At 37.8% G+C, this 1,153,433-nt stretch overlaps 9 protein-coding genes and 1 long non-coding RNA gene across 12 annotated transcripts; 6 read left to right on the top strand and 4 right to left on the bottom strand.

Moving 5' to 3' along the window:
* The first annotated feature begins 224,286 nt into the window (after positions 1-224,286).
* On the top strand, positions 224,287-225,578 carry LOC140247878 (uncharacterized). The gene has a single exon (XM_072328081.1). It carries the CDS (start codon positions 224,421-224,423, stop codon positions 225,576-225,578), a length of 1,158 nt encoding a protein of 385 aa, XP_072184182.1. The 5' UTR covers positions 224,287-224,420.
* Positions 225,578-227,668, top strand: LOC140247876 (uncharacterized). The gene has a single exon (XM_072328080.1). It carries the CDS (start codon positions 225,578-225,580, stop codon positions 227,294-227,296), a length of 1,719 nt encoding a protein of 572 aa, XP_072184181.1. The 3' UTR covers positions 227,297-227,668.
* A 156,327-nt stretch (positions 227,669-383,995) lies between these two features.
* On the bottom strand, positions 383,996-418,499 carry ANKS6 (ankyrin repeat and sterile alpha motif domain containing 6). Its single transcript, XM_072328874.1, has 17 exons — positions 418,098-418,499; positions 414,491-414,990; positions 410,720-410,764; positions 410,053-410,257; positions 408,154-408,260; positions 406,324-406,472; positions 401,002-401,206; positions 400,291-400,340; positions 399,046-399,249; positions 398,353-398,518; positions 397,534-397,703; positions 394,437-394,626; positions 392,994-393,110; positions 390,991-391,058; positions 389,691-389,807; positions 388,688-388,784; positions 383,996-384,662 (listed from the first exon to the last, which is right to left on the bottom strand). The coding sequence occupies exons 1-17, from the start codon at positions 418,442-418,444 to the stop codon at positions 384,613-384,615; spliced, it is 2,787 nt and encodes a 928-aa protein (XP_072184975.1). The 5' UTR covers positions 418,445-418,499; the 3' UTR covers positions 383,996-384,612.
* Positions 418,500-425,880: 7,381 nt separating this feature from the next.
* GALNT12 (polypeptide N-acetylgalactosaminyltransferase 12) lies at positions 425,881-469,038 on the top strand. The gene is made up of 10 exons (XM_072328710.1): positions 425,881-426,436; positions 438,836-439,005; positions 439,640-439,829; positions 443,046-443,231; positions 445,908-446,025; positions 451,218-451,394; positions 453,686-453,817; positions 460,028-460,141; positions 465,119-465,274; positions 467,790-469,038. The coding sequence occupies exons 1-10, from the start codon at positions 426,054-426,056 to the stop codon at positions 467,925-467,927; spliced, it is 1,764 nt and encodes a 587-aa protein (XP_072184811.1). The 5' UTR covers positions 425,881-426,053; the 3' UTR covers positions 467,928-469,038.
* Positions 469,039-475,502: 6,464 nt separating this feature from the next.
* Positions 475,503-923,512, top strand: GABBR2 (gamma-aminobutyric acid type B receptor subunit 2). The gene is made up of 19 exons (XM_072329174.1): positions 475,503-476,106; positions 583,005-583,142; positions 660,569-660,739; positions 688,328-688,429; positions 695,533-695,598; positions 701,775-701,966; positions 703,316-703,552; positions 735,364-735,424; positions 763,165-763,245; positions 766,754-766,904; positions 767,367-767,499; positions 777,518-777,625; positions 792,699-792,821; positions 886,686-886,796; positions 897,356-897,580; positions 902,115-902,297; positions 903,868-903,997; positions 913,657-913,774; positions 921,047-923,512. The coding sequence occupies exons 1-19, from the start codon at positions 475,792-475,794 to the stop codon at positions 921,210-921,212; spliced, it is 2,811 nt and encodes a 936-aa protein (XP_072185275.1). The 5' UTR covers positions 475,503-475,791; the 3' UTR covers positions 921,213-923,512.
* Positions 796,306-809,077, top strand: LOC140249004 (uncharacterized). The gene is made up of 3 exons (XR_011902927.1): positions 796,306-796,367; positions 806,006-806,049; positions 808,870-809,077. It is a non-coding gene; the product is annotated as an uncharacterized lncRNA (long non-coding RNA).
* A 34,128-nt stretch (positions 923,513-957,640) lies between the features above and the next one.
* ELP2 (elongator acetyltransferase complex subunit 2) lies at positions 957,641-990,298 on the bottom strand. Of its 3 annotated transcripts, none has more exons than XM_072329931.1 (22): positions 990,126-990,298; positions 989,967-990,045; positions 988,730-988,815; positions 986,875-987,025; positions 985,506-985,583; positions 984,332-984,396; positions 981,716-981,782; positions 980,670-980,804; positions 979,686-979,781; positions 977,845-977,948; positions 976,619-976,750; positions 975,996-976,145; positions 972,487-972,675; positions 970,721-970,787; positions 969,487-969,582; positions 969,313-969,370; positions 965,002-965,074; positions 964,356-964,542; positions 962,085-962,206; positions 961,507-961,649; positions 961,035-961,148; positions 957,641-960,203 (listed from the first exon to the last, which is right to left on the bottom strand). In XM_072329931.1, the coding sequence occupies exons 1-22, from the start codon at positions 990,255-990,257 to the stop codon at positions 960,047-960,049; spliced, it is 2,481 nt and encodes an 826-aa protein (XP_072186032.1). In that variant the 5' UTR covers positions 990,258-990,298; the 3' UTR covers positions 957,641-960,046. The 3 variants fall into 3 exon arrangements, with proteins under 3 accessions (XP_072186032.1, XP_072186030.1, XP_072186031.1); XM_072329929.1 differs by having other exon boundaries at positions 970,721-970,790; positions 990,126-990,297; XM_072329930.1 differs by having other exon boundaries at positions 970,721-970,790; positions 977,845-977,945; positions 990,126-990,297.
* A 45,907-nt stretch (positions 990,299-1,036,205) lies between these two features.
* On the top strand, positions 1,036,206-1,091,532 carry CTNNAL1 (catenin alpha like 1). Its single transcript, XM_072327513.1, has 19 exons — positions 1,036,206-1,036,438; positions 1,053,150-1,053,339; positions 1,060,343-1,060,530; positions 1,065,521-1,065,640; positions 1,067,159-1,067,248; positions 1,067,545-1,067,715; positions 1,068,564-1,068,764; positions 1,071,359-1,071,445; positions 1,074,482-1,074,640; positions 1,076,248-1,076,340; positions 1,076,651-1,076,801; positions 1,082,609-1,082,646; positions 1,085,638-1,085,688; positions 1,085,794-1,085,948; positions 1,087,511-1,087,559; positions 1,088,170-1,088,226; positions 1,088,363-1,088,482; positions 1,090,132-1,090,215; positions 1,090,306-1,091,532. The coding sequence occupies exons 1-19, from the start codon at positions 1,036,313-1,036,315 to the stop codon at positions 1,090,465-1,090,467; spliced, it is 2,292 nt and encodes a 763-aa protein (XP_072183614.1). The 5' UTR covers positions 1,036,206-1,036,312; the 3' UTR covers positions 1,090,468-1,091,532.
* A 138-nt stretch (positions 1,091,533-1,091,670) lies between these two features.
* Positions 1,091,671-1,093,225, bottom strand: ABITRAM (actin binding transcription modulator). Its single transcript, XM_072327514.1, has 6 exons — positions 1,093,120-1,093,225; positions 1,092,994-1,093,045; positions 1,092,648-1,092,777; positions 1,092,013-1,092,089; positions 1,091,876-1,091,945; positions 1,091,671-1,091,805 (listed from the first exon to the last, which is right to left on the bottom strand). Exons 1-6 carry the CDS (start codon positions 1,093,175-1,093,177, stop codon positions 1,091,671-1,091,673), a joined length of 522 nt encoding a protein of 173 aa, XP_072183615.1. The 5' UTR covers positions 1,093,178-1,093,225.
* A 595-nt stretch (positions 1,093,226-1,093,820) lies between these two features.
* SLC39A6 (solute carrier family 39 member 6) lies at positions 1,093,821-1,112,420 on the bottom strand. Its single transcript, XM_072329734.1, has 10 exons — positions 1,112,289-1,112,420; positions 1,110,932-1,111,662; positions 1,109,122-1,109,302; positions 1,108,688-1,108,857; positions 1,107,504-1,107,716; positions 1,106,257-1,106,326; positions 1,104,647-1,105,024; positions 1,101,671-1,101,751; positions 1,099,286-1,099,476; positions 1,093,821-1,098,581 (listed from the first exon to the last, which is right to left on the bottom strand). Exons 2-10 carry the CDS (start codon positions 1,111,655-1,111,657, stop codon positions 1,098,429-1,098,431), a joined length of 2,163 nt encoding a protein of 720 aa, XP_072185835.1. The 5' UTR covers positions 1,111,658-1,111,662; positions 1,112,289-1,112,420; the 3' UTR covers positions 1,093,821-1,098,428.
* Between the last annotated feature and the right edge of the window lie 41,013 nt (positions 1,112,421-1,153,433).

The following is a 1,153,433-nucleotide window of genomic DNA, read 5'->3' as shown; positions in this document are numbered from 1 at the left end:
TCTGGTCCTGTCACTGTTACAGAAAGCAGAGCTCACTGCTGCCCCTCCATGCCCCTCATGAGGAACTATAGGTTGCCACGAGGCCTCCCCTCAGCTCCCTCTGCTCCAGAGGACCTTATGTGCTCCTCATGCATCTTGCTCTATGAACCCTTCACCATCTTTGCACTCCTACTTCAGATGCTTGCCATCTTGCCTTATTTTGTGGTGCCCAAATCTGTACACAACGCTAGAAGTAAGGCTATATCCTACTTTGGTTGTATACTAGATAGTGGACAATATATGTATATGTATACTAGATAGTGAAAAAATGCCCACAAGTATCCTTTCCTCTACATATAACAAGTATTAATAAGATCTGGGAATAAGATGATTTAAAAACCACTGAGCAATGACCAGTACACCAGCAGCAGTATCTTATGACATTTTTATGGAAGGATAATGCACCTTGCATGAACTGCCTGCCAGTATAACTACCATTAAAATTGCAATAAAATATTTCCAAGATAAAATTATGCTATGCACATAAGAATTTCACCACTTATATCTTTTAGATAAAACATAAGATTTTTTTTCCTTCATAGAATCATATAATTACAAGGTTGGAAAGGACCTACAAGATCATCTAGTCCAACTGTCCATTACAGTTGCTACCACAAGCTACTAAACTATATCTTGTAGCTCCTCCTCCATTAGCCTATTGGACACTGCCAGTGACAGCAACTTTCACCACTTCCCTGGGCAGGCTATTCCAGTGTCTGACAAATCTCTGAGAGAAAAAGCTTTTCCTTATGCCTAATCTAAATCTCCTCTGGTACAACTTGTGGCCATTTACTCAGGTCCTGTTTGTTGCCTGGCAGAAGAGGCCAAGCTCATCACAACCTCCCTTCAGGAAGTTGTAGAGTGCAAAGAGGTCTCCCTGAGCCTTCTCTTCTCCAGACTAAACAATCCCAGCTCCCTGAGCCACTCCTCATAAGACTTGTGCTCCAGACTCCTCACCAGTTTCATTGCCCTTCTCTGGACATGTTCCAGGGCCTCAATTTCTTTCTTGTAGTGAGGAGCCCAAACTGGACACAATACTCTAGGCACAGCCTCACCAGTGCTGAGTACAGGGGGATGACTACCTCTCTGGTCCTGCTGGCCACACTGTTTCTGATGCAGGCCAGGATGGCATTGACCCTTTTGTCCACCTGGACATACTGTCGGCTCATGTTAGACCAAGAATCAACCAACACCCCTAGGTTCCTTTCCTCTTCACAGAAGAGATGTGAATCATCATCATATGGTTATGATTTTATTAATATGATGATCATTCTAGAATCGATGATTCTATCTCAATATACAGGGCATAATAAGAAATTTTATAAGTAGAATTTTTACAAGATATTCTGTGTATAAAATTTTCTAATCTGAATGTTGTTATAGTAGAGAAAAAATAAACAGTAGTAGCCTATCATTTTGTCATAAGTTTGTGAGTACAAAAATGCATACTCTTATACTCTGCAAAACAGTGAAAATAATTCAAAGCAGATGTATTTCATGCTGATTAGACCATTACACATAGGCATGCTTATGTATCTATATATATTTATGTACTTAAGTGTGTATGTATATATTTGCACAGGATTATTTTAAAATATAATAAGCTTACTTAATTGTCATTAGGAACAGAAGTGAAGGCATATGTCAGAATTTTTTAACTGTACTGGATTAATCTGGAAGTCAAATTCTTAGCACTGTCTATGTACAGGAAAGCCTGTTTCACGCTGTGAGTGAAATAATAAAAAAAATAGACAACTGCTACCTCTGATCAGTTCTGCCATATTTTCCAAAAGCCCATGAACCAGAACAGTGGGTTAAAAGGAAGTTGACCTGACACATCCAGGTAGACTGATAAACTGAGCTGAAAGCATTTCATCTTGCTGCTGATGCTAGGTGAAGCATATATGACAAATTGTAATGGCTGCAGGGTAATAGATCATCTGTAAGGGCTCAGCTCACTCATGAATGTGCTCACACTCTCTCTCCTGCTTTCCCCCACATACAGCAAGTAACTTTCCCTTTGTAAGACTTAGGGCTGCAGGGGAAAATCATGACTTTACCATGTCACTCAACATACTTTATAAAGCCAATGTGCTATGCCTGTACTCTTAAGCCTGTAAAGCAGAATACACTGTGCACACAAAGTTGCAGGTGGTCTCCCCTAAATTCCCTTTTTGGAACAAGATACATCTGGCTGGCACTGCCAGACAAGCTCCTGAAAAAGGAATTTCTCCAGAAAAGTTAGTTCTGAGAATCCATTTCTACGTGTTATTAGCTTTCCCTAGTCACTATAAAAGATGTATTCCCTAACAGTTAGGGAGTCATAAAGAAGCCTATGTACTCTTAAAGTACTCAATTGTTGGATTAGCCTATGCTATCAGAGAGACTGTCAGCTCAAGGCTGAACAGATAAGCCAGGTAGGAGTATAAACACCACTCTCGTTCCAGACCCACAGTCTCACAATGTTTGCTTTGCATCTCAGCTTCCTCTAGCCAGAAGAATATCTAACATGGAGCATCAGACATAAAAAAGAAGAACATTATATACATGCAACTCAGAAATACTGGAGAACATTTTTAGGAATCCTCCATGAACTCCCTGTTGCTTTGGTTTTAGTGCTAGCCTCCATCACTTTCATACCTAAGAACATAACTTAAATGCTACAGTTCATTCCATTTATCTATCATGGAAAGAACAGGTATTCTGCATCAAAACTTAGAGCAGTTTAGCTAGCTATTCATGCCAAGTTAGGTAAACTGGGGTAGGTTGGTATGTAGGTGTACCAAGTAAAATTAGTGGTTTGACCTACAAAACTGCTTTTTCATTATATTTTAGAAAATAAGTGTCCATGAAATTAAGGGAGGCACAGGAACAGTAAATGTAAAGTTTTTCTGCATTTAGGACTAAGCTCATGTTAAATTACTAGGGGTTAAACTAAAAAAATTATTTTACTTTACTGTGGTCCTTTGTAGCATGCAAATATCAGAATCTTCAGGATATGAAATGCCAGCAAAGATGTGAAATGCTTATCCTACCTGTCTGTTTACCATACAGTGCATTCACTAGCACCTGTGTGCACCAATCTGACACTGTGTTACATAATGTTCCAGAATTTTCCATCCTTTGATTTTGAGAAAAACCTTTCCCCTTATATATTATGCTGTACTTTTTTGTACATTGGGTAATGATACTTCTGTTTGACAACAGATAGGAACTGAGAAAGAGAAGGAGTCAACAGTAGTCATACATTTCTCTATAGAGCAGAGCACCAGATTCCCAGAGAACTGGCAGCACAGCTTCACTTTACATTAAGAAAGCATTCTATTTCACTATAATAATTTTTTCTTCCCAGTAACAGATCAATAATTTATTTTAGATGGTGATGAGACTGGGAGAGAGAGAGAGAAAAAAAGAGCTGTGAGGCTGAAGAAGAATCATGGAATCCTCAGAGCTGGTAGGGACCCCAATAGGCTATCTTCTCCAACTCCCCTGCAGGGAACAAGGACATCCACAGCTAGGTCAGGTTACTCAGAGCCTGGTCCAGCCTGGCCTTGAATGCCTCCAGGGATGGGGCATCCACTGGAGCCTTCTCTGGGTAGCCCGTTTCACTGCTCTCGCTGTAAAAGACTTTTTCCTTATATGCAACCCAAATCTACACTCAAAAAATTTGAAACCATTCCCCCTTGTCCAATTGCAGTAGATCCTGCTAAAGAGTCCGTCCCCTTCTTTCTTGTAGCTCCCCCTTAGATACTGAAAGGCTGTTATTAGGTCACCTTGGAGCCTTCTCTTCTCCAGGCTGAACAGCCTCAGCTTTTTCAACTAGTTAACTAGCTCAGAATGAACTGGGAATTCTAATTGGCGCAAGGATGATGATGTAGGGAGAGCCCCCATAGCAGAGCATGTGGGATAGGAAGCAAGGGGAGGGATTCAGAACCTACTATGATTTGTGCAAGTCTGAACAAGTCTATCAGTGTTTTAGGCAAATTTGAAGAGAACTTCCCCTGCAAGGCTGCAATAGAAAGTACACAGATCCTTCAAAACTTTCACAGAATCACAGAATCACCGAATTGTAGGGATCAGAAGGGACCTCCAGTCCAACCCCCCTACCAAAGCAGGTTTCCTACACCAGGTCACACAGATAGGTGTCCTGGCAGGTCTTGAATATCTCTATAGAAGGAGACTCCACAACTCCCCTGGGCAGCCTGTTCCAGTGCTCCATCACCCTCACCGTAAAGAAGTTCTTGCGCATATTTGTGCAAAACTACCTATGCTCCAGTTTCTGGCTGTTTCCCCTTGTCCTGTCTACACACACTGCTGAAAAGTGTCTGACCTCACCGCTTTGCCCCCCACACCTTAGATATTTATAGACCTGGATCAGATCCCCTCAGTCTTCTCAAGGCTAAACAGACCCAGTTTACTTAGCCTTTCTTGATAGGGGAGATGCTCCAGGACTTTCACCATATCTGTGGCCCTCCGCTGGACTCTTTTCAAGAGATCCCTGTCTTTTTTGTACTGGGGAGCCCAGAACTGGACACAGTATTCCAGATGAGGCCTTACCAGGGCAGAGTAGAGGGGGAGGATCACCCCCCTTGACCTGCTGGACACACTCTTTTTAATGCACCCCAGAATGCCATTGGCCTTTTTGGTCACGAGGGCACACTACTGGCTCATGGCCAACCTGTTGTTCACCTGGACACCCAGGTCCCTCTCTGCAGAGCTCCTCTCCAGCAGGTCATCCCCCAACCTGTACTGGTGCATGCAATTATTCCTCTCTAGGTGCAAGACTCCACACTTGCTTTTGTTAAACCTCATCCGCTCAGCTCTCCAGCTTTTCAGTGTCTCGCTGAATAGCAGCACAGCTTTCAAGCATGTCAGCCAATCCTCCCAACTTCATATCATCAGCAAACTTGCTGAGGGTGGCTACTAACCCCTTGTCAAGGTCATTGATGAAGATGCTGAACAACACTGGACCCAGTACCAACCCCTGGGGACCACCACTAGTTACAGATCTCCAACCGGACTCTGCGCTGCCAATGACGACCCTCTGTGTTCTGCCAGTCAGCCAGTTCTCAACCCACCTCACTGTCCACTCATCTATCCCACACTTCCTCAGCTTTGTTATAAGGATGTCGTGGGAGACAGTATCAAATGCCTTGCTGAAATCAAGGTAGACTACATCTACCTCCCTCCCCCCATCCACCCAGACAGTGACAACTCCATAGAAGGCTACCAGGTTGGTTGAGCAAGAACTCCCCTTGGTGAAGCCATGCTGACTACTCCTGATAACCTTCTTTTCTTCCAATTGTCTGGAGATGTCATCCAGCACAAGCTGTTCCATCACCTTTCCAGGGATAGAGGTGAGACTGACTGGCCTGTAATTGTCTGATCTTATTCAAGATGCTTGTATGTAGCATTGCCATATTCCGCACAACAGTTCTATACCTTCATAATCCTGGTTTAAAGTACTGGGAGTCTTTGGATGTTTTGATTACTCAGTAAGCTGTGGGTAACGTTGGAGGACAAAGGTAGACCAAGCTTACATATGCTGCACTGCTGCAAAAATAATCTTTATTGGTTGCCTATTGCTGAATCTCTTGTGTATTTTACAGCAGGATAAAAACAGATTTGTTAAACTAAGAAGCACAAGAGTAGATTGTACACCAAATTTCCTAATTTTCTGTTTCTAAACTAGAAGTTATCCCAAACCAAATGAGCACTCAGCATTAATAGTTAAATTCATCAATTATATTATATATACTACAAGTGTTGCCAGCAGATTTTAAACATTTCTTCATTTAAAGAGAACATTACATCTGATGTAATGATAAAAGCAAACAAAACAAATTTCAAAAAAGTAAAGTTTATGATAATTCTTTCATGTGGAAAAAAACTATTTCACATATTTTGTGAACTTTTTCCTCAAGCATACAGAAGTGAAGGGAAATGATAATTAACACTTTTAATTATTAATCACAACTAATTTTCTGTTTGGCAGCCTGCAGGTAGCAGTGCTTCCCCAATGGAAAATTTGAGTTCAATATACACAGGATTTTCCAGAAAAAAAAAAAAAAAAAAAAAAGGAACATTTTAAATGGAAGACCGTGCAGTGAAACAAAACATTTCCCCCTTGTCTTCACATATTCACATATAATTCTGTGATGCTATTTGCCACAGAAATACAATTGTATCAATGTTGACCACTTTAAGAAGTAAATAGCAGATTTTTTGTAATAGCAGATATTTTTGGCACATTTGTCAGCTTCTAAGAGTAGTTCACACTGGTAGTGTGAGTAGAAAGAAGAATAAAAATATCCTTAGACTGATAAGAGGCAAATTAGACCAGAGCTCAGACCTCAGATCCATTTTCATACTACACTTTCCTTTGTCTTTAAGAGTAGCCCTGTGAGGTTTACATTTCCTGGACTTGTACTTCCAAGAAAGTGCTAAAAAAGTAACAAAGTCATTTTTGAATGATTTCCTTGGAAAGAATGAATTTTCAAGGACAGAGTCTGTAATGAATGGACTTTACTGAAAAAGTTCTCCCAGTTGACTAGAGCCCTTATTAATGCAGTAATTTGGAGAGAATCTGAAGATAAAGTGTGACTTGTTACATAGAAAAAAAAATAAAAATACTAAGGAGCAAGAAATTTGCAGGCAAGTTGTAGCGGGTATGGTGAAAGCAGCAGCAATCAGTACATAGATATCAGAGGCTCACTTGAAATCAGGATTAACACGCTACATATCTCAGTCACACCACATACACATGACATTTAATATGTGCAGTTGGCAGTTAGATAACCTCACAAGTGGTGGTTGAAGAGTCCATCTATGTTTAGGCCTTCTCTCATGGTAGTTATTTAAACTGAGATACCTACAAGGTGTTGTAACACATTTTTTTAAAGAAAATCTGGATAGTCAGTATTTCAGTTTTAGTCTTCATTGACAATCTGTTTCATAACACAACTGTTCTGCTAGATACTTCTGATAAACTTCCATTTCAAGAAAGAAAGAAAATGGGAGACAGAAAATCAGCAATATCGTCTTCATCCCAGTGGACAGCTGATTCAATAGTTTTGAAGTTTGACAAAGCACATGTTCTTCATTAATAGAACAGGTCTATGTTGTTGAAGATGTAGCTCTTCTCACATATAAAATGTATATTTCCTTTACAAAGATCAAGAGGCTAAAGACCTGAGTTCTTGTTCATGCCATAGTATTTGTGCTCATCCTAGAATCTCAGTATCTTATTTAGGTTGGTTTTATTTTTAAACACAGGAAAACATTCTACATTCTATAGATTCCAAATGAAAACTCAATGCAGTCTTAACAATGTTTTGAAAACCCTGAAGTTTTTTCAAAAGTGTGATCGCCAGTCATGAGTAACTCAGTAATAGTCTTCCTAATTTATTTTCTGAATTATTTTCTATGGTTAACAAAAAGTTTTATCCAGGAATGTTGAATATAAGCATCTTTGACTGTGGAAGAAAAATAACATTTTCTGTTTTATAAAAACCTTAATCAAAGGTGAGAATTTTCTTCTTCCTATGTATTTTTTCTTATTCTGCTTCCCTAACTCATCATTGGATTTAATAGTAGGTTTAGGCACAGAAATGTCTATTAGTAGATCACATTACGGAAAAATATCTGTACTTTATGATTCAAAGTATCTAAAGAATTTATTTGATTTTTCTCTCCACTGGGATCTCATTTAAATATGTGAACAGCCTTGTTGCCATAGAGTGCTGATAAAGATTTATAATATGATTTATCCAAAACATCACTTTAGATTATAAACAGGAATATGTTTTGCTGTTTGACTGATAATGTGATTTGTCCTTGGGAAAAAACACTATTGTTCAAGATTCACAGAGCTGTAGCTGCAGTTTCAGTTAAATAGCCAAGAAAATTCCCTGATTCCCTCAATGAGGTTTTTCCATTACAGTGAAGATAAAATTATCAACCTAACATGGGAAAGCATATAGTCAAGTAATTCTGTACATATAAAATACATAATATTAAAGAAATTAGGTGTACCATAGGTCAAGTTCTTTCACTTCAATTAAATAAATTCTTCCCCCTCCCCCCTAAACAGTGAATTCTAAATGATAATTAAGGTTGTGGAAGAAGCAAAATATGACCTTCTGCTTACTTCCTTTTTGGTGACTTCTCAAGAAAGAAAGAAAGAAAGAAAGAAAGAAAGAGAGAGAGAGAGAGAGAGAGAGAGAAAGAAAGAAAGAAAGAGAGAGAGAGAGAGAGAGAGAAAGAAAGAAAGAAAGAAAGAAAGAAAGAAAGAAAGAAAGAAAGAAAGAAAGAAAGAAAGAAAGAAAGAAAGAAAGAAAGAAAGAAAGAAAGAAAGAAAGAAAGAAAGAAAGAAAGAAAGAAAGAAAGAAAGAAAGAAGGAAAGAAAGAAAGAGAGAGAGAGAGAAAGAAAGAAAGAAAGAAAGAAAGAAAGAAAGAAAGAAAGAAAGAAAGAAAGAAAGAAAGAAAGAAAGAAAGAAAGAAAGAAAGAAAGAAAGAAAGAAAGAAAGAAAGAAAGAAAGAAAGAAAGAAAGAAAGAAAGAAAGAAAGAAAGGAAGGAAGAAAGAAAGAAAGAAAGAAAGAAAAAAAAAAGAAGAAGATGCCCTTTTCGATGCATACATACAGCGCCATTTCTGGGGAAATATGAAGAAGATACACATGTAACAACAACATGAATTTAGGATGAAATACATAGGTGTGCACAAGAATGCAAGAGTCAATATAAATGTTTTTTTCAAATGTTAAAAGTCAGAAAGTTGAACAATACCATATTTATGTTGGACAGAACTTCATCTGCCTTTTTAGCTAAGCACGAACCTCTTCCCAGATACTAGGCTTTACTTTGAATGATAATATTACATTCCCATCATGGAAACATTCATATGTGTGCCCTTCATGTGCTTTCTCATCCGAAATGAGCAACATTTAGGCAAACATAGAGAAAGGGATAAGTATAGAGTAATAATGCAACAGCAAAGGAAAAAAACAAAACAAAACAAAAAACAAAAAACAAAACAAAAAAAAAAAAAGACAAAACAACAAGCTAAACAAAACAAGAAATAAACAGCAGCCCCAGTGGGAAATACAAGCAAAATCTCTTGGACAGTCTTTCTTAACTTCCCAAAAATATGATGTGAAGTACATTGCGTCATTTTTTCAAAATTCTGTTAGAATTGCAGTCACCTTTCTTATTTTCTACTCACTTAAACAGGGCTGTATGTGCTGGGTTATTGTTATTTCATTTTGAGCTTGTTATTAAACATACAGAATTTTCAGTTATATAGGATGTACATTTGTGTGTTTTCTGCATAGTATGTTAGAAATATTTACATGCAGCGGAGATAATAGAAGTTGGGTGAAATTTTATTTTGTTTTAGTTGACAGTGGCACTCGTTCTTCTGTATAACGTTAGGTTAAAAAAAAAAAAAAAGACAAATTTAGTTACTTCAAGGTTATTGGGCCATTCAGTAACACAGAGAAAGTTGCACTGAATTACTTTTATACGTTCTGCATAAACACGCACAGAAGAGTCATTAACAAAGTGAGTGATAGGCTGAATATTACCACAGTCGTAGTGCAGCCAGCATCTTCATTTACAAAAAGAATTCACCTCCCATGAGTTATTTCATTGTGGCTGAGTGCATCTGGATGTAAACTGTCTACATTTTAATTCACGCATCTATGTGATAGCAAGCAAATCTCAAATATGTGAATAATAGATCCAATTTGAATAGGTGTCTGGCTGAAATAATCACCATGCAGGAGATCAGCAGAAGCAAAGAGGAAGTTAGAAGAATTAACAAGGAAGTTACATTCCTGACCTTCAGTTAAATAGATGAACTATATATGCTCATCTAAATGTCCCGGCCAGGTTACCAGCTGATGTAAATCAGAGTGACTCCATTGATTTCAATGGCAACACATTTGTTTACATTATCTAGCAGCCTATTCCTTGTAATTCACAATTGAAGAGTTCTAAGAATAAGAGTTATAAGAATATCTAATTTATGTTTACATTATAAGAAATTAGAGGCTTACCATGATGTTATGGATCCTTTAAAATCAATGATCAAACTCCCACTGAAATCAGTAAGTGTAGGATTTGAACCAAAATTGTTAATTGAGTTGGATGTCATGGGAGCTGCCAAGGCCAAACTTGCAGACTATTTAAATAGCATAACATTTTAGACTTTGAAACATATAATTATATCTGCTCACATAGAGGCACAGACATGTGAAATTTGCAGATGTTCAAATAGAGAAAAAAAACAAATTTTGAAAATAAATGTTTTGGTGACCAAACAAAAACCAGTGTTTACTCCTATTCTTTGTAATGTTGGTTTAACAGTTGAGACTTATCTTCCCAACACTTTTATTTCTTTCAGTCTCTGACTCAGAGTGGTTGATATTCACTTCAAAATAACTTGAAAACTTTCATATATCCACATAAAATTAGGCAAGTTAAAACCTCATTTTTAAGAAATTAAATTAGTGAATTAAATCACTATGAACTGAAGTCACATTAATTCATTTTAATCCAATTAACAGCAAAGTTAGTCTAAATTGACATGAAATGGGTCTGCCATGTGGACAAATAGGCATTGCACCATTTTAACTGCAATCTGATGTAAAACTGACTAGAACAGATGCAAATCTGAAAAGTCTGAACTGACCATTCCTAAAGATTTGCATAGAAGCACATATATGTCAGCTATGTAGTATAAAATCACCTTGAATGAGCTATATCTGTTAACTTCAGACAATTATAGCATAGACTTTCACATCTCAGCTAGTTATCTAGGCTCTCTTTGTAGTTAGTAAAGAGACAGGCACTTTGAGGGCATGACTCATTTGGCTTATTTTAGATGTCTGCCATGGGAGGAGAGAAACTCCTCCCAATAAGCCTTTTTTGCCAGCTGTCGGTTAGAAAGTCAATTCATGTAAGTAGCTCAAATATCTTGGTAGATATCTAAATTTGAGCAGATGAGTGAAAACCTCTGAGTATAAATGAAGATATGATTTTGGTAACACAAATTGACAAAAACAGGCTACATGAGGCCAAAAGGATCTATCCAATATCACTATAAACCAAACTCTAGATGTATCCAAATAATTTAGAGAAGAGAGAACATTTCTGTGAATGCAACTGAATATATATGCTGTTTACTTTGCTTTCTGAGACACTTTTGCCTTTGTATGTGTCTATAAATACCTGTACAAGTATTTTAAAGTGTGTTACAGGGAATAAACAGAACTGTGTTGTATTTTAAAATTATTAAATTATATTCTGGCCATATACCTTACCCTTAGAAAGTGAAATAGGCAAAATGTCTCCAAAACACAATCAAAGGAAAAATTAAATAAATGTGTTACCTTTGTTTTCCTTAACCTTTTGTGATTCATATCACTAAAATGCTTCTATCAGGCTTCTGAATGCAAAAAGTCTTCTGAGTTATTCCTATAATTTTTAACCACTACTCTAAAGACAATGACGGCAATTCAGAACCTGGAAATGCTGTGCATTCTCCTACAATCCCCTAGCAGCTCAATTAAGACTATATCAGATCAACTGCTTGCCTGCTGCTTTACTCAGGCTTTACTCAGGTTATGATCATCTAAGTGGTTAGATCTAATCAAACAATAGTGATATTTTAGAGTTGAAATGAAACATTCCTACATACCTCTTTTTTTTTTTTTTTTTTTCTTCTTCTGCTTTTCTTTATGTGTCGTGGCTTTTGTTACCTGATTCAAATACAATTTGGGAAACATTCCTTTGTTGCTGAAAAGTTCATAACTGAGATCAAGATAGAAAGAATTCAGCCACTTATCAGCATGAATGTGAAACTGAAAAGACAATTCACCAGTACTAGTTTCACAGTATTAAACCTAGTGGACAGAAATATTAATCTATATCCTTTTGAAGATGCAGTCTTCTCCTAGTTTTTAGGCTAAATTTACTTTCCGCTTCTAAAATCAGAGATTAATTGTCAAATAGATCTTACAGGAAAACTTTTTTTGCCTTCTGAAGAGGAAGGAAAGAAGAATTTCTCTTGAGATTCAAGGCCTTCTTGATTAGGACCTTCCTCACAGATTTAACTGAGACAGAACTGTGTTGTCTGAACTTGATCCACTCTGCATAATTACTCCTACAGGCTTGAATTAATTTGGATTCTTTTTGCTATAGACTCTTCCAATTGGCAAAATAAAATAGTTTGGTTTTACTTTCAACTTTCCATGAAGATTTTATGAATTTTTAAGGCCAAAATTCATCCCATGCATACTTCTATAAATGAGATTACTTATATGTTTGCATGTGCCAAACATTAAATGAAAGACATTTTATCTGTTCTCTACTTTTGAGATGCTTTGCTTTCAATTTTCAGTGTCAACAATGGTTAAGTGATGGTATAGTTTCTGTGGAACTGCCAGATAATAAGGTTCAAGATATATTTATTTATTATTTGTTATTAATTTCTTCAGATCATGTGCAACACATAAAAGTGTACCTAACAATCACTTCTTGATGAAGAATGACACAAATTATGGAATATATTCTATAGCAACAAAATCAGCATATGATAGATCTAGCCAGACAACTTCATCTGCTCACTCCAGAAATATGTTTGTACAATACTATTCACACTGGAAGAAAAGACAAGATGATTTTTCTTTGTAAATATTACATTGAGAAGGTAGATTTAGTTTTATTTTTGAATGACAAGTCAAAAATGTTGTTTAATGCAAATTCTTTCCAAAAGAGAACATACAATGAGACAACATTTATTATTCATCATTTGCTTTCTGTACTTCATTATATATATATGTGCTATAGGGATTTTATGCCTTTGTTTGGTTTAAAAAGATAGGAAATATAAATGTACATTCAGATATGAATGCAATCTACATTAAATTAATACTGTTTATATGCTTATTTAGGTTTATCTTTCTGAAGTCCTTCCTCAGTCTATAATCATAGAACCTATCATTTTACTACACTCAAATTCATGGAATATTTTGCGCAGAATCTACTAAAGCACAGATTGAAACCTGTACTTTAACACCAATAAAATACTAAAAATAAAAATAATTGGGTTTTTTCATTTTGACTTTCAGTATTCTTACAGTTCTTAGAAAATTAGGTGTTGATTTAAGACTAACACTATAGAATTTTGAAGTAATTTTGACGCTGAAGGAGTTATTAACAGAGGCAGAAGAATCTCATTCTCAGTACTCCTTTGTGCCCTCAGAATTTCTGTGCCTCAAGTATCAAATACTGTCACATATATAAGAGTATAGTAAGGGCTCACCCAGGAAAAAATCTGCTTTAATAAGAAATTAACAAATAAATTTTAAAAAGCCATTTTGAGGAAATTATGGTATTTTATACTGGAAATATCAATTTATATTGCAATTTCCAGAATTCTTGAGGGGTTAGAATGTGTCTGTGTTTGTCTAACAAGCAGTAGAATAGTTGACTTTATACGGACAAATGCTACAGCTGCTGTTTTTTTGTACAAATAGATTTGTGAGATTTGAGACATTCCTTATCAAGGAGTAATTATTAGGTTACATATTTTATATGTTACATGGGTAGCCTGGAAAACTGAATTAGCATTTCAGAGCATCTTTTGAAACATTTCTGAATCAATAAAATAGTAAAAAAAATATTGTTTTAAAACAGGGTGCATTTAAATGTATCTTTGTTTTTGTCTTGTTTTATTCTTGTTAGATACACATATGAATATTAATTATTAAACATTTCAATATATGTATGTGTAATCTAAGTGATTCCAGTTTTTTGACAGTGTTTGATAAAGATTTTTCTACTTTCCTCTGTAAGTCTTTTTATGTTTTGATTCACTTTTTCTTAGATCAAAATTTAGAAGGAATGATGTAATAAAAATTATGTAAGATAATCTTGATTCCAAAAATGACTGAAGATGTCAACAGAAAACTTGAAGATGTGAAGCAGAAATGTGAACTGCCAAAGAACTTTTTCCATCAAAGTCCACTTGTTAACAAAAAGGGGAGTTAAAAAATGATTTTTAACACTACATTATTTATTGTAGTTTCTGTTAATAGAAGGTGGCATATCTGTTTCTGGGGAATTTTTTCAGTGACATCTGAAATACTAATTTATCTAAAAATCCCTCATAACTTTCTTGGAAACTATACAAATGTTTATTTCAGAATATTTTTTTGCTTAAAAAGAAAAAAAGAAAAAGAAAAAAAAGTAATTGATTATTTACATATATAATATTATTTATTTATTTATTTATTTATTTATTTATTTATTTATTTATTTATTTATGTGTTTGGACAACTTATTATACAAATTCTACCAAAAGACTTACACTCCTTATAAAAAAAAAAAAAAAAAAAAAAAAAAAAAAAGACTCACCTGAGGAACATGCATATTTTCAGTCTCAAGTTTAGTATACCTCTTTATAATAAGAAACTGTTAATTCTAACTGCATATAGTTGCAACTGAACTTTCTAATTAATTATTTAACTAAGCCAGAAAAAATACTAAAATCAACATTTGCCTGCCATATTAAAGAAGTACAGTGTAAGAATAGATTAGGATCCAGTACCAAATCGTTATGCAACAAAATAATTTGAGCTGTATAGGAAGGACAGTGTAACTCTGACTGATGATTGACTTTCTACCCTGAACTACTTTGTATGTTTTTGACAAGCATTTTGAAGGCCAGTTGAATCTCTGGCTTTTCAAATGTCACAGGGGGAGCATAGGATTAGGATAGCATAACATTTTGCCTTACTAACCAGATATATTTAGCAGTCTGAAGCAACAACAAAGTTTACATCCAATATTTGTGTAAAATCACAAGTCAATATTTAAACTACATGTTTTATTAACTAGTTTCTACTTCCCTCTATTGTTTTATCGGTTAAAATGCATTTCAACTTATCACGATACAGTCCTGGCTCCAGGGAGTTTAAGAGTACTTTCTGAGACCATAGTGAAGAACCCTATCCTTGTTTTCTTTTTCTTTCTCTCTTTCTTGTCCTTCTTTTGTATTCCTGTAAAATGTTAATGTGATAATTTCACCAGCACCACTTCCTAATCAGTAAAGAGTATCCAGAGACAGAGCTGCAGAGTTTGTCTGGTCTAAGCAGTTTGCATAGCCTGAACTACACAGTCACACTGGGACTTTGCAGTATTGGGTTTGTTGGTTTATTTTGGCTCTGAGTTGATCATCACTGAATTCTGCCTTCTTATGTTATACAGTGGTGGATTTTTGAATAAGACTCACTGTGGCCCCACTGGAATTTTATTTCCTTACAGTCAAAGAAAAACTTCTGGCTTAAGTAAGTGAGCTGTTACTGGCAGAGTGATGCAGAAGGAGTTTTAGATCCCTCAGGTCCTACAAATAAGTGCTGTTTTTCTTTAATCCTCTTTCCTGTGTAGGAGACCGTGTCATTCTGCCTGTTTTGTTTCAGGTGTAGATGTGATGCTCTAGCCCTTTCTATGAATGGGGAATATGAGAAGAGGGAAAGGTGGCTGGATTAGATTTGGGTTGAGTAAATGTTGATCTTTCCTCCCTTGCTCTTGACAAGTCTTCACCTCACAGAAACATTTTTATTAAATATTAATCAAAATCACAAAAAGGGTTGTTGATTGTAGGAAGTGTCTAACCCTGCTCTAAGTTTCTTTACTAGGCCGCTTTTACAGGCTTTAATGCTTTAATAACACTGCCACAATGACATTGAGTTTAATGTTTTATAGCCTAGATGCCTTAGGAATTGTTGTAAAATCTGAAAGGATCGAAAAACTCTGTGGCTACAGAAATGTGGTAGAGTGACGAGTCCTGAATTTTGAAAGAAGCTGAACAGTAGTTTGTGTTCAGAAGGTTCTCTTTGCATTCCTGGTGTTAGTCTTCTGTGAGATTACAGTTTTGGTGCTGGAAGAGGAAGGATCTGCTGAGAACCCAGTTTGAGAGTCTGTTGAGTATGTGTTTAGGTGAGTGTAAGTTTATATCTCATCCATGAGATCTTTGATCACAAGTAGATGGCCAGTCTCTTTTTGGAAGACATACATGATCAAAGAGATCGTTTATTTAGAGATGCAAATGCTGCTGTCAAGAATATGTACAATTGACATTTTTTTAAAGATTTCTATTGTACTTCAAAAGAGTGCTTTTTATTTAAAAGGTCATGACCATTTTGATATCAGATACAGTTATTTGTGAGCGGAAGGTTCAGCAAACTTATTCTTCTGACTTAAACATCATATGAATATGGATATTAAAGAAAAGCTGATTTTCTCAGAATGAGGAAATGAATTTTTTAACAGATGTTAAAAACCTAATAAGTTCACCTCTCTTAGCACCCATTCAGAATACCAGATTTTTATATTACTATAAAAAATTTACCAGATTTCTGAAAGTATGTGATGTCCTGAAAAAAAAAAATAAAAAAATAAGAAACTTGGATCAGATGTCTATTATTTGAAAACCTTTACAATTCACTAAGGAGTGCTTTTGGCAGGGAAGTAGGAAATGAGTTGGAAAGCATTAATAAACTTTCAAGATAGTTGAAAACACCAGCACTTGATCCGCAAGTGAACTCTAGATTACTTCCATTTTTTGAAACCATAAGTAGTGCTTAGAAAGATAGTTTATCTAAGTAAAAAACAAATAATAATAAAAATTTTAAAAAAAGAAAAAAAAGAGAGAGAGAGAGCTAGAAAAGAAAGTTTAGCTTGGACAGGAACTAAAAGAGACAGAAAAAGCAGTGCTTGGAAATTATTATTATTCTTTTTTTTTTTTTTTTTTTTTTTTTTTTTTTTTTCATTGACTTTGATTAATACTTTCATTCTTCCATAGGGGGAAAATACATTCATTAATTTCATTTAATTTCTCTTATATGTTACTGAAGTTCATTTTATAATGAATTTATAACAAAATGTCATTAGTCTGGCACAACAGCACAAGAAAGGTATGCAAAACAGTTGATAACAAGAGAAGGAGGGTACATAAACTTTGGGGATCAAAGACCTGATTCTGGAACAGCGTTTTCTTCCTCAGCCTTGATAGGCACTGATTTGTTCAGGTTTTAAACCAGAGCTACTTTGCTCCTTCTTAAAAATGTGTGGTGGTTCAAATTCAGTACAATGCTATGTAGAGCCAGGAAATCCCAGTGAAAATGCTAGCCTCTACAAAGTACTGCTTCTTAAAAAGGCAGCAAACCCTGGAGGTTTGCCAGAGACTTTTAAAATTTAGGCATTTCCAAAGCATTCTTACTTCTTTTTGCAAGAGGCCTGAAGACTGTTTTTTAAACACACACACTCACACAAAGAAACAAATAAATAAAGAACTAAACTCCTTACTTAACATAAAATTGTCAAGACTTCTGGTTTTCCTTAAAGCTTTTTCGGGGGATTGCAGAGCGTATTTAATGTGAACTCAAGCACCTTAATTGAAAGGTGTCTATGAGTGTAGTGAATGATGTCATGTTTCATCCAGAATGCTAATTAAGTGCTTTCCTAGATGGGTATTAACAAGATATAAAAGCAAAATAAAGAGTTTTAAAGAGTGGGTCTATAAATCCCTTACCTTTAAACTTTTCTTCCTATGATCTCTATCAGTTCTTCAGTCACATTAGAATTTTATAGGATTAAAAAGACTTATGCTTTTAGTTAAAACAAAAAATCATTTCTAGAGAAACATTTTTTTCTGGCTGACTATACATATCAATAATAAACAAAAATTATATCTGAGCAGTAGCTTTCTTCATTTTTACTATGTCTCCTTGTTAATGCAAATAAAACCACTCTGTGAATGTATCAAAGAAGCAGCCAAAGCATATTTAAATAGAAAAACCCTAAAAAGGTTTAAATTAACCACTTTCCTGTGCATGCTAGGCTACAGATATCAGCCTGCCTTGATAATTAGATGCATATGACTACTTTCTGCCTAGTCTGCTTTTAGGCAAACTCAGAAAGATTGTTAATGGATTTGAAAAGCTTTTGCAAAATACTCTATCAGAAAGACTGTATAAATGGGAGAAGCTCTTTTGTTTCAAATAAGTTGAGAATCCTTTGTATAGCAAGTAATAATATGCTTTTCTAGTAATTACCAATATTTGCAATAAGAAAAGAGAAACAAAAGCTGAATGTAAAAAACTTTGGAAATGAAGAAAAATGGAGGTGATAGCCATTAAGTCATAATCTTGAATATATTTGTCATTGCAGTGGCAAAGGGGAGTCAGAGCAAATAACGAATTTGGCCCTTCAGATTCAGTTTATAGAAGCTGAAAAGCTTACAATGACTAGGGAGATCTTTTAGTTAGTATGCTTGATATTAGTAACAACTTCATTGCTAAAGTTCTGAAATTTTTGTTGTTAAACAGATACAGACATAAGAAGGAGAGTTTTAACCCCAAACCAAGATTATTAAACAAAACATCCTATACCGGAAAACATGGAGTGCAAAGCAAAGAGCTTTGTGTTTGTTTTCTATGTTTATTTATAATGCCAATGTGAACTATAGAATTCTCAAGCACTAGTGAGATGTGGGATTATAACCCTAATCATTGACTTATTTTGCATATTTAGCACCAGTGACATAAAAAGAGGAGTGGACTCCTAACAAACAAATTGGCAGACAGTGCCTGGTATCATTAGATAAAATGATGCAATATTCTCAGGAGTAGACAGGCAGGCAGACAGGCTGTAGGGACGAAGAGACAGATTGCTTTCACAGACACTTTTACAGGAAAGTTATCAGTGGGTACATTTTGATAATAATAATCACATAAGCAAAACCTAGCAAAAGCTCATCTTAATACTATTAACGCCATTTTTTCTGTGCCACTTTATGAAAACCTGACTTTCTGATGCCAAGCATTCCTCAGACATCACTTAGCAAAAGAGCAAAAATTAAAAAAGAACCTCTTTTTTTTTTTTTTTTTTTTTTTTTTTTTTTTTTTTAAGAATGATAACTGAGCCCAGAGGTGACCCTTATACACAATTGCAGTTATTCAGGTCTTTAAAAGCCAGCAAAATCACGTGTAACTGTATCTTCCAGTTTCAACAGTAGGGCAGACTGTCAGCTCCCTCATCTGTCAGCACTTGTTCAGGCCGGTAAATGAAGACGGCAGTGCACAGTAGCAATATCTATTTGCTACAGGATATGTGCTCAAGTAAGTCACGAAAAGGGGTTTCAAGGAAAGGCCAAAACCGATCACTCATTTTCTTGTGTCAATGATAAGAAAATCAACATTAAAGACAGAGCTGCCTGTCCCAAAGGCAGTATCAGTAGCAAGCTGTCACCAAATAAAAATAGTTAAAATCCTAATGACTGTACTAATTCAATACAAATAAGCCAGGTTATGATTTGAGTTGGCATAGAATTTCCTCTTACTGTGGAAAGAACAGGTGTCTTGCTATTCAGAGGACAAATTATGTGGAACTTTGTTTAGGTGAAATGAGAAATGATGGGATACTTGGTGCTGTCTTACCTTTGCAGAGCTGGAGTCCTTGTAAAGCACGCTGCACCTTATAGAATTAGATGTCGTCTTCCTGACCTTTTCTTTTCCACTTTTTGTGGACTTAGTCACAGCTACTATTTCACACTCTTTGTATATTGCATTTAATTGTTCCCTGGCTCACCTTGTGGTAATTGAGATACATGTCATCTCCCAGAGAGGGTGCAATACAGAGGAGTTCTTCTCAACACTCAGTCCTTTGTCACACTGTTCCCTTCTTACTGCCCAGCACCATGACTGGAACCTCTCTGTTGGAAATGAGAAAGTAACAATAAAAACCTGTGATTTTACAACAATTTTGTAATTCAAAATGGCCAAGGACAGCAGAAAATGAATCCAGACACCTTCAAAGACAGGGAATGACTGATTGGGGCTCTGCTCATCCTTCCCTGTCTGACACGTGTGCTCCCAACCATGATAGGCACAGCTGAACATCTCTTCACATCTAGACTGAAGTTGCATCTGGGTCTGTAAATTGACTGCTTTTCCGGAACCATGTGTCACGATCGACTCAGCTTATCATCGGGTATGTGAAAAAGAAAGATGTTCTGATAGTTCTTCCTGGACCTTTATGAATACAATGTTATTTTCCAACATTTTAGAAATATCATATATACCTAAAATACAAAGAAGTCTGATGATACCCAGAAATTTATTTATGTATTTGCATTTTAAATACTAAATCAACACACACTGTCCATGATATTTTAACTCTTTCTAGGATAGTTATCTGTAAGATGGCAAAAGCAGCGATACATGAGCTAAGGTGATAAGAGAAGCATGGAGCTACATGAGTGTTGCCATCTGCTCATGTTAACATACCTTGCATCTTTTCTGAGCAAGATGTTCAATGAGCAGTACTCCAGTGACTCCAGAGCTCTTGCCATGGGGTGAATCATGTTTTCTTTCATTTGAAAGCACTCAGAGTTCTTCCCACACAACTTAATCACCAGTAGAAAAATTAAAAGTAAAGTACTGTTTTTCTACATATGACTATCCATGACTATTAAAAAAAAAAAAAAAAAAAAAAAAAAAAAAAAAAAAAAGTAGAAAATATGCTATCTATAAACAATTTAAAATATGTCAATATTACCTCAATTTCCAGATTAATTATAAGATTTTACAATAATTTTAAATAATAATAAATGAGTATTCTTATGTTAAAGTGTCTTCCATGGAGATAATATCTACATTGATAATCAGTATCTGGAAACATGCTTTGATAAAATGTACGTAGAGGAAGCATTCTGTGGTTAAGATTAAATCAGAACAGTAAAAAAAAACAACACATTTCTATATATTCAAACTCCCCTTTTTTAACTTTATTTTTAAGCTGTCTCTAGAACATTAAAAAAAAAAACAAAACAAAAGCAAAAGAAAAAATCCTTCGTGTTTTGCTTCAGAAGTGAATGATCTATTGTATTTCTATTTCTCTTTTGCTTTTCCCTGTCAGTTTCTTTCACTGATGTCAGTAATTTACCTTAGATTTGCCTTGCTTCTCCTTTGCCTTGCTTCACCTTTCTGAACCCTTACACAAAGATGTTCAGAAAGAGACTGGTATAGTGATTTAATTCAGGCTAGATGTTTGATTTCCACAGTTCTTTCAAACCCAGCTTCCAAAACTTCTACTCTTCAGACAGCTCAGAGAAAGGATGATTTTACTTTACAGCCAGCTGTCACTGCTGTCCTGAATATAGATGCTTCCTCTTGCATTTCCCTTTCAACTTACAGCACTCACATTGCTCATAAAATAGAGCCTTTTTTACTTTCTCTGGGCTTTCCCTTCTTAGGAAACTTTGTGCACTGCTTGTCCCCACTCTGAATTGCTACCCACCTGGTTCCTGTCAGTAACCCTGAAAAGGGGACAAAAGCTACCACATAATTTTGTATTTTACAGAACCTAGATTCTAGTCAGAAGGAATCATCACCATGAACAAGATACAGCATAGATATTATTATATGCCTTTGCATATCACTCTTCATTCAAGATAAACTGTAAGGCATCAACTGTAAGACTACAGGAACATCATCAGTATACAAGACCTGAAACAGAGTTATTAAGGACCTTTCTTCTCCTCACTTTCTTGCTACCAAACAGAAAAAGAAGCAGGTGATCGTCTATCACACCTTCAAACCAACAGATGTCTTTGAGATCTACACTGGTCTCTGGTGCATTCATGGAAGATGAAAGCATCATTTCAAATTTCTTTACTCATCAAGGTATTAGAGATTTACCAATCACTTCACAGAGAAGGCAATTCCAGTCTTAGAGTTTTATGAGCATGTGAAATGTAAAACAATATACTTTGACTGACCAGACATCATTTCAACAGCATGCAGATTTATTTTTTTTTTTATAAGCTTTAGGAAAACATCCTCCAGAATATACCACAGAACTGATAAGTTACTCCAGAGGTAGTTATTCCCATCTAATTTCAAGTTGGATTTGATCTTGTTTTATGACTAAAAAACAGATCACTTTACTGCTGTGTTTTCCATTTCATTTGGGCGAGGCTTAGCTCAGGTCACCTCTAAACTTTCATTTTTCATAAAGAAAATAGACAATTGGAGGATATTTCTGTCTTCAAAATATTCTCATGAGATGTGTCAATCCTTTCCAAAGGGTTTCCAGTTTATCAGTATCCTTATTCTGCTGAATGCAGGTAGTAGATAAAGGCTTGCAGTAGTCAAACTACCAGAATGAAACAATGAATTAAATTATCCTACTCATAATTCTTTCAAGTTCAGTGTGTATGTAGCAAAGAATAGCATTAATGTGTTTTAGCCATACAGCCATGTATAAAATCAGTATTTCATTGTCCACCAAAGCCTGATTTCTTTTCTGAGATGTTACTCCATGGATAGGCCTTACTATCCAGTGTGACTTGCATTGTTTCTTCCTAGGTATTTGAGTTCATGTTTCATCATACTGGAAAATATACTACAAAATGTGGTGAATTTATAACGATTCCAAGTACACTGCGTGAGTAAGCTGTATCTTCTTTGTAAGCAAATTCTCAGCTTTTAAATTGGCAGTCAGCACCAGTGGTAACACTTCCTTTTCTATGTAGCTAATGTTATTCATTGGGACAGGGTAGAACTAATCACAATATTACTCTTCTGAAGACACAATTAGTTAGTGGTGAATGCTGATCAACAGTTTCTTAACAAAAATGCATTGTATTAGCAGATCAGTGCAAAGAAAACATATAAAATAGATTGTATTATCTTTGAAATTAATATGTATATCTATATGCATATATGCCCAGAGCTGTACTGGGAGCTATGAAGACCAAGGGAGAATACTAAGAAAAGAAAATCTATTTGGGACACAATTCCTACTAAAAGCTGAGTTGTGTTCAAGCATCTGTGAATGCACTGAGAGTTTACTGAGCTCACCCACCTTCACTCATCATGTCTAGATTAGCACTCATTATGCTGATTTTTACAAATTCAGTGTATAAGTCTCATAGGAATAAAAAATATATATATAAATAATTAAAAAAAATCACCTACTGGTTGTATAATTTTTAATGCTTTTAAATTTAATTTTCTAATAATAAGACTGATCTAATTTATATTCATTGCTCTCCTATTATTTTCTTTCTTTTCATAACTTATTCATTGTGTGGGTGGAGGTCAACACATTTCTGTACTTGCCTTAGTTTATCCTTTAAGCTAGCTTGCGGCTTTGAGTTTTGACCAGGCTGTATTTTTTGCCCATGGCATTTTAGATATGTAGTTAAAAAATATTAAATATTTTGCAATAATTTTTTAGATTTATCCAATCAAGTTCTGCCTCCCAGTTGATTTGACTTATAATTGTTTTCAGCTTTGTTAAACTGACCCTTTAAAGCACCAAGTGTATTTCTCACAGGTATGTCTTTTGTTCTGTTTGCATACAGCCACGAAATCATTTGTAATCATTTGCAGCAAGGAAACTACTAATTTTTAGGTCTGTGATCAGATTCTCTTTATCTGTCAAGAGGAGGTATAAGACAGAATTCCTCTCTGCAAGATGAAACACTCACTAAGTTAAGAAATTGTCATCTATAATTTTTAGAAATCCCAGGGACATTTCAGTACTGACAGCCTGAGTAAGCTCAACATATGTCAGGCAGATTGAATTCCTTCCAACTTTCCTTTCTTTTCCCTTATAAGACTGTATTTCTTCCTACACATTATAAGTAGGTTCTCTAGATCGATCCATAAATTGGGGGAAAGAGAAAGTTTGAAGAAAAAATTTAGATATTTATCCTGATAAATGCTGAACTGTGAAAAGGGAAGTTAGAGATGGAGATCTACTCTAGTTTGAGATATTTTGCATTGATCTTCCTGTCCTTCCTCTTAAATATCCATGGAAGTAGAACTCCTCAGTCCCCACAGACGCAGAACATGCAATTGTCATTCTATGCCTATAAAAGTGGACAGACAAGAGACAGTGCACCAGCATAGAAACCTTCTGAAACTGTCAAAGCATGATTATCTAAAAAGCACATTGGTAACCCGTTTGTTTTGAAAGTGTGTGATACTTTATTATATTGTCACAATGATTCATAATTCAAAATTATTTGCCTTAAGAAGATATCACTTAAATTGGAACAGGACGTTTTTTCATCCAACACTAGATGAAACAATAATGGGAAGAAGCTGGAATTTGACTGAATTTAGAAAGTGGGTGCTGAGACCTCATTCTGAACGTGGTTTTTTTGTGTTGCCTTTGTTGTCTGTATCATTTTTTTTTTTTACTTTCTCTCTGATTTCCCTCTTATTTTAAAGTAAGAATACAGAGTATACTAGGAACTCAGAAGTTTTATTTTATTTTATTTTATTTTATTTCATTTCATTTCATTTCATTTTATTGTAGCTAATATGAATTATAAAACTAAATGGAGTAGATTAGTCAAAACTAAAGGAAATAAACATGTTAATTACCTAGGGAATTCAACTGACCAATCCTCATAAACTACAGCTGTAGCTGTTTTAAAGTGAGTAGGCAAAACAGTGGCAATCACATTAGTGAGATCTTGTAAATGTGTCAAGCACTAAAGTGATGAAATATTGGAAAACTCAAAATAATACATGACACTGACTAGATACAATAACTAGACAAACACTTTACTCTGATTTTTGTTCATGGAAATGGGATTCATGGTATATCTGCAAACTTGAGAGTGCCTTAGAAAAAGAATCAGCTAACTTAACTCTCAGGAGCCAATTCAGTGAGGCCAATTTAGTCTCTCTCTTTCTGCAAATGCAGAGCAGGTCATTCAGCTAAAAGAGACAATAGATTCCTTCTATCTATGCTTCTGAGAGGTACATTCTTTGTGTCACAAGTTCTCAAAAATGGCCTTGAAAAATGCAGATAACAGTCCAACTTCAACCTTACAAGGATAAATAGGTTGATTACTGGAAAATCAAGGCTGTGTTTTTATCAATAGTTCATTATTAAAGTAACTGGTAGTACACCTATATGGAGTCTTACACTCAGCCTCGTAATACAGAACAATGTCTTTAGCAATGCTGATAATGTAATAGACAAAATCTGTTGTTAACATCAAAGTAGCTCTAAGAATATGTCAGAGAAAAAGTCTGAAAGTAAAAAATAGCATGTATTTCAGTGATACTGTATAACACTGAAACCAGTCACCAGCTCCTGGTTTCTAAGAGGCTGCACACATCTCCACTGCTTCCAGTGACTTCCTTTAACATTACTTCTTTCCTTAATGTGGCTTTCAAGGATGCTGCCTGGTGTCATGGAGTAACAAGGATCTCATTTCCTCATACTTCCTCATAGTTTGTTTCTAGTGTTTCTGGAACTGGGATTCGTTTTGCATGAGTAATTTCTATCACAATTTTGGGTCCATTCCCTACGGATCACCAAAATAAGATAAAAAAGACAATTACAAAGACAAAACTATTTTGGTAAAGTTTGCAGAGAAGTAGAAACAAAGAAATTTGGGAATAAGGTTCTTGCTATGCTCATTCTAATGAGAATAAGCATTTGGGATTAATGAATGATTTCTAAGAGTGAAATGATGAAAATGATAGCTGCATTTGATAAAGTAAACAATTCTACAATAATATCTACATAATTTTTAAAATAACAGGAAACTTGTGCCCTGTTGACATATTCCAAGAAAAAACAATATTAATTTCCCTTTCTTCTTATTAAATTCTTAGTTCTTGAACTGTGGATACAGATCACTTTACTGTTTACCAAAGGTCACGTGAAATTTTTATCTTAAACTAAATGCATTGTGCTGGCTTTAAATTTGCAATTAGAATGGCATGTTTGAATTGAAAAATAATATCTGAACCAGAAGATTCAATGGAGAAATTATAAACAAGCAAAAAAATTGCTAATTTGTATCATATATTATAAGCTATTATATGTCATATATTCTTTCACTATTGGAAAAAAATGTTGTACGTATTGACTACATCCTCTTTCGTATGCATTAATTTGACATTTAGGAAGCAAAATTCCTAACTTTAGCTGTTTTAAGAAATTGGAAAAATGCCTAAGAAGCAGTAAGAAAACCTACAGAAATGACGTTGGATGTTTTCTTCCAGTGAAGGCATGAAAAAATTATTTAAAAAAGTAGAAAGAAAAGAAAAAAATACATACTGCTACCATTGAACTATTCCATTACTAGGTACAGCAAAGGCTCTTGAGGATAGGTAGTTCTAGAAACAGCACGTAGAACAGATAAATTTCTGGAAGACTTCAATTGCAAATCAGTCATACCAGTAGCTTTTTAACAATTTTATGAAAAATAAATAAATAAATAAATTGTGATAGACAATTAGTGTATTCTTACAAAAAAAGAAAAATAAAGGGGGGGGGGGGGGGGGGGGGGGAATAAGGATTTCAGTGTTACCATTCCTCATTTCTTATCCATATATTGAGAGATCAATATAACATCAGTGAGCATTTTGTAAAGAAGCATTTCAAGAAATTTTCAGAGTATTTATGTCTTCTCTTAGACTTTTCTTTTTCATGTTCAGTTTCAAATATTTCTTTTGACCTCTTCACCTTCAAATTCCTGCCACAAACTTTGCAGAGGGAACCTAGAGCTCTGGTTCCTGTTAATCATAGACATGATGTACTTGCCTACACTACTTCACTATTTTTTTTCAGTATATGCATGCATATACATATTCTGTTTATTAATCATCTGGGGTAGGATGTAAAAGTATTTTGTGAAGCTTTACCAGAAAGGAATTTCAGGATAATTTTAAGAAGCAAATGGGTGTCTATAGGTAATTCTGCATGAGGAAACAGTTCTCAGACTTTTATTTAAACTTCAAATTCACATGATGCAGTTTTAAATATCTAGATACACACATATTTGCAATACTTGAAAGCATGAAACAACAAAAGAAAATGAAAGACTGAATGGCAAAGATGTTCCCAGTGATAATTAATTCCAATTACATCCATTAAGTCCAAGGGCACTACAAAATGACAAGGGTTGGAATGTTTGGCTGCTATTAACAAAAACATTATTTCCAGGAACTAGTCTTGACTGTTTTAAAATCAAGAAAAAAAAATTAAGTTTCAGAAGTTATTTAAGTTTTTGGATTTCAAAGAGAAATTCCAATGTTCTAAATAACATTAATGTTCCAAAAAGGTGATAAGCTATAATAGCAGTTATTTAAGCAGTTTTTATAATCACAGCCTTTATTGCAATTCTGTTAATCTAATAGTTGTAGTACATGAAGAAGTGAACTACTTTCTCAACTGGCAGAAACCATGGTAGAGTGACTTGCATAAAATATAGTTAATATGATACTTTGCTTTAAATAACAATGTTTCTTGTGCTGAAAGCCTTCATTTACCTAAGCAGTAGAAAATGTTTAGACAAGTAACACCCTAAGAGTCCGAATTCTATACATGTTTTATAGTTATATAGCTCGTATATGTTCACTTGTGGCCATGATACTGCTCTTCTATCTCTAATTTCTGTAAGTAATCACTCAGACAATAATACCATGATTATATTAAATATACTTATTTTCCCTTTTCTGTGTATCCAGTTGTACTTTCACTAGTGACAGAAATACAGTAGTTCCTTTTTCTTTCTTCAGCACCTCCACTGAAGTCCAGAAGGAAGTAAGGAAAACAATGTTCACCTCACAAATTTTTGCCCTAATTAAACCTTTCTGACATTCATAGTGTAGCTATGTGATGCTTCAAACAAGGAGCTTTAATAGACTTACTACAAAATAATTTTTACTTAAACAAAAATTACTTATGAGAAAATAAAATCTTACTTAACATTTTTATATATTACATTATGTTGAAACTTCCGGTTGTTGGTAGTAAACAACTCTACTGTTAAGTATGGAAATAACTTTTTTTCAAACATTTATATTAATTACAAACTCCTTATGAGAACTCCTAGGAGCACTCATTCTATCTTTTTTATTTTTTTGCATTTCTTCACTGACGTATTTTCTTTATGATAATTCTCAAGAATGTCTTAGTGAGGATATCACATTGCACAAAAGCTATTTTAACATAAACAAGAGCAGAAATGATACACTTTATTCAAGCAAATTAAAATGAGAAAGCAGAAATTTGTGAGTAGTCTTAATTTCACTGCACTTTTAAGTAGGAACCTCAGGAGTAAACAAGTTCTTTCAGTAGAGCTGGCCTAAATTGAACATACTCCATATGATAATTTTAGAGGTGCTCAAAGTAAACAGATGTACTTTCACCAACTCTAGCATTAGCACTGATTTGTTTCTCTTGGTTTCAGCTGCTGCTATTAATTTCTCAGCCTGTCAAGTTTTATAAAATACAAGTTTTGTCATAAGAAAATATATTTTTACACTTCTTTTTCTCTATATACATAGCATTGTGGCTATATGAATACTTTTTTCCTTAAATCATCTGAATTCTGTTCTAATATTAATTCAGAGAAGTGCCAGTTTCTCTTCTGTAAGCACATGGTAGTTACAAAGTCAAAGCATATTATTTTTAGTGTAAACATCTTGGTTCTACACTTCTTAACAAGCAATGTTTTAAAACAAAACACATTTTTAACAGAGAAAGTTATATGGCAATCCTGACGCAATGTACCTTCTCATAAGATTGAAACAAACCTTCTACAATTTTTTTCAGATTCACTCCACTTTCATTTTTCCCCTCAGCTTTCTCTCTTTTGTATCTATTCTTCATACACATATGCATCAATTATTAGAATTAATTTTCTCTCTCAAAAAGAGGCAAGTAGCTGAAATTCTTTTAAGAAACCAACAAATTACATTCCTCTATACTATGGTCTCTCAGTTTTAAGTGGAATTTCTCTATGTTTTGAGTAGAAAATAAGTAGCACCATGCCTGAGGTTCCTGACAGTAACTTATGAAAATTAATGTTCAGCAATAACAGATCTCTGAGAACTTTCATCAAATGGACTTTGTTTTCAAGGCACAATTCAGGCTCAGTGAGCTGCTCTCAGGATCACCTAAGATTCTTGCACTATTGCATGAGATTATCAGTGGAGATATTGCTGTAATGTTTTCCTGTCTGATTATCTGCAGACTCTTTTTTTTTTTTTTTTTCCTTACCTTTACTTTAAATTCTACAGAAGTCACCTTAACCAGCAAAAGATAAAAAGCTGTAATGGTGAGACAGTCAGAATCCATGTGGTTAATAAAATAAAGTCAAAAATCAAAAACTCTACTTAAGGTAGAGCATATTTCAGTGATAGTATAACACATTCACTTTACAACCATTTTCACCTGTACTATTGTCATGGTTTTGCAATTCTGTAATTTTGCTATCAGTATTCCACATCATAACATCATGATAAAGCATGGATAATTTTGATGAATGTGCTGCTCACAGAAGAAGACTGAATGTCCCAGAGAACATCATGGTCAGTCATATGACAAGGACTCTATATAATCTCACTTCAGTGCTGGACTCGCTCTCTTGCATCCTGCCAGCTGCCTGCCAGGAAGGGAGCCATGTGGGGAGTGTTCCAGCCATTTTCGCCTAGAGATACAGTAGGCCTTTCGGTTTTCGGGACTCACTCTCTCTTATTTTACTTGATTTGTTAGCCTTAATTCCAATTATATTGTATTATATTGTGTTATTCTGTATTCCGATATAGTATTTAGTAAATAAGTGTGCCTCCTTAGATCGTTGCCACTGTATTTATTTTCCTTTTCCTTTTTTCCCTTTTCCTTTTGGGATAGTGGCCCTGCAGGCCGTCTATTCCCCTGTCATGGGTGCAGGTAGATTTTAGATTAACCCATGACAACTATTAATAGATAAACTCAATTAAAATCCATTGTAAAACGGTTGTTCACTAAAACGTATTACTTTCAATAGCCATACGTGTATTTGAAAGTACTTGCACAAAACACAAAATTATTTTTTAGCAGATTCAATTACAACCATCATTAAATTCAAAAATTTATGAATAAAGAATTGATGTAAAATTTTGCAATATTTGGCAAAATGTTTCAACTCTTAAAAAAGGGAATTTTGAAAAATGTGATATAAGAATGAACAAATGAAATTAAATAATTTCATCTTTTAAATGTGTCAGTTATTGACATCAATGTCCTATATGTTCATCGTACATTTCAATTCATACAGTAGCCTTTAGAAAAGAATGAGTCAAATTAAAGAAATAAATTCTAAAGATTCAATCTCCAAATAGAATTAACGGTTACCTCTCATAATGCATTTACAGTTTTATTTGAATTCTTTTTTAATTGAGGAATTCTTTGGCTTCCAGAAGGAGAAAGCAAGGGATTAAAATTTGGTGTATCCCACATGTGTGATTTGTAAAGCTAAAACCAATAAATAAAACATTGAAAAAAAGTTTGGTGGATAGCTTGACCTTCACTATATTGATTTCTATCATAACATTCAAAACCTTATAAAGAATGACCTTTTCTTATTCAAAGATAATAATGTTTTGAAAACTGTCAACATTACACATTGTAAAATACTGTACTCCTCATTACGTAACAGTGGTACTGCAGAAGTGTAAGAGAATAACAATAACAACTTAATGTCATATGAAGAGAATGCTGGGAATGTAGAAGAAAATAACATTGTTCCTTATTAGCTTCCAAAACATGGAAATAGTATAGCTACATGTAAGCTAATGTACTGATTTTTGGCTTTCTACAAGATTCAGGAAAATGGTTAGAGCCTTTTTTGAATCTTACACAACAACTGATCAGTCCAAGTCATTTTCTTTCAAACTCTGAATTTTATGTGACTTTCCACAGAAATTTTAGACACTTATATGAGTATACAAGTGACACAATCACAAATAAATGTATTTCTTTGTCTGTGACTATTTGAAGTGATTGAAGTATTACATGTTATTATATAGTTTCACTGCTTAACCCTGCATCTTCCAAATATCCACATGCCGCCTCACATTGTCATTACTTCCACTTTGTAACCTCTACTTGTATGTGATTTTTGAGAATTCAGAGCAATAATGCAATATTAATAACTGTAATTTCTAGTGTATTTGTGTGCTATGACTATAGGTTCAGCCCTTAGGGTTGCTAAAAGAAACTACTTTTTTTGAGGCTATATCTAATGTATTGTGTTTTCTATTCAGAGGAGACTACTATTACTCTTTACCTCTAAAGTAATACTTCTCTAAAGCTATATTATCTAGTCCTCACTTTGGAGAAGTTGTGAGATAATAGAAAAAGCAGTTTGCAGAAGTTCTGTTTTTCTGTGACAGGGAGTTTTGCAACGAAGTGGTGCGGTCAAATGTTTCTGACTATTTAAATGACTGAAAGCATCTTAGTTCCTCCAAGAGCAAAGAATATATATACTTACATTTAAATTTGTGATTAACAACTAGAACTACTTTATCACTGATTATGACAAAGATTCAAAACTTTTGATTTCTATCTCAGATAGGTGCTTCCATCTTAAAGAGGTGTGAAAGAGGAGAATCATTCAAGACTGTAAGAGAAATAGCTTTATTGCCTTCTGCACTACCTTGAAGTGGGCATTATGCCCACTCCAGGGGAAACAATGTCATGTATAGAGAGGGAACGTGCCTGCATCTGGGTAGATAAATTGTAGGGATAAAATTGAGACATTTTTCTCTGATATGAAAACAATAATAAAAATTATAAATTCTGAGGCTCAGGCTGACAAGAAGACGTGTGACTGCCTATGGAGTCACATACGTCTTCAGTTGCTTGAAGAGCTTGGAAAAAAAAAATAAATCTGATGCACATTTTTGGAGCAAGTCTGTCTTGTTCCACTAATGGTAAGGGAAATCTTATATATTCTTAGGATCTGCACAAATTAAAGTCACTTAGTATGGCTCTGAAAACAAAAACAATGAAAAGAAAGGTCAACACTTGTAACATTGATAAAAACTGAGGACATACCACCTCAGTAGATAGCCAAGTCAAAATTATTTTCCATGGTGCCAAATGAAATTTTGTAGAGTAAGATAAATGCCTTACTTATCTATGTAGTATCTTTTCCATGTCATGTGGTGCATGCTGATGGATCTGAATGAATGAAATTCTCCCTGGTCACAAAGATGGTCTAATATAAAATGAACCTGGTCATCAAATTATGTGTGGTTTTCTTACTGTGGAATAAAATCTCAGGGAAGAGGGAATCCAGACTATTACACCAAGTAAGTCTGAATAGGTGCAAGGAGTGAAACTGATGTAACTGTGAATAGCACTCAACTCTAAAGAATGATGTTATGAAAGCTCTACAAGAGTTGTAGTGTAGGTGCAAAGAAAAAGATTACTGTCACTGCCAAACAGATTCTGAGACAGTTTCTCAGGAAAGGAATTACTGGGTGAGTACTTTGCTATCAGTGTTCCCTAATATTTTGCATTGTGGTGAAATGCTATTGGAAGTCCAAAATTTATCAAATTAAATGGAATTCTGGAGATAGGAAATTGGTTCATGCTTGTTAATTGCCCAGGCTGGAAGAAATAATTTCTACAGAAAAAACAAACAAACAAACAAAAAACAAAAAAAAAACAAGAAAAACAAAACAAAACAAAAAAAAACAAGAAAAACAAAACAAAACAAAAAAAAACCCACACAAATAAAACAAACAACAACAACAACAAAAAGGCAAAGAAAAATTGCAAAGCAATGTTAATGAAGATAACTGCTATCAACAGACAAGAGAGACATTCAGAAAACATAATAAAACAACAAAAAAAACCACATATATATTCTTGAATACTAGAGAAATTTAAAGTCATTTATCAACCAGTATTAACTTAGTATCGTGAGTATAGAGAATTTGGAACAAGGGAAATGGGCAATGAATCAGGCTTACATGCTCCCCAGAGTTTCTTGTCTTAGCACTACTGGTGGTGAAATAGTTGGATAAGTGAACAATAATAGGTTGAACCCCATAGAATTTACATAATTACGATCTTCAGAAATAGATGAGAGGTAGCAGAGAAGAGTCATATTGCATTCCTGACTGTAGTTCCTGAGGAACTTGATAAGAACCAACCTTGAAGACCAAAAGTCAGATTTTTTCTCCTGTCATGATCATCTTGGCTGTTATCTGGCATTGTATATGATACTAAAAAAGGACATAAGGGGCAGAAGATATCTGTAGCAGAACTGAACTGGGAAGATGAAAATGAAATGGGAAGCTAACTGGACAAACAGGCTTCTTGAGAAATCATGTGTCTTCGAAGGCCATAATGGACACATTTTGTTTAAAGGCTTTGTGGTAAAAACCAAGCCATACACTATAAAACCCCAGCTGAAAACCACCAGTATCAAGTAAGACTAAGTGGCATTAAAGGGTATGAAATGATAGCAACCTGTACTGAATATTTAAGAAGTAGCAGGTTACAGTAAACGAGTTTATTAAAGGAATCAGTCTCCATATGCATGGCTAGAAGACAAAATACAGTTGCTTTACTTCTGTAAGCAATTAATTTAACAAGGAGATGGGTTAGTTTATGAATCATAGAATCCTCTCACCATTAATTAATTTAACTATTGTGTATTAAAAACTGGCTTCCAGAAAACAGAACTTTGCCTATATTTTTAAAGTCAAAATGACATTTCATTTCTAAGATTGGAATAATTTGATTTGTAGTGACAACGATTTTATGTCTCTTTAGATTTATAAGTGAAGCCAGCTGAATTAAATGAAATAAATTTGCAGGCAGAGCAACTCAAAGTAATCATTTCAGTGTGGCTCAACATGGCCATAGCAGTTCTTCTGTATGTTGCATCTTATCAGATCCATGGGGATGGACCTCTACACAAAACCCTCTCAAATTCAAACGGGTTCTGTACTCCAGAGTCCACTCAAGTTGCACATCTCCAGCCTAAAAGACAAAACTTATACACACAAAAAATGAACTCAATGTGAAAAACATTATTTCCATGTGTCTTAAAAGACAAAAGAGAGGATATTTATATTAGGAAACCAGTAGCAAGGGCATGGAAACACATATCAGTGGAGCAGATAAACAGTGCTTGCAAATCTCATTAAGTTATGAAATAGCCAAAAAAGTTTTTTGACAACCCAGTTAATCAGTCAAACTCTAGCTGGTTACAAAAAAGAACACACTATATTTATGATCAATATGAATTCCCAAAGAAGTTACAAATAGCAGTCTGACAATCTGTTTTACAACAAAAGGGAATGACTATCATCAATTTTTCAGAAACAACATGCATCCTGCTTTTTGCTATTTAATAATGTAAGTATAGAAATTTAGTTTTAGTTTGGATATTTAATGAAAAATCATTTGTTGAGATTTAACTCTTAAAAAATATTTAACAAATGGTATGACATATACATATGTAAAAATTAGCTGTTTCATGCAGCCCTCTGAAAAATGTATGTTCTATGATTGGAAAAACAAAACAAAACAAACAAACAAACAAACAAAAAAAAAAAACCACAAAACTTGAGAAAATAAGTTTTCCTAAAGTATATTTAATTGCATCAGTAGTAAACATCAAAAATTAGTTTTTAAAAGACATGCTAAAAAATCACTGCTCTAAAGATCTCTGTCTGCCTAACTGGTAGGTCTAGACTCATTAAATGCCAAAGTAGTAACTCCCTCTTATTTTCAGAACACAGAAATGTATATTTTTCATGTCACAGAAGCCAGAGGTGAAAAGCAATTCAATTCCAGGCTGGCATGATATTAAAAAGAACTGCTGAAGAAATTTCAGAAACAACAAACCCACTTCAAGCCTAAGGGAAAGCCTGCAGAGAAGTGTCCTTACTAAAATTTAAAAAAAGAGGCTTTGAACTACAACATGGAAACAAATACAGACATTTTCTGTGAACTTAAAAAAAAAAAATAAATTAAAATAAAAAAAAAAAAAGAAAGAAAGAAAGAAAAGAAAAAGAAAAAGAAAAAGAAAAGAGAATATATTATTCCAAAATGGAATAAGAAAATATTATCCTTTCAGATCAATAAATCTTGGTAATGATCTCCACAGAAGTAAAATTTCCACTTTATTCTATACAGTAGGGAACACAGTATGAGAGACTCAGAGTTTCATAAAGCATATTGTGGAACAGGGAAGAACCACAGGTTAAATGCATATCTTTCCTCTTGAATCTTCAAAAGGTCATAAAAAAGAAAAAAGAATGAAAGAAAATGAAGGCTGAAAGAAGGCACTGGTTGAAAATAATAATTTAGGGTTTTCCTTCTTAAACTTGGTCAGAAGAATCATTAGGTGATTAGGAAAAGATTCCTGAAGTGGGTTTGATGCTGTAATAATCATATTTTATTTTTCTTCTTTATTTACTTATTTTTTAATTTGGAGTCTTTAAATACTGGGAAGTATACCCAAGGCTTGGCACAGCTGAAGACCAAAAAACATTTGATGATTTAGTAAATGATTAACAGTCTCACAAGCTACCTTCAAGTTAAGGTAATTAATTGACACATTTACCTAAATTTGGTATCTAGGTTATCTAATGGTAATTTTGTAGAAGTTTACCAAAAACACAGTAAAGCAGAACCACAGAACTGAAGTCAAAGGCTTAGAGTTGTAGCTGGGTAGTCGAAGGGTAAGATCATAAATGAATGAATAATTTTAGACTAAATAAATTTCTTAGTAGGCCTACCTGAATGGGTGCTCCTGCACTAAGTCTGAGGCTTAGTGAGTTAGTACCAGGAGAGCTGGGCCCTGTCTATTTTTTTGGCCATATTTTTCCATATTCAGAAGCACAGCCTGTGATAGGACTGCATAGCTATCTTCACAGCTGGCTGATGTCCTGCATCTCCTTCCTCTCAGTCAAAAACCACATTAATCAGCTCAAAGCTGACAGCACACAGAGTCTACAGGGAAGCAAAAGGCCATAAGAAAAGATGGGAAGATTTTCTTGGTTTCTCACATAGTATCTGTCCCTGATTGTCCTGATAGGATGAAGAAAAATAATTAACTTATCTCATTAAATGTGCTCTATGACTTTGGGACTCACTGTGCAGGTCATGTTCATGTGAAGGAATAGTTGTGCAAATGCATAATCCTGTTAAATTTCCAGTAAGTTCACATTTGTGCAAGCTTTATTCACATTATCAGGCTCTTTTAAGCTGTGTTTGCATACGGTATTATGACAAATGTATTTTCAGTTCCCTGATGGGAAAAGGCACACTTTTATTTCTGGCTTGTAGACTCATATAGGAGAGTGAAAGAAATGTTTTGCTGTGAGAGAAATTAATTTTAAAAAACTAACAACCACAACAACTAAGAGCAGTTCTCTTATTACTTCTTACTAATCCTAAATGTTTATTGCCAAGAGAAAAAAAATAATTGAGATTAGAAGTCATTACTGTAATATGATAACATGGTAATATTACAATAAAAGCAATATGAACCATTTTTCCACAGAGCTGTTGATAAGGTTTCTTGATGGCTTACCATGGTAGTTTTGTGGACCATGCTTTGTGCACGCACAGTTTTTAGGAAAATTCCAAGCATCATGAGGGGCTATTCAAGGCACAGGACAGCAAAGAACTTAGGAGAGGGAAAATGTAATCTTCCATTAGGAACTGATGTTCCTTGTAAATTACTTCCAGCTTGGGATAGTCTATGGTTCTGATTCTGCACTGATAAGATACTGCCTAGACACTTTAGATCTGGTTTCATTTCTTTCTGTCATAAGTACCTCAATAACCATGATCAACTGACTGAATAGTGCTAGCAATGTATAGTAATTATTTCCATATTCACTGAGTATTTGTGATGGTATTGTGCAAAAAAAGGTTAACTAGTTGTGGAAAGGAGATGTTTTAGAAACAACAACTTGAGGATTTCTCAACCAATTTTACTCAAACTTCCAAAAAGCAAAAGTTCTTTTTTTTATTCCACTGGAAGTCTACTAGTACCTTTCAGAAAGTTATGTGCATTTGGAAACCAGGTAAAATAAAATAAAATAAAATAATAATTTAAAAATTAAAAAGAAAAAAAAAAAAAAAGAAAGAAAAGTCTAGAATGCAGTATGAATTTTACCCTTGCTTTAAATAATAATAATAATAACAATATTTTTTAAAAAAATTCTACTTATATGAATAGTTTTCAACAATCAAGGGACATAATTACTTGTTTAACTCAGAGTAGTGATGCAAGATAGACTAAGAAAAACACAAAGTCAGCTTCAGAAGTGGTCTAACTGTATCTTGCAAGCCACTATTCCATATAGTATTCAAAGTCAGAAATGCAATGTATGAAGACAAGAAAAGGAATAAAGGTAAACTATAAAAACTCAACGAAGTAGTCAAGACTTTGATTCTATAAAATGTCTATTGTAGATGTCTATAAAAGATATCTATTCTACAAAATGATAAAACAATATTATATTAGCTTATAAGTATAGAAAACTAATAAAATGTTTTAAAGACATAGATAATGTATACTCACTCCCACATTCACAGAAAAAGTGAGATTGCACATCTCCAGTTAACTGACACTGCTATGAAAAGACTTACATTCATGATTTTGTTTAGAACTGTACAGAGCATATATTTTGTGTTTACAGTTATTACTATTACTAACTCATGCTATCACTAGATCATACTAATCACACTAGTACTAAATCATTTCTATACTGCTTATACGCCAGCAAAAATTAAAACTGCACCTGTAGTATTAACTGTACAGAACTGAAAGCAGTCTTAATTAAGAAGTTCACAAGCTATACAAAGAAAGATAGAATCACAGAACCATAGAATCATTTAGGTTGAAGTTGATCCTTAAGATCATCCAGTCAAACCATCATCTAATATAACAAGTCTACCACTGAACTATGTTGCTTAGTGCCACATCCACACATCTCTTAAATTCTTCCAAGGATGGTAACTCCACCAATTCCTTGGGCAGCCTCTTCCAACACTTAACAACCCTGTCTGTCAAGGCTGTTCTAGAAGGAAAAAGGTTAAAGCTTTTGTTCTTCTCTTCCATTGAATCATTTCTAGAAAGAATGTAGGGACGATCACGTGGGTTCTCAGTAGAGTATTAGAAAAAAACACGAAAAGGGTGTTGTTGGTAGAACAAAACTGTATAGGAGATATAGGAGGTATAGATACAGGAGGTATGGGAGAAAGAATAAAATTGAAATAAGGAGGTAAGGTGAAAAAGTAATTTACTGGCTTGCTTTTATCTACATAACACCCAAAATAGTAAACAGGAGAATAGCAAGTAACAAATCTCACTCCACCAGAAAGGTTATTGAAGGAAGGACTAGATTTTGTTGTTCTCTCAGAGGAGGAATACAGGACTCAACTTGCCTTCTCCATTGTGAGGTCAGTCACAGCAGCACAGGCTTATTTTATACTTTTTCTATTCCAATACATTGTTTCATTCTGTGAACTGTCCAACCTCATCTGCACTCCATCCTAATTCTGTGCTACAAAAGAGCGCTAAAAATATAAATGAATTGCTCTGTAAATTGTATTTCTAAAAAGTCTCTGTACTTAAATCAGTACTGAGAAATTTAAACCACGGTACTTTATCTACCATTTTCACTCACTTCCACTTTTCCAGCAAATGTGGGAAGCATTAGTTTCATTTTGATTTTACAGTTTCTAGTCAGTAAAAACAATGTGGAAACAAAGTCTACCAGTCCACCAGAAAAGTTTACATATGTTCCAAGAAGTACCCATTGCTGAATATATGATTTCCACATATTGCACAGAAGTCTGAACTATCCCTTTCCCCCAGTTTTAATTCATGAATTGTGCCATTTTTTATTTTATTTATTTTCAGGTTTGGAAATTACCTTTTTTCATTCCCACTTGTATAATGATGCCATGTCATAAACTACATGAGACAGAACATTGGAAAAATTAATAGTTTACCTAATTCTGTCATCTCAACTACAGTGTGTTACAAGAATATTGGCACTAATCCTGTTTCTACTTAATATGCAATAGAGATTGTATGACATTTTGTAAATATTGTCATCTTGAATTCCAGACTTCTGTCAGTGGTGATAAATCTGTCCCCAAACAATCAACAATACAGCTTTTTTACACTTGCACATGTATTTTTTATCTGGATTAAGCAAAGCTTTCTAATCATTTTGCCAAAAATTTTTATTTTATTTTATTTTGATTTTGCCAGAGAAGAAAGAAGCAAGTAACAATTTTTTTACAGTGGTTGTGAAAAATAGCAGGTTCATAAACAAATGCATGTTTTTCAGCATTAAACCAGTGTTAACTTGCAGTGACGATAGAAGCTCTGAAAGTTAGGTTCACCCAGTCACCTGCAATGTTTCCCCTTATCACTGTGTTTTTATCCCATGGTTTTGTACAAAGAGTAACTCTATATGTTCTTGAAAGCACAGAAAAGAAAGGTCTTCTGCAAGCAGATATGTGGACCTGATGTTTGCCTTATTTAAATAAATTATGCTAAATATGTGTAACATTTTCAAAACCAGAGAATGAATCATGGAATCACAAAATTGTTTATGTTGGATAAGAACTTCAAGATCATCAGGTCCAACCACCCACCTCACATTGCTAGTCTACCACTAAACATGTCCTTAAGCACTGTGTCTACAAATGCCTTAAATATCTCCAGGGATTGTGATTTCATGACAGGAACAGCCTGTTCCAATGCCTGACCACACTTTCTATGAAGAAATTCTTCCTGATGTCAAATCTAAACCTCCTCAGTCCATTTTCTCACTTCCTGTCACCTGAGAAAAGAGATAGACACCCACCTCACTGCAACTTTCTTTAGAGCAATGAGGTCTTCTCTGAATCTCCTTTTCTCCAAGCCGAACAGACTCCATTCCTTCACTCACTTCTCATATATCTTAGTTTCTAGTTCTTTAGATATGACCCTGGTATAATCAGACTTCATATATATGAAGTATCCGCTAGTTGATAATAAAGCATGTATGGAAAAACCTATTTACCCAACAAATGACATAGAGAATTACTCCAAAAATGTATGTATGTATGTATGTATGTATGTATGTATCTATCTATCTATCTATCTATCTATCTATCTATAAATAACATTTCTATTTTTACCACACTTAAACTAGAATAAAGTCTTGCACATATTTTATTTTTTCTTTGGAAAAAAATATTCAAGTTTCAAGATTAGGATTTGGAACATTTATTTTCTCTGGTAAAACATGTTTAGGGAAGTATTGTTTTTCCTGTCTTCTAAATCCATAGGTGCTTGCCAGTACCTGTAATAAACAGTGGACAAAGTTATCTGCTCAACTTGATGAAATGGAATCAATAGAAAATCCAAATGTAGGTGCCATAGGATCTCAAGTAGGACTGTCCTGCTACCCTCACATGGCTCCCCACTCTGACTGCTGCTGTGGGAATGCAAGGCAAGCGAGCTCACAGGTCGATGCTGAAAGGTATGACCCTGCTGGCCCCCTATTTTGAAACATGCCAGAAGCCTGTGTACAAATAGTGCTCTTTTCCTCACTTCACAAATTTCAGCAGTTTAACAAGTCCCTGAAGTGAGGCAGAATGCAAAGCCTCATCCAAAGCATCACAACAAGAAGCTGGAGGCCCTCTGGAGATCTGTAGCCCGCCAGTGCCTCCATTCAGTTGATCTTGTCTAAGCTGTGCTGAATGAAGGTCAACCTTTCAGTTAATGCCCATTTCACCAGAGAAAATTGCTTTCTTTGTTGAAATGATATTATATTAGAGACTTTTTTGGTATTAATAATTTAAAAGTTCCATCTTTATTCTCTTATACAATGGCCTGCTTTAAAACACTATACTAATAGGGCTACTTTAGCATGGGAGAGGCCAGTTTAAGACAGAGTACCAATAATAAGGTTCAGCATGAGGCACTGGCAATCCCTAGGTATGTAGTGATATTTGATTTGATTTGTGGTCCTTTGCAAAAGAGGCAAAACATGCTTGAACCTGATAAATGTCCTGTAAGAGAAACAAAAATATATATTGACCAGAGAAAAAAATTACTCTCAAAGGGATGTGTTTCCTTAAGAAGGAATATTTTCCATATCCAATCTATTTCTAATAATAAGGCAAGGTAGAGAAAAAGACAAAGGAAGGTCAGATTTAGATGTCTCTTCAAGCTTCATCTATGTAACATAAATAACAAAATCTTCCTAGTAAGCACTGCGGCACTACCAGCAGGTTTGGAGTAATTTACTTAAAACTTTTTAGCAGAATAAGTAACATAATTTAGGAAACAAATTTTACATTTTTTGCATTATATATTTCCAAGAGAGGGATCATATTTTTATGTACAGGTAGATAGTACCTAAAATATTGAGACTCTGTACTTGTTTGTCTGCAGGTGGGGGGGGAGGCGGGGAGGGGAAGGTGACATCTTGGCATTGCTCCATTGGATTTTTTGTTGTTTTTGTTCTTCTTCTTCTTGTTCCTTTCTTTCTTGCATCAGATAACTTGTAGTTTGTGGATATTAAATCTCCACATTCCTGATGAGTAAATACCAATACATCTAATTGTGTACATTTCATTATTGTTATTATTTTAATTTCTAGGGCTTTTCTTCATGTCCACAAGCAGAAGCAATTTTTTTCACAATTTAAAATCTTTGGCTGATGTGGTCTTCATTGTACTAATCAAATAATCAAATAAGAATCCATTCTAGCTTCTGTCTAAGTCAGTTTCTCAATTATTTCCATTTAGGAAGCCATCAGCCACATCTTTAATACAAAAAGGCCCGCCTCAGTATTTGCATACTGTACATTTTTGAGTGAAGATGTAACTAGCTGAACATTAGTGACACTAATTGAAAATTGGTCTGCAGTGACATCTCACAGAGGATGTGAAGACGATCCCAAAAGTAGAAAAACCTTCTGGAGGTGACAAAAGGAGGGAAATTCTTGAAAGATTATTTTAAGATTTTCATTACCTGGAATTGGCTGGGACACTTCTCCATTTTGACTGTCCTTACTCAAATATTTATTTATTTATTTATTTATTAAAACAAGTAAAATACTTCAAAGTGGGAAGAGTTTCATCTTTTAAGGGCATCAGTGTCATAACGCAGCTGGTGATGAGACAGTGAGTCCTAGAAGCTCATAGGACTGGAGATAGTAGGTACCTAGGAAATGAAATGTTGTGTTTAGTAGAATGCCATTTTTGTCATTCCTAGGGTCAACCAATACTTTTTTCACTTTCTGTGAGTTAAATCAGTGACAGCACTGACTGTGACTTATTTTATTTAATGAATGAGTATCTACTGAAAAGCAATGTAAAATATATATTATTTCATATTTTGGTGTTGCAGCTCGAAACCTTAAATAACAAAAGGAAATGAAACGATAGCACTGGTCTGATCTTCCTGGTGAAAGTGGCTGACAGAATGTGGCAGACTTCATCACACACCCACACAGCCCCTACACACTTAAATAGATGTGCAAAGAAGACTTGCACTAATCTTTCTTGTTAGCACCAGCACTGAAAATGTTACTCTTCCTTTCATTCCCTTCAATATACTGCAAGCAGCTCTGAGCTTTTCTCATTAACCTCTCTTTTCTCTACTTATCAGCATCTTTTCCACATTGTTGGGGCCATTTTCCAAACAATTGTTGGAGGGGAGGGGAAAAGCCAAAGCAATAATGGGCTCAGGGTCACAATTGAAACTGCTCCCTATAATAAGCAAACCTGAAACAGTAAACTGAGAAAGAGAGAGGGAAGGAGAGGGAGAGAAAAGAAAACGCTGACTGGGTCAGGGGTCAGCTCTCTGATCTCATTGTCAGCGCCTCTGCCTTTTGCGTTATGGAATTTGTCTTTCATTACCCTGTCTGCCACTCCTGTCAGTGTGCTCTGAAAAGGATCCTCAATAGGAAATTGTGAAGTTCTGGTTGAGGTAACAGGGGCAACTGCCCTCTGAAGCCAGCTTGTGACTCGCTGCAGTTTCCTGGGTGTCTGCCTGGGTGTTGATCTTGGCATCTCTGAACTAGGCATCAACAACCCCTCAGCAAAATAATGCAGGAAGGAATTCCCACTAGAAGAGGTAATGTGTAACTACAGTATGCAAGCCCTCCAGGTGATGCAAAGGTAAACAACACAGGGAAGCTTACTATTAAATACATAAAAACTGTTTAACTGAGTGGAAGAACAAAATGTTCCTTTGAAACAGAGAATGGGGAAAATGAACACAATGAGTGTGTTAAGAACTTCACACTTCATATGCCATCAGGATATCTGGTTTATTTCCTCTAACTGCCTTTCTCTATAAGACTGAGGATTTCCATCACGTTTGAGAGAGTTATAATCTCCCTGACATTTGCAGTACACCAGCTAGAAGTCTTTCCAATTGAGCAGTCAATTACTATTAGCACTACTAAAGAGAAATTTCACTGGATACAAATGCATAAATGCTTTCATTGTCCAAACAAAAATATTTAGCCATTAATATTTCATTTGAAATGTCACTTTTTTTTTTTTTTCTTTTGCTTTTGGTTCATCCTTCAGCTTTAGACAGTGTATATTTAAATAATTTTATTTTTTTAAATTAACATATTTTCTTCTAAAGAAGAGGCATAATCTACTTAAATTCACCATGTAAAACTTTTGATAAGTTATATAACTAAGGATCTTGTAATGTCCTCTCCAGGAAATATTCTCTGGAAATAAGGATTACATATCCATTCAATGCTTCTGAAGTTCTAGAAAAAAATAATCAAAGCAGTTTTGCTTTCATATTCTTCTTTCAGGGATAATGTTCAGACAGTAATGATTTTCAAGACTTCAGTATTTATAAAGGCAGATCCCTTAAACTAAACTTGATTGTCTGAACATTTCTAATCATAAATGTATTACACTGTATCTGTTCTAGATTCAAAGTGTAGAGGGAACACAAGTTTCCCAAAAGGAGCTGCGGCATAGCTCAGTGAATCCTATTCTTACACTTTCTGTACAAGTAGAAACACACAAAGCAGGATACTATCACTTGTTTAATTTATAGGTGAAAATGTTGTCAAAGGTACCTTCTTAAGTGGTTTAGCCTTTTCAGTTTTAAAAAATATTCTCTCATACTAGATACAATCACATATGAAATGATTGTTTTTCCTGAAGTTTCTGAGTTTAGACTGAGGAAAGACAGCAATAATAGACTGGTTTACATAAATTGTAAAATTACTTTGTGCATGGGTTGGAATGGGATGGGATGGGATGGGACAGGAAGGGAGGGGATGGGAAGGCTAGGGAAAGGAGGGGAAAAGTTTCTCTTCTTGATAATTCAGGGACAATAGCATCCCATAGGAAAGAGTGTAAATAAAGAAAAAATTTACTCTTACTGACCAATTTAATAATCTGGCATGTTGCCAGTTTGCTAGATTCTAAAACAAAGGAAAGGAACAACAGATGTTGTGGTGCTCAGGCTCATAATATTAGCATTAATTATGCTGCTTGTCAAAGCTCACAAAATAACACATGGAAACTTCACTGTTAGAAGGTCTGAGGCATTCAATGAATTTTAGATTCATAGAATCATAGAATCCTTGGAGCTGGAAGGAACCTCTGAAGGCTAGTCCAATTCCCCTGCAATGAACAAAGACACCACAGCTAGATCAGATGGTCCAAGGTTTTATCCAGCTTCACCTTGAAAGTCTCCAGGGATGGAGCATCAACCATATCAGTAGGCAACTTGTTCCAGTGCCTCGCCACCCTCACTGTAAAATATTTTTTCCTGATATCTAACTTAAATTTACACTCTGAACTTGAAACCATTTCCTCTTGTTTTTTCACCACGGAATCTGCTGAAGAGTCTGTTCCCTTCTTTTCTGTAGCTCCCCTTTAGATATTGAAAGACTGTTTTCAGGTCACCTCACAGCATTCTCTTCTCCAGTCTGCAAAGTCTCAGCTCTCTTAGCCTGTCCTCATAGGAGAGGTGTTCTATTATGTGGATCATTTTTGTTGTCCTTTTCTGGATGTACTCCAACAGGTCTATGTCTCTGCTGTACTGAGGATTCCACATCTGGGTGCAGTATTTCAGGTGAGGCCTCACCAAACGAGAGTAGAGGATCACCTCCTGTCTGGCCACACCTGCTTGCCACATTTCTTTTAATTCAGCCCAGAATACAGTTGTCTTTCTGGGCTGCAAGGATACATTGCCGGCTCATATACAGATTCCCATCCGCTAGTATGCCCAGATCTTTTTTTGCAGGGCTGCACTCAATCCTTTCATTCCCCAGCTTGTACTGGCAATGGAGGTTGCCTTGACCCATGTGAGAGATCTTGCATTTGGCTTTGCTGAACCTCACGAGCTTCACCTGGGCCCACTGCTCAGGCCTTTTTAGGTTCCTCTGAATGGCATGCCATCCCTCTGGGGTGCTGATCTCAACTCACAGCTTGGTGTCATCAGCCAACTTGCTGAAGATGCATCGTGCATCACTGTTGATGTCATTGATAAAGATATTAAAAAGTATCAGGCCCAGCACTGACCCCTGGGGGACTCTTCACAAATTTCCATCTAGACACTGAGCCATTGACCACCACTCTCTGTACTTGATCCTACAGCTAGCTCTTTGTCCATCAAACAGTCCATCTATCAAATCCATATCTTTCCAACTGCGAGAGAAGGTTATTATGGGGTACCATTTCAAAGGCCTTAACGAAGTCAAGATAGATGATAACAGGGGCTCTTCCCACTTGGATGACACCAAGTTGGTTGCAGACAACACCAAGCTGGGTAAACTGTATGAGTTTCAAAATCAAGTGTTGGGTCCTTCATTTTGGTCACAACATCCCCAGGCAACCCTACAGGCTTGGGAAGAAGTGGCTGGAAAGCTGCCTGACAGCAAAGGACCTTGGTGTACTGACAGACAGTTGGCTGAATATGAGCCAGCAATGTGGCCAGGTGGCCAAAAAGGCCAATGGCATCCTGGTTTTTATCAGGAATGGTGTGGTGAGCAGGACTAAGAAGTAAGCCTGCCTCTGTATTCAGCACTGGTGAGACCCTGCCTTGAGTACTGTGTTCAGTTTTGGGCACCTCAATACAGAAACGGCACTGAGGTGCTGGAGCAGGTCCAGAGAAGGGCAACAGGGCTGGTGAAAGGCTTGGAGAATACGCACTATGAGGAGCAACTGAAGGAACTGGGGCAGTTTAGTCTGGGGAAAAGGAGGCTGAGGGAGACCTTATTGCTCTCTTCCCATACATGAAAGGTGCTTACAGTGAGAGCAGGGTTGGTCTCTTCTCACTGGTGACAGGTGAAAGGATGAGGGGAAATGGCCTTAAGTTGTTCCAGGGTAAATTAGGTTGGATATCAGGAAAAACTTCTTAACAGAAAGGGTTATTAAGCACTGGAATAGGCTCCCTGGTGGGTAGTTGAATCATCATTTCCGAATTTGTTTAAAATCTATTTGGATGTGGTACTCAGGGACATGATTTAGCAGAGGGTTGTTAGGGTGGTATGGTTAGGCTATGGTTGCACTTGATGACTGCTAAGGTATTTTCCCACCTGAGCAATTCTATGTAGTCTGGTCAAATGAGATTTGATATTGGCAAAGCCATGCTAGTTCTCCTGCATTACACGTGCCTATGCATAGTTTCTGGGAGGATCTGTTACGTGATCTTCCCTGGCACAGAGGTGAGACTGACAGGTTGGTGTCATCGTTTTTACCCTTTTCTAAAAGGGGGACCTTTTTTCCAGTCACCAGGAACTTCACCCGATTGCCATGACTTTTGAAATATCATTGAGAGTGGGTTGGTAACCACATCAGCTGATTCTCTTAGGACTCTGGGATGCATCTCATTGGGATGCATCTGTGGATCTGCGGATGTACAGGTTCCTCAGGTGGTCATAAACCTGATCTTCACTTACAGTGGAATAGATGTTGCTTCCCCAATCCTCTCCCACCAAACAAAATGTTTACAGTCAGTTATCAGGGAAGACTGAAGCAAAAAAGTTAAGTATCTCAGCCTTCTCCTTGTCTGTTGTTAATTATTCTCCCCAGAATTAGCACAGTTAATGAGTTATTGAGTTACCCTAAAACCTATTTAGGAAGATAAATTAACAGCTCACAAGGGGATGTGTGATATTGTCCTTGATGGAAAAGCTGAGGTTGGATTTCTGTTCCAGAAAAGTTCTCTAGTTCAAAGAGAAATGAACTTTGGTTAGTCCTATAAAGTTTGTTTGGCATGAATTCAAATTAGATAACCAAAATGATTCTTTGTAGCCTTATAAATCCATAAAATCAATGGAGAACCTAATACTAACTGTGATTATTTAAATTTATTTGAAAAAGAAGGCTTTCAGTTTTTATTCATGGAAAATTGCTGGAGAATTTGCTGTGGCTCCTCAACATAGATGTATCTAACACAGATGATCTACTGTGCTTCAGAAATGAAACACGGAATTGCGTTGGGTACTACTATCTACTGTACAAAAGGAAATGTATTACTGGAGACTGCTCATCAGTGGGACAGACTATCCTGCTTCCTATAATCAGATGTAGTTGGCAAAGCTCAGTCTTTGCTGAGGAGGCCTACATAATAATGTCCTCTGGGGAAAGTGTAGTACTGCGTCTTAGGAAAAAGCACTTGAGCCATTTATTTATATCCTACAGGTAAGTGAAAAGGCTAACTTTTCTCAGTAAATCAACAACTGTGTCAATTCAGTTCACAAAAGTGAATTTCACCCACAGCACTCCCACTAGTCAATTTACCAACAGATGTTGTTTTACAGGGAGATCTATTAAATTAATTTGTCCTTCATTAAGAGACACTACATTATAAAGTTTCCCCGATAGCTTTCCAAAGCACACTTGCTCCCAATTTGGTTGAAGTCCAGTCTTTGCTATAAAGTACAAAATACTTGGCTGCTAACTAAAAAAAAACATAGCAAGAAACACGTTTTAATTAATATAAAAGAAGTAATTGTATTATTAATAGTGGTACTGGGAAAAAGTGAGTTTTATTTTTCCTCCTAAATTATTATTATACGTCTCCCACTGCTGGCATTTTCTTTGAAATAATCGTCCTTTTTCCAAAAGGTAATGGATACATTTACCTTCCATACTTTCCCTTTATGAGAATTTATAAGCCTCACTGCACATACTTTATACAACAGGTAAGGTTCTACCTTATAAAAAAACAATTTAGCTTTATAGATTTGGCAATAGTGAACATTCAGTTAAATGAAGGGTGCCTCACTTAAGGAATGGCATATCTGAAAGGGCTTGTTATCACAGTTTCAAGTCAGTTTAAAACCACCATCCAGAACAATAATTTGATATGGATGCACTCTGTTTCTGACATAGTATCGTATCGGTGGGTGCCTAGAAATCTTTACATATATACTTCACTTTTGCTGGAGAAAAGACTATATCTTCAGGATTAATTTTTGTTTGAAATGACATACTTCTGTATAGGAAAACATTTGTACAGAAATTTGATATGTTATTTGCTTATGTTTATAAGTAACATCAATTTCCAAAATAACAAACTGCTAAAGAAGAATTTGTAAAACAAGACAGAATCAAAATGAAATTTTACTATATGAAATGTTACACTGACTGTGTTCCAATATTAATCAATTTCAAACTCAGGTATCCAAAAAATATTTCTTGGAAAGAAAATTCAGTCAGAAATGGCTGAGAATGGCAATTAAATATTAGGTTTTATAATGTTAATGAGATTAACATTTTAGAATAACCCTAGGTTACTTTATATAATTTTTAAGACAGTATATAAAAAATGCAAATATTAGGACATTCAAGGGTCAGTTTATCACTTTTGCCTATGGTCATTTTTTCATAAAGACATTAACTGATTGCCTTTAAAAGTTAACCTCTTAAATAGAATAAAAATTATCTTGCGTAATTTTAACTTGAAATAAATCTTCTTTATTTCCATTCAATTCAAAGTAGCTTGAGGTGTAAAACTTTGGTATTTGTTGTCTTTTTTTTTTGTTTGTTTGTTTGTTTGTTTTGTTTAGCTTAAAAGTAATGCAGCAATTTCACTTTCAGAGATTTCCAGTATGTGTGTTTTTATTTATTTATTCATTTGTTATTTTTTATTAGACTCAGGGGGAGGTAGTTTTCTGGATTATTTGTGGTCTGGGGTTAGAATTTCTTTAATTCTTACTGATAATTTTATTTGAAAAACAACATATGATCTCATATCTTAATTTTTAAGCAAGCAAACCCTCCCTAATTCTGAAATATTCCCTAAGATGCACAGATGTCTTTCGGCTTATTTGACCTGGTTGCCATTTAACAATAACAATGTTAGTGGGGAAGTTTCTTACTACTTTATGTTATTTTATTTTGTAAACAGTTTATCTACAATTTCTTTAGTGCTGTTGTCACCCATAATTCTCTCTCATGTACCAGTGACAGAGTGACCTTCATACTCACTGGCTCATCCATCATACAATGAACTTTTCACTCTACACCCCGCTCATCCTTCCCTAGAAAGGAAAACCTTTGTCAACATCCCACTTTGCCATTCACTAGGGATTCTGTACTTGTGTATCAGAAATGAAAACGAGGAAGAGGAAAAGGATTGCTAATTCAGCACCTTTGAAAGTTAGTGCAGATGGTTACCTTTAAAGCACATCTATCATTCTCATTTGCAGTGTTTTTGCTGGTAAGCCACCACCATTTGTGCTCCCAGCATTTGACAGAAGCAACCTAGTGAATCAGTAACAGCAGAAAACAAATTGTCACTTAAGAAATGCTTTACCCTGAACTGCAGGGTAGGTTTTATGTGTTTACCTCATGCTTAAATTTAAGTATTCTGATGTGCTCTTAAGTTGGTACAATGACAAAAAGTAGGAAATATGTTATTGGATTCCTTTGAAATTTTATTTTTTTATCACTTGTTTTTCAGATTTCATTTTTCCAGTGATTTAAAAAAAAAAAAAAAAAAAAAAAAAAAGTTTAAAATAATATATCCATATTCATTCTTTCAAATGATATGTAAGATAATGCATCAGGATAAAACCTCAAGCATAGAAAAGGGGAAGAATATTACTACTGATCTATTTAACTATAGCAAATAAATATAGAGTTGTATAGCTGTTGTAGGAAGAAAGAATTGGTACCGGTGTCAGTCGCACTGGCAATTAATGGAATTAGGTAGATTTTTTTATATTTAAAGTTTTGTTTCACTTGCTTCTGAAGGTAGAATAGGATTCCAAATAATCTCTATTTATTTGCTATTCATTAACACAGTCATGTCAGCAAGTCTGCATGCAAAAAAAGTTATAAAATTAGTTGCTTAGAATGTATTTCTCATTCTTTAAAAATTATACATACATAAATAAATAAACTAAAACCTAAAAGGAAACATTTGAGTCTAAATTCCATGGCTGGAATTAAAACTGGGCTAACATTTTTTGTTTTATTATTTTTATTTTTTATTTTTATATTGATGACTTATTTTGTTTTGCGGATCTCAGAATCGTGGACTTTAACCTCCTCTCAGAGATGTCAACATAATTCCAGAATACAGACCAATGTAACTTGAGTAATTTGCACAAGTGAGTCACTATACACAACAGGAAGCAGCATCTAACTTGAAAATCATTCACTTTGCAAAGCTTTGTCAGCTCTTAAATTCTTAAATTTTTAAGAATTCATTTATTCTCAAAAAGTTCTACTTTCCCTAATTTTTTCTTATTTTTGTTACTTTGTGAAACTTTCAGTATCATTTTTCAGAATGTTTTTTTCTCATTTACATAAATTTCATTATCAGAAAGATTTCAGTAGACTTTAGTCTAAAATTTGTCCTTTTTATTTTACTCTAATTAGAGGAAAAATCTAGACCATAAGTAGCAAGGATAGTATTGACAAAAACATGTTGAATTTCAATATACATGTTTGTTAGAGGCTGATTTTTTTTTTTTTTTTTTTTTTTTTTTTTCTTTTTAATGACACTCCTTCCTTTTTTGGTCTGCTTTAGACAGAATTTAGAAGTTTTTACTATATAACCTTTTGGAGAAACCCCTTTATGTGTAAAATGTACACATCTAAAACCTACAAACACCTTTGAAACACCTCTTTAGACTATGCTTTTTAGGGATAAATCCCATTGATTGCTTCAGTGGGATTAAGTCACTCTTGTCCAAAGAAGAGATGTGCCTCTTATTTGCAGTCAATCCAATAGCAGAAGATATTCCTCATTTCCATTGACTGGTAAAACAAGATGACATCAAACTGGACATATCTGCTGGACATTAGGCAACCAGGAGTAGGTGCATGATGCCTGTAGAATGAGTAGGCCTGATGCTTTTCTTCAAGAAGACATATGCTTTTACCCAACTAAATCTTTTCCAGTCAGACTTTCAGGAAACTCCTTGTAGTCTCTATGCACACAAAGAATCACATTTTTCCTCATCAGTGTGTCTGTGGTTAAAGGTCAGGATTTCCTTCTCAATAAATAAATACAACAGTAAGAAATTATAGATATACTTTATATCATCTAAAGACGGAATCTACTTAACAGCATCAACAAAACTATCAGCTTCTGAGAAACTTAGCTTAATTGTTGAAAATCTTCCCTACATAACTAACAGAAATTGAAGAGAACTTTATCACCGAATATCCATTCAGTTGCACAGCCTGCAGGATGGTGAATACTGCACGAAAATGAAGGATTAGTATTTTCAAAGGAAAAGAATTCTACAGAAGATCAGCATTAAGCATGAAGGAGTAATTACTGCACCAAATAGGTTGAGTTAATATTGTTTTTTTCTGTTTTTCTACCTTGTCTCTCAATCTTATGCCAGCTAGACAGCATTTTTCTTAGTGGGAAAAAACGGGGAGGTCAGGCGGAATGACCTCCCTATTTTGTATCCCAGTGGCCTGCCTCCCATTTACTGCACCTTTTGACATACTTAAGTAGATATCTCTTTAAGTGTTCAGACAGTAAAACAAACTGAAGGGCAGGCAAAGGAAGGGGGAGTGGGGAAAAAGAATATATTGAGGGTTCATATTGAATACGAGGCATGTGCATCTCCAAATGCTGTGTCTTCCTTCTTCAGCTATGGACAAACATGGCCTATTATTCCATGCATTGAAAAAATACTTATTTACACTTACTCTACTGCTAAGCTACTACTAAGTACTACATTTTCAAATATCTGTCACAGAGAGCGTCCTGTTGGGATAAATGGGCCATATTTTAATATTTGTTTTCTCAGTTATTACATTCAGACTTTCTAATTCAGAAGCAGAATTTCAGAAGTTTAATAACTTGGTGTCATTTGGTAGACACCACCATTTTATTAAAATTTTATTAAAATGGTGGTGTCTACCTAATGAGTCCAAGAAATGTATACAAGAAAAATCAATTCATTGAGCACCTGGGGTGGAACATAAGCAAGATTTGTGATAGTGAGATCTATGGCTTGGAGAACAGTATTTCCACATTGTTGTGGAGAAGTTCTGCAAAACATTACACATGCCCCATCTATTGCCATTATCTACTAATTAAACAAATATTATGTTAGAAAAATAAAATTTCAAATAAATACCAGATTCAACCTCTGCACTTTAAATAACAACTATAAACTTAATTATTTATTAGACGGATGTTCTTACTTTTCTCTACAGTCCCTAAAAAGGAAAGCTGAAAGTTATGGCAAAGATTTAATGCTGCAATTATTACCAAAACAGTTTACAAGAAAATGAGTTTGACAGATTCAGATGGGACTGTGAGATATGTTGAACATATCAAAAAGCTGATGATTTTGTAGTTTTTCAGAATTGTTACTCATTTCTTCTCTGACTGCTGCAGTGTTATACTGATCTAATGTTTTAATGTTAATCTGTTCATTTGAATATCTGTAAAAAAATTGCAATTTTCAAGTACATCAAAATTTTCATGAAAGAGTAAGGATTTTAGGAAGATAGACTCATAAAACTATAATTAGGTATATATCCTTTCAAGTTTAATTCATTTGAATGACTTTTTTAAAATTTGAAAAACAAAATTGTCTTTAATTATCTTTCATTTTAATCTCACTGTACAGCTCCCCACCCTGCATATTTTAAAACAATTTACAAAGTAGAAAAAATACTTTTTTCAGTATGTAGTTATTCATTTAGGACAAATAAATTCATACCCAGAAGAAATCTTTTGGCGAGTATAATATTAAATTATTATTTATATCAGTTCAGTGTGCGATTTTATAATGGTGCATATATAGACTTGTTTGTGAAAGTCAGAGTATGTGATCATACTTGGTCAGGGGAAAAACAAAATGACTTATTAAGTAATGATTTTTTGTCAGTTAGGTGAGCAAATATGAACGAATTACTAAGATATCTGGCTTTAGATATGCTAATACCAAAAGAATTCAGAAAAAGTCAACAATATCATTGATATGTTTTAAAAAACAACTAATTCACATCTCAACTAAAACATGTTTTCACATCAGAATATAAATTATATATCACTGTGACTTTCTCTTACCTGTATCCAGGGGATAAGAAGACAATTGTGATCTGAGGAAGGGTAGACTGAGAATAAATTGAGATAGAAGAATTCATGCTCTCCCTTCAGCAGCTTTTTGCCTAGCCTGAGATATAAAATAATAAAAAGTTAGACATTGGTTTACGTTGTGGAATTTAGCCACTAGAATCCACTGGAAGGTATTGTAGACCTGAGTACCTTCTTATCTTGCATTAAATTTCTGGTTAAGAAGGACTAGAACAGAATGTTCTACCTGGATCTGGTCAAAACATTTTAACAAACTTCAGTTTTTCAGAAATATGCTTCTCATTAAAGCCAGTGCTGCAATGACTCTTTTTTGTTTGTTTGTTTGTTTGTTTTATTATTATTATTGTTAAGGTTTTTAACAGGAGGATTTTGAAACAAGCTTCTTTAGGGAAAATGCTTACATAATTTCTGTGTGTTCCATGAAACTAGGCAGATGGAGCAGCATAAAATTACTACTGATCTACTAAGCCCTTCCAAGAGAAAAGTTATTTCTGCTCAGAATCAGCACTGTAATGATATGGTTACAAAGTTATTCAGGATCCCACAAGCAGGCCCAGTACAAGGCATGCAAACTTTCTAAGAGCACCTGCTTTTTATGCTCATGGTCCAGGCAGCTTGATGGCAGTCTCTGTCTATACTTTATTCTCCAGAAGATTATTTATCTTAGATATATGTATTTCTGGAGAAAGGTATAAGAATGGAGTAATCAATCCCTAAGCCCTAAAAACTGTATAAAGAAATTATAGAAGAGGTGATTACAAGATAAGTAATCTAAATACTGCTGTTAAAACTGACCTGAAGTATTTTAAATCCTTTTTACTACGAATTGTTTTTCATTGTATTTGTATTAAAAGGCTCAACTTATCTTTTGTTCACTTTTTATACATTTGGTTATGATCCAATCATAAAAGTTTTGATTTATTTTTCTGCAGATTTAACAAGAGATATTTCTTTTCCCTTCACATGTCATTTCAAATTTAGGCATTTCCATTCTATGCACTTTTAACAAAATGTTCTATTTATTTATTCTTTTTTTTTAACAAGAAAATATTTTAACACCATTAAATATAAAGGAGACATGAGTAATGGTTGTTGCTGTTGTTGTTTACTCCTAGTGCTTAATACCTTTCTTAAAATAGCTTTTTGATCTTGGGCTTTATCTTTAAAATATCTCATTAATTCCTATTAGGGAGCTACTAGTAAAGAAAACTACGTTAGCTTTTATCAATCTGTATGAATAAATGTTAACCGTTCTTAGTTTAAAGCTCTCCTTTTGCTCCACTCAAGTGAAAACATCTAAAGCATTGCACACATTGGCAAATCATTCAGAAGATTAATGCACTTAGGCCTGTACAAAGAGCCAGAGATGTGTATTAGCATTATAGATTTTAATTTGAAATGATGTCAGTCTTTTCTCAGCTGCATTGTAGTGCAAGGACTGCCATCTGCTTATAATAATGAATCTGACAATCCACGTAAATGTGATTTGCTGCTCCTTTTGCTGACATAATGGCCTGGATATTGATCCTAATGGTGGAGCAGTTGCTGCCATTTCATTCAATAGAAGTGGGAGGACAGAGTGCAGGAGTGAAATTTCCAAGACTTCTGATGGAATGACAGCCAGGAAGAGAGCTGTGGGTTTTTTTCACTATGGAAGGAGGTTTGGACATCCCTCATCCTCTGTTTTGTTCTAGAATAAGCCACAGAATTCATGACTTTAAACATGAAAGAAGTCAAAAGGCATGTGAATATTTGTAAAGGAAAGGAGCACATAATAAGGAGATATGCAGAGTAAACTCCAAAATATCCAAAACGCTCACCTTTTCATTTTTCTTCTCTTGTTGATCAAAGTTAAGCTTGTAGAAGGGGAAAAAATATGCAGTATTCACCAAAGGCAAATTTGGACTCTTGCAATGACTTTGCACTGTGAGAATCAAAATGTCTCTTGTGCAGTGTTTTGCATCTTTCTCAAATTTCTTCACAAATTAGAGAATCATGGGTCCTTCAGGACGTCCTTTCCCTGGAAGATGGAACCTAGTTTCTCTGGAAGCACTCACACTAATAAGTGTCTGGAACAGAGGTGAAGTGCTATCGTTACAACAATTATTATGTCTAAGTTGACTCTAGCTCCACTGTTAATTTGATTTGCGCAAAGCCCTGCAGTATGATAGTACTTTTATAACAAGGTAGATGTCTTTTTCCATGACAGCTAGAAAAGGTAGGGATAGAAAATGCCATTTGAGATAGCTCAGAAGAGTTTGATATAAAACATAAGGTCAGCAGCTTTAAGCAACTTCTGTGACATTCAAAGTGAATTTCTTTAAAAATTATTCACAAGTATCAATATGTAAACTATTAATAGGTTTAATCAAAGTAGTTAAAAGTAAAATATGCTGTTAATTTTACCTCAAGTAGTTCCAGAACCAGAAATTTCAGAAGTAACTGAAATACTTCTCTTCATGGGTAGGTGTTTGGATTGGTTGCTCACACCTGTGCTCAAGTTTTTTAGCATACCAAAGAGTGATACATGAGTGATACATACACTCATGTATAAGTACATTCCACAAAGTGTTCCTTTACTTCAAACACCTTTAACTTCTGATTAATTTCTTACCTTATAGATTGGTGCATTCACTCACTTCAAGATATGCTCAGCAATCCATCATCATCAAGTCACTTGATCTCATAGGACTAGAATTTTGAAAAAGTGTCCTCAAAGTGTAAAACAATCTACAGATAAGAGCTTCAGTGTGCATGGAAAAAAATATATTATTCTATAAACATAAGCCACACAACCTCTTGATTTAATGTGGTATACTGTAGAATACCTTGCATCTTCTGACATACTTGAAGAAAGAGACATTTATTGTTTATCTGTCCCCTATATCACTGTGCAAGAGTGAGCAGTGGCTCAGGTGGAGTACCTATACAAAACGAGAAGATATGAAAGAAATGATCAGAATATAAGAACAATCACAAACCATATCGAACAAGCTTACATGAACAGCAGGAAAAACTGCCAAATCAGTAAAAACTTATTTTCCTATCTTTAATTTGACTATTTGAAAAAACAGCAGAAGACAAAAGATCCACCTTCTCTAAGGCCAGCAGAGAATTGCAGTTTGGCATAACCGGAGAATGGCATTACTCTCAAATATGTATAAAAAACTGAGGTGACATAGTCCTAATAGTAGACTCCCATGTGATTGATACACAATATCTGAAACTGAAACATATCTCAGAATGGGGGAAAAACTAATTTCTCATTTATGTTCATAACACCTTCCCCTCCAGTGTTTCTGCTAAAATAGTAGCGGATAAAGCCCTTAGGTCTGTCACCTGGTCCCCTCACACAGTGAATCTTCATTTTTTTTTCTACCCTGAAAACATGCTTTCCTACAAATCTTCCCCATTGTGTTCTTCAGGCATTTCTTAGGGCTGTGTTGCTACAAGGTTTCTTTTGTACAAAGAAAATAAAGGTGAAATTAAGTGTATATACATATATATGTATAGTTAGAACTGATACCAATCCAGAGTTTTCCTGTACAAAAATCACTAGATAAGGTCTATTGTAAGCAGAATAGATGTTTTTAGATGTTTTAGAGTCTAATGACTCTTAGCCTCTCTGGTAACTGCTATCCCTATTTCACAAATGTTAGAGTAATTGTCAGCTATCCAGTATATATGGACATGCAGATATTTTATTTTCAAAAATCCCTCATCATAGGAATAAAGGCAACAATTTTAGTTAGTTAAAAATCCAGTAAACATTTAATTTGTGCTTCAGTCCCAGTTGAAAGATTATAGGTTCATAAGATGCATAATCCATGGCTAAAAATCGTACTTTAGCAGACACAATTTTCTAGGAAAGTGAAAAAATTTACAAGTGAAATAAGTATCTTTAAATCTGCTGAAAGGCATGTATTAGTTTGGGCATGTATATCATTTCTTTCAGAAATGATACATCTATATGTACATTCATGTATAACTAAATACATATTCAATATATTATAACCTACCTACATAGAAAATATGTCTGTTCATAGCTTAAGCATAGACATCAGACTTCACAACATGACTTCACGAAGGAGCATTGAAAACAAATGTAAACATGATCACAAAGAGAATGTGTCTTCACCTCATACCAAATCTTTGCTTCTTCATGTCCAAAAGGAAATATTATAGAAAGAATAAATGTTCACCTGGGATTGGAACAAGTTCAGTTGTGCAAAGCAATGAGAACAAGATGCATAAAAAGGTACCTTAGCAAATCTCTCCCAGATGACAAGTGATTATTTAATTCAGCAGACTGTCCGGACTGAGGCAATAGACATAAGCACCCACATTCCACAAACTTAGCATTTTTGGCAGCATCAGCATCATGTCCTTTTGAAACTCTTTCTGAGGAGTGGAAGAACACCAAGACACATTAAGATGCTGCCATGCAAGTTAAGACAGAAATGCAGATTTTCTGCTTCATGTGAAGGAGAACAGAGTCTGGATCTGTGTCAGTTCTGAACTCTGCCAGTAGTTCCCCAGGGGCCACAACTGAAAACACTTCATTTGTTTGACAGGAAAGGACTTCATTTTGGAGACACCCTTGAAGACTTCCATTCAGGAGTACTGTTGAAAAAATTAGTACATTTTTACAAATGCAACTGGCATTTTCTTGGTGATATGTCAGGAAATGCATAGTATGTATATGATTATGTTTCTCAGAGAGACTTGTTCAAGCTTTGCCTTTCCAGTTTACCAGTATTTTCTTTTATGTAAACACAGTTAAAACCAAGTGGGAAGAGTCCATTTTTGAGTTTACAGGTATGAATGGAAAAGAAAGACTTTCTGCAGGCAAAAAGAAGAAACAGAAAAATGTTTGTTGGTATTTCTTAATCAGCAGAAAGGGAGCAGATGTCAGCCTGACGGAATTTAGAATTTAGATGAGCTGTGAGGCCACAATCCTGCTACCCTGCATCTGGTTTGGAAACAAAGAACAACCTGTCTTTGGTTGCTCTGATCTTGTAAATACAACTAATGCATAGGTAATTAACACACTGTGATGAGGGCTTAATTTTACATATCTTCATTTCTACTCATTCTTCAGAAGTGTAACTCTTCTTCCCACTTGTAATTAAAACAAAGGCTGTGCAAAGGTGAAAACACCTGAACCTATTCTGATGCCAAGGTGAAGCGAGGTAAAATTTCCTTTTCAGTTCATTTTCTGGAAAACACAACATGAGTTTTCCTACATATACATATGTTTCTTTGTGAAGGATGTGATTACTAATAACAGTATTTATAAGACACCTCTGAAACAAGAGGTCTTGGTGCTATTTAAGGAGAACAGTATTATTAGATCTATTTTACGTAAGTTCAGTTGTGCTGTCTGTAAGCAAAGAGTAACATATACTTCCATGGGGGAGTGAGACTTCTGCTCACAGCTCTCTTCACATCTACCATAAAGTCCATGCAGAGAAATCTGTGAGGACATATGCTCTGCAGTAAATAATTTTCTTCATGGGTGGCGTACAAATGGAAAGAGTGTTGTCCTACACCCTAGCTTGAACATCACACAGGGTAAGAACAATCCTATATTTTCAAAACATGAACTCATCCTCTGAACCATGGATTTTTGAAAGCTTGTGAAATTCAATACTGTAGAAGAAAATGATATGTTGATGTGACACCACACATTAGATTCCCTCCCCAAAAATAAAAAAATAATTAAAAAAAAAATCATAAAACAGGGATTGTTCTTTAACACTCCTGATTGATTTTCTTCTTCTGTGGTTTAAGCAAGGGAGCCCAAGTACACAGACATCTTGCTACCATGTAAAATACTTCTGTTAGGGAGTCTTTGTTTATAAATTTTTTCACACAGAAATGCTTAGAGAAAAGAATAACTCTTATGTGACTCAGCTAGCCAAATGTTCCCAGTTTTAATACTTTTATGCTTAACTGTCAAGCGAAGGATAAGTCTGTCATACTGCTTAAACAACAAAAGATATACAATTTTCCTATAAAAAATATATATAGTAAAACTAGCTTTGTGCTACTCTTGCAATTAAATTTGTCCAATATTAGTTAGCTAATTAGCTACAACATTTTTTCTAGGTAATAATGGGCAAGAAGAGAGAGCTTTCTGGTTGTTTTTTGGTTGCTTCATTGCTTGGTCGGTTGGTTTTGCTGATACTTTTTGTTTGTTTGTTTGTTTGGCTTCATTTCTCTGGAACAATGGCAAGAACTGACATTGTTTATTCAGTGTAGAAGATAGGCTGTCAAATAAAGCAAGACAAATGTGATGTCCTGACTGATTATTTCCTTAGATACTAAATCAATGAGCTTATTATCACAGCAATTACATTACTAATGTAAACAGATGCTGTATGTAGAGAACTGGTTAACAATTAGGTAGACAGAGGGTACTATTTTTATCTTACAAGAGAAATTATCAGGAACATGTTATATTACAAATAACATTTGCTCTTTAGTTCATGTGTATCAATTAACTGAATACATGCTGTATCATATGACTTCACATGTAGGAGAGATGCACTGTAAAGTAGTAGTTTTTCACACAGTTAATCTTGTGTAATATTTATTGACACCACCATTAACAATCTTATTTATACCAGTCTGTAATAAATTATAGGAATTCCAAAATTAAAAAAAAAAAAAAAATCAACACTGCAAGTCTGCCAACAAATTAACTCTTCCAATTTAGCCAGAACACAAACTGTTATGCTGTTGATAATGAAATCAAAGAAAAAAAGCAATATCTTGGTCAATGGTTAAAATTATTTTCACGTAACTTAACTGGAGCATCCAGTCTATTCTAGCTCATAATAGTTTCTTCTATGTTTCTAAACACTTCTTGGTTATCATCTTTATATATGTGCATGAGAAAAATTTGGTTTGTATGAAATAATTTGTAGTCATTATAAATATAAAAGCATTTATATGTCTTTATAGTAGAAGGTAACTCCTTCCTATAAAATTATTCAGACAGTTCTTAAACTGCTATGAACAATTGTGTACTCAGGTTATATATGTTCAGCCAAAAGAGTAATGGGGAATCAGAGTAAATCCATATGTGAGTTACACAAAATAGGACTGTTAACTGGTATTGGACCTGCTGACAAGATATTTCTGCCTAAATTTGGTGGTCTGGCAAGTGCTAGTTGTGAAGATACAGAGCCAGTCCAGGTACAATGGAGATCATGTTAGGAAAAAAAATATTTGTCAGATTTTGTTTTACTAAGTGCAGACCTGTTTGTGGATTCAAAAGAACTGACATGGAAAGATTCATGCTCATCATCATGCTGAATGTGAGCATCCATTATTTCATAAAGTATTTCTGAAGCAGGAAAACTCAGCTATTTAGAAAATCTACACTCTTTTTACATTCTCTCTATAAATAGCTGAGTACTAATTGAAAATTACTAAGGAAGAAATATTTTCCCAAAAGTCTAGGTTAAGTAAACTATAAGTTTTAACTGCAGAGAATGACCCAAAAGTTTATACTCCAAGTTTTAGCCACAGGGCATTTTCCTATGTGAGCACTACAAGATTTTAATTTCATGTGATATTACATACAATGTGCTAACATATTTGGAAGCTGATCATTTATGATATTTACTTTCTGCAAAACCATTATGTAAGTACACATGTGCCAATAACCTCAAAGAGCATTTTGCTAGTCTGGGGCCTGGCCTGTACCACTGGTGAAAGCAGTAGCTGTAAGTACTGCATCACTGAAAAAAATGCTTGCAGGATTAACCTCATAGAAGCAGCACACTTGGAAAACCACTCATAAGCAGTATATGAGACTTAACAGTCAAAACATATTTCCCGTGGAAACCATTCAAAAACATTTTTGACTTGCGAAGCCTTAGATCCATGATAGATTTGAATGTTTGTAGTCTTATGTATGTTTTCTGAATGTACGTGTATAATTTGGCATTTTTTACTCATAAATAGTCAAACCATTTTTGTCAAAACTAATTAAAAACATTTTAGTAAAAATATATGGAGATCAAGTAGAAAACATTGGTGTATGAAAGAAAGCAAGGTTAAATTGTAAGCTTATTATGGGATATATGATATATTCACCTCTTCCCCAAAAACAAAAAGCCTCAAATTCATGAATAAGGAAAATAAAAACTCTGCTTTTTTTAATTGTTAAAAACAAACAAACAAACAAAAAAAAAAATTCAACACATTGTCATACCTTTAAAAACACTTGTATCAGGGAATTCTCAGGTAGAATTCCATACCAAAGGTTACTCAGAGGTCACTCAGAATCAAAAAAATCAAAACAAAACAAAAATTTGCATGAGTTCAAAATTTATGGAGATTTCTCTATGCAATAAATAAATCTAAAATAAAATCTACATTTATTACATATGGTAAGTACTTCATAGTTATATCTATTTTAAAATCCATTAGCTTTGGTACACAGCATTAGTCTCTGTCTTAAGAGGCTCCCTCCTTCCCACAAAATTTAATACTGTCACTTCTGAAATACTAGAACAAAACTGCTCCTTTTTAAGATCATTTCTGATGAAAAACAATATATCTTTGTTTAAAGCCACAAACTAAGCATAACATTAAGCGTGGTTTCTGTTCTTTGTGATTGAATAACTTACTGGCTTTCTATATACTGGTTTCTCGTGCAGGGATGCACTGCTGATCCAAAACATACATGAAAAAGATGAGAGAGCCTTCAGTTCCACAGTTTACATAGAAAATAATGATAAGCTTGGCTCAGAATGCTAGGCAAATATTATTGCAATATTTAACTGTCACCTTTTTCTAAAATTAAGTGTAATTTGAAGAGGGATATCAAACTCATGCTCTCTCTTTTCCAGAATTATTGAAGTACAGAGAAGAAAAATTTATAGACATGAATTTTCTATTTAAGAAAAAGAACTAGTATGTTGAAGAAAAAATGTTTACAATCACTGGTTGTCATTATTCTGGTTTTTCTCATACATATTTCTGACTACATTAAGTTATGATATAATTCTGTGGTATGCTATAATACTGTAGCTCCATAACTCAGTCAATAAGATCAAACTGAGACCAAAGAGATTTGCAAAATTGTGTTCCACGTGGTGTCTCTATTCCTGTGCTTTTTAAATACGAGTTTGTTTGTTTTTTTTTTAACTGTATATAATAGTATATTCATAGAAAACCATTGAAAAAAAATATTTTATAAAAACATCATTTTTACATCTTGCAAGAAAATATACTATATTTCACAGACACAGATAACTTGTCTTTATTTTTAAAAGTCTGGCATTGTTTATTTATTTCTTCTGGAATGAGTAATAAATAGTTATTAGTTATTTATTAGTTTTGTGATTTTAATTTCTTTTAAAATCATGTATTATTACATTGGGCGTAATAAATCAAATGGTGTGCTATCTCATCCACTATCCAAGCCATTCTATTGATCTGTGATGAATGAGTTCCCAAATTGCCTACTGTGTGTTCTATTCATGCACACTGGAATGCTTGTTTTAGCTACGCCTTCTGTTAAACTGAAGGAAAAAAAAAAAAAAAAAAAAAAAAAAAAAAAAAAAAAAAAGAAAAAAAAAAGAAAAAGAAAAAAGAAAAAATGAAAAAAGACAGAAAACCTGCAGGTGTGGGAAAATTAAGAAGTTTTGCCAAAGAAGGCCAGATTCTTGGATGTGCTGAACAGCTTTAAAATCCTCCAAAATGCAGACTAAGGTGCAAGACATCTGCCTTTCATTTTCTCACTGTATCTTAACTCATACAACTCTCAATCAAAAACTAGAGGTCTTTTAATGTTAGATCACATACAGAGGAACAAAAGGAAATCTTAACGCTGGCTTAGGCAATAACTGGTAAACATTTAAAAAGGAAATATTTTTCATTTCTTTCCTTTCATTGTACATATGCTACACAATAATGTATTTATAAAAATAAGTAGAACTCAATTTCCTCAAGGCTGGTTTTTTTTTTCACTTAGTTTTTTCACACCCTTCCAAAGGTTTTTAGCTTATCACCACTCATGGTATTCTAACCTTTGTGCAACAGTGAACTCTCTTTGTGCTCAGGAATGGCATTACAGGTCTTGTAAATGACATAGAGCTGAGAAGTGTTTAAGACATGTTTGCTTCAGTATATGAAAGAGCAGGCAGAGAAGCTGATTTTGATGAAGCAAGGCTGAAAGGGAGCTGAAGTACATCTCACTTTGACATACAGGTAAATTAAATTCAAAGAAGGGAATTAAAAACAAACAAACAAAAGAAAAGGAAAAAAAAAAAGACAACAAAAAACAAAGTTCACTAAGCCACAAAAAGAACTGGTGTCTCATCACTTTGAAAGCTTGGCTATTATCAAATTCTTAAAAAGGATTTTAGAATCTAGATGACAAATATTATTCTCTCATCAAATTCTGTTTTCCACTATTATTTACCACATCAGAATCATAAGAATAGATTTAAACTTTTGTTTGATTTAAAGCAGAATTGCATACAAGTTCTCTCATTCCAGCTAGCCTTGGGCCCTGACAGTCCAGAAAACCAACTGTACCCTGGGCTGCATCAAAAGAAGCATGGCCAGCAGGCCAATGGAGGTGATTCTGCCCATCTACTCTGTGCTGATGAGACTTCACCTGAAGTACTGCATCCAAATGTTGAATCCTCAGTACAGGAGAGACATGGATCTCTCAGAGAGCATCCAGAGGAGGGCCACAAAAACAATCCAATGGGTTAAACGCTTCCTCTGTGAGGACAGGCTGAGTACTGGGGCTGTTCAGCCTGAAGAAAAGATGGCTTCAGGGATGCCTGAGAGCAGCCTTTCAATATCTAAAAGGGGGCTTCTGTTTTCTGTTTTCTGTTTTGTTTTTTTTTTTCTGGCTTTCTGTAATTCTGTAATTCTGTTTTTTATATGGAAAAGATTCACATGCATTTGCATGGTACGTGGTTGTGAAGAGACAGAGGAAAATGTAGGGAAAGCTGGAAGCACTCAATTGCTTAAAGGCAAAAGTGGAACTATGAAGAAATATTTTAAAGATAACTCATCAAAAACACTTAGAAGCTTAGGAAAAACAATGGGACTTGCTTCGTGTATGGAGAAATTAGTATTTGTTCATTGTGGTTAGTTTTTTATTAATTACTTCCTTTTTTTTTTTTTTTTTTTTTTTTTTTTTTTTTTTTTTTTTTGTTAGATTATGCAGACTGTTGTTTGTTTGCTTGTTTTCTCATGGGGGTAACTATCCCAATCTGTCTTCCAATAGAACATTCCTACACTCACTCTGCATCTGTTTCAGTGGAATAGTTAGTCAATAGTACAGCCACAGCAAAAAATAATGAAAGTCCATTTAAAAGAGTCACAATACAGTATTCACCATCCACCATTATATTTAATAATCTAGGTTACAATTTAGGTTCTAACTCAGGGAACAGTGATTCCCAACTTTCAAAGTTTGGGCCTAAGTTACCACCAAAGCCTTCATGCATGTCCTGCAGAAACCAGAACAGAGCCATAGTTAACCTAATAATTCTCTAATAACCAATCAGACCTAAAAGTAACAGATTTACTATTCTTACGATTATCGCTTGACACAATTTGCTTTGAGTCACTGGTTTGGGTGCAATAGTTCTCATAAATACATAAGATTCTTAAATACACAGTTCCAACAGATCAGGTATTTTGGTTAACTGATTTCTAAAGGAGACACTGAATTAGAATAAGCTAAATTCCTTATATTTTTATGTCATTGAGAAAACAATACCACTGCGTAACCTTCAAGAGTTAAATTTAACTATGCACAGATGCAACTGCTACTAAAACAAGGTGCAGAATTCATTCCAGATAGTCATTATGCTAGATCTTTGAAGACTACAGAGGAAATGAGTGTAGAGTCTCCAATAAAGCATTTACAAGCCAATTATGACTTTTGTGAATTTCTAGACTGGAAAGATCAGCTACTATACTAAGATATTCAAACCAGCTAAACAATATTTTATGCACATAAAAATGACATGAAATTTCAGTTTTCACCACAATACAGTAAATTAGTATTTGATACTTAATAGTAAAGTTGTAATTGCTCTGCCACACTTACCAGGAAGAAAAGGTTTTGCCACTCAAATGATGATGCACTATTTATTTATTCATCAGGAGAAAATATACCTGAAACTGAAACTTTCTCACATTATCCACCTTTCCTATCACTGAGAGAGCTCCAGACAAATGATGCTACACTTTCTGATATCAGCAGATAGGACACTTTACTGATAATTCTAAGAGACCTGCTGAAATGATCTTAAATTAAAATTTTTGCTCAGTGTTCCAAGCATTCTTGAGGGGATTAATCTGAAGCAGTGAGTGCCAGTCCAAATGTAATGAGCAGTTTACATACTCATTTCCTTCAGAAAATGCAGGTACAAGAACAGCAGGACCAGTAAGCAGCCTTGCCACCATTATCAATGCATTTGCTTTACAATTGGACACAATTCTGATCTGCCTGTAATGATCAATGTTCATATTTTCACACATTTTTACAAAGGTGATGCAGCAAAAAATGCTAACTTGAGACAAAATGTTTGCCACTTTGCAAACTGAGAACAGAAATTTAGCTGTATTAATTAATATTGTATCTAAAATCTGGAGGAACAAATGGGTAAAAGGAGTTATTTTTCCCATATAATGCTTTTGAAGTATGTTTAAACAAAACATAATAGATCACAAGTTTCAATTATTAACAAATGCATAAGGCTGAAGTCATATGTTTTATAACCCTCAAAACCCCAGAAGAACCAGATAAATATTAAACATTTTCCTTGGCCTTAATACCCCTTATTACCTTGATTTTTTTTTTTCTTCTACTCTTTTTAAAAGCCAAAATCAAAATATTTTGTTGTACTGATCTTCTTTTCATTGCAATTTATTTTCAAGCTGATTTTGAAAGCTATTTTAAAGTTCTAACTTTATTGTAAAAACAGCTTTTGCACAATAAAATCCTTGGTAAGAAATGTGATTTATGCAGATGAGTTTGTTAACAAAATTTACACATAAATGAGAACTTTTTTTTTTTTTTTTTTTTTTTTTTTCATTCCAGTTGCTATTACAAGGAAACACTGGGAAGTAAATTATCTGTAGAAGAGTACAAGATAAAAAATGTATTAAAAGCTGTAAGAATGAAATTGAAATGTCAAACATAGTTACTTATAAAAAACAGGTGATAGGCTTCTAGTAAGCTACCTATTAAAAAGAGCAATCAAAGTGAACTAAAATGGTTTCATTTCTCCTACCAAACTTTGGGTTCAAATTCTCCACTGTTTATTGCCTGTTTGCAGGGTTTTATTCACTTTTAGGCATTTTAGTCTTTTGGAATGCTAGGGCTCTATACGATAAGACTTTTATTACTCGCATCCATAACACTGAAATTCTGCTAGATGTTTTAGTAAAACCCACATAAATGCTTCTCAGCCGTACGATTTTATGCATGCCGTAGCTGGTAAGCCATAACTGAAGGAAGAGATGCTTGTGACCAAGGCTGATCTTGGCCACAGGATGCTATTTCCTGAAAACCCCACAATGCATGTCCAGGCTGTTTCCCCCTCACCCAGTCTCTCAACCCTTGTTAGCCTTCTGATGGTGTGACAATGCCTCCAATCCGGTCCCTGCAGCCCCAGAACAATGGGAATGGGGGCGTAAAGCATAGCACTGTGACTGAAGCCTCCTGGCTGGCAGGCCTTTTCAAGCTGATGGGAAGCAAGGCCAGTTGAGTTGGATATGGCTGGCTTGTCAGTTCCTGACAACAAACTGTATTTGGTACGCAGTGCATTCAGGGGCAGTGTCATGCTTTTGTCTGGAGCCATGCTGCCATTCTCTAGGCCAGCTTCTGACTGTTGTGGCCAGGCAACTGTGTAGAGAAACCCACCCAAGCAGAAAGGGCCTCCCTGTCCAGTGATTTCTCACATTTAATTACTTGATTTTCCTTTCCTGCAGTCAGGAAGAAAATGGAATTACATCATGCACCATGTAGCCTTGGAAAAGGACCAATTGTTTCTAATAGAGCTGCTGGTGACAGGAACAATGCACACTCTCCTTGTTTCACATTGGATATTAGATTCTCCAAACAAGTCTGAGTGCTCCTGGTCAGATCTTCAATAGGAGACAAAGGGGACCAGGTTTCTCCTATGTCACGCCCAGGACCCCACAAAAAAGAAATCTTCATTTAGGCACACTTCACCCTTTCTTTCTCTTTTCAAGCATCTTCCAAGATTCAGCAAATGCTTTTGAAACTACTGTTCTATTACATGGGATTTGTGAGCTGTTACTTTAATCTGTCCATTTAAACAACAACAACCAAACATACAAAAAAACAAAACAAAACAAAACAAAACAAACCAGTTAAACACATGCCCTTGTAATTTAAGTCAGCTATGGACATATCCAGTTGTAAATTTATAGTCACAAAGAAGCATTTGATGTGTCGGTGGTGTTTAGCTCTGCAACAGTATGGTAACGACAGTTTATTACACTAAATATGTTTCCCACAGGCAGACAAATTATGTTACAAATTATGTTACATATCTTTTGAGATGTTCTAGCACTGCTGATACTTGTGTAGAAAAAAAGTTAGAATAACCAAATGACCATGTTTAGACAGACCACTGGTACATCACACTTAGTACTGAGTCTCTAATGGCAGGGAATGGAGAGTCAAGGAGAAACATGGGTACTTAGAATACATTTTACACGTAACAGAAATCATAGAAGTACTTCCCCAGAATTCTTTGTGCAGAGTTGTGGCCTAATGACTATGTGAATCAGAGTACTTCATAGTCTTGGATGGACTTCTTTCTTAACCACCTTGGCATTACTGATGTGTTCAGTCTCTGTTGCACAACTTGTTAGACAAAATGCCTAAAAATGTTTTCCTAGCACATCTCCCTATCTCAGGGAAGATTCATGTCTGAGGATCACTGGGACACATCTTTCTTCCCAGAAGATAATGACTCATTACCATCAAATGTGAAGATCAGTGCTTGTGCTTAGAAGGTGTTATTTACTGAAATATATATATATAGTACTATAACAAGGTTTTCCTCAGATGAGGAAAGAGGTGAGTTCTGGAATGGAAGATGTAGGAGGAGCAGCTGAAGTCCCTGGGTTGGCTCATCCCAGAGCAGAGGAGCTGAGGGGAGGCCTGATGGCAGCTGCAGCTCCTCATAGGGAGTGGAGGGACAGTGCTGAGCTCTGCTCTCTGTGACAGCAACAGAGCCTGAGGGAATGGCATGGAGCTGCGTCAGGGGAGGGCCTGAGTTAGCGTCAGGAAAAGGTTCTTCACATGAGGATGGTAGGCATGGAACAGGCTGCTGGGGTGGTGGACACAGCCCCAAATGCCAGAGCTCAAGGAGAATTTGGACACTGCACCCAGACATAGAATTTGAGTTTTGAGTGATTCTGCATAGAGCCAGAGATTGTACTTCACCATTCTTGTTGATCCCTTCCAAGTCAGACAAGTCAGACAATTCCATGATTCAGCAATCAGTTTTAAACTAATCTGCCTATGAAAACTGCAGGAAAAACATTCTTACTGTTAACTGATGGAGAAGGAAGTCATGATTTTGAATACCCAAATTAAAAAAATAAATTTTCTCCTGTCAATATCAATATCTGGTTTTGAACTGAATGAGAGGGGAGTTGTTCTTTCATGGACAAGAAACCACAGAGTCTCCCTACATCAAAAAGCAGGACCAGTATATAATTGCAGTCAACTGCAGGGTATGGAGCAATACTTGTAGCAAGCAGACTTCAGACAGAGACCACATCAGGATAGGATATCTGGAAGAGCAGATGGTATCTACTGGTGATATAGTTGAAATAAAAGTTACTGGACCATTGCTTCCCAGATGATCATGCAGATGACCATATTACTGATAATAATATTAATGCATAAATGGTCTATTATCACAGTTATTTATTCCAAATGAAAATAGGCTTCTTGGTCTGACAGTTTTTAAAGTATACATGCTATCTTCCTGAACTGACAGACAGAGATGTCTCTAAGGTTTCACTGATAACTTTTGGATTCAGTATTAATGAGCAGTACAGTACGAGTCCATATGGTTGTTGAGGACTAAGCTGGAATTCACAGGACATCAGTCAGTGTATTAAAGAAGTCAGATCTTATTTTTTTAAGGTGAAGTTTGTTTTAGTGGTATATTAAGCCACTGATGTCAGTAATGAAAGAGGAGGGACAGATGTGCCTGAGTAGTTCAGCTAAGCTTTTTAAATGTTTTTAAATTATTTGTTCAGTTGTAGACTTACATTACTCACCAAAATAAAAATAGATTAGACTCATCTACATTCTAATCTCTACTCTCATCTCATCCATCTCAGCTAAACAGTACAAGATAAAATTAGTCAAATGTAGAATCTTCTCTTTCATAATTGTATTTTTTAAAATATTTTAAAGGTTTTAATTTTGCATTAGAATGAAGCAAGTAATTTTGCCATTTCCTAAGAAGTGTCTGTTTTCATCACAGCAATAAAAATATACATTTTATTAAAAATATTTAAAATGTTCAGAAGAATAACTCACTAGAAGAACAGAAAGCAGTATAAAAGATACACTAAGAATGTTTTCAGAGGCATTTCTGGCAAAACAGGTTTAACACAGAAAGAGTCTAAACTAACTGCTTTGTATGGAAAAGAAGAAAAGGAGAGAGAGAGGGAAAGAAAAGGAAGGGAAAGGAAGTCATATCATGTGCTTAACAGTATTACTGTACAACTGTCTCTTCTGTTGCAGGTTAATTTTCAATTGGAGTATGTAGTGACTTTTTAACCCACAGTTTTTAGCCTGTTTAGGAGTTGACACTTCACCATATCTTAAAGCAATTTGTTGAATGCAGTGAGCAAACCCTGTAACAAAGAATAATGAGTGATAAGCAAAAGGGTGAAATTGTGGGGGCTGCTCCAAAAACTGTTGTGTCCTGTTTTATTTTGTTGACCCATGACGTTGGAGGCAGATACTGGTGACATGACAGTACAGGATGAACGAGCTGGAGAGTTTCTGGATGTGAGAACTCACTAAAACTTGTTTTATCTACTCTCCTTACAAGTCTGCACAACTCTAAGATGCAAGGTACAATTCTATCCTGTGAATAGGATCTCTCAATATATTCAGAATCAGTTACTGGTGTCTCCTGAAAATTTTGACTACTCCTCTCACTCATTATTTACAGTCAGCATATTAAATATCAGACAAAAAGTTAACTTTATTCCTTAACTACATTTACTCATTTTAATTTGAATTTACTTTTGCAACACTGGTCCACAGAGTAATGTGTTGAAATACCATTACAGTTGAAAAGCTTTACTAAGGGATCTAGTGTTAAGATAGTCACAAGTCTCATCTGAGCCTCTGGGATATAAAAATATTTTACATGTGAACAACTTCTATTATGACATCAAAAATCCATGAATTATTTTAGCATACATATTTCTATGTGATGGTTTAGAAAGTTTTTTCAGGTCTCCTCAAGTAAGTGCTATTTTCACAGTAATGTATGGCACAGCATTTTTTTTTTTTTTGGCACTTACAGTAAAACTGAAATTGATATGTTTGAAATGCCAGAAGTCAACACAGACAGTGAGCTCAACAAGAAATGAAGCCCACTCTTCCCTAACATCAGTAGCACTGACTAGGTGCTTGAGTAAAACACAAAATCAAACTCATGTTTCCTGGCTACTTACTTTAACCTTTAGAAAACACTGTTTTCCCATGATCACAAAAGAACTCATACTATATTTTGATTCAGTATTTACATGTAAAGACCATTTGTTAAGTGCACATTCAACATACAGTGAAATGTGTGAGTTCAACAGGAATGAAGTCTTAAAGCAGGTTTGACATGTATCACGTAGGAGCATTGAAAAGGCAACTTGAAAATTGAGGGACTGTTTTAAGCAGTTTAAACTTAACCTTTAGGTGAACTTTGTTGTTATAAAGCTGAAGAAGTTTAAAATAAAACTAACAGTTTCTTAGCCACTTTGTTTTTCCTATTCAAAGACCTTGTTCATCTTTAATCTTAACTCTCTATCTCCAAAATCTTGAATGGGAGAAAAGGACAGAGACTATACCAGAATCCTTTACTCTATCAACAGATACATGGGAATTAGAAAACGACCCTCTGCTCATTTGCCAATAGCCTTTGCAAGTCACCTAATTAGATGATTAAGTCATTAAAGGGATATGCGCATCTGAAAAGCGTCTAGTCAGCCTCTGAAATCAGAGGAGATAAAGACAAGACTCTCATTCCTTTTTTCTTTTACACTGAAAAGGTAATTAATCCATTTAACTGCCTAGCTTTTCTATAGTAAAAAGGAGAGACTGAAGCAGGATAGCTTTTCAGAAACACTCTTTGAAACACCAGAATGACAAATGCTTCTTTCTTTGGCATGCCACATGAAGAGGTTAGGCTTAGACCCCAGTGGTCAAAATTATTTATATAAGAGATCATCAGCAGTGTGAGTATTATTGACTTCAGTATTTTGGATGTTACTACCTGCTAATTTGAATTGTTGTAGTTCAGTGCAAAGCCTCTTTCCAGAGCATCATTTAAATCTGGTAAATCAGTTCTGGAGAGAAACTTATTTATCAGCATTTAATTCCTCCCATCGACAGGCTTCATAGTATTAGTCTTGGGTATCATTGGCAGCAAAGAGAATGGCTGCCAAACAGCAACAGCAGTGTACAGTGATTTTCTGGACCATATTGTAAAACTGGAGGTGAGATGTTAGAAGTGACAGATAAACATATCTGTTGCCCTAGCAACCAAAAAAAAAGCTACACATTTCAATCTACAATTACACTGAAGATAAGCTAATGCTCCCATGCTCAGAGCCTCTAAGATCTCCCCTTATGTGAGATTAAAGATATAATTCTTACTTTTTTTTTCAATGTTTGCAACATTACAAAGACTACTAAATAAATAATAAATAAATAAATAAATAAAAGAGCTAAATGGATCTATTAAGTGAGCTACAGGAGATAGATCTCAAAAATTAACATAACCCACAATACTGTTATAGGGTGGCTTCAGAAGGGAGCTTGCAGCGTGTGTTGCAATAACTTGGCCTATACAACACTCCATCATCATAAGAGCATTTGAACATAGGTGACAATGGACAGAGGTCTTGTATACTACTTTGCAATTCACTCTTCCAGAATTAAAACTGCTGAATGAGATAACTTAAAAAAAAATATTGCTATGAACTTCAAAACTTTTCTCTGGTCTCACTACTCTCAAATTTTCCCTGGGTCCAACTACAGAAATCCCAGCAATTCTAAACATCAAAGGTCAGTATCAAACATGGAAACCAAATTTATTTTTAACTGTCCTTATAGTTCTAAAATCTGACATCTACATTAAAACAAGTTCTGGTTTTATCTATATTTGAAGTAAAATCCTAAGTTATCTCACCCAGTTTTGAGCTTACAATACTGTAACTTAAATTAGAACATTATATGATTATCATAATAATTTATTTGAGGAGTTCAGCACTGACTTAGTATGCTACTTTGTGTAACCTTGATAGTAATAGTACTATATCATGCACAACAAAAAATGGAGGAATCATTTTGAAACCTTTAGTACACATTTAATGTCAATTTTTATAGTATAATTTGAGTGAAATTTTTAGTGAAGTTTGACACAAGAGTCTTGATGTATGGACAGACAACTCTTTTCAAGTTTTATGACTGGACTATCACAATGTGCCTGCTGCATCTGTGCCCACCCTTTTGAGAGAGAGCACAAAAAAATGAATCAATAGATCCTTAAAAATCCATAAATTGTCAAAGAAGTCAATTGTCACCCTGATATCAAATAGATATGTCAGAATGAGTCCCTTTAGGAAAAATGATTATCAGCCATCCTCAGTTGACAGCAATTTAACAACATTGCCAGCATGAAATATTAATTTCTAACTATTACAAATACGCTGAAAATTTCTTGTCATCCAGTGCCTAGAAGGCAAAAAAAAAAAAAAAAACAAACAGAACAACTTTCCCCAAATTAGCAGAATTTCTCTGAAAAAAAAAAAAAATAGCATTAACTTTGTAATTATTCTTTACTTTCTTCATTCTTCATTAATTGTGTGCTTACTTGAACCCCTATGAAAGCCTAAAATAGCTTTGTTTTTTCCTTCTGTTTTATAGGCTTTATATTTGAAATTAAATAATAATAATTATAATAACCTAATGATTAAAAACAATTAAACAACAGTTTGTTTCCATCCCACACTATCTAATGGGACTCACTATATTTTAAAATCATTTTTAGTTAAAATATGAAATGTGAATGGTCAAATGGCAACAAAATATCTGTCTTGAAAATCTCCTGGATCAAAACAACAACAACAACAACAGCAAAAACTAACGAACTTGTACAGGAATGTCCAGATCATAAATAGATAAAAAGCCAATGAATCTTATTTAAATGGTAAAGACTTTAATCGACAAACACTAATCTATATGCATGTCCATTTTAATATAAGAAACCAGGAAAAAATAGCATCAGAATAATTTTTTGAACTACTTTAAAAAAAATCCTTTGAATTCTAATCTGATATACCAGAAATTATTTTCCATCAGCACAGAAAGGGGAAACATATTGTTTCACATCTCTGTATACCATAGTTTTGCAAGGAAGAGGAACAAAGTCGAAAAAATCTAAGACTACAAACTCAGCCTTAATCAAAAGAAAAACAATCAAACAAAACAACAACAACAAAACAAACAAAACAAACAAAACAAACAAACAAACAAAACCTCCCAGAGTCCTGCTTGAGTGGCCCTTGAAAAATCTGTGAATAAACATTGTTTGCCCTTACACATAATATTTTATTCTTTCCCTACTGCAATTTGAGTTACATACTTCTGACTGAAGGCAATAACAACAGGAAAAGAAACATATTTCAGAAGACACGTAGATATTAACTCCTCAGTTAAATCCTTCAAAAAAGTGTAATTTACAAATGTAATCATTACAATACTATAAAGTAAACAGGCTCGAGCTATCAGCTGAAGTAAAGATATTTGATATCTTGATGAAAAATTCTGGTGATTTTCATTCCATTGAAGAATCATTTTTGTAAGAATACTATAGCATATTTAGCTATTCTAACCTCCTGTTGAAACATTTTTTTAATTGCAAACAATGCATGGAATAGTAATAAATGCTAAACATATGTTTTCTCAGCTATTCATCACCTAAAATAAATAAATAGATAAATAAATAAATAAGCATATGTTATAGAATGAAAGGAAGGTAATGTAAACATGGGGAAAGTTTTTGTAACTATTGTTGCAAACAGCATAGAAAAGTCAGCATAGAAAAAACACTATAGGCTGGTAGTGATTAATGGGTAGGAAGGAATTTAGTCAAAATTAGAAAAACAAGAAGGCTAGCATGGCAGATACATTATGGATGACAGCACACAAGTGAGAACTTCACTAAAACTAATATATCTGTATACAAAAGACAAAATCCCCATTCAGGACATCCCCATTGCATGTATAGATTCAGTACAAGGAGTAAGCCTTATTACAGATGTAGCATCAAAACTGTTTTGTTTTGTTTTGTTTTCTTGTTTGCTTTTTTGCTGTTTTTGTTTGTTTGTTTGTTTGTTTTGTTTTTGCCAGCTGTGCCATTGCTTCATTCATACATCCAATACAGTAATGGCTCCCCCTATGCACAAATTGCCCATAATGCAGTCCACAGTAAATACTATATACAGAAGCTAAAAGGGACATTTCTCAGTCTTACATTAGGTCTTTAATGTTTGCTGTCTAAAGGTGTCCCTTGCCACTGCAAAACTACCCTAAGCACCGACAAAACTGTAATCTTGCTAGCTGGCACATGTTTTGAGAGTAAGTTTGATGTAAGTGAGCTTTAAGAATCACATACAGAATTAAACAGCATGGCTTAACAACCTTTTCCAACGCAAATATTATTTACTGCATTTTGCTCCTACACGACCTTTTCCAGACTCAATACCAGACAAACTCCAGGTCATGCTGTGCAGAAGCTTAAGATATTAATACCCCACCAGTCTGTTTCTTCCCCAGAAATACGGTCAACAAAAGAGGAAAGCTGACCAAAGCTTGGCTGCTTAGCATCAGCCCACTGCCACTGGTGATGTAAGCCCTTAGATTTCCTGCTGAAGCAGCTAAGGTGCAGACACATGTTTCAGTTTTGCTGTGGGAGCAATAACATCCCAGATGGAGAAGTCAGCTAAGGACTCAAAATTGCTGCACGTAAATTCATTATGGTTCCTCTTCTTTCAGCGTTACAACAGAAACCCTCAGGTTACTGAATGGACCTGAGAAGAATAAATGGTTGGACTGTAGAGCAACCTACAAAAAAGTATATTCATTGACTTCCATTATTATATCACCACTTTGAAGTCAGCTGTCTGATTCTCACAAAAGGTCAAAGGCAAAAATGCAGGATTTTCCATACAAAAGTTGCTTATATTACGATTTTATTCAATAAGGTATAAAGTCATCAGCGTCTTCATTTTAAGACACCCTTTTGTTCTTTGGACAGCACACTATACAATAGTGATAATTAAAGAAAAAAAAAAAAACAACAAAAAAAACTGGTTATTTCTAAGTCAGTATTTATCCCTGACAAATTAACCTACTTTTGCTTTTCCTGCAAAATGACAACTTTAAGAGAGATGACCAGAGCTTTTTGGAGCACAGTAACACAATCTCAAACAATCCTCTATCAGACTTTGGCATGCCCCCTCTCCTGTATTCTCTCCTGAATTCAGCAGGAGACTTCCAATATGACAACTGATCTACTAGACTTCCTACTGAACAAGCCAGAGTTTTATATTGGATAAACCACTTTAAAGGTAGCTGTGAGGAGCCTGCCAGCCATGAGCTGCATGCAGATGAAAGTGAATAATGCAACATGCAGCATGCAGCAATATTCTGCCAGTACTGATTCCACCTACACAACAAATACTCATCATGTGCACGTAGACGGCAACCGAATCAATTATAATCTTTCAAGAAGCATAAAACAAAGACCTATGTTTTCAAAGAGAATGTCACCAAAACAGCTAAAAAAGACAAAAGCCAGATAAAAAATATGAATAGAAAAGATCTTTTGATTATTCTTCTCATTGTAAAATTCATGGTGAGGTGTTTTTTTTTTTCTCCTGTTTGAAGGGTCACAATAAAAAGTCTGAAGTAAAAACCACGTTTAAGTTTTCATCTTTGAAAGGATCTATTCTTGGTAAGAATAGAAAAGAACTGATAATATTTTAACACATGGGGATCAAACCAGCAGTGCCACTCAATATCAAAAAGTAAAACACATTTGAAGCATGCTATTTTCAAACTTTTTTGCCCTAAAGAATAACAGGCTTTCTAGTGAATCTTCAGAATGTAACTACCAACAAAAACAAAGAAATACCAGATGATTTGTGCCTTCCTAGTAGGGAAAAATGATATACTAACACACATCTACTGTTTTTTCCTTATTTCTATTAGACAAGTACCTTGAATGCGTAATGGCAACATGGCAATATAGCTTCTATCACATAAACACATTTGATAATTGAGGCATAGTATAAAGTATCTACATTCTTGGAGGAAGAAATCATGGGTACAGAATCAAATAATTTAGATCTGCCAAATAAATACAGTGAGATATATGATGAGTCTCACAATCTTTTTATTACATTGTATATTAACCAGTGTTGCAAATTGATTATATTAAAAAAGTGTTCATTTTACCTGCTATCTTCTGCTCTCACCTAGACAGATTAAACAAGCAAACAGACATTCATGCCAAAACATACAATTAATGAACACAGGTCAAGCCCTCTACTCCCACCCTCCTCCAAAAGCTAACACTTTCCCAGGCACTAGCACCACCTTTGGCAGGTGGAAAGAATTAAGTCATGCTCCTACCAAGACCACATTAAGGTTAGTGATTATTAGAAAGCTTTGTACCTCACAGTGATCATGAACAACTTACTTAGACCAAAAGTTTGTCTGAGCTTTTGTGAAAATGTATAGTAGTTATTTTTCAGCACCATTAGCTGCCAATTTTGTTTTGTGTGGTGAAAAGATGTAGTCAACTTGATACTGCAATGTCCAATTTAGAAGCTGTTGATCGGCTTGAAAATTGTTCTGCAATTTAAGATACCACAGAAGTATCGTTTAGTTAATGGCTCAGTTATTATCACAATCATTATGCATTAAGCTTATTAGTGAGTCAGGAAGATATGAGTATCCTTTTTACAGTTTAAGACAAAGCTGAAGATAGTTGATTATTGATGTAAATATTGCACTGCTGGAAGAAAGAACAAACAAACAAATGTGCTTCTCCCCTCAAAATGAATGAAAAGCAAATCACTGAAGTTTGAACTCTTTTCAAGCTCCCTTTTGAGAAGACAGCTTCAAGACCTCCAGATCTTTCTAAAAACTTATATCAACTTATCACAAATTGTATTTTTTTTTTTTTTTTTTTCAGTTTTTGTGAAATTTCTGTAGTCCATCAAGTAGGATATGGTTATGAATCATAATGTTGCAACCTGAAAAATAAAAAGTCATTCACAAAGAGGAGTAGAATAGACATCTTTTTGAAAAAATGCCTTTCACTTTGCAGTTTTTCCCCACAACTGAACTTTATTGTATTTGTCTGCACCTCAGTAAAAGCCACGGAAAGCTGTAAAGTAATATGAATTCATGATGAAGGAAATGCAGGGGGGTGAGTGAATTTAGCTGCTCCTGTTCACAACTGCAAAGAACAGCAGTCTTTCCCCACTGTTCAGTTCCTCCCTGGAATGGAAAAGTCTGTCTCTAATTTTCCATTTACCCCAAGTGGTAGATTAGAAAACATTCCCAAGTGGAATTGTAAATCTTTGACCGCACTTTTGGTTTCTTTTAGAAATGTGTTACCTATGTTTGTAGTGTGGAGGACTGATTTTGTCATATTCAAGTATGTTTCAATTAAGGACTGATCTGAAGTATTTACAGATTGTGCAATCGGAATTAACAAATTTCAAGACATCAATGAGCATGAGTTCCTATATGAATCAAAAGCTCAACTTTATGAAATTATTTTGTAGGCTATAGCTTGTCAGCACTGCCAAAGGCTGTTTCTTTTCTCAAAGGTATCACACACTCTCACATATTCCCTTTCCAGCAGAAAATTATAAGATTTGCTTGCACAAAAGGAAGGGTCACTGTGCAATTTCCTTTTACTGTAATTTGAAATCCCACAAATGTAATTCTTCATCATATTCTGGGAAATATAACAATTTGGACAATTTAAAGAAAAGGTACAGCTGAAAAAAAAACCAATTAATTAAAAAAACAAACAAAACTAACATCTTATTTCTGCCAAGCACTTTCCTGTGTTCTTGTTGCCTGAAAAGGTAATATCTGTGACCAGGCTTATTTGAGATTTATTTATTTATTTATTTATTATGAAATAGAAAATGCAGAGTTGTAGAAATAGGCACTCTGAGTACATTTTGGGTCAAGATAGTTACTTGCCATTCTTCCCAAAGCCACACATTTAATTTTGGAATCGTACCCCTTACACATTAAAGTGTTTTTTATGTGTACTGGAAGATAAGAACTCTGTAGTCATTCTACAGCTCAGAATATCACTTTGAAAGAATTTGTTAATAGTAATTTGTAAAAAGTTTTAGGTTATATCCACAAACTTTCAAGAAAACCTGTTATGTACCTTGATAAAACAAAATATAATGTCTCTACAACACTCTGCAAGCATTCAGAAGTTATTCATGCTAAATTAATTCCATATAATTACTACATTGCCAGATATTTACTCTAGGATTTGATGCTATGCCTCCTCTTTATAATGCGTATATCACACTAGCCACTACAACAATCAGAACTCTCCTGGACAAGATAGCTACTCTGATTCAGTTATCTGTCAGAAACTGTATTTTCATCAGATTAAAACAGAGGAAAAGTACAACCCTGAAGTATGAGAAAGGATCAAACTGTAGGACGCAGTGTTCTTTTTAGATTTCATTTTCTTTTTTTCTTTCTTTTTTTTTTTTTAAGAATTGTAACAAAGTCAAAAGTTATTTGCAGATGCTTGCACATTGGGTATCACGTCTTTTGAACTCACAGAAATCACACACTTTAGAAAATGTTGGTACAACTCATCTGTTAATGCTTGAATGTGTTGTCATTTTGGCATCCAAGCTTCTGAATGTCTTTTCTCAAAAGTCATGCCTATTAGAATAATAAGCATGTCTGAAAGTCAACAAGGATATTTCTATGTGTTAGTACTTCAGTGCTGTTTCTGGAAATAAAAATAAAAATAATTCTGTACTTTTTTTTTCCTCAGTGTGTGCTAAATACAATAAGAATAATGTGATGTGTGTCCAGTCACTTGTGTAAGTAGACTCTAGTAGACTCTAGAGTCGCTTCTCCTGTCTTGGTTTCCTGAACAGCTAAAGTGGAAATGTACTATTCCTACTATTGCTACCTGGGAATAGATTGCCCAAGAGGACTACTGTATATTTAGATCACAAGACAAAGAAATGAAAAAGAAAAAGGAAAACAAACAAACAAACAAACAAACAAAAAAAAAAAAAAAGTAAATATCTTCCTAGTTTGATCACTTTAGGATACTCTGAATCCATGTCTATTTTTTATGTGTTTCTGAGGTGAGAAGGAGATCTGTTATATGTGCCTTTTTCTTTTACAGGTGGCAAATATCAAATTAAATTCTAGGGTATATCTCTCTGCTGACCAGCATTTAAAAAGGAGATGAAATTCACTTTTGTAAAGTAGCCTGGGTAATAATTTTGCCTGTACATTTGTGAGACATTTTGGGAACTATGCATTTTTCTGTACTTGCTTTTCATCATTTCTTATATATATTATGCAAGAAAAGCACTAGTTATCAAACAATTATGCCCAGAAACCTCCAACTTTGAAGAAAGATTGAAACTTTACAAAAATTTGCTTCAACACTGCTGTATATGAGTCAATCTGCAGGAACTGAGAATAAAGCCAACAACAGTGACAAAGATCCAAACAGTAATACGGTGCCATTATTTTTCTTGATGCAAGCGCATACATCCTCCAGATCCTAGAATTATGTTCAATTTCCGTTATTCCTGCTTTTCATCTTTGTATGGGACAGTTAGTCAATGGCAGATAAACTATTAAAATGAAGAATAGCCAAACATTCAGGAAATAGATGGCATCTCATTATGCTCGCTAAAGAATGACATCTTAGTTCGGGAGTTTCCGAGTTGTTTTGTACCTAACATGGACACTTGCACTGTTAAAGATAGACTATTCAAAATTTAAACTTTGCTTTCATTCTACACTCCATTTCAGATGAATGTGGTACAAGATGAGCACTACTGAAGACAAATTTGTCATCACTGTATTTCAGTAAACAGAGCAATATCCTCTGCTTTGTTCCATTTCTTTCCTGAGCATCTTGAGATCCTGTGTTTTGGTGCTGTTTGTTTGCATGTGTTTTTGTTTTGTTTTTGTTTTGTTTTATTTTGTTTTTTATTTTTTTATTTTTTTATTTTTTTTTTTTTTGCCACTATCTGAGCTCAGAACTGATCTTTTAGGGAAAAAAACAAACAAAAAACAAAAAACAAAAAAACAAAAAAAAAAAAAAGAAAGAAATCATTTCCTTTTATCTCAGGGTGTCAAAGCTTGTTTCATCTTGCCCTTATGTGCATTGTATAGAGTGTGACAAAGCAGGAGGATAAAATAGGGCAATATATGTCTCAGGATAGATGACTGCTTCATTTCCATGAAGAAGAAGCAGTGCTACAAAGACTTCCCTGAAGGGAGAAAATCTGTCCTTGTTCTCTTGGCTATAGTAAAAGCCACACCTTGCTTGGAGGCCATTCTTTCTTCAAAAGATTTCCTCTGAAATATGATGGTTTTTGACCATGGTCCAAATCTCTCCTCACCCACTCTAGTGAAAATGTGGACCAATTCTACTGTTTACTTTTAGAATGCTGCGCTTTTATGTGACACAGTCAGTTTTAGAAATGCAGGATAAAATACTTGGAGCTCTCTTTTCTTGTCTTCATTCCTGCTTCGCAACATGTTCCCTTTAGCAGGCAGAGTACAGAAGGATAGTAGATCAGATACAAGAGCAAGGTGATCCCCTGGCTGATTAGGGGTTTGTTCTGTTATTGTAGCCACCAGTGACTGGCTGAACACGTGGCATTTCAGAAAGAAGCCTGACTCTTATTTTCTCTGCTTACTTTTGAAGAAACCTCACAGGATCTGACAGGTCTTAAAACTGCACATATCTGCTGCCATGTAAGAAGCTTGCCTTTAATTTGGATAGATACAGTAGATAAATATTGCTTCAGTAGGGTTTACTAAAGTCTTTCTTAAATCAACAGCTACACTGTGTAGTTAGAACTATATGCATGCAGAGCAATTTTAAGCTTTTTGACATCTTTACAAAGACAGTGGTGGATACCCATTTTCAGTCTTTGAGAATGATTACATGATATCTTGGCAGACTGAGATGACAGTATGCAGCTGGTAAGCTGTTTCTAGCTGTCATAATAGGTAGTGTTTGAAAAGAAAAAAACAAAGGCTTGCTTTAATGAGGCCTACAGCAGCAGCAAACTGAAGTTATAAACACATTTGCTGCTATTTTGAAATTTTCAGTGAACTTTTTTCTTACTTTACTTTCCTTCTTTAAACACATTTTGCTGTCTACCTTTATAACTGCGGCCACTGCTGTGTACCGTCTTGTGTAAATCTTATTGGGGGAGATTTAAGGGTTATTTTTTGCTTGTTTGTTTTTGGGGTGTTCTTTTTTATCTTTATCCCATGTCTCCTTTGAATTTTTCCTTGAAGAAAGAAACTGTTTCCTCTAAATACAACCATTTGGTTGAGTGTAAAAGTGTTAATTGGGGCATTTATTTACACTGCAGAATTAAATTCCACAGCAATTCTACACAGAGCTTCAGCAAACCCAGTATTTTTTTCTTCTGAAAGCCTATGCAGGTGGCGTCAGTACTGGATATTCTGTTTACAAATCATTAATGAAGTGATTGTGGCTTTTTTCATTTGCTCACGCTTTTGAACTGCTCAGAGCGACACATTCCTAAATAGGGAACACAAGAGTAGAGAGAAGCACACAATAGCCTTATTATGGGGGCCACACAAACACTGGTAGTGCTGAGGGTTTATATTAACCCAATCAATTAAAGATGTACGGAAAGAGTTCAGCTAGTAGGGGACTGGGAAAAAACGGTACACAGCAGTGAGTTGCTAGGCATGCTAATCTGGACTCTGAAATTTTCACTTAGCGCTATATCTGAGCTTTCTTCCTGCACAATAAAGGGTCCCTTTCAAAGCTGAGAGTCCTCAGCAGTACAACCATTGGAAGTCACTGCATTCTCTGAATGAAATAAATGCCTTGCTTTAATTTCTATAAGGCTTGTGTAAATTTCCTTCAGTACTAAACCATTAGAATTCTGAAGGAAAAATGCATATATTAGGCTATACTGTATCCCTATTGTGCACTAAACATCAACTCATGCTAGTGATATGGAGTTTAAAAGCTTAAATAAAGTGTGGAACTCCTGCTGGGCAAACAAGCTGAACTGGCCCAATGAAGTAACCTTTTTGTTAAGAATTCTCATTTGAATAAACAGCATGGTAGAACTGCTGAATGCAGATGGCTTAAGTGTTCAAGTTCTTCTGGAAGTAAAAATAGGTCTTAGTAGTTTTACACTTTCATGAACAGAATCATATTTTATGCAGGACAAGTTCCCTAATTTCTTACAGATTTTATAGTAGAAGCAGTAAGGGCTAGCAGTTAACTGACTTGTACAGAAGGCTGCATAATGGTAAGACAAATAAACAGTCTGTATTTTGCAGTTCTCCCGTTGTATGCTTGTCTATGCAAACACTCATGCACACATACAGGCATATAAAAAGATACGTCTCCAAAAGCTAAGGTCTCCAAGGAGTAAATGAAAGCTTTGTGCTTAGAGCTTGCGTTATTTTTTGTGGTTTGTGCTCATCCGTGATACTTCTTGAACAGAATGCAATGAGTCTATCAAGAGCTACAGAAGACTCCAAGCAGAACATAGTCTGTCTTTAAATTGAGATATGCTTCAAATGTTAATGCATTTTCTATCATTTTCCAAGGAGATATTTTTCTTCCTGTCAGCAGCAAACTGGTCCTCTTTCACTCCTTCATCCCTGAAAGTTAGTGGGAAACTCCACTGATCATGTAAAAACCTTACAGTACCACGTCAGAAGGAATGTAACAACTGAAATACTAATTAACGTTAATTTGGGATACTGTTTAAGGGCACGCCATTGAGTAAATTAATACGAGAATTGTCTGTATTCAGCAGTCAAATAGAAAATCCATTCTCTGTATTTTTTTTTTTGTAAGAAGTGAATAAACTATTATCTGTTGTGTGAAGCATCAGCCAGCTAGTTAGTTCTTCAGATATTTTCGCCTTACTATGTTCTAAGAACTGCAAAGCTTTTAATTGTTACATTGTTTCTGGGAAATACCTATTTTTCTTGAAGAGGTATGTCTCTGACCTGAGATATTCCAAACAGAAGCTCCTGAAAGAAATTTGCTTGGTCCCATATGGTTGAAGTTGAGATTAATTTCCACTGTTCAGTAAATAGAAATCAACATTTTATTATTTTTATGCTGATCTTAAGGCACTTTAGACAGCTTTGTAGATGTGCAAAATATATCTAAACAAATTAATATATCAAATTTCTCTGAAAAAACAAGAATAATGGTATGAGCATTGGTTGTAGTTGCTGGATTGCACAGAGAAGTAAAGTTATGACTTTGGCTATATGGGATACTCTGTAAATAAGGAAAGATTTCTGAGGCAAGAATAAAAACTTCTGACAAAAAATCTGTCTTGATTTTTCTCGTGACAGTGAAAAGTGTGTTCCTGTCTATATGTTGGATGCTTGGTGATCTTCTTCAGTTAAAGGCCTACTGAATGCCACTACAAACAGGGTCAGAACAGTGAGTCCCAAACAGTGATAACTAAAAATATATTTTCTAGTAAGAACAAAAATGACATGATATAAATATTGACATATTAATTTTTATAAAAAGTTTTTTAGTACCATTGCAAACTTAGAAAAATAAAAGAACTCCATATAGGATTTTGTTGGATCCAGCTATATGTCAGCTTAGAAAATGAAAACTTCAGTAGGTTATTTAGGGAGTTCTATTTGTACTGAGATGCTAATGTACCTTACTATGCAGCTTGCCTCAACTTTGTAATGCAGAATTCATCTAAAATGGAAAAAATGGGGAAAATAGAAAAGATGGCTAAATAGTTTAAGGTAGTTATAATTAATTTGTCATAAATCTTTTGTGTAACTTCTGTGTAAGCGGAAACTTGATTAGCACCATTAGACAGTTATAGTTCAAATAAATGAAGAAGCAGAAGAGTGTTTATTCAAGACATTAAAATGGATCATAATTCTGCAAGCCATTGATGACTACATTGTCATTTAATATTTTTAAAATGAGTTTTAGGAAAAACTCTTAGCTTTTACTTGTATTTCTCCATTTTTCAACTCAGTGTCACAGTTTTCTTAATTTTTAAAATTATTATTCTAAAACGAGAAGAGCAAAAGTCTTCAAATTAATGGTACAAACTCCTGTCTAAGCTAGGAAGTATTTCAAATCCTTGATAGGTCAGATATGGTACTTTAAAATCCACTATAGTGGACATCCGAATTTGGCCTACATCCAAAATACAGGAATAGTGATTCTATCCAGTTTACTGAAAAACCCTTTCTAGGTGATCTCCTCCTGGTTCTTCCTCTCCTGATCTGAGGACAGCCCCAAGCTTCTTCAAGTCTCAGCATACCTCTATACTCAGAAAGTGTGCCATACTTCTTATGGCATACTTCAAGTGAAATTATGTGTCCTACTCCTTGGTATGATTATACCTTTCAGTTAAACAGAACGTATCTTAATATTCCTGTCTATTCACCTATGTTTATTAGGTAAGTGGAAGTGACATTGCCTTCCGTCTTCAAGTTCAGATCAAACATATATAGTTTAACTTATGTCACATTTCTGATACTAAGAATAACTGGTGGACAAAGATTAGCTATTCAGACCTTCACTCAGTTTTATATTCTTTAGTTCAATAGGCTGTAAGAAAGAAGGAGAGATATCAGAAATTAAAGGAGCTGCCATATTTCTTGCCCTTAGAGATGCTTTGACTAGACTGAGCCAGCCAGAATGTCTTATGCCACTTATCCGGAACTTTAGAAACATCTTATTTCAAGTGAGAATTCTGTTTCTGTTGTCATCCTTTCTTCCACATATTTCATTTTCCTATTCCTCCTTGTTTGTTGCATGCATGTAGAACAATACTGATGTTCACACTTCTCTATTTCTAACCATATAAGAACCCTTCACACTTCCAATTTTTTCCCATTATTCCTTCTCTCAAATATAGTTGCTATGCCTTTCCTCCAGACTCTTCATTGATATACAGAACAAGAACAATATGCAAAGCAGAATGAATTTGGACAAGTGCTTCAATGATAATAAATTTTACCGAGACCACTGGTATAAAAATGAGCTTTTATTCCAGTCTTTAAGTCAAACAGAACTTGGGAAAAGTCAAATACTATTAAAATGCTATTATTACTAAAGAGAAAGGAAAGTGATTTAATCTTATACTAGAGTGCAGAAAATGGAAAACTTTCCAAAATTACCCTCTCAGTTACTAATTAATATAAATCAAACAATTCTGCAATAAAGATGTTTAGGCTTGTATGTCAACTTAGCCTGAAGTAAATTAAGAAAATGACACAAAAATAATTAAATAATAAAAAATAATTAATATTTAAAGTTATCTGACAAGTGGGTGCTTGGAACTTTATTAACAGAAGCAAACATTAAAGGAAAAAATGAAACAGTTCACAAATATGACATTTCTACAATTATATCTAAAAGACACCAGAATAGTGGCCATTTCTTTCTATACAGAAAGAGTTTTAGCAGGAAAACGTTAAAACTTCCTTACTTGGATTTCAAGTTCACTAATTAATATCCAAATCAATGCAGTATTGAAAAATAATTCATTTTGCATTGTGTTGAAGTCATTATTAGAATGTGTTGCAGCATAAAAACATAGATGTATTTCCAGTGCAGTAAAGACATTATGTCTGGGAGACTTCAACAGTAACTCTTATTTCTTTGCTATTATGATGTGAATCAGGAAGCTCCTTGAACTTCCTCTGAAGTGGAAGAGTTAAAATAAACAGGTACAGTGGCAAGAAAAAAGTTTAAGAATGTGATAGAGACATGGTAAGTGACTATTTGTCTGGAAACATTAATTTCTCTGGAATCATGACAAAAATTTGGGTTAATAATAAAATAATGTCAGGGTTTTATAAGACAGAATTAAGCCAATTAATTAGGTAAATATTCATCAACTCCAAATTTAACATTAATAGGAAACTATTTATTCTTCTAAGTATCATGTTAATTCATGTGTTGTGATACAAATTCAAGAGGCCCCTAGAATTATTTATCCAATGAGAAAACAGAAGAAAAAAAAGACATGAAGTTGACAGAAGAATTGCTCATTTAAAATCTTAGCTAGTCTCCCAACCAACCTGGTAGAAGCCCAGTTACTTGACATGGTTGCAGCTCAGTCTTGCCTAAACACTATCCCTGATCTCTGAGAATTAATGCTATTAGACTTTCTGACATATCTCTCTGCCAGGATAGGGATTTACCTTTAAAAATTACTACATAGATTTGGCCTCTCAAGTAAAAGTGAGGTGGTCTCTAATATATAACTTGTCTTTACTGATATGTGCTGCCTGGTATGAAATTAAGGAGTTCACTTTACACCATATCTTTTCTATTTCTGAAAAGTCTATTGCTTGTTACCAAGCATCCCATAACTGTTTCTAACAAAGATTACACTGATATTTCTGTCCAGCTACATGTCCTGCAGGGCTGTTCTGTGGTCTTCCGATCAGTAAAAATGTAATAACATTTTCACATAGTCAATATTTAATTCTGTAAATGCAACTGGTAGTTGTAATCTAGGTTATTAACCACACAGTGATTTATGATAGAGGGCAGACAGTGGAGGGGTGCAGAGCTCTTGGAAGGTCCTCTGGTGACAATAAAAAAGTTATAAATTTCATAGCTCTGCCTGAGAAATGTATTTATATCCTTTATTAAGAATGGCTTTTTCTAAATTTTAATGATCCATGTTATTAATGGTGCTGTCATCATTACTGCCTGTGCAAGACTACAGTCTTTTTTTTCACTTATACTTTTCCATCAGCTAAAAGTCTTATATTTTCAAAAAAACATTTTTGCAGTTTGCCAAAAATTCTTTAAGTTATAAGTCTATCTTTGTTTCACAGAACTGCAAAAACTGTAAGGAATAGTTTGCATAAAGTTTTATGGCCAAGGAAAAGGTTGGGCTAATTGGACAGAAAACAATTCCTTCTCTATCATGTTTACAACGCCTAAGTCAATACACAGAAATAAAACTAACACCATATCAAAAAGGAATTTATACATGAAAGTCTTTCTTAAATAGCATAGTATGCAGTTTAGAGGAACCAGATGATAGACAGTAGAAGACTTGATATAAATATGCATTGTATCATGGATGCAAATTGCACTAAGAGAGAGAGGAGTCATATTAACCAAAAACAAAAATAAAGGAAAAAAACACCAACTTTTTATTTGTTTTACATTATTTTAAAATGCTCTGCCATGTTTGTTAAGAGAAGACAGTCTTTGCCACTTCCTCACATTGAAACAACTTTTCCATTCAACTTATGTTCACAGAAGAATACTAGAAATACAAAAAGCAGTTTGGGAACAGATCAAAAGACAAAAAGAAAAGAAAAAAGAGCATAAAAAACACCATTTCAGCTCTGAGCGTTCCTCACTCATCAGCTTTAAAAGCAGAAGCAAAATCCTACAGCAGCCACCTGCAACCATGTCTCTCAGGGATGGAAAAAGGATTTTTAAGGCTATGAGAAGTCAGGTGGTAGCAAACATCCCTCCCACTGGAGGAAGAAAACAACATAAAAATGGTACACAAATGTCTGATCCATGAACAAGGAAGGAAGGGATGGAATTCTGATATCTGTGTTCAGTAGGGAAGAAACACAGCCTTACAGGATTGGGTACACAAGTCACATAGGTCCTCTCCTTTGACTTACAGGTATGGGCATTTTTATCATAAAATCATAATAATAAAACACAGGCTTATACACTGTTACGGGCTCTAATGCTTTTTTTGGTATTTGCATAGTTCAGGTAGATTATTAAAGAAGTGAGTCGGAGCAAGATTGTGTAGAAACATATGCCTGATGTTTAGTTTTTAAATATTCACCAAAGGAGAATCAGTGCTCAACCTGAACTCTGTTTTCCCATCTCAGTGTATATGAGCTATAGCCTCAGTACTATTGTTTTCCTACTGTATTTCTGTGTTACACCAGCTTCGAATCTGACGTGTTCTGTGTTTAATCTGAGATGAATGCTGAACAGAAAATATAAGTCAATCCAAATTCAGTGGATGAATATAAGCCAAAATGATTTTAATGAAGAAAGAAAATAAATTATTGTATTTAAAGGACCAGAATGGTAAAACATCACTGGACTGACCTAAACATGAACAAAGTCCTATTATCCAGCATCCTAGGGGAGTATTAGAGACTTACATTAAATCTGCTTTCATAAGAGAGGAATTTTCCACACCATTCCTAACCTGAGAAAAAACATCCTCTCCAGAGCTAAAAGAAAATTCTTTCTCCCTGCAGCAAACATTGCTAACTACACTGTACTACATTCCTCTTAGCTCATATGGAAATTATTTGAAATACAAATGCATTTTCATTCACAGGAAACTCCTCTTAATGAAATCATTTATTAAGTCAAAAGAAAGGGGGAAAAAGGAGGGGGGGGGGGGGGGGAGGAGGAAGAAAAAGAAAAAAAAACAAACAACAAAACAAAAATAGCAACAACAACAAAAAAGACTTTTCTAGGATTATTTTTGTGACAAATAGAATCTGTACAATACTTAATGTATGTTAGTGCTTATCTCAGTTTCTGGTAATATTTTTATAGTAATGTTGGAGGGAAGTTGAATGCTGTTTTGTGGAGACTGAACAACACTGATAGTTAATGACAGCTGTGTCACATACAGGATGCCTCAGCTTATAGTTTCCATCTCAAAAAAGATTAATTATAAGACTTAGTCCTATAAACTTATAAATTGATAAGGTATAAGATTGTTAGAATAATCTTTGAACTAAACATATGACTAAAAGTTTGCTTAAAGTTCTAATACTGAGAAATGCAGTGATTCATAATCCAAACACAAATAATTTTGGATCATTCTGGCTCACGAGAAAAAAAAAAACAAACACAACAGTTTTGCTCTTCATGTTATGTTGCATTTATAACATAAAACTACACAATATAACAATGCTAAGTAGTGGGGGGTTTTGATTCATGAATGAAGAAAGCTTTTTTTCAAGGTGATTACAGAGTACTGTATTGATTTAAGTACTGGATAATCACTTTGACATTTCTTTAAATGACTATAAAACATAAGAGTTTCCCTCCAGCTAACAACATGATCTAAAAATGTAAATATGCACTTCCACGTCATCTGCACTTGTTCACACAAGCTATTTTGTTATGAGAGGGAAGTGACCAAAAGAACCAATATCTTAGAAGAATGCTAGTGATGATGTGCCAGTGGCACTTATCCTGAGGTCAGAAAGAAAAGAAGGGCAAGAACAATGATTCAGCAAAGGAAACAGGAATGCATCTTGATGGGAACATTTTGTCCTTCCTGATTTCTTGCATTTTAGCTGAATTAAAATATAATAGAATATGTGATACTAATTGATATACATTTGAATGCTGAGGAGGATGGGAGAAAATAGAAAAGTGCTTTCTCAGTTGTAACAAAATGTGACATGTTCTAGAGAGAAAGTTCAGAGTGTGAAAAAACACCATTGTAATTCTAGAAGCTCTCACTGAAAGCTTCCAGCAGCACTTTAAATAGTAAGCCTAGACACATTTATTACCTCAAGGAGATGCAAGAAGCTTCCTATTCAGTAGTCAATGAAAGATACGAGGCAAAAAGAAAGAAAAAAAAAAGGGATAAGCAAAAAGTTGGCTCAATTACTGGGAAGCTTCTGAAAGTGCACAGTGGGAAGCATCAAGGAAAGTGCGACAGGAGAAATAGTAAGAACTTGTTTTCTGGAGAACAGGTGACTTTCTGCTACTCAATGCTACAGCTCTTCTTCCAGTCAGACCATCTTTGCTTACTTACTCATGTTTGCCCTCTACTCTCTACTACAGAGTTCAAAACAATGAGGATTGTGGCTTCTTCTCTACTCTTGCAGCAGAATGCTGGGACTATCATGACTGGGAGCTATCATGAGGAAACTGCATCAAAATGATGCATTCAAGCAGGAAGTCTCAGTGAATTACTGCCATAGCTCTCACCCTTGCAGCCCTCCATGTCCTGTCTTGACATGACCTCCCATATTTCTTATCTGGCTTTCCTTCAGCCTTCTTTTATTTCTTTTTTTCCCTTTGTATTCCATACTCTTTTCTCTACATGCTAACTGTCCTAACAGAGCTGGAAACAACAAGGCTGTTTGTATTTGTCAAATGATTGTCTTTTGTGGTTTCCTGTATAACTTTCTTCTGCTTTATCTGCTTCATTATTCCAGATAACAACCATTTTTCTGTCTATATATTTCAAAAGAGCAATTACCATGTTTTTAGGTACTACCACAATCAAAATCATTATCACCATATTTTTGAAAGAATTTACAGGTACATAATTATATATGTGCATGTACATACACATATTTTTCAAGCTCCAAAGGTCTTTTATTTATAAAAATGAAAATCTGGAGTGGTTTCCAGAAAACACACAAGAAATAGATAACGAATGCCAGATCCCACATTGGTCAGTGAAGAAGGTCATCCAAAAAGCCTCATTCCCCCATTAAAATAATGGAGGAGTTTTAAGAAAAAGTACAATTAGACGGAACTACTTACACACACTAAGGGATAGGATGAACAAGTGCTTTTTATTGTTAATTTAATGCTTTTGACTAATGAATGAAGAAAAATCTGAAAAAGAAAAAGGCTGACTGACCACAAAAACATTGTGGTTGTACAGAAGAGCCAGTAGAATCCTGAAAATCTCCCTTTCACTTTGGTGGGACACCGGGAATATTTCAAGCCAAGAGAAGGGAAAAGTTTTTAAAACAAGCAGCGGAAAAATAAGCACATCTGCTGTTTGCTCCACCTATTATTATTTATCTTCTTCTCTTCATTTCTTACTGAAATCCATTTAAGTACCGATTCTGTAAATACATGCTTAATGTTATACACGTACTGAGATCCTCTGGAGTCCAAAATGCAACATTTTCAGATAAACTAAATTACTCATAGTAAAAGCAAAATCAGTACTGGCAGCTATAAGCTTTTCAAGGCAGAAATCTTTAATAGCATCCCAGACCTTAAAAATCTGTGTTGGCTTACAGAGCAGAAGTAGGATAACTCCCTTGAATTTCATTCCTACTTCTCTAAGACTCATTTCATCTTAAGACACATTTTACAAGTAAAATAGCAATGACAAATACAGCCTTTTGGGGAGTGCTTATCATGTCTTCTACATACCACTTTACCTAGCTTCCAAATGCATCATTTAAGACATACTGAGAATTTAAGTAGTGCTTCCACACTCCTGATAATACCCATGAGACAACTCTCTTACAGTCCAAGCAGTAAAGTTTAGACAGAATGACCACTGTAGAGATATGACAGGCAACCCTTACTTCTACAGTGACAGACACAAAACAAGTAAGAAATTCATAGAGCTGAATGGTGTCACTTCATTCATCTTGAATGTTCTGTCAGAATTAACCAGTCACTGCACAGATTTGTGTAGGAATTGATTAACACATTGGCAATCCTGCATTCTATCATCCAGTTGAGTATGTTATTATTCAAGTGAGCTGTACCATATTAATTCCCATGAATTTAATGGAGGAGCAAGGAAATGTAAAATACCCCCATTCAAAATTTATGTTAAATCAAGCTTCTTGGCTATTTCAATATTACTTTACTTATAGAATTTAGAAATTTATAATATAGCTAACTGTGTATTAAATTATATGCAAAAATGTAAACTGGTCAATATATCAGTCTCAAGTCAGGCAGCGACCTCATCCAAATCATTTCAAATACCGAAAATACCAGAATGGATATGTATGAACTGTTTACTCCTTCTTCACATTGTTTTCTACTGAGGAGACCTCACTGTAACTTATTTCAAATAAGGATGAGTAATTATACTTACTATCATAAAAGAAGAACCTTTCATCTTTAAATAATCTGAATTTTTCAGGAAACGTAACAGATCTGCAAAATCAGATCTTAAGAACTGAGTCTTTTCTTGACTAATTTTCCTCCTCATGATATAAATATACTGTCTTATCACTGAAGAGGTTATATGCTGACTTCTTAAAGTTTAACATTTAATATTTACGTATATGGAGTACTTAAAGACTTGTATAACATGATCGTTAAAGAATTATGGCTTGATTTCTCCAAATACATAGGTAATGCTACTACGGAAAAGCACTCCACATAGTTCATACAACAGTTCTGCAACCTTAATCATCCAAAGTGAGGAAGACACATTGCTTCCTCACACTAAAAATATAGGGCATACCTGCATATACCTGCATACTAACATTAGAGTACATCTGTTCCTCAGCAATAGCAAGCCATTGACAATGCTAGTGAGAAAACATCAAGATAAAAATCAATTCTAAACTATCTATTAAAAGCAATTAATGTAAAATCAACTAAAAATTGCATTGATCTTAAGGAAACTTTGCAATTAAGTAAATAGCTGAGTAAGGTGGCATATATTCTTTAAAGCTGAGGAATTTGTGTGAGTGAAATCTGTGATAAAGAAGGAAAGAAACAGTAATGGAGTATATAAAATAAAGAAATGCTTAATGTATTTTTGAGAATGACCTCAAAACTCATTCTTTTGACTACAGTGAATACACAGAAGAATGATCACATACACATTTTGCAGTATCGTTCATCCAAAAGTCAGTATCCTTACAGGTTTTATCAAAGAATGGAATTTGGTGGGACTGATGCAGGTTTACTTTCTGCTCTTCCTAGAAAGGCTCACCCAAACATGACCTCTAAAAATATCTATGTGCACAGACATTACAAAGCTCATGCACTCATCAGTCTAAAGCCACTGTGTTTCCTCTCTTTTTAGATTGGTAAAGTACGCATACCCTGTCTATACTACAAACCTGAGCATGTGCAGATCGTGGCTTCACCCCATTACTTTTCCTCCCACAAGATCAGTCACACTCAACCTTTCAGGACAAGACTCACAGCACTCTCAGTAGTGCAAGAAGAGCAGTTTTGCAGTGCTGCCTGTGAGTTGTGTTTACACGTATGGAATCACACTCTATACAACTAGTAGAAGTGTAAAAGATAATCAGCTCTGCCATATTAAGTGATTATGAACTTTTCTTGAAGGATGAATTTATTTTTCTAGCTTGGTATCTCAGGGTGTTTTCTTGCTATGGAGTTTCTCTGCTAAAGTAACTACTTCTATTGCCATGGGAACACAACAGCTTTTGAAAGCCTTGCACTGGATTGGCTACAACAGGGAAGTGACTGACTGCAAATGCAGCTCTGCTTTGAAGGAGAAGAATATGAATAAAATGTAGCTGTGATTTAGCACCTACTTTTTTAGACTTTTCTTGTTTCTGAAACTGTTCTGTTGCATGAGTTGCAGAAGTGCCTGAATGACAATGAGTATAGAGCAGAAGGAGGACAAGTCATTACTTCTGCATCCAGGGAAAAACTAACATTAGTAGAATTCCTGGGTGACTATCTGAATGGTTTACCGTATCCACAAAATGAGATATCTTTTTTAGTATTATTTCAACCTGTAATCAAATAAATGGATATGAAAAGCTCAGATTTAAATAATAGGTTCTTTTAGAACATACTGTCCAGATAATAATGGTACTAAACAGTTCAACAACAACAACAAAGATTAGGAAACTGCTGATTTCTGTATTCTCTGTGTGTACAAAACTTAAGGAGTGATTTAAGAACAAGTGTAAATCTTCACCTTGCCTATCCAGTATCATAACAGTGATATAGTTCACCAAAATATATGAGTAAACAAAGGAGCTTTTACAATAGCATTGGTAGTCTGTATGTCAGAAATAATTTTTACTGATTTGAAAGATCTGGAAGAAGGAACAAAGGGAAGAAGAAGGAAAAAAGGGGAGACACTTCCAGCTTATTTCATGACAATGCCATGGAAGTCCAGAGCCTTCCAAAAGACAACCTGCAACATTTAACTCTTCCCCAAAAATAGGCTGGAAAAGTGCTCCATGAGCATTTTATCTATTTATTTATTTATTTTCCAGTTATGCCCATGCAGGATCAGAAATGTACTAAGCAACCTGAGACACAAAGTGCTGAGGTTGTCCTTGAGAAAGTCAGCAAAATGAGCCCAGCTGGCCAGATCTCCAACATGCAGTGATGTTTATTGCATGGACAGAGATAGGCCATGTCTCTGTCAGCCAAGTACCAGGTTTGCTTCTGTGTTGTGGCCAGCTTCTTGAAATACAATTTCTCAAACAAAACTTCTGACCTTGAGAAGTTAAGCCCGTAACAAAAGCACCAGATGGAACACTTAATCCTTTCAGGACAATGGAATTTTCAATGCTGATGAGACACATAGGCTCTACATTGCAGGATTTTGAATCTTATGTGTCACAGGATAGTTGGGGAGCCTAAAAATGCCTGATGTTCTTTAGCTTTTATCTGTTCCTGTTTGCTTGCTTGTTTGTTTTTGACTTCAGACTGGCAGCTGATGGCCTCTTTGCCTGCAGTGATACACATACTGAATCAACACAGCTTCTGCTTATAATGGAACAGGAAAACTGTATACCTGAGCAGGAACCTGAAAACACCTTGTGGGGTAAATCAGTAGCAGCATGACATACATGAGAAATGCTGTTTAAGCCCCAATCAGTGGATTATCTGCCTTCATTGATAAAGCAAATTTGAGCTGCTTGGTGCCATTAGTCATGGTGATCAGCTGGCAGCGCTGGTGAAGGAACCTCAGTGGTGTAAGTACTTCAAATATGATGATAGGTCCAGAGGAATAGAGCAGTGATGTAGAAGGACTGTTTCTTCCAGCACCTTTTTTGCTTCTCATGATGTGTGGATGCAGTCTAGTCCATATCTTCTTCATCCAGGTACACAAACCTTTCCAAGTAAGAGTGCATTTTTTTGTGATGCTTTTGTTGTTGCTGTTTTTGTGGTTCTTTTTGCTTTTTGCTGCTGTTGAAGAAGCCATGTGACACCCAAGAAGACATGTATTCTCCACTGGATCTGGAGAAGTGCTATGAAAAGCGTACCCTGAGATGAATCCATCTCTGTTTCCATGTCACTCAGGAGATCTCATCTTTAGAATGGGTAATAGAAGACATAAAATTATTCTGATAACTTCTCTGCTCCATAAAAAACAAAACATATGTTTTGAATGCATTTAAACAAGACAATCTTTTCAGCTACTGAGTAAAACCACAGGCTCCCAGAATTCAACAGTTGTCTTAACAAGCATTCTGAGATTTTGTCTTACAACTCTGCAGTGTTCTGAGAGTTAGAAAACAAACTCCACTGAAATCGAGACATTAAAAAAGAACTGAAAAAGTAGCCTACTGAAAGGATAGTAGAGATTTCTCTGTTGTCAAGGGGATCATTTTTGACTTTTTTTTTTTTTTTTTTTTTTTTGTTAGTCCAACCAGAGCCTGGGTCTTAATGAAAAGAAATGAAAAATATAAGCATACACCATTATATTTTCTATTAGATTCTATAAAGTTGTACACCATGCAGCAGAAGTACTCAGAAGGAAGTAGCTCTTAGTATACAGAGAGGAGTTACATCAGCTTCTACTGCCTCTGTCTCATAACTGGTAAGGTGGATTGAAGTATTAATGGGAATGTATTCTTAAAGAACTGTGACAGAAATCTCTGAAAATTCCACAGATGAGAAGAATAGAGGACTAATTCTTGAGCAGCTAAACTGTTCTATAAAAAGATCTGAGAATGCTTGTAGGAGAAAAGATTTTCAATTTTCAAAAGCTCTAAATGGTTTATTTCATTGTGATAATGTCAAAGAGTCTTTTATGGGGTTTGGTTACCACACTGTCAAGCTTTAAGAAAAATAAAACCTTAAACTGTGCTACAACATAAAGATGCATTTTAAATATATATATCTTTCTACTTAATTCTGAAATTAAAATAAACATATTAGCCATCTTTTTGCCTCTTTCAGTGAACAAACAGTTCTTGCTTAATTTCTCAAGACAGAAAGCATCAGTCTAAATTGTAAAAATTATTTGTGTGCAATAATAACCAGCACTTGAAAACACATTATTCTGCTAAATCATTTAGGATTGAGGATTCTCTTCTCTAAAATATTTAATCTTAAATTGTACTTACTTTAGAACCACATATTCAACAAACATTTATTGTTTTTGTGAAAACTGCAATTCTTGGCATATTTTCTTCAACTACGTCAATCATAAACACGTTATGTGGGTGTGCAGTATATTTTGTTCATTTGTAAACATGGGTAACAAAATATCTGTATTACCATACCTCTTTATACGTAAAGTATTCATGTTATTTCTTCCACTGGATTTCACTCATTAATCATGGTGACAGCTGATACTTTTCTCACTGACATGAGATATTCAGCTGTTAAAACATTTGTTATAGAGCTTAATACTGTCATTTATGATATGTGCAAAATGGAGAGAACCTTCATTGAAAAACAAATATGACAAATACTGATACCAATGGAAGATGTTTTTTCTCTCAGAACAAGTTGAAGACCTCTTTCAAAGGCAATGAGATGTTAAAAACAAAGACTATGGACTTCTAAAAATGAATAACACACATGTACTGAGTTTAAATGATTATTCACATATATAGTCTCAAAATCATTTAAATGACAATAGATATGTTTAATTGTATGAAAATTTTCTATTCTGAGTAATATATTCACACAGAAATTCATTTAACTAAATATGTTATGTCTTACGAAAGCATTATTACAACCAAAGGACCATCTGACATCTGATGAAAGTGTTGAGACTGTAAATGCAATCTAGTGAAGATGAGCCATACATGTAGAATGGAAATAAAAGGCATGTCTTAAGGAAAAGAAACTTCAGAGCTCCTATGCTGGACAGCAGAAAACAATCATACTAGATGAACTCTCAGATTAACCCAGTTTAAGTTTCACTTTGAATGGATCCTTCATATTAAGTATATTATCTAATAGCATTACATAAGAAGAATGATAAAACGTGCAGGTAGTGGCCTCCTCCGTGGATCTGGCATGCAGGAAACTCAAGAAAAAATATGATAAAGCAGCTCAGTGAGTTTATAACAGTGAAATCTTTCATAGGAAGACTCACAGTCAAACAAAAAGATATCCTGCCTTCTGTATAGAATGGTGAGATAGCAAAATTAGTGTATTTTCTATTTATATCTCTAATATGTCACACATATCTAGCCACTTCAGAAGGAACTCAGCCCTCCCAGGCTCCTCTTGTGCTTCAGTGACTCTGAACTTTGTGTGAGAATAGTTTTCCTTTAACACTCGAATAAACTCAAAACATCATCCGCTTTTCAGCTTTTATTTTCTTTATATCACAGACCTCTGGATGGGTTTTTCTACAATGACTATTAGGGATGCCTGGAGATCACAGAATGGCTTGGGTTCAAAGGGACCTTAAAGATCATCTAGTTCCAATCCCTCTACCATGGACAGAGTTGCCACACACAAGATCAGGCTGCCCAGACTCCCACTCCCTGCTGGCCACACCTCTGCTGATGCAGCCCAGGATAGTGATGGTCTTTCAGGCCAAATGCACACACAACTAGCTACCGCCTATATGCTTGTACTACAAGGTTCAGCCTCGTTAGCATCTACAACAGCATCAAGCTGTTCATCCACCAGAAACCCCAAGTCCTTCTCTGCGGGGCTGCTGTCAAGGAGTTCTTCTCAGAGTCTGTATATATTTCTGGGCCGCGCAAACCAAGTGCACCACTTTGCACTCAGCCATGTTGTACCTCACTGGGTTCACATGTATCAACTTCTCAAGCTTGTCCTGGTCCCTCTGGATGATACCCCTTCTGTGTACTGTGTCAGCTGCACATCTCAGCTTGATGTCATCTGCCTACTTGTTGAGGGTGCACACTCAGTCCCATCATCTATATCACTGATAAAGATGTTTCCTGCTCTGGCAGGGGTACTGGCCTAGATGATCTGCAGGGTCCTTTCCAATCTCTGACATTCTGTGATCCTGTGATTCTGTGATGTTGAAGAGCACTTGTCCCAGGATGGATGGATGGATGCTTGGGGGACACCACTTGTGACCAGCCTCTACCTGAACACAAAGAAACTGACCAAAATCATCTGGCTGTGAGCTTCCAACCAACCCCTTACACACCAAACAGTACATCCTTCAAACCCATATCTCTCCAATCAAAGGCCTTGCAGAAGTCCAAAAAATTTTCAACAAAAAGCTCAGGAGAAACACAGGTTTCTTTTAAGTAAAATGTATGTTATTGACATTACCAAAAGACTTCGAGCAGAATTTTGTCCTTGAATATATAGGCCACTGCTGTTTACTTTAATAGGAAGTACATGCCATATTTCCATTATCAGTCTTGGCATTTGCAGAGAACTCCTGCTAGGAAACCAAATGCTTTTTTTTGTAGATATAATACAGTTATTATTGCTGCAGAGATGTAGAGAACAGCAAACCACTGAGTCAGAAGCTCCCTCTTGCTTATTTTAGAAGCATAACTAACTGTTCTCTTCATTCTTCCTAATGTCAGTCCCATATTAAACTCCAAAGGAAGTTGGTATTTCTGGCTTAATACTCTTCTGCAGTTGTTTCCCATTTGTTTGGTTAGTTTTTATTTTTTAATGGAACTCCAAAGTATTTTCCATAGAAGCTCTGATTGCATTGATCTCTCTTTTTATTTCCCACTGCTTTAAAATGTCTAAGATTTTTACTTGTTGTTTTTTTGTTTTGTTTTGTTTTTTGTGTGTGTGTGCTTTTTGTTTTTTGTTTTTATCAAATTTCACAGTCCATCAAGTCAATATATTAATGTTTCATAGGACATAGAATACGAAGAGTCACATGGGAAAGTAGGTACAAGCAATTCATTTTTGCAGGAGAAAGCTCTAACTCCCTGGAGATGGTATAGCAGGTATTTTGCAAGTGAAGGCATACTATCACTTAAATCCTCAAATACTTTTGTCTATTGTTTTCAAAAGTAGAACATGCATTAGCCCATATTAATTCAACCTCGCAGTGACCCACAGTGATATGTCATTGTCCTTAATCTCTATAAATGGCTTTTGCACTCTGCACCACCAAAAAACTTTCTTTTTGCTGATCAATACAAAGTGTATTTGAAAAGAGCATTATCTGCCTTTGAAAAGGCCTTCTGGACAATCGATGGTCTTCAGAAGCAGATGCTGATCAAGCAAGCATAGACAACATTGTAGAAGGCTAGTAAATATTGATCAGAATTCAGAAAAGGAAATTGCCTTGTAGTTGCAACATCTGACTTCATCTAGCCTAGAAGCTTACTAAGATCTGATTGGCTGATGTGGTAAACACTGTGGTGCATCATCACTGTATGAATAACACACATTAGCATCTTTATTTGTAACAGTGTGGGATTTAAACCAGAGTTAACCCAAATTTTGAGTCTTTTCCATTAGGTTGTAAAAAAAATATTGTCTACATGATTTCACAGCGAAACAAGACAAGTAAATGCAAAAGGTCTGGCACTAGCAATTTTGATGATTTTTGGCTCCCTAATTAAAAACAACTGCATATTTAAATGTATATGTTTCATCATTTTTATAAACCAGGCATCATCCTCCACTCAGCTGGTTTGATAAAGTTAAAGGTTCTATTCATTTATTTGTTTCCCATGAATTTGCTGGTAGAATTCATGATTGCAGAAACAGCATTTTACAGTAGGCCTAGATCCAGCCAGTACACTTCACCAGCATGCATGGAAGGAAAAATGCAAAGGAATCTCAGCTGAAAATCCAAACTTCCATGGATTGCATTACAATAAAACTAGAATTATTCTAGATTTATGATGTTGTTTATGACAGAAATCTTGTTTAGTACTTCCAAATGATGAGAGTCACATAATTAGCTGTCAGAGAACTGCACTGACCATCACTCTGTAAAAGATATTTTAGCTTACAGTACCATATAAATCACAGAAGGTCTATGGTCATATCCCGTGTCACTTAAGTCAATAGGATCAAATTCATATTCAGCAGCCTGTCTGATCATTCCTTCAGATTGTTGTAGGAAAGGCTGTTCCTTGCAAACGTAGGGCAAAAATACTCTAATTTCAGGTCAAAGATTTGGAAGTACCTGTACTGATAGAACTGCCACAGACACTTGATCAGTGCCCTCTCCCCCTCCTACTTATTCCATCAGTCAATTCAGCCTTAGAATAAAGACAAAACCCAAAATCTAAGCAGTCAGAAGAGGGAACATTTATCTTTGAGCCAGCCACAATGCTAGGCAAAATGTAACAGGACACTGCTAGAACACTGTAAGAATTTTATTCCAAAAACCTATTTTTTATCAGATCCATATAAGAAGAATGGGATAGACTGATGAAGTCTGAACAAGGAAAACACGCTCTGAATTTTACTCAGCAGGATAAGGTTGAGAAAGGCTGCAGGCATTCTGTTAGCCTACTTTGAGGCTAGAGGAATGTACTGGCTTTAAGCTCTAGACAAATCATCTTTATCAAAAAAGATCAAATGGACTTTTCACAGAACACGTGTTCTCTGCTTAAAAGGAAAAAATCTTTTACTCTTTTTTGTTGTTTCAGATTTACAGACTACAGTTTTGTAAATGATTGTAAAAAATACAACACAACAACAACAAACAAAACAAACAAACAAACAAACAACATTATTTTGGATTTCCCAACTAAGATATATGTCAATATATGGCTAAAATCAACTTTAAGATTTTTAGAACATGAAAAAGGTTCAAGTAAAATTCACTACATTAAGAATGATTCTGATTCCCAAATCTAGACTTGAGTTGAAAAATGTTATTAATCAAAAAAAGAAACTACGTATGCATTAAATCAAGTTTTGAAAAAAACATGAAGCTAAATTTTCTAGGCTGAGCCTCTAATTTTGCTGACACAAATACAGTAATTAGCATGAAACTCCTCATGTTCTTACAGTGTGGTATTTGGGCTATATTAGGAGGTGAATCAGGGAGCTGTTTTGTGGTTTTACAGCCACCATATATTTTGGAGGGTGGGAGGAGTAGTTTGGGCTGTCCAGATTGTAGCTGAACAATAGATCTGAAATAGGGTTGTTTCTAGAATGTATGTGGAGAATAAAATATGACAGAACAATATTTCTCACTGTCAGTTTGTGGGCAGTTGAAGAAGAGTGCTTGCTTTGGTTTGACAAGCCATATGTTATAAATGGTGCACAGTTCTGTAGAACTGTATTTTCTCAGCAAGAGGTGAAGGCTTTGTCTTATTTTGGAAATGGAGTGGGATGACTGTTTTTGCAGATTGGTGGTCTGATGCCAAGTACTATGGGAAGAGTTGTTTGTGAAACTTCACATACATGTCACCATCATAATCATGGCAATCACTTTTTAGCATTATCAGCATTATTCTGCAATAGTACTCTGAATCCCCAGTGGAATGTAGACCACACTGGACTTTTCTTGTACTGAACAAATACATAATGAAACAGGGCTCCTTACCTAACAGGGGTGACTCTTCTTGAATCTTTGCTGCTGACTGAGTTAAAAATACATTACCAGAGAGAGATCCATATAACTGCACTTGCTAATTATATGCTAACTTACACGACTTAATTTTTGTCTGCTTTGGCACTGTTATTCATGATTTACACAATACATGTGAAGGAGGCCCATCAGAGGACTCTTAAACTATTTTAGAATACTAATCAGTCCCTACACACTACAGCTTTTATGCTGTTTAAAGTAGGCTACAAAGGCAGAAGCAAGCTGCAAATACAAACCTCTGTCAGGGCAACAGCCCTCCATTCTATACTGTTATCAGTACCCAGCAAAGGCAATTTTAAGGAAATTACATAGTTGCTAATCATCAACTCTATGACTATGTGAATTCTTAAAGTAATAACCAGTAATCAAAAGGAAAAATTCCTCTTGCATATCAACTGCTTTTCCCTGGGAGATCCCATCTTTCTAATTAAGAAGTACACTTCAGAAAACCTTGCGCTGTGCAGGTCAGGTGGGATCTCCTCCATGTCCCAGGTCCCAGCTGTGCTGGGGTTGGAAGTGCAGCATCAGGATGGTGATTCCTCAGTCCTCTGAAACTGAAAGGAATGAGTAACAGCACTACACACTACTCTGTAGGACCAAGCAAGAAGAATACCAAATAAAATTAATGTGTTGGGGTGGCATTTAAACAAACAAAACTCAAAAAATGAGTAGCATGAGAGTGTAAAGGAAACCTCTCAGACAAAATAAATAAATAAATAAATAAATAAATAAATATTATTATAAAAAAGTTATAATGGAAGTGTATTGATTTGTGCAATGCAGTATGCTGATCTTAAGAATAATGTCATATTTGTGAGCTTTTAATTGGTAGTACTTTCTTTGGTCCCAAACAAGGTAAAAATTGAAGTTCAGCACAGTAACTTTTTGCTTTAACCCAAGCAATGAGACTCTGATCCTCTGACATATCCAACAAAATCCTCTTGGCTTTTGCAGCTTGGTGGAAATATCCAAATCTGCATTCAACATGTTTTCCACATTTCCATCATTGTGCAGAATGAAGCCATGCAGAGCCCTGGGGACATGTGTTTAGCTGCCATTCTGCAGTGCTTGTAGCATTTTAACTTGAAGCCTCTGGGAAAAAGCCACATATCTATTACTAAGGCTTTGGAGTTTAAATTCTTAGTTTATGTGTCCTGTTTATCAAATCCAAAAAGCAGTTTGTGCCTGAAAAATAGACCTGGTCCTGAAAGCAGAGAGGGATTTGGGCTGTTTCTTTACTTTTTAAATAAAAGTCTAACAAAATGATAGTCACAAACATGTAATCAAGTATTTGTCCCTCATCTACCAGCAAGTTATTTTATACTTGAATTAACTCCTTGTTGATATTGTAAGTTCTGCAAGATGCTGTGCTCACACATCTGACCTCCTTTATAAAATATGCTTATGAGTGAAAAAAGGAGATGGGCTGGTCCCATTCTTTATTCACTGGGATTTTTGTTTGCATGCTTGGTCAATGTTAAAACAAAAAAACAAGCACAAAAACAATGTAAATCTCAGTACTGATAATCAAACGGGAGCAGCATTTGCAAGCAGTAAGTTATTTCACTTTCTCTTTCAGTTGCTAACAAGGAAACATATTTATATATATATAATTTATATATATATATGTTCTTTTATACATTTTTGCAGGTAAGAGTATTCCTATAGATCAGTGTAGGAGTGCTGTTGATTTCCATTAGTGTATATAACCTGCCAACCATTACTGCATGAAATTTAAAAGAAGCAGTTTCTGTCACAATGCAGAGACAGTCAATGTTACTTTTTAATTCTAAAGAAATGCCTTCATAACTGAAAGGATTAACTTTTTCAGTTTGTTCAGAACACCTCTTCTTAAAAAGACATCTATTGTTTTGAATGAGTGTATGTTTGCCAGCTAGCCCGTTATTCAGGGAACAAATGCTTCCTTGTGAGCATGAGGCAACTTGCAACTCTTATTATGGTATTTCAAATAATGGGAAATAATAGTGAAATGGCTGCAATAAACTCAAACAAAATCTTACTAGGCAAGTCTGTTATGCAATGTGTATTCCCCACACCATTCTTTCACTGGTGCCAAAAGCATGTCACTCAGGTAATTTGTTTTAGACCTTTAACAAGACTTAGAAGCAATTATTATGAAACACTGACACAACAGATCTCACCAACAATTGAAGTTTGACAGCTTGTGAGAAAAGTCTCATGTTTATGTCATTGGAGACGTGATCCCTGTATGACCTCCTTTTTCACTGCTGTGAATGATAAACTATCATTCTCCAGTGGTAGTTCACTATAGCTGAAGGCCCAAATGTACTATATTTGTAAAGGAAATTTTCATCTGGTTTTCTGAATGAAATAAAGCAGGAAACTGCTGTTGTTCCTTTGACAGATCTGGTTTTAGCTTTATGGTATGTTTTAAGTGTACAGAGAGCAAAAGGCATCCACATTGTCTATTTTGTAAAGGTCTGTAGAAAAAAATACAGAGATACAGATGCAGAGTCATGTGCATATAATTTATGATTGAAATGGCTTCATGTTTGTTTTTCTAAGGAAACTGAAATAACCCGCATGTGATTGAAGGAAAGGAAAAATATGTTAGTGTTTATTGCCATATATTCATTATCTTTGTTTCACAGTGGAACTTGGAGGGATAAATGATTGTTTTACACTCAGAAAACACCAAAATCATCTACTTTTAACCCACATTTTAGACACAAAGGTTCCTCAAAACCAGCTTGAGTGATCAGTAATGCCGTGGAGCAGAGGAGAAGAAATAATTTTCAGGTGATGAGTTTAAATCTCCCTGCTCTGGAAGCCGTATTGAACTGTACTTACTCCCTGTTATACAACCTGGTTCCATGCCATTTCTCTTGCTGTGCCCACTGGGAACCTCATGAGAAATATTCTTCCACCTACTACTAAGTCACACACCGGCCAAACTACAAGTCTTCCTGAAAGAAGATCACTTGGTACTTTATGAAAAAATAGAATAGTATGCCTTTTTGTTTGATAACTCTCAAAATAAAATAAAATAAAATAAAATAAATCAGTAAGACATGCTATAATTTTCCTCCAGGATATGAAGTGGTATAAAAGACTTCAGATTAAAATATGTTTCCTTTCATTTGTGTTTTCTGACACTTAATTTGCTTTTCTTGCATGATATCAGAAAAACCACAGCCTTGAAAGCTATTTTGATTTCAGTTAGCTAATAATCTATTGTGGATGTTAATTAATTTGCACTTTCATGACAATATTGACATAACTCACTAACAGAAGTCCCTCTTCAGCCTCTTAATAATGTTGCAAAGTTTCATGCATAGCTGTTGGAATATCCCAAACAGTAATTCCACGGTTTCGTAACTGTGCCACTGAATATAACTGAAAATATAATATACTAAACATAACAATTCTTCCAGTAACTGGGAGGCTCAGGCTCAAAATTAAACAGAGGTACAATACCTCTACATTACTACTGCATTCCACAATGCAACATTTACCTGTACCCTTTAATGTACCTGCTTCCTCCCCTCCCACTATTCTTTATTTACTGCCATTAAAAAAGATTGGATGTCTCAAGAATCTGAGTTGTTTAACCTCTTGCTCATTACTGTAAAAGGAGCACAGGTTTATGTGAATCACCATCATTAACAGAAATTGGAGTGCTCCTAATTGCAAACAATGACTCAACAAGTGTTGTTCTTCCATAATAAACCTATTAAGTGTTCACAGTGAAGTACCAAGCAGCCCTGGAGACTTCACTGTTTCCCATGTTAATGGGGACTTTGCCAAAGAATTTGGCAAGTTTAATCCAGTTTTTTTTCAGATAGATTTCTACATACTCATTCATGTCTCTAGAAAGTCTACTCACAAATGTCAGATGTATTTGCATACCCTGCAGACTGCAGTGTCTAAGTGTGTTTAGAAAAAAGCTGCCCTTGGCTTCAGATACCTCCCTCCAGAAGTGATACATATTTGATAACGTCTTAGCCATGCTGCCCTATGGACAGATAACGCACCTTTATCCTCCAGGGATATTAGCAGGGATATTACTCAACAAGCATAGAGAAGGGTAAAAGAAAAATCCTAACTTTGAAGTAATGGCCTGGCAAAAAGAACACAGTGGAAATTATACTGACAGTTTGGGCTTCTGTGCCCTTTTCAGTTTCCTTCTAAATACTGCATCACATCTGGAAAATTGTATCATAAAGTAGTACACATCTGAAATGCAAAAATATTGTGTTTTCTACATGTCTCCAGACTTTCCATGTCAAGGTTAGGGCAAGAGTTGTATTCGTGTACAATGCCTAAACCAGGTGTTGGACACAGCAAAACTTCTGACATTTAGGAGTTAATATAGCTAGTGTGTATGTATGTATGTGCGTGCACTAATTATGGATCACAGCATGTACTTGGATGCTAAGGAAGTTCAAAGAGAATATTAGATCCCTGACTCCAGCAGATGCACAGCTCTGGGGTATAAGAAAAATGTGTGAGCAAATCACACAAGCTTCCTGAGCAGCTAGAAACAAACCTGGAACCCTGCAGGCTATTGTTGGATCTGTAAAATTGACAATAGCCTCAGCAACTTGTAATTTAGTCCTGTTTTTCCTTACTCATAAGATTATTGTTTCAGCTTACTAAGCTCATGAAAATGTAAGAAGTTGAGGAGAAAGAAGGGATTCTCTGACAGTATTTATGTTATAAAATGTTAACCTGTTGATACCTTGCATTAAGATGGATTCATGTCTAGTCTAACTAAGGTGCCTTGAAAATGATCCTTCATTTCCATGCAAGTTCAGTTTATACATTATTTAGTATACTGTTAACATTTTACACATGAAGTGTTTGTTATTTGCAGACAGTTATATCAGCCCATAGAGCTGATGGCCTTACAGCCGCTTGGGCAGGACAGGGCAAGATAGCTAAGGTTAGAAATGCATAGTAAAGAGCTCCTTAATTCAAAGCATAGATTTTAAGGCCAAAATCAATTGTTGTGATCTGCCATTCAGTTCATCTTAAAAGAAATTCAAATAGTCAGTAACAGAGCACAGCATTTCGTTCCACAATTGTGGTGGCATAGATCTCAATTGTAGGGCATCCATTATCAGTCAAGTGAAACTGACCTACTGACTGATAGGAAGCCTGTTTTTCATCTTGTTTTCACTGTATGCACCACAATACCTTGGAGTACCACCTATTTCAAAGAAACAGCCAGTCCTGAGCTGAAGACACCATGAGAAGGAAAAGATATCACTTTCCCTCAGTCTGTAATAAGGGCTTCTCGGACCTACTGTAAAATAGTATACTTGATTTCTCAGATGACTCTGACTTGCCTCAGCATCCAGACATTGGTTCTAATTACTCTTCTCTCTACTAGATTAAAGAGACTTTAGTTCCCCATACTCTCTCTAGACGCTACTTTTAATGTGAGATCAAATCACCTCTGACATTTTTAATATGATAAACAGAATGATCTTTATGTTTTTGTGCAGTAAAATGCCTCCTCCCGGGCCTCAAATAATTGGTGTGGTTCTTTTCTTCAATCTTGGGCATCCTTTAAAATATGGATATTAAAAATAAGCACATGTACCTATCTACAGATTTGTTTATCACTTCCCTGTTCTTATTTCAAAGGAGCATAGATTTTGTATTAACATCACCATTCAAATACTCCACTGTCAGGATTAATTGCTTTTCAGAATGCAATTCTCCATACTCTAGCTACACACAGTACTCCTTAGTCTATGTGTGCTTTTTCTTTTTCCTGCTATAAATGCATATTTTTCACTAATTTATCAGGATTTGTCCACCTAGCTGCCAACACTATTAATATCTCTCTCAATCCTCCCAGATTTTGTCAACTGCAGTTCTGTATTTACTTTTAAATTAAAGTTTTGAATATTATCAGGCTTGAAATCTTTACTAGATGCAGTCAACTCAACAACAATCCTTCAATGACATTTTTTTGAAGTTTAAAATCTGTTAAGTTACATCTCCGTAACACAGATCTGGAAAGAGCATAGATGTACATCCATACAGTACAGTGCAGCATCAAGCAGAATTCTGTTTATTGTACAGATATCCTGTCATGGTTTCTGATCTTCCCTTCCATGTATAAGACTCTATTGCTCAGCGCAAATATGCTCTTAGTTTTCATATGCAATGTTTTGCTGATACTTCTTCTCAAGTAGACACTGCTATATGTTCTTGCAGCATCACAAAATGGGTAAGATGAGAAAGGACCTCTGGAGATCATCTAGTTCAATTCCTTACTCAAGGCAGGTTCAAGTGCAACAGGTTGTTCAGGATACTGACCAGTTGTATTTTGAATAACTTCACAGACATGGCTTCCACAGCCATTCACAGCAACCTATTCCAGTGAACAAATAGTCTTAAAGCATTTTTTTTTTTTTCCTTCTTATGTTTAAGCACAATTTCCCAAATTTCATTATGAGCCCATTTCCTTTCATATTTTTATTGGATATCATTGAGATGAGTATGGCTATGGCTCCATTTTCTATTCTCACTTCTATCACACTATGGTAAGATTTGCCCTTGAGCCTTCCTTTTCATAATCTAAATGATTTCAGCTCTCTCAGCCTCTTTTCATATGTTAAGTACAGCAATACCTTCAGTATCTCTGTGGCCTTTCACTGGCTTTTCCCTGGCATGTCCATTTCTCCCATATACTGGGCAGCCCAGATCATGGTACACCACTCAAGATATGCTCTCATCATGTCTGAGTAGAAAAGAAGAAGAATCACTATTCTTGACCTGATGATGAAACTCTTTTTAATGCAGTCTGGGTGTTGCTAGACACCTTTGCTGCAAGAGCTTATTGCTGGCCCATGTTTCAGTTGGTGTTCACCAGTAGCCCCACAGCCTTTTCTGCAAAGCTGCTTTCCAGTCAGTCAGCTCCCAGACTGAATGGGATGTGTGCCTGGGGCTTCTTCCTTTCTAGAGCAAGACTTGTTATTTATCTTAACTCAACTTTAGGAGATTCCTGTTGGCCCAGTTCTATAACTTCTCTAGATGTCACTTAATGGGAATGTAGTCATCTGGCTTATCAATCACTCCTTGTATGCAAATCTGAGAGTGCATTCTGTCCAATCACTGAAATCTTTAATGAAGCTGTTAAACCATACTTACTCAATTACCAATCCATAAACTACAACGGTTATGACTGACCTCCAGCTGGACTTCACTGTTCCAATCACAGTCCTTCAAATGCAGCAGTTCAAAATGTTCTCCATCCACATCTGTCATGGTTTTATGATTTTTGCTTACTGGTATTCCACGTCATAAAGATATAACTGGCAAGGTCACCTGATTGGGTTTTTCATCTTGGTGTTCTTCTCCTTTGCTTCTCCTCGCTGCTGCCCGTCCCGACTGCATGCATCACTTCAGTATCAGTGTAAGGCCTCCAGCTTTTTGGACAGTCTCACTCTCATTATATTCGATTTATTAGCTTCAATTCTAATTATATTCAATTGTAGTATGTTATCTTGCATTCCGATACCATATTCAGTAAATTAGTTTGTTTCTCCTCAGATCATTGTTGCTGTTTTTAATTATTTTGGGGTCCCTTGTTTCCCTTTTCTGGAGGCATGGATTTTGCAAAATCCCTCCACCTTACTCATCACAGAACTGGGCCGGACCAGCCTGTAAACCATTGACAACCTCACTGTCCTTTTATTTAGCTGTGACTCATCAGGTTGCCAATGAGAAATTCATAGCAATCAGTCCTGGAAGTCTTAATGAAGTCAAAAAAATACTTATCATTCTCCCCTCACCCAAATCAGTCATCTTATAGAAGGCTACCAGACTGGCCAAGTATGATTTCCCCTTTCTAAACCAATACTGACTACACCCAGTAGTCCTTCATGTGTCCAAAAATACAGTCCTAAATAGATTCTTCCCTGCATCATACTGCATGCAATCAGTGAGGCTAACTTCAGTAGTTCTCTGGACCCTCTTTCTTGCTCTTCTTGAAGACAGGGATGACATTTTCTTTCTTCTAGTCATCAGAAAATTCCCAGTCACCATGACCTTTCAAAGATAATCAAAAGTGGTCTCAAAATGACATCAGACAGCTCCCTTGGCATTTGCAGCTGGCACAGACTTGGTTACAGTTCAGATTATTTAAACATTCCCTAACTTGGTCCTCCTCCATGAAGAACAGAGTTTTCTTTAAATTTTCACAGAGGTCTCAGGGACCAAGGATTCCTATTAGCCTTAATAGTACTTTAGTCTTTTCCGTTACCTTTATTATCAAATTCACTAGAAGCTACTGTATTCAGTAGTCACAACGGCAACAAGCCTGATGTTTTTATTTTGACTTGATTCAGAAGGTGACCAAATATAGTAAGTCCTCACTTTAGTAAATCATACCAAGATACTAACGTGCTAGATATTATGGCACAATAAAGAAAGGAAATAATAACTTAAAATGCTAAGTATCGTTTTAATTATGTTAATAGTTTTAAATGTTCTATAAATTAAGTAAAATATAGATAAGGAATAACAGAAAAAAAATATACTGGCATTAGGTAAATGAATTGCAGTATTGGGACTGACCTTAACATGGGTAGATAGTGATAGGACAAAGGGGAATGGCTTTAAACTAGAAGAGGAGATATTTATATTAGATAATAGAAGGAAATTCTTTGCTCAGAGAGCAGTGAGGCAATGGCACAGCTGCCAGAGAAGCTGTGAGTGCCCCATTGCTGGAGGTGCTCAAGTCCAGGTTGGATGGGGCAGGTGGGGGCAGCCCTGCCAATGGTAGGGGTGGGGCTGGGTGAGCTTTGAGGTCAAGCCATTCTGTGATTCTATGATGCAGTGTTCTGCACTGAAAATAACAATGTCATGACATGGACAAAGGTACAAAAGGATGCATGTAGAAAGAAACATTTTTTAAATTAAGTTAAATATATGTATACATATATAAAATGAATATATAAGATAATGTTTATTGCTAGCTTTTGTATTCCTTGTCTTGAACAATTAACACAAGTAAACCTTCACAAGAAAGCATGATGGATTAAAGTGTTAGAAATGGAAACATTAGAGCAGGCTCAACCTGCAGCCTGTGGACCCCACACGTTCCAGCATAATTTGCAGTGTGACCCACCCACTCCCTGAATCACTGAATCATAGAATCCTTAGAGTAAGAAGGGATCTTTAAAGGCCATCTAGTCCTACTCCCCTGCAATGAACAGGGACATCCACAGCTACATCAGATTGCTCAGGGCCCAGTCTAGCCTGGCCTTGAATATCTCCAGGGATGGGGCATCCACCACCACTTAAGGAAACCTGTTTCAGTGTTTCACCACCCTCACTGTAGAAGACATTTTCCTTATATCCATTCCAAATCTACCCTCAGTAAGTTAGAAACCATTTCCCCACTTGTCACTATAGACCGTGGTAAAGAGTCTGTTCCCTTCCTTCTTACAGCACCCTTTCAGATACTGAGAAGCTGTGATCAGAACGCCCTAGAAACTTCTCCAGACTGAAAAGCCCCCGCTCTTTCAGCCTGTCCTCATAGAAGAGGTGTTCTATCCCTTAGATCACCTTTAAAGAAGAATATTTAAAATTAAATTGTTTTGTTACTTGTATATTAATGGTATTGTATATTTTATGAGTGCTACATTGAAAGCGATGCCTCTTGTTTTATTATATTGGCCTATCAGAAGTAAACTGTGGTGGTACGACAGGAGAGGTTGAATCTTTCCACCAGGATTCCATTTTATTTTGTTGTGGTGTGGCAGATGGCAGTAGAGGGGCAGACTGACACAGTGGCATCTGACATAGAAGTGAGTATAAAGCAAAGGTGCGCCACTGAATACCTCCATTTAGAAAAAAATAAAAATAAAAAAAATAAAAATAAAAATAAAAATAAAAATAAAAATAAAAATGCCACCCATTAATATTCAGTGATGCTAGCTGAATGTTTATGAAAGGCCAAACAGTGAATGTGAGCACAGGGTAGTTGGTTTCAGCAGTACTGACAGTGGGTCACATTCAGTGGTACAGATTGTTATGAGTGCAGCATAAAGGCTCTTGTTATTTACTAGTGAAAATGCATAGCCAATGGTGGTGACTGTGTTGACAAATAGTGTTTTGTATCTAAGAATTTTCCCTGTCAGTGTTATTGTGCCCTTTGTACCTGTTGTCATTTCCATAGAAATAAACAGGAGGCATTACTTTTGGAGCAACCTACGTATATGGAAACTCAGACAACTTTTACTCAAAAACGAGTCCCAGGCAAACCAAACGGTTGGATATTCATTCATTAGAGTAAACCACAATAGGAATGTCAGGAACACCGTAATGATCAGCCAGATGGTGGAGAATTCAGGGCAGATGTGGAAGCAGAAGTACAGGAAAACATGAAAGGTGAGAAAGTTTCTAGCATGACTGGGCTAATCTTCCTCAGGTTTGTTCACTCTTATCTTAATTCACTAGAGTTACAGAGTTATCTTTTTTGGGTATTTGGTTTAAATTTGCTGATTATTTTAGCAATCCAAGTCTTGTACAGTAAGAAATACCGTAATTTTTTTCTTCTTCAATCATCTCTAATTACTTACAATTTTATTGATATCTATCATTTTCCATTTTTGCTATCTCGTTTCAAAGCTGAAGGGAACACTATCTTTACATGCTTGTAAGTTGCTCCATCCCTTTCTCCATCCTTGTTCCTCTTTGCTGCTATTGAGACCAAAAACATAGCAAAATTCAAAGGAAGATGAACACTGATGAACAAGATGCACATTCTATCTTGCTTTATGTAATCACAGTAAAACAGAACATCTCATTTTCTGCATAGATTCCATTTTTTTCAGTTGTGGCCTCCATTTTTTTTGTCCTCATTCCTTCATTTTGCAAAGAAATTAGCTCATTTGACTGTGTTCCCCAAAATTCTGGTACATGTGACATTTTTCCAGAAGAAGAACTCTCTTTTGTTCAAGTCTTGTCCAAAGTGTAGCGTCTGGCTCTGATTCACTATTCTCCGATGAAGGCCATGGGGAGGATTACATTTCTTTCTTCCCTATTCCCTCTTCCCTAGCTAATGTCTGCAGCTGTCACATGCTGCTGATAGCAGCAGAGCGAGATTGGTAAACCAGATCAAAGAGAAATGTCAGGTCCAATTTTTGTCCCTAGCATTGTAAAGCAACAAGGAGTTAAACACAGTCATTTTTCAGCATTTACATTTCATGGTTGGCACTTCTTCACCATGCATCTTACATTAAACAGATTCATAATAAGTAAAACGCAAATTCCTTACCCTCCGTAGCCCCTTAGAGTTTAAGAGGTCTGAAAGGAAGTAGCAAAAGGCTGAATTTGGCTCTGGGCTTCAGAACTGACACCCTGGTGAAGCACCCTGCAGCAGCAGTAGCGCACATGAAGAATTTCATTTCTACTGTGGATTGCTACTGCAATTCTTAACTCAGCCTTTGTTCAGTTTTATTCTGAAAATCAAGTAGGTGTTTATTTCATGGAACAAATGCAGCATATGCAGCAGAGATTTTCAGGTTAGATGACTGAATATATTCAGAGAAGCGACTTCTGCCTGTTTTTGCAGCCAAATACGCATTCAGCAATGGAAAGGCTGTCAGTTACAAGATACTTTGTCAAAAGCAGAATCTGCATTAAAAATGTTAGTTGGTATCCGCATAATGAATGATTTTAAAAGGAATGCTAAAGGAAAATGAAAACCTCAGCACCTATATTATATAATGGCAGTGAAACTCAACCTATGGAATTTATCCTTCAGAGGCCTGTATAGAGCTTTTATCATGGGTCTGAGTGTGACATGCTGGCTCAGTTCTGTTTCTTTTCAACTATTCTGCAAACTTGTTGGATGATATCTTTCACCATTCCCTTCCATTTACGTATGTAAAGTTTCTTTTCTTTCCTTTTTTTCTTTCTTTATTTTTTTTTTCTTCTTGTAAAAACATACAATCTATTCAGTCAATTACTTTGCCCAAAGACACAAACTGAAGAGTGCCTTTGGATTTTCTTAACTGTTTTTGATGAACGCATTCCTTCATATTTTCTAATAAGATTGTCACACACATTTCAGTATTTTTGACTTGTGTGCCTCTTTGTGATTTTAAATGGCTCTTGAGTTGTTAAAGGTCGAGTGCCATTGCTCTAAGGGGCATGTTTTGATTTCGGTGCACGAAGAGTTATGCACATCAATCTTTAATCAAGATAAAAAGTTCTCCTAATGCTTTCTGCTCACAACCTCAATGCATGGCAAAAGAAACTTAAAGCATAATAAAAGTTGTGAGTTTTAAAAAAACAAAAACAAAAAACTGTTTGGATTTTTTCATCTAGTAAATCATTAATACCTTCGTGATTCTCTAAAACCAATGTCACTGTTAACACTAGTGAGCTGCTTCTAGAAAAACTTTGTGCAGCCTTGTCCAAAAACAGCTTTATCATAAGAGGTGACTGTTTTCAATAGTTAAAATTAGAATGTACTTTCTGGCAGCTTCTGAGGAAAAATTACTCATGAAATTATGCACACAGGAAACAATTCTAACTTCCAGGAAAAAAAACCAAAACAACAACAAAAAAAAACAAACCAAAACAAAAAAAAACCCAACATATGAAATTCTGTAATGTAATAAAAAATGCATTTGAAAGCAGCATTTGTCTCATTAAAAAAGTAGGGAAGAAAAAACATCTTAGAGCAAATCAATACTGTATGTATATATTCTAATGCACGACATCCCATATAACTGTCACAGGTAACATGTATGCGCAGAACCCTTAATTCATAATGAAGCAGAGTCCTGTCAGTCCAGACAGACATACCAAAGTGGTCCATTCTTTTTTCACATTTTGCCAGATGATCATATCTGCAGATGAATTCAATTCCTAAACTACGTACATATTTTCTGTAATGTATTTCATAACCAAGAAAAAAATAGCATTTGCTATTCCAGTGGTGTTGTTCAGTTAAAAGTATATACATAAATAAATAGATAAATAAAATCAAAGAAATGGAAAATACTGTGTTAGATTTTCTTTATTGAAATGACATATATGATATCTGTTCTTTCTGCTAACATTCATGGAAATGTATTAAAATTTGCTGTGTAATGTATGAAAATATGAAGAACTGAAATGCAGCTTTTTTGTAAGTACTTATAAAAAGTTTCTCAAATAAAACAAGAAAAATAATTTAAAAATTGTGTTAAACACTTCACTGAGGACACTTAGGGAAAAATTTATCTGAACTCCTCACCTAGGTTTTGGTCTGATTGGTTTTCTAGGATTCCATTGTTAGTAGAAAAAGAATTAAACAATTAATGCAAATTTTTCCTAACCTTTTACAACACCATAGTGAAATCCTCTTTGTTCTGATCATGAAAACTGTTTCATTCTTTAGAATTCATTTCAGTAGGCATCCTGCCAAAACTGAAGACAGTAGAAATCTGCAGAGATGATTCTACCAGCATTATCTGACTATAGAAATTTCATGTCTGTCACGTTTTCTGAATTTGCAGTTTAGTTCTGGAATAAATATATTATTCTAAGGGAGGAGAAATTAACTTTTTCTTTTTGCTATCTGTATGGAGCAGATTGATAAATATTATAAAATCAATGTAACTCAGAGAAGGAACAATAATTTTATACCACTGCAAATATTAAAGATAGCACAGGGCAAACAATGTTTAAATATTATTTAAGAGTGAAAGTATTTAAGGAAGTTACTAGAATATTCCCTCAAAAGAGTACCAGCTTTGTTACATATGTTTACTTGGGAAAGTCTTGCTTACGTAATGTTATTTTTCTAAACAACCTTCCTATAAATTTGATATATCATTGAATAAAAGTATTAAATCCCTTTTCTCCCCAGTGCTTTTGCACTTGTGGGAACAAAATGATTTTTCCAAGTGTCTCACACAGCTTCCGTTGGCTTCAGTTCCCTCTATGTGTTGCCAACTCAGGCTGTGCAGATTTAGATCATTCTTTTGTACCTGTTATTTTGAGGCTTAACTCTAATTTCAGTGTTAGAAAATTCCAAGCTGTAAATAATCAGTTCATACTTTAACTGCAGAGGTGCTCTGTTAATCCTGTGGGAGCAAAGTCTTTACACGCCAGAACATTCCTTCAATACCTTATTTCCTGTTGTTGAGCTGTGACATCAAACACACAAAACATGCATGCAGGAACAAGCAATGAATACCAGTTTGCTAAAACTCTCCCTCTCTTTGGTGGGAAATGTATGTGCCCTGACTGGATGTACATGTGTTCTCCCATGTGAGAATCCTCTCTCTAACAACAACCAATGCATGTTTGTCACTGTCACTGAGCTGGCTAATCCAGGCAAGGCAGAGGGCTATATATCACAAAACAATGGGACTAATTTGAGTGACAATCACTTAGATGGAGCAGTCTCTTAAGTGGCGTGCTGAAACATTGAGTTCAAAAGTGAAGTGTACTCCTGCTTAAAAATAAGTGAGTAGCGATAGTGCACACCACTGGGGAAAAATAAATAAATAAAAGAGAGGCACATCATTCACAGGACTCCCCAGACAAGATAAAATACAAGCTGGAACTATAATGCTAGGAAAAATCATCATCAACAGTCCTTTATTTAATCCATCTTTCTACATATTCTTTTCTGTGCAGCCAAGACACTGCATTTCTCCCTTCATTACATTTTCTTGGAGAAGAAACTAGTTTGGCATTCTCATCCAGGGTAAAGACCTCTTCCTGTGATCAACAGAAGAGATTCTGCTGATTTGGCATGCTGTATTCTTGAGGGGAGATTCACAGGATGAATACAAGCTTGCTCCCTTTTCTGAGATCTCACTTACAGCTTTGAGTTTAAGATTGCAGCTTACACTGTCAGGATGCATGCTGATTTGATCCCCTCTTACAGGGCTGGATTCATGGAGAAGCCGGGCTCTCTTGCAGTGATAAAGGCCTATTCAACGTGGGGTCTGACCTGCCGAGGCACTCAGCCCCACAGGCTTCAATGGAGCTCTTGCACCCCCTGCAGCCCAAATGCCAACAGCTCACTCGGAAGGGGAGAGAGGAGGAAATAAATAAATAAATAAATAAATAAATAAAAAATAAATGAAAATCCCCACTATACAAAGAAAGAAAGAAAAAAAGGCCCCAGACCTCTTTAATAGCATTTCATCCAATGATCTCTGTCATCCAGATAATGTATTATAAGCTTATACTTTTACAAATTAATTGCCTGATAACGCACTCTAGCACCAACATAACTTCTCTCACGTATTTCTCCCGGGATGAGCTCCCTTGTCCCCCAGAACACAGACAGGTCATTCAGGTGCATCCCACACCCAATCCATTCCACCTCCATACCCAGCAGGGCAAGAGAAGCCAGACTCCAGCACCAACCTTTGCTCAGAGATACTAGAACAGACAGGAGGTGGGCAATGCATACAAAAAGCCTACCCACAGATTTGGGTAAAATAATTATTTTAAATAAATAAATAAATAAATAAATAAATCCACAAACACAAAACCTAAAACTTACTTGCCTGCCTAATATGTGGCCTATAAGGAACTGGTCTTTCAACAGGCATCTTAAAACGGTAACAGTCATACAAAGGACTAGCAAAAACAGCTCCTCCCAGTACACTCATAGGCTTGGGGTATGCACAGGTGTGGTGCATTTGCAAAGAAACTGCTAGACCTGTTTCAGTCTAAAGTACTTGAAAGCTGATGGTCATTCTGGGAGGTTTCTCACATGATCGGACTCCTTTGGCCATTTGTCCTTTGCTTTCCCTAGATAACAACAGTGTGGTTTGTAATAAGAACTGATGTTAACTAGGGAAACAGCAGACTCACCAGTTCTAATTCAGTTCTGAATTAGCAGCCTCTTTCCAGGCATCCTAAAACAATTGTATAGAAAAAAACAAACAAACAAACAAAAAAAAAACTTTCTGAACCATTTGTAATTTCACTTCCAACACATAAATCTGACTTAGCCCAATTAGCTACAGTTATATTACTAGAGATACACATGGATTAAACTAAAGAAAGGGTATTAAAATGAAGGAGGCAAAAGGAGGATATCCAGGTGGAAAGTTCAACATGAGGGCCAGATGCCATTTATTGGGTAAGTTTATCATACGTATACATTAGTCTTCCTGTTCTGGTCAAAAACTATCCTACCTGAACAGTCTTTCTATAATTTCCATTAAATGTCTATCTCCAACAGTCAGAGTTCCAGTTCAGACCAGAGTCTTAATGTTTCATAGTCAATTAATATACTGTTTCTCTTGCAAGCTCAAAACAAATAATTACCCCTAGCTTCTCAATTCCATCTTTCTTGTCTAGAAAAAGTCAGGTTTTAAGGAATATGAAGAGAAACAGAAGTTATGTCTCTCATACTCCCATCTCTCCTGCAATGAAATAACTTTATTCATGAGGATGAGGGGAGACTGCGAACTACCAAAATGCATATCCTGATGAAATAGCTATAGATGAGATCTACTACATTTCCCAGACTGGATTTGAGTGCTGCTGAACAATAAAAAATAAATGGGAGAAGCCATCACAGTAGTTAATTTTCTTACTGATTGTAATGTCTCTACAGTCAGACTGGACTTCATGCAATATTAGTTGGAGTTTTCTCTGTAGCTAAATGGCGCTACATATTGTGACTTTAGTGAAGACAATAAATACTACTGAAAGTATCACTAAAAACTCCGTGAGTGAGAACTTATCCTCGGTTTACTGGTCCAGAAAAACGTATGAACGATTCTCTTCCTCCAGCAGACCTCCTCATGATAACATTTCTTAATTAACACCATAATTAGCACTAAGAGGGTATGGTCTGTAGTTTATTTGATCTGTTTTACTCTCCAGGCAGTGATATTTCTTTTAATTAGAAGCAATGTTTCTCAGAAAGCAAACACTCCTGTTCTGAATATATAATAACAAGTTTAATGATTTATCTCCTGGTCCAGCATGCAGAATCCTACATAAAAACCTGCTTTATACATGGGGTTTTCTTCCATAAATACCTGAAGTGTATGTTTGTTATGACTAACCCTATGAAATTAATTTCAACAGAGATAAAGCAGATAAAGCAGGTTCCCTAGAGTAGGATATGCATGACAGTGTCCAGATGAGTTTTGAGTATCTCCAGAGAAGACTCCACAACTGTTCCAGTGTTCTGTAAGCTGGTTTGCATTACAATTCTGGCCTACCACCACACATCACCAGAGCTACTACTCTCAACCAAATGACTCCTGCTCTGCCTTTGCAAAAGCAGTATTTGCCTCCTTGCTCCTACCTATGAGAAGATACACTAATTCTTAAATTATAAATGAAGGGGAATGCTGTTGACAGAGTGGCTATTTCTAGCAGATCAAGTTACACTCAAAGGCTAAAACATAGCCATTCTGGAATCAAGCACTTTTAATGGGAACAGAATTGTAATTTATTCCTGCTCATAGTTTGATGTAATTACAGTCCTACAAGGACAGACTGAGAGAGCTGGGGCTGTTGAGCCTGGAGAAGGGAAGGCACTGAGATGACCTGATAAAGACCTTTCAGTATCTAAAGAGAAGCTACAAGAAATACCCAAATAAGCTCTTTAGCAGGGTCTACAGTGACAGGAAAAGGGGAAATGCTTTCAGACTTATTGAGGGTAGATTTGGATTGGATATAAGAAAAACTCTTTTACAGTGAGGGTGGTGAGACACTGGAACAGATCACTCAGACAGTCTGTGAATGCCTCTGCGGACCAAGCTCTGAGCAACCTGATTTAGATGTGGATGTTCCTGTTGGACTAGATGATCATTAAGGGTCCCTTGCAACTCTAAGGATTCTGTGATTCTATGACAGTCCCTAATTTTCCCCACCACTAGAGAAATAAGCATGTGCCCCGATATTAGTCAACTTTTATGTCCTAAAATCACACAAAGTCAGAACAAGAAATGCATGCTACAGTATGCAATAGGATGGTGAACAGAGGGACCAGAGAAGTGGTGAAAACACTAAGAAACTAAAAACACTAAATTAATTTTAAAATGCTCATCGTATTTTCTTAATCTGTGGTTTTCCTTGACAAAATGGTTGATACTTCCCTGATGATAAAACTCTAAAATAAAGGCTGAAGTGTTAAATTCTATGCAATCATTTTTGAAAACATTTAATTTACAATTTCATATTATATTTCAATATCATTGTACTTCCACTTTGATTTTTGCCACTTTTATTTAGTTAGTAACTGTCCTGACCAAATCAGGGTAAATGACAGAAACCAGGTAACGATTTTTAAGGTTGGGTTACTAATCCCATAGGAGTCTTACTTCAGCTGCCGTGCTGAGAAATTACCTCTCAATAGACCCACATCAGAAATACTGAAAATGTGACAGAAAAACACCAAGTAAGAGGGCAGAAAAGAACATTTGAAAGGAACGAGTAATGCTAGGATTTCTGGAAGTTTAATAGCTTTCCACCTCAATTTTGGCCATCGTGAACTCAAGCTAGGAGAAAAAAATATATCTTTTTAATGAGTTTTACAACATGCAAGTTGCTTTATAACATATTACATAATGATGTAAGTGCCATAAAGAAGGTAGTGTGCTGCTCTGTAAAATGTATTAGATCATCAATATTTCTGGTTTCGTACTGAGGAATTAGAAATAATGATGAAGATTAGGGTTACTGACATTAAAAAAAATCCTTTGAATTGAACCATTCAGCTGTCCCCAGGGATATACTAAGGAATTTGTAGGCTGAGAAAATAGGTAAGTTTATAGGTTCTCCTTAGGTGAAAGAAGTCATGTTAACATCATAAGTTTTATACAAACTTTCCATATGCTGTAGTACCCTTTCTGCTTACCCCCAGCTTTCCTTCCCTTGCACCCTTATTATATAGCTCAGTTGGAAACAGATTTATTAAAAATGATCTATCAACTTTTACACAGAAGGAGGTCAAACATCTTTCAGTAGCATGATTCAAAGCAGGAATATCCATTTAATCCTCCTGCAAATGACAGGCTGGGAGAGCTTGGCTCAGCAAGCATAAAGTCCAAGGAAGTTTGTAGAAGAGTAAATCTATCATGTAATGCCATGTTTTCTCAAAGACACCCATGCTTTGTCCAATAGCTCACTTCTGAAAATATTCTGTATTCCTGAAGGGGAATGTAAAGACCTCAAGGCTTCCAGAATTATTGTGCTATTTTCCCCCTGTATTTACAACTTCTGAAACATTGTAGGCCAGTATGTATATTGAATGATCAATAAGCTAGAAAAAAAACTTGATATGACTAGGAAGGAGACTTGCCCTATTTATTTATCTTTTTCTGTTTGATTAGAGTTCAGTATTTAGCTGATTCTGAAAGGCCAACTCAGCACTGGATTACTAATAATAAGAAGGTTCTTCAACATGGTTTTCAATCTGTGACTGAGCAAGCTAAATCATGCTGGCTTTCATCAGGGCAGATTTCTATGTTATTTTTCAAAATGGAACTCATGTTTTAATGATATTTGCAAAACTCAGTAATTCTAAAATGACTAGAATTGAAAGGAAGAATATATTAGTTTGCTAAAGGTAATAATTTTCCTCAAATAAAACTCACCAATTACCACTGTAAGTGCACAAAAGAAAAGCTGTCTGTATGGTCCAAAGTCAGGAACCATGGTATAGTTATATTAAAAGGTTTACTTAATTTTATAGTAAGAAGTAGCATCTTCTGTGTACGTTTCTGTATATGCGCTTGCTATGATATAATGAACAGCAGCTTATGAATGCATGTGAGGTTATTGTACAGACTTGTGAAATCTTGTTTCTGTCTCCACTATTGTTTTCATTTGAAATAAATATGATTCCCAAATTTCTAAACCTTGAGTTTTATTTAGAATGAAATCAACATAAAATTCTTGAAAGTGTATTAAAGTTCTCAGTGTCTATCAATGAGCAAGTTTTTTGATGAAGACTACTAAATTTTCCTATTTTTGTGATGAGGAAAAGTGGCTTTATGTCATATTCTAAGCACTTTACATGAGAGTTTCTAATTTTTGTGATGAAAGATGCAAAGAAACTGCAGTAGGTAGAGAATTCTGACTGATGCTGCAGAGCACCATGCATCTAAAATACTTAAGTTAAAGGAGACCTAAAAGGTACAGAAAAGAAATAAACATAAAGTTAGGAATCAAGGAAATAAATCTCTTAGCTTTCAGCAGGGAGTGCAGTCTCCAGGCTGGTATTAAGCTAAGGAAGATAAGGCTGCTATGGATATATTTCTCATACATAAAAATTAAAGGAAGTTGAAAAGTACTGAAACTGAGTACTAAAGACCTTTTATGTGTAGTGTGATTGTAAACTTTGGACGTGGTCCCACAGATTATTCTTCTACAGATACATTGCCCAAACAATGCGAAATGTACTATAGTGGAATTTATTTTCTCATTTAGGAAGTGAGAAAAATATTATCATATCCAGTTTATTATGAGCAACAAGCAGTTGGATCACTAAATACCTTCAGTGATTCTCCGAATCACTCCGTTCTGTATCAATATGTTTATCAAGTTTCAACACAGCGAAAATATGAGTAAACCCTGGAATAATGCTGGCATTCAGGTACTAAACTTGATAATAACTCATTAACATTATCTTAGACTTGCTGATTTTTCATTTATTTCTTTATTTATTTTGCAGGTGAAAATTAAAATTATTAAATTATTCAAGTTGGCTGATGTCATTTCTAATCTCATAGTTCTAAGCAATTTTATGGATATACTCTTCACCAATGAAATCCCACATCTATTGAAAGTGTTGAGTTTACCACAAACCTACACTGAAACTTATGTCAAATCAAAACACTATAATACCTTGAGAAAGTTTATGAGTGAGCTGGGAAGTTCTTGCCTCTAAGTTTAATCCATAAGAAAATATTAAAAATGTTCCAAGTCTTTTCTTCCATTTTTCTCTGACTTTCAGAAGTGCTTCATTATGTCTAAATATCTTGGGATATAATTTTTTAATATACTGTACTAACAATTCAGTACTAGTAAGAGAATGAGTTGCTTGAAGGTGAACTAAATGACTTCCTTGGTTTCCACTGGCCATGCAGGCTGGCTACATTGGGAGATTCGACATCTACAGCACATCTAGACATCTTCTTGTGGATTTTCCTTTCTACCCTTAGGAATCTTAACCCAGAGTTCAGGTATACCAGAGGACTCCCACACTGAACTCATTGTGGCTAGAAATATATGCTCATCTTCTCAGGATTGAAACTACAGGAAAACCTCTGAGAAATCAGTCCACCAACTAATATTCATAAAATCCATATATGATTATTGGAATGGTACTAGCTAGGGATTTTCCTCTTAAAAGACTTGCATCGGCTATGTTGCACTAAAACAGATTTGGGAGAGAGAGTGGGGTGAGGTGTGACTCTAAGAGTAGTGAATACTGCAAGCTGAATGATCACTGTTATAGACTATGGTTAGATCCCTCCTAAAGGCACTAAAGCAAATGCTGAATAGGAAAACATTTACTTCTGAGAATATATCCTGTACCAAAAGAGAAAGGAAACATAAAGCAGAAAATTCTGAAATCAACAAATTTCCAGTTATAACTTTTATAAATAATCAGTGGAGTAGCACATGAAAAAGGATTTTATAAAATTGCTCCATCCTCTGTGAGGAGATATCAGGCTGCTGAGTTTTGATGGTTTCATCCCCACTGTACTGAAAGAGGCTGTTAAGAAGTTTATCAAGTTGGGTGTTTTCAGATCAGTAGATCTAAACAATTTGCTTCCAAGAATTTTCAAGCATTAACTTCGCGGATTATTGTTGCTTTTCAGCAATTTGTAAAATACCAAGAAATTTCCTGGAGTCTGGAAGAAAGCCAATGAGGTACTAATATTTTAAAAGGGAAAATGGGATGACATCAGTAACCGCAAGCCTGCTGTTATCATAATAACACTAGAAAAGGATGATGGGATGGCTGATAAGAGACTTGATGTATAAAGAATCAAAAGAGTGAAATAACTGCTCTCAGTCAATACGGTTGTACCAGAAATAGATCTTATCAAACTAACTTAATATATTTTTAATAAGATTACAAATTTTGTTGCTAAAGATAATCAAGTTGATATAGAGTACTGAGATTTCAGTAAGGCATTCCACTTATTACTGCACAACACTTTGATTAAGAAATGAGAGTGATACAAAATCAACATGTAATATATTAAATGGATTAAAGACTAGTAAACCATAAGTCTCAGAAAGCACTTCTAAACAGAAATTATCATTAAATGGCTGTGATTCTAAATAGGATATTAAAAAAAAAAAAGAAAAAGGTTCCATACTTTTTTCTATTTATACTTTTATTCATAATTTATTCCATTATATTTATCTCTGTAATATCCATAAAGACAACTTTAAATAGTTACTGATAAAGTTTACAAATGTCACAAAGGTTTGAGGTACAGGAGATGATAAAGAAGACAAGTCACTTCTTCAGATCTATCTGGATTGCTTGGCAAATGAGGATCACTTTAATGTAGCCTGTTTTAAAACCTAGAGCTGCTCACAGAGAGTGAAGGGTATATTTATGGGGTGGAGGATTGTGCTGTATAAAATGGTGATGATGAAAAGGACTCCTCAGGTGAAGGCAAGGTCAATGGGAGATAATCGGCTGAACAAAAGTTCCCAGTATGAGGTTGTACTAAGACAAACAGAAATCTGATAACAGAGAGCAATCTGATCTATTAGACAGAAGTATATTAAGATCAGATGAATAGAAATTAAGCCTTAATGAATTCAGAGGGAAAAAACAAACAAACAAAAAACCAAAAACATAACACATTTTCAGTACTGAGTATATAGGAATGACTAATTCTCTAATATGTGAGATTTTAAAGTTTTGATAGATTACTTCTTACTTCATTAGATTTTTTTTTTTTTTCCCCAACTGAAAAAGAAAAGTGCAAAAGAGATTATTCAAAGTTCCTTGTCACAGGAAAGTCCAGACCAAAACCTTTCACTGAGCACTACTATTCTTACTATATCTGAATTCTACACACCCTTGTCTAATGCAATTTAGCAATGATGAGGATAGTGTTGTTGATATCTGATTTAACTTTATGAGAAGAATTTTGTTCTTTTCATGTAGCTGCAGTAAAAAAAAAAACAAACAAAAAAAACAAAAAACAAAACAAAACAAAACAAAACAAAACCATAACAACAACAACAACAAAAAACAACTATTTTCTCACCAACATGGTGATTTTATCATTGCTTCAGGCAGTTGTTTTAGCAATTTATTACAATATAAATTGAAAATAGACCAATAATAGCATTTACCAAAAATGGTTAATTTTCTTTATTCTAGAAATTTAGCAGTGGGTCTGGGAAACTTATTTGGATTCTTTGGTCTATTTTTGAGATTCAAGATTTTGCTCAAGTGCTTGAGAAATTACACAATGTTAAGCACAGCAGATAGAGTCACATTGCCTATTTTTAGTTGCTTTGGCCAGTTTGCAATGCACAAGCCTGTGGCAGCAGCAAGAGACAGCTCACTATCTTCCCCTCCAGCCAGGAAATGTTGAAAGGCTTTGACCATGGGCAATTTTTCTGAGATTGGTCAGATCTTTCCACTCTCTCATCAAGAGTAACTGAGTTACTTGTTCCTGCTTCTGGTCACTTATAATGCCAGACCTCTATGAAAGATGGTAGCTCGAAATCTTTAAAAAGGGCTTCATCTAAAAATTTTTATCAAGATCCAAATTAAGCTTTTCAAATAAGGAATAAAGTTTAAATAAGCCACAAGTACTTTAAGTGTTATTAAAACTCATGACCTATTTCCTTTAATAAAAACAAGAGGCTGAAAGCATTTCAAAGTCATATTTAAGCCTCCTGCTGACATTGCTATACTGAAATATGATGGGGGATTTATTATGTTACTTGACTGTGTGTTAAGGGACATTACTGACATTCTCTACGGTATATAAAATCGAGGAAACAACTAAAAAATGTTTTGGTTACCACTCAGTCTTGTGAAGAGAAAGTATTAAAAGTTTCAAAAGTTAAGTATTTTTTATTGGAAACAAAATTAAATTGTGCTAAGTCTGCTATTTTTGCCTGCTATCTCAATATATGCTGAGGAGAAATTAATTATATTTCTGATAACTGGAATCAATTTAAATAATAATAATAAAAAAAAATCTGGAAGGAAAGAGAACAAACAATCCTGAAATGTCAGTTAGAAATCAGATGTGATGTAAAACACCAAACACCATTCTGGGAATCTAACAATACTGAGCCTTCCTTTAATATAAATGAAAGGTAATCCACAATTATGGGCTCTAATTATTTAATAAAATGTTTATTTGTATTTCTGACTCTCTAGGTGAAATTCAATCCTTTGCATTCACATGAAGCCAGAGTAATTGGGTTCTGTATAATGGCTGTGTAAAGGGAATGGTGAGGTTAAATTCGCCCTTCCCAATTTGAGGGAAGTCACACTACTCTGTGTGACTCCTGTCCCCAAGCCAGTTTTTCATCTATGCCTTTGCAATGCTTGGTTGGGAATAGCAGTTGCAATGCTGTTTATAAGATTTGGATCTGGTTTTGGTGCCCTGTAAATGCAATTTATAGCTTCTGTTGCCCTTCCTTGACTGAATATCTATCCAGAGAAAAAGATGCTCGGTAATCCATATGGCCGTTCAAAAATAATGAGAATGGATCACATTGTCCTGCTGTACATGACACTGATGTAGAAAGAACTTGAAACATCCCAGATTTCCTGGCATCAGAGAGAAGAGCAGAGACCTTTTATGTCCACTCAAAAAATATAAATTGAAAGGAAAAGAGAAATCTAAAACAATGCTCCACAAAAAAAAAGATGGAGTTATTTTTAAATGTTAATTCCTTATGTATGTGCCAGTCAGCATGTGCTTTTTTATAAATATTTGTGAGAAAGAGAGAGGAAGTACTGTGTGTATACCTGTATTAAAACTGCTAAAGATCGTAAACATTGTGGAGATGGGCTAAATGATGAAGCTGGTCATGCATTGGTGACCCATTCATGTTCTCATATTGTATGAAATATGAGTGAAAATTACACCATTTCACAAGTGAAGTTTTGATCCAGTTTGCTGTAAAATGTGAAAGAGTTAAGGCAACCTTTTGGAGGTTTTAGTTAAAATATTGGGCTAAGAAGTCAATCTTAGGTGGTCAAGTCCATAAGTTATAGGACATATTATCTTGTAAAACTGAGACTTGCAAGCCAGATATTATTTCCAGAGTCACTGAGAATTTTCTCATCGACTTCCAAAAATCTATGCAAGTGAACAGTACTACAAAACTGAATCATATCTTGTTTCAGCCTGTCCTGAAGAGTTCTAAACATGTGCTATGTGTTCTTGCAAATCTGTGAATTTATATTCTGCAATAAATAAAATACTTCTGTGAGCCAATCAAAATAAAACATTCAATTAACCCATTTATTTTAAAGGGTGCTTAAAATTAAAGCTCTTAACTTAAATTCCTGTATCTTCAAAACATACTCCTTTATCAGAAAGAATGAAAGGAAAAAATGTGGCTGAATACTTTGAATGAAGATTTTGAGAAGGCCAATCTTAGAGAAAGTTGTATCTTATGGAAAGGCTTGGTAAGTGTCTAATTACTTCCTTCAGAGTCACTTTGAATTGAACCATGAGACTCCAATGTGTATTGAATTTAAATTCTACTTATGGGCTCTGCTTCCTTTGATTCTGCGTTTCTAGCAAGGGGAGCTCCTTACACCACATTAATCATAATATATGGAAGGGCTTCTGTGTTTGCTTCTGCAGTGCACTAAGTTGTCCCTGAAGATAAAAAAAATCCCCCTTGGAAGAAAAATCTCATTCTAAATGAAGATTTAAATTGAAATTATTGGAGAAGTTAAGAGGAAAAGATATGCCCAGCAAAATTAGAACAAGCATTTAAATGGAAGAGGGTATCTTTAATTATTTTCTTCGTTGGCATAGCAGAAAATCCCATGATATGATAACTAAGGATACTTTGGGGGGTTAAGAGCCCAACAGCAGAAAAGCTAATGGGATTTTTTTTTTTTTTTTTTTTAAGAGGTTAAAGTGATGGTACTGTAAGTAGGCTGTCAAAATATCTCAGCTCACCATCTGCTACATATTAATTTACAATAGAGAGATAGGTGAGGTGGGTGTTACTCTTCAGGAGCTATATAAATGTGTAACTTTCTCAATTAGCATTCACTTCAAATAAAAAAGAATAAAATCCTAGGAACTTCAGACCACAAGCCAGGCAGCATTATATTTAAATGGTAATAGTATATCTATGATATGCAGCTACAGCTGCAGTGTATTGCCAAGAACAGAATCCAAAAGGCTAGGCTAAGCTGTTTACCACAAACCTGAGATTTCTTTGTTTTACACAGATAAGCAAAGTGGAATATAACAACTATTTCCAAAACACACATTATGTATATATGTGTGTATATATATATATATATATATATATATATTTCCTATGGAAATAGATGTTGTAATTTTAGTTTGCTGGAATATTTTCATTATATCTCAGCTTCATCAAAAATCAGACCAAGAGAACCAAGCACCTACTTAAGAAAAATTATTACTATTTCTCTCATTGCTATGTAAATTATAAGCTTCCTGAAGAAAAACTGAGTACTACTATTTTTTTTCTATAGAAGGAGATCAGCAGCTACTCGTTAAAATGGGAGCAGTGTTATCTTTCTCTCAGTAATGGTAACGTGGAGCCTATCGCACCTGTTGGACCAATGTGGGATAACTGCCTCTAGGTTCTGCTTCTCTGAATCAGGCTGAAAATCCTTTTCTCTATCTCTACAGAAACACACAACTCAAGTGCTGATGATGTATGTGTTCTGTGTGGAAATGTGGACTATGTGTAATTTATAACTGTTGGAAATACCTTCAAAAACACATAGATACTCTTCTGCAAGTAGTATAAAGTTAGTATGTTATACAAAATAATCTGTCCCTTTAAATTCACAGATTTTCTTTTCTCTGGTCTCATCAGCACTTACTGTAGCATGAAATATTGGTCATCAATTGTCCTTGTTTAGTGAAAATGTGGATGAGACTTAGGCTACCCATGGCAGACCTGACCTTGTTTTGTCTAGAAAATCTGAAAGAATTCTTTGTCCCAAACTGGGAGTGCCTTTTCTTATGCACTGTTATCCAATAGCATGGAATTTTCTGCCACATCAGTTTTTTCTGTCCCAAAACCAGCCATCTCTTTAGACCTCCTCTCCCTTCCTCTTAGAAAGAGAAGCCCTAACCTCTAGTAAAAGCAGAGCTGTGTGCTCATTTACATTGACTAGAGAATCAACTGCCATCAAATATATGCTCTACACAAACAAGGTGGCAGTGGTGTGTCAGCAACTGACAGTCAGCAGACGAGGCTGAGACATGATCTGGAGCAGGGAACATATAGTTACAGCCCTTATGCAGGGAACAGCTGTAGTGTTGTGGTCCAGCTCAGAGGCAGGTCCCTTTATAACATGTGACCATCTCCTGCTAAATGTCCAGAGCAAAGGTGGCATGCTCAGCCATAATTTAAAGAACCATGACATGAAGGAAGGGTTATGATGTTTAACTTATAGGCCGAGCAAATGTTATAGGCACAGGCAAGTTCCTATTAGCAATAACTCAAGTCCAGCAAGGAGATTTGACATTCAAAACTGATGAGCACAAATCCCTTGAGCCTGTTCCGACCCAGCCACGCTCAGGCCACTTGGTAACCCGAGTGACCTGGGAGTCAAACCGTGATAACCCTCTTCAATTTAAAGAGCTGCTTCTCCCCATCTGTCTGAGCTCTGACTCTGTACAATAAATTTCCCAAAGAGCATAAAGAGCCATCTAGTGTATATCAAATCAATATCATTGTGGCTTGCAGCGATATCTGAGGCTACAGTTCACAAAATAAACTAGGCCAGGGGCTGGATTTCTGCCCTTGGCAATCAATCAGACTCACTGGGTCATAGATTTTAGTGTAAATTAACACAGCAGAAACAATCATGCTCCCCAGATGATGATATAATACAGTATTTGCTTTTCTTTTTTCCTCCGTTTCATTGCTCATGCTCAGTGGCTAAGCTGTGCTGAACAAGAATAATAAAAAGCAATGATTAGAAAGGTGGTGGTAATCATAAAGCAGAACATTAATATTCTCCTGACAAATGTATATAAAATACTGTAAAATATGCACACAATAATAAAGGGAAAAAGGAGAGAGGAAATGGCGCTAAGTCACTGATGTTTTTGCTAAATAATTTTAGAAGTAGCCTCATAAATCCTTGCAAATGGTTATCATATTCTTCCTCACCAGATTTGAATGTAAAGAGGTTAAATACTACATTATTGCATTCATACACCACACCCCCTACACAGTGTGGAGCAAACTGTCAACACATTTTGCTGCTTATGATTTGGGCTTTCCCATTGTGTATTTGAACATTGCCACTGCTTATCCACAGCAGAGTTTTGATTTTTTTTTTTTTTTTTCCTTGGGTATATCACTGATGTAGGAAAAGAGACACTTAGCATAACACAACACCCACCTTTACACAAATCTCTTCTCCTGAAATTTTCTCTGAGTTTTCTGACTGTGAAAGACTTGCAGGAATTATTATAATCTCTAATTATTCAATTGATGTAAAACAGTGTATTGTATTTTCCACCAGAACCTCTGGAAGAAATGTCAATATTTTCAGCATTAGCAGGACATTTTTGGAATTATAAACACTCATCGTGTAATGTTATTTTATCTCATGCATTGTCTAAAAATATTTTACTGAGAGGGTATGTGATATGCATAAGGGAGACTAAGTAGGGTTCTATAATTTTTGCAAAGCTAGCTGGATGTTTAATTAATGCAACAGAAATTTCAGATAAGCAACTGTTTTTTTTCTTTAAGCATTCAAACCTTAACATAACTGTTCAGATAGTACAACTCCAGTCAGAATGCATTTATTTGCAAAATAGCTAATTAGATTATATAAACAATATTTAGTTTAGATATAATAGAATACTAATCTATGTACAAAGGCTACCTGGTATGGATTAGAACTGTGTGAGAATAATAACTACTGTGCAGGAGTGGTTTCTGTTGAATAGTCAGAATAATAAGATTTATCAAATAACAGTTATAAGCAGGAATTCATTTCTTAGATTAAATTTATCCACTATTTTCTGCCAGGGGCAAAAAGAAACAGAGGCTTCAAAGATAGCTCACTTCTGAGATGACTGAAAGCAAACTGTACGTTACTTAGTGACAAATCTACACTTCTGTTCTCTGACTAAAGAAAGGAGCTGAATTAAGAGGCTGGAGAAGAGGAGCATCCCTTTAGTGTTCTGCTGTGTCCTACTCAGTAAAGCTCTGAAGAAGTTGCTACAAAGTCAAGATACGGAACTGAAATTAGAGATATGCCACCAAACAATATGGCAGATATTTTTACTCCTGTGGTGAGATGACAGCTGGATAAGCCAAATGCAGTCATTTCAGGGATGGCTGCTTAGTGTCCCTGCATGATAACAGCTAAACGTAGCCATGCAGTGCTTCAAGTGATTTTATTTAGTGCATATGCCAGAATATCATTTGGAGTTCCAATTTTGATATACTGGAAATGCATTTGTGGCAGGTAAATGAAGTTTAGAACATAAATGAATATGAAGACAAGTTGACTGGTGGTAACCAACATGGCTTCACTGATGGTGAGTCATGCTTGACAAACTTGGTGGCCTTTTATGATAGAGTTACAGCATCAGTGGATAATGGCAGAGCAACTGACCTCATCTACCTGAACTTGTGCAAAGCAGTTGACACTGTCCTGGATGACATCCTGGTCACCAAATTGGAGAAAAATGGATTTGATAGATGGACCATTTGCTGGATGAAGAACTGTCTGGATGGTCGCACTCAAGAGAGTTGCGGTCAATGTATCAGTGTCTAAGTGGAGACCACTAACAAGTGACATTCCTCAGGGATTAGTATAGGGACCAGTGCTATTTAACATCTTTGTACCCGACATGGACAGTTGGATTGAATGCACCCTCTGCAAGTTTGCAGATGACACCTAGATGAGTTGTGCAGTTGACACGCTAAAGGAAAGGGATGCTATCCAAAGGGACCTGAACAGGGTTGAGAGATGGGGTCCCTTCCAACCCAAGCTGATCTATGATGATTCTATGATTCTATGACAACCTTATGAAGTTCAACAAGAACAAATACAAGGTCCTGCACTTGGGTCAGGGCAGTCTCAAGCACAAATACAGGTTGGGCAGAGAATGGCTTGAGAATAGTATTTGGTGGTGTTGGCTGATGAAAGACTCAACATGAGCAATCAATGTGCACTTGCAGCCCATAAAGCCAACTGTATCCTGGGTTGCATCAAGAGAAGAGTGACAAACAAGTTGAGGAAAGTGATTCTGCCTTCTGCTCTGCTCTTGTGAGACCTCATCTGGAGTTCCACAGTTCTGGAGTTCTGCATCCAGTTCTGGGGCCTGCAACACAAGAAGGTCATCAAGCTGTTGGAATGGGTCCAGAGGAGGGCCATGAAGATGATCAGAGGGCTGAAGAATGTCCTCTATGACAGGCTGAGACAGCTAGGGTTCTTCTGAATGGAGTAGGCTCTGGGGGAACCTCTTACCGACCTTCCAGTGCCTGAAAGGGGCATACAGAGAAGATGGGGATGAACTTTTTATAAGGGTAGGTAGCAACAGGACATGAAGAAAATGCATTAAACTGGAAGAGGATAGATTTAGACTAGATATTAGAAAGAAATTCTTTACCATGAAGGTGATAAGACTTTGTAACAGGTTGCCCAGAGAGGTATCAGATGCCTCTGCCCTGGAGATGTTCAAACCCAGGCTGGATGAGGTTTTGAGCAATCTGGTCTAGTGGGAGGTGTCACTGTACAGCAAGGGGGTTAGATCATCTCTCAGAGGTCTCTTCCAACTCAAATTATTCTATGATTCTATGATTCTATGATATTGTGTAGGATAAAGCAAATCTCCCATTCCTCAAATGCAAATAAGACTGAAATCCTGTAGGTTGAAGAAGCAGATTTTCCTGTTTCATGATATTCAGTGTAGGAATAATTGAGTTACAAACTTTTGTAAATGATTTGTTTTGACTTTAACTTTGGATTAAAAATAGTAACTTTGGATTTCAAATAATACCTTTGTTGCCTCCATCATTCCCTGCATTTTGCGTTCATTTAGCAATGTCTACATGAAACAGCTCTTCATCTTTGGAGTGCTACAATAATAATAATCCTTAAATAGGAAGCAAATGCTGATATCTATCAATATGCTGTGTACAGTAGGCCATATGAGAGATTTGCATTACATCACTAATGGACTTTCCAGGGTTATAATGTCCTTTCAGTGAACCTTAACTAAGTGTTGAGTTTGTAAAGAAAACTGAAACCCAGGGAGTTACTTGTGGTTTAGGCTTTTTTTGCACAGCTTCAATATACACATACAGGGAGTCATTGCAATAGGCCAAAGATGTGTTTCAGCCACTTGTGAGGCAGTAATGTTAATACTTTAAAAAATTGCTTCCTTACATAAAAATGCTTCGTTGCTCCATTTTGGTTGGTTTAGTTTGATTTGGCTTTTTTTTTTTTTTTTTTTTTTTTTTTTTTTTTTTTTTTTTCTTTTTCCTCCTTTTTTCTTGCTTTTAAATGTATGCAATACATTTCTGCCCCTTACTTGTACGTTTTGTTTCTTTGTTTGTTTTTGTGTTTTCTTTTTCTTTTCAGTTTTGCAGTTGAAGAAAGAAGGAAAAGATTGGTATATTTATACATATTATTCTATGTATGTGTGAATATATGATTTTGTGTTTATCTGTATATAAAACTAATGAAATATTCACTAGGCTAAAAGAAAAAGGAAAATGACAAATGAATTCTACAGTCCAATGGTCAGGGCACTCCCCTGGAATGTGGGAGAATCCAGTCACAGTCCCTGCTGAGATGAATGCTAATTATATACTAGAAATAGAGCACTTCCAGTGGGAGAGATTAAGGGGCACCTATTCACTAGCCTAAGGATTAAGTCACCTTGTGGGAGATTTGTGTTGAGAAGCAGTTGGGATTTGATCCTAATTCACTCACAAGGTGAGCACACCATTCATCAGGCAGTAAAGAGTGCATCCTCATGAGTGTGAGAGGGAAAACCGGCTCCTGGCCATTGGATAAGTTTTTATTCTGGAAGTCAGATAGGCAGGATCACACCTTGCTTTTTAAGCTTGTGAGGTCTTGAATTAGCATTACAACTCAGTTATAACAGCACAGTGACAGCCTTTACTACAAAATTCTGTGGGCTTGGGAGTTTCCGCAGTAGAAGCAAGTATAGAAGGAATGCAGATATATCCAACCTTAAGGAAGATGGTGGTGGGAAAACATGAAGGATGAAGAACACGAAACATGAAGCATGAGAATAGGAAACTGAGTGTTGTATTTGAGTCTCCAAAATAAATGTTTTCCTCTGTATTTTCCCAGTCAGTCTATGGCAACATAGTGTTATTTTTTCCAGTGTACACTTCTTAAGTCTGGCCCTGTCTTCTCTTCCTTGCCACAAGCATTCCTTGCCAGGTTTTGGAAATCAGTTGCTTTAACTGACATTTTTATGGAGCTCCCTTAGAGATAATGCTGCCCTGGAAACTGCCTTGGTTTAAGGTAAGTCAGTGGTTTCAGTAGGCCTCAAAACCATCATCTTTGCTTGCACAGGGACAATCAAAAAATCCATGGGGTCACAACTCAGACGACAAGCTGAGGGAAAGAATGCACCAGGGAGTAATTATTCTTTCACCCAATGAGATGAACAGTGGCTGTCATGTATCAAAGTTCTTTTCACACTGAATTTATACAATTATATAGTCACAGCATCACAGAATATCTGGAGTTGTAAGGAATCTACAAGGATGGTGGAGTCCAACTCCTGGTTCCTCACAGGACTATCCCAAATTTGTAAAAATTTATCTCTTTTAAACTGCTTTCGTACTCTGTGATCCATAAGCAATTGTTTAGATCTCTTTCCAGGCCCTTCCCACCTGATTTCCAAATACAACTGAAGATAAATTCCATCTAATGAAACACCTTGATGAATAAGTAAAAATTTCAATCTTACAAACAAAAATTTGTTTTGTAGATTTTGGTACTCAGTGGAAAACTTTGTGCTTATATCTCTACCACACTAAACTGATTTCATTCCTCTGGGAATATATTCTTAAATTCACTCTAGCATTTGAAATATTCAATTTATTACTGGAAAACAGATTATCAAAATTATAATGTTAGTTTCCTTATACTTAGAAGAAGAACATCTTAAATTAGAAAACAGTTGCCACACTGGATGGAACACTAGTCAGACCTTTAAATCTTGACACAAACCTGGTGATATCAGATTTTAATTCTACTTCCCAAAATTTAGTTCTATGGAGATGCTTCTTATAATCCCGAGGAATAAAAACAAATGCTGTGTTCCTTACAAGTTCCAAACTTCCATTAATTCTTCCGAGACTGAGGCAAAGAAATCAATACCAAACTTGATTACTTTGAGGGTTGGCCCCCATAGCTAATTTTACAAATGGCACTGAAATTTAACTGGTATTTTTTATGCATATTATTTTTGTTTGGTGGCCATTAGGATTATTAGCATGGCTTATTTTCTTTATATACTGCTTTTCATAAAGTTAACTAGTAGAAATGGTGCCAAGAAAGAAAAAAAAAAAAAAAATCAGTTCATGATTTAAAATAATCAAATGATACAGTATTAAAATGGCAACAATCCTGCCCTTACAAAAGTGGCTGGTGCAAAACTAGACTAATTGGTTTACAAATGTTATGGCAAAATATAAACCATTAAAGGCAAAGGCATAGTTTCCCATTGTTTTACTGAATGTCATAAACAATCACAAAAATTCTGGAAAGTAATTCTCTACTTGTTTTTCTACGTAACATTAAAAAGCAGCTTAACTTAAATGGTATACAATGAAAAAAAATCATTTCTAATTATTTTAAGTAATATTTAGATCAATTCATAGTAATCTTATTATCTTTCATGTTTATGTCAGTATTAGATTACTTTCATGTTTATTTAAGCTCTTTTGCTTTTTAGAATGTCTGTTTCAAAGGCAAATTGAGCACAGTTAAAATAATCAATGTCCTTTGTGGTTTCAGCATATGCAAATAACAACAATGGTTGAAAGTAATCTCATGCTTTCTTATACAAACTATTAAGCTTTTACTGAAGAAAAATAAAATTATCCAGTTAATTGTATCATTCATTATTACTACCTGCACATTGGTCTGTAACATGCAGTCTATTAAAGAAAACTAGAGTGAAAGAGAGATGTTTGGACAAAGTATATCAGCTGGAAAGACTCAATGCCAACACTGCTCAAAAATGTTCTTTATTTTCTTGTGCCAAAGAGATACAACAGGCCTGGTGCCTCAAAGCCTGGAATTTTCTTGGAAAGATCTGCATTCAGTTTCATACTGTGCTACTGATTTTCTGAGTCATTTCTGAGCTCTGTCCAGAAGGAAAACAGCACTGAGCTACCTCCTTCCTCCTCTCTTGCCTACCACTCAGACAGGTGCAATATTTGCAAAGTGAGGGTGCAGAGCAGCCTGGCATGGCTCTCACTGTGGATACAGTCACTCTCCCATGCCATGTTGTGAGTGATGAAACCAGTCCAGCAGGCTGTCTGTACATGAAAGCACTTTTTAGCTTCACTAAGATTTCCACAGGTGTCATAATTGCAGTCATGAACTGCAGACATCTTCTCAGCATGGGTCAACTTCTGAAATGGGAGTGAAAAACTCCTGAACTAATTGCTAGTGTCTTATTCTTGGTTGTTTTCTTAATTCTACTTCATGTGACTTGTGCCTGACTGGCATGAAAGGAAAGTGAACATTTTGCTGGGACAGTGACAGGACATTAGGGGCTCCACTACAACAGAAGACACAATGTCTATAAGGAAGTACAGTGGGGCTCTCTATATACTCCTAGTCCTCAGGTCATTCAAAGCAGAGAGAGCTGCCCAGTGTATGAGAATACGCTGTGGCTCCTGATAGTCTGTGCATCTAAGATCTTTTTTGGACAAGAAAACACAAGCATGGCAGGAGAGGAAGGAATAGCACATTCAAGGCACAGCTGAGTTTTACTAGATTCAGCAATAGAGAAATCATTATTGTGACTACGGTTTGTACTCCACATTTTTTAAAATGTCAGCCTGCAGATTTTTACTTCTTCTCCAACTCAAACGTAAGCCATGTGTGCCCATTAAAAGATAACATGTCATCATACTGTCAAATGGCTGTGCACTGAGAGCATGTGAGATAACATTTTGATTTGAAAAATAATAATAAATTGATCTGCTTGATTCTAAAATTGTTTTGTTTATTGATTTTTTATAAAGGTTATATAAAAAGTTCTAGGCTGTGTTGTCTTTTCCTAGTGCTCATCTTTTAGAACTGCTTGCACAGGTAGGCATCCAGTCAGGTCTTGAATATCTCCAGAGAAGAAGAATCCAAAACCTCCCTGGAAAAAATAAATAATATATATATATATATATATATATATATATATATATATATATATAAAATTTGTTGTATGATGTAAGGTTTAACAAAAATGTCTGGATTTGCATCAAAATCACAGTTCTGCACTGTTCTCAAATGTTCAGAGCTAAGTTTTCAGGTCACACACTGCTCAAAATAAATCAATCAATCAATAAATAAGGTTTCCTATATTTATGCTTCATCCCCTTTTCTCCTGAGATGGACTGTAAAATAACACAGCAGATACTAGAATCTGACTTATCCAAATAAAGGTCTAGAAGGATTTCCTTCTAATAGAATTTGAAATTTTTGAGTATATTGCTTTAATGTCTCAATCTCATCTATATCCCAATCAATTTGCAGGAGCAACAATAGTGGGACTTTTAACTCCTACCTCAAGAGGTCCTTTGTCTTATCATGTACTTTGTCTATTTTGATGGTAATCAGAAATAAATATACCCAGATCTGTCATTTTTACTGTGTAGGATATAAAAGTAGTCAATAAAGACAGAAGCTGCTTCTCATTTTTTTTCCAAAGGGAAACTGAATATTTGGGTAACAGTGCTAAGGCAGCATAGAAGGTAAAAGGCCTTGAAAAATTATCTTTTTTCCAATAAAAGGTATTATTTCAAGGCATACCACAAGACAATTACTAAGCAGGGAACAAAGAACAGATATTCTGTGGTTCAGCTGATCAGTGTGATAAAAGGAAATATTCCTAAATGTAGTACAAAATTAGGAAGCCTAAATATTCAAAAATCGTTAATCTAACTTAAAAACTACAGACTGAAACAGTGTGTTTGAGTGAGTGAGCTCTGATGGAACATGGAATTCATTTAATATCCCAAGGAATACAAACAGCAGTGAGATTCTTTTAAAAAGACATCAACAGGAGAAGTAAACTTTTAAATATTGCCAGTTTGTGACATAAGGGGCAGCATTGGTCTTCCTTTCTAAAGAGTTGTCAATGGTTATGGGCTGGTTCGGCCCAATTCCGTGACTAGCAGGGTGGAGGGACCTGCAGAAAGGGGAAACAAGGGTCCCTGTATAATTAAATACAGTGGCAATGATCTGAGGAGAAACAAAATAATTTACTAAATATGGTATCGGGATGCAAGATAACACAGTATAATACAATATAATTAGAACTGAAGCTAACAAATCACATATAATGAGAGGGTGTCTGAAAGCTGTAGGTCTTACAGTAGTGCTGCAGCAATGTATGCAGTTGGGTCGAGCAGCAGTGAGAAGAGCTGGGAAAAAAAAGAGAAGGTCTTGTGACCTTGCCAGGGGTTATATCTCCTCTCTGAATGTAAAGTTTTCTGGGATATATTGTTCTTCTCTTTCCAGGCAGGTGCCTGGAACTGGAGCATTAACTCTTAAACTCCCAGTGCGCTACATGATGTGATGTGGAATACCACTAACCAAAAATCATAAAACCATGACAAGAGTATATTCCTTGAGTCAGATGTTTTTCTCAGAATCTCATCCGATAGTAACAATAACATCAACAAAAAATTGCACATTACAAGTATTTATAATTCTTCGTAAGTTTAGGGTTTTATTGTTCAGAATTCATTTTCATGAATTCTGAATCTTCATATTTTGCAATGAGAAGAAAAAAAAAATCCACAAAAGATTGCTTGAAAAGCAGGAGACTAAGAATGTGGTAATTAGTTAACATATAACTAAATAATCAGCATTCATTCCAAACAAGACTAAATAAATGTTATGTAATAGAAGAATAAGGGAACACTGTGTTTGAAATACAAATTTTAAACTTGTGGAAGGAAATAATTTCCTATGTTTAAAATTCACTCATGGGATTCATTGTTGCAGTACATACTTGCACTAAATTAATATCTTATTTGTATGATTATTAGATATAAAAGTAAGCACTGTCATAAAAACATTAGTTTTTTAGTAGCTCAACTGTGCTATTCCTGTCTTCTCAGCACCTTCAGTAGTCCAAGGAAAAAGACCAGCATGTCCAGCAGTGTTTCAGATGATAACATATGTTGACTTGAGCTGCAAAGGAGCTTATTGCTTTCCTCTGCAGTGAGTTCAGGTTACTGATTTAGGAAATTTGACCGTGGGACCTTTTGAGGTCCCTCATAACCTGACTTATCCAATGAATTATTCTTCAGTCATCTTAACTAAGAACCCAGAGCATTTGTCCACATTAATGATTTAGCTTGACTCCTGAATTTAATCTCCCGTTTTTTTTTTTTCCCCATGCTTTAATTCATGCAGGCAATCCTGATAAAATAGATCTGGAAGATGAGCTCTGAGAATGTATTTTAATGCAGTACTATAGCTGCAAAACGACATTCTCTCAGTGGGACCACACTGGAGCTAGTCCAAAGCCAAAAAACACTGGAAATGTGTACGGTGGGGATGCTAGTCCCCAAAACCAACTGCTGTGCTCTGCAGACCCACTCCTTCTTGTCTGTGCTGCTTTTTCATGTAGGCATAGAAGAAACTGGCTGTTAAAACTTTGTGCTCTATCCAGTGTGCTGATTTACTTCACTATCATTTTAGAACTTACAGTCTGCTTACACCCTGAGGATGCAAGAATTAAAATGCTCACTTATTTACCGTTGCACAGGACCACAGAAATAATTTGAAACAATTTTACTACAGTTTACATAACTTCTGAATGAATAATTCTCCTTTTTTATTTCTGTCTTTTGGAAATGTTGCACATAATCTGTACAACTATGTATAATATCAGGTTTGTTTAACGTTCTAAAGCAGCCTTTATTTATTCACTCCATTTATTGGGGAAAACAAAACAAAACAAAGCAAAACAAAAAAAAAAACCTAACAAACAAAAACCCTTAAAATCAAATATTGACATCATTTGAAACAAACAAACAAACACAAACAAAACCTGTTGCTGGCGTGACTCATTGGACTCATTACTACTTTTGTGCTTCTTTTGATGAATTTCCTAATTCCCAAAGACCCAAAATATATTACTAGAAATCAAAATAAATGCAAGTAAAAGTGACATTACATGCATTCCTGCTTTATTTGAAAAGATCTATGCTCAGTGTTACATTTGAAATAGAAGCAAGTGTGCTAAACATCTCACTGTTTCACCTCTAAAGGTACTGGACCACATCACAGGAAGAGCAATCAATATTGGTTAATAGGCCAGATCTGTGTTACTAGTATTCTTTACAGTCTTGACATACTTCATTTTACGTTCAGATTGCCTATGAAAACTTGGTCTTATATCTTGTCTAGACAATACCTTACATGGCCATTCAAATTAATAATGTGCCAGAATTATCCTGTGTTTAATGCAGCTGTTCTCTGTATTGACTCTGAAAATTAAATTTACTTCATGGTGCCTATTGACAGCTGAGTCTCAAGCATATTTAATGGATTTGAATGGAGTTTGGGCTATAGCTTTTGCCTCCGAGCAAAATGTTGATAGCTAATAATTTTCATTAGAAGTGAGAGTGTTTATCTATAAACATTGCATTTCTCAGTAGATGAAGTCAGCGTAAAAAAAAATAAAATAAGATCATCTTTCAATTCACCCAAAACACCCAAAAGGAATCAAGAGAAAAGAAAAATAACCTGTTTGCTATCTTTAACTGCAATTCTTTGCCTTATTAACAATGCATTTGCAAATATGTAGTGAGGGAATCCTATCAAGTTGAGAAAAATAGCTTTACCTCAAAGAGGCAGAGACAATACCTTGAGTTGCATCTGAACATAATGAAAAAGCTCATACATAATATATTTATTGACAGCCCTGGAAATTGAACTTTTTTATTTACTGACAGCCTACATGCTGCACAGACACTGTGAGTTTCTTTCTCTTCTGAGCAGAGAACATACTTTTTACCCGGTCAGAAGAAATCACTATTACAAAAGGTAAGACATTTTACTTGCTATATCCACTTATTCTTTGGGTTATCTTTGAGATGTCCAATAAAGGTGTCAGCCAGTATGAATTCTTCTGATCACTTTCCTGTTACAGAAAATGTTCTCAGGAGACGTCTAATAGAAAGATATGTTGCTCACTGACAACATGAGACTGACTTCTGCCAGTAAATCTACAGGTAAACAGTTACACATCTAATTACTGGGAAGGCTAAAAGATTTTTACATAAATAACCAGACAACTACATTTTATAATTGATATACACGTGAATTCTTCTGGTACTAGCAACCATAGGTAAGCAGATAAAATAGCTATTTACCATTCTTCTTGGTGCCTCATCTTCCCCCAAGTGAGAAAAGTCCATCAAGTGAGAATTCAGTGCCACGTGCCCTTGGCAGTATTACAGTACAAGTGACATTGTGTAAGGCATAAAGTCTCCATGACATTTTTTATTCTTGGTCTGATGGACAACAGGTTGGCCGTGAGCCAGCAATGTGCTCTTGTGTCCAATTAGCCAATGAAATACTGGAGTGCATTAAAAAGAGCATGGCCAGCAGGTTGAGGAAGTGATCCTCCCCCTATACTCTGCCATGGGGCCACATCTGGAGTACTGAGTCCAGTTCTGGGCTCCTCAGTAGAAAAATGTCAGGAAACTTCTAGAGAGAGTCCATTAGGGGGTGATAAAGATGATCAGGGGTATGGAGCATCTCCTTTATGAGGAAAGATTGAGAGACCTGGCACTGTTTAGCCTGGAGAAGTCTGAGAGAGAATCTTATTAATGTGTACAAATATATTAAGAGAGGTTATCAACATAATGGAGTCAGAATGTTTTCTGTGGTGCCTGGAAACAGGGCAGGAGACAGTGGGCTCAAACTGAAACACAGGGAATTCCATCTGCCCATGAAAAAAGTCTTCTTCACTGTGAGAATGACAGAGCACTGGAACAGTCTGCTCAGAGGGGTTGTGGAGTCTCCTTCTCTGGAGATATTAAAAACCTGCTGGAATGCTGTAGGAAACCTCCTTTAGCAGAGGAATATAGACTAGATGATCTCCAGAGGTCCCTTTCAACCCCTAGGATTCTGTGATTTTGTGAAAAAGAGAACCTAAAAACATGATGTTATCAGCCAGCACATCCTCCACAGGAGAAAAACATTGTGTGATATTCCAAAGTCACATATGAAACCTGCATTGTGGAAAAAAAAAAAAAAAAAAAAAAAAAATTACAGGCATCCTTAATTTTCGCATTTTTTCTTTTGGGTAGTTCATCTTAACATTTTAAGCATCTTAGGACTGCATATTTCATTTAAGGGCCTTAAATGAAAATGGTCTTTTAAAGAGAATTTCCTACAACAGTCTTCCTCTAGGACTTTCTCTTGAATTCATTCCTGAAGATGAGAAAGGGTTTGCAGATAGGTAATGAACCATGATTGCCCCAAAACAGTTGAATTCAAAAACCTTTTAAACCAAAATCCTATGACAGCTACCCCACTTTCTTATGACACCAGCTGAATGCAATCGACTCTCCTTCAATAGCATTTTTCTGCAAGAAACTGAAAGAATAGTGTGCCTGTCTCTGAAGAGTACTTGGATATGCCTTTTATCCTCCCTGAGTTATTTTGATTGCTGGTGGGCCTGCTATGCATTTTGCTTTTCCAACAGACTGCACAAGGACCTCAGCTTTATCCAAAAGTCCAGCATAGATTCTACCTCTTCTGTAGTGAGAAACACTATTTGTATCCTGAAATTTGTGCTTTTTTCCTATAATAAAGAAGTCAGGGAACTATTCTGCTTAATCTTAACTGAAAAGTGCAAAATTGGATGTCTTTCAATGCTGAAGACGAAACAGCATTTGGATAGTCTAGTATCATTTTGATAAAATGTTTATATCACAGCTGGTGCTTCTAGGTGCCATAAGTTTCTCTTCCTGTGACTCAAAGCAAACAAAAGAACAAAGATTGTTTCAGTGACACTGTCAGAACTGTCCAAAATGTTCAGTTACAATTTCTCATTCTTAAGATGAAACTCAGGAAACTAGGCTAGTCTTCACAAACACAAATGAAAGCCACCTTTTTGTCCTTTTGATGCACTTATCCTTGGAAGTGCATCAAATCTTTCAAATCAACTCAGTCAAAATTTTACCCGTATTAACGATGGATAAAGTACATTATGTAAAAGTGAAAATGTGTCCCCAAAATGTACTTCTGTAGCAGATTTCTCCTCCTCTATGTCAGGGGTTTGTTGTTGTTGTTGTTGTTTTCTCCTTTCCTTTCTCTTTCTTTTCCTTCTCTCTCCTTTCTTTTATTTCCAGGGGGAATTTAAAGGCTCATAGTCCTCTGGGAGTTTACCATGTGATAGGTTAGTAAAGCAGAGCTAGAATCTATAGATTCAAACATTTGAAATGTCAGGAACCAAGAGTCATATTTTCAAGTCACAGAATTAAGCTTTGTTTCTAAATTTTATGCAGTAGTCATTGTGTTAGAATGTGACTAGAAATTATCATGACACATACACTTTTAAAGCAGAGATAGGGCATTCCTTTTATGATATTTTGTTCTTCCATAGCTACAGAAAACAATTGCAACAAACTTTTAATTAATTTCTATAATACAGATCATGATAACATCCTCTCGTAGGCCATTTTTAATTTTGAAATAAAATAAACTAAATAAAATGATTTCCTAATAGCTGTAATAGACTCTGGTTTGCTAGAATATATAATCTAATGAACAACTGCTATCAGCACTGAAAAATTTACTAATTGTAAACAGATTTTCTTCCCTCTCTGTTCTCCCAACACACCAATTTCAGGTTCTATTTAACAAAGAAGATGAGAGAACTGGTGCAAACTATGAAGTGCAATCTGAGTCGTAGATAATACATCCTTGTCTCCTCTTTGGATGCTGTAATCTTTACTTCTTCATCACCATATCCACTGCACAGCTACATTTTCTTTGAACCTTGCCTGAAAAAGAAGACCATTCCATTCCTCTTCTACCACATTTCTCACAGATTCTTTACCTTTTTGTCTGCATCCTATACCCGTTTCCTGTCTAGAAGTACTAGGAATCATAGCCATAAGGAGTGAATACAGACAAGTTGGAAACACTAAAAGCCCTTTTTCAAAACAAAACAGCTTATTAAAACAGTATTACTAAATTGTGAAAAAAATAATAAGTACATAAATTGTGTGCTTATGTGACATGGGACAGATATCATGGTTATGGTTTGGGAAGGACTTCAAAGGAAGCTGATGCTGTATGTAGCAGCACTCCTGTGAAACACTTACATGTATTGTTGGCTAGCTTGGAGGTTTTAATGAAGTGTTCTTTAATATCCCTTTAAGTCCCCCTAAATATTAAATACATTGTTTATAATTTCACCTGCATTACTTCCAATCTCCAGATGGATTTCATTTGCATAAAAGTTCCCAGGAGAGCTTTGCTATAAAGAAGCCTTGCTGAACTAATTACAGAACTAATCATTTCTTTAAACAGACATTTGTAAATAAAATAAAGGATCTATACAGTATGTCAGATGTGAAAGGTTAGCCACCATGCACAATAGCAAAACAATTCAATTTTAAATAAATGACTTTTCCTTAATTAATTAAGAAATGAACTGGGCCTCAACTCTCCACATATTTAAGGAAAAATACTCGTGCTTAGGCCAAAAAGCATATTTAAAACAACTATAAGATGAAAAATTGCTTGCTTTCTTTTCAATATCTAGTGCTAGCCTAAAGTTTCTACAAGAGGGGGATTTTCTTAAAGTCAGATGTCAAGGCTGTTTTGTATAGATAGATGACGGGAAAGTGTCTATATAAAAAGTACAGAATGGACACTTAAATGCCTTATTTGACATTTAGGTATGGTTCTCCATCAGAGAGGAGAGCCTTTGAAGGTAGCATGGTGACATAATCAACAAGATTAAATCTATAAATACTGGAAAGTACCTAGAGTGAAGTTCAACAACACTTCTGAGATCCTCATTTCTTAATCTGGGTTGGGTACCTAGCACATGTAAGTACCTTTGACGTTCATAACATGAAAATATATTCTGCAGTATGTAAACAACCATTCAAAACAATAAAATGTAAGCATTAGTGAAGATAAACTGTTAAGTGGCTCCAGAGGATGAATATGTTGTGAAAGATGCTAACAGTATTTCCAGAAACTGCTAACTCCAAAGAAACATTTTCTTATTATCTGGTTAGATTGTTGTGAATTTTCTGATTGATTGCTAAATTTAAAACTAATGGTAGTGTGAATTTCATTACTTCCTTTTCTACGTGATCCCAGTGCAAATATCTTATTAGATCAAAAGTGAGTTTGTTCATTGTATGTGCTGGTAGTTTTTAAATTTACATTTCAGAAACTGTAAAAAATGGGGGCAAAATTATTTCTTTAAATAACAGATTCTGCATGTCTCTCTACTCTTATTTAATGAATCTTTAGCAATCCATTTATTGAGTTCATCATGACTGACTGAGCTGAGGTCATGTGCAAGATGTGATTTATCGACAGCACCTGTAGCACACAGCAAGGGTATCAATTTTTAGCTCCAACATCTAAATTACTACATATTGAAACAAAAGAATTCACAAAAATTCCCATGTTAGTCTACTTTGATTATTTTCCACCATGAAACTCTTTGGCATTTATTATCATGACTGCCATTGTGGACCTGCAACTATAATCCTGTAGATGAGTTCTTATGTGAATTATTAAATCTCTAGGGAGTTCCGTAAGCCCCGTAAACCGTTCAGAGAGGAACAGTTATTCATATGTATAATTATCAGAGGGACAGATAATTATCTTACAGTAATTTCTTTTAGTCTAAAGTTTTGAAACATTAATTTATAATTGTAGCAGTGTATCCCTTTTAGTGCAATGTTATTGCAATTGGCCTAATATATGATTTCTTATCTTTTATCTCCTGAGGCCTGAGGGAAGGAGGGAGGGAGGAAGGAGAGGGCAGAAAAACAGTAAACTAGTGACTGCTCTTATCTTTGACATGCTGTGAATAGACAGGATATTAGACTAATACCCACAAAATCACAGATAAATGATTATCTTGTCTTGATTACTACTGCCCTTTAACAGGCTCCTCTTTTTAGCCAAAGACATCAGTTCTAATTTATATGACACAAATTTCAAGGCCTTCTGCCAACAAGAGAGTGAAAGCTTCATGAAAATGTTCTTAGCATAAATTTGGGACATCACTTGTAAAATGAGTTTATAAAAAAAAAAAAAAATAAAAAAGAAAGGTCTTTCTACTGAAACCAGAGGATCTCCCAACTTAAAGCAGCTCTGGTTTCTATATTTTTCCTGTATTTGTAATAAAGACTTAATTCACCTTTGAAGTGAACCTCTCAGCAAAAGCCGAGGCTTAGAGACTGTCTATATTATAAGCACTTAATCATAAAGTACAGGGGAGCACAATTCTCTTGATTTATTTCCTTACAGAATAACCTTTAGGAACAAAAAGTCTTTTATTTTATTTATTTTTTTTCTGTTGTGTTTTGGTGCTAATTAATTTTAAGGAAGAGTCAACACTTTATTTAACCTGCCAAGGAAATTATTTGCCTTGCCCTAGGAAAATGCATCATTATGTTATGAACTACATTAGCTATTGGCTATGTTCCTATTGGTGAATAATGTCAGTATTACTTTGTTAGATGTATTTTAAGAAGCTTTTTTTTTTTTTTTTTTTTTTTTTAACTTTTGGATCCATTTCTGCAGAGTGACATGTGCTAGTAATCTCACAGCTTTCATGTCGAGCTGTTAATTTGGCTTGAGTTTTTGCTAATTTTTAACAACTGCTTTACTGGTACCTCTAATGTAGAGTACATGAGAACAGAATGCATTAAAAATTATATCCCATCCTTCTTAATACCAAGGGCCCTTGAGTGAGATAGAGTTTTAATCTCTGTTTTCTCTTGACTGCATTCCTTTTTCTTCCTTCCTTCCTTCCTTCCTTCCTTCCTTCCTTCCTTCCTTCCTTCCTTCCTTCCTTCCTTCCTTCCTTCCTTCCTTCCTTCCTTCCTTCCTTCCTTCCTTCCTTCCTTCCTTCCTTCCTTCCTTCCTTCCTTCCTTCCTTCCTTCCTTCCTTCCTTCCTTCCTTCCTTCCTTCCTTCCTTCCTTCCTTCCTTCCTTCCTTCCTTCCTTCCTTCCTTCCTTCCTTTCTTCCTTTCTTTTTCTTTCTTTCTTTCTTTCTTTCTTTCTTTCTTTCTTTCTTTCTTTCTTTCTTTCTTTCTTTCTTTCTTTCTTTCTTTCTTTCTTTCTTTCTTTCTTTCTTTCTTTCTTTCTTTCTTTCTTTCTTTCTTTAAAACAAACAAACAAACAAACAAGAATAGTCCAGACTTTCTAAATCGCATTCCATTTTCTTTTCATATATTCTAACACTTTCTTTAGACTTCTGACAGAAGAAGATTTGTGAATACCCAAAGACCTGTTATTATTTTAGCATGGACAAAAATCAAGACTTCCTTCCTTAATCCAGAGTTCCCTTTCACCCAATTGGAAGCTCTCTGTGCTTAAGAATTAAAAACAAACTGAAAATTATTTTCAGAAAAAATATATACTTAATATTTGATGTATACTTAATATTTAACTCAAATGAGTAAGAAAGGCAATTTCATTTTTAGAAATGCTAGCAATAACATGTTAACACTGAAACTTGTCATAGTTAATGACTGGAGTTTTCTAAACAAATGATTAACAACCTTATGCAACAGGAAGCACTTAGGCTTGGATTTGGATTAAATGCCACATGAGTTAAATTTGCCTGAAGTAAAATTATACTACATAGAAAATAGGAGCTGAACTGATTGACTTCATAAATCTAAAGGTTGAACAATCGAACCTAAACAGAAGAATACTGAGGAAACATTCATCTGGTTCTTCTTTAGATATCCTTTTTAGAAAAAGGCCGGAATAATCGTAATAAGAGGTGTAATTAAGTGATCAGTCTTTTCAGAGATACATCTGTAATAACCGCCAACTATGAAGTGTCTTATTGTGGATTATACTTCATGTAATTTAAGAAAAACAACTGTAATTGTAAGTAAAGCTTATGGCATAATACCTTGTGTTTACACAGCTGTGACATTATGACTTATCAGATTGAAAGCCTTCTTTAACATAGAAACAGTATTAAAGATATATAGCAATATTGCCAGAAGTAATGGATTACAATCAAAAGTATTCACTTGTTCAGATACAGTTCTGTATTGTCTGCATGCAATGTCTACAGTTCATTTAAATGAAATTGCTTTGAGCATGGAGGTAGTGTTGTCTGAAGTCTTCTGGAAGGTCAGTTTTGTGTTATTAACATAGCTATTGTCACTGGGTCCCAATCACCCACACAGCCCCTGTTGACTATGGTGGTAATTGTCATCCATAATTGTGTCAGTGTTTCTGGACAACGAAAAGGAGTCCTGTGGAAGGGGCTGGTGCTGATCATACAGATGAACCTAACAAGCAGCTGTATGGTCTCTGTAATCACAGCATATGCAGGGACATCTGTTAATACTATTTGTCCGAAAGCTGCCTGGGACATCATTGTATCGGGTGCAAATGGGAACGATTACACATTTGGTAGTGGTAGGTTGTGTATTTAAGGGGATTCATTTTATTTCTGGAACTGGATAATGGAAATGGTCATTGAAAACTGTGAAGGACTGGCTGCAGTATTTAGTATCTTTCATTATAAAATCTTTCTCTATTGACAATTTATTTTGAAGTCCAGATCCAGATTAAGATCCAAATGGTTTACAAACATAGTACAATACTGTCATTTTCACTATAAAATTTTAAAAAGCAGATTTAAGGTATATTCCCCTTACCAATGCAAAACTGATAGTTAAAACCTCAGTATAAAAAAAGAGTTCTGTTTTGATCTCCTCAGAAATGCCTTTGTAACTCACACTTAATATGTTGCTAAAGTTGTCCAAGAAATGAAGGAGAAGAAATACATGACACTGCTTCCTTTTTAATATGTTGATTCTTCACTGTAAATATTTGCACTTTAAGGGCCTAGTCGGGCAATTAAATCTGATAATAATCCTCACCTCCTCTTGAAAACTCCTGGAACACCATTCTGTTGTCACGGATGACTTGAATCTGTCATTCCGTAAGGATAACATCAACTCCTGATTTTGGAGTGAGACAAGAAAGAAACCTAAGATTTCATTTCAGCCCATTTTTTTGCATGTTCTCAATAATAGTTAAAAGAAATTCAGGAAATTTACTGGGGCCCAGAATCTGACATGCAGTCTGTATTCTTAAATGCAGAGTCTCTCTTGGTGGGAAAAGGAGGTGAGAAACTGGAAACTACCTACAAAAATGTTAATAAAAATGTGGAAAGAAATAATTTGTTGTGCATATGTTGTTGTATGTTCTTTTAAAATATTTTAATAACAACTAATTGGCCAGTTAAATTAATATGGGTATGCAGAGCCAAAAAATTCCAGGCATGTGAAAATAAGTGGTTTAACTACATGAGGCTGAAGTGAAGAAATAGCAACTTGCAGCACACCATGTAAAATGCTAACAGTAACAAAGAGTGTACACAAAAGGAACACGAATAAAGAATCATAAACAGTAATTTTTAAAAAAGTATAGTCTACAGTGCTCTGTTTCAAATTAGATTAACAGAATGTGAAATGTTAGTTTAAGGATTAAAATAATTTTATAGATTAAAATTCACAAATCCCGAAGATAAGTGAGTTAAGAAATAGTGGCATAGCTGTAACAGAAATTTGACCTGAGAGCATGCAGATAATCATAAGCTCTTTTATCTTCTGGACCTTTGGGTGTAGTGCTTTATTTTTTATTTCACTGTTTGAAAAATAGATTTTAAAGATTTACATACTTGTTACAGAGTAATATCTTAAACATGTCTTGATAAAATGATGACTTAGAGGGATTCAGCCATGATGCGTCTTGTATTGAAAAACTTGCCATAACAAATTTTAATTCATAATTGTTATTGAATAGCAAAGACAGATTTAATTATCTCTATTATTGACCTGTTCTAAGCAAGTACTTTATGTTATAAATCCACACATTATTGCCAAAGAGCAGGCTGAATGCATAAATTCTCTGTCAGTACTCTCAGCTAGTTCTTTATACCATACAAAAACTTTTAAAGCTATGAAATATGTCCATCTTCCTCCAGCTCACCTAGCTATAGTAGAGACACAGATTTGTCAGGCTTCTATGCTCATAACAAAATAAAATTATTATCTGGGGACTGGCCAGAGTTAAATGAGTAAAAAAAAAAACAAACAAAAAACAGGACCTATTAAAATTTCAGTGGTGAAAAAATATATTTCATTGGCTCTGGAACCAGATATCAATTACATAGAAATCCTTCAGCAGCTCTGCCATTCAAACTCATTTTTTCCACAGTCATCTAAAGGAATGATGACACTGGGTAAAAACAGGTAAAATGTGAGATTCTTTTTTTTTTTTTTTTTTTTTTTTTTTTTTTTTGCTGGAGGAAAGAAAAGAGGCTATAATAGCAATGATGACCTTGGTACAGGACATTTCCTGGGGAATTGATGACCGCCGTGGACCATCAACTCTCTCAGTTGGTCATTAATCCCAAGGAAATGCCCTGTGTCTGCCTTGTTATTGCTTAATTCAATTATTTGTGGTTGTGGCATTTATTCTGTGAATATTTTATTGCTCAGTCTGCTCTCTGTCTTACTTCTGCTCCTCTTAAAGTCCATTTCACTGTTAAAGACTGGTTCAGTTCAAGAGCACATCATGATTACCTAAACAGTCTGCAGCTTACACATTTTGGTGTTCTTGCTACTTCATTAGGGTATAAGAGCTTGGAAGGATTAATTAAAAACAAAACAAAACATATTTCTCTGTCTATCTTAGGAATTTCATAAATTGCAATTTTCAGTATAAGTTGAATTAAATTTTACTGGGCATATATGTAAGTTGCTCTGAAAGTAATGCCTTCTATTAGTTTTCACATAAACAAAAACAGATACAAGAAGCGAAATAACACTATTCCACAGAGAAAATTCTCAACACGTTTTGTCAACACAATCACCACCATTAGCTATGCATTTTCACCAGTGATGAAACAAAAGCGTGCATGAAACTGCACCAGCGGATATGAGCCTCTGTCAGTGTCACACAAACACTCTGTCAAACACACCACCCACTACCTCATGGTACTAACACCCACTGTTTAGTCTCCATCAGTGTTCAGCAAGCATTGATGAATGCCAGTGGATGCCATTATTTCTTTATGAAGGAATCCAGTTCCTCACCTTTTTTCATACATACTTCCATGTCAGATGCCGTTTTGTCAAGCTGCCCCTCTGCTGCCATGTCATACGATAACAAAATGGAATGGAATATTTGTGGGAAGGTTCATCCTTGGCTGTAGTACCACCAAAGTTTGCTTCCAGTGTTGTGGGCCAACGTGATTAAAAATGAGGCACTGCTTTTGGAGCAGCCCTCACATACATACAAACATCATAACAAAAACAATTGATGCAGCTACTTAAAATATTATCATGAAACTGAGATATTTTTAGGTACACTGTCATAAAAGTAGGAAATAAAATAGTGTGATTACTTTTCTGTTACTTTGCTTTTTCTCCTGACTTTTCTCCTTGCTTCCTTTTGAATACTGAGCCTCAATGTTTATTGTTTTCCTTACTTCTGGCAGAAGGACTGTCCTGTGGAAAGACAGAAAGATGATATAATTGAATTTTTAAAAATAAATAAATAAATAAAGCTAAGGCAATTCAGTTCACACAATAGTCACATCCACACAACAGAGGGACATGACTCAAGCCAAGAAGGTGCGGCAGGGACAAAGATGGGAGTGAGGATGGCCTGTACGATCCGTGATGGAAAGCAATGCTCCTCTAATTGCAGTCTTAGAGCATTCTCTTCTACACTAAAAGCCTTCACAGTACTTTGAGTGTTTCAAGGAATCACTGAACTTGTCTAAATATAATCTGTGTTTATGTTACTACTAACAGAAAACAAACAAACAAACAAAAAAACAAAACAAACAAACAAACAAACAAAAACAAAAAAAAAAAAAAAAAAAAAACCCACAGTAATTATGAAACAGTAACAGGAATTACTAGAGAACATCTGATCATTTAATCACAGCATACACACAGAAGTCCATAGGACCAAACAAGATGTTTCTCAGATTCTTGACAAAATGGGCAAATGTCACTCTAAAGCCACCATGTCTGCTTTGAGAACTCATGGCAATTAAGAAAAGTTAATTGCAATGCAAAAAGTTATCATGAGTGATAGAATAAAGCTGAGAAGAACCTCATAAAGTTCAAGAAGAGTGAATGCAAAGCATTGTGATTTGCACAGAATAGTTACCATTCCGAGAAAGGCTGGAGGTCAACTGTCTGCAGAGGACACACTGGAATGCAAGTTGAATTTGAATCACTGATGTTGGAGCAAAGAAACAGTACACAAAATCTCATCTATCTCCTCATCTGTGAACACTGTCATAAGCAGCTCTCACAGCTAGCCCTTTTTTATAAATCATGTTGCTTCTTCATGAAAGCAAGCAGCTAGCATTTTTGATTATGTCTTCTCAATTATTGCTATTTAACAGTTCAAGTAAAACTTGAATTCTAACATGTCCATTTAGTTCTGTCTTATCAACAGTTTGAAGGTCACGCTAAGATGTTTTCATAGCTTAAAGACATCAATATTTGCAGAGCAAATGGCAAAGTATATTGCTAAAGGCAAACTGGCATGCTGAATGCCCTAAGGAAAAGGTAGCTACAATTTAAACATGCATTTTACTAACTTACGAGCATTCAGAATCAGAAAATTAGAAACAAGATTTTTAGAAATGATTTTTATTTATTTTTTTTTATGTGTATGTTTATAACATTAGTGTCACAGAAGAAAATGTGAGGACTATTTCCTAGGAGGTAAGATTGCTTTGTATGATGACTGACAAACATTGGAATACTTCAGTTCTGTGACATCATCTGAAACAGTGCCTAACCTATTTTTATCTTCCATATCCTACAGCTTTCTTGCTACAGACAACATATTCAGAAGAATAGGTGAGGTAATTGCAAGTAACATCAGAAATTCTCCAAACCCTTTTTGTGTTTATAGATACATCTCCTAGCCTTCTCATAACTTGATGATAGGTGCAAGAATGATTATCTGGCCCATCTGGTCTGAAACTAGACAGACCAACTCATACAACGGAGCTCATTCCCTAGAAATTTCAGTTCTCCTATTAAATGTTCATAATCTTCATTCTGCTCATTTCCTTTCAGCTTTACGTTACTAGCACTGAAAAGGCCATGAATGTGAAGTATAAATTGTAACAGAGAAGGTCTATACTCTATCTCCAATCTGTAGCTAATTTTACTGTATTTGTATTTGAAAAGAAAAAAAAACAAAACAACACTTTGTTTATCCATTTTTTAAACTGCACGTGATCTACTTGTGATTTTTTCCAGTTTTTTGAAACATTTTTAGTTTTTGTAGACAAGAAAAAGGATTCACATGAAGATGCTGTTGTCAGAACCAGTTTGAGACTTTCTCTCTCAAAGTATTTAAAAATACATATAAAAGGCGTGTGTAAGTCAAAATGGAGTTTTAGACACAGACATACACACACAAACAAAACAGTTCCTAAATTCTTAAATGCTGCACTCCTTTGATAGCATAACCATAGTTAATGTTGTGTCAGGCTTTCCACTATAAACCCTCTCTTTTATAACTTAGCAATAAAATTTTACCCCAGGCATGAAGTACCAGGTCTCAGCACAGCGGCTGACATTTTTATATGTATACATTTTCACACACTTAAAAAAAAAAAATAAATAAAAAATCAGTTTAGCTTCTTTAATTCATGCAGGTATAACCAGCATTAAAAAAAGTTTTAGATATTTTTGAGTTGATCATATATAATACACACACACACATACATATGTATACACATATATACCTCAAAACAGCTTCTCCTTGTTACTAAAAAGATACTGGAGAAATGTTCTATAAACAACTCAGCAAGAAAACATGCATTCATTACTTATATCTAAAGAAATAATTGTGTATGACCAGATATTTGTTTGAAAGTCACTTAGTTAAGGAAACACAATCCCTACCACATAGCTCTGCCTCTCACGCCACCAGCAGTCCCCTCACCCTCGACATGACACACTTCATTAAACACAGAAGTGCTTTGTTGCATTAGGGGCTTTAAGAGAAGTAGAAAGGTAGGCTCCTTGCACTTCCTATGAGAAATGAACATCGACTTCCTCTGAAGAAAATGTAAATGGATTCGCTTAATTGGACTTGGAGCGCTGGAGCAATTAATAATAGATTGTGTCATAGTAAGGGCTTTGTTTATATTTAAAGCAATAAATTACAAGTATTAAGTTTATATTTATTCCAAGTTAAACTCATTTGTAATTGACATGTTACTTAGCCCAAGGCTTTTAAGATCTTTTAGTATAATTAAATTAATAGAGAGTTATAGATCACTGCATGATAAACAAACACCATAGACTTTAATATGACAGATATACAGAGAACAGGCCATGTAAGTAGATCATTATTATCGGTTTTACCTTCAGCAAAAAATACAACTGAAACAACAGCATAGGATTCAATTCAAACAATAGTAAGTGTGAGAATGATCTGTATTTTATTTTTATCCTTTTCTAACTTGATGGTTAGCAAACACATTTACCCAATTGATGGAATTATTCAGTAAAATGAGCTTCTGAAAACTGCTTTCCTATCCCACCACTCTGCCATCAAAATGTTTTATCTGTCTTCACAGTAAATATTTTGGATTACATTTTCAAAGGGATCACACCCTGCAAGGAGTCGCTAAAATGCTGGACCTTTGATTTAAGTAAGAATGACTTTCTTTACCTCTTCAGAGCAAAGTTTTGAACATAGCAACACCTACTCTTAAAAGCATTTTCAACACATAACAGCCGATACCTGTTTTCAAGAATTTACATGCCTACAAAGGCAGCTTAAAAATATGTGTTGAATGCATAGAGTGCAAATACAAAACACATGCTGACTTTGATTTTTTGCATATCTCCTGTTCTGAAATCAAACTCAGATACTGTTAGCTGCAATAGTTCCTGTCCTCCTCAAAGTGTACTCCATCTCAGGTCACTGAATCATAGAATCATGCAATTGTTTGAGTTGGAAGGGACCCTTAATGATCAACTAGTTCAATTCCCCTGTGGTGAACAAGGACACCTACAGCTAGTCAGGCTGCTCAGAGCTCTGTCCTACCTGATCTTGAACGTCTTTGGGGACAGAGCTTCTACCACCTCTCTGGACAACCTGCTCCAGTGCCTCATCATTCTTACTGTAAAAAATTATTTCTTATATATCCAATCTAAATCTCTCCTTCTTTAATTTGAAACCATTTCCCCTTGCCCTATCACAGCAGACCCTGCTAAAGAGTCTTCCCTCTTCCGTCCTACAGCCCCTCTTTAGGTACTGAAAGGTCACTCTCAGGTCTCCCTGAAGTCTTCTTTTCTCCAGGATGAACATCCTGTCTTTGTAAGGGAGGTGTTCCATCCCTTGGATCATGTTGTGGCCCTCCTCTGGACGAGCTCCAACAGATCTGTCATATTTCTCAGCTGCTGCCACAAAGTGGGCTAGAATAAGAAGATCAGGATAAATGCTGTGCATAACAAAACAGGAATGGTAACGTCACATGCAAACACAACTGTGTATGAAAACACTCATTGGATAAGCTTAACAATTCGTTTGCTATTAAAAAATAAATAAATAAATTGCTGGGAAAGAAGACCTTTAAACCAGGGTATAATTAAAGCATACATGTGCATGACTGGTGAGGAAAAGAGGTATTTTGGAGGAAAGGCACATCCAGGGCACCAGCAAGGAAGTGTATGTCATGCACAGCATATCACTGGTCATTCACACCAAATGTCCCGTGGGTGGGTGAAACAGGCAGCAGTCAAATGTGCGCTTATGACAGGTCAGGAATCACTGGGAATGAAACGATCTCCAAGGCACCTACTAGTCCTTTGGCCCTCCCAATGATTAAGGTTAAATATGACATTACCGATAACCACTCAGGCTGTCACTGAATCAGTTAAAAACTTTCTCTAATAAATTCCAAAGAGAGCAGTGATGAAGTTCTTTGAGATGTCCTTGCAATTTCTATCAACATACGATCATCCTATTTTTATTTTTACATATATATATATATATATATTTAATATCTAATGAAAATAACATCATAAATAGAGACTGTTTCTTCCTGTTGTGTTCATAAGGTGTGGAGAACAGACAATTCCATTTCACTTCCAGCAGCCTTTCAAGTTTGAAACACTCTCCCTGTCCTTTTCTGTGAAAACAGATTCTTTAGCCTACCTGCACAGGAGCTGCTCTTCAGATCTCTGACTGCTCTCTCTCCTGTGGAATTATCTCCCATATCCTTTGAACTGGAATACTGTCCATTAATATTGTACCTCCCACCTCAGCATCACCTAGAAATTTAATTACTCTACCCTCTCATTGTTCAGTTTATGAATAAGAACTGGAATAATGTCGGGGGTCAATGTTCTTTATTCATTTTAGAAGTAATGTATTAATAAATTCTACCTGTTAGTGACTTTCCAACCATTTTTACATTGTCCTGAAATAACACTTTTTCCTTATTAAAATATCATGAAGTACAGTATCAGTGACAAGTCTTACTAAAATACACATATATCAAGTTTTCTTCTTCTCCTTTGTCCATCTTTGTCATACAGTAAAATTACATGAACTTAATATGATTTGTACTTAAGTAAGTAAAACATACTGATGACCATGCAGATTCTTACTTTTTTTCCCCATCTAGAAAGTTTCAATAATTATTCCAGTACTTTTTTTACTGAATAGTCCACAAGTCTCTAGCTCTTCTTGTTCTTTAAATATATACCATGATTTTTTTTTTCTTTCCTGTTTTTCAGATCACATTTGCCCTTGTAAGATCTTAAACGTAAATGTAACTGTCTAAAAATAGTATTTTGAGTTCTTTAAAAAAAATGAGATATGACATTCCTGTATATTTTTGAATAGTGTATCAGATTACAAGATATAATAACCCCCAAACTACCATCATACATTCATTTTTGACACCTGTAAGAACCTATTTTTAAAGCATCTTTTAGATTTTCTCTGCAGAGTAGGAAGTGGTAAGGAGCTTGTTTCAGTTCCTTAGCTGATGTCTTTCCTGTCTTAATGTAGACATTACAGTACTTTCTAAGCTTTGCTCTCAAAACCCATGGTCTTCAAAATCTTTCTGCTATAGGTGAAACTTATGCTGACAGCTTGCAGTGTGAAAATAGATATATTTTTCTGCAATATTTTACTTAAATGTTTGTTGCTATCTTCTCTAATCAAATGAAGAGACAAAGCAGCAATTTGCTACCTCAGATTGGTCGGTATTTGCATAAAACATTCCCTTTGCTCCACAGTAAGTCAAAAATATCACCCATTGTCCTGAGGATATCTTCCTTCCCAAGAATTCTGAATGTTGTTTTCACTTCTTGTTCTTTAAGAGCCTTTCTCCTTATCAGCTTGTCTTTTCTTCTTCTTCTTAACTCAGATCCACTGAAATTTTATCAGTATTAGCTTATGTGTACATTATATATTGTTTAACATCTGTGATTTAAAATTCTATTCTTATTACATTTAGAACAAGGCATTATAGTACTTATAGATTTTTATCATTGATATTTTTTGCATTAATACATAGGTTATATACAGGAGTATTTTTGATGAATAATTTATATTGAAAGACTGTGAATACAGAAACTACTTTAAATACACAAGAACATTTGGTCTAATTTTATTTTGGGGGAAAAGTGGGAAAAGACCATCAGAATATCAGTCTTCCTCCTGTGTGAGAAGATGCAAAGAAGCTTGTAAAACCCCTACATTCTCTCTGATTAAAAAATAACAGAACATAATTAACTTTTTTATTTAATATCTCTTTTCTGCCATAATTTTCTCATATAAGATTATGGAAATTGAATGCGTGAATATTCATTTTCATTGTTTATGCATGTTCTCTGGCAAAGGTGAGCAAAAAAAGACTTGGAAATAAAGAGTTTTCCTTGTAGATTTGTCAGCTCCACTCACTGTGTTGAACATCCATATGCACTTTTAATTCCCTTATGTATGGTAGCTTTTCTGCACATGGGATCTCTAAATAAGCACCACCTTCCAGGATCAGTTATGACACTCCAGCATAGATTGTTGTCGTATGCAATCATTTCCTATACTAAAATATTCACACACACACAAAACAAACAATCAAACAAACAAAAAACCCTGCAAATAAAATTAATTTACACTTGTGCTATAGACACACTAATAAAGAGAAATCTAGCTTTTTAAAAGGAAAATCCCATAATAACAAATTGCCCTTGTGATACTTAGAAATAAAGAGCATTTTGCCATCATAATACTGAATTTTTTAATATTTTTATATTATTTTTTAAAATTATAAATATTTTTTAATGTTTTTTAATATTTTATATATTTTTTTTAATTAGATTTTTATATATATACTGTTATATACTCCAGGCAATCATTTGCTTTCAGATCAAGAGAGCTGATAATGGATATGAGCTCCAGTCTAGATTTTTTTTTCAGATCATCACCCCTTTAAAAGACAAGACTGTCTTGTAGTTTGACTGTTTGGCTAGTTACTTATTCCTGCCTCTTACAGGCAACTTGTAGCTAATTTGGTGCCTGTTTGGAAACAGTAATCTAAATGACTTTGGCACCTTCATCCTGTGATGACTGATACTGGGATATGAAGAAAAAAACATAACCCTATGTCAAATATCTCTGATATTGCTATTTCATAAGTACTGACATATCTTGACTCTAATTATGACTGGTAAGTATGTGTAAATCGGTGTCATAACTGAGATTAGTTTCCAGGAATATCCCAATTCCTTGGAAGATAATGAGAATTTTGCCCTTTTTATTTCTTGGGGATATCAGCTCATTCTGACTGTATGGAATGGAGATGTAGACATAGTTGCCTTATTCAAAAAAATTGTCAAAAGAACATGCTGCACCTCCATTCTCAAGATGATCTTGTTGGAAGCCAGATTCTGACATCACAAGCTAACACACAGATCATGAATTAAATTTTTCAGAATGTCATTAATAGCATCTGGAATCTCATATCTGTATTGTGTTGAACTAACTTAAGAAATATCAGATAACCTGATTTAGGAACCTGTAATTTATAGAGGCGATCATCTTCCTTAATTCTCACAAAATTGTCTATAAAATTTTGGTAGAAACAAAGATGGGGAAAATGTTTTAGCTATGACATTATACAACATTGTCTTCAACAGAAAAGATTTATATTCATGAAAAATCCTATGTAAAACACTACATGATTACATTAGGCTACAAATGTCAAGTAACAAATGCTCATTCTTATACTAAAATTGCTATATGCAATTTTCTATATTTTCTCACTAATGTTTTCAGAGAAAAGATATTTTTAAATGCAAACAACAAATAAAGATGATTTTCCAAAGCATTGCCAGTGTGCTTCTGACTCCATCTTGCAGCAGTTTTGTTTTCTAAATAATTACAGTTGATGAATACTTCGGAGCAAATCTCTGCAGAGAACAATGGAATTGATTGTTTTGTTGACTGCAATAGTTTTATGTGTGGGTTGTTTCTCAAACCTCAGTACTGGGCAGGGGAAGGAGTGGTTCAGAGAATCCCTTCTAATGAACGGGTAACAGATGACTGCAAACCACAGGCATTGGACCTTTTCAGCATGGAGTTTTAGAAATGCAAAATGTGAAAGAGACAAAAGAAAAACAGTGAATGCATCCTAAAATCTCAGTGAATCCATTGTTTCAAATTAGGTAATTTGTGGCCAACCGCAGTTTGGATTTTTAACATTTCTGGAAATGTCATTGATTTTGCTATGCACAAATAACTACAAATCTAATATTAAATATATGATAACGTTTTGCAGAAAATTTAGTTTGCTGTGGGACTTATCAGTAGCACAGCCAGAGCTGACGGATAGATGATAGGGGTTGTAGGATTTGCAGAATTTCAATCATCATCTCTAGTAGTGAAAAAATACTTGATAAAACAAAAAAAAAGTAATTTAAATAGGCAGAAACACATTGCAATGAAAGAGTTATACTAACTCTTAGCTCTACTCAACCAACTACTTTTGCTTGACTTTCTTGCAACATCTTCTTATTTCTGTATCAATTCTTCACATGCAGTAAATGTATTAATGAAAGTTTTAAGATTTAATATTCAATGAAGTTCAGCATGATCATGGAAGACCTTACCGAATATAGTTCTAAGAAAATGAGGTATATTCTCTAGCCATGTATTCCCACCACACTGCCCCGATCCCTAAAAATAAAAAACACAGAACTATATAGTGAGTACTGCTGCTTCTACTGCTTGAAAACCCTGCCAGAAATTTAATTTCACAGCAAAACATCCCTGGGATGTTACTCTTTTTTCTGTTATTCTGTTTACAATTTTAACCTAGCTAGTTTCTACTCTGAAATATCTTGATTGATGCTTTTTGTTTGTTTGTTTGTTTGTTTTTGCAATTGCATGTATTTCATTATGCCGGAGTCAAAGGCAAAACTTAAATTAAAATATCTGGGATATCTGTCCCATCTTAGGCCTGGCAGTAGAAGAAAGCTAACAGCTGGACAAGCCACACAGTGCACTATGCTTCACCTTTCTTGAAGACTTTGAAGACTTCATGAGACGATCCATAAAAATGCCATAGCTTATCAGCACACCTGTATGCATAAAATGACATTTCTTTTTATGCATTAAGTTCAGACAATATTGAAATGAAGTGTCACTTCAAAAATCAAAGTAATTTATTTTGCAAATGTTGAAATAAAGCCTGGGACTTCAAGGCTTTTCTTTTATTTCCTCTAAAGCTGCAATTTTCATCAAACAAATAATGAGCCCAAAGAAATATTTCTTGGTATCTAACATCTAACATCTGTGTCAATCACAGCAAACACTCTAATGGTTCTTTGAATGGAAGCAAGAATACCGTATGCCCATTGTAGCTTCAGTGATTAATGAAGTGACTAAAACACTCAAATATCTTAAGGAATTTGGACACCTAATCTCCAGTTATTTTAAGTCAACTGATATGTCCATGAGGGAGTTTTCAGTTCACTGCATGACCATAACTTAGACGTGAGCCTTCCCATGTTTTTCAAGATTTCTTATCCCCATGAAAACAGAAGGACTAATACCTGGAGAAAACAGGAGGATTTATAGTGCACTGTCTGAATGACTGCAGGACTGCAAATGGTTTTTCTGCTTTTCTCTGTTACCACCTAATAACTGATCACTGTCAGTTTCTGTCCCCATCCCTATTTGCCTGCCTGCTATTCTCCCAATTCTGACACGTACAATAAAATGCCTGCAATAGTCTTTACAACACAGCTCTAAAGAAGTATCCTAATTTTATTACCTCAAAGTTCATTGCCAATTATTTTTCCAAATCTGAACTTCTTCATCTTCTGTGTTCTCCTCTTGTTCTCAGTATGCCAGTGGTGACTTCATCAAGGCCCACAGCACTAGAATTGCCATTCTCTCCAGCAGAGATGTTTGCCTGTACCAGGAGAACCATGATGCAGAGTAGCTCCATTCAGTAGAAGTCAACATGCAACTGTGGAACTCAAGAATTTGATTCAACAATGCAAAAAAAATATTCTGTTTCATATTTATAGTTGACATATACAAAATTCACTAAGGCATATCTTTCCTTTTGTTGAAGAATATTTAGCAAGATGACCACTGAATGTTTTATATATCTTTCTGCCTTCATGACACATATATATGACTTACACATCAGTACAGTTTATCCTGATCTTGAGTGTTTGTTGAACAGCATCTAGTATTAGGACAGCCAGCAATGTTAGAATTAGAACATCAAAATAAAAATGACCATCTTAGTACGCTGATGGATGCCAATGTGTCAGCATTTCCCTGGAAATTACATTGGTTCAGGATTACTAGAATGGGCTTGACTTGTGGGGCTGTAAGCCAGGTGACATAGACAGTTCACACTGTGGCTGTGTATCACCATGTTTTCTCCATTGCGGTAGCAGCCATTTTCTTCACAAGGTTCCAATTAGAAGCACAATGCCCACAGTGCTGGGAGTGCTGAGTCATCCTCACAGCAGCAACTTGAGGAAGAGAAAAACATGAGGATGTGTTTTAATGGTCTATGACTGGAATAATGATACAGTAGCTTCCTCTTATTTAATTCTCTCTGTCACTCCTGCTCAGCCAGCTCATGGGTAAGGCAAGTATTGACCTTATATCTATGGATGTGATCTTAATTCTTGGCTTTCTTCCTCTTTCTTCCAGTTCTCTCTTCCTTCTGTTCACCTCACATCCCCACTCAGTCATACTAAATCTTGCCTTACGTGAATATTATTACCTTAAAATTATTTCCCTTTGGAATTATTATGTCTTTAATCCTTACACTCTGCAATTTACATTAAAATAACTTTCTAACTCCCAAATCTTTAAACAAAAAGGATATCAGATGAAGAAGAAATAGAAACTCACAACCCTAAATCTTAATTACAGACTTTATTTGTACAACGAAGAGAATGATTTCAGTAGTCATCTATTTGTTCAGAATCTCTTTATACAGGTTTTGACTGCAAATTAATTTGTATAACACAGAAGGATTTTGCTACAGCTGTGACTGGACTAATGTCATTTTGGATAATCTTCATAATGTCTAAAACATCAATAAGTCCCTGAACAGCAGAAGCAGCAGGAAAAAGAGAATCTTCTCTCCTGTGGTTTGTGGAGTTATTTGCATTGGTCATATTATGCATTACAAATAATTTATGTGGTGAAATGATCCCATTCTATCCCAAAGATCACAAGACATCACCTTCATGTCTATGGCCTTGTGTTTAAGATGCTCTCCCAGAAGGGAAGATATGGATAAAAAGCTCAAATAGCACTTTTTAAAAATAGTTAAAAATAGCATTCATCATTTGGGAAAGCATTTGGCAAAGGATCTACTGTAAATGAATGTCATAGTCTGGATCAGTTACATACTATTTATAGAGTGACAATTCATACTAAGAATTCATTTGATGACTTAAGGTTCTCTAATTAGATACCCTTACCTTGACCAATTAATTCCACTTTCAATGGAATTGAGCAACTGGAACCAAAAGGAACTTCACCAACATTCATAAAACCACTGAGTTATATTTTGGTTTTGGTTGAAGTTTTTCAGATGAAATAGATGAAATGGATCTGGGGCTATTGACTGATGCTTGGCTGAACATGAGCCAGCAGTGTGCCCAGGTGTCCAAGAAGGCCAATGGCCTCTTGGCTTGCATCAGAAACAGTGCTGCCAGCAGAAACAGGGCAGTGATTGTCCCCCTGTACTCAGCACTGGTGAGGCCGCACCTTGAGTATTGGGTACAGTTTTGGGCCCCTCACTGCAAGAAAGATATTGAGGCCCTGGAGCGTGTTCAAAGAAGGACAACAAAGCTGGTGAGGGGTCTGGAGCACAGGCCTTATGAGGAGAGGCTGAAGGAGCTGGGATTGTTCACTCTGGAGAAGAGGAAGCTCAGACCTTATTGCTCTCTATAACTTCATGAAGGGAGGTTGTAGTGAGCTGGGGGTCAGCCTCTTCTCTCGTGTAATGCAACAGGACTAGAGGGAATGGCTTCAAGCTGTGCCAGGGGAGATTTAGGCTGGACGTTAGAAAATACTTCTTTACTGAAAGAGTTGTCAGGTAGTGGAATGGGCTGCCCAAGGAGGCAGTGGATTCACTGACCCTGGAGGTGTTCAAGGAACATTTGGATGTTGTGTTGAGGGATGTGGTCTAGTGAGATCTACTGGTGATGGGTGGATGGTTGGATTGCATGATCTTGTAGGCCTTTTCCAACCTTGGTGATTCTGTGATTCTGTGATAACTGAGCTCCGCATGTGAAAAGCTGTCCTCTAGGGACTACTCAGTCCCTCTGAGAAAGGCAGCTAAGCAAGACATTTACTGAAAATTCAGTCTAAATCATCAAGCAACATTTAGAAGTTGTTTTAATGTTGGTCTCCCATGCCTGTCTATCACTGATTATTTGTTTTAAGCAAATTTTGCCTTTGAGAGGGAGTACTGATACTGCAGTTTTACTCACAACGTTCCAAAGCACTTCAGTCCTTTTCAAGCCTACAAAGCTAGACCTTTTTTTCTTTTTTTCTCCCCCTCTTTTTTTTTTTTTCCTTTTTTTTTTTTTTTTTTTTTTTTTTTTCCCGTAGTCTAAAAAGCTATTCATCTTTTCCTTTTCTCTTCTGGTCCATCTTTTCTGCAGTAGCCCCAGTGACTGGGCTGAAGTTAGAAGAATTTTACTAACAGAGTTCAACAAGTTCATGGTGTTAACAACAGGAAACCACTGCACTAATCTGCAGATTGCCTGACTTCACATACAGGGCTATTCATGAATTTGTGCTGCTGTTTTCCTACATTTCAGAACTTCCATTGTTTTATATGGGAGCTGAGAGGCTGGTTTAATTAAAATGATCTGAATAGGAGTACAGTATGCCAGATGTACATTATAAATATAGAGTGAGTTATGTAATGGTAAACCATCAGGAAATATATGGGAATGGTTTCTGATAACTCATTGTTAACTAACTATAAACCCTAATTTATTTCACTGTTTTAAATTGCTATTTTTTTAACTAGCACAAATTAACTTTCTTTGTATTTTTACTTTTCCTTCTTTACTACAGCTTTCCTGTGAGGAAAGTCTGCTTCAAATTAGTTTGTTCTGGTGAAAAGATAGTGTTCACTGTGAATAAGGGATAGATCCACAAACAAATTCAGATTGTATTTGCTCCAATGGTTGTTTCTCTCCAGAAGAGAGATACCTTTAAACCATGATTCAGTTGCTATCAGATCTGCATAAAGATGGGAAAGACTTTGTTTCAAAATTTAAATACCCAAAAGAACCTCAAAGAAATAGGTTTTCCACAAAATAATCTATTTCTCCTTATGTTGGGCTCTTAAACTCTTCTATCCCATGATTCACCAGTTAAGTACTGTCTCTTAATTTACTAGTATGGCCTGATTGATTAAGCACTTGCAACAGAGACAATTATAATAAAGTTCTTATTCTTTATTCTCTTTTAGAAAGAGGTAAGAACCTCTTTCTATCCTGTAACTTCTGTGCTGGACAGTGCATTACAGAAAAAGAAAAAAACTGTAGTTTTGTTCTCACCTCAACTTTCTGAAACTTACTGAAATGAGTGCTTGTAAGCCCCAGATTCAGAAGGACCTTAATCTCTTTATGAGATACTTCTTCATTCTGAAGCCAAAACATTATTTCTGGAGCCCTTGCTCAGGATACAGAGCAATACCTATCACTGGATTAAAAGGTGGAATGAAGATATACATTACTCAATTATCTGTGTACTACCAGATTAACAACATTTACCTACCAAATTAGTTACCATATAAGTAATGGGTGTATATACATGTTTCACATATGATTTAATTTTTTCTTTGACAGTTTGTGAGCAAAATATTTAATAACCAAATATTTTCAAATCCCTAAATTGTGCTACCTCTTACATTGCCTTTTAGTCTGGAGGTTTTAAATGTGCAATAACTCATTTTAAGCAGCTCATCATTTCTGAATTAAACTGTTTTTGACAAGAAACATATTCATTCATTGTTGGCTATTTTTTTGTTTTGTTTTGATTTGTTTTGTTTTTTGTTTTGTTTTTTGTTTTTTCCTAATTAACACTTACCGGATAGGTGTTTTCAAAGCTGTCTGGGCAGGAGGTATAGAACAGACAAATCCCACTGTTTGCTAATTAGTTCTTTCTTCTTCTTAAAATCACTGAAGAAAAGATCAATGACCATCTAACATCTGTATTCTTTATAACCTGCTGGTTGTTTAGTATCATTTGTTTAAAGATTTCCCAAACACTGCTTGTGAAGTGGTAAAAGTATTTCCTATCAAAATGTTGTTACATGTAGAACAGTAAAGAATATTACAAGTATTTGTCTGAGTGACATTTTCTTTCTGAAGAGCTTATACTTTAAAGCAAATGTACATTCTAGAATACTGCAGAGAGCTCCTTAATTTTAACCTATCTTTCAATGTGTTTCTGAGTAATACAAATATCTCATTTGCCTGGGCTAATAGAAATGAGATACAAGTCATTCAGTTTCATCAGCACAACTTACCCTATGATTCCACTGGTCATAATGAGTGAAACTGGAATAAACTAGAATAATAAATCAGGCTGCCTTGCCTGAATTGTCTTTCTAAATCCACAACACGAGCGTGACTCAAAGTATGAGTTGACGGTTATGCTTGGGCAGTGATATTCATGTTTCAGATGTCTGTCTAAATTATCACCCACACATTTGGTGCTGCTGCTCCAAGAGATTTTGATGGATAATTTTAAACTTTTTTGTTAACTTTGGAAAAACAGCTTGGGTTTCTGAAATTATGTTTATAAGCTTGCATTTATTTACATAAAGTCTTTTAATACTATGTACATCTGAATTCCTTAGCAGCCCGAAAATATATGTGTCCTTTTTTTTTTTTTTTTTATTCTTCGTCTTTTCAATTATAAAGATCCCATTGTGATTCAATCCTGCTATATAAGGAAATACTATAAGTAAATATCTACTATAACATATACGATGTAAGTTACATTAAAGTTCTCTTCAAGAAATAACTATTATGTTCCTCACAAGAACTTAACAAACAGGGAGCAAATCAAGAATTTGATTTTCACAAAGCTATAAACATGCTGTTTTAGATAAAGACTGCTTCAATCATAACTCAAGGCAACAGGGAGGTGGGTTGCCAAAACAAGCCACCACCAAAACAGGACAGAAACAAAATTCTAAGGGTGCTTACAAATGGGAAATGAAGGCCAAGTATTTCCTGCTCCTATCACTTTTCATGTTTGGCACACTGTGCATATATGGGAGGTTGTTGAATGGGAACCTGATAATGTTTATGAGACAGGGAAAGAAAATCACATTGTGGCTACATAATTGCTAAATGTGATTTAAATGTGATGTTTGTGTGTAGTAACATATTGAAGATAATTTGAAGGCTATCACTGTTCCATGCAACAGCACACCTGGGTAACTCTCAGTATGTGGCTTTCAGGTATTTTAGGAACCTGTAGCTGCCACAGTAACTTCTGAAGAAGCAGCTGACTCACTACTGTGAGATCCATTTAAGTCTTGGTTTAAATATTTTGTTATTTCAAGTTAATTCCTGTTTTAATTCTGGCTGGCCAGAAAGGAAAAAAGATGCAATGTATGGGAAGCATGAGTCACTACAAGTAGTGCCCAAGAATTTTGTGTGCATGTGTGGCTATACAGAATTCTTTTATTGAGAGCTAGATAAAGGTAGCTACTTCCATTAAGAAAGTTTGTACAAAGCAAACAGCAAACAGCAAGAAAAAGCACAGTCCTTAGACTGCTAAAAACAGACTGTAAAAAGAGCCACCAGAAATGATGGAGTCGAAAATTGATGATGCCATCAAATGATGGCGGGGGGGGGGGGGGGGGGGGGGGTGGACTCGATGATCTCTAGAGGTCCCTTCCAACCCCTACAATTCTGTGATTCTGTGATTCTGAGTCCCATACTCTAATGCCCACAGTTTTAGGGGAGACGTGAACATCTGACCTAGGGGACTACTATGGGCACTGTCCACTCTGATAGTGTTCTCTGTCTTGCTGGGAATTTGTTATGTTGCATCAGTATTTCAGTGTTCACTAGAACCAAGGGAAAATATTTGACTCCACAGCCTTGTAAATTGGATTACTCAACTGGAATGAGAGGAAGTGAGTTTTGAACCTTTGATTTCCAGGCAGTCATTGAAGCAGACCCTTCAGAAGACCTCAAAACTTGTCTACAGAATTCACCCAGTAATGCATAGTCAGGTCTGTGCTCCTGTCATCCCATCCCACCACTGGCACAGGGATCTTCTTTGGTACTTTATGATTATCTTTATAGGCAGTTATCTGGTGGAAGAGGTCTCTGAGCAAGATCAGATCCGAAAGAGCATGCTGAAAATTTCATCTTGATCGCCTCAGGGCTCTGGTTTCTTGGATCAAGAAAATTGATGTAAACATGTTCAACATCAGAGATTAAAATCTCACTAATTCCTCCAAGATTAGAAAGTAGTTGTGCAATGGCTGAGGTACACTAACATAGCCCCAGTAGTACACAAAACTTTTAAAGACTAGAGAGATGTGGCCACTGACATTTTAGAGTTGGAGTTTGTAGCTCCATGACTGATCTTTGGTAACTGTAAAAGGAATCTGTGGTTATCATCCTCCTTCATTTAAGTTGAAGGACAAAAAAAAGCACCAACAACAATAAAAAACCCTATGCTAAATGTAATTATAATTATTAATGAATAACACAGTGTAAATAAAAACAATGAAAAGCAAAATCATTAGCATGACAAATAAAAAATGAAGACAGTAACCTAAAGCATTATGTTCCTAGTACTTTTAGAGTACTAGTATTTCTTCTATTTTGTAATCAGAGCTTTGTGTTCAAGGTCCCACAAATTTTTGGAGCAAATTATACTTGCAGCGTTATATTTGAATTGAGAAAAAAAAAAATGGGAAAAAAGGAGACAGTTATACCCCCACTACTATTCACTGTATCATGTGATTGCATAGGGTCACATCTCACTATAGGTCACATATGGTATGTGTTCTTCATAGATGGAGAGCAGCTGGTTAGAGGTACTTCGTAGGGCTGATTAGGATTAGGTGTATACATCTACCATACACATGCTTTTATTTCCTAACAAAACTCAGAAAGATCACCTTCTTATCACACATCATCATCAGAATTTGACAGGCACACTACTTTGCTTATAATTAAAAGCTTTGAATGTTAATTACCCACATCAAGAGGATGAAATTTAGTCTCTATATATGTCACAGTGAACTGAGGCTGGGATTTGATGTGTTAGCAGAATGCTGGACCTTGTGTATGCTGAAGCAAAAGGAAATGGCAACATTTCAGTATAACACTGTACTATGCTTGCCTACAAGGAGAGGGTTTATTTAAAGAGTGTTTCAGTGGCACAGGGTCAATTTTGAAACTGACAGAGCATTGCTTTCTTTAAGGTCACAACATTCATCAACAACCCATAGATAGCAATGAGTCAGCCTGTAACACTCAGGAACAAAAGATTGCTGGAACAAGTTGAGTGCTGGGGGCAGCTTCAGAGACCAAGTGGAGACAATGAGTTAGCAGGATGCCCAGCCAGGTAAAAAATCTATTGCTTGAGAATAACTATCCAGTTATCCAATTGCCTGCTGTGTAACAGATTTAAGTAGGAGCAAAAGCTAGGGAATTATGAACATTTCTTGGGTCTGTAATAGGGAACTACTATCACTTAGAAAGTAAAAAGTACTGAAAAATTGAGGCTTTCATTAACAATCTTTAATAAGGTGAACTTTTTGTAATTTAACAATAAAAAGAAAAAGAAAAAGAAAAAGAAAAAGAAAAAGAAAAAGAAAAAAAAAAAACAAAAAAAAACAACTATTCAATTTCATGAACTTTACAGAGGAAAGCTAGTATGAGTATTTAACCTGCACCTTGTCAACTCTCCCTACAGAAATTATCTTTCTTCTTTGGGGAGTGAGCACCCTGCAATGGTAAATGACTGTGCTATCTTTTTCTATAGTCCCATATGTGAAATAGCTACATTTTTACCCATGATTAATGAGATAAGTTCAAATAAAGGTTATGTATTTAACTAAACCTCAACAGTAGAGTTATGAGACACACATTTAATATTTTTTTTTCATCAGAAGCTACATGCTGTTCTAATTTGCTGATTGCCAAATTATGTCATCCAGCTACAGACATTTTTTGTGGATATTCAGTACTACAGAGATGTCTTATTTAAATAGCAAGATAGAGAGAAACTATGTGATACATAATGGAAAAACAATGATCTAAACTACAAAATATGGTTATCAGGCATTGCCAATAAATCCCCCTGTTAGCTGAACAAATATGAACTGAGACTATCCATATCATTTTTATACACAAGACCACAGTTAAATTAATAAATCTCTTACTGGTATAGATTTACAGCATAAACAGGCAGTAGACTAGAAAGGTTATACAGTCTTCACCTTTTTACTTTATTTGGGAGAACAGTTCATGGGAAGAAACTGTTTTTACTTTTTCTTCTCATTTGCTCTAATTTTTTTCTCCCTCACACCAATGGAGATAACTCTGTCATTTCAGTTTTTCTGAAGGGCTTGTCAAGTCATATCATTTGTTCAGACATCTTGCTACCAGATGCAGAATAAATACAAGTAAAATATGAGACAAGTGATAAAATTTTCCCTATGGAGTGGAGTGCAGTGCTAATGAATCAGTTAAGGTTTTTATGTTAACAGGTTTTTGGCTTATGCCTGTACTACAATCTACAGAGCCATACAGGTTACTAGACCAAGATTTAGTTGAAGCTACTGAGCCATGGTAGTACCAGGCCTTGAAGGGGCAAGGTGATCACAATTCCCTCTCACTCTTCACATTGTCTGTAACTATATGGAATGTTTCTAGCAAATCAGTAGGATTTTCAAAAAGTTGGAAAGAGCTAGATAATCTTCTTCCCCACCTATTTATAGTTCTCTTTGCTCATGAATGAGGGTCAGATTGTGGATTCCATAGATTTCCTCAGCTTAACAGGAGACATTTCATAAATGAAAACAGTATGAGCCACAGTCAATAAATGGACAATTATAAATGTTGTATTTGTGTACCCATGTGTGTTTGCGTGTATGATACATGAATGCACATCTGTTATTGAAGAATATATATGTACTATATATATATATGTGTGGTTATAGTCTGTTTTGAGCAAGAAAATAGTAGCTTGTCTTTGCAGAAGAACATGCTAAAGTATTTGGGATGCTGATCACCCCGTATAATACAGGATCAGAGTTTGGGAAAGTGAAAGAAAGACTGCTGAAAAGCATCCTAGTGACAATGTGGCAAAAAGTAACTACTCAACCTTGCAAGCTTTTGTTTTGAGTAAAGAATAGTTTGTCTTTCAGGAGTGATAAAAAGAGCTGCAAAAGAGTACAAACAGTAGTGAAATAGTCAATTGTTTACACTTTAGAAATCTTTGAATTTCTATTGTGTCTGAAAAAATATGTGATTTGTTCACAATTTCTTCATTCTAAATCAAAAAGGATGTCAACTGCATAAGATAATTCATAGAATCACAGAATCGTAGAATAACAGAATGTCTTGAGTTTCAGGGGACCTTCCATCCCGGTCCCAACCCCCTGCCAAATGGCAGGGCTGCCCCCAAACATCTCAGCTGTCCAAGGCCACATTCAACCAGACTTTGTGCACCTCCATGGATGGGAAATCCACAGCCTTTCTGGGCATCTGTGTCAGCACCTCACCATCCTCTCAGTGAAAATTTCCTTATAGTTTCTAACTTAAATCTCCCTTCCTTTAGTTTTAAACTATTCTCCCTTGTCTTATCAGACCATGTAAAAAGCCAGTCTCCTTTCTGCTTGTAAGCTACCATCCAGTACTAAAAGGCCACAATGAGGTCTCCTCCTCCTCCTCCTTCTCCAAGCTAACTGAGACCAAATTGCTCAACCTTTCTTCATAAGAGTGGGGCTCCAGTCCTCTGATCTTTTTTGTGGCCCTTTTCTGGACTTGCTCTAAAAGTTTCATATACTTTCTTGTGCTGGGGGCCTGAGGCCAGAATGCAGTACTCCATATGGTTACTTGCAAGGGCAGAGTAGATGGGGATGATCACATCCATCTCACTGCTGGCCACCACTCTTTTCATGCAGCCCAGAATACTGTTGGCCTTTTGGGCTGCAAGAACACACTGTTGTCTTGTGTCAAACTTTTCATCCACCACCATCCCCAGGTCCTTCTTCTCCGGATTGCTCTTGAGGAGTTCTCCCAGTCTGGATTTGACCAGGCAAAGTGAAGCACCTTGCACTTGGCCTTGCTGAATCTCATTGGGTTCATTTGGGCCCAGTTCTCAAGCTTGTCCAGCTCCCTTTGAATAGCATGTCTTCCTCTGTCACATAGACTGCACCACTCAGCTTGGTGTCATCAGCAAACTTATTGAGAATGCACTCAATACCATCATCTATGTCATTAATAAAGATTGCACCTTGGCTTTTCCATCTCTCCATATCTGGAAGGAATCCGTTTTCTTCTCAAGAATAATATACATAACTGATGTAGGTTAACTTGCAACTCTGTTGTATTTCTCTTTCTGTTTTCTCCTTATTTTTCATTTGAATGAATTTGCTGATTTTAAATTCTTGTGAGAACAGGACTTCTTTTAGCTAGGCAACTGAAAAAAATCTTGGAAGATACTAAATATATATATATATATATATATAACATTTTATAGGCTTCTAGAAATCATGGAAAATACAGTCTAGAAAGTCTAAATCAAAAATTTGTTATTTGTTCCATTTCTCTGATTTCTAATTTTCTTCTGACAAAACGGATAACAACAAAATACTGAGCGCTTTTCATGAAATGTTTGTTTTTGTTTTTGTTTTTTTTTTTTTCCCCAGCTTTTTGTGAGTATAGCTGGAAGTACATGTGACAACAAATCTGGCTATTCAGTATGAATATTTTAAAGCTTACAAACTCAAATGATAAAAATTGAAAAAATAACTGCTTTAACATGCTAAATTTTACACTACTTTGTAGTTTGCATAGAATGAGCTAAGTGCCTAAATCCATATCTAAAATGAAACTGAACAACTGCATAGGCATACAACTGCATTTAAACATAAATAAAAACACAAGTGTTTCCAAGGGAGCCTGTGCTTGGTGTTATAGAAGAGTGTGCTATGACCCATACATTAATTTACCCTTTCAGACATCCATTTTTAATAAAAATTACAGATTTCTCTTGTTACACGTAGGTGCATCTTAAGAGATAAATTATTGAAGCAATTGCACTTGAAACTTGATTGAGACATTTTAAAGGAAAGGAGAGAGCTTTAAACCACTAGGTTGGATTGATGTAAATTGATTTGTCCAAGGTTATTTGTTTAAATAATAGAGGTAATAGAAGGAGGGCCCTGGGTCTCACAGAAGTGATGCTTTGAGACATCCCATCCCGTCATCATGCTCAGAGCTGGTTCACAACAGGGCATACCCCATTTAAGCAGGGAAAATTCAATTAGGATCATTCTGTGGACTTAAGGATCCCAGTGGGGATCAGGATAAGCAGTATTCAGATTTCATTGTCTCTCAGAACTATATGCCAATGAAAGAGAATTTTTTTTTTAATTTTTTTTTTTGCCCTGCCTTGTGCTCCCCCTTGTGTTTTCCCAAATTCACATAATACAATATTGACATCATGAAAAAAATTAAAAAAAAAAAAAAACAAACTAAAACAAGCAGATCTTATTTCTTTTTTGTTTGCTTTATTAAGTAACTTCAAATAATTTATCAAATGGCAATCATTAATTCCTATAAGTAGTGCAAAAATAAATGAAAGAACATTACCAACCCTACTGAAAATTGCAAGTTTGACACTGTGTATATAACTAGAAGTAAAAACCATATTTATCCACATATACAGAAATAGAAAGCAATTAAGGAAGAAACACCAATTAAAAATATATATCATGCAATTAAATAGTTTGTGGGGTCATATGTGTTTTTTCCTGCAGTATTCTTTCAACAAGGTACATAGTTCATCACAGAAATGAAAATACAGCAATAACTTAGGGTATCTGGGAAATACTAAGAAGACATTTTAAACAGACAAGTACTAAAGCTGGCAAACCAAAAATTCTAAAATCAGACCTCAAAACTTGTGTGAGTGACTAAATAACTCATTAAATGATATACTGTGTTTGATTTGTCCTTGTGATTTTTAGTTGTTTTTTGTTTGTTTGTTTGTTTTGTTTTGTTTTTTTTCCCTTCCATGTCACCATTAGAGGAGTGTCAGTTTTTCAAAATACAAAAAAGCTGATCTTGGTTCACACAGCAAGAGCTATTTAACTCAGTGATCCAGTTCCCTGTCAGACAGTGATTAACAAGTCATTGCTCCTCAGTAACACAAACACCAGTTACTTAGCCAGAATTCATTTCTACCACTCAAGAGCAATGAAAGAAAATATCCATTATCTTGAAGCAGTTTTCATGGACTCCTCTTCCACAGGAGCAGCATAGGAAGGTATTCAGAGCATCCTCTCTTGATGTATAACCTTATGCTCAGTACTATTCCTATTTCTACCAGCTCACAGCAAAGTTCTTGAACCTTCTCTGCCAACTGATTTGGGAAAGCTGTAGAAAGGGCCAGCAGGAGAATGTTCTGTCCTACTAAAAGACCACAGATGTTTGTACTGAATATCCAGTATTTGATTTCTGTATTCCTCAGACAGGTCTACAGAGCCATTAGTGGCAGCAAGCTGTGCTTTGATATACCTTTCCTTGTCACTACTAACCCTCTATCACCAGCACAACTTATGGAAAAGGAAGAAATGAGAAATGTAAGAGGTATAAATCTTTGCTCAATGCTTTCATCATATGCACAGTTTGCCAGTTTATCATTCAACTATAAATAAGAACAAATATGAACAGTAATTTCTAATACTCCATCTGCCTTGTCATTACCAGTATTTTTGAAAAAAATATCTTTGGATTTAACTTGGATTTGTTTAATTACAATGATTTACCCTTGGTAAGGACTTTCAAAACACCCCAAGATAAATCCTTCTCTGTAATTTAAATACTGTCAAGCTACAATTTAGGAAACCACCTTTAGTTCTGTGATAGGAGTTTGCACTTGTGATAAAAGTAGGAGCCTTTTTACTGCATAGGTTTCATTCCTGGCTGTTGGGTCAATATCCGAAGAGAACAGAGATATAGCAGACAGATAACATTTTGCTTCTGACAGTCTATTGGACCAGCTGGCTGCATAGTGGACTCTGACAGATAAAGAAAACACTCCTTGTGCATTGCATTTTAATTATCTGGGAACTGAGAACCAGTCAATATCTTCAGCCTGCAGCTTTCTATTCCTTCATCCATACTTGCTCACATCACGAGATTTTGCTTGTCTGCTTTCTTGTCTTCTATTTTCATTTTGGAATTTCATTCAAATTTATTACATATCTCTATATTTAGCAGTGCCAGCTTTTGTAGTGACTGATACTTGTTTGGAAAGATCTTACCTCTGGTATTTGGAACACACCTAGATGCAACTTATTTGTTTTTCCTTTGAAATATCTGATATTTTAATCTCAGGCTTGTAAGACAGACAGAGTTGGAACTGAAGATCATCACAGATGAAGACTTTACGGCCGCTAATGACTTTACGACCCTAACTCCCTAGAAGCCCTCAGCCGGGCCAATTACTGAAGTAACACCAAGGTGGTGAGCAGTAAAATGGCTATTTATTAAAGCAAACACACACTTATATCAACTATGCCCTTCGTGTATGCCTACTGGATTACACGTCACTGATCCTTCCAGAAATGGGGAAGGGCCTGCCTCATAACAGCCCGATATTCCCCGTATTTCGCCTAATATACAACACACAGAATCCTAGGCTTACTCTCCATACATTAAAATGTTACATAGGTCTAATAGAAAGTTAATAATCAGAAAAAATCAAATATTTGAATTGAGTATCTGATTGCAACTCTATACATCCCATTTGAAAATCCTCTCACCAATGGTTTGGTTGTTGGTGAGTAATGTGGGTGTGCATCCAGGGCTGGGCCCGGCTGCTCATGGGACAAAGCCCCTGACATGATGGTGCTGGGCAAGGGGCAGGCATAGGATAGGCTGCATGCAGCCAGCAGTCTGTGGGTTGGCAATACCTTGCTTAACATTTATAGTACTTCTCATAATGTGAACAACTCAAGTTTAAGAGTTCTTTGATAAACAGAAGAGATGATAGTTTTGTGTTCACAGAAGTTATTATAGAGTGAAAGTAATGGTTTTATGAAAATGTGCTCCAAAACTTGTGTGAACACGTTGTCTGTTTTCTATAGACATCTTCAGCTGTGGTCCCCAGCACCTTTACATTTTCAAATTCAGTTGTTGAATAAAATAGAAGTTTTACTACAGACCTAAATACAATGAACATAATTTGCTTTACATAAGCAGATTATATTTTCATTTAAATTTACTGTAAAAAATGCCACAGAAAGCAGTAGTGGTTCTTGCTACAAGAGACAGAATTTTAATTAAGGTTTTTAGAAGTATTATTGCATATCTAATAGTATATATTCACCTAAGATGCAACAATACTTGCACCAGTGTAAGTAAGCAGTTTCAGCTGCTGACTGAAATCAGTCCCACTACTGCAGCATGGAGTTCCTTGAAGGCTGAGTTACTTTGTCTCACTGCAGTGTACAGTGCAGGCATAACTTAACTTTTCTGAAGCTTTGGGTGCATGATTAGAAGCAACACTGTATGCATGTCTTCATGCTATGTGTAGATATCATGGTTAAATGTCAGAAAAGATTCACATTTACAATTTTGTGCAAGAATTCTTGCATCAGAAGTGTGTTTCCATAAAGGGAAACGTTTTACTTAAAGAATTTTTATTTCCTTTGTGGTGAAGTCTTACATGCTGCAACAATGAAAGTTCAGCATATGAGGAAATGGAAGAACACTACCAACACACGAGCATGCTAACACAGGGTGTACTGTTGCTGCTACTATTTGTGTTCAGTAAAAAGATCAGTCTAGAATGATGGTGCGCTGCAATAATATTCTTTAAAGAATAAATATATTCACCAGGGATAAGTTGTAACTTGATATATTTAGGGATATCTGAACACTGGATTGTTTGCATAGCACATTTTAAACTTGGATTTTAGAATCTCTGTGGGCAGCAACTTGCTGGGAGCAATATTACTTTGTGTATAATTCTCACAAAAACTGCTGAATTTGGTCATTACTTGAGCTAAGAGAAACTGCTTGTTATTTTTTGTATTTTCACAGTAGACTTTTCAAAGGTGATGATAGTACAGGACTGAATGGACATATTATTTTTATATTACTAAGGAGTTTAATTGAGATTATAGAGGATTCTTAAGTGATGGTAACAGTACAGGAGGCTCTGCTAGTCAGTGTTTTTTTAAGAATATCACTAACACACAATGAAAAAATGCCTAAGAGAACAAAACAAAACAAAACAAATTGAAGGGGTTTGAAGGAGCAGGAGGCACAAAAAAAAAAAAAAAAAAAAAAAAAAAAAAGGAAAAAAAAAAAAAAAAAAAAAAAGGTTGAATACTTTGCAAATCACAGAGAAAGCAAAAGACATAAAACATCATATCATTCCCAGTGATGTCAACTATTTACTACTAGGACTGACAGAAAATGTATTTGGGAAAAATTATGAGAGACTGACAAAAACTGGACCTACTAAAACCAGGAATTAACTTACAACAAACTAAAAATATCATTGCTGAAACTAATAATTTGATTCTAAATGGTGGAAACTTGTAGATTTTCTAATCCTAATATTTTCTGTTATTTTTATTACTGTTTTAATAAAACAAATTATTTTCAGAACTGCTGAACGTGCTAATGCAGAGAAAACACCATCAGCAGGAGCATCCTTCCTGCTCTTCAATCTTTCTTTTACTTTCAAATGTACCCCCCCAAGATTCTGAAAGCTGAGACACTGCCAGGCATATTATAGCAGCCAGCAATCACAGCATGGAATTAGACACTAACAGTTAAAAATAGGAAAAGAAATTGTTATCATTTGATTATAGACCAAAAGCTCACATTACTGCCATACAAATTATGCCAAAGTATTTGTCTTTCTGCTTTCCTCCTGAGTTCATCAGAGCAAACACATCATAAGAAAAAAAAAAAAAGAATTCTAATTCTTTTAAGCTGTCCTTGCTCCTGATACTGTTTATCCCATCATTTCTTTTTATCCCCATTGTGGTTTGTCACTTTTCTGTCTAGTTTACAAGTTCTAATAGAAGTTCCTCCTTTCTGTTTCCACAGTATCCCTGTAAAAACTGGAGGACGAAGAAGGTAAATTCACAAAAACAAAAGTCTTAACAAAGCTGCTATCTCTGTTCTTTGCAAGCAAGAAAAGGGGGAACTATACCAAATGAGCCATCCCATTCTTCCATTTATATTCCTAATTGTACTAGTTTGCAAATACAAAATGAATCCCCCTTCTGTTTTTCAGTTAACTCTCTACTTACTACTACTTGAATTAATGGGCATAATGTAATACTGATTGTTCTGCAGTAATAATTGGGTGAATGAAAGCAGGAAAAGGTGTGAATCTTGCCTGTTTAAAGAAATAAAAAAATAAAAAACAAAAAATTTTAAAAAAGGATTTGACACCCTTTCATTTCTTTTGCTTGGGAGAAACTTTCTAAATAGTCAGCCTGTGCACCAATTATGCTCTAAAATAGTCAGCCTCTGCACCAATTATGGCATCTTCTCAGGCTATGGAAAACTTTTTTGGGAACACACAAGTGAATTTTAATGTCCTCTTCTGACAAGCTCCAAAATCGTTGATATCTTCATTTATTGGCCCTGACCCTGCAGAGAGTATATTTTCTTTCAGAGCAGTAAACTACATTTTTTTCATTGAGAAAGTATCTTTCTCGGAAGTTGAATTACAGGAGAGAGCCATGCTCATCTCAGCCCAAAAGAATGCTTTTCATCCCAGGACAAGCACAAGCATGGTGTCCTCAAACTTGGAGCCTCTTATTTATGGTCAGAGAAATGATTGTGTAATTATGATACCTTTCCATTATGTCATGGTTTTGCAATTTTGTAATTTTGCTATCAGTATTCCACATCATAACATCATGTAAGCATAGATAATTTTGACGAATCTGCTGCTCACAAAAGAAGACTGAATGTCCCAGAGAACACCACGGTCAGTCATATGACAAGGACTCTATATAATCTCACATCACTGCTGAACTCGCTCTCTTGGACCTTGCCAGCCAGGGAGAGCCGTGTGGGAGCGTTCCAGCCGTTTCGTCTAAAGTTACGGTAGGCCTCTCGGTTTCAGGACTCACTCTCTCTTATTTTACTTGATTCATTAGCCTTAATTCCAATTATATTGTATTATGTTGGGTTATTCTGTATTCCGATATAGTATTTAGTAAATAAGTGTGCCCCCTTAGATTGTTGCCGCTGTATTTATTTCCTTTTCCCTGTTTTCTTTTCCTTTTGGGATAGTGGCCCTACAGGCCGTCTATACCCCTGTCATGGGTGCAGGTAGATTTTAGGTTAACCCATGACACATTATTATTATTATTATTATTATTATTATTATTTCCCAAGTTTTCTGCTATAGCTGAATAAATGTTCACTGTTTCATATTCACAAATAACCTTTTGGTTCCTTCTTCCATATTTTATTTTATTTATCAACTATCGTTATAAGAGAAGATTTAAGTTATCATATACTACTGAAGAACTTAATAAATCAGAAAGGACACCTCTTGAGGCTTAACTTTCACATCTTTGCTTCAGTTTGTGAGCCTCACAGCATGAAATGTTTGTTTGTTTTTTTTTTCCTTCCTGACAGACAAACATGATGTGACTCAGGTAGTGTGATTAACTTGGAACTCTTTGGTGTCATTTTCACAGTGTTTACTGTACATTCATTCTTTTCTCTAGAAAGAAATGCAAACAGGAGGATGGGTATCATATAGCAACTTGAACAAATTAAAAGCCCAGAAATATTATGCAAAGATTTTGGCAGCCAGGAGAGAAACCTTGCATAAGAGGTTCTGAGCTATGTCTGTGTGTAAAGGCAGAACGTACAGAGGGGGAAAAAGCTTCACTTTTCTTTGCTCTATATTTTCAGTTTTGAATTCTCTTGTTAATAACACTGGATTTTCTTTCTCTCTCCTCCCTGCACTCCCTCCTCTCTTTCATCCCCTTCAACTAGATTCAGGCTGCCTGATCAAAACAAATTACAGGACAGCCTTATAAATTAGTTACAGTAGACTAATGTCTAATGGTGACATGCCTGTTTTGCCATGGTGATGCTCATCCTCCAGAGGTAATGTCACCTAGGTTGTCAGACAAGCAACAGCATTTTCATAAATAATCCATGTGATGCTAATACAGGATGATTTGTGATGCCTTATAATAAGTTTGGTTGGTTTTGATTGAGTTTCTCGCAAGGTACTGTATAGTTAACACTGTGACCTGATCTGACTTGATTCTGCTTTCTGCAAAGGCTACTTTAAAGTATTAGTGTGCAGGATGAAAGCACTGAGTTACCTAGACACAGTTATACTTGTAATACACGGAAGACTGCAATATTTGGCATGTATCTCTGGTTAAGTCAAAAACTCACAAATGCATTAAAATACACATAGAGTTAAAAAAATTCTGCCTGGTATTTTTCTGGTGTATGTTTACTGGGTAAGAAGAGAAAACAAAGAGAGATGAATCGCTTCCCCTCAATCACCATGGCCCAATACAGTTTGTATGCTTCAGTTTACATGGCACTGACCTGTCATTCAACTGCACATCTCTCTCTCACCCTTCCTGCCCAACCAGATCATGAACAATCTGGACCCAGTTTTACCATTTCAAAATGGAAAACATCCAAGCTGGTATCTAAACAACAGCTAAAACCACAAAGAAAAGATCAATTGGGGTTAATCTAATGAGGTTATTTATGTATCTTTGTTGTAGAATAGCAACTCCTTTTCAACTCAGAAGAGCAAAAAAGTGCAGATACAGAATTGTAAACTAAACAAGTCTCTAGCTGTGGTTGACAAATATGAGACACAGGCTCACTGTAATGCTTGAAAAATCTCAGGATGGTTCTTGCCAGAAACAATGAACTGGAAATCACCACCACATCACCCACATCTCCTTGCAGAATACTTTAGTTCTACTAAAACTACTAGTTAGATACAGCCCCGGCTTTTCACATGCACTGCAATTACTTCTCCCCTTTGTTTAACAGAACATAATGTATAATGTAGTGACAGACATCCCATGAAACTTCACTGGCTTCTCAGTTGTCATGCAGAGCTGGCCAATACTGTGAAAACAATGTGGTTGTTGTTTTGAAGACAGTATTAACCATAAATGCAGTGTTTAGTGTTTCTGCAGCACTTTCCAGTATGTCTGAAGTGTGGCAACACAGCTCTGGGAAAGAGGTCTTTAAAAGCCGTTGCATATTTGCTTGAGAGTGAGTGTGTGTGCATGTGCATGAGAAAATGGACAAAGAAACTGAAAAACAGAAAGCATGCAGGAACATAGAGGATGTGAGAGCAGAGAGCTCTGTTTAGGAGGAAGAATTAGGAAGAATTCAGTATGGATCACTCTACCATATGAGAAGAACTTCTTATTTGTCAGATTTCCAATATTCTCTGTGTTTTGAGAACACAATTTATGATGCAAATACTCTAATGTTCATATACAGAAATCAAAAGGCTTCCTTAAAAAACAAAATAAAATAACAAACAAAACAAAACAAAACAAAACCTGAAAGAGCTACCACAAATATGCCCTAGCATTCTTCTCACACTCTGATCAAAGGCAACAATATAATGCCAAAATAAGACAATAATTCAATTCTGAGTTCAAGCTATAGAATAACATCCAAGAACGCAGAGATCAGCACAACTGTCTATTTAATAAGAACAGAAAGGGACTTTTAATACTGTCGCAATTTGGTCTCTTGGTCATGCAGCTTCCCGTACTGGTAGCATACCCAAGTTCCAGTGCTTCAGTTATGTATTTGCAATCATTCACTTTTAATTCTTATATTTTGAATTAGGCTGGCAGATTTCTCAACAGACAAACATTCCTGGAGCAATGGACTACCTCAAATTTGGAACCCCTTTGGTAAATTGTTGATGAAATATGTTCTCTGAAAAAAAAGCCAGTGCTTTTTAAAGCCCCTTATTTTTCTCCCAAATGTTCCCTCAGAGATTTTTTTTTTTTTTTTTTTTTGTGGGGGGGGGGGAACAAACAAACAAATAAATAAATAAACAAATAAATTGAAATAATATATATTTATTTATCCATAAATAAAGATTCAAATTTTCAGAATTTGAGCTCTATCATGCTTCCCTTCTAGTAATGGTAAGATCACTTAGTCGTCACAAAGCAATTCACAGGCAAAACTAAAAAAGTTGTTCTTTGAACCTGAAATGAGCTTTCCATTAGACAATATCTACCTCTAAATTAAACTACTTGACTAGATGTGCCCTCCATGTCCCAGTGCAGGTATGTGAGTGTTGTAAAGGAAAACAGTTGTCCCATAAATGTTCCATCCTATGATGCTTTTGAATGATAAACACTCTTGTTACAACAACACTGTTAACTGAGCAACCTGAAAAGATCTAATTTTCCATGTCCAGTGTCAGGGCTCTGACTGTTCCATCCAGCCAATGGCACAGAATTCCATTTCAGCCATCAGTCCCTACTTTAGTTATACTGTAGATGTGTGTCACAGCCCCCTCAAAGATCTGCCTGTGTTTGACATGGACGCTGTTTATTCAAACCTTGACCAGGCTTGACATTCCACTTGCCTCTTCACCAAGGAAGTACTGATCTTTGGGGTGCCACAGCTTAATCTGATCTCTGTCCGGGCTGGGACAGACCCTGGCTCATGATGAAAAACTGGTTACTTCACTACCTAAAGCTTCTCTAAATCTCAGATCTGGTGTAAATGATAAACAAGAGAATTAAAATTTCTACTTAGGAAATATTTTTGAGAAAACAAAAAAATTGCATTTAGGATTTTTTGTTTGTTTGTTTATTTGTTTGTTTTTGTATAGACAGAGGAAAATGCCTTCCTTCAAAAAACAGATCTGTGGTGTCCCCTAGCTAAAATGCTACTAAGCAAGATTCCTACATGCATTTTCCCATGGCTTCCCCAATGTAACATAAGTACTTATTTGCTTTGGTCATTCAATATTCAGCATGAGACAATCTGCATCATTAAAGTTAGAGCTGATGTACCAAAAGTTACAGAAAACTCTACTAACCAATTTTCCCAGTACATGCACATAGCCTCTAGAAAATTTCAATTCCTTGGTTATTCAATTCCTCTCAATATTGCCATAGCAATTGCATTGCCTATTGCACTTTTACACTGGTGATTTATGAGTACTCACCACTGGCCCTACTGAGACCTACCTTCACTCATCAAAGAAAACAATTCCATGTTATGCTATTGTCTCATCAGTACATTCACTCACTGAGAGAATTTGCTCAGAAGCTCAAGTAATCTTCCCTTGCAGTTTCTGAGGACCACTCAGGTCCTTTTCAGGTAAGAGTAGATATGTCATCATGCTTGAGTCAGCTACTATCAATTCCACTGCTTACTTTCAGAAAAGGAAATAATAAATAAATAAATAAATAAAATGGGGGGGAAAAAAAGAACGCAAATAAGAATCAGCACATTCCATTTCCCTCTAAACCTTCCATGTGGAAATAAACCCACTCAAGTACAAAAGCAATAACTTAAAACTATGACAAAGATACATAGATGTCACCTACATAGTCATAGAATCCCTTTTTCTACTGAAACTATCACTCCATCATGAAACACTGGTCAGGCACAACCTTCCTGTGGTGAAGCCGTGCTGGCTGTCTCAGATCACCAGCTCATGCCTCATATGTCTTAACATGTTCCATGATCTTCCCAGGCACAGGTGTAATGGTCACCATCCTGTTGATCCTCAGGTCCTCTTTCCTCCTTTTCTTGTAAATGGGAGGGCAGCATGGCAACCACATCATCCAACCGCTTTAGGACCCTGGGATAGATATCATCCAGCCCTATGGACTTGTACACATTTGGTCTCATGAGCCACCATCAGACAGTCATTGTGTTACGTATTACAGCAGGCTGAATCAGTAAACCCTTTCTTCCAGAAACAAAACAGATAACTTCCAGTGAAAGAACTGGAGATCTAGTAAGAAAAGATTTGTGGGAAGCTGGTCAAGTCTTTAAGTAGATTTATGCTAAAGATTTTCCTGACAATAACATCCCACAGCTACATAGAACATGAAAATGGAAAATGAAAGTACAAAAACACTGTTTCTGAAGCAGAAAAAAATGAGCAGCATAGAAACATAGGCAGCAGGCTTTATCCATCAGTCATCAACAGGGCAGCATTAGCTGTTCTTTGTTAATCAGAGATAATTGGTAATGGATTTTCTTCTTTCTCACTATTTTTTAAAAAACAAGAGTCAGATGTTAATCATGTTCTCAACACAAGTGTTCAACAATCTTCCTGCTCCTTATTAGCACCCATTCATGAGATGCATATTCATGTCTCGATATTAGCTCAACCTTGACAATGGCATGAGGCTTCTGTTTTTCCCTGACATAATTTAAATACATAATAAAGAACTACTAATATCTTTAGCTTCAAAATTCATTCATAACAATTAATTATGTGTTCTAGGAAGAAGCAATATAGGAATTTTCTGCATGGCATTTGTGTGGCATATTCACAAAATGCTCATATATTCTCCTTCCCATCCCTACATTAATTTGGATGGGATATTGTTTTCTGACTGGTACTTTCTATGGGGCCTACTTAGGATAAATTGAATACAAAGGCCCAAAGCTTGCATGTTCTCTCCTTGGAGGAAACACAGAATGCAATTAAGGTAATGTTTACTCAGGAAGATGCTTATGTTTCTCCAGAATTTCTGATTCCATAAATTTCATTTTAGTTGCCAGGTTTCATTTTCCACTTGAAATGGCAGCTGTTCTACAGCAAAGACTGGAAAACAGAAATGATCCAAAAGAGAGCTGGCAACTACTAAACTATTCAGTTTTGTAGAAAGGAAGAACATCGAATCAGCTGCTTAGCAGATCAGTGCTTCAAGAAGCACGGCAGTTAAATTTTCTCAGTACTCTTACTCGAATTATGGGACTAGAGACAAGATAAATCACGAGGTCATTTCCTACTCTATACCAGAAATCTCTCTATATCAGAATGCCCAGATTTCCATCAAACTTTCCTAAGTGGTTCTAGAAATTATCCTTATATTTTCTTGTTCTTTTCCTTACTCCTCTTTTAATCCCCTCCTTCCATTTCTATTTTGAAGTCTGCAAGATGTTTTCTATGAGGCAGTGTCAATAATCAAGCACTTTCCAGTGTAAGTATGGACTTTCAAAATCAGGTTTAGTGCAAAGATAGGTACAACTTTAGTCATTTGATTATTAAAAATTACTGAACTGTGTAGTAATTAAGTAGCAATAGAAGCTAACATAAAAATCCTGATATTTGCTAAATAAGGTATTTTCCCAAACATAAAGGGTATTTACACATTAATACCCAACAATACCAAATTTATGATTCTTTTTAAAACTATGAAGTATAAGGCATTCTTTTTTGTTAGAAATCAAATAAGAATTGAAAAGCCACACTATATTTATTATTTACTTTGTGAGGGAAAAAATGCTCCTACAGGTTTGCAAAGATTTTGATAAACATAAGGAAAAGAAATACTAGTTCTTCTTAAACAACATTTTTAACCAATCAGAAAGCATCCCTGAATATAAAATATGACTGGATAAAATTGCTTCACTGTTATTGTCATTGGGAAAAGCAAATATTAGAAGCTTATTTTCAGCCAGCTGTGAGCCAGTGGTTGCCTCAGTGATGTAACCATATCTTCTATATTCATGAGTGAAGATAACTAAAAGACATTCTTAATCCTTTAGTGTAAAATATAATAATGCAGTCTCTCTCCCTGTTTTTGTTCATCTCAGCACAAACACAGATAGATACCCTAAACTATAAGAAGTACAGTCTTGTTATGTTCCTTTTGCATTACAGATACATTAGAGCTCTGCTTATGCTTCATAATTGAGTTGTAGCAGTCATACACATATTAGATTCTAGGCTGAGTTTTGGCAAGACTAAATAATAGATTTAAAAATACAATTATTGCTTACCTACAGAATTCCGTTGCTTGGGAGGTAAAGCATATATATCAGAAAAGTTGTTGTGTTGTTTTTTTTTGTTTGTTTCTTTTTTTTTTTTTTTCCTCAGGCCTATTCAATAAATGAACGTTACACCAGGATTCTTACACAGAGAATCTTTGAAATGGGTTTTGTATTGATTTTTGTAACTACCCTGTTAGATGACGTTATCCCTTAGTGTGTCATGTTTAGATGGGTCTGCCCGGAGCAGGTCACTGAGGTGATAACTGTCATTTGGAGGGACAGAAAAGCAATCATAGCTTTTTCATTACTTACTGTTTTCCCCCTGCAAGTATGGGATCATTTGACATATTATGGCTTCTGTGATTTAAGCTGCATTCTGAAATTAAGTGCTAGAATATCAAGCTGTGGGTTTAGAAAAATAAACTTCATGTCAAAGGAACCACATGCCCTGTAGGTCATAACTACGATCCAGAAAAAGTAAGAGTCTTTAGAATAAAAGCAAAACAAAAACAAACAAATGCATTTTGTAAGAGGCAAAAGGATACAAAATTGATGAAGTAATTGCAGACACCTACATCCGGTAGTAAAAAAATAAAATAAAATAAAATAAAATAAAATAAAGGTAAGCAACTTATAACATGAATCTTTTAATTTCTCAAGCTAAAACAAAAATATGAAAGCATCAATTTCATATACGGTTTTTTGTGTGTATTTTTACAAACAAGCAACAAAGTCAATTTCTCTCTCCTCTAATGATTCTCGTACATTTGCTGTGTAAGAACTGCTTATCTTTTTTAGGTATGGCCCTTAAACTGTTGGATTTTTATCAATTTTTCAGGTGAAAATCACATTCAATTCACAAATCCAATCATTTATCACTTACATAAAACTTATTTTTATCTTTCTCAGACTATAGTTGTCTGAAAGCTCAAACTATTGCAAAATGTCATAAAAATGTTTATATATTACATGATTGTTGGATAGGTTGCAGTATCAGTACTGGAAGCAAGGACTAGGAAGAAGTATTTCAAAATATCCTACATATCTGCCAGATTACAGAATTTTGCTCTGATGTTCTTTCTTACCCTTCCAACCCATCAACATGGAAAGTTTTGTCATACTGACGAAGTTTCAGCTCAAGAGAAGGATTGTACCTGTTGGTTCATGTACCCTCTTGGAGTAGAATGTCTTCATCTAAACAGCTTTAGGCAGAGGAATCCACGTCTTACACAGCCTGTGTTAAGGTTTTAACCTTGAGGTTTTGTCATTCTAGTATGTTTTCAAAGAGCAACTGTGATATAAAAAAAAACGCTTAAAATTATTTTATGATTACAAGGTACATGAGGTTCCTCGGTTCTAGACATAGAAATATGTATACTTATGCTTAAGCATAAGCATGCCTGTCTAGACTGCTTCTTCACAGCTGTTGTCTTAGCATTCAATTGGAATCCCTCATGCTGAAAAGCTTAACTTGCCATGAGGACCACAAATCACTAAAATGATAAAATACTACCAGAAAGTGGTAGAAGTTTCAATGGGATAAAAGCAAGGTTAGTAAAATGCAAAACAATCCCCTAGAATTTCATTTTTTCCTAAAATAATCTAAAAAACACTAGCACAATAACAGATTTTATTTTTTTCTTTCCAAGTAGATAATTATCACATTCTTCTGTATTGAAGTGGATATGGATACTTCCTTCCTGAGCTACCAACTCCAAAAAGTGAAACATAAAACATTCTGTTAGTTTGCATCTTCCTTGAAATGTCTCACAATGGATTTACGACTAAAATGAAAAGTTTTAATGGGTGCCATTTTACATGTAGACTTTATAAGTGATGTGTCTATCATGTTTGTAGCCAACATAGTTAGAAAACAACTTACCATAAATAAAATCAAACATTTTTAGAGGAAGTTCAAAAGTACACAAGTTAATTGGTTCTAATTAAACACATTTTTTGTATGGTGATCAAATGACTGTATGGTGATCAAATGACTGGGGAGGGGTGGGGGGAGCTCCCTGTTTAGATACCTACACTGCATAAAATCAAAATAATGGATGCTACCTGACTAGAAATGTGACCATTTTTCAGATCTGTTAGCCAAACATGTTGCGAAATTGGTGACATTATTAGTGAATGCTAGTGTTCAATGTGTTCAGTAATTCAGAAGAACATATAATTAATGACGTTTATTGATGGTGCAGAGATTGATGGACAGAAAAATAACAGCAAGAATGTCTTATATTCATAGCAATCCAGATCACATGGCACTAGGGGCGTATTCAAGTTACATGCATTTTAATATACATTTAATACATTCAGTATTCAGCCAGAGGCATGTTTAGAGAGAACTTAAAACCAGGTTTCTGATGGAATGCTGGTCACAGTCTTATTAATGATGAAAACTTCTTTTTTTTTTCATTTAGAGGGCAGCTTTAAATTTTACTATTTAGAATTTGAAATATTTCTTTTTTTCTCATATTTGCAAACTATTTGAAACCAGTTCAGTCTTCTTGTAGTGTTTCATTAAATTAGTTTTTTGCTTGCAAAGTCTTCTGTTTTCTGGTTGTCATAAAATTCAAATTGCTGACATACCTTTTTCCTTGGAAACAACTGCAATCATTTTAACATTGATTGCTACCCACATTTTCTTAGATTGTAGAGAAGTTCTGATAATCTAAGCTTTTTCAAATTATTTAAATAACACTTATTAGGAATATCAACTTTTAATTATCAGAAGTTTTTAGAAGATGTACACTATTCTTTTCAAATATTAATATGCTTCCTCCAAAGGAAAACTAAGAGTAATGTGAAAGAAAACTTTATTGTCCCTACAGAAAGCTATAACTGCAGGTTAACTGTCAAGAAAGTATGACAATACTATCCTTTTCTCACTGACATTATATTGTGAAAACACAGAATATTAAATCAGGATACTATCATTCTTCCTTGCATAAATTCAAGCAACAAAAGGTAGTGAAAATTGATTGAAATTTACTTTTTTTTTTTTTTTTTGACTTCTCAAATCTCTTTCATAATAAAAATAACCCTTTTTTATTATTAAGCGCACTTTCTTTCCTACCTTACTGGGTCATAGACTTGCCAAATGACTTTACGTTGTACATCCTAAGTGTGTATTATTGCCTATCATGTCAACTTTCAGAGATATAATTCCAAAAACGTATTCAGGTTGTTTAAAATCCATGCATATCATTCCGATAGAGAAACACTATAAGAATCCATTGTAAAAAAAAATCCATTCGACCACAATATATTTATAACTTGTCACAGACTATTAATATGCATCATCCTAACAAAGACTCTTATTGTTCCAAACTGAAAGTGGAAGAACTGAGTGATGCTGGGAGGATTCTTGATCCATGGGCTTCTGTTATTCATTCTTAAGCCAGCATGGCTTCTTTTTCATGGATATACTTATTTACTTTGTCTTTTTTCAGGAATGTAAAAGGAGTTTAAAGTAGCTTTAGCAGGGCTGCAAGATTGGGTTAATAAGATTATAACAAATCTTTTCAGTTCTTTAGTCATCTTGCCTTAGGTTTGACTATGTGGTCTGAGGAAGACTTTGAGCCGTCTGCTGGAAGAACTTTCACATTTCTCAAGGTGCAAACTTCTTTTTTTAACTCTAAACTTCATTAATAGAAGCCAACATTTAGACAGCCATTGTATATATATCACAAAATTATCACAGCTACTTTGCAATTGTGCTCTATCAGCATGACATGTACTGACCAGATGACCCCACCATATGAGTCAAGAAAGAGGCCAGATAGGAAGCACCAGCACAATGTACACATGTATTTCTAGATACTCCATGAGATGAAGTGCTACAATGCTGATGGGAGCCGTGGGCAAACTTTAAGCCATGCTTTTCTTCTTCCTCATATCAACACTGTGTCTGGCTTACTACCTAATTTGACATAGTGCTAACCATGTTTCATTCTTTTTCCACTCCCTTTCAGAAAACAATATATTTTTTTTAACAAAATATCAGTTGTCTTTAAACCTAATTGGACCTTTTGGGGAAAAAATAAATAAATAAATAAAAAAATCACAAATCACGTATATTTTGAGGAAATTTAGTACTTTTTCATCATGTTCCCCTGACATTGACTGAAAAGACAAAACTGTGAAACAAACTGAAACAAAGAAATAGTGTTGTATAATCCCCTTCAGTTTCTAAAAAAATTATGTCTATAATACAGAGATGAATCATTTCTGTCACATCTATAAAAACAGTATTTACTATATTCTCTAAACCCTTTTATACATGAGACTTTCAACACAGCATATTGGTTAAATGCATGACTTTTTGTAATTAAAATGTTACATTTTAGAAAAAAAATAATGAAAATAGATTTTCTATAAATAAATGAGATTTAATGCTTTCAATTGAAAGGTAAGAAATTAAATTGCCAGTAACTCAGTAGCAGTCATTCCAAACATTGACTTACACGTCTGTTCTTAGCTTCTTAGCTTTGTTAGTTTTGTCAATAGTTGTGATCCATACTAGCAATTTTTAAATAGCATAAATGTTTGTAAACATGAGATACCATCTTTTTTAAATGCTTTAAGTAAAGAAAACTGTCTAGGGAACTCCAGATCATTAAATATGGTACCAAATCTAAATAAACCTATAGAAACTGTAATAAAGAACAGAGACAACAGACTCATTGATGCATATAATTCAGTGAGAAATAAACTTGGATTCAAAAAGAAGGTCTGTGCTTACAGATTATTTATGATCTCTGTAGAACAAACAGAATATTAGTGAGAGTGATCTGTTTGACATATTATATTTGGGTTTTTAAAAAGTAATAATCTCTTATGATAGGTTCCAAAATATATTAAAATTCTAATGGATGAGACAAACAGCTATTTGCATAATCTGCAACTGAAAGGTTGGAATAAATGGAGATTCTGTAGAGGTAGATATACAGCACGGTCTCGTAGGATCTTGTACAAGCATCTGCAGTGTTCAGATTATATTGATGTTACTATGTTCACCAAGGTTCTGAAGTGAGATAAAACAAATGGGAGTTCTTAGTGTAAATGTTAGGCATTTTTAGGAGGAAAACAGAGAATCAAATAGAACATAAAATTATTCACTGATTATAGGTGCTATTCTTTTTCCACAAAAGGTAAAATAGCACTGAAGAAGTTACAGAAAGAATGTATGGCACAGTGTCTATACAAAGAACAGTTACAGAGACAGAGCAACTTCTACCATCTAGAAGGAAAAAAAAAAAAAAAGTCTATAAATAGATTTATGAGAAGGTGATGCAAAATCAAAAGTGGCTCTGGGTGAACTGAAATCATTAAATGGTGTTCTTTAAGGGGTCAATATGTTTTTATATCATGAATACTAAAAGCAAAAAGAAGAAACAGAGAATCCTGGTTACGTAAGAAAAATCAGAAAGGCAATTCCTCTGATTTACCAAGTCCACATACTGCTGGCAGCCAGGAGAGTACACAGAAGGAATTATCACCATATGCTTCCTTAGGCATCTGCTGCTTGTCACCAGTGGAAAAGGAAACTGGGGTAAGATGGACTCTTTCATCTGATCCAGCCTGGCAGAACTAATGTTTTTATTCAGGAGCCCCTGGCATTGCAGAGGCAAAACAATGTCAATTGGCTGATGAGCAGTATCTTGCAACAGGGAAAAGCAGATGCTTTTAAACTAAATTGCTTTATTTGGAATGCATTCAGGACTGCAGTAGAAGTTCCCACAGAGATCCTGCAGGCTGTCCAAATGCAGTGTTTCCACCACAATTCATTGTCCATCTTGAGTAGGGGGGAGTTCACGAGGAGGAAAAACTGGATGGGTTATCACATATCTTTTTGATACACTCATCCATACTCACTGTAGGAGCATTTATTTTAGAAAGAAGCCAACCATACAATCCTGGTATTACTAGCTTTTTCTACTCATTTACTGACATTAAAACCACAAGGTTTATTTGAGATCAAGGCTGTCTAAAACATTGTACACAAGGAAAAGACAAATGTCAACATCAAACTCTGTCCTTTCACTGGTTTTAGTTATACACTTCATTTGCAGTCTTACAGTCTCTGTGACTGTAAAAAGAAAAAAAAAAAAAAAAAAGGCTCTCAGAAGCAGATTAATTACAGATTTTCCCCTAGTTATGAAGAAGAGCACTCTGTGGTCATACGGTTTTGCTCACTTGCCAGGCATCATCAGAAACCAAAAATGAAATCTTTGAGGAAGTTGTGCTCTAATACTTTTGTTTTAAGAGCAACTTAACTCTGAATTTTTTCAATTGTTTTTCATTATCATTGTAATGCCTTCTTACTATTATTTTCACACTTTTAGCTGTAATTTAAAGTTTTATTCTGTAATAATATAAGTTCTGGTTTTAGGATTTTAGCTAAGAACCACATCTCATAATTCATAGAGCACTTTGAGATTTGCAAACAGAGTCTCATAAATAATTTTTATGAACAACAACAGAAAGCAACGTAATTAAATTAACATTACATAGACACTCACTTTGAATTCAATCGAATTTTCATCATGAGGACTTTTTCTTTACATAGAAATATGAGGCTCTACAGTATAGAGAACTTTTCTCATTGTGAAAGTATGCATGTTAAAAGGAAAATAGTGATTTAAATAAGAAAACTTCTGTAAGCAATAGTAGTGTTACAGTCAAAACCAAGTATGCCCAACAGAGACTGTGAAAAATACTGAGTTCTAATCATCTATTTTCTTTGTTGCATTTAGGCATAATCCAGTGGAAAGGGAAGGGAATCACAGAATCATCACCTCTGTCTTAGAGGCATTATCAACTCATGACCAAAAAAGATCGTAGCTGAAGAAGAGAAATACAGACATGTTTAGCATCAGTTTCCAACATGCTAATCCTGAAATGTTGAGTTTAACTGCAACTAAACACTGACGTGAACTTTGGTCTTCCATCTTGTCAGGAGGATGCTGAAATTTTTCTTAAATATTTTGTTGTTCATCATTTTGAAAGAAAGTGAGTAGGAAACTTCAAGTAAGGCCACCAGGCTGTCCAAATGATGACAATTTCTCTGCACAAAGGCTAGGATAAGTCTTGTCACAGAGCTTGTTGTACCTCATACAGTAAATATGTTTCCCGCTCTCTGTTTCCTATTGATTCACACTCATATGGATGCACACTGAGGAACAACACAATAAGCTGTCTGGTAGGGATTCTGAAATGCCCAAATCTCCATATAAACTTGAAGTCCTTAATCTAATTCCCCATGAAAATATCATTTTCTTCAATTTAATAAGCAAGAGCTCAAATTTACCTCACTAATTATATCACTTCTAAGCAGTCCTTGGCAACCTTATCTAACTTTGCGGTCAGCCCTACTTTAAGCACAAGATTCAGTTTCTTCCTACTTTACAGGCTTCAGAGAATGAATGATCTCTGTCCCCTTATAACAAATCTAGTAACCTTACAAGATCCTGTTGTTCTTTTTTTTTTTTTTCTTTGTTTTTTTTTTTTTTCCTTCAGTATGCTAGTTCCACTCCACAAACTAAGGAGGAATGGAGACTTAGGCCTGTTCCCATCATTGCATTCTTCTATCATAGCTATCACTGACCCACAGAAGAAGCAGCTTTTCCCAGATGCAGAGTTTGCACACCTACATGACCACTAGCTCTGAATTTTGGATGCCTGATAATTTCCCAAACTTTAGCACAAATTTCAAAAAGTTCATCAGTATCTTCTTTATCAATATTTTATTACTCACTTAATTGTGTCTTTCTCTATAAGTGGAAACGATACAATATTTGGTATCCAACAGAACACAGATTGCACAGAAGGTATGTACTGTTTAAAAAAAAGATAAAGCTGTTAAGGTAAAACAATTCTGAATAATTGGTATGGTTTAAATATCAGATGCTACATGTGAACTGCTTACAAACCAAAATGGGCAACATTTGAAAACAGTTATTATTTACAGTGAAAAATCCAACTCTTTTAACAACTTGTGTTATATTAGAATACTTTAGGATAAGTTCTTACCATGTCTAAATAACATTTTTTTTTTACTAACTGTGTAATTTTATCATCAAAATAAAAAATCTGGTATTCACACTTTTGAGACCAGCATTCCCTAAACTTGACAAATCAAACAGGTATACTTATGTACCCAGGATATTTAGTTGCATATAGTTATACATCTGCCTCTGTTTATTCATAGCCTCAGTATTAATTTTAACTTATTATCCACTTTTATTCACATTGTAGTTTCACTGTATTCTCTTCAATGCATTTGCTTTATTACACATCCCTTTTCATGATACAATAGGCATTTGAATGAGCTACAAAAAAACTACTGTTCAATTTATTATTTGTCTAAAGTGGTTCCCACAAATCCCACAAATTGACTGATATTATTTCTTCATTGCCTTTAGGTTTCTACTAAGACACTTTAAGGATCACTGCAAATGTGGAGGACAGGTGGAATGATTGGCTTCCAAAGGACAATGAAATATCTACTCTCTTAATGTCAATTCATTCTATCTATTCTGAGTTTTGTTCATTTTGCTTTACTTCTGATCGATCATCAGATAAAGACAGAAAGTCATCTCTTTTAAACCAATCCTATGTGTGAAAGGATATCATGTATGAAAAAATTACAAGATTGTTACTGATTACTTTGCTTCACAATATGCGTTCAGTATACTAAAACACAAGGCTCGTTTCAGCGTTCCTTTTTTTTTTTTCCAGGCAGCACTATTTTAGTAATGCATTAGGCTAGGTGTTCTTCAAATGATGATCATTGCAATTCTGAACTTTTTAGGTGAAATTTACCAATTATCTTTGTGTCTGTTACCACCAAGCATATTCTCCAGCTGCTTTTTGGTCATCTGCTTTCAGGTTGTATTTGACTCACTGAAAAGTCCTTCTGATTTCCTCATCAAATTTTTCTCCTAAGACCTCCTGGATACTAGAAATGTCATTAAATTAATGAAAATGTTAATAATGTAAAATCTCAATTTGTTCAGCAAAACTTCCTGTGAACAATATTTTTTTTTTTACTCTTAGGGAATATCTGCAGACAGAAATCCAGAAATAAAAACAAGCAGGGCACTAGTGACCAAATGACTCTACAGAAATTAAATCTCAGAACTATTCAAAATATTTCAACATTAAAAAATAATAATAATAAAAAAAATAAAAACAAATAAAAATAAAAATAAAAATTATCACAGAGTGACTATCTCCCAAATAGTTAGAGCCAACATAGCCAACACTTAGGAGAGATTTATATAAGAGCAAGACACAGAGCACAGTTTCTATTGTGCAAACAACAGATGCAGGATTGTGCACAACAATGCTGAAAACTTTCTGACCTCTCATTAGCTTTGGTGGTAATATGCCACACAGCATTGTCCCCAGGAGCCATTAAAAAATCTGTCCATTCATTATTGGACTCTTGGACCAATGTGAAGCTATAGAAGGATGCAGCTCTGTGAATCTCAAAAGGATGCCTGGGTCTCGAGCCTTCAATATTGAATATTATCCAAAAATGATGCTAGAACAAAATCAAACCCAAAAATAAATAAATAAATAAATAAATAAATAAATAAATAAAGCTTCCAAAATTGCTTTTCACTTCTGCTAGGAATGCTAAAAAAAAAAAAAAAAAAAAAAAAAAAAATCTGCTATCGGACTACATTTTATTTGATGCATGATGACAGTTTCAAGAAATATATTAATTCCTCCATTACAATTACAGATGTATTTACTGTAGGACAAGTCTCTGCTGAAGTTCCTAAAGTGAGCCTATTGAATAAGTATCAGCAGTGGCTCATTCTGTTATCCATGGTGCAGTTTATTAACTGTAAGACAAGAATAAGCTAATATTATCTCAATTACCTCAGTACTATGAAATAATCAAGAGTTCAATGGATTTTGAAAGTAAATTTATTCTACTGAAATCACAGTAGAGATTCTACTGAAAGTCTACTTTTGTAGAAAAAAAGGAAGGAAAGGAAGGAGAGGAAGGAGAGGGAGGAGAGGAGAGGAGAGGAGAGGAGAGGAGAGGAGAGGAGAGGAGAGGAGAGGAGAGGAGAGGAGAGGAGAGGAGAGGAGAGGAGAGGAGAGGAGAGGAGAGGAGAGGAGAGGAGAGGAGAGGAGAGGAGAGGAGAGGAGAGGAGAGGAGAGGAGAGGAGAGGAGAGGAGAGGAGAGGAGAGGAGAGGAGAGGAGAGGAGAAGGAAGGAAGGAAGGAAGGAAGAATAAGGGTATTTTTAATAATAAAATACACCATGGCCTCAGTTCATCTTAGACCTGGATAACTGCGGAATACTTTTAAATATGACAGCTTCGCTGTTGCAATACAATCATCTGTGGACTAGCTGCTGATATTTCTCTTCTTTTTGCATGCAAATTATCTAGATGAACAGATGTGCACATCTACTTGCATGCTGCATGCACAAACACACACATACATAAGCTAATGTCAGATAGGATAACCTGAAGTAGAGCAAAAAATGGGCAGCATAGAGAAGCAATTTCAAACAGTTTTTTTTGTTGTTTTTTTTTTTTTTTTTCAGGAATATGAAGTATATTTTAGAAGCAGAACTGGCATTAACACAAATGGGAAAGCATAATGCACCAGTAGATGCACAGTGAACAGATCACAGAGTTAAAGATTAAGAGATTTGGCAAATTATCTAGTAGACTAGATTCCTAAACACGTCATTTACCCTTGTTATATACTCAATTTTTCACTTGTATTCAGTCATCTATGAATATAGTCTCTGTTTTAAACCAATGTACCTACTTCAAAATACGGAATTGGCAATATATGTTTCCTTGGCATTTTTAACCTAAAAATATGCATTTAACCATAATACCATGTGGTCACTTTTAAGCAGAGCTATTTGTCTCCCATATTACTTTCGATATTTCACTACTGATGTTTTCAGCTACAAAATAAATACATATGTCATTACAAGATTTACATTTACAGTGGTTTTCACATTACCTGGTAAAAACAAATGGGTTTATGGAATAGATTTCTTGCAAATTCAAAAATACAGTACTTTCATTTTATAATTCATTTTTTAAAATAAATAAATAAATAAGTGACATTTTAATTGCTTCATATCAGATTTTAATACAAAATTCAAATAACCATAACTTACATTCAGAGTGGATGTTGCAGATATTCCTGTAAGGCAAGACACACTCTGGCCTAACTGGACACTCATACATATCCCTTCCTTCCTCTAGCCCCTCATTCTTTGCTGAGACAGTAGTATCCAGTACAGTGCCATTTTTTTTTATTTCAATAATTTCAGAATCCATTTACTAGGGAGACTTCAGCCTGCATTTCCAAGTTCTGTTGCTCAAGATGGCATGTAGACATTCAATGTGCATTATTAGAATCAAAATATATAGGTTGCTCCAAAAGTAACGCCTTTCATTTATTTCCAGGGAAACCACTACAGATACAAAGAACACAATAACATTATTTGATAGAGTAAATTCTCATCTACAGAATATATATATATATATCATCACAGTCACCACCACTAGCTATGCATTTTCATCAGCTATGAACAAAAGCCTACATGCCATGTTCATAAATATCTGCATCAGTGGAGGTGACTGTCTCTTCCTGTCACCACTGCGAAAATCACCACTCACTGCCTCACTCTGCTTACATCCACTTTTTGGTCTCCATCAGTAGTCAGCAATAATCAGTGAATGTCAATGGGTGCCATTATTTCTGCATGAAGGAACCCAGTGACAGTCCTTTGCCTTGTACACACTTCTATGCTAGATGCCATTGCCCCTCTGTTGCTACCCGTCACAAAAAAGCAAAGTGCAATGAGGTATTGGTGGGAATGTTCAACCTCTACTGCCATCACACCAGCATCCTCTGTTGACGCCGTGGATCAACATAATATAACAGCAAGCATGGCTTTCATCAGCAAGCATGGCTTTCATCCCTCATAAGTATTCTTTTATTCAACTATAGCCTTAACCTCCTTCTTCTGTGTCAATTTTAATTGTTCAGATATGCTATTTGGAAATACTAGAGACTGGAATTGGCTAGTGTCAAATAAGATTATATTATGTACAGTATATATAATTCATTTTCATCAAATACTATGGATTCCATTAATATTTAGCCTATGATTACATCTAAAACATTCATTTTCTTTGAAAAATCTCACATATGAGCAAGGGAGCTAATAGGATATAAATAACTTAAAATCAGCTGAGATTTTGGCCCAGAAGTGGTATCCAAATCTGTATGAGTTTCTTCTGATGCACCCTTTCTTGTAGCTGTCTATAATACTTAGTTTTCTACACTGTTATGTCATTAAATGCTCACATGCACTATCCACACACACAAACAACTGTGTAGATAGATTCCTGATAAGATAACATGTGCCTTTACTTTTGGTCAAAAGCACTGCTGGACATAGTTCATCCTGAGATATGTGCTTTTGGGAAGCACGTTGGAATAACTTTAAGAAAATTTCTTCTTTCTCTACTAATAAAGGAAAAGATTCAAGCCACATCTGTAATGTTGTGTTTTCTGAACAAGGTGTGCTTGTTCTACCAAGGATATGCCAATAATTCAAAGTAATCAGCAGGATACATTACAGAGGAAACTCTGAACCAACAAGCTGTACAAACAAAATAGCAATCAAAAGATTTAATGCATTTCTGATGTACATTTAAGGCACTGACACTGGGCCACAGATGTACATGTGTTGTGTTTTATCTTGTTGAGATATGGCCTGTGAGAACCTATTATAGCACATCATCACCCACAACTACTGGTTCCAGCAAAGGAAAAATTCCATCACACATTACTCCTGAAGATATATTAGAGAAACAAATTGTACTTGGAATTGAAAAGTCACAGACTTATTCTGTCTTAATAAATTCCTGCCAAAAGGCTAAGTGTAAAACCAGAAATACTTCCCAAATGCTGTAACTGTATTATTATCTTTGACATCCCAAGAGTTGTTCAGGGGATCATCTAGATATCATTTCAGAGTTCTCACAATCAATCTTTTTTTTTTTTTTTTTTTTTTTTAACCTGTGCTTGGTGTTATGTAGCCATTTTGAGTTTGCTGTATTTTAACATCTTCTTTTACCAAAAGACAAAGGCTGTTTCATAACAAGAGCTTTGACACTTTGGTGATCTGATGTTACTACATGCTTTCCAAAATCATAGATACAACTTTAACTGCTACTTTACCCTTTCCAAAGAGACAGTCTAAAATCCTGTAATACTACATGAGAAGCAACTTGTAGAGAAGAGGAAGACAGCGGCTGAAAGGTGCAAATTCCCATCTTTGTTTCAACAAGATAAGAAATGAATTCTTCATTCAGAGCCCTCCATCTTGCTGGGTGACACCTAAGAAGCAATGTTGAGAACAGCACTGGGTATCTATAAAGACAGATATGAATGAAAGCACTTCCAAGGATCTGGGACTTGATGTCTCCTACCTACAAACATCAGCAAAGGCATTCCAGAGCAGGCCAGTATTACACTGTGTCACATATCTCAGCAGTCATAAGTATATTTTGGTGCAATGGGAAGTGAACTGAGCCAGAAAGAAACAAGCATGCAGTAATTACAATATATATATATATTGTAGTATATATATGTGTGTATATCATAGATATATGATTGTTGTCTAGTCTCTGCAGTTAATATTTAAGTATGAAACAGGAGGTGATCTATCCCTGGTAGGTATTCTCTTACAAAACATAACTGGATGCTCAGTATCTACAAACATACCTACTTGTTTTTATATTGAATACTTCTTTCTCAAATGATTTTGGCTTCTTGATTTCAATGAGATCTTGAAGCAACTAATCAATCATTCTGTAAAACAATTTGTTGCCTTTTGGTCCAAGACGTACAAGCACAACGTTCTTCCTTCAGGAAAAAAAGGGTAAATAGCAGTGGTCAACTTACTTTTACTCATTCAGGCATCCCTTATGTTTCTACTTATGTATTTCTTAAAAAAATAAATAAATAAATAAATAAATAAATAATAATAATAATAATAATAAAATCCAGCCCTCTTTTATATGAAAATGCTGCTAGTACTTGATTTTCAGTATCATTTCCTCACAAGTAATGTTAGGTCTCATATCTTTCCCACAAGTCATTCATTTTTATCCTTGTCTTCAAATGTTCTTTTGAAGATGAAAAATTAGAAGCCTGTGATGAGTACGCTGGGTGACCTGTGTGACTTACTCAGCATCCTGCTTACTGGGGAATGTCTGTCCTTTTTTTTTCCCAATAGTACATCTTTTTCTGATAGAGTTAGAAGTCAGTATGTTCACTGCTGAGCTTTATATGAATTCAAGTGTAGTATTACAAGAAAGCTTCAAAACTCCCACAACATAGATGTTTAAGTTGTCAGAAGGAAATCAACAAACATTTCTATCTTTGCTTCAGTGTTTTGCAAAATAAGAACAGCAGATTACTTCTTGCTGTATGTAGGCTCCTTCACAAAGCCCTTTCACCTTTTACGTCAGCAATAGTTGGGCCTAGCCAACTACAGAAAAAGTAGCAACTTGTCATTTCCACTGTGATGAACGTCAACAACTGTGCTGTGAGATACAAAAGTGCACTGCAAAGAATGATGTTCTCATTTTTCTGGCATCCAAGTAAGACAAAGACAACTGGTTTCCACAGTTGTGCATCAGTGCCTCATAGTTTAAAACTCATTAAAGTTACCAGGCTCTGGTAAATGAATAAAAAGCAAATTGATCATTAAATGGTGTGATAAAATGTGAACAAGACAACCTGATTCTGGAAGCTTTCTACATATTGGATGCACCAGTCCTATAAGAAACAAGCTTACAGTGTACACCTGCAGACCCAACTAAATTGTTTAGATTGCACTCTTTACTGTAGGTCAGGGCTGTTAATCACCAGTATGCCCCAGGGCAGCCACATACAGCCTTATTTATGGGCAAATCAAGAAACTGAAATACTGAACCGTGCCTGGTTAGCTGCACTAATATGCTACTTGTGGCTAATTTCTGAGCTGCTTAATTCGCAGGTGTTTGCCCCAGCCAATAAATCATGCTTTCTACCTCCTCTTTGCACTCACGGACCTGCCATGCATATATGCAGCCTGTTTAAGTGACAAGCAGGAAATAATTGATGGTGCATTAAATCACTCTAGTGTTTAGTGAACTAGCTCCCCTTTGAAACAAGCTTTGCTACGTTCCCACTCCCAGGCTCATTTCAGATGTTATGGTAACCCAAGTCTTCTGTTCTTGCAACCTTTCAAAGGTACAATGTGTACATTTCCTCATTTTTATTTGTTTTGCTTGTAGAGCACACTATTTGCATAAGACATGGCTATTAAATTTTCCACAACAGTTAGTCGTCAATGCAATGAAGCAGAACAAAATTCTGACTGAGAAGTTGAAGGAAGGTACCAGGAGCCCTAGCAGCTCCAGCCTTGCAGTTTACCTTTAAACAGTCTTAAATGAAGCTGTCAGTAAATATGAGTTCTTAGTCATGTTTTATATGAATCATCACTAACTTGCTGGTTCTGATTATTTTTGTATTAGCACTTCTGGTGTGACATGGGGAACCAAGAAATTAACTGTTCAGATTCTTAGCTCTTAACTAAAAATGTGCTTCCCTCAAAGTTTAAACAGAGAAGCTAAACAGTGTGAAGATTTTAACTGGAAATGCTGTCCACTGTGTAATGGGAGGCCTGAAATTAGGGAAGACATATTCTTCATCTACCTTGCAAGATTTTGGCACATCTCATAGCATATATGGATACCTAAAGCAAATATTGTTGGAGAATAGAGGATCTTCAGCTTGCTGTGATGGGCACCATTCCTTGAGTATTTCTGGATGACTCTCACATATCCTTTTTAAATTTATTACTGTGAATACTCTTTGGAGCAAAGGATAAAAGCCAGGATCTAACCATTTCATTCTACATTAAGGAGTCTGTTATCAGTGTCCGTGATAGAATTCCTTAACCAGTATCCAAGAGTCTAAGCTAAATAATCTCTAAATAAAGGATTTCAGCAAATAAGTAAAGATTCCCTCTTTTGAACATTTCTACTGGCGGTCTAGGCTTTATTCTGAAATCAAAGAGAAATTGAAACCGATGTGAAATTAGGTTGTCTGCTTATTAGTGTATAACACCGTAAGAATATTACTGTCCTGCAAACCACAATGTTGCCAACAGTTTTCTGGTCATAGCCAAAAGTGAGGATTTCTGGAAAAAGATTTTATGGAGATACTTCAAAGTGTTAATATTAACATAGCAGAGTGTCAAATTATTTGAGGAAAATTTACATAAGAGTTTCTGTCCTGCTTCAGCTAAGGCCAGCAGTAAAAATTCAGCTCTCTAAAAGTAAAGAAGCTGGATAAAATAAAAGAAACAGAAAAATAATAAAAAATGGTAGAAAATATGTTTAAATTGAATGCACTGGACATCCACAACAAATATGAATCCCCTTCATCATCAAAAAATATCTCTTATACACTATACAAGAAGTCACGTAGTTCAGTAAAAAAAGGTAAAGGAGAAAATGTTAAATCTGAAAAAATGTCATACTCTTTAGGATATACCTACACATTGAGGAACTTTTTAAACTTGAGGATGCATTTAAAACATTAGAATATTAAATGAAGCACATCAAAATAATTTTTATTCCCTTACAGCATAAAAATAACATAACCAAAAACAAAACAAGAAACTGTTTTTTTCAAAGCAAATACAGGCATGAACCTTGATATGTAATCTATAAAGTGAACAGAAGGTCAAAGTTTAAATAGAGAACTTAAATGCCCTGTACTAGCCATGGATGAAGCCGCACCACTGAGTTACATGGTCATTTAGCCTGACCTAATATAGTGATTTTATGTTCTTATCTTCTGAGGCAATAAAATGAAAGTTCTGCTGTCAAAATGTTCGCTCTTGCCTTTCCCTGCTTTCCTCAGATGCCAAGAACAGGATTTGTGAGCTTCTAGGGAAGCTGTTAAGTCATGTTTTGCCATAGACTTGCAAAAGGGTTAGGTTATGATCTGGATTATAAAATGTTTTTAATACATTTGTAAATTTTAAGGCCAGAAAGAGCCAATATGCTTGCGCAAAGTAATTTCTTTTGCTATAAAGTAGTAACATTTTTTCCTAAGGTGCTTCTGAAATTGAAGGAATTGTTATTTTCCATTAAAAGAGTTTGTTTAGATTCTGAAACTAGTAGTTTAACCTAGGATATATATATATGTATGTATATTTTAATGTGGCATATGTTTGTAATCTTTTGATGGTAGTTCAATTATAAAAACTGAATTTGTATTTCAACTTATCTCAAGTACCATGAGAAGTTATTAATGAAATTTTCTAACAAAGAAAGATAAGTCATAATGCCTGACGCAAAATCTTTAGGGTGAGATTTCCAAAGATCTTCTCCACTGCATTCTCATAAACCATCCAGCTGGCACAGTGTGAAGAAGCATAAGTTTCAATAAAATGGCAAGGCACTTTTCACCTATTTATCAACTGAACTTTTTGCTTTCTCTTTAATGTTTTATTTGCTAAGAAGGGTGGAAAAGAAAAATAAAATACATGCATATCAATTAAATTTGTTTCAATATAAAATAATGCAGTACTGTGACTCCAAAAACAAAACAAAACAAAAAACAAACAAACAAACAAAAACAGCAACAACAACAACAACAAAACTCCCCAAAAAGTCTTCACATGGAAGTGAATGTTTTAGTGGTTTTTGTTTGTTTGATGTAGTTAAAATGGATGTTTTACTCCCTTTCACATTTCTCAAAAATTTCACTTCTTATCACAGATTATTCGGGATTGATCTCAAGGATTAGGAAATGTTCACTGAAACTATTTATTTAATCAATGTCACACTTATGCGAAAAGAAAGGTAACATTTTCTAAGATGTTCAGTGGAAGTAAGTAGCTATGCTGAATTGAATGAGATTATATAAATAATGACATGCAAAAAATTTAAAACTGATAATAAAGTCACAAATAAATAACTGTAACTAAAACAGAGAGAACAAGTTTATACAGAGGTTCAGCTCTCCATCTATAACCTGTTGGAAAAAATTGCAGAAATAATAAATGAATCTTTTTGTCAGCTTAAGTCCAAGGGAAAACTCCATCTGTATTAAATGAAGATTGGGAAAAAATGTGCAACAAATATACACAAATATAAACAAATATATGCCTTACTTATATGAGCCTCATACTGAAAAGATAAACAACACAGAAGCAAAGATTATCACTGGTGATTTTCAGACCAATTAGTCACACTCCACTGTTAGTCTGGAAATCTTGCCTGAAGTTTCAGAAAAAAATATATCTATAATAAAATAAAGTAAAATATACTTGAAATAACTTCATAGACTATTTTAATGTTTAAGTTTGTTTTCTTTTTACCAGTGTGTGTCCCAGTTCAAAAGTTAATGAATTCAATAAAGAATTCACTCTTAAATTTGAATGGTTATGAACAGTCTTAGGCTAAAATTACTAAGAAAGCACACATTTTTAATAATAACCTAATGTAAAATTATACAAAAATCTAAATAAAGGCTGAAAGAATCCTCTTCAGCCAAATATTTCCTAAAACGAAAAGAAAATGTTTTAAAGCTGCTAACCTTCTGAAAGAATATAAATTCCAAAAATCAGCTTTCACCTTACGAAAAAGCACACTAAGTCAGAGTAGAACACAGTTAAGATCACCCAGAAAGCTTTACTCACAAGTTTAAGAGGAAACTACAACAAATTTCATGCAATCTTAGAGAACTTATTAGGATAAGGAGTAGCATTGGCCTGTGATCACCACTGGGTATGCAGTACAAGCATTCTCTATTGAGTTCTCTGAAGTTTCACTGTTATTATTAAATAGTGGTGAGAAGAGGGTTAAGATTGTTTCAGTTCCCTTAATTGTTCCTCTACATATTCATGATGCTCTGAATGTTTCACAAAGTGAAACTACACCATGTAATTTTCATGCTTAATTTCTCATTTTTGAGAATAATTCTGACAATAAACTATGAAGTGACCTGTGCTGGAAACAACCAAAAGATATTTTCCATTTAAACCCATGTTAAAATCAATTCTTCTTATTACTCAATTTTATTTCTGTTTGCTTCATTCACCTTGAATTATTTTTCAAGTCAAAAATATCTGCTGTGTATTTCTTTACATTCTGATCAACACCAAAGGAATAATGTATGACAATTCAAAAAAAAAAAAAAAAAAAAAAAAGGGAAAAAAAATGTATAATGCAACTAAGCAACACTATGTAATTGTCATATTGCTGAAATGTGAGGGATATAGGAATGTCAAGGAGTGTAGTTTCTGCATTTAAGAATTAAAGGTGTGCCAGACCTCACTGTCAGAACACACTTTCAGGAGGCAGCAGTGAAAGTTTATATTACAAAGGTCACTCAGAGAAGAAGAATGTCACAAAGTTAAGTACATCCAGGGAAGATCAGATAATAAGGAATATCTTTTTCAAAGCTAAAATGATAGATTGCAAGAACGGTAAAATACAGCACACAGCAGATAGAAAGGGAAATCAAGACAAGAAAAAAAATAAATAAAATAGAAGGGTAATATAATATAAGTGAAGCTGTAGAAATCATAAAAGAAATGCTTGGAAACAAGGGAGAAACTTATTGAATAAAATAAAATTTATTCAGAGTATTCAGATGGCGAGATTCAGAAAAATAACCAGCAGAGCAGCATCTTAGCCGATTGCAAGATGCTTGACGAATACATTTTTTAAAAATTGTCATGTGTTTTCATATAACACCATATGAATAATTTAACAGCAATGTCAAGATTTATGAAACGAGTATTATCAGTGAAATGTTAATTCCTGAGACAAGAAATTGTGGGGGGTTAGGGTGACTGTACATTTCTTTTTCATATAAACTTAAAGCATTTAACATAGACTCATGAAGCTGGGACAAGATCTTTTTGGATTTCCACAATGTGAACCAAGATGAAAGCTTGATGATATTTGAGAATTCTACGATAGTTACAACTTAATAAAATCTTTGGCAACTAGAATATGTATAATACTGTCAAAACTATATTTATACCAAATAACAAGGTTAATTATTTTTACTTAATATTCTGCTTCCTGCTCATCATCAGGTGTTTCTTTTTGCTAAACAAGAACTTTTATGATGTCATTAAAATGTTATAGACACAATTATAATGTAATGGTAGTCATTTTGCCCTTGGAAAATCTACAAGGAAGCATGCTTGCTTGCATGCCCAGCCATAACACAAGACAGTCACAGTATGTCTTTTTCCTGTGGATGTCTTCTGTTGAATCTAGATCAAAAAAAGGCAATATTTATATTCAATATTTATATGCACCATATTAGGTTGGTGTCTGGGCATGGTACTGACCATGGAATACCTCCAGATGCAGAAATATTAGTCTTGTGCCAGCCTAAGGAAATACGTGTTGATTTCTATATGCTTAAAAATTCTGGGGTTAACCCACTGGACCTTAGAAATCTGACTATTGTAACAATTGACTCTGTGTTGATTGGCACTCCTCTAAGCTACACAAACAAGTAATCTTTTTTATGCGCCATATTTTTTACATTTCTGATCTTTTCCGTTCTTCTATTACTAATTTGATTTTCTTTCTATTTCTAAATGCACAGTATTAACAAACTGATCTTAGTATACCAGTTGGGATCATTCCAATACAGAACAGGGTTGAAGCGTTAGGTCACAGTCTATATTCTAGACAGGTCACAGTGCTGGTTGTCTATTCACAACACGACTGGCATTGTTGATCCAGCCTGAGTTCTGTTAAACCCACACAGATATTCAAGCCAACTTGATTTTGTTCAAATATTTATTTCTATCGAAGCACAGTGTTCACCTGATTCAGAATATATATCTTTTCAATTAGCAAGAAACATTTATTTTTAGTTCTAATTACGTCCAACAATGTATCTCAAGCCTAAGCATATCCACAGATTCCTTAAGCATTCTCTCAAGTCCTTAGCACAACTTTCCAGTTACAGACTCAAACCAGGAAACACCTCTGTGAAGTCTCACAGTAGTCTTTCACCTTGGCAATGAACCATGAATACCTACAAATGGGATATGATTTCCTATGATTTCTCGTGCTAATAGTTTAATCTAAACCACATTTTCCAACCTGTCCTGTAAAATCATAGTGCAGTGTGCTTTGCCAAAGGACGCCTTTCACATGTCACACATACGTTTCGATATGATTAATTCCTGTCAAATCTTTGTTGGGTTTTTATTCTTCTCCGTTGCCTCTCAGGTATCCACAAATTCATTAATTATTTGGCACTTGTTTTTTTTTTCCTAGAATCTGAAACTACTGTAACCAGCACATATTTCCTACTTCTTCCTCCTTTTCTTGATTGTATCTAAAGACTTGTTTTGCCACTTTCTTTTCTTTCACAAGGTCTTAGAGAAAATGGCTACTGCCCTGCAACTGTTTCAACCAGACCTAGAAGCATCGCTGTGATCCACTGACTCGTGTGATTTGCAATACCTGTAGAACTGCTTAGAACTGCTCTCTTTCCCTACTGTTGGCTGTTTTCTTTGCATCCTGACTCAGGACTGTGTTAACTGAGAACACAGGCAGTCCTACTGAAAGCTTAAGCATTCTGCCTTGTGGTGTGCTGTCATCCATCCCAGTAGTATGTGTGTTACAGCAAATCCATAATTATTGAGAAGGTAGAGGAAGAGTAGTCGAGTGAGCTATTATCAAACTACTAAACTATATTCCTCTTTTCTAACTGAAAAGCATATTCTTTCATATTAATGTTTCCTATCTTTGGTTTGATGTATTTCTTACCGATAAAGCAAAGCTCTCTCGTTCTCTCATCTCTTTCTGTGAATCTGTATGCTTTCTTTACTTCTTGATCTCTGTCTGTTTTGGGGAGTTACAAATCTTGTATGATCGAATGAGATGAATGTTATAAAGTGAATGGGAAGCTGAATGCTTTCACTGACTAATCTCTACCCTGGTCTAAGGGGCTTATTTGCAGCTGAAAATCCCATCAGTCTAGAAATAAATACCTCATAAAGAATTACTTAATTTAGTTAATAATGTTTGAATCAAGTCATTCTTCATTTTCCATAAAACTAGAATAGGCTAGAAGTAATTCAATTATTTTTTTACAAGTACTAATGAATAAAGTAAATGTGTAATTTCCAATAAATTACATAGTTACTCTGGTGTGAAAATTTGTGCACTCAAAACAAGTAAAAAATGTGTCACTTTTATTTTTATAGTATGTCTTTTAGAAGAGATATTAAAGCACTGTTTACTTTATCCCAAGGTACTCTATAGAAAGCTGTAGATTAATTTTCCCTCGGAGAAGCCATATAGTATTTCAGCCCTGAAATAAAAAAATAAAAAAAATAAAATAAATAAATTAAAAAAAAATGCCTTGGAGAGAATCATTCAGGTAACTTGTATAAATTCTTCGGTAATAAGATATGCCTATTTATGCACTTCACACATAGCCTGTATCTGTTGAGGAAATATATTCCTGCCCTGTTAAATGAAAGATTTGGATTTTTTTCTGTCTGAGTCTTTTTGCCTCAGTTCTAATTAAAATGCAAACTTGGGTATAATCCTGCCCTCTCAAACAGTGTTTTTTTGTTCTGAAACATGTGGTTAGACTTTCTTTTCTCTGGGCGATGGACAGGACAGAAGAGTCATGAAAGGAAAACAGGGAATGAAATACCACTCCTGCCATGCACTTCACTTCTCTTCTGTTTTCCTTCCAAAGCTCAAGAGAATCTCTACGTGCTCACGGAAATGACAGAAGAACTGATTTCATATTCTCAAATATAAAAAGAGGCAACTTAGAAGAGTACAGCATTTATAAAAATGTGACTTACTGCAAGCTGGGATCCCTCTTGGCATACCTGCATGCAAGGGCTGTCTATGAGTAATACATCCACTGATTGTGCTGGTGCACTGAGGGGAAAGAGGAAAATACAGAGATTCAGAAAATACATATCTCAGTAACCATAAATGAAGCAAATCCACTTTAGCTTGGCTGTGACCTCCAGGAAGCAGAGCATGAACTGCTTTGATTTATCACAAAATTGGTGCTTGCATCCAGAAATGTAAGTGCGAGATCATTTACTTAAAGCTGTAGTCACCACAATAATCTTTAAGGAGCCAGATCCTGAGGCGAGCTGATGATGTGCTGATGTGCTAAGGCCTAGAAAGCAAGGCAGACTTCCAGGATGCTTTACCAATGCAGCGATATGGACAGGCTGGTTTTGTTTGTTTGTTTGTTGTTGGTTTTTTATTTTATTTTATTTTATTTTATTTTATTTTATTTTATTTTATTTTATTTTATTTTATTTTTGTGCATGCTTTCTAGCCAAATAACCCTTAAGGAAAGCGTGATAATGGCATAAGTCACCAAACACATTTCACCAGGTTTCTATGCCTGAAGAGCTAAGACTTCAGAATAAAATAAACCAGCAAAGTTAGTTTTGAAGACAAAGTATTCTTACTTTGAAAAAAAAAAAAATCATCATCTGGCACAATACAATTTCGTTCTCTGCAGCTGGTTTTGTCTGTAAAACATGAAACCGAAGAGTTCATGGTCATCACTGTGACTGGTATTGATGCAGAGTGGACACTGATTTAGTAAAAAAGGGTAGTGGCCACTACAGCAGTCCAGAAAAAAAAATAGTGCCACAGGTTCAGATATAGACAGAGGAACAACCGTTTGTGAGACCTCTAAACTCTACATGTTTCAGTGCTGTGGAACGTGAATACAATTTTAGCCAGATTTTTTTTAGGTGTAATGTCCCTTTGGCCAAACATTTGCACTTCTGATAGTCTGAAGTTAGACTGTGACCCTTGCCATCTCCACTGGCCAGCGACCCATCAGTTTTCTCCAGGTATATAACATTACTGCATTTTCTGTTTTAAAGAAAAACTACCTAAATAAAGAACTGACAGTAAAACTTGAATAAATGCTGAATGACTGTTGACATATTACAGTAAGTTTCCAGTATCATCCTTACTGTTATACAAAGACGAATAACAACAAAGTGTGCAGGGAAGGGCTTTTAATAAAGGGAAGGGATAAGAGAACTGTAAAATAGTTATGAAAATTTTACAAAAGAAAGGTTTGTTGTTGTTATTGTTGTTGTAGTAGTTGTTTTTCCAGTAAGCAGATTCAGAACAGAATCTCCAAAACTAAATAACATATGACTGGCATTTGCACAGCTATACACTAAGAGTCCATATAATAGTGCTTTTTATTGACAGCAATGCCTAGAGTACTTTATCTCCTGTAATATGCTAATGGAACATTCTGACTCCCAAAACAGTAACTGGTGTAGGCCAACCACTGGCAGATATAAACATCTGCATAGATGAACAAAACTGCGTGGTAATATATTTGCAAATTTATCTTACAGATGTCATTCCCAGGCACGAAGACATGATAATTGCTCTGTAACTAGCTCCAATTAATTAGAACCCTAAAAAGCTATAAAAAAATTACCATCAACATTTTTGAAAGCAGTTTAGAAAGATATTTCTGTATTTTTTACTCAATGTAGAAATGTGGTGGTAATTCAGTCATTCGTACTCCTCAGATTTCTTTCCACAGCACACACATCTAGAATGAAATAAGAAATTATTTTTCTTTCTTACAAGTATCAGGGCTTTCAAAGTTTTCAGTACACATTTACTTATATATTCTGTGTACATAGCAAAATATTAAACATTTTAAAAGGAACTCACACACACTAGAAACTGAACAAGGAAAAACTTAAACTAGACAGTCAGAAATGGTAAGAAAGACAACATTCCCCACACTGGGCAGAACGACCTGGGTACCCAATGCAAGAATCCCACAAACTTCCCTCTACCAACACAGCTCTCTGACTCCCTGATATCAAGTCATACGCCCTCTTGTTTCTACTTTCTCTGAACTCAAGAATTTTTCAATCATGGCTGCTCCATGGCTGAGCTTCAGAAAGAAAACAGATAATCAAAGCTTTCCAGACACCTCATGGAGCCTGAAGGTGTGTGACATGAAAGCTGTGAGCCTGAATCCATTCAGGCTGAGCCACGTTTTGGTGGTGATGATGATGATTATTATTTTATGAAATTAAAAGTTCTTAAGTAGTCCTTATACTATGTTTTGTGCAGATACAAATCTTGGCAGGAAAAAGCATGATAAATGTGAATTTAACTGTTTCAAACAGTGTCTAACTCAATGATTGACACAGTTCAGCCTAACTGATGTGTTTTTATGAAACCTAGCAGGTCTGAATTGAGATAGAAAGTAAAATATCTTTTCAAACAATGCTACTTTCTCATGGATACTGGCTCAATATTCCTTTTAACCTGTCCTTCCTTCAAAACAAACTGGCAAAAAATAAATAAATAAATAAATAAAAAATAAAAAAAAATAATAATGGCAAAGAAATTAGATATGACCAAAATTTAAATTCATTTTTTAACCAAAACCTGATGCAGACACTTTATTCACTCAATGCATAACACTTAAGCTACTTTACTGATGAACTTAGGCTGAGGACATTTTGTCCACTGCAGAAGTGCCATACTTTCTCACAATATTTAGAAGATAATCATTATGCAAAAATCCTGAAAACTCTGATGTTCTTTTAGAAAAGAGATCAGGATTCTTGCCCACAGCTGTGCTGTCAGGAAATGGCACATGGAAGCAGTGTACACTCTCCCTTCCCCACGTCTGCAGTACCTATATATCCATGATTCCTGCTCCATCCCTGTGTCTGGGCTCTAAGCACCTCTACATAAGAAAGCTACCTTTGCTTGTCTTATTCAGCTTGGTGGTAAACATTGCTCAGGGCAACTACCTGCGTAAGAGTAGGGAAAAAAAAATAAATAAATAAAGGCTCCTAATGTTTCATCTGAAACACAAGCAGTACCTCAGTCATACTACTCAATGTCCAACTGCATCAGTTTGGTGATGCAAATTATTTGGTGATGCTGACTGAGTACTGTTGCCAACAGTCCAAGGGAGGTGACCCTTCTGGTGAAGCTGCAACTGAAGTGCTGTGTCCAGTTCTGGGCCTGCCTGTGCAAAAGAAATAGAGCTACTGCAAAGGGCCCAGGAAAGGACAACTAAGATGACAAAGGGTCTGCAGCTTTTCTCCTGTAAAGAGAAGTCAATGAATCTGGGACTGTTCAGCCTGGAGAAGACTCAGGGGTAACCATATGTATACAAATACATGAAGATGTACGAAGATTAAAGAGCCAGGCTCTTCCAGTGGTACACAGCAATGGGACAAGAGACAGTGGGCACAAACTGGAACACAGAAATTCTGCCTGTGAGGATGACAGAGCACTGTGCCCAGAGAGGTTATGGAATATCGCTTCTTTGAAATATATAAAAGCTGCCTGGAAATGGTCCTGGGCACCTTGCTTGGGGTGTCCCTGCAAGTGTTGGACCCACACACAGGGGCCCTGTCAGCCACAACAATTCTGTGATTCTGCAAAATATGTACTAAGTCAGTAGTATAGAAATGCAACAAAAGCCAACAATTGTGTGTGTACCTCTCTTGGACTCAGTCAGGAGGCCATTATGTTAAAGTTTATATACATGTATATGGGAACAGACTTAGTGAGTATGTCCTTGAATCCCCCTCTACTGAAGCCTTTTCCTCACAAGGTTATGCACTCACTTAGCGTTCGACAGAATTCATATTTTTTATGTCCTTAACAAAGAGACTGTGCTCTCTGAAAATTTCCCTTCATTTCAGAAAGATGTCCCTTTCTTGTTCCTCATCTCATGAATGTCCCCGATGAATAATTTCTCCTCCTAAAGTCAGTATTCCCCCTGAAGGCTGATTCATGGAGAGAAAGTCTTCCTCAAGTTCTGCTCTTCAGTGATTGAGGTCCCATGTTTATGGAAAAAAATAAAATAAAAATCTTTTGAGAGTCTTGGGGCATTGATATCTTGCATCTCAGCAAATTGCCATAGGGTAGAGCATTCTGGTGTTATCTGTTAATACCAGAAGGTGCACTCTTATAGATTTCTATGTTAAGATGCAAAACAGTGGCACCTGGCGACTCCAGCTCCTTGAAGAGAAGCAGCATTTTTGTATTGAGTCTGTTCCATTCCTGTATTCATCAAGTCACTTTGCTGAGCAAGAACAGATCAGTTAATTTTTTGGCCCAGCTTGCTGCATAGCCATATTAATTGGAATTTTCCATGAAGGATTTATAGGGCATAGTTAAACTGAAATATACTTGCTAACACCTCTGCAGAGGAGTTTATATTAGAAAATAGATGAGGACTAACAGAGTTCCCTTTAGAAAACAAATGTACATGTATACACTGCACACTGCAAACTGGGTAACATACATTGTTCAGGGTATAAATTAAATACAAGGGAAAAAAAAAAAAAAAGAGGAAGAGAAGATCAAGAATTTAAATCTAAAAAGCTTCCAGTTGTCTTTTCCCTTTTCCAGAAAAATAATAATGCAATATATTTCCCAACAAACCAGCTACTTCTCAGCCACCAGCTGGTAAAATTTCAGTCTAAATAAAGCATTGATGGCATACACACACACACAAAATAAAAAAATAAAAAATAAAAAAATAAAAAAAATAGAGCTGCAAAGAAAAACAAATGACAGTCAGTTCTGACTGTCAATCTACACATTTAATGAGAAACTCTGCTCAATTTAATGAATCCTGGTGCTTCAGTCTACCAGCACTTTAAGTAGAACCTGCATACACAACTACGTGGTGTCAATTTGGGGTGTACATTATGGCAGTACAATACACCTCTGAAAGGAGAACTTCATTTTCTGAACTATTAACCATATAAGCAATTGTTACTAATTTACTGTGAGAAACATGTCTGAAAATGTACCCGTGATTGGCTTGCCAAGACAGACTGGAAATGTTTAATCAAGGCCAAATAACTCCATGCCTACAGTAGCAGTTAGATTAAAAACAATCAAAAGAAAAACATGCACTACCACTTCACCAGCATGTCAGGGGTGAAAGTCTAATTAGCTTTAGTTGAAGATAAACTAACTTTGCTGTGAACTGATGAGTCAAAAATAGGGGGGTGTTCATCATCTTGGGCTCGACCTTTGATTTCTGAGTATGACAAAAGCCAAAAAGCAGTACTGTTCCTCAGAGTGTGTACTTTATACTTGGGAAAGAAATAGAAATGAAAAATAAAAATAAAAAGCTCTTTGAAAGCTGCTATTTGACATCAGAAGGAAGCAGCTGGTAACAATGCCTCATTTAGGACTGTTCACTCATTGCAAGAATATGGGTGTACAGTAACCTCGAACAAACTCCTGTGTTTATTTACCCGCAAGGGAACCCTCTGAACGACTGGTCTCAAAATTCCTCATGCACTTGCTGACTTTAACAGCTCTGGTGACCAAAGACCATAACCTAGCCCTGGCCTCACCCCCTGGACCCACACACTCATGCAGCACCATCCTCACAGCTTCAACCCCGATCTTCTCTGCATGAGGCTGAGAATCGGTGCAAACACAGGCTGAAGAATTTCAGCTCTGGCACGTTGCAAAAAACAAGGTGTGGAACGAACAAGAGCTGGAAATCTCTAATTACCGGGCCCGGTCACAGACAAACACTGACAGAGGGGCAGGTTGCGTGCAGGAGTGCCACTTAACGAGGGGCACAAGGCGTTTGGGAAAGGTCGGTCGAGGAACTTTCCACGGGTGAAGTCGCAGGGAAGGAGCCGGCGGGGCCCGAGGCTGTGGCAATGCTGCCACCTGCTGCCTCCTCTCTCTGCTAGGGCTGCGCTTTCCACACTGCTCCCGCAGGTTATCTCGACTCCTGGTTTTGCCCTCCGCACTTGGCAGATATCCCAGCTACTCGCTGCAATTATAGTATTCACTTGGAAATTTCTTATCATCTCCCTGGGCATCTTCTTCTCCACAAAGAACCCACAATCCTGCACGCTACTGTAATATCACTAATAATACTGTGAGCTGTGTAGAACTGTGCAACAACAATATTAGACAGCTACTACTTGCCTTTGTTAAATAAAGCCCCCTCTCCTAAACAGAATTCCTACCATTTATATAGCTGTGGCATATGATATACTGCTAGTGGACAATCCCCTTACTGCCTGGTTATCAGACAGTTAAAAGCTGTTTTCTTATAAATATGCTTCCCTCATAAATAAAAAGGGGACTTCCATATCACAATATCTTAATGAAATCCTCATACTAGCAATGAATCTTAACTATAAAATTTACAGAAATACACATAAAAATGTATACAAATGCATGCATGCAGGGAAGTAGGATTAATAAAAGGATTTTAATAACTAAATACATAAATATATGTAACCTAGCCGTACTAAACAAATATTCTCTCTGTGATATTCTGCTTCTGCTTTCCCTGACAATTCATCTGGTTCAATCTAAAAAGTGGAGGGGGGAAATACAACGCTGCAACAGCTTTCCTGTTCCTTTGCTACTGATAGCTCTATGTTCAGTTGTAGTACAACACTTGAGCATCAGAGAGAAAAGAGCTGAATTAAGAAATGAGCTATTCTGGCATCTGCTCCTGCTGCCCAACTGTATGGCAGGGCAAAAGTCCTGCTATAGCACTTCTGGCTGCTCAGGGCCATTCCAGGAGTTGGACTCTATGATCCTTTAGGCTTCCTTACAGCACAGCATATTCAATGCTCCTCTGGTTCTAAGAACAATGCCTGGACAGCAAGAAGGGCTGCACAAGCCACTGAGGCAGCAAGAGGAAGAGCATGTCTTTTAATGCTCCTACTGTCTTCCAGAAGTTTCAGGAAACATTGCACTTCACATAATCATATCACCAAGTGAATGCTCCTTTTAGCTGTATAAATGCGTGCCTCATCCCAACACCAGCCATCACTGTGGTCACCCCATGGTCAGACCCCAGAGGAAGCACATGGTATTGGCACCAGCATCTGATCTCAAGTGAAACTGGCAGCTCTTGCAAGCAATCAGCCCAACATCAGTATAAATTCTGGGGGTGAGGGGGTGGGGTGGGGGTTCTGCCTAATCAAGGAATCTGCACCTGAATTTTCATCACGAGAAAATCACATCCAATACAGAGCAAATGTAAGTGTGCCCTGAGAGGACCTCTTGAAGCAATTATTTGGCCTAAATCCCTTTGTTTCTTACATATGTTTAATCATTATGTGACAGATAAACTAAGGATAACAGCTGCAGAAGTGGACAAGCCATGATGATTAGCAAAGGTACCTAAGGGTGTGCATTTTAAAAAACATAGCATAACAACGTGACTGTTTAAAAATTACTTACCTACAATGAAACTAACAGAGAATGGCACAGCTCACCTGCTACTTAGGGGAGCTGGTTTGATCCTTAATCTCTTCTCTCCTCCTTTCTTCTCTGAACTGTCTGCCCACTTGAAACATAAAGGCATGCTTTCCCATACCCCAGTGGATCTCACAATTTTCACTTACATATAAAGTCTCTGGTGGGCAGCATGCTGCTTTCTTAAAGGAATATTTCATACCTGCAACATATATAAGCATCTTAAGAGTCACCATCGAATGAAAACCAGCTTTTAAAGGTCTCCTCTACCTGCTGTTGTGAAGATGTAGACTATATATTGCTTACAAATGTATGTGAAAATACAGTAGTTTTCTCTCTCTCTCTCTCTCTCTCTCTCTCTTTTTCTTTTCTTTTCTTTTTTTTTTTTTTTTTTTTTTTTTTTTTAAGGCAAAAACACTGCTAATCTTTTGCTAAACTCTAAATATGTATTAATAAATTAACTGAATAGCAGACCCAACTGTTAAAAAACTACTACCACTAATGGGTTCAGCTTCAGCACTACTATTTATGTTTTTAAATCTGCATATCAATACCATTCAATTGTGACACCTAAAAATGTTGAAGAAAGTGTCCATAATTTTTCCTGTTGAGGTAAGAAACCTGTCAATAGCTGTACTTGAGTCACTATGAGCTGGCACAACTCTTACCTGCTTTATCAGTCATGATGAATTCCCTCACCTCTGATTTTCAAGATTTACAGAAGAGTCAGACCAAAAGTCCAGATCTGAATACTTCCCCACTTGGATAAGACTAATCTGCAAGACCAGCACTGAGTTTAAGTGTTGTGTCTATCTCCTTTCAAAATATGAAGAGGTATCAGAAGAAACTTGAGGGTAATGCAAACACACTCAGTGCTGAATTATCATGGCATTTTCCATCTCTAATCCTGGAAACATAAGAAAAAAATTAATCTGTGAATTGATCTGCACCTCTTTACTGCAACAGCAAGGCACTAACTTTTGACTGTTTTTTTGCTAGGAAATAACTAAACATTAGAGGAAGATCAAGTGTAATCTCTTCTCAGAGACATTAGGCTTCATGTGGTCCATTAAAAGTTATGCACAACCAATGACAAATGAATTGCCAACCAGTGGAGGAGTTATTTAATAAAACATTGCATAAACGTGAGGAACTGAGTAAATAAACAATTGTTTTCTAAGCAAAACGTTCTCAATTTCATTCCAATTTCATTTTTCCAGAAAGAACTTTGCTACCATGAATTCCGAGTTGCTGCCAGGATTATTATTACATGGAAGTCATCATCATCATTTTGTATTGAAATAGATGTATTTTTTTCCAGAGAGCTTGCAACTTGGCTCAGAAACATCCCCTTACTTTTCTGACCAAACTCATGAAGCTTCTGTGACCTGTGAGAATGTCTTGCAATGGGCATGTGACAAAACATCTCTGAGGGGACTTTCTTCAAGCTAAAAAGATAAAGTCATTCTCACTTGGCAAAAATTAATCATTGTTTCAAGGAAGCAAAAGAAAAAGCAAGAAAATACATTGGAAATTCTAAAGCAGCATTCCTTCTCCCTCCCCCCCCCCCCTCCCCCCCCCCCCCCTTCTCCTCAAAAAAACACCAAAAAAGCACAGCCTTCAGCTTATAAGCAGTACTACATTATTTACTCTATTGACTATTTGAAAAGAAAACAAAGGGAAGAAGGTAGGTATAAGCAGCCCTTTCTCCCAGTATAACAAATTGTCCAAAGAACAACACTTTTCAGTAGAATGAATATGAAATAAAGAGGCCCCTACATTAGCAGGTAAGCAGACATTTCAGATGAAATTTGTGGTGGCAGGTAGAGAGAAATACAGAAAAGGAGCATTTGCATTTTCTAAGTCCTGGAAAATAGAAATATTTTATAGCTATGTCACAACAACTGTAATACCACTTTCACACAATAGTTTATAAACTAGGCTATTATTAAGTGATCTGTGAGTAGGCAGCTATATTTTTTTTTACAATGTCAATATAACTCTTTCCTGAGGAAATGTACACTGCAGACCTAAAATATTCTGTGAGTGAATGAACCACAAAGCATCCTTAGATGGCTGAGGACAAGGCATAGTTTTGCTTCCTCTCCCACATTTGGTATTTAATCTCTTTTTGAGCACATTAGCCTCATCTTCTATTCCATGAAGTACGTGGAAGCTGAAATATGCTGACTCCTCTTGTGCTTTAACTATAGTCCAATTAAACTTCTGCTTTCTGTAATATTTCTATGAGCTGGAAATTACAGGGAAAAATGGAATGGCATTCTCCCATACTTCTAATGAGGGCAAATACAGGATTAGAAAGAAAGCCATCTATAGTTGAAAACTTTTTTATTATTTATAAATTAATGTTGGATGCTATGGACATGGAATGAAATAGATACAGGCTCTAACACACACACAGGAAACAGTTTGCATGTACAGTTATCAAACCAAACAACAGGAAGCATTTTAAGAAATGTGCTTGAATTAAATCGATTTAAACTGAACCATATTATTCCTATTGAGAAGATAGATTGGAGATAGGTCTATTATAAATAATCAGTGTTTAAACCAGTTGAAAGTGCAGCAATACACTGCCAATCTCCAGTACATATAAGGTCGTAAATTACAGTTTTTATCTATGTACTGATCAAAATGAGTTTAATTTATTTATTTTCTGGAAAATCAACACAAATGAGTTTAAAAATAAAAGATTAGTTATGTTATTTTGCTGGTATCAAATGGGGGAGAATTAGCTCCGATTGAAAAATTCGCTTATTCATTAAAATGCACTGTAATTCTACACAGTTATAAAGTTTGCTCAGATACTGTGTAGAGCAAGAAAATGCTATGTAGCAACAATACAGATCTTTCTTCCACTTGAGGTACAGTAAACCGCTATTGATTTTAATGGAAGCAGGATCAAGATCTTAGAAATGACATCAAGCTGACTCTGAGTTCTCTTATACTCAATCAAACGTATTTGTCACCTTCGACAGAGATACAGAAATGGCAAGAGTATCTACTCATACACTTTAAACAGTGGGTTTTAACAGCAGAAGATATCAAAGAACCCAACTTTACAAGTGTATGCAAGAGCAGTATTATGTAGATTACTATTCTGGACAAAAGTTTCCACAGTCAGGCCAAATTGCTTGTGAGGTTTTCACCATGCTTTCAGAGAGTAAAGAAAAAAAGGGAGAAATAGTTATTAAAATGTATTTCAGAACTTGTTGCAGTATAGTGACTGGGTCTGAACTAAAATACAGTCACTCGTTACTCCTGAATTAGTGCTTTTTATTAACAGACAAAAGGCACTCCATTAAACTTCTGTTTTGAATCACATTATATGTCACTGAGCAATCAGAACATGTTTTCTCTTTCTTTTGACCTTGCCAATTAACATATAAACTTTCAAAGCATTACACTCAGACCTCTGAAAAGAAATATGATATAGAACACAATTAGTGACACAAAGATGAAGGAGACAAATAAAGGGTGTCTAAATATAAAGAAATTTCCTAAAAAGTCTTCCTGAAAATGAGACACTGTTATTAGAGATTAGACAGTTTAAAGTGAAAAGACATCTGACATTTGCATTGATGCTCTAGTAATGTAGCTCTGACTTACAGTAGGTGTAATTAGAGCACTCACTCTATGAAGGAAAAAAGACCTGTCACTCTGCAGCAAAGCCCCAAGCGAGGCAGAACATCTAACAATGTCTTATCCTTAAATTACACTTCTGATTTGAAAAAACATTTTTTAAAAAAAAACTAGGTTTGAGGTGGATTGTGTGGTGTTAGTAACTGAACCTTTCTCCACTTTTCTGTTAATATTATTACAGCAAGATATTACATATTTTTTTGAAGCCCAGAGGACAGCTCAAGATTCATCTGCTTGAGTAAATGCACTGATAGGATTATTTCGGAACAGCGTGATGTAAGCAGACTCTTTCTAATAGAAAGAAACCCCTCAAGATATTCGTAATTAAACTGATTAATTTGGCTTGTGAAGGTGCACTGTGTCATCTGATTTTGGAGATAGACAAATATTCAAGAGATAGAATATCTCTGTCTCTTCTTTCTTTAGGGATAAATGTACTACTGCATGAGAAGCGCCTCAGACAAAAGCTCCTTTTCAGCCGAGTTGATTGAACAGAGTAGTAAATTATAATTTTCTCTGACTCTGCAAAGGAACAGAATTTTCATGCTTTGGAAATAGCTTTGACTGTTCTAAAATACCTAAAATGCAAACAATTTAATCCCTGTTCAACAAGGAAGACAATCCCTGTAAACTCCATCGCTCATTTAAAACTATCTCTTCTGCTAAGAGGAGTTTAGACAAAGCAGATAATGATCTCACTCTTACACAACCAGGCATAGAGTAGATGATACCCACAATGATACCTTCTTCTTTTCTTGCAACTTTATTGATCTTTCTATCATCTGCCCCCATAAATGATCCGGAATTATTTTGTCATTATGTTGCTTGCTGTGAGACACACTATAGGGGGAAAAAAAGAAGAAAAAAAAAAAAAAAAAAAAAAAAAAAAAAAAAAAAAAAAAGGAAGGAAAGGAAGGAAACGGAGGAAAGGAAGGAAACGGAGGAAGGAAGGAAAGGAAGGAAGGAAGGAAGGAAGGAAGGAAGGAAGGAAGGAAGGAAGGAAGGAAGGAAGGAAGGAAGGAAGGAAGGAAGGAAGGAAGGAAGGAAGGAAGGAAGGAAGGAAGGAAGGAAGGAAGGAAGCTAATGGTGATCTCTAAAATAGTAATTACACTACAAAATTCAAAATAGAGAACGATACTCCACGCCAGAGAGTTTTACAGAGGGTAGTTGCTTGCTTCCAGGTAATGGCATCATCTACCCTTATAGAAAGCCATGAAAGTTTTACCTAGTAGGGATCTCTAAACCTTCTCAACTTAGAAGGATTAATACCTTTCCAGGGAAGTGGAAAACAATATTAAAAATTATTGATATCTCAATTTGTAAGGATCCCTTAAAAATATACAGCCTCAATGGAAGAGAATGACATGAGCTTCACTTGCCAAACTCAAGAAAATCCATTGCTGAAATCTATACCATCAAATGAAATGTAAGGTACATAAGCAAATACAATACAATATAATAGAAAATCAGAGCAATTTGGCCGGTAATCAATTTAGAACTGCCGGGAAACAAAGTAATCTGTCCTATCAAAGAAGAGTCTTTGAACAGTTATTCTACTTCTGTTGACTAGGCATTGCATTAAACTTGGTCTTCATTTGAACTACTTATGAATAATTGATTTTGGAATAATTTCACCAACAAAAATCTCCAAGTTCAATTGGCTATGGTTAGTGGAACATATTTATGTCCATTTATGACAATGCTAATCGACATCAATCCAGACTTTGGAACCCTTAAAAAATTAATTAAACATCACAAACTCAAATACAGTCAATCAACATAATCTAATAGAGTGTCTCCCATAGATTACCTAACAAAAATCAATCAATCATAATCACAAGACCCTCAACTATTTCTATCTTCTTGTGGTTATTAAAATAGATGGGATTTTCCAGTCTAAAAGATTAATTAATCAAATTTCTAGTAGATCAGAGTAAGAAACTAAATCAGGACCACACAATTCTTCAGAAGAGCTCCTACCAGTAGCCTGTCCTTACATGCAATTTTTGTCAACAAAGCTCTATTTGAAATATCATTGTGAATCACAGTTGTATCACTATGTAGCATGATGCAAAAGTGCAGAATATTTGTAAGTTCCTAAATTCTCACAGAATAATTGTGCTTACATTTGCAGCCCTAAATTACAAAAATAGTCAACAGCAACCCTGAAAATTCACGTATTGTCTTCATGGTATTTGTTTTGTTGTTTTTGTTTTTCTTTTGTTTTGTTTGAATGGTCACTAGTACCAGAACATATTCTACACAATGAAGAAACAGACTGGTGTCCCTCAAGTAGCAATGCAAAGCAGTGTCCTCCTGCACCTTACAGGTTCAGTGACAGCCATAACCTTCCTCCTTATACAAGACCTTCCATACAATAATCATAGAGGACCTCTGACACTGAGCATAAATTTTGTATGGAAAAAAAAAAAAAAAAAACAAAAAACAGCTGACTCTTCCAAAAATTTTGTTTTCAATCAAAAAAGTGAATCTCAAAACAGATCTTAATTGAACAGTCCACTTTTTTTCTACGTCTTTCTTTCCACCCAGTCTGTCTTCCTAGCTATTTTTTTTCTGATTTCCTATACAGCTTTATTCAAGAAACTGCAGTTACAAAACATCGGAGAAGCTGTATACAAAATAGCTCTATTTATCACACATTTTTGCTCTGAAATCAGCCTGACACAGTAACAGTGACAAATATTTAGAAAATTACAATGATCCAAATATCCTTACTACCCTTGCATAACACTGAAAATGAAATCCCTCTTGGAACAGTCCAATGAGTTCAAAGAATGAACTAGACCAGCAGGAGACTGGACCAGCAGTTTATAAACCTAAACAAGGTGTTGTATTAGGCATCAGCGAGATCTCGTGCTGTAACGCGATAGGTCTTCCCATGCTCAGTAATGCATATGTATTAGATGAAATAGGAGCCCTATATAAGGGACTCACGAGGTTAATTAAACGCCATTTTACCACCCACCACATTGGTGTAAGCAGTGCGTAACTTGGCCACGGGGCCGTCGGAAGCACATTACAAAGGACGTGATTCCTTAAGGTTACTTGATTAAGGTAACATTTGGTGCCCTCTCTGAGGCACGTCCTGGGGGTAGTGTGCGACGGCTAACTGCGTGGCGGACGCAAGTCCTACGGTTAGATCCCGTAGAAGCGCCTCGGTGGGCGGAAATTGAAGCAGCTGATGTTCTACCTGCGGTTCGGTCGTAAGAAAACGAGGACCGTGGAAGACTGCGGGACTACAGGTCTCGAGTATATACAAAGGGTGCAAGGACGTACGGTGTCGCGCACCAGAAAAAACAATGGATTCCGTCATTAAGGTAGTATCACGAGTTTGTAAAACTCACTGCGTTAGAAATGTTCCTTCTAAGAAGGATATAGCTGCCGTCATCTCCTGTTTGGAGGTGGCGCAGATTTTACCCTCCCCTAGTAATCTGCTCGATTCGGAGCGGTGGGATTCTTTCACCGCTGCCATGCTCCATAGAGCAATGCACGAGTATAAAGCGGAGGAGTTAAAAACCTGGGGTTTGGTCCTGGGTGCTCTTAAAGCCGCTAAGGAGGAGAAACAAGTCCAGGCCATCGCGACTGGGGTTTTTGGTCTGGATACTGGGACGTCCGGGGTCCCGGGGGGTGCGGAGGAATCGCTTTCTGGCGGCGACTCTGCACCCAAAATGGCGCCGGCCACGCCGGCCGTTTTCACAATGGCCATGGCCGCGCCCGAAACAACTCCGGAAGAGAAGGCGGAAGTTGTGTCATCTGGGGAGGCGCCACCATATTATCCCCGCCTATACCCCTCTTTGCAAAGCTTTTACTCGCCTGAGGGGGATGGAATTTGTCCGAGGGAGGGAGAGTCGTGTGGGGAGGCGCGCCGTGGAGGCGTTGAGCCACCCCCAGACCCACCTCCGGAGGAGGGATCTCGTCCCGAGAAGGGTGAGAAAAAAGCGGAGGAAAGAAAATTGCCTATCCCCACCCCGTTTGTCTTATCTCCCGAGGAGGGGGAGGAGAGAGGGGTGGAGAGAAAGGAATTGCCTGCCCCCACCCTGCCGGTCCCGTTTCCCCAGAAGGGGGAGGAGAGAGGGACGGAAAGAAAGGAAATGCCTACCCCTGCCCTGTCGGTCCCGCCTCCCCAGAAGGGGGAGGAAAAAGAGGCGGAACGAAAGGTTCCGCCTACCCCCACCCAATTGGTCGCGTCTCCCCGGAGGAGGGAGGAGCGAGAGGATTCTCGCAAGCCCACCGATTGGTCGGATATCCGTGAATCAATGAGAGGGTTGGGGCTTAAGGAACGGGACTGGGCGGTGTTTCCGATAGTCGTCCAGAAGAAAGGACCAGTTTGGGTGCCTTTGGAAGCGAAAGCAGTGACTCGGTTTATAGAGGCAATTGAGAAAAAGGGCTTGAGGTCCCCGATGACTATGGGTACCTTTGAGGCTCTTATGGCCCCGGGTCCCCTCAGGCATGGTTGATGGGAACCCGCCAGCCGCAACCGCGAAGTGACTCTTCAGGAAAGAAGAAAGGAACAGATAAAGAACCACTGCTTGTACCTACGAGAAGGACATTTGTTGTATCGCTTGTTGTGTGTTTTTATGTATTTGTGTTTGTTACAGGGGGAGAGGGTGCTCATCTCATGTCACAACCAGAAAATATTTGGGTCACATGGTCTAATCGAACTGGGCAGAAAGATTTCTGCCTGAGTTTACAGTCAGCCTCATCACCGTTTAGTACATGCCTTATTGGTGTACCCAGGTGGGACCCAGAGGAGTTTAACGGATATGTGCGAAAGAACAAATGCGAGAAAGATGCAGTGAGCACAGTTTTCTTTATGAAGGCGTTTGAGTCTAACTTCACTCATTGGGCCAGAATGTCTGCATGCCTTATTAGATCTTTGAATACCTCCCTACCATGGGATCCACCAGAGTTGCAGCTGCTTGGATCCCAATCAGTCGGTAATGTAACATGGAATAAGAAAACTCAGAAGTGGGAACGTCCAGTTAGATGTCTATATTTTTCGGGTTTTAAGACACCGGGTCAATTGTCTAATCATAAGGTATGGCAGGGCCTGCTTGGGAATAGGACACCATTACAGAGAAGAATTGGATCCGAAACTTTCACTTTAGTTAACCCCATTCGATATGACACATATAGGTTGTCAGGGGCATATTGTGGTTTTTCTGCTGAAAGGGTGGAGGGATTCTCTCGTCCTTGTTCCGGGGATGGCTCCGAGAATGCATTTGCAGACCATTGCATAAAGGAGGGTGGGAATTGGCTCTCTTACAATCAGAAGCATGTGGTACGTCATCCTAACGGGTCCAACTATAATATCTCATGCTATTGGGGTCCTGACAATCTAGCATGCTCTGGTTGTTGTGCTCGGAAGGAACCTTTGACTGGGGAAGGATTATGGAGCAATGGTACAGCCAAAGCTCTTCCTAAGGGTATATTCTTGATATGTGGGGATAGAGCTTGGCAAGGGATACCAAAGAATCCAGTTGGGGGTCCGTGTTATTTGGGAAAATTGACACTGTTGGCTCCCAATCATTCTGCGGTGATTAATGTTATGAAAAGCATGGTTCGAGTGCAACGCCAGAAACGATCAATAAAAAATCTGGATCGGGATTGTGGGGATGAGGTTCAGTTGTGGGGTCCCACAGCCAGAATCTTTGCGTCAATCTTAGCCCCAGGAGTAGCTGCAGCCCAGGCGCTGAGAGAAATTGAGAGATTGGCTTGTTGGTCTGCGAAAGAAGCTAATGTCACCACAATGGTCTTGTCGGAACTCCTGATGGACATTAATAACATCAGACATGCTGTTCTCCAGAACAGAGCTGCGATAGACTTTCTGCTACTGGCCCAAGGGCACGGATGCAAGGACTTTGAAGGGATGTGCTGCTTCAATCTGAGCGACCACAGTGATTCAATTCATAAGAAGTTGGAGTGGATGCAAGAGCATACCAAGAAAATTGCAATTGATGATGCATTCGGCAGCTGGCTGGATGGACTATTTGGTAATATTGGCCCATGGCTTAAACAGTTTCTTAAAGTATTAATTATAGGGATTTTAGTTTTCTTAGCTTTAATGATTTGCCTACCTTGTGTGTTTCAATGTATCCAGGGTTGTTTACAGCGTATGATAGAAAGAATATTTAATGACAAAATGGAGTGCCAACGGATATATGATAAGCTTTAAGAAGAAGAAGGAACTGTATAAACCCAAGATGCCTTGGATATAATAATTAGAAAACCACTAATATTATTAGACATTGCACTACCTACCTCTGCATGAATTGTAGCTTGTCTACCTCACTTTTTAGATAACTTATATATTTTAGATTTATATGGAGACTAACATTTTTATATATTAGGTTTAGGACTAGCGTTCGCGTTGTAACGGGACATGACTTTATTGAGCATGGGGAGGGGGAAATGTTGTATTAGGCATCAGCGAGATCTCGTGCTGTAACGCGATAGGTCTTCCCATGCTCAGTAATGCATATGTATTAGATGAAATAGGAGCCCTATATAAGGGACTCACGAGGTTAATTAAACGCCATTTTACCACCCACCACATTGGTGTAAGCAGTGCGTAACTTGGCCACGGGGCCGTCGGAAGCACATTACAAAGGACGTGATTCCTTAAGGTTACTTGATTAAGGTAACAACAAGGATCCAGAACTCTGTCACTAATGCAAAAATAAAACTCAAATGCGCTGTGAAGTACATTCTTTTTAAGATGGTCTAGATTCTCCTTGGGCTATGCAATTAATAATATTTAGGTCTAACACTAACATTAACAACAATGGAACACTAATAAGATTTAAGAAAACCATCATGAAAATGAGAATTTTATGTTGCTGGAATTTTTTTTGTAAGGAGTTTCACTTTTTCCATTGGTGATGACTGACATGAAGCAGAATCTAGAACCACAACTTCCAGGAAGGAAATGGCATGAAGCTATGTATTTATAGGATGGCCACAATTTCTATGTATAAAAAGAATGCATACCTCAGCAACTACAATTTTCCCTTTCTACTGCATACCATCTCCACTGTCATAGTGTGGCATAAGGATTAGCATCAATCTGTGGGATCATGTCCTGGGAAGCTTCTCAGCTGTGCATACAGGGATAGTGCAGAAATGGAGTTCCCCTTTTCTGATACCCTCCAGAGAAGAATCCTGTTGTAAGAATGCTGTGGCCTGAGCAGAGAGAACAAATTCACTGGAAAGCAACCACCTTCTCAATTAGGCCTGTAGATAGCATGTAAGGGATATAAGCTGGAGTTTTACAGCCCCTCTCAGGGGGTATTTTCCTTATATGTCAGTTTGAAAAAGAAAAAAAAAAAGGGGGGGGGGGGTGGGGGGGGGACTTATGAAGGTTGTGGATGACACATTTTTATCTTTTGCTCATTTTTTTCCAACTGTTCTTCACAATACTTGGAAGTATACTTTTTCTTCATGGTCACTCATAATTTTTAATGTTACAACATGGTACATAAAATGTTAGGAGTTTCAGATTCTCTTTACAGAGAGAAAAATGTGAAGCTGAATAATTCAAAAAATTGCAAGACTTTTATTCAGGGAGTGATGTGCACTGACATGGAACACCAGGAGAAGACTTGGATTATAGGTTTATCTGTCCCTTTTTATGGGTGACCTTGAAAATGCTTAGAGAAAGCTGGAGAGAAAAGCAATTACATTTTTGAAATTACACACCACTGTTCTCATTCATCTTGATAAGCACTTTTAAGGAATCCAAAAAAAGGCTGGAATAATGCTTTTACAAGAGTTATACAGATCTTGGCTCTACAGAGTCAGTTTTAAAATAAATTTAGATGTACAAAGATGAATTTTTATTTCCTTTTTGTGCTGCTAAATTGTCCATTTCTAAAATACTGCAGTCTGATACTGAGACCCTTGGCAAAGAAAAAGTGTACAGGATTTTTTTTTTCTTGTTCTGAAAAGATATACAGCAACTCAGTTTGTGTTGTGCAGTCATCCCTACTGTGTCACAAGAATCTGTATTCGTCCTTTTCTGTGTGTTCATAAGTGTGACTGAAGTGTTGATAGGAAGCCACATTTATAAAAACAGGATGTTATACAAACAATAGACACAAGATCTTAGTTATTCTTATTCCTGCTGGTTAAGCTCCCCTGAGTTCATTTAGGCATGATCTGTCTTCGCGTCTCTTTTACTCTCATTATTATCTTGCCTTACCAATTAGGTAAGGTACTGAACGGCCTGCTATTCCAGCCTGGGAGGGCCAGGGGTCAGAAGGAGTCATGCTTAAAGCTAAGTAGCTATGAAATGCTAAAGGCTGTAAATTCTTCAGGGCAGTTGGCTTGGCCCACAGCAGGGCAATGGGTGTAAGCACTTTTCTGCTTGAATTACGCATCGAACAGCGCTAGCTTTGAAATGCCAGAATCCACGCTGAGCTCAGTGAAGTCTCCACAAGTGCATAGCGCCAGCCTCCACTCTAATAGCAGGAGCAATAGGGGTTTTATTTGGAAGCTCTTGGCAGTAAGATAGAAAAAGAAACTTCAAAAATCATTCTGCCTCTTTACTGAGGACCCCCTCAGGAGTAATACTGGGATGAATTGTGTCGACCTGCCACTGTTAATAGTCACTCAGCAACCCTGTGTAACCACTGCTCCAGAATCAATGCACTGCAGCTATTCAGTAGTACCACATCTGATGCTTGAAAGGATGGAAAACACGATATGTGACAGCTGCTTATGAGTGATAGTGATAGTGAACAAAAAGCCTAATGGGTACTGGAGTCTTCCCACCCAGTGTACAGAAAAGACGAGGAAGGGAATGATGACTTTTCCGGCTGCACTCTTCAACAGGCACCATCCTGTGTGCCAGATTGGCATCTCCAGCAGCTCAGCAGCAATTATTCACATGCCATCTCTGAGGCTATGTTTTCTGCTCACATAATCTCCACCACATCACATACCAGACTGCTGACTGACTGAGAGATTTTCATGTCTCAAACATGAGAATAAGAGACAAACAGACAAATCAGAAAAGGGCCAAGTCTCTTTGTCTAGATTTGTACAGGGAAACCAATGTGCACAAGGTTAAATCTAAGCAGGGCTAGGTTAGCTTTACCAATAAGGGTTTTCAAATACACAGAAAAAATGGCCAAGCTTTGCGGTTTGGTATTTTTACCACTGGCTTTGTTGGGAACTTGGTTGTACATGTCTTGGCCTACTTGAAATTTAGCATTTGTAAGCATCTAAATAATTCCTGGAATTATGGATTTCTTCCTGGAATTCTATGGTCTCTCAATTTGATGTGCAACAAAACATTTTCCACAGTAGCTTTGCATAATGTAGATGGCTTAGCATAACAAACTTTTAACCTCACACCTGAATAAATACTTATTATATCTTACCTCAGTGTCTCAAAGAAAAATATTCTTTTTTTTTTCTGAGAGGGAAGGACATTTAGTAACATGACTGAAACTTTTCAAAATGCGTCCTAAAACAATTGCGACAAGCTCCTGCAGGAGAAATCTTCAGTATAAAACTATAACATCTGTCTTTCATGCAGAATGGCATAACACCTAACCAAAATTATAACAAAAGCTGAAAAGAAGAAATTTCATTAGTAGACAATCCATTTATTATTAACACTATAAAAGTGGAGGTGACAATAAAGTTGGGGGAAAAAAGAGATGAGTGCCATCTGTCTGTACTAGAAAATACTACCCAAAGTTGTTAGTAGTTCCTCTTGTTCTTTTTAAATTTCTAAATGAATATTATTTTGCATATGTCAATTAGACAGATTGAATTAATAATCTCACATGTGATAGTCATTATGATCAACTTTTACTAGATACTTTTCAGTCATCTTAATAAATGTTTCCTGGCATTATGCTCAGTTTTTTATAAAACAGTGTACTTTGGTTATATATATTTGGTTATATATAAGCACCCTTTCAAGTATTTATACACTACCAAGGATTGTGTCCAAGTCCACTTTATTATTATTATTATTATTGTTATTATTATTATTATTATTATTATTATTATTATTATTATTATTATTTTACCCTCATTCCAAGGAACTCAAAGACTAAGATTTTAATCCACTTCAAAAGTTTTGTTTATAGGAGTTGAGTTAAAACAGCACTCAGCCTATTTCACCTGACTAAAACACAGTGAATCTTGTCCAGGAAAATAAACTCTTGTTTATCCTTACTTACATACAGACCTACGAGCAACACCTATAACCAGCTGGTGATCCTGTCTATAACACCTTGTTCACAAGCATGCTATGCATGCTGAAAGAGCTGAAAGGAACATACAAGATTAGAAAAACTCTCAGAAGCTGAACAGAGGTTTTAACCCATCTATGGGAGAAAAAAAAAACCCTGTGCCAGGTGAAGAGCTTTATAGACTCTCTCATCCCTCCTCAGACTCTCACATACCCAGAATTGCCCCACTTTATCAAAGAGAGGATATGATGAAAAGTTCCTTAGAAAAATCAAGCCAGAAGGATTACATCCAACTTTAATTTCCCTAAGAACAAATAAATCAGTATGCAGGCAACTACTTTTAAACTATGTCTTTCCAAATGTACACAACACTGATTAGAAAAAAAATGTATTAGATCTAAGCAAGTAAAACAGAGTCCCCAAATGATTTGTGAAACAGTAAACCTCTGCTTAAACTGTTTCAACTTTTGCTTTTTAGCCTAGAAGATCCTAAGCATGCTCAAAATTTTATCAGCTTTCCTTTTGTCATTGATGTTGGATTTTGGTTGGCAGCATCTATTGGAGAATTAGTGTACTGTTTGTTTAAGGACAGCATCTAGTATCAGCCTGCAGAGGAACAGCTGTTTAATGACATAAGGGAACATTACACAGCAATTTAGGACAGTTATTCTGCTTTCCTTACATACTCTTCCAATGACCCATAATGGACTTAAGCCAGAATATTACATTTGTTGAAATCCGCAGCTTCTCAGAACTGTATACATCCAGCAGTTCTCTTCAAAATGTTTCTGTGCCAGTATTTGAAGAGACTTTGTGTCATGGGACAAGTGACTTCATGCCGACTTCTCAGCCTCTATAGACCGCTTATTAACTGGAATGAACATAAAGCTCTTGGTATTTACTACAACTGTGTATAAATTTTCCTCTTTCATTATGAACATTAGCAGCATCTCCATTGCTGTTTTTGAGCTAGAAGACTGTAACTGTGTCACTCAGTTTAAAACCTGGATTTCTTAGCAGATCTATCTGACAAGAGGGCAAATGCAGTTTTCTACTTTGTTAAAGAGTACGTAATAAAACACTTCTTGAAGAATTTTCATCTCTGAAAACTAGCTGGCACTACAGAGTACAAAATGACTGAGGAAAGGACAGAAATGAGAAGCTGACCTTCCCTTAGGGCTATAATATGTGGAAAGCAGACAGGAATTCCTAAGTGTTGATGCCTTCCCACTTCTAGTACAGAAGCCTACTAACCTCTGCTAATGTTAAGGAAAAATAGGTGGCTCCAGGGAAGCCTGTGCTTCAGTACTGGAAGCATCATGGTCTGTGACTCTGTATTTCCTGTAAGAACTCACTGTCGCACACAAAGAAAGAGATGCATTATGTAAGGCTAAGACTCAGCAAAGCCCTCTCATCAAATCTGAAGTGATCCTGTACTTTGCTATCTTGAGACTGTGCTTTTTCCCAGTTCGACAGCTGCTGACAGGGGGGACTGTAAGATGATGCCCTTTCTCCTCAAGGGTAAAGAGCACTTGCAAACAAGGAAAAATGCCTGTCCGCAGCTCATCCAAAATTATCCAGCTTGTTTGTCATTCTGAGGGAAAGGGGTAAGTGGGAGAAGTTGACAGAAAACTTCACTCAAAAGCAAAATATTTGGGGACTTATGTGTGTTTCAACAAACATCATTATCCACATGTAAAACTCTGATTTTCTATCTATCATCTGCTGATCTCCAGGCATCAATCTCTAGGACCCCAAATGAACCCTGACTCTCTGCAGACTCAAGTCAGGCTCAGGGCCTGCAAAGCCAAAGAACAACCATGAAATCAGGGCCTCAGTTTGTCTAAAATGTTAGAAATTATTAATACTTTTAGAAATCCAATGTGCTCACAGAAGATTTTAGGTTAATTCCATCATTTCTGAAAACCTGGAATTGTTTCGGGTTTGTAATTTTTCTAGGAAAAATTACGTTTATAATTCTCTAATTTTTCCTAGAAATTTCAAACAAAAAAGAAAAGATACACCAGCTCCATTCTTGACTAGCTGGAGCTCCCAACCTGACATTACACTGGGAACCAAACAGTAGATCGTAACTCGTGATACAGGCAAAAGAAGGTAAGTTACATTCATAGAAAGAGGCCTCAACTACAGCTCTTAGGTAAGAATGTCCACATCCTTATGGAGGTTCACACTTCTAAGAACAAAGACTTTTATTCTAGAATACTTTACACTGAAAAAAAAAGAAAAAAGAAAAAAAAAAAAAAAAAAAGTTGAGGCAAAAGCAATGTGATATGATCACAAATCTATTCTATCATTGCCATCCTTCTAGTTTAGTCAGGTTGTGTGAGACTAGGAAGGTAACCTAACATAACCTAAGGTCCTTTAATCATGCTTTAAATGCTACTACTCACATTTATGATGAAAACAGTCAGCTTTACTTCAAAGCTGTAACACAGGAAAGAAAGTCTGGCGTAGTCTAACCTTTAAATCCAGTGTTACTATTTCCACTTCATGATACTACGGATCAGAGTCCTGTGCATATCTCATTTTTCCTTTAGCAATTGGCAAAATGTTGAAAGTTGCTGCACCATTATGTCTGAAACTCAAAATGTTCACCTGCCAAAGACTTTGCAGAACTGACAGCAGAAATATGTTTAATAACAGTAGCATAAATGAGTATGTTAGCAGCAGTTTTACTTTGTGTTGTTGAATGTCACAGCAAACAGGCAAAAAGTGCCATGGACCTGAATTTACGGGTGCTGAGAAAATAATTCTTATTTTCACCATTATTGGTCAATTCTATGGACACTTATGCAACCTCAGAATTAGATGCATACTTAGTATCTAATAACTGTTACACAGTGACAAGTTATATGCTTTTCCAGTAGGAGTATTCCCTATTTCATTTCTCTAGGCTAAATTATCTTCCTGGAAGGTATCTCAGTGAAATAGTCCTAATATTTCTATAGTGGCTACATGCCATTATGTGCACACATACTCATACACACAAGTGTACAAACGTGTGCGTTTTATTCCAGTAATGCATTTCTCCCATAATACATTGCAGAAATCTGGTTTGACTCCCCCATTTCTGTTTAGTTATACAGTGAAGTAGTTTGGTTGAAATAAAATTACATTTTCTCTGAGAAAACAGTGAGATAAGATCATGATTTAACAGAAACTGCATCACTAATACATTTAATTCTAGAAATGCCCATGAGGAAGACAACTTTTTCCATACCCAAGGTGTGTGAAATATTAAAGCTAAACTGAAACTTAACCACAGTACTCAGATAACATGAGTACAAGCCTGGACAAAGAAAGTATGAGCCTTCAATGACAGCTCACTGATCTTTACCTGGAGTGCTAACTGTAGGAAGAAAAGGATAAACTAATGTGCACACTCAATCAGCCTGCAGTCTCTCCTCCAATCCTTTGAAACTCCATGCTAACACCTAAAAAGTACTTTTATTTTGTGGTGTTCTCTTCCCAATGAGGTGAATTAGGAATGTGTAATTAACAACACAAGTGCCAAATCCCACCCTTTCCCTAGAGTTCATTTTATAAAATGTCTAAGAATAAAATGTTCACATTCCTACATACAACTATATTAGTGCATGGCTACAATAAAGGCAACACTTTTCAAGCTGCAAATTAAACATAGATGAGATCTAGCAGACCAGCTGCATATGGCATGCCAAGAAACAAGGAGAGAAAGGCAAAGAACAATCACATGGTCTTCAAAACAGAGAAGAAAAGTGGAGCAAGAAAAAGAATGTGATGCTGCTAGTACTCTCTGATCATTTGGTCAGGAAATATTAGAGGTCCAAGAAAGTCATCTGGAAACATCATATATTTCATTTGTCACATTTCTTTTGACACAAAACCTCAGGCTATAACTGAAGCACAGACTGACAGAAGTTTGGCTCTCATGAAAAAAAAAGGTTTGGAAACAGATATGTAGCTGTTACTCATTGCACTGAAAAAAAAGTATTAGAGTTCCATGTCAGTATTGCACAATGCCAAATGCATGGAGTAGATTTTTGTCTAATGCAGAACACTACTTTTTGCTTATTGTCAAATTCAATCACCAAATCAACTAAGAAACACAATTCAAAGATTTATTTATTTATTTATTTATTTATTTCCATTTGTTGTTTATAAATATCCCCAGTGGATATGGTTTTGTAAAACTGATATAAAATTCTTAGATTGAGTTGGAAGGACAGGTAAGACAAAAAAGAAATTCTTCCTGCAGGGAATAAATGTATAAGTTGCTGTACATAGAGCAGTAACCATACCAGACTTCAAAAATCTTATCAACAGTGGTGACCCTGGCGTGTTCTTCCTATTCTCTTTCCAGAGTTAAAAGAATATAGCTAAGACATTCATGGAAAATGGGAATTACACCAGTGACAAAATACTTCAGCTCCATACTGCAACTCTAATAAGACACAGTGTTAGAAAGTTTCTAACTTTCTACGTGCATAGAGATACACTTTCTCTATTAGCTCTTTGGGGAGGGGGCGGGGGGGGGGGAGGGGGGGAACCGAAGTCTAGTTATTTCACACTTGCACCTAAATTTTAATTTTATTTCCTACGAAAACAAAGAACTAAGATTTTCAGCTTTCACCCTTTCTCCCCTTATTTTTGAATCCAGTGTGTAATTTTAAATTTGAAAAGGTGGTAGAAGTCCCAAATATAGTCATTTTCGTACATGCAATATAACTCAGAACTCATAGAACTTAGCTATTCAGCATTCTTTTTGATAGTGGCAGTTTGCACAGGTCAGTTAATCCCTGCAATTACAGCGACAGACCACACCTTTCATGGCTGGACAGGCTACAGAGTCATTTAGGATTAGGCAAATGAGGCCAGTTAAAAACAACAACAAAACTGCCAATAGATTTCCTGACAACACTATATATGAAAATAAAGCACAATTAAAATGATTGCTTGATGTTCAAGTAGGAAGATTCCAGTCAGTTAATTTGCCTTTCTACAGGAAACAGCCGTCTAGGTTTCCATATTGTAAAACCACCTATTCTTCCACTGAGTACAAATTTCTAAACAAAATATCATTGTGTCACGGATTAAGGACAACTTCTATAGTAACAATTCCTTTTCATAATACATTTATTAAATAAACATATGAATATAAAACAGTAAGCAGTATATAAGAAGCGGTAAGAGGAAATAGTGATTTCAGCAAGTGGACCTCAAGCATGACTTTATAATTCCTTGTCAAGATTATCCACTGGTTAGAAACATCAGCCGCTTTTCTTGTATTTTATCATTAAAGACATAAAACACCCGCTAAGCAGTGTATATTGCTGATGCTTCTATAATCAAAATTGTAGTGTAGATTTATTCATAAAGTACACAATCACTCAGTATATGTATTCATTTAATTCCTTCAAATAGATTTACAGGATCAGGATTCTATTCTCATAAAAAAAAACCTTTGACTTTTAATAAAGTAGGGGGGGGGGAAATATATATATATATATATATATATGTTCATATATATGTATATGGACATCGTTCATCTCATTCTCAAAACTTCCTTTGGATTCCTTTATGTAATTTGTTTTTGAAGTCTCTTCTGAATGAGATGAACGATGTCCATCTACCAGAGTCTGTCACACAGTGTTCTCCCTTCCCTTCCCTAGTCCTTTTGACACTTGTTTCTAGCCTATGATTATCTGAAATGACACTGAACCATTCTTAGATGAAGTCTGAAGATTCAGTCCAACTCAGTAGAAATCGAAAGACTTCTGAATATCAAAAAACTGGACCTTTCCTCACAGAAAAAGCGTGGGGCAGCAAAAGTCATCATAAATGAAATTACATCTTCAAAAATAAAAATAAAAATAAATCACTTTTACAAAGGTTTCTGTTACCTGTGCATTTTACCTGTGATCTTCACTCAGCACATCTCTGTGGTGTGCCTTCCACCCAAGGAACTGTTTCAGTAGAGTTTCATGTTGACCTGACTCAGCAGCCTGAGCATTCCCAAGTCAGCAGTGATGATGGAGTCTAAGATCTGTGTTCTATTTGTGTGCAAATACTTCAAAGACACAAATAAATTCCACTGCTCATTTATGAAACACTTCAGAGCTGTAGCAATGCATAGATATTAACGTACAACAAGGGACTCATTAGTTTGAATTGAAGTTCCAGTGCTAACTGTAAGGTGATATTTGTAGCAGAATTATACAATCACTGAAGGCAGTGACTTGAGAGGATGAATCTAACTCTGAACTTTAGAAGTTACAAGAATGCAGTTGTTTCTGGCAATTTAAAATGTGTCTCTTGTGATTGCCTTCCTTGGCTTCCAGTGTTGGAAAACTGGGAGATGTGACTGAGGGGCAAGACTCAAAAATCAGACAAGGAATTTTTTTCAAAAGATGGCTCATCTACTTCTTCTCATAGAGCAACAGAATCATAGAATGGCTTAGGTTGGAGCAGATCTTAAATATTCTCTAGTTCCAACCCCAATGCCATGGGCAGGTCTGTCAACCTCTAGATCACTCTGCCCAGGGCCCCATCCAACCTGGCCATGAATACCTCCAGAGATGTGGCAACCACAGCCTTGCCAATGCCTCACCACCCTTAGCATTTTTTTTTTTTTTTTTCTAACATCCTAACTAAATCTCCCCTCTTCCAGTTTAAAGCCATTCCCCCTTGCTCTGTCATTATCAGATTGTAAAAAAAAATCAGTCCCGCTCCTGCTTATAAAGTTTCTTCAAGTACTGTAAGGCTGCAATAAGGTCTCCCTAGAGCCTTCTCTCCTCCAAGCTAAACAAGTCCAGCTCTCTCAGTCTTTTATCACAAGAGAGGTGCTTCAGCCCTCTGAACACCTTCATGACCCTCCTCTGGACCCAATCCAACAGCTTTTCATCCTTCCTGTACTGGAGGCTTCAGGCTGGGATACAATACCCTGACAGGGCCTCACAAGGGCAGAGTAGATAGAGAGTGATGATTATCTCCCTCTCCTTGCTGGCCACTCCTATTTTGATGCAGTCCAGAAAACTACTGGCCTTCCAGGATGCAACAGTGCACTACTGTCCAGCCTTTCATTCATTAGGACCCCCAAGTCCTACTTGGCAGGACTGCTTTCAGTGAATTCTCCCAGTCTGTACTCATATCTGGGACTGCCTTAAAACAACACCTTGTACTTGGCCTTCTTAAACCTGATTAGATTCTCATATATATGCCTGCTTTTCAAGAGTGTCCAGGTCTCTCTGGATGCTGTCCCTCCTTCCTATTGTGTCAACTCCATCACTCAGCTTGGTCTCATCAGCATATTTACTGAGGATACACTCAATCTCATAATATATGCAATTAATAAAAATATTTAAGAGCATTGGTCCCAAGACAAGCCCCTGGAGAACACCACTTGTGACATGGACATAAAGCCATTAACAAGAGCCCTCTGGCTTTGACCATCCAATTCATTATTCACCTACTAGTCCAGCCTTCAAAATGGTGTCTCTCCAACTTGGAGATAAGGATGTGGTGTGGGACCATGTCTAAGGCCTTGAACAAGACCAGATAGATGATGCTGTTTGCCTTTCTTTTGTCCACTGATGCCATCACTCCATCATAAAAGGCCACCGATTGGTCAGGCACTATATGCTCTTGGAATAGCCATGCTGGCTGTCTCAGATCACCTCCTCACCTTGCACATGCCTTAATATAGTTCCAGGAGGACCTACCCCATGATCCTCCCAGGCACAGACATGAGGTTCACCAGCCTGTAGTTTCCCAGGTCTTACTTTCTCCCTTTTCTTGAGTATGGTAATGTTGTTTCTCTTTTTCCAGTCACTGGGGACTTCTTCTGACAGTCATAACTTTTCAAATATAATGGAAAATGTCTTGGCAACCACACTGGCCAATTTCCTCAGAACCCTGGGTTGCTTGTCATTTGGCTCCATAGATGTGTACACATTCAGCCTCACAAGGTGGTCTTGAACTTGCTCCACTCTCACACTGGGAGGGATTTTGCTCTTTGAACCCCCACTTAGAAGTTCTGGGACACAAAAGGCATGGACAGCCAGTCTGGCAGTGAAGAACAAGGCAAAGAACTGAAGCACTGCAGCATTCTCTGTTTCTGTGGAGAACTTTTCTCCCTTTCCATTTACTGGGGGAATATGCTCTCCTTTGCCTGCCTCTTTTGACCAAGGTATCTGAAGAATCCCTTCTTGTTGTTTTTCACATCCCTCGACAAGTTCAATTCCACCTGTTCTTTGGCTTTCCTGACCCCAACCCTGCATGTCTGAACAGCAGTTCTATTTTATTCTCCACTTCCACTGCTTTACTTTTCCTTTTTTTTTCCCACAGCCTGACCAGCAACAGGTCCTTACTCAGCCATGCCATTTTCCTGCTTTTTTTTGTTTGTTTTTTTGTTTGATTTCTTATTCTGGGGAACAGAGAATCCTTGTGCTCTCAGAAGGTCATCCTTAAAGTGCTTCCATCTCTGTTCTGTTCCTTTGTGCCTTAAGAGAATTTATCAGAGTATCTCAATCAACAATTTCTTAAACAGTCTGAAGTTTGCTTTCCTGAATTTTATGGTCTTGACTCTGCCCTTTGCCGGGTTCACATTCTTCAAGATCACAAACTCAACCAAGACATCACAGAATCATAGAAACCTTAGAGTTGGAAGAAACCTTTAAAGTTCATCTAGCTCCAAATCCCTGCAAGAAACAGGGACATGCACAGCTAAACCAGGTTGCCCAGGGATCGATCCAGCCTCACACTGGAAGTCTCCAGAGACAAGTCATTGGCCACATCTCCAGGAAACCTGTTCCAGTGCCTCACCACCCTCACTGTAAAATATATTTTTCTTATATTTAACCTAAATCTACCATCTTCAAGCTTGAAGCCATTCCCCCTTATTCTATCACAACAAATGCTACTAAAAAGTCTGTCACCTTCTTTCCTGTAGCTTCCCTTTAGATTCTGAAAGACCTAGAGTCTTCTCTTCTCCACTTCTTAACATACAGGGCAACTTCTCCACCCCTCCCACCAATTCCTAAACCTCAAAGCCCACACTGTCCAGCAATCATCGAGTTCAACTCCTGACTTGACATAAGACCATCCAAAAATCAGATCATATAACCCCCAAACCTCTTTCAGTGGGGTAGCTCACTAGTTTCTTTTCCCCCAGTCTGTATGTACAGCCATTAGACATATTCATAGGCTTGGTAATATTCACATAGATGCTGTGATGAAAATTGTGAGGGTTTCATAAGATAGTATTCCTCTGCCAAGAGAACAGCAACTTCTTTGAGACAATTGGGGGGTTGGAACTACATGATCCTTGAGGTCCCTTCCAACCTGGGTCATTCTGTGATTCTGTGATTCTGTGATTCTGTAATTGAAAATACTTGGCATGACAGTTCCAGCTTTCCTGTTGTTATCTACTGCTGCTTGTTTATGTAGTTTCTGTGGTAAAAGTTCTATGGGAATGCAAATGCACTGTACCTACAAAAATGACACATGATTTTACAAATATTTTTTTTTTCTCCAAAGGCACAGGTGATCCCTAATAAGACTGAACTCTAGACATCAACCTTGAAAATATATATTTGTATAATCTAACCTAACCAAACTCTTGACTTTCCCTTTCATTGCTTTTGGTCATGTTTCTAGATATTACTATTTAAAGCTTTTCTGTGTTTTATAGCACATTACTCCACACTTTCTTTGGTTTCCAAAGCCAGGCCCTAAATAAAGACCAAAAAACACTTCAAACGACTTAATCCTTCCTAGCAAAGGCTGTTAGCATTCAAAGATGACATTACATCAAACACAAAGGTTAAACTCCAGAATGCATTCTTTGAATGAAGTAACAAAAGCTCCATTATACCCTTTGATCACTTGAGCTCACCTGTAGGAAATGTTACACCTTTTTATTAAACTGTTGAATTGTCTTTGCTGTACAAGCAAGAGACATTCTTGACAGGCTTAAGGTCATTAACACCTCTAAGGAATGCTCTGCAGAGCCTATAATACTCTCTCATGTCTATGCATGTTATTACAGGAACTGTAGTTTCCTAACTTCCCAGGCACTCTTTCCTCTTGATATTTGTGTAACAAATTTATTGAAATGAGGGAAATAATAGCGTATTGGCAAAATTGTCTATGACACAGATGTGTGCAGTAAAATATTTGATAGTTACAAATAAAAGAGCCTAACACTAAATTAGCAAATTTATTGGGTTACCAGGACACATTTGTAAAATGAATCACCAGCTAATTACTGTAAAAAATAAAACATGGTGTTTTTTATTAGTATCTGGCTAGTGCCTTTACCCCTACACATTACCAACTATTGTATATACAGTCAAATCGTCTTCCAGTCACATATCATGTATTCATATTCTCACACAAAGCAAAACACATCCTACACACACTTTTCATCTTGACATATCTGTATACATTTATATGCATATGCAAATATGGCCTGTTAAAAATAAAATAAAAGATTGATGCTGCATCTTTAGACTCTCTTTTTATAAAGGCATTGGTTTTGTTTTAGAAGTATAGCCAACTAAAAACACACCTTCCCCTATATTAAAATAAATAAATAAATAAATAAAAATGAAATGGTTTATAAGGATTTTATGGCAATCAAAGCTTCTGTTTAGTTCTAGTGTCTTCAACAATGAACAGCTGAAAATTATTTTCCCCCTGCCTCTGAAGGTCCTTCATTTCATTTTATTTCTTCTGTTCTTTTACAAATCTCATCTCTTCCTGCCTGAACAATATTTAAATGAAAGCCTATATCATTCCTACATGGACACATGGTTTCAAATGTACAAAAACTCAAAGCTCTTTCTTCTTTCATGATCAAGTTCTGTTTTACATACACTGTTTTGTGCATGTCACAGAGCTTTTGAACATTTCTAATGCACTTCATACCTCAGGTTCTGAGTCGTCTTCTGCTGAATAAGCAGTCACATGCATACAGACTAACTGCCAGGCCATCACTACATGCATGTTCAAAAAGAATTCTCACCTAGGAACAAATGCTGTAAGACAGCTAAGAAACACAGCAGACACAGTGACCAAATATGAATGCTGATGCATTTTAAAAAGAGCAGATATATAAAAAAAAAAATAAAATTAAAAAATACACTTGCTATTTGTGTATTAGCCACAGCTTTACACACAAGGTAATTAATTACTCAAAATTAAGTTTATATCCATCTTTCCTACTTGACCAGTGATTTTCCTAGTGAACTTCTGACTTACTCATGCTTCTATTCTTAGCCTTTTTATAAATAACTACTCAGTGGAGGCTTACAGCGAGCTCCTGGATCTTAATCCTGTTGTCTCGATTAGTCTCTCTAATGACTACACAGTTTGATTGCCTCAGAGGGAGGTAGAGAAGAATGGGGTAGAGGGATAGGAGCAGTTTTTATAGTCCCCATTAGCTTCTGATTACAGGAAAAACAAGATAGTGTCATGTTGGCTGAGTTCAGTGGGGAGGAAGGCAACGTGCATTGGAATAATTCTGTACAATCAAGAGATTAGAAGGATTAAATGTAACCAAACCTTTCCTAAAACAGAAGGATGAGTAATATGTTTTTAAAGGGTAAACACCAGCTTATTTGTTGACTCATTTGAGAGTTTACTATCACAGTGAGAATGCTGGTAAGAACAAAGCAGCTGCCTTTACCTTTTTCTCTGCTGAATCAGATGAAAATGGATTTAAGATTGCTGTGCCTATCTGAGTTCATTAACTAAAGATATGTGTATCTCTTCCATTTCTAATTCAACTGGGCAACAAAATCTGACTCATTGCTACAGTTGTGAATTCTTCTGTATGTGCAAGTAACCACAATGATTGAATAAAAACTACTTTACTTGATAATCCTTTTCATTGGCACTTCTTTGGGCTTTGAGTGATTTTGAATATTTTTTCATAACATTTGAAAGTAGATTGATTTCATAACTAACCCAGGAAAAAAAATCTTTGGTTATTTCATTTAAAAATATGTACTATAGAAAAATGAGCCTGATATGATTTTCCTTTTATTTTATTTAATTAATTAATTTAGCATTGGATCCCCTCATAAGTTAATGACCATGTTTTTCTTATTTTATGTTATGAAAATAGCTTATATTTACCGAGACATATGGAAAGTTCTTCTATTACAAATGTTTTCCAGTTCTGGAGAATAATTTCCTCTTTTCCATAATCCCATTGTTTTCTCATGCAGAAAGCAAGCTTCATGCTGACCAGAGAGGCCTTTCCAGTCCTCACAAGAAGTCTATTACTAGAAAGAATATTTACAGAATAAAAAAACAGAAAAATATGCCTTATCATCCTCTCTTAAAAGCCCATATATTGTGATGGCTCTCACTGAAAACAACAGTTTTTCCAAATGGAGAAATCTGTGATATCTTCACCATTTACTTCTGTCTGCAATGCTCGCTTTAAAATTATTCATCTTCATTCACGTCAGCCTGCTCTATCTTCTCAGTTGAAGCATTTAGCAGAGAGAGCTAATTAGAGCAAAATATGCAAGTTACATGACATGGAACGTTGTAGTAATCCTGCTGCAGAAACATCAGGAGAGAGAGGAGTTTTGTGCTATTCTCAAAATGTTAAAATAAGAATGTTAAATGAGACTTTAGATGAAGTTCATGTAATAGGCTTACGACTACATATGATGTCAACAGAAACTGGTAAAGCAATGCCTATAAGAGGGAATGTATGTTGAGGACAGTCACTATAGCTGGAAAATAGAAAACATTTCTGAAATCCTTAGTCGAGCAAAATATTAGAGCACTTAGTTTCTAAACACATTAGCCCATGTAATTTCATTTGCAATCAACTTAAGGATCTAAAAATGAAAGGAACAGTATAAGAGAGGTGAAAGTCTACGGTTCATGTAGATACACAAGCTGAAATTCAAAACAACCTCAAATGTAGCCTAAAAATAAACTGAATATCTTTTGGCTTCAGACTACTGACCTTCACTCATCAGAATGAGTCTCAGATCAGCATTTCTATAAATAGAAGTAACTAGAGCTCTTACACAGATCTTCCACCAATACTTAAACTGCAGAGCAGTTGGTATCATTCTTTTTTTGTTAAGAATCAGAATCTGAACTTCGTTCAACTGATGGTAGAGCACATAGTGAGTTAAAAAAAAAAAAAAAAAAAAAAAAAAAAAAAACAGGGTTTTTTTTGTTTACATTCTCAGGATTTAGGTTTCCTAATGTACCTCTCTAGTAGAAGTTCATTATTATTTGGAAAAATAAGTGTGTTTTGGAAAAATAAGATTATTTTGGAAAAATATAAGGCAGATAATTAAGAATCTGAAAGATCAGGTTAACATGAAAATTTTAACATCGAATAGTGGTGACTTACAGATAGTTGCTTCAAAGTTGTATTATTTTCCAGATCATTTGTTCAGCAACCTTAGTAATCAGTAATGGAGTTTAGGGATTCTTTTGACACGTTATTCATCACAAGCAGAAACTAGAAAATCATAATACTAGAAAAAAAGTTTGTAGCCCTAGGCATGTTTTAGCTTACTGTCAGCTCAGTCTGTTCTAGTGTTTCAGTTATAATAGCTCCCTTGCTGAACTTATGACTAATAACAATAAAATATTAACAAAATAGTTTTGCTTGCTCGAGACTCTAGAGATATGAATGAAAGCTGTTGTGTTCTTTGTTTTGTTTCAAGTCTGACACCTACTTTTGCTCCCATTACTACTGTATCATGTCAGTACCAAAAGTAGCAGTGACAGCAGTAGCAACCTATTCCTCATGGATATAGAAATAAACAGGTCAGTAAGTTCTCACCTCAGAAAGAATTTGCTTTTCTGCATTGTTTCTTCTTCCTCAATGCAACATCCTCCAGCTTCCTCCAGATTTTTTAGCTTCCTTTTTGATGTTCCTACAAAGCACTGTAATGCTTTTCCTTCTTGAGTTGTATCCTTTCCTTTGTTGAGCTCCCTTTCTGCTCTTCCACTTTTTCCACTGCTGGTATCTGTAGCTGCTATGATTAACAATCTCTAGAGTGATCCTTTTGTCAAAAGCCATTTCTCTTCCCTCTTTCAAGCCTTGTGAATGTAGAAGGTTTGGCAGTTCTCACAGGGCACTCCTAGAAAAATCATCCCAAAATATGCTAGGCTAAAGTTTAGATTTATATATTTACATTTATACTTTTGATTGCAATTGAAATTTACCTATAATCATGCCTACAGGCCCCAGGTAACATTTGGTACAATTACTACCCACAGTGATGAACAGCCCTCAATGAAGAATTTTCAGTTTGTCAGTTGTTTGAATTCCATCAATCAGATCAAAAATAAAGGAAGAACAAGAACAATTTTAAAATAATAATAATAATTACATAAAGCTTGAAAAAGATTGGCACTAACCATTGGCTAATACTGAAAATCACTTTTACATTTTCTTTGGAATTTGTATTGTCATTCAGTACACCTTTAAATCTGTTTTGCAAACAGTGTGACAACATTAGAAAAGATTTGGCATCATGCAGGAATTTCAGTTTGTTCTAATTCTGTATTTCTCACCTCTTCAAGTTATCCTTAGTTCTGATTTAGCAGAGGGTTTTTAGAGATAGGGTACTGGTTAGGCTGTGGTTGGACTTGAGGATCTTCAAGGTCTTTTCCAATCTGGGTAATTCTATGATTCTATGATTCTATGATTCTATGATGTCTGGAGAGCTTGCAAGAAAGTTTGACGTAACTGGGGGACTGAAGTGCAAGCTGAGTCTGCATGAGAAGAACCACCACACATAAGAGGATAATAGCAATCTCTAACCTCTGTCAAACTTTAATATTTCTGTGAGTAAACTGTATATTTAAAATAATAATAATAATAATAATAATAATAAAACAAATAAATAAATAAATCATAGACTTGGAAATTTCTATCATCTATTAGGAAAAATTCTATATAACTAGATAGATATTCTAAGTACAATATATGCCACAATATGTTGCTTTTATAATCTGTCCTGACCAGTCTCCATCTTTCCCAAGTTGCCTGCTCTTTGCTACTGTTTTCAACTCATTTATGTTGTTGGTTTCTGTGTTTTTTTTTTCAAGGGGACTGTGTAGATTACCAGTAGAAGGATGGACCTACTGGGGATTCTGGGAATTAATCAGCTTTGGTTTTCATGCCATCACGTGACATATTATTTAGTATACTAAATATAGAGATACTTTTACTAACCCAACCTTAAGAACTTTCTTGAGAATGTTGAACAAATGACACTAGATAAAACTATATTATTGTTATATATAAACTGTTAAATTTGAGCCCGGCTTCAGAGAAGACCAAACACACTTTTTTTCTTTGAGAACATCTCTAGTGAGACAGGCCAGAAGGGTGATGTTCACTATTGTTTAAATATCTGCCAAACCGCAGCTTTAATATTAATGGCATATTCAGGTCATGCCATTTTTATATATATTTTTGGTATCATCCCCTATGATATTTATGCTAATTGCCAAATGCTTTCAGTGAACTTAATTTCGAGCTTCAGTGAAATAACTTCTACACATCTAATTTAAAAAATAGAACACTTAATTTAAACAGAATATACACAAAGGGTTTTTCTCTCTCTCTCTCTCTCTCTTTTGCCTTATACTGCTATTGTTAAGTCTAAATCAGATATGAAATCTAAGCTTGTTACTGGAAGAAAATACATTCACATTCAAAATTTAATGTTACTCAGCTTTTTATACAATCACTGCAGTAACGCTTTATGTGCCTAGTATAAGTGTCCTTGACAGAATGTTTGCAGAGCTAATCTAATACAGAAAAAAATAAAAAATAAAAAAGAAGGTGAGAGGGTATGTATATATGCTTATTTATTAACTTCTGCATTTGTGTCAATACACAAATATACATACTTGGAGGGTATCTATGGAGGAATCTTATTCTGCTCCTCGTTACTTCTTACTGAAGCCATGAGATGTTATTAACTAAGCAGGGAAAACAGGGTTTCTTATTCAGTTATGTTTTTAAGCTCTTAACATTACATAAATTGTTCTGAAATTCTCAAAGTAACAACTGTTGTTGCATACTGATTCACTACTTGTAATAAAGAAAATATTGCTGTCAAATATAATCCCTTTCAGTGTTTATGTCAAAGTCATACTCAAGCAACAAAAAGTATCAGAAAATTATGACTCCATTCAACTATTTACAGCTGCTGGCCTAATTTACATTCCGGTACAACTTCTTAACTTTTTAATGAAACCTAATATTGCAGATCACAGTCAAGCTCCTTGAAACTGCAGCTTGCATGATACCTTTGTGCTACATTAATCTTTAACCCCTTGAGGCATAGCGAACATCAATTACACTGTGCTGTTGCCCAGAGGTGAGATATGTGAGATGGAGCTGAAGACAGACTACAGCAGCGGCATCTCATATACAGATCATGAGCAATCCATCTTCTTAAGGGTGTGGGGGCACAGCAACTTCAGAAAGCCATCAGTGCGTGAGACAGTATTTAGGTGTGTACATGCGGCTAAAACTTACTTGTCGCACAAGGAAGAGCTCACAAACCATCTTGACCTTCCTGACCCCATGCAATTTCAGCTGAGGAGCACAGGCTATTAAAGAGTCTCACAAGGTCAGCACAAAAGGAAGAAAAATTGGAAGTCTTGTAACTATCAAAATTTCTCAGAACATTCAGCTTAGCAGGAAGATGGAAGGCAAATAATATCGCAAAAAATGAGAAGATATACAGACAAGTCCAATCTCAGGAAAAAAAGAGGAGACACAGGTCAATAAATAAATAAATAAATAAATAAATAAATAAATAAAAAGAACTTCCCTGATATTGAGATTTCTTAGCAGTTTCAAATTATAACAAGAAGTGATTGTGTAGACATGTTTAACAGATAAGGAATCTACAGAAACTCCAATGGATAGGCTTCTCCAGGTGTTCTACCAGTTGTTATGTTTGTTCTTAAGGTGTTTACAGATTAAGATAGCAAAAGTCTCATTGTTTTAGGAAGGAGAAACCTGCAACATACAGAGTAATTCTTATGCATCTTAGATTGCTTAAAAATAGATAGAAGCAGTACCATCACCTTCAGTGTCATCTGATGCTTCTTGTTATAATATTAGCCACTTACAGCATGAATACATACCTTACATTAGTGGCTACCTGCAGTTCATTAGGGTTTATGTTGATGATAAGCCATGCGATCTCTTCAAAAACTCACCAAAGCAGCCCGTTCAATAAGACTTTACATCAGATAACAAATGCACTGACTGAATAAACATAACATTGAATAGGGATAACAATATACTGAAAAAGGTCCTTTCCAATCCAAGCCCTTCTATGAATAAAGTGTATTAGAATACAATAGATGAATTTCCTAAAGATATTCTCTGGAACATCTTGGGCCTGAACATGAAATAAATAGCCAGGAACCAAGACTTTTGTTAGGCTCTAGAACCAAGAGTTTATTATCTGCATTTTAGTGCTCACTAGTTTCTATTACATGAACAACATGGAAGTAAAGGAAGTCTGCACTTGACTATGTTTGATATTGCATACATCTTGATACCTGATACTTAGATAAATAACTATTAAAATTAGTGCACATCACTGGATGATTTCTATCTTCACAAAATACTGGGTACATCTCTTGTTGCATATATTTTGTTGAGGTTAATATTTTTTATCTGCTCAGTTCCTTCTGTGATCAGGCTTACTCTGTGTTTCTTCTTAGCCTTTCCCATTTTAACATTATCCTGTGGCATAAATAATGCCCAATGCTAGATGGATATGTACAGATATAAATATTTCTTCAATAATCAGACAGGAAGACATCACTGTAAATGTACATTAACTTCTTCTGTTTATCACAAGTCTGACTGTTGTCAGCCTAGGTCAGACAAGGTTTCTGCTCCTGCTCATATAATCAGCACCCTGCACAGGAGACAGGAATTTTGGGAAATCAGAAAGGGGACCACCAAATTGAGGGTCTGATCAAAGTTTCTTAGTAGCATAGGTAAAACTCAATTTGTCACCTTTAAGATAAGGGAAAAGTAACTTTGTTTTCATGCATGGGGTGGCAAAATTCAATTTTATTGCAGCAAAGTGGGTACTGCCTTCTACCTGTGCTCAGTATCTGCTTAAAGCGGCCCCCAGTTATCTGTCTGCCACTTCTACTTTTGCCTTAATTCCCAGACTCTCGGTGTTTTAATTGAATAAAGGCAGGAAATATTTAGGAATTTGCTTGAACTGAATAAACAAATAATTAAATGCAGTAGAGAAATACTTGCTTTAGTTAAGAACAAACATTACATAGATTATATCTCTTCCTAAATTCAGTTATGTTTTCAACATGTTGCATCTGCAAAAGCTTGCTGTACTTGTAAAACAGCTTCACATAATCACAAACTTTATTTAAGAAGAAGAAAGCTTAGATTGAAGCTGGATATTTTGCAGACACATAAACAGACCTGAACCTGACAGCAGCAGTGCTGGCCTGAAGTCTGTGGAGTCAGAGTTTAGTAGGGTCAGGGTTTCTTTCTCTCTTTTTTATTAAATATGTCTAAGGTTTGGAAGCATCTTTCACTAATGGAGCAGCAGGGGAGATCTTCAGCTCTATGAGATCTTTAACTCCTAGGTAGCAAAAGCAAATCTGAAATAGGCTCCCTCTATAGTTAATGGATGTAGATAGACATCTCCAGAGGGTGTTTCATCCCACCTACTTTTGATGCATACCAAGGAAGAACTGCCCTCAGGAGATGCATGTTTTTCTATGCTGATTACAGAGAATACAAATGACTAGTATGTTTAGATGTCTCACTTTCAGATAGATAACTTTACATTTAAAGAAATACCACTCTCAATAGATAGTTAGAGGTAGATACTTTAGAGTCTTGTGATCTTGTTTCCAAAATAAAAGTAACAACATGGAATAAACAAGTTCTGTATTAAAACTGCTACATAAATGCATGCAAATAAAGTAATAGGTCTCTCTCAATAGCAGTAACTTTTCCTTAACATTCTAGACAATTCATATTTCTTTGGCCATTGTGCGTACAACATTTCTGTTATGTTATCTATAACACAGCACAGTTACAATAATATTTAGTGCCTTTATAAATAGCTATTTACAAAGGACCTACTGTGTGTAGGTCTCACAATGTCTTACAAACATTAAAGAATTTTGCTTTCCTGTGAGCAAAGTAATATCACTGCATTTCCTATATAGCTGTAGAAACTACAGCAGCACATGTGGGATAGATTCTAATGCTTGAGAACTACAAAGTTTCATTTAATATTCACCCTGTTACCACAAATGTAAAACAAAAATCAAAAGCTGCCTTCTGGAGGAAATGGTGTTTGGCTACAGTGCCATAATTAAAACCGTCTCTCATTTTTGTACAGTCTGTGTTTAGCAATTATCATATAACAAAAGATTAAAATTAGATGTGCTTAGATTCTTTAAAATCTTGCCAAATGAAGCAATGTATTTCTAACATACTTTGGAGGAAATCATGCAACTTATTAGAAGATATCATCTTTTCAATCATAGTGCACTACACATAGTATTATGAGTGTGTACCACAAGACTAGTCTGGGAAAAATGTATTACTATTCTTTTAAAAATGTTTAATTTTTGAACACAGTGTTTGTTCTGTTTTAAAGTAAATATATATATATATATATATATATATCTTATTGAAATTAATTTTTAAGTACTGTATATGTAGTGTACTCATGAGAAAATGTCATTTCATTTGTTATCAAAAATAACTTTTAACTGTATATTATTAGATAAGCATGTACTCTATGCATTATATAATGTGCAGGAAAACAAATGCATACTTCTATTCACAGAGATACAGAGGAAAAAGCCAGTAACTTTGGAGACTGTGTTAAAATGTTCAGGTAATTGTGTTTTACTATTTTGATCACTGAGAAATGGTTCCAGTAACTTTCTACAAGCATATAGCTCACTAGGAAAAGAATATTTTGAAGACTATTTTGTAAACTTGTGGCTTCAAGTATCACAGACACTCACTTTGCATTTTGAAAAAAGAGATTTGTTCACAATAGTATTGGCTAGCCTGGAATGCTTTATACATTGAATAAAACTGTAAGATCATTCCATCATTTGTTCAATTTTTTCCTGATCATTTACTAATGAAACTAGTGTGTCAGACATTTTTTACTTTGTATATATGTATACATCCTTGTGTGCCCCCAGTGGCGCAGTGGTTTAAGCTGCTGCCTGCGGCACTGGAGGGCCCGGGTTTGAATCCCCCCTGTGGCGCAGGGGTAGAAGTGCCACTTCGCTACACAGAGGGCTCGAAACCCGGGAGTTGGACTCGATGATCTCTAAGGTCCCTTCCAACTCGCACGATACTATGATACTATGATACTATGATGATATGTACATACACAAACACAGAAACTACATTGTTTTTGCAGCAACTTTCAATCTTTTAATCACTGTTAAAATGTAGATGAATAACCCCATCACTGCCAACTTCAACCATCAGAACTTCCTTAACACCATGCATTAACTTTGGAGACAGAAAGGCAATACAAAGGTTTGTTTCTAAAGGTTCTTCATGGTTCAGACCAAAATCCACCAGCTTCCAGAGTTTGATTTCAATTGTCTGGAGTCATCTATCTTGGTATAAAATTCATTGACAGACTAGCTTCTACCAAAATAGTAGTTGGGTCTGTTTATAGGTTAGTATATCTGGTCCCCACTTCCAACATTAACACAGACTAGAAGTTATTCTGGGCAGTTTTATTCCGTGTATCTGCTTCCTCACCTTAGTCTGCCCAAGATAACAGTCTCAAGATCTTCAGAGAATGTTTTTTTTGTTTTGTTTTGTTTTGTTTTTTCCCCCAGCAATAAGTAGAAAGTTCACAGGAGGCTGCTCTTTCTCTGAATGTGACATTTCTTGCCTTCCAGCTCATAAAAGAATAGATAATAGCAGCTGAAGACTCAAGACAAAGAACACTGAGTGTCTGAAGCATGCAAGGAGTTACAATACGTGGCATTTCTCCCTCTCAAGTTAGCAGTCTGTTGCAGCCACAGGGCTTTTCTCATCAGATGAGCTTACCTGCTTTAGCACTGCTTTTGGATCTCAGTGCCAAAAATACTTAGAAAAGTATCTACTAATTATATGGTAAATGTGTTTGTTCATGTCTGAAGTGCAGATTATCTAATTGCCAATGCCCTTCTTATTTTCCTTCAAGGGATGGGTTTAGTTGAGAATTTTCCCAAAGAGTTTGCTTTTCATGTAAGTAATTATGTTCTTTGCTTGATTGGAAGGGATATTAGCTCATGTGCCAATGGCAGCAAGCAATAAAAAATTCTTCTCAAGGAAGATTCAAATCTAAAATAAAACAGAAGCAGGGAATTTTTGGATGTTTGGTGCTAGACTTTATTAAAAGTCTAAAAGTGAGGCTTGCTAGAAAATAATAGCAGATCCGTGTTATCAAAAGTGGTATCTTAAAGGCATAAACTTGTGAGGCCAAGTTACTAGTAGGCTTTGTACTTGTGAGCCAGGAGATGGAAAAGCTAATAAAAATAATCAAACAAACAAGAAAAAATTTGGTGTTGTTAAAAGGGTAAACTTTCAGTTTTTCTTGGCAAACATCCCTACAGCTGAGTTTCCTGTTACCAGCTAGGTCCTTCTAATCCAATCCCTAGGTCCAGATATCCCTTTCTTAGGGACAGCTGATGATGGCGACTATGTTACAAAATAGTGTTTTGTAGCTGAGAATTTCCTCTATCAAACAGTGTTATTGTGTTCTTTGTATCTGTTGTAGCTTCCACAGAAATAATTGGGAAGCACTACTTTCAGAGTGACTGAAGTAGTTTTTCTTCTTACTGTGTTTCTTGGATTTGAAACAAGAGAAGGAGAACTTAAGAATCCTGTTTGTAGGATATATTTCAAACAATACCACCAAATTAAATATATATTTTTCTTTCTGATGTTATAAATGCATACATAAATATCCCACTCAATCTCATTAAGAAATTGAAATTTTTGAGGGCAATTATGTGTATATATATTCCAAATCAAAAAGATAAACACAAATTTATAAATTCCTTATGCAGGTAAAAGAAATTGTGAATTTCTGCATTTATAAAACTGAAAGAAAACCCTTGCTTTAAAGTAAAACTATCATCTCATTTCAGTAAAACAGAAAACACTAACCTTGATAGTACTGAAAAGTATGAAAAGATTGTATTAGATATCTATTGGGTATAAAATTAAAAGTGTTAACATTTATCATTAGAACAAGTATTTGGATGAAGGAAAATAAGCTAATACAGCACCTAGATTAAAAGACAGTTACATAGATTAATTGTACGATACCTTTCACCAAAAGCTTTAGAGTCTAAAATACTGTGGAGAAGAATGTCTATGTAGGAAACAAGAAACAGTGAGCATTTCTGACTGTCAGAAGAAGTTGTAACTCAAGTCCCACGGAGATCTAGGCCATGTAATGGTCCAAATTTAGGGATTCCTGAGCAGAGAGTGAAAAGCAACAAGACTGCTAAAATACACAGAAGGCACCTGTTCATCATATAGTCAAGGTCATTTAATAATACTTAGCAGGCTTTATATATCCTCTCGAAAATATGAGCTTCAAATTTTGTGCAGATTTCAAACTGTCTTATTTCTGAGAGTTATAACATTAAAGATACACAAGTTTCTTATCACTAGCTTCAGTAAAAGCTTGTTATTGACATGAAAGGAATCAAAATTGGGTTCTCATATTTAACGCATGTCAATACTCAGCTGTAAACAAGTACTACCTGGAATAACTGATTACAACTAAATTGAACTAGTTTCAATTAAACAGGTATTCAGTTAAAACATAGTTTTGAATTTTGGAATTACTTGCATTCATTGCATCATTCAGACAACATCCAACTCAGTTTCAATTAGACCTTTCATTTTCATTGAGAAACTGGACAAAGGACTCAGTAATGCAACTATGATTCATCATCATATAGAACTTGAATACGTTTGCCTTTTAAAAATGATTTTGATTCTATTTGCTTTATTCTTTCTTGCTACATTTTGTCTAAAAAACATTCATTTATGCACTATAAATATGGGTATATAGCCATTTTATTACAACATCTGTTTTTATTAATGATTTGAGCCCTAATATCAAAGCAAACAAAAAGGTTTGATAAACTTACCAACTATACTCAAATACTTAAATACAGTCTCAGCTGTTTTGAAAGTTTGGACCTGAAGGCTTGCTTCCGCACAATGCTGAACTACACGTGAAGTATTTCCATGAACATTTTCTCTTTTGATACATTCAAAGTAGGTCTTCCATATCACTGCAAAATGCCCTTCCACATTCACACACACACTGATATCCCTTCTCTTTTTCTGTACACCCTTTTTGCTTGAACCCTTCTACACACTTCTCTCCTTTAATTTTCTTCTGATGCTCCCTTCTAAGGGAAAGTTCAAAGACTAAGAGGTTTAGCACTATTTGGATAAGCATGAAATTCTAGTTGCTTATCCAAATTACACAAAAAGTCTAAGTCTTTTGAACTTTCCCTTAGAAGGGGGCACACAAAATTTTATGCTTATCTGGGACACCTGGATTTTCAAACCTGAGCTGGAATTTTATGAGGACAGTAACTCTCTTGTGGAGCAGCACACATACTGGAGTGAACACAGGAATAAGAATAGGAAAACACTGATTTATCATCCTGGATTTACTACTGTTTGAAAAATTTTACTGACCATTACCTAGTCGTATCTTCTTTTACTGTAAAGTGAAAAAAATAAAAGTACTTTCCATAAACAAGGCAGCTTTTGGGACTTCATATTCATATTACATTTTTTATGTATCATTTTACAGAATTAACATAATGTTGACGTTACTTCCTAGCACATTTCAGCTTCAGAAGTTCCATACTTCTGCTAGAGCAGAAAACGCTAAATATTATAAGGAATCTGAATACAAAAGAACCTTTTCTGGTTATGACAACAGCAGCTAAACCTGTATTTAAATTTGTCAGCATTTAGGTTTATTTTTACTTTATATATTCCATTCAGCTCAACATGTAATTTCCAGTACCATAAAATAGCATTCTAGAGTCCCTTTATGACTTTTCAGATTGATCAACATATTTGACATTATGATTATACCTTTTAGTTTGAAACTACCCTCCTATTTCTCAGCAAAACCACCAAAAGGATGGCTGAGCACTTTGATTTAAACTTTCTTTTCTATATTTATAGGCACGCTGATGGCAAATGCATGGTTCTGAGAATGGCACTGGAAAATACTTCTGCAGTGCAAGAGTAAGTTCTCTAAGTGTTGCCCCACAGAAATGGAATATTGGAGATAGAAAGGCATCTGCCCTTCTTCAGGGGCCTGTAACAGTTATCTTAGCAGTTTTTCACAGTGAGTCTAGTTATGACAATACCACAGGAAACATTTATAATGAAAGTGGCATTATTAACATTAAATGTCATAACATTTGACAGCTTCATGTAAATGAGGACCTTACTAAGCACAAAAGAGAAGAAAGAAAGCAGCTTTTTCCTTAAAGTGAATTCAGGACTGAAATAACAACTGATCCAGGCTGCAATCCAGGAAGTCAGTGCATCTGACACACACTAGCACAAATTAGCTCCTCTCACTCACTCTGCTTTTTCGATCGAAGAAAGTAATTTGCCTATTTCAACATGAGTTGCATAATTCCTAGCAAAGACTTCTGCTGTTTTACCCTTTCCTTAGTTGTTTGGAAGGGAGAGGGAAGAGTAGTGTAGGAAGGAGTAGAAGGAGAGAGAGATGCATGCTTGACAGAGCAACACAAAAAAAACATGAATACCCTGGGTCCCCAGCCTCTCTCTCCCCATCAGAAACGCAAGGCAAGGAAGTGCCTTCAGACCTGCGTAGAACCATTCTGAGCTCTCCTCCCCTCTTGTCACAACAAAGTTTGCAGTCCTTCTGATGTGGCTTTCACCTTTGTCACTGCCTTGCTTTGTCAGAAGGTTGCCATCATTTAGAAAGGTAGGCAGCATTTCGAAATGATTAGGGGAAAAAACACAGCTCAAGCCTTTACAAAAGAGAGACAGAGAAAGCGAAGGAGGAAAGCAATTGTTAGATGATGGAGGTGCTGGACAAGTACCATGTACACAAATAAAAAGAGCAAATTGCTAGAATTCTTGTTCCTGTGAAGCAAGGGAAGAAATAAATGCTATATGGCAAAAATTTACTTCCAGAGCAAAACAAATGGAGTTAAATACAGATTATGACAATGTATAAAAGTAGAAAACTAGACGGTGTCAGCAAGGGTGAGGTCATTCCCACAGAGAAACTCTTTATTTTCCACATCAGAGGGAAAAGAAGCATTAGTTTTGCAATTATGTGATACCAATACTGGACACATCTGCTTTACAATAATCATATTAGCTACAGATATTTACAGTAATGGTAAAAAATGTTGCTTTTTATTGTAGTAGCAAAGCCTGTCAAGTTTCTTTTACTCTTTTGGGGTTTTTTATCTATCTTAAACTGTGTCAGGAAATCCTCTTAAATATTCAGGCTATCTACAACTCTTACCCCTACAAAAAAATTCCACTGGGGAAAGCAGAGATTGTTTTCTATACTGTTTCACAAATGGTTAACTATGTCATGATTTTGACACATTTTAATTGGTTGTGTTGAGAAATGACTGATTGCTCACTCATTATTAATAAATAGAACTAACAGATTAAACATTGGCAATTTCACTGGGTTTCTGAACAAATACTAGCAGAACTGTGTATGATACTCTCTTATGAAATCCAGAATTTAGTTTCAATTTGTCTTTAATAATTTCTAGTATAAAACACTGAAAGACATCATTTAGAGAATGATGTTAGAGATAACAATTTTCAGCACCTTAGTATATTTCAGTGCTTATCGTCTTGATTTACACAACAAACCAAAAAGAAGAGGTAAGGATTTATAACAGTCTTTTTACCAAAGAGAACATTTTACTTGTTTCCTCTTAACTGAATATAATATCTGTTAATGACAATATTTATGGTCACAAGAAAACCAGTTAGTCACAGCTAACCAGTTCAGAAAAGCCTTCATTTGCAAGATGAAACAGATTTCATTAATATTTTTTGCCAAACTATAGCTAATTTACTTTATTCTATTTCATTTCTTTCTTTTCTTCCTCTGTTTTAATACTTTTGTTTAGACGTCAGTGGTTACCTAAGTAAGCCAGTATGTAACTAATTGCTTAGATACACAGATTCTGGACTGTGATACACAAATAAACTTTATTCTACAACACTGTCTTACAGCTTTTGCTCAAGTATACTGACCAGCCAACTCATTGGCTGACTCTTCATAGGAACATGAGGCTTCTGCAAGTGTGGTTTGTTCATGATACAGAAAGAAGTCTAAATAATTTTGGACTGCCTGTGTCACTTAAACACTTCAGAATCCTAGTAAACCTTTCACATTACTTTATACAGTTATGCTTCTTAAGGAAAATAAATTAAAAAACAAAACAACAACAACAAAAAAAACATAATAAATTCATAATAAAAAGACCAATAGCAAAAGACTTTGACAAGTTCTGAATTTTTAGGGTGTCTTGTTCTTCAGCTATTAAAAATATACTTCTAAATTTTAAAATGTACTGATATATTACAATAAAAAATATTACAGTGCTTATTTTGAAATAGCCTGTAACTATTTTCACATTATATTTTTATTTTAGAACAGGCTGACCAGGGAGGTTGTGGATGCCCAGTGTTCAGGGTCAGGCTGGATGGGGCCCTGGGCAGCCTGGTCTAGTATTAGATATGGAGGTTGGCAGTCCTGCCTACACAGAGTGGTTGGAGCTTCGTGATCCTTGGGGTCCCTTTCAAACCAAGGCATTCTATGATTTTATGATCTTTTTTTTTTTTTTTTAATAAATTTGGTAACATACAGAATCTTACTTGAATTGTATATGTGGTACTGATTGTCAGTGCCACATTCACGTCCTTTATCACATAAAATCTCTTGTGTGTCATAAGTGATGTTGTTACATTTTTCTCTTAGTTCTTAAAATGTTTGGTAATATCACTAACATGATGTATCTCCAGACACTGTTTAATATTTTTCTTCTAGACAAGGAGTAAAAAGTAGCTACGCTCATTCATGTTCTGATTAACTAATCACTAAGTAAATGCCTCTGTTGATTTCCTGCCACCACTGGCAGTCCCCTGGCCACTTGTGAGCAGAACAAGGCTGATATACACTGACATTACACTCTTCCTGACAGAGAACCAGCAACTTCAGAAAACAAAACCGTAAAGATAAAGATGGCGAATGGCCTAATACTGAGTCTTGCTGGAAGAGTTTTCTTTCAGTCACCAAAGTCTGAAACTTGTAGGAAAATGACACATAGGTAAAATTGAAGCATTGTTCTTTTTCATTAGAATACGCAATAAGAAAGTGATTAATTATGTATCTTTACATAACTGTATCTTTACATAACTGTATCTTTACACCTAACTGAGTCCAACAGTGCCTCATTGCTTCCTTTTATTTTCCCTGCAAGTTTAGAATTTATATTCCGAGGCAAGTAACATACTCAGCCTTTATCTTTAACATATTATTTTTTATGTTTTCACTTTTTTTCTTTTTTTTCTTTTGGCTAATCCCTCATCTAAGTAACAATACACAGATAAAGCAATTTTTCTTAATCCTTTCTAATCATTGTTACTCTTCTTACAGTGCATGAATACTGGCCAACAGCAAACACCACTGTAGTTCCTAAAAACAGCACTACAAATCCAGGAATGAGCTCTACTGACACCAGTCAATTTGTTAATTGCTGAGAGGAACTTGACTTCATGTGACAATGACTGCCCTCAATCAAGAGTTTTAAAAGATTTTATGCTACTAAATGGCTGTTTTGGAAAGGATATTTCCTGACTCAGAACTTACAGCAGGATGTTGGCAAGCTTTAAATTCCCTGAGTAGGACTTCAGCAGACAAGCCAGAGCCTTTTCGACTCTCTCAGCATCTACTTGGCCACAACACAATCTCATTTATCCTGAAATATCAGAACCAGAGTATGCCAAGACCAGACAGACAAAAGGGGAGAAGATAGTGAAGTAACTACTATAAGTGCATGTGGCTCCTTACATTGAGGTGGTCTGTCCTGAATATGATTCAACACAAATATGTGGGCCATGTGGATAGAAAGTTCTTGGTAATCTATAACTGACACACTGCAGGTCTCAAAGTTGAAGGTGAAAGTCCACATATATGGATCCAAAACATATTCAGGGCTGTTTAACAATCTTATTCTGTTTACTTCCTGTTTACAGCTGTACTGAAGTAACTGGTACATTTAAAAGTTGCTAATAGACCACTGTTTTAATTAAGGAAAATACAGTAGTTATCATAGAAAATAATAAAGATATGCTATAGCATGATAAAAAAGTTAACTATAGTCAAATTTAGTTAAAAGTCAAGGCAGTGATGCATACAGGGAGAGTTCAAAAAACCCTGGCCTCCCCTGATGTTTAAATCCGTCATCACACTCATTGCCATCTTCAAATTGTGTGTTTTCTCATGAAATTAAGAACTACCTGACTTACAAAAAATAAGTTTTAAAAAAACATATTTCAGAAATAATTCTTTGCCAGAAGTTGCATACACAGTAACTCTGTGCTATGGGAGAAATTAACCATTACAATGCAGATCGTTTTGAATCATGTTTCTCATCATTACTGATCTGCTCTCCATTGCCACTCTTCTACAAAAGCCATTATGGTGTGCATTAAACATACTCTGCTCCTTATGGGATGGAGAATGACAGCCAGTGACTGCTTAGTACATTGTGATAAGAGAAGGAAACTTGGTCAAAGATACACAAAATCTACTTTTTACAGTATGAAGTTTATAATGAGGTTGTAATCGTCAAGTAGAACTGGGCAGGATCTCAGTTCATGAAGCTTTCTCCTAAAACTCATATTGAGAATTTCAAAACAAAATTGAAAAGTCTGCAGAATTAAAGGTCTGTAAACTGACACGCAATGGATAGTGCTTAGAATACATCAAATGTATGTCAGTAATAAGGACTGTCACTCAAGAAAGAAATTTTGCTGGACGTTGCAGGTTGTCATCTTTAAGGCTACAGTTCTGATGCAGACAGCTCATCTATTATGCTCCATAAGTCTTCAGTTTGGGGATATCTTAGTACAGAACTATCCAATTAATTGCTTAAAGCTGTAGTAATGTTATGCATGACAAGCAGGAAAATTGCTCTGATTAGGCAAAAGTGCAGAGTCAGACCCTAGAACAATGCAGTTGTATTTCCTTGTGAATATACAGGACAGAAAAATCAAGACAGCTTTCTCTTTGAGTGGATATGAAATATGTACTTGATGCTTTCATTAAAAATCAAGTAAATGGCATATTTGTATCATCACTGTCACAGAGAGCCACCAAACCTCTTTTACTGAGAAACATCTGTCTTTAAATTGCATGCTTACAACAACATCAACTCTTTCCTTCTTTCCTTTGCAGAATAAACAAAAACTGTCTCTATTAGAAATACATGAACAAAAGTAAGTGTACTCCAGCTAGAATCACTGCAAATGCATAGCCATTTCGGAAGCTTGGACATTCCATAGACAAAGAAAGAAGTAAGATGGCAAGTGCTCTAATTTCACAGGTGACAGGTGTATGTTCACAAGTGTAAATATTAGCTTTCAAGGACTGTGAAAAATGAACTTTACAATAATCTTCCATATTACTGTTCTCAATAAGATTTTTCAGCTTATTCAGATCATTTACTTTCTGATTGTGTGGCCTTAATGGCCTTAACCTGTAAGGATTTCTAATATTCAGGGAGCTGCATTTCATTAGTTGCACATTACTTTTTTTCCTGATGGTTTCTGAATTTCACTGGTACTGCTACTTCTCTTACATTCTGTTACTAAATTCTTACTTTTACATTTCTTTGAATTCCAATTTGACTTGCGAACATACACCTGTGTATCATATAGCCTTATAGGATGCATCATAGTTTGAAAGGCATGTCATTGTATGCCTATGCAGTAAAAATTTAATATTCTAACATTTTTTTTTTAGACTAAGGATCTAGGTAATGATCATTATGCATATGAAAACAATACACACATAAACAGCATATAAGCAAGAAACAAGAACAGAAGAGTGACCTAAATCTGAGGTCACACTTGTTTTGAGAAAGAAGTAATATCAGACAGTTTCCGAGGTTTCCTTCCAACCTCAGCTATTCTATGATTCTATCATGTGCTGCAGTTGTCATTTTTTTTTTTTTTTTTCCTAGAAACTACACGCAAACTCCTCACCTTGTAAGACACCATCTGACTCACCACTGGCAAGCAATTTTGGGAGCTAGTAATTGAGGGAAGCTGATGTAACTGGACCTTGCAGCTGTGGGGCTGATGGCAGTAATGATATTCCCAACACCCAGAAGCTGAAGCTTCAACACAGTTTTCCACTGCCTTACTAGTTTTCTGGTATGTCTTGATAAATACAATAAAAATGAGACACATAAAAGTTCATGTATACAGCACTGTAGCTACAGGACAATTGCCAGCTGCTGAGACAAATCTCTCTGTGGAAAGGTATTCTCTGGCAAATATTGAAAAACAAACAAACAAACAGAAGGAATCAGAATTTAAAAAGTACCATTAGAAATAGTGATGGACATAACACTTGGACCGAGTGGCAAAAATTAAAAAAAAAAAAATTAACAGAAAAAAAAAAAAAAAAAAAAAAGAAGAAAAGAAAAGAAAAAAGAAAATAGTTTTCAAAAATAAAAAATTAAAAATGACCTTTAGTGTATTTATCTTTGGATTGTAAATCATGTTCCTTCAGTTACCACTTTTATACAAAGTGCTCAAAATTACGGTGATTTTACACTAGGGTTTTCAAAGGAGTGGTAATGAGAGCATATTGATCACATCTGTGCCATAAATATAGCAACACAACTCCATTCTTCCTGAGAGAAACTCCTTAGGAAGTGTTGGGTTTGCATTATATACTTGGGCCATATCTATGTCTAAAACCTTTATTGATCACTGCTCTACTGCTCTGTGCTAAGCAAACAAATATACCCTAGGTGGACACAGAAGAGCTGTTAGAAATTGGAAACAGAGATTAGTTCACGTCTTTTGCTGAAGTCCTGTGTTAGGACCCAAAGCAGCTTAAAAAGAGAGCAGAAGAGAGCCGACAGCAGGCCCAGAGTAATCCTGACCCTCTGCTGAAGTCACATTAACTACGTTTGGGTTTGCAAGACAGAGGATGAGAAACCAAGACAGCTAGCCTGGGGACAGGCTTCAGGTTATTAAGACAGCCACGGGGTTAGCCAGGAGGGATACAAACTTCGGTGAATTTTCCTGAGGGGAGGGGGGAAGAATGGGAGTTGAGACCAACCAGGTAGCCTGCCTGGTAGCAACAGTTATATGATGGCAGCCTTCAGCTAGCCAGAGGCATCCATGAAAACTGCACAGAATCAGTTCTAAAATCCAACTGTAATGTCCATTTGTTGTAAAAATTAATTCCCCAAAGAAGAGAGCAAAGGAAAAGAAATCAAACATAGCAAATTTTTTCTGACATTACAAAATGAAATGCAAGTCTATACCCTTCTCAACATAGCATCTCTGTTAAAATAAGTGCTTCCTTGGCAGTTCATTTCTGATGACAGCCAAATCCCCAAATATTAGTACCATGAAACATTATTAGATATTGAACCACTGGAAATACGGTAGCAATATAAATAGCAGTGCTGTTTTACTTCTTTTAACTGGACTTCTGAACAAAAGTGTGGGTGTTTCTGATAGCTACATAGGTGTGAATGACCAACAGTATGTCTAAATAAAGAAGTAAAATGTTTCTTTATTAAATATATTGAACCAGTTAATGCAGATGAATAACTACTGCTCACTTGCTTTCCAGTAGCATTGGCTTGCAAATTATTTGCAGGAAGATGCTAAATTCTCTCTTTGGTATGGATCCAGCAAAACTACTGCCAGATCACACCTCTTGGGAAATGTGGGACTTGGCATGGGATTTGGCACAGGGCTTTACAAATGTCAGCTTTCCTGTAAAACCATCAGTCTGTTGTCATGAAAACATCATCTATGAGTAATTTCTTTTCTTAATATTACTAGCCAAAACAAATAGAGAGAGGATGAGATATCAGTTGTGCTCAGCCATGCTCCCAGAACTGGATTTTTGTAACACAATTGACCAGAATAGCTACATGTAGAATTTCAGCATGTCCAAACTCTGGGTCAGTACATGTTGTATTTAAAGGTATATCTGCCCAGTACTTCAGAATACTTGTCATTTTGACATCTGAGGAGTAAACAGCAAATGCCATGAGCTCAGCACTCATACTCAACCCAGAGTTACTGGTGTATGACTCTATTTCATATTCTTTGTACCTACTTGTCTCTAGAGAGTATAGACTTCATTTTTATTTGTATTTAATAAATAAGCTGCAAGATTATAAAGCAATTCAAAATGTTAGGATTTGAACAGGAGAGACATGTAAATAAATTCAGCAGTCTGCAATAGCTTTTTTCCCAGCCTGGCAAGCAATGAGCTGCATGAATGCTTTGCTGAATCAGTACCTATAAACTAAGCTGCTGGCAGATCCAAGCCTTTAAGTGGTTAATTAGTACCTCATTTCTAACATATTGCCTAATCTGTGGGAAACTAGAACATATCTGCTCCAAGTGAATGCAAGCAAGTCAATTTTGGAAGACAGCTAGTAAGTTCAGGAAGACAGAAAACAGATATTATTTTGAATGGACATCTTATTCCATGCAGCCATTCAACAGATTTTAATCGTGTATGAATGAATCAACCTACCAATGCCTGCATTCATCCCTCTGAGTCATACATTGTGTTTGCACTGGGATCTCCTCAGAAACCTCACACTGATGACAACAGCAGTTACACCTTAACCTCAAGAAGAACCACTGAGAAAGATTCCAAAATTAAACTTTGACCATTACACTATCTGTCCTCAATTCCCTCTTTCAATAGAAAAATTAACTTGAGCCTATACTTATTTCTAGTACTTGTGTAAAAGAATTATGAAGGAAGAAGTACACAGAACAAATTTCAGAGGTAAAAGCTTCAATATGGGTCCAGTATCGAAGTAGGTCAATTTTTAGGACTAACAGCCTTGACAGTGTCCCTTTAATATGTTGATATGTTTCTGTAAAGCACATTAAGAAAAGTTTAGCGTGAAAGAGGCTACAAATGTGTTTGATATGATATGGCAATAAGTGTACATTTTGAGCATACTAAAGCTGCCGAAGTACATTTTAAACTGCTTTTCTTTACTAGCTAAGGGCCCAGCTCAATGTAAAAAAATAAAAAATAAAAAATATCTAGACTTCTATACACTAGAAGCTGCAGAAAAATCTACTTTTCTGTGACATCTGTAACTCAATGTATGTATTTGCTAGGCAGAATCTACATCTTCCTTTGAGAGTGAATGAAAGTTTATTTACTCATTACTTGTCTGTTCAGACCAAAAAGAAACTTCAAGTGAGATCAACGCTGACTGTTGTCGGCACAGAGTTAGGCAAAGTCACATGTTTCCAGGATGCACAAGCTCAGTTTGTTTTCAACCACACTGCTGAATCACCATGCTTGCTGCACTGTTACTTCTGAATTGCCCCTAATGTGCATTTCACACATGAATCTATCTAGTTGAAGCGAGTTTGATGATGCAAGAGATACACACTAGTCACCATTTTTATAGGTATTCTTAAGAAAATCCATACTTCCCACAGGAACTTTTATTTTCACAAGAGATATTACTACTGTGTTTTGTTTTCTGCATCAATTAGAGGAGATACTAATTTGTCAGTCAGTGTATACAGAAGATGTGTTAATGGTGCAGATGGTTTGGGATACAGCTCTCTGTAAAATGGATAAAGTTTAAAAGGCAGTCTAAAATTGTATAAATAACCATTCCTAAATAAACTTCACTTAGGAAATCCCAAGATGCCTTTATTTTTGAAATGCCTCACACAACGTCCTTCTAAATACACTCTGCTATCAATTACTAGACAGGTGAAGCACCTCCGGATGCCTTATTACTAAATCATGATGACCTTTCCATTGTTCCCACTGTTGCACATTATTAAAATAAGCTATAGGTACATTCAGGAGGTTTTGAACAAGCTGTCCTATGGCATTCACCATTTTTGTACGATTAGAAGTAAACGGTACAGTAATCATGGTTTCTGTTTTGATGCCTGCTATCACACCAACTGGTGAAGCTGAAAAATCAGAAAAGAGAGAGGTTTCCAACCACATAAGCCTGTCTTCATATCTGAAATGTAAACAGGCAAACCTTTAAGCACACAAATTATATAGTAATACGTGCTTGTTAATTGAACACAGATAAATAAATTGATTTGTGTGACACAGAACTCAGACTACTTTCTAGAAATATTTCCAGAGTTGCTTCCAAAATATTTTACTAAATAAACATATAAGGAAAAACACTTGAAAATATGGCAAATTAATCTAGTACTAGGAGGTGCTATTTATTAGAAAGAAAGGAAGAAAGAAAGAAAGAAAGAAAGAAAGAAAGAAAGAAAGAAAGAAAGAAAGAAAGAAAGAAAGAAAGAAAGAAAGAAAGAAAGAAAGAAAGAAAGAAAGAAAGAAAGAAGGAAAGAAAGAAATAAAGAAAGGAAAAATTAACTCTTAAAGCTCAACAAAAAGAATTGTGATATTCAACAGAATATCAAGGAATGAAAAGACACAAAAGACATACCAACACAAAAGTACTTTTTCAAGTATTTTATGTGAAGTGTAAAATTTGACTCACTGTGCAAATTAATATATAGAAAGAATCAGATCAACAGAAGGTATTCAACAGCTCCAAGTGAGCTGCTCCCAAAACCTGATCTTCAGCCAAAATATCTTTATTGCATCTTCAATTTATAGCTATTTAGTATTGCTTTTTAAAGGAGGAATAGGCAGGTAGATAGGAATGTTTCACAAGTTCAGTTTTATCATTGAGTTTTTATTTCTTTTTATATTCAAATTCACTCTCAGCACACCTGGTAAGAAAGAAGGCACCCACACCCATCAACATCTTGTGTTTATTTTTTTTTCCTCCTAAAATTACTGTTCTTAGTAATGTATCCCTTCACTGTTTCAATATCTTCACAGAAATATGCCTGCTGTATTTGGTATAAATTTTATATGGCTGCCATGATGAACCCAAATTAATCTGAAATAATTATTTTTTTGGAAAAAGATATAAAAAAAGATTATTCATATTCTTAGTTCCAACTCCAGCTACACAATGGGCAACCCACACATTCCTTCTGAAATTCCTGCAATCTACGGAAAAAGTAATGGCCAGGATTGCTGTCAGAAAATTGTTTTTTACAGTGCCTTCCTTCCTTCTCTAGCAATTCTGTTCTCCCGGAAAAGCAAGTGTTACCTCACCTTTTTTTAAAAGCACTTTTGTACCTTTATCTGCACTTATTTGTTTTAGTTCACACTCTCTCTACTTCACTGTGAGCTACCACATATGCAGAATATAAAGAAACTTGATTTAGATTCATCAAATTAGAAATTGAACTCATTACAAACAGACATTTCTTTAGAGTTTCTTCAGCAACATCTTTGCCCTTATGGTACATGGTAAAACAGGATTCATGTACTGCTGGGGATCTCAAAAGAGCTGCCTGATCGCCTGATCCTTTCATGCCATGTGCTGCTACTACCATGGTGCACAAAAGCATTATCAGACCAGAGTACTGCCCTACTGCAATTAATACAGGGCAGCAGAAAACCAGTGACTAATCTTTGCAACAAAAATCCTTCTTCACTGAACATCTTCGATAAGAAACACTCATAAGCAACAACTCTTTCCATTTTAGTTTACTTTTTAAGCCTTGCCCTACATGCATCTTTTCTATAAAACAAAAAGCTCCAAATCACAATTAAGAAGTAGCTTCTTTAACCACTGCTGGCATCTAAGAGTCAGTCTAGAAACTAAGCACGTAGTGAAGAAACCAACAAGGCTACAGCAACAGTATACTGTGTACATCTCTTCCCTACTGCTTTTGTTAATGTGCAGCCAAGCCAAAAATCATAAATCAGCTCTACCTCCCCTGAGAGCCTGGCTTTACATATGGCTGTGTCCAAGGTCTGGCAAGGTGCAGTTAGAATAGACTCAGATGAGTGGGAAAAACAACTTGAACGGACAACACATCCCAACAACATACCCACCAAAGCAGAAACATAACTGCCATTCTGACAGCTGGATATGGGACAAGGAGGACGAAGTCATAGCCAAGTTTCCTGTGATTGATAATGCTAAAGAGATACATATAAAGTATTTCTGCCCTCCTACTTGCATCTTACCAAATATAGCCAAGTAATTGACAATCCCTAGAACCCTAAGACTGTTTCTATTATTTCTAATAACAATTTTGTTAGTACTGTGTTAACTTCACCATTCATTCAAGACACGTTAACTCATTCATATAGCTTAGAGTAAGAAGGGAATTAGCTTCCTACAAAGCAAAGCAGAGACACTACACACATATTTGCTATCTCATAAATGATTCAAGAAATGTAGTCCTTACACCTTCTGAGCAAAAACTGTACCACTGAGCCTGACCAGGCAAGAAAACAGTCCCTCCTTCAGGGTGCCACATTGCAGAGTTTTAAGCAAAGAAGAAGCATCACGATGTGAAAAGAAATCTCCAAAGTGGTACAGAACCCAATAGAGAATATTTGTGCACACGCAAGTACAAATAAGAAAAATAATAATAATAATAATAATAATAATAATAATAATCAAAAATAAAATAAAGAAAAATAAAGAAAAATAAAATAAAATAAAATAAAGTAAAATAAAATATAAAATAATAAAATAAAACAAAATAAAGAAAAATAAAATAAAATAAAATAATAAAATAAAATAATAAAATAAAAAAAGGAAAAGAGAGAGAAGCAGCCTTTTAATATATATATATATTAATCACAGTTAGAGCAGCACCAAAGAGTGGCATAGTCAAGACTGAGGCACTAAGGGAAACCTTTCCTACTTAGAGACAAATTTTTATAAAGACAAAGTATTTAGGATTAGAGAAGATAAAAGATCAAAAGACTAAAAATTATGTTTGTTTAACTGGATTTATGAAAGGATATATTAAAAGGTGAGCTGCACAAACAAATTAAACTTATGTAGTTTTGACAGATCCAACAAAGGGTAATGTAAACCACAGCTACCACTGGGAAACAACAATGGGCACCCAGCTCCTGCAAGGGCGTGGTTCAGGAGATGAAAAAAAGATCAGCTGATAAAAGGATGTTGTAAAGAGCAAAGCTCTAATTAATGTGCTCTATCTTCTGATAGTTCAGATTTCAGCCTTGTCATGGTTTACTACAATCAAAACACAGGTAGCAACAAGACACAGAAATGGAAAGTAAGCCTGAGGGTGTTTTCACCCAAGACACAGAAGTTGCCAACATGGTAATCTCTGAGAACTATTTGGCCTCCAGAAATTCCCTGGCCTCTTTTCACTCCAGGAGTTAAAAAGACAATTAAAATTGCTCAGACTCCAACCAGGTGTCTGGAAATACTAGCCAGAGTCAGTGTTGCAAGCACATGCTAACTACCTCTTTTCACTCTGCCATAACTACCCAAACCCTCCTCAGTTCCATCTTGTCTTCTTTTCACAAGTACCCACATTCCCCAGATGATAGGGAACTTGTCAGAAAAAAAGAAAATCAAAATAATTTCTAAGAGTACATGAAAACCCTTCAGCTCTTCTCCCCAGCTACTGACCAAGAGTCTTGCTGAAGATCCCAGCGTGTGCTAAACACTACACTTCATCCTACCATTTCATCCTCTACACATTAAGGATACCTCTGCATTGCTCAGTAATATTACAGAACACTCTTGATAAAAGCTCATATTCATTTTCAATTGTAGATTGATTCACTTGTGTTGGTTATACTTATTTTCTGGTGTTCAAAAGTACTCACACCACAAAAACATCTACTTATTTAATGTTTTTTTCCTACCTATTTAGTAAATCAAGTCACCACACATATCCAGTGAGTGCTGGAGGTGATACAGTCACATACCTCCAATATGGAAAGCATTCAGCCAAAAAAAGGAAAAAAATGAGGGAATGGGATTGTTTCCCATTCAGAATCAGGGAATTAGATAACACAAGTAAATGAATATACCTAAACAAGCAGGGCAGTTGATTCAAAACATAATGTACTTTTCTTCCATCAGCTTATGAACATATGTGTGAAGAAACAACTCAGAAAAAAGATCTGATTGTGGGGAGGATAAACACCAAACTGGCTGGGCAAAATGAGAACACAAGAAGGAAAAATCATAACTAGATGACTTGACGAGGAACTTGATAAGAAAGATGAGATCAAGCCAGTAAGGAGAATGGCAAAGTTATTAAAGCATTTGATGTGGAAATAAGAAGAAAACAAAACAGTGCATCCTGAAATTCAGCAAAAGTGTTTCTCTTTCTTCCAAATATGATACATTATTTAGCTGCCTGCAGTATCTTAATGCATTCTAAGACCTGTTTCATATTCACTTTGCACAGTATCATGAGATTTTAACTTTATTCTTGGAAATGACTTACTCTTAAAAACTAAGTAAGACAAAAAATCATTTTCTATCCCAGTAGCTTCTGTGGGCTAATATTAATCCTGGAATTGCAGAAGAAGATGGAGATAGGCACCAAATAACTATTAACTGTCAGCAATAGAATTTTATTGCCTAGGAAAACTGCAGTAAATCATATTAGAAGTTATGAGGGAGAGATGTGGGTTTTTGTTGTTGTTGTTGCTGTTTGTTTGTTTAACTCTTAAACAATGAGTTTGTTTGATAATTATTATATTTTTTTCCCATATTGGATAACCTATATGAGGAAGTTCATTAAAGAGTAAACGGTTTTGCTTTTTTCTCCATTGGCCATATGGTCACCTTGGAGATTTAGGAATTTTGTTTAGGTCCCATCTGTGCCAGTAAGAGTTTACTGGCAATGTCAAGAACTCCATGCTGTACAGAAGTGGACACATAGTAGAGGAGACCTAAATCTGAGGTGACACAGTGCCACAGACAGTTTGCATATAGATACAGTCTCAGATGTTCACATTTTGCCCAGTGCCATACACACGAAAAATGACAAATTATGGAGAAAGAAAAAAAAAAAAAAAAAAAAAAAAAAGAAATTCATAAGGTGATTGATGCAAACTAAGCAGAGAACTTTTAATTTACACAAAAATTTACACTGACACGAAATAATCAGCAAAAAAAGAATTTCATTATGGTTAGCTATGGTATCTTGCCTTCTTATAAGGAAGTCAATGATATAGCACTATTTACTAAAAAGAACTGGCTCCCTAACCATCTCAGAGGCTTCAGCGTACAAAATCAGAACTCACAACTGCAGCATCTTCAGATTCTAATCATAAAAACTCTTATCTAAAGTCAAGGCCCTGAACTACAAGATGTACTACAGGAAACTTTTTAAATGAAGCCAAAAGGCCAGGTCAGTGCCTGAAATCACTAAATTAGAATTTTACTCTAAAAGCCTGGATTTCTTTCTGAACATGGCATTGAAGGAAGTAGTTAGAAATAATCTCTGACATCACACACACCAGGACCTTTGTTCTAACAGATCAGGTATGCAAATAACAATGTGTATTTTATGTAGACATAGACCTTCAGTAAAATTCTCCACTTGTTTGTGGTTTTCACTCCCAGGACAGAGGTTAAAGACCCAGTAAACACATTAAGTAACATTTCATAATGAAATACATCAGGCAAGATGTTAAGTATGAGATTTTGAAGAAAATAGCTCAGAGTTCCAGGTGTACATCTTACAGCACTGAATATGATAAACACAGAAAGGACATACTCTCATTTTCCATGTAAAGTATTTCAAATAAGCAGCCAGATTTAAGGACTACAAAGTCACTAGTACTCTTCTCACTAGTATAGTTAGTATGTTTCAGGTGGGATGCTATAGTAATAGCAATAGCAATAGTGTAGTTTCCAAGCAAGAGCAATAGCAATAGTCATTAGGATTTACATATTAAGGAACAGATACTTTAACTAAAATATTTTGTGACACTAGCAAAACAATCTAGATTGGTGTGGTATAAACTAGTACATCAATTAGCCATACCATATGATACATATAATGTGAACTAGCTTTTTCCAGACTCAGAAGCTCCTTTTCCCTTACAAGGAAAAGGGTCAAAGGAAGTAAAAAAGAAGTGCCACAATTTCTTTTCAGTCTCTGTGGGTCAATTACAAGCTACAGTCAAGAAAAAAGCAGGAAACTGTAGGCCAAGCCCCTTTTGCTGAATCTCTCTTGAGACTTCATACTGTGATATAACACAACTAAACTCATTTCTGCCCCTAAAGCTGCATGTGCCTCGCAAAATAATTAAAAGTAGGCAGTAACAGTGCATAAGTTTATTTGAAATAATTCTTTTACCATTCAAAGAATGAATGCAAGTGCAAAATATGCTGTAATGTTATATTTTGAGTTACACAGCATATGCATTATAGAATGTTTCAGGAGGATTATCATGGTCTCCTGCAACATGACGCTGTAAGACTTTGAGTTTCAGATGTGGCTGACCAGACTGACTTTTACATGATCTACTTGTCATCGCATATCACACTTAAGACAAAAACAAACCAAAACAAAATCCAGACTCACAAAGTCAGAAGTAAGCTTCTGTCTCCTTTTTTCAAAAAATTTTTAAAATATATATATTCATGCCATGTGCATGCTGACAGCTGAAACGTCAACAGTCAAGAAACAGTAAACTAAGAAAAAGTAGAATATTTGCAAATAAGTTTTGATCAGCTGTAAGACTGCAGTGATTTAAATGTACTGCCAAAATGCATGGACATGCATTCAAAGGATAATAAACAACAACAAAATAGGAAACCTAAACCAACAAGGCCAGTGGTAAAACTCATGGTGCTTCTTAGGCGAAGCTTCAGAAGTGGACTGTTAATCTGGGCTGAGCTGGGAGCTGACTATTATTCATGAATATGAACTGTTGACCTTGTGAAACATTGTTAAAGTTATATGTTCTTAATTTGGTTAGTCAGCCACAGTACTGGAGTAAGCAGTGAAAAAGCTATATATCAAGTTGGAATGAGCAACCTGTAAAACTTGCATCTATTTCCCTTCATGGCCCAAGAGGAAGAAGTTCTCTATCTCCATCTCCTTTGGGAATAACAGTAAGGACATCAATAGATTTTCTGACACCATAAAAACCCTAGGAGATATGTTAAAATAATGCTGCTTTTAAGCCTGTTGCTCTAACTTTACTAATCATTTTGTGATTGTACCTCTTACACCTTTCACTTAAGTCCCTAAATTGAGCCATAGGAGTGCAACAAATTGTCCAGATTCAATAACTGTAAACACTCTCACATACTCTGTTCAGGACATATTTTTATTGTTGTTACACAGTAATACCAAGTACTTATAATGAAAATAAATATGTGCTAGACATGACCTAACATCCATATTTTCCAGTTTCATATACTGAGCATGATGCTTCAGGGTTTCTATGTCAAATACTTTGAGAAGAGAAGAAAGAGGAACAAACATACTTCCTTTAATTGCAGCATATATATAAATAAAGACAAGTGGAGATAATGTTATCATTTTAGCAAGTGAAAACAGACTGCAGCTACACTAGAAAAGCTCCCTAGCTAAAAAAAAGCTAAAAACAGACAAACAAACAAACAAAAAAAAAAAAAAAAAAACAGTCTTTCCTTTTGATTAAGAAAAAAAAAAAATAAAGCACTTTAGGCTTGCTTTTGAGGTCAAGTTGAAACTTTGACACTGTGCTTGCTGATGAAAGTTATTCAAGATGTTGGGTTCCATTGAGATAGGCACTAGACAAACACTGCCTACTCCAGATATCATAAAAGAGAATATATATTTTAACCTGAAATGAGATGCAATTGTGTTACAATGTACATGAAAGTGAAGTGCTTCTTAAACATGCTTAAGAGGGTTCAAATCATTTTCAATTTGTAAATCCATTCTATTTTACTGGCTTTCACCATATTATATATATATATAATTTGTTTGTTTCTTTGTTTATTTATTAGGGAATGTAATCACCTTTTTGGAACAAACAGCCCTGGCAACTCACTTCCACATACTAGAACCTCTTCAAGGTTAACAGAAAACTCAAGGCAGATTCCAAGTTCTCCTAAAGCCATCCGTTACATGAAAGCACAATCTGAAAAGTGCACTAAAAATTAGAATTATTAGAACAATTCTTGAACTGACAGGAGGAAGAAAGGTAAATGCAATTAGGTCAGCTATGGGTCCACAAGCTATTGCCATGCTTTCCTTTCCTCTTTATTTATCCAGAAAGTTTACATTTAAAATATATCATTGTAGTACACAGGCCATAATATTATAAAACTTACTCTCTTTTAATGAACATCAGATCTGCACGATGAAACACAATCACATACAAATATATGCAGGAACAATGAAATGCTACAAAGAACTATATTTTGGAGCCTTAGGTGCAAACAAGTACGGCGTTGAAATGAAGACGTCCTTTTAAAAAAGAGAGATCACCAAGAGCTTTTAAGTTTTATATCCATAGTCCTGAGATCTAAGGAGAAAATAAGCTAGGCTAATCTTGTTTGCAATTACTTTAATGTATCACTTTCTACTAATTGAATTACCACCACTAAGTTTATATTCTCTAATTCTTCCAGCTTTGTTTCCACTAAAAGTGATAAGACCTAGGTCCCTCTCAGTTTTGAAAAATGCCATTACGTTACAGCCTCAGACAATAAGAATGTCTTGCAGAACTCACTACTACTACAACACCAAAAATGTTTAAAACCATTGGTCATTATGAGTGGAACCTTGCCAAGCAAGGATGAGAAATGACAAGCTTGGAAATTGTATGCAAAGGCAGAATTTCAAGTACTGATCACTCAAATAAGTGCTGGATAGCCAGGTTCCAGGCCTGTTTCCTTTACTCACAAAAATGAAGGAAGAAATAAAATTTCATAAAGATTTTGTTGTTGCACCAGTTAAGAAGGGATTTCTAATGAAGCAGTTCCCCTATTCTTTCAGACTTCATTCAGCATTTGGCATCTTATTATGAATTATTACTTACTATAGCTATAGATTTTTATGGAGAAAGAAGAATACCCATTCTGAGCACCTCGGGATACATGTCAAAGCAAGTACATATGAAAATATGTACAGCAGATGAAGAACTGACTCCGCACATCAGTGTAGGGCTTTTTTTCTCCATCTAATTCACTTCTGGCTGGGTAATTGCAGGGGAAAATAAATCGATAAAAACACAGTCTGTTGTGGTTACAAGGCTAGCTGTGTGCCTCTCCCCTTCCCTATGTGAATACACCTTGATCTCTCCAAAGATATAATTATCTAATCTACCCTCTTTGTATGGACTGCTACACAGCATGCTGCTCTGAGCTGGCTGGGCTTAAGTGAATGGGATCCAGAATCTGGATGGTCATTAGTAGAGTGCTGGGCCTGGGATGATAGGCTCCACTGAGAGACTAATGGCTACTGGCCATTAGCCACATACAAATACCTCAGCCCTGCCTCAGTTTACACAGTTGCTTACTTTCAACTTTACCATAACTCAAGCATTTCTATTCTTAGTGATTGGTATAGCAAGCTGCTTTGGGTGCCTCAGCCTGTATCTGCACAAGAGCCCAATTCTTCCCCAAACCTCCTCATATAATTAATTAATTACTGCAGTCCTACTTGTTCATCTGGTTACCAAGTCTAAGATTTACCCTCAGAAAACAGTCTTTGAGTGGACTGGAGCAGAACTAACAGTTCAGTCAGTAGCTGAAGAGTAATAGTAGTGCTGCTGTAGAAGAGTAGCCCACTGCAAACAGCTGTTTCTCTCGAAGAAAAGCATCTGTTCCCTCAGTTGGTGTCTTTGCTAATGCCAGCTGACAGAAGCAAGGTACAGATTTAAATGCCCTCCTGAGCTCTCAGAAAACTGACTGGCAAGAGACATAACCGTCCTACCTTCCCCTTCACCTTGCTCTGCCTGATCAACTTTCCTGTTAGAAGGAAACCAGCACTTACACACACACTTCCTGAACCACACAGAGTGCCCACACTTATGCACTTATGTCCCAGCATCACTTGGAAATTAAAAATGGGACTGACTCATCTGACAGCAGCAGTTCTCCCCACCACTCCATACAAAACTAGGGTTTAGGTGGGTGGATACTCTGGCAGTATCTACATTTCTCTAGTGGTCCATCCATCAGTTTCGTGATGATGCTAGCAATAGGAATGCATGTTGGTAGAAGAATTCTTCTTCTGTATATTATAACTAATTTTATTTGTTAATGTCTTTTATGAGTCTGAACTTATCAATGATCATTTCTGTTCAAAGAAAGATTTCCCTGCTCTGGAGGAGGAGATCTGGTCAGTTGACATTAGTCACAGTTCAAAATGACGGCAAAGTGTTCTAGAACAGCAAAAAGATCACAAAAGGCTCACCAGAACAACACTGTAAAAACCTTAGGTAAATGCCAGAGACCATCTCTTGTCTTAAATTAAAACTGCAGATACACATCAATCACATTTCACCAAGTTCTGCTACATAGAGGAGACTATTTTAGGGGGAAAAGTCCTTCAACATTCTAAGTTTACAGAAAAAGATTTAGTTAGATTAGATGAAGAAGGAGAAAAAGAGAAAGAGAAAGGAAGGAAGGTAAGAAGGGAAGAAAGAAGGAATGGAGGAAGGGAGGAGGGAAAGAGAAAAAAGGGAAAGGGAAAGGAAAAGGAGAAGGAAAAGGAGAAGGAAAAGGAAAAGGAGAAGGAAAAGGAGAAGGAAAAGGAGAAGGAAAAGGAGAAGGAAAAGGAAAAGGAAAAGGAAAAGGAAAAGGAAAAGGAAAAGGAAAAGGAAAAGGAAAAGGAAGAGGAAGAGGAAGAGGAAGAGGAAAAGGAAAAGGAAAAGGAAAAGGAAAAGGAAAAGGAAAAGGAAAAGGAAAAGGAAAAGGAAAAGGAAAAGGAAAAGGAAAAGGAAAAGGAAAAGGAAAAGGAAAAGGAAAAGGAAAAGGAAAAGGAAAAGGAAAAGGAAAAGATTGCTAATGCATTATTGCATGTGATCAGCCCACTGCGCACTGCTGGTCCTGACAAATGTTCAAAGACAGCTGCAACAATTTAGTTGTTTTGTACATAACTGTGGTACCAGGATGACCCTGTTGAGGTGGGGTTATTGTGGAATAATCACGCTCTTGAGTATTGGGTATGCAACCACATTTCAAATCTTGTAACACTCCAGAGGTATGATTATCTTCTGTAGTGCCTTAAATCTTGATTAAAACAAGAGCTGCAGCTCAGATAAGATCTGTGAGAGGATTATGGTCACTCTTGGTTACACAAAGGGAAACGTATCTTTGGAACTAAAATTCAGGTGTTTGGGTTAACCCTGCAATGCCGAGTTGTGCTTGAGCCCAGTTCATCTTAGTTTTCCCTTTGATGTCATTCAGCCAAGAAGCCGCACACATGGAAAGCTGTCACACTCAGGAACTAAACAGGGAACAGTCCACTAAACTGCACAGAGCTGCCAACATTTGAACATTCTTGCACTTTAGTAACTTCTCAATATTTTGACTCAAATAATACTGCAAACTTAGAGTGTGCCTCTAATGATGCTAAAAAGCATGATTCTTGTTACTAGATATTCATGCAAGCCACAGAAGCCATAAAAACACTACAGGAATGTCCTGATGAAATGTGCACCGAACTACTCAGCTTGCATATATAGAGATGGATATACAGCCCCTGGAGGAAAAATGAACATAAAGCACTTATGTGATTTTTTAAAACGTAATTTTATTTTTAACAAATATTAACCCAACTTAAGGTCTCTTTTAAAGGTTACATTTGCATTTACAAAGAACTTTCAAGCAATTTAACTACAATGAATTTTAACAAGGCAGCTTCCTGCCCTGGCTCCTTACCTACGTTTAAATTTTATGAGACTTCTGGCAGAGTTTCGTAGCTGTTAAGATGAAAGCCTGGATGCATGCATACTTTAAAAGTGGAGGAGGAGGGAAAAGAAGGATAAAAAGAAGAAAGAAAAATAATCAATTTGGTATCAAATTTATTCCAAAGCCAAAAAGTGCATTTTTTTCTGATTGTGTGAGAAGACATGCAGGGAGGTCAAAGGTCAAGCAAAGAGGAGACAGTATTGTGTAGGAACTGTCACGCATCACCACCTATTTTGACATGCACAGGGCCGTTTGTTGTCTGTCGAACATGCAAATTAAGTGCCTGCTGTCATAGCTAGCCGATATCTGAAAGTGGAAAATGAGACCACCTGTAACCAGTGAATGGAGTGATGGACAAGCATTCAGAGCTCGTCATTTCCAACGCCATTCACACCACCTCCGAATTGCATATGACATGTAAAAATCTTTTCTTAATATTCACAACCGGGAAGTTTGGGGAATTATGGAGGCTTCAACTGCTGCATCTAATGGGTTCTCCAAGCAGACAGCTGTGACTGTGAGCTGGCTTGATAATTAGGTGTCCAGGAAGATTTTATGCTATGAATCAGTTAAAAGGGAGAAAAGAAAAAGAAAATAATGGCAAGCAAAACTCGCTGGAATAGAAATCATATTAACCCTTACATGTCTTCCTCATCACTTGGCTTCGCTGTACAATTCCTGTGAAGCAAGATTTGCAGAAATCAGACACATAATAATTTGTCTTCTGTCTATGAGCAGCATTCTCTTCCTACTCAGAAAATTGCATTTCAACACTTCAAGTCTGTCTGATGCTTTGTTTTCCTGAAACGAAAGCATTAAATCTACATTTGCCAGTTCCTCTCCTATTTGAAAGAAAAGGCAAGCCATTATTTGAAATTCTGGGTAATTAAATTTTAAGAAACAGATTAATTGCATTGAAATAATGTCGTGCTGTTTGCCTGTACATATAAAAATCAAATAGTTTAGCTGGCTCTTGTTCAATCCTTTGCATGTTATCTCTAATTTGTATGCATATACATCTTTGCGCTTAGGATGCCATAAATAATGCAGGCAGTATAATGACAAGAAAATATGGGATTTTTCTGATTTTTACTTCTGCTTGATAAATATAGCTGCTCCAAAATGTTTCAGATAAGATAGTACAGACATGACAAGGTGCACAACAAGCTCACAAAGTCTGTTATTTTATTCTGGGCCCAACTAATTAATGCTAGTGTTCCTAATAAAATAATAATAATAATAATAATAATAATAATAATAATAATAATAATAATAAAATGTATAACTTCTGTGCTGCGTTCTGAAAGGTATTCTGGCTTGGTTTCCTCTCAAACATAAACAAGACATGAATATGTAAAGCAGACAGTCAGCATTTGTGAGGGTTACTCAACCCACCAAGGATGTCAGAATTCAGCTACGGAATATTATCCACAAATGTTTCCAAAAATAACTACAGAGTTTGTGGACCCCTTTGCACAAAGATTACAGCCCTGCTCCAGAATCCTGAGGACAGAAATTGGGTTCTCAAAACCATAGGCAGGCGAGAGTTACTGGCAAAATAAACAGGCAGCTCTCAATCATGTCATAGAAAACCTCTTTTTAAAATCTGTTTTAATTTTTAAAAAAGCATTATACTTATTGTTTTTATCATTTATTATTTTATTATTTGCATCATAACAAGCTTTAAAATGTGGTAATTGCTTCACCATTTCTCACAACCTGTGTTCACTGCTGCTCTAATTTAGGTCTCTGGTGATTCTCTCTTCCCTAGTGTGGACAGGGGAGATCAGTGATGCTGTAACAGGATTCATTCACCCCTCTGCATGGGGCAGGAAGGGGAAATTAGAAAAGAAAGGAATGAAGAGAGCTAATGAAGAGATGTGCAAGGTAAAAGGAGAGTCACTGAACAAAGAAAGGTTCTACCTTCATAGAAAACCTACCTGTTCAAAAGCCATCTCTAACTCATCTTGAATGATGGCTGCCCTGTCTCTAGTTCTCTGTTCTTATCCCTCCTGTTTTAGACCTTGAAGTTCCTTGGAAGCACTACTCTTAAGAAGTGCTATAGAGAAGAAAGAGATAAGCATCCTTTTCCCAGCCATATGCCAGCAACACCCTTTGATGGTTTAGGTCTCTAAGACTGTGGGAAAACAAAGCAGGACATTTTGAATTAGATACTACTCAGTTTGTACTACACTGCCTGGTGTGGCCTGGATTCTGTAAAGCCATATCTAAACACAACCCTGAAATGCTATCAACTCCGCTTATTGTTTCCCCCAAATAACTTAGTTTGCTGCTTGAGCAGACAGAAGTGGAAAAAGACTGGCAAGCTCTGTTTCACTTCTTACTCACTGCAAAGAATAAGCTTGTTTCTCTGTACCTAAAATCAGCAGCCAGGGGAGGCTTGAAGACAGGAAGCTGGAGGGTGGTGTCATACTAATCAAATTCTAATCTACACACAACAGAAAATCCAAAACACCAACAGTTAAAATCATTCAAGAAAGGGCCATGCTTCTATAGTATAGAGTGCTTGGCAACAGTGTCTGATTAAAGATTTCTTCAGCCCCCCTTCAGCTACACCTTTTTGTAGCCCTCCTCTAGAAGTGCTCTAACAGGTCTGAGGATTCCACATCTGAATGCAGTACTCCAGGTGAGTGCTGGTGAGTCCTCCCCAGCACAGAGCAGAGGGGCAGGATTACCTCCCTCAACCTTCTGGCCACACTTCTTTGGATACAGCTCAGGGTACAATTGGACATTTCTGGCTCATCCACCAGTACCCCAAGTCCTTTTTGGCAGTATTCTATCCTTTAATTCCCCAGCTTGTATAGTGGGGGTTGCCATGCCCCAGGTGTAAGACCTCACACTTGGATTTGTTGAACCTCATGAGGTTTCCAGGCTCAAGCCTGTCTAGGTCTCCCCAGATTGTATCTTGGACATGCTGACCACACCACACTGCTAAGTGTCATCTGCAAACTTGCTGAGGGTGCATTCAATCACACTGTTGATGCTACTGGTGAAGACGTTAAAGAGCACCAGTCCCAATATTGACCCTTGAGGGGTACCACTTGTTGTTGATCTCCATCCAGAAATGAAGCCATTGACCACTGCACTCTGGGGAGAATCTCACAACCAGATCCATATCCATCCAACAAATCCTTATCTTTCCAATTTGGAGATAAGGATGTTATGGGGGGCCGTGTCAAAGTCCAGACAGATGTCATCAGCAGCTTTTCCCTTGCCCACAGACACAGTCACACCATCATAGAAAGCAACAAGGTTGGTCAGGCATGATTTGCTCTTGGCAAAGACTCACTCACTGAATTCTGACATCCTCAGTGGGTTTACTCAACCCACTGAGTAACTCTCACAAATGCTGACTTTCTGCTTTACATATTCATGTCTTGTTTATGTTTGTGAGGAAACCAAACCAGAATAACTTTCAGAACACAGCACAGATCCATGATCTTCCATGGTGCAGAGGTGAGTCTGACAGGCTGGTAATTTCCTGAGTCATCTTCTCTATCCTTCTTAAAAATGAGTGTGACATTCCCTTTTTTCTGTCACCAGGGACCTCACCTGGCAACTAAGACTGTTCAAATATAATTGAGAGTGGATTGGCAACTACATCAGCCAATTCTCTCAGGACTCTGGGATGCACTTCATCAGGACCCACAGACTTCCAGACATTCAGGCTCCTCAGGTGGTTGCAAACCTGACCTTTACTTTCAGTGGGAAAGGCATCACTCCTCCATTTCCCAACTTCTGAACCATTCACTCAAGAGCACTACCTAGAGCAGTCAGTAGTGAAGACTGAGGCAAAAAAGTTGTTGAGTACCTTGTCCATTGTTGCCAGCCTGTCTGTATTGCCCCCTAGCAGGAATATTTCCTCCAGAACTTACCTTTTCTGATTGATGTACCTATAGAAGCCTTTCTTATTCTTCTTTGAGCCCTTCACCAAGTTCAGTTCCAGTTGGGCCTTAGCTTTCCCTATCCCATCCCCACACAGCCTTGCAGCATCCCTATACTTTTCCCAGATTGCCTGTTCCTGCCTCCACTGTTTGTGCATTTTCTTCTTGCTCTCCAGCCTATTAAAAAGCTGTGTGGAAGTCCAAAAAATTGGTCTGCACTTCCCACTGTGGCCACATGCATTCAGTTCAGTCAGAAGTATGGGAATAGAAAGGCCCTCATGTCATGATTGCTCTTCAGGAGTGCCATATCAAAAACCACGTCATTTACAAAAATTCACCTTATACGCAGTTTACTTTGCTGCCATCCAACAGATTAGAGGAATTTTTGTTTTTTATTTTTGAGCTTTAAAATACAAGTGTACAACCTTCAATAACTACCACTGTACTGTTTAATACGGGCCATTTCAAATTTCAGAGAAGAGGTAATAATTTTCAGATATCATAAAACTGGCAGTCAAGTAGCACCAGATTATTATATTCATTACACAAGAAGTTAGAGAAGGATCAAAGTTTGCCAGAAAGCTATTATACAGGTGGTTAATCTGCTTTCAGGTCAGTCCAAGGAGGAACTTGTGCATTGTAGCCAAGTGACATAGTAGTTAGACTACAACGTCTCATTCAGACCAGACTTCTTAGCCAACCAACTCATTTCATAAATTTTAGTTTCGGGTGAACATTTTCAGACAGGTTGCAAGCGGGCATTAAATGGTTTTCCAGTACAGGTCTGAGTATGAAAGGAAGAGATGGGGATATTTTTTAGAGAGAATTTAAGTGTTTCTTAACAATATATTAAAACACCAGGAATCCATAACAATCAATTTTGCCTGCAGTACTTCAGGCTGTAAGTTGCTACTATTCCCATGCAGTAAATAACATGCCAAAAAGAATACACAATTTGCCTAACAACATGGATAAAATGGTAAAATGTTTTTGGAAGAAACATTTAAGAACAAAATTTTGTGAAGTCCTTCTACTCTCTGGGACAAGTCATACTCTTTGCAGCAGATTCAGGAAAACCAGTCCGTGGACTAAAATGTCACGTAAAGCAATGTGTTCTGATTTAGGCCTTCCAGGGCCAATATAAACTACCAAATTCTCATTACTTCTGAAAATATTTCTGATTCTTGTATTTCTTCAGTTAGTATTTTTACCAGATAATCTGAGAGTCGTGTTTCTGCAGATTCCTTCTTGTAGAAGCTTTATATGATTTTCTTAATTTATTTAATGTGCTTGTATTGAACAGTCATCCTGTAGGCATGAAGACAATTCAAAAACCCAGAAGTTCTCTTTATTCTTGAAAGACTTGCAATATAGGTGGGGCAGACAAGGCCTTTCACTTTATATGACACTTTTACAGAAAGTCACTTATTCTATCAAAGGTATTTGTCATTGAGAAAGAGCCTAACTGAAAAACTCAGTAGGTTACAAATTGAACTTTAGGGAACTCTAGAAACTCAACCTTAAATGAAATGAGACAATTGCTCTTTCTATATAAATGGAACAAACAAGTCCCATTTAACTCTAGCATTAACAGCTAGGTGTGACTTAAAGTAGTATAGACACACTGAATTGCTCCTCTTCACAAAGCAAGTTTTCACCCACATCAAACAAAAAAAAAAAAAAAAAAAAAAAAATTCTCATGATTTCCAGTAGAATTTCCAGGTTGCATTTTCTGTTCTATATAATATTACTTTAGTATGCATTTAAACCACTATTGATAATATGAAAAATTTCTTGTACAGGAAAAATAATCAAAGCTTTCTTTGGTGAGTACAACAATTAAAATATCCAGTTATCCTTAATATTTAAAAGTAGCAAAAATTTTACTCCTGTGTTAATATGCACAAAGTTCTTATTCTGATTACATTCTTCATTTTCCAAATAAGTATACTGACATTTTTGACAAAATTATTTTAACAATATATTGTGCTGTTAAGAAGAAAAAATAAAAGGACAAGCACATATTTCCACTGCTTTCCAGGTACGCTTATTTTCTCACCTCATATTTAATTGATGTTTTTATAACATAAGTATTTTCCCATGTGACTTTATCTGCCATTTCAGAAATGCTCTCACTGCTACCTATAGATTTCTGAAACAAACACAATAGCAAGTCAGATGAAAATGGCATGACTATAAAATAGGCCATCAGAGGAAGTAAAAAGCAACAAGCTAAATAACAGCAACAACAACAACAACAACAACAAAAAGAGAAAGAAAAAAAGAAAAAAAAAAAAAAAAAAAAAGGCAGCATGCATTGTGATGAAGTCCTCAAAGTGGAGTTTTATGATGGCAGCTTAAAGTTTCTTACAAGCCCTTGTGTTGCAACCCTGAATAAGCCAGGGACAGCTGCACCAATTCTCCAAAATTAGTCAAGGTCAGACAGTGGAAAGGGAGGACATTCACTATTTGTCAAGAGAACAATGGCAGGCACCCCAGCCTTTCTCAGCCAGGAATGACTGTTCACTGCGTTCATTCAGTCAGTGGTGAAATTATGCCTGCCTGGGTTTGTTGTTTTGGTTTTGTTTTGGTTTGGTTTTGTTTTGGTTTTTTTGGTTTTGGTTTTGGTTTTTTGGTTGGTTTGTTTTTGTTTTTTGGTTTATTTTTTTTCTTTTCTTTTTTTTTCTGTTTTTTTGTTTTGCATTTTTGTATAGTAGAGAGGGGCAACCTTTCTAGACAAACAAAGTGAAAGAACTAACAAGACAGAGCAACGGCACAAAAACAAACTTGTTTTAAGTGCCAAAAGCATATGTTCTTGATGCAAATTAATGTTTTGACACTTGCAGAGATTAAGGTGATCATTTCCACAACCTTTGAGTAAAAATAAATACTGAACTCGCTTAAACTTATTACTTCAGTATTGATTACTGGAGATGCAGATTTTAAGAAGGCATTTTGTTTTTCATTTTTTGTTTTAAACACATATTTTTCACAGATATGTAAAAGTATCCATCAAGAAAAGAGTTTTATTTTGGGCTAAGATTCCCTCAGTGTAAGTAACCAACCAGAGGTGGAAAACGTGAGAAAGAATCCAAAGTGGCTGTCATTAGCAGGAGGGACAATAAGAAAAGTTAAGCATTCTTATTAACAATGAAACATTTTTAGTATTTTATTTTGGCATACGGAATCAGTTTTTGAGTTTCTTTATGGTACTGCACTGATAAAGAAATGGCAAAACTGTGGTTATAAATAATGGGTATGAAGTGGTAGTTTTAATATAGAACACTCATGGTACTGCATTGGGATGAACGGCTTTATTTATGTAAATCCTGTCACTCGCATGAACAAGTGTGGGGATGCAGAATGTGTTTAAACTGTTACTTGGCGACTGTTCTGAGACCACTCTTTTAGAAAGTGCACTGTGAATTTCAATATATTAAAAAAAATTATCCGTACTCATTGCAAACAGCACTGAAGCAGGTATATTGTAGTTCTGACTGCTAACATGCTTTTAAATGTTTTTATCATATTTGTATTCATCAAAGGCAAGCAATTTTTAGGTACTTAGGGTGGTAATTCTTACAGTTAAGAAGTTTGAAAGCATTACCATAAGTATGGGTAATTAAAAACATCAAAGGGGAAATATTTTTTTTTCTGGACAGCACCTGAAAAGTAGATTGCATTAGCTTTAGAAGAAAGGAATTTCTCCTTCAGGTAGTTTTTGCAGCTACTAAGGCTGTGCAAGCCTCACCTGTACTGGCAAACAACCGTAATAGAAGGAAGGACTGAATTACTTCTACTATGGTCCTGACCTCAGCTACCTCTTTTGCTTTTGCTCTCCTACAGACACATCAGGATGCTTGAAAACATTTTTTAAAAATGCACACCATCTGTTTGGTGTTTTTTTTTTTATTCCAAAAATCTTTCCCCTTGTGACCCAAAGCTGCATCAGCCCTGCAGTTAAGGAGCCATCTGCCCCAGCTGAAACATCGATTCTAGAAAGATTCAATAAGAGGAGGAAATGGGAGAGATTTTACCTTGATTTAACTTAACAAGCCAAATAAACTGCTTCCATGATAAATCTCTAATGAATTATATCTGAAAACTGGGCGTTTTAATATATTAACTTTAGAACATCCCTTTTCACCTCGAGCAATTCAGATAAATCCTTTAAAGAAGCACAAATTTTGTTCTCCATGTATCTAATAAAGACTGCAACTTGACTGCATGAACTGTGCCTGTTAATTGAGACAAGAAACGAATGCACTACCTTCTAATTCTAAATCTTGATGGTGCCGTTTTTGCACTGTTTACAAAGCAAGGTATCCTTGACTGGTTTCTTTATCTTATTTCCAGTGTCAATTAAATAAATTAGAAGAAGAGAACGTAAGAGCACAAAGTAACTTTTCAAGCCACTTGGCTTAGTGAAGCAGGGTAGATTAAGGTAAAATTATCTCTTTTGCAATCTAGTGGCTCTGCAGGAAGTTAGTGCCTTTTTCATCACGTTGGGCAATTCCTTCCCATCTCTTTCTCTATAAAGAAACCTGCAAAGTAAATTAAATTTGTACAAGGAGGGAAACATTGAGGATATCTTTAAGCTGCTTGTCATACACCTTCTATACTGATAAGTATAATTATTGCTTCCTGTGACGAGGATTCAAATTTCAGTTTTGTTCATTTTAATTTTCCTCTCACCCAACCTAAAGCAGAAGCTTCCTATCATCCTTCCTACATTGGTTCTTCTCTATTTGCTAGAAGATGAAGACAGGCTCCCATGTCTGAAGACGGTGCTGGTCAGCAGAAAATAGAAGACCTTTTCTAACACTGAAAAAGGAAATTTATTACAGTAAGAAAGATATTATTTCTTAAGCTATTTCACTCTTTTCACTAAATCTATCATAAATCAAACCAGCCCAAAAAAACAGCTCAAGAATTATTGGATCTGAGAAAGAACTTATTCAAATGAATTCATCTAGCTAAAGGCAACTGTTATTTAACTGCATATTTTGAATTTTTCAGTATGAAAAACTAGATGTTTCTATTCCATACTGACTTTTCTAATATTTGGAAGGCTGAATTTTGAAACCTCGGAGCACTTTAGGAAATAATATTTTGTGGCATTACTGAAAGGGATTTTTTCCCAAATGTGTCTGCTGCCATATCTGGTATCTGTACCTGATTGGTCTGCAAATTTTTTGCACACAGCTTCCCCCCCTACACCCAACAAAAAAAAAAAAAAAAAAAAAAAAAAAAAGAGAGAGAGAGAGAGAGAGAGAAGTATTGCCTGAAACTCTTATTGGGTATAAACTATGCAAGTGATAGCATTTTACATAAAAGTTTTACCCGCAGGGTAAAGAAAAGAATAATGAAACTTACATTAATGTTGAATTTCTAGTAACTTACAAGCTATTTTTACAACATTCATTTAAAGTCACTGTGTCACCTTTTCTCCAAACACCATTAAAATCTGCAGAGTGTTCCCAATATATCTATTCAAATATACATGTTCCCTATAAAAACGTAGATAAATGTTTTTACATGATGGCAAAACATGTCCAAAATGCTTTAATTCATCAGCAGTTTTATGATAGACATATATTGTGCTTAAGGCTAGGTCTAAGTCTGAAGGATACACAATTTACCCACAAAGTAAGTAAGAATATACAGCAGCTTCAGGTAGTTTATAAAACAGAAGATAGTGATGGTGGATGAAGTGTTATTAACAACATTCAGTACAATATCCAACCTGTCATTTGGATAGTACACTTACACGTTTGACAGTATATTCTCTTCTAGAGGTTAATAGTGTCACAACTTTTATATTGGCAAAGTTGAACTGATCTGTTCAGGAAAGGGCCAGGTAGATAACTAAATTGAAAAATACTAAAATAACTCCTCACTATAACAAGAAGGTAAATTAGGAAGAACTAGGATGTGGGGAATTGTAATTTCTTCCTGATATTGCTCATAATGTACTTAGGTCCACAGCAGCCCCAAGAGCCTGAAACATAGCAATCATTTATAAAGAAAAAGACATAGAGAAAATTATTTATCAATGGAAAGCTACAATCCAAACACACTGTTAAATCTTAATGCACACTCATATGAACTAAAAAAACATATCACTGATGGCTGAATTTGTTTATTCTACATACTATGTTTTACTGAAGACCTCTGAAGTTAAGTTGCTTAAAAGAAGCCAAATTGGTCCAGTACCAAGACATTGTATAATGCCTAAACAAAACATCTTTACTTAAAACTATTAATCTGTTTATAGTTTAACATCCAATACTACTATAAAACACAAAGACAAAATACAGTTCTGATAAAATTTATATCACAAAACATATTATTACTAGAGGTGTTATTCTATACAAAGGAAAACAACAGCTGAAACATATTTTTTTTCTTTTTTCTTTCTAAAATCATTAGAATGTGTGCTGTAGAATGCAGAAATTCAAGTCTAAATCTTCTCAGAAATTTGTTACTAATCAAAACCTAAAATTCTACAATGGAATCAAATAACAATATAAAGAATTATACTGTATATCTGAATATTAATTCTTAGTTTCAAATTGCAATTTGTGACTGTGTAGTACAGTACACTAGGAATAATTTCTGCTACTATTAGCAATGACTTATGCTACTTTAAATCCTATACTTTTCAAAACGAAATTTGAAGATCTTCACATTTATCTGTTGGTTGCCTGAAATACTTGCAGGAAGAAAAGGACATAAGAGTAGAAGCATTCATTAAAGCATCTAATTTAAAAATCAATATAGAAAAGAGAGAGAGAGAGAGAATTTAGATTCTGTTTTTATAAGCTATTACTTCCAATATCTGCTAAAACCAATGACTAAGATAAGACCTCAAGTTCTGGATATTTGATAAAGGGCCTTGACTTTCAGAGGACAAGTGCTCACCGCTTTCTGAATCATTAAGTAGAAAATTAAAGGCTATGTTCCTCCATCCTGGCAGAAGCATACCATATGATTTAGGTGATGAGTCACTGAGCTGGAATTTCAATGATCAAATATTCACAATGAGATCCTTGAGGATGAGCTACAGACCAAGACCAAGAATTATTCACAGAAGTTATCGGGTGAGCAGTTTTGAATAATGAGCACATATGAGAGTTTTGCTTATACAATTTGTGAAGGAAAAACATATAAATTGTGGAATAAATTACAAAAAAAAAAAAAAAAAAAAAAAAAAAAAAAAAAAAAAAGCATATCTGGCTCTAAAGCATATTTACTACATTACAGTGAACTGGAAGCCTGCCTGTAAGCTAACTGCTGTTTGTATTTTCTAAGTGCAAAGTTTTCACAGTAAACATGCACCACAGGAGTACATGTCTGAATTAAAGCTTGTTGTGGAAAACATACTGTATTTCTTCTTCGGTTAAAGGTCAAACCTAGAATAGTAATGTAAACTACAAAGTGGCTGGGCATAGGTGAGAAATCTTTCATAAATCCAGCAGAAGTGGAAGCTGTCACTAATTTTTTTTTATGAGCTTGTTTGATGACAGTTGCCTGAGGTACTAATTAAAGGGAGTTACTTTATGACATTATTAGTGCAAAGTGTGCTCAAAGGTGAGCTTATTTGTCATGCCTGATTAGCACCAACTATGGGAAAAAATGAAAACGGTAACAAACCAAGCAAAATCTGTTTTTAAAAAGACTCAGTCAAATTGATTTGACTTTCACTTGCTCAACTACAAATTCCTTTTCCTTACAGTTTTTTCAATTTTTTAATGAAGAATTCAGTATAAAATTTCTTACCATTCCACTGGCACTGTGAAAACTAATAATATTCTAGTCCAGATTATTTTAGTCAGCATTTGGATGAGAGGCTTTAATTTACTGGTGTCTCTAATCATGCTGTTATTCTACCCTTTGCTTCTCTCATTCTAAGCCACTTCGCCAATTTTCTGAGACCCCATGAGTTTAAAAAGTTGTGCAAACTGGGAAAAAAAAAATGGAAAGAAAAAGAAAAAAGGAAGGAAGGAAGGAAGGAAGGAAGGAAGGAAGGAAGGAAGGAAGGAAGGAAGGAAGGAAGGAAGGAAGGAAGGAAGGAAGGAAGGAAGGAAGGAAGGAAGGAAGGAAGGAAGGAAGGAAGGAAGGAAGGAAGGAAGGAAGGAAGGAAGGAAGGAAGGAAGGAAGGAAGGAAGGAAGGAAGGAAGGAAGGAAGGAAGGAAGGAAGGAAGGGAGGGAGGGAGGGAGGGAGGGAGGGAGGGAGGGAGGGAGGGAGGGATTGAAAAACTCCAAGACTTTTCAAAACTGTTCATAAGGGTGGGTCTAGAAAAACATCCTTCATCCCAAAATAAGGAAACTGAAACTCTGAGTGTAAATCTGCTTTGAGGGTGACCCTTTCCTAGAGTGTAATAGTCAGTGTGGTCTTCTCACTTTCCCACTTCCTTAAGTAAAGAAGGAAAGTTTTGTTAACCACTCCCCAAAATTCCTGATTTCAAAATCTGAAGCTGATCCAAGGTCAATCAATAAATAGGCTTCCATTTCATTAACTGTCAGTAAAGCCACCTTCTCATCCCAGTGTGGAAACAAAGCAAAACATAACAACTGAATGCAACTGTATTTCAGACAGCGCAGTGGCACTTTTGTTAAGACAGTAACCTGCATAACCATTTCTCTCCAGTCACAATAGGAAAACACATTTTTGTTTTGTTACAAGTCCTGTGAGCCTACATTACCCAGATATACATGCTTGAATCTGCAGCTCTTCTCAGGTCATGCTGGAGTAAAATATTCAAGAAAGAGCTCAGAGCTTCAAGGTGACCAACAAAATCCCAGAGAGCTGGACCAAACAAGTGTCCAAAGAATGTGACTGGCTTAGGGACTGGGTAACAGTAGGCTCTTCCTGTTTCACCTAAGTGTATTCTCTTTTATTACTTTTCTGTCCAGAAGATGCTCTTTACATTTGTTTTTCTATGCCAACCACCAAACATCAAGTAACACTGGGATCATTTAGAGGCATAGTGCCTAATCACTTCCCTACGGTCACTGAAGCATTTGAAATAGTTTATGTCTCAATCACTCCAGTTACTTTCTCAAAATGTTTTTCTAGGGTGGTGCTAACTACTATAAAAATTTGTAAGTTTGATGCAAGGGATTTTTTTGCTCACTTAGGTCCTATTCAAGGCACACAGAACAAAAAATGTGAAACCCCTCTGGCCTTAATTTCAGTGCATTTCAATGATGCTGGAAGGTACATTCTTTTTCCAGTGAAAAAATTAATGATTAATTATTTATTAAGCAAAATAAACACCTTTTTTACTTTATCCTATGACAACTCATAGGTCAAGCAGTGCAGTAAGGACAAGGGAAACTAGTTCTACAGTAATGCTTCCACTGTCATGAACTGGATACTCTGGCAACTGCAGAATGCTGAATGATGAATGCATTGTTTTCACATTTCCAAGCACACACAAAACAAAACAAAAAAGAAAAATGGATTTCAAGCTCAATAATGTTTCTTGTGTCATAAAACTTAGGCACATTGCCTCTCACATGCAAACATAGAGCAATGACTAAAGCAGAATAATACTGCACTTAAAAAACATTAAAGCTCAGCTGGAGTAAAAAGAACTGAAATTTTCCTTCTTACACACTGTTTAAACAAATCAGACATACCAACATTACTAATGTACAACAAATTTCATTCCTGCTCAAAGCAGAAGTAATTTCCATATAAGTTGTTCTCCATCCATGATGCTTCTGCTGTGCTTCAGCACTTCGAAATACCAAAGGTGCTCTGCTCATTTATCTTAGTGTGCTAAATTGGGAAACAGCCTAACACTCCATTCTCCTATCTTAAAGTTAAGAAAAGAGTTACCACTCAGAACTTATCCCAGCAATGCCTGCTGGCATTGCAACTCAGAAGCGAACAAACAATTCATTCCAGGCTTTTTGATGTTGTACTTCTTTCTTTCAGGTGTTTTTGGTTCTACAAGACCTTTTATTTTGGTTACAAAAGTATTCAAATAAATCCCCAAATTATCTCACTTGATGCCTGTTAAAAACACTGTAAAATCTGAAGTCTTTCTGTTTTCCAAGTTTAGAGTTATCACCTTTACAGAGAATCAAGAGATACAAAACATGAAGGCTAAAATATTCCCTAGTCCTTTTACTATTTTTTAATTTATTAGGAAGGCTTCTGAACCTATTCTGATTTTATTGGATTATCCAGCACATTCCAGTTTGAACAAGAAGCTCTCAGTGTCCTTTCTACATTGTTAATAATCAAGAAGACAAAAGTCTTGCTTAATTTATTATTCAGCAGTTGACACTTGTCAAATGTTATGACTTCTGTTGAAGTGTAATTTAAGTGTTCCCATTATATTGCAAATTCTGTTTGGTATGCTAAGTAATATAGGACTATAACTCCCACATACAGTGAGGTGTTTAGAAAAAGTAGTAGTCTTATTGGTAAGAACATGGGGTATGCTCTTAAACGTAATTAGAGCAATTAGAACCATTTACACATTCTGAAAAACATAAGTGGACATCTCAAATAGTATGAGGGAAAAAGAGCATCATTAGATGAAAAAAAGAATGATAACAGAACATTATTCTGCCTTCTCTCCTTTACAGCACAGAATTCTAGAGGAAAACATGTAAGTCTACCAAAATGCCATTGCTTTATATATACCCCTTCACTGTTTAAAAGCTGGAAGACTGAGTAATATTTTTACCAAAAAAAAATGCTTATGTATTTTCAAATGTATTCAGAGAATAACTCATTGGTTGATCAAAGACATTTTTTGCACTGCCACACACTGAAAACTATTTGTATGTAAGTAAATCAAAAATAGTGAATGCAAGCACAATGGAAGAGCCATTTAACCTGTGAATTGCAAGGTTATTTTTGTAGCTGTGCCCTGTCTAACCAGTGCAGCAGATGATTTATGATCTCCAGCAGAGCTTCATCATCATTGTTCTCACCTTTATTTCCATCATAGTTAATTAAAGGGAAGGTCATTGTCACCTTATGTTTTAAACCTTCTTAACATAATATATCACCCTGGGTATGCTTTAATAAGGGGACCTGTGAAGGAATGCTGTTATAAGAAAAAAAAAAAAAAACAAAAAAAAAAACATTACAGCATAATCCATCCTGTTAACAATTACACCTTAAATTTACACATAATGAAAGTTAATAAGCAGACAGAATGAAGGCTACATCTCGATCCTCATTGAAATCTTGATTAATTGGCTGCTTGATCTAATGAAATAAAAAATACTGTGCTTTTTTGAGTACAGGCATAAGTGCAAGTGTAAGTTTTTAAAGGAAGGATCTTCCCTTGACATAATTTTTGCATACAAAATACTGTGCCAGTAGCAAAAAATAAAGGGGGAGGGAAAAAAAAGCAAATTATATATTTTAAATATTGCTGAAGAAACCTCTTTTGATGTTCTGTGTACAAAATAAGCCACCTTCAAGTTGAAGATTGGCTCAGACAGATTACAAAATATTCAGACAATGAAGACAATGGCTCTTAATACAGTTTCAGTAAGTGTTAGCATTTTTAAAACTCCTAAGGGAAATATTCAAACTGACATATAATTACCTACTACAGTGAACCAACTCTCTAAAATACACAAACGTCTTGGGGAAAAATCATTTAAACATATATTTAAATATTTACTCAAGAAGAACTCAAAAACTCTTCTATGCTTAATCTATTTTAAGCAGTTTTTAAAGTATTATGCAGTTTAAATGATAGGAGTTCTCAATAGCAATGTTCTGCAGAATCATTTTACTCATTGGCCACAGACAGTCATAGAAATTCTGAATGGCTGAGCACTTTTATGGCTCATTTCTATGCTGATTTTTATTACAGTATTGTTGGACTATAGTATAAGCCCTAGAAGAGGCAGTGTACAAAAGTATGGTCCCTGTCATTTGTTTGTATAGTACCTCTTGTTCTCTTGTTGTAAATACAACAGCCCTCAACTTGCCTAAATGGCAGCGAGTTTTAGCTCAGCCAACCAGCTGGCCTCTGCAGCTAAATCACATACTATAGAACCAGTCTTTTTACTGACAGCTAGAAAATGGGATCCTGTCTGTCAGCTTTGTTCTAACCATTAATTTTGTCTTCCTTGCTGTACAAACCAGACCTGCTCTATCAATGAAGGAAATAACTGGTCTGTAGAGGAGCAGAAACATACTGATACAGGACATCCTTGTCCTGACTGCTACTGCTGCTTCCAGTGGTCATGTATGCATGTCTGCTTGATACATTAGTACACTTATAGATGGTGGCTCCAAGATCTAGTTTGTGCCTATGTCTGGGAGCAGTTTCCAGAAAGGGAAACTTTTATCAGTTCTTTCCAGTGATTGGACTGGAAACACTTGGAGAAATGTCTGGAGAAGAGTGGCTAATAACCTGTCCTCTGGATAGCATACTCTTTACACCAACTATGCCTTTGAAGGTAATGTCTACCTATCCAGACAACAGGAGCATGTTATAATACTTTCTGTAGAAAATACATTACCTGCTTATTTGTCTTGATTTCTTCTCTGATGATGGAAGCCCCAAGAACTTGGAACCAAGCCTGTGAGCATTTCCATGAAAAAGTCACAGACTAGCTAAAGGCAGTATGAAAAAGGCTGCTGCACAATCAGCATCATGCTGAAAATATATGGTACCTGAAGACATGCCTTTCAGGATATTCATGCAGCAACAAAATTTATTTGTTCATGTGCATGGCTTGAAATTAACGAAAAAGAGTGAAAGGATGCTTGTTTTTCTACAGTGACCTTCACTGCCTATCACTTTCACATAAACTGAGGAACAGGAGACATCAGGGAATCACATGAAATGTTTTTAAGGGCATGGAGGATAGTGTTTCTTTTCTCTGATGGCATCTGCAGCAGAAGCCAAAATGAAAGTAAGGCAAAATGTCAGCTCTGCCAAACTTACTGCATGGCCAGGGCGATACTATGCTAGCAGGTACAGAGAGTCTGCCTAGGAAGGATAGGTATGCAGTCCTGCAGATCTTTTTTTTCACCTTTTTGAACATTTCAGAGGTAGATTTGCTCTAATGAGATACAAAATGTCTCCCCTGAAAACATTTTTAAAAAGGCTCACAAGGTTCAATGTCTACAAAACTTTAATACCTCCACCAACCTACAATAACTGATTGAACCTGACACTGATGTTCTAGCAATAGCTCAAGCATAACTTAGTGATGACTTGCATGGTGTCTTAACATGAAGAGGGAAAACAAGACTGGCAACTGAAAAGACAGACCATGGAATCCCTTTCAGAAAGCAAATGTTCTGTATTCAGGAAAGCAATTCCCCTAATAATATCACCTCTCTCTTGTCACCTCTCAATAAGCCAATCTATAAATTTCTCCTTAGGAAAGAACAAGGAGAGGGCAGTGGTATATAGGCTTAAGACTTCAGAAGGTGTTATGGAAGAGGAAAGAGAGGATTTTTTAGGCTGTCTTCCAAACGCAAGTGTATCATTCAAGTCTCCTCCTTTTCCTCCATAAATTAGGCAACCATTAAACATTAGGTACTTCAAAGAGGAAGTTCTGTTCAGGTGTTCATCATCAGCTAGAATGGGATAAAAAACAAATTGCAAGAGAAGATAAGTCCCAATATGCCTTAATTTATGCTGGAGAAAAGCAACAGCATTTTGGCCTGAGGGACTTGAAGTCTTTACTTGACACTAGTATTTAAAGTGACAGATGATTACCCAGAGATGGAAATAATGTGACATTAAAATATTCCCCCAGACATATAATATTTGATGCCATTGCTACTAAAATAAATAAATAAATTAAAAATAATAACAATAACAATTCGGACTGGCTTTAGGGGGAGCAGAAGTATTATGTTTGAACTTGTGGAAACAGTAGTTAGCTAAATGACTCTGTCTAAATCTAAGATCAAGATCTGCTCTTAATGGCTAAAAAAGGCATATAAAGGCTGCGTAGAAATCAGTAATGCAACTGACATGAGGAACCATGTGAATGGTTCACTACTTACTCAGATGTTCATTTATCCCTGATATAAAAGGTCTCACGATCAATACCATCCTAAGTATCAGTCCACGGAGATACAATTTAGCATTACATGTACTAGTAATTCTCTATTTAAATCCAAAAAATAAAGCACACTCTTAACTTACATTCAAAGCTTTGCATCCCCAAAAATTAGTGGTCTTATTTCTCTATCTTTGAAAAACACATTTTCTATGTCCTTCCAAGGAATTTTTTCTGTTTAAAAGTAAGAGCCAGAGAGATCTTCCACAGACAAAATATCACTTGTCAAAAAGCCCCTACTTTTTCTAGATTTCTGTGGTTTAAAATATGACAATAATGCCACCTCCTAATAGTCTGAGGCTGTATTTACATGACTCTAAATTCCACTGATTGTTAGATTTCATAAACAAAGCTGGTCTCACAGTCATCTGCAAGTTCAGCACATCCTTATCCAATGTGAATGATTTAGTGGAAACAAAAAGTTAAAATTTGTGAAACAAGTTCAGTTTTCACCACTACTCAATGGAGTAAGAGAATAGCTAGCAATAAAATATATATATTTCAAGCACTGTTTACTATTTATATCTTTATAAATCATGTATAGCATCCTGCTGTATTCATATTTTTACAGCATAAATTACGTAGGTGACAAGTTGTGACAGTCATACAAAATCTGATTTTATGACATTTTTCCACTTTCTGCCTTTGGTATTAAAATAAATAAAAAAATAAAAAATCAGGTTAATGTCATTTTATTTTATATTTATAGTTCCCATAGAGTGACATGGAGGAATTTCAGAGTAGGTTAGTCATATTGATATGCATGTGTTTTCTTACATACGTGAGACTGCTTATGCATAATATCAGTAATTTTACTGTAATCCACAACTCAGCAAGTCAGCACAGTTTATACTAATTTCTGTAAAAATCCTGTACACTAAGAAATGCCCATGAATATTCTCTTTGGGATTTCAAAATACAGCTTCCTCTTTCAAAATTATTTTCATTTCCCTAGTGATTCTGAGGAGAAAACACATACACACAAAAAAAAAAAATCTAATGGATTATTTCTACTCCCCTGAAAGCAATCAACATTGTACTTCCTTTCTTAAGAGTGGGACTAAAACATTTTTAACTGCATTAAATTTAAAATTTGAGACTATCTAGTGAACACTTTCCTTTGACACATCCTATAAAAGCTTAAATAATTAAATAAATAAAGGAACCCACAAACAAATCCCTGCATGGATGACAGAACTCCAAACACAAGTCAGACTTCCATTTTTCTCCTATCAGAGAAGCACCCCAAAATAATATCAGTTGTCTCAGATATACTTGAAAGTATGTATTACCCAAGCTGCCAATCTCTCTTGTAAAATATGTTACAGAAATACAGATAAACTTTTTAAAAACACAGTCTTTTATTACTTTCATTATGACAAGCAACATATTCTGTAGACTTTTACAAACTACTGCAGGAAGATATAGAGAAAGTGATGATGTTTAAGATTTTGGATTGATTGATTATCCTAACTGGGGCTGAACAGAAGAATGCAGGATATAAACTTACAGACCTATAAGGAATCTGTAGCATGAGACAAAGTAGAAATGGGCTATCTTAAATAGCTGTAGGAAGAATAAAGGCTGAATATAAAGCAGAAATATACTAAATCTTACTGATACTCAAATTTTATGAATAATCCATCTTGTGGAAGTTTGATTAGGCACTCTCAAGTTAAATATTATTAATCTACTTATCTAATTAGATAATTTGCAAGGAAACCACATGAAACTGGTTTTATTACACAAGTTTTGAATATTTTTGATTAATCATTTCAGAGCTATGTTACTTAAAACTCAAACACTAGACTGACAAAACAGAATTATGTAAGTTTAATTCTCCTATCAAATCTAAGGCCACACGGAGACACAGTGAAGCCAAGAGCTTCATAAAACACTCAGTGGTCTTTATAAAATTATAGCAACCAGAGCTACTGGGTATGACTTAGTCAAGGTTTTAACAGGACTGGAAGATGAATGTGACTCACAGCTTCAGTCTTGAGACTGCAGGAAGACAAATTGCAGAGAGATTTTGACAAATCGAAAGGCTGGGCAGTCACCAACAAGATGAAGTTCAACAAGTGCAAGTGCCAGATTCTGCACCTGGGATGGGGCAGCCTTAGACGTGTATAGGCTGTGGGATGAGATGCTGGAGTGCAGCTCTAAAGAAAAGGATCTGGGTGTTAGGAAAAGATTCTTCACCATAGGGTGGTCAGACACTGTCACAGGCTCTCTAGGGCAGCGGTCATAGCTTCAAGCCTGTAGAAGTTAGTTATTTGGACAACACTCTCAGACATATGGTTTGAATTTTTGGGTGGTCCCATGTGTGGAGCCAGGAGCTGGACTTGATAACCCTTAGGTGTCCTTTCCAATTCAGGATATGCTGTTGTTCTGTGGTTCTATGAAATTAGCAAATGTAAAAACATTCAGAAGGCAAAACCTACTGCTGAGCAAACACTGACTATTTTTCACTAAACAGAACATTTATTTTCTCATAAAATGTGTGATGTATTTTATGAGTTTCTTTCATTTTCTTCTGCCAAAGACTACTCTAGTGGTCCAAGAAAGCTTGTAAAGGCACAGGCTAACATGAGAAATCCATTTCAGTGACAGAGGCCAAAAGATAAGAGCTCTTAAAAATTCCACTGTTCAACTTTACTGTGTAGCTTTCAAAATATACCTTTATAATAAACTCTACAGACTTTTAAATCTTTCAATAGGTTATATGTGTACTTTCATGACAGGACACAGTATCATAGTATTGCAGCCTTTTCAGCCTGCTTTTTAAGAGAACATGCTGGAGCACTGTTACACACATCACTTGGTCACATCATCTTATTAGAAGATGATCCCTATCAAGAAAGTAACTACGTTGGAAGAAATGCTTTAAGTAAATGCAAAGGAAACTAGTAATGACTAGTAACATTAATCTGAAAGAACTACTATCAATATATCATATTAATTATTTATCATAGAAATACCTTCTTGTATGATTGCCATATGCTTTTATCCTTTAAAAATGTCTACCTTCTCTAGAGCCTATTAGAAAGATTTCTCCCAGGTGTTCTGATCATGTTTCAAAACACTCATAGTCTTGAACAGCCAAGGGAATGCATTTGCTCTATCAGAAACCTGATGCTGAATACTCAGTACTTCAGTACTCAATAGTTCAATGTGTCAAATTTATGTACTAGAAAGCATTAAAAAGCATCAAGTGGAAAACTGATAGAACTTCAAGGAAAACATACAGAACTATTCTGACCTAATACTTGTATCTCTGACAAGTGATCAACCCTTATTGGTTCAACAGAACACTGTGCATCACAAGATCCAAATCATAATGCCTATACCATAAATATTTTTAACTTCATTTAATTGAGTAAAAATTAGAATCACATATTTCAGTGATTTTGTCTTAGAATATATATATATTTCTTTTTAATTGAAATTTCTTGGGTATTTATTTTGTAATTTCAGGCTGAAGATGAGTCAAACATAATAATAAAACCTATAGTGATAACTGTCATCAGTAGTTTGAGGCACAAAACTTAGCCTAAGTAGTACATAAGTACACAGAACCCAGTTACTCACCCCCAAATTCTGCTCGTTTAGACAAGCATCTCATGATTACAAGTTGCGTATTCATGCACTATGTTTTCTGCAGTTTAGCTGTCTCTTACATTGTGCACTGCTTAGTTGCCTGGCTCGACCGTGGTCCAAGCACAAAGTGAGAGCTTAAAAAAAAATTCCCTAATCTTTACTGTGCAGCTACTTAACTCTTTTCCCAGTCCATCTTGGTTGAAGTCTCTGACTCGCCCCTTAGGCCTGAGATACATCTTCAGGAGCACATGAGGCACAGGCAGTCTCTCCCCCATTCCATATGGAGAGAATGAAATCTGGGCAGTCAGAGAGAATTTTCAGTGTTGGGATTTTGTATAATGCATTCATCGTTGAATGACACACAAAAAAGAACTTGCAAACTGCCATACTCTTAAGATAGATGTCACAGCTGACAGTTGTGGTGTGGAGCTGTCTGCTGAGAGCAAGAATATGTTCACAGACTAAATAACCTTTTCTCCCTAAAACCCCAGGGCTGGTACCAGCTAACTTTTGAATAACTCTAGGCCAGGATTTGGGGCTTAAAGAACAATTCATAAAAGCCTTCATCTTCAGATAATTCATCCTTTTCCATAGATCACCTCTTCAAGTTTTGTGAGCTCTAGGCTAAAATTACAAGTTTGGAGCATGCTTTGTCAAGCTCATGCTGATCAAGGGAACTGACAACATAATTGCTTTATCAAGATGAGTATCTATTTGATGTTCTTTTAAGATTCTGCCCAGCTGGACTGCTAAGCAGAAATTTATGAGGTTTTAGAACAGATGTAACCAGGTTTAGAGCTATGGGGATCCTTTTCTTCCTCCAGATGTACATGTACTCATGTACAAGAGTTTTAGATTTAGTTTCATCTCACTCTTCTACCCACTCTCTCACATACAAAAATACATTTCTTGTGCTGCTAATGCCATGGACATTTTAATTAATCCACAAAATGCCTAAAATAATATACGATGTTAGTGGGATCGGGGGAATTTAAAAAATTAATAGTACTTTAAAATGCTTTCAGACTTACTACATATTGTTTCAGACCATACTTTTCCTCTAAGGTTTCTAGCAAGTTGCCTATTCTTTTTATCTGCCTATGTGCAGAAGAGATGGAAGGAAAGCAGTGGTAGAGATTTCCAAGAGTAAGTACAGGCTATTCAAACAAGTATTAAGTAATGAATTGATTAGAAAATTAGACTATCTTTCAACATGTGGAAATACTATGCAGTTCAGAAGAGCAATTTTCTAAGCAAAATCTCATTCCCATATTTTTAATAAAGATATATGAATATTTTTCTCTATGCAATGATTGCAGACAGCCCACATTCAGAGGAAGTTATAGTCATATTGTCGTTAATTTTTAATATATGAATTTAAAATAATTTACTAAAAGAATCAATGAGAGGAACACTTAAAATAATTTCATGCTTGCATCAATTAATAGCAATTCAGAATGATCACTCTCTAGTCCAGACTATGAAAGAAGTTTTGCGAAGTTATGATGAAAGCTTGAAGCCCATCAAATGTACAACATTCACTGAATTTTAATGCAATTAAAGGAAATTATTTAAGTAATTAATCCAATATTATATGTATTTACTTTCTGTAAGATTCTTTTGTGGAGCTATCAAAGGTGATTGCAGTTGGAAGATCTCTAGCAGGATAGGTTTGGTGATCGAGCACTTTTTCTGTCTTGTATTTCAGAGATAATGGTTCAGTCCTTTACTAATAAGTTCAACATCCAGCAACCAAGGGAATTTCAATAAAAACCATGAAAGTACACTTAGGACTAGAATATCTTCTATAGATTTTAGCTCTATAAATGTATCATCTAGTTCAGATTTTCCTAAGTTCTGATCAACAATAGGTTGCAGAAGAGTCATTTGGATTAATCCAACCCTGTGGACAAATCTTGTCTACAGTTCTACTTCTGATGTAACAGTACTCTATGTCTTCAAAGATATTTTCAAGAGATTTTGCCTGCACCTAAACTGAAACCAAGAAAGGGTTTCTTCAAATTTAGTAGGTAATTATAAGCAAAGAAGCAGAGGTAGAATCAGATGACTCAGATTCACATCAAAAAGTAATCAACAGACTCTACCTCCACACAGTTTAAGGGAGAATCACTCTGTTTTGTCTGTTTTTTTGTTTTGCTTTGTTGCTTTGTTCTGTTTCGTTTTGAGAACAGTAAATATCACTTTATCTTTTTATCTCTGTTTTTCTGTTTGTTTGTTTTTTTTTCCCCACAGATTCATCATTACCTCAGGTATAGTAAGCTCCTCCTTTTCTGCCATCAAACCCTTTTCTCATTCAGCATTGTGCCACTGCAGGTTCTCCAGTCTTCTCAAAATGCCTCCTCTCATTGTTTGCACAAGTGACAAACAACAGAACCACATATGAGAACCAGAATCTCAAACTGGAAATCCTTGAACTGCCATGAATAAAAGAATTACCTTTTTCATCCATGTGCTGAACCTCAAAAAAAATTCTAATGCACATTGTGAATAATTACTATTCTATCTTATAACATAAGATCTTGCAATGATTTGAAAAGAAGGTGAAAGGATACTAAAAAATAATGATTTTATACAATACTGGACTTGTATGTGAAGGTTCCTCATTTGAATGCCTTTTTTTATTATTATTCTTTTAAAAAACAAACAAACAACAAGCAAACAACAAACAAACAAACAAACAAACAAACAAACAAAACTCTGTAAATGCTGTTAAGTCACTGTGTTATCTGAAACAAAAAGTCACTAGTTCAGCTATTCCTAAATCTCAGACACATTGTTGAAGTGAATGTAGTAGAAAAGTATGATGTTTAAGCCTGGGCAGAATTTGGTCCATTGTAAATTGCTACCATTTATATAATGGTAATTTAATTCTGAAAAATCTCAAAAGTGTTGTGTGCATTTATGTGCAAACACATGATAAAATGCATATTTGAAGACTCACCCTTGGTTTTTGCCAGCTGTGCCAAGCTGTTATTTATTTTTGCTGTGTCAACTTTTATATATGTAAGGAATGCACTGGTTAATTTGTCTTACAGTTAAACTTTGATTTCAGAATTACCTGGAATCAAATCTACTCCTAACATTTGCCATGTGATTTAAATTGCCATTAATAAACATTTTAGAAGTAAATCTAAATGCAGAGATCTTATTCACACATTGTTTTCTCTTCTGCACTAGTATAAATCAAAACAAAAACAAGATTAGACAGTGGTACAAAAAAGGTGGGATCTCTGTAAGACCTTGTCTTGCAGCTATAAATGGAAAAAATATATGAACATGTTCAATAGAGATGAAGTTTAATATTACTATCCAAATTCCATTTTATCCCACTGTCACTGCCACCAAAGGAGGGGTTTTATGTTGGAGATAATGTGATACTGCAGTATAAGCCCTCCTCAGATTTCAAACAGGTCAACTTGTCAAAGCTTTTTAAGGGAGCCAATTACATTAATTTTCCGCAGCAGAGAAATACATATTTCATTTCCATCTCCCACTAGAGATGGGGCCCAGGGATTCTGTTTCGAAAGGCTCTTATCACTAAGTAACATTCGTACCCCCAAAGGAACCTTTGGCAGTCACTGGTCCATTGATATAATTGAGCAAGGTATGAGCTGTCTGACACTGCCATGGCACTGCTCAATAGTGCTGTGCACTAAGCACTTGGAACAATGAAGCTTCAGCAGACGGCCGCATTGTCAATAAATTTCAATTACACTAATTGCCAAGAGTTCAATGAGTGCACTTTGAAAGGGGAGGGGGAAGGACGGATGGAAGATTAAAAAAAGCCTATGCCTACTAGGGCTAAAGAATAGGATGCAATAAATAAACTGCAGCTTCTAATGGGGGCATTAATGCATTTTTTTTAACATGGCTTAACAAGATTTTACAAGCTGTACCAGTTTCAGGGATCCTGTTTTACATTTCTTTGTTACTGTCTCCAAACAGCCTATACAGAGACTCAATTATGTGGCATTATCTTTCAGGGAAGAATCATTTTCTTACATTTTTATGTTGTTCGTGTTCTGTTCAAGATGGATAATGCATCTGAAAGCAGAATGCCGTAATGTCAATTTCATGAGCAAACGAGGCTGCTCATTGAACAGGCAGAGAGCAACAGAGTGCCTCACCTCATCAGAGTGACACAGTCACATATGCCAAATTAATTAGACCTATGTAGGAAACTCACTTATACACATGCGTATTCTCTCCAGTCACTGCTCATATTAAGCAGATAGTGATGTGCACAGTGCAGATGTAAGTAACTGATATACAAGGGCTGCTCCATAACCAATGTCTCCTATTTTATTATGTTGGCCCACAACATCAGAGGCAGACCCTGGTGGTATGGCAGTAGAGGCTGGACCTTCCCACCAATATCCCATTACATGTTATTGCTGTGAGACAGATGGCAGCAGAGGGGCAGTCTGACACAATGGCGTCTGGCACAGAAGTGCATATGAAACAAAGGTGTGTCACTGAATTTCTCCATACAGAAGAAGTTGCATCCACTGACATTCATGAATGTTTGCTGAACAGTGGATGTGAGCGCAATGAGGCAGCCATGGTGCATTTCAGCAGTGATGACAATGTCTCAACTTGCATAAAAATACTGGTTATTTTGAGCTAAATCTGTGAACATTATCTTATATGAGCCAATACCCACCAAAACTATTTCCTATGATGATAGTCCTGTTTGCTTTTTCAGTATAGCTCTCAGTATAAAAGAAAGTTCAAAAGAAAAGATACTTTGCTTAGTATATTTTCAAACTCTACAGAAATCAAAAGCGAGGAGTTAAATGCTTAAATTAATTACTATATGTTAAAACAGTATAAGAACTTAAAGGACTCTTAGCTGTTCCCACTTCTGTATAAACCATACATATGAATGCATTTATGTATAAAGTGAATAATCATTTATGTCAGAAGAGACCTCAAGAGGACTCTACTCAACCTCCTGCTCACAGCAGGGTCAGCTGTGAGGTCAGAACAGGTTACTCAGGACATTATCTCACTGGGTCTTGACAACATCAGGGATGGAGACTGCCCAGTTTCTCTAAGCAACTTGTCCCCGTGTCTGACTGTCCCAGTGGTACTGAAGATTTTTGCTTGGATCTTCATAGGTTTCACCTTATGTGCGTTAACTCTTTTTTGTCCCATGGTACCTCTCACTTATCTGACAGTGAATGTTTTTGTTCTGAACACAGTTTAATTGTGCAGGTTAAGTGTGAGCATTGCAAAATAAATAAATAAATAAATAAATAATAAAAATAAAAAAATTTGAAAGTGGACATGTCTCAGCCCACACTACTACTTCAAAAAGCCTTCCAAATAAACTTTAGAAGTACTTACTGTATGCCCAAACTGAAATCTCAAAGAACTCTGCAGAACAGCACAACAGCTTCAGAACTAGCTTCAGAAAATAAAACACATTGTGTGTTAACCTTTTCTATACTTTTGTTTTGTTTTGTTTTGTTTTATTTATTTATTTAGTAAGGAACTAAAGAACATAATAAAGTCAGTTTGTTAGAATAAAACCAGGTCTTTTACAACTGTTTCACTATCACTGGCCTTAATAAGAAAAGATGTGAACATCTCCACAGGACATCAGAATAACTTCCAGTACAGCATCTCAATGCATAAAAGTTAGAAACAATTTTTTCTGTACTGAAGACATTTGTGAAGAGTTCAGTTGAGAAACCTAAGATCATCTCATTTTTCTGATAGCAAAAGAGAAGAGAAAATGATGAACCAAGTGGAAGAGGCAGCTTCATGATTTGTTTTGCTAGACCATTTTGGTGAGTTTATAGAAACTTAGCAATTAACCCGACTTTTACATTTCAGAGAAAGCAGATCAGATTTGCCTGTGTTCACACAGGAAAATGAAGGAAGAGCTGAGAGCTGGACTTAAACCTCCTTGAAGGCAGTATCACCCAGTCACAGTGCGCAGATTCAGAGACTACATGTCATAAAACAGAAAAACACCACAGCATCACAGCACAGGAAGGAGTACCAAGGAAGGAGTGGCATCACTAGTACCACAGTTAAATACACTTTACATGCAGAGTGGAGGTGAGTGAGATGTGGCTAAACAGGAAGACTAGAGGTGATATGCACAGAGAAATTCTGTGAAGAACCTCATGGACAATGCTGGATTGGAAGATATTATGACCATTTCCATCTTGAAGGGTGAAACAATAATCAGAAACAATAAACAGTATTTTAGCATTTATTTCCAATAAATTCTGAAGATTCTGAAACACTCAGGTAATGACCCCAAATCTAACAGTATGTCTAATAGAAAAATGTGCTAGTGTGTTGGGATTTTCATTTGTTTGTTTAAAAAAAAAATAAAAATAAAAATACTGCAAATAAATACAATCACATTTTCATGCATCATTCTTTTCCTGAAACCAAAGAAACTGAATTTACTTGTTCTTACTATCAGATTCCTCTTTCCCATCCATTTTTCTCCATTAAATTTCCAGCTGATAACCTGGGACTGGAATTCAATGGGAAAATTGTGAAAATTCTAAAAACACCAAAAAATCAATAGTGGAAAAGAGAAACAAGGAGCAACTGCTTTTCAGCCATGAGGAGGTGAACAGCATGATAGCTAGCCACACTGCCCACCTGCATATCTCATAGAATCATGAAGTTTGGGAAAGACAACTAAGGCCATCTAGTCCAATCCAAACCCACCCCTATCATGCCCACCAACCACATCCCTCATTGCCACATCCACACAATTCTGAATACCCCCATGGATGATGACCCCACCACCTCCTTGGGCAGCCTGTGCCACTGCCTCACCACTCTTTGTGAGATGAAATTCTCCCCAGTATCCAACCTGAACCTCTCCTGGCACAACTTGAGGTCATTTCCTCTCGTCCCTCCCCTCATCACAGTTTGTAATTTTGTTTACTTATGGCAGAGTGCTGCGGCATGAAAGGACACATAATTTGTTTCTTATCCAGCTCACAAAACAGCTTGTTCGGGGTAGTAATTCAGTGCCAGGCGTTTTTGTTAACTCCAGCATTTCCTCAGCAATTTCAAAACACTTTTAGGACCTGTTAGTTACAAAGTAACTGTTTCACTGTTTTGAAGTGAAACAAGACAGACTGTTTCCTTTCAGCTGTATTAGTCGTTGTGATCATAGACTTTTTCTTTTTTTTTTACTGGTGGCACAAGTAATGCTAACAACAACAACAAAACCAGAGAAACAAAATATTCATCCATCTGGGCAGTTATATTCTACTAATCATAGCAGCAGGAACAATTTAGAGATTTAAGACCAGGATTCACCATGATTCCTGTAGAAGACACAACATAGGCGTCACAGTGGCACAGAATCATTTCTGCCTCCATGAAAAACTTGTGGTTGGGTGAAAACTGTTTTAAACAAGACATATTACCTTAATGTAACTACTTAGAGACTAAAATTCCACATTTATTGGACGTATTTGCCTATATATATATATATATATGTGTGTGTGTGTGTGTATATATATATATATTTCTTAAAAATGTGTGCATGGTTTCTATTGTTTCCCCCACCAGTACACACTGGACTTTCTACCCTTAGGATTTTGCTAGAATAGTGTTCACTTGTTTCAGAAGCCCAGCAGGTAATTATTTCTGCCAATCAAAACAAGAGAGCATTGGAGGTGTTCTGTGCACCTTTGACATGAAAATCCCCCCTGTAACAAAACCTTTACAACATTTTGAAGATTAATTTCAATATTGTGTCTCTCACATTTCCTGTTTTACAAACAACACTTTGCTCATAGTTTACAGGAACTTGACTGAATGTCTATGTGATCTAGATTATATCTGAATTGAACTACCACACATATAAAACAATTAACTATTATTACAATTCTAGATAAATATCCACCCAATAGAATTTATTTGTCTAAGATCAGATTTCACATGTGAAGTACTCCACTGCTAAAAGCAAATTTTCCCTGTTCAGTATGAACAAGCCCCGTGTGTCATAACAACGCAGGAAAAAATCTCTGTTTCCCTTCAGAAATGAAGATGTTCCTAGTGAAAGAGAAATCTTTTCTTGTGAAATATATCAAATATTGCTTATTTCCTTTAAACTATTTTGAAATACATATAAAGAAACTCAAGTAATAGTTAATGGTAATTAGACAAGAAAGCTTCAAGAAAAAAAGAGCTCTCCCAGAAGAAGTCAAACTTGATGCCGTTTCATCATATCAACATAAACAGTGTGGTTTATGTTAGAAAATTATGGGCCTGTGCTTTCTGATTTTACAGGAAAATCAAGTAAATTTGATGAACCAAAATAATTTTAATCTTAGATCATGATAACTTAGGAATACTAAATTTCCAACTGGAATGTGCTTATTAATGGAATCTACTGTGTTATCCTTCAAATTAGAAAACAAACAAACAAGCAAACAAAAACCTAAAACAAAACAAAACAAAGAAAGAGGAACACATTTTCCTGTCTCAATTTCACTTTTGTAAGGGAGATCTATGAGACTTAATATCATTGTCAAATGAGAGTCTGTTGACTACTTCCAGGAGAACAGGACAACTTTCAGTGTGATACTGCAGTACTCTAAAAGGCTTTTGTTTTTACAGACTCAAATTCATCTTACAGTATCTATTGTGTACCCAGATTGGACTAAAAACTCTCTTTTGAACTCCTAAATATTTAGTTCCTCTCAGAATTTGTCTTAAAAAATAAATCTCATAAGCATTGCTGAAAACTCTGGGAATCTATGAGAACAGTATCCTGTCCAAGTGTACTACAGACGTGTGATATATTAAACCTGACAGGATGATGTTCATTAATCTTTGAAATGTAGTCGGGACACTGGTAATTCCAAGAGGCATTACATTAAAATGAAAAGCCCCCTTATGGCAAATGAAGGTGGTTTTTTGTTTCCTGTCATCATCCATTTGTAACTGCCAATAGCCGCTAGTCAAATCAATGCACCTGATAAATATTGCTTGGCTGAGGAAATCTAAAGAATCATCATTTCTTAGCAGTGGGTATTTATCTTGTTTTCTTACTGCATTTATTCTTCAGCAGTACTGTATTCTGAAAATGCTCTTGTACCATTTGGCTTCTCAGCAATTAACACTGGCCTAAGGGCAAATTGAGGCAGAGATGGTTTCAGACCAAAGCATACACCACAGCTGTTGCTTTACCACTCTTCCTCACAGAGGAAGATGTTTCTGGGCAGATATTCATGATGTCTTTATTCACTATCTGCCTCTCAGCTGTATAGTAGCACTGGGGAGAATTTGGAACAGAAAAGCTTTATTTCCTTTTCAACTCTGAAAAACAGAAAACAAAATGAAATACTGCATCTACAGCATGATTCTAAAAATGGATCCATACACCAGAAGCACATGAAGACTGGATCTAGGCAACAATTTACTACTCCCACCCGCTTAAATTACTATGTTCTAAAAATTCAAGGGGAGAAGAGTTTAACTCTCTGCTTTTAAACCTTTAACTTCAAATCATGTAACTATGATTTATGAAGGAAATGCAGACAAGTGAGTGAAAACAAAAGTTGTGCATACTTTCTGTTTTGGCCTGTAGCATATGAAATACAAAATTTAAGGCTTATCCTTTAATTTCTCACCCATAAGTGTTTCTAGTTCTTCATCAGAGGAAGATGAAAAGCTATTCAGTTCAATAATAAAAAAGAAACACTCTCTTGCAATTTGCTGGAGACATTTATTTGCCAGATACATAAAGAAGCAGAGAAAACAGTTCTTTGGATATTCTGAATTATAAGATTAACGATGTTTCCTGCTAGAAATTTCCTATTTGATTCTGGACAAACCAATCTCAACACTAGTTATCTATGTACATAATAAGTTAACAGCTTCACCCTATGATGCAGTAGTGGTGTGAATATACAGATGTTGTAGAACATGAGGTCCACAGCTAGCAGCTCTGATAGCTGTGAGGATACCAACACTATAATACCTGAAAAACAATAATCACAGACTTGCAGAATCACAGGGGTTGGAAGGGACCTCAAGAAATCTTTGAGTACAACCTCCTGCTAAGGCAGGTACCCTACAATAGGTCACACAGGTGGATGTCCAGATGGGCCTCAGATATCTCCATATGAGATTCCACAACCTCTCTGGGCAGCCTGTTCCAGTGCTCTACCACCCTTACCATAAAGAATGTCTTAAGGGAAAATTGTTCAGCAACACAAGTAAGACATCTGGCAAATTTACTAATGTTCTCAGCCTATAATTGGTTATGTCCAATGCCAAATGCAATATCACTCTTCAGCCCCATGATGAAAAACTGAGTTTTGCCTCATTATCACAAGCAAGTTTTGATCCATGACCTCTACATCAGTTAAGCTGGACATGCTTTTATTCTGAGCTATACTTTATACTTTCCCTTGAGTTTTCATAGGCAGATGTGGCTGAGGTTTTTTATACATACTCCTAATAAAGGTTTCATATTGCAAAATATTCAATTCATGAATAACTTGAACCATGAAAATAATGTCACTGAACTCAATCCAGCTTGCCTTCTATTTCAAGATACACTTATGTCTGTGTCCTCTAACTGTGCTATGGGTGTGCTTTCCTTTAATCCAGTTCCACCACTCCATGGAGAAAGCTAATATTTTGTCTGAAGAACCAAGACCAAATATTTCAGCACACACTGTATGTTTTTCCTGGATGCAAATGGCAAGGTAAAGGAGGGCAAAGAAGATTGTGCTGCAGCCTGGTATCACACAAGCATGCAAGAGGAAAGCTGTCAGAGAACCATTTATGCTCTGCTTCAAACACTGAACAACACAAACATATTAATGTAGAAAATGTCATGCACATGGGACATGAAATAACTATTGAAAGACATCTAACCACACTTAGAAAGGGGAGGAAGGAAGAACTCATGTATTTCATCAGAAATGACCAATATTAATAGCATATATTTATATAAATGCATCATAATTTAATATAATCTGGCAAAGTCTCGAATTTTTTCATTACTGCCTTTCATTGTGCTTTATCATAGCAGTGGTCAGGAATGCTATTATTATCTCTGCCATAAATATCAGTCTATATAAAATTCTGTAGGAGGATTTAAGATCAAGCTTAAATAGAAACAATACAAACTTACACCACTCCACTGCTCTCCCTGACTCTGTGAGAACTGATTGCCGGCTCAGTGCCACAGCAGCTGGTTTTAGTGAAGATGCCTTCAGAAATCCAGCCATAGCTGGATTGGCATTGACTATCTTGTTCACATTCTCATTTTCAGTCAGAAATAGCTTGCTTCTATGTTTGACAATATATATTTCACATTTGGTAATTATTCCTCATCACATTATCATAACGTACCATGTCCTAAGGGCAACAGTCCTCTGAGATTCAGTTCTCTTGGCCTCTCCCATTAATACAGGCCTACTGGCTGTTTTACATGATTGAGGTTTGACTCACAGAAATACAAATAACATAAATTTAGGCCACTGGCATTTTAATCTCCCCTTGGCTCCCCAGCAAGGCAAATGACAATATTCTAATCTGTTTCCCATTATAATTAAAGCTCTCATTTAGTTTATGGTTTTATAATTGGAGTACCACACCTCAAGAAAAATCACAGGTCCTTTCCACTTTGCAGACAATCAGGGCAATTCTGCACATAACAAAAGAAGCCATCGGCAGTAACAGCAAAGATATTCATGTAGATGGAGAGGAGACATGAGCTATAAAAGCTCCCATTTCCAAAGTGATGAAAAGTATGACCACATGGTACAAATGAACAAATATTAGCACGGTGCAGACCTCAAATTAATTCATATCTCACACAGTAAAAGAAAGCACTGCCCCACAAGCACAGCAGAAGAATCAGCATGCCCCAGTGTGGAAGCTGGTTAGTCCTATTAACAGGGCAGCTCTGCAGCCATCTCTCTTTACATCAGCAATGGTTAGCAAGGTTATGCTCCATGATATGATTTAAACATTTTCATCACAGTAAAAATACGTTGGGAATTTATAGCACTCCACTGAGACTGGATCTTTCCAAGAAGGCAAAGTTTTTATGTTGACTTTGGAGAACTCTTTGTTGTCTCTGACTGGGGAAAAGAAGTCAGCTGAAAAGATAGTTCTCCTTATGGCAGGGAACTATACAAGTGCTTTCAGCTGACAAAGACAAGCAGCAAAAATACGTCAAAGTCTGAACTACATATCCTGTACCAAACAGCCTTGTTTACTCTCAGAATTAGATATTTTAGTTGTTAACAACACCAGGAGGCCAAAGTCTTTATTCTTTTCTCTGTGAGTCATTAATGGTATTCCAAAACAGGAAAACTTCAGTAAGACGAATTTAAACACACAGTGCTGATTAAGTAAAACACACTCTGAAATATTCTAATCAGCCATAGATATGGTGACAGAGTCCCAAGGAAGAAGAATGCAATAATAGAGGTTTAGTTTTTCCCAAGTCCAAAAGGATCAGTAAAAGAAACTTACATAAGCAACAGTGAAGTGACAAAAAGATACAACAGTGAATACTTTGGGAGAACTGGGGATGGGACTGAAGTCTAAAATAGTTGCTAGGATTACAGCATGTGGCAAAATTGTAATTCATCAGCATGGAAAAAATGGGCAAGGTAACAGCAGGTAACAAAAGTCTGAACTAGGGTTAAAGGACTTCCAGTTCTTTCAGGACAGAATGCACAGGGCTCCTAGATTCCACAAGGGCCAGACTGTCAAGGGAAATACCATTGTATTAGCATCTCTGGAGGGATTTTTGACCTGCATTTTTTTGAGTAGCTGTGCCTTTTCCAAGCTGCTGGTGTATACTCAAAGCTGGTGTTAAGTGAAGCAGATACTATTATAAACGACAGGTGAGCTGGTTTCTGTGAGGGATTGAGGGGCACATCTTTATTTAAGTAAATCAGCCCCTGGTATCATGAGATAATTCCAGGAATCAGAACATCATCCCAGAAAGAATCATGTTGATGATACTTGTGCCATAGGTCTCTTCAGATCTCAACTTTCAAAACCAATATATGACTGCACAATATAGTATATATTTGTATATATAAATAATATTTCTCACTTATTTAAAGTTAACATGAGATCATAGATGATCTTTGGTTTAGGCAAAATGTTTACGTTTTTTTGTTTTTTGTTTTTTGTTTTTTTTTTCCTTTTGGTTCTCAGTGGTATGTTTGGGTGTTATTTACATGATGAATAATAATGAAAAGCTTTCAGAAGAAAGCTACTTCACTCTGCTTCAAGAAAATAGATAAAATCAATGCCAAGGCTGTTGGCCAGTAGTCAAAGAACTATACTATGAGTTGATGATGACTTTGTTGCTAGAGGAGCATATTTTTAAAATAATTACATGGGAAATAGGCTACTTGCCCCAAATACCATAGGAGATGTCATGAAGATTGTGAATTTTCAAAGGAGAAATGTGACAGAAAATTCAACTATCTACCAATAAGAGCTAAAACTGGAAATATGTCACACAGATGGAAGAAAAAAGTTTTGAATTCTTCTATTCCCCTTCTTTTCTCGATTTGAAAATAAATGAGAAATAGGTATTTTTCCTATATTTATTGTTATTCTGCAACTTCCTTAATCTGTAAGAGGCTCTGAAATTGCATAGCAGTAAAAGAAAAAAGAAAAAAGAAAAAAGAAAAAAAAAAAAAAAGAGTAGGCTAAGTCACAGATATTATCAATTTCATTGCAAGAAGAAAGATAAGGATGAGAAAAGAACATGTTAGGCCTGCATAATTTTGATGTTGCCATTTCATCTGAGTCTGTAGTGTTTCCCACAAATGGAGAAAAAAGATTATAGATAGAAGTTGTTCTGTTTATATCATGTTAAAGGTAAAAATTTTGAAGTTGTTTCTATTCTGGAGAAATTGTTCTGCCATTTTTCAACACAAGCTACTAAAACGTTATCTGGCTTCATCAAATGCCTGAAAGAGCTAGGAAGAGAAGAGGTTTTAACAGGTTTTCTCAAAAGCAGTCAAGTATTTCTGAAGACTGTATATGTCAATAACATAAGCACTACTTACTATTTGAGACACAGAACAAGTGGCTGCAAATCAGCCTTTATAACCCTAAAATCTTACCACCAGCTACTGGCTGAATGGAGCCCTCTAAACTGAGTTTAACATTTTTATTAAAGCTTAGAGGTCATATAGCCCAGTGAAGCTGCTCTCAGACTCCAGTTTTAGCCAGACAGAATGTGATACTTCAATTTACCACTGAGCTAAAAGGAATTTAGAAGTGAAGCAAATTCCAATCTTACTAATTTTGTCACTGCAGAAATGTCATGGAAACTAAGTATCTTTCATTCTTTGTAACATGCTTATGAAGCGATTTGCCAGACTTCACTACTGCTTCATAGAGAAGGCAGGTAACTGTACAAACTAATCTATAAAATAATCTGAAAAAATTACATATTAATAAAAAATGATATGCAAATTACTCTTTTTTACTTAAAATGAAAGCAGCATGTTTATGTTTAAAGCAGAAATCACTAGCTTTTGGAATAGAGTACCAGGCGATCAAGCATAAAATCCATTCTAAGTCAACAGTGCTTAATACTGAATATTTGAGCCACAAAATCTTAAAGCAGATAGGCCAAACAAACAAATACATACATTGCAGCCCTGAAAAGTGAAGACATGAACACACGCTTTTGAATTCACAGAAAACTACTGTACCTGTAGATTCTGTTATAGCAATGAGATACTGTCTGTAATTCATGAAAAGCCTCATTAATATGATTATCTTGTGCAACTGGGTGTGCTATAGTTAGAACTAACTCATAAGCAGGTAGCGGATGCTAGAAAGCCTCAGGATATCCTGTAAGTAGGGAGCTTACCTTGTCAATAGTAACTTACTTTGTTGTAAAATAGCATAGAGGTGTGGTGCAATAAATGGTTGCAGCATTATTTAGACCTAACATGGAATTTCAAACATTTCTTATTAAGTCCAGCCAAAATCATAAGTAAAGTTTTATTGGCATCTGGGCTAAGCAGAAGCACATGAAGTACAGGAGCCTTAACATAAGTAAAAAACAGTAAACACAGGAAGTGTTAACAAAAAACACAAAAACTAACATCAAGGATGATGGCCAAAAAATAAATAAATAAATAAATAAATTAAAAAAAAAAAAAAAAAAAAAAAAAAAAAAAGTCTTTTCTATTTTCAAGTTTTTAAGGAAAAGGATAATTTCCATGGGAATTTTTTCTTTTGCTCCTCAGTTTTGAAATGTTACTCATCTTCCTGTAAGGCACTTGAGAAAATAATTGCAGTTCTGGAAGACAGCAAAAGCTGAACTATTCTAAAGTGTTAGGGCTGAACACAGACACCACGTGTATAAGTAGGAATGTCCACTTGTGCAATGTGTTCTCATTATAGTGAAAAAAAAGGTTCATACATTTTTCTCTCTGGTTCTTTCAATATATTTCTCAGTACATCCAAAAATGAATTTAATCTAAAAACAATCTAGGAAAGAAGTCATGATATAACAATGCACTGTATGTCACCTTCTAAACGACAACTGACAATTAGTCCCCTCAATAATTCCTTCAAAGTAAATACTACTGTTTTCCTTTTTATAGCTGGGAAAATGGAGGGAAGGAGTGAGTGTCTACCCTTCAGCTTCATCCCCTGTTAATGTTCTCCCAGAACCTGTTGAGCTGTCCACTGGCTCACACAGCTCATTCAATGCAACGATTTCCAACATATATTGCAGCATTGGAAACATGAGATTGACGTAGTACATGGAATTAAACTGAAGAGAAAGCTCCACTCTAGTGGAAATATGACATAGACGATGTGCAGTAAATGTTTTTTTTTTTATGTATATTTGAAAACCAGACAGTCATTCTGGCACAAACTTGTCATCTCCCAAGTCTAACACACTATTCTAGCAGTAGTCTGCACCAGATGCTTTGGAGAAAGATACAAGAAACTCCCACAGATGCAGGATAATCTCTCTTGAAGGTCTCATCCTAATCCCTTTAGTTATAGATTCCCTCAAATCCTGATGCATGAGGGGTTTTATCCCTTCAAATACTCTTTTTTAGTATTACTATCATAACTCTGGATATTCTTGTTATCCATATAAATGCCCCTTCCCTCTCTGAAGCTTGCAGAATTCTTTATTTTTCATCTTCACCCAGAGTCAATGAGTTCCACAGTTTATATAGGCACCTTTTGCTAAGTGCTTCCTTTATTCTTAGGAGGCAAGGAAATCTGCAGTCTCCCGATCTTTGTTCTCTGCTGCACTTTATTTATTTATTTATTTATTTATTTATTTTTAAGTCACATATTTTATCACTTTACTCTCATCTGACTCCTCAGGTAAACAATCACATCGAGTATTTTTATCATATCATAGTATCATAGTATCATAGTATTGTGCGAGTTGGAAGGGACCTTAGAGATCATCGAGTCCAACTCCCGGGATTCGAGCCCTTTGTGTAGCAGAGCGGCACTTCTACCCCCTGCTCCACAGGGGGGGATTCGAACCCGGGCCCCCTGGTGTTGCAAACGGGAATTTTACCGCTGCGCCACCAGAGGCACAGTGTCAGTAAACATTCTGATTACTTTTATCTGAACCTATCCAACTCCAGAATAATTTTTCCAAAATGGACTTCCTACTAATGCCCCATGAATCTGATGTAACACCACACTGCTGGTTGACTGTGTGTGCAATTACTTTAAATTTACTCTGAAAAAGAATGGTAACTCAGCATATTACCTCACAGTTACCTGGTTTGACTGCATCCATACAAAATTCAATAAGGCTTCTCCGGCCTCGATTAACAAGAGACCTACGAAGAGGTGTTGCTACCTCATTTCTCCTTCCTCTTCCCAGATAACTAATAAATACATTACACAATAACAGACCTAGCACAGAAACTTGTGGCTATTAACCTTTTGCCACGATGAAAATGGACCATTTGTTCATGCTTTGTCTCCTGCCTCTCAGCTACTTTTTGATCCATGATATTACATTGCCTCACGGCTACTCGGTTTCTTTTAGCAGAGATATTATCAATCCCCAACCTTCAAAAAACCATGCATCACTACCCACAGAGTCACGCGATAGCTTACAAATCATGACATATTAAGACATAATAACTGTTCTGTGTCTCTTCATGTCTGATTTCTGAGCTAGACTGATTCATGACCATGAGCTTTAATCCTGGAGATTCTGGGCTTTTTTTTTTTTTTTTTTTTTTTCCATAAATCTTTTTTTGCAAAAACTTCTCATTCCATTTCTTGACTTCCATAATGAAGAATTTAAAAGAAACAGAAGCAGGTGATATGGGGCTTAAAAAAACCCAAGAGCTAGCAATGCTGAGTAGTCTCTCACCTACGACCCTGTCAGAAGCCTTTTGAAAGACATACTTAACATCTCCTCTATCCACTTGCTGACATGTTCAAAGATTTTAGGACATTTGCAAGCTTGAATTTGCTCTACAGAACTCCATGATTAACTTTACATTATCTTCCAACTCCTTTTTTGTATTTTGATGTTATTGAAGACAGTTTTCCAAGTACTCAGTAAGTTTTATCAGCAAGTCGCCACACAGAGCTCCTCCAGAGCTTTTCTAAAAAATAGTCTGCATTGCTTCTAGTTAACTGCTTTTTAAGCAAGTTGTTTGTTGGTTTGTTAGCAATTCAGACCATTTACACTTAAAACTTCCTCAGAACTCTTGGATATATCCCGTTCAGGCATGGTGACTTCTTTTGAAATTATCAGTGATTTGCTACCCTCTTCAAAAGTGTAAGTTGAAGAAAACAGACTGGGCTATTACCAGTCAGAGAACCAGAAAGAGAAAAGTATGTGTAATTATCCAATACTCTTTATGGAAGGAAAAGTGAATTGTAAAGAAAATGGTTTTGGAATGAAGTGGGGGGAAAAAATAAAGGCAGAACAGAAGCAGAGAAAAAATAACAAGATATTCTGGGTAAAATTTATATCAAGGATAATCTCAGTAATTGCAGAAGCCATACTTATGACTACTTTTTTTTCTTCTACTGCTACATACATTTCATTTCATACACTTTAGCTATTAAACCCACTCTGTTGGAGAACAGGAGACTTATTGTACATAATGCTCTCAGACATAGGTGAAATAGGAAGTTTTATAACATAGCTTACAAAAACTTATGCACTCTGAAAAGACTTGCTTGCAGTTACATTTCTAAACATAAACTGTGAGGCTTCTCTCCTCAGTTATCCTCCTACTTCTTTTAATCGTTAGCAGTTGTGGGTGGATCTATGGAAGATGGCTGGGAAACATGAAAGTCCCTGTAAGAAATTAACATACTTCAGGGCTGAAAAATCTTACAGGATTAGTTGGTGCACAAGACATAACTTGAGCTGCTCTGCATAATTCTGTTACCTGCAGCACCTAAAAGTGAATCTGTAAAAATTTTGCACAGACCATTGCTAGTCATCAGCAGGTAGGAAGATAAACAGATGAAGAAAGTAGGACAGAATTTAAAGGAGGAAAAAAAAAAAAAAAAAAAAAAAAAAAAAAAAAGATAAATAAACCTTCTTCGACAGAGCACTTCATGTGGGGAAGGAAACATGGTTCCTTTCCTAAATCACTAATATAAATACTGACAAAAGCTGGGAAACGTAGCTTGCTTGTTTCACTTGATAAATAAAATTCTTTTGAATACAAAGTTAAAGATTTATCTTGTATTACTGTACTTGTTCTACAGTGTATTTGACAAGTGGGATGATAAAACTTGAAGTTGCAGCTCATAATATGTGAAAAGTGAGGTTTTAGAAACAAGAAAAACAATTTGGTTCTGTTGTGAACTTTCTTGTGGCAATCTGCTTAACTTGTGCTTACCAAAGCACACCAGGCAAATGAAATTCTGCTGTTTCAGATTCCACCTGATTGAGAATGCACCAGAACTGAGCATTTCAAAAGCAAAAACTACTGAGAACAACAGAGAATACAGGAAAAATCTAGCCAGTTCTGAAGATCTAAATTTGTACAGTATGTTTTTATATCGTTACTGTGGTCCGGCAAGGTCACCATGCAATGCCATGCATGCTGTTGCTGCGGTGTTTTTAGAATCAATTGCTCAGTTCTCCTGCATCTGGAAAGAACATCACGTGGGAAATATTGGCTTACATATAATTTTAAAGCAAAAGCTGATTTCCAATAAAGCCCGTAATTGCAAGAAAACAAGAATTTACTCACAAATGCCAGAGAGCACTTACAATTTTCCAAGATGTTTTTGGCACAATAGTTATATTATAGTGCCATCCACTGACTCCCTTCTGCAAGTACGGGCATCGACACACAGCTGCCGTTTTACATCGAGTTGGCTTAATTCCCACCGAAGGGCCAACTATCCCCAGACAGATATATTCCCAATTCATTTCCTCCTGCAATGATAACTGTGAAATTTACCCAGCTCACAAAGGAAGAGAAATAATTTCTCTAATAGCCTTAATGGGTTTTTAGAGACCCTGGCTAGCAGCCAAAAGAGACTTAGACATGGCTTTGCAGGCAGCGTGAATGCAGAGCTTACTTTCATATGTGTGTGTGTGCACGTGCGTTGTGTGCAGGGTTTTATTGTAAGATATGTTTCAGGAAAAAAGGAAAAAAAGTGTATTAATTGAGTCCCATCAGCACTGATGCGTCCACCAATAGTTTTCCCTCACTGACATCAAGGAATATGAATGAAAACTAATTGTGCTTCAAAGAGAAGGCAAATCACAAGTCTGTTGTAGGATTAGGTTTTTCTTTAATTAAGATTGTTGAAATAAACAGCAAGAGAGCTGTTGTGGACTTTTTCATGTATACTTTAGTTCCAGTTTCCCTATTGAAATGTGAGACTATCTTGTTATTACAAAAGAAGATCAAAGAAAAGAATATACTAGAAAAGCCTGAAAAGCTTTTGGGGAGGGGAGGGGAAAGAGGGGAAGGAGGGGGGGGGGGGGGGGGGGGGGGAAGGAGAGAGAGAGAGATTTGCTTAAGTAAAATTCCCATTCCCTTTTAAAATTTCACAGCATGTGCCTTAATAATGTTCTCCTGCAATTAAAAGAGAGCACACAAAGACAGATTTTAGAAGAAATGACTTTGACAATTCAGGTACTGTCTTTTATCACAGTAAAATACAGTAATACATTTCTGTTATAACACATATTCATGTATATTATGTGGCACAGGCATATCAGCATGGGAGAACACATGCACACACGAGCATAACCACACCGCAGCAACTCTGCAGTTCTTTAGAAAGTCAACAGAGGAGTATCCATTTTTGTGACAACTCTCACACTTAGAAAATGGTAACCTGGCTGCAGAGTCACCTACATAAACCTGATTACAGAAAGTCATCTATTTAAGCCCAAGGAAGTGTCAGACAGAAAATTAGACTATTCTGAAGAAGGGAAAATGAAATCTATTTTAATAAAGACAAGAATCATGAAGACTACATTTGCCATATCCCAAGACACTGCCTTTTAAACCATTCCTTTTAGCATTACTAGAATAGGGCAGTTCTATTTTAACTAAATTTCCTATCTGCAAAAACCTTGATCTCATCCTTTTTGTCTCAAAATATGTAAGTTATTTTTTCACAATGCCATGGGAAGCATGGAATAGTCCTGTCCTCACAGGAAAGGAACAAAAGTCCAAATTCATCAGTTTTGCTTTACATGAGAATTCCTTCCCATACCTCTAGTCTCAGCATAGCAGAGATTAAATGATGGCTTAAGCTCGACTCCCTTGAGATATACATTTAAAGCTGCTTGAACATTTCTCCTTTATCCTTTTTCTAAGAGCTATAGTACTAAAAAGAATTTTCTTCCTCAAAGACCACTGAGGTCTGACAGAGATAATATTAAAAATTTGGTGGATTTTAGCACTCATGAAAGTTGGAAACTGAGCATACCTCCTAGAAGTAAGTCAGAGATATGCATCTCTAAAGACAAAACTGCCAAGTGTCCATAGTAATAATTTGTTATATATTAAACCAATTCCCTCAATATGAAATCCCATCATTTTTTTGCTTTTTCCAACACACATGAATGTCTTTTGCTACATCTTCTACACATGCGTATGTATATGTGTGTGTATATTAATTGGTTAATATATTGCTGTCATCTCTTAGGGGCTAGAAAACTCAAAAACAATTTTTGAATAGCTGTTAACTGCAGTAGACATCTTGCACACTTACCATAAAATGAATGGTTGTTATCAAGAACAGAATATGTCACATTTTAGGTCTATAAACTTTAATATCACATCCTCAGTACTGCTCACTTTTCAGTACTATAAACTTTAATATCACATCCTCAGTACTGCTCACTGTTCATAACTTCTGCTAAGATCCCTAGTCTAGTCCTGACAGATAAAAGTCTGGTGTTCATGAGTACATATAGACTGTCACTTGAAAGGAGTTCTCTTTTCAATCCGATTCACCACCTATATAGGTAGCGAACCAGGACATGAAGCCCCAGGCAAAGCAGAAGGCCATCCCCTAGAACATGTAGAAACCTATTTCCCTAAGGACTCTGGAAAGCTTTGTATGGTTAACATGCTGCCAGGCATACCCAGGCAAGGTTTTCCTCAGCTGCTTGCAATGCCCAGGAGGTGGACAGAGTGCAGAACACATTATGTCACAACCACTTTTGTGGCCACTTATCAGAGAAGCTGTAAAGATTTAAGCAATAAAAATTAACCTTAAGTAACAAAATGTGTTTTTTCCCTTTTTAACTAATGGCTCATCAGACTGTTGCTCTACCAGTTAAGCTGTGTACCTGTTTTGTTTTTGTTTTGTTTTGTTTTTGTTTTTAAATCTGCAATCCCCACATAGCATTGCTATTTTTGTTCTACCTGGGTAAAACACAATAGCAAATTAGTATAATACCTCTACCAAATAGATAAGAGACCAATACCATGCATATTTACATATTGCCTCCAGATCATACAGGCGGGAGAACTTCTTATTTGTCATCTCACCTCATCTTGTCAGCTTCAGAATTACCAGTCTCCTGTTAAGATCTCTACTTACATTACTTCTCCTTGAATCTAAAATTGCGATGTCATTTTCATCTTGTTTAAGTTAGCAGGTAGTACAGAAATGTTCTACTCAAAGGTAGAAGTAATCCGCTCCAGTGTCAGGCCCTCCCTGTCTGCAACACAGATATCTGCCCCTATATCATGTAGCACTTCCTCATATTTCTCTGCCCTTGTTGCTCCCTCAGTTGTTTCCATCTCTTTATTCCTCTGCTCCCCTACATGTGTGACATATTGCACTTTCTTAATTGTGCCTCTCTGAGGTGCTGCTATCTTGGCAGTGGTACCCAGTCATGCACTGTGGTGGAGCCACTGGGACCTGCTGTATCTCCAGCAGCCCAACTATTCCCTGGGCACCCATGCCCTGTACATCCAAAAAAGTACGAAGTAGAGATTTGCACTTTTTAAGGCCAGAATGAATTAGTAGATGTGTCAGCCTAACACAAAGTATTACATTTACTCAGGCACTACCTGCAATGTCAAAAAGTTTACACTGATCTACAAGGTATTTTCCAAAAGGTAGCCTGCCTTGATTTGATGACTAGGACTACATCACTCATTAACTTAGTTTGTTTTACCATTTGAAAGGTTTGCCTTAATTTTCAGCTGAACTTACCTGGTGTCAGCTCACTTTCTTTTTCTCCTAAAGAAAGGAGACAGAACACAGCACTCCTGTAACAGCCCAGGCAGCTATGTGTGCACAATGCTTAAGGCATGTTGCAGCTCTTACAACAGTCACTCCACTACATCTCAATAATAATTTACCAAATCTCTGACAGGATGACACTGGTCATTGTTTTCTCATCTGTTGTCAATTTTACTATTTTTTCACTAGATTTGTTCAGCTGAAATAAAGCCTGCTGGGTGCAGGGCTGTCATCTACATGCCTCTAACCTCTGACTTTGCAGTGTTTGACTCAATTCATCCATCTTCTCTCGGGTTTTGATTACAGGCATCTGTTCTTTTTTCCACTCACAGAGATTACAGGTCCATGCACTGAAAGATACATAATTTTCATTATCCTTATTTGGTTATTTTTGAATTCCACACCAAGAAATTCTCTGAAGAGCACTCAGAAGTTGAAATGTCAAAACCCAAATCTCATGTGGCAGAGGACTAATACACCAGCAAGCATGATACCATATCAGAAACGCTTAGTTAAAGCTCGAACCAGTGACTGAGCACCTAGTGGGAAGGCAGGGCCAACCCAGGGGAGCTCAGGTGTATGCAAAGCAGCTGAGTGACCAGAAGGGGTGGAGCCAGGATCCATTTAAAGATCCAGACCTCATTTAAAGGTTGGTAGTGGAGGGTAGGTTATCTTGCTAGAGATCTTTGTTTACCTGTGGTTTTCTAAAGGTAAGCACTTTTTCCTTCATTTCTGTCCTCTCATTTGCTATAGCCAAAGACTGCCACCCTGATATAATTGCTTTACTTTCCATCAAATTATGGTGTTATGGATGCCAAACCAAAGTGCAAATGCACATGAAATACGGGCTGAACACTAAGAACATATGTTATAAAGATGAGAAACATTAGGTTTCCATAGAGGCAAAGCAGATCTAATGCAAAGCACACTGGAATAAACTTGAGTATATTTGAGATAAAGATTGTTGGGTTTCAATATTCTTCACCCAAAATTGTGTCTAAAATGCTGGGTTTAGAGCTGTATGTTGCTGGGTAAGCATCTGTAGCAGTTAGCAGTGATGCTAATAACTTTAATATATCACTAAATCACAATGTCTCAAATATGTTCTGTTATTATACTGAAATATTTTTCTTTAGTCCCAGGTCACTAGAAGAAATACAAAAACACTCTCCATTGTATGTAGCATGAAAATTAATTGGCCTCCAGATATAGAATTATAACTGGAGGAAAGGTACTACAGATAACTAGGTCAAACTTGACGGCTTTTGACCTGTAGTAGATTTAACCCATGGATGTATTTACAGTAAAACTGCTACACTACATGGGGAATGTCTTTGCTCATCATATCATTTGGGATTTTCCCACAGTTAACAAACAGAGACAAAAATCTGTAGAATTTGGATTAAAATTATATGTATACACATATAATAGCATTGTACCTGAGCCTAATAATACTGCTTCACAGCTCAGAAGAGATGCTAATATTAATACATTTTAATGGTTAACAGTATATGCAATGCTACTGGGACTTTGACAAACACTAATGCATTTGTAATTCCAGATTTAATTAACTTGTGGAATAAATATATTTATCAAATCCAAAACATCTCACTTCGCCCCTCTGCTCAACCCCCTCACCAGTGCAAGCTCATTCAAAGAAATTTAACAAGTAGAATTCAGTAAGCTGCATTTGCTTTTCTGTCTTTTTTAATGAGAAAGTATAATAAAACTTTAATTGAGTTGCATGACTATCTAAGATGTAACACACAGCTAGCCTGCTTCCATGAGCAATTAGAAGTGTGTCTATGTTAGTGTTTTGCTCAACTGAGGAATGCGCTTCCAAAGCAAATGTCTCAGTGCACTCAAGTTATTCTGTATTTATTTGTACTGTGTAGAATTCTTGGAAAGTCTACTTGGAGTAAATTTAACTGAAAGATACTCCCCAGGAGCACACTTAAATGCACATTAGATTAAATGTTACATTCAGACCATGGGAGCGGACTAGAACTAGCTGAAAGTAAACACCTCAAAATACATACAGTATGGCCTTTGAAGCACTTAGTCCTACCAGGATGCTCTTATTAGTTTGGACAAACTTAATGTGAGTGTTGACATGGCCTGTGAATGTGTGTCTATAGATGCAGTTTCTGATGACAGTGCATCTCTTGATGTGCTTAAGGTTACAGTAGTAGATTATTATGTATAGCAATAGGACAGACCAGGCAGCCAGAGTTCAGGAAAGCATAGATCTATGTTTAAGTACCTTACTTCCCAAATGGGTTTTATTATATTTATTTTGCATTATACTTTAAATTCGGGTTTTCCATCTATGTCCACAAGCTGACTGTAGTTCAAAGAGATTGTGCTATAGCACTTGCACGCACTGAATGCAACCTGCTCCTCTCTAAAGACTGGGCAAGACAAAACTGCACTAAGTAGGAAGGGGAACATGAACAGTCCTGGTATTTCTTATCAAATGAAACAATGATGCTGAGTAGTCGAGCAATCATAGTCCAAACTAGCATAGATTAATTAAACCTGCTGCTACTCTGAATACAGCAGTTTGCCTAATGTGCATTCAGTACTGTAGTGAAACACTCAAATCTTGGATCTCTAGGGCTATATCATGTAAATTCTATTTTTCACACACGCAGATATATATATATGTTTCATTTGAAAAAGTCTTTTGGGGCCATACTCACTCCCCTGTCAATATGGCCAGTATTATCCTGCTAGTTCACATAGTTCCTATCCCTTTATACCTAGTGGACAGTGGTCCAGAGGGATTGTACTTCTCATTGATGTCTTTTTTCACTGTTTCTAAATTTAGGGGGTGGATGCAACAAGTCCTAACTCTTCCACATTCCAGATATCTTTCTCTAAACAACGTTAGTCAGGACATTTTTTAAGAGTCTGAAGTCAGTCCCTGTCACGGGTTACCTACATCGACCTGTGCCCGTGACAGGGGCAGCCACCCTGTAGGGTCCCCGGCCCAGAAAGGAAGGGAAAAGGGGAATGGGAAAAAGAACAGCGTCAGCAATCTAAGGGGGAAAACTTATTTTACTAAATATGATATCGGAATACAAGATAACACAGTACAATACAATGTGATTGAGGCTAATAAATCAAACAAAACAAAGAGAGAGATTCCATGAAAACCGAGAGGCCTACTGTGAACTCTAGGTGACCCAGCTGGGACGCTTCCTGCTCTCCTTTAGTCCGAGAGAGAGAGAGAATTCTGGCCTGGGAGCATGATTATATATGTCCTCCTTCTGTGACTTATCTCTGGCCGCGACGTCCTCTGGGATGAGAGCTGAGCACTCAGGACGCTGCCATTCTACGGAACTGGTGCATGAATGGTCCATACTGCACATGATGTTATGATGTTGAATATTGACAGCAACACCACAAAACCATGACAGTCCCACACTTAAGTCTGGATCTAAACAACCAGAAATGCTCTTGCTTTTCAAAAGTCATTAAGGAACAAGGTAGCTTCCACTGACTTCTTGAAACATCTGGGTAGATAGCAGAAGAGTGGAGCATGTTGCCCTGTAAATGACAAAACAGTTCCAGAACCTCCTGGAGGATGTAGTCGGGTTGACAAAAAAAAAAAAAAAAAAAAAAAAAAAAAAAAAAAAGACCAGAGAAGGAAAATCAGCTGGGTATTACACTATATAGCTGAAAGTACTTTTTCTCTGGAATGAGCAGTCCTGTAACTTACTCTTTAAAGTAAGTTAAAGAGTAAATACTCTTTACATACAGGTGGTATGTAAACTACTGCAGAATATGCACCATCTCCCAGTTCACTATATTACCAAGAACTATTCAGATGGGTTTTACATGGATCTTGTGTACCTTGATTTACTGTAGTTGCTCAGCTGGAAGTCTTTGAAATCTCTAATGCAATAAAAATAGAATTGGTCAGGCAGTGTTAGCCAAATGTATTACCAAAAAAAGTAACACTGTTCTTCATCAAAACCATTATTCAATGAATAGCTTTTAACAGTGTTTGACCAATTCTGTAGCTGGCTCAATACTGTTCACTGAATAAATTAATATGATGTTAATTTGTTGAATAATTTATTTGAGGAACATTTTGTCAAGTCCGTTAAATACAAGTAAAATTGAAGAAACTGCCTAAGTAAAAATAACTAGAAACTTGTTTAGAAAAATTGGCCTTATTCTTTGATAAGCTATACAATGTTTTATGGCACTTGACTATTTTTCCTATTCCTATATAAAGTTTAGATAACTCAGGAAAGAGGATTAAACTCAAGGGGCTTCAAACTCATATTTTGCAAGCTAAAATACACAGCCTTTTTCTATGTATATTTCCATATCTGTGTATCTGGCAAACCATAGTTAAGATTTCTTTTAAAAGGTATAATTTATATTTCAGGCCTTTGATACAATGCATAAAATATTAGGAAAAGTAATTTTAATGAACTATCAGCATCAATCAAGCTTCTACATACATAGCTTTTTTTTTTTTTCTTTTTCTTTTTTTTACTTTATTTAATATTTATTTATTTAATAGATCAAAATGATTCAAGCCTAAAAGAATGGTGAGAAGGCATCAGAGGGAAGCAGTTCACAAGATTATCCTGTTGGAAGGATTTTCAGTACATGGGATTATCTGTAATGAGATTAACCACTAGGAGATCAAATTCTGAATGGATGCTTCAGGGGGACAAAGTGCCCACTAAAACAAAAGAGAAGTGGGAGGTAAAAACTATGGGATTTAAGACAGTTTCTGGTCCTAAAAGTACTGTTGTTGGGGCAGCAATAAGAGGATGAAGGCTGGTTGGCTAATATTCAAGATCTGTCAAGTAGGCATCGGTAAAGCACTGAAGTCAGTGTAAGAAAGTGTTTCTATAGCATAGAGTAATGTAGAAATTTGTAAAATATGGGCACTGCCTCTTCTGTATCAGTGTGCTGCTGAGAATCCCTATGTAAGCAGCAAGATGCTGCTGCAAATAATCATGATATGCATTACATCTTGTGTACATTTATGGATTTATGGAGATCAGTTCAGATGGGATTTTAATTATGGGAATGCAGGACTGCATTGAAAACTACAAGACAATGAAGAAAGACTAGCAACATTAACTTTTAAAACCAGTCAGGAAACTGTTAAGAGGCATACTTGGCAAAGTGTTAATGTTTCTAGTACATAGTAAACAAAATTTAGAAGTGCAATATTTAGGTAAAACCAAGTGATTTATGGGAGGGAATTATCAGCATATCATAAAAATATACGAAAATGAATTGCCAGTAAATCTAAACTAAGGTCAAGATGAAGATCTAAATTTTCCAGAAGCCTCAATCCAACTCAGCAATTTGCCACTTCTAGTAAATATCAAGGTGCTCCTTGTGGGTAATGTTACATTTTTGAGTCATAGCCCAGAGACACAGACATTGTACCTCAGCCCAGAAATGCAACTTGAGCTTTGCCTTCCATACCTTAGGCATTATGCATACGTTTTCCTCTTCTTGTCTAAGAGTTTTTTGCCAAATACTCCTCATCTTGCAACTGCAGCACATGTAACTGTGTTATATGCACACATTTGTTTTCTTTGACTTCAGATGTACAATTCAGCACCAAAGGTTTAAAATTTAAACAATACCTACTTAATACAGTTCCATGAATAACAGACTCTGTAAATCAATTCACAAAACTTTTGTCATGTACTAGTGAAATAAATTTTAATTTGAAATAGTCTACAGAATCCATGTCTATCAGATTTCTGCATTCTTAGCAAACCTATTTACTCGAGAAAATATTATTCTAACAGTTGTATTAGAGTGAACGTGAATTCCACAGGCCTTAAGTAATTAAGATATGAAATGCTGTTTCATAACACAACCCTTCCAATGCTGTGTTATTTACCAAGCATCTCACTAGAATATTCTTCACAAACACCCTATGTCCCATATTTTTCATTAACGAGCCTTCAAGAGTATTTGACATATTTTTTTTCCAAAAAGGGTCTGTATCAGGTAAGGGTACTTCTGTTTGCGAAATCAAAATGAAGTCAAATATTTGAAAGCAATTGTATATCATTAGATGGAGACAATTTATGTTTTTCCTGACTTCCAGCACTCTCAGAAATATAAAATTAGTATTCTGGTACCAGATGTGAATCTGTCATCCCTGTTTCTCCATCCTCAGACCCTAAGAATTTCAGATTCATTTGACATCCAATATATTTTAATAACTGGGACACATTCAAGAATCCTTCAACCACATGAAGACAGTCTTAGGGTGATATACCTTAACACAATCCTTGATTCAATGTTGGGAAAATTAAATTTTTCTGTGAACTTGAGAATTGCTATGCAACTTAATTGAAAACATTTGTTGTTTTCTAAATGATCAAATGATAATTAATCTACAATGCATGTTGTATTATGTACTGTATGAGCTTAGTATTCAGCTAGAAGCAATTATTTTTCACTATTTACCTTGCAGTGTTTTCTTCCCTAAATTAACATTAATATGGTAGATATTAAATAATGAAAAAATATCAAACTCCAAGTTCAAGAAGCATTTGGACAACACCATCAGACACGCGGTTTGAATTTTGGGTGGTCCTGCGTGGAGCCAGAAGTTGCATTTGGTGATCCTTATAGGTCTCTTTCAAGTAGGGATATTCTGTGATCATTTATTGTTGAAAACATTTCACATTTCCATTGTTATGAAGTATTAGTGGCAATGGAGATCTGTTCACATTTCAACCAGGTTATTTATTGTTTCTACATCTGAAAGAGGAAGTGGTAATTTTTGACAATACAGAATTTCTCCTTAAGGGCAGGAGTAAAGATTCTCTAAACTATGCTTACACACAGATGTGGGAGTGACTTTGGCAGCATACCTTCTATGATTTGATTAGTATCAGTAATGCTTCAGTGGCATTCTTAACAACACCAAAATTACTTTCATCATTGTTTGTATGCTTTGTTTCAAACTGTCATACACGAACAATTAAGCAACTAATTGTCAACAATTTTATTCTTCATCACAGCTATTACTATGATGAATATGTCATTCATCCTTTCTGGAAAATATATTTCTTCTCAAAAATAACCAAGCAAAAAAATAAATTACTCTTTTTGATTATCTTATTCCAAACAATTATCATATACATTTGATGTTTCTATATTTTGAAGTTTTCATTTCAAATTTTCCTTTTTGAAGGAAGATTTGACAGATTACTCTTTTTACAGTTACTGTCAAAATTTGTATGCATTCACATTTTAATCTGCAAAGTAAACACATCTAAATAACATTTAGTCTCAACTTTGTGTCATTATTACATGTGGTGCATCGAACTAGCGGTTAAAAGTATTACATTTCATAAAACTAGTACAATAAACAAGATAGCCCATGACAAATGTAGAGCATAGTATGATTCTCCTAAAAATACATTTCAAATGTGTCTTTCAATGGCAGCATTATTCACACCTTCACTAATTTTGTTTATAAACTTAAGAACTTCTATTAATATGTTTTGCATAAGGATTAAGTATGTGAAGTCTATGCATATAAAGTACTGATATTTGGGAAAACTTGATCTTAGATCAAATGGGTTAGAAGGATCCCTCTGACTGAATGCCAATTATACCCTTTCCTTTCTTGTTCTGAGATTATTGTTTTCCTCACTCAGGCAAGTCTGAAAGGTCTCTGTGCCTTTCATTTTGTCTCAGTAAATGAGTCTGCATTCAGTTTAAAGGAAGTTTTGCCCTATGATTCACTGAAAAAATTAGTTCAAATGTTAAAAAAAAAGACAATTTCTTTTCACAGTTCCATATTACAGCTCAGAAACTACTCTCTACAACTCCCTCATCAGCAGTGTGGTGAGTCTCCACAAAGGCTGGAGACTTCCTTTAATATACGGACTACGGAAGTTGGATGACAATTCAGAAAACTCTGGTAAGATTTTTAAAGTTGTAATTAGAGCAGCTTGGCTTCCCTCTGCTCACTTGGTCTTTGCAATAAAACAGAGAGGTGACACAAAAAATAAATGTGCTTCATCAGTCTATGAGCAAAATTTTCCAAGGGCTTCTTCCATTCACAGACCTACCTCACTGTGTTGCAGAGAAGATATAATGGGTAAAATCTCACGAACTGACTCCATCATTTGTATTTCAAGTGTCCAATTCAGTGTACTGTAGATCAGTACAACTTAATTTTTGAGTTTCAGTTAAGGCTCCTTTATGCTGCTTAAGTTTTGTTTCAGCTCAGTGCTGAAAATATCTAATCAATTCCTACATTGTTATCCAAAAGTTTGATCATTTCAACCTTTCTGTTCATCCCGGGACAGATGAAAAAGAAGAGAAGCCTCTAAAAATATGGCATTACTTGCTTTATAAAAATGAGAAAATAAAAGAGAAATGGATAGATAATAATTATATGCAACTGCTATCATTACAGAAGTCATGCCATTGTACATGTAAGAACAAGTAACTTGTGCCCTGGTTCATGCCCAATCCTGTACTACAGATATGCAAGTTTATAACTTGCCTACTGATAAAAAAAATACCCAGGAAATTTATGTGCTACTCACAGACTAATTGCTTCCTGACCCACTGGAGGAAACTATCTGCACAGATGAGAGCAATGCAAAAAGGCAAAGATGAAACTGGAACAGCAGGAACACTAGTGACTACCAGGTCAAGCAGGAAAGATGGTGAGATTGGAGGTTTTTCAGACTACAGCTTTGTTCCACAGTGTCCAAGTTCTTGTTTTCCTAATATTTGCCTAAGTACAGAAATTTCAGCTACTTTAAGGCAGATGTTTTGCAAAACTAGTTCTAGTGTGTGTATATATTACACTTTTGGACAGACCTGTTATTTCACTTTGTCTTTAAAAGAGGTAAATTATATATTTTGGTCACTGGATCAATGACTGAATAAACAGCCACCAACAGTGGCTTATTTAATGCCTTTCTGAAAGGCAATCTTAACTTTCTGGGATGTCATTCATGGTTTAGCTCCTGATGATTTTGTTCATCAGATCAGCTCTTCAAAACAGCATCAGGAAGATAGTTTGAATAACTGAAAAGCTGCCTGTCTGTAACAGTTCATGGAACTGCCCTTTAAGTTAGTACTGCACACATCTGCAGTTCACATCTTGGTACGCATGGCAATCTACTTCATTATTTCCTTTTCTAATTGACATGTGACTGGAATCCATCTCTTGTCCAAACTTAATGTGTTTTTACTTTCAGCAACAAGATGCTAGGTTGTCTTAAATTCGTAGTTTCTCCTTAAGAAAATCTGTACTATCACAGCATTTGCCGAAAAGGAACAATTTTCTGTATAATTAATACCTAATGGCTATCACAAAGAATCATATTATCGCAGAACACAACTTATTAGCTCAGGCACTATGATTTTGATGAACAGAGAATGAATTACAATGAAAGGCTAAGCAGAAGTAAAAACAGCTATACATCTTCTATTATTTGTGCTTCTTTTTAAGTATCTATTTTTCATTTTGGAGTTCCTCATTCCCTTAGGTACAGCATGAACTTAAAAACAACCCAGATTCTTCACAGGACTTTCAGAGTATATGATGGATCAATAATTTGTTGGTTTGTTTATGAAATATGCCAACTTACTGGAACAGAGTCATTTTTAAGATGAAAGAAAGATCAATATATATGTGCATAGATTTATGGGTGGTTTTGTTACAATCAAAATAAGTCTTACTCTTTCAGGAACTCTAAAAAGGCAAGTTGGCTTTTTCATTGATGCACTGGCTTGAGCAGGTCACTTCAATTCTAAATGCTAAGGACTGGTACATGTGAACTTTTCATTCTGTTAAAATCTTTTTGGAGTTTAAGTTCTAAAAACACAAGCAAGAAACCTAATAAGATTTTTTAAATATTATGACACCTAAGATTTGTACACTTCTTTAGATATGTCAAATGCTTGCTTGAAACTATGAGGCTTATCCATTATTGCACATTTTCTTCCATTAAGTCATATGGACTGAAGTCTTTAAGATTAAAAACAACAATCTAGTAAATCTAGAAAACAAACTACGAAATTGATTTTTACTGCTTGAGGAACTAAGCTAGTTTATTGAACTTTCCATTCTCTGTGTGGTTTCAGATATCTTTCTTAAAATATGCTAGAACACTTAGAGGCCGTGTGTGGGGCAGGGGTAATATATAATAGTATATAGAGCAAGTCCCCTACTGAATGCAGTTCATTCAGCACTACCAAATTCTGTTCTCTTCCACACTGAATAGACCCACTGGAGCATTTTCTCTCTTTTTCACTTTCCTTTGCCCTACTATAGCAGTGCAAAATATCATTAACAAAAAATCTAAGAAAAAAAGAAAAAAAAAATTAAAAAGGGGAAAAATAAGAGATTACCTAGTAAAGAAATTCAATTTAACTACCAGAAAAGAGATGATAGCAAATAGAGTACTTTTTTTTTTTTCAAGTGTTATTATTATGATTATTTATATGAGTGTCTCAGTGAAAGACAGTTATAAGCTTTAATAGCTTTAACTGAAACTGGTGCCCAATTTATATTTCACTGTTCTAATCACATATTACATTATCAACAAATCAGATGGAAAATCTGAGACTAAAGATTTGAATGCATTTGCAGAGTTGCAAGAAGAAATTTACCTTCCTTTTCTTGTTCTGATTCTTTTGCGGACATGGGTGAAATTTCTAGTTGATGTCTTACTGATTTAAGAAACAACAACAAAAACATCAAACCAAAACATTTCCTTCTGTCAGGGCTGTCAGAAAGGTGGAGAAAACTATCAAGAGTTCTGGTTGTTCTTTGAATAAGATGAATTAAAAGAACAAACTTCTTTCCTTTTTCCCTTTAGTGTACTTGTCCAAATTGAAACATAATTCCTTCTTGGCCTTCTTCTACTGATGATTATGTTGCCCAGTTTTGAAATAATCTCAGTGCAACTAAAGTAGACTGGATATCACAGGTGAATATTCTGGATGAGAGTGACTACACAAGTGGTAGCCAGCTTCAATGAATAATTTATTTTGCCCTACCTGCACATGCCACATAACATGTTTCATATTTCTAATCGCTATTTCTAGTACAAATAACAACCCTGTTAACTGTTGTCACTACAGTTAGTTACTAAGCAGTGTGAGACTGTATAGCAGACCTTTTAAAAGGAACTTGAAATAATATTTTAATAATGCTTAATAATTAATATTCCGCTATTTTGTGTTCAAATTTAATTTTTCAAATTCACTCAGAGTTTAAAAAAATAAAAAAAAAAGCTGTGTCATCCCAGAAAGTATATATTCAAGAAGCTGTGATATATTTTGTTCTTATTTATCCCTTAAGCTTTTAGATTAGTCCTGTTTGTTGAATCTGTGCTGATTAAGAAAGTACACAGTCAACAGTATGTTAGGCTTCAACAATACCTAGTTAATTGATGAGGCTACTAAAAATTACTGAACTGTTTATATTTGCCTGTATTGGAGATATTATTTTTGCATTTATTTTACACATGACTATCCAATAATCAAATACAATATTGCCCTATTCATCTTTTTCCTCAGTCCCTGTTACTTAGACAAAAATATTTATCTCACAGAGTTCATGTGTTCTCAAATATATGACTGTTTTTCTAAGTTTATACAACATAAACAAATAATTCTTAGTGATAATAATGTGAATAATCTAATAAAAACTATAATTAGATTCTGGAATTTTGCTACAGCATATAATACACAAAGTAGCAAATATCTTTCTACAGATCTCCATTATGAAAAAATAGAAACTAATCTGTAACATGCTTGTTTCATCAGGCTTAGCTGAACAGAGTAGGAAAACTAATTCTGCTGTTTTTCAGTTTTGGGGGAAAGACGTTTCATGACTGAACAATTGACTGTGCTGCATGCTAGAACTCCTGAAACAATAACTATTTTTGTTCAAGCCCTTGGAGATTAGATTACACCTTACCTTCAAAGTCCCAAAGGAAGGAAATTCATAACAACCGTGATCCCATTCTTTGTGCATGTTGACAATGTATAGAAGAAAAAAAAAAAAAAGCAATGATTGAAAAGACCACACAAAACAATTTCAAAATGCTTTAGGCACAAACTACATGAGTGACAACTACAAATTTAAGTGCTGTAATTCTTTGATTAATATAAAGAAAGTGATTTAGATTATTTTGATAACAGCCTCTAGGGGAAAAATGACACTTAAAGGAATATAAAGATTTGAGGGCTGAATTACTTGCCTAAGATGTGTTTTTATAAACAACCTGTGTCATCTATTATTTTGGAGGGAGAAGAAAAAGGTGAATTATTGGCTTTTTACAAAGTAAACTACCTACTGTATACTCCACAAGTGACACATGCATTTTATCTTACCCATTTCCAAAACCCCCAAAACTTGAAACATATAGCCTATTACAGAGCCAGAGTGCAGACATGGTAAGAAAGCAAATTCAGAATTTACTTCTAGTTCACTAACAAGAGCAAAACGGTGTTTCCCTTTAAAATACACTTCCATACAGAGGCTTCTTTTTATTAGGAGCAGTTTTAAAGATACTGATTAATTATGCATAATAATTCAGTGCCTCAAGTATTTACATGAAATAAAATTATTTATTTTAAAAAGTGTTTCTGAAGCCCAATTCTACTTGTTCACCACCAAGAAAGAGAAGTCTGCTAACTTGCCATCTTCAAAGAAGTACAACGGGTCATTCCAGGATCAGATTGTATATAGAGAAAGGGCTATTCATTGAGAAGATGGTTGTACACTAGAACAGGCTCATCAGGGAAGTGGTCACAGCACTGAAATTGCCACAGCTGAAGAACTGTCTTTCTCAGACACGTGGGTTTGCTTTTTGGGTGGCCCTGTGTGGTGCCAGAAGTTGGGCCCACTGATCCTTGTGTGCCCCTTCCAACTGGGGATATTCTGTGATTCTGATTCCCTTCTCTTTCTACTACTGTCCTCCCTCATTGAGGTTTAGCATGCAGAAGAAACACTCTGCCATGTACCATATCTACTGCATGGTTTTGTGTAAAAAAAGCTAAAATGTAAAGTGAGAGATCCTGAAGAAGAACATTACAAGTCTTTTGTATCCTGGGTTACGCAAAATTTCAGCCCTTAGACCAGTCAGTACTGACACTGAGTAACGAAAACCTTGAGAGGAAGAGAGACAGAATTTGTTTTGGTTGTCATTCTTTCTTTTCACATCTGTTTGATCACTAAATCCATTATTCGTTAAAATAATTAAATTTTATCCAAACAAGTTATTTTTTTAAGGTACATCTTTACAAAACTTCTTACAGAATACAGTCACATTCTTTTATATAATATGATTTTTAGAGAAATGACATTTAACTAGTTCTGTCAACCTTCTTGGCACAAGAAAGTACAAAAAAAGAGGGGGATCTTCAGCTGGGCTGGCTAAAAAAATAGGTGACCTATTGTGCCTGTGATCTGCCACTTAAAGGCACTTTGTTGGGCTGAAGGGGTGGAGCAAAATGAATTTCATGGAATCCAGTTGGCTTGTGGATGAATAGGGAGAACCCTGTACAAGAATGCAGGCTGGGAACAGAGTGGTATTTGAGCAGCTCTGCAGAGCTCTTGGACATCCTGATGGATACTCAGATATCCACCCAACAAGCTGGAAATGAAGCAGCAGTGTTCCCTGAAAGCAAAGAAGGCTGGGCTAATGCTTCTTCTCACCAGTTCAGCATTCATAGATCCCATCTAGATATATTATCTGCAGTAATATATCCAGTTTTGGATCCCCCAAATAACCAAGCTGTGGCTCTGAGCAGCCTGGTCTGGTGGTTAGCAAGCCTACACATAGCAGGGCAGTTGAAACTACATGATCATTATGGTCCTTTTAAACCCAGGCCATTCTGTGATTCTATGATTCTCTTGTCATTCAAATCCAGGTACACTGTGATCAGCTAACCACTGTTCTCTGAGCCTGACAACCCTCCCCCTCACCATGTCTTTTCAGTCACAGAACCCCAGGACAACTGAGGTCGGCAGGACCCTCTCAGTTTATTTGGCCCAACCCCCACTTAATCAGGGCACTCAGGTCTGTACCCAGGCATTTCTGAAGATCTCCAAGAAATAGAATCCACAGCCCCTCTGGACAGCCTGTGCCAGTGCTCTGTCATCTGTGCAACAAAATCTTTGCAAATGTGTCCACACCTATAAAGGTTTTTAAAAACAGTGTTGATCAGTGATTGTGAAAAGTCTTCACCCTTACTTGCTTTGAGTGTCAATGCTATCATTTTTAAATTAACATGCAAGATAACAGGCAACCTGTTCAGAAGACGCAGAGCAGGGAGTAGTAGGGGTGCAATATAATAATCAAGAACTGGAACACATGGTTGCTGGTACATTTAAACATGTCAGGGACAGAACTAATTTATCTGACAATATAATAGATAAAGTACAGCCGTGTTATCAAGCATGCACTAAAGTCCAACATACTCTTACATTTCTCCATCTAGGAGCAGCCACTCAATAAGAGTGCACCTGTTCCATAAACAATTAACATCACTGAATAGGAAGAGAGTATTTAAAACGTTTTTGTCAATATATCACCAGAACCTATAATGAAAGACAAATGAAGTTGGACAAACTGTTTCATTGAATTCAGCAGAATTTGGATCTGATCACACAGTTTAGACATTAGATGAAAAGTAGAAAAACAAGTACTTTTCTCAAGGAATTATTGTTTCAGACAGCCTGAAAACAGTAAACTAAGAAAAAGATAGGATATACATGAGGATGCGTATGCAGTACACATTATACACATACATACATATATATACATATAAAATTGTATTTACATTACCAACAATTAACAGGTTGCTTGGATTAGGATACTAGAAATGTAATGCTGTATGCAGTCCACATTTCTTTATAGTCAACAACATTGTAGAAAAAGAAGCTCACAGTTCGCGTGCCTGAAATATATTCTTTAGTATTTTATAAGCACACCAAGAAGCCAGGTTTCAAAGGCATGAGGAGTTTAATATTGAGACAATTTTTGATGGCTGCATTGTGAAAATCTGAAGCTATTTCAACTAGAAAGCACAAAAGTTCTCCTGATTTGTGTCAAGAGAATATTAAAACAGTTGTGGGATGCATTTTTTTTCTTTTTTTCTTTTTTTTTTTTTAAATTATACATATGCACTACCAGATGATCTGTTGGTTTTGTTCCAAGAGACTACTTTTTTAGCTGGTGTTGGAAGCCAAAACATCTTTCTTGAAACTCCAAAAGAGGCATACGGAGCAGATAGTAAATGTCCTATGAAACAGGTTATGAAACTTAAGGTCTGTTGGAAACTCATTTAATATGCCAAAATTCTACTTAAATAAAACATCGTCTGTAATGCAGAACTGTGCACCTGCTGTGCAACAAGTGAAGGGAAATCCACAAAGAAAACAAAATCAAAATCACCTCTGATGTTAGGGGCATTATTATCAGTGCATTTTGGAGTATTCACAATTGCTTCAGATACAACATCAGAAGATCTGCGCCTTCACTTGGGAGACAACCTGGGCCTCATCTTTCCCATGCCTCCTTAAATACTTACAAGACAATAAAAATTAAAATTCTTGTTCAAAGAGATTTTACTCACCCAATGACAGAAATATATAGGTCATAGAGTAATTTAGGTATGAAGTAGCCATGGGAGGCTATCCAGTCAAACATATGGCTCAAGGCGCATTTAACATTAAAACTAGATCAGATTGCTTAGGGCCCTTTTGAAGCTCTCCAAGGACGGGTGTTTCACAACCTGTCCTGGCAAACTGTTCCTGCATACTAATTTAGTAGCAGTGCTAGAAAAGCAGTTTAAGCTATGGGAGGTGTCTGATAGCCTACAGGATATTGACCTGGTAGTCTCGGCTGGGGAGCACGCTAACCCCCCAGTGATTCTGGAAGAAACAGTCAGGGACTTACTACTCCAACTGGACTGCCACAAGTCCATGGGGCCAGATGAGATCCACCCGACAGTGCTGAGGGAACTGTCGGAGGTGATAGCCGAGCCACTTTCCATCATCTATCAGTGCTCCTTGTTGACTGGTGAGGTCCCGGAAGGCTGGAGGCTTGCCAATGTGACTCCCATTTACAAGAAAGGTTGTAAGGAGGATCCGGGGAACTACAGGCCTGTTAGCCTGACCTCGGCTCCAGGGAAGGTTATGGAACAGATTGTCTTGATGGAGATCATGAGGCATGTGTGGGTTGGCCGGGGGATCAGGCCTAGCCAGCATGGGTTCATGAAGGGCAGGTCCTGTTTGACCAACCTGATCTCCTTTTATGATCTAGTGACCCATCTTCTGGATGAGGGAAAGGCTGTTGATGTGGTCTACCTAGACTTCAGCAAAGCCTTTGACACTGTCTCCCACGGTATTCTCCTGCAGAAGCTGGCAGCCCGTGGCTGGCTGGAGGGCCAGGCTCAGAGAGTGGTGGTGAATGGAGTTAAATCCAGCTGGCGACCGGTCACAAGTGGTGTTCCCCAGCGGTCGGTGCTGGGGCCTGTCCTCTTCAATACCTTTACTGATGACCTGGTTGAGGGCACTGAGTGCACCCTCAGTAAATTCGCAGATGACACCAAATTGGCAGGGAGTGTTGATCTGCCTGGGGGTAGTGAGGCCCTACAGAGGGATATGGACAGGCTGGAGATCTGGGCTGAAGCCAATGGGATGAGGTTCAACAAGACCAAATGCAGAGTCCTGCACTTCGGCCACAACAACCCCAGGCAGCACTATAGGCTTGGGGTGGAGTGGCTGGAGGACTGTGTGGGGGAAACAGACCTGGGGGTACTGATTGATGCTCAGCTGAACAGTGTGCCCGGGTGGCCAAGAAGGCCAACATCATCCTGGCTTGCATCAAAAACAGTGTTACTAGCAGGAACAGGGAGGTAATTGTCCCCCTGTACTCAGCACTGGTGAGGCCGCATCTCAAGTACTGTGTTCAGCTTTGGGCCCCTCACTGCAAGAAAGACACTGAGGCCCTGGAATGCGTTCAGAGGAAGGCTACAAAGCTGGTGAGGGGTCTGGAGCACAAGCCTTATGAGGAGCATCTGAAGGAGCTGGGATTGTTCAGCCTGGAGAAGAGGAGGCTCAGGGGAGACCTTATAGTTCTCTATAACTTCCTGAAGGGAGGTTGTGGTGAGCTGGGGGTTGGCCTTTTCTCTCGTGTAGACAGTGATAGAACTAGAGGGAATGGTTTCAAGCTGCGACAGGGGAGGTTCAGGCTGGACATTAGGAAATATTACTTCTCGGAAAGGGTAGTCAGGTACTGGAATGCACTGCCCAGAGAGATGGTGGAGTCACCAACCATGGGGGTGTTCAAGAAATGTTTGGATGTTGTGTTAAGGAATATGATTTAGCTGGGAAGTATTGGTGATGGTTGGACTGGATGATCTTTTAGGTCTTTTCCAACCTTGATAATTCTGTGATTCTGTGATATTAAGTATTTCCACTCCTTCCAGCAGTACACAGTGCAGGGCTCCACATAATGCAGGTCTGCTTAGACAGAGGGTTCCCAAGTAGTTGGCTAGAGGCAGAATTTGTGACACTTCTACAATGACCAAATGCAACTCCGTAACTGATGCATGCTTAGTTTCTTCCTTTTCTGCACTTCCACCACTCTATAACCAAGTTCCTTTTGCTTCTGCTTATGAAAGGTTGATTTCTTTCTAACATTAATTGGAAAATTGACAAAATGGGTCCTTCCTGCAGTTATGCTCTACATTCCTTGCAACTTGTCTATTTCAATTGTCAACTCTGTGTTTGTACAGAGCCTAGTAAAACAGGGATTAATACTTGGCTGACTTTTAACCATGGCAATAGTAAATAGAATTACTAATTTTTTGGTCCAAGACCACTAAAAGAAAAAGATTAATTAAGGAAGGATGAAAACTAGAGTGGTTCTGATTACTCGATTCTCTCCATTGCACACATTGTTTAAATTCAGATTTACAAAGCTAAATAAACAAACATTTTGCTTCAAACTTTACTCACTTCTTTCACTGCATGAAAGATAATCCACTGCTACTATACTGACAGCCATAGTTCATTCATCTTCCAATATCTGATATCCTTTACTTCCCAAAGTTACCTTTAGATCATTAAAGAATTTTATCAGCTGGACCTTTTGCACTCTGATACCCATCAAGAAAAGAAAGGAACTTTCAGAGTCTGCACACTGATACAAAGGCCCTGCTTAGAAAAAAAATAAATAAAAATACATTAAAAAAAAAAATATATATATATATGTATGTATATAAAGGACCGACTCCTGCCTTATTTAACACAGTATTAAAAACAAAACAAAACAAGTAAACAAAAAAACTCACTATAATCTGCTCTGAAGGAAGATCAACTAAGATTATTTCTGTTTATGCAAAACAAGATCGTTACACTGTACTGACATCTTCCTCTCTTGAATTTAGTTTCTTATATTCTACTGTGTTTACCATAACATTACCTTTTAAGTATTTGTAGGCAAAAGTATTTTTGTACATGTTATCCAGGGCATTTCTATTGAAAGTACTTCTTGTAATTTAAAAATCTGAGGAAAAAAAATACTTTTGTATTTAAACACTTGCATTATTTTGCTATCTGAAAAGACGCAGAGCGTTCAGGGACTAATACAGGTTCTTTTGAGGTAAAAATGAGTTAAAACCAGATGATCTCTTCCTCTTCTATAATCACAAAATATTCAAACAACTATCTCCTGATTGAGGATGAACCTATTGATTTCTCTCTTCTGCAATTAGGCACAATCATTGCCCCAACAGGCAGTTAACTATCACCAATCACCAATACACAATTTCTTTTGCCAGTGCTATTATTAAAATCAAAAGCGTAAGCAATAGTCACTCTGTTCTAGACTGAGGATATGTGGTAAAAGCAGTTACTCAAGAATAAGTGCATTAGATCCTTGTAACAATCTTGCTGGAACTATTTTCATATACTTTTTGCTCTCTGCTATCTGACGCATTTAATCTCGCCTCTCTTTACCCTGATCTGCTTGTGATGTATTCCTAAAAAGTCCATAGGTTCACTAATTAACGGAGAGCAATATCTCCCATGAAAATTATTGTGACAGAGGGGTGATAGGAGCAGAGATTTAAGGAACACGTACATTTTGAATACATATGGAGAGTGTGCATGGGGTGGGGGATTTAGAAACAAGAGTCAGATCATCCCAATCATCAGCTGGAGATGTTCATTTTACAGCAGTTTGCTTTAATTCAACCAAGATTGTTTTAAAATCATCCTTCACCAATCAAGTCATACTGAACTCTGCAAATATTTCACACTATGATGCTTTTCTTTCCTTCCCTATGATTAGGCAGAATGATTGTAATGTAGTGGACAAAGATCATGATAATAAAAGCATAAGCAAGATCATCAGAAGCATGTGAGAGTACTCACACTAACAGACTTATGTTGAACATTCAGTCTTAGGGATGAGGGATGGGCAAGTTTGAAGTGTAACATGCTCAGAGAGGTCTCAGGCACCTAGAAGCCAGCAACTTCTCCAGCAGGTGATCCTGATGATCTTGCTGTACACATAGAAAAGAGAAATCAAGACCTAGGCAGTGTGCTGATTTGGAGAACAAGTACAATAAGACCACTAAAGCTAAGGAACCAGAATTTGAGCATCTGAGAAAGAACTTCTAGCTGTTACAATTTTGATTTTGTTTCATTAAGAATTACTACCCATAGCAGTATCAACAAATAATAGGGATTACTTAGTGTAATGTCTCTGTGCAATTTAAATAAATTCTTCCTTTATGTATGAAGTAGTCAGGCCAGTTACATTTGGTTTATTCATGCAACAATATTGTTATATTAAATAAGATTGTATACAACAAATTGTACCCAGGGAGAAGTATCAGAAGCATAAACAACCACTGTGATCTGTCTGCCCAAGTCTGGTAGCATGTCTGCTGCAGTACATCTCACATGCCTTTGCACAGTTAGTCATTTCCTTTACTGCTGTAAAGGAGGAGTGCAAACACCTAACAACCTCCATAGAATTTGCTCTGCTTTCCAGAAAATGTTCTAATCCAATCTCAGAGAAGAAGATAACCACATTACTACTGAATGCAAGGACTGTGACTCTACTTTGTCTTTGCTATTGTGGCCGAGTAGTAGGTACTTGCATAACCCTCCAGCTGTGCCTTCCTTAATGTTCTGGGAATAGTCCTGCCTCCAGGAAGTCTGCAATCTTGAAGTCTTGAACACTCAACAGTCAACACCTTTCACAACTAATATTCTGTTTTCTAAATGTTAAAGAAAAGATTCCTGACAACCATTCATGCAATGGGCCTTGAGGTGTTAAAATCAGACCACCATACACCTAGCATGAATTACCTAGGTATCCCACAGGACCATAGGTAAACCTGTGTTGCAGATTTGTAAGGCTCAGCTTTGCCCAGCTCTACCAAGCAGAAAAGACAAAGCATAAAATGACACTGGCTGGACAGAACACATATCATTGCTTGGGAGGGCTTCTCTTTCTTATGTTGTCAACATAAATTCTAAATTCTTCACAAATAAGGTGCGAAGAGAGTCCTGGATATGAAGCCCGAGGAAAGGCAAATTATAATGATTCCATATTAGCTGCTAAAAACCTCACTCAAAACATAAGATCCAGGATTCTGCAGCAGTTCTCAGTGTCTCAGCCTTCATAAAGACACATATTCAAGGTTTTAATTAGCACTGTGACAGTTTCGAAACTGCTGTCAATCAATCTCTGGGAAGAAAAAAAATAAAATAAAATAAAAATCACTTGTCAAGTTTTCATGCCCAGGGAGAGTTAAATTGAAATTAAAGTGAATTTTAAAAGATGGAAAATAATTAGGGCACCAAGAAAAAGAAGCCAGAGTAAAAGAAAACTGAGAGAGGAAAAGTATGTTGCTAATTATGCTTTTTACTTTTTTCTAATTAATCCCCAATACTGTCCCAGCCCACCTGTAATAAAGTTAATGAATGATTATACAGGGAGTGTTCAATATTTGGTTATGCAGATTGGCCACTCCATGTGAGCACATAAAAGCATGCCAAATGACCGCATATGTGCTCATCGGAAATGCAGCAGAACAGGCTACACTATACAATTGGGATTCCAAAACTCCTATGTACAGTTTATTAGCATATTCACGTAGCCCAATTTCAAGTGCAAAAGCAAAGTTGTGTATTCCCTAAAGTCTGCTCAAGAAGATTACAGAGGATGTTCGCATAGAACAAAAGCATATCAGCATCAAACACTTCCATTTTTGTATGCTAAGTCTGAAATCTAGGAGGACTGGAAATGTTAGCTTGTGAATGAGAATTGTTGGAATGAGAAGATATAAAACAACTGTGAGACAGGCAACCAAAACCATAAGCTAACAGATTACACAAATGAAAAGAAAAAAAGGGAGGGAAACATGGAGGAAAACTTGTCATTGTGTTCTGTAGGTGGGTGAAAGGAGTACATCAGAAGTCCTAACTATGGAAGTCAAGCAGGACTTTATTTCACTAAAGCAGAAATTGTCCAGCATTGTCATGCCTCCCAAGGCTACTGCATTCTTATATATACATATAAGAGAGTCAGGGAATGTGTACATGCATAGTCTATAGATAGAAATATAGGCAAAATACACAAAATATCCTGTATAAATATAGACAATAAATCCTTTATCTGTAAGGCCAGTACACAAATGCGGTGTCATTATTTTTTATTATTATTATTTTTCTTCTTTTTCAGGCAACTAGCTTTTGAAGACACGTACCTGAAACATCTTCCCTTGCTTTAAGGTAAAGATTCTGATGCTGCTGTCTTTGCAGAGGCCTATGAACGGCATGAAGTTACAGACTCAGTGAATAGCAATACTTATAATTGCTGCACCTGTCCAAAGTTGTGCTTAATCCTGCATGTCTGACTGACTCTAAACAGAAGAGGCATCTTTCTTGTAATGCTTTGTGAACTTTTACCTCAAAATTAAGTGGCAAGTAAAACAAGAAGAATCCATCTCACAGTCAGCAATCAAAGTGGATTCAACTCCCAGACATTGCCCTACTTCATAGGCCCTAGCTTTATCACTAGCAGAATACATAAGGCTGTTCCAAAGTGACAGTGCATAAACCAGATGTATTTTAATAAGCTTTTGACAAAGGCAAGATTTATATTTCAAGATTTTGTACTATAGAATCATAGAATTATAGAATATAGACTCAGGTGTGCTAGCTGCTCTTTAATATGTAAGAGTATACATGGGGTTCTACTTCTGGGGGAAAAAAAATGGGATGAACAGCACTCTAAAGAAGTCTGTGTGCTCTCCATGTTCTCCCATAGCCTAGCACTCCACTAGAAAGGAAATGCCCTTCCCAGCTTTTTCTATTTCTACTCCTAGAGAGTGCTAAGAGTTAAGAGTTGCTTAAATATGAACAAAAATGCTATTCTACAGCATTGATATAAGAAAGTGACTTCCCCTTCATATTTAAAATTTAACTGAGTACAAGAAAACAAAGCCAGGACCTCTCCACGGTTCATTGTATTTCTTTATGGTTCTACAGCTCATCCATGAGATGAATGGACAAGCCAAACTAACTTCCACATCTTCCCTCTTTTTTTCCTAAGAGAATTTTTTCCTCTTTCCCAAGGTAGAGATACCAGACATTCAAGGAAGAGAAACAACTGAACAGGCTCCTGCAGTGCTCTCATTGAAACTGTATTTCATGTCACCTTTTAAACAGTTACTTTTAATATGCACCTAAGACATAAATAGCCTGACTCTGAACTCATTTTTCCTCAATAATCATGCTGAAACAAGGTCACTACATTAAAATTGTATTTAGTGAAAATGATTATTTATTTCCAAAAAACACAAATGTTGACAATAACAGGTCTTGGCAGGAATCTCCTTCAGAATGACTGCTCTTAAACATTTTTGCAGGTATATAATTAGATGCATCACAACATTATACTCAGGTACTGCTAGAGCTGCTAATACTTAAAAATGCCAGCACCAGCAGCTTTCTGTGACTCCTATTTGCCTCTATGTATGTACAGTTCTGCTGGCAAATATGTAGTATTTGAAAATGTTCTGTAAACTGAAATGATATCAACTCAGCCTGTGTAGTAAGGCTGTATTTGCTGCTACTTTTAATATATACACTGTTAGAAATAAGATTTGAAAATGCCTGCTGTTATAAGAGATGTGTCACTGGAAACAATTACAGACAAATATTGTTGCACCTCAGTTCTTCATTAGAGCAAATACTGATCCAGACAGTTTCTCTTTTGTGCGTAGAGAGTAAAGCATCAGATAGCTTCAGAAAGTCAATTAAAAAGAGAGATGGTGCATCTTAATCACAGGGCTTTTCCTATCTATTTTTTCCAGTAGTTACTTAAAACCGCTAACTTGAAATCACAGTCACACGCTGTCTTCAGAAGTTCACTCAATCAAAGGGCCAAGCTCAGAGTAATCAAAGATCTTAAATCACTGGAGCTCCCAACATCAGCCACAGGAGGATTAAAAATCCAGTAGCCAGAACTCAATTCTTCGATCTAGCGAGCACCAGCACATTATGAGAAGTCCCTAAAGCCCTAGATCACAGCCCAGCCTCTGCCTACTGTGGAGCTAAGTGGAAACCGTGTTTAATTCCTTAGGAGATCCTATCTGGCAAGATGAAAATAGATATTGGCCTCTGTGTGTAGGATGATTAGAAGAATGGAAGAGGATTAAACAAGATGTAAGGGGAAAGGCTCAGAGTGGCTCATTTACATGGTATTATGGCTGACAGATAGGTGTTAACAGAACAGAGCAACCTAAAGGCAAAACTGTATCTGAATTAGAGCTGTATTTATTTACTGAAGTTATGAAGGGATTAAGGCCTGTTTATTTTACCACATCCAGGACTGCTTTATCTATTAAGCACTCTGATGCTTACCCAATTGTTCTGTGTCATGCATTGCACAGCTGTTTGGGGATGTGTTTATCTTCATTTAAAACAGAAGCTTTTAAATGTTTCAAACATAAAATATAGATGCTAATGGCAGGTTAAACATGCTCAGATATCTTCTTGTCTCCCAGAGTGGGGACATTTTTAAAACAGACACTAGGAGAAGTAAAAAGCACATTCATAAATACTTTGCAGGTTGCTGACAGGAAGAACCAGGTACAGAACAGCATGTCACACACAAATGTGAATACAAAGGCAGTGTCACTAACACTAAATCACCGTGTTTCTATTACTTTATAGTTATTTTAAAAAGCTTAAAGTCAGGCAGGGAAATAGTTTAGCAAAAAAATTCCAGCCAACCTAGATGACCGGTCTCTGGGAATCAATATAAAAAAGACAGCTTAACTTGTAATAAAGTAGCTTCATTTTTACTCTGGCTGGATCCCAGCAACAGCTGCTCCCAGGTGATTCATATCTCAGAGGACCACAGAAACTTCTACTCTGCCAGCAACACCAGAAAAACAGTTTTGCAAAACATTGTTTGTGCTGTTTGACTACTCTTATACTCTTTGCTTGCCTTATTTACCATCCCAAGCTTGCACATGGTCTCTAACAGTCAGCATTCCCATTTCTGTTCTTTCCAAGTTTCTCTTTTGCTCCTCATCAACTCAGCCCTCCCTTATTATCCTCTTGGAACTTAAAAGCTCCCTGAGCCACTTACCTTGCCCTTCCTTACTTGTGCTCCAGCAGAACAACCTTCTTCTCTGCTCTTCTTGCTCACTGCAGGAATACCACGTTGGACAAGAAGGCCTAGTCCACGTCACAGACCAAACCTAGCTAAACTATTTTACACAAAGTTAGAATGCTGAAAAAACATGAAGACCAAGGCATAAGCAATATTTCAGAGTCTCACTTTTCAGTCACAAACAGAACTACCACCACTTGGTGTTACTATAGTTTCACCCATGTTAGTACTCTCCTCAAGAATACATTTACCAAGTCATTAGGAATCATTCGAATGCAATCCCAGTTTTATTAATCCAGTCAGACTTAACACATTCAGACTTTGACCTTCTGATGCTACATGTTCTGGTTCCAGCTGGGGCAGAACTGAAGTGATAAGAGTTGTAGCAAATTGTACAAAAATTGTAATGTTTACGCAGAATGAATATTCAGCTCCCTATTCAGCTCCCTCAAGAAAAGAATAGTTAATACAACTTTCTATTGTACCTTAGACTCACTCCAGGTGAAAGAGGCAAAGGTAGTGACTAGGGAGAAACATCTTCTATATACTGCAAGAAAGGACCATGGTTCTTCATAATGCATGACACTCTTATTGCTTGTAGGAAGCCATCTGTGATGGCAAGCTGAGGTCTGCACAAATATATATAAAAACAAGCCTTGTGCCCCAGAAAAGTATCATTAAATGGACAAGAAAAAGACATACACAGATGAACACACATCCCAACATAAAACCACCACCACAACAACAAAAATAGGCAGAAGATATGAGCAATACATTCAGTTCTTCCTTCAGAAAGCACCTGCAAACCTTCAAATCCTGTTGGGCGAGTAACTCCCTGTTTATATACGTAAAGGTCTAGCAGCACATCTGTAGCTGGATTCATGTCTCCATGTTCATCACTCTCAGGTCCTCCTTCCAGTCACCTGAACTATCTCTGTCTCTCTCAACATGCTCCTTAACCATCCTGAGCACTTTCTGCAGTAACATTCTTGAGTTTGCCTGCAGTTGAAGCATGACCTACTTACACTCAATTTTGAAAGGTAGTGTGACCCTGACATTGTTGAAGATTTTCTCTCAGAAGTGCAGTTCCTTGTATTCTCCTACAAGATCAGACTCTGCCATTAATACTTCAGATGTGAATACTGGCCCTGTTACGTCAGGTACACTATTATGCACAAAGGAAACAAGATTGAAGTAAACAAGATTTCCAAGCATGAAATAATAATAAAAGAATCAGAGACTTTAACTAGCCTTTTTAGAGCTTCAATGCCTCTTAAAATAAATAGGTCAATGTTGATAGAAAGAATGGGCTGTGATTTATCCTTCTATGTTTTCAGAACACTTTCCAACATGCAAGTTGAATATGAAGAAAAACCACAGACCTATCTGTTCATGCCTCTCTAGCCTTAGTATTGATATTAATGCCAACAAAATTAGTAATTTGACAATTAGTTTTCCACTTACCTGAAAAGACATGAAAGGCAGAGAGAAAGTAGTTTAACTAGATTATAATGTGGCTGTGACAAGTCAGGTTCCTGTCATGTTATAGCCTTCCAACTTTAACATTTTCATGTCTGCTTGGCAGGTTATTAAAATAAATGAGGGTGTGTTGGACTGCTGTTGCACTTTTCTCTAATGGGAGTTCAGGAATTTGCAAGCCTCTACCGTAAATTGACCGATCGTGAAGTCTGAAAGAAGTTGGATAAAGTGGACAATTAGAGGCATTTCTCCACAGCTGAGTGAAATATTCCTTGTTATTTTAATAATTCAGGCAGAGGCTAATTTTCGGAGGCTGAGTTTGTCAAGATAATGTGCCTTGTGCTTGTCTGCTTGTCATTTTTAACTCAATCCCACATGTTACAGGTGCAGTCTAGCTTACAAAACAGGCAAATCACTCACAGTGGAATTTACATACAGAATATAGATATATTGTACTAAGGAAAAGCAAACCAAGAAGTCAACAGATAGCTGTGATAGGAATGCATATGATACAAAAACTTTTGAAGATTCATAGCTGTTGCATTCCTCTTTATGCTGATATAATTAGAGGCATTGTTTGGCAGCATGCATACACAAATATGTATAATGTAAAGCACCACATAGATTTCTTCAGTAAATAGATATGGTAAGGCTACAGGATTCCCAAGTGGCATGCAGATATTCTGGGTAGCCTCAGTTACTTTCTTCAACTTAGAATATCTTGATGTTAAAAAAACGTGAAACATGCAGGATTCAAGGGAGAGGGTGAAGTCTCCTTTAGAAAAGATGAAGGAGGTTCTACAGACTTTATTATGTCCAGCTTCTGAATGCAAAGGCTACACTACTAAGACAGGATTTTGAAACCTCCCATTCTCTTTTCTTCTCTACACCACTTACTAGTTGCTCTTCTCTGAGAGGCAGTGGAAAAGGCCTTCTTACCATGCATTTGTCTCTCATTTTCTCAAACTGGACTTCTTGCATAACCTGAGCACATACAGAGAGGCAGAGAATTTTACAATTAAAATTTCTACAAGGTTCCCCTGCAGATCTGAGGCTTAGAGATGAGCCAACAAAAAACTTTCCGAGACAAAACAACTGCAAAGTTGCAGTGGATGAAACATTTCCAGGACATAGCATCTTGATGGTCAGCTCAAACCTCTAAAATACCAGCCTACAGTCTTTGCACTATAACAGCCTTGGGAAAGGCATGGAATACTTTTACTGACATATGTTGCTAGCTCCATAATCCCAGCAGCCTCTTATGATGACCATCAGGGATGGAATATAGGGAAGAAATGCTATATAATGAGAATGTCGTTAGTTGTTTCCATAGAAAGCAAATGATTCCATATTATTTATGAATGTTGGACAGTAGCTGCATCTTAGTTTTCTCTTCCATGCTTTGTATGTATGTATGCGATTTTATATATGAATATATTTTCTGATAGAAACATTTTTAAGGTGTAGTTGGATTCAATTAATTACTGGCATTTTATCTACTCAGATATGTTAACAAATTTCTCCTTTGAGGCCATGCAATAGAGCTCTTTAGCAGAAGACAAAAACACAGCACTTTGAGCTCACCAGTCAGATGCCACATGATCTCTGGTGTTGTCATTATCCCTGCATATTCAGATAATAATGAAGCAAAACTACCATCTACTAGAATGAAACAAAATATAAGGGCATTTTATTAAGTGGGTTGAGTGATGGAGGATACAGATCATCAATGGCAACAAAAAAAGAGCCCATTAAAATTTGCATGACTGTGAAAGATCTCATAATGGGAGAGCATACTTATGTTTAGCAGTGATGTGGCTTGAATGTTTAAAGTAATACAGCACAAGAGCTTCTGTTCTCAAGCCATTCCTTGAGACACTCTAAAATACCAAGAACAATCTGAATTCTGATATTTGCATGCAAACCAGGCTATCCATGTGTGAACATGCATATTTGTCATATATTATTCATTTCCAATTCCATTTTGAAAGTTTCAGTCAGGAAGCAAACCCAGTCGTAGGCAGCTGCAGCGGTCACTCACTCAGCATGAAGAATGAACAGCAGAGAGTGAACAGCTGAAGCAAATAGTTCGACAAATCACTCTCAAAGATTATTCTTGTAAAACTGCCCATTTAATAAAGCACATCTGTAAACAATCAACTTGCACTCACAACAATTTGCAAACACAATTCATGGAATGAATTACACATTAGAAATTAGTCTGAACAGCTCGGGTCTTCATAGACAAAGAACAAAAAAACACTGCTAAACAATGAAATTGTAGAGATAGAGATTTGTAGCATATGTACACTACTACCCCTTTCCAATAATTTCACTCAGAATCTTCAGAAAGGCTGACATGGTTGATGCATCAGGATTGAGGGAGAAAAAGGTCAACATATGAGCCAAGATCATTCTCAATAAACTTGCTGTCTGTGCAAGGGAAACAATCAGCAGTTGAGGTAGGCAGCAAAACCCAGATCTGGTCAAGTGAGGTACAAAATGCCTAAAGATCAACACCAGATCAGAATCAACACAAACGTCACACCCCCAGCATGACAGGTGCCTTCAACAAGGAATAAAGTGAAGTCAACAAATCACAGTATTACTCGGTGAGAAAAAAAAGTCTACAGTCTCATACCCACAAGTACCATCTATGGTACATCAAGTTAAAAAAATCAAAATATTTCTTAGGAAAGGCAACAAAATGAGCAGAAGATAAGTGTGAACTGGTAACTCCACTCCCTCTTCAAAGGCACAATGTCTCTACATGCTACTGATGCCTATTTACTCATTTATTTCCCCCTCTTTCCAGCAGATTTTAGCAGGAAGCATCTCCTCCTTTGAACTCCCCAACCCTCTGAGAGGAGAAATGAGAAGGAGTTGGCTTTCTTATTTATGTGTCAAGCTTACACTGATATTTATATGATACGTTGTTCTCTTTTACATAAGGTTACAGAATCAAGAAGCATGACATAACTTCTGGTAGCACAGACCCCATGCCCTTTCAGGACTAATACATAGCCAGCAATGAGGATGACTGAAAGGTTTTGTCTATTTGTGCTTCAAAAGCCATATAAAAGAATAAAGAAAAAAAAAAAAAAAGGGGGGGGAAAAGAAGTTATTTTTGTTAGACAGGCACTTGATTTTAATGTATGACAACAACACACTGCATACGGAATTTAAAACGTCAAGAATATTACACCTGACATTTTAAAGATGTAACAACAGAAACATCATGCCTGTTTGGTCCTCAGAATACCTTTTAGTGCTCAACGGGAAGAAATGCTCTTACTAGAAAGGAATTGTGACCAAAAACTAACCACAAATAATGCTGGAATATTTAGAGTTTAAGGAACACATTCACAAATGTTAGTGTTTAGCTAGGTCTTTATGTGCTTGCTATTGGGCAAACCTAAGCTTACATACCTTGTCTCTTCAGCACTTAACACTTAAATATTTGAAAAAATTACTTTGCAGAGAGTATACTACTGTGTATGATAGTCCCTGCACTAACACACAGGTGTAATATTTCAATGAAAATGCAATGAAAGCCTTTTTACTGACTTAATCTTAAAAATAACTTTAAAACATTACATTAAAATATTTGCATGCAGAACTGACTTTGAGACACTATAGGTTAACTGCTATACTCTGCATACTCAGCTTGTTTAATATCTGCAGTTCTTTTTTGCAGAATCACACAGAATTGCATACCTGAAATTTACTACAAAGTCGCAGATGTGGAATTCTCAGTTTTGCCACAGAACAACAGAGTCATTTCTACTGTTATGCTTCTCCCCTTTTTTAAAATTCAGCACAGTTACCAAACAATTCCATTGTCTGAATTGTTTGTTCAGCTTCACTTGGGATGTAGTAAACAGAGACTGAAATCGGTTGAAAGCATCACCTGCAAGGAAGATACAACACTTCTTTTTCACCAAAGATTTTTGTTTTCATAGATTCACAGACTTGTTTATGACTGTACACAGGGACATGCGTAAGTCAAAGCACGCTTAATTCTACACTACTACACATAATGAAGTCTGAAGTATCTCACAGAGAATAAGAACCTGACATTTACAAATAGATTTTAATATTTACTGCATAGCACAATTGACTTTGTATGCTGTATGTTTGTAACTGATATGTTAAGCCTAATCAACAGAGAGGTTAAAGAAGCTTTGGTCAAACTTTCTGAGATCCAAATGTGGACAAATAGAAGTACAAAAGATTAATTATTTCCCGAATTCATTATTTATTTAAAAAAAAACAAAGCAAAACACCTGAAAATACCAGCATATGACCATTAAATACAAGCAAGGCTTCATGAAAAAGGTAACATCTCTGTGTTCAAGATTTTCCCAACCTCAGTCCATTAAAAAAAAAAAAAAAAAAAAAAAAAAAAAAAAAAAGGTACTGTAACACCTAATACATGAGACTGGAAAGTGTAGAAATATGATGAAATATCTTTCCTGTATTCCACATGCACCCTCAAGGAGACTGCAGTTTGCTTTGGAGTTGTCAGTCCCCAGTTTAACCATAGCAAATAAGTTGAGTTGTGTCACGATGCATTATATGACAATATGCAACTACATTATTATACAATTATATAATTACACAAAGTGTACATGAAACTATATATAAAAACACCAAAAAGAAACATTCTACAAATAACTCTTCTATTATTATCTGCTCCCCTTCAGAAAGCTGTTAAAGAGAAACCTGCCCTTTACACGAAAATTACAGTGATTAGTTCCAATAACTTGGACAGCTAAATAAATATTTACAATATGAAAACATACAGTAAAAACTCATTTGCATGGACTTAGGTGACCTCATAAGGATTATCAATTTTTTGCAATTAGTGTGTAAATAAATAAATAGGATTAAAAAAAAAGTCAAGGATACTGCATCACAGTGTTCTTTGTTCATTTACTTTGACAAGCACTGTTTTGTTTTAATTGTGAATAATAATGCTACCAATCATCTTAAAGTATTATGGGATATACTGTGAAAAAATATCTGCAAGGTTACAACTCTCTCTAATGGAGATAAGTTGAAAAGTAATTTTGATCCAACAATATCTGTATTTTCAAAGGAGCTTTAACTTCTTTTTCTTTCATTTTATGACAAAATTTCATTAGGTTTTAGCCTCAATAAACCACAAAATGTGTTTCTAGTTATCAGTTGCTGAGGCAAAAAATACGTTTATTTATTTATTTATTTATTTTTAATTTCATGCTTCCACATACTTTTTCCTTACTTTACTCTTTTTCCGGTGTTTTCAAGGATACTAACTTAGTTGTGTAATCTTAGGCAAAGCAGATTCTCCATGCTTTGGCTTAGCCACCTATAAAAACTGTGTAAAATGTAGATTCTGCAGAATTAGCATGACGTTTAATCAATGTTCATAGAAGCACTTAGCTTCACAAGGATAGCAGCATGCATGTAGGAAGTACCAACACTGACAACTTCCTAAATTTGCAGCATCAACAGGATGGTAAAAATGAGTTAATTCCACTTTAAATGTTAAACCTATTAATGAGCCTAGCTTTTCACAATCTAGAGACAGAACATGCTGATATTTCTCCAAATCAGAGTTGCCTTTTTGGTAATGCAGCCCAGCATACACTAGAAGTGTATTAGGGTATAATTATATATATATTTTTAAAAGGTATAATAATATAATAATTATAGCCTGATAATATTAGGGTATAATAAAAATAAGAAATAATAAAAATCATAGTGATCCTGAGGCAGAAGGACTGCCAAAGTTTATCAGTAAGTTCCATTTTATTTTTCTTCAGTGCATAAAATTGTTAATGCTTAAGAACAAGACTTTCCATATGTCATCAAACTATCCTTTTGTTGTTCCTTGGTCTGAGCTGTATTCCCTATGACCAGTTCTGCTACCAGACTCCTAAAGCAGCAGCCACTTAAATAACCATTAATGATTAATCATCATTTCACAGGAGAACCCAGAACATATAAAATGCTAGATAAACTTTATAGCAAGGCAGAAGCTGTGTGGCCTTCCACAGCCTCAGTTTTCCCCTCCCCCCTACCCAAATCCACATAATGTAAAAAAGCATTGAGAAATGTTCTTAGTTCATTACCTGTGAAAGTCAATGGACAATTGATCAGGCTGTACTCTTACTACTAGAGGTCACTATTGGGTTTGTTGCACTGCTGCTTAGAAAGGAGACCAATTGTAGTGCAAATGCTTAATAAGTAAAACAGCATGTTTTACTCATCATTAGCATTGTTTTTGTCCGCTTAAATGTATCTCTTTAAATAGATTTGTTGGTTAATAATATTTTAAATTAATGCCTCGTGTTGATCCTTAAGGAACAGATTGGAAACTGAAGTAGCTGTGCCTAATTAAGTAACTATTACTACTTCAGTAATGGGACATGTGAAGCATTTATCTGCTTTCTTAGCAGACTGTTAATTTAAATGGCTGGTATAATAATAAACCAGTTAGAGTTAATCAGCTGAACAAAACTGCACAAAGACAACGTAAGGATTATTTTAACATTAACTTGGAAAGATACAGCTGTGAAATATAATTATTAATAGAGTTGATGAGAAACTAATTTCTGAAAAACTGGACATCATTCTAAAACTACTCATGGGTAAAAAGTCTCTGAATTTCTTCAGCATAATGGCCTGAAAAGGTTTCACATTCTAATGAGAAAAATTGACTTCTAGCAAAAGCAGCTGGGATTTCTCAATCCCTGTACCAAAAGCAACCACAATGGCCATGTACAAGGCTGTAGCCCTCCAGGACTACACTTCTAATAGTAAAAAACACAGAAATGTGCTTTGTGCGCTTTCAGAATCAATTAAAAAAAGAAAAAAAAATACCATTTAACACCTAATTCAAGGCTTCAGTTGTCTATGGGGTCTTAATTAAAAAAAAAAAATACTTTCAAATTACTAGTGCTAAGTAGGTTACAGTTCTCTCAGGTAGTGATAGTAGTGGCTTTTTTTTCTGTTTACTTGTTAGGTTTTTTTGTGTATACAGGCTTTCAACTATTATACTCAGACATTAACAGAAATCTGGGGAGGTGTTTTTGTTGTGTTTGTTTTCTGGGAGGGTGGGGGAAGGGGTGAATAGTCCAACCAGGAATCACTCTGTAGCAACACAATGTGAATAGAATACAACTTAAAGGATGAGGACAATGGCAGGCCCTGCTGTATTTATTAATATAAACTTATTTGTAGTATTCTATCAGGGTCTGAAAAACTTCCTATTCCTCTTCAGAGCAGGAAGGGATGTGGAAGGAAGACAAGTCTTCATATTAGCAACCAATTCTTTAATGTTGGTAGACATCACTGAACGATCAGGGGGTGTTAGATGCTCAACACAAAGTATTCTTTGTAGCCTTTTGCATATGAGCTCACCACAATCTATTAATCTAATGGTCCTACATCTGCTAGAAACACTCTCAAACAACATTTCCATATCAGAACATATAATTAATCAAGTGTAAAAATATCTGTTTTAAAAAAAAAACCGTAGGCTGCAGAACCCTTGTTGAGGTTCATTCACACTGTGACCACTCTGGCTACAACTTGTTTGAAAACAACTCTTGAACAACACATGATTTGGTCCTAAAGTCTTATATCTAATTTGTTCAGTTTTGGACAGACTCTTTGTTAGTGTATTGTAATCTAATTTCTCAGACCCATAGAGCATAAACAATTACAGTTAGTAAACATGGTTTCCAAGTTAACAGATAAGGATCTCCAAGGGGACAAAATGTTACACAGACACTGAAATTAGTAGGACTGAATTACCATAATGGTCTGTTGAATATTAATCAAGTTTAACAGTGGTCTGGATTTTAAGAATAAAATCACTTGGTCTGAACTGCTTTTCCCCTAAACTTCACAGAGATACGTTGGAGCTACTCAACAGGGCATCCCACTTAAAATACTTAAAAAACCTGTTAAGGGTTTTACTAGTTAAAACTGCCACAGGATGAAATTTTTAATATCAAGGATAAATTATACAAAACACAGCACGACTCACATGCTAGCAGTCTTGATGTTCCATAAATCTGTACTAGAGAAGAGGATTAAAATTTCTTCAATAAAATGACAATAACAGACATTCAATTTCTTCAGAAACTACGGGGAACAAAAGGAAGGGTTTTTTTTGTTATCATACATTTTATAAACTTATGCTTATGAAAATTAAGAAAAGAAGGCAGCTGGCATATGTATAGATCTGCAAAATGGAAGAAGCATGTTAACGTACAGACACAAAATACATTTATAAACGGGTTTTTTAAAGAATGACCTACCAAAGATATTTGCAAAGATACAAACTGGGTCTTTGTAGCACAATGGAAAGAACAGCAATGAGAGCAGAGCAGCAAGGTCCTAGGACACAAGTGAGGATTAGCTCAAATGCAAAAGCCACAGGCACAGAAATAATGGAAAGAAACTGCTTCAGAAGACCTCAGGTATGCAGGAATCACCAGCAAAATATGTTTAGCTGTATAGACAACCCTTAAATGAAGTCTGGGAAGGGATGGATTCTGGCTCCACCCCTTCCAGTCACCCAGAAGCACTGCATACACCTGAGCTCTTCCTTGTTGGCCCTGCCTTTCCACCAGGTGCTCCATTCAAGCCATGAGTCAGCATTTCTGCTACAACCTGATAGAAAGAGAACTACAGCATTTAAAATCCCTTCTCAATAATCTTCTCAAGGTCAAGAAAAATGTTAAACTAGGAGGAGAAGAAAAACGTAAGAGCCAGTAAGTCAAACATTGTACTTATCCCCTTTGTCAGCCTGCTTTGAACTAGCATATAGAACAGCCATGAAACAGCACATCCTCAGAATGCCACAGAAATGCAAATCTTTTGTTAATGTCATCTTCTTAAACCTTAAATCTGTCTGGGCAAACACATAAGGAGGTTTTTTTTGTCTAGCCAGCCTTTTGCCAGTCTGGAAATTGCCATTCCTGTGAAAATTCCAGCCCTTATTCACAGCTGTATCCAAAGTCCCTGTGAGCACAGATTGCTCTCTATTCATTACATGTACGTTATTTGTATCATGTAACTGGACTACTATTTTGTTTTAAGTTGGTAGGTTTTTTTGGCTGACATACTGTATATGTATGAATATATTATTTCTCTTTCTCAGCTGGAAACCACAAGTTGCAGAGTGAACACAAGAATCTGATGGCTTTGGCCCCTTGGGTCCTACTTAAACCTATATGAAAATGTACCTAGTTTTGATACTGAAATATTTTCTGACATCAGTGCCTTCTCACAGCTAAGCACCAAATATTGCCCCATGAAGTATCTGACAATACAAAATGCTCCTTGTCTAGCCATGGAAACCATATATGGATGCGGCCCTAAAATAAGTGCTGAGCACTCCAAATCTTCTTTCAGATCCAGTTGCTATACACATCTGTTTATAAGCTCCAACCTAAAGTTAATTTATACTTTCAACAAGCAGACTTTCTGTTCCAGGCTTCCTCAATATTACACACTGAATACTTAATTAGCAGCAAAGCAAACCTGCTTTGCTTGCTTATTGAAGGTGAGAGGTGGAGAAGTAGCAGGAAATCAGAACATGCAACAACTGCATACACAAGTGAATTCTTCTCTAAAAAAGTCAAAACAAAAGGATGAAGAAATATTAATTTCCCGCTCTGGGAATATATTCTTCTCTTAGCTCTCTTAATGGAAGCATAGTCTACTTCTTCATAATAACATCAGTCACAGCTTCTCCAGGAGAATACTGTGGGAGACAGTGTCAAAAGCCTTGCTGAAGTTTAGGTAGACTACATCAATAGTCTTTCCCTCATCCACCAGGCAGTTCACTCAGTCACAAAAGTAGATCAGTTTGGTCATCCGCATGGAGAGATCCTTACCTCTTCTTCCTCACTGCCTCAGTCTCAGTATGGTCTCATAGAGAAGGCTCAGTATGTGCCTCCTCTACCACAGGAATAGTACCTTATCTACTACCATCTCACAAGGTGAGACACTGACTTCCCTAGTGAGGAACTGGTACTCCACAATGTTTAGGAAACTGATCTTTAAACCGTTTTATTTTTGAGAACTTTTAGAGATTGGCAGAGCATCAAAAGAAAGAGTACCTAAAAGGAAGGAAAATAGAATGATGAATAATGATGAGAGGTTTAGGCAATGTGGCATATGAAGAGAGGTGGAAGGAATCACGTTTTGCTCAAATTCGTTTTTGTTGTTTGTTTTTTTTTTAAAAAAAAGTACTGAAAAGAATCTCCACAAATATTTTAAGATGTGATGATCAATATTCCATCACACCCAGTAAGAGGGACACAAAAAGTAACCGAGTAACCAGCAGAAGTAACAGCAGAAGGCAAAACTTTCAGAACTCTCACCACATGAAGAAGAGCCTTAAACAAGTGCCTGTGAGGGACAGGCTAAGCATATTTATCACACAAGGATAAATAGAAAGGCACAATCTGGCCTTCTGAAGTCATTCCCAGTCCTACATTGCTAGGAAAATTATCTGTTTTGTAAGCAATATAGGGAGTGCTCTCAGGATCCTTAGTACAGACTGCAAGGTTGGGAAAAGGTTTTGCAGAGACCAGATGCCAGGCAGTGCAGTGCTTAGCTCAGAAAGATCCAAAACAAATAATAGGGAGCATCAAGGCTTGGCTGCTCCTTAGAAGTGAAGTAGCAAGAGGAGAATAACAGCAAGGCAGGCAGAAGCTTAATTAGCAAGGGCACAAACCCACAGTACCTAAAAAAAAAAAAGACTAAAACAGGTCTAGTAGCAGTGATCACATTAAACTAGGGTCCAGATTTCCAGATAAGTCTTTTACACAGCAACAAGTCCACAGCAAGTCTTCAACATCCAGAAATCAGCATCTACTTTAGGGGGGTACACATCTAGGTTCTGGCACAGCTGCAGTAAAGGTCAGACAGCAAAGACTGAGAGGCTGATCATAAATTCATCTCTTAAGCAAAATGGGGACAATTCCCACCAGGACCTTCATTCACAGCCAGATTACCACTGACGAAAGGAAAGTGGGCGCACTCAGAGACCTGATAAATCCTTAGAAAATGACATGGAAATCAATGTTCTATTAATTTACCTTTTTTCATTAGTTACCTTATAGCATTTTTTGTGCTGTTTATAAATACTTTCAGCAAATTCTTACCATGATGTACTTCGATGTTTTCAGTTGTCTCTTCAAAGATCCTAGTACAGTTCCTAAGTAAAACAACCAATTCAGCATAATAATATAAAATCCTGGCACATACATGAAGACTAATAAACCAAAAAACTTGCCTTCTTGAAAGGAATAAGCCTACGAATAGGTAGAAAATTATAACAAATGAGTATGAATGTTTGAATTGCTAATAGTAATTACCATGCTTTATAAACATTAATAATATTTTAGTCAGACTTGGTTAAACAGCTCAATTACTAATCAATTCTCTAATTGCTCTATCGTAAAAATGGAGAGATGAGGTTTGCAGGTATCCTTACTGATAAAATAAATAGACTAGGCTATCCATACAAAGTTTCAGGACCTACAATTTTTAAGATCACCAATATAATAAATTTGAAAAGTTCTCCTCCGTGTTTGGCTCATGTGCTGGAAATCTAACATTGTCTGTTAGATAATACAGTGATTTTTCAGATCTTCTCTAAGCATGGGATAGAGAAGACGCTGCTTCAGTTTTTATGTTTTTTCTATCCAACATCAGTCTTTTCCTAAATTGGCACATATCCAAGGAATTATTCTACCTGTGATAACAGCTATCAAATCATTCAATGTATACAATATATACAACAGTTTCCTCTTAACATTCTGCCACAGAATGTATAATCTAGTGAATTAATTCAGATTAATTAGTTAGTTGATGCTTAAAATGATTAAACTTGCCAAATTACACTCACTTGGGTTGTTTTAAGAGTGTGTCTGAAACTGAAACTAGAGTCTGATCACAGAATCATAGAAAGGCTTGGGTTGGAAGGGACCACCCCAAGGATCATCAAGGTCCAGCTGCTCTACCACAGACAGGGCCATCAACATCCAGATCTGGTACCAGACCAGGCTGCCCATCCAACTTGCTCTATCCAACCTGGTCTTCAACATCTCCAGGGATGGGGCATCCATGGCCTCTCTGGGCAAAATGATGATAGATTATGAGGTATTGTGTTAATTATTCACCTTAAGATTCCTCCACCTCCTTATATGCCAGTGCCCAGAATAGTGTTGAGTACTTCGGCATATTTCTATAAAAAGGCCCTTGCATTATTAATCACATCCCAAGAGCAATGAGTGACTGACAAAAAAAAAAAAAAAAAAAAAAAAAAAAAAAAAGGCTCTGTTGTGAAATCACAGATTTGCAGGACAACAATATTTGGGAACACAAAAAAAAAGTGAATGGACCAAATGTGCTAATGTAAAAAAAAAAAAAAAAAAAAAAAAAAAAAAAAAAAAAAGACAAGTAGAGACCTTTTCCTTTTGATGTGAAATCTGATAGGTTTTGATATCATATATCAAATATGTCTTATTCCTTTTTTTCAATCAAATTATTTTCAAAAAATACACAAAACTTTCTAAGTTTTCTTCTTGAAATTGTTCCTACCAGATCCTGGGCTCCAATTCTCGCCTTCTTCTTTTTTTTTTTTTTTTTTTAAATGTTTCCTCTGGATATCTTTGTTTTAAAAAGACATACGAGATACTTTTGCTTCATGAAAGTTACAAGCAGGTGAGAACTTAACAATTAATTGTATGTTTTTCATACTAGTAGTGCCAATTATATGCTGTTTAACCTATTATCTAATTGCGTGCTAGTGCTAGCTTCAGAGATGGCATGACATTAAGTCAGACTTGTGCTGCATTCCCCAGCAGTGGAATATTCAATTATTTGTTCTGACTCATGTAATTCCCTGTATTCCAAGCTTGTTAATGTCATTACAGGGCTGAAATAAAGTGATTACTCTAAATGAGTATTTATCCGATAGGCAATGCAATTCCTGCCCCCTCCAGCTGACAATAGATGATTGCTCTCCACTCCCTCCCCTGCACCTCCCCCTTCCCTGTCAAGGAAGAAACCATAACATTGTGGTGCTCTATGAAATACTGTCAGATGGCGTAAAATATATATAATAAAATAAAGGAAGCGCAACCTTCCCCGGCAGAGTTAAAGCTAATGACCACTGCTTCCACTCCCAGTCAGTGATGACAGGTTGAACTAACTGATAATGGCATGCCTGCTGTTGAGCTGGCCACTTATGTTATTTCTCTTGACATGGTTCTGGGGAAGGCCTAATTTTTTTGACATTTGACCATGCAAATTTGAGTCCTGATACATTATTCTGCATTTACATCCTCCCAGTGTTGCTGTTTAAAATGTGCTACAAGCTCCTTGAGCTCAGCTAATAAAGGCCACAGAATGAAAGAAAGTTAAATATGAATGTAAGAGGAGACCTAAATGAAGGGCTAGCTTGTACATCTCAGAGATGACCTTCTGGAAATGAGCAAGTGGAAAATCCTTTTTAAAGCAAATGGTAAAAAGTGTAACACTGATTTTTTTCTTCTTATAAATTTTTTTTTAAAGATTCTAAAATATTCACAAAAAGGAAAACATTAAGTTTTACACAGACATTTCTTCAGTCAGCAATTCAGCTGAGTGTATTTTAAGCCCAGGTTCCATTAATGACTCTTAGTAATACACCTTTCCCAAAGAGCCAGAAATTCGTAGTGCTTCATTAAATATAAGGAAAAAATATGGCTCTCTCTCTTTTTTTTTTTTTTTTTTTCACTTGCTCTTAAATTTTTCACACTGTTGAAGTCCAAATGTATTACCTGCGAGCAAACTCAACTTTTTTCCATCTCTTAAAATTAATCTGTATGAATGTACTGCTTATGAATGGCAGCGGTTTGACAGCTCTGAGAAAAGCACATCTCTTTTTAGCTACAGAGTCTGTATAGGTTGGGCCACAGTTTTAAGTCTTTTACATCAAATCAAAATAGTTTATACAGAGGGAGAGGTCAGTTTTCCACTGGCCCTGTATGTGGTCTGTAGTCATGAAAGCTATGGTAAAAGTGTAATTCCCAGGTTTTTCTCTGTTGTCTTCCCTCTTATTGACTCTGTTTATTAAGTGAACGTCTCAGTGCATAAGTCAATATATATCCCCTGAACTCAATAGAAATTTTCCTGGCTTATGTGCTCTGCTTCACTCTCACATAAAAACTCCAATAATGAGATGGCTGCAAGAGGATTACTCTGCATGCAGCCTCCAGTGTCTGGCATGTAGTTAGCACCCATGAGGTATCAGACTTCCCCCAGTCACTCACCCTGCAATATACAACATTTTGGAAAGAGCATAAATCAGCACTACTAACACAAATAAAGCAGTAATCTGCCATGAACAAGAAAACTTTGACCACTGTGCAATCTGGGCATTCAAGTAAACCATCTACTCTAAAGCTGCCACATCTTGTTTGTTAACAATACTTATTCATACTCTGCTTAATTTCCTTGCAATTTACTGTGTTTTTCACAACTGAAAACCCTGTAACACAAAAGGAAAGGCACACTCTGTATGATATTGCTGATAATGCACCGTATCTCATTATTGCATTATACAATATCATATTGTTTATCACCTTGAGATATTAATTTATAGAAAAAGCAAAGTAGCACCAACTGTTTTATTGCTTTTATTTATTTATTTATTTATAATATCTGTTGGCATTAAGATTCAATTTTCAAATTCTTTTTTGATGAATATTTTAAATGTGTAACATAAATCTATTTTAGTCTGACCAGCACTGGAAAGAAAATCAATGATCTCATTGCTCATTATCCCCACAAATATGAAAATGATACCTCCTTCAGTTTTCAAGTGTTTCTTTTGTAAGACCAACACCGGTGTCACACTGATCCAGCTATTTTGTGGTCACACTGAGGATGGATGGTCTCTCCAGAAGACTCACTCAATTTGTTGATCTTTACTATCTCTCCTTCTATCCCCATCAACACAGAATAGCTCTATGAGAAGAATCCTTTTGGTTTATCAGCTTCCCAGTACCAATGAAGAGCTATTGAACAGCCTTTTCCCTGTCTCTGTGGCTTCCACAGGCAACAGGGTAATGTCCTCCCTTGCTTTCTGGAGGAGCAAGTGACTAGCAGCCAGCTACCCCAAAAAGCATCAAATAGAGGAATATGGCAGCCCAATATAATTGTGTCAAAGAATTTCTGCTTCTTCTATGATATTTGCTGTTCATAAACTGTTTCTTAAAATTAGTTGCAATAACACAGTTTATCCTTACCTCTATTTCTTAAGAAATCTAATTAAGAATAAGTGACAGAGAATAGTGTTGTACCAAGCAGATTTTGCTTATTGTTTAACAGAAGGAAACCAAAACAAACTGGAGTACGTATTCACTGTGCTAGATGATGTGAGCGAATACTGTGTGGTCCTGCGTGGAGCCAGGAGTTTGACTTGATGATCCTCATGGATCCCTTCCACCTTGGGTTATTCTATTATTCTGTGATTCACAGAATGAATGAATTACATAATGAATGACCCGGGTTGGAAGGACCTCAAGGATCATGAAGCTCCAACCCCCTCGCCTGACAGGGTCACCAAACTTCCAGATTTACTAGATCAGGTTGCCCAGGGCCCTGTCCAACCTGGCCTTGAACACCTCCAGGGATGGGGCATCCAAAACGTCCCTGGGCAGCCTGTTCCAGCACCTCACCACTCTCCTAGTAAAGAACTTCCCCCTAACATCCAACCTAAATCTTCCCTCTTTCAACTTAAAACCATTTCCCCTTGTCCTGCTATTATCAGTCCTTTCAAAGAGTTTACTCCTCTCCTGATTATAGGTTCCCTTCAGGTACTGAAAGGCTGCAATGAGGTCACACGGCAGCCTTCTTTTCTCCAGGCTGAACAAGCCCAGCTCCCTCAGCCTGTTTTCATAGGGCAGGTGCTCCAGCCCCTTGACCATCCTCGTGGCCCTCCTCTGGACCCTTTTCAACAGCTTTATGCCTTTCTTGTACTGAGGGCTCCATACCTGGACACAGTATTCCAGATGGGGCCTCACAAGAGCAGAATAGAGAGGGATAATAACCTCCCTATCCCTACTGGTCACTCCTCTCCTGATGGAGCCTGGGATACCATTTGCTTTCCAAAGGAAAGCAAATTTGATTCGAGGGAAGATGGAGATTACAGATTTCTCTCTCTCTTTTTTTTTTTTTTTTTTTTTTTTTTTTTTTTAACTGAAGTAAATGCTACTGACATTTGAATAGTCAATAAACTACCTGAGAAATCGATTAGATTACTAGAATAAAGCTTCCACTTGAGCAAATATCAGTATCTTTATTTGGTCAGCAAGTGGCCATAACAGCAGCAGCACCTAAAAAAATCCTGTATGTTTTTCTTTTGTACAACTGTATAAAATACCATCTCATCATGCTAACACATGAATCATCTTGAAAATCCCCCCACCTCAAGCTCTGTTTCCTCCCTCTGCAGCTGAAGCTGTGAGGGAAGCCATGTGAAAGAGCTGGCTATGCAATATCCTCTCACCAATTACTGCAGTTAAACTATAGACAATACAATCTAAGCCAGATACTCCAAATCAAATAGCATTATCCTCTGCAATACATTAATTCCTCCAGGACTGATATCTGAGATAAAATGTCAGCATCTATGTTGGATATCCATGTTGCAATTTTTAAAAATGACACTGCAGACATAGCAAGTCCCAAATTTGCTTTCTTTTGGAAACTTAACAGATACTCGGAACATTTGCTTTCCTAAAAGGAAATCACATTGTAGCACTGCCTTTTCCTGGGAGAAAAAGTCATGAACATCCCCATATTCATCACCAGCCTGTTTTAGTAGCCCAGTAACGCAATAACCATGAATCCAGTAATAACAGAAAATAAAATTTCTGAGGCAAACAGTGACCAGCTTCTCAAAAAACTGTGATACAGGCATATTTTAAACACTGCAATGCATTTGTCAGGGGGGAGAAAAGATCCACAGGCACAGTGATGTGAGTGGAAACTGGAACAGGGAAAAAGACATTGACCAAAGGTACAGGCACCTCCAAGACCAAAAATTCTTCCCCTTTCACCGTTGGAAAAAAATTCCACTGAGTGCAAATGCTGCTCAGTAGTTATTTAGTTTGAAATGTTGATGTCTAGCAGTGTAAGCTCAGGGGTTTCTAGATTTACCCAAGCTGTCTCTGTTTCACTACCAATGTTTCTCACCTAAGCACTTCCTGGGGAAATAAAGAATTAAAATAAATGCTAAGAGGTGACAACAGGATTGGATCCTATTAACCCCTTTGTGAAGAATGAAAACATATTACTTTCTATTCCCATTCAAATATACAAGCCCCATTTGCAAGGCCAGTTTATTACACATATCCTGTATCAACAAAAGAAAAACTAGAACTTGCAAATACCTTATAGTTCCAATTTAACTTGTGTACCACATTGCAGCACTTAAAAATTATGGGGTCTATATTCATGTAGATTCAATTTAGCCTATTTCTACACCAAAGCACTTTCAATATTAACATAGAAGAAGAGAAGACTCTGAGGTGATCTGATAGCAACCTTTCAGAATCTAAATGGAGCTGCAAGAAGGAAGAGGACAGACTCTTTAGCAGGGTTTGCTGTGACAGGACAAGTGGAAATGGTTTGAAACCAAAGGAGGAGAGAATTAGATTGCATATAAGGAAGAAGTATTTTACAATAAGGGTGATGAGGCACTGGAACAAGATGCTCTGAGAGGGGGTGGAAGACCCATCTTTGGAGACATTCAAGGTCAGGTCTAGCTGTGATGTCCTTGTTCATTACAGGGGAGTTGACAAAGATGACCTTTATGTGTCTCTTCCAACTCAAATGATTCTATGAATCTGTGAACTCACATAGTCACAGAATCATAGAATAGCTTGGGTTGGAAGGGACCTTAAAGACTACCCAGTTCCAAGCCCCTGCCATAGGCAGGGACATCTCCCACCAGATCATGTTACTCAAAGTCCCATCCAGCCTGGCCTTGAACACCTTCAGGGATAAGGCATCCACAGCTTCTCTGGGCAAACTGTTCCAGTGCCTCACCATCCTCTGAGTGAAAAATTTCTTCCTTATATCTAATCTAAACCTATCTCTTTTCCAGATTAAAACCATTACACCATGTCCTCTCAAAGCAAGCATACAATTTATCCTTTCCCAAGATAGGACCACGTTTTATTAAATCACATTACACCCATGTAGATTTTCACATTGCAATGGAAAATATTAATACAGTAGCTAAATCTTTAAAAACGCACCTAGAATTACTGGCTACTTATTAAAACATCAGTAAAACTCCCAAACTGCAACCGTTATCAGTAGAATGTAAGGGCTTTTACAAGGATTTCAAATAAACTCATAAAACTCACAGATAAATAAGTAATAAAGCTTAGCTCCCTGCTTAACCAGGTTATCAACAAGAAAATCAGAATAACAAGTTCAGTTAATGCCTAATAGGAGAAAACTGGTCTATGCAGAAGAAGCAAGTAGATCCTTCCCAAAGACCTCTATTTCTCAAAATCCCATCTCTTTACAAGATTAACACAGGATTAATATCAGTGCAGCTGTATTTTTGTCACTTTAGCTAACCACAAATATTCTGCTTCTACATGACATTACCTTAATGCTAGCTAAGTATAACTTGCCATGCTCTGGGGTTATTTGCTCTTGCAATTTTAGCTTGCGTTCATACTTTGTCCCAAGAAATAAAAAAACCCTACCTGTCCAAAATAACTTTTGCCAGAGCCCTGCTTGTCTGTCCCTACTTGCAATTTCTGCTATCTTTGCAGTTTCTGTTATTAATACATATAACCTCGATTAAGTGACAGAGTTAGGCCACAGGCTTTCTGTTCTATTAGGCCGTATACTCTGTTAAACCACAGAATTTATGCTTAGGTTATAGAAGTGACCTGGATTTTTACATCTTTCAGAGCATCTATATGGTGGTGTCACGGGTTAACCGTGACAGTTAGTTAACTGACAGTTAGTTAGTTAACCGTGAAAGTTAGTTAATCTGAAGAGAAAAAAGAGCAACATGTAATGCCTAAATCTTAACCATGAGACATAAAAAAAGGTGTTTAGAACTCTGTCTAAACCAGCAGAGGTTAAATTAACACTGAGAAGCAGGGTAGCAAAGAACAAATAAACTGGAAGAGACTGCAAGAGCCCAACAGGGAGGCTATAGTGACACAAACTGGAAATGATATGACAATAAAGAAAAAACAACTAAACTGTTAGAGCTCCTGTTCAAAATAAAATCACTGATTGATGCTTCTAAAAAGAGAAAAGTCTAAGTCCAAAGAGAAAGATCATGGACTGCAAAGTACTCTGAAACATACACCGGTGCTGCAGAAGGGAAATACTGTCCTGGGCTCTCCATCAAAACTTCCACTCTGTTCCCCTGTGGTCCTGGAAACCCCAGGAATGGCAGCCCTGGCAGATCCAAAGCTGCTTGCAACATGAATGAATTTTCATTTACTACTGTTCCCTTAATGTCACTGCCAGAAAGAAGCATAAAGAGGCAGTAGCATGGATTGAAAGCAACACAAAAAAAGGGACGGGGGAAGGATGCAGATCTGAGTCAGAAGCATAGGAGAAGAAGGAGAAGATTGGGCAGTGAAGCATGCGCTCCAAATGACCAGGTAAATCAATGGCAGCTTTAGAAAAGCATTGCCAACACTTCAGATAATTTTGAAACAGCTCTGCCATAAAATGGCATTCAGACACAGCAGTAAACACCAAAATGATGGTGTTTCTGTACAGACTACTACTACAGAGCTGCTGGACTCCCTAAGAGATGGAGCATGGCAGCCAGCAATATAATGCAGAATATAACACTGACAAAAAGAGTACAACGGAGACAAACACAGTCTGATCTTACTACGGTGTGTTATCAGTGATCGTGTCTATCTAGAAAAGTGCCCCTCCATCACTCTTCCTGTGTGGTGATCTGCTTAGCTCCCATGTAGCTGCCATTTGTCTGATCCTCCTCAGATATGAGCTCTTGTTCTACTTGAAAGCTTCCAAAGGTAAAACGGAATTTGGACATTTTTCCTGGACAGTAGTCAGTTGGTCAGAGCAGAGGCAGTAGCTTTGTCTACTTACCTGGTGCCCAAAACTCCTTGACAAATGACAACAAATGCACCTGCATAAAACAATTTGGGTTTACTATGAGATTGAAAGGAGTCTCTGGGCACACACTGCAAACTTGGTGAATCCACAATGTGTTAGACTTGCTGCACACCCCAAGTCAGTGTGCACGGTGAACCTGATGTGACTCAGGCTCGCTGCAGGTGCACTGCACTGTGTACACACATAGTCGGATGCTATAGACAAGCTGCAGGGCAAGTGAAGTCCTAGATCCCATACAGCCAGGCTGTAGGCTGCCTAACTGTATGTATGTACAACAGAATTGAAGGTAGAGTATGACAGACCCTTGAAGACAGTGCTAACCTAACTGTGAATATCAACACACTCCTGACCCAGCAGCCTTGCAGACAAAATGGCCAAGGAGCTGGAGAAAGTAATAGCTGCCACATAAAGAAACAAACCAAAGGGACTTCGTAGAGAGAAAAATAGAGATGGGCTCTCCATGAAAGGAAATATAAAATTGTTATATTCTTTCCTTCAGTTTCAAGAAATTGCTTTACTATGTGATGGCTAAATAAATCTCCTTTGCTTTTCCAAGGATAAAATATCTACAGAAATGTTATCTCACTCTTGGCTCTACAGTAGAAAATGACAAAGTAGCGAGCACAGTGGTGCACAGTTTTGTAGAATAGCTTGGACTGGGAGGGGCCTCAAAGATCATCTAGTTCCAACCTCTTGCCACGGACAGAGCTGCCAAGATTGCTAGATCAATCATTAGTTGGGTTGCCCAGGACCCCATCCAGCCTGGCCATGAACACTTCCAGGGACAGGGCATCCACAACTTCTCTGGGCAGCCTATTCCAGCACCTCACCAGTCTTTCTGCAAAAAATTTCCCCAGTTTAGTCATAAATAAGCTGGCCCAAAGGAGTTGGTCCTTCTATAGAAATCAGTGTTATCCCTCTGCCTTTGCCAATTTCCTCTTTGCAGATCTAATTAGAGCTGAGCACATTAATCCAGACAGTCTGCCTGTTTTGCCAACTGTTCCACAGAGATGCAGAACCTAGTTTTGTCCTCTCCACCAGCAGCAAGACAAAAACAAGAATATCTGCTGTGGAAAAATCACTGATAATACTCATTCCTACAGTTGTCAAGTTCTCATTTGTTACCAATCTCAGAGTGTCTTCAAAAGATAACAAAAAGGTTGTTGCAAATCTGAAAATATGGCTGCACGTTTCAATATGACAAACACAAAAGGTGGATGTATTAACAAGATCTTTTCAAGGAGACAAAGGCAGGACAAGCATCAGGGAAACGGAGCCGGCATCCAGTATACCCAGCAGATAGCAGTGATGCTAGGTGAGTGAGTTCAGATACTGTCAGGGCGTTCACATTAGCCTGGAAAACAAATGCTGGAGAATGCTAAGTTCTAGCTTGTGAATTACAGCCTCTTGGCTTGTGCAATGCAAAAGTGCACCATTGTGCTTGGGGAAAAAAAAACCCACAAGCTTGTGTTTCATAAAATAGCTGACAGAATTTGCTCAGAAATGACCTCTATATTACTCTTTTGGAAAAATGACTGAATTTTCATATCATATAAGAGCTATAACTCACTTTGAATTCCACATAACTCTGAAGTTTCATTTGAGAGTTGTCCTTTTGTTTACATTAAGCATTGCTTTGTACTACTGCAGAAGTTGAACTCTGAACCTTTTGTGATTTTTCATGTTGGTGATATTACAAAACTTATACTTTAGAAGTGAGGAAAATTGGATATTCTGTATAATAAAACCGTACAACACAGGAATGCTTTATGATATTGAAATTTTGGTTTTGTACCTTTTAAAATCTTTGGATGGCACGTGAAATGTGAAGGAAGCTATTTTTTAATTGCAATCCTAGTTGTCAAACAGTTTTGCGAGGATTAGGTTGAATCAAACTAAAGGTTTTTTTCTTAATTTATTTTATTTTTTCCAAGAGCTGAAATCTGGTCTATAGCCTCATTTTCAGTAATCTGGAGCTGCTATCAGAGCTTTGATCATATTAAGTCTTACAGCTGGAAAACTTTTACTTGAAAATTCCCCCCACGTTTGGGGATGTCAATAAAGGTCTTCTGAAGTGTCAGAAGTGATTGCTCTGTTTGTAGTTTTGCTAATACCAGTTACAATGGTATTGTTTCCAGTCAGAAGAGGGCATAAGAAAAGAACTAAATGCATTTTTTTTTTTTCTTCCCCTAGCCACTGCAGATGGTAAACGCCTATGCACATAAGTGGATTCACGCATGCACATGCATGGCAATCTATTTCTTTGGAAGGAATACATTAAAGTATTTGCACCTTGAGATAATGAAGGAAACATGTAAATACAGCCCTCTATTCTTTCAAGAAACGCTTTCAAAATGCACATACTCCACTCCCCTTAAATTATGATAGAAGATGGGTCATAATAGCAGATGTAATAGGCAAGAAGGGAGAATGGAGCACAATTCCCTAAACTCGATAAAATAAGCAATTACTCTTGTTATCTGAATGGCTCTGTCAGTAGAGAAGTTGTCTGTGTCATAACAGAACCTAACAAAGCCTGTTGCCTTTAAGCATCAAAGGCTTTGGCCTTATTATCTTTCTAAGATGTGCATGTATAATAAGTTTTCCCAACAAATGGCGAGGAAGTGTCTCTGGCAAAATATAAAATGGTGATAAACTATGTCCAAATGATTAATTCACAGAAATTCTCCATCACACTGCAGCGACATGTGCCCGTCTCTTCTGTTATGCCCTTGGAGATTTTCATACTAAACGTATGTGCATATTTTTCATGGCCACTGATATTTGAATTGCAGCCTGCTCCCATGCAGAACATAAAACACTTCAAACTGCATAATGCTGACTAAATTATAAGTTCTCCAGTGGCCCGAGGTAGCAAGGGCCATAATAATGAGTGTGCTTAAGTGGTTTGTGTAGATTTTTTCCCCTTTAATTTTAATGCCCTGACTTGCTGCTGCCTTTTCTAAAGCTAGGAATTGTCTCACACAATCATAACAACAGGGAAATAGAAACTGCATTATGCCTTGAAAAAATGTAGGATGCAAAGCAGAAGCTTCAGTCATCAAGCACAGTGATAGCCAATTCAGTTCTGTCGATCACGTGGAATAGGAAATGCTTTGGTGACTTCGTTCATATTTGTAATCATATTTGTGTTGTTTCATGTGTAAAGACAATTCAGACCCCATTTACTGGATACAGAAAAAAGCTGCAGTCCTTCCAATCGCATTCATATTGCACGTTAAATAAATAAATAAATAAGAAGAAAAAAAAAGAAAAATAAACAGCTGAAATTTCATTTGATTAAAATGATCATGAAACCAGGTAAATGGAACCTGCCAAAATACTGAGAGCCTTACTCATAGCATTGCAGTAGGTCAAAGTGGACATCTGTAACGAACACTTAGCGATTTTGCAATGTTTTCAATGTTCTGGTATTGGTTATTTTTCTTGGTTTTACTCAAAAGACAAATTGGACGAAAATGCTTACACTGCAGCACTGTTCACTTCCATGGTAATTGGAAAAATATACACAAACTCTGCTAATATCCACGGATGTTTATAGTCAGGCAGATAAAAAGCGCTTGGGCACATTTTAACTGTTTCCATCAACTTCCACCACCTCTAAATGGAGACCACGTTTGGCCAGCACATTGAGGAGCAAGGAGCTATTGACTTCACAGACCAGCACAGAGGAAGACAGGCTCTTTGCAAAACCCTTTTCATGTTCCCCTTTTTTGTCACACTGTGTTTTGGGAAGCTCATTTCTACATCCTCTGCTCTACATGATTGAGACAGATGTTTAAAATCACTTCTCACAGGATTCGAACCAACCCCCATCTGCACCTAACCATTTCATCTAGCCTACAGTCTGAGGCCCTCTTTACAGAAGACTGCAAACATATGTAGTTCGAGTACTTCTATATTAGTACGAATCTATGACTCTTCTCCTGGTACCAGTTTTCAGACCTCTTCTTCATTGTGAAAACAGACTAAAATTCATTTTGTCACCTTCTCTATGAGAGTATTATGGTAGACAGTATTGAAAGTGCTACTGAAAGTAGACAATAGCCACTGCACTTCCCTCACCTACCACACCAGTCATTTCATCTAAGGTGGTTATCAAGTTGGTCAAGCACAGCTTTCTCTGGATGAATCCGTGTCAACTGCTTTTAGTAGCCATTTCCAGAATTTTTTGCTCCATCACATTCACAGGCTTTCCTAACAGCATATCTAGATGCTCAGTCTCTCTTTTATTTATTTATTTATTGGAGTTCTACCAGAAGCATCTTGTTCATTCATACAACACTCCTGAAAGTTTTTCCTGACTTCCCACTAGGAGCAATGGATGGCTCTTGAGCTTGGTGGAGGTGGTTCTTGCATTTCAACTAGCTTTCTTATGCCTCTCTTCCCTCAAGGCCTTAACCAGTGGTTCTACGTCAGATCACTGAGGAATAAAATTCTGCTCTCAGAAGCCCACAGATGTTGCAGTTTTGCTTTTTGCCCTGCTCTCTCCTGTCAGGATCCTGAATTCCATCATCTCATGGAAACTCTTGTCAAGGCCACCCTACCCTTCAATATCCACAACTTCAACCAGCTTCCCTATTTGCAATTATGAGGTCCAGCAGAGCACTTCTCATTAGCTCCTCCATCATTTGGGTCAGAAAGTTGTCATTCATATTATTGAGGAGCCCTCTGAATTGTTTATGCATGGTTATATTGACCCTCCAACAGATACTGAGATTGCTGAAATCTGCCAGGAGGACCAGGGCCTACAAATGAGAGGCTCCTTCTGTGAGCAGGTGGCCTCATTCACTTATTTTTACTGATCAGCCAGGCTGTAGCACATGCCTACTAAATGTCATCCATATTTATCTGCTCTTTAATCCTCGCCCATAAGCTCTTAGTTGGCTCATCATCTGCTCCTAGGCAGAGCTTTACATACTTGAGCTCTCACATATAAAGGGCAACTCTGTCACCTTGTACTCTTGGCCTGTTATTTCCAAAGAGCCTATATCATTCTACTGCAGCACTGCAGACACATAAGCCATTCCACTGCATCTCTGCAGACCCAACATCAAAATGTTTCAGCAGAAAAAAATGATCTCTAATTCTTTATCCCAGGCTGCATGCTTTAGTGCATGAACTCTTCAGAGGCAACCCAGGATACCAATTTCCTAGCAAGGGTCTGAGTTTTCTTTCTTTTCCCACAATGGTGCTTTGTAGGCACTTTCTTGCTTACTTTCAGCTGCTTGAGGTGACACTGCACAAGCCCTATTGTTGTTGTTTATATATCATTCTTATCACTGTAAATATTACATGAATTCCTGAAAGCTGTGTATACAGGAAGGTGCTTGGTCCTTAGAAGCTTCTTTGGTCACGAGTGTATTTGACTAGCCATAAGGAACATGACATTTATATTTATTCTGTAGACACTGATTCAGCATTCCTGATGCCCCAGGAAATCAAATGTAGTGTATTTCATAATCTCTCAAAACATCTACCTGTAAATTTTGGTACCTTAATTGGTCTGAATGACCGAATTTCCAATTTTTAAGACATCATTAATTGATTTACACAAAGAAAAAGGTGCCCACAGTAATTAATCTGTTTAATGCATTGCCTTTATTGGCAAAATTAAGTAGGGATTGTATCTGAACACCTTAAAAATCAAACAGACGTAGTGGTTCATCAACTGAATTCTTGTGACAGAAATTCTCAAAAAGCATAAAACCTAATCTATTCACACGTGAAGACCTTTTCATGCCAAAAAAAATATATCAATAGCCAATCATTTAGCTTTAAGCTTTGACTCTTTCTCTAGTATAATTTGTCCTGTATTTTAAAGTATTGAACAGTCACTGTGTAATATACAGCAGAATTCTCCTACTCTGAAGTCCTTGAAGATACAGAAGGCCCGCAAGCACTTGCAGCACAGCAATCTTCCTGAAGTCAAAGGTACTTCATTCAGTTCAAGTGGACAGCTAACCTTCAAAGTAGCTTTATGAGGTAAGTGCCAGTTTTGATTTGCATCCATATTCAAAGAACAGCGAGCTAAGAACTCATCTGTGGCTTCAGGCAGACTTTAATTTACAACTGAAACTTATAGTACTAATAGAAGAGAATAGACAACTCCGTTGATAGCCTGGCATGTAGCCATTCTATATAACACTTTTCTGAGGCAGGCATTCCAGTTCTTAAAGCTGAATAAAATGTTCTCTTTAGCAAACCAAACTTCATTTATTCCTAGAGGTCTCTCAGGGAAAGTTTGAAAACAACAGCAGGTTTTATGAAATCTCCTTTGCAAAATCGTATGAACAATTGTCAGATTACATTATATTTTAATGAGCACATAAGGCCTACCTTTGGAAGTGAAATATATATACCCCTTTCCACCATAAAACAATACATCACAGATCTTGGGTATTCACATGCGAATCCTGTCAAGATTTGCTGCAGAGTTTTCAAGTGTCACTTTCTAGGATGAAAGATTCTTACAGAAGTACCTCACAAATAAACTTTCAGGAGCTGACTGATGTCTGAGGTATCTTGCTGTGAGTAAGACACTCTAGTTTGTTCAAATTAGCTTACAAGATTTCTCATTTGAGCTCATTAAAAGCAAAAATGCTGCATGCTAATAACTCATGGAGGTAAGATAATTTTTATGTATCCTCCTGGAACACACCCCACATTCCCCAGCTCTCTTAGGATTTAATATGTGATAAAAGGTTCAGTTTAGAAAAGAGAAGGCTAAATTAACAATAAAAAGGGCTTCCACCCACTACTTCAAAAGGACATTTATGACTCCTCTGAAGTTCTACCTACTGTTTATGCTTTAATTAATTTTCTAGTTAAATACACACACATTTTTCGATCCCACTGAATACATAAGTGTTAAGCACTTATCTCTACTTGGTTCCCTGATAAACAAGGTCAAACCTTATACTAAATCCAAAACTAGTGCTCAAAAATAAGCCTCAGGTAAACAGTCATTAAATATATATATATATACACACATATATATATTCTTTTTTTTTTTTTTTTTTTTTTTCCAAGCACAAAACACTCACTTAAACTGAAAATCCCTGTTTGTGTGCCTCAGCCTCATTGCTAAAGGACTTCCTTTCCCCATAAGAAAAGAATTCAGCCTTCTTACCAAAACCAGCCCTAATGAAACACTTATCAAGAGCAGCAAATGAGCTGATAACTTGGTAATGTGGCCACCTGTCTGCTAGGCACTGGTCCAATGTTCCTCACTGGTTCCATACAGGCCGCCAAAAAATGCATCAGCTCATAGTAACTTTCAAATATAACCTGATATGGGCTGAATAGATCCAGTGGTCCACAGGCAGTTGGTTTATGCTGCAAAGTTTTATTCTTCCCATTGTGGAGCAACATCTCCTTGCAAGCTGAAATAAATCTTCAAATTAGTCCTGGTATCATTCATAGTATGATTTTAAGGCTGCATAAATACAATGCACATCTGGCTGCTAACCAAGAACTCGGCAGTAATAAGAGTGTAACCTGCTTCTACTCATGTCTCAAAGTAAATGTAAGCATTGTAAGACTTGCTCTCTAGCTTCTGTGTGCCACCCAAGTACCCTCGTTTTGGATCTGTGAATTTATCCACAGCCAAGAGGAAGCCACAGAAGTCAGGTGCTTAAATTAACCCCTTACACATTCAATGCAGTAATGATTCCCACACTAAAATTACCTCCAATTTTTATCTAAAGACAGTTCAAATCATTTCTCTGTACCGTGTCGTTTCACTAGCTGAACAAATGTACTAGCTATGACTCCCGTGGTTCAAGAGATGTCATTATCACCATCAAACTTTCCTATTAGCACAGCTAAGCAATTTCCAAAGCAGTCTGGCTCACCCTAAGGAGATGCCGCTGAAAGGCTTAAAAACAAACTAGTAACTGATGGCCGAGATAGTCTATTTGGTCTATTGTCAGAATTATGTGGAGCATTTGCTCTTCATGTTGTTTAATTCAGCTTGGAGGCTGCACCTCTCTGATGATGAAGACAGGTCAGAGAGCTTTAGTGATGAAAACGAGCACCTTCAATCCCCTTAATTTATAAAGTATTTAAATCTTTGTACTTCCGCGAGAGCTGTCACTTGTGTTATTTGTCCTTCTCTTTTTAATGGATAGTTGTAGTTCCCCCACGTTGATCTGAAATCTGACACATTCTTTTCTAATTAAGGACATCTAATGGGAAAGCATAACTTTCCCATGATGCCTGCTACAATAAATCCTCCTAATTATTAATGTACCCAGGCAAGTGACATCTCATTATTTTAGGAGACTTCACAGCACCGTTTGACAGGAAATAACAATGATTCGACCTCAAACCTCTAAATCTGGAGGAAGTTAAGCAGATCAGAGACTTTTACTCCCTTAAAAATAATGATAAAAATGTTGATTTATCTGGCTTAAGCTGTTATTCACCTAACGCGGAGGGGTTTGATGAGTTAAAAACCTCATCCCACTGGCTGACCTTAAGGCAGAACAACGCCGGTGTGCTTTGAGGACTACGCCCGTCACACGGAGCCATCGCCCCGTTCTCTCGCTGCTCTCTCTGGGTTATCCGTCACCGGCTCGCCCCGCCCGAGGAGCGGCGGCAGCGGGAGGAGGCGACCCCGAACCGGGCCCAACGCCGAGTCAGCAGCGCCCCCTGGCGGACGATGGGAGGTACCGCCCTCACCTCGCCCGAGATCGCTGTTACCTCGTTGCGGGTCACTCGGAGTTTCTGCGGGGGGAATGTTAATTTCCCTCACCGTCAATACCATGAATAATTCAGGATGTTCTCGCGGAGGCTGAGGTGCCCGCGATAAGGGTATCAAAGGATCAAGGGAGACTCGAACTTTTAGAAAGTGAAGGGGAATGTGTTAAACCTGGTCTCGTGTGCGTGGTTTGGAAGCAGCTTGCCACCCTCGTGTGGCAATTTGCAGCCGAGAAAAATCCCCATATGCTTGCAAACGAGCTTCCTTCCTTGTGGCACAGGTTCCTGCCAGCAGAGCCCCAGGCCTGAGACAAGGCAGGTGGTGGCACCGCACAGACAGAAGGAGGCTGCAGCGTGGTGGGTACCTGCAGCACAGGATGGGCTGTGGTCCCTCTGCACAGTGCGTGAAGCTACTGGAAGGCTGCATGCTGCAGGTCTTCTGCACAAAACATTTGTGTGGATCTGGCACGAGGTGGAAGGGAGAAGTGACATGCTGCTTGTTATGATGCCTCTTGTGGTATCAAGGGACCTGATAATTATCTGGACCTTTTAGTTTATTTTCATCATATCTTCTTGCCCTGTTTCTTTGAGGAAGGGTAGTGAGAGAGTGGCATGGTGGAGTTTAGTTAGCCTTTGAGACCACAGAAACATTCTCTACTACCACATGAGCTTGATTAACCAATACATTTTTTACTTGTCTAGTCTATATAGCCAAACTGAAGTATCCTACTGTGGATGTAAGAGTTATGGTAAGAAATTACGTCAAAATTCTTACTGAAGTCAAACTGCTGTCCTTCCATCCACAAATCTGGACATTTTACCAGAGAAGTAATGAAGATGAATCAGGTTGATTAGGCAGACTATTCCCAACCACCTTATTCTCTCGGCTTTCATCATGAGCCTCGGAAAGGAGAAGGATCCAAAGCATGAGGGATTGCAGCATTCCTTCCTAGTCATTACGCTTGCATGTGTTCCTGCTCTATCCACACAACACATCCATTGTCAAGACAGGAGCAGAACTCAGGATGTACTACTCCCTTCTGGACACATATCCATTCCCAGATTCATCATATAACAGCTATTGCCAAGAACATACTATTTCATTCAGACCTGGTGAGATAAGCAAATACTTCTTCCATTCTGTGACCTCCACGTGAGGCTTCATTGCATTATAAATATACATGTCTAATTTACAAACAAAAAAGAAACACAATGGTGAACTGAATTATTCAGATTGCAACATGCACTTGGCTCTGATAATAAGCCTGTAATGGGGAACAGGAGCTCATTAGGGAATGTTAAAAAAAACCCCAAGGATGACAGACTGAATAAAGCAGGTACATGAAATGGAAACAACAAAGCTGGTGAAAAGATTTCTGTTCAAAATTGTAACTACAAATGTCTTATTTGGCGTTTTTATACAAAATTTCTGAATATATATATATATTTTAATTGGAAATGTAGAGCTTTCGTTCATATTTTAAAACTTTATGTACACTTTTTCATTTTAAAATGGGAAAGGCACAGGAGAATGTTTTTATTTGCTGTTTTTTACTTTATCGTGCTTTCTCCAACTAAGGAATCACTGTTGTGTCTTTGTTAGAGGTCTACTTAAAGGCACGAAATGGAGGGTTCAGGGTTTTTTTTTTTGAGTATCTGTTTGGAAGTACACTTGAATTCAGCACAACATGGGAAACCATACACAGCAGGTGAAAAAGGCATAACATGGATATTCCATCCCAACATCAACTCAGGCTTTTGTTTTTGTTTATTCTTTGGCTTTTTCTGCCTGTGAGGAAGAAGCAAGTTGACGTAAAGCCAAGAATGATTTTGTGAAACAGGGGTGCAGCTCTTCCTACATTACACATTCTTTCCAGGACTGAAAGAAGGTGTTAGTCACACGGTGTTTATACAGAGTATTTCCAGACTGATGTAAAATGAAAACATAAATACCATGGCCAACACACTGTAAGGGTTTTGTAAATCTCTACAAATTAAACAGGATGAATCACTTGTTTGGTTTTGTTGCTATAGCCAGTCAAGTCAGATGTTGGATTGTCTGGTGTTTTTTTCTTAGTTTTCTTTTGTTCTCATCATCCTCCCATCTTTACGTATGAATTGCTCTTTATGATTCTCTGATCTGATATAAAAGAAAGGCAATGGAAAACAAGGCAGCTATTAATATTTGTAATTCTGCTACTTATCAGATCGGAGAGCATCAGGGCCTTCCAAGATGTTGAACAAAAATAGAGTGAATGCCAACAGAAGGATGAGCTCAAACAAATATAGGTGATGTCTGAAAGAAATCAGCAGGCAACTTCTTCAGCTGCTTGACTCAGAACACACCTACAGTCTCCTTGTCTATACCTTGTGTTTACACAGAAATGATGCAATCCAAACTAATAGGTGGCTATTTCTAAGTTATCTGAGCCCAGATTCTGTCACCGTTCTATGCACTAAAATCCATAAAGGCTTGAAGTTGATGAAATTGCATCAGTACAAAATAAGCCAATATTTGGCCCTTGTCTACATCAATTATTTACTGCAAGTAAAAGCTTCCCAGTAATCATTTTTTTCAAAAGCAGCGAACTAATACTACGTTTAAGCAGTTCTATCACAAAACTCAGCACATTAAGGAGCTGTCACAGGGGCAGTGCATAATTTGAGAACCTCATTGTCCTCTAAATCTGAAGAACAAAGGCACAATAAGAATGTCAGATGTTAACCTTGGCTAGCAAGGTTAAAATCTCAGGATACTTCAAAAGCTGCATCTCTCTTCAGGAGGAGGGAATAAGAAAGAGTTTGGCTGCAAGTAGTTACTGCTATATGGAAAACAGCACCTAGAGTCATTTGCTTGCTTGAGAATTGGATCCAGGTCCACTAGTCAGCCTAACTTCACAGTTTGTTATCTGAAAACACCTGTGGCTAAACTAGTAAAAGACATTCTATTGTTTCAGGCTTTGCTATCTGTTTCTAGATCTTACAGCTGTTTTCTTAACTCTGAATTTATTTGAATAACTTTATTTTTATTGTACTTCTCAAGGTGGTGTCAAGAATGATAAGGAGAGTAATGGGGTATTGCAGTTTTCAGTTTGTACTATGCTTTTTCTCAGAATATTCAGAGCTCACCGAAGTCTTGGTATTTTAAAATAAACCCTCACTCACTTCATGATGATGCCTGTGTTCAAGACCAGTTTGGATTGGGGCACTGGGAAACCTGGTCTAGTACCAGATCTAGAGGCTGGTGACGTTGCCTGCGGCAAGAGGGTTGGAACTTGATGATCCTTGGAGTTCCTTCCAACCCAAGACATTCTATGATTCTGTGATCATTCTATGATGTTGGGCTTGCTTGAATGCTAATAACATCCCCAAAAAATTGTTGGTAAAAGTTAACTGGAATTTATTCACTCACTTTGTCCAAGAAAATGGGAGGAAGTCCCCAAATTGCTGTGAAGGCTAACAAGTAACTCATTAAGCCTTAAGAATGAGAACTACAAATACAACAGCAATGCAACTGGAATGATAGGAAGCTTGGACTGCAACTGATAAACTGCTATGAAGTGCACTATGAAGCTATGAAGTGCACTATGAAGCTATGAAGGCTAGCAGAGAGGTATGCAGAAACCATGGACATGCAGACCACAAAATATCCTTACATGGTGATCCAGGAGTTGTAGTAAGATATACATAAATTCATGGGACCTGATGGATTTCACCCACAAATACTGATGGAGCTGACAGGTCCAACATTTTGTGATCTGTTTTCCTTTTATCCCATCTTTCCTTTCTGAGGACAAACTGGCAGCAGAGTTACTTGAAAAAGAATGTACATGAAGAGTTCACATACAGAATTAATACGTGAACCCACTGAGAGGAATTAAAAGCCAGCCCAAAGTGATCAAATCCATAGCACTTAGCTAGCTGCTCTGTGCACAAAGTGTTTTTGTTCTGAAGCTCAGCAAAATGGAAAACGCTGCTCCATCTAATTGTAGGCCACTGATTCTGTGGTGCTACAAATAGCTTGGGCTTAATAAAAACAAGAGCTTATAGACACATGGAAGGTAAATGCATGAACACAGATTATTTTTAGACCATTTAGATGTAAGCTTCCTGAATGGCCATTTTCCTACATTCACCTTTACTTGTTTATCACCTTCAAGAACCATGCCCCAGTTCACTCTAAGAGACACGCTATGGCATTCTCAAGACCAGACAGAACTATTTTGAGAGAGCTGTACATATGCTTTAAGGAGGACACTGCATTGACAGTTTATTTCAATAGTAGAAACTTCTGAAAGACTGGAAATGAAGTATTCCAAATGAGCTTTAAATATAGCCTAAGTTGTTTCAGGTTTAATGGACAAAGCCTGTTCCTACTAAGTGTACTCTTGTAGTGCCAAGAAGGTTTTGCAATAGAATAAAATCTAGAAGTGGCAAGTTTGGGGCTATTAGTGTCAGAGCCAGACAAGGCAAGCAATTCTAAACTAAGATGATCTTGGTAGTAATGATATCTGTTTGTAAGAACTTCTATGTTTCCCTTCACTCTGGAAACCAAAGTTGTTCCCTTGAGAAGCTACCCCGCTTCGGAGGCATCTGCTGAAGCATGAAAAATACTACAGATGACTGCTTGAATCATTTCCAGATAATAAAATATCTCCATTTAAAATTTGATCTTGATTAATGCTCAAAGTGTAGAAAAAGGGGAAATGAAATTCCAGGTACCTTATAAGAGCTCTCTGCCAAAGCACAGTCCTCCTCTGTTAAATAAGACATCCTAGGATTATCAACTACAGTTTAGTCAAATCCATAAACCTAGGCTAATCAGAACAAGAACTATTTCTTCTTCGTTTAATTATTCTACGAATCTCAGAAGATACTGTTTTTCATTATCGGGTAAGCAATCCAAGCTTTGCTAACAGAGATTTTCCTTTAAACTATAAAGGAAGATACAGTAAGCAAACAGCAAATGGGAAACACCCTTTCACTTTTGACAGATCAGGACAGGTCAGTGAAATCATAGAATCATAGAATCATAGAATCATAGAATTACCCAGGTTGGAAAAGACCTTGAAGATCATCAAGTCCAACCGCAGCCTAACCAGTACCCCATCTCTAAAAAAACCTCTGCTAAATCATATCCCTGAGTACTACATCCAAACGGCTCTTAAACACATCCATGGATGGCGATTCAACCACCTCCCTGGGGAGCCTATTCCAGTACCTAACCACCCTTTCTGTAAAGAAGTTCTTCCTAATATCCAACCTGAACTTGCCCTGGCGCAACTTGAGGCCATTTCCCCTCGTCCTGTCACTTGTCACTAGTGAGAAGAGACCTGCCCCACTCTCGCTGTAAGAACCTTTCAGGTACTGGAAGAGCACGATAAGGTCTCCCCTCAGCCTCCTTTTCCACAGACTAAACAGCCCCAGCTTCCTTAGCCTCTCCTTGTAGGGCTGATTCTCCAAGCCCTTCACAAGCCTCGTTGCCCTTCTCTGGACCTGCTCCAGTAGGTCCAAATGATGGTGTTCTGGCTTTCTGATTTCTGTTGTTGGTATTCCACATCTCTAAATTGGAAAATTAGGAATTTGAGGGCTGAACCTCACTGCAGGGACACTAGGAGCTATTCTGTTCTCAGCTTGCAGGACAAGACAGTGGGCGTGGACTTTGTTTGTTTGGTGGCCCTGCCAGGCAGGGGGGTTGGAACTTCATGATCCTTGTGTTCCCTTCCAACCCAGGTCATTCTGTGATTCTGTGATTCTGTGATCAGTGGGCTCCCTGTAAATCAAGTCTGAAAGGGTAATCCCATCTTGAACTTCAGCAATAAATACAAAGCATTAGCCTGTGGAGCCTGAGAATCTATATTTATGCCTGAAACACCAAATAAAACCAGTCAAATACCAGGGGTAAAAAAAAAAAAAAAAAAACTTTTTTTCTCTATACTTTTTTTAGTAAAAGTTATGTTTTTGCAGTACCCATGCTCCTGGAAGTGCTTTAGTAAGACAGCAGTGTGTGTGTAGGTGGGGCATGTTATAAAACTCCAGAAGTCAGAGGTTTTGTTCTGCCTTAGTGCCAGGCCAGTGACTGCAGATATGACTCAAAAGCAGCCCTGTCAGACAGGGAGACCTCTCTACCCCACCAATGCATGACAGCAGACACAGTCAGAAGTAGCACTTCTGAAGACTTACATAACAGGATTGGTAGCTTCTGTGTCACATGCAACCAATGGAAAGCACTTGATATTTCAGAATTCATCTATCCCTTATTAGTTTTCAAAGGCAGTTCAGATTTTCATATACACACATACAAGCATGGCTGACATACCAATACACTCTTCTTTTTCCTTCCACCTTTATTCTTTCATAAAGTCTCTGCAAAGATACCATATCACACTTTTCAGCCTATCTTCTCCAAACAGCTAGTAATGCAGTTTCTCCTTAATAAAAAGATTTGTTTCCCTCCTCAGTTAACTCATTTGACATTTATTTTCAAAAAGGTTTGATTTCTGAAGGTTATTCTGTTTTGACATTTTTAATGTAAATAAACCTCTAAGAAATAAAAGCCAAATCAGCACTCTTCATTGGCTTTTCCTTGGCACAGCTCAACTGTTCTGCTGTTTGCTCTTGGCACCTTGGCACATTACCCCAGGTGGCCAAATCAATGAAGCCATCTCAGAATCAGCTCATCTGCTCAACCTGGAGCAAGCTGAGGGAAAGCTGATCATCATCGCTTTCACTGCTGCTATTATCTCTATTTATCACTATGCACACATCTTCCTCTATTTTTGCCAAACTCCACTAAAACCAGTACAGTGAGGAGGAGGAAGGCAGAATCTTTAGATGTGGAGGGAACTGAGATCAATCTTCTGCACTGGATGTTCTTGACTTTACCCTGCGTTAGTACTACCATGTGCACATTGCAAATATTGGTCAAGTGATTCATTTCTGAGTTTTCAGAAAAATAAAATAAGAATCTGAGTTTTCAGGATCAACAAAAAAAGTGTATTCGCTAAACAGAAAATTACTTCCACTCATAATTTCTGTATGAATCCTTTCAAATGCTAACAAAAAGTTCTAGAAACATTTTGAGGATGTGCTAGTGTTAGTGCTCAAGAAAAACAGCCAATATCTGTTAAATGGTTTTATTCTCAAAACAACAGATTGGCAATATAAAATATTTTAACAGTATTTGTATTTAAATATCCATGACAGATAATGCATTTTCTTAAATAAAGTGCTATCTTTACAAACAGGTATTTTGTGTTTAAATTTACTGTTCTAATCTCTAAATATCGAGTAGATAAAGTGTATTTCAGTTAATGAAGAATGCAGCATTACTTTTCCTTCATATTCCTTCTCATGAAACCCTCACACTTTCTACATGGTGATTTACATGCCTTCTTCCATGCTTTTGTTGGTCTTGATCTTGCCTATAGGGGCCTCCTACAGGTTCTCCAACTCTGGGCACCAAAGACTAGGAAGAAAACACATCTTCATTCTTCCTGCTTTCCTTTATTCTTCTAAAGTCCAAACCATGGAAGCTCTGAACACTCGAGCTCTTAGGTTGAAATACAAAAGCAATCTTTTCATTACTTTTTTTGAGGCTTTGTAGAACTGGAATCGTTCATAAAGTTCAATACAGGCGTACCGGGGACTAAAGTTTCAAATTTTCATTTGTATGCTTGGATTTACTCAGCTGGATCCCAGACTTCACTCTAAGATCAAAATCTCTTTTTATTCCAGTAGCTACCTCTTAGGGGTGACAGCTTCTTGTGGTTTTATGGAGCAGCCAGGTGCTGTAAAAGAATAAATAAACAAATCTGACACAACCTGCAACCAGTGAGATTCAAAGCTTTATTCTAAAGAAGACTGACAAATTCCACAGTTAGCACAAACAGGTTCATGTTTCCCAGTCTCATTGTTGTACCTGACACCAACAGCTTGACCCTGTAATTCATTTCACTCATCTTAAGCCCAGTCCTTTAAAGAGAACATATGAAAAGCCATCTGCTGCCACAAACCTTTCTCTTTTCTTAATGTGCATCTTTCCCTTTACAAATCCATACAGTTTTGCTCTTATTTTTACATTGTAATGTCTCTAACTTTTCTAATTATCCTTTCTAATTATCTAACTTTTTCTAATTATCCTTTGGATAATTTCCATTTGATATTTTTTACTCTGAATCCTGAAATGGAAAGCAAATACAAAAACTTCTCCCTGTTCTCTTTCACTTTATTACATCACATTTTTAAATGCCTATATGAGTACCTGTAGATATGTATGTGTGAATACATATCAATAAACAACACACAGTATTACATAAGAAGAAACTGGAAGATCAGAATTAATGAAAAAAGATATTATATCACAGTTTAAATGGGATCATATTTCACAGACAGAGCTATGCTTCACTTAATGTGTATCCATAGAATATTCAGTAAATTCTTTTGTTTGGTGTAACTGCTTGATGATACGTTATTCCAGCTACAACAAAAGTCCTACATGTAGGTGGTAAAGGGCAGCATGAGCTTATATATAGGCAGATCATAAATGAGGTTAATTTTTTTCTTTCACTTATTACAATAAATTTGATATTAGAAGGCAAACTAAGCTATTTGGCAGTTAGCATTACCTCCAAGAAAACACAATTAGGATTAAAAGAAAGTGCCCTAGGAAAAAAAAAAAAAGACCATGTCCTTCAGTGTACAGTCCTTGGATGCTCTGCTTTTTCATGCCATTTTTGCAGTGGCAAATTCTGTTACAAGTTTTGGACTTGGAGAAGGGAACTCCACAAAATACTTCTATTTTTCATCAGGGGGCTGAAATTTAGCACATCCTTACACTGATTTTGTATTTGGCACATGGAATCATTTTCTACTTTTCAAGAAGAAATCATATTGTTTTCAGTTACTTAGCTGTTTGCTTTTGTTTGTTTGTTTTGGTAAAATATCATTTAATCCATATGAACTTTTTTTCATCTTTTTATTTCTGATTTAGCATGTTTGTATTGAGATTCAGCTCTCCCTCCTTTCATGTCATTTATCTCTATGAACCTGCAGATCAGTGTCAGCTAGGTTCAACCCTTTGATGAATGAGTGGATCTTGACCAACAAAAATGCCCTACACATCAGTCCTGGCAACTGGGTATTCATAAAGTTCTGACTTGCTCCTTTACTAGAATCATGTAAGCAAAAACATTGCCTCTACATACTGACACAAACACTTCCTGTGACAGTACCATTTCCTCAATCCAGAGTTTTCTCAGAAATTCAGACGTTATACTGCTGCTTGCTATCTCAGTGATGCAGAGTTTTTTTGTACTGCAGAGCAGTTCATCTTTCCTCATGCCTCCACAGGCTGCTCATCTGCTTCAAATGTGAACGATGAAGCAGCAATCTAGTACTGTGGTTTTATTTGTTCTTTCTGAAACGTTCACTGGGTTATTAAAAACATATCTTCCTACTATGCAGTTTCTCTTGTCTGGAACAGAAACCTGTCTGTTGTGATTAGAACGCATCGGAAAAAATGTTTAGCCTTTTCTTTTCCTTGGAAATTATAAAGTCAAAATTTCTTTGATGTTTACACTTGGAAAGAATTAATTTCAGCAGAATTTTCTGAAGGTCATCAATTAATTTCCATTAATAAAGATACCAAGACAACACTCTTCATGCAAGCACTATTTGTCTGTTCCAAACAGGGGTAAGACCCATGGCACCCTAAATCCTACTGACTTACATGTCCAGAAGCCACTGCATTGTTTATGTCCAGAGTAATCATTTGCCTTATGTAGTTCAGGCACAGATTTAAATGTGGAGCTCCTGCTGCCTGAACATTCAGCCTAATCTGGTATCATTGGCAGGGGCCAAGAAGGAAGGTCTCAATATCATTCTGACAGAAAACGATTATATGTTACTGCCTATTGTTTTCAGCAAAGAAGAAACATCTCAGTGCCAGCCCCAGGGATAACACAGAACCTGATGCACAAAGTAATCTCTCTCCCAGCGGTGAACTTTACTATAATTGAAACAGCTCAGCTGCCAAAACCCAATATACACTTGACAACTTTTCTACTTTCTTGTAGTGAATATCACAGAGAGCTCTGAAGCAGAGACCTCAGCAGGAGGTGCTCAGTCAGAAGGTAGCTGAGGTTCCAAAAGCTAGCAATTGAGTCTGAACAGCCAAAAATCCTTTAAGAAAAAACTGCAGTATCTACTCTAACCAAACCTGTTGCATAAAATTAGTTATGCAGTCAATCCTTTATTGCTGATGGTACTGCTTTTACCTTTTCTGCCTATTGTTGTTTGTTTTTTTCCTTCTACTGCATTTCTTAGGAGTGTAAACACAATTACTGCTCTGTTTTCCATTACTGAAACATTCATATACATGGTTTTATGTTTCTATTGCTTGGTATATTGAACCAGGCTGGAAAAGCACCAACAGTTCCTACACCAGTGGCAGTAGAAGAGGGACTAAGCCTGGGCAGTGGAGAATGGGGCATTTTCTGGGGAACTGAAGCTGGGTTGGAAGTGTGGAAGTTGAAGAGAATCACAGGTTTGGTGACAGCAGTTGGTCTACAGGCTTCTGATCATTTTGAGCTTTTTTTCTCAGGAAGTGACAAGTTAGTTTTGCTTTTCCTGCTTTTTTTATTTCTGAGCCTTACGGGTATGTTCAGATCTCACTGCATTATCTTCTTTACATCCCTAAAGGCTAATAACTTCATAAAAGCAAAATATTGAGGAGATCACAGTGGTAAGTATGAAGCAGAGACACTGACACAAGACAGCAGTACAACTACAGTTTTAACTTGCTTTCACATATTTAATGATATTCAGCTGATTGAGACTGAAACAGCTGGGACTTGTTCATTACACAGACCTGCTGAAGTACACAATATCTCAAATATTTAGCATTACCACAAAACAACTGTAGTAACTTTGTGAGTGGTATCAAGGTGGAAAATAAGCAACTGAAGGAGAGTCAGAGATACTTAAGAGGGTAAATTTCTTATGACCATTCAATGTATTTATGTTCTTTCTAAAACATAGGTCCAGGAATACACATAGAAGTAAGTTTTGTCCTATTCCTTGACCTTGATTAACAGATGTGAATCTGCCTTTGGCTCAGACTGTTAGCAGGGCAGAGATATAAAGCTTTAACATCTAAGTGTGACTGTGCTGAATGTATTTAGCTGATGTAGGTCAGAACACCTTTCCATGCATTTTGATTATAGATGTAAAATCTAAAATGCAGTTTTAGTTTTGCTAGCCACTGCAATGGTTAGCAATTAACATTGGCAGTTGGAATGGACATATTCTAAACAAAGCACCTTCAGGCAGTCATAAAAATACTACCTATGCAAAATAAATGCATACATACATAAATACATTATCAAAATAGCTGTTCAATCTAGTATGCTAAATTGAAGCCTCAAATATATCGGATCTACTTGATTGCAATGAAGGAAATTGTCTCATATGAACATTATGAAAAAAAGAACCAAAAACCCTATATCATACAGAAACTCACCTCTCACTGCTGCTCTTCAGTTTTCTATACTTATATCCCTTTTCTGTGTTCAGTAATAATAAATGCAAAACAAAAATCTTATGCTCATTTCAAATAATACTGAAGTGTGTGCACAGATCTTATAAATATCTCTTCTTTTTTACCTTGAAATCTTCTCTACAGTCTGAGTAAAAGACACAGATATGCATCAAACACAGAAAGTGGTTAACTAGCTTGTGTTCCACATTCTTTCTTCTAACTAGCAATAATTAGAAATAATAATACGTCATTCAGCTAATGTCAGGTGGTACTTACTCTGGGAATGACCAGGATGCCGTGTGTTACTAACACTACTCTCAAAGGAAGAGTGGAAGTTGTGTATGGTTTCTTGTAAAATCTGTCTCTCTCGTCCCTGTGAAGTAAAAACAAAACCCAACAAATTAACTATTTCTGTTTCAGGAAAAATATCTCTCTATATATGCTAAGTTCACAAAAGCATGGAAAATATGTATTTCTATGCCCAGAGAGTCACAGTGCATTATGAGGAATAATATCAAATCCTTTTCTACTGGGCATGTAAAAATTTTTCAGTCTTCTGAAACTGTCAGACAGCAGTAAAAGCATTTTCAGGATTTTCTTCATGGCTACAACATCATGGAACATCATCTTCCTCTCCAGATTTGCAGCTTTGTCTCTGCTGCTATTGCTCTTACCTTGGGGAATAACCTTTATGTTTTGTTTATGTGAGATTCCAATATCAGAGAGAAAACAAACCCTAAAGTTTCAAAAAGCAGCTGAGTAGTTCAGCAGGCCAAATTAAAGAGATTCTCCAGTCCATAATCTCTCTGACATGAACAGTGCTTCGTTTACACCATCTCGAGACCACCAATATATGTGTCAAGGCAGAAAAAAAAAGTGAGAAATGAGAGAAATGATCATTTATCTAGTAACAAAAAATAAAAATTAGTAGTAAAACCAAAGGAGGCATTTTACCTCATGTTTAACATAGTGTCACTGAAATCAGTGTTCACTAACTGTAACGTGACCAACATTTCCATGTCAGCTTTTAACATATTTGGCTTTGTAAAACTCAGTAAAAGAACAGTACAGTTACTGACCTAGGGAAGAGTTTATGAAATAGAACAGGTTGTACCAGAAAAGAAGGTATTTTTCAATAAACATGTTAAATGTCTTCTTTGGAAAACATTCCTTTCACTTTTCTAGCTAACATCTGCAATTGAATTTCCAAATATATATTCAATTAACAATACAAGCAAGCCTGGAATTAATTTATTAAGTATCTGATTTCAAAACGTACCTTTCCTGCATTTAGTTCAGAAATAGCTGCCAGAATTTGCTGCCTTGAACCATCAGTTTTAATACCCAGCTCTTTCAGATCACCATCAGTAAGGGTAAGGAAGGCTTCCATATCCACCTGCACGTGAGAAAGGAAAAAGACGTGTTTACCAAGATAAGATTCACTACTGAAGGACAGATTTTTTTTTAAATTATATAAACTCACTGGAAATATATTCGATATTGTGCATGCAAAAAACTTTAATGAATTGACAGCTTCAAATGGTACCTACTTTTACACTCAGCTGTTGAATTTTAAATCTGCTGTTAATACTTCAGTTGCTTGTTATTATGTAGTTTAAATGTTCATGGATTTTATTGGTCCTTATAAAAGCACAGTCTTTCCCTTACTGTAACTGTCTGTTGAGCAAACTAAGGTTTTTCTCTCCTTTAAAAGCATTACTAGATCTTCAGAATACCATGAGTACTATTTCATTGTCTCCTAAGGAAAATTTAAGGTTTGCTCACTTATCAGTTATACTGTATCAGAACATCCACAGAACTGTGATAAAAACAAACATCTATAACTTCATGTTGAGAGAAATTTCACACACAAAAGCATTTCAACAAAATGCTTTCTTCCCTGTCACTCTAGGGAACAATAATAAGCCCAGTGTATGTGGTGCTTAATCTTGAACTCCACAGCAACAGCAATTTATTACATGTCCATTCACTGCCCTCTGCCTTCCAACAAATAAACATGCAATAATTGCTTGCATTTGTTAATGTCTTAACCATTGAAATGAACTATTTTCATTAATTATTTTTTATTCCATCCTTCAGGTAAGTCGCACAGGTCTCATCTACAGCAACACTCATGTTCTCCAGTTTAAAATCACCTTCTGCATATTCACAGTGGATAAAGTAGGGACAGCAATCATCTCAAAGACTCCCATCCTGCTGTTCTCCAGCTTCAAGTGAGTTTCTAGCTGTGATTTCAGAAGTGATACAGCATGTCCTATAAACTGTTCAGCCCCACTTGATATGGACATATCAGGACATAAAAATGGAAGAAAAAAATATATCTGAGGCATCTATCTATAACAAAATTGCAGATCCAGTGTAAAAAGTATTGATACGTTCCTGGAGAATTCCAGGAATATCACTTCGGTCCATGTTTCAAAGTCCTCTCTGCAACTAAAAATGGTTGCAACACTTAAAATATTAAGTTGAGATTTTGGATCCTAATTCTAATGCAATGTGTGTCATGCCACACCTTTTCTAAAACAGCAAAAAAAATAAACCTTTTAAAAAAGATTTACCTCTTGTTCTTCAAATATAGGCTGATATTTCTCAAGGGACAATTTTTTAAGGATGCCGGTCAGCTCATCTGTAATATCAGAAACAAAAAAGTGTCAGAAAGGATCAATCATATTGATCTCTCCAGTGTTAGTTACAGAGGATATATTATCAAATGATACATTCCACACCATGACATACCGCAACATAAACCCAATCACATTTACTCTGCATCAAAAATAAAAATACTGTCTTATTGTAATTCTATCTAGTCATACCTTGGTAGGATGAAACCCTTCTGCTGTATCCTCCTTTCTACCTCATAAAAACAATCTTAAACAAACTTTTGAGAACAACTTTAATGCCTAAAATGCAGGTGCTTGGCCCTGGATGGCTGATTCAGATCAGCCTGTCTATACATAAAAATTCTTCAAGCAGGTAATGAGCTGAATGAGGAATTTCCATATCATGATTCAATAAGTTAAAATCTAGAGCAAGCACTTACCCACTCACTTATTCAAACCATTGATACAACAAGGGTATATCCAAATCTCTTCTGCTCAAGCATCTGACATCCATTGAACACAGATAGCTGAAGTCCAACAAAGGTGAAACTTGGGCAGAATTTAAGGTTCATAAGATTACCTTCCCTAAGGTAAGGCTAACAGGTCTGGATATAGAGTTTCCTCTCAAAGTCTAAGCAACTTAAAAGCTGAAGGACCTAACAGCAACTCCTAAAACACTTTTGAAATGTGATTACCTAGTTAATAAGCAAATACAGTTTTAGAATAACTCACTATTACCTCTCTTGGTTACACAGTACTTCTGTGAACCCAGGATTCTGTTTATTTTCACTGTTATGGTATCAGAAACAACTAATATATTACTAAAATGATCATCCTTACTAAAAAGTCAACATAAAATGAAGAACATATCATAAAACCACATAGAACCATAGAATGGCCTGGGTTGAAAAGGACCTCATAGATCATGAAGTTTCAACCCCCTTCTGTGTGCAGGGTCATCAACCACCAGACCAGGCTGCCCAGTGATCCAGCCTGGCCTTGAATGCCTCCAGGGATGGAGCACTCACAACCTTTCTGGGCAACCTGTTACAGTGTGTCACCACCCTCTGAGTGAAAAAACATGAGTGAAAACACTATCCAACAAAACTATGTTTAATATAATATTACCCTATATAAACTCATTTTCATTTCAAAGATGTCACCATTCCATTCTCAAATATATTTTGGTTTTGTTTTATTTCCTTCTTTGTTGTTAAAAACTAGGAAGAGAATTTCACTGTCTAAGCTTCTCAAAAGACATCAAGTATCTTGACATGCACAGATTTTTCTGTTCACCATTCTAGCAATCCTTAGTTTACACAGAAAAGTCCATAGAAAACTGAAGTAATAACTGCAAATGAGTCTTATTTTTGACAATTTGTTTGATATGCTTAAACTTGTAAAGGTTGGCTAAGTGAGGTTAACCCATGAGAAAAAGTAACTTGTTTTAAAAACATGAGAACTTCTTCACACAGTTTGACAAAAAAATATCATCTCAAAGAAACAAAATAGAACTTACATCAAAAGCCCTGAGATATAACACTAGCTTCCTTTTTCTTTTTAGGCTGCTAGCTGGCCTTTAAATTTTCAGCCCACTGGTGTGCTTTCATTATAGGCTATGATACTGGAAGAAACTTCCAGAATCTCCAAATGCAGAGCTTTGCTGTCATAGACAACTATTACAGTTGACACTTTTCACAAACTTAGACAGAATTTTCAAGTTTTCTTTTCATCTTTCCCTTGTCCTGTCCCTGTATTATACGATAATTTTGAGCAAAACCAGAAACCTCTCAATTCTATTATTCCTGCATTGCATGTTGTTTCTCCTTTACTTTTTCTCTAAGTTTTGTTTTACTTATCTTGTCTTCTTATCCACACCCCTGAACAAAGCACAGGCTCTCTGAGCTCTGCCACATTTAGCACCTCTTCTGTACTGTTCTACATAAGCAGGGTGGGGTTACCTTTCTCCAAGTTTTCACTCCCTCCTTTTGCTCTCATATGGTTTCTTCTTTCATGATTCTCCACTTCACTGGTTCTCAGAATAGGAAAAAGCTGTTGATGGTCCACCAAGTGGTTACCTAAATAAAAATAATGCACACTTCTGAATCATGCTGCCTATTGGTCCTTCAAGCAATGACCAAAGAAAACAAACTGGAAAATTAATTTCAGTTTACTTAATATAAGAAATAGTTAACACTGCATAACTTACTCTTCTGATTACTGCCGAGCCTCTGAGACATTACTGATGAATTAACTCACAACAAGAGAAGGCCTTGAATGAAAGGACCACACAAGTATGAAAGCTTACAAGCACAGTGAACCCAGAACTACTTCTGCTTCTGACAGCCTATACCTCTGCTACACAAGAAACTTGCTGTATTATAGCATCAGTGGTGCTGTCATAAAGCCCTGCTTCTCAAGGTGAGATTATAACAGCTGAAGCTTGGGGAATTCCTCTTCTTTTCCAAGAATAAGTTATTTTCCTCTCTCTATATTTCTAACCTGACAACTTTTATGTTATCGAGTCGTTATTATAAAATGGCACTAACTGAAGCGTGAAAGGATTTTCTCCAGTAGTAAGTACAATATGTTACAGCTAGGACATGATAAGTGGACAGAAAGTGGGTCAAATAACGCCTCCCTTTAGGGTAAACAGGGAAGTACAGTGCCAGTAGAAAGTTAGTGTAAATGAAAATAAAAATCAATCCTGACACTTTCCAAACAAACAAACAAAAAACAACCACAGCAAATATAGAACAGCTGCCTCTTGTAGAAGCCAGATAAAAGTATCCACATCTCTTATTTAATAGATTGAGTCGTGTTATTTTTCACTTTTTTTTTTGGAATAAAGTAGTTGATATTCTATTTTAAGTAGTCGATATTCTATGTTCAAATATCCTGTAGCAGGAAGACTTCTGAAAATAAAAGTTATTTAAAAATAAATAAATTCTAAAAATAGAAGTAATTTAGACCCAAAAATTCAAGTTAAAAATAACCTCACTGGAAAAGTATGAATTGGTAGGAATCAAAATTGTCTTTCCGTAATGATGTGTTTCACTGAGTTTATTAAAAACGTATTTTCATTTCAAATTTGGGGAGAAGTTTTCTACCCTTAGTAAATAATATTTAAGTCAGAAAATGGGGGAAGAACAGACATGCCATAAAAGTGGCGTACTTACATACACACTCTATGATAGCTTTAGGATGGTAACTATATCCCACAAAATGGGAGGATCATAGTTTTTGGAAGATAAACATCCACTGTTACTGCTGGAATGCAAACACTAAAATATTTTTTTCTACATAAGAAAGTGTTCTCACTCTCATGCAGATAGACAACAGTCCACTACAATTATAGTTTTAAACACTATGTACTCTTGATATAATTACAGTGATCAACTCACCATCTTCTGTAATAGTACCACTGCTGGAACCATTGCTCTTGGCCTGTCTGTGCGAAGAAGAGAGAGAGGACTCCACGTTGTGAACCTTAGGAGATGGAGAGGGTGATGGGGAAGGTGTGAGAGTTGGTGATGTGCTTTTAGATGTAGATGAGGTCCCAGATGGAGGTCTTTTGTTCATCTCTGTTTTTTGCTGTAATTAATAACATAATTATTTCAGGGGAAAAAAGAAAAAGTCTTTACTGATAGATGATGCTTCAGTATTATTTATGATTCGTAGAATCATTCTGCAGAGCATGTAGACACAAGTGGATGTATCTATGTGATTCATACTGCAACAATTCAAGTAATACTGATTTAACTGAGGTGAGAGTCTCTCAAATTCATGAAGGAAAATACATGTACTAAGGCTGCAATTTTGAAACAGGAGAATTATTTTTCATAAAGCAGTTCTCTACATAAGCATTATAATTAGTCTGTATATAAAAGGTGACATTTTGACTCAGGTCAACATAACACAGGTCTTTTTTATTCTGGGGTTTAATTAAATAAATAAATCCTTAATTAAAGCTTCTCAGAGTGTATCAGATGCTATTTTAAATTAACATTTCATTTAACCTGAACAATGTAGCAAGCATAAACCAAATTGCAGGTATATTGAAAACCCTTGCTTTGCTGGAGTGAAAGTTTGCAGTCAATTGTCAAACTTGATTATTACCTAGCCCCAAATTTCTCTCTCTCTAGCCTATTATTTGACATCTGTAGAATGCTCTTCTTTTGGTGTATTGTCTGCACTTATACAAATTACATCACCCTGTAAATTATAATTCAGCTTTTTGTTTTCTTTCTTTAAGGCCTGTACGTTTTCTCCTCTCACGGACAGCATCTGCAAATTGTTCAGTGTAACTTCACAGCACTTTTAAGATCAATTCCAAATTTAGACAACATAATCTTAATGGGGGGGACACAACAGTTTCCAAAATGGTTACAGGCAGTACATTCTCAGTACTTACTCTGCTTATTACAACAAAGTGGGCTGCTTAAGGTCTTGCAGCCAGAATGGATAACTGTGTAATTGAGTATTCCTAGAAGACACTGCTGTCCAGAAAATCATCTCAGAAGTAATATGTGAACATCTATAGCGAGATACACACCAATAACATGTTTTATTATTGATGGATAAACCTAACTTCATCTCGACATCTGAGCCAGGAGCACTAAAGAGTTGTTGCCTTTCTAAGATACTAGCATAATTTCTATTTAAAAATCTTTTCAATAAAATTATGAACTGCATTCCCAGAAGATGATTTACAGTGCATCGTTACTTACTACTTCTGTATCCCCTAACATCTTCCACTGTGAATGTGAGTAATAATTAAACTTCTTACTGGCAGCAGTGTTGTAACGACAGGCCTTAAGATCAGCAGGTCAAAGCTTACAGGCACAAATATTACATCTTAATAGGCTAACTAATGGAACTAGGAAAAAAAAGTATGATTTTTTGGGCATATAATCAGTTCTGAAATTATTTCCAAGACAAAAACAAGCCGAGAGCAACTGCTGACAGTTTAATTAGAAATATATTGGTCAGACCACCTCTGAAAGAAGAAAGCATTTGGTACCTGTTCAGCAGGGGAGACTTTAAGAAGGGAAGTGGATAATAAAGTGACTTTGTCTACTAGAAAGAAAGAGACAGATCATTTATAACCTGCAGAGCAGTTATGTGGAGTAGAAGGGAAGGAAAGACTATGAGTCCATAGCTTTTGGAGTCCAGCAGAGTTATAGATTTTTAGCTCTTAATCTCAATTTTAAAACATGACTGGTAGTCCCTTCAGAATCAGGGCTGACAGATCACACGGTGACTGTTCATGGAAACTAGTTTGGCACTGGTAGTTGCACATTTTTCTTTTTCTGAATGCTGCCCTCTGAAATTTTATTATATCGCTAAAGAACTTCATGACTTCATTTAACATCAAAAATTCACTTACAAAACATGCCTATTCCTTTCTGTTCCCATTAAAAGATATCACAGAATGAGAGAGCAAATATAATAATTTTACATTACAGATATTTTATGTTTCTTCAGGCTCTAAGAAGAATCTTAGGAACACGCAAAGAAAACCAACCAACCAACCAAACAAAAAGAGTTGTCTGGAGATTACACAAGAAAAAATTGAGCTTTTCTCTTGGTCATGTGTACTAACAGTTGCAGAATAAAGGACTTCAGAACTAAAACTCCAAATGATGCGCTTTCTTTCTTTTTCTATCTGAAATTTAACTTTTTCCTGTATGAATAAACACACGTATATTATTATAGTATTATAGTATATTATAGTATTATAGTATTTTTAGTATTATAGTATATTATATCTTCTGCAAGGATGCTGCTCTCTAACATGCCTCTGTGCAGAGTTTGAAGATTTTAGATCTTCATTCTTCAAAACTTTGCTTTATGCAGCCATTAGCTTCAAAGTCCACACATAAAAATGGGCAGGTCATGAGGGTAAAGCTATTTCAGGAAATCCACAGGAAAGCCAGCACAGATAAAATATCCAGTGCTTGTGAGCAACACTTGATTTTGGTAATGACACCTTGATGTTTACACTGTATAAAAACAACGCCTTGTGAACCAGTATCTGTGTACTGTTGGGATGAGCAGATCCCGGTACCCATTATCTAGTGTTCTTTATTCAGGTTGTACATTTAAAGGAAGCCTTCCTCATCATCAGAGGAAAGCTCAGGAATAACTAATACATAAAACACAAGACTCAATTACACATCAAGGATGGAAGTCATACAAAATATGATTTCAAAATATCAGAACATTTATACTTCAAAGTCAAGTATTATATTTACTGCTTTTAAAAGAAAGTGAAATTAATAATAAAGCATAATTTTATTTCATTATTAGGTCTGATCCTTTGAGTATTTGAAATTAAAAGAAAGGTTTGTAAAGCTGTAAAGTTTCCACTGCTTTAGCAATTAATTAATTTTAGGCTGCACAATCTCACACAGCTGTACTTATCAATCACTCACGACTGATATGTGACCTATCAAAATAAGTCATCTTAGAAGCAGAAAAACTTATATTCATTTGTACCTTTACTACGTGTCCATTGCCAACTGTTTGAGTACACTGCATATCAGACAGGGTGGATGAAGGAGTTGCCTGGACTGGACTATTGTGTTGGCTGGGCTTCTGTTCAGGTAAACCTGCTGCTTTTCTTCTTTGGGCTGCAATCTGAGATAAAACATTGTCTGCACTGCCACCTAAGGAAACCAACCAAACAAACAAAAAAATCAACACAAGAGTCAAGGAGACCATCAATTTTAGAAGTTTATTAATACTCAATTCGCCCCTCTTCATCATTCACCCCCACTTCAGAACTGACTGCGTAAGTAAGAGAGAACTTTAAGGTTCATATCTGTTCAGCAACTTTCAGTACAGAAGCCAAAAACAAGCTATAAGAGGAGAGGAGCCAGCCTTGTTTATGCACACACACACGTGTATAGCTGACTTTCACCCTCTTTGGATATACTTCCTGTGTTGCTTTACCATATTTTCTTTACAGTTGGCAGATATAATTCCAACCACATATGTAAGCTCCACAAAATACATGCTGTAATGGACGGGTGTATATCTGATCCACCATCAGTGGAGTCAATAAAATAAAATTTTTCTGATAGAGGAGTTAACCTATGAGACTTCTGCAACAGATGTGAAGCTTTTGCTCCCTTATGTAGGCTTCCAAAGTTGACATATGTTTCAACACTTCATAGAAATGTTGATTGTGCAGCAAGAGGATACTTCAGAAGAGGTTTAATATTTTCAAACATCATTAGAAATAATGCTTTTGTTTTTTGCTTGAATCAGGTTCAAGTGACTTTTGTATTAAAAACGATAGCAGCAATCAGGTACCTGATCTGTTATGCAGTTCTCCTCCATGCCTATTAATTCCTGCAATGTTATTGGATCCACCAGAAGAATGGGGAGAATGGTTGAAATTGGTAGAATTTGAAGGAGATGCAGGTCTTCTTGCAAATGCTGGTAATTTGACTGGTCTCGTACCTTTGCTAACAGACGTCTAGAGAAGAAAAAAAAAAATATCTTTCTTCCTTATGCAAAACAAAATTTAAGCTTCAACTGTTATTTTACATATTTTAAGTTCCGGAACGTTCAATGAAAAAGCAGAAGGATACCCAAAATATTCTTACTTTGCATATACATGTACAGTTTCTAAAAAAACTGAGAAGCCTTTCTTTTCTCTCACAGGTTGTCTTCAGAACTAGAGCAGCTTCTGATCCACTAGAATGACTGTGCCTACTCTGGCAACTAACACATATGGGTGGAAGCAATAGTCTCTTTAGCAGTTTGCAGCAAATTCCTTATGGCTAGACATTTGTTCCAGTGAACATCAAACGAGATTATTTTATTTCACAGAAAGCTTCCACACCATTTACGTTCCTCCCATAGAGGTATGCATTCTTCCTAAAAAGCAGACCTTAAAAGGAGAAGCCATTACTGAGACAGCAGAACTGATGTGGTTCACCAGCCAGCATGCCCCAGACATAATAAGACACAGAATTATTTTTACACATTTCATTTGCTTACCACATCTGAGTTCCCACTACTGTTAAAATCATGCTTGATTGCTCTCTGTGGCCAGGCAGTTCTCATCTGTTCAGCTTTGCCATCTTTGCTGATTCGTGTTCGATCAGAATTCCAAAGCTCAAAACTTGAGGGTGGTAAGAAAGGGGGTATCACTGCTTTCAATTTATCGCTAGGCAGCCTGGTAAATGGAGCACTACTTCTCAACTGAGAGAGAGAAAAAAAAGAAAGGAAAACAGAAATGAGATTCTTCTTAGAATGTTACTGGGAGCTAATGATGCTGTTTCAAAGTTAAATAAAAAGATGGAGACAAATGCATTTTTAAAGAAAATTAAATGGAAATGAGACATAAAAGTACCATCTGTGGAGATGCGCAGTACATAACAGACAGAATCCAAGGTACATATTGGCATGAGTAAGTTCATTCACTCAGTGCAAAGAATACAGTTCACAAAATGGCACAAACTGTCCCCCTTTCTTCATCAGCTTTAACAGGAATGTTAACAAGCAACTTCCAAATAAATAACAAACGGGATGCTTGGCAAGGCTGTCCTCTCTGATCTTCTAGACAAGACACCTGGAAATACTGAACAACTGTTTGTTCCTGCTCTACATGCGTCTCCAAAAAAAAAAAAAAAAAAAACGGAAAGAAAAACAAAAAAAATATAGAGCAGCGCAAATGATACTGGCTCCCTGGAGTTCTGTCAGTGAATCCTATCAAGATTTACTCAATCTTCTTAGAAGAGAAGAAAAAAAAAAAGATCGCCAACCAAATTTAATGACATCTCCATGGAGTAACCTGAAGGAGAGCTTGAAGGTAAAGCACAACAAAAGAATGGGATGTCCCAAACTATTTCATGGTCTACTTTATTTCTTGCTTTCAGATTGCTCTGCTTCATGTCTTCCTCACAGCATACCGCTTGTCAGTGAGTAATCAGCCATTCAGCCAATCTATTTTACTAATTCATTGCTGATCATACAAAAGTAAGGATAACTCATGAAAGAAGTCAGCATTCATCAAGAGCTGTCATACTGGACTATTTGCAGTACTTCCTAGTCAATAGAGCAACACATGTATCACAGATTGTCAGTTCTGCTCTAGTGACTACCAACCAGTGATAGTTCTCTTTGTAATGGTTACTTGGATAGCATGTAAAAAAAATACAAAACACTGCAAAAGCAAAACAAACAAACAATAAAACACAAGGAAACACTAACTGCCTTATCTTCTGAACATGCTCAACATACCATGGTTGTCAATAATTCATCATCCTTCCCTCCTTTTGCAGTGTTTACACCTGAAAAATACATAAATGAAATTTGATTGTCTGCATGCCCCTGCTTTTTAGTCTAAATGACAGCTTTTCTTTGCACAGCACTGTAGAATCATTATGGTTCAAAAAGATTTCTAAGATCAGCTAGTACAACCATTCTGAAACATTCAGCAGCTGTAACCTCAGTAAGCACAGAGAATCCCATTTTCCACTGATACCTCATATACCTAAATTAAAGTCAATAATCTTTCTTCACATTGCAAACTGTGGGACCTTTTCAGAGAGCTGTACAATTTCACTAAGTGTTCTTTATAATTTGGGCTTTTCTGAACTTTTTTTTTTCTCTGTTTTCTTTTAAACACACTGATTTTCACAATATAAATCATTTTATTGAGAATAGTAACAATTCCTGAGTGAACTGTCCATTCCTGACAAACCTAAGGGTTCCTGCTACAAAGCAGTACTATTGTTACTGTAGCATTTCCCTGCTAAAACAAGGCTGCCCACAACATTCAGCACCACCAACAGTCAGGAGTACAAATGTATCTCCTATACCATACAGATAGAATTTGTGACCTTTCAGCTACACTAACCTAAACAAGAACTAATAAACTGGAAATACTATCATCTTGATTATCCCGTAAAAGCACACTTTCTTACCAGACAACTCCAGCTTTATCATTACCTGTGTTATTTGTGACCCAGGCTATAGGAGCATCAGTAGTTCCAGAAGAGTCTGTGTCACTCTGTGGAACTGCTTTCATGGTGGAATTTAATGAAGATTCAGGTTCATCAGGAAAAGGTCCAAACTGATTGGAAGAAAAGCCATGGCGCAATGTCTGAGTCAGCTTCAGCTTGCGGAACCGATTGGACATCCTGCTCCACCAAGACTAGATTGAGAAGGAAAATGAACAATTTAGTTCCAACTAAAATAAAAACATGAGGAAAAGAAATGTACAATTATGTAATCTTTACTGCAGTGATAAGGGAGTTCCACAGAGAAACTACAAAAGTAATGTTAAAGTGATCTGCAAATATCAACATAATCAATGAACTGGAATGCATTTTTTTTTCCTTTTTAGAGGCATACATAGAAATTACTGGAGCTGCATGAAAGCCTTTCCTTCTGACTTTGAAAATTAGTGGCAAACCAAAAGAGTTCTGACAGTATGACTGTCGAAATCAAGATTCATTATAGATCTAGTGCTGCCATACAAGTAACTTTAACACTCTCAGACTGGAGAAAGACTATAGTCTGCAGAAGAGCAAGGCAAGGAAATAAAACAATACTGAAAACAATACTAAGGACTACCTCACCAGTAGCCTCTACCTATGTAGGTATCATATATATGGATGCTGTCCAAACTTTTCTGAAACAGAATTTAACCGAACAGATTACAGATTTCTGTATTTTTACAGATGGATGATGCAGAATGGTTCCAGTATGTAGGACGGTTCCCCTATTACATTTCTCTAGACTACACAGGATTTACAGTCTATATTAAGAAGACCCACACAGTTTGTATTAAACTTCACGGGGTTTGGAGGCAAATAAGTGAAGATTTTAAAGATGGTCTGATTAGTTCTTAGTAGAGTCTCTTCTTCACTTTCTGGAACACTTAAAAAATTTAGACATTTAAAGATTATAGTACTTTGTCAAGACTGCTTTATATGATGTCCAGTCCAGACACATACTTTTGTAGATTACTCTTTATACTTAGCCATTACTCTCACCATATATATCCCTCTCTCTCCCTGGCATTCAATAATTTTCAACTGCTTACTGATATAACTCTTCCCAACTGTCATAGAGTAGAAATAAGCAATATAAGCTAAGAACTTATTGCCCATAAATCAGTCCCTCTAGCAAACAATCATTAAGATGATTTTAAAATCTGCACAGACTACTAGTAATAGACAGAGTACTCAGACCTTTGTATCTCTTTGGAGCCATAACTAATAAAGATTTACATTACTTTCAGCAACAAAGACCTGAGGGAAAAAGGCAAAAGAGACAAATGGTTCTGAGAAGGAAACAAAAACCAGACCTCAGCATTTATTCACCTGCCAAAAGGAATACAAAGGGTGGAAAAATCTTTCCAGTTCTAATGTGGAGAACAGTGAGTTTACAAAAGGGACTGCTTGTATAATGTGGTTTGCTTGTAATGGGATCAGACTAGCTTCACTGAGCAAAAAGATCACATGGAAGTTTCTCTCATATTTGCTACTTTTTACAGTGCTTCTGATTTCTTAACATATGCTCTCACCACAAAGTCACCTGAAATGAATTAAGTACAGCCATTACATTACAGAACACCTACACTGCTCTCTGTCAAGAAAGGGATTCTAGCAGAGAGGTTCATTTGTCTTATGGGTTTAGAGTACATTCATCAGAGCTCTGGAGTCCTCAGTGTGCTGCTGCAGAAGGTTGTGGCTTGTCCATAAACCTTTTGCCTCACAGACATACAGAAACTGGAATAAAGGGTTTTAAACTAGATTGCAAAAAGCCAAGTAACAAAAATGTATTGATGGATGAAAATAGCGTCTGTCAAAAGGCCAAAATCTAGTAGCAATGGGAGAATGCAGAGGCATCAAAGAATAGAAAACAGTGTTGCCACTTCAGAAATATCTAAAATATTTATACCAATATTAGAAAGTTAGCATGGGTTTGTCAGAAATAGATTACACCAAATCTATCTTTCTCTTTGTCAGAATAACTGGTTCAAGTGGATTGAAGGGAGTAGAAGATTTGACACAGCTGGACTTTAATAAAGCTCATCACTATCCAACGTACCACTCTCTAAACAAACAAGGGAAATATGCTTCCAATAAGAATAATACAGGGAAAAGACATACTAAGAAACAACCTGGCAACAATTTACTCTCAGACTGGGAGGAAATATTTAGTAGAATGAAACATGAGTTTGGAAATATTCATTAATAAAAGCAATAATGAAACAGAATTTATTTTGTATAGTTTGTGTGAGACATCTGGAAAGATGATCTAAATGATACTGATAAATTGACAGTAAATTCAGTAGGATTCAAGGTAATAAGTAAGGAGAAAAAAAAATCAAGTATTTAAATACATAAAAAGGAATAACTAGCAAAGCAGTTGTACTGAAGAAAAATGGAAATCAGAGTCGCATCATCCCACTAAGTATAGGTCCTGTAATTATCAATCTACAGAATCCCATTGCTTGATAAAAGTTACATTTCCAACCAATCCATGAGGTACTCAACCAGGACCCTAGGTAGAATTCCATGACTAGTTTTGGATACCTCACCTTAAGATAGACAAAGACATACTAGAAATAATATGAAGTTTAGGAAACATAGTCTGCAAACAAGGAAATTTGAATAAGAAAATAGAAAATGAGAGGATGAAAAGAATTTGAAATCTAAATACGTATGTAGTTCTTATAAAGATGAAGCTGGACAGCAGCAAGAGAGATTTCGACTAGATGAGGGGAAAAGAAATATGACTCTAGGAACAGACGAGCAGTAGAACTAGGTGCAGAGGAGAAGTAATGAAATCTTATTCATCACAGTGAGAGAAAGGAGACCAGAAACTTTGTCAAGGAAGCTCCTGTCATAATCATTTGGTCTCCTTACATAAAAGCAAATGGGCCCCTGAAGTTCCCTCTCATTCTTCCATTTCCTGTCATTCAGAAGATCCCATGCTTTGCCATTTGCACTGACCTAGATAGAAAATTTATGTTTTGGTTGAGTCACCATAAATACCTAACTGAAACCTTCTGGGTAATTTGTTTTACAGTCCTGGCTCCATACAGAGAAGTTGTCCACATGGAAGAATAACTGTTGCAAAAGACAGATCCTCACTTAGGCATTCTCCTTGCACACTGGTCCAAAGCAAGATGAGTTTGATGACCACTCTAACAACTCTAAGAATGTCATTTTTACTCTCTGAACATTATAAGAAGAATAAAATGTGGAAAATACAATCAGACAGAATAGTTAATAAAGTATTATAAGCAAGAGGGAGTTATATGAGCTTACAGATTTCTAACTATCTATTTGTTTAAACACACACACAGGAAAACAATATAGAACACAATTTCTGCTGAAAAAGTGCTTGATTAAGACTTGTATACAATATAAAGTTTTGTTGCTTTGAGACCAAATATGAAAACATTCTACAGGTTGTGGAATATGGTCCAAGCACAGGTGTAAGGAGGAATGATACAAAGATGGTAACAGATATTCAAAAGGCTATTTATAAGGAAAGACTCACTGATATGGATGCCTTCACTGGGAAATGCTAAGGCAATCTCCACCAGGGAGCAATATCCAAGAGATGCTACCTTAGTGGTGGTCAACCCTTAAATGAGGTCTAGAGGAGGTGGAGTCAAGCTCCACCCCTTCCGGGAGCACAGCGAAATTACTCTCACCTGTGCTCCCACAGCTGACCTGACACTTGCCTCAGCTGATTAATTAGAAGTTCAGGCTGTGATTACCAATTTCCCATGCAATGGGCTTCTGAAGAAGGGGAGAAATCATGCAAGACCAGAGGACAGGACAGAGTGTGTCAGTGAAGTACACTGTAGTGACTGCCTTCTCTCTGGGTGAAATAAACACCAATACATCAAAGTATTAAATGTGAATATTCATATTTAAATCTTTATCAGTGACAAATCCTTCAAAATTACATTTTTTCCTACTTTCACCTTGAAATTCTACACAACTCCAATTCAAGCCCTCGCCCCATATCTCTGCAGGAGTTGCAATCTGACCTGCCATTCATGTGCTTTACACAGTGACAAAGACTAGGCAAAGCTATATAACTGCATTCCTAAAAGCTCCATTGAAACTGACACCAAAGTATAATCATATGAAAGTAACAACTTGTTACTTCAAAAACTGTAAAACAGACTCTAAAGTAGAACTGTAAATGATCTTTAAAATTCATGTCAGAAATAGTCTGGAAACTAGCACGTGTTTCTAAGATTCTGGTAACTTTTATGTAAAAACTGTGAGATCACAGATACAAAGAAACTCTAAGGTATGTAATCACCAAAAAAAGTTCAACTAAGCAAATAAATACAGCAAGACGAAAAGAATAAACTAATATGTTTTTTTCCTTCCTTTCTGAGGAAATACCACATAAGTTCAAATGGCACCTACTGCTGTTTCCTACTGGTTAACTGCTAATTTTTAGTTAAGGATACAGCATTCCAGTTAGTCTACACAAAAGACATGTAAGCCCTCCACTCTTGCATGTTCTGACACCTTTCATATTAAAGGTTCGCTGTGACCTTCAAAATTTTCAGTGCCAACTTCCCATTCATGATTTAAATAAAGTCTACCCTCCCTCCTAGAAGCTTGCTGCTTCATGATAAATCTAAACCCCTCCTTTTTATTATTCTTACATTTAGATGACAGAGACAGCCTCTCAGTCTCTTGGGCTGTCCTGCACATAATCACAGAATTTTCAAGCACATGATCTGAATTTCTGATTCCTTTCTACATCATCCTTCTTTCTTCTAGTGTCAACTATAAAAGCAAAATATGAAGAACTACTGTTGCTATTTCTACCAGAGCAAATACAGAAATAAGCAGCTTCTCAATGTGTTAGGAGATAGAAAAAAAAATCCAGTAACACATCCACTCCCATTACAAAGAAAAGAAGATCAGTTGTGAGTACAAGAAAAGTCTATGAAAATTAGATTAATTTTGCATGATTTGAAACTAGGATAGTAACAGAAATTCAATTCCAAACTAATGAACATAGTACCTTCCACTATTTAATTATCACCTCTACTTCTAGGCATTGAAATGTGCTTTGATGCTTCTTATTTAAAAGTCTTCTCTTTCCCTTGTTACCTGAGGAGAAATAAAGCTGGACACATACCACATCTCATAAAACTGAGAAACACTGTCAATCAGAAATTCAGAAAGATCCCTGCAACTAGTTACACATTAGATATAAACTACTCTGAAATGATCTTCTCTGCCTCACAGATGAAGGATGAATAAACACATTTACCTTTAGACCTCCTTTGTCATCTGGCAGCATTGGGACATTTAAGGATTGCCTACTTCTGGAAGAAGGTAAAGATGATCTGTTGTTCAGTTTATTCTTGTCTTTGTCTACTTGCATGCATGCTGATGCGAGTAACCGTACAAGTTCTGTGTCTAAAAGAAATAAATTAAGATACTTCTTTATTCTATTTTGCTTTGCCAAATCAAGACTGATAATGCTGATGATTTTCCTGTAATTCCCACCGAAGTTTAATAACAAATATAAAACTCTCAATGCAGATGATGAGTACTGACATCTTTGTTTCTTGTCCTGTTTCCCACCCCTTCTCCCCACACACTGGGATGTAGTCTTACCACCACCTTCCTAAAGATATTTAGCAGTATAAATAAGAACATGGTTCAGTTGGAATAAGTGGTTGTGACCAAGTGAATTGCCTGCTCTAATACTCTGCATAGGTTAAGAACAGCACTGTGGTGCTCCCTTTTCTCACCTGACACAGAAGAGAGCAGAGAAAAATGAATATTCTTTCTTCAAGTGCAGGTTGCAGAAAAGAAGCTTGAAATTAAATCCCAGAGAGAAAGGAGATGTTCAGCCTGGGCAATGAAGGGACTGAAAAGACATGGTAAGAAAGAAAAAAAAAAAAAAAAAAAAAAAAAAAAAAAAGAGAGGAAAAAAGTAAGAAAAAAGGAAAAGAGGAGGCAGAAAAAAAAGAACAAACATGAGACGAGGACAGGAAAGCAAAAAAATATTCTGTAAAATTGTATTTTACACAGAAATAAGGAAAGCCTTTTGGAAGGGCAGATAGAACTGACCTATATATTTCTCTTTCTGAACAGGTAACACGATCATAGAATCACAGAATCACGAAGGTTGGAAAAGACCTACAAGATCATCCAGTCCAACCATCCCCCCACCAACAATAGTTCTCACTAGACCACATCCCTCAACACAACGTCCAAACATTCCTTGATCACCTCCAGGGTCGGTGACTCCACCACCTCCCTGGGCAGCCCATTCCACTGCCTGACCACTCTTTCAGAGAAGTAGTATTTCCTGATGTCCAGCCTGAACCTCCCCTGTTTAGTCCTACAAGAAGTTAATCATACAAAAAATATATCCACTGTATTCGTTTTCTAAAATTTCGTACTATTAGTTATCAACTTTAAACAAACTAATTTCCTTAGCAGTATGGATTTTCTATTTTGGAGAAAGAAATCCAGGTACCAGGTAAGGTCAACAATAAAGTCCCAAATTAGCTGGGCTAAACAAACTACAATAAAATCTAATTGAGGTCTTTCCAAAGCATGTTGCCTTTTTCTAAAGTGTTCCTGTGGCTAACAACTTGAAGACTAACACGTGACTTTTCTTGTTTATTAGAGATCGAGTGGGAACTTCAGCCAGTTCCTTAGTCTTGTTCTGATTGCACTCTCTTTCTCCTGTCCCTGTACTGCTGCTTACTCAGTGGAAACTTTTAGCACCAGTTCCAGTGCTAAAAGCAACCAGTTAGTTTAGTGCTAAAAACACTACGGAACACACAAGCCACAACAATTAAATAACACTGAACAGGATCTGATGACAAAAACAGCACATTTTGGAGCACCTTCAAAAACAAAAACAAGAGGAACAAACTCACTTAGCCCACATGGTTATTTATCCATCTGAACAATTAATTCAGGAAACATATTTTTCAGACAGTATCCTTACTTGGTCCAGTGTAGCATGGACCTCAGCCAATCATCTGTAGAAATCTCAGTGTAACTTCTGGATTTTAAGAGTTTATCTGTTTCTGTTGCAATTATACAGGCTTCCTCTGTGGTCTCTGAAATAGCATACCTGGGTCATTCAGCAGCATTATCAAGTCAAAAGCAGTGTATCCATTTTTTGCACGAAGATTGACATCGGCTCCTTGGTTTAACAAATACTTTACAACTTCTTTGTTTCTTCAAGGGAGAGAAAAAAAAAAATAAAAACACGTTGCTTATATGAGAGAAAGAGATGAAGAGAGAAGACCTTCATTTCCATTCTTTTATACCATTTCTCCTCAATTACTGATCAGTTTTACCTTTGCAATAGCTAAACAAGCATAAAATTTGTCCACAACTTAGTCAAGAGCTCCCATGATTCCTTTGTTACATACTTTTTACTCACTACAAACCACACTAATTGGCATGCAGAAAGTCTGCTTTAAAAAAAAAACTAATTTAAATAGTCAGTTTCTTAAGCTGCCCTATGGAAATAATCCTGAAACTTGCTGCCAATTTCCCAGTGAAATTTCAGGCAAAATGCAGGTGGAAAAACAAAGGTCAGTCCAGAAGTCACTATACAACATCATTAATAATTAAAAACAACTTCATATTCATAACAGGTAAGAAATTGCATATGATAAAAGCCAAAGTGACTAAAAATAATCTTGAACTCCAGACAGTCTTCACTTAGATATTTCCTTCATGTGTCTAGAATGCACACAAAGATCAGCAATGTGATGATACAAACACCTTCTAGCAAAAGCTCATAAAAGCAAGTTATATAACAGGACTCAGAATTCAACCCCCATCAAACCCTCTCCTTTCTCATATTCCTGAAAAAGTAAGCAGGACTTGCCTTGCAAATTAAAACCAATACTGTACTACAGCCTACAAAACAAGTCAGCAGACTGCAAAGCTATGAAAAACATATTCAATGCAAAATTCCTTGAGACTGACCTTGTATAAAAACAAACTGTCACACACAACCAACTGAAAAGAACAATGTTCTTAAGCAGCAATAGATGGCCACCAACTCTACCACAGAAGCTGACAAACAGATCTTAGCATCTCTACTTCATAGCACTACTTCTATCTGAAGACACACCAAATAAAATCAACCTAAAATGAAGAACAAATATTCTTCCTGTCTTCTAACAAAAACTCTGCATATCCACAATGTAGCTCCTCAGCATTCTTCCATTTTCTCCTTAAAAACGTGTTCTTCTGCTTTCCCATCCTGCACCTTCAGAGAACACAGAGTGACTCAATCCTTCAGAGTTCTTGGCTCATGTAGACCTTGCTTGCAAAGATAACCCCACCAACTGCTGCTCCTAACAAGAGGTAGCAGACATTCATTTGAGTATAAGAATTTCCAGTCCTTGTTTTCACAGAAAAGAGGAGTACCTGAATACAGGAACCTCCTGCGTTTAAATATTGTTAACTGCAGGACCAAGATTACATGTGAAGTACCCATCCTAACTTCTGGATTTTGACTCTTTATAAAACAGCTTTAGAGAAAACAAGTAAGTTTTCCAGTAAACACATTTTGGAAAAGTTAATGAAAACTTCTGAAGAGGGGAATTGTAAGAATGGATTTAGGACCAGAAAACAGGGCACAGACAAAGGTGACTGCCTTGAGTTTCATAACTTGGGGTAGGCTTACAATCCAGTGTGCAGGTGATACCATCTTAACAACTGGAAGTTGAAATTACCATCAAAAGTCCCAGTGCTTGCCTGTAGCATTATGTTCCCAGTACTTACAGAGGAAGATTTCGAACATGCCACCAACTTCTTAAATCCAAACACATTCAGGTGTGCTCTGAAAAGCTTAGGGCACCCTAAGGGTCTTAGAAAGCTGAAGCTACAAGCCTCTAGAACTCTAGAAAGAGCTCTCTGCTTCTAGAATCAATACCAAATTATTATTTTTTTTCTATCTGGATTTAAGAAGATGGAAATTGCTGTTAGACCCTGACAGCACTTAACTTACCCATGGTATGTGGCCTGCATTAGTGCTGTCCAACCATGAACATTATCCTGTTTATCAACATCAGCATTTTTCTCAACAAGGAGCTGGACAAGGGGCAGCTGTCCAGTTACAGCTACAATCATTAATGGAGATGCACCATCAACATTGGTAATATTGACTTGACTTGAGTCTTCATCAACTATCTCTTTAACCAGCTGAAAGTTGCCTGAAAATAGAGATAAAAAATAATTTACACATCAGCAATAAATAACTTATCAGTCAGTGAATTAATATGTATTTAGATTTACTGACATTGGTCTACATTAACTGGAAACAATAACTAAGCCATAAAGGCTGTATAAACCACAGTACATCTAATGTGAAGACAGAGGTAGGTAACTTTTCCATAAAATTGTCCTAAAATGACATACAACAAACAGCAGTGATATTGAGACACAGTTGTTCAGCAGGACTAAGATCCCTGTTCCATTTCCATACAGAGAAATCAAATTTCTCACATTTGAATGTGAAGAAAAATAAATACAAACCACAGAAATAAATGCATTTTGTAAAATGAAAAGGAAGAAAGCAGTCATGAAAACAGAACACATTTCAGTTTCCCATGTTAGCAAACAAGCATGCTGAGTGGTTGCAAGAATCAGACATTAGAAAAATCCTGCCAGCTTACCCAGTTTCAATGCATGAAAGATATCAGGTTGCCTCTTCTCTGTATCTGAAAAGCACAAATATTTCTATTAACAATAATTTAAAATGCAAAAAATTATTGCAAAAAAATTACAGCAAAAACTTTTTAGAAGATGAATTCTGCACAATTATACTATTAAATGAATACCTGCATGTACGTTTTATAAGAACAAAGAATGCATAGATAACTTTTATTCCCTTTGGTAAGAATGGCTTACCTGTACAGTTCTCTGTGTAGGGATAAGGCTACACATTGTATTACCATAGCACTGGTACTGTCTTTTTTGCCTTTCAACTTCCATTCTGCATCAGGAAATTAGGAAATTTCTGTATTTCCTTCCTGGAAGACTTAAGTATCAATTAAGAAACCACAGTATACAGGTGACTGTATGACAGTAAATACTCAAATACTACTGTATTGTTTTGGAAAGTGATTCAAAAGGAGTTCTGTAAGATGACCCTTTTATTTTATTTTACTTTGTCTCAAGTACTGACAGGTTAACTCGTGAAGGTCACAAAAATAATAGTGATTATCAAATGCTATTTGCACATTAACAGAAATTTGTCACTCCTAGATCATCATGACCTTAAAATCAACTGTAATTATTACAGTTTTAATACTTTGAGTGAAGAATGTTTCCTTCTGTGTGCCTTCACAGTGGTTTGAAACTGTTGCCTCTGCATCAGATGAGGGGAATATAGTGACAAATTTTACACCTTTTGCTCGAACCAGAAAAATCAATATCTTTCTGATATTGAGCCAGTGGGCCAAGAAGACTTTAAAGAAAATGAGATGTTGAGAGTCCTCCCAAGACTGATTCTTACATGTTCATGATAAAACAGAAAAAGTTAATGTTTACTGCTTGACTACAAAAGTAATTTGAAAATGCTGAACAAAGGCAATTACTGGAAAGTCTGAAATAACAGAAGAAACTCTGCAGGTTCTATGTTTTCTTCTGATTAAGAAACTGCTAACAGAGGAATCATATATGAGCTCACTGTTAGAAAACGTTTCAAAAGATTAGTTGAGGAAAGGACCAGGCTTTGTACTTGGCGTGCACGATGTCTGGAAGAGACACAGCCTAAGGGAGCAGGGGACCACAAGGAGGTGCCAGAAGGAAGGACTACCGCCTGTGTAAGCTGAAGCAAGGACAGAGACTGTACACAGGCAACGCCCAGGCTTTCAGGGGCAGTACTGATTTTGTTACTGAAAACATCCCAGAGAAGAGAAGTGTTTTCATTTGGGCCCTGTCTGACTGTAGTGCTGGAGTAGACTAAAGCCAGTCAAACATCAGTGTGCAAATTTATTTAGACGTTTAATATTTTTAATCTTCTCTCCATAGCAATTAGTTACTACCCTTCTCCTGATGGAAACTCCCCCTCAGTAGAGGTAGCAGGCACACTCACCTGCTATAATGCAAGTCCATTTTTCTAGCTTAAGCAGACTTTTTCCATCCTTTAAGTTGGATGATTACAGAAGACCTTCAAGACTCATCAGGCTAACTATGCATACACAGAACTTACGTGTAAGATCACAGGCAACACAGAGGATATTGTACTATCAAATCCCTCATACACCTGACTCTGTGTAAAGTAACCAATCAAGGTCTCTTTCTCAGAGGTGGGTCAAGAGCAAACAGTCAGCCAGCTCTGCGTGGTAGCCTGCCTGTGTGGAAGTCCTTGCTCCAAACTTAAACTACAAGTCAGCATCTGACTGAGTTCCAACCTCCTCAGAAGCAGAAGGAAATGTCAGATTTCTATCCTTCCTTCTTAAAGTACAAGGGAAGCTTGACCTGCAGGAATCACTTTAAGTAAAAATTAACAAGCTTTACGTAGGTGACTGGGATTGTGGGTTTTCTACCCTGCACTGTAACAGAGAAATAATTAGCTAAGTTTTAAATAAACCTCTCCAAGTATCACAAGCTGCAGAGAGCTTGGAGTGGACTATCGCACCCTGAAGGCTTTCTGCCACCATGGCTGAATGGGTGGAAGCACCTGGGAAAGGTTCTTTTTAGTGTCAGTCCTATCCTTAGATTTCATTGCAAAAACTCTAATGCTAGAAAACCAGAAGCCTATCTTGCTTTGCAGCTTTTATAAATCCTCTTGTTAAGCATCTCCCAGCATCAGGCAGCACCATAAAGCACAAATATCTTGAAAAGTGATCCCAAAGAGCCACATGCAGAATAAGGTCTCAATCTTTGTTGATATTCCAATGTGCAATACGATATTCAGACCAAACTGATTTTATGAATGATTTAATGCATTGTTGCCAGCATAAACAAACTTCTGGAGCAAATCTACAATATCTTAGCAAAGCTACTGTAAGATTACTAGTTGTAACATTTTAGATTAACAACAAATAGGCTCAGCCTTTACCTTTAATAAAAAAGAAGAAAAACCTAGGAAATTGGAAGAATAGTAACAGAATAATACAGAATAACAGAAGAATATCCTGCCAACAGAATACAAGTTTACTTAGTAATTTAAAATGAAAATAACTACTAACAACACGCAATATACCTTTCTGTCCTTCTGGTTCATTGTGTGGTACTGGACATAACGTTGAAGTTTGGATAAAAAATGCTGCAGTCAAAAGTTTGCTCCCATCTTCCTTAGTCTTCAGATCATCTTGTACAAGGATTTTTTATATCTTTCAGTTCTCTTGGCTAAAGCTACCATCACATATTCATTAACATCACAGTCACGGACTGCTTCCTTATCAATTACTTTATCTCATTCAATGCATAATATATGCATTACAACACAGAATTAAAACCACCATAAAAGCAACATTTCTGAATGCCATTTTACTCGAGATCTGCATTGAAATAAAGTTCTTTTCATCTAATTTATATGTGCATCAGCATAGCATGTGTGCATACATGCAGGTATATTCATGTTTGAGAGGAGAATTTTGCTTATAAATGTTACAAAGTCCTGAAACTATTCCCCTCTCTCAGGATCAGAAAAATAGGGAACATAATGACTTGTGTGTGACACACAGTGAAAGGAACCTGATGATAACTTTTAGGAAGGCATATAATCTTTATTGAAATGGTTACAGTTTCTACACCTCTTCTGCATCACTCGAGGCCTAAACTTCACCACCAAACACAATGCCTTATTTGCCATTTAAGTTCTTCTATCTTTAAACCTTAAAGTTTGTTTGTCTTTTTACCTATCAGTTGGCTATTAGTCAAAAAGTCCCTTCAGTGCTGGAGTTCTTGTCCTTAATGTGGACACTTCATTAATCACTTCTCTTAGTCACTTCAGGAAACTAGACAAATGGAACACACTCTCACTGCAATGCAGGTATTCTAGATTACATATTTTTTAAGTTTTATCTCAATTTGTGATATCCTTTCTTTGGTATCTTACTCTGTTTATGATGCTCCTTCTTTAGGCCTCTATTAAGTAGATGCTTATAAATTTTCTTCCTAAATGGGAATCTGTATCACGTGTTTTAAATGTTAAAAAAAAATAAAATGTTGAAAAGATTATAGAAATTGAAAATATTATCAATATTTTTTTATCACGGGACAGAAATTTTGTCACGCTAATGTGGAAGAAATCTGCTGAAGACAAGCATTCCTGCCTCACCCAAGGTACCCACTCCAACATCTTCAGAAGTCCAGTTACAAATTTTAAAGAACACAAGTGTACATACAAATTAACCCCTTCAATTTCCAAATACAGGATCAAAACTTCAAGAAAGCAAAAGAAAAATATTTAAAAAAAAAACAATGTTCCATACCTGTATGAATTCTAACTGTTGTGAGAGATTCCAGGTAGTCCTTCATGTCTTTGTGCTTGAAGCCCACAGAGATTTCAAAAGGTGTTTTATGCAGTACATTGAGGTGATCAGGATTGGCACCTTTCTCCATGAGCTGCTGTGCTAAGCTTACTTTACCGCTAACAGCTGCCAGCATTAAAGGACTCCAGCCCATAGTCTTCACAGTGTAATTGCAATCAGCTCCCCAGTCTAGTAACAGATGTACCACTGCCTCGTGTCCATGCTGTGCAGCTGCCATTAGCGGAGTGATGTCAGGAAGATCGTCTCTGCTGCTGTTAAGGACATTTGTGCTAAAATGGTCATAATTGTCTACATAAGCTCCAGATTCCAGCAACAATTTTACCATGCTGACATGGCCGCCTCTACAGGCCATCGTGAGGACACTGGCTCCTAATTTGTTCTGCGCGTTGAGATCAGCACCATTTTCCAGCAAGATGTGAGCCACGCTTAGGTGTCCAAACCTTGAGAGAAAGAAAGATGTATGAAATAAGGTGAGAATGAACACCCTGGTTGGTAGAGACTTTTGACATACTCTGAAAACTGACATACACTGAACATTTACATTTCATTACCAAATTGGCCTACTAGCTAATGGAAAGGACTGGGCTACTGTAGGAGGATCGCACACAACTCGAAGAGGGTAAATTCAAATTCAGAGATGGTAGATTTAGGTTGGATATAAGGAAGAAGTCTTCTACAGTGAGGGTGGTCAAGCACAGGAACAGGCTGCCCAGAAAGGTGGTGGATGCCCCATCCCTGGATACCTTCAAGGCCAGGCTGGACCAGGCCTTGAGCAACCTGATCTAGCTGTGGATATCCCCGTTCATTGCAGAGGAGTTGGAGTAGATGACTTTTAAAGGTCTCAGTTCTAACTCTGTGGATTCCATGATTCTATTATTCTATGCTTACATTACTGAGTGGGGCCGTGATCAACTTACTGGCGGGGAGCAACCAACACCTGAGGACTGCACCTTCCTAAAATGCTTCACATGCACCACTGACCATGCCTACAAACTGGACATCAATGTAAGAGCATGCTGTGGCCACAGCAACAAATGTTCTAGCTTCAGGACACCAACAGAATAGCTTCCATAAATTACAAGTCTTGAATTCACTTTCAGCCTTGTATCCCAAGGCCTGTATTAGAGTTGGTGATCAAAGTCAGTTTGCTTGTAGAGGTCTTAAATAAGTACCCTCTTTACTATTAAATGAGTAAGGTAAAAACTGCAAATAGTTCTCGCTAAGAAAAAATAAATAAAGAAAGAAAAAGCCAGACCATTATATGAAATGGTTTGCTCATCTTTTGTAATAGTGTCATCCCCTGGTTTGCAGTCGGGAAAAATGAACCAACTCCCACACTGAACGAAGGCTCAGTGAACACAAGCAAGTGTGATGTGCTTATAAAGCTTAGAAAACAATATAGTAGGTAGCCACAGATATAATAAGAGAAGATGAACTTAGCACTGGGGGAACAGAAAAACTCTCCTTGTGTGAAACATTTGGAACTTGGATTCTGACACTGGTTCCACTGAAAGAACAGCTTCAATGCATCCTGGCCGTCAGAAGCTGTAGTAACTTGTCAGCGAGCAAAATACAGGCCACCCCTTTAATCAGCTAGCTCACAATGAGGAAATGGGAAGCCTAGATTCCTCCTCAGCTGAAGAAGTAATCTCTCATTTTACTAAACATAAAACATTTACAGGACATACACTTCTAAGCAGCTCATTGCAGCTACCATGCATTACTATATGTGTGTGCAGAGTTTAAAACAATCAAGTTTTGATCCTGAAAGCTCCTTTCACATTGTATGGGAAATTGGTAATCACAGCCTAAACCTCTGATTAACCAGCTGAGGCAAGTGTTGGGTCAGCAGTGGGAGCACAGGTGGGAGTAATGTAGCTGTGCTCCCGGAAGGGGTGGAGTTCAACTCCATCTCCTCTAGACCTCATTTAAGGGTTGACCCCCACTGAGGCAGCATCTCTTGGAGACTGTTCTCTGGTGGAGATTGTCCCAGCTTTTCCAGCTAAGGCATCAATATCGGTGAGTTTCCCTTTTCAAATAACCTTTTGTATACTCTTTTGCTACCATCTTCATATTATTCAACCTTACACACATGCTAAAGAAAAACAATCTGTTATTTGAGGAAATCCCAAGGAATGCTACAGACCACTAAGAGTAGATGTGGGACCTAAACTTCCTGGTGTCCTTGCAAAGAACACACAGTTGCAAAAGGAAGCCTCCAAGGGCTGTCTAGTGCTTGGGGTGCAACCTTCCTGCTTTCACTACATCACTACAGCAGCTTGTGCAGTCACTGGAGATGTGGTTACTTTTATACGTATATGCTATGTCACCAATTTCAGCAGGACTAAATGCAGCCAGAGAATTCAATACATGCATAGTTTGAAAAGTATGTCTGTATGGTTACTGCATTTCCTTTTTAGTTATCCATTTAAAAACAAACAACATTCTGCCATTTCAAGCTTTCTCTGCAGATCTCTGTATCTATAGTACTTCTTGAACAGTAACAAGTCAAACAAAGAGCAGGCTATGGTGATTTGGTTTATTGTCTCTAGAGAAGGAGTGTAAGGTTTTCATTAAAGAAAAATCTATGAATGTTTTTGGTACTTTTTTTTTAACCTTCATGAAATAACAGAACTGTTGAACCTTGTCTTCCTTGTTCTTACTGGAAAGCCAGCTGTGTGACTCATTCTTTGGGAACTTTCTGTGGGCTTTAACTGAAAGGAGAATGTTGACTTTCAAACAGATCCTTTTCTTCCAAGTATTTTAATGTTATGAAAGTAAAAAATGAAAAAAAAAAAACTCTCAATCAAACGTTCAATTCATACTGCCCTCAAATCTTGCAAAATACGTAATTCCACAGAGTATTCTTCTATGTGAAAATAAACACAAGCAGCAGCAATACCAGAGCCTACTGCAGCTCTGCAGTGAATGATAGGGTGGTATGATGCACAGAGATCCAGTGCTGTCATTAACGTCTGCAGGAATCATTTTACGTATCCCCCAGCGATAAGCACATCCTTCTCCATTTAGTAAAGGAAGGAAAAGCAAGAGAAATCAATTATTTCTATTTTCTTCAATCTGTGTTACGTCAGAGTTTTTCAACAGGTAGATGTGAAAACAATAGAAAATAAAGTATGGTTGAACAGCCGAGGGGCAGGCAGAGCTTTCACGTTCAGGTGAAGGCTTCAGGGTGCCTTGGTTCTGCACTACGTTTGCTCAAGCAGCAACACAACGTGCCTAGAGTCAACCACCGCACCCCTTCGTGCCCCTTCCATACCTACGCGGCCGTAGGAAAAGGAAGAAAAAGGAAACTCAGCACTCGACCAGAACACTCATCCCAGCTCACACTCCTGGCCCAGGATCGTCATCCGGGGAGTCGACAGGTGACAGGCCCCTCAGAGCAATCACAGCTCCCCGCGGCCCAGCCCCTACGGGGTGCTCCCTCGCTTGCTCCGCCCTGGGGCTCGGGGGTTGTAGGCGGCCGCCGCCTAGGCCGGTATCCGCCCGCCCCGGGCCTGCGACACGGCGGGGAAGCGGGCGCCCCTACCTGGCCGCTTGCATCAGCGGGCTCCAGCCGTAGTGGTTCGTGCTCTGCACCGAGGCTCCCTTCCGCAGCAGGAACCGCACCAGCTGCTCGTGGCCACCCGCCGCGGCGAACTGTAGCCCCGTGTTGCCCGCCTCGTCGGTGCAGTCCACGGCGACGGCGGGGGAAGGGGCGGCGGCGGCCGCTTCTCCGCGGGGCTCCGCCGCCTCCTCGGTGCCGCAGGCGGAGGCGGCCGCCGACCCGGCGGTGCCGCCGGCCAGCCCCAGCAGACGCCGGGCGGTCTCGCAGTCGCCCTGCTCGCAGGCACGGAGGAAGAGCTGGACCTGGGCGGGCACCCCGCATTCCCCCATGGGCAGCGCCGGCAGGGCCCGACCAGCTCGGCCGCCCGTGCCCGCCCGCCCCCGGCGGCGGCTGGGAAGGCAGCGGGAGGAGGGGACTCCGGCGGCGGGAGGAGGCAAGCCGAGGGCGGCTCGACAGCGCTCGCTACGTGAGGAAGGGAAGCCGCCTCAGCTGCTATCCTGAGGGCCGTAAGGGCCGGCGTTGCCCTCTAATCTAGCCGGTGCTTGGGGGTCCGCGGCTCCTGCCCCTTCCCCGGGGGTCTGTGTCCTAGCAGCTGTTTTCCACGCCACGTTCGTGCTGCGGTTACTTCCACACAAAGAATGAACTCCACGGTACCAGTTTTCCTTCCACCACAGCAAGTCCTTGTTACAGAACTGTCTTTTGCCTGAAAAAGCAGTCCCTTTCTCCTGCTCTGTAGCATAGCTTCCACAGCCCAGCTGCTCTCTGCCAGCCCAACTGTAGCTACGTTATAGCCGCACCTTCCTGCTTAGCTTTTCCCTCTCTTCAAGTCTCTCCCCTTCCTTCAATAAGGGATTTGGTTATCACCCAACAAACTCCTCTTTGCCCATCAGCTGGTTCTCAATTTAAAGTCTTTGAGTGTAAAGCTGATCTATTTTGGCATTTTCAAGTCTCTTTCCTCTCTCTAAGCCTCCAAGTTAACCTGATACCTTTCCCGGGTTATACTGAATTACAACAGCTAAAATGAGAGGAAAATAAAAATAAATAAATAAATTACACACACACACACACACACACACACACACATAAGCTCTGGTGAAATAAACCACAGTTGACTTATCACTTAAGAGTATGGTATTGTGCCCCTCCAGTTTTCTTTAGAGATTCATAGAATATCCTGAGATGGAAAGAACCTATAAGGATCATTCTTTATGTCGTTCAAACTCTATGTCTGTCTGAGAGCAGTGCCCAAACACTCCTTGAACTCCAGCCCTTGGGGCCGTGCCCACCGCCCTCTGGTGCAGACCCTGTCCCTCACCCCCATCTGCCCCTCCCCTGGCACAGCTCCATGCCGTTCCCTCGGGCCCTGTCGCTGTCACACAGAGCAGAGCTCAGCGCTGCCCCTCCGCTCCCTATGAGGAGCTGCAGCTGCCATCAGGCCTCCCCTCAGCTCCTCTGCTCTGGGATGAGCAAACCCAGGCACCTCAGACGATAGTCACTCATCTTTTCCCTCTAGACTCTTCACCATCTTCGTAGCTCTCATTTGAACACTCTCCAATAGTTCTGTCTTTTTCATACTGTGGCATGCAAAACTTAACCCAGTACTCAAGGTGAGACCACACCAGTGCAGTGTAGAGTGGGACAATCACATCCCTTGCCCTGCTAGCAATGCTACTCTTGATGCATTCTCTACAGCTTCCAGCAGGTTGTTCTATTTTAAAATCTGCAACTTCGATGGCAGAACACGGCACTAATTACTGTGGTGGAGGGTTTGGTGGTCTAGGAGACATTGCAGGGAGTGCTTTGAAACACTAGATGTCGCTAAAAGGACACGCTGGTTTCAATCAGATGCACCCATACCTTCCATGTTACATAGTCTTCTTCCTCTGATCCACTGGGAAATCCAGATCATGAGGCTGCCGTGGCAAAAGGTCCAACAAGTTAGAGAAAGACTCCAGCAAATGAGTACGAACTGCTTATGGACACTGGAAGAGTACTGTTCACAGCAAAGAAAAAATGAACCTCTGTGAATTTGTCCTCACAGAAAGGACAAATTCCTAGATATGGTAAATATTCAGTGATGATTCCCCCATTATAGATACCGTGCGTTAAATAATGCAAAATATGCAAACATTTAACATATGCATTTATGCTAAAAAACAAAAATTGTTAAGCATCGAGATGCTGACACTGGCCATCATCAAACTTTCAGTGTAGCCAGTACAACCATCCTTACAGTGCAACAGTGTGAAGAGCTCGCCACGATGAATAACACTGGACAGTGCAATAAACTGTATGTTAGATTTCATAGTTTGAATACTGGAATGGCAAGAGTGATTCATGCAATACATTATTCAGGATTCAAGAAAACTGGGTCATGCTTATCATATCAAAGTGCATGCCTTGATACAGTCAAATTAGCGATGGGATCACTCCAGTTTATCTTTGAGATAAGTTGTGGAACGTGTTGATCATACAAATTTGTGTTATGTAGCTGATGATTATGCTATCAAATTATCCTAATGGCTTGAAACTCCAGACAAACGTATAATGAATAAAATTAGAAACCACCTACCAGCAAAAAGATGCAACTCTTCTAAGAAACTCCATAAGCAATAGGAAATACTTACAGACTGAAAGAGGAAATTATTTATGCTAAATTTGATGTAAAATTATGATCATTGCTATCTTCAGCCAGCATGCAAGGCATTTCTACAGATACGATCGCTCAGTGATTTCTGTTGCTGATGGAAAATCAGGTAATAATCAGATCTCTTCTGAAATGAATTAAATGCTATAGAACACTTTTATGGTGATGTAGTGCCAGCTCCTCTGGGAAATATGACTTGATTTCTTCAGCATAGGAAGAACAACTTAAGTCTTTCAAACTGTGAAAAAAAAACACATTGCTTTATATGTGGAATTCCTTCATGATACCAATGTACTAATTTGGGTAAGTCCACGTTGGATTGCACCAAGGTTAAAATCATTTGAAATGACCTGAGAAACATTCTACCTCATACATCGTTCAGGGCCACATGATATCAAATACTGTAAAAGTACCATGAAATTAAATAAAATAAAAAATCTCAGAAAAGAGCAAGTAGTTAAGGAATCTGCTCCAAAGAAAGGCAGAAAACTGGAGATAGCTGACTCAGTCATAATCTTCATTACGAGAATCTGGGGATGATGGCATCTGAAATACCCATTATTTCATGGCAATTCAAAGAATAAAGCCTTATTTTCTACTGAAAAACCTTATTCATGTGAATCACAAGAAAATCATGACTCTGGGAAAAAGAGAACTGAAATCTGTAGTTTGTGTTTTGTGTGAAGCCTGTTGTCTGAAAAGTTAGACTCATATTAGAAGTGTTATTAGAGAAAAGAATATACTTCTCCAGTATCATTAGGCTCGTAAAAGTCAACGTCGGTTTCTTCAGACACAGAAGCAGAAATAACCATTGGAATGGCTATGGTTACCTCCACCACTCAGTATCACCTTGAGTTCTTGAGCCAGTTCTTTATTCATGGCACGCATGATGTCAGCTTCAAAAGCAGTGCCTCCCTCCCATTTTGTTATGTGGGCTCATGAGGCAGATGTTGACAGTATGGCACTAGAGGTTGAAGCTACCTACCAATATCCCATTATATTTTGTTGCCGTGCAACAGATGGCAGCAGAGGGGCAGTCTGACAGAACGGCATCTGACACGGAAGTGTCAATGAAGCAAAAGTATGTCAATGAATTCCTCCACGCAGAAAAAAGCTGAACACTGATGGAGACCAAACAGTGGATGTGAGCACAGTGAGACAGTGCAGCACCTCCCAGTGGTGCAGATTTCATGAGTGCAGCATGCCGGCTCTTGTTCACCACTGGCAAAAATGCACACCTAAGGGTGATGACTATGTTGAAAAACCTTGAACAGTCTCCTTCAATAGCAGGTCCTGTTGTACAATATTGTGTGCACAGAACTGCAGTTTTGTTCCAATAGTTTCTGATACTCAAGCTTGCTATCCATGACTTCATATTAAGGAACTCATCTACTGTCTACACTTAATGTTTTCTATTTACCTGAAAAGAACATTTATATATGTACCAACAACACAAACCCGCAGGATGTAATCTGCTGACCAAAACCTTTGGCATGCACATCCTTATCATCTTTAAGCTATCTCAACTTGCATATAGATATTTGAATAAGACTTTTTGTATATGTTTGTGTATAAAAATGTAGACATATATATGTACATACATGTAGACATACAAATGTACGCGTGCACATACTGTATTCTGCAAACCAGTACAGGTGAGGTCTTATACCAGCAGCACTCCCGATTACCCTGTTTTTATTGATGTGTCAGTACCAGAATTACGCAGCATTCACTCTTCAGTCTGGTACAAGATGCCTGAAATAGCTCACAGTTTCTATCTCACTCACTAAGTCTGCGTTTTTTAACCCATTTTATTTTTAGACCTCCAGACCCACTCTTCTTCCTTTTAAATTCCTAATGTGCTATGCCTCCTTGCAATGAAGCTGGACTCTCTCCTAGCACAGAGGCTGCCCTGTAAAACTAGGATCCCCATAGGAGCAAGAAGGGCTGAGCACCCACCTCTCACATAAACCCACAGCTGGGAAATGAGCACCTAGCTCCTTTCATGTTTCACCTGCATTATGCAGCTGTGCCAAATGATGACACTTTCCAGACAAATGTATTATTTAGAAAAAAAAATATCCTTGGACCTGGTTAAAAATAATAATAATAAAAAAAAGAATGGTATGATTAATAATATTTAAAAAGAGACAGGCATACCTGTGCTGGTAAAGGAGAGAATAAGCACTCAAGGTGGGAGTCAGGAGAGCTTGCAGGGCAATGTTCTACACCCAGTTAAAATGACTGCGAATAATGACCCATTATCAGCCCACAGCTACCTTCAATGTATGTTTGACAATTTGGCTAAATCTTCTCCCTGAACAAATTTTCTCTTCACCTGCAATGTATTTATACATTGTGTTCCTCTGATTTATTTATTTATTTATCATTTTATTTGAGATCACCCAAATACTGGCTGTTACTGAAACAAGGAACATTATTCTGAAAGTCATTCTTTGGGACTTTCTTTTCCCCTTAAAGCATGAATTTAGGAAGCTATCTAAGCACAGAGTTTATTCAAAGTTCCCCGTTTGCTCGTACTTTTCTAGACTCTGTTTCCAGTCTTTAATTTTGAATAAAAGTACAGATCTAATAAAAACAAAACAAAAAAGTATTTTAAAATAAAAATTTGGATGAGGAAAACTTTAAAGCCTTTGAAAACTTAATACTTCTGGTTTTGTGTTTGTTTGTTTTTCTATGATGCATGTCATTATAAGGGAAGAAAAACTTTTAGTAACAGTAAACATAAAATAATTCAATTTATGGATTTTTCTTTAACAAGCTCAAGTACTTTAGGCGAACTAACTAATTGCTCCAATATATTTAAGTGAGCAGCAGATATTCTCTTATTTTCATCTATTACGCTCATTATAATATAAATTTCTACTGACAGTTACATATTATGTCTTACTGTTTTTTAGTGAAGTTTCTTATCCACCAGGGCTCTCATCAAACATCAAGGGCTCCTCTCAAGGAGTTCTCCCACACATATGTGGGATAGCCATTACTCAGATGCATGTACCTTGTACTTGACCTTTTTGAACCTCATAAGGTTCACATTGGTCCACTTTCAAGCTTCCCTTCCCAGGTCCCGCTGGATGGCATCTCTTCCTTCTATTTTATCAGCTGTACCCATCTTACTGTCATCAGCAAACCTGCTGGGGAAAAATTGATCCCACTATGTCATTGATAAAGACGTTGAAGAACACTGATCCCAAAATTGGCCCCTGTGGGACACCACTTCTCATTAGCTTCTACCTGAACTTCTTCTCTGTACTCTTTCTGAGTCACCTGTCCCTTCATCCGTCTAATTCCTTATCCACTAAATAGTCTACCCTTCAAATCCATATCTTCTCAACTTACAAATGCGGGCTGCACCTTTAGGCTTTATCCCTCCACCACCTAGAAGCAAAGGAATCCCTGCTATAACCTTAATACCAAGTCTGCCTTTGTTCAGAAAGGCTGGCAGGCAACAAAAAAGTACTATTGCTGGGCATGCAGTCACTGGTGCTACCCAACCATCTTGCTAGATACGTCTCCCTTTATAAACAACATATGTTCTAGCGTCCAGCATGTTGGTAGTTAATAGTTGGATGCAAAACATTTTTACGCACATATACATCACTACCATTAAGTCATTCCAACACGTGCATATGTTTTGAAACAAGATTTTATGCATATCTGTACTAGATTAACTGTATTGCTAAACATGAAAATACTAAATTATGTCTATACACACACAAACTTGTCTGCAAATCCACCTAAACTCCTTGGTTTCTGGTAGTCTGCCAGCACTGGGATGACTCATTGTTATTCAGCATCCTCCTTCCCAGAGCAAGGTCTCCAACAGTACTTGACAAACTCAGTGTTTGTTGTCACAGGTAATATTTATTAGCTCCTAAAATCCAAAACAGCTCATAACGGCATGCTGTCACCCTGCTTAGTAGCAGCCAGGTTTTCTCCTCCCTCAGCACTGAACAGAAACCCTGTTCTGCTGAATATGACCAGTCCTGGCATGGCTGATCTCCACAGACCTCCACAAACTGAAGACAGCCACCTCTTAGGGGCACTTCAAAGCCTCTGTTTCAGCTTCCTGCCACTCTTGAGAGAGGAAATTCATCATTTATATTATGCTAACATGTTTTTTTCAACAACAAAACCATATGTTCTTATATAACCTCATGGCCCCAGCATCCTAAGTTTAGAGAAGGAGGTCTGAATGCCGTCAAGGGGTGAAGTGAAAAAAATGAGCACAGCTGATTTGTTAAGCATAAAATACATTGCAAAGTTGAGACTAAATGCCATAGTTGCTTTTTTTTTAGGATCAGAATCATTTAAGTCAGATCTCTAAGAGTGGTAGAAGTGCTGCTCTGCTACACAGAAAGCTCAAATCCCGGGAGTTGGACTTGATGGTCCCTTCCAACTCGTATGATACTGTGATACTGTGATCATCTAAACTAATCATCAACCCATCCCCTCCATGCCCACTAACCACATCCCTCAGTGCCACATCCACACGTTCCATGTCCTTTAGGGACAGTGACTCTACCACCTCCCTGGGCAGCCTGTGCTACTGCCTCGCCACTGCTTTCTCTCCTGAGACTGAACAATCCTGGTTTTCTCAGCTGTTCCCCATAAGACATGCACTCCAGGCTTCTTACTGCTTTGCTGTCCTCCTCCGGACATGATCCAGTGTCTCAGCGTCTGCATTGCAGTGAGGGGCTCAGAACTGAACACAGTACTGAGGTGCAGCCTCACCAGGGCTGAGTACAGAGGAACGATCACCACCCTGCTCCTCCTGGCTTCGCTATTCCTGACACAACCCAGGATGCCACTGGACTTCATGGCCACCTGGGCACAATGCTGACTCATGTCAGCTGTCAACTAACACCTCCAGATGCTTTTCCTTCATGCAGAAGGAGTTGTGTCAAGTCACGAAACACCCTGCCCGTTATAGGGATAATACATTTGGGCTTCACTTGCCCAAGCGCAGCCCGAGGCGAGGCCTTGCTCCGGGAGCAGCTCCGCCCGCCCCACAGCCCCCAGCCGCCACGTTTCCCTACCCTGCGGGACGGCCGGCGGCGGGGCGGGGAGGAGAGGAGGGAGGAGCCGCGGGCGGCGGAGCCGGGCGGGTTTCCTGGCGAGGCGGAGAGTTGGCGCCGGCTGAGTTGCGTGGCTTGTGCAGGTTCGCGAAAACTTGGCCGAGTTCTCCCGAGGCGAAGGCGTGCCTGCGCCCGTGGCCGGCAAGAGCGCTTTGCCGGCCCCGCCTGCTGCCTCGCAACCTGCTCGGCATGGCCGGCTTTGTCGGCCGCGGGATGTGCTGGGGCAAGCGGGGCCGGGGCTCCCGCGGCGGGGGCGCGCTGCTGGTGCTGGGGCTGCTGGCCGGCCTCGGCTTCCTCGCCTGGCGACACGGCCCTTCGCCCCGCCGCGCCGCCCGCGGAGCCCCGCCGCCACCCCCTCCGCCCGCCGACGCCGAGCAGCTGCGGAAGCCGGTGTACGCGAAGCCCGACCCGGAGCCGGGGGCGCTGGGGGAACTGGGCCGGGCGGTGCGGCTGGAGCTGAGCCCAGAGGAGAAGCGCCGCCAGGAGGAGAGCATCCGACGGCACCAGATCAACATCTACCTGAGCGACCGCATCTCGCTGCACCGCCGCCTGCCAGAGCGCTGGAACCCGCTGTGAGTACCGCCGGGAGCTGAGAGGCGGGGCGGGGAGCCCAGCCCAGCCAGTCCGGCACGGCACAGCTCGGTCCGGGGCTGCTCCGGGCCGGCAGGTGCCCGGTGGTGGCAATCAGCGGGGCACAGCCCTCGAAAACGCTCGAGTTGTTGGTGTAGTATCGTTTTTCTCCGCGGAGCGCTTTAAAAGCGCCGCGTTGCTCGTAGACTGGAAGTTGTCAGTGCTTGTGCTGCTGTGCGCTTCCCAAAGGCAGAAGAGAGCACGGCGCTGGCCATGGCGAAGCCCAGGAGAGGCTGGTTTCCTCTGCAGTGTGGTGTCAGCCTTTCCCTATGGCACCGCGCCGATCCCGGTTGTCCCCCGGTTAGGTCACTGCATTCAGTGTACTTTTCCAGCCACTCCCAGCTCTACAAATATTGTACTTCCCAGAATTCAGCTTTACGCTGCACTCAAGTATCACGCCACACAATGTGAATTGGGCTGTTCTGTCACAAAGAAGGTTCAGGTACATATTTTCTGAGATTGTGCTGTTGTTTGATGATATCTAAGTGCTGAAAGAGATACTGAAAGTCCATCCAACTTCACACTTTCTTTGTTCCTGGATAATCAATTGTTGGGTCAGTTTACCAGAGATAATGCCACTAGCAGTTTTAATATAAGGATTAGATACCAACTGATGGTTTGAGTTGGCAAAACACAGTTTGGCACAGAAGGTTTGGCTGTATGGTTGGTTCTGGCCTATGCAAATGCTGTGTTTGGTTCAGAGGTTTACCTTGACATGGCTTATCCTGTAGACAGCTGCTGAGAAGGATAGCCTTAAACCAAGAGAAGAGGGGACCAACTAGAGTATGTGCTTTCAGCCAGAGGGAACAAGGCTGCAGTTACTACCAGCTCAGGTCCCTTCCACCTCAGCCAAAGCCCGCTGGTTTCTTTGCAGCAGGCCCATGTGGTCACAGGAAACTGGGGAGAAGGCATAGCCTTGTCTCTGCCATAAATTTCTTTCTTGTTTGTTGTGTTTGGACAGCTGCCCACCCAATTCTACTTATAAGTGTTCAATCTAGAACATGTATCTTATAGTAACAAAAAATTGCAGTGTGAATGCAAGGCCTCTTTACTGTAACTGTAAGACTGACAACAGGCTTGTTTACCTTAACTAGCTCATACTGTGCTCATACTGTCTCCTCAGAAGCAGTCTATAGAATGGATTATAGCATTTACTGAGGCTTTAGTTGTGTTCTTACAGGAAGATTTAAGTAATTTTAAGAAATCATTGCAATTTCTCCCAGTCTTTCTGCTGGAGGAAAGAGGATTGCTGTTGTTGAGTGAGGGATGATGTAGATAGAGGGGGCAGATTCTTGAAATAATGTAAGAAGGCAGTTGGATCTTGCTCTGGTGATATGCTTTTTTTGATTTTAGTGCTTGGATGTTAAAATGATAAAAAATCTAAAGCAAAGGATTGCAATGACATAATCTCAGAGATAATTGTTTTCTGAAAACAGGGCTGTGTTGTACCGTTTTAGTATCCATCTACTGGTACGCTGAAGTTGTTCGTGTATTCCCACACAGTTAAATCTAAATTATGGCAGAAGTATCACAGAAGATCTATCCAACTTTCACAGCAAATGTATTAAAAAAAATTCCCCAAAGACAATTTTGCAATAAAGTTGTTGCTACTTTTTTTAAGAGGGAAGACTGGTAAAAAGATCCAGGTCCAAAAAAAAACCCCACCCCAAAATATTAAAAAAGTTATCCACAAGCCTGTACTACCAGGGAATCTTTGCGTTTCATTAGATGCTATATGGATTGAAATGTCAAATCTAAGAAATATCTGATTTACTTTATTTTATTTTAGTAATGCTTGACCAACCTGATAAGCATTTCATGATCTTAATGAACATTGGGGTGATGGGAGAGGCTGTGATGGAACAAAATGTGTAGTAATGCTTCAGCTTTCCCCAAGGTGGTGCGAAGACTACATTTCTAGATGTGATCAGTGTAACTGGGTACCTAATGTCCAGAAAGTGACAAATTTATTTTGTGACTATTTATTTATTTATTTAAAATGGTATTTCAGAGGAGACACAGAGAACTGTGTGCTAGTAAGGCTTGGGCCTCTTCTAAACTTGTTGTTTAGAAACTGATGAGGAACAGAATTAGTAGCAGGTAGGTGTGACCTACCGAGAAAGACTCAACCTGGCTTTTACCAAGCATGGCAGTTCTCAAACCTATCGGAGTTCATTGGAAAAAAAAAAATAAAAAATAGACATAGTGTGTTGTTGTCTTCTTGTAATGAGTTCCTTAAACATCTGTGAGGTAAGGTGAAAACTCCTTGCATTTATAGATAAATTAGATAAAAGATGGGAAGTGGTCTTTTTTTGTAGTGAAGAAGAGTTGCTTCTTAAGTTTCACAGAAACCTTATTGGACCCAATGCTGTTCAGCTTATGGTATGGTTTCTGTAATGAAATGACTGATGTCATTTTCCAGGCTCTCCAGCCTGGAAGACAGACAGGTGCCTGCCGAGGGGTGCCTGTTGCTGAGCCATGACACTATTACATGCATGAGGAGGATGAAGCACCTTGAGCCACCACCTTGCTCCATGAATCCATGTGCTGCAAAGTATAAGGAAGTCCATCTGCTTCAGAGTTCAAATCAAGGATTCATCAGATATTAACAGATACTATACTGTGGCCTTTTTGGTCTGTTCCAGCACATTTTTATGTGTGCAAGTCAAGTCCTGAAATTTAGATCCAAGAAAAATTGGAGGATGGAAAGAAGTGGGAGTAAAAATAGGCAACAATTCTTGCATGCCCCTCTTCTCATTTTAACTTTAATATCTTTCCACATTCATCAGTGACCCATTTTGGGGGTGCTACCACATTGAATTTTGTCTTGAAGACTGAGAATATCTAAACTAGTAAGTCTTTAACCTGCTCTGCAACATTGTGGATACAAGGTTTTTCTTTCTCAGAAACAGATGACACAAGTTTTCCCTCTGCTGTATGTTGTAGATCTTGGTCTGGCTGTGGGACCAGAAGTGTGGGAGTAGTTACTGGTAAGAGATGGGAGGGAGCTGTGGAGGTGTTCCTTGTTGTTCAGCAGTTCAGCTGTCATGAGCAGAAATAGGAATATGGTCTGAGTTTAGCCCTCAAAATTATGTCATATTTGATTATGAATTCTATCAGATGGTATGTGCTTTATAATAAAAACATCTCACGCTGAAGAAACTTTCCTACTAATATATCCTTGCCAATGTAAATACTCATATCTTTATTCTTTGTTGTTCTCACAGACTGCCGTAATACATTATTCTGAGAACTGATCCTTTTTCTCTTTAATTACAGACCTGGAGAATGTGACAACTTCCGTCATTTCCTTTAGACAGTTGCTGCTTCCTTTTACTGTCTTGGCTTTTAATCAGCATCTGATAATATTGTGTTTCATCACGTGGAAGCTTTTTAGTTCTATTGACAGCTAGAACTATAAGTATATGCATGTACGTATATGCATGTATATACGTACTAACCTATGAAAAAGTACTCTTTTGGTTAAAGTGTTGTGAATAAGGGTGTACAATTTGTAGAAAGGCTAGGAGCTAAATATGTCATAGGACTATGTAGTAACAGGTTTGATTGAACTCTTCAGAGGTTCTTCAACTTCAGCATCAGAGTGTGTTGCTGCAAGGCTTCCTTGTTAGGTCCTATTTGGAAGGTCTCCAAGGCTGAGTAGTTAGTAGCCTCACTGAGCACTTCTTCAGGGCCATGGTAAATATTTTTCCCAATCATCATATTATCTGGATGTGACAGATTTTCTTCCAAACATCAATCTTTCACTTCTTACATTTTTGTACATGTGAAAAATGAAAAAATGACAAGCATCTTTTAGGGTACTGAGTTTCTGAGGCCCCCTGTGGATGCAGCAGAATGGGCTCAGGATGGTGTGTTTTGTCTGCTGCCCCTCAGCCTCCTTACTGGCCAAATCTGGTCCTTCAGGGCTTCTCCTGCAAGCTGGGCTGAGGGTCTGCAGGATGGATTGAGTAGGCAGCCATGGAGTCTCTTGGGCAACCTCACACAATGAATGAAAAGTACATTTCCAGTTTGTCTGCTGGGGTTCATTTTAACTCAGAACTGTTCTTAAGGATTGTTCATGATTTTAGACACTCTACCTTTTCTGGGAGAGGAGGGCTGTATTTCTCATGATAGGGGTGCTTTGCACATTCATTTCAGAGATGATTTCTTTGAAATCACACCAGCTTTCTTTTGACTGACTGTAGTTACAAAAGGAGGAAGGCAGGGAGAGGCACTTTTGTGCTGACTCAGTATTTTTCACATACTTGGCACTTCATGCTGTCATTCATGGTGGAAGCCTGAATAAGCTCTTGGGCCTCATTCGTCCTGTCCTCACAAGCTGGTGGAGTTGTCTTTTCCATCTCTCCTTACTTGGCAAATGATTTTGAGTCACCACAGAACCCCAAACATTGGAAACAGTCTGCATAATAATTGTCAGCTGTTCATAAAATAAAAATAAAAAACAAATAGAGTTTTGTTTTTTAATTTGCAACTCTGCATTTTGGAGAGAAGGCTTATTTTAAGTATGTATGTATGTATATATGTATATGTGCTTAAATACACAGCTAGCTTCCTCTATCACTATTGCACTTTGTGCCTATAGGACAAGGCTGTTGGAACAAGTCCAGAGGGGGCCTTGAAGATGATCAGAGGGCTGGAGCACCTCCCCTGTGAGGACAGGCAGAGAGAGCTGGGGTTATTCAACCTGCATAAGAGAAGGCTCCAAGGGGACCTTATAGTGGTCTTCCAGTGCTTGAAGGTGCCTACAGGAAAGCTGGGGAGAGACTTTTTATAAGGGCAGGTAGCGATACGATGAGGGGAAATGGCTTTAAACTGGAAGAGGGTAGATTTAGATTAGATATTAGGAAGGAACTATTTACTGTGAGGGTGGTGAGACACTGGAACACATTACCCAAAGAGGTTGTGAATGCCCCCTCCCTGGAAGCATTGAAGACCAGGCTGGATGGAACTTTGAGCAACCTGGTCTAGAGGGAGGTGTCCCTGCCTATTACAGGGAGGATTGAACTGGATGATCTTAAAGGTCCCTTTCAACCCAAACCATTCTATGATTCCATGATTCTATGCCATCCCTGAGTTTTAGGGCAACAGTTTTATGCTAAGATTTTTCTGACTTTGAAAACTGCTTTTTCTGCCTATTCTTGGATTTGAATATGAGTCTCACACAATCTATCTTGGTATTGTGTTTTGTTTTGTTTACTGTGCTGTAAATACCCAATTCCATTGGCTGCCCATCTTGCTAGCAAATTCCCAGAGCAATCCTCGAGACTGGCTTTTCTCCCTCTTCTGCTCAGGGTAGATCTGGCACTGAGGGACATAGTTTAGTGGGTGTTATGGTGGTGGGTTGGTGGTTGGGCTAAGTGATCCTGGAGGTCTTTTCCAACCTTAGTGATTCTATGAAGTGACAGCATCTGCATGCAGTGGGAAAGCTGCTATTTCTAGGAGCCTCACTCACCTGCTGCAGTAGCAGCCTGGGTTTTTCCATCCAGCACCCTAGCTGCTTCCATAAACTTCCTACATTTTCCAATATCTTTAGATGACAGATAAGAAACAGCAATCCCATTTTACAGCACTGAAAGTGAACTCCGTGGCATTCTTATCTGCAGAAGCATGAGCTTGCATGCACGCTCCTTCCCTGTGCACGTAGTATTTGCACTCAGGCTTCGTTTGCTGTAGATATGTTCATGCTTTACAGCTGAGCAGAGTCCAAACAGACAATACTTCTACAAGCAGGCAAATGTTTTGCATAAAACACTTGCAGCTGTCTATGCTCTTACTTTCTTCGTAACACTATGGTCATTATTTTGGTGGTTGTTTTGTTTCTTTTTTCCCCTGAGGTTTATTGGAAGGGATAATAATTGGTAACAAGTAACAACATAAATTATAATTTCATTTAATTACGTTGGTCATGATACCTTCTGGTTATTACTTTATCATTAGTTTGCAGGATTCTTCACATTTGTAAATAGGTTTGGACCCACACAGCAGTGTGTGACTGGGATTACTCATTCCTTCCTCCTGTGGTTATGTGGAGGAGTAATACATCTGCAGCATTACTGTTTTGTTTGTTTGTTTGTTTTAAATCAGCAGGCTTGTTTTGTAGCAATACAGAACACAGGGATGCTTCCATGCGTGCTTTGGTATTTTAGTATACACATGCTTTCATATTTTAATATAGACATGCTTTGGTATTCTTGTATATTTTACTGGTTTTGAGATACTGTTTCCTATCTTCCCTAAAAATGTGCACTTTTTCTTTATAGAATCATAGGATGGTTTGGGTTGGAAGGGATCCTTTATCATTTTGCTTTTATTTATCACCCACCAACATTTTCCAGTAGAAATCACAGTGTTATTTCTTGACTGTTTTCCTTTGCAGCTTCTTACAGAGTTCCTCAGCTCCCTCTGACCTCTAGATGACTGCTTGGTTTGAGTTGGTTTTGTTTTAATGTGATGTGTTTCCAGATCAGTGACGGTTAAGCACAAAGGATGTTTTTTCTTCTCTATTTTTTTCTAACAGTGATTTCACTGCACTCGGTATCTCAGAAGTCCAGGTGCATCCACACCCTGCTGCTAGTGATGGTTAAAATGACATTCAGCTACTGTATTATCTTGCAAAATGATTTTCTTGCCTGGAATCAAATTACACACCTAAAAGTAATGCTTTTTTTTTTTTTTTTTTTTTTTTTTTTTTTTTTTTTTTTTCCAATGTAGGTGTATGAAATCACAGTTTTCCCCTAAAAGTAAATTTTTGAATGTAAGAGAGGGGCGCTTTACATTGTGGTTTGTTCCAGACGGGAAGCAGGTGATGGTCTGGCCTCTATCTCTGTTTTGTCCTGTTGACTCATTTCAGCTTTGCCCTGTCCTGGCAGTTATCATCAGCTTGTGCCCTCTGCTTTGCTAAGCAGAGCAAGACACACCTTCCATAAGGTGTGCAAAGTTGTGCAGAATCAAATGCAGTCTCTGCATTCTTTGCTTGGATAAGGCCTTGAGGCTTCCTAATTTTTAAGCAGAACTGATACTTCCTTTGAGGTACTTTCACCTGAGAAAATAAATTAGGATGAAAAGTTGGGTGATGTTTGGAGAAGATAAGAGTAACCTGATTTATATACTTTAATTGCATTGGAAACATTGCACTTACGCATTTGGGATTTTGATTTAATAGAGCTATGTGGTGTTTGGCTTATAGATTTTATCCATAGATTGCACTCACACAAGAAGGAGCAAGGAACGGCCACTCAAGCACAGGTTCATCCTGGAGGACGTCACAGTCTCGGTAGCAATGCAAGTTGGCTTAGAAAGCAGAACTGCACTTTGTGGTATGCTGGGTAGTTTGAGGCTCTCATGGCTGAAGGGGAGAGAGAGGGAGAGCAAGGCCCCAGCATGGCTTAGTCCTCTGCCTTTGGGAGGCATTTTGTGTTGGCAAGCTATCACATCAGTACCTCTGCAGTTTATGGAGTGGAAGATAAAAGCAGATTTGAATGCCCACAGCTGTTGCCATAGATGCAGATCACCTGTATATTCTCAGAGCCCACAATGTGCTGCTTTTGAGCACACCTCTCACTAAATGGGCATCACCCTTTAATTCCACAGCTTAACCACGTTCAAATTAGGAACTTCTTGTGAGCAGCTGAAGAATCTTGATCTTCCCTATGGTTTCGGGCATTCATATTAAACATTAATAAATAAATAAATAAATCAAATCTCAGCTGTCTAGAAGGGCTGTATTAGTGCGGAGAGCTGAGAATAATTGCAACATTTTGATTTTCACCACACAACTTCTTTTTTTTTTTTTTTTCCTTTACAAGATGTTTAAGTCTGTCAATCCCCAAAAAGAAGTTTATCATTGCAAAACCTGAAACAATCTGTAAGCAGGTTGCATTCCTAACAAATTTCTGAAAACTTTCAGTTTATTTATTTATGTATTTGTTGCTTAAAATATGAGTAGCTGGGCATGTAGAACACAGCATTTGGAAATGTCTTGCACCGAAGCGTGTCAGCAACCCTACTTAAGTCATGGCAGCGTGCCTGCTGTACACACATCCACGCTCTCTCTCCCTGCTTATAGATACGAATCTCTGAGAACAGTTCCTTGCACTGAAATAAATCGAGTAATTATGTTAATTGACACAAATGTTCTCCAAAATAGCCCATTGAATTTTGTTTAGGAATTTCCTGTCTGATGTCTCTTTAGTTTCTAATAAATAACCTGTGGCAATGCTTACTAACAGAAAATTTTGTACCGTACTAGATGCCAAGGTTAAATTATTAAACTCGTCAGCCTCACAGTCTCAATTAGACTGTAAATTGCAGATGCAGAAAGATAAAGCCCAAACCTCACGAGGCCTTTGATGTATGGTGATGAATCTTTACTTGCGTAGTTTTAGGTTTCATTTGGGGAAGTTAGATGTTTGAGTAGGTGCAGTAAGGAAAGATCCAGGAGAGGTGGAAGACAGGGAATGCGGTTTTAAGTTTGTTCTTGCTGAACGAAAGATGTGTACCAGCATTATCCTCTCTCTTGTCCCATCTAGGAATATAGAGATTCATGATTGAATAACATTAGAATTTACATTATTTTTTTTTTTTCTCAGTGATTGATCCAGGTGTCATGTGTTCAAAATCAGCTTGACTAAGAGACATTTGCTTTCCAGAAGCAATACCCTCTAATATACATTCTTTTAAAATCTTATTGAGTTTTAAAATGTATGTATATATGTAATGCTTATCTATTTAAGTATAAGCAAAATCAAATCCCTGTAGTTGAATAAGGTAATGAGACTAGTTGTGTAATGTGTTGGACACCTATTGTATTAATGACAGACCTACTGTGCTTATTTTCCATGCTTTGAAATGTTAGATTAACAAGCAACTAATTCCTTTATACCTACAGGGTGTTTCTATGAACAGTTTGGTAGCTGTGACAACAATGTTCTGGGTGGTGTATCAGCCAGCAGTAGGAACTGTGGATAGTTTCCCTTAACTTTAGCCATGGAAAGTGAAGTGTTTGCCCTATAATTAAACCTCTGTTGACAGAGGAGAGGTGTAGGCCTACAGAGGCCTGTTTATCTATCCTGGATAAATGTCCTAAGGAAGGTGAGAGGGGTTGTCTTTGTGGACACACACAGCTGGCTAAAGGACAGCACTGGACCTTCAGTTGGCTGCTGTGAGGCATGATGATCCTATCACGGCACTTGTCCTGAGTCAGTTCAGTGCTGGGCATTCAGGGGTGGCACTAACACAGGTCTTAGTCAGGAGCTGAAAGCAGTTTGCAGTATAGGTAGTATAAATATGCATTCTCTAGCTGCAAAAACATATTTCTGGACTACTGTCACCAGCTTATATCATCCCTGTCATTTTAATAACAGTAACATTTTAGTAACAGTAACAGTAAGTAACTGACTTGGGTTTGTTTCTCTCAGTAACCCAAAGTAGGAGTGAAATGATTCATGTAGAAAATAGATGCTTGGATACTTGGGTGACACATGGGGAATAAAAATACATCTGGAAGCTTGCAAGGGTGAATACAGAAGATGCACTGTGAAGACGGTTCTGATGTAAGTAGGCTTTGGGAAAGGGAAAAGATGACTAGTTTTGACAACACTGGGTTTCCTATCTGTAGTCTTTTCTTTCTTAAGCTTCTTTTTCTTGTTAGGTGTCAGTGTTTACTGTAGGTATGTATCCTGTTTAATTATTCTGCAAAGACACCTATAAGCATTTTTATTTCTGAGAATTACAGTGATTGTCTTACCTCAGTATTTTTCCAGGATTTAAATGCTTTAGGTTTGTGATCGTTGCATTGGCATGACTGTCTAAGTCTGAGCAAAACTCTCTGTAAACGTAATGTGCTAAGAAGCTGAACTTGATAGTGCTCTGCATGTTGGAATATGCCAACAGGTGATGGAGGCATTCTTGTTAGGGGTACGGGGAGCAGGCACAGGCAGCCTGAGGAGCCGGCTCTCCTCCTCGCAATGCTGATAACAATTTGCTCTTCTTGACACAATGCTTTTCCTTTTAGCCTCTTTCTTGACTTCAGAAACCTGAGAAATATTGGCTCTGGTCTGTTCCATAAGAGGCTGACTTCTTTCCACAGCCTCGATAACACTTGATGAAGGAGGCAGCAATGCATGATGAATCAGGAGCAGTCTGGGGACTGCTTTGTTCTCTGCCAAATTATGTTTCCTGTCTCCAGCATGTGATTTTCAGGCAAATTCATTGAAGTCTTTAATCTATAATTAGGCTTATAAGCTTCTTTAGACCTTTTGGATTTCTTTTCCCTTTTCACATTAGGGAGTGAAACTTTAATATTCCATGAATCTTTTTGAGATGTTTTCCAGAGAAAACTTCCCTGGAGGTTTTCTCTTATTTATTTCTTCTTTCCTTAAGTTTTCTCACATGAGTAGGTAATGATCCTGTTTCCATCCAGAAATGAACTGAAATTACCTAGCACAAGTGATTGTGATATATAACAAGCTTCTTTTTTTTTTTTTTTTCTTCTTTTTTTCCATTTTTTTTTTTCCTGGCAGTAATGAGCATAATTACTTTACAGTAGGCTAAAGAGAATATGTAGTTCTAAAATTGGCTTCGTGTAGTTGGTTTTTCTGTATTGCTCTTAGAGGGGGGGAAAAAATAAATAATAATTAAAATGTTACTCGATGAACATTTGGCAAAATAAATGACTTCTGTCACCAGCCATGAGTATGAGGCAGCTCTCTGTGTGCAGTGTGTCTTAGCACTGGTACGGCCGGGGGGAGAAGCGCTTTTCTTCTTCACTGTGTAAGTGTGTATATGTGTGTATGTGTGAGTGCATATCTCATATAAAATGAATGCTGCTACATAGCATTCCTGTCATGTTTGAGAAGCACACGTCTGTGTTCCTCCTCCACCCAACTATCATTTCTCCTCTTCACTTCCTCATTTTCAGGTATTTATTACAAAAGTACTTTACGTGCTTTTATTTATTTATTTATTTATTTATTTATTTATTTATTTATTTATTTTCTCTCTTAAGAACTGTAATTTTAGATGTATTTACCAGATACAGATGTTTTCTCTTACAACACCCCAGATATTAATAAATACTACCTAATCTTTAAATAAATCTATAAGAAGTCTATTTTTATTGCTACCACAGCAGCACTGCAGTCAGTAAATGTAGTCTTACTGTTCTCAAGGTAAGCAGTTTTCATATCACTGTCTGTGTGTTTTAAGGAATTTTGCCTCTCATAAATGGGACTCACGGGTTTTGCTGTCAAACTTGTTGCTGGTCAGTTCTGCTTTTTCCCTTCACTGGGTTTTGGTCAACATACTGATAATCTGACTTGATGGGAGGAATACCCTACATGCTGTTTTACCCGGTGATGTACAGAAATGTGTTGTTCTGCCCCTCTCATCTTCCAGGCAGTAAGCAGGAGGCATAGGAAGACTTTGAGGTCTCTAAACTGCTTCTGTTGTGGGGTAGTAAAACTTTATATGGTGCTTGAGGGAAAGGGGAACAACCATGGTAAAAGCTGTCATTATTTTAAAATTCTTTCACACTAGGGGAATCCTTGGCTCATCTGAAATTCTTTTGGCATCCTTACATTCATTTAGAGAAGTTCATATGTATGTATTTATAGGAAATCCATTCTGGAACTTAATCCAAAGGTTTGCAAACATGCAGGCTCTCCACAGAGCCAAAACCATGCGTTTTTATAACTATGTTTCTGTGATTTCACTATTGTATTTTGGCAGTTCTGTGGCCTTCCCAAATTATGCTTTAGTGTACATATTTCATAGTTACATGACTGGTGCTTGTTTTTTTTTTTTTTCTCTTTATAAGTTACTGTTTCTTTACAGTTACATTTTTACTGTCTGGCACTTCTTTTATTTTCCAAAACACAGGTTCTCAGTAATTTATGCTGGTTTTACCATTCTTCATATTTTTATTTCCCCCCCCCCCCTTTTTTTTTTCTTTTTTTTTTTTTTTTTCTTTTTTTTTTCCTCTTTCTGTAGTCTGTGGGGTATATTTTACCCACTGTTCACTCCTGAACTTGGAATAACTTTATGGACAGACAGCTACTTTATGGACAGACAGCTACTGCACATACATCAGCACAAAATGCCTCCTGTTACTTTTCTGTTTAGGTAATTTTGGGAGCTGCAGAATTCTAGTCTTATTCAATTCTAAAGGTATTTGAATGACTACTCCATGTATTCACAGTTTTGTTAAGTTCCAGTAGGTATTCTTTTTCTAAAGTTACGAACTATTCATTTGATAATAGTTGTCTGAAAACTGACCGGTGTTTTTTCACTTGTACTAAGCGGTGTCCTCTTGCTTACAGGTGCAAAGAGAAGAAGTATGATTACTACAGCCTGCCCAAAACCTCAGTTGTGATAGCTTTCTATAATGAGGCTTGGTCAACACTTCTGCGAACTGTTCATAGTGTTCTTGAGACATCTCCAGATATACTTTTAGAAGAAGTTATCCTCGTAGATGATTACAGTGACAAAGGTACAAAGAATAGTTTTAAATATGGATGCTTTTGTTTTGTCATCTAGTCTACTGGAGAAAAAAGCTCTGCTCTTCTCGTAACACACCATGAAATTCTGCAATAGAGGTATCTAGCTTGAAAATGTTTTGCCTTTTAGAAGCCAGTGAAAATTTCAACTTCTAAACCAAATTTAGTTTTGAATCAGGCATGTTTGCTCTGTTGTAATGTGAATACTTTTATATATACATAACTACAGCCTTCCACCTGTGCTCATTTGAGCACGTTTCAATTGCTCCAAGGTTGTGCTGGCATCAGTTATAGTAAGGAACATCTAAGTTGTCTGTTTCTGTGTGCATTATGGAACATGTAACAATGCTGTCATTTTCTATCACAGGTGAACTGTGTTAAGAATAAAACCTTTATATGGCAGAGCCTTCACATTCGAGACAAAATTAACGATTTGGAAGTGAGAAACAGAGCAACTATGAAGCATTCCATTTCTTAAAAGTAACCGGTTTTTGTCCATCCTTATTCTTTGTGTAGACAGTAAAGCACCATATTTGTCATATAATGTTCAAAAAAACAGCGCTCTTTTAACATGCCATAAGCCAATCATTTCACCACTGCATATATGTTTTTATGTTGTCATTATAGACCATTTAAAGGAGCCTTTGGAGAACTATGTGGCTGGCTTACGCAAGGTGCGTCTTATTCGTGCAAACAAGAGGGAAGGACTGGTTCGAGCTCGACTGCTGGGGGCTTCTGTAGCCAAAGGGGACATTCTGACCTTCCTGGACTGCCACTGTGAATGCCACGAGGGCTGGCTGGAACCACTTCTGGAAAGGTAGAGTTACATTCTATCCAGGCTTTGTACTGTGGCAAAAGGAAAGGAGTCATTTTAGCATGTTCCGGTACTTTGCAGGGGAAAAAAAATCACTCTTCACAGACTTTTAGCAGAGGTTATCACAGTCTGGTCCCACAGAATGTGTAAGTATTTTTCTCCTGGAAGAGAGCCAGAAAATAGGAGCATGAAGAGTTTGTTTGTTTGCTTGTTTGTTTTCTGCGTGGACCAGGCTGCTTTTTTTTTCCTTCAGAGGAGAGAAAACTTTGTTTTCAAGGAGGAGAGTCCACCCCTAGCTGTGAAATTGCCTTGAGAAATGTGGATATCAGCTTGAGTGGTAGATAAGAAGATCATCTCAAAAGATGTGGGCCCTGAGTCATCTTTTTTTTCAGGACGAGGTACACAGAAGCAGATTGGAGGACAAGTCAATAAACTCTATCTTCCTTGGATGAAGATGAGCTAGGCCATCTTTTCAAACTGGTTGTGATACAAAGTATCACAGGGGTAGGTAGAGTAGAGAGGAATTAATGTTATGTCAGCACACCATCTGTGCTGGGATACTGTAATATGAACTTCTGTTGTTTTTCATCTATATTGCAGATCTGCATAGTTTAGAAAACTTCCATTAACAATAAATATGTTTGGGGAAAAAATGGCAAGAAAAGAAACCACCACAAAACCAAGAACACAATACTAGTTTTATGCTAAAAGTATTTACATTATGCCTTACCCATACATAGTCAGTAACCAAAGAACTCTTTTAAGAGCACTTTTCCTACTATATATTCAGCCAATGGAGCATCCCACTGCATCACCCCACATCCCCATCACTACTGAACAGTTTCAGTACCTCAGTCACTCATTGCTTAGCTACAGCATATAAAATCAACTCTCAAAAACATCTAAAAATGAATAAATAAAAAATCCTTTCCTCAAAGTCAGTGGTCTGATTTGCATTCTGTAAATGTGCCTTTTCAGATATCACAGACCTCAGAGAAAGGCTAGAAAATCTAGCACTACCCAAAAACAGAGTGAGATTGTCAAGAGGAAAACCCCATTTTGTTTTTGAAATTGTATCTGGAATAACTATTTTCTCCATAAAATAGTCACATTTATTCTTATTTTCATCTAAATTTCACGACAGGTACGTTCCAGATGAATTTTGGTTAACTGAATAGTACAGACAATGTGAACTAGTATACAGAAGTATAAAAATCAAAGAATAAGCGTGATTTTAATGACTGCCCTCTTAAAAAACAAAACAAAACAGCAATAGTAGTGCATTCAATTCTGTCTTTTTTTTTTCTTGCAAACCACTAGATGGTAGTCTTGAGAAACAGTTTAGGTAATTCTGAGTGTAATACACTGCCTTATTTAAGAAGTTAGCTCTGGATGTGTCTTGGAACCTGTGCCCTTTTTGCTCTAGCTGCAGATGTCTATCTCTGAGCAGCTGTTTGCATGGTACTGTCTGAAATGTATGGAAGCAATATCAGTGTTAGAATTTTGCAGTGCAGCCATCTATTTGTAATCTATTTCTACATTGCACCTACTAGTTAAATCTTAGTTAGAAGAAAAAGTGATGGTTTTTCACTTATTTGATTCCTTTCACAACTGCAATCATGTGCCAAATACTTATTTTTCACTCCTCTTCAAGAACAACTAAACTCTGTTACTTTTGATTGGGAGTTTTTTCTCCATGTTTATATCCTTCTCATTGCTTTGTGCATAACCTTTATGCAAGTGAGTGGAGATAATGATATTTGTATATGCCTTTTTGTGCACTCTGACAAGTAGCAATTCAATGGGGAATTTTAAAAGAAGAAAACAGCTGTGTTGTATTTTCCCAGTGGCAACGAGAAGGGGCCATTTTATGTTTAAGGCAGTCTTTCTCAGATCAGACAGTACCCCTCTGGAGCCACTTCTGTCCTCTACTGTATTTAACCACCACAAGCTGCTCTAATTTCAGAGATCTGAGTGTAACAATCAGAGCCCCTTCTTCAGCCTGCAGATTTTAAGCTTCACGTTTCCATGAGAAACAAACTGCCCTTGAATGATGGATGCATCAAGACTTGTCTGACCATCTAACATGTTCATTTTTATTTCTTACGTGGAATGTGTAAATCAGAAGATGCAGGGCTAAAACAAGATTCAAAAGTCAAACAAGCCGCTTTCTGATTGGACTAACCAGAGACAGTTAAGAGTAGTGTAGAGAAGACTACTAAAGAGTTATGTTATAGAAAAGCCTTAGCTTAAGTTTGCATGCTCATAGTGATCCATTGTATTACTAAAAGAGTCCTTTCCAGAATCTGAGGCAAAGAATCTCTCTATGTTTTTTAAGGGCAAATACTTGTGGAAAGGAATTCGGAAAACCCTGAATGATATTGAGAAATGGGAGGAAGTTTATCTTCTTGCCAAAGCCTGCTTGCAAGGAATGTCCTCCACTCTGATGTGTTCCTAGTAGTGATACAGATCTTAACTATCTTTAGATTAGACTTGCTGATAGCAATGTCATTCTGCAGCACTATCTTTTTTATCCTTTTAACTGTCTTGTAGTGTTAGGGTTTTCTGAGGCCATGTTCATGGTATTTTCACTATTAGGGATCTAATATCATATGTTTTTTTGTATGTTTGTTTTGAATTCATGTCATCTTTTTAAATCAATGTGCTAGTGTTTAGTGTAACTTTTTGCAGGTTATCATTTTTATAAGAAAAACTGATTTTGAGGGTCACAGAGCTATCTTAATTGTCCCTGGAGAATGATAATGGTCACGACAAAAGATTACATGGTTTCACCTTTTATCCAGGAATCCTGTTTCATTCTTCTTCTCTCTTTTATAAATATCTCAGAGGCGGCTACCAGTAAAACACATTTTTGTTGAGATTGTGATGTTGGATATGGCAGCTGAGCCAGGTGCTGACTATGTAACCACAAGCCATCTGGCATATCAGACTTCCACTGTCCAGGAAGAATGATGCTTGCCAGATGCCCGAGTCCATCCTAATGCATCTTCAATAGCAACAACAACAAAAAGATTATTCTTGTAATCATTTTTTCCTTATATTGCAGCATGAGTTGAGAAATTTTGGGTTTGGTGTTCACCAATGTTTTCTTTTCTTGACTGCTCTAGAGAGAATCTTGTAGTAGAGGGAATTGTTGGAAGCTTCTCTCATTAATACTTTTTCTCCTAATGTGTTTATTTCTTCTTTTAAATGCATTAGAATCGCAGAAGAAGAATCAGCTGTCGTATGCCCTGTTATTGATGTTATTGATTGGAACACGTTTGAGTATTTGGGAAATGCTGGTGAGCCACAGATTGGTGGATTTGACTGGAGATTGGTCTTCACATGGCACACTACCCCTGAGAGAGAACAGAAACGAAGGAAGTCCAAGATTGATGTGATCAGGTTAATTCTTATGCATCCCGTTCTTAAACTATAAATGTTATGAGTACTTTTCATTTCAGTCGGAAGTGTCAGAACCATGAAAAAAAGGTATTGTGAGTGCTTATCACTTAGTTTGAAATTACTCATTTTGTATAGTTCCCATTTTTTTGGAGTAGCTTCTATCCAAGAAAAATACTGCTTTAAAAGCTGAAATTCTTGTAATCTGTTGCGCAGAATCCTTATTGCACAAGTAATCACTTCTGTAGATGCACTCCCAACAGATATTTAGCAGCACAAGGAAAGGTTGTATGTTCTTAATTCATACTGAAGGATATCCTGTATTTAAAACAAAGATATCTATATTGCGAAAAAATGTATCTTGGTCAGCAATGAAAAGAAGAAAAAAATCATCAACCAGCAAGAGGGAAAAGTCATTCTTAAGACTTTATTTCTGCCGTAGCAATAGGGCTGGCTGCTTGCTCTGTTGTCAAAGGTGAGCCAATTTTCAAATTCCTCATTTGGGTTGAAATGATTTATCTCTGCCCACCATAGTTTCTGAGGGACTAATTCACCGCAGATCATGTGAATGTCTTCTTCATGGTGGGTTTTAATTCTGCTTGCAATAGTTGAAATCCATAGATGTTATTCGTCACTCTGTATTGCATTTTACATTTGGTAAGGAAAGTTCAAAGAGTGCTTCTAGGAAATGGGTACTTATTGTAGACAAAATCCTGATAGCTGTTGGTCTGCTATACTTGAAATAGAAGCTGCTATGTTTCAGCAGTGCATTGTGAGAAATGAAGCACCTCTTCAGCATTTTTAACGTCACATCCTTGCCTTTGTTTAAAATTTGTCATCTTACAGCCTACAACAGATATAGAATGATTGATTTTCCCCAGTCTTTTCTAGGTCATTTATCGTGATAATAATACCCAGTGCTTCACTAATATTAATGAATTTATCCTCAACTGTGAGAAAACAGGCTTTTGTTTGTTTGTTTTTTTAATGGAAAAAGTGAGACAGTAAATCAGACCCTTTCAGCTTACATTCATACACATATTCCAAAAAAAGTCTCAAGTAGAGTGAAAGACTCTAAGCTTAAATACGGTGCTTTTCTTCCCAACAAGAAGAAATTGTCTTTGGAATGCCAAAGGGAAAATGATGAGAAATAAAGCTTCAAGGTGGACCAGTGATTGAGCTGAGTGGTGTGGTTATCTGGAGAAAGCAGTAGTGCTGAGAGAATGGTATCACTGACTGTATGGAAAGACTAGAGAAGGGTGAGGCAGAAGAGCTTGACAGCTTATGGAGTCCTTTTCTCTTCTGTGTCTCACCTTATCTCTTTCCATTCTTTGAAACAACGTATGACAGTATAAGACTGTGTTGCTTCAAAAAGATGGCTGGTAAAATTAGTTTTGACATGTTAAGAATAAGTGATGGCAGACCCAGCATTTTTAATTCTTACATCAATTGCAATTTAGTAAAATTCATAAAGTGTTAGATGAATTAAATTCCAACCAGCATAATGTGGTTAGCACTTTAAAGAGGGTCATTTTCTAAGGCTGTAAACAATTAGGAGCAATATTAAACAGATTCAGTTCTATTTACAGATGCACACACCATCCTACAGAAAGCTCATCCCTTAACTGTGTTGATAAGTGTGTCTTGTGCCCTTTCAACATTACCCTGCCAGAACAGTTCAAATTTTGGTTTCTAATTCTTTTTTTTGGTCAAACATAGTAAACCATTTAAAAAATATATATAGGTCATCTTTGAAGGAAAAAAAATCTCTCTGAGGCTATGTTTACTGAATTCTGATCAGGTAATTTTGGAGTTTTTCCACTTGTTACTAATGGAATCAGGAATGTTGTTAATTACTAAAGCACAGGTTTGCAGTTACTTACAACTTAAGTAAAGTCTACAAATATACTGCACTTAGAATTTCAGAACTGAATAAAATAATTCTACCACAAAAAGTGTATGTTCTGTAATTTGAAATAAAAGGCTAGTCTTTTAATGTCAGTCTCAAAGACATTACAGTTGTGTAAGGCAGAATGATACAAAGATGGTAACAAATATTAAAAGGGTTATTTGTAAGGAAAGACTCACTGGTACGGATGTTTTTGCTGGGAAATGCTGAAGCAATCTCCACCAGGGAGCTATCTCCAAGAGATTCTGCCTTAGTGGTGGTCAGCCCTTAAATGAGGTCTAGAGGAGGTGGAGTCGAGCTCCACCCCTTCTGGGAGCACAGCTAAATTACTCTCACCTGTGCTCCCACAGCTGACACGACACTTGCCTCAGCTGATTAATCAGAGGTTCAGGCTGTGATTACCAATTTCCCATACAAGTTGCAAAAATATATCTTCATGTAATGTTTATCTCCTCACATTTCATTGATGTTTTTTGTTTTAATATGTTTTGAAACTTGTTTCTGATACAGTTTTGTTAGCAAAACCAAAACAGTAAATTCAGATGTTCTTGAAATGGAATACTTAGTTGATCAGTGGCTGCCTCTTACTTTGTATCCTCAAGAATGAGAAAACAGATAGTGAAAATGTTGTATTTCTAACTCATTCTGTTGTTGTTTTGTTTGTTTGTTTGTTTTTGGTTTTTTGTTGTGGTTTTTTTTTTGTTTTGTTTTTAATTCTTTATTTATTTTTTTCTTTTTACTAAATTCAGCATTATTATTCTCTTGTACAGGTCTCCCACCATGGCAGGTGGATTGTTTTCTGTGAGTAAGAAGTATTTTGATTATCTTGGTTCATATGACACAGGAATGGAAGTCTGGGGTGGAGAAAACCTTGAGTTTTCATTTAGGGTAAGTAACTTTTTTGATGAGAGCAAAAACAAGTTTCTTGTTCGTTTCTTACTCAGTGAGAAGGCTGTGGTGTAAGCAAAAGTAAAGAAGCAAATATTTCAGTATGCATTTGCATTAATCTTTTCATTGTTCTCACATTTCATTATAGCTATATTTTCCTTCAGAATAACCATTTGAAAAGACATCTTTTCCAAGTATTTCTTTGTTTGGAACATCTGCATAAAACGTAAGCAGTAGTGTGATATTAGAGTGGGAACTTTATGTTCTGTGGCTTAAAGCAGATAGTTGGAAAAGACACATTAGTACTTCCTACATGTGGTGCTGGAGTTTGCTATAGCAGTTGCTGGAGTGAACAGCTGGCAGTTGATAGAAGTTATCAGTGGGACAGGGTGAGCAACCCTGTGCTTCTGCAAGGCTTAATTTTGTTTCGTGTCAGGAAAAGTTCATATAAAGTTTATAAAAGGCAGTGAGGAAATCTCCAGGAACCCCACCAGAGGATGTACCTGGACTAAGGCATGATGCAGATAGATTGCTGTGCTGGCATGGAAAGGATTTACAGTGAAGGAAAAGAAGATATGGGACAGTGAAGACAGATGAATAAAGCGATCATGCTCTACTCAAGTCTGCTGTACCTGTCCTGATTACCACTGAGCACATGGTTCAACTCAAATCACTCTTAGTTTGCTGAAGCAATCCAGCAGTGGTTTAGAAGGTACCCCACAATGCCATTTTTGACTTGCAAGGAGTTTACAACTCACTGTCCATACTTTTCCTTTTTGTTGTTGTGTTGTCTGTTTCTTTTTTTTTCTTTCTTTCAGGAATAAATAATATTTTGATGTTACAAAACCTTCTCATGAGAAAGGACTGCCTTCTCATGAGGAGATTGCCTTGCATTAGACTTTTACCTGTTAACAGAAGAGATGTGCAGTCTTTGTGGCCACTGTGCCTTTGTGTCTCCTGTGGCCTGTAGTGCAGAAATCCAACCAAAGAATGCTAAAGAATAAGGAAAGGAAAAGGGCTTGGGAGGATAATAAGCACTGACTCAGAAGTGACATGGTTTCTTTCTGGAGAGGGAATTCTCATCTAGGATCACTGATCTGAAGTTCTCCTTTCTCATGCGGAGATTAGTTTTTCTGACACTTCAGTCCAAACGTGAAGCCCACTTGTCTCAATCAGAAAATTCAGGGGGGCTTCAGCCCAAGGCTCAAAACAACTTACCCACCTCCATGAAATCTGTGAGCTTCTGAAGCAGGCATCTCACAGCTGGCTCCACAGCTGTAGTCTGCTTTGTTGTATACGTTATGGTGGTTTCATTTTCCATGGCTTGAGACTTATTTTCTTTAGGGGTAATCATTCAGTCACACTGGTCAGGTTGCCCTTTGGCCAGTAGGAGTTGGGAGTAGTGTTTTTTGTCTATGAGATGGCCTCTGGGGCTGAGGAGCCAGAAAACCAGCAATATGTCCTTGCGGAAAGTGTGGAAGATGGCCCTCTTACTAGACTCTATGTGATGAAAGAATGTGAGTGAGCAGTGGTTCTGCCTGTTTGGCTTAGATAAAGGGCTGGTCCAGCTCCCTGCAGACTACAGGTGGACTGAGCAGCTCTTTTCTGGGAGACGAGCAGTGCAGCAGGATGGACTGAGCAGTGGCAGCTGCTCGACAGGCCATTGAATGTGCCGGGGCACACTAATTTCACCAGTGCAGATTGCCAAAAGGATCTGGGCATTTGAAGTGAAACTGTAGCAGACAATGTGCTTTGCCTCTGTGTGTGTGCCTCCTGCAGTGAGGCATTTTGTGGAAGGGAGCAGAGCACTAAGAAAGCATTTGAGTGTGTTCTTCCTGCTGCCCACATTTCTGAAGAAGGTCAAGAGGGATAAATCAGTGCTAATTCTCATCTCAGTGGTTTCTGGAACTGTCAGACGTAAAAATTGGGGTCAGGAATGCTGAAGCCCACTGTAAATTAATTCATTCTTCTTGTCTCTAAAAACACAGCCACAGCTTGAGACAATGTTCTCAAGCCTCCTTTGCCTCCTGTTTGTTTACTCTAAACTGAAGAAATTCTCTGTGGTTTTGAGAGGTGCAACAAGGACAAAGCTTTGGCTGAAAGCATTACGACTAAGAGAGATAGAGGCTGTGTGCTGAATGCGGAATTGAGTCAATGTGCCTTGATTTGGGATTGCTTAATGCTATTTGGCTAGATAAAATTTCACTTCATGGACATAATGGGCATTGAAAGTCTCCTTCCTAGGGGATGCAAAGCAATGCCCTCTCATCTTCTGTCTCCTGTACATCAAGCTGGTTGCAGTGTTTTCCTGCTGTTGGCACTGCATTGTATGTTTGCTACTGGGGACTGCTGCTTGATACATCTGCAGCCTATCCTTTAACTCACCATTGCAGCAAGAGGGAAAAATACAAATATTCAAAAAGGCAACATTACTTACTGCTAAATCTTCTCTTTTCCTTGCAATTTCTTTGTCTGCTAGTCCTGGCTGCTACATCTCTGATTTCCCGGGTTCTCCTCTAATCTTTCTGCACTGTTTCTTCCTGTCCTGATGTGGAAATTTCTCCTGCAGCATGTGTAGCCTGGATGGCTTTAGAAACAGGTTGTGTCCCCTTATCTTTCAGAGGGTAGCATGTTGTTTTTCTTTTTTCTTTCCAGACAGTCCTAAAGCACCACCACAGAGACAGCAGTTCATACAGGAAACTAATTTATTGACTGCCAACTTGCTTTTCCTATTTAGCGTTTGTTGACCCAGAAATTGGGTCACTTGTCCAGAGCCTGGCAGAGACAGGGATATCAGTGTGGGAGCTGTACAGCTACTGTAGCTTTCCTAATGCAAGCATTCATCCCTGTAAAGCAAAGAAAAAATGTTTATACCCTGTGTGTGTCAAGATGAAAGTGAAAGTAAAACCGGTGTCACCTTGTTCTCTTCTTGTGATAGGAAAAAAGAAAAGGTTCTCTTGTGATGAGAGCTGCCAGACCTAGTGCAGAATCATATTTGCATGCACATGAGCAGGCAAAATATAAATAAAACCTAGTGGGCTTATCTGTTTCAGGAGGTGGAAATTGTTTCGGGGGAGAAACTTCCCCAGAGTCATTTACTTAACATTTAATGGTCAAATTTGGTGTCTCTGTTGAATACCTTGCTTTATTTTATCACTCTTCATTTTATGTAGAAGTTGAAATATGTTTTCCTTTAAAATAAATAAATAAGTCTTCTGAGGAATTGGGTAGCTAAAACATATCTAGTTCTTGTAATGGGAAGACAAGAAATTTTAAACCTTTTTAATGAAGGAAGCAGAATTTAATGGGCACTGCTTAGCAACCTATAGTTATTTTCTTGGAGGAATTCAGAGTTAAAGTCATTGAAAATTCAGATGCTGTGGAATTTTCTTTTTGGTAGCAATTTAATAAATACAGTCATTATGTTTTATTCCATTTAAGTCAGACTTTATCAAGGAACTGTACAAGAAAGTGCATCTTTCTTCATGCTACATTTTTACTAAAGTAGTCCTTATGGTCCATTGCTCATATTTTCTTGTTGAACACAAACTGATCAAAACACTAATCACCAGTGAAAGATGCTTTTAAGGAATATAACAAAAATGGAAATTGATAGGCTTCAATAAATTTAATTGACCTTACTGTTTGTTGGCAATACTTGCCTGATAAATTTCAACTTTAAAAAATACAATCTTGGATATGGAACCTATGGCTTAAGGTAACTATTGTTTTGAAACAGAAATCTCCCTAAGGGAACCCCTATAATGAGAGCGGATGGTTGATTTCATGATGGCTTTTGAAATGGCAGTAGCATGGCTTATGTTTGAAAAAATGCAGGTTGTTTAAGAGATCAGTATAGAATGGTAGATTTCTTCCATAAGTTCTTTACTCATGTTTTTGTTTAAAAGAAAGCCAGAAAACGTCTCTATTCCTTAAACATCTTTTAGCAAATTTCCCTCTCCACAGAACCATAGAATGGCTTGGGTTGGAAGAGACTTCAGGGATCATCAGGTTCCATCCTCCTTACTTAGGAGAAATGAGCAGCCACCTATGTATGCATGGTTAAGTAAGCGAGGAGAATTAATTGCCTGGATTTCCAGCTTGAAAAAAGCTTCTTCAGAAAATGTGTCAGAGCCACTGGTGATAGCCTCAAGATTGTCCAGGTGCAGTGTGACTTCCCTTTCCTCCCAACTGGCTAAATTTCAGTACCCTTATTTCTGGCACCCTTCTGAATCAGAGAGCCTGCCACATCATGCTCATGCACAGTATTAAATGGGAAACACTGGGCTGCACTCTGCTTTTGTTACAGCAAGCCTGGGATTGGAATGAGTGGTGGGAATGGACTGTAAAAGGTCTGTTAAGCAATAGTGGCCAGGGTTTTCAGGGAGAGGAGTGTAATTACAGAACTGTGTGTCCTGAGATTCAGCCCCTGCTGGCTGCTCACCTGGGGAGTTTCTGGCCTAGGTAGCCAAAGTCCTGAGGACGAGGGTACAGCTCTACATGCAAGCTCAAGTACTTTCTTCAACAGCAAGTAGAAACACTGATTTAAATAGAGGAATTTTTTTCCCACTAATATTGGTTGGACAGCAAGGGTCAGTTACAGAATTTTTTTTGTTTATTTTTTTATGTGTTGAATTTTGGGTTCTTTTTTCCAGTCTCCTGTTAAAGATTTGTCACATTTAATATTTGAGCACCCATACCTGTATTCTTGAATGGTGAATGTAGAAATGGAAGCACAAATAATGGTTTTACAAGCTTTGTCAAGTCAGCTTGGCAGGAGAATATGGGCAAAGCAAGATTCAGTTCCTGATAACTATCATCAAGTTTCTATCTGAGAAGGCTATTTGTATGATAAATTTCACCTAGAAGGATGTATCTTGCTTATATGACTTGACTTGTAGACAACATTTAGACCTGCAGAAGTACTGTGGGCCATTTCTTATTGTGTCTTCAGAGAAAGTACACCTGATAAAACCAGCGATGGAGCTATGTTCTTGTTAATCGCAGTGATTTGCTCTGAGTTCATGATGAAGCAAGGTAATCTGTTTTATTCAGCAGACTAGAGGCAGAATTATTGTATGCATGACTTATACTGTGTTATTCTTGAGTAAAGTATTATCCTTGCAATGATGTGTATTCTTCTGCTTGCAAAGACTGAAATTAACAGTGCTCAATGTAAATTCTTTGTTCAGATATGGCAGTGTGGCGGAAGTCTTGAAGTCCACCCTTGCTCACATGTAGGCCATGTTTTCCCCAAACAAGCTCCCTATTCCCGGTCAAAAGCTCTTGCAAACAGTGTGCGTGCAGCTGAAGTGTGGATGGATGAATACAAAGAACTTTATTATCATCGAAACCCACATGCGCGCCTGGTGAGTTGAGTCCCTTGTTCTCAGAGTTGAATTTGTGTTCAATGAATTAGCTGTTGATTTAGCTAATGTTGAACTGGGAGGTTTCTTCCTTACTTCTTCTGAAACGTTTTCCCAAACAGAAAATAAATGTATGTGTAGCTTTTAAATTTTTTGGAAAACAAAAAAATCTGTAAGTTGAGGAGAAGGCTAAATTTGTGACAATAATAGATGAATTAATTAAAGAATGAAGTTCAGCATGGTAGCACATGTAAGGAGGAACTGTTTAGCTCAAAGAGCATGCTTCCATGCAAAAGGTGATACAGTATTCTATCAATTAAAAAATTACACAACAGAAACGCACTTAATGAATTTTAGTCAACACATTTCAATGGACAGTAGATTTTTATGTGACCACCTTGCTAATAACTTTTAGCAAGATCACTCATCTTTTGATAATTGTAAAACTTTGTATTGACGTAAGACAAACTTACATTTCCCAAGTTTAATTTACTGCTGCGGGGTGTTCAATTTAAATAAACAAAAACTTAAAAAATCAGAATTGAAAAGACCAAGATGATGAAAATGTTCATATGAGAATGTTTGACGTGTCAGTTTTTGCTTGTTTTCATAGTTTTAATGAGGAAGAAAATATGAGATCATTTGTTAGCAAAATAGTTCTGAAGATACCTGCTGTGAAATCTGAGTAGGTCAGAGCAATAAAGAAGTGTGGCAAATTAGCAGTTTGGTTATATTCACATAGAGGGTCTTGTAGTCTGGTGGGCAGTAACATGCTGTGCAGCATAGACTGTTGGACATCCACCTCTGAGTACACCTGACCAGAACTGAGAGACTAGACAGTAAGTTCCTAATGCATGCAAATGTCCCATATCCCATTAAAAATGCTTGTGGAAAAAATATACCATGTTTTTCAAAGAACTTGATTTTGTTAGTATTAGTCTTGTGTTACTTTAGCTTAAACTAGGAAATTAGGTTATTATAGTCCATATTTTAGTAATAATTGTTTTACTTTAACATCATAAAATCCATTTAGGTTTTATTGGTGGAGTCTGACACTGAGAGAAGTATGGTTTTGAGTATCCGGAGACATTGTGAGTTCACAGGCAACACTGGCATGATTCTGCTTGTGTTTTATGCAAAGTGGACACAGCAATACATGCTGGCAGATTTTCTTGTGAAGTCCAGGGTGGCTGATGCCTGTAATGCTAGTAACATAAGCTTTGCATATTGGCTTGCTTGTAGCACAGTGAATGTAAGCTGAGACTCTTGCTGGTTTTTTGCATGTATCAAGGCTGCTGCCAGTGCCTTGTGGTTTCCATAATATTCTGTGCATCTCTGGCTTCAGCAGCTGAGTTTAGAAACTTTTACTTTATCTAACCCAACTGTTCAGTTCCACAGAATAATGGAAAAATGATTGATGCTAAGGCTGCAGAATTTGGTTCCATAAGGTTTCTCTTTAAGATTAATGTTCAGACCTTGGAGCTAATGTGTCAAGCTGTTTGTTTATTCAAGCAGGCATCTTTGCCTCTGTTTTACATCCATTTTGTGTTTTCAGCTATATTTCCACAGTTTTGAGAAAAGAAAATATATTTTTGGAGTGATAAAGAGTGTGTCAGGTGACCTGCAAGAGTCTGGAGAGTGTGAGCAGTACATCATGCTAGAGTGTCTGACGTCCCCAGTCAATATAAAGATAGATTTTGAAGGCAGACGTGAAAAGATGTGAACTATGCTCCTATCTGTAGGCAGGAAAAGGTCTGCACTGAAAGTTTTTTCTCTGGTGATTTAAGATTTCATGTTATCCAACCCCAAAACTGTGAAGATCAAAGGAAACCGTGGCAGATTTTACTAATTTCATCAGTTAAGTGGAAAAATCGCCATTATAAGTAATTTACAAATGGATGGTGGAGCAGTTTTAAATTCTCAAGATTCATTCATTGCTTTTGAGATTTTCAGTTATCTGGCTGGAAGAAGTAAATTTTCCACTACGCTTTCGTAGTTCAGCCAATTGTATTCAGGGATGTCCCCATATGTGGATTTTCTGGAATTTTCTCTGACTGGCTGTCTTCTAGAATATTTTAAAGTTTTATGTGTACCATTCCAATCGTTTTCTTTTTGGTCATCAATTAAAAATTGTAAGGCTAATAAAATCAAGTCCAGTGCCCAAACATGGGAATTTTCCTGGTTAAAAGTCCTACTGATCACTGGAGCATATGGTTCCTAATAATGTAAACAGATAATTTACAAGACAGCATCTGTTCTGTGTTTTTAATCTTTATTTTTATTTATTTATTTAGGAACCATATGGAGATGTGACAGAGAGGAGACTCCTTCGAGAGAAACTGAAATGTAAGGACTTCAAGTGGTTCTTGGAGAATGTGTACCCAGAGCTTCATGTACCCGAGGACAGACCAGGCTTCTTTGGCATGGTATGTAGTTGCTGCAAAGGGGCTTCCTTGCAGTTCCATGAGCTTTCCTATTAGCTCACTCCAATGGTATTTTTATACCAAAGCCAGCATGGGTTTTTGATAGAACTTAAGATAGAATTGGTGGACTTCAAAATGTGGTTTCCATCTTTTCTTTATACAAGGGGATATTATTTCTGAAGAAATCCTGTGACAGGGTTTGAGAACAGGTAATGTTACCACGAGCTACACCTTCCAAATGACATTTTGCAAGTGCTAAGGCTAGGCAAGGATGACCTTTTAATTTTTTAAAACTTGAATAATAAAAAAAGAAACCACTGATGTTTTCTGATTTTCAGTTGTCAACTTGAAAACAGTGTGTTTTGAAATATGTTTTTGCACTTCTTATGTGATTAGAATTGATGCCCTGATGATAGAAAAGAGTGCTTATACTGTGTGCTCCCAGATAATACTAAATTCTCTGTGTCAAAACCAACGTACTAATTTTTAATCTGGAGGATGCTTTTGAACATTGGTGGTTCCTTAGCAATTCTCACTGGCACAGTATGAATCCTTTTTTCCTTTCTTAACAGACTACAATTTTCAATCCTATTTGCAGCTTACAAATAAATACAAACTATAGCGTCATGTATATCTTGTTACTGTAATCTTATTTGGAAAGGATGAAGTTGGAGATGACGAAGCAAATACCTGCTTCCTCTGGAAAAAAATGGCACATACCTGCTGCTTGACATGTCAGGTGCACAAGGTTGTACCTTTCTGCCTGATAAAGACATACAAAATACCTTCCTGATTTTAAATGCCATGTTGACTTTTAAATACTTCTGTTATAACTCAATCACTGCAAATCTAGCTAAGCTGCATTCCAACACCAATTCATCGCACCCAGCCAGTGTCACAACAGGCTTGGTTAACTGTCATTTGCACTTCAGTTACACTATGCTGTTCTTTTTTTGGAGGAGGGGGAAAAAAAAAAAAAAAAAGACTCCTCTTTGTGGGCATAAAAAACACATAGGAAACTTGTCTCCCCACAGTCTTTCCTTTGTTACTTGTTGAACAAGAAAGTTCCTAATACAGTAACATTGTGTTTTCCTCTGAGTAAGCACTGATTTGCATTACTGCAGCAAAGCCTCAAGAGCCTCTAAAAGAGCAGCCACCCTCCTCTGTTTGTCTTTAAACTTGCACTCGAATTGGTATCTCTGTGCAATCACTGACATGAGAGGTAGTATCCAGCATTATCCAGCACCTCAAATAGGGATAACATTAGTTCATGTTGTGTTGTTTTGTGCTGGATTGTTGACTGATAAGGCCAAAGACAGTAGAAGCAATAAGGTATTACAAAACTTATCTTTCAGAAGCATTTCAGTAGCCTTATCCTTCTCTTAGCCTTCACCCTTCAGCAGCCAAAAGAAAGCTTGGACTAATGGTAGTGATGGCATTCCATTGGTCTTGAGAAGAGATTGCTGCAGGTCTTTTCAAGATTAAATGTGTGTCATCTTCAAGAAAAGATTTGAAAATGTCAGGAAAAAATAATTCTTGTTCAGAGCTGCTGGAGGTATCAGTGGTATAATTTAGGTGTGCTCCATATATTTCTCTTAAAACAGTTCTTAAATGCCGTCATCTAGTTGTAAGCATAATGAGAATACACCATTTTCTGGCAGGAAGAATTTAAAATGTTATTAAAGTACAGTTACACTTGAAGAGAGTGTCAGTGCAAAAATGACACATACTGATTTAACTGATTTGTGGATATTGAGCCCCATCTGTTAACTTCAGTAAATCATTGATCATGATCATGTTCTTTACTCCTGTGTTGTTTACATAGTGCTTTTTTGGTTCACAAAAAGACTGTTTAAACATGTTGGGCTTGTTAATAGTTCTGCCTAGTGTGAGGTTATTAATTGTTCAAAGAGATTGTGAAGGGATATGGGGATTTCTGCCTCCCCTGAAAATCTTTAAACTGAAATTGAAAATCTTCTAAGATTACCCACAGGTCAGCCACCAGATATTGAAATAAATGCAAGAATTGTTGAGTGAAACTCAGTGCCATGCTCAAACAATTAGACCCTTATGCTAACATATTTTTTCTGCTACCTAAATAAATATTTACCCTTTCTGCCGAGATTGCTTGTCAGAAAATGTTACCTGCCTAGAACTTTATTTAAACATACAGATTTTTGAGTATTTTTGCTTGAGCCATGATTGTGTTCTGATAAGATGCCTATGAGTAATATGAGTACCCTTTATTCCAAAAGAATTTAGCAGAAATAATTCTTGAATACCACAATGCAGATTTCACTCAGTACTCTGAGCAGTCATTCTTTGAGAAGGGATACCATCAGTGTTACTTCTCCTTGTTCATGGTTGTTTGTTTTTTTTTAACGTAAGTCTGAGTTCTCTATATAAGTTCCAATGCTGGTTACGGTGCAGCAAAGTTCCAGGTTTGTCAGGGTGAGCAGCTGAATTGCAACAACAGTGTGTCACATCCTTGATTCGTTCAAAGGGTCTCAGTGTTCTCTGGTGTCGTGTACTCCTTTCAGAGTTGCAGTTAAAGAGTTAACAGAGATCTGAGGATATTATTCGCTTTGTTCTTTTTTCCTTTATAAAAAGATGATATGAAAATAGCAGACACTCGGTAAAATTGTTCTCTGTGACTGCTGGGATTGCCTTTGAGGTAAAAGATTATCTTTGGTCAGTACAGTGAGGCTGTTGGCCATAATTTCATGTCTAACCTTGTCCCGGGATATTATCTGCCCATACCACAAATGCATCAATATCCATGTCACAACAAAGGAACAAAGGGGATTTTTTTCTATACTGTGGATGTAAAGAAAGGTTGGCTGTGCTCCACTGGCTGTGTTTATCAACTAATACTATGAGGTTTTAATGTCAAAAATGCATTGTTGTTGTAGGGCTTACGGTTATATGAAACATATATATTTTTAAAAGAAACATGTAAAGAATTACAGAATGCCAGCTGCATTGCTGTAGTTAGATGTGAATATCCAGATATTAGTAAACAACAGATTATATTTCTCCAAGCTCTGAAAGGTAAAGGTCTGAGCTGAATATCTCAGTAGTTGCTGTTTATGACCTGTTTCAGCTTCCAAATAAGATGGTATCTAAATGGCACTATAGAACAAACCTGCAATGTTTCACAAGGAGACAAAGGTGAAAAAAAAAAAAAAGGCATAGCCAGTAATACTGCATGAGCAGAACTTCTTAGAACTTAACTAAGTTTTTCAATGGCCAGGTGACCAACATTTCTTTTGCTTCTGTTTCTCTAATGCAGCATTCTGCAAAAGAATTAAGGTAAGTCACGGATAAAATGTTTTTATTGCATGACTTGTTTACAGTGGATATTGGAGCAAAGGTAGCTCCAGAAAAGAATGGATGATTCTTATTCTGATAGAACTATTGTATGTAAAAAGAACTTAGACTGTATATTCTCTTTAACGGGAGAAAAATATTACTTTCACAAACTCTGACTTTTTCTGCCTTGGGACAGACGACTGACTTCTCTTAGCATAAATTGTGGTATGATCAGATTTGAAAATCTAATTGTTTTCAGACCCTTGACACGTCAAATCAGGTCACTTATCTGCTTACTATTTACCATCCCTCTACATCTTAAACATCTATTAGGCTCCCTGATAAAGTGTATGAAAGAACATCTACCCATGTCTGATAGAACAACCTAAGAGAACGAAGCTGGAGAATTGACAATGTGTCTGTAGGAATCTGGCTGCACAGTTCACAAGTTTTTATGCCTGAAAAAAGAAAATGAGAAGTCATGTGGAGTAGCACTATAGGAATACAGGCTGTGAGTTTTAAACATCTGAAGCAGAGATTAAGTTAGTAGTCTTTTATACTACTTCTGTTTTGTTTTCCGTAGTTGGGTATTGTGTAACACGCATAAGAGAGCATTCTTGTGCCCTTGTTGCAATAATTCTGGTGGCGCGTGGCATTTTAAAATAGGTTATTTAAAATTATAAGCCACAAAAGGCACTTGCTAGAGCAAATGCCAGGGAATGACAGAGAAGGGCACACACTTGGAGTAATAGTAAAGGCTTTGGGTTGTCTGGAAGGGCACCAAGGATAAGTCCTTTGCTACGATCATCTTCCTCCCAGAGTCAGTAGACTGTCAAGCAAAGTCATACACTGCTAAAAATACTAATGAGAAAAACCCTCTGATCCTGAGGACAGCCACTGACTACAACAGAAGCTGATTCGTAATTTTAGAGATAATGAATCTAATTTTTAAGCGGGTATGACTTTGACTTATTTTTTATCATAGAATGTAAAAATATCAGATTATTGCTTTGTCTTGTGGTGTGTGTTAAGAGTCATCTGTAAAAGTGTTGTCTTCCCTGTTTTTGTTTTGTTTTAAATGTGCTTTCTTCCCCAGTGTTATAAAGGTAAATAAACCATCTTCTTTTGACAGCTTAGGAGCTCAGTAGCTGTATATTCTTTTTAAACCAAGCAGAACAGTCAATAAAAAGAATGGCCAGAAGATTTCTTTCACTTCTGGTACATGTGGATGCTAAAAATAAGAATGAATTTTGAAATGTGCCAAATTTGGATGTTGGTATATCCTTCAATGAAAAATTACACCAAATGCATAGCAGTAATGTGTTTAGAGGGAAATTAAAACATAAGGCCTTCATTCCTAAATGTATAAATTTGGCATGTGTATTCCTATTAATAGCTTTGCCAAGACAGGTGGAAGACCAGGGGGAAGGACATGCAGGGGAGAAAAAGACTGTTCAGTGCAGAGCCATCTAGGCTGCTGCAGCCTCTTGCTTCTTTCTGTCTGTAACATGTTCACTTCATGGCACTCCTCCCTGCAGAGGGCAGGAGGAGGAGGAAGAAGAGTCCCCAGCCCATCACACTAGAACCTCCTGTCCCACACTGTCCCCATTTCCCTCCTCTCCCACTTGTATATGCTTACGTCACCTCAGAGGTGCTACTCAGGTTGTGATAGCGGGACTTTGGAATTACTCTATCAAGCACAACAGCCACAGCCCTGCAAGAAGCCCCAGGTCATGCCAGCGCTTTTGCCCTCCTCAGCTTCCAGTATGTTCCCTCTGTCTTGGGCTCACATCCAAAGCATGAGGTGTGCTGAGAACTAGCTGCCTGACAACAGGAGTAGGTGCAAAGCATCAGAAGGCACACATCAGGTAGTAATAAAAGAAGATGTTGGGGAAAATAAAATACATGTGGAGTACAAGTATTTAATTTTCTTATTTCTGTGGTTTGTTCTTCGGTGAGTTTGAATCTTGAGGGGTTTGGTTGGATTTAACCTTTCGTTTTTCAATTCTGTTTTTTCTCTGCATTGAGAACTGAGGATATAATTATGGCTACTGGTGGAGAGAAGCAAAATTGCACCCTGCAGAAGTATCTCTTCTGAGATTTGCTCTGCTTGTTCTTCTTTTTTATTTTTTTTGTCTGTGATACAATTACACCCAGTAATGGGGGCATTCAGGTTGAACGTGTGTTTACAGAACTTGTTTTGCTCCATGTGTTTTTAAATTTGGTTAAGTGGGTAATGCTAGGATTCAGTAATTGTTATGGCATTGTTCCACTTAATTTCAGTTACCTTTGACTCCTGAGTACTTAAATGCAAGTCCTCGTTAATTAGCCTGATTTTCTGAAATCAGATAGCTTAGTATTTTAACATCTAATCTAAAAATTGTGGGCCTATTGTGTCAAAGATCAGTTCTAGTAGTAAATAACATTTAATGTCATATCTGGTGTCTGGTTCTGATCTTAAAATCTGACTGCCTGTTCAACCTCAATAGGGTACTGGAATTCTTTTGAGAACAAATCCTTTTTACATCTCATTTGAAAACCTGAAAAAACTATGCAACCTTCTTTTCATTAGAAAACTGAAGAGGTAGATCCTGTGGGAGCGGAAATGAAAGACGTGGCAGACTTCTGCGTGAGTTGCGGGCTTGCTCAAGCTCATTTTAGCTTGATAGGAGTTGGCCCCCACCTACTTCACTTGCAAACACCCTGGAACATTGTGTCATTGCTGAAGAAGCCTTCATGTCTGACTGGTTCAATGACCAAGTCAGGACAGTCTTCTCAGTTTTATTTCGCTTTAGTCTGAAAGAGGTGATCCATTCTGGGTTATAAACCTCACAGCCTAGCAGCTGTAAAGTGACTGAGATGTATTTTCCTTACTCTAACATACTGTTTTCTTTTGCTTAGTTGAAGAATAGAGGAATGGCCAACTTCTGCTTTGATTATAACCCTTCAAATGAACATGAAATAACTGGACACAGGGTCATACTATACCCATGTCATGGCATGGGACAAAATCAGGTAAGGTTCATTGTTTTTATGTTCATTTTTAGTAATGCTGTGGAGTTAACGTGAAAAGTACAGTAATAAACTTTGCAATAGGGCTGAGAGAATATACTGCCGTAGAGAGATGATCTTAGATCTAATTTTGATTCTCCCTCTGGCTGCTATTAATTTTGATGTATCCTGAGGTCAGATTTTCATAGTTCTCAAGATGTATCTACTCAGACTAGGGAATTTGTGAATCTCTTAATCATGCCACTACGCAGAGCTCATTAACAGGGATTAATAGGACAGTAGTGAAGCCATATGACTTATAGGCCAGTGTTCACTTGTCTGCACTGGTCCTGGGCATGCCAGCTCTTTGTAGAGTCCACATTGCCAAAGCCCTCAGTGACAATGGGAACCTCACCTAATTTTGTCTGCATGTGTCATTGTCCTATTTCTTTGTTCTTATCTAACTGCACAAGAGGTTCAGAACAGCACTGTCTCCAATATTCTGATCTGCAGAAGCATCCTCCTGGGCTAAGGCTACAAAATCCTTGTGAACACAGATCCTTCCTAATGCTTTAGTTTTTGCTTTCTTGGTTTTGGTAATCTGAAAATGCTTCCTAGTATTTTTCTACATACAGTCTGAAACTGAATAACAGAGGTTAGTTGAGATACCAATAAAGCTTTCCACATAATGCCACAGTATAAGTGTTGTGGAACACCAAATGCCAATCTACAATGGCTTTTATTCATGGCTTTGAGTAGTCATCTTCTAAAACTGGGGGGTTGGTGTTTGATGTGTGACACATAGCATGTGGTTTTTTTTGTTCTTGTTTTGTTCTATTTCTTCAAACCCAAATTAGACTCTGAAAGTAATGCCTCCTATTTATTTCTGTGGAAATTACAGTAGATAAAAAGAGCACAGTAACACATCTGTCACCCAGCAACAAAATGTAATGGGATATTAATGGGAAAGTTCAACCTCTACTGCTGTACCACCAACTTCTGTCTCTGACATCATGAGCCAACATAAGAAAACAGAATGCCTTACATTTGTAGTAGCCTTTGTACTTACTTTCAGCAAGTGCCTACGTAACTGTGTGATAGTTTTAGTGGTTTAGCTGTGTTTTTAAGAAACGAATCCAAACGTTTCTCTCAGAAATGAAAAATAAGTTTGGAAAAGGAGCAGGGATATGCCACACATTTTATCAGCTTTCTTTCTGATCTCTGCTTTAAAAAAATGAAAGAAACTTGAGTGCTGAAAAACAAACCTATCTTGAGGAGGAAGTTAGTAGTATGAATTGCATTTTAAGTTTGGAAATAAAAATAAACAACAGTCTTAGAGCAGGGTTTCAGATCCTACCTGAAGGTGATTTGTTTTTGACAGCACATTTATTGCCTTACTATTTAATATTTTTTATTAGCGTCTGTATTTTTTTTTTTAACTTTCATAAACTTTCTGTCCTGACTAAAAGATGAAGGGAAGAGCCAGAAGAGAACTGTGCGTTATAAAACCCAGAAGTATCAGTAATGACAGATGTGGATCAAGTACTCAAAGATACACCACACCAATCCATTCTACTACCTCAGCTCATCTCTCTGCCAAAGATGAGCATACGTCTCTGCAAAGAAAATGAAACCTAGTTAAGCCGCTTCCTTTTCAGGAGGCGTTTAGTCTTTTGTAGACTGGAAGCTGTTTAAATTTATGGGATTGTCTGCTCTAAGTCATTTATAGCTTGTTTTATTTATTTATTTATTTTTGTTTTCTGTTTTTTTTAATCTTGCATTAGGCATAACAGAAAAGAGAGGATTTGAGTCTTTTTCTATTTATTTGAACAACAGGTTGGTTTTAATTTTACCCCTTCTGTTCTCCCCACCACCCCTCCAAAATAAATAAATAGATAGATAAATAAAGACAGGGTAGAAGGTAAAAGCAAAATAAGTAGTAGAATTCATAAGTGTCTTCTTATGTGGCGACGTTTTTAGTTTGCTTATGAGGCACCTAAAGATCAACTGTAAATTCTCTGTGAAGATATCACATAACTGGATTTTTGATGCTTTCACATCTCTGCTGATGCACTAGTGCGGTGCATTGAAATTCCTGTGATGCAGGCAGCAGACTGAGAGCAGTGATGCTCTTGAGTTATGCAGTTGCTGCTCCCTCTGCTGGCATCCAGGGAGCAGGAGGAAAGAGGAATGTACCTGACAGCAGTGTAAACCTACAAAAGAAAATAAGAGATGACACAAGAATTGGAAAGTCTGTAGAAGGAAGGATAAAACAGCAAACAAAACAGTATTAGTGAAATTGGGAAAGTCATATAAGGGCTGACTGGAGCCTGGGAAAGAGGACCAAGATGAGAAAGGGTGGAAGAAATCTTGGACAGAGGTAGGACAGCAAGTGGCAGGCAGGGTACATATGGCAGAATTAGCAGTTAGGAGCTCTGAAGAGTGAGGGTGGAAGAAGCAGGATCTCTGGAGTCTGATTTGGTGGAAATGTATAGGAAGACTTAACCTAGGAGCAGGCAAATGAGGGTCATGAGTAGGGGTGAAAGCAGCTATTCTGTAACAGAAAGTGGGCAGCAGGAAGAACTGTGGGTGTGGAAACAGAAGGAAGCTAAAGTAAAACAAGATGTGCAGGTGAGATAGGAAATGGAAGTCAGGATTCCTGAATTTGTACTTCCTTTTTCTGGGTCATAGAATACTTCTCTTCATTTTCTGACTTCCCACGCCTAGGGAAGACAATAGGCTGCTCTTGGTCATGTGAATTCCTTAGCCATGCTCAAATCTTCCACACATATATCCACCACTTTAGCATGATGGAACTGATTAAAACAAGACTGGTCATACTCCAGTTGTATCAAATTGAGGAGAGCAGGGCACTTCACTGCAGTTTTGCAGATCCTTACTGACAGTGGGTAGCTTCTGTCTCATCCTTGGAAGTGGATCTGCCATCTCAATCCCAAACTCTTCTGCTTGTTCTCCTCCAGTCTGCTCTTGTCACTCCAGTCTTTACCTTGTGCAGCTTAGCAGAAAACCCTCATAAGAAAGCTTCACTTCAGTCTCCTTCTGCATGTCCTGTGTCTTGGCTGTAGCTTCTCCACTCAGTGCTTTAGTGCTTTCTGTTCCGTACTGGCTGGCTCCCAGTCTTTCTCTGACTTCCTTGCTGTCTGTCCCCTCTGTTTCTCCCACCTGTTTGTCCTCACACTGGGTCATGTTTTGCTCCTTGTCAAGAGAGCTCTCTTCTCTTGATTATTTATGAAGTCCAGTTTCTGCTCCCATTTTATCTCTCAGAAAGTAAATTCATTCTGAGAAAATTATCTGAAATCCATGGTAATTTGTTCCTCTTTTTCCCTGAATCCTGTTGTACAATGACATGTCCTAAGGGATAGGGTTCCCGCTAGTCCTTTTGAATTGTTTTTGAGGGAGTAGTAAGAAAGCTAACTGTGAGTGGTTAAAAATGAGCATCTTTGTTATAGCAAGAAGTTGGAGACATGATTGTGGTGGTAGGAACTGAATGTGTATGGAGGAGATGCAAAAAATGCAGAATACACTGTTGAAGTGCTTGAACCCCAGGCTATGCTATGAATGCTATGTCAGAAGGTAGATTTCAAGCTTAAAGTTGTTTTTTCAAAACACTTTCATTTGCTACTTCCTTTAATTGAATGGTGGTGAAAGTGTTCGTTCAGGGGGGTCATTTACATCACTGCCCTTGAAAATAGCCATGAAGCTTTGCAAGCAGTGGGCAGCATTTGCTAATGTACTGATGCAACTACTACTTTGGCAGAGAAATTCCACCTGAGGCTTCATTCATGAAAAGGCTACCGCCAGTTTAGCTTAGACCAGAGCTCTGGTACCTGGAACTGTGTGCTTGCAGACTTGGTAATCATGCAGTCCTACGCACATTAAAAGTCCGTTTTTAGTTTCTCTTTCAAGGCTAATTAGCTAGTGGTTGTTAAGAGTGATCTCCTGGTAAGCACAAGTATATACTAAGTTTCTGAATCACTATAGATCCCTTCACACAGTTTGATAATCACTTTGTTCAGAAGTGAAACACAACAAAAGAGGATTCTTTCTCTCCCTCCTCCTTTTATTGCTTTTCACTAATGCAGCTATACTGTTGGTAACAAGCCATTTTCTGATGTACATAAAACCCTTGCCTACCCCACTGAGCATAATCTAAATCTGTTCTAAACACACATCCGTGCACTATAGTTGTCTAAATAATTTATAAGCATGCTAAATACAAACAGCTCTCATATTCTGCCATTCTCTTTAATGAAGTCCAAGATCTGGAAAATGTCCATGATAAAAATAAAAAATTAAGGAAGGCTTCAACCATAATTGCTGTGGGAAATAATGTTTTAGGGCATGCTCAGAACATCTGTATAGAATATTGCACAACAAGCAAAGCCCGTAAATTGTCTTTAATAGAGTTCTGCTCGTGTTTAAAAGCAGCTGTAGCTGATTTGTTCTGAATAATGTCTTAAAATGTCATGTAATAAAACGCTCATCGCCGTGCATCCTGAGTTGTTTTGTAACTGAACATAAACCTTGACCAAATTGCATTTGAACTATTCATTGAGAAGCTTCTTAATTAAAAGAAACATTGCTTTGTGACAGCTGAATTAAGAAGTTATAATATCAGGCTACAAGCCGTTTTCTGTTCTCTTTTTAACGGTGGTCTAAAATGTGAAAATAGAATATTGCAGTCAAATGTTGTAAGTTCTTTAATGTTGGAACATCTGTTTTCCAGTGCATTTATTCAGCATTTTGATACACTCTTAAGTCCTACCAGAGTAAATCAGTGCTGGGGTGAGATTGATTTCCTGTAAAATAGCAAGCAAATAGCAGCAGTTAAGGCTTCTTGAATATATTTGGCAGATTTTCTCTCCACAATACCAACTTTAATATGTGAAATTCAGTATCTTCGGATCTCCTCCCTACAAATACTTCCTTGTGTACATATGAAATTACTTCTGCCTTCTGTTTCTTCTCTTGCATTTGTAGTTTTTTGAGTACACATCCCATAATGAAATACGCTACAACACTCGACAGCCTGAAGCCTGTGCAGCAGTTACTGCAGGGACTGACTATTTGACAATGAATTTGTGTCAAGAAAACATTCACCTTGTTCCTGAAAACCAGAAGTTTGCTTTCAGAGAGGTAAGTGCGCCTGTTTGGCACACTTCAGTTTTGTTTTCTTTGTGGGGGGAAAGGTGGGAGAAAAACTGCTGACTTTTTTGGGGGTAGGGTGGAAAAAGAAAACAAACCAATTCCATCATACTGCCTGCGCATTCTGGCTGCAAGTATTCCTATATTTGGACTGGGATTGTGTTTAGATAGGCGCGACTCTCTATCTTGGCTTTTAACATGTAAACATAGAACAGGGTAGCAACAACGTGCAGTTGAAGCACATTCCAGTTGAACAGAAAGGCAAGAGGAAGGAAAGCACCTATCTGTAATTTGAAGGGAACTTCCATTCCCCTTCTCCAGCCAATCTTAGAGATGGCCAACTTTTGCTCTCCTTTCATGAACTTTTATTTCTCAATATTTTTACCTCCATATATACTTCACCATTATCACCATATTATCACCACTGTTGCTTTAAACCGTTCCTTGTTTATGAGAAGCTGCTGCTTCTCCTCTGCCAGCAGCCTCCCCATGAGCATCAGAAGTCCTCTCTGGATTTTTCTGCAACATAATGCAGCTGTGTAATTTGATGCCCCATCAAAAGATACCTTCTACTCTATTCCTGCTCCCCCACGGGACACGTCTTACTGACTGTAGGGACTCAGCAAATCCCTTCTTCAACTTAAATGACTATTACCAAGGAGAAGAAATGCTGATAAGTATGGAGTGTATTAAAAAAACATAACATGTCATCTTAGAAAACCTTGTGTTAGTAGGTTTTAATCTCTGAAGGAGTTCCTGAATGTCTCAGAGAAAATAAATTGCATGAAAAATGATGGCCTTGGTTAGCTTCTGGGGTGTTATTATTCGGCTAAAGGAAAAGTTCACATAATATATCAAAATGGTATATTTACATAATGTTTCTACATAATGCATCTAAATTCTACAAGCTCTACAGCTGACAAATTCTTGCCTAGATACTTCCATTCGTGATATGAGACAGAGTAAATTCTAAAGAAAAACATGAAAATTGCCGTCTCGTCACTCAAATCTAGTCCAGACTGAAACTCATTGAGTAAAACTGTTTAAGAGGCTGGCTTTATCAATGGTATTTCATTTCTAACATTGACTTCATGAAATTTTTCAAATTCATATACATTAATTCCTAAAATGACAAATTTTAAATGAACTCCAGTCACTTCATAAAAGTAACTGAGAAAACAGTTTTGGAATACATCTGATTCCACAGCATTCCTAACCATTCACATTCAAAGTAATTCCTTAAGTTTCAGATACTAAATCCTCTGTCTTTCTCATTGTTCCTCTGCGTGACTTGAGTCTACTGCTCTGCACTGATTCCTCTTCTTGTGCTGCATTAAATCAAAATCACTTGTTCCCATGTTTCAGGGCTAGTATATGCCAAGTATCAGTACTGTAAAGTCTCCTGCTTTGTGTGGAGAAGTGTCAGATGCTAGAAGAGCAATCCTTAAACAAGTAGCATCATCAGAGATTTGAACAGCCTTCCCAGCTGCCTGGCCAGAATTAAGTTCTTCCTGGCACAGCATCAAAAGCAAGCGAGGCAGATATTGATTAGTTCACTCAGAAATATGAATTATCACAAATGGAAAACAGAAAGTCATTCAGCAGCTAAGCCTGCAAGCAAACCCGTGAGCAAGTGCACGCCACTGGCCCTTGGGGGCTATGGAGCAAGGTGCCGTTAGTGCAATATTCCTGAGGACTGAAGAGCAGACTTTCAGAGGACTCAAGCTTATACTCAGAAGCAGGGTGGGGTTTTGAAAACAGTTGTGCAGGTGTCACCTGAGCCCAAGAAAGGCTCACAAGGAGCACAGCTCTTCTCCACATTTGGTTACATCACTTTATTGCAACTCGGTATCTTGGCTGACAATGCTTCCAGATTTGAGTGAGCTATGTGAACTGGGGGTAAAACAGTTTTGGAGACTCCTGTAACCGGAAGGCCTGAGTCCTCACATAATGTTCTTTGGGAGCATGAGTGCCCAGGCCAGTCAGGCCTTATGCCTCTTAGGCAGCTGTGCTACCCTTAAGCAAATCCAGCTGACAGCACAGAGATTTGAAATCAAGAGGCTTCTTGCTTAGAATGTTTTGCTTTTTGCACTGCAAATATAATTTGTAAAGAAATTACCAGTTTTATTGGGATGAAAATATATCTGGAATAGGCAACTAATTAACTAAAGATAACTAAATTTACTTGCTACGTGCATATTAAATTGTTGAATTTAAGTAACGCATGTATTTTGCTTTGGTTTTCTCTGCTCATACTGTGGTGCAGTAACAAAAAGGAATGAGACTGAGCTGAGAAATAATACCTTTTACAAACCTAAGTGTCAGAACATGAAATAAGTGTAAAAGTTAGGTCTTTTGATGAAGTTTCTCAAGTTAAGCATTTTGGTTTTGCTGCATAACCCCATGGGAAGGATATGCATGGTATCTTACTGTGAACATTTTGTTATAGTGATTTGTTTTTCATTTTTAAGACCTGAAAAGCAAAAATGATTTCTCTGTTTTGTAGGACGGTACTTTGTTTCATATGCAAACTCAGAAGTGCTTACAAGCAGAGTCAAACTCCTACAATGGTAATCCAGCACCAGTGCTACGACCGTGTACCAATTCAGACTACCAAAAGTGGTTCTTCAAAGAAAGAAGTTGATCCAGATGTCATCTAGTATATAGCTGAAAATGAAAACGTTCTCTTTCTAGTCAGCAGATAGTCAGCCTTTTGAAAATTCTATAAGTGATATATTTTTATATGAGAAGGACAGTAATTAGTTTAAAAGCATTAAATTTGGTGTTTCTGGATCGTTAAACTGCACTAATTATGGAGAACTACATTAAGTAAGTACTGTGGTTATGTCATGTCACAGAACCTGCTCCTCCTCAGTTCCCTTTATTTGGCAGCTACATAACTGTTTCTGAAGTGTCTTAGGTTCTTTTCACAAGTGACAATGTATATTTTAATGTACTGTGTGAAAGAAAGTAAGGCAGTCAAAATAATTGCACTAATTTATCTGCCAATACCTTAAAATGTTTATTTTTCTACTAAAACATTTTGCAGTTGTGCCTTTTAACAGATGCTAGTTAATATTTCTCCCCCTCTTTTAGATACCAGCAGGGCAAACCTAGGCCAGTTCTGCCCCAAACTGGCTACAACAGACCCCTCACTGAAGTCAGTGTGGATTTGCACATTGAAGCAGAAAGGTCTGCATATTTTTTGCACAGATAACAATCTAGATGCATACAGATTGCACATGCTTGACAATACTATACATTAAATGTTGTGACAATTTGAGTTGCTTGAGGCACTCGAGTTTCTAAGCATGCTTAGGTCTGATTTTGAAAGAAGAGTGGTTTTTTCCCTCACCTTTCGTAAAGAAATGAGGCAACAGTCGCAGCTGGGAATGTTTTATGCATAGAAGTGAGAAGATTTCGACCATTTTTTCCCTTAAAAGTCTTGGTTTCTTCCATTATTTGTTCTTGTTTGCTGCATAAAATGTACAGAACTTCCTTTGAATCCTCATAGGCTCATGTCATTTTGTCGTATCTATTTATATGATTAGGGTGTAGGGGGAACATTTCTTCCTGTAGTGGATACACATGGACGTTCTACCAAGATCTATCAAAAGTCCCATAGACTGAATATTTTTGTGGAGAACTTTAAAACTCTGTCTCTGTGGGTTGGATTGATGAAATCAATGTTAGAACTAATAAAATATTTTGTAACTCCTTACAGTGGCAACTGTGGGAGTTTGCTTGTTTGTTTCATATGGTCAGTAGTTTTCTTTTAACCATTCCTCTGATTGCTTATTCTCTGATCCCTGTAGCAGCTGGGAGAAGACAGGACTATTTTATGCTCTCTCAAGTTCCCATTTCTCATTAATGCTTTTGTTCACCTGCTAGCAGCAACTGTGTTCAGTTTGTGGAGTCACAAATCAAAGCTGTGTGTCTGCATGAGAGAGCTGTTTGAAGCGTACCAACACAGCACGGTTTTTCTGTTCATTTCTGTTTTGCCTTCATGACTGCTGATTGCATCACATTAATAAGCTAATGAAAGCCCAGCAATTACACTTGTAGACAAAATGCTCATTGACCATTAGGGTCAAGGAGGTTTTCTTGCTTTTGAGACTTCCAGATTTTATCAGCAGGTGGTCGTACGCAAATGAAATTTAGTAATTGGAAATTGTCCTCTGTCCATCTTGCTACTCTGCATTTGTTTAGAGAGACATATTGATGTCCCAAGATTCCAGTTACATGCAGCTGAGCTGTTTCCTTCTATGCCAGCAAATCTACTAGCCTGCAGTGAATATTTACAAGACAAACATGTTTACGTTCAGTTCAAGAGTGAACTGAATCTCATGGCATCACCAGCTTGCTCCATGTATGTTGTTGCCCATTTAGTCCAACTGCTTCCCTTTTTTTTCCCCTTGTTCCTTTCCTTCTTCTCTGCTCAGTGGAATTGCATTAGTGTCTGGCTTTGAGTTTGGAGGATGAAGGAGTCACATGTCTGATTCATGGTGCACAGACTTTCTTCAGTGGGAAGTCAGGGCTACCCTCCAAGGAATGGAGTGTAGATTTTGAGCTTCTCAGCATAGAAGAGGCTGAATGTCTCAGAGAACTATATAATTAGAAGACTAAGTCACAAATTAATATTCCATCTGATTTTGGTCTCCTAAGGCTCTTTGAAAATGAGAAAGAGTTTCCACACAGTCCGATACAACAGCCATACAACAACCAGAACTACCTCCATTTCTTAATACTCACCTTGAGTGTTCAGAGCCACTTTTTTTCCCCCTTTTATTGCAAACCGCGTGAAGCACCTGTAAATCCCAAACCTGTGATTCAAGCTAATTGATAATCTCATATTAAAATAAATGGGACACTGGCACTGCAAACAGGGAAATCTCAAGAGGGTCCGTCTTCCGTTTTGTACCGTCAAATTGTTCAAAACGAGAACAGGACATTTTTAAAATGCAGAGTGGAGCTGGGCTAACCGAGTTATACTAAGAATATATCATCCCAATACAAAGTATGCCACGTACAATTCGAGGACTGAAATGAAGAAATCTGTCCTTCGCTGTCTAGTGGGCAATACGCTCTTTCCAGTGTTTTCATACATACAGAATCAGCTTCATTTTGTGTGCTCCTGGGTTCCTTTGTGGTCTTCCTTGGACGTCCCTGGAGGTGAAACTTATTTGGTGCGGTGGAGGTAGAACAATCTAAGCCAGCAGTTTTTTACAGAACTGAACTGTGCAAAATACTTCACAGTATTCTGTTCCGGGTAACTTGTGAGAGGAATATTAACATGCAAAGAAGTTTTAACGCATGAATAAAATACTTGGAGATGTTATCCTTAAGATGAGAATTTGGGGTAGTAACAGCTGATTATACTTATTTATTTATTTATCATTTAATTATTTGTCCTTAAAAAAAAAAAAAATAAAAAAAAAATCTTAATTTAAAAAAAAAAAAAAAAGAGATTGCTATCCAGATTGCACTCTAGTTCCCAATTCACTACTTCTTTACCATATTTCCATAGTAAAGCTTTATTCCTTCGGGTAAATATGTTGCTGTTCTCTTTCTTTTATTCTTCTACAATTCTCCTTTCATTTACGCATTGTGGATCATCAGCGTGGACTAGAACCTCTGTATGTGCAGTCTTGGCTGAACCTTTTATGATGGAGAATTATTGCAGCTTGCTCAGTCACTCTGGAACAACAGTTGTTGTTGTATACGCATAAGTCAATATGGATTGGAAGCAGTATTTCTTGCTTGCTCTGCCGAAACAAAGACTTAAAAGCATGTTCAATGTTTGCCGTGTTTATAGGAATTGATAAGACCTAGTTGAAGGAGAAATTCCTATTGGAAACCCTGAACTGATGAGAATGTGCTCCTGCATCCTATGTATGGAAACACTGTGATACTGCCTGGCTGGTAACTGAAAATCTGATGTTCTTGTGATTTCCTTTGGCTGTCCCAGCAGATTAATTTGATGTTGAGCTTTGTTCTGATACCTCGACAAGAAAACAGCAATAAAGATGCCCAGAGAGACTATGGGGTTAGGATCACACAGCTGTGTGTTTGCAGTTAAAACAGTAGGCTTTTTAGCAGTGTTTGAGAACACTGCATAAGATCACGGTGCTAGAACAGTCATGATTTGGTCTTCAAGTTAGCAGATGTAGGTGGAAAAGTCCTTGGGAGGAACAAGAGGAGTATGATGGAGCACCCCTGCTCTGCCAGCTTGCTGGTGGCTGGCTCCAAAGGCTGTAGCTGGGTCTGAATTAGAACATTGCAGCATTCTTCCATTTCTAGAGGAAAACGATTAGGTATGCATATGCAATTTTTCCTATCTTCAAAAGGAAGAGGAAGGAAGACAGAAGACCCAGGGATGGAGCTGTGGTTTGATGGGAAGCATGGCATGCTTTGTGTGGTGACAGGCTGGCTCCCAGAGTGAAAAAGGACCAGCTGCAGAGCTCATTGCTTTGTGGGAAGGGAAAAGCAGTCTTCTTGAATTTGTACATCCTCTGAAGGTATTTAACTTGCTGCAGAAGTGAAAGTGGTCAAGGGAAGAACAGCAGCACAGATATTTGGACCTGAAATTCATGAACACTGAAGGAATACATAAAGAATAAAGTGTGTTAACTCTGCACACACTGTGAGAAGACTTGATAATACCTGGAAGAAACTGGAAAGTATTATTTAACAGGAAGATATTGCACAGAACTGTTTACTGAAATACAGCTGAAGGGCTCACGTGACTGAAATGCTGACATGACTGGATAATGTGCCAAGGAGAAAGTGGCATTTGATTTTCAAGCAAAGGGAGTAGGGTTTACCACAGTTGTGAACTGATGTTTTAGCCAAAGAGGAATGAACAGACACACAGAGAACGCCTGCTGTTGACCACCTAATAAGAACAGAAAGGATTTTTGTGTAGCAGGTAAAGGATGAGTGCAGTGTTAGAGGATGTCATCCAAGGGGATGCACTGCTCTGATTTTATGGTAGTGAGACGTTCTGGGGAATTTCTAGGGAAAGGAAAAATAAAGAGGAGATGGCTGGGCAGGAGGCTGTCTCTGACATAACTTTTAAAAATAGGTCTGGTGCAATTCTCTGTTAGGCCTCTCATTTAAAAGGGAGGCACCACCCGCGTCTGTTAGGCGCAAAGGAGAAATTCCTGAGTGCTGCTGGCAGGAAAGAAGAGGATTTGTAGAAGCTAACTATGTGTGTATCTTATTGAAACCTTATATGTGGACTGTACGAAAAGCTTGGATGGGATCTCAGATGAAGTCTTCAACAGGATTGGAAAAAATGTTCTTTATTAAACAGCCTCAGTGCACCTGCATTACAGCGTTGTCCATAGTTACTTGATCATAAACTATTTCTTGCATTAGGTTTCCTTTTTTATTTTTTTTTTTTTCCTTTTTACAAAAGATTTTGTGAATATCTTTTCCATGCCTTGCTGAGTACAGAGGAAGGATTTAGAGAGGCTTATTTAGCTTAATCCTCATTGTTCAATATATGGCTTTATTTATTTCCCCACATTAAGTCCTCAGCCTGAAAAATAAAGGTTATTTTCATAGCTTTTCTTAACATGGAACTTGAATGCTTCAGTGTCTCAGTGTTTCCCAAGCCTTTATTACTCCATCTTCACACCATGAAGCAAAAGCATCTCTGCTTTCCTGACAGAGGAGGCTGCAACAAAGGCATTAAAATCCAAATTGCAACAATATTCAACAGACTAAATCTGAAGCGCAGCTTTGGTTAGCTTAAATGGCAGCCAGCAATGCCTCGGACCTTTACAGTTTGGGCACGAGAACTGGGACTCACTTCTCATTGAATTGTTTGAGTTGGAAGGCACCCCTTGAGGCCATCTAGTCCAGCTCCCCTGCAGTGTTCAGGGACCCTACAGCAGATGAGGGTGCTCAGATCCTACCTGACCTTGAGTGTCTCCAGGGATGGGGTATCCACCAACACTGAAGGAGTGATTTTACATGAATCTGCATGAATCTGTCTGCATTTGACAGATGGGTTTGGTACCTATTGCAGATCTAGTTGAGAATGGTGACGTTCATTTAGGATTGAAATGGTGATTAAAAATAATGTAATGTAAAATCAGTGTACCCTCTGCTCCTGTTGGGATCCTAGGAAGATCTTTTCCTGGTGTAATGATCATCAATTTTCTGGAAGAAAATAACGTGCTGTAAGTTTGCAGGTGACAAACTGCAGGGCAGGCCACTCGCATGAATGGAGAGCATGCATTGTGATTTATTGCAAGGCAAGATCAGGCACACGGGAGAAAAAAGTGGCTTGCGTGCTCAGGGAGAAAGCATTGAAGACATAATGTGGATCGTTCCACAGGGAGGCAGCCTCTTGGGACAGCCTGGCTGCTTTGCCTCCAGGGGTTTGCTATTGCAGTGTGCACACATTAGCGTATGTGTGCGAGGGAATATCAGTAATGCCAGGAGTCCTTACTTTGACGTAGGCATGACAAGAATCACAGAATTACAGAACGGCTTGGGTTGGAAAGAACCTCAAAGAGGTTCCAACACCCTGCTGTGAGCAGGGCTGCCCCCCACCAGCTCATCTGCCCAGGGCCCCATCCAACCTGGCCTTCAGCACCTCCAGGGATGGGGCACCAAAGCTTCTCTGGGCATCCTCACCGAAGGCTGGCAACCTGCAATGAGACAAATTGGTACTGAATCTGATTCACATCTTAGCAAACTCGCTAATGACTGAATTAATTTATTAAGAGAGGTGATGACCCCTTCTTTACTTATGTCTTTAGTTCAGCACTGTTGGATGTCATTCCACAGGAAGGGCTGCAAAGAAACAAGAATTACGGGGTGACAGGTTAAGGGCTTTTGGCCCAAGGTCACCTTATTATGATCATAGAATTTATTAATCTATAAAGATTCATCCCGATTTACGGCATAGATGCGGCAGTTGTATATGGGATATATTAGGTTGGCCTTCATAGAATCATAAAGGTTGGAAAAGATCATTAAGATCATCCAGTCCAACCACCAACCCGTGCCCAATGACCATGTCCTTCAGTGCCACATCCACACGATTCCTGTATACCTGCGGGGACAGTAACTCCACCACCTCCCTGGGGTGGAGAAGAAGAGAGAAGAAATTTTTTTCCCTAATACTCAATCTGAATCAACCCCCAGTACAGTTTGAGGCTGTTCCCTCTCATCCTATTGCTGTTATCTGGGAGAAGAGGCCGAATCCCACTCTACCACAACCTCCTTTCAGGCAGTTGTAGAGAGCGGTAAGGTCTCCCCTGAGCCTCCTTTCTCCTGCTAAACAATCCCAGTTTCTTAAGCCGCCCCTCATCACGGTTTTGCTGTATCTATAAAACGTATCTATAAAACGCGAGTCCGGTTTGGCAGGGCTGCATGTTCCCCCAGCGGGACACACACCGGGACTCTACCGGCTCTACGGGGCTCCTCGCTGCTCAGGGGAGCCGTGCTGGGAGCAGGGCACGGCGCTGTCACTATGCGCTGCCGGGCTGCGGGAATCCTGCGGGGAGAGCAAAGGATAACCCAGAAATAACCTGGTTTTGCAGAACGCCGCGCTCCTGTGAGCGCGCTGCGGAGTTGCCATGGCCCAGGCTCTGTGTGTGTGTGTGTGCGTTTGTGCGTGTGCGTGTACGGTGGCGGAGGTGCCGAGCCGGCGTGGGCGCGTGTCTGCGTGCTGCGCGGGAGCGGAGGCGGGGGGGGTACGCGCTCGCCGCGTGCCTCGCACCGTCCCCCGGCCCTTCCCGCATCGGAGCCGAAGGGCGGCGCGGGCGGCACCTCCCTTCCCTCGGGGTTGCCCCGGCTCCGAGAATGCGGCATTAGGGCGCTGCTCCCCCGGCCCGCACCGTTCCCCCCCACACACACCAACCTCTCTCTTTATTTTTTTTTCCATTCTACCGAAGCATCTTATATTTATATATATATATATATATATGCTTTCCTTTTGGAGGAGGAGGGAGGTGTTCAGTGAGGGCTTCTTCTCGCTCCCCTCTTCTCTACCTCCCCCACCTCTCCCCCCTGTCCCCGTCCCCGCCCGAGAGGTGCCGTTCCTCCCCGAGCGGAGCGCAGCGGGGAGGCAGAGGCAGGTCCCGCTCCCTGCTCCGCCGCCGGGAGAGGAGGGGAGGAGGAGGAAGAGGAGGAGGGTGCAGGGAAAGCGGAGGGAAGGGGGGGGGGGGGGGGGGGGGGGGGGGGGGGGGGGGGAGGGGGTTATTTATTTATTTATCGCTTCTGGTGGCTGCAGCTGGCAGACCTGGGAAGGAGTAGGCGCCATTGCCAGAAGGATTATTGCCAGGGGAGAGGAGAGAAAAGGGAGGGGGGGCGGAGGGGGAGAGAGAGGAGACCCCGAGGCTCCCTTGGAAGCGGGAGGCGTTGCTTTCCCTCCCGCCGCCGGGGGATGTGCCCGGGCTGAGCGGGGCTCGGCTCCCTCCCGCCGCTCCGTCCGCCCCCCCTCCCCAGCTCTCCTCCTCCTCCTCCTCCTCCTCCCCCCATCCAGCAGCATGCATCCCTCTGCGCGGAGCCCGGCCGTCGCCACCTCCAGCCCTGCCATGCTGCTGCTGCTCCTGTGCCTAGGCTGGGTGCCGCCGGGCTGGGGCTGGTCTCGGGGCAGCTCCCGGGGGGCGGCCGGGCTGCCCCCCAACGCCACCACGCCGATCTCCATCATGGGTTTGATGCCGCTCAGCCAGTCCGAGGAGGACCAGAAGAGCAGGATCGGCCGGGGGGTGCTGCCCGCCGTGCAGCTGGCCATGGATCAGATCCGCAACGAGTCCCTGCTCAACCCCTATTTCCTGGACCTGCGCCTCTACGACACGGAGGTAGGAGCCGCCGGGGACGCGCCGCCGCCCAGTCCCGGGGCGCTGCGGGACCGGGGCGCAAGGGCAGCGCGGACGCGGGGGCTGCGGCGCCGCCGGGAGACGCGCGGGGAGAAGCGGCTGAGGACGCGGAGCCGTTCCGGAGGGGTTCTGCCCTCGGGGCCCGGACCCGAGCCAGCCGCTCGCCGCTTCTAGCAACAGATGCGCGCCGGCCGCTCCGTCTCCATCCGGATGCCTCCCATTCCTCGTGCAGGACGCGGGCTCCGGCGGGCGGCTCGCAGCGAGCCGGTGGAGACCTGCGGAAAGAGTTAAATCTGCGGTGCCGCTGCCCGAGGGATGCATGAGGGCCGCCCGGCCCCGGTGCGGCCCGGTGCCGTTCGGGGTGCGGAAGGACTGCGGGCGGGAGGCGGAGGCGTGGGGAAGTTGGTACCCGGCTCTCCAACGCGCTCCGTTTGGGTCGCAACTTCGCCAAACGGAGGGAGATGCCGGCTCGATGCGGAGCCTGCCCTCAAGGTGGCAGCCGCCCCGCGTGAATCGCGCCGCGTTCCTTTCCACGACAGCCCCCGGTGCGGCGCGGGGATGGATGCTGAGACCCCCGTTGTGCTGCGGAAGCCCCTCTCCGGTTGCAGAGCGGCGATACCGGGCTGTGCTGGCTCTCCGTCCACAGGGTCGCCCCAGAAATCTCTCCCTGTGGGGCAGCTGCCCTTCGCCGACACGCATTTGTCGTGGTGTTGTTTCGGACGGCTTGGGGTGGTAGCGCTGAGTGTGTCGTTTGGGTGCTGTTGGGTTCACAAGGCCGGAATGCTGCGCCAGGAGCGGCCCCGAGCTGCCGTTCGTCTCCTTAAAAAAATGAACCTCTGCAATCAGAATGAAAAGAATTATGGGGGATTTTCGGAATGGCATGACTTGTTTCATAAAGCGTGGTCTTGGGGAGAAACAAGATCACGGTTCTCCCAGTCCTGCGTTCATTACATTATTCTGTTTAAATCCACCCCTCGGATGGGATCGTTGCAAAATAATGAGTACGCAGGAAGTGGAGAAGCAGGAACCTTCCTTCTACGCACACATCCCAATCAATGAGGGGCTGCACCTGATTGCAATCAAAATATTTTGCAGTTGTTCTTAGAGATTTTGGGTTCTGAGGAGGGTAGTCAGCGTTAAGATGAACAGAGCAACCAGAAGAATTGTCTGATTGGCTGTGGAATGTGCACCGGTTCCTTAAAAATTGTATTTTTACTGTTCGGTACTCCAGGGGGGTTTGAAGGATCGGGATCCTGCTGCCCGTGTGCTGTGTGGCTCTGGATGCTTTTAAGCAATTAATAAATGGATGGTTATGGAATGCTAAATCAGGCAAATGTATGTATTTGGAGAGCGGTCGGGTCATTATTGCGTGCTTAATAGTGACAAGTAAATAAACGAGCGTTCGTGAGGAGTGTTAGATTGACTGCACCGTAATGGAACAGCCTAATGGTAGGAACAGCCTTTAAATATGTAATGGCAGCACAAACTTTTTCGTTGTGCTCAGCCATTACCTTATGTCTTACGGTAAGCAGAAGGGCTGCTCCCTCCTGCTGCCTGCTACGGTACTCAGCCTGTTCCCAGGCTGCTCATAGATGGATGCACCCGGAGGGCCCGGATCCTTGTCCTTACATAACCACAGACCTGCTCCCCTCCAGGACCTCGCGGGTGCTTTGACATTGGCTCCTCTTGGAGAGAGAATGTGGGACCCTGAGCACCAGGGGTTTTTGAACAGCCAGAGAAATGTTTGTTGTGTAGACGAAGAGCCTGGGAAATGCATGGCAGTGATTTAGGAAACGCATGGCAGTGATTCAGAAACTCCCTCGTGGAGTTCCAAAATCACCCTCTGCTATGAACCGATGTCTGTGTTGCAGCTTTACGTAACACTTCAATAAAAAGCTCACGAAAAATAATCATGAAAGTATTATGAAGACAAGCAAATCGGATCCCTTTTCATTACTGAGGTGGCTTCCTGGCTAAGTTGAACTGCATACTGTTTGCTTGATGTTTCTGTACAGTGGATCATAGGGATGCCCGTATTTCTGACCACCGTCAGAATTGCAGTGGGCTTCCCAACTTAGGCTGCTCTCTGTCTCTAACCCTGGAGCACCGGAGTGGCATTCCTTGTGCTTATCAGCACAGTTAAGCTGAAGGAAGCTCAGAGTTCACTACAGTCCTTAATCCGTTATCTCAAGCAGCTATGATTCTGTGAATGTCTTCAGTGCAAAATAAGACCACAGGTTACAGCAAGTATATGCAAACATGGATGCTTCTGACTTGAGTACTGTTGATGGTTGAATGTGTCTGGAGCACGACCCTGATGCAGTTCAGTGAACCCTGCTTTACTGGCCTGTGGGCACGGCTTTATTTACTTGGACATTCCTATCTGGGCTTGGCAAATGAAACACAGCTCCGGTACAGATGTCTGCAGAACTCTGGTATAAGTTGTAGTGAATTCAGGTAGTCCTGCCCATCTCAGGCAGAGCAGGAGCAAAGCCGAGATGAGACTCTTAGACAAAGTGTCATAATTAGGTTATTTTAGAAACAAGAGTGATTATTTGTAAGGAGTCTTATCCAAGCCTATTGACATTAATGGCAGTAATTCACTGATTCCAGCAGCCCTTGGACCAGGTCCTGGAAGTTAAGGACGCTTGATAGTTTATGGCTTTGGATCAATACTGTGATACAATATTTCTTCTTTTTCCAGTCCCTGTGATTGTAACTATAGTTTGCTGAAAATGCAAAGGAATTTCTTGTAGAATAGTGAGCTCGGCTCTCTACATGCTTCACGCAGTTTTTGACTTCATTTAAATCAGGAAGGGTGGTATCTACATAAGCATCCTGGCACTCATCTGTTGGAGGAGAAAAAAAAGCGGAATAATCCTAAAATAAGGAGCTAAGCATTCTAATAGAGAATGTTATGCACTTCAATAGTATTTAATTTGCATCATGAAAAAACTGACCTCGCTGAAACTAGAGGAAGAGGCACAGTGGGAGAAGACAAGGGCCTTAATGGAAGTTGGATATCTGCCCTTCTGCATCTGGATGTCTTCCCTCGAATATGGAATATATTTTCTGATTGCTTGTAGGATCAGTGCTGCAGTTGTTGCACAGTGAGGCTGACATTTATAGCCAGGAAAGTCACATCTGCAGGTTAAGATTCTGTCACTTGTTTTTGGAGGGCAAAGGGAGTCTAGACCATCTGATAAAAAGAAAACCTTTCAGGACTAAAGGGGATATATTATCACAAAGAGAGAAGAAAATTCATACTATGGTGGTGAGATTATTTAATTTCCTATAATAACTACAAATAAATTGTAGTAATCCTGATGTAATCTCATCTTTATATAACAACATACTCTAATACCTTTAAAGAGCATAGAAGGGTGGGCTATGACGCATACACAAAACCTTTTAAGGAAAGTGGAAACTCCTTGATGTTTAATACATATTTGCCTTCTGTTCTATTATTAAGGAGAAACTGCCTTACCTAATTTTTCTGACAAGAAGTTACAATACAGATAAGCTACAAAAAGGCCTTCTCTTTATTTTCCTTCTACTATGAAAATCTCTGTGTTTTTCAACAAGACTTTCCTTTAAGGTTTAAAAACGTCATATAGGCTGTGCATGGGTCTGGCTCACTCCTACCAGCCACTCTATGTTGAAAGAGACCTTCAGACTCCAAGTAAAGGTGTCTTTTTCTGAAAAGCCCACTCAGGACTGCTGTCAACAAAGTTGACTCATGTCTTGCTCCTGTATGCCAGACTAGGAGTCACACACATATTAAGGACAGGCAACAGTCTAGGAGCAGAAGAGGTATTTTCTGGCAGTGGTGCAAAATAAGGGATCTGAGAGGAGTGTGAAGCACGGAGTTCAATGATTGGTCCTCAGAGGACTGTCAGCTTCTGGTTGCCACCTGAGCAGCTCTTCCCTGACAGAATCGAGTGAAAGCATCCCCCTGAGAGACATGCACACGGTGTGCTGGTTAGGCTGGTTGTCTCAGGAGGCACAGGCTGGAGTCACTCTGACAGCTGCTGGATTTGTGTGGGGAAGTGTGGTAAATCAGGATCTGGAGTGAGTCTGACACGCTCTGTACATGGATGGTGCACCCCAAGATGAAACCTGAACTCCATCAGAACCCTCCAGCACATGTTGGTAGGCCTGCCCTCCAATCTCCAGCTCCTCTGGGGTCAGCCCACCCTTCTGTCTAAAGCCACGGCAAACAGTTCCTCAGCACTCCTCTTGGGAGGGCACGAATGGGGCCCCAGATCCAAGCTGTGCAGTTGTGCTTCATCTTCCCCCCAGGACTTGGGCCTGCACACAGGGTGTATCAGCAGAAGGTCTGTACTGCTTTGAGATAATAACACAAACACAGCCTTGTTCCCCCACATCATTAGTGAGTGTTCTGAGTGCTGTATTTCCTGGAGCTTTATTTTTCATTTTTAAGGCAGAACTCAAAATAGGACAGGTGAGGTGTTGTCCTAGTCATCTGTTCTAAGGGGAGCAGCCAGCTGAACACAAAGGAGATCAGGGCTAAAAGTCAGACTGAACTGACAGACTTTGGTATTATCGTGAGCTTGTGTCTGGCATGTGTTGAGTTGATGGGTAATTTCTTACCTTTGAGTATCACTGAGTGCTTAATGTTTTCTGATATATGCAGATAGTTTAGACTGACAATATACATGTGTTGTCACGTTGTACAGGTGATGATCACAGGCTACCCTGCTGGCAGCATTCTGCCTAGAATGAATGTATTTGTTAAAGCTGTCAATGTTCCCTTTGACTTTCATGGAATATGGCTCCATTTAAGGCATATAACCTCTTTTTGCATTTGAGTTTTGTAAACTAGCAGGGAGTCATCTAAAAGTTAAGCATTTATGTTAATTCCATGCTGGTTTTTCCACTGATGCTAAGATGTAGGTGTGGAGAGGAGAGAAATCATGTATTCACAGCACCCACTCTTCTGGGTGTGGATCTCAGACCTGTAGAATGTATATCCTCTAAATATCTTTGCAGAGAGATTAAAGCCAATGTATCATTTTCTGGCATATGTCTTGCAATTTCATGTATAACTTATCCAATGCATACTGCAAAACATACTGTTATGGAATCTTTTAATTCAAATGCCAAACACATTCTGTCAGTGCAGAAAAGTAGTTTTTTGAATCAATCCAGGAAGGAGTTTCCATTTACATTTGCAGAAAGAGTGGAAGGCCCTGTCCTCTGAAATGGTTACCAACAACCGTAAATTACTCAGGTTTGTGGAAAAGATGGAGTGTAATATTTCTAGCGATAACTGTGAAGAAAATATTTTGTGATAGGAAAAGGGAGAGGAAAGAGCTAGAAGAGAGATTGGTGGCATTCACACAAAAAGTTTTCTGTGCAATATTTGTACTGTTTTAATTGAACACATGCAGCTGTTTGAGATGGTGATGAACAGCACCACATCTCAAGGCTACAGATCAACATCTCACGTGAATGACATAATGAAGTAATGATGCATTTGTGGCTCAAGCTTTGTTCTCCACTTGGAATTTCATTGCTTTATGGGAATTTTCTTGGCATATCATGGAATAGCAATGCATTTGAGGAAGCTGTGGGAAGTGTGAACCAAACAGTTCCTTCACAAAACTCAGATGGAGGCCATTGCCACCACTGGACAGCAGATACTTCTTAGCAAGGTTTGAACCTTGGAATATAGAGTTCTGGCTCAGATGATTGGGTGGTAGAAGTTAAGAAAGGAAATCCGCCACAATCCATTTTGGTTCAGCTAACTTTTGGAGCAGCTGGGGCAAGAAGACAAGCACACTGAGGTCAGTCAGTCAGCACTGGTGTGACTCAGTCCTGTGGAGATGAGTGTGGGTACATTGGAGCCCCTTGCTGGAGCTCTATTTCAAACTGCAAGATTCCAAATTGAGAGGCCACAGATACATCACTTTTTTTTTTTTTTTTTTTTTTTTTTTTTTCTTTTATTTTTATTTTTGCTCTAGGAGTCCTGAAACTAAAACAGTAACAGAGCCGGAAGCCTTTTAGGAGAGAGTCTCACTGTTGTCTTATTTGTGGGTCTAGCTGAGCTAGAAATAATATTTTCAGTTCTTTCCTTGTCCCCTAGCTCTGACATTCATATACCAGTTGCTGACTCCTGGAACAAACTGGTTCACCCACAGCATCACTCTGACTTGAACAAAGTGCCCCTGAGAATAGCTGAAATGTATCTTCAGTCATATGGTGTTTCCCCTTGCTGTGCTGCTTATGCTCGAGGGACGACAGAGCCTTCTTTGCCAGCCACGGCTGCCTCTCTTTGCAGAGGATTTTGCTGTGGGTAACAGCTGCTGGATTTAGGGCTGGTTTGTGCTGCCTGCTGAGTGGAAACAGCAAACACTGACCGCCAAACACTGTTCTTTCAGATATTTTTTTCTTGTGTTGGAATAACCATGTAATTTCATTGCCAAGTCAGTGATTGATGTCCAATTTCCATGTCATTAGCTTTTCATTATTATAAGACTTTAGTACTGACAATTTCATCCATAGTATTTTCCAAATAAGTATTTCCAAATGCGAAAATTAAAGCTGAGAGATTAAAGGTAAATACCCACCTCCCCTCTGAAAATAATAGTCACCAAAATCTTAGAATGTAAGGGCTAATTCGACAGGGCTGTTCAAATTGCCTCTCTGAGGCTCCTGAAAGATGAAGGCCCAGATAATGGACTAATTGCCTGAAAGCAAACAACATGAGTTTGAGGGATAGGATTAGAAAACTTATGTTCCCTGCTAAGGCCATGGTACTTCTTTTAAATAATTAATGTGTTCTAAGATCAGAGGACCATTAGGATTATCCAGCATCTACAGTATTGGCCATATATTTCACTTGGGCTTTCTTGCCAGATCCACTAGGAACTAGAGTAAGTGCTTGAGCAAGGCCTCCAGTCTGGTCTACAGAATCCCCCAAATCCTGAAATCCTCTGGAAAAAATTTTTCTCCATCATTTGCATGGAAACTCTTTGAAGGTATATTGTTATTTTCACTTTATGCCCTCTTGATGCTGTAACAGCTTTTCCTTTCTGTGGATGTGAAAATCACTTTGCCGCAGTTTCCATTGGAGGATCTCAGCCTGTTATCTTGGTCATTTTGAGATTTTTATTTTATTTTATTTATTTTTTTTTTTAATTAAAGAATCACTATCACTTGTCTTTAAAATAAGGTATTTCTTCAATCTTCTGTTTCCTTCAAGTAGCTATGCATTTTGATTTTGATACTTCTTGCCCAAGGCAGGCCTCAGTTTCTTTGCTGGTCTCCGGAGTTACCTGGAGATATATATATGTAACAGGTGTATAAGAAAACATTTTACATCCAGTTCCTCCTGGGAAAAGTAGGAAGAGCCCCCTTTGGGGTTATTAATTAACTCCCTTTCCACTGTTTCCTCCTCCTACCCTCACAGGGAATGTAATGTTTTTCTAGCAAAGAGCACATACCTTTCTTTACAATTTTAAAGTGACAGCTTTTGACAGATTAACACTCTAGTATGGTACATATTATTTTTCAATCGTAATATTTTTCAAGCATTGTTACTTTCAGAAATTCACTCCTGTGTTACTTAGCACAATCATATAGAGATATTTCAGCGTATGTGGCAGTATAAAAACGTTAAACTCTGCCTTTTACTTGGAAGTTCTGTTAAGGACCTTGAGTTTTGCCTTCCCCCCGCCTATGTGAATTCTGAGAGCTCTGAGTTTCAATAATTTACAGGAGATTGATTGAGAGCGTGAGAGCCCCTTTTCCTCTTTTGTCATTTTGTCATCCGTTTCTAAAAATTGGAAGCAGGACTGGATTCCTTGTTGGTGGTGAGAATTTAGTCTGGAGGTACGCGCTAATGGCAGGAAGACTTTATGTAATATAGTAAAACAAATTATGTATTATTAGCTACTACTACACAGAGAAAGCAGTACAGATTCGTTTTACATTTCAGATCTTCAAACTTAGTCAGGCTTCCTGCCTCTCATCATCTCTTGCTCTAAACAGTGCTAATGGTACCAGCCACAAATTGTTTTTTTTTTTTTTTGTTTGTTTGTTTGTTTTTTTTTCCTCTCTTTAAAGTTTCAGCTTAGGTTCCTGAATTGAGCTGAGGTTTTGCTTTCCAAAAGCGCTGAGTGATTTGCGGTGTTGTCAACATCAGTGGGATGTTCAGCACTTCAGCAAGCCAACTCACCTAAGAAAATGCCATGTGCCTCTTTGAGAAAAATTGCTAGAACTGCCACTTGAACGAAAACATTCATAGTTACTTGCTTTAAACTTTCGGAGTGCATGGTGGAATAAAATGTTTGTAGGTCTGTAGGGCTGGCGTCATTCTGTCCATGTTGGCACAGGGAGGAGTTGCTCCAGTGCCAGCAGAAGCCCTTGGTCTGGTCACAGCAGCACTCGAAGAAATAGTGTTGCCAGCAGGAGCAGAGAGGTAATCACACCCAGTACTCAACGCTAGTGAGGTTGCACCTCGAGTGTTTTGTTCAGTTTGGGCCCTTCACTACAAGAAAGACATTGAGGCCCTGGAAGATGTCCAGAGAAGGGGTGAGGGATCTGGAGCACAAGTCTTATGAGCAGCGGCTCAGGGAGCTGGGATTGTTTAGTCTGGAGAAGGGAAGGCAGAAGGGAGACCTCATCGCATTCTACAACTTCCTGAAGGGAGGTTGTGATGAGGAGGTGTTTGGCCTCTTCTCCCAGGCAACAAACAGGACCCAAGGAAACGGCCACAAGTTGTACCAGAGGAGGTTTAGATTAGACATAAGGAAAAACTTTTACTCTCAGAGGGTGGTCAGGCTCTGGAATGGCTGCCAAGGGACCTGTCACAGTCTCTGACCCTGGCAGTGTTCAAGAGGCATTTGGATGAGGAGCTATGAGAGATGGTTTAGTAGCTTATGGTAGCAATGGTAATGGTAAAACGGTTGGACTAGGTGATCTTGTAGGTTCTTTCCAAACTTGTGATTCTATGATTCTATAATAGCAGTGCCTCAGTACCTGTTCTCTTCTGATGTAGTAGCTAGGAGCCCTAAACATCTATCAGGCCTTGAATGTAAGCTCTGCTGGTGATTTCTTCAATAAAGGTTATTTTATTTAAAGTTAACCGAAGGGTAGAAAACATATTTTCCCTGTCTAGTGAGTTCAAAAGTTTGGTATTACTACAAATCATTTTTTCATTCTAGATTGTTACACAGCAAGTGACAGATTAAGGCACCTAAATAAGGCATTGAGCTAGAAAGACCGAGCTGCTTCATTTTTTACTCTTTCATGGCTTTCTTCTGGATCTCTTAGTTTGTCATCCTCATCCTCAAAGTGCTACCACTAGAACTTGATGGATTACTGCAGGAATAATCTCATTGATGCCGTATATATATACTAGTAATATTATCTATATCCTTTTTTTTTTTTTTTTTTTTTTTTTTTTTTTGCAAGTCCACTGTTCAGCATGAAGTAAATGAGTTTGATCTGTGTGCTGCAGTGCTGAGGAAGGGTGAAAGGAGCTGAGCTTAGATTTTCGGGCTACACAAGAGGAGCAAAACACTATGATTTCCTGCACAGTTTTCATTTGTCTTCTTTAGGTGAATCTGGTTAGCTAAAAGCAAATCTGTGCAGGCCTGGTTGGGCAGTGGGAGTAGGTAACCTGGCTGTTTGGGTAATGCTGTGGGAAGTGAATAGTTTTAGCTGAACAGCTGGCTACCTGAAAAGCTGAGATATGTTAGGGCAGGTAATAGTTCTCAATATAGGAGCTACTCTTGGCACTGATGGAAGTTTGGTCTTGATATAAGAACAGGAACTGCTGTCCAAATAAATTGTAATGGATTCCAGTGCATTACTGAGGTTTCTGAGGATATGCAAGCACTCTGTACTCTAATTACATTGAGCGATTAAGCAGCAAGATCAGAGACACCCGGGACAAGAGGGGTGAATGATAACCTACTTCGAAAAAACTAACATTTGAGGCTGGGATTAGAATATCTTATAAATGTTAATGGGTGTTTCTCAAGGGGGACAATGTTCTGTGTGGGAGGAATGAGGTGACATACAGCTTGAATATATAGCCACCCTTTAGCACAGTTAGCACAGACTATAGTCAACCTTATACATGAACTAATAACTCTCAAAGTGAGTTATGGTTCTGAAAAATGTTAGAAAGACAGGATAGTGCAATAAAGAAAATAACACAAAAAGGTTTCTCCTTTTGCCTTTGGAATATATTGGCTATGGGTGAGACATTTATACTAGGTTTTTTTTTGTTCCTTCTTATGTTCTTGGAGACTTTTTTTGTGTCCCCTCTTAAGGTCTTGGGGACTGTGCTCCTACAAGGGAGCGTGGTTTTCTCCTACAGTTTCCCACTCTGACAATTACTCAGCTTGTCTGTGTAGATGTCGCAATGGAGATGCCAACAATGAGTCATCTAGTCTTCTGGTCACCAGTTGTGTCCTAAGGCTTTAAGCTTGCAAAAATCTTGCAAAAACTACAGTGATTTTTACTGTGTTGAAGAACAAGGATCTACCTTGGAGAAAGCAGGATTTAAGATGAAATGGCTTCATTTTCTGAAATTGAAATCAAATTTCAAAATGATTACTGTTTCAAATAATTGTGGAAATTCAGCTTCAGGTTTGAGCCCTGTATGCAAGATCCAGTTAATTGATCCAGTGGCTCAGCATTTCATAACTGTTATGTTTGGTAGCGAGTTCTGGGAGTTTCTCAGCTGAGTTTTCCTGAATGCATGACAAGGTATATAAAAGGTATTTTTTACATATTAAACCTCAATAAATGTTATTCTAACACTGAAAACTGTACCTGTACAATCAACCATACCTATGGAGATATGGTTTGTTGTTTCATCAAAATGAAATGTACAGACATGTTTTGTCATGCATTACAGGATTAATTAGAAATGCAAATAATGTAGAAGAAACAATCACATGGTTAGAGAGATTCTCAGGAAGCAAATTTTAAGGTAGCAAATAACATGAGGCTGCATTTATCCATTATCTTTTTGGTTCCTTTGCCAGCTATTGGTTAACTGTGGCGTTGCTGAGGAGACCCAGAGTATCACAAGGAAAAAAAACCACTCATTTAGATTGAAGCCACTTATATATCTATAGTGAGGTGATGCTTCTTAAAATGCTTGCCCTTAAAATTTATGTCCATCTATATAGTGCTGAAATTGATTTCATAGCCTCCAGTACACCATTTCTCTCATGAAATTAAACCCATTGGCTGGTGCAAGAGGGGTTGAACAAGGTGAGGCATGATATTCACATTTTGAGCACCTATGAGTATATTCAAACCATACTTTTTGTTGCCTAAAAATGAGCCAAAGCTATGACTCATGCAGCCCTGTATTCCCTGCTGAGTTGGTGAAAAGCTTTAGACATGAGAGGAGAGCAGGTCAGAGCTCTTTAGCTGCTGAGGTTGGGCAGTGTGAGTGCCTCCTGCTTCCTTCCCCTCTTTTCCCCTAGTGTAGTCAATATTGAAATAACACTCAAAAGGAAGGCTGGTCCAAGGACTGTTCACCAACAAAATCCTATTTAAGCCTCTAAGAGAGGTATTAAATGGGATTTAAATAGGATCTTGGCCTGCTTTGGCCCTCTGCTCAGGGAAAGAAAAATATCTTGAGTGCAAAAAATGTTTAAAAGATATACTTTCAATAATCACATTATAGAATCATAAGAATAAGGAATAGAAAATGCCTATTAAGTATTATGTTAAATTGTTGCTGTGTAGGGCTGTGCTAATGGACTGTGCTTCGTACTTAGTGTTGTGCCCAGATAGTGTCCTAAATTCCTCAGTTTGAGGAAATTGTCCCGATGATTTCTGACCTTGATGCATTTGGTTTGGACATTGCCTTGTACAGGAAGAAAAACAGGATTTTCTTTCCCACATGAAAGGCTCAGACAGTCTTGTAGCTACAGGCAATGTTGATGAAAGCAGGTAAGGGATGTACTCTGAGTATTCCTATTTCACCTTGTGTTTGTGCCTGAGAATGCATGGAGAGCAGTAATAATAACTGGTTGGGCTCTTCCCTACCCAGTTGCATGAGTGAACTGGCAGAAGAATCACTGTGGACAGTTAGCAATAAATTGAGCGTCTCTTCTGCTTGGGGATAGTCCCTGGGCCCAAGGCAGAAGTTATTTGCTTCTCTAATCAGTATTATTTTGCTCTCTTTACTTTTACTTATCTGTTTATTTCCATGCCCTTATGTCACATAGTTTATAGATGGTAATTATAAATTAGAATGCTTATAATTAGGCTTCACTGGGAAGTTTTCTCCTGAAGCTTTTTAGTTGTGTGTCAGTTTCAATAGAATTTATTGACCTGAAAATATTTTTTAAGACTATGTTTTGAAAGTTTTAAATTAAAACAAAACAAAACAAAACAAAAAAACTTACTTTGTGCATCAAACTAATATTTTGTTTTGAAATGTCAACTATGCAGAAAATAAATTGCCAGGCTCCAAACATATTATTTCAAATTTGACTTGTATCAAATCAAACTTTTGCCCGTGAGCCCCTCCGTTTGTTTTTCTTTCAGATTATTGAGTCACAAAAACCTTTTGAGGTTTTGGGTTTCCATGCCAGCCTGGCACAGGGCGTTTCTTTTGAAATCTTGCATTTCCACACGATGGCAAAACAAATTGCTATTCAGCCGTGTGCATAATGAGACCTCCCAGAAAGTTAGATCTTTCTGCTCCTTGGATTAACAAGCACCTCGCAGGCCAGATATTCCTCCCCTTTCTCCATCTGTGGGCTTGGTGCTTGCATTCCTCCCCTTGCCTATGTCAGCACCCCAATAGGTGTTGGGGCTGTCAGTGCCCAGGTGGGATGGGGAGCGGTGGTTGCTGTCTGAGAGTGCTGGACAGCAGAGGTGCAGGTTGTTCTGTGGTGCCATGGTCCTTGATCTGTTCCCTTCTCCATGGGTAAGATTAGGTTTTCCTTCAACAAAGATTTTCTATGGCAACACTATTTCCTTTGTGTTTCTGTGTGCACAGCACACTCTCTATTCCATGGAATAAAACTGCCTGGAAAGCTGCAAATTATATGATGAAAGTACTGAGGTAGCTAAGGCGATGTGTGAGATGCCTGTTCCAAAGTAGGTGACTATACACAGGAGAGACAGACTGAATTCTGTGCACGCTCAAAACTTGTGCTGATTCTAATAGAAGAGGGTTCTGAGGGAAGCAGAATCAGGCACGGGATATATAGCTTTGAGGTAACACAGCTTTTGCACTGGAGGTACATAAAGCATCAACAGTACACAGCACAGTGTATTCTGTTCAGGCTATATGAAACTGATTGAAAATGTGATTTGTGCAAGATGACACAAACTGAAGCAATCTTCCCAGCCAGTTGCGTGTGGAATGCTGAAAGCGGTTCAGTGTACCACCACACCGATCTGTACCTCAAATATCCATTCTCAAAGGGATCGTACCAGTTTGTTTATGGATTTGTCACCTATGGATGAGTATTTCTGCTACAGAAATGTTTAAAGTGACACATGTTTAAAATTAGATTTGGCAGAGCAATTTGCCTAGAGATTATTCTTGTGAAGTATTGATTCACAGCAGTGCTGTGAGCTGGATTACTGTCCAAATTGGAAAAGCCAGCCGTGGAGAGGTCTTTATCCTTTAATAACAATTAGAGGGCCACAGCTGAGTGAAGCAGAGGAAAGCTGCAGAATGTCAGGTGACTGGAGGACCTGAGGCCTGCTCCTCTGGGATGCAGAAGGGAAGGAAGGGACTGCAAGGGAAAAGGAAGAACAAGGGAAAAGCACAGCACGATGGTTCTCTGTAACCAGAAACTGGACGTCCTGGTGCTGCTTGTGTTAATGGCAGCCAGGGGCTCCGAAGAGCTGAAACGCACTCGCCTCTCCCTGCTGGGGCTCCTTCCCAGCAGTTGCCTGATTGATGGCAGGAACCTGACAGCGGGTGTCCTGCCTGCCGTGCACTTGGCCCTGCAGCACTTACGCAGGCATTCCTGGATTCTGAAGAACTACGAGCTCCAGGTTTCCTTTCACGACACGCAGGTAAATGGGTATAGGTGTGTAGCTGAATTCCCACCTGGTCAGCCTCTCACTGCTGGAACGTAGCATGTGTAGTGGTCAGAAAAAGTCCAGGCAGAGAGATGGGCACTGACCACAGCAGGGAACTTGCGGTGCCCTCTCGCCTTGCTGGCACTGGGAGTGCAAGTAAAGAGGAAGGAACCACATATTGATGTGACCTGGGACTGCCAGCCTGTTCTTAAGGACAGCACTGACTTTGGTCTTTGTCTTCCACTCCTGAGGTGTGCGGAGCAGTGCCCTCAGACACAGGCACACTTGTATGCAGTTGTGCATCTGTGCTCCCTCTACAGTAGAAAATTGCTTGATAAGTTATGAAGCAGTGCATAAAAAATATCTATATCCTTTAAACATGAGCTATACTGCTAACATTAAGTTATTAAAATTGGACATAATTGCACTAATAACGGTTGCACTGCCTTATACAGAGGGGAGAGGGTATTGTATGTCTTCTTTGGAAGCTCTAGAAAATTGTTCAAGGGAGAAATTCTAATGTAATTTTAATTGTGCATTTGGTTCATAAGCACTTACGTATAATTTTTGAAGTGCTTCAACATATACCAAACATGGTCCCATATGCTATAAAGTTACTCAAAGATAGCTTCCATGTTTAATAATGTAATGTGAATGTATCAACTGTATATACTCATTGAGAAAATTCCTGTATTGTAAATTGCATTTAATAGAACTGGTGGTTTTATTTATTTGTTTATAAGACCTTATGGGAAATGTAATTATAATCCTGAAAAATATGTATGTCTTTGTTTCTCTTGTAAAAATATGAAGTTATGCAGTAACATTTCAGCTTAAATAACTGGAAACTGTGAATACGAGAGTAGATGGGCAGCAATTAAAACGCACTGGTATTTGCTCATATACAGTGCTTCTGTTTCAGTGGGGCTAGAGGGACATAGGAGGATGTTTGTTCATTGTATTGGCTTAGGTTTTAATTCTAGGTGTAACAGAACATGTTTTTTTTCCCACATAAGCATTCAACTGAATTGCAGAACTTCAGTTCTGTTGCACTGGTTTCTACAATTTGAATTGAAATAACCAAGAAATCTGTTATTATATATATATATATATATATACATACATATATATATATATATATGTATGTGTATATATATATATATATATATATATATATATTTAATCAACCCTTGGAAAAAGAAAGATGCATCATGATTGCTTGTGAGAGTTTAACAAAATGTGGGACATTAAGATTTCTGATTTTTCTTCCTAGACCTGAAAGCAGAGCATGGGGGGTTGGGAGTTTTAAGTACTGATTAGCGACAAGCTGCAGAGGTCCTTGGATTTAATCAACTTTCAGGGCGAGTATGGCTGCGAGACAGCTGATTCCGTTTATTAATGCTGTGAGCCCAGATCTGCTGTAAGAGCCCTTATACAACCTTTTCATTAACTTTCTTTTAAGCAGAAAACACAGGTACTTGGCTCTTTGGACGAATAATTGACTCTTTTTTTTTTTTTTTTTTTTTTTTTTTTTCCCTATCACAGTTAACTAGGAAGAGAAAAAAGTGAATTAAAAACTATTCACATTATGTTGAAAAATAAAGAGATATGTAGCGTTGAATAGGGCTTGAAAAGCACTGTCACTTCTTTCCTGAGTACAGGGGAGTGGGTTTGCACTCTATAATGTGCCTCAGGGGCTTTCAATCCACCTTTTCTGCTTCCCATGAGAGAACACTGTCCTGCTGTGTAGAAGGGTGTCTAGGGGAAAGTTCTCAGTCTTTTGTTTAGCTACTGTTTTAATTTCAGCTAAATAGGCCTTTCACTGCTCCTGCATGTGAATGGTAACTATGAGGCAAAAGAAGGAATCTTGCAAGAACTATCTGAATTCTCTGTATGAAGTGAAGCTATTTCAACAGGAGCCTCTGTGAAAACTTCTTCAGCAGAGCACTTCATAACTTGGTAGCTGAGAACTGAATGCATCCATTGACTGATTTCTTTTAGTTCCTGTAATTTAACATGCACTTCCAATTATAGTGTTGTCAGTACCTTGTAAGAGGAAATCCCTCGAACACTCATGGTGAAGCACTTCCATGTTAAACAAAAACAAAAACAAAGAAACCTAAGGAGCTTAAAGACCTCAGTGGGATGTGTTTATACCTCTAACAGAAGTAGGGTTGAACCTGAATTTCACAGAGCCTAAGTCTTCATGCTGTTGGGTATGGGTGTGGGAAGACAGAAAAGCTGCATCTGCAGATTTATGAATTCAGCTTTTTCATGTCATAAGGGAAACTATTCCCTTGAGATTTTTAACTGTAAGGGTGGGCGGCCAGGTATAATTGAGCTGTCTGTGTATCACTTTATTTCTGTCTTTCACTTTGTGACTGACATCTGAAGGTTCTCCTTTTACATCTTCAGGGTGACCAACTTGGCAGATTCTTACAGGCTAAGACAATTCTAAAAATAATTTGACTGGTGTATAAAGAGCAACATTTTGGTCTTTCAGAGATGTTTTTCTATTCTTATCTGGATTTTTGAGAGTTCATAGTATAAGGGCTGTGAAGTCAATGCATTGATTAGCAGTGGTGTTGATGGGAAACATTCACGTTCTGTGGCAAGGATATGGCTTGAACACGCGACTAGGCTTGACTCTACCACTGGGATTTTCTGAAGAGTGCTGATTTGTGCTCAGATTATTTTTTGGCATTTGTCTGAATCTGTCCTAATGTGTATCGTCTCTGATATAGATGACACAACAACATATCCTAGTCTGACTTAAAGGCTGGTTGTCTTTTCTTTGGTAATAAACTGATTCCTTTGAATTGTAATGATACAATAACATGATAGTTGTCTGTCTGCTTATCTAAGGTGTACCTTTTTGTGCTTATACAAAAAAACAAAACAACAACAACAAAAAAAACCCAATGACAACAACAACAAACACACCACAATGGCAATGGAACAGTCATAGGAAAGTGATACTGATAAGCAAATTATTTCTACAGTGAAAATAGCAACGTGTGCTTGTTTTCACACCCAACCTAAATAAGGAAAAAAAAAAAATCTAATTCAGGCTTAAGATGCAGTAAACTGATCATCTGTACTAATCTTGTACTTAGGAATCCTGGAAATATTTAAGAACTGCATGGATGTGGCACTTAGGAGCATGGTCTAGTGATGGGTCTCAGTAGGTCTGGTTAATGGTGGGGCTTGATGCTCTTAAAGGTCGTTTCCAACCTAGATGATTCCATGATTGTAAATATACAGATATTGTGACTTAAAAGCAAGCAAATTAAAAAAGAATAAATGGATATTTGGCAATAACATAAACATATAATTATCACTTATTAGAGCATTATTTCATAAACACGAAAAAATAGCTAAAAAAAGAAATTTCTTGTGTGCAACTCATTGCATACAACCTGTAACTATATTGTACACATGTATGTCTACTGCAATGCTCTGTGAAATCATCTTCCAGAACAAGGACAATAAAATACTTGTCTTTGTCATTCAAATAGATCTTTCTGGTGATACATTTCAGGTAGTTGGGTTATTATTATTTTGTGGTGACAAAAATAAAAAAGAAAAAGTAAAAACAATTGACATGACATTCTTGAAGCTTTTGTAAATAGGTGTCCAATGAGCCTTACTAAAGGACAGTGTATTTGCTAAGTCAGTTCTTGTCATCTAATATTCCCATGAGTAAGGTATTGCATTTTGCATTTAGAGAAGACCATTTCATAATACCTTATCATAAGCATGAAAACTGTGAACCATAAAATACTTGTCAAATGCTAATTTTAGCTCTCCTAAACTGCTGTATCACTTCCTCTATTATTAGAATGGCCTCACTGAAAATAAGTAAAGGTGTTCTATGATCTTTTTTTTTTTTTTTTTTTTTTTTTTTTCCAAATGGACTATTCTGATTGTTGACAATAGCTCTTTGTTTTCTTAATTGTATATTTAAGACAAAGAATAAGTAAGTGAGTCTGGCTAAATTCCTTAATAGCTATTCTTGTGAACTGGAAGGTACCTAGATTCATTTTCATTATAATATTTTACTTTTCAGTCAAGCAGTAGTTCATAGGTGTACAAAGGCTACACAACGGTTGGGTTAGGTTCACTCTTTCTAAATGAGATCTCATACAGAGAAAGGATATATGCACGTTACTGAGTTTTGACCCTAAATGACTCAGCGTGTTACTCACTGATGTAATCCTATCTTTTTACTCTTATCACTGCAACTTCTTAGTGTCACCTTTCATTTATTTCAAGCCTTTGAAATTGACCTCTAAAATGAACCTGAATACATCAGTGGTATATATGTAGGCATCTGTTAAAAGGTAAACTATTAGGGATAAACATTTGTTGTACTCCCCTCAACATTTCCAAGTTGTAAGAAACTGGAGCAGAGATGGATGGATCCAGCAAGGACTGACAGCCTAGTAGAGGGCTGGAGGTGTTTCTGGGCATAGAGAAACAGAAGAGCTTTGCCAGGACTGGGGTTCATCTGACCTGGCATTTGAAGTCTGTGTTGTGGGTATCTCTCTTCAGCTTGCAAGGCAGAGTGCCCTGTGCTGTCAAGGAGTTGGCACTTTTATGTGGAAAAATTCATCTGACCTATTTTAGGTGACTATTTTAAGATAAAAAGAATTGTGTCCCAGAGAAAGCTTATCTCTCTCTGTGAAGTACAAAGGGAGCCTCAGATGGCTAGTACAGATGTAGATGTCTCCTATGTAGAGATTTGTGTTGCGTCAGCTACAGCCTACCCGAGATGTCTGAGGAAATTTTAATGTAAAAAGCTGTAGTAACAATATGTTTCCATCACCTCCAGGTTTCAGTGGGATTTCAGCAGACGGTCCTGAGAACTCCATTCCCACCACCCCCACTGCATCTTTATTGGTTTCAAAAATTCCTTCTTTGGTCTCTCATGTCTAGCCAGCAAACCTGGAAACCAGACCATCAAAGCTGTTTGGTGAGCTGAGGGCTTAGCAGTGAGTTCGGGGAGCTCCCCCGTGCTACCTCTGTGGGCATACGGGCCAACCCTCACCTGAGCTGCCACTACCTCCCCACTTAGGGCAATTTTGGAAGTGTATTTTGCAACTGTGGGGAAACATATTCTGCTTTCTGGACTTGTTTTTAACTCTTGCATAAAAGGAGAGAATTGTGAGGAGAACCAATCATATGCATATCACAATTTTATTCAAAATCACTTGAATTGGGAAATCATACTTCTCAGACAGTTTTTATACCATTTTTGAAACTAAATGTGCTTATGTCATTGAATCAAAGAATGGTTTGGGTTGGAAGGGTCCTCAGAGCCCACCCACCCCTGCCCTGTGCCATGAGCAGGGCTGCCCTCCACCAGCTCAGCCACCCAGTGCCCCTTCCAACCTGGCTTTGAGCACCACCAGGGGTAGGGTACCACAGCTTCTCTGGGCAGCTGTGCCAGCACCTCACTGCCCTCTAAGGAAATAATTGCCTCCTAACATCTAACCTAAGTTACAGGGGGAACCCTGTATAGTTTTAAAACATTCCCCCTTGTCCTATCACTATCAAACTGTAAGAAGTCAGTCCCCCTCCTGCTTGCAAGCTCTCTTCAAGTATTGGAAGGCTGCAGTAAGGTCTCCCTATAGTCTTCTGTTCTCCTAGCTGAACAAGCCCAGCTCCCCCAGCCTTTCTTCATAGGAGAGGTGCTCCAGCCCTCTAATAGTCTTTGTGGCCCTCTGGACCTGCTCCAACAGCTCCACATCCTTCTTACAAAAGGATGAACTTTCAAAATGGATTTTGCTTTCAAAATGAATTTCAGCTGACATGGTAGGAAGTTTAAAACTGTATTAAAAATTGAAATTCAAAATTAGTAGTTAAAATAAAGATGTCTAACTTCATGAAGATTAAACATTTCTGTCAAAAACACAAAATGTACTTTTCCCCCAGAATTCTCATTCATGGAGAAATTCAGAGTTTGGGATTCAGTGTTTGGGATTTTCTGTTCCTACTAACATGAAAACCCCTCCCAAGATCCTTCACAGTCTGCTTTCTACTGTTCTGCACCTCTCCATTTGTGTCTCCTCACAGGTGTTTTTATCATGTGATATTCTACATAGGTGTATATTTTATAATTGTTATTGTAAAGTTTCTTAAAATTCTTCTTTTCATATTCTAAAATGAAAATGGAGATTGGCAGAATAAACAGATTCTGGAAAGACTGCTGCATTTGCTATACTTCATTTAGGGCAATTTTAGTGGATGTTTTTCTGCTGGTGTGTTCTGTTTGAATGAATCCAACTCTCTGGTGAATACTGCTTCTCTTGGAGCAATTTACATGCTTTTGATTTGTGACTTACTTCAGAATTGTCAGCCTCTTCAAGAAATATGACCAGTGATGTCTTCATTCTGCTGTCATTCTCAGGCACATCTTGCAATTTTCTTAGCTTTCACTGTAAAGCAGCGATAAAACAATGCATGGATTTGTTTTGCTTCTGAAAGCAAGTTCCTTTAAAACAACAGTTCATTAAGTTCTGAATCATTTGCAGCCAGACTGAAGTGTGACATCCTCACAAACTGCTTTGAAAACAGTCCACTGCTAGCTAAGTATTCAATGGAAGTAAACCAGGGCTTCTTTCAAAATAGATTGAGGCAGTCAAACTGCTTCATTGAAAGTGAAAAAATAAATAGTTTTACATAATAATTAAAGGTTATTCGTATTTCTTTGGCATAAATGTTCTTCTAAAATAGAAGTGCCTTCCAAGTTCAGATACTCTCTATCCATTTCTAGCTGATACTGTCTCACTAGAAGCATTTTCTTGTTTGACACAGAGTGGCAGTAAATATTTTAAAGATACAAAAGGGCTTCCAATATAAAAAAGGGAAGGAAGCACTGTTCTTTGAGGTTCTTCATACTCAATTCTGCTTATTTTCCAAATATGCTATGTGAATTATAGCAAAGTACTCAGTCCTGTTGTCCATTCCTCAGCTCGCATCACTTATCTTTGATTCCCTCTGCGGGAGATTTCTTGCTCATGGTTAGCGTGTACATTATCTTGGTTCACATCATTACAGTTCCAGAGCTCATGACCCCTGACTCTGAGTGCCCTGTGATTTCTCATCTGCCCACAGTCAGCAGGAGAGGCAGGAATCCAACAGAGAGGAGTCATCAACAGCAGGCTGATGAAATGTCGTGAAGAAGTAGGTGTTTCACAGCGCTCTCTTTTTAAGAGAAGTAACAGGAGAAAGTACTTCCCTAACAGCTTATGTGTAATATCCAAGCACAGAACTCCTTTAGGAGTGTGGGCTTTCTACCATCTAAAATACAAGAAATTCAGAGACTCAAATGTTGTTAATAGAGTTCTGTATGAGGTCTGAAGCTAGAGGTGCTAATTCCAGAGGCATTTAGCAACAGGACAAAGAACAGAGAAACGCATTTTTATTTCTGTTTTGATCTGGAGTGGGCTTGTCACTAAATGGACCCAGTAGAAAAAAGATCTGAAAATGATGTTAAATACATTGAGGAAAATCATGAGGTTATTGTGATTTTTCTTGGTTTTGATGTCCAATTAAATATGTGTTCATTTTTAGTATGACGGCAGATATGTTGTGTTGTATTCACCATATTGTCCCAATGATGTTACAATTCCAAACCAGCACTAATAGAAATAAGAATTTTTCAGTACACTGTAAAATATATATAAAGATTTGACAGGTAGCTGGAATTGCCTTATAATATTTATGTGATATTGGTTGAATTATTAAAACGTTATTGATAAAAGCAATCATGTAGGTTCTTGTATTACCATAGGAAAAATTCTCTTGATCTGATTCTCATTTACACTAAGGACTCTCTTATTGATTTCTGATGAGGTAAATGTGCCTTAAAAAGGTCTGATCTGTAGGTCTGCATAACCAGAAACCACTACCACAGCCAGAATAATGAACCTTAGTGTAATTTTTTTAATATATTTTTTTTAACTTAAGACACAGTGTTAATAAAATACAACATATAGCCTGTGGATTGGCTAGAAATGCAATGGTAAGATACTTAAGTCAGGTGGTCATTCATCCTACGTTTGTTCTAGGAGCTGCAGCCTAGTGGTGTTGTAACACAGGTGTACTTATGACACAGTGATGCCTTGGCACTAAGACGTTTTATAGAGAACTGCAGGAACACCTTCTATACAGGAAAATACATGAGGAACTGGCAGGAATATTGGAAAGCCTCTCTTTTGTGGTGTACCTGCATACCAATCTGCAAGAAAAACTGGGTGAATGAATGAAAAGCAAAAGAAAACTTGTAGGACTTAAAAAGGATGACAGCATATAAATATTGGTATGTCAGTAGTTGTTTTAATATAATAATCTTGGCAATAATACATGTGGTGGTTGAAGAATCAGTAGGCCGAATGTGGTGTGCTTATAACAAGAATCACTAATTCTTTGCTTCCAATTTTTGATGTTACTACTGTCCGTCCTAAATTGGCCAAAATCTACCAGTAGATTAATTTGCAAAATAGGTGTGTTTTGACTTGCTTAGCTCAAACGTGTGCACAACATTCACTTTGTCCATCCAGTGAGTCCTATGCCAGATTTCACCGGCCTCCCTCAGATCAGCAATATCTCCTCTCAAAAGACATTCAGTTTTTATTCAGGATCTTCCAAGGGTGAAGAATTTACTGCAAAGTTGTACCATTTGTGTCCTTTCTATTGTTTCTGGCTAAATGTCACCAATGCTGTTTTTCATCTGTTGTAATACATAATGCCATATATTTGAGATTTAAGATCATACTGTCATCTCTGTACAGCTGACTGTGGATCATGTTCAACTCACCCCTTTCTGTCAATTGTGATAACCAAATGAAGCCTGCTTATTTTGCTGCTGCAAGGCAGAATTTCCAGGAGTTACATCAATTACTGAATTACTTTCTGGAAAGAGCAGAAGAGTTTCACCATTCTCTGCTCACCTGCTTGACTCCTACTTCACCCTCATGCTGAAGAAGCATGGTTCCCATAGCAATTGCCTCTCTCATTCCTACTGGCATGCTGAGATCCAAAGAAGAGCAGGGATAGAAATCTGATATAGGAAGAGAGTTCTATTTGTTTTTAGGTAGGTAAAAATGTCTCTAGAAACTTTGGCATGTCCTTGAGTTGTCAGTATATAGAGAGTACTTACTTTTCTTTCTTGGAATGATGCTGAAAGGCAGGTGATATTCATGAACTACAAGGGGTTTAAACTGTTATTGTTTCAGCTTGGATTTCTTGGTAGATAGAACTGCAGTATGACCTTTCTTGCTTGAGAGAAATTTTAAACTCATCTCCCTGGTGACATAAAACTCATTAGCATGAGACACTGATGATATTTTAAGATTTGAGTATTTCATGTGTCAGTGAAAGATTGTTAATCTTTATCTACTGAATACTGCGTATATAAATATGCAGTTTTTTTCAGTGGAAATGATACAACAGATGCAGTGCATACTTTGACTTTAAATTTACCTAAATAGTCTGTATATGTAAATGTATATTCCTATGCAGTACTGTAGGAAAATTTGTGGGATTATGGCTAATTTTGAATCCAAAAGACAAGCCTTCTGCTTTTGGTTTCCTCTCATTTGTGTGAGACCTCTTATGTTTTATAGTCATTTATTCAAACTTCTGGAAGATGCTTACTTCTCATATTTATTTATTATTATAATTTTAATTGAAATGATAGCTTTTCTAAAGCATCCATTACTTTCTATTTAATCAACCAGTTTCTGATACACTTTACTTATCGGGTATCCTGCCTTGATAGTCATCCAGAATTATTCCATTCTCACTTTTACATCAGTACTGATAGTTGAGACTGATGAAATCCCTAAATGAAAAGAGAAGAGAAGAGAAGAGAAGAGAAGAGAAGAGAAGAGAAGAGAAGAGAAGAGAAGAGAAGAGAAGAGAAGAGAAGAGAAGAGAAGAGAAGAGAAGAGAAGAGAAGAGAAGAGAAAGAGAAAGAGGAAAGAGAAAGGAAAGGAAAGGAAAGGAAAGGAAAGGAAAGGAAAGGAAAGGAAAGGAAAGGAAAGGAAAGGAAAGGAAAGGAAAGGAAAGGAAAGGAAAGGAAAGGAAAGGAAAGGAAAGGAAAGGAAAGGAAAGGAAAGGAAAGGAAAGGAAAGAAAAGAAAAGAAAAGAAAAGAAAAGAAAAGAAAAGAAAAGAAAAGAAAAGAAAAGAAAAGAAAAGAAAAGAAAAGAAAAGAAAAGAAAAGAAAAGAAAAGAAAGAAAAGGAAAAGAAAGGAAAAGAAAAAAGTTCATCTTCCTTTCTAAGATACGATCCATAACTCGGACCTAAATTTATAGGTAGGACTCTGCAAAACGGTATCGAACTATGTGATGATGGATACAAAGGTGATATGCTGTCTGATTAATCATATCTATTTTTAGATATGTCTGTCTGAGCTAGTCAGTTTTTATAGTCAAGTTGGATACACATATGGATGTCTGCTTTAGGATGAGATAAATTCTTTCCTAGAAGAGGCTACTTCTTTCCACTGTGTACAGAAATGAACTAGAATATTTAGCTTAACCATCTAACTCTGGTCAAATGAATCCACATGGTGTATTCTGTCAAACTGATGGAAATTTGTTATTTGTACAATTCAGATGCACAGAGACCATTAACCTTTTGACCAGCTGCTTTGCCAAGTTGTGCATTCATACTTTTCTTTCTTGTTCCCATTCATGAACTGATCTCTAATCCAAGGAATACCTTCCCGTCTGTGTGTGGCAATGGAGTGCCTGGATACCATCTGTGCTTTGACGTGAGACCAATTATTTAATGTCTGAGAATTAAACTCATTAGCGGAAGTATATCTTTGCACATGAAGGACTGTTACCTTCATTTTGTGGGGTGCTATGATAATTAATGATTTTGCAGCATTCAAAATTTAATCTCTTTTGCTATTTTCTAAATATTTCTAGTCTAAGTTCCTTGCTGTTAATTGTTGTTATTGCTGTTATTTTCTTGTCTTTGTTGGTATTCTCACTAGTACCCAGTTTAATAACATCAGCAAATTCCCAGCAAATTAACCGGTTGTTTATTCCTTTCGTATAAAAATTAAAATGTTAAACAGGACTCTTCTGACACTGATACTTTGACAGCCTAATTATAATCACCTTTGCCAAATGCAGCAATTAGCTGTTTATCATCACTGTAGTACTTCAGCCTCAGTTCAGACTGTCCTGTCACACATATGTAATCATATGTAATTAATTTGGTAAGAGAGTATAAAATGATATGCTAAATTTCACATACTCTAAGAGAGTTCAAGTTTAGTATTCAATTAAAATTCCTTTTCCCTAAGCAGACATATCAGGAAAGCAAATACATTAAAATCAAAGTGCAATGCATAACAAATGAAATGAAAAATAGCAGGTACAGTATAATAAACTGACATTAGATAAATCAGTGATACATATCTGAATAAGAGCTGTATTCTATTCCATCATAAATATGAATGCAGGAGTAATAGAAGGTACTCAGAGATGAGTGATAAGGCTGGTTGGAGGCTTATGGACATTTCTGTTGGAAGAAAGTCTAACACAACTGGGAAAGATGGGCACTCAGTTATCCTAAGCACTGTTTCCAGCCATCTGATCAAATCCCTGTGATGTCTGATTGGAAAAAGGAGGTAAATCCCAGGTATCAAGACAATCCAGGAGACTTACTCAACTTAGATCCTCTAAAAAACCCCAAACCAATCCAAACCAATAGAAGAATGCAAATCCAAGCCCCAACCCCCAAGACTGTCTCTTTTTGCTGGCCCAAACATTGGAAGTTGGACTCTATAACTGTGGTTTCTGGCTGCACTTGATTAATACACATTTTTTTAACAGAATCAACTGTCTTATTTGACTTCTAGTTCATCCACTTTTTGTGTTATCCACTACATAATGCAAAACAGTTCCTTTAATTTGTTTGAGCTTTTATACGTAACTGTTTCTTCCTCTGTCATCTTATGTAACCATGTTGGCCCCAGTCAGCCTTTCCTTCTTTGGACTTGAGACTGCCCCAGAATGGCTTTTTGGGAGCATAAGGAAATTTGGGAAAAGTGTAAGTCTTGTAAGAGAAGTTATCTCTTGGAGACTTTCTATCGCATTCAAGAGAAAACAACAACAACAACAAAACAAGTAGGAGAGATCTCTGAATTGAATGCTGGAAGCAGTGAGGAAGGTGGTGTGATGAATTATCAGTCAGGAAGCCTCTCTAATGCTTTCATTTAAAAATAGAAGTCTCTTGTGTGGTTGCAGGGTGAAACTTGAAAAGGTAATAGGATGCATTCAGAAATCAAAAGGCAAATAAAATAGGCAATAAAAATTTATCATGATTAGATACAGTTTCTTGATATTTTGGAGCCTGACTCATGGGCTTTGAATACCTGGGATGGATGATACTAGAAAAATATGAAAGAGCTTTGTAATGTGTAGCCATCAAATAAGAAGCCAAGTGCCTGCAAGCCCTTTCACAGTGTCTTTTTAACCTGCGCAAAGCAGACATTTTCTTTGTATTATTCTATTTGAATATGAAGAAATATACCTTGCTAAAAATTTCAGACTTATTGAATATAGTTCATCTATCTGAAACTTTTTTTTTTTTTTTTTAAATTTCTTCTTTGCAATGGCAAGGGACTGAGAATATATTCCCTGAGAAACATTTGCGTTTACCTATGGTAACTAAGCAATTTATATGGATTTGATTGTATTAAAGCAGAAACGTGCACTGAAATAGCATGTACAATAGAGTAAGTAATTCATAAACAAAGAAAATGAACTTGGTAAGAGTCTTTAAAATTTCTGAAAATAGAAATGTAGAATAATGATATTTTACATTGAATGGACTGAGAAGACAGAACAGTTGGAAGTGGTGTCCTTCAGAGGTCAACTGGCAGTGGAGCTGATTTTATTTAATGCCTGCATTATTGACCTGGAGGATGGGATGGAGTATGCCCTTAGCAAGTTTATAGCTGACACCAGACTGGAGGAGTGATTGATGGCAGGGGGCAGGGCTCTGTACAGAGGAACACAAAATGATGTTAACAGGAACCAATTTTGGGTTCTTGCATAAAAGACATTGACATACTGGTATGAGTCCAGCAGAAGGTTACCAAGATAGTTAAGAGGTTTGGAAGACATGATGTGCAAAATTTAGATCAAAATTTAATTTTAAAACACTATTTTCAAGGGAAGGTGATACAATGATATTTGATGAATCATTAGTAGGAAAGTAAAGTGGAACTGCTGTGGTGAGCTGTCATCTCTTCTTCTCAGGGTTTACTTATGTTAGTCTCAAGCCTTCTGGACGGACAACAAAGCAGAGCACAAGCAGTGCAGGAAGTTTCTGGAGAGCACTGATAATTTTCTAACAATACAAAAGACCATGGAGCTCATGAAATAATGAAGTATTGGCTACATAAGGTGACATTAAGGTAGACTGAAAGTTTTCTGAACTCAGATATCGACAGTGGGGCCAGTATTGCTCAATAATGATCTGGATGGTGGAGACAGACTTTAGCTTTAGCAAGTTTGCAGATGACTACAAAAATGGAGAAGAGGCTAAAATACCAGATGCGTGTGCTAGTATTCAAAAGGACCTTGACAGGCTGCAGAAATGGGAAGACAGGAACCTTACAAAGTTCAGCAAAAGGAAATGGAAAGTCCTGTGTCTAAGGAGAAATATCATCAGGCACCAGTGCCCACTGAGGCTGACCAGGTAGGAAGCAGCTTTTACAGAAAAGGTCATGGGGGTCCTGGTCCATTTTTATTCTTTTTTTCACCGTGAAGATGGACGAGTACTAGAATAGGTTGCTTAGAGAAGCTGTGCAGTCTCCATCCTTGGGTGTACTTGAAACTCAACTGGACACAATCCTCATCAATTTTGCTTTGTTGATTTTGCTTTGAGCATGGGCATCAAACTAGATGATCCCCATAGGACGTTTTCAACCTCATCCATTCTCTCTGACCTGCCAGTTCTCTAGCATGATCAGCAATACTGAGCCTGTGTGGGACATACTGAAAGAACTTCAGGAATATCTGGACATTTGAAGTGTTGACAGACTAATAGTTTTCTGCTTTGTCCGAAGAGGAAACTGTTGTGCAGGAACAATGTATGAGAAGACCTAGACTTACTGTATAATATGAAACCTGAAAGATAACTTGAAATTTGTCACAATTGAATGTTTTATTTAACCATTTACTTTAAATAGTCAGTTATACATGCTACCCAATTCCTTTTGTAGCTGAAGATTTGCATAGTCTTAGTAACATCAAATAGTACAGCTTAAAAAAAAGATCCTAGATAACTGGCAAAGTGAAAGTACATAGTGAAATGGAAGCAGGAAGGGACATTACATCCTTATAATCCATATATATCTTGAATTCTGAAGGAACAGCAGAAATGAAAATGCATTGATGTTGATTAATGTTAATTGATGCCTGACAAAACTGTATTTGGCCATAAGTGCTTTGGAAAAGCATAGCAAAGTAAATGAGTAGATTATTCACTACTCTTGCACTCCGCCTTTCAACAGTCATCTGGCAGATAGACAAGTACTCCTAATAATGAACAGGCAGATGAAAAGATCTCCCCAACTAAGCAAACAGCCTGAGAAAAAAAGTTCTGTGTTTCAGGGTGCTGCTAATTCCTCAGCCTAGAGGAGAAGTAATTATATTTTTGCAGCTCTTACAAGTCACTGAATGTTTTCGGATAGCTGGAGCCCATACTCATGGTTGCTTCTCAACAGCTAAGAATTGGAGGAAACAGCAGATCCTTGGTTTGTTTATTGAAAACTCTATAAGTAATAGATCTGATAAAACAGAATGAATATTTCTAATACATTTTAAATTGATGACCCTAAGATTATGTTCCATTTCAGCCAGATGACTTGCAGTTATGTTCTGTAGCTTCAAGTTGCTTTTGTGGTATGTCCTCCATTGCTACTGAAGGGAAGTGGGTAGTTTTGGACAATATATTTGAAAATCTTTTGAAAGTCGGAAGCCACAAAACTCAGGGCCATAACCTGCAAACATTTCTGCTGGAATCTAAAAATAAAAATGTAACATGTTCTTCCTAGCTGACATCTGCACAGAACTTCAGGACATGATCTGCAGCTTTCTGATAGCATTTGTTTTCCCTGGTGTTATCTTGGGAATGGGGTTAAAATTTAATGTGATCTTGAACTGTAGAAAGAGACTAGGGGTAGGCGGGGGGGGGAGAAAGATACAGTTCAGAATGGACAAGTACAGAGTTCCAGCCTTAGCAATAGACAAAGATACTAAATACTTTCCTTATGTGTTTTTAGATCTTTGATGCATGTGTCTTAATTTGGCAGTTTCCCATGTTTTAAATAAAAAGTTCTATCTCTGTTCATTGATGACAAGGGGACATACCTTTTGACACACAATTTGAGGGGGTATTCACTTATAATTTAAAGTATGCTTGAGAAATGATCCCATGAAGAAGGATCTACCTTTCAAAATAAATTTCTGAAGCTTTTTCTCAGTTCTTCTATGCTGTGCACCTCCTTTACATAAGATCCGCATTTCTTCCTGTCTTACTAAGCATGAATTCAGATACAAACATCTGGCAAATTCTACCAGATGTCACTGAAATTGCTTCTTATATGCAGTGCTGGAGACATGGTCTCTGTCTCAGAGGCTCAGGAGGTTTGTGATGACTATGGTGGTCTGTCCTGCTGCTTCTGTATTCTCCAGATGTGGGGTGTTCTGAGGGGAGTTGCTGGTGGAAGGGAATATAAATGCACTCACTGCATTATGCAGCACAGGCAACTCCCATTCCCTCACCTCTTTCATTGAGGATCAGTACAGACTACAGAACAGACATGTCAACTTGTGGAACGTAAATTATTGAATACGCTGTTTTTTTTATTGTGCCAGGGGTAGTAGAACATGGAAAACCTCTCAGTTATTTCTCAATCTCTATTAATGAAGGATCTGCATTAGGGGGCGAGTCTTTTACAGTTCGGAGGGTGATCACCTTTTCTACAGTTCCCTCCCTTTCCTTTCACAACCCTCAACAATCATCTGCATTCTTCCCTCTGTTTATGACTTGGTGTTCTTACTTCTCACTCTGAGTAATTGTTCTGTCACCTAGCTCTCACTTTCCCTCTTTACACTTTTTCCTTCACACACAGAACTATCTCTGCTTAATTTCTTAATTAGCCAAATGATTATCTATAATGTTTTGTATACTGTAGATAAGTACAGCATCAGGAAATTAACTTGCTGCTTAAATGGCCCACTGCCCTGCAACAGCCCACTGAATCCATTACTCCAGACGTTACTGGAAGCATCGATTGCTCAACTATTCCTAAATGAAATACAAATTTACATGCTTTATTTTCTCAAGACAATGGCAGGCTCATATTGTACCTTTGAGCATACTTTATTTTACTGTAGTTTATTTTGGGTAAATGGCTTTCACACATAAATCATGTGATTGTTCCTCCAGCCAGCCTAGCTGGGAGGCATAAACTAGATACTGTAAGGTGGAGCTGTAAATATTAGAAGACATGGTGTCACTGAATTTAGAGATGAAAGAAAACTGTTATGCTGCACAGCTATTGATCTCTAAGCTAAGGATATTCTAAAAACACATTTCCGTGGTTACCACTCAGGGATATGGTTATTCAGGTCCTCACAGTTAATCACCTGATAAAATTTACAGTCACTATTTCACTTAGAACAGAATGAAGAATGTTAACTCTGCTGCTTAGAGAGTATCCAGAGATAATGTTTGGCATAAAAATGCCAAAGGAAGTAGCTGATCTTTCAGTCAGAGGATGCAGATAGTTTTAGGCAGCAGGAGGGTGATTCTGCATGATCGTGTATTAAATTATACCAGAGTCTTAAAAATTAGCAGTGGGCCAAATAAACAAAGAAATAGAAAAGATAACATCATGAAATCATCTTCAGGTATTCGACATAGATATAATAAAAGGTAAGGTGGGGGAAAAAAGCAAGTTTATTGCAAAGGCTTACTCATGGCTTGTTTAAAAGAAGAAAACTGAGAAGAAGCAGTGTGATACCAACAGAAGATAAGAGTTAACACATCAGTTTAACCCTAGGAGTTACTGTGCACATTTTATATATCATCAGTTCTGCAGGGATTTAAGGAAGGATATGTGGCATTGTTGCTTTTATGTTAAGTTGAAGTAGCTTGCTTAATTCTTTAGAAAGTTACGTGATCTTTGACTGGTACTACAGTAAAAAAGGTAGTCCAGCCTCTGTGCAGATCTGATAAAAGAAAAACAAAAGAGAATGGATACTCTGATGCATGAAGTATGCTGTCAGAAAAGATATATGTGGATAACCCTAGACTTCATAACATCTATGGCAGTCTTCTTCGGAGATTTGGAAGTTAGACAACATAAACCCTTATTATTTTGTGTATATCTCCCTGGTTTGTGTATATTTAATAGCACACTGTTATTATCAACAGGTTATCAAACCTAAATGTTGTAGTGTTTTGTTTTTTCTTTTCCCTTTCATTTGGACTCATAATTTGGAGATGGATGAAGGGAAAAGCAAGTGAATTGGTCTTTTCTGGTCTTTTCTGCAATCTAAAAGCAAGTTGCTTGGAACTCTGCTAGTCAAAAATGTTTCACCACAAGACAGAATCTGATCTCTGTGGTTTATTGAGCAGAAAGATCCATCAAACAGTTCTTTATTCACTGGGACAGATGTTAAATATTTCTGATTTAAGTCTGTACTCTAAACATATATGCTTACTCTGATATGCCTAGATTAGGTGTTTTCCATGCAATACATTAGCACAAAGCAGGCAACATAGCTTGTCAATCACACTGATATGCATGTTAATCACTACTTTCCTAGATTCCTTGTCATCCACAAGAAATGCCTTGATGGCACTGGGACCTGCGGCATCAACACCAGTACAACATCCACCTCAACATGCTGTCCAAAACCCTTCTCATCTTCCTGCAGCTCTTGCTCCAAACACTCCTTTCCCTTCCCCACACACAACAAGATCCTGATGTGAGATCACAGGACAAGACCAGACCTCGCACATCAGGTCAAGAGAAGATATAGGCAAGGCATCAGGTACGAACAACTCTCCTGCAACACATCTTACCCTTCTATAACTGACATTTTAATGCTCCACACTCGTTGTGAACAGATTAGCTGTTGTGACTGAACAGAGTGCATCTGAGTTGTGTCTGAGAGCTGGCTGGCTCTACCAGGGAAGGGACTGCAGCAGCACAGCTTGTACTGCACTACTCTCTGCAGAAGCTAAGCACAGTACTTACCATGATTGGACAGAGGGTGCACTCCAATGCCAGCAGCACTGAGACAAATCACACAGAATCACAGAATCATAGGGGTTGGAAGGAACCTCCAGAGATCATTGAGTCCAACCAAAATGGAGTCCTCATTGCTGCCAGAGGCTGATGTACTACAGTGGGGACAAGGTGCAGCTGCCTAATGCTCTTCCTCACTGTTGCTTTAAATGCCCTGGTAATCATCCCCTCCAGGATTCTTTCTCTTCGCATGTGGATCATTACATTTCTTTGCCTTCTTTCTTTCTCCAGAGTAAGCCTTCAAGTTAATCTTTAGGCTGGTGATAAGAGTATCACTTTTATCAGGGAAAAAGAAAAAGTCTAGAAGGTGTCACTCGAATATTTTTCCTTATTTCATCAGATACAGTAATGTAATGGCTTTAACTGAGTGAAGCATAATTTAATAATAACTTGCATTCTGTGGTGGGTTTGATCCAGCTGTCTGAAAACACTTTAAAGCATTAATACATTCAATTTAACATTGTCCCTCTTGTGAAGTAGGTAGGCATTATAGCCTTAATTTTACAGATGAGAAAACACAGTCATGGAGAATTTAAATGCCTTGCCCAAGGTCAAATGAGAGATTTTTGCTAGCATTGAGAAACTGGGAAGAGGTACTACCAGCATGCTGTTAGCATCATTAGTGCTGCAGTAATCTACCCAGTGATTAGCATTTTAGGGAACAAAAACTGTGTGCACCAGTGTAATCTATTAACTAATACATTTTTTTATCTTTATTGATAAAACAAGACATAATGTAAATGACATGAAGTCGTGAAATCAACATGAAATCAAGAACATACTTTTAAATTAAGACAGTGCATCAGAGTGAGTGATAGACCAAAGATGACATTTTGAACAGCAAGATATTCACAACTTTGTTCCAGCACTGTATCCTAGTCATCTGTATATTTTTTGTTTTGTTTCTTCATATAGTCATAGTTTTTGAAAATAGATGTACTAAATAAATGTGCAACTTTTGCAGTGGCTGACTCAGGTTAATTCCAGTTTGGACTGAATCCTCTGGAGATGAGCACAGATGACTAAGAGCAAGCAATAGGAAAGCACAAACTTGAAACAGAAACTTGGTTGCAGTTATCATGGCTTTGGCAGTTTCCCATGAGAAAGAAGGTCTGGAGTGTGATTAGGGGCTGCATTGCAAGGACAGGGATTTCTGAGACATGCCTGGGTTGGTCTGGAAGTGCTAGCCGTGATAGAGGATGTCTAAAATAATATTTTTTCTTCAGAACTTCCCTGGAAGTTTCTGATTAAGCATAGTAATCAAGGAAGAGCCATGTCATTAGTCTTATGACTTTAAGAGAGTCTGAAGAAGGATCCCAACATAGTATTTAGAAGTAGTATTGATGGGTCTGTGTAGAGATTTCTAAATTTTTGAAATAGTTTGACAGGAGCAATGTCAGAGTGTGTGGGCTGAGACATGACTTGCCTGAATGACCAAATCACAGCACAGGCAGATTGCCACAAAAGAAGGCAGGACATGAGCAAAAAAATGAGTATGCCAGTCTCGATATAGTAGGTAATAAATCATCCTGGTCTCTTTGTTGCCTGTTTCTAATCTAACAGCATCTCCCAGCTGTTCCTCTTGGAGCATGTTGGAATGGTACTTTTCTGACTATGGCTACAGATAGAAAAGGTTTCAAGCCACCTTGCTTTGTAAGCCTAAGCAATTATCTTCAGATGTGTAGGCAAAGTCTTCATGCAAAGTAGGTCTCAAGATTTATTTAACAGTTGTGAGGACTGAAAACAAAAGTTCTGATTTTGATGTATCTTAGACTTATGTGTGAGAAATTGGCAGTTAAAAATAAATAAATAAATAAAAAAGTAAAACAAACCCCAGGTTCATGTAGTCCAGAGCCAAAGTTAGTTTCTCTAGTGCTGTATTCTCCTCATTTCACAGAATAGAGTATGCACGTGTCATCTAACTTCTGTTCTCCCTCAGGCCAAACAAGTGATGCTTTCCTAAGCACATTTTCTTTGTGGTTCTGGAAAATCACTTTCTTCACTTTGGCAGTTCTATCTTGTTACATGGATGCATATACCCTAGAAGCACTTGAAAATCTCTGACGTTCCCCCCCCTCCTTTTCCTGTAATCAGTTGATGTCAGCCACTTCCATATGTGTATATTGGCTTGCTGTCAATTTGCCCACTTTAATCTATGTAAATACAAATAAATGCTTTTATTTCTACCCTCTTTCCCTTCCCACTTAATTTCTTCTGGGATTCTCTGCATCTACCCTGATTTGTGGTCCATGCAGCTCTGTTCCTGAGTTCTGTTTAGATGCATGCATTTTTCCTGTACGTAATTACTGCTACCTGATATCTACAAATTCTATGTCTTTCAAGAGGTCTCTGTTGGGTTCATTTGTCCCTTTGTAGAGTTGTTAGATACTTTAGGAACTGGGGCAAAACCCTCTGTGATACAGAAAGGTTCTACTAGATTGATTTTCCTTTGTTTTCTGAGGAGAGTAGAACCAAAACATCACATTCAAAAAGAAGTCTGTTCTGATTGCGTAGTGACAATCACAATTCTTGCTTTCCTACTATAAGTAGTGAATTCCAATTTCCTCAAGCCAAAAGGAAAAGGCTTAATTTCTGACCAGAAAAGACCAAACCAAGGCCTTGAGAGTTAGCAGGGGTTGGGAAGGCGGAGAGGAGCAATGAAATCAAATTAGGACCCAGGGTAAGCTTCTAGTGTTTACTCTTGCTTTTGTATGTGTGCCTCTGTTCCCATTTGTTAGTCTATCATATGATACTCCACAAATGTCATTAGTCCATCATCTGTCTCATGTTGTCTCATCATCTTGGGCAGGTTGTTATTTGTGCCCAAGTTTCGGCACCCAGGCCTAGAACGTCCTTTAAGATGAGAAACAGACTGGTTTTATTTGCGTATGTTTTCATAGTGTCCTTGTAGAAAGTGGACTTTGGATGACTTCATCACAGTGAGATACAAGGATATATGGGCAATATAGACACACCTGAGTCCAGGGCCTCCTTCCCTAAACTCCTCTGCCCAAAATTTGTAGTGGAATAAGAGAAACGGGGGACCTTCTTTCTCTGTCCATGTAACTGATAAAGACTGTGACACACACAAAAAAACCAAAAGGTTATTCAATGGGTTACTCTGTGTCATTACTCCTGAACAGTACTTAGTAGTGTGTTGGACAGAGTAGCATGTGTCCTCTCTTGGTGTCACTGGGAAATGGATAATGAAAAACATGGTTTAGAACAAAGAAAACCAAAAATCTGCTGAAACCGAAAAGAAATCACCTGTGCTTTGCCCCTTGCATCATTGAATGATATGTGGCGGTCAAGTATTTCCCAGCAGAGACAAATGAAGATAGATCTGATGAAGGTGCTTAGGAAAGCATTTGCACAGCACTGTGCAAGTGAAGGACATGAGGGAGTGAGCTTTCATTCCCTCTCCTAGCTGGAAAACCCAAGTGTTGCTACTGACTGCAGTGTTTGGTAATGCATTTCTATAGCAGGATGTTCTCACTCTTACTGAGGTATGAGACTGATACTAAAAACAACTTTGAGTGTCTTCTCTCACCTGAAGAAGGTAGCTGGAGGTTTTCCTGCTCAAAGACTTGGTTCTATTGATTCAGTTTTGATGCAAGTACATGTGGATAAATAAACCATGTTGAACTGGTGCATCCTATGAATATATGGTAAGCTGATAAGAAGAGCTTTGAAAAGCCAGAATTATGGAAGTGTGTGTATGAAGGGGAATGATATATGCTAGTAGGCAAGGAGGAGGAACAAGATGCTCTATGCACATGAGGAGAGAGAAGACAATTTTATGCCTGCTGAAATCTTACATTTTGTGTATTCTGATACATGACATGAATGTGATGTGTATGCTATGTTAGTAGACAAAGGAGGAAGTGAGGCCTAAGAATAACGTGCTGAGATTTTTTTTCTCTGAAATAGCTATGAAAATTGTTTTTTATCTGATCTGTGTAGGTTAGCCTAATCTGTGTGGTTTTCATACACAGATCTATACAACACAAGACACTACACTTCCTCAGGGACTGACTTAGCATGATGTTTCAGAATCCCTCCGTAGAAATGGATTTTATAATGGAGAGTGTTATGCAAATGAAAAATACAGAGGCTTGCCAAACAGCTGCACGGGAAGTCTCAGTGCCACTTCACCCAGGAGAGTAAAGTGATGGGCAGAGGGGTGATAAGGCAGCCAGAGGTTTATAGAGAGACATTGCTCTCATTAGTTAATAAATATCGTTCCCATCATTTATAATGCATTGTTAGTGCATTATCTTCTCACTAATATATTGATACTGTTAGTGAATATAATAATGGTATGGTGTAAACTATTTATAGTGCACTATACTGTAGTATCTATTACAAAATAAAATAATAGTGTCAGAGATGCCTTCAGACCTTCAGGAACTTTTAAAGAACTTGTTTAGTATACCTTGTTCTGAGTGTGCACTTGAGCTGATACAAAAAGATGGCTCTGAGTTCATTATGATTTTATTTTTGATCAGAATTAGGTTTCCCTTTGTACACTATTGTAATGTATTTTGAAGCAGGTTGTGGTGCAGAATGATGTAATTTTAAAGACAGGTAATGGGAAGGCAATATAGGAGTTCATTGACTACCAGGGGAAACTTCTAACTAATTTCTCAGTTGCTTGGAGATGATCTGATTCTTTTTAATTAATGCTTTAATGATAATTTCATTATATGTAACAAGATTCAGGCATAATTTTATGTTTTCACAATCTGTTAAAGTCCATATATACTTTTGCTATCAAGATGGATGATTCAAAGTAAAACATTTAGTGTGTTTGTTCAGGCAAAAAGAAATGCAAACTGACATGTAACGTTGCACAAAAAAGAGAATACTGTCACAAAATTAAACGATAATCATTTCAAATTCCATCTGAAACGTGATGATCCAAAACATTCCCTTCCCTTCTTCTTGCTGAAATACTGGTGATCCTGGATAGGAAATCATGTAAAAGAATTTGTTCCACATAACCACATTTTACTTATCCCCTGGCAAATTCTTTAAAGATGAATATTTTAATGGGTGTTGAGAATCTATTGAAGATCTGGAAGATAATCTGCATTACCCAACTAGTCTCCTTGGTACTTTTGTAGGATTGTCAAATACAGTCTTCATTTTCCACAGGCATTGTGTGTTTATTAGAGGTGACATTTCTCCATTTTCCTTCAAGCAGATGGCTCAAATGTGCAAAGAAAACTGAGTTAGAAAAAATAAGGCTGTATATAATGCCTTAATACTACTCAATTGCAATATTTTGCAATTTTATTAAAGTGAAGACTTGAAGCAGAGTATTCCAGTTTCGACCTGTTAGGCAAAACTTCTTAATTAAAGTATTTACAGCCCAGAGTACCTGCATATTTTGTTGGGCAGCTAATTTTTTTTATGTAGACCCCATCTCTGTGTGCATATGTATAGGTGCACACACATATATATATATGATTACAAAGTTCACACATTCTTGACAATATATTTTTCCCAAAAGCCATGTTTGAATTAACTATAGAAAAAGTTACATTTACCTTATAGTCCAATTCAGTCTTTAAATAATAAGACCAGTTGTAGTGTGTACTACACTTGATCATTTTATCTTGGACATGTGCTGTACAAATTTAATTTAAATAGCCTTTTTTTGAGCTATACAATGTAAAGTCATAGTACAAGAGGAATTAATGAGATTAGTGTCTGTGAGCACTCTGCAGGGGATTCAACATACAACAATAATTTGGGCAGAAATTACTCATGTAGTCAACAGTAGTAAGATCTTTTAGCATAACTTTAATCTTATGCATCATTCTAGAACACAAAAAACTTTTTGGACTTCTGAGTCAGTGAGTACTGCCTGAAGATCACAAATATTTGGTTAACAGCTCCTACTGGAAAAATTCATCTGTCTAGGAAGAGCTTGCCAAATGTGCATATAGCCAGATGAACCTCTTACATGGATGGCTAAGTGTAAACAAGGGACTAATGCTAGTGTGTAGGCCACACACTGGAGCTAAGATGCTCAAATAAAGGATCTTGATTTATTTGCATCTTTCCTAATCTCACATTATACTCACACATTCTGAGGTACATTCTGAGGAACATTAGAGATACTGATAGCAAAACTGATCAGAAATTTTAATATATTTGTGAAACTGTGAGTAGCATGTAACTGCTTTGCAGAATCAAGAACTTCAGTTTTCATACATTCATTTCAAATGCTTTATTTGCTTTGAAAGGATTAATCTTAATAGCTTTAAAAATGAAAACCTAAAACTAGCAGGAATTGCTGGCTGAGGACCTACAACAGGGAATTAGTGGCTTCCCACTCACCACTAATGACTGGATTTTTTTCAGCACTGTTTATTTATGAGCAATGTTGAATACAAATTCTTTTTAAACAAGATATTTTAGGGAACTTGCTCTGCTTGACTTTAAAAAATATTGAACAAATGTATTAACAAAATGCCACTTGCCCGAATAGCAGCATAACTTAATCTTACAGTAGAAAAAGTAGTACACATAAAGAAGAAATGATCTAGATTATCAGTAACCATAGACTGCTGAAAATCTACCACCAAATTTACTCTTTTCTTAGCATCATGTATATTTTGGGCAACCTATGATACGTAAAAATAATAATTTTAGTGTTTTATTTTGTTTTCTTTCCTTTTTGGAATTGAGCAGTAATATTCACTTTAAGATTTTCTTCCAGATTTCCTCACTTGAATACACAAAGTTTAAAAGAAAACTACTTAACCAACTTTAAAAGATTATTTTCTTTCTTCAGTGACCTCAGATTTTGTTTTAATATTTTACTTTTCATCACAGTTGTAAAATGAAATTTTCTTTCTCCTGCAGCATTCTCAGCATTTCTACTTCATGCTTTTTTACATTGTCTTGCTTTTCTGCTTTTATATTTTGAATTATAATGTTCCTTTCCACTCTTTACACTCTTGTGCTGTACCACTGGCCCAAGCTATTTCTGATATGCAGTCATTCCTAAAGAAGAGCTTGCCCGTATCTTCTTTCTTTATGTATCTAACAATTCTAAAAAACAAATTACTTTGCACTGAGAAGCAGAATTGCATAGCCTTGGCCATCTGCTACTGCTTAGCAGGGGAGTGATCTTAGTCCTGCAATAGCATACCAAAATGGTCAACAAGTTGCAGCTGTTATTCCATTGACAGGTTGACCTGTAATTGTCTTCTCCTGCTGTAACAAATTAAAACTCAGTTATGGCAGGTAATGATTTGCTCCGTTATCTGTACGACAGGAGTGGGATAATTTACTACATTCCCATTCTGTGCTAGAATAGACCAGCAGATTAATTTGGGGAAAAATCTGCAGCGTGACAAAATGTAGCGTTAAGTGGATTGTACTCCAGCTCCTGCATCACTCAAGTGGATATCTGATTTTGCATTTCTGAATGGAAAATATTCAATAAAAATGCATTTATGTTGCTGTTTTTACTAACACAGGCATATCTTGCTACCAGAAAACACCGAAAGGTGTTAGTGCCTGAGAAGAAAGAGAATGTCAAGTTGTCATTGAAATAACTTAGGTAAAAATTGCAAGAGTTGAAAATCAGGTATAGAAAAACGTATATAAAAGGAGTCATTTACAAGCACCATGCAATTGTGTGTCTGCGAATATAGCACTGATTTTTTTTTTCCATGTTTGTCCCCTGGCAATTTCCAGCTGAACTGCTGTGCATCAGACTCCATCATTATGTTTGGCAGCTGCAGTGCAACATGGTTTTAGAACTTTCTGTGATTTCATCAGTACAGCATAGCAAGCTCTTTGCTGGCCAAATAAAAAATAAAATAAAATAAAATAAAATAAAATAAAATAAAATAAAATAAAATAAAATAAAATAAAATAAAATAAAATAAAGTAAAATAAAGTAAAATAAAATTTAAAAAAAATGGAAAAAAAAAACCAAAAACAAAACAAAAAAAACTTGAATTGAGATATTATCTGTATCCATGATGCCCTGTAAAGCAGGAAGCCTCCATTAAGTCATCATTAATGACAGCTCACAGCAACCTACCCATTTCTAAGTTGCCTGTTACAAGCAGGATCAACTCTTTTTCCTAACACCACAATTTTCACCATTCTTTTTTCTACCATACTTCTTTCTCACCAGCTGCCTCCTTTTTTTCTGAATCTCAAATGTCAGGGTTTTGGAAAGCAAAAAAAGCCCATTCCATCAAATGTAGTTTTGGTATTCTTCAGATCCCACCAAATGGTGTATAGCACAAGTTGAACAGATTCCTCCTTCCCCTCAAAAGAGTACTTTCATGTGTATTACCAATTAACCTTCAGAGGTACTGTGGCATGAAAATCCATGGATAACCCAGACTTTCATTTAACTCATTTGGAGGTTAGGAGATCTTGAAGAAGTAGGCTCAGGAGGAATAGAGAGGTGATGATAGGTGTTAACCGGAGGAGGATCTGAAATATGCTTTCTTCAGCATTTAGTCCTGCTGGAATGATGCTTTTCATTGTGCACTTATGCTTGGTTTTCTTCCAAGGGGTAACACTGCAGTTATAGATGTGAAAATGATGGACCTATTCCCATGTCTCTAGGGACGATGTAGATGCTTCTTGTATTTTCTAGTCTGTTTTATCAATAACATGTGTATTCTGTTTGGTTTTTAGTGGGTTTATATTATTATTTTTTTAAAATCTCAACTGCATATAGATGGAGAAGTCAGTCTGTGAATTGAAATGAATGTCACTGCTATCTCCCCCATACACACACATGTAAGAAGAAGAATGAAAGTTAAAGCCATTGAGGATAGAAAACACAAATGAGAACAGGCTTCAAGTGTGTGAGTGGACCCACTTCTGTAAATCTCTGAATAAGTCTTCAGAGAAAGTACTGCTATTGAAATCTATCCATGTGTTTTTATTCTTTTTGAATGAAGATCTACATGAATGGGTGTATAACTCCAGTTCTAGTTCAGAACAATTTTATTCTGCTTTAATTTTAAGCAGTTATTAAAGTCAGAAAGCGCTCTTATTTCAAAGTACGTCTTTAGGGATGGTGTAACTACCATTCAACCTCTTTATAACCTTTTATGGATTTAAATATTATTCTCCCCTGTCCCTCCTTACTTGTGTCATCAGATGGAAATTTCAAACAAGAGCTGAGCTGACCGTAGAAGAAATGTTAAGTGGACAAAATATATGTACAAAAAATACTAAAATATCTTTAAAGCAAAAAATATGCCAGAAAACATTTTAAAAAGTTTTCTTAATGGATTCACAGTGCATGTGGACACCTATATATAGCTGTTAGTAGCACACATAACTTTTAGATAAGAGTCTGTTTTCAGATATGACGCTCATGGAATCTGCTTAGATTTGTACGTACCTCATCAGAACCACTGAGGCACTGATTTGAGGGAATGCTAGTCTATTTTTCTCTCCTAGCAGCACTCTTGTCAACATGACAACAGAGCAGCCATGACTCTGGTCAGCCAAATCTCAAAAGCATCCCGGATGGAGACTCAGAAGCTTCCTCAGGCTCCCAGACCACTACTTTTTCAAGTACTGTTAGGCAGCCACTGTGTTGCCACTCACCTGTCTCGTCTGTGGTCTAAACAAGGCCGGCTTCCTCAGCCTTTCCACACTGGGCTGCATGCTCTGAGTTCCTAACAGTTCTGGTAACTGGTCTTCTGTTGGAGAGTATTCCAGATTCCAGTATTGCAGTGTTAAAGAGAAGAGAATAATATCCATCCCTTTTACAGTCTAATTACATCACACTCTAACTGCGTGATATCATGGTGTTTGAGAAATATGGTGAGATATTTTCTGAAATAATACTGACCATACAAGTGCCGTAAAAACATGGTATGTTTTCAAGAAGTCTTCCCAGCATAAGCCCGATTACACAGATCTGACAAATCACTGTGTAAGTCTTCTTTACCATTGTGAAAAAAAATGACATCAAGATGCATTGTGTATCCATCTCAAACTGAAGCTGAAATTCATGCTCAGTTTAGTTGCAGAGGCAAACTGGAAGGTGATTTTGGTCTAGCTTCATTTTTTCTTTCTGGTTGTGGATTCAGTCTTGACTATCAGCAACACACGCATCTCTTACTCACATTGCTGGTGACAGGATGACAGCAGAGGAGAGATTGCACAATATCTGGGCACGCAAATTGCCTTTCAAGCAAGGAGACTTTGCTGATCTCCATAAGATGTTGAAGACCATGTGTGGGATTTGCTTCTTTACTACATTTGAAATCTGATTTTAGTTGCATAATTAAATGGTAATGTTGTTACAATATATCTTTGTAAGGCAGAGATCACTAATTACTCCAAAAATAATAACTGCAGAACCCATTTTCATTCCATACAGTACACACTGTTTTTAAGGATATTAAGAAAATAGTAAATACCACCAAACTCCTTCTTGTAAGTCATGTATAAGCTTCTATGTATTTGAGCAGAATGTCACTGGTATAGAATCATCGAATCACTCAGGTTGGAGAAGATCATTGAGTCCAACCTCACCAAACCATACTACACTAACTAACAACCCTCTGCGAAATCATGTCCCTGAGAACCACACACAAATGGTTTTTAACCACATCCAGGGATGGTGACTCAACCACCTCCCTGGAGAGACTATTCCAGTGTTTACAACCCTTTCTGTAAAGAAGTTTTTCCTGATATCCAACCTAAACTCCCCCTGGTGCAACTTGAGGCCATATCCCCTTGTCCTGTCACCTGAAACCAGTAGAAGAGCATTGCACTTGCATTAAGCACCTTTCAGATACTGGAAGAGAGCAATAAAGTCTGCCCTCAGCCTCCTTTTCCCCAGACTAAACAGCCCCAGTTTCTTCAGTCTCTCCTCACAGGACATATTCTCCAAGCCCTTCACCAGCCTTGTTGCCCTTCTTTGGACCTGCTCCAGCACCTCAATGTCCTTTCTGTACTGAGGTGCCCCAAACTGAATGCAGTTCTTGAGGTGGAACCTCACCAGTGCTGAGTACAGGGGCAGGATGACTTCCCTAGTCCTGCTCACCACACAATTCCTGATACAAGCCAGGATGCCATTAGTCTTCTTGGCTTCCTGAGCACACTGTTGGGTCAAATTCAGCTGACTGTCAATCAGTACACCAGGGTACCTTTCCATCAGGCAGCTTTCCAGCCACTCCTCCCCAAGCCTGTAGGGTTGCCTGGGGTTGTTGTGACCAAACTGCAGGACCCGGCACTTAGCCCTATTGAAACTGATATAGTTTATCTTGTCCCATCAATCCAGTATATCCAGGTCCCTCTGCAGTGCCTTTTTCCCCTCAGGCAGATCAACATTCCCTCCCAGCTCGGTGTCTTCTGCAATCTTACTGAGGGTGCACTCAATCCCCTCATCAAGATCATTAATAAAGATGTTAAATAGAAGCAGCCCCAGTACTGAACCCTGGGGAACACTGCTCCTGACTGGCCTCCAACTGGATTTAACTCCATTGACCACAACTCTTTGGGCCTGGCCATCCAGCCAGTGCTTCACCCAGCAGAGTGTACGCCCATCCAAACCATGGGCAGCCAGCTTCTCCATGAGAATGTTGTGGGGGACAGTGTCAAAGGCCTTTACTGAAGTTCAGGTAGACCACATTGAAAGCCTTACTCTCATCCACTAAGCAGGTCACCTTGGCATAGAAAGAAATCGTGTTTGTCAGACAGTATCTACCATTCATAAATCCATGCTGACTGGGCCTGATCCCCTGGTGGACATTTAACAACTTCTTCTAGAACTGCTTTCTTTTTTTCAAGTGTCCAGTTTGACAATTAAGAAGCTCTTGTTTTAATAAAGAAGTGGATACTGATTACACATTCTACTTGCTTTTTCTTTCAACTTGATCTTAAAGGAACAACAACATTTTTTTTTGTCATAGTATAAAATATATGAGAAGTGCGGCATGCAGCTAACATGACAGAAAAGTACTAAAAACAATTAGTACAAAAAAAAATTAAATAGATTGGCAAGAGCATAAGGATTTGTATGCATTCTGTTGGGGCAGACTTAAAGGAAGTATTTGATAGAATGTATTTTTGCACACAGATCATTTTTGTAACATAATGCATAGAAATATGAAGAGAAGATGAACTAATGAGCATACTAAGCTACTGCTGATGGGGAGGAGGTAAGAGTTGATGGATTAACTGTATATGAAATTAAAAACTAACTACAAAAAACTATGTGAAAAAGCCCTGTATTTTAAGTAGTAAGTTAACATATGTAGCAGCAATAACAGGAGCCATAATAATAAAGAAAGAACTTTGCAAAAAGATTCTTGGTGAAAAGAGACTAGAATGAGAAATTGTATCTCAGAATTTTTCCTCCTCTTGATTCAGAGCACAAGGAAAAACTGCCATTTTTGCAGAGAAAAATCTCTCCCTTTCTCCAATATACACAGAAAGCAGGAGGGTTACAAGACAATAAGGGTTGTGGGGAGAAACAGGGACCAGAATACGAATGACAGAAGTACATGGAAAAAAATATTCCTAGAGGTAGAGAGGACTGGACACAGTCTGCTGCAACTCAGTATCATTGAGCTGGCCAAGAGCAAGCTGTGAAGCACAGACCTGCCTGCATTTTCCATTGTGAGAACAAAAGCTGAAAACTGAAAATGACCCAAAGCCAACTCTCTGAAATATCATGATAATGTCCAGTGGTTCTGGGCATCTATACTGAGCCACTGCTTCTTTCCAGAATATAATTCTACAGCCAGCATGTTGTATTAACACTTTTAATGCTAGTTATGAAAATAAAATCACTGTCATATGTAATCAAAAAATTGTATCTATATTGACTTTCTCTGCTGCATGAAGTAAGCATACTAAGTTTTTGAATGCCTGATGTGGATTCTACCTGAAATGTAACAGTCCCCATATCTTTTCCCTTTCTGTGGCCGCAGAAGTCAGATTTAATTCAGCCCGGTTTGATTAATTTTATTGAACTAGCCAAGTAATTTCTATGTTAAAAAAAAAAAAAAAAAAAAAAAAAAAAAAGCTTTGGATTCAAAATACTAATCAAAATACTAATACTAATAATTATGTCAAAATGCTAATGCTTCTGATGCAATAATAACTACTTATATTCAAAAATGTCTTTTTCTGACTTTTTAACTAGTTTTCCCAATTTCATTGAGAAATAGCCACTGAAACTGCTGATTTCTAACTCCAGCTTCTGGAGAAAACAAGTAATTGGGGGGGGTGGGGGATTGGGGAGGGAAGACAAAACCAGTTTTCACATATATTTTTTTTTAACTTATATTCTTCTTATTTATTGAAAGAAACAAAATCTTCATAGGAAGCCTGAGATGAGAAATGATTTTGAATTAATAGTCACAACACTGATTTTGAGGCTCCTTTCAAGATAAGACACGATACCAACACTTCCTCCACCTCCTCAAATGTTTCTGTAGAATCTGTAATGCAGTAAGTGAGGCTAACACAGATTTTCAATTAGGAGACTACTCACATATTTCAGCAAACACTGCTGATACAGTACTACACTCTCAGGCTGTGTTTGCTGCATGCTGTGAAGTACTGGCAATACTGCAATATGGATGTAAAACCTGGAAAAGCATGCAGAGCACTCATCTCTCTTCCCACCCAAAACAAGAAGACAAGAGGACCAAGGAGACGGCACACCTTGGACCTTATCCTACCACATGATGACTTGGAATGGATAGCAATGGAAGCATCTTCTAACTTTGGCTACTTAAAATTCTCCATTAACAGAGTTGAGAGGGGAATGGAGGAAAGATTATACCTAAAAAGTTTTAATGTCAGTCTAGTAAATCTGGTTTTTGGGACTCCCAGTGTATTTTCTTCTCCTAGTTGGAAGCATACCTAAGAGAACTTTGAAGCACATTCTCTTTGACCACTGCCTACCAGAGGTTACTGAGTCTTGGGGCTGACCCAACTGCCAGTTCTTATCAAACTGCTGGTATGAGGGACATGGAGATATTTCTTTGTTGTTGTCTCCAAATAAAACCAGGTATTTTTATAAATCTTCTAGAGTGCAAAACGCTATTAAACAGCCCATTGTTTTCCTCCTTATTCTTGCTGCATCTTGTTGAAAGTGCATGAATATTTGTAGTATATAGGGTTTTAAAAAAATGCATAATAGTTTTTGCATTACTGCAGATGCAAAATTTGAGATCAATTTAAAACCATTTAACATAGCTTCATCAGCATCCCTCTTGAGCTTGTAAAAAAATCACTCATTTCTGGAAGGAATGACTCTCACACAAACTGTTTTATTGTAAATAACCTGTTTTCAAAATGTTAAATGCCTTTGGATACTTAGTGAGCTCTTTGCTTTCTGCATTGGGGTTAATTTGTGCAAATGCCAAATGAAAACTGCATGCTAGCAATCCTACCATTCATAAGACTAGCCACTGCATAACATTTTTGTAACTGCTGATGCAGTGTCTGAATTAAACAGTGATTTCCTTACAAGTAGAAGCAAATATGAAATGTACGTTACATGATACATGAATTCAACTAAGATGAGCTTCTTACTTCTTGGAGTGGAACTATAAGACAAAGAAGAAAAATTAATTGAACTAAAGAATAGCTGGACATCTATTTCAGAATTAAGACATTAAAATCTGCCAAAATGTGTGGAGAGAAAGTAATGAATATTTTGATATCAGTACTAGAGGCATACCAAGTCTATGATTTGACAATGACAAATGTCTACAGTACATAGAAATGCACAGAACCTCTTGTTGTAATGCAGGTTGTCCTTTGAAAAAGACCAGCATTCTTTAGGCAAAGGATTGAAGTGATTCTCTTGAAAATCTGGAGTACTGCGTCCAGGTCTGGAGCACCCAATATAAGAAGGATGGGGAGCTCTTGGAATGAGTTCAGAGGAGGACCACTAAGATGATCAGAGGGATGGAGCACCTCTCCTTGAAACAGAGGTTGAGGGAACTGGGCTTCTTTAGCTTGGAAAAGAGAAGGCTCTGGGGAGACCTCATTGTGGCCTTCCAGTACTTGAATGGAGCTTATAACCAGGAGGGGGAATGCCTGTTTACGATAGTGATAGGACAAGGGGGAATGGTTTTAAACTAAGACAGAAGAGATTTAGATTAGATATTAAAAGGACATTTTTCACACAGAGGGTGGTGAAGCACTGGAACAGGTTGCCCAAGGAGGCTGTGGATACCTCATTCCTGCAGGCATTCAAGGCCAGGCGGGATGTGGCTCTGGGCATCCTGGTCTGGTGGCTGGTGACCCTGCACACAGCAGGGGGGGTGAGAATAGATGATCATTATGGTCTTTTTCAACCCAGGCCATTCTATGATTCTCTGAAAATATCATTAAAATACCAGCGTTGCAGAAATATTACAACAACAGTGTCTTTGCAGGAAGAAATGAAACCAAATTGGTAGCTTGAGGGAAGTGAAAGCATTAAAATACAAACATATGATCATCAGATGGAATCAACAACATAGTAACTCTTGCAGAAACACAGATAAATTCACAGATACTAACTCACTGATTTTTCACTCCTTATTAAGTTATTCATAACTGGAAATTGTTAACAAGCTAGTATCATGAATATCATGAATATAAGGGACTCAGTATTTGGTGCCTCCCTTATGAACACTTTCAAGCAACTGTTTGAACTGTTTGACTGTTTGCAAAGAATTTTTTTTTTTTTTTTTTTTGGCTGATCCACCTAGCTATGAAGGACATTCTGCACTTTTTCCCTTGTGCCACAGCAGTGCTGATGACATTAGTTTAGTTGAATAAGGCCCCAGGGGAGTTAGATGCAAACACAGCTGACACTATAACATTTGGCTGAGGAAATTCTTGATTGTAACCTGATAGTATAATGAACAACAGAACACGTCAAGCATTATTATATTTAATGGGCCTCAGTTTTCTTGTCAGGAGCTTGAACATAGCTAATCCTCTTTGCAACTGAGCTTCCACGGTGACAAGGCAGAAGTACTGTCAGGACTGCCAAAACCTTGGGTTCTGGCATTTTTTTCCCTCTCCAGATGGAGCGAGATAGGTAAGTGGGAGCAGATCAGAATAACAAAGCCTGCAGAAAGAATCAGAACACTAGAGAAAAACACCAGCAGAAGGCAAAGGCAGCATTCCAGTACAGATCATGTCACACCACACACGGACTATCTTGTTTACAGCAAAGAAACCTTTGAAGCCAGCAGTAGCTGAAAATGTGATTGTAAGCACCAAGCCACTGGTAGCAAATCAAGTAGTACTCAGAAGAGGTGGCCAGTTTCCAGAAACATTCAGTATTCCAGCTGACCAAAAATGCAGCAGCATCTGAGAACACAGGTGAGACACAAAGGGCAGAAGATAATGCCTGTGCAAACCTGTTTTTTAAGCAATGGAGAACAAGTAATAGATTCAAATGTATGGATGACTGGTTCAGTAGCTACCTAGCAATATAGGCTGAGGCAAGATGACTAAGGGATAGCAGCATAAAAGCAATCCAGACAGCTTAAAATAAAATAAAATAAAATAAAATAAAATAAAATAAAATAAAATAAAATAAAATAAAAATAAAATAAAATCCCACAACAACAAAAACACAAGAAATAATAACAAATAAAAATGAGACCCTACAAAGTGCTCAGTAAGCCGGCTGTAAATTTTCTAACTGAACAAAATTGGTTGCATTCCATTAAAAGTATTGTAGGAAATAATAAGTCCTTCATGAAAGCAACTACTATGAGGGAAAGTAGTCCAGTAACAACAAGTAATGCTTTGCTGTTCATTAATCTGAGTGTATTATGCATCTTATTTGTGGAATTCTGTTGTAACTAAATATGAATAAATAGACAATGATTAAAGTGATTGGCAATAGAATGGATAAACAGCATCATTTACTTTTATAAGCTCCAAGAAGCTACTTTAAATGAAAAGAATTTCTCTGAAAATGTTACTTTCAGCCCATTGCCAGAAGACCAATTCTGCTACTGTAATTCCTTGCTGTGGGTGGCCAGAGGCACTAACCATCACTTAATGACAGAGACAAGAGATTTATAGCAGAGACATAAATTCACAGGGTAACAGCAAGGTTATATATGGTAGAAGTCATGTTCCTCTCCAACTATAATTTTGAAAGGATAAACACTAAGCTGTAGTCCTTGGGGTGTATTGTGAGTTATTTCTACAAATTGGTCATAAGGACAGCTTACCGGAAGACTAGAGCCTTGGCAAAAGTGATGCAAGAGAAATCAAAGTGTGTGAGTGTCTTGAGGGCAAACACGGAAATGAAGAACATCAGCCAGAATAAAATCATGGGTTAATTATCCAACCGATATTCCTTGTAGGGACAGAGATAGTACTGAACTGATTGTGAAGAGCTTACTGGGAACGACTAGCTCGTCACTGTTGCATCTTAAGTGCAGTTCCTGAAGCACTTGCATTCTTGAAGCCTGCAACTTTGATGCTGTCCACGTGTAGTTTTGGTGCCAAGGCAAAAACAGCTACCTGTGAGCTGGCGCAAATCCTGCTGGGGGTGGTGTATCCCAGCTACAGTAGGCAAAGCTGGGATACCCAAGCTCCTATTCTTAGGCCCCTCCATGCTCAGAAGATGGCCTGCACCAGCTCTGACCTGTGCTGCCTTGCAGAGAGATAGAAAGGTATTCATAGACAAGGAAACACAAATGACTTCCATGGATTTGAATTAACTCATTGTACCATTTCCTCCTTGAAGAGAAGGGCAGGCAGCAGGTAGGCCTTCCCCACAGAGCCAGCTAAAGCCTGGAACATAGGCCAGCCTAAGGGCAGCAGGAACACTACCCTGGGTATTCCACTTTGGGTCCAGGCTGCTTAAGGAAGTCTGGCAGAGCCTTCAAGCATACCAAGCTCTGTATTAACAGAATTCAGCCTCGGTTTGTAAATAGTTTACTATTTTCTTTAGGAATCAAAAGAAAACCTCCACAAAACAAACAGCAATCTTGCCTTGACTTAGTCACAGCTAAACAGCTGTGAAAAATCATTTCTGCTAATGCAGCACCAGCCACAGCACAGAAAGGCAGCTTCTCACAGGTGGTGCTCATTTTCTGGCTTGATGACTTGAGACCCAAGTATTTGATTTGCAGAAGCATTGAGTACTTGCAGCTGCGACTAATGGGAGCTGGGCTTTGTGGGTAAGAGGAGACACACCTAGCAAATGCCCTGGAAAAGGCTGTTTTCAGCATTTTCAGACTGAACACCTAGAACGAGTAGTAAGTATACTTTTTTTTTTTTTTTTAATGCCTAAATTTATTTTTGCTTTAATGTTAATAGTACTGCTTTAGTTTTGAGAATTTTGGTGGTGGTTGACAAGTAAGTGTGTGAAGTTGTTATCTCCAGTTTTTGTGGTGACAGATGTTTTTGCTTCATTAGCAAGAGGGTGTAAGAAAAGCTTAAAAGAATCAAAAACAGTGATGTGGCAGTATAATGAGGTCATCTCCTGTGATATAAGGAGAAACTACCTATGTGTCTGCACTGCTGGGTTTTTGTTACTTGTTAAAGTGTTTGAGGGAAAATGTTTGATTCTCCATTGCCAGGTAACCTTACAGTTTAGCACTTCATGTTGCTTGCTATGGCTGATGTAAGAAGTGCTGCACCTGAGTCTGGTTAGTATCCATGAATCTAATTGAATGATTTTTTTGGTGCTTAGGATTTTATTGTGGTTTTGTGCTGGAATTAGTTTAGGACTTAGGTGAGTTTCAAGTGATCATAATCAGATACATTAAGATTTCCCCTGGCTGTGGGAAATTTCTGTCTTCATTACAGTCAGAAGAATGAGGCAAGTGGTTCCCTTTGCACTTCTTAACCAACATTAAACTGAAGAACTGTTGAGAGTGGGTTTCTGGTAAGAATCCAGGCTGTGAACCAGAGTTGTTACAGTGTCAGTTCACATAGAATTGTAGTATGCTTAGAGTTGGAAGGGATCTCTGAAGGCCATCTAGTCCAATTCCCCTGCAACGAACGGGGACACCACAACTAGATCAGGCTGCTCAGGGCCTGATTCAGTCTTGCCTTGAAAGTCTCTAGGGATGTGACATCAATCAAATCACTGGGCAAACCTGTTTCAGTATCTCACTGCACTCAGTGTGTGTAATTTTTTCTTTAAATCTAATCTAAATCTATCCTTCTTAAGCTTGAAATTGTTTCCCCTTGTTCTATCACCATGGTCTCTGCTAAAGATTCTGTCCCCTTATTTCCTGTAGCTCCCCTTTGGATACTAAAAGGCCACTATCAGGTCACTTTGCAGCCTACCCTTCTCCAGGCTGAACAGACTCAGCTCTCTCAGCCTGCCTTGGGTAGAGATGCTCCATTCTGTGGATTGTGTTGGAGCATGTCCAGAGGAGGTCCACATCTCCCCTCCATTAAGAGTTTCACATCAGGAGGTAATAATCCCAGGTGAGATCTCACTAGCACTGTGTAGAGGAGTAGGATCACCTCCCTTCACCTGCTGGCTCTACTTTTGATGTGGCTCGGGATACAGTTGGTTTTCTGGAGTATGAGGGCACAGTGCTGGCTCATTTCCAGCTTGCCATCCACCAGTAACCCTCAGGTTTTTGTTGTTCTGTTCTCTCTGTTTTTTGCTAAGGTTCAGCTGTGGCAGAGCAAGTGTGTTTAGTGCTCATACTTATGCCCAAGCTCCAATGATTCTTTAAGCTCTCACTTGTCTTTTTGCCCTTTCCTGTGGACAGTTTTTTTATTGCCCTGATACTAGGCCACAGTGTTGATGCAGTGATTATTTATATTAAGCTCAATTTGTTGCCAATACAACATTTCATTACAGGTTCAGTGCTTGTTCTGAAACAAGCATAAATGCTTATATTTATGCTTATGCTTGTGCTGATATTATGTATAGATAAAGTTTTCTGCAGATGAGTAATTATTCATACTACTGACCAAACAATTCAGTTGTTTAAAAGTAATAGAAACTTGTAATCTACAAAGTAAAACATTATCTTTTATGTATACGTACCTGTCAACCAGTGGGGAGGAAAAAAAAAATCCAATGTTGGCATTGTGTCACTAAAAATATAGTCAGATTTTTTTAATTAAAAGATTTGAAGTGCTATGGATCAATATGAAACTGCGCATTCTGCAGTAGATTTCTGCAGAAGCTCCTGTTATCCTGGATAACTATTCTCAGTTTCTCCCCCTGTGTTTTTGTTTCCCCCCCCCCCCCCCCCCCCTCAAAACCAAGATTTCCTTAAGTTTTGGCTTTGAAATGATTCCCCAGTGCACCATGCAGTGAGATAACAATACCTGGGAACTGGGACAGCATAGTCACAAGAAAGATGGCATGCCTTCAGTGAAGTGCAAGTGAGGGAGACATTCCAACTCCTAATAATGATACAACCTCAGATGGGAGAATAAAATTCTGCCATCTTTTGTTAATGGTTTGCTACACTCTATTCTTTGCAATGAGTCACCGTCAGTTCATCTGGTTTGACCCGATTCAAATGAAGATTGAGATTGATTTGCAGTGATCTGATCAGAAGCTGCAGAGCTGAATGGTAGCCATAATGGCTGTTGTTGTGAAGCTACATGTGATGAATAACAAAAATATTGTGTCACACTTACAGCACTGCTTGGAAATACACATAGCATCATGTCAACATAGGTTCTTTTTACATGGTTTTGTTTTTTTTTTTTCCCCACATAGAGAATCTTTGCACCTTCTAGATATAATATTTCCTTTAATTCTGCCTGCTTTTATTTCTTCTACTTACTGTTGATGCTCCTCTCTGAGAGGCCTTCAAACTAGAAAAAATTGTCAAGTTTTGCAGGTCATTTCCTGATGAACTCAGCCTTAATGTTCTCATTGATTTCCTCCACTTGTGGGCTGTGCTCAAGGAGCCATTGTGGGTCCCATAGTTTTGTATTAATGTTTCTGTACTTCTACACTCTCAGTGCTCTTGGCAGGCAGCTGGAGTTTGTGGGGGGGGGGGGAAACAACAGAGGCTTTTCATCACTTCTTTGCAGACCTTAAACATTCTCCTTTGCATCTCAAATTTCTCACAGTTTTGGATTTTCTTTTCTATAAGATGGGTGAATACCAGACATTAGCTCCTATTTACTAAATAACTGCTTTATTTTCATTGAGCAAACATATCATCAAAGAAAAAAAATGCAAGGGACCTTGAACTTTTTTTGTCTGTGGCTTTTGTTAGTGTTGCTGGTGATGATTCTGATATGTTATGTGAGGTTCTCAGATTGTTTTCAATGAATATGAGAAAAAGCCTGGTGTTTCCAGTCACCTAATTACCTTTTATGTACAGAAACAATCATGCTCTGCATTTATGTTTATCTTTACAGCAGTAACACTTCTTTATTCTCTTAACAAATAGTTGATGGCTCTATGTTAGCTCTTGGAGTGGGTTCAGAGAAGGACCACTAAGATGATTAGAGGGATGGAACATTCTCTCCTATGAAGAAAGGTTGAGGGAACTGGGCTTGTTTAGCTTGGAAAAGAGAAGGCTCTGGGGAGACCTCATTGTGGCCTTCCAGTACTTGAATGGAGCTTATAAACAGGAGGGGGATTGCCTGTTTACGAGGGTGGATAGGACAAGGGGGAATGACTTTAAACTAAGACAGAAGAGATTTAGATTAGATATTAAAAGGACATTTTTCACATAGAGGGTAGTGACACACTGGAACAGGTTGCCCAAGGAGGTTGTGGATGCCTCATTCCTGGAGGCATTCAAGGCCAGGCTGGAGTTGGCTCTGGGCATCCTGGTCTGGTGGTTGGTGACCCTGTGCACAGCAGGGGGATTGAAGCTAGATGATGGTGGTCCTTGTTAACCCAGGCCATTCTATGATTCTATGTCCTGGTGCTGACCTGTGAATAGTGCCTGAAGGGGCTCTGGGCAGACTGATTTAGTGGGTGGCAAGCCTACCTACAGCAGGGGGTTGGAACTAGATGATCTTTAGTGTCTCTTCCAACTCAAGCCATTTTATGTAATAAATTGTTTTACCAATGCTACTTTTCTTAATATCTCTGAGTATCATCTCCTTCCTTCCAGATTTCCAAACCTTCTAGAAAAATAATATTTACTCCTAGCTAATTGAAGTGAAAATAATTGAAGCGGGCTTTTTCTTATCAACTATGTCCTTGACTTAGCTGGGATGTAAGAAGTTACCTGAAACTGTGAACCAAACCAAATAAAGCAAAATATATGGAGCACTTAGCTGAAAACTGGGGAACCTGGCCACTCTTTCAAACTTTCCTTGCCCAAGTTGCCTTGGTCAATCTTATGTGAAAACTCTAAGTGAAGAGTTGCACGTTCTGTAAGCTTTTTAGGTACGTGCATATTGTGTTCTTTTCTATGTATGTTATACCCTTAATTAGAGAACCGACCTTGATAACAGGACTTAAAGTGGGACAGTAGATGTACTGTCAGCTGAGTGACTTGTGTGAAATAATCCAATAACTCAGGAGTAGAGCCAGGGTTTAAAATCTTGGTCTCTTGAGAATGACAATTCAGCTGTTAAATTATGCTGTGATGCAACGATGTACTTAGAAAACAAACTAGCACTGATTCTGAAACAATACTAGCTAATGTGATGCAAAAATGTTTGCAGAGCTGCAGTGTGTTGCTCAGAATAAACTATATGTAGAAAGCTGGAAAGAAAAAAAAAATGTTTGGGGTCACCTTGCAGATAGTAATTTATGGAAGACCAAATTAAGCCTATGCAATAAGCTTATGGGTAGAATGGAACTGTATGGATCTTCCAGAGAAGTACAGTAATGCATGACTCTCATTTCTAGTGGTGACTTCTCTGTTTCAGAGACAAGTCTGACCTTCCAGTCCTTTATTCATGGCTGCCTAACAATTGCATTAAGCCACCAAGAGGGCCCTGTGCTCTCTTCCCATCACAGTTGTGTGCTTGGCTCGCTCACCTCCAATCCTTTGCCCTGCCTGGAGCCCAGACTATTGGTGAAATCTTGCTCCTAGGTTGTGTAAATAAATGGTCCAACATCTTTCCGTGAGTTCCAGCAACTGACTTTGTGCCTGTAAACAGTGGAGATGCTGCTTCTTCCCAAGATGTGAAGTAGCCTTTGAAATGAAATATGGAAGATGTCGGCAATAATGCATGTGCTTTTTATACATTAAAAAAGGAAATTCTTATATTTGATCTAATGTGATACGTGCCAGCAGTAATGCTTATAGATAGAAATGAGCAGTAATGCTTATAGATAGAAATGGGCTTTAAATGGAAAGTTAGGAAACAGAAAATGCTGAACAGTCTTTTTTTTTTTTTTTCTTTCCTTCCATCCTAATCCCTGACTAACCTTTTAATTTCCAATTTGCTTTATAATTGGATTAAGCAGAGTAAAGAAAATTTTTGCTTAATGGGAATGAGTGGATGCAGTGAAGTGAAACATTAAAGCTTTTTGTACAAGCTATTTTTAAAAGTACACTGTGGAACAGGGAGGCATGGGGGTGGAGGCTTGTCTGTAATGAAAGGCAAAACTAACATAACCTCACCTTGTGTTCATTCAGGTACATATAGAATAAGGCTTATTGGATTTCTCTGTCAGATTTCTGTATTTGTGTAATAGGTATCAAATTGTGAATATACAGTGACTGGGGATTTAGCAGATAAGGGCATCTTATGAGGTCCTTTAGTTCTGTAATTCTAAAATAGATGAGGAATTCTAGGGTGCTATTTCTGTGTGTTTAAATAAATATATTTAGTACTTTAACATTTCAGTTGACTATAAAATGAATTTTAATATTTAAGTATTCTATTCTGAAGTGGAGTTTGTGAATTTTGAGGCACTTGGGCAGGATTGGTTTTTTGGGTTCACAGTGGTGGCAGTAAACGCAATGGTGATTCACTAATGAACTTGCATCTCTTGCAAGAAACTAACTGTAAGACAAGCACCTGTTTGGAATGTGGTTTTCATGGTCTTCAATGACTGCAGGTGACAGTAATGGCTCTGCCTTTCAGTAACATGCTTGGACCTCTGCTCAAATCCCAGCAGTTATGGTAAGAGTATTACAGAGTGCTTTTTTTTTTCCTTCTGTTTGTCAGAACTGTGAGAATGAAGGGAGTTGCATAGAAGAAACTCATGCATTGTAAACCTGAGGCTCCAGTGTTTCAATGAGGAGATTGATTATATATTTTTATTTCCAGTTTAGAGATAAATACTGCTTGCCTCCAACAAGTTTTCAGACACACCTCTTTTGTTAATAATTTGTTAATTTTATTTCATATCCAGCAGTGGGCTGACTTGGATTTAAACATATTTTCCAAATATATGAACATGCACAAAGCAAAACCTTTTGATCTGAACAAGTTGTGTTTCCATCAAATGTGTGAGATCTTGCTATAGAAATGCACATGCTGACAGTTTGGTAAAATAGTGCAGCTCCTTTCTACAACCCAGACTGCAATTTTTATCTTGCAGTTATGTTGTCCTCAATGGTTTTAAGAATCAGTTCTGTGCATGCTCCCTTATTTCACTTTTACATAATCGATGCACACATTTAGAGGTTAAGATCCTTTAAAATAAGTTGTTAAGCAAATTTTAGAGCTTACATTCTCAACTTTTGGAAGAGAATTAGACAGAAATAACTGACATTTTTGAAAATGTTGCTTTGCTCCTCTTTCCTCTTGTAAATTTTATGGCTTCAGTGTTTTAAATCACAAGTCTGCGTTATCACTGGCAGAAACTGCACTATATTTCCATAAGCATGGAGATATCTATCCCTAGAAGAATTCTCAAGGAATGCGTGTAAGGTTGGTTGATGTAAATATCCTCCTGAGGATCAGGATGTCTGCAGAGGCATGGACAGCTCTGGGATTTCTAGCTTGGGGATCTGCACTATAATTAAAATGCAATTTGTTTATTTATTTGTTAACAGATTGTTGCAACTGCTTCAGTAGATGCTGCTCCTGGGTAAAGTAGTAGAAACTTCTCTTTAGGAAGAAGTAGAGGAAGAATATAAAATAATAGAACTATAGAACATCCCAAGCTGAAAGGGACTCACAGGGTTCACTGAGCCTGGCTCCACACAGCTTCACCCTGCATTCATTCCCTATGTCTGAGAGTGGTGTCCAAACGCTCCTTGAACTCAGGCCCTTGGGGCTATGCCTACCGCCCTCTGGTGCAGACCATGTCCCTAACCCCACCCTGACCTTCCCCTGAAGCAGCTCCATGCTGTTCCCTCAGGTCTTATCTTCCTTCAGGCCCATACGTTTGGGGATGACTTTATTTCTTGGTACTGATTAAAAACATGCCAGAGAAGTTTGTCAGCAAAAAAAAAAACAAACATTTGTTTAATCTCACCTTGTTCTGGTAGGAAATAAATGTGTATTTGAAGTGCGTATGTGGGCGAAGCATTCAAATGTAACTTAATACAGAGCTGCTTAGCCTGTGTACATAGGTACAAAAGTAGTTTTAATATTCAAATCTCTCTCTGGTCAATTCCTAATCATATACCAAACTATTCTTTATCATCCCTGCCCATTGCTTTCTCACTATTAACTGTGTTGATTCATCATCTCCTGCGTCTGGAAATGAATTCAGTTATATGGTGAGGCAGGAACTTATTAAAGAAGAGCATTCCTCCAGTGACTGCATTGGTAACAGCATTTCAAGCATGCTGCTGCTAAGTCCTCCTGTGTAGCATCTCAACTTCTGTTAGTGCTTATTTACCTGAATTTGCTTGCAAACAGGGCCTTTGACTTTAATAGCTGTCATGTTGAACTGTCATGTCTTCAAGATAGTTCCTCAGATATCCTTGCTGTCTTGTTGCCTCATTTCTCTTTTTTCCTGTACCAGTCCCATACTGATCTGTTCAGTGCTGCTCTGCTCCTTACCTGCATCCCCAAATGCAGCATCACTTGTCCCACACATTGCTTCTTCACAGTGCTCCCTCCGGCTACAGTTTTGATTTATGGTAAAAACAAATTTTGAGATGAAGCATTTAGCTGCATCTATTTAATCCATATCCTGAAGATCTTTTTGTGAAACAAATAATTCCTCTTTGCAGTGATAGAAAATTTTCACTGGAGAGTGAGGTTTTTTCTTGTATTTTGAATTGCAGGTAGAATTTCTCATTGTAAACAATTCCATTGTGAATGATTTGGTTTCAGATCTTCATGTCAGCCCTACTGCAGTGAGGGAGTCGTAAGCTGTGTGCTGTCTGCTGTGATTCTGTACAGTACATAAGGGAGCCCAGAAAAGCTCTGCGTTATTTCCAACCCACACAGAGCAGTGAGCCAAACTGATGAAGAGGAAGTGAATGTAGCTCAGCATACTGCAGTATAATAGACAACAGTTAATATATGCATATGTGTAAGCAACTTTACTGAAATTAATCAATTATACAATACCTGATTGGTAGACATGACAGCAATTGATAAAGCAATCAGGGATTTCTCCAGGATCTACATTATGTGTGGAATGCTTCTGGCATTGTATAAGGGGCTGTTTTAGAACAGTGACTGAGGGGCTGTTAGGCTGAAAAGAACATATAATTTGAGGCTGGAATAACACCCAGCGGTCAGTCAACCATCACCACAAATTCTGGTAAAGCTAGGCTATATTTCTTCAGAAATCAACTATAAATGATGTTGAAAACTATCTCTAAATCATTTGTATGGGTACTAATTTTGCTTTAAGAGTTTTCTTTTTTCTATCTCTTCTATGTATGATGCGCAGCTATTAGACTTCATTAAACTGTGGCTGGTAGATAAACCTTAAAAAACAGTCTCTTCTTCACTACAAATGGACATTATGGCAAAATGCTGCTTAACTGACTTCCTATTTGACAAAATAAATGCCCAGAGCTTTGAACTTATAAAGCATAACCAACCTGTATAGGCTGTTTATAGGACATAATTGTAGTATCCCATCCACAAAAACATGGTGATAAATAGCGCTACCGACTAGTACACAGTGTGGGGGATGTGCATGAGGGAAGTGAGATAAATAACACCATGGGAAGGCTGATCTTCCTATGAACAGTTTCCATCCGAAGGGCAGGATTTAAGCTTAGTGAGGGGTCATGCAGATCAGTGCCCTTTACTTCTGGTTTCTTAAATTGCAGTGCTCTCAAATGAATCATTTTTGGAGGAAAAGCATAACCTCTTATTGGAACTTGGTTTCTTTCTGGTCTTAGTGTGTTCAAGAAAGACTTTATTTGTTTTAGGAGCCTACAGAGACTCAAATCATGCGCAGACCCAACTCTGCTCATGTTTTATCTCTGTTCTCCCAAGACTACCTGTTTTGAGAGCTTCATTCTTCTGAGGCTGGTAAAGAAGCACAGAACATCCATTGTGCTGTGCTTGCAATGCTTGTTTATGTGAACAAAAGTGCTGCTCTGTGATACTAGAGCTCTCACTTATATTTCAGGCCACTTATTTAAACAAAAGGATACAAAGCTAGTGACATCTTGGCAGAAAGATTTCAAACGTGCTTTTATTACTTTTATTTTTCCCTTTCCCCTCTAAGGTGTTCACAGCTTGCATTGACTTGTCTTCAAGGTAGATAGTTCTGGTGGTCAACTGATTTCTGGCTGTCTCGCTGATATTCTAATGAATTTAAGGAAATATCTAATGAAAATCTAATAAATTTCAAGTTTAATAAAATCAATTATGTTTTCGAAGTTGGAATCTGAAATCAACAAAGAGAATTTACTTAAATACTTGATTAACAGTGTCGAGGAACCACAGCTAATTGTACTTATGCTGTGTGCAATATCAGGGTACCTTGATTTTATGAACTATTGTCTTGAGACATGTTATAAACAAAGGTATTCACCATGTTATTCATTGCTGTAGGCCTTTCACCTTGTTAGCGGTGTGAATTTAAGGTAATAATTGTGGTGGATTTATTCTTCCTGAATATATTTGTTACTGTATTGTGGGATGATTCTTGTGACTGAATTATTTATACTGTTCCTTTGAGAGTCTTACTAAAGATTCATAAATCAGCTTTGTCTGTATAACTCTCCAAGGCCTTGAGACAGATACCCATCTTGGTCTGATTTGTGGCCTGAAATGCATGCAAGAGAACTGCATAATCATGATAATTTCAGTTTACATTTTCCAATCTGGGAAAAACAAACAAACAAAAAAAACCTGCCATCATTAAAATACATTTCTTTTCCATGGTTGTCACTGTCTTAGTTTCATCTGGATGGAACTGTTTTCCTTAAAGTGTATGGTATGATATTTTGGTTTTGGAAAATCATCTACGTGTAGTTATACCCACACTCATCCCTTCTCTGCTTTTTTTCTTTTTTTTTTTTTTTTTTTTCTTTTTTAGATAAAATTATTTGCTAAGAGAAGAGCAAAATAGTTGTGACTATATATGTGTGTACACACACATATATATGTGTGTGTGTACACACATATATATGTGTGTGTACACACATATATATATACACACACACATATGTATGTAACAAGTGTTGCACAAGCAATTGGTACCCTGCCTGATGCCTAGCTGGCCCCCTGAGCAGTGGAGGAGAGAGAGAGAACTCCTGCCCCCTTCAAGACCCATTCCACTTGATGTCGCGTGTTATGGAATATCCCTTTGGACAGTTTAAGTCAGTAGTCCTAATTCTGCTCCCTCCCAGTTCTGTGGGCCTTTTGCAGTGAGTGGCCTTGGCTCTATACGACACTGCTTAGCTGCAGTTATGAATATTACTATGTTATGAGCATTGTTGTCTTTTTGTTTGTTTTTTTTTTTTTTTTTCCTCCTAGAACAAAAACATAGCATCATACCAGACACTCTAAAAGAAGACAATTCCATCCCAGCTGACACAATCACTCATCTAATTCTCCAAGAGAATCCTCCTTGGCACTGGAGGTATTCAAAGTGTACAGCTGCCATTTGTCTGCTGTGCTGGATTTTAACCTCTGTTAAAAGTGGCTGACCCACCCTTACCTGACATAGGTTATTTAACCTAACTCAAATTTAACCTAACTCAATTAAGATTTTATGATTATGGATTTGAGAGCAGATTAATGTTTTGTTTGCTGGTTATCTTGCATAATGATATATGTATATTTACATGCAACCAACTTGTTTCAAATAACAATAGATTTATTTAATACTATAAAAAAGAAAAAGTTCTTCAAAGATTGAAATAAACATGTAAGTGTACTAAAGCACTTAGTTGAAAGGATAAAATTGATGTATTGAAGCATCTAACAAAAAACCTAATTTCGTGGGCACTTCTTAGGAAATACTTATTAGAGAGGATACCTGTGAAAGACTTTATATAACCTGAACGTCTTAAACTGTGTTTGTCAGGGAAGGTGGATGCACTCCTAAGAAACTGAGAAGAGCCAGGAAACAGTATCACTCTAAGAAGGAGTAGGGAAAAGCCTCAGATTTGTCTCAAAGAAAGTAGAGCTTCTTTAAGAAGTTAACCCTGTTAACAGCACAGCTGAAATATGTAAAGGTACCTTAAAAATAGAAAGGAAACTCACTTTTAACGTGATCTGATAGTGTTAGGACAAGGGGAAATGGTCTTAAATTGAAAGAGGATAGGTTTAAGATTAGATATCAGTAGGAAACTTTTAACTCAGAGGGCAGTGAGGTGCTGGCAGAGCTTGCTGGCACAGCTTGCTGCCCAGAGAAGCTGTGGTGCCCCATCCCTGGAGGTGCTCAAGGCCAGATTGGATGGGACCCTGGGCAGCTGAGCTGGTGGGGGGCAGCACTTCCCATGGCACGGGGTGGGGCTGGGTAGGTTTTGGGGGCCCTTCCAACACAAACCGTTCTGTGATTCTATGACATGAGCACATTTCATTTCAAAAAATAATGTAAAAAATATCTGAGCGGTATGATTTCCCTATCCAAAACATTCTGTGTTTCTATGATTAAAATGGGAGGGGGGGAAGGAGAAGGGAGCTGACAAAGTGGAAGGAATGAAACGATAAAGCAAAGGCTTATAAAAATATGCATGAGTTCTAGGAAAGAAGCTTGGCAGGTAAAATTAAGGGAATGAGGCAACATAGAGCAATCATGAAGAAATTTTTTATAACATTTGTAAGAAAGTAAACAATGATTTAGGTCACCAAACTTTTTAAATGCAAGTAGTCCATCCAAATACAAAAAAAGGCAGAATATTTTTGAGGAGAAGCAACATGATCTTTATTCTGTTTATACTGAGTAGGTTGGGTTGTTTTTGTGTTGTTTTTTTTTTTTTTTTGTCTGTTTGTTTTTTGTTTGTTTGTTTGTTTTTTCCCTGAAAGAGGAATTGCAAAAAGCTGTAAGATTATCTCATCTCCAAGTTTTTGTACCTATTTGTATAGTTCTGCTCCATTAATGTTAGCTTCATCCTAAGAGATAATGGAGGAGTCCTTTTTGGAGGAGAATTGCTCCATAACTGGAAAACACATAATGAGATACTTTTTACAAATACAAGCATGTGGGCTTGATGCTAATTCCAGACAGAATTGCAGAAAGTATGATATGACTGATCAGTAAAGAGCTAAAGATTGTTTAAAATGAACAAAATCTTGGTGTGAAGTAAGGAAAAGCTGTCTTGTCAAATGTGGCAAGAGTGCAGTTTGTGATGACAAAGTTATGTGTCAACAAGTCTTTTGTCCTGACAGTATCTTATACCCTAATTTATTAAAACAGCTTCACAATTAAAGCAACAGACCTCAAAATAATAGGAGCTGCATCTCAGCGTACCTAGCAGTTCCTGCCTAATGTCTATTTCACAGAATCACAGAATCACAGAATTATAGGGGTTGGAAGGGACCTCTAGAGATCATCGAGTCCAACCCCCCTGCCAAAGCAGGCTCCCTACACCACGTCGCACAGGTAGGCGTCCAGGCGGGTCTTGAATATCTCCAGAGAAGGAGACTCCACCACCTCCCTGGGCAGCCTGTTCCAGTGCTCCGTCACCCTCACCGTAAAGAAGTTCTTGCGCACATTCGTGCGGAACTTCCTATGCTGGAGTTTCAGCCCATTGCCCCTAGTCCTGTCCCCACGCACTACTGAAAAGAGACCAGCCTCGCCACTATAGCTCCCACACCTCAGGTATTTATAAACCTGGATCAAGTCCCCTCTCAGCCTTCTTTTCTCAAGGCTAAACAGACACAGTTCCCTAAGTCTCTCCTCGTAGGGGAGATGGTCCAGGCCCTTCACCATCTTTGTGGCCCTCCGCTGGACTCTTTCCAAGAGATCCCTGTCTTTTTTGTACTGGGGAGCCCAGAACTGGACACAGTATTCCAGATGAGGCCTCACCAGGGCAGAGTAGAGGGGGAGGATCACCTCCCTTGACCTGCTGGCTACGCTCTTTTTAATGCACCCCAGAATGCCATTGGCCTTTTTGGCTACAAGGGCACACTGCTGGCTCATGGCCAACCTGTCGTCCACCAGGACGCCCAGGTCCCTCTCAGCAGAGCTCCTCTCCAGCAGGTCTTCCCCCAACCTGTACTGGTGTATGCAATTATTTCTACCAAGATGCAAGACTCTACACTTGCTTATGTTAAACCTCATCCGGTTTCTTACTGCCCAGCTCTCCAGCCTGTCCAGGTCTCTCTGAATGGCCGCACAGCCTTCAGGCGTGTCAGCCAATCCTCCCAGCTTCGTGTCATCAGCAAACTTGCTGAGGGTGGCCACTATCCCCTCATCAAGGTCGTTGATGAAGATGTTGAACAAGACTGGACCCAGCACAGACCCCTGGGGGACACCACTAGTCACAGGCCTCCAGCCAGACACCGCACCGCCAACGACAACCCTCTGCACTCTGCCAGTCAGCCAATTCTCGATCCACTTCACCGTCCGCTCATCTATTCCATACTTCCTCAGCTTTGTTATAAGGATGTCATGGGGGACCGTATCAAAAGCCTTACTGAAATCAAGGTAGACTACATCTACCGCTCTCCCCCCGTCCACCCAGCTAGTGACATCTTCATAAAAGGCCACCAGGTTGGTCGAGCACGACCTCCCCTTGGTGAACCCATGCTGAGTACTCCTGATAACCTCCTTTTCTCCCAGTTGTCTGGAGATGGCATCCAGCACAAGCTGTTCCATCACCTTCCCTAGGACAGAGGTGAGGCTGACTGGCCTATAATTACCCGGGTCATCCTTCTTGCCCTTTTTGAAGACTGGGGTGACATTGGCCATCCTCCAGTCTTCAGGCACCTCCCCAGTTCTCCAAGACCTTTGAAAAATTACAGAGAGCGGCTTAGCAATAACCTCCGCCAGCTCTCTCAGCACCCGCGGGTGCACCCCATCAGGTCCCATGGATTTATGGACATTAATGTTTCCTAAGCACTCACGGACCACCTCTTCCCTGACTAAAGGGAAATCTCCCATTCCCCAGATTCTCTCATCAACCACCGGGGACTGGGATTCCTGGGGGAGAGCCCTTTCACTAAAGACAGAGGCAAAGAAGGCGTTCAGTATTTCCGCCTTCTCAGCATCCCCCGTCACCAGAACACCCCCCTCACTTAGTATGGGGCCCACATTCTCCCTAGCCTTCCTTTTGCTGTTAATGTACTTAAAAAACCCTTTTTTATTATCCTTTATCTCCTTAGCTAGATTCAGCTCCAGGTGGGCTTTAGCCTTCCTGGTCGCATCTCGGCAGTCCCTGACTACATTCTTATATTGTTCCCAAGTGGCCAGACCCTTTTTCCACATATCGTGTACTTTCTTCTTTCTGCGGAGCTTGCACATGAGTTCCTTACTCATCCACGCAGGTCTCCTGGCACCTTTTCCTGACTTCTTAGTTGCAGGGACGCACTGATCCTGAGCCTGGAAGAGGAGCCGTTTGAATGCTAGCCAGCTCTCACAGGCCCCCTTGCCTTCTAGCACCCTGGCCCACGGGATGGCCCCAAGTAAGTCCCGGAGGAGATCAAAGTTGGCTCTCCTGAAGTCCAGGGTAGCAATCCTACTTTTTGTTTTGCTTCCTCCGCTCAGGATCTCGAACTCCACCATCTCATGGTCGCTACAACCCAAGTTACCCCCGACTTTTACTTCCTTAACGAGTCCTTCCTTGTTGGTAAGAATAAGGTCCAGCAGCACCCCGCCCCGCGTCGGTACCTCGACCATCTGCATTAGAAAGTTATCTTCAATACACTGCAAGTTATCTTCAATACACTGCAAAGTTATCTTCAATACACTGCAAAATAATTTAATAATATTAATAATATTTAATAATATAATAATATTAATAATATTTAATAATATAATAATATTAATAATATTTAATAATATGCAGGAGTTTGGTGTGGGGTTTTTTTGTTTTGTTTTTTTCTTTAGAATATGAATTATTTTCTCCAGGTCTGGGAATGCATTCATGAGTAAACGTTGTCAATGGTGAGAAGAAAACCAAGTGGTTTTGTTTGTAAAACTTTCAAATGAGCCGAGCCTTCTGTGTGTATGTGTGAATAACTGATGCCAGACCTGTGATAGAGCATAAAATCAGTTGTATGGTCCTGGGTTTGTTTATATTTAAAAATACAGAAATATAAGGTCAAAGAACAAGGAGCTGAGGGTCTTGGCTGCACACATGTAATGAAGAGAGTTATAAACAAAAGTTGTAAGATATCTGGAGAAAAATAAAGTATTTTTAATTTATTGAAGGGATGATTAAGAAGCATTCTAATGGTAGCCTGTGACAGGACTGTGCTGGAGGTTGTTGGGCATGTAGAGGTGGCTGTATGCAGGCAAATAAGAAACTGCTCTCTAAAACACCATCTGCCCTCTCCTTGGGCTGTCCTTAATTTGCAGCAGGCTCTGGATTGGTAGGAAACTCCTAGCTGTTACAAAATGTAAGAAAATTGTTTCAGTGCACTATTTTGCTGGGAATCAGATCAATTTATAAGCTACAGGCAGCATAAGCTCATAATATGCATGTAACATTAAACAGTACATTTTCACCCACTGAGAGATAAAAAACAGAGTTGTGAGTGAATCCTGAAATTAGGAGGCATCCTCTGAGATGTCTGTCTTCATAACTGAAGTGCTGTTGTGAAGGCATTGGCTTCTTACAATGATGTAATCTCTTGAATATATGAAATGGGTACATTTGTGTAGTGGCACCAAAAGTTGAGTTTTAGGATGTGTCTGTTTTTCTAATCTGCTTCTGGTAATGAGCAAAAAAAACCCAAGACCTTAAAAACCCTGTAAGGATAGCAACCCAAACCAGACGTTAAGTGTAAGAGAGCGTCTAGTTGGTGTTGTCTGGAAAATCTGCAGAAATGTAATTTATTGTTTAATTAATAGATCTTTCTGGTTGTAATCTGTCATCTCGGCTTAGTGCAGAGGAGGAGAGGAAAAAAAAAATAGAAATACTTTTGAGTCAGAGAGAAACAGTGCAGCTTTGTGAACACACACTGAATTTTCACCTCATGTGTCAGGAAGTAAATTGTAAGTTCATGATCACCTATACCTGAATGAACATGCGCATGACTTCAACAATGACAAACATTCACAGACAAGACCTTTCTTGGTGATTGTTTCCAATTTTATATATATATATATATATCAAAATTGTTATACTGCAGTGAGTTTTCAAGGTTAAGTCCCAGAAAATCCATTCTGAGCATGTACACCAGAGCTCAGATTCTATTAGGGTAGGTGGTCAGAATTCCCTTATTATGTGGGTGGTGTTTTCTTTATCTGTTATTAAAATTATCTGGTTGAAGATGAGGTGTTTTAGTAAGACCTGCCCATGACTGATAGAAAATGTTTGGGATGGGAAAGAATGCTTGTCACAGATCTCAAAAACAAAGGTTGGAAGCTTGGAGAGATAGTAGGTGGCTACACCCTGCAGGAATGTGAAGGAACAGATATGCATCAGTTGGGGAGGCTTTTTTTGTTTTGTTTTGCTTTGTTGTTGTTTTAGTTTTTGTGTGTCGTTTTGTTTTGTTTTTCTTGAAGGGATGTGAAGGTGGAGTAGGCTTGCCCTGTTCTCCACTAGCAGCTGCAGGGCCACAGCCTGGGGGTGAGGTGTAGTGTCCTGGTGGCTGTGAGCCCACGCTGGTTGTGCGAGGGCCAGAAGTAGAAAAATCATGCAGATGGCTTTTATCTTCAGCAGTGAAAAACATCTGAAGTTTGTCCACTGTTTCCATGGTGACCATGCCAGCATATAGTCTCCATGGGTAACAGGCAGGAGGAGGAGAATGCTCAGTCTTGAAGTACACAAGCCTGCATATTCTTATTAAAAAAATTACTTTGCTTTAATAGCAAATAGATCAGCATATTTTGGAGAACAGCATCTGTGCCTAGAATCAGTTAGGTTGAAAAAGACCATTAAGATCACCTAGTTCAACCACCAATTCATCCCCACCATGCCCACTAGCTCTGGCCCTTGGTGCCATATCCACACAGTTCTTGAACACCTCCAAAGATGGTGACTCCACCACCTCCCAGAGCACACTGTGCTAATACTTCACATTCTACAATACCTTGTACAGTCAATGGTGCAGCCCTATTGATTGGGCTGTCAACTATTCAGCCAACCACATATGAGAAGAGACCACCTTGCCTCAGGTGAAGTTATTCAAAGCCTTGTGGTACTTGGATAAAAGACTTTTTGCACGTTGCATCCTTTCTGGTTTTGGGTGTAGTCTATGCATATTCTGAAACTTGGTGACAATTAACATTTGGACTGTCTTTGTCTATAATAAAGTGTACTCAAAAGATGCTTATACCTTTCTCTTGCCAATAAATAATTCTGCAGTTATGTTTGATTTGAGTTTGTTAGAGGAATTCCTCCTACTAAAGGCAGTCTGCATGTATCCCTGCTCAAAGGGAACAGGTGCAGTTGGATGAAAAGCTGGGGTGCCGGGGGAGGAACAGAAATGGTTAGTAAATAAGGAGCTTTGCCCACAGGGATGGACCAGCACAGACCAAACTGAGGTTTTTCACCTTGGGATCCCAAATGTGCTGTAGTTAAATCATCATGTGCCTCTTATCCCTCAACTACTCATCAGAGTCACATCTGTTTGCTCCTCTCTTGTAGTTAGATGCAGGACCTGGAGAAAGGGGGTTGGCTGGAAGATTCTGGACGATCCTACCTTCTTACATCATGTTTTCAGACTATTATTTTTTTTTTTTTTTCCTTTTAACTTCAACTTTGCCTCTGCCCTTAGCCTCTCCTTGCAAGTACCAGCTGAGGTGGTCTGACTCAGTACAGATGTGTCTGCTCAGCTGAGGGCTCAGAGTGGTGCTCCATGGACATGAGACTCCACAGAATTCTGGGAGTTGAAAGGGGCATGTGGAGGTCATTTATCTAACCCCACCTGCTGGAGCCTTGCCTCATATACTTGACTCATCTCATGCCCTTTAGATGTTTTAAGCATTGATAAGATCTCCCCTCAGCCTCCTCTCCACCAGGCTGAACAGTCCCTGATCCCTCAGCCTGTCCTTGTAAGTGAGATGTTCCAGGCCCTTAATGACCTTTGTGGCCCTCCACTAGGCTCTCTGTTCCCAGTCTTTCTTCAATTGAGGCACTCAGTTTTCTTGTATGTAATTTATATTATATGTTCATAAACATACAATCTATAATTATCATTTGTATCTGCAAAACGCATGCTGCATGTAACAGATTCTGTACTAAAATTTTGGTAAAATTCTGTCTCATGGGAAGTTCTCCATTTGTACTTCCTACAAACCGATGGCATACAAAGGAGGCATGAGAATCCAGGGGCACAGCAACTCAAATTAGAGTAGTATGGGCTGTACAGATAAGTTATTCTTTGAGTTATTACATGCATATTTTCATTTCTGCCCCTTTACTGGCTTATAGTTTGCCTGTCCGCTGCTCCTCTGGATCACAAGCTGGATCCTAAGGTTAGTGGTTTTACACTGGTGTTGGCCATAAGACACAGGGTAATATAGGGAGTTGTTTGTATCACAGCCTGTAGCTGGGACGAACATGATGTTCATCTTGATAGATTCATCTTCCTTGCTGCAGAACCAATTTTGGGTCATTTTTATATTTGCGAATATATGTTTCTACCGTCGTTCATTGTTCTGTAGTTACAGGTTATGTTCTATGTGTGATAGCATTTGCATGTTAGATACTGGACACTCTTTTTAATTAATTTTATTTTTGCCTTTTGTTACTGCTAACACCAGTTTAGGTTACACTTAACACCCCTAACCCCACACCGGCTTTTTGATTTTATTATTTTTTGAATGACCTGCCTATGACCACCATAGGGTGGGGTGTGATGCTACATGATTGCACATCTTATGCTAAATCTTATGCTCTACATTTGGATGCAGCACACTACTTGGTAAATGAATGAAACTGGTGTTTTCGTGTAGGATCCCAACATCTAATGTCATGTAATTGCAAATGAAAGCACTGAAATAACCAAAAGGTGCACATGCTAATTCTTCTTCAGATCCCTACCTGCCAAGAATAATAATAAAAAAAAAACAAAAACAGTAATTCTCCTGCCTCTCTGTAAATGTGATAAATGTGTGCATCTGGTTGGTTTGTAGGTGGATAGGCTGAGAGCATGGAGGCACTCCTTGCCATAAGCACCGCTTAGTAGTGAGGAAATCAAGGTCTCTGAACTGTTACTGAGAGTGAAGTAAGTGATATTCTACATACCAGCAAAAACTGAAATCTCTGCCAAGAAAAATAAAGGATATTACCTAAGGTGTTCTTGTAGTATGGAATGGATAAATTCACAGACTTAACTTGAGTCACCAAAAATCTTGCTGAAAACCATTCCAAGAAGGTCACAGCCATTGATCCTATAGGGACCTGGTGATTTTGGAACTTTTTTTATGACTCTCTTTACTTTCTTCTGTGTCAGAGTCCTGTGTTAAAGTTGTGTATCTTATAAGAATTAGTTTCAAGACAGAATGCATATAAAAAGTCTAAAACAATGATAATACACTGCTTTTTATTATTATTATTATTTTCCTCCTGGAAGGGATTTTCATAGTAGATTCTTATTTTGCTCTGATTTGTAGAAACTTTTCTATGTCCCACTATGATTAATTTCATGTTTGTATTTCTATTCTAAGAGGTCCCATAGAACCAGTTAAGAGAAGCTGATCGCTCATTCCTGATCTGAAGTATATTTGCTCCAAAGTGGGAAAAAGAAAAAACCAAACACCTGTGATTCTACTAATTTATTTTACGGAGCCAGATAAGGCCACCACAGGATTTTGATGTTAATAAGGTAGTTGTAGTACAAATAATGAAAAAATCTCAATGAGTACTCAAGTACCTTCTGTATCACCAGATTACCCTATTCTACCCCTTAGGAACAAATAATTATGGAGAAAAAGAGTAACTAAAATGTAATTTTCATTAAATGTTCAGAATCTGCTTAGAAAGAGCAGTTTTGTTAAAGAAAAAATGGGGTGTCCTGGAAACTGGGGTCCTGTGCTCCTCTGCCTGATCTCTACATACACATGATAAATGCAATTTCAAGCTTCTTTTTTATTGCCATCATAATTTTCCCTTTTTCAGCCTTAAGAGCTACCTCATATTCCCTAACACCTTGAGAAGAGGCAGCCGTGGCTAATCTGGGGGCACACAAATGGCCAGCCAGCTCATGTGTGCCAAGTGCTTGCTGCATAGCTGAGCTTGTGGTGCTGTCTCACCTGATAAATTCGAGAGCTCTAACCTGGATCTGGTACTTGGTCATTTGCTTTCACCAAACTTAAAGTACACCTTTGGCACTTAAAATGGGCAAGGATTCTGAATGGGATGATGGATGGGGAGAGAGGATGAGTTTCTATAGGTGGGCTAAAAACTGCTGGTACATTATGAAGTCACACAAGAAATGAGAAAAAAGAGAAAGGTGTAGGGTTTCTTGCAGCTTTCAAATTCAGTACCTAGGGATTAAAAATATATATATTTTTTTCCTCATTTTTCATTTTTTCTATAGGTAAGACAAAACCTCCCTATGTAAGATTCATTTGGTCTTGGAGGCAATCTGCTAACATCTCTGCTCCTTAGGGCAATGTTTCTGACCTTGTTGTTTCTGAGGTCACTTTGACTGAAACAAGTGAAATTCAGAATTGATCAATGCAAAACCCAAATTTGTAAACAATAACAGAACTGAGGCGAAGGTGGGTGAACTGCTGGTAAAAGAGAAGTCAACTGCGTTGAAATGGTGGTAAACTTTAAGTTCATTGTTTAGTAAAGTAAGAGGAATCATCACAGCCAGAATCTCAGGGCAGTTCTTGAAAAGGAAAACCACCAAAAACAGTAAATGGAGTAGAAGTTAGGAAAAATTTTCTGTGGAACAATGTGTTTGTACTATTTGGATCCCAAACAGTTAACAGCAGTGGTATAGATGCAGTTCTAAAAATACACATTTATTAAGAACGTCAGTGGAACTGCATGAGTTTTCACCAGGGCTGACTTCCTTTCATATTTATAAATCTTGCCTGCCTGCGTGGTCTCTAAAGCAATCTGAAATTCCTTATTTGCATATTTATTTCTTAACCTTAATGTAGCAACAGAACGTAGAAGTGTCTCCATTTTATTATGTATCTCATACTGGATTTTAAATTAAGGAAAACAAGAAGAAAAGAACCTATTCATTAAAATGTAAGCTATGACAACTGCTGGTATTTTTTTAATGATTTTTCCAGTGAGTGGAATTGTTTCTGTGACTTCAGCTGCAGCTATATTTTGACACTATCACAAAACATTTTAAGATATTCTTTTCTGTATGCGTAAGAAGCTGATATCAGGTTTATACCAGGTGATTCTGCATTGCAAATGGAATGCGAGTTTGCTTCTGCAACAACTGCCGTGTCAGTAATTCATTAATAAATGCTTCTGTGAAGCTGCTTTGTGATAGAAAGCTCATGTATATCATTCCCTAGGACAAAGGGTTAGGGAAAGGCTTCCTATATTTACAAATCTGAAATCATTCATAAATATTAGCTCACTTTGTAGGAGTGATATTTACTACATAACTACAGCATGTCTGTTCAGCCAACCAGTCCTCTGTGATTATAACTGATGTTATAAATGGAACGTTTCTAGAAGTAGACTATTAACCAGCAGATGATAAGAGAAAGTCCCTACTTCAAGGCAATTGTACAGTGTCCCTAAGAACACATCTCAAGGAAACATTTGTATAGCAGCTGTAATTAGTGCATAATTAAATGCATACTAATACTATGCCTTTGTAATTGATCTATATGACTTTTAAATGGAAAACATCCACTGAAATCCTCAGTAATATTGACACTTGAAAGGAAAGCTGAGAGTATTGGGTGGGTTTGGTGTTTGCAGTATGCTTTGCTTATCTTCTCTGGGAGGAAAGGCCACTGTGTTTAAATCTTTATGCATTTGAATCACACACATCATTTAAGTATGCAAATTGCTTTTTCAGGTAATGGATGCAGCTTTGTAATATCTGATGCTGTGAAGCCAGATGAATTAGTTAAAAATTTCTCCTTTATAGGCTATGTTAGTGCTTTAAATCTAAAATTAGATTCCACTGTTATCTTCTTTGACTCCAGATCTTCCATTTCATGCTATCTTACTGTGCCATGAACATGACTCTACCTTAATGCCTTTGACTTCAGGTTTCAACTTGCTAAAATTCAGATATGTCTGAAAGCTTCACACTCTACACATACAGGGCCAGGTCTGATCTGTCTGATATACTTATATACTCTGGAAATATTTCAGGATGTCCTAAATCTGAAAGGGTGCTCAAAAGGAAAACTTATTATTTTCCATTCCTGAATTCCCAAAGTAAATCATTAGCTGTGACCCAAACATGTTTACTTCAAAGACTGGATATTCAGAATGCTCAAAGCAGAATGTAGAAATAAAAGTTATTAGGAGTTAACATTCCCAATTTAGTTGAATTCCATCATGGTGTAGGTGGAAAAGAAGCAAGACTACTCTCTGCACCTTTTATCTTCTGGTGTAAACAAGTCAAGCTCATTGAGCCTTTCCTTAAAATAAGCTTTCCATTCCCGTTATTATTTTAGAAGCCTTTCTCTGCAACTGTTGTACTATGAATTAATGTGGTGGTTCACTATGCATATAGTATTCCTTGAGTTACTGTTTTATATTTGTAAACATTTCAATAGGCAACTTTCAAAATTGTACTTAATGTTTTTATAGCTAAAGGTAATCAGTTGTTCAAGTACTTTCCCCTCCATTTTCAAGCTGTTGAGTTCTGAACTTGGTCAGTCTTTCCGTTACTCATTCCAAAGCACATCACCAAGCACTGTTAAATTTTAGTGCTTCATTATTTAATTCTTAAAGCTGTAATATGCTAGAGAGTATCTAGACTACTGCAGCAAGTGAAATAAGGCCATTCAGTTTGTTCAAGAAACTTACACGTTCTTTATGTCACATAATGTGGTAGAAAGTCAGTAAGAAATGAACGACAGTAAAATCTAATTTCTGTATCTCAAGCAGATAAAGATCTGTAGCACAGACTGGAGGGGGGGGGCGGGGAAGTTTGTGTAGTTTGCAAAAACAGAAATGACTGTCCTGCTACTTTCATAGTTCGGCACCATTCCATGACTAACGGAGTGGAGGGAACCACAGACCCCTGCTCTGAGATGGGGAGAGAGGGGATAGGGAAAAGGTAGGGAGGTGGGCCTAAAAATAAAACTAGCAACAATGAGCTAAGGAGGGAAATTAATTTACTAAATCTGATAGTGGAATGCAAGATAAGGCAATATAATACAATAAAATTGGAGGTGAAGCTCATAAATAAAATGAGAGAGTGTCCAAAACTGAAGGCCCTACTATAATGCTGAATGTGAACTGAAGTGAAACAGAACTCGAACAGTAAAATCTTCAGGGAATTGTAGTGTTTCTCATCTGAGAAAGATATCCTGGAACTATCAGCAATCCACAGAACTGGAGTGTTAGCTCTTTAACTCCCAGTGCATGCATGATGTGATGATCTGGAATACTAATAACAGAAATCATGAAACTATGACACATCTTCATAATTCAAAAAAGAATAAAAATTTAAAAGTATAAAAAAGAAGTGGGAGGGGAACTTAACCTTAAATATTCAGAGTAACTGTACCAATAAATTCACAGAATTTCTACAGTAACGCTGAAATTCTTAATTCACATTTTGAAATTGCCCCAAGCTATTTAATCACAGTACAGTTAGATCCAGCCTGACAGATACTGTCACTGATGTGGCAGCCAGCCTGTGGCGCTCCCTGTAGCTCAGTACTGTGGCCAGTTTTGTTTAATATTTTTATCAATGATCTGGATGAGGGGATTGAGTGTATCCTCATTATGTTTGCAAATGATACCAAGAGACTCCCTGGTCTGATTCATCCCTTTGATTATTATCCCTTACTGATAGTTCAAGCTGGCAACAATGAAGTCACAGAGAGAAGCCTGAGGGCTATCGAAAGGTATTGAGGTGATTAGTGGATGGTGCAGGAGTACAGATGTTTTCTTCTCTCCCTTCAGTAGTGGCAGGGTGGGACACAGAGAGGACCAGGAAAACTCATTTGATAACTACATGGCTGAGAGGCTGGTGCCACTACAGCACTACAGGAATTTTGGCTTTTTTTTGTTTGTTTGTTTTTAAACAATGAACAGAATCACAATCACAGAACTGTAGTGGCTGGAAGGGACCTCTAGAGATCATCTAGTCCAACCCCCCTGCCAAAGCAGGCTCCCTAGACCAGGTGGCACAGGTTGGAAGCCACTGCCCTACTGGAAAACCCCTGGGAATCTGTCCTGGAGGACAAGGTAGTAGAGCAGGCAGATCTATAAGGAAGTTTTCCTTAGGGCACAAGAGCTCTTTGTCCCCAGGTATAGGAATTCAGGAAAGAAAGCCAAGAGAACAGCATGGCTGAACCAAGAACTGCTGGTCCAACTGGTGAACAAGAAGAAAATGGACAGGCAGTGGAAATAGGGACAGGTAACCTGAGAGTAGCGTAAGGATGCTACTAGGCCGTGTAAGGATGGGGCCAGGAAGACCGAGGCCCAACTGGAACTGGACTTAGCAAAGGGCACAAAGAAGGATAAGAAAGGTTTGTGGCTGCCAGAGGAACCTGCACTTCTATAAGTCTGGGTCCCAATGAAATGTATCCCAGAATCCTGAGGCAAGTGGCTGCCATAGTCACCAAGCCTCTTTCAAACCTCCAGTGAAGATCATGGAAGCTATGGTAAGGCACATGGAAGAGAGGGAAGTGATATGGGATAATTAGTATAGCTTCACCAAAGGCAAGTCCTGCCTGACCAAACCTGTTGCTTTTTATGATGGTGTAAATGCAACAGTACACAAGGGGAGAGCCACTGATGTAATCTATCTAGACTTCAGTAAAACCTTTCACAATATCCCCTATAACAACTTTCTCTCCAAATATATGGATTTGGTATCCAAAGATATGGATTTGATGGATGGATTGTTCAATGGTATCCAATTGATACCCAATTGATATCCGAAGACATGGATTTGATGGGTGGACTGTTCAATGGTCAAGGAACTGGTTATGAGGTCATTTCAAGTGAGTGGTTATCAGTGAATGGCTTGGTGTCCAGATGGAGATCAGTGACAAGTGTGTTCATCAGGGGTCAGTACTTTCATATCTTTCATATCTTCATCAGTGACATCAACAGTGGGTTTGAGTGCAGCCTCAGCAAGTTTGCAGATGACACCAAGATGCATGGTGTGGTCAACACACCCAAGAAGTGGGGTGTCATGCAGAGAGATTTAGATAGGCTTGATCAGTAGGCCCACGGGAACCTCATGAGGTTCAACAAATCTAAGTGCAAGGTCTTTGCACCTTGGTCAGGGAAATGTCTGCTGCCATTGGTACAAGCTGGGAGATGTAAGGACAGTACAATAGCCCTATGGAAAAGGACTTGGGGGTACTAGTGGATTGCAAGCTGGACGTGAGACAGTAATGTGACCGAGCAGCCCAGAAAATCAATTGCACTCAGGGTTACATCAAAAGAAGTGTGGTCAGCAGGTTGAGGGAGGTGTTTCTCCTCATCTATGGTGAGTCCTCACTTGTAGTACTGTGTCCAGATGTGGAGTCCTCAGTACAGGAGAGGTGTGGACCTGTTGGAGCATATCAAGAGGAGTGCCACAAAAATGATCCAAGGGATGGCACACCTCTCCTGTGAGGACAGGCTGAGGGAGCTGGGACTTTTCAGCCTGGAGAATAGAAGGCTCCAGGGAGACCTGATAGCAGCATTTTAGTATCTAATGGGGCGCTATAAGAAAGAATGAGACAGACTCTTTAGCAGGGTCTGTTGTGATAGGATAGGGGGAAGTATTTTCATGGTGAAATGGGGGAAATTTAGATTAAATATAGTTTTATAGTAAGGGTAGCCAGGCCCTGGAACAAGTTGGCCCATGTGGAGGTGGATGTTGCATCCCTGGAGACACTTGAGGTCAGGCAGGATAAGGCTCTGAGCAATTTATCTGTAGGTGTTCCTGTTCATTGCAGGGGAGTTGGACTAGGTGGTCTTTAAGGGTCCCTTCCAATCAAATAATTCTATGATTCTGTAAAGTTAGGTGGGATTTTTTATCTTCCTGATGCCAGGAAGGCCCTCAGAAGGATACAGATAGGCTATATCTACGACCAAGTCTCATATGACTTGTTCAGTAACAAGGTTAAATGCTGGATCCTGCACTTGAGTCATAACAACGCCAATCAGTGGTGTAGGCCTCAGGGTGAGTGGCTGTAAAGTTGCTTGACAGAAATAGACCTGGTGGTTTTTATTGTGCATGTTTGTTTCTTATATTTTATAAGTATTCAGATATTGTGCAATATATTTTCATAACATGTGGAGACTGCTGAAGGGAAGGGTCCTCTCATGTATCCCTATGCAGAGATGTAAAGGTAACAAAAAAAATCTATAATACCTTCTGAAGATTTGAAATTGAGATTTAAACAAAAAACAGAAATAAAAAGAGATTACAAAGGGTTTTTCCTGTTGTGAATGAGTAGTCTTACATATAACGGTGTCAGTAACTGACCTGGGTCTTTTTATATCTGCTCTGTTATAAACATCTAGTTGTTATAAATGATACTTGTGAGGAAGGCTGCATCAGATCTCAAACGTACTGCTGTAATAGAATGACTCTTAATAATGTTCCAGTGTGAGGAAGAAGGTTGTAATTAATAGACCAAAATGTGAACTAATAGGTGTTAATTATCTTGTCCCTTTGTACATTTGTCAGTTTTTAACTGGACGCTAGTTTTAATGTAGAAAAGATGTTTATCCCTTTTCCATTTTGTTAGCATTGGCATAGCTGTGTTCTTTTGCTACAGAGTAACCTCAGAGTTGTTTTTTGTGAGCAAACTAAAGATCATTTTTTCAGCTTTGTAAATCAAGAAGTCTTAATCCAAATGAGTAATTAGATGATCTTAATCTTATCAGGAAGATGGAGGAGGATAAAATAAAATTACATCATCAACCATAATAAAGCTGTTTAATTGTGTTATCTTCTTTAATAACACAGAAAAAGATTTAAAAATTAATAAAGTGACCTTTTTAAAAGAATCTAGTAATTACTATATAAGTGAAAAGTATTTTATTTTATTTTTTGTGGCAAACCACAAAAATGGGAGAAAAACTTCTTTTCCTCTCTTACTGAAGAAACTGTGATTCAGCTTCAAGAAGCTTATTTCTCATAGCTAGATATTGCTTAGTCTGTTGTTTCATTACCTAGTCTATTTTTTCTTTCGTGATAGAAATATTAGTCTGGAGTTATGGGACAGATGCTTGATGCTGTTATATGCTGCCATAAGCATATGATCAAATCTTTAGGAGTGTAAACTTTGTGGTAGAACTGAAAGTAATCTTCTGCCCTAGTATTCCAAAACTGAAATATCCATAATTTGTACGAATAAATCCATAATAAAAGGAAAATTAATAATCTGGTAAATAGAGGGTTTTTTGTGTGGAAAAAAATATATTGATATGAATTACTAAGCTCATGATCACTTTTGTTGTACTGAAAGTACAGTAATGTAGCAGTGTGAACTGGGGAGAAATAAAAATCAGAAGTAGAAGGCATGACTCAGAGATGAGGATGTTTTTCAGCTAAACAGTTCTGTGTTAACTCTAGTTTGAGGATAGCCTCAAGCAATGTGTTGGTTTCATGTGGCAAATATTTGACATCCAGCTTCTATGCCATTCAGGTTTCCTGTCTGACCTCTAACGAAAGTATACCAAGGTCGGTTTTGAGCCTACTGTGACATAAAACACTGAACTATGAACTTACATTCTTAAATATAATTTGAGCTTAAACTATAAGCTATAAGCTTTGACAATGAAACATGGTGTCTGTTATAGCACAGTTTCATAAGAATGCTGAAAACTGAATCATGTCAAAAGTTGTTAATCTTCTCTTCTTTGTTGTTTACTGTTCACAGTATTAACATACATAGGCATTGCTATAAACTCAAGGAGATGAGACACAGTTATGGCAAATTTTTAAATCAAGCAAGACAAACAAAAGAGATTTTGATCATATCTTACCCCATTTTCCTTACCTTTGCAGTGGACTACCTCTACTTGTCTTTGAGGAGCTGAGCTTCACACTGCTATTTATAAATAAAAATAATTTGTTTAGGTAAATGCAGATAATGGCAAAGCAGTTAAGATTCACATGAAGATATCAATTTCAGTGCCAATGTAGCTTTTATTAGAGAAAAGGCTATCACTTGTTTGAAGAGCCTAGAACTTTCATTTAGGGATGTATTCAAGTGTTTGCCTTCAGGTCAGCTGAATGGGCATGCAGAGGTCAGCACATCAATTTGCTGCTTAAGTATTTCTCAGCAGAACTCTGAGAACTGCTATAGAAAGGACTCTGTGCTGTTAGCAGTGAGGCGTGCACACAGTCTTAGTCATAGTATTGTTTCATTTCTTAATTTTAAGCATGATGGAGCTGATGTGTAGGCCTGTTCAAAAGATCAATGTATAATTACTGCGTGCCATATTAATCTGTATATTTTGCAAAGTGCTGACCATCAACTTCAGCATATTGTAGTATTGCATCCTCATTTTGTACAGAATCTACAATAAGCTAAAGGACTTAATGCACTGGATTTGTAAGATTAAATGACAAATACTGTGGTATGTGTGTATATATATAAATATATATATATATATTTAGATACTTTGATGGCAGTAAAGGGCTACATTTTATATAAAGAAATGTCTCATATGGAAAGAGAAGAGTAGTTCATGTGGTCATCGTCTTAAAAACTCAATGCATGAACATGGCTAAAAAAAGCCAATTTATTTTTGTGGAAGGTTTGGGAAGAGCAATTATTTTCTTCTCTGGTTTATTAGCAACAGTCAGTGTGGTGTGCTGTCCTACTTGAAGTAGATATTTTTCTAACTAGATCAAGAGAAGTAAGCAATATAAAATTCATATATAGCTATAATATCTAAGTTGCATTCATAAGCAGTTATGGTCTAGCTATAGAATAGACTGAGAAATATTAACATCAAGGAAGATATCTTCACAGTATTAGTGCCATTTATGAAGCATGATCTTTAAATGCATTAAAGAATGTTAGAATGACTAAAAAGGCAGATCAAGGTATGGTTGTGAGTTTACTTTGTATAAAGGTATAGGTGCAAGGCAACTGATATTTGTTGAAATTCAGCCCCTATAAGCTTGATTCCAGCAAATTAGTTTTGTATTGATGCTTTGCTTACATGTGTTGTGTAAGCAACAGCACCTGTGTTATGGAAGATATGCTACACCTGGGCTTTGTATGAAACAGTGCTGTGGTTTTGATTTGCAGCATTTCTTTAGCTGATGGAAACTAAGCAGCACAGAAATATGTAAGAAAAGCAAAAGGAGTGCCCCTACTGAAATGTCTCATCCTAACAAAATACTCTGCTAAAGCACAAATAAGCCTTTTCTGTGGTGCCCCCATGGGTGCTATGTGATAGCAGATGAGAAACCAAGTGATTGCTTGCTCCTCTGTGGGAGAAAAATTGACTTATATAGTGACTGAAGTGAGAGACAGAGTGCACTTGAAGAAATTATTCATTAAGATGTCATCCATGTTTAGTATTAAGCTAAAGGAGTATAAAAACAAATGTAATTTGTTGTTGGGAAAGGATCAGCAGAAAACATGCTTTCACTATAGTCTGAGTAAGTTTGAAATCATCAGTTTGGGGCTACTCACAGAGATAGTGATATTTTGCTGTTACTGAGATTTTGTAATTTGATATATTTGGAAATCATAGTGAAACCTCTGGGGACATTTAAATGTTGTACAGAAGGAAAAGTAATTAGAATATGTAAGAAATGTTGAATATCAAGATATGTGAGTAAATATAAGCTCACCAGTTGTAGAGCTTGCAGTTACTTTTCTATTTATATTTTCAATTAATATTATATATTATGGCCACTGATGGAGTGTACCTGCTATAAAATCAACCAAGGTGAAATACTGCCGATCTACTTCTTAATAAACACTAATATTCTTAGTATACAAGGATGGAATACACTAAATGTGCATATCAGTTGCATACAATTCAAAAAACATTTTATTGTGTTTTAATGTACAGTTCAGATGTGTTCTTCTCCAAATAAGGCATGTCAATGGCAATAGAAACATTAAGGGTAGCAAATATGGACACAGCCTCTATCAGCTGCCTTCTTCCAAATTACTTGGTTTATATTGTAAGGGTTTACTCTAGGCAATCATAAGATGTACCTCAGAATTTGCTGAGAAAATGATTTTGAACTTTGAATGGCCCAATTTATTCCAACGCCATTCAGAAAGCAGTGCTGATAAATGACCCCTTAAATTTTCTCATTGCTCAGTTGTGTGTTAGTTTTCTGTATGCTGCAGTTGGCAGCATAGTAAAGGGCTGTGAACGTCAGAGAATTAGGAGAATATTTAGGGTTGTACAGAATTATTTTTTTGACGTATTCTACAAGCTGAACCTGGAGAGGATGATTACTCCAGTGGCTAAAGCTCTTTAGTTTGCAAGCACAATGTCTAAATAAGCACAAATCTTCTACTGAGGTTGTTAAAGCCACACATGTTTAATTTTGTTAGTCAGTATTGCAGTTTCTAATTCAGCTCATTATGTGTGCACCCATGTGAGAGTCTCAGTGGTTGGTCTGACTCCATTTCAGCATGCTTACAGGATGTTTTGTACCTTTCTCTACACTGCAGCTGCTTCTTGTTGCTAGCAAAACACTGTCAATCTGTCCAAGTTCCAAGCTCCATAGCAGTTTGATGACTATCTCCTTTGTTTCATACTACCATGTTCTCTCTTCTAAAGCAAAATATTATAGGACTGTCTGTTTCCTGGACCACCTTCAGTCTAGAAATAAGTTTTTCCCTGGATCATTTTTCACTGCTTATTCAGGTGTAGTAAAGGTTCTTCTAAATATGGTACCAGGTTCTCTATGATTAAAATAGCTCATCAGTTGATTATAACATCAAGCTATCATGTCACCTAAGTTCCTATTTCTAGTTCCTCTTATTTTTTATGGAATAAACCTGGTGCTTTTCAGGACTTCAGTCTTGTACAGTTCTCAGTTTCAGACGTAGTGTGGAGATAAATCCCAGATTCAGGGAAAGGAACAATTCATGGTATATTGTCTTAATTCCTTTTATTTTATTTTATTTTATTTTATTTTATTTTATTTGTGACAGATGTGTGAATCAGAATAGAAATTGCACTGTTAGGCTAAGTAGTGTGGAGGTGTATTTGTGGATTGAGCAGAAGAGATGAGGTCAAAGAGCCTTGTTAAAAGCCTTTTATTTTATGGCCCAGTAAAGAATTTCATGGATGTTACTACTGCACATTTTGAAATCTATTTATGCTTCTGATACACATTCTTGGGATGTGGTGGGGTAGCGCAACAAACTTAGTTAGGATCAATAGTTTGTAGACACAGCATTAAAAAAGATATTTAATGTGGTCAGGATTTTGGTTTTGTATGAAATTCTTCTCTGTGTGGCTGGCTCAGTTTTTTAACTTACAACTTCCTTTTGCCACTGTCTGAACAAGGCAAACATGATAAATTTTGTTAGGAGACTTCAACAGCTTCTGATGCACTCTGGCTGAACAATTTTCATCAGAACAGAGAAACAGTGCCCTGGTGTCAAAGGGCTGCTCCTCTGCCAAGGGAAAACATCCATTTATAGAAAACGGAGCTATTAGGGCTCTTTGCAAATAAAAAATAAAAATAAAATTAAAAAAAATACAAAAAAAACCAAAACATTATCGAAAAGCTTCAGACGTTGTATTTTGGCAGTGATGTGCCAGCAAAAAGACTTGAAAAATGGAGGATGGTAGCACGGCATAGCTGTTTGCTACAGAACAGTGTAAGCAAATGGAGCTTCATGTGCTCACAAGTCCTTTTAGAAATGATTGAATCACTGTGGATGCCAAGGCCAGGAACCTAATGGTGGGTTTAATTGTTCTGCCTGATTTTACAACTGATTGATATTATACATGATCTATCAGGCACAGAGATACTTTTTAAGCGTATCAGCAGTGTTTAACACCTTCACTTGTTTAAAAGTCTTTTCATGATATGCCATTGTTTCCAAGGGAAGCTACGGTTTTATTGACACAAAAATCATAGCTATTGAGGGCTAATTTTAACTCTGGCACATGGAAGTGCACTTGCCAGCAATTACAGTGGGTTTGTATCTGCTTTTTTCAGATTGGAAGTTACCACATTACCCTTGTTCCCTGTAATGTTCGTCTTGTTTCATTCCTTCTGTGTTGTAATGATTTCTTTAAATCATTAATTCAGGATGAAACTTCAACTGAACTCTAAATTCTTTGGAAATTTAGGCAGATGAATTAATGTCTGAAAGCTCTAAAGGCAGAACTGCTTGACTGCCAAGTCATTTCATTGAGATTAAAAGATGCTGTCATTTAATTGAAATAAATTATTGCTTAAAACCACCAACCAAAGCCCCAATAAAATGACTTTCTAGGATTTGCAATCTTTTGAAGATGACAATACACCCCAGAATAAAATCCATATTTATTTTATATGTCAAATTAAATGAAACTATTGAAGAGTTTATGCACTTTGCCCACACTTCATTCTGTTTCCATGGCCTACTTTTGAATTTACTAAAATTTATGTAGATAGAACCAAGTACTGTGAAGATAGGGGAATTATTGTAGCAAACAACTGCTGTAAGGAAGAAGATCAGGCGAGTATGTGCAATATCAAAAGAATTCTTCATGAAACTGCCTTTGAAAAGAACTATTGAAAACCATAACATAAAAATCAGTCCACACAGCAGTTTCTAGAAATGCTCCCAGAAAGAAAAATTCCTATTACTATTGGTCATGTTAATGGCTACCGTTGACTGCACACTTGATCTGTATGCAGTCATGGGTCTGGCTGAAACAACATATTTAACCATTGGTCAAGTTAAATGGAAGGACAGTCAAATGCCCTTCTTTAGTACTACCTACAAGTGACAGGATGCTGGATGCTATCTGAATGCCTCGTAAAGCCGGAGGATTGTGTTTTGAAAGGGAACATTTATTTTTAAACTGATTGCAATTGTAAGATTGTAAGTAGAAGGCATAAATTGAAAGGCTGTACATGTGTGTAAGCACTGAAGCAAAAAAAAAAAAAAAAATAATCAGCAAGTGCACAAGAGAAGAGGTGTGCGTAGGTGCAAAGGCTTGCTCTTTGTTATAAAGCTCACTGGGTGGGCACCTTTGTAATTATATCATCAAGAGCACGTTCATGGCATGGCCAACCTGAGCTCCCAGTTTGCTGCTGCAGAACAGGAAATTCTTTTGCCTCCACTTTTTCCCTCCCTATGGTGCATCAGTGGCACGAATCTCGCCTCCCAGTTTTCCTTCCCTGATATCAGGGTAAACTGACTTATCCCTCTGATCAGTGGGGGGAAAAATTGCCTCTTTACTTTTCTGCTGTCATATAGCTGTAGCTGTGTCAGAACCAGATGTACAGGAAGGGTGGCAGGAGCAGAGAGCCAGGCCCTCTTGCTCCCATCAGCAGCAAGCTGTTAGCTCAGCTGCAGCCATTTTGATAAGCTGTGCCCTCAGCTGCATCAAGGGCACGGGTGGAGGGAGAACAGGAGGGTTCTTGTAACACCTTAGCTTTTACACTTGTTCTGCTTGCTGTAATGATGTATTTTTTAGTATGTGCCAAGACTTTTAAGTAATGGCTCAAAAAAGCATCAAAGCATCTATGGGATGACTTTCACCCTAAAAAAGCATGTTTCTCCTTGCTACTGAGGATGAGAGTTTAGACTGCCCTCAGAGGAAATCTCAGTGACCTGACAAACTGCTTTTACTTTGCCCTTTTGAGGATAGGCTCACAGTGGCTTTGTAAAAGGTCTTGTGCTTGTGAGGGGAATGTAACTAGACATAAGACACTGAAATGACAGAAGGAGACACAGGAGAGCAAGAGCTCCACATGCCACTTCCAAGTGCTGGGGATTTAACCAAAAGCAGCAAAAGTGGCGGTATCACATTTCCAGCGGTGATGCTATCTGATTCTTGCCTAGCCTGGTCAGGCTCTTGCAGCTTCCATATGTGCAAAGATGGCAGTGGAATGGCTCTGAATGTGAAATTCAATCTTTTGAGTCTCTCAGGTTCCTCAGACTGCTCAGTCTGCCCCCCTACTTATCTTTCTTAAAGATAACTAAATTGAATGTTGGCTGGTAGTAGCTCACCCCACTCATGAATGTGTTTATCACTTAGACTTCAGATATTGGTTTTTGTGTCATTTCCCCTTGCATTCTTCCTTTTGTCTTACCTGAAAAGATTTTGGAATAGTTTTTGAATAGAAGCAGTAGATTTATTGGCTTGGGTGCGTCTGATCTCCCCAGTGCTTGTTGACTGTTCTAGAACATAAACAATGTTCTAAAATGGATTTTTGTTACCTTGAACAACTTAGAGTGCAGCCTCCTGGTGATAGAAAGCATCATGTTTAGAAAAGAGAAACTTAACATTCACAGTAAAAATCTTTATCTCCCAAATGCAAAGGGTAGCTGATAGAAATAAACTATTTCCTTGTAGATGTGAACAGGGATTAACTTTGTCAGTGATTACCCACTACTATCAACTAAAAATGCTAGGAACTTCAGAAATTCATCTTTTGCTCTGGGATCAGAAGAATATTTGTTCTAATATTTGCTGATGGCAGTATTATGTGTAGAAATGAATCAAGATCCTATACATAACTTCATGAGACTTGAATACACTGTATTAGCAACCAAAAGCTGGATTTTAGCCAGCTTGCAGTCTATTAATTTGCTTTAAATTTTCTCACAGATTATTTTTTCTTGGTGGAATACATTGCTGCAGGGACTGCATAGAGCTGCTGAATAGTCTTTTACTAATCATGCTTGTTTTAACCTGCAACCTGCAATGTGAGCACAGCTGAGGAAGCAGAGGCTGGATGAGAAGTTGCAGACCAGCAAGAATCTGGGAAGATGAAGTTGAATCAGGGCATTTACCATGTGGTGCTGTGGCTGTGGCCAAAAAAACACTGCTTCTAGAGACTGGACTTGTCACTGCAGGAAGGAATCATTTGCAATAGAGGAAAAACGAAATGTATGACATAATGTGAAACTAGGGGTAAATAAAACAATCAGGGATGCAATAATATCTCCTCCTTGTGACCTTAAAGGTCTTTTCCAACCTGAGCAATTCTATGGCTCTATGAATGAAATTGATACATTGCTGGCTGTAGGCTGGGTTATAATGTTAGTGTTGCAGAACTTGTCTGCTGCCCAGCTTGTAGCTTGGCTGTACTCCTGGCTTGTATTTTAAATTAATTAATTAATTTAAATTCTCATAGATCCTTAGTTTTTAACTTGCCCTGTGTGCATGAGGCTGGTGATAGGTATCTGGCTATTCCTGACATACCAGAAAGTGCCAGTTATTTTCTCTCTCTCTGGTCTTATAGTTTGATCATTATGGGATATTGTATGGAGGCTGTTATGGCTGCTGCTGTTGTCTTTTTCTGTTGAAGAAACAGTCTGGTGACAGATGGAGAGCCATTCTATGCCCTAGTCTATTGAGGCAAGGGCTTATATCTCTCTTTTCATGGACAATGAAAATATGAGGAATAAGCAAGGGGAGGTATCTAGTATGAGATACTTTTTCTATTGAACCTCCTGAATTATCTTCCATGGGTAACTCGTCAGTCAAATCAGTACAGGTATGTTACTCTCAAGAAAGCATATTAATACCATGAACGTTTGGGACTAACATCTTCATTCAAATTATTGGAAAATAGGAGAAAGGAAGAGTTCACACTGATAATAGGATATAAAGCATAGGGACAGCATATGTGGCTTTTCATCTCCTTATACTAGGAAAATTTCAAATGCAAATTTCCTTAAATACATTTTCTACGCTGATACTGCTGTGTGTTGGATCATTTCCTTCCTATTTGAATGCCAGCATTTGAGAATGCTAGTTCTGAAAACGGCTTGCATAAAATACACTGAATAACAGAGTATACAATAATGGGGTAACATACATGGTGTTCTCCCAAGTGAAAATGATACTGAATGCTCAGTTTAAAAAAAAAAAAAAAAAAGAAAAAAGAATGTCTGGTAGACATCCAAATTAGAAATATGGTGAGGCTATTTTATAAAATAAGTATTTAATTGGTTCTCAAAGTCCAGTACAGAAGTGGCTTCTCAGAGGATAATTGCTGTATGTACATCTGCTGCAGTGATATGCCCAGCCTCTGGTATGTTAAAAATCTTATTTGGGCTAAATGCAGTTCTCTTACTTAAACTCAAGTTGCCATATATCCCTTTTTTAATTATACGTGCCCTTTACTCCTCCATTCCTCATCTCATTATGTGGTCATCTCAGGTTGTACCCCATGAAGAGGATTGCCAGTCGTCAGTGGGAATGCAGGAGAGAAGTACTGATAAGGTGGGAGTTGAGTTTGACATAGGTCTGAGCTCAGGATTACTGGAGCTGGGAGATATGACTAAGGCACAGACTTATTTCTGTAGCCCTCAAGAAGAAAGGATTATGATTACATTTAGTTTTAATTGGGTTCCGTTAAGTAAGCCTGGCCCTGGGGTAAGAGAATGCAGAAGGCATGAATGGGGAAAGATTTTTTCCACGGAGTGTGAAGGAAGATTGGAGTAAAAATAATTAGGATGTCTCAGGACAGATGTGGTGCAAGGGCTATGAAGTACTCAGGGAAGAGATGGGAACTCTGTGAAATGGTACATCCATGAGCACAGAACTGTCTTCTGCTATTTGTCTGCCTCTCTTAATCAGATGGTAGGAAAGCAAAATCCTTTTTCATTTGATTACTTAAAGGAAGTCATTCAAATGAGAGCTGTCCTTGAAGAACAAAGGGTCACAGTCACTATTTAGAGGAAGGATATTCTAGTGCAGGCTTGTTAGGTGTCATTCTTATTGGCTGGCACTGTTTCAGGTCTCCTTACCTTTTCTAACTTCGCCATCTCTCTGTTCCCACCATTCTTTCTAAATAAACAACATCTTCCAAATAAAATCATCATAGAATGGCCTGGATTGAAAAGGACTGCAATGATCATGTAGTTTCAACCCCCCTGCTACATGCAGGGTTGCCAGCCACCAGACCAGGCTGCCCAGAGACACATCCAACCTGGCCCTGAATGCCTTCAGGGATGGGGCATCCATGACCTCCCTGGGCAACCTGTTCCAGTGTGTCACCACCTTCTGGCTGAAAAACTTCTTCCTAATTTCTAACCTAAACTTCCACTGTCTCGGATTAAAACTATTCCCCCTTGTCCTATCATTATCCACGCTCATCAACAGTCATTCCTATTTCTCCACCTCTAAAATCTGAATTTCAATGTTCTCACTGGAATGACGAAATCCTAATGCCAAAGCACATTAATTGCCTCACTGTTCTCTCATAGCTGCACGTTTCTGTGCGTCATCAGATCAGTAGTAGCTCTGCTGTGCACCTACAATTGAGAACTGAATTGATGAGGAACAGGGGTTAGATTCCCAGCATGCAGCATATATTGTCAGATTCTGGGACTGCTCCCAGTTCAAGGAATGGTCCCGAGAAAAGCAATGAATGGATATTAAGAATGTTTAATCTCAATCAGATCCCACTTTTCTGCTGTTTACCAAGATTAGCAGATGCCTTCTTTCCAGGAATACAGCCTAGACAATCTGGTGTTTTCTAGGGGAAGTGGTAATTACATTAAGTTATAAATACCTTACAAGATTATAGTATTCAAGTTTTTCATTAAAATGATTATAAGGAAAATTACTATCATTACTTTCTACTCAGCTTTTGCAAACCCTGACTCGAAAGAAATTATCCTGAGACTTCAGCAAAAGGTTATGCTTCCAATATTTTTTTGGTCTAAATATTTTCACGTTGTATTTTTCCTCGCCTTTTAGGAACTGGTGGATGAGCTTAACAAAGTGCCTAGAAGAAACATGGACATAACTTGCTTAACTAAATGATGTTTAAAGTAAAGAAAAGGTTTTCAATGAGACAATTTGAAACTTTTCTAGTTAATTGTCCAACTATCCATAGCAATTTATAAATAATGTTTTTTTACACTAGCCAAGAGCAAATCATGATAGACATGCAATTTAAAAATCAAAACAAAAAAGATTTCAAACAAAATCTCGTAAGAGCCAGAAATCATACTGTTGTTGTGTGAAAGTTACCAACGCCATTGTTTCTCAAGCATTTCATATATGTTTTTATTGCTGTCAAGTGATGCTAGCCAAAACCGTCTACAGCTTTCCCAATTAAGACTGATTCTTCTTGGCGATGGAGAAATGTGATAGTATAGGATAACCTGCAGCCATGAACAGCGAAGCATAATCATAGAAACTGGGTGAAAACACTTCTTTCAGAGCTTGTGGGTACTACATAAAATTGTGTGGGTCTTGTTACATATCTGCTGGACTAGGTAGAATGAGTACTGCACTGAAGGCTGCTGTGACAGGACATGGTATTAGGAGGCTGATTTTGCCTTGTTTTCTTTGCTTCAGCTCTTGCAGCTAATTGCTACTGAAAAATGATAAAATAACTGTGATTGAATAGGACCTCTGGGAGTTATTTGGTCCAACAATCCTGCTTGAAGGTGGGGCTAATTCTGAAGATACATCAGATCAGTCCTGTTAAGCATGAATAATTTTACAGGATATAGATTTTCCAGGCTCTCTGAGTAAACTGTTCTAGTGCTTGATATTAGTTGTACTCTTCTTCTTCTTAAATCTAAACAGAACTTGTCTTGCTGCAACTTGGCACTCCTCCTGGTTTCTCACTGGTCACCTATGAAAAAAGCCTGGCTTCATCTGTATCCTCCCTTGCTTAGGGATTGTAAGATTGTTCCCCAAGGCCCTGTTAGCCTTCTCTTCCTTCATGAAGCTGCAGGAGTCCAGCTGTTCTTCATGCATCATGTGCTTCATGACCTTCTCTATGGCACTTCTTGGATTCTCCTCTAATTATCAATTTTTGTTTTGTACCCGGAGGTTTAAAATTGAATGTATGACTTGAAATGCAGCTTTAGTAATGACAACTGGGAGGTAGCAATGGCTTCCCTCAAATCACTGGCTGTGCTATTGACAATGAATTTGATCCTGCAGTTTCCACTCACTTCTGTATAAGCATACTGTTGACTCATTTCAAAGTTCTTGATCACCAGACTCCCACTTTCTTTTTCCTTAAGAGTGCTACTTAGCCAGCTGCTTCTCACCTTGTACTGTTGCATGGAGTTATTTTCTCCTGCATGGAAGACTTTGCATTTGCCTTAATGAAGTTCATGGGGATCCTGTCAAGAAGCCTTCAGATTGTTGAGGCAAGCTGAATGGCAGCCCAGCTTCCAATATGTCAACATAACAGTTTGACTTGGCTGAGCTTAGGTAAATGAGTTATAAGCAGTGCACTTCAGTTTGCTGTTCCAACAACTCCCCTAAAGGAAAAAGTCTTTCAGAGATCTGGCAAGGTGCATTTTTGGCCTCTGTGCTTTTTCACTTGGCTCCACATTTTGCTGTTCACTTTCGCTCATACAGTTTTTGCCTTTTTGAGTTTACCGAGTTCTTGAATCAAAACCACAACTTACTGAATTCCAACCTAATATTCTGTGCTTTGCTAGCTTCTGAGGGTATAAATCCATTAAACCAGAATAGAATTTTATGCTTGTACATCACCAGTCTCTTTTCAAGAATCAATGGCTTGAAAGAGATACTGCATTTTGATTTGAGTCTGAAAAGGGTTATTCTGACAAGCATTGACTGGCAGAGGCTAGTCTAAGTATAAATGGAGTGCTAGCTGACTTTGACCTTTGTGTTTACAATGTTAGCAGATATTTAGAGCCTGATGTTTGCGTCTCTTCTCAGCCTGAAGTAATTCAGTCTTGCTTCTTGCAAGAATATTTTAACCTCCAGAGCCAAGGTGTGCTTGGACAAGGTATCCTTCTGCTTTTCTGTTGAAGGTGTCTTGAATTTCTTTCAGTTAGAAGGAGCATTACTCTGTCTCAACATGCATATTGAGGAATGATATCTTCTTCTAAGGACATTAATATCTGATTTTTGTATTTTAAATGAAAAAGAAACAATATAATCCTGCCTAGAAAATAAGCATTTTTCTTCACACAGAAAAAATATCATTTTGAAGACATTATTCAATCTTAGATATTTTCTTGAAGTTTGAAGTGAATGGCTGATGAATGTTAATAGGAATGCTTACAGAAATGCTGTAACGTCGTAAAATGGGGCTTGTTTGCAAATGACATGCAATTAAATTTTTTATAATAGATTAAGGCTGTGCCAATATCACTTCTGGTCTATTATTTCTAAATACAAGTAAGTGCCAACTGCATTCTGTTGCACAATCCAGTATTATCTGTGGGTTACATTTAACACAGATACATTATAAAATGAGATTTCTTAAAAAAGGACTATTCCTATCCTAAACTAAAACTTCATATCAGATTAATGTACTTTGGTCTTTGATAAGATTGTCTTGGCTTTATGTACGTTTTTGTTGAAAGAACCTTAATAATCATAGCATCCTTTTCACTGGACCCTAAAAACTAGCAATCGAGGCCTTATTAAACATTTGCTGAAAATGAGACAGCATAGCAACTAATGCTGCTAAATAGTTTTTGGGAAAAACTAAACTAGACTGCTAAATGAAATTTTAAGGTGTGAGCAAATTCACTGTAAGTGATAGAGAATCACATTAGAATGCAAATTACTTCTACTCAGTAAGGAATATGGTGGTGACTATTATAAAGTTGCTTATAGTACACCTGATGGCTGTGATGCACAAGCAATTAAAGCAAACAATCAAAAGAGCTCTAAAGAGTCTCCTTTAAATAGTCAGGAGATAGTTAAAAGAAGAAGTAATACCTTGTTAGCTTTAAGCTTTTCACTGTTTTCAATCTCTGTAATTCTCTATTCCACTTCACTCAGATGTTAATTATAAGTAGTCTGTATACCAAATCTTAAATACTAAGAAGCTTTTTGTAAGTTTATTGAATATAAAAACAAAAACAACAACAAAAAAATCTTTTGAAATAATTTCTCAGAGGAGTAATACTGCAAATAACTCTTGTAGTCTAATTTTACTTAATCCATTTTTTTTTTTCCTATAGTGATCTCATTACTTTATTAATTTCTTCTTATTTGTTTCTAATGTTTATCATGAACACACACTGTGCATAATTTATGAATTAAAGTAAATTCACAGAAGTGATCACAGCACCATGAAAAATGCAGTGGACAAATTTTCACTTTTCCCTTACCTCAACAGAGTTTTGTTATCACAGTGAATTTAAAGCATGAGAAGTTCTGGAATCTGGAGGTGTAGTTGTTTTGTCATATCTGCTTCTAACTGATATCTGTTGAAAAAATTCTGGTAATCTCAGCTTAAAAAAGTGAATAAGCCTGTGTGGTTGAGGTGACATACAACACCTTTTTTTTTTTTCCCTGCTCAGGCACATGTTTGCGTGCCAGCACACCATATGCCACCCAAATCCACGTTAATATTGTGCATTTTATGATTAATAAAATCTTTGCCTGTCTCCTTTCTTCTTCAGTGTGGGTGTGAGTCTCCAATCTTATAACTCATGTAATAGCTGAAAGTAAATCTTGAGCACACTGGAAGGAAGCCCGTGTTCTGCTCAGTCTCCCTCTGGTTTACATCTAGCAGTGTAAGTAGAAGGCACTGGGGGAATCTCCCCCTCAGTTTTACTGGCTTTTTTGATACTAGGGAATGCAGTCTCCACTTGGGCTGAGGAAGGAGCTGTCCCTATTCTCATAAATCAGTACCTGAGATGCTATTCATCAGCACTTACGCAACAGCTCAGCAAGTGAATTTTCTTCCAGCTGTGTTTTCTTGGAGATACTAGTGGAATTTTTTTGTTTTCTTCTGGGTTTCTTCTTAAAAACTGGATATAGAAAGTCTGCTGGTAAATTACTGTCTTCCTAAAGGCAAGATAAGAGGGAAATTGGAAAAGGTGTCTTCTTTTAACTGCTGTACTGTTGTTCACCCTTAATGCATAGCAGTCAAATTAGCACTGCAGGAAGATCTATGTCAGCCAGCAAAGCTGCTGTCCTTCTTGTACCCCTGCCCATGTGTGTATGTGCCACCACACACGTGTATGTATATATGATTTGCCAAAGTAGAAAGGATAATGTGAAATTGTCTCATCTGCCTCACTGTGGAGTTAGCATATTTCACATATTTCAACTATTGATATCCACTGTAATTAGTCAAACACACTTTGCCTAAACTGGGAGCCACTCACATAAGCTCTCCTCACTCAGCTGTGGACGAGTAGCAAAACGAGTCTCAAAACTTGCTTCCTGAAACCGTAATACAAGCTTGCTTGTACAAGTGTACATTTTGCTACTGGTTTTGGAATAGATGTTATCTGTCCCTCCTGCGCCACCACCATTTTCCACAGCAGTGAGTCTTTGTGGAAGTTCATATAGCCAATAGTAAACCTATTTAGGTCTCTTTTATTGCATGGTCTTTTTGTACCAGAAGAGTTAATGATAGCGACCTCTTATCTCCCCTTGGGGCACTTGGAATGTCATATTTTAAGCAAAACACTTGAAATCTATTAAGGTATTCAGAGCATAGTTTATTTTAAGAAACGTTTCCGTGGGCAGGGTCATTGTTGATTTAATATTTCACCTTCAGTTTGTCACCTAAAAAAAAAAACACCACAAAAAATTTGAGTCATTCACACTTTTTCCCTCTTATGTGATGCCACAGCAAGAAATAAAATAGGTCTAAAGCTTTACAAAGTACTTCTTACAGAACTTGACAGTGTAGTGTCAGCTGTGCTTGACAAAATGATTAAAATCATCCTATTATCATTTGATACCATTTCAACCTGTTAGGATTCTGGGTGACAGTCGGTACATACTTGGAAAACGGATGTCAAGAATCTGCTCAGTTCCCTGTGCAATCTTAAAGCAATTTAGATCTGTTGGAGTACACAGTGTAACAGAAAGCAGGCTGTCCTCAAGTAGCTTGATATTTTTATGATTTTTTTTTTCGTCTGGGTAAGTTAAGACTGAGTGTGTCTGGCAAAATCATTTTAAAGGAAGGGAAGTCTTATTAGTAGATAGAAAAAAACGAATCTGTTTGTCCATGCAGGTAATAAATTAGTCTGAGAATCTTTCACTATGACAATTTAGTAATGTTCCTCAATTTAGAGTTTAGTAGAGTTTAGTGAAGTCAAAAAAGCCAACTTACATAGCCACAAATCCTATTCAAGCACTTGCCTAAAGTATAGCAGTGTCTAGCAGAGCATTATGTGCCAAATGAATAGCAGCAATCAGCAAGGTGCCAACTGTAGCCACATCCTGAAGGTAATTAAACAAGTGACAGAGGATTTACTGGTTTGGAAGTTCTTCCTGGTGCTTTTCAATGAGATTTCACACTTAGGAATAAAGCAGTGTTTTTTCCTTTTTTTTTTTTTTTTTTTTTTTTTTTTTTTTTTTTTTTCTTTTTTTTTTTTTTTTTGGAATCACAGAAAGCTTATCATGGATGGAAAGCAGGCAATGAGTTCAAGAACAAATCAGTTTGCTGTCACAAATACGTAACACATTTAACAAGCGAACCAAAGTAGTTAAGATAGACAGATCTTACTAGGACAAGCTGGACAAACTAACAGGTCTTATTATAGGTTGTTTGCAGTTTTCAGACTGTCACTGAGTGTATTTGCTTTGAGACAGCTGGTTGATTTGGGGGTGAATGCAGGTTTGATCACTGTACTCTGGGTACTTTACCCGCATACTGCTCAACTCTCTTTGACTTCTGATCCATATCTTATTTTTTTCTGGAGCACACAGGGGAAAACCCCAAGAGCTGATGCATTAAGGTGAGTAATGTTGTGTGTTTAGCAAGCTTAATTAAAGTTCCCTGTAGATACTCCAAAGGGGAAGAACATTGGTCATTCTGCTTGCAGAAATCACAGATCATGCTGTTAAATGCAAATGTTCAGGATTTATTTGGCAATCTGCACGCTCGTCTTGATCCTAGATAGGAATGGCTCTTTGCTGCAATTTGCAGCACCAAGACGATATCTTGTTTGTGTAGCTTTGAAGTTAAAAAAATGCATCCATTTACGGTCCTATTGCATTCACAATTAAGACAGACTGATCATTCCTTGTTTTTGAGGTGATTCCTAATCTCCATTAATTAATTTCCTTGCATATAAAACAAAAGTAGAATCACAGAATATCCTGAATTGGAAGGGACTCATAATGATCACTGAGCCCGACTCCAGGCTCCACACAGCACCACCCAAAAACCAGAGCTCAGGGACATGCCCACAGCCCTGTGCAGCCCATTCCATGCCCACCGCCCTGTGGTGCAGACCCTGTCCCTCACCCCCATCTGTCCCTCCCCTGGCACAGCTCCATGCCGTTCCCTCGGGCCCCGTCGCTGTCTCACAGAGCAGAGCTCAGCGCTGCCCCTCCGCTCCCTGCGAGGAGCTGCAGCTGCCATCAGGCCTCCATCAGCTCCTCTGCTCTGTGCTGCGCCAATACAGGGACCTCAGCTGCCTTTCGTACCTCTTGCACTTTAGACCCTTTACAGTAGATCAAGTTGAGCATTTAAAAGGGTAGCACTCAAACCAATTTGGCAAGTTATTGAATTGAAGGCTTGATGACATATCTATGATAACCCTGGCCGTTGTGTGAAGTTTGAATCCTTTTGAATTTTGTTTCCATTCCAATATCTCCCTGCCCTTCCAGGCCGACTCATTTGCTGGAGCTGAGTCCACAGCACCTCAAGTTCGTGTTAATTTATTTGATCCCTTTGGGAGGTCTCTGTTGCTCTCTGCCTTCATTCTGATCTCTGAAAACACATCTGTAGGAAACGGATAATACACCATTATGGCACGACTTGGTTGCAATAATTTTGAATGAAGAGCATGTTTTAGTCTCTCATGTACTGGAGATCTTCTTGCTGCAGGATGTCTCTGCTTGACCGTAGGTCTGAGTACCATTTCTTACCCCTTGATAAAAAGGTCCCATTTTTCCAAAACATTCTCAATAATCTTAAGTTCTCCTTTGAGTAATATAATTTGTAAAAATTTCCACTGCATAAAGATCCTCAGGTCAGTAAGTTCTAGAGTACTGTAGCCACCACAGGAATTTTCCACCTACTAGAGAAATCCAGTATGTTAAGCTAAATTAAGACAAGCTTAAGCCACTATTCAGTGTTATTTATTTATCTCTTTTTCACCCAGGTAGGGGAAAAAAGGTCAGTGGGGAAAGGGAGCATGAACCTAGCAAATACCTATGTGCTCTGTCCATATGCAGTTTAAGACTTCTATGAAATTGTAAGTTGGCATATTCTGTAAGTCAAATGAAAGCATATTATGAATTTCACTTGACCTTTATAGGCTAACTTAAGTGGTATCTTATCCAACTGAACACACGTTATTTCTCCTTAAATAAAATAGCTCAGCAGCATTTACTTCACTGTAGACAAAGTTCAGCTGTTTTACAGCATAACATTATTTTAATTAAAACGGTGAAGAATATCATATCAGAATTTCTTAACCTTTGGGTCAAGAAATTTATTTTTACCATTCTTAATTCATTAAGCCCTTTTAAAGTGTTTTCAAAATTCTTACTGTGGAAAAAGAAAAAAAAAAAGAAATAGTTTCAAACATGGCTTCAGAAATATCCATTCTGGGTGCTAATCTAATTTGTGCCACTTAACATTCTTCATGAACAATAAAGGAAAAGAGTTTGGTCTTATTTGTCAAAAATAGCACATGCTTTCAGAACTTTTTTACAATTCAAATATATTCCCAAGAAAGCCGCAGATATTATTGTGGTAGCTGAAGAGATCTCACATTTTCTAAGTGACCAACTGCTGTCAGAGCAGTTCTGAAGGCTCCCAGAATCATCTATTCCTCTTGTCCTCCTCAGTGATTGTTTATTTAGAAACCTCTGTAATTATGCACACTAAGACAAACCCTTTTTCTGTATGATGAAGGCACATTTTATTTCATCATAACACTTATAACCAGAAAGTAATTCAAGAGATCTTTTTCCACATCTCTGAACAGTAATAGTTTAATTTCACGTCATAAAATTACCTAGAATAAAGATTTATTTATTTTAACCCTTATAAAATCAGTCTTCTACAGGAGTGAGTTGGTTATGAAAAAGAAAGACTGTTTATCAGATTTCCCTCACAACTGGTTCTTACTGATAGCTGAGGGTCAAGTGATTCTTCAAAACATCATTGCACTCCCCTCTCAGTTTCAGTGCAGCTTATTACTCAAGAGTGGGAAGTCAGACATACTATAATGCATGTTGTTGTTACTTCAGATGGTTTATTCTAGTACAGTTCCATTTTCTTCCATCTGCAAGAGCTTCCTGATTGTTATTCATAAATTTGGACTTCTTCTATATTCTTTTCTCTTCTGTGTCCTCATACATACTGCAGAGCATAGCTGCAGTTAAAAGTTGTGTCACTTTCAGTATATCAGACTCTGTAATGTACAGTGTCTTTGTGAAATCATCAAGGCACGATTAAGGACAAGCGTTTAATCCGTATTCAATATCTTACTGAATTTAGTTTCATTTAGGTAGTATGTTGTTCATGTCACTATACAGAAATAAACAAATTTTATCTTGTCAGTTGTAGGCAGGAAAAGTAGAACTTTGGGAAAAGCAAATTGTTTTGATTTTTTTGATTGTTTATATTGAAATCTTTTTCTTTTACAGTGTTTATGTACCAGCTATGGGAGGAAAAAAGCACACATTCACATGTGATCATACATCTTTTTACTTTTACTATTTTTTTCACTATTGTCTTTTTTTCTTATATTCTAAAATGGCATCTTTCATGGAACAAAGGAAAAGTAACTGATATATTTTAGCTGATTATGACTAAATCTGGAACAGTATATGAAAATAGAGTTTATTTTTAAAAGTGAAAAAATAAATTGTACTGAATCAGGGGAAGAAGAAGAAACATGAAGGCACCAGATGAGGCAAATACCAAATTGTACAGTTGACATTAGTGGCTCTGTGTGGAGTCTGACAAAACTATCCCCCTTAACATTTCACTTTGTACTTGAGCTGCAACTGGCAAATGCCCTGTAAATCTACTACTTCACATGTCTTTTTCTCAAAAATGTGAGGTAGCAAAATAGTAAGTAGTTTGCATCAATAAATTTAAGTGATAATGATCTTGGGGCTCGAGTGTCTGAAACAATTAGCACCTTCTGCGGTTACTTAAATGCCAAAACACAACTGATTTCCTAAGGGAGTTTTAAAAAGCCTCTTGCTGCAAGTAAAGAACAGAGATATTTTTGTCTTGATGAATAATTAAAATTAATTCCCTACTTTATTAGAAATCACTGTGATATTGAACTTTGGTAAAAATTAGAAAAGCTGAAGAAAATTGAGCCACCTTATTCTCAAGAACAGGATGTGTTATTTGTTGATGTTTTTTTGCTTTTAAAACATCTTTCATTATTTTCATTTTCCTACACAATATTTCCAAACTTTTGTGCTTTTCCATAGTTCCACTTATTTCCATAAAACATAACAACAGCAGCTTAGATTATGCAGGATGGAAAAAGGAGAAATGAGAAAAATATTCGTTTCCCTGTTGATATTTGGCCACTTCTTCCAGGTAACTAGGGATAGAACAAAGGGTAATGGCTTTGAGTTGCGCTGGGGAGGGTCAGGTTGGATATTAGGAAAAAATTATTCTCTGGAAGAGTGGTGAGGCGGTGGCATGGGCCGCCCAGGGAGGTGGTGGGGTCGCTGTCCCTGGGGAAGTTAAAACAAAAAAGCGATGTGTCGCTAAGGGATGTGATTAGTGGACATGGTGGTGATGGGCTGGGGGGTTGGGCTAAATGATCTTAGTGGTCTTTTTCAATTTGAATGATTCCATGTACAAAAATATCTGGTAAGCATCTGAGCATTGTCGGAATGTCGGAAAAAAGCTGGACATTACTAAGGCTTAGGTTTGCTTTTTTTGTATTTTTATTATAAATATGTGAATACAGATGCCCACACACAGCTTGGAAGATATTGGGAAAAAAATTCTGTGCACTATGTATGTGTACACTTACCCTTTTAAATAAACGTTGATATTTAGAAAACATCTGCAAAAAATATTTTCTGTAGTATTATTTAATCAGCGCAGAAGGGAATGAGTTAAATAGAATGGACTAAATATTATAGGTGATCAGACATCGTGCAGATGCTATAGAAACCCTCTGGCCCAGGAATATTTCAATCAACACCAATTTCATTCTAGTTAGATGATGGGCCCAGCTGCAGAATAATCCAGGAGAACTCAATAAGTTATAGTGAGGGATCTGGCTAATTGCTCATTCTGCACAATAGGATCTCTCTAAGGCTTTGGCCCAAGTGTTAGATTTCCATTAGCAATTCAAAATGAGATGTTAATGAGACATTTAGAATGAGAAATCTTGGTCAGTGTTACCTGAATTTCAAAATTCATTGTGGCACAGACCTACTACTGCATTTGATTATTGTTACAGCTAGAGAAAAGAATGCAATGGGCCCTTTAAAATTACTCATAAAGGTTTATCCATGGAGAGGAGAAGCAGACGCATTTGGGGTCCTTGGGTTCAGTGAACCATCTGTGTTTATGAATGCATCTTGAGCCACCGAAGAAGGAACCATCATCCTAAAAACAAAAGGCATTATTACAGTCAGTTGAAATTAAGCTGAAAATCCTGTTAGAGAGAAGTAACAGAAAAAAATTAGAATTCCCATTACTTGGAGGGCGGGTAAATCCTAGAAGGAAGTTGCTTCTCATTGTTGCTGTTGACGACATTGCCTTAAGACCATGAAGTGGTCCTGCAAGATGTAGAGGTTGTGGGGTAATTATACGTATACTGAAATCTGTTGACTTAGATGGTTTCTAGCTACCCAGCATTTTATTTATTTTTTATTTATTCTGTTCTTATGCATGTTCACAACTCAGCTCTGGTCAGCATTGTTTCCGTTTTGGAGCTGGTTCCGATCTGACATGGAGCAGCAGTTAGGATCTGCTCACAGAGTCTATCCCACCTACCAAAACCTTTCCATGCAAACACAATACAGTCACATAATTGAAAGAATGTCTCTTCATATCATGCAAAATGTTTCTTGAAGGCCTTCTGAACATTTGTCTGTGTAGCAGTTATAGATAAAAAAAAGACTTCAACTTTCTTTGAGGAGAGGCTTCAACTTCCAAGCTGAACCCCAATTAGTGCAAAAGGAGGAAGTCAGATTCATCTCTGGTCTTAGTACCTGTTTAATCTTGGTGGAAACTTGGGCAGGGTTGGTTATGATTGTGTAGGATTTATCTGTTTGTTTGTTTTTTACTCTTCTATTCTGTTTTATGGTGGAGTGCTTAAACTGGAGTCATCCTGTGTAAATATTTTATGCTAGAGGAACTACCAAAAAGGCAGAAAATATAAGCCATATAAATGAAAACAGGTAACTTAAAAAGAGAGATGGAGAAAATACGAAGGCTCCTTCAAAAGCAGTGCCTCCTGTTTATGATGTTAGCCCACAACATCAGAGGCAGGTGTTGGCAGTAGAGGTTGGACCTTCCCACCAATATTCCATTACTTTTTGCTTCTGTGCAACAGATGGCAGTAGAGGGGCAGTCTGGCACAATGGTGTCTGACATGGAAGAGCATATGAAGTAAAGATGAAGTAAAGGTGTGTCATTGAATTCCTCCATGTGGAAAAACTGGCACCCATTCACATTCACTGATGCATGCTGAACACTGGTGGAGACCAAACAGTGGATGTAAAAACCTTGAGGCAGTAGTTGGTGCGTTTCAGCAGTGGAGACAGCAACAGAGTCTCACTTCCACTGGTGAAGAGTTTTATAAGTGCAGCATGCAGGCTCTTGCTCATCCCTGGTGAAATGCATAGCTACTGGTGGAGACTGTTGAAAAAATGGTGTTTTGTAGATGAGAATTTGCTTTATCAAACAACATCATTGTGCTTTTTGTATCTGTTCTAGTTACTATGGAAATAAATAGGAGATGTTACTTTTAGAGTGACCTACATACATATACTCCTTGTATAGGGAGAGACAAGAAATTTTTATCTATTTTGCTGGATGGATTCAGGTCCCAGTAGTAGTGAACTAAGAAAAAGTAAATGACATCGGGCAAGAAGGTAAATCTTCAAAAGTTGTTCAGACTGTCTTTTAGAGAAAGTGCTGACAAAATAGTTAGTTGTCAACACTGCAATGGAACCAGCGATTTATGAAGAGACAGGTGGTACCAGAGGCAAAATAGAAGTTATTAAATGGGATGTTAAACAGCAGTCCCTTTGTGGCAGCACTGTGAACTGTTCCCTGTACGGCCAGCAAGGTAACGGGATATATAGGGAAAATTCCAAAGTATGACAAATAGAAAGATGTCAACTTGAGAGGATTATTTTACTGGGAAATATTTCACTGAATTAAGTCCTTCTCTACCATGCCCACTCCTCTATCAGAATGAAGTCTGATTGCTAGTAATTAAAATGATAGAGAAATCATGTAGGATAGCCTGCAGTTTGGGATAAATTCAGTTTGGAGGTAGAGAAGTCCGAAATAGCTGTGGGATATGTTTCAAATAAGGAACACAGGAATAGTGGATCAGGTAGAGAGTACTGAAATCCACTGCATGTAAGGACAGGGCAAGCATTTAACCCCGCGTTCCCAGAACACTATGCTAGCCACCAGTAACTTGTGTTTCCTGTGGACATCACTGACTGTATTTGGAAATTTGTGGGGGTTATTTGGGTTTTGTTTTAATTATCTCTGAATGAATCCAATTTATTTTCATATATTTGTGAATTTTAAAAAATCATAACATCTGATGACAAGATGATTCACTGGTACTATAGCATGGTGTGAAGAGTTCTAGAACAAATGCAAGGAAGCTATTTTTCCTTCAGTCAGTAATTACATTGTCATGGGATGTTGTGGATGTCAAGAGCCATTGAACAAGCTTATGGAAGGAAAATGCAGCCAGAACAATTAAAATAACAAATGGAATTTTGGGCTCTGAATGTTGCCTCAGAGAAGCATGTCCTGTCTGTAAGCCTAGACATAGGATTTTAATCTGGTTGACCTTTGGTATAGCTCAGAACAGTTTCCATGTATTCCTCACTGAATTGTTAGTGTTGCTTGATGACTTTAAGTCTGAATGAAACCCAAATGAAAATCATTTTGGTGTTCTTCATCTCCTAGCTCCTTTCTCTTAGCTTAATGTGGAGTTAGTTCCAGAGCAAGATTTTGTGAAGGGTGGGAATAATGCTTTGTAACTGTTCTCCCTGTTCAAAGAGGTCTCATCAGATATTTATGAACATTTGCTTCCCTTTGATGGTATTTAGTGCAGAGTGCTGCTGAAAGCTCTCATATCACTTGAAATAGTCTGATATTTCAATATGCAGATGACAGCTGTGGGTTATTCTTTCTCTCCATAAGGGATCTATAGCCTAAGTATTCAGAAGCTTAATAAATACCAAAACAATTCTTCAGGTTTTGTTTCACTCCAACAAGTAGAGTTGTGCTAGAATATGGCTGAGAAACACCTGGACATTCAGTAAATAGAAATCTGAATATAATCATGCATCAGTTCATGAGCATTTTCATGACTATTTGTAAATCTAACTAAATTAAGTTGCAGGTACCAGTTCTCCTACTAATCCTGTAACTGTTTAGACCTGTCAATGCAATAGGAGTCAGCAAACTTGAAACAACAGACACATGCAAATCCCCACTCTCCACACTGAGGATTAGCACTGTGTCACTCTTGTGGTTCTGAGGCTTTGAAAGTATACCCTGATATCCTGCTGTCTGCCAGGCAGCCCTCCTAGGAGACAGAGGTCAGTTCAGCTTCTTGTGGCTTCAGGGCTATGCACTTTTCCACGGTTCTGTGCAGCCATTACCCTTTGGACACATCCAAGAAGGTCTTTCTTTTGATCTCAGCTGCTGTGCTGTTCTCCCCAGAGAGGTTTCTTGTCCTTGTGCACCTATCACCCTTCAGGCAGGGTGTTCTTCCTGTTTATTCTAATTCCTTTCTTGGTAGAGGATGATGGTCCTTATTTGCCAGATTCCTTCAAAGAAGGTTCAGAAAGGTTAACACTTCAGTCTCTAAACTCATTTAACTCCTCTCCTATGTAGCAGTTCATCTTTCTGTTTTCCTAATTGAAATATGTGATTCTGTTTCCTTGGAAATGGAAACTATGACTTTGTGAGGTGCCATCTGTGATAAGTCTTTGTCTTGGTGAGATGTAGAATTCCTCATATATTTTGCTTGTTGATGTGCTTATGTTTCTCAGTGAGAATTGCCCATACAATCTGTACCACATCAGTGTGTTAAGGGATACATTTAATATAATTATTCATTAATATGTTTGTTTTCTATTTGTACACATCTTATTTCCAGCTCTTGTCTGAGGCTAAGCAAAACAATTAACATGTTTGGGACGAGTAGCTTCAAACCCGTTCTTCCAAAGAAAACTCTGTCATGCACTAAATCACGTGTACTTGAAGGTACAATTATGGTAATAAATTTCTCCAGCCAAATGCATTGCAACCATGCTGTTTTAATGTGCAGTCAAGTTCAACCATGCAGCACGTCTGTCTCTTATTATACATGAGTCAAAAGCGAGCTGGCTGCAGTTCAGCTCAGTAAAATAGAGACATTATTGTCAATTTAGGTGGAAGAGCAAAAACAGCACCGTCTCCTTTGGGTGATATTTTTAATTGTTTCAATTTTTGACTTTTTATTAGGGATTCTTTCATCTTCATTGCTGTTAGTCATGCTCAAATTAATAACACAGTCAGCTTCTTGTCATCTGCATGTGGCCAGGACTCTGTAGTCTCCACCATTTTCTATGAATTTTGGTTCTTATGCATGCTTTTGTTGAATTGTAATTAGATTTCTGCATAGCGTTGCTCCTGAACCTAGTTATAGTCACTTGATGAGAGCAATTTAGATTGGTTATAGGGTGGTCATCTCTGTGGTCTGATCTTGTTGCCTTTCAAAAACACTGCCCACTTTTAGGCATATGTTAGGGTTTGGCAATAGATGATGGTGAGCATCAACAGGGTTTGGGATTTCTGAAAAAGTTGTATTATAAAAGGTTTGGGGATACATTCTTCAGGCTAGAGACAGCAGGAAGCCTTTATAACAGCTTGTCTCTCTGGCTCCTTAAAGCTATTAACTTTATCTGAATGTTTACTTTTTAATGCTTGCGACAGACTGTTCAGTTGCTTGCAAGGAAGAATGTTATATATGGTGTGTGTTGTGAAATGTGACATTAAACAAATGTGAAAGTCTGTTTTCTCCCAACATTACCTTTTCTTCTTTTTTCTTTTTCTTTTTCTTTTTTTTTTTTTTTTTCTCCTCTTGCTTCCATCCAGTTGTGGCCAACTAAAGTATTAGGTTCTTTTTCTATCTCTGAGGCATATTTTGAACTATTTTGGTAGTTTTGATCAAGGAATAGACTGACTCCTGTAATTAATTGTGGTAGCCTAAGAGGCAGAGAGGGGAGACTAGCCAGGATGACTGTGCAAAGGTGACAACACGGTAGGCTTGTGTAATGGAAATGCTGAGTTATGAAGCAGTGAGGTGAGTACCTGGTGGGAAGGCAGGGCCAACCCAGGGGAGCTCAGGTGCAGCTGAGTGAACAGAAGGGGTGGGGACAGGATCTTCCCCTCCCCAGATCTCATTTAAGAGTTGTCAGGGAAGGCAAGGGTACCTTTCTGGAGGTCTCAGGTCTTCCAAAAGTAAGCAGCTTCTTTCATTTGTTGTGTCTACAGCTGCTGCCTTTTTGCTTTTCCTCACTTGTTGTAGCCAAAGACTTTGCTGCCCTACAATTATTGCTGTACTTTCCATCGTGTTATAGCATTACTGCTTGTAACTGAATCTTAGGCAGCAGAACCTCATGTGTTGTGCATGTTTTGTAGTGATTGGTAACATATCTCTGCTGTGTGACTCTTAATAGTTTGATAGAGGGAAAAAGACTTTTTAAATGTCTTCCAGAGAGAAATGCTTTGTGTCTGGGAAAGTGTTGTTTTCATGTAAGCATCTTTATAAATGTATGGAGAGAAAATAAATAAGAATGGAAAAAGTCTACGTGACACAATTCTGAACCTTCCAGCAAATCGACCCACTGGCAACCTTACAACTGCGTAACTGGTCGATATTCTGTAATGTAAAGGCAAGTTTTAGTGTGAATTTTACTTCAGGCTGCGGATTGTAAGTCTTTGCCACTTAGAATGCGGAATTTTACTTCTTTGTAACTTCTTACATGTAGTTTTTTTTTTTTGTGGGCTACAGCTCCCAACTGTTATTTTATTATCGACATTCTCCTTATTTCATGTACGTATTTCTTAAAGTGATTACTGACAATGCAAACGTGAATTATATTGTCTAGTTTTAAGTTGATGTGAAACCAGTAATCTCACTGCAGTTTGAAATGGGTGGATGAGGGGAAAGGCTTCAGACAAGTTCATATTCTTGAAGCTCTGTTTTCCTTGATTGCTTATAAAGCAGCAGTACAGCAGTCTAGCTGCAGTTGGAATAAAATGATCTTTAAGTAGGAGATGGGGGAGTAAGGATGGAGGACAGTGCCTGATCATAGTCTTGATTCTTTCATATTGTGGGCTTGCTAACAATCCATCAGACTGTCAAGGGAGCCACTGCCCTACCAAGTGCTGTTTGTTTTCCTGTAATAAGAAAAAAAATCTTATTACATTATGCAATTCTGAAGCCTATCCAGTAGTTATCTGCATCCTTCTGAATAGTAAGAGCAGTAATTCTATTTTTGCAAGTAACTCGCAAAGAGAATAATTTTTCTTTTGGTGTATCAATTCAGTAAGAAGATTAATGTAAGCTTGCAAGCGTCTTATGCAAAATCTTTATTCTTTTAGCTGAATAGAAAACAATGAGTACTTGGATGTTGATAGTAAATGAACTGTTTTATTGAATTGGTACAATGAAATATTGGAGGTTGGTGTACAATAATTTATGTAAAGATTATAGTGGGGAAGATTTTGTGCAGGAGTGAAGAGAGGGCAGAGGATATTGTTTAAAATAAATAAATAAATAAAACTATACAAAAACAGCCAACAGTGAAGAAGTGTGGCAATTGCTGGAACAATGGCAGCTGGCCTTAAAACTTTTTTGGTAGGCTGACTTACAAAACAGTTTGGAATCAAATTCTGAACTTCTGCTACAAGTTTTATTAATACTTTTCTGCAAGCTCAGGAATGAAGCTGAGGCTGTGTAAGTTATTATTAGTCTAGTAAAGGACTGAAATGCATATCTTTTTCAGATAGGTTAATTCCTAGATTTAGATGATTATTATTTTCACATTTTTGTTACGGATTTTTTGCTGTCTTTCTGAATGACAGGCTGTCTACTATACATGTATACATCACTGCAGAGTTGTGTATATTTTGGACCGAATGGTAATATTATACATATCCAGAGTGTTGACTGGGGGCCATGAGGGGAGTGATTATTTAGATGGACTTTACAAGCTTTACAAGCAGTTGCAAGAGGTGATGTCAAACTTTCCTTCAACTGTGGAAGTTCTACTGAAATCCAGTGCTATATTTCAAGTTTTTCAAGTTTTGTTGTTGTAGTTTTTCCGTAAGTTTCAATAATATTTTCTTTGTTTTCTTGTTTAAATTATTTGTCAAAAGGTGATATCACAATTCAGATATCCTGGCTTCGTATAGAAAGAAAACATCGACATTTTGAGTGACATAAGGAGAGATTTTCTATTTTTTTTGTTTTGTTTTTGTGTTTTTGTGTTTGTTTGTTTTTTGTTTTTTAATGTTTGGGTGTGTGTGTGTTTGTTTGTTTCAGGCTGCTAGCATTCCAGAGTGCTCAAGTTTTTCTTGTTGGGGCCAAAAGATTTTATAATTTATACAATTGAATTGCTACCCCTCAAATTTTTCCCTGCCCAGTAGTTTATTTCTTACTAAATAAAGTTATTTGTGGTAGTAAATATTGCCTCTCTTGTTTTGTTTTCCAGTGTGACAATGCAAAAGGACTCAAAGCCTTCTATGATGCAATAAAATATGGACCTAATCATCTGATGGTTTTTGGTGGTGTGTGTGCAACCGTTACCTCTATCATTGCCGAATCTCTAAAAGGATGGAATTTGGTTCAGGTAAGACATGGAATTGATTATATTGAAGTGTTGACTATTTTGTACCTCTGTCGTTTTTAAAAAAGAAACTTAGCACTTAATGCTTTTTAAACTTAAGATCTGATATGATTTACTCTACAGCAGTTTTGAAGGTCAGTGTGTGAAGAGCAGCCACTTCTATGCAGCTTTAGATTTTTAAGGCATGACATTGTGCTCAAAAAATATGAGAATATGGGGCAAAAGTTGTGCATCTCAGCAGACTGGGTAAAATTAATTAGATCTATCTCAAAAAGTAAACTTATTTTAAGTTTTGTCACGCTAGGTGAGCAAATCTAGGCTTTAACTGAAGTTAGAGGAAACAACTCATCAGTCCTTAAAATATGATACACTAGGGTTTACACGGTTTCTACTCAATCATAATGCAATAATTCCTATTGACTTTGAAAGTGTTAGCAGTGCATAAATTGTAAGTAGTAACTGCATAAGTATCTCAGTACTTGACTTACAGAGCACATTTATTCCCAGCTGTTCTTTCTGACTTTCTCAAAGGTCAAGTTTGTGGAAAGGTTTCTTCTGCTGAGGAGCCAGAATTTATTAATTCTAATCTTTAAAATGCAGATGATAGCAGTGTGATTTTCTCCATTTCTTCAGTCATCTGCCCAGTGATGATCTTTACGTTGATGTCTGTTCAGGCCACAAGTTTTGCTTTTCAGCTGTGGCATAGTCCTGACTTCTTACTCCATATTACCCAAAGATAAAAATACATATATATTGTTAATTTTCTACACAATAATAATTACCTGAGGTGTCTCTTGCAAACAGACACCTCTTTTCCACCTGGAATACTCACTGAGATGAGTGTAGAATGAACAAATGAAGCATAATTAAGTTTGTGAAGATGATGATCTGAGTATAAATGGGAAAATCTTAGAGGATAATTAAAGTAACATCTTAACTGTGTTTGCAGTGCTTGTCCCATCAGGTTTTTATTTTTTTTTTTTTTCCTTTATGCTTCAGGATTTTTTTATTTTTATTTTTTTCTGATGTGAAAAGCATAGCAGTTGTACTGTGGAAATAGAATAATAGCGGATCTCTGGGGAAAGCTGGGAAAGGAAGAGAAAGCCTGAAACTATCATTTGCCATTCTGTCTTAGAAGTGGCCTAGTCCATGGGCTATAATGAAAGCTAGAGCTCTGTTATTTGAAAATTTGTCACATGGAACATCCAGATGATGTAGGATGTTTTAAGAAATGGGATTTCATTTTGTTAAATCCTTTTTCATTTTTATTCAAGTTCTGCCTGATAGCGTCTGAAAATCAATTGTTTAATGCAGTTGTTCAGTCAATAAATAAAGGCAATTAGAAAGCTTCTAGTTGCTTTTAAATGGCTGAATTTGTCAATATATGTATTATGATATAAAGTATTGCTAGCAGACAGCATCTATTTCTCTGTATTTAACAGCTACAGCTGTGAGTAGGTTCTAAACATTATTAATGGTATCAGTATATCAAGGGGTTCTCTCCTCCTTGAGCTTAGTGTCCTACAGGCACTGGATCAATCCTCACATGGCATAGTTCCACATTGTGGCAGGTTTTTGTATATTGATTGACTGAATCACAAAAGAATGCAGATGAGAGCATGGCTGGGCAGTGTGGTGAGGCTCAGTGGATGGTGCAGCTGCAATGGAATGATTCTAGATGCAGTTTGTGGAAGTGATGTGTCATACAGAAACAGCAATACTTGTATACGCAAATCAGCAGAAATAGCATGTATAAGGTAGTGCATAGAAAGAGTTCAAATCCTTCCACTCCTTTTGATTTTCCAACATGAACATCTTTGATTAAAGATATAACTTGCACAGACAGACAAAGTAGAAATTTGTTATTCTTGAAACCAGAGAAATAATACTCTCTGGTAAATCTTACCTCTTGGTAAGATGCAAGACTGTTCTCTCGTCATTAAACTTGAAACACTACCTCAAGGAATCACAGCAAAATCACCTTAATGAATTGTGACCCTGTTGATTTCATGCTGCAGTCTAAGAGAAGTGTGTATATAGATTAAGGTCACATAGCATTGTGGATTAGAGAATTTGCATTTGGATGTCCCACTCCATAGTTCTGTTGTGCACATGGTCACAAAAACTGAGCTCTTAACCCTATCAGAAACATTTGAGTTTATTTATGTAGTTGTCTTGTGATTGAGTAAAGTGGATCTTTCTCATAAGAGAAATGCAGGATGATACTGAGAGTATTGGGAAGAATGGGGAAGAAAAGAAGAACAGCATAACACCTGAAAAATTACTTCTGTTAGCAATTATGATACCAAACTGTATACCTGGAAAACTTTTCTTTTAGCCACAAATTCAAAAGGTTTTTGTATTTCTGCTTTTCCTCCTTGTTTTTTTTTTTTTATATCTACTTTTTCCCCACTCAAGTAAAAAAAAAAAAAAAGTCTTCAAAAACAAGCAACAAGTAAAAGGCAGAAACACAAATGTGCTGAAAGTGAAGTTGCATTTGCTACTCAAAGAATATTATAATAGTGACGAGAGGAAGGAAATGGAGATAAATTGTTGCAAGATAGCTTTGGTCTTTCTTTACTGAATTCTCTTGATAAAGACTACATTTTTTTGACTTTTACTTTGCCGATTACATTGAATTCACTGCAACAATGTGAAATAGGAGAGACCATCAGAGCTTTGGTAGTCTTAGTCTGAAGGTGCCTTTTTGTCTTCTTTCCATGTTGCATTTAAACAGAAAGTAGTTTTCCTTGACAAATTTTGATTTACTTATGATCAGCAACAGAACAGGAGATTTTGTTCTCAATTGGCTGCCTTCAACTGCTGGCTGATTCAATTATCTTACTGTAACAAAAGTAATGATTTTTTAATGAAGCTTTTTGTATCTGTGGAAAGTGCAAGTTGTTTTAGACAGCAGACACTTATCCTTAATGACTTTCACTGAGCTATGCAAGGTGATGAAACCTGCAAACTGTTGCTGTACACACCTTCTTAGAAGGAGAGGCACAGCCATACATTTCCTTAGCTTCTCAAATCTGGAAAATTGAAAGCTTCTTCACAAGCTGTTCCTGTAAACAGTGCTCTGCTGAGCAGTGGTCTGAATGCAGGCTGGAGACTGCTTGTACAGCTCTAGTCTGCAGTGTGCAATTGATTTGAGCATTTGGTATTTTGATTATAAAGTGTTAATAGTACTCTGTTCATCTGGCAATGGATCATAAAGGCGTGGCAGAGTAAATGGATCATTTACTTTGTTGAAGGGGGTATACTTCAATATCAAAATTCTTTAGAATTCATCTTATCCCCATTCCCTTTCTGTGTGTACTTGAAGCCATTAAGCAGTGAGAAGAGGGATCATTAACTGGATCTGCAGTAAAATAAAAATGAGCAGTTATATATTTTTATTTTACATGCTGAAGCATGCACTCCTGATAGTGTCCAGGTTGTATGAAATGAAGAATCATAGACTCATAGAATCACCAAGGTTGAAAAAGACCTAAAAGATCATCCAGTCCAACCGTTCACCTATTACCAAAAGCTTCCACTAAAGCATGTCCCTCAACACAACATCCAGTCATTCCTTGAACACCCCCAGGGTCGGTGACTCCACCACCTCCCCGGGCAGTCCATTCCAGTGCCTAACCACCCTTTCTGGGAAGTAATATTTCCTAATTATAGAATCATAGAATTACCCAGGTTGGAAAAGATCTTGAAGATCATCAAGTCCAACTGCAGCCTAACCAGTACCCTAACTCCAAAAACCCTCCACTAAATCATATCCCTGAGCACCACATCCAAACGGCTCTTAAACACATCCAGGGATGGCAATTCGACCACCTCCCTGGGGAGCCTATTCCAGTATTGAAGATTGTTCTCAATTCAAGCTCTCTCCTATTTCAACCTGTCTGCTGTTTATATTTCCATGTAAATTTCTTATTCTCTCAGGAGAGTCTGATTTGTATAGATTATTATTTCACTTGTTTTCCCATTGCCTTCTGTCACTTTTGATTTCCCGATTGCCATCTTAGCATAAGCATTTAACTGAGATGAGGATTTTGACCGAATGGGTCATCTCTCTCAATCTGTGGAACCCCTCAATTTTGGGGACTCTTCTTTTTCCTCTATTGTGATAAATACTTTACCTTACAGTCTACTATTTTTCTTATTTCTGTCAAATCAGGAAATAAACACTGTTTCTGGAAGAGACTTAACTGTTACTGCTTCCTGTAGATATCCTACAGGCTCAGTGGTTCGATCATAAGGACATTCACAAGACAAATCATGTTTTGGATTCAGCATTTCATGCTGGAATGTTTTTAAAGAAAGTTGTAGGTACTCTAATCACAATGTATAGCTTGCTTTGTGTGCTAGACTTTTGGCAAATAAAAGTCTCCCATATTAATATGGCAGGTTCGTATATTAGAAGAGGAAACTCCTTTAATTCTTTAACTGAATGTTGTGGAGTATTATAGAGCCTACCCTGAGATTTGTTTCATTATCCTGTAGATCTGTAAGCATTTGTGATCCTATGTCTGAATTACCAGGAAGACTACTGATATTAAAGAAAATCTCTGCTGCTTCTAATCCTAGGTTTCCTCCTGAAACAAGACTGCTGTGATTTCGTTGCCATCTTAATAATTTCTGACTGCTGCCCAATTGCAACCAGGTTTTAATAAAAAATTTCCTGGAGATTATTAGCCTCTCTATATTTCTATTTAACCGAGCTGTTAGGGAGAGAGATCCAATTGAATGAAAAAGAGGCTGTGACATGAACATGGAAATAACTTGTAGCTAGCTATGGCCTGCATTGCTTCTTGTCCAGCTGCTATTATAGAGATGTGACTGATTACACTGAGAAGGCAGTTTAAAAAGCAGTGGAAAGAAAATGCAGAGAAGTAAAGCACAGTAGGTTATGAAGCAGGATTTGGGCTGTGCTTGTGTGTGTGTTGAAGTGGTGTAGGATGCATGTATCTATACAAAACTGCACTTTACTAGCTGTCTCTTTTCCTCATCAAAATACATGTTAATACAGGCTATAATCACTACTTTTAACACCTTCATAGCACAAGTCAGCCTAGAATCTTCTTTACTGACCGCTGGGTCAGATTTAATCTTGTTAATGTCTAGATTTTCTAAATCCTCATGCTAGTTACTTGGAACTCTGGTATGGCCTCATAAACTTTTGAAAAACAAACAAAACATAACAAAAAAAACCCTTTTTTTTTTCATGTTCCTTGGCTCATTTGTTCCGGCACAGTAAGTTTTTGCTACTTTTGCCTTCACTGCACAATTTCCATGTATTATTATCCTGAGCAATGAAAAGGGCATTTAAAGTAGTCTTTGGCTAAGAAGATTAGCTCCTTCTATCTATGAGACACAGGCAGTACCATTTGAACAGGCCTGTCTCCCATTGGAATATGACCCAATGCGCCACAACACTGGAGCTTTTGGCTTCACAGCCCACAGTTTATTTGTGTTTTTTATTCTCTCCTTCCTTTGCTTTCTTATCCAATCTCCTGGGATTTAGGGATTTTTGTAGATTTTCTTTGCTGCTGTTATACTTCTACCACGCGAAGCATGCTAGGGAAAATACCTCCTGAGGTCTTATTATGTAAGGTGCTAACCTGATGACATTCTAGTCCCGCTTTTGGGATTTAGCTGTGTACACAGAAGTTTTGCTTTCTTCATCATAGAAATGCCTGGGAGCTCCTGAACAAGAGGAAAATGCAGCAGGACTGACCTTCAGGTAGTTTCATATGAAGTTTCTCCTCATTTGAGAAGGAATCTGCTGTGTTTGGAAGTAGAGAGACCTTTTAGTTCTGCAAATCCTCCCCTTGATACAAGCTGCCAGCAGGAACTTTGCTGTTATTGATGTGGCCCTCCTGAAGCTGTGCCGTTGCTGCTGGGGCAGAAAACACATGGGGAGTTAAAATAGATCAGTGGTACCGTGCCTCCTAATTAGACTGTGTCTCTGTGGGTAGCACATATGAAAGGTAGAACAGACTTAGGCTTAGAAAGTTAGCTGTGCATCAGAATTGCTTAGGTTGGAGGAATCTTTAAAGATCATCTAGTTCCAACACCTGCCAAGGGCAGGGTTACCCACTAGATCAGGTCGCCTAGGATCCCATCCAGCCTGGCCTTGAATGCCTTCAGGGATGAGGCATACATAGCTTCTCTGGGCAATGTGTTCCAGCACCTTGCTACACTCTGAGTAAGAAAATTTCCTCTCAATACCTAATCTAAATCTCCTCTCTTTTAGTTTAAAGCAGTCCCTAATTTTTCTTGTCATTATCTGCTGATATAAAAAGTCAGTGTCCATACTAATTACAGGATTCCTTCAACCATGGAAAGGTCACAATGAGATCTTTCTGGACCCTTCTCTTTCCTAGGCTGAGCAAGCCCAGGTGCCTCAGCCTTTCTTCATAGGAGATGTGTTCCAGCTCTCTGATCATCTTCATGGCCTTCCTCTGGACCTTCTCCAACAGCTTTGCCTCCTTCCTGTACTGAGGGCCCCAGGCCTGGACACAGTATTCCAGATGGGGCCTCATGAGGGCTGAGGGGGGACAGTAAGCACCCTCATCCTGCTAGCCATCTCTCTTTTGAGGCTAAATTTGGCTTTCTGAGCTGCATGCACACGCTGCACACACTGCAGGATTCTCATGTACAACGCATGGCACTTGGCCCTGTTGAACCTCATGATGCTCATATGGGCCCACTTCTCAAGTCTGTTCCGGTCCCTGTGGATGGTATCCCTTCCTTCTATTGTATCAGCTATGCCACTCAGCTTGGTTTTGTCTGTGTACTTGCCAACAGTGTGCTTGATCCCACTTGATATCTATCCTTTAACTTAGAGAAATAGATGTTTCAGTGCAGCCATGGAGGTGAGTGAAGAGCAGTAGAATTAACTTCGTGGTGAAAGTTCTGACTTTGTGGTAAAATCACTGACCCTTATTCCTAGTGCTTCAGTTGTACTCCAGTCCAGATATGAGCATTAGATCTTTGTGAATTACAGAAATCTGATCCACAAAGTTTAAATTGAAAGTTTTGGAAATTTTCTAGGCTGAAGAATGGTGAAAATAATACGCATCCTCTGTAGCACGTGCACCACCAGATCTGTCAGGACTTTCCTTCACCTACTTTTTGCCTTCTGCCTAAATGTATGAAAGTCATTTACAGCAAGATGAAGTGGCTTAAGCTGGCTTTCTTTGTTTGAGATTGGCTTCCATCCAGTATTCGTTTAATTTAAATATGATTAGCTGTTCTTTTTCATCTTGTTTGTCTTGTATTTCTGCAGTTGAATAAAGCAGCAAGTGGCAGTATATGCTCTGGTTTTTGCCTTTGATCTGAAGTCAGCAAAATCAGTTTATTACATAAGATGTAAAATAAACTATTTTATGAAAGTTCTAGAGTTAGGTCAGAGATATCAAGCAGTGAATCTGCATGTTTAGTCTAACTCTGATCTGCATGTTCTGAAGGAGAAAATATCTTTTCCATTATTTTTGTTCTTCTTAGATGTTTTTCCATATCAGTCCATTCCCTTTTGTTTAGATTTGGATCAGTTATGTGAACTGAATGTGTGATGACCTAAGGAATAAAGAGAAAGTTTAAAAACTGCAAAGAATTAAATTATGGAGCATTAATATGTATTTTTAAAATCTGTTTCACTGAAATAATGTTAGAAGATAGTTATGTAAAATTTAAATTTGTTGCTTGACAAATATTGCATTTTCATTCAGTCTAGAAGACTAGCATATTTTCCTGTACCAAAGTCTGGATAAAAAATATTAGCTACTTATTTTTGCTGAGAAATCTGTTTCTGGAAAAACAAAATCAGTTAACTTACCTTTTGGCTTCTTTTAAGGTGATTCTTGGTTTAAGGCATTCACATGTAGCTTATTTCATGAGGCCTGAACCAAGCACTATTTCTAAATAGCATAAAATACATGCATCTCATATTACTATTTCATTTTGTTCACTTTATTTCTTTGTCACATTTTCAGTTTTGAACTGGGGAGGAAAAAAAAGAAGAAATCATGAGGAAAAGCATGGGCTGTCTTAAATGTCAATTCAATAAAAAATTTGGGACAGTTTTGTTATTCACATACTGCACAGCAGATACTTTAATAAAATAATTGAAGTGCAATAAAGTTGAAGTTTTTAGGGATATACAAATGAGAGATTTGCTTTCTTCCATGATTTCCCTGTTAAGATCAATAGATTCTGAAGTCTGACAGCAGCTGAAATGCCTAACCCTTTGACAACCTGTGCCTAGAAACTGCAGCAGCAAAACATTTCTTATGTGTTTCTTCCCAGATCTGGAAACACTTCATCTTTGTTGCAAGTTTGCCACAAAATCCTTGCTGCCAGATGCTAGCAGCTGGGGAATAGTTACCCCTTTCCTTGAATCTATACAGCCTCTTCTTCAAGAGGAAAAAAGCAACAAAAACACATACCCCCAACTTAACAAACAAATGTTGATGTTTTTCCAAACATAAAATCTTATATTTTAGTGGTGCTCAATTAAATATATTGTAACCATTCAATGTAATCATATATTATTATAGAACATAATGTGTAGGGTTTTTTTGTTTGTTTGTTCATTTGTTTGTTTTAATCCATTTAATTTATATCAGTCTTGCCTCATCACTGGTCTTCTGTTTAGGGTCTTCTGTTTAGTTTTCTTTGTTTCCAGTTACAGCTGAAATCTTTTCTCCTTCAACTTCCACAGCCCTTCAGCTAGCGTAGACCCACCGGGTAGTATCTTGCTCAATTACAGAAATGTTTCAGTATTGTCCTTCACAGCTACTGCAGCAATTTCTTTCAGTTTCAACAAAAAGGTTTTCTTTCATGTCTCCTCAATCTTGGCTTATTACTGTGTGCTGCTGCTTTTTTTTTCTGGCGGTGGTTCTGACTAGATACTTGGCTTTGGTTACATCTCTACTTCTTCCTGCCCTGATACAGTGGACAGACCTAAGGTTTGCTTCTTGGGGAAATGAGTTTATATTTTGGCATCTTTACTGTAGTTATATATGCTGATTTATTGTTCAGATCTATCTTATTTTTATGGTGCTTTTAAAATTTATTGTCCAATTTCTGTTTCCTGTATGGTCCAACATGCTGGACAGTATTTCTACTACATTTCCTTCTTGTTCCTCGCAAGTCTCTTGCTGACTTCCTCTGGGAAATAATGTATGATTTGTGGGCACATACCTGCGTGACACTAGCATCCTATTAATGATAATCTTTGACTGTGTTCTCGGTTTGGTCAACTCTGTCACCTTTTGATTCTTTAATCCTATTTCCTTTATTACATTGTGACCCACAAACCTGGCTTAGTCTCTCACTGTTGAGTGGGAGAATTATCATAGTTTCGTGGCAATGGCAACTTTTGAATTTTGAGCTCACCTTTGCATTTTTCTGTGTCTGGCTTTACATTAATCTTGTTTGTATATCTCTTATCTGTAAACTAGTTTAGGAAGGTCAGATTGTAATTGTTGGTTGCCTATCTGTATGTGATTCTTCTGCTTTTCAGGTTATAATAATAACCTATCTTATCTATAAACTATCTCACTTAACTGAATATATAGTAACTTGGACACTTCAGTTGTTTCTTGACCATCAATATCAATTTAATCCAAGAATTGTGTTATTCTTTAATTATTGCAACATTTTAAATATTCTGGAAACTTAGTTTCTAGCTTCTGTCACTGCTGATCACCTACTAAATATGGCCCTTCTGATAATTTTCACCAAACCCAGGATTTTTGTAAAGCATGAGTTGATAATTTTGGTGTGTGCCATGCCTAGTAACAGCTTTGTTTCTGAAAGGTAGCTTTGGGTGAGTTCTACAAGACTAGCTTGTTGATTTGCTTCTTAGTAGCCACCTGGGAAAGCCCATGGACTGCCTTCCATGCTTTTGCTATGTCAAGTCAAAACTAGTGTGATAAAATGTATTGCTTCATACTGACCCCCACAATGTTAAATACGTATCTCCATTTCATTCTCTTCATTTCTTTTTTTCTTGTTACCATTCTATTTTAAGACAAGGAAACCTCTGTCATGTGGTAAATTAACCTACTTTCTCCTGAATGCTGTTGCATGGCAGCAGTTACTTATTTATTTATTTTGAAGGATAGCATAATTTATACAAATTCAGAAGCAGCAATTCCTGGGTATGGACTGAAGAACAAAGTCATAAATCAAGAAGTTCCACTAAAGAGTGGCTTCACATAATTTTGAAATTGAAATGAAATCTTTATTGGCCCTTAAAAACAGGAAAAGCTTAATTATGTTTCATTGAAGAAGTAATAAATTGCTTATATGTTTATAGAAAAGTAACATCTAAAATTCTATTACAATAGAAACTGTTTGAGAGGCTTCAATTCACAAGTGCAGTGTAATGCTCCTAATGTATAATTCATCTGCATTACAATGAGTATGGCATCAGTTTTAATTCTTGGTATCCTCAGCGTTCCATACCTTTAGAGCACTTCCTGAGACATTTTACATCTTGCTGTCTGCTTTTGCCTGGCATCTGCTGCGTTTTAACCCAACAAGCAGTAAATGAGGCCTATGAAAAAAAAGGGATACTTATGTTTTAACTGAAACTATTGTGATTTGGAAATGCATTTACTTCCTTTAGCCTTAATTATCACAGAAACCAAAAATGGAATCTTGTAATCAGGAAAAATAGATATGATCATGGCATCTTAAAAGCCCCCAGTCTCAGCATATGAAATTGCTGCTTAAGTAACCCAAAGCTGGAATATGAATGTTTGGTCCCAGGATTACACTAGTAACAGGAATACCTTACACAGTTCTTCAGCATGGACTTTTAATAAGGCATTTTCTTTTACCTTCTTATCAAATTCAAAACTCTCAACTATAGAAATTTTAAGTAACTGTTTGCAATTTTGAGTAGTTCCTCCTAACTATCTGTGTTGTAATTCCTAACTGGAGTTCCAAATCCAGAGTTACTTGGATTTCTTATCTTGTCTAGGTGTTATTCATTTTTATGAAATGAGTAGCCTGAGATTTCAGAACTCTTTAAACTGTTGTGTTCTGTTCTTAATTCTCAAAGACAAAGAAAAGCATTTATTCAGCAACTTCTCGTTCTCATCTTTCTGTATTTTGCTCAGGTCCATTAGACAATATGTTATCCAGTGTACAGCATATCACAGGCTGATTAATAAGCTACAGAAGGATTGGCACTATAACCACTAAGAGCTTTGTTTACTTTATGGTACAACCCTAAGCTAGGGCATTTATCTGGCTACTTATAATTAAGCTGCTGTGAGGGCACAATGTGTATCAAGGGATGGATTCATTGTGTCAGCTTGCTTCCCAAAAGTAAGAAGATTAATGGCACACCTTCCGAATTTGTTCAAATTCTTCAAAATTCAGATGATGAAACAAGAAAATATATGACTAGGGAGTGAAAGATCTCCAATCGGGTGATCTAAATTATCGCATGAAGAAGTGCTTGAGAGCTGTATTCCTTATTAAACTTTGCCATGTTGACATAAAGAACAATTTAATTTGTCTTTAAAAGTTAGCAAGAAAGTTATAATAAGTCATAACCATTTGAAAAAAGAAGACCTTGTAAAAGAGCTGTGACAGGCTCAATTTAAAGCTCTCAACTATTAGAAACCAAATCTGGATTCTGGGCTTTTGCATTTGTAGACAAACTCCCAGAATAGATCCACTATTCTCTTTAAGAATATCTGTAGTTTCAAGGAAAAAGTTAGTTCTCACAGTGGGATAGATTTGCATCATTCATAATATCTTCTCATATATATTTGCTATATAGGTATAATCATGCTAAGTAAATTATTTTCCTAAATGCCTATTGTTTAATTTAAACAATCAATCCCAAGACTTGTTTAGGTAAGCAGTTTTTTATTGATTCTGATTTGAAGGCTCTAAATCCAACTGTGCAAATCAGAGTGACTGAGCAAGCAGTAGTGATTATCAGTATTATATTTAGCTCTTGTTAACAAAATGAAAAGCAAATAAAGAAAGGTAAGAAGACTAAGATTGGTGCTGATTCTCACAGCTGTGTGTGTATATGTACACACATGTATTTAGAATTATCTAAAACTGTCTTCATTTCTTCTGATGGCTCAGCTTATTGCTGATTGGGCAGTGTTATGTTTCAGATAAACGTGGTTGCTTTTCTTTCACTGTATCAAAATTAACTCAGACGTGACTGAATTGCCTTTTTGGGTGCTTCATTTGCGGCTGCTTTGGAATATTTTTATTCCTGTGATTTTTGCTTTCCAGTTGTTTTGGTTTTTCACCTTCCCCTGTGTTATTCTACTTGCTTATCAGAAAAAGAATCTGATTTGCAAATCAGAAAGAGAATGATGGATCCAATAGCTTGTTTTTATGTAATGAGGCTGTATGTTTATTTGTGGATATTGATGCTGGAGATCAGAATTCTTTGGAATCAAATTACTTTGGAAGAAATTTCTCTATAAGCAAACTTAAAGAGATGAATTTTTTAACCAGTGACTTTCATGCATTCTTTTCAAACAGCTGCATCTTAGCTACTGAAATTCAGTAACGCTGCACTTGCCAGTCTGATAATGATTAACAATGATAACATTAACATCAGTAAAGAGTTATTTGGGTTGACAATGTAAACCTCTTCTGACAAATGTGATTTTGTCCCTGTTTTGGACGTCTTCCTGACAATGTGATAAACTCCTGTCTTTGTTGTTTGTAGCTTGGGGAAAAAAGAGAAAATGCAGATGTTTTTTTTTTCCCTATTTTTAGAGGAAAGGGCAGAAAGGTGCAACCATGAGACCCTGACTTTCCCTTCCTGACACATCCACCTTTACTGATCAAGACCTCGAGCTACTCTTCTATTTACAACTGCAATTATCACAGAGTCATTTTATGCGGTGATCGTACTCAAGGTTGCATGAGACATGCCTCCAATTATAGCATAAGTCTTCCATTACAACAAATGTGCTTTTGCTACTTTGACGTGTCTCCTATTCACTTCCCTCGTGGTTAGGCCATAAGTGATTTATAGTTCTGCTACTTACATTTTTCTTAAATGAAGGTTGTTTGGTTTTTGGTGTTTTTTTGTTTGAATAATTAGAACATAAGACAAACTCCCTAACAATCTTTACGCAAATATTCTGCAGTTTGTTCTTGCTTTTAGCCTTATTCTTTTTAGTTTCCCCTTGCTACAGGCACTGCTATGAGGACTTAAAAGCAACAGGTTGCCAATTAGTCATGGCTTGCAGTCTGTTGCTTTGAACAGTAAGCATTTGCTTTTATATCTAAAAGTTCATGTTTGTTCCTGCAGATGAACTGTCAGGGCATAATTTCATAGTTAGTTCAATGGATCAACTGGTTATGTGAACCAGAAAAGGAAACTTTAAATGTTGTTGCTCAAACATCTACTGCTCTGCAGATGGTATTATAATATACATTTTGCCTTGCAAAGACACCTTTCATTTCCAACCTACAAATGAGTTCACATGTATTAGTGTGTCCTTAATGTAGCTATAAGGGGGAAAATGTACTATGTGGTAAATCTTGTGGTTCATGTTGATTGAGTATATTTGGACTGACAATGTTATTCTGGAAGTCTTAGCTGCATGTCCAAGGGACTGCGTAAATCCTGTCCAAATTTGTTGCTTAAAAGTCCATGTTTCTGAGACATGTTCCCAGAAGGAAAACTTCACCCTCAAGCATAACATTATTGTCTCAGCTCCCTAGGTGAAGAATGAAATGTGGATCGCAGAAATTCCACAGAGCATCAGACATGCCACATAGAAAATTAGTTTTGCTAATCGCCAATATATATATGCATCTTGAGGCACAGTTCAAGCATTCATCTCATAAACTTGTTGTCAGAGTTCACACATTTCTGAAGAGTGGAAGTGACCTACATGGTTTGCTTGGCTCTATCAGAAGGAATGTGATCCCAGCCAATACTGCTCAAGCCAGCATTTCAGGCCATAATTTCTACAGTCATTATTCAGATATTTCAATTGAAATCCAAACAGATGTCACTTCTCTGAATTGTCCTAATGATTATTGTTTTTTCACTTCCTTTGCTGTTGGAGGAACTTCTGCCTTGCCAAAAATATCTAAAGTATGGAGTATTATCCTTACGTGTCCTACCTTAGCTCTTAGCCTGGTGGAAATAATGTCTGAGGATTGAAAATGGCACTTCGTTGGCTTCTTATTTAGTGTTTATTGACAAAACTATGCTATGTGTGACTGTCTGTGTCAACAAAGAGAAGGGATGAATTTCCACTTCTTTGTGTGCTTTAACCAATATTAGAATGGAAAAACAAGTATAGCCACATTCCATGTTTACTTGAGAAGAATGAAGTGCAGGCATTTTCGGAACATGCTTGGGACCCTAAGAGAATGAAACTACAAAGCCTGTTGCCTAAGCCCTGAGGGTGGATTTCAGATGTATTCCTCTTGGAATGACTCATTGCTCTGGCCCTAACCACCTCCATCCCCAGCATGCCAGCTGTGTTTGAGGCCCATCCTAATGCACTTAACTCTCCCTGTATGTTGTGCAATGAGCTGAAGTGCCTCACTATGTATTCCATAATTCTGAAAAAAAAAACAGTGATGCTCTCTGAGTGTGAGTATTTGCCAGGTATTTTTGAAACCATGTCTTTCTTTCATCGTGCTGCATCTGCTTGTTCTGCTTAATCGCCATACATAAAATTCCAGTTCTAATTTTATAATCACAATTGGCTGCTGTGGAAGTGGCTGTAATGAACAAAATGAAAAGTTATTAGCCAAATCCTTATTTATTTATTTATTTATTTCCTGCTCTGCAATCTAATAACCATCTGGAGAAATTTCTTCAAAGATGTTTTGACAGCTTTATAGGCTTAGTACAGTGTAAGTTGTATGCTTCTACAGAGAAATTAAGCCAGGACTGAGCATGGAAGACCAGAACACTGATAGGAAAAAAATAAAAATAAAAAAAATCCCCTTCATGGAGTTTTTGCCTGCTGTTACAAATGCCTAAATACACAAGTCAGCTCCATTTTGTCTCAATTGGCTCCATTTGCTGAATATGTATAGATCTGCTTTTGTGAATGCTACCGAGACCAGCTCTAGCCAATGCAGACTGCTATTACTTAATAAGGTCTTTTTCTGATATTAGAAGGCACTGTATTTCTTTAAGGTATTTCCAGCTGATTAAGTGGTAAGGAGATACTGGTACTTTTGACTAATGGATGATAATGCAGCCGGAGCACAGAAAATTGACATTTTACAGTTACTCCTATAAAAGTCAAAATCTCACCTTGGTTGACTGCGGAGACACTGTACTTTACAGGCTCAGTTTTTCTGGTCACATAAAGCTTTTAGAAGTGTTGCTTTGCTGTGAGGTACAGATATACGCAGTTTAGTATATGGGTAAACACATACAAGAGCTGCTCTGAAAGCAGTGCCTCCTATTTTATTGTGTTGGCCTTACAGCATCATGGGCAGATGGTGGTATAGCAGCAGAACTTGAACCTTCCCACCAATAGCCTGTTACGTTTTGTTGCCATGTGACTGATAGCAGCAGAGGGGCAATCTGACAGAATGACATCTGATGTGGAAATGTGGATAGAGCAAAGGTGTGACATTGAATTCCTCCATGTGGAAAAAAATTGCACCTACTGACATGCATCAACATTTGTTGAATGTTCCTGGAGACCAAACAGTGGATGTGAACGCTCAGAATTGGTGTCAGTGGTGACAGCAAAGTGAAAGTCAAGCTGTGTTCTGGATGGCCACGCATAGCTGTTACACCACTAAAAGTAGAGGCCTAGTTTGTTGCTGGTGAATATGCATAGTAAATGGTTATGACTATGTTGAAATATAGTGTTTTGTAGCTGAGAATTTGATTTATCAAATAGTGTTACTGTGCTCTTTGTTACACTTTCCAAGGAAATAAGTAAGAGGCATTATTTCAGAGTGGCTTACATAGAACAAAAATTTTTTTTAAGTGCTTTCTGCCACCTCTGTTCCAGTTGATGATATAAGTAATTGAAGGGCACACTTCTGGGGCCTAGCTTCCACAAGTTGCATTTTGCTATATTTAATTTAAAGATATTGTGACACATAATTTTATTTAGCATTGTCTTTTTTACTCCCTGTACTCCTTTAAATTACCTTGTACAATATAAACATGCAGTAAGGACAGAACCAAAAAATACCTGCTTTCTTGATTATAGCTTAGGACATATTTTTAGAGATTTTAGGCAATATATGGAGGGATTAAGTGTATCTCCTGAAGATATGTATGTGACTGATCTTGTCAGCTTTAAGTTTTATTCAGCGTAAGATGAAAGATTTGATGTGTCTGAACTTATGCCCATGTAGAAGATTGTGTATTCTTTTGAGTTGATTCAGGAGAAGGCAGTCAAATTATCTGCCTGAATGGAACAAGTGAATGGAGAATATTTTCATTTAGCAAGGGAAGCCTTCTTTTAAAAAGCATTCAAAGCAGGAGACAATTATAAAATTTAGGGATTAATTACGTAGACTATTCAGAAATTCAGAAAAATATTTTCCACAATCAATGCAGTGATCCTTGACTACCTTAATTTTATGATCACACACCTTCACTATTTTATTAAAAGATGCAGCAGAAGGAGTCATGATGCCATAAGGAAGTACTCTACACGTACTAAAAATCTTCTAGCTATTATAGTTATGTACAGTCTAGAAATGCAAGCTCTGATATTTCATACATTAAAAATAATTTTAATATTATCTCAGCTTTCTTTAAGCAAGTTTAGAGAAGGTATTTGGAAGACACCTTGGTATGCCAATTCCTAGATCCTATACTCTGCTTTGAGTCTATATAACCAAACACTTAAAAACAAAACAAAAACAAACAAACAAACAAAACCAACAAAAAATAAACTTTTTTTTGTTTTTGTTTGTTTGTTTTAATGGCAGTATCTCTATTTACTTTGATGATAATACATATAAAGTTTGACACTATAAAAGTGTGACACAACATGCAGATATTGAAGTGATTATAAACTAGTTATAAGTGGATGAAATTGAGCAAAATTAAAATACTGATGTTTGGCAATATTTATTAATTTGTGGGGTTATGTGTTTGTATATTCATTTTCTTGAATGAGGATGTAGATTCTTAACAATTTATGGCATAAAAGTTTGAAAACATATTTCCTTCAGGCCTTAAGATTCTGATTGGAGGTTACAAACTGTATATACCAATACCTTACATGTATCAAATGTTTTAGACAGAAATACACTTCAAATACCTAGAGCAATAAAAAATGGAAGTATATTCACAGTGCACAAATGAGGTCCCTCTTCTCAGACACTGTGAAAGTGATTCCAGAGTGGAGTGTCCAGTTCTAGGCTGCCTGGTAGAAGAAAGACAAAGGATGTATTGGTGTGAGCCTTGTGGAAGGCCAGAAAGACAATGGAGGAAGTAGAGCATCCCTCATATAAGGAGAAGCTAAGAAAACTAGGACTTTTTAGCCTGGAGAAGACTGAAGGGGATCACATCAATGTTATGAATACCTGCTGAGGGCAAGAAAAGAAGAGGATGGTGCCAGTGGCAGAATTGGAAGCTGTGGGAACTAACTGGAATGCAAAAAATTGCATTTTGCTGTAATTGTGACCAAACTAAAGAAACTGTAACTCCATTCTTCGAAATATGTGCAAATGTTACTGGACGAGGTCCTAAACGACCTGCTCATATTGATTCTGCTTTAAGCAGTGAGGTTGGGCTTGACAGTCTGTGAAGTGTCTTGCTATCTCAGATGTACTATGACTCTCCGAATGTAACCCACAGTTGTAATTTTGGTTTTCCCTCAGTATGCTAAGAGAGTTAAAGTAATAGCAGTGAAATTGTACTGACTGGCTGAAGTAACTACAGATTTGCTCATCAACTAAAAACCGTGAGCAGATTTTATTTTAATCCTGTATAATTCAGTACGCATTTATTGTTACCATTTCCTTTCCAAATCCTTCTTCAGGCTTTAAGATCAATAACAATGAAACAGTGAGCTATAACTCTGAGCTGAACTGAATGTGACTCCATGAGCAAATAAGTATTTCTGAACAACAAAGAATTTAATAATACAAATAACATTGATTTGACCCTCCTTTGAGCAGAAGGATGTACTTAATATATGATCTCCTGAGCTTCCTGTTGTTCTGTGATCTTGTGATTCTGGAACTGCTGAGCTATGGCAGTTCTTGTTACATTTAAAACAGTAGAGATAGTTTTATTTTTCACACTTTAGGATTCTGAATGCACTGCTGTTATTAGCAAGTGAAACTTTTAATTTTAGATTCAAGTTATTTCTAAATGAGAGAGTCTTTCCAAGGTGTTCTGTTTCCTTTTTCTTCACTAATAAATAACTGATTCACTTCATCACAGTACTGCGGTTTGTATATATATATTTCTTTTTTCCTGTGGACAAGGTAGTGACTTTTATAACTACTGGAGAGAAGGGAGTGATCTCTAAACTAGGGGTAGTGCAATCTTTATATACAGGTTTAATGTAGCAGCTAATCTAATTTTATCTAATGTGAGTTCTGCTCCAAAAGAAACATCTCCTGTTTTATTATGTTGTCACACAATGTGAGGGGCAGATGTTGGTGGTATAGCAGTAGAGGCCGAAACTTCCCACCAATATTCCATTACACTTCCTTTTTGTGCAACACAAGTCTGATACAATGGTGTATAACATGGAAGTGCAGATGAAGCAAAGGTGTGTCACTGAAGTCCTCAATGTGGAAAAGATGGCACCCATTAACATTCAACACTTGCTGAACACTTATGGAGACCAGACAGTGGACATGAGCACAGTGAGGCCGTGGATTGTGCACTTCAGTAGTGGTGACAGCAGCAGTGGGTCACCTCCACTGGTGCAGGTGCTTATGGACACGGCATTAAGGCCCTTGTTAATCTCTGGTGCAAATTCATATCTAATGGTGATGACTATGTTGAAAAGTAGTGTTTTATAGCTGAGAATTTGCTTTGTCAAATAGTGTTACTGTTCTGTTTCCATGGAAATCAATAGGAGGCATTACTTTTGGAATGACCGGAGTAGCTTATGTATTGCTTTTGTGTTGAGTGGCCAATCAGATTTGTGAAACCTCTTGTCTGTTGCCATTTTGTAGACAAATTCTAAAGTAGGTCCAGCAGAAAAGTCCTGCGAAGTTGGTGACTTTCAAGAAAGATAAGTCTTAATAATGAAGTCACTTCCAGTACTTTTCTTGAACTGTGGTAATGAGAGTGCTTTAATTCTTAATTATTCATGTTGGGGTATGAAGTTGTCTTTGTAAGGATTTATGAATGTATACAGTACTTCTGAGTAGATAGAGTGTTATAGAATAGCTAACTTATGGCCTGTAGTTTAAGGAGTTAGTGGCCGGGGTTTTAGGTAAGTGTGTATAGGTCCTCTTGCATGCATCGGGTTTTGCGTAGTGAGTGTATGTGTCTGCACGGGAATTAGGATGGTATATAAGGAGTGTGACGCAGCAGTAAATTGAGAGAAGACCTCATGGCAGCCATGTCTATGTCTCTCTCCCCTGAATGACTGAAGCCCCGGGATAAGTCAGGTTAATTGGCAGTTACGTCATTATTTTGAATAATGGCTTACACTAGAAAGAAGTATAAAATTAAAATAAGCACTTAGAATTTTTATCTATTTCTGGGTCATATGGGAAATAGCCGTTTGCCTCAGTTCTGTGTGATCGTTCTTGGATCAAAATGTGTCCTTCTGAGGCTGGTTATAGAGAGTATAACTTCTTGCTGAGCTTATTGACAAGAGAACTGAAAAGTTGTCAAAGTAAATGGATTTCAGAAAACTTGTGACAGGTAGACATTAATATTAAAAGGTGTGCAGCATGTGATATATGCTTATGTACCCTTAAAATTATTCTCAAACAAGGAAAAATTGCTTTCCCGAGTCTGTGTATAGTACTGAAAACATACTGCTTCCAAGCTGATAATAAGCATTTTCCAGAAAGTACAATGGCATTTATATTCAGGTAACTGGAACTTTCAGCATCTCATGGCATGAGGGAATCTTGTGGTTACTGAAGTATTAAAGCTATTGTTCTAAAGCAGAGTTCTCAGACCTCTTAGCTAATTATCAAACTCTTGTAACAATTAAAAATAAATAAATGAAAGTGTTAGGCAGGAACATTTAAAAGGTCTTTTAAAAAATCTTATCAAGTCTAAAAGCTAAATAAGAGAAAGTAGAAATGTGTAAAAATAATACTATCTTTTTGGAGCACACTGACAGAAACTCTGGGGAAGACAGTTTGAGTACGATGGTGAAAAGATGAATGCTCTGTAATTATGAAGGAACATAAGGAATAGAGAATGCGTACCTGTTTGATACATGATCATGATATTTTTGCACACTTGGTTAAGATGATTTTTCTCTTGGTTATACTGGAGTTTTACATAAGATGAAATATAACTGCTCATCTATAATTGTAAATTCAACCTTGTTATTGAATCTTCTTGGGAAGAATGGCATGACCGGAGTCTTGAATTCTACAGTTGCAGCCTCTTTAAGAAAGATCAAGTGGGCAAAAGTCAAGAAGGAGTACTCAAAAATAGCATTTCTGTTGTTTCTGTCACCTCCTGAAAGAAAAAGAATATATAAGGAATTACTATCAGATTAGAGAAATATAAAGCAAGTAATCAGTATGAAGTTATTTACTGATGTTTGTAGATCATCAAATCATAATAGAAAAGAAGATGATAAGCTCAAGTTGTAGCAATGATATATACAGAAGAAAATGAGGATATGCAGTAGAGGACTTCAGTCTGGATGAAATGTGTTAAAGTCCTCCTATAAGTACAAAAAGATTCTTAGCCTCTAAGTTCTATAAATTTTAGCTTCTTAAATGGCAGCAACAAAAAAGAGACCATTTGAACATACATGTGAGTGTTTAAATTTACAAAACTTGGAATCTGGAATTACTTTGTGACAAGAATATGTAACCAGAACTCTAATCTTCCATGATTAAAAACAAAACAAAAATATAACCGGCTTGCTGTCTGCCATTTAATGAAACAAAAACAAACAAACAAAAACAAAAACAAAACAAAAAAAAACAACAACAAAAAGGTGAAAGTGATAACATCTGAAAGAAGTCAGAAGGTAGGAAGAGTTGGAATGTAATGAGATCCTGGGCAATCTGATGTGATAATCTGCTCTTAGCAGGAATTTGGTACAAGCAAATTCTGGAGGTCCCTTCTCAACTGAATTTTTCTGTTATTCTATGATCATAAGACAAAGGACGAGGATAGTAAAAAAGACTTGAGAATGAAAGGAAATCTAGCAATGATGTTATTTTGTTGCTAGCAAGAAACTATTGTCAGTAACTGTATAAACTGTAGAACTGTTCATTTAGTAGTCAAGTACTTTCTGTCTGTGTTGAACACACAGAGGACAATACAAATGCTGAAGGCTTTTCTGTGGTAAAGCTTTTCTGCATCTCAGGACCTATCAACCTATGAGGCTGATAGATGCTTAGGTATTTTGGAACAAGCTATTCTAAATAAATGTGTACTTAAGTCTCCTGAGGAAATGATCAAAGATCCTTGTGACTGAGATAGTCTAAGACACTTAATTCTACTGGAGGATTTCAAAAGTCTATAAAAAATAGTCTGCGGTGGTATAGGCTGAAATAAATCCTAAAGAATGGAACATATGATGTATAGAATCATTCAATGATGCATAGAATGGTTTGAGTTGGAAGGGACCTTTAGGTGACCTTAGGTCATCTAGTTCCAAACCCTCTGCTATAGGCTTTATCCAAACCAGATTGCTCAGAGCCCCATCCAGCCTGACCTTCAGTGCTTCCAGGGAGGGGTCATCCATAACCTTTCTGGACAACCTCAGTTTCAGTTTCTGACCACCTTCACAGTAAATAATTTATTCCTAATATCTAGTCTAAAGCTACCCTCTTACAATTTAAAACCATTTCCCCTCATCCGATCACTACATGCCCTTGAAAAAATAAAAGTCCCTCCCCAGCTTTCTTGTAGGTTCCCTTCAGGTACTGGAAAGTCACTATAAGGCCCCCTGTAGCCTTCTTCTGCAGCTCCTGTCTAGTAATGAGTTGACAGGGGAAAAGCAACCCATACAGATTAATGAAAATTTTCTCCTGCCAAACTGGTAAAATGGAGGGAAAGAGAAACAAACAAACAAAACAAACAAACAAAAAAAACTACTGGTAAAACTATAAAATTATAATTTCTGTTCAAGAAAAAGATAATAATTTTTTAGTTAGTTTCTAAGTAATCACTCATAAGGCACTTGTCTTGCAGAAGTTAGAAAATTAAAAACTAGTCATTAGCACAGAGTGATCCTGAATAGTGAGAGAACAGCATGTCTTAATGGATATCATACTCATCTCTCCTGGATAGTACCTTTCTGGATAGCAGCATCTCTGAAGTGTCTGTAATCTTGGTAGGTAATTATCCTGTCATCTCAGTAGAATGCTGCATTTCCCCACCCCTATCCACCTCCCCCCCCCCCCCCCCCCCAAAAAAAAAAAAAACAAAAAAAAACCAACAAAACAAAAAAAATCACTAATCCCACTCCAAAAAAACAAAATTCCTGGATGAGTAGGTGAATTTTGAAGTCGTTCTGTATCCAGAACCATTGCCCATAATTTCAGAAGAGAAGATCTATGCAAATAGCAAAATGCAGTAAAACAGCTTCTTTATAAGGAGAGATTCCAATTGTTGTCACAGGAGTTGGAAGTGACCTCATGAGATCTTTGGAGTCTAACCCCCTGCTAAAGCAGGCCCCTACAACTAGTCACACAGATATGCATCCAGACAATTCTTGAATATCTCGGTAGAAGGAAACTCCACAGCCACTCTGGACAATGTGTTCCAGTGCTCCATCAGCCTTGCCATAAAGAAGTTATTCTGTGTGTTAGTACGTAACTTCCTATGTCCAAGTTGTAGAACATTAGTCCTTATTGCTTCACATCATTGACACGAACCTGGCCTCATCCATTTGCCTCACTCCTCCCCTTAGATATTTATAAACATTTGTCAGATTCCCCTCTCAGTCTTTTCCCCAGGCTGAACAGACCCATTCTTGCGGCCGTCCACTGGACTCCTTCTAGGAAAGCCCTATCTTCTTTGAATGGGGGAGACCAGAACTGGACGTAGTAGTCTAAATGTAGTCTCACCAGGGCAAAGTAGAGGTAAAGGATCGCCTCTCTCGACCTGCTGGCTGTGCTCTTATTAACGCACCCATTGACATAAGACCCTCAGTCAATGTTGAGATCCTCAGGCTGATGGTGACTTTTTGTCTCCTGAAGCTTATAAAACATTTGATAACAGCATCAGGCTTCAGGGGGAAAAAAATAAAGACAGAATTATTCGAAGTGGAAACAAGATAAGGTTATAAGTGGGATACACATTTCACTAGCAGAGATATTCAATAATTAGAACAACTAAATGTAGCTTTCTTTCAAGTCTACCTTCAGTTTTCTAAAGAAGGTGCAATTAAGGGCAGTTATATGGCTCAAACATATGGTGTCACAATAGATCCTTAAAACTGTTTGGTGCAACCTTACCTGCTAGTCAACTGAACATAGCTATTTTCTATAGAAAAATAGGAGTTTTATCAACTGTATGAAAAGCATAGAAAATGCTGAAAAGCTTTTTTTTTTTTTCTTTTTTTTTCTTTTTTTTTTTTTTCAGAAAACCTTTCCAGATAACAGAGAAAGCTACTTATTGTCTTAAATTGAGAAAAAAGTATTAGAAGGAAATTATTCATCTGGAAATTGTACAAAATGAAGTTCTAGCAGATATTAACAGTACAGTGGATAAAGTAATTGCAAAAAAGAATAAAAGGAATAAGTATGATCAACTAAGTTCTTGGCTCAGAACTTTTAGTGATTCGATGGACTTGGCTTTGGACAGAAATCTTCAATAAAAAATGAATCATTCTGTCCTTATTTTGGAGGATAGTCTAGAGACAGGCAAATTTCTTCCAGTAAAGACAATATTTGGCATTTGAGGTAATGGCATATAATAATTTTCAACTGGAAAACTTATTCTTATGGGTTTGTCTTCTGGGGAATTGCGAAAAAGAAAAATATGAGAAAAATTGTTCTTGTGCCTAACAACTACATCTGGGCCCAGCTGGCTAGAACTAGAGAGCAATTGCTATATGACCTTTCAGTTCAGGTATGAAGTGTGGTTTTGAAATATGTCTTACTATTGTCCCCACTTCCTGTGATTAGAACAAAAGCATAGTGAGGTATTGGGGTGTATGACCTCGATGTCTCACAGAAGAGTTGGGATGAATGTGTTTTGCAGGAACACAGCTCTTCTTAAACCAGAAATTATCATTCACCCTCAGGACAAGTTTAGAGCTAATTTATATGATGTGGTGAGCACCGTGTCCTCAGCATCAACTGTCTTGCTAAGGAACTCACTGCTCACTGATTTTCACACAGCCTGATAGAGCTGCAGGCACACTGCAGATCCTTGCTCCCTTCTGCAGAAAGAGCAGTTAACTAATGAGAAAGAGAAGAGGTCTTCTGCTGTCATCTGTGCCTGGCAAATAGTACTACAGAGCAGCCATTGGTCTTCTCTGATTTTTTTGCTTCAGGATCTATAGAAGCCCAGAGAGTCATGCAGCTAGAGCCCCCAGTGTTTGTAGTAGTGGGAAATGAGATAATACGAGTGTAGTTATCACACAGAGCTTATCCCAACTGAGGTTCTTCACAATCTTATTCTGGACCGTATGGGATTTTACCAGAACTGCTGTTTTGTAGAAGTTGAAAATAATTTATTTGCACAGTCTAAAATCTTCAGGCCAGAAGAAAGCAACTCTGACATTTAATTTGACATCCAGTTAAAGCACAGGTCAAATTTTTGTATCTAGTGTACATCTTTCTACAGCCTGGTAATTTATGGCTATGCTAGACCATATTGTTGTAAAAGACATTCAATTTTCATTTAAAATGTTCTGCAGAGAATCCAGCATACCCTTAAGTGAGGTGTTCCCTTGATTAATTGCACTCACTCTTAAAGTATTTTCAGTCAGGCTTTGCTTAGCTTCAGTCTCCAGTCATTCATCTTTGTGCCTTAGTCTGTCTAGGAGTTGCTTGCTGCTGAAAAATCTTTTAATGCATAGGTACTTAGAAACTGAGACTTCATTGCTCATGGGGAAAACTATTTGATAAAAGTTACATGGGCTTTCAGAATCCTTTCAGAAAAGCAAAACATGAAAAGAAACAAAAAACTCCACATTCTTTTCTATACTTTTCAGGAGTGGAATAGAATAGAAAGTAGTGGTACCTTTTTCATTCTTTTTATATTTTAGTGTAATTATACTGGTCAGGAGATCAAATGAAAAGAATGTGGAACAGTACCTGGTAGAAATTGTAGCAGAAGTGGAGGTAGGATGAGAATAAAGTTTCAACATGGGAATTTTTTATTTATCTTTTTTTATTTTTATTTTCCCTGTCTTTTTTAAAAAATTAAATATCAGAATCATCAAACACTGGAACAGCTTTTCAGAGAGGTTCTAGAGTCTGCGTTCACAATGATGCTCAAAAATTGTATGTTGGCCTGAACTGCCTGAACTGGAAGGCCCTGCTTAGAGTGGGTAGTTGAACTGTAGAGCTCCCTTCTACCCTGAATTTGTCTTTAATTCTGTGAAGTAATACTGCAAGTGGTGTTATGTAAGTGACTAATACTTTCTCTCATTGAGGGCTCCCTCCTCTGCCTGAGTATTTATGCTGGAATTTAGTGGAAACTCTTGTTTTTGAGATTTGGAGATCACCACTATAAACAAACGACCTGGACAGCTAAGCTTCATTTCTTTAGACAAGTATGTCCAAAACAGATACTAGGTCCCAATTTAACCATATTAGCAAGCACGTGCTGCACACAAAACAGTGCTCTGTTGTGCTCTGTTGGTGGCATTGTTGACATGCAACTAAATAGGAATTATAATTAAGGCTAGGATTGAAACCATCCACATGCTGTATTGCTGGTTACAAAGTTTCAACATCACAACATGATCTTTTGCCAGACATATATGACACGTACATTTTATTCTAGGTTTGTTTTTTTTTTTTTTTTTTTTTTTTTGTTTTCTTAGTGTATAAGTCAAGGTACAGTGTTTGCACTTATTGAAAATTATACAGAAAAATGAAAATGATCAGGTAATACAACTCATTTCAATTCCATTGCTATTTCTCTCCCATTTCTCTAGCCATTACAAAATACTGCATCTATCAGATAAGCCAGTGTACGAGCAATGCAAATGAAAAATGAATCTCTTATTCTAGCACAGTGTGTTGTGTCACAGAATTCTTAAAGGTATTATCCTATCCCCTAATTCATTCTTTTTAATCAAATAAAGGATATGTCTATCTTTGTAATTTTTCCATTAATAAACCATGACATCTGGAAATTTTTAAGTCGGGGAAGCCAGGCTCTTAGTGAAGTCACGTGCATAGCTTTCAAATTCAAGAATATCTCTAATATTATCCTCTTGTTATACGTCTGATAAAAATAAACTTGTTACATAATATGTTGATTCAGCAGAAATTTAACTACATGCTTATCTTTTAGGCATATGTGTTCCCAGTAATATTCACTAAGTGCATGCATGTTTTAATAAATAAATGTCATATGTGGAAAGTCATCATTAGGAATATTACTGCATTTTGGCTCTACTGATACTGTGTTTGGTGGATTGGTTGGTTTGATTGCTTCTTTTAGCGTGGTCAAATATTTCAGTTGTAATGGGTCAATGGTAAACTCATTTCCAGCAAAATTAGCAAAATTTCTTAGGTAGCAACAGTGATCAGATATGGAATGTATTTGATCAAATATGGTTCCTAAAAGCACCATGCAATCCAGTTCTAGTTCCACTACATCTTTCTCTTCTTTTTTACTCTTTGTCTACATTCAGTTCTGAATCGTGTTTCAGGTTCAGAGAATCTGATTCAGAGAGAAGATACCATATTCAGTTCAACTACCGCTGAACTGAGATCTCTTTTGTCTTCCTTCCATGGTCTTCTCAAGATCACCAATAGTAGAACTAAGCTAATATTTTCACCTAAATTCTAATTTTTGTCTCTTTTGCGTTATTAGTGCCATCATTAAAATATTGTAGCCAGTAGTTGCTTATTTGTATGTGGAACAAAGCAGCATTATATATATTTTTAAGTACCTTTTCAGATATTGGGTGCTTTTTTTAGTTGTAGTTCCAGCTAAAGATGACCTCTAGACTTGTAGTGTTTAGTAGTTTCTCGTCTCTTCTCTATATACTCTCAGGGAGCAGTTCTCTGTTCTTGTGTAATTTTTTTGTATGAATGCACTTGATATATCACAAAAAGAAAAGCTGGAGACCACATGCTTATTGTACACAGTTCATTCTGTGTGAGGGGAGTGTCTTTTATTTTGTTTTTACATTAAACAATAATCTATCTCTTAAACAAGGTGATAACTAGTAGGAAGATTGGGTTTTTTCATAAGTAAGCTGCTGAGAACGTGGTAGTGCATGTGTGGTTTGGATGCCTTGCAAGCAATCAGCAATTGAAGTTTTTCATACAAATAGTTTGAAATATAACTTAATTCCTTTGTGTTCTGCTGCACGGTAACATCAAATTCTCTGACAGCGATGTCTATGCTTCGCAGTAGCAGACATAACATTCCATCGAAATATCAATTCATCTTATTTCTAAGTAATGCACTTCTTTTTCCTCACTTCTACTCATTGCAAAGACACAAACTATGACTCATAGCTGAAAATAATCAACAAATTTTACATTGGGTTAATGTTTTCAACAGTTACTTTTATAAACTGTCCAGGCAGTGTGGCAAATTATCTTTGGTTTTGATCTGTATTATCACAGAGAGGATACCTTTCTGGACCTTCTTTTTCCAGAGTGCTGGAAAACAGTAGAAGCACATTAGAGAAGCTTTTCATCCTCATTTCCACAAGTCTGTGCTGCTGCTTTAGCTGTTAATTTGCTCCAAGTCTAGATCCCGGCGCAGTAGGTTCTGCTCAGTCTACATTCTGGCCTAACAGTGAAATCAGAATTTATTGTCAGCATAATAAGAAGTACAAAGAGGCAGAAAAAGATACCATTCAGAGCTGTCATTTTGGTAAACACGTGTGGAGTGCCCACATCAATTCACACTACAAATTTGGTCTCTTCACTGTTATTTAGCTTTCTTATTGCATGTTGTTTATAGTGTGTGATTACAAGGAGAGAAATTAAGTCCCTGCTGAGATGCAGTCCAGCAATCCGTAATGTAATTTTTAATAAAAGAAGAAATTCTGGTGTATCATTCTGTAAAGATGAGTACTGAAAGAAAATGCTTCTATTTATTTTTTTTTTCTCTTTTTCCCTTTTTTTTTCCTTTCCATTTTAGATGCAGTGTATTCTTACTGAAGGCCATGATAAATATAAATATATATATATATATATATTATTTTTGAGAATTTTACCAATGCTTTTAGTCATCTTTCTCATGTTTATTTGTATATTTTCCAGCCTTTCTCTAGCTGTCAGTGTTTTCCAAGTGTGATCTCTGGGCAGCCTGGTCTGGTGTTTGGTGACCCTGCACACATCAGGGTGGTTGAAACTAGATGATCTTTGTGGTCCTTTTCAACCATTTCTGCCATTCTGCGAGTCTATGATCTCCCTTCAGATTCACCCACATATGTAGGATCCAGAAGTCCCTTAATATTAGAGAGAAGGCATTTTCCTGACACATGATACATGTGTCGTAAATTTGATAAAATTATTCCAACCTTTATGTGTTCTTTCCAGATCAAGTTTAATAATTCAGCATTGGTGAATTTGAAGTTGTTTGGGTGGTTTTGATAAAGTGAACTGTCTTGTGTTTTTAGTAAAGCAAATACAAGAAAGTGCAGGAAAAATATAATAGAGTTCATCTAAATCCAGAACAGGTGGGTTATCTGTGGCATGTTTGAGAAACTACAGAAAGAGTGCTTTGAAGACTGAAATATTATATTTATTAGAAGAGTTTAAAATCTATGAAAATGATGACGTTACTGTCTAGGAAGGTTTTAAACAACAACAACAACAAAAAAAACCTGTATATATTTTTTTATCTTTGTTCTTCAGTTTTTCTGAGATCAAATAAAGGTTTAGAGAAGTTGATTTGTTTGCTGAGAGCTGATAATGTTTCTCAGCTTTCTGATGTATCGTACCAAACGTGATGGAATTCAGAGCTCAATCAGAAAAATCTGAATGTGTGTTTGGAGAGACATCTTCATTCTGTGTGAGAGGCAGTTGCAGTCTCCATAGTGTTGTGGGAACTTTGCTGTTACTGGAAGCCTTTAGCATAGCTCGCTCCAGGAAAAGCACAGGTTACTGGTGGCTGATGTGGGGAGTGTTGATCTACTTCTTCCTGCCTGCCTTTCAGAAGGAGCTGGGAATGGGTACTTTTTGTGCTCATCTGGGCTTCGCACCATGTTCTATCTACTCGTTAAGCAAGTAGAGACTGTATGTCAGCGTGCAGCTGATAGGTAGAGGTGAAAGTCTGAAAAAGTAGTTTTCTGTTTTCTTATATATTCACAATGCCTTCCTTTCACAACTGTTGTGTGTGTTGTTCCTTGTGCCCTTTATTGAAAGAGTCAGGGGCTTTTTAAACCAAGTTACAGTGGTTATTTTCTGCATTACTTTCCAATGGTTATATTGAAGAAGGTATCTATCTAGACTGTTGAATAGTATATACTGAAGGACTTCGCTTGTGCTGACTTATTTACTCCATAGGTGGAAGATTTTAAAAGCTTTCTGTCAGTTTTTGTCATCAGCTGTTAAAACAAACATGCATTAACTACAGTAGGAAAGTTGGTGAGGTATTATAGCTGTTTTTACAATGAAGATGCTAGCAAAAATAATGAATTTAATTTCAAAGGCTTTCAAGTGCATTTTAGTAAGTTGCATTATGATATATAACACTATTGCAAATAAAATCAAATCTGAAAAGTAATACTGTGCTTCCTACTGGGTACCCAAGCAGATCAATAATATTTGTCATCTTCTTGCACTGTTAAAGCAGGCAACTTTATCCTTTTTATGTCGATTTTGCTTTTTCATGTTAGATTTTTAATTTTTTTGAGGCAGTTTGTTTAAATAAGGTGTTTAAGTTGTGTTTTTCACCAATTATTTTATTTTTATTTTTTCTCCAGAATAGATTAAAGAAAATGCATCTGTTGTTCTGACTTGAGAAACACTTTGCATGCTATAAAAGTTGAACCTCCTCTGTGAAAGGATCAGGAAAGATTACACATGACTTTTCCTCGTTTTGCTATTTCAGTATTGTTTTATAGAAATCCAATTTAATTTCAGTTATTTTACCAAAAATACTCTTATTTTTTATGATTAGATATTTAGCCAGATTAAATCTTGAAATTAAAGAGTCTGTTTAGGGTAAGATAGCAGTGAAGAAGGATATATTTACTTTTGTGTATATGTGAGAGTTTTGGAGTATTTACAGTTTCCCTTGTTTTGATTAAAAAATGAAAAGCCCAATATATATACTGTGATTCTCAATGTTAAGGGTGTTTCAGATATTTCCTCAGAAATATTAGGTCTCTCTATGCATCTACAGCTTAATCTTCAATCATTTATTTTTTTTAAATACACACAGTTACATATATGTGGATGTGTTTAAGAGTCGCTTGGATGTGGTACTCAGGGATATGATTTAGCAGAGGTTTGTTGTTGTGGTATTGTTTTGTGGTTGTTTTTTAAGAGATAGGCTACTGGTTAGGCTGCGGTTGGACTTGATGATCTTCAAGGTCTTTTCCAACCTGAGTAATTCTATGATTCTATGATTCTATATATATATATATATATATAAAACACACACACACACACACATATATATAAATTGAATTGATGTTACTATAAAGGTCATTCATAATCAGCAATTTCTGATGACCTTCATCTAATCCTAATCATTTAGAAAGATTTTAACCACACCTTTCTAAGTGCTGTGTAAATACTACTTGTTTATAGACTGAGTTGTTTATACATTTATATAAATTTTCAACGTATGACAATTTTAATATAAATTATGATTTTTTCTCTTTTCTGTTTCTGCCAGTTATCACCTTAATATTGTATGTTTTCCATTTTTACCCAGCTGTGCTTTCTGGTGAAAGGTTATTTCACTCTAATTCAAACACCAGATTTGTTTGCAGTGCTGCAGTTTAATAATTTCAGTGGAAGGTTTTCAGTTCTGGTATCAAAGGTACCAAGAGATATTCCTTTGACAATTACTTCTCTTCTTCCCTCTTTAAAAATGAGATGAACCTTATTTTTGCTGTCATTCATTTTAATAATCAGCAATACTTTGAAGTCAAAAATATTTTTAACTGAATGTGAAGTGAGAAATCTTTCATTTACCCTTGTTTCTCTGCAATATCTGGATAGGATTTGGTTGCTGGAACATGTTTAATTTCAGAATTGTTAAAAATATGTACCTTTTTATGTGTCTATCATTCAGTACCTCAGTATGTTAGAACTGAAATCTGTCTGCAACTCCACAGCTTTCCTTAAAGATAACTTAATACGCCTGAAAGATGCCAGCTAGTCATCTATGTTAAAATACTTGGCTCAGTTTCTTCTTGTTGCTTAATGAACTATTGTCCATTATTAGACAGTGCTGACTGTTCTCTGACTTGTGCTGTCAGCACAAAAAGAATTCACTAGCAAATACTAAAAAATACTATTATTCTTGTACCAATAACATGGCTGGAAGGAAGGATTTTGCAACAGATGCTGCAAAGCCACCCCTCCCCTTTTAATAATAATAAAAGTAGTAATAATGATGTAATATTAATAATATATAAATAGTAATAACATCATTTTCTAATTTGTCCTGCATGCCTTCTCATCACAGATGAATGAACATTCTTTATTATGCAGTTATCTTAACTTGCCCCTGAAGGACAGGTGTGTATTACATCTCTGCTCTTCCATGTTCCGGACAGGAAGGTACTTTTGTTGTGAAAAGCACTCATTGCCTGACTTGGTGCCCTGAGCACTGTAAGCATAGTTGAAACTTGTTTTGCATGTAAATTAAAATGCCATTCTGCATTAGGCCTTAGGACTGAACACATCTCGTGAGAAGGCTGGCTTCTATCTTTGAAGGCAGACACTGAACTATCCACCTCCTTTCTCTGCTACAGAATTTCCAGTGAACTGAGTAGAAATACTTAAGAAGATTAATAACATCCATATGTACTACTGATACATATAGGAAACATCTTTGAATGTCACAAAGGACTGAAAAACAGTCAATTTTAGAACCACTGATTTTTGACTCTCTCTCTTGTTTATTATGATCTTTCCCTGGTGTTTCTATTATTTTCTTTCCATTTCATCCTTTGTTTCTCATTTACTTTTTTTCTTTTGTATTTTATGGCTTGTGAGAACTCCCAGTTGATCCTCCTGTGCTACTGTTCCACTTCCTCTCACAGCTTTTTTCCAAATTTGGATCATTGAACGGTTAATGCTGGCACTTAAAATGAGTGAACAACCCAATTAGAATAACCAAGAATAGGGGAATTCGTACATCAGATTTTTATTGTCTGCCAACTCAGGAAGACAAAAGAACATCAAACAGCTCCCACGTTCTGCCAGGCGTAGCCACGCAATGTATAATTGAGACCATAATGTCCATGCTAGGGATGATGTTGCATTTTTCTGCCTTTAGAGGATAAAGAGATTCACCGTCTGCTTGGTTAAAGGTAAATGGAAGAACTGAGAGAATTGCACACATCCAACCTTTTAGATACTGAATGTGAGCAAATAATGATAACTGTATAAGCCTTGCTGGGAGCAAAACTCAGTAACCAACCCTAATGATCTGCTTTGCTGGATGCTTATTAGTCCATACCCAGAGCTACGTTTTGGTGGATCAAGAAGTTGTATGCTTCCTCCTGAGGAGTGCAGGGCATGGGAGAGAGTGCAGAATCATGGTGTTCATTTGTGCACAGTTTTCATGGTTGCCTTCCAAAAGGGAAAAGTAAATGGAACACTTTCAGTGTAGCCCAGTGGAAGGTTTTGTGCAACAGTTTGTAGAGAAAAATGTAAATTGCACAAAAGGAAATGGTGATAAGACTGATTTTTCTCTCAGTGGAATGTTTGCTGCTTTCAGTCAAGAGATCAGAGGTCTGGAAAGATTTGTTAAAAATTAACATGACTGTTCTATTATTCAGACAGTGTGACTGATTCAGACGGAAGATGATTTTTCTGGCCAAGAAATATTTCCTTCCTTCTAGCCTTACAGATCTAGCTTCCTATATTTCTGAAGTTGTTTTAGCTTTACTGCTTATGCTTAAAGTTTGTAGGTGTTTCTATTAAAAAGCTTTAAGACAAAATTATTGAAATACCGGAACGGTACATAGGACCAGGATTGAAGCAGGTTTGTTTCAGAGATCAGTCCCACAGCCACAGATCAGATGTCAATGCCATCACCTTTCTTGGATGCAAGTTTTTGACTTGGTTTCAGTTCACATCCATCCTACCCAATGATGCTAGCTGGGACATTTAGATAAACTAATCTTCCAGACGCTGGGCATGATTTGCTTTTGATATTACTTCTCATCCTCAAATAGAGATATGATCTGGAACTTCTTAGATTAATTCCTACATCTGACCCTTGTTCTTTCTAATTCATTACTTCTTTTCTCCATCTTCCTTTATTCTCTCTCTTACTGAAGGAGGTGGCACAAATAATTTCTGTTAGCAAGGTGTGCTACCTACAGCAGTCTCTAAAGAATGGCAAAACCATTTTATTAGTTAGTTTTTATTTAGATATCCTTTCTTTTCCCAGCAAGGCAGAAGGTCAGAGATGGTGGGGATATACAACCTCAGCACAGGCTGCTGACTTTGCGTCTGCTGCTTAGGCCAATTCATAAATAATCTCCTTTATGTTTAACTCACCTTTAGGTCAAGCAGCTCATCAGATGTTGACATAAATGCATTTTCTCTCATATAAATTTGCATAAATTTCAGAATAAGTGATTTGAGAATAGCATTTCTGTTGGAATTTTTAAACGTTGTTATATGTACATATATTTAAAAATAAATAAAAAAGAAAGGAAGGGAAAAGGATGGTATACAAGAAATTTACAATTTCTCTTCCTACACCTTAATTTCACTTTCAGGAGGTGTCACTGAAGGATTTCTGCAGTAGTAATTTCTTACTGATGTAGTGTTTCATAAGGAGTTTTCTGCAAGTTTGCATCTAGCACTTTGGTGCTAGAATTCCCATAAAGTGATTTCCCGTGCCTTCATTTGTAAGGCATTGTAATGTTGTGCTAACCAATTGTAAGGTTTGTAATGCATTCAATAAATTGAAAATAAGTATTTTTCAAATATAAAGACAAAGTTTCTAATACTATTTTTCTCATTAAGAAAATAGTTGCACTGTCCTTTAGTCACCATTTGATGAAATTTGTCACTGGTTAATGATCTTGAGATCACTTAGTTGGAAGGCTTCTGTTGTATTAGCTGTTACCATGGGTTCTTTGTTAAACTTGAAATATTTTGGTGTAGCACTATACTTAGGACAGTATTGAATTGTTCGAAGTGATAGCTCTTGCCAGACTTTCTGTGTGCCAGTTTAAAGTAGAATGAAGTTCTAGAACAAATAGAAGCAGCTCGATTTTATTCTTCCTTATTTTTGGCTGTGGTCAGCACAGAAAGTGAGAGCAAGGGTCTGCCCTCTATAGAACGAGATCAGCTCCTGAGTTAGGTGTTGTCATTAGAAAGAGTCTCCCTCATCCACAGAGGAAGTTTAGAGAAACTAAAATAGCATGTGTGACTAGTCTGAATTTCTAACTCATTAGGAATGCTTAATCATATCAATATGCTTGAGGTTTTTCTGCGATACAAATTTGCCTTCCATCTGCACAACTTTTTCAGCCTTATTTTTTAGTATTTCACTTTCTAGTCAAAATATCTTCTCTAATACAGGAACGTCACGGAAAACTGTTTTTGAATTTGTATTTGAGAAAAATCTGGAGTTCATTTGCATGGGAGGCAATAAAGCACTACATAAACTCTTGCAGCATGTTGTTCATTTTAAAATGTGTTTGCAAGGAGCTGGACAGTTTCTATGGCTTGCAATTTCAGTTAATAGTATATATTTTAAAACAGCACCTGAAAGTGCCTGTCAAATGAAAGTTGCTTCACATGCAAACAGAAATCTTTGTAGAAACATCCTTAGTATTGATGAAAATCAGGCATCACTTGCACTCAAAACTCAACTTTTCTACAGTATAGCTAGAGATTTATAGTTATATAAATATAGACTATATAGCTATAGTCTAGCTAGACTTTACATACTTGTTTTTGCTTGTTGCTCATATTTGTTTCCAGTTGTTTGTATTACGGGTTTTAGTTTTGTAGCAAACACGGAATTTTCTGTATATTTCCCTGAAAGTCTTTAAAGTATAGGCCACACAATTTTATTTCTTGTCTCATACTTATTAAAAGTTTTATTTTACTAAACAGAATAAGCTACAATATCAGTTTTGATTTGCTGCTCTGTTGATTTCCCTTTTCAGAAATTACTCATGAAAAACATACTGCTTTTATATTTTGATATTGAAGAAACCAAGGAAGTGTGTTCTTGTATTTTCAACATAATAATCTTTTTGTCATCTGCAGACTGAATCTTAGTTTTTAGTAGGAATTTCTGTTTGGAAGTGTGGTTGTATAGAATAGCCACTCATTTTACTTACATTAGTATATTTTGTTTCCTTGTAAGTCTGTTCTGCTCTCTGGCATGCTGCGTTTCTAGCTATGGATGTTTTCACTCTTTCTATGTCTTTAACAGTTTTATTTTCTTGTCTCTTTTAAAGCGATACTTTTCCTGCCAAGACAAGTTCATTTATAAAAGTAAAATGCTGTGTTCAGGTTCAATTCTGTCATGAATAAATTTAATTTCCACCTAATCCACATTCATGTGATTTAGAGGCATTACTTAGTTGCTTACCATATCTCAGGGGCCTTATGGTGCAGCTGATTTCACATAAATAAAAGTGGGTTGCTTCCTGACTAGGAACTTCTAAATATCACTGAATGAATCACAGAATTTTCCAACCGACCATCAGTTTTTTCAAGAGCAGATCAGAGGAACTTAATATCATTGGAACATGCAGTTGTGTTGAAATTAAATAAAGCTGGAGGTATGCTATAGAGTTTTGTATGATTTTTTTGAAGTATTTCTTTAGTAAAACTTTCAAAGTCATTTGAGGGAGATCAAAATGAATGAACTGAAATTAGTAGCTTCAATGTCTTATTTATAAAAAACCTTCTGTCATTTTGAAACTCTTTTTGTGTTTGTTCTTTTGTTCTATAGCATTGAAATAGAAGTGGAAAATAAAATAAGACCTTTCAACTAACCCCAAACAAGATGTTGTATGGAATTAAAAAGCTTTCTTGCTTCGCAATGATCCAGAATAAGCTCATCTTTTATAATCCTTCCTCCAAGTTCTCTCTTGCCACAGAGTTGTGTTGTTCTGTGTTCTATCAAATGACTATTCCTCATGGTACTAAATGAAGACCTGTCATGCTTCTTGGGAGGGGGTGAAATGATGGCACCCCAGATACACTGGAAAAAAAAAAAAGGGGGGGGGGGATGGATGTAAAAAAAATAGTGCCTTGTAGGTTGGAAGATGCAAATGGAAACATGCTATTTTGAAGTGCTCTATTTCTATCACCATATGATTAGCATGCAACACAAGTGAATATGGATAAAATCCATGGACTCTATGTCTTGGTGCTAGTTACAGTGCAATTAAACTGACAAGTTGCATTACTTTGGTCATGCAGTAAGCAGTTATTCACTCACCTTAGTGACTCCAGTGGCCAAAACTAATACTGTTTTAGTAACTGAAGCACATGAAAGTGAAATTATTTGATCTTCAGGCTGTTAGTTCAGTAAAGCAAATTGAGTAATGGATATTCTGTTTGGGAATTTATTTCATTTTAGGAGATAACTCGGAACTGGAAACTGTCATACTTAGATACAACAGTTAGTCCCTCTGATGTGACTTATGAATCTCCAGGCAAATCTTGATAGATTCAAGTAATTCATAACACTCATTGAATTCATAACACTGCAGATTGTTGCCCAGCATTGCAATGCAGCAACTTTACATAAAATTTGATATTTCATTTGGCTCTGTCCAAATGTTTCTCCATCTTAGCTGTTTTTGTGTAGAACCTACAGAATGCTGTGTTGCTTGTTCGTAGGCACTTACCTGAGTTTCCTTACAACACTGTTCTATTAAATCTCACTGCACTTCAAGTCATCCCATTTTAATCTCTAAAATCTTGATGTGGATTGTATTATTTGGAGAATCTACTTCTACTGCTGAATTTCTTTGTGGTGATACAAAGGAATCCTTGTATCAGGTTTTAACTTGTCCTTAAAGAAAATAGAGACATTCCTCAGATTTTTTTATTGTCTAGTTTTTAGGATCTATTTTCTTATAAATTGATGTCTTTAGTTCCTGAAACTGCCCATCATAGACTGTGCTGCTTTATTTTCTTAAGAATTTGCCTCCTCAATAATTTTCAGACATTTGTGTTTCCCCTTTTCTGAACATGGAATTTGCTTTATGCTGGTATCACTGATACTACGCTTTGACCTGCTTTTGCTTGGTTGTCTGTTCCAAACTTTTTCCACTTACAGATCTTTCTGCAACAGATTTTGATGAGTTTTAGTGTATTTTTAGTTCCAAATGATTTTGGTACTTTCAGATCAGTTCTGCTTCTTTGACAGAGCACCTCCGTTGAAAGTAATTGAGCCTGACAGCATAAAAATAATTTCAATGAGTGCATACTATGTCATGCATACTATTTGTATCAGCAGTTTAGTTTTGGCAATTTATAATTCCAAGTAATTAATTTTACAGTCTTTTAAAATATAATTTGTAATTCTGATGGCTTTTTTTTTTTTTTTTTTTTTTTTTTTTTTTTTTTTTGGAATAAATACAAACAGAACAAAAATTGCCTCCCCAGAATCTAAGAGACCTGCTTAAAGTTATCTGAGCCAAGCTAGAGAATCTAAAGATAGCTTTTAGAAATCCACCTTTGAAAACAACAGCAAAAAATATGTATGTTGATAGATTCTACTAAATGTTAACTGTCCATAGGGTCAGGTCACTTTTATTGAAGTGCAAGTCGGAAAATAGTTTGTTTCACTGTCAGATTTGTGCAGAAGTCTGATACATTTGTTGTGCTTAATTTTTCAGAGGGAAGTTTAAGCTATACATTTCGTCAGAGTACCATTATTTCTTTCATATCAGAGATAGCTTTTTTACATCTTACGGGACAGGACATGATAAACAAGATATACTATGAAATATCAGATAAACATATCAGGCATTTGTGCTATCTATAGATGATGAAAAAAAGCTCTTTGACAGCACTTCCGTTTTCTATTTCAGCTGTTTTTGAGGGTTCATTAATATGAATCTTTCTGTCCCATTTGGCTGACAAATACTAACGTCTGAATCTTGATGCGATCGGCATCTTCTCCTTTTACTAAATCATTCATGAATGTTGCACTACTTTTAGTCTCTTTATTCTGTCAATGACTGTGGTAAAAATAGAAATAGAGCTTTTTGATTTCAGCAATTTGATGCATTCACAGTTGATGCAGATCATTAGCTCTTTTACATGCATAAGGCATGGACCTTAATTTTACAGTCTTGGAGCTTTAAACTTTTTGTTAGTGTTTGCACTCTTATCTTAAAGAAACAATTTCCACATTATGTTTTTGTACTGAATTGAATCAATCTTTCTACAAGAGTAGATGCATACCTACAGAACAGTAATATTGAAATTGGAGAGGATCTCACAGAACAAATAATTATTAGTCAAAACCATAATCAATATATATTATTCCATTTACAGGAAAAATTCAATAGTGGGTGATAATGTTTTAACATGACAGAGAACACAAACTGACCAAAGAACTATAGGGAAAACAGGAACTCTTTTCATCTCATTACTTGACCTTCAATTAAAAGAAAATGAATCTGTGTTTATATGTAGTACAGAGAACTTAATCTTTCAAGACAGATAATGAGTATGAGCTACTGAACTAAACGTAGGGGAAAACATAAACCAGAAGAAAATTCAGTGCTGCAAGTAAGACTGTTGGGGGTTCACAAATGTTTCTCCAGAACTAACAAAAGCAGACAAAAAACAAACAAAACAAAAAACAAACAAACAAACAAAACTACCCAGAAGTATTATGGTAATGCATGCCACTCTATTTATTTAAAAATTAGGGGAAAAAAAGACAACTAAAAGGAAAATAGTTTGTGCTAGGAACAGTGATTCTATGAGCTTTACTAATTTCATTGGGATGAACAGTTGAAAAAATACCTCAAAAATATTTGTCAACAGAGGTTTGGTAATTTCTGCATTACAACAGCAATAGGAATAAAGCATGCTGCACTACTGGGGTATTAGTGAGTTATGTATTAGTATATCAGTGCATTAATAAATCTGTGCATGGGTTGCACAAGTCTTAAAAAATTGCTCTACTATGTTTAAATAGAGATTGCATTAATGTTAATGTATGAAAAGAAACACATAGAGACAAATTGATTGCTATCAATTCACTTAAGAGTATAACAAGGTGAAAAGTTTAGTTTAGAGTCAGTTAGCTTTTTTTGTCTTACTCTATCGCGTCAAAAGTATAACATGTTGGGTTTCTTTTTTAAATCCATGTTTAGTGCCATATGAATTTAAAGAGAAAGTCAAGAAAGGGAAATGCTTATATAGCAAGAAAAATAGAATTAATAGTGCAGGTTTTTGCTCTTGAAGAACAGGCAGCTGCTCCTTAGTAATTTTTCTTTTTATAGAATTGAAAGAGATTTGCGAACTCTGATAGAAAACCTTAATTTGAATGGTGTGAAAGCATCTTTAACATAAGAGGAAGCAAATTGTTTTGCAGAATGTGTTTTGTTTACTCCACTTTCCTTTGATGAGAACTTGCCCTTCGACTGAAATTCTATAAAACATTAATGCAACAACTTATCTCCTACAGAAAAGGCTGTAATAGTCTCGTATTTCTGAACTCTAGAGGATCTGATCTAGTTAAGGCAACAGAGTGATTCTACTTAGTTTTAGAACCTGCACAGGAATGGAGAGTGGGAAGCCCATGTTATAAAGTGATTCTGAAATGAGCTTAGGTAACCACAAAGATATGGCAGAAAATAAAAGCACTGCTGTCCTGAATCTTCTTTCTAGTTTTCTTTGCTTAAAGCAGAGGGACTGTCTCACAGCGTTAATACTATCTTTTTTTTGTATAAGCAATTATATTAAATGAAGACATATTTAAAAAAAAAAAAAAAAAAAAAAAAGTGTAGTGGAAGGCCATGGCATCTTGCCAAGGTTTTAAGTATTTGATACTGGATTGCCTTGCATGATTTGCCTTTTTTTTTTAATTATTACTTTTTCATAAAGGAATGTAAGAACATGGATGAAGAGAAATATAAGAAATATCTTTCTTGTTTAATGTTGTTGTTATTTTGTTTTTGTTTATATATATATATTTATTAACTGCAACTTTGAAAGACTGGGTCTTTCAATGTATTTTGAAAGAGTTCACTTGAATTACAGTGGTAAATCTGGAGAACTATTGTCCTTCTCTCACATTACCTCCCCTTAAGTTCCTCGCTTAACCAATTCTCTATTCTTGTTTATGATTTTAAACTCAATTGTATCCATCTCTGGCTACTTTATTTTCCCACTATTTGAATCATTCCATGATTTTGATCTTGGCACCCTTTTCTATACCTGCTTTGTTTTGACCATCTCATTGTTGAGGTGGAATAGACAAAAGAGAACTGGAAGCATATTTTAGGCTGGGAGACATCATGGATCTAGATATTGTGTTGTAAGGACATTGTATGCTGTTTCATGCTCTGGTGCTTTTCTAGAAATTCTACATATTTGCTGAAGTATTTGACCACCACTGAATGTCAGTAGGATGTTGCAAAGGCTAATTATCATAACTACAATCTTTCCTGGTACTTGGTGCTTAAGAGCACATCTTGGCATATACCTAAATAAAGCTGCGCACTTTCTTTGATTTTGCTGCACGGATGCTATTTCCTGTGTATAAATGCTATTGATGTGCATTGGATGTGGTCCATCTTAAGATTATTAATGTGTCTGTAGAACAGAAGAATATTTATGGTGCAATTTGATGCCTTGTTTGGACAGAGAAATCTGCAGGGATTATAGTTTTTACAGTTTCTAGAGATCTGAAAGCATTGATGTGTGGAAATGAAAAAATTTTTTATGTAGTTTATGACATTACATAAAATGCTGAATTTTTTTATTTTTTAGTTTTTTTAGTTGTTAGAAAATAATTTAGGAAAAAACAACAACAAAACACAACAACCACACAAACAACTGGCGTAGAAAATCTCTGCTGTTAAAAGGCAGTTACTAGCAAAGATGTTCTCACATACTGCAGTCTTGATTCTGAAAGTGGTAGCTAAAAACTATGTATAGCTTTGAACTCAAGTGTTAATAACAACTGAGATGGTAAAATGTAATTACTGCATCTTGTTATACTATCACCTGTGCAGCCGTGAGGTGTAGACTGAATATTTTGTCACGTTCAAGTAGAAGATAAAAGTGGCATTGCACAACCAAGTCAGTTAAATGAGAATTTAAATCACTGCAGCTGAAGTAGCAATTGTGAAATCTTTCCATATTCTAGCCAACAAATCATTTCATGATTATCAAGGCTTGATTTTTCTGGATGTAAGTCACCAAAGCTGGCAGTTGGGTGATATTGTCAGGGAGTGTTTGGGCTGCCAGATGTAAGTGCAATTCCATAATGCTCCATAAGGAGTGATAGTAACAGGAACAGAGCATTCCTGGAGAATGAATCAAGGGAAAACTTCCCATCCTGTTTCCACCGAAGTCCCTTTGCACTCTTCTTGGTGCTTGCAGAGCCTCTCAACTAGTCTTTGGCTAGTAAACAGCAAGCAAGGGAAAATGTGACTACCTTCTTTGCAAAAGGTTCCTATGGGGATGCAGCACCTTCATTTTTGGAGCTAAGTGGTAGGGGGTGACATGCTTTGTTGTTGTCTATACGAGAAATCAATTACTGTGATTGTAACTGGTCTTTGTGTAGTAAGAGTTTACTTTTCACCATCTTACGACTTTTACATAGACAGAACTTCTAAAGGCACCCACTTGATCTATGATTGTTACTGAGATAAAGAACCAGTGAAGTTCACAGGAGTTTGAGATTTGCAAGTTCAGAAATGAAAACTTAAATTTTGCTTGGAACTCCAAAATTTTAGCCACATTTCAGATGGCATTTTCTGTATTTATTCTATGTTACTAAAACAGATTTCTGATAAAATGAAAACTTAATTGTATTGAATTAATATAGAATGCAACGTTGAAGGTCTCTATGAGGGAAAAAGAAATCCATGCTTTTCTGTTATCATTATTTAGACCAGCCTCTTTTGTATCACAAGCTGCTTAATCCAGCAATCCTCAAAACACCTATTTAGTGTACATATAAGAACGTAGGTGCTTCTCACATAGTGATTTATAAACTGAAAGTGATTAAGAATTTAGCCTCCTCTTTGATACAATCTGGTAAGTTTCTGACGTTGCCAAAGTGTTAATATCAGCATTTGCTGCAGTCACTTTCTTAATAGTAACAGACCTACTGAGGCTGGAAAATACATCCAAAGGTTACTCAAAACAGGTTCGTCTAAAGCCAACTGCCCATGTCCAGTTGGTTTCTAAGATTTCCAAGGAGGAGACTCCACAGCCTCACCAGGCAACTTGTGCCAGCGCTCTGACACTTGCATAGCATAGAAGTCTTTCCCAGTGCTCAGATGGAATCTCATGAGTTCTAGTTTGTGCCCTCTGCCTCTTGTGAGAGATGTTCCAGTCACTACTTGTCTTTGCTGCTCTTTGCTAGACTCATTCTACAAAGATCATATCTTTCTTGTCTAACCTAGTTTCTTCACAAATATTCTCTTCACTATCTTCTTTGACATTTAAATGGCATATTCTAATGAGTTCTCTTTCAAACTGTCATTTCTTTATTACAGTTGCAGTTCTGGAACCTGTGCTACTTTTTACTTTGGTGCTGATTGATGCATATATTTGGATTCTCCTTTCTATGATTCTGCAATTGCACATGAAGTAAAATGAAAAAGTTCTGGTCTTGAAATTAGGGCAGGTCAGTTATGCTTCATGTCAACCAAGCCACAGAAGTCCAGACTTGAAACTTAAAGTGTCTTTTATTTGCCATAAACAAAGAAATTTGACAGTTCCACCTAATTAGTGTCATCCAAAAGAAAGCAATGTTGTCCTATATGAAACTAGGATGTTAGAGACTAGCTTCCTTCAGAACTGCTTTCTGAATCCCTCACACTCTTACATACAAAAGAGCACCCATTCTCCAACAACTGCACTTCTGATTCCCAGTGTTACTGCTCATTTATATTATATAGCTGGTCATTGCTTCCCGAGTCCAAGCCACTCTCATTTTGAAGTTTTTATTTTATATATATATTTTATATTTTTTATAAAACTTACTGGCTCAAAATATCGTTAAAAGCTATCGGTTGAATTAAGAAGTAATATATTCCTTTATTCAAAACCAGACTACAATTTCACTGGCTTCAGAAAGTAATAAGTGTAGACTCTAAAAAAAAAAAAAAAAAAAGCAAACTCCAAATTTTAGTCCATAATATGTCACGATTTTGTATGAATAGAGAAAATAAGAATGAGCGTCACATCATGTATAGCCTGGCATTAAATGTCTTCAGTTGTCTTCTGACTGTTTGATACAGGTGTTTATCAGGCAGCAGACTGTGTTTCATTCCTGGATTTCTTTTTTTTTTTTTTTTTTACCCTTCTTTTATTTAGCTTATTGGTTTTATATATGGCACTAGCTGATGAATATAAAGTAAATATTGAAAAGAAAGTCATATTTAGAAAATGTATGTCTTGCTCTTACATGGAATATTGAATAAAATCTAATACATTGAATACTGAAATATTATTCGAGGATTAGTTTTGGAACACAGAGCAGCAATGAAACTTTGGTATTTTTATCTCATACACATTATCCGCATTTTAGAAATTAAATAATATTGACCTTCAGGACAGAAAACTCCAAGTGCAGCAGACGTACTCTGAAGTACATTTCCCAGTGAATTTCCTTGTATCACCATGGGAAAAAAAAAAAATAGTTTAAACTACTCTCTTTAAACCACTGTGTTATTGCCACTTTCTGGAACTTCTTTCTTTCAGTTAGTTAAGTTAGGATTTTGCTTTGCTAATATAATATTAGCATTTACTTCTTATTTATTTTCTTTCTTTATTACTGTCACATCTTGGTGACAGTATCTTTCTGAGTGATTTATTCTGATCAACTGCCAGCAGGATGATGCTATGAACAGTGATGTAAAGTATAGAATAGAAATAGAAACAGGTTTCAGACACTGTGTTAGCTCAAGAAATAAGTGCACAGTAATCTCTTCCGTTTCTGCAAACTCATGACTAATACTGTAACTGCTGCAGTACTTACAGTCATCCTCTCCAACACCTTCAACCAGAAGAGTAGAAACCACTCAGAAGGCTTAGAGTTGGAAATCTACACAAATGGAAAGCGAATCTACAACAAAATTGTCTTCCCAGAAAAAGCTGTAACTTCTCTCAGTATCCCTTCAATATGTATAGTATGTCTGCAACAGAAATCAGGTGGAAATTTCTTAAAACTCCTTTACATTTGTTATCCAATCTCTATGGAACTATAACCAGTTAGTAAATTTGAAAACACTATAAGTATAATACAGATATTGTATTGCTGTTTGAAATTCTCTTTTTACTTATTAAGCAACTTCATTCTGCATGACTGTTTCAACAACTCTTATGTTTCAAGGCCAGGTTGGATGGGGCCCTGGGCAGACTGGTCTAGTACCAGATCTGAAGGTTAGTAACCCTGTCTGCAGCAAGTGGGTTGGAACTTAAAGATTATCCTTTGGGTCCCTTCCAATCCAAGCCAGTTTATCATTCTGTGTTTTACAAAAATTCCTAAAGATCAGAGGAAACAAAGGCTCAAGTAGTTGAACCATAACTACAACCTGAGAAAAGGGTCAGCATAGTGTTTTCACAATCAGCTACCTTTAAACTGAGACAGCTAATGAAATAAATAAATAAAATCTAGATTTACCTTAATGAGGCATAAAAGATAGAAGCAAAAACGATAAATTAAAATAGGACACTATATTAAATTCACAGGTAGAGTTGATGACTATTCTGTGACTGTTGGTTTTGTCCCCTGAGAGAAGAGATAGAATCTGCCCAGAAGGCTGTGACTTTACATTGCATAAATTTCCCTGCTGACTTTTCTCTAGAGATTCGCTTGTCTTCTCTTCCTGAAGCCTTATCTTCTCTCCACAGCATTCTTGTCTTGAATTCATCTTTTTATCTACGGGGATTTCCCCCATCATGGATTCCAATAAGCCACAGTCTTTGCTATCTTCCTTAATGTTTTGGTTGTTTTGGTTGTTGTTTTCTGTCTTATAAGCACAATGGTCTTCCTGTCCCTTCCTTTTTTTTTTTTTTTTTTTTTTTTTTGGGGGGGGGGGCTTAGAACAAGATGCAAAACTCAGTATGACTTCTTCACCCTGCATCTTTCTTAATTCACATTTTTTTAAGGTACTCTCTAATCTCTCTATCTTAGATGTATATAAAAAAAAGGAGAAGAAAAAAAAAGTAAGGTTCAGATATCCTAGGAATGCTGTGACTTAGATCACTGTGGGGCAGGGAATGGCACAGCTGTTTGATGACTGTGTCAGCACGCAGCTTTTTCCACACATCATTTCCTACTGAGAGGCAGGCTACATTAGCTCAGTCACCCTAGGATGGTTTTGGTGTGTTACAGATTTGAGCTGGAAGTGCTGTCTGGCACTCTACTACTATGTGTTCAAAATCAGTTTGTAGTTCTTACACAGGTTGCCCATGCTTAACCTAATTAATACGCCTTATTACCCTATACCTCACCTCCTTTTTTGTTCACATTGAGTGTGGCTATTTTCTACAGAAATATACACAAGTCATTATGAATCAAACTAAAATCTTTCCAATTTAAGTCTATTAAACAAATGTAAATCTATGTTAACAATTTTGTGGTATACACTGGAAATATACCTGGTCTTCTTTTTATTATTATTATTTATTATTTTATTTATTTATTTATTTATATATTTTTTTATTCAGTGCTATCCAGATTTTTCTGAGTCCTTGTTGTTTGAAAACACTAAATTTCATCACATCCTAAAGAATCTCCAGAATTCAAGTAACTTCAAGTCAGAGTCACCACGGCACATATTAATTTAAAGGTCTATCCTTAGTATTCTTATCCGAACTTGCTTTCTAGGGAAACTTCTTAATTCTGTTTATAACAGGATACGCTTTAGAATGATTTGCAATTATTTAGAAAAAAAGAATGTGAAGAAAGAAATTATGTGCTGAATGAAGTAATTTTAAGAACTGCAGTTCTTTGAGTTGGGTTAGAAAACAATCCAACTGAAACTGAAAATAATTGAACTTCTGAATCTGATCATAGAATCATAGAATTACCCAGGTTGGTAAAGACCTTGAAGATCATCAAGTCCAACCGCAGCTTAACCAGTACCCTATCTCTAAAAAAACCTCTGCTAAATCATATCCCTGAGCACCACATCCAAGCGGCTCTTAAACACATCCAGGGATGGCGATTCAGCCACCTCCCTGGGGAGCCTATTCCAGTACACAACTACCCTTTCTGTAAAGAAGTTCTTCCTAATATCCAACCTAAACTTGCTCTGGCGCAACTTGAGGCCATTTCCCCTTGTCCTGTCACTTGTCACTAGTGAGAAGAGACCTGCCCCACTCTCAATGTAAGAACCTTTCAGGTACTGGAAGAGTGCGATAAGGTCTCCCCTCATCCTCGTTTTCTGAGTTCACCTGGTTGTTCACCTGGTCTGCAGCTCAGTGTCATTATGACTGTCACATCTTCTCAATAGCTTTGAAAATTCTCTGTATTTTTTCCTGGTTTTTTCCTGTGGTCTTAGGTATGTATACACTGGTGAAAAGTACATCATAATATATGCTTCATCAATGTGCCTCTTAAAAGATGGAATTAAGCAGTGAGATTGGTTTAGTAACAGTGATTCATATAGTCTGTATCATGATAAGTTTGGATATTTCAGGAATAATGTTTGTACAACAACAATTTTGCCCTCATCGTATTTCTGTTAACATATCAAAATCTATTGCAATGAGCAAAGCTGATCATGGATGGCCTTGGAAAATGAAGAGGACCTTTGTAAAGAGACAGATTGGGTGGGGGAAGGGAGAGGGTAAAGTAAGATCTTCCAAACCTGCTCTTTACCAGAAATGACAAAAGGGCTGTCAGTAAATGATGAACATAACGGCACCTTTCAACTCCCATTTATTACCTTCCAGACATCTTTTTACCTATCAGCTACTGTTACAAATTAAAGACTAATGATTAATTCTGCTGCTCAATGAAAACTTTGTGCCACAGGAAATATTGGTGTCTTCAAGAATATGTTTTATGGGTACAAAACACTATTTCTTTGAGACAAATGCAAAAGAAGGCTGTGAGTGAGAGCTTATGTAATGTTTATGATTAAAAAGGAGTTAAAACCATTGTTGCATAATGAACTGGTAGTCAGAAGGCTTACAGGGAAAGGAAAAATGCAAATACTGAGGTAAGGAAATCTAAAAATAAATAAATAAATAGAAAAAATGAAGCAATCCTTATATCCTCAAAGCTCTTTTTTGTTGTTTCTGAAACTTGGAAGTTTCAGAGCTCTGAATGGTATTTTACTTATAGTTTGATGGTACCGCACCCTTGGTGATTACCAACTAGCTATGTGAGAATGTGCACGAAAAAGCATGAGGTTTGTACCAGAAACTTGCCTAAATGCAACTGTTTGTTGCTTATTGACTCAGGTCCTTAATTTCCACATGGTCTAGCAACCTCAAACTGCTTAGCTTATCTGCTTCTCAATTTTGAATAGAAAGAAAAGATCTGCTTTATAATTTTCTCCTTATCAGACACTAGCAATAAAGAGGACATCAATATTAGTACATCATTTCACACATGCAAGTAACTGTAATGTGACTGGCGCAGTGCATTAAGAAAATGCATTGCAGCCCTGTGTATTAACCTTTTCAGATATATATAAATCCTACATTAAGAGGATGTAAGGAGAATGTTAGAAGAGGGAAAGAAAGAAAGAAAAAGGAAAAAAAAAAAATAGAAACTGCTATTAAGCACTAAAAATATTTTGAATATTAAAATGTGTAGTTTAAAGAATAGTTGCATTTTAAAAAGGTATACATTCTGGAGATGAATAATCTGCTTAAATCCAAACATTAAACATTATGTACTTAAATTTTATAGTCTTCTAGAACGTTTCATGCCTGCAACAATTGGTTATTTGTAAGTGTAATATTGATAGATATGCATTAATACTTTAATCTTGTAGACATCAGTGAATATGTCATTATTTTCTTATGAAATCAAGTACATAATGCCACATTTTGTTCATTTATTTTGCTAAGACATTGGTAATGCCCTTGCTGCTATCATTAAGGATGTACAATATGACTGGTGACTTTCAGGAAAAGTGGCACATGTTCCTTTATTTTCATGTGTCTCTTCAGGGTTGGATGTTGCAGGCAGAACAGAATCCATCTATGCACTGAATGTTTCAGTCATCATGCAGCACAAACTGCAGGCACAGGGCAATGCTCAGTGCAGTGCTTACTGTTGATGCACTTTAATGACCACAGACAGGTGTTTACAATGTTTGTAACACACCCTCTGTCTGTGATACATATATACTTATTTTACATCAGTGGTAGCTAATGACAACACAGATAAGGATCTGTCTCTGATAAACATCAGGAGCAGTACATGCCCCGTATGCATCATACTTCCAGCCTAAATCCAAGCCTTTAACATGTCTCTGACTGTCACTTTTTGGCAGAAAAATTTCCCACATCATAAGATGCCTGAAAGTTAAATGTACTGTTCCTGTCAGAGTGTTTTATGCCAAAGAATATGTAGTCACGGGAAATTGGGTATGTTGTGAAATAACATATATTTTGTTACACTTACTGAAAATCTCAAGTATACTGTAGGCACTGAGGAAACAGAAGTTTCCCTGCTAAGAAGAATGGAGATTGCAGATTATGGACAGTGTATTGCCTCAGCCTTAGCTGATAGCCAATATTACTTTTGTCCTCTGGTTTTAGTGAGAATTTATTTTAAAAGCAAACAAGAATGAGGAGAATAGGGAGGATGAAAAAGCCTATTCTGCTGCCACATAAACACCAAAAAAGCACTGACTGTACTGGAACTTTGTGCATGTGTGTGTGCATTTTACACATGCTTATCATTTTTGGATTTCCTATTTTTTAATTAAAGATCTGGTTGTGTTTATTGTTGGCCTTATATGACATTATATCCTATGCAGGCCTGATGGCAGCTCAGTAGGCTGCCACTGACACTGCAGTAGAGCAAATGCCAACTCATGCCTGCAGGCAGATGGGAAAGTAAAACATGCATTGTAATTCCAAACCATTCAAATGAAAAACTTCTCCAGCACCATCAGATAGAAGCATATTTTAAGAAAATTGTCTTTTTTACACATATGGGTAAATATAATTTTTGTGACCAATTACACTAGGTAATGTGTTTGAACAACTGTCCAGTAATTAGGGCGTTTTGCTGAGGCTGTCTTCTGTGACTACCAATTGTATTTAAGCCATGTTGTTAGCAATCTTCTTCATTCTTTTTGTAGTGAAAAACTGGTAGCTAACATAAGTATTTGACAAATCCTTTTGTGGTTTCTATTTCCTTTAATCTCATATATATACAGTCAGAGTGAAACCAATTATTGTTCACTAGGTACTTTTAAACTGAGGGAAGTTAACATCTGTTCTTAGTATTGTTCTTCTGTCATGTTTCATTTGGAATAGACTGACTTGACTTTTCCAGTAGGTGAAAAAATACACACAGAAACAAAACTTGCTTTTCTGCTTCTGATCAAGGGGAATGTGCCTTTGCTTTGATTAGATGCAGTAGTGCCTTCCATATATTTTTAACTGCAGTCTTCTGTTCACATCATTTTGGGTCTTCTACATTAAAACAATTTTTCACTTTTATGATGCTGCTCATCAAAAACATGCTGCTTTTGTATATTTTCTGTGTATTTGTAAGCACACAGTTCTTCTAAAGTAGGTTGACTTATCCAGATATACAGAAAAAAAACAACCTAGTAATGGAAAATTTGCTGAATTCTGGCAAAAGTTCAAGAAAGGTGTAGATAATTAGAACCAGATATTGCCCAGGGTTGTAAATTGTGCATTCATTGTAGGCTTCCACTGTTGGAAGAAAACAAATTACAATTTTTCATATAAACTAACGAGGCTTGCAAATCTTGCTTCACATACTGCCAAAATGATTGTGCTTATAAATAGGAGTGATAAAAATACACATTTTTCAAACATGTCATCTAAATTTCATGATGCAATATTTGACATTTCACTGGTTATCTGCGTACAGCTTGCATAACAAGAAAAATTGCAAAAAAAGTATAAGTTAATATGCAAAAATGGAAAAGTAGAAAATTGAGGGTTTATTTTTTTTTTGGTTCTTCTTCACACAACTTCAGGTGTAGATTGGAATCAGTTGAAATGACTTCTTATTCAGCTTTCTGTTTCTGTTCATTTAACAGTTTTTCTCTCTCTTTTTGATTAATTTCTAAAGAAAGCTCAAGGTTTGCTTCTGAGACCTAAGAATGAGGTGATGGTAATCTGTATGGGATATTAAGTAGGGCATAAGGATAAAACACATTTTCAAACTGGATTTCTTGTAAGAATCTAGAATCAGCTGCCTGAAAATTCAGGCATCTCATAATACACTCTCTTTGCTCTACAGCTTAATTGAAATGCAGTTCACTAAATTGGACCAATGTACACTTCTGAAAAAATACTCCTTTCCCCCCTTCCCCATGCTGTATTTGTGTAAGTGACTATTTGTGCCTGCAATTGTAACAGCTTGCCCACATTTCTATGGAATTCCTGATTTATTTTCATTTTCAGACTTTGAAAACTTTTCTTCTAATTTTAACCTTTAATTTGCTCACAGTCCACCTCTACCCATCTCTGTTTGGTGACTTAATATAGTACATGTTCAAATTCTATTCGGTAATTAAAGAAATAATTCTGTACCCAGAAAAATGCAGTGGTGGATTAAAAAGACCAAACACAGTAGTGGCATGAAATAAAATAGAAATCTCCAGAAGAATCGTCATCTCCTGATATTGCTGTGCTTGGAGGTACCATGTAACCCCTGAGTTAGGTTTGCATACCAGTAAGTGCCGTCTGGGAAATTTTCTTCAATTTGCTAGTTTCGCTGACAAGAGCAAGTCAGGAATCTGAAATATTTAAAAGTGAGAATAAAAATGCCAACGGGCAGTGAGAAACACACTGGCTTTTGAAGAAATGTAGGTGAATGTCCTTGAGGAGCCAAGAAAATAGCAAATTCATAAGCTTTATTGGCTCTGTTGTTGTATGCCTAGGTAGTTAGTACAACCTGAGCCATCAACGACTGCCTGACTTTTGCCCCTCTCATTACTTTCCTGAAGGAAACAACATAATAAAACCTGCAGAATTAGATAAGCTCTGACCAAGAGAACAAGTCCACGGCAAGGTAGAAGCAGAAAAAGGATAAGTACTCTACCTCTAGAAAGCCTGTGTCTGTAGTTGAGTACGACACTTGAAGGTTGTCTGTTCAGAGGTGAGCAGTGTGGATGATTATCAGTCCAAAAAAATTGATCTGCAATGAAAGGCCAAAGGAATTAACGTTATTCAAGGAGTATGAAAAGGAAGAATGATCTTAAGTTTCAAGCACGGAGTAGGTAAATGCAAGGAGGGAGAAGACAGAGGCAGGACCTCACCTTTTCCTTCACGGCAGTGCAAAGGTTCAGCTCATGGCTTTCAAAAAATCTTTCGTCCTTGAAAATGTTTCACAGATTATCTAGTCAAATTGAGTACTCTGCCTACCAAAACTGATTAAATCCTTTCCAGCCCACTGTAGGATTATCTGACTTGGCTCCTATTATACCATTCTTTCATACCTGACTTCATTCCCTCGATCATTTCTGTTGTTGTATGCTCATATGCTTTTCTTCAGCTTCTTTTTCTTCTGTATATACAATGATTTATTTTTTTTTCATCATGGAAAAATACTTTTTCTTGTCAAAACAATACGGTATTTACTCTATATTTATCCTTTTATAGCATCTGTAAAAATGCTTTCTATTCTTCTTACGCTATTCTGCTTCTTGAATTAACATTTTATTGCTTCTTTCTAGGTCTCATTTAGTGGGTATATTCCTATTCCTGCAGTGCATTAAAACTGTCTGATTCTTCCATATTTTTCATGTGATGTTATTTGGTTAATGGCTAAATTTCTCTTTTCTCTCAGAATAACTAGTTAACTGATCAACTTAGCTCACCCAAAGCAACAGAAAACCATTTACAATATGAAACAAGTTATGTAAATTTTATGAGATATTGCAAGTATGGGATAGTGAATGCATCTATTGTCTGGTATAGGAAGGCTTTGAATGCACAAAATTAAAGTTGTGGAAACCAAATTGCCATGAGATCATTGGTGTGTCCCTGTTTAACTCGGTATGCTGTCTGGATGGACACCTCTGTAGATATGCGTGCTTGAACTGCTGCAATATTAGAATCATAGAATTGTTTGAGTTGGAAGGGACCTTTAGTCCAGCTCCACTGCAATGAACAGGGACACCTACAGCTAGATCAGATTGCTCACAGCCCTATCCAGCCTGACCTTGAGTGTCTCCAGGGATGGGGCTTCTACCACCTCTCCCTCACCACCCTTGTTGTAAACAACTGCTTTCTTATATCTGGTCTAAATAATCTCTTCTGTTTTAGTTTGAAACCATTTCCCCTTGTGCTGTCACAACTGACCGTGCTAAAGACAGGGATAGACGTGACAGTCTATCACCTTCCTTCTTATCAGGTACCTTCAGGACAGGTGACTGAATTAAACCAAGAGTTATTCCTTACCATGTGACACCATGCAGAAAGCTATAAACCTGTGCAGAGTTGGCTGAGAGGCTTCTTTCCAGTCACCAGGGACCTTTTGTGAATGTAGTGAGGTTATGATGGTAGCAATAATTTTGTGTTTTAGTCTGCCAAGAGCTATTGACAGATCTGAGAGTTTGGGAGGTGTAAATAAGTCTGGTTTCATTTGTCAGCCTTGCAGAATTGAACCTCTTGTTTTTGTGAGCTCACAAATAGGATGACCATCCAGTGAGAGAGGACTTCTAATTTTAAGAGGAGTCTCCAAAGTCTAGTTAAGTAACTTGGGAATATAAGAATTAACCTGAAATTGAACTAATATTATTTAAGGAGAAATGGGAAAAAAAAAAATAAAAAATCATTCTTTTTTAAAGACAGGTTTTTTTTTTGTTTTTTTTTTGTTTTCGGGAGTTGACATTAAGTTTGTAATTTGGTAACTGCTCTAAAACCATACAACTATATTCACACTAACTTGTTAATTAGGGCCTTATTCTTAGTAAGTGATTAACAATCTTGAGTCATCACCCACAAGCTAGTCAGTGGGTATCATTTTTTACACAAACTCCCTCATTTTTAGCCCCAGCTTGTCAGCTGCCACTGCCCCTGAAGGCATGGACTGAACAGAGCTGTCAGCCCTCAAGATTCACTTGCGACATGTGTGATATTTGGTGTTTTACTTAACGCTTCAGTTCCTGCATTGTAGTTGTTATTTAAGAAACTCTATTCTCCCTAGAAAAATGAATTCTCAGTTGTGTATTTTTGGTTTCTGGGTTTGTGTTTGTTTGTTTTTTATTTGTTTGTTTGTTTGTTTCCAAATGTTAGGCTTGAAATATGGACCTTATATGATGGAAGGAAAACAAGAGAATGTCACTGTGATTCTTTTCAGTCTAACTTTGTTGGAGGAGGTGAACAAATCTGTTTTTAAAATATTCAGTGTTGGTAGTACTGTAAATAGTATTGAGAGCTTGTTTTCTTGATCTGGTCAGACAAAATTTAATAGGCTAACTACTAAAATGGGTTTCTTTAGATAACACATGTTAATGATAAATATCTGTTCCTTCAATGTAAGACAAGATTAATCACAGATAAACTACTGAGTAGAAACTTTATGCTACAGCCATGTGGAGTTTGTGATCTGTTTCCAGTAGACAGATCCTCTGTGTTTGAAAGCCCTTCTGAATTGTGTCTGGAAATGGTTTGGTAATGTTACACTGGATCAGTGCCACATCTCATCATGCCATTCAGGAGAAGCATAGCTATCTGTAAGGTTAGTTATGTTTCTCCAGCCAGAGGGCACCCAGGGAAATATTGACAGCCTTTAAATTATGTGAACTCACAGAACCATGGCCGTCTGGTTCTTAAACAGTAATGTAATAAAAAATTCTCAGAAGCATGTTTTGCACATGAAATATTATTAGCAGGATACTTCTACCAACCTTAAATCCTTACAAGTTATTCAGCTATTGCTTCATTATTATTATTATTGTGCAGGTCTATGGTGGTTGTCATTAGCTTAAACTGCAAGATAATACAAGCCTGCTCTTTTACTGTATTATTACTATTTCCATTCCGGTGTCTCTGAACGTCTGCATCATTGTACTACATGAGCACATTTGTCATACTTAAAAATAGAATCACTAACCATCTTCCTTCTCTTCCTTTCATTTTACAACTGCTGTAGCAGCTACATTTCCTGTCTCAATAGCACTTACAAAGCAATTAGGCAAAATCAGGACAGATCTTGCCACTGGATTCTAGACAGAATTCTCTTTATCCTCACCAGACTGTGTATGTCTGAAAGCTAACAAATAGCACTCTGAGGCCTGGCTCTACTTGAACCCATGTAAGAAGCACCCTTGTAGTTAACACGTGGACCATTTGATTTGGTGCCACAAAATGAATTAAATGGATACTCTAATTAGTTATTTGTAATTAATTATTATAAAAAAAATGATTCATGTTTGTCTTTGTACCTTCTGTTCTCTTTAGTGACTACTGCTGATGATTATACTATTGCGGGAAATTACTAGCACTCATGTTAGAAAGACTTAAAAATAAAAAAATAATAATAATATTTTTATTTTTTTAATAAAAAGGAAGAAAAAAGCACACTTTCGATGGTAAACATATTTTTTTATAAAATCATTATTTCTATAAAATCACCTTATTACTAACAAGTCAAGGGAGAAAATATTTTTTTATCTGATAAAATCAAATAATCTTTCTTTGCATGATGATTAAGTGCATATTAGCAAAGCTAAATACTTGTTAAATTTCTTGTAATTACTTAGATAAAGATAGAAAGGCACACCAGTCCATTGGAACATTTATGTCCTGTAGTAAATAATAAAAACAGGTCACTCAGAATATCCCAGAAAACAAACATTATATAGACCATCCCTACAAATCATTCTTCCTCAAAACAGCAATGAACATAATTTAGTTTATCCAGCACAGCTTAATATTTCATGTTCTTCTTCCTTCTCTGACGTGCTATAAACAAGTCTCATCTGCCTTAAAACTCATGGGAACCAAAAGCATGCCATCTGCGGATTTATTGTTCTTCTGACAAATTTCAAACCGAAAGGTACCACCTTCTCAGTAAGATTCCCCAGACCACAAGTGTGTTGGCTGTTCTACAATGTAGGGAAAGTTACATATTCACTTGTCAAAGCTGACACATTTTGTATAATGGAATTAAGGGCACATCCCACTGCGAAAGACGTCAAGAATTATTTTGATGCAGTAGTTATGTGCACCAGCTTTTGTACTGGGTAAGAGTTGTGAGTTGCCTTGAATTTCAAGCTAGTCACCTGCTTAAAATAATACATACATAAATAAATAAATGACACCCTGCTTATTTTGTCCACTGACTGTGCAGTATGGAATAAAATACAGTCCTCAGGACTAAAACTTGAATCTTATTCCTCTAATGCAAACTAGAATATTGAAGATTATCCTAATGACTATACTTTCCCTTATTTGATCCAAAGTTAATTCATTCTTCATTGGGGTTCTAGGACATGATCTTTGTGACCTAAGAGAATGAACTGCGTATGTGTAATGTAAAATTTGTGGGCAACACAAAATTGGGAGGTTTTGCCATTATGGAGAGAACTTTATTACTTAACTCCAGATGAAAGATATGTGCCTTCAAAAAGAGTGATAAATGATAAGGAAGGATTCATAGTGCAGTATCATGGTTAGTAGGGAAGAGTGTCTTTGTATTGCCTAAGACTTGTTAAGGGATGTTTGAAGGAAGAGCCAGAGGCAATAAAAATGAGGGATCAAGGCAATTTGGGGAAAAGGTTGTTGTGTGTGAATAGATTGCTGTTCAATACTCTTCCCTGTCCATGCCCTGTGCTGGTCCACAACCCTCTGACTGATCTCAAATTATTTTTTCTGGTTGAAGGCTCTCTACTCTGTGCACAATTATGTGCACAGAGGTCTGAGTGCCAACAGCTTGAGCAGAGATGGTGATTCACTGGACTCATGTGTTTGGGGAGCTAGAGAGAAAGTATGCAGGTGTGTGTCTTTGTGGTCATCAGTGAGTATCAGGTTGATGAGAGGTACTGCAGCAACTAGAAGTCTGGGCTGGATGGCAGAGAGCCCCAGGGTCTGAAGGCTGGCTGTTAAGAAGACAAAACCAGCTGTGGAAGGGACTCTGGGGCATGGAGGCCAACTGAGGCACCCCTTGGCATGTGTGGGCCTTTGTCTGAGATGCCTGAACTGTTTTCAGTTTAACAAAGTGCATTGGGAATACTTTGCAGTTTTGGGCTACTGGAGTACGTGCTCCCTGGAGTCTTCAGGTTGCAACTGGTGAAATAAGATTTGACAATGCAGATCTACTTTTATATTGCAGTAGGCAGATTATTGGGACTGTATGCCACCAACTGATACCTGTTACTTTTTAGTCACAGTAGTTAAATCACTCATCTCTTGGAAATTCTGAGTTGACCCAAAGAATAACCTTTAGAAAAAAGCATGAAAGCAATGACTGCCATCTTCTCCTTATTTCTCCCAGTAGCAAAATGCTGCTGAATCAACACATATCAACAGTAGATGACAAACTTCATTCCTATAGAAAACACTCCTGTTTGTCACAACACCATGCCCTTTTTCCTGTAGCATGACATTACTGATTCACAAACTGTGGACTATTATATGATGATCTGTAGTGGAGATTTAGATTAGACATCATGGGGAAATTTGTTACTCAAGAGGGCGGTGAGCTGCTGGTACAAGTTCCCAGAGAAGCTGTGGTGCCCCATCCCTGGAGGTGCTCAAGGCCAGGTTGGATGGGGCCCTGAGCAGCTGAGCTAGTGGGGGGCAGCCCTGCCCATGGAGTTGGGGCTTGATTTTTATAGTCCATTCCAATCCAAGCAATTCTATGATGTGATATGGTGACTGCATCTCTTTTTGCCTCTACATTACTAACAGATCGCTTTTTAACCTTTTATTTTTTTTTTATATGCATTTGGTGAATTTAATTGTTCTTGAATGATATAAAGGTTTTTCATTTATTCTTACTGAATTCCATTCTATTTTTTTTCATGATCATCTCTCTCATTTACCACTGTTCTGAATTCTATAATTATGTTTCTGCATCTTTGCTCCTTTCTGAACTATGGTGGGCAAATATAGTAGCTTACACTTTATTCTACTGTTCTGTCTCTTAAGATAACAAAACCGGAGTGGTCCATATGAAACTGGAATAGATTGTATGGCAGCCTATGAAATTGTCATGATTAATACTCTGTTGCAGTTTTCCAGTGGGTTATATTCCAATGAAATAGTGCTTATGATACTTTTAAAAATCTTTCTTAGAAAATGTCATGCAATAGCATCAAAAGTCTTGTTAAAAGCAAGTGGGGGTTCTTTGTTCCTCATTCAGGTACAATGATTTTTCCTTACCCTAAGAAAAAAAATCTAATTGGTTTAGCATGACTTGTCTTTCATGTTTATGAAGGTATCAATAGTGGTGGGAAGCAAAAGCTACTTTTAGCACTTGGCTCTGCAGTAAAATTGTGTATTTCAACATCTGTCAACAGTTTTAAAAAATGAATTTACCTTTTGAATGTGTTTTTGACAATATATCAGAGCATTAATGTTAATTTCACATTTTTAAATGTGTAGTATATAAATTGCAAACCAAACTTAGCCAAAATAATGCAGGAGAGAATGTGTGTTTTCAATACAAAATGAGGGAATGAGAGATGATGCACCTTTTCTCTTTAAAAGAGTAGAAGTAAGATATTATCAAATTTTCCTTAATATGGAGAAAAATTTCTCCTTTTAATGAAAAAAGAAAGAATTTCAAAAGTTCTTCCATGGAATTTGAGGAGAAGCTTGAGAATAATCAAGGATTTGGCAGGTTTTTTTCTGCTCTTTAGCAGAATGGTGCTAAAACATACTTCTGTGCTACAGGATTCAGAGACTGAACTTCAATATACCTTTCATAATTCAGAAATGATTTTACTCTAATATCTCCTTTTTGAGATAAGATGTAACAGTTCCACATCTTACTGGTGTTGAGTGTTTCCCTTTTTGTTTTCAAGTGAGATTTAAAATAAAATAATAGAAAAAATCTATTCACGTGTTTGTGTAATGACAGTGGTTTCTACGTAAAAATTGTTAACTGTCTCTCATCTGTGTTAATGACTTCTTTCAGTATTCAAAAGTAGAGCCTCTCTCTGTGATCCCAGCAGAGTAGCTTTCAATATTTCAGCATTGCTCAAAATCAGTGTTACTTTATTAGCACAGTGCTGAGTCTGGGCTGATATACCCTGCTGAGGGACTTAGCTGCGGCACAGGGCTCTGGCAAAATATCTCCTAATATTGTAAGAATTACTCATTAAACTCTATACTTGTTGTTGATGTAGCAGTAGTGTTTGAAGCACTGACTAATGCTTTCACAGCTGTAAGTAGTGGCAAGCACTTGGTTATTATTAGGAAAGTTGCCAACATATTAGCAATGTTTGTATGCACAGTTACTATAGCCAAAGGTACTCTTTGTTGTTAGGCATCACTGTTAGAAATGTTCTTAAAATGTCCTAAATCTCCCATTACTGTAGCCCTAGATGACTGTGAAAGCTAATAACCTTGGCAAAAAGCTCCTTAGAAATGATAAGCAATACCCGTATGCCAGCATTTGTTGCAAAGTGAAATAAATTGGTACTAGCACTGCCAACTTTCTGAAGCTTCTGGCAACAGCTGTGCGCCCCAAAGCAGGTGATTAACGTCAGCTTGGAGCATTGCTGGCTGCCTGACAGGCTGTGTAACACCCCTGAACTCTGAACTGTGGGGCTCCTGATGGCTGCAAGCAGTGCTGACTTTCAAGCAATATCTGTGACAGCTGCAGACCCTGACATGCAGAATTCTCAGCATCTTCGCTTCTGTCCATCTTTCCTTAGCTCTGGTGAAATCTTATTTCCAAGAAAAAGCGTGAATAATTTTAGAAAGTCTCTGTAGTTATTTTAGCTGGTAAATCAGCTGATAAATTTCATTCCATGAAAATATTACATTTGTCTTTATAACTTATAGTTGCCCTTGCAATATCAAGAAAGAAGGTGGCTGGATCCCAGTGTGGCCATACTCTGTTCATTGCCAGGATGTGCTTTAACAGAGCCACTTATAAAATTCTTATCCTGGGAGAAGTTCCATGCAATTTCCTATCTTGATATAATTGAAAGCAGCCCAAGGATTAGAAGATTTAGCTTCCAACTAAGAACTGCCAGAGTTGCAGTGTTCTGCCAGCAGCTTCCACCTCCTGCTTGTTATCCGTGTAGGGAACTACCATGAGCATCTGAAGAGTTAGCATTAGATCATAAACCCTTAAAATGTTAGTTGGCCAGCTGTCCTACAGTATTTAACTTGTCATGTTGTTGTTAATGTGTTAAGTTCTGAAGTGTGTAAATAATGATCACATTGCTAGTGTTACCAATGGGATACACAGAATTACCAATTAATCTATAATGCAACAGGTCAAAAAGCAGTGTTTATCTACAAATGTTGACTTTTGCAGTAATAAAAATATCATTTTCACTGTCTCTGCCGCAACCATTTATACCAGTCTCCAGACTGGTAAGCAATTGTATTCAGACTTTGAAATCCTGTCTTTTTCAGCAACTACAAATATTGCTTATAATAACACATAATAAACATATTAATTTGCTAAAGAAGACAGTTCTTGTACCTGTTCTTGGTCATGAGTTTTTGTGAACTCTTAACAAGCCAATAGGCACTCCATAGGCTGATATCTGCCTACTTTTGTAAACAACCTGAATTAAATGTCACATTGTTGCTTTGTGGTTGTTTTTTTGTTGTTGTTTTTGTTTTTGTTTTTTGTTTTTGTTTGTTTTTTGTTTTTGTTTTTGTTTTTTCCCATTTATCCCATAGATTGTTGTCTTTCAGGCTTCATGAAGATGAGTGAGATGATAACAAATGCACCACTGGTTATTTTAGGTAAAACCTGAAGCTGTTGTCTTAGCTGCACTTATTAGATAGATGGTAGTTTCTGAGTTCAGAAGCAGTAACTGCATTTGTGAGTTCTGTGCATTCACATTCATGAAATTATGCGTTGGAATTGCGTGACTCAAATAATGCTGTGGTGGTTTTTTTTTCATTGGTAGCCATCTAAATAATGAGGCAGTAAGCTGGGTACCTGAGTCTGAAATACTGAACAGTAACAGCATATACAGAAACAATAAAAAAGATTGAAGCTGAATGCTGTCAGTTTGGATTTAGTGAAGTTATTTTCTCTAAAACTGTGTATGAATAGTAGGGGTAGAGGACATCATTCTTACAAAGTAGTGCATTTGCTGTGTTATCAATTTGTTGGCTATAAGCAAAACAGAGGGATATACCATACGTATTACTCTGCTTTGGACCTCTAATTTTGATCTGCATCTTAATATATTTCAAAAGTCATATTTATGAATGTTTTACTTTACTTAGCTTTATTTTTGTTTTATTTTTAATTGAAAATATTCTGACAAGGGGAAAAGTATAGAATTTAAGTACATGTGTAATATATAGGAAGATTATACATTGGTTGATACTGAGGCCAGTACTACTTAATACCTTAGTTAATAATCAAGATTATGGATGGGACAGGGCATTTATGGATGGGACAGGGCATATCCTCAGCAGATCTGCAGATGGTTGGCACTGCTATTCAGTGGGATGTCAAGTTGCTGGAGATTTGACAGGGATCTCCTGAAGCTGAGCAAAAGGAAATACCCAGTCCTGCTCTTGGAGAGAAAGAAATCCAGAGTGTCTTCTCCTATAGGCTGGGGAGTGTTTGGCTGGAAAGCAGCTTTGCAGAACAGGTTGTGGGGCTCCTGGTGGAAAACAAATGGAACATAAGCCAGCAATGTGCCCTTTGATGCAAAGTTGGCCAACAGCACCTTTGCTGCATTATGGAGAGCTTCACCAGGAGGTTGAAGGTGATTCTTTTTTGCTTGACCCTGGCAAGAGCACAACTGGAGTGGTTTGTCAAAGTTTCAGCTCCTTAGAATAAGAGAGACAGGTACATTGGAACAAGTCCTTCTATGGGCCACTGTAATGAGGAAGACTGGAGTATCTGTCATATGAGGAGAAGCTGAGAGGGTTGAGATTGTTGGGTAAGTTAGAAGACACAGGAGATCTTTATATGTATGCAACTATGTGCATTTGTCTTAGAATGTATGAAATTTTTAGCAAGTTCATCATAATTCCATTTTATGAAAATAATATTTAATGTTAGAAACAACACTTTCTTTTCTGTGATTCAAAAATAGGTTCAGCTTATGCACTTGCAGCAGGCTATGGGTATGTATCTTGTTCTTCTTCAACAGCATCATCTTGTGTATTATGTTAGTAGTGAGTCTCAGGGGACCCAGTAAAGGACAATGTTAGTGTCGGTGGCTGACTACCTCAGTTCTGTGTCTGGATGCAGGGATGCTTGCAGATGCTTCTTACCCAGCTAGTGGAATGGAGACTAGGAAGATGTATCACTGTGGTTTTCTCCAGCATTTTTAATTGCCTGGCATCTTGTTCAAAACTGAGCTTTCTACTCCACCTCTTCAAAGAGCAACTCCCAATTCTTGTCTTTTCCTCCAAACAGTTCAAGAAGTGAGTTGAGGTTATGGAAGCAGTGGAAGTATGGCTGTTTAAAGGATGGAGTGGCATACTGTGGGTCTCAAGGAGGCTAATGTGCTGCATGGCAGGAGAAAGGAGAGAGATAGGAAGACACATGGATGAGGGGATGTACTTACACCTAACATCAGCTTCAACAAATTGCAGAGGCCTCTCACTCTTTGACAGCTGTTGGGAAAACAGTCTTGTACCTTCTAGAAACAAACTCCTGGAAATATCCAGAAATAACTATATTCATTTTGGAGTCCTTCCCCTCTTTTTTCCCCTCCTGACCAATTCTCCTCCAGCCAAAATGCTGAATTGAGTCCTGCAGATTCACGGCTTGGATAGACAAGCAAGTTTGCTGGCAATGAGAGATGTAGGCTGCCAACACAGGAAAATTATGTGTATTGACCATTATGTATAGTTTATAAGTTCTCAATAGCATCATTAAGTACTGGTGTCCAAATTTCTGAATTTCTATCTACCCTGTGAATACAAAAAAAAAAAAAAAAAAAAAAAAAAAAAAAAAAAAAGGAAAAAGAAAAACAAACCCTTTCATCACCAATATGATTATTCCATTTCCATTTGATCAGTAACTTGAAAGTAGGCATCACTTTAATACAAAATGACTTGAAGCAAGTATGATTTGAATGACATATTGACCCATCAACATATTTTGTAGCCAAAGCAGGGAACAAGAGTGTAATATTTCCAAATTATTATTATTATTATTATTATTATTATTATTTTTATTATAAACTACTTCACAGCACTTCAGTGGTTCATGTTTGAGATTTCATTCTGTTTTGTCTTTTTGGTTGTGTTTCTTACTATATCAAGGGAAATTCTATGCCTGTAATGCACCATTTTCTGCTAGGAATAGTGAGAATTACCTGTACCCATCTGCTTCACTTTCATCTGTCATAGAAGGTAATTGTGTCTGACTCCCCAGTTGAAAAATGGACCTGGTTTGATTGTACTATTTGTTCAGTAACCTCGTCCTTGCAATTAAACCATACTGTGTGGAGAATATGAAGAAAGATGTGCGATAACATTGTTTTACCTAGTCTTTTATTTAGTCCTTTAAAATGCATTTCCTGTTATATTTTGTGTTGCACTTGTGTTTTTGTAAATAAGAACTTGCAGAAAACTTATGGCAGTTTACAACAGCTAAACTGTTATGCAGTATTTACATGCTAATGGAAGCAGGAACCTATACAAATGCCAGGGATGCCATCTCTCCCAGGAGAGGTGATTTCAGATGAAGCCCAGTGGCAGACTTTTGTTGGGCTTGTGTGTACCAGGGGTTTGCCTGAAGTCTTAGTCATGTGTCCCTAAGTACAACAGCTTAAAAGGAGCAGATGCAGGTATACTGGCTTTTATTTTTTTGGCTGTTGCTTGAAGTTTAAGGTAAATGAGCTTGCTGGTCATAGAGCAAGATTGTTTGAGGAGGTGAGGCCATGCTCTAGGTCATTACAAAAATCACTAGTTGAAATGGCACATCTCATTCAACAAAGTAAGCCATTGTACTATGAACTGCTTTGGGTTGTCTATGTCAAAGTGAAAGTATTAAGCTGTTATGAAGGATGTAGTAAGGACAGGGTTAAGACTATCCAGAGGCACTCAACCTGAATCTTCAGCTGTTTTTAAGACAGATAGAGTGAAAATTCAACTTTAGCACAATAACAAGGATTTTTTTCTGGATAGTGAAGATATGAATCCACTTGAACATTTCATAACATCCGTATTTATCTTTTAATATGATTTTTGAAGAACTTAGGCATCTGTCAATGGTTTCACTTAGTTTTACAAAGTATTTAGTCAAAGAAATCAAATACCTACAAATCCTGAAGTGCTAAGAGTCTGATATGCTTTCTAGGTGTCTCACTGCTTCGTCACATGCTTAAATATCAATATAGATCTGACAGTTTGTACAGGATTCTTTTGACCAAGTGCAGTGTGGGTGTGTGCATCTGATATAGTCACAGTTGTCTCCCATCAGTGCCTACAGTGGTGAGAAGTAGATGCTTCTAGGGAGTGATTCATCTCACCTTAAAGTTTATCCCAGGCAAGTCAGTACAAGTTATGATACACCAATATAAATCACATCAAACTTGAAGCTTGACTCCGCTGTAAATGTACTGGGAGGTAATATTCCTTTGGTAGACTTAAGAAAAGCCTTAAAATGCACATGTTAGCCTCAGCATACTGCTTCCTGTGGTCCAAATGACATAGGCTTTTCATTGTCTGCAGACCTCCAATGATCTTCGATTCAGCAAAGGGGCATGTAATCACACAGCTGCTTAGATGCCGATCTTTACATATATCATCTCAAGTACTTGCAAAGCCTGGCTTTCAGCATATTATAAATGCTGAAATTCCTCTTGGAAACATTAATGTTAGTATGTTCACTGCATTTGTTCACCATGCCTGTTTGCACTGTTCATCACGCTCTTTCTCTTTTCTTTTTTTTTCCCTTCAGTATGCCTTTCTTTTGCTGTGCTCTGAATAACTTCTCTCTGGTTCTATCTCACCTTTGTACATCTATCTCATAATCTCTTATCCTGTTCTTGCACTGCTGCTTATTTCCTGGCTGGATTTCCTGCCTGATTTTCCTTATCTTCAGAGCCCTGTTTTGGAATGGATCAGGAGGCAGTCTTCAAGCTGGCCACTTCTGAGCACTCCTTATCTGTGCTCTGGGAAGTACTTTCCTGGTCAGTCTAATTAAAATCTGTCTACAAGGGGAGAATCAGGACTCAAGCTGGACAATGAGTAATCTATTAGTACAGTAGAAATGAAAGCTGGCAATTCCAGTCGTTTATGGATAGTGAGCAGCATGAATGTGATTACCGGATTAAGGGAAACAAAGCAAAGAATGCTACATTAATTTTTAGGCTTTCCTGTGAACTTGCTGCAGAGATACCATATGTATATTAAAATAAGCACTACTGCTCTACTGAACAGACAGGGTGTCCTACTGTCACTTGTCACTTTCTCTTTTGTTACTAGTTAAGTGATCAAATACACCAAGAGTCTCAAATCTAAAAGGCACAGTTCTCTTTAGTAGCTAACTGTTGCTGTTCAGTTAAGACTTTACACAATTTCAGAAGATTTCTGAATAACTTCCTTGTAAAAAAACAAACAAACAAACAAACAAACAGAAAACACAACAAACCCACAGTGAATATAGTTAATTTTATTTTATTCTTTACCCAGAAGTGCAATTAGTACAGGTTGTTAGTGCATCTCTTGTATTCTTGGTAAAGCTGACAATATTTTAATGGATGTATGGATTAAAGTCCAGTTCTTTAGGAAAAGCCATTTGGAATATCCATTTAATTTCTGAAATCTTGAGTTGAATGCTTATGATTTATATTTTCTGATCTGGAATTGCAATAATAAACTCTGTTAGAAATGCTTTCTATTTGCCCAGTGTGTCCTATCAAGTCCTTGTTCCATCATGGTGTTGTCCTATGCACAGGCAATAAAAGCATTAAGTAAGTTCACACTGCAGGAGTATGTCCAACAGTGGTGTTTGGAAAAGAAACACGAAAGTACTGAGTGGTAGCTAAAATGACAAAAGTGAAAGTCAGTAAACTGTTAAGATCAAGTAGAAAAAGTAATAAAATAATATATATAGTAAAATAATGATAATAATAATAATAATAAATAAAATTAAAAGTGCAAAGCAAAAATGTAAAACAATTTTGTAAAATATGTTGTATAGAAACAAACAGCAATTGAGAAAACTCTGCATAACAAGAAAGAGGGTTGAGAAGAGGCAAGTGACTTCAAAAATTACAGCTTAATCACCACACATGATAAATGAGTAATAAATTATTAATTATATGAGATTAAATCAGGGAAGATACGTAAGTTGGCCTTCCAAAACTTATAAGCACTACCAAACTCCAATACGCATACTGAGTTTTTGTATCTGAGAACCTTCTCTCAGATCAATATAGCTCTTGAAATATTTAAAATTAAATGGTATTCTTAAGCACTTTCCTGACTCCTTGCCAGAGATCAAACACAGAGAGATATTCCTTGTGTGTGAAAAAATCAAGGCTATGTTAGGTTTAGTATTAACTATGGCTGTAGAGTGGTCTAGTTCAGTTTTTATCTGAGCTGGATGGATGAATGGAAGTTGTGGAAAATAGTTGGTAAAAAGAGCAGATCAGTAATGGCTGTTTTCAGGAATATTTGGGATTGTACTGAACAGTGAATGAAGTGACACAGTATTATGAAGTGACAAAGAAAGCATAGAAAACATTCAGTTGTCAGCCTGGAGGAACAGGGATGATGGCAAGAATGAAGGAAAATTGTTTAAGAGATCTAACTGAAGTGTACATAATCTTAAATGGTGTAGATAATGTTACTGGATTCTACCCAGAATGCATTCTAAGACCAGGGGCAAGTACTGTACTTAAACGAAGACATAAAGAAACACTTATTAAATTAGTAGTAACTGCTGAAGTGACCTTCAAGGCATAGGTATTGAGAGAAACACATTGAGGATTACTCAGGCAACAATTAGCTGCTGTCCAGGAGGCAGCAGTACAGGGAGGAAATGCATATGCTTTGTTCTACTTTGACAGTGACATTCAGAAGGGATTTTTCTTTTGTAACTGTACTTGAACCAAGATGGTTTGCCATGTTTTATTTTATAGTAATAGAATATAATGCCTCATGAAAAATTATTATACCCATTTGTATTTCAGGATTAGAAACCACAACACAGGGCTGTGGTTTTGTGATTTAGATTGCCTGAAAAGATCTGAATGAACTTTTCCTAGGTGTATATGTTTATAGGTGTTGCATGTTTGTCTGTCTGTTGAAAACATCTTGATGAAATCTCCATGTGCTGCAAATAAGGAAAACTGTCAAGTGTATGTGATCTTAGTTATTATTTAGAACAGGACTGGATATACATTTGATGTTTTTTATACCGAATACAGTATAATCATAATTGTGATTGGCATTTCTGCAGAAGGCTTGTATTGACAATGTAAACCAGGATGACTTTGCTGTTGGGCATGGAAAAAACATTTTCCTTGGAAACAGTGCTTATTTTGTTGGCAGCATCTGTTGGCAGAGAAAGTTCCCAGATTTTTTTGCCAGTCTCTATTTCAACATCTCCAGCAAGCCCTTTGAATTCTTTAGTGTAACTCTTCTTCATCCATGATTAGAGAAGGTACATTTACAAGAAAATGATGTTGGACTTTTCTCTGAGTACTTCTAGTGAGTTGTGACTATACCATGCAGTGCTGAGACATTAGAAAAGTTACAGATCTGAAAGAAAAAGCTAACTAATCCAAGCAGAGTGCAGTATTAGTGCTGTGCTATCACTCTCGGGACCTGATGAGGCATCTATGAGCTGTGCTGCTCCATGCAAAGCAAACAGCATCTTTATCCCTAATTTGCACAGTGAGAAAGTTGCCTGTTTGGGCTTGAAAAACATGGCATTTCTTGCTTAGATTTGGAAGCAGAGAAAGAATGAATAAACAAGCTACTAATTCATGACTTAAGGCTGTACAAAAAGGATAATTGTAAGGATTTCAGTAAATTCTGAATTGACATTGTGTTCTCTTTTTCTTCAGATGCCATGCTTGCGGCAACAGAAATGAAAAATAGAAAAGACCTAGGGCAGTGTTAGGGAAATTGGCAATTCTCATCTTAGTTCTCACCAGTGGTCCTTCTCCATGATCCTAATAGAGTGCTGATTTGTTCAAAAGAAATGACAACCCATATTCCACAGTTAAGATACCTTTGTACTGGGGAAGCTTTTCCCTACTTTTCATCACTTAGAGGGAAAAAAATAATGAAATAAGTATCTTATTTAAAGTCTAAATGTGAACAGAATAGCTGTGGTTTTCTTATGTGTTATCTGGATGAAATCTGCCAAACAAACAATGATAACAGAATGATAGATAGCTCCAAAAGTAATGCCTCGTATTTACTTCCATGGAAACCAGAACATAGAGCACAATCAATCATACCAAATTCTCAGCTACAAAACACTACTGTTTGACATAGGCACCGCCATTACCTATGCACCAATGATGAACCAAGGATGCTGCACTCCTAAGTATCTGCACCAGAGGAGCTGACCTGCTTTCACTGTTGCCTCTGCTGAATTGCACCACCCACCTCCTCACTGTGCTCACATCCACAGAGGTTCTCCATGAATGTATCTCCATAAATGTGTCTCCAAAAATGCCCAGCAAGCACTTATAAATGTTAATGAATGCTAATTTTTTCCTCATGAGGGAATTCAGTTCCACACCTTTTCTTCATATGCACGTCCATATCAGTCGCCATTATGTCAGAATGCACTTCTTCTGCCATTTGAAATATGACAACAAAATGTTGCAGAATATTGGTGGGAAGGTTCAATGTCCACTGCCATACCATCGGCATCCACTTCTGACATCATAGGCCAATGTAATAAAATAGGAGGCATTACTTTCAGAGCAGCCTTTGTCGTTTGGGACAGTCAGCCAAGAGCATGCTTTTGTGAGTAGGTGAGTAGGTCTGGATCTTATTTATTTATTTATTTATTTATTTTCTTACTTGTTTGTTTTATGTTTGTGGCTTATTGTAACATAGCCTTTTTTGTTAAAGTTGAAGTATTTACAAACTTATTGGTTTGCACTAATATTTTAGAATTATCTCTTGCACACCAGAGACCAGAAAGCTAAGTAAATAGACTATGGGGGGTAGACAGAGTAGGGGCTACATAATTTGGGATAAATAATAATGATGCGATAGAAGCATAACAGGAATTTGAAGCTGTATTCCTGCATAATCCAGGCCAGTAGCCAAATGCTAAGCAACTGAGTGTGACAGACAGAGATATACAATGCACTCTCACTATGCGGTTCCATTTATTAAAATGCTTGAAGGATTTAGTCTATTATGCTGTTTATAAATGAAAACAAATTTTGCAGCAACCTCTGCAGACCTGACATTTGATTTCAGTGCTCAGATAAACCTCCAGCAATAAGTAAAACATCTGTTTTAGGTGTAAATGGTTTGTTTCTCATATAGATCTGAAAATACTGTCTGGAGAGCAGAAAAAGCAGTCCATGATTTATTTCTCCCTTTTTTTTTTTTTTTTTTTTTTTTTTTTTTTTTTTGACATCTGCTTCAAGCCATACTAGACTTTTTCAAATGAATGGTCAGAAGAAATATACAATGAAAAGAGGATAAAAGTTATTGTTCTTAAATAGTGCAAGATGTGGTATGTTTTGAGATGGTTATTCTGCCTCATATTCAGCTGGCTATCTACATTAACACTATATAAATGGCAAAGTCACTTCCAACTTCACTCCTTGCACTGTTAACCACTGAACTGCTGGACCTGCTCCTCTATGATATACTTCCTTAGCATATCTCAGAAATAAGATGAATCCGTTAGTTTTTTTAGGCAGTATTTATTGTAAATCAAAATCACATTATTTAAACTTGGATTTGATCTTCATTCTGCTTTGAACACTAATATCTCTACTTACTATTCACTTGAAATGTTCTTCTAGGAATCCCTTTAGCTTGTTTTTTCTATGAAGTTCTTAAACTTAGACTCTGGCTGGTATGAACAATAAAGTTTTAAAATTCCTGTCTAAGAAGCAGGTGAAGTAAAATGCCTAGTAAGTCTAGACTGTTTTTTCCTTCCTTCCTTCCTTCCTTCCTTCCTTCCTTCCTTCCTTCCTTCCTTCCTTCCTTCCTTCCTTCCTTCCTTCCTTCCTTCCTTCCTTCCTTCCTTCCTTCCTTCCTTCCTTCCTTCCTTCCTTCCTTCCTTCCTTCCTTCCTTCCTTCCTTCCTTCCTTCCTTCCTTCCTTCCTTCCTTCCTTCCTTCCTTCCTTCCTTCCTTCCTTCCTTCCTTCCTTCCTTCCTTCCTTCCTTCCTTCCTTCCTTCCTTCCTTCCTTCCTTCCTTCCTTCCTTCCTTCCTTCCTTCCTTCCTTCCTTCCTTCCTTCCTTCCTTCCTTCCTTCCTTCCTTCCTTCCTTCCTTCCTTCCTTCCCTCTCTCCCTCCCTCCCTCCCTCCCTCCCTCCCTCTCATCCTTCATGGCAGTTTTCTCTGTTCAGCCTCTCCATTACTTGAAGACCAGTAAAACAAGCAAACAAGTGAAAAAAAACAACAAAACAAAAGTTCCCCTCGTCAAGTTCAGTTCTATCTCTATTTTTAAACATAACCTATAAACTATATGGGAGTAGGAAATCTTAACATCGAAAGACAAAACTTTATCATCTGGCTTCATTTCCTGCTTTCAGACATTTGCAGTTCCTACCATGTTGTTTATGTCAGGCTATCTTATCTGGAAGCAAACATGATCGAATGGTTCTTTCCCATAAATCAATAGATACAAGTTTTTCAGTTTTATTCTTCAAAAATATTGATCCATTCAGTAGTCAGAATTGCTTCCTGAAATATCTCCAGAGCAGCATGCAACTGAATGTCAGTTTTACTGTGATTGGATTAGTTCACTGGAATGCCACCAGAATTCAGGCAAGTGCCTTCCAAGCTGAGGCCAGCTGAAAGTTCTTTTTTTCTACAAACTCCCAGGTGCCAAGAGGCAGGCAGTGAAAGCAATTTCAGCCACCAAATTAATGAAGGTAACAGCAGATGATATTGAGCAGGAGTATTTGACAAAAAATCTGATTTTAAAAGAAAGAGGAGCTCTAATCAGATGGGTAATATGTTATGGGTGACAAAAGGGATGTTCATCCATGAGATCAGTTCACATCCAGTTTGTTTAATCCTATGTGGGTTTTTATATTTCCACCTGGATGAGGCATCCTGCCCTTTTACTTGCTAGTGAACCATCATATAGCTTCTTCCAGACTTTTATTTTGCTTTTCTAAATGTCTCTGTGGAAGCCCTAAAAACAGACTTAACAGCAGAATTTTTTAATGTTCATTAGTTGCATCTCTTATACCACTGTAGTTTGCATTATGACAATCTCATGAATCCTTTTGAATTTAAGCATGATGGAGTCCCCAGAAATTTCATCCCAATAAACACTTAACAGTACTTATGGCAAATAAAATTGTAGCTGCTGGAAAGCACTACTTCTTATCATACATTCGTTTTAGTTCTCCTTCTTTCTGCTTTCTGCTTATACTAGTGCATCACCTGTTCTATTGGGAATCAGCCTTGCAGTATAGCTAGTAAGGAAGACTGGCAATTTGATTCCTAGATCTACTTAAGAGCCAGCTCTTTTACTCTCTGTGTTTAGACACATATCACCAGGCAAATTGAAATGTTACCGTTGTTTCTTGATCGTTACTACTATGTGTTGCTTTCACCAGCTTTGAAGATCTGTGCAATTCCTCTGTTAATGAAGTCACTGTGCATATCTTCGTATTGCTGGAGTTTTTTCCAAACACATGGGTTTTTGTGACCATCTTTGCAAAGTTATTTCCTGATATCTTTCATTTGTATCACTCCTTAAAATAGATTAGATGACGATTTTGTGGAGCATTATGACGCACTGCATACTTTTTGTAAACAATTGTTTTCATTTTCAATGTTCACTATGAGTGTTTCATCTTAACAAAGCAAATATGGCGTGCATTATTTAGGTATGATGATAATAAATGCTACTACTGACCGATTGAATCAGCAGTGCTTATCTTATTTAGCAGTGTTGATTTATCAGCATAATACAGGCATTAACTGTAATTTATATGTGATATATATATACAGCACTCTCTACCAAGTCTTGTTTCACAGCAACAGGGGCAGATTTAAATTTCTAGGGATCATTAATAGAACACTTGTCCAAGCCACAGTGCAAAATCCTAAGAAAATTAAGCTAATCTCTCTGGTGATCAATAACCCAATTTTACGATTTGGAAATATGCATCAGTTATCTTAGCAGATGTGTTTTATTAAAGGGAGATCACCCTATTACCTAAGATATTTTTCTTTATTTAAGTATTTTTCATTGTATAAAATCTTTGTATCTGTGCACACAGTGACTAGCTTTGTTTGAAAGCCTTTGTTTACTGTAGTGTGACAGCTCCTTCTCAGTTTGGGATTATGAAGATTGGACTTTCTGGCTTCTCTTGCCAGAAGGCAAGGGTCTCCTGAGCTGCTGGGGTACTTGCAATCTGAGAGGATGTGTTCCTTTAGCCACTCTGCTCCACTGTCCCCTTTTGTTCTTCAGGAGAATGCATTATCCTGCCATATTGGTTTTATGTACCCGTAGTAACTTTGCTGGTGTGGTTTGTTGTTTTTTTTTTGTTGTTGTTGTTGTTTTGTTTTGTTTTGGTTTTTTTGCTATTGATTTTATTTAGCTAATACAGCCATGGTAAATAATTGTGTCCCTTAACAGACCTGTTGCCTTAAGTTAGGATGACTTCTTCCCTTGGGTTTGTTTTAAACTCTTATTTTTCTTAGAAATCTGTATATCAGTGACAAAATTTTAATATGAACACTTTCTTACAATAGCAAAACAGCCAATCATCAGAAAACAGCTTCCCTTTTCTGTGGCTTCCTTTCCCTCTGGAATTCTTTGCAATCTAAAATTGCTTCAGTCTTCCAGTTTCCAACCTTTGCATTTCTATATATCATGCACATTCTTTCTATTCTGTTTTCTAACTTTATCACAGCTCTCTAATAACCCTCCTCTGTTACATAACTCCTAGTCAGTCATTAGTGTTGCATCCCATTTTCTTACATGAAGAGTTTATTCTCTTACCATTCCTGCTTATGTACTGGCTTTCCTTGAGGGAATGCACTCTTACTTCCCCAAAATAGGAACATGCTTGTTTCAAGTTGATAGTGCTTTAGATTGATATTAATCTACCATGCTTCATTTCAGACTGATACAGGGTTACAAAGCTAGATTGTGTACTCGTCTGTCACAAATCAGTTCTTTTCTACACTTAGTTGTTTTTTTTTTCCCCATCTTCTGTATCTAGTGTTTGCCAATACCCCTCTTTAAAGCTGAATGAATTTTCGTATAAAATAATGATTTCCTGTTTCAGAAAGTATCATCTTCCTGGAGAAAAAAATAATTTATCAAAATGCATGCCTAACTCCAGCGCCTTCTTCATAAAATACTGGCTATAATTTTCAACCTTTCAGCAAAATTCCTCAGATCAAATTCCTCAACCTGGCCATCTGTCATATTAGGCTGAAGCATTTGTGATAATTTGTACAGCATGGTATCCTTTCTTGTCCTCATCATTCTCAAATTCTACTTTCATTTGCAGCATGAAGCCAAGAAAACTTCCTCAAGTTCTGTGATGCAATCCTTGATTATATACATATTTTCTGCAGAATTCATCTCATTGATTTTTTTTGTTTTGGATGGTTTCCAAACTTTCTTTTTTTTTTTTTTTTTTTTTTTTAAATAAATGTCTTACATATTAAGGCATCAAAACTGCCTATGAATCATGTTAAAAGTCAGAAATAGTGTGCTGCAACTGTTAAATGAAGTCTTTCATTTGGGAATTTGAGCAGATTTCATTGTGACAGTAAAAATTCTTCTGCCTTAATAAATGATGAGTTTTTATGAAGAGACATATACTTATTTTCAAAAATCTTTGTCTATTTGATCCTCAGTTTGAACTGTAGTTAACACTCATAGTTGAATGGTAAATGTTATCTTCTTTTCCATTTAACAGTTTTAAATTCTTTTGTTTCTGAAATCTCTGCCAGAGCCATAGCTTGTATGTTTTCTTCAATACACTCGTTAAATTCTCAAGCAGTTGCTCTGAAATCGTATCAGACCATAAACAGGTTTTGTAAAGAAAGATTTCCCAAGGATGACCTGAAAGTAGCTTCAGTTTTTCTGATGATAGAAATGGACATCTGTTAAGTTCTTCCATTATATTTTTTTCTATATATATTCATACATATATGCACAGAGACTCACTGTATATATCTCAATTATGATATATAACCTGGTGTATGTCCGACGTGTCCTACCTTTTATTGTAATGTGAAAATAAACTTTTATTTTGATTTTCATCCCTTCTTGAAGATGGAAGATTGGCATTGACCAACATCTTCAGCACCTTATATTAAATAATTCTCCATGAAATAATGACATCATACACCCCTAAGTATGACTTATGACTAGTTCCAACATTTTTAGAAATTCAACAAACCATCTGTCCTCACCAAGCCCTTACTCTCCACCTCTTGGCCTTAGTTCTACCTGCTACAGGAAAGTCAGCCCAATTTGGCCTTCATGCTTAACTGCCTTCAGCAATACAATACGTTGTCCACTGCCAGCAGTGGTTTTAGAAGCCCACGGACAGTGCCATTTTGTTGAAAACCTCAAAAGGATTGACTTTAGAGGCTTGCACCAAGGGATTCTTCACAAGGGCAAAAAAAAACAAACCAAAACAAAGACAAACAAACAAAAAGCCTGTGGAAAAAAATGTGGGAAAAGAGCACAAAAAGAGGTGCAGGGAGAGTGAGGGAACTCCTCAGCCCCTCTGGAAGCAGGAAGAGTGGCAGAGGTTCTGTTTGTTACAATTCTTTAAAACATTCAGTGTTTTTTCTTTTTCATTTTCCTTCTTTGTCCTTTCCAATGTAGAATATTATGATAGGACAAGGGGGAATGGTTTTAATCTCAAGGACAAAAAGTTCAGATGAGATGTCAGGGGTAGTTCTTTACCAAGAGTGGTGAAGTCCTGAAACAGGCTGCCCAGAAAGGCTGTGAATGCTCTGTCCCTGGAGTTGTCCAAGACCAGGTTGGGTAGGGTGCTGAGCAGACTGGTCTAGTACCAGATCTGGAGGCTTGTGGTTCTGCCTGTGGCAAGGGGGTTGCAACTTGATGATCCTTGGGGTCCTTCCAACCCAAACCATTCTATGATTTTGTAATTCTGTGTACTTGAAACTGTTGAATTAAGTTCATTGCGTGTTCCCAAACTCTCAGCATGATGATTTTGTGAGAAGTTAGATATTTTCGCTGACTTATTTATGTGAAAAAAAGAAAAAAAATGAAGATGAACTGACATTACTATTTCATGTTATTTTTCCATCTCTTTTGAGTGTCTTATTAAAATGGCAAACTGATACAGATTGTGACCAACCATGGTATTTGTAATGTGGGAAAGAGAAGCCTATATTGGAACTTATCTAATGTTCCATGTCTTGTATACGCATAATTTTTTTCTATTTTCTATTTATATCTGTCTTCAAAAAGATAATGACAAGGTATTCTTTTTTTTTTTTTTTTTTTTTTTTTTATTTTTGTAATTCAGGTGTTTTTGTATTACATGTACACCTGGATTCATCTCTCATCACTACATAGCTGAGAAATCTAAGTTACAAGTCTTCATCTTCCTTTGGTTAATGAAGAGATGTAAGGTTTCACGTCATTGTTTCCCAAAGTACTTTGGGCAATTACGATCCTAATGTAAGCACTTTTTTAAGTCACTAGAATTTCAAAGGATAGATCAAATTTTATTTGTCTTTATTACAGATCTTCCCCCGAAGGCCATCTCACTAAGGTTTTCTATATTTTTCTTCTGAAAATTTCCTGTTCCATATGTGAACCTGAATGAGATGAGCCTTATCTATGTTGCTTATCACTACTGTGACCCCAGCCTTGCTCTTTACTTCTTCTTCTTAAGGATCAAACAAATTACGTTCGATCCCAACCCATAATAACTTGAAAAGCAAGTCGTTTGCTGGGACCAAATTGCAAGCAGCCACACTGCTGAGAGGCATTTCTCTTCATGCTGGATTTCTGAAGTCAATTTCTCCTTTCATTGTGCAGGGTATAAATGATGTTCAGCACTACAAGGCCAGACAGAAAAGCTATGTGCTTCCACCTTGAAGACCTACATTCTTTTTCTCTTGAAATTAGCTCTTCACAAAAATAGTGTTGATTATTAGATATTACAAAATGCTGAGTGAACAAACCAGTATGGTTCTGAAAAATCAAGATCACAATATGGCGGTATCTCATATTGTACTTTCTTCATGAAATCTAACAGAACAGCAGTTTCTTTACTGAAAATACATAAGACTTACATGGAAGTAGAAGGTCTAGCTACTGTCAGGTGAAGAGGAAGCATCTTTTCTTTGTAAAGTATAAACTGTCCAGTTATGCACACTTTAAGCTGTTTGGATTTCAGTGTTTCTAATTAAGACAGGCATAAGAGGTTATAGCAATGCATATGTTCTTTGTGAGTGTAAAATCAAGGAATGGAGTCTTATCTCTGCCAGTCTAACTCCAGATTTTATAAACATCAAGAAAGAGAGCTGTTATTTCAGATCAAATCTGTCTATTATGAATTTCAAAACAAAGTTTCTAGCATAAGTATACTGGAAACTTGACTGAAGAAAATTTAAACTTAACAGTTGAATGCATGTTCTTACGTAGGCTTGAATTCATCTTCACTTTTTGCCTCTGTTGAATTCAAGAGATTGAATATATCTGTATAAGAAGCATATTTTTTGGTAGTCAAATCAATTTCTGTTAAATTGGTACTTTTAAAAACCCTCAACTGCTGTTCAGGGTCATTAAAAAAAAGAAAAAAACAACTTGAAAAACACACTCCTCTTAGCTTTAAAAATATTGGAGAAAATAACTGCAAATATAATAAGAATATGAGCATTTTCAGAAAGTCAGTCTGCAGGTATTGTGTAAATAACACTACCTGAAAATCATTTCCTTAAAAATATGCTGCCTTTAATTTGGACAGAAAAATTCAGTAAAGTTTTTTTATTTGTGTTGACAAAATTCCTCTTTATTAACTATGAATATTCAACCCTGTACCATTTCTGGTGTTTTCAGATGTACAGAGTTAGCCACTCAGACTAATTTGGTAACTGAGATCACAGGGGACTTTTTCAGTGAAAGAGACAGGGAGCCAGGCAAGTTCCAATGCTGCAGGCTTGTCTGCCATAATTATTCACTCTCTTTCTGGTACCTGACAGTAGGGAAAGGTACTACTAGAAGGCTGTGTCTTGTTGAACTGAGAAGAACAAAGTTTTTTCTTCTGGCTGCCAGATGACTCATTGTGACTTTCCTTTTCTTGTTGTTTGTTTGTTTGTTTTGTTTTATCTTGTTTTTCAGCTTTCATTTGCAGCAACAACCCCAGAGTTGGCTGACAAGAAAAAATATCCTTATTTCTTCCGGACAGTGCCATCTGATAATGCAGTGAATCCAGCAATTTTGAAGTTACTCAAGTATTACCAGTGGAAGAGAGTAGGAACTTTAACCCAGGATGTACAAAGGTTCTCTGAGGTAAGCTTTGCATAATTTTTTTCCAAAGAGCTAGTTCTTCCATTAATAGCAATTAAGTAAAAACTAACAGATGTGCTGTTTCAGTCTTTTTGCTTTCTTATACTGGGTGGTATTTGCCATACTGAGTAAATTTATTTCCATTCTAGGGTTTATGGGACTAGCTATAGTTAAAAACTACCCATAATTTCTTTTGTCTTTACACCAAAATCGTTGCTACCCAAGTGCAAAAAAACCAAAACAAAACAAAAAACAACAACAACACAAAAGATCACATTAGTTTTCTAGCAAAGGGTTCCTTTCTACTCTTTGACTTGATAAAGTGTATGATTTTGAAGGAAGCTTGTATCTTGACACTGGTTCAGCTAAAAGAGGGAATAAATCTAATTTTATCTTGTTCCTCTCTTGCTCTGATTTATTTTAAGCATCAGTCTGAACACTGAGGAAGAAAATCTGCTAAATGTATGGTTGAAAGAGTTGTAGGAGCTTACTGAGACAAAAATGACTACAGCCTCCAGAGTTGATAAAATGACATATTGTGCACCCCAAAATCCTCTGACTTTCACACTGAGCAACATTTTGCTCACAGGAATTGAAAGAGACTATGGGGCAAGGGCCTTAAGCATGACATTAACAATAAAGCAGTTAAAAGAAAGCATTGTATAAGTAATTAATTAGAGCAAGGCAAGGGAATGAGTTGGCCAATTAATTGAGAGGCCAAACTAATAGAGGAGTGTCATTTTCATAGCTGTTTTATTTTTGCCTTCCTCATCATTCATTAAAAAGGCTGATTGTGATCTGAGGACTAATATAATTAAAACTAGTGAAGAGGGGCAGGAGCAAGTTAGAATCTGCTTAGGTGAGTCAGACATTTTCAAATTCTGTCACAATTAATTCACTCTGAAGTACTTAAGAAATCTTAGATTCTTCCCTTATGAGCTCTGAGAATTCAAGGATAATAAGCAGGGGGAGGGAAGAGACCTTTTTGTCTGTCTTTCCAAAATGCACATAAAGATAAAGGGAATTATAGACCAGTCAATCTAAAATAAATTCCTGGAAAGATATTTGAACAGATAATTGACTGAGAATTTCACAGAAGATAAAAAGATGCTAAACAATGGCCAAAATGGATTTGTCAAGAATATATCATGTGAAGCAAACTAATTTAGTTCTATGACAAAATAACAGGTCTCCAGGAGATGGAGTAAGTGATGTGATATTTTATGACTGTTTCTAAAGAAAACTGGGGAAACTTGATCATGAGAAAGATACTGTCTCTGACCAATATTCCTGCCACCAAGGTTAATCGTCATCAGATCTGTTGAATGTTTTGAAAATGAGTGCTGAGGTAAAAAGCAGCCAAAAAGTGTGTATGCTTTATCCTCCTCTGTTTTGAAATTATAATTTCAAAGAGCTGCTATCAGTGGCTCACTGTCAAACAAGAAGGATGGGACTCTGTCAAGAGGTTTTCTAGACAGTGGGAGAGATAAAATGTTTACTGAATGATCAATTGGTATCTATTTGAGAAGAGCTGGAAGCACTTTTGCAGTGGCAGAATTGAGATTTAAAGTAATCTTGACAAGTAGGAAAAAAAAAAAAATTAAATAAATAGTATGTAAATGAAAAAGTGCAAAATGTTAGACTACACTAATTCAGCCTAGAGAAGAGAAGATTCCAGGGACACCTGATAGTGGCCTTCCAGTACCTGAGGGGGGCCTACAGAAAAGCTGTAAAAAGAAAAAGAGGGAATTTTATAAGGGTAGGTAGCAACAGAATGAGGGGAAATGGCTTTAAACTGGAAGAGGGTACATTAGACTATCAGAAAGAAATTCTTTACTGTGAGGGTGGTGAGACCCTGGAACAGGTTGCCCAGAGAGGTTGTGGATGCCCTCCCTGGAAGCACTGAAGGCCAGGCTGGATGGGGCTTTGAGCAACCTGGTCTTGAGAGGTGTCCCTGCCTGTAGCATTGGGGTTGAAAGTAGGTGATCTCAAAGTTCCCTTCCAACCCAAACCATTCTGTGATTCTATGATCTGTATATCTGATCCAGGTAGAGTGACTTGGGCCTCCCTCACCTGACATTACTCAAATCCTTTTGATAATGATTTTTGAAGTGACCTGAATTCTATGGTTGCAGTAGCACAACCCATTATTAGTATCCTCTACAAATTCTTTGCATATGTTTGTACAGTTAAAACTGTCCCTTCCATTCGATTAATGCTTCAGTTGCATAAGTCCTCTTGGTATAAGGGTAGAAACAAACTCCATCAGTTCTGTTTATTAAGTAGGGCAAGTTCATATCTATTGTGCTTCTGTGACCTAGATTTATTGGATTGCTGCACTATTCTCATCCTCTGGGAGAAGAGTCTGTTTCAAAAGTTAATGGTTCTATGGCAAAGGTTTATAAATGAGGTTGTAAAATGTTGTGGGTTTTTTTTGTTTGGTACTGGTTTTTTGTTTTGTTTTGTTTGTTTCATGATTTTTAGTTATAAGTGTTTGCTATGGCATAGAATCATAGGATAATTTAGGTTGGAAGAGACCTCAGGAGACTGTCTGTTTTAACCTGCTGCTCAAAGAATGGCTAGCTTTATTATTTATGATCCCTGAAGAATTATGGGTGTTGCATACATAGTTTTCAGAAAAGTCCTGACTACATTCAGTTTTTAGTTCCCAGGTGAGCTTTCAGCTGACTGGAGATTCTGCAGAAACTGATGTCTCTATTTCTGCTACTCTGTAGCACTACCTGTTTGGGATTGTATTTTGATTGTATTTTCTTGTTCTTGTGGTTTGTGTTTTCTCTATTACATGGTTTGGTGTGAAAAGTCATGAGAAGGAAGTCGTGCTTAGTTATCAATAACTGAAAACTGTTGGGAGCCACCAGTGTTGCAGATGTAAAGGTTTCAGAACATGACCATGAAACAGAAAGGTGTAATCATTTTATGATTTTCAAGTAATGCTGTATTTGCTAATCAGTAGTTCTAATTTGCCTTAGTTTAATATTGTTCCTTCCTACATATTGCTCATTTTGTTCATATAACTTCAAAGCATGTTTCAAACTGAAAGTTGTCATTTGATTGCACTTATACACTAAAGAGGATTCAGACTTTAGTGTGTTATGATTAGACACTGCTAGTCTGTCTTCTGTTGTTTCTGTTTGCTCCTCTGTCGTGTTCAAATTCGGTTAAATTGCATTTAGCCTTCCACTCGGTATTATATTCATGATATTTCCAGATTTTTTAAATATATATTTCCCTCCCACTGAGAATAATGTCTAGGATTGTTTTTAAAACAATTTAAATTCTGTTCATCTTAAATGACTCGTTCTTTTTCTGTACTTCTTAATAGTCATCTCTTTATGTGATTTCTCTGCTTTTTTCCTGGAAATACTGAGAACTCCTAATGTTATTTTATCAGTGTAGGTGGCATTTCAAAAAGACAGAAAAAAATGAGAAGTGTTCTGTAGGTTAATGAAACAGATTAAAATATATATAAAATGGAAGATAAAATATTGCCTCGTGGTTCTATCACCATTTTTACTGAATTTGCAGATCTAAAAATACAAAAAAAAAAAAACAAAAACAAATAAACAAACAAACAAAACTAAATTTCCCTTGTAAGTGGACAAAATGCTACTTTTTTTGAATGACATGATTAACATTCCTAAGATTTCTTGTTGTTCTGTATTCTGTATAGTGAAATCTACCTTAAAAATCTATGGCTCATCAGAATCCATTTTACCTGAATTGAAATAATTTAGCACTTACTAATAACAATTTTCCCAAAAATATAATACTGGGAATAACTGTCTGAAAGAAAAGCTGCTAGTGAATAACAAGCCTTCTCCAAGTAGCATGTGTCTATTTCTGCAGAAAAAGCAGGACAGAAGTCTAGAAGTTTACCCATAAGCTAATCTAGAAGTTTGTTGAAGAATTGCTATCTCCCTATGGAGTCTGTAAGCTAGGATCTACATTAGTTGTCACTTCCTATAAGAATTAATTGGATAGGTAGATAAGATGAGATAATTACAGAGGAGCAGAGAAGGATGGATTAAGCAGAGGAAAGAAATTAGGTATCTGGTGAACTTACAAACTTTAGCCAAAAAACAAACCTGAGCACCTGTGTTCGGTGGCTGTGGTTACAGACTGTGGAGACTTCAAGGTGTGATTGTGTTGTTTGACTTCTCAGGCTTCTGAAGAAAGACAAGAGTAGAGACTTCCAGCCCCCATCACATTTTCGAGAGGTGGTAGAGCAGAAAGAAATTACTACTTTTTCTCCAAGGATGAGCTTGAAAGCATAAAGTTTACCAGATACTAGGAATGCTGAAGTTGGGAGCTCTAACAATATCCAGTAATTTAATCCTTGGAGGAGCCCTGTACCCACATAGAGTGCAGTAATGTAGAATGTTGTAGATGCTAACGAGGCTGAACCTTGTAGTACAAGCATATAGGCGGTAGCGGGGCTTTTTCGGGATGTGACGGTGATAGTAATCCAGCCTCTTCCGTCTCAAGCCCTGTAAGGTACATTGGCGCGCATTTCAAACGTGTGCCCTAGGGGGCGTAGACGAAGTAGTAAGGTATATAAGGTATTGATTACTCCTAATAAACGCCATTTTGCCACGTTTCTTGATGAGTCACGGTGGTCTTTTGGCTCTAGCAAGGGTTTCGCAAGAAGCTGGGAAATAGGGGTTTCCGAGTCACGGCAACAGTAGAAAGATAGACAGAATACATGAGATGTGAGACAGAAGGCAGTCAAGAATGTGGGAAAAGGCATAGAGAGAAGAAAATGAAAGCAGGCAAACAGACATTAAAAATGTCATTGTTTAAATGATGAACTTTTCCACACCATCTCTTCATAGTGCTTCTTTGTTTCTTATTTTCACCAAACTAGGCTGCATCCCTTGAAAGCTATGAACCACTGATGTGAAAGTGCTAGTAAAACAAAATCTGTATTTAATCTGCCTTAGTGCATTTTTGTTTCTTTGTTCTTTTTTTTTTTTTTTTTCCTTTACATAATCTTACAAGTTCCTGTTCTCAAAGCCCAAATCTTCTCCCCAAAATAGTTCCAGAGAGTTTAATAGAAAGAAAATATGGAGATAATCCTCTTAGTGAAGGCACAAATGTGTCTGAGATTGTCCATCATATCACTCAGTTCCAGATTCTTGCCTGGTTGCTAGGGTAATCTTAGGGACAGCTTACTTCAAGTTTTCCTGAGCTTGTGAAGAAGAATATATTTCCCTTTTCTGTCTGGTAATTATGGTTTTCTATAATTCAATACATTAAGATCTTCATAGGCAGCCTATAAAAGTGGTTTCTTCTAGTATTGCAGGATGCTATCCATATCTATGAGAAATTACATATTTGCTAGTTTGTTTTTAAGCGATAGAAATCATTTCAGGAATTTAAAATGACAAAGAAATGTTAAGAAATCTAGACAGTCATTGTAATAAATAAGCTTAGAATCTGTAAAGAAGACATTTGGGATTATAAAATACAAGTTATCACTTGCTGGAATTTTTGGTAGAGCATGCATCAGTGTATTTTTGTCCTTTTGTGGATTTATCATCCATGCTAAGAAACATTTTTCTTCTTATGGCAGTAGTATTTTAACCAATGATCTTCACCTTTACTTCTGTTTCCCATTGTCCATTTTTGTTAGCTTCCAAAAACAGAACAAACAAACAAACAAACAAAAAGAGGCTACAACATCACCTGGTAAAGAATTACAACCAGATGCAGTGATGTTTGAAGGGAACTCATCATTTTATCTGTGTTATTTTGCACCGAAGTCAGACTCAGCTACCCTGGCCCCAGGATTCCCACCAGCTGACAACATCCTTGTTAAACTGCATGTGTATTGAACAAAACAAAATCAAGCTTAAGTTTTTGTTGTATTTTAAGAGTAGTGCTCACCACTCTTTAATCCTGATGTTGTGAATATGAGACAGACTGGTATTTCCAATATCAGATAAAGCAATGGAATGATCAGTACTGAGTTTGCAGACCTCTAATGGTTCATGGCTGAGAGATCCCATTTGGTTGAGTTTGTTAATGTATGTGAAATAACAATCATCACTTTATCTGAAAATAAGACAAATCTGAACTCAAATAAAATTGCTTTTAGGTTATACTGAAGAAATGGTCCAAAACAGTGCTTGTTGTGACAGAAATTAGACTTGTATATTACTAATATCACTGCATTATCATATTTCCTTTTTAGATTTTGCCATGCTTTGATGTTTGGTGGATTTAAAGTTTTTTCATTTGTTTGTTTTTGTTATTTTTTATAAGATGAGAATACAAGGATGAAATAAGATTGTGAACAGTTGTTTAACTATTTAACTTGCAAGCGTTTCCCCTCCCTCAAACCCCAATATTTTGATTGGAGGTCTGATTATCTTCCATTAATCAGACAATTGCAATTGTTATTTTCAAATTAAAATCAGTAGTGCAGTGATAAATTTTAAAGTTGTGCGCATAACATGATAATATAATATTGCCTAATTCAGAGAAGAGGATAAGTTCACTTCAGTAAAATAACTATTCTTGAAACAATGTATTAAAATTCAAGGTTTGGGTTGCTCAGAGGTTATGGTTAAATCCATGTAATGCCTTTTGGAATGATGAACCTTACTGGAAGACTGTGTAAAGTTAACAGAATCCATTCCCTTTGAAAGCTAATCTGGAGTCAAGAAGGAAATACGTCTCTTAAACTGCTTGAAGTTAAGCATGTGTTGTACTGGTGCTGTTCCTTAAGCCAAAGTTACTTAGTGACTTCTAGAAATTCTGAACACTGCTAAAATATTAGACTTCTCATAGTTCTCTGGGTTTTTGGCAAATATTCAGAAGTCATAAAATTATGGGAAAGTCTCAGGATTACGAGATAGCAGGGAGAAATCTGAGAGACAGAATCTTATCCTATGCTTGTCTCCATTTTTAGAAAACATTCTGTGAACTCAGCTAAAGCAAAGAGGCATTTTAAGGTGAGAAGTATCCTACAGCGTTAAATTGAATGTCTTGTCTGAATGAGAGTGTGCTTTTGAGAGATGTGACTCAATAAATTTAATGGCATTCTTCATTCCTACCATTTTTCTTAAGGATTTTTTATCAGTGGTATATTCTGAGCTTCTTCTTTTTTTTTTTTTTTTTTTTTTTTTTTTTTTTTTTTTTTTTTTTTTTTTTTTTTTTTTCCCCTCAATGATGGGCACTAGACTAATGTTTTTTATAGTAATTACTTTCTAATCACTTTCATATCTTGAAATAGGGTTCTGAATTGTGTCTGATGAAGTCATCCCAGTTGCAGATCAGCGGGATAGTTTGAGCAACTCACCTGTGTCAAAACACTTATAAATGCAGGAAACCACTATCTGATGTTTCCTGTTTCTGAATCTCATGGCTTAGTTCTTCAGCACCCTCAGGACATCTTCTGTAAAGCTGCTTTCCAGATGGGCAGCCCCCAGACACTTTACAGAATTTGTTGTTCTCTCACCTTCTCAGGGACTGAGGTGAGGCTGACCTATATGTAGCTCCCCATGTCTTCTTTTTTCTGCTTTTTGGAAACAGGGACATTTGTATTCTTCCAGTACTCAAGCACCTCTCCCAGTTGCAGTGGTCATCCAGAAAGAGGTAGAACAGGATACATGGTAAGCTTCCTAGATTTTCCTGGATTTTCATAGATCCCAGTTGTAGGAACCTAAGATATGGGTGATGTTTTCAAATTCACTCCCTTCTTGAACTCCTTCATTCGTAATATTATAGCTTGTAATATTTTAATATCAATTTAAGCTTTGCATTTTTAAGATGTTTTATGGCCTGTTGACCACTAGTCTTTGTATACAATCTTGCAACCAGTTCCTCATCCACCAAACAGTCCACCCATTAAGTCCATGTCTTTCCTATTTGGAGAGAACGGTGTTATGGGGAACCATGCCAAGACCTTACTGAAGTCCAGATGGATGACATCAGTGTCTCTTCCCTTGTCCACTGACACAAATGAGTCCAGATCAAACAAGCTACTTGGACATTATGTTAGAATTCCCTGGTTAAATTAGTGAACTAACACTTCTAGCACACGTTTCTAAACTGCACCTGCAGTCAATGCAGTTTAAGAGGACTTGAGACAAATCTTTCTGTAAATGTCAAAAGGTAAATTATATACTTGTTGAAACAAATAGAGGAAATCTGTAAATAGGAATTAAATTCATTAGAAATGTTTTGGAAGTGTCTTTTATCTTAGTTTCCAGATATCTCAGCCGTTGCTTTGACACTAGATGATCTTTAAAGTCGGCTGATAAAGATAGATCAGTAAGAAAGTTTAGACTCCTTGTCCCCAGATCCAAGAACTGCAAAGTTTATTTGTTCTTCTTTCTTACATGATTCATGGAGTGATGTTTGTATCTCTTTTGGATGCATTCACAGTGTCAGATTCAGAGATGATAAAAACATAGGACAAGGATCTGGGAAAGTTATCCAAGAGATGATTCTGTGATTCCTGTGTATTTTAAATCCAGCTCTTTTAGTGCCTGATTTAGTGGTTGGCAACACTTCTATGGCAAGGCATTTGGAACTAGATGATCTTTGAAGTTCCTTCCAGCCCAAGATGTTCGATGATTCCGTATATTCAGGAGTCATCTAAACCAGATTGCTACGGTCTGTGGGTATTGGAGGCCAGTTCTATCTCTAGCGGCCCTGCTTCTGCAGATGATAATATTTTCAACTTGTCTTCTCTTTTGAGAACTCACCAAGAACCTGGAAGTTCTGTATTCTGTTCCCCTCTGTTTAAACAGAGTCTTCTCAGAGTATTTTACACCACATCAGCCAGCCACAAGGACTGATCCGCAATCAGTAAAACCTCAGAGCCTGCATTGATTTCTGCCAGTAACTCCAAATACTTTTCCTACTGCAATAAATGGGAGCACAGCCCATTCCAGAAGAGTACGGTGTGGGTGGAAAACAAGATACTCTGAAACAAATCCACAACAAGAAATGCTTGTATTTGCTCTGTATTGCTCTGAGGGAGTGGGTGGGTGGTGAATTCCTGTACTTCATTCTTCAAATAACACATGTACTAGAGGGAGAAGGATTAGGTAGCATTATAGAGAGCATTTCACTCATTTCACTTTCAAAACTAATATATGTACATATATTTAAGGTGGATGTTGAACTGGCAGTTTTTAGGGTGATGGAAATGAGCAGATGTTGGTTTTCCTCTAGTAATGGTATTGCTAGTAATGGTAATTGCTTAAACCATGACTTTCAGCTGAAGCAAGGTTTCTTCTATAAGACATACCTGCTGTTGAATTTGGAACCCTTCTCATCCATAGTTGCACTTGCTTTCAAGTACAGAGCAAAATAAGTCCTGTCTGCAGTCCTAAAGAAGGAGGTGGTAATGTTTTTTCCAGATCTAACTTGGCCAAATTTCCTCCTTTAATTTGTGCTGAATTTTGAATCTTGTCACTACTTAAATGTGAAAACTTCTGTTCTTTTATTCTTCTGCCTGCTGCTGTTGTACAGTTGGATGATCAGCTGTACTCTTTATTTACCAACAGTGATCACTGATATGAGGTATTAAATATTTTTTTTTTTTTTTTAAAGGGAGAGACTGCAGAATCCAGCTGCAGAAGCTTTATCAATGAAAAATGTATTGTCATTTCCTCCAAGCCATTTTTATAGAAACATTCTGCCTGCTGGCGTTGCCCAGTTTCATCAAGAAGAAGCCTATGTGTCTTTTCAAGACATCTTCTCTAAGACTGTGAAAGAACAATCTGTGTTAATATCAAAGTCACTAATACAGAGATGGAATGTAGAAAAGTCTGTTTCAAAATGTTTAGAACAGATTGTAAATATCTGCATTTTTAAAATAGTGTTTGGCATTCAGTCCTGACAAACATAGTAAAAATTCATAAGTGTTCAGAGACCCCTAGGCTAGCAGAGATCCGAATTGCTTATGTAGTGTATTGCTTGCAAAGTTCCCAGCTCTGATATTGTTCTTTGGCTATACTGAAAAATTTTACTCCTTGCAGTTCCGGAGACTTCAGGGCTGCCTGCATCACACTGAAATGATATACCCTGCAGAAGAAGAGGAATGAATATATGATTTATCATTTGATTATGATACACTGCAGTATAGTGTGTATCCTTCAGCTCTTCTTTTGCTTTCCACTCGTTTTCCTCAATTCAGCTTTATATGTTTAATTTCAGCCCATGATGTTCTGATGTACTAGCAAACTAATTTGCCCACAGCTTAGTAAAATCTGGTTTTCTTTTTTTTTTAAATCATTTTTATTTTTTTGCTTCTGTCAGGTCTAATGATTGCAAAAGTGTTTGCTCTTGTACTGGTGGAACAGACAAGTGCTTTGCATTACCCTTGTCAGTCTTCTACAATTTGTCCTGAGGCCTGTCCTTAAAGCAGCTTTGCTTCGCTCGTCCAGTTTGCTGAAATGCAAAACCACATTATTTGCTCTCTAGGTTTCTGTAATGGATTCCATTACTCATAGTTTCATTAATATTTTCTTTTGTATGAATATTAAGTACTTTAATACAAATGCTTGTCTAAGATAAAACCCAACAGCTTGTCAACACCCTTTCAACTGGCAACTTGTTTTCAACATTTCTTTTCTCTTTGGAGTTACTTTTCCTTTGTAAAGTTCTACAGCTACAATACTAAAGAAATCCCCACAGACCTGACTGCCTTGTTTAGCTTCAAGATCGTGTCCTTTAAATATTTTGCCTGAGTTGCACTGGTGGTTTTTTGTTTGTTTATTTGGTTTTCCATAGAAAATATTTCCCGTCAATTTCTTAAATTTACAATTGATTGAGGTTTTTTTTCCTCAGGTAAGATTCCTGTATATTGTTGACTCATGCCTTTAGGCAAATTTTAACAGCAAAACTGCATAAAGATTGATTCTGGGTAGATTTGTTAAAACAGATTTATTTATTTTTTCCCATCATCTAAAGAAGACTGGATGTAGATCTGGCTCTCTTAAATATTCACTGTAGTAAATGTGTGTGAACTATGTAATTATGTGCTTCAGCTTTAGTGAGCTGAGAACATGCAAGCAGAATTCACTCACGGAGGCCAGAATGTGCACACTTTGCTAGCAGAAATTGCTGTTCGTGATTTGTTTTGTGTAGTATTGGCCACCTAAACAGTAGTGTCTAGTCTGAGCTGATCATTTAGGTTCCCACTATAGCCAGTAAATACCAAACCATGGACTAGTTTTAATTAGGAACCACATGGATCTCCCTCCCAAACTAAGACCCTCTGTTAAGAGATAGGATTGTAGAGGTCAAACGCACAGGCTGCAGGATGATGAGAAAAAAGAAGGCTTTGGAAACTCTGAGCTGGAGCTATTTCTTACCTGACATGGGGCAATTTCTGGGCTTTTCTCACAGATGCCACTTCTGCAGCTCTCCCCTCCTCTACCTCTCTCTACCTCCCCCCCCCCCCCCCCACCCCCCCACCCCCACCCCCCAAGAAAAAGAAAGAGCAGAAAAAAAAAGGAACAAAAAAACCCCACCTTGCTTTACAAACCCAATACAAGTTTATGACAAAAATCAACAAAGCAGGCAGTGCTGTCTGAAATGCAGAATTAGCAACTACTGGCCTACCTACCATATCTGCATAGGAAGAAATGTGTTATATGCAATTAAATAGTTTTTTGGGTTTTTTTAATTTCTCTTATAAGAGTATCATTTCTGCTGAATGACTGTATTTTATTACCAGTATGTAGTAATTCACAATTTGGTATAGCAGTAGGAATTCTATGTCATTTTAAAATGAAAATGTTGGCTAGTAGTGAGTGCACATTCATTTTCAGTTTTCTGTATTATAGACCTTATTCTTGTGAAATTTCAGAATGAAAGCATGTGACATTCTACTATGAAGAAAGTTAACTTCACAGTTTCATCCCAGCCAGGCCCAATACATCACATCACTGCTTCATGCTCAGTTTCCTAGCAGGGAAGCAGAGGCTGTCAGTATTTTTCATCAGTGGATCTTAAGTTGGTAGAAAGAACTTGATTTTGTTTGTTTATTTGTTTTTGTAAGGATGTTTATTCTCATTTTGGCAGTGTGGACACTGAGGTACAAATCAGTGAAGGATGCCTGTATAAAGTTCAGAATATGGAAACTTGTTAATAGACCTGGTATGAAAATATTGTCCCACAGTCAAAACCTGGATTTCTTTGTTTGCTGAAGAAAAATACTGCAGTCTCTATCTCATAGGTGCATAATTTTGTTGTTTGCCCTGTATTCGTGGCTAGTGATACACATTAAAACATGTATCTTACTGTATTTTACTGTATTTTATGTATTTTTGTCTACTAGACTAAAGAGAGTGGAGTTAGTTAGAAAATCATGTTCAGACTGTATCATCGTCATTCCATTCTGTCCTTATCCATCTTGGAGCTCATTTAGCCTCTTACTGCTGTCTTTTTCCAAATTGCAAATCAGTGTTATGGCATGGTTTCTTCTAAATCTTCATGGGATTTTTGGGGTGTCTTTTATGTTTTTTATTTTCATTTATTCATTTATTTATTTATTTATTTTTGGTATTGCTTTTAGTGGAAAAACTGAAGAGAATTAGCTAGTTCTAGTCTTGGGAGATGACTTCAAATGGACTCTAGGCACTTTTTAATAAGTGTATATCTTGAAGAGCATATGTTTTTGTAAGTGGGCACAAACTGTCTTTGGTCCATGTTGCAATCCAGACAGGTGCTAGTGAGTTCAAGTATGCCTGACAAGCTGTGAGTAGGGCTAAGGAGGCCATTGAATAGTTGTATACAAAGTGAGATTTATTTTCACTAAAAAAAAAAAAAAAAAAAAAAAAAAAAAAAAGATGCTAAGCTTTGCTAATATTCAACATATTGTGCTCTTACTTTGCTGTTATGTAAGGCAGTTACATATAGTTCATATAGTACACTTAGGAAAGACATGCAGGGGTTGACAGTGGCACCCTCAACTTGTTTGTGTGCTTTGAATGTATTGCAACAGATTGCAGTTTAGTTCCTTTCTTTCCAGCACCTTGTTCTGGTTCTATATGTTCATGTTCCTTGTGGCTGTGTAAAAGTATTGGTAAAGCCTATTTGTCCTTATCTGAAAAATATCTTACAAATGCCCGCAGTCCAGAAAATCCAACACAGTGCTTTGTCTGTCATATATGCAGGGCTTTTGCTGCCACTTTACTTTTCTTCAGTAGTCTCTATTAATAAATTGAAAATGAATTAGCCTTTCTTGTCAGAGCCCTGACCATGAGCAACTATGTTTGTGCACCATGAATTTTACAGAGGCTAATAGTAAGGGCTCCTCCTTTTATATTATCCAAGCACCCATTCTATCCCGCATAGCTTCTGGGTTGTTCTGCTTCTGTATATTGCCGTTTTGACTGAGATAAAATAGCATTAGTACATAGCTCCACTCAGTTACTGTAGGCTCCTTTCCCTCCACGACACAGACTGTGTGAAGACACTTAATCACAGAATCACAGAATCACAGAATGACCTGGGTTGGAAGGGACCTCAAGGATCATGTAGTTCCAACCCCCCTGCCTAGCAGGGCCACCAAACATACGCCTTTACTAGATCAGGTTGCCCAGAGCCCCGTCCAACCTGGTCTTGAACACCTCCAAGGGCGGGGCATCCACAACCTCCCTGGGCAGCCTGCTCCAGGACCTAACCACTCTCCTAGTAAAGAACTTCCCCCTAACATCCAACCTAAATCTTCCCTCTTTTAACTTAAAACCATTTCCCCTAGTTCTGCTATTATCAGCCCTTTCGAAGAGTTTACTCCCCTCCTGGGAGTAAGTTCCCTTCAGGTATTGAAAGGCTGCAATGAGGTCACCCCGCAACCTTCTCTTCTCCAGGCTGAACAAACCCAACTCCCTCAGCCTGTCCTCATAGGGGAGGTGCTCCAGCCCCCTGATCATCTTCGTGGCCCTCCTCTGGACCCTTTCCAAAATCTCCATATCTTTTTTGTACTGAGGGCTCCACACCTGGACACAGTACTCCAGATGGGGCCTCACAAGAGCAGAGTAGAGAGGGACAATCACCTCCCTATCCCTGCTGACCACCCCTCTCCTGATGGAGCCCAGGATCCCATTTGCCTTCCGGGCTGCCAGAGCGCACTGCTGGCTCATGTTAAGTTTCTCATCTATTAGGACCCCTAGGTCTTTCTCTGCCGAGCTGCTCTCAAGGACAACTCCTCCCAGCCTGTACAAGTGCCTGGGGTTCTTCCGGCCCAAGTGCAAAACCTTGCACTTTGCCGTGTTGAACCTCATTAGGTTCACCTGAGCCCAGCTTTCCAGCCTGTCAAGGTCCCTCTGAATGGCATCCGTTCCCTCCACCGTATCGACTGCACCACTCAGCTTGGTGTCATCAGCAAACTTGCTGAGGGTGCACTCCATTCCCTCATCGATGTCATTAATAAAGATGTTAAAGAGCACCGGTCCCAAGACAGACCCTTGAGGGACACCGCTCGTTACCGGCCTCCACCTGGACATAGAGCCATTGACCACCACCCTCTGTCTGCGGCCTTTCAACCAATTGCTTATCCATCTAGTTGTCCACCCATCAAATCCACTTCCCTCCAATTTGGAGATGAGGATGTGATGGGGGACCATGTCAAAGGCCTTGCTCAGGTCCAGGTAAATGACATCGGTTGCCTTCCCTTCGTTCACCAACGCGTCACTCCATCATAGAAGGCCACAAGATTAGTTAAGCATGACCTTCCCCTGGTGAAGCCATGCTGGCTGTCTAGGATCACGTACTCGTTCTTTATGTGATCAAGCATGTTGTCCAGGAGGATCTGTTCCATAATCTTCCCAGGCACGGAGGTGAGACTCACCGGCCTGTAGTTACCCGGGTCCTCCCTGAATAAAGGTTAATAATAAAAAAATATCCTAATAAAGGTTAACCTTTATTATATAAAAATTTAGGGAAAAGATAGGAAACTAAGAGTAGCACAATGTTGTGTGATATTCTCACTTTCTTAGTATTTCTTCTCTTTCAGGATAAACATAGGAGAAATGCAGGTGGTGACCTAGGGAATTGCTGAGGGAGTGTGGGGGGAAGTTCCTCTCCTTTCCTCTGTCATACCTTTTTAGATCAAAGTGTCAGTAATGATTTTTCTGTCCCCATAATGATGTGCTCATATAGAATCCGATTCCATGTCAGTAGATTGATATTCCTGCAAATTAGTGATGTGTGGTCAGTAGGAATGGTGAAATGTCTCTAGTAGAAATGTCATGGAAATATTCTGTCATATCATCTATACATCTGGTATTTTGGAATGCCATTATTTTTATGGAAACGAGCTTCTCCAGACATTATTCAACAAAGGCTCTGAGCTCTAAAATTAATAAATAGGTGAAGCATTACAGAACTCTTCTGGCTGCAGCTTCAAAAATTCTAAATTTAAATGTCTACAAAGCTTTGATGTTTAAATAAAAAATAAGAAAAAAAAAAAGAACCTTTCCTAAACAATTCACATGCCTTGCTCCTGACTCCCAGTACATGATCATTGTGTCAGATGAGGTTTAGACTGGACATAAGAAGGAACTTATTCTCTCAGGTCGTGGTCAGGCACTGGAATAGCCTGCCCAGGGAGGTGGTGGAGTCGCCATCCCTGGCAGTGTTCAAGAAGTGTCTGGATAGGGAGCTTGGAGATATGGTTTAGTAGTTTTCTGTAAGTATGGTAAAGGGAGGGTGGTTGGACTAGATGACCTTGTAGGTCCTTTCCAACGTTGTTATTCTGTGATTCTATGATAGCTTCTTCTTGGCAGGGCTGTGTTTGTTTTGATGGGCTAATGGGTTTCTTCTCTATTCTTCTTGGTCTCATTCATGTGTAAAGGAGAAATGTGCATCCTGAGTTAGTGCAGAATGTATACTGTTGATGAGTTAGAATAGGCACAGAAAACCGAAGTTGTAGTGCATTCTGATAGATATCTGACAACATTTTATATGGCCAGTTTCAGGTCATCATAATGCAACCACATCTGGACCAGTTTACCTGCAGCTAACAGGGAAGATGGTATTGTCATTATCCTTTTAACTTTAATTATTTTAGTTATTGGGATGATTTTTTAAAAAAATTTAAATGTTCTTGATATATGAAGGTGGGGAAAATGATGAGGCAGAATTATATTGTGGATGTTTTTGTTATAGTTACTGTGCTGCCTAGATGGAAGTGCTGGATGATTTCAAAAGGATCAGAATTGTGTCTGACTCCATTCTAGTGTGCTCCTTTGAAGTTTTTCTGAATCGTTCTTGTCATTGAAATAGGCTGGCTGTTAACTTCAGAACAGAAATTACAGATATATATAAATTATGCATTTCTATATGTCCTTTAGGTGAACCAAAAACATGTAATAAATGATCTGAAATTTATTTCAAGCAACCAGAAAAGTTATTTCTAAGGGGATTACTGAATTCTCATTGAGATAAATTCATAACCCTTAATGATGTCATGTGTATTCTCTCATTCCTATTTTCAGAGAGGTAAAATGAAGCATAATATATAACTAAAAGGTACAGAACATTTTTTTTCATGCCAGATTGTTGATACCTCTGTGGGAATGCCAAAGGGTGAAGTCTGATTCCGCATGATCTGTGAATTCCAAGTGTAATCCTTAATGCTGAAATAGCATTAATGGCTGTGACAACACAAAGCACACATGATCAACAAGATGATTGCCAGTTCATAACAAATGCCCATAACTTCTACCACCTCAAGATACTAGTTACACTAAGACAAAGAAGGGAACTTCCTGCTTAATTATAGCATAAAACTAATCAAGTAATGCTCAGGCAGCCTTGAGGATTTTATCCTCTGGTTTTCATGTGGTATTAGGGATTTCATCTCAGACAGTCCTGATGAATTTCTTGTATTTTTGCATAATTTGCATTTAATACATTCCATGTTTCACAAGGAAAGAAAAGAAAACTTCTTCCATTAAAGTAATGGATAAGCTTGGCTTTACTTTCTTAAACCAAATTGCTTATATTAATGTGACCCTGGGGGATTCTTCTGTAGGAGAAGAGACTGTGAAGCCAATGAAGTGAAGAGATGCCACTGTGGTATTTTTAACTACATTGCTGTAAGAGATCCACCAAAGTAAGGCTATTTAAGACAGTATGCTAAGATGAAACATAATACCTGCTTAGAATCCCAGAATCAGAATAATATAAAATGATCTGTAGAATTTATTTATAAATAACCCAATTATAATATATACCAGTATTTGTTGTGATTTAAAGAACTCAAGAAAAAAGATGCTAGAAGGAAAAAATTTCAAACCTTGAGATCTGCCAGAGGAGAAGAGAAAAAGCAAGAGCAATTAATGAAAGCACTAAAGTGATCAAAAAAATGTGTACAAAAGCCAGGGGAAAATTTCTTGTCAAAAAGGACTTTTCACAGGTAACTGGAGCCCGTCTTTAGCTGACAGTTGAAATCTCAGTGGAGGAAGTACATGAACCAAACTGAGAAGCTCAAGTGCAAAAAATTATCACCACCATATGGCATCCTTCTGAGGATTGTGAAGTAAATAAAGTGTGAAATAGCAGCCATACGACATTGTGGGAAATGTTGGTGCAAGATTTTCTTCAGTATTCAAAAAACTGTTTAATAGAGCTTCTGTATTTTCTTTAAAGTTGGAGGACTAAGGGCTAATCCCCAAACTCTGAAATAATGTTTAATCTTGTCATTGTCCCACACAATATGATGAAAATGGTCTAGCTGAGCTGTTATTTGTCTTGCTTTGGTTTACTTTAACTTAGATTGCAAATTGTTGTTAGCAGAGCATGTATTAACTGGAGTAATTTAACTTGAATGGATTATCTGAGCTATTAACTAGCTTGCTTATCTAAATAACTTTCCAAAAAGAATGTGTCTGTGGCTTTTGTCTAAGTTGCATGAGGTTTTTGAGAGAAGTGATGGCTTTCCAAAGCCTGCAGCAGAACACAATCTCATGTTGAATTTGGGAGAATCAGCAGTGTAACAGTTAGTGCCATTATCAGTTCTTGAGCAGCAGAAGAGGGGGGAATAAAAAAAGAGATTGGGAGTAAAGATAATAGTTTCATCCATAGCTTGCTTCACCAAATGTTACAGCAATCACTGTATCTCACCTTCTGCCATGGAGTGCCTTTTAAACATTAAGTATTATTATTATTTCTTTTTTTTCTGTTGCAGACTTACAGTGACATTCTCTCTCAATCCTTTAAGCATGCTTCAGCTCTGGCATTATATATAAGGGACAGGAGGAGAACCTCTTGAGCTTCCTGAAAAGCACAATTGGATTTTTTCTTAAGTGCATGACACTTTTTGAAAATACTTTTCAGTAGTAAAGAATTGGTATTATATGGTTGGGTTTCTTTTATTAGTCTTGAAATTCTCAGCTTTATTTTTCATGTTATATTTTTTCCTCAGGCAGTGGATGGCATTATGATGCTAATTAAATGTTAGATGTCATTAATTTTGCACATGTAATCCAATTCCACTTCATGTGCCTTTCTGACATTTTCTAGAATTGCTTCTCCTTTTTTTGGGTTGGAAACAGAACAGTAATATTGAGACATATCTTCAGAAAGTGTTCTCTGATGGACAGATTCAGGTGAGGTATCAAAAAGGATTTGTAATCCACCAGAATGATCTTGGCCACTGCTCTCTTTATCCAGTGACAGCAGCAGTCAAAGATGAGTGTGTAGTTTCCATATAGTACAACTCCAACATGGTTGCTGCTTCCTTCTGCCTGGATGTCTGTTATGGAAATTAGTATCATCATCATCATAGTATCATAGTATCGTGCGAGTTGGAAGGGACCTTAGAGATCATCGAGTCCAACTCCCAGGATTCAAGCCTTCTGTGTAGCAGAGCAGCACTACTGCCACTTGCACCACAGGGAGGATTCGAACCCGGGCCTCCGGTGTTGCAAGCTTCGGTTCTTTTAAGGTTTTTGTCTCTTCCTCAAACATGTGATTGACAGCTCTCTATTGAACAAGTCCAAAAACTCTGGACTTTGATTCATGGAGAAAATGGAGAAAAAATTGTGTTGAATTTTTTTAATACCTTAATTGGTATTGATGGATGCACTGATGGTCCCCCAAAAAATGTCATGAGTCATGCTGCTTTCTTTTTTATTAGTTAGATCAAATTCTATTTGGATCTTTATCCCTTATTTAGGGAAAATCCTATATTACAGCATGTTTGAAGCCTGTATGAAGTGCACTAATAATGCACCATCTATTTTCTTGGCCTACTTCTTCTGGCATAGAAAACTTCATATATGACTATTTTGCCTTAAGATGTAGAAGATTTGGAGGTGTTGAAAGTGTTTGAATATCTGTAGTCCTGTTTTATTTCAACATTAGAAATAATTTTGGATCATCTACTAGTTTTCTGCATACTTTATGCTACAAAATAGCAACACATTACTTAGAAGCCAGTGTGATTACTGTCTGGGTAATGAATGTACATTTACACAGAAGTAGGCATAACAGCACTATTTTAGAGGACAAGCTCAAGAATTAAAGTACCTTACCCCACTGAATCCCTTGCAAACCTTCCCAAAAGGGTGATGGAGATGCAGGTATTTCTGCTGACAAGTACAAAATACAGTGAAGCTCTTCATGATAATTTTTTTTCTGCCCTAATGCAATTCGTGCTTAGTACTCTGTAGTTTCCTACCAGCTTCTTGAAATGTATTAAGCACAACCTGGTAGACAGCTTCAGTTTCTTAACAAATCTGTGTTTTTACCCAAGAATCACCTTCAAAGAAGTATAGTAGTCTTGAGTGTGACTGTGTACTCCATTGGTAGGATCAAGTCATCAAAGATCTATTTCCATATGCAGTGTTCTCAATATTGTCTGTTCCACAAATGATTGAAAATACTTTTAAGGGGATTTATGCTTCATACAAGTAAAGCTGGACTAACTGTACTGTACAAAGGTTTTAATTGTTCACTACAGCAATAAGCTCTTAATACAGGGTCTTTTCAAGATTTTACTTTAGAGCATTCTGGTAGAGTTTCCACGAATGCTCATGACATTATACTCTGGAGTAATGATTTATCACAGCTTACTTCACTGAGTAATTAACTTCCATAATAATAATAATAAACAGTAGTTGTAGTTGTACGTATTTGTGCCTTTTTTTACAATACAATATAATTTAGCTTATCAAGTTTTATCAGATATTTTACAGCACATTGTACAAAGCAGTGTATAACATAAAGATCAGAATATATGAATGAGTGCTACTATGGATGAAATATAAATTATTTCTTTTTTGAGAAGTACGGGTTGGGATTTACAGATTGTATTTACACAAGTCTTTTGTGTTGCATGTCTGGGAAAGATCTTTTTTTCCTCACATTCCCCGGGTTGTGTAGCAATTCAGTTAGCTTGGAAGATATTATTTGCGTTAATTAAAATATGAGGTATAGTGTGAGATCTAAAGGGAGGGATGTAGTCCCCATTGTGAATACTTGCTACTGAAACTGGATTTCAGCCTCCTGGATTGTGGGCTTGAAAGTGAGAAGGAAAGTGATTGTTGTGTAATGTTGACAGTATCTCAGTTCCTCATGGTCTCTTAGCTCCGTGCTAACTGCAGTGCAGATGAATGAGTGCTAACTCTTGATGCCAATAATTAGAACCAGATTCACACTCCTTCTTTGGAAAGAATTTGAGTTGCTGCTGATCTTCAGCAGCAGTACAGAGGGGATACAAAAGGAGATTGTGCTTCAAAAATACGTGTAAAAATATTTTGTTTCTCTGCTTTATAAAAAGCAATAAAGTGAGATATCTGTCACAGAGAGTGGATGCTGAAGGATTTTGACAGAATAAACAGATCAGTAGTTCTTACAAGTGTAGAAAAGAGGCATTTGGGTAAGTTAGGTTTTCTTCAGAAAGTAATCCCAGTGACAAAAGAAAGTCAATTGTTATGTTATGCTTCTTCCACTAAAGATTCCAAAAGGTTTATGAATTATTTTTTTATTATAAAACATTAATATGAAAATTCAATAAATAAGAGTATAAGAAATGTGCTACTATTCGAGAGTAATATATCTTCAGTTTGATTTCTCTTATCCTTATTTCCAAATGGATTAAAGTTACAGTCTTAGGTAGCATATACTTATGAACTCTTACAAAAACAAAAAGGAAAGGTGCAACTGAATAGGCAGGTGCAAATGAGAAAAAGTGCTTTGTATGTAAATAATACACAATGGAGCAAAAAAGGAGACTTATTTTTGAACCTCCTAATTGTTTCTCATTTGACAGTAACATTAGTTATCATCTGATTTAGTTCTTTAAAGTAGCAGAATCTGATTCAGAAGAGAAAGAAGTAAACCTCTAGTTATTTTCTAGCTGGGAAGAACTTGAGGAGGTAATGATTTTGTCATATGACAAAATGTTAATGATTTCTAGTTATAATTAGGATTTATCCCAGCACTGTCATTTGATTCAATGTTGTCCTGTGAAGATCCCACAGCCCTAATGTAGTGTCTGTATTGCCTTTTTCATTTGGAAGAAAAATATAGACAGATAAACTTTTGAAGTTTAGACACTGACAAAAATATAGTTTTCTTACTAAGTTATACAAACCTGTTTGGAGCAGTATGTTGCAAAGTGGGAAGTCAGTTACTGAAATGCTTTATTAAACTCTTCTCAAATGTTCTTCCACCCCAAAAAAAGCTTAATGCCCAAACACTCCAGTGTATTGCAATAAGAACAAAGATTCCCACAGTTCATGCAGAGTACAGAATTAAATTTTAGCATGATATTGCCAAACTTTCTGCATTTAGGAAGTCTGAAAAACGTAGTTTGCTATTTTGAAGGATGATTGAAATAGTAATAATATCTTATTGTCTGTATTCTCACAGGTATGTTTTCTATAATCTCCCCTTTCATCAAAATGACAGTAAATTTTGTTTTAGGTAAACGTTTCTTTTTTTAATTCCCTACTGCAGGTTCTATTTATAGTTTTCAGTTGATAACAGATTAAATCCTGGATACTGAAGTTTTCATAAATACTAACATAGTCCCCCAGTTTTGATGCAATTAAACCATTAGCAAATGTGATGGTTTCACTCCCATCAGTAGCTCAGCACCACAACTCCACTCTCTCACTTCCCCTTATCAACAGAAAAGGGAGAAAATGCACAATGGAAGAAATTGTCATGGTTTGAGATTAGGACATGGAAATTACTCAACAATTACTATAATGGCTAAAACACACTCAATATAAGGCGTGTTATTGTAATTTATAGCCCATTGCTAACAGATTGGAGCAAACTAAACACACCTCCCTGACTTCCACCCTTTTTTACCCACCTTGCTCCAAGCACTTCAGGGGAATAAGGAATGGGGGCTGTGGTCAGTCCATAACGCTTCATCTCTGTTGTTTTTTCATGGTCACACTGTTCCCCTGCTCCATGTGGGGTCCCTCCCACATATTGGGAGTCTGATGGTCTAGACTCATGCTAGAAAGTGATGGTTATCTCCAAACCTGTCCTACTTCCCTCACTATGGCACTGAGAGACATAGCCCTGGCAGGGGAAACTGCTGGTGCAGTTGCTGTATAATGGCACTTGTATTACTCTTTTTTAGGGAGCAGCCCACCCATATGATTTCCAACATTTGTTTTCTTTCATTAAACATAAACCCACACTTCCTGATACAGGCCATAATAATGTTGTAGTTTGGTCTCATCTAGACTCATTGCTTTTGCAACCCATTTAGTCATTCTGTCTACTCTCTCAATTTTCTAGAGATGAAAGAAATTCATTTCTTCCTTTTCAATGTGAATTCTTGGCTCCTCAAAACCCCTGTATTTCTTCCTTCACAGGTGCAGGGTCAGGGACTTTGTTGTTTGCCTCTCAAACATCACTGAATTTGATACAGCAGCTATGAGGTAGGCAAGTATTGCTACCATCCACACTGCAGAAAAGAAATACAGCCAAAGTTGGTAGCAAACTTTAAAACCTTATTTAGGTCATGAGCTGTACCATGGAACAGCTCTGGCAAACTGAGGAATAGAAACCAGTTCCCTTGCGTCTCATCCATTGCCTCAAGCTCAAGGGCCATCTTTTTTTCCTCCAGCTGTGTTCCTTACATGCATTTAAAAAAAGTTTTTTTGGACTTTGTTTCTGGGTAAGCATCTTTATCCCTAAAATTTTTGGGAAAATGTAATATTGTTTTCTTTAAAAAGTATAAAGTTATAAACAGACAAAGAGGTACAGCCTTCATTAAATAGTTAACAATGGACAGAAGTAACATGGAACTATCATACTTCTGTTTTTTAAGTCAGTGTAAGATTTAATTACAAACTTCGGATCCCCACCAGAATTTAATGCATGGCTTTATACATCAGTTTCTGGCTTAGGTTATTCGATACCACTTAATACTTAGGTAGAAATGTGGTGTTTATTTACTTATTTGTTTATTTAATATTTCCCTTACTAAGAGTGGGTAGAATTAAACAATTACTGCTGAGCTCTCAAACTGCTTATACTTCTGGTTGTACACATTCCAGGACCAGAGTCACCTGCTTAAGAAAAATGCTTAGCATTTTGAATTCTCAGTTTCACAATTGTAGTCCAAAATTGCAGCGTTTTCTAAAGTATTAGTAGCTGCAGAATTGGTGCCAGGCTTTTTGAATTCCAATGGCAGACCCATACCCAAATCAGTAGAATCCACAGTTAAATTATTTGAAAGGATTAAAGGACTTGTTTATGAAAACAAGCTTAAGTTCCAATAGTGTGTCAACTGATATTTAGAATATTTAGGAAGTAAAGAACATGAGCATAGTAAGTAGAAAGCAAGAATACCTTGAGATGAAAGCACTAGATTAGATTTGTCAGATGAGTGGTCACAGTATTGTAAGAGGGAGAAATAAAATAAAAATAAAAATAAAAATAAAAATAAAATAATAAAATTAAACTCTCTAGAAAAACAGTGATGGCAGTGTAAATTCTTATGAATCTCCAAGTATCTATTTGTGATAATGGAAGGAGAAAAATTTTTCATTTGGCAAGATCTCCACAACAAACTCATGTACAAACAGGAAATATCTGATGCTGGCAGTGAAGAGGAGGGTTTCCAGCTCTCTGGCACCAGCTCCAATAAAGTGTGCCCTTTGGGAGCTTACACTCTAGTTCAGTGGGAAATCCAAGAACTCTTTCATTGTTTTAGTCTTCCAAAAGATAGAGCGTGGGGAAGAAAAGAAGTATTCAGTGGCTGAATTTAAAGAAGTGTTGCTTAGAAAAAAATAAAAATCATTATGGTTCATACGAAAGCCCCTTTCAATTAAAAGAAAGGAACACCTCTGCTGCAAAGTCTATGAACAAATTCTAGCTTAGCAAGACAGCAGCCAGCGTGAATGGATAAATTTTCTCATCAATAGTCAGCTTTGTGGCCTCTTCAGAAACCTATGTATTTTAACAGGGCTTAATTTTTATCATTTTCCATGATCTAATTTGACAAAAAGATACTAGGAGTGAATCAGCTGTTTTCTGGTCATATCAAGTGAGTAATATTGATCTAGTCTCCCTGAGATTGCAGAAACTACTAGAAACCACATACAAAAAAAAAAAAAAAAAAAAAAAAAAAAAAAAAAAAAAAAAAAAAAACACAAAAATAACAAGAAAAGGACTTTTTTCGTTGTAACAGAAGGTAAAACACAGTAAACACAGTGGGTTAGAAATAACAAGTTGTATACCTTTGGAAAGTACTAAAGGAAAATCTGCTTTTTCTAAGCAGCATAGGATAGTTCTAGTGAACTTGAGGGAATTGGTCTTCTTTAGCTTGGAGGTTTCAGGGAGACCTCATTGTGACCTTCCAGTACTTGATGGGAGCTTATAAGCAGGGGTGTGTGTGACATTTTGCACAGACTGATAGTAACAGGACAAAGGGAATGGCTTTAAACTAAAATAGAAAAAAATATATGTTGGAAGTTGGGAAAAAATTCTTTACTCAGAGGATAGTGAGGCACTGGCACAGGCTGCCCAGAGAACCTGTGGGTGTCCAGTCCCTGGGGGTGTTCAAGGACAGATTGGATGGGGCCCTGGGCAGCCTGAGCTGGTGGGGAGCAACCCTGCCCCTTGGCAGAGAATTGGAACTGGTGAACTTTAATGTCCCTTGCAACCCAAGCCTGTTCTGTGATTCTGTGATAAGGAGCAGCTAATAGGATCACTGAAATGAAAGCATCTCTTATTTTACCAGTATTCTAGGAGAAAAGCTATTTATTTATTTATTTATTTCGGTCTGTGAGTACTCTTTCACAGGATGTGCTTGAAAACTAACTATAACATCACAAAAGGATGAAGGATATAGTTCAGATCTCGGTGGACACGTTCTGACTGTTACTTCTGTAAAACTGATTAATTGTTAATAAAGTAATTCTCTGTATGTCCACTTCTATTCCTCACGAAAAAACTGACAACATGGCTCAGTAATTTGGAAGCATGGCTAAAGGTGTTATGATGAAGCTGTGGCTGGGAAAGAAGTAATAGAATCAATCATACAACCATTTGAGTTGGAAGGAAACCTCACAGGTCATCTCATCCAACTCTACTTCAGTGAACAGGGATACCTACAGCTAGATGAGGTTGCTCAGAGCAGGCTGATTTTCAGTGTCTCCAAGGATGAGGCTTCCACCACCATTTCAGGCAACCTATTTCTCACCACCCTATTTGTAAGAATTTTTATTTTATTTTATTTTATTTTATTTTATTTTATTTTATTTTATTTTATTTTATTTTATTTTATTTTATTTTATTTTATTTTATTTTATTTTATTTTATTTTATTTTATTTTATTTTATTTTATTTTATTTTATTTTATTTTATTTTACATGTATCCAGTCTAAGTCTCCCCTCTTTTAGTTTAAAACCGTAAAGACAATAAAAACAGTCATTCTAGTAATGTTATTTAGGAAGTACTTCATTGGTCAACCAAGAAACTCGGCGCAACCATCTTAAAAGGAAATTTTCAGAAAGTATGAAACATCCTCCTTTTAACCAAGAACTGTGCCACGATCTCATAGTAAAGCATGAAAAATAGTTACATTGTTCTTTCTCAATAGTACACAAGCATCAAATACGCCCAACAGAACCACTTGCATGCATAGACTTGTGAAGCACTGACAAATTTTAAAGAAAAGCAGAAGGATCATCAAGAGATGAGTCTGTAAAGCTCCCAGTTGAACTGAGGTGTCTCACCTGTCAAAAATCATGTCCCACTGCACCCTCTGGATTTTACTGTATCCTGAGTTTGACAGGGTTTTAGCAGAGGAAATGTAGCAAAACTTGGGTCTTGTTTTCAGATGGCCAGACTGTCTTCTCACAATATAAATTTTACATTCATCTATATTCTAATATATATATATATATACAGAGAAGTTTCTACTGTTAAAGCAGAGATACCATTTCCTTTTTATTTTTTCTTGTCCATGGAAATATATGTGTTTTCTGATTGTTCAGTGTAAATGTGCTTATCTTTCAAAGAAGGTTAAGGAGGTGGACTGCTAAGAGATTGATTTAAAAGATATAATTCTACAGATCCATACAGAGGGTTACTGGAAAGTATCAGCATTCAAGTTATAGAATTCTGCGTTTTCCAATACAATATCGTTTATGTTTCTCTACCAAGCAATGTATTTCCTGTGCTTTTATGTGATGCATGTGCTTCATTTCTCCAACACTGTGATTTGCTTTTCCTGTTTCTGATATTATTACAAACAAAAAAGACGATCAGTGAAACAAATATGGTGATAATTTTATTAAATTAATACCCGAGCGCCTCTTTCTTCACTTCAGTCTGTAACCATATTATCTCCAGCTAAAATTATTTTTGCTCATGTATTAGGAATAGTAATGTGAAGCTCTGTTTTTGGAGTCATCTGTCTAGAGGAAAATAATGAAAACTATGAAGCAGTTAAATGAAAAAAAAAAAAAAATAAGGTGAAAAGAGAAGAAAATAAGAAAAGCCCACAAAATCTGTAAACATATTGTTTTGTGTTTTCTAGCTTCTTTGTGGCACCACAAAAGTAGATGAGAAAATATGTTCCTAACATGATTGCTTGTGTTATCTTTAAGCAAAACATGTTGTCCCATGAAAACACGCATGTTACAGGAAAGGAGAAAGGCACAGAGGAATTCATTAGGCTTTATCTACTTCTAGGCAACGTGCACTAAGCTCTGCTGGCTCATGCTAAGGCCAACTGCAGATGTTTTTAAGTCAGTCCACAGAATCAACAATATGCAAAGTTTTCTTGATGAGTCTTTTCCCTTTAAATGGTCTCAATAATTGCTTTGTCTACATGAAAAATTTTGGTGTTAGAACCACTGATAATTCACAAGAATTGTCCTGTCCCACACTGCAAAGTGGAAACCCATTGCTCATTTTTCATCATATGTAATAAAAGCTTTTGATCCAGTAATCTGATTATAATAGTAAAAGAATAGGGGCTTTGTCAGTTTTCAAATAGAATTCAAAAGAATTGGAGCAAGTATATCATTGCTGAAGCCACTGCTTAATAAATATAGTCCATCTCCTTCTCACTGAGTCTCAGTTTACTAGTTTGCCTTTTTCTCAACTTCTGACAGGTGAGGAATGATCTGACTGGTGTCCTGTATGGTGAAGATATTGAAATTTCAGATACTGAAAGTTTCTCCAATGACCCTTGCACAAGCGTAAAGAAGCTTAAGGTATGTGCTGCTGCTTGAGAAATAAAGAAACTTTGATTGTGTTGCAGCATTGATTTTTTATTTTTTTCTCTGAAGAGGAATAATAAACCAAAATTTGCATAAGAATGATGTACTGTAGCATGTAGTTAATAAGGTTAACAAATGGCATTTTGAGGTCCTATTCCTGCTTAATTCAATGAATGTCCATGTGATAAAGGTGTTTATAGTTCCAGATAAGGACAGAAAGGAAAAAAAGTTTATTCTGGCTTACTATTTGTACCTAGAGCATCAGTCTTAGTCATATATGTGAGAAAGTTCTTGAGTTTTAGACTCAGGGCCTTTTTAAGGTGAATTATATGTAGAGAAAGCATTGTGCATCTTGGCATTAGCTTCATTACACTCTGGACTGAATTATTGCTTATAATCATTTGCATTATTGCATATGAATTGTAGGAAAGAAATGAAAGTTAAATTTGAGAGCAGAATAACTTAACAACTTACTCTTATTGTAATGATTTTTTTAGATTCTTGGCATCTGCTGAAATTAAAACGATATTTTAGCAATATTATGAAGTGCAACCAATCATGAATTAGACATTGGAGATATGAATCTAGCATTGAGTGTGAGCATAAAAAAATATTCAAGCTGCAAGAGCAAGCATTTTCAAATACTGAAAATCAAATCATAGCTTGCATCTGGTATATAAAGTATGGAATTAAAGCCTCAACCCTGCAGGTATTTAAATATGTGTAAGAAGGGAGGAAAAAAGATCTAATTAATGGAATGCTATTTAAATACTAAAATTTGAACAAAGATATCAGCTTATATAGGTTTAGGCCAGTACTGAGACTTAACTGGAAAAGGTCAGAAGCATGTTAAACTAAGCTTTCATTATTCTTTTTGCATAATAGAGATGCAAGCTTGAATGTTTAGAGTATAACTAGATAAACATAATGTTTATATGCAACCATTCATAACAGTCTGGTCCAAGTCAGTTTGTATTTCCTATCTGTCATTGGAAAGACTCCAGTATGTTTTATCAGCTAAGTTGACATTTTTGTCCAGGTGTTTAACCTCTGGTTTGAAAAAGCTAAGAAATTTGAAGCCAGATATCTAAACTAATGGATGATGTTAGAATAAGAAGTGATGCATATAAGCGAGTGTGTTTAGGCTAGAGCTTAGAAAAAGCAGTAAGATTCCAAACTTCCTATATGTCAGTGACATTTGTTCATTTTATAGGAAAGATCAGTTTCATTTATCAAACTCTATTAATGTTATCCCCTGTTTTCCTCTTAAAAATTATTAATTACAAAAATTAACACACATATAAATATACATATGCAGTCATTTATTCTTTATAGGGTCATTTGTCCTTAAATACATGTCAGGCAGTTTATCTGTCCAATTCTGAAAATGTTAATTCTTTAAGGAAATGTAAGTTTACTGTAGGTAAACTGGTGTCTGTTTACTGTAATTGTTATGAAAAACAGACATGAAATACTTTTTCTTTTTTTAAATTAATGAAGTGGATTCTTATGCAATACAAAATAGAAATATCTACTACGACTTGTAGAAATATTCTATATTTTCCACAGCAACACGGCTAAGTTTTACTACATATTGACACCAGTCTTTTAAAATCACAGTTAGAAAGTAAATTTACACTTAAGGATATTGTTAAAGCTCATTTTTTTGTAGCTCAGAGAAGGGGATGTTGAAGGATAGGCATTTGTACATCATGTTAAATATGCTGTGAATTTCTAAGCATGCATCTTGTTGAATGGTCAACAACACTTCTGTTTCCAACTTCCTTATGTGTCTTACACATAAGACAAAAACATTGCAGTATATGATGTCAAGCTCGATGACATAGTTTGCTTCTGGTTTCCCAAATACAATAGGCTTTTTTGAATGCTGACCAAACGTGATCTCCATTTAACAGTCAAGTTAATTAATTTTTATTTATTTTTTTATTATTATTATTATTATTTTTAAGTTTAGGCCAAGGATACGTTTGGATGCAGCCTCAGTCTAACTGAGTAACATGCATACTTAGATAGATATCAAGTCTTGTCAGTGTGCTGTTTAGGTGGGAGCCGGAATCCCCTAATTTACCTTCTCTATCAGTAGTAATTCCAGAGGTTAAATTAGAGGCTCACCTGTAGTTATGCAAGTGGACATCCAGGCATTTAGAAGGCAAGACATATGGATACTTGTATTAGAAGTTACCCAGATACAAGTAGGTTTATTGATAACATCTCGACTGTCAGTTATATGGTAGAGAATGTGACAGAATATCTGGGCAGCACAATTTAGACATTTCCTAAAGAGCCTGCCAAAGTGTTGACTCCTCCTGACAGAAGATATATTGTAGCAACCCTTCTCTGGAAAGCTGTGCAATACAACAGTGTGTTTTTATTCATTAGAAATAAAACAGATTAGAATCTGATCACAGGAGGGAAGCTTTGCAAACTGAAAAAATGAAACAAAACAAAACAAAAAAACTGCCTATTCCAACATAACATGCTGCACTCAAAAGCTGAACATGCTAAAGAGTGCCTCATATCTGGAGTATTAAAAGCTGCAGTAGAGTAGGCAATGTTTTCTTCATCTCTTAGATATCTTGACCCTCACTGTCTTCAGGGTTCACTATACCATCTGTCAGTAGTATCAAAGACACTTTATATTTAGCAGATGAATAATATCCTCACCTGAAAGAAAGAAGGGAACAAGAGAGAGATTTAAGGCTGTGCAGTTGTCTTTATTGTGAAATATGGTGAGTCCATCACAGCTTTGGGTAAATGAAATCTTACTGTTCTTTTTGTTGTTGTTGTTTGCACTTCAGTTCAAAGTGTGGAAACATCTGTATTGCTTACTGAGGGGCAAAGCTTAAATACTGATGTTGTGGCTCTGATCTCTAAAAAGAGTAACTCTGACAGCTCACCATATCGCAAATGGTCTAAACTCTTGCCTTCTGAAGTAAGCAAAATTATTTAAGTTGCCCTCCCTCCAGGACGTTTTGAATCATCTAATTGATCACCTGCCTAGTTCCATGACTTAAAACATCCTGTCAGGTATGCTTTAGTTCTATACAATCAATGTAGAACTCTATGAGAAAAAGAATTCTTGGCATTTGCTATGCTCCCCTGGATGATCATTTTGAACCCTACATGAGAGTTGTGCTATACTAACTTACATCAGTTCTCGAGGGATTGATGACAATAAATATGCAAATATGCAAGTAAATTATACTAGCTGATTTAACAATGTGGCCAAGGGAAGGAAAAAATTATGCCCCGGTGTCTGATGTTTATCTTTACGTAAGGCTATAATATGGACATACATCCTGAGCCATGACCACTGAAATGAATCTACTTTTGATAAATTGCTTTGTAGCCTTTCTTATCCATACAGGGAAAAGAAAATAATAATAATAATAATAATAATAAATAAATAATAATAATAATAAATAATAATAATAATAAATTTAAAAAGTGTAAATGATTTATTAATGAGTTACGTGCAGTCACAAGAATTTGAAGCTTTAGAATCTCTACAGGACAGAGTCAGCAGACCAGACCCAATCCTTGCTTCACATGGACCTGAATTTATTTATCATACTGAATGTTCTTCGTCTTCCATGCACAAAGGAAAAATGTTATGCATGGAAGATGAAAAGCTATTGCGCAGACTTTCCTACATGATTTCCTTTTACATATGTTCTGCCATACAATCTTTTAGTTAAATGGTTGCATGCCACTCTTTTTAAACTAATCTATAAAATTCCATGCATGGCAGCTCATGGCATTGCAGTGATGTCTGCATGGTTTGTAAAAAAAGGGAATCTCTTATCATTTCCCTTAATTGTCTAACCAGCAAAAATTATGGATTATAAGGCTGTAGAAAAGAAAGAAAGTTATTAAGCCAGATACTTCCAGGCAGCTTGACTCTGCAATATTTTACTCTCCATTTAACACAGCAGTATCCCTGACTTATGCTGAAAATCCAGCTCAGAATTCCTTATTTACCCTGTGCTACATTCAGTTTCCCTGATTTTTTCTCAGTCTAGGCTCTTCTTCCATTTTCTCCTGAAAAAAGCTTGCTTTCTGAGCTCGCAGTTTTCCCAGCTATTCTAATAACTATTTATCAAGTTTACAATTTGCTGTAGTATTGAAAATCCTAATTGATGTTACCTCCCCAGCTTTTTGCTCCCCCTTTACCTAATCCACATATGTACTCAGTGCCCAGATTCCTTATCTGATATGTCTCTTCTTTCCCTGTGCCTTTTTTTTTTTTTTTTTTTTTTTTTTTTTTTTTTTTTTTTTTCCTCACGGGATTATACTCCAGCCGTTTTATTTATTGAGTATCAGCATTACATTTCTGGATCCATTTATGGCCAGTACTGAGTGTGTATGTGTTCTCAGTTTCTTCCAGTGCTCCAAACAGATATTATTAAGGTTGAATGAGGGGAGACCTCATGGTGGTCTACAGCTACTCATGAGGGGAAGAGAGGAGGAGAGCCGAGCTCTGCTCTCTGGTGACAGTGACAGGACCTGAGAGTTCAACACAGAGCTATATCAGGGGAGCATCAGGATAGGGATTAGAAAAAGGTTCTGCACCAGAAGGGTGGTGGGCATGGAAGAGGCTGCCTAGTGCAGTGGTAATGGCACCAAGCTGCCAAAGTTCAAGGAGCACTTAGACATGGCTCTCAGACATAGTTTTTTAATTTGAGTGGTGCCATGTGGAGCCTGGAGATGGATTCTGTGACTCTTGTGGGTCCTTTCCAATTTGGGACATTCTGTAATTTTATAATTCTGTGAGTACGAACGAACAAGATTTGGATCTGAGTTCTATTGCCAAACAGACTGCATGATGTCATTAACATAAGACAATCCCTGAAGCCAGCAGGTATACTGAAATAGGATAGGATATTTCTAGGAAAAACAGAGGATGGGCTGAACACTTCTCTCAGTACTTTATAATAATAGAATAGTCCCTGGGGGAAAATGTACTCTGGCTTATGTGGTAATCAGGTGGAAGTAATGCCTTCCTCCAGGGCATGGTACCAGTTTGAGTGCTGTACAGCCAGTGAGAAGTGGTGATGCAGAAGCACTCCTCCCTCTACACTCGTCCTGTTGTCTCTGGTGCTCATAAACTATGAGGCAGTGCATATAATGTTTTCTTAAAATTAATTCTCACCATGTCAATGAAAAAATGGCAAGTAATTTGTTCAATTTTAATAATTCAGTGCAGTGTCACTTGTTTTTTTTTTTTCAACCAACTTTTCCTATTCATATTAAATATGTGGTTTTATGTTCAGGGAGATCAAGCAATTTAGAGACAGAGTTCCAAAAGTGACCGAAATGATTGCTACAATGTGAATATTAGAAAATGTGGATGTGTGCCTTTTTTTCACATAAGTCCTAAATCTATTATTTGTCCTTACAATATATATATATATATATATATATATATATATATATATACTCTTTCTGTCAGTGAGCATAATTCCTGTGACTTGCTTGCTTAGTTTCATATGACCTCACTAGATTTGTATTCAAGGAATCTAATCTATTTCAATAAGATTTGTATTACTTTATCAATCTGTGGCTGGGTATAAAACTAAAGTAAGTATACTTATTTAAAATGCATAGGCTCAGAATGAACAAAACATGTGTATTTTATTATTTTATGTCCATGCCAGGATTAATATACAAGGGTTGCCGCAAAAGTAATGCCTTCTATTTTATTGCTTTGGCCCACAACATCAGAGGTGGATTTTGGTGGTATGGCAGTAGAGGTTGAACTTTCCCACCAATATCCCATTATATGTTGTTACCATGAGACAGATGGCAGCAGAAGGGCAGTCTGGCAGAATGACATCTGGCATCGAAGTGTTGATGAAGCAGAGGTGTGTCATTGAACTCCTTCATGTAGAAAAAAATGGTAGGCTGTTACTCATCATTGGTGAAAATTCCTAGCTAATGATGGTGACTGTTGAAAAGTAGTGTTTTGTAGCTAAAAATTCGCTTTCTCAGACAGCATTTTTGCTCTCTCTGTGTCTCTTGTGGTTTCCATGGAAATAAATAAGAGGCATTACTTTTGGAACAACCTACATAGATTTCATGCACTGAATTGCAGAGAGATCGTAGCATTTTTTCTGCATTGTTCATCATAATATTTCATGCTGACCAGGAAGTAAACATACAATTTACCTAAATTGAAAATCTTTGATAAACTGATTTAATTAAAGCTGAAGCATTTTCACCACTGAAAGGCACAGAGAATCATCTGTTTCATTTGTTCCTTAGAGGGGGAAAGATCAAGTATTTTATAAAATAAATGACAAAACACATTTGCTCAACCTATTGCTGAGAACCAAGGTAATTTTTTTTCTGTTGTGTTTTATAGAAGTTACCCCTTAATTTTTCACATGTGAAAGAATAGCAACCTAAATCCCAAAGTAATATTTTGCTGCATATGTTCCTGAATAAGGGAATATTATGTTAATGTACTTTGAAGTATGAAAGTAAAATGATATCTTTTGGCTTTAGTCATATATTCACAAGGTGTGATGACTGTGTGGAGATGGAGGGACCTGGAAATAGGGGGACTGACAATGTTTTATAGTGAGTGTGGAGAAAATGTTGAATGAATAGAACCTTTAAAAATTTCTGAAGACATTAAGTGAACACATCTTATCTCATTTATTAATCCCAATTCTCTCATCTTCACATTATTAGTCCATTTTAAAAGCAAAAAGTGTATATTTTGAACTGTTTTTAATATGCAAAATTAATAATAAAAGAAGAAATCTTGAAAGGCATCAAAATAATATTGGTCAATTTAGTGGTTCTGAATAGCAATATTTGACAAGATAAATGTTACAGTTGTTTTTCTCATTAGCGCTATTACTTAATCATTTTCTTCAGAGACCTCAGCTGCCCTCTTCTTGCAGTTTCAAGATCTTGAACTTGTAGAAAATGTGATAATTCTGAATGAATTTTGCTGTCTGCAGCTGTAATCTGTTCCAACTCTGTATATTATTTCAATGGCCAGCTGAAGTTGTTTCTGGAAAGGCTGCATCTGTATTTAACTTCCCTGCATCTTTTTAAATCTACAGGGTAATGACGTTCGGATAATCCTTGGCCAGTTTGATGAGGAAATGGCTGTGAAAGTTTTCTGCTGTGTAAGTAAATATATTTAATTTCATATCAGAATAAAAATGTAGTACATTTGTATAAAAATATGTGAATATAAGTGTGTCTTCATGTGGTTTAGATTCGCTAAGAATTTTAGCCTCAAGGGAGGTTACATATGCTTAGCTCCATTTCTGTTTCAATAAAATACTTTGCACTTGACTTCAGGGGAATTTAGGCATGCCCTTCATGGTTAGACTCATTGCTTTGCTGTAGTAGAATTAAATGCCATATTGAACTTCAGCAGTTCTCTTCATATCACCATATACATCTTCATGGTTTATTTGTGTGTATTTTAATGTACTGCAAACATGCACAAGCAAGAGTAAAATGTGGATCTTTTTTGGATCTGCTCAGTAAATAAATGAATCACAAACAAACAGATTTTTGTGGACTTAGTTTTGTATTTATATTGAATTCTATGTCTGAATAACCAGATTTATCCAGTATGAGCCAAGAACAGAAAGAATATAATGGAAAAGCAATAATGATCCCATCTAAATTTCAAGCGTGCCTTTTGATGTTCACTTAGACAAAGTTACCTATCCAGGCAAAGGAAGGAAAGGCAAATGTTCAGAATCTGAGTTCTTCATGTGCCTCAAGTATTGGCTGTTATTCAGCAGTTATAGTTGCTGGCAAAATTTGGAAGGGAGATATTGCAGAGTGTATTTGAAAGGAACAATATCTGTTTGCATCCAAAAGGAAATAGAAAACATTATCTCCTTTTCATTTTTCTCATCTCTGATCAGTCTTGGTATATAGATCTTTTTGTTCTAGCATTTGAATGGATTGACAAAGACAATCTATTTTTCCATTCCTGCTAGAAAGAAGACTCCTTTTGTGGATCATATCCTCCACAGAACTTTGATAGCTGGGCTTCATTTGCCCATCAGAGGTATCATAGTCACATCTGTCTGTCAACCAAGTACTAGACAAGATTCTGACCTCACTAAGGCCACCGCATTTAGCATGCTGCTGCCTTTCTCTGTTTTTCTGTTGCATGTTTGTGTACCTAAGAGGATGCTGAAGTAATCCTAGAAACCTCCTTGGGTAGGGTGTCCTCTTTTCTGTACTGTCCTAGTCTGAAGGATTTATGGTATTTAACTCTTGCACACAAAAGCCTGGTGCAGCTTGTCATAGCATCTGTTAGGTACTATCTGGAGAAGCCTATGTAATTCAAGTTCCAGGAGTGAAGGCTTCTTCTAAAGTACATTAATGTCAGAAATAATAAGGTGGATTTTTCTGTAGCCTGGACAAATCCAAGAGATTATGTATTTATGGTTGTATAAATGTGTTAATATGAGAGTTCCAGCAGGAGAGGACAGTTCAAAGTAGGTCATTTATATATTAGTGCAATACAATATGTCAGTAAGCATGCTATTAGTCATAAAATATATTGTTGACTCATACACTCCTACAACTGTGTGTATAAGGGAACAATAACTTAGATATGTCAAGTTTCTTAACGCCCTTCCCCATGTGTAACTTCAGACAGGTTTGTGATTCTCTTTTATATTTTGCAGAGTAGTTGATGTCAGTCAGAGCAAGGCTTTAGGTTTATTAAAGATAGTTTCTGTTGTGTCAGAGGAAAAAATGTTTATTCATTTCTTGTTGTGCTTCTGACATGAATACTGTTTTCTAATAATTTCTGTAAATGAGAAAGTCTTTAATGTCTGTATTGGTTTTCTGACTATCCTAAAATTATATGCTATGGAATTTCCTCAGGACCTCCATATGCTCATTTTCATTTTACCTAGTTATTCCCTGTGCACACATGCATACACACACAGAAGATGTGTAGCACATAACTCAAAGAGAAATGGACTAAAAGAGAGTCTAATTCAGAGGGGAGCTTTAAAAACATGACAGCACTAATTCAAGCCTAAGTGAACGTTAGCAGGTGTTTCCTATGATGTTTTAAATAAACTTAGCTATTCATTTAACACCAGCATCAAAAGCAGTTAGCAATTTAAAATCTATAGGAAATCTTAGCTTTCTAATGCTGTTTTCACCTCAGTGGGTTGAATGTGATATTTTTTGTGGAATAAAAATTACAGAATTTTGCTCAAAATTGAACAATTAAAAAACCAAATGTTCGTCTGTGTTGGACAGATGTCATCTGATTATCATTTGAAACTGGAGTGCCAATAACTTCACTGCCTACCCAATGAAAACTTCAAATTCTGCATAATTTTTCCAATACATCACCTTTAAGCCATAATCAAACTAGACTGATGCCTAGCTATTCTAATTATCTGTCTGAAGACAACTGAAGGAAATGATTATTATGTATAGGTCACTGCCTGAGATTTAGGTGACTCGTCTAGTAAACAATAACGTAGGCAAGGCTTAATCAGCTCTTGTGATACAGAAGAACTGGACTCTAGTCTCCTTTGACTGTTAGAGATTTACTGCTGAGTCTCTGTTTTGGAATTAAAGGCACCACTAATTTGTAATGAGAAACAGATGGAGGTTCATTGCAGTTCAGAAGTTTATAGGTGTTCTTGTAGAGGTGGGATGTAGAATGTGTCCATGCTGACATGAGAGAAGCACAATGGAAAGAAAAGAGTGAGGCTTTACAGCCAGTTTTGCACAGTATACCAAAATTTATTACACACAGAAAGATTTCTTACAGAGGCCGAGGTAATTCAGCTCTTTGATTTCCACTTGATTCCAGATCTCAGATTCTGGTTCTGGTTCCAGATTCTCAGTTCTGTTTTAGATATCAGGAAATTTGAATTGAGTCAGTACCCAAAAATTAGCTCACCAATAAAACCCTAATGATATTCAATGTAATTATTCCAGAAGCAGAGATTAAAGCTTGAGTAAGAGCAGTCATATTCTGAAGTGTGTAAAAAAGGTTCCTTACAGATTGAAGTGTGTTTTGTTGTTGCTTCTCTTTTCTTTTAAGTAACTGAAGCAGATTTTCATTTGCGTATGAATGCAGAATCAGCACCAGCAATGATAACCTGTAGCTTTTTTTGAGTATGTTCATCCTCTTTTGAGTAATGCCAGCCTGTAGCTTGCAACAGTTAAAGACATGATTTGGCATCACTGCTGACACACTGAAAACCACTTCCCAGTTAAAACCAAAATTCTCTGTTGTTCACTAAGAACTAATAGTGTGTCATCTCCAACCTTGCATTCTTTACAGCCTAGTTAATAAATCAGTCATTTCATAAACTGTAATTCTGATAACTGGTTTATGCTAAAACTAATAATGATGGTCTCTTTCAGAAGTATATGGTGCCTATTTGTATTCTGATCTGATTTCCTTATGTCCTAAACAGAATAAAACAATTTCTTTAAATTTATTGTATATTAAAAATTAATCAAAAACTTAAGCATAATACACATTTTAGAAATTGGATTTCACTTTGTCAAATTATTAAAAGCTTATCAAATTGCTATAAGGCTCAGTTAAAATATGAATTTTAAAACTTGGTTCAATAATCAACTAATCTGTAAGTAAGCCCATTATAAGTGCAGAAATGATTCATCATTGATCCCACCTTGTCTTTGGCTACTTTCTGGACAGCTACTCTGTTTATTATTGTGAGCTTTTGACAGTGACAAAGTACATGTGCAAAGTGCTGAGCCAGAGCTTCCATCCCACCAAGCACTTTGATTTACAGGATAATTTTTGTCCTAAGTAAGCATCTCTTAATAGGTTTAAACAAGAATAAAAAGTTTTCTAAAAATATCAAAATCATTCTTACAATGAGAGAAAAATAAATAAATGTCCAGTACAGCCTGTCTAGCACATGCAGGAGAGTTTGGGGAAGACAGCATAATTACTTTTTATTCTGATGGTATAAAGTGCATGGAAATGTTCTTTGCCCTGTTCTTGCACAGAAATCTTCCTCTTAGAAGCTAAAACCCATGAGAGGTAATTGGTGTGCATGCAAATAGCTCAAGAGAGATCCACGTATTTTGAGTCAAGGAAATACATCTTTTAAGCATCAAAATCATATCCATGCAGCAGAATCAACAGGGAGAAAATGGTGGCAACATATAAACACATATATATTTTGATGAACACAAAGTATTCTGGAACAACATACTGAAATGCCTGAACACTAACTGTGCTGTCCCTGAGAATGTGACTGCATAGTTGTGTTGCTCAGCTTTGCAGTAACTGATTTTCTTTCTCCTCTGGCTTCCCAAGACTTTCTCACCCTTCTGACCCTACTAATTCGTCAGATCTCAAAGGAAGTTTCCAGTGCTTTCTTCGTTAGCAATATCTAGATATTTAACCAAGTTCTTGCAGGCATGTGAAAGTTTCACGGCAGTCTTGTTGGGAATCATTTCATGTTTACAGGATGGAATTTTTGGAAGTTTGAAAACTTCTAATTTTCAGTCAATATCCCAAGGCATTTTCAGATTATACAGAAAAGAGGCTCAAGTACTCTTGCAAGCAGAATAACTCCAACAGCTCCGATTTCAGTATAGTTCAGAGCTTGCAATATTTAGCTTGATACCTTAATCTGTATTAATCAGAGGAAACTGTGGATGCTGCCCTTATCAAACAATGCCATTCTTAGTTAAATTGTATTCTTAGTGATTTGAAAAGTGGTGAGTAAAAGACACTGTATTGCTGAAAGCCCTTGAATCATCTTCTTTAAAAATGGTGGTTGTCTATCTCCAATTTATAGGAGGGAGGCAAATGGTAACCCTTTTAGACCTTTAAAGGTATCACAGGAAGACAAAAAAGAAATTTATTTCTGGCAGGATGAAATTAATGAGAAAGACAAGCAAATTATGTGAATTATGGAATAAGTATGATGCACCATGTCACACAGTGAGTTTCAGACTGGAGCACCTTTGAGCAGTGCTATGTAGAAATGCATGAAATTTGATTCTGGCTGAACAGAAGCTCCTGCAACCAGAGGCCAAAGAGAACTGCTTTGTGCACAATATATTTCTAAACTGTAGTCAGAAATGCAACATTTTCAAGAGATTTAAAGCCCAATTTTATTTTAGGTATTTAGGAGGGTCTCCCATCATTTAATTTTTGCTGTTCATATTTGTATATTTGATAGATTCTTGGAATTACCTTTTTAAAACAGTGGCGAATATTCCCTCATTTTAGTCTCATTGTTTTCTCCTGCTGTAAAAACTGTGTAATAAATTAGAGGTTTACCAGTTATGATCTTTAATGTTGCACCACATGCTTCGAAAAAGCTGGGTTTTTTTATTTCAAAAGTATGTCTTATATCTCCAACATCTCTTACGCTAAGAAACAAAGAAGCACAAAAGCTGCTGTTTTGATACTGTGTCTGACTGAAATGTCAAAAGAAAAACATCTAGTTACAAATCTGTGAGAAAAACGTCTGAGATAAAATTTTCTAACTTCATCCTAGTACATCCTAGTACAAATAGATCCAGTTTTAGTTACATCAGCATACTTGCTTATTGAGTATTTCTGTTTCCTGATAGCACTGTCTGCTATGTATTTAAAGGAGATAACCATCATCTCAGTAATTCAAAGTACAGTGGGTGGTATTTAGTATTTAAACAGTATAGAAGAAATTTCTTATTGGAAAATAAATAAACAAATAAAATAAAATAAGTAATTGATGGTTGCTTGCTTTATGAGTTTACCATTGATTCTTGCTCCTCAGAAGAAAGTTCTACTTAATGTCCTCGCGGTCTCTATTTTATCTCAGTCATATCACTCATATTTGCAACACTGAGACTTGATCCAGTTTGTTTTTTTGTTTGTTTGTTTGTTTGATAATACCCTAGTTTATATGCTGGTGAAACTTAGCTTAAATGTGGCCCTACCACACATGTAATAGCTGTGTTATGTAAAATTTCTGATGGAAACAAGGTGCCTTCTGCCAGTCTTCCTCTTTCTCTATCTTGGTCTTGGAATTCAATATTCTGTTCTTCTTTTGAGTGAATGACCTATTGAGAACAAACCAGATTTTATTTAATTCCTTCCTCAGGAACTTAATTTTGAAGTCAGAAATATTCAAAAAAGGAGTCATCATTTTTAGAAAGAAACCATTCTATAAACCCTTGTGTCTTTCAGTAAGGACATTATTTTGTTATTAAAGGGAAAAACAAATAAAAACCACAATGAGAAACATTTATTATTATTATTATTTTAAATATTTAATATGTCTATTAAAATACCTTTTTTATTTTTCTTTCGTTATAGGCATATGTTGAAGAAATGTATGGCAGCAAGTATCAGTGGATTATTCCAGGGTGGTATGAAAACCTTTGGTGGGAATCCTGGATTAATGCATCACAGTGTCTCAGCAAAAATCTTCTTGCAGCCATGGAAGGTTATATTGGAGTGGATTTTGAGCCTCTCAGTTCAAAAATGAATAAGACCATATCAGGAAGGGTTAGTATATTTCCTCCTACTAATTTCTTATGATCTTCAAGCATCTTGGCACAGTAAAGCACAGAGGAAGAAGGCAAAACTACATGGTGTTTCTGCAGAGAGTTGGCAGTCATTGTTATTTTCTTTCTTCCAGTGATTCACAATTCTTAAATATTTAGAAATCCATTCAAATTCTCTACAAGGAGAATCTCCTTAAAAGCTCTAAATTCCCTTGCCTAAGTATTGCCATCTTTACCCTGTATGGACCTTACAGATAAATATAAAATAAAGCTTGAATTAGTCTTCAGTATCACACGTTGCATTATGGCAAATTAATATTTTTGTGTACAGAATAGAAAACATTTATGTTTATCCCTAGTCCTGCAAATGGGTGATATCACTGGCGATTTGTGCCTCTCAAAACTAGAGGGTGTTCCTTTAAACATATAAATATGTAGTATTTCCATAAAGTACATAATATTTTATCATAGAATAAATGCCTGCAAATGCTCGTCAATGAATAAACATGCCTGATTTTGCTATTTTTCATCCTTTTTACATCTGTTGTTTTTATGCTTCGCTGAGGGAGCAGGAAAGGCAACTTTACAAAAAGGCAACTCATCATAAGAGAGCACATTGTAAAGAGCATAGTAAACCTGTAAAATATAGTCAAATTGCCACTCAAATAATTGCACATTAAGCAACTAGTTATTTAAGCATAGGCCATTTGATTTGAATTATTCTATAGAGTATAATCAGAGCACTTATTTTCAGGGATACATACTCTATGTTCTAGTATTATGGCTTACCAGTATGCATCCCATGCTAATAGTTTTGGTTTTGAACCCTTCTGTATGAAAGCAAAATAAAGTTGTCCTGCATACAGAGAAGCAGAACAACTACTTTTCAGTCTCTCTGTCTCCTAAGTCCCCCTCTTGGCCTCACCATCAATTTTGTAACAGACAGCACACAATTTGGGAATTACTGTTTCTTTCTTAATTCTTGCTTTGGTCATCTTTTCCGTGTTCAACTAAATGAGAGCATGCACTTTATGGTTAAGGTTTCATAGAATCATAGCATGGCTTAGATTGGAAGGGACCTGAGTTCTTCAAGACCACTGAGTTCCAGGGGGGTGGCAAAGCTGCCATCCATTAACTCAGCTGCCAACTTGGCCTTGAACTCCTCAAAGGATCGGGAATCCACAGCTTCTCTGTGCAGCTGTGCCAGGGCCTTACCACCCTCTGAGTAAAGAATTTCCTCTTAATGTTGAATATATATCTTCCTTCATTTAGATTAAAAACATTCCCCCTTGTCACAAATCTGTGAAATGTTAAGTACTGAAGTAAAAGTGAAATTTTTCTCCTCTGCAGACTCCACAACAATATGAAAGGGAATACAATGCTAAGCGTGGTGATGGACAATCCAGCAAATTTCATGGTTATGCCTATGATGGAATATGGGTGATTGCCAAGACCCTGCAGCGGGCAATGAAGTATCTCAATGCCACCAACAAGCACCAAAAAATTGAAGATTTTAATTATACAAATCACAAGCTTGGCAAAATTTTTCTGGATGCTATGAATGAAACAAACTTCTTTGGAGTAACGGTAAGCCCTAAACAGCAATTTGTGGGGAGGAGAGAGCTCATGATTTTAAGCCAGAACTTCAAGTAAGAACCACATTTAAAATACTCCTGAAAAAGAAAGATATTTTCAGAGCTTTCTAATTTTTCTTTGCAATTAATGTGGATGCTTTGCTTCTCACTTGTCTTCTGGTGCCAAGAGATGACACTGTTTAATTACTTAGTTACCAGATTTTTAAGCATTGATGTGATCTGAATTAACAACTCAGAATGGTCTTAAGGGAACCATGAGTGCTGTAAGATGCAGTGCCCTTTTCAGTGACTGTTTTTGTAGTTAAGATGTACCTGGGATGCAATCTGAAAGCACCTATTTCCCCCAACTCTCCCACATCTTTTATTTTCAATAAAATATACATAGTTATAGTTAACTATATAGTTAACTAATATCTCCAACTCCAGTGCTGTACATCTTAAAACATCCACCAATATATTTCAGGTGATATTTACATCTATTCGAAATTTCTAATTTTTCACAGTCAAATACAAACCATGGCAATTATGACTGAACACACATAGTCAAATACAATACTAATCTAACTCCATTTTCTGTGACGCTGTTGCAAATTCATGCTATTTTTTTCTTTGACACTGCTCCTGTTTTTTTGTAAAGTAAAACAGGCACTAAGGAATGTAGCCCTAAAATTGCTTAGATGTCTATGAGATGTCAGAATTTAAAGGAGCAAACATGTTCAAGAGTGTGCAGAGACATTCTCCTTAATCAGGGGAGCTGAGCAGACTCCATTTCAGGGAGGATGATCCACACAGTGACCAGAAATGATAGCAAATGAGAAAAGTTCCTGGTGTCCTTATCAGCATATTGGCCTGCAATATGTCTAGATAAGGAAATCAGAGTTTTGAAGAAACTTGTAATTCAGTGGTGAATGCAAACAGTGCTTGTAGGAATATCTCTGTGGCAAAAGTATGCAGAAAGCTGGCAACATTTCTGCCACTGTGCTGTAGCTTGTCACATTCTGTCCCTGAGTTAATTTAAATTGTCTTGGAAATCAGTTAACCTCAAAACATTTTGAAGCAGCAGAACTAAGGTTGTCATACATGTCACAGACTGTTTCAAGGAGGAAATGTCAAAATGTACATATAAAAAATGAGTGCAGGGCTCAAGTTTTTGGTGTCCTTGTCAACTGCTGAGGAAACCTGCTTTGTATCACAATGCACCTGAAACTAAGTTAGGATTTGTAATTAATGAGCAATTGTGTGGCAAGACAGTACTGGAATCTAGTTGCAAGTACAATACAAATTTTGCTTTCTTTTTACATTTTGTTTAGCTGAAGGCTTTAGTAAAAATATTTTACATCTATAACAAAACCACAATGTTGATAAATCAATCAGTGATAGCTGTAAATCAGACTCTATGGGAACTCAGACATATATGTCCTGAATTAATTCAAGCATGAGATCTCTCAAGATGGATGACATTGTATTTTGGCTACATAGCTTTTTTTTTACCATCTTATTCTTTTTAGCCTGATATTTAGTCTAGGAAGCCCATTTTGTTAAAACTGATAGATGTCATTATCACTTCTTAATTGATCTATACTGGCTAAATCACTGTTCCTCACTCTTGAGGGGGAAAAACCCCAAAAAACAAAACAAAACAAAACAAAAAACACTACAAGATGAAGAAGATTCTTTTATCTTAATTTTAGCAAAAACTCAAATGTAAACTGCATCCCTTTAGGGACGGAATGAATCAAAATTTCACCAACCATATTCAACCATGTTGATGTACTTAACGTGTTCAGTTTTTAATGAAATTACTGCAAGATTGTTCAGTATGGTTAGTATTTGTCTGAATTACTTTCTAAAATGTTTAAGAGTATTCTACCAAGTCACTGTTACAATACATGACCAAATCTGGCGTTTGCTTTATGTTAGCCATGTAGTCATTAATTAATTTATTGAAAAATGCAGATTATACTTGTATCATAATTTCAAGTACTTAGAGACACATATAGAATGTTAAGTTCATTTTTTATTTTCTTATCTGTAAAGGATTGTGCTTCTTGTTCCTCCAGTATGTTCTAAAAAATGTTCCAATCAAAAGGATAAGAAAACAAGAGAATCTATAGCAGATAGACTTTCTTAGGATGTAATTGGAACAAACAATACATAAAGTCTTCTAGAAAGTGAAAGAAGAAGAATTTCAAAGCAGACATGACAGTTCTGAATTACAGTGCTCAGGAAGTCAAAGGCACAGAATGAAATTTAATAGAAATATTTCTAAACTTTAAATTCTTCAGTCTAAAACATTACTTCCATTTATGACCTACTTTAAAACAGTAATGGGAATGCAGTCCTAGGTCTGGGAGTGGCAAATCACATTTTATTTTTCCAGAAAAATATTTGAATATAAAAGTTCTACAATTTGTTTTTAACAATTTATTTTAAATGGGAAAAGCCTGTTCATTTATTACTGAGTATAATCTACGCCAAATATAAAATGAGTTTCTGAAAGAGAAATAAGAGGAGAGACTAAGTCTGATCAATATTCAAAAATTTTATCCCAGGATGCAGTAAAATATGTATTAATGATTAAGAGGGGAAAGTAAAGGAGGTGTAGACAAGAATCTGAAAGTGCAGAATCTATTAAGAAGAGTCACTGTCATGGTCACTGTCATCCTTCACGTGCTCTCTTTGCACATGATATCAGAAACACTGTAACATCATAAATCATAATTCCCTTTACCCAGTATTTGTGTGGGATTTGGTGGTAGTGGAGGCTTGTTGTTTATTTTTGTTTTGCTTTGTTAATAATTTTGAAAGGACTTGCTGGGAGTGCAGTGTGTTCCACTTCGTGATTTTAGATTTTTTTTTTTCCAGTTTTCTGTTTTTCTGACTTATTTTTTTTTCTTTTTCTTGGAAACAGGATTTAGAAAATGGCTTATTCATTGCTTATGCTATTGCCCAGAGACTATACAAGAGTAATCCTCTTCTTACACATTAAAATTTCAGTACACTGATGCTGCTTGTTCTGTTTTTACTGTCAGAAATTTTGGTTAGAAAGGAAATTCATGGAATCGTAGAATCACAGAATCATAGAATCGTGATTGGCTTGGCTTGGAAGGGACCTCAGTGATCAAGTTTTAACCATACAACCACAAGCAGGGCCACCAACCTCCACATTTAATACTAGACCGGGCTGCCCATGGACCCATCCAACTTGACCTCGCACACCTCCAGGGATGGGGCATCCACAGCCTCTCTGGGCAGCTTGTTCCAGCACCTCACCACTCTCATAGTAAAGATCTTCTCCCTGATGTCTAATCTAAACCTTCCCTCCTTGAGCTCAAAACCACTCCCCTTGTCCTAACACTATCTACCCTTGTCAAAAGTTGATTCTCCTCCTGTTTATAATCCCTTTTTTAATACCAGAAGGCTGCAATGAGGTCACCCTACAGCCTTCTCTTCCCCAGGCTGAACATGCCCAGCTTCCTCAGCCTGTCTTTGTAGAGGAGATGCTCCAGCCCTCTGATCATCTTAGTGGTCCTCCTCTGGACCCAATCCAACAGCTTCACATCTTTCCTCTACTGGTGGCCCCAGACATGTCCTCAGTACTCCAGATAGGGCCTCACAAGGGTAGAGTAGAAAGGGACATTATAGCTATTCCTTAAACACTGCTAAAGGTTTTGCTCTTTCTCCAGACTTTTTTTTTTTTTTTTTTTTTTTTTTTTTCCTTAGACAAATGGTTCCTTATTATATTCTCACTGAGGTTATCAAACTCAAATGTGTGTATTTGGAATACAGAGGAAGGAAACAAGTACCATCTGGTGTTTTATCAGGAGACAATAATGTAGCTCTCTGCTACTCTTTTTTTTTTTTTTTTTTTTTTTTTTTAATAAAGGTAAGTTAGACTGCTGTGCAAATACAAAAGACTTTTGGTGATGAGAAATGTCATACAAATAGACAAAAGAGCTGCAGGGGTTGTTCCTACAATATTATTAAACTGAATGTTCTAATTCTGCTACTGGATCCATTGAGGCTGAATAAGTTTATGGTTAGAATGTTCTGACTGCAACTACCAGTGTACTAGATAGGAGTTCTTTTGATCTGGAACTAAGTTTAAATTTTTCCTAATTTCGTGCCTACCAAAACATTCACCTATTAATAGGAAAGTTACTATAACAAAGATCTTTTAAAGGATTTTGGACATTTCTTCCTCAGTTTTCTTAATCAAGATAAAACCAGTTTCATAAATGGGATGCAGCCTTGTCACCTGCATGATTTATAAACCATCGTATACCCGTTTCCTGGCTAAATATGTCTCCAACTTTTTGTCAAATAACTTTGTCTTTCTGATAACCAAAGTGTCAGAAAATGAAAGATAAGAAGTGCTTGCAATATATTTTAAGCCACTTTAGATGTATGAGATATCCCTTTGTATAACTGATAGATCCACTGGAGGTATTTTAGAGGTGGAGTATCTGTACGGGTCTCTGTTGAAATGTTACTGCTTTGTTAGTGCTGAGTGATGAAGTGACGAGAAACAAAATTTATCTGTGAGATCTATCTATCTATCTTTTTATCTATCTGTTTTTCTATCTTTCTATCATACAGCAGTAAATAGGATATTACCAATAAGATACCCATCAAGTATGTGTGAAAAATAAAGAGCATTTTCCACAAGGCTGGAATAATTATCCTAAAGCAAGATTGTTTTCCTAAAGGGTGAAGGAGAGAAAAACTACATTTATTTAATGTAATACTAGCATATTACAACATGGAAGCTTGATTATTACTAAAGAATTAGAGCTGCCTTTCAGGAGACTTTTCAGGAAACAGAGTCATATTTAATGCTTATTGAATTAAACCCATCTATAAGACTGTGGGAAATAAGTCGTTTACCCCTGCACCCTCCCCTCCCCCCCCTCCCCCCTTTTTTTTTTTACCTTTGTAGAGACTATGGAAGATTACATAGTAAACTTAGAACTGCAAAAATACTATCTGTTACGAAAAGGAATGTTGACTACGCTTGGAAAGATATATTGAATATCGCATTTGCTCTCAATATCTTGTTATTAGGTGTTGCCAGGTGGTGGTAAAAATACAGTGTGTGCAGGAGATAATTGTTAATAATTGTTTATAATTGTTAATGAATAATACAGCACTATTCTAAAAAATACTTTTAAAAGCATTCTTATTATTTTATGGTCTCTTTCTCCTTTGACATTTTTGCCCTGTTCCTGTAGAGTACTCTGTTGCTTGAATTTATTGCTGTTGTCTGTGATCTAGAATAGATAATGTATTTCTCATCCTTATTGGTGTCTATTATTTGTGTGTAGCTTAAAAATAATTACAGTGGATGAGAAAGAAAATGAAATACAGTGTTGTATTTCCTCTTATGTCAGCCAGAGGCTGTAGTACAGTATGATAAAATTCCATCACAGTAGCTGCTGAACAATTGAAAGCATTGCCATGAAATAGCTTTCATGCCTGTCCCTGGCATTCTGCATTCAAACAGATCCACTCATGTTTCAGAACTGGAAATGCTTATTGATAAAAAGTTCATTTTGTTTGTTGATGCTGATTATTTCTGAAGACTGATTTTCACAGTCTGCATCCACTTTCCAGGCTTCAGCAGCCTCTGTGCTGTCGAAAGTGTCTCAGAAATATTGGTGGTATTAGCATCAGAATAGCATCAGCAAGGAAGTATTTGTTTCATGGCCTAGAAAATTTATTTCACCAGGAAAAGCAACATTCCTTAGACTTGTCAAATTGAGAAATACCTGGTTCTGTGGCAGAGAATCAGACTGAATCAATTAGGACTTTAGCCAAGAGAACTTATGCTTAATATGTGGGTTTGACAAGCATTTCTGTAGTGGCATCGATCACTACAATCAATTTTGCATTAATAGTTCCATATCAGAGCTCAAGTGTTATTTATACCTGAAGTCTAATTTACTTTCCTATCCTCTTTTCTCCTCTTCTTTCCTCTCCTCTCCTCTCCTCTTGTCCCCTCCCTCCTTTCATAAAAGGAGGGAGGAGAGGACCTAGTGTGAAGTGTAATACTTAACACTTTAAAAAGAGGTCATTATCTGTAATTGGGTGTTGTGGAGAATTTCAATAAGCTAGGAAAAAGCAATCAAGAAGCTACATACACATATATATGTATGCACACGTCAAGAACTTAAGGTCTGATTGTATGAAAGACTTCCTACATGAACCTTGAATCTTAACTTCCCCTGGCGGAGATAAATGTGGTGAATCTTACGTTCCTACTCCCTTCTGATTTTCACTGCATTATCTAACTCAGATGAGCAACTGAGAGTGTTATAGTGGTTTGGGGGATTACTTGCTCTTAATAGAGCCAATGTGATCTGCCAAAATGGAGAGCTGCTAAACAAGTTAGCATAGGATCATAAATAATGTTTGCTCATTAGGAAACTGCATAGAGAAAGAAACTCAAACTTTCCAAAGTGAAAGCTGAGATTAACAGTGCCAGTTCAAGATTAGCCCTCAAGCTAATCAACAGTTGATGATTTAATAGATATTGTAGGTGGCAATAAAAAAGACTTTAGTCTGAAGTTGTAGAACACTTATCACTGCATCTGACATTCTACTAGGCGGATGTTTGATGAAAATAAATGAATAACATGAATTTACAGCAGAGCTAATAAAACCTTTTCTAAGCTCTGGAAAACATCTTCCAGTTTCCTCGGTCCTAAACTGAAGAAATAGAAAAATCTATCAAAAGAATTCTGGAGAGTAAAGCTGCTAATTTCAAATTTCTTGCTTTGGTGATAGATGAAAGTAGTGATGCTACAGATGTGGCTAAACTTACCATCTTTATTAGAGGTATTGATAATGAATATAATGTTACTGAAGAAATAGAGTCTTTGGTGCCATTAAAAAAAAGAAAAAAAAAAACAAAAACCAACCAACCAAACAAACAAAAAAAACCTAAATCTCTTGATCTGTTTGAAGTAGTAAAAATTACATTAAAGTAATTTTCTTTAACCCATGTCAACATATCTTTTATAGTTACTGATAATGCCCCGGTGACAGCTGATAAAAAAGAGGGATTTATATAATTAATAGAAGATGATGCAACTTCTGCCAGCAACTGCCATTTGATGGAAGTATTGCTGCATCTCGACATAAAAAATAAATTATGTGCAAAAGCATTAAAAATGGATAACGTTGTGCAAATCACCATCAAAGCTGTTAATTTCATAAAGTCCAAGGGCTTGAATCACCGCCAATTCCAGGAATTCCTTAGAAGTATGGATGCTGATTAGGGGGGCGTCATTTACTTTTCTGAAGTGTCTAAGTCAGGGTAAAAAGACTTTATGATTTGCAAAATCAAATCCAGTCGTTAATGGACTCAAGAGGAAAGTTTATGCCTGAACTTGAAGATGAAAAATGGCTCACAGAGTTAGCATTTTTTGTGGATTTGACCATTCATGTAAATGAGTTAAACGTGTGTCTCACAGTTAAAATCAACTTACCTGTGCTGTTTCAAATCATAACACTGTTGAAAATGAAACTTAAATTACAGCAAGCTCAAATTATGGCAAATAATTTTATGCATTTTATGATTACATAGCACAGGTAAAAAAAATATTTCAAGCCTCTTTCCAGTATTATCACCTGCAAAGGTAGTACTGAATGTCATGAAAAAGCGGAAAACTTCTTGCTACCCATTCAGAAGAACTATGAAGAACTATTCATCATGAGGTGGAGTATACTAAGTGGATATTACAAGCTGTGTAAAGGTGGCTGTAAGCCTAGGCAGCAGGGAGAAGCAAAGCCAGGTAGCTGTACTAGAGTAAAGGGGAAGAATCTGTCTTCACCAAGTGGAGGTGGTGAAGAGTCAGCAGAGGGTGGAATCTGGATGGGGTGGTCCTGAGAGATGGATCAAATCCATAGCTATGATCCTTACCTTTCCTTTTTTTTTTTTTTTTTTTTTTTTTATTTTTTAACATCACTAAGTCTGGAATTGAAGACTGTACAACGAAGTGTATTTAAGAAAATACAATGGGAAAGGAAGAGATTTCCTAGAAGGCTTTTATATAATCTACATCACCTAACAGTTCTGAATTTCGATTCTGCAGTGTACCTTCTCCTGATTTATTTAATAGTGCATAGAGTTTAAAGAACACCATCTCACCTGGCAGTGATTTTCTTGAAGCTGATGTTACTGTCCTTGTTGAAGAGTAGAGTGCTAACAGATTATATTCATTCCATAGAAATATGTCTGATATAGGCACATCTGTATGGGCCATTTGTTTACTAGATGGGCCATGTAAGTGTTCACTAGATGGAGCATGATGGTCCTGAAGAGCCAAATAAGCTTTTTTATGGTTAGCTAACAAATGGTCTATGAATCAAATAGAGTCTGGTATGGGCACAGTCGAATTGTCTCCAGGTGAGATTTTTGCAGATGGTGCAATCAAGTGTGGGCAAAAATCTATGAATTAAGTACCTTCCATAGTAACTGTGATTTCCAGTGGTATAATGATTCCTGTGTCACTAAAAGAAGAAATTGAACTGTATGTTGAATTTACAGATGTTGCTGCTTCTATCTGCTATGGGTCTATTTGAAATTATAACCAAAGATATCTTCCATGGGTATGCCCAAACCCCCAGCTGCCTGGTGGCTTAGGGATAAAATTTACCAGACATACCACAGCCTTCAGTTGCAGCTTGTGCTCTCAGCATGCTCAGTGGTTGGAGAAGCAAGATTAATTATCCTGCATCAGCCTCTGACTGCAAATTCCTTCCTCAACCTGCCTCCTTGTTCCTCTCCTAGAAATGAGCACTGCAGAAGTGCCTGAGTTAGCTCAGAATTTGAGATATGAATACTTTTCAGCTATGAATCTAGAGTTAAAAAACACTATGATTGTAGAAAGAACATATTTTTGATGTGGTAAAAAACTGAATTCCTGAGTGCTTGAGGAATTTGCAGATCTTGTTTTATTTTCCACTGGAACAGATGTTGGTCCTGCTGCCTTGGGATTATTCCAGCTCCAGTAATTCCATTCTGTATAACTACAACTCTCTCTGAGATTTCACACTGATAAGGAAGATATTATTTACTAACTTTACACCGGGACTCTTTTGGGACCATAAATGCTATAAAGATGCAAAATGGTGCTTTAGTATTATTACTGTAACTTCTTTTATTAGACATTATATTTTATCATTATTTCTCTGTAAAGGCAAAATATAGTAAGATTTTACTGGTTTTACTGGTTTTATCCCATTCCTGTTGCAGTCAGTGGCAAGTCTCTTCTACCTTTATTGAGAACAGGAGGAGGTCCTTACCTAGCAAACCGCTTTAATAGCTAACTTTTGGATGTAACTCAAAACGTTATTCTAAAATCCTTTTCACACTCTGAAAATTTAAAAAAGAAATGTTTCTGAAATGCTTTCTAGAATTAATGAATACATTCTAAGAGCGCTGATCAGTTGTAGTGCTGTAAGTTAGCAATGAATGATTAGACATGAGTATTTTCAAGCACATTTGGAGAATGGCGCTAGATAGAGTACTGTGTGGAATTACATGACTCAGATATCAAATAACTATGAGCAATTGAAATAATGTGGTGGAGTACAGCAATTTACAGTGTAACATCTACTGATGCCTTCTAGTGCAGATTTTGTAAATTATAAAAATGCTGAATATTTTAGTGATCCACTGTGCTGGTTATACATATTCTTTTGGCACAAAAGTATGATTCTTAACTGGGCATCAGATACTTGGAAATACAAAATAGTAATATGGGAAGGAGATAAAAAGAGGAAGCTCAGAGTGAGTACAGATTGTATTACAGAGGTTGAAGCAGTAGCAAGACTATTCATAAACCATTTCATGCAAATCTTCAGAATAAGTTTTTTGCTATTTGTTGAGTTGTTATCATACTACTCTAAAATCACAACATCTGTTTGGCTTTATAGTAAGTATTATAGTAGCTATTAAATAGTAGTAAGTATTATAGTAACTATTAATCCACTGCTTAATAGTTGCATTACATTCATTTAATATATGTTCTGTTTTCATCTAGGTTACCCCATCAATGGACAATTAAAAAGAGCTTATCAAATGTACTCTCTTTTTGTCATCAGTGAAAGTGACCCACATTAACCTTATAAAAATTGGAACTTAGCGTGATGGGAATTTTTCTGTCCATCAAGGAGATAAATTTTCCCTTAAGAAATATTTTGCAATGTACTTGTTCACTTTTTGCAAAAAGTTAAAAATAAAATAAAGATTTAATACTTTATTTTAATTCTCTGTTCATACTTCAGTACTTCTGAGATTTTGGCTTCACCAGCTAACATACACTCTGCTGTTAAACTTTATGACAGCTTAAGGCAAAAATATTCCTGAACTTGAATATAGAATTTTGCTGAGTATTATGAATTTAGCTGAAATATTAAAAATGGTGTTATTAGCTGACTTAGCCTGGAGATGCTCTGAGGTTGTCAGGTCTGATGTTCAGTGGGTTATACTTTCATACATCACTGCTCCTCTTTTCTGGCAGTCATGATTTCTGTGATGAACTAGTTTTCTTCCTTGGAGAGGTGCTCTAGTTGCAAATAGAATTCTTGGAGCCTGCAATTATTTTAGTGAAACGCAGGAAAGTTAAAGTGTTGTAATGGCATTTATTCTAGACAGCTATACAGTAGGTTTAAAAACCATTTTCTAGTATTTTTCATATTAACTTTTAAGACTTCTTTGTTACCACCTCCTCTCCACCGTCATCTCATGGCAGGTATTTTCTGGCATTGGAGAAGACCAAATTAAGCTTTTCCTCTGCTTCAATGTATTCCCAAAACTCAGCTGTTAAGTCCCAAGGGTCAGAGCAGCAACCATTTATTCACTTTGAGGTGATTCATATCTGTGAAGGAAGGGATGCCACCTGGTCCAGAGCACTTCTAATGTGAATCTGAGCTGCTTCTTGGCTACAGGTAAAAGTTTATGAGAGTAAATAGAAATCCCTGTAGATGTGGGTCAGAAAACATGTGAAAAAGTAAGTGTTGTAGACCATGAATAGTAAGAACACTTTTCTCTAAAACCCAAGAAGTGGCATCTGAGTAAATAGGCTCATAAATTTTGGTTGCTCTAGAAACTGAAAGTAGAATATACATGGAAGGAAGAAGGGAAGGAAAACCTAACTACCTCTTCAATTATTTCTTTTTTGATTATTATTGTTTGCTTGTTTTTTAATATTTGGGCACTTGGGGCATTTAAGGTCTGGTCATATTAGGTTGAAATATTTGTGTAATGCATCAGTGAGTAAATGTCAGGTGTTAAAAATGTTCAGGCAAGTAAAGATGCAGATAAGTACCTAGAATGTGTGCATCTAAATATATATTTATATATTGTACTGTATTTCTAATTGAAATAAATCTGCGGAGTTTTCACAGGAAGGGACATAGGATACTCTGGTAATCAGATTATCTGCCTCATACATTTAGGGTATTTTGACTAACCATTTTGACAAATTAGTATGTTGGTCAAACATTTACCTGCTGAGTGACCCTTCCTATTGCCTATTTACAAATGTAAAACAGCTTTTTATTTTTTTCTCCATTGTAAATTGAGAGAAGATGAGGCATGTAAAAAGCTGGTTAAAAACTGTAGAATATTCTTTCTCTACTTCTTAATAGAGATTCTTTAAAATATTGAGGGTAGAGTAGTTGAATTATATAACGTATTTTCCCCAAGGCTTTCAGACTGTTTATACTGCTCTTTCTCTTAGGCTGTGATTAAGCGAAGTGCTTAAGAACATGCTGAATATTAAGCATGTGTATTACAAATGGGCTGGTAAATGGCTGTATTGAATCAAGTCTTAAAAGAGTAAGTCCTTTGTTTTGCAATATAGTCTGAGTCCAAGTAAAAGAAACACTTCCCACAGAGAGTTAATGCTTGGAACCTCTCTTTGTAGAGCTGTTTTGCAATGCCACAAAGGCTAACACTGAGAAGAATAAACTTGCTATATAAAATGTGAGTATTATACAATTTTTAATGTGCAGCTCAGTGAAATTAAAGGCACGTCAGACTTGGGCTTTTCAATAAAGGCATGCCACAGCCTGGGGGGCTTGTCACAGATGAAAATCTAGTTTATGACATGCTATTCACTTCTCTGAATGACACGCGATGCAATGCTACAACCCAAATGACAATGTTAGCAGAGATACAGCATGTTATGCTTTTGCAAATGGCATGTATTTTTTGATCTTAGCAGTTATAAAAGTAGTATCAAGTGGAAATAACAGAATTACAATAAGAGCTGTAGTGTTTGGTTGGCTTTATTGTTCTCCAAATGCTTTTTAAGATACACAAATCATGGAAACAGACAATAAAGGTGTAGTCATATTTGGTGCAGTGACAGTACAATGCTACAGGATTAATTTCTCTTTCATCCTTCATATGAGTACATCTCACACTACTTTCCAGAATGTTCAGTGTTGCCTGGCATTACATAGGAAGTAGTAGCCAGGAATGAACTTGGTCCAGTGCCCTGTGAGTCACTACTGTAATCCATTCAGCAGTGAATTACATATGGAAAGGGGAACAAGCAAAAAAACCAGAAACACAGCAATTCCCTCATGCTTTAATGGGAACTTAGGAGGTAAAGAAAAAAGAGGGATGGTGATCTTTTTCTACCAAAGTACTTTTCCTAAAGTACTAAAATTCAAACAAAAGAATTTTCTCAACTTAGTGAAGTATTTAATCTGTTACAGTCACACAGTTCTATTTTTCTTGTTTCAACTGTCTGTCAGTTCTAGCAATGAGAAAAGTTCCATGCAGTAACTACAACCTTTTAGGAAAATACAACACTAATTTCAGGTCCTTTTAAGGTTTGATATTTATTTCACAGCCAAAACAAGTCACAGTTAACATTCGGAACGTATGATATCTGTTTTATTTAAACACTTATTCAAATGTGCATGGTTTGCTTTGCAGACACTGTGCTGCACTACTTTGAAGACCTGTGTGTATGTTTTGTTCTTTACCACCATCTGTATTCTACTCCACACTGGCAATGTCTTTTTCTTCTATACTTGCAAAAGAATCGTAGTGGTCATGACCAAACTTTGAAGTCTTTATTAGAGACATGTTTTTATTTCCTAGCCTTCATTGTGCTGTAGATTTAATCTTCTTCTCCTATAGTTCTCCGTTAGCTATCATTGCAGCAGCTTAAAGAAAAGGCATTTTTCTTTATTGCTTCCTTCAAATATTTGTGGCAGTATCTCCTTTTATTTCTTATTCAGCATTCTGTGTAGATGGAAAGATCTTAATCCTTGACAGGAAATTAATCCCTATGTCTTTAATTAGATTTAAATTCTTTTAACCAATGCATATGTTAAAAGGAGGCAATGAGCAGAACCTTGATTTAAATGTGTGCTCTGAGAGAGGAAGTAGTGCTTGATGTGCATGATGTTGGCAATAGCTGCTTTTATACTGTGGCTTCCTGAAATTCATTTATTCACATCTTTCTGGAATGGCAGTGTTTGTGAGTGAGAGAAGTTTTCTCTATACAAGGCATCCCAAAGACAGCTTCTGACAGACACAGGCACTTTCATTTCCCCACTTTAGCATTTTTTCCTTTTTGTTCCTCTAGACTGCACGCTAGTTTGTTTAACTCTACCCTATATCACTGTAAACCTGAAGGCTGGAGTTTTTGTTTGTTTAATTTTATAAATAGCTTTAGAAGAATAGAACTAATACTGACAGCAAGAGCAGGCATCATCTCTTGCGTGATTCTATGTGGTCTCTTGGTAAAGAAGATTACAAAGTCCTTGATACCTGTTCTGATGAAGATCATTCAATACATCTTTAACATTAACAAGGCATTTGAGCAATTCTGATATTTGCTATACAGTACTTCTAAAACATGCAGTAATTACTATGCGTTTGTACTCACTGTCTGAGTAAAGTGGAAAACCTTCTGAACTGAAAAATGCAGCAGTTGAAACAGAGAAGCTTGTTCCTACAGTTTCTGTAGGAAATCTGTGTATTGAATGCTCCTTTGTGGAAGTTGTTGGCAAATACTGTTTATATAATCTCCCTACTTAAAAAAATTGAAATACAGTCTGACCAGATTTCTCATTTTAAAGATGATTTAATTTTCAAACCATCATTTTTTTTCAAAAGGCATATGTCCCCACATGGCCTACTAAAATACCTGAAAATAAAATAAGAAAAACCTGCTTAGAGACCAAATGGCATTGTTTGCTTGAATATAAGAGGTCAAAATTCTCTTCAGGTTAGTGATCCGGAATATGAAAGGAAAAGGTCATTTATCTTTAAAGAAAAAAAAAAAAAAAAAAAAAAAAAAAAAAAAGAGTATGCTATGTTTCTCTTTCAGGCCTGTTCTTTCTTTCTCCATTTTGTCTCACTGGTTCTTTTTCAGTCTTGTGATATCAGCAAACCCTCTGTGCTAGACAGTAAGCTGGTTGCTGGTGGGAACGGGGAGCCTGCAATAATTGCTTTCTTGAGGAGGTGTTGCTCAGTGTGCGAATAAAATAACCCAGTAGCTGTAGCCCTAGGCTGTCCTATATGAATCATAGAATCACAAGGTTGGAAAGGACCTATAAGATCATCTAATCCAACCATCCTCCCTTTACCATACCTACAGAAAAACCCCTAAACCATATCTCCTAGCTCCCTGTCGTGGTACTGAGCCCTGTGCAGGCTTGCTTCTGACTTAAATCCCATTTCTGGATCTGTGTGAAGGGATGTACTATGAGAGGCTGTGTTAATTTACCTGTTGAATGGTGGGATGGCTTGATTTTTGGGGTCAACATCAGCACCCAGTCCTGTGGACTCTGTTAGAAGTGCAGCCAATAGCCAACAGAGTTTAAAATTTAATGCAGTGTGTCTTTCTTGCATTTGTGGCACATTAGAATGAGCAGCCAGATTTGGAAAAACCTGAAATTCTTACTGTTTCTGGTGCTTGCTAAATGTTTTCATTCATTGTGAGTGAGATGGGGAAAGCAGTAGAGACCCAATATGGTAATTCATATAGATGTGTTCTCTTTACAGTAAATTTGCTGTTTATTTCAATTGTTGAGCTACATATTTTTTGTTTGATTTTATTTATTTATTTATTTATTTATTACATCATCGGGTAAAAGAGACAAATAGTAGAAAAGAAAGCATGAAGGGTTTACAACAACTATATGCTCAGTTTATCATGAGATGTACTAAAGTTGTGCACTGAGAGCACATATCCCTGAATCGAACCGTTCTGAGATACACCAAGTCTAACTGACTGATCAGACAATCTTGATTTGTTTTAGTACACACAGAAACAAAAAGCATAGTATTAATGTATCTATTGGCAAGAGGATTTTAGCATTTTGTGCACAAAAATAAATAAAGCTCCAATAGAAGGTTGTGCAGTTGAAACCAATTTGGTTTTCCTTGGATAAAGATGTTTCATCTTAAGCAATAATTGGAGCTTTATTTATTTATTTATTTAGGAAACTGACTCTGATAAAAGGAAGATTTTAGTGAAAACTCTGCATTACAAAAACAGCATACTAGCAGATAGATAATTTTTCTTTCTGGACTACTAGATTGCCTAGAATTTACTATGATTTCATTGAATAGGAACAATGAAAATGAAAAATACTTTGTCCACTGTTGCCCCTGTTCTTCACCTGTATGTAATATGAGGTAGATCTGTGATGTACAACATACTAGGTTTATACACACTTTCATAACTTACACATTTTAACAATGGGAATATTTTATGTTTACCATCATCTTCATTTGCTGTTGAATAAGGACAGTAGCTGGTTTCCGCTGTAATTTTCACAGAAATATGTGATTACATGTAAAAAGCATTCCACTTGGACAGTTTACAGTGGCCTATGGTGGTCCACATACATTTTAAAACGCTCATCCTTCTCACTGAAAGCAGATAATAAGAAACTTTCTTCTCTTTCTTAGGTGTGATCTAGAATATTTAGCACATTATTTTCTACAAGAATACTTTCGTGATTCAAATCTCAGTGAAATGACTTCCTCTAGAATGCGTTTTAAAGAGGTTCAGAAAAACTCTTACTTAATTTATTGCTAATAAGGCTGTAAGACAGTGAATATTCAAAGTACAAATAGTCATCATTTGGATTCATTTTGACAGGAAAGGCAAAGTGAAACCTATCTTGAAACAGAAATTTATATCAATTAGACTTCAGTGATATCAGTAGAAGACTTCAGATATTTCACATGCTACTGTTGATCAAATACAGATTAGAATTGCAGGAGACACAAATGTTTTCCCCTCACATACCCTTTAAATGGGATTTTCATAATTTCTTGGGAGTTATACATGAAAAAGTTTGCAACTAGTTGCAACTTAATCAGTAATTACACTACTACCTATGTGAACATCTAGGGAACTTGCTTTACCGGGGGTTTGGACTTGATGATCCCCAGAAGCTTCCTAAATTCCTCTCTCTAGTTGGAGAGTAGTATAGCCCAACAGTACCACCTGCAACCTGGATGTGTACTGAATCTTCCAAATAATTTCTTATTAGTTCATGTCCAGGGATATTTTTTGATTTGAGCAGGCGACACAGTAAAGTGGGCTTCCAAGGAAGCTGACTTGCTTTAATGACTCCAGAAAAACAATCTGTTATGAGGTGTACTTCTCATAAGTTATTCTAAGTTTTTCAAAACAAGATAATTTATATGCTAATAAAATTTCCATTATTCCAATGATTTCTTTCTTGTCCATTAATAATGTACACTTTGATTAGTCAGCATTAGTACTGTGTATAAATAGCTTTACAAATATTTAATTGAAAGGTTTGTATTATTAGTGAAGATGACTTCTGCTGCAAATTAAGAGGCTCTTTTTTCAGCTTAAAATATGAAGATAAAATATGATCTAATTTGAGTACCAATTTTTTTGGATTAGCTGATTTACAATTATTAATTTTTTTTATGAGTGATAGAAAGAGAGCAGAATCTCCTTTTAAACACTGTATCCTAGCTAGAATTGTCAGATCACTGCAATATAGTGTGAAAACATCATTAATATTCATTGAATGCCAGTGGCAGAGAAATACTTTTTAATTCTAATACCACTTATACTTGATACAGATGAAATAAAAGACTTCTCATCAGTTATTTTGGAAAAATTCATACATGATAGAATTGCCACACAGTTGGTCATTTAGCATATAGGATTAAGGATGAGTGTTAAAAAAAAAAAAAAAATAACTGATTTGTAGGATCAGCTTTGGATAGTAGCTCTGCTACCACTGTACAGATTGTGCACTTTGCCAAAGTATTAAAAAGAAATTTAGCTTTATTTGATTCAGTGCGAGTGCATTGACCAAAAGGAGGAAAAGGTTATGATATAGAAGATAGCCATAGAAAATAATGGAATCTGTCCTTTATCTTCCTTCAAACTGTCTAGGTATTATTGCTGTATTTCTCCATGTAGTCCTTTCTGGGAAGCCAGGAGCATCATGCAGGAGTGCTGTAATTAAAAAATTGTCAGTGTGAGCTTCAACTTATTGTACCTATTTAGGACTTGTATTATCAGATGTTTTCTATAAAGATCAAAAATATTTTATCTATCAACTATTTTTTTCCCACTGCATTTTATTCAAAGTAAAGTAGTTCTTGGACCTTGAAGATCTGATCTTTGATACAAAGCTGAAGAAAGCAGCCACACTTTTAAGATAACAGGTTCTATATTATTGACATTGGCCCAGAAGAGTTTTGACTATAAGGTAGTCTCCTCTTTTGTGGAGAAGAGGAAAATGTGCTTATTGAGGGCTGTGCCACCAAGTTAGCTCTCAAAGGTCATACCCCATGATTCTGTTTAGCAAGTTCTGTGCAAGAGAACTTCAAGGACTTCCTTCACCAAGAGCTGAAGCTCTGGTAATGGTGGCATCAGCTTGTTCAATTGCACTCTGCTGGGGCTCTCACAGCAATTCAACCCAGCTCAGCATGATGTAGGGGGTACTGGAAGGGGCCCTGCAGTTAAGATACTAATCTAGGGGGAGCAAGAAACAAACATGAAATGTTATTCAAATAAATACAGACCTTTTTTGAATAAATGGTAGGAAAATGGATAGGCAATTTTACAATTGTACATTTTATGCTCTAAGAAGTGCAATTATGAGTCAATCAAAATTATCTGTGCTTTTGAGTGATATTCTCTAGATAGTACCACCATGAATCAGCCTTCTGATTCACACAAATCAGATAGACAAATAAACTTTTTTTCAGGTACTTAAATATCTTATGAAATGTTTTCAAAAACATACAGATAATTGTTCTTGCAGTTTTAAAAGAAATCACTGTTCCTTTTCAAAGGAAAGTGAAATTTCAAACATGAAAGTGAATTTTAAGTCCTTATCCAGTGTGATAAAATTTTATTTTCCTTTTGTTTTCCAATATCCTTTTTTTTTTTTTTAAATTATTTATTTTTTTGTTCTTGTACTTCTTTTAAAATTTATTTATTAATTTATTTACTCATTTTCCCACTATGTAAAAGAAAGGGGCACTCCTAGTTTCAAATAGCCTCTTAGTTATTAATTAACAGAAGCGTATCCTTCTGACAAATTGTCAAATGTCAGCTTTCATCACATGATGAGCAGGTGACAAGATACAAACTTGCCCCTCACAACTTAATTACACAAGATGGACATCATTCACACTGCATGTTTTTACTAAATCAGACTAAAGACTTAAAAGTTCAGAGTCTCTCTTCTTTGGATTACAACCAGTGTGTTTGTCAGCTCTACCTCATGGGCAAGATGTTGGCTCCCTCAGTGCATGGGAAATGGAGCAGAGTGAATCTGCCTGGGTTTGATGTAACCGTATGATGCAGTGCCACAAGAGACTACTAAAGGCATCTAATACATATCCATAGTAGACGTGGCACTAGGCTGGGCTGAAAGGGCTGAGAGAAAAAGCCTTTCTGGTAGAGTTTCCCCAACATGCCAACCTCAGCTCTTAAACTCAAATTATCAGATATTTTAATGCATGCCATGCGGAGAAGTTTCAGGAATGAAAAATGCAAGGTTATGCACTGAGGCAGCTTACTCCTTTAGATATACTCACAAAGCATTTAAACACAGTGGAAATGTACAAGATTCATGCAGCATCAGTCAAGAGGGTTCTTCTCAGCTTCACTGTCAATGTGCCAAAATTTCCACCCCCATTCTTGAAAATAAAGTATCCTACACATTTTATGCACACAAGGTATTTTGGACTAGATAGGTAAAAGCCTATATCCTGTGAAATATCATATCTGTATTTTGTTGTTGATTTTTTGTTGTTGTTGTTGGTTTGTTTGTTGTTGTTTGTTTTCTTTTGTGGTGGAAAGACGATTCAGCTATTTTTAACTTTCCCTGAGATGTCTTAGTGTGTACCTAGTATGCTGAGAGAAGAACTTCTAGTTCTCTATGTAGATATCAACTGTGAAACATAGGGGGGAGCACTGTTTAGTCCCAGTTGTAATGTAAATCTAAAAGTAAGTATGTGGTCAAAAATAACTGGAAACCTAAAAACTGGAGGAAAACTTAAAATGACTAGAAATTCAGATTCAAACACATTCTCCTAATGGGAACTATGAAAGCAGAAAACTCACCTTGCTCAGTTTTATAATTCCAAGGTCTTGAATGTGAAAAGAGCCTCTTACAAAGGCTGAGATGGATTTTAAATTCACTTCTGTGCAAATTTACTGTCTGTCTTTCTGCCTGTGCTCCTCTTGAAACTAGAACTGGGAGCAGTACTTTGAAGATCCTCGTATGTCCCTTTGTGTACAGCAGTCATTTAATTATGCCTGAGCTGAGAAGGGGATTCACTAGAACATGCCTGTTATGCTGAGAATCTGAGTTTATTTTCAGATTGTATTTTCCAATGTGATTTACCAATTCACTTGTATCAGAATTTAGTCTACATGATATACTGTATTTACCATGTTAGTTATGAGAACATTGGAGGCAAAGAAAGATGTTAAGCCTTTAGCTGTTCCATGTGATTCATCATACTCTGCACTGAGTTAGAAGAAATTCAGAAGGTGGGCTCATTTTGTCAACCCTGCACACAGCAGGGGAACTGAAACTAGATGATCATTATGGTCCTTTTAAACACCCAGGCTATTTTATGATTCTATGATTTTACTAATAACTGAATTTTGTCCTCATATCTGCAAATTATATAGTGTTATTTCGGAGGTGACAACAAAATATCAAGTGTTGCGCTGTTTTCGCCTCCATCATGTCTGTAAGAAATAATGAGTTTACAAATATCATTTATTATTTAAATACAGTATTTCTCTGTTAAGTTTGTCTGAATTCTACATATGTCTCAATTTTTTAGTATAAGAATGATTTTAAATTGATTTTATGCAGAGGATAAAATTGAAAAAACAAAGTATTTCATATTTTTTTAAAACATCCATCATAGTAGTGAGGCATTTAAATATCAGTAAGTATTTACTTTAGTCTTTTGAAAATGTGGGAAAAGCGATCCCAAAGTAGTAGCATTACTCTAAAGCATTGCTTTATAGTATCCAAAAGGGCTGCACATTTGGGAGCTCTGATATATGCCAGCTGGAAAGCTGTTACAGTGTGTAGAATCTAATGAGACATGATGCTGATCACTCATAACTCATAGGCCGAACTGACGTTCTTCCATACTCTGAATCTGACTGTTTTCTGGAGAACCTGGGGAATAATGCCTTTCCCCAGTGCAGCTGCTGCAGGGCTATGCATTAAAGTTTAAAAAGTTTGCTAGTTCTATCTCACTGATAGTCTTCAGGCTGTTGGTACATTTTAAAGCAGCCTGAGGGACTTAATTTGATTTTATATATGCATGTAAAGAGCATGCATGTAAAATATAACCAACATATTAGAGTATGTTAGTTAGACTTCCTTCCTCTCACTGCAAAACTTGTTCAAATCTCCCTGTCCAGTCATTGTTGTCAGTGAAGGATTTTTAAAGATAGGTAATCCTAATGGTGCTATGGTACTTTAGTCTAGGCTCTTTTGTTTACAAAAATTCATCTTAAACAGCATAATGATTCTGACAGTTGTCAAGCAAAGCTAAAACTACAACTGGGTTAAAATAATCAGCTGATAGAAACTCGATGTAGGTTTAGATTATTGTTGTTCCATTATGAAATGGAAAACCTGCCTATTTCAGTGACTGTCACTGGGAACTATATATTAGAAAGTTAATCACAGAATCACAGAATGGCTTATGTTGTGGGAGACCTTAAAAATCAACTAGATTCAAGCTCCATGCTGTGGTCAGGGCTGCCCCCCACCAGCTCAAGCTGCCCAAGGCTCCATCCAACCTAGCCTGGAGTGCCTGCAGGGATGGAACACCCACAACCTCTCTGGGTAACCTGTTCTAGCACCTCACCACTATCTGAGTAAACAGAAGTTCTTCCTAACATTTAAAGTGAATCTCCTCTCTTTTAGTTAAAAACAATTCCCTTTTGTCCTGTCCTTCCCCTGTCTGCTCATGTTTCTGCCTACAGAGGAATTTCTCCGTTTAGAGTGGCTGTAGAAGACTGGGAATGAGTCTCCTACCGTAGTCTTTTTTTCTGCCCAGTAACAAGAATCATCCAAGACTTACAGATATTTGTACCTAAAGCCAGCTTTGTAAAACTGACTGGTCTGTATGTTTCTTTTGTTTGTTTGTTTGTTTCTTACCTCTCATTAAGGCAATTTTGAATGAAAGTTGGTCACTTAGAAGGATAGTGGCCAGAAGAATTCTGTGGTCAGTACTTGCACATGAATGGCGTCTGTGAGCTCTGCTATGGATGCAAAGACCTTGCTAATAATATAAGTCAGTTTCTCATTAGAAAAAGCATAGTAAACAAAGCAATGTACTGTGCTCAGCTGATGTGACAGGCTGGGCAGGAAAAAGCACGCAGAGGGTAGGTAGTGACTCCTACACACTGTTGGGTCATTGTCAGAGCAAATGAGATACAGCCTGTGCTGTTGTTCTCTTTACTGGGATTAATGGAGTTTGAAGAAAATGAAAGAAATTACTTCAGAACATCATCTGAAATTACACTGTTGAACAGAAAACACTGCTATTTAGCATGCTGTCCTTAAAAGTCTTTATGCAGCCTCTGATTCATTCTCTCAAAAAACAGAAGTAAAAGAAAAAACAACCAAAACATTGGTGGTAGAATATAATATGCTGTCATGATGTTTCTGCATATACACAGAGCTAGAAACTGAAATCACCAGGGATCAACCTCAAAAAAAACAGTTCCAAACATCATCTCTGCAGTTCAACTTTAATGAGTGCTGAAAGGGATTTGAATTCCTAGTCACAATGCTATAGAGTAATTCTTCTCCCTCTTCTGTTGCCACCCTAAAAGACAGATTGTTTACATCAGTGTTTTTACACATATCTTACAGAGATTGCATAAAGAGCAAAGGCAATATTTTGCTTGTGCCTCACAGCCCTTTCATAGGTCAGGAAACTGGCTAAATGTCTATAGTCAGCACTCAGTTATACCACCAGATGTGGAAGCATTTGTTACTAACAACTTCAGGGCTAGTTTGTTTCCAAAGCATTAAAAAGAAACAAACAAACATCATCAACAACATGTGAAAAAGCTCATCAGATATATATTTTTTACTTAGTTGTTGTGCTGCTTTTAAACATAGGACAGTTGTGATCACATTTTGCTAACTGTTAATCATAAACAAATAAGTGTGTTAAAGCACACTCCAGTATGAATGACAAAGCATAAAGGTGCTTTCTTTATTCTTTCTTCCTATGCGCTGGACAGCAATTGCAGTACTGTTTGATTTCCTGCATGATTTTTATGTGAATGTACTCTTTTTTCCCCTCCCCACCAGATTATGCAAGATCAGTATTCCCTTAGACTTGCCACTGTGTGTGAAATAGAATACTCAGATGTTCACTGCTTGTGCTTGCTGTGCTGAAAAAAAAATAATCTACAAATGTGGTGTCGCACTTAAACACAGCTGTATAAAATTGTGTGTAACTTGTAATAAAAATGCTAAGTCATGGCTTGAACCAGTGATTGAGCACCTGGTGGGAAGGTAAGGCCAACCCAGGGGAGTTCAGATGTGTAAAGCAGCCCAGTGAGCAGAAGGAGTGGAGCTAGAATCCACCTCTTTCCAGACCTCATTTAAGGGTTAGCAAGGGAGGCAAGGGTATACTTCTGGAGATCTCTGCCTACCTGAGGCTTTTTGAAGGTAAGCAGCTTCTTCATTTTTGTGTCTATGGCTGCTGCATTCTAGCAAATCCTTACTTGATGCAGATTAGGACCTTGCAGCTCTGCTGTCATTGCTATGTGTTCTGTTGTGTTACAAACTTAAGCATGGCTGATGTGTGCATCTTAATGTTCATCCTATGGAACATCTTAGTCTGGGCGTATATGTCAGTGTGCTGACTGTAGCAGACTTTTGTCCAAGAATAGCTGATAACAGAAGATCCTCCTTATGGAGGGGAAAGAAACACCATCCAAATAAGTTCTGTCTCTCATCTGTCTGATTCCTGCACATCCCTGAAGAAGGAGATGAATGACTGCCACAAATGTGGTAAAGTTCAGGTAGCAGTGTACTAGAAAGAAATAGTGGCACCCTTCCATGTGGTTAAGAGTGTTCTTTCAGAAAGTACAGATGTTTTGTTTATGGAAGCCTTCCTCAGGAAATTGATGAGAATTTTTGTTTTTATTTTTATTTTTATTTTTATTTTTTTTAAAAGGGCTTAAGGGCTGGGGATAATAAAATAAAATAAAATCCTAGAGGTAGGAGTGACCAAAGTAACTGGAACTCATTCATTTAGAAACGATCTAAGTGACAGCATGATGAAATCATAGTAGAGCTTACAGTGATTCTTGGGTTTTGTTCTTTTTACATAATCCTAAATTTCAGGATGCATGACACATGCAAAGTTTGTACACGATTGGTTTCTCCTTAGGGGAAACTTAAAGTTTCAGGCCTTAAATTTGAGACTTAAGGTGCTGGTCTTCATTTGTCCTTTCTTCTGACTTGATCATTCTATTGTGATTAGGAGTGATACTAGGAGATATAGTCAGTCAGTGCATGTAATTTAAGATGGCGCACACTAAAGGAATTATCTCCATTTTACTGCATTGTGTCATTCTCTGGCTTCATCACAGATACAAAATATGGCCCACTGAGTATATATTACATATAATCACAGAAAGGCTTGGGTTGGAAGGGACCTTGAAGGTCTTCTAGTTCCAGTGACCCTGGTGTGGGAAGAGTTGCTAACCATTAGATAGGTTGTCAAGGGCCCCATTTTTTTTAGTCAACTTAGTTATTATTTTTAATGATTGTTTCATTTTTTTATATAGTCTTTCATTTATTCAATAGGCCTTTACAGGAGTACAAATGGCCAGTGTCATATCAGATGTTGTTAACATATTGTTGGTAAATACAAAGTACCAAGGCTATTTTATTTTATTTTAATGAAAATTGCAGGCTCATTTCACCCAAAACAATTTTGACTCTGAGGGGGGGGGAAAAGTGACATTTTTGTACATCTCTCTCTTGTGTTCTTTATTTCCAGATGGCCTCTTATTAGAACTCATACATCTGTTAATCTTGTACTTTACTCGTGTTGAGTCAGTTTCTGTAATCTGTTTAAATGCTTGTGAATGTCTCCCAAACTCTGGGATAAAGCTAATTTCTCATTTATCTTTGTCTGCAAAAAGATCACAGAAGAGGCTAGATTAGACTACATGTTTGTTTTCTCTCATGTATTCCTCACTCAGTGCAAGTTTTAGGAGTTTACCACCTGCTGTGCATTCAAAGGAACAAAATGAACAGTGCCACTGAGTTTTCTGTGTTCAGCCAATATCCTAATAACTCCAGTGAGTGCTTCTTAGTTGTAATGTTTTGGGATTTTATGAACATTTTCTCCATTCTTCTTTTCTATCACCATCATGATTATAATATTTTTATTAATGGGTGTTGTCTTTGTCTCTTCATTAACATTTGCACATTTAAATTATTCCATTCATTTATCTTCCTTCCTTTCTATCATGTTTCTCCAAAACCCATGCATTCATGTTCAGGAATCTTACTTATTTGCAAATATTTCCTTTTCAAGCATAATTTCTGTTGAGAAGACAAATACTTAAGGCTTAGAAGTAAACAGAAGTAAACACACTCATTTTTTCCTGCTATTTTATGCCTGCTCTTTCATAGCTAGAACACGAGTATGTATTTAGATGAGAGGTAGTAATGCTTCATTTAGAAAACGTTAGCTAAGACCAGATTTTTAGCTGTGCTTCACACCTGCTCTTTAAGCTGCATTGCTACTGCTGCTCTCCAGATGCCAATGTTCAGTTATCCAAATCTTTTAGAAAATGTCATATGAGAGAAAATAGGAAAGAAAAAAAATCCCAGTAGATCATAAAATATTTCAAATTTAAATGTTTAATCATGAAAATTTTGACAGAAACATCTCTCCTGAAAATAGTCTTTGGGCTTGAAAAGCTGCAGTCCCTGGACCTGCTTTGATTATATTCCAGAAAAAATTTACCTTCAGCAGCCTGAGGATATAAAATCATGGATTCTGGAGTACTGTTGGTTTTAGGGACCATTATAATTTGTTCACCTCTCACTCTTCCAGAGGTAAGAATTACCCCTTGTCACTGCAGAAAATGTCAATGTAGTTGCTGTCTGACTTGTACCCTCCTTCCACCTGTGCTCAAGGAATATTTGTCTCTGGCTAATTAGGTGACATGAAAAGGGTTGCGTGTAGGCTGCCCTCATCTGGAGGATATTTATTTCAGAAATGAGATTAGACATGCACTGCTAAAAGCTTGATGGGCTACTGTTGTCTTAAAGTCATAACTGGAGGATTAACGGGGTTATGAATTATGGTGTTTAGCTCTTCACCACGTAGATGTGGGGAAGCCAATATCAAGCTTGTTCAGAGCATGGCCAGGACAGCATGGCTAGGGATAAGGAGTCCTGCATGCGTAAATTTATGCTGGCGCGTATGACATGTGAGTACTGGGCTGAGTGGATTGCCAAAATTACCAGAAAACATTTGGGACCAATGAAGAGTCGTGCTTCTTGCTCCTAGCTGCTCCTTTGTGCTAGTTCTAGGTCTGTTACTGCAAAAGTTGTCCAGAAACAGCATTTCCCTTCTCAACACAAACTAAAAAATCATGAAATACATCTTTCTTGTTTAATTGGTCACAGCAGCTCATTCAGGGGCCTGATGAATGTTGTACTTCTACTAGGAATGTGTAGGACTGTACAGCTGGGAGCAGCGTGGGAGGGCAGTACCTGACCTTTGGATGTTGGCAAGCTCTCAAATTTGATGCCCTGGGATGCTTCACCCTCCTTGGCTCTTAGACTTAGTGAATTTAGTCCACTAAGGACACTACAGGATCAGAAGAGTACTTTCATTTCAGCAGATGTCACAAAGCTTAAAGGGACATTTTAATAACAGATCTGCTGATATGTTCTTTCACCCTAATGCACTATGTTTATGTAAGAATTACAGCTTCAACTGCCTTAGTCATCCTACTGCTATTGAGGTATTTTTGCGGGCACTTACTTAAATACTGTAGCATATATCACATATATAACTAAATTCTCAAAGAGACTGAGTTACTTAATTTCTGGAAAAAGTATTGGCATTCAGTTTGGAACTGATGTTACTATGTAGTCTATGGGCATTTGTAAACAACTACTTCTGTACATGGAGATGACCTCTGTATAGAGTAGAGTGGCCCAGATTACTCTCCAGTGGAGAAAAACTGAATCAGGATCCAAGTTTTGGCACAACAGAAAAAGCATGAGCTAAAGCAATTTCTTTTGTAGGCATGATGTGGAAAATCATGAAATAAACTCTGTTTGTTTACTTTACTTTGCAAAAATAAATCTGCAGTAAATGAAGGGATGGTTGTAGTGTAGACCAGTCCCCGACTGAGAGAGCAGTTACAAATGTTCTGAACTCTTGTTTTGTGAAGTGATGAAGGAAGCTAAAGACACGAATGAAACATGTGTTGGCTGTGGATTTCAATGCATGAGGAATAGAAGAATTTCAGTATCAGCATGGGCCTATGTCCAGAGCAGAATAATGAAACTGATGGTGATAAAATAAAGAAAATTTGAATAAATACTAGTGCTCCCTAGCTAGAAAGGAACTTAATATGTTCATAATATAGCAAAGATAACTACTTGATATCATCCAAGAAAAGAATAAAATACACTTAACAGCTCCTCTTGAGGGTAGACAAATGAGTTCCAGTGCTACAATGACAGGGGAAGTCCAGTGTGTTTAAAAATAAAGCTAATGTTGAATAATATTTTACGATTATGAGAGAATGATTGTTGTGGACTTCTTATTCTGACCACAAATGAAAGACTGATGGCTGAAAAAGTCATCAACTCCAGGAATAAAAAATAAATAAATAAAAATAAGAATTGTACATCTAGAGATGTCATTTTAGTTTTGAGATGAAATGCAGTTATGTAGTATAACCAAGTGTGCACATTTAGGGAAGAAATCAACGCTAGGCTTTTAAAAATGAAGCACAGAGAAGAAGGCAGTGTGCAGAAGGAACAAGGATGGTGTTCTGGTACATGACAATTGTGAGACTAATGCCAATGAAATATTTGTTCTGGTTCTGTTTTTCATCATTTGAAATGTGGCTTTTTAGAGGGAAAAAAAAAAAAAAAAAAAAAAAAAAAAAAAAAAAGTCAGGTATTGGAAGAAAAGTAGCTGGATACAATGAAGTCACAAAGTGAAATAAAACAAAGAAACAAAGAAAATTAACATGAACTTGCACAACTTTTAGCAATATTGAAATGTATTTTAAATACTCTGTGCTGGATGGAACTAGTTCAGCTTCTTTTCAACCCTCTGTTCTCATTTTTGTTTATCAGACTAAAAGCCATACACTTCCATTCCCTTTCTACTAGCTTTTCAGGGATAACTGCTGTTGCAGAGATGCTTGTCCATAGCTCAGAGCTGGGCGTAGTTGTTTTAAAACTAGTGTTTACTCAAGTATCACATTTACAGTTGGTGAAGGAAGTTACTTCAGAAGAAATACTTTTCTTACAAAAAAAAAGACTGGAGTAAAATATGTGGTTTGATCTCAGTGAACATCAGTTGCTTTCTTGTTGACTGAAATGGTGGTAAAGGACAGAGCATATTTTGCATATGTTTGAACCTGAGAATCATGTTCTGGAGAATTCAGTCTATTGCTGTTCTTTTAGAAAGAACATCTAATCCATGCAACCACAGATCCCTTTTCTAATCAGCATCTAACAGTGCACATTGCAATGTCACAAAAACATGATGGAAGGTAAAGTTTGACTGGTTGCTCACTTGGATTTCACAAGATCTTGTTTTTATGGTGGATAACACCATAAGCCACAGTCTGTGCTAGCACACGTAGGGAGTATGTGATGGGATAAAAAGAAAGTAAGGGGTACTACGGTCTACTTTGGTAAAGGCAGAGCTTTACGTTTACATTAGGAATGGCAGGTAGTCAAACAGTTGGTATTTTCAATGGGCCTCAAGTATGAAGAAGCTAACTGTCTAGTTAACTCTTATGGCATGTTATATAGGTAGCAAAGGAAAGACTTCATGCAGTCCATAGAAGGCCATCAGATTATAGCTAGCATATCATGCCATAAATCAGGCTGTCATTTCTACAAAACAGATTTATGAAAGACTGGTTGATTTATGGCATTGGTATCAGTTTAATAGGAAGAATAATAAAACATTTTATTTGATATTTATTTACCATTTTTAACCCTAAATGTGACTGTCTTTTTAAAAACAAACAAAAAATAACTAAAACTAATTACTCAACAGATGCATCTTTTATATATGTTCCTGTTTTAAACTCACATTTGTAAAAGTGAAATAAGGGTATTGGTGCTTGTATAATTTCTCAGTGTTCTTGAGGAGTACTCCTCTCTGCCACGCTGCAGAACTGAATAGTGCAATAGAAACAGTATTTCAGTGTCTTCTGGGGCTACCTAAAGCCCCACTAAAAACCTAGGAGTGTTTTCTCTCTAAGTTCACTGCAATTTTAAAGTCTTGAGGGGTTTAAGCTACTTGAGATGCTGTCAGTTCTTGTCACACGTTGTTATGCAGCACTGTGTTGCTCGGGAGCCAAGAACCAAGCAGTAAGTGTGGCTGTGGTTACAGTTTTGATGCGTGGGTAATAAATAGGTGCTGTCATTGTCATGGGTTGCACTAGGGATTTCTTAGAAGATTCTTACTGATATGTTTATTGTTGATTCTGTCTCTGAGAATGGGTTTATTTGTTCGATAGAAGGTGGAATAAATAGTAAATTTCACTTTTTTTCTTATACCTGTATGTTCAACATAAGTTTTGAGTTTATGAACAATAAACAGGACAATGTCAGAACATATTTTTTTATTTAGAAAGTTTTATTCCTTTTAATAACTCATTTGACTTTTTAACATAACTTTTTAACGTTCAGTAAACTTTAGTCAAGGTGATTGAATAGTATTGCAGATAGCTAAGACAGTATCTCATGAATTGTTCTACGTCTCTGTCATCACTATCATCTATATCTTTTTTTCATCATTCAATTTTATATAAATGTAATTCCTTCTTTATTTGTATTCTACACAAATTTTTGAATTTATTCAGAAAATTCAGATCTTATCTTCCTTGGTAGTTTCAAAATGAGCCAATGAGGATCTACATATTTTTCTCCAGTCAGTAGATACATATGGAATATGGCTCTCCTGCTGAATAATGAGTGTGGTTGATATTACAAGAAGCAAGGATGACACAGCAAACCAACTGCACTAAGTATTCAGAAACATCCATGAGCTGGTATATCATATTGTCAATAATAGATGTCAGTCTTAGGTGACAGTCATCAAGGATTATAGCATTAATTCCTGCTGGATGCTCTCTAGGAATAGCAGTCAGTAGTGTAGAGTAAAAGGCAGGAAAGTTAATCAAACAATAATTTATCCACACAGTAAAAAAAATTTAATATAGAATTCTCTATTGCAGGCTACAGAACCAAAAATTTAGTGAGCGTAAGTCTGGGCTGACCGCAGATGTCTGCAATAAGTGATACTTGCACAGCACATTTTACAAGACTGTTGCATACTTAAATCAAGTAGACGATTGTATTTTGATTATGTTTAAACTAATCCAGGGATATTAAATACTACTTCTCCAAACTAAGGGAGATCTGGGTGAAGACTGTTGAAGTGTACACACAGACTGCCTGCTAATATTTTACACTGCCTCCCTGAGCTGTGTTAATAGCCTTTGGATAAACCTTATTTTTGGCCAGACTTCATTATGAGCAGTTCCTGTGTCCTTCTGTAGCTGTTAAGAGAATCTATATCACCAGTGTTCATTTGTCTCGCTCTTTTTTTGTCATAGACTGTGCTTTTTTGGCTTTTAACTCTTAGCACAGGGTAGATTACACTTACTGAAGGATGTCTTCTGTCTTCGGGTCATTCTGTCTTCTTGTATTTACCAAAGGGGAATGGTGTTCTGTGGTTTGCAGAATCTAGCTTTTGTACATCCAAGAGCACCACGCATCTAGGTGTAGTTCCTTGCAGGGGACTGAACAGTATTACAGTATCATACAGTATCACAGTATCAAAGTATCGTGCGAGTTGGAAGGGACCTTAGAGATCATCGAGTCCAACTCCCAGGATTCGAGCCCTCTGTGTAGCAGAGCAGCATTTCTGCCACTTACGCCACAGGGGGGATTCGAACCCCGGGCCTCTGGTGTTGCAAGCAGCAACTTATACCACTGCGCCACCAGAGGCACACAATATTTCTGCTATTAAGTTTCCAGTTGAGTACATATCAGTAGGATGATACAGTCCCTTTGTGTAAGACCAGCTTTTATACCAAGGGTAAAAACAATCAGGTTTATTTTTTGCTGCATTCTTCTTTAAACTGGAAATGATTGCAGTGACCAGAAGTAATTATCTAAAAAAAGGACTTTCACTGATAGTAACCTCTGATGCTTATCATTTAATTTCTTTTATCCATGTCTACTTAAAAAATAATAATAATGGAGATTTTAATAATTATCCAAACTAGGAGTTGATTAAAACACTAGTCTACACTGACCATACTCAGCACTCCACTGCAAGTTCAAAATATTAAAAATGTTTCTTAAATGAATGAAAAATTGTTCTTTCCATATTTGATCACAAAATAGCCAAAGTACGGTCAAAAATTTAAAAGACATTTTGTCATAAAGATGGGGTGAAGGATGAAAGTAGTTTGCTGGAGATATGTGAGGAGGCTTCAGCATTGTGCGACACTTATTTTGCAGTGTATCAATATGTGGCATAATGGAGGGTAGCATGTAATGTCTTACACACATTACATTTATAAAGAGTACTTGGACATGAAATTTGGTATAGTACAGAATGCTTTTAGCATCCATAATCATTGATATAAATACATTATAGAGCCTTTTGGAGATCCATGTAATGAATGAAATGTAGAACTTTTTTTGGCATGATTTTTGATAACTCTTATGTATCCTAGATAAAAACAGTCATCAGTTACTGGCTCTATTTCTGACTTTGAACAGTGAGTGATAAAAATGGTCAACTCTGTAAAGCAATTTGAAATTTGTAGAGGAAAGCTTTAAGATGTCAATTAATTTCTTCAGTCTGGGTTGAATTTGCTGTTCTCAATGTTTAACCTTTGCTTGGGTAATTTTATTAGTGAATGGAAAATGATTGTAGCTCTAATTAAACTTTTTTTTTTTCTTTATAAAACATTTAAGTCATTTATTTATTTTGTCTAGGGTCAAGTTGTTTTCAGGAATGGAGAGAGGATGGGAACCATCAAATTTACGCAGTTCCAAGGTAGGTTATAAACAGTTTTATTCTCATTACAGTTATGTATGCAGTTTCAGGCTTACTGTATCAATTGCATTTATTGTAGAACAATTTAAATATGTACAATTATTTTTAAAATTAACTGCTTTGAATGTGTCAATGTAATTAGTAAATATGAGTTTTATTACCTGCTTGAAATGCAGTATTTTGAAACCTTAGTAATCTATTTCCAAGTACCTTCCTAGAAGAAAATCCCCACACATACAGAAACTATTGATGTATAACAGCCAGATACTGGAAAAACTGTACTGATTCACTAAGCACCTGGTTATTAATGAAGTTGTTTTTAGAAACTGAATCTAAAGAGGCTTTTTGCTATTAGAGAAGTATATTTAGGGAGGATTTTTGCTATTAAGCTCTTTGAAGTTAGACTTTGTGCTTTCTGAAGGCTTGCTTTTGAAATTCTGCAACTGGTTGCCATAAGTTATTTCACGAGGCACTCCTTCAGCAAGTAAGGGACAGAAGCCACCAGACTGAACCCTTGGAGGCAACACTCCCTGCAGTAGGACACACCAAGCCTGCTGTGTCCCTCAGCCTGAGCTGCTCTGCAGGGAGCAGTCTCAGCAGTAGAGACCCCCAGATGCAGACCCTCATTGCGGACACCAGCAGTTGTCAAGTGCTGTTTGCAGCTGGGAGGAATTGCTTGCTTCATCAAGTTTTCAATCAAAATAGTGATTCATAGAAGACATGTCATAGCTGTTTATGCAGTTTATATAATGCAATTAATGTTTTTGTTCCTAGTCTGATCCAGAGATGAAACTGGAGAAGAGTGCATTTGTGTGGTCTCGTGAGATCAGGAGTGAGAGAAAGGTGGCAGATAGCTTTCAGTGCATGAGAAATAGGCATGCACTCTTTCTTCAGGAGATCACTTTAAACATAATTCTGCTGACCAAATTGCAAAGGCTCATCCTTTGAGTAGAAATTGTCAGCTGTATGGGCATTATTATTAATGAACAGCAATGCACTTGAGGGGGTTTGTTACTCATTCTAATTTACAGCAGCAATCTTATGGGTTGCTTTTGTCTTCACATCTACAACTGATGCTATTAACTCATGTTCCCTGGAGCATTTCTATCCACTAAAGTTTTGCAGACCTCATCTCATGATAATATAATCTAGAAATTATTGCTCAACACTAACAATAAATATTTATTGCTTCCTCTTCCCCCACTTCCTTCCATTATTTTGTAGTAGTAGCATTTACAGCAACATGAAAGAATCACGTAAATATTGCAAGGAGATTTTACAAGAGGTGTTTATTCCTTAGAAGTCTGAAGGAGGCCCCGTGCATACTGCCTAATGCAACTCTGCTAGTGCATTTGAGAGGGGGGGGATGTTTGGCACCTTCCATCTGTGCATTAATGATATTATGTGGAATCATGGAAAGGTGAGGCAAGCACCTTTGGAAGTAACCTGCAGGAGCAATTGAAGCTCTGGATAGCTAATTTTAAACAGATTTTTACTGCCATCCTTTCAAATGTGAGTTTATAGTGTTTCTCAGTCTTGCAAGAGCTGCCATTTAACACCAATTATTTTACAGCCAGTTGAGATACTATTTGGTCAATAAGAACAGAGGAGACAGCTGCCCATTTTATACTTCCTTGCTGTTACATAATGACTGTTTCAGAACTGATTCAGGCCTATGCCCAGGGTTTTGATCATCAACCAAATGTTTCCCATCAACCTGAGGTAAAAAGCCTGTTTGTTTTCATTGTAACTGGCACATCCTATGGAGAAGTTTAGGAGAAGGACTAAATTATTTCTCATGCAAGCTATAGTCCAAAGACACATCTGAAGTCTGTCTTTTGTTCTCACTAATTCTGGAAAAGACTATATCAAAAAGATGTAAGAAATTGAAGTAAGGATCAATAGTTGAAAGTAACCTTTTTAGTTTTTAAATATAAATTATGTTCTAGCTATTAAAAGATTTTTCCCTCCTTCGTCCATGATTACTGTGGCATTGCTGTAAAATAAATAAATAAATTACTCATTTCCTTAAAAAAATGATCTTTAAAACATCGGTTAGAAAGCTTTCCAAAACATTCACATTAACTTTTCATAAATCATGGGCTAATGGGAAAGTTCCAAATAGTGGAAATAAGTTAATTAAGTCCAATACTTAGATTGGTAAATGGGCTTTTTTTTGTAATTGTAGCTGTTAGGTGCTATCAGGATTGAGACAGATATGTATCTCAGTCATTAATGTTTTTTTATGAACTGTGATACAAATCAATGTGTTTTCTAGGAAAAAAAAAAAAAAAGACTGCATCAATGATGTATTACAATTTCTTTTAATGATAATCATGGTAATTATGAGCATCACATATTAAGTGCATTAGTAGCTTATTACCCTAACATAGATGAAAATCATCAGTACTAGTGTTCTGTACCTCAGCAGTCATTTCTTCATCTACAGGAGTTCATAGTTTTATGAATGTTTTGAATGAAAGGATGCAAATATCACCAACAAATCATTCTAGAGAAAGAAAATGGGTGAATAGGTAATCATACATGAGAAGTAAGATTCCTTGCCCAAAAATATTGTTTATCAGGTCAGAAGAACAGCTCTCAGTCTACATTGGACTCAAGGGTTTCATTTCCTGTTTCCTACAATCAACAGGATCAGACAGGCCATGCCTGACAATTCTGGTGAGAACTGAAAAGGTAGAATAGTACGAAACTGAGAAAGCAGGCAGTGAGCAACACACTTTCCACAGTTTCAAAGGGCAGTGCTCCAAGTGAATCTACTTGGATGCTTTACTGGAAAATGAAAGCCCTTCAAGTTGCAAACTGCTTAACAATCTATTGGAAAAGGCAAGTTTTCCAGGTCTCCTTCATGCAAAATCTTTGTTGGGATCTTTTGTGCTAATGAGATTATTTGCAAACATTTTGGATATGGAAAAGCAGACGATGATGCAAGGCAAAACCAGCACATGTTATTTCAGAGTGTAACTGCAGTATGTATGACACACTGTGATAAGATTTTGAATCACTGCCTTAATTTTGAAGGTAGCTGTAGCTTTTCCCAAATTCACACTAGGCATGTCCCATTTTCAGCCTCTGTTAGGTCTGCAAGCAGTCAAAGGGATTGTACCAAGGACAGATGGGACCAAACTACTTATTAATGCATAGATTGTCACACCCAGAAATGTTATATTATGCCGCAGAGGACACAAAGCACATGTAACTGCATTTTATTTGCCTGCCATACTGGTGAATAAAGAGCAGTCTGCCAGTCTAGCTCAGAAGTCCAAGTAATGTTTGAAGCTGGCATGTTTCCAAATGAAGAGGTTTTGTCTACTGATGCCATTAAAGCAATATTCTCATTGTCAAACATGTAGCTGAAGAAGATGGCCAAGATCTTTTGGCTAGTGTAAGCAGAAAGAGGATCCTGGCAACTGTTGCTGTGGACAGATCATGGAAACCTAAAAGACTTGGATGATAGAATAGATTGAGAAGGAAAAATAAAGCTGAATTGTAAACAAGTGGGTTTGGAATGTCTGTAGATCATGCCCATATAGTTTCCTTCTATTATTTTAAATTCTGCCTGGTGGACTTGGACTACTTTTGGTTCTTGCTTAAAAACAATTCATATAGGTAATGTGCTTAACTGTCTTTCAATATTTTTACATTTATCAGTTCTCCCGCATATTTCCTTCAGAATTAGTCTGTAGATTTTCTTTCTGTGAACAGTGCTGAAAGAATATAATTCAACAGTCACCACGTATTTAGTTACAACACTGAAAAATCAGATTTGAAATATTATGTGAAATATCCTTAGTCTGTGGTGTCAAATATCCAAAATCAGGAGTTAACAATTTCTCTGCCTTAGGAGCACAACACCAAAGTGAAAGTAAGGTCTTTTTATGAATATTATTATTTTTTCCAGATTTGAAGTTCACTTTTGAATAGTCAGGTATAAACAATTTATGGAAGAGTAAGTAAAGAGAGACACTATTCCATTTGCTAACTGAATGTGAATATACTTTGTATTCAGGATGTGAAATATAAATACTTGCTAGTTTCATGTAACAAACAATAATGTTGTATAATAATTTTTTTCTGGTTTTCCTGGGCAGTAAATATAGATGGATTCATCAGGAGTTGATAGCTCTTGTCACTGATGATTCCAGCACATAGTTTGTTCAGCTGTAGGCTAGAGGTAAAGTTAGAGTGCCTGACAGGATATCCAAATTAATGGAATTTTATAATAAAGAGTTTTTGATCAAAATTTCCCTTAGAGACCTAGTTCCAGGGTGGTAGGCAATATTATCATAGTGCTAGGAGAAAATGAAGATCACCGTGTGAGTTAAACCTATCAAAGATAAATGGCATGAACAAGAAACACTTTATACCGACACAATGAAAATGAGTTTATTCACTGTGTAAGTGATCAACTGCAGTTGTGAATCATATTCTGCAGACATTGATACTAAACCTTGTATGGGAGCATTGTTAATCCAGAGGTCCACATAAAGGCAGTAAAAGAACTAAATTGCATTTCAGATTTACTACTCCTCTTTTTTTGAAATTTAATCATGGTCCTATTTTGTTCTATCATTTTTAGTACTAGTTTAATTCCAAGTCGTAACTGGTCATACTGGCACTGTATTGGCCCCTAGTTCTTTATGATGACATTTTGTGTTTTCTATAGAAGAACTTTTCGTACATCATTGCTGGAATCTGGTAGAGAAATTAATGAAGAATAATTCTGTAAATGTGATAATAGAAAATGAGATTATGTAATTAATAGATTTGTGTTTGGTTTGTTTGTTTTTACAATCTTGTTTCTGAATGTCTGATCTTAAGTAACACTGCAACAGCACAGTGTTGATTTTTGACTTGAATTGAGTTATTTAAGAACTGGTTGTCTGGTCTCAGCCAAGGGGTTGTGATCAACAGTTCTATGCCAGGGTGGAGACTGGTCACAAGTTGTGTCCCTCAGGGGCCTGTCTTGGGACCAGTGCTCTTCAACGTCTTCATCAATGACATAGATGGTGGCACTGAGTGCACTCTCTGCAAGCTTGCAGAAGACACCAAGTTGAGCAGTGCAGTCAGTACATTAGAGAGAATGGAAGCCATCCAGAGGGACCTTGATGGACTGAAGAGGTGGGCCCATGTAAACCTAATGAGAGTTAACAAGGCCAAGTGCAGTGTGTTGCAGTTGGGCCGGGGCAATCCCAGGTGTTCATGCAAAAAGGGGAGCAGCCTCATGGAAGAGGATTTAGGGGTTCTGGTGGATGAAAAGCTGGACATGAGCTATCAGTGTGTGCAGCCCAGAAGGCCAACTGTGTTCAGGGCTGCATTTTAAAAAAGGGGTGATCAGCAGGGAGAGGGAGGTGATTGTCCCCCTTTACTCTGCTCTTGTGAGACCCTATCTGGAGTACTGTGTCCAGACAGGAGCCCTCAGCACAAGAAAGATATGGAATTCTTGGAGTCAGCCCAGATAAGAGGCCACTAAGATAATCAGAGGGCTGGAGCACCTCTCCTATGAGAAAAGGTGGAGGGAACTGGGCTTGTTTAGCTGGGAGAAGAGAAGGCTCCAGGGAGACCTCATTGTAGCCTTCCAGTACTTGAAGGAAGCATATAAACAGAAAGGGGAATGGCTGTTTACAACAGTGGCTAGTGATAGGACAAGGGGGAATGGTTTTAAACTCAGACAGGGGAGGTTTAGGTTAGAGACTAGGAGGAAGTTTTTCACATAGTGGGTGGTGACGCACTGGAACAGGTTGCCCAGGGAGGTTGTGGATGCCCCATCCCTGGAGGCATTCAAGGCCAGGCTGGATGTGGCTCTGGGCAGCCTGGTCTGGTGGTTGGTGACCTTGCCCATGGCAGGAGGGTTGAAACTACATGATCACTGTGGTCCTTTACAATCCAGGTCATTCTACAATACTTTCCCAATAAGCATTTGTCCTCATTTTCAGTGAATTTTGCTAACTTGTTTGAACAGAAATTTATTGCCCTCATTCCAAAAGAAGCTAAGATACTAGTTCAGGAAATAACAGCTTTCAATTTCGTTATTCCCACTGGCAATATAGGCCCTTTGTCATAACTGTTAGCTGACAAAGTAAGCTTATGTTTCAGAATTCCCCTTGAAGACTCTGTGAGTAAAATAATAGCAGATACTTTCGGATTTAGAAAAAAAAAAAAAAAAAAAAAAAAAAAAAAAAAAAAGTCCAAAAAAAGCCTACTGTGGACTAATTTCTTTTTGCTCCTAGGGAGAAAGGAGCTGAGTCATATTTATTTTGCTCTTGAGTTACTGGATAAAAAACGGAGATGCAAGGGATATCATGTGTATGAGCTGTTGAGGAAAATGCTTTCTTATATTTGCTGTCTTCATCTGAAGTACATGTGTATTTTTTTCCTTAAATGGTTATGGAGTGAAGGGGATAAACATGTAAAGATCTGATTTCACCACAGGTGATTTAATGTGTAGAATTTTAAACTACTGCCAGAATAAAAAACACATCAAATTAACTTATATGTCGTAAATAAATTGCTCAAGTGAAGGACTTGGAGGCTGTGATTTAGAACTAAATGATAACTGTATATGATCCCTGACTACTAACACAAAGCTGTCTGTTACCTCTGTCTCCTTAGCATAATCCTCCTCATTTTCTCTAATGCTCATACAGTATACAAATTTTTCCTCTTTGAGCTGTTTTCTGCACATCCAGTTCAGACACCTGTTTGGCCTTGAAGAACCACGTTCAATCCTTGCTGATTAATCTCTTGTGTAGGAACATATATATATATCTATATTAAACAATTTCCTTGTATTGATCCAGAATTGGATCTTTTCTGGTGTTATTAGGTAGGCTCAGAATGCCATACTGACATAAGAAGCACTGTCACAATCTTCCTGTCAATGACTGGAGCTCTGGGAATCATGTTAGGGCTATAGTTTAAAGGAGAAGAAAAAGAATAATACCCTCCAGAAAGTGATCCCCTGAAAGTGATACTACACAGCTGCATGTGACCATCTATGATGAGTGGGATGGAAAGCTTATCCCTGGGAAATATGCTTTCTTGTCTTCCATAAATGCATGGTAGATCCTTGCCCCATTTTAAAGTATACTGTAGTGCAAAATTGGTAATGTAGATCCCCCACTCTTGGCATTTTAAAAGGGTGGATAATTTGTAAACCTGGTAAGATGAATAGCTCCACATTCTGCCTTGAATTATGTTAGAAAGGAAAGCTGAGAGCACCTGATTGCTGAGAGATTCCTGAGTGGTTTACTTTTGTATTCATTGCCCTGAATATAGGGAAGAAGAAGGTGCTGGTGTACACAGGTACTCAAATCCTTTATCAATCAATTTTACCTATTTTAGAAGGATACTTCAGGAATCTACTCAGGAAGTTGCGTGAATTGCGAGGATGTGGAATTAAAACAAGTTTTCAAATATAAAGCATGTGCTTCTTGTGTTTAGAAAGATAAAATAAGCAGCAGCTTCCCATTCCAAGCAATAGGAACTAAATCTCTCACTCTGGACCTTCAAAAAGTCAGTGTCAGAAGTTTTATAACATGATTTTAACCTGGCTCTGTTAATGTGACGTTTGGAGCATGGTGACACCAGGTAAATGCTGTGTTATGTTAGTAAATTGTAAAAGTCCTGATAAAGAGGAAGTTCTTTGCACTTTTAGTCTATGCTTCCCCTGAAAAGGGAGAGGCTACAAAATACCCCCAAAGAATGAATCCAAAAGGTCAGTAAATACATAAGGGTTTGTTTGTTTTTTTTTGTTTTGTTGTTGTTGTTGTGTTGTTCTTTTTTTTTTTTTTTAATTCAGAGAAGAGAGCACAAATTTTGAAAAATCATTGGTGACTTTTCACACTTTTTAAAAGTTAAGTTGGATTTAGGTTTGCAATTTTATACAGAAGCTATAGATCACCAAAAGCTGTTTAACTGCTCATGTCTGAGTTTGATAAATTCAGCTGACATTCTAAGCGATAACCTGCAGCCAAACGCTAGATTGTTTTCCTGTGTGTTACAGGTTCAATTTTCAGTACTGTGTGCCTATTTTAATCACTGAAAGCCTCCCAAGACTATTGCAGCTTGAGGCCAGTTGATGATGTACTGTGAGGCTAAAATTACTGGTGCAGGTAACTTAGACTGCGGGCTGTCTGTGAAATCAGTGGGGTTTATGGAAATGTATGGTCTGGAAAGGAAACCCAGCTTGCAGGTACAAATATGTACATGCATGCCCTATGGATATAGAGTTCTTTGCTTATGCCTTCGATCAAAGAATCATTGAGTCATAAAATCAAAGAATGGTTTGGGTTGGAAGGGCCTTCAAAGCCCACCCAGGCCCACCCTGTGTCATGGGCAGGGCTTCCCCCCAGCAGCTCAGCTACCCAGGGTCCCATCCAACCTGGCCTTGAGCGCCTGCAGGGACGGAGCACCACAGCTTCTCTGGGCAGTTGTATCAGCACTTCACTGCTCTCTCAGCAAAGATTTATTTTCATAACATCTCACCTGAATTTCTTCTCTTTCAAATTAAAATCATTTTACGTTGTCCTATCACTATCAGATTGTGCAAAAAAATTGGTTCCCGTCCTGCTTGTAAGCTCACTTCCTATACTGTATCAGCAGACTAGAAGAATATTCCATCCCTCCTCTGGGCTTAAATTACACTTTTGCTATAGTTCTTACTTTTTGATTCATATTTTAGAAATATTTGTAACCAGTGTATTTTTTTAACTGTCTCAGACCTTTCTACTGTTTGACTAAATATAAGAAATATGCAAGATAAAATTTGAAGGGGAAAACCAACTGAGTCACAAGACTTAAATTTCTTAGTCAGTTAGATATTTTGAAAATGTCTACAAGAGGGATTCTCCCTCAATGGAGCTAATCCTACTGCTTATTGTTTTGGAAAATGAAACAGGAGCAAAAAAGTGTCTCCCTCAGCTTTGTGACTGAAGACTGTAGTGTCTAAGCAGTTCTCTGAGCTGTTCTCACCTCTCTGCAGCCATCAGAGGAGATTATCTAAACAGAATAATAGGAATGTTTGGGGTTTTTTGCTCTTTTACTAAATTAAAAAGAAAATTAGTCTAGTTGGGAGCAGTGAGAGATTCCCCATGTCTGCCTAGTGAATGTGAGATCCTAAGAGGAAGAAAAATTTATCTTCAGCGATCTGTCAGGTTCAATTTATTTACAGTAATTGACCCCAGGCTCTCTGATTTAGCATAATCTTGGCTGCTTTGCATGGACAGAGAAGGGGAAAAAGAAAAGATAATAAATCTCTTCTTGCTGCCCACAGATGTACCTATACAAAGCAGTTCAAACTGTATTCCTGGTAGGAAAATCATATTCCACAAGGGGCATGAGCAGAGTATTAGAAGGATAACTTCAAATTTCACAGTCTTCACGTGTTCTTCTCTGTGCCAGGAAGCAGATAATTTGCAGAAATGTATGCTGCCCCTTTCCAGCAGCTTCTGCCACCTATGTGCCCTTGGCATGCATTAAAATTAAACTCGTTTGAGCTCCTGAATGTGTAGTGCTTTTTTTGAGCTCCAAATTACTGTGGATTGCTGATCCAAAGAATGGAGAGAGTTGATTTCTAAGCCCTAGCAGTACCTCTTTCTTCTTGCTTTTTACTCACTGATGTGAAGACTAAGAGAACAGGTGTCAAAGTGGCTCAGCAGCCTCCTTTATTGCAGTATAATTAATTTCATGACTATCTGTGATTTACAGTCATTCAGGCAGTATTCATTCCAGGTGGTATTTATTCTCATCATTTGGAATGAATTTAGGATGGAATATTATAAAATGCTTTATTTAAGACTAGATGTGTTCCATTTGTTTGCTTTCTTTTCATCTTCTTGGCTTTGCAACCGGTATTAAAAACAAGCAAAAAAGAAAGAAATGGGAGTCAGAGAAAGAAGAGTGACATTTACGTGCCAGAAACTGAGCACTTGGAAGTCAACAGTTACAGGATTAAAGGTTAAATCTCACACACACACACAAAAATTTTCCCTTTCTTTCTTAAAAGTTTAAGGTAACTAATGCTGAAAATCTCTGGTGGTTTATAAGTTATAATTAGCTGATGTAATTTCATTCAGGATCCAAATGAGAAGACTAGAATATTTGATGCTGACAGAGTCCTGATTTCAACAAACTAGGTGAAAGATTAGGTCATGAGAGTGGCTTTGAGTCACCTTGTATTAAGGAAGTGAACTTCTGTTCCTGAGCTGCACTGCCCAGGATGGAGACAGAAATGCAGAGCTGAAATATTTCATAATGTTACACCAATTCAGTCAAATGGTTTGCCTTGCAGCATTCACAAGTAGTTTCCTGACTAATATAAATACAGTAAGGCTGAACAGAATTGGTGGTTTAGAAATACAAACTACAGATTTGTCAGAGAGGAAACTCAAAGTATTCTTTCTTATTCAATTTTCTTGTTATCCTCCCACAGTAGACCCCTGTTGGGCTGCAAGAATACCAGGCCTTATAAACCAGGTTCAGCTCTGCCTTTGGTAAAAATCATTAATTCAGCACTAACTTTGCAATTGGCCAAATTTGTGTTGGAGCAGCAATGTATGTACACTGTTGTCACAAACAACACAGAGCATGCTGTCTGTCACCATTATGCATGTTTTACAGACACTGTAGAAGGCCAGTAGCAGTGACAGTCCCTGATAAACTGTAAAACTCCTTCCTGCTTTGATGAGAATGTTTTCCCATCTGTTCCCTTTTCTCAGATGATACAAGTGTGCTGGGAGTTACCCATATCTCACACTTATGGACTGTTGAAGAAATTGCCATTGGTTGCCTAAACAAAAAGAAGTAGGTTATCCATAGAGGAAAGATTCCTGCTTTGTATATGTGGTAGATATCTCTTCCTGTACAATTGTTTAGCTACCATTCTCAAGGCTAGAATTTTTACTTCTAGTCCATAGTGATGAGCCTAGATAAAGATATAAGAATATTTAGATTAAATATCAGCAAAATAATTGGGTAACAATATGTTGTAGTCAGTAAGTGCAACAAGCTACCAGGAAAGTTATTTCCCCTGCACTGCTTGTTTTCAGGGCAAGCTAGCCTTTTGTCTACCAAATATGATCTCAGATAATTAATCCTATTGGGGTGGCCAAGGACACATGAAGTTAAACAATAGATGTTTTCTCTTTTCCTCTGGAGTGATTCTGTAAATTGTGCAGTTATATGGAAATCAATAGCTGATCTGCTGGATGGATAAATCCCAATCAACAGATAAACTATAAATGGAGCTACATCACATGGAATTGGGTCAAATTGCATTGGAAGTGGGTCAAGCCTTTAGGAATCCTACTGTTGATTTTAATGAGTGTGCAAGGTTTTAAGACCAGCTTACTGGTTTTAATCAGCAATAGCTTATAGTATGATGAATTACTGCTGTATGCATAAATACTTTAATTAAGTAGTGCTTTATGAATGCTGTCTAGTTGTACTGTTGTAAACTCTGAGCCTGACCCTGAGAGGTTTTGAGTAGGTTCTGAAATGCTACATTGATCAGGTATTCAGGACTGACTTGCAGCACCTCAAACAATTGACTATATGGTCTGACAGATAATGTGAAAGACCTAATTTTACACGTCTTGAATATTCACCTGAGGCTATTTCTATTTTTAATTTTTAAGATATTGTCTTAAAGCCTACTTTGATCTCATTGTATGCAGCCAAAACCCTGAGCTATTTTTAGTAATAACTATCCAATATAAGAAAATATGCTCTTGAGGCATATGAAATACAAATCCTCATTTCCTTGAACAAATACTGAGATATTCCAAGCATGTCAAAGCCTGCTGCACTGCACGCTCCCTGAGATACAAATAAAAAAAATTGTATAGAGTTTAGTGCTTGCAGAGGTGCCTGCCTGCACAGTATGTCCAGTGAATCACAACTCAGTTTCAAATTCATATTTGTTTTCTTCCAGAGTCTGTATTTACCAGGCAAAGAAAATATTCTTAGTTTGGACCAAAAAAAAAAAAAAAAAAAAAAATTTTATTCAATAACTGAATATTATGGAGTCCACTGAAAAATACTTGAATTGTTTTATCCCTTATGTGGGTTTTAGGATGTAGATCCGTAGATCCGTAGATCCTCCGGGCCATTTCACAGAGACTTACCTGATCCTGAATTCACAGTGTGTCTGTATTTACACCTGGAGCTTTTCTGTTATGTGTAAATAACTAAATAATTCATTTACCACAAAGGAAGTACAAAATGACAGTCCAGAAGCTGGAGTATTCATCTACAGTGGGTGAAAGGTGTATTCAGATCTCTCACCCACATTGTTCTGGAGGATTTAAATGCCTTTTGCTGTATCTTGGAGGAGTGATGCTGTGTTATTTAGCCCAAGGCTGAATGGGGATGGCAACAATTCATCTTACTAGTCAACAAAAAGTACTGGGTAGGTTCTAAGCTGTATTTGCACTGTTAATTATGCTCCTGTTTGTGTCTGATTTTGGTACACAGGTTTTTCATGAGCTTCATTATTTCCCAGTCAACAAAACTAGAAAAAGAAGTGGAAAATCCTTAGCTTGAATTTCGGTAGTCACTGGCCTTTTAGGTGCTTCACTACCAGGGGAAGATAAGCAACTAGTTCATTTCTACACTATGAATTGGAAAGTTCATCCACAGGTGAAAATAACATAACTTCTGTTAAGTTTGATCTTTAGACTGATATTATGGATGGGGGCAAATAACTTATTTAAAAAAAAAAAAAAAAAAAAAAAAAAAAAAAAAAAAAAAAAAAGAGAGAGAGAGAGAGCATTAGTTTTGTAACAGATAGTGATGTGAGAATATATTTTGAATGTATTTATGACTTCAAACCTCAGCTGTGCTATAACACTTTTGCTGGGGTAGGGACTTCCCAAGCTGTGGAAAAGTGATGCCTTATTCTGTGCAGTGGCCTATGTGCCTTCAGCAGAAGACTGTTGTGTCTGAGCAGTCTTGTAGAATGTATCATCTCAGACAAGATCCATTTAGCACCATAATGAACTTCATAGAGAAATAATTAGTGTGATACCTGGGTTTTGGAAATTTTGCAGGTTCCTCAAAGCACTTCTGTGATTGATGAATGCCTTAGACAGACAGCTGTGACTAACTTGATCCCCTTGTGATGCTTGCTGTTCAATATGCTAAGCCAAATACTTTGCTATTTACAGCCTAGTAGTCTAAGTACAGACATCTAAACTCTCATGCATTTCTCTAATCAGATTTGTTATCAACACACAATATTCCGTCTCTCTCATCAGATTCATTATCAACACAAAATATTCCAACAATTACAGCTATGTAGTGATATGTATTACGCTGTTCACCTATAAGAATATAATTTAAGTCCTTCTCTTCTGCAGAATCGTTCCTTTCTAATACTTGAATATTTACTAAATTCTACTAAATGTGAGAATCCTGTCTAATACCCAAGAAAAAGCTCTCAGTATGTAAGAAGTTGTTCTTCGCTTGTTCTTGCATTTGCTTGTAAATCAAATAAAGTTGTGAGAATATTTATCAATGAAAGAAAAAAAATAATTTATATAATAATTAAAACTTTAACTTGATTTCAGTGATTCATGATTTATTTCCACCCAGAACCAAATATAATGAGAAACTTGACTTGGAAATGGTTATTTTGTAACTGGATATAAACCTCTTTTGTGATTGCGATAGTGTATCATTTCAGATTGCTGTAGTAATATCCTTTTAAGAAAAATATAATCTAGACTGACATGCTCATAGCAAAAATTAGTTATGAAAACTCTGTGCATCTTGATCTTCAAGAGGCTTGTTTTTTTTCCAATGTGGAAATGAATTAGTCATACACAGATACCTCTAAGAAAAAGTCTCATGAAAGCAGCAAAGAAATTCAAGATTCTTCAAATGGATTTTTCACCAAATTATGTGTATAGTGCTCTCCTGATTATTAAATTACACTGTGTGCTAGGTCAAGGTATAGAATAAATGATTATCGTTTGTTTGAATTGAATGAGAATTAGATAATTAAGAAGCATATTATTGGGTTTCAGATAGCAGGTAATTTGGTGTTTAAATTCAATGAAAGGTTTGCATGGAGTGTAAAGAGGAAAGCTTCTATTAAGAAAAGAGAAGCAGGGAATTGGACCACTTCAAAACAGATTTAATTTCTCCTACTAAAATCAGTAAATCAGTGGGCCGGTTTTCACACACACACACACACACAAGAAAAAAAAAAAAAAAAAAAAAAAAAAAGAAGAAAAAAAATCATTATTTGCTACTTTCAGTAGTTAGTTTACAAGTGTTGTTGGTTTTGGTTTCTTTTCAGTTGAATGTAGATATCATTTGGTAGTATAAGCTTTACAGCATTTCCTATAAAACCTTTCTAAGGTCTGGAAAACCCCATGAAGGAAACAGAAATTTGGGAATATCATGTTTGCTCAGGGAAGCAATCAACTTTTCACTTGGGTAGAAGGGACAAGGGAGAATGGTTTTAAGCTTAAGGAGGGAAGGTTTAGATTGGATGTCAGGGAGAAGTTCTTTACAGAGAGTGGTGAGGTGCTGGCACAGGTTGCCCAGAGTGGTTGTGGATGCCCTGTCCCTGGATTTGTTTAAGGCCAGATTGGACAGGGCCCTGGGCAACCTGGACTAGTACCAGATCTGGACGTTGGTGACCCTGCCTGTGGCAAGGGGATTGGAACTTGATGACTCTTGAGGTTCCTTTCAACTGAAGCTGCTCTATGATTCTATGGGCTTTGGGAACAGTCAGACCCTGTCTTACCATTCTAAAGTTGCCTTAAGTCCTGGCATTTTTATTATCTCTTCCCTCCTTGTCCTGGTCCCAGTTCCCACTCCTCCAGGAAAGTCAAAAGGTGCCAGATGCAAAACAGGTAGCACTGTAGAGATGAGGAGAGTGTCAAGAGTGAAAAAAGACTGAACACAGTACTCAAGGTGCGGCCTCGAGTTTCCTGGTCAAACAGCTGAAGTACTCGTATTTCTAAATTCTGGTAAATATATAAAATGAGTGGCATGGATTACAATATTCTTCAGTTCATTTTTCCTTCCTGAAACAGTCTATAATTTAATTTTCCATTGAATGCTGTGAATAGCATGGGTTTGGCTGCAATTTCTTAGATATGCGGGCACTGAGATATGTATTTACTTGATTACAGATTTAAATCCCCTTCTCACAGTTCAATGGTTTTGATTTCCAAGCCTGTCACTATTAAAGTTTGTAGGACAACTGACTTTGGTAGTTAGCTTATGGTATTACCTTACCAACTCTTCCAGGGAGTTTTTGAAATATTTTTGAGTAATTTTGAAGTATTTTTGAAATTTTCATTTTCCAGATTTCCTCTTGTTCTCATGCTCCAAACAAACTTCAGCTTTCTTACTCATCACACACATATACCTTTGATAATATCTGTCAATGGTTTACGGGCTGGTTCAGCCTGGTTCTGTGACTAGCAGGGTGGAGGGATTTTGCAAAATCGATGCCTGCAGAAAGGGGAAATGGGGGACCCCAAAATAATTAAAAGCAGTGGCAATGGCCTGAGGAGAAACAAAGTAATTTACTAAATATGATATTGGAATGCAAGATAATACACTACAATACAATGTAATTAGAACTGAAGCTAAGTAAATCAAATATAATGAGAGAGGGTATCTGAAAGCTGTAGGCCTTACAGTAGTGCTGAGGCAATGTGTGTGGTTGGGACAAACAGCAAGGTGAGGCTGAAGGAAAAAAGGGACATCAGGTGACCTTGCCAGGGGTTACATCTCCCCTCTGACTGCAAAGCCCCCCAGGGTATGTAGTTCTTCTCTTCTGGGACAGGTAGCCAGAACTGGAGCACTAACACTTTAACTCACAGTGCAATACATTATTATTTAACCCGTGACAGTTCTGATGTGGAATACCAATAACCAAAAATCATAAAGCCATGACAATCCGCTCCTTATTTTACATCACTACATCATGCTCAATATATATACACAAACAAACCATAATTAACAAGTATTAAAAATGCACACACATAAATCTATATATATACACATGGAATTACTCACTGCACTCCCCTAACATCAAATTCCCTTGGGGTACATACTAAACATCCCCATTTTTCTGCAACACCCACCAAGTGCACCCAGGTCTTTGGACAAAAACAGTTCCATGAAGAGGCTTGTCCTTTCCAGAAGCTGAAAAGACCCAAACTTCTTTTTCCAGCATGCTCTTTATGTGCACTACAGGGACCTTATCTCCCTTGACAGTATGTAGGGAGCTGGCAGGACCATCGCGATTGATAGATCCTAGGGTGTTGACCAACCAGGTGGCTTCTGCCAAATGCTTCTCCCAGTTCTTACATATTCCACCACCCATTGCTTTCAGCATGATTTTTAAGAACCTGTTATAGCTCTTAGTTTTACCAAAAGTTGGTGCATGATAGGGGATATGATAAATCCAGTCAATGCCGTTATCTTCGGCCCAAGTATTTACAGGAGAATTTTTGAAATGAGTCCCAATGTCTGGTTCAGTTTTTTCTGGGGTGCCATATCACCAGAGGACTTGTTTCTCAAGACCCAATATGATGTTTCAGGTGGTAGCATGGGGTACTGCGTATGTTTCATACCGCTTAGTGGTTGCCTCCACCATGGTAATTACATAATGCTTACCATTGCGAGATCGTGGCAAGGTGATATAATCAACCTTCCATGGCTCCCCATATTTATACTTTCGCCATCACCTTTCCCCCCAAAGAGGTTTTTATCATCTTGGCTTGTTTAATTACAGCACATGTTTCACAGTTATGAATAACCTGTGCAAAAACATCCATAGTTAAGTCCACCCCTTAGTCTCTAGCCCATTTGTATGTTGCATCTCTTCCTTGATGGCCCAAAGTCTCATAAGCCCACAGAGCTAGAAATAATTCACTCTTATGTTGCCAATTCAAGTCTATTTGAACCACCTTAATTCTGGCAGCTTGGTCTACCTGATAGTTGTTTTGCTGTTCTTCAGTAGCCCGACTCTTGGGCATGTGAGCATCTATATGGCACACTTTTACAATCATATTCTTTATTTGGGCAGCAATGTCTTTCCACAGTCCAGCAGCCCAAATAGGTTTACCCTTTATTTGCCTGTTATTTTGTTCCCACTGCTGTAACCACCCCCATAAGGCATTTGCGATCATCCATGAGTCAGTATAAAGCATTGGCTACCTCTCCCATTCAGCATCTTCTAAGACCAGTTGAACAGCCTGGAGCACTAACACTTCAACTCTGAGTGCACTACATGATCTTATGATGCAGAATACCAGTAAACAAAAATCATAAAACCATGAATGACAATATCTAAAGAAAAAAGGTAAAAGAGGGACAAATATATACTTCACTTTCAAAAGAGTAGAAGTTCTCAAGTTTTTATTCTAGCTGTAATGAAAAATTGATGACACAACTTTTGTGCACCAGATTTGTGTTCTACTCAATTTTGTGCATCTGCAGGGGCTGTTTAATACAGTCTTTTATGCCCAGCCAATTGTAAAGACTCTGCTGTTCTTCACTGTCATACTGCAAATACAGTGATAAGTGAGAAAAATGCATACTTCTGCTTTTCTAGTTTTAATCAGCTTTTCAAGGATTTTTTTCCTTATATTATTTTTCATTGCTACAGGCATAAATCCTATACTCTTGAAACAAGCAAATGTTCAGAGTAAAATCATCATTGCTTTATGCTATCAATTTTCTGGGCAGAACAGAGTCTTTGAAACTACACATTTTGTCAAATTGTTTTCACTCTGTACCTACAACATCAACTCTGTCTGGAAACTCTTCCATGTGCATACCTAATATTATGCACAAAAATGAAGTTATGCTTATGCAGAAGTGCCCATGTGATCCCGCTGCGCTTTGCCAGGCAGTTTCATTCCAGAGCTGTCAGTCAGGTGTATTACATAATTACTCTATATTAATTATTAAGGCTTTTATTATTTAGAGCAATTAGAATTTAATATCTGTAGCTTTCCATGGGAGAAATTTCTCTTAATGCAAGCCTGTTTTCTGTAGCTCCAGTAGAAAAAGTAGAAAATAAGTAAAGATTTGAAATTAAGAAGCCTGACAATGAGGCTTATTATTCTAGGAAAACACTGAAATGATCATTAGAGATAAAATCAGGAACTATCACTTAAAAACACTTACTTCCTTATAACCTTATCAGTCTTCTAAACCACTTCCTTCTGTTCTTGGTAAAATATCTATTTTACCAAATTAGCGCTAGGAAGCAATTACTGTAGGCTCCTTATCCCCCTTTCTGTTTTATTCAGCATTACAAAGGGGTTGCTAGAAAAAGAAGTTAAAGCAAGTGGAGGTTCACTGAAGTGGAAGGAAAGTTACTTTTTTTTGTGACTCTGACATTTAACAAGCTTCAGCTGGAGTTTTTCACTCCTCTGGAATAGAAAATCAACTTAAATTTAAAATATATATTATTTAAACGATATAATTTCCTGAATGAGAATGTTTTTGCAAATAGTGAGTTTGTTTCCTCCTGTGGATTTTAGCACCAGTAGAGTTTAAAAAAGAAAGTTAAAGAAATAGTAACAGTGATAAATTTTGAAGTTCAAGACTAGAATGCATCCCAATAAAATGTACTTCTAGTAACTGAAGGAAGGCAAAGAGTTCTAACAACATTAGGAACGTGTATCAGAGTGAATTCATTCCAGTACAGCTGTTTCTAACATCTTACATTTAAAAACAGTTTGAGATTTGTCTTAGCATAAAGGTCACACAGGCTTAGGTCCAAAACAAAAGGATGTCAAATTCATGAGCTGAGAAAAATCAGTGCAGAGGGCTGTGGCACTGGGCTGTACACAGATTTCAAACATCGTTGTTTTTTTGTTTTTTTTCAAACCCTCAGTTTCTTTTTTAGATCAGCAGTCTCCCATGACTGGATCCAGCTTCTGGATCCATCTCTTAAAGCATGTGAGAATTGAGCGTGGTCATTTTTCTAGCTGACAATACTTCACAGGAAGATTTTATGGGTGACAGTACCGTGGTGCATAAGGCACGATGATCTTCTACATGTGAACTTGTGTCCTTCCAACACTCCTCCACCTGGAGGATTCCCCAAATTTCTGAGACTTCTATTAGCATATTAGCAATCATAAGGATGGATATGAAATACATAATTTGAAGTGGAAATTTCTAGCAGCCACTTCTGCTTGTAAAAATACTCGAAGCAGTGCCCCTTGAACACACCTTCCTCACCCAATGAATCATGCAATTCTTGGGTTTTATGGGGCTTTGTAGCATTATCCTCACTTACAAGTGAGCTGACCAACCCTAATTTTAGTAGTGATAAACCCATTTCACATGGACAGCATTGCTCTCTAACGGTGGGGAAATTCAACCCATGATCCCATTAGTCTCCAAGCCTGGAGGCAGACTTTTTCTCATGGGAGGCCTGGAGGTTGAAAGACTTGATGTTTATGGCATTTGATAGGTCTTTTATTGGTGTATTGGTGTCTCTCTTGTTCATTTATGCACTGGAACCTTAATGAGTGTTCTCCAGGAATATGGCTACTTGTGTACCTCTATAGTCTTCCCTATATCTCAACAAGCAGCCATTTGCATATGCAAGATACTATGCACATAGACTCTTTTGTGCTCTACATTTTTTTCCTGAAAAGCTTCCCCTGCTCTTTCTGAATCAAGTTACTAGAATAAACCAGCCTGACTGAATAAAAAATGCCTTATAGGGGAAAAAATAACACTGCAGTTGCCCTACAAATTACAAGACAGAAAATAGCATAGATTTCACAGCTTTGAAGATACGTATTCAACTCTGCCTCAACAATCTTATGTTTAATCTTAGGAGACGGTAGAGGGAATCCTGCCTTTGGGTTTGACCCCAAGTGGCAAACACATTCAAAGATCTTTATGTGCTGCAGTGTTTTCACAGGCCACCTGGTCTAAGGGCAAGTGGATAAGCAAGGACATACGGAGTCGTTCAGATCCTGCTACAGTAAGACACACACCAGCTGCTGCTCTCCTCCCATCTGAAGCATTTTAACTGTGCATCTCAAACCTCTATATAATGAAAAACTTTTAAGGATGAACTATGCAGGAAAGAAGTCACAGCAACTCCTTTTTTAAGCTCTCAGCTGGAGTAGACATGTTACAGCTGCACACATGGCCCACTGTGAGGTTGCTCAGCATGTGCTGAGCACAGTGGGGGAAGCGTTGCAGTGACAGATGGTGAGGGAATGCCCTGCTCATATAATCAGAGGTGTGCATCCAAATGCATGACTTGGGATAACAGAGGCTTTGTTTCCTCCCTGCTTGGTTACCAGAAAGTGGAAGTGTTTTTCTGCATAGAGGGAAAATGACCTTGTTCCAAGACACTCAGTGACTTGTCACATGTATGCAATATAAGGGTGATGTTATGCATATGTGTATGGTTATAATCTAAATAAGAAAGGACCTCAAACCCTTGAAAGGAGAACTATTCAGTAGATCTGAGCAGCCTCTAAAAACACAATGGCAGATATTTGACTGTGTTATTTAGGATAGCTTAATCTGTCCCCAGGCTGGGCCACTGTTGGTGGTTATACTGTGCATCACTGGAATGACAAGAAAAGCAGTTTTGAGGAAAGAAACCACCATCAAGGACTTTCTAAGAAACTGTTGTTGTTATTGTTATTATCATTATTATTAATTTATCTTCTCAACTGTAAAATAAGCATTACTTCATAGTGAATTGAAATTAGAATTACAGCTTGATAAGAAACGTTTTTAGATAAGTGTGAAAACAGCCTTCTTCTGGACTTCCAGGAGAAAAATCAAATGAAATGCTAGACTATCAAATATTCAGGAGGACAAAAAGGTCACACTGATCTTTTGTCTGAGTTAACCAGAGTTTCTGGGGCTGGGTGCACTTTGAGGTCCCTTCCAGCCCAAGCCATTCTGTGATCCAGTGATTCTTTCTTTTGCCAAACTCTCCTTACGGTGCGTGCCATACATACTGAGACTCTTTCCAGAGAACCAAAGAGAGAATAATTTCAATTATTCCTTTTGGATAAGATAACTGGAAATACTACTGGTCTGTCACCTTGAGTTTCTCTGGAAGTCTCACAGACTGTCAAAATTGATGCAGTGTTTTCCTATAGTTTACTGACTGTTATCTTGGAATCAGTGTATGTGGAATTATGCCTCACAGCATCCAATGCTTCAGTGCTCTGAAATCAAACTGAAGAGACAACAAAATGTAGCCACAGCCTCCCTCACCAGCACTTCCCGCCTCCCATGCAGCCCTGGCTCCAGTTTGTCCCTCTCCTGAAGAGACTCTGACAAGACAGGACTGCTGATGGTGACTGGGCTGCTGCCAGAGGGGACTTCTCTTCATATCAGCGGTGTCCAAATCCAAACCTGTCACTGCCTGGAGGGGCCCTCAAACTATGCAGCCCCCTGAGATGTCTTACAGGACACCAGCCCCAGCGTGTACATGTGAGCAGTTTGGTTTCACAGCACACGTGCTCTATAAAATGGGCTGCTGTGTGTGAGCAAAGGTGCATAAATACACAACAATTAATAAAGTGGTGTTACAATTTAATACTTAAGTAACTCTACCATTAGTTCAACTACAAGCCTGCAATTTTACACATTTCCCGCTGTAAATTTTTAAGCATGGACAAGCAAAGTGATTTGGGACTGTGCTAGGAGGAAACTGATTCCAGCTGATACATGAAATAAACATGTTGAGAGAGATCAACTTTTGTTTGTAGACCACAGTACTCTCAGGTAAATAGCAACATTAAAAAACACAGCTACGTTTCCTGTATTACTTCATAGATCGTTAATTTTAGCAAACAGAATGGTAAGTTCTGAAGTCTATGAGAAGTTAATCAAATCATTAAAGAGAATGTACAAGAGAGGAGAAAACATCCTGCCTGGACTGAGAAGTTGCAGCATTTAGAAGTACTAAAAGCAAAATTGTGATGTCAAGTACAGGCTCATTTCAAATTATCAGCAAATAACATCTTAGGAAACATCAGTTCCTTTTGAGAATAGCCACCGTAGGCTTTGTATACTTTGTTCACTACACCAATCATTATTGATTATCTGCCTTCCTTGTTGTGAATTTGTTCATAACTTCCCCAATGTCCTGAACAAAAAGTATTGTGATGGTGTTACCAAGTCATATTTTAACATATAATTATTTAAAATTCAAAGTCATTATTTTGTTATATAGCACTTTGATATGTAATATACAAATACCTAAGATAAATTTAAATCCACATGAACTACATTACTAATTTGCTAAGCAAAGCTAGAAGTCAGTTTAACAAGTAAAACGGGAGACAAATATAAAATATGAAAGATAAAAACAGAAGTTAGAAATAATGAGCAAATTTAATTTCAGTAAGCTATTTAGGATGCAGATGGATGAACTTTTTATGGAAAAATCTTTTTGAGCTATTAAACTGGATGAGATTTTTGATGAGTTCAGAGCACTTAATGTCATTTTATGAGCTTGCTTGCTTACATACTTTTAGTTTCCTGTTGGCTAAATACCATGCTAATGTAGTGAAATAAACCCACAGTTAAGACTTCTTAGCTTTTATCCTGACTTTATGGCTGACATACACAATTTGGCCTTTGGCTAGCTTAACCTTTCTGTCCATTTTACTTTATAGATGAATACAAGATAGTACTTGAGAAATGGCAAAGAAAAATAATTATTATACAGTATATGTACTGTCTTTCTAACAGCATTCCATGTGCTGTATGAACTGGAATCCAGGAATTCAGAAAATAAAAAGCACACAAAGAACATCAAATGAGGGAAATTTGGAAAAATCCCTTGTACAAGGATACAAACCAATAGAAATCTAGATTCTGTCAGGTATAAGTAATAGTTTTTTACTGCTTTGTTGAAGTTGAGAATATCTTAATATAAGTAAGTGGCCTCTAAACGAGGAATCTAAGTGACTTCCCACTTGGAAAGGTTTTCATATTTAATTTATAAAGTTTACTTTAAAAATTAATTTATAGTTGTTGGAAAGTGAATGCTAATCACTTATGCATTTGCATTTGCAGTTTCTGTGGACTTCTAACTTTATAAAATGCCACAGTGATGGAAGTACAAATAATGTCAATTTGATGGTAGACTTTGAGGTCCTTAATTACCTTTTAGAGTAACACCATTTGGAAGCCAGCAGTAATGCTAGTGCAGACCTATTAATCCATCTTTACTCTGCTGGACTAGACATACTTTTTACATTGACTTGACCAACTAGACATGAAAATTCATAAAATAATGCACATAGCAACGTACATCCTTCTGTGACCCTATAGGAAACTCCTTTATTTCAGAGTGCCCTTCTTATTGTAGGCATAACTTATAGCGGTGATTTTATAGATTTGAAATTTTTGGTATAGATTTAACTACATCACAAGAGTTACTTGTACCATTTCACTCAAAGCACCATACTGAAAAGTGTATGGATACACACAGTCTTTGCATTGTTAGGAGCTAGCCAGAGTTGTCTACATGGAGGAAAATAAAGTAAGCGTATGTCCAACTTCTTTTTCATTGCAAGAAATGAAGAAAGACTCCTCATGTTTTCTCTCTCTCCTTAAATACCTCTCAATAAAAGCTATTTTCATCAGATTTCAGTAAATGCATAAGAAAATGTAACAGAAATTGAAATTATGATATATAGAAGAAAGAACTGCAACTATACATAGGCACATCTAGAAATTCTCCATGTAAGTGGTTATCAGTCATATTGGCAATCGCAATACTCTTGTGCATTTTGATAAGTTTATTCACTTGAAGTCCATTGCAGGAATATTTATGCTTTCATTTGACAAGAACATTTAATGATCTGTTATGTAATTAAATATCAGTTGTATTACCTTTATGAAATGAGGCCAAGTTAATTAAGTGGTAGTGGGTCAATGTTTCCACAGTTGCCTAAAGTGGGCTATAAAATTCCATAATAATACATGTCAAAGAAAGAATTCTAATTGACTTTTAAGAGTAGTTCAATTCTTAGTTGGCAGAAGGCTTTCATGTTGGTAATAAATGTAATCTATTCTGTAACAATTATTTAACGGCAAGGATTAGTCACTAATAATTCTTTTAGACATAGCTTTCAGTTACATATTTCTGGGCCAGTTTTCTTTCAGTTGGTTATTTGCTAATGTTTTCTTCTGTTCTTGTGTGAAAGAACAGCTGCAGATTCAAATTCTAAAATGAATTTATCATTGTAGTATTGACAAACGTCTCACAAAACACATATATTCTTCTTCATTTTTTGTTCCCCATTTTATTTTGAGCAGGAGGGATTCAATGTAATCTCTTTATTTTGTGTATGGGAAAAAACAAAACAAAACAAACAAACAAACAACAACAACAAAACAACTTTAAAATAATGTAAATACTAAAGAATAAGTACATGTTGTATTCTGGATATTGTGTAAAAGCACTTAGTTGGTGTATTTATTTGAAGAAGTTCCACTTCTCCCTGTCTTGTTGAGCACACAAATTTTGACCAATAAGAGCTTAATTATAAAATCAGTATACTGATTTGAATAATTCAGAATTTCAAAAGGGAACTTGAGGGAATGGCATAGAGAGAAGTGGAGTCTGCAGTCCCATCCTTACCTATGTTGGCCATTGCAAAAGAGTAGTGAGCCATACTGTTGACTCCTTTCTTCCTTTAATTAAGATTTGAAAGTGACTTTCTTACTGGTCAGTTTTTGGTGCTTGGGGACTGAAAACCCAACAGCTGTAGTTGTGATTTCTACATCATCACTCCTGTAAACATATCACAATATGACTGCTTTATCTTTCCTGCCAAGGAAAAGAGGGGTTTATTTTCCTCATAGACTATTTCCCACTGAACGCAAGTACTTTAAGATATCAAGTACCTTCATGGCATTTCTTGACTTCATATGCTATACAAACTGTCCTTTTCCCTTGTTACATCATGGTTAATGTGTTTCCTCAGTACTAAGTACTTACAGTATTTTTTACACTCTTGGTTATCTAAATCTCAAAGACTCTTCATCTCCAGCTTTATCCACCGTGGAAATTCACTTCTCCAAATATCTCTAGTGATTTCCATTCCTATGAGATCTAGCTTCTGCAACCTCATCTAACAAGTTTCAGCCTACTTCAAGTTGTTATACTAGATTACACTTACCATCATGGGCCTATCCTCAGTGTTGCTTTTACCTGTGAAGGAAGCTGTATAAGAATTTATAAACATTGAAAGCAGTGGTGTTGTATGTAATATGAAGTCATCACAGAATATTCTCTCTTCCAGTTCCTTCCTCAGTGAGTGCATATTTAGGCTGTCGTTTGTGTATTTTTTCCTACCTACTATGTGCGTCTTTCATGTATACAAATCCCAGTAACTGCCTCATATAAAAATGGATGTGGAGCAATTACTCTTCTCTCCTCCCTGTTCATCAGAATTTTCCAACTTTTAGTCTGTTGCTGTAAGGTTGTGGCTAGATTGGCACTAAGGTGCATGTCCTCTTCATCTCATATTAGTAGATGCTGTGGACTATCATCTGGCATCAAACATGAAAATTGATGTAGGTACACAGTCTGAGGTTTGTCTCTCTCTAATTCCTAACTTTTGTTTGGGGTTTTTTGAAGTCTGAGATACATAGATTGTAACTGTAATGCTACTAATAAAGCCAGTAGTGAATTTGTTCAGGTTTTAGCTGTAACCATTTTTATATTCAGATGACAACTGTGCAGGTTATATTCTTTGAGACTATTGAAGATTTATAAATGTCTAACTCTCAACAGATTTTCAGGCAGTGTCAGGAACTATCAACTGTTTTTTACTCTCTGCATAATTCTGCATGCAAAAGAAGTTGTTTTTATGGGTGAGCCGTTGGAAACTGCTGCTGATAACCAGAAGATTGCACTTGAGTGTCAGACTAGTCTTAGGACCCGTCTAAAAATGTCCAGTGCTCGTGCGAAAGGTGTATCAGTTTCCAGAACTGCAACCTCTAGCTTTTATGGAAGTATAGCAAATGCCTGTGTTTCTCTGCTGGATTTGCAACCCAGTGTCCAATTGTGTATAAACAATTTTAACAATACGTAGTACAGTTTGTGTAAGGGAAACTTTTGCTTCCTGTGAGCTTTCAGATTAACATTAATCAGCCAGCAAATTTTGCTGAAATGGAGCTAGCTGCTCCATTCAGCAGAGCTGAAGAGCACACAATTGCTTTGAGCGAGAATGGAGGAAAGGTTAATACAGAGCTGTTGGGTAAAATACAGTCTTTTCAAATTGGGCATCCAGTTCAAGATCATCAGCTCCCCAAATCAGTGTCACAAATAGGGTCATGGGCTCAGAATTTACATGCAAATAGGATTGTGCATAACCAGAAATAGAGGCCCAAAAGGAATTTTTTGGCTCTACAGAGCCAGCCCAAAGAACGCTGTAACCAATGTGCCTGTTTCATTGTGTTTTTTGTTGTTGTTTTTTTTTTGTTTTGTTTTGTTTGTGTTTGTTTTGGTTTTTTTTTGTCTCACATCAAAAATTAAATGTTCTTTTCTGTAAAAATGACAATTTAATAAGTTTCTGCTCTTCTCTATAATACTAAAAGAATCTGACAGAAATAGCAGAAATTAATTGGCGCCAGATGTCATCAAAAGACTGGGACTAATGTTTGCCTAAGTTCCAGCAACAGTAGCCAAGGCAGTATCTGAACATACCAAGCTGCTGTATCTATGTTAGGTTCTAGAAAATAAAGTATATGATAATTAATCATAAAATGCAAATGAAAGTAAAGTAAATATTTTAGCTCAGGTGCAATTTGAGTTTGATTTAATAAAGCAGTATGTTTTGCAGTCATTGTACTGATGAGTCGCAAATTCCAAGTCAGAGATTAGATTCTCAGTTATCTATTAACTAGCCAGTCTACTCCATACAGGCTGGAGCCTTCCACTGTAATTCACTTGTGAACTGCTTCACTAAAGCAAGATAAGCTAGCTGTTTAAATGAGAGCGGAACGTGATTTAACTATATGTGATCTCTCAACTAAGTGTCCTACTGTGTGCCAGTAAGTAAGCATGTGATCTTAAAGCTGGAGATGTCTGTGCCCAGTAACAACAATTTCCTGATTATGTAAATGAGTTCTTAAAAATCTCTTGCATTTCTGAAAGAGAGAAAGAGAGAAAGAGAGAAAAAGGAAAGAAAGGAAGGAGAGGAAGGAGAGGAAGGAGAGGAAGGAGAGGAAGGAGAGGAAGGAGAGGGAGGAGAGGGAGGAGAGGGAGGAAAGGGAGGAAAGGGAGGAAAGGGAGGAAGGAAGGAAGGAAGGAAGGAAGGAAGGAAGGAAGGAAGGAAGGAAGGAAGGAAGGAAGGAAGGAAGGAAGGAAGGAAGGAAGGAAGGAAGGAAGGAAGGAAGGAAGGAAGGAAGGAAGGAAGGAAGGAAGGAAGGAAGGAAGGAAGGAAGGAAGGAAGGAAGGAAGGAAGGAAGGAAGGAAGGAAGGAAGGAAGGAAGGAAGGAAGGAAGGAAGGAAGGAAGGAAGGAAGGAAGAAGATGAAAAGAAAAATCAGAAATATTTGTTTTAATGATGTTAGCTGACTGGCATTCTGCTTTAATAATTCATGCACGTCAAGTATATTTCTCTTCATTTTGACACATTGTCAAAAAGAAGGCAAAATCAGTGAAATAATTGAGAACATGGGAACTGCCATAAACAGTTGCTCTTGTTTGTTTCTCTGCAGAAAGAAAAGAAGTGAAGGTGGGAGAGTATAATGCTGTAGCTGACACGCTGGAAATAATCAACAACAGCATCAGGTTCCAAGGTAAGATGGGGAACTGGGAAGTGGTACAGGGGTGACATGGACTTAGTTTGCTGTCTAGAGATTTGTTGTAGCTATTTGATACTAAAAATCCTATGAAACTGTACAGAGAGAAAAGGAGGTAAGCTGTTCTTAAAGGTAGAAGAAACCTGACAAAAACAAACAAACAAACAAACAAATAAAAAGCTAGTTTTTCTCTATTGATAATTTCCATTCAAATAATGGGAAACTGATGTGTACATGCCCTTTATTATTTCAACATGGTACGGATATGGCATCTATTTTATCTCTATCATTCAATAATGTTTTATTTTTTTCCTCATTTCCCCCTCCCCTGTTCCTCTCCCCTGAAAGCTGCTCATGTGCTTTACTTGCAAATGAGAAGGAAATCAATGTTTTTCTTTGGGAGGTGTCTGCCAGACAGTTAGAATATATAGTTTCAAAATACTACTGCTAGCTTAATTTAAGTTGGCATTTAAGAAACAGTGCTAAAGAGAGTGTTCAGCCCAGTAGTACTCCTGAGGTCCTTAACAAGAATGTGGCTTGTGTTGCCAAATCTTATAGCCACCTTTCCACCCCCCACTCGCCCAGTCTACTTCTGTTAACATGTGAACTTCCTCTGTGCAGAAGATGACTGTCATTAGCAGTAGCTGACTTTCAATCAGACATATATCTTAGAATCACAAAATCATAGAGTATCATGATTTGGATAGAACCTACAAGGATCACAGAATCAAGAAGGCTTGGGATTGGAAGGGACCTTAAAGGTCTCCTAATTCCAACACCCCTGCTGTGGGCAGGACTGACATCTACCAGATCAGGCTTCCCAGGGCCCCATTCTTCAGCCTCTCTAGGGATGGGAAATTCATTGTTTCTCTGGGTAGCCTGTTCCAGAACCTCACCACACTTTGAGTGAAAAAAACTGCTTTTGAATATCTAATCTAAATTTATTCCCTATTAGTTTTAAATCATTCCCCTTGTCCTGTCTCCCTCCCAATTATAAGCTCCCTTTAAGTTCTAAAGGCCACAATGAGGTCTTCTTGGGGTCTTCTCCTCTCTTCTTCTGAAGAAGCCCAGCTTTGTCAGCCTTCCTTTGTAAGAGGGGTGTGCCAGCCCTCTGATCATCTTCATGATCCTCCACAGGACCCACTCCAATGGCTCCACATCTTTCTTGTGTGGAGGACTCCAGGTGGAGATGTATGAAGGCAGAAAAGAAGACAAATCACCTCCCTTGCCCTGCTGGTCACAACTCTTTTGATGCAGTCCAGAATACTGTTGTCCTTACAGGCTGCAAGAGCACACTGCTGGCTCATATCCAGCTTTTCATTCACCAGAACCTACAAGTCCTTCACAGGGCTGCTTTCAATGAGTTATTCTCCCATTCTTTACACAAATCTGGAATTGCCCCAACCCAAGTGCAACACCTTGCAGTTTGCATCCTTGAACTTCGTTAGGTTCATGTGGGCCCGCTTCTCAAGCCTGTCCAGGTACTTGTGGATGTCATCCCTTTCTTTTGTCCTGTCAGCTGTACCACTCAGCTTAGTGCTGTCTGCAAATGTGCTGAGAGTGCACTCAGTATCACTGTCTATGTCATTGATAAAGACGTTAAAGAGCACCAGTCCCAAGACAGACTTCTGGGGAGCATCACTCATCAGCAGCCACTACCTGACAGAACTGTTCCTCCACTGCGTGTGAGGAGCTGCAGCAGCCATGAGGCCTCCCTTCATCCTCCTCTGCACTGGGCTGAACCAACCCAGGGGGGTCAGCTGCTTCTCATATGTTTCTCTGCAAGCCCATCATCTTTATTGACCTCTTTTGACATTCTCTAATAGTTTTATGTTTTCCTTGTATTGTGGCACCCAAATCTGCACCTTGTGCACAAGGTAAGGCTGCACAGTGCAGAGCAGAGCTGGAAGCCCGTCTCTCACGCAGCTGGCAGTGCTGATACACTGTTGACTCAGGATCACAGAATCACAGAATTGTAGGGGTTGGAAGGGACCTCTAGAGATCATCAAGTCCAACCCCCCTGCCAAAGCAGGCTCCCTACACCACGTCGCACAGGTAGGTGTCCAGGCAAGACTCCACCACCTCCCTGGGCAGCCTGTTCCAGTGCTCAGTGACCCTCACTGTAAAGAAGTTCTTGCTCACATTCATGCGGAACTTCCTATGCTGAAGTTTCAGCCCATATCCCCTAGTCCTGTCCCCACGCACTACTGAAAAGAGACCAGCCTCGCCACTACGGCTCCCGCACTTCAGGTATTTATAAACCTGGATCAAGTCTCCTCTCAGCCTTCTTTTCTCAAGGCTAAACAGACCCAGTTCCCTAAGTCTCTCCTCATAGGGGAGATGTTCCAGGCCCTTCACCATCTTTGTGGCCCTCCACTGGACTCTTTCCAAGAGATCCCTGTCTTTTTTGTACTGGAGAGCCTAGAACTGGACACAATATTCCAGATAAGGCCTCACCAGGGCAGAGTAGAGGGGGAGGATCACCTCCCTCGACCTGCTGGCCACGCTCTTTTTAATGCACCCCAGTATGCCATTGGCCTTTTTGGCTACAAGGGCACATTGCTGGCTCATGGCCAACCTGTCATCCACCAGGACGCCCAGGACAACTTGCCATCAATCAGAAGCCCCCTTTTCACAGGGCTGCTTTCCAACCTCTCATCACCCATTCCATATGTATTTCTAGGACCATCCCTATTTTGAAGGTGACCATTCTCATCAAGTAATGGATGAGTATTGTCTCTGGTTCTCCTTTTACTGTTAACATATGTAAAAATGCCCTTTTTGTTGTCTCACAAATACTGGCCAGGTTCAACTATAACTAAGCTTTGGCAACATGAGTGTTCTCCCTGAAGTGGCAAACAGCATCTCTGTAGTCTTCCCATGTCACCCAATATCACTTCTAGTTTTCCACATAGTTCTAGAAAATCCCTGCTCAGCTAAGTTGACCTCACCCTGCCTGCTTGACTTCTGACATTTAGAAATTGCCTTTTCCTGTGCCTCAGCTTCCCACAGCCCTGTATTTGCTTTAGCCTTCTCTGCACTGGTTGCAGGTATAGTGTGTTTCTGGATAGGTCATCTGAATTTGCCCCATTGGTAGTGAAAATATGCTGAGAAACAACGTACTCTGTTTTCCACTCATGTTTCTGTCACTTGTTTCAGAAAAGCATAATCTCCTAGCAAACTTTATGGTTAGTTCAGGGTTATTTACATTTTAAAATGAAAATAGGCATATGTTTTACAAGGTTCTGCATTAGGGTTTTGTTGTGATTTTTTTATTTTTTTTTTTCCCCAAAGACCATGTTCACCTGCTCCAGAAATACCAGTCTTCATGTCAATCAATGTGACTAAGATGCCTATCAAAGTCAGTATTTTCATCAGCTGTGAATGTGGTTTACATTTGTTAAATATGCTATATCTAAGTAATGTATTGAGGAGAGGCATAATTTATTTCAGAAATTCTGCATTTGATTGAACTCTAGCCTTTTTTTCTTTCTTGTAATTCTAGGGCTTGAACCTCCAAAGGACAAAACAATTATACAAGAGGAGCTACGCAAGATCTCTCTACCACTCTACAGCATCCTTTCAGCCCTCACGATTCTAGGAATGATAATGGCCAGTGCTTTCTTGTTCTTTAACATCAAAAACAGGAATCAGAAGTAAGGCATTCATGTTACTTCTGTCTCATTCTGTAATTAAATGCCAAGTTTGTGGAGTTTGCCATTTGTATTTACGTAAGGAAAAAATTAAACTGCAGAAGAATTATAATTTAGAATTATTTAGTTAGAATTACTATTATATACACACACATTGAAACAAATGTCTGTTAGGACAACGTTTTTATATGGTTCATAAAGTGTGATTTTTTTTTTTTTAATTTATGTTTGGCTATGTGCTGTTAACATTACTCTAGCTGATTAACTCATTGGTAAAAAAGGATACCATTTCTACTGAATATTCAAAAACCTGAAACAATGGTAGAGTTTATAAAAAAAACAAATGTGCATGCTTATAGACTTTATGGAGTTCTACAGGAGGGTAGATAAGAAGGTTATGAAGAATTCTTCTTTACTGCTCTAAAAGAATCTCCTCTTTAATGCACTATCACCTTTTGTCCATAGATTAATAAAGATGTCCAGTCCGTACATGAACAACCTTATTATCCTTGGAGGAATGCTTTCTTATGCATCTATTTTTCTTTTTGGTCTTGATGGATCCTTTGTCTCTGAAAAGACATTTGAAACACTTTGCACAGTAAGTAATTCCTTGTATCTGAGTTTAAGATTGTTTTGCAGAAAGCTCTGCAACATGTATGAGTGGAAGAACTCAGTATATGGATGCCTTATTCCTTTTAATAACTGATTCTCTTAGTCCTTCCCAGTTTTTTTTTCTGGAGCCAAATTCTGACACAAGTATAAAGCAATATTATTATTAGTGAAATTTTCAGATGCATTAGGAACTTACCTCAGACTGAAAATCTCAATGTATCTTCCTGTTTTGAAATTATATGTGTAGTTTTTGCATTCAGTGCTGTGACTATGAAATTAGAACTAGTAAAATCTTCAAGGCTACTATGTTTCCTTTATAGATTCCATATTATTTCATACTTTGTGATAGCTGCTTGTGCAAACCTTTCTACTCAGTCTTTTTTCTGAATTTTCAAAGGCTTCTACTGGTATTTCCAGGCTAGACTTGAAGTTCACACAAGACAAGCAGTTCTGCAACTAGATCACAAATTCTCTATATAGCAAATAGAAAGAGGTTTCTCAAGGTCTTCAAAAGGAAAATCCTGTTCTGCTCTCCAGGCTTAGTATCTATAGGGACCAATACAAAGTGGAAGATATGAGCACTCATTTGTTATCTAGTGCTTACCTTTAGAAGACCTTGGGTAGGCAAGCATTTTATTTTATTTATTTATTTTTAGCCATCTTCTAATGATGAGAAGCGCTCATTTAGAAACCAGTTGTTGATATAATCTCCCATTCTTTTCTCATCCTCTGAAAAAAGAACCCCAGCTCACTACAAACGTCTCTTCAGGAAGTCATAGGGAGCAATAAGGTCTCCCCTGAGCTTCCTCTTCTCCAGACTGAACAATCCTAGGTCCCTCAGCCACTACTCATAAGCCCGGTGCTCCAGACCCCTTACCAGCTTTGTTGCCCTTCTTTGAACACGTTCCAGGGCCTCAATGTCTTTCTTGCAGTGAGGGGCCCAAAACTGGACACACGAGGTGTGGCCGCATCAGAGCTGAGTACACGGAGACAATCACTTCCCTTTTCCTGCTGGCAACACTGTTTCTGATGCAAGCCAGGATGCCATTGGCCTTCTTGGCCACCTGGGCGCACTGCTGGCTCATGTTCAGCGAAGCATCAATCAATACCCCCAGGTCCAGTCTTCCAGCCACTCTGCCCCAAGCCTGTAGCACTCCCTGGGGTTGTTGTGGCCAATGTGCAGGATGCGGCATTTGGTCTCATTGAACCTCATCCCATTGGCTTTAGCCCAGATCTCCAGCCTTTCCAGATCCCTCTGTAGGGCCTCACTACCCCCAGGCAGATCCACACTTCCAGCCTACTTAGTTTTATCTGCAAACTTACTGAGGGTGCACTCAATGCCCTCATCCAGGTCATCAATAAAGATATTGAAGAGGACAGGCCCCATCACTGACCCCTGGGGAACATCACTCATGACAGTCTTTCCATGGCCACCATTCAACATGACAAAACACTTTCCCAGTATCTAGAAAACACTGAATTAATGCTGGTGCATTCATAAATACGATAGACAGACTCACTTTTCTGTTCAGTAACTCTTCTGTCTCTCCTGTCTCCCAAAAAACTCCCACTGAGTGCTGAGTACAGAGTGTTCATTTGGCAACATGTAACGAACATCCATCTCTCCATATGGGCAACAAGCTTACTGGTTTCATAAGGAGTACTTTGAGGTACTTGTTCTTATAGGATTAGACCAGTACAGATCTCTCTTGATCATTCATTTCCCTGGCAATGCATGATTTTTAATACATATTTTAACCATACTTCCCACTTTATGAAAGACTGTTATTTAGTCTTTAAAAGAACTAGCTAGAATGGAAAATGATCATAAAAAGCCATTGAGACAAAAATATGTGGGTACAAATGTAACGACTTAGGTGCAAAGAGGAACCACACTGAAAGAAGCAGATTTTTATTTCTTCTGTAGGAAAATTAAAATTTTGATTCAGCCACTGTAAGCACATGCAAAACTAAAACATTGTCATTAATGCTAATCTCTCTAAGAAAATTAATCACCTTCTTTGTCTTCCATATTTCATAAATCATAAAATGATTAGATCTCAACAGAGTAGCTGTATATACATGATTAAAGTTTTTATATGGTTAGGTATGGTAAACACAGTGACTATGATCCTTCTGTCTTAGTGTCATTTTTGATAACTTTCTGATAACACTTATAGAAGGTCCTAAAATATGCCTGAATCTATGTTTTATACTATAGTATTCCAAGGACACTGAAACACGATATAAAATTACACCAGTAACACTTGAAAATTTGAAAGCATTTATTTGGTAAATTGTACTACCTTTCCTTTGAAGGAGGAGTTCTAGAAATGAATCTGCTGAAATACATAACCAAACATTAAATGTTTTGAGAGTCAGCAAAGCACTTTAATCATACGGTTAAATAATTTGATGAATAGGGCTGTTATATGCCTTTTAATTCTGTATTGTTGACTATGTGCTTGTGTAGGTAATATCTTTCAAAATAACATATTTTTATTTTGATACTATATCTTCCATTTTCTATGGAAAACTAATCAAGTATATCAAAACGCATAGTAATTTGTGTACTTATGATAGGAATTCATGATACCAAACATAGTATTGTTTAGTTCTGTATCTGAATTGCAGATTAGATGTCAAATTTAAGATTTCAATTGCATAGAATTGAAACTATCCAGAATAGAAAGTTTTGAGAAAGTGGTCAGTGCAGTATGTGACAGTTACATCATGCAGTACTCAATAGAAATATAACCGAAGAAAAGCAATATATTATTTAATTAAATTTGTACATATCTGAACTATAAATTGCTTCAGACATGAGGTAGGGAGAGAGAATGAGGATGATATGTCTTTGTTTTTAATCTCAGAATTACTGTGGTGTCATAAAAAAAGAGTAGTTTGAAGTAAGGGCGTGAAACAAGAGTGATGCCAACTGGAAAAAAATGCAAGCAAGTGGAAAATAATTGAAAGCATTAATTATATGGAAGAGAGAGATTCAAAATTAACAATGCCAGTGACATATCCTATGAATAGTGTTTAAACTGACATATGAAATAGGGATACTTAAAATAGAGTGTTAAACATGATCATAATGTTTAGACTTCTGTAGTACATTCTACTGAGGATTTCATGTTTTCATTTAAGTCTAGTATTGTCTTTGCAAGATCAATCTAATGGAGGATGAAGGACTACTAAGAGGTGGTGGGCAAAATTTGAACAGGCTTTCTCTCTGTACATCAAGACACATTTCTGTACTGTGCAAATGACAGAGTACTGACACAGATTGACCAGTGAAGTGGTGGAGATCTTCAAAAGACGATGGACATTCTGTTCTGGGTCTGAGCAGGGAACTGGACCAGATAGAGCCAGAGGTCCCTACCAACCCCTCTCATTCTGTTATTCTGTGACACTCCGGAAAAGTGTAGTCTCTTCTTTGTTATACATCTACTTCAAATAAATAAAGTAGTTGTTAATACATATCATTTTTTATAAAACTGATTAAAATGGGTCTGAAGTTTTCTTGAGCACTTCAGGTTGCTGTAAAATGCTCATAGCCACTATACAGAAAGATATTTTATGCTGGATAGCAGTGGACTGAATATCTCTGCTTCTTCTCAGTCTTGGAGGTCCCAAGGTATGGCAGCACTTTTTCCAAGAGAGTGTGCTGCATGAGTGACTGGAACATGTCAGTATAGGATTCATACCATTCCAGGAGATATCTGTTCTGGAGACACTGGCTGTCTTTCAATCTCCTGAGCACTTCAGAGTTCTGCAGGCATGTTCCATAAAGGTAAAGGGATCTTGCAGATTTTACTGTTACTAAATTAAGTGTGCATTTTCATTCAGGCATCTTGAGAATAGGCACATTCATAAAGACAATAGAAGTTAGAGACCTTCACATCTCAGAGGTGTACTTTACATTTTGATCATTCACCTTCAAATGTTTCTATATCTTCAGAAGCACATAGGGTTTGTCTGCTAACATTGTTCTTAACTGTGGGTAATGAACACTTAAAATCTAACTCCACTGTTTTGCAATGTGAAAGACAAATTTTTGTCCTTTTTCACTAGTTTTCCATAGCCACATCAACATCTCACTGAGAGAACAGCTATACAAGATGGAATTCCATGATCCACATTGCACTTTTTCTTGGGAAATCCTGAACATTTGCAAGGTCAGGATTTCAGGGTAGTATTAGGGGGGCAAAACATCTTGAAAACCTGCACATCAAGTAGAGATTCAGGGATTGCAATGAGGTTCAGGGGGGAAAATTCGAGTGCAAGAAGTTGTAGAATGAGCTCATAGGGAAAAGAGGAAGCTGCAGTGTGAGGGGAATGCTGGACTATTTGCTAGAACTCTGAAAGTCATGCATTTGGCTGAGAGAAGCTCTGGGAGCAGGAACTTTATAATAAACAGGTAGAGGGAAAGAACATCATATCAACTTTTTTCTCTTTGTTTCTTCTTTATGTATCCTTGTCACTTTGAGGTCTCTTTGCTTACCCATTTTCTGTGGGAACTGACTAGAAGGAAAATATTTTGGCTGGAGCACTTCAAAATTGGGGCTGTCTTGGTGTACTATGGGCAAGATCTGTCTGGACTTGACCCTGGGCAACCAACTGACATGTACTCCTGTATTCAGTTAGCAAGTGTTGACAGAATCATAGAATCATAGAATGGTTTGGATTGTACTCTTTATTCTTACCCCATGTACTCTTCAGACCCAAGTTCTTGGGTTCCCCCACCCCTCCTTTTGGATTTAATACTTGCCTAATTATTTTCCTCAAATTGTTTAAGCTTGGCTAGAAATTATATTAAAACAAACAAACAAACAAACAACCCAACACAATAGACACTCAATTCATGCTGTACTGAAGAGGGATTTGGACACCTAATCCTTTTCTTTGTCTTTGGAAATCAGAGGCTTTTATTTATTTATTTATTTATTTATTTACTTTAGTCTGGCCTTTTTCATTTTGCATGTATTCTTTAGTTTATTTTCTTTTTAATTGTGTAGATTAATTTTAATCTCCCTTTTCTGTATAATCCATTCCATAATTGCCCTAACTGTGGTTCAATCTGCAACTGATCTCACTCCTATTAAATTCAAAGGCAGTTCTATTACTGAGTTTAACACTAGCCTGATCAGCTTCTATTTTAGTAAATGACATTTTCTTGGGGCAATGTAGAGGGAAAAGTTACAAAGCTGAATAAATCCTTGAAATGAAATTATTTCATATTCTGAAGCAAATACACAACAACCTTGCCAGCAATTTATTAAGGGAATATTTTTAGAACATTTTGCCTCTCTTTCAGTAGGACAATAGTGGATTTTAAAGACTTGTCATAGAATCATAGGCAATTATGATATCTTTTACACTACCCTTGGATAATTCTCAAAAATGGTCTGAAATATATTAAGAAATCACTACAGGAGATCTCACAGCATGTGAAGAGCCACTACACTTAATTTATGTGGAAACAGCAGGATTCAATTCTCTAATGTTATTGTCACTTACTTGTAAAATTGTGCCGGTACCACACAAATTCTAAAGAATGAGTTAAAAGACCAAACACATCATAAAATGTTTGAGATTAAATGAGAGAAGTATAAAAATCAACTCAATGAACCCATTCTTTGGGGCCTGCCTTTACTCATACTGTGAATTTTGCCTTTGCTAATAGAAGCAGGATCAAGCCCCAGGGAAAACTTGTTGAGATGTCACACTTTTGTTCATCATAATTATCCTTTATGTCTCCACTCTGCCAGCAATAGAAGATGCTTAATTTTAAGCCCATGAATAGTCCACAGAAATCAACAGAATTGCCTACTTAAAGATAATTGTGCTCTCTGAGGCTAAACCCACAGTGTGGCTTATTCTCATGTTTGTCACTTTTAAGTTCCTAAATCTAATACCAAGATGCTACCAGTCTGCTCAGCTGCAGCTGAGCAGTATTGAGATGGACCCTGTTGTTACTGCAATTTCCAGCCCAATGCATGTGCAAAACTGGCTAATAATTGCCAAAATCAATCAGATTGAAACTAGAGAGTGTTGGGAATGTCAAATATTATGAAAAAAAAAAAAAAAAAAAAAAAAAAAAATAAGGTTTTTATTTAAAAGGGACTATTACAATTTTGCTAACTGAGAAAGTCGTTAAAGAACTAAATTGTTTCACTGCCCCACATTCAAATAATATGTTAAATAAAAAACATCATATTTATCCCATGCCACAGACTGGAAAACTAACCAGAACTGTTTGTTTCCTTGGTGAGATGGTGTCAGTGTTTGGTGGTAGTCATATAGGTTGTCCACTAAGGAAATGATTTCTAGCTTCTTTAGCTTCAACTAGAAATGTGCTTTAAGATCTTCTATTAAGTAATTTATAAAAAGCACAAGTTCTAGTCATGGGTGTATGTGTAGTGTTTTCAAAAATTGATCCTAAAAATAATGGAATGAATGATTTTTGAATGTATCTTTGACAAAAAAAAAAAAAAGATTGGTAGGTTATATTCAATTAGTCAAAACATCTCATTCAGAAAAAAAAAGTAACCAAGAAATATAAGCAGATAGTTGAAGGCATATACTAAAATTCGGAGAAGGCGTGAAGAATTTTGTACTGAACTAACTTTTGAAGAAAAAGATAAATGGCATTTATTTTTTGCAAGTTAACTCTATAGGAGTAGAGGAATATCTTCAGGTCTGGTGTCCAGTTTGGAGAGGGGATTTGAATGCAAGTTGTTCTTGCCCACAGCAGCGGTGTTGTCACTAGATGGTCTTAAAGATCCATTCCAACCCAAGCCATTCTATGATTCCTACTTTCTATATCCTGCTTAATGAGAGACTCCTGGGGAGAGGGTGATCTTTCTGTCTCTGCTGTTGAAATGCATAATTAAAACCTTTCAACATGACAGAATTGCAGATCAGTTCTCTAACATCACGGTGATGGCATTAGTGTAGGCTGAACTCATCCAATTATTAGTGTCATTTTTATGTCCTTTAAGGTGAACGGGAATTGTAAATATAATACATTTCAGAATATAATGTTTTCATGTGCTTCTTATGTGCGTGACTTATAAGTTTCTTTTAAATGCAGGTAAATATTAGGGCAGATTTTCATGTTTCGGTGATTTTTATTTTTATTTTTTTTTCGTATTTCTGACAACATTAATGAATTCTGGCAGACATACTCAAGGTCACTTTCTTCAGATTTAAAAATGATTTTACTCTGATATTAACCACCTTATTCTTAGCAACAGTGATCTCATTTTGATAAATTTCCTGATACCTTAAAGTCAGAATGTTTCCAGCATAGCCAATAGTTGTATTGTTCCAATTTGCATAATTCAAATCAGGAATATGAAAAACTTTTTTTAATTGAACATGATATAAGTAACATTTTTATTTTTATATTTTTTTTCTGAATACCCACTTGGAAACATCATGAGCATAACTGAATTTATTGCTATTCCCTTGAGGAATTCTTTCAGCAAGAACAAATCAGAGACATGAAAATACCATGTATCTGTTTTTCCAAATATATCACTGAACTGTACACAAAATAAATGAATACTTATTAATGGCAGCAAAAATACTGAATGCTAAGTATGATTTTCACAGCTCAGTAGACGTGAAGTTAAAAAAAAAAAAAATATATATGTATATATATCTGGCTAATATGAATATATTGGTATGAAAGGTGTTTTTTGTCTGTTGACATTGATCTGGTTGTGGCTTTGGTGAAGTTATTGCCAGCCTAAATATGTTTTGTTTTGTTTTGTTTTGTTGGGTTTTTTTGTTTGTTTGTTTTGTTTTGTTTTGTTTTGTTTTAGGTTTCTGTTTTAGTACTGTATTTAGGAATGTCAGCGGGTGGCAAAACTCATATGGCTTGGATCTAATTGGTATTGGTTTACTGACTTTGGTAATGCCAGGATTAACCAGTTATCAGCAAGCTTCAGGATCAGTAGCAGCTATGTAACTGAAAAACCACAATGTCCATACATACATATACAAATATCTAAACAGTCTTCTACAAATAAATACAATGTTTTCTAATAAACATAGCGCTGTACCAGCTACTGTGGTAGCATGTGCCCTCTTCAGACAGTTTTGAGTGTCCATTCACATATATTCCTCTTTCCCAAGACTCAAGGTACCTGTTCTGTCTATACTTTCACTAATTCACAATTATTGACTACATGCATTTATTTATTTACTTACTTGTTTTATGGAACTGTAGTCATCTTAAGACTCTGTCATTGTACTTTTTTAACGGGTCCCTACCTATTCTGTCTTGTTCACCTTGATATCCGATCACCACTGTTTACTAAAAAACAGAATTTTTATACTGCAGAAGATTTGAGGGTGAAAAAGGATCAGATTTTGAATATAAAAATGGAAGTGTTGAACATCTCTGGAAAGGCAAACACTCGATGGCATGTACTCAGCAGTGAAACAAATTCTTTCTAATATTTATCTTAGATGCCAAGTTCAGCATCTTGCTTCAACACCTACTTTGTCATCTATATGCATGTCCTAAAAATCTCAAACTCTTCAGGAGTCAGATTTGAAATTTTTCAAAGAAAAAATATGCTTCCAATTCATCCAAACATTATATAAATATATTTCCTTTTTTTTCTAGACTTTTCTAGTGGCCAAAGGTGCATGATTAATATGGCCAAAGCACAGATTTTTCTTTTCTATTTTCTAGGTTTGCCTTCCTTTAGCCATTGTTTCTCCCTCAGTTTTTCCATCTGCAGTGTACAGTACATTTTATTTTTACTTCTTTGTTCGTATTTGTGCAGTGCTTTTTTGTGACAGCCAGCTCAGGTGTAATCTCCAGAGGAAGAAGGAAACTGTTCCCTCCTCTAGTGGTATTTTAGGTGACCAGGATCAGTTTTAGGCTTCCAGCTCACTGTTGTGTCTCTTGCATGGTCTTCCACTTGCTACACTCTGGTCTCCGGTCCCGCTTTGGGAAAGAAAAGTCTTATCAGGGCAGAAAAACTTTCAAACATCCACATCTCCAGGGTAATGAAGAGAGAATCTTTCAAGGGATTAGAGTGGGCTGTGCAGATCTTGCTGTAACTCTGAAAGTCGCTGGCTTAGCTGAAGCCGAGTCAGAAAGCGAGGACCTACATACACAAATGCTGAAGGCAGGAGGGGTTTTGCATTAAAATTGTTTGTGATCTGTCCTCCCTGACCAGTTTGGCTTTTCTTTATTTGAAGAACAAGTCATTTTAATTTTTATCTTTTAATAAAAATATTGTCTTTTTCTAGTAAAAATCTTTTGGTTTTCCTTAGGAAACGAGCTATAAGGATAATATCCAGATAGGTGTACCTGAAATCTGTAGGCAGTCTAGGATTAGGATCTGTCATTCTCTGTGAGCTAAACATATTCTTTTCCTTAGACCCATATTACAGATAATGCCTTTGGTTCAGGCCTTGGCCCTGAGATCTGCCTGCCTAGGATATGTCTCTGTCTTTCCATTTTTACCTGAATAATAATTTTAAGGTCATCTTTTCATATCATCTTTTCATACTGCTCAGGATCTGCATTAAGTGTGGTATACCTCACATACTACAGTTTCCTCCTCTTTAGTCTGAATAATATCTCTACTTCTCTGTTCCCTTTTATTTTAAACGTTGTTGTTAATATTAGCTCCATAGGTAGTTTTGTAGTCTCAGTTGCCTTTTTCCTCTATTACTTTCTTCCTCTAACAGCACAGAATACAATAAAATTTGGGGTGTTGGGAGGAAAGTCTATTTTAATACTTATATATTTGAGAAGGAGATGGAGGGAGGAGAATAAAATTGAGATGACAATAAATGAGATAATTTTGAAATGCCAACATTTTTCTGAAGTTCTATCATATTTCTTAACTACCGAGGGGAAAAAAAAAAAAAAAAAAAAAAAAAAAAAAGTGGCTGAAATGATGATATCCACATTATCTACTGAAAATTAAATGGCTTTGTCTTTTTTTTATATATATATACATATTTAGGTCCGAACATGGATTCTTACAGTGGGATATACAACTGCATTTGGAGCAATGTTTGCAAAAACATGGAGAGTTCATGCCATTTTCAAAAATGTAAAAATGAAGAAAAAGGTGAGGGGAAATTCTAATTTCTCTGTTAATACCATTATCTAACTGTTTTGTTACATGTCCTGGTTTGCTGGGTTTGCTGACTCTGTTCATACATCACATCCAAGTATCCTGACCAGTTTGATATTTGGGCTTTTTTGATCTCCTTTATAATGTGAGTTGAAACCAAGCAGGAGCTGCAGTAGCCATAACCTAAGTGCATTCTACCCTCACTCTTGTTTGATATACAGCTTAAGCACTCAGAAGACTTATGGATTCAGAACTGTTAGGAAGTGTTTCCCGTATAATAATAATATTTAAATGCTTGTTAATGAAATCCTAAAAATTAATCAATGTATAAAATAAAGATTAAATAACTAATATCTTAAAATTAATTACAAATAGTGTCTGAACCCAAAACAGGATGCCCTGGGAGGATGAAGCTGGAGACTATCCTTTGTGCTCCTCTTCAGAGCCCTCTGTAATGTATCTGTTTATGCTCCCCAAGTCCAACAAGTATTTTCTAACATTCTTAGACTTCCTGTATTAAAGACTTTTCACCCAAGCCCGAGCCAGTAACTCACTCTCCTGAAAAATGAAATTTTATATAGTAGCTATGCTTTTAGCTAAATTGCTACAAATCATTGTAAATTAGTGATTACACAAAATACTGCCAATGCAACACATAAAATCACTTAATGAATTTAATTATATTGAGAATTTTATCATTTCTACAGTATGTGCTATTCCAGACAGGAGTGGACAGTACTTCAATGGACTGTTATAAAGTGTTTGCTTTATGTTGTTGTTGTTTTTTTTTAAGAAAGTGTTTAATCTTAGAGCTACAATTTGCAACTCTATAATACTCAGTGGCTGTTAATTAAACATCATCTTCAAGTTCTGCACAGTGCCTGTTCCTCAACAAGCCCATCAAAAGTGGCAGATTGCAATTGTTTATTTGCAACTGAAAGGTGGAAGTTGAAAGGTGAAAGGTTTTAACGTCAGTAGTGGTATAAGGAGGATGAACTTAAAGTCATTTAGATGCTGACCAGTGAGTTCCTTTTTTTTTTTTTTTTTTTTTTTTTTTTGAGTAATTCTGGAAGAGTCAAGGGTATCAGGATTATTAAATGTATTGAGATTAAGTAAATAATACTTTTGGTTCTGTGAACTGTAAAGAATGACTGTTCCACAGAATAATTGTAATTTGCATTGTTGGATATCTTGTCCAGAGCACAGGCATGCATCCTCAAAAATAGCTTTCTTGAAAGAAAATGTGAAACAAATTATCTATCCACAGTAAATGTTTACTAATTATGCATTTTCTGTCTTTAATTTCCCAAGACAGATAAACTGTATTTATGAGATGATTCAAAACCATGACATTCTTTACTTATGTATTGTAAGACATTTCCATTTTTAGTAGTTGTAGTTTACAGACAAAGCATTTTGTGTCTATTAATGCACAGACAATACAAATTTTCACAATCTCTAAGCTGACAAACCATGGTAGTTTTTGCAAGACAAAAGCCCACAAAAACACATCAGTGCTTTTTGAATTAGCTGTGCCATGTCAGAGCAGATTGCTATTTCAGTACAAGGTGTGCAGAGTTCCAGAATTATTTAAATACTGTATGTCCTGTTCATCTGTGGTCAGTTCAGTTTCCACTTCCATATAAATATGTTAAGATAATCCTACATTATATATAACACTTTTGCTTTTCGTCCTGGATATTGTTGATGGGAAACTATCCAAACTGAGATTTTTTTTCACAGAGGGAAAATATTTCTCCATTGCTTTTGAAAATATTTAGTTATTCATTTCATGGGAGTATTAAGGGAGGGAAAGAAGAATATAAGTGAAGCTATGTGAGGGCAAGACTGCTTCTAAATTTTGCTGAACACCTATCTTAATATATGGTGTTTCTTTATGAAGAATGAAGAAATGAGTGGATTTTTCTTTTGTGAGCAAATGTGTATGATTTTAAATAATAATACACTATAGCATCACTTGAGTGTAGTGGAGAGTAGAACTAATTGATTTACAATGCCCTGAATTAGGTGAAGTTTTTTATTAATTTCTCTCAGAATTCCCTTTTATTTTCAAGCTCTTATGAGCCCACTTACTTGTTATCAAAAAAAAAAAAAAAAAAAAAAAAGAGATCAGAATGCCCTCCTTCTGCAAAGCTCTGTTACCATCTTTGATCTTGCCAGGGCCCAATGGAAGCAAATTAAAAACATTTTAATTTTATCCAGATCTGAAACAGAGGGATGCAACTGAATCAATTTTTGTTAAATGAAAATGACAGAATCAGTAGGTGGAAATAATTTTTTTGTTTAGTTTTAAAGATGGTGTTTGTTTTTTTGTTGTTGTTTTTTTTTTTTTTGTTGTTTGTTTGTTTGTTTTTTGTTGTTTTTTTTTTAAGATGTTAGGAAATAGAATGGAACTTACATTAAAAATAAGCATAACACTTATAAATAAGCAGTTGTTCTGTTTTTGGTAGGACCCCTTACTGTTGGTTTAGATGCCAGAACATCTGCTCAGTGTTTGGTGGTGACTGCCTTTGTGTTTTCCTGACCAGCAGAGGAGGGCTGGCTGCAGGCAAGAGAGAGAACAGCAGTAATGGGAAAGCACGTGGTGTGCTGGTGAAGCTTGCTGAACCATTTGCAGATGCCAGTCCTGGTGAAATTTAGAAGATTGTGAAGCAGTCTTTTTTTCTGGGAGTTTTGCTGTCCCTAGAGGTGCTGGTCTCAAGGGGCTTTCAAGAGGTCCCGCATGGTGACAAACAACACCAGTGCACAAAGCAGACGGTTCCTTCTGATGAAGACCAGAACAGTAACAAATTCAAGCCAATAGGTTTTAAAGACACCATAAACTTTATATATTCTGCTCCTACAAAGACAAGTATTTGTCCATTTGAAGGTGAATGCAATAAAGCATTATTATCTAGGCCACAATGCTGCACAATGTGCAGTTCATATTTGAAAGCATAATACTTCACTGCTGGTACTGCTTTTGGTAATCTTGTCCTACCTATAACACATTTCATTTTGGCAATGTCTATTTGCACTTCATCCTTTTAAGTAAGAAATCCAGGGAGTATTTTCTACATTTCTTTTCCATTGAAAATTCTGTAAATGTACACAGTTATTACTACCACTGTAGACTTCTGGTGGTATATAACTTTACATTGCATTGTTACCAGGTGAATACAGAATATAGTTGCAAAAGGAGATGCATACCAGCATCCTTGCTTAAGACTTGTGCTGCTGTAGTTTTGCCAATGCTATCCTGTTATTTGGTTATACATTGTAAGCCTTTCTCTGTTCTTAAACTTACTCTGTGATTATACCTTTCTCACAGGTGAGAAAGGCTTAAAGAGCATAAGCAGGGATGAGATGTGGTTGCTATCTCAGTGTTCGAAAACTACAACCAACCATGAGAGAAAAGTGGCTTGCAGGCTTGACTTCTTCACTTAGCTATGCCTGGCAGTGCTGTTAGGCTGTGGCAGACTTATTTTCTTATGCTGAATATAATTAGTCCTTAAAGACTTCTGAAGAGGGTCGTGGTGTTCATGCGTCAACAAGATAGGGGCTAGTACGGGCTGCTGTATCAATGCTAGCATGACAAGGGAAGCCTAGCACTTGAACTGTGGGGCCACAAGATATAGAGGGGGAAAGGGGCTGAGCATAAAGAATCAGATTCTCTATGAAGGGCTTTTGAATGAACTAGGTCCAATGTGGATAGAAAGAATAGGGGAAATCTTGGGATTATAAACTAGTACAATAGCTGACAAGCAAATGAAGGAAGAACGAATTTAGATAAGAATTCCCTAAGAGTTAAAATAAATTGAGAGACAGCAAAGAGTTGAAATGGGGGAGTAGGGGAAGCTCGGCAAGAAGTGGTCAGGAAAACTGAGTGTGGTAGAATGTAGCGCCAAAGTCTGGGATTCAGGAAGCTAGCTGTAGCTGATAGACCAGGCCTGGTTTAGAATTAAATTACCATTGAAATTCAGAGACAGACAGGGACAGATAGGTATATAGTAGAAAGGAAAAGCAGCATAGGAGGGAGAAAAGAGTAAGAGGGAAGAAAAAAAATGAAATTAGAACTGACTGCAGTGGATGCACAGAAGTGTGGGCTTCTTCTCACAGCATAAAAGTTGAATGGTTTTACAGTTTTGCCACACTTCTTCTATTACTATATATCTGTGAAACCTATGGGCAAAATATATGCCACTTGCAGTAGCTTCTTGTTATTTTTTTAGCACAAAGCTGATGAGGTGTTCAAAGATCTAAGGGCTCCTTTTGCTGATGCATGCACTTCTCTAAATAATTGAGTTCTCTTTCTTTTCAATTTCTTTAAGAGGAATGGACTCATGAAAATGTCAAAAGGCTGGTACTATGGCTAAGAACTCGATCATTGAAAACCTACAGCCTGATAGTAATGAGATTTCTACAATGTACATTTGTTCCCCATGTGCACTGTAGGACACAAGCACAGGCTAAATGTTCTGCAGGATGCCAGTGTTACTGAGCACACACAGCGTGTTTGCTCTGGGCATGCACATGTATAATAAAAGAGAGGGCTTTCTGCTGGAATCTTTTTCACTTAACCAGAAAAAAATACATAATGATTTATTATGTATATAATAAATCACAATAACAGTTCTCAGATAGGTGGCCTCATATACACAACAGTTAAATAACAACACAGTGAAAATAATTAATTTCTGGCTTTGGTAGAATTTGATGGGGAAACCCCATTGCAGTGTTCCAGTACCAGCTTAGGTGAGGGAGAAACTTTCTAACATGGTCTGATAGCGATAGTGCAAGCAGGAATGGCTTTAAACCAAAAGATGGGAGGTTTAGGTTAGATATTAGGAAGAAATTTTCTACACAGGAGGTGATGAAGCACTAAAACAGGCTGTCCAGAGGAGCTGTGGTGCCCCATCCCTGGAGTCACTCAAGGCCAGGTTGGATAGGGCACTGGGCAGCTGAGCTGCTGGGGGGATTGGGACTGGATGATCCTGAAGATCCTCTCCAAACCAAGCCATTCTATGATTTGTTATGCTTTAGCAATCTCTGTGAGACAGTTTTCAGGCAAAGATAGCATTTGTAGGATTTCTCATATTTCAGGGGCAAATTTATTACCTAAGTGTAGTAGAGAAGAAATTTTCAAACATTTTAGCTCATTACCTTCTCCACTTCACTATTAACGTAACTTTGTTCAGCGCTCTTCCTCAATTCTTACACTTAATGGGTCCATAAGTAGAGAAGCATGGAATAGTAGAAGAGACAAGCAACCATCTGTATCCTTAGTGCAGAGCAGAGCACATGGGTTGCTCTGAACATCCCCTCCAGCCAGAGTGGGCAGCAGCTGGCTGTGTGCTGTCACCCTATGGTGCCAGCTATGTGGAAACTATGAAACTATGAGGAGCTGCAGCTGCATTGAGTGTCTCTGGGGAAAAAACAAACAAACAAACAAAACACAGAAGAGAGCAGCTGGAGGCCGCACACTTATAAGCTGTCTTCTTTTTACAACTTGTTTCAGTTTATTCCTGTTTTATTCCCTCATTTGAAAACTTTTGCAAGAAAGAAGGAAATGCGCATTCCTGGAGGTGTTCAAGGCCAGACCATAGGGAGCTGTAGGCAGCCTGGTCTATTAAAGGCACATGTGAGGTGAGAAAGTGATCTGAGACAGCCAGTGCAGCCTGACCTATCTGGTGATGTTCTGTGAGGAAGTAACAGTGTTGGCGGACAAAGGAAGGGTAGCTGATTGTCATCTGCTGGGACTTGTGCAAAGCCTTTGACATGGTCCTGCACATCCTTATCTCTAAATTGGAGAGATTTGAATTTAAAGGTAAACTATTTGGCAGATGAAGAATTGGTTGAGTGGTCGCTTTCAGAAAGTATGCTTCATCCTCACTTCCATGTCAAATGCTATTGTGTCAGAATATCCCTCTGCTGCCATCTATCACAAGTCAACAGCGTGTAACAGGATATTGGTGGGAAGGTTCAACTTCTACTGCCATACCACCAACATCTGCCTCTGATGTTGTGGGCTGATATAATAAAATAGAGGGCATTGCTTTCAAAGTAGGCCACATACAATTCTATGACTGTGATTCTGGGAGAACATTTTTTTCAATCTAGCTAGAACCTTTTGTGCCTCTAACAAAAAGCTGAGCCTTGGATTTCCCCTAGGGTAGACATGTATTTCACTAAGCATAAATGTGAGAGATCCTAAGAAGTCTGAAAAGGTGATGAGATGTATCAGGAGCCAAATAGTTGCCTTGGGTAGCCATAGCAAAAGAACAACAAGTTATTAGCCATCTGCAGGAAATGAGCAAGCACATGGGTAACTGAAGAAATTTTCAGTGTTATCAGTCTTTCTTTGAGGCTAAGAAAGATGTCATCAGTTTGAAATTTGCTTATGGGATTTTTTATTTATTTTTTTTTTTCCATTATGAATATATGCCACTGGACCAAATAATCCATGATACATACAGCGCAGTGTAAATTATTCAGGTAGACCTTCATGGGTTATTCATACACAGATATAGTGCTTTCTGAAGTGATATAAATGGAAACCAAATTATTTCATTACATTTTCTCCCACAAATAGCTAGAACTATAAATTTTAATTCCAAGGCTTCCAAATACTAGTATCCATATAAAATAAACATCCTGATTTTTTGAAGAACTGATCAGCCAAAATGCCAGCCAGGGAACAATAGGAATCACATTTCTAAAATTTACATTCATATCAACATGGATTGGGGAGCTAAATCTCAAGCTTTTGGGGGTAATTTATATATGTAAATTTCTTCATGGTACAATTTTATAGGGCTGGATCTCAGTAGCAACAAAAGCAGTGAAAACTGTGTGAAAAATAACTACTCATAAATGGTACTACAACCATAATTTCTAAGTATTTTGAGAGTAAGAGATGACAGAGAAATAGAGAGCATGTCGTTATATAGTATGAGGCTGTTTATTCCTGAATAGCTTGAAATTGGATTGTAAATGTAATCAAGTGCATTGATGTCCCCAGCTATTTGGTAACGATGTAGTATGCTTTCCCACAGAATTGTTCATTAAGGAAAATATTAAGGTCTGGATATTTTAGTGTTATCTCAGACAAAATCAGAACATTTCTTTCAGACCATTCAAATCCTTTGTGCACTTTTTTCCTAAAGATTGGAATCCCTTTTAGCACTGCAGTGAGAATTCATGTCCCTGGTACAAATTCCTCCATACTAAGGGTTCATGCAATCTTGGACTCAGCAGATGTATTTCTCTCAAAGATGATTTTGACCTTCTGAGTTAATGGAAAATGGAGGTCTCTGAAGACAGCCTATCTAGCTCTATGTATAATGTACAGAATTTAACTCAATGATAATGTCCATTTCTAGGGCTCTATGCCAAAACTGTACATATTCAAGAGTGATTTGTTTCCAGTAGTGGCAAGTGGCATTTCTTTAATGTGGTTTTGATTTTTAAAATACTGCAATATTTTTTATTTTATTTTTTTTTAAATTTTTTTACCATTTAAAGAGTTTTGTGAAACTAGCTGTATTATACAATTCTGCATGCCCCCAATGGTTAAATTAGTGATGTTAGTATTATAATCATCTCTTGAATTCTCCAGTGCATTATTGCAGTAACTGAGATTAAAAGACAAGGAAATGTATAACTTTTCTAAACTGTTATTGAAACTTTCCTCTTCCCTAACTTCTGTAAAAATCGTACCTTCTGCTCCCTATGCTTGTTTTTCCTGTCTTTTGTATGAGATAGAAAAGCAGTAAGGCATCTTCTAACTGAATACTTTCATCTAGCAGCAGAGTGTGGAGTCAAAGCATGCATATTTGCAAACGCCGTGACTGAGGAAGTGAATCTGCCCAAATGCTTTGCAGTTATTCTGAGCACAACTCAGCAAGGAGAAAACAGGGCTTTAAAATTCCAGTAGCTGTCTCTTCTAAATTCTCAGTATCTAGTTGTCCATTATTATCAGTAGTACCGTGCTCTCCATTATCCTGTAAAACAGAAAAACTCATAAAGTTCAGACTGCAAGTCATCTCAGAAGGCAACTGAAAAACATATGTATAATCAGATATGCAAATCTTTTGTTAGATTAATTGAGGTATTTCTAAGAGAGTAAAATGTCTTAAGCTTTGCTCTTTACTACCAGTACATTGTTGGTCAAAAAGCTTGCTTGTACGGAGTATGTTCTTTAAAATTTTAGCATTCACTCATTAAAACTATAATTGCACTGTGGAAAGTGTTCCCGATACTAATCATAGAAGCTATTATAGGAAATACTCATAATAGCTGTTGAAAAAACACTGTGGAGTTATTGGAAACAAGTGCATAATGTGTTTTCAATAGTCCTTTTTTTCTCATTCCATTACACAATAGAAATTAAGAATGTATTTCAGAAGAGTTCTTTAAAATATTAATGGCTTTAATAAGTGGGAGATAGGTGGCCCTTTGCCCACATATGAGAAAGTTCTCTTATCTACCACTGACTCTGCATCATCACTTTCATGGCACCATTCTACCTGTACTGACCCACTTAATGAAGGGAGCCATCGTAAGGCATCCATTAATCATACTGGGGGAAATGAAAGGGCAGTTCATGTAATACAGAGACTATCTTAAAGGCCAGATCCATTTTTCCAACACTGTAGTCTTTATCATTTTTTTTTTTTATTTTATTTTTTTTAGACAAACTGTTATTTTTTTTCCTTCCACACTGGATGTAGAATGGCTATAAGTGTGATAGCTGTTCAGTTTGCATGCACAACAGAGAGGAACACTGGGTTTTAGACTTGCAAGAACTTAATTCATTGCTGTCAATTCTATTAATTTCATGCAGTAAGATCTAGCAAAGTTTGCAAACAGATCCTTTAAAGAGGTTCTCTCTCTCAGATTCTTTCCCAAGAGTCTAGGGAGGGAGCAGCTAAAAAGTAGTTACTGAATTGCACTAAGTGTTCATCCAACTAAGTGCCACAAGGTTAGGAACATATCTGTCAGCTAAACTAGAAAAGGTTAAACTACATAACAGAAATCAAGATTATCTAATGATTTCTTGCTGTTCTACCAAATTATCTGTTGATATCATACACTGGTTAAGGATAGGGTCCTACAGAGCACTATGGCTGCACTTTAGAAAACCATCAAAACAAGTCACAAAAATTCCATGGGGAAAAATAAAATAATAATAATAATAATAATAAAGAAATAGTTATTTGGACATTTAAATTTACTGTGCAAGTAGAACAGCCTGTGACATTCTGATAAAATCCCCAAGATTTTCATGAACAGAATCTTCTTCCCAGGGCTTTAGACAGATTTCCTGTGATCAGATTGCATAGTTCAGGGAAGGTAAGGACTTCAATCTTGAACTTATCTTCCTGATCACTAAGCCACTAGTTTGCAGATAAGATGTTGATGTGCTCATATAGCAGTGTTGCTGAAGAGAAAGTGCCTTACCAGTTACTGTTCTGAAGAAATTTCTTTGGAAGACAGATAGCTTCATATCCAAATATATAGTCCAGACTGGTTGCAATGGCATTTATAATAGTGGGTTGATCTTCCAGGATGAGACAGATTCACCTATCCAACTGCAGATGGTAGAAAATATTATTCACAGATGCTGCTGTATAAGAGCTTGGCTTCAACAAAGGCTCAGGAGCACTCCTAAAAATGGATTTTATTAGTTACTATGCATTTCTACCAAGATTGATTTACTGTATGCTAGAGGGAGGGTGAAAAGGGGAAGAGGAATCAGAACATTCTTCTGAAAGAAGAATGATATATTTGATGGTAAGGAGTGAGTTACTCATAACTTTCTTTTGTCAGTCAGAGAAATTCTGTTAGATTCACAAGATCTGAGTCAAGACTCCTTCGGTACATCTGGTGTTTCCCAAGGAGTGGATGTACTGAACTTAAAAGTGCTGGTGGGTGGGAGTAATGGCTGGAGAGAAGGAAAGCTGGGCTTCCTACGGGTGGAGTGAGGAAGATCAGCAAGCCTTTCAGAATTGCTGAGAGTGGTATGCCAGTGCCACTGGCAGAGTAAATGCATGTTAGGACAAAAGTGCTAATCACAAACTGAAGAAAAGCTCTTTAAATAGCCAAGGGAAAGGAAGCACCAACGTAGGTTAGCATCTGTGTTTTCTTCCCAACAGTGCTCTTATACAAAGCTATTTTTTTCTGCAATCTAAAATAGTTTCACTGAGATAGATGTGAAGCATCGAAAGACAAAAGCTGTCTGTTTTATTTAATTTAATCTTAGGGTAATCCTCACATAATAAGAGACAGATTGAATTACTGCATTTCTCCCAGTAAAGGTAACATTATTAGAATTCAGCACTGTCAACGCCACTGACTAAAGTACCCATAGATATGGCCTCCCATTTAAACAAATAATTAAATCTCTGAAAATCTAGTGTTTTGGTGGAGAGTTTGGAGAGTTCTGCTCAATAAAGGCATTACCGCAATAGTTTTGCAAAGTAGAGAGCAGGATGAGATTGCATGTGTGCAGCAGCCTGCTTACAGACTATTCACAGTGTACCCAGAATCGAGTTTCACAAAGCTCATTGCAGTAGCTCTGATCACATCCTCAGGTTATCTTATGGACTTTCTTTTCCTTGCCTTCATCCTGGCAGTTGGCTCACTGGCATAAGTAAGGGATTAACAATACCTGCTGCCAGGGACAGCTGCTCTCATGTACCTTTCCCCTTCTGAAATGCTCCAAGAGGTATCCAAGAGAAAGCTTTTCTGTTTTCTCTGTTTCCTCTAATAAGTAAAAAAATACTTGCAAAGAAAAAAGAAAAAAGAAAAAAAAAAAAAAGAAAAAAAAAAAGGCTAAGCATTAGCATGTACAATAGTGCAAGGTCAGCTACAAGCGAAAGCTGAATATGAGCAAGGAAGGGCAATTAGCAATGTGATCTTAAGTAGGAAGTGATAATATCAGATATGGCAATTTCTTTTGACCCAGTAATGAGTGGATTATCAGTATTACTGATTTTAAATGTCTCCTTTCACTCTTCTGCTTCTGGAATTGCTATATCATAGTATCATAGTATCGTGCGAGTTGGAAGGGACCTTAGAGATCATCGAGTCCAACTCCCGGGTTTCGAGCCCTCTGTGTAGCGAAGTGGCACTTCTACCCCTGCGCCACAGGGGGGATTCGAACCCGGGCCCTCCAGTGCCGCAGGCAGCAGCTTAAATCACTGCGCCACTGGGGGCACACACTGCGCCACTGGGGGCACACGATATATACTATACTGCTATTTGCAGGTCTTGGTAAATCTACATCTGATGCAACTCTGATTTCAGTATCAATACAGTTGGTATAAATTGGGTTGTGTTTCTCTTGTTTTACTTGTCCTAGGAGTCCCAGTAGAAATGCTCACTATTTTCACTGGAAAAAAATAAAGTATAACAACTGATGTTTTGAGTTTGACTTTTTTTAAAAACGGATATTTTATGATTCAGTACAGCAGAGAGAAACATTTCTGACAGATTCTCTTCACATAGCTCAAGTTACTCAAATGCATTTCTTTGGCTGAAGTTAATGGCCCTCACACACTCATGGCAGGGGGTGGGAAGAAAGTTAGGAGCACACTTCAGAAAACTCATTTCTCTGGTCCTACTGAGATGGGTAGGCTAGATTCCCTCTTCTCAACTCTTGTGAGGCTCCATCTGGAGTACTGCGTCCAGACCAGGAGCCCTCAGCAAAAGAAAGATATGGAATTCTTAGGGTCGGCCTAGTGAAGGGGCCACTAAGAGGATCAGAGAGCTGGAGCACCTCTCCTATGAGAAAAGGTTAGGGAACTGGGCTTGTTTAGCTGGGAGAAGAGAAGGCTCCAGGGAGACCTCATTGCAACCTTCCAGTACTTGAAGGAAGCACATAAACAGAAAGGGAAATGGCTGTTTACAAGGGTGGTAAGTGATAGGACAAGGGGGAATGGTTTTAAACTCAGACAGGGGAGGTTTAGGTTAGAGATTAGTAGGAAGTTTTTCACATAGTGGGTGGTAATGCACTGGAACAGGTTGCCCAGGGAGGTTGTGGATGCCCCATCCCTGGAGGCATTTAAGGCCAGGCTGGATATGGCTCTGGGCAGCCTGGTCTGGTGGTTGGTGACCTTGCCCATGGCAGGAGGGTTGAAACTGGATGATCATTGTGGTCCTTTTCAACCCAGGCCATTCTGTGATTCTGTGATTCTTTTTTGAAGTTTTCTCTCTCTGCCCGTTGACAATTAAGAGAGCCTAGTCATGTAATGGCTCAACAGCCTACTTCAATACAACAAACCTCATTAATTAAAAAGACAGACCAACCAAAGAAATGTCAGTAAAAATAACTGGCTAGCCATCTACGAGGGATGAAAAGCAAATTGTAAATCTGATACTTCAGAAACTTTGTAGAGCAAGAATTCCCAGGTGCAATTTTCCAGATGCTTCAGAAACAGATACTGTAAGTTCTTGGAAGGAGAATACCTTTGCCTTACAATAGAAATACAGCATTATCTTAAAGTAAGAAATACTTTAATTCAAACAGTAATTCTTGAAAAGTAATGTTTTTAATAAAGGGGAAATTTTTACATATACATATATACGCAGGTTTGTAGGTGTGTATACTTTCTGAACAAAATCTCAGTGAGAGCAAGATTCTAGAAAAAAAATATAAGCTTCTGTAAAACAGGTATATTCTCCATGGATTCAGTATAGATCAAGGGAGTTGCTATGGCAGGTAACTTCTAGTTGGGGCAGTCTAGCCTTCGGAGCGCAGCTACAGATGAGTTTACAAGCTTATCATCATTTCACATTACTCACAAGAGTATGTAAATTTCACTTAGCTTGTTGAGTTAGCAGGTGGAGTGTAAAGTTTTAAATGTGATGAATGGTTGCTCTATCACAGGATATGTTCTTCCTTACAAAGAAGGTGTTGTCTGTCCCAGAGAGGGAAATGGGCTGCCTCTCCCTCTGTCTGTATTTTATGCATGAGGATTGAGGGACCCTGACTGAACAGTGGCTGAGGGAAGAATGGTTTATCCTGCTCATAAGCCTTCTGTGGTGCTTTCTGATGCACAGCTTTGGTAAAAACACTTCTAACTTTATCATGAGGGAACTGTTTTCAGGATCACAGATTTGGACAGAAGTGGGCAGATTTCATCTAATCCAAGTTCCATTTGGACTTGACTGTCCATGGTTTTCTCACTTAGTCTCTGCTTAAATCTGGAGCAGCGTTTAGGTGTGGTTCACCTGCGTCCTGTTTAGAGCTATTGGATAAAGATGAACAATGCATAGACATTTGTTTCAGAGGGTAATTTCAGTGATTAGCAGCCTTTATTTCATCTTTGGCTGCAACTTCATGAACTGAATGGTCAGGCACAGTTGTGTTTTCCTAAAATAGACTAAAGACAGAGAATCTTAATACCTGCTTTCCTTTTCCCATACTGAGAAAATACATTGCAGTATTCACCACCTCCCTGCCAAGACACCTTTTCCTGCAAAATTCTAATTTCCAGACCGTTCAGCACTGATACAAAATGGAATGAAAGGTGCATCTTTATATTCACCCTCCCTTCCAAGCACACCTGTGCTATCTCTGATGAGATGGACTTTTTGCCTCATTATTCATACATACATGAAAAGTGTCACTTTCTGGTCGTAATGATGGTAGCTACATGGATGTAAATAACTGGTCCCAGGAAATAAAAATAATGCCTCAAGTCCTTAAAGTCATTCTGATTGCTAACCTTATTTCTATGTTTAATTTACTCAAAATGATTTGCAGCATAACCCAGTAGTTTAGTAATGTACAATACTGAAGAAACTTTCTTCCAAATGAAACATGTATTGCACCAGATCATATGAAAAGCAAACTTTCTAAGGTTCCTTTTACATTATTTCAAATTGCATTTATTAATGCCCTTTCCTCAAGTTTAGTAGGAATTCAATGCAAATATTCTAAGCAAATATTCTAGCCTTGCCTGTCATAAGATTATGGCTTTATTTTAGAATCCTACAGTGTTTATCAAATTGAACTGAAATAATTGAGGCTTAATATTTTTGAATATTTCATTTGAATGAAACCCACTATGGAAAACTGCATGAGTTTGTCCATATTAAGACAATCTGGCAATATCTTTTGAATATTGAATGAGGATTCATTAGTAATAAAAGTATACATTCATTTAAAAACAAACAAACAAACAAAAAACCCACAGAAACGTAGGCACAAGAAAACTTACATAAAATTAATTTAAGCCAGAATTTTGGAACTTGCTGACCACTTAGCAACTGAAATAATGCACTTATAATTTATTTTATTTATGTAGCTGATTGTTTAAAAGTAATAGTAATAATATAGGGATAGCATGCAACTATACAAGACTGTAATACATAGTTTGAACTGTTCTTGTTATTAAATTTTTTCCTTTCTTTTTCATGTAGAATTAAAAATGTTTAATTTGCATATGCTTAAGTGCCTCTCACTGTTGCAGTGTAGAAAAATATGTCATCCCTGTCTACTACCTGGGTAACAGAGGGAACTTATATATAGATATATATATATACACACACATACACAGAAAAACATGAAACATCTTGAACTTACCTTTCAGTGCCTTGCAAACATATTTTCTAGATCCAACAAATTTGTGAGAAGGTCTTCACTGCAGATCATAATGAAAACTCTATCCCGGTTTTATTCCTTCTGTTCTGAGATATGTTGCAAACATTTTTCCATGCTTGCATACATAAACACAATAGCAGATCTCTAAAATAGATATTTTTTAATTTCTCAAGTGTAAATTTTAATGCTGGGCTTCAGTATTAATATTTAAGAAATCTCCCAGTTTCTCTTTAGAAGTCTGAATGCACTTTTGATACTTCTAATAACCACGAAATGAACTAAAATAATTTGTGTCTTCTTGCTTTCATCTTTTAGTATTTCTGAAACTTTTCCCCATTCATTGTTAAAATACCTTTTAATTAGCAACCTGTGTTTCTCTTGCTGTATAGGAGTAAAGCTGTACAGGTAGGTGTCTATTCATGGCTCATGGGAATTTCCCCTTTTTTGTCTCTCCAGATCATTAAAGACCAGAAGCTAATGGTGATAGTTGGAGGGATGCTACTGATTGATCTTTGCATCTTGATTTGCTGGCAGGTTGTGGACCCTTTAAGAAGGACAGTGGAAAAGTATAACATGGAGGTATGTCCTCGAGCCCAAATAGTACTCGTGGTTGTGTATCTACAGCTTTCTATAAGAACCTGCTATATGCTTTAGTTTATATGAAAGCAAATTGTGCGTCTGGGGGAAATAAACATTCTATTTTTAAAAACAAATAGAAATGAAACAACTGCAACCAAAAAAAACCCATATGTGGTTGAAGGTGCTACTTTCCTGTCACTTCTGAGATTTTTTAGATGAAAGTGTAGTAAACACTGGAGACTTCTCTGCTAAGGCTCACTATTAGAGTCTGTTGCAATAAATAATAGATTATCAGAACCCATTAGCAGATTTCAGTAAGCGCTCATACAAGATAAATGCAAAAGTCACTGCTTACAATGCAGTTACTGCATTCTTTGTGAAGATGCTCAGGAATTGTGTTAGTTACTGCTTTTTTTATTTTCAGTAACAACGTGTGCAAACATACATGCTGATTATTCCTATTATAATTCAATTCTCAGAAAGGTCATGCCACTGATTTCAGTAGAGAGGAAGTAATAGCTTATAGCCACGTGCAAATTTTCCAGCATTCTGGTAGCTTTCTAGTGGAGAATGGAAAGGAATAGAATGGAACAATGGAGAACAGAATAGGGTTTCTGGACATGGAGGGCCTGGCAAAAAGAACCAAGGCAGCAATGATACAGAAAGAGAAAACAAAAACAAAAACAAAAACAATTCTATCTGTGTGTAGATTAGCTGTGTTTGAGAATTTATAAACCCCAACATGGAAAATAGTAAGATCTGAAAAGTAGATCATGAGGATAATCTGGAAATGATAGTCCATTCTCCAGTACTTGGCAATCGGTGAGATAAAGAACAATATTTTTCTCTTTGTGTTGTTAGTATTTGCAAGAAAAGATATGATGCTTTGTTCCATTGTTTTTACTTTGCTCCTACTTTTCAGTGTAGTTCTGAAACTTTATTAGGAGAATATTTTACTTTTTATTTGAATATAACTTTTGAAGATACCTTAGAATGATGTACCCTAGGCTGCCATGGAATCCTTTCAAGAAATCATTTTGTAGTCTGAAAAAAGTTTCCATAATCATTCCCTAGAGTTTGAGCTTGATTTTGAAGAGGCTCTCTGGTCATTCTGAATGTCAATAAAAATGGAAAACACAACTAAAATGTGTCTTGTGCAGACATATTTGCATCGCTTGAAACAACAGCAGTATGTTGATAGGCCTGTTTATTTCATTACCTTCCAACTACATTGCAACTGAGGATATTTCAATTATCACTGTTTCTAACTGTTTCACTGTGCATGTAAAACCAAACATGCTATTATGAGTAATTACAAAATTAATGTAAATAATGCTCATTTCAGAATTTGATTGAATTAGATGGGCCGAACCAGCCCATAACCCATAGACAATGAACTATTCTTTTTTTACTCTGATCAAAGGGAAAACAAAACTAAAGGTCCCGATATCTAACCTTAGCAGAATCACAAGAGTGATTTCTTTTGTAGACAGCCACAATAACTGTGAAGCTATCAAATCTTAAATGAAGTATATTTGAAAAGTAATTGTAATTGCAGTTCTAAAAGTTTGCAGTTTACGTCTGAACTTAAGAGTGTTTAATGTGTACCACTATAATCTTAGTGAGTTTTCTCTGTACTTGGCATTATGATCATGGGGCTGCACCCCAATGGTCTGAACTGTTTTAAAGCTGGACCCCTCTGGGAACTGGGTAAGCCCACGCAAAATCTTGAAAATTCACATCAAAATGGGTAATGCATACATGAACCTATGTCATATTTTAAATACTCAGCATAGAATTGAGCAAGGTTCTCTGTTAGAAATCCCTGTTGTGACTGATCAGAATTCTTTCTTAAGCTGATGGAATTGTGTGGATTAAAGTAATATGCAAGTAAATGTTGTCATTGAATTATTTTACTTATTTAAGCAATGAGATAAACTGCAATTTATTTTCTTGAAGCAGGCCTCTTCAGGTCCCTGAGACCCCTTATTAAAAGAAAATGGCAATTGTATTTGCATTTGTCTTTTTCATTTTAGGAATTTTTAAATGCCTTCTGCAATGATGAAATCTTTAGTTGAGCTTATCTGAGTAGTTACTGTTTGTTGTGTGTTTGGAAAATACTTATCAAATAGTAAACTCTACTGCAGGCAGGTTTCTGTTTTATTTCTGAACTGAAAATGAAACACATTTCTTATCCTACTTGCATCTAAGAAATAATTTTAATGGCATCTTTTCTCTCAGTTAAAGTGGATCTAAGTAATAGAGACTAAACTGAATGTAAATTCCAAAGTTCTGAGTGCTACCAGTCATTGTAGCTATGACCCATTTCTGTGCATCAAGGTGTTTTGAGTGCTGTTTTAATGATGAATACTCACTGAAAGTTCTACATTTGGAGTGTGAAGATTTAAAGTTTACAAGTGGTCTTCATTAATTGTGTTTTCACAGATACTTCTTAAAACTCCTAATTTCTTTCTCTAAATTTCTGAAGTCAATCTATACATGCCTTAAAGCTGAAGATGAGCAGCCTGTATCTAAAAGGGTAAAGGGAAGTAAAATGGCTTCTGTTGGAATGAATGCCACTGGCAGAAGCAAGAAACAAACTGGAATGTTTGTCTGTCAGTTTTTGGATTGTCTCTGTAATCCAGACCCTAGACATCAGCTTTCCTTGTGAAACTCAACTACAGATGCTGTAAGAGACCCAGTAAAAAGTCACAAGGGCTAAGACCTAAAGCATCCAGATCCTCCAGCCATCAGTAAGGCAGTTACTGATATTTTATATACAGGCAAGAAAACTTTTTGCTAAAAACAGACTACAGGGGGACGGCTTTGAAAGTTCTGTAGCTGTACTCCAGTTTCCTACAGAAGAATGGTAAGGTTCCTCCCACATAATCTTTGTATAGAGTACTGTAGGCTTGATTCTCACATAGTGCAAAAGCATTTTCTGACACAAAATGCTTCTCAGCTTCAAACAGCAGTGTGAAAAGGTGGTTTTTAATCCATAATGTTTCCTCTCTTCATCTGTTTTTTTCTTGTTACATCCTCTGCAATGTTTTTGCTTTTGCCGGTGTTTCAGAACAGTGAAGAGAACCAGTTGCTGATTTTCTCGTCAGTCTCTTCCTAAGCTCTACTTGGAATTTGCATTTATTTATCTGTCCTGTGGGCTGAACCCTACTTCCTTTTTCAAATCATCTTGGATTTTTCCTGTTGTTTGTTTGTTTGTTTTTAAGAAATATTTATCTGAAAAGGTGTTATATGTGTGCCTATTTGTTCCTATTGCCTAATAAATTTAGAGACAGTCTAAGGGAAACTGTTGATCACAGCCTGAACCTCTGATTAACCATCTGAGGCAAGCAATGAGTCACCTGTGTGAGCACAGGTGAAGGTAATTCAGCTGTGCACCCAGAAGGGGTGGAGCTTGCCTTCCCCTCTCCTAAATCCCATTTAAGGGCTGACCACTACTATTTTCTCTTTCTGGAGATCATTCCTTTTTGGAGTTCTGGTTGTGTTCCTTAATGTCATCCATGTTGACTGAAGGCCTCTTCTTTGGTGAGTCTTTTTCTTAGATAACCTCTGGCATCTATTTAATAACTATATTTGTGTTATTCTAACTATACAGTTACATTCAGATAATTTTGACAAAGTAGTTGCAGCTCTTGAGGACATAGCATTGCTACAGATTTCATGGAAACAGTCACCTGTGAGTTTACTCCTCTTTCTAAAGACAAACATCATAAATGCTCTGCTACTGAGGTGTCTTACCATCAATTAGGCACAAAGAATCCACCCACAAGGCAAAAAAAGAAAGAATATATGTATATATATATTATATTTATATATATATATATATATATATATAAAACTACAGTTCAGTAAGTCTTTGTGTAGACATGTAGTCATGCATACCTCTTTCTCAGAGTACAAATTTCTAAGATGTGGGCACAGATTGAATCCCTGTGGCTTTATAATCATAATAATAATGTTAAACAAATAAGAATTAGGGGGGATAGGCCAGTATTTATAGTTTCTGAATGTGTGGAAGGGTGGAGCAGGCCATGCCAGTAGCGGAATAGCGTTGACTACTAAAGAAAACTTGAAGTAAAATCAGATTAACAAATTAATCAGTTCAGTGAGTGAGTTGGAATTCCCATATATTCGAAGTGTATGACAGTGTTATCAGCTACACGTTACTAACCAACAAGTTAGAAGACCAGCTTTGGCTGATATACAAGGGAGTCATAAATATTTTAAGAGCAAAAATATCCATATGTAAACTGGACAAGTGCCACATCAGAATGTGCTGCATAGTGAACTTATTTCATGTCAGTGACTGCTTTGCACTTCACCAGCTTGGAGGACCCAGCAAGAGGAATTAACCCTTGGTTTCATTCTGAATAGCATACAGAGTATGTTGCAAAGTATTGATATTTGAAGGGCTATTCTGTGGCTACAAATAAAACATTCTTATCTTCAATAGCTTTGAAGAAGCAACAAGAGCCAACAAAATATGGGTAGAGTGGTACTCAACTTCAGAAAGGGAAACAACATGACACTGAGGGAGCCTCTTAAAGAGACACTGTAGAGAACACCCCAGAGAGTTAAATCTTTGCAAGTGGCCAAGAGAGAATTGAAATACACATATTGGAGACGCAAAGTATGTGCCACACATCAAATAGGACTTGAAAAGGGAGAAACTCAGCATGGTTGAACAGCAGGACGACATCCTTTAAAAAAAAAAAAAAAAAAAAAAAAAAAAAAAAGGTATCCAAAAGTGGAAAATAAAATAAAAAGGATCATAAACTCTGATAGGTTAAATGTAGAACACAATAAAGAAAGGTTAAAACAAATGGCAAAAGGCACAGAAATGAATAATAAACCTTTTATCTACATACTGGGAGCAGGAAGCTTGCCAGGTAGTCTGAAGGAATAATGTTTGATCAGGAAACTATGGCATTGCTTGCAGAAAGCAGGGTCAAGTGGAATTATTAAATGACCATTTTGCTGCTTTTTTTGGCAAAAGTTTTTGTTGAAAAGCTCATGGAGATTTCTATGCTTGAACCCTTGTGATGAACTCACTGGAGAGTGACGAGCTGCTGGTAGGAACAAACTGTTTACAAATAAGGCACTAGTTTGTTTTCTAAAGCAGTTCAGAGGAGTACTAGGACTACTTACAGCAGTACATAACCATAAGCTCAGAGCTGCTTTGATATCGAGAGAAAAGTTGTAAATGTCTTGCTGTGTTTTCAAGGCAGAGTGAAAACCTCATGGCTTTGAGCTAATGCCTGTAACAGGCCAACTGATAAAAATTATAGTCAAGAGTGGAATCAGAGATAAATATACAGCACCGGAGAAGAGTTGATATGACACTTGTGGAGGAACATATGACTCAAAAACTGTGAAATCCTTTGAAGAGGCCAGCAAGCATGTGAACAGAAGCTGACACAGCCTGCTAAGTCTCCAGAAAGGACGTGACAATTTATTTTGTGAAAGGCTCTTATGGAAATTAACTAGACATGGAAAAAGAGAGAGGCCTTCAAACAGGCATCAAATATTTTAGAATAAGGAAACAGAATTCAGTAATACATAAAAGTTATCATTAGGGAAGGAGGGATGTAGTTCCTTCTGGGATCTGTGCTGGGACCTGTGTTCTTCAGTGGAAGAGGAAGTGAATAAATGACAAAATTTTAGCTGTAATAGTAAAGCATTCCAGGTAGTAAAAAAGATGGGCTGATTGTAAAGAACTCTGGAGGGACATTGCAGAACCACTTTTGAACATTAAAATGTTTGGAAAAAAAGAAACTTATATAATGAGCTTTTAAGTGCTGTATAGGGAATAAAATAGTCCTAAGTTTCCATAAACAGTGGTAGATATTGATTACTTCAGTGCTGTGTTGGAGCGAGGAACTGGTGCTAGTACATTCCATGAAAATTTACTGAGTAGCAATCAAAACCTGTAGTGCTAGGACTTGCTAGGGAGTATTTGGGGGAGGGGGTGGGGGGGAATTGTATAACAAAGCAGAGAAAATCTTCTCTGTTTGATCTTATTAACTGAGTTTGGTTGGGACAGAATTAAAATTCTTCCTAACAGTCCATATGGTGCTGTGTTTTGGATTTGTCTAAAAATGTTGATAACACTGAAGAATTTGGGCTAATGCTCAACAGCATTCACATAACCTCTTTTTACTATTCTGCACACACAGTGAATAGGATGGACAAGAGACTAGGAAAGGATAGTCAACATGGTTGATCCCAACTGTCCAGAGAGATATTCCTAACCATATGCGCAACAGCATGCTAAGCAAGTCATGCTCAGCAGTAAAAACTGGGGTGGAGGAAGGAGTGCAGGAGTTGTCTTACAGAGACTGGCTGTGCATTAGCCTTCTTGTGGGAGGTGGTGAGACATTGCCTCTGTATCACCATTTTTTTTGTGTGTGATTTAGTACTTGGGTTTTTTTGTTTGTTTGATAGAAATTTTCCACTTGTTTGTTTTTCCTCTTTTCCTCACTTATTGAGCTGCCTTTATTTTGATTGATGAGCTTTCTTGCTATTGCTCTTCCTATTTTCTCTCCTGTCTCCTGAGTAAGCAAGTGACTGTGTGGATGCTTGTCTGCTGGCTGGAACCAATTCACCACACCTGGTATGGCCATTTGAGGAGCCTTAAACTAGCAGCATTGGTTTGTCAGGACTCAGTCATTCATTATCTGGAGTAAGTAGATGCTGTACATCCTTTTGACTGCAATCACTTGGCTGATACTTCAAAAGAGAGGGTACCAGCTCCCAGACCTGTGCTTCTGAGAGTTAACCTCAATGTAATGTGAAATGGCCTTTTCTGATTACAGCCTCAGTGACAATTTTAGAGATTATCTCTTTTTTCCATGCAAAGTTTTAGTGATGTAGTGGTAAGTAGGATTTCAGATTTTGATTTTAAGTTCAGCTAAAGAAAACACACATGTAGACTAGGTAAATTCAGTTCATTTTACATCTCTTTGATTAAGACAGAATTAGCCTGGCTTAAAGCAACTAAGTTGCCTGAAAATTTCTTTCAAAGGACTGATCAAAATGTTAGCTGAATTGAAATAACTCTGCAGGTACGCAAAGGTGTTGAGGGTTTTCTCAGTAAATGGATATAATTGCAATGGAACTGAAAGAGTAATTATTGTCTGAGTATCTAGTAGTCTTTACTGTGTGTCTGCTCCAAGTCTAGTACATAAAGAAATGAAAATTTCAGGGATATTATTTGGACTGTAGGTGAATTCTAGAAGTTATTCAAGGTAGTAATGCCAGGCCACTGCTCAGTGGGAGTTGTGTGGATCTAGCTTAGATGTGATGTAAATAAAACTCAAAAAGGAGTTTCTGTATTATGTTTGGAAGAAAAGAAAAGCTAAAGGCATGCACAATGAGAGTGTGATGTTCTATCCTGATATTTAGGCCAGTTAACTAAAAGCAAATGTCCAAAATAAAGGTTTTTTTATTTGGTTATACTCTTTCCCCCACCACCACCCAAACCCTCCATATAGAATTGTTTCGTTTGTGGGCTTTTAAGAAAAAAAAAAAAAAAGTATGAAATCTGGGATTCAACTACATGGATGTAGATCAAGTAGCATTTTAATATGAAAATTGTACTTAAGTCCTAGATTAGTAACCTGAGTTGTTCTGTAATGTTTTGTTTGATATATTTACTTCACATTTTTACCATTTACTTCCCTTTTAATTCTTGTCTTTAGTCATGACAACTGCTACTGAACTGGAAAATACTCTGCCATGAAAGTATATACAGAGGCGAGTATGTGTGTGCATCTGTATGTACCTGAGTAAAATGTAAGAGGATTGGTAAAGATGTCTAGTTCTAATTCATGTGCTTGAGTAGAATTATGCAGATTCTTCACTGAATTGAGACAATCAGATCATGTTCTCTTCTCTTTCTACATATGTACATATGCATAAACAGATGTGTTTAGAAGTATTGTTTACATTGTGCTGTTGGGCTATTCAGTCAGCTAACAGCTGGATTAGTAAGAACTTTGTCAAAACTAGATTATGAAATGAAGTATATAATTGGCTGAAGTAGTTCCTGGGGGTGTTCAGCCTGATGCCAGTCAGAGCTCCTTAGTCATTTTCTCAATATCATTATGCCCATCTGTTTCCCCTACTATTTCTTAAATTATTTTATTTATTTATTTATTTATTTCCTTCCAATCTGAAGTATTACAGGCATTGGGAGCCAAGTCTCTCCTAAAATATGTAGCCTGCTTTCAAGTCTGGTAGCTCACAGCGGGCAGCTCACCAGCAGTTGCTGAAACTGAGAACACTCACTTGCATCTGCTGGAGCCCACTGGTGGCTGGCAGCCATGCCAGCAAGGATGAAATGAATGGCCATGGAAGTCAGCTGTAAACCTTCTGCTGGCACAGGCAATCTAATGGAGGTCCAAAGAAAGACTAAATATTAAAGAGCAAATGCTAGTTTACTTGTCTTTCTGATGTGACATCAGTTTCCAAGGGAACAGAATAAAACGTGAGGACTGGGAGCCAGCAACTGAGATTGACTCAGCTGGTGGCTAGTTCTACTTATGTTTCCATGGAAACAGATATCAAATTGGCAAAAATAAAGAAATAAGAGAAGGGTCAGTTCCAAAATGACAGGACGAATGGCTGCTGCTTCAGCTACTTAATAAAATGAGGCATGCTGTTTATTATTCTGCAGTAAGCAATTTTAGTTCTGGCTCTGCTATTTACCAAGAAAGCTTCTTACCAATCTTAGGGACGTAGGTTCTACTATCATACACCAGACTTGTAGTTCACATGTCACAGCAGTTTGCTTGCAACATTTTCTGGCACAAATACTTTCAGATGTGGACCCTAGAAGCATATAGTGCACAACAGAGAGTTCATCTGTCCCACTTATAATTTTCACCTATGGTTCCTATCAAGTAGTGGTTTCAACTATGTGCTTATATATACCTCATGATACTGTTTTGCACTTTCACTATTTAAATACTTCTGTTTATCCAATAAATGTCTGTTGTTCTTGACTGTTGCTAACTTGCAGTTCATTGTAATTGCTAATTATATGCTGCCTGAAGAACTTTTTCCAGTTTTGAAAAAGTTGCTATGTAGTCCATTGAATATACCTTATTTTTCTTTTAGGGAAGAAAAAGAATTGAGTTTTTCCCATACGCTTTTGTAGTACCATTCATTATTTCAAATATGTTCACTATAGATCCTTACTTTCCTTTTCTCTGGTAGACTGTTCCACTTTCATCTAGCTTCCTTTCCTGTGACATAGAAATTCTAAAGCACCACTTTCGATAGAATGATGAATACTGTGTATTTCAGAAGTTCTGTGTGATAGTGTTCACTGTTATTCATCCTTTTGTACATGATATTTTGTGTACTGTTTTTCACTATCATACATTATTGAACAAAATTTTGGATTTTTCTGTCAAAATCCCAGATCATTTCTATGCATTAATTCACACTCCCTACAAAATGTGTAAGTAGTTCCATTGTTTTAAAGTGAAAATGACTTTACAGTTAGTTCAGTTGAACTCTATTTGCTGTGATATTTCCCACTCACCTTAGTCACTTTCCTCACAAATCTTTGTAGTCAACCTCAACAGTTTTGTCTACATGTTTTCCTGCTAGTGCTGTTGAGCAGTAGTGACTTCAGAATGAGGGTATGGCTCTTAGGATGGAAGTGTTACTCTGGAATATGAAAGCATGACACTGGGTTCATTTATGTATAGTTATTGTTACTCATGTTTTTGTAATGCAGTCACACATGTGGCGTATCCCCACTTCGGGACCACTTTGTTCTTGCTCTTCTTTGAGCTCAACTACCAAAGGTACTCAGTAGGTCCTGTTCTTTCCACTGTATTTGGCAATCCAGGCTATGGTTCTTCTCTTGGTATTTCAAGATATAGTGTTGATTCCTAAGAGGAAAGACTATTTGAGGACAGGAAATCAGGTGGCGCTGTCTAACACCAATACAGTCATTATGTAGATATGAATTAAAAGCAGTTATTTACTGCTTTTGGTGACAGCACTACTGAAATTGCAGTGTATAGTGTGAGATTGTCGGTAAATGATTCATAGCCTAATCAGCTTTAAAAGCACCAGACATACCATGTGTCAGTGACACCTGAGTGGTTTGTACAGAAGTCACTGTGATAGCTTTGTTTATTATGCCAGTGGCATTTCTTCACTTTAAACACTGAATACACTGTATAGATTCATTCAGATGTATTGGTCCGTAAATTAAGCACATAGCCAAAGACTGTACTGGTTTTACACTCCTTTAGAAGGTTGCAAGCTACTACAGAGTTACTGAAAGGTTCCACTGATTCTTTTTGTTATTCAGCTCTTGACTACCAAATAGCAGCAATGCAGCTTTAGGATATTCAGCATTCATTCAGCAGTGCCACATTTGCAACAGCTTAGAAGCTCATCCGCTCACATGCTTTCCATGTTCTTTCAGGGGTAAATTTCTGTGATCTCTGGACACATTTTTACTTCAACCGCATATTAAGTGTCAAAATTTAAAGGCATATAATCCAGACAGGAACGTGTTTTGCTATTTTGTCAGTGGTTTGAGTTGCTCTTAATATCAGAAGCAAGAAAGACAGGGAAACGTCTTAAACTCCAAAGCTTGATTAAGAAAAAATTCAGAAATCTGCCTCAAGAACTGATTGATCTTTCTCATTGCATTCTGTCCTGAGCAATGTTCATCCCTTTCTAGCCCTATAACATCTCTCCAGCTTTTGTTGAAATTCTTTTGGTAGGTTGGTTTGTTCATTTGTGGTTGTTTTTCTTTTTTCTTAGAAGCATGAACCACTGCATAAAGAAAGACAGATTTTAATGCTTACGTCAGGAAACAGATGCTGACACAGATGAAATGAAGTATAATGAACTACTCTAAGAGTATGCTGAGGCTGCAATAGAGGCCAGTAAAATCCTTCTGTCAGTCTCCTCTGCAGAGATCAAGGCCTACCCCAAAATAGTTATTTAGAAGAACAAATTGTCCAATGTAACTAATGATTCTTTGGAGGAAGAATCTTTCGTTCCTTTAGGTGTTTAATAGGCTGACACTGAAAAGACACACCCTGAATATTCTGCTACTCCTTTAAAGCTATACCTTCAGTCACAGAGTTAATTGATGGAGAAGGCCAATCTCTGTCATCTCTGATTATGGTTAATGTCTTTCACCCATGATGTCCTGACCATGTCCAGAAACACATTACTGGCGGTGATGAGTGAGTCCTGCTGTCAGTGGTGAGACTCAGGACATCACAGGCCCTTTATGAAATGCTAGACCATGAATGCTCTCTCACCTAAAACAGATGCTGTCTTTGAACTGAAATCTAAAACCTGATAGGTAGTGATGTAGCTTTAGAATAGAGGCAAAGTTCCATGTGGAGCACTTCTGTGTAGACCTATACAGACACTTGGTGAACTAGTTAGACAGCACGGGCAATAAGCTGGTAATGCAGTGGGTTGGAAACTTAACCTGTGCAAAACAGATTTGTTGCTTATGGGAAGAAAACCTGAAGAAACACTCCCAAGCACAAAGCTATCTTCTTTACATCTGTGCCCTGTAAAGCATTTCACTTCTGTGTTTACTTCTCCCAGATTCTTCCCTGTTGCTGAGCATTCTTACAGCATCCATGAGTCACCCTACACTGTATCTGTACTCAAAGCTCAAAGACCTCATCTCCAGAAAAGCAATACAGTTTTTAGTTATCTATATAATCTAAAAAACACAAATATGGTGTGTTTGGCTGTGAAAATACAGCTATTTTTAAAACTGTCTTTAAAAAAAACAAAACAAAACAAAAAAAAACTTAAGAAACAACCCTCTAGTGTCATCACAGAATGCATATTGCAGTTTCTTTTGGGTTTCCCATATAGTGTTAAGGGAAGACCTTTGGCTGCCTTTGTTCTAAGTGTGTTTACACTTTCAAAAGGAACAGTTGTTTCTCCTCTGATGAACATACACTCAAAAAATCAAATAAATTCTTCATATGTCAGTGTGGAAAAGCTTCTACTGCCAAACAGTAGAATGAACGCTTCTACAAAAATTGCATATTATCACAAATCTACTCACTCTTACAAAAGTATGTTTGCTTTTGAATTAGCCTTCTCCAGCATAACTGTCCAACAAAATGTTTACACTTGTATTGCTATTTAAAACATCCCACTGTATATTCTTCTCTCACTGGAGGCAAGGAAACATATAATAAATGTTACAACATTGTTAAAAGTATCAATAAGCATTAGCAATGCTATGGTTAATCACCATGATCTGCAGGTCATTGATAACTGCTATTAGTTTGGTAACCACATGAGTGCAGGTGGCCCAATGATCTTGGCTTGCTTGTGGACAGAGTCAATTAAGAAGCAAGGCTTTTCCTGAGGATAAATAATACTTGTGGTATCATTTCTGAATCTTCTGTGGAGTACTGAATTTCTATTACCTGAAAAGTTTCTTTGGAATTTTGCCAGTATTGCCTCTAGAGAAAATGGTGATTCTTCTTTCTTCTGCATCTTTACTTCTTGACTTAACTTCAACAATATAATAGGCCCTATTTTCTGATTTTCAGGTACATTTAAAGTAATTGTAGCTGAAAGAGGACCTGTGCTAGCCGTCTTAATTTTCCTCATAATATTATTTCTTCTCATATGTGTGTATAGATATATATATATTTAATGCATTAACTTCTGTATTATGAGTATATTAAAAGCGAGCTGTGGTTTTCCCAAATTAAATTTTGGATTTAGGTTTTTTGTTGTACTAATATCTTTAGTATTGCTTTTTTTATTTGAGTTTCCATCTCATCCGAAATATTTTTATTCTTTCTCATGAAGCATATGTGACCCAAGTCAGAATCTTAGAGAATAGAGTAAAGCAATTGAGAGTTTCTTTATTACTATATCATTTCAGGGTTTATAAGGCTAGAATAATCATCCTATGGAAATACCCTTCTTGTACATTAAAACCATTATGCCACCCTTTGCCATAATTCCTCATTAATAAATAAAATATCATGTAATTCTTAGCAGTTTAGAAGAATCTCTTCTGATATTCACTATGGAAATATATGCTAGAGAAGACAGAAAATTATGGGGAAAACTAAACAGGTTTCACTAAATATTTAGGTTTGTTGTTTGTATTTTTTTTTTTTTTCCAACAGATTCAGAGTGGGGAATCTCCCTTGGTTTCAGCAGTCTTGAACATGTAAGCTCCTGGTTCATGTGAATTTTAAGAATTGCTTATGGAATAATATAGAGTCCAAACATTATTGAAACAACCTGTGGTTCTGATAGTGATGTTATTCCAGGATTTTCACCCTGTTACATAACATGGTTATATCCCTGTTACCCACCCTGTGTGCTGTTTACTTCTTTACAGAAAAGGAATTTTCATCCAACTGCTTTGATTAGTCCCTTCTCATTTTGGGGTACTGTTGCAAATAAAAGTGGAACAAAACACCTACATAAAAAAATTATAGAACTAATTATAGAAAGTAATTTACTATGCAATTTTTATTTGAAATTGTGATCCAGCACATAACTTTATGCAGTAGATAAAAGCAAAATGAAAATTTTCTGCTGCCAACATGTAGGTGTTCTTCAGCAATTGTTATAAAGGTTGAAGGCGCATACATATCTTCTGTATTTTCATTTGGGTCTACTCTTACAATAACATTGCGAGCAAAGATTTAAAGCAAAGTATTTTTTTTTTTCATAGTCTTAATTTGTATATGCTAATATAAAGAACAGCCTGTTAAAACTGTATGGAAATACATTCAGGATGGAAAGTTCTGCGTGGTGCTAGATCATCGAGCAACAGTAGAGGAAATAGCATTACAAAGGAGTTAGGCTGGAGCAAGGTGGAAATGATTGCTGGTAGGGAAGGAATGTGAGAGTTGGTATATTTTTTTTCAATTTTGCCAGTATGTTCCTTTTTTAAATATAAGAATTCATATCAATTTAATTAATTTGAAAAGGCGGAGTCATATTGGAAATGTTCAAAATAGTTATTTAAGCTGTTAAAATGATGTTCCTTGACAAGTAATTTCCTTAAGTTACTCACCTGTCTGAGAAAGGTACTGGGCTAGGTAGAACTCTGTCAGCAAGTGCAACTGCTATTACATGCCAGGGTGGGAGATACATCAGTAATTTTTTAGTTCTCTTTTCATTTAATTTTATTTCTGTTCTTTATAATGTTTTCATAGAATAGAGAGAGATGTTTTGACATACTCTACATAGCACTTTTGAACACTGATTGAGGAATGTTTAGAAAGTAATTCTCAACATGCAGCTCATATTCTTTCCCTAGAATGTCATGAATATCGTATTTTTATAGTACTTGGTAAATGTGTTATAGTGGGAAAATACATTCATCTAATATGTCATAAAGAGGAAGATGTCTACCATTGTTTTCATTTTTATTTAATTAACAAAAACTCAGAGTAAAGATCTGAAATACAGAATTATGGAAGTGCTGGGTCTGAAAGACTTAAAAGTTTTCTGATCTAAGACCCTTGCTTATAGTGGGAAGTCCTAGGATAGGTTGTTCAAGACCATCTCTGGTTGTGTTCTGAATATTTTCTAAGATGGACTCTTCACATCCTCATTGAGTAGTCTGTTCCAGTGTTTGCCTATCCTCATTATGAAAAGGAGCTGATGTTTAATTTCTGCTGCTTAAATGGCATTTCCTGTCTTTCAGTGAATGCCCTTTTATTCCAGCCAAGCACCCCCTGGTACAAGTGATTGCCTGGGGTTTCTTCTTCCTCAAGAAGGACTTGGCATTTCCCTTTGCTCAGCTTTAGATCTCTGTCAGAACAGTTGTCCAACCTCTTGACAACCCACTGAGTAGCAGCAAAACCATCTGGTGTATCAGCACCTCCTCCTACTTTTGTATAATTTGCAGACTTATTGTGGATGTGCTCTGTCCCATCATGCGCATAGTTAGGATGATAAACAGTATTTGCTCTAGTACTGATCTCTTGAATAAAACACTCTTGACTGGCCTCCAGTTGAACATTGTGCTGCTGATTATCACAGTGCCTAGAATATGTTATTTTAGTCAGTTTTCAGTCCCCCTCGCAGTCCACTTGTTTAGTCTACTCTAGACAAACATAGACAAACAGATGTTTGTCTATAATGATGTTATGTTGAAACCTTTACTTCAGTGAAGATAAACAGTACTGAAAGAAATCCTCACACCCATCCACAAAGGTAGTCTGCCACTGTTGATTTCCTCTAATGGGGGAATGGAGCATTACTCCTCTTAGAGGAGGTTATCCTTAAAAGACATATCTCTTACAGTCTCCTCTAGTCTCCATGAACATCTTCTATGGGATATTTTGGAGCAAATCTCATAACAGGCCAAAGCCTACTAGCAGGATTGTTACCACGCTATTTGCCTTTTATTCTCCTCTCGGGATCATGAAATCTACTGTCTCCTGCTCACAACAAGTCAAGGTTACTGCTGGACTTCATCTTCCCCAGTACTTCCCCCGTTTCTAAATATCCTGTCCAGAGGAGTGCCTTTTCTTATGGAATCATCAATCACCTGTGTCAGGAACTTTTCATCAGTATGTTTCACAGTTCTCCACCGGGATTGTTAGTGCTCTCCTGTGTTGTTTGTGCAGCCCATATCAGGGTGATTAAAGTCATGAAGGTGACCCGGGACCTGCAAACATGAGGCTTTTTCCTATTTTCTATATATGATCTCATCAACTTATTTCTGATCAAACTCACTGTAGTAGATGCCCACCACAATGTAGTCCACGTGGTTTTGCTCTCTAACTTTAACCCGTAAGATCTAGACAGTCTCATCATCCAGCTCAAAGCAGATCCCAATGTATTGTCGTTGGTAACTCCTGCAACAGGCAACTTTCCATCTTCCCTCTTCCATCCATCTTGTTCCTTCCTGTTTACCTATTGTAGCATTCCAGTCATGGGAGGTTTTCCTTTATATTTCTGAGACACCAATGATGATTTAGCCCCACAATTGCAGCACACCTCTAATTCCTTCTGTTTGTTACAGGACTGGAACAGTATTTCATATGTGCATTGGCATACAAGCCCTTTGAAGAGATGTTACATCATTGTGACTTCCCAGAAAAGGTGTCATCTCTTCCCCCACCATCCTGTTCACTCATGTCCTCCTGACATTTAGAGGCTTCATATGGGCTTCCTTGTCATTGTGTTTTGTTATCTTTGAGTTCTGTCTTGTCTTCCTCACCCTGACAAGTCTTTTGCTGTTCAAGAGTAAATCAGTGAGCTACTGCCTGCGTCTGATGATATTATCAGATAGTTTTATTTCTGGAGTATTTATGTTGAATGTTCTTTATTGATTCGCAGAAAAAGAATAGCTGTTTCAGAAGATTTTAAAAGTTTGGCACAAATATGTAAAATTAATAGAGAAAAAATAATCTAATTTAATAATCTAATAAAGTTAATCAGAAAAATAAAAAACCTCTCCTACTAAAGAAGTCTAAAAAAAAAGTTCAGTTTGTGTTAAATTTGCAGAATGAGTACTAGGATGTGGTATGATTACTGTCTCTGAGTTTCATGGAAGAATAAAGAACAGGAGTGGGAAAGGAGCATGAAAACTGTCTGTCATAGCTGACACATGCAAAAGCAGTTAAATATCAATCATGAGCAATTGGAAGCTGGAAGACACTAGGTTAGCTAAGAATCAAGAATTGTCTTCTCATGGGGGGTGATAATGGGGCTGTGAACTGTAGAAAATCAGAATTTAGTAAGTGTGTAAAGAAAATTATATACATGGGGACTAGACCCATGTTTCTGTGTTTATGAACTAGGCAGTGCATTATCATGAAGATCTTGTGAAAACTGTTTGAATTTCTGCTATTGTCCAGATAAAGACTGACTAGCTTCATCTGGATTTTGGGATGTTTTTCAGCTGAAAATGACTAACATAAGAGACAGAATACCACAGCTATCACTGCATCTCCTTTAAAATGGTTCATTTGCCTCAGGCTTTAGGATTTAGCTGTAATGAAGATGAAAGATTGATGGCTGACTACTGACCTACTTTGAGGAAATGAAAGAGCAGGTGCTGCTGACTAGGAAAGCAAAGGGCTGTACAAAATGCAGGGAAATAAAAGCTTGGCAAAATAAAATCTCTTTTAGAACACAGCTACATTTCCATAGCCCAGCGCAGACTGATGCACACCTGGAAGCCTCAAAATCTCTATATATTTCTGTAAATATATTTAAGCTATTTAAAATAATTGTTTTTATTTTATATACAAAGGCTTGAGTTTCTGCAAAGGCTCTGAATCTATCAAACTGTCACAGCATGTCATTGAAACTAATAGGAAAAGCTAGATAAGACAAATTACAAAATATATGGCTTAAAGTGTGACTGACTTGTGTCAATGCTTGCAACAAACTGTTCCTTGAGTTTTGTTTAACCTTTGATGAAGAGGAACATGTTTCTTAAAACTCAGAATTAAGGTGTTTCACACTCTGTGACAGAAGTGTTTAATGGTTTGTGTCAACCAGTCCTTCCACAAAGAGCTGCTACCTTTTAACCAATTTGTGTCAGAAATTTTATGCATGGATTGTACAAAGGGCATGAAGGAAAACATTTTTTTGTTCTCATTAGCAGTCATGTTTAAAGCAAACTAGTAAGTAAATTGGCAAATGAACACAATGTTGACCACCAAATATTACTTTGGCTTTTCACAATTATCAAATTAATAGAAAATGGCATCATTCTTAAGGTAATTGCTTCCATTACAGAGTAATTATCTTCCATGTTTTGGAGTAGGTAGAGCCATACTGCCTGCCTTAAGATCTAATGGGAAATGGGCTGAGCTTCAAGCTCAAAGACTGACTTGTAAGTGTACATGCTCCCCTTGCATCTTGCATTTCTGCACTTTCAAAAGTCCTTATTGTTAACCACATGCAGTTTAAGTAGGCATCTTTGTATTCAGCTTTGTTGGAGATCAGAACCCTGTTAAGTCATTTACGGCATGCAGTTCTCAGCCATCTTGGAGAGGAGTCAAAGTTGTGCCTTTTTTTAAATGTAGACTGCCTCTAACTTTTCCTTCCATATATTATTATAAAGGTTCAAGAACTTAATAAAACAAAATTTTGTAGATGTTTAGACTCTTACAGGCAGAGCTTGAAGCTTCAGTCTTTGGGTGCCATTCATACATGAGAAATAGCCATCTTCTAGGCTGGCTCGTTTGTAACTATTTCCAGGACCTTTCCTTTTTTAAGCCTGGGAATAAAAATCAATCTTAGAACTGACTCTCAGCCATACTCTAAAATAGCTTAGTAACTCATTAGTCATTTTTGTACTATCTTTGTTTATTTTCCAGTTTTGAAAGTGGTGGTGGATAGAGGAAGTGGCCACTTATTATTTCAGTTTGTGTTTATTCCTGCTGAAAAGACTGAAATGAGTCTGGTTCCCTTCTCTTGACTCTCACCCATCAGATATCAATAAGCACTGATAAGATCCCCTCTCAGTCATCTCTTCTCCAGGCTAAACAATCCCACATTTCTCAGCTTTTCAGCCAACGGTGATGCTTCATGCTCCTCATCATCTTTGTAGCCCTCCACTGAACTCACTCTAGCAGCTCCATCTTTCTGTTGTACTGGGGAGCCTAGAACTGTATGCAGAACTCCAGATGTGGCCTTAGGAGGGCAGAGTGGGAGGAGAACCTCCCTTGACCTGCTAGCCAAACTTTTTCTTAATGCAGCTCAGAATACCATTGGCCTTTTTGGCCACAAGAGCACATTGGTAGCACATCATAGAATTATACACAGACATCAAAATGGTAATGGAATGAATTCCTTCTAAAAGGTTAAAGGAATCTAACCATTAAAATTACATTTTGGAGAGTGTGTTTTTGGAACTTAGGACTATTTTATCACAATTGGCAAATATTAATTTAAAAAAGAGTCTTGCCTTAAAAGGTGTATCGCAAAAACTACAAGGTGACCTGTTGTCAACATTCTCCTTGCCTATATGAGAAAACTTCTTCACCTACATGAACTATTTTTATACAGTTTAGATTCCATGAATATTTTACTTCTGTTGGTACTGAAAGATTTAAGATGTCTCTATTTCCCGAGATGCGTTTTACATGTGAAGTTGTGACAGTTTAAGTAGAAGTATACTCTAAAGTGGACATGTTTTGTGACTTTTCTATGTTGATTTTGACCTGATTTATAGCCATTTAATCCACATCAAAACTCTTTACAGAGTGCAGTTGTTAATGTAAAATCTCTTTCTAATTCTGCATTTTCTGGTTTAAATAATTTATTATTTTATTTTATTTTTTTGGTAGGGAAATTAAAAATTTCCAAACTGTCACGTTGCTTGTCACAAACTTATGATCATTCAAGGTGAAATAAGCTTAAGGTTTGAACACACATTCTTTTATCCAACTCTGTGTCTGGAAATATTAGACATTTGAATACTTGGATATGGGGCAATTACTGATCCGTGTTCAAAGTGTGAGTTACGAATATCAAGTGAAAATTCAGTTTGCTTTGGGATTTGTTTTTTCTTGATATTGTCAACTGAATTATTCATCATAAACAATTTGTGGGATTTATGATAGGAGTGGTCTGTAAAAAAAAGATTCAATAGTGATTTAATTCTGCTTTTGCCCGCATTTTCGGTCACTACCTTCCTTTTTCTTTTTTCCTGTGTTTGCCCAAGTCTTTCAATGAACATCACTGTAGCTTTTTCTCTTTGATGTATGTCCCTTTTGATTAGGAGATCATCAATTATTTAGATTGTTACAAACCTTGCAGCCTAATACTTTGAACATAAGACTGTAAGTAGAGCATTTTGAAGATCAGTGTTTAAAAATAGGTCATGTTTTTCAAGAGACCAGCCAATTCAGTGCTTGCAAATCTGGAAAACCTCCTGATTAGCATTCAGTATTTGTTAACCTAATGTGGAGTAATTTGGATGACATTAGCCATATTATTTTCTCTATTTAGAAAAGTCACCTAGCTTAGGCATAATATTTAATGCCAGCTGCATTAAAAGGAACTGTTAAAACTGAAGAATGATGATATTTAAGTGGTTTTGTTGAAGGAAATGAAGGTATTTCCCTGACTTCTCATTAACATGCCTTTCGTATAGTTTGTGAATCTTATGAAACTATCAGTGCTGTTTTGCTATGATAATTATTTGGTGCATGTTCTTTAGTATTATTAATAGTAGTAATAATATTTTGCATTTCTGAAGCACTTTTCATCTGCCTTTTCAGGCCTCAGTTCTCTTTGCAAACAGCTAATTAGACTTCAAAACACAGTAAGTGATGTTATACCCACTTTTCTGCAGGGCAGTGCTGGAGGGCAGAGCATGCTGCCTCTCAGTAGGCAGTTTGGGATGCTTGAGAGGATGAGAAGGAACCCCCATGAATACGCGGTGTGAATTAATATGCCATGAGGGAAGTCCTCTTATTTATTCCAACTAATTAGCTCTTGGCCTGATAAATGAAAAGGACAGAAATTTTAGACTGCTCCCTGCAACCACGTGCTTAAAAGTTTCTATCTTATTTTCTCCCAAGGTAATAACAGTTATGACAATACCAGAACTTTTCATTGTGTCTTCATATGCCAGGCAGAGGGTCAAACAAAACTACTTCAAGATATTTTTGCATAAAAATGTATTTTCCATGCTAACCCGTTTAAATGGTGAGAATACTATTTCTTCCAGCCTTGCTTCTTTAGTTTTGATTTTATTTTTCAAATGAGGACTGTCCAACTGCTTTCAATTATTACTGGCCTGAAGCTGTAGCTCTTGATACCCTGCTGGTTGGTGGGTCTCTGAGGATGGCAGTGCTTTAAGGGCTGTCTGTTACATCCAGGTATACTAGCAGTTTTCACTCCTCATAAATCCTAATCCAGAACTCATCAAGCCGCACATTTGATTTAACATCTTCCTTTATAAAAAAAAGGTGAATTTCCTGAGATTCTTAGAGCTGTTTGGGATTTCCTCTCTGCTACTAATTTTACCTTGGTTGCTATGGAGCCAAAGGCAGGGAAGCAGAAGAAATCAAGTAATGAAGCCTACAAGTAGTTTCTCAAAGGAATGAGGAACTGAATAAAGTAGATTGATGATAATGAAAACTATGGCTCAATTCATTGAAGACATAAGAAAATGACAATGTTGGGTCTTTAAATGCAAAACTGTCTGAGTTGATATTTTGCATCTTTTTTGAATATCTGTAATTTCTTTCTATTACCTTAGATTTATCACATATCATTTTTATACAATACAATGTAATGTTTTCTGAAATTCATTGTGTGCATGCAAGGTATAAGTAAGGCCTATAAAACTTTCCACTGTTTAGGTCTTGCTTTCATGGAATCATAGAATCGCTCAGGTTGGAAAAGATCTTAAAGATCAAGTCCAACCACAACCTAACCATAGTAGCCTAACTAACAACTCTCCACTAAATCATGTCCCTGTGCACCACATCCAAGTGGTTTTTAAACACATCCATGGATGGTGACTCAACCACCTCCCTGGGAAGCCTATTCTAGTGCTTAACAACACTTTCTGTAAAGAATTTTTTTCCTGATATCCAACCTAAACTTACCTTGGAGCAACTTGGGGCCATTTCCCCTCATCCTGTCACCTGTCGCCAGTGAGAAGAGACTTGCCCTGCTCTCTGTAAGCACCTTTCAGGTACTGGAAGAGAGCAATAAGGTCTCCCCTCAGCCTCCTTTTCCCCAGACTAAACAGCCCCAGTTCCTTCAGTTTCTCCTCATAGGGCATATTCTCCAAGCCTTGTTGCCCTACTTTGGACCTGCTCCAGCACCTCAATTTCCTTTCTGTACTGAGGTGCAGTGCTTGAGGTGAGGCTTCATCAGTGCTGAGTACCAGGGGCAGAATGACTTCCCTAGTCTTGCTCACCACACCATTCCTAGCCAGGACCATACTGACCATAATAATAAGGCCATATTGAGGCTCAGATGGCTGTCTTTTATGTTGGTTAACTTCTGTGTCATTTTTCGCTTATGTTTTAAGAAGAAAACATTTGTAGTTTGCAAGTGTTTTTCCTGGGACTAAGAAGGTGTTTCATTGTGAAACTGAATATGTAGATTGCTCTGAAAGTAATACCTCCTATTTATTTAGGTGGAAAGTACAACAGATAAAAGGAGAACAATAATACTATTTGATAGTGCAAATTCTTAGTTACAAAACTCTATTTTTCAACAAAGTTATCACCATTAATTATGCTTGTTCACCTTTGATGAACTTTTCGATTGCACACCTTTGCTTCATATACACTCCCATGTCAGATAGCATTTTATCAACTGCAGTCTGTCTCATGGCAACAAAATGTAACAAGGTATTGGTGGGAAAGTTCAACCTCTGCTGCCATACCACTGACATCTATCTCTGATGTTGTGGGCCCACATAATGAAACAGGAGGTATTACTTTCAGGGAGCCTTTATACATTAATGTGGTGAGAGCAACCTGTGAAGCTTATTGTACATATTGTTTAGTATCTGAAAAAAAATAAAAAGTAGGGTAAGACTTAATTACTATAGAAATTTCTTTCCTTAACACCCAAAGCACATAATGGCATTTTGTGGTTTGCAACTCATAAAGCAGATCCTCAGAACATATGCTGTAGGTTTTTGGTTTCTATCTTTTTTATTCCCTGTTATACTGTTAATTCAAGCCCTGACTCTGCAAGCTATTCTGTACAGCTGCTAGCATGTGCTCAGCAGCTATACCGTGGCTTTTTTGAACACATGGATTCCTGCAGTATTCCTTTTATACTAGACTGCATTAAGAAATTGAAGATGACTCAGTGAAAGTGTTTTGTTATGGGCAGGTTTTTGTTTGTTTGTTTTAATTATTTGCATAATTACTTTAAGGAAAAGAAATATTCACTTGAGAGAGACAGGAGGAAGGTAAAGGAATGCTTTAGTTCTCATAGGATAAAGTACAGTTACAGAAGGCAAAAATGTGAAAGTGGCACATTGTTAATTTGGTAACCACTGAGAAAACTCCAACAGAAGCTTTTGATCAACAATTGTACTGTGTTACAAGGAAAAGTAATGGAAAACTGGCAAGAAGTCTGAAGTATTTTCTATTATTCTTTTTTTCTAACTAATTTTTAATAAAGTGTCAGTAACTCAGAAACTACTAAGAACAGTCACTGGAAATTACATGGATCATCAAGTATAGACTCTGTGAAATCCAATCTTCTGCTGAATCACTGTAGACCTCTATAAAATTTGAATGAAAAGAGATTACTTTATAACACCAGTGAGAGTGGATTGACCCAAAAATAATGTCTCTAGGGTCTTCTAGCTACAGAATAGTGGTAGTCCCTCATGTGATGAGTTGGACTCAATGATCCATGTGGGCCCCTTCCAACTCAGGGTATTCTATAATTCTATGACCTATTTTCTCAGTTTTGGCTGGTTCAGCTGAACAGCTATAGATGTTCTGACTGATCTCCTTCCTTGTTAGTTTTGCACATTAAGGCCGTTCAATGTGCTGGAATCACCAATTACTGGGTTATCCATAGGCTGCTGTATTTGCCTCTGGGGTAATTCTAATAGAATAACGCCTGTGGAAACAAGTGATGTTACTTGTTGAAAGAAAGAGCTGTGGGTAATGGAAATGAATAGAGAGTTTTATGTAGTCAAACTACATGAACATCTTTGTTTTTTTTTCTTCCATTTAATTGGAATATAACAGATGTCTATTATGAGGACTTCTTTCCAAAATCCAGCAATACTGAAAACGCAGAGATATACTAATGTTTATTTTGACTTTTTGAAATTCTGCGGTGTTTGCATATTCAATTTTCTGAGAAAAAAAAAAAAAAAAAAAAAAAAAAAAAAAAAAAAAAAGCTTATTTTTCCATTTGATTTATCAGTTTATCATTATGGCAATACCTGTGTGTGTGGGACACTAAGACAATTGATATACAAAGGTTTGCTACCTTAATACAGTTATCACATATTTTCTAGCCCTAAAATATACTGGGCATTTGGAGAGCATGCCTTCTGCTTCAAAATTTCTCTGATTACAGAAGTGTCTGATGAATTGTTTCCTTTAACACAGAGCAAATACAATGGCACTAAATGCAGTGGTTCGGTCTTGTCAGAGCTCTTTCCAGCTGTCCCTAGGCTGTGCTCTATAGCTCCCCTAATGCCAGTATAAGTGTTGGCCCCAGGAAAATACACTTTGAGGTGACTTGTAGAAAATCAATATTGCTTTGAATATGCTATTAATATGCTACAGCTCTTGATTTTCCAGTGAGTGTTATTATAAGAAGTCTAGCCTGCTTCAGCTCTTCCCACGCTTTTTTTTGATTCACCAGTCCAGTAATAAATTATGCACTCTGGCAACTTCTAGATCAGATGTCTCCTGTGTAGCCTACCATCTCTTTCCTCTGCTTTCCTCCTACACATCTTCTACTCAGGCTTGTTGCACAGACAGAAAGAGGGCAGGAGGAAAAGATCCATTGTCAGTAGTTGAATGTAGGGAGAAGCAGCCCTGATGCCTGTTGGGAAGTGTCACTCTGTCACTGTCAGCTACATCTGCTCACCTGTTTTCTACAGTTGTGGCCTTTGGTGAGTCAGTATAACGTGTCTCCTCACTTCTACTGAGAAAAAGGAATCTGGCCTTTTTGGCAAATCATTTGATTTGCAAGAAGGAACCAAACCAAATAAACTGTGGATTTTCTGTACTTACATCCTGAAGTGGAGTTAGTAGCCTAGTCCTGTTTCACTTTATAATATCTATGGAATGCATTTGCATCTCAACATAAATGTGCTTCTTTCAAGTTGCAGATATCTGACATTCATTTTACCAGAGTTGTCTTCCATTTCTTGTATCCCTCCCAAGTAAAACTTGTCATAAATGGACTTGTGTTCCAAAAAACCCACAGACACCAGAGGAGTAGAGGTATATTCACCACATCTGCACAGTCCTTCCTACTGAACCCATCTAAAACAGACATAAACCTGGAAAAAGCTCTGAGACATTTTGTTGCTTATTTGGGCAGGATTATTTTCCTCGGGAATTGTCAGCCCAGCATTCCTGTTTATCTTGAAACAACCAGATCCTGAAAATTCTCTTCCATTCACTGCACACAATTGCAAGTCTAATAGAAAAATGAACTGAAATTATAACCCTGCCTGAGTCAAATCCTGTTGAAATTGGTGTGAAAGTATTACATAAATTATTGGGTTTGAACCAATTCAAACATGTACTGAAATGCTCCTCTTGCCTCCTCCTCATTCCTTGGTTTCCTCTTCTCTCTGTTTCTATCTCTTCCAGTGTATATTTTACATTTTCTCTTCTCATTTTTTCATCTGCCTCCTTTCCAGATCACTGCCTTCTTCTTTATCTATTCACTTTTAACCTGCTACATCTCTTTTTCCTTGCTGCTACTTCTCCTTCAAGGGCAAATGTTTGTCTTTCTTTCCTCTGTTAAGGACATACCTGTGTTTGTTTAAGCAGAGTATTTCCTTTTCTGCTGCCTTAAGTCTGTATCTACAGAGACATTCAGAGATTTAGCCCAGCTGGTTGTTTCATAGTGTGATTCTAACTGCAAAATATATTAGGATCACTGCTACAGTCAGCTTCTTTCATCAGTCAGCATCCTCCTGTTTTGTTTAGTTTCAGTTTGTTTTTCTATAGTTTTGAAGTTGACCACATTGCAGTAAAACTAGCTGTTTCTATGTGAAACACCTAAATCCAGTGGAATTCAGACCTTAACCAACATATGGAACTCATTTTTTCTTTTTCCCTCAGAGGCCTGCCTTTCATAAATCTGTACATGTAGTTAACAATGAGACATATAGATGTGATCCTTCTTCTGGAAAGACCCTGACCCTCTCATAAAACTCCAAAGTCTTAACAACAAAATAATCATGGAATCATAGAAACATAGAATCACAGAATTGCTCAGGTTGGTAAAGATCTTAAAGATCACCAAGTCCAACCTCATCCAACCGTACTACCTTAACAACCCTCCACTAAATATTGTCCCTGAGCACCATATTCCAAATGGTTTTTAAACACATCCAGGAATGGTGACTCAACCACACCTCCCTGGGGAGCCTATTCCAGTGCTTAATGACCCTTTCTGTAAAGTTTTTCCTTATATCCAGCCTAAACTTACAACTTGAGGCCATTTCTGCTCTTCCTGTCGCCAGTGAGAAGAGACCAACCCTGCTCTCACAGTAAGCACCTTTCAGATACTGGAAGAGAGCGATAAGGTTTCCCCTCAGCCTCCTTTTCCCCAGACTAAACAGCCTCAGTTCCTTCAGTCTCTCCTTGCAGGGCATATTCTCCAAGCCCTTCACATTTACATACATCATAGGTTGTTTAGATAAAATTCTAATAAGGCCCTTTTTCTATAGCTAAACTGTTAGAACATAAGAATGTTATAACTGTTTAACATGATGTAACTGTTTTTCCAAACTACTCTGCTCAGCAAACTGGTTCATTGAGATTCAACCATGAGTATTAGCCTTCTCTAAGGCACTTTGTGTGGAAATGTTTACTGCTATTGACAGCCATCTGACCCAATCTTCACTTCCACTTAAACTTTTGTACAAGCTTAACACCTTCCCGAGATTCGGATTCATGTGTCAGCCTTCAGATATGTCTTCTTGGGCTGAAAAAAAAAATATATATATATATATGAACAAAGTATTTCATCTCCTTCTAACTGAGAACCCCAAAATAAACAGCAGAAAGAAATGTTTCATATGACAGCCTGTCTTGTACAGAAAACAGAGCTGTGAAGTGCATAGACAGATGGCTGCTGCAGGCAAAGCATATTCTCAATGTGCTATAAATCAGATTTTTTTCCTAAATATTCTTATCTGTTTTTTTAATTGCTGTTATATAAAGATTATTATTAACGGTGAACAATGGGGTATCAGTTTCATCCTCACTGCTGAATAGGAGAACATAATTCATTTGAGGCTCTTCACCGTCTAGTATCTCTGAGAGTAGAAGACTAGCATGTGATCCAAGAAGCATTCTGGTTCTTGAGGTGATGCCCAGATTATAGACAAATTGAAGAGAAAACCACCTTTAACAGTTTTAGCTACATTTACTCTATTAACCTATCCACACTTTAGAGTCCAATCAGCACCCACTTAAGAAAAAATAATCCTAGGCCTGTTTATCCTTTCTTGCAACAAGTAATTTATGCTTCTTTCTATTGCCAGCTCATCCCAACAGTACCGATGTTTCTGAACCAATGATGTTTTTAAAGTATGATATTTTACAGCATTTTTCCTTTTCCTCTTACACGGGCATCCCCCTGACCCCTGTATTTTTTCCATGTGTCAACCAACCTTAAGCAGTAACAATATCAAATCAACACATTCACTCACTTTCGTATGAAATTTTGTGAAATCACATAGAGAAATGTGTAGATAACATGGTTAAATAAAACATACATTTTGAAAAGCCAAAATTCCTGAATGATGGCGCTGTTTAACTGAGAATACAAGAAAACCTACATTTCTGTTTTCCTGTGGAGAGCTGTTTTTCTATTTGGTTTCCCCAGCTTAGGATACAAATCACTTTGTCCTACACAACATACTTAGAAAGTAGGACCCAGTGGGTTGATTTTGATTCTTATTATTATGTCTTTAATAGTCTTTTTGGCAGTCTATTATGTTTTGAAAGAACCCTGTCTGTTTCTCCAGCTTGGGGAAACTGTCAGACCTGACAGACTGCTGAGCTCATTCCCATTAGCCATGCAAGTCAGGTCATGGATATTAAAAATAATAGTAATAATAAAAAAACAAATACACTTGGGAAAGCTTGACACTGAAGCTTCATCCTGGCAAAGAGGAGGCCTGAGCCAAGCCAGAGTAAGATGCCAGGAAGAAATGGGTCAGAGAGAGCAGCTTAAAGCAGAAGTGCTGGTGGCAAACAGAGTCAGTGACCAGAATTAGTCAGAGCAAAGATCAGAACTTGCCAACACTGGGTAGTAGCCTAAGGTGAAAAGCCTCTCACCAAAGACAGTGACAGTTACTGACCTAGCAGTCTAACTTGATAGGGAAGTGGTCTGTCACCTACTGTTGCAAATGTCACTGGACTTGCTGACAGTCCTCTCATTTATTCTTCTGAAGTATTTGTTTAGTCCCTTCCACCTGCAAATATATTGGTTGTAGTTGTTAATTTTTAAGCGTCTTCCTGATTTCGGTACTAGAGCTGTGAGTAATGCTTGGAGAAACACCAGAAGGTTTGCTACGATATTCAAGCTGTTGTAGGAGTACAAATCACACCTGTAAAGTAACCTGTTGCAAAAATAATGATTCTATCCTAAAAATACTAATTTTCAACTGTACTGATAATTTGTATTGCAGGGGATGGGGTTTTATACATAAAAAGGGCATAGAGTTATCTAAAGTAGAATCTGCCAAATATCCTCTTTATCGTTTTGCCTGTAAGCTGGATTCCTTTTCTCAGCTTTTTATTTCTATTTTGTTGTCAAGTTTCTGCAATATTATGAGAAGGGCCATGTCTTCTGTGTTGTCAGTGCACATGTGTATTCCTCATTGTGCAAGAAGAAAAGCAGTCAGGAGCATGCAAGTAGGAATTAGGAAGAATAGATATAAAGAAATGCAGCAATGGATGGCTGTAGTAACTTGCAAAGGTGAATAAATGAGATCTACAACTCACAAATTCTTATATTAAAAGCAATAGTTTACAACTTGGAGTTTTCGGTAGGCTTGTAAACTCCTGCAAAAGCATTTAGAAAGCAAGACTGATACGCTATCTATTTGTGGAATACTCTTCACAAGGCATGTAGTCCCATGTCAATTTCCAAAGTGGTATCATAACTAAAATGATTGTTTTTTGTTTTTTTTTTTAAACCATTACTTCATATTATGCATTTGCATTCACTTTTTTTTTTTTTCTTTCCTTGTATATTCCTTTTGATGCTATTTTATTTGCTTTCCAGCCTTTTAGGACAGGCTATGGTGTTCCATATGTACTCTGTGCAGCTATTATACATGACGTCTGAATTAGTCAAGCATAAGTTACTCCATAGTTTGTACCTGTACTGGGTTTTGTACCAGCACCATACTGGAAGCTGGGGTGTAAGACACACCTCTCTCATTAGGTTTTTACTTGGAGTGGTGTTTGTGGCTCAGTGTTCACTGCGCTGCTGCTTTGAATCTCATCCCAAAGAGCACTGGAGAGAATTTAGACAGCTGTGGGTTGCACTTCAGAAGCAGAAGCCAACCAGTTCAAAGCTGAGCAGCATGATGCTGGGTCTCACACCGTGCCTGCATCTTTTTGCAAAACTCACCTTTACAATTTTCATCTGAGACACACACAAGCTGAACATTGGAAGACTTCACTTGAGTCATCTCTTTCATCTATTTTATGTGGCAGGATTGCTCTCCACACTGAATGCTTTCATTGTTCCCATTTCAGTGCATAGTGACTTAAGGCAGCCTCATAGAGTTATAGGTTCAGGATACAGTAACAGGCATTAGTTTAGGAATGATAGTAAATATGCAGTAACATTTGGAAACCAGCAGTACAAATATGTGGCTCAAAATGACAGGAAAACCAGCAATTCACTAATAAGGGGCTCAACTTCAGCTATCTGAGCACATTTATGCATCACATAACTACACTAGTAATGTTTATCCTAAATTAAGTAGTAAAGTCCTATCATTCTTACGGTCATTCCCAGTCCTATTATTCTACTCCTATTTCATCAGCTGCTTTGGTTGCTGATTATCTCTTCACAGCCCTTTTAGAAAGGCTGTGTTGTTCCCATTACAACAGAATAGAGGGATGAAGATTTTGTTATATTCCATTAAAAAATTTTATCCACTTAGTTCACTCCATCCACAGTTTCTCTCTCAATATTAAAGTTTCTGGCCTGCAGACTTTTTATGGGAATCAGTAGCACAGACAACCTGAGGATAGTTTCACTTTTTATCTCCTTGTATTTCATGCTCCTAATCACCTCTGCAGGTGTCTCAAGTCTGCTTTCTCTGCTTCTGTGGGTAAAACAACACTTCAAAATATTGTATTGCCTTATATACATTATAGTATCATAAAATCATAGCATGGTTTGGGTTGGAAGGAACATTTAAGATTATCCAGTTCCAACCCCCTGTTATAGGCAGGGACACCTTCCTCTAGACTAGTTGCTCAGATCCCTATCCAGCCTGGCCTTCAGTGCTTCTGGGGAAGGGGGGGGGGGGGCATTCACAGCCTCACTGGGCAACCTGTTCCAGTGTCTCACTACCCTCACAGTAAATAATTTCTTCCTAATATCTTGTCTAAATCTACCCTCTTCCAGTTTAAAGCCATTTCCCATTTGCCACAGTGGTGTGTGGTTGACTGACAGATGTATTATGTTCTGTAATATATCCAGTTGGACTTTAGCAATTGAGATACCCAAGCGTTCAGTTCTCAGGTCTTACTGAAAACCAGTGACAGTTGTCTTCCTGAGTCCCTTAGATTCTTTGAAGTCCCAGGATTTTGTCATTTGAGAATCCTCCTTTGGTATATTTGTAGATTTTTCTTCCAGCCCCAAGACTGTGAAATTGTACATATCATTGTATGGTTTCCATCTGGGGCTGCATTTCTCTGCAAAGATGTTGTCATTTTGAAAATGTAGTATCTGTGTTCTGAATGAAGATACAAAAATTTAGTGGGAAACTTAGTGGAGCTCTTCACTCTTTGCATGGAACTCCACTGACTGCACAGTAACAAAAGTTAAAATACACCTCTGAATCATTTTAGCTGTATTTCACCTCAAGAAGATAAATGAAGGAGATTAATACCAACATCCACTTTTTCCTAGGAGTGAGAAGCTACCAATATCGATAGCTTCTTGTCTAAGGGAGTGCTAGATGAAGAAAACATCTGGTAGACAAGTTTTTGCATCTGATCTACAGATCACAGATAAACTACATATACAATAACATTTTTTCTTCTAAATTTGGCAACTCAAGTTTTCAAATTGAATGGCAGTATGTATTCTATTAAAGAGTTGTCAGTTTTAGGGTAGGGGAGATAAACCTCACATATTGTGAATATTAACTGTTACCCATGAAAACAAATGCAGCCATTTTTTTGTTATGCTTTGAACTAGATTATGTTTCTAAGACTTACACTTTCATTTTAACTTCCTTAGGTTTAAGATTTGGAATTATCTTCAAAATGGTGAAAAACAGGAAACAAGATTTTACAATTCTAACATTATTTATAAACATTCTGTTCAGATGGGAAGTACGCATCACATCTGTGGGTTTTTTTTTAGAGTGCTAATGAAAAATGTGAATAATTACAATTATGATTCCAGATATGCTAAGGATAAAAGTGTATTCCCACTGCTGACTCTTGATTCTTAAGAAGACCTAAGAGTAAAGCAGAAAACTGTGAAGCAAACTCAGCCACTGGAATGTGCAAGCTAGGAAAACGTTATTTCATGTAACAGCTAAAGATGCTTCCATACCAGAAACAGATTGAATAGGACTTAAAAGGACATGAGACTAAATTCTGAGAATGTTTGTGTACCAATAGTGAGATGTCTGTACAGTGACAATAATGAAAAGATGGTAATAAAAATCCAAAAGGTTATTTACAGTAAAAACTCACCCATATGTAAGCCTTCAGCCTGCTGGAAAACACTGAGGCAATCTCCACCAGGAAGCAATCTCCAAGGGATGCTACCTTAGTGGTGGTCAGCCCTTAAATGAGGTCTAGAGGAGGTGGAGTCAAGCTCCACCCCTTCAGGGAGCACAGCTAAATTACTCTCACCTGTGCTCCCACTGCTGACCTGACACTTGCTTCAGCTGATTAATCAGAGGTTCAGGCTGTGATTACCAATTTCCCATACAGATGTCTTTGCAAGCAACAATCTATGACAATAACAGCAATTTCTTCCAATGGAAATTGGCCAGGCTGCACCTAATGGTGCAGTGAATAGTGCTTCACACAACACTGCTGGACTCACCACTTGCCATCCAGTTAATCTGCTGCTTTCTCTGTGGATCACATTCCTCCTCACCAACTAGAAATACTCTACTTGCAGACAGTCTTAAGCAGGGGCATCCATGTAGGCAGTGGTGACACATAACTAGCCACTCTGAGCTCAGAGTTTTCAAGTAGTATGGGTAAGGTAAGAGTACACAAAGTTAAATTGCTAAACAGTTAAGCGAGTGCTTTCACAGGTTTCATAGCTTTCATGTAGATTATTTCACAGATGACTGATTATATTTTCTAGCAGCTTTACAGAAGATTAAAAAAAATAATAAAAAAAATAAAATAAAATAAAAAATAAAAAAATTTTAAAAAAAGCCAAAATTATGAGACTAGCTGCCAGAGCTACTGGCTACCATCACTGCAATATATCACTAGCAACCTAAGCTATGTGCATCGTAGGTTTCTCTCCTATTGCTCCTATTGAACCCTGTTGTTTTAGTAACTGCTCTTTTATGCAGAAATGTAATTTAACATCCAGACAGTACTCGTCACCAAAATGTTTTATGAATGTTATCTACTAAGTTCTGACAAAGCCTACAGAGGAAGATGATTTATTGTCTCCAGAGGAGTATATTCACAGGCAGAGAGGTTTAATTATTTCTCTCAGGCCTTAATAAAATTAATGTCCAGCACTCTAGCTCTTTAGCATGGGGTGGGTTATTTTGCTGTGGAAATCCAGTACCCTATCTATGCTACAACTTTTGTTCTTCTGTCAAAGATTTTTGGGCAGATCCTGACTGATGCCCATCTAAAAATGTCCCTAACTGGCTAAGGAGGGTAAGGTTTTGGTATTTACCTGATATTTAAAATGCCCAGAATCATCTGGATACCATGCTTTGCCCTGAGTTATAAACCTCCAAAAATTGAGGTCTAAAATAAAACTGGTGACATAGCCTTACCTACAGCAGAATTCGAAGACATTTCTGTTAGAGCACAAAGCAGGGACATGTTTTTGTTTTTTTTTTTTCCTTTGCAGCATTGTGGAATACTTGGTCTGAGTCATTTCTTTGATGTGTTAATGCACCTTAAGAAGGACATTAAATATTTCAAGTAATTGGTATGAACATGAAATCTCTCATTAGTGTCTGCTAGACGGCTGCAAAGTGCAGATAAGAAAATGCATGTGGTAGTAAAGAAAATATTCAGAATTTCTTGAAGGAAGCTTCTGCTAGAAATGTTTCTTGCTTTCCCAGTCTGTGTTGATGCAGCCCCTGTCTACTGCAAAAATTCTGGTTAAGTGGAAAATTAAAGCCCTGTGTATGTTAATCTCTTTGCCGCAGAGGCTTTTCCTTTCGGTGACATGACATCCAGGATCTTACTGCAGACCAAAACTATTTTCCCCAACTACTCACAGGATAATATTTGAATGATTTCTTGTTTAAAACACTTTTGATGTCACATGTTTGATTCTGAAATGCGTTTTCAATAACATCCACTGAAGTCCATTCTGAAACTGATTTGACTGTCTGAAATGAAACGACAACAGTAATTAGCATTCCATTTCATGGTTAATTAAAATTGATATACTGAGAAAACACAAACTTCATATCATATAACTAGTTAATTAGTCTTCTCAAAGCTGCTTTTGTCAGGTCTATTGCTTTCATAAGTAAGGTTTTGGCTTTTTTTTTTTTTTTTTTTTTTTTTTTTTTTTTTTAATATATAGTTGTATGGATTTAAGGATATCATCAGGAATGCTTTGAATAAAGTAGAAATTTTACTTTCCCACACATACTTCTGGCAATTTCTCAGTAAGTCTGAACATATAAATTCAACCTTCTTGAGACTGTGCAAGTTTTCATCGGCTATTAGGGAAGAACCTAAGAAAGGAAAGAAAATTCATAAGAGGCTAATTTTATGTCATCATCATTACGAGCTGAGGTGAGAAGGGCAGTCAAGTTTGTAATGCCACTGTAACTGCACTGAATCACAGAATCACATAATTGTAGAATAATCTAGTTTAGTGGGTGAACCAAATACGAAGGCTGGCAACTTAAGTCTGTCAGATATTAGGATGTTTCCAAGTACATGACATAACATCATTGCTCTAGTGAAAATCTGAACACTTTTTAGTGATCTGAAAGGATAGGAGGCAAAGAATGAGGTCCTTTGTTTTGCAGAACTCTAAGGTGATGCAAGCAGCTGTTCCTATTATCTTCAGTGGTAAACTGCATTATGCATTATATATTTTTAAAAGATATGTATATTTCCCTGAATATTCTTTCATATGGATGAAAGATGATTATGGATACTGACAAAATAGTACGTGGTAGATTTGGTGAATGAATCTTTATATATCTGCAGATTTGGGGTTAAGGCAAATTTCTTGCCCACAGAGATCTGCAAGCAAACTACAGAAAGGAGAAGGAACATCTTCTATAGGTAACAAGCATTTGAATCACAGTGATTAGTTCAGCTTTGGTTTTCCAGTAAGGTGTGCAGACTGTGCTGTTGGATAGAGAAGCTGAATCTGCTAGCCAACTCATTGACCTTTTGAGTATTTTAAGTACGAACATCTCTTACACCATACTGAAATGGGCTGCTGTACAGTAGATAATGTGCTATTGATAAAGTTCTGTTGCCAACAAGGCCAAAATAAAAAATGCTAGTTGATTATTATGTATTAAAAAAATGTATTAAAAAAAAAAAAACCACAAAACTATGAGAGAAAACATAAGCTAATCAAAATCTAATTAAATGCTACAGCTAAAATACTTCTTAGATCAATCGTACTGCATATATGTGTCCAATGGCTAGGATCATAACCCTTTGTTTCACTTGTAGATCTCTCTGATCTTCAGAACAAACATTTTCCTTTTGTACTACAAGAACTATAGCTCAATTCTTAGTAAGATGTATGATCATAAAAAATATTGAGACTGTAAATTAGATATTTGGTGCTTGGTTTGTCTTCCTCAATCCAGCAACAGGCAAGCAGTAAAAATACCTATTATCCATGAGTGTTAACCATCTGTTTATCTCAGACTGTCCTTGGAACGTAAAATAATTAAGTTCAACTGAGAACATTCTTTTCCTCCTGCATTGATTTGAAATTTTTGCCTCCTTTTCAGAACTGATGGAGTGTTGATAAACCCATGGGTTTCTCTGTTTTGTTTTGGGTTTTTTCTGGCAGTGTCAATCTAACAAAATATATCACCTTCTCCTATAAAACCTGTTTTCCTAGAGTATTTAAATACTACAGCTAGTACACTAATGTTACATATCTTTTAGAAAAATTGTTCTGCAGTGCAGTATTGCAAGGGAAGATAGCAGTAGCTGTTTCACTAAAAACCTGTAGGTTTTAGTTCTTCCTAAAATATCCTTAAATAACCTCACAAGTAAAATGTGTGGTGCATACATACTCCTCAACAATAACACTAAGAGGCCTTGACTGGTGCTCAGGAGTTTGAATGTTCAGAAATATTAGCATAAATAAATGGGAGATCTGGGAATTCACAGCTCAGTGAATATTCCCCTAAGATATAAACTGCTTTTGGAAAAGGTATCAAATACAATTTTCAAATGTCTAGATCCATAGAATTCACAATACCCAACTGACCTAATACTATAATGCATGTTAATTATTAAAATCATTTAGTATAAGACATTATTTTGTAATATCTTATATATAATTTTTTTAATATCTACTGATTTTGTGAACTGTTTCATTGCGAATGAGAGTTCACAGTAATATATTTAATCTAATATGTCTCCTTGATCTTAGAATTCTTTAGAAATGAAACCTTCTACCATTAACACCCTTGCACTATAGTTCATTACTGCTGTGAACTTGCACTGGGATTCAGTTACATACCCCCAGAAGGACTTTTCATCCCAAATGGCCAGAGTGAGAACTGAAGTAGCACTCCAGATATTATTTGTCATGTCTTAACTTTTGCTTGTTATTTTTCAAACTGCTTGGTAGTAATTTAACTGAAGGCAGTGGCCGTAGGTTTGGGGTTGGTGAGTTTTGGTATTCATTAGGAATTAACTTTGAGGACACTGTTATAGGCTTCTACTTGCATGCTTGTCAGCCAAAAACATTCACTGTGGTGAATATTCAGACTCAGAATTCTTTATGGAGGGCAAAAGGTAAGGAATTTGAAGTTAGAATGCTCTTTAGCATTTAAACCACAGAAGACACCATGATCCAACTTTGTATTTCTGTGAATTAATATCCTTCTTCTTGTTACCCCAAAATGTATGTTCTTTTGTAATTTTTAAACCCTATCTTCTTCATTTCCAATTATGGTGACAATTATTTTCAATTTTTCATTTATCCTGATTCAGACTAAATTTTTCACATTGTGAACTTCAGTAAGTTTCCAGTCTCTAGAAGAAGACTGTATCTTGTTTCTGACTATGGTTCCAAAACAAGTAAGTGTTAAATATGCTGTGTGCCTTTGGCATATGGATAGTCACACTGGATTCAACAGGTGATTCATGCTTAAAATGAAGAGTATGATTAAATGTGTTGGTTTTTTTTCAGATTTGGGTCTAAAATCAAGACCATGAATGTAACAAACTTGCTGTTATTCCAGTGTGTGAAAGACTAGGATACTTGATGTGTTTCCACAGTTTCTGCATTTGTGCCTTGAAGCAACACTTTGCAGGATTTCTTCCTATATATGCACATGAGATTAGAGGAAAAGCTGCTCATAAAGAAGTTATATAATCTTTTCTACATGACTGGGAAGGTGGATGAGTAGTTGCACTAATGCTTTTTGCACAGGTAATCTATTTGTATTCAGTGAAGACCAACAGAGTAATGTCAGTTTTTGATACAGGAACAAAACTTTTGTTGCATAGATATTAAACAAGATAGTGTCCAACCATGTGTTCCTGATTTTGGATACTGTGCATCTTTGTAAACAGTTCCAGTTTGGGTCAGAAAATAGCAATGGGCTTTTTGATGTTTACTTTGGGGCCTACTTTGAATTGGTTGTCTGCTGCTTTCACGTGTGTTTTTCATACGCAACTGTAGCAGATGAATGAAGTAGGATAATCTGTTTGGCACAATTCATCAATGAAATTAGATCTGTTTATATTTTATATCACCTGTTTGTGAATGGAGAGAAGAGATACCCCTGGCAGCAAGGTCAAAATCTCTCCTTGGATTTTTGTTAACCAGGGGAGTTTTGCTCTGTTTGGCATTTGTATGGAGACAGGTCCATATCTAAATGAAGAATACTAGGAATTTCTTCTTGTGAGTTTGCTGTCACTCAGTCTTCCATCTGTTGTAAAGGAGTGGCATGTAGCTGCAGAAGACTTTCTTAGCTCTCTGGATCTGAGAAGACCAAAGAGCTGACCGTGAAGCCTTCATTCACTGGGTGAATGAAGGGTGAAACACCTGGGAAGTCTCAGTGCCAAGACACAGCTGGCACTTCTTACAGGATAGTTTCCACAGTGGTGGAGCACTGAAATGCCTTTCAAGAGCACCTCATTGGGCTTCAGCCGAATTGTGGGAGCTTCCCTGGGCAATTGATTGCCAACAGACATTCACACCTTTTCCCTACTGGGGCTCTCCAGCTCTCTGACAGAAGTGACTGAATGACATTCTGGCTGCCACAGTGTACCACAAAAGTCATTAAGCTGAAAGAAAGTCAGCAGTGATTTTAAGTTAAGATATGAGTGTGGAATTGCAGCAAGTATATCATCCATTCTGCCAGGTCTGCTACAGTGGCAATAACCTGTGTCAGTGGTAAGCAGCTGGGATTGGTAACCTCTTAAATCATCTCTGCATGAATTCCCAGGGACCACAGAGAGAATGTAAATCCCTCTCTGACTGCACGTTGAATTTCATTGTCTAGCTTAGATACTTTGGTACTTAGGCATTGTGAATCACTCTGTCTTTGAAATTACTGAAAACAAAAACTCAAACCATACATATAATGGGCTTCTAAAGAAGATAATTAGAATCAGCCCCTCGTGTCATGTACATATTGCTATTAACTTTATTCAGTTCATTTGTTTTGCATGTATTTTGCCCATCACTTCATGGCTCTGAAGTAGCCAGTTCCGTAGAAACTTGAATTTTTAAATGAAATATATTAACTTATTCTCCCATAGCTGCTATTTTATTTACAGTCAAAGATAATTCTTTTTCAGAATCCATGCCAATTAGATCATGCCAGCAAGTCTGGTCTCTCAGGTCTCTTTTGATTCTGCTTAATTTATCATTTCATACCATTTGCCAGGCTTAGATGTGAGATTTATTGGCCTAGAATTGCCAAGATCAAGCCCTAGAGTTTTTAAAAATACAGGCGTAACTGTGGTTGTGCTTAAGTGGGACTTAATTTTTAAGACTAATTTGTAAATACGTTTCTTTCCAAAATAGACTTTTTTCTCCACCAGACAACAGTATTTAAGGTATGCAGAGAAAATGTAGCACCAGTTGAACTATTTAATAGCTAAGGAAATCAGACATTAATATATCTCAGACTCTTTTTACCTATACAGTGAAATTCCTGCAGGACAAAGCCTTCGTACTAGGGTGTAAATCATTATATTGAGGGTGGCTATGAAAACTGTGATCTGCATTTTTAACAGGTGTTTCCCAGAATGTGACTGATACAGAACAGGAATGCTGAGCACCCAGATTCTCTGCAGGAACACACCATTTTTTAGTCTCTGTGCTGTTTGCTGTGTTACCTCCTGCCATTAGGTTTTCACAGTTGCTGAAAGTCCTACCATAACTGGAAGTTCAGCTGGGGAGAAGTGTGTTGTTCTCAATGAATTGTGTGTAGGTTTCAATTCCTACATCAACAGCTGAAAATCTGTTGAACTCAATAGAAATGGTAAAAACAGACTTCAAGACAAGTTTTATCATATATGAAAAAATTGCTGTTGGAAATTAGTGCAAATTACATCATTTTGGATTTCAAAATACCATAAGAAAAAGGCCTTTATAGTTAGTCGTATTATTCGATTATAACCGTAAGTGATCCATGACTAGCTATTTAAGTGTTGTCACTGTTGAAAAAGAAATGTGAAAAATATTTCATTCATGTTGACCAACAAAATCTCATTGCAGAATTTTAGTGCAAGATTTGGCCCATCCAAGTTCGCACAACACTTCAGTGCATAAGGTGTATATTGGCTGTTTGGTCCCAGCCAATTCTAAATACACCTCATCCCTAAACTCAAGCAAAGTGATAGGAAGGTGGTAGGCTTCTAAGAGAAGGCTCTGGTGGCTATGGCACAAACTCATGCAATATATATTTTTAATATATTTTAAGTAGTTACACCTAGCTAATTAAATTAAAGACTAAAAATAATTCAGCATTCACTTGCATCTGTTGTTTTTAGTGCGGTCATGTAGACATGTCTGATGAATTTAGCCAGAAATATCATATTGCTTTTGTAACTGTAGTCTTCTCTCATTAGGTAGCCCCCTAACACTTTAGCATAGCTCATGTTAGGATGCCTTAAAAATTCATGGTATAGTTTACTATTATGGGTGTTTAACAACTTCACCATAAAGGAATGCAAGAGAATCTTTCAATATTGATAGCAAATATTTCACATGTGCAGTCCACAAATGCTGCAATTTTCTTTCAATAGCATTCCTATATATATGCTTAATAACAACAAAAAATGTTTTGTTTCTATCTCTTAAACGTGTAGGAAAAGCTTGACTCTGTCACGGCTTGAAATAAGGCAGAATATCAGTGAGCCTTAGGACGACTTACCTCAATCTATTCTGATTAGAGAATGTGAAAAAAATAAATTGTGGTGGAGGGCTACGTTCTACTAGCCAATTTAGTGTCATCTCTGTATTTGAGATTGCTTGTGGACCAATATACCTAGCAGTATAATTGTTTTTTTCTTAGAAATATATCAGTCATATATTTCTCTTGACCAGTTAGCCTATTTAAAGCAAACAGGAAATAGATATTTATTGTTTGCCAGCCCTTTTTTCTGTCTCATTTCACTGCATATGTTCTGGAACCCAGTTTTCTAGGCAAGCTGACTGCATTCATTCCATTTGCCATTCTGCCATCTGTGAAGTAATTAACTTTTGATTTATTGAAAAAAAAAAAAAATCAAGAAGAATTATGATAATTTTATTTGTTTCCCAGTGCCTTGAAAGATAAGCAGTAATGCTGTCTCTCTTTAAGCCAGGAGCACACGTGAACATCCAAACCTGGAATTTACTCAGGTTCCTTAACAGTGTCCATTTTGATTTCATTGTGGCTGAAATTCCACTCTTGTTACTACAGTGACTGCTTCAGTTAGTTTATTTCTGTACCTGGGTTGAATGTTATCTTGAACTTTAATGTTGAGACTAGATTAATTAGTTTCCCTGCCATCTCTTGGTCCAAGCTTTTCAGAATCATTTATTTTACAGTGTTTAATGTACTTTGGGGTAGGAGACGACACTACCAGTTTTTGGTTCTAAGTTAAATCCAGAAGATTTATATTACTGTATACTTAAACAAGATGCTGCAAATCATCTGTACAGGGCATTAGTTTTCAGCTAATAATAAAAACACCATGCAGTGTTAATCACAAGCTACACCCTATTGTGCAGAAGAACTGGCAAAATATAATGTACCTACTGTGCCTGTACCAATTCTTAGTCTGATGAACTAGCCTGAAGCATGCAGGCTCATGCAATGGAGATGCCATATGTAGGTACTTGTCCAGGTTGGTACACTGATTGCCCTTCTCCGCTGCTGCTTTGTTCCAATTGAGCTGACACAGCTTGGATTATTAAGTATGATAGAAATGATTCCTACCTGCAGAGGCTTTCCCATCCTAAGCCTAAGGTGTTACCCCTTTCAAAGTAGGTGTGGCTGAACCATGTTGGAAGTTTATGAGTCAGAAATGGCAGTCACTGTCAGGGCATTTTTTGCAGCAGTTAAGCCATCATTTGGCATGGGTATATAACAGCTCCAAGCATCCTACACTAATCTTCACCGTGAGTCAATAATATCAAAACCTTCATTTCAGCAACCATACTCTAGTAAGAGTACAGCCTTTCCTTTAGAGCTACTAATGCTGTATAAAATGCTCCCTGGGAATGCAATTTCAGGACCTTTTTCTTACTATTTTTTTTCTGTGGAATTGTCTCTTGTCTCAAGAACAGCTCTTTCAAATAGCTCTGTCTAATCCAGCTGCCGATGATATTTCTTTGGTCTAGTGAGTGACTGAACAAATGCTGAGCACGATAACTGAGGAGCTATAGTCTCAGACCAGTGGTGAGAGCAGTCTTACCTGAAAGAGGGTTATAGTGTAGCAAAGGATTCGTACACTTTTCCCAGTTAACCATTAAAGCACAGAAGTATCCCAGTTCTGTAGCCCTAGTAGTGAATGTCTCAAAAAAGTAAATGTACTGGATTTCAAATAGATTCTTCTAAATGCTCTAAAAACTGTTCAGCTATATTCAGCATTTCTTTCTGAGGGGCCAGGAAGGATTTTCAATAGAAAATAATTAGTACGCAATCTTCAATTTGACTTCAAGCTTTAAATGCCTGTTAAACTATACACTGCCCAAAACATATCAAAGTTTTATTTCTCATTGAACTGATTTAGCTCTCATTAATAAAATGCAGACTCGTTTATATGTGTTTCCTTACATTATCCAGTTTGTAGTTCTCGAAAATTAGAAATATCTGAATATAGGTAGTGTTGTTGAAGCACATGGATAGGTGTGTTGAAACTGCTGGAATCAAAAAGCTAGCATAGTATTAGCTGTTTTAAGCTTCTGTCACACTTTTCCCACCTGTGTCAGAGAAGTTATTTATTTATTCATACATCACACTACGCAAGCCTAAGTGAGTTTTTTTCCAGAGATTTAGTTAGCACTGGCATAGTGATTTCAGAAGGCAAAGAGCTCATTTCTGTAACATCTGGTATAGTACAGTCCAATCCTCCCAATTTGTGTAAATCCTTCTACAGTTTAAGTCCTCTGTAGTATTTTAGTGCCTGAAACATTTATTACAATTAGCAAACTCTAGTAATGCACTGTCTGGTTCTTTATATGAACATGAGTACTGCTTTTATTGAGTCTGAAGGATATAACCTTCTGAGCCATTCACTGTTGAATAGTATGAAAGTGGCAAAGTTTTGTGCCACTGAGCTAGACTTACTGCCACATTGATTTGTCAGCCATACTTTGGGCACTCAGCAATGGAATTATTTTTTTGGTAGATACTGTTGGGAGTTACTACAGAGAAGTTCCACAGAAGAAAAATCCCTTAGGTACTGTCAACCTTGATGGATGATGATCTGAAGCTTGTAGGTTTTGTGGTTTTGTTTGACATATCGCATGTTAAATTTAATCATCTCAAAATGTATCTATCAGTGTTTTACTAATCTATCAACTAGATTTGCAGACAGTTTGCCTGTCTTTCATTCCAAGACTGTCTTTTTAGGAACAGCTTTGCTATCTTTAGAAATAGGTTTTGTTTTATAGAATAGCTTACATAATCAGTAGGTTTAACTGCATTGAATTACTCCAAGTGTTTCCTGGATGCACAGTAGAGCTGGCTACATGCAGAAATGCCCCTAAGCGAAGAAAGAAAATGCATTTAGTATTAGGGTTTGTTTTCATCTTCAATATTTTATCAGTAATTATTAGTTGGCTTAGCAAGCTTGAAGTATGGTTAAAATCCTGTATTTTCTACCTACTAAAATCCCTATTACAGGCCTTGAATGTCTGAATGCTAGATATTAACATCAGTCTCATTTGTTCAATCACTTATCCAGTAAACTTTTTGAGTATTTGGTATTAAATACTAGAGTGTTGTGCTATATGTAGATATCTATACAGACTTGTGTCCACTTAATTCTTACCATCATAAGTTTCAGGCTGTTTTGTCCTTAACCATCAGTACTGTGCCAAATATTGACCTGAATATCCCTCTTTGTTCATTGTGATAGGTAAGCTGTGACACACACACACAAAAAAACCCTTTTCATATTGCTGTAAATTAAAAAGATTTATAAATATTTTTATGCATCTATTTATTTATTTTTGTTGCCTTAATATTCAGACAGAGTTTTCTTCACCATTGCAAGCAAGAGGATTATGCTAAATTTTGAACAGCTAAAAAAGCAAATGCACAAAACTAAACCAAACTTCCAGACTGTATGAGACTAAATTCTCTATGATCAACAACAGTAAAACACTTGACCCAATCAGAGAGAGATTCAGGGACGATTCACAGGGAAGTAGCTTTAGCTCAGAAGAATTGCGTGACTTACTTGAGAATGGAGCAAAATTCCATTGAACAATCCTGTGTCATACCATGAGAGTCGCATTGCTCCTGTTTACTTATTACACATTGGCTACAGTTTGGCCCTTTGCAATGGTACATCTTGTTCTAGACAGAGTTTTATTTTTACTTCATAGATACTGATCCATCTTGAACCAGATGGCTTATCTATTTCAGGAAGGAACACATTCAATACTTTCTTCGTTTCTATTAACTTGACTATCTGAGGTTGTGGTAAACTTGGTGAATTTCATCTTTATCCCTTGGAACCTCTTTTCTCAGTAGCAATAATTGAGTGTGATTGTTAGATTTCCTCCAGAGTCCAAATGTGGTGACTTTAAAAATTACAGTGTAAGATTAGTTCCTTTACTCATGGAGTAGCAAGGACCCAAAGACCAGAGCTCTTGTTTCTGTCGTCAGAGACTTGGTGGACAACTGTCAGTGACTGTTCAGCACACTGTGCTAAGAGAGTGACGCCTGCATCTCTGTAAGCTGCAGAATAAATATCCTCTTCAGTACATTCTTTCACAATATTCCTTTCAGTCCTTGAATGAAATACCATCTGGTTCTGATGATTTACTGTAATTGCGTCTCTAATTGCTCTAACTTCCTCCTTAGAGAGTTCAATCTCTTTGAAAGACATATTCTGATTTGCCACTAAAATTGCCTTCAGTATAGGAATTCAGTTATCAGGACTCCACTCTTTCTACATCTCACTGTATCCAGAATGTGTAGAAAAATAATGGCTGCCATGACGAAGCCTTTTTTCTGGCCTACAAGAATCCTGTTTTGAGTAAATAAAGATGTTTCCTGTGGAAAATGCCTTACATGTTCATGGAAAATGCACAGCTCAGACAAGCAAAGAAATAAAATAGATTTAATATTCTAAAATATTATGTTTATATTCCATTTTGTTTCTCCTATCTCCCTGGACTCAGGATTGGCATTTTCTACATTACTTTTAGTATGAAATACTTTCTTGTATTTAATATCACTGTCCCTGATAGTGTTTTATTATCAAATCACTCAAAGTCACACTAACTCTCCCCACATTTTTTTAAGAAATCTTCTTGAAGAACTGAAAATGATAGGGGAGGGACTGCATGCAGTACATGTTTCTGGCCCTGTAGCTGTGGTGCATCATCACTCATAGACAGTTGTTGAACATTTCAGTTAATGACAGAAGATCCCACTGAAAGTTTAAAGCTCTTCGTGAAAGCTACATACCTATTCTCTGATAGACTTCAAGCCCATAGGTTGCTTTTGTTCCATTTGTATATACAATCAATGAGTGCTGTAGTACAAGAGTATCCTGCTAACCAAGTGAAAAACAAGACATCTCTTCATGAGAAAAAGCAGTACGTTTAGCTAGGTTAGTAAGAGCTCTGCCTCTTGCTTTCCATATTTTAAAGTTGCATTTCTCATTTTTACAGTATTTGAATTCATTTGCAAATAAGTTTTTTAACCACTGCCTCATAAAGAAGCAGCATATCTTATTTGGATCCTAGAGTTACAGAAGAACTTCCTTTTGCTAGCTGCTACTGAATATCACAGAGAAAATAGGATATAACAAACAGGCATCTAGTTTCTTCATCAGTTCAGGCTGGTGTTCTCAGTTCAGGCTGGTGCTTTCAGCCTTGGTCATGCTTATTAGGGTCACAGGATTTTTATTTATTTGTTTGTTTGTTTGTTTGTTGTAGCTCTTCAGTTCAGTTCTTGGTGCCGTAGGAGCAGCTTCCACAAGTTTTTAGGTTGATATTGTTGTCAGCATAAATGTGGTCAGCATAAATCCTTGTATCAAAGTGTGTTTATAATAATTATCCACATGACTTCACTTGCAAGCTTTCACCTAAGGCTACTTCAGTGCTGGCTGCCAGTCTAAAGCACCATATGGACACTGGTAGTATCACTTCTCTAGCACTCCCTTCATACGGGAATGGTGAACATAAATACACAGTCTCAGTGTCGTATCTCCTTGCCTTCAAATACATGATCTTCACAGATGCCTCAGCACATGCAAATACAGGGCATATGGGCCCTCAGTAGTCCACTCTTCCTGTAAATGTATTGAAATTCAGATAATTCAGTTTGTCAGCAACTATTTCTGTTTTTCTAAAGACCCAGACTTAACACCCTGACAGGCTGCAAAGTGTTTGTCAGATGGGTCATATTCACTGTGTAGAGGAGCAGTTTTCAATTTTATACATTCAGTATGAAGAGCTTGTACAGTAGAGCAGTTACCAGGTGTAAACAACCACCCACCAGTGTATTTAAATGGTCAACAATCCCCATGCTGCCCAGTAATGTGAAAGGTTAATCCAGCCAGTAAAAGAAAGAGGATAAGTAATGAGTTGAAAACGTATCATTTTGTGCCATTAGAGGCCATGTTGCAGGCCCTCTGTGAGCTGCCCTCTGGCATTCTTATAAAAAAATATACTTATTATTTGAGTCCAAATTTATTTACCTTTAAAAAACGTCAGTCATTTGAAATGTTTTGTCCAGGTGGACTCTGTTATCTGTTTTTCTGTCTCTACCATCACCTCACTGTGCTTTCAGAGTGACTTAAAGTGAGAGAGAGAGAGAGACTGTTAGGAACTTTATCTTGAAGATGGGACATTTGAAGTCCTTAGATATAGTCGTTCAACCAGAGTTCTGTATGAGGAATGAACAGAGACAGATATTTCAGAAAACTGTTGTTACAGTAAATTAAGTGAAAAAAATGAATGTATCATTGGCTTTGACTGGTGGGAGGAGGGGTTACATAGGTAAGTCACTCCAAAACTAATGCCTTCTATTTATATCCATGGTAACTACAACAGATACAAAGAGTGCAGTAACTCTGTTTAACAGAGCAAATTCTTGGCTACAAAACACTATTTTTCAACATAGTCATCACCATTAGCTAATTCACATGGATGAAATGATTGAGATGCTCTTCATTTCATGGAATGACAAGTAGTGTCTCAGCTTTAAGCTGTACCACTCCTACAGAGACATTTATATTGTTGTCATTATTGTAATCAGAATGTTGTTGACATTATTGTAATCATTATAATAAGTTAGCTATTGTATTAGTTAAGAAATCCTTCCCAGGCAAGATGAATGCATTTCTGTGATTTATGAAGGTCTTATTTTTTCTGGACTTAAATTTTAAATATATGGGAAAATTATTCTCACATCCCAAATCATTGTGATTTTTATGGGAAATCAATACCCATTAATGAAGCAAAAATCATTATTATTTTTTTCAATACAGTGACTATTCACTATTTGCTCTCATTTTTAAAAGACATTAATTACAGGAAATTCAGACTGTACTTGTGATAGATGATAAATCAGAAAATACTATTTCTGTGCTTTCATAAGTATCTTGGTACTTTGTGTATGTGTGTTCAGAAAGGTAACAGCATTTATCTGGATTTTTTTTTTTTTTCAGCAAATGTAGGCATGGAATATTTTACACTGAATGGCTTAACACTGTGACAGATTAAAACGTATGAAATTTATAAATAATTCACACTTAATAAAGAGAAGAATACATACTGGCAGAAATCTAAGACTTATGGCCCCCCTCTCTTAAGATATAGAAGCAAAACACGATTTGTCTTCAGGCAAGAATAATTGAAATGTCACCCAAGATCCATGCACCTTGACCTCTTTTACTAAGTACCAGACCAATTGTATGACAGGTGCATTTGAAATATTAAATTTCGATGCGACTGGCAAGTATGGGTAGAGTGAGATGCACATGTCAGCAGAAATGACAGACACGGCTAATCTACCAGGAACAAAAACTGTTACACTTGCTTCAGAAGGAGCCACAGACCAGACAGTGTATCACTGGAATGATGATGGTTACAAACATCTTCTCTGATAGTGATGAATTCTGTCAGTTTTTCTGCAAGCAAATGGAACACACTCACTGGACTTAGATTTGAGGAGTAAAGTGGATTTAATCCAGAAGTAACTGACAGCATGAGAGATTGGAGGGGTCAGAGGGGGGAAAGCAGAAAGTGCTCTCTTAGAAAAGTAATTTTTTATTCAACATAACTAGACCAATCTAGATGAGCCTTCCCAAGAGTTGGAGTAGATAAAATATTCAGAGAGGCTATTTTAATCTGGTCTCTGTCTATTCTGTACAAATCTGTTTTTAATCTGTGTTCCCTTCCCCAATATAAATAATATAGGAGAAAGATTGTATAGCTGAGATGAAAATACAGGGCCATAATTCCTTGATGGTCTCAAATCCAGCCTAAAAATTGAATGCCAAAATTCTGAAACCACTTTTTAAAACTGTTGTTCATTCTCCATCTAACAACTCCTGTGCAGAAATGGAGAGGAGAAGTTCCTTGCCATGTGAAGAAAAACATTTTGCTGGATTTTGAGGCAAAAAGGGATTTTGTCTGAAACCTCAAAATGATATATTGTGATATATTCATCACATAACTAAAGGCAAGAATTTAACCACCCCACTGCTATTTAAAAGAACAATATGTACAGCAATATACATTCAGTTAGGTAAAGCAGCTCTGCAGAAATGGAGACAGTGTTGATTCTGGACTGAGAAGCACATTGCCAGTTGAGTTAATGAAAGTTTGTTGCACACTGGCAGTATTGACCTCTTCTACATCCTCTGAAGTCAGTCATCAGTGTAACAGAACTTGACAGGGAATTTGAAAACTAACGAGAATGAATTCTACAGGTACATTTGTTAAAAGACAAAGGTTGAGGAAAATGTACCCCTCTTTGATAAGAGAGAAGGAATAACTGGCAACAACAGATGTGGAGAAGGCTGAGGTATTCAGGGAGTTCTTTGTCTCAGTCTTCACTGGCAGTCAGGCTTTTCACATCTCTCACATTCCTGGACTTCTAGGTGGGAGTCAGAGGAGCAGAATCTCCTCCATAAGAGAAGTTCAGATCTGAGACTGTCTCGTGAGAATGAATGCATACAGGCCTATGGGAATGGATGACAAGCATCCCATGGTCCCGAAGGAACTGGCTGATGTGGTTGCCAAGCCACTCTCCATCATATTTGAAAAGTTGTGGCTGTCAGGTGAAGACCCTGTAGACTGGAAAAAATGGAAATGTCACTCCCATTTTTAAGGTAGGGAGAAAGGAAGATCGAGGGAACTACAGGCTAGTGAGTCTCATGTGTGCATGGAGAGATCATGGAGCAGATACTCTTGGAAGCTATGTTAAGGCACATATGGGACAAGGAGGTGTTCTGAGACGGCCAATATGGGCAAGGGATGGTCATGCTGATCTTTTCCAACCTGAGCAATTCTATGCCTGACCAATCTGGTGGCCTTCTGTGGCAGAGTAATGGCGTAAGGTAGGCAAAGGAAAAGTATCTACATAGTCTAGCTGGACTTCTGCAATGCCTTTCATATGGTTCCACACCACATCCTTATCTCTTCATTGGAAAGATATGGATTTAAAGGGTGAACTTATATGGTGGATAAGGAATCAGTTGGATGGTCACAGACAGAGGGATGTGGTCAACGGCTCTATGTCCAGGGGGAGGCTGGTCATGAGTAGTGTTCTCCAGGAGTCCATCTTGAGACTACAGCTCTTCAACTTATTTTTCAACAGCCTGGTTAGTGGGATTAAATATGCCCTCAGCAGGTTTGCTGATGACACTAAACTGAGTTGATACCACAGAAGTAAGGGAAGCCATCCAAAGCCCACATTAACCTAATGAGGTTCAGTAAGGCCAAGTGAAAGGTGTTGCAGCTGAATCAGGGCAATCCCAGATATGTGAACAGACTGGGAAAAGAACGCAATGAGAGCAGCCCTGCAGAGAAGAGCTTAGGGAGTTCTGATGGAATAAAAATGTGAGCACAAGCCAGCAATGGGCTCTTACAGCTTGTAAGACCAACAGTTGTCTGGGCTGCATCAAGAGAGGCAGTCAGCAGGGATAGGTGATTTTCCTGCTCTACTCTACCCTTATGAGGCCCCATTTAGAATAATGTATCCAGGCCTGCAGCCCCCAGTACAGGAAGGATGCAGAGCTGTTGGAGTGGGCCCAGAGGAGGGCCATTAAGATGATCAGAGAGCTGGAACTCCTCTCCTATAAGGAAAGGCTGAGGGAGCTAGGATTGTTTAGCCTGGAGAAGAGAAGGTTCTGAGGAGACTTCATTGTGGTCTTTCTGAATAAAGCATAATGCATAAAGGGGGCTTCAAACAGGAACTTAAGTTGACCAGCTTAGTCCAAGCATCAGTAAGTTTAACTCACTCTGGTAAACTTAGACTTGCAAAAAAATCTTTGTGACAGCTGCCCCTTTCTTGTTAAACATAACCTTTTATATAGCACAAGATGATGCTGAATTGGGACACCAGCTTCAATTCCCTCCTCATCATTTAAACTCCTCATTCGAAGATCAATGCCCTAATCACCAAGCATTGACTCTTCGTTGTAAGAACATTTCTCTGTCTCCTGGAAAATTATGTCACTTTGCATTATTGGATTGGAGATGCAAGCTGTCTTAGTGGATGATTGATCACTGATCTCAAGGTTATTTTTTTCATTTTATTCAATGAATTAGGAGACAGCTCCTCTCTCACCCTGGTCAGTGCTCAAAGATACCAATTTTTATGTGAAAATAGAGGACCATTTCTTTCTTTAGCTTGATTTTTAAAGGAAAATTCTAAAGGTGTATTTGAGAAGTGGTTGCATACCTGTGCAACCTGGCGTAGGGAACCTGCTTTGGCAGGAGTGTTGGACTTGATAATCTTTGGAGGACCCTTCCAAACCCTATGATTCTGTGATTCTGTGGTTCCCATTTGAGGATGTTAGGATTCCTTTCAAAAACTATATAACTAATTTAGCCACCAAACTTGTGAAGTCAGATATCCCATATCAGCCCTGACTTTTGGGATCATCTTTTATTTGATCCATCATTGGAAGTGCATTGCTGTTAGTCAAATTAACTTCATGAAATGCAGGGTTTTTTTTATTCCTTCTTATCTGTCTAATATGTTGCAGTCTTAAAAAAGAGTGAGAGTCTGGCCCAGAGAGTTAAATTTATCATGACATTAATCTGACTATGTTTTTACTCTACTTAAAGTTTAATTTGATTCTTTCTCTCTAATAAATCTCATTTTAATTAAGACAGCCTGAAATGAATTATAGGGACTGCTACTGGATGCTCATTGTTGGATATTTCAGAGGTAAAAGAAGCTGACTCCTGCCCTCAAGTGAAGTAGAAACAGCATAAGGACATAAATATCGATGGGTATTACACTACATATTCAAACATGAAATAGAACTATGAAGCTCCTACCAGTAGGTCATGTGTAGTAGATTTTGTACTGGTCATGAAATAAAGCTTGTAATTTCTGTAGGAAGTAGGTAAGGTGTGCTGTCAGTACAATTTAGAATTTTTTTGCAGTGGCCATCCATGCAACTACCATGTGACAATACAGCATAGCTGGAATAGTATGTACAAATTCGTGTGCAGATGTGAAAGTACTGCATTACAGCTATGTCAGTGAATTTCTACATTTGTCTGTAACAATCTGGCCATTCCAGTCAAGCACTTTTCCTCTTCTTAGAAGAAGGCTCTCAGTGATGCCAAACTATACAAACAACAGTCAGTTCTGCTTACTAATTTGCATTAGCTTAAAATGGAGTTGTTCAGATATACTTGAAGGCAGAATTGAGTCCATAAAGGCCCCATTCCTGCAGAATGTGATGCGCATATAAAAAAACTCCTTCTACAAAGATTCTCACTGACAGGATTAATTTTATGTCCAGATGTAAAGTTTTGCAAAATTTGACAGGAGGAAACGTGAGTTGCATGGCTCTTCACAGCTACTAAAAATGAGTATTCAGTAAAAGTTCCTGTATTTGAATTTCAGAAATCAAAAACAAACAAAAAAACATTATATTTCTTCTTCGTGAAACATGGCTGGGTATACACCCTTTGAGTTTACCAGTAGGGATTGCCAGATACAAACCAAGAAATTCCTGTAACTGTACGTGCTTTCATGCTCTTAAAGTATTACACTCTATGAACTATACAGATGAGAAAAAAAAGATTTCTATTCCAGCCAGTGCTGTATATTGTGGTATAATTAAAACCAGTTACTGAAGTGGTGATAAGGTCAGAGTTAGTATCTCTGTAAGGATAATAACTTAGCGTTAACTTTTCCCTAAAGGGGTAGGCTCACAGGACTGGAATTTTAGACAAAGGGTACACATTGTATGGAGCAGTTGCAAATGGTAGAATAATCAGTAGAAATACAGAAAGATAAAAAGCAGCAGCAACTGATTGTGTTATAAGTTGATGCCATCCAGTGGTTCAGCAGAGCATCCAGGAACAGGTTCTGAGTAGCATTTGTTTACAGATTTGGCTACAGAATTGCTCTTTATTGATATTAGCATTCTAATTGAACTTGATTAATTTAATAATAATCAGTTTACTTCTGTTCTAACCTAATGTTGTGCATTACTCTTCATGAATGCTTTGGCTTATATATATATATATTTTATGCACATGCATATAGTGTCCCACATGTGTTTTGTGTTTGCATGCACGTACAGACAATAGAGCTGCTGTATGGAACAGTTTCCACATGAAAAGGCACCCCTCAGAGGGTTGCTGAAGAAAAAGCAGAATGATTTTGCTGAGATGAATCAGGTTGAAAATATGTGCTCTAGAAGTGAAGCGATTGTTTCGTTTCAGAGCTCTATGCATCAATAAACTCCCCATCTTATCAGATGACTGTAAAGGGAAGACGTGCTAAACTAGCTGAATGCAAGTTTGAATGCTGTTTAAGTAACCTACCACACCATTAAAATCCTTCTGCAGATCATAATATTTCAATTTATTTATGTGGCCTCTAGTTATAAAATATGGGAATATCAAAAGACTTTATATAACACGAGTTTCATATTGATGCATTGCATTGCCCAGATGCAGGGAAAAAAAACATCCTTTAGATGCTAAATTTATAGTAATCAGTAAGCAGAACTGATATTCTGATTTGCTTCAAGTTAGCAAATCAGTGCAAAGTAATAAAAATTGAACTCAAGTCCTGGCAAGTAGTCTATATGTCAATGTTTCATAATGTACAATCGTAATATCCTCCAAAATATTATTCTCTTTTAACAACTTGAATTCTTCAGTTTTATGCTAACGAGACTGTTGATTTCAAACAGAAATACGATCTTCATTATATCCTCACTGTAACAAAACACATCTGAAGGAAGGTACTAGTTGCAGGTAAATCCATTGTTAATCATCAAATGAATAACAAAGCATGGTATAAATACCAAGATACTCAGGGGAAAGTGAAAAGACAGGATTATATCCTGAGGTTGTGCTGACTTGCAATGAATATCATACATGTATATCCACCATCTGAGTTTCCTTATCCATAAGGAGCCTTGAAGGGAGTATCTGAAACCTGTGCTCCTAATTCATGGGTCTCAGTTGCTTCAGTTAAGTGGAATTTCTTCATCACCAATGTTTATTTGTAAGAGCAATGATGTAATCCTGGGGAGATCAGAGGCTCCGTTCAGAAACACTGACACTACCATCCCTGCCTTATGTTGGCCCTGTTCTGACTCCTTCACCTAAAAGTAATAGAACAGGAAGTTCTATTACTTTTAAACAAGAGTTTAAAAGTAATAAACAAGTTTTCTTCTACAAACATTCAAATTTTCATCTCTTACAAAAATGTTAAGGGGCCAAGCTTCCTACTTCTACACCCTCAAGCTCCCATCTTCCTCCTCTCCATTGGACAATCGGTGTCTTCCTTTCTGAAAAAGGAAAGTGGTAAAGCATCCTCGGGTGCTCTAATAAAAAAAAATAAAAATAAATAAATAAATAAAAATAAAATAAAAAAAAGCATTTTGAATACAATTATTGCAACTTTTCTTTTGCCTTGTGTACCAAGCAGTGCATGGTTAATTTAAGGTGAGCCTTCTCCCAACTTCTCTATAGCATTTTACATACAGGCCTAAGGTTTGCATGTGTCTGTTAATAGGGAAGCTCCTCTCATCTAGCAATTATTACATTTTTCCCCCTAATCTCAGCCACGGGCATTTAAATTTTACTTTGATCAACTGTCTTGTCTTTATATCACTTGTCTGAGATCTGAAGCCAAAGAAACATGACTGAGGAAACGCTTGTGAGCTGGAATTAATATGACTTAACTTGTTTGAATACATTTTGATTGAATTTGGCACATTGTTATCTGGAAATGTAGACAGATAGTTTTCATTGGAAGAGGAAAACGATTGCGTATTGATTCACAAGAATAGTTGTAAGTGCCCACATATGTCTATACCTTGGTTGTGTGAATTGTAATGTGTAAGTCTTTGCTATGTTGTATATTTCCATACATATTTCTCCACCTCGTCTAACTTTGACTTGCCTTTTTCTCTGAAATACGAGAAGAATATTCATTGTTACAGCATACTAAAAGTTAGCAAATGTCATGGATGAGCAGAGGAAAAGTAAAGATCTCTTGGGGCAAAAAGCTAACTGCCTATCACATCTTGTAGATACTCAGCTTTACTCATACCCTTAGAGATTGCAGCAAGGAATAATGATTTTGGTAGCAGAATGTACTGTTGTGTTTTGGTGGGGAGTTTTTTAGATTCTTTCAAGATTTTGGGGGGACTCTATAGTTTGTAATCATATCTTTTCTTCCATTCAGAAGTTCACTGGAGAACAGTGATCTTACTGAAAAGTGTTTTACAACAACTTTATTTTGGCAAATCCTGTAATGGTGAGGAAGTAGCATGGAAGGGGTGGAGGGGGGTGGAATGGTCTTTGCTTTGGAGTGTGGGAGTAGACTGGACAACTGAAAAAAGATGCTGTGTTACAAGGAGGAATTACTTCTTAAAATAAGTTACTGGCATAAATTGGAACAATATTTTCTCTGACTCATCTAACTCTGTAGCACCTGAGTGCTAAGAACTTGGATACTGAACAGGTATAGGATGAACATTCTACCATTTCAGTGGCTTCAAACGTGATGTGCGTCATTTGCAAGACATTCAACAAGACCAAATGCCACGTCCTGCACTTGAGTCATAATAACCTCAAGCAGTGATATAGAAGTGGGGCAGACTGGCCAGAAAGTAGCCTGGCAGAAAAGGATAAGGTGGTACTGGTCAACAGCCAGATGAATGTGAGCCAACAATGTGCCCAGGTGGCCAGGACACCTGGTCTACGTCAGAATCAGTGTGACCAGCAGGACTAGGGAAGTGGTTGTTATCTTGTACAACACTGTGAGACCACTCCTCAAGCGCTGTAATCAGTTTGGGCTCATTGCTTTGAGAAGGATATTGTGTTGCTCAAGCCTATGCAAAGAAGAGCAGTGAAGTCGGTGAACGGACTAGGAAACAAGAGTTATGAGTAGTGACTGAGGGAGATGGAGTTGTTTAGTCTAGAGGAGTTTAAGGGGAGACCTCATTGCTCTCCACCTAAAAGGAGGTTGCAGTGAGGAGTGTCATTCCCTCTTCTGAGATGACAAATTGATGGGATGAGAGGAAATGATTTCTGGTTACACCAAAGGAGCTGCATATGGGATTTCAGGAGGAATTTCTTCAGAGAGGGTGATCAAGAATTGGAATGGGCTGTCTGGGGAAACAGAAGTCTCAATAACTGGAGTTATATAAAAGCTCTGCAGAGGTGGCACTAAGATACTCAGTTTAGCGATGGGATTTTAGTAGGTCAGATTGATGATCTGGAAGGTCTTTTTCAACTCTGTGATTTTATGATGAAGTTGTAGGACTGTGTACCACAGGAAGTTGTTTGCGTTCCCTAACCCTTCCAGAATAGCAATGGGAGTCAAGGCAAGCCATTCTGAATAATGGCTAACACCAAACATTCTACAACACAATACATTCAAAGCATTCAGATTTTTTTATTATTATTTCTATTTTTTTGTTGTTCTCGTGGTGGTGACATTAAATGTTTCTTTACTGAAAATTTCTGTGTTTTTTTTAATTGTTGTTGGGTTTGTTGCTTTGTTAATTAGTTGTTTTTTGTTGTTTTTTTCTTCTTTGAGAGTGGCACTTGTAAATAATTTTGTCTTGAGGCTGAGGCACTTTCTAGTTTATTACCTCTCAAAACTCTTTGCTGCACTGTATTGTGAATGAGCTAATTAAAACTGCTTACTTACAGAAGTTATAGATTCTTCCCTCTACTTTTATTTAGTCAGGCTGAACATGAGAAACGTTTGGAGGTAACAACTGATCTATAATTGGGATTGCTGCAGCAAGATCCCACTGGATTTCTTGTTCAGTCATGTCAGACTGCATTGTCCAAACAGTGAGAGGGTTTAAATTCCTAAACACTCACAATGTGAGAAGACAATTGGCAAATGAAAGCTAAAACATACAATCAGTGTTTTTGTTTTGCTAATCGCTGTTGGATGTTTGCAGACAAGCCCACAGCAAACTACTTTTGTTTTGCTAATTCTGTTTAAGGAGATTATGAAGACAGATCTTCCTGAGGAGGACTTTGAAGGAGAATAAGAAAAGGAATTTGTGGTTTAATTCAGAGGAAATCAGAACTGTCTGTCCACAATCCTCGCTGCTTTCTCTTACAGAACAAAGGAACAAGACAGGCTTGGAGTGCAATTGTAATAGTAGAAGGAACGAAAAAACAAAAACCCAAACACAAGAGCAGGCATGGAAAACACAAGTTCATGTCATAATATGAAAAGCTTGTAGTTCAGTTAAAACATAGCATGTTATTTACATTAGAAATTGCTGACTTTGAAATTTGGCATTCAGGAATGTTTTGACTATGATAGAAAACCAATATTTTGTAGAACATTTTCAATCACAAAATATAAGTTGCAGAACAGTTACCCTGCCTTCAATAGCCAAAAAGTTACTGAAATAAATTCGTTAAATAACGTTGTAAGCACACAGCTAATAACAAAATGATACTAAACTGCTAGCATCAATTTGTCAGCATCAAATCAAATCTGGTTTCCTTTTTGACTACATAGCTGGCCTAGTGGAAGCAAAAGAAGCAGTGAACATGTTATAGTTGGTCTTTAGTAAGGCTTTGGATGTGGTATTAGGATACATTCTCATAAGCAAGTTAGGGAAATGTTATGGATGAAATTGCCATCTCGTGGGTGCACACACTTGTTGCAGTATAAGGAAAATTACTTATGGGTAGTTAACTGACAAATTGGGAAAATCTTTAATTTAATATGCTTTGCAGAATATTCCTGTGATTTGTTCTAGTTTCATTCATGAGCACAATATAGACTTCAAAAAGTTGTGATTTTTCTTTTCCTGCAAAAGAGAAGATAATTAAATTCAGAAGTTGTGGTCATTGGAAGAAGTGGTTTGAAATCAATAGAATAGCATTTAATAAACATGAAAGAATTATTACAATTGTAAAGAAAGAATGAAAAGTTGAAACAGAAAATTTGTGATAAATATAATAATATGTACAAAAAAAAAAAAAAGGCAGCAGATTGTGGTGGATCACAAGCAAAACATGAATTTTGTAGAAAGAATTGCAATGCTTGTGTGTGAAAGATGGCAGGTAGGAGGTGTTTTATTTTGCATGTGACATTTTAACTAGAGAAGTATGTCTGCTTGAATTCAGGAAAAGCAAAACAAACTGCTTAGAGTCAGGGTGAAAGTAAGAAGGGGTGCAGGGTTTAGAAAGTATCTGTTAAGGGACATTTGAGGATTTGATAATTTGCTGCAACATCTTTGTTCTAAACTAAATGAAGGAGAACGACCATCATATAAAGAACAGGGAAATATTGAAAGATTATTGTAATGATAAGAAATCAGAATTTCCTCCTGTCTTCTGCACATAGGAGAATAATTAGCTGAATTTACCTGACAGACAGTGAAGATAGATCCCAGTGTAGAGACAGACTGCACTGGGATGTTTTAACTGTGTTGTCTCCACTGGAGATTTATGAGGCTGCATTAATAGCACAAGCAATCTATGGCTAGTTTGGTTTACTTCATCCTGACTCAGAGGTTTCTTTCAGCCTAGCTTTAAGTGATTTCTACTTAGTAATGAAAATGCTTAAAATTAGTACTTAGGTGGATTCTAGAAAATAGTGCTTATGTGTATTCAGGGAATAGCATCTCTTTCTAATGGCAGTTTGCTGATCAGACTTCTAGACTAAAAATGAACTGGGGAGGGGAAATGGCCTGGCCCAGTATTGTGGAAATGGTGGGCTGCATTGGCAAGAAGTATGATGGGTGTAGTGGACAAGGCAGAGCCTGGCAGTGACAGAACTGTGTGGAAGAGACCCTCATCAAGTGTTGCAGGGAAAGTGCTCATACTTCTTGTGAAGTCAGCCTTTTGGAGCACCTCACTGAAACATCACTAATGAACACATACAGCATGGGACAAAAAACCGGCAGAATCAGAAGTGATTGTGTGCAATTGCAGGGCTGCAACCTCACAGGCACCAAAGAGATGTGGTATCACTTTAGGAAGAACAGGTGAGGAGAGGCGTATGGGAACTCTTAGGTCATAGCCTGAACCAATGATTGAGCACCTTGGTGGACAGGCATGGCCAGCCCTAGGAACATAGATATAAGCTATTCACCTGTGCAACTCAGGGTCCACTCTTCCCTGACCTTATTTAAGGGCTGGCAGCTGAGAGAGAAGCATCTCTATTTGGAGACTGCTTCCTCTGGGGAGTTTTCCAGAAAGTTTTTGTCTTCAGAGAGGTAAGCTCTTCCTTTCTTATTACTGGATTGTGACCAATATATTTCTTGGGTTATCCAAAAACTGGTGAGAGTCAACTATTTACCTCTATTTCATAGCATAAAAAAGGGATTTCCCTGCTTCTCACCCTACCTTCCCTCAGCAAAAGCAGCAGCACCCAGACTGCATTAGAAGCAGTGTTGCTGCTAGGTTGAGGGAGGTGTTTCTTCTCTTCTGCTGGCCCTGGTTAAAGCAAGTCTGGAGTGGTATGCTCAATATGAAAGAGATGTGAAGATATTGGAGCGAGTCTGGCAAAAACACTGAAGAAAACATCTCTGATCTACAAGGAGATGCTTACAAAGCAGTTGCTGTTTTGCTTTGAAATGGGAAAGTTTGGGGCAGATCTTATCCTTATGTGTAAATACATGATGGGCAGAAGTAAAGAATGCAGAAACGGTCTTCTCATTGATGCCCAGAGGATGGCAAAGAGACAATGGGCTCAAACTGAGATACAGGAAATTCCATTAAACATCAGAAGAATCTGTCTTATGGTGAAGGTTGTTAAACATAGGACAAGGTGTGAAGTCTCTATCCTTGGAGATATTCAAAACTCTCCTGGAAAAGGCCATGAACAGCTCTTGTACAGTCTGCTTGTTGCAGACATAAAACATCTCCTGAATGCTGGTGAGGCCCCACATAGCCAGACATTATTTTCCCTAAAGTATGTTGCTACTTTGCAGTAGGGATCTGATTTCCCCCAAAGGATGCCCACTAAGTGTGAACTGTCCTATTCCAGGTTGGCCATCCTAATCTCATCACTGGGCATAATAAAGAGGGTCCATCTGCATCTAGTAGATATTTGTGGGAGAGAGTGAAGATGAGATGATCTGGGTATAGACAGGTTATAGTTGCAGAAGTATCAAATTAATATTAAAGAGAACAGTTTTCACAAAGTTTCATTTGCTCAATGAAAGCGTCAGTTGAGAACATGGGTAATTTCCATCCTTCCATCCAGCAAGGAGGGAAAACTAAAGGGAAATTGTGAATATAATCTGAATGACAGGAAAAGGTAACAGTCACTCATAATTGTTCTGGGTGACAGCACAATTTTTCAAGAGTACGCTCAGAGATGTCTGACAGTGACTTGCAATTGCACTGAAAAAGTGAGTGATTACCAGTCTACCATTTATTATGATCATAACTGCTATACAATTAAGTCAGACACTAGGAGGGGACAGATCCATGTTCCCAAGTTTAGTTTTATGCTAAATCAATAATTAAGTAAAATACAGACGAGGCACTTCACAAAATTCTGCGTCTATGCCTAAGCTATATGTTATAAACAAAAAAAAAGTGCACTCTTTGTAATGTAAGGGTAAGAATTAAACGTCATTATTAAGCAAGGCATGGCTGTGGCTGTTTGTTAAAGCTGTAGGGGTAAAAAAAACCGTCTTGGATTTAAAAAAAATAATAATAATAAGACATTTTAACACTTGTATTTGTTCTGCATTAGCATAAAAATAAAACCATCTAATTTTAATGGCTTTTTGAAACAATCCTGTTTTCCAATTCATGATGACCATGGCTCAGACTGGTTCCTCATTCTTGGGCTGGTTCTGCATCAGTTATAGCAGTAGCAGAATTTAGTGCTATTCTGAAGGCTGCTAATTAGCAACTGCCTAAAGGAGTTGTTTGCCAAGCTAAGAAGAGTGCAGGAAAACTACAGCCAATGTATTTCCTTTGCTAGGAATAGTGGGATACCACTGTATTTGTGATGATAATGAGCTGTTATGTACCAAAAGAATCCCAAAATGCCAAAATGTGTTTTGTCCTTAAATCCTTGCTACTGGCTGAATTGTGAAATGTAAGTGAAGCAGATCTGATAATCTGGCTCACATGACTCCTTTACAAAGCAAACATTATCAATGAACACTTGATTTCCTGTATCCTCAAGGAAAATTGCTTTGGAAGAAAGGATTGCTCATGAGAGGCTTTCAATAGCCTCTTTTTGAATGTTTATCTTTCTGGATCAGCAGGCAAATCTTGTCTGTTAGGAGGGGTCTGCTCTGTATCTCCTTTTTTGGGATACAAAAGGTAATTTGCACACGTCTGTATCTCTGTTTTCATCATGTTTCCTTCTGCTGTAAACATCAGTTTTATTGACAGCTATCAGCCTCTGATACTTCTCTGTTGGCTGGAGATGTGAAATTCTCCAGCTCTCTTTGCAAGAGCATCTCCCAGAGACACAATGAGTGGAAGGGGTTGGAGGGCAACACTTGATCAGAGCTCAAAACCCCACTTTGATCATTTTTTGGTGGTAATTTGCTATAACGTTTGCTGCCTAATACTGATTACGTTACAAAACAGTGCTTACTACAGGATTAACCTCTCCCACTATTAAAATATTGCATTCTTTGTGTTTGACCTGATTGTGAAAGGAATCAGACGGCTGCTGGAATTGTTTCATGTGAAGAAAACAAAAAAACAATAACAAAACTGGGGCTGTGTTTCAGGCCCTCTAGAGTCCCTACAAAATTAAACAAATATTCTGACACTGTCAAGGACAAAAAATAAGTGCAGTCATTAAAAAGATGCCAAATTTAAGGTATCTGTGTAATCTGCATCATGGCATGATTGTTATGCAAATTGTAAGCTTTCAGTGTTTAAGGAAAAAAGAAAAAACAGCTGTCTTTAACGACCAAGAATAATGTATCTCAGTGTCATGTTATGTGCTTCTGCCCTATGGAATTGCAGAGAAATGCCTCCAGGCAGAAAGAGATGAGTCTGAACGTGACCCACATCCAGAGCTTTTTGGGAACATGAACCCCATGGGCTGTTGGGTTGGTAACCATTAGAATTGCAGAAAGTTTTTTTCTGTTTTTCCTCATGGCAAAGCAACAAGAAATAAAAAAATTAAAAAATAAAAAATGTGGAAGTTAGTACATCTATATCATAATTTTTAAAGCACTTAGAAAAGAAAATCATAGATTCATATAATTACAAAATCACAGGATGGTTTGGGTTGGAAGGAACCTCAAAACCCACCCATCCCCACCCTGTACCATGGGCAAGGCTGACCCCCAGCAGCTCAGATGCCCAGGGCCCCATCCAACCTGGCCTTGAGCTCCTCCAGGGATGGGGCACCACAGCTTCTCTGGGAAATGAGTTGGCAAATAATATTCTGGCATCAAAAATAGTGACATGTATTAAATAGATGGGCAAATACAAGTCCAACTGGCTGGCTGTCATAGAAAATAAGGAAAGTCAGCCTCCTACTTGAGGTTTTCATAATTTTATCATGAACTTTAAATTTTCCATGCTTTTCAGGCTTTTCTTGCTTCTCATCTCCATTCCTGAAAAATTTTGCCTTCTTTTCAAGATGGCTTCATTGTCCTATTAATTTCAACACTGTATGTCTTATCATTAAATTATTTGTAATGGCTGAAATTAGCAGTGAACTCATTCCTTACACTGCAGTCTGCTCTGCATTTCATATATTAAAAATATGGGACCGATGCTTTTTTCATTGTCTGCTTAGGTAGCCTTATCTCAAAATAAATAAAAAACATTTAAACATTTGAGCGCCTGTAAAGTCAATACCATGTAAGTTTTACAGGTACATAAAATAAGTCTAAAGTAGAGATTAACCAGTGACATAAATGAAGTTAGATTACTGTGTTTTCCTTGACCTTTGTACTTCAAGGTAGTATTGAGGGAGAATCTTACTATTTCTTTAAAACGCTGCCAGCTGTAACTCCATGGAGTGGGCTCGGGTGAATGTGTGGAAACACACTCGCTGCTGGCAGAAAGCATTCGTGGGTCGCCCATGCTACCACCATCTGTGACATATGCGCTATTTGGCAAAGGGAGTTCTCTGTATTTCCTAGGAGGCCGGCCCCATCCCTATGCTGTTGCCATGGCCACATTCTCTCTCAGAGCATCCTTGAGTGGAGAAGAGTGCTATCATGTTGCTTCCCCAGGAGATTGTCTGTGCACTTTCCACTTCCTTGCGTGAAGTATCAGCGTGCCAGAAACATGGTTCTTGGTGGTGCACCCGCTACAACACTGCACTTAATGAGTCTTCAGCAGAAGAAGCTGGCAAACCTGAGCATGCTCCTCAGCTGCAGCCAGCTTTTGCTCCTCTTTTAAACACTGGATTTGGAAGCCTTCTTACTTTAAAAATAATATGATGATAATATAGAAATGTATTTCTAAATTTATGTACTCTATATATGGCAACATTGTGTAAGACTTCATACTGAGGATTCAGGTTACCTTGGGTTATGAAAGTTGGGTTCAAATTTTAGGAGAAAACAACAGCACCTCTGGTCTGATTCCAGGCTTATCTCCTCATATGCTCATCACTTCAGTTTATTTCACAGCAATCCCACAATGTCAGTAGATACTCCTATTTTTGTGGTAATAGCTTTGGTTTCTCAGTAAATTAATCTCTTTGTTAACTTGTTTGGTGATAACGTTTTCTATCACAAGCAGCTGCTCTATTTAAGATTGAAATGAGGAAAATGTGATAACCTCACAAAGAAACAATGCCAGGCTCGGAAGTCCTCGCTCTTTGTCCAGGTTCCAACATTATAAATAATCAATACAAAAAGAAAAGTGAAGATGAGAAAGGAAACAAACCTAGCTATGTCCAAATGCTGTAGCGCTCAAAGATTCTCTCAGTGCTAGTCTGTTTAAACAGACAGAGGAGAAAAGGTGATGTAATGCTCTGAGGTAGGAAAACATCAACCGCTCAGAGTTAAAGACAGTCCTGCTCCAAAATGGCAAAGAAAACTTAATGGTCATTTCATGTTGATGCCACATGAGGCATTTTCCTCTATACTTCATTTAAAGCATGATTTGCACTCACATAATGATAGTTTTTTCTGCTACACTGTTTTCAGATTTGGTTAACAAAATGTCTTTGATAATCATTGTTATCTTAAGTATGGGAAGATGGGGAAGAGAACTACACCTTACAAATGCCTGACACCACAATGAAGTGACAGTGTATTCTGTGATGAAGGACCAAGAGCTTCCTGTCAGAGCAGTCACAGAAACAGTTTCAGTAGCTATGGGGAGAGAGAAAGATATGATTTTAATCATAGCATGGCCTGGGTTGAAAAGGTCTATAACGATCACCTAGTTTCAACCCCTCTGCTATGTGCAATGTCACCATCCACCAGACCAGGCTGCCTATAACCTCGAGAGAAATACAAGTTCAGACAGTAGGTGCACAGCTTAAAGGTCAGATAACATTATCCTTTAACTGGAATATCATTTGTGCACAAGACCTTGGTATTATTTCCTGTGGTACACAAGTGTATGGCAAACTCAGACATACGTCCCTTTCCTGGGTACAGAGGGAAATGGAGTTGGGTAAACACAGGGTTACAGTCCCTCCAGATCCAGAACAATAATTCAGAAATTACAGCCTCAAAATAAACAGAAGAACTGAGTATGAGGCTTTTGCACTCTCTCCTCAGCTGAGCATCTGTTCAGCAGCTGAGGTGGATATTTAGATTCAAAAGAAAATCTGAGTAATTTTGGTTATGCACAAGGCACTTTCTCTTCTGAAAAGGGTTTTTTGCAGTCTGCAATGCTCCAGCATGGAGAGCCATCTGGTGGGTGTCAGCTGCAATGCTTTCTTATGTTCATGTACAGAATCCTGAAGACTGCATTTGCAGCGTCCCTTTTGTCATTATCCTTAGGAGTTCTGTTTGTGAAATCTTCATTGCCTCCTGATTATTGTTTTTTCTGGTTTTTCTTTGTGTTTATGTTCAGTTTTCTTGGCATGCCATTGTAGTTGTTCCTTGCCAAACAGTATTCACTGATGATGCTTGCTGTTATGACAGAGATGGACAAAGTGTTTGAGTGAGAAAAGGGAATCACTTTGAAGAGAGATTTCACTTGCTCTGAAATATGTTCTGAAATAACTCAGATGTATCACCAACACTCTCACGCAGAGGAAAAAGAAAAGGAAAGAAAGAAAGGAAGAAAAGAAAAAAATAAAGAAAAAGGAAAAAATCAGCCAGATGCACCTGAGAGATAGCGAGGGGAAATCAGTGTCTCTCTGCTTGCTGCTCAGAGCTTAGAGGCTTGGCAGGTTGGAAGGGGCTCATCTCAGTTCTGTGAAAACCCACCCTCTGCAAGATTGAAGGGTGGATGTACACTGAGGAGGAGGTACCTGCAGTCAGATTATACAACGCCCTAAACAAAGGCGTCTTCACTCCTCCCTCTCAAGGCTGTTTCATTATACATTAAATGACAGTTACTAAAAAAGAGAGCTGAGTCTGAGCCTTGTGGCTGGGGACATGTGCTGGGTAGGCAGACAGCACACACCTCAGAGCTCACATGAGTTAATGACACTGTTATTATACTTATTATGCATTAACATGGTGAAGGACTATCAACAGATAAAGTGCAAAGCACTACTCAATATGACAGCAGGGTAGGATACTTTCTAGAGTGGTAGGAGTTCGGAATTCTGATCCCCCTGAAACAAAGGAGAGATTTGAGCCCGGGGCTTCTGATCTGTAAATGCCTGAATGGTTGAATGAAGCCATCCTTTCTTCTTGGTTTGGTGAGTTCAGGCTTTCTTTAGCGCTGATCTTTTAGCAAGCTTCTGAACCGATGTTTTCTCTAAGGGCAACTGAAATGTGTTATTTAACAGAAAATAACTATTTAGTCATGGCAGGAGGAAAAAGTGGGGAAAATCTATTTGATCCAGATCGAATTTGGATGTTTGATGCAAATGTTCTTTGAATTAAGTAAGGTTAAAAAACTCTCACAGACTAATTCCAAGTAAGGAATACTTAACAAAGTACCCATATTCCTTCTAAAAGCATTCAGAAAGAATTCCACCTGTGTTCTGTACTAGCATTTAATGAAAGAGTGTTAGAAATTCAGGCAGTGAGCCATCACGTCTTAAAAACAAACAGAAGCTTCTGTCAGAATTCTGAGTATGCTGTAGCCTGTGGAAGTTTTGTCTCTTTGCAGCGAGCAGTGATAAGTAAAGCTATGTTGTTATCTTGTCTAGTTGCCTCAAATTCAACACCTGTATGTCAATAACAAACTGAACAATTCAGTTCTGTTAGGAGAGGTTTGAGTGCAGTTGCTATTATAGCTATTTTCTTGGAGGAGAGATTGGAAAACCACTTATTCCTATCCTTCTGCAGGACATCTATCTTTATTGCAATGCTGGGGAGAGCTACTCACTGCATCTTCTCCCATGTCCTGGTCTTTACAGAACAATCTCCATCACACACTCACTACTTTTCTGTAGTGCCTGATGGACTGTATCTCCTGAGATCAGTTGTGTTGCACACATCTAGCTGGCCTGAAATTACCACTTATTCACCATAAAGATCTAAAGCACATTTTCTGCCTGCGGTCCATTTCTTCATTGGTCTCAGGAGCATGCGGTGAGGGTAGGCTGTGGGCTGAGTGTCCTGGCAGGATGCATAGAGACTTAGTAGGACAGGCTAAACACACGTATTTCAGAACAAAAATCGATCTGGAGTTAACATCCACCCTCTCCAAGTTCCTCCTCTTTAAAAATACTGATCATTTAGCACAATTTTTTTAATTATTTTATTTTTTTAAATTTTTTTTGTAGTTTTGTCCTCTTTTATTTATTTATTTTTAAATGCATTCTCAGGTTATTGTACTTCGTGTCAGAGGCATTTCCGGTCTCAGAGTAACAAGGACTGTAGTATATTTCTGCTTAGAACAGGAGGTACTGTCTTGTCTACAGTGCCATACAAAAAGACATCTCATCACAGTGAAAAAGAAATTGGTAGAGAATTCATGCCCTTTGGGGAACAGTCAAGTAACTTTGTTGCAAACAGTTCTTATTGTACTTCTCAAATGAATTCCTGAATGTAATTTTAAAAAGTTATTGGGTTTACTGGCATAAAATAGATCATTACTCATATTGACATCAGCTTTTAAAATCTTGATCTCAGACAGAGTATAAACCATAGTAGATGCTTCAGAATACACCTTAACTGCTTTGCAGTTTTCACCAGGATTGCTGCACGTGTAAGCCCTTCACAGCAGGTCTGTCCTATGGAATTAGCTTGTCGCTGTCAGCATTCAAACATGCACATCTGTCAAAACCATAACTCATATTAAATGGAGATTTTAAAATTAGCATTCTTTAGCAAGTTAAGTCACACATAATCTTAAATCCACTGAAAATAAATAAATCAATAAATAAGTATATATGTAAGACTGAGCCAGCTTGTGGTCCTAGAATTCCTACCGTTTATATGTGGAAAATGCATGCAACTCCTGTATCAGTAGAGATTGAATCAAATTGAAATTACACTTGGAGCACGATTGTTTTCTCATATTGAGAACTGTTTGAATGAAGCAAAGAATTATCATCCACTATGTTACATGTTACTGGAGCAAGTACGTCTTTGGGATGTCTTGATATCAGCCTTCCAGTACCTACAAGGAGGTTACTGATTGGTGGAATTCTCAGTGGTGTGCAGTGGTATCTCGTGGCTTAAATGGAAATGAGAGGCTCAGGCTTTATGTTAAAATAAAGTTTTCCCATGTTGAGGACAGTCCTTCATTGAAGCAGATTGCCAGATGGACTGTGCAGTCCATTGTAAGGTCAGATTGGGTGAGTAACCTTGTCTGATTTCATAGTAGACCCCAGTAAGAGCATAGAGTAAAACTAGACTTCTTGATCCTTTTCAGTGAGGATTTTCCTGTGAACACACAATGCATGGTATAAAGGAAAACTGTGCATTGAAACATTCAAAACTACATTTAAACCCAATGTTAACACAGTAAGAGTTAGATGAGAAAATTTCCAAGGTCTAAGCCATCTCAAGAGAGCTCCAACAATCTCACGCTAAACTGGATTTGTTCTGATAAATGAGCTTTACTATGATTATAACTAATGTTCCTTAAAACAGCAGGAAAAGTTTGTTTCCTTTCCTTGACATAAGCAAGGGAATGTCTACAGAAGGTTTCACATGGAGAGGGAAGAATTGCAGTCACAAGAAGTTCTGACATAAGGAACTGTGCATCATCTCACCCCTGTGGAACTATGTACTACAATGTACTGCTTCTGCTTCCACCCTTGTGTTTAAAGCCTTTGCTTATAAACCTGCTAAGCTTTTCTAACATTCATATTATATTATTCTAAGATTTGCATACTTTTTAATGGATCTACCTACATTTTGTTTAGATGTAAGCTTCTTATTGTGAGTAGTTATTTGAGCTCAGTCTGGAAGGATTCAAGACAATACACTGTGGCTGTAGTTTTTGCTTCTTTCCCAGCCAGTAGTGTAAATGAGATATTCTTACAGATTTCATTTACTGTCAAGTTACATATCTAAAATACAGGTTATTTGTGATGACTGCAGAACAGGATCAGAAATTCTCTCATCTCTATGCTTGAACAACCCAGTATACAGGAATTCATTTCAACAGAGTGATTCTTGAAGGTTTCACTTTTGCTTTAAGCTAGGAACTCTGCCCTTTTGTAAGGGATGAACTTGATCCTGTATTTATCATGCCATTAATTTAGCACCTAGAATCAAAATTACTAACTGAAGTACTCTATGACATATAACACCGGCACAGATTTGAGCCAATTGCCCAGTGATGGGTTTCTACAAAGATAGATGATCTTTTCAGGCATACAAGAAATAGTTAACTGACAACCTCAATATATGAAACTTAACGGGAATAACTACTTTGAAAATGTAACGAACGACCACTAAGTGTGAGTCATCTCATCCAGCTGTGAAAAACAGAAACTAAATATATCCCACAAGCTCTAATAGGCATGCATGAAGAAGACAGAAAGTTTCAAACATTTCCGTAGGACAAACCTCCTCCTTTCAAACACAAAGCCTGGAGAAAGAGAGGTGACTCTAATACAAAGTGTGGTGCTCCATGAAGCATTGGAGCTTCACATATCAAGTGGAGCAGAAAGTGAAATGCCTTTGTACACCTTTTAGGTATCTTGAAAGAACTGCAGATTATAACTTCTTTCAGGCATCATAAAACCAGCAAAATTTTCCTGTCTCTTGTGTTTTTTTAAAAGCATTTGGTGCATAGGTATGTCATATTGGAGTATTCTCCTCTAAAGAATAACTGAGGAAAAAAAAAATATAAATAGCAGCAAAATTTGAATGTCTACAGACTCAAGCAATTGCTTATATTTTCAAAAGGTGATCTCTCTCTCTCTCTACCCGCAAGACATAAGTGGTAGATATATCACAACTAGGAAAGAACTTATATGTATTATACAAACCAGTGATTCAGTCTATCATTAGCATGTGACCAAAGATGCATTGTGGAAATATTAATTTACACTTTATAAATAGAATTCAGAGCATTCTGCTTTTGTTTTGCTACTGAAGTTCACAAAGCAACTAAGACATCATAAACCTATTGGTTAGAAAGAAATAGAGCAAATCTGTAATTATTTTCTAGCAATGGAATGTCTTAAAATCAATATGAGGATCACAGTTATATAAGAAGTTTAAGTAAAAGTAGTTGTGACTAAAAAAACACATAGTTGAATATGAGTTAATTAGCTGAGTTAAACTTGGGAGAATGGTGAGAAAATTTAGAAGGACCATAGAAAGGGCAGGAAAAAAAAGTGATTGGGAGTTTTCATTTTGAAGAGCAATTTTGTAACTAGTAACAATGGTAGATGTCAGTGGTATGCAGTGATGAAAGTGAAAAATATAGGAACCCACAGAGAGATGAAAGAAAAAATTAAAATAAGAGGAGGACAAAAAAAATCACCAAGGATTTTGGTTTAGATGCTTTCCAACAAGCGCAGAAAATAATAATAATAATAATAATAATAATAATAATAATAATAATAATAATAATAATAAAATTGTGGGTAATATGACAGTCGGATATAAAATAATTAATGGCCAGAAAGGCTGACCAGTGTATTTACTCTTTTTATATGACATAAGAAAACTGACACAGAAGCCCTTGTGTTAGCAAGGCACTTTAGAAAGATAAAAGGGTGTACTTTGCAGACTGTGTGCAATCAACTTGTTGAACTCACTTCTGTAAGGAATTTACAGGGGAAAAAAAAAAAAAAAATAAAAAAAAAATGGTAAATAATAAAAAAGTAAAGTAATAGTAAATAACAAAGGCACTAGCCTTTATAAAAGTAATAAAGATTTTTCCACTACTACATAGCAAAATAAAATTTCCAGCTACTGGAAAGGATTTTTTCTCTTTCTTTCTGGAAATACGGTTTTCCCAGCAAGTTCTCATATGCTTTGTGAAGTGCCTCTGGAAGCCAGATGTCAGCTAACTGGGTTTTGGACTTTATCTACTGTGACAGTTCTATGTGCATGGTGTGGTGCAATGGAGACATATTAATTACTTAAAAAAAAAAAAAAAAAAAAAAAAAAAAAAGAGAGAGAGAGAGATTATATCTTTGAGTACAGATTCACACCTGTCTTTTGAGATCTGAGCACTACTTCAAAATAGCACTAGTAATATAGAAGAACTGACTTTTTCTATAATTCTTTCTAAAGTCCATTTAAGTGAAGTGAAATACTCATTATTTGCAGCAATAAGTCAATTCTTCATGTAAACGAAAGAACTGCTTTCACAGCAGAAGTTTATGCTGCTCCTGTGTTGTCATTACACTTCAGGTTAGTCATTCTTTTTTTTTCCAGCCAGCTCTGAAAAGCACTTTAGATATCGAATAGTAAGGCTGAAGATTTATTTCCTACCAGATTTTTCCTTGATATAAATTCAATAATTGTCATTTCTTACATGAAAAACATTTTGAAACAAGTTACAGATGGGTTATTGTTATTCTTTGTACAAAGACCAGTTAAAGCTCTTTGTGGTGAATTAGCATAATGGTCTGACAATATGGACAATCCATTTAATCTCTCGCTTTCTTAGATCTCTGTCCTGTAAATGCAACAATATAATCATTCTTCAGCATACATTGGAGATTCCCTGCTGTTTGGTTTGTGAGTGGAAACATTTGAGTACATAAGTGATGTCCTAAATTAGGTAAAATGTCTTTACTATCCAGAGCCACGTGTGTTAAGAGGTATAATTTATTTATAAGTATATAACAAGATGAATGCTAAAATGTCTTTGTGATAAGTATTTTCATACTTAGAAAATTCCTATCAAAAGTATCTGGGTTTCCTCTTTTTTTTATTTTTATTTTTTAATTATTATTATTATTATTCTTTTTTTTCCCCCCCATTCACTGAATGATGGCATAGATAATTGTGTGGTTTCATATTGTACAAAATGCTACTTACTTCAGATCAAGTGTTGTCCATGAATGAGAAGGATTAGAATATTAAGGACTTTGAGTCAAGATTAGCTGAAGAAGCCGTATCTTCATCCTCAGGAAACAAAGTCAATGACTGTGGTTGAAAGAAAGATGTCAGAAAGTCAGAAAAGATAATACATATCCTCTTACTATCCTTTCAAAAAGTGATTTGCAAAGGAATGTATGACAGTGTTGCTACTATCCAGATGAAATTGTTTCCTATGGACAAGCAGGCACAGAAGATAATTTTATTTTAAAAGACTGTAGAGATCTATTGATCTATTGTTCAAAGTGTTGATGACTGTGCTGCCTATTTATCTTATTACCTTCTTGGTTATTTGAGTCATACAATAACTGCCTTCTACCACACTCTGCTGCATGTAACAAAGTGCTAGACCAAAAGTAGAAGAGGAATGGAGACAGACCATGGCCATTCCTTTCTGTATTTGAGTACAGCACCTCAACACTTCTCTCCTTCCTTCCTAATCTATATTTTCTGTCACTGGCTAGCGCTCTTTCCTCACATTTCATTCACCTGTGCTCAGGCCACTTGGAGGTCTAGGTCCAATTTAAAGTGCACACACCAGTTAATTGAATTGACGCCTCTGAAACAATCTCTTCTCCATCTGACAGCTGTGCATCCCATTGTAGAGAATGTGTGGAGATAGAAGTTTCTCTCACACTTTCTTTCACCTGTTCCAGCAGTCTTAGAGTACTCAGCTGAAAAATGTTGGTACAAGTTTGATGAGGTGGAAGAGAATTTGGAGCTCACCTCTGCCAAGACCCAAGAGGTGAGTTAAGATGGAGGGAGGAAAGAGGAAAAGGACTCCTCACCCTCTTACCGACAAGATTTGTTATACAGAGGGAAAGGCACTGCCTAAGCAGTGTTACCAAGTCATGCCCAACAAGTGAGTGATTGGGAATCATTCTGTAGATAGGCTTGATTATAGGACAGACTGCAGGTAAATGAATGTCCTGAGGTGCTGTACATACACCCAGCTGCAGAAATAGAGGTGCATACTGGAAATTTTTGCAGGAGGGAGCTGAGGAATCGCAGAGAGCTGATGCCTAGAGACAGATACCGATAGCAAAATGATGGATGTGCATCCCTGTAACCCATCACTCCTGTCCTCTTTGTAATTGCAGCCTTAAGCATCTTTGTGACAGTTTTCTCCGCCTTAATTGTTCCATTTTGTTGTCTTTGGTCCTGGTGAGAATAGTCTCATAGAATGCCCTCTATCTAACACATTTAAAAGAATTGCCCGCTATTTATTCCCATGTCTATGTACCCATTTTCTCTTCATTTTCTAATGGCTGTGTTTGAGATGGGATTGAATTTTCATGATAGATATAAATAGGATTTGCTTTGTATCCTTATCTATTCTCCTCCAAGGAAATTGCTTTTAATTATTATTTAAAGTTCAACTCCAGTTACTGCTGAAACGAACTTCTGATTTTAGCTTTAGGACTGAGAACTGAGCCACAAATAAACATGAACTGAAAACAATTACTACCTTTGGTTATTTTACTGTTAAGCTATGCAGTCATTATGGTTTCAGAATATTAATGTTGAAATTGTTCTTAGCTAAAGTCATTTTTTTTTTTTTCAGCTGAGATCCGTGCCTTTTTCTCAGCACTCAGAACTAACTCTTGCTTGAGGCAGTCATTGAATTTCTAAAGAAATTTCTTTCTTAAACTTTATCCTCATGTGACGTTTGACTAGCGTATGGGTGGGTAGCTAAAATAGTATATTATTAACAGTTTATTAGCTTCAGTTAGCATTTATCTCCTTACATATTATACTCTCATCTGTCTTTTTATGATAAACCTGTGTTTCATATGGGTTGAACACATGCATCATTTAGGGAACTGTGGAGTTAAACAGTCTTAACTTGTTAGGCCTGGGGATCCCAGGGTACTTGTGGACAATTATTACCAGGTTTCTGTAGTCTTACTGTTACAATCTCATCTCGGCTATTTATTTACCTTTTTCTATACACTATAAGCAATGGCTTCCCATAGGCTGAGCCACCCCATGCCACACAGATGATGTTGTTGTAATCCATGTTTGCTCAGCATTGCAGCTACCTGGCTGTTCAGTTCTCACCCCTGCAACCAGAAAGGACAGCAATCATAAACAGGGAATGTACCTGATAGGCAAAATCCAGGGATGCAAGGAATTAAATGGATCAGCTACTTGTAAAGAGTTCAGAGCTGTAGGAGGGGGTTGGATCTTCCTCAGACAGAAGAAAGGTAGTGGCCAGGGGAACCAGAATGGCAGATAGTGACAGCTGCATATTGGTTTGTTGGTTAGCAGTATGTGTTGTACTGCAGTTCTTTGCTCATGGAAGGCCAGCAATAACCTAAGCGTGTTTTGTGTATTAGAGGACTCAAAAAGGAGAGCACAGAAGTAGAAGTCTCCTTACTGTAATACTCTGTGAGTGTGTAGGATGCATTTCTATAAAACTTGATTCTGCCTTGTATCTCAGTAGAAGTATACCCTTGTCATTCCATGTGTGTAAACAGGAACTGAAAATACTATATCCTGGAACGCCCTTTAACCAAGTGCACAATTTCCATGAATATCTGGCACTGTTCTCCCCAACTCCACTATTTATGGAGAAAGTAAGCACCAAATATTTAGATTGTGGAGTCTCTTTCTCTGGAGATATTCAAGTCTGGATGGTTTTCTGTGCGACCTGCTGTAGGGAACCTGCTTTAGCACGGCATTGGACTCAGTGATCTCTAGAGGTCCCTTCAAGCCCGATGATTCTGTGATTCTGGAATATCACCTATGATCCCTCCTCACAAGGATGTTTATTATAGATTGAGAATGGAAAACACAGGAAATATCTTTGCTTTTGAATCTGTTACTGACATTTCTATCCATAAACTGAGTATAGTTTCAATGCTACAGATATGCAGCCATCCTAGGTCCCACAACATTTTAATTGTAATGATAGAATTTCATTTTTAATGCTGATTTTTATTCTTTTTTTTTTTTTTTTTTTTAATTGCACATCAAATTCTCACTGCCTGAGTGAAGGTGTGGCAGCTCCACTCAAGCCACTGGAGCTGTATCAGGACAGCTGAGAACAGTATCATCTTTAGAACAGCGTAAACTTAGTAGGATAACTTTTTGAACTTATAAATGAATTCAGTCAGTGAAAATCACCTTTCATCTAAAGCAGATTAGGGTTAAGTTAATTGATTTATTTATGGTCAGTTCCTGGATCCTGCCAGGATCCTGCTAGGACCCTGGGAGTAACTCTCTCATTACTGCCTCACTTGCTTCCTAGGATGAAAGCAATGGGGTTGAAAGAAGTTGCAAATGTAAATGTGCTGCCACCCACTTCTCTCTTATTTATTGCTGTTTACATTGCAGCTCAGGTTTGTGTGACATATCAGGCAAGTAAAGCGTCAGGTTGCTGCCTGACAGGATAGGAAGCCTGAATGTTTACCACCTGTCTGAGGCACTGCTGCTTGAACAAAATGAAGGTAATGCATGTACAAGTTGATGGCAAATTTGAATTCTTCATTCACCTACTCTCCATTGGGTTTGTGTTTTATGCTGTCTGTTTGTGGAGGTACACCAGTATAAAAGGCGTATGCTGTACCAGATGCTCTCCTGGAACAAGAGCCAAACATGAGGAAAGTTTGCTATTGTAACTACAAAATAGTCATTTTGTAACTACAAAAAGACCATTCCAGTGTCTTCTACAGAGGTGGCATTTAGAAAGTCACATGCAGTTGAGAAAGGAATGAGAATTTGCAAGAAAGATCATCCTTCTGTACCTTCACAGTCATCCTTTATCTGTTTACATATTTCTTTTCTTACCAGCTTTGCCATTTCTGTTCCTTCTTGAATTACTTATATTTTTAGAACTTTTTCAAGGATGCCCTCATTTCTGGCATAACAGCAGTATGGGTCATCAATTCATAACTGCTTGGTGCACCATATGTCTACTCAAGTCCCTTTAATTTTTTATTCTAGACTTCTGCATACAGACCAGACAGTCTTATATCTACTTTTCCTGTCTTCCTGTCATTGTGAACACTGGTTACATATTAGTTTTCTTCTAACTTTGTTCATCCTTTAGACTCTCCCATTAGTAGAGCATTTGAGTAAAACAGAGAGAGGAAGAAGGAAAAAAAATATAAGGATAGAGGGAGGTGCATCTTTGATCTGTTCCAAAAGTAAAGAACATCAGAATGCTGAAGAACATTGAAGAACACCTGGGACTTGAACTTTAACAAACCCCTATATCAATCAAAAACACTGTTCCTAAGTACTCAGGTTTCATTAGCTCCATTTGGTGAAGAACTAGTTGTTTAAACAGTGAGATGAAAGTTGTTAAAGTCCATCTGTTTGTTAAAACTCTTCATTCTGATAAATGATATGGCAATTTTCATTGAAAATTGAATTGTAGCAAGTCATACAAATGTGGCTAAACACAGCGTGGGAAATTGTTCTGGGAAGAATAAATTCTGTATCCTGGGAGGAAAGTAAAACATCCCAAAATCTAACAGTTGCTATGGAAATGCTTAAGTTAAATGTAAAGCACGCATAAATTTTAAGTACATCCAGCAATTGAGGAATTTTGACATATGTTAGAGGAAAAGCCAAATACATGAACACCAAATGGAAGACATGGCATTTTTGGTGTAAATCTGTGCATAAAATATTCCACTGGCATATCTACAATTCATGTTGAATGTAGACCAAACCCATGCTTGTAAAGTAAGGTATTTTTTTGTAAACTTGGCCCTGAGAAAATCATGCTACCAGCTACTCTGTCTTCCCTTGCAGCTGTACAGTTTGGCCAACTTTGTGCAAAGAAGCTATCTTTAGAGTTCCTTTCAGAAAGACTCTGCACACCACTAAAGAAAAGTGGTACGTGGTAACTTTAGTTGACCCTAGGATGGGAGGAAGTGGTTTTGAAGTGGAAGAGAGTAGATTTAGATTAGCTATTAGGAAGAAATTCTTTACTGTGAGGGTAATGGACACTGGAGCAGTGAGGTTGTGGATGCCCCCTCCCTGGAAGTGTTCAAGGCCAGGTTGGTTGGAGCTTTGAGCAACCTTACAACCCAAACAATTTAATGATTCTGTGACCACACATGGAGCACAGGGCGCAAAATGACGTCCAGAAGTGGCTTTCAACCTCAGTTATTCCATGATTCACTGAAGATGGGTTATCTTTAAATGGGAATGTCCTGATGCCCTGTTGCCCTTCCAACAGTCTGTTGACTGAGCGACAGTTCTCCTATAGAAGATGCAGATATAGTGAAAAAGACATGAAAGTACAATGGATGTTATTCTGCTCCCTTATTCTCTGTGTGCGATAGTTTTGACATAGATCCACTGTTTGAAGGTATGTATTTTGCATCTCACCCCTGAAGTTGCCACTTACCTCACAAGAGACTGTTATCCATAAGAAATCCTGGGGGGTCACAATTTTTACTATGTGCAGTAATTTGGTATGTAAACTCTGGGTTTTTGAAAAAGATGCCACACTTTGGCTTCACTGCTGGCCATCTTCAGTAAGTCTTGGACTTGCTGTGCATGCATAGATGTACCTGTGTATTCTGTAGCATCGTAAGTATAGTTGAATGCAAGACCTGCCAAAAATAGTGGCCACTTTGTATTATGGTATGTAGAAGCTCCCCCCAACAAGTCAGACAAGTGCAAGATTTTATGCTATCATTATATGACATAATCTTAACAATGTGGCTGTAGAAGCCAGCCAATCCTCCCAACTTCGTACCATCAGCAAACTTGCTGAGGGTGGCCACTGTCCCCATGTCAAGATCATTGATGAAGGTGTTGAACAAGACCAGACCCAGCACTGACCCCTGGGGACCACTGCTAGTTACTGGTCTCCACCACTAGTTACAAGTCTCCAGATGGACTCTGCACCACCAATGATGACCTCTGTGCTCTTCCAGTCAGCCAGTTCTCAACCCACCTCACTGTCCACTAATCTATCCCACACTTCTTCAGCTTTGTTAATAAGGGTGTAGTGGGAGAAAGTAGCAAATGCCTTGCTGAAATCAAGGTAGACTACATTCATCGCTCTCCCCCCATCCACCCAGACAGTGACATCATACAAGGCTACAAGGTTGGTCGAGCATGACCTCCCCATGGTGAACCTATGCTGGCTACTCCTGATAACATCCTTTTCTTCCAATTGTCTGGAGATGGCATCCAGCACAAGCTGTTCCATCACCTTTCCAGGGACAGAGGTGAGGATGACTGACCTGTAATTACCTGGATCTTCCTTCTTGCCCTTTTTGAAGATCAGAGTGACACTGGCAATCCTCCAGTCTTCAGGCACCTTCCCCATTCTCCAAGACAGAGAGGTTCAGCAATCACCTCCGCCAGCTCCCTCAGCACCCATGGATGCAACCCATCGGGTTGCATGGATGTATGAACATTGGTGTTGCCTAGGCCCTCAAAGACCACCCTGACTAAAGGGAAGTCTTCCATTCCCCAGATCCTCTCACTAACCTCCAGGGTCTGGGATTCCTGAGGGAGAGCTTTTTCACTGAAAACAGAAGCAAAGAAGGCGTTCAGTATCTCTGCCTTCTCAGCATCCCCCATTATCAGAACACCCCCCTCACTTAGTAGGGGACCCACATTTTTCCTAGTCTTCCTTTTTCTGTTAACATACTTTAAAAAGCCTTTTTTATTATCCTTTATCACTTTTGCCAGATTCAATTCCAGATGGGCTTTAGCCGTCTTCGTCACATCCCAGCAGACCCTGACAACATTTCTATATTCTTCCCAAGTGGTCAGACCCTTTTTCCACATTTCATGGACCTGAATGATTTGGTTTAATCTGGTTCTTGACTTATGGTATGAATTGACTTCCCTCCCCACAGATCTCTGTGCTTATCTAGATCAGAGGTTCAATTTAGGAATGAGTCTCAAAGCTGATGTCAAGAACTGAGCTCACACTCAATGAGACTAAGTTAGAAGATGTAGTTAAAATGTGTACCTAATGTGCTGCATCCACTGATGGATGTTCAGTTCGCAGGACCTCATTTCAATATGTATACCTAAACCAAGATGTGATACAAATGTTAATTTAAAGCAGTTGAAGTTATTAGAATGTTGTCAAGCTCAAAAATATGAATGATCAGTGGTGTAACCCAGACTCACTAAAGTGAAAAATAATATTTGCATCTATTTTGGTGAAGGCACAAGTACTCTGCCAGCCTTGGCAGCTGGATGACAGGAATGAACAACTACAGCAATCAATTTGTAGATTCTGCTAGTGGCTCCAAAGTCATAATGTACTCTAATTGTACTTATTCATGGAGCTAGGAAAATATACTCCTTTTCACCCTTTTTTTTCAAGACCATTAACCCTACCGTATAGTCACATGGCTGCATAGCTTTAATAACATCATTTCCTGTTTGTTTGCCATTGTCCATACAGTCACAGAATCATAGAATCACTCAGGTTGGAAAAGACCTTGAAGGTCATCAAGTCCAACCACAACCTAACCATAGTGCCCTAACTAACAACCCTCTGCTAAATCATGTCCCTGAGCACAACATTCAAACAGTTTTTAAACACATCCAGGGATGGTGACTCAACCACCTTCCTGGGGAGTCTATTCCAGTGCTTAATAACCCTTACAGTAAAGAAGTTTTTCCTGATATCCAACCTAAACTTACTGAGGTGCAACTTGGGGCCATTTCCCCTCGTCCTGTCACCTGAAACCAGTGAGAAGAGACCAACCCCGCTCTGGACTGTAAGCACCTTTCAGGTATTTAAAGAGAGCAATAAGGTCTCCCCTCAGTCTCCTTTTCCCCAGACTAAACAGCCCCAGTTCTTTCAGTCTCTCTTCATGGGGCATATTCTCCAAGCCCTTCACAAACCCTGTTGACCTTTTTTGGACCACCTCCAGCACCTCAATGTCCTTTCTGTATTGAGGTGCCCAAAACTGGACACAGTATTCAAGGTGGGGTCTCACCAGTGCCCAGTACAGGGGCAGGATGACTTCCCTAGTCCTGCTCACCACACCATTCCTGATACAAGCCAGGATGGCACTGGCCTTCTTGGCCACCTGGGCACACTGGTGGGTCAAATTCAGTCAACTGTCCATCAGTACACCAAGTTTCCTTTCCATCAGGCAGCTTTTCAGCCACTCCTCCCCAAGCCTGTAGGGTTGCCTGGGGTTGTTGTGACCAAAATGCAGGACCCAATACTTGGCCCTATTGAAATGTGGTCCATCTACCCAGTCTATCCAGGTCCCTCTGTAGTGCCTTTCTCCCCTCAGGCAGATCAACACTCCCTCCCAACTTGGTGTTGTCTGCGAACTTACTGAGGGTGCAGTCAATGCCCTCATCAAGATCATTAATAAAGATGTTAAATAGAAGCACAAAATATGCACAGAAGTAATTCATATGCTGACACAGCCTTCACCTGTCTGTCTTTTAAAGCCATTTTTTATGTTAAATATTCTGACAAGAAATCTAGAAGCAACAAATGGTACTGGGGCTGTATCTTTGTAACCCATGGAATAGGGAAATGATTTTAACCACAGAGCTAAAAGTTGTTGGATTCTTTTGAGACTGTTTTGGCAAACTCAGCATGTTTTAAAGAGAGAAGCCAAAGTCACATTTATGAAAGTGTGTTGGGAATAGAAATTGAATTACAGCATCTGTATTATACAAATATACTTTTTAATTGAAAATAACATAATTGCACAGCCAATATGGATGAAAGTCTATTGGAGGCAGCACCTATTGCTTCTTACAAGAGCCCATGGTACTCAGATTTGATTTGATTCACATGTGAACAATTCATCTCTGAATGTTTTGAGTCACAGATGCTTGATTCAATCCAAATTTCATGCTGGGACTACAACATTTGGTAGAGTACTTGAAAGCAGAGTGTATAAATACTCTATATTGTAAATTAAAACCTTTGATTTAGCCATAATTAGAAGATATAATAATTGAGATGCCACATACTTTATTCTTTGGGGCAAAAGAAGTATTTAAAGAACAATAAGAATATGCCTCCATAAAAATTTAAATGCACAGGGCCACATTGTGACAGTTTGTTCATATAGCACTAAGCTATTAATTAACATGCAAACTATCTATTAATTAACATGCAAAATCAGACTATCTGCTTTTGAAGAACCAGCTTCAGATATTCTTATTAATTTTTTACTATATTTTATTCCACATGGTGCCCTAATAACTACACTGAGAATTATTTGTAGAAAACGGTCCTGTTGAATCAAGAATCGAGGAAGGCTATCACAGGTTGTAAGGAACGTGCTTTTGTAATGTTTAAATCCAGGTAGAAACATGAAAACATATAATAATCCAGAAATTTAAAGTAAGGATCCAGTTGTTTTTCAGCTTGAAAATAATAATGTAAGTATTTGGATCAACTTTACTTTGGTAATGATATTAAATATTTTTCACAAGTAGCTGTTCTAATCCAAAACTTGTATGCACAAGAACTGCACCAGTTTTTCACTCTGTGCAATATGAAATTCTTGGAGTTTTAACAAAATGAAAATCTATTCAAACATTTACCTTTCTGTGTTACACTGATATCCTAGCACTACTCAGTAGAAGACAAATGCGTCTATGAATAGCGATCATTCTACCTTGGATTGCAGAAATAGACAGATTTTTTATTTTAAAGGTAATTTTTTTTCTCAGCTGTTGCCATTTTTGTTAAGTCAAGATCAAAACAACGTGCACGTATTTTGCCTAGACAGGAACTCGTGTTTCTAAAAGACGAATCTAATTTCTGATTGCTATAGAGCTGAATTTCATAGCCATCAATCACCTTCTGAGAATGTGGCTTTTTTCATTTCCAACTAGTAATTGCTATTGTTTAATTTGTTGTATTGAATGCCTGATGTGTTCATAAAATAATGTCAAGGTGATTGTGGGAACATCAGAGCTTGTTGCCATGGGAGTACACATTTACTTACACAAACATTTCAGAAAGAAAAATCACTTCTATAAATGTTCATCGAAAGATAAAAAAGGATGTGTGAATGCAAATAGAATAAATTCCTGCTCCATTGATAGGTAGAAAAATAATGATAATATGACAGAAGAATTATTTTCTATTTGTTGATTACATATGTAAACTGTTAGACCATGTATGGGACTGTTCTGAGTCAGTTTGTACCCCACTGGCAGCTGCAGAGTGTGGCAGATGCTCAGAAGATGCTCAGGAAGAGCAGGTGAACTTGCCCACTTCCTTCTTTATGTCCTCCCCCCTGTCTACTCAGTTATGCCAGGAAAGAGGAAATATTCTCACTACCATTTCCCTTTTTCTCCATTGTTTCCTTGAGCCAAAATGTTGTAATGCTTCAGATTTCTGAAGGTTTCAGTCCTTTTTGTAATTGTGAAAACTTCAGATCCTGATGCTCTGTCAAATCTCAGCATTTCTCCCAAGATTTATTTCCATCCTTGATATCTCTGTTAGGGTCCTGTTTCATTTTCTGATCAATTTACCAAATGTTTCCTTTGCTGCACAGTGGATGAAGAGATTACAAATCATTACCACTGACTCTTCAAGCCTCAGATGAGTTAATATAAATTAACAAGTTGAAGCTCCAGTTTCTCTCTGAAGAAAGCTACTTCCAGGAGAAGAGCGAATGTGTCTGACTTTGCCAAGTGTGATCATTTTGCTGTTGCTGTAGCTGCTCAGTAGATACTTCATGTAAGTTTAGCTTGGGGAAGTTCAGCTAAGAGCCTTGTAGCACAACTTTCTACATTTTCCTTAGCTTCACAAAGCACACCATCAAAATTGAGATTTCCCAGGGCCATGCAGGTACTGCTTAATCTTAGTAGGACAGTCCAACTTCTCCTGCTCCAACGGAGTACAAAGCACCAGGAGGTCACATCTCTGCCTCTCGTAAAGCCCTGTCACAGTGCTCCCTTAGAGGCAATGTGGTGACAGCATAATAATTGCTTGGCTGGCTCAGATGGAATGGATTTGTCCTGAAGCTTGCAACAGGCTACTGGCAGTAGGTAGAAACTGCAGAGGAGGTGAATGCTGCTCAGATAAACCCAGCTGACACCAGCTGTCACCCTTCAGAAATCTGCTGTTTTCTCTGAACAGAGGCCTTTCTGCCCTAGTGCTGATATTGCCTATCTGTCTCTGCTTATCTAGTCCTCTGCCTGTCTTTTGGTGAGCAGGAAGAAACTGTATGGAAGAACAAAGGCACTGATCCACTCACTGCTTCTTTTCAGTGCCTTGATCTCAAAAATGAAAACTTTGGTGCAATGTAACCTGTCAGGAGCTGTGCTGAGCAAAAGTTTTTGAGTGCTTTGATGTCAGCTCTAGAGGGGTTCCAGAAGAATTACACGTGTTCTAAAATAAAATTATATAATATGCATTCCTTAAAAAAAAGGGGGGGGGGGGAGGGGAGGAAGGGGGGAGTGGAAATGATAAATTCACCAAGTACAACCAGTTAAAAAAAGAGCTGGCAGATTCAGAGGATGGTGGAAGGACTGCAAGACATCCAGGAGACTCCTGGAGGCCGTTGATGACAACTTTCTGGTTTGGGTATTGGACAGACCCACCAGAGGTAAAGTGCTCCTGGGCCTGGTTCTCACCAACATGAAAGAGGTTAAGAATGGAGGCAGCCTGGGCTGCCATGACCATGCCCAGGTCAAGTTCATGATATCCAGATGTATGGGCCTGGCAAAAAAGTGGATTCAGGACCCTGACCTTGAGGAAAGCAAACTTCTGGCTGCTTGAGGAATTACTGCATGAGATCCTCTGGGAAGCTGTCCTTAGGGACAAAGGAACAGAACAAAGCTGGCAGCACTTTAAGAATACCTTTCTAATAAATAGTACAAGAGTTCTCCATCCCTCAGAATAAGCAATGAGACAGATAAGGCAGGAAAACAGCATGACTGAGCCAAGGACCTGCTGGTCAGGCTGAGGGGAAAAAGAGGAAAAGTATAAGCAGTGGGAATGAAGAGGAGTGGCCTGGGAAGAATATAGAGCTGCTGCTTGGATGTGCAGGAAAGCCAAGGCACAGGTGAAACTGAGCTTGATGAGGTATGTGAAAAACAATAAGAAGGAACTCCTTAGATGCACTGGGCAGAACAGGCAAAGGAAAGCATACCCACTACGATTAATGAAAATTAAAAACTGGCCTTCTCAGATACAGAGAAGGCTGATGTACTTAGCAAGTTATTTACATCAGTCCTCAAGGCTAGACAAGTTTCCCACACTTCTTGTGTCCCAAAAATTAAAGTAGGGTCCTGAAGAAACTGGATGGTGTAAAAGGAAGGAAGACCCATGCAACTACAGACTGGTGTCCTCCAACCTAAGCTGTTCTATGATTCTATGACTTCACTGCAGAAGAAACCATCTCAATTAATGCTTTGAGGCCTGGCAGGACCTTAGGATTGGGTGCCCATATTGGATCCTGAAGCAGTCTTTTTTTAATTGACTCCTGGCATTGGAAGATGCATAGGTTAAATACTCTGTATCTACCAAGACAACTTGAAGTATGTACTACAGAAGGTACAATATACAGCTATAGATATACACTGATATACGACTATCAGAAAAGAATTTTGAAAACACATCAGAGAATGGTTACAGATCTATACTCTCAATAATTCTTTAGTTTGAAAATAAGCCATTTTTTCTTGGCTGGATTTTTTAATACAGGAAGTCAGTGAAGCATAATCTTATAAATAAGCAGATGAACTACTTTTGTCAAGAAGATATAGGATTACACTCCATAATGCAGTCAGTTCTGAGTTATCTGCTTGTTCTAGATATACATCAAAGGTGCTTCAAAAGCTAGAGAAAATCTACTGCGTCATATGGAGGCTAACAAAAAAAAAAAAAAAAAAAAAAAAAAATTATATGGAAATATAAAATGTATTTAATGGTTGCAGGGTTTTGTTTCAGATTGTTTTGCTTCCTCATCAACTGAAATTTTTGTACTGTATACCAGAGCTATGGACCTGCAACATTTAAAGTCTTTGGTAGACATGTGTTAAATGAAATCTGTTTTGACAGCTACTGAAAGAAGATAAATAATTTAAGAGAAATGTTGCATAAAAGTTTTACTGAACTGAGAAAAAAAATTCCCAGGACTACCTGCTTTGCTCTGGATAACGTCAACAGAAGTGGCAACACTAAAATTGCTATTTGTAGAAGAAAGATGTAATGGAAAAATCAAAAATCTCTGTAACTGCTATTCTTTTTGCATTTTGGGAATGTGTAACTTTCAACTATCATTGGTTCTTAACCATGTCAAGTACCACTTTCAAATCAGGAGAAATACTTGATAAATAAGACTTGAGAATTGACTGTTGTCTTTTTTATCTATGGCTTTTTAATTATCTTTACTTCTCTGTTCAAAAACTTTTCAAAAATGAAGAAAGAAATATGGCATTTGTGGTGTAATGGTAGTATTAATCCTTGTTACAGCATCAGGGCAAAGACAACCAGTTCAGATTTCTTCATCCTACTCTTTAGAATTGAGGAAGCATACCGGCAAACTGGAGGTGGTCCAAAGAGGAGACATAGGACTTCTTAAGGAATGATTAAATATGTGTCTAACAAAAAAACAAAAATAAAACCAAAGAATGTGAAGGGCTAAAATCTGTAAATACCTGAATAGGAACAACATTTTGTTACATCCCACTTCAATTCAGTAGACAAAATATGCAAAGGGCTCAGGGAACATGACATTAAATTCATTTTGGAAAAGAGGGACAAAATGAGAGGTAATTCTTTTTACGGTCAATAGAAATGGCATTAGGGCAACATAAAAATGTTTTTTTACTAAAAGAGGTGTTTTATTTCATACTGAAATTAATGCAAGGCAAATCTACGTTCTGTGTTTTGGTGAAAATGGGAGAGTTGTCAAAGTGTTCTCATTTAATTGCAATGCCGATGCAAGTGTGGGATCCTTTAGAACTCCCTTCAGATTCCTTTCTTAAGGAAGGAAAGGCATCTGTTTAAGTAAGATTCCAGGGGTAATTTTACCTTGCACAGGGCTACATCGTTCTCTGTTAAAATATGTTCCCACCTAACGTCAAGGTACACTTGTGTGCTTTTGTTCTGTACTCACCTCTAGTTTGTAGATTATGCTGGCATAATTGTTGAAAATGTCTGTGGATCTTCACTGCTGTCACCTTGATTTAATACAAGATTTGTTGAGCTCTTAAGTTTGAATCTTCAGAAATCCTCTGTTAAGACACTAATTAAGCATTCCCAAACTGGCAGAATTAAGTATAAGATGATTCTCACATCTTAAACAGACTTTCCAGAATTAGCTTCTTCCAGCAGAAGATTCTAGGCACAGAATGGAGCTGAACAAGGAATATGCTCTGTCTGCAGTTGCAGAAAAGCTCTGCCAGAAAAAGTGGAAACTAGATTTACTTTTTTAAAATGAATCAATGAACTTATTGGTAGTAATATTCTTTAATTTAGATGCTGATGCTTTTTTTTTTCTCAGAAAACACCAGTTTGTCTTAAGATTTATATACACTTAAGAAACGGGTGGTCTCAATGACTTTCTCCATACAGAATTATTTTGGTAGAAGTCTTCCTGCTGACCTTTGTTAACTGCAGTAAATCTCCTTTTAATTCAAAATAACCTTTTATTTCAAGGTTGTGTTACCCTAAATAAGGTTAACAGTTTTAGAAGGTCAAAAGTAACTAAATCTTTGGGGATAATCAAAAGATTTAAGTTGGCCTGACCTTTTTTTATTTATTCATCTATTCAGTCTTTGAATTGTGGTGTGTAACAATGTTTATATCTAAGTAAGTTGCGAAGAAGAAAAAGAAATCTTCATAATTCTTATAAGATATAAAAAGGTTTTCATGTACTTGTGTATACTGAGATGCACATTATGTTTTGCTGTCAACAAGAAACTGAGAGTTGTTTTTAGATAGATCAACTTTTATGACAGGGAAGTTACATCTATTCTAGAAAGACTTTTGAGGAGATCTGAATGAATCTGCTACAATTGTTGTGATATAATTATGAGAAGACCCTCCTTAAGCTAGAATTAGTGTCTATTAATTGAAGTTTTACTTAAAAAAAATTTAGACAAAGGAAAGACCTGTGTCTAATGCAACAGTTTATGACTAACTATAGTCATAGGAATAGCAGCAAAATCCTCCAGTAGTGGATTGATGGACCATCATCAAAGCGTTTTGAAAAGTATAAAAGAATAGATAAATGAATGAAATGCTCTCTCACGATGAGAAATAATAATTTGCATTTATGAAAGCCCAGAAACTAAATATTTATCAGTGCTTGCAGAGAGCAACAGCAGTGTATATTGATATTTGCCTCTGAAAATGTCACACAACTGGGCTTTATCTCTTCTTGCACATCTTATGTTTTAAGATGGTCTCAGTAAAGGAATTTTCACTTCCTGAGAGAAGACAGCATCTATTTGCTGCTACTGGAACTGCAAAGCAAATAGGCATGGTAATAAATATTGTCAGAATCTGTACATCATAGAAATTATAGCACTACAAATAAAATACATTATGGTTATAGAAGTGCTGTTGTTGCCCTCCTCAGTCTAAATAACTGGGCACAGCTAAGAACCTGAGAGTTGTCTTTGCTGGGAGGAGCAGATTGATGCGTCTTGGGTGCAGGTATTTTTATTAAAAGTGCTAAGTGTTGTTTCTCCAAGCACTAAGAACTGTAAGTCACAACCCTGTGTGCAACTCAAACTTACCTGTCAGAATATCCTCAGCAGAGAAAGGCTCTACCAGCTCTATTGAATTACCCCAGTGGCTCCTATGCTCTCAGGGGAGCAGGAAAGTTAGTTAGGAAAGGAATATTTGTAAAAGAACCTACAGATCCAATTTGTCAACTTAAGTACTGGGCAGCTTGGCAGAAGGGGAAGGAAGAATATTATTCCTCAGTTTGCAGAGCTGATATCACAGAGTGCACATCTCTGGAGGAATCTGTGCAGCTCAGAAGACTCTAGGTGGTAACAAAGGTCTTCCTTCCTCTAACCCTCTTTTCTTCCAAATCTTGGCCCTTTGCCCTCCCTTCAAAATAAAATGTACGTTCTGCTGCTGAGAGTCCTTTATTAAGTCTTTGTAATGCTTGTCCCACTGCTTCCATGCACATAGTCAGACACATTTCATTGCCCAGTCCCTAGATGTATAATTGGGGAACATTCTCTGAGGAAATAATACAATGTACAATTTCTACTGAATAGATCACTGAGTGCAGAGAAGGAAGACAGTTACAGTTTTTTGGAACACACCACAAAGAATGAGAATTTTGCCTTTTCCCTTACACTGACAGTCTGCATTTGTTTGCAGGGATCATAGTGGGTTTTGTTGTTATTGTTGTGGCTTTTTCTTTATTTGGTTTACTTTGTTGTTTTGAATTTTAGTTTTAATGAAACTCCATTTTGAGATCCAAAAAGTTCCTTAATATTTTTATTAATATAATCCCCTAATCCAAGCAGTTTTATTTATGAAGTGCTGCCACGCTAAAATAAAAGTCATTAGGTAAAGTGATGTTATAAATAATGCTGCATAGGGATTTTTCTTTACAATACAGGTACATTTCCAGTACGAGGGCTTATAAATAGCTCTTCTGTTATGTTATCAACTTTCAATCACACTAACATATGAAATGTATTATTACTCTTTTGTGGAGTTATTTGTAGAAGAGGCAGATGGGGAACTAGAAAGCAAATTTGTTTTAAAGATAATACATTGTGGCTATCATTGTGACTCTATTACAAGACCTTAGTGCTTTGTGGTAGTAGGAATTCCAGTGGTTATCTCTAACATATCCATCCACTTTTAAGGTTAGGCCTGGGTTCGTATTTGTGACAAATGAAATAAAATAAATACTAGTAATTAATGTCCTTCAGACTGCAAAATGTGTTAGCTCTTCTTTTTCCTTCACTTAAATGGTACATCTTTCTATGCTTTACATTATATTAAGAAAAAAAAAAAAAAAAAAAAAAAAAAAAAAAAAAGTGGCTTGGTTAAAAAAAAATGGAATTCACATGTTGGTATTCCAGCAAATATCTTTTCAAGATGGACAGACTTGAAAAGTGGGCTCATGAGATCCTAATGAGGTTCAACAAGCCCAAGTGCAAGGTGTTGCACCTGGGCTGGGGCAATCACAAATATGTATGAGTGCAGACTGGGAGAGGAACTCAATGAGAGTAGTCCCAAAACTCGTTGATGGAAGGAGATGAATTTCGCTATAACAAGAAAATGATTAAAGCAGAAACTGCCCTGCAATCATCCTGGACAACCTAAAGATCCTTTAGTCCCATGGTGTTCAGATAGATGTGGGAAACCTTGAAACTTTAAACATGCTTCAAACCACCATTCTACAGAGCCCGCTTGTGGCTTGTAAACCTTTAACAAAATACAGAGGCAGTTTGTTGTTGGTTTTGACTGACTTGAAATGCCTGTAATTTTTTTAAGCTGTATATCTAGTATAAATAATACTGTCTTAAAGGTTAATCTCAACCTAAAATGTCACACATTTTCATTTTAAATAACCTTGTAGAGGGACATATATTAAAGAATTACGGAATTGTTCACAAATATAATTTCAAGTCATTATTTTTTTCAAAAAATATTTTTTAAAAAAGTCTGAAAACGAGAAAGTTTCTTTCAAAAATTTTACCCAGTAAATTTCTAATTAGTATTTCTAATTATAATTTCTAACTAGAAATTTAATGAAGATAACACCTACCTCCAGAAGAGTACAAATTGAGGTCAGAATTTTTACACTGATCATAGTTATCAGAAAGAAAGATCGTTTCTTTAAGTCAAAGATGTAAGACTCATTAGACTGAGTTCCTCTCGGTTTTCCTTGGCAATTTGCTTAACCTTTATAATATTCCCCGTCTTCAGCTACAGAAATGCAGTAATATCTCCATTTCTGATAGCTCCGTGGTTATTATTATTATGATAAAAATGTGTTGGAGGCTGTAGTCATTGTAACTATTTCATGAAATGATTTTTTTTCTGGCTCATATAATGGAAAAATAAATGTAACATTCCTAAATTTATGCTTCTTATGAGGACTGTTGCTATTCAGATGGGTACTGATGATGCATGCACTCTCGTTGAAGTTCTGTCTTCATGGTCATAAAATTTAAACACTTTGAAAAAGAAAAACTAATCCAAATATGTGTCTAAAAGCATTTTCTCTTCAAAGTCAACGTGAGAGCAAATCAGGCATTCACAGATTACGGTGGATGCAGTGGCCATTGTGGTCATTCAGAACCCTTGGTCTTACCTTCTCCTGGACTCAGAAGCTTTATGTTTTGCTCTTCTTTTCCATGAGGCATGAAGTATCCAGGTGTAAGGACAGGTATTTAGTCCAGAGTCTGTTCTCCTATGCTGGGGGAAAAAAAGAAAAAAAAAAAAAAAGAAAAAGAAAAAAAAAAAAAAAGAAAAGAAAAAAGCCTTTACCACATCAGTCAGTTCTTTGTTCATCTATTAAAAGCTGATTTTCTATTCTGTGTTCAAATTGTTCAGTGACTTCAAAAAAAAAGAAAATATGTGAAAAAAAAAAAAGTATTTAAATTAGACTGTGTCTTGAATCATTAGGTTACTACAGATTTGATTGACCTTCTCTGTTAATATTGAGTGGATCTCTGTTAATTTGTCAGTTCATTGCAAGTATCTAATAAGTTCTGTAGTCAGTTGAGCTACTAGTTAACATACAGTGTGTTTCATAGTGTATATGAACCCAAGCCCAGCTATGGACAAAGATAAGTATATTTCTATGCTAGGTTGCTTACCAAATATTTGACTGGAAAGACATTCTAGGAGAGCTACCATAGCACAGTATTGCATTTGCTATTTAGCATTCAAAGAAGCTATGACTTCACAAAGTAAAAAACACTCAAAACAGAAAGATCTATTTCCTCACAAATCACTTTTACATAATACTTTTGTTTTGCTCTAAAAATATCCCCAAATCATTAAGTAATTGGGAAGGAGACAGCCTCTGTTTCTTCTCTTTTTATTTTCATCAGTAATTGTGAGCCTGGCCACAATACACTGCATATAAAACCTGCTTAAATCCTTTCCTGGTACACCAGGATACATATGGTACATATGGATATGTAGTTTAGCACAGAGGAAAGTCTGTTAAAACCTGCACATGCAGCATTTACAGTAAAAACTAACCACAATTATCCTTGCAAAAGATGTTAATTTAAAAAAAAGAAGTAAAGGTGATCTTCTAATTTAGCAAAGTCTGGGTTTTCAGATAAGGAATCGTATTTGGTCTCCATATGACTGTTATGTGTGCCAAATTTAAAATGCCCAAGATGTCTAATTCATGCTGCAGAACAGTGATAGTATACAGTCATTATGCCAGTTAGATGGAAGCCATTTAAGTTAGAGGGAAGATAAAACAGAGAGTAGGATGGCATATGAAGATCATTGTAATGTTGTGATGAAAGAATATCATCCCATATTTTCCTATATGATGGGAACTGCACAGTTCATTTTAATCCTAGTAAACAGAAGCTGCAACTGTTTACCTTATTTTCCATATCAATCTTTGGAAAAGCTGAGGCCTAATATTCTGATTTTCTTACTGATGAAGCTGCAGCTGCAGAAATAACAAAATGTTCTGGAAATCTGCAGTGTATTTTCTTAGAAAGCTTACTGAGATCCTCTACCTGTTAGCTGTTCTTTGAATCAACACCAGATCTCTTTCAATAAGGATTATCTGCAGTCCTTGCAACAGGATTCTGAGAGATGACCATGGAGAAGTATTCAAGAAAGGCTGAGACCTTTTGGAAACAAACAAAAAAACTTTTTCTGGATGAAATATTTTGAGAAGCGTAAACCTCTTTTCCCTTTAAGGCCTACGTGTATAACTGTAGCGATGAACTGGGATGAGGCCAGGCTATTCTCAGTGGTATGTAGTGGTAGAACAAGGAGCAAAGGCCTAAAACTTGGACATAGGAAGTACCATACAAAAACACTAAAGGACTTCTTTATGGTAAGGGTGACAGAGCACTGGAACAGGCTGCCCATATTTTCATGGAAATATTTAAGACCCATCTGGATGCTTACCTGTGTGACCTGCTCTAGAGTACCTGCTTTAACAGGGAGTTGGACTTGGGGATCTCTTGAGGTACCTTCCAACCCCTGCAATTCTGTGATTCTGTGAAAACCAGTTGATATATTTGCCATCACAGAAATGTCTTCCCACAGCGCAGAATTTTTTCCAAATGGATTTTGGCTATTTAAATAGACACAGAGAAAAAGAAATTGTAGTTCTAGATGAAGAAGGGAGACTTGAACATTATTTATATGGACCCAACAACATCTTTCCCAGATGGCACAAGTGCCTCAGGGTGCCCTATATTTGCACACCTCAGCGTGAGACAAGAAGAGATGGCCACCACACTGTGCATATTTTTTTCCACTGAAACTACACTTTTCATTTGATTCCTGTTGTGTCTGGGCTACTCTGACATTGTGCAGGAATTTACAAGGCACTCAGCAATCTCTGTCATTGCCCCTGCCCTGATCTTTCTTGCACATTTCCCTGCTGTTGCCAGATGGTTTTAAGCTTTCCTCTTCCATCTGGCAGTACCCACCTAAGCCATTTCTCACCTACAATGAAGAGGATTTGCCAGCCCACCAGCAGACTGAAGAGCAAAGAAAATTAAAAGGCAACAAAACTACGGAAGTAACAAATAACAGTTTGAAAGTGCATAAAAAAGAGAAATAATCATTTTGTAGCATTATCTGTTTACTGACTTGAGTTGCTTCCTAAACCATAAAGATCTGATGTAAAACAAAGCATTTTTATGGAGATGGCACACAACTCGGGTATGAAGTGATGGATGGATTAAACTGTTTATATTCAACCACAGAAAATACTCCAGAAACTGATGTGTCAGAAACTTTATTGGGTTTCGGAAGAGGTAGGAAAGCTTCAGCCTAATCACAAGATAGGAGGTCTTCAGGCTTTGAGAATGTCATCTGAAGGGCATTTATATTGTTTTCTATAAAAGGAAAGGGCAAATTTCCAGTACATATATAATCACTGGTAGCATTTATGTTGTCATCCTCTCTAAAGCAGTAACAAAGTGCACAAATGGTGGATGATTAGGGAGGTCAGTGAAGTGCGCCATTCAGCTGTAATTGTAGAGTTTTTAAAAATTCTTTTGACATCAGAAAATATCATATGTTTTTTTAACCCAGCTTTTTGCTATGATTAGTTAATTCATGCAAAATCAGTGAAGAAACAGAATGGCAAATTAAAAGCAGTGCGCCAGGAATGTCATTCTGCAGCAGCGACAAGTAATCAGCAAAATCGGCGCACTGTAAAATTACTCCTACCTACCGAATCTTAGCTCCAAATGCACAAGTACTCCACGAAATTTGGTTTAATATGTTCCCACCTTATGGTTCTGGAAAGTGCTCTGGGAGAAGTGCCATCCCGTGTACAATTTGGCTGATGCTGCAGTCAGTATTCTCCCTTTTCTTGATCCCTCTGGAGCACTTCACAAGACTTACTTATCTCACATGGAATATTTGATCCACTGTATTATTTAATTAGCATATTTTTAAAATTATCATAGACTTATAAAAGCTGGCAATCTTCCTATTAAGGAAATTGAGTGAGTCTGTTCTCTCTAACAGAATTTCAAAACAAGTTGTGTTTTCCATTTCATCATTTTCCTGACTGGGACTTTCAGTTTTGAGTAATGAATAACTGATCCTTTCCAATTCTGAAGCAAATTTGCATTAGAGACTAGCCACATAGTGAAAATAAAAAGGTTATCCAACAGGAGTAATTCAAATTACTTGGAGGTAGTTAAAAATGGTTGAATACAGCAGGTTGTTAGCTATGACGTGAAAGTGTGCTTTCCCTTCCATGCAGATAAATTATTCAGGGAGAAATAGGTAGTTCTACTGGTCCCCAGACAAACATTTGTAGTATCTTAAATTTTGTAATGCTTCTTCATATTTTCACCTATTTGAGTTCTGTGGTCAGTGGTCGTTCGCTACCCATCAGCAGCTGTTTAGGATGGAATCATGAACTCAGAGAGTTACTATTGCCTTCCTAGTTTCTATTTTATTTTGTACAACTTTTTATTTTTAAAGATCTTTACTCTCCAGCTCAAGGTATCCAGGATAAAAAGAGATTTTAAATGTTGTTATGCTGCCTGCTGCAGGATTTTCAAGGGAAGCTGTGAATCCTGTCACCATGCAGCACGTGACACAAGGTTGTTTGCTGAGTTTTCCTCCCATGTCTATCCCCTTACTTGCAAACTTTTTTTAAGCTATATGAGGTCAGGAACAATGTCTCCTATCTAAAGAGTCTACTGAAGAAAATAGATCTGGACATTAATGCTGTAACCTCTGAGCTCTATAGAAAAATTCACAGTTGCTGTTAAGCAAGAATGAGCTCTAGAATAAATTCAGATCCATCTAAAGTGCTTCTACACACAATTCTGTGTTTCAGTTGGTGAAAATGTGTTTTTTTCTTTAGTTTATGTTACAGTCATTACTCTACTGTGTGAGATACTTTACGTGTGTTGTTCATCACAAAAGGAAACTGCAGAGCCTATAGGGAGAGCCAGGTACAGAAAGCTGCATCTGCATTGATCTCACTTGAGCTGGAGATCAGATCCAGTGTTTCAAAGCAGGAACCAAAAATAGCTGTCAGGATTTCGGTGTGTTCTGAAAGCAACATGGAAGGTAACTGCACACAGCTCTGAATAGCTAGAAGGAGCATTCTCTGGTACCTAATGAAAAGAGAATCTCTTAAAATCACATGTAAGAAGTACTTTGTGTTCATATACCATGCACACCATTAAGAAGCAGTTTCACTCTAAACTAGTCTGTATCCTAATTATAGGTGGCATGGGAGCTGTACCTGTCCACTCTTTGTGTTGAATGTTACTTTTATTCTTGCAGGATTCTCTGAGCATTAATTATAACTTCTCCCTCATACAAACAGTCCTGGCAGTCTGCAGGTCCTTTTGATTCTGCTCTTTTATACAACCTCCATTTCAAAATTAATGGAAAGCTACAAAACTTCTAGCCATATTAAATTCTGCACAGACACTCACTTGCTCCACATTTTTGATGATTTATGCTATCTACTGAGCTACCGCTGCAGTTTCCATGGTAGATGGTCTTTGATTTGGCTCGTGGTTATCACTGAATGAACATCTGAAACGCAGCAGTATTTCATACATTGTTTATCAGCCACTTGCCAGTGACACAGGTGCAGGTGAGAGGAAGGATGACTTCAAGTACATTTATTTTCATGGCTGCACGTTCAAGCTGTTCACCTTGTAAAAAAATAGGTGTCCTAATGCTGATAAATGTGACTGACACAGTTAAAGACAGAGTGACTTCGGATGTTTTCTCTCTGGTTTGCAGTAGGGGTGACCTCATCTACTGGTAATTATCATGCAGCTGTTTCCTCAGATCTTTACTTTTTACTCCATTCCTTTGCAGGTTGATGGGACTGCAGACATCACAAGTTTTTATTTCATGTTACCCATTGAATATTCTACACATACTCAAGCTACTGAGAATAGATATAACTACCTCTGAGGTGTGAATACAGATAAAACCTAAATCCAAATATTTCACCCTTTATTTTTGTAGCCGGACCCTGCAGGCAGAGACATCTCCATCCGACCTATCCTGGAGCACTGCGAGAACACTCACATGACAATTTGGCTTGGGATTGTCTACGCATATAAAGGGCTCCTGATGGTAAGCACAGTTTGCTCTGCAAAAACTGCTTTCAGGAAATTTGCTGATAGGCTTGAACTGAATTATATTTGTTTTCTTGATGGCTGGGAGTGAGTTAAAGCTTTATTGAATACATCTTTTGTAAAGTTTATCAAGCGGTAATATGTGCGTATAAGAATACATAAATGTATAAAATAAATAGAGTACTAATAATACTAAAGCTGAAAACTAGAGACAGATATTCTACCAGACAAGAAATTTAGAAGTGAAAAGATAAGTCAATTAATGAGACAGCTTTATAAACTCAGACTGCTGAGGTTTGCTGAAAGGGTGGGCCTACCTTATTCTAAATGTTTGACTCCACATTGGAAACGTCCATCAGGATTAGCTAGCTGATGCTAGCAGGAGATGTTGGATGGGGCTCTGAGCACCCTCATTAATCTGTAGCTGTCCCTGTTCATTGCAGGGGGGTTGGTCTAGATGAACTTTAAGGGTCCCTTCCAACTCAAATGATTCTATGATCCTATGATTCAATGCAAGATGAATTTGGAGCCTGAGTCAAAATCATCCTTGTTTTTCACTATGGCTTTTCTACGGAAAAGATTCTGCTAATGCAGGGAAATTCAGGAAACAGCAATATGAAACCTTGATAGTTTAACAAAAAAAGAAAAAATAAATAAATAAAAAGAAAGAAAAAGAAAAATTAAAAGTGACCATTGGTGATTAAAAGCTCCTCATACCCTAAGCCTCAAGGTTCTAAAAATATCTGATTTTTGACAGCACTGACCAGATGAACACCTACCTTGAGCTAAGCCCCATCTGGATTCTAAAACCAGATAAACATTTGCCTGAAGGGTTCAATCTGTTCCATGCATTTGTAGCATGCCTGTTCAGAGGGACACCCGTCAGAGACTGGGTCAGATGCTCCTATTTGGCATGGCAGGTGCTGCTGCTGTGGGGAATCTGGGCAGGGTGAGATGCTGGTGCCTGGAGAATGTCTTCTGCTTTACAGAGAAGGGCTGCTACCAGGCTGCAGAGCCCTGCTTGTTTTCACTCTGCTTTTAGCAGGTTAAAAGATCTTTAGGTATGCAATACAAAGCTCAATAGGAAGGGATGAGAGCTCTGTTAATTTATTCTATACAGTCAATTTCTTTGTGGTGCCTTCAGGCAGAGAAGGGAGTTGCACTGAGCCACTCCATCTCCCAGCTGTCAGCTCTGACCACAAGGATCCTTCCTCCTTCCCAATAGACAATTATTTTTAAGAGAATGTCCAACAAGGCTGTGAGATCAAGAACAAGAACATACCTGATCACACCACCAGGATCAGGATTTAGGAGACGTTCTGCATCTTAGCATTTATTACTGGGTAGCTCAAGTGGCTCTGGGATCATTGACGTGTAACACGTATAGGCATTTCAGTTCTGAGGGCAATCACTGGAGATGCAGTCTGACAGTAAAATAGCTAGCAAATATGCGACCTTTAGTACAGTTGTTGACAAGGCATTTGACTTCATTGTCTCTTTCTTAGTATATTCCTTGGTTGTTGTTTTGATGTACTTATCAGTAAATTCCTGCTCTTCAGTTAGGAGTGTTTTTTTCCTTTGAATACAAGAATTTCTCTAGACAATAAGTTAAAAAGAATTACAGGTTTACTATATTATTGTTACTTTCCAATCTCATTGTATAGAAATTTTGAACTTCTACATTCTCCCGTGTAGAAGTTGTCAGTGTTCACTGACAGCTTTTCAAAAAAAAGCATTCCCAGGTAATGGTAATATTTGAAATGTTTCCTTTTTGTTTATGTTGTTTTGGACAGTAGTTGAATGACATCAGCTCTCATTAATTCATTGCCCTAGATTGGTTTGTTGTCATGTATGTTGTACTGCTTTCTACAAGGTATGTGACTCAGTTTGTTTAAGTTTGCAAATGCCATTTGGCATTACTCATCATAATTATTTCAGGCATACAGTGTTTCATAACCATCAGTAAAATATATACTTTTATTGCTCCAGTGCCCCTTTATCACACAGATTTCTATATAGGAGCAAGACTTTTCAATCAGTCAGGTAATTGCTGCAGTGTCCTACTCTCCTGGAACACATATACCTGTGTGTTATGAGGGCAACAGGACTGATGTTTGCAATCTCATCACCAAATGTGTTTCAGATTTCTGTCCCCCAGACAGTTTGTCTTTCAAACAACAACAAAAAAAGTCTAGGAATCTCTCATGTCACTGTGTCATTTTATACCAGTGTATCTAATGTGAAACTCTGCACTTTGTAACAATTATTATTGTTATTACTACTGTAATTCACATCCTGTATGCTAAGAGCTAATATTGGTAACTACAGAATAATATTTAAGGAAAAATGTTTTAGTGATTTACTTGAACCAAGACTGTGCACAGTCACTCCTTGTTTTCTCTAACTGAGAATACAAAAATTGGTTAGCTTAAATAGTACTGTCCAGTCTCATGACTTAAATGCCCTGATGGCATTTATGTTAGGGCAGAGCATAGAAGGGCAGATGGGGCAGGGAAGGAGAGGGAAGCCCTTGGTTACCAGGACATACAAGTTTCTTCTGTATTAAAGTAAGTAAACACTAAAACAAAGCAAACCTTTAAATTCAGATTCATAGTTCTACACTTCCCTTTGGAGTGATATGAGGAAATGCATCTTAACTGCATGAAGGCTCTTCAATCACTGTCTCCAAAATCCTTAGGACTGATGATAGAGGACTGATAACCAGAGGATAACAGGAAAATTGCCATCCTGAATCTTGCCTTTGTCCTCTCATTTGTCATCATATTCTCATCATATATACTGAATTTAGTTTTTTCCCATCTGAGGTTCAGTTCCTAAAACGCTACATACAAGTGTAAGTCCCCTCTGTGCATATATATAGTGGCCATCGGCTGTTGTATGTCTGATTTTGATTTCTGAAAGTGTCAATGAAGTTGAAAAGTACCTTTATTTTGCATATTACAAAGATGGGTAGAAATCATATGATTGTAAACTTACCAGTGCTGCATTATTAGCATCTTTCTGAGTAGTGTGAGCTTTTTTTCCAAAGAACAATCCCAGATGAAGGATGGGCTGGACTCCTAGGGCCTTTTGTTTCTTAACCACAGTGGACTTGCCTACAGTTTGATTCCCATCTTTCTCCCAGTGCGTTTAATTAATATTAGTCTCAAATTGTTTATGCCCTAGAGGTTTCTTTCATTCTGTTGCTGATGTAATATCACTATTACGTACTATTTAGTTACCAAAAACAGGCTTTTAAGGTCAAGGTATATTTTCCACTTGGCTGTTGCTATGTATGTCAAATCCTACTTTTACCATGTAATTATTAATAGAATTTGGGTTTGTTTGTTTTTTTTTTTTAACTATTAACTCTTATTACTGACCAATTCTGATACATAATTTTTCATGTGATGTCCTTAGTTACCTTGCTAAAGACAAAAATATCGTAGTGGTGAAATGAAAAATGGATAAGAAAGAGAATGTCAACTTCCTTCTCACTATTTGTATTCCAGCATTTTGTTTCATATGCTGATAGTTTTTTAGCATCCAAAGCTATATGGTTTTGTAGGATCTTTTTTTCCATCCCATATCCATAAGGAAATTTAAAATGTTTTACTGAAATTCTAGAGATATTGCAATAAGGGATTAATTGTCCTTACATGCCTTTTAGCGCCACTTTTATAGGACAGAAATATATCTTAGCTGGAACACATGTTTTTGTCAGAGATGTTTGATCATTTTATAGTACTGTGATTATCTGTGGTGATCTTTTGCTGTAAACAGTATAAAGCTATCCCAAATGGGTACTTGTAGATGTTACAGTAAAGTGTTTCATGACTAAGCAGAGTTTGCATGTGAGGAAGTCAAATGCTGTACAGAAAGAAGGTAAAGGATGTTATTAACTGATTTGAAAGGCTGAAGCGTAAAGAGACAGTTTTTCTCTGGATGTGTGTTAGCACCCATAGCTTCCTGCAGGTGCTAATCCAGCTCAGTCTGTGCAGGGCCATAATTTGCCACCACATTAAATAATAATAATAACAATAATAATAATAATAATAAATAAAAAGCCATTTGGTTGAATAGATGGATGTCACCTCTTTCAACTCAAAGAATATTTAGCTGTTGTTGTAATGCTCAATAGAAATATGAATCTTCCCGTTTGTACTTTGTATCTAGGGCGGCTCTGTGAAAACAAGTTAAACACATGGCTGACTCATCCCTCATTAAGGGAAGGAGCAGTGGTTTGATGTCAGACTGCAATGACTGTGAAGGCAGGAGACCTGCGAGGGGATCATGCGCCCTTCTGTTGGCTAACTCGACTTAAAAATAAATAAAATCACTTTTCTATTATAAATTTTCCTGAAAACCACACGGTGTTTTTCTCTGCTCAGCTCTCCAGTGAACACCTGAAAAATCAACATGCTTCTTTTTGCAGTCTGGAAAGCTCCCACTGAAAAAAAAAAAAACAACGTGCAGCCATTTTGCTGACGCTTATATCTGGGATGATATGAAGGTAGTGAATAAACATGAATATGGAAACACACCGCTCCAATTTTATGATTGCTTCAGAGTGAGAAATGTTAGCAGGGCAGAGTCCAGAACTGCCTTTATATAAGGGGCAGCAGGAAGGGATATCTTCCAGTACCAAAGCCAGAAAAAGACAAAAAAAGCTGCAAGGACTTTGAAGTAAATGTTTGTTTTTATGCAGCACAGCAGGGCTGTGATCCACAACTGAGCTCAGTAAGTGCTACTATGATACAGTAATTAGCTGCAAAGCTTCAGGCTGGTCCAGAACATGCTCTTTCTAAAACTGTAACTTCTCATTATTGGCAACTATGACTGTGGCAAGACTTCCATCAAGATTTATTTATTTTCTCTGATATTTCCATGCTATCATCTGATATCCTTGCTAAAATTTTCCTTCTTCATCTTCATTAATGTTTCATATTCCATGATCAGAGTATAAGCAGGTGCGACTTTGAAATGAAACATACAGACAGTTTTATGGCAAGCACGGGGAAGGAAGGAAGACAGGAGGAGAAGGAATCCCCCGCCTGTCATCTGCCAGTCTCTGTAGTCCAATAGCAAACCAGATGCCTGATTGTATTAATACATGCTGTGGGTCAGTAAGCAATCATCACAGAATTTAACAGTAATTCTGCTGAACAAGACGAAAAGCAGTGCTGAATATTTTCCTATACTTCAGCTACAGATGGTTTTTCTCCATTCTCAGCCTTCAAAATTTAGATGGTAAAAAGCTTTTAAAACTTAGATTGCCTGTTAAACTCTGTGAACACAAACAATGTATTTTCCTGTTATTCCTCTGACTATACTTAGTTCAGGAACCAAAATTTCATCATTAGTTGCAGTGATTACTCCATTGTCTTCAGACACTGTTTTCCCCAAATTTATACAGCAGTCTTCTCATAGCCCTGTTAGATACGCTGACAATACAGCCAAAACCACCTTACCAACTACTTCAAAGGTAATGATCCAAGCAAACATGATGCCAAACAAGCTGCATACCCTCAAACATAAATAAAACAAACAGATCTTTCCTGTGCAGCCTATACCCTCCTATAATGCACAGGACAATATTTATGATGCCTTCTACATTAACAAGATATAGCAGATCTTTATGGGAAAAGGCACTTCTTATTTTTAACAATGTAGAAAGTCTTCCTAGTTGCATTTTCAAAGTGTCTTTGGCTGAGACCCCCAAAGGGACCTGAATTAGACCATTAGGCTTAGTAGAAAATTGTGCTGCCTAACTTTTAGATAACTGCTTTGTATAAGAGAATGCGTCGCCCTGAGTTGCTCAAGCTCCTTCTGTGACACATGGGATCATCAGGAACCTCAAGAGGGGAATTGTAGCTGTCAGCAAGCTGGGATAAAGTGTTGGGGACAGATTTGTCCTGTCCCTCTCTGAAGTTAGTGCATTTAGCACTGCTAGTAGCTGGCTCCCTCCATCCATTCCAGTGTGTTTATGCACGCCTTCTCTAAAGACTGTTTAATCAAAATTCTCAGCAGAGATTAGAGCTAACATCCCACACGAATGCCCAAGTAATTAAGACAGCCAGTCTCTCATTACATAAAAACTGACAGCTGTGAAAAAAAATTTTGAGAGCTCCTTCTGAAAACAACCTTGAGTTGGGGGGTAGGTGAGACTAAGAATTGTGCCACATTATCCAAACAATGCAATGATCCCCACAAGTATCGCTGTCTTGCAATACAGAAGATGGCTGATGCTGTGCTTTGTATGGATGCACTCAGAGAGGCCATATCATTTTGAGCCCTCCAGGAGCACCGGAAGAAGAAACAGCTGCTTTGCTAATCCCAGTAGGCTTTAAACATCAAATAGTCCTTAAACTGCTCAGCAGCCTCAAGACTTAGGTGCCCCCGAGCACAATGGGAAGGTTGATTTATGTAGCTGGGGAAGATTAATGCTTAAAGTTTAGGTACCAGGTGTAGCTAGCAGCTGAAATTGGCTACTGAGACAGCCAAACATTTCAGGCTGCAAGAGCTGAGCTGTTCAGCCTGGAAAAGAGAAGGCCCGGGGGTGAACTGAGAACGGCCTTTCAGTATCTAAAGGGAGGCTGTAGGAAGAAAAGGGACAGAGTCTTTAGCACTGTCTACTGTAATAGAACAAGGAGAAATGGTTTCAAACTAAAAGAGGGGAGATTTAGATTGGATATAAGGAAGAAGTTTTTTGCAGTAAGGGTGGTAAGGCACTGTCGCAGATTGCCCAGAGAGGTGGTGGTAGACCCATCTCTGAATACACTCAAGGTCAGGCTGGATGGGGCTGTGAGCAACCTGATGTAGCTGTAGGTGTCCCTGTTCATTGCAGGGTAGTTGAACCAGATGACCTGTAAGGGTCTTTTCCAACTCAAATGATTCTATGGCTCTATGATATAGAAAACTTGTCAGAAAGCTATAGAACTCTGGACCTGTCACTAACAACGTCTACATCCCATTCCTCAGCCAAACCATTTCAGGGAGCTTCAGATTTTTGCAGTCAAAAAAAGAGACTAATTTCTGCAGATTGGCTGGGCCTCAGGAACAGAGAAGAACATGAAAAGGGCAGGTGGAGAGAAAGTGAAGCATCATGTTCTCTCTGGAAAGCTCTATCTCAAAGCGGCAATCTCAACAGCACAGTGGAGCACTGCAAACACTCTTAAAAGGCAAGCAAGAAGCAAATCTGTAATAACCACTGTCCTGGCAGCAGGCTGTGGAAACTCTCTGTTTTATCCATATTTAAGTTTCAAAGATGAACTGTGAGTTTTAGAAGAGGAAAGCTCTGTTTCTGAGACAAACATTTTACACCAAATGCCAATAATGTTTAAAAACAATGCTCTCAAATTTGTAGTGCTTCATTCAGAGGAAACCCACTTGCCACAAGAGCCTATCTCTCTTTGTTTCGTTATCATATAAATAAATATCTTCCTTTCAGCTCACTGATACTCAACCATTTTCCATGCTGTTTTCAATTATAAATGAGAAAGGGTCAGTCTGTAACCCCCACAACACTGTTCAAATGATCCTTTTCCATTATAATTGATATTTTAAATTGCTTTATAACTGCCTTAGCTATAAATTCATGCCCATTATTTGTAATAAGTGCTGGCCTCATTTAGGTTTGCTGGCCATATTCCCAGAATAATGCTTTTGGAGGGGGGTGTGTTCATCTTGAAGAAGTGGGGGAGAGTAAGGGATGATCCACAACCCTAAAATTCTCGTTAATAATTATAACAGAAGACAAATTACACGTAGTATGCACTGTCCAGTAAACATAGTCACTATGGTTAGAGGCCCCTGGGTTAAAACTAGAATAGTTAATCATGGTCTCCTCTCTTTTTAAACACAGTATAGATGCACACACGCAGGTATGCTTTCTACTCCTTGAAGAGCTCAGACTAGCTGTCAGTTTAGGCACTGCCAAAGTGTGAATCTGCAACACAGCTAAGCTGCTCTGCAGCAAGAGAGCAGGGAATGCAGAAGAGACAACAGGTGATTTGTTGAAGTGCTTGGAAGAGATATGCTTGTCTGAGAAAAGACCTTGCCAGTGTTGGACTCCAGTGCAGTCAGGTCAATGCAGATTACAGTCTGCATCTGTAAAGCCTGTAGAGGAGGCTGTACATTCTCTGCTTCATTTGTGCACGGTGCCAGACTCAAAAGCAGAAAAATGGTGTCCGCATCATTCCTCATTGAAAGCATCATTTTGGTTACCGGGGGGGATCTGGAAAATGCATTAGTGGATTAGCTGCTTCTTTGGCACAAGACTACCCAGTTTAGAAAGCAGCATCACCACCTAGGTCCTACCAGGGAGACTCTGAGACTCCTCTAACCTGTACCCCTCAAGAGCAGGTGTGGATTTTGGTCCTACAAGAGGAAATAGGTAGAGCAGAAGAGGGAGCATCACAGAATATCCTGAATTGGAAGGACCCCATAGGGATCATCAAGTCTCACTCCTGGCTCCACACAGGATCACCCAAAAATCAGACTATACATCTGAGAGTGTTGTCTAAGCGCTTCTTGAACTCCAACAAGCTTGGTGCCATAACAAGACCTATGACAAGAAGCAAAAGGAAGGCACTGGAAATGACTATGTCCTATAGGAGCATTAGGAATACATGGAGAGGAGAAAGGTGGGAATGGGGCCCAGGAAGGATTCCTTAAGTATTACAAAGGCAAGTGCTGCTTCTGTTTTTAGGAAGGGCCACCTCTGCCTACATGTATTTGCAATCTGCCACACTCCATAAGCTGAGAGGAAATGCCTAATCTTCCAAAGTCTTTCAGCCAGGACTGCTCATGAACATGTGGCATGGCAACATATGTGCTGTAGGCAAGAGAATTAAATAAGCTAGCAGAAAAGCTCAGCAATGGGAGGACAAGGCTGGCAGTTCAGCATTCAGTCCAGGACTGAAGTGTCTGGTTAAGGAAGTAGGTGGCTGCAGCCTGCTTGTTTCTGTGTGCTAGGCACATGAGTCACAAATGATTGGGTTTGTTACTGTTGTTAGTTGAGGTAAAAAATGTAAACAAATCATCAAGAAAACATACAACTATTAATGTCTGATCATTCTTATAGTTGGAGGCACATAAAGGCAAAAGTGAGTTCATGCAGCAGACATAAATCTGTCAGTTCCTAACTGTTCTGCTTGACTTTGCAACCAGAAAATGGTCTTCTACTCCAGATTGTATGCCTTTAACATTTTTCAAGTTTTTTGTTTTGTTTTTGTTTTTGTTTTTTTTTTTTCCAGCAGGTAAGAAGCAGGAGATAAGTTTTTACTGGGCAAATGTAATTAATCCCCAAATGCCATCATGAGAGACCTTAACTTCTCTGGATTATCAGGAGGATTGCAGTTGTTTAAGATGGATTTTCACTGTGAATTGGCAGTAGATAAATGTGATGGCTTGGAAGAAAGTGTAGTAAGTTCAGTGGAAATGTAGGGGTTTTTTGTTTTTATTTTTTTGTTTGTTTGTTTTCTTTTTCTTTACTGTCTTTCCTGTCAGCGTGTTCAGAAAAGGCTAAATAGTGCAGGCACCATTACTCAGGTCTTGGTGTTCGTTGCTCAATCTGCCCTTCCTTTCTATGATACTATCATCATCTACTCTCTGCCTTTCCACACAGGACATCGTACATGCTTACTGGGCTTTGCCTAGACCATAGGTCTGTCTACCTATTTACAGTGCCTTGTGTTCTTTCATTGTTTTCCGCTGTTGCAAGAATTTCCCTGGGGAATACAGGGAGACAGAGAAACAGAACAATTTTTTTCAGTTGTTCATGTTGTAGAAAAGTCTGATTAAATTTCAAGGAATGTAGAAGGCTTCCTTACCCTAAAGACTGTCCCCTGATGAATTTCAAAGGCATGTTGCAAGTAAAAAAAAGGGGGGGCTAGAATGTAATGTAAGAACATGCTAAAGAAACAAGCAAAAGAAAAACTACCACAAGAATATTTTATGCCAGAAATCATTAGACAATTGCACTTGAAAGGCCATTACCAACTCTCACTGTAATAAAAGACATTGTAATTTCACTTTGAACAACTAGGGTGACCCTTTCTACACTGGATATTTGTCTTTCATGGGACACATCTTGGCACTTCTGCTTATTAATGTATGTGGTAATCATACAGTGAATGACTGGATTGATAAGAGTATACTGAGAACAGCAGCCAACAGAAGATAAATGAAACACTTATGATATCTTTACTGGAATCCTTGAAAATAGAGAGGAATGGCTGTATTCAGAAATATCTACAAGTATAAAATAAAGATGTCCATAACACTTAGAAAAAGTTGTTTCCATTACTACTGCCACTTCTTCCAAGTTTCGTATATTTCTTGTGAAAGATAGAATCTGTCCTATTGAGCAAAAAAAATAATTATAAAAAAGTTAATTAGATGTCATTAAAAAGGTGTATGTGTACATCTTTAAGTTGTAATGCTGCCTAAATTTATGAAGTTAGAAAGCACACCATTCAATACTTTTTTTCTGGATGTCAACCAATTCTTTGTATAATTACTGTCTTTTTTCTTCTTTTTTTCTTACCATTTCAGTTATTTGGTTGTTTCTTAGCCTGGGAGACACGAAATGTCAGCATTCCTGCTTTGAACGATAGCAAATACATCGGCATGAGTGTATACAATGTCGGGATAATGTGCATTATTGGTGCTGCTGTTTCATTTCTTACTCGGGACCAACCCAACGTGCAGTTCTGCATTGTTGCTCTAGTCATAATTTTCTGCAGTACCATTACTCTCTGCCTTGTGTTTGTACCTAAGGTAAGTGAATTTGTTTAGCACAGATGTGGATTTTCTTTTGTTCCATTTTGTAATGGTGATTTCTTATGCAAAAGTTTGTTGCCTTTTCAAGCTCAGGGAAAATTCTAAAAGCAAGCCTGTCTATATCTGAAACACAACAAAGTTTCATGAGATTTTAGAAAAAAATACAAAGTTACAGGAATGTGAATGCATGCATTCCTAATGCCTACATTTAACTGACACAAAGGTTGTTCTCTCTAATTTTAGTGGAATAGGAACTTTTTGGATTGGGGGACATGTGGGCATTAAGGAGGGACAGGTCCAGTTGTCTGCTCTACCACGTCTCTTATATTGAAACCTGTAAGATACTCAAGTGTGGTGGTAAAATAGGGCTTATTAGTAGCTCTTCAGAAGAAAGAGAAAAAAACAACAACTGTATGTAAACTGCAGATGCTGACAATGAAGATGCTTTTAATAAATGATATATTATAGGTCTAAACGAGGCATGGACTATGAAGCATATGCCATCATTTCTTTTTGCTCTTTTGGACTCTGAGGACATGTGTATTTTATGTTGATGGAACAACTGAGAAGATACTGAATCACAGGGGGCTGGCACTTAAGTTCTTTTACTTACAGAGTTAAGCTTTAGGCATGAGTGTTGATGGACCTTAAATGACAACAAAGTGATTTCTATGCAAGTTTACTTTAGCTAAACCACAAGTTCTGGAGAATGCATTTGATACTTTGTGGTAAAATGTGCAATTGTGGTCATTTTAAATGATTTGTACAAACCTAGCATAACACCCCAAGCCAGATGTATATATAGTTGGATGACTAGAACATTTGCAAGGCAAGATTTAAGATGTTTGTCTTACCTCTGGCATTTTTGCCTTCTCAATTAAGTCGTGATAAAACGTTTGTGGCAGAATTGAACAAATTATAGTGAACGTGTTGGTGCTAACTGGCCTCAGAAGGGAAATTTACCTCAGTTGTTCCCTCTGAGGCAAAGAAGAGGCAAAGAAAAACAAAAGAAGCCAACTTCTGATCTGCAGCAAAGCAGAACGATTCGTTTTTCAGGACTGACAGACCTGGATACTTTTACAAGTACTGCAATTCAGTACTTAAAAATTATATACCTACAAATACATAGTCATATTCTTGTTCTGGATCTTAGGGAAAAAATCACAACTTCATTCTAAATTAAGGAAAATTCCCAAACACAGCAAAGAGAAGTACTTTGAAATTCTGCAAGATTTAAGTTTGTAAGCTGTATGAAAATGCATATTAAAGCTCTGCTGCCAAAAATACCTCCACAAAATTTCAAAAGTCTCTTCAAAGAGAAAATATTATTAATGCTGTGACATGCTCTTCTGCCCCTTTGCTTTCATGCTCCTTTACCCATCCTTTTCCGCTGCTGCAGGCTCTGAAATGATTTTCCTGTTTCCTCTCTTAACCCTTTCATCTGACCTTCTTTTAACCCCCAACTTCCATGCCATCATTTTTACTCCCATTTCTTTTTGCTCAGAATTGCTAACATGAACTCTGAGCCTCTGAGCATAATGTACTTATCCCGTCCTATGTATTGCCAGGTTCTAATACGCTTAGCTGTTTTGCATTACAAATAAGCACTGGGCAAAGTACAGGAAAAAAAAGTACTTGAAGCAGGAGTTGGAATGTCCTTCTAACAGATGTGAGTGCTTTCACAGCTGGACAGTTTTTCTTCTTGCATTTGTATGTTGTGCCCTACATTTCTTCTTACCATGCTTTGCCACAGTTGCAGCAGGACTACTGGCAAGCACTCTCCCCTGAAATGTGCTCCAGCTTAGATTTCATGATGCACAGGCCCCACAGAATATTGTAACCAAGAACACTCAAGTTATTTACAGCTAGGTAAGACTTCAGTGTGAGACAGGCACCAAATCTCTCCTCTTAACAATTATGTAATCGAATAGTACAGTTTTGGTGACATAGGGAGATTGTTGGTGAAATGCTAAAGCCTGAGGCTGTCAAGTACAGAAGATACTGCAGACCTGGAAGCTTGCACTTCTTCATTTATTAAGCCATTATCAGACAGATGCAAGCAGTAACGTGCTTTTGAGCCACTTGAGTAATTATATTTTTCTTCAATTCAAGGTATAACACATTTCCTTAAGCAGTCTCAAGGTCTTACAGTGCTAGAATTCAATTTTTCCCCCATAGCCCTTTTATGGATCTGAATAAGCAGCTGTTAAATTATGTAGGGAAACTAGAGAAAGAAACATTTTTCCATTACTTCTCAGTTGTACTAATCCTATTTACATATACTTTGGCAATTACTGTGCTTCTCCAAGCCTACCTCATGCACTGCTGTTTTGTTAGCATAAGTGACTCTGAAAAATCTCATAGCAGAATTAGACCAGGGACAAATTCTTCACTAAGATATGCTACATTACCTTCCATGGACTGAGGTGAAGGCAGGTGGCCAGTAGTTCCCTAGATCTTCATTCTCAACTTTCTTAAACACGTCTGTGACATTTCCTCTCTCTCAGTGCTCAGGAGCCTCTCCTGATCAGCATCAGCTTCCAAAGATAATTGAGAGTGCCCTTGTAGTGATATCATCCAGCTCCCTCAGTTCTTGGGGATGCACCTCATCAGTTTGCATGAACTGATGTTCAATTGGCTTGGGGGTTCCAGAGGGATGGGATTCCTGAAAGCAGCTATTACAAGTAAAGGCTAATGCATGGTCATTTAAGATCTGAGCCTTCTGCATGTCTTTAATCACCTCAAGAAATGCAATTTATTGTCTTCAAACTTAGCATATAATCTCCATGAACGGACTTGGTCAGTAAACTCACGTCAGGGAAGAACTGATCAGTCCTGTCTCTATCAGAGTTTAGACCTTCATGCCACCACAACTGCAGAGTAGTTATGCTTGCAAAAACAAGGTGAACGAATTACGAGTCGTGGCTATTCCACACAATATGACTGTACAGTGCTTACAAGATTCCTTCTTCTTTTGTCTTTTCAGACAACTCAGCAGCACTGGATTTATGAAATCATATCCATGTTCTCAAAGCAGGGAGCTCCTTCAGCTCTATCTGTATACAAATACATATTTATGATGCTTGGCAAGTAATCATAAGTTCTGTATTCTTTAGAGTTCTCTGAAAAGATCTTACCTCCTTGCTGAACTGCTAGCAGGTTCTCTCTTTGTGTCAAGGTGATATTTTCACATTATCACCAAGTGTTAAATCTTTCTTACTTATATTTGTTTAAATTTGATATGTTTAAGGTTAACTTTTTAAAAAAAAATTAAGTGGCTTATTGAATTTATTTCAACAGGTTTGTTTTATCTTGGTCCCTAAAACCTAATTAAGTTTCTGTTATCTCCAAAATGCAATCTTCCTGTGGTTTTTCTGTTAATACTCCTACCTTGTGCCTCTCTGCTTGAATGTTACTTCTAACAGTAGGAAAGAAAGTTCATGCAGAGCAGTGTTTGGGGAGTGAAGGGCTTGGGTTTGCTGTTTGGTTTTTTTTTGTTGTTGTTGTTGTTTGTTCATTTGTTCTTGAGGAAAGAATATATTCTTTGAAAGTATAAAGATGTCAATGAAGGATAAAGATATTTTTGACAAAATACTGAAATATATCTTTAATTAAGTCCAGGCTAATATGTTTTATATGAGTTTTTCCAAGTTGGCGGATGAAAAACTTAACACGAGCCAGCAGCATGCTCTTGCAGCTCAGAAAGCAAATGGTATCCTGGGCTCCATAAGAAGAGGGGTGGCCAGCATGGTCAGGGAGGTGATTGTCCCTCTTTGCTCTGCCCTTGTGAGACCCCATCCGGATTACTGTGTCCTGGTCTGGAGCCCCCAATACAAGAAAGACAGGGAGCTGTTGGAGGGGGTCCAGGGGAGGTCCAGAAAGATGATCAGAGGGCTGGAGCACCTCCCCTATGAAGACAGGCTGAGGGAGCTGGGGTTGTTCAGTCTGGAGAAAAGAAGGCTGCAGTGTGACCTAATGGAACCTTCCACTACCTAAAGGGAGCTTAAAAACTGGAGTCAAGTCTTTGAAAGGGTGAATAACAGCAGGACAAAGGGAAACGGGTTTAAGTTGAAGGAGGGAAGATTTAGGCTGGATGTGAGGGGGAAGTTCTTTACTATGAGAGTGGTGAGGTGTTGGAACAGGCTGCCCAGAGAGGTTGTGGATGCCCCACCCCTGGAGGTGTTCAAGGCCAGGTTGGATAGGGCCTTGGGCAGCCTGGTCCAGTATTAAATGAGGAGGTTGGTAGCCCTGCCTGTGGCAGAGGATTGGAGATTCATGATCCTTGAGGTCCCTTCCAACCTGGGCCATTCTCTGATTCTGTGAATTTTTCTTTAACTCTTCCCTCTGCAAAACCATTATAATTCAACCTATTCTGTGAATTTATTCAGAAATTGCTTTAAGATCTGCTCACCTTCCAGTATTTTGTACTTGAAAGTCAGAAAAGAACACCTTTGAATATTTGCAGCACAAAAGAACAAGCTGCAAAAATAAAACCATCTACAGGATTTCTTAAGGCTTGTAAACCTTTCAGCTCATCACACTGAGGACAAATCCAGATGCAGCCACACAGAACAGAAGATTTCAGTTCACTCAAAATCAAAAGAAAGAAGACTCAAAAACATCAACGTCAGTCACCAGCGTCAATCAGGCCAGCACATCTCGGCTAGAAGGACTGCAGTCAGAGAACCACCGCTTGAGAATGAAAATTACAGAGGTATTGCTTATTTGATGCATCTTGCCTATGCTATTTCTTTGCAGCTTTTTTTTTTTGTGATCTGCTTAAATGTTGTCTACTTTTTAGAGGGAAAAAAAAATTGTCTTTGCCCGTTAGCAAAATACTGAAATAATAGGAAACATTATTTATATGAATAGCTAATTATTACATTCAATACTTAGCAGATGTGATAAATTAAGTTGTGCCTTAGCAAATTAAAATGAAACTGTAGTCCTTTATGACAGGTGCCTCATATGGACGTGCTGGACAAAATACAGCTGTAGCAGTAGAAGGGCAACCTTTACATGCTGGTGTAAAACAGACCTGCAACCCCAAGGGCATATAAGAGCTGTCTTTGTTTCTATTTATGGCCAAGAGTTCGCATGTGAAATACATTAATCCCCTTTAAGCTATGAAATGGATATTCTTTATTATGTCCTCCCTTGCTCAGGAGACTTCAAACAATGGCAAATCAACACTGAAGCCTGTCCATTCTGTGTGACAAGATATCCATAGTTGCTCTATTATTAAACATATTTTTTCTTTTTGCCTGTATTTTGAAGTATTCTTATACCTTGAAGAAAAGGTATCCTATTTCAAACATAACTTCTTTATCCATATCTTAAGGACAATTGCCTAGGTAACAAAAAGATGTTTACTCAGACTATCTAAGACTTCAAAAGCAAAAGCTGTCCCTGTTTAAAGAAATGTAGTTCCTCAGTTTGGTTAGGTGCCTTTCATGTGACAACCTTGCAATATTGGATGGAGGCCCTGCTGGTTACTGGCTATCTTAGCATCTATATCCTGCTGTAGCTTTTCAACAAAGCCTCCTAACTCATAAAATGCCACCTATACCTTGTAAGGCCTATGACAGTGATCACAGGTAAGGCTGGTGAGGGGTAATTGAGCTGCATTAAAGTAAACAGGGCCCTAATACCCTTGTTAGACTTTACTTAAATAGATTAAATAATTAAACACGGTAGGTACAAATAGGAATTTCAGCGTTACAGCAGCCTGAAACATGTCTTACCATAGCCAGTAGCTTCATCTCTGGATTATTTACCTTGAGTTGCTACAGCCAAGTTCTATAAGGAAGCAATGTAAATTTAAATCCAACACTTCTAAAGCTTATTTAAGCCAGTAGTAAGCTGGACACCGCATCCTGGACAAATGTTCACAGAGAACTTCCCAAACCCTAATTTATTTGGCTCATTGAAGTAGTTACAGTGATGCATGCCCATTGTATGAATAAATAATAATCAGTTTAGAGGTTTTCAGACTGTGCATTCCAATACTCATTTCTTCTGCAGTACACCTGGAATTACTTAAACCATCAGCTATTATGATATTAAGATAAGCTTGCTTATCTTGTCTGCCCTTTGTGCTTTGATGCTGCTACCTGTAGCCAGATTTTTAGAGGTAGTGTTGTAATGCTATAGGAAAACCGTATATGGTACTATGTGCTGATTGCATGACCACCTGCTCCTGGTATAATTATAGAAGGCTGTGCAGTTACTTCAGGTACCTGAAACAATGGTCCTTGGCAATTCATACTCTTTCTGTTTTGCAGCTGGACAAAGACCTAGAAGAGGTCACAATGCAGCTTCAGGACACACCTGAGAAAACAACATACATTAAGCAGAACCACTATCAGGATCTCAATGACATTCTCAGTATACGGAACTTTACAGACAGCAAAGGTGAGAGTGAAATCTATTAGCAGCTTAACCCAGAAATGTTTTGAATACCAGAATGCCTATCTTGTTGGATTGGTTCCAGAGCACTCGTATCTTAGCAAAATACACTTCAGATGTTTTGGTTGTGTAACTGAAAGCATGCAGAGTCAACAATAAATTGTATGATACTCACTGAGTAGTTATTTTTCTGTACTTATCTCTTCTACTGTATGCCCTGAGTGTATAATACACAAGGTAAAGTAGGACACTTCTAAAAACAAACTTGTGTTCCGAAGTCAAGTGTTCTGTACTGGATGAAGGCAGTCATGACAATACTTCAGATGGTGTAAGAGTTAATTGTGCCAGCCATCAACAGCAGGAAGCCCGATCTAATATGTGCTCATCTGAATAGATGTTCAAATCTTGCTTTTGGACATTGCTATAAAGCACATAGAAGAGAAGCATGTAAATATTTCAGTGCTGATTTGGACTCTAAATGTAGAATTGAAGGCACTCGTGTATGAAAATTCTTCCCTAGGAACTGATAAAAAAAGGATTTCATGGCTACTGAAATATTCCTAAGTTGTTTCTACCATGTCTGCTGCATAGGTCCCCAAAGAAATATATGTGAAAGAATTACTTCCATTAAAGCTATTTCACTTTGGGGAAGCAATAAGATCTGGTGTATAGTGCAATAAAGTGGAAGTCAGGACACCCAGTTTCCATTTCTGACTGTAGAATTGATCTACTTTGTGAATTTTGGCAAATGACTTTGTACGGCTGAATATTATTATATTAGATGAAGAAACTAATTGCCCTGCATAGGGAAGTTGTGCAGTTGCAAAGCTGTGCTCAGGTTTCCTATTGGTGAAGTGAGACTAAAGCTAGTCGTGTAAATGTAGTTGTTGAAGAATTATTTTAAAACAACAGCAACACTTCATACATGTCTTTGAAGTATATTGAAAGCGTAGTTGGAAAAGGTTACATTCTCATGAGGTTCTTTGTTTTAGCCTGGGTATATGTTTGGTTGTGTAACTTTTTTGGGGAACTGGGGGAGGGTAATGAATAAATAAATAAAGGAAGAATTTTTCAGAGTTCCCAGTGTCCTATTTAAAATTAAAAAACAGAAGAGGGGAAAGGAAGACAAGGAGGAAAAGGGAAACGTAAATAGCTGCTGGAGGCGTGTGATTATTGGGCTGAGATCAGCAACAAGAACTAACATCAGTGAGTGGGATGAGGCAGTTTTACCGAGTGTTCAAAAGGAGCACATAGAATGTTCCACTCATGTCAAATGCTCCAGGAAAAAAAAAAAAAAAAAAAAAAAAAAAAAAAAAAAAAGATAAATCATGAATAATATTTCAAGCAGAAAAGATACACTGCATCATGCCAACTGGCCATCTAAGTTTGGGTATGGGAGACAAAAATGATTCTCAAGAGATACGTTGGATATAAATTTAGGACTGTATGCTTCCCACAGCAGGTTGCACTCCATTAGCAGTAGGATGCTGGCAAAGAAATCAAGAAGAAAATATAACCTTTATGCACTTACTTGTGACTATATCTACAGAAAACAGTGATGTTTACTGCTGCTTTAAGTACCAGCATCCAAGATTGTCTGCATTCCCAAATTGACCCCTGTTTGGTACCTTAACTTCTACTTTTCTACTTCTGGATACATTTTTAAGAATGTCTTTATGTAATGAGACTTCATGTACTTAGTAGATTGGAATTACATTCAATTGGGATTTACAGGTTAGATATTCTCCCACAGACTGTAGTTGCTGGACATAGTTTTCTGAATAGACCTACTGCATAAAGCTCAAGGAAGAGAAGGGAAAGAAAGATGATTTTCGTTGGTCATGTTTGTATTGAGCATGTTAGAGCATTAATGTGGGGGAATTAGGACAACCTGGATCTCAGTTTCCGGCAGTTTCCAAAGTTTAGTCTCACATTTGAGGGCAAATGCCCCAAATATGAGCATTACACAGTACCTCCAACCTTTGAGTTGCCACATTGAATAAATTATGATAGGCTCTTTTTCCCCTCCATTCCTGTGTCTTCTGCTTTTTGGTTTTTCCCTTTGCCTTTTTCCCTTCCCTTGATACATCTGAGTCTTCTCTGTATTTCTCACTGCATCATATCTCAATAGTCAACATATATGCTTAATTTAAATTTGCTACTGCAATCAAAATAATAAGCCTTTGGAGTATTCATGCCACTGAGTCACTGCTGCTTCTGTGCAGATGCATACAGACATCACTTAAATGTTACTTAAAGAAATTCTGGTCCTTACTGCAATGGGAAAGCTAACTCTGTCTGACATAACTATGTTTTGTGTAGCCACACATTTCATATTGCTTTCTGTAAAAGAAAGTACAGAACCTTGAAATTACACATCCCTGATGGTACTTTGCCAAGCTTCAAAAGATGTTAATATTTTATTATCATGACCTAGAAGGGCCCACGTGTGTCACTTCCATCTGCATAGTTTTCATCTGGGAAATCCCATCCAATGTGGCTTTAAAGGTAATGACAAGGTTCTTGCCAAGCTTGGACCTCATAAAACGTGTGAGCTGAGAAAGAGGTAGTAATGCGGTAAAGAGAGATGCTAAAGGTAACAGCTGACTTCTTAGAGCTAAAGATTGTAGCAGATCATTTGCCACTGATCTGGTGGACATGACTGAATCCCGTGTCAATCCTCCGTGAAAAACTCCTTGCTGTTCTGAAAAAGTTCACACAGAGCATTCAATGCAGTGTACCCCTATTGCAATTGCTTACACAAACCAACTTCAGAGGACAAATAATAATGTAGGATTTATGCAATGCATCTCTAACAAGTCCTAATGAAACTTTAATGTCATAGCACACTTCAGTAGATTTCTGAACTGTAAAAATTGCCCAGAGTCAAAATTTCCAGCCTATAGCTGAGTACCAACGGAGGTTATCTGATTCTTCCCATCCCTTCCCACCCCTGCCAATTACCTCAAATATGGATTTAGGAGCCTAACTCTACATGGCTTAAACCAGAGCATGCAGATCCAGATGTGCACTCCTATAACTGCCTGAGCTCAGGCAAAGCTTCATAACTTTGGGGGCCCTAGTTAGCTGTTGCTAGTAACAGCTCCTAGTGTAGCTCACTTTTTGCTGGCACGGGAACTCCTTCTTTACAGCACATTTTAATTCAATAGGTCTCATTTAAAAAGAGAGATTATCTAGGATGCTCATCTCTTATTCACAAACCCATTAAGTTCCCAAGATATCTATAGCAACTGGCCATATAAGAAAAGCAATTAAGAAAATGTGGATTGCAGTTTATGGTTTGATCGCTTTTTATTTTGTTCTGTTTTCTTTTTTAATGCAGGCTTTTATCTTTGGCTGTATTAGCTTTGTGCAGTCAGGCAATTCTCAGCATGCTCCACGGAATGTGACCTCAGATGGCTTCCCCAGTTGCATATAAATTGTATGGGGCATTCCCTGATCTTCACAGAAACAGGACCTGAGGGAACAGCGTGGAGCTGCATCAGGGGAGGGTCAGATTGGGCATTAGGGAAAGTTTCTTCACCAGAGGGCGGTGGGCATGGAACAGTATCCCCGGGGCAATGGGCATGGCCCCAGGATGCCAGTGTTTGAGCATCATAAGTAAGGAATGCCCTAGGAAGGCTGAAGTTATTTCTACCATGAGAGCTACTGCACAGATAAAAGTTACTGAGGTTTTCACCACACTCCCTAGAAGTTGCCATAAGCTAGAACGCTGAGGCTTTTACCATAACTCCCTAGCTGTGGTATAATAATTAGCATACTCCAGACACTGTAAGAAAGAATATCCCAGGATTTATGCCTGGAGCCTTCTCAGAGCCAGAGCAACTTGGGCTGTTTTTCCTGGGGTTTTCACTACTGATGCTGCAGCACGGGGTATCAGCCACCATGTTTCCAGAGCCTCTGTGTGCCATAACAGGGAGATCAACCATGCAGTTTTAAGAATAGCTTTTCACAACACTTAACAGCAGGTGTTGTCAGTAAATTAATGGAAGAAACCACTGTAAGAGGTTCCTTTTTATCTTTTCTACCCATTTTTATCAGTTTCTGAACTTCTTCCATTCTCCTCTCCAAGGGACAAATTCTGTTCCCTGATAGCTATAAGTAAGTGGAAAGTGCATGCACATCAAGATTAAATTTGATTCTGTAAGAAAAATGCCGTGGTAAGATACTATGTGGTTTTTTGGGTTGGCTAATTTTGTTACCCTTAGAATCCTACAGTCATATTCTATTTGACTTCCATCTGACATTTCCTTAAATGAAATTATTTCTACATGAATGATTCATATATAGTGAGAGTTTCTCATAAAGTCGAACTGATAAAATATCCTCCAGTCAAATCTCCATTTACTGCAACTTTTGCCAGTGTTTTAGAGCAGTGTATTACAAAAAATAATGAATGACAACCCTACTATGGAAAGTACAGAAGGAAGCAAAGTGTAGACATGCAGTAAACCCCACTTGTGCAAGTTCTCTCGCTGCAGGCACCCCAGCTTGCTCAGAAAGTCTTTTCTGTTTGGACACAGAAAAGGTTTTTACTCATTGCTGTGAATGGACCGGGAGCATTCATTGGCATGTCAGCTATGCCTACATTCTGTCAATTGTCACCTCACTGGTGTTTCTTAGCGTTAGTTTCTCCCCAAGTAGCTCAAATAAAAACAGTTTTCAAAGGAGAGTTGCTAGCAAATGCAAACAGAGTTCATCTGTAGCAGGGGGAAAAACATTACTTCTGTGAAGCTGATTTTATTCAAGCGTTAAGCTTGAGATTAAAAACACAGATTCAAAGGAAGGCTTTTCAAACACTGATGCACAAGGCTTTGAGGAATGTGGTTTTTAAAGAAAAGATATAGTTCTTTATTTCCTTATGTAGAGACTGAGATACCAGTTTCCGTGAAGCCTAGCGAATGGATTTCAATCCCAGAATGAGGGGTTGTTTCTGTTTCTATGGGGAGACCAATCTGCCAGATGTTCAGTTTCTGCTTTTCCTTGCACAGAAATGAATGTGTAGTAAAGGGAGTTTCTTCTGATTCACAGCAGTAAAAATCAGAAAAGAATCCTATTGGCTGTCTATTTAAAAAAAAAAAATTCCTAACATAACTATGAGAAGTGATGACTTAGATTTCCTGAGTGCTTGTGAGCACTGTTAAGGAGAACCTTTTCGGATGTACGCAGCAGATGGTGTAAGCATTTTGATTTGTCTTTTGGTTTTACTTTCTTTCCATCCTGTTTGTGTAAAAAGCAGAAAGTGACCGGTCTAGTTTCCCAATAACAAGTGCATGGAAAAAAATATAGTAGATTTTAAAAGTCTGCCTTTAGCATTAAGGTTTTCAGTATTCTTTAGTAAATTGACTAAGTTATCTCTGCCAGCCCTTGTGAGTCATTGTTAAACCACGTTTACATCTTTGTGGAGCATAAAATGTGTTTCCTAACCAAGAGGAAACAGCAGTGGAATTGAAAAATGTGGGGTGAACTGAAGTCCTGACAACAAGCTGTAAGACAATGGAGTATTGCCACAAAAAGTATAATAATGAAGGTGTTCTATAAAACTGCAATGTACAAATGCCAACCAAAAAATCTCTTAGGTAAAGAACCAGGGTTTCCAAAATGCCAGAAGGAATTGCACCTGTGGTAGTATTTTCTATGTACAGCTGATGAGCATTTGTTAAAATGCATGAAGACCAACAGTATCTTGGGCTGCATCAAAATAGGATTGGTCAGCAGGGATAGGGAGGTGATTGTGCCCCTCTAATCTACCCTCATGAGGCTCCATCTGGAGTACTGCATCCAGGCCTGAGGCTTCCAGCACAGGGAGGATGTGAAGCTGCTGGAGTGGGTCCAGAGGAGGGCCACAAAGATGGTCAGAGGGCTGGAGCACCTCTCCTATTAAGACAGGCTGAGGGAGTGGGGTTTGTTCACCTTATTGCATTCTTCCAGTACATAAAGGTTGTTTACAAGTGAGAAGGGGACCAGCTTTTTACACAGTCTGATAGTGATAGGTTAAGGCAGGGTGGCTTTAAACTAAAAGAGAGGAGATTTAGTTTAGTTCTTAGAAGGAAATTCTCTACTCAGAGGGTGGTGAGGTGCTGGCTCAGCTGCCCAGAGAAGCTGTGGTGCCCCATCCCTGGAGGTGCTCAAGGCCAGGTTGGATGGGGCCCTGGGCAGCTGAGCTGATGGGGGGCAGCCCTGCTCATGGCACGGGGTGGGGCTGGGTGGGCTTTGATATCTCTTCCAACCCAAACCATTGTTTCATTTTATGAAAGCCGTACAGGTAATGCTGATGGAACCAGGCTGTGGGGTGGTTATTGAGATGGCAGGGCTGAGGGGGGAGTCACCTCTGGCGAGCAGCTGGCAGCAGTGATCCCTTTGTTAGGCCTCTCCACAGCAGCAATGCTGTGCTCCTGCAGCTCAGAGCCTGGCAGTTGGAAGTCATTTTTCTGCTGCAGGAGGGTGAAAGTCCCAAGCTAAAGCCTCTTGACAACTGGGTAGAAGGTTTTGTTTTCTAATGAACCAATCATAGAGTACTGTGTGAAACACTTGAGATCTATTTGTCTTTTTTCCCCTATGGTTTTTTGAATGGAAAGTGCTTGGGCATCACTTATTCAGACTTCCGAGTTCCTGTTTGAGGTCTAAGAAGGTGAAAATTACTTAGAAACTGCTTCTGGCTAATGTAAATTCAATTTTGAAAGCATTTAGAGCATCTGAGTGCAACTTATTCAGTAGCATCTGCAATGGCAGACAGTACCCTGAGAATGAAGGGCATTTTTCAAGTGGCATGCTTAATGAACAGTGGAAGAAAAGATGGGAAGCACTAACAGCAGTGCTAAATTTCAGAGAAATCAGGAGAGCCAAATATTTGCCATTACCTTTAATTCATTTTCTTTCAGTTGTTCATCTATACAAAATCAGTTTCTTCCATCCTTAAGTTGTTTAAGTGCATGTGGTGATAGATAGTGGGTTTTCTTTCAGCTCCAGCTCCTGGAGTGAGAATCTTGATCTTCATTATTGACGTGAAAGGTAAATGGGGGAAAAAAAAAAAAAAATGGATAAAAATTTTAGTTTCCATAGCTGCATAATAAAAATCTAACAGCTCCTTTTCCAAATAGCTCAAAGCTCTAGACAACGAATAAGAATTACACAACTGTTTTGTATTTTGAAAGGAGAAATAAGGAACAGGAAAAAAAGTCTTAATATTGTGGCAGTCTGTGGATTCTACCTGTGTTCTTCAACCCAGAATGTTAAAACTTGTGTATGTATGGAAATACACACAGTGTATGAAAGGAGAGTCATCTACAAGAGCGTTAGGAAAGGGTTTATTAAGAATAATACACAGCGTGGTATATAGGCAGTTGGTGTAAAGGATGAGTAGGCATAGAATATGTAATTTCTGCTCTACTTTAAACTAGAATCCCCACCTTTTTAACAGGGACCACCCCCATCCCTTTCTTTCCCCCCTTCTCCCTTCTTCTCTCTCTCCCCCCCCCCCCCTCTCACATAGCACAACTGAAAGCATAATAAATCCCTCCAGGGTATACAACACAGATCGATCCCTGAAGTCACGTACTCCCAAAGTCTGGCATTTGTATATCCCAGTCATTTGGTGAAGGGTTGCACCTTCAGTGGCTTTGCATCTTGTTTATCTTGGCCAAGACTTGGGGCCCTGGAACAGTTAAATAATAGGCCTTTTCCATCCCTAATTACAGGGATTATTTGAATTTTAACTTTGGTGTTTGTCATCAAGTCAGCATTTTTCATTGTCAGCTTGGATCAACTCAGCATTGGACGTTGTTTTTAATCATGGAAATAAGAAGTTTTTTCTAGTTGTCTGTTTATAGACATCACAAGGCTCTTATGCAAATGTCAAGCTCAATATACACAGAAATGTGATATATGGAAAACAAAAACTGAGCTCTTGTGACAGCAAGTGCCACACCAGCAAACTTCAGGCTGTCCTGAGATGATAGGTTTCACTTCTTCTTATCTTAGCCACTGTCAGATTTGAGTCCTTGTTGTCCTCCCTTCACATCACTGAATCCTGTCACATCTCCTCTTAAAGCACCTCCCTTCTTGCTACACACAAATCCCTTAGCTCTTTTCCTGACATTTTGTTGACTTAACCGAAGCAGCTTTGTGTGCCCTGGTTGTCTCCTGTCTCAACCATCCCCTTGCCTTCCATGCAACATAAGTGAAGAATCTTTGCTTTTCTGAGCTGTAGCAATCCTCAGTCTGTACATTCATGGAGTAATGGAATCTGAATTTTATCATAGAATTATTTTAGTTGGAAGGGACCCTTAAAAGCCACCTAATCCAACTCCTCTGCAATGAACAGGGACACCTACAGCTACATGAGGTTGCTCAGAGCCCCATCCAGCCTAATCTTGAGTGTCTCCAGGGATGGGGCTTCCACTTCCTCTCAGTACATCCTATCCCAGTGCTTCCTAGGACAGGTTGCCCAGAGTGGTGGTGGATGCCCTGTTACCTGGGGCTTCTTGGTGTTAGTAGAACAGAAATTCAGCTTAAGCCTTAAGTATGGACTGGGCTTTTCATACTTTTTTTGTTGTTTTCCAGATATTTTCCTACTTTTCCCTCTCATGCCCATTTTTGCATTCAAATCCTCTAGGGTCCTTTTCTAGTGTCTACCTCTGAGTCCTCCTCCATGCTGCCTTAAGGCCTGCAGCAGCCACTGCTTCTATGCATGTAGCAAACAACTGCCTGTGATGGATTTGGAGCAGCTCTGTAATTATTTATGAAAACTCTGCACTGTCCTCATTACTCAGATGTTTTTCTTGTGACTTTCCTTGGCTTAACACCGCAGGAAACATTGGAAAATCAGGCAGGAACAGAAGGGATCTCCAGTTAAGACAGCCTTTTTTAAATGGCTGTGTTCTTCTCCCCTTGCAGGGGGATGGATATATGCCACAGACCTCAGCACAGCTAGCTTCGGCCTCCTGGGACTCCCATGGGAATTAAGTGATGCTACCTGCAGGGAAAATGATGATCTTCTGTTACCACTCTGCAGTAAAAAAGGATTGCAGAAGAAAGCTTAATGAAATCATTAGCTGTCCTTCCTGCAGACAACCTATGGGCCAGTGCAGCTGATATGAATGATTTTTCTGTGCTAAATCATAGCAGATAGCAGAAAATTGAATGAGAGCACTTAATTGCTTATGCGATATCAAGCTTACCGGGGTTTCATAAATTGATGAAATTACAGTTTTTCTGGGTAAATATTTAAACAAGAGCGTTTTTTAATATAGAAAGGTAACGATGTTTGAATGAAAGACAATATGATGATGCAGCTGTTGTATTTCTTCACAGTATAAACTAGGGGGAGGAGAGGGATAGAGCTATACGGAGGCAAGGAACAAAATATTTAAGAGAGAAAGAAAGTGGGGAGGGAGGGAGGAAGCAAAGAAGAACAGAAGAGAATTCTTTCACTTGCCTGTTTCTTCATGATAGTTCCCATGAAGGGTACATTTCCAAAGTTAAGAGTATCAAAGACTCACATGAAAACCTGAGAATATATTGCAATATAGGCAGAATGAGTTTATTTTGTGGCACGATGTACATCTGGGATACTTTATAATGAAGCAATTTTACAAAGGTCACTTGGTCACAGTAAAATAAAATTGAATGTGTTGTCCATCTAGATGGGGAGAAAGCAATCTTGAAAAATCATCTTGATCAAAACCCACCAGCACAATGGGGCACATCAGACCCTTCCAGAACGAGCAAAGATCCTATAGAAGACATCAACTCTCCAGAACAGTAAGTAGCAAACCATTATCTATTGGTGGAGAAAGGGTCACTCTGCATGCTCTCATGTGTACGTGTGCTTGTGTGCTCACACTTTTTGAAGTGTTTGAAACAGAAATTTCATCATGGACATCACCCACTCTGCTGATAAAATATTAAGATGACTATATTGTATCAAAAGCTGTGTCTCTCTTTCAATTGTTTTTATGGGAACACCTTCCTTCACTGAAAACATTTCCAGCCAGCCCCACCTACAGGCACAGCTGAAACATCAGCATTGGAGGTGTAAATGGCAACCTCCTGAAGAACCAGCAGGCAGAATTGTTGTCCTGTGGTGCCTCCTTGCCTCCAGCTCACTATCCCCACCAAAATCAGATGTTACAGTCACTAGGTCCTTCAGTGCACCAAACCAATCTAATGTACTTTTTTTTCATGTCAGAAACACCCATAGTGCAAGGTCTAACCACCAGCATACAGAACAGATGAGGATGAACATTGGTTCACACCCACTTTATGACCATTGTCAATAGTGCACGTCTTTCCATAGTGGAGCCTTAGTGGTTCATGGTGTGCATGGTCTTTTGTTTGTTGTTCTGGTCTTAAGCTAACTGAGAAATAAAAGCAGTCTTTGAGCTTTTCAATGTTACCATAGCAGCTGAAGCTGAGTGGGGCATGGAAAGCTTTTCATTAGAAACAATGGTGTGTCTGGAATCAGAGTATGGTAGAAAGCATCAGTAGAGGAGAGAGAGCCCTGTGGTGTCAGCTTTGCTTTCCAGAAACCTGTATAATAAATTCATATACTACCCTTTGCTTCAAAAGAGAGAGGGAGGAGATTGTCCCCCTTTACCTTGCCCTCATGAGGCCCCATCTGGAGAACCATGTCCAGGCCTGGGGCCTCCAGTGCACGAAGGGTGTGGAGCTGTTGAAGTGGGTACAGAGAAAGGCATTGAAGATGATCAGAGGACTGGAGCACCTCTCCTTATATAGAGAGTTGGGCTCTTTTAGACTGAAGAAGAGAAGGCTCCAGGGAGACCTCATTGTGTCTATCCAGTACTTGAAGGGAGCCTTATAAGTGGGAAGTGGACAGACATTTTACACAGTCTGATGGTGATAGGATAAGGTGGAATGATTTAAACTAGAAGAAGGGAAACTTATGTTAGATATTAGGAATAAATTCTTTACTCAAAGGGCAGTGAAACACTAGCACAGGCTGCCCAGAGAAGCTCTGGGTGCCCCAGCCCTGGACAGGCTGGATGGGGCCCTGGGTAGCCTGAGCTGGTGGGGGGCAGTCCTGCTCACGGCAGGGGGCTGAAGCTCAGTGATCTTTAGGGTCTCTTCCAATCCAACGCATTCTGTGATTCTATGATTCCGTGATATGATTTGATAATGATTCTCTAACATCTCAACAAGTCTTGTTGCGGGACAGAGATGAGGGAAGCACCATGCTTGTTTGGACCTAGAATAGACTCTTTCCCTAAGGTAGCCTAGTTACACTGGCAGCACATTATCTGAGCTGAAAGCTGTCAGACTCCTGCTTGGTACCTGGGCAACTTAGAAGCTTGTTAAACAGAATAAATTAAAGAAATTACCAGTCTGAGTCATGTGTTAAATCAGTGTCAGCAAACCTGATTTCCGATAGCAGTTATTGCCTCGTATTACCTGGTCCACAAAAACACATGGAGTTCTAGCTGTGTTCTGGCACTGCACAAAAATAAACAATCCAGAGCTGCAGAGAAGCTAACCTTCACATGTGCACACACACGCACACACACAAAAGCCCCTGTTAGCTAAAATATCTTGTTATTTCACTAAAACAGAACCCTCACTGAGCAAGCTCTTGAGACTTCAGGAGGTCAGCAGAGTGCCTTGATGCTTAGCATCTTTTTCCAGCACCATTTGTAAGAAATAGTTCAAATAGATGAATGCACACATCTACATGTGACTTAAGGGAGATACTAAGAAAAATTCCTATACTTGGATAATCTAGCTCTCCTGATACAGATTTAAAAAGAAAAAGAAAAAAAAAAAAAAAAAAAAAAAAAACAGAAAGACCTTTGCCTTTTGGTGAAGACAGTTCCTCTAGGCTAGCAATGACTGATGAGAAGACTGAGATTTCCTAAAGGTCTTAAGAAACAGGTCAGCACAAATCTGAGCAGTCACTGACATTTCTGGAAAGCAATTAGTGAAGTCCTGCTAAATCAGAGCAGTGTCGTTCAGCTCTTGCACGGCTGTGTCTGTGTCAGATCCGAGGGTCAGGGTCTTCCCTGAGGATGCATTAGCACTTTGGTTTACCAGAGCTGCACAGTTCAGGCTCAATAGACCCACCCAAGCGAAGCACAGAAATCCTAAAGATAAGCTATGGTTTGTGCTTTTTCATTTCTCTGTGTACACAGGGTATGTGACAGAGAGGTAGTTACATAGCCTGTAACTTTAGTTGAACCTGTCTCTTGCTTAAGAATAGAGCTGGATGTTACGACTGAATAAACTATTTCATTTTTGCCACAAACTTAGGAAAGGAGGACATTAACAGTATGATTTACCTGCAGAAGTGTGAGTTCTTCATACTCCTCCACAAAACAAAAAGCACCCTGTCTTTGTCTTATTGACAACACCCTGAAGATCTGATATCTTTCAGTATGGGGAGGGGAGTTTGATTTGGGATTTTTTGGTCTTTTTACCACTGGTGCTTCATTTACATATGATCCCTTACTTTACAACTGTGTGTAATGTAAAGACACATGCAAGGGCAATTTTTTCAGCCTCAGTAGTTTAAGGATATGCAGTGCATATTTGTCTACAGGATGTTGTTTGTTTTCTATCCATCATATCATGAAAAACATTGGGTCTGCATGTGGCTAAGATCCATTTAGATCCATGCACCCATGGAAAATTAAGACTGTATGATTAGAGTGAAGCCTTGTATAGGTGCTTAACAACTCCCTTTGCCTCTCACTCCCTCTCCTGCTGGTTGGTTATTCACAGTGCCATGTAAAATTTGCTGCTTCTTCCATTCTTTTCTTTTTCCTGGGTGTGTGATCTGTTCAGAAATATAGGTGCACCTTAAGTGCATCTGGCACTTTGGTTCCTGTGTTATCACTACAGCATGTGATAAGGTATATTATTTGCATTCCGCTTGATAGCTCTTTCTTATCTAAAGATCTCATCTTATCTGTACTGTGGCCATACATTCAGTGGGAAATCTGTAACCTCTAAGAGTATTTTTCTGTGCACCCTCATTCCTTCATTTTGTCCTATCACATCAGTCATAAATTACATGAATTAATTTTTGGCAAGAGCAAAAATGATAGATTTCTGCCAGACCCCACTAAAACCTGCCACTTTGGTAGACTGTTTCCTATATGTGCTCATTTTGTAACCTCCAAAGCAGCTGGTCACTGTGTAACCCATGTAATAGAGTCATAGAATGGCTCAGGTTGGAAGGGATCTAAAAGATCATCTTATTCCAACCCCGCTGCCTTGGACAGGGTTGCCACCCATTAAATCAGGCACCAGATTAAGACTGCCCAGGATCCCATCCATCTTGATCTTGAACACTTTCAAGAACAGAGCAACCATCTACACCTTCTCTGGGCAGCATCTTCCAGCACTCCACCACTGACATCTAATCTAAATCTCCCCTCTTTTAGTTTATAATCATTCCCCCTTGCATTGTCACTGTCTACTGATGTAAAAAGTTGATTTCCCTTCTGTTTATAAGCTCCTGGGAACTACTGGAAGGTCTCTCCAGTGCCTTCTCATTTCCAGGCACAGCTCCCTTGGCCTGTTTTAATAGGAGAGGTAGCTTAATATATTTTTTAGCTAAAATTCTGCTTTTATCAGCATTTAAAAGACAGACATATCCCATTGGGGCCAGTTACATCAATGTTAGTAACAAAAAATTATTAAAAATGTTGATTGTGATTGGATAATTGCATTACAGCTACATGCCTTGGAATTAAAGTGCCTCCTTCGTGAAGTTTCCCTGTTGATGGTACTTCATATAACCCTACCCTACTCAAAATCATTGTAAAAATACAGTGGCTTGAGACTGGTTAGTTTACTTGCTAATACAGTATCTTGCTCTACTGTAGAGCTTTAGAACTTTTCCAGCTTCCCAGCAGCTGCAAAGAAATCAACATTAATGGGCTGGAGAATCGATTCAAATTATCTCTGTACACTTGGACAGTTTATACTCTCCCGCAGATCTTAAGAGCTTTGACTGCAGCTGCAGTTGTTTCACCTTCCTCTCTTACCAAATAGATCCCATCAGTGGTTTTGTATAGCAGAACCAAAAGATTTTTCATACGCCACTGCTGCCTTTGCAGCATCATGCACAGCATTCCCGTCTGATTGCCCAGAGAAGTGGTGGATGCCCAATCCCTGGAGACACTCAGTCTCAGTTTGGAGGGGGCTCTGAGCAACCTGATGTAGCTGTAGGTGTCCCTACAGTTCATTGAAGGGAGTTGGACTAGATGACCTCTAAGGGTCCTTTCCCACTCATACAATTCTATGATTCTGTGATTTTATAATCTTCACTACACTGTGCTCCTATGTGCGCTGGCAGGCAAGCTTTTGCTTGAATCTATTTATTCTTAATAAATGGCAATTCTGTATATATAGCTGGGGATGTGTGCTGTTCTAACACCCTGATTGCCCTGTGTGTGGAACCTTTCCTTTCAGCTTCCTGAGGTGATTTTAGGAAGGCACCAGTACTCACCACTTCTGTCCCCATCTACCTGACCATACACTCTGACATTTCTGTGTTGTACAGCCAATCTGAAACTAAGTGCATGCCACTAGGAAAGTATTGACAAATGTGGCAGAGTGGAGGAGGAGGGAAAGTATCAATACTGGGTAAAAGAAAGAAAACGTGTAGAGTGAGGCAAGGTTAAAGATTTACTTTCTCTTGAGGAGAAAATAGCACTTTTTGTTTGTTTGTTTGTTTGTTACTTCTGATTGTTGGATATTTATTATTATGAATCTCTACCCAAGTTCTTAATTGTGTTCTAGTCTCCAGGCTACCCTCCTCCGCCTCAATTCCAGGAACCAAGTTTTCAAGTGAAAGTAAACTCAAAATACAGTTAAAGCAAAATTTGCCACCCACTGCAGCCACCAAGTGCACAGCCAAATAAACATGCTTTGTCCATGCTATGGCTAACACTTAAATGGGTGGAAGAAAGCCATTCACTTGATAATTATGCAACTAGATTCTTTTAGAATCGCTTTAAAAAGCTCTTTAATGAAAAGTCTGTAGCAGTCAAATAAAGTAAGTGTTTCCACCGGTGGGAAAATAAGTATGGGCAATTCTGTGCCTGACCCTGCAATGAGAGGCAGAATTACAATCTGCAGGCATGGGCTAATAAGGATTCAGTACATGGCAGCAGCAAGCTGTACCACTTCTGCACTCCTTGGGAACGGGTCTGAGTTAATTGATACCACCAAAAAGAGTTAGGAATGGTGGCAAAATAACGAGTGGATTTTGGTTTATCCCAAAGATACGTGGGCAGCAGTACAATCACTGGTGGTTAATATTGCTGTAAACTTTTAAAAAGAGCTTGATCCTGAGGAAGAGTCTCCTGCACAGGCAGACCACAGCCTCTTCTTCCCCATATATGTATATAATGAGCCCTAGTGCTGCAGTGAAGAGGCTAAAGAGAGGTACTGTTACATCTCCTTCTCTTTGAATCGGATAGCTTTACTGCTTGGTCCCTGAGAAGTGGATGCTGTGGTAACTACTTCCAGTTCCTAATGCCAGGCAAAAAGAAAGGAAGTGTTTGAATCAGACAGGCTGTCCAAAGGCAAGCTTCTAAACATATACTTCTCATAAGGGTATGCCTATACAGCAATTATGGAAGCTTACACGAAGATGTGTATTTAAAACTCCGTTGGACTGATCCTATGCCTTGTATGGGCATTTTTCTTCTGGAAGTAAGAATCTGACCTTCTGTCAGTTGTCACTTTGACAGCTGTCTTCTCTTAAAGAAAATCCCTCTTTATTTCAAGATCAAAAGCCTCCAAATGTAGAAACAGCCCTGGTGTGATACCATCTCAGTGAATAAAACCATCTGTTGCACTGACAAACCTCAAGTGGGTCTTGGTTTTGTGGGACCCCAGAGCACGGGGTAAGCAGAGTCTTGTCATGGCTCTGCATAGAGAGGGGTTTGTTGGAATGGCCACAATCATGGCTTGGTGCCCCCTTAAAAAAAGAAAAAGCACCCTAACAGTTATGATGACGTCAATCTTCTAGGAAAATTGGATTCTTAAATGCTGAATTTCACTGTAGGTGGTGGAACAGACTGCTTTTCCAGTGCTCACTCTGCAGCCCCACAGCACTGTGTGGGAACTTGAGAGCAGTCAGCTCCTTAAAAACCCAGACCTAAACTGCACAGACCACTTGGAACAACCCAGCAATCTGAACTCACTCCCTCTGTGCACCTGTATTTGCCTTAGCTGGAGCTGCAAAAATGCCATCTTTAATTCCGACATCCTTGTGCTAAGTGATGCATGGCTTAAAGATTCATCTGTGACCTCATGCGTGTCTGTGCAGTTAGGCAGTGCTGTGCATGCAATAGATCACTTTGCAAGGAGCAGAGGATTGCTAAGCCATATGCCCGCCCTGCAATTTAAGGCTTTCCCTTTTTTCAGTATCAGCAGTCAAACAATTAATCTGAAATGCCTGGGAATTTCAGAAGGCTGTAGGACGCTGAGAAGTCTCCGTTAGATTCTTGTGTCATGTCTGGCCTGTCAGAAAGATTCCTGAGGGAAATAATGTGGTGGTGGCATCACTCAACAGCAGCAAGCGCGGCGCTCCTGGCATTAACCCTCTCTATCCCAGCAGCAGGAAATATCCTTGCAGCAACCTGCAAACATTTAAAGCACACAATAAATGGCATTCTGGAGAAAAGGAGGCTCAGGGGAGACCTTATCACTCTCCACAACTCCCTGAAAGGAGGTGGTGGTGAGGTGAGGGTTGTCCTCCCACATCATAGCGATAGAACAAGAGAGAATGGCCTCAGTTACACCAGGGGAGGTTCAGGCTGGATATTAGGAAAAACTTCTCAAAAGGGTGATGAGGCAGTGACGCAGGCTGCCTGGGGGGGTTGGTAGAGTCATCTCCCTGGAGGTGTTCAAGAACCATGCTGATGTGGCACCGAGGGACATGGTTAGTGTGCACGGTGAGAATGGGCTAGACGGTTGGACTAGATGATTGTAATGGTCTCTTCCAACCTTTGTGATTCTCTGATTTTCCCTTGGCTAACACTTCTCTTCCTCTGTCTCTCCCAGCATACAGCGTCGGCTGTCCTTGCAGCTGCCCATCCTCCACCACGCCTACCTGCCCTCCATAGGAGGAGTTGATGCAAGCTGTGCCAGCCCCTGCGTGAGCCCCAGTGCCAGCCCTCGGCACAGGCACGTGCCACCCTCCTTCCGAGTGATGGTTTCTGGGCTGTAGGAAGGGGAGATCAGTGCTTCCTGAACTGCTTTTAAGTACTCAAAGACTGGTCTAAACATCCAACATAGAACTCTGCTACAAGCACGTGACATTGGCTCTGAGCACAGAGAAACTACTGCTGAGGCCACCGCCACAGGAGTGCCAGGGTAGCTCTGGGAAGGAGGAGGAGGAGGACGCGAGGAGCTTGATCTGTAGCCTTATTCATGGAATTTTTATTTCTTCACCTAGAAGTCACTGAAAACATTTCTTCCCAAATTTCTACTAGCAACAAGGAGGCTGGGAAATACGAATCTTGCAAAAAAGACTCTAGGAAAAACACTCAAATGTCACTGAGCTTTACGTGGCTGCTGAGAACATGCAATTCTATACTGTATCCATGTAAGGAAAAATACAGTGATTGAGCTATAACGTATTTATTGAAATAGATACACTCATTTTTACAAGAGTTGTGTCAAATTGCTGGAAACATTCTGCACTGGTTAGTCTTGCTCGTTTTCATTTCAGGGATGATGTTCTGTAGGAAAGAAGGAATGTGAGAAATGGTTCCTCGGGTGCCATTGAGACTGCAGGGTCACCTCTAACTAACTATGGTACAGGAAGCCCGAGTAGGGGCTGAAGTTACAACAGGAGGGAGCTTCTGATGGAATCACACCACTTTGCCCTTCTTCAGGGATGGTGGCAGCCACTGCTGGCCATCGGCAGCTTTGGTTTAGCAAGCACCACCAACCGTAATGTACTAACCTGCCTGGAGAAGTCCTCAGGCTGAGGACAGCTGGGTAGTAAAGTCTTAATGTCACAGGATGGATTGTTTTTCATAGTTCGTTTAAATTATGTCACACATAATTACAATAAAAATAATTTAGCGGACTGGGGGTGGGGGGGTTAGGGCACAGCACTTTGCAGCTGCAGGCAATGCCTGCAGAGCACGTAGATGTGGCCATACGCTATGTTTGCTTCGTAGCTGCGTGTGTGACAGTCATGGCGGACAACAGAGTGGACAGATCAGATTTACCAATTAAATATTTTATTCAAATCTTCAAGGACTGGGGCGGGGGAGGATGGGGGGGCGGAAAAAAAGAATAAAAATCAAATACAACTCAGAAGTGTGGTTTTTACTCTTTAGCTCCATTCCCTGAACTGAAGTAATTGGGAGGAATAATAGTGGCGCGCCATCTGGACCAGCTCTGGAGCCAAGCCTTCAGGCATGGGTGAGGTGCACATGCAGCTTCTTTTACCAAGGAACTGGAAATTTGGCATCTCCCTGCTGGGGCTGCTTGCTAGGAGCAGGAGGGTAATACCCAAAGCACCCACTGGGCTCTCAGTCCTCTTTGACCAATGCCTGTGCACCTCAGACCAGACCTTGGGAATGACGTTTCTACAAAGGTTTACAAATTAACCATGGCTAAAGCACAGCTGAAAAGGTCCATTAGCTGAGGGACTTAACTGCAGCTCATCAGAGCTGGCATAAATCTCCATTGAAAATAGAATGCACCTCATAGTGGCCAAAACCGACGTGAATATATATCCGAATCTTACAATCAGGAGCATCACAAAATGTTTCACTTGGCACCTACGGTAAGAGAGGTTATGGAAATATCTGTAGCTTTTAGAACAAAAACGTGTAAGTATAAACACAGATAAAATAGAACTCATTACTCTGTTCAAGCACTAAACACTGACGTTGTCACTCAATGTGTGTTGACAGTATTCTCTTGCTTTATTAATATCATCAGGGCCTGGTTTATTTTAAAAGGAATGTTAATTTTTAAAAAGAGAAAAAAAATACAATACTGTATATAATGTATACACAAAGATCTCTGTAGAAATATTATTCCAACTTAGCAGGAAAAAAAAATAAATCAGAAGTATCGGACCATTGGAGGTGAGTGTGTGTGTGTGTCTGTAACTTCGTGAATACTGACTGTGTGACGTTTATTAGGTTTAAACCATGCGGTACATTCTTTGTCTCGATGATACTGTAGTTTTTACCATAACATTTTGTTTTTATTTTATTTTATTTTTTTTTACTTTACTGCAGATAACAAGACCAACCAAGTGAATATAGCTATTTAATGTTTCTGTTCTTTTATACTGCAGCAAAAATGTACTGTAAATTTATGAAGAGGCTGTGCCCCAATGGCATTTTCCAATGATGTTAGTGCACAAATGCTTTAAACTAGACTGGAACTGCCAGAATAAAATGTAAATGAAGAATTTCTTGTATAACCTTATACTGCATGAGATCAATTTTTAATAAATTGTTGCAAATCTGTTTTTATGAATAAAATATAGAAAACCTAGCTTTTTGGACTCAGTGTCCTCTTGCCCTACAGAAGAACTACTCTATAGATGCATATATATATGTATATATACCTGTATATAGAAGCCTTCCCTGGAGAAGGACAAATCCTGTTTTATTACAAATACTGTAATAAAAGTCACAGTACAAATCCAAGTAGTTGAAGGGTTCACATCTAGAGAAAACAAACAGATGTGTTTCTGTCCTGAAATGCAATCATGGTATTGTTCAGGAGTGATGTCTAAGCCCTTTTTCAAATGGGAAAATAACATACATTAAATATATTCCAAATATTTACCCCCATGCCTTACTAAATACGTACGCTATTCTCTCTTGCACCATCGAAAATGAGTACAGGAGAAGGAAGAAAATTTGAACTTTTTAGGTAAGTTACTGAAGCTGAGGCAACCTTCTAGCTATATACATTATTCGCTCTGAAAATAATGCCTCACATTACTTTCCATGGAAACAACAACAGGTACAAAGAGCACAACTGAACTGTTTGATAGAACACATTCTCACCTACAAAACACTATTTTTCAACACAGTCACCAATGTTAGCTATGCATTTTCACCAGCAGTTAACAGCCTGCATGTTGCATTCATATATATCTCTGTATATGTGATTCACTGTCACTGCCCCACAGCTGAAACACAGCACCCACTGCCTCACTGTGCTCACATCCACTGTTTGGTCTCCATAAACATTCAACATGCATCAATGAGTGAAAATGGGTATCTTTTTTCACACAGAGGAAATCAGTGACACAACTTAACTTCCATGTCGGACTCTGTTGTGTCAGACTGCCTCTCTGCTGCCATCTGTCACACAGTAGCAAAATGTGATGGAATATTGATGGGAAGGTTCAACCTCTACTTCCATACTACCACCATCTGCCTTCGATGTCGTAGGCCAACATAATCAAGGCGTTACTCTTGGAGCAGCCCTTGTACAAAGAACTCTGCTCCAGAGAATGAGAAAGCTATGAGAATTACCACCAAATGCTTCACAAAGCAAACATTAAACCTCTTCATCCAGTTTTGCACAGATTTTGAGTCCTGAACCCATCTCTCCTTGTGGCAGAACACGAGGAGGGTGGGTGCATTGAGTGAGGTGGAGGAAGGAGCATTTTATTTTTCTTGCTTGTTTTTCAACAGGAGAACTCTCAAACCAGCGCATGCAAGAAGTATGAGGGAACTGAGAGCCGTGACAAATGTGTTTCCTGTAGATTTCTGATGCAGCCGAGGAGTGCTGCAGAACACATGCTAAGGAGAAAATATGAAGGTGAAACCAGAAGCATGGATCATGGATCTCAGTGCACAGTACCAGATGGCAGGAGAAACTCACACAGATACATCAAAGCTCATTCAAAAAGAAAAAGAAAAAGAAAAAAAAAAAAAAAAGCGTAGAACAACTCTATTGTGAAACCTATATTCATCCAGAAAAGGTGGGAGGATGTGAGCAACTTAGAGTGGCTCAGGAATAATAGGAAATAAGAACAAAATAAATCGTTGCTCTGAGAGGTCAAGAAAATAAGAGGAAGATGTAAAAGAAGTAAGTTTACTCAAACCACTGAGTTTCCACAGCAACTACACTTTCCATAAAATCAGAACAATGCCTTTAAATTCATGAAAAATTAGCAATTTTTCAGAACTACTTTCAAAAATAATTGATGGCACTGAGGATGATGAGGGAAAAGCAAGAAAGACTCTTCTGTTTTTTCTTTCAAAGACCATAACGTCTTTTTATAATCAGATCTCTTTTCAGAACATGCTTGTTTATAACAAATGCCGATACAGCATAGCGTTCTCCCCAAGATCGGATTAATGTTCCTGGTCCTTTCTGCTCAGGTCCTCCAGCACCTGCACCCTCCCTTCCACAGCTCCCTGCTGCTAGCAGCCCAAAGGGTAGGCAATCCTGCTTCTTGGTGGGCTCACTCTCACTGCCACTGTCTTACTTAACTGAGATTTGCTTCTTGCTTTCTGAGAAGACTGACAGGTTTATTACAGTGCTTTTAATATCGTGATTTTTATCTGAGTTCATTTCTCATATTTACTGACTGCCTCTTCCATCAGTAGAGATGGTGAATGGCACTTATATCCATTACTTTAATATACATGAATACTATTCACAAATGCAATTCCAAGAGCACTCTGCCTCTTAAGCCCATTGGGATCCCACTGGTGCTTGGCTACACTTATCTCTGCTCTGTGCTTACTGAAGGACATTGCTGGACTAGAACTGCAATTGAAGAGATGGGGAGAAGACTGCTGGAGCCTTGTTGCTGGCACTGGCACCCGGGTTGCCAGTACACTACATCAGTAGCCTCTCTTAACTGTGGGCAGATGTTTTGAGCCACTAGCTTTGTTAACTGCAACTAGTTTACTCTATCCCCTGGCAATGAGGTGCTGAAATGGGCTGACTGAAGGGAAAGAGCAATGAGTAGGAAAGAGAAGAAAGGAGAAAAGGACCACTCTAAGCATGTCCTTCACCACCACCAGGAAGATGGCCAACACTGACTTCATCAGAGCCAAGCATAATACATGCATTTAAACAAAATACTGGATTTCAGAGCTTAATTGGCTTTCACTTGCTTGTTTATGCAGCAGCAGCCCTGCACCCTCTTGCAGTGGGTGCAGTTTAAGCCAAGAAAAGGATCAACATTTAAAACTTACAGCGGCAACTACTTCAGTGACCACATCACCCACAAACCCAGTGCTGCCGTCATCAGTGTGGGAGTACTGCTTGGACAGGGGAACTGTCACTATTAGCAATCCACACCCACAGATATGAAGTTGCCCATTCTGGCAAGTCAGTTTGAATGGAAAATAGCATGTATGTTGCAGCAGAGTGCTGGTGGGATGCTCAGCAAGTGCAAGAGGCCCAGTACTAATGGCATGGAAAACATGTCAAAGGCCAATGTAGGGACTCAAATGATCCATCATAATTTTTGCTTGGGGGTTTTGTCAAGAGCCTAAATGCAAAACTCATCCTAAGAACACACATATGTAAAATATCCCCTGTTCAGTAACAGACCTTGGCCCTGTTCCACTCTGCCACACAGTGCAAAAACATGAGCCAGTGCAGTTGAACATCCCACATTTGTTGCCAGGCCTATGGAAAAAGGAACAAGAAGCAGAAATGAAAGTCTGTGAAAAAGAGCTGGCAGGAAATCTGTATGTGGTTTTGTAATCATAAAGTAAGTGTTCTGCTGCACTGCAAACCAAACTGGCAGAGATGAACATCAAGTCTTGAGCAGTTCAGGAGTTAAAGCAGAGTGAGGCTGCAGTGCTAGGGCCGTGGATCTATCATGCTCTTAGGAGCACCTGCAGATGAAGGTGCCACTTAAATATCTGTTGTAGAAAAGATAACTGTTGACCATAGAAATGGTCACGAAATGTAAATGGAAGCAAGAGGGGGTGAAATAAATACAAGAAAATGGAATGACATTTACAGAGATGCAAATGAACAAGGGGCATAGCTGCAGTCATTTCTGAGAATGGAACATCAGTGTCAGCTTCAGATACAGGCACCACTAGCAGAAGATGGTCACTGTCACCCTACAAAGCTACCCGTACAAGTGAAACTGTTAAAATTGTCAGGACTGAGGCCAGTACCATCACTAATTGCCTTGGTGTTGCTAGAAACTGAAATAGGAGAAGCCTCCCTCCAAATGTCAACCTCTTCTTCTAGTAGGCTTGAAGTTTGAGAATCAATTCAATGATTAGATACCCTGGGCTATTTCCAGGCTTTCAGTATTTCTGGATGGCTGCAGGGGGGTGAAGTTTTCAAATGATCAATTGTTATGAAAATTTGACAGAAATGAGGTTTTTTGCACATGCACACATAGAAACATGTTTTGTTTAACAGTTTAACTGAACTGTCAGGGTGTGGGGAGAAGGAGTATTTCATTATCTCCCTACGTGTAGGTATTTTACTGTTTTCAGAGACCATCATAGAATTTCATGTTAAGATTATATGCACTCCAAATTCAAGATGGAAGCGTTCAGCTGAAAAGCTGCTGTCCTGTTATTGCTCTGACAAGTATTTCTGTAATAAGTGTCCCCATTCTTCTAAGACCTTTCAGACTTCAGGTTGCTCAAGGAGATTGTGGATGCCCCATCCCTGGAGGCATTCAAGGCCAGGCTGGATTTGTCTGGGCATCCTGGTCTGGTGGTTGGCAACCCTGCACACAGCAGGGGGACTGAAACTAGATGATCTTTGAGGTCCTTTACAACCCAGGCTATTCTATGATTCTATGACTTTACCCTACTTCCATGCTAATATTCTGTATTTACCACTTTATTTTAGTTTAAAACACCTAGGAAATAAGCAACATTTGAACTTAAATAAGCAATTTATGGTGAGAATGAAGCTCAGTAAGGTGGAAAAAATGCATGAATTGTTCCAGCATTATCCATGTGTACAAATAAGTGTAGTACTTGCTACCAAACTTTCACAGGTATTTTACTTAGACAAATGAAAATAATTAAAAATAATAATTAAAAATAGATACATCACAGGTTTAATTGACTATTCAGCTGTGGAACAAAGCCAGGGCTGGGTTACCTTGAGGTGTTGGTTTGGGTTGCCTTAGGCTATGGCCAGCACAGGTTGGTCATTATGGCCATTTGCTCACAGCACATTGCTGCTGTCCTCATTCCAGTATTATGAATGGCAAATCAAGGAATCTGAAGATTCCGTGGTTTAGTTAGTATCTGAACTTAAAAGTATCTGAACTTGAAAAGTATCTAACTTATTTAGTTAGTATCTGAAGATACCATGGTTTAGTTGGCTTATTTGTTGGGTTACTAGATAGGAGCAGTGATCCCAGGGCAGCCAGGCTCTTAGAATCATTAATGTTGGAAAGACCACCAAGATAATCTTGTCCAGTCATCAACCCATTCCTGTGACCACAACCTCCCTGGGTGGCCTCGATGTCTACTCTCTACTTATAGGCTTGAATGAATTGTCCTGTATTTCCCCCCATCTTTTTCAGATACTTTATCAGCTCAACTCCATGTCCCACTTCTCTTGTTCTTTGGGTAGATTTTACCAGTGTTTGAATATCAGATATGCTCCAATCCTGAAAAAGCTGTCAGAACTTACTTGAGAAGTCAGAAGGAGCACTCTCCTCAGGAGACCCAAATGTGACCAAAATAGCTTCAAGCATTAAAAAATGTCTATTTTAATACAACCTCTCTTAAATAAGCTTTCTATTTTTTTCCCAGCCTGTGTCAGCAGTCAGTAATCGCTCATTGTTTTCTAAAAAGAAAAAATGCACACCCAGCTCTGTCGCAGACCTAGCAGGCACGCTTGCATCAGTTTTTCATATGCCTTATTTGCTGCTATTTTTTATGGTCTCGTTGCTGATATATTGTTTGTTTGTTTTCAAGCAAGACAGAAACAAAATGAACTTTCCCATATGGAGAACACCAACCACAGAGCACTCACGTCTGTGCTGTGCAAATGCTCGAATACAAACTGCCTTTCCTCATCCAACATGCAAAGTGCGTATCCCAGGCCTTGCGGGTAGGAGCTTAGAGCCGCAGACAGATAAAAGATAGTAAAATGAGCTTGGGCCTCATTAACTTACCCTGCTGATGGGAACATTAACACAAATTAAAATCCACATTCTAAAGAGAAAACTCAGTCCCAGACCTTGTCACAGGGAAACTTCAAGTAATAATGAATTCCTTGTATTAATTTGGTTCATCATATTTTGATGCTGCAGTAGGATGTTCCACATAAAGAAAGCCCTCTCCACATGGCTCTCAAAGTTTTGTAACCAAATGCAATTCTGTGAATTAAATCTCTGGTTATGTACTTCGCCAATGGCTTTGATGATCATTCTGCTGCTCTGGCTGCATATATAGAAAGAGGCCAGAAAGACACTTCTTTTATCAGGATCTACTTCAGCTTGGCATGCATAAAAACATCTATGAATATATCAGAATTTAGACAACCTTGCTCAAATTAATTCAGTAGGGTTTATTCAAAATGATGAAAAGATTCTTCTCATCAGTTTCTCTCTCTTTCGGAATAAGGCTTTCATTTCACTGATATTCCATTCTTTTAATCTATTCTATATAGAAGTCGTATTAACTTCATTATGTCAACATCACATTGCTGGCACTGTACTGGTGAAGCAAATAATGACTTCTCATCTTATTCTTCCCCTTTTCTATTCCTATAGGGAAACGATGTTTACAACACACTACTTTGCAATTCTGCATGTTAAAACTAAGGAAAGGAATTGGATTTTTATTTTACAGGGCAAGCACAGTGTTTATAAATGGAAGTTCACAAAAGAATGATTTCTGGAGTCCACAGATTCATCCAAAAGTCCATCCCAGCCTTGATCTGGCCCTTTGGAAAGCATCACCTTCCCTCTGTGCTGGGAAGTTCATCACATCATCATAATCTTCATCAGTGATCCTCATCCCAAAGCCTGAGGCCACCTTTTAGCTTTGCTAATCTTAGTCACCAGTTTATTATTTGAAATGTACTTTCCTTTTACTCTACCATCTCATTTGACTCTGCCATACCAGATGAGCTCGCTCTCTTCTTCCCTGGCATAGCTGTCATGGTGAGATGCTGCAGTCATGTTTTCTTTCAGGATCTCCTTGCTGAATGGACACTCTTGTCCAGAGGAATGCTATTTGTTGTGAACTTTCCCCCACTCTTTGGAATATACTTGCATATTGTATGGGAAACTGGTAATCACAGCCTGAATCTCTGATTAATCAGCTGAGGCAAGTGTGGGTCAACTGTGGGAGCACAGGTGAGGGTAATTCAGCTGTGCTCCAGGAAGGGGTGGAGCTTGACTCCACCTCTTTTAGACTTCATTTAAGGGCTGACAACCACTAAGGCAGCAACTTTTGGAGATTGCTCCTCTGTGGAGATTGTCTCAATGTTTTCCAGCCAGACTGAAAGATTCTGTACTGGTGAGTTTTTCCTATATATAACCTTTTGGATATTTATCACCATCCTTCTTGTGTTATTATCATCTTTGTATTATTTTCACCTTACACATATTTTCTTCACTGATATGTGATGCTTTAAGCTGCACCATGTAAACAGTGATTGTCTAAGGCAGGTGTTTTGGTTCTGTGTCAGTGACAGAGAAATTTTATGTCTATATGTCACTGAAAGGTCTCATAATTCCATGAGACGAGGACGATGACCTATCACATGCCTTTCAGGGATGTGTTTATGCATTTGGCAAAGATTTATTTTGATGTCTGTGGTACATCATGCAACACACTGCTCTGTGCATTGTAGTTTGCTTTATATTTAACACACAGATATTTAACACAGAGATCACTGGCTCAATGTGCTGTGGATCCCTTCTTGCTGAAGACAGTTCTGCATCTCAGATGCTTCCTTTCTGGCATGGATCCAGGCTCAGTCAGTGTGTGCAGAACTGCTCTTCATCAACGACAAACCTTTCTGCATAAAAACATCCCACACTCTGCTAACTTGCTTTTGCACCTGTCAGGCAGTTATTTGGCTACCCATAAATTACAATATTCTTTCTTGTCCTACCTAGTTCCCTCCTATTTTTCAGTTCAGTCCTGTTTCTGAGAGTTTCTGGCTTCAAGCCCTGAGAATTTTCCTCTGCATCTCTTGTTACTATTCACTTTCAGCACTTCTTGTTACTTTAGTGGCCAGAACTGTTCCTCACAAACACCAAACACATCTGTCCACCTCATGGTTTGTCAGATAGCTGCCTGAGTACTTCCTTGCCAGTCAAAATGGCATGAATCCCCAAGAACAAAATCTGTTGAAGATACAAAGCAGGAGATGCAGCATTGCTGTTGCTAGATGTGTGCTATATTATGTGCCTTAACTGCATGATGACTGATCTTGGAACTTACTGGGTTGTGCTTTGGGCAGACATGAACTACTGAAGTCAACAAGGTGGGAACAAGTGCTTTTAAAGCTGATTCTGAAATAGCAAGCTTCAGCTCCATGTGGCAAAGGTCTAAATATGAAAGAATGGTTGTGTAACTTGCTAGCTCACCAATACAAGAGAGTGGTGAGACTGTTCAGGAGCACAGCAAGATAACCCTCAGGTAACCCAGGACTAGATGGAGGGGCATCTGCTCCCAGCACAGAAGTCTTCCTGGTGAAGGATTTGGGTCACTGCAAACCCTTTCTTCTAAACTTATTGCTGACCTTAGCGCCCTGAAGGCTCAAGAAAAGTAAGCATAGTACCACAAAAAGAGGCAAAAACAATGAGGGATGCTTCAAAAGCAATGCCTTCTATTTTTATGTTGTTGGCCTACAACATCAGAGGCAGTTGTCAGTGGTATGGCAGTAGAGGTTGAACTTTCCTACCAATGTTCCTTATATTTTGTTGTTGTGTGACAGATGGCAGCAGAGGGACAATCTGACACAAGGTATCTGACATAGAAATGCAGGTGAAGCAAAAGTGTGTAACTGAATTCCTCTATACAGGTGAACTGGCACACAACAACATTCATCAAAGCTTGCTGAATGTTTATGGAGACTAAACAGTGGACAAGATCATGGTGAGACAGTGGGTGGTGTGTTGCAACAGAGGGTTACCACGACTGGTGCAGTTTTACAAGGGCATTGCTGGTGAAAATGCATAGCTAATGGTGGTGACTATGTTGAAAAATACTAGTTTTGGGGTGAAAATATGCTCTATCAAACAGTGCTATTGTGATCCTTGTATCTGTTGTAGCTTCCATGGAAATAAATAGGAGGCATTATTTTCAGAGCAAACCATATAGAAGATCTGTGCATGGTAGCTGTAATAGTGTAGGAATTAACAGTATATAGGTAATGTGGACTATACGTGTTAGTGCCATTTTAACTGCATTAATTATATGCCTTTCTTGTATTGTGATTAGATTAAGAAACTAATAGCAATGAAGATAAATTCTTGTTTAAAAAGTGTTTTCTAAGCCCAGAGAAATTGCATAGGATATAATGCAACAAAGAAACAGTGATGGTTCTTTCATCCTAAATCTGACAAGTGCAAGTCTGCTGCTCTTCTCCATCCCCCAGCATCAGGACCTGAAAGCAATAGAGCACACTTGGACAGGCCAAGGTGTATGTGAGATATTCTTTGTAAACTAGTCTGTATCTTCTGTTTCATAAACAGAGTGATTCAGAGCTCCCTGAAATCTTCATTAAAAATGCTGACAACAGTGAAAAGTACTTTCTTGTTTCTGCCTCAGAAGCCAATATTATTCTTTGTATTTCTTCCATTACTTGTTCACCTAACAAAAGAGGAGCTGATGGAGGCCTGATGGCGGCTGCAGCTCCTCACAGGGAGTGTAGGGCAGCGCTGAGCTGCTCTGTGTGACAGCGACAGGGCCCGAGGGAACGGCATGGAGCTGTGTCAGGTGAGGGGCAGCTGGGGGTGAGGGACAGGGTCTGCACCACAGGGTGGTTGGCATGGAATGGGCTGCACAGGGCTGTGGGCACAGCCCTGAGTGCTGGAGTTCAAGGACGTTTGGACATCACTCCCAGACATAGGGTTTGGGGTGGTCCTTTGTGGTGCTGGGTTCAATGATCCCAGATAGAAAACTGTAAAACAGGGCAATGGAGTATTGTAAAACAAAACAGAGCCTGGAGAAAGGAGGAAACGTATGTATGGCTGTATGTGTTAAAAGCAGATAGTATTTTAGAAAATGATTAAGAAGTACAGAATAAAATTCCACTTTTTTCCAGCCGAAGTTTTATATGAGGAACCGTTGTCCAGATGTATTGACAAGTTGCATAGGTTTAAGCACATTGATTTTATACTGTAGAATTAAACCTCCCTGCTGCCAAATTTGGAACATCAGAGTCCTACATTCAGGGTTAAAACTATCACGCATTCACAAGCAGATGAGAAATATTACATAAATACTACATAGATTTATCATTTAACAAGGAATTTTTGACAGGATGATCAAGGTTCATACATTTTCTTTTAATACATTGTTGCTATTTTCGCAGAGGAGAAATGCAGTGTGAATAATACCAGTATTTACAGTTTAGATTTATAGCTAACTTCATCAATAGCTTTCAGTGCCCTTCTTTTATACATTTCTCTCATTCTGTGTTTTGTTGGTTTTTTCTTTTAATCATTAAATTCAAATTGGCATCCTTGGGCCAATTTCTTTTTAATTTAAGAGTGTGAAACAAAAATAGCTTCACGAGTAAAGAATCAAACAAATGAGAAATGAGCATACGGTAAAAAAACAAGGCCTTATAGCTGTTCTTGGAGCATACTACGATTTATAACAGTGAGGTTATGTGGTGGAGCGTAGAGTACAAAACTTACTAAATAATGAATGCAGTACTTCCGTGCCATTTTGCTAGCAATAACCCTGAGCAATTTTAATTAGCTTCACTTTCCCTTAGCTGCAAGGACAGCTGGGGATGTTCAGCTTTCCTATAAAAGCAGAGTTCTGCAAGTCATTTTATTTAGATTTATCTATTTAATTAATTAATTTTGCTACCAAGACTCAGCTGTTCAACTGGTTTACCAAATTTCTGCATGATGTCTTTCAGATTATGCACCTAAAAAGTCATCTCCGTGATGACTGGTGGGAAAACCCCAATAATGCAGTGAGAGATACAGAGCACCCTGACATCACCACTGCCTGGTCATTGTAGGAAAACAATTAACTTGTGAGGATCCATCTTCAGAAACACAAAGGTGGCAAGCAGCTGAACCCCAGAAACTTAATCAGAGTGGAGCACCATGATCTGTCTCCTTCCAGGCCCCTCACTGAGGGATGCTTCAGTCTACAGTTTCAGGATGAGGTTCAGCAGGGAAGGGTCTCCAGATCATCTTACAGGAGGCAGTCACTGCAACTGATATACTTCTGTGTAACCACCAGGGAACATCAGGCTGGACTCACTGATAAGAGGTACTGCAGCAGCTAGAAGCCTGGGCTGGATGGCAGAGCCCAGGTGAGGGCTGGCTGCTGGCAGGACCAGGAAGCCATAACAGCTGTGGAAGTTACTGTGGGACCTGGAGGCCAGCTGAGGCACACCTTGGCATGAGCATACAAGGCAACTAGAGACTAGATGGTCCCAGGCCAGCTACTGGGCAGGGTGGGGGCCCAAGGCCTGTATCTGGAGACCCTACAGCATACATGTGCATGTCTGAACATCAGACACATAAGCCTGTGGGCCTCAGGAGCTCTTATGCTGAAGATCTTAGCAGCTATGGAGCTCTGGGTGATCAGGAATGGCTGCTGGACAGGCTGCATGTCCACAGCCAGTTGCTGGAGGGATCCATATTGTGTATGTGTATTTTCCACTAATGTACTTGTATCCTTATACAGAACAGGAAAACATTTCTGGAAGGAGGGATTAACAGGGTATTTTGCTGTTACTGCGAGGTCATAATCCCCCAAGAGACCAACTGCTAGTCCAGCAGGCAGGTTATTCTGTTACTTGCATGCCCAGTTAGAAGCGATAACACATATGTCAGTCTCTGCTCTTTGAAGCCTGGGTTTCACCTAGGTCATAAGTCTCAGCTGCTGTCCTCAAAAGGTACCACTTAAGCAGCCAGCCATGGTTCAGTACTCTTGGTCCTCAACAACTTAGCTTCTACTGCATGGAGAATTTGTGTAATTTATATTCTTCTTCTCTTTATCTCTTCCATACTTGCCATGTTGATAGCTGGGGAGCAGACCTCCTCAGCACCGTGATGAAGAACGGACTCCCTCCTTGTTCCCAGCATCGGTAAAATTCTGGGGAGACAGTAGAGGTAACCTCAAGTCAAGAAACCAGGTGATTATATGGTGACTATAGCTAGATTTACCCCCCAAAAAAAGTTTAAAATGTGTCTTTCCTTCAAACTGAAGACCTTTCCAGTCCCAAAACCTGCCAAATACATGCTTCTTTGTTAAGCAAGGATGAACAAGCAAGGTAACTAGTCTCACCATGTCAGAAGGATGGTTTATTCCTCGCCTGCCTCAATTTTCCTCTTACATTAAGGGAAAATGAAACAGATATTTTTTGTTGCTGATGTTTTATTAAAATGTAATGTGTTGTCTTTATTATTGCCTGAGGCATATCATAAGAAACATTAATCTCATCTCATAGTTCTCCTTATCTTCCGTAGTCTGGTAGCGATCTATCTGTTTTTTCTTTTTCAGTCATTGAGGAAATGAGAAAAATTGACCCAGCCTGTTTCAGTGCACCAATTTGCTGCAAAAAGTTGATATTCTTAGACAGCAGATGCTTGGAGTATTGCCAAATGGGAGAAGAAAATTGACATTGGTTTTCTGTTGTTCTTACAAGAGTATTTATAGGTCTATAACATATCCTCACCTCCCTAACAGCCTGTCAGACAGCTGGAAGACTTCTAAATTACATGAAAATACCAGTTTTAGGTTCTGTCACTACAGATACTAGGAGCAGCCAAATCCAGAGAACGGAGCAGAAGTCTGCACCACAGGATGAGCTGAAGGGAGAGCTCTGTGTGGTGTCAGACCCCACCAAATAGGCTGACTGCGCAGAGAAAGCTGAATGAATTACCGAAGTTGATTTTCCTTAAACATCTGTTCACATTTACTAGGGTATGTGAACCCAGATGTTTTCTTCTACTGTATTTTAAAGATGTTGTACCATAATGTATATAACAGAATATACATGTAATTCCTTCAACAGCTGGTGAATAGCACACTGATTCCAGCTAGTTCATTGGGGATGGTGAGGAACAGCCAGTGAAACTAATGAAAAAGAAACAACAAATGGAGAGGACTTAAAGGGCAATTAGCACCTCACACAGATACACACTTTGTTTTTCAGAACATTTCTCCCCAGCCTAAATCACCTTTAAATCAAGAAGTGCTAGATAGTAGGAGGTGCTCCGGTGATGTGGTGATGTCTTCGCAGACAGAGCTTTCTCTGTTTAACCACAATGCCACTGCAGAATTAGGTGGCTCTGATAGTGCTCAGCATCCTCCAACCAAGAAGTTCCACCAGCAGAAGGACAGGCAGGCAGGTCCTACAGTTCCTAACACTGTCATTTGATTGTGTCTGTGCTGTTAACCCTTGACGCTAAGAACAGTAGGTCTCCTTCTCAAGAAAGAATGTACTTTCTCCAGACAGCTTTCAAATTCAGGAAAATAAGCTCTGCTTATGCAAAGATGTTGGCAGTCCTAGCTAGCTCTTATCTACTCTGTTTAGAATTTCTAACAAGATACCACATGGCAAATTAGGCAGTTAAAGAAAGTTTTCAGCTAAATAGCTTACTGACAAATTTGCTGTTTAAACTACACCTAAAATAAGTATTTTAAAAGTTATCCAATCTTCTGGACTCAGGGTAAAATATATTTTTTTCTTGGGGCAAGATATAAAAGAATAAGAACACAATATGTACACCAACCTCAACCATCATTAGCAATGATGGCCCCTCTAAATGTTACCCATCATCTTCTCCTGATCTATCAACTCTTCATACCTCAGAAATTTGCATAGGTGAAATCCCCTAGAAAATAAGTATAAAAACTGTTACTAAAGTCAAGGTCTCTTCTGTCAAAAACACGGTGTGTCACAGCTTGCTTTAGCTAAGCTGTAAGGTGTCTGCTTTTGTGCTACAGGCAATTGTAGTTGTCACAAAATGACTCAAGACGAGGTTGGCCTTTAAGATATTGGAGAACTTTAACCGCTTTCTGTAGCGCTTCAGTTTGTGACAAGAAATGAACTCAAGGTCAATTTGTAATGCGGAACACGGGGTTAATAGCTGTTTAACTGACGGACTGGTTCACATAAGAAAAACAGCATACTTGAAGAAACAAGGTAACTAATGACTTCCAGAAAGACAACTTCTCTTGTTGGGTACTGATTGGCAGAAATAAGGCTGGTTCAATTCTGAGAGGGCACTAAAAGCTTCCACCTAGAAATTAGGAAGTTGAATTGTATTTTCTGGGGGCTCAAGTACAAGCTGGTGGCAGAAGTTCTATAAATGAGTTTTAAATAATCAGAAAGGGAAAACAAGGCAGACAACATCTTGGAGGTCTTGGGGGTCCTGGTGAATGAGAAGCTGGATATGAGCCAGCAGTGCACACTTGCAGCCATGAAGGCCAACTTTGTTCTGGGCTGCATTAAAAAAAGGGTGGACAGCAGAGAGAGGGAAGTGACTGTCCCCCTCTACTCAGCTCCTCTGAGGCCCCATCTGTAGTACTGCATTCAGGCATGGGGCTCCCAGTACAGGAAGGACATGGAGCTCTTGGAGTGGGTCCAGAGAAGGACCACTAAGATGATCAGAGGGCTGGAGCACCTCTCTTATGAGGAAAGAATGAGAATGGCAGACATTGACAACAAAGAACAGTCTGAACTTGATCAACAAGATATGGAAGATGTTGAAGATGTGGAAGAAGAAGAAACTGGTGAAGATGCCGACAACAAAGCTCGACAGTTGACTGTGCAGATGATGCAAAATCCTCAGATTTTTGCAGCTCTTCAGGAAAGACTTGATGGTCTGGTAGGAACATCTACAGGATATATAGAAAGCTTGCCTAAAGTTGTTAAAAGACGTGGGAATGCTCTCAAGAATCTTCAAGTTCAGTGTGCACAGATAGAAGCAAAGTTCTATGAGGAAGTTCATGAGCTGGAAAGAAAGGTTGAGGGAACTGGGCTTGTTTAGCTTGGAGAAGAGAAGGCTCCAGGGAGACCTCACTGCAGCCTTCCAGTACTTGAAGGGAATGTATAAACAGGAGGGGGAATAGCTGTTTACAAGGGTGGATAGTGACAGAACAAGGGGGAATGGTTTAAAACTGAGACAGGGGAGGTTTAGGTTAGATATTAGGAGGAAGTTTTTCACACAGAGGGTGGTGACACACTGGAACAGGTTTCCCAAGGAGGTTGCGGATGCCCCATCCCTGGAGGCGTTCAAGGCCAGGCTGGATGTGGCTCTGGGCAGCCTGGTCTGGTGGTTGGTGACCCTACAAAAATCAGGGGGTTGAAACCAGATGATCATTGTGGTCCTTTTCAACCCAGGCTACTCTATAATTCTATGATTCTATATGTCAGCATGGAAAAAAATAATCAGTCCTAAAAAACAGAGCATCTTAAAGAAAAGTAAGAAACTTGCCCACGTCTTTTTCCAGACCTGCTCCTGATTGTAGTACTCTGGTGCCTAAGCACAAAGAAATCCACATAAGGCACAAATCAGTCTGTTGTCCCAGAGGAAATACTGCCTTTTCCACCTAGATAGGGAAGACTTATCAGAATTGATGCTCCAGGCTGCTAATCTTGATTACCTGACTCATCTGTCCATCACTAGCTAGGCCTACACTGGCCATAAATACTCTTGTTATTAACTGCTTGTGCCACAAATCTTCCACCCCTGCTAGCTGTGCTGCTCTGTTTTGCCATGCCACCATTGACAGGTGGTCTCAGCTGGTTCCTTGGATGGATGGTACTATGCCACACTAAGAGCCACCCAGACTGCAGGATAACTCTCTTCTGCTGCTGCTTCTACCAGGCAAGTAGGTTGCTTTCATTGATTAAAACAGCCCTGAACCTTTTCATTAGTTATTATTAAACCTCAGGCATAGTAAAGCAAAGGACTCCATGCACCTTACTTGTGAAATTTGTTCATATCTGCAGAGTCTATTGCTGCCCCTTGATTTCTCTGTCCTACCCTTGAAAAAAGGACTTCAACAGAAGTTAAAAAATTAGGATCATTTGCTTGCCATTCCTATCCTCTTCCCATTGCTCCTCCACAACCAGATAGTAATCCAATCCTGCTCTTCACAGAACAGCTGAGGTTGGAAGGGGACTCTGAAGGTTGTCTGATTCAACATCCCGCATCAAGCAGGGCCACTCCAAGTAGGTTGCCCAGTACCACACTCAGACAGCTTTTGAAGATCTCCAAAGACTCCAGAACATCTCAGAGCAGCCTGTTCCTGTGTTTAACCACCTTCACTATAAAGAAGATTTTTCTTATGTATAAATCAAATTTCATGTGTTTCAGCTTGTGTCCTTTGCTTCTTGTCCTTCCCCTAGGAATCATTCTCCTCTTCAGGGAGCTCACTTTGAATCAAGCCTCTGCTGTGCCAAGGGCACTTGCTTGAGTAGCTGTGGGGGACTGTGTTCTGAAGTGTGTCACCTGCACATGACCTTCAGAAGAATCTCTTGACTTATCTCTTACAGCCCACATGCATTTTGGCTTCTCTCTGACAGTGATTCTGGCTCCTGGTGATCTGACAATATTCATTTTATCTATTCCTTCCCTAGTCTATTCTTCAGTCACTGAAGTCAGGACAACCAAATGTATGGTTTTCCTGTGATTTGCTAATCCAAGATGAACTCTGCTGTCAGGATGTTTTCTCCTGAAATGTTCACCCTTTACCAGATGGTGGGAACAGGAGCACACACGCAGCTCTCTCACACACCCACTCCCTGCCTACTGGAAATGCATCTTTCATTCCCAGCCTTCGGAGGAAGAAATAGAAGTGTGGCAACCTCACTATACTCATTTTTGTTGTGAATTTATGCAGCCCACTTGCTTTTGACTTCTCCCACCCCAAGAGCTCAAGCAGGCAAACTGCAGAGGTGTCCAGGGGCTAGATCCTGCATTACTTCAGTACTTTGACCAGGCTGCAGGAAGGTGGTCCTGCCAAACAGTGCCACTTAGCCATATCTTACTGTAGAGTAAGAAATTATACAAGAATGGTGGTATAATAGATAGCCAAAGGTTATCTATAGGAGAAACCCACTGATTCTGAGGCCTTCAATCTAGATGGAAAATGCTGAGGCTGGTCACCCAAGCACCACAAAGATGCAATCTCCAGAAAGAGATACCACTGTTGTGGTTGTCAACCCTTAAATGAAGTCTAGGAGAGGTGGAGTCAAGCTCCACCCCTTCCGGGAGCACAGCTGAATTACCTTCACCTGTGCTCCCATAGCTGATTAATCAGAGGTTCAGGCTGTGATTACCAATTTCCTATACACTTACCTATCTGAAACTTCCTCTGCAGTGCAAGACAAGCCTTTGATTACTCTTCTTTCTTAGAGTGATGTTGTGGTTTTGACTAAGCCTCACTCCAGCTCCAGGCTTAGGCAGGAGAAGGTGGCTCCCTGCTTGGGCCTGATGCTTACAGAAAAGCCCATCCAGGCCATTTAAATATGTATCAACTGGATGTTTTTTCTAAGGGAAGACTGCTGTGGGTTTCCACTGCTTCATTATGCAAAAAATATATAATCAAATATTCTGCTGTGAAAATGAAATGTTACCAGTGACCCAAATAAAATGCACCGGGTGCATCTCTCACTCACTCACAGCAAAGGCACAGCCACCACCGGTCCCAATCCCTGACTACACATAAAAAAACAATAATTTGATGTCAAACGATTCCAATAAAGGATACTAATTTGCATTTCTACAGTCTTCCAGGAAACTACTTGTTTCGGCCTAAATAGACATAGTTTTCCTGCCTGCATAATGAACTGATGCAGTTTCACGCTGATATCAAGACCATTCACTGTGACATAACTGCTTGGAGGAGAAGTGGGCTTAAACGTGAATCCGGAGCTGTCTAGCAGGTCTGTAAAAGCACCTGACTTCCTCAATTTTTCATTTTTAATATTATCCAGAACTGCTACTACCAGTGCAGCAACACAGAATGGTGAAGAATATTAAATTAGTTTATGTCGTGTAAGCAGCAATGTGGCATTGAGACCCCAGAGGAGGCTGCTGATCGATTTTGTTGTCGCAGAGCAAGACAATTTCACTGCCAAGAAGCACTGCTGAGCAGGGAGAAACTGCTAATAGCACAGCAGCTCCACACAGCATCCAGGATGCTGCTGGGCCACGTGCTTGGGCAATAGGATGTGCAGCAGAGCGGAGAGATGCTGCCATCATCCCTAGCATCAGCCAGCAGTAAAACAAAGCATTGTTTAATCCTCCAAATTGAAACATTTTTGTACTTTCCTACAAGAGCATCAGTTGTTTCCCAGCCGCAATTTTCAGCCTCTATCTTCTGTTAGCTAACAGTGTATCTGGAGATACTCATTTATCTGTTGTGTTTGACTTACATATTTACACAGCAGCATCAACGTTTAAGGAAAAAGCAGGATGCTCTCCTAGCAGTAAACTTTTTTTGTTACTGAGTTTTGAGCTTATATTGATTATTTTAAACAGCTCATGTTACTGTTTGCATAAAAGATGCTTTAGAAAGGTGCTCAATATTGGTTTTCAAGTTATTTACTAAAGTACGCAGACACTGTTGCCTGTTGTCTTTGCTGCCTGTTCCCTATGTTAGGAAGCGACTTTAAACAATTATCCTAATTCTAGAACAAATAAAGCAGCAACACTGACGTGTTTATTTTGCCAGCCCTTATACCTTTATCAAGCGTAAGGGCTCAGCCCCTCTCTTCTTGCTCGGAGAGGCTGTGGAATCTCCTTGGAGGTCTCCAGACTCCACCTGGTCGTGGGCCTGGATGCCCTGCTCAGGGTGGCCCTGATGGGGCAGGGCTGGTACCTGATGGGCCCATGCCTGCCTCAGCCATGCTGTGACTCTGTGATTTTTGCTTTTCTCCTTCAGTTCTGCATTTCAACATCTGACACAGTGTGTGTACACTGGCCTCGGGGCACTGAATTGCCCAAATTCCTTGCCATAATTCCCCACAAAATCACATTACAAAGTATCCGTTGGATTTCTCAGAGGCTTGAGTGACTCTCCAGGCAATGCTTGGGCACAGAAAACCATAAGCAAGAGTATCTGCACACGTCCTTTGCCCTGACAAACACAGAGCTTCCTAGTTTCTCTCTGGCAGCTTTACCTGGAGCACAAACATGGCCTTTCAACTTCCACACCCCTCAGCAGCCTCCCCAGGAAAACAACACCCCCGCAGCCACCCTGCAGCCCGGTAACCCGGCTCTGCGGAAAAATGCAGGATAATTACAGCTTCATTTCAGCAGCAGGTGCAGCTCATTAACCTGCAGCCGCCCGCCATCTCCCAGAGAGCAGAGACAGCTCAGCTCTGCTGGAGAGAGAGGCCTGAAGGGAAAATTCACTGAGCAGCAGGGCCTGGGGAGATGTTTGAGCCACAACGTTAGGTTTTGCTGCAGTGACATCTGCTCTCCTCTCTGCAAGGTCTGCCTTTGCACAGGCAGGTGTATCTCTGACCTGCCAGCCTGGCTTCAGCTCACTGCCAGGCTCAGCCTTCTTTTAGGTACAATGGTGGACATTCCGTCACACGCTGGTAATGAAATGTGGCATCCTGGCAGAGAGAATCCCGACCAGCCCAGCCACAACTTACATTATGAACCTTCTGTGTCTCAGCTTCTGTAGAGGCTCAGGGGGATCTCATTGATGTCTATATATTTCTGAAGGAAGGGTGCAACAAAGGTGCAGCCAGTCAGTTATGCCCAGTGCCAGGAGCAGAGACAGTGGGCACAAACTGGAGCACAGGACGTTCCATTCAAACACCAGGAGAACTTCTGTGCTATGTGGATGACCAAGCACTGGCACAGGCTGCCCAGAGGCTGTAGGGTCCCTTCCTTAGAGATCCCCAGACTCTATCTGGCCCTGCGGCCTGGGCACCCTGTGGCCTGGGCACCCTGTGGCCTGGGCACCCTGCTCTGGATGGTCCTGCAAGAGCTTTGCTGGGACCTGATGGGCCCAGATGGTTCTGCCTACTTCAGCCATGCTGGGTCTCCATGATTTTTGTTTTTTCCAACTAGTTTGGTTCTGCATTTCAGTATGTGACTCAGTGAACATACATTTGGCATGTGCACCTGGCTGCTTTTGGAGTTATCCACGCTTCAAGCCACCCATCAGCAAATGACATCCTGCCTATAGCAAGCCATGCTGCCAGATGAACTGCGCTCCCTTTGTTTTTGTTAATCTGCTGCCATTAGCATTAACAGGCCTATGACAGGAGCATGATGCTGTTGTGTATGTTTTTATGATCACTCTTAGATTGTTGTTACTAAGAAAGCCAAAGCAAACTGGAAAAACTCTTCTTCCCACAGCTGAGATTTGAATGGAGACCAATTGCTTAACTTGCAAGGAAGGGATTTTATTATTTCAGGTGCTTTTCCTCCAGCCTAATTGCTGTGATCTGTTTTACATTTTAATTAATGCTGCTTGGTTTGTTCAGGCAGTTTTAGCTTGCTTGTTCATCACTCTGTGGTAGGAGGTATGCTTTGTAATTAAAAGCAAGTCTGCTTGTAAGATCATCGGTAAGGAAGTCATAGTTTTTAAATAAACACTTTGTAGTCACCTTTAGAAAATAAATGTGTAAACTGCAATCAATTAGTCTCACTGTTGAGGTACAAATTGGATGAAGGAGCAGGGATATTGTTGGAGGGAAGCTGAGGAACAGACACTTAGTGACATGCTGAAATTTACTGATGGAAAAGAAAACCAGCATAGAGAAGCTACGGTCAGTACAGTAGGTGTGCATATTGTTTCCCACCACATCTCCTCCCTTTGCTAATTATCTCACAGCCTCTCTGGCACTTGGGGTCACCAAAGTCACTTGTTAGCAAGCTGACTGCCAGCGACAACAAAAGGCACAGAATTGCATGTTTTAATTATGGTTTCATTGTCATGCAATTCACAGCCAGTCCATAGCGAGAAGGGCTTCTTACTGTTTGCTTGACAGTCTGAAAATTCACACTGGAGAATGAGAATTGCTGCCACAAAGTAAGGAACACAAGCCCAAAGCTCCTGGTCACTTGAAGACCCCTAAGCACAAACATTTTCCTCCGAAGTGCATGTCACAGTTGTGCCCTTATTCCTCAGCCCCTCCTCTGCCACCCTTAACAGATATTTCAGTTTCCACTGGTAAAGCCGCCTGAAAAATATGTGCTGTGCAGAGATCAACAAGCAGCAACAATTAAGGCTGAGCAAGGGTGTTGCTGCAATGGAAAGGGGGGATGCTGGAAGATATTCAGAGAGAGAAATGTAAAGATGATGAGCATGTCACTTTGCAGCACTGGAGCTCTTTCTGATGTGTGATTTCACATGGCCGTATCTAGTGGAAAATTTTCAGGAGACCTTTTCAAAATGAAAGAAGTTTCTGAAATACTCCAGACTTCCTTAGACACAGCCAAACCAGCCTCGAGTGGGGAGATGAAAAGAAATAAAAAAAGAAGAGAGGCGCGTACACCTTCCTTTGCTTTCTAACATGTCAAATGCTGGGGAAGCAGGGCTGGCTGCTACTGCCAACAGGCAGTTTTCTCTAGCCCTGTGTAGCTGTTGCACAGAGCCTGCAAAGGAACAACCCAAGACCTGGGGCAAAAGGTAGGTCTGGCAGCATCCCATTTGTCTTCTTCACACAAGTGCTTTACTGCAGCCACTTCCAAGGCCCCTGGAAGAAGGGCAGTGAGGGAGAAAGAGGAAGGTTTTGTTAGCTGGCCATTGCCTAATGCTGCTGCTGAAATATTCAGGGGCAGAAGAAGGTGTATTCCTACATCCATCTCTCCTCCTTAATTTCCTAAAAGTCAGTCTCAGCATTTTTTGTCTGTGAAAACTATGAGCTATCTTGTGATGCATTTTAAACATTTAAGGTGGCATCCTCATGGCATATATATGGAGGTAGGGTTTGACAGCCCGAAGGCACTGAAGAGAGTGAGGCAAAGGGATAGCCGCATAGAAACTATAATGAGTTCATTCATAAGAAACAGTGAGGGCCAGGGAGATGTCCCTTTTTTGTGGATAAAAAGCCCAACGAAATGTACTACCAACAACTATCTGCAGCACATTGCCAAAGATGCTCTCAGAGCAGCTCTTAAATAATTGAACAAGGAGTTTAGATGTTGTTGAATGGTGGTGCTCTGCTTTCTGCCTGGTTTCTGGAGTTTACTATGTACTCAGAAGACTGAGTGCATTCAAGCTTAAAAACAGAGCTGAGTGAGCATTTGGCTGCACTGGGATCAAAGTTTGTTAATATTTTAATGTTTCCAACATGATGCAGAATGCATGAAAGGTCTCGGAGAGCACATTGATTAATATATGAATTGAGTCACAGCTGAAAAGCAAGAATGCATTTCTGTTTTCACGACAGCAGATCAAATTCTGGCTATTCTCAGTAGTCCAATATTGATCACTAAAATGGCCTCTGCTTCTCCTCCCACGTTTTTTAAAGAGAGAAAATAGAAAATGAGTCCGGTTCAGGACAGTAACGGGAAAATACAAAGAGGTGTTAGAGTTGACTGTTGTCAGCCACACCAGTTTGGGGCTAATATAGAAATAAATTAGATTAGCATTTGGCAAAAAAGCAGTCATGCTGGTTCTGGAATAATTTCACGTGCTGTCAGAAATGCCAGTGAAGGCCCATCCAATGGGTATCTTAAGTAAGTCAGCTCATCTACTTAAAATAGAAGTCCATGGAATGAACACGACCTCACCAACAGCAGGACACACAGGTGGATTAAAGCAGAGACCATCCAGTCAGGGCTCTCTTTTGCTCATAGCAATCCCATGCAAATACCAAGTCTGCCAGTTCTATGTTTACCAGTATGACCGGCCTTCATCTCATTATAAAATGCTATTTACAGTGACACTGTAGTTTGAAAAGACCCAAGAATACAATGACTTTGTTGCAGCTTTGCTCACCCCTTCACAACACGATTCCCCGGAAGGTTTCACCAAGAATGATACATTATTCTGTTTGCATCCTGAAAGACTTCCACCTCTCAGAGATGTCACAACATGACATTAGTTCAGTGTCTGAGTAGTGTTATAGCAGCTAGACAGGCCGGGAGCTTTAGGCAACAGCATGACACCATGCAGGGGCCAGCTGATCCTGTCACACCCAGGGGAGTGCCACTGCTTGATGCTTTGAAAGAAGCACAAGACATTGATCCGGGCCCACAGTGGATCTCCCAAAATAGCCTGGTACTGACTATCCTCCTAGAAATGAGAACAGCACAGCCAAAACCCTGCAAGCATCTGGCATCAACCTGTTTCCACATGTCGTGAATGCCTGCTAGCAAAGCTTCATATGGCCATTAGCCTATGAAAGGTTGATTTGCATATCTGTGCCACTTGGGAAGTGAATATTGTTTGTATTAGCCAACAGCTGACTACAAAAAACAGAAAAAGAGTATGTCTGGCTGTGACATGGTATGCTTTCTGGAGCCAAGGCAAAGTGGTTGTCTGCAGACATGCAGCCACAAGACACGTCCAACAACTTCTGGATTCAAGCATGGGGATGGTGTCATAGTCAGTAGCTCTGGCCAGTTTCAAATATCTGTGAGTGAGTACCTGCAGTATGGGATGGGGAGATGTCTGTTAAGAAAAGACCTCACAGAAGAATGACAGCAAACCCATATCTAGATGACCAGACTAGCAAGACTTTGGCAGGCTCACCTCCCCAGAGGAGCAACACTTTCTCTGCAGCACCTAAAAGGAAAGCAAACATAGTAGGCTCCAGAGCATTTCAGATAAGGTTTTGTATAAGCACAAAAATCTACCTGTGCAAGGGCAGCCTTGTGCAGGATGCATCAGCATATTATAAGGGAAGTGCTTCCCTTATCCCAGTGAGTCAGAAAGTGAATATGGCACTGTTGGAACAGAAAAGGGACACGAGAGCTTCCTCAAAAACATCTACTCACCTTTCTCCCACATCTACACAGAAACACAAGGTTCCTGTCACAGCACTACAGCAAGCATCCTGCTTCACAGGACCTTGTTGTGCTACTGTGGAACTTTCTAGACCAGCCCCAAATTCCATCAAATTCCATTTGCTGTGGTTCTGTCACACCCTTGGGCTGAAATTGGGCACTTCTTTCCCAGTTAGGCTGGCTCTTCATCTGGCCCACCAGCTCTTACCATCAATCAGTCAACCATGCTTTTCCAACACTTGTTCCTTCTTAGACAAAAAGGGAAGCCACGCTTTCAGTTGAGACACATGGAGACAAGTGCATAATATCTTTTTACGTGACTTTCCTTAACAGTGAGTAGACTGCAGTTTGATGTCTTATAGCAGACCAGGCCATTCCAGTGCTGCAGGAACAGCTCTCCAAGAGCAAGCCTTTACTTGCATTCAGAAGATCTCTTTAGACACATTATGGTGTGTGAGTTGTGGAGGAGCAAGACACTGTTTCACACTTCATTTGCCTTACGAAAGGTCCTCCTGGTTAACATGGTAAAAAACACAAGTCACTGTACTGCTCACAAACTCAAGAGGTCCAGCAATTCCCTTCTATGTTGAGCGAGCGTGACAGTATTACACTCACACTGTGTCCCTTAACTAACTGCTTCAAATAAAGTTCTGTTTTAAAACAAAAAACAAGCAAACAAAAAAAAACCATTCATCATTACATCAAATAAACAGTTTGGTTTAGTAGGCACTTCCAGGCAAATATTAATAAATGAAAAGGCTGAGAGTAATAAATCCTTCTGAATTGCTATAAATATTGTAGTGCTGGAGAAGAGGCAATGAGACTGATGAAAGGAACTGGACTGGACAGTCTCTCACAAGAGAGACTCAGCTACAGTAGGTATTTTCAGCCTGAAAAAGAAATCCATGGGTAGAGACTCACATCAGAAACAGCATGAAGGCAGCAGAAAATGCTCTGGTTTAAGATATCATTGAGTCATTTGAGATGGCCTTTGAAGGTCACCTAGTCCAACTCCCCTGCAATGAACAGGGATGCCTCCAGCTACATCAGGTTGCTCACAGACCCATCCAGCATGACCTTGATTGTTTCCAGGGATGGGGCATCCACCACCAGTTCAGGCAGCCTGAATTGCCTGTGCCTCACCACCCTCAATGTAAAAGAATTCTTCTTTATATTCAATCTAAATCTCTCCTCTCTTAGTTCAAAACTATTTCATTGAATCATAAAATCCCTAGGGTTGGAAGGGACCTTTAAGATCATCTGCTCCACCTTCCCTGCTATGAACAGGATTGTCTACAGCAAGATCAGGTTGCTCGGAGCCTTATGTCCAACCTAAATCCCCCCTCTTTTAGTTTTAAACCCTTTCCCCTTGTTTTATCACAGAAGATCCCGCTAAAGAGCTAAAGAGACAGCCCGTTTCTGACTCTTCTTTCTTATAGCTGCCCTTTAGATACCAAAAGGCTGCTATTAAGTCTTTCCAGAGCCTTCTCTTCTCCAGCCCCACACCACATGCCTGAACTGGAGTCTGAGAGATCTTTGTCATGTGAATCCATATGGCTGCTATTCAGTTCAAATTGCCACTGCTTTCAGGAGGTGTGTGGGACTTCACCAGCTGATGAAGCCCTTTCTGGGACATTAGCATGGTTAGGCAATCTTTCCAAAAGAAAACAAGGCATGCTGCAGTGAGGCAGCAAAATAGATGCAGGAAAGCAAGTTCCTTTTTACACTTGAGCAAATCAAAGTAAGAAAATTACAATATCTTATATCCTCTTCAAATGGAGATGTTGGGATGAGGAAGAATGCCTATAAGAGATGATAGGACACTGCGATTAGTAGGTGCGCCTCGTTTTCTGAAGTTGCACGGATGTTTTCCCATCTCCAGGACATAACCTGTAAAAACTGCTTTGAGAATCAGCATTTTGTGATGAGAAATGCTGATCACTGAAACGCTGCATTTAAACAACTCAGGGCAGACCAAATACCTGTCTCTGAATATATCTGAAATTTGTTTTGATTTTTCCACATAGACGCGGCAGGTTCTGGAGATGTGCTTTATCCTTTTCCTTATATTGCCACCTGGTGGCCCGAGGCATATTAAAATAATACATCACCAATTTTTCAGTGAAATGACCATTTTAAAGCTTTTTACATAGTACCCATTTATTTTCCTCTGGGACAGAAGTTTATTTTTCATACAGAACTTGTGAGGGGCTGCTTGGCTTTACCACCAAAATGTCATTTCCTCTGCATAGTGCAGTCAGCCCCTGACTGAGCCTAAATAAATGACCAGGCTAGAAACCCCAGGTTACGGAGAGATGGTTAATAGGGCTTGCAACTGACTCTTCCTTTTGCTCAGTGGAAGGATGGAAACATGGTTCAAGGACACTGGTCTGGTCTGGAGGGAGGTCTTTTGTGTCCAGATGCAACATTACCACAGTGTAGAGAGCAAATCTTAGTAAATGAGAAAGAATCATAGGTTGAGGGAAAGGAAATTGTTCAGTCTGGAGGGGAGGAGGCTCGGGGGAGGTATTACTTCTCTCTACAAAGACCCAAAAGGAGGTTGGAGGAGGCTGTGGCAAAGTAGGGATGGCCTCTTCTCCCATGTAACAGCAATAGGATGAGATAGAATGGCCTCAAGTTGTTTCAGTGAAAGTTCAGGCTGGATATTAGGGACAAATTCTTCTCCAGAAGAGCAGTGAGGCAGTGACACAGGCTTCCCAGGGAGGTGGTGGGATCACTGTCCTTGAAGGCGTTCAAGAACCATGTGGATGTGGCACTGGGAGTTGGCTAGTAGTTGTGGTGGGGATGGGTTGTGGTTGGAACTGATGATCTCAGAGGTCTTTCCCAACATTAATGATTCTAAGATAGACGTGCACTTCATAGGACTGGCCTCTTAGGTGTAGAAATTGCATAGCATAACCTGGAACTGCCTCTTTAAGCAAGGTCATGTATAGATCACTGTGTCCAGTTCTGGGACTCACGATATAGAAAACATTTTCTAAATTGGAGTAGTTGATAGCAGAATTCTAAGAGAAAACAGAGCCCAGATCGGACTGGATGAAGACCTGAGCAGCCTGGTCTGACCACACAGCTGACCTTTGCTTGGAACAGACATTAGGGCAGCGAGTCTTGTGAAGGGCTTGGAAAAATCAGCCCTATGAGAAGAGGCTAAGGAAGCTGGGGCTGTTTAGTCTGGGGAAAAGGAGACTGAGGGGAGACCTTATTACTCTGTTCCAGTATCTGAAAGGTGCTTACAGTGAGAGCGCAGCAGGTCTCTTCTCACTAGTGACAAGTGACAGGACGAGGGGAAATCGCCTCAAGTTGTGTCCAGGTAAGTTTAGGTTGGAAGTTATGAAACACTTCTTTACAGAAAGGGTAGTTAAGTACTGGAATAGGCTCCCCAGGGAGGTGGTTGAGTCACCATCCCTGAATGTGTTTAAGAGCCATTTGGATGTGATGCTCAGAGATACGATTTAGCAGAGGGTTGTTAGAGTTAGGGTACCATGACTAGGCTGCAGTTGGGCTTGATGATCTTCAAGGTCTTTTCCAAGCTGGGTAATTCCATGATCCTATGATTTAGACAGACATGAGGAGTGTCTTTCTTTTTTTTCCCTTTTATTAACAAAAACTTTATGCTAGCAATTTTCTGTGCTACTCATTCATGGAAATGCATTTTTGAGTACTTAATGAGAATCGCAGAATTTCACATCCCAGGTGTAACTCCTGTTATGAGCTACTTCTCACACAGTCAAACATACTCATATTCTTTTTGATGTGTAGAAACAGTTGAAACTGAACTTTTCATAGCAGCAGCAAACCAAAAACATCACTTGTATCTTTTTATTGGCCTTACACATTTCCCAGATTACATTTCATATGCTCTTCTGTTGTAGAGCTGTAGTCACAGAGGCACTGTGTCTGTTCGAACTAACACGTAGCAGGCAAAGAGAAGCTCCCATCTCAAACATTGGGTTTAGTGAACTGGAATTGGAGGCACAGCCATGTCTCGGATACAGAGACATTGGTGTGAACACAAGAAAGCAAACTTTTGACCAATATACCCATGGTAAATTCCCACTATCAACTGTAATATCACATCTTCAGCCCCTGCCAGTATGAGACAGTCACCCTGAACACCAGTGCAGCAATGCAGAGGAGTCTCAGGCTCTTCCCTGCACTACAGCTCTTTCATTCAAAGATCCTGCTCAGTCCCCTCTGCAGAGAGAAAACCTCAACACATCTCCATGTTCTCTACACACAGCAGTGACTTCTAGCATCTGGAGAACTGATATGTGATGACCCCTTGTAGGAATTCCTGCCACATCAAAACAAAGGGCTTGACTGGTAGGAGTCTCCCTCAGCTCTAAAAAGAATTTCTGCAGAGTGCTGATATTCTCTCAAAGATGTACATCTTTATATGGAAACACCTAGGATAGAGACTATCTGAGATTATGAAATGGAAAGGCAAACATAACAATTGTTTTATCTTGAAAAGTACTCTGAGAGCTTCCCTTGGAGACTGCAGTCAATTCGCTTTTTGCAGAGGAAAAAGATTCTCCCCAGTGGCAGGTAGAAAGCATATGCTTTAGGAAGACAGGAAGGTATGCTGCTCACACATATGCTGCTACCTATTTGCTGTCAGGGAAAAAGGAGGTAATGAGACCGGACAGCCTGGGTAAACACCAAAACCCAAAACCCAGTGAAGGAGGAATCTTACACAGAGATACAGAAGGCAGAAGATAAAGTACTAAAAGGATGTTATACATTTTATGTATACGCTCCCCTAGGATCATGTACTAAAAAGAATAGGATTATCTTACAAGAACAACAGGAATAGAGAATGTAGAACAAAGAAGGATGAATTGGATGGGGATTTAGGAGCCTGCAAGAATGGAGAAATGATTGAGAAGGCAAAACACCCTCCTAAAAGAAATGATTGAGAAGGCAAAACACCCTCCTAAAGAAGAATGGGTGAGTAAAGAGGAAAAGCTTAGGAAAAAAACCACACATACATAAAATTGAGAATCCTCGTTTGCACACTCAAAAGGAAACAGCTACTCTGCAATGAAAACTCTGTTTACTACATCTCCAGCTGGGATCAGCTAGAATCTGTATACAGGTGATGCTATCGTAACATGGCAGTTACCTCAGGCACAGCACCCCTTTTCCTTGCAGTGGTACAGTAGGAAGGTTGGCTGAATCATGCGTGCATCAATTACATGGAGCAGATTTTTAGAGCACTTCACATCCAGGGCATGCCTGTTTGGTGTCCCTGCGGTACTGGGTGGGCTCTGTCATTATGCTAAGTGATTTGCCATCTGATCTACTCTAAATTCCTTCCATAAAGAATGAGAGATCATTTTCACTCTCATCACTGCATTACAGCACAGATGAATTACTGCAGAAAATAAAATGATGATGCTAGCAAAGTTTGAAAATGCCACAGAACACAACTACAGAGAGAGTGCACCACTCAGGATAAGAGTGGAAGCTATACTTATATGAGCACCAGGGACCTACGTAGGGAGTCCAGAGCCCTCTGCCATGGGAACTGGCCTCATCCTCTCCTGGAGGCAGCACCACAAGGTGGACCACTCTCAGGACAAAGAATTGGCTGAATGGCCACTGTCAGAGAGTAGCAGTCAATAACCAAGTGAAGACTGGGGACAAGAGGCATTCCTCCGGGATCAGTTCTGACATGGGTGTTATTTAATATCTTTTTAGGTGATACAGACAACGGGATTGAGTGCACCCTCTGCAAGTTTGTAGATAACACCAAGCTGAGTGGTGCAGTTGACATGCTAAAGGATAAGGATGCCATTCAGAGAGACCTAGACAGGCTTGAGAGGTGGGCCCATGCCAATCTCATGACATTCAACAAGACCAGGTGCAAAGTCCTGCACGTGAGTCAGGGCAATCCCAAGTAGAGATACAGGTTGGGCAGAGAATAGCTTGAGAGCAGCCCTGAAGAGAAGAATTTGACAGTGTCAATTGATGACTCTTTATGAGTTGGCAATGCACACTTGCAGCCCAGAAGGCCAACTGTATCCTAGGTCACATCAAGAGAAGCATGGCCAGCAGGTTGAGGGGAGTGATTTTTCCCTTCTACTCTGCTCTCATGAGAACTCTCCTGTATTACTGCATCTAATTCTGTGGCCTCCCAGCATAAGGACACTGAACTGTTGGAGCAGATCCAGAGGAGGGCCACAAAAATTATCAGAGGGCTGGAGTACCTCCCCTGTGAGGACAGTCTGAGAGAACTGGGGCTTTTCAGCCTGGAGAAGAGAAGGCTCTGGGTGGACCTTATAGCGGCCTTCCAGTACCTGAAGGGAACCTATAGGAAAGCTGGGGATGGACTTTTATTTATTTATTTATTTATTTATTTTTAATGGGTACATAGCAATAGGATGAGGTGAAATGGTTTTAAAGTGGAATAGTTTTAGACTAGATATTGGGAATAAATTCTTTACTATGAGGGTGGTGAGACACTGGAACAGTTTGCCCAGACAGGTTGTGGATGCCCCCTCCCTGTTAGCACTGAAGGCTGGGCTGGATGGGACTCTGAGCAACTTGGCCCAGTAGGAGATGTCCCTGCCTATAGCAGGGTGTTGGAACTAGATGATCTTAAAGGTCCTTTCCAACACAAACCATTCTGTGATTCAATGACACATTGAACTTTCTCATCCCAGAGATACTCACAGCCTGGATCCTGAATTCTGCAGCCATGGGATGGTGCAAATACATGGAGATGTAGCTGAAATGTCCCAGCTCTGCTTCTTATGATTGGCGATGAGCAACAGGGAGGCAGCTGAGGTCTCTGGGGTATGGGGTTTATACTGTGATTTCTGAATGGGCTGGAGTTGTAGAATGAATTAAAAGATAATAGAAGAACAAGGGAAAACCGGGAGTTGAAACAGGAATGAAGATGGCCAAAGAGGAGCATTGGAAGGAAGGCCCCAGAATCATTGGGCAAAACTGGGAGAGGTTGGAGGCTGAAGGGCTAGGGAAGTTACTGTGTAAACACCCTCCGCAGACACTACAAAACTACTATTTCAAGCTGCTGTAAATCCCAATAAACAGGTAAAATAGCAGTAGCAGAGCACTGTTAAACTGCGCTCAATTCCCACCTCCAAGTGTTTCCCAATGCACTAACGGCAACATCTGATTTTTGTACTGTAGGCACAACCAAAACTCCCCATTGGTGGCACTGTGCAGCAAGCACCAGGCAGGCACTCATCAGGCTGAACATCAGCTCCTCACATCTTCCCATTTTACACAAGCTCAGTTTCTCCAGGTCTTGGTGCAAGCTGCAACATCATCCCCACAAAAGCCAGTCTCTTTAGCTCAAAACAGACCTGAGGATACCTACATTTTGGACTGAAAGTTTCAAGAAGGCTTTTTTGTTTATCTCTAATTATGAACAAGACCTAATTTATCTCTAATTACGAACTACAAACTGCTTTCTATTTTGGTCTTTCCTGCACAAAGAGCCAGTAAAGACTTCAATACATCATTGCCCTGTGATAAAAACACATATTTTTTTTTCATCCATTTAATATGCCAGACTCCAGATTTCCTGCTGCAGAACATGCCACTCTCCTTTCTAATGATGTGTTTCCCAGGTGTTCCTGAATGGGATACCTTGGAGAGACTGCTGGCACAGCTGGTGTACATTTCCTTGGGGCTTTGAACCAGGTATCAGCAGTCTAACTTTGCAACTCAAATGTGACCAAGAATAAGCACTGTGGTACATCGCATTTGAAAACAGATACCACAGATTCAGACTGTGATGATTACAGGCTTTTGAGATGTATTTCTGCCTGGAGTTGATGCAGAAAGATTCAACAACCCATATTTCAAAAGGGATTGGAGGAGAGGGAAAACAAAACCCATAGATTTGGAAACTTTCCCAACAACTCAAAGTATAAAGCAGTTTGCTTCTTATAATTGAGATTTTGGGCTAAAAGTTGATAATGCTACTGTGGTATTATTCAATAGCAATCAGATGAACAGTCCAGTAAACTGTTTTGTTTTCTTGGTCCAATGACACTTATCTTGTGATAAAATACCATCACAAAGGAAAAAAAAATAAGACAACACATGAATTACTTAGGGGAGAATACAAGGTGGGCGCTTGTATTTTGTCAGAGTTGCACTCACATTTTTGTAAATGAGTTTTTTTTACCCTGGTCCAATCTATATACAGTCTAATGATAGAAAGAAAAGAACACAAACCCAGCATCTAGACAAGGATCTGCAACTTGGAGTCAGGCTGGAGGAGAATGCCAACACACGTAAGAAAACTTGCAGTTAGCTAAGGGTCAGAATCAGTGGGACACAAGACCTCATCTGCTTTAGCACTTATGGCAACATTTTGTTAACCACACGCTATTACTTAACAGTAAACTCCAGAAGTGCACACATCAATCAGCCCAAGGTACTTCAGGAAGTAACACTTCAGCACAGCAGAGGCGCTAAGCAGCTTAGCTCTCTAAACCTGCACAGACCCAGTTCTGCACTCTTCAGAAGCAAGGGTTGGTCAAAAAAAAAGGACAGTAGATTATAAGTAGCACTATGGAGAGCCTCAGTTTATAAGGGATGTCACATTAGCTTTGCATCCTGCTGGAGCACTTGGATTTAAAATAAGCACACTGCCCTTGTCCGTTCTGATGACAGAAATGAAAACAAACTCAGAAGTTCTAATCAGAGTTAGAAAATGCAATGCGGAGGATTAGGTTGCTCTAGATGGACGCATTTTGACACGCACCATTTGCCTGTGGCTTTTTATCACTGGAACAGCATCATTAAACCTCACCTAAGCCCTGGCAGGAAAGAATTATGCAAAGATGGGGTGCAATGTGATTCTAGACAGTAATATTTTCTTCTGACCGCTGTACATGATCACCCTGTTAAGGGAAAACAAATGCAATAAGAGGCTGCTTTGTGTAAGGTTGGAGCCTCTTAAGACTAGATCTTGCACAGCTAACTTGACAGTCTTGGGAAGACATATTGTACCAGAAGAAATTTAGACAGGACATAAAAAAGAACTTTTTTTTCTCAGAGAGTGGTCAGGCACTGGAATGGCTGCCCAGGGAGGTGGTGCAGTTGCCGTCCCTGGCAGTGTTCAAGAGGCATCTGGATGAGGAGATCTGGTTTAGTGGCTTGTGGTAGCAACGATAATGGGAGGACGGTTGGACTAGGTGATCTTGTAGATCCTTTCCAACCTTGTGACACTATGATTCTATGAAACACTAAAGTTAACTTTTTATTAAATGGCATTGGATTATTTGCAACAGAGACTTAACCTGCAAAATACAGAGGCCAACGACCTTCTAGATGTACCTGCGAGCAACTAGTGATTTCATTCAAGGAGAGCCGTGAAAAACAATCACACTCCTAGAAAACAGGGTGCGTTGGAATGAAAAGAGGCAATGGCACCTGACAGCAGAGAACAGCACGGACAGAGCACCAAGGCAGCACAGGAGAAAATGTAGAAATAAGAGATCTTTGTAGGTAAACAAGACCATGTTCGGGTCAGTCAGGTAAACAGGACTGAAGTCATAACTTTTTTTTAATGTAATAAATCATGCATGCATGAGTGGATGCACTATTTTAGTGTATGAAATAGTGTCTGTCAGTGAAGTACACACAGAGGAAAGACATGGGAGAAACAAAAGTGACAGCCATTCAAGTGGGCAAATACCGTAGAAAACTCTAATCGAGCTATTGTAGAAAGAAGGAAATAGAGCAAGAAGGCAAATTATTCCATCAGGATTTATAACACCAATAAAACAAGGAAAATGGAATAGAGTGAATAGTGCCAACATCTGGAAAATGCTTTTCTGCTTTTCTAAAAAATAAATAAACAAGCAACATAGAAATTCTCTAGGTATTCTTACAGAAATCTTAAAAGGTATTATTTTGCTGTTTAGAGAACCCTATTTTTCATTAGGCAGCCAATGTTACTCCCAAAATGACCTCTAAAATTACTTTTCTTCCTTCATATCTCACTTACATAGATCCAAAAAATTCTCTGCTACCAGCTGAGAAAATGAAGTCGATACCCGACTTGTTACCCAGCTGCTGATTTGAGAAGACAGCGGTGGATCTACTGAAGAGATAGAGGTGCATGTTAAATTAATAAATAAATAAAGCCAGCTAAATGGATAGCGAAGTGATATGTGAACAAACACAGCATTTTATATGATCAGATCTATTGCATGTCAGCCTCTGGATGACCTCTACCTGAAATGAAAACAAAAAGTGTCTGTTGCAAACATTTGAATGGAGGAGATCAACAGACTGATCTGACGCACCTCATGTTGGAACAGTGAGGTACACCCTTCAATAGGACTGAGTTGCAAAAATCCCTGATGTAATGGAATGGGTTATTCAATCATGTAATAGCTGATGCTCGTATAAGAACAATATTGGAGTCGGTAAACAAAGCTTGTCCAGTGATAGCGTAAAATATGAGAGGGACAATTAATGGATTGTTTTGCTTTTCCCTCTATGGCAAGACATGCAAGGATACAGCACTGTATACCACAAATAAATTGAATGTAGCAAAGCATCTTAATAAAGATTTTATTTTCCTAAGACATCTTAAAGAAGCTTTTTTTCTTTATTCTGAAAAAAAACATACAAACAAAAAACAAAACTAAAATATAAAAATCTTTAAGATATAAATAATAGTTATTTTGAAAAGAGTTTGCCCCGTCCCCCCAAAACGAACTGTATCCTTCCTGATGTACTCGCCTTCTATTGTTACTCTGTCCTCATTACAATACAATAAGACAATTAAGTTAACTGTTCCACTTCTCACCAACTCACTCCAAAGACAGGCAGTCAGTAGAATGCAGTACAAGGATCAGTTGCCACCTTTCAGCTCCAGCCTACTAATATTTGTAAGCTTTTCTAACCTAAACTGCAGAGGACACGCACAAGCAAAGAAAGAGATGGCTCTCCTACAGCACTTTGCTCAGGGAAGGCTCTCACTTATACAGAGGAGACATGAGATTTAAGTTGTCTGAGAATTAGGCTTCAAAAGCTCCCTCTTCATGAGTAAAACAAACAATTAGTTCAAGCATAAGGGCAAAATGCTCCTTCTAGAGCATGGGTGTCCAACCCTTTGGCTTTCCAAATGGTAAACTGCTTGACACGATGAGTAAAGAGGAACTGTCTTGAGCTGCATATACATATGTTGTTCATTAAGTAATGCCCCCTATTTATTTTCATGGACACTACAACCAATACAAAGCGAACAGTGTTTCATAAAGCAAATTCTCAGCTACAAAACACAGTTTTTCAACACAGTCACCACCATTAGTTATGTATTTTTGCCAGTGACAAACAGAAGCCTCAATGTCGCCCCTATATTATATCTAACCTAAATCTACACTCTAAGTTTGAAACCATTCCCCCTTGTTCTGTCACCCTGCTAAAGAGTCTATCCCCTTCTTTCCTGTAGCTCAAATTTAGATACCGAAATATTCTGATATGGTGAAATTCAGTGACACACTTTTGCTCCATAAGCCCTTCCATGTCAGACGCCACTGTGTCAGACTGCACCTCTACTGCCATCCATTACTAAATGTAACAGGATATTAGTGGGAAGGTTCAACTTCTACTGCCATACCCCCAACATCCGCCTCTGATGCCAAGAGCTAACATCATAAAATAGGACAGGATGCACTGTTTTATATATAAGTAACAAAACATTTTAAATATTTTCCTAAAAACAAAAAAAGAGAGGAACAATCTCATAAAACAAGTGGGATATTTGACCTTGTTTTGTGAAACAAATACATCAGCCTTCTTCAGTAGAAGTGGCTGCAGTTCTCAGTGAGCCCTCAAGGTGTTCATCAAAGATTTTTGATCACATTTTAGTCTTCTTGTACTTAATCCTTGACAGCTGTTCACACACACACTGCCAAAAAGCAACGACATGAATAAGGTGTGGTTGTGAAGTGAAAGGTATTTTTCCTCTCATAAGAGATGTCTCTCTACTAGACTTTTATCAGACATTAGCAGAGTTTTGAGTTGAATATCTGATTGCAGCTCTACACACTGCATTTGAAAATTTGCAGGTAATGTATTTATATCAGCTGCAAATGGTGTCACAAACCTGAATTTGTGATTCTATTCTCATTCTATCTCTATTCTATTCTCAACTGCCTTTATCGAAACAGGAAGCATGACCGCATATTCCTTGCTGTTCAGAGCACTGTGCTTAGCCAGTGTATCCAAATACATACAATTATTTACCATCACTTGAGGCAGTACTGCACAGCACTGCCCTCCATGTGTCCTTGTTTCAGTCCACACAGAGTTAATAGTGATGGATGCATGTCTGGGGTCACCCTGCAGGGAAGAGCCACCACCCTTACAGAGCAGAGCAAGGCCATGCCATGCCAGGCAGCATGCAGCCAGTGGGCCTGTTCTAGAGTAAGCTAGTCTAAGACTTGGACAGGTACTATAATAAACATTCCAAAGCCTATCAGGGAGAGGTGTGCATTCAACTCTGATCTCTGGTTAACTGTAGATACTGAAACACAGTGTCAGCACTGACAGGCTGATAGTTGCATTTAGTAGGAATAAGGTGTTTCAAACAATTCCATAGTCCACCTGTCAACCCAAGTATGCAAGAACCCAAGTACTGGCTGCTTCCTACCAACTCCAGGCTCACAGTGAACAAAGAGGTCTCGTTAACCTTCTTCTGTGCCATATCCCACACCTCCTATCCCTGAGCTCCGGGACATTAACCAATCAAAACATATAAATACTTGACATTTCCCAGAAGTGTAAACTTAGAAAAATATTTTCAATTATCAAAGTTGTTTTAATAAGTTATATTTCAGATGTTTCATTTTCCACAGCAGAAAACAGAATTCAAAAAAACAAGATTAAACAATGCTGAAAAAGTGTTGTGAATTCATTTTGCACAGACAGGCCTGCTGTCTCTGTTAAAGAGCAAATCTGTTGACGTTGAATATTTTAACACAGTGATCAGCTCCACAACTTGCAAGCTGCAACCACTCGCTGTTGTTCTGATCATTATGTCCAGCTCTGCCCTCACGATGTCTCCAACACAAACGTTTCACAGCAAGAGCGTGGCTTTGGCTGCAACAAAAAGAAATCCATACATAACTGCAAAATGTCACGCACAGTTGGGTATGCGAATGTAAATATCAACATTTATATAATTAGTAGGCTTAACTCTACCTACTGAAGAAAAGCTGACTTGTGACAACCAGCAGGTATGAAGTTCTTCAAATAAGTGGGGCTATTAATGCCAGTGACACTTTATCTTCACAGTCATCAATAATTTAAACAGATATTGATTTGAAGTTTTATCATGTTAGGCTGCAAATCTAGCATCTCAGTTACCGAGATAGGACAGATTTCTGGCTTTTAGTTTGTCATTTCCTGTCATTTGGCATCTCTTTCAAATTCACTTCAAGTACACAGGCCAAAGTCACCATCAGCTTTCCTTTCTGATACTATCAATGCCAATACATAGAGAAAGAATCTAAGAAAATGTTCCAAATTAAATATTCAAAGTCTCTCTGTAGAGTTTCTCTTACTGTCACCATAGCAGCACTGCAAATTCAGCTTATAAATCCTTTAGTTTTTGCTATAAGCTGCTCTTTAAAACTTTGTCATCTACTTCTTCTCGAGCATATACAAACAGTGACTCAGTGATTCCCTCCCCCCACCATTCAGTATTTTTTATCATCTTGTTCTATGGTTAACAATAATAAAGCTTTATTTTTTATTTTCATATTATGATTAAAGACATCTGCATGCTGCCAGGGTTCAGTCTTTTCCTAAGAGGATATCAAATTGGTATGAAAATAAAGCAGTTTCATATCATTTAACAACAGAACAAAATTCCAGTACAATCAGTCTTGGTAAGAACACATTGCTCCTAAGATACTTCAGAAGATATACCTGTTATCCATCTCAACACACTTGATCCAGTCAGCTGCTGATGGTTCTTGCCCACTCTGCTTCCATGTGTAAAAGTTAATCTTCCCACTCTCTAAGCCTATTGCAACAACATACCTATAAAGAGAAAAACTGTGTTAATTCTAAATTCTACTTTGTAAATTCATTTGTTTGGAATTTTGTTAGAATAAAAAATACAATACTCATAAGCAGGTTATTGAAGCATCAGACCAGTCAATATCATTGCAAGAACAAATGTGTCTCAGATGCATTAACCCACTCTGTCATCCTCTCCCCAGCCCCTCCCCCCACCCCCACACTTGGAAACAGGTTAGGAAGGAAAAAAGAATTCAAATAGCCAAATACTTGACTGCTAAACGGTAAGAGCTGTTCAACCACACAAAATTACTAAAGGGAAAAAAACATACTAATTTCAAGTTTAACTCAGTATAGCATTATATAAAGTCAGCAATACCTTCCATCAGGAGTGAGCACCCGGCTGATGCTAACGGCAGTAACAGAATCTCCAGCATCCAGTACTGTTGAACAAGGTTTGATTGAATCCAACACACTGCCTTCAGTAGTCACAGATAAATCACACTGACCCCAGATGATGACCTGTGAGAAAGAGAATCATCTAGGAACCCCTGTTACAATACTCCCAGAGCACAGAACAAAGGCAATGACCCCTAGATGTTTCTACCTACAAAGATTCAACTGCTTAGAAAGTCTGCTTAACTGCATTCAATATATTAATAACAAATACGGATTATGTTATGAAAATTCGATAAAGCCTTCAGTAGATACCCATAAGAGTTTGTGACACATGCTTATCTCACCGTGCAAAGTTGAGATGGGAGAAAAACCATAGTCTCGTACATACATATTTGAACACTTTATCCAGCATATGAAAGCCTCCCTGATTTCTAAGGTAACACACACTACAGTCTCTTAGTGTTTATAGACTATGGGTCCATCAGAATACAGCAGTTGCTAATCTTAAATATACTTAAAATAATTCTGGGCTTTTAAAATTCCTTTTACATTAATTACCTTTTTGTCCCGACTGCCAGTAACAAAATACTTGCTATCCGGTGTCCAATCACAAGACCAAATGATTCGACTGTGAACAGCTGTATTTTTGTCTGTGTATGCACAGCAACTGAAAACTGGTCCTGGAATAAAACAAAGGAAAACCTTTACTTCAACTACTTTGCTTACTAGAAGTAACTAGAATAAGTAAAAATAATATGGACAGCAGGAATAATTGGATGTCATTCCACTCATCCTTAAAGCACTTGGGAGGTACTTAGTAGTAGTAGTGGAATTAAGAGTACTTTGTATTCTTTCCTAACACTTATCAATTGAACACAGAATCATAGAATCATAGAATTACCCAGGTTGGAAAAGACCTTGAAGATCATCAAGTCCAACCGCAGCCTAACCAGTATCCTAACAACCCTCCACTAAATCATATCCCTGAGTACCACATCCAAACGGCTCTTAAACACATCCAGGGATGGCGATTCAACCACCTCCCTGGGGAGCCTATTCCAGTACTTAACTACCCTTTCTGTAAAGAAGTGTTTCATAACTTCAAACCTAAACTTACCTGGACACAACTTGAGGCCATTTCCCCTCATCCTTTCACATGTCACTAGTGAGAAGAGACTTGCCTCACTCTCACTGCAAGCACCTTTCAGGTACTGGAACAGAGCAATAAGGTCTCCCCTCAGCCTCCTTTTCCCAGAACTAAACAGCCCCAGCTCCCTCAACCTCTCCTCATAGGGCTGATTCTCCAAGCCCTTCACAAGCCTCGTTGCCCTTCTCTGGACCTGCTCCAGTACCTCCATGTCTTTCTTGTGCTGTGGTGCCCAAAATACATAATTAGTACTGATTCAAGACCACACCACTCAGTCCTTACAGCATGAAAACTGGGAATGGTTTTCCTTTATATGCTTATCTCTTTTAAAAGAAATGAATTCCAAGCATTACATATCAATGTCTCATACAAGTTTTAAATAAAAACACCGACTTCAAAAGCTTTAGTATAATGCAATTTTTGCCACGTGTACACACATAGCCCAGCAATCCACTACAGTTTCTAGCTGTTACCAATAAAGGCCCAAGAGCTCAAATTTCAGTGATCCAAACGTAAAGCTTAATCTGCTCCCAACAAGATAAGCTGCAGTTTCACCGCGCATAAAATCAGGCAGTAAATCTGATTAGCAGACAGCAAAGCTTTGGGAATGTTTTTCCTAATTAGAAAGAGCTGTCATTTGAGAACACAGATGTTGAATAACCGCATTTATTGGGATGCCAATAGAAGTAGTCTTGTTTTATACCAATAATAATGTTTTGTAGACTGAAAAGTTTGTGACGAATAGATAAAAAGAGGGCTTCCTCAATTTTCTGTATGAATTCATACACTTTAACCCAAAATGTTAACTACTCTGGACAATATGCCAAGCTTTGAAATAGAAGTCTGAGCAGAACAGAATCTCAAGCCAGAACACAGACACTGTGTGACAGGGTGAAAACTCACTGCCAAGCCTGTGAAAAAACTCTACAGAGCTCAGTACCCTTGTAAGAACCCAGTGGTGTTTATGTGCTACTAAGTCAATGGTGCAATGTAATTGTTTTCAGCATAAGCATCTGTTCGAGGAATCAATTCATGTTCAATAGCAATCTCCTTACGATTTTGCAAGGCTTAAAGTCCTAATGAGAAAGTCAACTGAATCTTTACTATCAGTTCTATTTTACAGACAAAGCCAGCCTTAGCCAAATTAATCAATTGTGCGGGATTATAAGAAAGCTACACCAAAGACAGAAATTAATCCTGCCAAGAACCTCAAAGCATCGTGCCCTGCAAAAAGGGACAAAGCAGTACTATGCAGGACACACCAATGTAATACTGAACCTCTTAGTGTAGCTTGAACAGATCACCAAGCCAATGGTTTTGCATGACAGAATACCAGTTTGAAATTCAGACACTACATTCCAGCTTGTATACTAGATTTCAGTTAATTTCTAATGTATAGTCACAAGCAAAAGGCAGCAAGACAAACAGCAGACTCCAATTAAACAGTACTTAATGCCTGATCATGCCCTTTTCTACATTTTAACTCCTTTTATAGTTTTTCTATACACTATGAATTTCACTCCCTAAAGCTACAGGATCCCATACCACTATTAATACTTGATAGTTGTACGGAAAGTATCCATTAAAATATTTTACCAATTATCTTTCAAATACTTTGAAGCCAAAAATACTTAACAAATCTTAAAGTCTTCAAATGCATAAACCCAACCCATGCACCTTACCTGACTCTGATGAGTCTTCTTCCCTCCACAGGGACCAATTTCTGTCTCTAGACACCGCTAACAGAAGTTTGTCATTAGGTGAAAATGCCAGCTGAGTAACTGTCAGATTGTGAAATGGCAAACTCTGTATTTTCTTCCAAGAAGAAGTGCTCCACAAAATAATTGCTGCATGTTCTTTTTTGGAAGCCTGTGGAGGAAAATAATAAAATAATATTAAAAAAAAAATAAAAATCAGTGCAAATTAAATAAGGCAAAGATAAAAATCACACATTTCAACATACCAACATGCTTAGGAGCTGCTTTTTTTCATGACTTACAATAGAGTTACAGTCCAGTTCCCTCTGCAAAGTTTCAAGATTGTTTCACTGCATTCTACCAGCAATGACAACATGTTGTTTATAAATAGCATTTTTCTAACTATGTTTGTTAGAATTCCTCTTACTAACAACTTTAAATGAATCACATAATTATTTCAGAATAATAACATCTCTGTATCTCACCTTTGCAAGGCAGCTGCCGCTTATAAGAGATATTTCACATTAGCTTGAAGAGCAGACACAGTGCAAACTGAGTTTTGACATCTGCTCTGTCAGCCCTAGAAATATGACAGCACTTTTCACTAGATGGTGCTAGAATCTTTTCTTACCTTACAAGCCGAGGCAATTACAGTGTTTGAATTATTGCAAGCAACACAAAAAATTTCATATCCGTGTCCATACCTGAAATAAATTTCATAAGCTATTTAGCACAGCACAGACTTTTCTGTAAGATGTATTAAGGTTTTTATATTAACTTAAATCCCTCCGCAAAAATGAAAGCTATATACCAGGAACATCTTGCAATGAACACTTTCTGTTTTGCATTCCAAATAAATCCTAATAATGCTCCACATTCAGTTTAAACATCTGCATAAACTCCTCCATGCTTGGGAACTGTCTACAGACCAATCTCTCCAACACATATCATAGTCCTAAATCATCAGCAATACAAAAACTACTGTAATTATTAACAAAAAGCAGACAGCATTTAATGTACTCTCATTTTCTTGCAAAACAATTTTAATGCTATCAATAAAAATTAGAAGCCATACATTTTGAAGTCACAAAAGAAAGACAAAGGCCAACTAACTACAATCAGTCACAGAAGATCAGAAGCAGAATAAAATTGGAAACGTCTTGAAACAGTAGAAGAATATCAGCTAAATACCAGTTGCTGGAGGGAGGTACTGATTTATAGTACCTAAGCAAGCATTTCACTTTCTGTTCCAAGCAAAGCCATAAGAACCCTCAAATGAAATCTAGCCTATATAACTCACTTTTCTAGTCCAGAATGCAGGAATATTTAAGGAATAACAGAAATCCCCAAGAACAAAGTTGAATGATCTTTGCATGAGGCCAGCCTTACTTGGAGTCACCTCCCTGTTTTCTAGCTTTTCTATCACCACTCCTGAACAATGACAATGTAAGGACACTGTTTTCAGTGCCATGAAGTACAGAAGTACCAGGGTCCATTTATTACTCCTTATGTTCTGTATGCTCAGACGCTACTTACTCAGTTACCCCTTGCTCTGTATGATGGGGGTAACAACACTGAACTGCAGACAAGTGGCACAGAAAGGGCACAGTCTTTTCTACTACAAAATTTGCTAGGAGTATTCTTTACACCAAAAGACAGTGCATTTTCTGACCTCTGTGAGAAAAGGTATCAAGAGAATTGTAATTTTACATCGGTTCAAACAGAACTCCACAAGTAAATGAAGAAAAAACCAGTCAGTGTTGCTGAAACATGATAAAAATGCATATTCAGCTTCAGAAGCTCCTGAGCTGAAAATAATGAAACTCAGAACACTGAAGGGAACAACTCTCCTTGGAGTGTCTGCTTACATACAGTTTTCTTCTTTGTAAGACAGCACAATTGCTCCTATCCCCAAATCATGTAGTCGAGTCTGCCATGCTGTAGGAAATAGCTAGACACACCACAGTCAAAGTACAAGGAGTCAGCCTCAGCCTGGGCAATACATCACATTGTCTTCCCTGACAGCCACTCCATTTGCAGTTGCTTTTTTCTTGGATGTTGACTGACTAACTGAAGCAAGGATCTCTCATCTTTGGAAACAGATTCTCCAACTGCCATTACTCTCACCGCAGATGATAATGGTCTCTAGAAGCACTTGGTCTCACCTTTATTTGTGTGACTTTGTAAAAGACGCTGTCTTAGGTCTTATTTTCATTTAAGGAGGAAGACCTTAATGCTTCTGTTTAATAAGAGCAAAGTTGCGTACAGAAGATCAAAGCGTTGCTGTTAAATGCTCTGCAATACTGAATTACATGAGATAAAACCAAAGCAACTGAAGACTTGTTTCACAAGTGATTGCACAGGCTGTTTCTCCTTTACTGAATTTCACTGGAAGTATACTTTTAATAGAATAATATTTTCAGTTTAAAAAAAACTTGACTTTCAATGGTTTCCAATAAAAGGCAATTTTCAGAAATCTGCTTTAAAAGTCAGCATTATGACGACAACCCTTCTGGTAGAAGGGTGAGGTGAAGACACAAATTAATAGCTTCACCATTTTAAGACACAATCAGATTTGCAAATTAACATTCCAATTAAGCAGCCATCAGTCTTCTTCTACCCAGAAGGCCTGTATATACTCTTCATGAAGTGCCAGCGCATCCCCAAACTTCAGACATAAGTGTGGGAGCCCGTCTGTGGGATATGGTCAGTAGTTACTCTATTCAACAGATATAAACAGTAATTTGTCACTTAAACAGATGGCTGTTTTGGCTGTAAGTAAAATCTCATGAACATCAGTCCCATATAACAAAGCCTTTGCAATACTGCTGACCAAAGGAGTTTATCTGGAGAACTGTCCATCTCTTCAGAGCTAAATCAGAACAGAGTTCTGATCAAAGAGAAAAGGTGCCTCCATCCCCCACAATGATGGGCCATCATCTGCTACAACTTCACTCCCCAGGAACAATCCCCAGAGCTTAGAGCAACGCCCTGAACAAGCGACAATTAGCACCAATAAGCTTCACGCAAATCCTAGAAGGCCCAAGCAGATATAAACTCATCTACTAGCACCCAAAAAACAAACTAGACTAAAATATGCATCTGTACAAGCAGGGACTCATTGAGATGTGACTTCATTAAAGATGAAGACGGCAAGCCGCAGTCACAAGCCCTGCCTCCACCCATACACATTCAATCCCTTCCCTTCGTTACATAACGCAGCACTAAAAAAGGCTTCACAATGGAGAGAGAAGCAACTGTATGAATGAATAATGAAATCACATTCCCAGCCACAAGCGATTTTGCCCTAGCAATGTGTAATTCATAACATTTTTTCTAATGCACAGGTGAGTGGAATGGACATTCAAAGTTTCCAGGCAAATGATTACTGTAATTTTCTACTATCAAAAAGGATGTCTCAAGACTTCCAAGTGTATTACATAAAATGTACATATTGCATATATACATTCTATGGTAATTTTCCAAGAGGATAAGGATTAGCATACTCTCATAGGATTTATCATATTTTTATCTTAAAGTTATTAGATTATGTAAAAAAATTCAGCAAGTTCTTCATGCTAAAACCCACTCAACCAAATAGTTATCAAAACTGAACACTAATCCTTCAAAATTTGGTGCTGAGCTAGAGCTTCGAATACACAAATGTCAATAACAAAGAGGTTATTTTTGGCAAGTCAGTTCCTCATGCTGTTTTTCTGCTGCCATGGTAACTTGAAATCTGCATTATGCAATTTCATGTTACTTCTTTCAAGATTATCCTGAACAAAAAAAATATATATATATGAAAAAATATCTGAAAGGCAGCTTGCATTTTGTTTCCTTTGCACAGAGGAATCTCTATCATTAACAGTTCCTCTAAAAACAGAAAAAAAATGCTGGTAAGTCACCTGAGGGCCATCATAAAATAAAGGATATTTTACTAAATGAGAGATGCTAAACAGTACCCCTATAACAGAATATCAACAATAAACACTTGGTTAGACACTGAGAAATGTCAGAGGCAAATGAAGGAAAATTTTGGCTTTGCCCCCTTTTCACTACTTATGATCACCACCAAACTACTTAAATAAAGCAGATGTATTAGCAGCCGTTGCGTGCATAGAAGCATTTAGCACAAGCGCTGGTAATTACAAAACATACAGACACAGTCTAGTTCCTGCCAGCTTCCCTGGTGTAAAAGCATTTAAAAGTATTCAAAGAAGATTAACTGCCCAGCTGAACATAAAGATGAGTTCCCAACAGAACCTCCTACTCGGTCAAATGAAAGCAATTTGCAAACAGCTTTCCTAAAATGTTGGGGTTTTTTTGTTGTTGTTGTTTTAAATATTTTCTCTTCCCTTTTCCCTCCCCAAACAAAGCCATAAAACTGGTAAATGTAGTCATCAAAGTCTCAACATTCTTGCTTCTTCCTGAGACTACTGTTTCAGGAGATTCACTTGAGATGAGTCATTCCTTTGTATACTCAAGATCAGAAATGAGTATGCTGCCCAATATATTTAGATATTCAGTTTCCTACTCACAGCTCTGCTTCCAGAGCAGCATTGCTACCTAAACTCACTTCAAACAGCTGTGCAAAAGCTACAGTTAAGGGTTTGTTTTTTTTTTTTCCCCATTATCCCCTCCACTTCCTATCAACTCCCTGGCACTACCATTTGCAACCACCCTGAGAGGTTCAGATAGCTGAACTAATTGACATCCACAGCAGAAAGACAGACGTGATCTGCAAAGTCTGCCAAAAAGCAAACAAAAGCAAAAAGTTCCTGCCCTTTTCTTCAGACTCTTACCTTTGTTATACACACATTTATTTTATAAGATATAAGCTGCACAGGGTCAAATCAGGTAGTGAGTCAGGTAGAGTAATAAGACCAGACTACACTAATGTTGTGATATTTCCAGAAAATAAAGAAAAAGGAAAACTTACAACTTCTGAATTTCAGGCCACAATGTATTCTGCAGCAAGTGATCCTCTTGAGGAGGTTCTAAAAGGCATTTGTACAACATATTTAAATTTGGCAGCAGATAATCTAAAATCAGCTAAATTTAATACCCAATAAACCTCAATTTCCACTTCATACAGTAGAAAATAATCTCATACCTGTTAGGATCAGGGGTTGAAAATATACCTCAGGATACTGATTAGAAATAGTATTAAATGTTTCTTCATCCTCAGCTTCTCGAGCGGATATATCTCCTATTCAAAATAAGGACTTTATTAGCTGTTGAGAACATACTTGACATAAGAGAAAATATAAGTATGTATTGTACAAGGAAAAACCCTCCATTACTTATAAAATCCAAGCAACATTAATATAAACATTAGTGATTCTGGTGCACATGACACTGAGAAGACTTATGAAAGAGCAAAAAAAGACAAGATTTTACCAAAATAAATTACCATTATTATTATTATTCCTCTCAATAGGTTTAGGACAATTTAGCTATATTAACATTAAAGATCCTGGAGACAAATATCATTCAAATACTTCCTTTATTAATTCATACCTTCTGATAAAAATGTAGGCAGAAAAGAGCAAAAAAGATCCAACCTAATATGTAGATTCCAGTTAAAGTACATTTTTACCACATGCTTCATCAAACACCAGACTTCCCAGTTCCAAACCTAGTCTCAAGATGCAATTCAGTTATAGTTATCACTCCAAACAATTACCCTTCCTGGTATCCACACCACCTCTCCAAGAATAAGATCTGGTGTCTCTCCAGTCTTTACTGAAAGAACATTTCTTCATGTTAGATTACTAATTCTTCTTTCCCAATGCTTTCACAAAGCATCATCTACAAAAGGTTTCTACCTGTTCTTATGGGAAAAGAATAGAAAACGTAGCCAATTCCACTTAAAACTGGATTACTTCTACAGCATCTTCAAGGGTAATAGCATCCAAGGAGCATGTGAGCAGGACTCCAGAATACAGGTTAGGAGGTCAAACAGACTAATATTTTACAGAGAAACAAGGAACAGCAGTGGGTAGCCCTGATTTTATCACAGTAGTCACAGTACAGGAAACAAGGAATGAGCATTTGGGGTCCACACAAGGTTTACTACAGGATGTTTAGGAGAGGAGCCAAAAGCACAGAAAGGGATGAATCAAGAAAGGATTCTCACTTGCTCTCACTGTTTTTGTTAAGTGCCATATTTAAGTGCTGCCAGACAAAATAAATACATTGCACAATTTATTTCTAGCTTATAAACTCACAGTCAAGCTCACTATGAGAAACCAACCAACCAAACAAACGCTGAAGAAGTTATTTAAAATAAAAACTTTACATGTGAAGCATCATCATTTCTCCTTATTATTTCTTATTAGCCATACCTTCAAAAACAGCTTTATTGGATAAACCCAATGCCGGCACAGTTGCACCTTCTGGAAGGTTGGAAGACTGCTGAATTTAAAAAGAGAGAGAAAGGTTTCACAAATTGTCATGTAGGACTAGGTTTTTAAAGGGCATAGGTTAATGAATCCCTGTGACAACAGGGACTTTTCTAGAGAGAAGTGAATGGGAGGCTTTGGAAAACTCCCAGCTCACACCACAGCACACCTGAGACAATATGAGGAACAAGGGGGGGAAAAAAAAACCTTTCTCTTAAGGCCTCAGCACAGAAGTTTTGTTGCAAAGCACGTATCTTCATTCCTACATTCAGGTTTTCAACTGCTGATTTTATTTAGGACACATGATAAGGCTCAGCTGAGAGCACCATAGTCAGCAATGCAATAGGACTCGGAAGTAGTCTGTTCTGAGGTTAATTAAGGAAGTGTCTCTGTCCATGACTTCCAACACAATCTAGCACATAACACTGAGATGTGGCTGGAATATACGGCCAAAAATTGGAAAGGTAAGTGAGCTTCGGCTTACCTTACATTTGCACAGAGATGGAAAAGTTTTAGATCTAACAGCTGTAAAACTCCTTTGTTCAAGGGTTTGATAAGTTCAAAAAAAGACTGGATTTGTAATCTAGGTGACAGCCCAGAATAAGATGTTACTTATTTAAACATTCATAACTTGACGAGAAAACGTCTGACATTTGTGTTTGTGGCTTTTAAAACCAGGTGAGAGTAATTCAGCTGTGCTCCCGGAAGGGGTGGAGCTTGACTCCACCTCCTCTAGACCTCATTTAAGGGCTGACCACCACTAAGGTAGCATCTCTTGGAGATCACTCCCTGGTGGAGATTGCCTCAGCATTTCCCAGCAAAGGCATCCATATCAGTGAGTTTTTCCTCATAAATAACTTTGAATATCTATTACCATCTTTGTATCATTCCACCTTACATAGCCTCACAAGAAAACTCCCATAGCCAAGAGGAAATAATGCACAGGCAAATCATAGAATTGCCCAGGTTGGAAAAGACCTTGAAGATCATCAAATCCAAACGCAACCTAACCAGTACCTTATCTCTAAAAACCCTCTGCTAAATCATATCCCTGAGTACCACATCCAAACGGCTCTTAAACACATCCAGGGATGGCGATTCAACCACCTCCCTGGGGATGCATATCTAAATGCATATCTATAAATATTTATACAGAACTACCAAGAGCAGTGCTGAAAGCCTGGTGTTATTTCCAAACATATGATTAAAAAAAGAAACAAACAAAACCAAGAAAACACAAAACAATGCAAAACCACACAATAATAATTACATATAGAGAAGATCACTACACCCCCAAATTAAGAAGAAGGCGCATTGTCAGCCGCTATTGTTTGTTTTCAAATCATTAAATATATACACTGAAACATAAATACTTGGGCTAGTTTTTTTATTTTCAATTTGTCCATATTCTTTGCAAATCTTCAGACAACGTGCCCTGTTTTATTTCAAGCATTTAGTGGGCATGGTGGTAGATAGGTGCACAGTTGGACCAGATATCTTAGTGTTCTCTTCCAACCTCAGTGGTTCTATAACACCATCATGAAACGTATTTGAAAAAGTACACAGAGAAACCAGCAGAAGAGGAAGGAGAAATACAGTTAAGCTTCAGAATCATTACATTATTTAGTGGAAGTTAATGCATTTGATGTTTTCTAAAGTATTGATATTATTTACGTGCAAATAATTTATTGCTGCTTTAGAATACTTACATGGGGACACAGCTTCTCCACTGGAATACCAGTGATGTTACTGAAATTTTCTATAAAATTCCTGGGAGCACAAAAAACTCGAAGCACTTTTTCATCTGCCCCTGACACAAACTGAAACCGGCCAATCATTGCCAGACAACGCATGTCATACCCATGTATTTGAGGCCGTGCAATTTCATGCCAGGTTACCTACACAAACAGAAATGCAGTTAAAATATGGTTCTTAATCAGAGAAACAGCAAGATTCCGAGATGTAAAAAGCAATAATACATTATTTGCTGACTTTATTAACATGAAGGAAAACTAACAACCTTCTACTGATGTTCATAAAACCGATGTATGCTCACATACATCAGCTAACTCCCATTCTGCCACCAAATGACTTTTGTAATTGGTGAATGGTGTCACTGCCCAAGTCTAGAGCATTTGCTTATCTCTGTGGCAAACTAGTCACTGAAAATTCTTCATGCTATACATTCAAGCAAAAGGGCACAAAATGTTAAGAAAAAGGAGGACTGCACAATGTTTTATTGCTTTTAAAACCATAGCTCTGAAAGACCTAGCAAGGTAGCAAGAAGTACCTGCTTCCTTCATCTGCCTTTCATGATATATAATAGCATTGCTGTCAATACGGTATAAGCTCCTACTTCCTGTTTTTTCTTCATAACCAGCATTAGCAAAATCACTTTGTAGAAGCTGTGCAAGAACTGACAAGACCAAAATGGCTCCTAATTGCAAAAACAATTGGAAAACCCTGATGATTTAGAAACATTTTCACTGGAAACAGGTTTTTAGTTTCCTCATACTCCAAGCATTAATCCAAAGAAGAGAATCAACAGCTAACAAAAAAATTAAATGGGTAAGATTTATATTTTTAATCTTCACACAAAGGAAAGAATATTAGCAAGATTATATTAAATTGTTCACATTTATTTCCTAAAAGAAGTCTAACTTATTCTATATATGAAAGAAAAAAAAAAAAAAAAGTTTTCCAGCAAATCTAGTGTCATGAAAAAGCTTTTAGGGAGAATCATTTGTTGCTACTTATATATTTCAGCTGGTGTATATTTCTGAATTAATTTTAGTTGTCATTTCATTCAATCAGAATTAATTTATATTACCTCAGTATTAAAGCGACTAAAAAACTGTAGTCAATAAAGAGTTGATATCATACCAGATATTGCACAAACAGAAAAGAAGGCGTTATGCTGATTCTAAATTGCCTGTACCACACTAAAAATTCATTCAAATCTCATTTTTAAACTTTCTATACAACATGAATGGAATATTAAGAGAGAACCTGTGAAGTCTAATATTTTCAGAAAAGAGTCATATTTTCAAATTAGAAATAAATATTCAATTACTAAAAAAAAAAAAAAAAACAAAAAAAACAACAAACCAGGGCAATAAATTGCAATAAACCCTCCTCTCCCTACACTGGGTGCATCTTTGCATGCTTTAAAACATGGCACGGAAGATTAAAAACAAGCAACAAAAAAACCCCACCAAAGCAGAAGGAGAAGTTGTGAAACTTCTCCCAGTAAAATTTAGGAGCAAGTCTGCATGACAAATTGAAGTTATGTATTATTTTGTATTATTGGGAGGTTTGGGTTAGATACGGAGGCTTAGGTTAGATATTAGGAGGAAGTTTTTCACACAGAGGGTGCTGACACACTGAACAGGTTGACCAAGGTGGTTGCGGATGCCCCATCGTTGGAGGCATTCAAGGCCAGGCTGGATGTAGCTCTGGGCAGCCTGGTCTGATGGCTGGTGACCATACACACAGCAGGGGGTTGAAACTACATGATCATTGTGGTCCTTTTCAACCCAGGCCATTCTATGATTCTTCCTTATTTCTGCCACTAAAATGCAGCACTAAATTGGAATTTTACAAGACAATAATTTGCGTTTAGCACTATGTTCTCTTTAAAAAAATATTGAACTTTATTACTAACTCTTAATAGATATCTGAATCATCCAGACAAACATCAGATGTTACCTACTGTAATCCTTCATATGCTAAACTCAGTATGGTAAGGAAAAGCTGACATTCTAACAGTTTGCATTGCTTAGCGTTCCATTCCCCTCTGTATGACCCATATCTACAACCCTACACCTCACCCCCACCTACAGGATACCATAGCTTTCTCCTACAGCAAAAAGCATTGGTGTCATCTTACTTTACACATGGTCCACCCAGCCAGATGGCTGCTGTTTGTCAGATCAGGAAAAGTACAATAATTCAGTTCACTTAGATATGAACGGTGCCATCATTCTGCTAAATCAGTTCATTAATTCTAAAATTTCAGAGATAGCAGGAACAGCTGCATAGGTAAAGCTCAGTTCTTCCAGACAAATATTTAGCAAACAGTACACATAATGAAAAACGGTGCTTCAGTGGGTCACAGAGAATATGCTATTGACAACTCTTTTGAATGCTGTCAGCTTACATAACATGCTAGGCCTGGACTTCATTTCCATATGTCAAATCCAGCATGCTATCTTTTCCACAGAGCTGTTGCACCTGCTAGCCTGGAGATGAGGGGAAAGAGGCAGGGAAACAAATTGGAAGTGCCCTTGTTAAAATACCATGCAAAGCTTACAAATTGATCTGGGATTGCTACCAATTCTGCGTAGCCTGGAAAGGAAATCAAGGAACTGTTTATGCTAGTGAGACTTAGCTAAGCTCCTGTGGTAACAGCTACCCTTTACCTCCTCCATCTAGTTGCACAGCTAGCACAGGGCCTTACATGACTTCACTGCTCTAGTTTCACGAAGTTTCCTGAATGGATCATTCTGTCAGGAAAAAAAACAACCACCACCCTGTGTTTGTAGAATAGCAAAACGAACTATCAATGAGAAACTGCAACATTCCCAGACAGGGTTTCTCAACACCAAAATTTAGACCTCTTTTGGAAGATAATTATTCAGGAGTTGCTGTTCCTGATAAGCAGCACGAATAAGTGCCAAATGCAGTTCAGTGGTGGGTAATCATTCTGGTAAAAGTCACATTCATAAACAACATAATATAAAAATAGATAAATGAAATAGAAATACAGTGAAAAGTTTGCTTAGATTAAGCATGTGGGAAAAGAACAAGGCTGAGGACCTTTACGGTCATCCTCCCCAGTGCTTAGCTAAGCATTAAACAAGAGCAATAGATGATTACAAGAGTCAGGCATGTATTCTTGCATGACTTATTTCAGAGCTTGTTTTTTGTTGTTTGTTTTTTTTTCTAATAGCCCAGGAGAACATTAACTGAAGGTAACCCAGAGGTGAACTCAGGAGTTAAACAGCAGTCATTCATGTGATTACTAAAACGTGCGACTAGTATTTTTAAAAGTGAAAACAACACGTATTGAATAACTAAGCCAAACATTTACACAAGCAGATTTGAATATACCATGACTTGAGGATATTTAAGGTAAAAACTATACTCAGATGACCTATTCCAAACTCAGGAAAGGCAAGCCTTTACCAACACCGCAAATTCTTTTTGAAGATCATACCTCTGTCTCGTGTTTTCTTTTCCATGGAGCAAATAGTCTAGTAGTTTGATCAGAACCAACACTGATGATAAATTCTCCTTCTGGGTCCCACTGTACATCCTCAACACTGTTAAAATGCCCTGATATCACAACTTCTGGAGTCCATTCTTTCTATTAAAAACATTTTAAAAGAACACCAAAGAAGCAATGTTTTCAACTGACCAATTAGCATACTGTAACCAAAGTAAGTGATTAGGAAAAAGTAAAATGGGCATTTGAAAATAGCAAATTACCAGATCTCAAAGTAGCTACAAGGACACCAATACTGATTTATTGTCCCAACCTAGAAGAAAGTAGTGCAAGTGGGCCAGGTACCATTTCTGAGGAAAGCACAACTACAAATATGCTCAGGTTGCTCCAGTGACTGTGGAGCCCACAAGGAGGCACAAGCTTTACATTCTGGTTAATTCCATCCTCCTTTCCATGCAGGAGTGAGGTTTCTGAAGAATACTATACTCAGAGAAGGACCAATTCTATCATTAATTGTAAGCTGTACTGTTACACCTGATATTTTCTATTAACCATACAACTAAATGACAAGAGCAATGTTCTTGAGAACTAATAATAATAAACAAATAACGTACCTTATTAACTGAAGCCTGTTTCCAAAGGTGGAATGCTCCATGAAAAGCATGAGCAATGATCATTGAACCATCTGGACTAAACTGGCAGTCAAAAAATCCAAGGGTATTGCCACCCACTTCGCCTACCCGCACCTGAATTCATGACCAGAAATGAAATATCCATGAAAACAGCCTTCGGTCAGTATGAGCTCATCCTAATCTCACAAGCTGCAAATTAGTCGTAGGTAAGAATTTGTATTATACAGTATTCTTTAAATATTTTGGGTAACTGCAAAATTAAGCACTAACAGATCACAGCTATTAAAAGTATTTTAATACAGTCTCACAAGTACCTCAGAAGGAGGATCCTGTGATCTGAGGTCCAACCAATGCATATAGCAAGTAAAAAAAAAACAACAAAAAAAACAGGTAACAACTCACTACAAGTTTTATGACACAATTACTTTTTTGAAGTTTGTAAATCTAGGCATAGCTATGACAACAATCAGTAGAAAGGCTTCTCAATGGGACAGAGGAAAAATTATAATCACTACTGTATTTCTTTTCCCCAGGAGAGCATTAAAACTCCCTTTGTGACAGGAAAAGTCATAAACAATGGTTGGCATAATGCAACACAAACAAATTCAGCGGAACTACTACAATATGTTTCTAGTTGATCTGCTTTTTCAGAGACATCTACAAAAGCATTAGATAAATCTGGGTTTTATTACTTGTTTATTTAAGATGACCCACATTAGAAGAGCATTCAACATGATACACTGAAACACACATTCAACTCAAATGGAGGAAAAACCTAATGTCAACACCCATGAAAAAGTTACTGTGATTAAAACAAGGCTTGTGAATCATGTGTTAACTGCTGTGCAGCAACTGCTTGGGTGCATCTTCCCACAGCAATTAACTGTAAATATTTCTGGGTGGTTTTTTCCTTCCTCTACGTACCACCAGTGTGTGTTACTGTACAGCACCTGACTTGCTCTTCTATGAATAACAGTTAAGCAGAAACTATTCTCACAAACTTTCTAATATCATAATAAGCAAGTAATAAAAGCTATGCTGCATCACATCATTTTTTACAAGTATTTTTTACTTGCAGCACAACATTAGAATGAGTATTTTGCAAGAAAAAGTTGCTGTCTTTCATTTTATAGTTGCCTCCTCTACACACACAAAACTGGAGAGACACTTCTAATACACTCTGTATTGTGGAAAAGACTGACACTTGCCTGTTCTAGCCAAACTCCAGATTCCTTATCAGGTTCCCAGATGATCACAGTTTTGTCCATTGATGCAGACAATAACCTCATTGGTTGTTGCATGCTGCCACCTGCTGTACAAGGAAATAAATTACTCTACAACCTAAGAGCGCTTTACTAAAAGAATTTACTCATACTCCAAACACACTCAAATTTATTCAGCAGAATAGATGTGCAATTAAACACTTATCTGCCATGATTAACAGGTATTACGTTCTTACTAAGTGTTCATTAGTGGGCACAGTGTTTTTCAACCATAAACTCCAAAAGGAAATGCAATATGAAAGAACTACATTCTACTGTTTATTCACTCCAAATTGACATTGGAAAAAATGTTATTTGGAGGAAGAGCTAGAGCTTCAAGAGAAGCTACACAGAAGTTCACCATTCTGTTCCTCAAGTTCTTACCAAATTTTCAGCTTCAAACAAAATAATCTCTATGCCTATAGTAATCTCTATTCACCATGGTTTGTTTTTATTTTTTTCCTTCCAATTCGGCACTAGATTCATGGATTTAGTAGACAATGGCACCCTGTGATAAATATAGCAGCATGAATAGCTCCCCAAAACACAAAGAAACACCCAAGGAATCAGCTGAATACAGTCAGAGGGGGAAAGAGGGAGCCCGCTGGGTAAGTGCTTAGGAGAACTGTTTGAGAAGCCTTTCTTGAGAATATGAACACTAGTGGGTATCTTCCAAGGCAGCATCTTATGTCAGCATGGGATCTTCTATGTTCTACATTGAGAAGCGATAAACAGTGCCTGAAATGTCTCTTCCATCAGCCTGCCTCTAGCAAACATGAAAATGTATTGCAGGGAACCCATGACTGGGAAGGGCCACATAACACAAGCAACTGCATGTACACAGTAGTCTGATACAAGGTATCTGGGGGGCATCATCTAACAATAAAACAATTTTCTGATTGCAAAAAAAGATTTACAAGCCTACGTTTTGCACAAATCTTGATTTAAGAGGCAAATTCTTGTACTGCTGTCCAAAAGAAAAAAACAAACACAAAAATAACAAGGTAGTGATATAACAAACTAAAGAAAATGTAGATCTGCAAACAACAAATCCACAAGGGCCTTTTGATAGTGCAAGCACATCAAACTCAGAACCTCCTTCCCTTACACACCAGGCAGATATGCACCAGCAAATCGATACTGCAAACAAGGCTGTCAGAATTTAAGGATTAAAAAAACAAAACAAAAGAAGGACTAGATCAAGGTGTAAAATGAAAGAATGATCTTCAATGAGAGTCCACATTAATGCCTTAAAGCCACCCGCTAGCTAAAGGAACATGATACTCAAGAATTCGTGGCATGTTATGTTAAAGCACGGAAGACTGAAGATTCATCTTCTAAACATTGTTAATTATTCCTTTCCAGTTTAAGAAGAAAGGACTGCTCTCCCAATGAACATACATTTCAAATGTATGTAACAAAAGAAAACATTAGAGCTGTTAATACATGATAAATTATTGTTTATTGTGTAAATAGGAAATCAATCACAATAAAGCAAGTACAGCTCTGTTATTTCATTCATAAAAGAAAACATAAGTAAAAACCAACGTTAGGCAAAAAAAGCCAGACCCCCCCCCCACCTCCCCAAAGGCTTGAGAGAGCCTGTGCCATAAGACTGCTACTGTGGCACATTCAGCCAAAACACACATTTACTTGTAAAACATCAGCTGCAAAATTTAAACATTTTTGTAGCCCCCGGTGAACATGCAAACACAATAAACAGATGTGACTGTACTTCATATATACAGTGCTTAGCACAACTGCTAGGGTGCTTGGTGTCAGCTTACCTTTAGAAAAAGAAGGTTGCCAGTGGACTGCATACACCCAGTTTTCATGGCCAGCCAACACAGACTCCAAGGTAATTGCGTATGCTGTATCATTATCTACCACAAATCAGAGAAAAGCGCATTTTTTTTTCTAAAAGCCAAGAGAAAAAACCAGACCATTTCTGATATCTTCATGATAAAACAACTGCTTTCATCATTTATCACTGTCTCAATAGCTTACTGGCATTGAACAGATCCTTGAAAACGTACTTGGCCACAAGCCCTGCATATCATGTTGACAGTAACAGGACATCTACTGCCTCGCAGTGGCATCACAGAACTCCTGGAGAGCTCTCAAGGAATTCTGAAATAAACTGTCCAGCATCAACTGTGCCCAGACACTTAGACATATTTACATCTCCAAATTACTGCAAATGCAAAAATGAATTAGGATTTGTAGCAAGTGTCATGAACAATTTCTACATACATCATCACACAAGCCGTGTTATACTTCCTACGTCAAAATTGCAAGCTTGTGACTTTAAAGTACTCAAACTATATGTCAAATAAAAACAAAGTAAGCCAAAGTTAGCTGTTCTCTCCAATCCTTTCCTAAGGTTTAAGTATTCAATGCTCTTAAAGCGCTGAATTTAAATTAGAAACGTTATTAAGTTGGAGAAAGGCTGCACAACAGCCTATCTCCCATGAATAGATATCTTGTAACTATGTACTGCATTTAGGATACATGTAACAACACAGGTTGATATTAAGTTATCCTACCGCTTCATCGTTTTTGTAACACATCAATAACTTTTTACATATCTGCTCCTTTAAAACAGCAACTCTCTCTAATAGCTGAGCAAAATAATGCAGTTAAACTGGTCTCTGATCATTTTAAATACAAGAAACAAAAGAAATGAGAGAATAATCATCTTGACAGTCCTCCCCAAACCACTAACAGATACACAACCAATTGTAAAAGAGAATTTTACAGCTTTCACTTACCTTTAGCAGTAAAGACGTTCTCTTTCAGCCTGATAGAATCATCTTCAGTTTCTGAAAACTGCTTTGATTTTGTACACACTTTGTAAATTCTTATCAGACAATCCTGAGCACAGCTTGCTAGGAATAGATCGTCACCTATTTGGTTAAAAAATAAATAAATAATCTAATTTTAAAAAGCTAAATTTTCACTGCAATAAATACCACAATTAACTCATCATCTCTCCAAAATTCATTACAATATTACCCTCATTCTCCCCATTGCACACATGTCATAAACACTGCTGGTTAATTTCAACATCAACTCATTTTAACATTTCAAGCTCTCCACTAGTTTAGATCATACTGACAATGGATGCTTCCCTGCCTGTTAGAAATGTTGTGCTAAATACCACAGATATGCTTCCCTGTTACTTTTGGCCTTTGTTATCCAAATTTCTGATAATGAGCAACCTAATACATTCAAGGACTTCCTTTCTCCCTTTCTTCCTTCAGGATTATAGATTCCTCTAATGTTTTCTATTTTATTTTGTCCACTACAATAAATCTTTGATAGCATCTACACAGGTTCTCCTCAATTTCCTATTCTTACAGGGGGAAGAAAAAAAAGCTACCACTACACACTAGGAGGAAGAAGAAAAACACTATTTCTCTGTTCATAAACAAGGGGCAAACTATTTCTCACTCAGACAGATACTGGCATACTGAGGGCAAAACCCTAAAGCTCCTATTTGTTTGCATTAGGCAGCAATTAGGTAAACAAGCTTGAAGTAATCACAATAAAATGAGAGATGTAAACACAAGTAAGTTCTGTATCTATCTTACTGTAGTGGCAATTCTGATAACTTGATAAATAATTGCGGTATCAGGTCAACAATTTATGTTTTTAATAAGATACACACAATTCTACCTTGATTTTTAACATTTGTATCACCACCTCGGGAAAAAAAATGCACAACCACACAAGCTTAGAAGCCACAGTGTGCCAAAAACATCAGCTGGAGCAGTAAAACAGCAGCAGTGATACTGAAACAGTCTTTCATACTGACCAGAGATCGCCCATTCCACACCTCTTATCCAATCTTCATGGCCTGGGAGTACTAATGTTTTCTGAAACTGAATGAAAATGCTTGTGACATCATACAGAAACGCACTCAACTACTATGCATGTAAGGTCAGTTAGCTCTCAAGTTTATTTATATTTACAGTTTCTATTATTTGAAATTGAATGAAAAATAAACTGCTATTAAATATTGTTATTTACTGACATATTACAAATGGTTAGAGATTCACAGCAACAATAACATAATCCAGATTACCTTTTGGCAAATTTCAGTATATTTTCACTCATAACAGGTAGAATATTCCCATTTTAGTGACCAGAGGAAAGGGCTGAGATGTACCTCCAGAATGTCAAAAAGGAAAAGTACAAAGTCCTGCATCTGGAGAGGAATAACCTCAGGATCTAGAATGCACTCAGACAGAAAGGACTTGGAGGTCCTGGTGGACACCAAATGAACATGAATTACCAGTATGCCCTTGCCTCTAAGAAAGCTAATGGTATTCTTGGCTGCATTAGGCAAAGTTTGGTGAGCAGGATTATGGAGGTGATCCCTCCCCTCTACTCAGTGCCAGTGAGGCTACACTTGGAGAAATATGGTCCAGTTCTGGGCTCCTAAATACAAGAGACATGGAATTCTTATAGAGAGGCCAACAATGGATGACAAAGTTGATTAAGGGACTGGTGCGCCTCTTCATTGAGGAAGGGCTGAGAGAGCTGGGACAGAACAGGAGGCTCAAGGAAACCTCAGCGTATGCAAGCACCTTAAGGGAGGATACAAAGAAGATGAGAGTAGCCTCTTTTCAGTGGTGCCCAGTGATAGTATAAGAGGCTGGAGAGGTCTAAGTCTTTCTCTTCCAGACAGCAGATGTGATTTACCTCCTCTATCCAGCTGACAATCTTCTTAGAATTAGAAAGAATCCAAATTATCTTTGGTTTTCCTACTTCACTTTTTAAGTGAAGCACATTATTAGAGGGAAAGCACTAAATTTACACAACAAAATTTTCTTATGACAGCCATGCTCAACATACAGGCATCATTTTAAAGCTCTATTTTGACAGTATGGTTTGCTTTGCTTCCCCCTCTACAGGACTGTAATATCCCAAGCAGAAAGACATAAAATGATTTCTGAAAGACTTTTCCCTGAGTACTTGTATAAATCAATAGCCTCTTTCAGGAACTCAGAAAAGCAAAGAGATTGTTTTCTTTCTACTAAACACTCTAAGGGATCTCTTCAAGACTTTGCAGTTTGTCCACCCCATTTCAAAAATCAAGCAGTTTTGAGAAATAATGTTATTTCAGCTGGGATTCGTGGGATTACCCAAAAGCAGCCTGACTCAGCTAAGAGAAAATAATAATAACCTGAAGATGTCCCATCCTTCCTCTGACTACAACAATGCCATCAGTTTCATTAGTATGCCCTGTTGTCAATTCCCATTCTACCTTTGCACTCATAGTCTTATCTAGATTTCTAAGGATTTACAGAGCTGAGCTATGGGACCTTACCAGCAAAGGAAGAATGCAGAAGTTTAGATTCTAAACTCCAACATCAAGTTCTGGTGAGAAATGGTAAGACAGTAATAACACTTCCTTCAAAGAACTCTAAAAAAAAAGAGCTACAGAGGCCATAAAAAAATGTCAGCAGATCTGAGAGAATCTGATTGAAGAGGAGAACCTCCCTCTAGCAGCCAGGAAGGAATTTATGGCAGGAAACTCTAAGGATGTTTTCCTTCTATTAATAGCGGTAGTGTACCATACAGGCATTTTAAATCTAAATGGAATCAAATAACAGTCACTTAACAGTCACCAAACAGAAGTCTCACCCCACTAAGTGAGAGGGTGAGAAACTGACCCTAAATTTCATCTCTGCCAAGGTAGTTGATAGGTGAAAATATTTCATATAATTGAAGGTGTGAGGGGAAAAAGAAAAAGAAGTCAATGTAAAATTCCACACCTTTTTCAAGAACAATGTTTCCTACATCCAAAAACTACAGCAGTTTGGATTTGCTAATATGAAGCCAAAGATTTAACTTATTTCAATTACCTTCCTTGATCCATCCACAGATTGCAGTTAAAAATGCTGTTACCCTCAAAAGGCAAACAGCAACTGGCAAAATAAGTTACGCATCTATAAATATTTTGGACAGCCAAATTGCATATTGTTTGCTAAGCTGAGCCATACAAGAAAACAAGATGCAGATTGTAAATACAAAAAATTAGCTGCACAACACCTGACGTACATGTCTTTCTATAGCACTAGACTACACACTGAGAATTATGAGCTCTGTTGCAGAGAAAGAAAAAAACCCTCATTGTTCCCATATGAAACACTTAGTGCATGGATACCGAGTAATCAAGGACAGTCATAGCTACTCTATGTCAGTGTTAACAAAAACTACAGGCTTCTTCCTTCTTCACATACGGAAAAATGTGAAGGAATAACACTTTTACTGGATCTGGGTTGAACCTTCTGTACAAGCATTTCATCGTTACCTAGAAAATGGATGAATTATTTGAACAGAGGTGGCTGTGTGTGATTGTTATCACTATATGAGAAGAGGCACTGTGTAATGTTCCAAGCAAGAGACAAAAAGCTGTAATTACCTGACCATTCTGCTGTATAAATAAATTTATTTTGCAGTCATCACCACCACAAGCCAGTATTGGAACTGAAAATGAGGAAAAAAAAGTCTTTGTTACTGAACTTACAAAATTTAGTGTTCTAGGATATGTGAAATAATATAAGAAAAAGCAATAAAATAATACAGATGTATAGTGGGCCAAGATATCATTTTTTTAATGTGTTCTAAATCAGGCAACTAATATTGTATGAAAACCCGCTAGTATTTCAGTAACAGAAAGCTCAGAAATTCTTTTGGCATATAAGTAATATCTACAGGTGTTTAATTTGAGTAGTTTTCTTCATGCTAACACATCTCCAGGAAGCTCAAGCATAAGAGATCTGTGTTGATAGCAATAAAATTAATACAAATAAACAGCATATGCTCTAAATATAAAAGGAGCAAATAGCAAAACAAAATGACTCACAACTTAAACAGTTCGAGTCCTTGATCAACTGAAATCAGTATATGGATGGACACAATTATTATACAGCAAATAAGAAGGAAGACAGACTACATGCTAAAATATGATAGCATTTAACACTGTTACATGTCTACTCAAGCTCTGAGCAGTAGATAGCTTGTAGAAGCTATCTAGGAAGGGAGCAGAAAACACAGATCTGTTGACTTAAGCAAACCAAAGTTAAGACTGAGGGAAAAAACACGGGAAGGTATGTAGAAGATGCTGGAGAAAAGCAGATAACACTTGCTCCAGTCCTTTCGGATCTTAAAGATGATGTAGTATTACAAGGGACTGAAATAGCAAAAGAAAAGGAATAAACTAAAGAAATATGAAGAAATAAGTAATCAGGGCTAGACAATTGTATTTCTCAAGTAAGGGTAGGTAACAAAACGCCAAGTTTCACTAAAGTCAGCTATTTCATTCAAAAAAAAAGTCATTAACAATACTTTAACAAATGAACTCTGAGCATCACTTTGAAAACGCCCCAGTCAGACAGTATCATTCTAATTGCCAAGAAAAAATTCAGCTGAAATCTTTGAGTACGGGCAGAAGTACAGGCTAATTCCCTAGGAAATAAAATATATGGCACAGGAGTCTGGAGTTGGTTAAATGAAAACCCATTATACAGGTGGGAAATTTTAGATATTATTTTTTCCTGCATTGATATTCAAGATATGCTGCTGTACTTACTTACCGTTGCTGCCAGGCAAGAAGGATAAGGAAACAGCCATAACAAATCCATTTCCAAATTGCAGAACTTCAATGCATTTAACTGAAAAATGAGAACAGACACTGTTGAACTCATTCATCATAACCCAGTTACACTGCCATCTCTTTTTATATGATGTAGTTAAAATTTCTTGTTCAATTTTATTTTAAGGAGCTGCAAGACTTATATTTTTTTTTCAGAAGCCATTGATTTTTAGAGGGAAAATTACCCTCAGTTTCATCTTTTGTGGGCTCATGGCAATCCATCCAGAGTTAGCCAAATTACAACATAAGTCACTATTCTCCATCAAGTATTAAAGCTGTACAGCTCCCTCTGGTAACACATCATAAGCAATAAATATTTCAAATTACATCCAGTGGCAAAAGCATTCATTACACAGAAAGCTAAAACTGAATTCTTCGCTACAAAAACAGATAGAGATAGGAGCAAACTCAGCTTTCCTCTCATCTCCTTCGAGACCCTAGAAGTGATTAAACTGGTGAGCCACCAAGATCAGGGTAACAAACAGAATGGCAGAACAATTTTCCTACAGAAGTAGAATTAAAAAGAAATTGTTTTATTTCTGCCTCTGAAATCCACAACAGCAAGAGCAAAAGGAAAGGACAGGGCATCAGGGTGTCCTCTGGGAGCATGAGAAATACCTTCTAGAACATTAGGCTGAAGACCGGCAACTCCCAACTATTTATCTCACTCAATAAGCCAACGAGAAATCCTAAGTACACCAGATAGCAAAGAAAGTAGGGAGAGAGATGTAGTCAACACAACTTGACAAGCAAGTAACACTTTAAAATTATCTATCCTAATTATTCTCTTTGACCATACAATAGGCCTAGTTCGAAAGAAGACTTATTAGCCTATATTTCATTGGACTCAAATCAGTAATAACAAGTGACAAATTTAACTTCACTTTTCTCATGCCAGCTTCATTTTACAAAGTCATTTTATTTCACATAAGCACACACAGAGCTAGCTTGCCCCCATGTTACAAGGAAAAATGATTATTGGATTCTGAATACAAATCATAAAGAGTCTGTTAAGTTCAGACAACTCATTGGCTGATAAAAAACAGAGATAAGTTGTTCTGAGGAACAAATTTAACCCAAAGCTGTTAAGCTTCTGTAGCCACCAGCTTTCACAAGAATAATGTAGTTTAGATCAAAGCTTGAATGGAAATCGGTGTGGTTGCATTAGAAGATGTTATTATTTAGCCAAGTACTTCAATGGATGAGTACTCATCATTTTTATTAAGCCAGCATGTTGTCCCTCAATTAAAAACCATAATGAAATGCTGTCCCTAAATTTAAAAGAAAAAAAACAAACAACAAAACCCTACCTTCTGAATCACGCCGAGACCAGATTCTCACAGTAGAGTCAGATGCTGCAGAAGCTATTAACAGATCTAAATCAGGTTTGTCTGATTGGTAGATAGCATCCACAGCACAAACAGCTTCGGTATGGCCTTCGAGAGGAACGCTTTTCACAAGCTGAACACATAAGAAAGTTTTATAGAGTCAAGCCAACAAGCATAATTAAACTCCAGTAATTTATCCATGAGAACTTTTAAAACCCTTGGTACTGAAAGCAAATTGTATGTTTATGACGGTGGAGCTTCTGCCAAACTATGCTTAAGCTATAACACATTCCACAAGAAACAGAGAAGGGATACAGCAGTAATGAGCACGAACTCGACAACTCTCGTGTGCAGCAGAAATAATTCACCTTTCCTTGATTTTTCTTCCTCAAAATATGACAGAGGTTAGGTTGGGGGTGAGCAGTTTTTCTTCCTTTTTCTCATTCTCTTGCCCCTAAACCTACATCTCCCAAAAGTCCAGAGAACCTCAGCGAATTAGGCAGAACAGAGAACACAATGGAATAAGTAGCAGATACAGCAGCTCTGTTTCATGGGTTCTCACAAATAAAAGACTCCCTTAAAATAGTGACAAAACCCAAACGTCTGAATTTAGACATAAGTTTCTTAGGGAATTAATATTTTGTAATCCATTCCTCATAAATACAAATAGCAAAATGAGAAGCTTTTAATTGTCAGACTAAAAGAAGTCTAGCATTTATCCAAATTGTCATCACTTCCCAAAAGATAGCTTAGTAAGCCCTAGTAACATTTTTAATCAGCTCAATACAGAACTTTGCTTGTTTAATATACACTACTATAGAACTGCCATTTAAATGTGCAAATATAGTCGCATTCCTTCTCAAGGGTTTAAATGAGGCCGTGCACCACATTAATGGAAAAAGTTACTAAATAAATCTGTAAATTGTTTTACATCAGTATGTAAAGTTACAACAAATGAGAAACAGAAATTATTCGTTTCCAAGAACATTCCTCCAATAAACAAGACTGATAATGGTTACCATATGGGCACTTCCCCCCAGTGCATTACCATGTTCGTGCATTTTAAAACACAGCCTAAAGTTTTGAGATAGCCTCTGAGAAATGGGTTACCTACACAGCCATTCACAAGCCAGTGCTTCATGAGCAAGGCTTTAAAAATAAGTTAAACAACACATCTGTTTTCTAAATTTCAGTTCGTTCTGAAGTCTTTTACTCCACATTTCATCTTCTCCCTTACATTTATACAGTATGAGTAATAAATTAATAAGACATTTTGCTTGTCTCGATATTTTTGACTAAAACCAAGTATTTTTTTTGAATGTCTATCCTACCTCCTGTATCATCCTCGTCAGACTGCCTATATATAAACACTGTCATGCAGATAGACCAGAAATCACTAAAAAATGAATGTAAAGAAATTAGAAAGAAAGGCACAGATAACACACACTAAAAAAGAACTTCAGCGTGCCAAGATTTCAAGGCAGTTTAAAGAAAAGGATCACAGGAGTTGAGAAATTTGAAGACTCAGAACCAGACAAATAGGATATTCTAAACAAGCTAGACAAATCCACATGACGACTGGTTAGCTCGGTTCCAAAAGATAAGCTACAGAAGTGAAGAATAACACTTAGATTAAATCACAGCATGACACAGCATCAGCAGTCTGGAGGAGACGCACATGGAGCTTCAACAGTCACAGTACAATGAAGAGGCACAGAAACTACAGGCAAAACAAATACTTTAACATAACAGATGATCTGAGGTACACAAAAAAAGCAAGGAAGAAGGGGAAAAAAAAAGACAACAAATGCTTTAAAGGGAGGATATTTCTGCTTACCTGATCGTTCCAAACTCCTGTCCCACTCCACTGCCACAGAATGAGCTTTTTATCAGATGCACCAGAAACTAACTCTGCTTCAGTTGCTAAAAAACACATTCCACAACATTTGTGAGCTCTTACTTCATAACAGCAGTCAGCAACACAAAGCACTTTAATTGGTTATATAAAGTAACTACTTATCACAGTTAACAATTATACACAAAGTTCCCATTCAAATAAAGTACAAGCCACAAAAGTTGCACAGTACATGAGAGGTCAAGAGCAAAGGAACTTTACTCAAAAAAATAACAGGTTGAGAAGAATTAGATAAATACTCAACATTTCATATGAATATGACGGATAACTTTCTAAAAAGATTCTCAAATGCAACAGAGTAATTTTCGAGGGACAGGAAAAAAGCAAACAACTAAATAAATAAAACAAGAAAGCAAGAAAACTATGACCCACAGAAACCTTCATATGAAAACTTAATTTCTGGCCGTATGAGCTTTAACAAGACCAAGTGCCAAGTCCCGCACTCTGCTTGCAACAATTCCACGCATTACTACAGGCCTGGGGCAGGAGGCTAGAAAGCTGCATATAGGAAAAGGGTCTAGAATACTGATCTACACACACCTGAATGTGAGCCAGCAGTGTGCTCAGGTGGCCAAGATGGCCAATGGCATCCTGGCTTGTATGAGAAATAGTGCAGCCAGCAGGAGCATTGGGTGATCATCCCTCCTATATTCAGCTGTGATGAGGCCATACCTCAAGTACCATGCTTAGTCTTGGGCACCTCACTACAGGAAAGACACCAAGGCTCTGGAGTGTGTTCATGGAAGGGCAACAAAGCTGGTGTAGAGTCTAGAGCACAAGTCTTATAGGGAGCAGCTGAGGGAACTAGGATTGTTCAACTGGAGAAGAGAAGGCTCAGGAAAGACCTTATCACCCTCTATGACATGAAAGGAAGTGGTAGCAAGCTGGGGGTCAGCATCTTCTGCTGTGTAACTAGTGACAGGACAAGAGGGAATGGCCTCAAGTTGTGCCTGGAAAGGTTCAGATAGGACATGAAGGAAAATTCCTTCTCAAAAAGAATGGTGATGCAGTGGCACAGGCTGCCCAGGGAGGCAGTGGAGTCACCATCCATGGAGGTGCTCGAGGAACATGAAGACGTGGCACTGAGGGATGCGGGCAGTGGGCACGGTGGGGATGAGCTGACAGACGGACTAAACGATCTCCCTCCCCACCTACTCACCGCCGTCCCGCCGCCGGGCCCAGCGCACGCAGCTCACCCTGCCGCCGTGTCCGCGGAGCGCCGCCACTGTCCGCCTGGCCTGAGGGATGAGGAGAAACACCCGGCGTTAGGCCGCGCCGCCGCCAAGCCGGCCCCATCGCGCCTCCCTGCCCCGCTTACCGCCGGCTGGTAGAGCATGACGTCCCGACAGCTGCCGAAGGCGAGGAGCCCCTCACGGCCCCAGGATACGACCCCGCCGCCCACCCGGTTGGCGCAGCAGGCGACATGGCAGACGGAGACGGGCGCCGCCATCTTTCTTCGCCGGCCACGTGCGCGGCATGACGCAGTTCCCATAGCAACGACCCGTCGCCATGTTGCGGTAGGCTGCTCCGGGCCTGCGCGGACGGGGGCGCTGGCGTAGCGCCGAGCCGAGCCGAGCCGAGCCGAGCCGAGCCGAGCCGAGCCGAGCCGAGCCGAGCCGAGCCGAGCCGAGCCGAGCCGAGCCGAGCCGAGCCGAGCCGAGCCGAGCCGAGCCGAGCCGAGCCGAGCCGAGCCGAGCCGGCGTTCCTCGTATTGATGAGCTCGGCGTGGGTCCTCGCTGCTCAGTTTGGTGGCAGGCTCAGAAATGAGTTGTAAACAGAAGGGGACAGGAAGTTCTTTTTGTTTGTTTGTTTTCTGTACCGGTCTTCAAACACTCGCTGGTTACTTCGGCACTGTGAGAGTTTAAAGCTTTTCTAGGTTTGTTTCTGTTTGTTTTCAACTGTGTGCATTTCTCAACCTGAACCTCCCCTGTCACAACTTGAGGCTATTCCCTCTTGTCTTATTGCTGTTACCTGGGAAAAGAGGCCAACCCCCAGCTCACTACAACCTCCTTTGAGGCAGTTATAGAGAGCAGTAAGGTCTCTCCTGAGCTTCTCTCCTCCAGACTGAACAATCCCAGTTCCCTCAGCTGCTCCTCATAAGACTTGAGCTCCAGACACATCAGCAGCTTTCTTGCCCATCTCTGAACGCACCCCAGTCTAAGAAAGACTTACAAAGCTTACTGCATCCAGACTGTGTTTAATATTTCAGATTATTATGATGTTCTGGATAACTGCCATAGAAATCAAAGGAACCTGCAACTAAGCAACGGCGGAGGTACAATGGGGTGATCTGAATGTGTCTGAGTACCTATTTTGTCAAGGCAGAAGACAGATCATAGCAGATGAGAGAGCTCCATCCATTACATTTCCTTTTGTGATTTATCCACGTATTTATTGCCCTTTCTGCCCAGGAGATTGAAAACAAATCAAGACAGATCAAAAGACAACCATCATACCAACTAACAAAAAACCTGATCTAATATTCTCGTGTTATTTGCATGCTATCTGTCCTAAATAAATGAAAAGATTAGACCGTGATATAAGTGCATTACTTTGAAACACAAAATGAGAAAATAGTGATTGGACAAGGGGGGGGTGGCTTTAAACTAAAAAAGGGGAAATTTAGGCTAGATTCTTTTTTCAGAGGGCAGTGACGTGCTGGCACAGCTGCCCAGAGAAACTGTGGTGCCCCATCCCTGGAGGCGCTCAAGGTCAGGTTGGATGGGGCCCTGGGCAGCTGAGCTGATGGGGGGCAGCCCTGCCCATGGCACGGGGTGGGGATGAGTAGGCTTTGAGACCCCTTCCAACACAAACTGTTGTGTAATTCTGTGACTTCCTACAGATGTCCTGTGTCTCCTGTCCCCAAGGAGCACCTGTAATATCCTGGAATAATTAAAGCTGTGAACAGGCAAAGCTGGGAAGCTTGTGGAGGGAGCAGACAGCTCTCCTGGCTGTGCAGAGGGAAGTCGAGTGGGAAGAGAAGCAGCAGAAGGCAAAGAAGCGGGTGTGCAGGGGAAACAGCTTCTGCATTGCTCACTGAATCCTCTAGACCTTAAGCTACTCCTGCAAGGAGTTTCTCTCCCAGTATACCTGCATGTTCACGTATACTGGCTGGCAGCAGCACAGTAACCTGACACAAAAATGTTGCAGCTGGGCACAGCTTTTTCCAGTGGGTGCAAGAGGAAGGAAGCTGTGCCTGATCAGAAACAAGATACAACAAGAAATGTTGGCTGCTAAGAGAAGAAATGTCTCTTTGTACAAAATGGATGGATCCAGTCATCAAAGCATGCCTTAATGGACAAGTGCCATCCAGAGAATGGTTACACAGCAGCCAAGTTGAACAGCAGTCCCTTTCTCAGTGTGCCCTGACAAAGCTGGAGTCAGGGCTCTGGCAGAAGGAGGTCACTAGTTGCTGAGCCTTTCATCTATGCTGAAACATCTATAAGATAGCATATAACAAATTTAGAGTAACACGTAACTATAGCAGAGCCAGTATGCATTTAGGAACATATACTTTGTAAAGAAGTAGTTAGCCGTGTCTAATCATGGACAGGTCATTCCGCAAGATACTGTGTAAAGCAGCAATCATGTCAGGTTTAAAGTTTATATTATATGAAGTCTAATTCTACAGATTTAAGCATTATTAAACTAGCAAAGCCAAGTATTTTTCAGCTAGCTGCCTACTTGTTCTTGCAGTTGTTGAACTTAACCTGTCTTTGTTTGTCTTCATTGTATACATGCCTTACGAAGTAATCATTAACGAAGTTACCTCATACTCAAAGTACTGCCTGCTATTTTTACCCCGGAGTTTGCTTCCCTCCAATAGCAACCTGGGCGAGTAGTTCTTGGTGAATGAGGCAGCTCTTCACCAAGCTCTTCACTCTTCACATTTCATTTTCTCATTGTTAGTTACAGTGTGGCAATAGGCCTCATTTTGATTTCAACTACCACAGTGTCTGAATGTCAGGAAAAACTGTATGTATTATATTTTTCTTTATAATATCACTGTTAGGCAGAGGGATGCTATTGTATTCCTCTTCTTTGTACTTTTCTTCTGAAGGAACTTCAGTGCATATGGAATGCTAAACCTTGAGTTTACTAACCAACTTCTTAGTGGGATGGCTTTCCCTTGAACCTACACATATCAGATTCAGTGCCACAAGTGTGGTCAAGAATAAGTGTAATTCCTGATGTTACTGAATGGATCCATTACAGTTCTGTGTTCAGACTTCATCTTCCCAAGATTCATGTTTAACTGCTGTTGACTGAATCTGGAACTGCTGGTCCTACATTGAACAGAAGTTATGTTTGCCACTGTATCTTGAGCATAATGTAAGACTGTGTCATCCTTTTCAAGTTCAAGTCTCGAGATAAAAAAGTAGATGCTATCAGTTGAATGGAGTTCATATTAAGTGTTTGGAATAAGTTTTTAGACGTAATTTCTCCTTTAATTCACCTTGTTGAAGACTGAAAGTTGAACGATGCTGGTGAAAGATACTGAACAGATGTTAATGACAGCTATTTCCTGTTCTCTTGAAGAAAGAGTTTAAAATATTCTATAAATGCCTTGCACTCCTACTGATTAAATATATTTCTGATTTTCTGAAGAAAAAATGAAGCTAATTATTTAGAAATATCACCAAAATTAGCTCTTCGAACAATGAGTGTAATTGCTTGCTGAAAGAAAGAAATTCCACTGAAAATATCTCCGATTTTTTTATTTTTTAAAGGAAGATGTAACGCAAACATGACCTAGAAAATTGCTTGGCATTAAATAAATAAATAAATGAATAAGGAAAGTGCAGAAAAAAGGCTAAAACAGCAAAAAAAAGAGAAAGAGAGAGAGAAAGAGAGAGAGGAAGAGAGAGGAAGGAAGGAAGGAAGGAAGGAAGGAAGGAAGGAAGGAAGGAAGGAAGGAAGGAAGGAAGGAAGGAAGGAAGGAAGGAAGGAAGGAAGGAAGGAAGGAAGGAAGGAAGGAAGGAAGGAAGGAAGGAAGGAAGGAAGGAAGGAAGGAAGGAGAGGAGAGGAGAGGAGAGGAGAGGAGAGGAGAGGAGAGGAGAGGAGAGGAGAGGAGAGGAGAGGAGAGGAGAGGAGAGGAGAGGAGAGGAGAGGAGAGGAGAGGAGAGGAGAGGAGAGGAGAGGAGAGGAGAGGAGAGGAGAGGAGAGGAGAGGAGAGGAGAGGAGAGGAGAGGAGAGGAGAGGAGAGGAGAGGAGAGGAGAGGAGAGGAGAGGAGAGGAGAGGAGAGGAAACTTTTGGTACGTGTTCAGATTTAAGGTGGTAAGTTCTGCTTTGTACTCAAAGCTGGAATTCAGCCTCACTCTTGTTTTTGTACTGAAAAACATGCCCATTGAATACTGATCAAATGTTTTAATATAAGGCATCAATCAATACATTTCACGTTGATATTCTTTATGCAAAATTATGAGACTGCACAGATATTTTTCACAGCTAAAAGAACATTAAACAGCTGCATAATAGACCTCAAATATCAGAAATAATCATTAAACAGGTACAATACCTTATTATTATTATTCTTGTTTTCTACCTTTTAAATGGGGAAGCCGCAAACCATGCATTTCAGTCTGTTACCATCACATGAGAGGAAATCTGGCTGATTTGTCTAAGCAGCTGCTGAGGAGATGAAGAAAAATGTTAAGACCAAGGTCTAAATCACCAGAATGGCTTAGGAACCTAATTTCTATTCATTTGCCTAAGTACTTTTGAGGATTCATGCCTGCCTTGTTCAGCTTAATCTGCAAGTGACATAGTTAATTTGAATCACTGGATGAAAGAGAGAAGAAAAAAATGAAAGAGAGTTTGCATCAGGAAAACACCATGAAATGGGGAAAGTGTGAAGGAATGCATCGTAGAAACCGTGAAAGAAGTATCTGATTAATCATTTGGACAACTGCATGCAAAATAAATCAAGCTGGCATTTCCAGACATGGGAGTTTAAACACTCATAAGCTAAATATGTTTTGATGAAAGTTATTTTGTTTCATTTTTCTTTAAATTTCGAGGGCAGAGTAAATAGAAATAGGATACTGAAGTAGGAGTGTATAGAATATGATGGCAAAAGCAATGTCTGTGCCAGTAAGCTTTATGGGACATTTTGCAATGAAGAATCAAGCAAAAGAAGTGCATGCCAACAAAAGCCTGCAGTGCACACTGAAATTCACTCGTGAGAAGCAACATGAGATAAACTTTTGTCCAGGTAGCAGTACTAATGTGTAAGGAGCCTGTTGTGCTGCATTAATTGTCAACATAACCAAAATTAGGCAATCCTACAGTGAATCTTTACCTTATTTTAAGTACAAAAAATGGCGTCATTTCACAGAGGAATACTGGCAAATTAGACTGTAATATTCTTCGTAGTTCTTGCCCCAGTTCTCATGTTTCTTCCATCATCTTGTAAAGTGCAACAGCAAAACTTTTGCTTTGCTTCAGACCATCTTCTGCAGATGAGGAAACCTGCATCCACATCCTCTGTTCTTGTCTCCTACTTGCACCAGACTTGGGATTCATCTTCACACAGTAGCCAGGCCAACTTCCTGGTTCTTTCTGACACTGCTGCAGAACAGTTTCTTCTCAAAGAATTGCTGCCTGGATGAGGCTGACAGGGCCCACCAGGTCCCAGCCCAGCTCCAGTAGGACTACCCAGAGCAGGGTGCTCAGGCCCATGGCCAGGCAGACTCTGGAGATCTTCAAGGGGTCAAGTGGACAACCTGTGCCAGCACTCCATTACATGCACTCTGTGTTTTCCACATCCCAAATGACAGATCCCTCAATCCTACTTTCTCAGCTCTTCACATTTATACATGCTTCTCTCAGGCAGCATGCCAGAGAGCTGGTGCACAGAGTCTTTAAAACTGCTTGTAAGCTAGCATGGAGCCAAACTACTAGCTGTGGGCTGAAAGACCCCAGGACCCACTTCATGGTGTTTACATCACATTTGCTTTTCTCAGACTATGCTGGATTTCCTAAATGGTGTAAATTGTGTTTACATGGGGGGGGAGGGAGAAAAGAGTTGACAGATGTGAGCCAAGGGGAGCTGTGCATTATCCCCAGCCATCTCTTTATAATTTCCATTGAGTGACCCCAAAATATATACAAATCAAGAAACAAAGACGAGCTGCTAAGATAACTTTTACCCATCCCCCTTTCTGCTTCTTGTTTTCTGCTTCTTTGTGAGAATGGCTTTACATTATTCTGTTCCCAAAGGCTTTTTGCCTAGTGTTTTGCCTGTCATTAGTCATTACCTGACTTGTACTGGAAGCATTCAGAACCCTGGGAAGCCAAGACATTTTAGTTCAGCTGTTGCCACAAGATGTACGACAGACGGTGCAACTTTATTCTTAATGAGGATTTCTTTCTTATCTTTTTTTTAACCACCACTCTCCAGCAGAGGAATGCTCTGTAAGACTGAAAGAAACCCAAGGTCACCAAAATATTGCAATGTACAGGCAAAAAGGAAAAGCGCAGACCCCAAGATAGCCTGTAATAGTCTGCACACATTGCAGGCTTAATAGACTGTGTTGTCACCTCTAGCACAATTCTGCTGTCTGAACACCAGGGCAAAATAAGAAGAAGAGCAAGAAAGGATAAAACTTCAGCCTCAAGGAAAAGTGAAAAAGAAACTGGCACATTCATTCTGGAGCTAATACCATTTTGTGCTGTTTACTTGGACTTTTATCACAGCCTGCATCCAACTGCATCACAGATTAGTCATCTTTATAGAATTTTTAGTAAGAAGAATGACTAATTAAACAATAACAAACCCACCTAACATGTTTACTTTATAATTTGGTATAAAAACAACTAGGATACTGGTTGCTAAATTATAAAACCACAGAGCCAGATTTTCCCTGTGTTTGAATGACAGTCAGTGAGAATTCTCACATGCTTAGGTATATTTGTGCAGACTTATTACAACAGAATGGCTATCACAACCTGCCCCAAATTTTCCTGATAGAAGGGCTCAGTGTGAAAATTCAAGGCATGAGGTGGGGATTGGCACCAGCATAGCAAGAGTCATTGCAATTTCTCCTCCATCTTTTTGTCAGTTCCTGTACCAAACTTCACACCTTAACAGTGTTTGTTGATCCCTTTTTAAATATGTAACTTCAGATAGGAAGTAAACAGAATTTTTTGTTTGATACAAAAGATGTTCGTGTTCTAGAAATCAAAAGAGTTACTAAGGAGATGTTCTAAAATTCATGCTAAGTTTTTCTTTTCTGCTGTCTGTGGAGATAATATATTCTTCTTGCTGATTTCCCACATATGGGAAAACTTTATTTTCTCTTATTCAATCTATTAATGACTTGGGGAATTCCTACAGTAAACCTAACCTTTCTCTAGACATGCAAAGATTTGTAAAAGCTGGTATCAATTGTATAAATTGGCATAAATTGGTATGCTGCCATTGGAGCAAATCTTTGATCATCTACATCTTCTGCAGGCTTGTTTTTAGGCTGTGAGAAAAAAAATGGCATTTTACTCCTATCTTTAACAAGTGTTCAATATTCCTGGTAAACTGTGACATCATTCAGTTTTGATATTTTCCTGTAGCCAGATTATATTATAAAAATACCCAATGGATTTTAGAAATATGATCTGCCTTTTCCAATGCTGCAGATTTAAAAACAAATGGCATAATGGCACATATTTTAGGTGGGTGTTCACAAACTATGAAGAATGGATAGGATGCCTCATGAGCGGAGCTTTTTCTTTCTGCTTGTTGTTTATCTGGGGGGGCTTCTTCCTTCCTTCCTTCCTTCCTTCCTTCCTTCCTTCCTTCCTTCCTTCCTTCCTTCCTTCCTTCCTTCCTTCCTTCCTTCCTTCCTTCCTTCCTTCCTTCCTTCCTTCCTTCCTTCCTTCCTTCCTTCCTTCCTTCCTTCCTTCCTTCCTTCCTTCCTTCCTTCCTTCCTTCCTTCCTTCCTTCCTTCCTTCCTTCCTTCCTTCCTTCCTTCCTTCCTTCCTTCCTTCCTTCCTTCCTTCCTTCCTTCCTCCCTTCCTCCCTTCCTCCCTTCCTCCCTTCCTCCCTTCCTCCCTTCCTCCCTTCCTCCCTTCCTCCCTTCCTCCCTTCCTCCCTTCCTCCCTTCCTCCCTTCCTTCCCTTCCTTCCCTTCCTTCCCTTCCTTCCCTTCCTTCCCTTCCTTCCCTTCCTTCCCTTCCTTCCCTTCCTTCCCTTCCTTCCCTTCCTTTTGTAAGAAATAATTGCATCCAGATCTTTCCAAGCACTAGAAACAGATCGTCTCCTTCTGGGTAAAATAACTGTGTTGTTGTTTTGTTTTGTTTTGTTTTGTTTTGTTTTGTTTTGTTTTGTTTTTCCTGCTTTTTTCAACAATATTATTTCATATATTGCTATTTCCTGCTGTCCAGAATGCTATTCTTTTTTTGAAGAGGGATCATTAGATGCAATTTGACAATACGATGGAACAAACTTTAGTAAATAAAGGATGACTAACAGGGCTTTTACATTATTTCACATCACTGCCTTCTTCTAAGTGAAAACGTTACTGAAGTTATTTGCATGAACAGCCTATTTGTTTGTTCGAATACACGGGGTAGGGTTGGCACTTGTGCTCTTGACCATATTTTCTTAGGTTGCGGTTTCATTTATTTCCTTTCTTTCTAGTTACCGTATATCCTACATTGATTCTTACAAGCATTTTATCACACGAATATTTTATTTTTCACTACATGGATATCCTTCTGCCTTCAACTTGATTCATATTTGGGCCTTTCAAAACTTCAGAAATTACTTTTTAAGAGAATTACATATGTTAGTGTGTGATTTGCATTGCTGACAATCTGCTTCATTTTGAGTACAATTGAACGCTAAATAATATCCACGAACAAAACAAACCGTATGCATCGCTTCAAAATACATTAACCTTCATAACTGAGCAATATGGCAATCTTTTAGTCACAAAAAGAGAATCACATTTCAGCTCAGAAGTCCTCTTGAATCTTGGAGTCTGAGTTAATCTGCTTCAGGATTTACATTTTGTCCCTCCCTCAGCTAGTTCATGTTTCTTTGGACAAGAAGGTGTCCAATAGACTGTCTTTTGAGTTATAGGACAGGCATGTTGAAGAGCTTTGAAGCTTTCACATCTTTGAAATATGAAGCCAGGTTCTAAATCCAAGTTAAGCATCATTCATTCCAGATTATCAATCCTTTTTTTATGCCTGACCAAATACTTGGTTAATCTCTTGCTTCTATCAGTCCCTGAGAGTGCTTTCCATCTAGCAAATCTGGCTAAGTTTGCTTACATTATGGAGTCAGTGTCAAGTTGGTGACCAACGCCATTCTTAAACCAAAGTTCACTTTGTATTCACCAAGTGACCAAAAGCTCACTCTAAACTATTTTGACAAGTTCTGTTCCTCAGAGATCAGTGTTGAGACCGGTACCCTGGAAGAGGGTGGATTAAAACTAGATATTAAGAAGAAATTATTTACTGTGAGGGTGGTGATACAATGGAACAGGTTGCCCAGCGAGGCTGTAAATGCCCCCTCCCTGGATGCACTGAAGGCCAGACTGGATGGGGCTTTGAGCAACCTGGTCTAGTGGGAGGAGACCCTGCCTGTAGCAGGGACTTGGAACTAGGTGATCTTAAAGGTCCCTTCCAACCCAAACCATGCTATGATTCTATGAAAGCAAGGAACCGTCCATAGAATTGTCTGTGTTTAGTACCCCAGCATCCCATGGTGGAAGCTTTAGTGAGATCCATTTTCTCAGGATACCCTCCAGCTCATACCCATGTCAGCTTAGCATGGGGGGGGGGGGGGGGGGGGGGGAAGGGGAAGGCGTGGGAGTTGATGCTTGTAGCTGTAAAATAGGTTGGCACATTTTTAAAAAAAAAAAAAATTATTACTTAAATTGCTGTAGAAAGTTTTGCCTGAGTTTTATTATCAGCCCCCAAGCCAAGACACAAGATTCATAAATGAGGAAGCCCCTTATCTGCAAGAAATGTTATTTTCTGTAATGATTTTTTCACATAATAAGATCCAGAGTTTCATATCTGGCATCTTTTATCATGAGAGATGCTCTGCTATTCTTACATCTAGTATGTGAGAGGTAAGTAGCAGAGTTCCTCTGAGGCTAGCTGCAGTCGTGTTTTTCATTAAAGTGCAACATCACACATTTGTTTGCATTCCCATTTCACTGACAGCTGATGGAAGTGAAGAATTTATAATGTGTTAAGGCCTGGTTTGCATTCAGTGGTCCAGATATTTGAGTGCTCATCACACAGTGGTATTGCAGGGCCCCTGTGTCACCATGTCTGTGAAGCTTCTCACGCTTAATACAAATTTGCACCATCATGCCAAGCTCTCAAAAGTAGCTCCATGCTTTCAGTGTCACTTCTTTTCATTGATTTCTGTCATTCTACGCCAAGTAGGCAGCATCTGTGACACCAGTATTCTCCTTTTCTAAGCACTGAGATGTTTGATCTGTTTGAGTAAGTGCCCCCTTACAAAAAGACAAGCAAAGATGCAATATTGAGCAGCTGACACCTCTAATGAAAAGTACTGTCTTTATAGGAATCATTTTGGCGGCACCTAAGAAGTGCAGGTTTTGTTCTATTTTTTGTTTGAGCGTAGTTTGGTTGAAAATAAACTTGGTTTGTTGAGCTGAGTATCATAGTATCATAGTATCATAGTATCATAGTATCGTGCGAGTTGGAAGGGACCTTAGAGATCATCGAGTCCAACTCCCGGGATTCAAGCCCTCTGTGTAGCAGAGCGGCACTTCTACCACTTGTGCCACAGGGGAAATTCGAACCCCGAGCCTCTGGTGTTGCATTTATCATTTGTATGTATCATTTATATAGGACTGGAAGGAGGTAATAAAGATGTCTTATGTGTTGTACTCTGAACCCTGCATCTGCTGGTGTGGCCACTATATAAACGAAATCATATCTTATGTATATAGTGGCATACATGGTAAATTTCCTCATGGCTTTTACTACAGCACACTGAGAGTGTGACTTTGCTAGTGACAAAGTTTAACTGCATTTAATCTCCTAAGTAGAAGTCAGATCCTTCCAATTGTTTAAGTGTTGGGGTTTCAGGAGTCCCGGGGCTAGTGCTGTCAGCTATGTGAAACCAAATCACCCAGTGCTCTGTGATACATCCTAGAAACTTTCCAGAGCTCCTTCTGAATACTCGACACAGGCTGTCTCTGGCCTCCCACTGACAGGCTGGTCAAAACCCTGTATGAGTAATTTTCTTAAACCTTGTCAAGGGATTCTCCTTATTTCTTCCCATTGAGAAGAGCTTCCGCCCAGTGGTTGCTTTTTGCTTCGTTATAAAGGCACACATATCCTCTTCTAATGAAGAATGATAGCCTTTCTATTGTTTGCTTTACTCTTTGCCTTTCTTCCTTATTCTTCAGCTGATGCAAGGATTTTCAAAACTTCTGGAAAAATAATAATTATGAGAAAGGATTTTTGCATGGTTTATCCTCCCTCCCACTCACAGAAGTTGTTACCACTTTCTCTTGTTAACTAATATTTCTAAAGAAGTATGACTTACGTGGAAAAATATTACTTGGAAAAAAGGTTCCTTCTCATACTCCTGTTTCACAGGTCATCAGGTGGCATCAAACTGAAATGACTAATCCTGTGTCCAGCTTGCTATCAGTAAGCCACATGTAACAATCTGAGATCACTGCTTTGAAGTCCAGCAGCAGACACAGGAGGGGTTGGATGACTCATAGTAAAAAAAAGGATGGTGACCGGCTGGAACTCTTTTCTTGATCAGTTTGTAAAAGATTAAACAGAACAAAAAAAAAATAGAGAAATAAAATAAAATAAAATAAAATAAAATAAAATAAAATAAAATAAAATAAAATAAAATAAAATAAAATAAAATAAAATAAAATAAAATAAAATAAAATAAAATAAAATAAAATAAAATAAATGCTTGCCATAGCTTGGAATGCTGAAAACATGTTTGGATGCAGCAGCTTACAGAGGAAAAAAAAAATGAAGCAAAGCAGGTATAAAACAAAACAGCTCAAGTGTTCTTCCTGATGTCTCATATCTATGGAAGGATGATTAGGTACTGGCACAATTACAAAGCAAATGGCACACAATGCATTTTCCTCAGTCAGATTTGTTTCTCTGTTCTAATTTGGCAGTAATTAATACTAACACAAATAGCTTTCTTCCGGAATAAACCCACAGTTGTAGACTGGATTATGGTTTTAAATCATGCCCGTGATTCATACGGACAATTTCTGACAGGCTTAGGGAGAGTAACGCCTGTTATTTATTTGTGCAGGTACCCCACTAATGGTAACCAGGATGTAACACCGATAGTCATGCTTCGCTGCATGTGTGAAATCTAGAAAAGGGAATTAACAACTGAAACAAGCGCTCCCACTTGAAGGATAATATTAAAGAAATCTAGCTTTAAGTCCTAACCTTCCTACCCATAATTCTCACCAGGAGGCTTTGAAGTCTGATTCTAAAGAGGCTGCGAAGCTTTGAAACTGAAAACAGCTTTTCACAGGTATTAGTATGATAATGAGGAGTCTGTGTTACATATAATTTTAATTTGAAAGTTTAGATGACACTTTTCTTAATTATGCTGAGTGTTTGACATGAAAGTAAATTAATGGCAAATTGATTTCTACCATCTCTTACAATTAACATCGGGAAAACTTCAAACGTTTTATCTTTATTCATTTTTAATATTATTACTACCTAAAATACCTTCCCCTGGTGAAGAACAGAGACACCAAATCAGTTCATCAGGGACACAGGAGAAATTCCTGGAACTCCAGGAGCAGAGGAAAGTTGGCTCTGCACGTGTTCATGGTTCAGCTCATAGCACGTAGCACAGTCACTGCTATGCTTTCAAAGTGTTAAGCGCTACAGACTGTGCAGAACATTTTGGGTGTAACAGTGTGAGAAAGGGAGAGAGACACACTCAGTGTATTCAGTCCTCTACAACAAAGAGAAAAACGGAAGCAAAGAGCACATGGATTCAAGTTTGTCATGACTCTACTTTTAGCCAAAGCCTTAAGCATCCCAGCCTGAGGTCAGTGCCAAGAATCATAGAATCATAGAATCAAGTCCAACCACAGCCTAACCATAGCACCCTAACTCTAACAACCCTCTGCTTAATCATATCTCCGCATCCAAATGGCTTTTAAACACATCCAGGAATGGTGACTCAACCATCTCCCTGGGGAGCCTACTCCAGTGTTTAACTACCCTTTCTGTAACATCCCACAGTTTTACAGACAGGTTAATGGAAAGACCCCTTGGAAATGTTCAGCCTTTGTTGTGCTTGTGTTTTGTCGGTGGTTGTTGTTGTTTGGTTGGTTGTTTTAGTTGGGTGGTTTGGTTTTCTATATAAAGTATACAATTTGTATTCAACACACACACAAAAAGCAATGAGTTATGGCAGCAAAGCAATGGGGCTATTTTAGAGTGTTAATGTTTGTTTGCTTTCACAATTTGAAAAAGTTGGACCAAGTCTGAAATATTTCAAAGGCAAACACAATTTCCCATCTAGAGCTAATGCCCATTGTTATGGCTTCTGTCACTCAGTGGGTACACTTAATTCAAAACTTAGCACTCTATTGCATGCACCAAGCATGTGCTATTACTGGGATTCAGTAAAAGTTAGGGCAGGATGCGCACACTTTTTTAAGGAGTGTTGATTTTAAAATATTCACATTCCTGTGCCCATAATAGGACATGTGATACAGGTGGGTCAGGTATGGTGCTAGCTCACAGCAGCCCAGGTAAAATGGTACTGCCATGTTGTATTTCTTGAAATTAACGTACCTTTAAGACACTTCTTAAAATAATGAGGATGCTCTAACAACATTGTTCTCTTCTTTCATTTTACTAAACAGTGTGGAGAGCTACTATGCTTGTGCTGCCTCCTTTACACTGTCTTTGGCCAATGTTTTTCAGATCATTTGAGAGAGAATTATCTAAAAGAGACTATTTTTGAGAACTTATAATGTGACACATTATAAAGACACGGCTTTTACGAAGGCATCAGCTAGACTTGAGAATTTTCTTGGGAATATCATCCCTCAGTGTTCACTCATCAGCTAATTGTTTTCCATCTATTTCTTCTCTCATCAACCCTGGCCCCAGATTCATAATTGCAGTGCTTGCTTCCCCACCTACCATCAAATCCAGGGATCAGTTTTCCTCTTTAGCTTTTGAGCACCAGCAACCTCTCAGGCTTGTCTGACACTTCAAGAACCTTGTCTGTTCTGGGCAGTCTTTAAACTTGTTAATAAATAACATCATTAAAAAAAAAAAAAAAAAAAGTTTCCGGGTGCGTTCTTAAATCTCATTGCATCTTCACAATGATACTATTTTATCTAGTGTGTGAGCACAGACATTTGACATATACACCACCCCCAGGAGACATACATTCATGTCTTTGACTTTTTCTACAATGACAGTTTGAGCTACATGGACGGTAGGTTTGTGAAGAGCAAAATAGCAGCTTACAAATGATGCTACGTTGGATGGCTTCTTTCCAAACAAATTAATTTAGCTCTGCCAAACATCAGTGACAAGAAAAAAAAATCAGGTGATCTCTTTATGAGAAATACCCTTAACAACCTATTTCATTTCCAGATAGCTCCTAGAAGTGCATATATCTTTCAGACCACTTTACGATTTATCATATACAGAAAATACTACTTTTAAATCCCTTTTCCCTTGAAAGTCTCTCCAATTACGTGGGTGGAAAGATTGAATGAGGGAACCAAAAATAATTTCCATTTGTCTCTTTACCATTTTTTTCCCCCACATTTAATAAATGGATCGTGGTTGTGCTTAGAAAAATGAAAATACTACTTGTGAGCTAATTTTCCCTATCATGAAAATCTCGTGACTGATTTCATAGCAAGACAAAGAAAACAGGTTTAAATTCTATGATTAAAATATAGATGTACTTTTAGCATTATCTTGTAGTCTCTCCTACATATCCTTGCTGTTCGCTGGCACCACCCAAAACTGAATCCCTATGTCTGGGAGCAGTGCCCAAACTCTCCTTGAACTCCAGCCCTTGGGGCCGTGCCTACCGCCCTGTGGTGCAGACCCTGTCCCTGACCCCCAGCTGTCCCTCCCCTGGCACAGCTCCATGCCGTTCCCTCGGGCCCTGTCGCTGTCACACAGAGCAGAGTTCAGCGCTGCCCCTCCGCTCCCTGTGAGGAGCTGCAGCCGCCATCAGGCCTCCCCTCAGCTCCTCTGCTCTGCGCTGAGCCGACACAGGGACCTCAGCTGCTCTTCATACATCCTTCAATGTTTGTGTTGCCCTCTTTTGAACACTCTCTCATAGTTTTACATCCTTCTCATATTGTAGCACCTAAAGGATGCTTGAGGTGAAGCTGCACAGTGTGGAGGAGAGTGCGACAATCCTTTCCCTTGTGCCAACCATCCTTGTGGTGACTTGCTTTGTGAAACACCCACACCAGAGAACCCAGACATGGCTCTGTACTAATTAAAATGTTAACTGGATAATTATGTGAGAAAATATGGATCATCATGTTTTTATTCCCATAAAATCCAGGCAAAAACTGCTTTCAACTGAAGAAACAGAATTTCTATGCTTGATTTCCATGGCAAGATTGGAATGCCTCCACCCCAAAGTGGGAGCTGCTGTGCATGTACAGTTACAACTGCACATTTGTGATGTTTTGCTATGGGCTTTCCCTCTCCCATACGCAGAGCATGCAATAAAAGACTGAAGGGATGACATCTAGAGACTTGTTTTTGCAAAACTCTTTTGATGTCAAACTGTAGGGGAATAGTATTTGAAATGGTGTTAGAAGTTGGCAGAAATTATGAACTGATTCTGCTTATCTGCTTTGCATCTTTGGCATAAATATAGCTTCTCTTTCCTACTGCAGAAAAGTAGAGGAGTAAAATATGAAAGAAGATGCTTCCAGCCTCTTTTACAAAGTGACTTTAGCCTGACTGTCATCTGAATTTTTATGACTGACTGCTCTGACCTCTATAAGCTGCATAGAAACAGTCAAGGGAAGAACAAATCTCACTCTCCCAAGTCTATCTTTATGGGGAATTTAGATCATTATTCTCACTAGGACTTACTTTGTCTCTGGTAAGAGAAATAAGGAAAAGGCATGCCTGCATTCAGGGTATAGCTACAAAATACTGTCAGGCCAGTAGACAAATAAGGAAACATAGATTCATTTCCATGGTAGTGATCTTCTGAATAAAAGACTATTATGTTATACTCACATTATACCCGTATTTCTAAAAGGTTATAGATCTTGACACTCAAGGTGGCCATCAAAGGCAAAACTGATATTTTTACATACTGATTCTCTTGTCTAATTATAATGCCATAATATTTGATTGCAAATACTTGAGGAAATACAAAATCCAAAAGACTAAAATGTATTGATGAAATGATTTTTAATGCCCAAGAACCAACTGCAATAGTCCACACTCCAAGGCCAAGTTTTTCTAGCAGTTGAATTCATATGAATTCATTATTGGAAGCTGAGCCGTTCCTAATAAACTCATAGTTCTGTGAACATTTGTTGGTCTGACCAATGTTTTGCCTGAATTTGGACTGGAAGCCATTTGATCTCATCAAGAAGGTGCAATCATCAAGGTCATAATTTTGTGGAAGACTAGGTTTCTCAGCATCTAATAAGGTGCAAACCCTCAGGCAAAGGCACTGATGGCTAGGTCTGTATTAGCAAGCATCTGCAGACTATCAGTGCTGGATCTATGGAGAAAAACATGACATCACAGTCTCTGCCATCCGTATTCCAGGGAGCTTTCAGCACCCTTTATATTGTTGCATGGACTGTATGATGATATATGACAGAAGTGCATGAGAAACATTCTCGGAGAATGGCTCCCTGTTCAGTCACATCTGAGAGGAATCCCATTCGTACACTTGAAGACCACTCCAGTACATGAAGTGATACACAGCAAGAGTATAAAAGTGGGAAATTTGCTTCAAAAGTACAATTCATGTGTTCAGTACATGCTAGAGGGAAAATGAAGCATGTATACACTAAGTAATACCACATATTCTAAGTATATTAACAGGCAACAGTACTGTTATGTAGGTTTTCTTGTCACACATGCACAAGCGTAACGCAAACTCTTAGGGCCAGGATGCCAACTTGTTTCAATGTTGACTAACTTCAGAGCAGACATGGTGTTTTTCCCAGATCAGAGATCTGAACTCTTTTGTTTATAATGTGTGAACTCATTTAACTGAATTGATCTGAGAAAGACTCCTGATTAAAAAGATTTTGCTGGGGATAGCTGTTTATTATGCATATCCAGAGCTTCCCACAGAAACTCATCCTCAGCACCCTGCCGTGGCAGAGATTAGTCAGTATGCTGTAAAGCTGCACTGCTGGGACCATATTTGCATTACTAAATGAATCAGAGTATTACTTCAGAAAAAGCAGTCACGGATCTGTGATCACCACCCCAGAACAAACTCTGATGTGGCCAGCGTACGTCACAGGACATCTCAGTGTATGGAAAGAGTTGCACCCTCAGGCACTTCTCGCAGCCTTTCAGACTTGCACTGGAGTCTACAAAATAAAGTAAAAGAGAGTCCTCAATAGAAAAATAACATTCGTAGTCAAGTATCTGCTACCAAAATCAAAGCTATAATAGTTGTTGTTTATAAAACTTTACAAGTGTGAGTTTTTAGGTTTTTTCTTGCTGCACAAATTTTACAGCAAGTTCTTCTCTGGGAAGTTTAAGTAAATGAAAGCCCCTTTTTTAGCTTGAACTAATAGACACTAGGAGGACTCATGCAGTCAGTACTATGTTTGTTTTGGGAGGCCACATAAATGAGTTGAAGCACTTCACCTTATTATTTTTCCTCTCGACCATTCTATGGCATTTAGCCTTTTCCAGTCCTTCAGAAAGTGGATTTGAACACAACTGTAGTATGGTAACATGTGACTTTGAGTCAATGTCAGTCACATGAGACTTTGAGCCTTCATATGTTCAGTGCAATTAAAAAAGTCATTCTCTACTTCTTCTCATTTGCTGACCATTACCTTTGGGCCTCTATGCATGAGCAATTAATTCAGTTCACGAAGCATGCAGAATGTAGCTTGTGGCTGTCACGGGTTACCTAGATCTACCTGTGCCTGTGACAGGAGGCAGCCACCCCGTAGGGCCCCCGACCCAAAAGGGAAGGGAAATGACAGTGGCCACCAATAGAAATGACAGCCTGACCTCTTACCTCTGCTCTGAACCACAGAGCATTTTGAGAACTAAGCAGGAGTAAGCTATGGTCTGGGGCTGGTAGTACAGCTGGGCAATGCATTAGGGCATGTGCCTTCACCCAGGTGAATGTTCAACAGGAAAGGCATCATATGCTGTAGTTCAGGCAGACCAAAAAACCATGTGGGGAAAAACAGGAAAGGAAAGTGAGCTGCAAGCATGTCCTGGGTGTGTGAAGGGCTTAAGAAATGGCTGGTGACTAAATGCAGCGAACTGCTAGGTTTTAGGGTACTAGTTCTGGGTTTAGTATCATCTTAGGGAAAAAGAACAAATAAATACTTCAATGCCAGAATCCCACTCTCTGGAAGTGCAAAGTCCCTGTCTGAAATGAAGACAGCTTTTACCCCTTATGATACCTACTATTGCAAGCAGTGACATAAACTTGGTTCATATTTTCAAGGTTATCATGATAATAGCAATAATAATCCAGTAGACCCAAACGCAGTAAGATGTAGATCCTAACCATTACCTAACTCTGAAAAACAGCTAAATCAGCACCGAGCAAAAAATGTAACAAAATACCAGGAGCCCACATGTTTTATTAAATTTAGGTCTTAATGCTTTCACTATGAAGACTTTTTGTCCATTTCCAATCAACTGCAGATCACCAAAGGTCTGGGCGGATCAAATAGACAATGCTGATGCTGCAACTCAAGGAGCCGAGAAGAGCAGACGTAAAATCAGAATGGTTTGAGTTGAAAGGGACCTTTAGAGGTTATGTAGTCCAACTCCCCTGCAATGAACAGGGATACCAACAGCTAGATCAGGTTGCTCAAATCTCCATCCTGCCTGACCTTGACATGCATCTCCAGGGATGGGGCATCCACCACCTCTCTGAGTAGACTTGTTCCAGTGTTTCACAGACTTGTTCCCTCTCTTTCAACTCCCTTTTGCTGATTAAAAGTGGTTTTGCACCAGTGCCAAGTTTCAAGTTGGTTTTGAAGACAACTACAGTTTCTTACTTGAAGTGAAGGACCATTGGCTTAATATTTAACATGTAGCTGTTGTCAGCTATTTAACCTTGTCCAGAAGTGAACAGGTAATTCCTCCTTGCTAACGAAACTTTCAAAAATCTTAAAATGACCTTGTGCCGATTTTATGGTGGAAAGTCACAGTTCAGTAAAGCTACACAGCTAACAAGCGCCGACCTTTTGTTCCTGGCCACTCGAATACATTAAAATCTTACTGAAATGCAATCATGCAACGTTAGACAAAAAGGGTAGGAAGTAGATAGATATTCTGAAATGAAACAAGGAGAGAAAACAAAAGGGCTGCAGTGAGGATCAGACAGACACAGTCAGAGGGAGCTAAGCCCTGTTTTTGTGGCAGGCCTGAGAAAAAACAGTTCTAATTTTATCTCACTGATTCTTGGCTGGTTGTAACATTTTTGTTATCAGAACAGACTTTATTTGGACAAAGAGTGACTAAGAAGGGGTGATTTATTCACATTAACAGCTGGTCACTACTAATGACTCATTAACAAATGATCAGAGAGGGTTTGTAACCCTGCAGACCTGTGAGCAGGGCAGAACAGATTCACAGAACAAGCGACCACGAGTCTGCCTTTAAAAATTTGTTTTAGGAAAGTAAGCCAGATAAGGAGATTGTTAGTTATTAAGCACCTAGATGGGCTAGTGGAGATGCATATTCAAGGAATGGGAAGACTGAGATTTCTCAACCTCTTTGAAGTCGTATTAAATGTGAGTCTGTGCTGTAAATCATGGCCAAAGGGCCTCACACGGTCCTCAGCCCTTAACAGCTTGGAGGTGCCAGCCTCACTACTCATGCATTCAAAAGAACCAAATGAGATTTTCTGAAATGCATTCTCATACCACAAAATCTGTCTGTGACACTGAAGGCTGTGTAGCCTGTGAAACCTATAAGGAGTAATTTTCTTTTTAACATACAGCTCTCCTACATCCTAACAGTAATTATAGCACACTTGGGCTCATCTGGGCAAGAAATCCCACTTGCATCTCTTGCTACTGCAGCCCTCCTGGTTTCCATCAAATGCCATCCATGTAAAACCATGCCACTCTCTTTAGAGAAGCAGAAAGAAGCTGCACATATCTCTGTAGAGAAAACTTCATTGCCTTCTGACTCATCATGAAACAAGATTTGCTTTTATGCAGGACTGTTTTTGAAAGCACATAGGCAGGCAGGCTTTGAAATTTTGGTGCAGCATTATCCATTGGAAACAGCTTACTGTCTCAGGCATAATTTGGTTTTGAAATGTTTAATTTCATCATAGTTCTCTGTGTCTCTGGACTAAATTAGGTCCGAGTGAACTCCCATCCTCTTCTTCTGTAACCATACAGGCTTCACATCTGTCTTAACCAGAGCAGGGGCTCTGTATTTTGAAAGACATGAATCTAGCTTTGATCTCTTAGCTCTTGAAAGTGCTAGTCTTCAGAGTCTCTTCAAAAGTCTCTAGCAGCTTCTGTAAAACATGAAATTCCCGAATGTTTCTTCTTGTCAAATGCTGAAAACAATACAGCTCACAAATTCTGCTGGAACAGATGTCTTCCATCTTCCTGTTCACCCTTCTTAGAGCTAACAGACTAGTCATTAACTCTAAAAAAGACTGTTATAGGCCTCTTTAATTTGCACCCAGCTCCTTATAATCCAAAATAATTGTTCCAGAAACCAAAAATAACTGACGCACATATCCAGCTGTCCCTTTGTTTTACCAGGGGTGACCTCAACGCTGGTGGAGACAGAAGAATGCAGCACTATTTTCTGCTCAATAACAGTGTCCCATCATATTCCCTCCCCAGTTATAAAATTTGCTTTGTCTGGCCACCTGGAATGAGTACCCAGCTGTGGTTGGAGCACATTTCACATGGTCTTGACACACATCATTATTTGGTTTTGTTTCATCCAAAAGGAAATTGCTCTTAGGAACCTTGGGAAGACCCAGCTCATAACACTCCAAGATATCTATGTGATGCAAATAAAAATGTAGTAAATGGCCACAACTCTATCATAATCCAAGGAGGATTACTTCAAAAGCATCAGTCCGATCTGAGCTGTAGCATTAGTGACAACATATTTTGAGTGAGTCTGCTCCTGTCTGGGCTTAGCAAAGCAGAAATAGGTATAAACGATGCTTTAAAAAAGAGAGAATTCTGATGCAGTCCAAGCTGGAGGTCTGCCTGAGGGAATGAAATCTTATAAAAATATCCAAAGGCAAAGTCTAGGAAAGAATACTCTTTTTCTGGTTTTCTGTGCTTACTCTGAACTGCGTGTTTGAAAGGTCATGGGTATGGGGTTGCATCTATCTGAGCTGTTGCCTATTACACTGATGTTCTCCCACACTTTTATTTCTGCATTTGTAACCCAGAGAGGGAAATGGCGTACAAGAAAGAAACCTTTCAAAGGCTTCATGTAGGGCTATATGAACAGAAAATAGTTATGCTATTTGAACTCAGTATGTTTTATTGCAAACATGCAGTGTACTGTGGGAAGGGTAGAAACAAACCAGCCCTTCTGGTTTCTATAATTCAAGCTTTGACTTTTCAAGAGCTTTATGGAAATTTCATAGGAGGCTCAACATTCTATAAATAAAGGAGAACTTCAGCCACTGAGGGGCTTACTTTGTCGGAGATGTATTCTCCCCCACATACTGCATAAAGAATTATGGCCTTTTGAGGGAACTGAAAGATCTGGGATCCTTCTGAGTCAGGACAAAAGCTTGAGATTCAGAGACAGCAGAGGTGAAACACTTCTTGCAAAAACTCCAAAATGAAGCTCCTTCTCTTTTCTGAAGACTAAAAATAACAGAGATGTATAATGAGTGCTCACTTCTGCAGAGGTTTCTGAGTGTTTGAACCCCAGATTTCATTCGATTGTAAACTTCATATGGATAGAATTTCAGCTGCTTCTGAAAAGTAAGAAGATACATTAGCTGTCTCATGGAAAAGCTCTGCTCTGCTTCCAAGACCTTCAGATAAAGTTAATCTCTATAAAGATTTTGTTATTCTGTATAAAATTTCATATATAGCTATATGTGATGCCCTTCTATCTAATGGACATATATGCAGTCACTCAAAAGGTGAGTTAGGGATGGTGGTATCCCTCATGTATTTATTTTCTTGAATTATATACATATATACATGATGGTAAAGACTTTAAAAATGGTTGAAGCTTCTCATCAGCAAAAGAAGTCATATTTAATACGTGCTTACAAGCAGAATATTCTAGTATCTGTCTGAATAAATTCAGTACTTTTCTCTAACTGCTCAGATCATATGCTGTGGGGTACAACAAAGAATGTCACTGATATGAAAGTTACATAATAAATAAATTCTTGTAGACCAGAAAGTCCAGAAATTTCAGGATATGTTTCACCTTGTCATGAGAGTACACAGATACTCCAAGTTTACTCACTGTGTGCAGTGACACTAAGAGGAGCCTAAAAACTTGTGTGTTTTCAAGAGTCACTTGTAGGTCTTAGGTGAGGATTTCTCCAATGCACTCTTTGAATTGTTTTAAGATGATGAAGGTGTAGATGATGGCAAACAGCCCTTGGTGACTGAACACTTATTTTTTATTTTTTTACAGTACACTAGAAGCCTTTTTATTGTGTAACCCTTCAGCAATTTCACTTTGTATGCTGAGGTTTCTGAAATGTTAGTGTTATGACAAAGAACTGATGACAAATTATCTCGTCATAATGGTAACTGCTATCCAGAACAATGTACAAGGCGTGACAAGAGATTAATCTAATACCCCATCTCTCAGAATCCTGACTTCATGTTTCTGTATCAGTAAACAAATTTCCAGACATTTCTTGTGGGGAAAAATACCAATTTTCGGCATAAGTATGACTGAAATTCTGAAACGTGAAAAGAATGTGAAGTAGTTTTTTTAATAATAATATGTATGAAATATAACATGGATTGAGAGATTCGGGAGGAATCTGAAGGAAATCTGAATATGCACTTAAAAATTATAGAGTTTCTGCTTAAAATATTTTCTGATATTTTTTACATAGTCATCCTCTTTCCTACTACCCAAAGGTGATCACGTTGTTCCAACTGCCCTTGTAAAGACCAGAGTTTTATAATCTTGCCTGGGATGTGTACCAACATCTTCAAAACACCACTGTTGTGACTTTTATTGTACTGGCCTTTGGACTTCGACAGAAGAAGTGAAGATATACAGGCTCTCCCCTGCAAGACTAGGAGGTCTCAATGGCCCAAATACTTCTGTCATGGCATAATGGTAGTCTTAATTGTGTGATACTTGGGAGGTGAGGATGAGAATTTAATAAGGGCAGTTCAAGAGACAGAAGCTTTCCAATAGAATCTCACTAAATGGTATACATACGCATTTTCATATGCAACATACTCCGGCAACACCACCCAGTTGTGCCAGGGTGCCCAGTTCCATGACCAGTTGTCTTCTGCAGGACTCTGAGGAGGAGAATACACAACCTCTCTGTGCAGCCTGTGCCAGTGCTCCAGCACCTGCACAGAAGTGCTTTCTGGTGTTCAGATGGAACTTCTTGCATTCCAGTTTGTGCCCATTGCCTCTTGTCCTTGCAACAGGGACCACTGAAAAGAGCTTGGCTCCATACACACAGAGGGCAATAACACACTGGAACGTGTTGGCCAAGGAGGCTGTGCATGCCCCATCCGTGAAGGCATTCAAGGCCAGGCTGGATGTCGCTCTGGGCAGCCTGGTCTGCTGATTGGTGACCCTGCACACAGTAGGGGGGTTGAAACTACATGATCATTGTGGTCCTTCTGGACCCAGAAACTGTGATTCTGAGATTCTATAATTCTTCTGCATCCTCCTAAGTCTTCTTCAGTAGTATCAACAACCAGCGGTCTTCCAAAAGTGCAATTTTACTCCTTGTACATATTTTGCACAGCAAAGTCATTGTTGTTTTCTTGTAGCCAAGTGGAACTGCTCTCCAGGCAGCTCACTGCAAAAAAAAACATGCAATCTTCTTGTCACTTGGGAGTGTTCATCCCATGCCCCAGACCCAGAAGTGGCATTTTATTGTGAGAAACTGTTCATAAGTACCACAAAAATAAAAAAAGATGCGCATGGAAAAAGAAAAAAAGACACGAGACAGCTGTAAAAAATAATCCTGCAGCTGCTCGTCACAATTTCCAGCTCCACCATTTCCCCCTACTTCACAACAGCTGCTGCATAGACCTTGTGGCAGATTTCCAGAATCCTCAACAGAAGTTGTTTTACCCTATGAAAAAAAATAATTGTCATTTCATTCTTCCAGCTTCAGAAGAAAACACTGACAGCTTCTGCTAGATTTAACCCGCAGACTCCTAATCCTGAGAAGGCTCTCTAAAATCACCTGGAATTTGTCACTGAGAGAGCTGTGCTAGAAGAGCTAGTGGCACAGCTGCCACTGCCATAACCCAAACAGTGAGGAGAAGAGGCTGTGGTAGTAAAGTCAGTATTATTTAAGTTTTGAGTGATCTAGTGAAAAGTTTAGCCCAACTAAAAGCACGTTCCTTCCAGAAGAAGTCTATCATCCCGTGACTCCTCCTACCCACCACATCTAAGCTAAACGGGGTCATTCCTGTAGGCTGCCCTGAGCCACCACCCCTTCCCATGACTGTGGCACTTAATGAAGTTACACAGCTCTCCCCTCCCTTCCTTATGCTATTAGGCATGTGGAGTTCCCGGATCTCCAACAACATAAAAGTGACATTAAAAGTGTTTCATTGCGAAATAGGCATTACAGTTTTCGTATTCTGATGGACAGCAACCCTTCAGATATCTCAACTTTAGGTCAGGACTCCAGGATCCAAGAGCTAGAACTTTACAGCATCACCTTCAGCTCCACTGCTCTGCACAAACACAAGAAGCTCGGCCACTCGTACATTTTGCCCTCATGATCTTTCCCCATCTTTGTAGCCCTTTCCTATTCCCTTACTGTCACACATGCTGGGTAGTCACATCAAGATGTGTCTGCCTTTATCTGCTCTTTATGTTATTGGCCTACTTGTTACAGTAGCTGTTCATTTTGCTCTTCCCCATTCTCTCCCGAAATGAAAAGAATCTTCATTTAGAAGATTCAGTTTCAGAAACCATGGAAAAATAAAAATAAATAAGAAAAGGCAGGATTTAAGGGAAATAACCTCTGGCAGACTGAGGAACACATGAGTATAGGTCAGAAGCTACAGAAGTAGAGGAGAGGACTATCAAAACTGCCTTCGCTGATCACCTCTTGCAGGGATCCTAAGTTCACATATTTCAGTTGTATCAGTAGGGAAGAAAAGCAGTAGCTGCCTGTCTCATGGGAGATGAGTGATTTCACATGTACCTTTCATGGTGCTTTGAACAGTTACACCATCCATTTAATCAATTAGCAGAGTCTGTTATTAAGCCAAGGGGCAATGGTAAGTAGCAATGCTACAACCTAGAGATTAAGTATTGTCAGTGTCCTGTCAGAGCTCGGTTACACAAAGTTACTATATTTCTGTAAAACAAAAACAATGACAATGTGACACAGTGGGAAATCAGTAGGGAAAGCTCTAAGGAAAAAAAAAAATGCAGGATTCTAAAGAACGATACTAAAACAGACTAGAAAAGTACTGTTAAAACAGATGCTCAAATGCTCTTTTAGAATTGCCACTTGCAGTTTGAGTTATCACTTACATTTAATTTAGTTTTATGGCTAAGTGTTAAATTGTAGGAAGAAGTATGCTGGAATCACATAGGAGCACACCAAGCAATCTTAAAAATCATCACTGATAAGACAATCTTCACTCCAAAATAGTATTTATACATTTCTGCCCTCCTGTAAGAATGTTCAGAATAGGACCAGAATACCAATGAATTTAATATGAAAAAATAATAATTGAAGTACATATATTAGGGGAAATTATCTGAATGCATACATCATCGAGTGCTTGGGAAACAGTTATGCTTCTCAATCTCCCGAGGCCCTATCCCCAAAGAATCCAGAGGCTTATGTTTGTTTCCTTTCTCTGTCAGAATAATGCAAAGTATCATTTCTTTGGGCAGTTTATTTGCTTCTTAATCTCAAGGTACAAATCGTTCAAGATGCCAATGTTTTAATGTCAGTGAGAACGGAGCAGAAGTTATGGTAAAGCAAAGCTTCAGTACTTTTTGTATGAGCCTTAGTCCTCCGATTAGCTAAAGTTAATCTCAGAAATGTCAAAAATAAGGGTAGGCTCCGTGGTAGTCATTCCCCAGAAATCTGGAGGATCTTGTGTCATATCCAGAATATGATAGCTACAAGAAAATCACTGTGCGGCCACATCACTTCCTGTTCTGTCTTCCCATGCTGTGTTAGACCTTGATTTAGAGAAATTCTGTTTAAATTCACAAAAACATTTACATGGTGTGAAAAAAAGGAAGTGAACTGAATTTGTTCAGTCGCTTGCGGGGAGTTGCCTATCAGGAGCAAATTATGCTCCTATGAAATATCAGTACATTTCATGTAGTGAAATCACAAGGCAGAAAATGGCTAGGAAAAATAATCTTGGACACTAGCAAAGAAGTAATAAAAAAATGGGAAGAATAGTGAATGTCAAATTAAACCAGTCAACCAGTAGCGCACACACCCTTACACGAAAACAAAGGCAGCTTGTCTCCTTCCAGCACACTCTGCCAGTTCCTAATGTCACGGTTTGTTTGGACCGTTCACATTTACAAAACAACATACTCTGTAAATCAAAATTGAGTTTGTGAGCTCATTAGGTAAAATTCAAACAAGGACTCGATCTGCTCTTAATGGACTGATCTAACTTGTTAAGGCTCTAATTCACTACCTCATTAACTCACTAATTCACAATTTCACTGGGACATTCTTCCTTGCTTGTGGGTAAGATGTTCCCTAGCCAAGTGCTCATCCCTTATGATGTGGGCATCCCCTATACCACACTAGGGAATGAAGGAACCTCAGTAGTCCTGGATCTACCCCAAAGTCTTTCCAGATGAGCTGCGAAACCTTGTAGCTTGGACCTGGGGCCTGTACTTCTGCTGAAAGTCAGCGTGCTTGGAAGAAACTGCTCATGGGAATTGTTGCAATCATGCAGGAGATGACGGCTGCAGGAAATATCAGCTGCAGGTGATAAGAGCTGCAGGATGGCCCTTATCTCTTCCTTCCTCTGGTGTCTGCTGTAGGTGTTGCTCCCCAGTGACATCACTGCTCCAACGTACTGTATTTTCCTTTTCTCTCCCCTCTCTGATGTCTGTTTTGCTTGTTCTTCCCCAGCACACTGCATTCCCAAAGCCAACAGGGAATTTCTGGCTCCTACTCTAGGCTCTTAATACATTTTCTTATCAACTTGTCCAATAGTCGCGCCTCCTCTTCACCTACCCTCTCTCTTTGGCAATGGCGCATGAGACCTTCCCGAGACTTATGCCAGTCAGCCCCTCAACAGCTCCATTATCTTTTTGTCTCTCCTTGGAATCTGGGAAAGTATCAATCACCCTTCACCATCTATGTCCTATGAAAAACATGGATAATTCAAAGAGAAAGGAAGTCAATATCTCACATCCAAGAGAAGGAGAGTTTGTTAACATTCTGTCCTTAACAGAAACAGAAACCGTTGCCCTTGGAAATAAAAATGACAGATTATATCAGACAAGGGCATGTCTATGTGAAGACTCTATGCAAGACAGTGATGAGAAGATGGTGATTCTTAATAGTGACTTTGGTCTTGTTTAAGAAGAGGAATCTGAAGTGATATGCTGATTGGAAACAAGGAAAGTAAGCTGCAATTCAGTGAGGGATTAGACAGTTGACTTGAATAGCATAAATACATATTTGAAAGTGAAAAACTCAGAAATATCACTGAGCTGAGAGGTATAATTCTTCCATATATCATTTTATTCATATATATTAAAGCTTTTGCTATTTTGTATTGCATGCACTGTTCTGATTCTGTATGAGAAGGATAATTCCTTATACATAAACCAAAGTGTAAATGCTCTAAAATTACACTGAGTACTGATTACTCCACTACAGAAAAAAAACATAGAAATGAGAAAGCCTTGAGAGAAGATGAAGAAAGCTGTAGAGGCTAAATTATGAAGCAATATACTCTGAGCAAGAAAAATTATTTTGATAGAATTCTTTTGCTTGTAGCAACAACAGAACTTCTTTGCTGATGCACTATTCCTAAGTACTCTGAGGCCCTCTGGGACCCGCTGTGTATGAAATACTGCTAGCTTCTTCCAGTAAACAAGGTATATGGACTGTCACTGCCTAGGATGTGAAGTTTATCTTTCTAAATGAGAATGTAAACTGACGTAAAACAATTGGTGTAAAACAAAAGTGTAAAGCAGTAGACTGGGCCATAAGGGGGTTAGGATTCCAGCTTTAGCTTCCCAGGTTTGGCTGTTTGCTGTATTCCTAAGGCAAAGTTGAAATGCAGACCCTCCATGGCCTAGTCCACTGCTTTACACTGTGACCTCTGTTATGTCAGCCTACTTTCCCATTTGAATACCTAAAATACAAAATACTGATTTATTAATTTTCCATTCAAAAATTTCAGTTTAGAAATGTGAAAACATATAATTCTGTCTTGGCTTGAAATGAACTTGTCCCTTGGCCTTACCTCAGTAGCTCAGGTGCAAGTGGTATACACATTCTTCCCAATGATCTGAGCTTCCCTGGCAGATCACCTTGGTTGTTGCCCATGGCTTCCACAGTGCAAAGTGTCAGCTTAATGAGAAGGGAGCCTGTCTGGCTCAAACTAATTTTCACTAACAAATGCAAATAAAAACACATCCAGAGCACTGATGATTTATACTATCACAATGGATATCTTTAGAGAAGAAAACTTGTCCAACATGAGTGATTTAGAACAACCCTGACACAGTTCATATGCGTATCTTCTGTCCATGAATCCTTTTGTTTCGGTTTTTCGGTGGCATGTTCAGCGTCTTTTCCCTTGAATTTTTCTTTTTATGTTCATGATGATAATGTGAAGCAATTTATAATGAAAATATGCAGTAGGAGAAAAACTCACAGGACATTTCTATGGAGCATGTCTAAAACTTTGCAGTTTAATCTGGATAGCAGTAACTGTGAAGTCATTGCCATACCCATGCATATTTTAATGATCTGCCCACAGAATAGTTAAGCTAAGGGAAAAGGCTTTTATTTTAGCTTCCCACTTTTCAAGAAATGGCGGAAATAAGAAATAAAAGTCTGAGCTTTGGAGAGTAACATTGCGATCACCTGCCTGTAAACATAACGGCAATTGGAAATGACTGGAATGAGGAAAGTGAGACCTCAGGAGTACTCATAGGGGAGCAGGGCCAAAGGAGAAGGCAATGGAGTGGATTCTTCCCTCCAAGCGGAGGGCAGCTACATGGTAACTCAAACTAATTTTAGAAACAGAGTGCTATTCCAGAGAACCACAGGATCTCATTCTAATTGCAGCATTTTTTTTTTCCAGTGCTTTGAGCATCAGGAAAACAGGAAGAGAAGGATACAATTTGCAGAGGTAGAGGTCCAACTTATAGAAATTAGGGCTAGATGAAGAGATCTGCTACAGACCTGGATGTGGTTCATATGAGTAGATGTGACCTTCAGGCTGGTATGCAAATAAATGAACAAAAATTATATAGATTTCTACAGAATGAAGAAATATAATAATTTAAAACTAGTGCTGAACCGTATTTGTTACTGGAACATAAAACTGGGTCATTGGTTGCTTTCTCCAGTAGACAGAAAATGCTCTGAAGAAACATCACGTTCTCTTTTGTGACTACATAGAAACAAATGAGGCATTATGGTGTCCTAACACTGTGGAGAGGGAAGCTTCCAAATAATGTTGTTATGGGGTTTGTTTTTTTTTTTTGGTCTTGCATATGTAAGTTTCTTTTACTATACATCTGCTTTCCCTGACAAATTCAATTGCCTCTATGGAGAAGCATGTTTCTCTCTTTTCAGACACAGGGAACCCATCCTTTGATGCTTTCTCAATCACAGCTTCTTTCCACTCTTAAAGCATGTTTGCCTGCCAAGTTTGTTCCCTGCCTTTTTTTCCCCAAAGCATCCAGTTCACACTTCAGAGATACAGAAGTATTCCAGATCTCATCAAGTCTCTGCCATTTAGCCAGGTGTGAGTTTTCCTCAGATTGTTACAGGGACAGTAAAAGTATTAGAAAAACTACCATGATACATAGAAACAGAGAATCAGAGAATGGCCTGGGTTGAAAAGGACCTCAAAGATCATCTAGTTTCAACCCCCCTGGCATGGATAGGGTGACCAACCACTAGACAAGGCTGAATATGATCCTCTGTTTTAGTGTTGGCAATGATAGCGTGTCGTCCAGTGTTCTTTTTGAAGTTCCTTTTTTATTCCACATGCTTTTTCAGGTGATGTTTACAACTGCTGCCCTACCTCTTCCACTGAATGTTTTCCCAGTCAAAGGAACATCACATCTTAGTCTTTTCCCAAGTCTTTTTTAGTTCCCCTAGCAGTCCATCAGCCTGAAGTCAATGTTTTTTATTCAACACATAACATCTCTTTCTTGCATCTCACATAACTCCTCCAGCAGCAGAAGCAGATGCTACCATTATGCCTCCCTACATCCAGCCAAACATATTTAGTTATCCATGCACTAAAAGCAGGGCTCTTACAAACACTGCACAAAAGAGAAGGGCAAATTAAAAGTAACCTTGGGAAGTAGAATATGGAATGTTTTCTACGTACCACTTCTTCATGGAAGCGATGTCATTGAAATTAAGGGGCTACTTACATGATTAGAGCATATTTAATAATATGAGAGGTATCCAAGCTGCAGTGACATTTAGTGATACAAAAAAACAGTACCACATCAGCAGCCGAACCCTTGATGCATTACTAGACCTTAAAAATTAATAAAAGTATGACTAATGAGGGTGCATCCTTCAATTTAATTTGTCCCATGAATGAGAATAAGTAAAAACCGATAAACCAGAGCTGAAGATCAGGTCTGGGAGGGCACACATAAAGCCTTCTCTACACATCCAGGCTCATCAACTATGTTTGATACACTTAAGTGGTATGTACACCTTTTCTGGCACATTTAACAGAGTATATTTGAGATAAACTGAACAACAGAAGGCATATTTGAGCAGTAGTACTAAGTAGTACTGAGCAGTAGTCTTCACTGTACTGAAACTGCTGAAAACTTGCCAAGCAGTAACAGTAAACTCGTGAAATGAATTAGTCAAATTTAGTAACATTTCAATTTACTTCAAGAAGCAAAAAGATCATCTAGAACATCAACATTTATACAAATATTTGGAGTCCTTTTGTTTCCAACACAGAAAAGTAAGGACTACCTGCTGTCCTATATGAGGCAGGAGGGAGATGGTGGTGGTCTGGTCTAACCTTTCTGATGTGGTCAGAGAATGTAAATTGCTGATTGGGTCAGTGGGTTGGGCTGTATCCCAGAGTTGGAGAGGGGGAAGCAGACTGTGCCAAGAAAAAGGGTGGTGCAAACTGCTTCCCCTCTCAAACAAGGAGAATGCGTGACACTGAGTCAGAGTTCCCAGGGTGGTTCAGCTACAGTTCTCCTTTATGTAGGTTGAAAGCCAGTGTTCTGGTCAGGATTTTTGTTTTGTTTTCAGAGAGAAACCATTAAAGCATTGTGTGAAAAGTATTTTCTGTTGGATTGGTGTAATAAAATCCTGTTACTGTATCATGCAAGGATCAGAGCAGCTTCCAGTGAGATCCAACAACACAAGTGTTTGAAGAGAGTATTTCTGTTTAACACTGAGTTACAATGAAGTGTAACTGTTATATTAGTCAACATTTAAATCTGCTTGGCAACTAGAAAACCCTGCCATTCTGTTCAGTCTCTATGCATCTGTCATCAGCATCCATTTGCCTCTGCTGTGATCCTTGTATGTTTTAATGACAAGACTTTATTAATAATGTCTGCCACTTTTAGGCTGATATAGTTTCACACTGCATAAACAGTAATAACAGTCAGCATAAAAGTAAGCCTGTAGCATCTCTGTACCTTGTTATTAATGCATTTATTGAGAAACCATCTACTATATGCACACTATCTTTGTGTGTATGGGATGTTTGGCAGTCAGAATTGCATTTTATTTCTAAGTGATTCTTAGCTGCCTTTTATATCACCCTCAGGTCACCATCTTCCCTTAATCACTTCATTAGAATATCATAAGAGATTTTTGTTTAGCAGAGGAGTATAACACAGACAAGACTAGAAATGTTCTCTGATAGCAGTAGAAGAAAATGGATGGGCTGCAAAAGAAAGGTATAGCCAGATAGATTCTGGATAGAGCAGATAATTTGATGATGCCAGTTAAAAATATCATGTAGCAATGACTCAGCTTCTACTGGGGCCACTTTCTAGCTATCTAGAATGTTATTTGTTCAAAAAACATGAGCTATCATATACATGTCAATAAAACCACAGAGTGAATCTAATTGTTAGAACAGAGGACTGGAGAACCCAGGCTTCTGCCTTGGCTACAGATTTGTTGTAAACCATACCCTAAGTAAATCAAACTCTTCATGTTCCTGCAACTCAACCTGTAAACCAGAGACAGAAATAAATATCTAGCCACTCTGTAAAACAAAAGCTTTGCCTTTAAGAAGTTAAGTGAAAAGCAAATATCTCCAAGTTAGTCCCAAATTACTAGTTATTTTTGCTGTAGGTACTAGTAACATCCTCCTCCTAAGAACTGCCAAGATTAATTTAAATTTCACTCTATTCAAGAGTTTTTTTCCCTTTGGAAAGGAGTGGAAAGGCACCAGTCACATAAACGCATTCACTGTAGAACTGCAAATGAGCCTGCACAGTGTTTTACCCTTCACTAGTCCTCTTTGTCTCCTTCTCTTCGGAACTCGGGCTGCCTTCTTGGAACATCTTGTACATTAATTTATAAGACTATTTGTCTTATTTCCACATTTCTAACTCCACAGGTCACCTTGCACTAGCCTGAGAAATTTGTTTAAAAGGAATGGAAAACTGCTATTTTGGTTAACAAAAAAAATCTAGCTAAAACTGAAAGCTATTTGTTTTTCTCACATTAGAATTTTAAAAAGGCATTCATTTGGCAGAGTCAAGACGTGAAAGGTAGTTGCAAAGTTGAACTGTGTAAAGACTGGAAGTGGAATTTAACTGGAAAGCACAGGATACCTTATCATTTACAAGGACTCCCGAGCTTTACCTACGTAAAATATGCAGAAGCCATCTCAATTTCCTTACAGTAAATAAATAAGCTTCATTTGCAACTTGACAACAGCTATAAATAAACATAGTATACCTCTTCTGAAGTAGTTACAGTTAACATCAGCCAGAAATGTGTAGAACTTGAGTAATGTTTATATTAAAAACCAAGCTGGATGTCAAAAAGCTGTGCTTGGAAGAGAGGAAACACCAGAATCACTTAATTGCAAAGAAAATACAGTAGCACTCTGAATGCAAGTTTCTTCTCACTTCACATTGTAGCAGCACAGCTTGTTGGCTGATAGTGATGGAATGCCTGGTTATCTATCTGGTTATCTGGATCAGGTTATGGAAGGGAAACACCTGAGGCAAAGCTCCTCAAGCAGTCTTTTTGCACCAGTTAATATGTCAGTTATGCTGAGGTGACTATCATTTCATGTAAAAATTGACAGAGAAATAATCTAAGTACAGAGATTTCATCAGCAAGCTTTTAGTTATTTCACACTGTGTTGTTGGACGATGTGATCCATGAAAATATATTGAAAATGAGAAGGATGCTAAAAAGTAATGAAATCAAAATTACAACAAAACGTTTGCACCATCCAGATTCATTTGACATAAATGTTGCCCATTCAGAAATTAAATACAGATCAAAATGAATAGGATGTTGGATCAGTACATTTTTCCCTGTAGATACCTAACTTTAAATTAATTTGATATGTCCATTTATATGCATTATTTTCTACACCTATTCATTCAAATAGTGCCATCTGTGATATGTTTGCATAAAATTAATTTCAGTCTCACTATGAAATGTTTGTTAAAAATAACCTTTAATTTACTTTGAAAAATGTTCACTGTGGGAATGTGATAAAAGCTCAACCAAGTCAAAGAAACCTCCAAAGCATCTATAAGCAATGAAGTCAGGCTGATTTTGAGCTTTCAGGAAGCTGAGTGCAAGAAATTTGAGGAAATCTTGCTTAATATTTTCCATCTGCTATCAGTTACTTGATAGGCTGTCAGCAAAAAACATGAATGCTCTTCATAGCCTTCCCTAAGACACCGCAGGTACCTGTGCCATATCACTGCTACTACATAAGTAGATGCTGCTGCACAAAGACACTTCAGATTTTAAAAGGCTGACTAATACAGGTTTTCCTTACCACAAATGTTCCTGAGTGTTCCAGATGCAGTGGCATTTATATGAGCCATCAGCTTTGCAATTTAGTACTAGAAATAACCCAATATCTCTTATTTTGTTGAATGAAGGTGTTGCATACATATTAACATCAAGATTCCTGTCCATCTGGAAATGTAGCTTGTCACAGGATTCTGTTTGAATCAAATCTAATTATTCACAACCTTCACCAAGTATTTAACTCCTAGGATGGAAATGCTGATAGTGGAGATTTCCTTTCTATGTGTTATTCATGAGCAACAAGCTGCAGTCTATCCATATATATTCAAATTAATGTTTTGCTGATTGTTTTACAGATTTTTTTTTTTTTTTTTTCCTTCTAAAAAGAAAGGTTTGGATATTGAATTCTTTCTCGGGTTGTCTGTATGTCTTGCATGTATGTCCTCTTTGCTTTAGCGATGAGGAACAGGGGATGCTCAGCTATCTCTATTCACTTACATTGTAACTGTGTGTATGAAAACACTGAACTCTTCCATTGAATAAACTAAATCTTGCTGAAGAATTCCTTCTCAAACTGTATGGTTTACACTGAGTTGACTGAGGTTTAAGAGCTGCATGGCTTAGAAAAATATGAAAGGTTTAAATGTCCATTTTGGATCATATAGTGTTTTTTAGTATGGAATTTAAGTAGGATATCACTTAAAGTTTATGGCTTAGCACAAAGAAAGGCAAGTATCAACAATAGGGCCTTGATCTCAGATAAAAAAAGTGAAAGGAATGGGCTAAATTTAGCTTTTCTATCCATGATCATAATTCCCTCCATTGTCTTCTGCCAAGGCTGAACTTAATAGTCTTACCTTCTCAGCTAAAAACTCTTCTAAGTTTCCCTTCAATTGCCAGTTTCAAAGTCTAGTCCATCATTCGTCAGAAAAGGGTGAAATTACACACAGAAGCATGTCTCAACCAGAAATCATTAATGTGCTTAGCTAAATCATGCATTTCATTTCTTTCTTGGAGTGGTATGAGGTCATGTGTGACTCATGTGACTTTTGTCCTGGGATGCTCTCTGAGGCTGGAATCTATAGAAAGTAAATGCTGGAGAATTTAATAAATCAATTTCTCTAACAGCCGACCATAGAATAACTCAAAAAATATGAAAAGTTATCAGATGGTAGGAAGAATTACAGCTGAAAGAAGTTCCTGAAAGAGTGTGAGATTAGAAGAGGCTGGGCTATCGAATGTAGAGATTAACAAAAAAGCCTTTTATTGGCCTATGACTGTTCCCGGAGGGCTCATGAGATGACAGACAGTTGGCTTTAATGGGGACAGTTTTAGGACTGTGACTGAAGGTCTCTTACCAAAGAGCTTCATTCAGTGGGATCCTGATGAAGTAACTGTAAGGTTGCGATACAGTTCATTGGGTTTTATTCTTCTTTGCTAGAGGACTGCAACCAAGTATAACAGCACCAACTATAAGCAGGTTTGCTCTATTAAAAATGAGGAAAACTGCTGATTCTAACCATATGAGTGTATCGCTCTGTATAACCTGGAAAATAAACTCCTGAGAGGTAACAGTCTCAAGATGTAAATTGTAACAGGAACAAAGAAGCAACATGAATAGATAAGTACCAGTATGATACAAGCTGCATAGCTGTAATGCAATTTCATCATGTACAATAAGTCTATTGTAGTTTGCCCAGATACACAAAATGTCTGTCAGAAGAATGGTACTCATGCCTTTTTTAAGGTGTCCTTGTAATGCTTTACTCTCTGAAACTCATACTTCAGATACAGCTTTTGAAAGGAAAGTTCTTAGAGAAGGATATGAAGACAACAGTACACTTCCTATTTCCAGTAGGAAGGTTTTTAAAGGGGAAGAGTGTGTCTTAATCTGTCTCCAGATATTAGAAAGAATATTAGGAGTAAAGAAAACCCACACATTAATATTAACAGTCTGATGTGGAACCTATTCATTCTGCCATTTGTTTTGGAAGAAAAGCAAACCTGCAGGAACATTACTCAACATATTACATGCTGCTCCACATCACAGGTTTTATTTCCAGTTTTGTTCTATGTAAAAAATAAAAATAAATAAAAAGCAAATCACGAGTATAAAATTAAACATTGGTGCTGAAATTTTGGTATTGAATCTATTACTCTTTTTCAAGAGTTAGGTAAGAATTGCCAGAGTACAAAATGACTTTGTATCAGGGTGAAGACAAAACCTGTCTCAGACTTCTTCAAAACAGGACACTACCCTGAAAACATCCACAGCTAGGCATACCCATGGGAAGTGAGAATCTAGTTTCAAAGCCATCTTTTGAACTTGGCTGAGTATGGATTCAGTCTGCTTCCAAAGGCTGTATGTGTGACTGGGATTTAAGGACGCACTGGCCAGTATGGACTTTTTCCCCTTTGTCTTCTTGTATCTGCCTCATCCAGTTTCTGGAATCCTAATCAGATCTTCAAAGTTAAGAACAAGCTCCACTATTGCTAAAAGAAATACCATCCTGTTTGCTGTATTTTCTCAGCACCTCAGTCCTCACTTCTGAGGAGGCAGACCATACAGTGATGTATAGTGACAATAATGCAAAGATAGTATAAGAGAGATGGTGTTAAGTATCTAAAGGGTTATTTAAAGGAAAGACTCACCCAACAGAGGCCTTCAGTCTGCTGGAAAATGCTAAAGCACTCTCCACCAATGAGCAATTCCAAAGAGATGCTGCTTCAGTGGAGGTCAGTCCTTAAATGAGGTCTAGAGGAGGTGGAGTCAAGCTCCACCCCTTCCGGGAGCACAGCTGAATTACCCTCACCTGTGCTCCCACAGCTGACCCGACACTTGCCTCATCTGATTAATCAGAGGCTCAGGCTGTGATTACCAACTTCCCATACACATACAAATAGATAAAGCACAGCTGTAGCACAGGTCCTGTTGAAAGGGCTGAGATCCCTGTCCTGAATGGCAGTGTTAGAGCAAAGAGCAATTCAAATCAAAATGCATCTCTCTCTCTCTATATATATATATATGCAGGTAAAAACTCTGAATGAGGTCCCAGGAATCCAAAGGCCACTTCTCTTGTCTTCAGAGAATCAGGACTTCTACTATGATAGCAAATAATTGGGACCAAAGGAACATTTAACATAAAATTGCATTCTTCCCCAGCCAAAACATGCCACTAAACTTCACTTTCTGATCAATTGCTGGAAGAGATTAACTGTGAAGCAGGAGGGCTTGGACTCTGTGGTGATTTCTCTCTGTGTTTTGCAAACTGGCTCTTATTATTGAAACATCCACATTATCTTGAGCATATCTGAATGTACAGTCCTCATTTACCAATGCACTGATCTACATCAGTGGAAGTGTTGCCAAGTAAGGGCTGCCATTAGTAGTCCACAATCTACCATCCTGCTGCTCGTTTCCCATTGAAAATTTTTGCCCACTAGGGCCTGGTTATATTATGACGGGTTGAAATGTCACTAGTAATTCAGTACAAATGTCAAGTTACATGCAATACTTTTAGCAGTATTTTTCCATTATTTACATTATCCGTTCTGGAACTTTTAGTATTTTGTATAAACTCACAGAATGTACTTATTACCAAAATCCCTGTGTGTTCCCTTGGCAATGGCTTGCTGCTTCCTTTTCTATTTCAGCTGCACTTACAATTTTCTGCTCCAATTCTGATACTCCAGCATGTACTCTCCTGCTGCCAGAAACAGAATTGAGTCCTAGCAGCTGCCTGTAAGGGGCTAAGCTAGTGATTTCTCCAAATAGTAAAGTAGTCTAATTTAGCAACAATGCATCATCTATCTTTTAAGTATTAAAAGTAGTTTGTTAGCAATGAATATTAACAGTGGCTTCGTTGGGTTAAAACTGGTTCGTAACTGAGAAGCAACAGCCCATGTTTTAAAAATAATTGATATTGAAACAATATATTCAGCTTATTTTACCAGATCCAGGCTAATTTAACAACATCACATGGGTAAAATTCCTTAACAAGTATCAACAGTTCAGAGGTCTGGGAGGCATGAAAGGCACAGTGTCCTTGATTATCCCCAGTTTCTTTCCTCTAAGAAAGAAAAAAAAAAAGGTAGGAAGATAGAGCAACTGGGATAACTGATATCCGGTGTAAAACATTCTTACACATGAGAAGGGTCTGAGTAGAATCCACGTGCATTAGCACTTGTGTAATTTTTACTACTACCTCTTTAGCATCATCAAATGCAGACCAATGGGATTCCGATAGTCAGCCTGCTCATGGATGTGGCAGTTATGCTTCCTCTCATATTTTTCACATATTTTTCCTACATTCTAACATACAAACTAGCGGGGTGTCTGTATTTTTGGATCCTTAACACAGAGAAAGAGTACATTTGAAATAATACGCAAATAATTCAAACTTCTCAAGGAATGCGATGTTTATTGCACAACTAAGTGGTAAATGCACATTTGAAAAGAAATGAGCTTCTAATCCAAGTATTCAATTGCTGATGAATGAAAATCACTAAGTTATTCAGCACAATTCCCAGTGAAAAAGCTGACATATCACTTATTGTAAAGCCCGCTGCTATAATAGGAACGTCATTGTTTCCCTTTCTGCTGGTCTCACACATTCTTTTCAGTCTTGATTATTTGTCACCCTGTTAGGGACTTCTTATGGTAATGAAATCCCTTTGTCCGTGACTAAACCTGAGTCTTTTGCTTCGTTTTTCCTTCCTACATAAGTTACAGTTGTGGTTATAAACAGTGTGGAGGTTTCTCCTGAGTCACACAATCGCTGATTGTTCTAAGCAGACACATGTTCCTTGCTGTTGCTAGGTGGCAAATTCTCTTAAAGATTTTGCAGGCTAGAAGCCTTAAGGCTTAAGCCTTTAATCCTCTATATTTATTTTATAGCCCACAGGAATGGTTATAAAAACACTCCGTACTAGCATGATAAAAGATTTGAAACAGAGGAAAAAAAATAGTGGCAAAGATTCACTCAATCCTGAGCTATAGGTCAGCTTAAGGATTTCAGATGGGATGATTACCCTGTATCATGAGGCTGCTCACACCTTCTTCCGCAACCAATGTCTTAGCTATTATTTAGAACAGGATCCTAGATGTAATGAGCCTCAACTGTAGTCCTATGAAAAAATGCAAATATATAAAAGAATAGCCTCAGAGACTACAAAGAAAAAAAAGAACAAATTATGGTTTATTATCCAGAAGCTGATCTTGTAGGAGTAGATTTCCCCTGATATCTAACAGCAGCATGGAGAGTCTTGAAGTGTACATTAACTCCTTGATAAGGCTATACAGTGGTCCTGTACTCCACCATTCCTGAGCCACCATTTTATAAAAATACATTGTAATTCCACAATACTCACATTTAAAGATGAAACTGTGTTTTTCAGATGTCCCTTTTGAAATAAGGCCGAATTCACAGCTGAACCTAAGCTGGTGAGACTCTTGGTCTCTAAAAGCTGTCACACGAGTGTCAGTAAACATTAGGCTCAAGCCCATATACCAGTAACATTTACAAAGGGCAACATGGGAGAACTATAAATAAAGGAAAAAATTACCACACTCAATTACAGAAGAGATTCTAGTTCTGCAGTATCTCATACGTGTGGGAAAGACGAAAGTCCCTGACTGTTAAGACAGACAAGACCTGTGAAGGTAGTTCCCGCAGCTGGAGAATGCTAACATCTAGCACAGATTTGCTTCTTCTTGCACATCCTCACATCACTCACATCACTTGATGAGGGCTGTGGATCTTTCCTTGTCCATAAAGCCTCACACAAACATTAAATAAAAGCACACTGTAGGACTGAAAACGTTTCCTTTATTATTCCCTACCTCAGACACACCTTGGCTACAATTCCAAGGAGATACATGTTCTTCAGATCCTGATTTGAGCTATCTCCCTTTAATTCCGACCAGCTGACTGAAATTCTTGCGTGCTTTGCAGTCAGCATGCCACAGGTAATACATACATAGTCTCAAAAATGAGCTGCTCATTGCAGGTAACCAATGACTGGACAAGAGAGAATGGCCTTAAGTTACGCCAGGAGAGCTTTAGGCTGGATATCAGGAAACATTTCCTCTCAGAAGTGGTGCAGCAGTGGCACAGGTTGCCCAGAGAGGTGGTAAAGTCACCATTCCTGGAGGTGTTCAAGAACTGTGTGGATGTGGCACTGAGGGATGTGGTCAGTAGGCATGGTGGGGATGGGTTGGTGGTTGGACCTGATGATCCCAGAGGACTTTTCCAACCTTAACATTTCTATGATTCTATTCTACACTAGGATTTGCAATCAGCACTGAGTCCTTACACTTCTTTGAGATCAAACAGTAGTAACTGTTTTCTCAGGTGCTGTATAAAAGCAACAGTCAAGCCACGGTGGGTTACTGATACCTGAATGTTCAAACAAAAGGCATTTCTCTTGTGAGAGTCATAGCAAACAGAAGTGTTTCAGAGGGGTATCACATCTGGCAGCACGGTCAAATAGCTTTTACTCGCTGAAGATTTTGGCAGCTACCACATCATAAATGCAAAGAGAGCCACAGTTTGAAATCACCCCTCTGGCTGTATAGGCATGCAAGAATCCTGAATAAAAATAGACACTAACAACAGTCGTTGGAATATTTCTACACATTATTTTTAATATCTCCTCCTTCTTAACGATCCTCATAATAACTGTTACAGTCATACTATGAAACTAGTAATTCACAAAATGACCAAAAAAAAATGCATAGTGGGTATATGGTCACACGAAATAATTCTCCATTTACCAAAGAAAAAAGAAAAAGAAACTCATTTTTTTGTAAAGTGAGGTATTTTACTACAGGGTAGGAAGTAAACGTAAGAGATTTTTGGCTTTCTAAAGCAATGCAATGCATTTTGGAGTTAATAACCATTACTAATCAGGATTAGACATTGCAAATGATTCTTATCTTTTTTTGTCTCTTGGCGTTTCTCAAAAGCCAAAAAGTTTCAGTCATCGTTAAAATGACTGATTTCACTAGTTTGCTCTAAAGAATCTACATCAGAATAAAAGGAAATATGACTTTGTCAAGTTATAAAGACTACTGGGGGTAACCAGGGGAAAGGTTTAATTTTAGAGAGCATTTCCAAATTTCATCTGGAAAGATGATTGAAGTGCTTTTCCTTCCCACACTGCTCTAACTTCATTCTCACCTGAGGGAAAGAGAAAAGGAGCTTAGGGTGAGCAATCTGACACTCAGCCCACTCAGCTCTGCCTTCCAGACAGCAACTGCAAGATAAGAAAGCAGGGGAGGCACTGTTTCCTCACCTCTGGATATTTGGGATCTTCTCCATAGGAGGATAAAGAGCAATTACCCTCATTTGGAATTCACTCTCGTATTGTCATTAATTTAGATAATTTCTACGTGTTATCTCATTACTTGTAAGTATGTGTGGAAAAATGCTCATTATCAAAACTTACTGAAAAGTTCTCTGATCCCATCAGCTGGTCTTTGCCAGTACTTCCTTGTTTTCCCTGTGGTTTGCTTCTTAATGCTCTCTGTGGCCAGAAACTTTTAGGCTCCCCTTCACAAAACACAGGTTGCAACTGGTCTGGACTGGTTAAATGGCATCTGCTCTGCTGCATGCTTCTACAGCACTCGCACACCAAGAGTGACAACTTGTTTCCTAAGGGAGGAAACATAAGGGTTTCTTCCAGTGGAAAAGATTTTTGCCCCCATCATGACCTCAGAATGACCGGATCAGTAAAAACACTGCTTAAACTGTTTCAGTGTGACAGATCTCACTTTGGGGAACACACATCTTAGCTGGAAGGTGGCAGCAGATTCATCATACTGGGGCTTAACTGAAACCTCTTCAGACAAGCTGTAATGCAGGTGGAACGAGATAAGCTTGCGTGTTAGTACAGTTCATGTAAATCCCAGCATCTGTTGTCAGTTGTCTAACTGTTCACAAAGACTCTAAGCATCTTTCCCTTTCAGGAGTATTGTCACTGTCAGAGTGTGGAGGATATAACTTTAGAGGAAAGATAGAGTTTTGGCTCAGCACTGCGCTACTGTGCTGGATACTAATCTTTCCTCATACAAAAGTTGCTTCAGACAGATAGGAAAAAAGCAGCACCAACAACAAAAAGGTGAAGGCTTAGACTAGGGAAAACTATTTTAACTGTTGTGGGGGGAACCTAAGCTTGTGTGAGGTCACGGACAGAGGAGAAGAAGGTGTCACATCCCTGAGTGAAGTCTGGAAACAATGTAAGGAGGAACAGATTACCATGTTCGTGCTATGAAAGTATGAATCACTTCCTTCCCTTTGATCACTAGCAAAGTTATAAAGTTAGAAGTATAGTCTAGAAGTTGCTACTATTGTCTTCTATTATTTCAGATGCCTTTCAGATGAAAAGTAGAGCTAAAAGGCAGTAGATGTCTGGAAGGTGCTGTGGCCAGTGGTTCACCCTTGCCTAGAGGAGTGAAGGACGTTCTTTCTGGGCTGATGGACTGTTGCTTTCCTGAACCCATCACATGGAAATGATCATATGCAAAACATGCTAGTGCTGTGCATTGCAAATTTAGAGTACTCCCTCAGAAGTATGTGTTGGCATGCCAAAGGTGTGGTTGTAATTTATCACACTGGCTCATTCAAACTGTCTTAACATAATTAAAAAGCACAATTAGGCTTCAGGCTATCACGTTTGAAGATCTCCTCAAGATGCCTTCAAAGATGTTAGTGTGAGGCATGCTAGAGCTATTCAGTTGCATTCGGTTAAAACTATTGCAGCATGCAGGATTCAGAAGCACAGTGTGTAGTTTCCATATTTAACCTGGAAGTACTCAGAGAAAGAAAGTGGGAGAACTAGATAATGTAGTCACTAGCACGGCACACTAACATTGCTTCTTCAGTGAAAACAAAATGAAAGCATGGATAGAGAGCTGTAGACAGGGAACAGGACCTCTGTCCATAGAATATCATTGTGAGGTTTCTATCATTTGTCCAAATTGTGTAGAAGGAGGTAGAGGGTATGAGGGCAGAGGAATGTACTTCTCTCTCTTGTATTTCCAGTGCTTTTTGAGGTCTATGCCTTTATGTACACAAGCCAGCTTTCAGCTGTGGGGGTTCTGCAGCCACAGCCATCCTAGGTGCTCTACCAGAACATAGCAGGTACCAATTATTTGCAAAGGCTGAGAATCTGAGTATTGAGTAAGGTGTAAAAGGAAATCAAATGACCCGGAAAATAATGAAAGAGTGTGCGATAAAATGAACAGTATTTAGGAGGAAACAACAACAAGAAACCTCAAGTGTGCTCTAACCCACTTTGATCAAACGTGACTAGCATTTATTTCAAGTCTACACCATCATCTTGACGTTTTTCTATCATGGTAGATTTAAGTCTTCAGTTCTCTCCTATAACATTTGGTGTTATATAAGATGTCATTTTAGAAAATATGAGATTGAGCTGGAAAGCAATTTCCTGAAGAACTAGGAATAGGGTCAAATCTTTATCTAGGGTTGTACTTGCAGTTCTGGCAATTTTCTTCTTTAATAAATATGGATAACTCCGTAGGACAGCAAATGCTTCATCTTGTGCCTAGGTTTCAAAATTGGGTTGCATGGAACAGGTCGGATATCTTCCCAAAGACAGAAGCTGATACAAAGTTCTTGATCCAACAACATAAAAAAGCCAAAGACACATTTACATGGCTGTGTCACCTGAACTCTGAGCAGTCAAATATAAATCACCAGTGCTGAGGAGCGAACTAAGGAATCGCTGTGGTGATTTATCAGCCTGGACCGTAGGCAAGCCTTGTTGGCTCATGCATGGTGCTTCATTCAGTTACCCCAGCGCTGGATGAGAGCTGCTTTGCATCTTGGTAGCTTGGGCCACAGAGCTCTTAAGATTTCTACGTTTGTTTCCACAAGTTTACATACACGTAGAACCACAGAACGTCCCGAATTGAAGGGGACCCACAGAGATCATCAAGTCCAACATCTGATCCCACATAAGATCATCACAAATTGAAAACCTAAGTCTGAATGTGGTGTCCAAACACTCCTTGAACTCCAGCAGCTTGGAACCCTGCCCACTGCCCTCAGGAGCCTGGTTCCAGGGCCTGACCACTCTCTCATTGAAGAATCTTTTCTTAATTTCTTCACAAGGAGCAGGGATGGGGGGTGGGAAAGGAGGCCATCTCACAGGCAAGCCTACTGGATGTTAATGGATGGCCTCCCAGCTAACTCTAGACATGGAAGTTGTGGAGTAGATAATAAGCTGGGTGCCTGGATGTCCAGTGCCGCTGCTGTGACCACAGTGATGGGAGCCCTGGCATGATGGTGGCATGCCTGTCCTGGAGGCAGATCCACCTCCATTAGGTCTTCATCTGGAGGTGAAGGTCCTATGGTGGCCCTCTGAGGCACTCCTCCTAAGCCTAATGCAGCAGATCAAAAGAAAAAGGGCCTTGTTCTTCCATCTCCTGGCACATTGTTGGGAGATCTAGCCTGCAGGATGTCTATAGTTTGCTGTTTCCAAATTAACAGTGAGTGTAGGGTCTGTGGTTTGAGATGAGAGCTTGCCTGGCTCTCCTGCAACCCTATTGATGTGATCACACTGCACAGAGCACAGAGATACTGAGGTGGTGCCAAGTCATTTCTGTGGGAGATGGATCCATGGGCTGCTCAGCATTCCCTAGATGTTTGCATGTACTAATGTATATATTTACTGACAGAAGTTTTTGTTTCACTGCCTTCTTCACTGGATACTGGATGATGGGAAATCTCCAGGTTCATAAGATCACAGAATATCCCCAGATGGAAGGGACCAGTGAAGGGACCTGGCCTAAAACAGGACCATCCAAAATTCAGACTACGTCTGAGATCAGTGTCCAGATGCTCCATGAACTCTGACACTCAGGGCCGTGCCCACAGCCCTGTGCAGCCCGTTCCATGCCCACCGCCCTGTGGTGCAGACCCTGTCCCTGACCCCCAGCTGTCCCTCCCCTGGCACAGCTCCATGCCGTTCCCTCGGGCCCTGTCGCTGTCACACAGAGCAGAGCTCAGCGCTGCCCCTCCGCTCCCTGTGAGGAGCTGCAGCCGCCATCAGGCCTCCATCAGCTCCTCTGCTCTGGGATGAGCCGACACTGGGACCTCAGCTGCTCCTTGTATCTCTTGTCTCCTGGACTCTTCACTTTTGTAGCCCTCTTTTGGATGCTGTCTAATAGCATTAAAAATTTAATGAACTTCTACATGCCTCACGCCTATAGGAGAAATGTCTGTAGCAAATATAGACCCAAATTAGACGAGCAGGCATTCATGTACTAATGATGTTTGAATATGTGTTATAAACTAATGCTGGGAAGAGAGTTTAGCCCATTCCAAAACCAGGAGAGGAAAAAAAACTAATAAAAGAAGAACTTATATTCCTCTGAAAATACTTTTGCCTGCTTCGTGCTGATCGGCCACCCACAAGAGCTGCTTTAGCATGATCCACACTGCAGCCGCTCTCTGGGACCAGCCCACGTTCAGGTCATCTCCCGTCCTCATGGGTGCCGCGGAGCAGTAAACCCCAAACCCCTCAGGATTCCCACAGCCTCACCGGGATCCCCGGCATCCCGTCCCGCCGGCCGCAGGTCTCGGCTCGGTACCCACGGTCGGCCGCTGGCCGGGGATGGGCGGAGCAGGGGGCGCAGCCGACCGGGGGGGCGCGGGAGCGAGCCGGTTGGGGGGGGGGGGGGGGGGTTCGGGTGCTGCCGCTTTAAATCCTGTCCCCGGGGGCGGGGAAGGGGCCGCCGGGCGGGGGGGGCCGAGAGCGCGTCCCGGCGGGCGGGGGAGGGGCGCGGTAGGGGGCGGGGCGGCGGCGCTCGGGGGCCGCCGAGAACGGGCGGGAGGGCGGCGGGAGCGGAGTTTGGCTGAGAGGGAGCGAGGGGCGATAGCAGGGAGCCGGAGGTTCCCGCCATGGCCACGTCTCCGTGCAGCAGCAGCGGCGTCTCCTCGTCGTCCTCGTCGGGTCTGGGGGCGGACGCGGGGCTGGAGATCCGCACTCGCTCGGTGGAGCAGACGCTGGTGCCGCTGGTGTCGCAGGTAGAAATGCGCCTTCCCGCCCTCCAGCAGCCCGGCCCCGCGAAGGGCTGCGCGGCTCCGTCCCGCCGCGGGGGCCGGGGCGAGGGATGCTCCCCTCCCGCAGCTCGGCTCCCCGCAAGGTCGCGGGTCGTTGCGTAACGCCGGGGCTCGGCTCCCCCGCCCCGCGGAGGGCTGAGGGGCGGCCGCGGGGTTCACCCGCCGTCCGGGCTGTCGGGCTCGGGCGTCCCGCCCGGTGTTGGCACTCTGCTCCGGGCGTTTGGGGAGGGCGGCTTTTGGGAGCTGGCTGCATCGATCTGAGCTCTCATCGCACCGAGGGTAGCGCTCGAATGTTAAGAAGTTAAATAACGTGTAAACTGTGACCTCCGAACGTGTCCCGCACGGTCCTGGCTGATCTTAAACTCGGGCTTTGAGCGGTTGTATGCTAAACGCTTCGGTCGGTTTTGTTCATCTGGTCCTTAGTTCCAAAACTGGAGTTTGAAATGCCCAATAAAGCTGTTCTTGCTTGAAGAAACAGTGGATGAAAATAGCATGTACGATGTTTGATTGATAGCGTTTTTGTACTTTGAACGTGGGTTATAAAAGTTAGTTTTAAACCGATCTGTGCAAGAACCTTTTTGTGGCATGTAGCAGCAGTACGAAAACCCCATTAGTCGTAGTGATGCGAAGTTGTCTTTGTACCTCTTGGAAAGACGCCGTAGTCAGCCTCGTTCTGCACGGGCAGCCTGTCGGAGTGGGTTGTAACCGTGGGTTTATAGTTATGGTAGTTTCTTATCTCATTCAGCTCAGAGAAACCCACCTCAGGGACTCAGCTGCTTGTTCTGTGGCGGAGCCTAATTACACTTCAGTGAACTTTCTACTCCTGCAACAACAGAGAAGTAAAACATGGAGACCCCTTTTAAGAAGCTTAAGGGCAAACAAAAACCTCTTCAGTTGCCAAGGCTGGGCTTAACTGCTTGTGTTAAATCCCTCCTTTTAACGCGTTTCTGTGATGAGGCGCATTCTTATTCTGGAATACTCCTTAGGAAAGTCTGTCTTGTTCCTTTGTGTGTGTAGGTAGGTTGCTCTGAAAATAATGCCTCCTGTTTATTTCCTTGAAAACTACAACAGATACAAAGAGCACAATAACACTTCCATAGAGCAAATTCTCAGCTACTAAGCACTGTTTTTCAACACAGTCACCATCATTAGTTTTGCGTTTTTGCCAGCAATGAGCAAGAGCCTGCATGCCACACTCATAAATATCTGCACCAGCGGAGGTGACCCACTGTTGCCAATGCTGAATTGTACCACCTACCTCCTCACATCCGCTGTTTGGTCCCTGTAAATGTTCGGCAAGCACTGATGAATGTCAGCAGGTGTCATTTTTTTCCACATGGAGGAATTCAAAGACACCTTTTCTTCTTACATGCTTCCATGCCAGATGCCATTCTGTCAGACTGTCCCTCTGCTGCTATCTGTTACACAGCAACAAAATGTAATGGAGTATTGATGGGAAGGTTCAACCTCTACTGCCACACCGCCAACATCTGCCTCTAATGTGTGAACCAACAGAGTAAAACAGGAGGCATTAATTTCAGAGCAACCCTTGTAGTAGGCAGTGTCTATGTTAATGACCACAAAACCCGTGATCATCTCATCCATAAGTGCTGAGCATCTCTCATTAATACTATGTTAGGAAGATGTCTGAGCACGTCTGAAAACTCAGAGCTTACTGCTTTCCTGATGAAGTGCTCCTGACTTGGAACAAGCTTGCTCCCTTGGAGCGTGAGTGCTGAGCTCCATTCAGATTGAGGCTGGAGTTACTGATGGTATCAGCAGTAGTTCCCTAAACTGGCCTGTTACAATGCCCTACTTACTGTACAGGTTTCAATTTTTTCCCTACTTCTTCATGGAGATTTTTTTTAGTAAACATCTCACTGTCTTTGAGGATTTATGCAGAAATAGTGCTTCATCTCATATAATTTGTTTCCTATATTCTGCATAAGCTACGTATCTGCAGCAAGCATAGGACTTTGGCTTTGTTCTTGTAGAAAACACTCTTGCAAAAGGAGTTTTTATTCATGCTGTGAAATGAACTTCATAGGTGACAGTTTTGTTAAGGGCTGGAAAGCGCTATGTGATATTTGCGTGCTACTGGGGAAAAAAAGAGAAGGGAGAATGTTGTTACTGCTTTTCACTACTGCTTCTGAAAGAAGAGGAAACCCTAGGTAGCCCTGACAAACTTACTTTCAACCTGTTTTGGTAATCACCAAACTCCTTGTATTGATTCTTGTTTTAATTCATGTGATACTGTCAATGTGTTTGACTACCTTCTCTTACTCAGCATTTATTTTGATTGTACTTTTCCGCTTGCTTTTCTTAGACTATGTTGTGTCGGAGTATATTTACCACCAGCAGTGGTATAAGATTCCTGTTCTCCCAACTGGAGAAACCACCCTTAGAGTCTCTACTGGATATGCTCACGAATAAACCTTTCTGAGCATTTACTGAACTGGAATAGATCTCCATTTTATTTAGGTCTATTCTTAGCCTCACACTTACCTCTTCTAATAGCTGTACAACTGACAAAAGAAGATCATTTTTGGTTTCGTGCAAAGCGTTTGGCGTGCAGTTCAGAAAATATGGCTTTACAGGTCAAACCCCACAGGGTGCCTTTAGTTCTGTGTTTCATATGGAAGTGGCACGGTGTTCTAAAATCTAGACATCCCCTCCGCCGCTGCTGCAATTTCCAGACTAATTAAGTTGGTTTTTATTTTTCTATGGAAAGTTTTTGGCAACGTAAGTCAGGAAGGGTGTTTAAAGCGGTCAGTGCTGACTCATTTAATAACAAGTCATTTGAAATAGTCAGGGAAAGGCAAAGACAGGGGAAAAAAAGCACTTTCCAGGATGTGGCTCCACCAGTGACTTCCTCAGCTGCCATTATGTATGTACCTGCTCGCTAGTCTAGCAGTAAGTGGGCATCTTCTCAGCTGTCTGTCTGGGTGGGTCTGTTCCAGGGTAGCATTCTGACAAGCTGTAGTCTAGCTTTTTTGTGAATCTTCAGAGTAAGGCACTTGAAAAAGTTCAGAGGTGGAACTCAAGCTCTGTCTGGGTTCTAAAGAAGCAAATCACTCCTTGCAGCTGCAAACTCCTCAGCTTCAGGTAGTGCATTTTGCTGTAGGCACTTTGGAAGGTGGTTGTGTCCACGTGTTGCTGAACATGATTTTTCCAATTTCCTTGTTTCAGGTGATACTGCCTGAGATTTGGGGTTTTATTTGGCCAGTGTAGTTAAAGCTTAAATAAATATATATATATCTAAAAAACTTAAAGATCCAAATGTTTCTGTATTTGTTCTTTGTCAGTTTCAGATGTCTGAATAAACAGCAAGTGGTGTGTACCTTGAGAAGGAAAAAAGCCCAACAAGCCTGTTCTTTACTATGATGTTGTTTCCTTGGTTTCTCTGAAGCTGACTGAAATTATTCCCATTTCAGTAAATATTACGTAGTTTTGTACATAGTGCTCTGCCAGCATCTGGAAAACAGCTCTTCTGTATTTCCAGAAGTTTCTGGGATTATGTGTTAGAGCCCAAAGAAGAACCAACAACTGAGCTTCTCCCATTTATGTGAAAAGCTTACTGATGTGATTTTCAGATTGGGAGTGTGACTTCTGAGTCGCGATATTGGATTATGCTGCAGGTCAATGTACAATCAGTGATCCTTTCTCTGTTTTGTTTTTTCTGCCACATGCAGAGGGGAGTTTGAGTGTAGGGCAAGGAAATATGATTATTTCTTCTGGTGTTCTTCCAAGTACTGAGAACTTTTTGAACTGTGCATATCTATCTCCTGCATCTTCTAGGATCTTCATTAGATTTCTCTTCTGTGGTCTTGCCCAGTTTTTTCTTGGGCTCAACAAAGAAGGCCAAGTACATATGAGATTATCAGCAAGTGTCTAATCAGCAGGCTGTCAAAGTGATTCATCCCTTCTGTTTGGCACTTGTGGATCAGCATCTAGGTTTCAGGCTCCTTTTGGGCTCTCTGGTAAAAAAAGAAATGTGGACATTAGGAGAGCATATGACATAGGAGAGATTACAGGAAGCATGTTTGCTTTCCATTGAGCAGAGAAAGCTAATGGCAGAGCTCACTGTTGTGTGCTATGTGTGTCAGGTAGGTATGGTGAAGGTCCTTCTTAGATATCCTTCCTAGAGATCAATGGTGATAGGCAAGAAAGAAATGACTGAAACTGGAATGTGGGAAAGCTGCCTCGGTACTCAAACACTGGAAGAGGTGTGCAGGAAGCCTACAACCTTCATTCCTGGAGGCCCGAGGAACTTACTGGGCAAGATCTTGAGCAACATGCAGTAATTGGACCTGGCTTGAGTATGGAGCCAGACTAGATGTCACTGGTAGTCTCTTTCATTGTATGCAAATAGCATATTATTTCATTGCAGCTGAGGAGTAATGGTCAGTCGTCATTGCATACAGGAAGCTAGGACTGTACTTTCACATCTGTATCACTTTAATCTCTTGTGATTTTCATCTGACATTTTTATCTGGTTGGTTTTGCAAGATGCACCTGCAGTTCCATATTTGGATCTTATCTTTATTGCCTTGAATAACTTGGGATCACCAGCAAACTTTCCTTATTTTATTACAAACTTATCACCCCTCCCACTTTGCGATCAAGTAGAATAATCCATGTTCCAGCACAAGTTTCTGTGAAACTGCCATTGATCATCTCTCTCTGTTACAATGAATGATCATTTACATTCAGCCTTCCTACTTCACCTTTCTCCTCATTCATTGAAACCCTTGGAATGGACTTTAGCCATATAATTCGTGACCTCTCCAGAGAGCTCTGGTTATATTGTGAGGCAAGATTTTCCTTTGCAAACATCATGTATTGAGTCTTTTCCAGTATGTCATATTTATTTGGGTGTCCACTACTTTTGCTTGCCTTATCTTTTGTATTGATTTATTAGGTACAATTGTCAGGCAACCTCCACACATCAACTATCAGTCTAGTTTTAAGTAGGTGGTTGCATGAGAAAGCTGATATCGTCTATCTTTGTGCTCCCTGAAATATTAGTGAATGGTGTATAAAGTTGTTCTAGTTCATTGTGCCTTGTGTTTTCATGACCTCTTCTACCATCTCTTTGAATCAGTAACTGATTGTATCAGCCTTATACTGCTGAAGAAACCAACCATAAGATCTGGTAAGTTACTTTGTTTAGTGAAACTAGTATTATTCTGCATTGATTGAATATACTTATTCAGTTCTAAGAGAGAGGTGTTGTAGAACTGTAGCCACAGAGTTCAGTGTGCTACTTTTGCATGACGCTGAGTGCTATCTGTAGACTAATACTGTGTTTGGGAAAGCTGTTTTGTGTCCTATCAGCTTAGAAGACCTCAAGTGCCCAGTAATAGCTAGATCGCTTCTGTTGTACCCAGTAGCAGCAGAGCTTGGGGCAGCAGCTCACATTCAGTTCTGCAGTGTGGATGTGGACCTTTGTTTGTGGCCTTACTGCAGGATATTTTATCAGGATGTAGCAAGGTTGCTTCGTAAGGCTTATTTGTGGGGATGCATGCGTGTACGATGCCAACGCTGGCTAAAACTTATGTGAGAGGTTCTGTTGTCACTTATATGATAAGTAACACACATGATGCATTTTAACAAATGTTTGTTTCTTCTAAGCATATCTAGTAGCCTTGGGGATTATTCAGTCATGGATTTCTTAATGGGTTATTACTAATGACTGTAGAGCAGTTGTATCTTAAGAGCACTCTTAGATTCTATCTTTCTATCACTAGTTTGCAAAAACTGTGGAGAAAAAAAAATCCTGCTTTTCCTCAGCATTGTGCATTAGTCTTGTATGTAACCTAACGTTCAAAAGTCTGGCATTGTAGTATTGTACTACAGGCTCATTTACAGACATAATTCTGAGCTTTTTGCATATTGAATATGTTGTCTCTTCTTCTGCTCTCCTTTAGAGCATATGTTCTAGGCCTTTCTCTTCTCCGGAAGATTTTAACATTTTCTTGTGTTGTTGGGTGTTCTTGCTCCAATATGGTGCCAAACACTGGGAGTTGTCCCTTACGACTCTTCTTGGAGGATGGAGAAAGTAGTGTAGTTCATATTTGTCTTAAACTTGCTACTTTCCTCAGTGCACTTGAGGGGGAAAAAATGAGTTCTCCCCTCTTAATAATGCTTCTTGGGTACAACTGTTTCTCTTCCCCTACTTTAAGGAGTCTGCCAGCTCACAAGCCTTGAGCAGCTCCAGGATTTTCTTCTGTGTGAATTAATTTTGTAAGTCACTGTAGACCTGGCACTTCTGTTGAGTAATAAAGTTATGAATTACTGTGTAGAGGCTTGTGTTGTAACTTGCACCGAGTGAAGGAAATTCCTGCTAAGCTAAACAGAATTTAGTACTGCAGAGAAAGTGTGCAGCGGGTGCCATCGTACATGTTAACTCTGCTGTTGACTCTGGAAGCGTGTGGTATGCTGCTTGTTTATAGAGCTGTACCTCATTAGTTTCAATTAGTGACTAACTCATCATCTCTTCCCTTTGGTTCCATAGGTATTTTGGATTGATTTATGGCTTTGTGTTTTGTATTATGTATCTTTTATTCTATACAAACATTTTCTTTCTGGAAAATGAAGCTTGCAGCAAGTCAGCTGTTACTCAGTCTAGCTTAGGTACTCTATGCCCCTTAAAGAGTCTGCTTCTTTCTCTTTGATTTATGCACCAAAGTTAACTGCATGAATTCGTCATCTGACTGAAGATCCTGTGATTAATTCTGTCACTCCAAAGCCTCAGTTGCATCTCTGGGCTGATGCTGTTGCAGATTTCTCATCACTGAGGCTTGTTCTTGATTGACAGCTGTTTAGTCATTGAAGCTGGGTTGTTAAGAATGGGTGAAAGGGAGATAGTTGCTTACAGTTGTAGTTTTTAAGGTATGTTTGAGAGCATAGGAATATCTTAGGATATTTATAGGTGAATATGTTTTTAATGATGTTAGTTTTCAATGATATTAGTATCACTAACGATATTCTGCTTTATGAGGAAAATTGCATTGGAACATTTACCTCATGAAACCTTAACTGGTGAAACTGGCTTTTGATTCAGCTTCTCACCTCCAGTGTGATACTCAGCTTTGGTAACATAAATGAATTACTGTAACATTTCAAGCAGTTGAAGTAAGATACTTCATAGTGACATAGCTGAAAATCAACTGCTCTTTTTCAAAGGAAGCTTATCTTTTACACTTGTAAGGTCTGATTAATGTCTTTCCTACAGATTAAGCAAATTTTTGTAGTTCTCCAGCAGAGTGAGTACTACATCAAAACTGCCTCACAATGGCTCTGCACATAAAGAATGGGAGTAGCTTTCTTGCTATTCAGCATTGCTAACGGATGGTTTTAGACAGATTAGGTACTGAAATCCCCAACGGATGAATTAGGAATGAGTGATTGCAAACAATTTTGATTATAGATTGATAAAATTGCTGGATGGTAATATGAGACCATCGCTTTCTGCATTATGAAGCGTAACCCTTTCAAGGTAAAGCCTCATCATTTCTACTCATTGAGTTGTACTGCCTTATTTAAAGCTCATGGGGTAACTGAGCGATAACGTAGGTCCTAACTCTTAATTGATAATTTACTTTGAATGGTGAATGGGGTGATTTCTTGTTCTTATACATTGCATGAATAATCAAATGTTAGGATAACTCCTAAATACAAGTTGCAAAAAACATACGAGTAAAAACTATGATTCTTCCAGAGGTATGTGGAAATATATTACATGGTTGACTTTGTCATCAAGCCACACTTCAGTATGGACTTTTTGTGTTAAGCAGAATGAATGTAACCACTTGAAACCACACGTTATGTATTTTCAAATAAGAACGAAGCTGAAAATCAGTTCTAGTAACCCAGTGTTGTAAATGCCTTTTTTTAATTCACAGGGATCAAAGCCATTTGGAAAGGAAATACTGTCCAAAGTTGCAAGTATTTAAAATGTAGGAGTTAAACCAGTGTAAGGAACATGTCCTTTCATTATTAGGATTTATTATTTGAAATTCCTTCAGTTGTAGAATTGAAGAATATTTAAATGTAATTTGCTCGTGAGCTCTTCTCATAATGGTTCCTAAATTATGTGCAAGGTTTGTGTTGCTGTTGTTGTTTACACTTCTCTAAGTGGATAATAGTTACATGCAAAGCTTTTTCCAGAGCACATTGTACTTCTCTGTTAATCTCTAGACAAGCATGTGCTTTTCAAGAAGCAATAGCAGATGTTGCTCTGAAGTGGTATGCCAAAGAACTGCAAAGGAAGCTTCCTCTAAAAAAGGGTTGAAAAACTATCCTGCCTGCAACATGCAGCACAAGGCATTGTGTGACTGGTATTCATACCAGTGAACTGCTTATGGGGCTAACAAGCAACTTTTTCCACATCTGCAGGAGCCAGTCCCAACTTGAATTGGGTGAGTTCTCAACTGCAGGCAGTATCAGTCTGGTATTTGTGTTACATCTTATATTAAAATAGCTGAATTTTTAGTTCCCCAACAGTAACTTTTTCTGAATGAGAAGATCAGAGATGTCTCAAGGCATTGCTTGCACAGGCAGCAGAGGTTTAGGTGAGCTAACAGAGGCAAGTTAGACAAGAAAGCCACAACAATTATTTGGCATTCAGTCTTTGGTTTTAGGTTTATCTGATCATGTTTGTAAATTGAGTGATTTCTGAGGCTTGCATCTCTCTAGTGCTGAAAACGTCTGCATCTGTTTTGACCACATCTGAAAGTACGCTTTAAATGATGAGCTTCCACCTGAAATGTTTTTGTTTTGTTAGACTTGCTCATGCCCAGAATTTCAAGGTGCAGAATGAAAAGTAGCTAATAGCTGTGTTTTTGAAATCTACCCATTTGGGTTAGAAGGTACTGAGCTGGAGAGCAGCAGGAGGAGAGGAAAATATGCTTTTGTTGGCTTCTATACCATTAAGACCAATTATCTTATTTTTAAACAACTTGAGTTGTTTAAAAATGCATATCTTCCCCACTGACACTGGTTTTTGTAGACACCTTCTTTTGGGCAAGAAGATAAGTCACTTGTAAGGCGTATAACAAAAAGAGTGAAAGCTATAGTGTTGTTAGATCAGTGGTCAAGCATCGCTGAACATTCCTCAGGGTTCCTTATCTTCCCCTGCTCTGTGTGGGGTGAGGGGAGAGAAAGGAGCAGGGCAGGAGAGTCAATTTTCTGCCAAGTATCTTTGAATCAATAGTTTTCAAGGAGTTTGTGAGCAGTGAATTTTACAAAGCAAGCGAATTTCTCCTTTACAACACTGTTATTTTAGTAACATTATTAAGATATTTATCAATTCCACATAGTGCGTAAGAGTCCATAGGTTGCAAAAACTAATAGCAGCAATGTTGTTTGCTTCTGTTTCTCCAGAGTTATGTTTAGCAACATCTAAAAAAGAAAAAAAGTTAAAAGTTGGAAATAATCACACAGGCAAAAAAAGAAAACAAACTCAAAATCCCAGAGTTTTCATTTGTTTAAGGTTGGGAAATGTCATGTGCCGTAAAAACAGTCTTGAGGAAATAAACTGGTGTTATAGAACTACTACATCACAACTGAATAAGTTCATCTGTATCTTTACTTTTTGGATAATCGTTTTGATGGTGTTGGGTTTGAATCTTGAAGTTTAAAGGACCCCTGGTTTTCTAAAAATGCATTCAGCACAAAGAAAGGCCGTTCCCTGCTTTGGTACAGCCTTGCTGTGAATTTAATCCTTTTGTTCTCTAAACAATTCCAAGAATGTGTAACAAGTGTATGGTAACGATGCTAATTATCCGAGGTGTGTATTCAAATTTGGAGTTCTGTACTCTTGCCTTTCCTTGCAAAGTTTACAAAGAGAGGCCTGATGTAGGTTTTGAAGCCTAGATCTGAAAGAGATGGGAGTGTAGAGTGCTCTTTTGACTCCCAGCAAAATAATACTGTCTTAATGCGAAACTGTTATGCATGAGAAGTACAAATTTAAATCCGTTGTTTTAAAATATAAAGTACAATTTGCAGTTAATCAAAACTTTTGATACAAGTGTAATGTGGGGGGTAGTATCTCATTTGCTTGTTTTATTCTTCTCTTTGGTTTTTGTTGTTTGTTTTTTTTTTCCTACATACCCAACAGGTTTAGTGTTGATGCTAGTTTAGGTAGGCTGGCAATCTGATTTGGTAGGGCTCTTCTTGTGCTGCTTGTCAGCTTCTACATGTCACTGTCCACCCTGGATTGTTCTTTCTTCCTGTCCAGACATGGCTTATCAGCCATCATCTTGTCAGACACTACACGTGAAAGACTGCCAGAGGCTTCTGCAAGCATTTGCCTGCAGATAAGTGAATTAGCTTACAGGTTGTCGAAGTGGTTTATTTCATTAGCTTTCCTGAAGGCTTTTGTGAAACTTGTGTACAAAAGCAATAAGATGCTTTTGGAAAGCCCTCACATAAAGATGCAACTACAACAATCTCAATACAAGTACTGCAACCAGATGTGGAATCCTCAGTACAAGAGAGATGTGGACCTGTTGAAGCATGACTAGAGGAGGGCCCCAGAAATTATCTGAGGGATGGCACACCTCTCCTGTGAGGACAGGTTGAGAGAGCTGGGGCTGTTCAGGCTGGAAAAAAGACCCTCTGGGGAGGCCTGTGAGCAACTTGTCAGTATCTGAAGGGGGGCTACAAGAAAGAAAAAGGCAAATTCCTTATCAGAGTTCTGTGGTAGGACAAGGGGAAATGGTTTCAGTCTAGAACAGGGGGGACTTAGATTGGATATAAGAAGCTTTTTTTTTAAACAGTAAGATTGGTTGAGGCACTGGAACAGGTTACAGAGAGGTAGTAGATGCCCCGTCCTTGAAGACCTTCAAGGTCAGGCAGAGTGGGGCTCTGAGCAACCTGATGTAGCTGTTTGTGTTTCTGTTCATTGCAGAGGAGCTGGACCAGGTGGCCTTTAGGGGTCCTTTTCAACTTGAATGTTTCTATGATTCTAAGTATAAAGGAACTCAGTATTCTTGGTCATGGAGAATTTTTGTACTGTCTTTTGCATCCTGTTTATAGGCAGTGTGAGGAAAATGTGTAAATATACGGTAGGAGTATCGTATTGCTTCTTGCAAGCTGTTCTTTTACAGAAATAGTGGCTTGAGGCCCTGTACAACGTGTTGAGGTCTGTGGGACTTGTGCAAGAGAGGACTGGTTGCCCTTTCATACACATGAATAGTATGTAGAAGAGAATGTTCTCTTTCAGTTGTTCGTAAAGCAGAAACAGATGTTTCAAACACTGTTTTTGTGCTAAATAGAACATGGGTTTCTACATCTAATTAGTGCGTCAGTAGTTAATGCAGTTGAATTTCATAGAATATCGCAGTTTGGAAGGGACCTATAAGGATCATTGAGTCCAGCTCCTGGCTCCACTCAAGACCACCCAGAACTGAGACCATATCTTCCAGAAGAAGACTGAACAGATGCTCCTTGAACTCCAGAAGCCCATACCTACCACCCTCTGGTGCAGACCCTGTCCCTCACCCCCAGCTGCCCCTCCCCTGACACAGCTCCATGTCATTCCCTCGGGCCTTGTTGCTGCCGCCATCAGGCCTCTCCTCAGCTCCTCTGCTCTGGCCTGAGTCAACACAAGGATCTCAGCTGCTCCTCGTACCTTTTGCCGCCCTCAAGACCCTTCACCCTCCTTTGGATTAGAACCTGTGTAGGAGGAGATAAAGTCTTCTAATTCTTTAAAAAACAAAGCAGAAAAAACAGATTTGTGTGTATATGTGGATATTTTGTAGATGAGTGCTCAAAATCTTAGAAAATAGTAAGACTTTCCCTCATGCCAAGATAGACATCTGATTTTGACAGACTTGATTTCTAGGATAGGTAAGCAGGTAGTCCTTCCACCTCTTGAGTTCCCTGAGGTTTGTCTTCTGTGATGCAAAGCTTTCCTGACAGTTCTGCTTGTAGGCCTTGTAGGATTGCATGCCCCCTGCCCTCATAAGTATGGTTGTATTCTGTAGGATGTGTAGATGTTAGAGCAATGTCTGCTGCCATCTGACTGAATGAACCAGAAGACCTGTCTGTTTGTGCTTTAGGAGTTACATAAAACCAATGAGATACAGTACACAAAAGTAATATTAGAAGTCGTTCCCCTCTCCCCTAGCCCCCAGCTTAATGTGAGTTAATAAAAGTTTGAGCTGTGTGGAGACTGTTGTGGCCAAGGTTTTTATATGTCCTGTCAATTGCAACTAAATTTACTTTGCAGCACACTCCTGTTGTGCTTACATCTTCTTGCCTAGCATGCAGTGCTATTGTATTTTCTTAGCAAAGGCTTTCCATTACTGTTATTATTATTTATTTCAAAGAGGTGTATTCTGTCTATATGATATTAATGGAAGATGCAAAAGTGAAAATATGTGATATATCAAGACAAGCTGTTAATCTAAGTTTGCTACAAGACTATGGTTAATCCTCACTTTATGGAGAAAATACCTTAAGTATTTGCTCTAGCAGGAAAGCTGATAAGGTGAGGCAATAACAAATATTACTCACATAAGTCTAAATCATCCTACATACAGCGTGGGTGAGGAGATGTGTAAGGTACCTTCCAACATAATTTCCTGGTTTAACTTCAATGTTTGTGGAAATAGCTACATTTCCGTTGGTTTCATATATAGTAGTCTATAAGTGCTTCCTGGAACCCAGTCTTTTAAGTATCACTTCATTCTGTCATGCAAGACTTAATTACGCTGATAATAAATAGACATTATGATATTTTTAGTGAAGCATGTTGTCATGATGCTTCCTGTGCATGAAGCGTATAACAACTTAAATGCCAGTATCTGAAAGCCCTCCAAAAGCTTTGAATACAGCTGCTTGGAAACTGCTACAATTGAATTCCTTTCCTTAAATATCAAGTACATCTTGGTCTGTTACGGATATATGTTTGTTCCAGTAATGTTGTGGGGGAAAAGGCTGTTTTCCACTAGAGACTAAGGGTTGTAACTGACAATTTCTTGAGATCACACAGTCTTTAAACTGATCATCTCAATCTTGCACAAGCATTCCGTGTCGAAGTATGAGTTCTTATTCAACAGAATGTAAGCATCATCAAAAGGTCTGTTTCCTTTCTAGCACCTGGCGGGTAAATTCTTAAGTAAACAGTATGTAACGTATTTCTCTTGTTCAGAGAGGCTTACAGGTAATCTCTCCAGTTGTTGACTCCTGCCCAGACACCACAAGTGTTAGAGACTGGCCGTTAAAGTATATAGAGAATTAAATATAGGGGAAGTCTTAAGTTTAAAGCAGAGCTTAGACAACACTCTTGGAGTTGCAGGGGTTTCTTACTTAAATGCTATTAGTAGTTCTGGTCTGATTGCCATAGGCTGAGCCACAGGTTGCAGTGGCATAGAGGAAAAAGCAATTTCTTTTTTTTTTCATATGAAACGTATTTAAACCTCATTGCTTGATTTTAAATTATAAGCTTAATTAAGTCCTCATTGAAAAAGTCTGAAACTGCAGTGACTGTTGGTTTAAAATACAGCATTAAAATTAATTTCTTCCAGTAGCTTGTGCCTCTTTCATAAATTTGTTTTAAATAGGGGTTATATCTGAGTATATCTTGTCATGTTTAGCACTTTATAAGGGAAAGAGATATTTCTCAGAACTATACATTCTTCTTGCATACCCAGCAATGCTTTTCACAAATGGCAGGTTGAGTGGTGCATCTATAAATGAAGAACTTTTCTTGCTCTTTTGACATCATTAAGGATTCTATGTTTAGTCTTGCTCTTGTTTCTAGAACAAAAGACAGCCCTTCTTCCTTTTCCTGATACATATTTCCTAGATTACCTACTTCTTTCAGCAGGAATTACCTGTTCCTGTTTCAGAGCTGTCTGCTACTTTATATATTTGTGTGTGTGTTATATATATATGTGTGTGTGTGTGTATACTTAGTTTTCTATGCAAAATTCACTGTATCAGTACAGGTCACATCTAAAGATATAGTGTTGATAGCACATTAATAGGTATGCAAGTGTTTATATCTTGATATATAATCATAGAATCATCAAGGTTGGAAAAGACTTACAAGATCATCCAGTCCAACTGTCCACCTATCTCCAGTATTTCCCATTAAACCACATCCCTCAGTAAAACATCAAAATGCTTCTTGAACACCTCTGGGGTTGGTGACTCTGCCGCCTCCCTGGGCAGCCTATTCCAGCATCTGACCACTCTTTCAGAGATTAATTTTTTCCTAATGTCCAACCTGAATCTCTTGGTACAACTTGAGGCTATTCTCTATAGTCCTTTTGCTAGTTATTTGAGAGAAGATGCCAACCCCCACCTCACCACAACCTTTCAGGTCATTGTAGTGAGTGAGCATCCTCTTCTACAGCCTGAACAATCCCAGTTCCCTCAGCTGCTCTTCATCAGAGTTGTGCTCCAGACCCCTCACAGTTTCATTGCCTTTCTTGGGATACACTTCAGGACCTCAGTTTGTAGTGAGGGGCTGAAAACTGAACACGGTACTTGAGGTGTGGCCTCACCAGAGCTGATTACATAGGGGTCATCACTTCCCTACTCCTGCTGGTTGCACTACTTCTGATACAAGAGAGGATACCACTGGCTTTCTTAGCAACCTGGGCACACTGCTGGCTCTTGTTCAGCTGAATGTCAACTAATGCCCTCAGGTCCATTTTGTCCACATTGTCCTTCAGCCAGTCTGCCCCAATCCTGTAGCTTTGCCTGGACTTGTGTGTATCAGACCTCTTGACTGACGTCTACTGGTCAATGAATTTCCTCCCATTCTAACATTACTCTGTTTTCTCAAGTGATCACAACATAGCTAGTCCCAAAGATCCATCTGGGTGTTATCTATTCCAGGAAAGATCTGTAAAGCTTTACCTGCACTTACAAACTACTCCAGTGGGCGTTACAGACTAGATGATACTGGTGGTGATAAGTGCCAAAACAGCTCCTGCTTCTTGCTTCAGCTTACGTAGTGGGAACAGGGGGGCTCTCTCTGTCTGAACTCATGCATGATGATACCTTATGAAGAGAGTGGCGAAGAGGTGGACTTAGCCCATGTCTCAAATGAAAATGTTTCTAAAAATGTTTAAAAATGATTAAAGCAACTTAAAGTGACATCTTAGTGATTTTTGTCATTTGCGTACTGCTACAGGAACATATGGGATTAAAATGCCCTTGATGATTTGTAACAGACCGTGGGATTGCTTTCATTCTGCAGTGTTAGTTTTGCATGCATTTTTTCAGGGTTACACAGAACGTGTTTAAACTTCTGCTATAATGAAATGCTGTGGGAGGCAGACTTGCAGACAGGATGTGCATCCAACTTGTATTCTATTTGTTTTTCTACATACTTTTGAAAAGTCATTAACTCAATGAGTGTTTGAGTCCTTTGTTGACATAATGTTAGGTTGCTGTTTGCTTAAGTATCGGTTGAGGAAACAAAGTTGTGACTCTCTATCAAATTGGTTTTCTTCTCAGTATTTGGACTAATGCTCCTTGTACTCTTACTGTCTGTGGTCAGTCAGGAGCTGGACTGCTGGGATTGGTAGATTACCTGTGGGTTTTGGACAACTTAAGAGCATTACAGTGCAATAATTCCAGAAACTGAATATTGCAGGCTTTTTTGTATGCTTTTATTATCCATTTGACATCAATCTGAATTTCCAATGAAGTAATGGTAGTTGGAGGGGGGCGGATTTAATCAATTCTGGTAATATCATTCTAACTCTAGAATGAACCTGAAGGTATTGAGATATATGTTTGGTTTACTGTCTAATAGAATTCAGTTTTCATCTTAACCTGTCATTTTGCTGGAGAATCAGTAAGGTTTTTTAGGCTTTGAGGAGAGATGTTGGGGAACTGGAGGACCCTTAGAGGAATAGATTTGTTGTGTGAACTGTAGGAAGTGGTGTTCCTTTGGAGCTTGTGGTTTGGGTACAAATAGGATAAAGGAAAACATATATAAGAAGGTACTGAGTAGATGATGCATTTCTGTAATGATTCTTTATTCTAGGACAGAATGTTTTGAATTCCCATAGCAGTTCTTGAATAAAGTAGCACTATTTATTAGGAACATTTTTAGTATTTTCTAGTTTTTTTCTTCTTTTCCAGGGGGGAGGAGCTGCTGGTGTTGGTGCAGTGTTTTATGAAATGTTGATATTTTTTCCATTGCAAGGCATTTGATGCTGCCAGTATAAATAAGTCAGCTCCTGGCATTCAAACCTAGCCCCAGTAAGATCTTCAAACATGAACCTTTTTACTAGTAACAAGATTCAGTGATATCTTAGATGAAGGCCTTGGGCATTGACCAAATTATGAAGCAGAACAGTTCTTACTACTGCATTTCCTTGGGTGTGATATGAGGATTACAGGCACGACTTTTATGCTTTTGTTCTATGATAGGCTTGACTGATAGGAGAACCAAGGTGGTTTAAGAGGAAAGTACTCCCTCAGTTCTTTCAGATCTGGGACAAGCTGAGATCATTGCAGATGAGCAAATTTAATTATGCTTTTTTTTTACCCCTCCTCTAACAGGTTAAATGATACCTCATGGTTCCATGCTATATTTTATTAGTATACTAAAAAACTGTCACTGAGTTCTGCTCAAAACTTGCCAATGATATTACAAGACATCTTGTATAGAGTTCTAACAGTTGACTCTTGTTCACAGATAACTACTCTCATTAACCACAAGGATAAACCAAAGCGTTCCGACAAGACTCTGCAGGCAATTCAGCGAGTGGGCCAAGCAGTTAACCTGGCAGTTGGAAGATTTGTTACAGTAGGTGAAGCTATAGCCAACGAAAATCATGAATTGAAAGAAGAAATGAGTATTGCTTGCATTGAAGCAAGGAGAGCAGGTATGTAGTAACTCATGAAATATGTAACCTGTTGTGCTTGTGCTGTATTTGGATCAATATTTGTATTGTCTGGAGTAATCTAAGAACTTCAGTGTGTTATTTAATTGTTTAACCCTCTTGTGCTGTTTCATTCAAGGCCTAATTTGTTACCTTGGTCACTTGCTTAAATTGTTGTTGTTTTATCAGCAGACGATGGAATTGTGTGGTGGCTTTGATCTTTTGCCAGAAGGAATTACCCAACTTCTGGTTTATTGGTTTGGTTTTTTTTTATGATGTTTCTAGAAACAAAGAGCAGAATGTTGAGAGAACACGTTCAGAGTTTATTGCTCTCAAGCTAAAACAGTGGAGTATTTAAAGTAATTTGAGGTCACTGCATTCTAAATCTGAATGAAGGTCAATGTCAACCCATATTTCATCAGCACTCAGTAAGATGACTCACATCATTCATCTGATGACTCCCCTTAGTAAAATGAGAATATCAGACTGTATTTGTCTTATTGCTGGATACCATTTTTGTTGCAAACTTTCTGGGTGTATGGATTTAGTAGTATGATTAGTAAAAGTATGGGTGAGGGATCAAGTTGACTGTTGTGCTCCTCTCCCAGAAAACCGCCCTGTATGGAAACAGTGGGTTATGTTTTCTGATACTATAAGACAACTCAGTGTCGTGCTAGAGACCACATTCCCAGATATGCCCATTGCACGATGTTTTACTAGACTTCCTAAATATTGTGGTGATTGGGTGTGGTTTGTTTTGTTTTTTTTCTTTCGTGTACTTTTAGATAATGGGAAGTTCTGCTTGAAGCAGGCAGAAGTGCTTATCGGCATGACAGATTGTCTCCCTGAAGCCACAGGAAACATATAGTCTATCTTGAGCTTCCGGTTGTGCTGACAAATAAATGAGCCTTCCTTCAACACCAATGGCTAGAAGGAGCTGTGCTCCAAGATCAGCTAACTGTAATTTGTCTGTTAAGATAAAAAGTGGACTCGTGGATGTTTGTGAGGTTTATTTTTATTTGTTTATTACTTTGTTCTTTATCTTTTCAATCAGCCCAGAAGCCTGAGGATCTTGCCTTTTGGTGTCGTGATTCTTACTCAGTCCCTGTGCTGGTCTTAAACTCTGGGGATGCATATGGTTAATGTATTTGGCGTGTGCAGTTAATATCGATTTTGTACTTAAAATAAAAGCTTACAGATTGAGTATAGTAATATAACAAATCCTCTGAAAATTTCTCAGCAATGAGTAGCAAAGAAACACACTGGCCTGTTTTTGTGATTTGAAGGACTATTCTAGATAAACTTCAGGCTGAAGTTTCATGGCCGCTCCAGTAAACTTGGCTGCAAACAGAAATGTCCTAATTTGAAAACATTCCACTTGTTATGTAAAGCATGTCTTTTCTCTTCAAAGATCCGAGTAAAATGCTGACAAGCTGAAAGTTTCCATTGATAATCTTAGCTGTTAAAAGACCTGTGCAATGTGAATCTCTGTTTCTTGACTTGCCAGCTATTTTGTGGCCAAGTTCTTTTTTTCACTCCCTTCCTATCAGTTTATCCAGAAGGAGCTCAGAATCTAAAAATACACTGGCTGTGCTGTATTATCTCACCCAGTGGTTATACTTCTCTGTTGTTTTTTCTGCCCCTCGGTACGGAGGAGTGAGGGTATAGGTTATTTACTTGTCTGTCATGTTTCAAATTGCCCCTGGCATGAGTCGGTTACTCTCTGGCCTCTGTGTTTTAGATCTAGCCGAAGACTTACGTGGAATATTCAGTATATCATATATGTTTGTTGTCATTGTTAGATCTGGATATTTTTTCTTATTTGGCTGTTTTTTGCTAGTATAACTCTGTGAACCGTTAAGTGTTAGATAAGGCAAGAGAGTCTTTTGTGTGGACATGTTTTTGTGGATAGCTTGTCCTCTAAATTCAGCCTCAAGGTGCAGTTACCTGAGTGCCATTTTGAAGAACTTTTCTATTCTGAAGCAAGCCAGTAAAATCTCCTTGACAGTTATATCCAATAATGACTTGTATAAAAGAATCATCATGGAATGTTATTCATCAGTGAATATGGGCTGGTTTGAAAAGCCCAGACTATCAGCTCTTTGTTCTGTTTCTGTATCAGCCATCAATACTGGAGATGTCAATGTTGCATACTGGACTTATACATTACAAAACATGTAACAAACAAGCATAAAGCTTTATGTAGAGTTCCCACAACAACTTCAGTCAGCCATGGAACACTGCTGTGTGCACCAGCTCTGCTCGTGGGATGAGAAGGGTTTTATGAGAAGTTGTAGTTTGCCTGAGGTATTGAGTTCTGTGAAAAGAGTGTGAACTTTTTTTTTCTTTAATCTTTGCAAGGGTAAAACAAAGGGAAAAGTATGAGAAGAAACCTTCTTTATGATATCCTAATACAAATAGTAACTGCTTGCTGACTGAGTTTGTACTGGTCACAAAGTTTTCCTTTGTTTCTAAGTCATAAGGAAGCAGAAGAGTTAGAAATTGATCTTCCTGTCCCTAAAGAAAATGTTCTGTGCTGTAAAATTACATATACATTGATGAAGTGTTAAGGAGTGACAATAGAGTTAAGTCTGGGATTTCACATGTGAAGTTCTAGCTTACCTCTGTACTTGTGAACACTTCACTATAATGAAAACAAAGTTTTTGTAATGAAAATTTGTGTGCAGCTAAAGCATGTATTTCTCATGTCTGTTTGTTTATGAAGTGTTGCGGTGCCATATTCTGATGGCCTGGGCAGCAGAAAGCCCTCGCTGGTTAGAACAGGATGTTGTGGAGTTGTTTATACTTCCTTTTAGCCAATAAATTAGATGATGCCTCAAAAATGAAAGGGAAGTGTTGTTAGATGTATGTTGTGGTTTAACCTGACAGGTAGCTTAGCACCACACAGTTGTTTATACAAGCAATTGCTCACCACCCACCTACTCATGCCCAGCCAGTCCCCAAGCAGTGGCTCCTCCCCCAGCCAACTCTGCTGTTTTTCAAGGTGATTTTTGCACAGTGTCGTATGGTCTGAAATATCCCTTTGCCTGTCCCCTCCCACCTCCTTGTGCCCCCTCAACCCCCATCACTGGCAGGACTGTGAGAAGCTGAAATGTCCTTAGCACTGTTCAGCAACAACTAAAACATTACCGTGTTGTCAATCTTGTTTTTCTCATCAAGCAAAAAATCATAGTATCATATCAGACACTATGAAGAGAAAGTCAGTTTTGTCCCATCTGAGACCAGGATGGCATAGAAGGGTAGATCTCAACCCTAGAGGATTTAGAACTGTTTCTATTGCTAAGAAAAGTAGAGAGTCTTTAGATCAATTTCATATCCTGCAGAGACTCTGAAGGATGATGTGTTGTATCTGACTCTTGTGAAGAGTGTAATTGGTGATCCCACGTGTTTCAGACTTGTTATGACTATTTCCTTGTAATAAATCTCGTAATTTGATTTATTTAAAAAGAACCATAAAATGCTGCAGAGGATTGTATGGCAGATTTGGCCTAACATTATTCTTGTACTATCAGCGTTTACAATAACAGTATAGCAGTGGAATATAACTCAAAGAATCATGTTTTTAGATGTCCATCTGTGGTATCTTTCCCCAGAGCTAAGGAGAGTCTGGTTAATTTAGAAGAAAAAACACATGTCAAGAATGAGTTAGTGTCATAACATTTTCAGTATTCACTGCCAGTTGACTACATAACCCTAAAGGAAGACGTGGAGTAAAGTGGAAGTGATAGCTCTCTCCTATTTTTGTCTTGCCTTTCAGTACAGAGAAGGAATAAATTAAGCATGTTGAAAAACAACATTTTGAGACATGTTGTATTTGTTTTCAAGAATGGAGACGCTGCAATTTCTCTTGTATGCTTTTAAGTCTTTGGCCACCCATATATTTGGAAAAGCGTTTTGTGATATCTCACCCATTGTTTCTTGTCCTTATCACCATGCACCTCTGGGAACAGTCTGTCCCTGTCTTTTTGATTCCTGTCCATTGGATAGTAGTATACATCCATGAGCTCTGCCACTGGCCTTCTCTTTGAGAGTGAACAAATTCACTTCATTCAGCCTCTCCTGTTACATACTCCACTATGTCATTGTTTTTCTTGGCTAGGAGGCCTAAACAGGGCATGATACCCATATACTGTCCCACAGGCACCAAGTAGAAGGGCTGAGTCAGTTCCACAGCCTGCTGATTACTCTCTTGCTGACAGCCTGGCAAGCAGTTAGCCTTCTTTGCTGTCTCCAAACCATCGTCTACCAGGACCCCCAGATCCTTCCTTGTAAGGTTCTTTCTAGGCAGCTGACCACAGTCTGTATTGTTGTGTGGTGTTACACTGGTCCAAATTCAGGACAAAGTTATATGCCTTTGTAGAATCTCTCAAATTTCCTGTCAGATTGCTTATCCAGACAGTCCTCCTATCTCTCTCAACCCTGTCCTCTGGCATATCAGACGCTCACATGATTTAGTATTGTTCACACACATGCTGAACATGATTGGCCAGGGAACCTTTTTGATCCCTTATGTCAGTCCCTGACGGATGACCCTGGTATCCAACCGCCAGGAAAATTTTATGCAACTGATTACTACCACTGGGCTTAATGGTCAGGACTGTTTTCTATCCACCTAACTTTATCTATTCCATATCTCATGGCTTAGCGATGAAAACACTATAGGAGGTCATATCAAGGAATTTGATAGAGCCGGAATACACAACATCCGCTCCTCTCTAGATCTGAAAGTGTGTCTTTATTATAGTATTTGGGTTGGGAAATGACTATTCACCCTCGCAGTCTGTGCTGTCTCTTCCCAAATGATTTCTTATCCTCCATGCGGTAAGGTCTTCCAGGATTATTTTTAATAATATTCTTGAAGTAAAGTCAACTGGCCTTATAACTACCCAAATTTTCTTGTTAACCCTTCATGGAGGCTGTGACAATTGCTTCTTTTCCCTAATTTGCCAGTCTTTCAGTCATGGCACCCCTACATGACAAGTGTATTCCCAGCTATGTTCCCTAGCATATTACTACAATGACTTTTTTTCCTCATAGCTTATTCCTGGGTCGCCATTACTACTCCAATAGCTACAGAACCATAGGTAATGGAGAAATCCTTTGTTCTGTTCTCAGAAGTCACTGGTTTCTAGAGCTGCCCAGAACATTTGGCAGTTGTTGTTGCAGCTCTGTCTACATTCTCTTATTACTCTTTGTATGACTTTCTGCTTCACCTATGACTCAGTAATTCATCTTCAAGAAGGTAAAACACTTAGTGTAAGAAATGGGATAATTGCTGTGCATCTTTATCCTCAGTTATGAAAAACACTTTACATTTATTTTAGTCATTCTCTTTGTTTCTTCAGCCTTCTCTGTTACTACATATATTTTGAGGTCAGAGGAAGAGATTGGGGTTAACCTGCTGATGAAGTTAAATGGTTCCAACTCGAGATCGGAATGAACTGAAATGAGTTCGGCTGTGGAGAAGGCAACAGCCAACCAGTTTTGCTGCTCCCCCCGCCTTGTTGCCAGTCTGGAGATTCGTCTTGCAACTTCACTGTTAGTGTATCATGTCACTCACACTATGTAGATAATAAACTTGTGTTCAGGCCTTTCAGCCATGGAAATTGTGTTGTCAGCTGTCTCAGTGTGTACTCTCGTTCATTACATTTGCATGCTTCTGATACAGAGAACCTCTGACTATTTTCTGCTTTTACAACCTGACCTGGAAGTTCCTTGCTATAGTGCAATAATTATTCGGACAGTTTGAGAGCTCAAGGGATTACAACTATCAGATGAGAGGAGTTTTACCATAAATACCACAAATCATGGAGCTGTGTTTTGAAGGATTGTCATTGTTTTCTTAGTTCTGTGGAGTTCTAAGTTTTTATGTATTATTTTCAGGTTCATAATGCACTTTCAAGTTCTTCATGTAAGATTCCTGACTGTCAGATTTTTGAAGTGAATATCTGATATGCTTAGAAGAATTATCTGAGTTGTGCTTTTGGAGATGGATGCCAGAGGACTCAATCAAGTGCCCTAGGTTCTGCCTTCAAGGATGATTTGCAAGTTAGCTGTGGTTTGATCATCTTGTCTTGGATGCTAATAAAAAATATGCCTTATTTTAGTCTTGCTTGAGTTCTCTTTCTGCGGCAGTGGAGTAAGGAAAGGCTCTGTGCCTTTCCTCTATTGCACTATTACTTAGGGTACACCAGAAGATTTAGCAGGATAGAGTCCCTGTGATTTTCTCAGACAAGGAGATTCATTGACTACATTGGACTGTGAACTTTTTAATCACTGTAAAGATGAAAGTTGTCAATGGCCCTCCTTAACTTTTATTATGCTAGAAGATAGTTGACTAAAAAGTGCTCATGAACTGAAAATCAGTTCTTCATTGCTTTTTTTCCCCCCTCTTCTGTCTCTGCCAGTGTACTGTTTGGGATTTCTTTAAACATGAAGCACAGTAGTTTCACCGTAATGTTTCAGTCCTGTAAATTATGTGGGTGTTGTTGTTTTTTTTAATCTCCTTAAACTTCACAGAATCGTGATTCCTGATGGGAGGCTTTACAGGAATATGAAATCAGCAAATGATGGAAATGCTAACTGAAATTTGGAAAGTGGAGAGGAATCTGTAGTTCTTTATTTGCTACATACCATTCCTTTAGCGTGATGGCATGTGTTTACATTGATTTGACTTTTGCAATGGAAATCGGAGAAGTATTTTCTACAAGTGTTTTCTCCCTTGACACTCTGTATCTCCACCCCTTCCACCTAAACATCTGTACAACGCTCTAAGAAAACTAGTGTTACATATGGATGGATGGGGCAGTACTGAATCATACTGATTTAAATTTGGAGAGGGTGCCACCAACAGTCAACAAAAGGAAGCAAAATGAAGTGAAAAGAAATTGCGGATTGCTCTGGAATACCTTAAAAGTATTAAGAATTAATGATAGTGATATTGATTAAATGATAATTAGTTATTATTATTTTTTTTTCCCTGTAGGTGAAACAATTGCACAGCTTACCGATGTAGCAAGCTTGGATCATCCGGAATCTGATAGCCACATAACAATCTTTACTGACAAAACAGGAGTGGTGAAAGCTGCAAGACTGTTACTTTCTTCGGTCACAAAAGTGCTGGTGTTAGCAGACAGGGTAGTTATTAAGCAAATAATAACTTCTAGAAACAAGGTATTTGCAGCTTCTTTTTCTTGTTTGTTTTGTTTTGTTAAATTGATAATGTGCAGTTAATGCAAAAGAATGTTACTAGATGAAGTGGTGTTTTCATTGCATCTCTAGGGGAAAGTGCAAAATAAAGAGGTAAAAATGTGTATTTTACATATGCCTACATACCAAATATCCAAAGAAGGATGGCTGTGAGTAAAGACGAGTAACATTTTCTATGACTTTACATTTTATGTGACCTGTATTACACTATCGACTTAATATGCTAGAAAGTTGTGTTACTGCTTATATATCTGTCAGTTAAAAAGCTGATAAAAGCTTCTCCTTGGTAAAGACAGGATGTTTCTGTTGTCAGAAACAAGATGAGGATACCATTCAAAATTGATCTACAGCAAAAAGCTGTGAGAAGAGCTGATAAAAACACATGCTAGTTCACCGAGCCTTACAGATTAAAAGTTTTTTGTGCAGTTTAGCTTATGTCTTGAAACTTAGCTTAAACCTTACTTAATGTCTCCAGAGAAGGACCCCCACAACCTCTGTAGGAATCCTGTTCCAGTGTTCTGTTCTGTTGCACTCACTGTGAAGAAGTTTTTTCTCATATTTATGTGGAACCTCCTATGTTCTAGCTTGTACCCATTACCTCTTGTCCTGTCATTGGATGTCACTGAGAGGGGCCTGGCTCCATTCTCCTGGCACTAACCCTTTACATATTTATAAACACTAATGAGGTCACCCCTCAGTCTCGTCCAAGCTAAAGAGACTCAGCTCTCTCAGTCTTTCCTCATAAGGAGGATGCCCTGCTCCCTTAATCATCTTTGTGGCTGTGCACTGGACTCTCTCAAGCGTTTCCCCGTCCTCCTTGAACGATGGGGCACAGAACTGGGCACAGTATTCCACATGCAGTCTCACCAGGGCAGAGCCGGTGGGGGGGGGGGAGAACATCTCTTTACTTACTAACCAGTTGCTCTTCCTGTATCCGCTGATGCTGTAACTCCATCGTAAAAGTCCTCCACGTTTGCCAGGCATGACTTACCCATGGTGAAAGCACCAATCACATCGTTTTTATTTTCCACATGCCTTAGTAGGGCCTTCAGGAGGATCTGCTCCATGATCTTGCCAGGCACAGAGATGAGACTGGTTGGCGTGTAGTTCCCTGTTTCTTTTTTTTTTTTTCTTTTCTTGAAAATGAGGGTTATGTTTCCCATTTTTCAGTCTGTGAAAACTTCAACAGACTGCCATGACCTTTCAAATGGGTAATGGCTTCGCAACTTAATCTGTCACTTCCCTCAGAACTCACAGGTGGATCTCATGGGGTCTAGTAGGCTTGAGCCAGCAGTGTGCCCCGGTGGCCAAGAAGGCCAATGGCATCCTGGCTTGCATCAGAAACAGTGTTGCCAGCAGGAATAGGGAAGTGATTGTTCCCTTGTACTCAGCTCTGGTGAGGCCACGCCTCTAGTGCTGTGTTTTGAAAACTAAACCCCTCACTGCAAGAAAGACATTGAGGCCCTGGAGCATGTTCAGAGAAGGGCAACAAAGCTGGTGAGGGGTCTGGAGCACAGGCCTTATGAGGAGCGGATGAAGGAGATGGGATTGTTGAACCTAGAGAAGAGAAGGCTCAGGGGAGGCCTTATTGCTCTTATAACTACCTGAAGGGAGGTTGTAGTGAGCTGGGGGTCGGCCTCTTCTCTTGTGTAACTGGTGACTGGACTAGAGGGAATGGCTTCAAGCTGCACCAGGGGAGATTTAGGCTGGATGTTAGGAAATAGTACTTCTCTGAAAGAGTGAAACAGTGGAATGGGCTGCCCAAGGAGATGGTGGAGTCACCGACCCTGGAGGTGTTCAAGGAACATTTGGATGTTGTGTTGAGGGATGTGGTCTAGTGAGATCTACTGGTGATGGGTGGATGGTTGGACTGGATGATCTTGTAGGTCTTTTCCAACCTTGGTGATTCTGTGATTCCGTGATTTGTGCATCTTCAGGTTTATGAACAGTTTCATTTTCATTGTTGTAATCATCTTCTTCATGTGAATCAAGAGTACTTGAGTAAAAAAAATGCAGAGGGACAGAAAGGTGATTTACAGACTGCTGATTGAGATTTTCTAGAATGGTGATCTACTGCAAAATTGCAATCTCTGCTTGATGATCCTGATGATTCTGTTCCTGCCCGTGCATCCTCTGCACCATATATGCCATCTCTGTGTTTTTAGATGGCTTGTATTTCTTAAATCTGTGCCCACATCTTTCCAGCCTTTCACAACTTATTTCATTCTTTGTCTGAATTAGGCGCCTCATCAGTAAGTTTACATCTTGCTCCACTTACTGTCACCAATCAAATCGGAAGCACCAGAACAATGAGTAGAGAAGTGACAGATAGCGAGGGTGTTGCTATCCTATGCAGATTAGATAAAAATATGGATGTGCCCTGAAGTAATGTCAGCCTAGGACTGCAGTCTGAAAAGTGACATTCACAGAGCAGCAGTAGCTGCAAAATGCTAAATTCTAATTTAATTATTAATAGAAACATGACCTTTCTGTTATATACTTTAACCCTGGATTTTGAAAATTTACATTTTCATAACATGACAGAATGGCTCGTGTTGGAAGGGACCTTAAAGACCATTTAGTTCCACACATGGGCAGGGATATCTCCCTCTAGACCAGGTTGCCCAAAGTTCCATTCAACCTGGCTTTGCAACTTCTAGGGATGGGGCATCCACAACTTCTCTGGGCAACCTGTTCCAGTGCCTCACCATCCTCATAGTGAAGAATTTCTTCCTTATATCTAATCTAAATCTGTCTTAGCTTTAAGTCATTACCTGTCACTACATGCTCTTGGCAAAAGTCTCCTTCCAGCTTTCCTGTAGGCTCCTTTTTAAGCAGTGGAAGGCCCTGATGAGGTCTCGGTGGAGCCTCCTCTTCTCCAGGCTAAACAAGCCCAGCTCCCTCTCCCTTTCTTTGTGGGAGGTGCTCCAACATTCGGATCGTCCACCTCTGGTCTCAGTCCAACAGCTTCATGTTCTTATGCTGTGAGTCCCAGAGCTGCAAACAGTACTCCACTCACAGGAGTGGAGCAGATAGGAACAATCACCTCCTTCAACCTGCTGGCCTCGCTTCTTTAGAAGCTGCCCAGGATACACTGTGTTGTCTGGGCTGCAAGTGCACACTGCCAGCACATGATTTGCTAGTCATCAACAAAGAGCCCCTAGTCTTTCCTAGAGCTGCTCTCAATCCATTCTCTGCACAGCCTGTGTTTGTGTTTGGGATTGCTCTGACCCAGGTGCAGTACCTTGCGCTTGGCCTTGCTCAGCTTGATGATATTCAGACAGGCCCATTTCTCCAGATTTGTCAAGGTCCTCCAGCGTATTGACTATACCACATAGCTTCTGTGTTGTCCACAAACTTGCTCAGTCTCATCGTCCATGTTGTTGACAGACATTGCTGAGCATTCATGGGGACCAAACAGTGGATGTGATCACAGTGAGGCAGGGAGTGGTGCATTTCAGCAACAGTGGGTCGCCTCTGCTGGTGCAGTGTTTTATGTGCACAGCATGCAGGTTCTTATTCATTGCTGGTACAAATGCATGTCCAGTGTTGTTGACTATGTTGAAAAATAGTGTTCTATAGCTGAGAATTTGCTCTATCAAATAGTGTTGTTGTGCTTTTTGTATCTGTTGTCATTTTCATGGAGATAAATAGGAGGCATTACTATTGGATTGACCTACATATTTTTATCTGTTTTTGGATAAGAAAGTTGGACCCTAACTTGTTTGTTTCTTCCTTTTCCTGCATTCACTTTTCTTCTTTTACTCTTACACGGCCATTTTCATATCTCCATTGTTGTGTGGCTTCCTTGTAAGTCCTTTGCGTTCTTATTCAGACAGAGATTCAACCTCTGAATAATGAAAGTTCTTGTTTCTGCAGTGTTTGTGGCACTGGCTGCATAATGTAGCATTCTCAGACTGATATTGCAGTCTAGTATTGCATGGGCCACTTGCAATTGTGGGTTACAGGGCAAGGGGAATTTGTCACAGTCAAGTATGTAGGCTGCTTTTTACTCAAGTGGAAAATTCTTTTGGCATAGAAATGAAAAACTGAGTTGAAGTTTCTCCCTTTTAAGTAAAGTTCATTAAATTTCCATGGGCTATCTTATCTCCAAACAGAGACACAACAAAGAACTGCTTTATTTCCTTCTGAAGTCAGCTGGATTTGAAAGATCACTGTGGGATTATATACTATGCATCTAACCTGAAACACTCCAGTGTTAAAGTCTGTTGTAAACCTTACTGTAGTGCCCTCAGCAAGATAGCTTCAATAATTTATATGCTGTGTGATAGTTTTTGCTGAACTTATACAAAAATGCTGATTTCACATGTTCCTACATACCTTGAGTAAGAGCTTGTTGCAATTTTAGTACTTTGCTTTATATAGATATAATAAAAAATCTTCTCAATTTTAAATCCAGCTGTTACGGGGAGCGTAAAGCTGCATTAATTCATTTCTAAAGTTGTAAAATTTTCTTTCATGAATGCATTTTTCATGCACGTTGCCAGCCATAAAACACTTGTTGGACTGTGCAAGCAAGGCTTTAGACTTTGAAAACGATGCATCTGAAATTGAACTTTGAAGTTGAGAATTACAGTATGCAGTATTATCAGTACATAATTTTTAGCTACTTATGTTTATAAATGTAATAGGCAGGAACATTTTTCTAAATATAAAAACTGAATCCTGCAATACTGTTGCTCTTGGGATTGGGAAGAGTGAAGAAAATGTGTTTGAGCGTTCAAAAGAAGTAACACATTTTGACTGAAGCATGATTAGTAACTTAAAGTTTGATTTCCAGCTTTTGGTTTATTAGTACCTAAATTGTAACGAATTCCATTCATTTTATATGACATTGTTTAGAAGTGTCCACCAATAATAAAATCCCTAAATTAGTAATAATGGTTCCTGTTCCGTATCTTGATGATCTGCAGTTTTTCCCCTTATCTTTCAGGTTCTCGCAACTATGGAACATCTAGAAAAAGTCAGTAGTTTCCAGGAGTTTGTGCAAATATTCAGCCAGTTTGGAAATGAAATGGTGGAATTTGCCCATTTAACTGGAGACAGGCAAAATGTGAGTATTGATGAAGGGCTATAAGAGATGTTTTAAAAAATACTTTTCACCTAATTTATTTGAAGATTTTTGTTCTTTCGTGGTCCTTAACTATTAGAAAGCAAAAATTAATGGTTTTCTGTCTCTGAAAACCACATTTCTGGAAAATGGAAAAGCTAGGTGTTATTAAAGGATATCCTGCTTGGAAATAAACTGCTTTTATGTATTTATTTTTTCTCAAATATTCATAGCAGTTGTTTCCTCAGAAGAAGAAACTGTGTTGCTTGTAAGTGATACTCTATTCAACTATTTTTGGTTTTCTGTATTATTTGGGCTTTCATTCTCGCTTTTCCTTGTCTGCTTGACTCTTTTGGAAAGAGTACTTCATTAATCTACTTAAAGATGCTGTCAGGGATGTGGTTGGTGTGCTACACCGTGTGTAGGCTGCTGTGTGATTTTATTGGGAGGAAGCATCCCTCAAGGTATTTTTCTTTAATACAAGTCTGCTAGAAACTCTTGAGTGTGATTGGATTTATCCAAATGAAATGCATACATTTCTGAAACGAGTTACTGTTTAACACTTGGTGACCTCAGGCTTTAAGATTTTCTGTCCTTGTTAAGTAAGACTTATTGAAAAATGTCAAAGTGGCCTGATTTATCTGGTTATTTGTGTGTGTGTGTTTATCTGCTTTTAATGTAGCATTAATTCCATTCTGAAAACTTTTCCCTTTTCAGGTAATAACTTTTGCCATTCTACAGTCCATATTTTAAGATGAGTAATAAGTCTTGATGCACAGTACATGTCAGTGTTTTGATAGAAGTAGGATTACAAACAGAAAGCTAATGCACTTTCATCTAGGATCTACATTTTCTAAACTTATATAATTAGGAGCTTATACTTCCTAATAGCAATGAGACCAAAAGGCTTTACTAGATCTGAGAAAAATCTGTCTCCAATTATAGTAAGAAGTATGAGACATGGGTAACTGGCACAGGGAAGAACTAGACCTGGTTTCAGTGGAAGTACCATTTGGTTACCCATCTTTATTATTGGTCTATGGAAAATATAACAATACATAAAATATTAATTTTCTATTTCCTTCACTGCAGTGCAATGAAAGGTTGGTGTTCTCTTTCCCTGCCTTCCGCTCCCCGCCATTTCAGACGCTATTTTTAATCACAGGTTTTGTTTTTTGGTTGTGCTTTTTGCTTCCTTTCCTGCTCTATAAATAATGCTATATGATAAGGATACAGAAATTAGTGACCTAATTAGCACATGCTGTATCTCTGCGATCTTCCTTCTTTGAAATCTGAATTGAGTAGTGCCAAGAATAAATACATAAATTAAAATATTTCTGAAAAGCAAGATCTAGATCATGAGCTAGGCTTAAAATAGCATCTGTTAGACATCATAAAGAAGCTTTCTTACAACCCATCCATCTGCAAGACAGTCTTTTTTTTTTTTTTCCCCCAGACTCCTAAGCAGTAAACATTTTAGTTACTATGCAATATTCCAATCATTTTTTGTTTGGTGTTTAGGATTTGAAGGATGAGAAGAAAAAGGCCAGAATGGCAGCATCTAGGGCTGTTCTTGAGAAGTGCACCATGATGCTGTTAACTGCCTCAAAGGTCAGTGAGTATTCGCACTTTTACACAGTTTAGATTAATCGAAGTATGGCGACTGGCAGTAGAGCTGTCTGTTCTTTCTCAACCTCACTTTAAACTTCATACTCAAAGGTATAAGGGGATAAAATGAGTAGAGGAATATCTTTACATTCTCAATAATTCTATGAGTTTAGAATTCTAGCATTTTAACAGACAGAACTTGTACTCTTACACATTCTTCAGACTTGCTTCAGCAGAAAGCATTCATTTCACTCCTGCATTTGTCTCCTTCTTAATACTTAGCTTGCTTTCTTTTGAAGACTTGTCTTAGGCATCCAGACTGCGAATCTGCTCGTATAAACAAAGATGGTGTTTTTCATCGAATGAGACTAGCTTTGGAACAGGTAATAGAAATTGTAACTGACTCTAGACCAAATGGAGAAAATGAAGTGGCTCCTATCAGTATATATACTGGCATCAAAGAATTCAAGGTGAGAATGGAAAGAGTGTTGTTTTCTACAGCTGAATAAATTACCCCCAACTAGAATGTTTTTTTTATTGGTATTATTTTTAAGTTATTATTTTTAGCATCTTTTCAGCAATGTAACTTGAATAAGTGTCTCAGAATGTACGAGAGTCCACCAAAAGGTGACGATAATTTCATTGCTCTCGCCAAGATATGTGTTCTGATATTTCACATTTCCTCCTGCTTTTCTTGGGAGGGAGTGATGCCTTTAATGTTGAGCAAACTTAAGTACCAGGATATCACATTCCGTTAAGATTGATGTTGCAGAATTCTTGCTTCACAATTGCTAGCATTTTTTAAACGCACACAAATATGCATGCAAAAATTTAAAAGAGCAAACTGGCATTCAGAGAAAATTTTATGAATTGAGATTGTATCTTATTGCTCAGAGAATTAACAGCTATGTCTTAAAACTTGGGATCTGTGAGACACTGATGTCTCTCTCTCCCTTCTCAATATACCAAATGTAAATATTTGAAAAACACTCAAAATTGATAATACGGTTGTGGAAAAGCTTGTAAAGATTAGTCAAAATCTGAATACACAGCTATTTTCTGATACTTAACTGAAAAGCTTCTTATTGACTGCAGGAAAACAATGCCGATAGTTCTGATAAATGGAGAGTAATTTTGTTTAAAGAAACCCACGTCCTACACCAGAGGTCCAATAGAAAACTATTGGATTACTTTGAAAATACATGAATACTGAAAAGCACAGAAGAAAAAAATAAAATGTAAAATGATGCACCTGCCTTTCACTTTACAACAGTAAAACTAAATAAATTCTCAAGGAATCCATGTGTTTCTTTTTCAGAATAAGGTGGAGGGCCTTCGTGAGAATCTTTATTTTCTCTCAAAAGAGAATCTTTCAACAATGCTGGAGGTTATCCTGGAACATACGGAGGACTTCACAGATTCTGCCTATACCAGTCATGAGCACAGAGAACACATTTTGGAGCTGTCTAAGCAGGCTAAAATGGAACTAGAGCAGCTGGTTTCAGTGTGGATGCAAGCTGTAAGAGCTTTTTAGCAAAGTAAATCTTTTCACCTCTACTTTGGAAAGAAGTTTTTAATGCCAAACATCCTCTGGTCTAGGAAGAGAGAATTGTGTGTATTCCTCAGAGTAAGTTAGCTGATGAAGGAAGCCAGAGTTTGTAACTATGCTTTTTTAGCTTCAATACTATGTTCACCTTGCCCCAGTGATATCGCTACACTCATTCACTGACACCTAAGTTATGCTATTGTAGGTGGATTAGTTTTCATGAAGCTGTAAGTAGAAATGAAAAGATTAACAGAAGTGTCAAAACACAGTCTTGAATGGCAAGGCCTTTAGATGGGCTCCTTCAGAGACTTCAGTTGTCTTGATCCCATGGCAGTGACCACGACTTGTATTTCTTGTTTTCAACAGAATATTGACAACACTTAAACTATTAAAAAGTGAAATATTCTAAAACTTGACTATTAGAGAGAAGAGGGAAGACAAGTGAGAAGAGACTTACTGGGAATTTTTGTTCAGCCTTTTCTAAAAGTTTCAGTGACGGCACTTTTCCTTTTTTGGGAAGAAGCACATTAAGGCTGTCTCTGTCATTTGTCTTACCTTGTTCCTTGAAGATCATATAAAACACGTGCTAAAGGGGGAGGGAGATCAGCAATGGAAAATGCGATTTCTGTTCCTGCTACTGACTTGCTTTCAGTTTTGCTCCTAAGGAAATATATAGCACAAAATCTTAACAGTCTAATATAAGGTCAGATTTGTATAAGCAGGATTAAAACTATATCTATTACTTCTGAGAAAGCATTTTTTTTTTTCCTTTTCTCCTCTTTGAATCAGATGCATCCGTCAGTTGTTCTTAATGTAGTGGAACAGTTTGAAGAGAATATAAATGTTACTGTTATACAGGCACATCTAGAATCTTTATTGCATAGAATGCAATAGGTTGTGCTTACTCAGCCTGCTTAGGTTGAGTGGTTCTAAGCTGTATTACTGGAGAAACTCATCACTTCTAGATAATTTACATGCTGAATTTCAGGTGATGGAAATGAGAGCGTAGTACAAAAATATGTGTGTATATGAGCCGTGAAAATACTTGAGTGTGCACTTACGGGCTTGTGTATTATATATTTACATTAATAAATAATGCAGCTTAGCTGTGACTGAAGTCTCAGGGAGCAGCTGAAACATTACCAGCTCACTGAAGTGGCTCTGCTGTTTAGAGCTTCATTGGCAGGTGAATATTTTCTGAGGAGCTTAATGTAATTCAAGTGGGATTGTTGATAACCAAAATACTTTGGAACGCATGAATTGAGAGATATGTAGAGCTCTTAGATTGCACGATTATCTCCCTTTTCACCCGTCATACTTCCTTTCAGCAGGCAGAGTAACTGTTAATCTTCATTGAAGAGTATATTTTAAAACAGAAGTGTCTTGAAACATCTATCAACTTCAAATCATAGACTTGCTAGCATCATTGACCTGCTAGTTTGTATTCCTCTGTGTGAATGCAAAGTAGCTGGAACACACCAGAGAATCTAATGCTATTGATTGAGCTACTAATATTTCTGAAATCCTTGCTGCAGATATCCAAGCTCATAAAATTCAAAGGCAGTATAGGGTAGTGTGTTTTCCTGTGGGCTTATTTGGATTAGAAAATTGTTTTTCAGTTGTGATTACTGAAAAGGAAAATAACTGTACATAAAAGGAGTTCCAGTGTGCATATTAAATAAATTGGTGAAAGAATAAAAAAGGGCAGGGCAGCAAGTACTGAATGTGAAGATGTTAAAAGTGATTGTATTATACTTTTAGACAGTCTCTGGTTAAAGAATACCTCAGGAAATGATAATATTGGTTTGGTGCTTCTTTTTTTTTTCCTTTAAGGAAAAAAACAATGAGTGTGCTTGTCTTATCTGCAGACATTTTGTGTTTATGTTACTACATAATTTATACTTGAGGTGCTTATATCTTTGCAGCCGTGGGCTTGTGAATGGTCCCACCTGGGATAATTCATTTCAATAGCTTTTGGAGATGGGTGCAGACCTACTGCTATGGAACTCTTTTTCCCAGTGTATGTCTTTTGACATGTGGGTTATTCCATAGATTGTGTTGGGTTTATTTGTTTCGTTGGATTGTTTTGTTTTGTTTTGTTTTGCCAAATTTGGTGCTCCACCTTGAAGCTGATTCAACAAAATGAAGATAATGTATTTGTTTAAATTAGACGAAGATCTGAAGTCTTACAGGGAAGATACCCTTTGGTAAATCAGTACAAAACATTTAATATAACTTTTTAGGTACCCCCTTATTTGAAAAAGGGTGTTGTTTTAAGTTCTAAATCATAAAGAAACCCTCTTTCTGAAGATGTCCATATGACTCAGAAATAAATTCCTGTTGGTCCTAATCAGTCAATTAGCTGTCATTGATATCAGTCTTAGATTCCATCAAGGAATTCTTCAAGTCAAATTTACACAGGATGTGCAAATGAAAATATTACCCTTAGAAATACAAAGCTCTCTTCTAAAGCAGTGAAGTAATGTGTCATGGTGGGATTTGCTGTTGTGTTTTTTTTTGTGTGCGTGTGTCTAATGTTTTGTCTGGTTGTTTTCTTTGGCTTCCAGCAAAACCAGAAGACAAAGGATCTCATGGAAGACTTGGAAGTCGCCATTTTAAAAACATGCCAGTGTATGAATGAGCTCAAAAGAGAGGTAAGTCTGGTTGGAACAAGCACAAACTGAAGGAAACCTTGCATTTCTTACTTTTCGGATATGAAATTGTAAACATAGGATACTATACCTAAAGAGGCTAGAGTAGCTGAATCACAGTTTCATCAGAGAGCTGGTATGCAATCATATTTTTTGTTCTTTCTTGTAACTAATTAGAAATGTATTGGATACCTAGGCTGTTTGCCAGTGCTGACAGCAATCAAATGAAAATGCATTTGAGAGTACCATCGTTACTTTAAACGTAGTGACTGAATTTTACTTGAGGAAGCACCCATCCCTGTTTAAAATACCTTTTCTTGTTAGAATGTGCTGAAACTTACCGTAGCTGTTCACTTATATGTGTGTACTTGTGTAGCAAAAATGTGTTATAGTGATGCATTATACTCAGGTATTTTTCTGGACAGTTGGCAGTTTATTGTAATCACTATTTTCCTGAATACAAGCATACTAGATGTCACAAATAATGACATGTGGTATGAGATAGCTGCCTTGTTGGACAAATGGGATTGATTGTATTTATTGATCAGGATCCTACCTTCTCCCTCTTCTCTCACTTAAGTAGAGAGCATTGGTGCCTTGTCTGTTCCGCAGATTTGACAAATACAGAATTACTGATTTCTGGCAGCTTCCAAAACATTTGTAAAGCATTCAGATATCTTTTAAAGACCTTCCTATTCCTATTATTCCTTTAAACAGATAGCAAAATGAACACTAAGGACAGTGAAGGTTTCTATACTAGGCTACAGGGCAGCACAGAGATATTAGAGAGGTATGGTGTACTTGTGCAGACTGAGATCTGAGCTGTTCTGACTGAAAATACTTGGCTAACAAACCACTTTCTGCTGGTTTTGTTACCTGTTGGGCTCCTTGAAAATAGAATATACTTGTGTTCTTTAACTAACAGTTTTTTACTGCAGTTACTGTTACATAGGAAGTCAGTAGCAGAGCTTTTCCAGAGTGACATTCAGTTGCTTTAATCCATTTGGGGTAATGGCATTCCTATGTAGCAAATGAGAAGGAAGGGTTCCCAGTGAAAATAGTATGTAGCTATGTAATTACAGAGACCATAAGGCGAAAGTGCTAATAGTATGTAAAAGAAACTGTTAATATCCTGGCTATACATATATATATATTTAGCTCCTTAAATGTAAATCTTACCATACTGTCCTGCCCACAGATTTCTATTTATGAACATCATGCAAAGACTGCATGCTTATTACAGTTGAATAGTTTTGTCAGGTGTCAATAAAAGAAAATGATCTCCTGTAAACCAGCTAACAGAGGTGGAGTACAAAACAGTGGGTTACCTATGCCCTACAATTAAGTCCCATATTAAAAGTGAGCTGAAAGCGTAGCAAGCTGTTCTAGAAGCTGTGGAACAAACTGAGTGGGTTTGGATTTCTAAACTAACAACCCCAAGCTGTGTATACCTCGCTTTTGTGACTCGTGGACAATGAAAGCTTTGTTAGAAGGAGCTTTTTAAAACATGCGGGATTTATGCTACCAGTAGAAGCAAACTTATAGTATTGTCATTTTCCTTGTAGTGACTGGATTTGTAGCAGATCTCCACATAGCCATGTTTTTGAGTGTGCCTGAAGGCTGTCCTGTTAGTCCTTTGCTGCACTGTATCAACAAATAAGCTCTCTGTTCATGAAACCAAATGTTTAGTGACACAAATTAAAACATTTTAATACACTAGGTATCTGAGAACACAGACAACTGTGTTAAAAGCAGTATTTTCCCATCTCTTGTCATTTTATGGAAGAAACAAGAGGCACATTCCTTCCTCAAGATCATTTTCCTGCTTGATGTTCTGAGACAGCATTGAATAAACTTCTTTTTTAGATCAAGATGAAAAGAATCTGTGATGAAAAGGTGATCACTATTGTAGTCTATATATAAATGAATATTGCCTGCTCCTACTTCAACATTACAAGTCACAGATATCCTTTTATTGGAGCTGCTTTCCTTTCAGAAGTTAAATATATGAAACGTACGTGAAACAAACAAAACCTCTTATTTCTGGGCTGCATAGGAAGTGCTTTTAGAAAAAAGAGGGGGAAAACTGCCAGCATTTCTAGAAAACATTCTCTTCCATCCACAGTCAAGGCCCACCAAGGTCACGTTATCAAACTCTTTTATGTTTACAAGAGCTTGAAAAATCAACTTCTTGAACAGCCGTGTTTGTTATACATTCCATTCAGTCTAGCGAAACAAATGTAATACTACAAGACTCAGCAGTTATAAGAAAGATCTCCTATTTCTAAAACAGGCTTCTGTTTTTAAAATTGAGCTGATTACAGGGCACAGGTAAACCCACTAGAATTAGCAGCATCTGTTGCTGATTGCTCTCATCAAGTAGAGTCCTTCAGAACACAATTTCAGTAGTTCCATGCATTTGCATTTAGGGATATGTTTCAAGGGGAGCTTTACCTTGCTAGTTATCAGCAAGTTGAGACTTTTTCAGAATCCAGCTCTGTCTTTGAGCTTCTTGCAGAGCAGGTGCTTTTAACTTTTCTGAAGCTGCGTAACAAGCCGATGGATTATTTTCGAGCTTTTCTTTGTGTCCTTGACAATTTATTGATGGAAACATAATTTCTAATGCGTTATAAATTCAGATACTGTGCCTCTGATTCTATTCACGTATGTTCTTTGTGAGAAGTAGAGTGGTTGTTGTGCTGTGCTTATGCTGCACTTGGTGCTCCACAAATTCACACACCTGTTTTTTCCATCTACAATATCTTCGGCAAGCAGCTGTGTTATAATCACACATTCTGATTCTACCCAGCTGCTCTTTTGTTTGCCTTTGGGTGGGCTGTTTTTGAGTACAGTGAATTTTATCTTTTTATTTTAAATAATAGTTGAAGAACTAAAGCCCCAGGCTGTCTCTGTGCTGCTATTGCAGTATACTTTTTTGCTTCTTGGAAAACAGCTCTATCTTCAAAGGAGTTTAGTTTGGTGCTGGCTATATTTCTTTCTCTCTAAAGCATCTCTCTCCTTCTTTTAATGATATTCAAGGTCCACAGTGCAGCAACGTCTTTGGCAGCAGATCTGCTGAAATACCACACAGATCATATGGTTCTCAAAGCATTAAAAATCACAGGAGTAGAAGGAAATCTGGAAGCCGTAGCAGAATATACTTGCAAGTTATCAGAGCAGAAAGAGCAACTTGTTGAGGTGAGTTCACAGTTGTCTTCATTTTTGTAGGTGAAAATGAATAGCTAGGTTATCTTCATCTATTCTTTAGGAAGGCTTTTGCCTGTTTTGGTTTTAATGATTACTTTCATTTTTTCCTTGTATACTGTTGGTTGGATTTTGTGTTGTTCTGCTATGGTCTGAGCCAGAGGTAATGCTGTGGCAAATAGTTGCTGTAGCATAGGTGTACAGTCTGTTCTCCTCCTGAGTCTAGACTAAAATTCATTGTTTGACTCAGTGTTATACACATGCATAATTTGGGGCTGAAGTACTCATGAAAAGTAGTGTTTAGATCAGGCTAGAGATTATAACCTTTTGCTAAAGCTTTAAGCATCCAGCAATGGCTGAAGCCAAGACACGTTTTAAGAAGGAAGAGAATTTAAGGTTAAGTTTCTTAATACAATAAACTTTACTGTTTTGAAGATCTTGTCAAGTTTTTGTAAGTCAGAAGATCACTGGAAATCTTTATTTATGTGTGTGTAAAAATCTGTTGCAGGTGTTAATACATGCACAGTTTGTACAGTAGTTTTCATACACATGAATAAGAGACTGAGGCCTATGTGTTGGGTTTTTTTTTTAGTGTTTTATGTATTTTTTGTTCCTCTCCAAGACTGCTTTTCAGCGTGCTGTGTTTATGATGTATGGGTTAAGCAGATGTATTGAGTTGCATGAAGAAGCACATGATGTGAGAGCAAGTCTTGCTAAGATAGTGATGGAGTGCTGAGGCAAATGAAGCAGAGCTGAATCTTCTGCACCAGAAATATTTAGGACTATTTCTCAGGTTTTAATGGGGGCTTCATGTGAACTTCAGAAACTGGGAAGTCAACCCTGGTCATTTTAAATTTCAGCTTCAGTGTCCCCATTTCTAGTTGGTATTAGTGATTCATTGGTGTTCCCCTTTTAGTGAGACACTGTTTTGTTTCCAGGCATAGTTGTGATTATATGTGGATCTTACAGCATTTCCAGTAGCAGACGAGGTAGTTTAGTATATGCTATTTTTGTCTTAAATTCTATTTGCGATCTGAAATTCTTCATTCATTCTCAGCCCAAAGTTCACTCTTAAACTTACTAAAAAAAACAAACCAAAAAAAAGCAACTGCCTTTTACTAGCCTTACAACCTTTTACTTTCTTCCCTGTGTTTGAGAAAAACAAGGTCATACAAAGATAACTAAGCTCTCTGGATGATGGAAGCCTACGTTGATATTTGTTGAGTAAACTAAGTTTTGGTGACATCGTCTATGCTGTGTTTTCTCCAAGTTCTATCAGATTTATTAGTTTACTTAATTACGCATGCGATTGTTGGTTTTGGAACGATTTAATTTATTCAAGATTTTTATTTCTTTTGGTGATTTTTTGTTTTCCTATACCTTTTAAGCCAGGATTTTTTTTTTTTCCTGATTTTTAAATGCTTCTTGAGAAACACCAAACTGTGAGGTGTCCAGTAAGCTTTGAAAAGGACTATTAGTAACTTATTGTATGCGTGCGGGCATGTGTGTCTTTTTTCGTTAACCGTGAATGCATTAACCAATGAAAAAATATTTTTTATCATTCTTTTTTCTCTTTAAATTTAAAAATAAAATGTGTTTAGATGTGTCGCTTGTTGAGGCATGTTTCTGGAACAGAGCCCCTTGAGATCACGTGCATACATGCAGAAGATACCTTCCAGGTCACTGGCCCACAGGTATGCTCAGCTTTTATCTGGTCACTTCAACTGGGCATAAATAAAAATCGCTTCCGTGAGCTTTTTTTGAGACCTCATGTTGAGCTATTTGAAGTAACTCTGTAGGAGAGTTGCACTTCAGTGTTGGATGTTAACTAAAAGCATACGCAAGGAAGATCATCAAACTTGTGTGTGTCAAATGAATATGCTACAGAAACTTCATATTAACAGTTTAAATTTTGTGTTTTGCCTATGCTTGCATTTGTTAATTCACGTGCAATGCTATTTACGAAGATGTCTTTCACTAACAAATGTTTTGTTTTCTGTCCAGATAATTTCTGCTGCAGAAACACTAGCATTACATCCATCTAGCAAGATTGCAAAAGAAAACCTTGAGGTGTTCTGTGAGGCCTGGGAGTCTCAACTGAGTGATATGTCACTGTTGTTAAGAGAAATCAACGATGTGTTTGAAGGAAGAAGAGGTAAGAATGTTACACAGAAATAGAACAATGACATTTCCTAACCAAAGAAGAATTTTAGCTGTAATTTAAGAAATACTGCTTTCTTAGAAGAGGAGCACAATAAGTGGTACCATATCCCTTACAGCAATGTGAAATCTAAGTGGTAATACTCAAATACGTTGGCTTTGTGCAGATGTCGAATTAAAGCACTTATTGGATTTTTTTTCAAAGAAAACCACAGCCAGAAATGTAAAGGCCTGGTTTGTGTGAAATTGAGGATGTTTAACTTCCTGCACTGTGATTAGTTCCTGTAAAATTGAACTTTTCCAAAGTACTCAAAATATTTGACACAGCCCTTTGCCAGTGGTGCCCAACTGTGAGCGATGTAGACTTTCATCCCACCTTGTAGTTTGAGCTACAGCACATTAGTTAATGACAGTCAAGATGCACGTAAATTGTGTGGCATGTTTAATCATTTCCTGTTTTCCTGGATAATACATAAACATACCCGTTCTGTTCTGTCACTTTGCGTTGTATTTACTTCATAATGTAGTGAATGTAGTTATTTGATTTTTAAATTGCTGTCCTTTCTCCTGGATGGAATCCCTGATGACTCTGCACAATCTTGGGATATTTTCTCTGGTTGGTAAGTTTATTGGTATTTGTACAACATGTAGAAGGGAACGATGGAATTTTGCAAGACAGATGTGTGTTTACTTGTAGGTTCTCTTGATAAATGGAAGTTATTTTTATTATTTTTATTATTATTATTTTTATCAAAAATACTTTTTTTTGCAGATGATGTCCTAAATGTAGCCTGACATGCATTTTGTGGCTGTGTGTTTCAGTCTTTAAAGTACAATTGTGTACAGATAGAATGTGAAATATAACAATTCTGAATGTCTTCTATTTTTAAGAAAATCACTCAGGTTAAGAAGTTCAGATTTAGTTAAATACAGGGACTTCGGGCTTTTGTGCCTAAGATACAGGGAGAAAGTAAATTGTTATTCAGGTTAGATGACACTTTATCAGTGATATAATACTTTGTCTTGTTATTAACATAAAACTGTATCATTTTTAGAGTTTATTTTGGCTGCTTAACTTTCTATACTCAATCGCACAAGCACTTCTTTGGCAATTTGTTGTGAGGTCAGTGAACAAGCAACTGCAGGGCAGTAATAGCTCACATTGTTGCTGCTGGTTGTGAGATGAATGTGTGAGTCTGAAGGCTTGTAAATGAAAAAGGTGATGAAATTCAGACTGGGTTTACAATAACCTTGGGTAGCATACGTTATTGGGAATTTGAGAAATATATTATGGTTATCTTTTTTTTTTCTTCCACCTTAGCCTGGAATATGATATTAAATATGTAGTAATCTACTAGATCAGAGATCCTATTGATAGACCTTTTAACTTCCAGTGTCTTTTTTGTTTTGGGAGCCAAGGATGTATTAATTTTCTCTAAATATACGTTACATTTTATATAATGGGGTAAAAATATGGTATTACTCTAATATTAATGCATTGTGATCCATTTGGTATTTGCAGGGCTGATTATTCTGTTATTTATTTTTTCATATTCACGCAATAATGACTGATAACCTTTCTATTATATATATGTTTGTATGCACATAAGTATCACTGTAATTGAATTATCAGGACAAGAACCTTGCAGCCACAACAAAACATAAACTTGGCTTTCAGAACAACCAGTTCTTGAAGTGGCGCAGTGTATTCCCAGCATCTCCTCGTAGTTTGTAACTTTCCATTCTCTTGTGAATATTGACAGCAAGTAACAGACGTTTTCCAGCCTCTTTAGAACATTATTTCACAAGGCTTCCCTAATACTGTTGCTTGAAGGAGAGAGAAGAGGATGGGTAGGTTCTGTTAGTGTATGCGTAGGCCTGAGTACAATGAAGACTGAGTTTTTCCTGTGGGGCATGGGCAGATGGGTCTGTCTTAGTGTCTCTTGTTTCTTCAGTCATTCCTTCAGCATGAAGTGTTCTTACATCCCCCTTGGTAAAATATTAGGCATGAACTGTATACTTTGTATTGCCTTAGCTATATTGCATTTTGTGTTGCCAAAAAGCTGCTAAAGAGACCTTGTCTCCATATTTCTTGTCTCATGGCCCAGACTGTTAAAGGGATTTCTCTCCCTCTGAATCTGGGTTGTTTCATATTAACTGTCAGTTATCTCCTTAGAAGTAACTTGGATCTGTTATATCCACCAGTCTTCTACAAAGTTTTCTTCCCTATTGAGCATTAATGTTTGCTTATTTTCTCCTGGTGATAACTCTTTGACAAGAGGGTAACTCTTGCCAGGTAACCCAATTAACAAATGAGACTAAAACATCTATTTGTTAAGTGATTGTAAAGGTTTTGTGAATGTCATTCTTCTCTCCAAATGAAGTGGAGTTTCACAATAAGATTTTATTTTCTTGTAACTCATGCTACTTGTCTTAACGTTGAGGTTGGTAAAAAGTATCTTTATTTTAGACTTCAATGTAAAGTGCTTTATTTGTAGTAGAACTGTATTAGTGTGTAATGAAAGACAGAATTACAGTGAGAAGGTTGTGTGTGTGTGTATATGTATATATTATTCTCTTTTGCTTAAAATCTTGTATTTTTGTACCACCAAAATGTTTGGCTTTGTTAGAGAGTACAGAATACAGTTTAACAGGCAAAATTTGAATGGTAACTAAATGTGCTGGACACATCTAATAAAACAAACATTTCTATGATTGCAGTAGATTCTCATTGTCTAAGCTTGTCTTCTACTAAGCAATTCCTTACCTAGTATCCTTGATGTGTATTTTGAAACTGTGCTATGCAGAACTATAGAGTGAGGTAGACATGAATTTCTTCTGCTTAATCCAAAACCACCATTTAATCCAGGGGTGAGGAGGCTTTTCCTGCATGCTGCATGTATTTGAAATATCGTGTATCTCATACGAGCTAAGGGTTGTGACAGGTACCTATAGAGGTAGCTCATGTAAAAAAGATTTGGTTCTGCTGGTGGAGGGTGGCTGCCTTCTCCCCAGTGACTGGACAGAAAGCCCAAGATAACTGTTTTAGAAAAGCATTTAAATTTGAGGTTCTTGCACTTTGAGATGAATCACCTAATGAAAGGATCTTTAATTGATCCAGTGTTGGCTTGTCTTCCCCTGCTTTAGGTGTGGTTACGATATGTTGAAAAGTAATGTGAATACTCCTCTGATTGTATCCTTGTAACTTGACCATAAATGTGAGAGTGACTTCTGAAGATAACAAGAGGGGGGCAGAAAGGAAGATTTGTCCACTTGTCCACTCGATTAAAAGGAGTTAAATGAGCATGACGATTCGAGAGGGCAATAGTTGATGAACAGGGGATAACTAACATTAGAGTTTAGGCATTAGAATTCTGGAAAGGCATAGCCGTCCTTACAGATGAGAAGTGAGGTCAAAAGCAAGATTTAGAAGTTGAGGTTTAGAAATTGTGGCTGGAAAAAATTGTGGCTGGAAAAATGTGACTAGAACTACGAGAAAGTGGAATGTAAGGAGTATATAGGAATAGTAAGAAAATGTTTTTCTTTTACATTCCAGAAAACACATTAGAGAAAATAAATGCAGGCAGGAATGAATGACAGAAAGAACACATGGCAGAATCTTTTAATATTTTAGACTACATCTAAATTCTAAAATATGGAAATTAAATACATGGGAGTCGTGCGTTCCCTCTTCCAGTACCTGAAAGGTTCTTACAGTGAGAGTGGAGCAAGTCTCTTCTCACTAGTAACAAATGACAGGATGAGGGGAAATGGCCTCAAGTTGCACCAGGGCAAGTTTAGATTGGATATTAGGAAGAACTTCTTTACAGAAAGGGTAGTTAAGTACTGGAATAGGCTCCCCAGGGAGGTGGTTGAATCGCCATCCCTGGATGTGTTTAAGAGACATTTGGATGTGGTGCTCAGGGATATGATTTAGCGGAGGGTTTTTAGAGTTAGAGTACTATGGTTAGGCTGCGGTTGGACTTGATGATCTTCAAGGTCTTTTCCAAGCTGGGTAATTCTATGATTCTATTATATCAATGTGGGTCTATTCTTTGTTGAATGAGGATTATCTCTGGCTTGTGCTGGTCTGCTCTGAAAAGAACAATATCTGTGGGACTGTTGGGGGGATGTTCTAAAAAAGTAACATTCCAAGAAATAGAGTCAGATCATCTTCTTGCTGAGTATAGACAACAGTTCAATCTCCCAAAACCAAATGAGGGGAGTTGGTAAAAGAGGGAAAGCACTGTTTCTCAATTCTGTTATCTTCTTCTTTAAAATTGGTTGCCACAGTTCTGTATGTTCACCTCTCTTGTGCGTCCCTCCTTTCAGTATTCATCTCATGTTAAAGATTTCTGCATTTTGGACCTTTCTTTTCACTATGACACAGTAGGTTCTTACTAGAGATATTTTTTTTCGCGCTCCAGCAGTTTGAACTTAAGTTTATTACTTTTTCTTGATGGTACTCACATACTTTCTTATATCCCCTTTAGTTGACGTGTTGATACAGAGAATGTGATAAACCATTTATTGTCAGTCTTTAGACTGAGATCAGAGAAATCTGATGTGTTTGTGTATGTGGGCACTTAAACTGAGTAACTGCATTCTAAGAAAAATAGTTAGGCAGTTTGTGCCCTGATAGCTCTTTTTTCACTTCTTAAAAGCTGAGTGAAGAAGGAAGAGGTGATCTCAGAAGGGAAGAAAGCAACTTTTATCAAATGGATTGAGGGATACTTGTCAATTCACTGAGTTTTGTTTTAAATAAGCCAGTTGTCGAGACACGGAGCTCAGGGTCTCGGTGGTGTCAGAAGATAAAGAACATACTTTGAAAAATCATGAATGCGTAACAGAACTATCTTCAGAAGACTCACAATGGAACTTCTCTAGGAGCTGATGCAAGAGGAGGAAATTGTAATGATAAAGGTTTTTTACTTGCCCATTCCTTGCCCAGCTGCGTTATCTCCATGCAAACATGTTAGTGATATCCATTATCTTAGCCCTTTGTTTCTTCAAGCAACTTATTTTTTTCACTAGCTCTGAGGATTTTATTTAAATTTTATTTAGCAGACTTTCCTCTCCTGAATCTATTTGAATAAATGTAAATATAGATATTTAAAACATCTGTAAACTGGAGCTTTAATTGTAGGCTGTTAGCTCTGGGCCCTATCTCCTGTCAATAAACTCTCATCTGTTTTCAGTTAATACCTAAAGGATATTTTCCTCTGTTTCCTTTGCTTGAACTTAGAATAACTGTGAGAACCTGGGGAATATATGAAATAATTCAGCATGTGTGTAAAATGCAATAGAATTCTTTACTTTATAAAAAAAAAGTACAGATGGGATACACATAATACATTATAATGTGAGGGTTTTATTGCTGTTACTTTAGATAGACTTTAGATATCTCTCCTTAGTGACTTTGCCTACTGCAATTTTTATGCCATCTAAGACCAAAAGCCTTACGTGGAACTACAGCAGTGATAGCTGCTCAGTCACTGGAGGGAGTTTCTATAGTCAGGATTGTGTGCTGGGGACTAGAAATCTGAAAGAATGAAGTTGTTCAGATGTTTAAGTGCCAGTTACTGAGAGCTAGAATCTGAACAGTAAGAGGTTCTTGACTTGTCTCTCTCACTGGAAGCCTAAGACAGAGTGGCAATTCTCTGCAATATTCATAGAGCTACAGGTAAGTCATTTACTTTTATATACAGTATTGCAACTTGAGGAAGGCTGAAATAAGTCATGCAGTCCTACTGATTACATTCTGCATATGAATTTGGATGTAAATATGTGTGTTCTTCTTAGGAGAGAAGCGTGTCTACCTTTCACTGCCTAGACCAGGGGTAAGTTGCTCTTGAGACTGTTCTATTTGTATTATATGCTGTTAACTAGTCAACTTTTCTGTATTGCATTTAATGAGAACAAAGCAATACCTTGGTAACGTACACCTTGACTTGGTGGCTAAATAACAAAAAAAACCACATGGAAAGATGGAGTAACTAAAGTTACACAAGAGTTTAGTCACTTACTTTATTGGTGAGCTTTAATCCCTATTTATTAATGTGATGTTTTTGCCACGTGCTTAACTTCTAACAATGTGTAATAATAAGTGCATTGTCCGTATTAAAACAGCAAGAATATGCTGCAATGCACTGTAATTTAATTCTTGGTACTTATTGTTTTCTGAACTGGCCTATCTTGAACAAATAGATATGTATGAGCATATTTCTGACTTTTCAAATGGTGGATTCTTGTTTCCATATTTGATTCAGAATGCTTATAGTGCAGAGGTTTAGTTGTGGGTTAATTTATGTCCTTAGCTGATGATAATTGATATTGCATTGTTTCTGAGAGCATCTCTGTGTTAAGAAGCTTAAACCTTGTAATTAGTCATTTATTCACTTCTTACGTGTTGAATCTTTCTGCTGGGAGGAGGAAGGGGAAGAGTGATCGTAGATCTTACTGTACCTTCTGGCTTGTTTCACTCTTTGCTTTCTCTCCTTAAGCTTCTGGTGTAGAGGAATTTGAGTGTGAAGCTATCACCTGTCTCCATGCTCTGCTGTTGAGCAATTCCGTGGTTTCAAAAACAATATTTTACTTCTCACCCTTAAAAAGAGAGTTTGTCCCATCATAAATCCAGTCTGCCGGTTTAAACAGAGTATAGTCTTAGACTGAGTGAGCATGAATGAATTTCACAGTTATAGAACTAAATACTGAGACCAAAAAATAGATTGGTTCAGTGACTTTTGTTGGGCTTTTTTCATCCCTGTGAGCTTGTTCTGGTTTGACAGAGCTGCGTAGCTTCTGAACATGAGCCAAAACTTAGAGGTGCTTGAAGCAACTTTTCCCACACATCAGCCATTAAAAAATGCTTTCAGTAAAATATCGTCCCCAAGATTTATACAGTTCTGTCTTCTAAAAGGCTGTCTGCAAATTTGCAAGATGAGTTGAACTGGGGGAGTCGGTCTGCCCTCTATGGCTGATGCCCAAGCTGTCCCTGCACTGAAGCCATGCTGCTTCTGTAGATCCAATTAATTTACTTTCTTTGTTACATTTTTAAGTGCAGCTGTGCTGCCTGCTGGTTACAAATGGCATCCCATGCCATGATGTCCTAGCTGAGGACAGAGCAGTAGTAGCACTTAATGTACTTGTGGTTGGTTTTTGTTTGGTTGTTTTTTCTATAGTATTAGCTTTCAAATCATGGTTGGAAAGCCTAGTGGTAAATACTCATGTAATTCTTTGGGATTTTTAACCAATTTTTCTATTCAGATAAAGCAAGTGAACACTAGAGTGGAGAAAACTACACATATGACAAACTTTCTGGAGCTTCTTTAGTTATTTGTAGATAAAGTCACGTGCTCAATTTGTTGAATGCCCTTCACTCAACAGCTTAAGTTTATGCCATACCTTGTAGCCCAAAGTTTGTATTTAAACAGAAATTTAGCTTAGCTTTGTGTTTTTCTTCAAGAGTTTGTCATGAAACTAACATTTCTTGAACTGCATCTGTAAAATATAATCAAATGGCTATTATGAGCATCAATTTGTGCACTCTTTTTTTCTTCAGAATCCTTTGAGAATAGCTTGTCCCATTTGTTCTAATAGGCTGGCAGAATCACATCTGGGTAGACACTGAGATGATCCAGAGCTTTGAAAAATGTGGGGATGGAGGAAAAAGAACTGGCATAGCAGCTCAAGTCTGAGCAGCAAACTGCAGTGGAAACATAAAAAGCAGTGTTTCATTTTTGCTTAGATTCCTCAAGTCAGAGATGGAGACCACGCCTGGAGCTGTGTTTCTTATGCTGCTCACAGTGGGTAGTGTTTCCCACTTCCCTGTGGCAGAGATTCCTCAGCTTAATTTGTCTGAGTATTCCCACTAATTATTAGCAGCTCTCTTTAGATCCTCAGGCAAGGATTCCAACGCTGCACTCTTGTCCTCCAACCTCCTCTAGTGGTTCACACAAACCTCTCCAAGCTATGACACCAGCTTTATACTCTTCATTTCCCTGTACTCCACTGTGGTTTCTTAGTGTGGACTATGGTTCCTATTTTAGTTTCTGTTGTCTTTGCACGGTGGCAGCATCAGCATATGAAGCAAAAGCCTGGAACTGCTGCTTTCTCTGAACATGCAAATTAATTTGCAGCAGATCAGATACATTGCTGTGTCTATCTGTTATGCGGTTTGCAAGCTTTGCCATACTGGGTATTCTGCTCACATCAATAGCACTAATTATCATTTATTCTCAGCCTGTGTTTGGCTTGCAGCCAGACATATTTTGGATAGCTGAAGACTTAAATAAGAGAATAGAAGAGAAAACTAAATAAATCAAAGACTCAGTGTTCATTTCCAGCTATTTCAGCAAACTGACACAGAAGGATCAGTTGCCTTGTCATGCCAACATTTATATGTACCCCAGCTCAGCTTGGAAGGTTCAGCTAGTCCCAAGTCACTGATACAGCAGTGTGGTATTTGTTGGGAATATCAGTGCAGCTGTACTTGATTATGACTGTTCAGCAGTAACTAGTACTTGGGATTTGGATGGTAAGGGGAAAAGATGGTACAGCAAGAGGAAGTAGATAAGAGATGCAAGCACAAGAATAGTGGAAGAGGTCGTCTTGAAACCTGACTGTATCTGGAGGTATGGTCCCTGGCTGCACTTCCCATTGCAAAAGGACATCCAAATAAGAACAGGTTCTCAGCTTCTGTTAAGAAGTTTGTGTGAACTGCTGGAAGTCTCCTGCAAAGCCTTAAGTATACAGGCATCCCTTTTCCTTTGTTAGCAAAAATGATTATCAGTTCTTTTTTATTAAAAACTATTATTTTTTGTTTGAAACAGAAGCATAACGCAAATCTGAAAACACTAAAGCCAGTCAAACTAGATACTGAGGTAAGATGTTATCATTTTAGTAGAGGTTCTTCCAATTATTTTTTTCTCCTGTCTGGAGAACGTTTTTTTTTTTCCATGTGCCAAAAATGTTCTTAACGTTTACAGGAACAGGCAAAAATTGCAAAACTTGGGTTAGAACTGCACCTGCTCACATCTGATGTGGATTCTGAGACAGAGAAATGGGAGGACCAAGAGAATGAGATCGTGCAACATGGACAAGGCATGTCAAGTATGGCCTACTCCATGTATTTATTCACCAGGTAATGACACTGTATGTGGTGTGCTTCAGTGGGGAGAAGAGAAATAAAAGTGTCTATAAGAAATAAGACAGCTTTATTTTCAGAGCACAAGTATTGGGACACAGTCAGAAAGGAGCTTTAATTCACAAACGTATGTTTTAACTTGAGTGTGATGGACAGTTGGACTGGATGAACTTGGAGGTCTTTTCCAACTTTGGTGATTCTACAGTTCTGTGATTACTTGAAATTTCTAAGCTCAATAATTCAATACTACAGTAAATTGTGTGCCTCCGGTGGTGCAGTGGTATAAGGTGCCGCTTGCAACACCAGAGGCCTGGGGTTCGAATCCCCCCTGTGGCGCAAGTGGCAGAAATGCTGCTCTGCTACACAAAAAGGCTCGAATCCCGGGAGTTGGACTCAATGATCTCTAAAGTCCCTTCCAACTCGCACAATGCTGTGATACTGTGAAATTAGTGGGAGTCCTGTCTAAGTGCCTAACGTCTGTTTTGTGGCAGAACAATTGTACATTTCAGGCAAGAAATATATTTAGTAAAGATGTTTCTCAAAAGGAAGGGAATTAGCGCGTGGGTATATTACTGTATGGTAGGATTGCTGATCTTTGCTGTACTGAAAAGTGTTGTTCTGAAATTTCCCTTTACAGCGTCAATCTCTGAAGAATTTAGGAAGTAGAAGACCTAAGGTTATGCTTTCTGGGATGGAGTGCTCGGTTAAAACATTTTAGGCAGTAACTGAGTCATTTGGTTCTGTGCAGAAGCGCTTTGGGTTTTACCTACCCTTATGACTTAACTGCCCGTGGTCCGCTGTTCACTCTATATCCCCTCTGTGTTCATCCTTAAGCATCGTGTTGTCACTGTTCAAATGCAACTTTGTCCCCTTTTTTAACTAACTGTGAGAAACTGAATATTCAGCACTTTGCTGCCTTTGGTAGATTTTCTGCTTTCGATAGCTAGTCATATTCTGTAGTTGCTAAGATTTTAGCATACCCTCTCTTATTCTTGTGATTTTCAGATCCTTTTATGTGTTGCAGAAATACTTCAGTGAAGAGGAGAACAGAGGCTTAGTTTCTGGCACAGGGGAAGGGGAGCGTGCAGCCTCTTTTCTAATCAATAAATGAAATCAGATTCCCTTTCAGAACCTAAACATCAAAGAGTGTATCAGTGTATACTTCTTTTCAAAGAGAATGGAAGGAAAGTGCTGGAACATTAGCTGCTGAGAATGTATGGCTACTACAACATGCAGGTTTATATTAAGAGCTTTTACTGTTGTGTTTTAAACATTTGAAAGTCCTATTTTTCATTTATAATGCCACATACTTATTTAACAGATACACGAGGCATATTAAGAGTTGTAGACAATCTCTATCAAGAGGATAGATACAGTACAAAATATCCTACAAGGATTTAGGGGTAGCGTTCTGTCTTCTGGTGCTACGAAAGTGTCTGTATAGTCACCCCCTCTCCTCTCCCTTTGTGTGTGTGAGGGAGTATAAATTGTGGATGTAGCAGGCAAAATATTCTACAGTCTCTACGTGGCATGTAATCTGTTTTCATTGCTTCCCACAGAGGAGAAGGACTTCTGAAAACGACTCAAGATTTATTTCATCAAGCAGAGGTAATGTATTTTTAACCAAGTAGGAGCCAGGGATTCTGAATGAAGAACAAAATGCGAATTTGACTCTTTGATTCTTTATACATCAATACAGTGTATCAGAAACTGTCAGCTGTAGGTTTTAAGCAGCATAACTCTGGTACTTCCTGAAAGCTCACGTTGCAGTGTTCTTGTAGGTGCTTAATTAAGACAGCGTTACTTAAACTGAGATTCCGGTTACAAGTGGAAAATGCAGTCACCTTTAATGTGATAGCTTTCTTCACTGTGTCACTTAATTCAGTTCCTGATGGTGTTAACAAATACTCCATCCTAGTCTGAGCAATGCTGTTCCCCTAGGGGAGGAGGAAGATGTAAAGAATTGGAGTATACAGATAGGGCATGAAGCTGTTCTGAAGTACAAGTCTTGTTAGGAACAGCTGAGGGAACTGGGACTGTTCAGTTTGGAAGAGGCTTAGGGGAGACCTTATTGCCCTCTACAATGACCTGAATGGAGGTTGTGGCAAGGTTGGGGTCGGCCTCTTCTCCCCGGTAACATGAGAGGGAATGGCCTTGCATTGGTGCCATGGGAGGTTCAGGCTGGATATTAGGAAGAACATGTTTTTTTCTCTTTCAGATTTTTGCTACAGAAGGAATGAAGCTTGCTTCAGCTCTTCAAGTCTTTTCTGAACAGGTGATGTATGACAACTACGATAGCAATTCAGCTTATGGCTTCAATGATAGTGCTTAAGAGCTGGTTGCTTTCTCTGTTAAAATAGTAGTGGAGTCTGTAACAATGAATGGTCTTGTCTTCCTAAAATGCATTTCAGGTACATGATGATGACAAACCTTTGCTACTGTTGGAGGCTGAAAAACTGATCCCCATATGCAAGCAGCTTCAAATAACAGCAAAAACTTCTGTTCAGGGTAAAAGTGCTACATTTACAAAGGTAAAGTAAAAAAAAAAAGTACATATCCCTGAAAATAAAACCCAGCTGGTTTTGAAATACAGTAACTTACTCGTTTGTGGTCCTGATAAAATATGAAACAGATGAACTTCTTGGATTGGCAGAAGGAGATAAAAGTGGAGTACAAACTTGTATGATGTTGTGGAAGCATTTAAGTTTTTCTGCTATGCAGTACTTTGTTGTTGCTGTTCTTACGAGGAAGAGGAATTTACTTCAAGTTGAAGTACTGTTTTGCTGCTCACATCTTTTGAGAAGCCAATGGGCAAAGTATAGAGGGAGAACAGTAAGAACTGTTCCTCCTAACGAGAGTGTTTTGTCTCATCTTACTGGTAGCTGTAAGCCCAGCCACTCACTGCAGAACTCTGTGTCAGGAAATGATATTCTTCAGCCCTGCTGCAGTTGTTTTCTGGATTCTTTTATTCCCATTAACAGAGAAGGGCTTCAAGGAAGTTTATCCTCACCCCATTTTATTCGTGCTGAGAGTCTGAAGATGCAAAATATGACAAGCTGGCACCCAGCATACATGGAAATATGCAGGTGGATAGTTTGAGCAGCATTACTCTTCAGGCCTTCATGGCTATTTTCTTTAGGGAGCACGGATATCTGTTTATTACATAATTAGCCACTGGCCACAGACATTTCATTAATATGAATGTTTTTCCCTACCGGTAGCTTATCATGTGAGCTGGGGAATCAGTGTGTAACAGGATTTAGGACAGATCTTTTCCTTTCTGTTCCTAAAATTAATGTTTCCCAAGACACTGATGCTCCCAGACGTCTGTGGGGTGCCACTACTGTACATTACCTTTTACTGCTGGGGACTTATGTCAAGGAACTTACACCAATGTTTTCTTCAACTTACCTACTATCTGTTATGGTGCATCTGGGGATTCTCAGCTCAGTGAGAGATGGTATTTATTTTACTGTAACACACAGAACTTGATTTGAAGAAATACGAGCTGTAGTTAAGTGTAACTTGCTAAGAAAAGACTCCAGTGCTCAAAGTGTATTAATGAAGGTAACTTGTACTACCGTTGTCATAATTAGCTATTATCTTGTAATCGATGCTTTAGATAAACTTAAATTCCAGTCCCTGAATACTCTGTTATTAAAATGCACGTTGCTTCTCCAAAGTTAGAGTTAGAGTTAGGCTGCCTAGAATTTATTCTGTTACTTATTTGTTGTTATACGTCGGCTTGTACGTAGTTGCACTCTTCCCATGATAACAACGGTCTACAAATGTTAGCAGCAAATAGAAGCAGAACTTGTTCAGAAGAGCAGTAGGGTATGTCCTTCTGTGTGCCTGGGGGTTGGTTTCCTATCACCTCTGTAAGAGACGTTTCCATTTTGTAAGAGGGACAGCTCAGTTCTGTTATCAGCTACACTATCCAAAGGAATCATATCCAAACTAAGCCTGTTGCTTGGTTTCTTTCACATGCTCTAGCTAGACTAAACGGGTGCTCCAGACTCTATAGGTATATAGTGCTAAAGGCTATCAAATCAACCTTCAGACTAGAAAAGATTGGATTTGCTTGTCCTTCGTATACATTTCAAGCTCAAAATAGGTTTTCATCTCACGTTGTCTAATGGAGCGATCAGTGGTCTGTCTTAACTGTAATTGTCTTGTATAGGTTGATGCATGCATTCAGCAAACAAGGAATGTGATGACTCTGTTATGTCAACTGCTTCCAGTTTGCAGCAAATTAATGAGAAAGGTGAGTATTCGGTATTTTGAAGTTGGGGTTTTTTCGTTTGTTGTTGTGTCTTTTTGCTTGCTTTTTACAATATGTCGCCTTTGTATGCAGAATAAAGCAGGGAACGGCTATCTCAAACCTGCCCCCCCATGGAGAGAAGGCAGAACACGAAGCAGTACGAACGCACACGCTCCAGAAAGAAGAGTGGAGATGTTTGGTATCAAGTCTCTGGAAAACCACGTGACTAAAATGACATTTTTAGAGAGCAAATAATTACAGCACTTAGAAATTGCAGAAGCTCCATTAGGGAAAATAACACTTGCTGAAGTTTCTCAGTTTTGCTTTCATTTGTGGAAAGTCAACCCAGGTTAATTTGAATTAAACCTGTTGACCTTTGTCACATCTAATAGATGTCCTGTTACTTAATGATGACAGCACCGACTAGTGTAATCATTATGTATTTTCATAATGTGAATGAATTTCCTACGCTCGCTATTGATATTGGTTTTGTAATTAATGCTTACGAATGTCTTAATGGATGTTTCAACCCAAAGATGCTGCTAACAGACCTTTCACATAAAGAACCCTGTGCTCTATGTAACACTACTGCTGACATTTGTAAACTCCTCTAAGGCCCGTTTCAGTCTATGGATTTATAAAGCCCATTCAGGAACGTAGGCTGAAACGCTGTGGCCTAAAGCACTGAAATTAAGGTTAGAGTTATACCTACAATGAAGTTCAGCCCTGAGAAAAAACACTCTTGCGAGAGCTTGGCAATGAATCTTAGTTTGGTTGGCATTATTCCTATTTCCAAAGTGTACTTCTAAATGATTAACACTTTTGACTCAAAGCCTTTCTCTTTCACTGTCTCTGTCTGTAGATGGCAGTTGTTGCTTACTTTATGATTAACCTTTACTGAGCAGGATTTGAATTGCATGTAGAACCACTGAAGTATTACATGTAGACTTTACATTACAGCATTTAACATTGAAGTAAATACTGATTATGATAAACTTCTGTAAAAAGGGCATTATTTGACTTCAGGATGCTAAGAAACGTAACCTGATGTGAAATGCTTGCTTTCAAGGTTATCTGTTCATCATAGGCAGGCTCCTATTGCATTTTGTTTTCAATTCACCGCTGTGAAACCCCACGATGTATTAGTTTGGCTAAATTACCCAACAGCTCAATTGTGCTTTTTCTCTGTGTATTATGTTTGCGTTGAGCCAAGAGCAAAGAGGTCCCTGGAACACAACCACTCTCCAAAATCAATCTGTGCTTATATAAAAACGTGTCATGCTATGGCTGAGAGAAAACAGATTTTAATATACAAACTATTTTGCCGCTTTCATACAAGAATAAAACAAATATGTTAAGTTCCACTTTTATAAACAGACACGCAGCCCTTTCAATGCCATGAAAGTTGCCGGCTACAAGCAGCTTATTTAGCATCAAACACAGCTGCTGCCTGTATAATTAACTTCCTGAAGAAGAATTCTGACGTTTCGATAAAACCTCCTTGTATTCTTCTGGTGACAGAAGCCCCTGAGTTACACTCTTGCTCTCTTCAAATTTGGGTAGAACCACTGCTATGTATCCCTCGGTTGACGGCTACAATGGAGGAATGATGTTAGCACTGAAGTAGTAAAATAAAGGCTAAAAGCTTAAAAAAGCTTCTCACCTTTTCTTGCAGAAGTGCTGGATTGCTAAGAATGTTTTCATTCACTTCTATCAGTCGCCCTCGTATGCAACTGCAGAAGTGTTCAAACTCAGTAATAGGTGCACAATGTGTCAGGGTGGGGGTGTACAAATCCTTACCTGTAAATGGTATATTCTTCTCCATCTGATGAGGCGATCCTGCAGAGCGGGGCAAGTTCTGTTAAAAACTGAGCTCCCTGCATGGGGAAAAAACCACATACATGTTCCTGATTATGGTTAATTACAGCTCTTCTTACAGTTTCATAAACATCAGCAACAACACAAGCTGTTACAGAACAAAGCAAGGAGGTGTGATAGCTACAGGTCATTATGGGTTCCACGGTTATACTTCCTTATGTAGAATCATAGAACTGCTCAGGTTGGAAAATACCTTCAAGATCATCGAGTCCAACCGCAACCCAACCAAACTACCCTAACTAACAACCCTCTGCTAAGTCATGTCCCCGAGCACCACATCCAAATGGTTTTAAACGCATTCAGGTATGGTGACTCAGACACTTCCATGGGGAGCCTATTCCGGTGCTTAACAACCCTTTCTGTAAAGAAATGTTTCCTGATATCCAACTTAAACTTACCCTGGTGCAACTTGAGGCCGTTTCCCCTCATCCTGTCACAGACCACCAGGGGTCTGCGATTAGAAAAGAAGTCTCCAAATCCTTGGCATTTTGTTGAAAACAAGTTATTATCTATTAAGGGATGTTTAAGTCTCCCTGCATGCTACACACATTACGTACCCTTTTGGACTTCCCAGAGACCTTATTCTGAAGCCTGCTACAGTTGGGACTGATTTGGTAATTAATACTTGTGATTGTTTTCCCGTGCTGAAGAAGAGGGTGGGCTTCTGCCAACGTGATGACGCAGATTCTGCAACAACAAGAATGGCAGTCACCGTGCCGTAGCGGTGCAAAGCCATACCCGTGCATCGTGCCCGGCTTCGCCTCCACCCCCCTCACACCGCCCTTCGATGCGCGGACTTGGAGATGGGAAGCAGCGCGGGCACGACGCGAACCGACAGCCCCGACGCCACCAGAGGGCGCGGGGTCCGGCGAGCAACACCCCGCTCCCCGCCCGCCAACTCGCCTGTTGGAGTGCTGCAGCACGCAGAAATCCTCGCACGGCCGCCCCTTCACGTCTGCGAGAGCCCACAAACACGGGTGAGGGTGACTCCCCGGCACGCTCCATCCCGCCCTCCCGGCCGCGCCGCACCTGCCTTGTACCAGCGCGTGAAGTAACGCGCCGCGCCCAACGCCTCGGCCGCCGCCATGCTGCCCCTCGCACGGCGCACGCGCGGCCCCGCCCCGCTCCGGCTACCGGCCTGTGGAGCGGCGCCCTGTGGTGGATGCACGGCGCCATCGCGCGTAATTAAAAGCACTTTCCTAAGTGGAAGAAAGAACTGAAGCTGAGGGCCCACCTGCAGTACTGAGTCCAGGCCCCCAGCACGTAAAAGGAAGGCTGGAGCGGGTTAGGAGGAGGGCGCGATTCTGCTCAGGGAGCTGAAGCTATGGAGGCAGGCTGAGGGAACTGAGCTTGTCCAGGGCAGAGAAGGCTGTGGGGAGACATCATTGCAGCCTTCTGCTACTTAAAGGGAGCTTATAAACAGGAGGGAAATAGACTTTCTACATGGTCTGATAGTGACAGGAGAAGGGGGAATAGCTGTGAAATAAGGGATATTTGGATTAGATGATAGGAGGAAATTCTTTCCCTGGAGGGTGGTGAGGCGCTGGCACAGCTGCCCATAGAAGCTGTGGTGCCCCATCCCTGTAGGCACTCCAGTCCAGGTTGGATGGGGCCCTGGGCAGCTGAGCTGGTGGGGGGCAGCCCTGCCCATGGCACGGGGTGGGGCTGGGTGGGTCTTTCCAATCCAAACAGCTGTGGGGTTCCAAGTAAACACAAAAGAAACAGCACTTTGTTCAGTGGTTTATTCCATCAAGCACACAGCAACACAAAGGCAGCTACAACCATTGTTTAAACGTACCGAAATCACATTTCAAGTAAGAACACATGGCATGAAAACATGGTTTCTGCTTCTATTTGTGGCAAACAGAACAAACTAATTTCCACAGAAGTTGTAATTATGCTTGACTCTGAATTCATGCAACAGAAGAAGCTACTTGGATTTACACCTTGTAGCCTTGAATGCTTTTTAAACAAATACAGTTCATTGTGCTCCTGCACAGTATCTCCCATCAATATAGAACAACCACGCTGCTTGACCCAGGCAGGTCAAGAACTCAGGCAAGGACTGGCATCTGTGCAGTAGAACTCTTGTTGCAAGTAAGGACAGCACATGACTGATGTTACATACACACACAAGCCAAAAGCTTAAGAAGAACGCGGCACGATGAAAATCAGAGTCCACCCTTCCTTGCTCTGTTTGCCCAAGGTCAGCGCAGGCACTACATAAGGTGGATACAGCTGCATTCAACACTCAGCTCTGTATTGTAGTTAACAAGGACGCAAAAAGTGCTCTCTTTTATCAGCCACAGCAGGCAGGCACATTACCACAAGCTGCTCAGAAACATCAATGCATAAAAATAAAAGGCAGCTTAGAGGCTCTGCTCTATCCCTCTGTCAAAGCACGACAAGTTTCACCGCAAGTACCTTTAAGAAGCAGGACCTTTGCTTCTGCTAAAGGCTGACAATGAAAACATGGGCCAGCTTTGTCACCTTGCTGCTACCAACAGCACATTTCGAAGCACCTTTGGTTTCCTCACGTAGTGCTTTGCCCACCAAAGCCAAATGTGCTGGAGCACCCAGCCTACCCAAGTACTCACAGCCAGCTCATCTCACCCTCCTTCCCACGCATGCTGCAGGCAGTTTTATTTGTCAGGTTCATCTATTAGTAATGTATTTTGATCTGCAGATACATTCGTGTCAGTTTCTCTTGTTGCAAGCCAGCCAGCAACTCACAGGAAGCACAAACCAGAAGCTGTAGATTTATATCTGTTTAGTCACCAATCTAAATATCTCATAGGGGACACAGCCATGCGCCTGCTTCCTGTCTCCCATCTACCACACAGACAAGAGAAGTCATCTTCTGACTTCAGCAATTAAGGCTTTAGGCCAACAGAAACCACAAGAATTCAAAGCAAACTGAGTCAGGAGCCACCCATGTCTGAAATAGCTCACAACCAAGGAAGTGAGTGCATTCAATTTCTCTGATGGCCGAGGGTGAGGAACAGAAGGCATGTAACAGGGCTGTGAGAGGCTCAGAGGGATGGGGAAGAGATGACTTGACAAGCGTTCTGCCTGGGAACACATCGTGCTCATGAGAAGCAATGCAGAAGCCAGAACTGGAGCACATCAGCTCTAACAATGACTGGTGGCATCACCCCAGGAAAGGCGAGACCTGCTTAGACAGGGCACAACCAAAGTCAGGTACATCCAACTGCAATTTGGCAATGCTAAGAAGAGACCTCCAGACGAAGAAGAGTGTTCAAAGATCTGGACTGACTGGGACCACTCAGGTTAGAGGTCAGTAGAGAAGGCACCACCAACTGGTCAAGGCATGGAAGCTTCAGTTTTGACATGAGGGTGTGAGGGGATGGGAGTGCTCTTTTAAAACTTGTTTTGTTTTTCTGAAGAAGGTGGCAGTGATGTGCACATGCCAGAGACTGAACAGCCTCTACTACAGAACTACGAGTCAAAGATGATGATGTTCAAGTACTTGGGGTACTGAAGAGAAAGATCAGCTGTGGGGCTGTATGCACAGCTTTAACTATGACAGTTTGGAAACGGTCCTAACACAGATAAGGGCAAAAGTGCCATAAGAATTTACATTGTTTGAAAGAACCTGAAGTCACTTTCTCTTCAGAGCAAGTTCAAGAGAGCTAACAGTTTATAAGCAGGGAAGAAAGGGAAGCAACAGGTGGGACAATACATGTAACTTTTCTAATTCAGTCTTGGGAACACGAGAATAAGACTGCTGTGAGAAGCAGCAAGCAGAGGTAGCACAGAATGGCAGATCAAGGAGATGCTACAAAAACATAGCAGATGGCTGTTGTACCACGGTGTGGTTCCTCTGCACCACCAACTGCAGGACTCCCTTCTGCCATCCTCCATCTGCTGTTTATTCAGAGGTGCGCTTCTGAAGGAAGTACAGAGGGTTAACCAAAAGGCAGGAGTGTAGAATAAAGGGAAAGGGGAATAAAAAGGTAAAGTGCTTGATGCAGGGCAAGGACGCACCTGTATTTTATCAGTTAGAGATGAAATGAGCGCTCTAAAAGAGAAGCCTGTTCTCCTCTCCTAACAACTGCTCATAGGTTCATAACGTGCAGATTTGTTGGCGCTGGATAAGACTGCAGCACACCACAGTGCTTCACCTTAGGATGCATTAACCCTCCTCTGCCTCCTGACTTCAAAGGAAACAAGACAAATCCTGTTCCAAAGACACTGGCCAAATGCTGACTGCAGGAAGATCCAAGAAACAAGCTTTTCCTTTGAGGCTGAGATCCCCCATACAGATCAGGCAACCTGGAGAATGATAACGAGCTCTGCTCACTCTGCTTTCAAAAGGGAATCATCAGCACAATTCTCCCAGCTTCTAGATACGTAACTTCTTGGGGGATAGGAAAAGTGTGCTTGATTTGCTCCTTTTTCTTCTGCTCCCAAATTCAGATGTAGTAAATATTTTACTGAGCACACTAATTCTCCTCCCATGATTTTCCACTGTTATGGAGAGTACTTTTAAAAAAGCACAGAAATGAAGTTCAAGCCGTCGCTTAATTCAGAGTTAAAAAAAGGAAGGATAAGTATTCACCACACAAGAGCCTGAAAAAAATCTATTCTTATTTAAGCCTTCAGTATGAGCTGCAGCACTGGCATCAAAACCTTAACAGATCTATTGCTGATTATTCCAGCTTGCTCTGGAAACGTTGATTGAACAGCTTCCCATCACTGCGGAAAGGAGTTTGAATAAAAGTCTGGTTAACCTGAGTAAAGAATTGAAGGCAGGTAAACAAGAGAACAGCCCACTGCCTGCACACATTGTTTTTCAACCAGCGACAAAGAAACAACAAATAACAAATCTTCCAATTCATTCCAAACATCCATTTTTGTTGTGACAGTTTTGGCTTTCATTTTAACAACAGACCACCATACGCCAGACTGCTTTAACTTGTCAAACACGGAATCATCAAATACCTCCTCTTCATTCTTTTTACTCAGCTGAAGAAGATTTGAAGCAGTGGTAAAGTTGAATCAGAGAGAAATTCTAATGGCTTGTTTCTGGTTTTAAGTAAGCGGGTTAAGATAGCGTATCTTACTATGTAAAAGTTGAGGCACACAATCACATACGGCTCGCATTTCCTGCACATTCTGCAATGTTGTAAGTGCAGGATTCTGGATGCCAGATATGTTTGGTTTGGTTTTTTATTTTGACAGTTGGCTTTTTCATCTTTCCTTCCTACAGACACTGTCAGGGTGGTTGAGATATTAAGACCACAAGCTGGTAAGCACAAACTGCATGCTCACGTACATGTGGGTTATTCTTCATATGCTGCTTCCCTATTGGGTCTTCCGGCTTTAGCTGAAAGGATGTAACTGTTCTGCAAGCACAGGTTTATTTTATGTCATTATGCAGAACTAGAAGGAGTCAGCTTTCCTGGTCATCCCATTTCCTAAGCTAAATCAAGAAGGCTGTTGTAGCAAAGGACTGCTAACACTACTCCCTACGATATCAAGAACTGTGATATAACTTCACCATTTTAGACAGCATAAATATGATAAAATGCTACTTTAAAAGTCTCTTTAACAGTATCCAAGTATACTACAGCTACAGCCACGCTGTTATGATGTAATAGCCCTACTGTTGTTGCCAATTTGAGGAATCTATGAAGAGTAACTTCCATCAGTAGGGAAGAAGCAGGTGAAACACACTTGTCGCAAACACTTCAATCAAACGATTTCACATGAAATCATCTGCAGTAGAAACCAACTGGAATAGGAAACAGAATCCACAAGGAGAAACACCACCAAGAGGATGGAGTGAGCTCACCTGCCACCCCCTGCAAACAAGGTGGACAGAGAAGAGATCAGTTTCGACCAGTATAAATCCATGCAACCAACTGCATGTCTTTGCTATTTTACGCTGCTCACTGTGCTCTCTGTTCACTGGTTTTGATTGATGAGAACCACTGACATTTTGTTTCTTTATACCAACAAAAACATGAAGTAAAAAAAAATGCCGCTGTTGCATATATTTACACACAGTAAATAAGTTCACAAAAACACTTTGGCCCCCACCACAGGCGACACTGCATTAATAGATTTGGCACTCGCTGTGACCTACTGAGTTTGTCTTGCCGCAGTACCGTATGCAACACTACATTCCAAGTGAAAAATCCTTACAGTTCTCATTGCTATGGGAGAAAAAAGGGTTGGGGGATTGAAAAACCCAAGGACAACAACAAAACACACCGACAGAAATACCAACTATACCAAGTGTGCCCCTCCGTTATGGAATAAAAAAAACAACTAGCAGTTATAACTTAACACCAAGCTCTACCTGGCAAAGATTACAGGTTTATGCTGAATACAATTTTATGTTCAAACACCGAGATGAGCAGCATTATCCCAAAACCTAAGAGAATCCCAGCATTCTGTAACAGAAAGTATCCCCAGCGGCTACATCCATGGTCGCTAGCATCGTTGTGGAGCATTTCAGGCACCTAAACAAACAAGACAGTGTTAAATGCCTTCAAAACAAACAGTCATTTAGAACAGCTCTTCAATGATGTGGCATACGGCAGCTCAGTCTTACCCCTCAAGACTTTTCTGTTGGCTGCATTAATACTACATCATGAATCAGAAGTAACTCAACATGAGTAATATTATCTGTCTACTTTCATATAAGCTATTTACACACACAGAGAATCGGTAGTGGTCTAATTACTGTTTCCATGATAATTAGGCTGATGCCTTAATTATACCTGGAGTAAAGGGCTAGCTTATTTACCAGCTGATTTCATCAAGCCACACCAAGCATTTTACTCTTAAAATGACACTTACGCTTCCATGAACATCCACTAAGCACTTTGTACTTCTGTACAAACGTAATCCTGATACAGGAGAGATTTTAATACAATCCCAGCTTCACCAAAAGAAGCACTAATGATTTGCTGCAAAATGCAGATCGCGTTTGGTGGTGGAGAAAGCCAGCAAGACTACAAGTTGCACACCATCTGCACCAACACTAAACTAACTACAAGCAATCTTGCACCTGGACATTTAACTGAGCGCTTCTCAGTACCTTCAACCACCAAAGAAACGCTGGGAGGAGAGAGAGCAGAATTATTTATGATCAAAGGTTAATTGATATCAATTCTTACACTACGCAATGTGTAACACGGGATATGTAAACACAACCACTTACCATATCCACAAGCGCCACATACATGAATAAGCCAGCAGTAAGTGCAAATATCCACATGGAAACATTGTCCGCGTAATGACCAATAAGTATCCCAGTCGCCATTCCAAGGTAGGCCAACATTGCTGACAGAGCATTGTAAAGCACAGCCTGCTTGACAGTCATACCAGCTTTTAGAAGTACGGCAAAATCTCCTACAGCAGGAGAAAACAGAACAGAAGTTATCAGCCAGAAAGAACTCCCATCATTCAGTGTAGAAATCTGTTCTAAGATCAGTATAATATATCTAAACAAAAGAGAGTAAAATAATGCAAGCTTATTGTTTGGAAAAAAACAACACCAAAACTGTCTGTATTGAAAAAACAAGTAATTTCTCTCCAGTTACAATAATTACAAGCAGTCTCCAAAGTGGAGTTGAGAAGTTTGTTGCAGCAGCTTTTCCCAGGAGATGGTACAATTACGATTAACTGGTAGAACGTTATGAACACTGCTTAGCAGTAAGAACAGTATTTCCTCCCCAGTCAACACCAGCTAGCCCAATGTGTTTCGTATTCCTACACCACTCCATGTTCTCTGTTAAACAAGGTTTTCACAGTAAATTTTCTGTGTTGACCAAAATAGCCGGATTTAAATTTTAGAAGCATTTCTTGTCTGAAAGCAAATACAACATTTGAATCCAAAACAGCGGATGTATAACATGAATTTATTCTGTATGCTTATATTAATGACACCTTGTATGTGTAGTTCATAGAAGTTGTGCAGTTCCTACAGAATTTATATTAAGATGAACAAGATAATTTCTCCCTTGCCATAAAATCACGTATGTTCTCCAGAGAAAGTAATTTATTTCTACAACTAATTGTACAGACAGCCAGATGTATCATTTAATAAATGCTTTGATATATACACGCTGGCTTACAAGCTCTGTTAAATGTAATTGAGCAGTTCACTTTCTAGAGGATTAAATCACTTTAAGAAGAGCAAGCAAAACATTCTCTCCTCATTCTGAACTCCATGTAAGACCATGGTGACTAAGACAGAAATATCAGTTACATGTTCAAAACACTTCAACAATTGGAAAGGAAATCATAGAATCACCAAGGTTGGAAAATACCTTCAAGATCATCCAGTCCAACTATCCACCTATCACCAACATTTCCTCACTATACCGCATCCCTCAGTACAACACCTAAATGTTTCTTGAACACCTTCAGGGTTGGTGACTCCACCATCTCTCCAAGCAGCTCATGCCAGCACCTGACCACTCTTTCTGAGAAGAAATTTTCCCTAACACCCAACCTGAATCTCCCCCCAGTGCAACTTGGGACCATTCCCTCTCATCCTATTGATGAATATACAGAAGAGACAGACCCCCACCTCACCACAGCCTCCTCTCCGGGAACTGTAAAGAGTGGTAAGCTTTCCCCTGAGCTGCTTCTCCAGAGCTCAACCCAAAAGTTGAGTCCTGCTCTCAAGAGCAGGGCATAACAGTAAACTTATAGGCATTTCTATATGAAACTGCAGTCATGAATTCTGATCACTTTAGACTTTAAAAAGAAGCATTCTAAAATATTTTTAAGTAGCTCTAATTTAAGGGAGGAACTCCCTCAGTTCTTTATAAGACTTAAAAGGAAAAGCGGGACAATACTACACAAAGGATTTTGACTAATTGTAATTCTAATTTCAACAGCACATGAGAATAAAACTGAACAGACATAACAAAAGCAATCACTAGCATGCACTCTTCCGCCATTCACTATCTATGCTTTGAAGAATAAGAATTACAAACTATACAGAACAATTTGTAAATGGCTACAAGAGAGTTAAACATGGTAGCGGAGATGTTTAGATTTTTAAAAGGAGTATTAATTCAGTTCATAAACATTGTTTTAAATAGAAGTATCATTGAGTAGACAGTCTGATATGGCTGAAGTTGACTGAAGTTGACTGAAGTTGACTGTATGGGAAATGTTGAATCACGTCCTGAACCACTGATTGATCACCTGGGGCAAGCAATGAGTCAGCCCTGGGAGCACAGGTGAAGGCAATTCAGCTGTGTGACCAAAGGGGTGAAGCCTGACTGCACCACTCCTAGATCTCATTTAAGGGTTGACTGCCACCAGGCAAGGATCTCTTCCTGGAGATCACTCCTTTTGAAGTTTTCCTGCTAGCTTAATACACAGGTGAGCATTTTCATTTACTTTTAATCCCTTTCCACCATGATAATCGATCTGTAGATACTAACCACACCACTCAGTGTATCTGTCAATTATACACTGACGTATCAAAAAACTGGACTGTGTCACAGAATAAAATAACCCACAATTCCCCAGCGTGCACCTGTGAGTACCTGGGTGGCTGCAGCATACTGAAATATTCATGTCTTACCTAGCTCATGGGGTAATTCATGGCAAAACACAGCCACAGACGTGCTTAATCCACTTGATAAGCCTTCAGTAAAGGCTGCTCCTACAGAACGACAGGAAAAAAAGACATTAGGTCATATTCAGTCATCAGGTGCTGACACATTGTTACAGCTGCTTATTAGGTTAGGACACACAATTATTCTCACTCAAATCTTCTTATGTTTCAGCAAGCGCTTAGAAGTGTCACTGAAGTTTTTAAGATTGATATATGTCCACCCAAAGCAACACAATGCCCTCTAAACCTCTTAAAGCAAACCAAATTTCACTCATTTCTGAAATAAGCCCAATACCATACTGCAAAGAGGAATACCGTCGTCTGTAGCTGCTTGCACGCAGCTTGGACTCTGGAGCAGGGCTGTCAGAGGGATAGCTACAACAGTTGTGAGAGCACAGGAGAGAAGCTCATCTCTCCACCAGTACTCCAAGAGCTTTCACCCAGGCAAAGCTGTCACATTTCTGACAACAGTTGCAGGGAAGTGAGTTGTGCTTGGAAGAAAATAATCACCCAATACTTCACATGGTCAGATAAAGGCCAGCACTACAAGAAGAAAACTTTTTAGTGGTAGGCAATTCTAGAGGCACACTTGAGAACTAGAGCTATTGCACAGGGAAATCCACAGCTTGGAGCCCACCTGGATGATGGTGTGGAGACCACCAGGCTCAAGTGATCTGGCACAGAGAGATACAGACTACCTAAAACACAGTTCAAGGTGGATGTGAATGTTTCCCCACAGGCTTACAAGATAATCAGAAGCCTACAGCACATGGTCTAATAGCTTGAGGAGTTATTTAACTTCCCCTTCGCTAGAATAAACAGCCCACAGCCACCTTCAGTATAGATACAAAAGCAGGAGCCTAGCTCTTCAAAACAGTGATGGATAACAAGTCAGAAAGGCTGCAAATTACAAACAGGAGCTTCAGGCTGGACACAATTAACACCTTCATTATTAAGAGAGAGGTGCAAGAGCAGAAGAGGCTGGCCACAGAAAGGGAGAAACACTCATCCATGTAAGTTTCCAAGGCGTGGCTATGCATATCCATGACTGGCCCAACCAAGTGTTTCCAAGCACTGTGATTCAAGCGACCTCTGAGGAGTACCCAATTCTGTGGTTCTATATTCCAAGTTCAACTCAGTGAGCTGCAGTGTACAAGACTAAAGCTATTCTGATTTAAGACCTCAACAAGAGTATTTCACACAGCACTCCAAAACACTTAGTCATTGCAATCTACACAGTAATTAACACGTAAGTGACAAGTTACTGCTACTTGACTAGCTAAAGAGGCTATTAGTGAAAACTATCAATCTTCTCTATGCATCAGTCTGTTTTCTTCTAAATGCTACTTTATGGTTTTTGAGTCAGATTTTGAAAGAGACAGAATAGCTACAGTTATCTCTTAAGACAGGAGACCTCAGAATTAAATTGGGCTTCAGTTCCTGAAGAGACTAGATAAGGAAAGCAGAAGGCAATTACGTCCTCCCATGCCTGCATCCTCAATGATCTAGGAGTTCCTCCACATTACTGCCTTTATACAATGTTTTCAGTCTTATCACTTATTAGAAGAAAGTAAAAATATGAGAGTCCAGCTAAGCCACAAAAGGTAAATCTAATTTTGTGGCCACAAAGGCAAACTATACAAAACCTGACTGTGTTACCAACTACTTAAACAGCTGACAAAGCTGTATGCTGCCTGCACACATAACAACCAAAAGAGAAGCTTAAGAACAGGAATATTTGATTTTATATTTCACTGACTATTCGTGTTTTAACACATTTTGAGCAAACTGAGTACTACATTAATGTATCTGATTGATGATACTCCCCCTCAAGAGGCTGATTTAATAGTGTTATGGTATTTACAAATATATTTGGCTCCTCACTTCTCTCAAAAAATAGAAGAAAAAAATATAGGTAAGATTAGCATGGAAACAAAAAGCATTCAGCATTTTAGTTACTCAGTTGAAGCTATGCAGAAAGTTGAAATCACAGAGCATAATTTCTTAAAGTGCAACTGTTTCATGATGGAAATGAAAGCACTTCAACTCTCATTGCCATATAAAAATCACAAGAGATTTAAGGGAAAAAGTAACTGAGAGAAATTAGCAATAGCAGCAATCACATGAAATGAACAAACTTAGGTTTAGCCAGAAAGCCTTCACTTTTCGACACAGAAGATGTTCACGTCTTCATACAAATAAGCAGAAATATTCTGTAAGTAGTATGGGCGAAGCATCAAATGGGTGGTTTCAAACTCATCCAGAACTTAAAAGAATAAAAATCTCCCTTTTCATTAGTCTGAACGTGGCAGCACTTTTAAAGGCTATTGCTCTCACTTGTTCAATAAGCTTTTACAAGCCTCTCTAGTTTTCTTTTCATAACTGTCAAATCATAGCTCCTTTCCAACCCTTCCTAATGCTATGAAATAATTGATTCTGCCCGTAATTTGAATGCAAATCTTTTCTCTACCACACATTCAGAACTCATCTGTTAGAAAACTTACATTCCATTATTCAGCTTTGATAAAGAAATAAATATAAAAGCTTAAATCAGAAGGTCTCTTCTCACATTATTCTTTGAACTGACTGAGCCCAAATAGCTGTAAACACTGCTGTGAGAAAACAGTTACTATCCAGCTTTCTGCTAAAACAGGAATGGACTTGTCTAGGCAGTAAGATTGTTCCTGCTGAACTGACTCTATTACTTTGTAGGGGCTGGTAATGAATCCAATCCAACAGCTAAAAAAAAAACCAACCAAACAACACAAAAGCACTACACAGAATAGCATTAATTACTGAATACAAGATCATGAAGAACAGCATAAAAACTAAGGATGATTACTGACTCAATTTCACTTTCTATAATTCAGTTCTACCATCAAATTTTCCCTCTAGAAAGGAGGCTCCAGGATCCAAGCTCAAATCCTGGAGACCAACACTTACCAATTGCTAGGCCATCACTGAAATTGTGCAGTCCGTCTCCCATGATCACCATCCACGCTAGAGTTGCTATTCCAGCGTCCTTCAGTTCTTCACGCGAGTAGCGCTGACTGTGACTGTGTGGATGATGGTTCTGATGATGATGGTGATGAAGAATGTGATGGTAGTCGTGGTGGTGATGACTCAAATGATCTGTCTGTCCAAGAGTATCGTGTAAGTGGGAATGACATTTGTTCCTACAGCCCCTGGATACATATTCATTATCAGCCTCCTCTTGATGAGAATGAGCTATCATGACTTCTTCTTCTTCTTGCACAGCTGGCTGCTGAGAAATGAAGGGCGATGGATCTTGTGAGTCTGCCCCTAGATAGCCCTCAGACCCTGTTACAAAAACCCAGAGCATAATATTATGTATTTTTAAAGTCATCCGTGAAGCAAAGATAAAACGAGCAAGTTCAATAAGTGATAAAGAAAAAAAATTAGCAAGCATAAAAGTTGAAGTTGATAACCCAGAGTGCCAGACCAAATGCTTCCACAACCAATTTTTGTTTTAATCAGATTTTGGGGAAAATTCTTATGTCATAGCAATAAAAATCTTTTACTTTGTCTCCTAACACTAAAGCAGTCCCATACATTATGGCCAAAAATGTCTCCTAAAACATCGAAGAAGGAAAAAAAGCCCAAACCCCAAACCTTTCATCTAAGACGCAGTGCAATTTAAGTACAACAGCATGAGTCTCTATGTTCAAATTTCATAGAGTGAAAGCTGTTAGTTCAATTGTTTCAGAACAAAAAAAGCCTGAAATGCATATGTCATTAACTCATCTTTGGGCTAAAGAGTAAGAATGCAAGAGAATGAGATCACATTATGCAAAGTTCTGGCAAGCTCCCAGTATTCTGTATGGAAATAATTAATATACACAACTCATTAAGCTTCAGCACTTGAAAATATACACACAAGAATATTAACACAGAAAGTAAAGCGTCCTCATATGAATATAAACAATACGCTAACACTGACTATTTTATCTGACAAACTCTCCAGTCTTGTTATATTCTTTGCCTGCAGTTCTTTTCCTGCATTGCTGAGATCTCTTTCTTTAGACAGAAAATTATCTCCTAGAAAAACTGGAAGCTGCTCTTAGCTACAAGAGCCTACAAATACCTTGTGAGGTGTGGCTTTGTTTGCAACACGATCTTCAGGACATCCGACCATTTGCTAATCAAGTACTTTAGCATCCTGGATTATGGATTATCAACTTTAAGAATAAACGATCAAACACACAAAAAAATGGATGTAAAATATGCACGGTCTATTATTTAGACTTCTGTATCCAACATCTAGCAGTCTAATAGGAGAAGCGTAGAAGTCATTAGGTACATCTACATATGCAACAGGCATAGCCAGTAGAGCTACTCAGAATGACTTCAAAACACTCATTTCTAAACCAAATCCATTGCCTTCTTCAGAAAGGTTTGTTAGGTTGGAAGTAGGTAGCGATTCAACCTACAGTAAGAATCGAATGAATAAACTGCCGTCAATCAGATACAGTGCGTTTTTAAGCTGTGCTGTTGCACAAGAACAACTGTGCGGTGATATTACTGAGACTTACGATCATCTGTATCTAACTTTTCTTCATTCGCTGAAAACTTCTTACTTTCTCCATCATCTTCATTTTTTTTCTTATTCCAAAAGAAAATACTGGAGTTATGAATATTTTACTTATTTTCAGGATATACATGAGCAACATTATATTCACAACATTTATGCAGCTGCACAGAAAGAGGACAACATGGAAGCCATATAAAGGAGGCCGAGTAGGAACATTAGAAACTCTTAAGTACAGTAAAAAGACAGAAGTTCCCCAGGCTTCAAAAGAGTGAAAAAATGAACGTGAGTAAGTAAATACTATGTACTTCTGTGGAAAAAACATAGAAATATGCTAAACAAGAACCACTCTGCTAGATCTGTAACGCCGGTGTGGTGCTTAACACTGCCATACTGAAGAAAAGCCAAATAAAAATCCCTATTCATTGCTCACTAACATCAGTATCATAAAAGTTTATGATCAGTGGCTGCCTAGAAAGCCTTGTGCCTTAACCCAACAGCGGCTGACCGATACAGAAAATACTAGCCTTGCTTGAAACTCTTCACATCATCTCCTTGTGAATACATTTAATTAAAGATGGTGGAAATGATCCTGTCACTCACAGTTGGTATCGCTTACTCCAGTATCAACCACACCAACAGAACCAGCTGGGACCCAAGTAAACAAGCTTACAACTTCTGCACTGAATCTGCTGATCTAATGTTTACAACTCAATGAAATTATTTACACCTTCCACATAAAACACAGCATAGTAATGTGAAGGCTGTGTTGCTCTACCACTTTGAAAGAGAGAAGAGGAACTTGCCACCTAAAACATCACCTTCTGTCACCTTCTACAGCGCAGTCAGATGCTGAGTTGCCTAAGGAGCGACTGCTGCCCTTGCCCATTTTGAGGAAGTACTCCCTCAGCAGTAATGTGATAACTGCACGAGGCCATCTCATTTCATCCAGCTTGAGATTTAAAAGAACAATTTAAAGAATTACACATTTCTATAACCTCCTTGAGAAGTCAGAAAGAAATCAATAATGAACAATGACTTCTTAAATTTCTAACTTAAAACATAGCCGTGTGCTTCTTAAACAACCCACACATACTACCTCTCTGGTTAAAGGAGATAGTTCGGAGCTCTTCCCAAACATGACCACACAAAACAAAGCAAAAGAAATAAAAACCACCCACTGCCCAGTTTGAAAGCATCAAAGTCAACAAAAGAAGTAAAACAGAGCAGAGAAAGTAATCGTTTCTCTACCTTTTTCTTCTTGTCTTTAAACTGCTTTATTAAAGTGATCAAATGCTCCGCTAGAAACATAAAATACAAGCCTCCCAGCGCGGTAAGTCCCTTCCATGTAGAATCCAGGTAAGCACTCTCTTCTGTACTTTGAAAAACAAGATGCTTGAACAGAGGACCTTTGTTCTGTTCAAGTGAAGCCTTTTCATGGTGATGGTGGTGGTTTCCGTGAGACTAAAGGGAGAAGCAAGAGGGGGAAAACGATCATATTCAGAAGAACTGACAACAAAAGAAACATACAAAACTTTCTGCACACACTCCTCAAATCTTGAGGTGTAAGCACTTACAATGGGTTAGATGCTCTGGATACAGCCTCTAACAATTACAAGGAAAATCTCTTGACAAAAGCTACTGAGAACAATCCCGGCATTCATTCTCTCAGTGAAGCTGCTTGCAGGTATAATGCACACATGCATGCACATTTAGATTTTCAGTGGCCTCACGTGGAAAGTTCAAGACTAACAGAAATAAACAGAAAGAACTCACAGGGCTCTGAAACCTGTTGTTTCGTACATCTTACCTGGAAGCTGGATTAAGAGCTTTGAGAAACTTTGAAATGTTATAAGCATATTCCAACTTTATTGTCCATATCACCTATTAGTAACAGAACATGCTTATTAAGTAATGGTTTGTTTAGGACTAGAAATGTTCGATTCTGATAAAAAACTTTACAATAGATAAGCAATCAACATACATGTCTGATAACATGAAACTGGATTTTCTGTTCCCCATTTAAAGAGCACAGTGAACTATTTCTGCTGACTATAAGGTTCAAGAAACTGATGGAGGAAAAAAAAAGACATGACACTGCAATAAGAGACTAGAAAAACATGCAAAACTCTCGTGGGCAACAAACTGTGCATGATTTGGCAGCATGCGTGACTGAGAAAACAGGATACAGCTTGAGAGAAAGGGGTGTGAAATGTTATGCTGTAAGACTGACAGAAATAATACAAACAGCTCCAAACAGGAAGTTATTAGGAGAAAAATATATATATATATTTCTAGTAAATAATCTTATCTTACTAGCATATGTTTTATTAATTACTAGCATATGTTAATTAATGAAACCACCACTAACAGGCACAAACAGCTGTCAGTACATCCCTCTTGAAATAACTAATGAAACAGTAATTGATACTCACATGTGGAAGGAGATGTAAGAAGGCATCTCCGCTTAAAGTCCCCACAGCCAATGCCACAAGAAAACTTAGAAGAAATTTGAAAAACACACGATTCATCAGAGGCACCAGTATAACCCCCAATAAGGAAAGGAAACTGATGACTGAGATGGAGATAAAGCCGCCAATCCAAGCTGTTAAAAGAAGAAAAAGAAGATGTAAACAACTGCTACGTGAGATGCTGTTTGCTTAACATTTTTTTTATAAATCAAATAATCTTATCACCTGGTTAGGCAGCAGTTAAGCAGAGGGCCATAAAGATTTATGCCCACGCAAGATAAGAAGCGCTAAAGGAAAAATCATGAGCTTCTTTCAGCTTTGAAATGCATTTCTGAAATTCATAACATAAGTGGGTTTTGAGCAGGCTTTTATTTCACATTAGAAAAAAAATCACCTACCTATTTGCAGGGAATAACCTTTAGGAGGAGTTTCAGCTTTTTCACTACTCGCATGGACTATGCAGTACTTCCCATCAATCTGATTAATAAGAGCTGGGCAGAGATAGCTAAATTCTGTGGCAGACAACAATACTTCAGTGCTTATTCCATGGGACTGCATCAGCTTTGACGCGCTGGAGCACTGCGGAAAGACATTTCTTAAAGTTAGCCAGAATCAAAATACCGTATCTTAAAATGACAGCGTAGCCCATCTCAATTGAAATCAGTAGCAATCCCACATGACCGCCACTATATGGACAGTAATTACAAAGCAGTAACAAATCACTTCAGTAAGAAGTGCGCCTCCATCCTCTCTTCTGGCCCTGAAGGTGAGCTGGGTAGGGCTGACAGCTGATGCGTGATTATCGCACATCCTCAGCACAAGGAGGACAGATGGTTTGTTTTGAGATTAGAAACAACCTAACACTTCTGATTTAGAGGCAGTGTAAGGAAGTAACACAAAAAAGACCTTCAGCTTTGTTATATGTTACTACCATGGAAAGTCTTCCACAGAGCCCTACCACCGCACAGCTCCTTCAGTAAAGAACTTCCCACCCCATGACCTATAGGATTCGGTTCTCCCCTTGATTCCCACAGCAGCACTTCTGCTCTGATTGTGCAGAATGCAGCAATTACTCACACATCCAGCACCCACTAATCAAACGCTGCACATACCTGCTCTGAATTAACTAGAATAACCACGTAATTAAGACTCCAGAAGGACACTTGTTTTTTTTAAAGCTCTTAGTGGAGAAAGATTGTGAAACAGAACTGTCTATGATAAAAAGACTGACTTTAGCAGCACTCTTTTTCACTACCTTAAAATAACAGGCATCATTTTGCAGCAAACTTCTCTTCTTTAGTTATTTCCAAATCGGGGGCACACAGTACTTATTTCCTGCCCATGTGCAGAGAAGTACAAGCTCTATAAACACAGTCACACGTGCACACGGCTTTTGGCTGCACTTACATGGCAAGTAATTCATTTCAGGAAAACAGTATTAGAGTATTCACTTCATGGTGCCTTGGGTACTTGAAGTTCCCTCACTGCTTTTGCATGAAGTAAAGGGAGTTTTCCCACTGAGTATTGCTAACACGTATATACTTGCCTAAACAAAGCTCTTCAGTGTCATCACGTATTTTAGAGTAAGTAAATAAGTATATAAAAACAAACATGTGTTTATATTTAATATCACAGAATCACAGAATTGTAGGGGTTGGAAGGGACCTCTAGACATCATCGAGTCCAACCCCCCTGCCAAAGCAGGCTCCCTACACCACGTTGCACAGGTAGGCGTCCAGGCGGGTCTTGAATATCTCCAGAGAAGGAGACTCCACCACCTCCCTGGGCAGCCTGTTCCAGTGCTCCGTCACCCTCACTGTAAAGAAGTTCTTGCGCACATTCGTGCGGAACTTCCTATGCTGAAGTTTCAGCCCATTTCCCCTAGTCCTGTCCCCACGCACTACTGAAAACAGACCAGGACTACTGAAAACAGACTACTATACAAACTACTATAAACACATACCCCCTTCTAAAAACAAGTTAAATCTTACATAAATGAGATAGCGTAGGGATTGTCTGAGCTTGTGATCATAACACTTTTTCAAAGCAAAGAGTTTAGGTTCAAGAAAAACTACTATTCCATGTTTTTGCTATGAACACAGTTACACTGTAAAGCCTGGACCCAATTAAGCATTAAGCTTCCAGCAAGTAAACCATAACAATGCTCCCGATGGACCTCAGTTCCCAGTACACAACAGAGCATCTCACCTCTTGGCTATTTGGGTTTTTAAGTTTGGAATACAGGTAACTTCCTTTCTCCAGTTCCTTCGGAGAAACAAGAGATTCGTTTGACTTGGTGTTTGCAAGCCAACTCGTACTGCTTCCATTTGTGATGTTAACGGCGTTAGAACCAGCCAGGCCTACGTGAGCAATAGATTTGCCTTCTGCAGGTTCCAAGTGCTGCAGTTCGGAACTGTCATCTGTGGGAGTAGTGCTGATCGACCCAGTTATTTCATTAACAGCATTCTTACTGTGGACAAAGTTGTGCTGATGGTCTACGTTCTCTGCTTTATGAGGTTCCTTTGAATGATTGTTCCTGGGGTCTTTGTTAGCATCAGATTCATGGTTCGGACAAGCAGTCTTCTCCGAATTTTTACTCAAGGAAATATGGTTATGATGAAGATGATGCTCATGGTCGTGATCGTGGTTGTGATCTATTCTAATCCTTTTCATTTTATCTATCCCTATATTCTGGATCAGTTTTCTAAATCCTTCAATCGTCAGAGAGTTGTTCTCTCCATAACGATTAAAAAGTTCTTGAAGGTGATGCTTCTGCCTTAATCCTGCCATATCATCGTTAACGCCAGCTGCCTTTTCTGGAAACGTTCTCTCCAGTGTCTGCACAACAGTAGTCGTCTCCACTCCATGATGGTAACTTTCACACAACAGTATGAAAAACGATACAAGGAACGTGACAGATACCGTACTCTCCATTAGTCCTATTAGGCATTAAATGGGAAAATAAAAATAAATTTAAAAGTTTATCAGTTTGCATATGTCTTAACCTGCCATAAACTTCCAGAACTAGCAAAAAAGCCTCTCTGAAGCTACCGAAGTACTCAGAGAAGAGCCATACAGACTTGTCAGCACACAGTGGCCCTCTCAGCCCTGCAGCCTCACAGCACAGCACCTTCCCCGGCCAGAATCACACCTCATGGTGTGAGCTCACCTCAGCTCGGCCTGAGGCAGCTAACTAACACGAGAGAAAACGATGCCAGCATCCTCACAGCCGTGCCAACTGAGCTTAATACGCGGCCTTCCTCACGCTTAAGATAAGACTTATCTTTTCAGGTTTCGACCTCGTATTAGCGAGGAATATTATAAATTACACGCTTTTGCTTTAAAAGCGGAATTCCAAACCCTGCACCGCTCATTTCTCACAGCTCTCCCCCGACCAACGAGGCAAGCATTTCGCACGCCCCAACAGTTACTTCACACGCCGCTATCGCTCATCTCCTTATCCTCATCTCATCTCCTCACCACACCTCAGCCGGCGGCACCCCGCCCCGAGCCGCCGCCACGCGGCTGCCGGCCCCGCCCCGCCGTGGAGCGAGCACACGCCTACCCGATCGCTGCCCCGCAGCTCGGACACCGCAGGAGAAGGGAAATGGAGAGGAGGAGGCCGCGACGCCGGCTGCCGTTAGCCAGCAGCCCACCGCCGAGACCCCCACCCGCGGCCGCCCCTCAGCCGACGCACACGCGGGTCAGCGGTCACCCCGCCCCTTCCGGGTGCGGCGACCAATGGGGAAGGAGGGCGGTGTCACGAGGCGGCGGGCGCTGGGGGCGGGAGAGGGCCTGAGAGGCGGGTCGGGCTGGGCGTGGGCTGCGGGGGTGAGTGCTGAGGGGGGGCTTGGTTCTGAGAGCCTGAGTGGATGTGCGTGTGGTTGGGCTGCTCCTTGCGAGGTGCGGATGTTCTAAAGAGAGTTAAAATGAACTAAACGTGGTGAATCAGGGAATGGCTTGGGTTGGAAAGGAGCTTAAAGCCCCACACAGTCGCAACCCCCTGCTGTGGGCAGAGCCACACAGCACACACCAGCTCAGGCTGCCCAGGGCTTTGGGGCGAGAAGAGACTAGCAATAGTAACTGAAATACTAACTGAAATTAATAGCCATCCCGTAGAATCACAGAATCTTTACGGTTGGAAAAGACTATTAAGACCACCTAGTCCAACCCCAACCCTCTCCCACCATGCCCACTGACCGCATCCCTCAGTGCCACATCCACGCAGTTCCTGAATGCCTCCAGAAACGCTGACTCCACCGCCTGCCTGAGCAGCCTGTGCCACTGCCTCACCGCTTTGTATGAGAAGAAATTCTTCCTGACACCTGATGGTACTTGAGAGAAAGCACCAGATAGAACAGCATTCCTGAGGCTCCTGGGAGCAGTCCCTCACAAGGACTCGCAGTCCTCAAGGAGGACTGGCACAAGGTATGGGTGAGAAATTTGTTCGTGGAGTAGAAGTTGACTGATGAGTTGTAAGCAAAAGGCACGGGTAAATGGAAAGCGGTGTCACTCTTTGGTGACATACACAAGGGTACTGCAGCGAACACTGGTTGAATCTGTCATTATAATGAACGATCTGGCAGAAGAAAACTGCACTTCATGCACAAGTGAGCAGAGAAAGTAAGAAAGGATGGAGGTCACTTAGGAAGGGCTTGAAACTTGCTGCAAGCTGATAGGTGCCCTGTGTTTCTCAATTTCTGCTTTGCAATACCCCTCTTAAGTGACCGCAGCCCCATCACATTTGTATGCCCTGGCAGTAGGCTCTTGGTATTTCTCCTTTCTTCCTGTACCATTCCCAGAAACTTTACTTTCTTCCATTGCATCATTAATAGCACTGTGGCACTGGGTGCCGTTCTGCTAACACATCCCAAATGGTTTTGAATCTGGCCTCGCCCATGTCACCAATTGCCAAGGCCTCTCAGCTTGCTGGAGTGTGAAGGCAGTACCAAATCCTGCCCTAGAATATGACTTTCCTTGATTGATTGCCAGCAGCTTGAACTTAACATCCAGTCTCTTCTCAGCCATCTTTCTCCTTCTGTTTTCTGCTGCCACTGTCACTGCCCCTGGCTTGTCAGATGATTCACATTACAGATCTCCATACCTAATACCTCCAAGCCTGGATGAATTAAACATGTTTGTTCAAAGGTTTGGCTGACTAGAGGGCAGAATGGAGCTATGGTTTGTGAACGGATCCAGAAACAGCAGCAGATCAGGTGCTTAGGGATTTATTTCATGTACTAGCTTTGAAGTATGGAGAAAATACTGTGTCCCTCAGCCTTACTCCTTTTTTCCCTTGTGGGTGAGAAAGAGGATGCAAAATACAGGAGGGGTGTATTATTTTTTCATTTATGCTTATTCCCTTTGCATGAATAGCATTGACCAGAAGCCTCTGATACTGCAGTGACATAACATTTATGCCTAAGCTGCCAACGTTAAATATTTGTTTGCTATAGTTTATTATCACTGTTATTACTTCCGAATACAGATGCTAAATGATGAGCATGTTTTTCCAGCCTCTTGAATGTATCTGCTGTCTCCTGCTGTTTCACTGTGTCAAATCTGCTATCTCCTCTCACATCCTGTCAAGGTCATTCACAGATTTAAGCACCAGCGCTTAGGTCACAGGGAAATGGCCTTCCGTGCTAAAATGCTACCCTTTTCTTCTCTTTCCTATTTTAATTTGAGTAGTTAAGTCAGGAAAAATAAAAATAAAAATATAAAGGGGGTAGTAAAAACAATCCTTTAAAAGAAACAAACTTATTTGCAGTAAAACTTGAGGCCAAATCTGTTTTCTCATACCCGAAATTATCTCAGTAAGTTTACTTCATGCCATAATCAGAGCACTTGTGTTGTCTTTGTTCTTGCTGTTGTCTCAAGACTTACTCTGAAAACATGTCCAGCCAGGAGCTCTGGACCATACCTAGCTATATAAATCGTAGCGATGGCTACATAAAACAAGTGTCTTGGTGTACCTTGTGGACTGTTCAATGAATGTATTACACACTGTAAGACATTATTTAGAGAGACAGCAGAGAACACATCCAACAGCATCTCAACTGCTTCTGATCCATTTTGTGCCTGCAGCTCTAACGCCACCTGTGGCTCCAGGCCTCCAAAAGGGTGCTCCAGAGATGGGAAGGACCACCCTCAATGCCACTGTTGTTTGTTCTGTTTGGAGAGGCTTCCAGGAGTCAGCAATCTTTTCACCTTGGAAACAAGTTGAATGAGGGGGAGTACAATGGATGTATGTGATAACTGCTGTGGAGCCCAGGGAAGGGGGTGATGATTCACTCTCACAAGGAGCAGGGCTGCTAACTGTCAGTGTAGCAGGCTGAAAGCAAGCTTGCCTTCCACAAGCAATTATGTCTTTTATAATTGAACTGTAGCACTCATGTAGCTAAGATGTTATTCTGGCTAAAGTCAGAAAGCCCATTAACAGCCATTAGCTAAGCTAGATTGTGATTGTTTTATATAATGGGCCTTGAGTTATTTAAAAAGAAAAAAGAAGAAGAAAAGAAAAGAAGAGAAAAGAGAAGAGAAGAGAAGAGAAGAGAAGAGAAGGGAAGGGAAGGGAAGGGAAGGGAAGGGAAGGGAAGGGAAGGGAAGGGAAGGGAAGGGAAGGGAAGGGAAGGGAAGGGAAGGGAAGGGAAGGGAAGGGAAGGGAAGGGAAGGGAAGAAAAGAAAAGAAAAGAAAAGAAAAGAGAAAAGGAAAAAAAAAGCTTTAGGGTCTGTCAGGCCTCATCTGGTCTTGAATCTCTAACCTTAAGCTTAGCCTCAAACAGCTGGATGCTTCAGTAGTCAATATGAGCAAAATCTTTAATGCAGTCACATCAACCAATTAAATAGCTGTAGTGTGAGACAAGAACAGTGAGTGATAGGTGAGGAAAGGAGTGTGTGAGATGTGTTGGAGGAAGTGTTAATGAGCGCTCGTTGGATTGTAGAAAATCAGTGAACTTACTTAATTCCTTAGCCAACTGCAAGGTCCCTACAGATGTGAATATCGCAATTGTTTTCCCAGCTCGTCTGCATTTACATTAGAAATGCTGACTGTTTTAATTCAGTTCTAGTCTCTTGCACACCAGCAATTTCTAGCTGTTGCAGGGCCCCATCAGAAATGTGTTGTATGAGCCCAATGTTACACACTTAGTGGAGGTGACAATGGGTGGGTGGAAAAAAAGTTTAGAGTATGATGCTGAGGTTCCTCTTAGAAAATATTCAACATATTGGCTCCTACTTCTGCAAGTTTCTTAAAATATGAAGAGGCTGGTACTTCCTTGCATTTTAACTTTCCAATTAGAACAGCTACACAAAAGGAAATATTACATTTGTAAAATAAATGAAAGCTCTGAAAGTTCCAAAGCATTCTTGTTTCAAGCCACAGTGCTGTTGCCACGTGATTTCTGGTGTGATTCTATGTAATTTCTTTAAAACCTCCATTAATCCTTGTATACTACTGCTAGAATATCAAAATCATAAAGGAATCCCCAAAGCCACGATCTCTTTTGTTACTGCTGCAAAATGTTCCTCTGTCTGATAGCGCACCAAATAACTACTACCAAATAACTGCATATTTGACGGCACCATATTTTAAGTCTTATATTTTAATGTGGTGATATCCTTAATTTTATTTATGTGTTCTTTGTTGGTTTTCAAAATACACAGCATTATGTCTGGAAAATAATAGTATCGCTGGTTATGGCTGCCATATGGCTGCGAATGTTCAGCAACCTGCAAGCTGAGTTTTGGTGGTTTATTTTAGCATATGTGCAGTGCAATAACGAGACATAAATAAGCATACGTCCTTCAGCAGAGATGGTAACAAGCACTGTACACAAACAGTTTCCTTGTGTAAGGATTGGAAGGACCTTCTGCTCTGTTCCTGTCTCTCTGTAGTGGCTTGTTCTAGTTTCAAAGAATACTTTTCCTCTTCCTTCTCATTAGAAGAGAGGGAAAACAAAAGAAATGGTAATTTAAAAGTTGCACATCTTTAAATCCTCTTGTTTTGTGCTTAGATGCACAAGGGCCTGGGGAAGATCTAGCTGCTAAGGTAGGGCACTGGCTTGTGTCATTCTCTTGCAAATCTTTGGTTACAGTTGCTGCATGCAGTTTTAGAGCTGTTTACAAATCACTAAGAAAGAATGAGCCTTGAAACAATTAAAATATTAGAGAATGGAAATAAAATATTAAAGTCACACCATTTTTTTCCTTCACAGAACGTCTTTTACCTACAGCCTGATCCAACAGCTGCTGAAATTGGTGGAAGAGCTCCTAGTGATCTGAGCATATTATCACAAGGTATTTATAAAGAAGGACTTTACAGTCTGAGTCTGTTGCAGTCCTATTCAGTAGTTTTGGTTCTGTTTATTAGTGTGTGTGTGCTGATGTATGCTGTTGATGTATCCAGAATATCAGCATTGAATGCAGATGCAAATGACTGGATTTCACAGTAGAAAAGCCCAAATTTTTGTGTGAGTCAGTCATGGAGAAAATGCAAATGATTAGCTGTACTAAAATAACACCACCAGGCAAAAAAAAAGGAAAAAGTAATTTCTAAATTGTTCAACTTTCCTATGACACGTAGCAATGACACACACACAGAAAAACAGCCCACCCGTGGTATAAGCTCTGTGTGACAAGCTTTGTGATTAGAGGCTCATCTCCATGAGCACAGAGAAGCAGTGCCAGACAATGAAAGTCCAGTGACATATTCAGGGAACTGAGCACATATATATTGTGTTGATGCGTTCACCTCCGTGTGTAATTTTAAGTGAATGTCAAGCTGGACTAGTAGGATAGCAGGATAAAAGGCTTGGGAGCCGAGTACTGGATCGGAACTAAGTCTGGTCTGGATATTGGAGAGACCTAAGCACTGTGAGTGTTGGCTATGGAAGGAACCAGGAGGTCCAGGACAGGTACTGGAAAGTCCCATGGGATCAAGGGACCAGCTATCAGAAAGCCTGTCTGTGTGTGTGACATGAGACAAGCAAGGAGCCAGGGATTCAGGAGGCAGGTACCAGAGAGATTCACAGTGTGTGCATACATGGATGAGGGGGTCTGGGTTCCAGCAACTGGTTTGGAGCAATGGTTCCGAAGGGCTTACATGTCCAGGTGCCAGCAGCTGGAGGAACGGGAGATGAGAGGCCACTTACTGGACAGACTGAGTGTCAACAATGTACAATAATGTTATACATTAATTTAAATGCTATTGACTGAAAGACAATTAAGCAAGAGAATAAGAGTGTTTATTCATGCATGGCATGCTTTTAAGCAGTGTAAGTTATTACATATCTTCACAGGGGAAACTACAACATAAATACAAGTTATCCCAGGATGGAGAGTCTGTTCCTTTGTGCCTTAGGAATAAAATGGTTTAAGTGTCTGAGTATAGTTTATCATCTGGAGTCTAGAGTTTTATTTACTTCTGAAAGTTGCCAAAGAGATCTAACAGCATCAAACACGTACATTTTATATGTCTCTAAAACATACAAGGTTAGCTATTCTGTCAGAAAACAAATATATATACATATATGTACAGCTATAGTTGCCACTCAGAAGCAACATCTTCCTCTTTTGTCTGTTCCTGTTTTGCTTATTTGACTGTGTGAACAGAAACCTGAATCCCATAAGAGTTGGCCTAGTCAATACAGCTGGGCTGCAACTCTCCCCGGGATAGCACTGTGCTTTGTGACACCCACTGCCATCACTCCTTTACCTTAGATAACATTGCAAGATTGAGCTGCTCTGAGAAAATGTACGTTGAAGAATGAAGTTTGTGGTAGAAGCATATTGTCTCTACTTTTAAGCACACTGCAAAAGAAAGATTGCATCAGAGTGACCTCTGCTGTGGTTCTTCCATTTGTGCTGGAGGCAGTATTGGATTTATGGCTGGCCACCTTTCTCTTTGGCATATTCTGTCATTTGAAAATGTCTTTAATGTTTAATACCGGTTTAACTATTGATGAATTAAGTTTTTATGACTACAGTTAAGGTAATACCTAAAGCAACCTTGTAAGTGACACAAGGTCTACATCCCACAAGCAAGCATTCGCTGTGTATTCTATGCATTAAAACAATTGCCACATTTCTCTCTGGAGCTTTCTGGAAAGAAAGAGGAGTGCCTTCACTGGGTAGGTCTTGGGGCATGCTCCAAATGCATGTTTACATTCTGCAGGATAGACAGTATCCAGAAGGTGTTGTACTAATTATGCATGACAAGACAAACTCTAAAGCTGTATATATCTCTTCTAACATGACAGTGTTCTACACTACTGCAAATACAACACAGAACTATGTGGCACGTGCAGTGTTTCTGGATGTCTAGCAGCCCAGCATTAATATTCATGAATTCCTGTAACACTTCTAGTAGGAAAAAAGCTCTGTGTGTGAAACGCCTACTGTTGGCCTCGAGAGTTGCCTGTTCTGATGAGCTGATACTCAAAAATCTTCACTCCTATTAAACTATTGTGTGTCCAGGTGCAGTTGTTTCAAAGATGTGATAACATCATACGGCATATGACAGATGCCACAATAACATTTAGGATTATTGTCCTTGTGGTTTCTTCTGCCTGGTATGTATTAAATTTGGATGGTATAATATCTCTTGTGAAATGGAACACTAGTAGATAACTCGAAACTTTGGTGCTGCAGTTCTTTTCCTATCGAACTAATTTCCTTTAAACCTGTATGTTCTTGGAGCAGCATCAATCAGATCTTGTCAGCAGCACAATGAGGTATCTACTGTATATTGTCAGTGGAATACCAATTAGCCTTTAATTTTACCACACATCCAATCAAAAGAGCTTTTGCTTTTACATGATGGCAGAAGGTCATTAAAATAAATGATCTTGCTGCTAGACGATGACAACAAAACCCCAGCTCGGTAGGCAGTATATCTGCTATTGGGCACTGATAGCACACTAAATGCTGTGCTACACTGATTTTTTCATTCTAACTTGCTTCAGGTGATCTGATAGCCTGAGAGCTATAGCTAAAACTTGCTCTCCTAACTCAACCTTTTAAGTAGCAGTATTATTTGCCTCAGGCATGTAAGTACATGGCTACTTTTAGTGCCATAACTGTCAAATCCCTGCGGTTCTGTCTTATCTTTCAACTGGTGCTTGCAATTTTATTTCTTAACGCTCCCTTCCAGAAGGAACAGCAGTCTGTCCTTTGGTAAACAGAATGGCTGTTCTCTACTACATTCAATTTTAAATTTTCTTGTTGTAAGATGGTCACCTGGATTCTTTTCTTCATCTAGGGTGCAAACTGCTTTGCACAATTCCAGAGTAACCTTGTTGCTGTGGTACAATTGGAAGATGCTATTCACAGTTTGGAGTCAATCAGCAGAAAGTTACTAAGAATGTATGACTACTTTTCACGTCCGAAAAATAACAAAACTCTCCATACTGACAGCAAATATCGTTTCCACAACCATTTATGTTTTCAAGATGTCTATTTTAAAGAAAAATAGAGAAACAGAATTGGAAGTAGAACATGAGTGACAGCAAAAGAACTGTCCTATGTGTAAGCATTTCAGTTCAAGCTTTTTCCCTTTTTTTTGTTCTTTTTTTTTGCTATGATGAGTTGTTCCACCAGTTTTGCTCCACAGTACAAAATGCAATCGGCACTGAGATCTGCTACAGAAATGGGCTGCAATCAGAATAAAAAACATTGCAGTAGTCAAGCTTAGGCATCCAGCAAATGAGTTTTTCTTTTGCTGTTGTTTTTTTTGGTTTGGTTTGGTTTGGTTTCAGAGTATGCTTTCTAATTTCTTGTTAGGAAGCAAAACTCGCACAGATGACAAATAGTCCCGTGACAGGTTCTCAGTGTGCCTTGTAAATTAGGTTGTGAGCATTACATAGGCAATGACCATATGGCCACATCTCTTCCCATCATCTAAATCTTAGGAGAGATTATTTTCTTCAAAGGATCGCCAGAGTAATTTTAACGGTGAAGGAAAAAAAAATGATGTAGTGGTTACACAAGTCGGTTGCAGTCTCTGAGCCTCCTGCTAATAAGCAGTTGCTTTGGTAAGTGATTCCCTGAGAAAAGATGGTGCTTTCAGTCTCCCTGGGTTAGAGACCTATAGATGTCTGAAATCCATTTCCTATACCATCTGCTCTAACTGACCTCAGGAAGGTGGAAATTTTGGTTAATACAGAGTAGCAGAGCTCTACTAACTCTGAATTTTCACTGGCTCAGATCCTTAAAGCTTTACTTGAAGCCATTGATCCTCTGCCCAAGGATTAACTTTACTAACTACTGCAAGTTGTTGAAAAGAGGGAACAAAAGTGAAACCTGAAGTGAGAGAAGTCCTTTCCTCCAGGGAGAAAGTTTCAACAAAAAATACAGCTGTGGGAAAGGATAAAGATATTTCATCATTTTTGTGTCTGACACCACTAACTCAAGTTCTGTGGGTTCAGAAAAGCCTTCAGGTATTCTCTGTGCTCTGTCTCCTAGAAAGTTATAGCTTAGGTCATACGGAGGGGATTGGAGAGATGTAAGAATGTGTATGAAGTGTATTTTGTAGAGAGGACTTAATAAACAGTGGTTGTGTATGACTCCGTATTTAATTGTATTTTGTCAAGTTTCCTTTAAAGCCCTAACACACTGTTTATTTAATCATGTCTTCTGAAGACAATTTTGATGCTGATCTCTTTAATAGATCTCTTTCAGTTCCGGGGGGGAAAAAAAAGGAAAAAAAATAAAAATGGAATTTAATCCACATGCACCTTGGTATTTCAGAAGTAAGCAATGAATAGAGAATGCCAAGGATCAGTAATGCACTAATCATTAGTATTAAAAAACAGTGAGCCGAATGCTAAAGGCAGGTCTGAGTGGCTGAAAGTCTCTGCTGTTTAAAGAATAAAACAATAATAAAAGCTAATTTCTGATGTTAGAAATAGCAACAATCTCTGTTTTCAGGTGTTTTGCTCTTGTTGTTTCTTTTCAATCATGGGTCCAGAAATTCAAAACAGATATTTTCAAATAACTTGAAAACCTGAACACCAGGTATTTCTGGATCATATTTCACATTTTGTCATATACTTCTGCACAGTTGCTGATGCTGCAGTTGTAGGACAGTGGAGGGTCCTATATAAAGAAACAAAGAGGCAAGAAGGCCCTGGGGAGATCTCTCTGCGACCTTTCAGTACCTGAGGGGAGAGGAAAACACACTCTTTACACAGTCTGATAGTGATAGGTTAAGGGGGAATGGCTTTAAACTAAAAGAGAAGAGATTTAAATTAGATTTGAGGAAGAAATTCTCTATTCAGAGGGCAGTGAGGTGCTGGCACAGCTGCCCAGAGAAGCTGTGGTGCCCCATCCCTGGAGGCTCATCCACCCAGGCCAGCTTGGATGGGGCTAATTCTTAGAATACAGTATTGTAAGTTCTCTGTATTTCTTGTTTCTATTCATAGATATTTTGAACATTATTAAAAAGAAATACAACAACAACAAGAAACTAACTAAATTTTAGACATTCTGGACACTTTTTTTATTTATGATCTTTTTGTGGAAAAATATAATGGTAATTTTGAATCAAGTAAATGCTGAAAAGGACGTGTATACAAACATTTTAACAAGATGAAAGCTCATAATTAGGCACTGACAAGCAGAGTTTAAACAAGCTTACCAACTTCCTTGTAGGTAAATAGCAATCAGAAGCAAAAAGCAAAGAGCATCCCTAAAAATTTGGTATGTTTGAAAACTTCAAAAATGGAGGAAGTATACTGAATTTTCTGATTTGAAGTTATGTTTCTGAATAAGGAAAAGAGCTAAATATGGCTGACCAAAAGGAAGAAAAAAGATATTGCCAATCCTTAATATATTGGATATGGCATTCCTACAGAAATCTTGACCCTTTCCCTTGTTCCCAATGTCTAAAATTTGATTTTCTTTGTTTCTTACAAATAATATCTAATGCTTTGGTCCTCCTTCCCTAAAAGGGACAAAGCAGTCTTATCTTTCTTTCATACTGGTTTTCTACCAAGACACTTTTGCTGTCGTACAGCCTGTTGATCCATACCTTTAATTCTCAGTTGTGTCTTCCTTAAGCTCTCTTTTCCAGAATGTATTTTTAGGGTTATTTTGAGGGGCCTAAGAAACATTTCCTGAAGAAAATGTTGCTAAAATTGAATGCTCTGGTGAACTGGTGTGAACTGAAGGGTTTTTGTTTTGTTTTCCAGAAAAATAATTTGTATGGGACTTGGAAGCTTCTATGTTGTTGGTGCTTCGTCATATTAAATGTAAGCGCCAACCATACTGCCTGTCTTCAATACAGACAGCTTTTTAGAACTGTATTTTCAAAATCTGCAAGCTTATTTTCTTTTGAAAAACGGCTAACAAAATTGCTTCATTACTATACAGGCACTGTGATAGAAGGAACAAAAGCCCCTAACTCAGTTTAAGTGTTTTCTATAATAAGAAAAAATGGTTGTAATTTTTGCAGCTCCGGTTTTTTCATGATCAACTGCATGCTTGGGAAGCTTGGCGCAATATAGTCTTTGGGTTAGATAGGTGCTGCTATTGCCATTATGGACAAAAAATCTGCATTACTGGCTGGATTATAAACTGTCAGGAATTGTAATTTTCTCTGTATTGTGTGTTGATTGGGGTTTATCAAAACCCTTGATACTTGGTAGAGCTGCATGTATATCAAGAAGGTATCCTGGATCTTCATTTCATACAGAAGTCAATGTTTGAATGAATCATGGGCAAAATGAATCTTCCTCTTCTTGCTACAGCGTGTATGGGATACAAACAGGTCAAGTAAAATATTCATTCTGTACCTTAATTCTCATATTCACTGTGATCAGTACCCTTTACTTTCACTATTAATAAACAATGACTCTTCACAAAGATTATGCCCAGGCTGAGAAGGGAAAGCTTCTAGGTTGGACAAAGAAAGCATTCTTAAAGATGCTTCATTGCTTAGTCCACTAAAATGAGACTTGTCATACATGAACAATAATTTTAAAAGGAAAAAAAAAAAGTGGCTTGGAGGCCTCTTTGTATTTGTGAATATAATAATTAATTGTTGTACAGCCCTCATCAGAACAAATAACAATTTATTCTCCTCTCTGAAACTAATATCAATAACATCCTTGGCAAAGCTCCCCATTTATATTCCACTAATATTTATTCTTCTAATACCAAGATGCTAAGTTTACTGATAGAAAAAAAAAAAAAAAAAATCAGAAAAAAAGATGAAAGAGATAGTAGTCTGTTATAAATCAATCTGACATTTAGACAAATCTGAGCTACACTCATCAGTCCATGCATCACAATGAACAATTTCTGTCTAACGTTGTGACAAGATTTTGGTCAATAAAACTGCAATAACAATAACTTGAATACAGAGTGGATTTCCCAAATGACAAGATTTGATTTTTATAATCATAAAGGTGTCAAGAAACTGTAGATCTGCCATATATCCTATCCATATAATGGATAGAATCACTGTAAAATAACTGAAGCTTGATGGCATAACTTAGAGAATCATGGAACCATAGAATATTTGAAAAGGACCACAATGATCATGTAGTTTCAACCCCCCTGCTGTGTGCAGGGTCACCAACCAGCAGACCAGGCTGCCCAGAGCCACATCCAGCCTGGCCTTGAATGCCTCAAGGGATGGGGCATTCACAGCCTCCTTGAACTTAGGCAGGTTACTGTCATGAGGAAGCCATAAAAATCTTTAGGAAAACACCTCAGTACCTCTGGGTGTTCACTGTGCTGTGTTACCCAGATTTCATATATATTTTATATGAAATCCATGATTCCTGGAACACTTGGGAAGGATGTATTATTATTTGGACTGTAGTAGGAAGGCAATCAAGTGTCTAGCTACTAGTTACCAGTCCGACAGTTGTGAAGTAATATAATACAGAATCAAACACAGTAGATGTCTGAAATGTAGTTTTAGGGTGTTAAAAATATGCCGGAGATAAATTAAAAGCTAAATGTGTATCATTTTTAGTCCCAGAAGTAGCAAGTGAAAGGACAGCAAATTATGACAAGAAGTTATATGAAATATGAGCAGATAAAAAATATTTTATCTCAGATGCTATTGTTAATGATAGGTATTGAATACTGGGAGCACTGTTCATACTTGAATGAACCCATTATTTTTACACCAACACAGTTTTAAATTACTGTAAGCCATCACTTAAGTAGATGCATTGTGTTAAAAAAAGCCACACCAGTTTTTGGAGACTAATATAAATGAAAAAATATACAGTTTTTTATTGGCTGTTATAAACATTATTAACTCTTAGCCTCGAATTTGCTCATTGAGAAACACTTTCTTGGGTTCATTTGCTGTTTCCAGAGGCACAGAATTTGGAAAAGATAGAGCTCATAATGTTGCTTCACCTAGAGTGTGGCTTTGTTATTTTGTCTTTTGCACTGTTGCTTTGTTGTCTGATATACCGAACACATTTTTCTTCCCTGGAGCATCCTGTTCAAGGCCACCAAATCAACTTCAGTTCTGTTTAATTAAACATGATAATTTCCATTCAAAAGCAAATAGACCAGTCTAGAGAACTGGTGGGGGACAAACAACCAGTTCCACTGAGACACGGAAATATTTGGAGGGTGCAATGTTGTTTTTCAAAAGTGTTCAGACAGTATGGACATAATGTATAGATTTCAATGAGAGTAACCCACTGAGTCCAGATAGGCCCTTCTGTGCCTCTTTAGGGTTAGAATCTCAAAGATACTTACATGCTTAAATGAAATGACTATTGACATCTTTTTGACAGTACATAACTACTTGGGGGACAGCCGTAGGTGTCCGGGTAGCCCATTCTGTGACACAATCATGCTTCATCGAGGGTTGGACTAGATGACCTTTAGAGGTCCCTTCCAACCCCTAAAGTTCTGTGATCCTCCAGAAATTCAGCTCTTACTGTTTCTTTGTATGGAAAAGAAATGTTACCCTCTAATTGACCTCGTGGTATTTTCCCACACACATTTTTCAATTATGTATTTTACAGTCTGTATGTATATGTATTTTAAAAGAATTCTTAAAATGTAGAAATTAATTATGGTAGGAGAACGAGTAGGTGATGTTATCCCTTTTCATTTACCGAAATCATTCTGTCTACTTTAGTCAAAGTTTAATTACGGTGGCGAGCTTTTCCTTTCTGCCCATAAGAAAATGCACGTCAGTAGATCTTGTTAATTGGAAACGTCTGTTGATATTCAGCATAACGTGCTTAACTTCAACCCGTTCACTAAATTCAAAATCCAGTTGACATTTTCCTAGTATTGTCATTGCTTCAGGTTCCAGAACTTGAAATCTTCAGGACCTTTCAATGTTTATTTTTCCCTTTATTGTAAAAGTTAAGCAGGGATTTGATTGACTGTCTCTGTCTGTTTCGCTTTGATTGAAGCTAAAAAACTAAGAGACCGAGGGAACCCTCAGAGCACTGAATTCTGAACTTCCCAGATGACAGAAAAAGATGTGTTATTTCTCCCTGAAACATAAGAAAGAATTGCTTCAGTGAGCTGTTTTCAAAAGCTAATTTCTGAAATGTAACTCAAGGAGAAATACAAATTATTCTCTCTTTCGACATTTTCAAAAGGTTAAGCTGGAAAAGAAAATGCACTGTAACTGTCACTCCGGTAAATAGAGGGGGAAGGCTGTATCTGAAATAAGAGTGCTGCTTCTAGTCAGTACAAGTATTATGAAATGCACTGCTTTCATTAAACCTGAATCGGGAAATTGAAAAGATAGGCTTTGAAACAGATTAAGTAATCACGCTGCTTTTGTAAAGTGGCAGTAGAGACAGGGCATAACCATACCCTAACTAATTTTAGGACAAAAGTTTAAGTAATCCATTTGAGAGTTACGTAGGCAAAATCAGTACAAGTGGAAGAAAGCCTGAAGAGATGTCTCAAGCATTATAACTTACGTTCTTTCTAGTCCTCATGCTCATGGGTATTTACGTATCTGACTCTCATTTAATATCATCCTCTTCCTAGTTTTGTAGGAAATAATGCTTCTATATATAATATCAAAGCATTAGTACTCCTGTGAATCTGGTTCTCTGCTTTCTTCAATATTCACATATCTAGAAAATCAGTATCGGCTGCTTTGTTTTATCTCATTTCAATAAGGCAAAAGGTTTATGAATCCCTGCTGTGATACAGAGATGAGCCAGTGAAGGAGTTTTGCAGAGATAACCTCACTGGTAAATTGGAATGTAAATTGGGGACACAGATAAATGTGGAAATAAGGGTATATAAGTAGTGTAGAGAAAGCGAAAGATAAATGGGCTATTGTAATAGAAATATCAAGAAGTTGTATTCAGAAAAATCAATTAAAATCTGGTGTTAATTAAGTAATTCTTTCTTGCAGCACAGTAAAGTGCGTGAGTAAATTTCCACATTTTTCACTTGAATCCAGCACTGCCACAGACGGTTTGTACAAGTGCATATTAATTTCATCATTTATGGCTGAATTCTTCTCAATGAGAATCTTACAGAATCCAGAAATGGCACCTGATCGTGTGTGTCATTCACTAATTAATAGAAACTTCATTTTTTTTACTGAAGTTTAATTAAAAATAAAGTTCCTTTGATTGCTTTCACTGCTGTTTCTACTTCTGAATTTAAACCTGTCATGCTTTTTTCCTTTGTTTTACCCTTTGGATCTCTGATGATGTATGTCTAATAATTAAAACGAGGTAAATAATATTAAATTGCATTCATAATGCCAGAATTTCTTCTGTTCTGGATTTTGCCCTCAGCAAATAAAATGTTTGTACATATATTTGCTGTGACTGTACAGTCATCTGTAAGTATTAATGCACCCAGCTTTTACTTCTGCTAGTTCCTTATTTTGTCTTTTCCTTACATCTATCCAGAAGTAATCAGAGCTGAGTTTACTGAGTCCAGGTTTTAATTTTATGCTACCATAATTCATACAAATTTGATTCATCTGGTAGTTTGTATACATATATTTTTTTATTCAATCAAATTGCAGATTGGTTCCTCTAAGTTTCAATTGTACTTGATGCGCTGAAGCTTTTACGACCCGCCCTGACTGTTTTAGAGACCTCTAGTGGATAATTACGACCTTGATTACCTATAAACACAGACAGAATTATATGTATTTAAAAATGTTACATAACATATGAGATAAAGATAGGAAACGTATCAATCAAACTATACAGAAATTGGAAATGGTAAAGATCAATACTGTATGGCTACAAAATTAATCCTTGGCCTTTTTCACTCAGTGTAGCTTTGAATACAGAGTAGAAAAAACTTCCCACTGTAAAAAGGGGCTCAACAAAGACACTGAAAATCATAGTTGCCTACATGCCTCCTTGCAGGCATCATCCTTTTCCAATGGAGGATGCTTCATGCCTAATCCATAATATTTCAGTTTTATAGAAGTGCCCTGCAAGCAGGGTATCATCAGTTTACTTAGATCTCTTACTTCACCTTCCAGCATTATTTATCATGGAAGTGGAATCAGAAATTTAGAGAGAATCCTGACAGCATGGAAAAAGATCTGTCTTCATTTCTGAACCTCTCTCAGAGTGTAGTGTTCCATCAAATACACTCTTGCATTTCCTGCAATTGCTCTTCTAGTCTGTCTAGAGAAATTAAGGGAAAGGTTTATCTGGATAAATATCTCAGTAACAGTACTTATCTCTCTGCATATACAGAAAAAAGAATGGATCTCTTTCAGCTTCTTTCATAGGAATTGCTTTTCTTGTGGGAACCACCCATTTTCATCACTTTCCTCAACAAAGTGTGTCAGGATCTTCCATTTCCAATATTTCCAAAGTGAATGTGTGTTTGGGTCAGCCTTCTTCCTCTTTAGATTAGCTGATGTCATCTAGAGAATCTGACATAGGCTTGCTTCATACTGTTTGTCCAAGAGACTTCTCCATGTCTCAGCTTCTACAACTCAACCTTTCTGTTTGAATTTTGCACTCAGAGTCTGCACAATATTCACATTCAAAATACACATGTAAAGGAAACACATTTGCAACTGTGATCAGTCTATTATTTGTCTTTTCCCTCTGCTGGTCATTCTAAGATTTCTCCTCTGAGAAAATGCAGTGGATTTTCTTATGATCTGCCTATGGACTTTTATGGATGTCTAGGTTTTTGTTGGTCAGACCAAAATACATTTTAAGGTCAATTTTGCCCTTATCTTTCGAGCTGTTTCTGAATGTTAGACAGTTGTATTATGATGTGAAGATCTGGGGAGCGAACTTTTTTCTCTCTTTTTTTCTGTACAGGTGAATATCTAGCCCACAGGCCAATTGGAACTACTGCTGATGTATACCCAAAGAAATTTATCTACCTGAACAGTAAAGAAGCATGAGAAAGCCTCTTCATTCATGTCAATGAGTGGCCTACACCAAAAGCCATGTCTCTGGAGTTCCCCCTTCAAGAAAATGCTCCACATATGGACAACTAAACCTAAACACCAGAGACCCCTAGGAGAAGTCTTTCCGGTTTTAAACAAGAGGGGAAGAGTCAGCTTGTTCTCTTGAGAAGACTAGGAAGGTGAATAGGAATAGGATCAAGAATGAGAAAGGTTTTGCACCGTCCTCTTTGGACAGAAAGTCCCCTGTTTGCATCTTTCATTAAGGTAGTAAAATAGCTATTTTCAATCTGAGAAGTTTGATGATCTTACTTGATACAGCATTTCTTGAGTCCAGTTCTTCTAGTGTGTTAGCCAAAATCACATTGAAATTCCATACATGTCTTTTCACTTTAATGTCTCTAAGATTTAGTAGAACATGTTTAATTTACAAGCGTTACATTTTTTAGAATAGTTAAACTTTGAGCTCCATTCTCATAATAATATATGAGGAATTTAAGCAGATAATCTATAAATACTAAAGGGATTAATTCCCCAAGAGCAAGAGAAAAAAAAAAATACTTCAAAAGCTTTTGGAAGATATCTTCTGCCTTTATAATGTAATTAACTTGCAGTTAAAGTTGCATTATGTGTTGTTAATTAAAGGAGAAAAACAGCACTAACATCTCCAATTAATTTTTAAACAATATTAATTTGAAGTTAATATCTTCGGTTTTCCTTAACTAATAATTCCAGGCAAGGTTCTCCTACATTAGAGAGGTGGGCTGTAGGTAGAATCCCCTTCACCTGTTGTGACCAGTGTAGAAACCACCAAGTCACACTCATAGATAATGCTGTAAGGGCAAAGATGTGATACATTTCTGTTGGTGTTATTAAAAAGCAGTGAGGTTCTGTATTGTTTTCACATGTGATTATTGTACAACTGATTGAAACAAACAGAAATCCTTTGAAAAAAAATATCCTGCCAATTTTGCTTGCCTGAGATAACACATTTTGGTAAAAATGGTTCATTTTTAGTAGCGTTCAGATAGTAAAGGGAAGATTTATACTTTGGTGACTAATGCCAGGAAGCTAGAGGTCTTCAAATATTGCATTTGAAGATGATCGTTGTCATATTCAGCCCTGATTGAGTATGACCCGGTATGGTGTTTAAAGCAAAAAAGTATAACCCTGTCAGTAGATACGGAGAATAGGAGATGGGGAGTTTTAGAGGAAAGATGCTGAGTTCAGCTTTTGTCCAAGATGAACTCAAAATTTTGCCAAAGATGTGGGACAGGGAAAATGGCAAACTATTGTTAGAAAGAGAGAGCAGAAAATGTAGTTTCTGTTTGGCCTAAGTGAAAATTAGTCCGGATTGGAGACCACCACTGATTTAGGAATACAGGCTGTCTTGGCGGTCATGGGAAAGCATCCAGGTGGGTCTTGACTATCTCCAGAGAAAGACTCCACAGCATCTCTGGAAAGCCTGTTCAGTAACTCAGTAACTTTCACAGTAAATAATTTCTTCTATATACTTGTATATAACTTTCCGTATCACAGTTTTTGCTTGTTGCTTCTTGTCCTGATGCTGCACACCACTAATTTTATGTCTGACTGCCACGACTTTTCAAAGATGATAGTTACTGGTGAAAGGTACAATGACTTTAAAGAACAGACACCATCCACATGTGGCTGAATCATTGAAGGACAAACAAACAGCCCCATTGCCCCCAGTCCAGACGTCTTCTGTATATATAAAAGAAGGGAGACTCCACAAACTGACTGAAGGAACATTCCATATCAAGGTGACACGTTCATGAAGCTCAGGGGAGAATATAGCAGGTGGGCACAGATGTTGTAAAGAAAATTGCACTTCTTTCAGCACAGAGGGAACCAGAATGCAGCCTTTGTTGTAGAGAAAACAGACAAGCAGGTCACCTGTTCTCATAAATGGCACTCCCTGAGCTGATCAAAAGGCCAGACCAGCACAGGGTAAGTGTCTAAATGACTTGGCCCAAGAGAGGGCACCAAACCAAGCAAACAGTGAAGAGAGCAAGACGCTTGTGGTGGCTGCCAGCCATGTTTTCCTTTACAGAGGCTGGGAACACCCAGCATCATGCCCATGGGACATGCAGAGACTGGCAATGGGCACACTGCTTCAATTGCACTATAACTGCATATTGCCATTGCTAAAGTGTAATTGCTTATGTGGCAATTTCAGCGTGTATTTCTCACTAGTAAATCAAAAGCATTAAACTCTCCTTGCATAGAATGTCTGGAGAAACTTGGTCAGAGACTACAACACCATGACAGATTTGGAAAATGTTCAAATGAGGCAATTTCATGCATTATTTATAAATGGATTGTAGCATCCTGATGTTGTTCAGTGATAATACGTCTTTGAGGTTCACACATATATATATATATATTTCCTCATTGCAATGTGGATCACTTTGTTCTAAAACATCACATTTTTCAGGACATGAAAAACTAATAATAGGTCATATCCATTCATCAAATGGACTGGATTCAGCCCCAAACTCAACATTTGTAATTCCACACCAGGAATAGTAAAGCTTTTTGTGAAATACTTAAGAATGAAGCAAAGCATTATTAGACTATTCCTGTTGAGTAATAGTCAAAATGATTATTCTTTTACAAATGAAGTATACGAACAACTGAAATACAAAATAAGCGATGCATTTCATATTACAGTCCAAATACAACCTAAAACAATGTGTCTGAGAGCGTCAAATGTTTAAAGGCATGAAATGAATGTAGAGGTAGTCTTTTTGAAGGGTCACCCCTTTGTACTTTGGGTTTTGTTTTTAGTGTCTGGTGTCTTAGCTATACTGTTTATTTGGTCAGGAATTGGAAATTCCTACCTAAAATCAGATTTAAATCACATTTTACTCTTTGTCTCTCTTTTTTTTTTTCTTTTATTTTTATTTTTATTTTTTTCTGTGAGAGTATATCACTGAACATCTTTTATGTTCTCACTTACGTCTCATAGTTTGCTATAGTACACTTTATCAGTCACAGGTTTTCTTTGATTTCTCCTATTTATTTTTCTAAGTTCTATTGAACGTAATCCATTATGTCACCGCAACACAATAAACTTGGAGTTGTCTTATTTTGGTGACTGCTAAACCAAGTAGGAGAAACTGAAGCATAGATTCGCAAACCACAATCAAATCAATTTTTACTTTGTTTGAAAATTATTATGCTGATTATGATTACTGGCCAAACCGCTGGTGATCTCGAATAAGGCTGGGCATTTAGCATATATAAATCCATGGAAAACATCTAAACTTCCTGGAAGTTTAACTTATGTCACAAAAACTGGGAAGCTAAAATGATGGAAATGCAACCACAGCTCCACAAACGTTGCTTAGAAAAGCAATCGCACAGCTGCTGTTTCTAGCGGGTCATATCACATTGTGACATTTGAAAAACTAAGTTGTGGGAAAGTGTAAGCCAGAGTAGTGATGAAAAACCTCTAGGCACACGTCATTAATAAACTATTTGGAAGCTACTTAATAAATAAGACCTTTACACAGCCAATTGGAATGCTCAGTGGCAGAATCTCCTTCCCTCTCTTATTTCAATTCGGCCCATATGATTAACCCACACATACATGTATAAAATATATATACGTCCATACAAAGAGATCAGCAGTTAAATGATCCACAGTATGCAAGTGAAAAAGCCCATTACACTTCTGAGAATTGACAAATTTCATTTCGGATAAGAATGTGGTACTTTGTTCTCCTTTTCCTGAAAGAGACTCATAAATCTTAAGCAGTTATATTCATTGTCTTTGTACATAAGCACTTTTATTTTCTCTAGTTATGAGCGTAATAATCCTGTCAGATTAAGACAGATTGAGCGAAGGCTGTGGATAAGCAGAAAGTTTTCCCGGCACACCTGGACTCTTGGCCAGGGATCATTGGCAGCAGATCTCTATCATCACTGTCTCCATGGAAGAAATACACTGCAGAGCATGGTGTTTCCACCCCTGGGTGAAGTGGTTTGATTTCTTTTCATGAGCCAAACCTAAGGCCAAGTCTCCCTGATTTCCCTTCTGGAGTAATGTTTTATGTCTTCCTCGGGGCAGCAGTCCAGTGCTATTATTGGACTACTTAAAATCTCCTGACAAGCTAAAGATTGGCATTGCTAGAAACTCACACATTGTGTTGAACTTTATATTAATTATTGCTTAGCCATTAATATTGTTAACCCTGATTATCCCTGCAGAAGATAATATACTGCCTGTTAGCGTCTGTCAGTGGACTGCTGTTATAGCGGATACACGTTTGGCTGAAAGGCATGGCTACGTAGTTACTGAGAAAAAAAAAGAAAGCAGTAAGTTGCATATTCGTATGTTCTCTCAAGATATCTATAGTCCCTGTTTCGAAGCAAGAAAAAATGGTGTTGCTGAAGAGCAGCTCATCTTACCCCGTCTGTTCTGACAGAATATCTGAAGTGAGGAACGGCAGATGCAGGCAGGGTAGAAAGAAAGTGCCATCGAATTCCTAAGTAGTCATTGAAGAGAGTTTTGCATTTCAAATAGTTGAGCAAAAATTGAATAATCTCAGCTTCTTGTAGCATAGAAAGGGAAATTTATTTATCTAATTGTACTCTTCCAACACAGCTCTGTAAAAAACACTGTGAACTGAAAAATAACCCAAATTAAGTCATTTTACAGGAATGAGTCTGCTATTTGATAATATTTTCTGTAATATAATACTTAGAATGAAATTTGAGGAGTATAGTTCTTACTCAGTCTTGCTAAAATAATAGGTGGACCCTGGGAGATGAATAAGCAAACGTAGACTGAAAGTACCAGAATTATATGGCTGTTATTTCTGCTCTTTCAAACTGCACATAAAAATACATCAAAATGCTTTGGAATGAAGAAAGTAAGAAAAGTAAAGTTTAAGTAAAGCGGAGCATAAGAATTTTAGAGCAGATGAGAACCGAGGTACAATAACTGACCCTAACCAAATACTGCATCAGAGATAAGATCCTGAAGAAGATTAATGTTCTACTTGAAAAAGTCCAGAGGAGGTCACTAAAAGATTAATGAAAGTGATGTTTTAATGAACTTCTGTGAGAAGCGATGAACAGTGGTAACATACAGAAATATCATTTAACTTCTTGGGAGCAGCGCCGATGCCGGAGTACAGACAAGGAACAAGCTGCAGGTTGTGAGCAGCAGCACCTCAGCTGTGTCTGAGTTGCAGGAAAGCTAGGACACAGCATATTCCATTCTTCACGTGCTGCTTCACAGAAAAGCAAAAGGGACAGTCTCTGCTTTTAACTTGTTCTTGTGTTGCCTGCACAGCCAGGAGGTGGTTGTGTTTGTCGGTAGTGATACCTCATACTTTCTCTCATCAGAAGTTGGAACACAGATGCATTTGAGATTCTGGAAGAACTTAGTGTATCATCGAGTGACTATGAATTGTATATTCATGAAGTTTTGAAACAGATGATTTCCTTTTGCAAATTAATTTCTTGTCACTTCCATGTTTCACAACCCTGCAGTCTTTCTCCACTGCTTCTGGAGCTGTTGGCAGTGATTATAGGAAACAGTGGTTGTATTTTAGTCTTCTCCCTCCTTTGTCCATCTGCTTCCTTCCCATCTCTCACCTACCTTCTACATCTGCCCATTCTAGCCCTCTTTTCTTCGAGGATCTAACATACTTTGAAGCTGAGCAGAGATTGATGGAGGAGTCGGTGCAAGAATGGGCTCTCATGCAGTCAGCTGCCACATGCTTTCAAAGAATAGAAGTGGGGGAGATGTTAAACATCAAGCCAAAGACGAACTCAACCTAAATTTTACATAGCACGGTGCTCTCTGTCGTCTTTCCTAAGCACTTTCTCCTGCTTTGCTTTGCACAGCCATTTCTCTCTAAGAGAAACTACAGGAGCAACAGGAAAAGGCAATTGCTTTTGACTTATTCTGGTGTTGCTCTTTTTTTCTCATCTACTGAGAGCAGTGACATAGAAGAGACAGAATATGAGGTCTTCCAAGGCGAGGTGATGGAAAGAAAGCATCTGCACAATTTTTAGTGTTGCTGGGGAACAATCTGGGTTAATCAGGACGATAATGGGAGATATAACGTACCTACTTTTTCAACAGTGGTCTGTGTTCTCCTTTCTTGTGACAGCAGCCTGTGGCAGTGCTCTGCTGTAACCACATGGTACACACATATTGCCATACCCGATCATGATTAGGCAGCTCAAAATCCCTTTGGCATTCCAGGATAAACAGTAGGGATGACTTTACCTACCAAAATATATGTGGAGCGTGATTTGCTATATTGCTACAGCATATCTGAAGCTTGAATCTCTGGTTCAGATTTGATTATTTTTCTTGACAAGTTTGACAGCAGTGATGAAAATCAAACAAGTATACGTGTGAGAGGAGAGGATCTGTATGTAATAACGAGAGTTTTAGAAAAGAAATATCATACAAGTTCTCTATATTGAATATTGTAAAGTGAGCAGACTTGGTAAGCATTAAGAAAATAACAAAGCAGAACATACAATGTGAAAGCAGAATATTTATAAGTGACAAATGATACACTGTGGCCAACTTAAGCACTGTTACTGATAAATGTCATTCAGTCAGAAAGTCCAGTAGTCTTTGAAAGGGAATTACATTTTTATTATTATGAAGTAGGAGTATTATGGATATGAGAAAAAGCAGGGTGAACCATATTCAGTGTTTATCATGTATGTAATTTCACTGGGAGGAAGGTATAGAATAGTATCCATTACTTATACACAGTATCTACAGTACTTGATGACTAATACTTCGACATCATGGGAGCATCCTTTTTGTCTGCTGTAACTGAGCTACACCTGAGGTCTAACCCAAAGTGCACCAAAAATCAATAAAAAGACTTTCAATGTCTTCAGTATGCTTGGGATCAGTTAGTGCAGACATAAGGGAATGTCTCTCTACCGTTGCCTCTGAAAGCTTGTCTGATTAACAGTTGGTTGCAAAGACCTCACAGAAGCAGCTGCGGCAGTTCAATTATAACCAAAATGCCACTTGCTGTACAACCAGTGTGATTGTGGGACACAGCCCCGTGTTACTGCTGAGAGAGTAAAAAGCAGTTAGCTTTGACCTATGACTGAGGGACCCATGAAATAACCGAGGCTCAAAGCCCATGAGTACATTCAAATGCATTCTTCTTCAGCATCCTCACATATCTTTGTAGGAACACATTTAAGCCTTGGATGCAGTCAGCATTTGAGTCCCTGCTCTGCTAGTAACTTAGAAAACGCACTTGATCCCAGGAGGAGGCACATGGATAATATGCAGGGTGTCAAAGAAAATTGTTCATGTTCAATCTCATACACAATTTCTTGCTGCTGACATTGTCATAGTGTGAATGGAGTGTGGATGATGTGAGATATGTGTGTTCAGGTCAAGTTCCTTGCATTATAACAAAGAATACCCTGCAGAACCTGGAAAGTCTGATTCAAGATGACTAAACTACCAAAAGAAACATGAAAATCCACCGTTTCATCCTAGTCTGATCTGAGTTCTTCCCCAGCAACAGAAACTTGATCAAAAATCAGGGGGAAAGCTGTAACATAAATATATATGAAATAACCAAGATCTAGAAGGACTCCTTCAGTATCCACTATAGCCACATCCACACTCATTAAGGAATGCCAAAGTAGAGACCTGAGATTACCAGCACTGTTTGTTATGTGCTCCTTGCACATTTTTGGCCCCTGCCAACAAGCTCTGTGCCAGGTGATACCACACATTGAGGGACAGAAGTATGAGGGGACTCTTTTGGGAGGGGAGAAAGAGTCATCTGGAGATGATGCGTGCTGTTGCACTGTAGCTCACGCAGCCAAAGAATGATCCTCAGCCCTGTTTTGAAATGTAAGCATAGCAGGCTTATCAAGGGAAAATCTCTATAAGAATAGGTTAGCTTGTGCTAAGATATATCTGATATACCAAAGTTTTTCTTCAAGAAATAAGCTTTGTGCTGCAGTTGTCAGTGTAACACAGGCTCTGTAATGATTAATGGCATCATTAGAGAACAAACATTGTGTCTTCTTGCTTGCCTTCGTTAGATTTATTCTATTGCTATGCTTAAGTCTTAGAAAAATTAGAGTGGTGTGAAACTAGTAGCAAATGAGATCTGGGCATTGCTGTCAGAATTTTCTCACCATTGTACAGACCTTGCACTTCACCTTTCCACTGCCACCAGAAAAGATTATGGCATATATTGCCACATATATGAAACAAAGTGCAAGACAAAGCACTTTTAAATCTTCGCATAGAATCTTCTTGGGCAGGAAATGCACAAGGCCTGCCAATAATTTGAAAGGAAAACGAACACTCAAAGAAGGGCTGTGGGTAAGAAAGTCACAGAAATGTGTGCTACTTAACTGTCACACTGAGAAATTAGTTTCTGTCTTCTCATGTCCTAAATGAGACACACGGTGTTAGACCTTAGACTGAAGTGTACATTAGTCCAGAAGACCATGGATTTGCTTACAAGTTAAGGCAAAAAAAAAGCAACAACAAAACGGATCGAAAGCAGATAAAAGCAAAGGAAACAGTATTATTTTTCGTGAGTGAAAAAAAAGAAACAAGTTTGGAATTTCCCATTTGCCATCGGTAGAAGAATGAAGCAATGAGAGGAGCTATACTTGTTTATTGAAATGTTTTAACGGTTGTTTCGGTAGTTTCATTAAGCTGGCTGTCTGGGTTTCTTTTTAATCATTTAGTACAGGGACAAAATATTCTTTATTTTCACACGCACAGAAAAAGATTTCTAACGTCTATAAACATTATCAGGACTCTCATTTTGAAAGCAATGAGTTCAATAAAACCATTGTAGCCGGCTTCTCAGCTCTCAAGTGAATATATATATATTTTTCTTTCCAAATGTTAATAACAACATTTTTACTATGAAGACTCTCCTTTTTTAAAGTGTGAATATTATTCTCCACAAATCAGAAATATTTGGTGTCATTTCTCATACAACTGCAGTTGTGGAGACTGAAAGGGACATGGCCTTTATGTAGAAGAGCCAGCCCTTTCTGAAGGACTCAGACGCACTCAAGGCCAGAACCCAGTATTAACATAATGTGTGCACATGCTGCACACAATTAGCTGGTGTTCATTAGGTAATTCACATACCTCACTTCCATATACCATATTTTCTTACTTTGAAGATGCTCAAAAGCTTTGGTGCTGCACACCTTTTTTATTTCAAAGAGCTGTAACAGGAGCGTGTCGTGCAGCCTCTTTTACTCAAAACCTCAGGGAGCATGGCAAATTTTAGAGCATGCAGAAGACAGCTGGAAGAGCAGAGTCCAGCTCCCTGCTCTGACTGACAGCGCTATGGACAGGATGGATGCTGTTGCTACATGGGGTTTTGCTGATAGTTGTGGGAACCAGCAGCTACACCCTTGGGAGAGGAGATTACAGGTTCCGAAACAATTTACTGAAGGATAAGAAGTTATCAGGCAACAACTGCTCTGTGACAGTGACACTTGTTCACATTACCTGATGGTAAACTGAAGGTGGTTCACCTCCAAGTGAAAGCATCTCACATTTACTATGGGCTAGGAGTGTACCCCCGTGCAGTTACACTTTCTTTACGTGCCCACACAGCTCTCTTCATTGTCAAACCAAATTATCATGCACCACATGCCTGGTAAAAGCAGGTACCGCACTTAATCTTAGAAACTCACTTCCTCTCTTTTACCAATTACCAGAGATGGGGCTGAAAGGAAAAACTAGAACAATTCACAGAAATGAAAACAATTTTCTGGTCCAACAGCCAGAAGAATGATGTGGATTACCACTAAGGAGTGACATGGAAAAGAAATGGCCTAACAGCACATGGAACAGTTTGCAGGATCAGTCCAAATTACCAGTGTAGCTGCACACTGTGTAACTCTGGTACTAATTACCAGCTGAGCTCTGAGCAACTAGACTTTTGACATACGTAGCTGAAGTGGCAGTCAGTAGCAATCTGTGCACCTGAGCGATATCATATCCTGTATTTAAGCCCTAAGTTTCATAACTACAGGAAAAAAAGCAAACCAATGAAATCCATTAGAGGGCACTTATTTCTCTTGCTGTATGCAGGTTCTCACAGTTGATTCTGATCACTTACATTTTAACAATAGAGAAATGAGATTTTTCATATTCTTCATTAGTTCTTGCCTGCTTAGCAGGGTTTCATTGAGGAAGTATGTGAAGTGCTCATTCTTATTGCTGACCAATTGGCTACAATCAAAATTTAGCCTCAGATATCAATAATCTTTTTTCACTTTTTGCTCATTTTGGACTGCCTTCTCATTTGTTAAGGCACAGTGTCTTACTCCGTTAGCAGTAGCTACACAGTGACATACTCCCTGCTTAGAGCTACAAGTACTTAATGACTTCCCTGAACATGGAATACTTTTGTGGGAGTTTTATCTTAGTTCACAGAAAGCCCTACATATATCCATACTGTTGGATCATTTTAGACAGGACATGGAAGAGATTGTTTATACAACGTCTCCTATGTCAGTCCACAGCAAATTTCAGAACTGTTTACCTGCACTGAACACAGAGATGATTGACATTCCATATCCACATAAAAAAAAGGCACACTAATCTAAGCAGAATTATATACAAATATCAGTTTCTGAAGCAGGAAGATGGAAATAGCTAAAGAAAACTGTATTTCATATGACCTAAATCCCACAGAAGCCCATATAACTTTCTTAAGGTATATGCATGAACTGACTGCAGATTATTTATTATAATATTGTAAGTCACGTAAGACACAAAATCCAGATGGTTTTGCTTTCTTTGATCTGAAATGTTAAAACTGATGATGACTCATACAAAAGCACTATAATTTTTCACACTCAGCACTGAGGATTCAGAAGTATCCAACCAATATAAAAGCTGGATTTCCAGCATAGCTGCAACACTGTCAAGTATAAAGTAGGCAAACAGACGCAAACACATTTTGCACATGTGGTAAACGAAATCTGACTGAATCCTCTGAGGCCTTGGAGGAAGGGCAGCAATTGCCACCTGCGTGCTGTTTACTCGGGGAACCGCAGGATGCAGAAGATCCAGATGTATTTCATGAAGAGAGGACAACCAGTGGCTTCCCTGGGGTCCTCCTGATATACTGACAAAACAGGGTGGGCTGGATGTACAGCTGGGTACTGGAGGGGCCTGGTGCTTGCCTGTTGAGCATTTGGTGAGCACCCCATGCTCTACCTCAGTCAGCTTTCACTCACGTCCATGCAGTTCCAGTGTAGGGACTGCTCTTGAATTTTTCACCAAGGCACAAATAGTGTGTCAACCACTGAGCTCTCCTGCCATAGGGAAATGGAAAGAGCCTGCCTAAAGTTATTTTATTTTATTATTTCTTTCCTGGAAACTGTCTGATTTCACCAAAAGCTTTTATTCCCTTAAGTTTTCCAAGATTTTTAATGTGTTTATTCAGCCTTTGTTAATATCATCAACGACAAACACTGAATCTTTTGGCTGAACTACAGTTGGAAAAAGTATTCTTTATTTCGCAACAAAACACATCAGGTGCTCCACACTGTTGGAGCTTTGGTTGTGCAGAGTGCCTTTATTTCTAGTCATAGGCTCAAGAGAGTGCCCAACCTCAACTCAGTTTGCTAGACAGCACATGACTCAGTTCTCAGCTTCATAATTTTTTCTGGTTACCACTCTGTACTCAGACAGGGATGCCCTCTGGTTCTGATGGGTTGATCTGCCAGCCATTCACCCACCCACTCTGTCCTGCTCCCCCTTTTAACAGAACAGGGGAAGAAAATAGGTTGAGAGTAGCTTGTAGGTAGAGATGAGGCAAAGGAGATCACTCACCAATTACAGTCATGGGCAAAACTTGTGAAAGATTCATCTGACTTACTGTTAATTAAAATAGATTTGGATGGTAAGAAATAAAGACAAGAGATGAAACACCTTCCTCTTACTGCCTCCTTCTTCCCAGACTCATTTTCAGCCCTTAATTCCCAGCTCCTCTGCCTCCCTCCCCATGAACTGCAGAGGGACAATGGGGAATGAAGGCTGTGGCCAGCCCATTGCATCTCTTCTGTGCCCCTCCTTCCTTCTTGCACTTCCTCCCTGCTCCAGCATGCGTCCTCTCCAAGGCTGCAATCCTTCAGATTAAACCTGCTTTAGTGTTGGCTCTCCATGGGCTCCAGTTCCTTGGAAAAGTATCCACCTGCTCTGTCATGGTATCCTCCAAGGGCTACACATTGATCTCTACTCAACCATAGTGTCCTCCATAGGCTGCAATGGTATCTCTGCTCCTCTGCCTGTAGCAGTTCCTTTCCTCTTTCATCTTTCACCTTGAAGACTTGCAGGAGTGTTTCTCCCTCTTATTCCTGGCTGTCAAGAAGAATTTTGCTCTTTCTTCCCCGGTCTTTCCCCAAAGCACTGCCATCTTGACAGTGGGGCTCACCCATTCCCTGTGGTGAGGCCATTGGGCCCACCATGGGGCAGCCCTGGCCTCACCCCTCAGAGAAGCCCAGCAGCCCTGGGCACCCACATTCACACATCAGTATTTCAAATTGTTTGGTCTTGCTGTAAGTCACGAATTGTAGCTCAAGAATCCTACAGTCGATATGCAAAACTCAAGACAAGCTACCTTTACATAGGTATTAAGTAACATATACAGCCCCCTACACATGATCCTGTTGGAATTCAGAACTGCACAGGAAAGTCAAATCTTGAATGCTTTGACAGAAGACAGTAGAAATGTTTACATTTATGTCATAGTCTGACACAAGTTTGAAAAGACAGTCAATACGTGGGGAAAAAGATGAAGGATCACCACACACATCAGCAGAGTTTTGTCATCCTATAGGTATCTTGTCAAAACGGAGAACAGATTTTTCATGTCCATGTGGTAATGTACTACCCAAAAAAGTAAGCAAATCAAAGTCTGACTCAAACATGATTCTGCCACCGTGAAGGGAGGTCTGCTAGACTATAACAGTTCTAAGCAACACTCTTCAGAAACTCTGAAAGGGCAAAACACCCCAAAAGTGGTTAAAACAAGCCATCAGTTTCTGCCTGAAATGCTTTTCCATCATTTTTCAGCTGCTGAAATAAAAGGCTGTGGTGCTTTGTCTCCCTCCTTTCACAAAGCATCACGATAAGGTAAATAATGGGTAGACATCAGCATGTGAGCCCAACGGGAACAAGTGGAAAAGTGAACATGCGGAGAGAGGAAACTCTGAGAACAGGAGCCAATAATCCAGGAATATACCATGCAGGCAGAAGGGGAAATATGTATCAACATAGACTATGTGTGACTGTTTTTCTGTTATCAAGGCCCTTTGGAGAATGTATCTGCTAATGTTTTTCTAATGAGACTAATTAGATCACATAGGCATTTTTCTAATTAGCAGCAGAGATGGATCATTTCTGTCTGAGTTGAGTCTGTGTGACTTCCTTTAGGCCACAGCTCAGGTTCAAAGATGTTGCAATACTTATCTCAAGTTTAAGAAAGATTTGGCTACTGCTGTTGCTTGCTTGCACTTCTAGATGCCGGGCTTTGATTTTAACAGAAACGTGATGATCAGAACTGATAGAACATCTTTTTTAGAAGGTAAATCAATAATACTGTGCTACGTAATTCTAAATTACAAGGTGATCGATGAGGGTGCATCAGTTAACAGTGCTCCGTAAGCTCATAGCAGTGCTCCACCCTGTTCCCACTGTTCTCTCAGAAGCAGGGAATAAAGCTCATGAGTTTGCCATTTCCTTTCCTTGGGTTCACACTGTGTTACTAATAAGCGCTCAATAAATAAAGCAAATTTCAGACCGATATCTTCTATGACATAGTGTTGGCTTGTAAGCACCAGCAGCTCTTCTCTTCTGTTCCCTACTTCTACTCTACAGCTCCCGGGCACTCTGGTTCACCTGGGGAATAGCAGCAGTGCTCTGCTGCCATAGTTCTTTGCTCAGTATTGCACTTTCATTGTCTGCCTCCTGGAAGCACAGCTCCCTGCAGAGGAAAGCACAGCAAAGCTCCCTGTAGAGAAAGAACATATTTCTGACACAGAAAATACAGCCATTTACTCTTTTGTGAGTGCATCTACATTATTGCTTTAGAATCATAGGATCACAGAATTACTCAGGTTGGAAAAGACCTCAAAGATCATCAAGTCCAACCACAGCCTAACCATAGTACCCTAACTTAACAACCCTCTGCTAAATCATATCTCTGAGCACCACATCCAAACGGCTCTTAAACACATCCAGGGATGGTGACTCAAGCACTTCCCTGGGGAGCCTATTCCAGTGTTTAACTACCCTTTCCATAAAGAAGTGTTTCCTAATGTCCAACCTAAACTCACCTTGACAAAATTTGAGGCCATTTCCCCTCATTCTGTCACCTGTCACCATTGAGAAGAGACCTGCCCCACTCTCACTGTAAGCACCTTTCAGATACTGGTAGAGATCAATAAGGTCTCCCCTCAGTCTCCTTTTCCCCAGACTAAACAGCCCCAGCTCCCTCAGCCTCTCCTCATAGGGCTGATCCTCCAAGCCCTGCACAAGCCTCACTGCCCTTCTCTGGACCTGCTCCAGTATCTCCATGTCTTTTTTGTACTGAGGTGCCCAAAACTGGACACAGTACTCGAGGTGAGGCCTCACCAATGCTGAGTACAAAGGCAGGATGACTTTCTTAGTCCTGCTCACCACACCATTCCTGATACAAGCCAGGATGCCATTGGCCCTCTTGGCTGCCTGGGCACACTGCTGGCTCATATTCGGCCAACTGTCCATCAATACACCAAGATCCCTTTCCATCAGGGCAACCTTCCAGCCACTCCTCCCCAAGCCTGTAGGGTTGACTGGGGTTGTTGTGTCCAAAATACAGCACCTGACACTTGGCCCTATTGGAACTCATGCTGTTAGCCTTGGCCCATCAATCCAGACTATCCAGGTACCTCTGTAGTGTTCTTCTTCCCTCTGGCAGATCAACATTCCTTCCCAACTTGGTGTGGTATGATTGGATTAGATGTGCAATCCTAGAGTGTGTTTCTCTATCATCTTTAATGACTATTCACACTTCAGAGGTGTCCCAAGCATAAGAATGTGATTCGTTTTGAACCTGCATAAAGGCAGTTTTCTATCATTTTAAGGGGTTTTGCTAGTGTTTCAGGTCGGATGAAAAAAAAACATGTGGAAAATGCCAGGGACTGGAAGTTGATAATTTGCCCTTTTCTGGTTTTAATTAAGAAAATAAATAAATAAATAAATAAAATAAAAATAAAATAAAATAAAAATAAAAATAAAAATAAAAATAAAAATAAAAATAAAAATAAAAATAAAAATAAAAATAAAAATAAAAATAAAAATAAAAATAAAGGAATGTGTTTCAAAGCCAACCCTGGCACCAGAGTGTAAATCATGGAGAAACAATGGTTCTTTAAATACTGCTGCAAGGCATTTCATAATGGAAAATTCTGGTTATCTTAAATACAGGTCTCACCACTTCTTACCTTATCATGCAGAGTTTAAAAATAATGCAATAGAGCTTGCTGATTCACTTCAAAAGAAAAAGCTACTGTGCTGAAAGCCTAATTGGAACATTACCACCCAGAATAAATTAATACACCATAGTTAGGAACAATTGAAAGGTGGTGGGAAGATGCTATAATAGAAGTTGCACTTCTATGCTAGTTAGAACAGTCTTTGTCACAACCTTATTTTAAGTAAATGAAGCAGTCTCTAAGCACTGCATTTTCTAGAAGAGTTCAGTGAGCCATCAACACTTAGACTTCTATCAGAAAGCCGGACAGGTTTCGCTTTGCTCTTCAGAGTGTGAGGGTGTCCTGGGGTTTGAAGCATTAGGAATTGTCCTTAAAATACTGCCAAGCATTGTTGAAGTCCAAGGGCTTAACTCCTAGTATAATTCCTACATTTTCTTCTACAGCGAGGTTTTCTGGAGTTCGTGTATTAGTATGCATACTGTATGCAGTGGTTGCCTGCCTATGCAGTAGGTAGTAGATCCTAGCTTGGACATGGGCAGGATGTTAATGGCCATAGCATGATATCTCCACAGGCACCATGCTTTTTTTTCTAGATGAGGCTGGCCCTTTGTACCTCACAAGTAACCAAATTTTTAGTGATGTCTTAGAGCCTACATATAACAAGAGCCTATTTTTGTGTCTTCATATTACATTTCTCTTAATTTCATATTACATTTCCTTTGTCTAACTACATTTAGTGTAATTAGACAAAACTTAGGAGCGTAGAAAAGATGATCTGTTCCCTAACAAAGCACTCTTTGTAATTGGAAATAGCAACATCATGCTATTGTACTGCTCTATGGTTTTATTTCTCTCCTCTAGTGAAAAAATAAAAATTGCCTTTTCAACATCATCTAGTCATAAAAACAAGAACTTATGGAACCAAAAATAAAGATTAATTTATTAATTATTTATCTCAGTTCTAATCCTTCCTTGTGGAGACATCTTACACATCACTCCTCCAAGAAAGCACGAATTAACAGGAGACTTCTTTTTATTTTTTTATTTCTCTCACAGTAATCTTCAGCAAAATAGAAGCAAATCAACTGAACTGTTTTCTTCCTAGCTGTCCAAGCGCATACGATAGAATTAGGTAGGGCTGTTAGTAATGTATCGCAGGTATCTGTAAGCTGCTTTTCAACTCGGCTTCTAAATACCTCAGGGAAATCAAGATTTTTTTTTTCAAGTAGGTAATTGCAGCATCTTTTTGAAAAGCAAAAAGCTGAGTCCATGTAGCAGATTTTTGGGTGCAGATTCTGAAAAACAAAATCACGTAGAAAAACAAAATAGTGCAGAAAATATCTGCCACCAAGACAGTGATACTTTACTAGTGCTTATCGCCTACAGGAGTCAGTCTGCAAACTACAAACACACACAGCAACATGTGCTCACATGCACAGCGTTATCATCGCTGTGACTACAACGTTTCTCACAGTTCAGTGTCTTTCATTTGAATCTTAAACTGAAATACATCAAGGACGTGACAAATCCTGATTTGTCAGAACTGGGGGCTCTGTCAAGCACCAGTTGTGGTGCCTCTTGCTGTGCCAGCCTTGCTATGGCTGGCATCTCAGCCAGTCTGTCAAGCTGCCCTTCGAGGAGCTTTCAAACTCTGCTTTACTCCAAAAATGAAGGCATGCGTGGCAGATGAGGCTTCTTCTTCCTTCCTAGGCCACCATCTGTCTTGCAGAGAGAGTTTTTAGAAAGGCAGTGGAGGATCTGGCTTCGATAGCTCAGGTTACTGCAAGTTTCCAGCAGGCAAAGAGAAGTTCAGAGCCTGCCTGGCAGTGCACAGTGATAGGAAAGGAACACCAAAGCCACCTCTCAGACATATGCCTTGATCTGTCCTTTTTGGTTCTCTGGGTGGCAAGCCTGTCTTCTTTCATATCTACAAGGCTGTGGAGAAACACGACCTCAGCATATGGATCTTACCCTGAAAGAGGATGTACAGACTGGAATGAAGAATGGAGACCACCCTGGTGGGGTGGGAGCTTCATGTGTGAAGAGGCTATGAATAAAGGCATACACACACTAGAAATCAAATTAAAGCACCCCCAATTCTTAGCATAAGAACACAGTGTGTGTTTTCTCACTGGTTACACTGATTGTAATTTGGCACTGAGCTCAACCCAGTGACGTGAGCATCCTATACTGGAGGAACGATGATACTGTACAGCATAAGGAGACCTTGACAGCCTTTCTACCACCTGTTCCCAGGGACTGATCCTTGCTAAAAGTGGTTGCAACTTGAAAAGATGGTACATACAGGAAAACAAAGACACTTCTGTGGAAATCTTTGAGCAATAGCTTCCTTATCCATCACTGGTGCAAGCCAGATGCATAGCCGGGATACCGATACATCTATATGGAAAACATACTTTCCTACGCACTAAAATGGATTTCCAAGTAATGTATGTAAGTGCTACAGATGTTACACATATCAAACACCTCGAGCCTTTGAAGAGATAAAAATAGATTTTAAAAAATGCAATATCTCCTTCTGCTCAATTTAAAACATTATGCTGAATAAACAAAAACCATTTCTTATCCCAAGAACGGCGCCTTGAAAGTGTATTGCATCTTATCTTCATTGCTGCAGATTCATTTAAATGCTATTTTAAAAAGGAGTTATTTCCAGTTGTACTGGTCACTAATCAACGAGAGATTTAAAAAGAAAAGCTTCATAACATTCATCTCAGCTGATGAAAGCAAGGTTTTTCTTGTTTCCCCTCAGCCTTCACATGAAAGTTCATTGCATGCAGATTGAAATTCAGAGCACAGTCCAGAACCAGTTCTCTTTCCCTCAGTAGCAATCCTATTGTCAATCTCCACACGACATTCAGAATCATGTTGTGCTATTCCAGAAGGAATATAAATATCCAGAGCTGTGTCAACAATAAGACCACTACATATTATGCTACTGGGCATAGAAAGTGCTTTGGTAAAAAAACAACGCCTTTTTAGCGCAATGTCTGCAGTTTTTTGCAGCCCTGATGCAATTCAATTTTTCCCTTTGTAATAGCAAGGAGTGTAGCAAGTTCAGGATCTTGTGAAGTAATACTCCTTTCATCCTCTCAAGCCTCAGTAGCGTACATGACCTGATGAAGAACAAAGGGATTAATGATACTCTGAAAGTTAACTATGATTCACGTCGGCATCCACAAGATCATGTCTTTCACAGACAGGAGATGTAATAAAATAAAAATAACATTTAATTGCATCTCTTAGGGCTGAACAATAATCATATAATATCTGCATTTCCCTCTACGTGAGATGCAGTACATCTCACTTAAAGGTTTTAGTCAGTGCTTTCATTTTGATTGATATACACCAGCCAATTAAGCCTGCTCCCCACTTAAAAGCAATTACTGCCACTTCCCAACACAAGACCCATATTGCAGGGCAGGGAGAAGTACTTCTTTGAACCTTGCAGCTTCAGAAGCATTTGTGTTACAGACAAAAGTTCCACACAGGAAAATTGTGTGTAATTGATACTATCCTCCAAAACCTATTGAATCTGCATCTTCCTGCTTCCTGCATTTTCTACCACATTTTCTAACCACAGCTATTAATAGGACAAGGGAGAAGGGTTTTAAACTAAAATAAAAGAGGTTAAGATTGGATGTTGGGGGGAAATTTTTCACTGAGGCTGTGGTCAGACCCTGGCAGAGACTGCCCATAGAAGCCGTGGTGCCCCATCCTTGGAGGCGCTCAAGGCCAGGTTGGATGAGGCCCTGTGCAGCTGAGCTGCTGGGAGGCAGCCCTGCCCATGACATGGGGTGGGGCTGGGTGGGCTTTAAGGACCCTTCCAACCCAAACTGTTCTATGATTCTATAATAAAATATAAAGCAATGCTTCTTCAGGAGCAAGAACAAACCCTGAATGTTGAATGTGTTTGAACCAGCCACGTCCTTCTGAAAAGGATGAGGTGGGTCCTTACACTCAGACAAATATTTGAGGTGCTGGGACATGTTAGGAGACCCAAAGTCCGTGCTCACATGAGGTGGCAGAGCAGGTGAGAGAAGGAAAGGCCTGTGGCCTGCCTGTAGCCAGAAAAACCTTGTTGTAGAGCCTCATCACCAGAGCACCACTGCCTGTGGGATATTCAGCGCAAGTACCTTGATCTTTAATCAGCAAGTACTTCTTACGTGCCAGGAGCAGGTGCTCTTGGAGGAAATTTGAGCAACACAACTTACTAGGGGAAAAATATAAGATTTCTTGAGAGGTAACTGGGGTAGGAGGCATGGACATTTGCAACTGAATCATGTGATTGCACTAAATCAAGTGATCTGCGCCACAGGCAGAAAGTTATATTCATTTGCTATTTTGCCAGGTAGAACTTTCACTACTGATTACTTATTCACTACTTATTAAATCACTTTGTCAAAAAGCTTGAAGCTGAATTCAGACACTACGGTTGCACAGTGGAAGGAACAACTTCTTTACTGTGAGAGTAACAGAGCAGTGGCACAGAGAACTGTGGAGTCTCCTTCTCTGGAGATACTCAAAATCCACCTGGACACCTACCTGTGTAGCCTGCTGTAGGGAACCTGCTTTAGCATGTGATTGGACTTCATGATCTCCAGAGGTTCCTTCCAACCCCTATGAATCCCTGATACTGTGAAATGCTTGGTTCAAATAGAAATTCATTAAGGAGAGCAAACCGCTCTGAAGTCAACTTTCAATTCTTTGAAAGGGTAGATAATAGCAAGACAAGAGGAAATGATTTTAAGTAGAAGGAGGTAAGATCTAGGTTGGATGTCAGGGGGTGACATGAGTGGTGAGGTGCTGGCACAGGCTTCCCAGAGAGGTTGTGGATAACCTGTCCTTGGAGATGTTCAAGGCCAGGTTGGACGGGCCCCTGGGCAGCCTGGTCTAGTATTAAATGTGGAGGTTGGTGGCCCTGCCTACGTTAAGGGGACTGGAGCTTCATAATCCTTGAGATCACTTCCAACCGAAGCCATTCTATGATGATTCTATGATTCATCCTAATTCACTGTAAAGCCACTAGTAGCTGTCTGCCAAAAGTGCCATATTTCTAGGTGTGCTCTCAGCAAGGGGGCACTAATGGTCACTAGTCAGATGGCACCATACCTCACCACAAACAGGTCTTGTTCTTACATTGAAAACTTCCAGGAAATAAGCAGGAATGAATGAAGCAGGAGAGCTGATGCTCTGGCCAGTTTAAATCCCTAATAGTCTCACATTTCTTGATACAAATGTAATCATATTAGACAAGTTCCTATGGAAATTTATTCATTTGCCTTTATTACCCACCAAAGGAGATTTCACAAGGTTCTGGAAATCCAATAAACCTCCATTTATAAGTCATGGCTTGCAAATACTTAGTGATGTGCTCCACTGCAAAAAGCATATTACTATGTTAATGGGCACACACTGGGCTTCCATGAGATTTGGAAATTCTTTCCGAATTTTTGTGGGGAAACAAGATAAGAGTATATTATCATTTAAGAATGTCATTATTCCAGACCTAATCTCTCATTAACCTGAGCATGCATTAAGTTAGAGTTGGCACCTTGCCTAATTCTTATTTTATAAGCTGCAATTGCGGTGCACGTTAAAAAAAAATACACAACTTTTCTGTCTTGCATTATCCTTGGCAATTATTTTTTTTTCTAATTGTATAGTTTCATATTAACATAAAGATAATGTAATTGCTTCTGTGCTTATAAGCATTATGTATAATGCGGCACAAGAACAATATAATCTATCTCTTTTGTGTAAAACATCATTAAAACAACTAAGAAAATGAAGGCTGGGCAGTTTGGTAATAGTACAAGCCAGAGAAATATAGCTATAGATAAGAACGCATCTGGCTGCGCTTGAGAAGGCCAGTTTTGTAACAATAGAAATCAACTTGCAGCATCACAGAAATAGTTAATATTCTGAAAAGTTATGCAAAACTAGAGTGTGAGAACAGCTGAAGGCTGGAAAAAATTAGACTGGGAAATGCAATGCAATATAGCAATAAAGAAAAGCTTATGCAATTCTGAATTACACGCTGTCACAGCGGAGGGAGGTAATATTCCCTTTCTGTACGTCTTTAGTGGGCTGACAAGTAGTATGCTGCATTCACTTGTGTGCTTCTGCTACAGAAACTAAAACAAAATAAAACTGAAATTACAGAGCCCCTTGACAAAAATGTTTGAGAATATTTTACTGTATAGCATACTGGCGTTGGAGACAACTAAATGCAGCATAACTCGTGTCACTCTTTAATCTGCTTTTACACTTTGATTAAGAATTGCAGATAAGGGCATAATTGGCAAGATCCCTAGTACTCATAATACTAAAAAAAACCTAAATACCCATTTGATTCAGAATACAGAAAGCTGTTGGGACAACACAGCTCAGGTTCAGTGAAATATATGTATTTTTACATTTGAAGATGCCAAAAGCTGAAAGAAGAACTAGAAATCTACACTGTTTTATGGATACAGTGGCAACTGCAGAACAGAATAATGTGTGACCTTCCTGGTAACCCTAGGAGCATATTGGTTGCTGTGTTGTGAATTATCTGCGGTCTAGATAGGATTCACTGGGGTCTACATCCAAGAAGAACTGAAATGGTTCTATCATTAAGAGACAAAAGCATTTATCAACATCCGGAGATCGCTTTCACTGATCAGCAGTTACAGCCTGGCAATATATCTTAGAAAAAGATGTCAACAAATTAGAAGGAACAGAGAAAATGGTAAAAAATAAAATAAAATTAGTGTTTATCATAGAATTATAGAATCACAGAATCATAGAGTGGCTGGGTTGAAAAGGACCACAGTGATCATCTGGTTTCAACCCTCCTGCTGTGTGCAGGGTCACCAACCACCAGACCAGAGCCACATCCAGCCTGGCCTCGAATGCCTCCAGGAATGGGGCTGAAGAATTGATCAAGGAGGAAAGAATAAAAAACCTGAATATGTGAAATCACTATCAGCTGATATTTTATTGCAGAAACCAAAGGAGGAGAAAAAATTGTTTGGAATGGATTAGTGAGAATCAACAATACGTGTTCAGTGACAATGCAAATGGACACACCTAACGGGCAAACATGTTTATTCCCTGGCAATCCAAGCAGCTTCCACTGCTGCTCCTGATGCTTCTCAGAATAAAGGTATTGATGTAAGGAGGAACTAAAATGTGAAGGAGAATCACGCATTCGAAACTGGGTTCTGAAGGATAAACACTTCATTTTGAAGAGGCTACGGAACCCTTTGTGTCCCATGACTACTGCTGAAACAATAACACAAAGCAACCCACATGTAGAAAGAAACCCCAGTAACCTCTTCGTGTCTCAGCTTTCCCAGCTGCAAAATGGGCTCAGTAATATTTCTTGTTTCATATGCAGATGTTGTGACAGCAAATCCAATGACATGTATGGGCCAGCAGGCCAGCATGGGAACAAGGACTTGTCACATTACGGGCGAAGTGAACTGAGAATGACAAGATACAAGAAGAAATGTATTCTCTAGCACGGTTCTTAAAAATCATCCTGTTGACCCAGATGTGTTTTTAGTGAAGTCCTCAAGCTGAAAAAAAAGAAGAAGAGATTCTGGGAAATGAGAGGCAATACCTCTCTTCACTGCAAGAGAAAAAAGTCTGGCACCATGGAGAATGGAAAAGTGAAAAGCAGAAAATTAGCAAAGAAAAAAGATGTAGGTAATCATCTGAAATATTAGGGGCAGAAAAGGAAAATAGAGAGAAGAAATACAGGAGAAAAGTATAAGAAGAGGTACACAGAGACACAGCAAACCAAGAGCTTCCCAAGAACATCTGACCTGGAGGTGCTGCTGCCTCAGAACTTGGTGAGACACTGAGGCAGCTTTGTGTGTTGGAAAAGGAATTAGGGCATTGGGGGGATATCTGCAGAATGTCCAGTGTCACTTGTCCAAGAGCCACTATTAGCTTAAATGGGACGGGAGTGGTTTTGTGCAGTGTTTGATACCTGAATTGCTTGATCTGGATCAAGAGTTGGACATACAAAACTTTACGTAGGGCAAGTACCGCTCTGAGGCCAGTATGGACAAAGAGGAGTGAGAGTGAATGTGCTTCAGTCAAGTAAGGATCTTCTAATCAAGGAAACTTCACCAAACTGGTGTTGGCAAGGCAGGGTGTGGTAAGACAAACCTGTGTGGATAGATTCCCACGTGCTACACTGGGACCCAACTCTAAATCCTGGACCACGTGCTGGATTACTGAAGCACACAGGAATAATGCAAAGAAAATAGTGCTGAAAAAATAATTTTAATGTGAATGCCTCCCTGGAGGCATTCAAGGCCAGGCTGGATGTGGCTCTGGGCAGCCTGGTCTGGTGGTTGGCGACCCTACACAGAGGAGGGGGGTGGAAACGACATGATCACTGTGGTCCTTTTCAACCCAGACCGTTCTATGATTCTATACTACAATTCTCTGATGATGTTTTTGTCTTCTTCACAAGTACAGAAGCTGGATTTTCTATTTTTGTTAAGAATGAAAGTTGACTGGATGAGCCAAAGGTGAAATGTACACCAGGAAGCCTTCACGAGGAAGACTTGAAGACCGCTGCCCACGACCACCAGAGAGCAGCACGCATGTGTGTAGAGGCGGAATGTACTATAATGACCTCCCCAACCTAATTGGAATATTAAGATGAGTTCTCGGAATTGTTTAAGCAAGCTCAGCTCACAGTTTATGTAATCCTGTGCATACGTATAACTGTGTGTAATAAATAAAGCAACCAAACAGAGTTTTGGTGTGTGAGTTAGAAGGAGTTATCCCCCTTGCACCCAGAGCTGTAATAAACAT

The sequence above is a fragment of the Excalfactoria chinensis genome, chromosome 2 (assembly GCF_039878825.1).
Source record: "Excalfactoria chinensis isolate bCotChi1 chromosome 2, bCotChi1.hap2, whole genome shotgun sequence".
Classification (NCBI taxonomy): Eukaryota; Metazoa; Chordata; class Aves; order Galliformes; family Phasianidae; genus Excalfactoria; species Excalfactoria chinensis.
Note: the sequence above shows the minus strand (reverse complement) of the source record. Positions and strands in the feature narration are given on the sequence as shown.

What these genes read in the sequence shown, in the direction of transcription:
- LOC140247878 (XM_072328081.1), top strand. Translation starts at nt 224,421, where the DNA reads ATGGATTCCGTCATTAAGGTAGTATCACGAGTTTGTAAAACTCACTGC.
- LOC140247876 (XM_072328080.1), top strand. Translation starts at nt 225,578, where the DNA reads ATGGGAACCCGCCAGCCGCAACCGCGAAGTGACTCTTCAGGAAAGAAG.
- ANKS6 (XM_072328874.1), bottom strand. Translation starts at nt 418,444, where the DNA reads ATGGGGGAATGCGGGGTGCCCGCCCAGGTCCAGCTCTTCCTCCGTGCC. An exon ending in GCAATGGACACGTAGTAAAG is followed by an intron (nt 394,627 to 397,533) that starts GTACAAATGAAT and finishes TATTAATTACAG; the next exon opens with CAAAAAACAGAGATGAACAA. An exon ending in CTGAACTAAATGCAGGAAAG is followed by an intron (nt 388,785 to 389,690) that starts GTACGTTTTGAA and finishes TTTACTTCACAG; the next exon opens with GGACGAGAGAGACAGATTTT.
- GALNT12 (XM_072328710.1), top strand. Translation starts at nt 426,054, where the DNA reads ATGGCCGGCTTTGTCGGCCGCGGGATGTGCTGGGGCAAGCGGGGCCGG. An exon ending in GACCAGGCTTCTTTGGCATG is followed by an intron (nt 453,818 to 460,027) that starts GTATGTAGTTGC and finishes TCTTTTGCTTAG; the next exon opens with TTGAAGAATAGAGGAATGGC. An exon ending in ATGGCATGGGACAAAATCAG is followed by an intron (nt 460,142 to 465,118) that starts GTAAGGTTCATT and finishes TTGCATTTGTAG; the next exon opens with TTTTTTGAGTACACATCCCA.
- GABBR2 (XM_072329174.1), top strand. Translation starts at nt 475,792, where the DNA reads ATGCATCCCTCTGCGCGGAGCCCGGCCGTCGCCACCTCCAGCCCTGCC. An exon ending in CAAACTTCTTTGGAGTAACG is followed by an intron (nt 703,553 to 735,363) that starts GTAAGCCCTAAA and finishes TATTTTGTCTAG; the next exon opens with GGTCAAGTTGTTTTCAGGAA. An exon ending in GAACTTTACAGACAGCAAAG is followed by an intron (nt 903,998 to 913,656) that starts GTGAGAGTGAAA and finishes TTGTCCATCTAG; the next exon opens with ATGGGGAGAAAGCAATCTTG.
- ELP2 (XM_072329929.1), bottom strand. Translation starts at nt 990,257, where the DNA reads ATGGCGGCGCCCGTCTCCGTCTGCCATGTCGCCTGCTGCGCCAACCGG. An exon ending in CAATAAAGCTGTTTTTGAAG is followed by an intron (nt 969,583 to 970,720) that starts GTATGGCTAATA and finishes TATTTTGAATAG; the next exon opens with GAGATATATCCGCTCGAGAA. An exon ending in TCAACCCCTGATCCTAACAG is followed by an intron (nt 969,371 to 969,486) that starts GTATGAGATTAT and finishes AATGCCTTTTAG; the next exon opens with AACCTCCTCAAGAGGATCAC.
- CTNNAL1 (XM_072327513.1), top strand. Translation starts at nt 1,036,313, where the DNA reads ATGGCCACGTCTCCGTGCAGCAGCAGCGGCGTCTCCTCGTCGTCCTCG. An exon ending in TGTGTTTGAAGGAAGAAGAG is followed by an intron (nt 1,076,802 to 1,082,608) that starts GTAAGAATGTTA and finishes TGTTCTTCTTAG; the next exon opens with GAGAGAAGCGTGTCTACCTT. An exon ending in TTTCACTGCCTAGACCAGGG is followed by an intron (nt 1,082,647 to 1,085,637) that starts GTAAGTTGCTCT and finishes TGTTTGAAACAG; the next exon opens with AAGCATAACGCAAATCTGAA.
- ABITRAM (XM_072327514.1), bottom strand. Translation starts at nt 1,093,177, where the DNA reads ATGGCGGCGGCCGAGGCGTTGGGCGCGGCGCGTTACTTCACGCGCTGG. An exon ending in CACGCGCTGGTACAAGGCAG is followed by an intron (nt 1,093,046 to 1,093,119) that starts GTGCGGCGCGGC and finishes GGGCTCTCGCAG; the next exon opens with ACGTGAAGGGGCGGCCGTGC. An exon ending in CAGCACTTCTGCAAGAAAAG is followed by an intron (nt 1,091,806 to 1,091,875) that starts GTGAGAAGCTTT and finishes CCTCCATTGTAG; the next exon opens with CCGTCAACCGAGGGATACAT.
- SLC39A6 (XM_072329734.1), bottom strand. Translation starts at nt 1,111,657, where the DNA reads ATGGAGAGTACGGTATCTGTCACGTTCCTTGTATCGTTTTTCATACTG. An exon ending in AAAACCCAAATAGCCAAGAG is followed by an intron (nt 1,109,303 to 1,110,931) that starts GTGAGATGCTCT and finishes GTCTTTCCGCAG; the next exon opens with TGCTCCAGCGCGTCAAAGCT. An exon ending in AGGTTATTCCCTGCAAATAG is followed by an intron (nt 1,108,858 to 1,109,121) that starts GTAGGTGATTTT and finishes TTCTTTTAACAG; the next exon opens with CTTGGATTGGCGGCTTTATC.